Source organism: Rhineura floridana, chromosome 3 (assembly GCF_030035675.1).
Source record: "Rhineura floridana isolate rRhiFlo1 chromosome 3, rRhiFlo1.hap2, whole genome shotgun sequence".
In the NCBI taxonomy this organism is placed as follows: domain Eukaryota; kingdom Metazoa; phylum Chordata; class Lepidosauria; order Squamata; family Rhineuridae; genus Rhineura; species Rhineura floridana.
The window spans coordinates 87,341,290-88,299,307 of NC_084482.1; the positions used below are offsets into that span (position 1 = coordinate 87,341,290).

The 958,018-nt window shown below is 41.9% G+C and overlaps 11 protein-coding genes, 3 long non-coding RNA genes and 2 pseudogenes across 35 annotated transcripts; 9 read left to right on the forward strand and 7 right to left on the reverse strand.

Annotated features, from left to right (window-relative positions):
• The first annotated feature begins 7,658 nt into the window (after positions 1-7,658).
• Positions 7,659-169,439, forward strand: KCNIP1 (potassium voltage-gated channel interacting protein 1). 3 transcript variants are annotated; one of them, XM_061616815.1, is made up of 9 exons: positions 85,215-85,469; positions 134,603-134,635; positions 145,080-145,204; positions 154,405-154,474; positions 155,374-155,444; positions 156,193-156,300; positions 162,419-162,523; positions 163,219-163,281; positions 166,846-169,439. In XM_061616815.1, the coding sequence occupies exons 1-9, from the start codon at positions 85,361-85,363 to the stop codon at positions 166,891-166,893; spliced, it is 732 nt and encodes a 243-aa protein (XP_061472799.1). In that variant the 5' UTR covers positions 85,215-85,360; the 3' UTR covers positions 166,894-169,439. The 3 variants fall into 3 exon arrangements, with proteins under 3 accessions (XP_061472802.1, XP_061472799.1, XP_061472801.1); XM_061616818.1 differs by lacking the exons at positions 85,215-85,469; positions 134,603-134,635 and adding an exon at positions 7,659-7,730; XM_061616817.1 differs by lacking the exons at positions 85,215-85,469; positions 134,603-134,635 and adding an exon at positions 137,389-137,449.
• Positions 74,211-85,611, reverse strand: LOC133380145 (uncharacterized). Its single transcript, XR_009761370.1, has 5 exons — positions 85,353-85,611; positions 82,112-82,269; positions 79,742-79,863; positions 77,238-77,423; positions 74,211-74,392 (listed from the first exon to the last, which is right to left on the reverse strand). It is a non-coding gene; the product is annotated as an uncharacterized LOC133380145 (long non-coding RNA).
• LOC133382715 (5S ribosomal RNA) lies at positions 118,806-118,924 on the reverse strand (annotated as a pseudogene).
• Positions 169,440-235,656: 66,217 nt separating the features above from the next.
• On the forward strand, positions 235,657-261,835 carry LOC133382207 (interleukin-12 subunit beta-like). 2 transcript variants are annotated; one of them, XM_061621883.1, is made up of 8 exons: positions 235,657-235,698; positions 242,071-242,152; positions 246,535-246,822; positions 248,178-248,280; positions 250,843-251,033; positions 254,646-254,785; positions 255,479-255,627; positions 260,656-261,835. In XM_061621883.1, exons 2-8 carry the CDS (start codon positions 242,071-242,073, stop codon positions 260,735-260,737), a joined length of 1,035 nt encoding a protein of 344 aa, XP_061477867.1. In that variant the 5' UTR covers positions 235,657-235,698; the 3' UTR covers positions 260,738-261,835. The 2 variants fall into 2 exon arrangements, with proteins under 2 accessions (XP_061477867.1, XP_061477868.1); XM_061621884.1 differs by having other exon boundaries at positions 260,659-261,835.
• Positions 261,836-298,001: 36,166 nt separating this feature from the next.
• On the forward strand, positions 298,002-317,657 carry LOC133382208 (ovoinhibitor-like). 3 transcript variants are annotated; one of them, XM_061621885.1, is made up of 19 exons: positions 298,002-298,079; positions 301,051-301,076; positions 303,532-303,659; positions 303,788-303,839; positions 307,015-307,145; positions 307,422-307,473; positions 308,345-308,472; positions 309,148-309,199; positions 310,100-310,227; positions 310,636-310,687; positions 313,568-313,698; positions 313,853-313,904; positions 314,050-314,177; positions 314,423-314,474; positions 314,763-314,890; positions 315,132-315,183; positions 316,060-316,187; positions 316,548-316,581; positions 317,543-317,657. In XM_061621885.1, the coding sequence occupies exons 1-19, from the start codon at positions 298,019-298,021 to the stop codon at positions 317,549-317,551; spliced, it is 1,524 nt and encodes a 507-aa protein (XP_061477869.1). In that variant the 5' UTR covers positions 298,002-298,018; the 3' UTR covers positions 317,552-317,657. The 3 variants fall into 3 exon arrangements, with proteins under 3 accessions (XP_061477869.1, XP_061477871.1, XP_061477870.1); XM_061621886.1 differs by lacking the exon at positions 298,002-298,079 and adding an exon at positions 300,290-300,440; XM_061621887.1 differs by lacking the exon at positions 316,060-316,187 and having other exon boundaries at positions 317,543-317,574.
• A 7,791-nt stretch (positions 317,658-325,448) lies between these two features.
• LOC133378767 (ovomucoid-like) lies at positions 325,449-357,107 on the forward strand. Its single transcript, XM_061613392.1, has 12 exons — positions 325,449-325,532; positions 329,168-329,292; positions 334,123-334,162; positions 336,509-336,636; positions 337,630-337,681; positions 341,394-341,509; positions 343,154-343,205; positions 343,747-343,874; positions 345,035-345,086; positions 348,823-348,950; positions 349,409-349,460; positions 357,099-357,107. Exons 1-12 carry the CDS (start codon positions 325,449-325,451, stop codon positions 357,105-357,107), a joined length of 966 nt encoding a protein of 321 aa, XP_061469376.1.
• A 3,572-nt stretch (positions 357,108-360,679) lies between these two features.
• LOC133382210 (uncharacterized) lies at positions 360,680-363,771 on the forward strand. The gene is made up of 3 exons (XR_009761846.1): positions 360,680-360,749; positions 362,328-362,379; positions 363,622-363,771. It is a non-coding gene; the product is annotated as an uncharacterized LOC133382210 (long non-coding RNA).
• Positions 363,772-372,795: 9,024 nt separating this feature from the next.
• LOC133382211 (serine protease inhibitor Kazal-type 6-like) lies at positions 372,796-384,395 on the forward strand. 2 transcript variants are annotated; one of them, XM_061621888.1, is made up of 8 exons: positions 372,796-372,861; positions 378,367-378,483; positions 379,529-379,551; positions 380,977-381,104; positions 382,230-382,269; positions 383,539-383,666; positions 383,987-384,039; positions 384,268-384,395. In XM_061621888.1, the coding sequence occupies exons 2-8, from the start codon at positions 378,426-378,428 to the stop codon at positions 384,270-384,272; spliced, it is 435 nt and encodes a 144-aa protein (XP_061477872.1). In that variant the 5' UTR covers positions 372,796-372,861; positions 378,367-378,425; the 3' UTR covers positions 384,273-384,395. The 2 variants fall into 2 exon arrangements, with proteins under 2 accessions (XP_061477872.1, XP_061477873.1); XM_061621889.1 differs by lacking the exons at positions 372,796-372,861; positions 378,367-378,483 and adding an exon at positions 372,987-373,049.
• Positions 384,396-386,874: 2,479 nt separating this feature from the next.
• ECHS1 (enoyl-CoA hydratase, short chain 1) lies at positions 386,875-389,402 on the reverse strand. Its single transcript, XM_061616823.1, has one exon. The coding sequence runs from the start codon at positions 388,640-388,642 to the stop codon at positions 387,761-387,763; it is 882 nt and encodes a 293-aa protein (XP_061472807.1). The 5' UTR covers positions 388,643-389,402; the 3' UTR covers positions 386,875-387,760.
• Position 389,403: 1 nt separating this feature from the next.
• On the forward strand, positions 389,404-441,692 carry FBXO38 (F-box protein 38). Of its 4 annotated transcripts, none has more exons than XM_061616822.1 (22): positions 389,404-389,586; positions 391,036-391,218; positions 392,939-393,072; positions 395,856-396,019; positions 397,170-397,335; positions 397,925-398,062; positions 398,645-398,782; positions 399,827-399,920; positions 401,062-401,192; positions 402,697-402,867; positions 408,775-408,917; positions 410,444-410,660; positions 412,243-412,362; positions 417,877-418,056; positions 419,359-420,057; positions 427,118-427,215; positions 427,638-427,740; positions 429,148-429,314; positions 430,890-431,035; positions 438,923-439,026; positions 439,566-439,679; positions 441,041-441,692. In XM_061616822.1, exons 2-22 carry the CDS (start codon positions 391,091-391,093, stop codon positions 441,217-441,219), a joined length of 3,534 nt encoding a protein of 1,177 aa, XP_061472806.1. In that variant the 5' UTR covers positions 389,404-389,586; positions 391,036-391,090; the 3' UTR covers positions 441,220-441,692. The 4 variants fall into 4 exon arrangements, with proteins under 4 accessions (XP_061472806.1, XP_061472803.1, XP_061472805.1 ...); XM_061616819.1 differs by having other exon boundaries at positions 389,405-389,586; positions 427,115-427,215; XM_061616821.1 differs by lacking the exon at positions 389,404-389,586 and adding an exon at positions 389,637-389,745 and having other exon boundaries at positions 427,115-427,215.
• A 14,024-nt stretch (positions 441,693-455,716) lies between these two features.
• On the forward strand, positions 455,717-455,866 carry LOC133382621 (U1 spliceosomal RNA; annotated as a pseudogene).
• Positions 455,867-465,190: 9,324 nt separating this feature from the next.
• Positions 465,191-822,358, reverse strand: HTR4 (5-hydroxytryptamine receptor 4). 7 transcript variants are annotated; one of them, XM_061616827.1, is made up of 7 exons: positions 821,802-822,357; positions 821,391-821,488; positions 612,527-612,652; positions 609,710-609,910; positions 593,117-593,270; positions 589,863-590,431; positions 465,191-468,553 (listed from the first exon to the last, which is right to left on the reverse strand). In XM_061616827.1, the coding sequence occupies exons 2-7, from the start codon at positions 821,423-821,425 to the stop codon at positions 468,466-468,468; spliced, it is 1,173 nt and encodes a 390-aa protein (XP_061472811.1). In that variant the 5' UTR covers positions 821,426-821,488; positions 821,802-822,357; the 3' UTR covers positions 465,191-468,465. The 7 variants fall into 7 exon arrangements, with proteins under 7 accessions (XP_061472811.1, XP_061472812.1, XP_061472814.1 ...); XM_061616828.1 differs by lacking the exon at positions 821,802-822,357 and adding an exon at positions 694,334-694,393 and having other exon boundaries at positions 821,391-821,477; XM_061616830.1 differs by lacking the exons at positions 821,391-821,488; positions 821,802-822,357 and adding exons at positions 694,334-694,393; positions 761,828-761,852.
• LOC133382212 (uncharacterized) lies at positions 553,660-578,184 on the forward strand. The gene is made up of 3 exons (XR_009761847.1): positions 553,660-554,234; positions 557,185-557,274; positions 577,536-578,184. It is a non-coding gene; the product is annotated as an uncharacterized LOC133382212 (long non-coding RNA).
• Positions 822,359-870,631: 48,273 nt separating the features above from the next.
• LOC133382213 (syncytin-2-like) lies at positions 870,632-879,467 on the reverse strand. Of its 2 annotated transcripts, none has more exons than XM_061621892.1 (2): positions 878,598-879,467; positions 870,632-873,182 (listed from the first exon to the last, which is right to left on the reverse strand). In XM_061621892.1, the coding sequence occupies exon 2, from the start codon at positions 872,814-872,816 to the stop codon at positions 871,062-871,064; it is 1,755 nt and encodes a 584-aa protein (XP_061477876.1). In that variant the 5' UTR covers positions 872,817-873,182; positions 878,598-879,467; the 3' UTR covers positions 870,632-871,061. The 2 variants fall into 2 exon arrangements, with proteins under 2 accessions (XP_061477876.1, XP_061477875.1); XM_061621891.1 differs by having other exon boundaries at positions 870,632-873,205.
• Positions 879,468-887,167: 7,700 nt separating this feature from the next.
• LOC133378768 (sulfate transporter-like) lies at positions 887,168-890,723 on the reverse strand. Its single transcript, XM_061613393.1, has 2 exons — positions 890,118-890,723; positions 887,168-888,787 (listed from the first exon to the last, which is right to left on the reverse strand). The coding sequence occupies exons 1-2, from the start codon at positions 890,721-890,723 to the stop codon at positions 887,168-887,170; spliced, it is 2,226 nt and encodes a 741-aa protein (XP_061469377.1).
• A 25,934-nt stretch (positions 890,724-916,657) lies between these two features.
• On the reverse strand, positions 916,658-937,500 carry SLC26A2 (solute carrier family 26 member 2). Of its 6 annotated transcripts, none has more exons than XM_061616834.1 (3): positions 937,268-937,500; positions 922,172-922,828; positions 916,658-920,682 (listed from the first exon to the last, which is right to left on the reverse strand). In XM_061616834.1, exons 2-3 carry the CDS (start codon positions 922,814-922,816, stop codon positions 919,177-919,179), a joined length of 2,151 nt encoding a protein of 716 aa, XP_061472818.1. In that variant the 5' UTR covers positions 922,817-922,828; positions 937,268-937,500; the 3' UTR covers positions 916,658-919,176. The 6 variants fall into 6 exon arrangements, with proteins under 6 accessions (XP_061472818.1, XP_061472820.1, XP_061472821.1 ...); XM_061616836.1 differs by having other exon boundaries at positions 937,216-937,500; XM_061616837.1 differs by lacking the exon at positions 937,268-937,500 and adding an exon at positions 937,060-937,080.
• Between the last annotated feature and the right edge of the window lie 20,518 nt (positions 937,501-958,018).

Consider the following 958,018-nt stretch of genomic DNA (forward strand, 5'->3'; position numbering starts at 1 on the left):
CTCAGCATAAAAATTAGCCACAAATCCTCAATTCAATTTAAGAAGAGAAGTTGGCATTTAATTATTATTCACTCATCACACAGGTGAGCAATATTCACTGACTATTTAGTCTGTGGGGTTGCACTGGGGAATGTTGCTGACTTGGGTGCTTCAGTAACTTTGAGCTTTGAATTGTTTTGAAGGAAACATGCAGAGCTACCCTGCTATTCCCATGTATCATGACGGCACATGCATTGTACAGAAGACTTGCTGCTAACATATCAACTGCTGAATAGACTTCACAGCACATCATTTAGCACAGGGGTAGCCATGGTGCCCTTCAGATGTTCTTGGACTGCATCTTCCATCATCTTTGACCTTTCGCTATGTGGTCCAGGGCTGATGAGAGTTTGATTCCAACACCATCTGGAGGACCCCATTTTGCTACCCTGCCTTAGCACAACCACGGCGTTTTTACTGAACATAGGCACAGCCAGAGCTTGGAAAAGTTACTTTTTTGAACTACAACTCCCATCAGCCAATCAGTAGCCATGCTGGCTGGGACTGATGGGAGTTGTAGTTTAAAAAAGTAACTTTTCCAAGCTCTGGCTGCACAGCGAAGCCAAAGGGAATGCCCTCCTACACCAGTATAGCATTTCTTTATGAAACATGAGTATGGCTTGCCACCAAAAATGGTAGTTTCATACTGTGAACATCATTGACATTTGTTATTATTATTTATTAAATTGCTATCCTGCCCTTCCTTCCAAAGAGTCTAGGGCAGCTCATTTGTTGATGAATTGCATTGGTGAAACAGTGATACATCTTATCATAATGGGCAACACTGGGTGGCCAGTGTGCCTGCTGAGTCTGCTGTTCAGGTGATAACTGTTGATGGGCAGCTTCAAGACCCCTGCTTATGTCTTCTGATGATTCTTTATCTTTAAATCAGATTTGGACCAGACACCCCTTCATATAGAAGACTCCAAATAAATGACTGTCCTCTGTAAAGTAGGTCACATGGCTACGTTTCTGACTTATCAAACTTGAACTTACTATACTATATAACTTTGCATATAATAAGTGTATTTTAAGTTCAGAAGCCAGCAGAGGATTAAGCTCACAGCTTTTACCTGTTACACCCGATCCATAGCCCTCCTACTTAAAGTTGACAGTTTACTTTCTTCCTTTTCCTTTTGTTACACTCTTTTTTTCCATGATGCTCTAAAAAGGTTAAAAGTAAATTACATGACATGTATGGCCAACTGCCAGGTGTAGCTAAAATGATATGGTTATTATGATAATATACTTTCAAATAATGAAATGTCCAGTCTTAAGATATGTTTTGTAAACTCCTATTGGGAAGGGTTATAAATTTTGTTATTTTATTTTATGTTATTTCTTAAAACAATTACATAGTAAATTATGCATATCCTGTGCTACTCAGCCAGTTGGAGCTTTAAAAAAGAAGTGCTTCCTAGCAAGAATGAAATTGTTTTAAAAATGGAAGAAGCTTTTTTAAAAATGAAAATGTATAACAAATACTCCAGCTTTTAATTAAAATATATATACTAATTCAAATGCATCTACTGGTTCATTCCACTAAAAGCTTTTTTAAACCTCTGGCCAAAAATAAATAAATAAATAAGAATTCAAAAGTGGATTCTCTGATTATCATTGATGGGAATTGTCTCTTCTCCTTTACCCAAACAAGACCCAGTTCCCAGCAGATTTATTTATATTGAATTAGGTCCAGACAGAGATACTCCCCAGAGAGCTTGTCCAGAGTATAGGCTGCGCATCAGGACAATCAGATGCTGTGGCACCCCCATTTCTTTTAAAGCATTCCATAGTTTTCCATGATCTACACAGTCAAAGGCTTTGCTGTAATCTATAAAGCACAGGGTGATTTTCTTCTGAAATTCCTTGGTCTGTTCCATTATCCAACATATGTTTGCTATATGATCTCTGGTGCTGTGATGTTCCTCTATTAGTGTATATATGGTAAGTGTTGTTTGTATAGGAGATACATGGTAAGTAGAATGAAAGAGGAAGGGGGAGTGAATGGGCAGTAGAATGCTGGATGATTGGCTGAATGTTTAAAATGGCTGACAGTATAAAAGGAAGTATGACAGATAAATCTGGGTGGATGTGGTGTGGATGTGAGGTGGACGTTGGTGGGTTTGAGAGAGTTGTTTGTCAGGAGAGCGTGGAGAAGGAGGGGGTGGAGTTCGTATTAGTATTAGATAAAACCATATGCTTATGTGCCTTATGAAGAAATCTTGTTAATCTTGTTCTCTGTGTTATAAATACTTAATTTGGTTTACCAGAGGCCTGATCCTTGGCTGGGGTTTCACAGACCAGAAGGGAGGGTGAGGTAAATAACCAAGGCAAATGGTGGCAGCGGGTGAAGTGAAGAATATAACACCACAAGTATCCAGAGCAAACCAGAATTATAAGCAGTCTGAGTAAATCAAAGGGATTGGGACAGCTTAAGCACGCAGTCACAGAGGTAACCTAATTGAGGGAGACTCAGGCAGAGTCTCTAGGAATACTGGTTATAGGATGTGACTGGTGGTGCTGCCTAGCAGGGGGATCTGTTGAGATCTATGCTAGAGCGGAGAGGGAAACCATAAAAAAGGACAGTCTGGACTGGTGGAGTCCCTGGTGGTGCCTAGAGACAGGCAGTAACCACGAGCAGGTAGGAACCTGACGGAGAGCCAGGGAAGGGCGTCACATGTGGTGGCAGTAGCGGTGGGATATGAACCAAAGAGAGTCCCAAAGACACGTGGTGACAAAGGAGACTACGTCACATGTGGTAGCACAGCGGTGGGATACGAACAACAGAGAATCCAGATACGAATACTAGAGAATCCCTAACAGTGGTGTGGCAAACAGAAATAGCAAAACAAGATTATTTGTGAGAGTGACTGGCAAAGAGTGTGTGGCAAAGAGTGAGTGAACTCAAACACCATGGCTGAATATATAAAAATGAAAAGAGAGGAGCTGGTGGAGAAGTGCATAACATTCAATTTACCTCACGAGGGTAAAGGGGTAGATGAATTGAGGGTAGCACTTATAGGATTTGCAACTGCCCAGCAAAAACAACCTGTCAGGGAAGAGACCCCAGAAGGATACTCAAGCAATCCCGCTTATATAGAGTACTTGAGAGAGAAGTTAAGATGGGAGCATGAGTTGGAAACTGAGAGATTGAGGAGGGAGGCTGATGAGAAAGAAAAGCAGCGGGTCTTTGAGGCTGAGGAAAAAGATAAACAGCGAGAGTTAGAAACTGAGAAGTTGAAGATGGAAACTGAGAGATTGAGGATGGAAGGTGCAGAGAAGGAAAAACAGAGGGAGTTGGAATTTGAGAGAATGAGAGTGAATGCGGAATTACAGGTAGAAAAGTTAAAATTTGAAAGAGAGAAGTTTCATTCTGATGAGACAAGGAAAGACAGAGATGGAGCAAAAATAAAAATTACTCCAAAGGACTTTGCTGTCTATGAGCCTGGTCAAGATCCTCAAATTTATCTCACAACCTTTGAAAAGGCAGCTCAGTTGTGGGGGCTACCTGAAGATAAATACATGCAGTATTTATCAAACCTGATTAAAGGGGAATTGGCAGAGGTATACCAATATTTCCCCTCAGACAAGCCCGTCACCTATGCTGAGTTTAAAGAGGCAGTCTACAAAAGATTCAGACTGGGACCTGACTATTTTAGAAAGTTATTCCAAAACTGTCAGATCCAAGCAGGGAGGTCTTTTGTTGAACTGGGAGCAAAGCTGATGGATATATTTGGAAAGTGGATGAGTAGTGCCAAAGCTCAGTCAGTGGAAGAGGTGAAAAGCCTCATGATACTGGATCAATTATTCCATCAGTTACCACCAGAAATAAGGCTCCTGGTCAAAGACCCTTCCCCTACATCGGTGCAGGAGGCCGCAGAGATGGCGGATCACTTCGCCTGTAATAGAACTGGCTGGGTGGGGAAAACATCAAGAGAGTTTAAACCCAGACCATATAGTGGTGGCAGAAAGGATGTGGTGCCACAGCTAGTGAGTCCTCCAGTAAAATCTGAAGGGCACAGGACATCCCAGAGTGGATCTGTGTACCCTAAAACAGAGGAGAAATTATGCTACAAATGTGGTAGACCGGGGCACCTACATTTTCAATGTGAGGTTGCCAACCCCATTAGTAATCCTGCTCAGACAAGGGCAGTGAAAACAGAGCCCAAGGCTTTAGAAACAGCGAAAAAGGTTCAGTTTTGCCAGATAAACTGGACAGAAGTAACAGACCTTGATTCAAGTCTGAGAGAGGAAGTGAGTGTACAAGGGGCAAATTATTGGGCATTGCTTGACACTGGTGCCGCTCAGACGTTACTGAGGCCAGATTTAATAAAATCTGAAGAAATATTACCTCAGGAAACAGTGAATATCCAAGGAGTGAGGGGTCAACCAGAAAGCTTGCCTGTCGCCCTGGTGAAAATGGCATGGAGAGGCCGAGAGGGCAGATATAAAGTAGGCATTAATGCCCAGCAACAAGAACCAGTAATACTGGGAAGAGATGTTATGGGAGCCCAAGGGAAAATATATGTGGTGACCAGACAGCAACTTGGCAGAGAAAAAGAAGCCATGTTTAGGGGGGCTGAAGCAAACAGGGTGGAAACTGTTAGCGAGCCTCAGGTCGCCATAACAACCACTAGCAGGCCTGCTGAAGGAGACAAACTGTATCAGGTGGTCTCTGGGGAAGAGACAGAGCATTTCAGAGAAGAACTGAATAAGGATACCAGTTTGAATCAAATAAAGGAGCAAGCCCTGACCCAAAAGATTCCTTTCACTGACAAACTGAGGAATCAAGTTGTGTATGAGAATGGGATTTTATATAGACTGTGGATGCCTGCTGAGAGAAAGGATGAATGTGAACCAGTGAAGCAATTGATAGTACCTAGCAAATACAGAACCAGATTGCTAGAGGTAGCCCACGATGTCCCATGTGCAGGACATCTGGGAATAAAAAAGACCAAGAGGAGATTGGCTGCACACTATTATTGGTCAAACATCTCCAAAGATGTAAAACAACATTGTCTATCTTGTGGTATATGCCAAAAGGTGGGAAAAAGTGGAGTAAAGACAAAGGCACCCTTAAAGCCCCTTCCTATAATTGGACAACCCTTTTATAGAGTGGGAATAGATTTGGTGGGCCCTTTTTCCAAACCCACAAGGCATGGCAAGAAATATCTAGTGGTGGTGGTGGATTTTGCCACCAGGTACCCAGACACAGAAGCACTAAGATCTGTAGAAGCCCCTGTAGTGGCAGAGGCTTTATTAAAAATCTTTATGAGGCTGGGTTTCCCTCATGAAGTGCTGACGGATCAAGGCAGTGTATTCATGGGAGAAGTGATGCAATGTATGTGGAAATGTTGTGGTCTAAAACATCTAAAGACCACTACTTACCATCCCGCCACTAATGGGCTAACAGAGAGATTCAATGGCGTTTTGAAGGGCATGATAAGAAGCTATGTTCAAAATCACCCACAAGACTGGGATGAACGTTTGGTATGCTTCTTATTTGCATACAGAGAAGTCCCTCAGGAGTCAACAGGCTTCTCACCCTTTGAACTCATGTTCACTAGAAAAGTCAGGGGACCTTTGGAACTGTTAAAAAATTCATGGGAAGGAACCCTGGGAGAGTACAAAACATCTGTAGTAGATTTTGTATTGGAATTCCGCAATAAATTAACATCAATGATGGAGGTGGTGAAAAAGAATTTGAGTCAAGCACAGCAGAAGCAAAGTTACTGGTATGACAGAACAGCCAGGGAACGTGTGTATGATGTGGGAGATATGGTTATGGCGTTCAAACCCAGGAAACATGACAAATTACAGGCTAACTGGGAAGGACCATATACCATCAGAGAAAGGCTTGACACAGTGACGTATGTAATCACCACAGACCAATTAAACAAAAGCAAAGTGGTTCATGTAAATATGTTAAAGCCTTACCATACCAGGGATGCACAGGTGTTGCAAGTTACCTTATTCCCTGAGGGAAGTGGGCCTGAACTTCCGGATTTGGTACAGGAAAGCAAAGACAAAGGAGGGGTAGATCAAGTGGAATGGTCAGAAGAGGTGAAGGAGGAAGTAAAAGAAGAGATTCTGAGAGTTTTGAAAAACTATGGGAATCTCTTTAGTAATAAACCTGGCCGAACCAGTTTAGCCAAACATTCCATTAATACTGGAGATCATGCCCCAATCAGATCTATGCCATACCGTGTGAATGGGAAAGTTGTGAGTGAAGTAATCTGTGTAGGACATAAGGTGGGGAGTGGGAAAATCACCCCCTTATGGAGCAAGGTAGAGGCAGTGCAATCGTGGCCTATCCCCTTGCATGAATTGACAAAGAAAAAGTGTTCTGAGCGTGTGGTATGGACGGATGAATGTCAGAAGGCTTTTGATCTGCTGAAGCAAGCCTTGTGCCAAGGACCCATATTAATAGCACCAGACTATGAGCAACCATTCATCGTGGCTACAGATGTGTCGGACCTCGCGCTGGGAGTCGTCTTGCTGCAGGAGAGGGAAGGCACCAGACATCCAGTGGCGTATCTGAGTCGCAAGCTAATGCCGAGGGAGAAAAACTATTCGTCGGTCCAAAAGGAGTGCCTAGCGGTCGTGTGGGGACTGAACAAGTTGCGCCCATACGTGTGGGGACGAAGATTCATGGTAACAACGGGTCATCGGGCCTTGTTATGGTTGCAGACTATGAAAAACCATAACACTATGCTGCAGAGGTGGTCCTGGGCCCTACAGGACTATCAAGTGGACTTCCAGTTCATAAAAGGCAAGGACAATGTACTGGCCGATGGACTTTCCAGGCAAGTGGCCGGGACTGCAGTGACGTGACCAGACGGAGGAACAAAGAAAGACATTTTCCCCAGAGAGACTTGTTATATTGTTAACGCGACATATAAATCCTGGAACAGGAATAATACTCTGCCGTTGTTTTAACGGGGGGGAAATGTGATGTTCCTCTATTAGTGTATATATGGTAAGTGTTGTTTGTATAGGAGATACATGGTAAGTAGAATGAAAGAGGAAGGGGGAGTGAATGGGCAGTAGAATGCTGGATGATTGGCTGAATGTTTAAAATGGCTGACAGTATAAAAGGAAGTATGACAGGTAAATCTGGGTGGATGTGGTGTGGATGTGAGGTGGACGTTGGTGGGTTTGAGAGAGTTGTTTGTCAGGAGAGCGTGGAGAAGGAGGGGGTGGAGTTCGTATTAGTATTAGATAAAACCATATGCTTATGTGCCTTATGAAGAAATCTTGTTAATCTTGTTCTCCGTGTTATTTAATAAATACTTAATTTGGTTTACCAGAGGCCTGATCCTTGGCTGGGGTTTCACAGACCAGAAGGGAGGGTGAGGTAAATAACCAAGGCTGAAGAGTGGCAAATGGTGGCAGCGGGTGAAGTGAAGAATATAACACCACAAGTATCCAGAGCAAACCAGAATTATAAGCAGTCTGAGTAAATCAAAGGGATTGGGACAGCTTAAGCACGCAGTCACAGAGGTAACCTAATTGAGGGAGACTCAGGCAGAGTCTCTAGGAATACTGGTTATAGGATGTGACTTGTGGTGCTGCCTAGCAGGGGGATCTGTTGAGATCTGTGCTAGAGCGGGGAGAGAAACCATAAAAAGGACAGTCCGGACTGGTGGAGTCCCTGGTGGTGCCTAGAGACAGGCAGTAACCACGAGCAGGTAGGAACCTGACAGGGAGAGCCAGGGAAGGGCGTCACAGGTGCCTCTTCCCTTTCTGAATCCAGCTTGGACATCTGGCATTTCTCGCTCTATATATGATAAGAGCTTTTGTTGTAGAATCTTGAGCATTACTTTACTTGCATGGGATATTAAGCAATAGTTCAATAATTACTGCATTCCCTGGGATCCCCTTTCTTTAGAATTGGGATGTATGTTGAATGCTTCCAGTCTGTGGGCCATTGTTTAGTTTTCCATATTTGCTGACAAATTTTAGTCAAAATTTGGACAGATTCAGTCTCAGTAGCTTGTAGCAACTCGATGTGACATATTTGTGTCTTTAGCCCTTGCATATATAATATTTTTAAAGAAATGAATGGCATGGAGCGGGGTGGGGTGGAGGAAGAGCTGGTTTACAACTGTGGTATGAGGAAAGTTGTTTTTAACCCTTCATCCTGCCATGGGTCCCAGTTGGTGTTTGGGCGCTGTCCATCCATTGCAAATACCTAGTGCAGAGGGCCCTGGTTTGGATTGGGGCTGTAGTGGGGGAAAAGATTAAAGCCTCCATCTCCACATACACATAATAGTGGCTCCCTCCTCCCCCCCCCCACCCCCAGGCACCAACATTATCTCTATCTATTTAATCAAAAGCTAAAGACATTAATAATGTTGTGTCTAGTTTGACCCTTACATTTAACTAACCATGAGCTTGAATCATAGACAGTGAACAATTGCTAGAACACTTTGCAAGTTCATTCCTAACTATGTTTACTAAGAATAAGTCCCATTGATTTCCAGGTATGCATGCTTAGGATTACAGCCTCAGGAGAACGCCTCTCTGTGTGAAGAAATCAGAGTGGTGTCTGAATAAATAAAATCCCACCTAAGCAGTTAAGGAGACAATCTGCCAAAGAAATAGAAAAGTCTTTATCGTGATTTGTCTCTATGCAAATAACTTCTGGATTTTAAGTTGCCTTTTCTAACACTTGTTTAAATGGGTGCTTCATTTACTTGATTTAATCCTAAACTTTTCTTTTACTATAAGTAATAAGCAAGTCAACATGGGAATTCAGTATCTTCCAGCTGTAAGCCTTCTTCAGGCATTAGAAATCCTGGAAAGTTAATATGTTCAAGGGGGTGGAGTGGGTGGGGGTAATGGGGATGAGCATGCTAGCCCCTTCTCCTTCCAACAGTTTCAGTCACTTTTCAATTCATTGAAGGCAAGTGGGGAGTCTTTTGTATCAGTGGAGGCCCCCATGACTTTCAGAACCTTGATTTTCCAGGGTTCTAACATGTGTGGGGAGCCTCCCCAGATAAAAAAGCTTCCTGCTTCAGACAGTTGCCTTCCATGGCATAAGTGTGCTTATCCCCTGCTGCCTCCTTTCATGTAGTAACACCTGAAAAGGGCTAAACAGAATGAAATTTAACAGGGATAAGGGCAAAGTTCTACACGTAGGAAAAAGAAACCAAATGCACAGTTATAAGATGGGAGATACTTGGCTTAGCAATACTACATGCGAGATTGAGATTGGCTGCTTGGGATTGTTGTTGACCACAAGCTGAGTATGAGCCAATAGTGTGATGTGATTGCACAAAAGGCAAATGCTATTTTAGGCTGCATTATTAACAGAAGTATAGTTTCCAAATTGTGTGGAGTATTGGTTCCCTTCCGTTAAGCACTGGTTAGGTGTCATTTTGAGTACTGCATCCAGTTCTGGAAACCATGCTTTAAAAAGGATGCAGACAAACTGGAATGAATCATAGAATCATAGAATCATAGAGTTGGAAGGGGCCTTGTAGGCCATTGAGTCCAACTCCCTGCTCACAGCAGGAAATCCACAGCTAGAGCATCTCCCGCAGATAGCTGTCCAGCTACAGTGGGACTTTTCTGAGAGGGTTGGATTGTGTAGCACAGATTGGAGTATACAAGAGAATTCAGCTTATACTTTAGGTATTTTTCCAAGCACTACTTTGTGCAATGGGTTTTATTAAATATGAACTAAAAAAATGTTGCTCTATGTCAGGGATGGGTAACCTGGAGAAAGGGAAGAACTTTGCCTCTATGGAATAGAAAACATTTTAAATTAATAAAGTAGCTGAGAGAACTAGTGAAAGAAAACATTCCAGAGTCATTGCATACATGGGAAGAGAAACATTCAAAATGGGATGGTCCAGGGGAAAGCAGGCAGGCTCCTCTAGAAACTAGGAGTATGAACAAGAACAGAATCACTCCATAACATGCAAAGGGGCCATTTGTCTGGAGAAGAAAACAGCAATAGTATAGAAAGACAAAAAAACCAGTGCCTTCTTTATTCCAGGGTATTTCTATCCACAGACTCCCTCCAACCCCATCATGGAAAAGGGAACCATCCATCTCTTGTACCAAGTAAGAAAACAAAATCTTCCCCGCCCCCTCTTCCTGTAGCACCAGATCTTGCAGCTTGGTTGGCAGTGGGCAAGAACTTTTGGACTTTGCCATGCTGGCTTCAAAAGTAGCTCTAGCTTCTCAAGACTCAGAGGATCTTAAGAGGGACTTTGCCAGTCAACTGCCACTCCTCATCAGCTTGTCCATATCGGCTTCAGGCACCACTCTCCAGAGCAACCAGTAGCTGAAAGGATGAGGGAAGATTCTGTTTTCTCCCACCCCATGAAAATGAGGGTCTGCCTATCTGGAAAGCTCATCCTCCCCAGCAGCTCAGGACCCCCCACCTGAGAGGAGGAGGAGACAGGAAGCCCAGCCCAATTGAGGAGGCAATGCAAAGGCTGCACGTTCTCCATTACAGTGGCTCCTTCATCATCCTCTTTTTGAAAAATGTTGTGCTCATCTCAGTCTTCTTTCCACTTTAAAGGAGCTGGAGCAGCTGCTGTGGGAACTAGAACCACCTGCAGGGAAAATTCAGTTGGGGGGATAAGCAGGCATGGTGCTGGCATTTCTGAAGGGGGGTGGAAGGTCATCCAATTGCCTAACATGCAATTCCCAGTTGGGGCATTGTTGAGTGACTTGATGGTGGGCAACATTATAGAATCATAGAATCGTAGAGTTGGAAGGGGCCTTGTAGGCCATCGAGTCCAACCCCCTGCTCACAGCAGGAAATCCACAGCTAGAGCATCTCCCGCAGATAGCTGTCCAGCCTCTGCTTGAAGACATCCAGCGAAGGGGATCCCACCACCTCCCTAGGCAGTCGGTTCCATTGCCGAACTGCCCTTACTGTCAAGAAGTTCCTTCTAATGTCCAATCTGAATCTACGCTCCTGCAACTTAAAACCATTAGACCTAGTCCTACCCTCTGGGGCAGCAGAGAACAAATCTGTACCCTCCTCTATGTGACAGCCCTTCAGGTACTTAAAGAGTGCAATCATGTCACCCCTCAGCCTTCTCTTCACCACACTGAACATGCCAAGTTCCTTCAACCTTTCCTCATAAGACTTGTTCTCCATACTGGCTATCATCCTCGTCGCCCTCTTCTGAACCCACTCTAACTTGTCGATATCTTTCTTAAAATGAGGCGCCCAGAACTGAATGCAGTATTCCAGATGAGGCCTGACTAATGCAGAATATAGTGGGACTATTACTTCCCTCGACCTGGAAACTATAGCTCTGTTTATGCAGCCCAAAACCGCGTTTGCCTTTTTTGCTGCAGCATCACACTGCTGGGTCATGTTCAACTTGCGATCCACTACAATTCTAAGGTCCTTCTCACATGCACTACTGCTAAGCCGGGTATTTCCCATCCTGTACCCGTGCATTTTGTTTTTGTGGCCTAAATGCAGAATCCTGCATTTATCTTTATTGAATGTCATTTTATTAATTTCAGCCCAATTTTCTAGTCTATCCAGGTCCCTTTGGATTTTATTCCTGTCTTCCATTGTGTTAGCTATCCCTCCCAGTTTCGTATCATCCGCAAACTTCATAAGGCTTCCCTCCACCCCATCATCTAAGTCATTGATAAAAATGTTGAAGAGTATCGGCCCCAGGACAGAACCCTGTGGCACTCCACTCAAAACCTCCTTCCAGTCCGAAGCAGAGCCACCGACGACCACTCTTTGAGTACAGTTTTCCAACCAGTTGTGAATCCACCTGACAGTATTTCCATCTAGTCCGCATTTGACCAGTGTGCTAATCAAAAGGTCCTGGGGGACTTTGTCAAATGCTTTGCTGAAATCTAGATAGATGACATCTACAGCATTTCCACCATCTACTAAGCTAGTGACCCGATCAAAAAAAGAGATGAGATTAGTTTGACAGGATTTTTTCTTGACAAACCCATGCTGGCTCCTACTAATCACAGCATTGTCATCTAGATAGTTGCCAATGGACTCTTTTATTATCTGTTCTAATATCTTTCCCGGTATTGAAGTCAGACTGACCGGCCTGTAATTCCCTGGATCTTCTTTTTTACCCTTTTTAAAGAGCGGGACGACGTTTGCCCGTCTCCAATCCTCCGGCACCTCTCCTGTTCTCCAGGATTTCTCAAAGATGATGGGAAGAGGTTCCGAGAGTACATCAGCAAGGTCCTTCAATACTCTGGGATGCAGTTCATCAGGCCCTGGAGATTTGAACTCATTTAGGTTAACTAGGTATTTCCTGACTATCTCCTTATCAATCTTGAACTGCAATCCCGACCCCTTACTGAGATTGCTACCGATGCAAGGTCGAACACTGTTCCCTTTTTGGGAGAAAACGGAGGCAAAATAGGCATTGAGCAGTTCTGCCTTTTCCTTGTTATCTGTCAACATTTTGCCATCCTAATTGAGCAGCAGTCCCACCTTTTCCTTGGTCTTTCTCTTGCTTCGAACATATCTGAAAACCCCCTTTTTGTTGTTCCTCGCTTCCCTCGCCAGCCTCAGCTCTTTCTGGGTTTTAGCTTTCCTTACGCTATTCCTGCAAGCCCGAGCCGCTCGTCGGTACTCTTCCTTGGTGAAGTGTCCTTCCTTTCATTCTTTATACATGCTCTTTTTTATTTTTACCTCCTCCACCAGTCTTCCGTGTAGCCACATTGGCTTTTTCCGATGTCTTCCGTTTTTCTTCCTCTTTGGAATTGTTTGCGATTGCGCTTTTTGTAATACGTTCTTCATGAACTCCCACGCTTCTTGGGCTCCTTTTTTCTTTTGTCTATCTAGCCACGGGATCCTACCCATCATTTCCCTGAGCTTGCTAAAATCGGCTTTCCTGAAATCCAAGGTCCGTATTTAACTATATTCTTATTTGGTTTTCCCAGAATCACAAATTCCAGCATTACGTGGTCACTTTCCCCCAAGGTACCCACCGCTTTAATTCCTGTGACCAATTCGTCCCTGTTAGTTAAGATCAGGTCCAGGATTGCCTATCCCCTTGTTCCTTCTACTTTTTGAAAGAGGAAATTATCAGCAAGGCCCATCAGGAATTTGTTGGAGGCTTTGTACTTCGCAGAGTTTGTATCCCAGCAGATATCTGGGTAGTTGAAGTCCCCCATCACTACTACTTCTTGCCTCCTTGAGATTTCAGAGATTTGTTTGAGAAAGGCCTCGTCTACCACCTCTTCTTGGCCAGGGGGTCTGTAGTAGACACCTACTACCATGTCGGTTTTATTTGTTTCTCCATTTCTTTTTACCCAAATGGTCTCTACCAGACCACTTTGTTCGCTGTCTTGGATTTCCGTAGAGGTGTATTTGTCTTTGACTGTAGAGTTTATATCCTTGGCTATATTCCAATCATGGGAGTCATCCCACCAAGTCTCTGTTATCCCTATGAAGTCATATTTGCCTTGATGCACTAAGACTTCAAGCTCCTCTTGTTTCCCAAGCTCCGCGCGTTGGTATATAGACACCACTGAATGGGTTCAGAGGAGGGCAACGAGGATGATCAGGGCACTGGAACAAAGCCTTATGAGGAGAGACTGTCAGAACTGGGCATGTTTAGCCTTGAAAAAAGAAGACTGAGGGGAGATATGATAGCACTGTTCAAATTCTTGAAAGGTTATCACACAGAGGAGGGCCAGGATCTCTTCTTGATCTTCCCAGAGCGCAGGACACAGGATAATGGGCTCAGGTTACAGGAAGCCATATTTCAAGAGAATATCAGGAAAAACATCATAATTGTTAGAGCAGTACAACAATTGAACGAATTACCTAGGGAGGTGGTGGGTTCTCTAACACTGGAGGCCTTCAAGAGGCAGCTGGACAACCACCTGTCAGGTATGCTTTAATTTGGATTCCTGCATTGATGGCCTTATAGGCCCATTCCAACTCTACAATTCTATGTCTTGCCACCAGCTCCTCACATCATCATAACAGAACCCAGTGCAGAGTTAACCAAAATTATACCCTACCTGGACTATACATTTAAAGCAGTATTATATCACTTTAAACAGCCATGGCTTCCCCCAAAGAATTCTGGGAGCTGTAGTTTGTTAAGGGTGCTGAGAGATATTAGGAGCTCCTATTCCCCTCATAGAGCAACAATTTTCAGAGTGGTTTAATAACCCCTCTTCCTAGGGAACTCTGGGAATTGTTGCTCTTTGAGGGGAATAGGAGTCTCTTAATTCCTCTCAGTAGAGAGCCAGTGTGGTGTAGTGGTTAAGGTGTTGGGCTACAACCTGGGAGACCAGGGTTCCCCACACAGCCAGGAAGCTCACTGGGTGACCTTGGGCCAGTCACTGCCTCTCAGCTTCAGAGGAAGGCAATGGTAAACTCCCTCTAAATACCTCTTACCATGAAAAACCTATTCATAGGGTCACCATAAGTCAGAATCAATGTGAAGGCAGTCCATTTCCATTTTCAATTCCTCTTAGCACCCTTAACAGACTGTGGTTGCCAGGATTCTTTGGGGGAAGCCATGAAAAAGTCTTACAATACTGCTGAAAATGTTTAGTACAGAGCAGATAGGGCCTTAATTCTGATTTCAGCATTTTCATGGGTAATATATTTAGTGTTTTTACTGAATGTTGTCCTTCAAATATTTACCCACTTTGAGCTTTTGGGATAGGGCAGGTTTATAATCAAAGTAAAATAAATTTAGAACACAAACCTATATCATCCCCACCCCCGCTTTGCCTGATCTAATCAACGCTGCATATAGAAACAGGCCATCAGAATGAAGCCTTTTAAAGTGGCTTTAAAGCCTTTTAAAATGGAATGTTGTTTACGCCCTTTCTTCAGGGACTGAAAGAACTGTAATATAATCAACAAAAAAAAAAGAAACTGGAAAGGCTAACAGGGAGTGACGAAGGGTTGAATCATCCTTGAAGTTTCTTTAAGTGAAATGGTGATTTAATTGGAAATCGCTTCCCTCCTCCCTCTGAATGACAAGATGAAAAACACGTCAGAACAAAGGAAGGGATGAAGAGCGCTGGGCTGGAAAGAGGAATGGAAGCCGAGCAAACTTGATAAAAACAAACACGCCCTCACTACAGCAAGCAACATATAACTGGGGGGGGGGGGAGGAAACTAGTTTTACTAAAGCACTGGGGTTGTAAAAAGCTTTGGCTGTCATTTCTATTGATATTTCAGCTGTGCTAAAAACTGACCAAATGTTTGTGACATGTATTAATAGTATAGTTAGGGTTTTTTTCTGATGCTCAGCTGATGTATTAGCTTGCAACCAACCTTGCATAAATATGTGTTTTTTGCCATAAATGCATGCACAGCCCCATAGTTTGACTGTGTTATGCTGGGCATTTTGTTTATCTAGCACTGCTTTTGGGGGGGGGAGTGTTTAAATTAACATTATGTGGTTTTATTGTGTTTTTAAATTGCATTGCAATTTATTTAGTGTGATTAATTGTAAACTGCTTTGTAAAGCTTTAAACAAGGCCCAAACATCTTTTTTTAAAAACAAAATGCAGAGTGACTTCTTGTATTTTATGATGGTTCTATATTTAAATGGTGACTGGATCACTATTGTCATGGTGTTGGACTATTGCCTCTAAACTGGACTAAACTGGTCAGCCTGGTCAGGAGAGAGATGGGGGAGTGCAACTCTTGATCTTTCAGCGACTTTGGATACTGTTGACCACAGTATCCTTCTAGAGCATCTCAAAGAGGTGGGGATTGGGGGGCACTGTTCCGCTCATATCTCCAGGGCCACTTCCAAAATGTAGTTATGGGAGGTTACTATTTAGCACCAAGGGAGCTGTCTGGTGGTGTTCCAAAGAGTTCTATCTTGTACCCCATACAATTTAACATCTATATGAAGCCACTGGGAGCTATCATCAGGAGATTTGGAGTGAGGTGTCATCAATATGCAGATAACACCCAGCTCTATCTCTCTGTTCCATCTGAATCAAGAGAGGCGGTTGAGGTGTTGGACTGGTGCTTGGAGGCAGTGATGGGGATGGATGTGGGCCAATAAACTGAGGCTGAATCCTGGAAAGACAGGTGTTATGTGTCCAAAGTTCTCACGTCCAGGAGGTGGGGAGATGGCCTGTTCTGGATGAGATTGCACTCCCCTGAAAGGAGCAGGTTTGCATCTTAGGAGTACTCCTGGATCCAAAATTGTCACTGGAGGCTCAGGTGGCCTCAGTGGCTAGGAGTGCCTTTCTCCAGCCCCGGCTGGTTTGCCAGCTTTGGCCCCTTTTGGACAGAGATGATTTGGTCACAGTACTCCATGCTCTGATAACTTCCAGACTGGATGATTGCAGTGCACTCTACTTGAGACTGGCCTTGAAAACGACTTGGATACTTCAACTGGTCCAAAATGGAGCAGCCAGATTACTGGTGGGGTTCCCTTTAGCTCTCATATAACCCCTGTTTTAAAACAGCTGGTTTTAAACAGCTGGTTGCCAGCTGGTTTTCGGGCCCAATTCTAGGTGCTCACATTAGTGTTTAAAACCCTAAATACCTTAGTGTCCAAATATCTGAAAGACCACCTCCTTCCCTATAGACCCTCTCAGATGTTCAGATCAGCAGAGGGGGCCCTTTTGGTAGTTCCACCACCCTTGGGAGCTCAGGGGGTTAGCCTAGGAGAGGGTGGCCCCTAAGTTGTGGAACTCCCTCCCCACCGAGGTGTGTCTGACATTTGGCACATGAGACATGTATTTTTAGGAGCCACCCTATTTGGGGATTTTAGGTTGTTTTAAATTGTTGCTAATGTCATATTTTAAAATTGTTGTAACCCGCCCTGGGACCTTTGGGTGAAGGGCGGGTGGTGGTGGTGATGATGATGATATTTTGCAATCATCCCCATTCTGCCCAATTGCATTAATAGTGTAATTAATATCTTGTGCAATGTCACACCATCTCTCCACACATACAAACACACACACAAATATGCAATAACCTGTTGCTTTATTCATAGTGACACTTATCTGCAGCTGCCATTTTCGGCTCAGGAATGTTTAAAAAAAAAAGGGTGACCCATGAGGACAATGTAACCTATGAGAAAGTCTTTTGTAACAGATGGATGAGCTATCAGGGAAGAAGGTTTCCCCTCCCCTCAAAAAAACATGCGATCGAGCACGGGTTCTCAGTGGTGCATGGGCTTCATTCAGTTGGTCCACAGCATGTTTGTGGATTTGTGACTGAAGATGGAAGATGGCACATCAATCACCTTAAATATTCATACTGATTTTAATTGTAGTTTTATTGCCACTTTTATTTCCTATATGTGAGCCAGTGTGGCGTAGTGGTTAGAGTGTTGGACTATGACCTGGAAGACCAGGGTTCAAATCCCCACACAGCCATGAAGCTCACTGGGTGACCTTGGGCCAGTCACTGCTTCTCAGCCTCAGAGGAAGGCAATGGTAAACCCCCTGTGAATACCGCTTACCATGAAAACCCTATTCAAAGGGTCACCATAAGTCGGAATCGACTTGAAGGCAGTCCATTTCATTTTTTAATTTCCTATATATTGAATTTTATTGCATTACTGTTTGGATCCAATTTGAATTTTTTTCTTATAACATATATAAAAAATGAAAGAAGCAAGAAAAATGGTCTCGGGGAAGGAGACCAACGATGGTCTCGGGGAAGGAGAACATCCAGCCGAGGAAGAGGGAAACGATCCCTTAGAAGGGACCCATTCCTTGGGGGATGAGCAGCTATCCTGTCGTGCTGAGGATATATCTCCAGGGGGTGGAGGGATCCTTGTAGTGGGTGATTCGATCATTAGGAACATAGACAGTGGGGTGTGTGATGGGCGTGTAGACCGCAAGGTGTTTTGCCTGCCTGGTGTGAAGGTTGCGGATATCACCCATCGTTTAGATAGTTTGGTAGACAGTGCTGGGGAGGAGTCAGTGGTCGTGGTGCACGTTGGCACCAACGACATGGGGAAATGCAGCCGTGAGGTCCTGGAAGCAAAATTTAGGTTGCTAGGTAGGATGCTGAAAGCCAGGACCTCCAAGGTGGCTTTCTCTGAAATGCTACCGGTTCCACGCGCAGGACCAGCCAGACAGGCCCAGCTTCGCAGTCTCAATGCGTGGATGAGACGATGGTGTCGGGTGGAAGGGTTTGGATTTGTTAGGCACTGGGGAACATTTTGGGACAAGCCGGGCCTGTACAAAAGGGACGGGCTCCACTTGAACCAGAATGGAACCAGACTGCTGGCACTTAAAATTAAAAAGGTGGCAGAGCAGCTTTTAAACTGACTGAGGGGGGAAACCCGACAGGAGCTGAGAAAGGTCCGGTTCGGAATAAACCTCCCCCCTGGGATAAAAACCAAAGAAATGATGAAAGTTTAAAAGGGGTAGGCCTAGAAGTAGGCATTGTGAGAGCAGGGGCACAGGATATAAATTCAGAAGAGCAAAATTACCACAGGCCTAACCACAAGTGCCAAAGACACTTGAAGAGAGACACTGCTTACAAGTGCCTGTACGCTAATGCTAGGAGCCTGCGAACCAAGATGGGAGAACTGGAGTGCTTGGTCTTAGAGGAGAGCATTGATATAGTGAGCATAACGGAGACCTGGTGGAATGGAGAAAACCAGTGGGATACGGTTATCCCTGGATATAAACTATATTGGAAGGACAGGGAAGGACGTATTGGTGGCGGAGTCGCTCTATACGTGAAAGAAGGCATTGAATCCAGCAAGCTCGAAACCCCAAAAGAGGCAGACTCCTCCACAGAATCGTTGTGGGTGGTGATACCATGCCCCAGGAGGGACTTAATACTGGGAACGATCTATCGTCCCCCTGATCAAAATGCTCAGGGAGACCTTGAGATGAGATATGAAATTGAGGAAGCATCCAAACTAGGAAATGTGGTAGTAATGGGTGACTTCAACTACCCGGACATAGACTGGCTGCATATGTGTTCCAGTCATGACAAAGAAGCAAAGTTTCTAGATATTCTAAATGACTATTCCCTAGACCAGTTGGTCATGGAACCGACCAGAGGGACGGCAACCCTGGACTTAATCCTCAGTGGGGACCGGGACCTGGTGCGAGATGTAAGTGTTGTTGAACCGATTGGGAGCAGTGACCACAGTGCTATTAAATTAAACATACATGTAACTGGCCAATTGCCAAGAAAATCCAACACGGTCACATTTGACTTCAAAAGAGGAAACTTCACAAAAATGAGGGGATTGGTAAAAAGAAAGCTGAAAAACAAAGTCCAGAGGGTCACATCACTCGAAAATGCTTGGAAGTTGTTTAAAAACACTATATTAGAAGCTCAACTGGAGTGCATACTGCAGATCAGAAAAGGTACCGCCAGGGCCAAGAAGATGCCAGCATGGTTAACGAGCAAAGTCAAGGAAGCTCTTAGAGGCAAAAAGTCTTCCTTCAAAAAATGGAAGTCTTGTCCAAATGAAGAAAATAAAAAAGAACACAAACTCTGGCAAAAAAAATGCAAGAAGACAATAAGGGATGCTAAAAAAGAATTTGAGGAGCACATTGCTAAGAACATAAAAACCAACAACAAAAAATTCTATAAATACATTCAAAGCAGGAGACCATCTAGGGAGACAATTGGACCCTTGGATGATAAGGGAGTCAAAGGTGTACTAAAGAACGATAAGGAGATTGCAGAGAAGCTAAATGAATTCTTTGCATCTGTCTTCACAGTGGAAGATATAGGGCAGATCCCTGAACCTGAACTAACATTTGCAGGAAGGGATTCTGAGGAACTGAGACAAATAGTGGTAACGAGAGAGGAAGTTCTAAGCTTAATGGACAATATAAAAACTGACAAATCACCGGGCCCGGATGGCATCCACCCGAGAGTTCTCAAAGAACTCAAATGTGAAATTGCTGATCTGTTAACTAAAATATGTAACTTGTCCCTTGGGTCCTCCTCCGTGCCTGAGGACTGGAAAGTGGCAAATGTAACGCCAATCTTCAAAAAGGGATCCAGAGGGGATCCCGGAAATTACAGGCCAGTTAGCTTAACTTCTGTCCCTGGAAAACTGGTAGAAAGTATTATTAAAGCTAGATTAACTAAGCACATAGAAGAACAAGCCTTGCTGAAGCAGAGCCAGCATGGCTTCTGCAAGGGAAAGTCCTGTCTCAGTAACCTATTAGAATTCTTTGAGAGTGTCAACAAGCATATAGATAGAGGTGATCCAGTGGACATAGTGTACTTAGACTTTCAAAAAGCGTTTGACAAGCTACCTCACCAAAGGCTTCTGAGGAAGCTTAGAAGTCATGGAATAAGAGGAGAGGTCCTCTTGTGGATAAGAAATTGGGTAAGAAGCAGAAAGCAGAGAGTAGGAATAAACGGACAGTTCTCCCAATGGAGGGCTGTAGAAAGTGGAGTCCCTCAAGGATCGGTATTGGGACCTGTACTTTTCAACTTGTTCATTAATGACCTAGAATTAGGAGTGAGCAGTGAAGTGGCCAAGTTTGCTGATGACACTAAATTGTTCAGGGTTGTTAAAACAAAAAGGGATTGCGAAGAGCTCCAAAAAGACCTCTCCAAACTGAGTGAATGGGCAGAAAAATGGCAAATGCAATTCAAGTGTAAAATTTACAAGTGTAAAATTATGCATATTGGAGCAAAAAATCTGAATTTCACATATACGCTCATGGGGTCTGAACTGGTGGTGACCGACCAGGAGAGAGACCTCGGGGTTGTAGTGGACAGCACGATGAAAATGTCGACCCAGTGTGCGGCAGCTGTGAAAAAGGCAAATTCCATGCTAGCGATCATTAGGAAAGGTATTGAAAATAAAACAGCCGATATCATAATGCCATTGTATAAATCTATGGTGCGGCCGCATTTGGAATACTGTGTACAGTTCTGGTCGCCTCATCTCAAAAAGGATATTCTAGAGTTGGAAAAGGTTCAGAAGAGGGCAACCAGAATGATCAAGGGGATGGAGCGACTCCCTTACGAGGAAAGGTTGCAGCATTTGGGGCTTTTTAGTTTAGAGAAAAGGCGGGTCAGAGGAGACATGATAGAAGTGTATAAAATTATGCATGGCATTGAGAAAGTGGATAGAGAAAAGTTCTTCTCCCTCTCTCATAATACTAGAACTCGTGGACATTCAAAGAAGCTGAATGTTGGAAGATTCAGGACAGACAAAAGGAAGTACTTCTTTACTCAGCGCATAGTTAAACTATGGAATTTGCTCCCACAAGATGCAGTAATGGCCACCAGCTTGGATGGCTTTCAAAGAAGATTAGACAAATTCATGGAGGACAGGGCTATCAATGGCTACTAGCCATGATGGCTGTGCTCTGCCACCCTAGTCAGAGGCAGCATGCTTCTGAAAACCAGTTGCCAGAAGCCTCAGGAGGGGAGAGTGTTCTTGCACTCGGGTCCTGCTTGCGGGCTTCCCCCAGGCACCTGGTTGGCCACTGTGAGAACAGGATGCTGGACTAGATGGGCCACTGGCCTGATCCAGCAGGCTCTTCTTATGTTCTTATGTTCTTAAAAATACAATTGAAAATCATACAGCATCAAGCATAACACATTGCAATTGCTACAACAGGCAGAAAAACCATTAAGTCATCCATCAAGATCCTCCGCCAAGTTCAAGTGGTCCATTGGGGTAAAAATTGGGAACCATTGTGATAGGTACTTGCCTCTATAATATCATGACATTCTGGCTCCAAAATATACTAAACATCTATGTAAAATGTTTTGTCAGTGTTATAATTTTCTGTGCTGCTTGGGGTGTTTTGAAAACATTTAAGGAATGGTACTTTGCACCCTTTGTAATTTGTTTTCTCAGTCAGAAGAGCATTTATTTATTGCAGTAGTTTTGCAAGTGGTTCCTAGGAATGTATAAATGGTACATTATTAAAGTGTAATCATGGTGTGAGGATAACTTCCATTTCCCATCATGCAGTATTTGGTATTAAATTTTGAAAATGTCAGGTTTGCAATGCTGTTTGGACAGATCTACAAGCAAATCAGTACATCCTAGATTAGAAATGAAGTATGGGGTTCTTGCTATGTAAATGAGTTGCAGTGAGCCTCAGTTCCACAAGTTCTCCTATCTCCTCTTCTTCCTTAGTATGTGCCCAGAAAAAGTTATCAAAAGCATCCACATCAACTTTTAAACAAAGTACAATTCCCTGTTATAGTTAAACTTGAGGAACTGATTTGTTCAAATTTCAGTTAGTAAAAGGCAGGACCAGAAACCATTGTTTGATCTTTGCTTGTATGAACTGATTAATGTTAGTTTTCCTGAATTTAATTGCAAATAAGTCGCATCCACACCATACATTTAAAAGCACATGGCTTTCTCCAAAGAATTCTAGGAATTGTAGTTTACCTCTCACAGCACCCTTAACAAATTACAGTTCTCAGGTTTCTTTGGGGGAAGCCATGTGCTTTAAATGTATGGCGTGGCTTGGACCACAGTTTCTTTAGGCTGTTTTAAATTCAATAGCATTACAGTTTTTCACATAATCATGTTTTGCAAAACTAAAAAAAATCTTCATAACCAATGCAGTTGAAGCAATGTCTAGGTTCCCCCCCCCCCAAAAAAAAGTTTATGCTTCTCCATCTGCTTTGGCCCTCCATCTGCTGCTGGAGATGCTGGGAGTTGTAGTTCAGCAATATCTGTAAGGTTCCTCATGCCTATTCAATGGGGCCATGTTCTCCACTGACATGTACAGTAGAGTCAAGCTAGGTTTTAAACTCATCATCCAGTTCTAATAAAGATTGGTCTATTAAAGTACAAATCCAAGAGCATTGTTATCACATTGACTTTTAATTATACTTCAGTAAGTGTATTTTTCTTAGAATGTTGACTGGTCATGAAGTAATTAAATGGAACATGCTGATGAACATCATTAAAAGAAAATGGCTTTTGGTCTTGGCATATTTATTATAAATGTTACATAGAGAAAAATGCATCAAAATAGCAATTGATGCTGGACAGGCAAGCTGACTCTTATCTTTGGTAATTATTTCACTGAGTTTGCTGCAAGATTCTGTAAATTTCTGTTAGTTTTTAACTCCGTCTTGTGAGCATTCAGTCTGTTATCTTAATCAGAGGAGATTGGTTATGAAGTGTTAATTGAAGTGTCAACACTTTCTTAAGTGGCTGTTTTGCTCAGCCTACACTGAGGGAAAGCAAAAACATATCAAGCAAAAACTACCATCACACACAGTACACAAAACATAGCACACTGCTTCTTACACCCTGCCACCAACATGACATAGTGCCTAATCATCTTAGTTCTTTTGTTATCCCAACAAGTAAAATGTCACATTGAGACCATGCTTTTTTGAACCAGAAGACTGTAGACCTTAATGCTCAACCAGCGTCATAAAGATAACTTTTCTTACTCATCATACATAATGGGTACCTGGATGAAGAAGTACAGGGAATAATCAGGCCAGGGAGAGTTTGTAAAACAGGGAATTAAGGCACGTATAAGCTCTATTCAAGCATTCTGAATTCTTCACATGACGAAGGAGAGTGGGGGTGAGCATGTTAAGTCTGACCCCTTGTTACTGTCCTCATCATACTTCATGAGTTGGAGGGATAACGTCAAAAGCAGGGAGCCAGCTCTCCATGTGATTTAGAATTCTGGAAAATCAACATCCTAAATCTCCATAGGAATCAACACGGGTAGAAAAGGCTTCCTGGTGCAGACACTATCCCTCCAACTCTAGCACCATGTCCAGCAAGAGGTGGGTATAGGGGGTACTAATGTACTGAGCCCATAGCCAGCAGGGCACTTCCTCTTTTTTAAAAAGTCTCTAGACCTCCTAGAAAGAAAGTTATGAAGCAAAATGTGCAGGTCCCCTTCTACATGATTTCTGTGAGATAAGCTAGCCTGGTTTCTGTTGCCTTTCAGTGTTTTTAGCCAATAAGTGAAGTCAGAGCTATGATTGCTGAGTTAATTGTTTGGACACCAGGCAATAGGAAACCCTGGGGTCGTGAACAGCTGTTGTTTTAGTGCACTTTTCCTGCTTCTGTCTCATTTTGTAGTCCTTGGAATCTCCATAATTTGCTCTTCCTTTTTTCCTAGCATCCAGAATGCATCTTTCCTGTGATGGGTTTATCTAGGATCATACACTTATTATCTACAATAAGTGTAGATGGGAGGGAAGAATCTCCCCTGACTTCCAATGGCAAACACAAAATGTGAAAAGTTTGCAAAGAGGCTTAGGCATGTCTCTGTTATGCAGGACCTGATTTTGTTGCACATCATTTCTTGACCCTTGGGTAATAAAGAATTTTTTTTAAAAAAAGATCCTTCCTGTTGTTTGTTCGGTTTAACTCAATTATGACAAAGCTTAAATTTGGGGGATGGGTTTTGTAATGCTTGTTATAGCTTTGGGCTGGTGTTTAACAGGCTGGGGAAAATCTTGGTGGAACTTAGTATTCTGAAATATAATTCTTCATATTTTGACATTGGAAAATGGGTGGTAGAGTTTTTGTAAAGTTTCCTCATAGTAGTAAGTGTCCTCCTGGAAAAAAAATTCCTGTTCAGATATTTTGTGAAATTACCAACTGCTTTCCAAATTCGTTGTTCCTGATGGAGCAGGGATGGAGTTGTCTAGGGACCATGGATTCATCTTTCTCGCTCACCAGGCATTGTATTTCATGATATTTAGATATCTGAACATGAAAAGAAAGCAAAACAGGCATAACACTCTTGCTATTGTCTATTTCTTCTAAATCTCATGTGCTGGGTAGACATACTGAGTTGCCTAAATGAAAAATAAAGATCACATTTATTTAGCAGATACAAGAACATGGTTTGGGGCAAATATTTAATAGAACCATCACCACAGAAATGTCTGTTTTTTCATGCATAACTACGATTTGTTGGCAAAACACTTTCTTGTGTTCTGCATGCAACAGGTTCTAGGACAAAACTTTATCTTGGGAGCCACTTTTAACCTCTTTTCATGGCTTTTGTTCCTTTGTTCAACAGCTTAATCATTGTTTTTGTTGTTCAGCAGAATAGAAATAAGACATGCTTGCATTAAAAGTGCATTTGAATCCCCTTAACAGACAATTAAACTTTTTATTATTGAATTGTTGGAACAATAATTTATTAAAACCTTTGACTTATATAAAAATTCAAGAATTGATACATGAAAATTAATACTGCCGCATTACTATGCATTCTGGGTTTTTCCCCCATTATACTTCATTGGGTGAAATATATGAAAAGGACATTCCGGAAGCATACAAAATAATGGATTCTGAAGCTGGATTGCATGCACATTATTGGGCATGCCTGGAATTAACATTAGCCTCTCCATTTTTAAAGAAGGGGGGAGCCTTTGGAAGGTCAGAAGCGTGAACACTGACAGAGAGAGAGAGAACTCACACAGAATGCTTAATGTTTAATGTTACAAGCTCACAGCAAGTCTCAGGTGTACATGCTATCCCCCCTCTCTTTGTCCAGTATGGCTCTGAGGAGATTGGGAGCTTCCATTTTAGATTAACCACAGTTTAGCAACGCATCTGAACCAGCACATGTGAGCCAAACTAGATATGATGTTAAATGCATCTTTTGGTTTAACATACACATTTTTTTAAAAAAATGCAAATAGCAGTCACTATGGAGTGGGAGAGGCTAATAATTATTGAGATTGCAACAGGTGCCAATGGGGGATTTCCTCTCAATACACATAGCAGATTCAGAAGAGTATTTTTTGGTCAGAATGACAGCAAGGTAAGAAAGGATTAAAACTCCTACTCTCCACCTGCTCTGATCCTGATAGTTATCAGCCCCCACCCCCAGCTGCTATATACATTTTAAAAAATGTGCACATTAAATGCAAAAATAAAACATCATGCTTCATTTAGCCCTCATTTTCTGTGCTTCTGACTTAGGGTACAAGTGCTGAGCATACAGAACCGCAGACTGCCATATAGATAAAACTTTTATATCGATCATAACAATGTTTCAGGAATGATGTCCAGCATTATGATAAATTCACAATGAATCAGCAAAGTATCTGTGAAGCCATTATTTCCTAGTCAAACCATTTGGGTTTGGGCTTGTTTTTATTTATTTATTTTTAATCTTTTGAAATAGCAAAGACTTGAAAAGACCAATATAGCAGATTTAATAACTTCCACTCAAGCACATTAAAAAAACTATTAGATGTCTCCTATTCAGGTGATCATTGGCATCTTGCCTTTTTTTATCTGTCTCCTGGCTAAGATATGAGAAAATTAAAAAATGGAAGATTTTTAATGGATGGAACACTTTTTTCCTCAGTAATTATACCTGATTAGAAAATTGCCTCTTCAAATAACAGAAACCTCAAGCATTGTTAGTTATAAGAAATCTCTTGTTCCTAATTAACCAAAAGCAGACATGTTGCACATTTCTCATTGTATGTTTTTGTCACTTATTATTCCACTTTTTGGCAGTATTCTCAGACGAACTAATTTGCCTACCCTGTGAATGGGGGGTGGGGGATAGTGCCATTAGTTTTAAAAGCTGGAAAACTCTGGTACTTTGGTGTTGAGCTTGTCCACCTATTAATTCTCTCTAGTTGTCTAAACACTACAGCAAAGTGTGAACAAAATCAAAATGAATGTTACTTTTTTAAATTTGCATTTCCTTTAGGCAATGGTCTGTAAGGAAATGGAGGAACGTTGGTCAGAGAATATTTTTGTTGAGTAAAGGCAAAATAGTATTAGTACAGAAACATGGGGAGCTGCCATACTGAGTCACACCATTGGTTTGTCTAGCTCAGTCTGGTTGATACTGACTAGCAGCAGCTCTCCAGGATTCCAGACTGAGTAGCGTTGGACTATGACCTGGGAGACCAGGGTTCAAATCCCCACATAGCCATGAAGCTCACTGGGTGACCTTGGGCCAGTCACTGTCTCTCAGCCTCATGAAAACCCTATTCATAGGGTCACCATAAGTCGGAATCGACTTGAAGGCAATACATTGACATTTTACCTGGAGATGCCAGGAATTGAACCTAGGGCCTTCTGCATGCAAAGCAGATCCTCTGCCGGTGAGCTATGGCCCTTCCCCTTTTTTTTTCACATGTAAGCAAAATGTGGAATCAGTATTAATTTCCTTTATCTGCACTACCACAGTGGGTAGCAGGAGTGATGGGTGCTTATTAATTGGTTGTTCTACTCAGTGTTCAGAACCATGCTTATACTTCACTTCCCACCAGCTGCCTAAAAGGAAAAAAGGAACAAAAAAAGGGGGGAAGGATAAAATAAATACAGTTCAAAATTGGGAAAAACAGGAAACCCCATTCTAATCCCCTCTTTAAATCTCATCTCACCTGTGAATTGACCAGCAGAGCAATCCAAAAGTCGTTTGCATTAGGCTCTGTGTGTGTGTTGGATTTGGGTGTAGGTGTCCCTCTGCCCAGCCATGACAACCTCCCAATGGCGGCCACCTGCAGAGCTCCCCCTCCTGCCTACTGAACATGTAATTGGGCAGAAGTGCCAAAATGGAGTTGGCCTAGAATCTGTTTGCTCTCGAGCCAGCCCCACTGCCATCACATGATGGCATTGGGCCCAATTTAAGCCCAATCACTGTGCCAGCTCCAAGCTGGTGCTGCAGTCTGCTTGCCCCCACTTTCTGCCTAAGCCGCTATGCACAGGAGGGCTGCAGATGTGGTGGTTGCCCCTCAGTCTATGAAGCCCTGCTGGCCTGGGGGGGGGGATTCAGATTCTTCCCCAAGTGTAGCATCCTCTTCCCAATCTGAATATGAGAATAGTAATTTACAGAGTTGTTGTAGTGGTTACTCTTTGTAGTTCTTTCAACAAAGTAGAGTGATACATTGTGATTTTTCCAGAAGTAATTTTTACAAATAAAACATGTTTCACTAAGACAAAGAAGAAGAAGAAGAAGAAGAAGAAGAAGAAGAGCCAGCCAGGTTTCCATGTCTGATTTATTGATCAAAACCTATTTGCTTGATTTTAAGTTCCTTAAAATAAAGGCTCCTGCTGGGAGGAAGGGCGGGATATAAAACAAATAATAAATAAATAAATAATAAGTTAATTCTGCAGAACCTTTTGACTGAGAGACATTTTCACATGTCATAGTTTGTGCTTTAAGACAGTCACACTTATTGAGAGACAGAAGCCACAGATGCTTGTTCTCTGAGTCAGTCCTTTATCTGCTGGATTGTGCTTCCTTCTGTTAATTTGCTATGAGACCTCCTCTTAGATGCAAAACTGCAAATGTGTGTTTATTTTTTCCCAAAGCTCAGGTGAAATGTGTATGTTTTTTTAAAATTACAAAGATTCTGTGTGGACATTTTCCTGCCATTTTCCAATTATGAACTCTGCTTTTGAATGCACTCCCTTAAATTGCACCTCTTGTGATGACTCAAGAATTGTGATTCATTTACTTTTATTGGTGTATCCAATGGCTGTGCATGGAAAGCAGCTTGTTCAACTAATCTTTCTGTTTTTGTCCTCCCTCTGCTGGCTTCTGTGTCCCCAAAAACCCACTCTGGGAAGTTGGTGCACCCATCCTGTCATACAGGGATGAAGAGTGACCCATCCAAAATTAGGTGCAGAGCTGTTATGCTAGCAGAGTTTCCCCTAGAGCCAGATCCCCTGATTTACAGTGACCCCCTCATCACACTGCAGCCCTCACACTGTTGGGGGGGCTCTCACCCTCTTGAGTGGGTTTTGGTGGCACAGAGGGCTGCAAAAGGGAAGAAGTGAAGAGAAAGGTTGGTTGCATGAGCTGGCTTATGTTCACACAACCACCAGTATGTTTGTCCTATTTTCTCCACTCTAATGCTCTGCTCTAGCATCCTCTATCCTCATATTTTAGTTTGGTCACAGAACATTGACTATCATCAAGTTATGCATTTCCCCACCCCTCTTTCAACGTTACTAGCTCCTGCTAAAGGGTGTACACATTGTGAGTATTTCACATGTTTCCACAGCCACATGTTACATGGGAAAGGAAGTGGAACTTGACAAACGATTGCCATTTTTTGGAGGCAACCCCATATTTCTTGTCGTATCTAGTTTTGTCATCACATGGCTTGTGCTCATTCCTCCACCTCATTCACTGGTGGAGAACCTCTGGCCTGTGGGCCAGATCTCAGCTGCCAAGCCTCTCTGTCTAGTCCTCTAGGACACTCCCAACATGACACACCCACTTGTCGATTGGTGCCCTGATTTCACCACCCATTATTTTCTCTATTCTGTCTTATCCTATTATTTTGTTTTCCCTCCTCACAAAGATATTATATTAACACAGCCCATCCCATCCCTCTAATGGTTCCACACCCTCAGCTTAGCTTCACTAACTCCTCAGTGCTACTACTAGAAGATTCCAACATTATGGGATCCACGACGACATCAAACGATCTCTCAAAGAGAACTACTAGTCCTCAGGAGCAGGCTGAACCATTATATCTCAACGAGACCCTCTTTCAGGAACTGGACCCCGAAGAAAGCCAACTAGCGGAATTATACCTTACTCTGCCAGAACCTGAAAGACTGGTGCTCATTAATAGACTTCGCAGTTTGATCTCTCGACTCCAGTTATCTTCACAGCCCAATTCCCTCCCAGAAACTTCTGCTTTTCAGCTGGCTGACCACTCTGCCCACTGTAATAATGATAAGGAGTCTATAAATTACAAACCTGCTACTCATTCCCAGTTTGAGCTTCGTCTTAACACCAGTTCCGTGCCTCCAACAACTCTAGGATTTCCATTCCGGCTCAAAAATCCAAGCAAAATTGCTTCACAAAGAATGGAACAATTTTCAACGATGATACCGGCTCACTCAATATAATTGATGAACTAAATTGATATCCATACCAACCCCCAACTGATGTCTTTTCTGCTAATTCTGCCCGAGCTGACAATGTAACCAACTCTCTAAAATTCATTTCTTGGAACATTGCAGGTTGGAACTCGATGGTAACAGATCCTGAATGGCTTCCATATCTATCTAGATTTGAAATTATTGCCCTACAGGAAACCTGGGCCACTGATAGGCCCCACATAAACGGTTTTTCTGCCTTTGATCTTCCTGCCCTGCCCTCTTCGAGTGGTAGAGCAAAAGGAGGCCTGCTGACCCTAATATCATCCTCCATTAACATCAAAATACACCCTATACAGCACCTTGCCCCATTGGCTCTTTCCTTGCTTCTGGAAATAGGTGCCCTTTCAATCATTTTTGTTAATGTGTATATTCCTCCCGCCAAGGATTATGCTTCCATTGACCATAACTGGAAATTATTTGATATCACAAATCTTGAGAACTCCCATCCCAACGCAAAAATGATAATTTTGGGAGATCTCAATGCAAGAATTGGCCCCAATAATAATGAATTACTTTCCTCGCCTCTCTGGAGAGGCGAAGAATGTGATCACACAGCCTTCTATTATGTAAGGAATTCGAAAGATATGGTCATCAACTATAGCGGAATAAATTTAGCCCGCTTTGTAGCTTCCCATCACATGATCGTCTTAAATGGCCTTAAGAATATCTATGACTGTGCAGAGTTCACATACATCTCTAACCACGGCTGTAGTATAATCGATTATGCCTTAATCTCCCAAAAATTGCTTAGCACGATTGATCGATTCCATATTGGAACAAAACTAGGTAGTGACCATCTCCCCCTGACTGTCATATGCATTATCCCCAAAGGGATTTCCTTGGCCCATAAATACAGCCCTATTGAAAACTTTACTTCCTACCGTAAAAGACCTTACTGGATCCTCCCACTAGCTACAAGCATAGGACAATACTTGTCCGCCCCGAATATGTTAGCTATTCGCTCCTTGCTGATGAACTTAGATTCCCCAGTCGAGACTCTCTTTGCTTACGAATCTCTATCTTCAGCACTAAGCTCCTTCTTAGCCCCCCGGCCCTCAGCAGTCAAATCTAACAACTTTAATTGCCCTAAATGGTTTGACAAGGAATGTCTAGCTTTAAAACGGTGCCTAAGATCCATCTATCTTAATTACCGCAATCAACATCTTATTTCCCTTCCCTCCGAATATTATTCAACCAAGAAATTGTATAAGGCAACTCTTGTGTGCAAAAAAATCAAGCCCTCAAGGAGGAATGGAACAATCTCATTGCCGCATCCATGCAAAGCAACCCGGAGAATTTCTGGTCTATTATTAAGAAGGCATTTAGAACTCACCCCATAGCTGTGAACGCTATCCTCCCCCAAACATGGGAAAGTTACTTTGCATCTCTGTATCGGTCAAAACACCCAACTAACTCAATTAAAAATTTGTCCCCTGAATTTTCCCTTCTTCCGGAGTGGCCTCCTGTCAGCCAAGCCGAAATTAGCGATCTGATTGTTGAACAAGAAGGGTAAAGCACCAGGCCTAGACAACATTCCTGCTGAACTTTTGCAAGAAAACCAAGATTGGTGGGCCCCCCTATTAGCAAAACTTTTCACCAACTTTAACAAATCGGGACATTTTCCAATTTCGTGGCAAGAGGCTATCATTATTCCCATTCATAAAAAAGGGGACGTTCAAGACCCTTCCAATTACCGCCCGATTAGTCTCCTTTCCATAACTGGAAAGCTATACGCCTCTTATTTGAAAACAAAACTTCAGTTATGGCTGGATGACCAAAATATTCTGGGACTAGAGCAAGCAGGATTTCAGAAAGGTTTCTCCACTCTAAATCACTGCATAATCCTGCAACATCTAGCTGAAAAATACAACAAACATAACAGTCCCGGGCTCCATGCTGCCTTCATAGACTTAAAGGCCGCTTTTGATTCCATACCAAGGGACAAACTTTGGCATAAATTAATAAACACCACTATAGATAGAAGACTTCTTTTTCTGATTTATAAATTGCACCAGAATACTTCCATCCGCGTATGCTGTGGTAAAGATGGGGGCCTCTCAAACCCCATACACACATTTTTGGGGGTGAGACAAGGCTGCAGTTTAGCCCCACTCCTTTTTAATTTATATCTTAATGACCTGGCAGATCACTGCCTTGCTAACAACTTTCATATTCCTAAAATCGCTTCCACACCCTGCCCGTTACTACTTTATGCAGACGACACCGTCCTACTATCCTTCACGAAGATTGGCCTTACCCAAATGATAAAGGCGTTTATGTCCTATTGCAATGACAATCAACTAGTCATTAATTTTGAAAAAACCAAAATTTTAGTTTTCATTAACAACAAAACTCTCCCTGTCTGGACGATTAATGGTCACCAAATAGCACAAGTTGCCTATTACAAATATTTGGGCTTAACTTTTCACGCCTCACTGAGCTGGTCTACTCATATACGGGCAACAGTAATGAAAGCAAGGCATTCCATTAAGACCTTACTTCGTTTTTTCTATCATAAAGGCGGACGCTTCATCCCAGCTCTGATTAAACTATTTTCATATAAGATTATCCCCCAACTCTTATATGGCGCCCCTGTTTGGATAAATTCCTTAGGTTCCTCTGTTGAAACCATACTTTCCAGTTTCCTCCGTTGCCTTCTAGCTGTGCCCCGTTGTGTCCCTTCAGCAGCCTTAAGACTTGAATGCGGGTTGACCTCTTTGGAATGTCGAGCATGGATCATGACTTTTAATTTCTGGGCGAAAACTTCGTTTAATCCTCCCCAAGGCCTTTTAGCTTCATTCTGGAATGACCCTTACCACTCTTCCTGGCTAACAACCACAGAAGCCAAACTGCAGAAAATTGGCCTCTCTAAAGTCTATCTGGCCTCCCTGTCCCATAATGATGCAATTACACAGATTTGTACTCGGCTTATGGACATTGACTATCAAAACTCAATCGCCAATGCTTCCAAAACGTGTTCCCCACTGTTTCTAAACTTACCCTTTGTATCTGGTAAACTCACCCCCTATTTGTATTTTCTCACTACACCCAAACTACGTTTAGTCTTCACAAAAGCCAGGTTCAATGCCCTAAATTCAGCAGTAATGGAAGGGAGATTTCGATGAATTCCATACGAACACCGTTTTTGTCCTTGCGGATGCACCCAGATAGAAACTCTTACCCATTCCATTCTGGTCTGCCCGTTATACTCACAAATTCGAGCTAAATTCCTCAACTCCATATTGATGACCCAGAAACTTAAAAATTCTTCCCCCGAAGACACGATTGCTTGCCTTCTTGCAGGCTCCGACAAAGACATCACCATACAAGTAGCCAAATTTGTCTTTGCCGCTCAATCAATACGCGCTTCCTTTTAATGTCTGCTTTATGAATTATGTTTCCGTTTTGTATTATATGTTGTTTTTTTCCATTTTGTACTATGCTTTTGGGTCATTGACCGCAATTTTAATAAATCAATAAATCAATCCTCACTATGGGGGATAAAGGACAACATGCAGCATTTTTTGTGCATTTCATTTTTGCCACAATTGCCTGCCTTTAGGAATTTCCAGTGCCTTTTACCCTTGTGGCCACAATCAGCCAACATTAGAACACTGCAGTCATGCACAATCAGGAACTATCATCAGTTTCCAGAGTGTTCTCAACTGCCAGGGGACAGGAGAGGGGATGATGGTGGTCTTCAATGCCTCTTTAAAAGAAATTGTAGGAGAAGGAGGAGTTTTTAGGCTTGTCACGGAGGAGGGGGAGAAGAAGTTTCTCTCATGAAACTATGAGAAATGTTCTGAGTCCATGGTTCTGAAACACACTTTGTCAGACCATCAACTCAATCTCCCTCTTTAATCAGGAACTGATTATTAAACCAAAAAAACAAATGGTATACAGAATCTGCAAAGAAACATTCAGTCTCTAAGGATAGTGAACTAAGGATGGTGATAATGGTGGAGAAGTTTGATGGTGGATTATTCTATTGTTGACTGTAGATTTGTTGAGAAGGTAGGTTCAATGGGAGAAATACTCCTTTGAGAAAAATGGGTTTTCAGAGAGACAGCTTTGAAGATTGCTTGGTGGGAGCGATAGCTTCTGACAGAGAGATAGATAATAAAGGAGCGTTTTCTTGTGGAGCAACAAGGCTTGCTGCCAGCTTTACTGATGGCTGAAACAAACTGAGGCAAGTTTGGGAGGGGAAACCTAACTGCAGGAAACTAGTTAGAACTGACCAATAAACAAGTGTGATATCACCTGACAAGAAGTTACTTTATAGCATAGAGCCAGGCCCTTAGAGTACCATAACTCTAGCCTAATACATTGTTTAACACAACTGCTAGAGGGAATCTCCCTATATACAACTCTAAACCCTGTGGAGGCAGCACAGGAAGGAATGAGAGATGCAACCAACTCATCACCAGTGGCGGGTTGAGGTGCTGGTGGATAGAAGAAGCTATATCTGGCCACATTGTTTCAGTTAGTTTCTCCCTTAAATTCTTGTGGCTGGGCTGCACTTTAACCTTCCCCACTCAGCATGCTGCAATGGAAAACAGGCACAGATCAGCTGAAGGGAAAGGCTTTGTTAAGTGTGTCTGTGAAGCATTATTTTATCCCCATGCCAGAACACTGGGCACATCATGCTGCAATTGGAATGAAAATAACCCTCAACTGATCTGTACAAGTCACCTAAAAGTGAGAAAGGGGGTGCTGATTTGTGTTGTTTAATAGTGTGTCTGTGTATGGTAAGGGTGTGTGGTTGTGTCTGTACAGGTGCATGGATGAGTGGGTGTTTAGGGTGAGTGTGATTGTGTGTGCACATGGCCCAACCCACTTTTGGGGTATGCCCCCCATACACACACCCTGAGCTTACAATTAAAGTAATGCAGCCCTCAGAATGAGCCCCGAGAAAAAGGTTCCCCTCCCCTGCCCTACTGGGTTTGAAGTCAACCCTATTATCGTCTATCTTGAGACAGGTTACACCAGTAAATAGCCATACAGGAACACACAATGATGTTTGACTTGCACCGTTTTTGCAGGGACATGATGATTATTATAGATTATTATAGTATATGCAAGTATTTATGATCAGAGCTCTAATAATAAGTAGGACTAATATATTTCAAGCATCTGAACTAAAGAGAACTATAAATTACTCCTGTGCTTAATTTTCAAATTAAGACATGGCAAACTGGTCACTTAGGCAATTGCAAAATCCCTAAATGAATGGTTTAATTGTTGTTTTTAATAATGATCTTATCTCTCCTTTAGTAGCTAATTGCCCCTGCTCCTCCCTCTCTCACACTTAGCTGCTAATAAGTAGAGATAAACAAGAGAGAGACAGAGAGAAGCAGATAGTAATGCCTGTTCACTGTGTACTTCTGAAGGAGTTTCTAAATAGCCAGAGCACAAAGCTGACATGTTTTCAATGTGAAGAATGTAATGTGCAGCCAGGCTCTGAGCCTCCCCACTGAGGAGTGTAGCCTAGCTAGCATTTGGTTAACTACATGAAAGCCAGTGCCTGGATGGGAGACTGCCTGGGAGTCCTATGTGCGCCAACAAGAGTTCCATGATGGAGCAAAAGGTGGAACATGAATGAAATAACAGTAAAAGTAACAAAACAACAACAATGCAGACTTGATTACAGAGATATTTTCATCCACAAGACAAGTCATGACTTGAGCTTGAGACGGTCAACCTTTCTTCTTGACTACAGTGAATTGGATGGCACATGGAAGTGCTATGAAGAGACTGTGGATGAGTCCTATATTTTAAAAGAGCAAATACATTCCTACACTTCTGATTCTATGAAGAAACTGTAATGGGTTCAGCAACTGGAACATTCCATAATATGCCCTGGGAATCTGAAATGAAATGGAAGGGGCATGCTGTCACTTTGTTCTAAACAGGGGGTTTCAGGACAGTAGCTAATAGTGGAGGTATACAGGTGGAATTCATCATAGAAGTTTTATAGAGAGGGTTGTAGTATTAGAAGACAGAATGTGATGGCAACATTTCTGAAGAAATGGCTAGGGATTTCTGGGGTGGAGAGGAGAGGGAACAGGAGTTACCCAATGCCCACTCAAATGTTGTGGGGGGGGGGAATGAAGAAGCCCTGGATGAGCATCTGTGTACTGAACACCATTTATTATTATTATTGGAATATGCTGTTGAGAATTGGCAGTTAAAGCATACACTTTCAGAGCAAAGGCAATGATTCAATATCAGATTGAATCCATCAGCCTAGAGACAAGACAATCTGGAACAATGTAAATGAAAAAAGAACAGCTTCTGGCTGGCACCTTGCAGCCAAGACTGTCACTTCTGGTTCAATTTGTTTATATTATCTATAGATTATATTCATCTACATTATATATTTTATAAACTTCAATACCAACAAATTATGAGACCACTGATAAAAAGTCCAGCAGGGGTCTGGATTTTTTCTCTTATTTTATACTTTTAACTCTAGATTCTCTCTGAGTGTTTTGGTATCACCATGAAAACTTAGAGGGTTGTTAATCAGCGTTTCTGAGTTCAGGACTATCGGTTTTGTAAGGTTTTGTTTTGAATTGAGCTTATAGAAGCAGCAGAATGGCATGGAGGATATTTTCAGTTTAACATTGCGGAATCCAAAAAATCCATGCTGGCTATAGTATACATTCTTGTGGCTGTATAATAAATACATTTATTTTATTGCTTTGAAAATTGTTTTTTTCCCCACTCAGTTCATGGCCCCCCTGAAGCCCATCCATGCACTCCCTAGGGGTCCATGAACCACAGGTTAAAAAACCCTGCCCTAAACACATTTTTGTATCCAGTTTTGACTAACATATGAATTTTTGCAAGAAATTTCTCCTAATATAATGAATAAATTTTGTATGTTATTTTCACTAATGTATTCATTTTATGGACATTTCCCTCTAATATATGAATTTTTTAAAACATTGGTTGGAGAACTGCATCACAACATTTTGATAAGTGCAAATTTTGAAGGATGGCTATATTTCGGCTCTCATATTGTTCAGAAAGTGGGAATATGATATGTATGTCTATCAGTCCAGAAGTTTCAATCAGCTCCTAGTTTGAGGTCAAAGGAATTGAAACCTGAGGTGATCTTTGCTCTAAAAAGCAATGGTTCCCAAACATTTTCCCCATGGACCACTTGAAAATTGCTGAGGGTCTTAGCAGACCAGTTAATGATTCTTCTGCCTGTTGTCCCAATTGTAACATGCTGTGCTAAATATTGTATGATAGTAATTGTAGTTTTTGCTTCTTTTATTTATATTGTATTACAATTTGAATTCTAAAATCCCTTAAAACCTGCCACCTTCTCCTTCACGTTTTCCATCCCAAACATAACCAGTTTTGTCTCTTTTTCTCCCCAAACATCATCATGCAGCTGATCCAATGCACATTAACTCAAAAGTAAGCCTCACCAAGATCAATGGTAGATGTGCATAGGACTGCAGCCTTAGATGCTTCATCCCATGAACCTTTACTCAAAAGGAAGTCTGTGTTCTATATGGAGCTTACTTGCAAGTAAGCGTTATGGCTTGCAGCCTGGACATCCTAATTGGATTTATCCCTCCTTACCTGTCTCTCAACCATACCACTCATATGTCTAGGCTGTTTAGGAGGACAGGAGACTTGTGCTTCAAGGGGGGGCTTTAAAGGGTTACAAAATAGGGGGAGGGGGAAGGAAGCATGGAGGGTACAAGATGGGAAGAAATTGAGAGTGCTGTTTGTCAAGCTCTCACTGTTCTGACTGACGCTGTTCCCAGTTAGACCCTTTGTGTGTATGCATCCACAAACAACAGAGAAAAAGTATGGGAAGGGCCACCACACCTGACATCTCTCCTGACTAGTGCTTCGGCGACTGCAGCTAGGGTGGGGAAAAGGTGGGAAAGAGAGGGGAATTCTAATTGCTTTGCTAGCCATAAGGGAATCAACATGCAGTTCAGAGTAGAGGCTGGGATAACGACAGAGCAGCCGCCACTGCTGCTATTCTTCAAAGACACACCACAGACCACTAACATGAAGCTTGCGGACTGCTGATGGTCCTCAGACCACATCTTAGGAACCTCTTCTCTAAAGAACTGGGAATGAGACTGACGTGAGAACAGAGCGGATGCAAGGAGAGCAAATTTTATGCCAGGAGAGTAAGAATCTGATTTTCAGTGTCAGTATAAATGGTCATTTTGTCAGCTGAGTTACCGCTTCCAGTTTAACACACTTACTCTGGATTTAAACCAGAGTGAATGTGATCAGAATGTGGTTCTGTATAGATAAGAACTTTTTAAAACCACTTTAGTTAATGCATTAATATTTGAGCAGCTGTCTGAAGTGCGGTTAAGCAGCCTATTTTCAATAGTATTGGCCTTTTCCAGTGACATTTAAATACAGCTATCTAAATAGTAGCTGAATTTTTAAAGTACTTTTTTCTGGCTGAAGGAAAATATGTGTTGTTAAAATAAACTGTAGAAATAGGGCTGTCCTTAGGGTTTGCAAGGTCCTGTTTGAGGAGGAAGGAGGTACTAGCCAAGATGCGTGCTGGGGTTCATCTAAGACCTGGGATCCCTCATTAGAGAATAGAGGACACAGAAATCACATTAACTGAATTTGAAAAATCAGATTAGACCATGTCCATCAACTGTTTGGTGCTGGCTGGAGGGTGGGCGGACACCCTGTTGAACATGCATCTGCTAAAAGCTCTGGATAGTGGGGTCCCTGTGATCCATCTGGCTTTCATCATAGCCCTGGTTACTTGAAGGGAGAACACAAAGGAGTAGGATCAGAGGAAGGTTCTGTGCCCTTGAGGGATTTCTTTAAGGCTCCTTACACCTGTGTGTGGCTAAAGATAGACCTTGAACAGTCACAGAGGGTTCTTCTTTGGCTGCCATGTCAGCTCAGCATCACAATATGTATGAGAGACAGACAGGGCCGGTGCCAGACATGTCTGGGCCCTTGGGCCCCAGCCTTCCCCAGGCCCATGGCACCTGCCTGCCTACCCCACCTACCTCTCCCATTGCCTCACATGAATGCCATGTGCGCTGCACGTGCATACCTACCATCACCCAAGATGGTGGCAGGGGTTCCCTAAGGGGCTGATGCCCCCATCACCAACTTGGTTGATGGCATGCATGTGTGCTATGCTATGCACACACGTCTGACATCAATCAAGATAGCGGCAGGGGTGTCAGCCCCTTAGGGAAGCCTCCACCACCATCTTGGTCATTGGTAGGCATGCACACACAGCATTCACAGCAATGGGAGAGGTAGGTGGGGCATGCGGGCAGCCTTATTGAAGCCCACACGATCTGTATGGGGGGTGCCTGGGAGCTCCCTCTCTGCAATCTGCAGTAGGGTCTGGAGTCGATGCTGCTGCAGATTGCGGAATGGGAGCATTACCTGCCCACCTTAGGGAGGGGCCACTTTGGGCCACCCTCTGGCGCAGGCCCTGCAGACAGACCAGCAAGTTGAATGCTAGACTAGCCTCTGAGTCGGTCCTCTTCTCACACATCAGGTGGGCTACTTATCCTATATATCCATGTAGTCTTTACCGTACCAAAAATAAAACTGACAAACATATAGAAGACAGCTGCAAACTGCTCTGTAGACTGGAGGTAGGAGGCATGCGAAATTACAGGAACTAGCCAATAGGTGTCCTCCACACTCAACATTAGTACCGGCCTTTCCTTTTGAAAGTTCAAAACTGCTTTTGCCCACATCAACTGATCCACTCTCAGACTTGCATAACGGGTTTTTTTAGAGCTCACCCAAGAGGGGGAAAAATAGGAAAGTTTATTTAGAGAAAAGTGGAAGCACTATCAGTCTCCCTTGGTCATGCTTAAAATATTTTGTTTGCTTTTGCTTTCACTCCTACATAGCAATTCTAACCTTGTTTGCATATTGAAACTGTTAAGGATACTTGCAAATGTGTCCTCATTTTTCAGACACATGCAATGGCTTCCAGGATCATTGTGCCAGAGATCTTGGTTCTAGTTGACCTACATTACTAGGCCCAACACCAGCAGGCAGCCAGGTTGGGCCCCAGCCGAGAGCCTCTGCAGCCCACAGGGGCCCTTGATGGGCTGCTCCTTAGGGTGTGAGGTGGAGCTCCCACTCCGCGATCCACGCCAGCATGGGGTTGCAGAACCCAACGACCCAACATTGCCGCGGATTGCAGAGTGGGAGCTCCCAGGCACCCTCCTGATACATGTCTTGTGGGCTTAAATAAGCCTGCCCACCCCACCTGCCTGTTGTGTCAGTGTGTACACCCAGCACTCTGTGAACACATGCCTGCCATCACCCAAGATGGTGGTGGGGGCATCCCTAAGGGCTTGATGCCCCCAATGCCATCTTGGGTAATGGCAGACATGTGAGCGGGGCGTGCACACTGATGCACCAATGTGAGAGGTAGATGGGGCAGGCAGGCCCATTGAAGCACTGCACTGCCTGAATCAGGAGAGGGTGTTGGGGCATACGCCACTGCAGCCCCAGGGCAGGCTGGTACTCAAGGGCCCAGTCATGCCTGCTGGCAACCCTGTGAATTAAATTATGATTAAAGCTAAGTTCCAGGGAATGCTTCAGATACTGTGAAAATTAGAGTACATACATCTGTATACTATATATATTCCATAATCTATGAAGCCTATATGCGTATTTTACAACAAAACAGTGTGCACTCTGCATATATGCATGCCCCGGGATAACTGTAATGGAACAGGACCCTACTGAGTGGGACGGATGGAAGTTGTAGTCGAAAACATCTACCAGGCACCAAGGTGGGATATGATTTTATGCCTTCTACGTTAAATTTTACCCTTGTAGCCCCCTTTAGCACCACTCCCTATATATATGTTGTATTTTATGTATCTTAATTGTATTTTATGTATTTTAATTTATTTTAATGTTTTTGTGATTTTATTGTTTACAATTTTATTATGTACGTGTTTGATTTTATTTTTGTAAGCCTCCCTGAGTGCCCTGTTATAGGGTAGAAGGTGGGATAGAAATATTTTAAATAAATAAAATAAATAATAAAATGTACAAGCAGTTCTAAAATAACACATGTATGTCTGATGTACAGATGTGCACCTAGCATTAGGGTAACAAACATGCAATATGTATGTGTTTCAGAAGTAATGCCTGCTAATATCAATTTAATATACTCCCAATAAATGGGATTGGACTTCAGCCTTAACTCTGCAAATATAGAAACGTTTAAAATATCTCAAAGGCTCATTCCCCCACCCTTTCCCTCCACACGCATCTTCTTGCTGTTTTCTAGATATGCTTCCTTTGTATAATTTAAACTCTATGGGATTGCTTCAAAGCCATTTATACCATTGTTTAGTTAAATACAGAGTTTGATATCAGCTATACTAAAATCTTGATAGCAATTTGATGAGGGAGTCCAGCTTATTAGCAGCCTTACACAAATTTGAAGTTGAGTCAATAGCCATTTTTGAAAACCAGCTCATTAACTACACCTTGATAAGAGGATAGTGATACAGTAAAGAACTTCAAATTTGCAAATCTCAGTGACTGGGGGCATAGGCCTTGTGGTTCCCAACCTTTATGAGCACGGGACCCCCTTTATAAGCTGGAAAAAAATGTGACTCCCTCCCCCCAGTGTATACCCTGTGTCAGCAAAACATATAAAGTATAGCTCAAAGCCAATGTAGCTAGTATATTTACTGTTAGCTTGAACGTTTGTATCCCCCAGCATTCTTAGGTATTTTAGATTGCAAATAGACTTGGCAGGTGGATGAGTCAAGGTACGGTCACGAGATAGTACAGGTGTGTTATCAGTTGTTTGCTAGCAAAGTTGGAGATAAAGTAAACTCAATAAATTTTAACTCTTTGTAAGCAAACCTCATCTCTGCATCTCATCTCTGGTAATCCAAACAAACCTGAAGTGTATACACCCAGGGAGGCAGGCTGGCTGCCAGGAAGGAACGGGGAAAGCAGCCTTTCTTTGCAGGCTTGCTTCTTTTTGCTTCACAAAAAGCCCTCTCCTCTTATTCTAAGCAAGGGTGTTGCCAGTAGCGGCAATGCAAGGAGATGGGAATCAGTGATAGTAATCCCCTCTTCTTCCTGGTAGCTCTACCCTCAGCCTCCTTTGGCATCTGCCATGTATTTTATAGGCAGATGCCTGCCTTTAGTGCGCCTGAAAGATGCTCTAGAGCTTCAGAAAAGGCCTCCCCTCTCGTTTGGAGCAAGGGGGAGGTGTCATCTGCAGCGGCAGCGGAAAGCAGACAGTGTAGAGGGAGTGAAGACTTTTTTAAAAAAATTAATAAATAATTCATTTCTTTACTGTTCACGGCCCCCTCTGGATTACTTCGCGGCCCCCCTGGTGGTCCCGGCCCCCAGGTTGGGAACCACTGATTTAGTATCTTTCCTTGATCATAGGCTCAAATAAGCTTTTGCAGTCCTTGACTCTCTGGATGTTATATATCAGCTGAACAATATTAGATATGGAAACTGCTGATGTATTTGTAAATCAGAAAAAGTACAAGATAGTGCTTCATTGTTTACTGTTTGTAAATTGTCTGAAGTTCAGAGGGAAGCATTGTTCACAAAATTTCAGCTAAGTAGTGACAAACCTATTTTAGGGTTTTTTCATTAAAAGACAAAACAAAAATATATTACAAGACCTGTAGCTAAGCTGCAAGGATAAAGGACAGCTATATAAATACAAATTTAATTGATTGTGCATATGATCACCTTGTCTGATTCCTTTTATTTGTGTTGCTAATTAATGGAAATGATGTAAGTGTGGCATACATAAATTTGGATTCCACAGTGTGCTGCTGTTTGTGTTTTATGTTGAAATCCCAATGACCATCATGGCTAGTCAATAAAAATCATTCATGTAGCCTGATACAATTTTATGAGAGAGTCTAGTTTATCTTCAGCAGCCTGTTACAGTCCACTGAGGACAAAACAATTATGAAATATAATAGTATATCTTTGGGACATTGTGTTCAGCTGTTTTCATTTTTGTATGCCAGTGTAGATTTCCAATATATTAATTAATCTGCAATTTATTACAGGGGTCCTACTTGGCTTTTCTATTACTCCACTATTTGGGGTACTCTTTTCTTTCCCTTCTGCTATTTTCTATCTTACTGTTTTGCTGAAAACATCAGCTTGAATTAGGGATGGGGTTTCTTGCCTAATTCCAATCCACTTGTATTCCAATAGTCCATTGTTCAATCTTGATCTGCCTTTTTTTTGTTCCTGCTTGCTTTTGAACTTGCTGATCCGATCCTCTGTTGTTGTTGTTTAGGCGGTGGAAAAAATTATGTAATTTTTAACATAAATTATGAAAATCCATTGAAGTTAATGGTTAATAGTGATTGTAATTACGAAGATATTACATAAATTCAGGGGGAAATTTGGGGGGGGGAAGCTGTGCCAATTATAGCAGCAGCCCTCCACAAGAAATCAGTGCCGGTCTAAAAAGACAGTGGGCAGTCGGATTCAGTCAAACTCCGGTACTAAGTCTGATTTAGTGGATATTCTTCCCTATCCCTAGCTTGAATCCTAACTAGGCAATTGCAAATGACATGGCTTCTTCCGTTCACAGATGGGACCAAGATCCAATAGAGGATCTTGCTGGCAGAAAAGGGAAAAACCATTTCCACTGATTTCCCCCTTCTACTTTCTATGCTGCCTTTCATGCTCCTCTAGAAGGTCAGTTTGGCACAAGGGTCTGCGGTGAGAAAAGGGAACCAGTAAAAGTCACCTCCTCCCTTCCACTGGCAGGAACTCTGCTTAAGGGACAAGCCCTGCCCCCCACAACAGAAACCTAGTTAGTGTCCAAGCTATAGTATATTGCAGAAAGAAGGTGTGCCCCTTCTTTCTTTATATTTTACTTTTCAGTTCAATAGAGCTGGGGAATGAAGAGCTTTGTGTCAGCTTCACTTCCTACAAAATAATCTGGGGAAAATCATAATTGTAGTGTCTGTTTTGAATGTCTTTATTGAATGTTTTCCTTGCTTAATATGCAGAGGCTAATCTAGATATCACTATGTGATTTACAAGCAAGCTGAAATGAAGAGCTAAAGGGAGAAAAACTATCACTTAAAGGCATGAGCATGAGGGCAAATAGGAATGGTAGATACGCACCACTTGGGCCGCTCATAAAATGCCATTTGTTAATTTCAGGATCTAGAATCAGTGGTTTATGTAGCATAGCAAATATACTTCCAATGTACTAGTTTACCAATCTGTGCTTTCTTGAAGATCTTTAATGAAGAGTACCCAATAGAGTTGCCATGTCAGTCACTGCTCTTATGCCTTTAACAAAAACTTGTTCTGTTAAAGATAACCTGTGTATATGAGGATGTGGATGGGGGAGCAAGATTGTAATGTCTGTTTTGAATGTCTGTACTGAATGTTTTTCTTGCTTAATATGCAGAGGCTAATCTGGATATCACAGTGATTGATTTACAAGCAAGCATTGTAAATCCTGCAAACCTACAAGTTGCACATGCATAAGTTCCCATTCAGAGCTTCTAAGAAAACATGAAAGGGGGCGGAGGAGAGAGAGCAGGTGCAGTTCTCATTCTCCCTGTCTACATGTTCAAACCCATTGATCAAGTGCATATCTCCTAAGTTTTGAAAAACTTCACTTACTGATTTCAGCAGATCAAGCTGCTATTTTAAGACACAAAAACAGGCCATCCCCATTTTTGTTCTGGCCCCTTGGAAAACATTGCAGCCACTGGCAATTGTAATAAGGATTTCTGCTAGGGATGCTGATTGATGCTACTGAGTATTACTTTCTATAAATGCTGATGTTACAGATTATTCCATCATTTCCTGTGTATTTTCAAGGTTCTCCTTGCTTGCTTAGTTGCAGGTATCATGCTTGTAAGCCACCCATTTCAAGCCATGGACATACAGCCTAGAGGTTCACAAAGTGCTGAATGGATATCAGACTAGTGTTGTGTTGCACCAGTTGAAGATGGATTTCCATAATTCACAATATCTAGAAGGGCATGTTTCTTAGTCAGCGTAGAAACTGGAAAAGAGAAGTTACTCAATTAGCATATTTCACACATACTTAGCAATTTATAAATAGGCAAAGGTTTAGTTTGCAAATACACACAGGGGAAAAATGGCAAGGACTGCAAATGATTTATCTGCTGTTTACCACATCCTGAAGCTTAAGACCAATAATACATGCAGAATTAAATTATTATTCTTAATGCATAAAGACAGACAGCACAAATGTTGGGCTCATCTAAATTTCAGATCAAGAATTAGACTTTAAATCGTGGAGCCTTTTTTTTCTTTCCAGCTGAAGTAAAGAGTGTGAAAGCTCTCCACTAACGCAACTGCTACCAAATTACAGATTTAATTTTAGGTTGTTTTAGAAGCTGTGCACTGGCCTGGAAGAATCAGTTTTGTGTTGGACTGAGAATATTGCAAATACTTGGCTCCTGAGGAATGTTCTTAAGTTGATTGTGCAGACTTGTGTGTGTGTGTGTGTGTGTGCATTTTAACTGCTTTACTGTATTTTTCATGTAAACCATCCTGGAAATATGACTGATGTGTAGTGTAAAAATACCTATAATAAATAATACCTCTAATAATAAATAATTAGCTAGAGATGCAAAGATTTGCACCATCTGGGAAGCACAACCTAACTATATGTAGCATCTTATAAAGCTAATTCTATGAGTGACATAACTCCTTACATATATGATATATTTATTCTATATTTTTTACTCCCTTGGTCATCAAGATGTTGCCTGTTATTCTAGTTTAATGAATGTGAGGACCTAACAGCCCATGAAAAACAAAACCACCTACAGAGAATCCTGTACCATTTACATGGAACAGGCTCTTATGCCGGCTCAATGTTGGGGTAATGTATGTCATAACCTATGAACAGAAGGGGAGGTGGGGAAAGTCTACTGCATAAAACCCAGAACAGAGCAATGCTGCCAGTCACACCTCCAGCATCTATTTCTCACAAATCACAGGCTGCAGCAGTAGCACCATCGTTATCTCACCCAGGAAGCAACCAATCCACTTACGATGATGGGGAGTCAAGCCACTTATGGTGTTCCCCCATCCTACTGCCACAATACAACACATATGATGATGCCACAGTGCCATCCACTGTATGAGCTACTGTGGCACAGGTAGTAATCACCCAGCCACCAAGAGTCCCTAGAACCTCCTGCGCAGAGCAGTTTTGAATCCCTCTTTACCAGGCATGTACACAAGAACCCTTTTGGATGCACAACATGAAGGGAAAGAAGGAGGGAGTAGAAGGTGCAGCTTCCAAATAACTCCCTGGTGTGGATGCCCACTGAGAGAGTGCATAGATCTCCATTGGAACAAAAATTCAAGACTCACTGAAGGAGGAATGGAGCCTTTTGCTGGCAGGAAAATAAAGGACCAAGACAGGTAAGAATGGGAATGAACATCACTTTCACAGGAGCAGCCTGCAATAGCTCACTCCAACAGGGCTTCTGTGCATTTTACAGTTGCTCAGTAGACTTCAGAGGAGAGGGTGCGCTGTCCCTCAGGGCTCCTCAGAAACATCTTCAACTGTTCATAACTTTCTGTCATGGAACTCACAAGAGTGTGGGAGCCTGTCTGGAATAGGTAGGGTGGCAACCCTATGGAGGAACAGTTGAGAGAGCTGCTGGTAATGGGATGGATCTCTCTCATGGTCTCCACAACACTGAATGTGGGAGGAGGTTCTGTTTCCAGTACTGGTTGGAGAGTTGCCTATGGGAAGCAAAGGGAGATGCAGAGAGGGTAACAAGCAATGGCTAGGGAGATGCAGATGGGGTAACAAGCAATTGCTAGCAGTTAGCACACATGGGCCCCAGACTAGATGCATGGTTGTTGTTTCTGAGGAACTGAGAGAGTTCCAGGAGTGAAGACTGAGTACAGGATTGTGGCCCTAAACCTCTGTGATTGGTTAATTTGAATGCCTCCATATTCTGTGGACAGCAAAAAAAAATTCAAAGAAATTTCACATAATTCTGCCAGCCTGCTTGTCCCTTTACTGTCTGGGCTACGGTTGGTGGCGATTGGTAAGAAGGCCTTTTCCCACTGTGGCATCCTAGATGTGGAACTCCCTGCCCCAAGAAGTCTAGTTCTCCCCCCTCCCACTCTGCCAATGTTCCATCACTGCCTGTAGATGTTTATTTTCCAGCAAGCTTTGGACTTATTTTCTGCTTTAATTTTAGTTAGTCCTGACCCTTTAAAAAAAAGTCTTTTGTGGAAGTCTATTTTGCTTGCATAACAACAGAGTTGGACACAACCCTATGTGAATATACTAGTAAAGCGTCCATCAAATTTGGTGAACAGGCGGGACAAAGCCCTTTGAATTCTTTGTTCCTTTCTACTCCAAACTCATTATCTATGGCTAGATCTCCAGACATGCTCTGTTTGTAAGTACTACTCAAAATTAAGGAAGGATGACAGAGATAAGCAATGTCCTATGGGTATGAGAAGATTACTTACCAAATTTGGAATTTCCTGTAAGCAGGAAGGTCTATCTATTAATTGCAGTAAGACTAAAGTGGTGGTGTTTGTCAAAAGGTGTGAACAACATTAATGGACTCTGGATGGACATAGTACTGAACAGTGTCATTCATTAGAACATTTCTCTGAAAATACATTATGGCATACCCATTTTGAGGCAATTACATCTTCAGTTGCCCATTCACTGGGGCCTACAAAGAGGCTTTACTATACTGAGGGCCATCATTTATTAAAACCAATGTTAAAAAAATTTGTCGCCAAGATTGTGTGCCATCTTTTATATGGTGCAGCAATTTGGGGTAGCCATTACAGAGATGAACTTGATGTAATTCAAAATAAGTTCTTGTGCATGCATTTGGCATTATCCCACAGTACACCCAGTGCATTACTAAGGATGAAATAGGTCTCCCATCTCTAAAAGCACATATTCACAAATCTATTATATTGTACTGGCAAAAGCTATCATTGATGTCAGATAAAAAAATATGCTTTTTAGATTTACAGAACAAAGAAGACTGGGAACAGTTTTGTAGATGTCTGATGCTGAGTTATTTGATTCCCTTAGCAATGACATCACAGTATGTATCTGATTGTAAGATTCGGGATGCAGTTTTTGCCAAAGATGCCAAAAGGGATTTTGAATACATGAAGAACTGCAGGTTTGTCATTTGGTATACCAAATTAAATCAGACCATAAAAGTGCAACTTATTTGCAGGAACTAACTTTTTTCATGTTAGGCACACTTGCACCCAGCTTAGAATTCAAACAATGCCTACCGAATATTGGGCTGGCAGATTTTCTAATGGGCCAGTAAAAGAACAGTTTTGTGTATGTTGATCAGGCTAAATTGAAGATGTTGTGCATTATATTCTATATTGCCCTTTATACAATGCACCAAGAGCTAGGTTTCTTCTCCCTCTTCAGACCTTCTTAGAAGGTCGGTCAAATAATTTTAAGACTAGATGGTAGCTGGTTGATGTAGACAAAGTAATCAGCTACAGAGTAGGTTTATTTGCTTCAGCTACAATCAGGGCCAGTTCTAAAGGGTGGCCAGGTGGGGCACTGGCCCAATGGCCCCTGGAGCTACAGGGGGGCCCTCAGCCGCCCGCTCCCCTTCCGCGATCCGCAGCCCCCACCTGTCTGACTGCTGTCTTTTACCATTGCCCTTAATGAAGATGGCAGCTGTGGTTTCCCTAAGGTACTGAAGCCCCTGCCGCCATCTTAGTTGATGGCAGAGATGCATGCACGTAGCACGCACGCGTGCCATCAACAAAGATGGTGGCAGAGGCGTCATCCCCTTAGGGAAACTGTGGCTACCATCTTCGTTAAGGGCAATGGTAAAAGACAGCAGACAGGTAGGTGTGGGGGGCCTGGGACGCGCATATGCACACACACACACACACATGCCGGGGGCCAGGGCAAGCTGATGCACAAGGGCCCCGTCATTCCTGGAGCCGGCCCTGGCTACAATACAGACAGAACAGCCTTTTTAAATCATACTAGCACCAAATATTAAGGAGAGTGTTAAAATTAATTGAATTGTTTTAAATCTTATTTATTTGTATTCTGAATATCTTATTCATGTATTGTTGGATCAGTTGTTACTGTGTGTTTATCTATGGGTATACATTGTATCTTGTGTTTATATTGTAATGGTCATTGACTATAAACAATAAAACTAGAACTGACTGCATCAATATCCTATTGTTGTGACCAGCTCACTGTGCAACCCCTTTTGGTACATAGGCTCTTGGTCCCCTCCAAACACCACTGTATTGAAAGTAGGAAATCATGCTCTGCCAGTTGAATGGAGAGGTTGCAGACCCTTCATTTGCCCCTCCCCTTCAGTACTTAGCCCAGGTGGAAGTGTTGCTCCATGAAGAGTGTGGGAATGTGCCTCTTCAGGTGGTAGTGGTGGATCCAGTAACAGACTGCCATGGAGCTGCAGCTGCCATTTGCCTGAACAACCGTGGGTGGGGAGTGGGGGGGTAGGGCGACAGGGAGAATCCTATTTTCCAATTTCTCCAACCCTCAGATCCTCAAGCAAGCAATCATAGCAGTCAGAGTCAACCTTAGTGGATTGGCTATTAGCACACTGCTGAAATTGCCCATTTAGGATCAGCATGCTAAAAGCCAATCCATGCTGAGTTCTGCTGGGCACACTAGCCACAGCTGCCTTATTGTGGGCTGCCAGGGTTGAAACTCCATGTGGGCTGAACGTTTTTCAGCTGTATCATGAAATGCTGAGGCCACAGCAGATCGAAAAAGGGGGTTGTCTCAAATAGGAAAATTGCAGTTCAAGCTTCACAGCAGTTAGGCTCCTCTGTAGAATAGTTTCTCTTTGAAATAATCAGCAGAAAAACTATGGCAGCTCTCTCACTGGTTGGGAGCCTGATTTCACATACAGATCAACTGAAAGGAGGGAAATCTCTGTCGATCACAGCAGTTGACAGTTGGTTCTACCGTTGATGAATCCTGTGGTGATGATGTTGTTATTGTTTAAAAAGGTGCACATACTGTGATGACTTTTCAGTCCTGATGAGTCTGAAAAAATATCATTTATAAGTTATACCTATACTGACTTTCTACAAGTGCACTCAAGGCAGTTTACAAATTTAAAATAGTGATATATAATCTAATAGACATGAGACAGGAAGAGAAGAGAAAAATAAAGCAAATTGAGATACCAATTATTGCTTCATTGTTTTTTTTTTTTTTTCAATAATTTTTATTCAGATTTTCATAAAACATACAAGACAAAATCATAAAACATTCAAAGACAAAAAACAAAATCAAAAATAGTTAAACAAAAAGAAAAAAAGAAAAAAAAACAAAAATAAAAAATAAAGAGTAAAATATTGACTTCCCATTTGTCAAAGATCAAATCAGTTATAAGTCTATAATATATAACAATCCTGTCTCTTAAGTCATATTATAAAATCACTTTCCTCCAGTAGTTATCTTACTTAATCATCAAATCTCATAAACATTACTTTATTCTTTCCACAAAAAGTCAAAGAGAGGTTTCAATTCTTTAAGAAATATATCTATCAATTTTTTTTTCCAGATAAGCATATCGATTAATCCATCTCATTACTAATTATGATAATCTTATTGTCATAACCATAGTCAAAATAAACATTTCAATTAATCCATCACATCAGAATCTGTTAGGTTCAATAATTTCAGTAGCCATTGTTCTATTATCTCTATTAGTTCCATTTTCCATCTTCCATCTTCAGTAGTCTTGTTAAGTCCAGTAATTTCAATATCCAATCTTCCATTATCAGTATTCCATAATAATCTTGCTGTCAAAGCCATAGTCATATAGTAAGAGTCTGATGGGAATTACCTCTATCCCAAATATTTTCTTGCCATCCATTCTGAATAGGTTGCTGAAATACTGCTGTAAAATCATATCTCTGTTCTTTTTTTCAAAATACACTGGGTCATCTCTTAAAAGTTTTTCCATTGTCACATGGCTGCAGTTAATTCCATAGATTTTCTCTATATTGGGCTCCATCACATCATTCCAGTCCAGAAGATTATCCATGCCATTGATAACTTTATCTCTAGAATCTTCATTCATTTCTTCAGAGATAACATTGAGTTCCAAACAATAGATTTTATTTCTAAAGTCCATAAACTCCAAATCTTGTTCCTGTTCCACGTTGGTTCCAATCTCCGGGATCTCCTCTCTCACAGGGACCCCTATTCCAGTCTCCAGGGTCTCCTCTCTCACAGGGACCCCTGTTCCAATCTCCGGGGTCTCCTCTCTCACAGGGACCCCTTCCAGGGTCACCTCTCTCACAGGGACCCTTATATCTTTAATCTCCTGCTTCATTTTACTCAATTCAATTTTCATTATCTCAATCTCATCCATTATTTTATGAAACATAGTTATTTCCAGATTTTCAGCCACTTTCTTAATTGCCATTTTAAAAGAAAAATATAGGAAAACCACTTCTTATTTCAGCAACAATTGGGTTAATTCTCCAAACTTGGTGACATCACAGTATAAACAGAGCAGACAGCCTTATCTCTCCAATAGTTAAGTAAACAAAATGCAGTTCCCAGGATCGAAACAATTAATGGCAATCGTCAAGAAACAGATTCGTCAAAATAAAATAGACCAAAAAGAGAGTAGTCTCAAAACAGTATAATATTTTTCAAAATAAAAATCTGGAATAGAAATCCCTCTTCTGTGTATATCTTTAGAATGCAAATCCAGGACAGCTTTTTGCAACAAAAACAGAGATAAGCTATTAATTAGTGCGTAGCAGAGAGAAGTTATGGCTCCCCAGTGAGATGTCAAAAACTGATCAATCTGGCAAATCTCTTTTAAACAGCAACAATTTAAGTCAAGTAAAAGAAAAATATAGAAAGAAGGGTGCTTGCCTGTTAGTGCGTTCTCTCTTAGAAGATAAGGTGAACGTTCGCTTTAACAGATAGAGCTTGCTGTTGAAAATCCGTCCCATAAATCGTCGGCTGGACCTCGTCCCATAAATTAATGAGATCTGGTCGTCCCAACAAAAATAGGCTTTGAGGTTAATCTCTTCGTTTCTCCCTACCCGGGAGAAGTTTAATCAGTCAAAAAAAAAGAAAAAACTGACTGATATATCTGAATAAGCTTCTTTTGAGGCAGGAGCCCGTCTCAAAAGCAGGCACAGGCTAAGTCACCCTTCCCGGAAGTCCAATTATTGCTTCATTGTTAACATTTATTATTTATTTATTATTATTACATTTATATCCCACCTTTCCTGCAAAGCACTCAAGGTGGCATACATAGTTCTCCTCCCTCTCTATTTTATCCTCACAACCGCCCTGTGAAGTAGGTTAGGCTGAGAGAATGTAGCTGGCCCAAGGTCACCCAGTGAGCTTTATGGTTGAGTGGGGATTTGAACCTTGGTCTCCCAGGACCTTGTCCCACACTCTAATCACTACATACCACACAGTGGGATGGCCTTTGAAGGAGGGAGTTCTGGGAGAGAGGAGCCAAGATGCAGTCAGTCCCAGCTGGGCTTTGCTATTTCATCTTTGCAGCCAGATGAAATACCTGGTAATGGAGACACTCTGGAAGTGCAGGAGCCACACGGTCATTGGACCCACCCAGCTGAAGCAAAGGAAAGACCTCTTGTCTCATCTCTCCCTTGGATACAGCCTGGTGGAACGGACATCTCTGGGAGAGGTAGAACCAAATGACAGTTGGTTTTAATCAGGCTAATAGAGTGGGCCTTGCTGGCTTGCCTGAGTCTGGGAAGCATCCAGGTGAAGACTCTTCTCAAGGGGATTCACTATGGGAGACAAATGGGGCCATCTGCAAGAATGGTAATTTGGTTTTAGCTGGCTTGAGAAAAGCTAGCTATTGTCTATAACAATAGTTTGGAAGAACACGCCATGATTTAAATGATGTGCTACTACTGTATGGTTTAGACCGTCATGACTTCACAGGCCAAACACTTCTGGGGCCAAATATAGGGTATCCTTTCTTGGTGGGACTCAGTGATTGGGAACTACTGCATTCCTGCTGTCTGGGTATAAGAATATAAGAGCCTTGCTAGATCAGACCAAAGGGCAGTCTATTTAGTCAAGCTTCCTGGTAAGTCCATAAACAGGACATGAGCATAGTACCTCTCTCTTTAGAAGTATAACTCAGGAGCTGATTTTGCCTATAAATCTCTGAAAAATCTGGAGCTAACGTACCCCAGAGCCCCCTTCCCAATACTTGATTTGATGTGCTAGATTAACCAAGAGCCTGCTCTAGACAGGGCCAGCAAGTAATCATGTTTGGACAGCAAGGGCACACATCAATGTGTTTTCTGTTACTGCCCACATAGCCATAGAATTTCACCTCCTGAGACTTTCCAAAGCCCAAGGCTGCAAAGTTCTGCACTGAATTTAAGTGGGCTATGATGAGAAGGTTCATATAGCTCATGCATACTGAGGTTTAGTTTCCAGCATGTCCAGTTAAATTATTTCAGGCAGCAGAGCTTGGGCAGGCTCTGGGGAGCTGCTTTGTGTAAGAGAAGATGATACCCAGCTTGAGCAAACAGTGTTTGTCTGACTCAATAGAAAGCACATTCATTTTTTTCATATATTTAGATAATAATTTTAGGCTCCAATCCTTTATACACTAACCTGGGAGTAAATCCCATTAAACTCATGGGACTTACTTCTGAGGAGGCACAGATAGGATTGCACTGGAAATCTGTTATTTACAACGCTGAATCTTTGGATTGGGGCAGTCTATATTGTTGAATCGATAGGTTGTCTTTTAAACTGTCAGCTGAGATTTTATTATTCTGGATTCTCATCTACATGCAACTTTGCGGGACTTATTTTCCACAAGTAAAAACATCCATGTGGTTATGCAGCAAAGAAACAAGATTCCAAACACACAAACTGGAAAACATCTTGAAGAGTCTGATGTTGTACTTGCAGTTCTCAGACATACAAAGTTTAACAAACAGCACAAAAATCAAATTATAGCCTATCACACTCTTCACGTTCCTATCTGAATGTCTGAAATTACTTGATGATGTAGTTTCCGGATGGGAGGCTGAATCAATTCTATTTTATTCATAAATACCACTCCAGGCAGTCTTATATTTTACAGCAGGGATTTATGTATAGTTCTTCCAAGTGGTTTATATCCAGGTCTGAAACCCTTTAAATATTAATGATGTTTGCCTGTGCTTGGATACGTGCCTACTAATATCTTTTGAAAAATTACCTGATTTTTATACTGGACAAGACGCTCTTTCTCTATGTGTTGTTGCAAATGTAGCTTTGCTCATACACTAGTGATCTACAGCGGCTTTAGATATTTATCACTCTGGACTGGTGTCACTTTAGCTTCATGTGTGTGGTTCTGTAACACACCAGTGGAACATTACGTTTCATATTAGCAGAAGAGTTCCTTTTGAACATGACTTTTTATGTGTGATACACTCGCCATCATGTACACAAAAATATGCCACAGGTGCATACAAGAAGATCACTGCCTGATCATGTATTCCCACTTTACATGGATATTCCATTTAGCAATCATGGATAACAGCTGTTGAGAGAGGCATGCATTTCAATCCTTAATAATAATGAAAAAATCTAATGTGTTAGTCTTATGGTAGTGAATTTCATATATTAATGATGCATTGTTTGAAGTAATACTATGTAATTCCAGTTCCCTTTAGATCAGTTACTCGGTAGAATCTGTGCCAGTTTGTCCATGTGCAAAGACTGGTTTTCCTAACTGTTCCTTGTCATGTGAAACAAGTATTGACAGCTAAATAGTTATTCATTATTAGGTTAGTAAGTGGAACAGCCCAATGAGACCAAGTGTCACTGGTCCTGAAAGCTCTACATTGGGTTGTTGGTGAGCTACCAAGCCCAATTCAGGGTGTTCTGGCATACAAAGCCCTAAATGGCTTGGTACCCAAGTACCTAAAGGAGTGACACCCTGAATGTCAACCTTCTCAGACCCTGCAATTGGTGATGCTGCCTCTGGTTGCTGGCCAGTTGACGCCAACCTGTGACAGGGCCTTCTTGATAGTGGAATTTCTTCCCTGGTGAGGAGCACCTGTATCTCTCATGACTGATTTTCAGGAGAAATTTTAAAATATTCCTGTTTACACAGACATTTGATGACTGGGAGATATTAGCAATGGCAACCATGAATTTAATAACCAGAAGAGTAGGTGTCTTGTTTTTAGATGCTTTGAAATGTTCTAAGTGGTTCTAAATTGTTTTAGATGGTTTTTAATTGTTTTAAATATGTTCTTATATGATTTAATTTGTACTGTTTTAAATTTTTGTTGTTTGCTGCCCTGGACTCCTTTGGGGATACAAATTTAAATAACAGGAACATTAAAATAAATAGGGCTGTAATTCACACTTAATATACAATGCTTTTTTCCAAACTATTTTGGGGTTTAAAGGTTGGTTGGGATTCACCAGCGCTGTCTCATAGTCATTGAAACCTGGAGTTTTACTCCAGAGTGATTCAGTTACTGTAACATACTTGTTGAAAGACTATTTTTGCTACTAGGGCAAATATCCAGTAAAATATTGATGAACCCTCAAAAACTAGAGTAAAACATGCTGATAGCTTGATGTACAATTATAGAATGTTTCTCCCCATTTCCTATGTTGCCACTCCTTTTTTCAGAGTAGGAAGCCTCAAATGGGAACATGTTTTTGCCAGGTCTGTTAAAGGGCAAAAAAAAAGCACAGGGTCTATAGTGCAACATCTACTATTATGAAATAATTTTTTTCTAGCAATACCCTGTTGACTTCAGTAAGACAGTGATCCTGACTGGGGCAGGGAAATGCAGAACAGTAGATTGTGTCAACTGCAGCAGACATTATTAATGACTAATTCACTAACAGGCCAAAAAACTTTTGGTTTAAGAACGTATCTATAGCAAACAGATATTTCTATCAAACTTTTAAAAGCAGGCAAATTGGGCAGCTACAATGAATGCACCAAGGGAGCAGGAGACCTGACCTCCTCTGAGATATTGTACTGCCCTACAAAGTTGTAAAAATGCAAACACAATTTGGGTTAGTCTTTCACAGTCCAATCCACTTCCTGTATAGCTTGGAATAATTTATTTATTTATTTATTTATTAAATTTCTATACCGCCCCATAGCCGAAGCTCTCTGGGCGGTTCACAACACTAAAACATCAATATACAATATACAATAAGCCACAAAGAAAACAATTTAACACACCAAACTACAAAAACACTAGCATACTAAAATACTGAAGTGTGAAAATATTAAAATGTTAAAAAGTTACAATATTAGCTGTTAAAATGTTAAAATGCCTGGGAGAAGAGGAAGGTTTTAACCTGGCGCCGAAAGGATAGTAATGTTGGCGCCAGGCGTACCTCGACAGGGAGATCATTCCACAGTTCGGGGGCCACCACTGAGACGGCCCTTTTTCTCGTTGCCATCCTCCGAGCTTCCCTCTGAGTAGGCACCCGGAGGAGGGCCTTCGATGCTGAACGAAGTGTACGGGTAGGTTCATATCGGGAGAGGCATTCCATCAGGTATTGTGGTCCCAAGCCGTGTAAGGCTTTATCGGTTAAAACCAGCACCTTGAATCGAGCCCGGAAACATATAGGCAGCCAGTGCAAGTGGGCCAGAATCGGTGTTATATGTTCGAACCACCTGGTCCTTGTTAACAATCTGGCCGCTGCATTTTGCACGAGCTGCAGTTTCCGAACCATCTTCAAAGGCAGCCCCACGTAGAGCACATTGCAGTAATCTAATTTAGAGGTTACCAGAGCATGAACAACTGAAGCGAGGTTGTCTCTGTCCAGATAGGGGCGTAGCTGGGCCACCAACCGAAGTTGGTAGAAAGCGTTCTGTGCCACTGAGGCTACATGAGCCTCAAGTGACAGAGATGGATCTAAAAGAACACCCAAACTATGAACCTGCTCCTTCAGGGGGAGTGCAACCCCATCCAGGACAGGATAAACATCCACCATCTGGTCAGAAGAGCCACCCACTAACAGCATTTCAGTCTTGTCTGGATTGAGCTTCAGTTTATTAGCTCTCATCCAGTCCATTGTCGCGACCAGGCACCGGTTCAGCACATTGACAGCCTCACCTGAAAAAGATGAAAAAGAGAAGTAGAGTTGCGTGTCATCAGCATACTGGTGACAACACACGCCAAAACTCCTGATGACCGTACCCAGTGGCGTCATGTAGATGTTAAAAAGCATGGGGGATAGAACTGACCCCTGCAGAACTCCATACCGGAGGGCCCAGGGTGCCAAGCAGTACTCCCCATGCACTACCCTCTGGAGACGACACGCCAAATAGGAGCAGAACCACTGCCAAGCAGTACCTCCAACTCCCAAATCAGCGAGTCTCCCCAGAAGGATACCATGGTCGATGGTATCAAAGGCCGCTGATAAGTCAAGGAGAATCAGCAGAGTTATACTCCCCCTGTCTTTCTCCCGGCAAAGGTCATCATACAGGGCGACCAAGGCTGTCTCTGTGCCAAACCCAGGCCTGAAACCCAATTGAAATGGATCCAGATAATCGGTTTCATCCAAGAGTGTCTGGAGCTGGTCTGCAACCACTTGTTCCAGGACCTTGGGTAACATGTGCCTCTGAGCATATGGTGAGTGGTGGCAACACCTGCCATCTCCAAAGATGGAGAATTATGTTTTTGTATGTTTGTTGGTGTTCTTCTTTGCTTCTTTCCTGTGTTACTACTTTTTCTACAGAGAATCTAACCTAGAAAATTATATTTCTCTCATTATTCATCCTAGAAATCTGTGTCAAATTTATTATTTATTAATTTCAAAGCCTTTTTATTGGTCAATGTCATATCATGGCAAAGACAGCATTTTGTGTTTCAAATTGGAAGTTATTTATTATTTATTTATTTATTATTTAATTTGTATCCCACCCTTCTTCCCAGCAGGAGCCCAGGGCGGCAAACAAAGCGCTAAAAACACTTTAAAACATCATAAAAACAGGTCTTAAAATACAGTAAAACAAAACAGAGTTAAAAACATTTTTTAAAAAACAACTTTAAAAAGGGGTTAAAAACATTATTAAAAAACATATTAAGCAATTCCAGCACAGACGCAGACTGGGATAGGTCTCAACCTAAAAGGCTTATTGAAAGAGGAAAGTCTTCAAAAGGCATGGAAAAGATAGCACAGATGGCGCCTGCCTAATATTCAAAGGGAGGGAATTCCACAGGGTAGGTGCTGCCACACTAAAGGTCCATTTCCTATATTGTGCAGAATGAACCTCCTGATAAGATGGTATCTGCAGGAGGCCCTCACCTGCAGAGCACAGTGATCAACTGGGTATATAAGGAGTAAGACAGTCTTTCAGGTATCCTGGTCCCGAGCTGTATAGGGCTTTGTACACCAAAACTAGAACCTTGAACTTGGCCCAGTAGCAAATAGGCAGCCAGTGCTATTCTTTCAGCAGCAGGGTGACATGTTGGTGATACCCTGCCCCAGTGAACAGTCTCGCTGCCGCATTTTGCATTTTACAAGTTATGTTCTATTTCCGTTTTGAGTGCATTAACAGTTGAATCTGCAACTGCAGTTTGATGTAAAATTAGACTGATTACAATATGTTGCTACTTAAGCAATGAATCTAGCTGTTGGAAAAAACAAACTTGGCCTGCCCAAGATGCATGTTTTCAGCCTGCTATGCTTAAACCACTCCACTTAAGGAAAGGTGGACATGGTCAATTAAAAACAGAGAGCATACCTAGAATTTTGCTAGAATATATTTCACCTCCCACTGTTTGATCTTGTGCAAACTGAGACACTCCTCATGTCCATTGGAAACTGTTCTGCAGAATAGTCAGTGCCACTATTCCACAATTGTTTTTGGAGTTTTTTTAGTGTTACTGTGCTTCACATATTCACAGACACAGAAGCAAAAGAAAATGATTTCCTATAGGAAACTTCACTAAAATTGCAAAGTAAATCAAACATATCTAAAGTGATTGTCTGAACCATATCAACTGTTAATAATGTTGCTTCCTCCCTGCTAAAACAAGATAAGCACAGCACGTCTTGTTTCTGTTATTTTGGCTGATTGCAAGTGTTGCCATCACTCACCATATGCTCAGATTGGGTGGGTGGGCACTGGGCAGAGGGGAAGCCCCTTTCCTTTCAAAAGGAATACATTGTGAACAGTATCATTCTTTTTCAGGGTTCCCCACCTTTTTATTCTACAGCAGGAACATGTAGTCTCCCACCCAAATTTAAACCAAAGCTGTCCCTGGCCACATCCACACCAGGGCTTAGACAGTCGCAGCTTCCCCCAAAGAATCCTGGGAAGTGTAGTTAGTGATGGGTGCTGACAGTTGCTAGGAGACGACCTGTTCCCTTCACAAAGTTTCAATCAGAGGAACTAACTGTTAAACCAGTCTGGCCATTGGAGCTCTCTGTCAGGGGAATAGGAGTCTCCTCTCAACCCCCTCCCAAACTACACTTCCCAGGATTCTTTGGGGAAGCCATAGTGGTCTAAAGTAAAATAAAGGTCTGGTGTGGGTGTGGCCCCCTGATTAGCCTAGCCAAGCAGTGGTGAGTCTGGCTTTTAGAACACTGACAGTTGGTTCTTACTGAGTATGCCTGGGTTTATCATTGACGGTAATGCTAAATTTCTTAAATTAATTAAAAATCAGTCAGGCATTTTTTTAAACTTAAACTGCAGAAGATGAAGGTCAGACTATGGGGCAAGGTCTAATAGGATTACAGGTACTCTGTGAACATGGCTGATTTTTATTTAATTTCAACAAATTATGAGAATTCTGTCAGAAAAAAGTCCAAAAGGGGTCTGGTTTTCTCTCTCTCTCTGTTCTCTCTGACTGTTTTGTGTATCACCATGAAAATGTAGAGGGCTGTTAAGCAAGCATTTCTGAGTTCACAACTATAAGTTTTGTAAGGTTTTGTTTTGAAATGAACTTATGGGTAGCATCAGAATGGCATGGGGGGTATTTTCAATTTAACATTGCAGAATTACAGCCACTCTTGTGGCTGTATATTCTAACTGATAAGGGATGCCTTCAGTGGGTCAACTGAAGGATTTTGGGCCAACTAAATGAACATTTCTGATACTTCTGGGTATAATTTGGAAGCACCATCACTGGGATTCCTCTATTTCCTAATTTGTCTTTTCCGTGTAGCCCTCACAATACACAAACATCACTAACTCATCTGTCCTTTTTGTTCATCAAAACATACTCTCTCAGGCTAATTCTGTGATGTCTTCATAGCAGTAAAACTTTTGTTTGGCTGATAGTAACATAATGAAGGAAATAAATCCCCTTCCTTCCCAGAAAGAATGTGCTATTTCAATTAATGGCTGCTGTTTGATCAGATTATGTGAGAGGAAAATATTTCTTAATGTGGCTCTTTGTTTTAATAGATGGCATTTCCCCAGATCTCCTGGCAGCTTTTAATATATTTTAGTCATTGCTTAAATCACCTGATGTTACAAGGAATCTATTGAGTCACTGACAACAGAAAGAAAAAATAAATGTTATATGTTAACTGGTTGACTTGTCACAGTGTGCTGTATTCAACATTAGTCCTACTCAGAGTAGACCCATAAAAGTTAATGGACATGAGTAGCTTAGTTCCATTAATTTCAATGAGTCTACACTGAGTATGTTGGCTACAGCCCAGCGTGCATAAGCTTATGTGTGATCAAAGAAGCACATTTCTTTGATTCAGTTTAAACTCTGATGCTAAACATACTACAAAAATAAATTCCCATAGATTTAAAGATGGATCATTTGACAATGTATTTGATATGATTAACCACTTATGGTAGTCCACTATAAAGAACTGTAATCTTTTGGCTTTGTCTAAAGTAGTTTTCAGAGATTATTTTATTCATGTTTTTAAAAATACAAGTAAGGGAAATGAAAGAATTTCAGACCAACATGTCTTTGGCTGCAGTCCTAAACAACTTACTTCTTCTGTGTGAACACACTTCAGATTGTGTTCTTCATAATATCTGGGCAGACAGAAATGCAACGCACAAGACTTCAAGAAGCACATAGGAAAAAGTAACATTCAAAGTGGACCTTAGCTGTGCCTCATCTTGCTCTTTTGTGGATAATTATTTTTATTGTTTATTCTATTTATTCATCACTTTCTACAAAAAATGTCTTCAAGTGACTTACAAATATATAATATACTAAATGACTTATTTGAGATAATGTGTCATCTAGAGTCCAATTCACACATTACTGGTGTGTAGGGCACTCTTGAGGGGAAGCAGGAGCAGGGCCCTTCTCCTGGCATCATGTCTACAGGCTAATACCATTCACCTTGCAGACATCTGCAAAAGAACTGCCCTACATGTGAACATGCCTAGTGATTCCAAGTAGAGGGCATGAGCTGCACATCGATAATCCTTTGCAGATGGCCACATGAAATGTGTGAATGTTGGGGGCAGGGCTAGCCCAGAATGTGACATCAGCACAGTCCTGCCTCTGCTTCATCAAGTGAGTGCCCTAACTATGAAAGTGGCTGAGGACAACAGGATGAATGGGAGAGCCGTTACTGTAATCTGAGTTCTAGAGGAAAAGTAGTCAAAGTAGAGTTGAAAAAGACTGTCACCTTTGGAGGTTGTTTTCAGTGTTTGAATGTGTGTCCATATGTGAGAACTGTTAAGAAATCCTCTCTCAGGTGCATGTAGGTTGGTGGGTGATTTTTTTCTTCTTTTAGCTTTTGCTGCCATCTGTTTTTTCATTTTTTCTATTATAGAATAAAGATAAGTTTATGACTTTGAGATATGATTTCCCAGGTACTCTAGTATTCAAACTGCAATGGATATTCAAAAAAACGTGTGTGTGTGTGTGTGTGTGTGTGTGTGTGTGTGTGAGAGAGAGAGAGAGAGAGAGAGAGAGAGAGAGAGAGAGAGAGAAAGAGAGAGGTGAAACTCTAAAGGGAATGTCTGCTTTGAAATTATTCAAAAACTTAATACTTTCATTGTAATGCTAAATGAGAATCCTTTTTCTGAGCCAACAAATTCGTCTTTCTCGTATCTCTTTCTCTCCCTCCCCCCACAATTTTCTTTACTCTTTTGCTTGTGCTAACTGCAATTTACAAGGCTGCTGTCAAATTCCATGTGAAATGAAATATGAGACATAATCTACTGCAGTCTAGTCCACCAGGCAAACAGTTACTACTACCTAAACAGTAATGTTCTCATGAGCACTTAGGTAATCCACTATTACACTGCATCATATGTTTTCTAATATTAAGGTAGACTACACAGGTTAATTTAGTAACACTAAGGAACTCATGATGCGGTGCAAGTGTGAGAATGTACAAAAACATCTGAGGCCCTACCATTGTAAACATGGGCAGTATGGTATTTCAAGTTAGAAAACCTAAAATCCAATGCACAGATGGATTAGAGGTAGCAATCAATGGTGCTAATGCTTGGATGTCAATAACGAATTGCTCCAGGAGATTTTGCAGATCTCTTCTTCCTTATTAGTTTTACATTTTGTAATCAAGAAATCAGAAGAAGGCTACGACTGGGGAGGGCAGCTGTGAGAGAACTGGAAAAGGTCCTCAGATGCAAAGATGTATCACTGAACACTAAAGTCAGGATCATTCAGACCATGGTATTCCCGATCTCTATGTATGGATGTGAAAGTTGGACAGTTAAAAAAGTGGTTAAGAGAAAAATCAACTCATTTGAAATGTGGTGTTGGAAGAGAGCTTTGCAGATACCATAGACTGCGAAAAAGACCAACACTTGGGTGTTAGAACAAATTAAACCAGAACTATCACTAGAAGCTAAAATGATGACACTGAGGTTATCATACTTTGGACACATAATGAGAAGACATGATTCATTAGAAAAGATAATAATGCTGGGGAAAACGGAAGGGAGTAGAAAAAGAGGAAGGCCAAACAAGAGATGGATTGATTCCATAAAGGAAGCCACAGACCTGAACTTACAAGATCTGAACAGGGTGGTTCATGACAGATGCTCTTGGAGGTCGCTGATTCATAGGGTCACCATAAGTCGTAGTCGACTTGGAGGCACATAACAACAACAACAATATGAAACTCTCTTTATATACTGAGGTATGTAGCACATTCTGATCCAAGATTAGGAATGTCTGCCAGTTTAAATCATTACCTCTTAACTGCACGTAATGTGTTTATCATTCCATAACCAATGGGAAAGAGTTGCTCACTGAAATATTTACTACTCTAGTAAATGGGATTATGTAAACAAATTATTTTCCCTTTTCAGTGTACAGTCAATGAAATTACTTATTTCTGTCAGCAAATGCAGCCTGCCACTTTCATACTTTATTGTGCTCCCTACTTTCTGACTGCTTAAGGCCTTATAAATATCTTGCTGCAGTGTTCTTATTTAAGGATTTATGTTTCTGAAATGTGCTTCTGTGTCTATACCCTGTTCTGGGCTACACATTATTATGTGAATTCTACATGGTATAGCATGGGGTGGGGAACCTCAGCCCCAAGGGGCAATGCAACCCTCCAGGCCTCTCTGTGTGGCACCCAGGACTCTCCTTAGGCCATTCTCCTACCCTATTGGTATTTTAAAAGGAAATATCAATAAATTATGATTCTTACATTGATGTTTTAAAGATAGATTTTTTTTAAAAAAAGTCAATTTTTCAAAAATAGGCATGGAAATTCACTACATTAAAATCTGATCCTCAGCGATTGAGAATAAGCAAATTAATGGAAAATTTGGTACCTAATCTGAACTGGGTGGAATTCTAGTACACCCCTAGTTTACAGAAAGCTCTGGATTTTGCATGGCTGAAATCAGCCTTGTAACCAGCCATGCTTGTTAGGAAGGATGCTGCCTTTTACCATGATCTTGGTTCCTTTCTTCTGAAAAACTCCAAGGGCTATAACAGATAGAGGAAAGATGTTAAGCTGTATAGATTTGCATAACAAGACAGCCCTGTAGTCAGCCTTCCTTGTTAGGTGGGGCAGCCACATTTCTACGTGGGAGAACACATAGTGCCAGCCAATTCCTCACCCCAACTGGTGGAGAGAATGTGAGGGCCAGGTAGTGAACTTCACTAACACTGCGAAGTAAATCAAACATATTTAAAGTGACTGTCTGAACCATATCAACTCTCTTAATATTGTTGCTTCCTCCCTGCTAAAACAAAATCAGCATAGCATATGGTTTGTTTCTGTTATTTGGGCTGATTATAGATGTTGCCACCACTCTCCACATGCTCAGAGGCACATGTTACCCAATCATTCCAAGCTACACAGGAAATGGATTGGACTGTGAAAGACCAGCCCAAACTGTGTTTGCATTTTTACAAATTTGTTAAGTAGTACCATATCTCAAGAGGAGTTCAGGTCTCCTGCTCCCCTGGTGCATTCGCTATAGCTACCCAATTTACTTGCTTTTTAGAGCTTGATAGAAATATCTGTTGGCTATAGGTACATTCTTAAACGGCTAAGGTTTTTATTTTGCCTGTTAGTGAATTTCTCCACTTTTTAATCCAAGAGGTAAGAAATGGGATCCTGTGCAAGTTTGCTGAGAATGGATTGATCATTTGAAAGCTTACTGAGTTCAGTGGGATTTATTCCCGTGCAATCATGCTTAAGATAGGTGAAACTGACCATGGGGTAAGGAGAAGGAGGAGGTGAGGAGAAGGGAGAAGCAGAAGAGAGGGGGACAGCAGGTTTGATTATTTGCATGCTTATTGAGTTCAGTGGGATTTACTCCAGTGCAATCATGCTTAGGATAGGTGAAACTGACCTTGGGGGTAAGAGAAGGGGGAGGAGAGGGCTGGAGTGGGGAGGGGAGGAGGAAGAGAGGGGACGGGAGAGGGGAGGGAGGGTAGATGGGGAGGTGAAAGGGAGGGAGGGGAGGGGAGGAAAGGGTAGGTTTGATCATTTGCATGCTTATTGAGCTGCCCTGGGCTCCTACTGGGAGGAAGGGCAGGGTAAAAATCAATCAATCAATCAATAAAAATAGGTTTTATTCCTGTGCAATCATGCTTAGAATAGGTGAAACTGACCTGGGAGAGGGGCAAATAGGGGAGGGGGAGGGGGAGGAAGGAAGGAGGGGAAGAGATTGGGTGGATGGGCACTGGGCAGAGGCAGTGTCCCTTTCCTTTCCAAAAGGAAAACATTGTTAACAGTATCATTATCTTTTGGGTTAACCCCACTTTTTATTCTATAGCAGACACATGTAGTCTCCCACTCAAATTTAAACTAAAGCTGTCCCTGGCCACATCCACACCAGGCCTTTACTCCACTTTAAATAGTCTTAGCTTCCCCCAAAGAATCCTGGGAAGTGTAGTTAGTGAAGGTTGCTGAGAATTGCCAGGAGCTGCAATCCCCAGAAGATTTTATTTATTTATTTATTTATTTGATATATATCCCACCCTTCCTCCCAGCAGGAGCCCAGGCTCAATAAGAATGCAAATGATCAAACCTACCCTTTCCTCCCCTCCCCTCCCTCCCCTTCACCTCCTCGTCTACCCTCCCTCCCTCCTTTTCCCTCCCTCCCCTCTCCCGTCCCCCTTCCTCCCAGCAGAAGTCCAGGGCGGCAAACAAAAGTGCTAAAAACACATCAAAATATCATAAAACAGACTTTAAAATACACCAAAACAAAACAACTTTAAAAACATTTTTAAAAGCTTTAAAAACATCTTTTTTAAAGGGTTAAAAAACGTGTTTTTTTAAAAAATATATATTAAAAAGTAATTCTAACACAGACGCAGGCTGGGATAGGTCTCAATTTAAAAGGCTTGTTGAAAGAGGAAAGTCTTCAAAAGGTGCCGAAAAGATAGCAGAGATGGCCCCTGTCTAATATTTAAGGGAGGGTATTCCACAGGGTAGGTGCCTCCACACTAAAGGTCCGTTTCTTATATTGTGCAGAACGGACCTCCTGATAAGATGGTATCTACAGGAGGCCCTCACTTGCAGAGCGCAGTATATAAGGGATAAGACGGTCTTTCACGTATCCTGGCCCCAAGCTGTATAGGGCTTTGTACACCAAAACTAGAACCTTGAACTTGGCCCAGAAGCAAATGGGCAGCCAGTGCAATTCTTTCAGCAGCGGGTTGACATGTTGGCGATACCCTGCCCAGTGAGCAGTCTCGCCGCTGCATTTTGCACCAGTTGCAGCTTCCAGACCAACCTCAAGGGCAGCCCCACATAGAGCACATTTCACTAATTCAGCCTGGAGGTTACTAGTACATGGACAACAGTGGCCAGGCTATCCCGGTCCAGAAACGGCCGCAGCTGTCTTATCAGCCAAAGCTGGTAAAAGATGGACTGACTGTTAATCCATTCTGGCCACTGGAGCTCTGTCAGGGAAATAGGAGTCACCTAGCAACTCTCAGCACCCTTCACAAACTACACTTCCCAGGATTCCTTAGGAGAAGCCATGACTGTTTAAAGTGGAATAAATGTCTGGCATGGGTGTAGTCCCCTGATTAGCCAAGCCAAACAGCTGTGAGTCTGGCTTTTAGAACACTAACAGTTGGTTCTTACTGAGCATGCCTGCTGTATCATAATTTTCTTAAATTAATTAAAAATCAGTCAGGCTTTTTAAAAAACTTTTAACCTGCAGACGATGAAGGTCAGAGTATGGGGCAAGATCAATAATAGGATTACAGGTACTCTCTGAACATGGCTGATTTTTAATTTCAACAAATTATGAGACCACTAACAGAAAAATGTCCAACAGGGGTCTGGATTATTTTATTCATGTTTCAGACTTTCAAGTCTGGATGCTCTCTGAGTGTTTTGTGTATCGCCATGAAAACTTAGAGGGTTGATAAGCAAGCGTTTCTGAGTTCAGGACCTTACACTTTGTGAAATTTTGTTTTGAAATGAGCTTATGGGAAGCAGCAGAATAGCATGGGAGTATTTTTAATTTAACATTGCGGAATGCGAAAAATCCATGTTGGATATAGTATACAGCCACTCTTGTGGTGTATAAATACAAAATTCTAATATTTAATAATAATAATAATAATAATAATAATAATAATAATAATAATAATAATAATAATAATAATAATAATAATTTAATTTATGTGTCGCCTATCTGGCCAATGGCCACTCTAGGCGACGTACAAATCAGTTGCAGTAAATGCAGCACAATAAAATACACATAAAATACAATATAACAAGGAAGCTATAAATAGGAATGATAACAGTTCAGAGTAATAGGCAGTTAGTCCTGAACTCTTCAAGCGTCATGTTACTAAACAGGCTGTTTTTCAGGATCACTTAAGTAATTATAAGTTGATTATGAAAAATCAGTTCTTAGTCAGGGAAAAGTCTTGAGTGAGCAGATGTTTGAGGGCTCTTCTAGATGAGGCTTTTGTTGTGCACTCATCCTGCCTTATTCACTGGATTTTTCAGAGGGTCTTATTCTTCAGTTGCTTCTGTTCCTTTAAAAAAAACTATCATTCTTTAAATGGAGGTTGTTATTGTCTGTCAAGTCACAAATTAAAAAGAAGACTATTTCCCAAAAAAAATCTGGGGAGAGGAATGACAGTTCTGGAGGGGTGCCCCCCTTTGACTCCCACACCCCTGCTACCGGGCTCGCTGGAATGTAGCCTATTGTACAGGGCCTCCTCAATAGCAGCTGCCTATTTGTGAAATGTTCTCCCTCATGAGGTGCATCTGCCAGTGGATGTGTTCCCACTTCTCCCTCCACATGTTCATTTGATGTGGGGAAAGAGTGAACATGAATGCAGTGCTTTCGGTATCACTCAGTGAGATGATTTTAGCTGGAATCCACTGGGTTGTGTACACACGTTCTATACTCCTGCTCATTTCCCCCAGAATTTGTTTGCAAGAAAATGCTTTTCCCCCAGAAGGCCAAACTGCCATTTGAGCTGTGTTTCCACATTTATCTTGCATGTTCTCCTTTCTTGCTTTTGTGAAGCTCGACTCAGCTTTCATGTGGCTTTCTGTGGTCTCCTTTCCAAGCGCTAATGAGGCCCACATCAACTTAGCTTTAACAGTTACAATTTACACACAATTTTGGAATGATCTTAGCATGGAACAGGTTTCAATTTGGCTAGGGCCCTATTATGAAGAACAGCCTTTATCAACCCCCAGATGTCCTCTGCCTGTTTTGGATGACAACTGTCATCTGACGGAAGTTGTGGTCCAAAACATCTGGAGGGTACCAGTTTGGCAAAGCATGCATTTGATCAAACTTTGGGTTTGTGAACACTAAGGAAGTTTCCTTTGACTTGGTCAGACTATTTCTCCCTCTAGCCATCATTGTCTACTTTGCCTGGCAGCAGCTCTCCAAAGTCTTGGTCAGAGGATCTTTCTCATCACCTGTAACTTCTTAATGCTTTAAACCCCTAATGTTAGGTCTGGCAAACATATGGAGTGCACCATATTGGAGGAGGCTACTTTAAATAAATATTTTAAGAAAACGAGCTCTCATACAATTTCCACAAGCATATTTATATTACATTTTTACAGTGAACCAGTTGCTGTCCATGAGCTGCATTTTATCCATAAACTGTGCATATGACATAAATTTATTTGGGATAGTCAAGGCTGTATAGAATGAAGAAGATCCAAAGGGAGCTAACAACATTTGATAAATTGGCAGCCTATGGCTAATGAAATTCAAGTGCTGACAAACAGAAGAAGAATTGCTTTGGATGGGATCCTTTAAATGATTCCTGCGGGTTGCTATGCTGCAAATAAACTAAAGGGTCTTGGTATGGACATAGAAAACTCAGTAGAAAATCTATGCTTATGGCATATTCCAAATCCACAAATATTAGAAAACAATAATGTAAAAGGGAAATATAATTGTATAAAAATGGTATGTTCAATAGTATAATTGAATAATGAACCAGTGCATGAATTCAGTGATGGACTGAGTGTAGGTGAACAAACTGAAGCTTAATGCAATCAAGACAGAAATACTGTTGGCTGAGGTTTCTTTTGTTAGATATACAGCCTGTTTTGCATGGAGGTTGCATTTCCGCATAAGAACAACATTCACAATAGTGTTCCTGGATTTGGCACTGCTCTGAGTGCCCAGATGGTATCAGTAGCCAGGAACACTTTTCATCAGCTTCAGCTGTTGCACCAGCTGACTCCTTTCCTGGAGAAAACTGACCTGGCTATGGTCATTCATGTTTTAGCAACATCTAGATTAGATTATTGCAATGAATTCTATATAGGGCTGCTATTGAAAAGGGTCTGGAAATGACAATTTGTTCAAAATGCAGTGACTAGGCTGATAACTGGTGTGCTTCACAGGGAGGATATATTTCTGACATTGTTCCGTCTTAACTGGTTAGATATTTTTATTATATTAAGTTGTATAAAAAAATTATAAAGAAACTTATTTCTGGGCCTGATTCAAACTGCTGATAGTAAGCTTTGAAAGCCCTACACCACAGGTGGGTAACCTGTAACTTTAATTTATGAGCTCCCCTCTAAGCCTCTAAAACCCCCACCTCCAATTCTTCCATTGCATAGTTATACAGCCATGAGAGTGACTGTATACTACAGCCAGCAGGGATTTTTCGCATTCTGCAATGTCACATTGAAAACACCCCCGCATTCCATTCTCATGCTGTCCATAAGCTCATTTCAAAACAAAACCTTACAAAACTTATAGCCCTGAACTCAGATACTCTTGCTTAACAACCTTCTAAGTTTTCATGATGATACACAAAACAGTCAGAGAAAATTGAGAGTTCAAAGTGTAAAACAAGGGGGGGAAATCCAGACCCCTGTTGGACCTCTGCAGTGGTCTCATAATTGGTTGAAATTAATTAAAAATCAGCCATTTTCACAGAGTACCTGTAATCCTATTACTGACTTTGCCCCATATTCTGACCTTCATCTCCTGCAGTTTAAAAGTTAAAAAAATGCCTCACTACTTTTTAATTAATTTAAGAAATTTAACATTGAAGTCTGTTATAACATTGGGCATGCTCAGTAAGAACTAACTGTCAGTGTTCTAAAAGCCAGACTCAGCTGTTTGGCTTGGCTAATCTGGTGGTCACATCCACGTCAGACCTTTAATTCACTTTAGACAGTCATGGCTTCCCCCAAAGAATCCTGGGAAGTGTAGTTTGTGTTGCGCTGTGTGTAATTTGTGTTGCTTAATTTCGTTTAAAGCAGCACCACAGCAGCAGAGTAACAGCAGATGTTGAAATGCAAGTGTGCCAGTGTGTGCGTGCGTTTACCTAAGAAAGCAGGCTTTTACCCTGCATCAGCATCACTGAGAGTTGAGACTTAGTAAAATAAGAAAAAGCTACTTTATTTGTACAAATACATAGTAGATAGAAAAGCAAACCTAGTTCTCACTAACTAATTAAGTTGGAGGCATAACGCCCAGCTGTAGGGGTTAGCCTCATGGCTTGGAGAGAGAGAGAGACAAAGGGATGTCTCCTCTCTCCCGGACAGTCGGAGGACAAAGGAATGGAAAGGGTGGAGGGAGGAGGGCAGGTAAGCTTCCCTAAAGACGTCACAGTCTAGCAACAGAAGGAAGTCAGTCAGAGCATCACAGGTAAAGGTAAACAAGCCTATCCATCTGGAGGACCCTAGCTCTATCTCCCTTCTGGAACATAAACAAAAGAACAAAACAGGAGATGCTCTTGCCCCACTTCCAACAGTTTGTCCAGGGTGCTGAGAGTTGTTAGATGACTCCTTTTCCCCTGACAGAGCTCCAGTGGCCAGAAAGGTTTAACAGTCAGCCCCTCTTCTGGGGATTGTACCTCTGTGAGGGGAATAGGGCATCTCCTAGCAACTCTCAGCACCCTTCACAACCTACACTAACCAAGATTCTTTGGGGGAAGCCATGACTGTCTAAAGTAAAATAAGGTCTGGTGTGGATGTGGCCAGGGACAGCTTTGGTATAAAATTGGGTGGGAAACTACATGTGCCTGCTGTAGAATAAAAAGGTAGGGAAAACCCTGAAAAACAATTATACTGTTCAAAATGTTTTCCTTTTGGAAAGGAAAGGGGCTTCCCCTCTGACCAGTGCCCACCCACCCAATCTCCTCCCATCCCCTTCCCTTCCCCTTCCTCCCATTCTCTCCCTCTTCCCCCTCTTTGCACCTTCCCCAGGTCAGTTTCACACATCTCAAGCGTGACTGTACAGGAGTAAATCCCACTGAACTCAAAAAGCATGCAAAAGATCAAGCCTGCCTTTCTCCTCCTTTCTGTCCCCTCCCTCTTGCCCTTTCCCTACCCCTTCCTTCAGCCCTCCCACACTGTCCCCTCCCCTTCCAATCCCCTCCCTTCCTCCTTCCCTCTCCAATCTCCTCCCCTTCTTTCCTCTTTCCCTCTACTCTCCCCTCCCCCTTCTCCTCCTCCCCCATGGTCAGTTTTACCTATCCTCAGCATGATTGCATGGGAGTAAATCCCATTGAACTCAATAAGCATGCAAACAATCAATCCATTCTCAGCACACTTGTACAGGATCCCATTTCTTACCTTCTGGATTAAAAAGCAGAGAAATTCACTAACAGGCAAAAAAATCCTTGCAGTTTAAGAATGTATCTATAGCCAACAAATATTTCTATCAAACTTTAAAAAACAAGGAAATTAGGCAGCTATAGTGAATGCATCAGCGGAGCAGGAAACCTGACCTCTCTGAGATATTGTACTGCCCTACAAATTTGTAAAAATGCAAACAAAATCATAGTCCCATCCGCTTCTTGTGTAGTTTGGAAGAATTTGGTAGTGTGCCTCTGAGCATATGGTGAGTGGTGGCAACACCTGTAATCAACCCAAATAACAGAAACAAGACATGTGCTATGTTGATATTGTTTTAGCAGGGAGGAAGCAACAATATTAAGAGAGATGATTTAGTTCAGATAGTCACTTTAAATATATTTGATTTACTTTGCAATTTTAGTTAAGCGTTTTCTTTTACTTCTGTTTCTGTTAATGTGAAATTCAGTAACACTTTGCATAATTTACACTAAAGAAAAAACTCCAAAAACAATTGTGGAATAATGGCACTGACTATTCTGCAGAATAGTCTCCAATGGACGTGAGGAGTGTCTCAATTTGCACAAGATAAAACAGTGGGAGGTGAAATATATTCTAGCAAAATTCTAGGTGTGCTCTCTGTTTTTAATTGACCATGTCCACTTTTCCTTAAGTGGAGTGGTTTAAGCATAGCAGGCTGAAAACATGCATCATCAGCAGGCAAAGTTTGTTTTTTCCAACAGCTAGATTCATTGCTTAAGTAGCAACATACTGTAATCAGTCTGATTTTACACCAAACTGCAGTTTCAGATTCCACTGTTAATGCACCCAAAATTCAAGCAGGCTTTTGGGGTGGGTTAGATTTTATCTTCATTGTTTTTAGATTTTTAATGCCATGTATTGTATGCCTATGTTGTACGTCGCCCAGAGTGGCTGGACAGCCAGCCAGATGGGTGACTAATAAATTCAATAAATAAATAAATAAATAAAATAGAAATAGAACATAACCTCCAGTTTGAAACACAAAAAGCTGTCTTCACCATCATATGACACTGACCAATAAAAAGGCTTTGAAATTAATAAAAAATAAATTTGACACAGCTTTCTAGGATGAATAATGAGAGAAATATAATTTTCTAGGTTAAATTCTCTGTAGAAACAATAGTAACACAGGAATGAAGCAAAGCATGAACACCAACAAATATACAAAAATGTAATTCTCCATCTTTGGAGATGTAGTTCTGATTGCAGATGTTGCCACCACTCACCATATCCTCAGAGGCACATGTTACCATATTCTTCCAGGCTACACAGGAAGTGGATTGGACTGTGAAAGACTAACCCAAAATGTGTTTGCATTTTGACAAATTTATAGGGCAGTACAATATCTCAGACAGGAGGTCAGGTCTCCTGCTCCCCTGGTGCATTCATTATAGCTGCCCAATTTCCCTGCTTTTAAAAATTTGATAGCAATATGTGTTGGCTATAGGTACGTTCTTAAAGCACAAGTTTGGTTTTTTTTTTTTTTTTTGCCTATTAGAGAATTCTTTCCTTCTTGTTCATTTCCTCATTTTCCAGGCTTTTTAAAGCCCCCCCCCCGGCAATGGTTTTTGTTGTTGTTTTCTATGAAGTTTTGGAATAAATGGAAGAGGTAGTATTTTATATTAAACAAACAAACAAACAATACCTTTCCTGGGAATTTCCCCCAGCTGTCTCAAAACAAATTTGTAGACCTTTGCACTGTGTGTGTGTGTGTTTTCACACTTAAATAAGAAAGGAATTGTTTTCTCTTGCTTTCCAGAACAGTAGCTGTATTAAATCAGTTGTACAAAATATATCTACTATACTGAGACTTCTGATCTGAGGTAGCCATGGTGAAACTGATCAGAGTAGCCTTTAATTCAGGTTAGTTAACCTAGAATACTTTTGTCTGTGGTTCCATTCATTTTCAGCTCTGGCTTTGCCCACCACTGGCATGTAATTCCTAACAGATTACCCCTGAGGGAAATCAACCCTTGACAGAAAAATAAGAGGTTGCCTACCACTGCCCTAAATGGTCTGAAGCAGGATATCTGAAGGACCACCTCCTATGAAACTACCCATGCACTCAGATTAACACCTGAGGCCTACTCTGTGTCCCCACCACCCCCACCATATGAGAGGTGGCAGATTAGTACAAGCCCCAGGACCTGTTCACTTGTAGCACCTAAATTGCAGAATATGCTCCCTAGGGAGGCTTTGCTGCCCCCATTGCTGCTTGCCTTTGAGTGATTATGAAAGCCAGGGTTTATATCTGTCTCCAAAACAGCACTATAACTGAAAAATAGGGTTACCAGACCTCCAGCTTTCGACTAGAGTCTCTGGATTTTGGGGGGCCTCTGTCTCCAGGTGACTCACTATAATCTCCGGACTTTCCGCTTTCATTAAAAAAAAATAAGTTTCTGAGTTGTCTGGTTCCCGAGATATACACCAAAATGTCTGCTGCCCTCCTACAACTTCTCTTAGTTGCTGTAAGGTCTGCTCTAATCCCTGCCCTTTCAGATTTTTAGCCAATAAGAAGTCAGGGTTGTGATTGACAATAGTAAGAGCTAAAGCTCATTTCAGGTTCTGAGAACAGTTTCCTTTTCCTGTTTCATTTCATATCAGGAATTCAGTAAATATATCGTTTTCAGTAGCATAAAGAGTACTTTCTCTGTACAGGATTAGGACTTGCTTCTGAGTAAACATGCATAGGATTGCACTAAAACAGAAGATCACAGCAGGATCTTGGTAGGCATAAAAGTGTACATGCAAGGTTTTTTAATTACTTGCAAAAATGACATATTATACTTTTTGTTTTTCAAATCATTTTTGAACAGACATTTTAAAAAGTGTACATGCTTCAGTGTTATACTTTTCTAGTTAAGAAGTCAAACATTTTTTCTCTGTCAATTATATTCACTGGAATTGGTTTGGCTTATGACGTGAGTTCATAGCAGCCCACAGGGAAGACAGAATCTTCTTACTCATTTCTCAGACCTGTTTCTGAAGTGAAGGGTCAAATCTGTAAAGAAATTTGGATGTTAAAAGGTAGGGGCAGGGCATTGGAGGCACAGGGTTGCCAACCCTACTTGGATATGGATATCTTTGCAGAGGATCCCTAGTCAAGCTTTACCAACAACACAATCCAAACCATATCTACTGAGAAATAAGTCCTATTGAGTTCTATGGGGCTTAGTCCCTTAGTAAGTGTGTTTAAAATTGCAGCCTTCGGGGACATCTCTCTTTACTTTGAGTGCTCCCATCTAACATCTCCACAACACTAGGCTCCTTTCTTCCTACAATGGCCTTCTGGTGACTGGCCTGGCCTGAGAGCACTTAAACCCTTCTTGCCAGAAGCAAGTAGGCTAGATTAAATGTTCCCTGCCCAGGCTCCATCTTTTAGCTAAGATTTCTATCTTAATTTCCAATCAAAGAAATGTTTTTGTATGAATTGTATACACCAAGCAACTGTGGTTGATGCTTAATGTATAATACTTAATGATGTCACTTGGACCCGCCTCATGATGTCACTTAGGCACACCCCATGACATCACTTGGGCCCGCCCCCAAAATCTCACGGTTTGGGATGCTTCTGACCTGGCAACCCTATTCAAAAATGGCTTTGATGGTGCTTGATGGGGAGGATGGAATTGAGATGGTATTAGAAGTGGTTACTTAGGCAGCAGTCCAGTAATAAATAACTCTCACTATTTGTATCAGTACTTTGTTTTAGTTCTTTTGAGTATTGGTACTTTGAATATTACTGATGACATATCAGTGGAGGTAATCTTGCTATTATGCATTATGTTCATTATGTTTTACATCTTTGTAAGCATATGCATAAATCACTGAGGGGGGGAAGAGAAGCTATTCCCATAGTACTAGTGGCATTTGAGATGCATTAAAAACTGACAGTTTACTGCAGGAGTCATTGATGGAAATGCAAACAGTAGCAGTGAGGTCTTAAATTATTTCTAGTAAATCCAGTCGCAGTTGAATGCTGTTTCCCCTTGGGATGCTTGAAAGAAGCAGGCTTTAGAGTAAACTGGAACTACTTCTGATCTCTTAAGGTAAACCCAGTTGGATATAGTGCTTCTTTCAAAGTCAGCATACCCCATATTTGATGCAAGTGAACATGAGACTGCAAGGAAGCAGAATACCTGCAAATGTAATTTTCGGTGAAGCATGGGTGCAAACTTTGCATAAATAAACAATTCTTATAACTGAGTTAACTCTAAACTATTGCTGAACAAAAGTGGTTGCAATGTATATATTAAGGTGTCTCATGTGAGACCCATCCACCAATGAAGCAAGTCAAAGGCCAGTGCTTTGTTACAGTTAGGGATGGGGAAGAAATTTAATTCACATTCACTCCCTAGTTCACCCATTCTGAAATAACGTACAAACCGAAACGGAGCTATCATTTGAAATTTCCACTTTTCCCAATTTTCTGATGCAGTTCTCCAACCAAATAATGAGGTGAAAAATGTGTATATTAGGGGAAAGTGCACATAACAATATTTTTATGCCCACTTTCCCCTAATATACACATTTGTCAACTCATTATTTGGTTGGAGAACTGCATCAAAAACATACAAAATGAATTATTTTAAGAAAAATTGCTTGCAAAATGTTGTACAGCCAGAGACATCTGAACTAAAATGCTGATGAATTTTCATGAGAACTTCTTTTTTAAAAAGTCACAAACTGGTGCAGAATTGTGGAGAGTTTAAGACTGGAAAAATGAGAAACTGAGAAGAAACCAAAACTCAAGGGATTCGTCCAACCCTAGTTATTTTATTTATTTATTTGTTATTTGATTTACATCCTGCCCTTCCTCCCAGCAGGAGCCCAGGGCGGCAACTGTTATGGCGACTGTCCAAAATTTGATTAATGTTAGCATTCATGGGGTAGGGGAAGAGCTCAGGAGTAGAGGGCATGCTTTGCATGTGAAAGGTCCCAGGTACAATCTCTGGCATGCCCAGCTAGAAGAAGCAGATAATGGCTGATTTCATCGACATCTGCCCAAGACCTTGGAACCACTGCCAGAAAGAGGGAATAATACTGGACTAAGTAGATATTATCTATTTCTAACATTGGCAATCCCAGACAGATTCTGTGAGTGCTCAAAAAATATACATCTGAATGTTGGGCTGAGTGAAAATGCCCCCAGCTTTCAAAAAAGCTCAGTTTGCAGCCTGCCAAAGACAGGCATTTGAGTCATTTCCAAGGATGAAGAAGCCACAATTTTAATTCCCCAGAATGCTCTGGAAAGATGCTTTACCATGATGCAGTGCCATTCCAAAGGGCATTCCTGAGGGGAAATGATGGCCTTCACTGGGGCCACCAAGTCAGATTATTAGTCTATCGAGCCCATCCGTAAATAGAGTTATGGCAGTGAGGGGGCCACTATTTATCCACAGAATTTGTCTGGGACTGCTAACATTAGAAACATACAAAGCTGAATTGCACCCGATCAGACTGTTTGTCTATCTAGCCAGTATGGTCTTGAAGAGGTTTTTGTTGCTGGTATACATGCTGGTCTAAATTACTGCTTCCTAAAAATTATTGTACACTGTGTACCTGCTACCATCAAGAATTGAAGAGCTGGTATTTTAAAAACATTTTAAAACTTCTATTATGTTTTTCCCATTGCTGGAAGAAGTACATCCATTCTATTGATCCATGTGGGAGCTTAAAACTTAGTAGGTAATTGAAAATACCTGCATTGGAGTATTGCTTGGAAGTGTTTTTTTTCCCCTCTCTGTTTTCTTTTGCTGGTGTTCCAACCAATTTAAAAGAAGTTATTCATTTGTTAGCCTCCTCATATATAAACGGCAAACTTTGCAAGAAATGTTTGGACATACTTCATTCCTTGAACTTGAGTCTTCTTCAAACAGCAGGGTTTAACCATTAAGACACAGCCATAGTAGATGTCATCATACACTTTGGAAGTTTTGTGTAACTGCAGTTTAAATCAGTGCAGAGAAGTGATATGGAGGGGAAGCAATATCAGTATGAACCTCGAAGTCTTTTTGAGAATAATGTCTCCCCTAAAAATGATGCATAAAATAAATTTCTGTTGAAAATTGTTATTAATGGGAAATGCCCTTCCTCATGACAGATGGGATGTGTGTGGATGGGAAACCTGTATTTGCCAATACCTTGCTTTGGTTAGCTGTTGTGAATATCTGTGTATTCTGCACACAGGCACAAAGCAGCCCACTATTAGTGAGGACTAGGCCTCTCGGCATCTGTGGTCTGAGGGCAGATTTTGTCCTCACTTTATCATAACACTGTAGCACTTTATATTTCCCCATAGAAGCAATTAGCAACCATTTGCTTATACAGGAGGACCAAGGTAATGTATGTGCACATCAATAAACTATTGGGCTAGAGCTAAATATTCTCCAGTATTTGGCTCAAATTATCAGTTAATGGCAACTGCACATCTCTCAAGCAGGGAAGGGATATATCAGAGAGGCTAATGTTTTGCTGGGGTGGGAAAGCTAAGTAGGCAAGAAAGTACTGTTGTGAGTTTGGGGGTTGGAATGGATGATTCCTGTGGGTCCCCTTCCAGCCTCTGATTTGGAATCATGTGCCTTGGGGGAGGGGCTGGCTCTGCTGGCTAGATGAGTTTCTTTTGTTAAGCTAATAGGGTTTGCTAATGGGTCTTTCAAGTGCTCAGCAACTGGTGAATGGACCAGGAAGATCCTTTTGTCATTTAAACTCTGCAGGAGAGCCTTCCCCCCCACTCCTGGTGGCTAGCAAAGGTTTGTGCTTTGACTGTGTGTAGAGTGTGTCTGGAGAAAGGCTGGGAACTGGAGGCAGGCAGAGAGGCTATCTCTCTGCACCATGGCTTTAGGATGCCTCCTGCAACCCAGATAGAAAAGCTGGATATTGGACTGCTGATGCCTTGAACCCCTCCATCCTAAGCTCAGGTTGGAATGTGTGTAAATCAATAAACCATATTTCATAAAGACACCACAGTCTCCGCTGGTCCTCTTCCCAAAGGAAACCAAACCCTGGATGAGGGCAGGGACCCCTGAAATCTCACCGCTCGGAGATTGGGGAGGCAAGCAACAGTACGTTTGAAAGCTAAGGACTGAGGCAGGGATGGGAAACCTGTAATCCTCTAGATCACTATTCTTCAACCTTGGGTCCCCAGATGTTGTTGGACTACAACTTCCATCATCCTTGGCCATTGGCTAAGCTGTTGGGGTTGTAGTCCAACAACATCTGGGGGCCCAAGTTTGAAGAACAGTGCTCTAGATGTTGTTGGACTCTAACTCCCATCAGCCCCTGGCCAGTGGTCAGGGATGGTGAGCCCTGTAGTCCAACAATATCTGGAGGTGGACCACAGGTTCCACATCCCTGAACTATGGGGGAAAAGGATATGCAACAGCAAGAGGTGCCTTTTGCCTTTTATTTATAGACCATTCTGAAAGTGATGCCTATGAAGAACTCTTCCTCTGGCAATGATGGTGGTCGTATTGCTGATTTTGACCGAAGAAGAGCTACTTCATGAGTTTTATGTCTGGTTCCGGACATGGGGTCACATAATGATACTTAGCATTTTTACGTGTTACAATTATTGGAGCCAATAGGTAGGAAAGCCCTAAAATAGAGATGGGAAACCTGTGGCCCTCCAGATGTTGTAGGACTCCACTTCCCATTAGCCCCAGCCATTAGTCAGGAATGATGGGAGTTGTAGTCCAGCAGCATCTGGAGAACCGCAGGTTTTCCATCCCTGTCCTAAAGCAAAGTTTGTAAGGATGATAATAAAACATAGCATTTTATATCTAGATTTTATTTTGACTGGGCTAGGTGAACTTCTATTTCATTTTTGATTGTTTATACAAATTATACTGTTTATACAGCTGGGTGTTTGCTCTCTCTCCCTTGCACTCCAGAAACTGATAGAATTTTGACTCTTTGGAGACAACTTGTGGGATCCCATCACACTCCCCCTCCCATTTTTTGTCAGTTTTCTGAACTCACTCCTGAATTACATGTATGGAAGAATTTAACAAATACATATCCAAAGACTAGGAAGCTGAATTAAAAACTGTTGTTCATAATGATTAATTTATACTATGAATCTCAGCTTCTCTCTATGAGGAGGTTGGTAGCTATTCAAAAATAGTCAGCACATAGTATTTAGGAATAATTATTGGTCAGTGGCTCATGGTCACTGATGTTCTGAAAATATTGGGGCTGATCCAGATGAACGTATGTCCTTTTAATAAACACTGAATTCAACAGGAGGAAGTTAAGTATATGCTGCTATTAATGGGACTTAAGAGTCTTTAGGTTGAGGCATATACCACACAGGCTGGGGTGGGAAAAATGTTAACAGTTTTTGTCTTACCTCTTTTTGTTTTTTCAAACCACCACCACCAAAGCCTCCTTGTTCCTGGGACAGAATGTCACTGGGAACAGCACCAACTTGTTCATTCAAATAGCTGTGAAGATCCTAGTGTGCATTGTTTCCTGTGCATTTAAAGGTTAAAAAACTTTATCTATGCAATCTATCTATGGAGTGCATGTGTGTAGAACTTCCAAACACACTTTAAAAAAAACATTCAGCAGTTATTATCTCTGATTTTTGAAAAGAACTGCTGTGGTTCAAGCAGAAACACTTTCTGCACGCTTCTTTCTAATGATGAGAAATTCACTCTGTGTATGTTCAGAAATGCAGTGTAAATCCAAATCACTACTGTGCACAATATTTCCTGATCAACAGCAGAAAGATATCTTTCTAAGCAATGTAATGTAGATGTAAATCTAGTTGAAGAGAGCTTTGAATGTGGAAGCCAATAAAACCCAAAAAGTAAAAACCAGCCAGTCATGCCCAATTAAGCCACTTCTTTCTTCCCATGCAAAAAATTCCAGAGGTGTGTGTGCGTGTTAAAAGTGACTCTGCAAAGATTCACTTTCATTTATGTATGGGAACAGAGACATATATCAAATTAGCATATCTTTGTCTCAAATGAAAACAATGCACTACAGTAGGATCTGTACTAACCTGCAAACTACCCCCATTTATTTATTGATTTGTAGTTTGGTCTAGACAATTTCTTAATTGATGTGCAAAACAGAAATCATCTTTGATGATATCTATCTTTGATTTTCCTTAAATATCTTTGTTGGCAGTTAAAGACAAAACCATCAATCAGTGCAGGAAGTTCATCCCTATTGATCGCTCCTACCAACAGCAATCACATCAGAGCACTTTATAACTAGGGTGAGGCTTGCAAACATGAACTAACACTGCTGGAGGAAACTGTGCCAGCCGCCGAAAGGATGTGATGACTACAGGTGAAATATCAAAGAAATTATTAACTTCTAAAGCTCCATAATTGTTACTTCTCCTGAAGGAATCCTAAATAATGTTAGAAAATCAGCAGGGGTATTATTCTTTTTTTCATACAAGAGAGTTTGATCCCTTATGGACAATATAAACTGGAGGCAGATACATTTTAAGTAATGTGAAGGTGGTGAGCATTGCTGCCATGGCAAACACACTGATTTCTTTTGCCCCATGATAGTCACCAGTCAGGTATTTGGAACACTGTAAAAACCATGTTGACCACGGACAGTAGTGTAGAGGTAACAAATGTGTGCCCCTGGGGGTTGTTGGACTCCAACTCCCACTAAGAAAGGAGGGGGGAAATCCCAAAATGCTGAGAAAAAATGTATTACTTGGGAAAGCCCAAGGTGTTCCGGCCTCTAGCACTGGTAACAGGCGGGGATGGTGGGGAGTTGGAGTCCAACATCATCCACATTGGCTACCCCTTCAGTAGCAGATAAGAAAAAAATGAGTGGACGTAATCATGAGCAATGATGGGTCTATCATACCATCTTCAAGTTTCTTAAAAACTCATGTCTGTCTCTAGGCATATGCTAGGGGAAAGGGCCTGTCTTTACAACTGTACACAAGTTACTAGGTGGGAGTAATAAGGGTAGAAAACAGAATGCAAAATCTACGACACAGCTGACAAATCTGATTCATTTCTTACCCCGTTCCTCTGTCTGGAAGGAGCTAAGCTTTTAAAAATCTGTATGCTACAGAGTGCCAGATATATATTTTTATGCCAGTGCAATGAAAATGACTCTGCTTGTTTATTTCTTGTGTGAAGCATCTGAGTGACTGAACTTGTAAGCCGCAAGCAACATACTCGGGAATCTTACTAAAATCAATGGAACTGCTCTTTCGAACAAGCCGTTTCATTGTGCCTTGAGTTTGTTACTACATTAGATAGCATTTTGTGACCTAGCAGTCTTATGATAAGTTTTCTCAAATATTTCTCTTCGCCTTTGGGTGGACATTTGAGAGCAAAAGAGCCCCTCCCTTTTTTTGGAGAGCAAAAAGATTGCCTCAGATTGACAGTCAATGGTAATGAAACCGCTGCTGACCCTGCTGTACAATGTGAATTTTGTTACACAGCTATATTTGTATTCATAGAACGTGAACCTTCCAGTGTGAAATTTGGGAATTCAACAAACAGCAATGTTCTGAAAGGGGAAAAGGGTCACTCAGGAATAAAAATTCTCATTACTCCCTGAAGGTCAAAGATAGGGAATCTGTGGCCCTCCAGATGTTGTTGGACTACACCTCCTGTCTTTCCTGGCCAGTGCTGGCAGGGAGTGATGGGAGGTGGTGTCCAACAAATGTGCCAATAGTAAAAAGCTGCTGTATAGATTCAATAATGAGACTGTGCAATCAAACAAATCTTACCAAACCATGTGAGTTCAAATGGTTTCACAATTTCACATGGCCATCTCTTTCATGTGGCAAGACACCTGATGTCCTCCAAATATTTTTCACTTAATGTCCATCAGCCTTAGCCAGCATCGCCAGAATTCAGGGATGATGGGAGTTGTCCTTCAAAACATCTGTAGGGCACCAGATTGAGAAAGGTTGTGCTACATGAGAAATTAGTTATGTGTGAAGTAGCATCTCATCAGTCAATCTAGAAATAATCTTCTCTTCACAGTATTTATTATTCATCATCAATAGGTTTTTTTAGTACACAAGGTCATTTGCAATTCAAATCTCACGTATCATTGAAGTAATACTGTGAGATAACTACTTAGATCCAATCATGAGATTTCTTCACACCAACAAAGTTTACTAAAGCGGCCTTCCCCAACCTGATGTCTTCCAGATGTTTCAGACTACAACTCCCATCATCCCTATTGGCCACACTGGCTGGGGCTGCTGGGAATTGTAGTCCAAAACATCTGGAGGGCACCAGATCAGGGAAAACTCAATTAAAGGAAGAGTAAGCATGCACCTGAGATGAGGGAGGGGATGTCACAGCCAATCATAGGTCTATAGTCAGTGTCCCTATGTGTTTACAGAAGCACATATTCCCTTCAGACTACAGTCTTTCCCATGTGTCATTCTGGGAAAATAAAAAAAAATACAAAACCAACTGTCTGCCTGTTTAAGTATGAAATGGACCTAGGGACCAAAGCATACAGGAGGCTGGATGTTTAAACAGAAGAATGGTATAAAATATCACCCTTTCCTTCTGGCTGCTTATGTGCCTCAAGCTGCTTTTACATCTCATGGGGAGGGAACTAAGGGGTACTCAGATTTTTCCCCTACAGGGAAAAATGCAACCTGGCAACAATATTGAGCAGAAAAACATCTGGAGAAAAAAGGATTAAGTAGCCCCCTCTCGAAAATGTTCCTCCACTCAAATTGTCAGTCCCTTGAGACTGCTTTTAAAAAAACCAGGAGAAAGAGAATCACAAGTGTGTGTCGCATCTAGTTTGAGCCTAAGTTTTGTGATTAAACATTGGAACCTGGATCTCACACGCATCTTAAATGCAAGATGCTGTCACTATATGTGATGGCTACCTATGTGCAACGGTGGCTCTTCCTGGCCTTGAGATTTCATAGATATACATTTAAATCAGTCTTTTATTATAGGGGTGCTAGCATATTCTGCCAGTCTCAACTCACTTATAAGAGAAAAGAATAGTTAACTACTAAGAGTAAAGGGGTAGAGCAACTCCTTTGGAGTATATAGGATAGAGGACTTCTAGGCCCATTTATGGGTTGAACAATCTGAACAATTCTTGGAGGAAGCCTTGAAGATTTGAAAGCTGACATCATAATAGGGAGAAAGAGATTTTACGATCCTTCAAAATTCCCTTCAGGATATTTTTTTCATTTTCCTTTCAAAGCAACAAGAACAATAGGAGGGAAAACATTCTTTGGCTGGGGTGTATCATAGAATCATAGAATCATAGAGTTGGAAGGGTCCTTGTAGGCCATCGAGTCCAACCCCCTGCTCACAGCAGGAAATCCACAGCTAGAGCATCTCCCGCAGATAGCTGTCCAGCCTCTGCTTGAAGACATCCAGCGAAGGGGATCCCACCACCTCCCTAGGCAGTCGGTTCCATTGCCGAACCGCCCTTACTGTCAAGAAGTTCCTTCTAATGTCCAGTCTGAATCTACGCTCCTGCAACTTAAAACCATTAGACCTAGTCCTACCCTCTGGGGCAGCAGAGAACAAATCTGTACCCTCCTCTATGTGACAGCCCTTCAGGTACTTAAAGAGTGCAATCATGTCACCCCTCAGCCTTCTCTTCACCAGACTGAACATGCCAAGTTCCTTCAACCTTTCCTCATAAGACTTGTTCTCCATACCGGCTATCATCCTCGTCGCCCTCTTCTGAACCCGCTCCAACTTGTCGATATCTTTCTTAAAATGAGGCGCCCAGAACTGAACGCAGTATTCCAGATGAGGCCTGACTAATGCAGAATATAGTGGGACTAGAATATAGTGGGACTATTACTTCCCTCGACCTGGAAACTATAGCTCTGTTTATGCAGCCCAAAACCATGTTTGCCTTTTTTGCCGCAGCATCACACTGCTGGGTCATGTTCAACTTGCGATCCACTACAATTCCAAGGTCCTTCTCACACGCACTACTGCTAAGCCGGGTACTTCCCATCCTGTACCCATGCATTTTGTTTTTGTGGCCTAAATGCAGAATCTTGCATTTGTCTTTATTGAATTTCATTTTATTAATTTCAGCCCAATTTTCTAGTCTATCCAGGTCCCTTTGGATTTTATTCCTGTCTTCCATTGTGTTAGCTATCCCTCCCAGTTTTGTATCATCCGCAAACTTCATAAGGCTTCCCTCCACCCTGTCATCTAAGTCATTGATAAAAATGTTGAAGAGTATCGGCCCCAGGACAGAACCCTGTGGCACTCCACTCGAAACCTCCTTCCAGTCCGAAGCAGAGCCACCGACGACCACTCTCTGAGTACGGTTTTCCAACCAGTTGTGAATCCACCTGACAGTATTTCCATCTAGTCCGCATTTGACCAGTTTGCTAATCAAAAGGTCGTGAGGGACTTTGTCAAACGCTTTGCTGAAATCTAGATAGATGACATCTACAGCATTTCCACCATCTAAGCTAGTGACTGGATAAAAAAAAGAGATGAGATTAGTTTGACAGGATCAAACAATCCCAAGTGCAAGATCGAACAATCCCAAGTGCAATCACAGGTGCTGCTGCTGAGGTTAGCAACACAGTCACTTAGGGACCCACTGTTAAAGACCTTACCCTGTAAGACAATCTTACTCGGCCACGAGTGATCGCCAATGAATGTTAAGTTGTAAATGAAAGGGATCAACTGTTGAGACAATTGCCCTGGAGAGTGAGAGAGAGAAGAAACTAAATCAAAGATTGCCGTTAGCATGTAGAAAAGAGAGGGACTGAAAGAGAGGGTGGGGGTGGGCAAAGGCGGAGGAACGGGAAACACAGGAAAAGGAAAAGAGCGAGAATGACACTTACGCCCAAGGAGAGACAGAGGAACGAAAGAGAGAAAAGGAGCCATGCACTTAGGGAGCCGCAGGAAGAAACGCTTCAAACAGCTGATTCTCCCCCCCCCCGTTTTCAATCCCTGCCTGTCGTTTTGCAAGCACGCCGGAGGCTACGATCTCTGTGTTACCTTAAAGGATGTGGAGCGAAGGCGAGTCTGAAGGGCTCCAGACTTTAGGAATTGTGGTGGTGATTTGTTCCTCTCTGAAACTTTTGCACTACCTTGGACTGATTGACTTGTCAGATGGTAAGAGACCCTGCAAAGTTTGCCAGCTCCCGTATACTGTTATGTAGCAGCAGCCCGAAAGAAATCATAAATAAAAAGGCTCTGCTTTTTCTCATATAGCTACTTTTCTTTCCTGCTTAATTCTGCAGTGTTGAAATTTTGCTTTGTGTTGTTGCAAGCTTCCGGATTTCTAGCTGTGGGGTGTTTTCAAGTTTCGTGCTTTAATTACGAAGCTGTCATGTTTCTTCCTGTAAATATTGCTTTGCTATAACGTAGTTCCTGTTTGGTGGAATATGCCTCTCTTGGGATAACGGAAATCAGATCATTCTTAAAACTGGGATGTGTTTCCTACTAAAGCATGCAGGTGAAATCTTTAAAAGTGTATTTTGATGCAACCGGGAATTTTAGAAGCTTCAAAAAGCAGATGGTGGTGGTGGTGGTGGGAATAAACTTCAAAAACTATTTTTTTATTTTGTTGGAAAGCTTAAGGGCTGGTTCATTATTATCTGGCAACCGGAAAAGAATTCTGTGCTACATATTTAAATGACGTTTAGCAGCCAAGAATGGTCTCATGAAATTCATAAAACTGATCTCTGTTGACAGAAGTGAGTGCTTGAAATGTAAAATGAAGGCGAGCACACTATCCCTTCTGGAGTTACAAAGTCCTTTTTGGCAGGCATATAGATGAACAAATGTGGCTATGTTATCTGAGCCAGAACCCCAGGCAGAGTTTTCTTCACTGAGCAGTTTACAAATAATCTATCAAGGAGGAATCAAATATGAAATGAATGATGAAGCAATGTACAAAAATGTTGGTTGAGGCTGCAGTCCTGCACATGCTTACATGGGAGTAGCCCCAATGAGCTCACTGGGACTAGCTTCTGAGTAAACATGCAGAGGATTACACTGTTTCAAGATTCATCCCTTTAGTTCCCGTAGAGCACTGACAGCAACCCCTAGATTTAAACCCACTCTGTGCTACTGGGCTCCTTGAGGGTTAAAAGTTCCCTTGGGTGACAAGAGGTAACAAATGTCATCCAGGCTTCTGTAGATTTTATTTACATTTATTGCCTAGCTATATTGTTGATACAAACCATTTGAGTCTTCCCGCTTTAAACATGATAATAGATCAATTTACCCTGATAGAAAATAAAATCCAATGAGAAGTCTACCAGTAAAAAAGCCATTAATAAACCATCAAGGTAGATGGTACCAAGAAAGAGACTCACTAGGAAGGAAAGGGAAGCAGTATGAAATTCTACAGCATTTGCAGTGCCATCCATGTGGGAGCATGAATTCTTTTCTGTTGCTCTTTGCTGTAATTCCAACTGTGAACTTCTGTTGCTTACTAGAAGATAAATCATCTGTTTTCTATGAACACCATGCTCCTCAAGAAATCAGATTGCTATAATCAATTTTGCAGAGGAAGCTCCAGCATAGTGCAATACCACTGTGATAGTGTTTTCAAACCATTGACTGGGTTGCTGCCGTTATAAAATCCTGGATGAGATGAAAATTTGGAACAATGTTTTGTTTTGTTGTAGCTAACCTATCGTCCGACAGCATCGTTCAACTTCATTCCAGAACTGCAATGTTGTCTGTATTAAATCTTTGCAGTAAGCAGTACAGGCTAACCCAACATCTCCCTGCAGCTTTGGTTGTTAATTGCTGCTGCCTTTGGGGCTGTAAAACTGCCCTCCTGGGACTTGGCAGCCTGTTGTGTAACATGCTGCTAAATAGCTGAGAGGTTCTACGTTTTTTTCTCCTGGGCCTCTCAAAGCCTCCCAAGTGGAGCTCAGATCCATGCCAAATACTGAAACAGCATCTACAATCTCCTGAAATAGCTGCACCTACTGTGATGTCACATGAGAAAGGGGGTTAATGTTCTAGACTTTTAGAATCTTCTAGGTTGATCCTCAGCTCTTTCTTTGACCTCTTTGGTGGTATGCTGATGGGGCACAGCGGGCAAGGTATGCAAAAGGAATGTAGGCTGTGTTTAACTGGTGTGGGCTCATCATCTAGGAAAGCAACTCTCATTGGCTTTCCTGTTGGATGTGACTCATTCTGCAAGGGCCAAAATAAATGTAACACTGTGCATACAATTAGCAATGGCATACATTGTTTTGAAGTGTGAATAGCAGTAAATGAAATGTAAATGGGAGCCCCAATCCATGTTTGGGACCCTGGTGCAGGAGGGAGAGAGCCTGTGCCTTTGTACTGATCCATGGTGATACCCTCATGCCTTCTATTTTCACTGAAAAGAAAGCTGCCATTTATACCAATGGGAGCTTTCCTTCCAGCGCAAATAGCAGGTGCAAACTCCCCAGTCTGGATTGACCGTAAAGCATTAAAACCCCTCTCCCTCCCACCCCAGGTTCTCAGCCTGGGGTTCTGCTACCTATACTTTAAAAACCAATCATGTAATTCCTATTTGTGTGACGGTTGTCACATTTAGTGTAGCCTTACAGAATCCGTCTAATCCAGTACATGTGCTTTGCATTCGTTGTAATGTAAAAATGAATTGGAATTGCCGCTAACTTGGCGGGGGAAAAACAATGTAGCATGTCAACCTGACGGGTTTTAAAACTTAGTTAAACATGGCATTTTTCATCTCTAAACTAAATTATATAAGCCTAAAATCAACCTCCCTGTTTTGCAATTGGAAGGTTACAACTGCAATGCAATTTGAAAGAAGTATCTGGATCGGGGGGGGGGGAGGTCCATGAAAATGCAAAGCCATCAGCTTTCTCTCTCAGGTAAATTGGTGGAAAACATAAGTAAAATTTGAACAGGTAATCTAGAACAAGGACTGGGAACCTGTGGCCTCGACATTATTGGACTCCAGCTCCCATTAGCCCTAGCCAGCATGGCCCGAGGTCAAGGATGATAAGAATTATAGTCCAGCAATGTTTTCCCAGTCTCTGATACAGAAACAAAAACCTAGGGGAGAATAAACATGGCTTCTACATTGTCTTAGGAACTTTCTAAAATTTCTTGGTGGTGTTGGCTTTGCTGACTTTGACAAAGAAATAGACAAATTGCAATGCATCTTAGTCACCACAAGCAGAATCTGCAACAAAATGCTGCAGTGTATCCTCACCCCCCAAGAGGAGTGCTCCTGTTCAGGACTTGAAAGAGCCTGGGACAAGAGCCTTGTAGTGCTATTCAGGCCTCTTGCAGGGTAAGCTTCAGGAATAGAAGGAAATAAAGGACTCCTTTTTCTCCCCCATTCCGCCTTTTCCTGCTGTAAATATGCATGCACATACCATACATATAAAACACACTTAAAGTGCCTCACTTCTTCAAAGAATCTTGGGAACTGCAGTTTATTCCGCACAGAGCTACAATTCCCAGCACCCTTAACAAACTGTAGTTCCCAGAATTACTCGAGTGAAGTCATGTGCTTTAAATGTACGGTGTGTAGTATGCAGCCATATAATATTGGAGGGCTGTCATGCCCCAGTCCCCAACCCTAATTTCTCCCATGTTACTAACTATAAGCAATTCAATTCTCTCTTCATCTGCCATCCATTTTATGTTTATTTTATTGTATTTGGTTTTGTTTTCAACTGGCATAGGAACATTACAAACATTCAGTGGGTTGTATTTAACTAAGTCCTATTCATGGTGGACCCATTGAAATAAATGAACCTAAGTTAGTCATGTCTATAAACTTCTGTGGGTTTTCTCTGAGTAAGAGTAGCATTGAATGCCACCCAGTGTCTGTAATTGCTCTCAGCTTGATTGGTAGACTCAGACAGTGTACCTGACTTCTAGTTTCTTTACCCCCACCACCGATACGTTCAGCTGTAAGTTCAAAAGAACTTTCGGGTTTGTACGTAGCTTTCTTCTAATTCACAAACTTATATATTCTTCCTACCTAGGGCATCTCCTGAGTAATGGGGTGGCTACATTTGCTTCCAGACTGCTGGGTACTCAACCACCTGAATTTCCTCTTAGAGAGTATGATAGCTAAATGAACCTTCATCTTTCAAAGGCAGAGAGAGCAAAGTCCTGAAGATAAGCAAGAAATGACCTTCACTTCCATGTTCTGCTTATTAGGGATGGACAAATCTGTCTGTTTTTAGTCTGTGATGCTTTTTGCATATTTTTATTCCTAATTTTCATTTTTTTTATTTATTGATAAGAATATTTATAAACAACTAACTCATAACAAATATCATGATGGTATACAATAAAATCATTTGGACAACATAAAATTATAAGATCATAAAATACATAGCAAATGACCAACATTTAACCCAATTAATTCTCTAAAAAGCACTTGATGAAACAAAAACATTTTCAGCTGTTGATGAAATATCAAAATTGTAGTTGCCTGACTGATTTCAATAGGAACAGTGTTTCAAATTATTATGTTTTCCACACTAATCTGGATTTTTTTAAAGAAAAAAAATACATAGTTTGATTTAAAATTGAGTGAAAAATTCTAATTATTGGAGACTACTAAAAATACATTTTTTCAAGAGTTCTTAATTGACTCATAATGTTGGACAAATATCTTGATTCTTTCTTATTGCAAGAGAGTGTATAAATACTTGCAATAAATTTAGATTTAAACTTCAAGCACATTTTGTGCATGTTCTGAATTTCATCTTACATTGCAAGTTGTAGAATAATTTCTCAGGGAAATGATCTATCTATAATATATTCAAACAGTATAAGATGGATACATATTTTATTTATTTATTTATTTATTTATTGTATTTGTATAACGCCCCATAGCCGAAGCTCTCTGGGCGGTTTACAGTACCTAAAAACACTAAAAACACATATACAAATTTAAAACACATCTTTTAAAAACAATTTAAAAACACAATTTAAACATTTAAAACAATTAAAAAACACATGCTAAAATGCCTGGGAGAAAAGGAAAGTCTTCACCTGGCGCTGAAAAGATAACAGTGATGGCGCCAGGCACACCTTGTCAAAAAAATCATTCCATAATTTGGGGGCCACCACTGAGAAGGCCCTCTCCCTTGTTGCCACCCTCCCAGCTTACCTCGGAGGCACCCGGAGGAGGACCTTAGATGTTGAGCGTAGTGTACGGGATGGTTTGTATCGGGAGAGGCGTTCCATCAGGTATTGTGGTCCCAAGCCGTGTAAGGCTTTGTAGGTTAAAACCAGCACCTTGAATCGAGCTCGGAAACATACAGGCAGCCAATGCAAGTGGGCCAGAATCGGTTGTATATGTTATTTATTATTTATTTATTTATTTATTTAGTTTAATTTATATACCGCCCTAAGCCCGAAGGCTCTCTGGGTAGTGTACAAAAAGATAAAAACAAGCACAATATATAAATACAATAAATGATAAAAAACAAACAAACAAACAATAACGAACCAAACAACATCCAAAATACGGAAATGCTGTTTAAAATACACTTTAAAATGCCTGGGAATATAAAAAGGTTTTCACCTGGCGCCGAAAAGATAGTAGCGTCGGCGCCAGGTGCACCTCATCAGGTAAACTGTTCCACAGTTCGGGGGCCACTACTGAAAAGGCCCTGGTTCTAGTCATCACCCTCCGAGCCTCTCGATGGGATGGTACTCGGAGGAGGGCCTTAGATGTTGAGCGTAGTGTACGGGTAGGTTCATATTGGGAGAGGCGTTCCACCAGGTATTGCGGTCCCATGCCGTGTGATGTTCAGACCATCTGGTCCCTGTTACCAATCTGACTACTGCATTTTGCACAAGCTGCAGTTTCCGAACCATCTTCAAAGGCAGCCCCATGTAGAGCGCATTGCAGTAATCTAACTTGAAGGTTACCAGAGCATGGACAACTGAAGCCAGGTTATCCCTGTCCAGATCGGGACATAGTTGGGCCACCAACTGAAGTTGGTAGAAAGCACTCCGTGCCACCGAGGCTACCTGACCCTCAAGTGACAGAGTTGGTTCTAGGAGAACCCCCAAGCTACGAAGCTGCTCCTTCAGGGGGAGTGCAACCCCATCCAGGACAGGTTGGACATCCACCATCCAGTCAGAAGAACCACCCACTAACAGCATCTCAGTCTTGTCTTGACTGAGCCTCATTTTATTAGCCCTCATCCAGTCCATTGATTGACAGCCTCACCTGAAGAAGATGAAAAGGAGAAATAGAGCTGATTGTCATCAGCATACTGATGGCAACGCACTCCAAAGCTCCGGATGACCAAACCCAATGGTTTCATGTAGATGTTGAACAGCATGGGGAACAGAAATGACCCCTGTGGAACCCCATACTGGAGAGTCCAGGGTGCAGAGCAATGTTCCCCAAGCACCACCTTCTGGAGGCGACCTGCCAAGTAGGAGCGGAACCACTGCAATGCAGTACCTCCCACTCCCAACTCAGCCAGTCTCCCCAGAAGGATACCATGGTCGATGGTATCGAAAGCCACTGAGAGATCAAGGAGAATCAACAGAGTCACACTCACCCTGTCTCTCTCCCGACAAAGGTCATCATGTAGGGCGACCAAGGCTGTTTCCGTGCCAAAACCAGGCCTGAAACCTGACTGAAATGGATCCAGATAATTCGGTCTCATCCAAGAGTGTCTGGAGCTGGCCCGCAACCACTAGTTCCTGGACCTTGCCCAGGAATGGAACATTTGCCACAGGCCTATAGTTATTAAGATTTGGGAGGGGGTGTATAATAATAGAGTAGTGTGTGTGTTTGTGTGTACGTGTGTGTGTTTTAAATCATCTGCAGTTAAACCAGTTGCATGGCCCAATGTTTTAAGGCAGGGATGGGCAGAAGTTAAATCAGGCTTTCTTGGTACATCTCTGGGAGATTTGTAGTGGATTAGAAATCGTTTTGGACCCCCAGATGTTTAACATTTGTCAGCAACAAAAGGGCACCTTTTTGTACCCTAATAAGGTTGCTGAAAGAAATAAAAGGGTAACTCAAAACTCACACACACCCTGTTATTTAATTCTAACTGTATGTCTTTTGTACCTGGCTCTGGTTAATAGATCTTTAGTTTCTAGTGAAAAGCAATGTAAATATGACACACCTCAAGTCTATCCAACGCTTTTTTAAGGACTGAGATGCTATAATTAACTAATGCTGCAATCCTATACATGCTGGGGCTGATAGGAGTTGTAGTGAAGTAACATCTGGTGGGCAAAGGTTTCCCACATCTGCTATACACAGTTACCTTAATAGTCTTATTGAATTTAGTAAGTCCTATTGAATTTAATGAAACATTTCTGACAAGTTATGCATAAGACAATAGTGTAAGATGGCACATCTTACTGATTCAGAGCATGCTTCAAGCCTCAGGTTGCTCACCCTTATAAAAAATGCACCCTCTTGAAAAAAGTTCCTGGTAAACTATTTTTTTCACCTACTTCTAAAAATTGTATCACTGCACATTTTCTTTAACCAGATGCACACATAGATCTATTATCAATGAAGCTGCAATCCTATGCACATCTACGTGGGGATAAGTCTCACTGAAGTCAGTGTCTCTTATCTCTGACGGGATGCATGTTAAATTGCTTGAATTTAAGATGATCATGAGGTTGTGTTTTGTAAGCCATCTTTTTACTCCAACTGGTAATTTTGTTATCTAGTGAACATGTGCCCTTGTGGCATGATCTGGTATCTATAATTCCATTGAGGACTTTGTTTTCAGAGGTTTTTCAGGGTGTGGTAAGTGCATGTAGGAGTGCATTCAGAAGAAATGTTGATCAGGCAAAACAAAACGGTAAGGAGAAGTCACCTTATGGAGGCTTTACAATCAATATGAGAACTGTGCCTTTGTCCTGCTGACACAAGAAGTTCAGTTTTACTGAACTATAGATTGGGCTGCTAGTGGTTTAAAACAGCAAACTGACAGAGACACTCAGACAAAAAATGCATAATTAGACAATCTTTTATTGTTTCTCTGAACAGCTCTGCCTGATGAAGGACCACCTGTTGACACTGAAAAGCCTCCAGTTTTAAAGAAATATAAATTATCTCTATTCAAATATAACTTTTCACAGTATTCTGTATGCCATCCTGTTGAGCCCTGGGCTCCTACTGGGCGGAAGAGCGGGATATAAATCTAATAAATAAAATGAAATACCATATTAGTGACCATGAACATCATTGTGAGCACTGATATAATCCAGTTTAATTTACTTTTTCATTCTATGTTACTTTTGACACTAGGATAAAAATGGGCAATCCCATCTCCTATGAAGAAATCTATGAACTTTCCAGGTTTGAAAATCTGAGATCTATGAATGAGAACTCCCTTTTCTGAATATCTGCACTTTGATTTACTGGGTTCTCTTCCGCTTCAAATGGTTTCAAACACTTTTAAAAACTATTTGACTAGAGGCAACAATAGCATGGTAGAAATATATGTATACTATACAAATCCAGTGTTTTAGATAGTCAAATTTGATTGGTTAAGTAGCATCATGACAACATTGTGTTCACTATACAATCCCTTATTGGGTGGGACTGCATATGTGACTACTGCCAGGAAAAAGAAGACCCAGTAGTTATAAGGAAAAACATGGTACCAAAGCATCAGATCAAAGAGAATAACAACACAGGATTGAAGAATTGTGAAAATTCACAGAATTAAGGGGCTTGGGGAAAATATTTGTTCTCCCAACACTATTTTCAATGCAAGAACTGAAACAGAAACATTTGCTACAGCCCTAGACACGATGCCTCTCTCAAACTACTTTCAATTCTTTTAAAATCTGTTGAATCTTGTCTTTTTTATTCTTTCCCTTTTTCATGAGCAGTATATTATTTTTCTCTTCTTGCTTCATATGAAGTCATAAAATAATTTTGTTAGCAGACAAGATAAACCAGTCCTAACAAGATACACTAGTACATGAAATTTCTGTTAAAAAATAAGGATTAAATTCTAAAATGGTTTCTGCTGAGCTATAGTTTTATCCTCCTGTGTATGGTTTTGCACTCCTCTAGCTTCATGGTTTTTCCAACAAAGGCATCAGCTTCTTATATTGCTGAGAACAAAACAAAAACTGATTACATCAATCAAAAAGAATGAAGGAGGTTAATGATCGTCTTAGGCAGGGCCGGTTCTAAAGGGCTGCCAGGTGGGGCACTGGCCCCAGGGCCCCTGGAGCTACAGGGGGGCCTCCACTCTCCTTCCGTGACCCGTGGAAGCATCTGTGGACTGCCATCCCCCCACTATCCCCCCGCTTTACCTACCTTTCCATTGTTTTTTGCAGCATGCTGATTTGCCATCAATCAAGATGGCAGCCGAGGTTTCCTTAAGGGGCTGAAGCCTCTGCCGCCATCTTGGTTTATGGCACGCATGGGTGCTACACATGCGCATTGCTGCAAAAAACAGCAGAAAGGTAGGTGAAGCGTGGGGATAGCGTGGGGATGGCTGGCGGCACGGAAGCTCCTGTCTTGTTGTCCACGGATGCTTAAGTTCCATGGATCGCAGAAGGGGAGCAGAGGGGCCCAGGGCAGGCTGGTACCCAAGGGCCCCGGCTGGCCCTGGTCTTAGGGTGTAATCCTTTGGCCCTTAAGAGGGCATTCCAGGGGCCATAGGATAGAATGGATATCCCTCTCCAATGTCAGAAACAGAGCTCAGATGTCAGAGAGGAAAAGCCAATGTCAGATTTCCCCTCTCTGCCACCAGTGAAGCCTCCAACACCCTAGTTCAATATCAGTAGGGCCCAAAGGGGTATGTATGTGTGCCAGGAGCAGTTCAGAGAGCAGGAAATGGCTTGGATCTCAAGACAGCAGAGCCACCCTGGTTCCCTGAAACATCCCCAACCTGGGAAGGGGAATGTTAGACATGCTTTTCCACATGTCTAAATTTCTCCCTTTCTTTGCAAACTTTTTAAAAAAAAAAAAAAACCCTAAACATAGAAACAGATAGAGAAACACACAATCATTACTCAAGCTCTGCAGGGCTTTGAATCTGGTGACTGAATTTGCTTTGGTTTTCCTAATTTAGGATTGCACCTGTACCGAGAGCAAGGATGCTCTTATTTGGGCTCTCCCATTTAATTGGTATCTGGGGAAAATGCTGAGTGAATCATATGGTGCTCTGCTCCTGGGGTGGGGAAAGGAGTAAGAACCCCAGTTTATTAAATAAATAAATTTATATCCCACTCTTCCTCCAAAAAAGAGCCCAAGGTGACGTTCGTCTATTGAGGACAGGTTTTGTCTTTGTTAGAGCTACTTTATGAGCTTGGCTCTTGTTCTGCTTCCTTAGCAGAGCCCCTATAAATCACTGGGATATCCTTGCAGTGCTGATGCATTTAATTGTCCTAAACATAAAGTGAACTGGTTCAACTATGATGCACACTCTTGATAGTTGTCAACTTTGATTAAATAAAACCACAACAAAGAGAGGGTTTCCCACTATTGTAGTTAAGAACATGTTTGCTTTTTGAAATGTCAGAGATGCAAACATTTAATTTTCATTGTGGCATAATGCTCTCTGATCTCCAAGTTCTTTCTGTAAATGGTCTCTCCTCCAGAAGAAGAAATTATAATACAGAGATCACCAGAGATTTTTCAGGAAGTGTGGATTTGCCATGTTCAGAAAGAAAAAATGGTCTCTATACCATTCCCTGAGGCTTAGGTATATAGGAATCAGGATGGAGGAGTATTTCATCCAGTCTGCTTTTTAAAGCAAATTAACCTAATTCACAGTTCCTGGAATGCAGTTGGACTGCATTCTCTAATTTTTTTGTGATGCATTTTTTTGTTTTAAAAAATGTGTACAAAAATGAGTATTCTGTGTGGAAATTCATATTTCAGGGGGGCGGGAGGTATACAAAATATGCCTATTTTAGAGGAAGTGTGTACAAAAATCTGTATATAAGAGCTACAAAAAATGGAATAGAACTGACATGGTTGAACATATGCATGACTGGCACGGAGGGGAGATAGGGCTGCTCTGTCCTTCCCTACATAGGAGGCTGCATTTTACTGAGTCAGACACATTGGTCCATCTAGTTCAGTGTTATCTACACATATCTCTCCATGGTTCATATATGGAGACTTTCCCAGCCCTTTCCCAGCCAGGGATTGGAGCTGGGACCTTCTGCATGCAAAACATACTCTCTACCACTGAGTTACAGTCCTCCCCTAGTTGGCTTGAGTCAGAGCGCATTTGAATGACCAGGGACAAAGGGGAATAGGACTCTTCCACCTTTAAAATTCTGTAATAGGACAAATTTCAGTGTCATGCTGAGAGAAAAGAAAAGCCACATTTGCTATAATTTCCTTTTCTATATAGCTTTTAAAAACACAGGAGCCCAAGTTTCTTTGCTCAGACTACTTTCAGCACGACTTAATAGGCAATCTATTCTCAGTGCTCTGTTTCAGGCATGGAAACAAATATGAGGCAGGAGAGTGCCTTTGAACAGGTCCTGAATCCCTTTCCTTTGCCACTGAGTGCCATTCCACACTTTGTAATTTCATTATTATTATTGCTATTATTATCATTATTAATTAAATTTATATCCCGCTTTTCCTCCCAGAAGCCCAGGCCAGTAAACAAATGACAAAACACTAAAACTTCTATAAAATATCTTAAAAACAAAACATCTTTAACAAATCTTTTAATTTTTTAAAAAACAACACTGATATAATTTGGCTTTGCCTTAGTGTACACAGATATGGGCTTATATTGCAATTTGCTGCCCTGTTGGGGTACTCATACTACCCCAAAGAAACTCACATGTTGCTGTACTTCACACATTGGCTAGGATCCAAAGATCCCTGTGTAGAAACAGAAAGCCCTTCTGTGTGTGCACCAGAGCTATTCTGACTCCAGTTCCTGCTGCAACATCTTAAACCGAAAAGAACAACAACCGTGTTCCTGGATGGCTGAAGGAACCCTCCAGAGAAGAATGTGATTAGTGCGTTAGTTACAGGCAAGGGAATCACCATCAAACATCACTAAGCTTTTGCACAGAGACTGTTTGAATTCAAGTGACTATGTTAAAATAATATTTTCCTATGTAGAACTACATGTAGAAAAATAACGTGTAATGGTCCCAAGTTTGCCACAGTCAACTCACACCATTCTGGGATTATGATGAAGGGATTGCAGGCAAGGCCTCTGCCCCAACCTTTGATTACTAAATATCACATTTTAGGATTTGAGAATCATGAAGGGTATGATGAATATATAAAGTTCAAATCTTTAGTTTGTATCCTTTTTATTAAAGCAAATATTTCTCCAATATTAATAAAACTGCAGACTAAAACTAAACTTTATAACATAACACGTGTAAATTGTAACTGAGTTTAAACTTTGGGCTGTGAACTTTCACTGAACTTTCCCCCCAAAACTCAAGTTTTCTGATTTGTTTGTGGAGGTGATATTGATCAGCAGCCAGAAAATCCTGCCTTATTTAATTGCCAAGATATTTCTTCTTCCAGAGACCCCAGACATTTTGCTGCCTGAGACAGAACAGAAGAGAGAGAAGAAAGCCAAGGTACATAGTGCCCACAGTTGGCCAATTTATTTTGGCATCTGAGGCAGAAAATCCTAGAAGCATTTCTTTTCAGGAGTAAAAATACAACTCCAATAGATTAATAATGAACTGCTTGCTGCCATTTCATGACACTCAGATCCAGACAACTGCCTGCAGGAGCCGCTTCATTCTGCCTAATGGTAGGGCCAGCCTCGTGGTATGTTTTTCAGTCATCCTTTCTTTTTCTAATTACCTAAGGTGTTTCTTACTGATAATGCTATCATCTTCTTACCATGCTCAACAGATTGCCACAGATTAACAGAGAATGGACTAGAGGCACATGGCACATTTTACAGGTGAAGCCAAGCAGGTGTGGTCCTGTAAACTGTATGAGCAATTGCTTGGGAACCATGTATAAGCAGCTCTGAGCTCCTCATGGCAAAAGCAGGGAATAAGTATAGTAACTAAATGTGAACAGAGAGTGTTCAGTAAATTCCTGTGGAAAATTGGCAGGCTTCTGCCTGTACTTGGGCATCCACTGCTTGTTATTCAGTAGAGTCTTACATTTTGCATGCTCTTCTTGATTCTCCTGGCCTATTCACTTCCCCTGGTACTCAAACCATCAATTCAGATTAGTTGCTGGCAGTTTCTGATGGCATAGGCAGGCTTTCATTTTTGTATTAGCTCTAATAGTATGGTGTTGTGGATCAATTGCAGAAGCCCAAGCTGTCCTCAGATGTGATTTACTTTAGTATTTATTTTTCTGCTAATTTACAACAACTTTTGTGGGCGGGCATTTGTTGCATAGTGCATTTTAAACTCTTGGTATGCTTCACAAGGGGTTTGTTTGTGTCCACTTCTGAAATACTGTCCTCTAGTGTCCCATTTATTGAAAATCTAACAGCTGGCTTTAGAGCCATTAACATCTGGTTACGAAAATGCTGCACAGAAAATGGTAGCTTTGTGTTATGCTTTCATGTGGTTCACAAGTGCACTGCTCTTAACTTGGTTATTAAGGAAGATCAGGTTAACTGCAGACAAAATGCAAAAGATTTACTCCTGCAGTTTCTTTAGGTATCTTACCTTGTTTTGTTGTCTGTTTCCAGGTATATTTGGGACTTCCTGGTAAATTAAGTAACTAGCATATTCTTAAGGGAGGGAGGGGACCTATCACACCAACATGCCCCCTCATCCTCTATATTTATTTAGTCCCAGCAGTGCTAAGTACATTAGGGAACATAGAAGTGGTATGGTCCCTGTCCAGATCACGTTCAGTCTTGGCTTTGTTGTGGTTGCATGATGAGCTACATCAGGGGTTAGGAACCTCTAGTCATGTGCCTAATTAGACCCAGCATGGATCCCAGTTTGACCCATGAGGCCATTTTCTGTAAACCATGTCCACCTTCCCCACAGCTGACAGGTGTGGGACAGGTAAGGACATCACTACAAAGGATGATTGGGTGCTTAAAGTGAGCTCCCAATTGTTTCTCCACAAGTGGTTCTCACTGACAGTGCCAATCAGCTAATTTGGTGGTGACAGTGAGCCCCCTCACACTCACACGCACTGGGATTGGCTGCACTAATGCAGTTGGGGCTGATGGCAGTTGGAGTCTAATAACACCTGCAGGGCCATAGGTTTCCCATTCCTGGTCTGTGCTAAGGTTGCTCAGTTTCTGACTCACCAAGCCAAATCTATTCCATACCCCTAAGTGTGGCAATCCCTCCAGAGTTTTAATAAACCTCCATTCTAGCATAGATTCTTCCTCCCCCCCAATCCTTTCCCTTCCTTTCCTTTTCTTTTTTTGTGACGTGTCAAACAGTTTTTGACACAATATTTCATTAGGAGTTCTTTAATCCAGTTCCTGCAAGCCAATCAGCTGAAGTAGTCTAATTGGTTTCTCATTAACTAAAAAAGAACTGCTTCTACTAATAATTTATCCTGACTTGTAAATTCAAAGCTGCTTTTATGCTTCATCCTGTCCTCCAAGGATATCATGATCCCATCCCTCTCTGAACAATGAATGCTTGTCATCATAAGGGGCTAGTTCTATCCAGCCACGTGGGCTAGAGCCCTAATTGATTAGCTTGGGCCTCTTGAAATGTGATATGAGTTTTTATAGATCCCCTCTCCTGCTCTGGCTCCTTACCTTTTTCTTTTTCTCTGTCAAGAATATGCAAATCTGTACTCCTCCTACAAGGAGAATCTTCACTTCCTGTTAGAATCTCCTGGGTACTGAGCAGCTGGAACTGGGGCTGAGCAGCTGGAACTTACTCGGCCCATGATGGAAGCAATCTCCCCTCCCTTGCCTCAGAGAATGCTGGTGGGAGCTGCAACCTGTCAACTGCCAACGAGGGAAGCCTGCTTTCAGCAGGGGTGGAGAACCTGCAGCCACAACTACAACTCCCATCATCCCTGTCTTTTGGCCATGTGAATGAGGGCTGATGGAAGTTGGAATCCAATTATGTCTGAAGGGCCACAGGTTCCCCATCCCTGCCTCAGATGATTTTCCCAGCAGACTGCTGGCCCCATCAACAGCAGGAAAGGAGAAGGGTGGGGAATGCTGCCTGGATAATTCTGGTTCCATATGGACAGTTTGTTCCCGTACTAGATATATGTGTGACTTTGTTTGGAGATTCTTTTGTAAGCCACTTTGAGAACCTCTTGGGGTTGCAAAATGGGATATTTGCATTTTAACTAAATAAACACTTTCTCCCTTAATTACATCAGAACATCTGCAGGTCTGATTTTCGGGCTGGTGCTACAATCCTCAAGCCATTCACTTCAAAGACCTCACACTGAGGTCAGCAAGAGGTTAGTTTGGAAGAAATGGTTGGAGGATTGTGACTCCACTATGCCAAATTCCTCCCCCTGGTCCAGAACTGTGCAAACTAAATATACGGAGACACTAATCTGATATCTCATGCTGTTTGAACTTTTCTGGCTGGCTTTATTTCACATTTCAATAGCCACAGGCTTAAATAGTCTATTGATTTCCTTGGCACATATTTGAAGGCCATATTCGTGATCTCTTAATCTCGTAGGAATTAGCACATTCTTACTATTGCACTTGAGGTATTCATAGCTTAAATTAATTCTACATGGTGTAACTATCATCATTTCCTGCCTGCATTAAACTTTAAAATTGTACATTTTGCTTTGCAGACCAAGAGCCCCTACCTGGTTGGTTGGTTTTATAATCCGTAGCTGTGGTTATATTCTCCTGCAGAGGGGTGTGGGGGGGGGAGAGCTGTAGAAACTGATAACAGGCAACACTGGAAACCCCCTTTGAACTGATGCACCCATCATGCCTGGGCACTCTCTCATGCCTGGTCCCGGTACAACCAACAGCTGATACTAAGTCACCCTCCAGGGAAAGAGCCTACAAAACTGGAGGAATATCCAGCAACTCACCACTGTAGCCAGCAAAGAGTGCTTCCAGGTTCCACCCTCAAATGGAAATGGGATTCTGACATAAGCTAAGTGCATGTGGACAAATAGTGAAACGTACTGTGGAGAATTATGGCATTCACTCCCGCAGGATGTGGCAATGGCCACCAACTTGGGAAGCTTTAAAAGAGGATTAGACAAATTCATAGAAGAAAAGGCTATCGATGGCTACTACTCCTGAAGGCTGTGTTCTGCCTCTGCTGTTGAAGGCAGTATGCCTCTGAATACCAGTGGCTGGGAATCAGAGGTCCTGAGAGTGCTGCTGTGTTCATGTCCTCCTTGCAGGATTCCCATGGTCAATTGACTGGCCATTGTGAGAACAGGATACTGGAATAGATGAGCCATTGGCCTGGTCCAGCAGGATCTTCGTATGTTTTTGTGAGTAGCCTTCATATGGAGAGGCAGAAGCCAAAAAGGAACTCTGAGCCCACTTCCTAGAGATCGCGAAACCTACTGCTGAATGAGGAAAGAAAAGTCAGTGCTGCTCCTGCTCTCCCATTACTGAAGTCAAACACTGTTGCTGCTTGATAATTTCACACCCCCTAAATTCACATTGTACATCACAGGAACGTAGGAACCGATATGTACCCAGTCAGGCCATCTCACTCAGCAGCTCTCCCAGTTTTCTAGTCTATCCAATCCTACCTAGGACTTTCTGCATGGAAAGCCTGTGCTCTGCCATTGCGGCTATACCCCTTCCCCACAGGAGCAGTGTACCAGGAGTCTGATTGTACCATGGGTGAGGTTACAAATGACATGCAAAGCCAAGTTTTGTCAAGTGACATCTAGTAAAGGTGTTTTTAATTAGGAATTAGTTCCTCAACTGCTGATAATTTTGTGGTGCTTATGATTTTAAACACTGTTTTTAGGCCTATGTTTTATCATCTTTAAAAAAAAAAACTGCTCCAGGGTCAGAGAGAGAGAGAAAAACAGGGTAGGCCAATCAGCTCCAGCACAGGGATTAGTCAGGCAGCTCCAACCACAGCAACATCTGCTTGACCAGTGGTGGCTGGTGGCTCCATGTCAGTGGGGCAGTGGAATCCACTCCATGTTTTCCTAGGAGATGTCCAAGGTGCTGAAACCTATTTGGGGCAGAGGTTTCACACCTTGGACAGCTCCGGGGAGAACCCAGAGTGGATTCCACTGCTCCGCTAACATGGACACTGTGCTTGACACCTGTAAAACCAACTGTTTCAGAGGCTTTTCAGACTTATTCCTGGAGAGCTGAACATGGTGAATGCATTTCCAGAGTGACTTCACTGTTTTTTTTAAATGATGAATGTTTTCTAAGTATGTAGAGAATCCGAAATAGATAGATGTCTACCTCTGTACATCTCAAAATAGATATGTAAACATCCCTTTTCCTTGTTATGTTAGATACATGAATGAGTTCCTTTGGGAAACAAGAAAGGAAGGACTTACCAAGCATTCCTTTGCCATACTCTTTCAGACCTGGCTCCTGAAGAATGTATGGACTGGAGCTTTGTGTACAGGCTAGGTGTGCATAGTGAGAATATTAAAAATTAAAGGAGGCTCATGAAATTCTGCTGCCCTGTTGGATGACATGAGAGCACACAAGTGTATCTGACATTCTTCAGCTGAGATCAAAATGTAGCTTGCAGAACCTAAAAGCTGGTCCCTTGCGTATACATATTTGAACCATTACTCTTACCGCCCACAGGCAAAGAAATTTCACAAATCCATGGCCACAGCGTGCCAATTACTGCTCCCTGCGTGTCACTGCATTCAGGACAATACAGAACAATAGGAAATGAATTCCAAGCCCTCTATCGAGATTGTGCTAGTGTTTTCTAAATGCTGCAGACCTGCTAGCACCAAGAGCAGGATAATATTAGCTGAACAAGAGCTGCTAAGTTGAGAGTCTGGAGAGAAGGTTAAGTCACTTGGTTTCCTGCTTTCGTCTCTTCACTCCTTCATCTTCACAAGCTGTCTTGGGCTCAAGCAGCATAAATGTGACAGATAGTGGAATGAAAGTTTCATACTGTAGACAAGCCATTCCTATCTAAGCTAAATTATACTAAGCTTGACCGTTGTTCACCTATATAGACAGTGCAATCTTTTACATATCTACTCAGAAATAAACCTAGTTGTGTTCAGCTCTGAGAGTACATGATTGCAATGCCCCCATGTTGGCAAGTTAACAGCAGAGAATGCCTGGGGAATATACTGTAAAAAAATGTAGGTACAGCACGTCCTGCAAGTACCCAGCAATGACTGTGTAGCTTGTGAATGTCAAAGCCTTCCTAACTTTTCTCGAAAGGTCTTCCCCTGCCATACTGATGGGCAAGGGGCCAGCACGGGGAGGGCCGCAGTTCAGTGGTAGAACATTGCCACCCTGGGCTCCTACTGGGAGAAAGGGCTGGATATAAATCTAATTAATTAATTAATTAATAAACATCTGCTTTACTTGTAGAAGGTCCCAGGTTGCATCCCCAATATCTCCAGGTAGGACTAGGACAGAATTCTGCCTGAAACTCCAGAGAACCACTGCCAGTCAGTGTAGACAGTACTGAGCTAGATGGACCAATGGTCTGAGTTGGTATAAGGCAGCTTCCTATCTTTCTATGCATCCGTAGGCAGGATGTCGTTCCAGCTATATATAGTTTCTAATGGCTTAATGAAAACACTCATTCCCTGAATAAAACTCTATGCAGATGTTCTTTGAACTCATCCTGAATGACTGGATGCTTATGAAGAAACTGCTCGGAAAAAGAAAACAGTTCAGTACCAATGTCTCTCCTCGAGGATGTTTATGGAAACCCTGAAACCTCTCACCACTCTTTGCCAATAAATTCCTTGGGGCAAAGGAAACATAGCCATCATTTCTGTGATGAAAGGATTTTCCTTCCAAACTCAAGGTCGTAATCAAAATGTCTGCACTTCCTCAACCTCCCACCACCTGCAATGGAAACAGCATTGGGAAATGAATATCTGCAGCTTATTTCTTGACTAAAGCAAAAGTAGGTCTTAAATGTGAGTACTTTGCACAGATTCTGAGTATGTGTCAAGAAGGAAGCATGTTCAGTTAAAGACTTTTTCAGATTATTATCACAAGACCACTAATCATGTTTGCGTAATACGCTACAAATTCCACTTTGAAGAGTATATTCATTTTCACAAGTGGTAGATAGGAATACAGACGATTTTAGGGTGCAGTTGACAAAGAGCTGAAGTCCAGAATGAGATGGTGAAACTATCAACCACTTTTTGAATGCTTTGACAAGTTATTGTCAAAGGGTGAGAGTGCAGTTCACTACTTTCTGGGAAATTTCTTTGAAATGTACAGTTGAGCCAGGAGGTTGTAGGCCAGGGGTTGCCAGCCTTTTGAGGCTCCTGGGCACAGTTGCAAACTGGAGAAACTGTTGTGGGCTCTGCACTATGCACATATTTCAACTATGCACAAGCATGCACACTCATTTCCCCTCCCTGCTAGCATTTAACCTTAAAAGTGTAGTTTTGCTTTTTTCCCCAAGTCTAATTGAGGGATGGGATTGGCCATCATGGAGAGTACAGCTGGGGAGATAAGGATTAACCTTTCAAGCCTAATTTCAGTGGGGAAGGAATGGAAAGATGCTACGGATACCAGGGAAGGTCTCTGAAGGCACATTGTAGGCTGTGATCTCATCACCTGGTTACAGCATGACAGTCATGTGGCAGTGTCATCACTTCACCTCTAATCTGAATATGGTAGATGTGAAATATAACCAGCAATGGGTTAGGAACTGAAGTACTTTCATTTTATTCTGTCCCATAGAAATCAGTGGGTATAAAAGCTGTGTTTAACCGTCCTCTGTGTCATTGATTTCTAGTGCAACTTGGAAACATCTAGCTTTTTCTGAATTATACTGGCATTCATACACAATTTTTTTACCTTGGGTTTGCTTGAGAATTCTTAGTTGATGTCTTTGAATCCCAATATTCAAAGGGAATAATAGGTGAAACTGCCGTTCTTGGTCAAGACTTTCCTTTTAAATGTGCTAAATCTGGGGCAGGAGGGGGCCACACATGACAATGAAAAATCTGTAAATGGATCTCCATAAGCCCCCCTCCCCCAATTCAGAGCTGGGCTGTAGTGCTGCTAAAATTGTCAAACCCTTCCTCTCCAATACACATTGTCCCCTGGAGCTGTTACTTGCCACAACCTCAATCTGAATAAGAGGGAGTCCCTTGATGCTGCATTTATGATTTAAAAATAAAAGTGGAGAATGCAGTCCTAGATTTTTCAAATATCTTGTTCAGCCCTCAGCAAGTGTGTGTGTGCATGCACACACCCCCTTTTGCAAGTCAAAACCAAGATTGCAATAAGTATCTTAGAGCTGATTAATTAGAAAGCTACCATTTTTACTAGCTTAATCCATAAGATTTATGGAATGCTAGCTTATTCAATAAGACTATAGATTTTTTTCTAAGCCTTTGGCCATTTAAAGCTATATTACTCCAGTAAAAGAGTACATATAACTTCATTCAGGAAAAAGGTGCAAACTTTTATGTGTTTACAATTAACAATCCAACTGGCAGTATTTCCTTTTTGGAGGAAGTGTCAGTCAAAGAGTAGCCACTCTGAGCACTGATTGGCTTCACTAACTGATCGGATGACTATCCATGGCTCCATCCTTTTCAGTCTTTGCCAATAGGAGAAACAGCATATTTTAAAGTTATGGCTTGTAAATAGAACAAGGGAACGTGTTTGGAACTTGATAAACCAGGATGAGAAGTGCCCAAAAGCACAGCTGTTTTGGAGCAGACACTTAACAAGCCATTGATCAAGCAATAATACTAGAAGAGACTTGATAATGCACTTTATTGTACTGCATAGGTTTTGCCAAAAGCCATAGACAGAGGCTACTGTGTTACAAATTCAAGAATACAACAGATGGGAACCAGAAACGTCCTCACAGTTGCATATTCCAACCTCACAAATGTGGAATAGTACAAGTGCAATGTACAACTTCAGTATATTTGTAGGCAGAAAATGTGTGGGAAATCAGAACTGTGTTAGTGAGCTTTTTTCCAAGGATATTGACAGCAGCATTGAAGAAAAGTTGGCCTAATATACTGCTGAACTACAGTCAGTGTTTACTTCCTGAGACAGAACATATTGCCAGAGTTAGAGATTATCTTCTTGCAACTGTTTTTTGATACCTTTTTTTGTTTCTGCTGTCAGCCCCCCTTCCTCCCCCAGTGGTATTTTGAGGGGCTAAAAAACAAAGCTTAGGAAGTCCTGAGTTCAAATTTCACATCGGCCACGAATTCACTAGGTAGCCTTGGGTGACAAGCCATTCTCAGCCAGAGCTTGGAAGATTACTTTTAAAAAGTAATAAGTTACAGTTACATGGCCCCCAAAAGCAGTAATTACCGTTACAATTACAATTGCTCTGAAAGTAACTGATTGCTTTACTTTTACTCAAAAGTAATTGTACAATTACATTTTAGTTACTTTTTAAAAAAACAAATTGCCTACAAGGTGCTGGCCTTGGCTGCTGCACATCTAAGTAGCCTAAAACAACATTAAAAATAAGTGCACACAAACAGAGGGTAGTAGAATATTTTTTTTTCTCCATAAGATTAACAGAATGGCATAACAGAATCTCACATCCCCTCACCCCACCCCCAGCAGTGATGATACCCCAACACACATATTTTCTGTATATATATATATATATATATATATATTGCCTCCAGCTCTTTTCTCCTTCTACTCCTGTCAATTTTTAAACAATTGTTTTCTCCACGCCGTCTCGCTCTCCACCTCCTCCCTTGTTGCCTCTTAAGCACCCATAGAGCATGAAGGAAGAAAATGCTGCACAGAAGCCCAATTTGAAGCACATGATTTTTATTCACAAATCAGAGGAGCAGAAGACTTCCCCTGCTCCCCCCCAAGTAATGCACAAAAGTAATGCTGGAAACTTTAAAATTACTCCTCAAAAGTAATGAAGTTATTACTCGTTCTATTACCAGCAAAATGTAATGAAGTTACCCACTCGTTACTCAAAAAAGTAATAAATTGCAAGTAATTCATTACTTGTAACTAGTTACTTCCAAGCTCTGCTCTCAGCTTCATCACAACTCCATCAGCAATACTGACTTACCTTACAAGTTTGTAGTAAAGGATTGCAGCTAGAAAATGCATGTGGAGCACTTTGAACTCTTGAAAGTGCCGGACAAATATTGTTGATTATGATATATGAACAAGAGTTATAAAACTGTTGCATTATAGCTAGTAATATAGCTCCTTGTCAGCCTGTGTCTATGACTGTGTAGTTTGATTTGTGAACGCTGAATGATACTAATCTAAATGAAAAGCTGTTCATTTGTGAGTGGTTTTGAGAAAGGTTGAGGAATGTGTGTGAATCATTGCATTCATCAATGAATGCCCATCAAAATTTCCCTAGGCTGCTACAGGAAAAGATTGGGTGAGTGAGGATTTTTTTAAAAATGGTCAAGGGCAGGGATGTGAACCCTATTGAACTCTAATTCCCATCAGCCTCCACCAGCATGGGCAATGGTCAAGGATAATGGGAGTTATAATGCAGCAACATCTGGAGGGAAATGGATTCCACATCACTGGTCTATGGGGAAACAATTGGAATCCTAAAATAGAAATGTAAATTATTAGGTACAATTGAATTATTAGTTTAAACTTTCTGATCATGCCCTCTTTGCAATCAAATCACTATTTCATTCATATTGGAGTAAGTTTATTATAGCACTATAAGAAAACCATGCTGTGTGGTTTGTTGATTGCATCTGTTTTGGGCCAAGTTTGTATAAGAAGAAATTTTGAATGTTGGGGTAGAATGAGAAAGAAGCAAAAATTGTGCACCCCGAGGGTAAACCAAATACACATATAACCTGAAATGATTAAAATATAAATACCCTGAAATAAATCAAGACATTCCTCCAATAGTTTTGTAGCTTGTGCAATTTCCTAGCATTAAGGCAAAACTTAATTAAGGCATTTTACCCTCTGGCTTTTACCTTTTTGTCCCCTTGGGATATCGAATATTCTGTGCAGCACTACTTGACTGATACATTTAATCAAAATTTATACAGATGAAAAATGAGAGGCATGAACAAAATTGATTTAAATGCAAGCCAAGACTAACAGGCTCTCCTCAGATGCAGTGGAAAATCTGGTTTTGTGCAGCCTGCAATCTGTAAGATATTGAGACAGAACAGCTTAAATTTTGGTCTAATGAATTTTTTTTACACGGTAATTGCAAAATGCTAAACTGGGTTTTTTCTTCTTTGTGGATTTCACTGCAATGAACATTATTGCTAAGACTTAAGAGATATAATATTATGGGGGCTGTGGGAACTCTAGATGTACTGCAATGATGCTACAAACATCTTGCTAACAACTAGGGACACATGACAAGTGTTCCTTTATTTCTCTGGAGCATTCTGTTTTTCTGCCTTATAGTCTTGAATATCTATAGAAACTCCATGGAATGTTTAGGATATCCTTGCTTTTAGGAACTGTGCATATAAATCGGATGAACATCCAAATTAGAAGTTGTATTTTGCTTTCAGCGAGATGGATATGAATTTCCTTTTTTAAACTGCCAGCTAACTTGCACAAAAGTTTGTGCAACAAGCCGCCACCACCCCTGACTCCAGAGGAAATTAAATCAGGACTAAACAGAAGATTTTTGGGGGGAGGGGCTGGGAGAGAATAGGCCATACAAATTTATTTATTTATTTATTTATTGTACTTATACACCGCCCCATAGCCAAAACTGTCTGGATGGTTTACAGTAACTAAAAACATTAAAACAAATATACAAATTTAAAAACACATCTTTTAAAAACAATTTAAAAATTTAAAACAATTTAAAACACATGCTAAAATGCCTGGGAGAAGAGGAAAGTCTTGACCTGGCGCTAAAAAGATAACAGTGTTGGCGCCAGGTGCACCTCGTCACGGAAATCATTCCATAATTTGGGGGCCACCACTGAGGAGGCCCTCTCCCTTGTTGCCATCCTCCGAGCTTCCCTCCGAGTAGGCACCCAAAGGAGGGCCTTTGATCTTGAACGTAGTGTATGGGTGGGTTCGTATCAGGAGGTGTTCCATCAGGTACGGTAGTATGGTAGTTCCCACACAATCTAGATCTATTTCAATTTTTTTGCCCCGAAAAGCTCTTCTTGAGAAACTGGTTTCATTCCAAAAATAAAAGCTCATTGCAGATTGATTCTGCATTACGGTTGCCAGGTTCAGGGCCTGACACTGATCCTGCATCTTTAGGAGAAGAAAAAGTCAGCCAAGTGCAGGTGTTCTTGCAACACTGTAATGGGAAAAACTGCAAGGTGGAATCCTCCCTTCCCCCTGCACAACTTTTAAAGATACAGAAGACCTCTTGGAGACCAGGCCTGTCCCCTAACAAGGCACTTTTGCAAACATTGCTTAGTTGGAAACTGCATCAGAAAATTCTGATAATTGTGAATTTTGAAAGAAGGCTCCTGCTGGGAGGAAGGGCGGGATATAAATCAAATAATAAATAAATAAATTTCATGTTGTTTTGGAAAGTGTGGCTTTGATAAATTCAGCTTTAAATGTGAACTGAATAAAATTTCTTGTACATCCCTACCCTGCATTGTGTCCATATGACGGCCCAGGCAATGGGGGGGGTATATCCACACCTGCTCAATGACATTGTGGGTGGGTATATACCAAGATTGCAATCACCACTTCCTTCTGTGTTCACCTGGGCAGGTGCAGGGAGGAAAAGGTACGACCTAATCAAGGGGAGGGTTTTCAAATGTGTATCAAGTAACCTCACACACCCTTATGGAACTAGAATCAATCTAGATTTAAAGAAGTATGTTGAGGATGAACATGAATGATTCCTGATTGAGAAAAACTATATTTTTGCACAATGAACAGGTTAGTGTGTACACAGCCATAGTCCCTGCATGCAAATATTAAAGTAGCATGTCAGAGAAACACACTTGAAAGCTAGTATTTTCTATAAAACAAGAGCTGTTCAGTTTCTCAGATGTGGGTTGTTGGACATATTACAGAGCTTGGAAAAGTTACTTTTTTGAACTACAACTCCCATCAGCCCCAGCTAGCATGGCCACTGGATTGGGCTGATGGGAGCTGTAGTTCAAAAAAGTAACTTTTCCAAGCTCTGCTGGGTTCCTTACATAAAAATGTTATGTGAGGACTTTGTGTCACTGTCCTGGTTCAGATAGTTTAGCATGTTGAGTTTGTATAACTATAGTTAGCATGCTGAGAATTCATCACAATCTTCTGAAAATGGGCAGACCCTCCAAAAGGTATTCAACGTGACATCTCTCTCTCTCTCTCACACACACACACACACACACACACACTCACACTCACACTCACTCTCACACTCACGCACAGCATGACCCCACAAAGTTCTTTGGCCCACCTTTTACACTGAAATCTGACACAATTGTTTTCTACTACTATAGGAGCAATTCAAGTATTAAGCATCAGAAACCTTCCCACCCAGCTCCCTTGTTGTTGCAAAGCTTAAGCCTTTGAATAGATGTTTCACTAAATAACAAGCAAGTTCTCAAGTATTTCCAAATCTGTTTAACCCTACTGGATGTGGTAACTCTCAAGAGAGATGCAGTGAGCCGTCACAGAACGTTAGACAGGAACAATCCTTGCTACACACATTTGTCTACTAATAGATTTATGAAGCCCAGCAGCTGTGGTATATAGCAGGGGCATTTCTCTCCTGTCATGTTATGCTTCCTCTGCTGTGATAGCTTATAAAGATTGCTGGGTTGGTTGTGGGGGAAGAGGCTGCTACTGCGGTGCTCTGAAGATGTTGATCCTCCTGGAGAACCAAAATGCTGTAAACAAAACAAGCATAATCTTTGGAATGAGAATAAGCATAACTGCTCTCCAAGGAGAGGAAGGATAAATTAGTGCAGGTTTAATTTAAATGGAAGTAATGTGCAGGTGGCCTGCCAGAAGTGGTTCTAAAAGGTAAACATATGCATGCTGGTTTATTTTTCTGGTGTAATGACTAATCAGTCCAATCAGCAGATACTTGTGCATTGATGAACACACTCTCACATACAGATCCAGCATGCAGTAGCCAGGGCTGCATATGCATACCCCCATCAGATTGTGTGCAACAGCGTCAAACAGCTGTTGTGGGGGGGAGCAGTGGGAACTATATCCCAGCCCTAATATAGCCAATGAGCATTATCACAGGGGGTACAGGTGCAAAGCTTAGGGCAGTGGTTCCTAACCTGGGGCCCATGACCCCTAGGGAGCCACACAGTAATCCAGTGGGGGCCGCAAACAGTAAAGAAATGAACTTTTTTAAAGTCTCCACTCCCTGGACACTGTGTGCTCCCCACTGCTGCTGCAAATGACACCTCCCCCTTGCTCCACAAGAGAGAGGAGGACTTTTGCTGAAGCACCAGAGCATCTTTCAGGCACGCCAACAGCAGGCATCTGCCTATAAAACATGTGGCAGACACCAAAGGAGGCTGAGGGTAGAGCGACCAGGAAGAAGAGGGGATTAGTGTCACCGACTCCCATCTCCTCGCACTGCCGCTGCTGTTGTCACCCTTATACAGAACGAGAGGAGAGGGCTTTTAGTGAAGCAAAAAGACACAAGGCTGCAAGGAAAGGCTGCTTTCTCTCTTCCTTCCTGGCAGCCAGCCTGTCTGCCTTTCTTGGCTCCTGATTCACTGCCCAGATCTTGCCTTTGGCCCAGAGGGAGCCAAGGAGCAGTGAGAAAGCTCAGGACTTGCTTGTCCCCCATTTCTGAGGCTAAGTGTGTATGCCAGCATCCCCCCTTTCTTCCATCTCCACTCTGCCCCCCAATCTCTCTCTCCAAGATGCTGTGGCAGTTCAGGGCGCTCCCCTCCCACCTGCCCAAATGCATGCCTGCCTGCAAATCCTTGCAGGAGGGCAGGTGTGTTTGTGTGTGTACGTGCACTGATCTGTCTTCTGCTCCACTCTCATTCCCCAAGTGCATGCTAACCAAGCCATCAGTTCTGATGATCATCCCAAGGCCTACAAGCACCAACCCTGCTACACAATCTAACCACCCTTTTGTCTTCACAATCTAGCATCCCCACCAATACCACATTGCTGCTTCTTTTATTATTATTATTATTATTAAAAAGCTCAGCAAGTTGGCTGAGTTCCACATACTGCTGAAATATATATATATATATATTTATGATTGCATTTATACCCCACCTTTCCTCCAAGTTGCTCAAGGTGGTGCACATGGTTCCTCCGCTTTCCATTTTATCCTTACACCAACCCTATGAGATAGGTCAGGCTAAGAGACTGTTTCTTAGTCCAACACTGTAACCCACTGGTGCTGGGAGACAGGACTGTACATCTTCAGACTGTGGGGGGGGGAGATACCAATTTGATGAACGTTTGCATTAAGAAAGCAACACTTCCCTGTTTGCAGGGAGCTTTGTATGGAAAGGGATACTTCGAGATGTGATTTTGCCACACACCATTTTTTCAATTAACAGAGACTAAAATTACAATTAGCATGGGGGGGGTCACAAAAAAATTTGAGCTTATAAAGGGGGTCCGATACTCATAAAGGTTGGGAACCACTGGCCTAGGGTACTGGAGCAGGAAAGGATGGTCAGGCACAGCACCCATTTGTGTATGCAGTTCCTCATCAAGCTAGGGGTTGCCTCATCAAGCTGAGAAGCCTCCACAGGATTAGAACAATGTGAAAGAGTTCAGTCTTTCATCCCTGTGCTGATATGGCAATGAATGTTGGCACTGAGGGTTTACAATGTTTACAGATGAATTAAGGGAATAGGATTGGAGGGAATGGGAAAGCACCAAGAGTCAATGTGCTATATTGTAAGGGCCATGATCCTAAATAGATTATTATGAAATAAGATTTACTGAGGTGTAGTCAGCTAAGTCCTGTTCAGAGTAGATTCATTGAAATTAATTAACCTAAGTTAGTCATGTTTATTAACTTCAGTGGGTCTACTCTAATAGGACTAGCATTGATTACCACCCACTGAAGGCAGTGTTCTAAGAGATGGTGGTTCAAGAATTTACCATTTGTGTGACATATCCCTGAGTTAAGCTTACCTGAGTAAATTTCTGCTGAGTCAGGAGCTCACTGTTACTGCCTTGTGATGACTCTGTGGTTTTGGAGGCTGGAGAAATGGACCTCTATAATTCATAGAGTTTCTTTTAAAAGCTGACGATTTAATGATCTCAATTTGATTCCACATCTTTCACAATCATTCTGTCATGTGGAGACTTTGTTTACTTTTCCATGTTTTTGCAGATTCTGTTCTTGCTGTTGTAAGTGGGTTGTATCCAGGACTTCTCAAAAGACCCATTGAAATTAAAGGACATGATTAACTTAAGTCCATTAATTTCCATGGGCTTACTTTGGCTAGAACTTAGCTGGATACAGCCCAGTATGTTTAAGATTGGTGTTTTAATTTTTTTTAAGGCACACCAGCAGTTCTGCTTTCAATTGAAACATTCCATTAATTATTCCCAGTGCCATCCTCCAATATCTAATTATACTTTTTACATTCATTTCTGTCTGACCTCACTACTTACAGTTCCCTGTGAGAACAGATGCCACCTGCCAAATGAGTACAATACCTTATGAATCTGATGAAATACGCTCCAGACCACAAAAACATACACCCTAAAAATTCATCAGACTTTAAGTTGCCACAAAAGACAACTGTTATATTTGGTGCAACACAGAGTAACAGCCCTTTGGAAAGAGCCACAGTAGCAGTACCTTTTTCCTTCTTATACTCTTACCAGTGAGTCATTTGCACTTCTTCCACTGCTCCTAGTAGGTAAATTGTGCAGTCCTGTTTTATATTCTCATTACAATGCTACGGACAAGCTGTTGGTATTCTTGATATTACAGAGATATGTGTGGTCAAAGATCTCCTTTTGGCCCAGCCTTACCTCTGTACCAAATAAATATATCCATTAATTGCTTTAATTCTACCAACAGTCTTGCCTCTGGCAGCAGGAAGTACAGGACAAACTGAGATTTGTTGAGGAAATTTGACTAGGGTGTCTCAGAACAATTAAATGGTCAATTTAAATCAGACATGATTGTCCCAAACATCATTACCTTTCAAGGGCTTTATAACTGAACATTTGAGCCCTGAACTGACAGCGAGGGTTAGCTTGAAGGCTTGTTTAATTTGATTATTCTTTCTTTCTTTTCTTTCTTTGTAAATTGAGACCAGTGTAGCAAAAACAAAGACAAATGCTACAAATGTCAATGGACATGCTCAAGCCAAAGTCAAGCACTTTGAAGCTGCACTGATTTCTGCTGTGCAGAGTTAAGCACAAGCTAAACTCTCCCATTGAAATCAATCAGCATAAAAGTGTTTAACATTGGCAGAATTGTGTTGCAAATATCACCTTTCAGAACCTGCAAGCTCCCTTTGCACAGAGGATGAGTGGGAATGGTAGAGCCAAAGTCCTGGATCTATTGTTTTAAAATTAATGCATTATCATGGGGGCTGCAGTTCTCTGCCCACCGACCAGGGAGTAGGCCCCACTGAATACAGTGGGACTTTCTTCTGTGTAAACACGCACAACATTGTGCTATTAAAGAAATCCCAGCTGAGTTCTGCAATGACATCCAGGGACAACACTCTCTGTTAGTTCAATTAACCCGAAGCCCAAATGTTGCTGCTAACTTACTTTTTTTTTTTTTTTCAATAATTTTTATTCAGATTTTCATAAAACATACAAGACAAAATCATAAAACATTCAAAGACAAAAAACAAAATCAAAAATAGTTAAACAAAAAGAAAAAAAGAAAAAAAAAACAAAAATAAAAAATAAAGAGTAAAATATTGACTTCCCATTTGTCAAAGATCAAATCAGTTATAAGTCTATAATATATAACAATCCTGTCTCTTAAGTCATATTATAAAATCACTTTCCTCCAGTAGTTATCTTACTTAATCATCAAATCTCATAAACATTACTTTATTCTTTCCACAAAAAGTCAAAGAGAGGTTTCAATTCTTTAAGAAATATATCTATCAATTTTTTTTTCCAGATAAGCATATCGATTAATCCATCTCATTACTAATTATGATAATCTTATTGTCATAACCATAGTCAAAATAAACATTTCAATTAATCCATCACATCAGAATCTGTTAGGTTCAATAATTTCAGTAGCCATTGTTCTATTATCTCTATTAGTTCCATTTTCCATCTTCCATCTTCAGTAGTCTTGTTAAGTCCAGTAATTTCAATATCCAATCTTCCATTATCAGTATTCCATAATAATCTTGCTGTCAAAGCCATAGTCATATAGTAAGAGTCTGATGGGAATTACCTCTATCCCAAATATTTTCTTGCCATCCATTCTGAATAGGTTGCTGAAATACTGCTGTAAAATCATATCTCTGTTCTTTTTTTCAAAATACACTGGGTCATCTCTTAAAAGTTTTTCCATTGTCACATGGCTGCAGTTAATTCCATAGATTTTCTCTATATTGGGCTCCATCACATCATTCCAGTCCAGAAGATTATCCATGCCATTGATAACTTTATCTCTAGAATCTTCATTCATTTCTTCAGAGATAACATTGAGTTCCAAACAATAGATTTTATTTCTAAAGTCCATAGACTCCAAATCTTGTTCCTGTTCCACGTTGGTTCCAATCTCCGGGATCTCCTCTCTCACAGGGACCCCTATTCCAGTCTCCAGGGTCTCCTCTCTCACAGGGACCCCTGTTCCAATCTCCGGGGTCTCCTCTCTCACAGGGACCCCTTCCAGGGTCACCTCTCTCACAGGGACCCTTATATCTTTAATCTCCTGCTTCATTTTACTCAATTCAATTTTCATTATCTCAATCTCATCCATTATTTTCTGAAACATAGTTATTTCCAGATTTTCAGCCACTTTCTTAATTGCCATTTTAAAAGAAAAATATAGGAAAACCACTTCTTATTTCAGCAACAATTGGGTTAATTCTCCAAACTTGGTGACATCACAGTATAAACAGAGCAGACAGCCTTATCTCTCCAATAGTTAAGTAAACAAAATGCAGTTCCCAGGATCGAAACAATTAATGGCAATCGTCAAGAAACAGATTCGTCAAAATAAAATAGACCAAAAAGAGAGTAGTCTCAAAACAGTATAATATTTTTCAAAATAAAAATCTGGAATAGAAATCCCTCTTCTGTGTATATCTTTAGAATGCAAATCCAGGACAGCTTTTTGCAACAAAAACAGAGATAAGCTATTAATTAGTGCGTAGCAGAGAGAAGTTATGGCTCCCCAGTGAGATGTCAAAAACCGATCAATCTGGCAAATCTCTTTTAAACAGCAACAATTTAAGTCAAGTAAAAGAAAAATATAGAAAGAAGGGTGCTTGCCTGTTAGTGCGTTCTCTCTTAGAAGATAAGATGAACGTTCGCTTTTCCAGATAGAGCTTGCTGTTGAAAATCCGTCCCACCTTCGTCGGCTGGACCTCGTCCCATAAATTAATGAGATCTGGTCGTCCCAACAAAAATAGGCTTTGAGGTTAATCTCTTCGTTTCTCCCTACCCGGGAGAAGTTTAATCAGTCAAAAAAAAAAGAAAAAACTGACTGATATATCTGAATAAGCTTCTTTTGAGGCAGGAGCCCGTCTCAAAAGCAGGCACAGGCTAAGTCACCCTTCCCGGAAGTCGCTGCTAACTTACTTATGCCTCACTTAGGATTAGCCTTTCACTGAAGTTGCTGGCTCTCTCCCTCTCTTCTCACCTTCCCTGGGACCACCTTTGCTATCTTCAATTATTATGCCGATTATCGGTTCTTTCTCCTGAGCAGTAGAAAGATGAGATCCTGAGCAAAATCCCTTCCAAGTATGACAAAGAATCATGCTAGTGGTCGCCTAAGGAATCAAGTATAAAGACAAAGCCCAAGACCACACTCCCTCCCTGTCAGGGAGCTGAAGTTATTTGTGGCTCAGACCACTAGATGCTGCCGCCACCATACTCTTCTCGCACCTTGGGGTAGGAGTGTTACACCAAGACTAGGAGTTGGCTTAATTACAGAGATGAGTCTCCAGCTTGCACATCTTCCTTTCTGGGAAGCAGGACTGCTTGTTTGTCTCAATTCTTCACTAGACACGAATATGTAGTGTGGAAGGGAAGGGACAATGGGAGACAAATCAGGGGTGGGGGCCTTAGCCCAGGGGTCTGTGTATGCAGATGTAGAAACTGATGGCACATGTTTGGAATGTAGCTAGCTGTACAAAGGTAAGATTTACATCTATTGCTCTGCCTGCTTTTGCTTCCGGCCCCACCCATTTTTGCCTTTGACTCCACCCATCACTGGCATGCAGCCCCTGGGAAGTTGCCTACCAGGAAGTGTGCCTTCAAATGAAAAAGGTTTCCCCACCCCTGGAATACTGGGACCGTATTGGTGTTTATGGTCTTTTGCACCCAGGTGGCCAGGCACAGCCAATCACAGGAGTTTCATGTACTCAGGGAAGTGAGCTTTGCATCGTTGGTGAAGTTGGGAGATGTGGCTGTTGAAGTGTCAACGACTGCTTCAGTTGTTCAACTTCTCTGCTAGATGGCAAGGTTTGCTGTGCTTGTGTATTCAGTTTTGGTGGAGGGGAGATATGAACATGATGGAGGACTAGGGACATTGGGTATTTTAAAGGGACGTTATTGGGGTGGGCAGGCTTGTGACAGCATAGAGGTAAGGTCAGTTGGTCATATCAAAACTAAAACACATGCCCTCTGAGAAGTGTTCCCAGTGATTGACTGCAATCACTTGTTCTTGATGCACATGTTGAGTCCCTTCCCACCTGTTATTTCAGTGACAGATACACCCTTTTGTATCCAGTCTCTCTCCCACATGCTTTGGTTCCTGACTCCTTCTGTTAATTCTTCCTTTATTTTAATGGCATTAATTTGTTTCCTTCCTTGCAGCTCCAGCTTTTTTCAGTGTATTTTCCTGAGTGCTATCAAACTGCTCTTTAATCTTATTTTGTCTTTCACCAGAAAAGCCTACCTTCCCCTTATGGTCATATTATTTCAAGGATGCTGATGTTACTTAGCCTTCATGTAGGACATTAAAAGTGTTCAAAGTCTTTCATGTTCATTATCTCAGTAATCCTTACAATAGAGAGGAAGAGGAGGTTAGTGATATCTCTTTTGGGGGCAGGGGTTTAAGTATGAAAAAAAGTGGCTTCCCTATGGTTGAGATGAAACTTGATTCAGGGTCCTCACAGTTCACACCCTTCACACTTTTAGCCACTATGTTGCACTGCGCCATCTTTTGGTAACGAGTAAAGGTCACCCTGAAATTTCAAATCATCCAACTGAGTAGACCTTGGTATATCACATTTGTTGTTGTTGTTATATGCCTTCAAGCCGATTATGACTTATGGCGACCCTATGAATCTTTTGGATATATTCATAGAGTTTTCATGGTAAGAGGTATTCAGAGGTGGTTTACCATTGCCTTCCTCTAAGCCTATGGCACCTGGTATTCCCAGGTGGTCTCCCATCCAAGTACTAACCAGGCCTGACCCTGCTTAGCTTCCAAGATCAGACAAGTTTGGGCATGTTCAGGGTAGTATGGCTGTAGCCATATCACATTTAATTACTGTTATCCTCCCTTGTTTTATCGGATAATCTGTCCCCTAAATCTGGTTAGCTGACGTTTGCTCAGATGCAAACAAGCTATTATTTGGATATAGATTTACAAAGGTGTGCTCAAGACCAGCTTCCATGTTGGCCCATCTTTTTTCATTCTATTTCCAAAGATGACTTAGCTTGTTCAATTTTTGGTCATGATTTATTTATTTATTTATTTAAAACCTTTTTTACCTCACTCTTCAGCTGAAAAGGCTCCCAGGGTGGCTTGCAAACTATTAATAAAAACAACAAATAAAGAGGAGGAGGCACCCAGTGCCAGCTGAATGGGAAAGAGTTGCAGTAGGAATGCACACTCCCTATGATCAGACCACAGTAAAGCAGGCCCTATGCTGCTGCATTCACCTCTCTCCTCTTTCTCTCTGTATGTATTTAGGAGGCCCTACTCTGATGGAAAAAACCCAGAGTTCCAATTCATAGTTTTCTTCTCCTTTATCATTGTTGTATTCATCTTGAATCTTCTGCAATTAATTTACGTCAGCATAAAGAAAATGCAGAGCTGGTGCTGGAGAACAAAGCATCCTCATTTGACTGAGCTAATACTTAATCCACCTGTGTGGAACTGGAATACACCATTGGGACTTTTCAGCCATAACAGGCAAGTTGTCATTCCATCCATCTTTGTTCTGTCTGTCGCACAGTGAGATAAAATACAGATGCCTGATTCCGAGTCAGAAATTGACTTCATCTTTGAAAGGCAAGTAGAAAAGTGTTCATCATTCTCCCCCCCCCCAAAAGAGCTTCATTCCCAAGAGGTCTGATATCACAAAGTTTGCCTGCCCTTCAGTTAGGCAGTCACTTTGGATGCCTCAGTTCTATCCATGTTATATTTAGCATCAACTGGTTGCTTCCTTTATTTCTCTGCCCAAATGATTAAACATGCTGACACAAAGAAATCCAAGGCATTAATAAATCAAGAAACTCTACATGTCTAAGTTGCTTTTCAATGAGGTCAAATCCTTACTAACTGCAAGAGTTCTGCAGGGAATAAGACATTCATTTGCAATGCATTATCTGGGCTCATCACAGGTAGTTTACACTAACCTTTCCAAGAAAGAGAAAAATAATTAAAGTTGAATTACTTCATTCATAATTCAGAGTGCTTCAGTGAGGACTTCATTTATTAAGGACATTGTGGAGAGTCTCTCAGATCTACTGATAAAATGGGATCACATTTGCTTGACCACTCCTTGGAAAATGCTTTTGAATGCTCTTTTTAGGCTACCAGGTACTTTTCACATTCTACTGGTATAGCTCTAGCATAGCCTGAAATAAGAAAAGGAGCCTTGAGATATCTCCTCAAACAGAAACTGTGCAGTGCCTGTTCACCACTACTAGGCTCCATGCACACACGACTACAATATTGTAATCTGAATCCCCCCCCATTATTGTATCATCTATTCCTGGAGGAGTTAGGCCCTCACCCTAATTGAAACCAGGGATGAGGAACCTGTGGCCCTCGCCCTCCAACTGTCTTTTCCTGAATAGCCAGCTATGAACTGAGAAGTGAACATTTTAATTCACTTGCTCTTTGTCTCTGAAGACCTTTCTGCTCAGGGACAAATTTTAGTGTATCTATCTGTGAACTACTTCTCACTCTTTTTCCTCCAGTGCTACTCTAAATGGTGTAATAAGCAAGCCACTAAGTAGAAATTGTGCCAATGAATTCATTGTCTCCTTGTATAGCAACAGAAATGTGAAGATTAATTGTCTCAGGATCATATCAGCCAATCTGATAAAATGTTATTAGGATTATCAGGGGAGTGGTAATAAAGCTCTATGAGGAGAGACTAAAAGAACTGGTCATGTTTAGCCTTGAGAAGAGAAGACTGAGGAGAAATATGATAGCACTCCTCAAGTACTTGAAAGGTTGTCACAAAGAAGAGGGGCAGGATCTCTTCTCAATCATCCAAGAGTGCAGGACATAGAAAAAAGGGCTCAAGTTACAGAAAGCCACATTTCGGCTGAACATCAGGAAAAACTTCCTAACTATTAGAACAGTATGACAATGGAACTAATTCCCTAGGGAAGTAATGGGCTTCCAATACTGGAGGTATTCAAAAGGCTGCTGGACAGCCATCTGTTGGGTATGTTTTAATTTGGTTTCCTGCACCAAGCAGGGTGTTGGATTTGATGGCCTTATAGACCTCTTCCAACTCTCCTATTCTATGATTCTATGTATTCAAAGTGTCCTCTTTGGAAATAATAATATTAACCTACCAGCCCACACTGCAGTAACATTGATGGCTTCTGAAATGAATGGGATTTACAATATAATCCTAGCTGTGTCTACTCAGAAGTGCTGAAGAGTGAAATGGGGCACTCTGCTAGGTAAGTGTCTATAGTAGGGGTGAGGGACCTATCGCCGTCCAGATGCTATTGGACCCCAACTCCCATTATCCCCAGTCTTCATAGCCAATGGTCAGGGGTGAAAAGAGTGTTTAACCCAAAAACATCTGGAGGGCCACAGGTTCCCCATCCCCAGTGTATAGAAATGCAGCCATAGTTAAATAGTACTGAAGGCTGCACACTAAAAGTAAAACAAGATTATAGAGAAAGCCAAAAGCGAATTGATACAGCAAAAATGAGCCATTCAAAAATAACATTTGGGGTGTTCAAAATAATCAAGTCATACAAAAGTCGGATTATGTTAGGTGATATTTAAAAAAACCTGACTGATATCAAAGTAAAAACTAATTTCAGTAGTCCAAGCTCCCCTAGAAGCCAGACCCTGGTAAGGATGTTAAGGATGGTGATGCCAGAAATATCCAGTGTGACATTCTTAACAGGGACTTTATTGGGGCAAAGCTTCATAAAACATTTGGCCTGAAAGTTTCATCACAGCACAGAATTATTGAATTTAAGCTTCAAAAATAATCTTCTATCTAGATTTATCACTGCAATGAGACTCAGCCCCATATTTATTTATTTTATTTTATTATTAAATTTCTATACCACCCCATAGCCGAAGCTCTCTGGGCGGTGTACAAACTAAAACTTCCATCTACAATTAAAACACATATTTAAACAATTTTAAAACTACATCCAAATTTCAAAATTGTAAACATTTTAAGACAGACAAAAACACATATTAAAATACTAAATACTAAAATACTAAAATGCTAAAATGCCTGGGAGAAGAGGAAAGTTTTAACCTGGCGCCGAAAGGATAGTAATGTTGGCGCCAGGCGTGCCTCGTCAGGAAGATCATTCCACAATTTGGCGGGCCACCACTGAGAAGGCCCTCTTTCTTGTTGTCATCCTCCGAGCCTCCCTCTGAGGAGGCACCCGGAGGAGGGCCTTCGATGTTGAGCGCAGTGTATGGGTAGGTTCATATCGGGAGAGGCGTTCCATCAGGTAGTGTGGTCCCAAGCCGTGTAAGGCTTTATAGGTTAAAACCAGCACTTTGAATCGAGCCCGGAAACATATAGGCAGCCAATGCAAGCGGGCCAGAATCGGTGTTATATGTTCGGACCGCCTTGTCCGTGTCAATAGTCTGGCCGCTGCATTTTGCACGAGCTGCAATTTCCGAACCATCTTCAAAGGCAGCCCCACATAGAGCGCATTGCAGTAATCTAATTTGGAGGTTACCAGAGCATGGACAACTGCAGCGAGATTTTCCCTGTCCAGATAGGGGCACAGCTGGGCCACCAACCGAAGTTGGTAGAAAGCATTCCGGGCCACCGAGGCTACCTGAGCCTCAAGTGACAGGGATGAATCAAGAACAACTCCCAGGCTGCGAACCTGCTCCTTCAGGGAGAGTGTGACCCCATCCAGAACAGGTTGAACATCCACCATCCGGTCAGAAGAACCTCCTACTAGCAGCATCTCAGTCTTGTCTGGATTAAGCCTCAGTTTATTAGCTCTCATCCAGTCCATTGTCGCAGCCAGGCAACGGAGGCAGAGGCATTTAGCAAGTATGAGTTCTCAGACTCCTCTTCACTCTAAAACAAGCTCTCCTTGCCAGTCAAAAGTCAGCCATGTCCTAGACTTCCCCCCAATAATTTGTCTTTTAAAAACAACAAACCTTTAAAAAACCAAACCCATTTTTCCTTTACAAAACAATCTCCCATTCAACAAAAACTCAATAGTTTTACTTTAACATTTAATGCCGATGAAATTACATATTAACATCCCGCTATAAGGTCTAAAACATCATCTTTTTTGGGTGTGGACATCTCTTTATTGACTCTTTCTGTGACACTTTGTCTGTTTCTATTTTATTTATTTATTTATTTATTTATATCCCATCCTTCCTCCCAGCAGGAGCCCAGGGTGGTGTTTCTGAGCTCTGTCCTATTTAGATTCCGCTTTGGGGAAGACTCCTTTGAATTATACTTGTACCTTCCCTTTTGTCCAATCTTTGATCTTCTGTTCTGCTCCAAATACAGCTGGGTTGGAGTTCATGATGCATTTTATGTGAAGCTTAACTATTACACTCTTCTGCATTAGTACTGTCAAATTCCCAGTCCTGAGTATTTTCTCCCACTCTGTGTAGGCTTCTAAATGTCATGGAATGTGACTAAACAAGAAAGCTTGTGTGTACATACAAGGAAAAGGGAAAGGTGTGTAGTAGTGGCATTTGCTTTGCACACACATTATAATCACATACCACTGGACAGTTCTATTTTTTTTTCTTTTAAAAAGCCCTGGGCCTGCCATATTCATTATTAGGTTTACAATACCTTTTCTTAGTTGGCTCATGAATCATTGGAGTGTGCTTCAGTGACTGTGTGCTCCCACAGCAGATTTGAAAAATGAGCCCAGCAATTTCCAAACATCTCTCAGGAGCTCTACGTGGCCCTTGTGTGCCCGTAACATCATTTTCTTGGAATAATGCTGCCACGGAAGGTGATTCCAGTGCTTTCAAATGAGTCACCTGTGGGGTGTTCAGCAGTTGTTAAAATAACCAGCCTGCTTCTGAATTCAGTCTCTTTTATGGTAGATTCAGAAGGCAAACTTCTCACATTGCTAGGCCTGATTTCCATAAGCAGTGCTTATCCCCCAGCAGTGTTCCCGAGGGATTATGCACCATCCTCTGGACAATGAAGAAAGATAAGTCCCCTCCCCCTTTATTATTATTTCACTCTGTCCTTTGAATGAATGCTAGTATTTGGTCCATGAAAATATTCTAGATGATCTCTACACGTTGGTATTATTAGCGAAATCTTATGAGAAAACACTATCATAACTCAAAATGATCTCAGACACTCTGGCAAATGGATAGATATAAGCACCATGTTGTTTTAATAAGCAGAAGTGCAAGTGCCTGTGCTTTGGTAATGACAATTAACAACACAATTACTACTTAAGAAATGTCTGACTAACAAATAGAAGTGCACAAAGGCACCTGCAGGTTGTCCTTGGCAACAATGACCAATCTCTAAGTGCTCCTTTAATCTGAGGTAAGGAGGATGGCTACAAGGGTAGTGCCCTGTTCAGTTTAAACCTAATCGTTGTATGCCACCTAGAAAACCTGTGTTATGAGGTGATGGACAGATGCAAACAATAAATAAAATAAATTTTGTCAGAAGGGTTATTGAGATTGCACATGTGAAATGCTTTGAAGACTTAAAGGCATATTATGTAAGTATTATGTGGGGACCTGCAATAAATTGTGGGCAAGAATCCAGGATGGTGGGACTCCTGTCATTTAGTCAGAAATGGCTCGCCCATTGGGATGAATCCACAGTCATAGTCTCCCAGCCTATCCAGTATTCCTGCTGGTGCACACGCACAACTCTGACCCTGCCACTGCCTTGCCCCTCCCTCTTCTGGTATTTGGCAGTGATGCTCCTGTTGGGAGGCTGCTCCTGCAGCTTTGCCCCACTGGGTGAGTCCCTCCTGCATTTAAACAAATCTCAAGAGTGATCACTTACCTGACATGAGGTAATAGTTCATAGCCCAGCAAAGTATGAATAAATCTCCACTGAGTTCCACCATATATTATAGCATATACAACTGGTTTACCAAGGCTGCTGCTGCGAGAAATAACCATGAAGCTGTCAAATTTGAATGGGCTCTTTATTTGTTTCCCTACTGCGATGAAAGTTTTGTTTTGTTTCTGTGATCAAATATACTTTATTCTTTTCTAATGAAGTCTAGAGATCAATTAGTCCTGCTGGGTAAATATGAGAAAGAGCAGCAGCCTTAGCTGCTGTCTTCTTGTTTTGATAATAATTTAATATTTACTTAATTATCTTTATTGTTTGCTTGAGCAACAGGGACTAATTTGAAAAAATACTCATGCTCCTCACTTTCAATAGGTCATTTTCAGCAATCAAGTGATAAAACAGAAGTTCCCTTTATTGGAAGCAAAATGTATTAAAAATAAATCTATAATTCAAGGGCAGCACCAAAATGTATTGTCAAAGTGAAAAGTTAATATACAGTACTTTGCATTACTAGGGGCTTCACCCCTTCTCACTTCACTTGCCAATCCCACCTACCGTCACCAAAGCTTCCCACATCCCCCGATGGCGGATAGTCCACTCACCCAGTAGTCTTTGCCACCATGCCACGCCCCTGCCATCATGCTGCATGACATCATGACAGCCTAATGGCTTACATTTATATGCATATAGATAAGTGTTTTTGTACAACCCCTCAATCATGTGCCAAGGTAGTTTACAAAAAAAATAGATGACATGCAAAATAGACATGCCAAAGCTTGTAAAATAATAAGCATGTCTTTGCCTGGTTGCAAGAGGTCAATAATGTAAGTGTCAGGGGCAAAACTTTCTGGAGAGAACATTGAACAAGACAGGCTCCACCATGGCCCTCTCTTTCATAGTTACTAGCCTTAGGTCAGATGGCAGGGGCACCATATGGAGACAGTCCATCAGGTATCCTGGTCATAACATGTGAAAAGTACTAGCCAGTGTCAACAAGCTGAGGTAGTTCTGGCATGCATCTGTAGCATTCGTATTTGCTGAGGGCATGATGAAAGCCGGTGTTGATGCAGTTCAAATTTCTACATTGGAGACAGCTCTGTGGGTTAACCTCATGCTTCAGCCGTTATTCTTGGCACATCTTGAGGGAAATAGATCTACTGGTTTAGCTTTTTCTCATCCTTCTTCCCCTATCGTGCAAAGGTTCATTCAGGTAACCAAGTGGACCCATTTTCCACTTACATTTTGTGCAGAAGTCTTACTCAGTTGTGAAATGCTGGAACATGATGAATTTGGTGCATTTGAATTTTATTTATTTATTAAATATATAACCTGCCTTTTCTCCCAAGAGCCCAGTTTTGGCTTTTTTGTTTTGTTTTTTAAAAAATGCTTGTCCTGAATTCTTTTAAAACAAACAAATAAAACATGTTCCTGCATCTCTATGTACACTAATAAGGACAAAGCTGGAATTCGAAGCAGAGATGCTCAACAATGCAAGCACCCCTGCTCCAATTTTTGTGTACAGAATTGAGCTGGTCTTTTGCCTTGATTCTGTTGACATTTCATAGCTTGGGTGCAATCCTTCAGATCCCTCTATGCTACACCTTTCTATAATGCTAGATAGTGGCTGCCAGTCGGTATAGACAATACTGAGCTAGATGGACCACTGGTCTGACTTGATATAAGGCAGTTTCCTGCACTCTTGTGTATGTTTCAAGCAGTGGAGAAGACATCTCCAGCAGTTTGCATATGAAGTGATTTTAAAGGTTGCTCATGGTAAACCGGTGCTCAGGGGGATGGGGGAAGAGGGAAGAGTTGGGTGTGTAAACTTTGCCCCCATTATTCAGGCTTCTCCAGATTCTATTTCCTGAGAGCTAAGAAAGAGGCTAAAAGATGCCTGGACATTCAGCACATTGGCCAGCATTCCTCAACAGGATGACCTCCAGTCATTTTGGACTACAAGTCCCATCAGTCCCTGTCAGCACATCTTGAAAGCACCAGGTTTGGGGAGGCTGGTGTAGGATCATATCAGTGTGAGCTAGATTTGCCTAAGCTTTCCCTCTGCTTTTGAAGAGGAAAGTTGGAGCAAATCTAATCTACATATGCAGTTGTGACTGGTGCACAGTGGGGCTGGTGGGGCAGAAGGCAAGGAGCCCAACAGTAATTGGAGCCAGAGCCAATGACAGGCAAAGCCAACTAATTCTATTGTTGTTCCCATCCTCCTCCTTGCTGAGTTCTATGAGGGACAATGGTGAGACTAAGAAGGAGGAGGCTGGCAGGCAGTGCTACTTGTGCACTGGTTGTAAGAAAGAAGGTGGGCAGGCAGGAGCTGGCCAAGGGCAGAGTGAAGTTGGTGGCGCACTGCCCCATTTACCCTAATGGATCAGCCCCCACTGTATGCCTGGGATTCCACATGAACCGTCCACCTCTCAGAGGGAATTACTGGTTCAGTGAGTGTGTAAATGAGCCCCTGGATTGCTATCACATGGAAGCTAAGAGCTCTATACATCTCTTTAGGGTTTCACCCCTGTAAAAGTCTGTGTCTTGTATCTAGCAGACTAGTCTTCACAATGCACAACTGAGGTTCCAGAACTGTATTTAAGTGCCCTAAATTAACACATTTGTTTTTTGTTTTGTTTTACTGTGAGTTTTAAAAAAATTAGGGATTCTGTGTCTGGAAGAAACGTTTTATTTTGTGGAGTCATTAATAAAGGTATTTTTGAAAGATGAGGGTATTCTGATTCTATTGTGCAGCTACCGTTCACATTAGCACTGGGAGTAAATGCCTGCTAATGCATTTTGTATTCTTGGCAGTTCCCACAGAATTGAACTATGGGGTTTGTATCAGGTAAGCTGTGCAAACTAATTACTCTGCATTACTACACTGGTCAGAAGGGAAGGGGAATGTTCTGCAGGCATCACTAAGTTAGAGAAGTGTGAGAGAAGCAGGCATTGTATATTATAATAATCCCGTGCTTCGATACAGGAAGATACTTCTCATATTTCTGGGGTTAAGTGGGAGATGCACTTTAGAGAAATCAGGAAATCCCTCATGTACAATTTATACTTGTTCATTTATATTTGGTTTAGGTACAGTATTGTGTGTTCTACATTGCAATCCTGCCTTTTGAAAAGGATCTTATCGTCCAGCTAGGCCATAATAGAAATGTACTAGGTGGTAGGGCCTCTGAATTACTGGATTTATACAGTCCTTTTGTTGGGCTGCCTCATTCATAAGACAGAATGAAAGAGCTTGGTTAACCTTTGAGAGTATAGCCTGTATGTATACTTCTGAGCACATACAACACAAACGTCAGGGTAAAAAAGCTATAAATAATAAATATGCTGTATTTTCCACCATTTTATAAAGTAAACCTAATGGCCATAATGTCAAACATGCATGTACAATATTTATATAAGCAAGAGCTAGTGTGGTGTAGTGGTTAAGGTGCTGGACTACGACCTGGGAGACCAGGGTTTGAATCCCCACATAGCCATGAAGCTCACTGGGTGACCTTGGGCCAGTCACTGCCTCTTAACCTCATGAAAACCCTATTCATAGGGTCACCATAAGTCGGAATCGACTTGAAGGCAGGACATTTACATTTTATGAAAAGAATTCTGTCACATAAGTACATAAGTACATACAAAATACAAAAGCTTAGAAAGTACAACCTTGCACAGAACCTTTACAATTCAGAAACTTCAGACGGCTGAATCTGTGAACTATATGATTGTAATAATGGCCATACATTAACAACATGTATAACATTATGAAAAACTCAGCACGATCAATAAACTATGATCAATATTCTTCAGTGAAGGTCTTTTTTTCCCCACCTTCAGTGAAGTTCTACAGAGCTCTGGAACCCCAAACATGTTTTGACTTGTTCAGCCTTCCTCAATGGCATGCAGAAGTTCCTTGTGCATGAATTCATTATCTCAGGAGATCACTCATTAATAGCAAGGTGAATAGTTGGTATCTTCAATCTGCAAAAATGTGCAAAATCACTAATATTCAAATGTGGGACCCAATAATCATATGTAGCTCCAGTGATTTTGCATTTCCCCCCAGTCTTATACTTCATGGATTTAGCCACCTGAAGTTTCTGAACTGTAAAAAATTCTGTGCAAAGTTGTACTTCCTAAGCTTTCAGATTTTTGTATACTTGTTTCTAATTTTTGTATTCAAGGTAAGGCTAAATTCTATTCTTATCATATGCTTGTATAAATATTGTAAATGCATTTTTGGCATTATGGCAGTTACTTTATAAAAAGGTGGAACAAACACCAGATTTATTATTTATAGCTTTTTTACTTTGACATTTGTGTGTATGTTTCTGGTCTACAGTCAGGGATATTTTCTCTACATCCTGGTTTGTTTTATACCCTTTTAAGAGCCAATGGCAGTTTAGCATTATATATTGAATGACCGATTCTCATCACATTCAGTGTACATCTGACCAACATAATATAAAAGATTCAGAATCGATAAGGTAGTTTCTCCTCAATTCCAAGCTTTGATCTGCAATCTGTGGACCAAACTAGGTGATATGTGCAAGACACGGGAATGATCTCCTGACATTTTCACCTTTTATTTTAAGCTACCTTGATAATATGTTTGAAGGGCCAGATATAATTCTTAAATAAATTATAGAAAATGATAATGATAACAATAACAACAACAACAGAAAAGCAGTCACAGTATGCTGCCAACTACAGTGGAGGAGTGGCATGGGAAGGGACTACTTAACCTTTTCCCTCTGCCTATTTTGAGACAAGATGTTTAAAAACAGACATTTAAATGCCTTTTTAACTGTGAATGCAGGGAAGAAGCTGCAACTGCTAAACCAGCTGCCAGCTCATGAGTATCCTGATGGGCTGCCAGTGGGTAAAAGTGGTGCTGGTGAGAAGATGCAAACTTCCAGTCTCTTCCCGATGGCTTTTAAATCTCAGAGGGAGTCATAGAAAAGGGGAAGGAGGTAGAGGGGAAGCCTCTTGAGGAAGGATGAAGGCACTGGTGGGGATTGGTATTTACTTTCCCCAATGATGAGTAAGGCTTCTCCAGTTGTAGCCGGTGTGATGGGGCAGAGCTTACTTAGATAGGGCTGGGGTGGGGCAAGCCAGAGGTGTGCATCTGCACAGCCTTGACCCCGCCACTGCCCTGTCCCACCCCATCCCCATCCAGATCAACTGTAGAGATGCTATGGTCAAGAGGGTGACTCTGCAGCTCTGCTCCACCACACCAGCTACTACAGGGCATCTTTAGTCCGATGGGAAGGAAGTGCAGCCTGTGCTCCTGAAGGAAGCAAGGAGCCACTGCCCCAAGTGCTGCTGAGGGGACCATGTAAAATACAGCAATTAATTAGTAGGGAAACAGAATGGAACAGGCATACGGGCGAACACAGACAAAAGTCGCATGATTTGGAGAGTGATTTGCCTATCCATAGTTAGGGCTCACATTTTTAAAAGTTTGGAAAGATCCCAATTCAGAGGGCACAATTGCAATGGAATCCCTTCTTTGATACTATTTTGAAATATATTATTTTGAAACATCAATCCAAACTGACACCCATCTGAGCCAGTTGTTGAGGCAAACAAATACAAGCAAGCATTTGTTGTAAACTTGCTGTGTCAGGAACAGTTCCTAAGAATTGTGGACTCCCAGTGATTGCCTGTTTTCTTTTGGGAAAGTGATATCTGAGATACCAGTGGCGTTACTCAAACGCAAATGATCTCCTGCAAATAAGCATTCATCTTCTACTTATCTTGATGGCTGAAGAATGAACCAATATATAAATCTTGTGTGGGAAATTAAATTGAAGAATCCTGCATACCTACTATTAACCTATTAATTAAATATTGGCATCATGAGAAGATTACTGTTTCTAATCTGAGGAATCATGTCTGAATCTTGGCATGTGACATGGAGCCCTGTAAGGATCAACTGGGCCAGCATTCCAAAAGCAAATGCCTTTTCTTCCAGCACCCTTTCTTCCCTGTCCACGGGGTCAGACATCCATCCACAGGAACCTTTACTCATCATTTTGATACCACTGTATAGTGCTTTGCTTCTTGGTTTTAGAACTGCTTGAGGGCCAAACAAGAGGTGGCACTGGAAGATTCATGATCAGATTTCCTGCGTTTTTTGAAACGAGACGTGCTGCCATAAGGGGATAACGTGGATAGGGGCCACAGTGCTGGGGAGGAAGTTTTGTCCCCAATTAATTTGACAAATATATTTATTTTAGAATTACACACTACTGTTGTCAAATACATGCACACATGCATGCGCACACCCACACACAAAATACCAATATATCCAAAAATATGTTGTACTCCTCCATAATTTATGAATACTCATAATCCCCATGCCCTCATAATCCTCATGAAATGAACTCCATATCAAATTGTATCTGTATAATTCTATGTGCTTTGTTAAGGAGAACGATTACAAATCCATCTACATTTTATACTTTCATGCCTCCAATAAAATGCCAGTTTTAACCTATTTTGACATGCACCTTAATAATAAAAGATCATCAATGGCCCCAAAGGACCATTTGCTGAACAAATATCAGTCTTGATAAACCAAGAACTGTTACATTATACTTAGTACAATTTCCATAATTTGCATTCAACAAGTGGACTACAACAAAATGTTGCAGTGTGAAATTATCTTGGTTTTGGGTTCCATTTGGTCCCCCCTTTTAGGTTTTTGTCTGACTTTTTTTGTTCTTCTGAAAAACAGGGTTTCCTCAAGTCTGTTGATATCTCACTCTTGTGCTTTGATGGTGCTTGGTTCATAAATAAGATAAGGGAGGCAGAGATCTGTTAAGAAGTTTATAATAGTCGCAAATCTATTTCTGTAAAAACCCACACTAATAAGATTTCTGTATTTCCCCCTTGGAACCTTCACTGCAGCATTTTTATTCATGTTCCTAGCTATTTTTTTTTTCTTTTAAAGGCAAAGTAACTTGACTGACAGCATCAGAATTCAATGCATCTATTCCATATCTCAAAGCTTCAAATGCCATGTGGGTTTTGTACCTTAAACTTAATGCAGGAGTGAGTATCTGTCTGTGTATTAGTCTTTGCCATTATAATCTAGCAGCTGCAAAAACAACAGGAACAACACAACAACCTAAGAAATGCACATATTGAGTAGAATGTCATCCATAGTGTGTATTATCCACAGGGGTTCAGAAAGTAATCTGTTTTATGCAGTATGTTAACAGAGCAGAGCACATTTGTATTTACCAATTTGTCAAAAAGCATAAGAAATTAACTACAGCATAAATGTGGTTTTAGCTCAACTAAGCAAGAAGGTTGTGATTTTCTCTTGAGTGTGTGTGTGTTTTCTGCAGGATGCACAGATCCTTTGTCTTCCACACACACTATTGAGTCACTGGTTAGCTCTGCTTACTTAAATATGCTTTCAGGACAATGTACTTATACTGTAGCATCATCATCACCCAATCGGTGCAAGATGCTTCTGACAACTTAAATGCCGCCATAGAATCTAGAATCTATGCTAAACATGGCTGCTTCCTAAAGAAATTAACTTCTGAGGAAGAGAAAACTAAGGAATCTCTACTAGCTCAGCTCACTTCTCCGTGCAATATCCATAAATCATCACTGTTTCATTAAGAGTCAAAGCAGGATCAAGCAGAGATATTGGCATCACCAAACAATTGTAGTAACAGATCTCTGCAGAAAAACCCTCACAAACCTTGAGTTACAATGCAACTCTTAAGAAGTCATACCTTTGGGCACACCTTTAAAGATGTTTCACTTGAAATTGTTACTATCTGTTAATGAAGAACTTCTTGCACTAAAATGTTGGGAGTTTTTAATCAATCCATTTGTACATCTTCTCTAATGGAATGGCCATCATGGTCACATACAGTGCAATCCTAAACATGCTTAGTCTGAAGTAAGAAAAATTATACTTCAGTTCAACATCCTGTATTGAAATAGAAACAGCGATATCTAAATAACCCTGGCAGGTCATCTCATATGGTTCACACGACATGATAAGGTGTTCTTAGCTAGGGCTTGTGGTTAGTAAGTAGAGAGCTTAATCGTGAGCTCAAGTTTGAATGACATGCTTAGCTAAACCTTGGCTTAACTCATCATAGCACAGGAGTAAAAAAAGTTGAGGGAAGAGCAAACCAGCAGTGAGCTCCTCTTCAGGAGCCCACACGTTCATGCAATCCCAGTAAGTCATAGTTTGGCTTACTGTGTTGCACTAACATAGTAAAAGAGAATACATGTTATGATGAGAAGGATTCTGCTATGTCAGATACATCATGCTAGAATTGGCTATACTGTGGAAATACAGTAGCTTTAGAAAGGCAGTCCGAAGTAGAGTATTCTGTGGACCTCATGGAATTCACACTAGCAGTGTGGTGGGTTTTTTGCAAGCTTCAGTTACTAGTGCTGATGGAAAGTGACCTTGCAAATAACAAGAAAGGCAGACACAAGGCAAGCAGTTAAGAATACTTTCTTCACACATCCCCTAACTCTTTAACTATAGCTGGAGTCCTCCATTGGTTAAGACAGAGGGTTTTTTGTGGCTGATTAAATTGTTTATGCACCTACTGAGAGTGTTAATAGAATTTTTGCCCAATTCCAAGGTGGCAATAAATTGTAGCACATTCACGCGGCACCACAGGTTGCACTTGGACAAATGATCTATATAAGCAATCCACGGGAGACTTATTTAGTGGCTTTCAGAAAACTGGGGGGGAAATGTTGTTATGGTCTGGAGAATGCGATCAGAGCAGAAACTGAGAAGGTACTTCATACATTTAAGGGTCTCACATAGCACAAACTGAAAGGGAGGGAAGCAATAGCAATGAAGCTGGATTTCCACAGAAGTGGACCTCTGTACCATGAATACAAGGATGAAAAAGGTTTGACTCTTAGTATATTGAGGCAGATGCCACTAATTCATTGTACTTTTTCTTTTGTAGTTGACCACAATCTATTTTACAGGATTTTGAACTGAGACATGGATGGTAGATGCGAATTAATGCAAATAAAAAAATATTTGTCTATCTTTCCCCCTTAATTGCTAATAATGCTATTTTTCTCCAGGAACATCTGAATTGCATTCAGTTATTGCTATAAAAATGTAATTATTCTGATTACTTTGGTTAGGAAAACCAAAATCTACCTGAGGTTCCTTTCTTTGCAGAAATTATTCTTCCTTTCTGTAGCTACTTAAACATGCTGACCAGGAAACAGAAGATTAGACCTTCCCACTGTTGGAAAAGGGAACCTTTCCAGTTTCTTTAACGGACATTTTAAATTGCATGAGGAGTATCCTATGTCTCTGAAAGATTTTTATTACCACAGTTTCTGGGACTGCCATTCCTCAAAACTGTTATGCTCTGTCCTCTCTTTGTGAATCTTTCCTGCTGATCGCATGGTTGCATGACTGGTAGCATGCTGCCTTCCTGTTTGTGTCTTGTCATTCATTGTCATACGGTTTCATGCAAGGGAGAGGGAAGCCTTACATTTGATATTACCATCTGGGGAAAATAACAGGGCCATACAATGAGAAATGTCACATCCAATGAGCAAGATTCAAACATATCATATAGAAAATAGGGTCCCCTTCACATTAAGAATAGATCCCATCCAGTTTTATATTGAAAAGAAAAAAAGTGTATGTAGTCTTTTTTTGTTAAATTGTTTTCTTACTTTTTCCTAGACTTCGCCCGGTGGTATTACCTGTCTCAGAGAGGTAAAATTTAAATCAATTTGACTAACTTTCAAAAGAAGAAGTTTCCCCCATTATTATTCTAACAGTGATATAAATTGTTATTACTGCTTTCCTACCAATAAGGTTTTGTTTAAACCTGGAAAAAGTAGGCCAGGACTTTGAGTTGTCAGCCACTGGCCACTGGCACTGTACCATGCCAAATAAGAATGAACTTTTTTGATGTGTTAGTTGCCACAGAATACTTTGTGTTATTCAACCTGTGGTGAACTTTTTCAAAGTTCTGAAACAAAGAAAACCAGCAAAAGATATTAGAGTAAATCAATTCAGATCTTCCATCATTTTCTTCTACCCCATTATTAAAGCTCATTCACAATTCGTGGGCTTTCTTAGCCATATCAGTAGGGAACACAGCTGAAGAAAACTTTTGTAGCAACTAAACAATCTATATAGTAAATAGTAAAAATGTGACCATATTTCTCAATGTATAAATTATGGTGGTATATGACAATCCAAATGAGTTTATAGCTCTCTTCAGGTGCTCCAGCAATTGTTTACCCTGGGACCACATTCACATCACACATTTATTTCTCTGTTATTCCACTTTAAGCAGTCATGGCTGCCCCCAAAGAATTCTGAGAAATATAGTTTGTGAACGGTGCTGAGAGTTGTTAGGAGACTCCTATTCCCCTCACAGAGCTACAGTTGTCACAGTGATTTAACAATCAATCCTTCTTCCCAGGGAATAAATGTATGGTGTGAAATATGGTCTAGCTCAGCTCTTCATCACATCACTCTTCATGATTTGGAGAGTGATGTGATGAAGGGACCCCCCTTCCACTTGTGTAGGCACCTGCTCTGAACTCTGGAAGATCAAGATTCTATTTCACACAAGGAGCCAACATGAATTGCAGCGCATAGCCGGGAAATGAAGAGGCAAGACAAGATGAGGTGTGGGTAAATCAAGGGCCACATTTATTGGAATAAAGCCAATTACATGCTTGATTGCATAATAAAATGATCTGCAGAGACAAGTGCGGAACAGAACTCATCCCCAGTCGGGCGAGGGCACCCTGCCATGGGAAATTGGGGTGGTCCAAGCCCAATCCCCACTTCCAGGCCCCATCCCTGCAGGATGGTTAGGGAGGCCTTCCTGCTCCACCCCCCCCCCAGGGCTGCACAACTCTGAGTGTTACAGGTTAGTCCCAAAGGTGAGCCTTATCCTGCCAACCAGCCGCACAATCTGGAAGGCAGGTCTCAGAACCCACCGATCACCTTAAAAGGTGCCTAAGGGTGGTCACCAAACCCTGCCTTGTGAAATTCTGCACATATCTGCCACAAAAGAGGACAAGCCTCAGTTAGTCCCTCTTCCCCCACCTGCAGCAAATTATTTCACGCAGGGCACTCTGCAGATCAGAAAGAAACAGATCGTTACCCAGGTCAGACATATGAACACTGTATGGCTGGTAAAGATCGGCCCTGTCACACCTCACCTCCAGGTGATGTATTACCTTGCCCTGCTTCACAGCAAGGGTGAGCCAGACTTCCCTATTTACCTTTCGACTAGCCTTATTCAGGCCTCTGGGATCATTCCCACCCCTCCCAAAAGAGGCCAAGGGGAGACGGAGCAGGGCTTAACTAGGCACCCTGCTCCACCCCCTACGTGACAGGTGCGCATGGTCACAATGCGCCAAGGGAAGGGGCTCTGAAGCCATGCCAGATCTTCCCCGGCATGGCTGCAAAGGCCCACCATAACCAGAGCCCTTGGGTCTGACAATGGCGGGAATTGTACCAGGCTCCTTGCTTCAGACTGCCATCCTCCAACTTGGGTTGGGTACAGAGGTAGTGCATTTATTCCCATGCCTCCCCGATGTTGTTCACAGTTGCCAGAAGAGGAGTTTATGTTAAGATACTATGTGTTAGTTCTCAAACTTCGATGTTAAAATCCAAGTCAAACAGATTCAGTTGAGATTATTGTGTTTGGAACTAGTTCACACTACTAAATTCATCCATGCTGTCACGAATGCAGGTTCATTACTGTATAGAGAAAGTTAATATGAATCAGGCCAGAAGGAGCCATTTCTGCAATTACATTTGATGAAAAAATAGAATAAAGCTACATTACCTTGGAAGAATTTAAATGTGGCCCATGATTTGAACAGTGAAGAGGTTTTGTTGCAAAGAGCAAGAGTGCAATTCAGCAGAGCTATAGCATGCTGTGGAGAAATAGACATGTAGCCAGAGGTTTTCTTTTAACGTTCTACTGTAGCCATAGAGGCAGGCTGCATTTTAAACTAGAAAACTTTAAAGAAACTACGGGTTATATTGGATCAAGCTCTTAGGTTCTGTGGCTTTAAAAACCTCTTAATTTAAGTCACATACAAATGGGAAATAACTCTTCCTTAGTTTTTTTCGTAACCTGTAGTTAATAAAAGAGAGCCACTTTCTAATGAATTTCACCCATTATATTTCTCTTGTAGTGATAAATCTGTCCCATCCTTACAGTTCATGGCATTTTTACAACTAATGGTGGATGTTTCAAGAACATTCTTTACATAATTGCTTTTATACGATGAAAGAAGAAATTTATCATATAGTCAATGTAAAATTCATTTTTCTGTTCTCACCATTGGTAAACATCATGCATTCCTGTAAAATCTAGAGTTATGTTCCGAAAAGCAGTTGAGCAGGAAATCAAAATCAAAATACTTCTTTCTGGTAGGCCAGGTGTTTGCTAACTGGTTTGAGGAAATGGCCTCTAATGAGCGTGTTGAATCTGGAGAGAGTTGGGTTCACCAAGTCATCACTACGTGGGGGTAAATAAGGTTCACAACAACGGTATGTGAGTAATGCTTACCATCAAGGAGAAACAGAGTGTATTAATGCTAGTGTACTGGCAAGAACCAGCATTATCTGAAATGCTGCTGCACTGTGATAAAGATTCTTTGCATGGCGCATGACTGTTGATTAAACAAGGCAAAAGTAATTCATCGTCACTGATGCAAAGTTGAGGAGCAGCCATTAAGGACTTGCAGCTGATCCACCATAATCTACTCTATTACCTTTACTATAAATGGAATATTCAAAAACAGTCTATAATTTTGTGGAGCACACGGACTTAAGGAGGGTTATTTTCAAACTAGATCTCGCCACGCCCTACTTCAGAAAGCATTAGCCATAGACCTTATCAGATCAGCCAGTTTGGATGAGGCCAAGGTACAGAGAGCTGCAAGAACCTTACCCATATTATCAGGCTGCAACAAATGAAATTTAGCCAAGTAACTGCAAAATTATGAAGCCATCAGACAATGGAGAATGGGAGTCAGGGATAATAAGAGCAATTTTATTCACGTTACAATGAGCCTTTGTGAATATCCTGCTCCAAATGACCACAGAAGTAAGAAAGAATGATTTGCCGCTACAGCTGCTACACTGCAGTCTCCAACATGAGCACTGCCTCATGCTCAAGTCAGAATTCTGTGAAGTTGCCATTACTTATGCTGCATTACTATTATGCTTGCTGGTTTATTGCTTGGAGTTACCTATTATATGATGGAGCAGTGTAGTTTAACATCTTAGAGTTATCGTATCACCCACTCAGGCCATCACCCTTTTCCAGAGATAAACCTTGACTGCAACAGGACAGCCAGAAAAAAACTGAACAGCAGTCTGAAAACCAACTGGACCCATCAGCCATGTTGAACCACACAAGTGAAATGAATTTCTTTTATTAGTGTTGGAGACTGATCTGGAAGTGGTAATTAACCTCCTTACAACAGCAAAGATTCATAGTTTGAGTCATTGGGAAAAGGCTGATCCTTTCCTTGATTGGTATTTAAAAACAAGGCACGTTGTTACTATGTCAATATTACCATATTTCTTATTAGGAATTATAATGATGCAAATACTGATAGTTTTATGGAGAAATGCATTTTGTTTGTTGCAATCCTGAATAAGAACTTCCAAGATTTTGTCTGGCTGCTCTTGGTCCCTCGCCCTCTGTATGAACTTTATATATTGTAGATTGGATCTAGAGAAACACTATGAGAAGTGGGTGACCAGTAGGTGGGTTTCCCACACAACCTTCCCCAGCAGCCCCCAAGCCTCTCCCTACGGAATGAGGTGGGCTGTGGCACAGAAGACTGAGGGGGAAGGTGCCTGTCCCCCAATTTTGGGCAATCCCCCCTTCCCTCTCAGCTTCCCATGCCACAGCCCACCCCATTTGTTCCCCAACCCTGGGGAGAGTGTTTTTTTTTTTTGAAGGATTGGAGGGCTGCTAGGGGGAAGAATTGGGTGGAATGCAGTAGTGTAATGGCAAATTCAGAAGTGCAGGGTCCCTTTGTGATAGTCATCCCATGCCCCATCACAGCCACGCTCCACTTTCCCTCATCTTCCTTGCTCTTCCTGTTGTCTCATGAGTCCACACTCCACTACAACAATGTCCCTAGGAGCCAATCAGAATGAAAAGGGAGGCTGTGTATTAGCTACTGAGAAGAGTCTTCCAGTGGAAGATTCACCTCCTTTCACTCTGATTCACTCCAATCAGCATGAAAGGACAAGGACTGTTCTCTTGTCAGTGGTTAACATGCTTCCTTTTCACGCTGTTTGGCTCCTACATAGGGACCCGGCTGGGACACTGCTCCCACAAACATAATGGGTCTGTGACCCCCTGTGACCCCAGACTACTACACGCCTGGAGGAAAGGCACCCACTCCCTTCTGCTGGTGCTTGTCTGGTCCCAAGACAGAATTTATTTTGTAATTTAAAAAGAGAGAGACACCCACTGAACAGCTATGATGTCATAAGACACCGCTCTAAACGAAGGCCTGGATGCCCATAGAAGATCCTGTCCTGCAAATTAGAGAAGCTGGAAGTAACCAGATAAAATTATGTAGAGTCAATTAAGAATTGATTGGGTGGGGGAGGGATTAAAGGCGGGGAAAAGCACATTGAGTTAGTGTTAATGAAAGCCACTAAAGGGAACAAGAAAGGCTTTAACGACTGCCTCAAGAGAGGCCAAGCCAGTATTAAACGAGAGACATTTAAGACTGTGAAATGTCTGAACTACATACTTGTAAAAGATGTAAGTGCAATTAGGAAGAGACAAAAGCTTTGATGATTTAGCTGATGAAATGTAGAAGGTGTGGACATGCTATAAAAATGAATAAATCAGCAAATGCAGCTGATGATGTTCAGGGATGCAAAGAGGATTAAGTAAGGCATTTTCAGTAATGGCCACTGTCATGGCTGTTATTATAGTGCCTTAAGACAATGCAAGTGAAGTGTATTCCCAGCATGGACATAGAAGTCCATAGAAGTAGGGGGGCACCATCGTCACTACCCCACATCTCTGTGTGCAAGCAAGTCAGCACAGGGGTCTGTCTGCCTTCTTGCCATTGCACCAAAGCAATGACGTGTTGTGCCGTCTTTCAAGAGGGATCAGTAACCCCAGTTAGAAAAGTATAAAGCATGTGGCAGTCATGTCACCACCAGTCACAGTTACAAGGTTACAAAAATGAAGAGAAAGAAAAAGAGAGAAAAGTGCTTGGACTATCTCACTATAATGTGTAAGGACTATGCTTCCTTAAAACACTGAGGATTTCTTTCCACCTCTGCATCCCCTTAATATGAGGAAAAACCTCTGGTGATATACATAGAGAGAGATGGCCACTTAGATAGAGAGATGGCCACTTAGATAATAGGCAGCATGGCATATTGCTGTTTCTTTCTAGCCTTACATCATGCACTATTAGGACCAAACTATACGTTATGCTAATGCTAACTACATAGCATGCAGCCTTATTTCCTGATTCTCTCCAATTTTGGATGAGTGGTCTAACACTGCATTTTTGGGGAGTGGTCACAACATACAGGGAGGGAAAATTTATACCTTCTTCCCCAGTCACAGCACTGCCTAAGAACAGTCCACCCCACATATGCAGCTACAAGTTATGGGGGGGGATTACCCATACCTCTAGACATTAAAGAAAGTAATTTGGCCCAGAGAGCTCCCATTGTACAACTGTGGGGATGAGAAACTATGGAGAAAGGGCCCTTTGCACAAAACGGCCTAGCCTCACAACACACATGGGAACTTGTCTATGTCTAGAACCCTAACATGTACCTTGCCTTGAAGCTCCGGGCACCAGTTACCCAACACCAAACTTGACTCTGCTTCTACAACTAGCATAGACAGAAAGCCCTATACAGGTGGGAAAGGGTAGGGGAATGCTATCATGTATAACTGTGGCAACTATCTTCCATATTTCACCCACCATCCCCTTTGCCATTTCTGAATACAGAATTGAGTCCAACTTCTGCTCATGCAACAGAAGTTCCCCTCACTCTCCTCCTCCCATGTGTCCCCCACACCACTCCAAAATCTGTCCCAGAGGGTCAGGGGGTAACCCCAGGGCAGATTTAGGGAAGGTGCAAGGTGTGAAGGGGAAGGAGGTGTTCTATTGTGACTAGAATCTGTCAATTTTGGTTCTCTCAGTTATTCATTTTCCCGATCAGTTCTCCAGGTTTCTGAAGCAATTTGCGATTTAAAAAAAAAAAAAAATCCTCATGAAAATTTTCAAAATTTTAGCATGAACCTCTTCTAATAAACATATTTTTGTATGCAGTTTTGACTATTGTACATATTTGTGCAAGCAATTTCTCCTAACATATGTTATTTTCACTCATGTATTCATTTCAATACACATTTTCCCCAAATACGTGCATTTTTGTAACACTGGTTGGTTGGAGAACTGCATTACAAAATTTGGATATGTGCGAATTTCAACAGATGCCTGAGTTTCGGTTCTCATATCATTTTACAAAAACATGAATTTGATAAATTTGGCTTTAAATGAGAACTATCAAATTTCTCCCTCACCCCTAATTGTGACTTAAGTGGATACAACCCACTGCGTCCTTCCCCCCACTCACCCTGCCAACTGCTGTGTCTCCCAAACACAGGGGAAACCGTCATTCATGCACTCCATTCCAGCCATTGCGATTGCTGGTCAAACACTCATGAGCACTTTTGCTTTGCAAAAGCACAGCCCAAATATATATAGCTAGTGTGCACACAGTACTTCACCACAATCTCAAATGGAAAAGGAGTCACTGCATTCTCCCCATGCCATGTTCCAGGGCAAGGTGGAGCAGATTCAGCATTCAGACTCGGGGACAATGTGCTCCAGCTGCTGACTATTACTCATTATTTCTCTCTCTGTGTTCCCCACATACTCTCCACAGGCCACTCTTCCATAGTTACAGGATCCATCCTGCTCTATGCAGACCATGAGGTAGGTCCAGAAGGTCCAACCCCATGGCCAGCAGCAGTGATCAGGATGCTCCGGGATGCTCTTCTGTGGGTTGTAACCTACTTATCCCAGGAAGGTTTTTGCATCCTTGCCAACTCAACTAACACACCAATGTGCAAGAGATGATGGTGTTCCCAACATGGAGCTAGAGCCAAAAGGGACATTGTGCCTTCTGTCTTGCTGTCTGTTGAGCCACTTCCCAAGGCTTGGGTGACTGGTTGGCAACACCACACATGTATCTTTCCCTTTTGGGATTTCCTCTGTCCAGATGCTGTGAGGAAGCAGGTTTCTCAGGGTGCACAAGTGGAATTGACCACCATCCCAGGGTGCAAGAGGCAATTGGCAGGAAGTGGGAAGATAGCGAAGGCAATATGTCCTGCTGAGTTTCTGCCCACCAAGACTGGCCAGTCAATCAAAATAACAGAGGGAGTGGATTGACCTCACAGGTTGGCTCATGCAGGGGCCATCCTGTTGGTCCATGAAGCACTTCTCCTGACTGGCTCAGTGGGGACCCTCCCCACCTTTCCTAATGTGGGTTTGTGCCCTGCATTTGAACCAAGGACTCCACCCTGGCATGTAAAACATGATCTGTTTCACCCATCTAGGGTTCTTGTCGTGACCCTTCTGCCCCTGCTGTCTATGATCACGTCTTGAGGCTGGAAGCCAAATGCCACATAATGTGGCAGGAGTCCCACCTACTGAGGTGGCTGAGTAGTGAGGGAACTGCTCTTTGGAACTCGCAATCTGCGTTTGAGTTCTAGGAGGTCCTCTCTTTTGCCTGTCATGGCTTTTTATTTTACCAGGCATACAAAGGGTGAATGGAGGTCCTGGTGAGTCTCAGACTCCAGCCCTTCCTTCCCAACCCTGTTTCCCTGGCAACTCAATATAGTGCAAGCTGATGGAAGCCACAGCTGTCAGTTTGTGGCTGTGGCTGCCCTTGTGGTGTTTCCTGGCCCCTCTCTTTGACTGCATAGCAAAAATAATATTTTCTTCCTTGGGTGAGTCTTGAACCCTTGTCCCAGGAAAGCTGTGTATGCCCTTAACAGGCTGCTGGCCCAGGAAGCTATGTTTGTGCTGTCTTGTGTGTTCCCCTCCTGCTTTCCCTTTGTGTGCTATGCTCCAAAATGGTGCCTCTGAGCAGCATAAGGGGATTCAAACCACTGCCTGGAGGGATGTTTGGAGACTGGCAGTAGCAGGGTCACTGGGGCTGAAGGACTGGGAGCACTGTGGCATCATCTTGCTTGTGTGTGTGTGTGGTGATGCATGGGTGTGTGCTGGAGGGGTCCCTATTGTCATGAATTCATTGGCTGCCTTTGTGTGTGGATTACTTATGGCTGCAGTCATTGGCACAATTCCTGAATAGGGGTTGTGGCAGTGTTTCCAGGGATGCTGGGGGGAGGGAATAGGTGTCTGTCAGTATATTTCAAACATTTATTGGGGACTTGAGACAAAAGAATCATGATGGTCCTCACATACACAGCCACCATCAGCAGTAGTATTAATAGCTTCTAATTTTGTAGTAATGATTTGTTAGTATTGAAGAATGGCTTACTTCTTGCTTGTTACATTTGTCTCCCTTCATCTTCACCAAGTGCAGAAAGGAGGCCTCTAAAATTGGTTTGGCCCAGTTTCTTCTAATGGCACAGCAGGCTACACTAAAAACCCCAGTGGAGCACATGCAAATTGCCCCCATCTTCTTTCTTTCCTTCCTCTTCTATTTAACCAAGACTTCTAGCGGGGAACTATTAAAGAGGAAAGGATAAGAGAGCAATGCCTATGGGATGTTACAGATAACTTTTCATCTCCTACAATATGTACACATGCATTTGTCTTGGCACCAAGAACAACTGCTACAGGTGGCAAGACCAGTCAGGGAGTAGTAAGAGAGGGAGATACCATGATTTCACATTGAGAATAGTGAGGCTTGGAGAAGCTGGCCTGTATGGTTCCTATAAGGTTATCCTTTCATCTAAAGCAGGGGTGAGGAACCTGAGGTCCTCCAGATGTTGTTGGATTACAACTTCTATCAACCCTGATGACTGATTATTGACTAGCTGGGGCATATGGAAATTGAGCAACATCTGGAAGGGTCTCCATCCCTGATCAGATACATAGAGAATCAGATACACAAAGGGATAGAAAGTAGTTGAGCACTCTTCATCCACCAAAATTGATCCCCAGTAGACAGATTATGGGCACCTGCCGAATGATAAGGGATGTTTTGCTACAGGCCACTAAGACAACAGATGGTGTAAGGTACAGAACTATATATATAGACAAACACCTACAATCATAATAAAAAGTTCGCACACCATTCATGCAACTACCACTAGACTTGGTAGCGGCAGACTTCTTGGTAAAATTATGTTCTTTTTTTCATGTATCTATGTATTTTTTATCATGGTGAAAATATATTTTGCACCATGTACGCTTCCCCACTCCATGACTTCTTTGCTGTTCCTCCACTTAGCTGAAAAAAATGTGTGTACTTTAGACAGGAACTCAGGTGAGTCTCCACTGGTCTTCTGATACCATCATACTGGCTATAGTGTTTTCAATCCTTTAGATTCTTTTGTTGCACAACAAAAGAAAAAGAGTAGTTTCCATTCCTGCTCAGTGTAGACATTGTTCACCCTGATCCTAAGCATATTACTTGGAAGTAAGTTCCTTGAATTTCAGGGGTATATTCTGCCATGTAGGTGTGCTTGGGATCACAGCTTCTGTTTACTATATTTAAGCATGTCTGGTTTCATGTTATACCTACTGCGCTGTGTGATATCACTATTGTTCTAAAATATTGCCACATGCTGTGGAATATTTTCAATTCAGTGTGTATGAATTTAGGCAAACTAAATTGGAAGCATCTTAAGGTCTTCAGTGTGTTGGATGGTAACAACTTAAGGTTTTTAACTTTTGAGTGCAGTAATAAGTTGTGAACCCTAAAGATAAAAGTGGACCTAAAAAGAAATGTGAGATATTGCATCTATATCTGTTTTGATTTCATTTCTGATTAAACTGGGTGGATATGCAGCTTAATTTTATTATTTGTGTTTAAGATTATTTTCAAGATTGAATAGGATTACATTTAACTCTGTCCATCTCATATACGAGTCCAAGAATGGTGCTCCAAATAAAGCTTTCTATCTTTGTTTTAGATAAAATTGAAGATGAATTGGAAATGACCACAGTATGTCATCGGCCTGAAGGACTAGAACAACTTGAGGCACAAACCAATTTCACAAAGAAGGAACTTCAAGTACTTTACAGAAGATTCAAAAATGTAAGAATATAAAAGCACTGATGATGATAGTGAAATGGCCAGCACTTGAGGAGGTTTTTATTTAACATGAATAAAACATACACGTTAATGTGTCTTAGAACAGGAAGAATAATTTTCTAATCCTTTTCCAGCACCAAAGAGATAAAAGGCTGGTCTTAAAGTGCATAAATATTTTTCACAATGTATTTAAAGCTACAGCTGGGTGATAAATATGCATCTCACAAATTACTCAGCAAATGTGGTCTGTGGTTTCACTTTCCTAATGGCTCAGAACTATTTATAGTCTGAAATTTCCAAACATTTTTTTAAAAAAATTATTTCATCACATTTAATTGTTAATAATCAGAAGCTCTGTCAATGCTAAGGATGTTGATATGACATCTTGGTAATGTTTCCTATTTCCTAACTGTGAAGTAGAAAGAGTACATTCTATCCAGATTGTTTAGGTCTATGTCCCACTTTTAAAATTAATTGCTAAGGATTTTGACTTTTGCTATACAGGTTGTTGGGACCACAGCAAGCAGGCAGGAGGTATTTAACCCTTTCCCCCTGCTGCAGAAAATCACCTCTTCCAAGCTGCCGTTTGCATTGGGTGCAGGACTCATAGCAACTGTAGGGTAAAGACAATTTTAACTGGGACCACAGGGGAGGAAAAGATTAAGCCTCCCTCCCTCCCTAAATACTGTGGCCTGAATCCTCCTCCCCTCCCCAGTAACTCGTGTGTGTGTGTGTGTATTTAAGTGCATGATAACTGGCCTCGTGCATCATTACCAGCACAATCCAGCTGACAGGTAGCCGGCAGGAGGGGGGACCAGTGGGAAGCTCCGCGGCATCCACTTGTCACTCGGGAGCCTCCGGCCAGACTGAAAAGAGGCTGTCTCAGGACCCACATGCGGGAGCCAGATGGGAAGAGCCAGCTCTGACAAACAGGCCTACTGGAGAGGAAGTGCTCCCCGTAGGCCACCATGGGACTATATTTACTGCGTCAGCCTATTAGCTGGTGGAATTCTCATAGAGATTGGACCTAAATGAGTGCTCTGAGAGGGACTTGGACGTCGCATAAGTTCTCCCCTGTGCGTCCTCCCCCGCCATACCCCTGGAATGCCCCATTTTCAGGGCTACTACCAGCTTCCACTGGCTTTCCATCCACCAGGCTGGCTGTCCCGGCAGACCCTCAGCAGGGTCCTGGCAGTGCCACTTCTCAGCCATGGCTTCTGCTGGCAGAGCCTGGTGGCACCAGGAACCTGCCAGCTCAGCCGTGGGGGGGCGCTGCATCCAACTCCTCCCATCCCGGCAGTAATATGAGTTGGATTGCACTCTAACATCAAGTTTAACCCTAAGACCAAGCTATGAAAATGCATGCAGAACTTTTATTATTGTTGTTGTTGTTGTTGTTAGTTTAACATTATCAAAATGGCAGTGGATTCAAGTTGCCACAGTGGGAAGACTGAAGACTGTCCTCCTTTCAGACTTCCCATAGGCATCAGGTTGGCCACTATGAGAACAGGATGCTGGACTAGATGGGCCTTTGGCCTGATCCAGCAAAGCTCTTCTTATGTTCTTATGTAAAACGTAAACCAAATTAAGGCTGCAATCCTAAATACACTTGCTAGTGGGTTATCCTCCACTGAGCACAATGAGACATTTAAGTAAATATGTATTGAATTGCCTGTAAAGCTCCAGATTTTGGTCTCATTTCAGAATAGTTATGCTGCATGTGTCACACTGCATATTTTTATATAAACATTGTGACATCCAGCTAAGTCATACTCAGAGAAGACCCTTTGAAATCAATGGGCTTAAGTTACTTAAGTTCATTTATTTCAATGGATCTACTCTGAATATGACTGACACTGGATATCACACAGTAAAATGAAATAAAAGGCCAATGGCCTTGCAAAGTGCTAAATAAACACATGGCTACCTAATCACATCTGTACCTCAGCATGGAACTCCTAAAAATTTAACTGTCTGAAATAATACTATCATAGGCTGTAAACAAAAGAGCAGCTTTTTTATATTATCACTTTTAGTTTTGAGATGTAGGTTGAGTGGTAGTCATGTTATTGGTTCATTACTCATCCAGATCCTAATTTTTTCTTATAGTGAGGATGTGTTTTGCCATACTTTGTTTCCAAAGCTTTCCAATGGCAGTATAGATCTAGATCTTGGTACATGGCAAGCCAATAACATGCCCAATTCACCATGCTTCCACTAAAGAAGTAATTCCAAATTATTAGCCACAAGTTTGCTAGCAAATTGCTTTGTTTGCTACATACTGGGATTCTATAAAATTTGGCACCTTTTCAGAATACATTTCTCTCTTGTTTTTGAGCTGCATACAGTGTCTTCTCTCTTTCTTCTTGGGGCAAAATTAACAATCTGATTGAAAAGGTAGATGTGTGTACTGCAGGAATTATTGCTGTGCCTATTATCTTTAAAGGTCAGCAGCATTCATGTAAGAAAAGATCAGACAGCTCTACGTTAACATACATCTCTCTAAAATGCTCTGTTGTGTGTCTTTCCACTATGGAATTGGTGAATTGAATTCAAAGCAGAATAAATCGATCATGTGAGGTGGGGATGAAGAGACCCAAAGCATACAAGCAAACAAAAACCTACAACCCTATACTTCCTTTATTTTTTATCAAAAAATTAAGCACAGAACAACTTAACAGTATTTGGCATTTATTCAACATTCAATCCCTCCGTGGCCATGAAGCCCATTGAGAGACCTTGGGCCAGACACCATCTCTTGTATCCTTTCACAAAGGGTGGTTGTGAAGATAAAATGGGGAGGTAAGGAAGAACCATGTGTGCCCCCTTAGACTCCTTGGAGGAAAGGTGGGATATAAATATAAGAAGTCTTTCCTGGATATGAATTTATTTGTACTGAACTGTGGTTAATTAATGTTGTGGCAATAGCCTTAAAGTCAGAACCGGTTGCCAAGAAAGAGATGCACAATCTTTTTAACATCTCCTGGGTTAGATAGTTGAACTCTCTACTTCCATATCAGTGGAGGTGGCTGTAAGAAACATCTCTTGTATGGATACCAGTGACTTTGTGAATGTAATTGCAACTTTAGTAAGCTACTGGGCACGTATAGTTTGGCTTTGACTATATCTCTTTAAATTGAAATGCACCGAATTTCTTAATTCTAGCACTATTATGTATCTGAAAGAGGGTTAGAGTGTTCACACACAAAACATTCCAAAGGCATAGTGGTTTTAAAGTCAAATCAATCCTTGCATATTATTAGTTCATCGCCATGTGTGTATGATGAAGTAAGATAAACAAATCAAGACACATGCAGGTGATGGTGCAAGCAGCTCACAATCTTAATTGTAATTGTAAAAGAAGAGGAAGCTGTAATGAGACACGAAAGGGTAGGTATCTACCTTTCTTGTTGTTCTTATGTGCCTTCAAGTCGATTACAACTTATGATGACCCTATGAAATCAGCGACCTCCAACAGCATCTGTCGTGAACCACCCCATTCAGATCTTATAAGTTCAGGTCTGTGGCTTCCTTTATGGAATCAATCCATCTCTTGTTTGGCCTTCCTCTTTTTCTACTCCCTGCTGTTTTTCCCAGCATTATTGTCTTTTTTAGTGAGTCATGTCTTCTCATTATGTGTCCAAAGTATGACAACCTCAGTTTTATCATTTTAGCTTCTAGTGACAGTTTTGGTTTAATTTGTTCTAACACCCAATTATTTGTCTTTTTTGCAGTCCATGGTATGCGCAAAGCTCTCCTCCAACACCACATTTCAAATGAGTTGATTTTTCTCTTATTCAGTTTTTTCACTGTCCAGCTTTCACATCCATACATAGAGATCGGGAATACCATGGTCTGAATGATCCTGACTTTAGTGTTCAGTGATACATCTTTGCATCTGAGGACCTTTTCTAGTTCTCTCATAGCTGCCCTCCCCAATCCTAGCCTTCTGATTTCTTGGCTATTGTCTCCATTTTGGTTAATGACTGTGCCAAGGTATTGATAATCCTTGACAAGTTCAATTTTTATTTATTTATTGCATTTGTATACCTCCCCATAGCCGAAGCTCTCTGGGCAGTTTACAACAATCAAAAACATTAAAAACAAATATACAAATTTAAAAACATGTGGCTATCTTTTGTCCTCATGCCTCAATGCCCCCCTTCCATGGAGGATCTTTCACTTTCCTTATACATAGGCAGAGGTTTAGTTACACAAAGCAGCTTGTCACTAGCAGAATTACAACAGCAATCAGAAATACAATCCAATTAGCATCTGCAGCTTTATTTATTTATTTATTTATTTATTTATTTATTGCATTTGTATACTACCCCATAGCCGAAGATCTCTGGGCAGTTTACAACAATTAAAAACATTAAAAACAAATATACAAATTTAAAAACACATTTTTAAAAAAAGCAATTTAAAAACACATGCTTAAATGCCTGGGGGAAGAGGAAAGTCTTGACCTGGCACCGAAAAGATAACAGTGTTGGCACCAGGCGCACCTCGTCAGAGAGATCATCCATAATTTTGGGGCCACCACTCAGAAGGCCCTCGCCCTTTTTGCCAGACTCCCAGCTTCCCTTGCAGTAGGCATCCGGAGGAAGGCCTTGGATGTTGAGCGTAGTGTATGGGTGGGTTCGTGTCGAGAGAGGCGTTCCATCAGGTATTGTGGTCCTAAGCCATATAAGGCTTTATAGGTCAAAAGCAGCACCTTGAATCGAGTGCAGAAACATATAGGCAGCCAATGCAAGCGGGTCAGAATCGGTTTTATATGTTCAAACCACCTGCTCCCTGTTACCAATCTGACCACTGCATTTTGCACAAGCTGCAGCTTCTGAACCGTCTTCAAAGGCAGCCCCACGCAGAGCGCATTGCAGTAATCTAACTTGGAGGTTACCAGAGCATGGACAACTGAAGCCAGGTTATCCCTGTCCAGATAGGGGCATAGCTGGGCCACCAACCGAAGTTGGTAGAAGGCACTCCGTGCCACCGAGGCTACCTGAGCCTCAAGTGACCGAGATGGTTCTAGGAGAACCCCCAAGCTACAAACCTGCTCCTTCAGGGGGAGTGCAACCCCATCCAGGACAGGTTGGATATCCACCATCCGGTCAGAAGAACCACCCACTAGCAGCATCTCAGTCTTGTCTGGATTGAGCCTCAGTTTATTAGCCCTCATCCAGTCCTTTGTTGCAGCCAGGCACCGGTTCAGCACATTGACAGCCTCACCTGAAGAAGATGAAAAGGAGAAATAGAGCTGCGTGTCATCAGCATACTGATGGCAACACACTCCAAAGCTCTGGGTGACTGCACCCAATGGTTTCATGTAGGTGTCCATACTGGAGAATCCAGGGTGCCGAGCAATGTTCCTCAAGCACCACCTTCTGGAGGCGACCTGCCAAGTAGGACCGAAACCACCGCCATGCAGTCCCTCCCACTCCCAACTCAGCCAGTCTTCCCAGAAGGATACCATGGTTGATGGTATCAAAAGCCGCTGAGAGATCAAGGAGCATCAACAGAGTCACACTCCCTCTGTGTCTCTCCTGACAGAGGTCATCATACAGTGCGACCAAGGCTGTTTCCGTGTCAAAACCAGGCCTGAAAGCCGACTGAAATGGATCCAGATAATCTGTCTCATCCAAGTGTCGACCCTTTCCTCATTACCTGAAAGACCATGGAGTTTTGTTGCCGTTTTAATAGCCATTTTTGCAAGTGTGGCCAATTTTAAAATTTCCGTTTTCAGAATATAGATAAATAAAGTGAAAAGAAGAGCACAATGGTTTTATGTGTGCCATTGGTTATGCACAGCCTCCCCCTCCCCTGCCACAGGTGTAGTTCTCCATATTTGAGAGATGGGATCGTGGAAGGAAATTCTGCATGTGGGAACAACAGACAGAAAAAGGGGAGAATTCAGGTGGATGCCCCAATTGTTTTCAAACTTAAAACTGGCCAATGCCACTCACTGAACAACAGCCTCCCCCCCGCCCCCACCAACAAAATATAAAAGATACAATTTAAACCAGCCTGTGTAACTGTCAAGAGATGGTAGAATCAGCAACAAGGGTTCAAAGTATTTGAGAAATGATGTTACCTCAGACTTATGTTTCACATAAAGTTACTTTGCCTAGGTGGTGTTAGAGCTAACTGTGAACAGTGAATCTTGTGTGTACAGCCAGAAAACCCCTTCAAAAATTTGAAGTGCTTAGGTCACATTCTGACATCTTGCAAGCCTTTGCAAGAGAACAATAAAAATGAAAGCCTTGCATGCTCTCTCATTAGCTGAGCTCCTCCTGATTTGCTTATTCCCTCTCTCAACAGTTTACATTTTTGGAATCGTGCCTGTTCTCTGACCTCAGCAATCTGTGTTTTCCTTGAATGGACTGTTTTTTGGATATATGGCCCCTGGGTGCTCCCGTACAGACCATGAATTAAACACACACACAATTACTCGGTCCTTTTTTTTTTGCTAGTCTGCAGATCACCATATCGGTGCACAATTTGTTTTAGTAAGATTCTGCCACACATGCTTCTGTGTTGGAATTGCTATTTAATATGTTTTTAAACCGTTTTTTTAAACAATGTTTTTTAACTTTATAAACTTTTTTTAAGACGGCTTCAAAGCTTTTTAAAAAAATGTTTTTAAGTTGTTTTGTTTTAATGTATTTTAAAGTCTATTTTTATGATGTTTTAAAGTGTTTTTAGCGCTTTTGTTTGCCGCCCTGGGTTCCTGCTGAGAGGAAGGGCGGCATATAAATAAATAAATAAGTAAGTAAGTAAATAAAAAGTCAGACTAGATAAATAGAAAGTATAGAAACAAATCATCAGGAACAGATGGCATACCAATAGAGGTGCTGCAAGCTACTGAGACTGAATCTGTCCAAAATTTGACAAAAAAAATTCAACAAATATGGAAAACTAAACAATGGCCCACAGACTGGAAGTGTTCAACATACATCCCAATTCCAAAGAAATGGGATCCCAGGGAATGCAGTAATTATCGAACTATTGTCTTAATATCCCATGCAAGTAAAGTAGTGCTCAAGATTCTACAACAAAGGCTCTTACCATATATGGAGCAAGAAATGCCAGACGTCCAAGCTGGATTCAGAAAGGGAACGAACCAAGGAATTTCAGAAGAAAATCACCCTGTGCTTTATAGATTACAGCAAAGCCTTTGATTGTGTAGATCATGAAAAACTATGGAATGCTTTAAAAGAAATGGGAGTGCCACAGCATCTGATTGCCCTGATGTGCAACCTATACTGTGGACGAGAGACTACTGTAAGGACAGAATATGGAGAAACCCATTAGTTCCTAATAGAAAAGGGTGTGAGACAGGGGTGTATTTTATCACCCTACTTCTTTAATCTATATGCAGAACATACCATATGGAAAGCAGGATTGGACCAAGATGAAGGAGGTGTGAAAACTGGAGGGAGAAATATCAATGAGATATGCAGACGATACCATACTACTAGCAGAAACCAGTAATGATTTGAAATGAATGCTGATGAAAGTTAAAGAGGAAAGCACAAAAGCAGGACTACACTGAACATCAAGAAGACTAAAGTAATGACAACAGAAGATTTATGTAACTTTACAGTTGACAACAAGGACATTGAACTGCCGCCCAGCGGAGCTCTTCAAAATTGTCTGGGGGCTATTACACACTGGCCCCAAGGACATGGTAGAACCATCTGAGGCCCACTGTAATGAATTTGCTAGGCACTTCCAGGATAAAATCTTTAGCATTCACCAGGACTTTGGCTCTCCCATCAGTGCACTGACCTTGCCACTCCCCTCTCCTAGTACCATCCCATTAAGCCGAAGAATATCACTGGCAGGAGGCGGGTGTGCAGCACCACCATGCTGGTCCTTCTGGCAGAGCATTAAATACCATCAAAGATGGAACAGTAGCATTAAGATAATTTACACCTGCCATGATAGTGCTGCTGTGCTATTTTTCCCTTCTAAAAAGAGTAAAATGAACTCCCAAAACAAATAGAAATGAAACTGGGAAAACAGAGGATATCTACAATTTGTTGATGATGTCATTTAGATCCCGTGCAAAAAGCAAGTGAACAAAAAGAGTGGCAATTCCAGAGCAAATTCTACTGTTTGAAGCAGGCATGGATAGTTTGAATTCGTAAGAAGGAATAGTTTCAGGTTGTCAAAACAGTTGGAATTACTGTGGCTTACCTCAATATGAAGGAATTGAAGTAATGCACGTTACTGTCTAAAGAGCTAGCCCTCTGAAAGATAGTCCAGATCTAAAATTACCAAAGTGCACCACTAGGTTTACATTGTTAATTCTGGCGCATCTCCTTTTGACACATGACCGCTGTAGTTAATATTGGAATGTGATTAACAGAAGAACAAGCAAGTTGTTTTGCTAAATCCGACCAAGGTCTATCCAGCCCAGCATTTTGTTTCCAGCAACCAGCAGATGCCTCTGGAAGCTCACAGGCAGAGCATGGAGGCAATAAGGATCACCTGCTGACCACACCCAGAATCATGTTAACAGAGGTGTGCTGCACCTTATCATAGAAGTTTATTTCCAGGTAATTTGGGAGACAAAGTGCACATTCCAGGAGTGCCCATTGTGATGCTCTCAAGATGTTGTTGAACTGCAACTCCCAGCATCCCTGACTATTGGGCATGCTGGCTGGAGATAATGGGAGTTAACAAAAGGAGAGCCATGCTGGATTATACCAAAGGCCCATCTAGTTCTCAGAGTTGTAGTCCAATAATATCTGGAGAGCACCACGTTGGCTACCCCTGGTATATGCAGACAGCCCAACATGCCTTGACTCTTGCCGTTTACATTTGTCAAGAATCAAATGGAATCTAGTTGCCTGATGGGGTCCAGCTCACAAAAGACTCTGCAAGCCAGTGTTTCATGGGGAAATCTAATTTTTGCAGCTTCTCCAACACATATGGGCTATAGAGCAAGCTATGCAATAAACCCCTTCCACCTAATTTTCACTGTTTGGTACCTGCAAAAGTCATCACTTATTGATGGAGGGTAAAGAAAGGAACTGATTGAAAGTACCATAAGAGATTGCATTGGGTTCTAGCATACAGCCTGTACAGAATGCACTCAGCGGACAGAAATAAAATGACTTTGAATGCTGTCTCTGGGACCAGGCAGTATTGCGAATGAAATCTTAACTGTTTTTTACTCATTTTTTTCCCAACAGGAATGTCCTAGTGGAGCTGTTAATGAAGAGACATTCAAACAGATCTATGCACAGTTTTTCCCACATGGCGGTGAGTGGGGAACATTTCATCTATGAAATTTCAGGAGTGATGATGAGTCAGACAGAACTGTAGATAATTTGTGTGCAGTATATATTTACTGAAAGTGAAGGCAGCTTAAAATATTAAAATACAGTCACTGTTCTGTAGTGTCCCTCTGAAGCCTTTTCACTGTGAAATGATGCCCAATTGCTTAAGAAAACTGACCTCCCTGTAGAGTGGTTGGTATGTAGGGCTGACGGGCACCTCCAGTACATTAAAGTATGGTTTGTTAAGCTTAAATAGACTTTCCAGGCTTCTAGTTTCATGTGATTTTAAAATGTCTATGATATGGTTGCTGTATATTTTCAACATTCATTTGTTATCAGAACAGTTGTGAGCATTGTAGATATGAATGAAATGTGCATATGTTCAGAGCTGAACAAAAAGAAGGGGGGGCTATTTCACAAAAATATTTTAATCAGCATAAGATAAGACTATCTCAGTGTGTTTTGTTTTGCAGGGAATCATTGCAAAGGGATTGTGAATAGTTTTGTGACCCTTGTTTGGCCATGGTCACCCCTATATGACCTTAACGGAACCATTGTCCTCTCTAAATGGGCTTCAAATGTTCTTTAGTGCCTGCAACTTTAGCAAATAGCAAAATATAAGTGGTTACATATGTGATCCCTAATTGGGTGGGATCACTTGGGGAAAAATTCAATAGAGAGGGGAGAAAGACAATTGAAGTAGCAGCAAGGGGAGAGCAAGCTGTGAACAGTAGCCAACAGCCAGGAAGAGGGTGGGATTTAAGGGGTTGATCACTACTTTTAAGTTGAAAAATGAACCTGAACAACAATCAACTCAGCCATACATATGTTTATTTAAATTATTTTAACAATACACCTTCTTACTGTGTTTGTGTTTTTCAGATGCTAGTATGTATGCCCACTATCTCTTTAATGCGTTTGATACAGCACAGAATGGATCAGTGAAGTTTGAGGTGAAGGAATCATAGTTATCATTCCTGTATCATCTCACTGAACATCACATTTCCCATACTGAGCCCTTTCTTGTTCATGTCTCTGCAAAGAAAAGTGTTGTAGGTCTGGCAGCTTGTACTTAATGTAACCAACAGAACTTGGCTTCCCCCCCCGTCCCATTGAAATTAACAAAGATTATGCATTTGAAGTGCTTGATAGAATGTGAGCCCTTTGTGCATATAATTTTTCACATCCATTTTTATTCAAATTTGATAGGCGTATTTTTTGCAGTAGTGGATGTCTTTAGCAAAACCCAATTAAGTGTGAATTTTCAACACTTCTAAAATGGGCAAATTTAGTATGTACTGACAAATGACTCAGTGGCCATCTTTCCCCACCTCCTTAATAAATCATACAAAATCAGCTGAATGAAAATGCGACAACCATGAAATAAACTTGCAGAAAACCAAGTAGGACTCAAATCCAGAATTTTTGAGAATTTATACAAGTGACCTAACAACTTGGCTTCCATACCTATTCAGCAGATAGAGAAGATAGTCTGATAGGCAGTAGCAGCAAGTTACGCTGCTGTGCCCTTAGGATTAATGAAGGGTTGGCCAATGATGTAAATTAATGTTGTTATATTAACATGATAGAGAAGTGAACGTTCTAATAAGGCAACTCATTACAAGGCACACTCTTCTACAGAAAGGCTCAGAGAAAGATTTCTTTCTCCATTAAAATATATTTGTGTTCTCCTGCCAACAGGATTTTGTGACGGCACTATCCATTCTGTTGAGGGGAACAGTTCACGAAAAGCTACGATGGACATTTAATCTGTATGACATAAATAAAGATGGCTACATAAACAAGGAGGTAAGGTTGTATACAGCACTGAACACCTATTCAGCTTTGTACAGGAGTGGACAAGGGAGGGAGGGGTAAGAGAGACTGTCTGGATGCTCTTCTTGCAAAAGGTAATGCATGCCTGGCATAGCTGAACTGAAAATACCTCAGCCCAGATCAGCAGGTACTACCCGTTCAACAATTGCTGCCTCTGAGCCAAAGTGAACTCTCCACTCATGCATCTTTTTAAAAGGAAAGATTAATGAGGAATTAGTATATGTTAAATAATAGGCAGTATTTATTTATTTATTTATTTATTTATTTAACTTATATCCATCCCTTCATCATAAGATTCCAGGAGTTACAACAAATCCATACATAAAATAAAATATTAAAATAGCAAGTAACATCAATTTCCCACTACATAGGCCAATATTATAATGTAAAAAGCCTGCACAAAGAGGCAGGTCTTCAGTTGATACCTAAAGCTAAAATATGTTGGTGCTGGCCTAACCTCCAGAGGGACTGCATTCCACAACCAGGAAGTTATTGTTGAAAAGGCCCTTTGGTGGATTGACCCTCAGTTTTCACTTAAAGCTGAAACTACCAGCAGACAAGTACATTGCTAAGGCCCTTTCCTGATCAGAGGAAAACCTGAAAATACCTGTTCGTTTTAAATATGGAAGCAGCACTAGCCCCATGAAGATGCAGCTTGCTCTGTCCCCACTGTTGGATGGGACTGCAGGCAGCCTTGCTGCAGGGAGGGAACAGCTATTTTGCTTTTGCTTGTCAAAAGGGAACAAAATTGCATTTTTGGTCTAGGACAAGATAAAAGTATCAGACAGCTGAGACGAAATCTTACCAAATGGTAGGGCAGTGTTACAAATGAGCATGTAAACTTCCTGGCTTTCAAGAGATTTTGTTTATTTTAAAAAGCTAGAAGAATTTGAATTTATTTCATGTTAACTTATTACAAATATTTATTTATAACCTGCCCTTTATAACACAGATATCAGGTACAGAACACAAAATAAAAACAATCAACCACATCATAAAATAAACAACACATGCTAATATACACAATCAAACAAATAAATCAAGTAAAAACAACAGAGAAGAAACCAACTTTCAAAATTCAAAATGTCTGGCAAATAAATGAATAAACCCGCTGTCACTGGAGAGTTCCAACAAGAAACTACAGCTTCTAGAGAGGAGCTTTGAACATCAATTAAAAATGATGGGACAAGGACAAGGACGCATGCCACTGGTTACCACCAATGTCAGTCACTAATATTATGCAATAAATGCTTATGACATCCATGCTTAACTCTCTCCAATTAAAACCAATAGGATTGAAGCACTTTAAGTTCTATTGGATCTCACTCTACTCTGAAGACCTACTAAGAGGAACAGCAGACAAATATGTGGAATGGGCTACCAGTACCTTGCAAACAAAACCAGGAAGCGCATGCAATTGTTGGACATATCGTGCCTGAGACAGGGCTCTGAAAGAACAAAATGTCTGACTTGGATCTCGCCAGTTTCCTTGGAAGAAGATGAATACAGGGAACAAGTTCACAACACATTTATGGCCATAGCAATAATGAGTCTTACAGATAAATTAGCAACGCATGGAACACCATATGCCAACTTGGCCATTCTAGTCCTTAACAACTTCACCGATTTCATGGCAACAACCTCCCTCAATATGTTCAACAAATTACATGAACTAATTATCGCTTTTGAGCCACAAGCTGTGCCAGGAAGTATTTGCTTTTCTTTGAGATGGAACAGTCTAAGGTTCATAAGGCCTGCTACATGCATCAAAGAAGCCAGATAACTGTGTTGAATTTGATCAGGGTGGTGAATGAGACATCGGCAAACTGCAAAAGCAGCCTGGAAAACTATAGGCTGCTTTCACACCATACATACAAAACACATCCCCTGCCAAAAAATCCTGGGAACTGTATTTTGTTAAGGGTGCTGGGAACTGTAACTCTGTGAGGGGTAAACTAAAGTTCCCAAGATTCTTTGGTGGAATGTGCTTTAAATGTTTTAAATTTTAAACTTGTGTTTTAAATTGTTTTTAAAATATGTGTTTTAAATTGTATATTTGTTTTAATGTTTTTGATTGCTGTAAACCGCCCAGAGAGCTTCGGCTATGGGGCGGTATACAAGTGCAATAAATAAATAAATAAATAAATAAATAAAATGTATGGTATGTATGCAGCCGATTTATGTTTGTTTATTTATTTATTAAATTAATATCCTGCCCTTCCTCCCAGAAGGAGCCAAGGACAGCAAAGAAAACATAAAAAACACTCTTAAACACCTTAAAAACAGACTTAAAATATATTAAAATAAAACATCTTTAAAAACATATTAAAACAAAACATCTTTTAAAAAGCTTTGGAAAAAAGCTTTAAAAACAAGTTTAAAAAAGCTTTAAAAACAAGTTTAAAAAAGCTTTAGAAACAAGTTCCTGCACAGATGCAGACTGGGATAAGGTCTCTACTTAAAAGGCTTGTTGAAAGAGGAAGGTCTTCTGTAGGCACTGAAAAGATAACAGAGATGGTGCCTGTGTAATATTTAAGAGGAGGGAATTCCAAAGCGTAGATGCCCCTACACTAAAGGTCTGCTTCCTATGTTGTGCAAAACAAACCTCCTGATAAGGTCTCTGCAGGAGGCCCTCACCTGCAGACCACAGTGATCGACTGGGTATACGAGGGGTAAGATGATATTTCAGGTATCCTGATCCCAAGCTGTACACTAAAACTAGAACTTTGAACTTGGCCCTGTAGCAAATGGGCAGCCAGTGCAGTTCTTTCAGAAGCGGGGTGACAAGTTGGTGATATCCTGCCCCAGTGAGCAGTCTCACCTCTGCATTTTGCACCAGCTGCAGCTTCCGGACTAACCTCAAGGGCAGCCCCACATAGAGCACATTACAGTAATCTGTTTCCTTCACAAAATTAGTCAAAGCAGTCTCCTCTACTCAAATGCTAGTGTACATTTGTGCATAATATAGACAAGGTTTTTTTTACTATTGCATGCCAATTGAACTATAAAAATATTATCTAGCTCTATTTATGAAAACAATAGAAACAAAACAGTTAACATTCATATCAGATTCAAGTAGGCTGACAGTGATGGCCACACCAGTAGCCATCAGTAAAATGTATAAAGAAAATCTGGTGAAGTAAGCAAGCACTTGGCCATCTTACTTTTAGCAATATGTTAGAAGAGCAAGGACTTCCGGAAAAGCACACTTTACATTTTCTTATATATATTGTTGCGCGCCTCCCCCAATCTCCGAGCGGTGAGATTTCAGGGGGTCCCTGCGCCCATCCAGGGTTTGGTTTCCTTTGAGAAGAAGGCCAGCGGAGACTGTGGTGTCTTTATGAAAATTATGTACACACATTCCAACCTGAGCTTAGGATGGAGGGGTTCAAGGCATCAGCAGTCTAATATCCAGCTTTTCCATCTAGGTGCAGGGGCATCCTATCGCCACGATGCAGAGAGCCAGCCTCTCTGCATGCCTGCAGCCCTAGTTCTCCAGTACACCCACTTTCAACTCCAAACACACTTCTCCCCGCCCAGGAGTGGGGGGGGAGACTCTCCTCCAGTAGAGTTTAAAATGACAAAAAGGATCTTCCTAGCCCCTTTCACCAGTTGCCGGGGCAACTAAATAGGACCATTAACTACCTAGCCACTCTATTTGATTAACAAAGGAGATTCATCTGGCTAGCAGAGCCAGCCTCCCAGGCATAGGATTCCAAATCAGAGGCTGGAAAGGTGACCCACAGAAATCATCCATTCCAGCCCCCCCCATGCTCATAACAATATGTTTTTACTGAATGTACCTTACATATAATAAAAATGTAAACATGTCATCACACAGCCCCCACTTGAGGATCTGTAGTGCCACATCACAGTCCTAGATTTGCATGAAGCCAGAGCGCAGCCCCCGTGGAGGATTTGTAGTGCCTCATCACAATCCTTAATGTGCATGAAGTCAGGGTTGAAGTCTGCAATTGTTAAGACTGCCATTTTTTTCTCAGTGTCTCTCAATCCCTGCTTCACTCAAACCTATGCCATTGTTTAAAGCTGCAATTTTCCTCAGTGTCTCTCAACACTTGTCTCACTTCTGCTTCTGTTTAAACCACAATTTTTCTCTCAGTGTCTCTCAATCCCTGCTTCACTCAAACTTCTACCATTGTTTTAAACATTGTTTTTTTTCTTTCAATACTCCTCCTTTCTTGCTGTACTCAGTGTTCCCCCTCTTCCTTTCCTCATCTGCCTCATGTGAAAGAGATAAAGGATGTGGAGCCCTCAAATATTCTACAAATATTCCATACTACCTTCACACAATGTATTTCACTACTGGTATCATGTGTTGTCTTCAATTTGAAATTCCAGATTCAGTGTAGTAATTTAGAACAGGTATTTTATTAACAAGCAAACACTCATATATATATACAACATCCCTCAACTGAACTTAACCTTTTGTAACTGAACAGGTTTACTGTTAAGATTCTGTTAATCCTAAATATAAAGCAACATACATCATCACAGGGTGTGTGTGCAAAGGGGCTGCAGAATAGCAGGGTGGAGGAGGCATGGAAATGGGGTGGTCCATGTGCAAGGGGGAGTTGAGAAAAGAAAGGAGAGAGGGAGGAAAGTGGGATGAAGGTGAGGATGGTGGTACAAATGGGGGTTGCAAGAAGGAGGGAGTAGGAGGCATGGGAAAGGGAGTGAAGATAGAAATGGGGGCATGAAAGTTGCTGCAGAATAGGAGGAGATGGTGGCTACATAATTGGGTATAAGGTGAAAGGGTGCTTAATAGTTGCAATCTGTGGGAGGGGGAAGATGCAGGAAGTTACTATTGGGGTAGATTGCAAAAGGAAGTGCAGAAAAGAAGGGGAAGAGGCATGGTCATGGGGTGAAGGTGAAAATGGGTGCAAAGTGAGGCTGCAGAATAGAAGAGAGAAGTGGCTTCAGAAATGGGGTTGGTGAAAAGGAAGCTTAGATGTTGCATGGTGCGGGAAAAGGAAGCTCTAGGGATTAATGTGGGGGAGGGGGGGTTGGCGAGCAGGGGTGCAGCTCCTAGTATTATATATAGTCCCCCCTTTTGTTTTGCTCTTGGAATTAGTTGACAACTTTTTACTGCACTGCCTTTTGTGTCTTCAGCAGCAGCTTAGCAGGCAAAAAATAAGCAGTTGTAACTTTTCCTGGCATGGAGATAAGTTTTCCTTCAGTTTTCCTCATAGTTTCCTCAGTTCACTAAATTAAGCATACTTTATCAGACATCTTTGTTCAGTAGCCTTCCATTCTGTGGCCCAGCAAAAGGCAAGTGATGCCTGAGCACTCATAATCACTCTCATACATTAAAATCTCAGATATATTCACCAGCTCCACCTTGATGTAGAACCAGATGGCATTTGCAGGGCAAATTTTGCTCCCAAGTAGAAAAATATCCAAAACTCATAGCTATCTAGCAGAAATTTGTACATGGGAGTGATCAAGAAATAAATGTCGACTTGTCTGTGGACTTTAGAGTTATATGTAATATTAATAGGTATTCAGAACTAAAGCACAGCTTAACAGTTTATCTGAAGGAGCGCCTCCAGCATCGGCAGGGATGCCGCTCAACAAGATCAGCCTCAGAAGACCTTCTCTTGATCCCACCGGTTAAAACAGCTAGACTGGTGAGGACTAGAGAGAGGGCCTTCTCAATAGTGGCCCCCACCCTGTGGAATTCTCTCCCAAATGATCTACGCCATGCCCCATCTATGATGAGCTTCCACTGGACCTTGAAGACCTGGCTTTTCAGACAGGCTTTTGGGGCAGGTTAGGTTCTTACTGTCTTTTAAATTTTTTAATTGTTTTATGTACTGTTTTTACCTTGTACGTCGCCCAGAGTGGCTGGTCAACCAGCCAGATGGGCGACTAATAAATTTAATAATAAATAAAAATAAATAAATAACCCTTTGTGTGTGGTTTAGGAAAAAAACAGAACAAGGACATTGCTACAGTAGGTAGCTACAATCTCTGTGTTGAAAGTTAATACTGGAAGGAGGAATGACTCCTGTATGACATTGCCAGAGCCCCATTTGATGTCTCCCTTGTGTTTTGATTGTCACAATTCCAGGAAATGATGGATATAGTAAAGGCAATTTACGACATGATGGGCAAATATACCTACCCAGTGCTGAAAGAAGATGCTCCAAGGCAGCATGTAGAAGTTTTTTTCCAGGTAAATATAAATTTGTTCATGACTTATATCCCTTATGTTTAAATACAAAGCTACTATATTTTCAGTCATTTTGTATCTGGGCAGTAGCATCTATTTAAGTCTGTAAAGCAGTGTACAGTAATACCTCAGTTAACAAAGTAGATGCATTCGTGGACATTAGGAGTTGCATTCCTTTAACAGAAACTTTGGTACCAAAGGCAGGAATAACATGGAAAGAATAGGGATAGGTTCCTACAGCTGCTCATAGATGACAGGGGCAGCTTCAAGAGGGGCTTTAAATGGTGCCTGCCCAGCACCCTCCCCCTCCTCCCCCCCACCTTCCCTAGTATTGGATCCTTCCCTCCCCAGCCCTGGGAGAAAGCAAGAGATCATTTTAATGCAAAGCAAACATACAAGCTTCTCAGCCTGGCAAAGCAAAGGCACAGGCTGATCAGTTTACTGATAGCAAAGCAAAGACACGGGCTGGTCAGGTTCACCTTAAAGCAAAAGCACAGGTTGGAAAGGTTATTATCCATAGCATAGCAAAGCTTGTTGGTTGCACTTTTGAAAAAGCCTTCCTTAAAAAGAGCTTCATTCCTGGAGGATTTGTTAACTGAGGTATTACTGTAGATGTATTTGAATCCTACCAGTATTACATTATGCTGCATTTTGCAAATATGTTAGTGTTACTAACTCTATCTTCTTTTATATTGCAGAAAATGGATAAAAATAAAGATGGCGTTGTTACACTGGATGAGTTTATTGAGTCATGTCAGGAGGTAAGACATCATTCCGTAGTAGAGCCAGGCAAGAGATTGTCTTATGCCAGAAAGCTTAGATTTCACTTAACCCAAATGCTGAGAGTTACGGGACATTAAGGGCTCATCCAAACAGAGCGGGATAATCCAGGTTTTCCATATCCACTCTGTCATCCGAGAGTCCTCACTTACCCCTTTTCCTGCTCCTTTCCCGCTCTTTCCCGATATGCAAAGATAATTGCATTTTCCGCGGTTCTGCCAAAGCGGATTTAGCCGCGCAAAAATGCGCTTTTGTGCACAACATGATCAGGACGACTGAAAAATAATGAGAACACAAAGCAGTCATGTCACACATTATACAGTCGTCTGGATGAGCCCTAAGTTTCAGTTTGGGTCATTGCTTATGAAGTTCAAGATACCTGACTGCATCTCACCAACGGTAATAAAGAACAGGGAAAACAATGTGCTGAGGTAGCATATAACACATAATGGGGCTGCACACAGAGCCAAGGTTTGGAGAGATGGGGGTCATGTGCATGAGCACAGAGATGATCATAATGCCTAGAGAATATGCAAACTAAGTGAGGGCCAAGAGACTGGATAAGAAAGAGCCTTGTCTGAAATAATAAAGACACAAGGGAAGAAATCCCACTCAGCATAGTAGGCATTTTTTTTCTAAATCTGCATAAGTTTGTGCTCTCAGTCACAAACAGTTCAGAACATGGCTTGGAAACGTCCAGAGATTTTTTTTTACTAAACCTAGAAGTTATTAACAATTCCCCAAATCCTATGTCTCTGCTTATTCAAAGTCAAGATCCCCAGGGAATTCCTGAAAGCAGTAGCTGCTGCCTTTCAGTTTCTATATGAAGAAGAGACTGCACTGTAACACCAAATGCCTAGCCTTTGCCAAGCACAAGACTATTGAGTTTGAGATTTCAAGAGGACCAGGAACACAGCTGGCAGTGGAGAAATTGAAGGCTTTATTACAGCAGGACTTACAAACAGCTCACAGTGAAACTAAACAGCTATTAAAGCAGAATTGCAAACAGCTAAAATGAACTTAAATAATGGACACGTTACCACTCTCCCCCCCCATCTCTAAGTGCTCTTATCTCACGTCTATCTCCCTATGTGCTGGAAACCTCCTAACAGCACAATGATAAATCTTGCCTGGGAGGTATTGAGTCTTCAATCTACTTGATGTTGTTTCTTGCTCTTTCCTGATGGTATCTTGGGGATTCTTCAGCCCCTGGAGGCTTGGTTTTGTCAGTATCTTGGGACTATGTTAGCCCCCTGAATGCTTAATCTCCCTGATCTAGGGGTCCTGTATTTATCCCTCAAAGACCCCCTGGGAGCTTGTCAGCCGTCTTCCAAAGGCTACATGCCAGCAGTGGATGGCGCAACAAACGTCTCTTAGCTTTGTACAGTAGGCTACAATGTCGCCCCACAAATGTTAGAGGTTTCTGCATTCATCTGTCTCCATCCAGGCAAGCAAGAGGCTTTATTACAGTTCAAGGGCTCCTAGTGGGAGGAAGGGTGAGATATCGAATAAAATATTTATTTATTTATTAAATTTATTAGTTGCCCATCTGGCTGGTTTATAAATAAATAAAATAATAAATAAGAACACATTCCAGCCAGGGAAAAGAACTGGTGGATAGGGTGGAGCAGGTGTGGCTAAGGAGGGAAGGTGTGGCCTAGTGAGAGCCCTGAGGGCCAGATAAGAGACCTGGAGGGCCACATTTGGTCCCTGGGCCTGAGGTCCCTCATCCCTGGTATATAAAACATATTTAAAGGTAACAACTTGAATTCAAGGCAATGAAACAGGAGTATATACAAATCTCGGTTCAACAAACTGGAATGCCTAATAAGTTCTTACATTTCAGAACAAACTGATTCACACAGGATTACAATAAGTGCATAAAAGAGGATGTGGCTTTTAGCTTTTATGAGGAAGCCTTCATCAATTCCAATTCTCTGTGCTATGAGATTAGGCAGAGGGGTTGGCACTTAAATAAAGGCTTCTTGTGTTCAGAGGTTTTAGAGGCTAAGGTATTCCTCCCAGGGCCCTGAGCACTGTCTGCTGGCCACTCCCTGGTGATTCTAAGCTTTTGCCATGCCACTTTCTGTTACAGTGATGTTTTAGACATTTATACATGTAGCGTGAGTGGGATGTTCCAAGGCCTGTATCGTGGATACAAGATCTCTATCTTCAAAGAATCTGGAAAAAAGTAGCAGAGATGCTGTGCAACCTACTTTTAGTTCTGCAAAATATTTAAGCATATAGTATGTTCAACATGATCCTAGTTCAATTATTCTTGAAGAGCTTTGTTGCATGTGTGCTCTAAATGACACTTTTATATGTCATAATAACTCCTAATCCATTTTACAAAACGTTTCAAGGTCTTCTAGATTGGGGTCCCAAAGTAGCATGCTTGGTCGTGAGGTGAGATAGATTAGAGCAGGAAAAGACATGAAAGGGAAAAAGGTAAGGAAGAGAGACAGGAAAAGCAAGGCCTTACAACACCACAGATCTGGCTGAAATATATGAATGTTGCAGGCAGTTGCAACATTTGAGATTAAAGGCAGGACATTCAACTTCATTCTTGTTGTATAGGCAACAGTGTTTTAAAGCTGCAATGGTAGACAGACAGTGGAATTGGATGAGTGGAGGAGACAGCATGAATGAACCTACGGAGGTGGAAATTGACAAAAAGTTTGGGAGCTCTCATTGTTCATGAAATGAAAATATGTTTGATTTATGCTGAGTTAGTTCTCATGTAACACTAAGCCAAACAATGCCTTAGCAAAGTTCATGCACGAGCATGAAGGTTCTTGGAGAAGAAATTGTGGCTATTGCACACCTCCTCCAGTCCTCCTGCTGCTGTGCTGCTGTAACCTAATCCATGGTTTGATTTAGTATATCATCTGACCCTGAGCTCATGGTTGTCTCCTCCAATCCAAGAATAAATTTACAGCTTGTGATTTGTCTCTAGTGAGACAAACCATGACCCTGGGTTCGGACAACATGCTAAGCCAAACCATGGTTTAGTTCACAACAGCGCAGCAGTAGCAGCAGCAGCAGCAGCGGGAATGGAAGATGAGCAAAGCTGCCATGATCTTTTCTCCAGGTTCCCATGCATTCACACTAAGCCATAGTTTGGCTTAACATCGTGTGCAAACCAGCTCATTGTGTCAGAGTGACTTTAAGTTCTATACATGTTAGGGCCTATATTACTAGGCCAAACTCACGTGATCAAGGGAAGGTATGTAGAGCCATTTGCGTTATCCTTCCCCAACCTGGTGCCCTCAACTCCCTTCAACTCCCATCATTCCTGTTGGCCTTCAACTCCCATCATTCCTGACCATTGGCATTGCTGGTTGGGGATGATGGAAGTTCATCAACCATGTTCTACCATGTATTTCTGCATGCAGAGCCCATCATAAACTGGTCCATAGCTAACTTAAGGTATATTTATGGATCGTGTACAACAACAAAAACATCTCTATGAATCCTCCAGGTTTAGCAGAGCTGTTTGTGTATGCAATATAAATATCCATGGTTTATTTTCTCATTGCTTCTAGGATGACAATATCATGAGATCCTTACAGCTTTTTGAAAATGTCATGTAACAGCAGCTGAAGAGCAGCATAGGAATCTGAGACTTTATATGTAATGAGACCCTGGAGAAAATGAGTCAAGATTTTTCTCCCTGCCACCTTTTTTGATGAAAGCTTTTTACTACTTGGACATAGAGTGCAAGGATTTTGTATGCCATCGCAAACTGAGCTGTGTCTCTGAATGCAACAAACTCCCCCTTGCCTCCCTCAAGAGACACTGATTATAATTTATTTCGTTTGGAAGCATGCTAATAAAACCTGACCAGAGAGACCTGCTGCTTAAAATTTAATGAATTATTGAAGTTTAAATGATTAAAACAATATGCAAGTTTCTGTTTGCTAATCACAAAAGTTCTGCTGCTTTTGCTCTAGCCAGCTGGATTGCATATGGTACCACAGCATCACTAGCTTGCCTAACCATCTATTGTAAGCAGAAACTCTTTTTGTATCATCACAGGAAACAGTTGTGCTTATATTTTGTTTTGACAGTGAGAAATGTGCTAAAAAAACTCATGCTAGTTTTGCAAAGTGACACAAATTTAACATGATAAATGAAGGGCAGGATTAATTTAGGGCATATCTAGATGATCAGTTTATAGTTCAACAACTGCAGAATCGTGGCTCATTTGTCACACAAGTATCCAGGTATTTTCCCAGTTTTTAAAAATGCACCAGATTGTTTCTAGGGAAATTATTTCCCCCACTGGCAAAGCTATTGTGAGCTGGAGGGTTTGCAGCATTTGGCTGCATGTCATGACAGTATCCTAGTGTCCATAACATCAGTAATGATGGGTGATGCAACTCCATCCCCATCACATGGTCATTTCATACTGCAAGGCTAACACCAACACTCTGCCTGCAAAGAGGGGATTTGCTGGAAGCTGAAACTGACACTTCCCAAGACAAAGTTTATGGAAGCCTCTAGTCAGTTATATCACCAGCATATCCATGGCAAGTCTTTACACTTTGCCTTGAGGTGAGACTTAGATCATCCTTCTTCTTCAGGTGTCCTCCAGCTGATAGTTCCAGCCATTCTGGTTGGTCCTGATGGGAGTTAGTCCAAAATATCTAGATGGACTTGTTGCTGTGGGGAGAGAAGGCAAATGACGTGTGTGTGTGTGTGTGTGTGTGTGTGTGAGTGTGTGTGTGTGTGTGAGAGAGAGAGAGAGAGAGAGAGAGAGCTTTGCTTTAGGACTACCAAGTGCTCTCCCTCCCATGCAACTAAACACAAATTATTCAGCTTAAAAATAAATATATATATATAGAAATAGCATTAGGAATGTCACTTGTAAAACTCCATCCTCACCCCACCCCCAATTGTATATGGATTGGTTTATGCTCTGCAGCCTTTGAAGTGGGATTTGAAGGACCATTCTGCAGAGCCAAGAATGCATTGGGGGCATTCCTGAAACTGATTTCCTGGACAAGCCCAGCACATTACTTCCTTCTCCTTGCTCTCAAAAACTTATACTTGGACACACACCCCTTCCCCAACTGACTGTAATGAAGTTTCTCATTGTGCACACAGGTCAGTTAAAATTCTTATAGTTTCCAAAAGTCAAGAGAGTCAGATAAAGGGGGACTCTACTTTTGCAGGCAAGATCTGCAATGTATTCTACCAAATAACACTAAGGTTTGATGGTTTGCCTCATTGCTTTCATTGACCTGAAAGGTGCATAGCTGAGGCCAAAGCTTCTATAGTGTTTTAAAGGGCTGGAATATTAAAAAGACACAAGCTTCCCCATTCACTGTCCCCTAGTGCACACAGCAATGAAGTGGGGTATCAACATATAGTACTGGATATTGTTTTGTATCATGTTAAATGAGGAGCTCTAAACAGCCCACCAAGTACTTTTTTTCTCAGACAGAGCCCTACTGAAAGGAGCTAAGATCATGCAGTTTCCTTGTGTATTGTGCCTAGAGTTTTCAAGCACAAAAGCAAGCACGTTGCTCTCAATACAGTAGGGCCCCACTTTACAGCGCTTCGCTAATGCAGTGGTCTCAATTAGACACAATTTGACTAAAGCCCCACTCATACGGCGCTTGTTCCACTTTTATGGCGGTTTTCGGGCGTTGCATGCCATTCTATTAAATGAATTCCGCTTTACAGTGGTTTTCACTTTACAGCGGGGGTCCGGAACATAACCCGCCGTATGAGTGGGGCCCTACTGTACACTAAAATGTATGCCATTTGAACATTTAACAGTAACTGAAAAGTATCGTATTTTCCAGTATACAAAACAATTCAAAACCACAAGGCTAGAATCTTGAGCCTACATGATGCACACATTGATTTCACTGAGGCTGGGAGCACCAGCTTGCAAAACGAGGATGTTTAGAAGCTAGGATAAAAAACAGCTATTCTCTCCAAACTAGGGGTTTTTGAAGTACTTGAACAAAATACCTTGATTGGTTTTAAAGTATCATACACTGGTGAATTTTGCCATCTTCACCCATTTCAGGAACAAACCTTTTGAAATAAAATGTCAAAAAGGAGATGCCTCATGTTATTTTAAGCTATTAGTGGCACTATACTTGGCCCATTCTGAAACATGAAATCTTATGGTGAATATTTCAATGTTTTATATACCTTAACACTGTATTTCCAATACCATTCATATTATATGGCCCCAATCCAGCTAAAGCTATCTGTTATGTGAGGCATAATCATGTGCATTTTGCTTGAAAGTAATTCAATTGAGTTCAAACAGAGCTTACTCCCAAGTAACTTCTCTTATATGATTGCAGCCTATGGTGACGATCCTGAACACCTTATTTAATAGTATATTCTGTTGAAACTAATGGTATTTGCTTCCAAGTAAACTTTATTAAAATTTAAGCCCCAGTGCTTTCAGTATCACTTCAGTATTTGAATAACATAACATAAAATTTATTGCGGTCATAGACCCATGCAGAGAGTATAGATACACAAATAAAAGAAATGTAAGTAGTACAAGATAGTATAATATACTATAAAATGGAAATACTAAATGTCTAAATGAAATATGACAACAGGTTAAAAACGTTATGAGACATTCATAATAAAATTTGTGATTGCTTATTTTGGGCTGTGTAAACAAATTTGGCAACAGACAGCGTAGAAATCATGTTCGAGCCCCTCAGAAGACAGAGTAGCAGATGCTCAGGGAATTGGTTAGAGAAATTTTTGGTGATTGGAAATAAATATTTATTACGTTCAAGAGAGTATAATGGACAGTCAAAGAAAACGTGTAAAAGTGTTTCAATGCCGCCCGTCTTACCTGGGCAATTGCGTTGGTTATAGGGTGTACCCCGGTATCTCCCTTCCAATAATGCAGAGGTTATGCAGTTGAATCTAGCCTTGGTGAATGCAATTCGGTATTTTGGGACCGTTAAAAAGTCCAGGTATGGGGCATAATTCTGGGGGTCAAAGCTCAAGTTGTGATACAGGGGAGAGCAAACTTTAGTTGCTGCAGCAAGTGAGCTTTGTAGTTCTAGATCCCTTAGTCAGGTTCGAAGAGAATGTTTGGCCATGGTTATATCTAGGGAAGATAAGTGTTCTAGAGAAAAACCTAATCTGGGAAGTTTGTCATGAAAGGTTTTCATCCACAGTGAAAGATAGGAATCTTTCCAAAGAGATGCTAGATAACCAGAAGGACAGTCATAAGAGAGTTTGATCCAATAATTGAATGCAAGAGCCCATGCTTGGTATTCAATCGAAATTTGGCCAGCTTCTAACCTAAGTACAGCATTTGGTACGCATCTTGGAACAGCAAAAATTTGACGTATAAAGTTGGAGAGTACTGCATCTAAAGAGGAATTATAGGCATGAATCCAGAGTGGGACACCGTATAAAAGTTGAGGAATGACCTTTGAACGAAAAACCTGAATAGCTGCGGGAATGAACTGCCCCCCTCTGGTGTAGAAAAAGTGTAGGATACTTTTCGCCTGTTGTCCGGGCTGTCAAGACAGCCGCATGGATATGTGGAGCCCAGGAGAGAGAGGAGTGAAACGTTTTGCCAAGATATTTATAACTCTTGACCTGAACAATTTGTTGGCCGTTAATTGTCCAATCAGAGGCTGTAGTACGCTTTGTAAAAGCTAGGATTTTAGTTTTGGAGAAGTTTATGGTTAAATGGTTTTCAGTGCAGTATGGCATAAAGACACGTAGCAGGCGTTTGAGGCCAACTTTGGAGAATGAAAGAAGGGCCGCATCATCTGCATATAACAAAATGGGGCATCTATGATCACTTATTTTGGGTGAATGAAAGTTTGTAGAGAGACATCTTGGTTGCAGATCATTAAGAAAAAGATTGAAAAGTAGGGGAGCCAGGACGCAGCCCTGCCTAATCCCTTTTGTTGTGGGGATCGGATTGGTCAGACCCCCATCGCGACCGCATCGGACGCGTAGAGAAGTGTTCAGATGCAGGTTGTAAATTAGAAAAAGGAGTCTTTTGTCAATTGTAGTTTTTGCCAATTTGATCCATAATTTGTCCCTTGGGATGGAGTCGAAGGCTGATTTTAAGTCGACAAACGCGACATATAGGCCATTTCGCGTTCTGTTCCTGTATTTTTCTGCCAGATGATTCAGAAGTAGGCAGTGATCCAGAACAGATCAACCTTTCCTGAAACCTGACTGTTCACAGCCCAGTATGTTATCCTCCTCCATCCACGTGGACAATTTCCGCTTCAGGTAACTGGCATAGAGTTTACCTGTGACCGAAAGTAGGCTAATTGGCCTATAGTTTATAGGATCATCCTTTGTGCCTTTTTTATGTATAGGGATGACTATAGCTTCATGCCAGGCCTCAGGGAAATGACCAGTATTATTTATGAGTGTGAATAGGTTGGCTAATATGGGAGCCCACCAATCTTGATGACCCTTCAGGAGCTCCGGGGGTAGATTGTCGCCTCCCGGGGCCTTAGCGGCTTTTAGGTCACCAATCAGATCTATTATTTCATTATGGGAGACAGATGGCCAAACAGGAAGATTTTCGGTATCGGAGATGAAAGGATATTTTGAGGGGATGTATCGAGTATTTGCATTCAGATCTGTGAAAAATTGTTCCCATATGAAAGGTGGAATATTACATGGAGCTTGAAAAATGGGCTTCATAGCTCCAGAGACAAGAGACCAGAATCTTTTTGGATTTTTGTGCTTAGATGCGTTTATTAGGGACTTCCAGTCCTTTTGCATTGCTTGTCTCTTTTTGCTAGCTATTAAATTCTTATATTTCCTTTTGATGGTGTAGTATTCGGGGGGCAGGGTACTGGTATTTTGCTGACGGTATTGCAGATAGGACTATCTTAGGTGTCTCTTAGTAGATATACATTCCCTGTCAAACCATCTGGGGAGGCCTGTCCTTAAATTAGGTCTGGTGGTAGGAAGGTTGGGAGCTAGGATGGAATTTAAAGTCGTGACCAGGGTGTCATAGGTGGTTAAGACCGATTGGGGATTGGAGGCCTTCCCTAATTGTTCTTGAATGGCTACGGCAGTTGGAGAGGAAATAAAAGTTGCTACTCTAGACGCTACATGAGGAGACCAGATAGATCTCCTATGAATGAAATATGCAGAATTAGCTACCGGATTGTACTCTTTTACTAATCTACTCTTCTCTTTTAGATGAACTGAGAGGGTTAAGGGGAGATGGTCGCTGTCTTGTCTTTTACCCACGGAGAAATTGGTTATTGAATTCGCTAGCTGATGGGAAATTATTGCATAATCGATTATGCTACTTCCTCTAGTGGAGATGTAAGTGTATTCGGCACATAGATCCAAAGGATTAAGGCCATTGAGAATAATAAGATTTCGACTTCCAACTAGACGAGTTAGGCAAATTCCCTGATAGTTAACCCTGAGATCCTTGGAGGCCCTTTCAAAGACAGACACATAATGGTCGTTATCCTCACCCCCCCACAGTTTCGATGCGAGGAGAGTATCATTATTGGGACCAATTCTGGCATTGAAGTCTCCCATGATAATTAGTTGGGCTTTGGGAAACCGGGTCTCCAATTCTGTAATGTAGCTATCTAAGTCATCCCATATTTTATCAATAAATTCCCTTGGCAGGCCTGGAGGCATATAGACGTTGATTAGAAGAAAGGATAAAGTGTGAAACGACAACAAGACAGCCATAGCAGCATTGTTACAAAAGTGGAGAGTTCTAAAGTTTGCAGTCAATGTAGTGGAAATTAGTATAGCCATACCACCTTTAGCCCTGCCTTTCAAATGGGCCGTAGATGGAAGTGCAGGTAGATCAATAGAGGCATATCCATTAAGTAGCAGGTTCTGGGTAGACCAAGTCTCCTGTAGGTAAATTATATCCTGTTGGTTAAGATAGGTACACAGTTCTGGCTTATTTTTGCTTGACATTCCATCCTGCTATGTTCCATGATAGAAGGTGTAGTGGGGAGTTTAACAGCGGAGCCTTCCAGCTGTCGGGGGGAGGTGTTGAGGAAAAGTCTGTTTTAGATCCGTATAAAGAGATTGGTATCGGTGGTGAATGTCAATATAATTCATCAATTTGATTTAGGGAACCTGTAGTATCCACAAAAATTGCACCAGATGATTTAATGGGTCGAGCATGGTTGTTCCGCAACTGTGATGTCATATGGGGGGGAAGGTCGGATTCCGGAGTAGGGGAGAGAGAATTTCTGTCAAAAGGACTCACAACAGAATTCGTATCCGCTAGCCGCCGAATTAGCTGTTGAAGCTTATTAAGGTTCATCGCTCGCTCATCATCGGGCAATTGGGGATATAATTCCGTGAGTTGGAGCTCCTCCAGCTCCAGTTCGTGCATTAATGCTGACAAAGCTTGCATCCGAGTAGAAGAAGTCATGGATCGGATTGTCAGTGATGAACTGGACTGGGCGGGGATATGATTATGTTCAGAGGTTAATGATATTCCTGCCAAGGAGTGATTCATTTCCACAAATTGTGGAATATAAGTCGCTAACGGAAAAGGGGGGGCAGAGTTCAAATAATAGCGCTGGATGGTTAACCCCCTTGTCTTAAGGTCCTCTCTTATATGATGAATCTGGTTGGCGATAGCAGGAGAATGTAGGGTGACAATCAGATGCCAGTGTCCTGTTTTGATGGATACATTAGTCATAGACTTGATATAGCTCGTATGATACATAGGGTGTAAAAATTTAGCGAAGCAGTTGTCCAAGAAAGGAAAACTTGGAAAGGAGGGCCAGCGTCCAGGTGCCCTCTGATTATATGACACTACCAGTTTTTCCGGTTGTAGAACTAGGTTCCAGGAATGGACATGGGTTTTGAAAGAAGGTGATACTGTAATCAGTTGAGGCGTAGGTAATGGAAGGCTTTCACCCCAGGATTTAGCGGGTGAGTCACATCTGGGAGTATTACCTGCTTGATTTGCAGGCGTGCATTTCTTATGTAAGCGATTGTTGTTGGTTTTAGTCGGCAGCTGGGGATCAAGGAGCTTAAACAGTGGCTTAAAGTTCATTTTCTTGGCAAGGGTGGGTTTGGTGTTTTTGATATTCTTTGATTTCTTGGTTTTTCCTGTTTGCTTCTGCCTAACAGCGTCTGGGGGATTTTTCTTTGAGAGTTTGTTTTTGTTCTTGTCGGATCCTCCTGCAGTCGACTTCTGGTAAGTGTTGGCCTGAAGAGAGGTAGTCTGGGTTACATGGCTCGAGGTGCTATGTAGAGAGTGGGAACCTAGAGAACTCACCAGAGTAGTGAGTAAGTTATTGGTTTCAGCGATGTACGTCTTGATTAGGCTCATTTTTTCAAACAAGAGGGCTTGCCAGCTCGAACTAGGAGTCTAGTGCCTGTTGTCAGCTCCTGTTGCCGGTTCTCAAATAGAACCATTGTATACACCGCTGTGACAGATTGTACAGATAATTTCCAACCACAGTTTCAAAGGGAGGCTCTCAGAGGAGCTGTGTGTTACTTTTAGTTGAGTTCTTTTGTAGTTAGAGCTGGATTCTTCGGCTGGCATGGTTGCTGATAAAATCAGCAGCCGAAGAGTAATGGCATTCCGCTCCTTCGATTTGCATCCGTCTTTGGTAAGCAATGTCCCGAATATAGGGTGGACTGGGACTGTTGGAGTATTATGGCTTACAGTTGGATTGTTGGGAATGTTGAAATTCTTCCAAAAGAGAAAGATAATTACAGGTCTTTAAGAGAAAAAGCCGAGAGCAGATAAAAACGTGTCTTACCGTCAGTATTTGAATTGTGATACTTATAGTATCACTGACTTTAGCTGGATTGGGGCCACAATAGTTACTTCACACAACCACAACCATTTGGTTTGGAGGGAGTTGCAGTTACTGTCTTTGCCTTCTACAAGCCCAAAGAGTTCATTGCAGTATATCTAGTACATAAGGAATGAACTCTAGAACATGGGGATTTTTCACTTAGGATAGGCACCAAATGTTTGCTGTCATGCATTATCCTACCTCAGTAGTCAGTACTGAAAAGAATAACAGAAAAATCCACCTCTTCAGTTCTACAAGAACTGGTTCTTAATTTAAGTCCTCATTTTAGAAAAGTAAGACACACATTTTGAAATAACTACAGGAAGTTTAAAGACTGCTGCCAAGACCTTGACTGCCTACCCAAAAGTGCCACGTGCCCTGATTTAAAAAGAGGCGTAGAGAAGCTTATTGCCTAGACAAATAACTAGCAGAAGAAATAAGGAAGGTCTGGAACAAGTGTATTGGGTTCCATTGCAGCCTCTGTGAATACCAGATTTCCAGGGAAGTTCTACAGATATTTTTTACAAGCAGATTACATGTTGTTATTGACAAATATATTTTAAATATGACACTCATAGTTCTATATTTTATAAAGCACATTAACTGTAAAGCCTAAACATATAGAAATCTGTACAGCTGATGCTAGTGTAACTGGATCTGTGATGTGACAAGTTTGTTCTCATAAGATTATGCCCTTTGTCATAAGAATGACTTATGGTCCTTCCAGGTGGAGACAATAACCACTTGACATGGGTATATCAAGTCCAGGGCACTATGATTTATTGCAATAAATGGCACACCATGCAACACACAAGGGGTGAGGCAAGAAGGAGCGCGCCTAGCCCCTAAAACCAGAGATTTTTATACCCTTGGCAAAACAAGCTGGTTAATTTTACACCCATGTTTGTTATGCTCTACTTAATCAGTAGTCTAATTAATATTTTCCCAAGGGTTCAACAGTTTAATCCTTACTTTTGCAAACGCAAGTTTAAATAGTGACTCACAGTCTGCTGACCATGCCTTAAGCTTTTAAACAAACAAACAAATACAAGCAGTATCTGACCCTTTGTCATGTTGCTTATGCTGTTTGCACACATCTCATGCTTACTCATCACCAACTTAAACAGGAGACAGATATTTAGCAAACATCTTAAGCAAAATTCCGTAAATCATTAGGACTTTGCACAGCCTTAAGGCATCTAGGCTTTACTTTACAATCTTAAGGCATCTAGGCTTTACTCTAGCAAATAGCATTCCAAAACAGATACTTTGAAATACCAAGGGCTAAAATTTCCTTTAACACCCTTTAAGTCTTGAAAACTCAGCCTCCACTGACCTTCCAGTGCCTCTGTACCCTGGCTTCAGCCATGCTTGTTTTTCAGTTCCTGCCCCCCTTCCTTAGAAAACCCAGTGGCTTATATTCTAAACCCTGAACCCTGTAAAGGTATGGTGCCTGTAGAGGACTGCAGCATCCCTAGTTGGATGAGGAACCTTGTGTGCAATCTGGTGCTGGATTTGCTTGTGGTTCCCCTCTCTAATGCAGTAGCCAGGGCCTTTTTACAAGCAAACATTCTAGCAGTTTGTTCTCCCCACCTACTTCCTTGCCAAATGGCTAATTAGTAGGATTTTGGTCTTTTTAAAAAGGGAGGGATCTGTGCATAGAACACAGGTTGCTTTGCCCACTCTCCATTAAATGGGAGTAACTCATAGTGTTTTCTCCTTTATGGCATGGGAGAGACTGCAGGTTTAGAATATGGGGAAGACTCAATTTACAGATTCTGAATTTGTATTTCATTAAGTATTTTCACAAATAACAAGATACAGTTGCAACAGCAAGCTCTATTGATTGGTAAGGTGTTAAGAAATTAAGAATATTACACCAAAGAAACCATTAATTGACAGATTATTGAAGGGTTTTTAATGTATTAAAAATGACGGCTGCAATTATTTTGTTTCAGCAACACTTTCCACTTAAAATTATGGGACTTAAATATGCCTAACTTGGTGCAAATCATCTTAGTTTGAATTGGAGCTATTCATCATTTTTTCAGACACTTTGTCTTGTTGGTTCAACATATGTCTGGTATAATAAATAGCCTCTTATTTGAAACGAAATCTCTGGATCCTGTTCTCCAAGGATCACAATTCCCATCATCTCTGCCCATCGGCCATCCTGGCTGGGATTGATGGGGGCTGGGGTGCAACAATATAAAATATTTTCCCCATATTTGCTCTAGTCTTGTTCCCTCTTCTAAAATAAGGGGAAGAAAGACCAAAATATAAAAGGTATCTTTGTATAGCAGGTTTTCCTCATATGTTTTGAATGGGGGATTTTCTCCAAAAGTAAGTAGCTTCAGGGTAAGAATTTTCCTCAGTTCCACAGCAGAGGAGGAAAGAGCTAAAGTCTCCCTCCCCTTGTGCTGCAACCTCAAAAGTTACCTACTTCCCCCAACTGATACTATTTGCATTTAAATAAATGTGTGTGTTATATGCAAAGATGCATTTAATGTCAAATCTAATTTGGCACTGAGACCTACACTTACTCTGGAGCACCCCAGCCAGCCAGCAGCCTTTTCATAAGCAGATAAATGCACAGCACCTGCTCACATGTGTAAAGGTCTGAGGATTGAGGCACTAATCCAATAGTGACATTTTGAAAAGGACTAGAAGAGGGCCTCTCAGATATCCTCTTAAAACCAGTCAGGAAAGGAAGTGGGAAAGAACAGAACTACAGTGGCCAGAAGCTCTAACTTTGTTCTCTGCGTTTCTGAACCTTCCATTATTAGCCATCCCATTTTGGTGCCTGTGGCACTACATCTCTGGAGCTGGGAAGGCAGTATTTCTGGCTCTCCCTACTTCAGGATCCCTCTCGCTCCACAGAACTCCACCTGCCACCCAAATATGGAGTCCTGCAATCTCCCAAATTTAGAGATTACACTGATTTACAAACTAAGCTGAGTTTTGGAGGATAAAAACCAACTGTATGACTAACACCCCACCCCAAATGAAATATAACCCTTAATGTCCTTGTTTCTTGCTACCTTCTTGGTCTGCTTTATGGATCCGAAGAAGTAGACTGAGGTTGGTTGTTGCTCATGGTGTATCAAACCACTTACAGCACAATCCTATGAAAGCTTCCTCAGAAGTAAGTCCCATTGTGTTCTGTAGGGCATATACCTGGGTAAGTGAGCACAGGACTGCAGGCTTTAGTGCATATGTTTTTCTGCTACCAGGTATATCCAGACAGATTGTGGATACTCTTCTAGAGTCTTCCTTCATGTTAACAATTTAAATTCATTTAACACATTTTCTTTGTATATCAGTGTTTAGAAATGCAGAAATTATATGCATGTCAACTTTTCATGCATTGGAATTGATGGTATAAATTACTGTGTGCTCAGTTCATGTGTTGTGTATCCTGCAAAAATGAGGACAAGTTTGCACTCTGAAACAAGCGCCAGGAGTGATGCTGTGGTATAGAACATTTCCTCTTCCTTTCCTGCAGTGACCAGGTGTTTTTTTTTATTAGTACCCTACTGTATGCCAGAACACATTCTCTACCATAGTGTTTGTTTCTTCTGGCATCAGCACTAGGTTAAAAATGAAACACACATACATCTCAATTCCAGTAAGTTGCTAGTTAAGTACATTGACTCAATTTTGTTAGCTCATTCAACATGTTCTGTCACAAGGATGTTCTGCAAGTGAAAGGGTCCTGCCATGGACAGAGATGTACCTGTGGCATGGCTCCCACCAAACAGCACGCTGGTTCTGCTCCTGTTCTTATTGACATCAGTGGTAAAGCTCAACAACTCCAGTAGACTCTTGTCGGACAAGATTGATTATTCAAACAGAGTAAATGTCTCCCATCTGCAATGAAGGTTACTAGTGGCCATGGTAGCAGGAACTTACATACCTAATGTTGCATTTAGTTTTTGTTTTTTTAAAAAAACGATGTATACTGTAAAAAAAGACTGAAGCCATTGTCCCCTTGTTACTATCTCCAACTGTTGGTCCGCTCTCGGAGGCTTATGGATCCTATTGGTTTTCAGACGGCTCTGGGAGTTTTTCCAGCTGATAGTACTGGCGCTCCTGTCGAGGCCTTGGTCGAACTGTGGAATACGGAGATGGCCCGGGCTATTGACACGATTGCTCCCGCGTGCCCTCTTCGATGCAGAGCTCATACAGCTCCGTGGTATACCCCGGAGCTGAGAGTGATGAAGCAAGAGAGAAGGAGGCTGGAGTGCAGATGGAGACGAACTCCAGACGGATGCAGTTATGCTTTGGTAAGTGCCTCTACTAAGTCGTATATAAAAGCGGTAAGGGCGGCGAAGAAGTTTCACTTCGCTGCCTCTATCAGGACATCTCTCTGCCGCCCTGCAGAGCTTTATAGGGTTGTACGAGGACTCTTACATTCTGGTCCTCGAGATACTATTGAAACATCTGAAGCTCGCTGTAACGACATCGCAGGGCACTTCCAAAATAAAATCGCATGCATCCGTAGGGACCCAGACTCCGATGTTATGACAGATGAATCCATTGAAGTGTCCAGAACACGGTCTTGTCTTTCATTATTGGATGAGTTTCAGTTGGTGCAGCTTGAGGAAGTGGACAAGGTACTTGGATTGGTGCGGGCGACCACGTCTGCTCTAGATCCTTGTCCATCTTGGCTAGTGAAGGCTAGCAGGACTACTACCACCGGCTGGTCCAAGGAAGTGATAAATGCCTCCTTGAGTGAGGGAGTAGTCCCTAGTAGCCTCAAGGAGGCAGTAGTAAGACCTCTCTTAAAGAAACCTTCCTTAGACCCAGATGACCTGAACAACTATAGACCGGTGGCGAATGTCCCCTTTTTGGGCAAGGTTCTGGAGCGGGTGGTTGCCGGTCAGCTCCAGATGCTCTTGGATGAGACCGATTATCTGGATCCGTTTCAATCCGGTTTTAGGCCTGGTTTTGGCACTGAAACAGCCTTGGTCGCCCTGTATGATGACCTTTGTTGGGAGAGGGACAGAGGGAGTGTGACTCTGTTGATTCTCCTTGATCTCTCAGCGGCGTTTGATACCATCGACCATGGTATCCTTCTAGGGAGACTCGCGGAGTTGGGAGTTGGAGGCACTGCTCGGCAGTGGTTCCGCTCCTACTTGGCGGATCGTCACCAGAAGGTAGTACTTGGGGAACATTGCTCGACACCTTGGACTCTCCATTGTGGAGTCCCCCAGGGGTCGGTTTTGTCCCCCATGCTTTTTAACATCTACATGCAGCCTCTGGGTGCCGTCATCAGGAGCTTTGGAGTGCGTTGTCACCAGTACGCTGATGACACGCAGCTCTATTTCTCCTTTTCATCTTTTACAGGTGAGTCTGTGGATGTGCTGAATCACTGCCTGACCGCGATAATGGACTGGATGAGAGCTAATAAACTGAGACTCAATCCAGACAAGATTGAGACACTGTTGGTGAATGCCTTCCCTGCCCAGATGGTGGATGCTTACCCTGTTCTAGATGGGGTTACACTCCTCTTGAAGGAACAGGTTCGTAGTCTTGGGGTTCTTTTCGATCCTTCCTTGTCTCTGGAGGCGCAAGTGGCCACGGTGTCAAGGAATGCATTCTACCACCTTCGGTTGGTAGCCCAGCTACGCCCCTATCTGGACAGGGATGACCTCGCCTCAGTTGTTCATGCTCTGGTAACTTCTAGGTTGGATTACTGTAATGCGCTCTATGTAGGGCTGCCCTTGAAGACAGTTCGGAAGCTTCAGCTAGTGCAAAACGCAGCAGCCAGACTGCTGACGAGGACCAGCCGGTCAGCGCATATAACACCTGTTCTGGCCCGTTTGCACTGGCTACCTATTTGCTTCCGAGCCAGATTCAAGGTGCTGATTTTGACCTATAAAGCCTTACACGGCATGGGACCGCAGTATCTTGTGGAACGCCTCTCCCGCTATGAACCGACCCGGTCACTTCGCTCAGCGTCTAAGGCCCTCCTCCGGGTACCAACCCATCAGGAAGCCCGGAGGACAGTTACTCGATCTAGGGCCTTTTCTGTAGTGGCCCCCGAATTGTGGAACAGCCTCCCCGAAGAAGTACGCCTGGCGCCGACGCTTCTATCTTTTCGGTGCCAGGTTAAGACCTGGCTATGCTCCCAGGCATTTTAATGTGTTTCATGTTACAATTTTAAATCTCTTTGTTTCAGTTTATTTATTGTGATATTTTGTATTTCTGTATTTTTAATCTTTTGTACACCGCCCAGAGAGCTATTCGCTATGGGCAGTTTAAAAATGAAATAAAATAAATAAATAAAATAAACTGCGATGATGCCAGGGTCCTTAATAATCTAGTTTTGTTTGTTTTTCATCTGAACCCTTTAATTATTAAAAAAAGATCTCACCCATGGACTGAACCTATGAATAGAGCATGCAGCCTGACTAATAAGTAAAGACGACAGAGAAATGTATTATTTGTAGTCATGTCATTTGTTATCAGGAAGTGAACTCACTTAAGGACAATGAGTACAATCCAGCCAAAGTTATGCGCTACATCAGAGGAGAGAGGCAGGCATCAGCTTCAATGTACTCTTGAACTCCACAGTCAAATGTGCTTAAAACAAGCTTAACTTTGTCTGGGTCTTGCCCATCTCTGCATTTTGGAGCTCAGAAGCCTGATCGTTATTCATAATTGCAATATTCATGGCAAAGACTTGATGATAATTAGAGAAAATACTGTGATCAGCTGCTTTTGCATCATCCTGAATTTTACCAGCATTATGTGGAATGTAGTTCTTGGGCTAGGTTTCTAAGTTTTGAAATGTCAATGTTCTCCACTGTACAAATCTGCTCATAATTGTAGTTGTTCAGAAGTGTCCAAAATGTTTGTCTGACTGATAGTTATGAGTTATTACAATTGTGTCCGAAGTACATTTTTCCAAATGTTGTTTATATGCATTTAAGGCAACAGTTTGTTAAAAAAAATAAACACCAGAAAGGATAATAATGATGATGCCAAAAAAAAAAATTAATGTATCTGCTACTGTTGATGTTAGATTTCCTGTTACTCATTGCAATCCCATGAGTAACCTTGAATAATGCTGATTGTAATAATTTCACAGGCAATATACTGAACATTCTGTTGGAATGTCAGGTTAATGGTATTCCTGAAACATTGTCCTGCTACAGAAAAACATCCCCAATGTGTTGAATAAGAAATGTGATTCATAAGAGTGCAGTGGTGTTACAGCTTTTCCCTTCCATAGCTTTTAAGGACATAAAAAAATTAACAAAAATTCATGATAAGTAAAGCCATTCTGTTGGAGCAGCAATGCATAGCTTCACTTTCACAAATATTATGATCAAACAGCAATTTGTATAATATTTTGTTGAACATTTTCAAAGATTTTGGTTTTAATAATAAAAGATATAATATGTACATAAGGGGATGTGCATGTCTGTTTTATGAACGTTCAGGCCTGACTTTGCTTGAAAAAGTCCCACAGGGAGGACAACAACACAGCAAGTTCTTTTGGGGAATTGGGGCCACTCAGATGTTCACTGCGCATGACTGACACTGCAGGATTAACAAAGAATGAACCACAGGATTTAATATAGTAGAAGGCCTGCAAGATCAAATAGGCTGACATTTGACCACATAGTTGCATGAGACAGGACAAGCAGTACTAGAGATCTAGAGATGGGTGATCCTCTTTCAGCTAAACCCTGTGCATGTTTATTCAGAAGCAAGGCCCAACATAGTCAATGGGAATTATTTCATGGCAAGTATGCTTGATTGTTTTCAGGCAGGGCCACTAATTCCCAATCCACACTGCTAGTGCAGTTTAGGATGCTGTGTAGGGGAGCGCCAACCAATCATGCAGCATGGTGTACACCAGTGATAGCCTGCTGGGCTGGAAAAGGATCAACAATAGATCAACTTGATCTAAAGCAAGTTCGTTTCCTGGTGAGGGCCCCAATCCAGATCCCTTTGCTCTGCCAGCCTGACCGCTGGCACAGAAAATCAGAAGAACTGCCTATCCACTTTCTGCCCTGTCCAGAAGCAGCTGGCATTGCTGCAGATGTGGTGGGCAATCCACTGCTCCATTCCCCCCCTCTCCTGCCTTCCATTTTGAATTGCTGTCTTAGTGCAGGAAGGAATAGCTCTCCTTAGGGAGACAGCATCATGTAGCTAAGCAGCCACTCTATCTCTGTGCGGTTTCTTTTCACGTCTTGTGGTGTTGCACTTACTGAACTGGTCAGCCTCTTTTGTCATCCTGAGTATCCGTTGATATTGTGCCTCCCAAAGCTTCACTTTGCAGGTGGTTGTGTAAAAGCGAGGGCTTCCACATACAACACAGAAAGGGAGCAGTCATAAACCCTAGATAACATCTTCTATTGGAACTGAGCTCACCCTCTTTGCCAATGGGGTGTAAGGGCTCTTAATATATACATATGCACCTTATTTATTTATTTATTTTATTTAATTTATATACCGCCCTAAGCCCGAAGGCTCTCTGGGCGGTGTACAAAAAGATAAAAACAAGCACAATGTATAAATACAATAAATACAATAAATCAAGAAACAAAACAAACAAACGATAAAAGAACCAAACAACGTCCAAAATACAGAAATGCTGTTAAAATACACTTTAAAATGCCTGGGAGTATAAAAAGGTTTTCACCTGGCGCCGAAAAGATAGTAGCGTCGGCGCCAGGCGCACCTCATGGTGGCGACCCATCAAGTAGGAGCGGAGCCACTGCCAAGCAGTACCCCCAACTCCCAACTCCGTGAGTCTTCCCAGAAGGATACCATGGTCGATGGTATCAAAAGCAGCTGAGAGATCAAGGAGAATCAACAGAGTCACATTCCCCCTGTCCCTCTCCCGACAGAGGTCATCATACAGGGCTACCAAGGCTGTTTCGGTGCCAAAACCGGGCCTAAAACCGGATTGAAATGGATCAAGATAATCAGTGTCATCCAAGAGCCCCTGGAGCTGGCCGGCAACCACCCGTTCCAGCACCTTGCCCAAGAACGGAACATTCGCCACAAGTCTATAGTTGTTCAGGTTATCTGGGTCCAAAGAGGGTTTCTTCAGGAGCGGTCTCACTACCGCCTCTTTTAGGCAGTCAGGGACCACTCCCTCTTTCAAAGAGGCATTTATTATCTCCTTGGCCCAGTCGGCGGTTCCGGTCCTGCCAGCTTTCACCAGCCAAGAGGGGCAAGGGTCCAGAACAGATGTGGTCGCCCGCACCAGTCCAAGGATCTTGTCAACATCCTCAAGCTGTACAGACTGAAAGTCATCCAATAAATAAGGACAAGACTGTGTTCTGGATGCTTCATTAGATCTCACTGCCATAACATTGGAGTCTAAGTCCAGGTGAATGCATGCGATCTTATCCTGGAAGTGCCTCGCTACAGATGAATCTATAATATCCCGAGGGCCAGAATGTAAAAGCCCCCGTACAATTTTAAGGAGCTCCGCCGGGCGGGAGAGAGATGCCTTAATTGTGGCAGCAAAATATCTCTTTTTTGCTGCCCTCACCGCTACTATGTACCGCTTAGAAGAGGCACTTACCAAAGCATAATTGCATTCGTCAGGAGTTCGCCTCCATCTGCACTCAAGCCTCCTCCTCTCTTGCTTCATCACTCTCAGCTCCACGGTATACCATGGAGCTGTATGAGCTCTACATAGGAGGGGGCGCATGGGAGCAATCGTGTCAACTGCCTGGGTCATCTCCGTATTCCACAATCCAACCAGGGCTTCGACAGGAGCACCCGTCTTCTCAGTCAGAAAATCCCCCAGAGCCCTTTGGAAACCCTCAGGATCCATTAGTCTCTGGGGGCGGACCAATTTAATAGGTCCCCCACCCTTGCAGAGGGAAAGGGTCGCTGTGAGCCTAAACTTCAGCAAGCGGTGATCTGTCCATGACAATGGGGTAGATGAAAAATCCCCAACCACCAGATCACCATCTCCATGCCCAGTGGCGAAGATCAAATCAAGAGTATGTCCCGACACATGCGTTGGGCCAGTAACAACCTGAGACAGCCCCATGGTTGTCATGGAGGCCATGAAGTCCTGAGCCGCCCCAGATAAAGCAGTCTCGGCATGGACGTTGAAGTCCCCCAGTACCAATAGTCTAGGGGACCGCAACAATACCTCCGAGACTACCTCTGTCAGCTCAGTTAGGGAATTTGTTGGGCAGCAGGGCGGGCGGTACACCAACAAAATTCCCAGTCTGTCTCTCTGGCCCAGCACAAGGTGGAGACACTCCAGACCAGTCGTCACCTGGACAGGGTGCTTGGTGAGTGAGAAAGAACTCCTATAGACCACAGCAAACCCACCTCCCCGTCCTTCGGTTCTACCATGATGCTGAACCGTATACCCAGGTGGGCAGAGCTGGGAAAGAGCAACGCCTCCCTGATCGCCCACCCAGGTCTCAGTTATACACGCCAGGTCGGCAGCCTCGTCCACAATTAAATCATGAACAAGGGAGATCTTATGGTGAACCGACCTGGCGTTTAACAACAGCACATGGAGATCCGAAGGCTGACTGATAGAACAACCAGCAGTCCTGGGGATGTGAGGAGAACCGGAACAAGTCTTACTCTACACCTAACTCCCATTGCACACAACCACATCCAGCACATGCCTCTGTTTGGTCATTCAATGACCCTGCTGAAAAACCTCTCCAAAGAGCACCACCTCTACTGTTAAGTTAATCAACAGTCATCTGCATAAGTAAAGAAAAGGAGATACAAATCATACAGGATTAGAGTAATATAAGTCATCTGACCAGACCCAGACAAAAAGTCTGGCAGTGGCGTTTTGGACCAACTGAAGTTTCCAGACAGTTTACAAAGACAGCTCCATAAACAGTATGTAACAGTAATCTAGTCTAGAGATTATGAAAACATGCATGACTACAGCCAAGTCAGCCTTCTTTAGGAAATGGCACAGTTGGAAGATCAGCCAGAGCTGACTCTTAGTCATAGCCACTACCTAGGCAACTAGAAGTAATGACAAATGAAGAAGGAGCCCAATTGTAAATCCTGCATCTAGAGAAAGACAGTACAACCCTATCCAGTGTAGGCTGTATACCTAATCCTGGGCCAACCCTCCAAATAACAGTACGTCCATCTTAACTGGATTATTTCCTCACCACTACCACACTGAGGAAAGCCAGTGTGCTGTAGTGGTTAAGGTGTTGGACTAGGACCTGGGAGACCAGGGTTTGAATCCCCACACAGCCAGGAAGCTCACTGGGTGACTTTGGGCCAGTCACTGCCTCTCAGCCTCAGAGGGAGGCAGTGGTAAAAAAAACCCCTCTGAATACCACTTACCATGAAAACCCTATTCGTTGGGTTGCCATAAGTCTGGATCGACTTGAAGGCAGTACATTTACATTTTTACCACAGTTTAGGATTTCTGCTGCTTTCCTAGCTATATCAATTGCTGGAAACCGAAGGAGGGGAGAGTAGTGTTGTGCTAAGGTCCTTTTTATGGGATTCCTATAGGCATCTGGTTATCTGCTGTGAGGACAGGGTGATGGACTTGGTGGGGCCACTAACCTGATCCAGTAGGCTGTTCTTATGATCTTCCTCTCCTTGCTTGTCTGTAGGTTTATGATGAAAGGGAGAGACAGAAATGAGCATCAGCAGCATAATGATAAAATTTCAGTCAAAGTCCCCTGGTGACTCCACCCAGAGGCTTCACGTAGATGTCAGGCGAACAAGATGGGATCATATAGCACCACACCCATTAAGCCAGAAGATATCTGGCCGTAAGGTACAACTGGATTGGCCTAAATATAGTGTCCCCCCCCATCTTGATCTCAGTGAGGCAGCTTAGAGGAATACCATGAAGTAGACTTGATAAACTGGGATGGGGGGGACACCAGGTGTTTGTAATGTGCACATGTACATTTTACGTGGCCGACTGCTTAGTACTGGAACTGAGCATCTAAAGGAGGTCAACAAGCAAGGGAGATGGGCAGTACAGTTTTAAGCTGGGCAGGTTGCAGCCCTATTTTTTATCCAGGTCTTACATAGCTTTGCACTTTCACTTTGGGATATACAAAGCTCCAAGGATTGGTTTTGCTCTGGGTGCCACAATGTGGCTGCTTTTGGCTTTTCTGCTAAAATCAAGTTTTGTTCTGGTGTATGTTTTCACAGAAGATATCCCTCACTACCAGCCCCTTGATGGCAATATGCAATTTGGAAGTGCAGCCTCATTGCTCCAATGATACCATACACTAAACGCAACAACCTACAAGCATCACTTCTATAGGACCTGCATTAATTTCAGCATAGCGTGGCATTGCGAGTCATTTCAGAGACATAAGACATGTTAGCCTAATGATATTTTCCAAGACTGATCACTAGAAACACCGATCTCCCGCATGAGTGCAGGTTTTGGGGGGGGGGTTCCAGACAAAATGTCCACAGTGGACTCCCTTTTCTTCTCTGCTGTCACCCACTCATTCTCCCTCCAGACCCCATTTCCACTGCTGCCTAGAGGCACAGGGCAGGTGAGTGAGCAAACGGCCACAGCTGCTACTCCTTCTCCCTCTGGGGCAGACAAGCTGGCAAGGACTCTGGTGATCAGCTGTCAGCCCCCTCCACTTTGGCAGGTGACCCACAACTGTGTAGTGTAGTGGCTTTGAGCCAGGAGGCCTCTGGGTGCTATCTGCAATATAGGGATACTGTCCTGCTTACAGGCTTGTTCAGCCTGACTTTCTCGTAGCCAGGACAGGAGTAAATCTAATTGGTGCATAATTGGTTAGCAGATTCTTCCCCTGATTGCCAACTGAAAGCAGGCCCAACCTTTTTCTCCTGGTTTGCCCAGGAAAGAGTGAATGAATCGTCACTTATGGCGGCAAAGGCACTTCACATAAAAGAGAGTGAAACGTTTCTCAGCAGCAAACCACATTTCATATTTCCTCCCAATGCCAGTAACCTCAGTCCCCTTTTCTCTGCAGACATCTCAGTTGTGTGTGTTGTGGTATGGGTGTGTGGAACTGAAAGCTGGGAGAGTCAAGTGGAAGCTTTAATTCTGACTTGTCTGTGGCTAAATCTATTAATTAAACAGTAGTGTCTGGACTATAAATTGTGATGTCTCCTCTATTACAAGACATTTTTAGAGTGTCTGCTTGTCTGTAAGGGATGAGAGCTGATGTTGATTTTGTGGTCTTTGTTTAAGTTCTGTCCAAAGTTTGCAAGGAATCCAGGGCTGGTTGGGTTGGAAATATTCACTGGCTTTTCCACAGTCCTTTTCTATGTCCTTCGTATGCCATATGCTATAACATTATTCTCCCCTGGCAGGTGTTATTTTGGTTGTGGCTCTACAAAGTTATCAAGGGCAGGAATAAATGTTTGGCTTGACTTGCTTCTTTTGCTGGTATTGATTAGGTTAGACACTTTAATTTATGTGTGACCTGAAGCTGGTTTACCAGCGGCTCTGCCTCCAGTGCGGAATGAAAGCTTTGCACTTAACTGTTTGAACTGAGGAAAGGTCAAGTGCATTTCCTTCCCGCACCATCGAGGAATGCCAGTCTTCCCAACAGCTGTTGTACTACTGCACAAAAGCACTCAAGCAGCTAGAATGAGGATCGGCAAAGATAGCAGGGCAGTTCACAGGGTTTCCGGCCCATCATGTTTAAGTTGTCCTCCCCATTACAGATCAGCACTGGAGAGATAAAGAACAGTAAATGGTATTCCCCCGCTCCAGCCAGGAGGGGGAAGACAGATGGCTTTGCAGAGCCAACTGACAGAAAGTAGTCCAAACTTGTTTCTCTTGACTCCGCCGTACTTAGACATCCCATAGTGGAAGAATCCACCTTCTGAGGTTCCTGCACAGAACAACTTGCCTCCAGAACTACAAGGCAAAAGTACTTTAAAGAGGCCAGAGTTGTGAGAAGAAAATGTGAAGAAAAGCTGCTAAACTTCAGCATTCCTCATTTTTCCATTATCTCTGGATCTAGTGAAGTAAATTTTCCCCCTGTTAACCCTTTTGTGCCTGTAACAAAGGATAGCAAAGGACTTCCTCTGCCTAATAACTTACGGTGGCCCCCATTAGGAAATGACGTATTTGTCAATTTGAGTTTCCTTCAGTTACTCATTTTTCCAATCTTGAATTCAGTTCACATCATTTCTGTATCAGTTTGCAAACTTTTTTAAAAAAAAAGTCAGACTCCTAGTGTATGCATTTTTGCAAGCAACCTTAATATGAGTTTTTGTATGTTTTAACCAATATAATTCCACTCGTCATAATATATTATTATTACTATTACTATTATTATTATTAATTACATTTATATGCTGCCCCATAGCCAAAGCTCTCTGGGCAGTTTACAAAAATTAAAAACATTGAACATTAAAAACAAATATACAATTTGAAAAATCATACAAAGTTTAAAACCATACCAGACCTAGCAAGCATATTTCAGCTGTTTGCATAGCCAGGGGACCCTTACAGGTTTAAGGGTGGGGGATTCTTAGTGGCATACAGTACTTAGTGGTACATAATATATGTATTTCTGTGCACACTTTCCCCTAATATATGCTCTTTTTTGGTACGCATTTCTTGGTTGTAAAATTTGGAGAAATGTGCATTTTGAACAATAGCTGTGTTTTGGTTTGCATATTGTTTAATGAAGTGCAAGTTAGGTAGTTTTGCATTAAAATCTAAACTGAATTAATTCCCCCCTCATCTCTATACCCTACCCATGCCTCTCTGCTTGTAAGAAAGGTGTTTGAAGCACCTCACACATGCAATATCACATTGCCTTTTTCACTAAAGTAATTGTATTCAAGATGGATCTCAGTATGCAAAGTAAATAAATAACAAGAGCAACAACCATGCCTCCTAAAACGCTGCTGTGGAGAATTTGCACTGGAGAATTCCCTCCCTCTGCTTCCTCCAGTGGGGGCCTCTATTGAAGCTCTAGCCTCATTTGTGAAAAGGGGGAGTCCTTCGATTTGTAGAAGGGACATGCTGGATCCTACACTTTGTTTTCAGAGTCTTTGCCCAAAGTTACTTGTTTAACATGCCTCTATGTGCCAATATTGTAATGCCAAATTGTCAGCAGTGTGGCAACCCTGGAAGCAATTAAACCAGGTATCAGAGAGGCTAGATAAGCATCAGTCCAAGTAGTACAATGATTCACCATTGTCATTCCACTCTGCAACCCACTTTTAGATCAGTTCTCTGGACTTTTATTTAATGTAAGTCAAGAAAGAAAATGTAAGTGGTGAAATATGTCAAGGTGGCCTTACGGTCTCTTAACTACCAACTACAGGTCCTTCTAGGGTGTGGTCCAAACATTTAAAATGGCTCTATGCAGAGTGGCTAAACAGCCCCTGGGATACAGAAGTTCACATCTTCAGGCACACCTCCAACAACAGCTGCATTTTCTGGCAGTAATAATGCAGCAGCTGAAGAATGTACCACCCTCATCAGACAAACAACTTCTGGGAGAGGATAAACAGGGAAGAAGCAATGCCGCAGTATCCCTGAGCATGGGCACCATTTAGAGGAGTGAGCAGAATCACCTCCTCTGGATTATTCATCAGGAGTACTTGCATTTCTGTCTAGCTCACTGATTCTACACAGCAGGCATCCAGTATCCTTGGTGTAAGTGCAAAAAGGTCAAATCCTTCTGTTTAAGATAAAGGACAATTGTCTTTGATGGGCAATTTTGCTGTCTATATAACTTTGACAAATGCTTTGCTGCATTTTGAGTGTGGATAAATGTAAGAACAGATCTTTGGATCTTGCTGTGAGTTTTACCTCCATTGCTTGAAATATGAAATGGCGCCTCTATGCTTAAGGCATGCTCATTCCACATGGAGAAATTTCTACTGTCTGCACCAAGGAAATTACAAATCTGAGTATATAACTGCCAATTCATTTAGCATTATTTGGTTAATGCTAAAATATAACAGTGAGAAGAACAAAAGAGCTAGATAACTTTATTTAACAATATTCCATCCAAAACTGAGCTTGGAGAGTTCTAGTATCAGTATTTCCTCTTTCCTTAGCTTATATCGCCCTCTAGTGGACTGTGAGTTGCAAACTATATGCTTACTAAATTTGCACATACAATCTTTTAAGTAACAGGAGAGCCAGTGTGGTGTAGTGGTTAAGGTGTTGGAATAAATCCCCACATAGCCACGAAGCGCACTGGGTGACCTTGGGCCTGTCACTGCCTCTCAGCCTCAGAAGGAGGCAATGGTAAACCCCTCTGAATACTGCTTACCATGAAAACCATATTCATAGGGTCACCATAACTCAGAATCAACTTAAAGGCAGTCCATTGTTGTTGTTAAGAAGGTTACAATACTAAACTTACTTTCCCAAACACAAAAATAGGGAGTGGGAGACCTTTGGACTACTTACTAGTTTTTGTTTAACTTTTTATTCCTGGGCAAGATCTTGGAACGAGTGGTTGCTGACCAGCTCCAGGCGCTATTGGATGAAACCGATTATCTAGATCCATTTCAATCGGGTTTCAGGCCTGGTTTTGGCACTGAGATGGCCTTGGTCGCCCTGTTTGATTACCTTTGCCGGGAGAGAGACAGAGGGAGTGTAACTCTGTTGATTCTCCTTGATCTCTCAGCGGCTTTTGATACCATCGACCATGGTATCCTTCTGGAGAGGCTTGCGGAGTTGGGAGTTGGAGGCACTGCGTGGCAGTGGTTCCGCTCCTACTTGGCGGGCCGTCTCCAGAAGATAGTGCTTGGGGAACATTGCTCGACACCGTGGGCACTCCAATGTGGGGTCCCGCAGGGTTCAGTTTTGTCTCCCATGCTTTTTAACATCTATATGAAGCCGTTGGGTGCAGTCATCAGGAGTTTTGGAGTGCGTTGTCACCAGTACGCTGATGACACGCAGCTCTACTTCTCCTTTTCATGTTCTTCAGGTGAGGCGGTCAATGTGTTGAACCGTTGCCTGGATGCAACAATGGACTGGATGAGAACTAACAAACTGAGACTCAATCCTGATAAGACTGAGATGCTGTTGGTGGATGGTTTCTCCAATCAGATGGTGGATACATATCCTGTCCTGGACGGGGTTACACTCCCCCTAAAGGATCAGGTTCGTAGTCTGGGAGTCGTTCTAGACTCTTCCCTGTCACTTGAGGCTCATGTAGCCTCGGTGGCACAGAATGCGTTCTACCAACTTCGGTTGGTAGCCCAGCTACGTCCCTACCTGAGTAAGGAGGATCTTACATCAGTAGTACATGCTCTGGTAACCTTACGTTTGGATTACTGTAATGCGCTCTATGTAGGGCTACCTCTGAAGACGGTTCAGAAGCTACAGCTGGTGCAAAATGCGGCGGCCAGACTGCTAACAAGAACGAAGCGATCTGACCATATAACACCTATTCTGGCCCACTTGCACTGGCTTCCAATACGCTTCCGGGCCAGATTCAAAGTGTTGGTACTAACCTACAAAGCCTTATATGGCACGGGACCACGATATCTGTCGGAACGCCTCTCCCGTTATGAACCGGCTCGTACACTACGGTCTGCTACGAAGGCCCTCCTCTGGGTCCCGACCCATAGGGAGGCCCGGAGGGCGGTGACAAGATCAAGGGCCTTCTCAGTAGTGGCCCCCGAACTATGGAATAGTCTCCCCGAGGAGGTGCGCTTGGCGCCAACACTATTATCCTTTCGGCGCCAAGTTAAAACCTTTCTCTTCTCCGACGCATTTTAATTCTTTGTTAATGATTGTAATGTTTGTAATTTGATCTTAGCTTATCCAGTTTTTTAGATTGTGAAATTTGATTTTAGATTGTGATGTTTTTGTATTTTATTGTATTTTATTGTATTTATGTTCACCGCCCAGAGAGCTATTGCTAGTCAGGCGGTATATAAGTTTTAAAAAATAAATAATAAATAAATAAAATTATAAAGAGACACTAAGTTTCCAAAGCCCAGCCCCAGACCACTTTGCATAGGGCGGACCAAAGGAAGGGCCCTCTTTTCCTGAACACATTCATCTCCTGGGATAAGTACTCTCCATTTTGATGATTTCTCAGAGGGGTTCAACAGGACATAGAAGTGTATTTACAATCAGAAAAATAGCACTGCAACACAGGAAATATTGTCTTCACCCCAAAAATGGCACTGTTTGCCCTCTGAGATGTCATTGTATAACATAATGTAAATCTGTTCCCGGAATGAAAAGAAAAATCTGATGCAAAACCAGCCACCGATTGGGAATACACAGAAAAACACACATACAAGGTAAGAGATTTTTGGATATCCGGATTCTTACCAAAATAGAACATGAATCATAATCTACTATCGTGCGCAATAAGTTACTCACTGCTATCTAGGTTTCTCTAACACTTGGCTTGCCTTCAAGAGAGCAACAGGCAAAGTGAGCAATATTGAGATACTTCTAATTCTACATACTTCTACCGAACAAATGTTACTTCCATTGGTCATAGACCTTGGGGGGCTTAACTAAATGTGATGTTTGAGACCTTCAGTTAGGATCTCCTGTGGGTTTTTTTTATTTACTCCTTAAAGGCCAATGGGACTGCTTTGAAAAATCAGGAAAGTTCCACCAGGGCAGGAGGGGGTGTCACCCGCTGATGTCACTTGTTTGGGGAAAATGGTATGCACTAAAGGGCCATGATTGCCCTGGAGGCTGGAGAGTCGTCCCCCCCCCAGTTATAGTGGGATATTAATATGAAAATCTATATGCATTAAATGTTAAAATGAAACTATTGAGTTTTTGTTGAATGGAAAAGGAAAAGTGGGTTTGGATTTTTAAAGTTTTCTTTTAGCAAAAAAGAGAAATCACTGTGGGGGTGGGGTCTAGAACATGGCTGACTTTCAATCTAGAGTGAAGATGGATTTGGGGAGAACTCATACTTTCTAAGTGCCTCTTTGAGGTCAGTATGTGGCTGACTCTCATTACAGTGATAAACCTAGATAGAAGATTTTTCACTTTTTGAAGCTCAAATTCAATAATTTTGTTCTGTGATTATCCTTTCAGGTACAAATGTTTCATGTAGCTTTGCCCCAATTAGGTCCTTGTTAAGAATATCTTATTAGATTTTTCTGAAATCACTACCTTTATTAATAACATTGTCATCTTCACGTGACTTGTCAGGAAAAGGGTCTGCATGTTTTAGAAGTACTTCCTTCATATTAGAAACGTTGATGAATATTATGTGGAGAGTAGCAGCAGAGTCTGTGGCAGTAGCGGTTGGAGGGGAGCGCAGACAGGGCAGCATTGTTCAACTGCCTTCCCAACACCGAGCCACACTGTAGGTTACTGAGAGAGAGAGGGTCAAGGCACAAGGAGCTCAACACAGGGTGGGCAGGGCGGTGGAGTCAATCCAATGCTCCTTCTGCTGTGCCCACATCACACTGAGGTCCCCGTGCCTCTCCTCTCACCCTCTTGGGAACAAGCAGCAATGCTGGGCATTGGAAAGGCAGGTGAGCTGGCCTGTGTTACCTGCCAACTGCTACTGGTCTATGGGGAGTGTCTTTGGCAGGGGGAGGAGGAAAGGGCATATTTGATCAGGGTCTTGGGTTCTAGGAGAGCCTGGACTGCTAAATTTACTTTTCACACTGTTATCAAATCCCGTTTTACATCATCCAACATAATAAACTTTTGCTTGACTTGAATTGCCCAAATGTTCTTTTTGAACTGCCCATTTACCCCTTTAACTACCCATTTTGGGTCTGGCTGTCCATTAAAAGAAGTGCTGTAATTGCTGGGACATTTAAGAGCATGATTTTAAAATTCTATTGTCACACAGAGATAGGACATATAAGCTTATCAACTAAAATGGCAGTGGAGCCACTCCAATGTTCCTGCTGCTGTGCACACACCACACTGAGCTTCCCATGCCTCACACCTTCTAGAATGATGTTAGGAACTACCTTGCAAATCTCATCACTAGAGGCATGCATACGATTTGGAGGACATTGAGGAGTAAATTAAGTTCATGCTTGTTGGCTCTTGCTACAATCTTTTATAATATGGAATGCAAGGGGACAGACCTGTTAGGTGATCTGAAACTCTGGGAAAGAAACAACACGATTGAATTAAGTTCTGTGATGAGGGAAGAATTAGTACTAAGTGTCATCAGATGAAACATGAGATGGAACAACTATCTTTAATGCAATACCTTCAGGTAAGACATATCATAACTAGATTAACGGAATAGTAAGTTTTAAGTCTGAGTACATTGGTTTAGGGTTGACGTGTTTGATTAATGTGAGCGTGTTGCTCTTGCATTGATTATGTTGATCTTGTAAGGTTGGGCATGAGTGAATTAAATTATATGTATTTCCAGCTGTACTTAGATGAAGTTCTGTTTTGTACTATAATGGGGGCTGACAGTATAATTACTTTGCTTTGTTTAATGATATGATTGATGTACAGTGGTTAGAAAGTGAGCTGATTTTGTCTAATCATCTATCGTATTATTTTAAAAAGGTTGAAATTATATTTTTACTTGATGATTATGATGATTAGAATTTATTACCCACCCTTCACCCAGAGGTCCAGGGTTGGTTACAACAATTTTAAAACACATAATTAAAACAGTTCAACACAACCTAAACAACATCACAGAAAACATAGTAGGTCCTAAAAATATACATCTCAGGGGTCGAAGGCCAGGGTAAAGAGGTACATCTTCAGCATTTGCCAAAAATTATACAGTGAATTGCCAGACACACCTTGGTGGGGAGTTCCACAGCTTAAGGGCTGCCAGAGAGAATGCCCTCTCCCATACCACCACCACCGAGCTTCCAAGGGTGGTAGAACTACCAGAAGGGCCCCCTCTGCTTATCTCAACACCCAAGGGGGTCTGCAGGGAAGGAGGCGTTCTTTCAGGTATTTGGGACTTAAGTCATTTAGGGCTTTAAATACTAATGTGAGCACCTTGAACTGGACCCAGAAACGAACTGGCAACTAATGCAGCTGATTTAAAACAGGGGTTATATGCGTTCTAAAAGGACCCCCACCAGTAATCTGTCTGCTGCATTTTGGACCAACGGAAGTTTCCGAGTCATCTTCTAGTGCAGCCCCACATAGAGTGCGTTGCAATAATCCAGTCTCGAACTGACCAGAGCATGGAGCACTGTGGTCAAGTCTCTGTCCAAAAGGGGGCGAAGCTGGCAAACTAGCCAGAGCTGGAAAAAGGCACTCCTAGCTACTGAGGCTACCTGAACCTCCAGTGACAATGTTGGATCAAGGAGTACCCCCAGGCTGCGTACCTGCTCCTTCAAGGAAAGAGCAACCCCATCTAGAACAGGCCATCTTCCCAACTTCTGGATATGAGAAGTCGGGATACATAATACCTCTGTGTTTTCAGGATTCAGTCTCAATTTATTGGCCCACATCCACTCCATCACTGCCTCCAAGCACCGGTTCAACACCTCAACTGCCTTTCCTGATTCAGATGGAATACAGAAACAGCCCTGGAGGTATGAGCAGAACCAATGAAGCACAGTGCCCCCAACCTCCATTCCTTGAGATGTTCCAGAAGGATGCCATAGTCAACTGTATCAAAAGCCGCTGAGAGATCAAGCAGGGTCGCCCTATCTCTCCCTTGACAGATGTCATCAACCAGGGTGATCAAGGCAGTTTCAATGCCATAGCCAGGCCTGAAGCCAGGCTAGAATAGATCCAAGTAATCCGTTTCCTCCAAGCATGCTTGAAGCTAGACCGTCAGCACCTTCTCAAGCACCTTGGCCACTGGGTGATAGTTATTTAACACTTCTGGGTTCAGGGAGGTCTTCTTAAGGAGGGGACGCACCACCACCTCATTCAAGACAGATGGTACCTCCCTCTCGTCCAGCGAAGTGTTTATCACTTCCTGGACCCACCCAGTCAGTCCCATATGGCTGGTTCTCAGCAGCCAGGATGGGCAAGGGTCAAGGGGGAAGATGATGGGCTGCACTTCTTCAAGCAGCTTGTTCACAACCTCAGGCTGCAATAATTGAAAATGATCCAGTACAAGTGGAACAGACAGTGCTCTGGACGTGTCCATTGGATGTGCTCTAACTGTGGCATCCAACTTTGTTCGAATCTGAGCACTGTCTTGGCCAGATGACAAAAGCCCATTCACCACTCAGAAAAGCTCTGCTGGCCGGCTACTTACAGGCACAGAGGTGTCAGAGAAGTAAGCTTTAATAGTAATTTTATTTCCTAATGTATAGAGGATATTTAGTTCAGTTGTTTACTATGTTTATTATGATTTTTTATTTTTTTATTTTTGTAGTTGATTATTATGTGCAATGTTTATTTTGATGCTAGTAAAAATTCTTTGGTATTTTTTGTATTTGCTGTTTATTTAAGATGTTTTAACTTATATTGTAAACCACTCAGAGTTTTCTTTAAATGTACGCAGTATAGAAATTTTCCAAATAAATAAATAAAATGATAGGTTCAGAATGGGTACACATTGTGACTGACGTCTCACATGAAGATGAGTCTCTGAATTTTGGAGGCTAGATTTATAGAAATAATTACAGGACTGGAGACCTCAGGAGATAATTATCAGATAAAATGGAAAATAGATATGTCTGTTCATATGCTAACAGTGAACTGGTCATGGATTTAGGAAAATGTCTTTTTCAACTCTATACATGAATTTGACAGAATTTTTTTTCATACAAAACATCACCAGATGGTATCTGACACCAATTAGTTTGCATAAGATATATCCAAGACTCAGTGATCAATGTTGGAGATCTATTTCATGTCATGTTGGAACCCAATACTTAAAACCTTTGGGGAACCTATGCTGATAGAGATAGGGAATATTCTGGGCCAGAACCTTTCCTGAGATCCAGTCCTAAAATTGTGTGGGTATCTTAAGGGTACTGATTCAGAGGAAGAGCTTGAAATGACAACCCACCTGTTAACTGCAGCCAGAATGGTGATATGTGAGAAATGGAAATGTTCAGCTCTGCCAGCTGTTGTCTTATGGCCAATAAAAGTATGGAGCATGGCTGTATTATAAAACTTACCAATCAGATCAGGGTAAGGGAAGACAGACAAAAAGATAATAAATTAATTGAAAAATAGAGTCTGTTTTATATTGGAACAACAGAACACAAGACTTTATATTTCCATACTAATTACTTCAGAATATTTATTTATTTATTAGATTTATTAGTCGCCCATCTGACTGGTTGTCCAGCCACTCTGGGCGACGTACAGAATAAAAACATACAAATACATTAAAACATTAAAATCTCAAACAGTAGTAATAAAACCTAACCCACCCCAAAAGCCTGTCTGAAGAGCCAGGTCTTCAAGGTCCGGCAGAAGTCCATCATAGCAGAGGCATGGCGGAGATCGTTTGGGAGGGAATTCCACAGAGTGAGAGCCACAATTGAAAAAGCCCTCTCCCTAGTCCTCACCAGTCTAGCTGTTTTAACTGGTGGGATAGAGAGAAGGCCGTTTGAGGCTGATCTTGTTGCGTGGCATCCTTGATGAAGCTGGAGGCGCTCTTTCAGATAGACTGGGCCGAGACCGTGTAGGGTTTTAAAGGTCAAAACCAACACCTTGAATTGGACCCGGAAAATAACCGGCAACCAGTGCAACTCCTACAGCACTGGAGTGATGTGATCTCGCTGGCGGCTGCCTTTGATCAGGTGAGCCACCGCATTCTGTACCAGTTGCAGCTTCTGGACCGTTTTCAAGGGTAACCACACGTAGAGCGCATTACAGTAGTCTAGGCGAGAGGAGGGCATGTACCACCAATGTACCACTGATGGGAGCAGATGGTTGGGAAGGTAGGGGTGCAGCCTCCTTATCAGATGGAGTTGATACAGCACCGCCCGGCTCAGAGCCGAGACCTGAGCCTCCATGGACAGCTGGGAGTTGAGACTGACCCCCAGGCTGCAGACCTATGTACATATATGTAATTTCATTTGATTATCTGATAGTATAAATTACATTCTGCTTTTATAAGAACCTAATAATTTTGCCTAAGCAAACTGTGTTTATTATTAATGACTGCTTATGTTTATTCATGCTTCAATATCTTCAGTATTCATGCCACCCTGGGCTCCTTCTAGGTAGAAGGGAGGGACATAAATTTAATTAATAAATAATAATAAATATCTTAACTCACCAAAAATAAGCATAAATATATATTTAAGCCTATGTTTAAATTTCTGTAAAATTATACAGATTTTTACAGAAGGCAGTAGAAGTCACAAGTGCTGTCTCCTCCAGAGCAAATTGTGCCTTTAATGACAGCTTGAACTCAGTATTTTTTTGGGGGGGGACTTAACATAATCTTTTGATGAGGCAAATTTGCTGTGGCAAAGTTCCAAGAACACTTTTTTAAAGCTTTACCTGCCTGATGCCAGAGTGCAAGCAGGAAGCATTGCCCTCACTCTGATTTAGCTTCCTGATGACACCATGGCACCAATGAAATTTGGCTACATTATGTTGTCTGTAGCCAAGAGTGAGGGACTACATAATTATTTCATTCTTCCTGCCTTCACTCTGGCATCTTGTGGGTAAAAAAAGGAAGAATGGCACCCAGGAGCAGTGCCACCACTGGTAAGCAAGGTGAAAACTCTGCCCTTGTTCACAGCTTGGTCCCCCCATGTCAAGTTCACATCATGTGAAGAATGTCATTAAGTTGGGGGGAGGATTTCAGCACAACCATAGTATATTGTGAATTGAATGCAATGAATAGGATTTCCCTCAAACAAAAGTGCTTCCTTGAAGGAAAATGGCTGGCTCCTATGCAACAAATTAGCAACTACAGTTAATGGATCATGTGGGAAAGCCTTGGACTCCCCCTCCCTGCATGACATCATAGATTTGGATGGAGAGTGTGATCTCACCTCTTGCAAAATGCAGGATGTTGTAATAAACAAATAAGGAATTTTCTTGGCCTCTCCCAAGTTAACAATCAACAATATTTCCAGATGTTCTCACTTTCCCACCACAGGAAATGGAAATTGTCATCTCCCTGCAGAAACATCTTCCCACTACAGGAAGTCCATGCAGTGCCCTTGAGTGATGTTTAATTACATTGATCTTTATGAAGCTTCCTTCATTAGCACTCCCTTTCACTTCTGTGTGTCAACAACAATGCCTACCTCAGTCGAAGCTCCACTTGTGAAACAGCATAAATTAGAAATAGCTATCCCCCACACTTTGCACGTTCTGGGCCAAGAAAACGGGGAAATAATCTCTTCAGAGTCCCAGGGAGAGTATTTGGTATATTTGCTAATGCACAAGGTAGAATTAGAATAAAAATATGAGCATACAGGGGCCAGTTTTGAGACTATATTGGTAGGAAGCAAGATGAAAATCTACACTAGAAATGTGTATTGCCAGTGGCTACCTTGCCTGTTGTCTCAACAAAGACAAGCCCTTATTTTCAGAAAATTTTCAGTCATATGACCTGCTACAACAGAACAAGGTCCATCTAGTCTAGGTATTCTGAATGTGGCCACTCACATGCCATCTCTTGGGGCATTCACAATGAAGGCTATGGGGCGGTATACAAATGCAATAAATAAATAAATAACTGACCAGGAAAAAAATGTCCTGGCTACTTCTCTGCCATAACAGCAGCTTGCTCAACAGAAATAATCAAATGAAGCTTTTCATTATAGCCAGCGTGGATTTTTCACATTCCGCAATGTTAAATTGAAAATAGCCCCCATGCCATTCTGATGCTTCCCATAAGCTCATTTCAAAACAAAACCTTACAAAATTTATAGTCCTGAACTCAGAAACGCTTGCTTAACAACCCTCTCAATTTTCACGGCGATACACAAAACAGTCAGAAAGAATTGAGAGTTCAAAGTCTAAAGAGAGAGAGAGAAAAACCCAGAGCCCTTCTGGACTTTTTTCTCTGAGTTCTCATAATCTGTTGAAATTAATTAAAAACCAGCCATGTTCACAGAGTACCTGTAATCCTAATACTGACCTTGCCCCATACTCTGACCTTCATCTTCTGCAATTTAAAAGTTTAAAAAATGCCTTGCTGATTTTTAATTAATTTAAGAAATTTTGGTTTGAACCCAATGATAGTGTTGGGTATGCTCAGTAAGAACCAACTGTCAGTGTTCTAAAAGCCAGACTCCCAGCTGCTTGTCTTGGCTAATCGGGGGGCCACACCCACACCTGACCTTTATTTCACTTTAGACAGTCATGGCTTTCCCCAAAGAATCCTAGGAAGTGTAGTTTGTGAAGGGTGCTGAGAGGAGACTCCTATTCCACTGACAGAGCTCCAGTGGCCAGACTGGTTTAACAGTCAGCCACTCTGATTGAGGGGAACAGTGCGTCTCCTAGCAACTCTCAGAACCCTTCACTAACTACACTTCCCAGGATTCTTTAAAAGAAACCTTGACTGTCCAAAGTGAAATAAAGACCTGGCATGGATGTGGCTAGAGACAGCTTTAGTTTAAATCTGGGTGGGAGGCTACATCTGCCTGCTGTAGAATAAAAAGGTGGGGGAAACGCTGAAAAGCAATGATACTGTTCACAACGTTTTCATTTTGGAAAGGAAAGGGGCTTCCCTTCAGCCCAGTGCCCACCCACCCAATCTCCTCTCCTCCCACTCCTCCTACCCTCTCTGCCCCTCCCCCAGGTCAGTGTTGGACTATGACTTGGGAGACCAGGGTTCGAATCCCCACACAGCCATGAAGCTCACTGTGTGACCTTGGGCCAGTCACTGCCTCTCAGCCTCAGAGTAAGGCAGTAGTAAAACCACCTCTGAATACCATTTACCATGAAAACCCTATTCATAGGGTCTCCATAAGTTGGAGTCGACTTGAAGGCAGTCCATTTCCATTTTCAAACATGATTGCACAGAAATAAATCCCACTGAACTCAAAGTATGCAACTGGTCAACCCCACCCTCCCTTCTCCTCCCTCCTATACCCTCCCTCTTGCCCCTTCCCTCTCCTCCCCCTCCAATCCTTTCCTTCCCCCTCCCCTCCTCCTCCCCATGGTCAGTTTTACCTATCTTAAGCATGATTGCACCGGAGTAAATACCATTGAACTCAATAAGCATGCAAATGATCAGACCTGGTTTTCCTCTCCTTTCCCACTCCTCTCCCTTCCTCCTCCCCTTCCCTCTTCCTTCTTCCTCCTTCCCTGCACACTCCAGCCATCCCTCTCTCCCCCCCCACAGTCAGTTTCATCTATCCTAAGCATGATTGCAGGGGAGTAAATCCCACTGAACTCAATAAGCATGCAAATGATCAATCCATTCTCAGCAAGCTTGCACAAGATCCCATTTCTTACCTCCCAGATTAAAAAGCAGAGAAATTCACTAACAGGCAAAAAAACCTTGCGGTTTAAGAATGTACCTATAGCCCACAGATATTTCTATCAAACTTTAAAAAGTAGGGAAATTGGGCAGCTATAGTGGATGCACCAGGGGAGCAGGAGACCTGACCTCCTCTCTGAGATATTGTACTGCCCTACAAATTGGTCAAAATGCAAACACAATTTGGGTTGGTCTTTCACAGTCCAATCCACTTCCTGTGTAGCTTGGAAGAATTTGGTAACATGTGCTTCTGAGCATATGGTGAGTGGTGGCAACACCTGCAGTCAGCCGAAATAATAGAAAGACATGTGCTGTGTTGATCTTGTTTTAGAAGGGAGGAAGCAACATTATTAAGACAGTTGACATAGTTCAGATAGTCACTTTAAATATGTCTGATTTACTTTGTAATTTTAGTGTAGTTTCCTATAGGAAATCATTTTCTTTTGCTGCTATTTCTGTGCTTCTATTTCTGTGAATATGTGAAGTACAGCAACACTATGCAAAATTTACACTAAAAAAACTCCAAACATAATTGTGGAATAATTGCTCTGACTATTCTGCAGAATAGTCTCCAGTGGACATGAGGAGTGTCTCACTTTGCACAAGATAAAACAGTGGGAGGTGAAATATGTTCTAGCAAAATTCTAGGTGTGCTCTATGTTTTTAATTGATGATAGCCACCTTTTCTTAAGTGAAGTGGTTTAAGCATAGCAGGTTGAAAACATGCATCTTGGGCAGGCTAAGTTTGTTTTTTCCAAAAGCTAAAGTCATTCCTGAAGGAGCAACATATTGTAATCAGTCTGATTTTACATCAAACTGCAGTTTCATATTCAACTGTTAATGCACCCAAAATAGAAATAGAACATAACCTCCAGTTTGAAACACAAAAGGCTGTCTTCACCATCATATGACACTGACCAATAAAAAGGCTTTGAAATTAATAAAATAAATTTGACACAGATTTCTAGGATGAATAATGAGAGAAATAACATTTTCTATATTAGCTTCTCTATAGAAATAGTAACAAAGGAATGAAGCAAAGTAAGAAGAACACCAACAAACATACAAAAATGTCATTCTCCAACTTTGGAGGTGGCAAGTGTTGCCACCACTCGCCATATGCTTAGAGGCACATGATACCAAATTCTTCCAAGCTGCACAGGAAGTGGATTGGACTGTGAAAGACCAACCCAAATTGTGTTTGCATTTTGACAACTTTGTAGGGCAGTACAATATCTCAGAGAGGAGTTCAGGTCTCCTGCTCCCCTGATGTGTTCACTATAGCTGCCCAATTTCCCTGCTTTTTAAAGTTTGATAGAAATATCTGTGGGCTATAAGTATTCTTAAACCGTGTTTTTGCCTGTTAGTGAATAGTATAGACTTCTGTGAACATCTGTAAACCACACTGCTACACAGATGCAGGGTCTGGTTTTTTTAAAAAAGTTGGTAACTCTATGCTGCTGAGCCTTGACATTTTACAAGACAATACAACTACAAAAACCTTTTAGAGGTAGAAAATATAATCTGAAAGTGTATAGTTTGCAGAGCTTGGAAAGTTACTTTTTTGAACTACAACTCCCATCAGCCCAATCCAGTGGCCATACTGATGGGAATTGTAGTTCAAAAAGTAACTTTTCCAAACTCTGATCGTTTGCTAGTTCATAGAATGAAAAAACAGACTTCCTATTTAACTTCTAAAAATCCTCATATATTCCCTGGACATACTGAATCCAGCTGCTAGCACACACCAAACTGAGGTTACAAAAGGCATTGGCCTGATGAGGTCAGAATGGAGTTTCTCTGCTTCAAAGTTTCCTTGACGTTAGAAAAATGAGATCCTTACATCAACAGCCACAAAAACGAGATACTTCCCCTAACATGTGGATAGCTGATGAAAAGCTCTTTATGTTTCAACACATCACGTCAAACTCCTGCATGGTTTCCCCCACTGGTTAAGAAAGGAAGATGCTCATCTGACTCAAATTAATCCTGCCATACAGATTTTTCCAGTGCAATGAGGAAAGGAGCGCAACTTTCCAAATAATATGGATTTCTAAAGTAAGGAAGATAAAACAGCAAAGTTCCAAAACTGCAGAATCTCTTGCATAAGAAAATTATCTCAGAAGTTAAAAATTGATGTCAGGCATGATTCGGTGAAAACTCAGCACATTGAAATTCCTTTGATTTCCACAGCAGAAATTAATCTATGGGACATGCGTAAAATCAACCTTGTAACCTTGGCTTGATCATGCAAAATGCATTGGATCCAGATTTGCCAACCCGCAAATGGAATGGCTGAGTTCCAATAGGGGTTCCCACTAGAAGAGGGAATGGGGAGAATTTTTTTGCTGATTTCCCCTTCTGCCTGCAATCCCCATGCCATCTCCCACATTGCTTTGGGATTTTCTACAACCCTCCAGAACAGATTTGCAGGGAGAATGGGAGGCTGCAAAGGGAAGAAGGATTTGGGGGTGAAAAACTCCTTCCCCCTTCCCAGTTTTCTCTCGTGGGAATGTCAAACACATTTTTTAAAAAAGATATATACAAATTTAACAAAGAAGAAAAATAGAAAAGAAGAGGTACGGAAGAGGGAAAAGTGAAGAGGGGAAAAAAATCAGCTCACATGATAAATACAATGAGTGGATTTTGCAAGCTCTTTGGGTTGCTAAGAGGCTTATACTTCAAGCCTGGAAGGATAAACACACACCGTCTATTACACAATGGTCTGAAGACGTCATCACCCTCACTACATTTTAACGTATTTCATATAAATGTCAACCTCATTTCATTCATTCATTCATTCATTGGCGATCACTCGTGGCCGAGTAAGATCGTCTTCCAAGATAAGGTCTTTAACGGTGGGTCCGTAAGTGACTGTGGAGGCCAATTCTGGATCCACACAGCCTCCCACAGTGATGACATAGGTTTCCAGATGGAAGATGGTCACGATGAGGATTTGCTTGACGTGCCTTCCGCTTAGCTCGTTTGTCCCTTTTGCCCTGTACCCGTGCTTCTTCAAAGTCCATAGAACCTTTGATAAAAGCCGACCTCCAATTGGGACGCTCATGGGCCAAGGCTTCCCAGTTCTCAGTGCTTATGTTACATTATTTTTAGATTAGCTTTGAGAACATCTTTAAACCTCTTGTCCGGTATATTCCGTTTTCCATCCTTAAATTGGGAGTAAAGTAGCTGCTTTGGAAGACAGTGATCAGGCATTCGAACAACATGGCCAGTCCAGCAAAGTTGATGTTGGAGGATAATTGTTCCAACACTGGTGGTCTTTCCTTCTTCCAGTACACTAACATTAGCCCGCCTATCTTCCTAAGTAATTTGCAGAATTTTCCAGAGGCAGCGTTGGTAGAATCTTTCAAGAAGTTGGGAGTGGCATTTATAGGTGGTCCATGTTTCATAGGCGTACAGTAAGGTCGGTAGTACCATGGCTTTGTAAATAAGCATTTTGGTCTCCCGCCGAATATCCCGATCCTCGAACACTCTACGCTTCATTCGGGAGAATGTGGCACTCACAGAGCTCAGACGATGCTGAATTTCAGCATCGATGTCAGCTTTTGTCATATTGACTTATATGTTTAAATTAAGATGTCCAGCGCATAGTCTGGGGGGGGGGAGCAGTTAAATAGGAAAACTCAATTAAAAAAAAATATCCCCAAATTAGGAAGCTGCACATTTTAAAATTAAAATTTCAGTTGTGTGTTATATTTTCATATGCAGGGTTTTTTTTAATATAAAAAAGGTTATCAATGTTCCACAAATGTTTTGCTTGCACATTTTGCTTTGTTTCAGTTAGGACTGACCTTTCTGGGTTACTATGTTAATTGACATCATCAGGAAATCTTTTATTTGATTAAAGAGTCCCTACATTAGTGAATAGTGTATCAATTAGTCTATAAGCATCTGAGATTGTATCCAATACTAGTCCTAGGATACAGAAAACAGTGTTTTCAACCTGTAGGAAAAGTTGGTATTTTAAAATAAATTGCCTCAATATTCACATCAGAACAACAAAATCAAACTGTCCTGACAATATAATAGAAAAAAAAACCCAACGTGAAATCACAGTAAAGGGTGAATATGAAATTGTGAATTAAGACTATGGAGAATAAATGCTGGATTCCTGACATAGTGGAGACGGTGTCTGTCACATGTCTGGCTCACGTGTAAACAGAAGGAGCTCCTTACAGATAGTCCAACTAGATATAATGAGCGTGGGGCATCCCAGAGTATCATCCAATATCATCCAATGCCTACAGAGATTTCCTTATTAAATATGTATTAATTCATTGGCCCTGTTGGGTAAATAATATAATCACAGGCATGTGTATTCTATGGAAGAATGAGGTTTTGGATTGTTACCTAAGGATTTAAAACTGACCTCCATGATGTGGATAAGCAATGATTGTCACGTATAAAAGTGGAGTCCTTACTGTGTTTGCTGCTTCTGTCTCTCTTTAACTGCCTCAAAATGACCTTAGAAAAGAAAAGATTGTTGTGGAACTTCCAGACCATGCCAGGTTTCACTGCCTGAGACAGGACATCTGATTAGCTGGAGAGGTACCTAGTAATGAGTTTCCGTCAAAAACATCTGTTGCTAAACGTACATAATTATGGGGGGGAGGGATATAAGTAGCAAAACAGGAAACTCTCCTTATTACAGAACAGGAACCCCATAGAACCAAACACAAGGTCTCATACCGATTGTAATACTTCCTCTGGAGGCATTTGTAAGTTTCAGTACTCTGACCACAGAGTCAACAAGCATGAACTCACCTGCTAAATGTTTATGGCTGCCATACAGTTTGTCTCTTTTGAAATTTCACTGAAATATTTGAACAGTCAATCAATCCTTTATTTGCATTTAGCCATAGGCCATTGCACAATATGAAATGTACATTTAAAACCGTAATACCTAAAACATTAAAACAGATCCGGCTGAGGATGATGAAACTTTTACATGATTTGCTCTGAGCTTTTTGGCAGCTAGAGCATAATTTGCTACTGCTTTTCGTAAGGGGACACACGACAAAGTGTCGAAGTAGCAGGATTTGGCATGATTAAATTTAATGTGGGGGAACCAAGATAAAAAAGGGGCCGCAATAATTGTTGCCCTGTCTTGGTTCGCATCGTAATCGAATACCCAATTTCTAAGTTGAGTGGGGTTAAGGCCAAAAAGCTTGCTTAGAGAAAGATCATAAGTGTCTAGTATTGCCTGTCCCCCTTGGGCCCAGCCCCCAGTCCTCTGTTGTTCAAGCCAGCAGAGCTTTGGGAGGGAGCTGTCATTCATGATGGAGATCTTTCTCCAAAACCTAAGGTAGGCCAGATCTAATTTTGCTGCCAGGGATGGAAGTCCAAGTTCTGCTCTTAAATGTGCTGACGGTGTTCCGTGAGGTAACCCCAAAATTTGTCTCATGAAAGTATTTTGGAGTACCTCAAGCCTAGATTTAACTGGACGGCCCCAGAGTTCTGATCCATATAGGATTTTTGGGAGGACTTTGGCGGCATAGATTTTTAACATTGGGTTAATTAGCTGCTCACCGTGGGTATAGAAAAATCTCCTTAGCTGCCCGCAAACCCTAGCACAAAGTAGTCGAGTGGCCTCCATGTGGGGTTTCCACGAGAGCTTATCATTGATGTTTAAGCCTAGATATTTAAAGGACCGGACCTGTTCAAGAGATTGCCCGTTTAAGGTCCAGTTCAATTTTGATTTCCTGTACTTCCCACAAATCATTATTTTAGTTTTGGAATGATTTATTTGCAAATGATGGCCTTTGCAATATTCTTCCAAACGGGCTAGAATTCTTTTTAAACCGATTTTATTCAGAGAGAATAGGGTCAGAACATTGGCGTCTAATAAAGACGAAATCTTCCTATTCCCCAGTGATGGTGAAACAAATGTAGGAGAGGTCAGAGCAGGAATAATATCGTTTATATAAAAATTAAAAAGGAAAGGGGCCAATATGCACCCCTGTCTGACGCCTCTCTCTACAGGGATTTCTCGGGAGACAGTTCCATTTCTTCCTATTCTGACCCGCATAAAGTTTGCCTGATGGAGGGACTGGATTAACCACAAGAGCCACTTATCGATATTAGATTGCCCGAGTTTATGCCACAACAAGTCTCTGTCGATTGAGTCAAAGGCAGAAGTAAAGTCCACAAATGCCACGAATAAAGAGGCATTTGGCCCCGTTAAGGACTTTTGTATTAAGTGGTTCAATTATTTGAACAGTGTTTATCTGAGGAATCTTTCAAGAAGCCCTTCAGATTACGACACATTTAACTCTCCACTGTTATTTCTTGTCAGGGCTAATTGAAAACAATTGCTGACTAGTAATGGTTCCCATTTTTAGCTGGAATGGATAAGAAATTAAAATAATTTCATTAAGGCAAAAGAGCATATGAAAATATGGACATGACTGTGACTGAGGGTGCCTCCAGACAGACAGGGACCTTAGATTGCAAGCGGGACATAATGATACGGTTTTTCTGTGTGCGTTTTTGGCATACTAACTTCCACACATTCCTGTTTTTTTCAGTCAGGGATACCCACTGCTATTTTGCTGCATGCCATCCACACCAATGAGCAAATGTACCCAGACTTTGTTTTTCTGTCTCCTCAGTCACAGCTCCCACTCACTCCATCGCCCTTTTCTGTGTTGGGCAAGTGGACAGATATTTTCGTACTTGTGTGTGCAAACCTTCATTAAAAAAAAATCCCAGGAAATGTACAAGAGCCAACTTGACCAGCCTGAATTATCATGGCAAAATGGAACTATGGATCCCCACCCCCAAATTCTAGATCAGCGATTGGGACCTGCAGCCCTTCAGATAGTATAGTCAAGATGCTGGGAGCCGTAATGCAGCAACAACTCAAGAGCCACAGATTCCCCCCTCCCCTTTGTAAAAAGAAAGTGAAAACCCCCAGAAGAGTACCAAACCTATTTTAAAAAATCAGATTATACCCCATTTTTCACTTACAATTATGTAAGCATGGACAGAGGAGAATGAGAAAATAACCAGCAACCTAATGCTTCTAAGCTCAGCACCCAATGGAAAACAAGTGACTACATCCCACACTCTTGCTTTACTGGGTAGTCTCATTATAAATCAAGACCCAAAAGGGTAATGAGACTTAATGTCTTTGTCATCCGTTTGTGCTCTTTTGACTTCAGGGCAGGCTGAGTCATAAGAATAGAATGGGGAACTAGCAACCAGTACTGTCTGCCTATGGTATATTCATGGTCTGCAAATAAATATGGAGCTTCTAAACATCAAGTCTGTGTTACGTTTCAGATGAAAGATCACTTCCATGGGGTGGGATAGAAGGAAATGTCTGGAAATGACAGGGAAAAGTGAACTACACCACAAAGACAGACTTGTAGCATTGAGCTGACTGTTGGTCTTACTGTTGGTCTGATTCATTACAAAGCAGCTAGAATAGAATCATAGAGTTGGAAGGGGCCTATAAGGCCATCTAGTCCAACCCCTTGCTCAATGCAGGAATCCAAATTAAAACATCCCTGACAGATGGCTGTCCAGCTGCCTCTTGAAGGCCTCCAGTGTTGGAGAGCCCACCACCTCCCTAGGTAATTGGTTCCTCTGCCATACCACTCTAACAGTTATGAAGTTTTTCCTGATGTTCAGTTGAAATCTGGCTTCCCGTAACTTGAGGCCATTATTCCATGTCCCGCACCCAGGAACAATCGGGAAGAGATCCTGGCCCTCCTCTGTGTTTCAAGTACTTGAGCAGTGCTATCATATCTCCCTTCAGTCTTCTCTTCTCCAGGCTAAACATGACCAGTTCTTTCAGTCTCACCTCATAGGGCTTTGTTTCCAGTTCCCTGATCATCCTCGTTGCCCTCCTCTGAACCTGTTCCAGTTTGTCTGCATCCTTCTTAAAGTGCGGTGTACAGAACTGGATGCAGTACTCAAGATGAGGCCTAATCAGTGCCAAATAGAGGGGAACCAATACTTCATGCCATTTGGAAATTATACTTCTATTAATGCAGCCTAAAACAGCATTTGCCTTTTTTGCAGCCACATTACACTGTTGACTCATATTCATCCTGTGATCAACAACAATTCCAAGATCCTTCTCGCATGTATTATTGCTGAGCCAAGTATCCCCCATCTTATACCTGTGCATTTGGTTTATTTTTCCTAGGTATAGAACTTTGCCCTTATCCCTGTAATTTCATTCTGTTGTTTTCAGCCCAATGCTCCAGCCTATCAAGATGCCTTTGAATTTATTTCTATCTTCCTAGCTCTCTCTCCCAATGTTGTATTATCTGCAAATTTGCTAAGCATTCTCTGCACCTCCTCATCCATTAATAAAAATGTTGAAGAGCACCCAGGACCAAGACCTGCGGTAACATTACCTCCCCCCAGTTGGGGATGGAACCATTGATAAGCAATGTTTGAGTACAATTCTATAGCCAACTGTGGATCCACCTGACAGTTGTTCAATCCAGCCCACATTCAACTAGTTTGCTAATCAGAATACCATGGGACACTTTGTTAAAAACTTTGCTGAAGTTGAGATATATTATGTCCATAGCATTCCCACAGTCTACCAGGGAGGTTACCCAATCAAAAAATGAGACAAGATTTGTCTGGCAGGATTTGTTTTTGATAAATCCATGTTGGCTTCTAGAAATCACTGCATTGTTTTCAAGGTGCTTACAGACTGACCGCTTTATAATCTGCTGCAGAATTATCCCAGGATTCGATGTCAGGATGACTGATCCGTAGTTTCCAGGTTCCTCCATTTTGCCCTTTTTGAAGATAGGTACAACATTAGCCCTCATCCAGTCATCCGGCATTTCACCCATCCTTCACAATTTCGCAAAGGCAATAGACAGCAGTTCCAAGAGTTCTTCAGCCAGTTCCTTCAATACTCCAGGATGCAGTTCATCAGCCCTGCAGATTTGAACTCGTTCAAAGTGATTAGGTATTCCTTGACCATTTGTCTATCAATCTCAAGCTCCAATCCTGCCCTTTCACATTTTCCAGGAGGATCATAGACCCTTTTTTGGGAGAAGAGGCTGAAGTAGGAATTGAGCACTTCTGCCTTTTCTTTATCATCTGTTATCATTTTGCCATCCTCATTGAGTAGCTGTAGTTTATTAAAATTGGCTTGCCTGATGTCCAGAGTATGCGTATGGCTACTCTCAGCTTTTGCTTCCTTTAAAATCAAGAACTCCTTTCCCCCAGAGTTCCCATAACTGCCACTTCATCCACCAAGTCATCTCTGTTGGATAGAATCAAGTCAAGGACAGCTGATTCTCTAATTGCTTCCTCCACTTTCTGTAGGAGAAAGTTATCTCCAACACAAGTCAGGAGGCAGTTGTAAGGCCTTTCCTGAAAAAGCCCTCCCTGGACCCCTCTATTATGCATAATTATCGCCCAGTGTCTAATATCCCATTTCTGGGCAAGGTAATAGAGCATGTGGTGGCCTCCCAACTACAGGGATTGCTGGATGAAACGGATTATCTAGATCCATTTCAGTCTGGTTTCAGACCTGGTTATGGGACGGAGACGGCTTTGATCGCCTTGGTAGATGACCTACGCAGAGAACTGGACAGGGGGAGTGTGACCCTGTTGGTTCTGATGGACCTCTCAGCGGCTTTTGATACCATCGACCATGGTATCCTTCTGGGTCGCCTTACCGGGATGGGACTTGGGGGCACCGTTTTACAATGGCTCTGTTCCTTCCTGGAGGGTCGAACCCAGAAGGTGGTGCTGGGGGATTCCTGTTCGACTCCTTGGCCGTTGCCCTGTGGGGTCCCTCAGGGTTCAGTTTTGTCCCCCATGCTATTTAATATCTACATGAAACCACTGGGAGAGGTTGTCCGGAGGTTTGGGGTTCGGTGCCATCAGTATGCACATGACACTCAACTCTACTTCTCCTTTCCACCTAATTCCAGAAACTGTCTCAGTTCTAAACCAGTGTCTGATAGCAGTGGTGGACTGGATGAGAGTGAACAAGCTGAAGCTTAATCCAGACAAGACAGAGGTGCTCCTAGTCAGTCGAAAGGCAGATCAGAAAATAGGGGTTCAGCCTGTGCTGGATGGGGTTACACTCCCCCTGAAGACACAGGTTCGCAGTTTGGGTGTGCTCCTGGACTCAACCTTAAACCTGGAGGCCCAGGTTTCTGTGGTGGCCAGGAATGCTTTTGCATAGTTAAGACTAGTGCGCCAACTGCGCCTGTTCCTGGAGTCATCTGATCTGGCTATGGTGACACATGCCTTAGTTACATCCCGCTTAGACTACTGTAACGCACTCTACGTGGGGCTGCCTTTGAAGACTATTCGGAAACTTCAGTTGGTGCAACGAGCTGCAGCCAGAATGTTAACTGGGGCTGGTTACAGGGACCATACAACTCCCCTGCAGCAACAGCTCCACTGGCTGCCAGTCTGTTTCCGGACACAATTCAAAGTGCTGGTTATGACGTATAAAGCCCTATACGGCTTAGGTCCAGGATATTTGTCAGACCGTATCCCCCTATAAGAACCTGCCTGGGCCCTGAGATCTTCAGGAGAGACCCTTCTCACAATCCCAACACCTTCACAAGTGCGACTGGTGGGGACACGAGATAGGGCCTTTTCGGTGGCTGCCCCTAGGCTCTGGAACTCCCTCCCTAGGGAGGCAAGAATGGCCTCCTCTGTGCAGTCTTTCCGCCGACAGCTAAAGACTTTTTTCTTCCGGCAGGCCCTTGGAACTGAAGAGGATGCTGTATGTTATTGTTTTACTTGTATGCTCCTAAACTGGGTTGCAGTATTTTAAGTGTATATCTGATTGGTTTTAACATCTTAATAGTTTAATCCTGTTTTAATGCTGATTTTATATGTTTATATGTTTTATATTTTTATAGGTTCTTAATGATATGTACTTATTTTTATCTGGAAGCCGCCTTGAGTTCCAGTTTGGAAAAAGGGCGGGGTATAAATAAAGATAATAATAACAATTTCTTGGAGGGGCCGTGTTTGGCAGAATTTATCTTCCAACAGATATCAGAGTAATTGAAGTTCCCCATTACTATTTATCTATATATTTATTTATTTATCATTTGATTTATATCCTGCCCTTCTTCCTAGCAGGAGCCCTACTACTACATCATGCCTCCTCGAAACACTGGCAATTTGCTTTGCAAAAGTTTCATCCTCATCTTTTCCTTGATTGGGTGGTCGGTAGTAGAGTCCAGCCACCACGTTCCTTTTATTCCTTGCCCCATTAATTTTAATCCAGATACTCTCAGTGGAGCTACCAAGCTCATCCTCCTGTATTTTTGTGGAGGGATATATATTTTTAAAATATAGCATGACTCCACTTCCCTTTCTATTCCTTTTATTCTTTTTGAACAAGTTATATACTTCAATCGCTGTATTCCAGTCATGGGTGTCATCCCATCGAGTTTCAGTTATTCCTCAATGTCAATGTACTGCCTTCAAGTCGATTCCGACTTATGGTGACCCTATGAATAGGGTTTTCATGAGGTTAAGAGGCAGTGACTGGCCCAAGGTCACCCAGTGAGCTTCATGGCTATGTGGGGATTCAAACCCTGGTCTCCCAGGTCATAGTCCAACACCTTAACCACTACACCATACTGGCTCTCTAGTTATTCCTATCAAGTTATATTTATTCTCCTGTATTAAGAGGTGAGATTTGTCCTGTTTGCTTCCCATGCTCTGGTCATTAGTATACAGACATCGAAGACCATGTGATTTATGGCCTGGCTTCCTTCCTACATTTTTATGAAGACTATTACTGGGCCCCATTAGAGCCATTCCCTCAGTTCCTCTTTACTGTGCACAAGCCTTTGTTAGTCGTTACCACCAAGTTTACATCTCCCTCCCCCTTAGGATTCAATTTAAATCTCTCCTGATGAATTTATCCATGCTGTAGCCAAACACATTCTTCCTGTTCCTTGTGAGGTGCAACCCATCACTTGCCAGCAGTCCATCTTCCAGGAAGTGTAGCCTGTGGTCCCAGATCCAAATCTCTCGCACACCACCTTCATAGCCAGTCATTCACCCAGAGCATTTTTCTTTCCCTTTCCACTCCTCTTCTAAGTACAGGAAGAATGGATGAGAAAACTATCTGGGCCCCAAAGTCCTTGAGTTTCCTCCCCAGAGCTTCAAAGCCCGATGTGTTTTCTTTGCAGCTCCACTTGGCAGTATCATTCGTTCCCACATGGATGAATAGAAAGGGATATCTGTCAGTGGGCTTTATGAGTGATGACAACCCTTCTGTTACAACTCAAATCCATCCTCCAAGGAGGCAGCGTACCTGGCAAGTCCATGGATTTCTCAGCATACTTGGATGTCAATCCCATTCAGTTGGGAATCTTCCACTACTACTACTCTTCTTCTTGTTGTGGGGTGTGGTTTCATTGCCTCTGCTTGACTGAGCTTCAGCCTCTCACTTTCTGTTGCGTGGGGTCTCCTGTAATTCTTCCCCGGCAGGCTGTCCTCCATTCTCATCCTCAAGTGCTTGCAAGCAGTTCCATGGTTCCACTAGCTCTTCTGCTCATGTCACCCTTTTCCATGGAATTTCCTCCACTTTGTTGTTGCTTTCCGCAACAGTCTCCTCTTCCGCTTCAACATGCTGGTGTTCTTCCACGTCCTGTACTTCTCTTTGCTGTTGTTGTTCCAGCGTTCTAAGAACTCTTCATCTTCTCTTATATCCTTCAGTGTGGCCATCTGCTGTTCCAGACCCCTCACTTTTTCTTCCAACAGCATCACCAGCTTGCATTTGTTGCAAGTGTTTGCCATGTTGTTCTCAGGCAAAAAAGCAAACAATGCACACACCTTGTATGTCACCACCACTGGATTGTCCTTCCCATCCATAGCCTCTACTGCCTTTTCTTTCTTTCTTCCTACTTTTATTGGAATGGTCTGTGCTTTGTCCTGTCCTCCTTCAGGGCAAATAGGAGAGTGCCACTGGTATGTGGTGTGCTGTACAAGGGAAAACATTTTAGGGACCTCCCCCTTGACCTCTCCTGCCAAACTCCTCTGCCAAACTCCTGATAGCTCTCCCTATTCACTCATTCTCTGAGCGTTGGCTTGCTTGTTTCTCCTCTAGACCAGCAGACACAGCTCCCTCTACGCTGCTGTTAGGAGTCAGGAAACAGAATGAAAACTCCCAACCCATACAGCTGCTCCTAGTTGCACTCAGCAGCAATCAGGCCATTGTGGAGCACTTCAAAGCACATGGCTTCAGAGCCCTCTTTGTCTGTCTCTTCCTCCATACACCTCCTCTGCCAAACTCCTGTTAGCTCCTGTTAGCTATCCCTGTTCGCTCGCTGTCTTAGAGCTGGCTCACTTTTATCTCCTCTGGACCAGGTGACACAGCTCCCTCTGCTCTGCTCAGTTAGCATAACCATGTACAAAGCTCAAGACTCCTCAGAAGTAAGTCCTGTTGAACTAAACGGGGTTTACTCTCTCAGTGGGGTTAGGATTGCATCCTAAGGATGGGAATCAACCGTTCTCCTTCCATCGATAGAAGCAATACTAAAACTATTGAGATAACATTGACTGAGCCTCAATTACGTATGGGTGAGAGTGCTGCTGAATTCAGTTTTAGCACTGGATTTTTCAGTGGTCTGCATATTCTCCAACTTTGTGGAGCAAACCAGTTTGGTTCAAATTTCAGCAGCTTTCCCCCAACACTCTCAAATATTACTTCGAATATATTCTTTTATCAATTTTACTCACATCACAGCAGTACAGCTGTCTCTCTCTTCTGCCACCCCCCTCCACTTCAATAATCCAACCTCCAAGTTTGGAGGTAGGAAGCCAAACCTATAATAGCCTATAATAGAGGAGGAGGATGCAAATTGCTTTCCTTTCAAAATATCAACATTAATATTGATTTTTATGGGAGGGGAAAAACTGGACCAGTAAAAGCAGTGGATAGAAGACAAAGAACAAACTCGTATTGATGCTGCCTGTTAGGTTGACGGAATGCTTTCGAAGTGGCACTAGCCACGGATCCCATCCCTAGCCTCAATATGCCAGACACTGGACTGTGTCATTTCTGACTACAGGTGGGAATCACATTTTGAAAGCTCCCTTATGTCAAACAAACAAAACAAACCACCTCCATGCAAGTAGAAACCTAGCATTCAGTTTTTTGTCTCCTGTGTAAATATTTTTTTTCTTACAGGGATTTTTTTAATTTGGTGGAACATTAAAAATTGCACCCCTCTTGCAACTGTACATCAGAAAGACAGATTTGCTTGCTATTATGCAAGCTTCTACTTGCAGAAAGTTCTTTTGTAGAGTAAAACAATATTATTCCCCACTTGCAGGCTGAAGTAATAGAGTCTCTTCTATCACCTTAGGCCTCTACCATCCTATTTCCTCTTTATTCTGACCTGTTCTTCTACATATGCAAAAGGACGAGATGGTTGTAGACTGTCAAAATTCATAGAGCAAATAGTATGATGATACGCATCCAGAAGAAAGGTTCCACGTCAAACTTCGTGGCATAAAGCTTCAGGAACAGCTTCATATAGCATTGAATTGTTAAGATGCCATGCAGAGGAGGTCTCCCACCGACACAACCTGTGGAAAACAGGCAGGGCCAGCACCTAGCTCCTTCTGGATGCTTAGGGTTGCTTTTTCAATATTTGGGACCATCGTTTTGTTGTGGTTTGGGGGGGAAACAGAACAGGCATGCAGCTATTCCAACATGGCTTTTATCATATATTCTAATGCTGAAGTCTTCCCATCATGCTCACAGACCAAGAGTCAAAACTGTACCTGCCATGCATAACAGAGTGGCATCAGCTGATATGGGGTACCTCAAGAGTTTGCAGATACAGAAAAAAAAATTAGGGGGAAAAAACTCAAATGAGGCAAACCCTCCTTCCCCCCAAAAAACAATGCCATCATAACTCAGTGACATGGAATATTGCCTCCTTCCATTAACAACCCCAGATTGCCTGTACCGGTAGGTAAAGCAACCTTAATGCACAAGCTCCTGCTCATGTGTAAGGGCTCTGCACAATAAGGAAACCTTCACAACCAGATGTCCCCATTGTACAGAGTCCCCACAGGAGCTCACACATTAGAGATAATATGCAACCTGGGTTTGTTAGAAAAAGGAGACTCAATGCCAAGAGCAAGACTGTAATCACAGTCCTGCTCCCATGTAAATACAGTTGTGCTCTACGAGCAAGTAATTTATGAACAGGGCTTGAGTGATGGGGGGAGTTATAACTGGGTGGGAGAGTGGAATATAATGGAGTGGCTGGAACAAAAGGTCAGAGAAACAGAAATCTAAAAAAAGTAGATGTGTCATCTTGGATAGGTCTTCCCATGCTCATGTTTATGTTGCCGAAATTGCACCACTGATGCATAAAAGAGACAGCAGCAGATTCGATGTAACCCTGAGTTATCCCTAGGGATGGGACAGAAATTTGATTCAATTCACATTTAAAGCTGAATCTGGAAATTTGCACTTTCTGAAACAATGAGAACCAAAATGCTGTGATCCTTGGAAATTCACACGTATCTAAATTTTGTGCTGCAGTTCTCCACATTAGTCAAACCTGCATACAAAAATGTGTTTGCTATGAGAAATTTGCACCAGAATGCTGAATAATTTTCATGAAGATTTTTTTTAAAAAAAAACTACCACAAATTGCTGTTGAGATACTGAGAACTGAATTTTAGATTGGGAAAACAAGAAACTGAGAGAATTGAAACTAACAGATCTTTCCATCTCTAGTTATGCCCAAGTAAAAAAAAATCTACAAGGAAAAACTGGGGAGAACCCAAAAACATCTGTATAAAAACTCAGTGGGATGAGAGAGTGAAAGGCGGAAAACCGGCAGCTATGTAGGAGGTGAGAGCAAGAGAAGGGGGTCAGGATGGAGTGGATGAACCCTGAACAGAAGCACTCTGCACTGCAACATTTTGTATTTTATTAATAGCCATTAATTTCTTAAACAAGCCCGCAAGCCACTCATATTTTCTTACATTGCCCACTGATGCTCTCAGGTCCAGTCTACAGGGCTTGGAACCTGCAGAAACGGCTCAGTCAGTGTGTTCCAGGCTTTGCCCCTCCCAGTTTTGTTGGTGAAAGCCAGGGGTTTTTTCCCTTCTTTCGACAGGCTCCACGTCATCATTTTAGTTTTTGTGGGTGCATGTGTATTGGTTTCACAGTGGAAGGAAGTGGGTGCCTGGGGATATGTGCTGAGGTAGTGGCCATCAGGACACATGTGGTGACAAGAAGCCTGACTTGTTTGGAGTTATCACTGGATGTGCACCCCAGCCCCCATCTAGGCAACCCCCAATAGTGGCGGCAAATGGTGGCAGCGGCGGCAGCAGCAGCAGCAGCATGAACATGGATACGGGGGCTGACTTGTGGTGTGCTTGTTACCAAGAGTAAAGGAGGAACAGGAAACTCCACTAGCTGGCTGGTTCTGAGTGAAAGAGAGAAGGAATGGGAAACAAGAAGCAGGGTGCTGCGTTGGAGAGCTATATGATTATGTATACATGTGTAGGGAATGTATGTGTGATTTAAAAAGGAAGCAAAAAAATGAATGGGAAATGGAACAAATGAAACTTAAAAAAACACTTTGGAAAATGAAATGATTTTCCTCCTTTCGCACTGCTATAATGATACTATATTCATAGTCACCATCCTTATTGGTTCTGAATCCAACTGTAGAATTTCAATAAGGTTTTTTTTAAAAAAAATGCGTTGCATCTTTTATAGCACAATCCTATATAGATTTACTCAGAACTAAGTCTGATTGACTTCGTCCCAGTCCCAGGTAAGCTAGCACAGGTTGCAGCCAATAGTAGCCAGTGTGGTGGCACAGAGTCACCCTTCCAGCACTAGCATCACTCCCGCATATCTGGGCAGGGCAGCAGTGAGGTCAAAGTTGCATGGACATACTGACAGAGCCAATCCAGCATTCCCGGCTGTCTGTCTGCACAGCCCTGACCTCACCCAGGTAAGATGGAATGACCCTGGTGTTGGGGAGATGACTCTGGCCCACCACACCAGCCTCAAATCACATTCTCTCTGTGGAACAAAAGGTTTTCGAGTAGATTTGATATGTTAAAGTTGCTCTGAAATTCTAACTTCCTTTTCAAAATTTATCCACTTCAGGGACTGAAAGTTCATGCAACATCCCTCCACTACCCACTGCCACCTGTTTCAAGGTCTTGATGGTGGTGCACCCTTTTGCGCTGGTGTTTTTTTAATTTTTATTTGCAGAGGTACTGAATTGTGTAATGGACCTGCTTGAGGGAGAGAAAGTGAGTTCAATTTATGCAGATCTGGAAGTCTGGACCGTGGCACCAATGAAAAGAGAAAATGTTATGTTTTTATTTTTTAAATCTTTGAACAAAACATGCTTTCATGTTTCAGAAAGGCAGCTGTGAAAGACTAAGAACATATAAGAACTATAAGAAGAGCCTGCTGGATCAGCCAATGGCCCATTTAGTCCAGCATCCTGTTCTCCCAGTGGCTAAGCAGATGCCTCTGGGAAGCCCACAAGCAGGACCAGAGCACAAGAAACTCTCCCCTCCTCTGGTTTCTAGCAATTGGTATTCAGAAGCATGCTGCCTCTGACTGTGGGGTCAGAGCATAGCCAGCATGGCTAGAAACCATCAGTAGCCTTATCCTCCATGAATTTATCTTATTCACAGACTTCAGCATTATTAGCAATGTTGATACATTCCTGGAGAAATGTATGACCAGAGTCAACAGAGAAATTAGGCAGAGGAGGATTTCATAAGCATCTTTAATTATCTCATAATTTGAAATGAATCATTATTTGGGATTGGTACAAATTGAAAAACCTTTCTGGCAAATATTAATTTCACAGCCTATGAAGGAATGTTTGAACTGGCTGAGTGGATGGCATGGTAAAACAGGACACCAGACTTTTAAGCTTAGCAAAAAGCCAAAAACTAGCTGGTAAGTCTTGGTGCTTGCTTGGATTCTATGCAGTTAAACTCAGGACTCATCTACATGGGAGAATTTCTTCACAGGAAATACACTTCTTTTACCTTTGCTTTTCATTTGCATTGTCTGCAGTTCCTGTTCAATGTTAGCTGCCGATCACTTTTCCCCATTCACACAAGCAGGCATTCCTCTGGGAAGGATTAATCACACTATTTCCTTGTGACCCTGCCCTCTAATTATACATTTCCATTCCCACTGGTTGCTAGGTGACCAAGCATGCTCAGTCTTTGTTTGAGCAGTATTATGATTGTGTGCACAAGTTAGGGGAGAAAGAAAGTATAGGCACCATTTGCAGCAACATGAAAAAGACCAGCAGAATGGAGGAGAGCAACCAGAAGTTGCTTATCAGACTGCAGGAAATAAAATGAACAAAGGGAGGAGGGAGTGGGTGTGGAGAGGGGAATGATTGACACACCCACCTAAAAGCATTGGAGCAAAGTGTCTGCAAGCACTAGAGAAAGGGAGTGAAGACTTTTTTTCTTCCCTTTGCATATTATCAATGGATTGGGTTAATATGGATTACAGGGGGGAACTGCGTGATAACGTCTGTTTGCTGGTAACATGTGAACCACGCAAATTTAAAGGAGATGTGAGTAGCACCAAACACACAGTAAATCACTGTGTAGATGAGCCCTCATAGTCATTCAGGGTGTAGAGATTTCAATAAACACATATGAGGGAGTAAGACTGATTAAATAAGATTTGCTTCTAAGAAAACATACATAGGATTGCACTATGAAGTACTACAATGGGTGAATTACTTAGAGGAAAACCTTATTCCAATGTATTTATATTTGGACTGAAGACTATTCATATGACCATTCTTAATCTGCTGAAGATGACCTTTATAGTAAAAAAAATCCAGCAAATTGTAATTTTAATTCTCTGGGTTTCTAACGTGGCCCTATTATAAACTCCCAGGGTGTCTTTAAGTGATATGTCCAATGATATATTTGTAAATTGATTCTGTTATTATATTATGATTTAATCAATAAAACCTTTTGTAGAGGTTTTTCACTTTCTTATTGTCTCTTGTTATGTCATTAAGCAAGTGGAAAATGATACACATTTGGGCACAAAAATCTGGTGGTGGTGACTGATCAGGAAAGAGATCTTGGGGTTGGTGGATCACTAGATGAAAATGCTGATTCAGTGTGTGACAAAAGTGTGTACTCTAGGGATGGACATGGCCCCAAGATCCACCTTGTATCTATATATGTGTGTTTTTAAAAATTCTGATCTGTTTTTGAGTTGCCCTGTGTACTCTTTGCTTTAGTCTGTAAGAGTCTCCTGAGCTTCTCTGTATAAAATGAAGCTCCGTGTTCCACTATTCAGTATAATAGGGAATCTAAAAATGGGTATCACTTGTACCCCTTTTGGCAAACGTGGGTGCAATTTACAGACACAGGAGCCCCTCTAGAGTGGATTCAGCCTGCCAAATTACAGACAAATCAATCCAGGTGCTTTTTGTGCTGATGTCAGGCCTGGATGTGACCAAGTCTTACAGCGTCAGAGGTTGTTAACCTTTTGGGCACATTTGGAATTTTGAAACTGCCATGAGCACCAGAAACAAAATGGCTGCCATGAGAGTGTAGCACAAAGGGGCTGCTACATTTATAAGAGGAGAAAAAGGAAGGACTACAGAATAGGATGGGTGTGACCCCCACCCCATTAATGAGAAAAAGGCATCTGTATCAGCCACTGCCATACTCACTCACAGAGGGAAGCTCTTTGCACCTCTCCTCTGTTCAGAACAGAAAGGAAAATAGGTGGCCAGGCATGGTGTCCAATGAAATATGGCCATGTTTAAGAGGTCATGGTCAATGTAGAAAAAGCTTTGCCAGTGCAAACAAAAACCAAGTAGGAAGAGCTACTCATCTCTCATCATTACAGATTTGTGATTATGGATTTGTGAGGGGATATTTACTGAGACCTTATCTTATATGAGTGCTACAGGATGCAGAGCTTGGAAAAGTTACTTTTTTGAACGACAACTCCCATCAGCCCCAGCCAGCAAGGCCACTGGATTGGGCTGATGGCAGTTGTAGTTCAAAAAAGTAGCTTTTCCAAGCTCTGAGTTACTGGCCAGCTCTGTAGTCGAAAGAGGGATGGATGCACTGCTACCCCTAGAGCTATGTTTCACCACCCCATGATATTTTGTATAATTGCCTTTTTAATTTGTGGCATAACAAACAATGACAGCCTCCATTTAAAGAATGACAACTTGTTTTAAGAATAGGAGCAATTTGACAATAGACCCTCTGAAAAATTCAGTGAATTAGGCAGGGTGAGTGCACAACAAAATCCTTGTCTGGAAAAGCCCCCAAAAGTCTGCTCACTCAAGACTTTCCCTGACTGAGGGTGGATTTTTCTTGATCACAATCACCCTATAATTACTTAAGTGATCCTGAAAAAAACACCCTGTCCCTTGAAGTGTTAAATATTAGAACTTTGTATTATGGGCTACAATTAGACTCAGTCCCTTGGACTTTCCTTTGCTCTGCTTTTCAGTTTCAGTTTTGTCTCTACCCAGCCAAAAATAAAGTATGTTTGCCTGCAGTAAGAAGTAGGAGTTTGATTGTTCTGCAGTTACTGTATAAAGAGTAGAGCAGAACTGGATGTTTATTGATAAAGGGTGAAATAAAGAGATAAAGAAATCTTAAAAAGTGACTAAACTTAGCTACCGTTTACTCTTTTAAAGCACTCACTATACTCACAATCGTAGTGGCTATTTCTCTTCTTTTTCTTGAGTACGTGGTGGCAAATGATGAAAACAGCCCTAGAAAAATAGAAACACTGCTGTGCACACTACAGTTAGCTTGATGGATGGCCACCTGATTTTCCCAATGTGTGCGGCTCACCATAAGGACTTTTCAGAATTCAATGGCTCACAAGTGTTTTAACAAATTTGGTTTTTCTTACATTTGAAAAAGGACAGATAACTTTAATTTTGATGAATTTTTAGGAAAAAATGAAAGTTGCAACTGTTTTAAAGTGCTATGAATTTTTTCTCTCTGAAAAGGTGTATTGTGCACATACCATCCAGAAAGCTTTCTTCCATGTTTATCAAGCATTTTTATAAGTGTATGAAAGGAAGTTATTAATGCAGTAAACATTTTACAAGGTTGAGGACTCAATGTCATTGACTTCAACAATAAAGTTAGGTATATTGTTCTCTCTCTAAATGCTTGACTATGGTGGTAAAGAAGAAGCGCCTACTAGATCAGGCCAGCGGCTTATCTAGCCCAGCATCCTGTTCCCATGGTGGCCAACCAGAGGCCCATGGGAAGCCCACAAGAGTACACTCTCCTCCTGCAGCTCCTGGCAACTGGTTTTCAGAAGCATATTGCAACCAACTATGGTGGCAGAGCACAGCCATCATGGCTAGTAGCCATTGATAGCCTTCTCCTCCATGAATTTCTCTAATCTTCTTTTAAAGCCATCCAAGCTGGTGGCCATCATGGCCTTTTTTGGGAGCGAATTCCATAGTTTAACTACGCACTGCGCGAAGAAGTATTTTATTTTGTCTTTCCTGAATCTTCCAACATTCAGCATCATTGGATGTCCACAAGTTCTAGTGTTATGACAGAGGAAGAAAAACTTTTCTCTATCCACTTTTTCCATGCTGTGCAGTTTTAAACACTTCTGTCATGTAGTTTCTGACTTGCCTTTTCTCTAAACTAAAAAACCCCAAATACTGCAACCTTTCTTCATAGAGGAGTCATTCCCCACCCCTGATAATTCTGGTTGCCCTTTTCAGAATATTTTCCAACTGCAGATATATATATTTGACTTCATTCTGGTATCAACAGTTTTATTTTTTTAATGATCTTTCTTAATGATCCCTAGAATGGAATTTCCTTCTTTTCACAGGTGCCCACACTGGGTTACCATCTTCATCAAGCTATCCACTATGACCCCAAGGTCTTGTTCCTGGTCGCTGCCAGTTCATATGTGAATTCATTTTGTTCCAGTATGCATAACTTTATACTTGTTTACATTGATTTCATTTGCCATTTTACCACCCATTCATTCAGTTTGGAAAAGTCTTGTTGGACTTCTTCACAATCCCTTTTTGTTATAACAATAGTATCATCAGCTTGACCACTTTTTACAGCCCTCCTTTGGGAGAACTGTCCATTTATTCCTACTCTCTGCTTCCTGCTACTTAGCCAGTTCCTGATCCACAAGAGTCCCAGGCTATGGTCTGAAGGCACATGAGGCCACCACCTTGCTGAAGATAAGCAGGTTTGGATTTGGTCAGTGCCTGGATGGGAGACTGCCTGGGACCATGTATGCTGCTTTGGGTTGCATGGTGAAAGAAAAGCGGGGTATAAATATAATAAGTAAATAAATAATAATAAATAAGAGGACCTCTCTTCTTATTCCATGACTACCAAGCTTACTCTGTAGTCTTTCGTGAGGTATCTTGTCAAAAGCTTTTTGAAAGTCTAAATACACTATGTCCACTGGATCACCTCTATCTATATGCTTGTTGACACTCTCAAAGAATTCTAATAGGTTAGTGAGACAAGACTTTCCCTTGCAGAAGCCATGCTGGCTCTCCTTCAGCAGGACTTGTTCTTCTGTATGTTTGGTTAGTTTGTCTTTAATAATACTTTCTCTTAGTTTTCCCAGGACAGACATTAACCTAACTAGTCTGTAATTTCTGGGATCCTCCCTGGATCCCTTTTTAAAGATTGGTGTTACATTGGCCACTTTCCAGTCCTTAGGTATAGAGGCAGATCTGAGGGACAAGTTACATATTTTTGTTAGATTAGCAATTTCACATTTGAGGTCTTTGAGAACTCTTGGGTGGATGCCATCTGGACCCAGCAATTTGTCAGTTTTCATTTTGTCTATTAACCCTACAACTTCATCCCTGATTGCATTGTAATGTGCTCTTACTCTGTTTCTAAACATGAGCTTTATTTTGGTGTTGTCATGTTACATGATTAAAACTTTTTTTTGAGGAGACAAGCTCCATACTAGTTTTTAACTTTGTAGTTATAGCATAAACCAGCCTTTGCCAACCTTTGTTGGACTACAGTTCCCATCGTTCCTTACCATTGGCCATGCTGACTGGGGCGGATGGGAGTTGTAGTTCAGCAACATCTGGGGACCCAAAGGTTCAGAACGGCTATTTTGTTTGTTTTACACCTTTTGGTATCCCCGTGTTCACTGTATTCTTAACATCCTTTTTTCTTTTGAAGCAAAAAAAAAAATGCCAGTCATTTAATTCCTGGTGTTCATATTAAATTTTCTGCTAACTTGACCTTTACACAGCCCATTAGGTAAGTTAACACACACTATGCATGGAGAAGGAGTGAGGGGAAGGTCACTGCCTTTCCATTCCCCTGGCCCTCACATCCTCTCCACCAGTGAGGGAGGGATTGGCTGGCATTGCTCACTTCCCTCCCAAAATATCCCACTAGAAATGTGGCTCCAAATAAGGAAGCCTGGCTACATGGCTGGTACTGACAGGCACATTGGTATGTGAGGGACCTACACAGACAACACCTGCTTTAATGATTCTCCTTTCAATGAAACTTTGGTATATCCTGGTATAATGCATCCACCAGGCTATAACAACCTGCAGAGCCAGTTATGCCCCACAGAACTTAGTGGGATTACTTAACTTTTAATAGATTGTGCCATTGATGACACAGTTCTTCACCCCTGCACTGTTCAAGTAAGAGGCAGTGACACCACTGTGGGGAAGTGGCCCTGTGCATCCACCCCACTGTGCCACCTACTCTTGTTTGGCATCCTTATTAGGGTTCCCAGTTGTACTGAGATTTCTACCTATGTTCAAGGAAGTGTGGGTATGTGGCTCCTTCAGATCTTCCCTGCTCAATTCAGGAAGGTTGGGAACATAGAGGGTATCAGGCCTCAGCCCTGGAATTCTTAAGTATGAAAAAAAGAGTGCTTTTTGCCATGTGTAGAAACCTGGCTCTGCAACATTATGAGGTAACCACAATCAGCACAACATGCTTGTTTATGTATTGTGTTCCTGTATTGCACCCCGATCTGGGACTATTTTAATTAAGGCTAGGCTAGAAATCTTGAAAAATAAATAAAAGCAGACACAAATGATTTATTTATTGATTTATCTATTATTACATTTATATTCTGCCCTTCGTCCCACAGGTAGTCCAGGAATTATATTCCTTCCACAGAAAAAGCATGGATTTCCAGGTAGTCTGGAGCTGATGTACCTTTGCTTTCAGGAGTTCTAACACGTTTGGAAGTTCTAGTAGCAAACAGTAGTTAAGAGAGCATGTGAAGAGTACCTTTATTTTATAACTAAGTAACCACGTCCCAATGTAAACCTGGATTACAGAGAGGTTTCCATCATAAGGAAGGATCAGGGTAATTTTTCTGCAGAGCTCAAATCTTCACGGTTGCTAGGTGGCAGAAAAGGGGCTAAACCCAAAGGCAAATATGGGGGAGAGGACTTGCTAACCACTACCAGAGCTTCTCCCAGAAGCCATCTTTTTTTTCATCCAGAAGTCCTATAGGAAACACTTGGTCATAACCAAGAAAGCATCTGTGATAATAGTAGCAACAGTGAAAACGATTGTTTTTCCTAAATTCTTGCTTATATCTGAAAACCATGTCAGTTCCTATGAAAATTTTTAAGACAGGACAGAAACAGATACATCCCCACCCCACAAACAATAAGACACCCTGGGTAGTTTTAGTAATATATTGGATTCCTGGTATTTTCTGAAACAAAACAGCTGTAAGATACTCTTTCTAATGATACCTTGGGCTTATTAAGAGAGGATTGGAGGTGGGAGAGTGGGTAAGAACATAAAATATCAAACCCAATAATTTCGGAACATAGGAAGCTGTCCGATACCAAGTTGGACCATTGGTCCATTTAGCACAGCAGACAGACTGGCAACAGCTATCCAGGGATTCAGCCTTTCACACCCCCTATGTGGAGATGTCAGAGATGGATAATGGAACTTTTCACATGCAAATCAAGTGCTCTACCCCTTAAATTTCAGTAACAATGCAAATTTGAAAACTTGCTCCTTGTTATCAGGAACCACCATGCAAAATGTGGTTACAGTATCTTAAGAGGTATCCAAATGCATAGTGAACAGGTAAACAACTATCCAAAATATATAGTAGATGAAACCTTCTCCATTGTCAGTGAAGACTCCTGTTGGGCTCAGTATGAAATAGTACGATTTTGGGATATCTTGAAAACAGGAGAGTGTAGGAGTTGGAATAATTTAAAAAGGGAGTTTTTGATCCTCAACAACCACAATAGTTTCCATTTTTGCAATTAAGAAACTATATTAGTAATGAGACCAGGGGGGAAAAATCCCTTAGAACCTACTCTTAGAATTTAAAAAATGAACAACTATTCCAAATTCCAGAGTAGTATTGTAAAAAAAAGTCAATTATTGATAACTATAAGACTTGCAGAAATGGGAAAAATGATGGATACAATAACTAATAAAGCTGAATGAAAATTATCTTTCTCAAGAGAATGAACTCCATACGTATAAAGTGAAAAGAGAATGATCCTAATTTAACATATGGTGGGTACTTGACACCAAACAAATTAGGAACACAGCAATCTAAACCTTCCTTGCAGTGGGCTGGAGGGGGTGGATAGGGCAGAGGTGACCCTTTGCCCAGCTCTTCCAGCTCAGTCGGCCTCCTCCCAGCTTCTGCCAATGGAGTGACAGTACTCATCAGTGGAAGGCACTGAAATGGGGCATTCTGTAGGAGGGGAGGGTGTGGCCCTGTGCAATTAGGGATGAACCCTGAAAGGGATAAACCACATAATTGTGCTCTACAAAAGAACAAAGAGTCTCTACTTGACCTAATGTTAGCAGGATACAATTCCTGCTAAAGAGAAAGGCTATAGTACATGTCTGTAAGGGCTGATACCTTTAAACGAGAAAAGCTAAATGCAGAAAAGGGGAAATAGAGAAATAGTAGCCCATATAAACATAGGTTAAGTGAAGTGGGTAAATACAGAACAGGTAATAGCTTCAACAGTGGAAGTTAAGTGTATTGAAAGACTATTAAGTGCCATAGGACAAAGTGTTAACAAATGACAAGAGATGTGAAGACCCAGGGGGAAAACAGAAAAAAAGGGGGGGCACTTTTTGTCTCTTTTTTCCTGAATGTTCTCAGGTTTTTTTCCTGAAAACTTGGGGGGGAATAGTTTTGTTTCCCCTGGGGTTTTGCATCTCTACAAATGACATAGTAAAAATAGTATATCAATATTGGGAAAACAAGCTATACATGTGGTGGAGGGGGTAGAGATAAAAGCTACGAAGTAATGTGAGTGTTATGGGTGGACAGCAGAAAGCAATGGGTTGATCAAGTATAAGTGTTTTGCAAGTATAAAGTATAAGGGTGGACCCACCCATTCATATCGACAAGGAGAGCTGAATAGATTCCTATAAAAGGTCCAGTGTTAGCCTATAAGACACATCTATACCTATTGACAGGGGGAATCGCAGGACACTAGACTACAGCATCACACAACTCCTAGCTTGGTAAGTGGAGTCCCTGCTAGCTGGCCTGATCAACTTCCTAACAACAAAGATCTAGTCTGCAATCTTAGTCAATTCTAGTCCTACTCAGAGTAGACCTATTGAAGTTAATAGACATCACTAACATGGTCATTTATTTCAGTAGGCATACTCTGAGTAGGACTTAGCTGAATACAGCTAAGCTGAATTGAACGCAATGAGACTTACCACAGAGATGTGTATAGAATTGCACTCTAAGATACCTACATGTAGAGAATGGATAAGAAAAATATGACAGCACACTTGATGAAATTAAATAAAACTGAAAGACTAAGAAATGGAAGATAATAAACAGCAAAATATCATCCATTTATTGAGTTTTGGAAAGGTAAGACATGATATTAATGTTTATAATTGTTTCTCTGTACTGTAAAGTACTGCAGATTGCTGTCATAATTGCCATGGTTTACATTTCTTGTATGCATTTATGTAAGAAAATGTATGCATCTGTTTTAAAAAATGGGCCATAATGTCTACTACTGCTGCTACCACCTGGTTCACCATCTGTGAAATGGGCAGCAAATAAGGAGGCATTTCAGCTTGACCAAGATTTTGTTAATCTATGTGTCAGGCTCACTGCAGAACCCATCTTAATACCATCAGGACAGAACCCTGGACAATAAAAATAGAGTACCTTCAAACATCTGCAATCATGCCTATTATGAAGGGAGGAGGGGAGCAGCCTTCTGTAGAAGGATCTATGTCTTCAGGTAGACCCAAGTGAATGTGGGTATCTTTTTTTTTCAAGCATGCTTTGCAGAGGTCTGGCATGCTGGAGATTCATTCACCTTCTGCTTCTATGAAAAATGTGCTATGGTTCCCAGAGGGCATGCTTTCCCTAGGGAAAAAGACCATGGAAGGTTGGAAGATCAGCCTGGGCCTGAGCTCCATCGATTTGGTCATGAAGGCTGAAACCAAGCATATACTTGGCATGGAGGACAAGACCGCAACAAAACATACAAAAACAAAAGACCAAAACCAACTTTCCTCTTCCTTTCCTTGGTTGTGGGGCAGATTTAGGGTCAAGAATGGGCAGGAACTGCTGGAGAGGTTTGCTTTTGATGAGGTTGGTGGAAGCCTCTCCACTCTCTCTCTCAAAACAAAAAATACATCATCAAAACAAAGCAAGAGACAAAGGGTGCCACAAGAATCTGAGCACATATGTTCAGCCATGCAAGGACCCCTGCTTAAATTCTTTGGTGATGAAATCAGGGTAGGCACAGCCTACTATGTCCAGCCTGTGTCTGATTTGATTCTCTCCACATTCCCATTCCCCACTGCCACTTGCTACCTTGTCCCCCAGCAACAACCTTACTGGGGGTGGCACAGAGGACTCTCCTTTAAAAGTGTGAGGGTCCTACCTAGGGATGGGATTCTCTGCCTAGTTCCAATCCGCTTGTATTCCAATAGTCATTCAATCCTGATCCACCCTTTTTTTGTTCCCGCTTGCTTTGGCACTTGCTGATTCAATTCCCTGGGTTTGGAGGGGAGTTTTGGTGGTTCGATCCACGGTGCGGTTTTTTTGGTAGTGAAAAAAAATCATAATTTTTAACTTAAATGCTTATGTAAATGATCACGGTCTTCCACGTGGTTTCCCCCCTATTTACATATCAATGAGGCAGATAATCACTTTTGAGTCTGTCTCTTCCCTTGGGCTAACTGATGAACTCCCCTCATTTTTGCTGTTCTTGAATTAGTTTGTCAGCAGCACTACAGCAGCATCTCCAACACCATTAGTATCACCTGGTATTTTTACTCTCTCTCTTAGCACAAAGAGAGAGAGAGAGAGAGACCCTGATGAGCTGAGGACAACAGCAATAAAAGCGGGGTGGGAGCAGGTCAGGTCATGTGGCTTAGCCTCTCTCATCATAATAATGTTTCCCATGCAAGAGGATGGAGATTCAGAATGCCCTGAGTGTCTTGTTTGAAAAACACAACATTGCAGGATGATTTGACAATTAACATTGATGACATATATATAGCCTAAGGCGGGGCAGGCAGCCAATATTTTTTGCATCATATGGTGATAATAACGCAATTTTCTTTTGGTAATATATAATGGACAAATGACTATCGTTGTCATACCTACACTGTTACGAATGCAGCAACTTAAGTCCAACTTAGCAGATACTCTCTGCCATCCCTAGTCCCACCATGCTTGTTTTCCCCACCATTCCTACAACTGTTTGCAAAGTGAAGATACAGCCAGCGTAGTGTTGGCATGGGGGAGGAAAGAAAAATGTTGCATGTACATACAAGGTAATTTTAACAAAATATAATTCAGGTTGCATAGATAAGAGAATCCTGAGTTTCATTAGATAATTTCCTGGAGCACTGTGATTGTATGGTGGATTACTAAAGAGTACTTCCTGTTAGCTGGCAGAAATTCATGATTAATTTTGTATACTTACAAACCAGATTTCCTTCCCTCATCCTGCCACCCCCAGTCATTCTGTTAAAATCAGAGATCCAGTTGTTGGCATGGATGCTCAGTAATTTGCGACAGAAGTTTAACCAGTTGATGAAGAAAATCTGCAAAGAAGCACTAATCAAAAGAAATGGATGCATTTTGGAAATTCAATGTGTGTGTCTGGTGGGCCAGAGGCATTGCTGTATTTTACTTAGCTTTTGCTGGGCTCATCTTATGTGAATTCAAAATAGTTACTCCATGAAAAAGAATCTCACTCTCCCATCACTGCAATCTTGTCCATTCTTTTTTAAAGCCTCTTAATGTGTTTGTTGCCTTTAATAATCAAACCATAGTCAGTGCCATAAAGTCCCAATACTACTGTAAGTTTTTCTGCCTCATCTCTCTTAGTCACTTTCCACATCAGCTTCAGTTTCCCAGTCCCTGTATTTAGGCCCTCATCCCACTATCTCTTTCCCCCCCATATTCCATTAAATCTCTGCAGTCAGTGCAAGCTGTAGAGTTTACTTCCCTTCCCTTATTTTTGTGCCTTTTCCCATTGGCTTCTGTTTGCCTCGTGGTGGGCATAAACAGGTCACCTGATATCATTGTGATATCAGGTGACTGACAGGTATATGGTCCCACCCACCTATCAAACTTGACCAGCAAAGGTGTGTGGAGATCTCTAGCCCAATGGCCAGATCCAGTTGCCTGCCCCAGCCTATCTTTTCCCTCTCTGTCCACCGGTGCAACTCCTTGCATTTCAGCAAGTTTATATTCAAAATGCATTTTTCACCAAACGATGCTTAGACATCCATACAGTTACCCATTCTATTCTCATCTGCTACCAAATAATCACTCCTTTCCTACCCCCATAAACACTCTCTCTTTACTCTCGTCTTGTCTGTTGCTTCGGGTCTGGTCCTCAGTGTGCCATTTACACTGTTCGGTTCCATGGTTTGACTTGTTTTAGAATTATATGACTGTAATGGCTTTCTCTTTTTGTATGATATTGTTGTATTCCACTCTGGGATCTTATGGTGAATGGTGGGTAAAAAAATCCTATACATCAATACATAATGCACCAGAGCTTCAGGTTCCTCAGGTTCCTCAGCTTATGAGTCTGGGAAGTTTCTGAATCACCCCAGCACACACTTCCTGCCTTGAGCTAACTTTTTAGAGAGTGATCCATGTGATGAAGGTGCTTTCAGCAGATTGATAACAGCATACCAGACAGAGACCATATCACCCTTCTTCCTTGTACAGCAGTAGGCACAGCTAATAATCGTACATTTGTTGTTATTATAGTGCTTAATCGGGCATTGTTATTATAGTGCTTAACAGGGTAAAATAGTTCCATTTCCTTCTACAGATAGAAACTTTTGAGTCTACCTCTATCTGGTATGACTATTAACACACTTCAGAATTCCAGGACATCTGAGATAAATTCCCAATGTGCGTAATTATTTTCAGTAGAAAAGGGTACAGCTGAGAATTATTCCTGATTGTGGGAGGATGATGTAACAAAGCTTGCATGTTTTGCAAAACAATTCTTAATGTTACTGAAATGCAAAGTCAGTTATGCTTTGACTTGATTTGCCAGTATCATAAGGAAGCAGGATAAAATGGAAGCTTCATCTGCTGTCCTCTAAATTTCCCCATAAAAATTTGTGATGTCACAGTGGAATACCAGCCTCTCACATGGAGATGTTATGCTCTCATATGGGGGGGGGGGGAATCCACCATATCGGTCACAACAAACTTTCTAAGAATCTAGGAAGTTCCACTCTCATATAGAAGCCATTACATCTTTATCTGGTTAAAGATACTTGAGAGAGAATGACTCTCAGTTAATCTACAAGTATGGAATGGATCATTATGTGCTAAAATACTAACCATACCAAATCCTGTATGTGTGTATATGAGATCGAAATCACAATAAGCCAAGAAGGGCAAGGGTTGAGTGGACACATCGCAAGGAGTTTGTGTAGGCTTCTGGAAAGTTTGGTATTTTCTAGCTTTTCCAGAAAGACAGTAAAGGGTTAACATGTGCAGCAGCTCAAGGACAGCTCACAGAAGAAGCTGCAGCTGGCACAGAGTGAACTGTGTGTATAAAGCCTTGGAAAAGAAACCGCAAGGTGTGGGGGGTGTTAGTAGAAGAAAGAGAGTTGAATCATTGTGTACTTTGCCTAAAGAAACAGTAAAGGATCTTTTCTACATGACTCGTTGTGGTTCGTCTTTATTCTATTTGGCTATGGACATAAGGGTGCGCTGGACATCGGGCATTTAGCTTCAGTATTCACACGCTACGCAAACACTTTGTCCACGTCATCAGGCTGCATAAACTGAAACTGATCCCAAAAGGTTGCACTGGAAGAAGTTGCACTGGACACCTCACTGGGGACCACAGTGGTTGTGGATGGGGCATCAAGATTGCTACAGAAGCTAGCAACTTTACCCTCAAAGTGGTTTGCAAACAATTTACAGTGGGCTTCCAAACTCCATTTCCTGGAGTTGATGTTAGCAGACCTGGGACAATATGAAAAAGCTCCACTGGACAGCTGCTTGAGGATGTGATGGAGGCAGAGAAGTGGGCCTCCTTTGCCACCCTCACTGCCACACAGTAGGACTGTTATGTTGTTTTACTCATGCTGATCAGCCTCACAGCATGTCTTCCGCCACTTGCATTCTAGCCGTCATCCAGCCTGTTCCATTGCCCTTAGTATCAAGGATTGTTCACTAGCACAAGGATTTAGTTGAACACTGCCCAGAAAGTCTGAATTATTGAAGGGCTGGACTTACCATTAGGCAGGGTGAGGCAGCTCTGTCAGGCAATTGATTTTGGATGTCATGAAAGGGCTACAAGTTGTTGTTTAATTTATTATTATTGTATTTTTCCTGCCAGGGACAGGTGTTTGTGGGATTTTCTGCCTCAATAACTTAACCAGCCTCTGCTGCTATACACCATAATTTGGGGGGAGAAGTGCCATTGGCTGGCAGAGGCACCAAAGTGTCTTGCACCAACTCTGTACTGGATCCTGCATAGTGGGTGGCCATCACCTCCATGCTCTCATTGAGATCTTCTGTTGGAAACAGATGGACTAAATGGACTTTGGTTTCATCCAGCAAGACAGTTTATATACTCTGTAGGTTGATCTCCTGTAGTTAATGTTAACAGGCTTACGGCTTTATTTGTAAAAAAAACCCCTGAAAGATGATGGTATATGCACAAAAACACACGTACAAATGTCAAAAAGGAACAATCCAATAATAATAAGCCCATCTTATTGAACTAAGCATCTGGGACTGATGCCTAACAGCCTCCCGGCATACACATTTAAGTCTGTGTCTCTTTCCCTTGCACCAAACCAGATTAATAGTTCACTCGTACTAAGAGTGTATGGAAAAGGGCTGTAGCTCAGTGGTAAAAAAAGTATATGCTTTGCATATTTAATGCCTGGCATCCCCAGGTCAGGCTGGGAAAGGCTCCTGTTGCTCCAGGTCAGTGTAGGGAAACAGCTGCAACCAGAAATTTACAACTGCAGAGCTTGGAAAAGTTACTTTTTTGAACTACAACTCCCATCAGCCCCAGCCAGCATGGCCACTGGATTGGGCTGATGGGAGTTGTAGTTCAAAAAAGTAACTTTTCCAAGCTCTGTTTACAAGTTATGTTTCTCCATAAAGAGGCTTTCCCCTTTGTGTTTATACGAGTGATATTCAAATTACCAGTGCTGAGTATAGAGCCACATCAGCATTAAGAGGGAAGTCATTCCCTTTGCCTTTCAGGAATCAATGTAGATACACACCTTGAATCTCTTCCCACGTTATCCTGGATACAACATATGTGATTGCAAAAAAAAAAGTTGCACATTACATCATGTTTTCTGTATTTCAGTGTTATTTCCTCTTGCTTTTGTCCTGAATCAAAAAAATTCCTTTTCATCTATTGCATCGTAGTAGATGCACTGTTTTCCATTTCTCTTATTCATAATATATTCTGGATTCCCAGTGAGGTCACACTAATGTTTCTTTTTATTGTGTTTTTATAGTCTGCAAAAGAATGAAGTAGAAAAGGAAATTCCTGCTGCATAGCATAAATGTCAGTCAAATAATTCAGTTTCCTCTTCAGGGATTACTTAGGACTCCCAAACTTTTACTCTGTGGTTTCTTCTGCATTTACATTTTATTGCTTGTAAAAACAGGAACTCATTCCACGTGTTGCAATTATGTGGCACTGCGGTAAAGCAAAGTATCTCTTTGATGTCAGAATGTAAACATATAAAAGGCAAGCAACGCTTAGCTTCATTCATAGATTTGGATTCACAGGAGCCAAACTCCCTTTAGCCGCAGCTGGTTACACGTGAAAAGGTAAGGAGGTCTTTTATTTTAATTCTATTCTAAGGCTCTGAAAAGGTAAGGAGGTCTTTTATTTTAATTCTATTCTAAGGCTCTGCATTGTCACGTACATTCAAGGTGATATTGGTAATATAAAATAGAGGGATATTAATAAGACATCCTTAAGGTGATTGGTCAAGTAGGTATCCAAAATGTTTAAAACAATCAATATACCTGTAGGTGGATTTTTGTTTTGCTGTATCTAATAAAACTGACTGTGATATCCTTAAAATTTACACCGGGGATTTCCAAACTGTGGCCTGTGCACCAGGAGTGGTCCGCAAGCTTCATTCAGGTGGGCTGCAGCATGTCTGAAAAAAAAAATTAAAAATCATACATATCTAGCACAATGCAGTACAATTGCTATAATAAGCAGAAAAATCTTGAAGTGGACCACAAGGAAAAAAGTGTGGAAGCCGCATCATTGAAGCTTAGAGGTGTTCCACAATTGCTGCAGATCCACTGTGTAGTTAACACAGAAGAGCTCCATCACTACCTATTGATACATTTTTTAATTTGCAAGCTAGAGTAAATTGGATCGACAAGTTCAGGGAGGAAGGTGAAGCTAGTTGTTTGTGTGATAGAAAGAGTAACTGTAGTTGTAATAAAACTGTAATAAAAAGGATGATGATGATGATGATGATGATGATGATGATGATGCGTTACCCACCCTTCACCCTGAGGTGCCAGGGTGCTTTACAATAATTTAAAGCACATCCCTAAAAACAATTTAAAACAAGTTACAAACACAAAATATACATATGACTAATGTCCTGGGAGTCATATCCATTGAGGTCAACCAGCTTACTTTTGTAAGACATTTACCTCCCACCTCCCCAAGAAGTCAGGTGAGGTATAAAGGAAACATAAACATTTTGGGTTCTATTCAGCCAAGTTCTATTTAGAGTAAACCCATTGATATCAATGAACCTAACATACTCATGGTTATTAATCTCAGTGGATTTATTCATGAGTAGGACTAGCATTGGATGTTACCTAAAGATTTCCAGAGGAGGTAGCTGAGTTAGTCTTTTGCTGCAAAACAGTCAGAGAGTCTTGTTGCCCCTTAAAGAGTTAACAAATTTATCATGGAATATGCTTTTGTGGACTCCAGCCTTTGTCAGATGTGATTAAGTGGACTTGAGTCCATGAAATCTAAGCAATAATAAATGTATTAGTATTTAAGGGGCTACAGGATTCTTTGATTAAATCAACCAATTCAAATGCATAATATTCATAAACAATATTACCTTTACCTCAAACCTGAGACTCCTCATTTCCCCAGTACTGAGCATCCCAGGTGTGCAACTTTTAAATGTGGGGTGTGACTGCTGTGACCAATCTGAGCCCCAGCCTCAGAAATGTATATAGTGCCTTCAGCTCTCTGACACCTGAAATACCATTATACCTACAGCTTGCCAAGGTTTAGTGACCTACACTAGTGCTATTGGAATGGAGTAGAAAGATTAGAGTAGCCATTTGTGGCTCATGTTCCTTACCATTTTGTGATTTCGAGAACTAGTTGGCAAAACAGATATAAGCTTAATATGATTTTGTTAAATGCCCTTGCTTATATCCCTCATTCTCTCCCAATGTAAGTACGTAACTAACAAAATATCCCGATAACATTTAGTCTTATATATTATTAAACTTTGTAATATGTAAATAACATTTGAAGAAATTTTCAATCGGGGTTCAGGCCTGGTTTTGGCACTGAGACTGCCTTGGTCGCCCTGTTTGATGACCTATGTCGAGAAAGAGACAGAGAGAGTGTAACTCTGTTGATTCTCCTTGACCTCTCAGCGGCTTTTGATACCATCGACCATGGTATCCTTCTGGAGAGGCTTGCGGAATTGGGAGTTGGAGGCACTGCTTGGCAGTGGTTCCGCTCCTACTTAGCGGGTCGTCTCCAGAAGATAGTGCTTGGGGAACATTGCTCGACACCATGGGTTCTCCAATGTGGAGTCCCGCAGGGTTCGGTTCTGTCTCCCATGCTTTTTAACATTTATATGAAGCCGCTGGGGGCGGTCATCAGGAGTTTTGGAGTGCGTTGTCATCAGTATGCTGATGACACGCAGCTCTACTTCTCCTTTACATCTTCTTCAGGTGAGGCAGTCGACGTGCTGAACCATTGCCTGGCTGCGACAATGGACTGGATGAGAACTCAATCCTGACAAGACTGAGATGCTGTTGGTGGATGGTTTCTCTGATCGGATGGTGGGTATATACCCTGTCCTGGATGGGGTTACACTCCCCCTAAAGGAACAGGTGCGTAGTCTGGGAGTCATCTTAGACTCTTCCCTCACACTTGAGGCTCATGTAGCCTCGGTGGCCCAGAATGCGTTCTACCAACTTCAGTTGGTAGCCCAGCTACGTCCCTATCTGAGTAAGGAGGACCTCTCATCAGTGGTACATGCTATGGTAACCTCGCGTCTGGACTACTGCAATGCGCTTTACGTAGGGCTACCTTTGAAGACGATTCGGAAGCTACAGCTAGTGCAAAATGCGGCGGCCAGACTGCTAACAAGAACTAAGCGGTCTGAGCATATAACACCTGTGCTAGCCCGTTTGCACTGGCTTCCAATATGCTTCCAGGCCAGATTCAAAGTGTTGGTACTTACCTATAAAGCCTTATACGACGCGGGACCATGATATCTGTCGGAACGCCTCTCCCGATATGAACCGGCCCGTACACTACGGTCTACTACGAAGGCCCTCCTCTGGGTTCCGACTCATAGGGAAGCCCGGAGAGTGGTGACAAGATCTAGGGCCTTCTCAGTGGTGGCCCCCGAACTATGGAATGGTCTGTCCGAGGAGGTGCGCCTGGCGCTGACACTATCATCTTTTCGGCGCCAGGTTAAAACCTTTCTCTTCTCTGAGGCATTTTAATTCCTGTTAATTCTAAATTATTATATTTTGATTTTAGACTGTACAGTTTTGTGTACAGTTTTGTGTTATTTTTATTGTATTTTTAATGTTCACCGCCCAGAGAGCTGTTGCTAGTCGGGCGGTATATAAGCTTAATTAATTAATTAAATAAATAAATAAATATACATATTTGTTTTAATTTTGAAATAAATCTCTTATGTCTCTAGTGCTGATGACTTATAAACCAGCTGCTGTATGATTAATGGTGTACTAAGGTGCACATTTCTTTTTAAGAATTTTTGTGGTGGCAGTAGAAATGTAAGGCATAACTTGATTAAGGCACATTTAATATATAACATTATTTCTGGGATCATAAGTATTCCTATTCCTTCACACTTGGTACTGCAGTAGTGGAATTGGGTAAAATAAGGCACTAAGCCAGGTGTGGGAAACCTTTGGCCTTCCAGATGTTGAACAACAGCTCCCACCAGTGCTGGTCATTGGACATTCTTGCTAAGGCTGATAGTAGTTTCGGTTCAGCAACATCTGGAGGGTGAAAGATTTCCCACACCCGCGCTTGGCCATGAAAAGGCCCCTCCAAGCCACTGTGACAATTTTGCTATATACCATTTTTCTGATAAAATTGCTCATGTCCAATCTGACTTGTAAGCTGCTATGAGTGCAAACTGGTAAGGGTGACTCATATAGATCTGCTTCTTAAGGCTTATAGGATCAATTTCAATTATTTTTTAACTAAGAACATGGTCAAGATTCTTGGGGGAAAACTGCATCCTGCTTATTTATGCATTGCCCATCCTGGCTTCAGAAACAAGCATGGAGAACCTCTAGCCTTCCAGATGTTGTTGGACTTGTCTCACACCAGTGCTCACAAGCATGGTCAGGGATATGTGGAGGATCAGAGGTTCTCAATCCCTGCTCAAAAACCTATTCAACAAAAGATAGTAAAGCCATTGCTTTACTAAACACACATGTAGTTGTACTCATTGTTAATAAGGCCTTGGAACAGGAAGAAATTGTTATATCCATAAAGGAGGCTACAATCTGTCTTGTGACTTAAAAAACATTCTTGATGTGGGAAATAAGTTATAGGCCTATATCCAATTTGTGGACAAGATGATTTCTGGACAGTTGATGGTGAAGCAACTCCAGGAATTTCTGAAGAAATCCAGTGCCCTGACCCCTTAACAATTTAAGAACATACCTACAGCCAACAGATATTTCTATCAAACTTTAAAAAGATATTTTAAACAGATATTTCCATCAAACTTTTAAAAGCAGGGAAATTGGGCAGCTACACGTATAGTGAATGCACCAGGGGATCATGAGACCTGACCTCCTCTCTGAGATAGTGTACTGCTCTACAAATTTGTCAAAATGCAAACACAATTTGGGTTGGTCTTTCACAGTCCAATCCACTTCCTGTGTAGGTTGGAAAAAATTGGTAACATGTGACTCTGAGCATGTGATGAGTGGTGGCAATACCTGCCATCTCCAAAGATGGAGAATGACATTTTTGTATGTTTGCTGGTGTTCTTACTTTGCTTCTTTCCTGTGTTACTACTGTTTCTACAGAGTATCCAACCTAGAAAATTATATTTCTCTCATTGTTCATCTTAGAAATCTGTGTCAAATTTATTTTTATTAATTTCAAAGCCTTTTTGTTGGTCAATGTCATATTTCAGAGTGGGAAGGAGAGGAGGGAGGGGGAGGGGCAGGAGAAAGGCAGGTCTGATCATTTGCATATATTGAGTTCAATGGGATTTACTCCCAAGCAGTCATGCTTAGAATAGGTAAAACTGGCCATGGAGGAGGAAGAGAGGCAAAGGATAGGGGAGGGGATTGGAAGGGCATGGGGATGGGGAGGGAGGGAGGGGTAAAGAAAGGGGGAGAGAAGGGGCAAAGGAAGGGGATATGAGGGAAGAGAAGGGGAGGGGAGGTTTGATCATTTGCATGCTTTTTGAGTTCACTGGGATTTATTACTGTACAGTCATGCTTAGGAAAGGTGAAATTGACCTGGAGAAGGGGCAAGTAGGAGGGGTAAGGGGGAGAGTAGAGGAGGAAGGGTATGGATAGGGAGGAAAGTGGAGGAGAGAGGAAGGGGGAGGGGAGGAGATTGGGTGGGTGGACAATAGGCAGAGGGAAAGCCCCTTTCCTTTCCAAAAGGAAAACATTGTGAACACTATCATTGTTTTTCAGGGCTTCCCCATCTTTTTATTCTACACAGACACATGTAGTTTCCCACCCAAATTTAAACCAAAGCTGTCCCTGGACACATCCACACCAGATCTTTATTTCACTTTAGACAGTCATGGCTTCTCCCAAAGAATCCTGGGAAGTGTAGTTTGTGAAGGGTGCTGAGAGTTGTTAGGAGACTGACAGAGCTCCAGTGGCCAGAGTGGTTGAACAGTCAGCCCCTCTTCTGAGATTATAGCTCTGTGAGAGGAATAGGGCCTCTCCTAGCAACTCTCAGCACCCTTCACAAACTACACTTCCCAGGTGTAAAGTGGGAATTCCCAGGATTCTTTGGGGAAAGCCATGACTAAAGTGAAATAAATGTCTGTTGCGCATGTGGCCACCTGATTAGCCAAGCCAAACAGCTGTGAGTTTGGCTTTTAGAACACTGATGGTTCTTACTGAGCATGCCTGACACTATAACGGACATCAATGTTAAGTTTCTTAAATTAATTGAAAACCAGTTAGGCATTTTTTTTAATTTCAAACTGCAGAAGATACAGGTCAGAGTATGAGGCAAGGTGAGTAATAGGATTACAGGTACTCTGTGAACATGGGTGATTTTTAATTAATTTCAGCAAATTATGAGACCACTGACAAAAAATTTCAACAGAGGTCTGGATTTTTCTCTCTTGTTTTACACTTTGAACTCCGGATTCTCTCTGACTGTTGTGTGTATCACCATGAAAACTTAGAGGGTTGTTAAGCAAGCGTTTCTGAGTTCAGGACTATACGTTTTGTAAGGTTTTGTTTTGAAGTGAGGTTATGGGAAATAGCAGAATGGCATGGGGGGTACTTTCAATTTAATACTGCGGAATGTGAAAAACCCAGGCTAGCTATAGTATACAGCCACTCTCATGGCTATATAATACTTTTAATAAATGGGATATATTACTAAAACATAATTTAGCAGTGCAATGTATTTTATACAGATATTGAGGGATCCTATTTTAAAATTCTTTTAACTTAATGGTGCATCTAGTGTATTTTTCTGTCTTGACATTTGAATTTAAATGTAGATAGGCACTTCAATCTTGAATCATCACATTCAAAAATGTATTCTATTCATTGAAACCAATGAATACATCAAATAAATAAAGCCATGAATTTTCACAAGCTATAATTTACAAATATCTAAGCCTCTTGGGCAGAGTCCTATACAGTTGCAATAAACAGCCATTCTTTAATCCTTTGAACAACGTTTTATGTTTCTTTCATTCACAGATGGCATGCCTGTTGCTCATCCTAATTTCTTTACTGGGTCTGGTTAGTCATTCAGAAGGAAAACTAGAAGTATTAAATAATGGTAAGTAATCTATATCAGCAACCTGACGTTTTTAAACTGTATGGCCTGAATCCAAGGCATTGTGCACAGTGTTCTGTGCATGCACAGTGGCTTTTCAATAGCAGCCCCTGTGATTTCCCAAAGACTGGAAGGCCTCTGAAACGAGGGTCAAGAAACTGTCTTTGGAAAAGCAAATTGGCCACAAGCATCCTGTGCATTGTGCATGGGCCTTTCTGGATGATAATGGCTTGGTCAATATTCACATAATTGTTTTTGAAGAAGATTGTGACTAGGCAGATTTATATCTGATTTAAATCAAACACATTAAGGTGACAATATAGTATACTTACATATGAAGGAGAAATGTGTTCACATTTTAAAGCAAGCTAACACAATTCAGTGGTCCCAGACTTACATGCAAATCATAACAGAGCTAACAGTCAGATCACCCACTTCTCCAAATTTTGTGATGCAGTTTCACTTCAAAAAACCATATGTTATGGGGAAAATGTGTATGGAGTGCATATTTTATGGGGATATAAAAGTATTTTAGGAGAACAATGCATATAAAATGTGTACAGAATGCATACACTTTACATGCACATTTTCAGGGCAGTTTTTTAAGCCACACATACACAAAAAGAAAACCAGGATAAAATGGGCATATGACTGAGTGCATGCAAAACTAGCACAGAAAGGAAATAGGCTGATCCTTCTAACTCTAACCATAGGTACTTATCACCTAAGAATATAGTACTGAGTATTCCTGATCCTCTACAAAGCAATGTGAGACACCCCTGAAAGTTTCTGTAAGCATCATGTAAGAAACTGACACCAAGCAGAAACTAACCAATTCTCTATTCACAGTCTCTATCAAAGCAGAAGTTTCAGTCCCTTTCAATTAGAAAACAAAAAGACAACCGTATGTGGCAGACTCTATGCAAGCAACAAACATCAGAGTCAGAGTAATCATTTCACATACAAAATCTGAACAAGTAATAAACATTCATTAATGTTTGCTCATCCTATATGTGATAATGAGGAGCTGAACATGCAAATATTTATTTATTAATTAATTAAATTTATATCCCACCGTTCCTCCCAGTAGGAGCCCAAGGCAGCAAACAAAAATACTAAAAACACTCTAAAACATTATAAAAACAGACTTTAAAACATATTAAAACAAAACATCTTTAAAAACATCTTTTTTTAAAAGCTTGAAAAACATCTTAAAAAGCAATGCCAACACAGACGCAGACTGGGATAAGGTCTCTGCTTAAAAGGCTTGTTGAAAGAGGAAGGTCTTCTGCATGTGTCAAAAAAGTAACAGAGATGGTGCCGGTCTAAAATTTAAGGGAAGGGAATTCCAACGGGTAGGTGCCACAACACTAAAGGTCCATTTCCTATGTTGTGCAGAATGGACCTCCTGATAAGATGGTATCTGCAGGAGGCCCTCACCTGCAGAGCGTAGTGATCAACTGGGTATATAAGGGATAAGATGATCTTTCAGGTATCCTGGTCCCAAGCTGTATAGGGCTTTGTACACCAAAACCAGAACCTTGAACTTGGCCTGGTAGATAATGAGCAGCCAGTGCAATTCTTTCAGCAGCAGGGTGACATGTTGGCGATACCCTGCCCCAATGAGCAGTCATGCCACCACATTTTGCACCAGCTGCAGCTTCCGGACCAACCTCAAGGGCAGTTCCACATAGAGTGCATTACAGTAATCCAGCCTGGAGGTAACCAGTGCATGGACAACACAGTGGTCAGGCTATCCCAGTCCAGAAACAGCTGCAGCTGTCCTACCAGCCGAAGCTGGTAAAAGGCACTTCTAGCCACTGAGGTCTTCTGGGTCACTAGCAACAAAGATGGATCCAGGAGCACCCCAGACTGCAGACCTGATCTTTCACAGGGAGTATGACCCTATCCAAAGCAGGCAACTGACCAATTATCTGAACTTGGGAACCACCAACCCGAAGTGCCTCCATCTTATTAGGATTTGGACTCAGTTTATCGGCCCACATACAGCCCACCACCGAGTCCAGGCAGCAGTCCAGGGCTTGCACAGCCTTTTCTGATTCAGATGTTACAGAGAAACAAAGCTAGGTATCAGCAAATAGGTTCCTAGCAGTGCAATGAAAGACCAGTTTTGAAAAGCAGATTACCAGTGAAGCAAATAGCATAAGATTTTTTTAAAGTGTTTATCGTTTTAAAAAGTCATGTGAGGCAATGCAGGTTTGAATTACACATCCCAGATTATTTTCAAAAAAGAAGGAGAGTAATCATGGGGACATTTAAGCATGATCTTTTTCATGAAATATGGTTTCCCTTCTTTAGTTATATCAATTGTCAGGGGTCAGGGAAACGTCCTCCAGCTACTCATAACTCAGAAATCTTGAGCAATGTGATCTGCAAGTGTTCTTTTTATTCTTGGTTGTACCTCGGCTTTGTTTAAACCAGATGATTGTTAATGTTTATTATACTTACCTCAAAATAAAAGATTTTTTTAAAAAAGAAATGAAAGCTAAAACGCTTTTTCACTGTAATGCACATCTCTTCATAGAGTTACCTTCTACGGTAATATGAATCATTGTGGTGGACTTAATTTTGCTATTTGTGATGCCTTTACATTGAGCCTATAGATAGAAATGACTACTTTACTCCATGGTGAACTGTCTCATCTGAAGGTAAAACTATATATGGCAACAGTAAGCCCAGTTTTTAGTCCCTTGTTACGAAGCAAGATGAAGGTGGAAGGCATTTTTAGAGGGAAAATGGCAAGGAAGAAGGGTGATTAATCCTTTCTCCCACTCACTGGATAGTATTTAATACTATTTCTACTCACAGTAGACCCATTGAAGTTAATAGATATGACTAACTTAGATTCATTCATTTCAGTGGGCCTACTCTGAGCAGGACTTAGTTGAATTCAATGCCTTTCTCCACCTCTTGCTGGTTTGACCCTGTTTTTTCCTGGGCTCCAATATTTGAAATAAGCCAAGGTTAGGGAGGGTGAATGGCCCAAGGATAGGGGATGTGGGAGGAAAGAGGCTGGCAGGAGAATGCTTAAGCACCCCAACTGCTGTATCTCCCTTTCTGCCCCTACATTCCCATTATTTGGCAGACTCTGAGTTGGGAATCTGTGTTTGCTTGTGTAACATGTAGTTCAGCTCTGTATCCTCCTACCAAACAGTAAGAAGAATTGTATCACACATCAGCTCACAAAGTATGGAAATACCATGTAGAAGAATGGATGATAAAATGGTGGTGTGTTTGTTAAGCAGACCTTGAGTCCTGCTTGCTACAGCAGGTGAAGGAGGAGGACAGAATTCAAGCAACATAGTGGCTGCCTCCTCTCCTCACTGGGTGACAAATTTTAATGTGCAGAGGGGAGAGAATCTGTAGGTTGCAGCTTGAGAATGCAATTTGCACAGCATCAAGGTACCCTGGCTGTCTTTTCCCAGGAGCCAAGACAGACAAAGACAGGGAAGAGTGGAAATTCATCCCCTTTGTTCTCCAGGCATACAGTACTAGTTTCCTCACATGGAATAAACACCATTGCAGTGAAGGATTTTTCTCCTAAGTGTCTGTGTGAAAGTTATGTTTTATAACAATAATATGTGCAAATAATCAGCTGGATTGAATTTTATGCCACAAAGGGGATGGATATACCGATGAATATTTTCCAAGTGGTAGCACATTTTGGATCTTGTCTATAACACCCTGCCAAATGTTTACAAGAATTGTAGCACAAAGCAGGTGCAGATATGTCATTATTTATTAGATGTATTAGTCACTTGTTACCTGAAGGTCTCCAAGTGACATACAGCAATGTTAAACACAAAGACAAATGCATCATACTATAAAAACAAAAGAATAAAGCAACAACACCCCCATACAGCGACAGGAAGCTCTGTGTGACAAATGTACGGGGTAAAATAGTGGTCCATGCAAAGTATTCTCATTGGCCAGAACATGCCAGCCCCCTGTTCTTCAACCTTGGTCCCCAGGTGTTGTCAGACTACAACTCCCATCAACCCCAACCAGCTTAGCCAATGGCCAAGGATGATGGGAGTTATAGTCCAACAACATCTGGGGGCCCAAGTTTGAAGAACAGTGTGGTAGCCCAACCAGGCACCCACCTGAACAATCTCATGAAATTCCTCTGAAGCAGTTTCCTTCCAGCCACTGGTTCAGATGAATAACAGCTTAAACGGAAACTGCCTCTTTATATGAATATACTAGTTTTTGTCTACATTTCTTTTTAAATCTTTCAATCATAAAATTCAAGTTAAAAAGGAAGTTAATTTATTAGTATTTTCAAGGAGCACAGTATTGGGATGTAGGATCTACCTTTTTCTTAGGCTCACCATTCTCTGCTCTTTTCTTTTTGCATCGTCCAGTTTACATTGTTGAATCAAATTGGCCAAATTCTGCAGCACCACCTGAGAAATTAACACTCGCCTGCAGTACATCTGAGGAGCAACATCCATCCGTTTATTGGATGAAAGATCAGAAATGGAAAGGAAATGGCATGAATTTAGAAATAAGTGTCAAGGAGCCCCTGGATGCTGGCAACTACACCTGTAGGAGTAACGCCACACATGATATTTTAAGTTACAGTACTGTGTATATTCAGAAGATAAATGACAAAGGGGAAATAGCTGAGCCAATTCTCATTGGTTTTAAAGGTAAGTCTGTGAGCAATATTGTTTCTTGATATGCAGAATGCAAACCAGTAGTGCTATGTAAGAGAGGCCGGGAGAGGCCGTGCAAGCCCTGGACTGCTGCCTGGACTCGGTGGTGGGCTGGATGAGGGCCAGTAAACTGAGTCTGAATCCTAGGAAGACAGAGGCACTATGGGTTCGTGGTTCCCGAGTTCAGATAATTGCTCAGTTGCCTGCTTGAATGGGGTCGTACTCCCTCTGAAAGACCAGGTCTGTAGTCTGGGGTGCTCCTAGATCCATCTTTATTGCTAGAGGCCCAGGTGACCTCAGTGGCTAGGAGTGCCTTTCACCAGCTTCAGCTGGTAAGACAGCTGTGGCCTTTTCTGGACCAGGATAGCCTGACCACTGTTGTCCATGCACTGGTAACCTCCAGGCTGGATTACTGTAATGCGCTCTATGTGGGGCTGCCCTTGAGGTTGGTCCAGAAGCTCCAGCTGATGCAAAATGCAGTGGCAAGACTGCTCATTGGGGCAGGGTATCACCAACATGTCACCTCCCTGCTGAAAGAACCGTATTGGTTGCCCATTTGCTACTGGGCCAAGTTCAAGGTTCTAGTTTGGTGTACAAAGAAAGCCCCATACAGCTTGGGACCAGGATACCTGAAAGGCCGTCTTATCCCTTATATACCCAGTTGATCACTGCGCTCTGCAGGTGAGGGCCTCCTGCAGATATCATCTTATCAGGAGGTCCGTTCTGCACAACATAGGAAATGGACCTTTAGTGTTGCGGCACCTACCCTGTGGAACTCCCTCCCCTTAAATATTAGACAGGCGCCATCTCTGTTATCTTTCTGGTGCCTATTGAAGACCTTCCTCTTTCAACAAGCCTTTTGAGACCTTATCCCAGTCTGCGTCTGTGTTGTAATTGCTTTTTAATACGTTTTTAAACCCTTTTTTAAAAAACCAATATGTTTTTAACCTTTTTTAAAGATCTCTTCAAAGCTTTTTAATTTTTTTTGAAGTTTAATTACACATGATAGTTTAATTACACATGATAGTCACCATAGGCAGAATCATTTTTCTTATTCCTTTCGCATATATATATATATATATATATATATATATATATATATATATATAAGGAGTCACACCTGGCTATACCGTTTTTCCTTAAATAAAAAAAGAAATTTAAAACAGGGGACTAAAGTTGGGAGATTAAGCGAATGCCTGTGTAAACAGATATATCTTCCAGAGCCTTCTCAGTCTACTTCATGGTTCTGATACAGCAGAATGTTGCCTATGATAGCTCTAAAATGTGCTGTCTTGTTTGCTGCTACAGCCTACTCTTAAAAGTGTACATTCTTTGTTTCATTCAACCAGACAATGGACTTTATTTCAAATGCACAGCAAACAATTACTCTGGGCACTTCCAGTGCTTTTGGACACCACACATCCGGATTTCACCTTTGCAGTTCAAAATTAAGTAAGATACTGTTGTTATGTTTTCTGTATTGTTTCAAATACTGCAGTCAGTAGAGAGTAGAGCCAAGTCATCCTTTTATGTAAGTGTTTAAGGAAGGATATAGAGAACTTCCATAGACAGAAGATTCCTATAACAAGGCACTTAATGGCTGTAGCATTGCTACAGATAGAAAATGGGTGAGAAACTCTTGCTTGAAAAGTTCTGTTGAGAGTTGGGCTGAAGCTCTTGTGGCAGAGAGTGATAACACTATAACTCACCCATTAAACAGATATATAGGATAGGAAAAGTAGCATTTTCAAACTGTCTGGCTCTCTGTGCTTCTTCCTAATGTGATATAACTTTACAATAACTTATGAGTAGGGAAGCTGTGCTTGGAGCCTCACAGGGTTTCTTTTTATTTCTAAATCTCTTCTGAATATTTTCATGACAATGACAAATCAGGCAAATGATTGCATTAATTACTTTAGAGGAAACGATGAAAAAAAATTATTGGAAGATGATAAGCTGAAATCACTTAGCAATAACAAGTTTTTTCTGGAACAATGAGTTTTATGACACCTTAAAGACTAATAGATTTGTTGCGTGACAAGCATTTGCATTTGTGAATTGGAGCCCACTATCATATACATGAATTGTTATCCTCAGTTGGCAGGTACATAAACACACACATACACACAAACAGTGAGGGAAGTGTGAACAGTGGGACCAAAAGAATACAAAACACAAGAGGGACCATCGTCATGTGATATCTATGCAAAGCTCAAATATTTAAAAAATAAGTATAGTGACTGTTTAGAACCCAGTATCTTCCTAGCTTCTTTGTCCTAACTATCAACATTACTATTACTATTACTATTACTATTACTATTACTATTACTATTATTTCTTCTGTTGAAGTTCAGGACAGCAAACAACAAGTGATGAAAGAATAAAAAAATCTTTTAAACATCTCCATTCGCCAGCTGCCCTTTGAAAGTACATAAGGGTGGTTTTGTTTGTTTTGCTAATTCAGTCATGTTATGGAAAGTTCAAGTCAGCTGCAGTAGTGAAACATGTCAATTAAACACTAACACAGCTGGGCCGGCACCACGCATGACTGGGCCCTTGGGCACCAGCCTGCACCAGGGCTGCAGCACAGTAGCCCAGCACCCCCATACAGGCAGCGCAGGGCTAATAAGCCTGCCTGTGCATCCCGCCTACCTCTCCCATCCCTGTGAAAGATATGTGTACTGTGTGTGCATGCCTGCCATCAACCAAAATGGCAACAGGGGCATCAGCCCCTTAGGGAAGCCGCTGCCGCCATCTTGGTTGATGGCAGGTATGTGTGCATAGTGCTCACAGGGATGAGACAGCTAGGTGGGGCATGCGGACAGGCTTATTGAAGCCTGTACTGGGGAGGTGCCTGGGAGCTCCCTCTCCGAGATCCATGGCAGGATCAGGAACCAACGCTACCGCTGATCACAGAATGGGAGTGCTACCTTCCCACCCTAAGGAGGAGCCCTTCAGGGTCCCCTCTGGGCAGCAAGGGCCCTTGGCCAAGGCCCAACCTGGTTGCCCTCTGGTGCCAGCCCTGAACACAGCAGTTGCTTTTATGAGCACCTAGTCTGAGGAATGTAGAGCACACAGGTGAAAAATAAGCCCATAAGATTCTTGATTTAAATTGCAAGCAGAAGATCATTTCCAGCAGCAAGCGAACATACCTTAAAATATATTAGAATACTGTGAACTAGAAAAATCGGCATTGCAAACCAGATGTTATGAACTTCTGTGCCATCCCTCTGCTGTGGTTGAATAGTAATGATTTTCCCAGTATCCTTGGAGACTAAAATGTCCTCTCATTTCGTTCTCTCAGTTGTTTCTGAATTTTGCCATTTCTGCTGTAAAAAATGCATGTATTTATGCTTTGGGGCAGAAATGGGGAATCTTCAGCCCTCCAGATGTTGCTGGACTCCAATTCCATCAGCCCCAGCCAGCATGGCCAATGGTGGGAGTTGTAGTATAACATGGCATGATGGGAGTTGTAGTATAACAACATCTGGAGGGCCACAGGATCCCCACCCCTGCTTTAGGGTGTAGAGAGACTGACTTGCAGAAGGGAATTGTTGGCAGGTAGTACATGATATATACTACCACCCCACAAGATTTTCCTTTTGCTGGCATTCATTATCTTAGAGGATGAGCAGATGAATGAGCCAATGACAGTATGGCTGACGCTGTTAGTCCTGTAATATTGTCACTTGAGAGGATATGGGGACACAGCCAGCATCTAGATTTCTTGCACAGTCTAGTCTTTTCTAACTGTTGTCACACTTCATGCAAATAATGCAATGTGCTCTAGTCCATGAAAGCTAATGACACAGTAAATCTGATCTGTTAGTTTTTAAAGCACCACAACCCTCTTTGTTGCAGTATACTAATTTGGCTACCCCTATTATTTTCTGAATAAATTTATTCTGCATTTAAGGTGTTCTTGCTGCTAAAGTTGGTAAACAGAGTTAAGAAGTAATTTTCTACATTTTGAAGGAAATAACCCATTCATTTCTATCTCTGTTCTGAATTCAGGGTAACTTCAGAAAATGCAGTTTGTGATGAGCCCGTGAAGAATTCCATGGGAGAGGGGTACTCTACTTCCTGCAAAAAAGGAAATCTCTGCCCATCTACTGAGGAGTACGAACAAACTGGGATAGTTCTAGAAGTTTTCCATGGATTTGTATATGAAAGACATATTCACTACTTCTTCATCAAAGACATCTGTGAGTCACGCAAAAAGGGCCCTCTCTCAATTGAGCAGGGCTTGGAATGGGGCAAGAAATGAAATACTTGTTAAAGAACTTAGGTTGGCTTAAGAGCAAGTTATTTGAACTTGGGGTAGAGACACACTTACTGTTGTGCCGGTTCCAGTGCATCGCCATCTCTCTTTTCTGAAAACGGGGACACATGACACTAGTCAAACTGCCCCTTTTTACTCTAAAACCTGGTCAGATCAGCTCCATTGATTTCGCGAGTGATTGGTAGATCAACCTGTTGCCCCTTCAGGCGTGGCCAATGGAAATGCTTTGCTATAGGCTCAAGTAGAAATAGTGATTGGCCCAGCACTTTACTGGGGTCTGAAGTCTGCACTGGGGAGGGGAGGTGTGTCCAACCAAAGGCAAAGTTACTTCAAAACACAGCCAGAAAAACCATTCTCAATGCTTTAGAAGCATTAAATCTACCCACAGCTTTAGTTCCTGCTGAAATCAATGGAATGAGCCAGTGACGGTATGGCTCATGAGTGGTGATTAACTTGATTCAATGGGACCTCAGTTCAGTTAACTTACTCTGGATCCAACCCATAGTAATTATACAGTCATGAGAGTGGCTGTATACTATAGCCAGCGTGGATTTTTCACATTCCACAATGTTAAATTGAAAATACCCCCATGACATTCTGATGCTTCCCATAAGCTCATTTCAACACAAACCCTTTCAAAACATATAATACTGAACTCAGAAACGCTTGCTTAACAACCCTCTAAATTTTGATGGCGATACACAGAACAGTCAGAGAGAATGGACAGTACCCATCCATTTTCCTCCCCTCCCTTTCCTGTCCTCCTCCTCTCCCTGCCCCTCCCTCAGGTGAGTTTCACCTATCCTAAGATTGCCAGGAGTAAATCCCAAACTCAAAAAGCATGCAAATAATCCAACTGTCCTCCTCTTCCCTTCCCCCTCCTGTCTGCTCCCATTCCCCTCCTCCCCTCTACCCTTCCACCTCCCCCCTCTTCCCCTCCCCTCCTCCTCCTCCCCTCCCCATCCCATTATGGTCAGTTTCACCTATCCTATGTATGATTGCATGGGAGTAATTCCCATTGAACTCAATAATCATGCAAATTATCAAAGCTGCCCTCTCCTCCTCCCTCCTATCCCTTCCCTCTTCCCCTTCCTTCCCCCTTCCTTCCTTCACCCGTCCCTTCCCCAATTCCATCCCCTTCCAATCCCCTCCTCCCCTTCCCCCTCCCCTCCCCTCCTCCCCCTCTGCCCTCCCCCTCCCCTCCCCTCCTCCCCTCCTCCCCCTCCCTCTCCCCTCCCCTCCTCCCCCTCCCTCTCCCCTCCCCTCCTCCCCCTCCCCTCCTCCCCCTCCCTCTCCCCTCCCCTCCTCCCCCTCCCCCTCCCCCTCCCTCTCCCCTCCCCCCCTCCCTCTCCCCTCCCCCCCTCCCTCTCCCCTCCCCACTAATCCACTGTAAATAATGAAATGGAAATAAATAATCAGATATCTATATTTAGTGATGGAACATAAGGAGGCCAAAGAACCTTATCTGAGGAATCATTTCTATATCTGGAAGGGCTTACTACCCCTCATACCTTTATTCACATAATGACTCCATATAGATTCATTTATTCCTTACCACACTTTTAACACCTTTTGCTCATACAGTTATAGTGGTTAAAAGGGAGTAAAATGTTAAGCACACCACTTTCTCTACAATGTATTTAAGTCATTTAGCGTAGTGATTCTTATCTGTGATAATGATTATTGAGAGGCAAACCCCACCTCTGTCAAATGACATGGAGTAAGGTGCAACCAATTTCAGTGCAAAAGGAGATACACAACTAAACCATTCTTGGCCTCAGCAACCTATCAGGAATTTCAAATCCAAGCTGCAACATGAGCTTCTGAAAGGAACAGATGAATCATTAAACAGGCTTGCCAACAGGTATTATGCAAGCAATAGCTTCTGTATTACTAATGCTAATTAGTGTTCTGTTCTAATGCTTACATAATGCTAAACATTACACTTTAATGGTACACAGAACTGTAACAGACTTCCTCAAGCATATACACATGGCTCGTATCCAACATAGACAGAATATTGTCCTGGTGGGTATCCTGAGTTTAGGTCCATTCTCTGGATTAGTTAATCAATGAGACTGTGATCTCATGAATGGTCCCCAATGTTTACTTCTCTTCCTAATGGCAGCACTTAGTATATGAAGGAGGGAAGACAAACTGTAGAAGATGCTTCCTCCATCAAAGCAAGGATGGGGCCATTTGTCCAGCTGTAGTCTCTCTTTAATTGCCACAATTAGGAAAACAAAACAGAGATGTGGTTGTCTGAGTGTCATAGTTACTTTCTGAAACATTTGGTGTTATGCACTAAACCTAGACCTCAGCTCACAAAGGAGCACTCAAGCAATGCCTCACAATCCATACCTTCCATCTGTGGTAGGATTGCCAGGCTCAGGGCCTGAGACTGATCCTGTATCTTGAGGAGAAGAGAAAGTCAGCCAAGTGCAGGTGTTCTTGCGACTCTGTAATGGGAAAAACCACAAGGTAGAATTCTCCCTTCCCCCTGCACAACTTTTAAAGATACAGAAGACCTCTAGGAGGCCAGGCCTGGCAACCCTAATCTGTGGTGACTAAAAAGAGTCACTACAGCGTAGCCCTATTCCATAGCCAGGAGCATTTTGGAATATGCATCATTGTTATCTGCATCCATCTTTTTAATGAATGAGCAGCATTAAAAGGATGGATGCAGATAAACAGTTTCCTGGCATTTTCATTTGACCTCACAATACTGTCAAAATCGAAATGAATATTTACATGAGGAAGGCTAGAGTGGCATTAGCAACCAATGGCAGCAGTGAGGAGGACAGTTACACAAGGCAGGGCATTCCCAGTTGAAGCACCCCACTTATGGAACTCTTTCCCAGGTGCAATTAAGTTGTCCCCCACTCAAGCTGCGTTCAGATGCAATTTGAAAACTCATCTATTTCTCCAGGCCTTTGGGTATGATTGGTGTTAGGGAGCATTACTTCCTGCTTTTTTGTTTGACCTGATTTGTTTCCTATTAAAATGTTTTTCTGATTAACTTAATGTTTCATGTCAGTCATCCTATGCTCCCTTTCGGAAGGAAGGGCAGGATATCCATTTGAGAAATAAGTATATTTAACCACTTGTCCTGCACTTCCTAAAAGCAATGAATACACTTATGTGATTACATGCTGGCTAATCAGTGAGGTTGCTTACCTTAAATGAATGGACAAGAAGTGGCAAGGTAGCTTTCCTGGAGAAGAGGCCGTTCTGCTAAGTAATAAACTTCCAGGGTTTAATAGGCAAGATCTCCTCTCATTTGCCTGTTTCATAGCATTGTTAAAGGTTGTACTTGTACTTACAGATCTTGTGAGTTTCCCCAATTGCTTCTTCTATGGCAGCCAGCGTAGCAAATAGATAAAACGCACACACCTCAACCCTAACATGTATTTGGACCCTCAGAGCTCATCCAAATAATAAATAATAAATGATAATGATGCTGGTGCAGGTGCAAAGCCATCAGCTCTGTGTATTATACAGTTAAAAACTATGCTGATCTGATCACCTCTTGCAGTAAAGCCTGATATTCCTGAGTGCCAAATTGACAACAGCAATGTAGTGACTTGGACACCACCCAAAACCTGGAGCACTCCAGTTACTTACTATGGGCTGACGTATCAAATCAAGACTGTTCAGCATGACTCTAAAGACAAGGTAATTCTTTTCATAAGTGGATGCTTTTCCTTTTTAAGGTATGTTGATGTCCTATCATGGGAAGGCATACAACAGAAGCTATGAAGCTGTGAGAACGAGGATTAAAGGTGAACTTGGTGGTCTTTTAGGCCATTGCAGGACATGTGGATATTCTTGCTGGATTAGGCATCCAGATCCATTTAGTCCTACTTTTTATTTACCTTCCAGCACTGGGCATCCAGGTGTGCTTAGGATGCTCACAAACAAGGGGCGATATAGATTGTAATTATTTCCTTCTTGTTTATCCCAGCATTGCAGTCAGAGGAACATTACCTCTGAACATAGAACCACAGTCTATAGATATTTCAGCCTCTCTTACTGCCAGACAATGACTTCATGAACCTTGAGCCAAATCAAACCTATCATTTTTCAGACAACATAGCTATCCTCACCTGCTATCCTCATTCTCTACCTCCCATCAGCCCCAGCCACCCAGCATGGCCATGGTCAGGGATGATGGGAGTTGTAGTCCAGCAACATCTGGAGGGCCACAGATATACAGGTGTGTGTGGGCGGGAGCAGGAATATGGTGGCACATCCCATCTCTGGCTATCCATGTTCAGCTCCTACCTGCAAATTGTAGGCACGTAGGCTTGCCTGCTCCTTCAAGGATCCTTTGTAATTCATTAAAGTGGGCTGTGCTTTTATTCTCAGATTTGTGAGGTTGATAATAGTGTGCTGCTCCAAAATGGAAACACCTTACGCTGCTACAAGCGAGAGTGCAAATATAAACACTGCTTTATTCGTGCCAGGGATCGCTACAACAAAAATTCTTCTTGGAGCAATTGGTCTCCGCCTTGCAGGTATGGTTAAATATACCATTGATTTCAATGACTGAATCTATTTGGTGGTTAGGATGTATCAATGAGTGTCTTGGTGCTCTATCTGCACTCAATGTATTGTCTACATAATACAAGCTCTATATTAATAGGAAAAACTGAAATTATATTAGACATGGAGAAGCTAACCTGTATGCAACAGTTTATTCCAGCTAACCTTGTCAGTATTTTTTGTTTCATGCTATTCTATCTGTTTGCACTTATTCTCTTTTTGTTTCTTACCACTTTCAACAGCGCAGATTGTTCTTCCTGATTTTTGATGATATCATACACAGAGACACTAAAGCCAAGTTTGGGCTTGGTATTTTAATATGCATAGTGTTTGCTTAATAAGCATGCTGGTTTAGGCATCCACATCTGCTTTACCCCATGTCCTGCTGTTTCAAAGCTTTCCAGATTGCTAAAGTATGCAGCCTCCTATTATCCTAGACCAGGACCTGGGATCTTTTTTCATCCAGAGGGTCAAATTCCCTTGTGGAGAATCTTCCAGGGCCAACATGCAAGTGGCAGGCATGGTCATAGGCAAAGGTGGGAGGAACAATGGATGTGATTTTTACCTTTGTAGAGGAGGCTACATTTTTGCCACACAAAAGTCAGGGGTTTCTATACATGCACACCTATCTTCTTCAACCAGGAAGCAAGAGCTGTTATCACAGTTCAAGGGCACATTCCAGCTAGACAAAAGCACTTCTGTAGGGAGTAGAGGAGGGCTAGACAAACAGGCCTGAAAGGTCACATCCAACCATTGAGCTTGAGGTTCCCCTTTCCTAGAGCAATGACAGACAATTTTCCCTTTTTCATGGGGTTTCTTCCTTCAGATTAGGGAAAGGCAGGGTACAAGGTAACAACTATCCATCCGTTTCTGAAAAGGAAGTTCCAGAAGGAGAGTCCTACCACAAAAGGGCTTCTCTGAGTTTTGATTTCTCTCCTCCCCCTGCCCTGGAGAAAAAAAAACTGAACTTTGTATGTGCTCTCCATTCCTTTCACTGTCCTCTAAGTGGTTTTACGCAGTATGGCCTAGTAGAGTGTCTGCAGACCAATGTTGAGACATTGGGAGAGTTTATGAGCTCATCCCCTCCCTCCCTTCTCCAGAGCAAATAGTGTCCACTCCAATCATTTGTTGGCTGTAATTTCACATTAATTCTGCACTAGCTCTAACAACTATTCCTGCTTCATATCCAGAGTCTGATATGGTTAAAAAAAAAAAAATTCTTTAAACTCTGGTTAAAAAAGAAACCTGGTTAGCATAATCATGGTTCGCATCACTACATGTGTAATGCTGAACCACAGATAAAGGAGACAACATGATGAGGGGGTTTGAGAGTGCTGAAGAAGCTAAGAGCAATGCCGTTGGGAGTCTAGACCAAGAGGCTAGACTTCTAGTAGGGGCACCCAAGGCAGAATGGTCAAAGCTGAGATACCAGACTAAGATGCATCCAAACTCAGAGGATGGCAATGGTAAACCACCTCTGAATATCTCTTACCACGAAACCCCTATGAACAGAATGTGAATTCATTATAAAAGAATGAATGGTCTTTATGAACAGAGTATCCAAAATGCAACATGAGATAGTGCTGGAAGATGAGACCCCCAGGTCAGAAGGCACTCACTGAGCTACTGGGGAAGAACAAAGGATGAGTACAAGTAGCGCTGTGACTAATGATGCAGCTGGGTCAAAGCTGAAAGGAAGCCCAGAGGCTGATGCGCACAGATGCGAAAGCAGAGACCGGAGTTGTACGCAGAAGTACAGGAAGAAGTTGATCACACACCAAAACAAGATGTGCTGATAATCATGGGGGACTGGAATGCAAAAGTAGGGAACAGAGAAGAACTAGGAATTGTGGGGAAATGGGGCTTAGGAGATACAAATGAAGCAGGAGAAAGACTTACTGAATTCTGTGAAGCCAATACTTTGTTTCTTACAAACACATTTTTTTGAGCAACCGAAAAGATGACTGTGGACATCACCAGATGGCCAATATAGGAATCAAATTGATTATATAATTGGTAGCAGAAGATGGAGAAGTTCTATACTTTCTGCGAAAACAAGACCAGGAGCAGACTGCGGTACAGATCATGAACTGGTCATATCGAAAATCAGAGTAAAGCTAAAGCAATCATAATGCCAAAATACCATTTAAATAACATCCCAGAAGAATATAAAGATCAAATAAGGAACAGATTTGAGGCTTTAAACTTAGTTGACAGAGAACCAGAAGAACTATGGAATGAAGTCAGAGACATGATCAGGGAAGAATGCAAAAAGACGATACCTCTAGTTAAAAAGAGAGAAAGTCCTCAGTGGATGACTGAAGAAACTCTTAAAATGGTTAAAGAGAGAAGGAAAGCAAGAGCAAAAGGAGATAGAAACACAGTCAGAACCCTAAATGCAACAATACAGAGACTAGTACGTAGAGACAAAGAAAACTATTACAATAGTGATTGTATAGAAATAGAAGAGGACAACAAAAAGGGAAGAACTCAAGAGCCCTATTCCAAAAGATTAGAGAAATGAAAGGGAAATTTAAACCAAGAGTAGGGATGTTGAATAATCAACAGGGGAACACACTGATTGACCGAGATGAAATAAAAGGAAGATGGAAGCAATACACTGAAGAACTCTATAAAAGAGATACAAGGATGACAGATTCATTCACGGAGGAACCGTATGATGAAGAACCAGAAATTTTAGAATGTGAGGTAAAAGCTGCTCTTAAAATACTTGGAAGAAACAAATCACCAGGAATAGATGGCATACCAATAGAGTTCCTACAAGCTCCTGAGACTGAATCTGTCCAAGGTTTGACAAAAAAAAATTCAACAAATATGGAAAACTAAACAATGGCCCACAGACTGGAAGCATTCAATATATATCCCAGTTCCAAAGAAACGGGATCCCAGGGAATGCAGTAATTATCAAACTATTGCCTTCATATGCCATGCAAGTAAAGTAATGTTCAAGATTCTACAGCAAAGGCAATTACCATATATGGAGCGAGAAATGCCAGACGTCCAAGCTGGATTTAGAAAGGGAAGAGGCACCAGAGATCATATTGCAAACATAGGCTGGATAATGGAACAGGCCAAGGAATTTCAGAAGAAAATCACTCTGTGCTTTACAGATTATACCAAAGCCTTTGACAGTGTAGATCATGAAAAACTATGGAATGCTTTAAAAGAAATGGGGGTGCCACAGCATCTGATTGTCCTGATGCACAACCTATACTCTGGACAAGAGGCTACTGTAAGGACAGAATATGGAGAAACTGATTGGTTCCCAATTGGAAAGGGTGTGCGACAAGGGTGTATTTTATCACCCTATTTGTTTAATCTGTACACAGAACATATCATACAGAAAGCAGGATTGGACCAAGATGAAGGAGGTGTGAAAACTGGAGGGAGAAATATCAACAATTTAAGACATGCAGACGATACCATACTATTAGCAGAAACCAGTAATGATTTGAAATGAATGCTGATGAAAGTTAAAGAGGAAAGCACAAAAGCAGGACTACAGCTCAACGTCAAAAAGACTAAAGTAATGACAACAGAAGATTTATGTAACTTTAAAGTTGACAATGAGGACATTGAAGTTGTCAAGGATTATCAATACCTCGGCACAGTCATTAACCAAAATGGAGACCGTAGTCAAGAATTCAGAAGAAGGCTAGGACTGGGCAGGGCAGCTGTGAGAGAACTAGAAAAGGTCCTCAAATGCAAAGATGTATCACTGAACACCAAAGTCAGCATCATTCAGACTATGGTATTCCCGATCTCTATGTATGGATGTGAAAGTTGAACAGTGAAAAAAGCGGATAAGAGGAAAATCAACTCATTTGAAATGTGGTGTTGGAGGAGAGCTTTGTGTATACCATGGACTGCGAAAAAGACAAATAACTGGGTGTTAGAACAAATTAAACCAGAACTGTCACTAGAAGCTAAAATGATGAAACTGAGGTGATCATACTTTGGACACATAATGAGAAGACCTGATTCACTAGAAAGGACAATAATGCTGGGAAAAACAGAAGAGAGTAGAAAAAGAGGGAGGCCAAACAAGAGATGGATTGATTCCATAAAGGAAGCCACAGACCTGAACTTACAAGATCTGAACAGGGTGGTCCATGACAGATGCTCTTGGAGATTCATAGGGTCACCATAAATCATAATCGACTTGAGGGCACATAACAACAAATTCATGCCGGAAAGGGCAGAGGGGAGGGAGAATGCAAACCTACTGATTGCTTAACCACCATGGTTAAGACTGCAATCCTTGGAGTAAGCTCCACTTAACTCAATGGAACTTAATTAATATATGCTAGCAAATTAAACCTTATATTTGGCACAGTAGCATATTGGCAGTCAGTGCAGTTCCTTAAGCGGGGTGTTCAGTGCTGATGGAAGGTTGCTATACTCAGCAACATAACCACTGCATTCTTCACCAGCTGCAGCTTCTGAACCAGCCTTCAGGGCAGCCCCACATAGAGTGCATTGCAGTAATCTAACCTCGAGATTTCCAGTGCATGACCTACTGTATACAAACTTTTATACAGTTGTAACTGGCCTACCAGCTGAAGCTGGTAAAAGGGCCCCCTACCCACTGTGGCCATGTGAGCCTCCAGATTACAGAAAATCTAAATTAATTCATTATCTGCTTTCTTTGTTACTATGGTTGCATTGTTTTATTTTTGGTTTGGCTTTTTTTTAAAAAAAATAAAGTGCTGAATGATTTTATTGTTGCTATGTTTTATATTGTAACCCACTCTGAAATCATTAATTCATATACAGGATTGCACAGGTAGGAGATTCCCATCATAACATCATCAGGCCTATAGCAATTCCCACTACTACTTCTAGGTAAGGGGTCAGAATAAAAGCCAGGGGGGAGGAAGAAAATAATACGAGGAGAGAGATAGTCTTGGTCCAACCTGCCAATGAGAAAGAGACCTCTGAGTTATCAAACATGTTTGCAACTTTTACCTTGTTTTCAGCAGGAAATTCCCCAAGAATGACAAACCACACATCAAGGAGGAGAAAACCAAAATAGAACCATGCAAGTGTCAGAAGAACTGAAGCTGAAAACCTGCAGAAGATGTGCATTTAATGAATTACTATTTATAGTTGTTATTTATTATTATTATTTATTCAGTTTGTCTGCCGTTTTTCCACACATTTATTTCATTTATCACCTACAGATACAAGCAGATTTAAAATTGAATGCTGCCTTTATCATTTCTTGTTGTTCTCAAGGAGAGCATAGTTTAAACTGTAACACGTTCCACCTAGAACGAATATCTTGTCGTAATGAAGGCAAATGGCTAACCATTTCTCACCTACAGAAATTATGAGAGTAAGTTCCATTGGAATTAGTGGTATTTCCCCAAGAAATGTATTAAGCATTTGTGGCTTCAGTTACTCTGTACCAGCCATTTTCATTTTTAAACATGTAACCAGGAACCTCCGTGGTGCAGAGTGGTAAGCGGCAGTAATGCAGCCGAAGCTCTGATCACAACTGGAGTTCAATTTCAACAGAAGGAGGAAGTCGAATCTCGGGTAAAAGGGGTCGAGGTCCACTCAGCCTTCCATCCATTCATGGTCAGTAAAATTAGTACCCGGCATATGCTGGGGGGTAAAGAAAGGCCGGGGAAGGAACTGGCAATCCCACCCCATATATACAGTCTGCCTAGTAAACGTCGCAAGACGTCACCCTAACAGTCGGAAATGTCTCGCACTATAAGTGGGGGACACCTTTACCTTTTTTTAACCAGGAACAAAAGTAAGCTACTAAATGAACAAGCTAATTTTTATGAAATAATAATAATATGCACATAGCCTTTGCATGTACAAATGAACACATGGATAGGACTACACCAATGGGAATCACTCTCACAGGTACACCCAAAGTGCATATCCTCTCTATGAGATTATGTGCAGCAAAATGGATGGCCAGCACACTGCCACCATAGGCATAGCTTGTGCCTGTTGGCTTTTAGAATGTATCTTATTTTTTATTGTTTTATTATTTCAATCATTTTGAGCAAGACGTAGGATAATGGGTCATCCGTGACTGAATCTGCAAGGTGACTCCTAAACTCTTACATATATATTAACTATTATATATTAACTTATTTTTATTCATATGGATATAAGCTCTAAATAATGGATTTTCTATCTCTGGATCTTCAGGATAATGTTTTTTCCTTTTTCGATATCTGTTTCATATTTATTATGTAAACATAAATTTACACTTGTATTTATGGATGCTTTTAGAACTTTGAAACGACATTTCTGTCTTTTATAACATTTGTATTAAAAGAGTATCTCACAGAAAGGATGGGTTCCATGAAGCATTTATTGGAAAGACATCTCCAGCCTCCCAATTAGAGATGGAATGAATACACTCCTGATAGGGGGCATGCCTGCACCAGTGCAGCCTCCTACTGCCATTCTGAACCATCCCCCCCCCCGCTTTTAAAGGCTTGTCTTTCATAGGGCTTATCTGCATGCCGCCCTGGGCTCCTGCTGGGAGGAAGGGTGGGATATAATAATAATAATAATAATAATAATAATAATAATAACAATAATAATAATAATAATGTACTTGCTAAAAATCTTTCAGTCAACTCCCTCCCACACCCCAATAATATAGCACTTCTTTAAATGTGTAGGTTAACATGAGCTGTACCATGTTTGTCAGTCTGTAAACATAATAAGCCTGAGAAGAAAAAGTTTTCCTTTTCCCTTCAGAAGCAATCAAAAACAAAAAGTTCACTCGGTATGAGCAGAGCAGAGCCTGAGGGGAAGAGGAAAGACAATGGCTTCTGGGTTTCTCACATATGAACACAAACACAAAGGGCCAACTAGACCTCATAGTATACATGTCTTGAGCCCTGGCATGTTGATTAAAAAAAAAACATGGGGAAATTAGTGGCATGGAAAGAGGGGGCCTTCACCCTGCACCCCTCCTGTGGTCCTGAGCCAGATTGGAAGCCCTCACACTACATAGACTATTTGCTGTTTGCAAAGGAAATGGGGACTGTAAGGTCTTCTTCGGATGCACAATTGTTATGATCTGGCTCCCCCCACCCCAGGTGTGAACAATTATTTTAAACAATCAAGCACGTCATGGCTAAGACAGAATCCAGTTCAGCCTATAGCATATAGCATGAAATAGGGATGGCAGAAGTAAAGGGAAACAGCAAGGTCAGGCATCTCAATAGAATAGAACTCAGATCGCACCCTGGTATACACCACGGTTGCGAGGTCTGAGACAGGAGGTGAGACGACTAGAGTGCCGGTGGCGGAAATCTCGTTCTGAAGACGATCGGACACTGGTTAGAGCAGCAATAGCTGCCTATCAGGTGGCAACAAAGGCAACAAAGAGAGACTTCTTTGCTGCCTCCGTTGCAACCGCAGAGTGTTGTCCCAGGAGGTTGTTCCAAGTGGTCCGAAGCCTGGTCAGTCCAGTTGTGCAGGAACCTATGGAGCAGTCAAAAGCCTCCTGTGACACATTTGCAAAACACTTTGCCGATAAAATCAAGCGTCTGAAGAGCACGATTCCGTATGCCGTGGATACAGGAAGTGGGCCAGAGTCGGCCAGTTGCATTCCGGTCCGATGGGATCGGTTTCAGCCTCTTCCCTTTGAGGAAGTGGACAAGGTGATCTCTACTGTGAGGCCAACCACCTGTCTGTTTGATCCTTGCCCCACATGGCTCATTGTGGGCTGCAAAGAGAGACTGAGCAAAGGGATCAAGGCAGTGGTGAATGCTTCCTTGGAAGAGGGTGCTATGCCATTAGCCCTCAAGGAGGCAGTAATAAAGCCCATCTTAAAAAAGTCCTCCTTGGATCCCCACGAGCTGAATAACTTCCGCCCAGTCTCTAATTTACCATTCTTGGGCAAGGTGATTGAGCGAGTGGTGGCCAAACAGTTACAGACACACTTGGAGGAAACAGACTATCTAGATCCATTCCAATCGGGCTTCAGGACTGGACATGGAACTGAAACAGCCTTGGTCGCCCTGGTGGATGATATGAGGAGGGCGTTGGATAGGGGAGAACGTACATTCCTCGTCCTCCTGGATCTCTCAGCGGCTTTCAATACCGTCGACCACGGTATCCTTCTGGATCGCCTGGGGGGAATGGGAATAGGGGGCACTGTTTTGCGGTGGTTCCATTCCTATCTCTCAGACAGGCATCAACGGGTAGCAGTGGGGAATGAGGTTTCAGACCCTTGGCCTCTCAATTGTGGAGTGCCACAGGGTTCTATCCTCTCCCCCATGCTATTTAACATCTATGTAAAGCCGCTGGGGGCCATCATCAGGAGATTTGGGTTGCAGTGTCACCAATATGCGGATGACACTCAGCTCTATCTCTCATTTAAGTCCTCACCAGAGTTGGCTGTGGATACCATTTCCAAGTGCCTGAGGTCTGTAAGTGAATGGATGGGAACGAATAGGCTGAAGCTGAACCCCGATAAGACCGAGGTGATGCTTGTGGGAGATAAGAGAAGGTTAGGAGATATAGACCTGGTGTTTAATGGGGTAAGATTGCCCCTGAAGGACCAGGTCCGCAGCCTCGGGGTCATTCTTGACTCCCAGCTGTCCATGGAAGCTCAGGTTATGGCAGTGAGCCGGGCAGCTTGGTATCAATTACATCTAATACAGAGGCTGCGACCCTACCTTCCTGTCCATCTGCTCCCACAGGTAGTACATGCCCTGGTCTCCTCTCGCTTAGACTACTGTAATGCGCTCTATGTTGGGTTACCCGTGAAAACGGTCCAGAAACTCCAGCTGGTACAGAATGCGACGGCACTTGTGATCAAAAACAGCCGTCACCGTGATCACATCACTCCGGTGTTAGAAGAACTACACTGGCTACCAGTTGTGTACCGGGCCCAATTCAAGGTGTTGGTGTTAACCTTTAAAGCCCTTTACGGTTTCGGACCAGTTTATCTGAAGGAGTGCCTCCAACATCACCAAATATGCCGCCTGACAAGATCAGCCATGCAAGAACTTCTCTCGGTCCCACCAGTTAAAACAGCTAGGCTGGTGCGGACCAGAGAGAGGGCATTTTCAATTGTGGCCCCCACCCTCTGGAACTCCCTGCCTTATGATCTTCGCCATGCCGCCTCCCTGGTAGGCTTCCGCCAAGCCTTAAAGACCTGGCTATTCAGGCAGGCATACAGGATTGCTGGGGTGGACTAGGGTTAGCTGTATAGATGGGTGGTTTTAGATTTTCATCGACTGTTGTTCTGGTTAAATGTTGTATTTTTATCCTTTTATTTTTTTATGTACGTCGCCTAGAGTGGCCAATGTCGCGGCCAGATAGGCGACTTAAAAATAAAATTTATTATTATTATTATTATTTATGGGTCCCTTCCCTTAGCAAGGAGAGACAGTGTGGTGTAGTGGTTAAGGTGCTGGACTACAACCAGGGAGACCAGGATCCAAATCCCCACACAGCCATGAAGCTGACTGGGTGACCTTGGGCCAGTCACTGCCTCTCAGCCTCAGAGGGAGGCAATGGTAAACCCCCTCTGAATACTGCTTACCATGAAAACCCTATTCATAGGGTCGCCATAAGTCGGGATCAACTTGAAGGCAGTTCATTTCCATTTTTCCCTTAGCAAGAGATTATCAGCAGGCCTGCTTTAGGTTGCTTCATGAGCATTCTGAAATGGTGGAGTACCTCTGAGCATGTACAGAGTGACTTTCCCCACAGGGGAATCAAATAATGAAAAATAACATATCTAAGGGCATGATTTAAAAGATCACCAAATCCACTTTGCTGCCAAAAAACACAATAATGTACACAGGGCAAAATGCAGACCGAGATTAGAAACCAAAATACGTAAACTTCTACGTTCACTTGTACAGTTTCTGAATTTGGTTAATGCACCAGAGAGTGTACTCGTGTTTGAGATGGTGAATTCCTCCTCCTACCTCATGAATCTTCTGTGGAATGTTCCCTGTAAATTCTCCATGCAATTCAGGAGATCCGACAGTCTGCCCAAAGTGGAATGCTTATCAGAGTCCATTCCCCCACCACCACCACCTTATTTGCCAGGCTCAGTTAAGCCACTATGCCTTGGACCATGGCCTAGAGAGGCTCCATGCCTCTTGCAGTTGGCACAGCCCAGTGATGGAGAGGGGAAGTTTTCCCTCCCTGCCACAGTCTTGAAAATGTTCTCCCTCTGAAGTTGCTCTTTGTACTTCAAAGGAAACCTCTACCGGTACCAGTGTGAGCATGCCTTGAAAGGAACATAAAAGCTTTGGAGAGGTAATTGGGGGAGGGCTGGGGACTGTGGAGTTAAAATTCCACTCCACTCACCACAGTGTGAGGGCTCCCACCGCTCCTGTTTACATATAAGAAAGAGTGTCTTAATTGGTTCCTTTCAACTGACACCATCTCTGTTTTGGCCTTGATCCATAACTCTTATTACTAAATCAAAGGCATAACATTTACATTCCAAAATACTTTACCACAGATTTTGTTGTCATTGTAGTAATTTAATTCTTAAAACACACACAAACTGGACATGGAATGAGTGGAGCATTCAAGGAAATGATTTGCATTAGGTGGAGCTGCTGTGAGCATAATATAAAGGCAAGAGCCACAGCTCAGTGAAAGAGCATCTACTGTAGTTGCTAAATGTCTCAGGTTCAGTCTCCAGCACCCCAAAGTAAGGCTGGGAATGTCCCCTGCCTGAAACCATGGAGAGACACTGCCAGTCAGTGTGGACAATAGTGAGGAGATGGCCCAATGGTCAGCTTCTAAAGGATGCCAGGCTCAGGGTCAAGATCTTCTGTGTCTTTAAAAGGTGTGCAGGGGGAAGGGAGAATTTTTACTTGTGGTTTTTCCCATTACAGTGTTGCAAGAAAACCTGCACTTGGCTGAATTTTCTCTTCTCTTAAAGATACAGAATCATTCTCAGGCCCTGAGCCTGGCAACCCTAATTGCTTCTTATGTTGCTGTGCTCATCTGCTTGGCTTGCAGGGCACATAGGCGTTCCAAGGCTCTGCCCTTTAAAAGGGAAAGTAATGACTAGAAACAGAGACAACTGAGAAATCAAGACAACATTATCTTTTCACAGGAAAGTGGTTTTCCAGCTTATGGGCAAACATTTTGTGCCCTTGCAAAGGCTGACTTTTTCCTGGATCCATGCAAAATTCTGCCATCTCTACAAACCCCTGGTTTAATATATATAATTTCAATAAAATGACCTCAGTTAGTTATGGATATAAGAAGCACCGTATAAGATTATTTATCTTGATGGTATCTCATTCATTTAAATTAAATGTTTTGAACTGATACAGTCTAAGGCAGATCATGCAGATTATATCTTTGGAGGAACAGCTGGTATGCTCAGGCTGAACCCAGGTGTTGGAGACTGACAGTCAAATGATAGGAGTTGTTACTAGGTTATCCAAATATGGTTGAATCCCATTTATGATATTTCTTATTTATCTCTCGAATTGCTTGGTTGAAGTTGTTCATAGCTGCTAAAAATCTTTTACACCTGTAGCTGGAAAATGGCAACTGTACTCACAGTAAATAGGTATATTTGCTGCCTAAACATGTCTGTTTTGTCATAATGTAAAAATGATATTGTAACGTTTATACTACCAGTGGACTAATTATAAAAAGCAGCCATGGGAATGAACTAGTTAAATTAATAAAAAATAAACAAGTGGCTTTAGTTTCAGTTGTCAGTTTTCAATAATAAAAAGTTATCTTTAGATGTTTTTAAAAAGTATTATTTAATTAAAAATAAATAAATAAAATCTGTATTTCCCAGAATTTTCTCTGACTCAGTCTGTCTGTAAGACTGACTCTATATGGAACAACAGTGCCTCTAGGAGGTTTAATCCAGCATGTTTTTATCTTCAGCATGTTCCTGTATTAGTGTAAATAGGGTAAGTGCTGTTTGTATAGGAGATACATGGTAAGTAGAAGGAAAGAGGAAGGGGGAGTGAATGGGCAGTAGAATGTTGGATGATTGGCTGAATGTTTAAAATGGCTGACAGTATAAAAGGAAGAATGACAGTGGAATCTGGGGGGGTGAATGTTAGTGGGTTGTTTTGGTGGGTTTTGAGAGGAGATTGTGTGGAGAGTTGGTGGATGTGAGGAGAGGGTGGAGTTCGGATTAATACTAAGACCAGTACCTCAGGAATAGATGTAACCATATGCTTAAGTGCCTTTTAAAGAAATCTTGTTATCTTTGTTATTCAATAAATACTTTTGGTTTACCAAAGGCCTGATCCTTGGCTGGGGTTTCATAGACCAGAAGGGAGGGTAAGGTAAATACCAAGGCTGAAGGATAACAAATGGTGGCAGCGGTGAAGAGAATAACACCACAAGCAGTCTGAGTAAGTCAAAGGGATTGGGACAGCTTAAGCACGCAGTCACAGAGGTAACCTAATTGAGGGAGACTCAGGCCGAGTCTCTGGGACTAGTGGTTATAGGACGTGACTGGTGGTGCTGCCTAGCAGGGAGATCTGTTGAGATCTGTGCTAGAGCGGGGAGAGAAACCATAAAAAAGGACAGTCTGGACTGGTGGAGTCCCTGGTGGTGCCTAGAGACAGGCAGTAACCACGAGCAGGTAGGAACCTGACAGGGAGAGCCAGGGAAGGGCGACACATTTTAGCCTATTTTGCTTTATTTTAATTGCAGATGTTACCAGTCAGGACTGTAAGATAATTCTTGATGTTACGTTACTCCAGCCTGAAGATCAAAATTAAATATTTCTGCCAACTGTTTTCTTTCCTAAGAAATACATGCACACAGAATGTGTTGGTAATATGAATGGAACTAAACAGAGCAAAACTGCAGCACAATGGAATCTACAATAGGGGGAGCCCTTAATACAAGGCTCCCCTTGCATTGCAGTGAAATGATAACATAAATTGCAGTTCATATTGCACTGGCACCATTGCAACTGAATATGTATAAAAAAAACCCTGAATGCATGGAGGAAATGGGCTGCATGCCTGTTACCTTGAGGCTCTGCAACTGGGATGGGAAGACAAAAACAGGAAGCAGCAGATGTGTTGACCTTAGTTTATTGAACAAGCAAGTTGGGGCACCAAAATGCAAGGCCTAGTAGAATTACCTGTCAACCCAACCAGAAATAATATTTTCATTTAGGATTTTTTCTGGCCATCACACGGCCCAAGGTGTTTGTAGCTAACTTTTCCACAAGAGGCTCTAGAAAAGAAATCAGCAGAAAGGCACAAAGTGTTAACCAGAAAAGTCTCATTGACAAACACTGGGACATAAAAGCATTCTTGACCACAGTCTAACATTTGCCTTAAACTGTGCCTAATTCTGTGTTGAATTAGTAGCTGTCATGATGCATTGATCCAGGGAGCAGGAAGCATTGCAGCACCCTGTAGAATTGACCCATGTCTTGGTCAGGAGGGAGTCAATTCTGCACAGTGCAGAAAGCTGTTTGAGGAGCGTCACCATTTAGGATTGCCCCCTCCATTGATCAGGGGTCAATTCTGCAGGGTGCTACAATGCCTCCACTGAAGCATTGATCTGGGAAGAGCACGGCATCACAGCACCCTGCAGAACTGACCCCAAACTTGGTCTGGAGGAGGTCAATTCTGCATGTTGTGAGTGATGCTCCGTAAATAGTTGTTTTTTAGGAAAGCCGTTTGGGAAGCCTCACCACTGAGAATTGCCCCCTCCACTGAGCAGCTGCTCACTGAGGCATTGATTTGGGGAGGGGAAAACATTGCAGCACCCTGCAGAATTGATCCCTGCTTGGTCGAGAGGGGGGAGGGGAAGGAGATGGAAGGTTTAAAACCCCTAATCAAGCATTAGTCCCACCCCCAAACTTATTCAGGACCGGATCTGGGACAGGGTGGGGTCCCTGGGTCAACCCACGGCAGGATCGAAGCCACGGAACAGGTATGGGGGGACTGTGCACAGCCCTACTGAGCACTGAAATCTGTGACATGGTGGCATTGTTTCCAAACCCAGAATGGAGCTGTTTTGTTAAAGATTGTTAGACAATAAACCAAAATGGTCCAGGGTATCTAATAAATGATCAGATACTAACTTTTAGAGATAAGAGGAAGCAGTACTAAAAATTGAATGAATGAATGAATGAATCTTTATTTTTACCCCACCCTTTTTCCAAAACTGGAACTCAGGGCGGCTTACAAATAAAAACTACACATAGGTAAAAAAAGATACAAAAATATACAATTAAAATAGAATTAAACTATTCACGACATTAAAACCATGAAACATACACTTAAGATACTAAGATAATTTAAAACATTAAGAATAGGACCATAGAACAATACGACAGACTTCTGAGGCCCTATCTTAAACATCTTCTAGTCCAAAAGCCTGTCGGAATAAAAAAGTCTTTGCCAGCCGACGGAAGGATAGCAAGGAAGGGGCCATTCATGCTTCCCTAGGAAGAGAGTTCCAGAACCAGTTATTATTGGTTGATGATTAACTACTATCTCACCTCATAGCTTTGCCAAGAAAACAGATGTTCTTGTATGTTATGCCGTCTGAGCCACAAACAAGTGATTTAGCTGGTGGGCACACAAAAGTATCTTCATTTTGATTCGTGACACAGATCTGTAAATTAAACAAGAGAACACTACTTACATCTAGCATGTTATGTGTGATACTAATGTCTCTGTCTCATCAGTTGGTTTCCTCACTGTCCCCTGAACTTACTAGGGCTTGGCAGGGACATGGAGGGAAGCAGTGGCAGGCCCGACGCCAGTGGGCAGCCAGGTTGGGCACTGTCTGAGGGGCCCTGCTACTGAGGCTGGATGGGTGTAGCTCCCTCCCTGCAATCTGCACTAGCAGAGTGTGAACCCTGCAACCCGATGCTGGCGCGGATCATGGAGTGGGAGACACCCTCCCAGGCAATACCCCCCCCCATGCTGGTGCAGGCTGGCTGTATCACTTCCTGCATCACAGTATCACCACTGCTGGGGGCTTACATAGGCCACGCATGCTTACCATTGTCCAACATGGTGGCAAGGGCATCAACCTGCCCTTCTGCCATCTTGGGTGGTGGCAGGCATGTGCGCACAGGACACTGATGCACCATTAAAGCCTCCAGGGGTGGTGGTACTGTGGCCGCTTTGCCACCACCCTGCATGGAGAGCCTGTTGCAGTCTGGTGCCAGCCCTGAACTGTGAAGATGGGTAGTGGCAGACAGCCCAATGCTGAAAATATAAGTGCTGTAGGAGCCATCCGTACCTTAATTTCACCAGAAAATGTCTGGCAAGGCCCAGGAAAATTCTAGGGAAATTGAGGTGGCGGTGGCCTCTTTTGCTTTGTGTGTTTCTTCAGAGCATCAGGGCATTTAAAAATGTTTATTTATGTTTTGTTTTGTTAAACGGAGGCTAGTATCAGCAGCAGAAGCCACCACACCATGTTGGGTGCTATTTGATGTTGGCCCTGATGAAACTGAACAGGTAGCCTTGAGCAAATCACTACAGCCCTCTTCAGGCATTCGGATTTTGTCTCTGTAAAGCAGGCACCCAACCTATTTATTTATTTATTTATTAAATTTATTAGTCACCCATCTGGCTGGTTGTCCAGACACTCTGGGCAACGCACAACATAAAAACATACAATTCACATTAGAACCTTAAAATTCCAACAATAACACTAAAATCTAACCCTATTTATTTATTTATTAAACCCATGCAAGCCAACCCTGCCACTTCCACTCCCAACCTTCACATGTTGAACAGGTAGGTTAGGGCACTGAGTCGTAAGCATGTCCAACTGAACCTGCTTAGAATTGTCCCCAAAACTGCAAAACCAATATGGGAGGTTTGCAGGTGGCTGGCTTGTGCAATCTCACCCCCCCCATGTATGCAAATTCAGAATGCCTGAAGAGGGCTTATCTCTTAGTCTATGGGTGGGGAATGTCAGGCCTGGGGGCTCAAAGTAGTCCTCCAGACCTATTTGTTCCTTGCGGTTCTCCCCAGGCCACTCCTCCACATCAGCCAAGCCCCTCACTAGCCCTGCTTGGCACTCTCCTTAAGTGTTTTTGCCTGGCTGGAATGTGTCTTGGAACTCTGATCATGCCTCTTGCTTGCCTGGATGAAGGATAGAGAGGGCTGTGTGAGTGTGTGCAGAAACTTGCCAACAATACAAAGGTAAAATTTGCATCCATTGTTCCAGGGTGGCATGTGGTCCACGGAAGCTTGCTTAGAAGGGAAGGTGACCTTGGGCTGAAAAAGGTTCTCCAATCCTGTCTGAGCCTAATTTACTACATTGTAAATTATCCTTCTAGGAAGAGGATGATAGAAATATGACAAATAAATAAAAAAGTTAGTTTCAGATAGTGATTTGAAAAAAAATGAATATGCCCTCACCTGGCGATTACTAGTATTAATCACACCAGGAGGGTGAGGGTGAAGACTTTAATAATATGTGGTGTCATAAGTACTGACTGTTGCCACATGATGGGGTGCTTTCATAAGAAATATTCACCATGTACGTTAAACTGATGAACTGCGAAGCCAAATGTTTGAAATACAAATTTACTTTGGATTGCAATTTTTTACCGATAAAAATGCAAATCAGAAGCAAAAACACCACAAATTGCAATCTTAATTTTTTTAAAAAAAGAAACAAAATAATGCTGCAATTAAGAACTGGGGGGGGGGATTTGATTCCATTTGCATTTAAAGCCGAATCTATCCAATTTGCACTTTCTGAAACAATATGAGAACGTAAATACACACTTTGAATCCTTTGAAATACACACTTCTCCAAATTTTGTAATGTGGAAAGTGTGCATAAAAATTAATATATTCGTGAAAATAACATACAAAAATACATTATATTAGGAACAATTGCTTGCAAAAATGTGTGCATTAGAAAAAACTGCATTCAAAAATGTGTTTATTAGGAGAACTTCACAATAAAATGCTGAAGAATTTTCACGAGGATTTTTTAAAAAAAATAGCAAATTGCTGTGAAATGAATTTAAGATTGGAAAAACAAGAAACTGAGAGAACCAAAATTGACAGATCCTTCCATCCTATTCTAAACATACTTCCTAGGAAGTAAATTTCACGGAATTCAGTGGGATTTGCTTCTGATAAACATACTTAGGATTGTTCTGAAAAGGTCAACATTGAAGTTAATAAACCAAAACCACAATGTTTAAAGTCTGGATCAGAAGAGATTAGGGTGTTATTCAAATAAATAATTGCATGAGCAGAACAACAGGACTTTATCCCCTCCCATCCCACCATGTGCCCCTTAAATCTGTTCTGGAGGTTATTCTACTCATGCAATTATTTAGTTGAATAGGCAATTTGCTCTTAACAAAAAGTGATTTCAATAGTTTCTTCTCAACTGTGACAAAGAATAAAATGTACTCACTTTTCTACCTTCAGCAGTGGGACCTATAATTAAAAAAAATTAAAAAATGATCCTCAAATGAAATGAAGATAAATCTTAGTGAGAAATTAAATTAATTCCCCCCTCGCTTTAGAAAAATCTCTAATTTTCTGATGTGACATTTTGGGATACAAAATCCCATTCTTGGAAGCTGTCAGAATTGATATTTCTTAACACAAGAAAGCTATGAGCAGTTTGTCAAGGCTCGTCTAAGGCCTTAGGGCACTTCCAGACAACCATGAGCATTATTGAGCATTCATCCTGATTTGTTTGCAGAGTTGGCTATTTAATGAGCATTCATTTTGCTTTGTTTGCAAGGAGGTTAGTCGATGTATCAAAGCAAATGTTATCCCACACTTTCCAGTGCATTTTCCCATCACTTTCCTTTTTGCAAAATGTCTGGTCTTTTGGGGAAGTGAGTTTGTTGTGCAAGAACTCCCAAAGAACTATAATTGCACAACCTGAAATTGCCAGTATGTGACTGAATACATACCCAAAAATGGCAACTTTCTGGATACACCTTCAGATAGGAGGGCTTTATCTATAAACAGGGAGCTTGTAGGATACTTTCCCCCCCAAGAATTGCTGTTCAAACCACAGCTCCAACAATACATCACTCATATAGAAAATCTGCAGTTGATGTTTAGAGAAAAGAGAAAGTTATCCATGATAAGGTTAAGACAGGAATCTTTCTCCAAAACATCCCAGTACAACTTTTCTACACATTCCACAGAATGAGATATAATTATTTAATTCTAAACTCTGCCACCTTATGCCTATAGAACACTAACATATCAGAGAGAAATATTTAGCACAACCCTGCCCTTTATTTGCCAGGATTTTGTTTTTGTTTTTAATATGGCAGGCATTCATAAACATACACCCTGCCTTCAGTATTACAATCCAAAATTCTACCATCTCTTTCTGAGTAATGTATAAGCTGGATCCAGGATGGGAATCCCATGGAACCTAGTGGAACTTACTTCTGGGTGAATATCTTTGGGACTGGATGTTAAGAATCTACCTCTGAGCTTCAGTGCCATTGATTTTAATGGAACATTGATAAGGATAACTGTGTCTGGATTGCACCACCCAAGAACTACTGCTTCTCATTTCATATCAGACATCATGAAAAGAATGTGATGTCCACAAATCACATCTGTGCAGATTCTAGGAAAATAATCAAACATCTGCATGAATAAATATACTGTACAGATTATTTCAGTTATACATTCTCCATGTGCCCCATGGTACTGCTGTACATGTTTGCCTGTTCAAAGTAAATTCCAAAAGGTTTTTGGACAGTTGCTCACTGTTGAGCAGTTACTTGCCTCAGCATTCACATGTTACTTTAGTCCTGTTCAGGTGTTTATATGGATTCAAATCAACACATGCCAAGGGGCTAATAAGGGTCTCACTTGCTGACCCCATTCCTCTCCTCAACATGTTCAAGCATACCACTTGCACAGAGCCTGCATCCAAAGACCCAAATATGCATAGGTTCTTGTTTAGATGATCCAAGACCTTCTGCTTCCATGGTTTTGGTACTTGTATGCTGGAGCCTGTACATGTGTGAGCAAATAGTACTCTTGGACATAATGGCATGTGAGCATATATCTCTGATCAGCCCCCTCCACACTCAGAATGAACACCTGAACTGGAATCCAGTTGGCAATAAGGGTAGAGGATATCTATCCAAAAATCCACAGTGAGAGGGCACAGATACACACTTCATATTGTGTAGGTTAGCAGTACAAAATAATAATGAGGAACCACCCTTGAAGGAACTATATGCTGACAACTGAAGATTTTGAGAGCTAGTGTACTAGTACAGTGGCTACGCATGTAAGCTCTGAAGTCCCCAATTCAAATCAGCAAACCATCCATTAAATGGCATATTCCAGGGATGGAGAACCTGTGGCCTTCCAGATGTTGTCTAGGCCTGATGGTCATTGGAGAGCCACAGGTTCCTCAGCCTGGGTTTATTTTCCCAGGCTCAGCCCCTACATCAAGATATTCACCATACTTGCATATAGTCTTGCATAAGTGAAGACCAAGGAAACATTCCATAATGCAACAGCCCTTCATTGGAAAAGCACACTTCTCCTTGACGTCCTGGTTAACACCTGCAGCATAATGGGTCCCTAAGATACACACCTGAAAAGCAGCACATGGTCAAAGCAAGAAGCACAAAAGAAGCACCAGCAAATGTCATAGCGTTGTAGATTCTCTAGTTAGTGGGTTTCTCTTAATGAATCTCTAAAACTGACTAACCTATATGTATATACAGCTATATATGCAAACATGAAAGAGTATGTGTGCATTTTTTACATATGTATATGCATTATATACAGGTAGAGTCCCTAAATGCCAAAATGGCATCTCGTATTGTGAAATCTTTATGATAGACTGGTAGGTTCACTGCATACCCAGAAAGTTCTTCAGGAGCAGACGCCCTCATGCTCAAGAATGTTTCTTTAAAAGCAAGATAAACCTGAATTTCATTCTTGATCTTTGCACTGTGGATCTGCTTTACAAGACTTGGGTGACTGGGTTTGATAAGCAATTGTCATTTTTAATGGTCAATATTTGCATGCCAATATAAACTTGGAGTTTGTAGTGTCTGACAAAGGTCACCCTCAGCATGAAGTATACCTCCTTTTTGTGGCCAAGAATCCCTGATTAATATTAGGCATGGTCAAAATAGTCAACGGACAAGCTTTGTGGCCATAGCAGCAACAGATGTGACTGGCTAGGAGGAGTCAGAAATGGGTGACTGAGACTTATCTTTCCACTGTAGTTTAGAAATTTTGAATATTAAGCAGCACATACTTGAAAATAATGACTCTGTAATTTATTAACATTTTTCAATCTTTTCAAATAATAATTTCCACTTTTAAAATTTATTCCAACTTATCTTTCAGATGCATGTGGAAAAAAACCCAAACTTGTTATCTGAGTTATTTATATCTCAATTTCCAATCCAATTTTAGACCAATGTATTGCTTACAGTTATGGGTTTAGGGTTGATGAGAATTGTGGTCCAAACATCTGGATAGCTCCAGGCTGGCAAAAATTTATGTAAACCTTGAAAGATCAGCAATAAGGACAAAGGTAGTGTAAGTTACAGAGCTGCTGGAGCTGTAACTGCCTATCTGTGTGGTTTTGTTACCAAGACCAGCTGTAGCTTGCAGCTCTATTTGAAAAGGCTTTCATGGCCACATTTTGAGAGAAATAAAACAGCAACTGTTCCATGAAATAAGGAACAGATGGTGAGCATAAAGGGGGGAGGAAGGCCAGCTTGGAGGTATTTACAACTGCTCAAGTATCAAATGGATTGAACACAAACCGCAGAAACTTTCTAGCCAAACACTTCTGCTTTGGGCTGCAAAGTTTGGAGTGTTTGAAAGCTCCACCTCCCAACCTGCTCCAAGTGACCGCAATTAACCAATCATATGGTAAAGAAAGATTTCATAACTTGACTCCTAATTTGGGTATGTTCTGTTTAGGATGTCACCGAACACAATGGAATTATGACAGGATACCAGGGTACCACTTTTGCATGTTATAGTTATAGAATCTTGGTACTGCAGCCATTTCCTCATCTCATTGAGATCTCGTCTGTTATCTCATTGGTCTTTGTGAAGGAAGCAGCAACAAGACCACTCAAGGGACCACTCAATTCAAGGGATGTACAGGGGATGGCAGGGATGGTGGGATGCTGTGAGCTTCCAGACTCTTCATGGTGACTTATAAGCCTCAGAGGGAGTCTTGGAAGGGGAAAGCGAAATCTGGAGACTTGCATGCATCATTCAATTTGCCCCTAATTAATACTGTACAATTGTATAGTTAACTAATATTGGATATGAAATACTCCCCAAATAACTAAACAAATCAGGAGGTTTGTCTTTTTATCTGTCAATTTACACAAATATTTGTGTGTAAAATAGCACTTAAAATGGAAAGAGTGTCAGAAAGAGTGGTGGCAGGCAAGAGAAAAATGCTATTATTTATAACATGAAAGCAAAACTAGGCATAATTTAACAGAGATGTTTAATGTCACAAAGAGGGATGACAACTGACCATGTCATTACTGGCGCTCTGGCCTCCTTCAGGGAGGAAGGGCGGGATATAAATTTAATAAATAAATGTTGTTGTTGTTATGTGCCTCCAAGTCGACTGTGACTTATGGCGACCCTATGAATCAGGGACCTCCAACAGCATCTGTCATGAACCACCCTGTTCAGATCTTGTAAGTTCAGGTCTGTAGCTTCCTTTATGGAATCAATCTATCCCTTGTTTGGCCTTCCTCTTTTTCTACTCCCTTCTGTTTTTCCCAGCATTATTATCTTTTCTAATGAATCATGTCTTCTCATTATGTGTCCAAAGTATGATAACCTCAGTTTCATCATTTTAGCTTCTAGTGATAGTTCTGGTTTAATTTGTTCTAACACCCAATTATTTGTCTTTTTCGTAGTCTATGGTATCCGCGAAGCTCCCCTCCAACACCACATTTCAAATGAGTTGATTTTTCTTTTATCCGCTTTTTTCACTGTCCAACTTTCACATCCATACATGGAAGTACCATGGTCTGAATGATCCTGACTTTAATGTTCAGTGATACATCTTTGCATTTGAGGACCTTTTCTAGTTCTCTCACAGCTGCCCTACCCAGTCCTAGCCTTCTCCTGATTTCTTGACTATGGTCTCCATTTTGGTTAATGACTGTGCCGAGGTATTGATAATCCTTGACAACTTCAATGTCCTCATTGTCAACATTAAAGTTACATAAATCTTCTGCTGTCATTACTTTAGTCTTTTTGACGTTGAGCTGTAGTCCTGCTTTTGTGCTTTCCTCTTTAACTTTCATCAGCATTCATTTCAAATCATTACTGGTTTTTGCTAATAGTATGGTATCGTCTGCATATCTTAAATTATTGATATTTCTCCCTCCAATTTTCACACCTCCTTCATCTTGGTCCAATCCTGCTTTCTGTATGATATGTTCTGTGTACAGATTAAACAAATAGGGTGATAAAATACACCCCTGTCCCACACCCTTTTCAATTGGGAACCAATCGGTTTCTCCATATTCTGTCCTTACAGTAGCCTCTTGTCCAGAGTATAGATTGCGCATCAGGACATTCAGATGCTGTGGCACCCCCATTTCTTTTAAAGCATTCCATAGTTTTTCATGATCTACACTGTCAAAGGCTTTGGTGTAATCTGTAAAGCACAGAGTGATTTTCTTCTGAAATTCCTTGCTCCGTTCCATTATCCAACGTATGTTTACAATATGATCTCTGGTGCCTCTTTCCTTTCTAAATCCAGCCTGGACATCTGGCATTTCTTGCTCCATATATGGTAAGAACCTTTGTTGTAGAATCTTGAGCATTACTTTACTTGCATGGGATATGAAGGCAATACTTTGATAATTACTGCATTCCCTGAGATCCCCTTTCTTTGGAATTGGGATATATATTGAATGCTTCCAGTCTGTGGGCCATTGTTTAGTTTTCCATATTTCCTGACAAATTTTTGTCAAAATGTGGACAGATTCAGTCTCAGGAGCTTGTAGCAACTCTATTGGTATGCCATCTGTTCCTGGTGATTTGTTTCTTCCAAGTATTTTAAGAGCAGCTTTCACCTCACATTCTAAAATTTCTGGTTCTTCATCATATGGTTCCTCCGTGAATGAATCTGTCATCCTGTCATCTCTTTTACAGAGTTCTTCAGTGTATTGCTTCCATCTTCCTTTTATTTCATCTCGGTCAGTCAGTGTGTTTCCCTGTTGATTATTCAACATCCCTACTCTTGGTTTAAATTTCCCTTTCATTTCTCTAATCTTTTGGAATAGGGCTCTTGAGTTCTTCCCTTTTTGTTGTCCTCTTCTATTTCTATACTGTAACTATTGTAATAGTTCCCTTTGTCCCTACATACTAGTCTCTGTATTGTTGCATTTAGGGTTCTGACTGTGTTTCTATCTCCTTTTGCTTTTGCTTTCCTTCTCTCTTTAACCATTTTAAGAGTTTCTTCAGTCAGCCATTGAGGTCTTTCTCTCTTTTTAATTAGAGGTATTGTCTTTTTGCATTCTTCTCTGATAACGTCTCTGACTTCATTCCATAGTTCTTCTGGTCCTCTGTCAACTAAGTTTAAAGCCTCAAACATGTTCTTTATTTGATCTTTATATGCTTCTGGGATGTTATTTAAAATGTATTTTGGCATTATGATTGCTTTGTTGGTGTTCTTTGGCTTTACTCTGATTTTCGATATGACCATTTCATGATCTGCTACCAATTATATAATCAATTTGATTCCTATATTCCTATATTGACCATTTGGTGATGCCCGTGTACAGTCTTTTCGGTTGCTCAAAAAATGTGTTTGCAAGAAACAAATTATTGGCTTCACAGAATTCAATAAGACTTTCTCCTGCTTCATTTCTGTCTCCTAGGCCCCATTTCCCCACAATTCCTAATTCTTCTCAGTCCCCCATGATTATCAGCACATCTTGTTTTGGTGTGTGATCAATTTCTTCCTGTACTTCTGCGTAAAATCTCTCCAATTCCTCTTCTTCTGCATTTGCCGTTGGAGCATAGACTTGGATGATGGTTATGTTGATAGGTTTCCCATTTAATCTCATTGATATAACTCGTTCAGACCTTGCATTGTAGTTCCTAATTGCTTTTGCTGCATCACTTCTCACTAGTAAAGCACCCCATTTCTTCTTAATTTCTCATTTCCTGCATAAAATATTTTGTAGTTGCCTGATTGAAAATGTCCCATTCTCGTCCATTTTAGTTCGCTCACACCAAGTATTGTAATGTTGATACATTCAATTTCTTGCTTGACAATTTCTAACTTTCTCTGGTTCACACTTCTCACATTCCATGTTCCTATTGTGTGCATCGTACAACTCCGGACTCGCTTTTCACATCTATGCGCATCAGCCTCTGGACTTCCTTTCGGCTTTGACCATTATTGCATTATTAGCCACAGCGCTACTTGTACTTGTCCTTTGTTCTTCCCCAGTAGCTCGGTGAGTGCCTTCTGACCTGGGGGTTCATCTTCCAGCACTATCTCGTGTTGCATTTTGGATACCCTGTTCATAGGGTTTTCGTGGTAAGAGGTATTCAGAGGTGGTTTACCATTGCCTTCCTCTGAGTTTGGATTCATCTTAGTCTGGTGTTTCAGCTTTGACCATTCTGCCTTGGGTACCCCTGCTAGGAGTCTAGCCTCTTGGTCTAGACTCCTGACGGCATTACTCTTAGCTTCTTCAACACTCTCAAACCCCCTCTGACCTCAAAGAGGAGGTTTATAGAGCATTGCCAGAAAGAAGATAGTAAATTAAGATTTGAAAAGGAAATCCATCCTCCTCACACTAAGCCAAGGAAGAATGAATGGATATGACAATATTTGCATCCATAATTGTGAAGTTCTTGCTGCTGGCTGACATCAGCTGGGGTCATGGTGGCAAGGGGACGTTAGCAGATGAAAAGGGAACGCAGTTGCATAGAAGTATTAGTACTTGCAGGAAAAATACTTGATAGGTCTGCTTCAGAGTTTGTCTGGCCACTAACTGGAAAGAAAAATGGCCTAGATAGCAAGAATTAAAACTGGGGTGAGGAACCTGTGGCCCACCAGATGTTGGACGACAACTCCCATTGGTCCCAACCATAGCCAATGGTCAGAAATGATGGGAGCTGTAGCCCAGTTGCATCCTAATGTGATACTAAATGCTGGTACAATGTGATATTAAAGGTTGATACAATGTGATATTAAAGGTTGATACAATGTGATATTAAAGGCTGATACGATCAGAGATGGTGATACAATCATAGGTGCTGATACAATCATAAGTGTTGCAACAAGGACACAGCCCTTGAATAAATATGCAGTGTTAGTTACTTACCTTAGGCAATCTCCATGCCCGAAATGGAACAGATAAGCCCTCACCTGGAAGAAAAACAAATAAACATGTATCATGCAACGAACCTTTAAAAACGTGACCTGTAAAGAGGAACGTTAGAGTTAGCCCGTGCTTGCTGCTCTCCGTTTGCAAACGTGCAATAAACCTGCTGGCATATTTTCTATCCTCGTCTCGTCTCCAAGTTAATTGACTCGAACTTGGGGAGCACGAACCTAGCCCCTAGTTGGGCGTAACACTAAGATGTTAGAAGACACAAAGCTAGAAGAAATAACGGTCTTTGTTGACTTGGATTTGAAGAAGCAATGGATGGACAAAGTTTTGGTTAAATACACAAGACTGATATAGTGTAACATCTCTAACAAAGCCAAACGGTTGCAGAGAGTGGAAAGTATTTAAAAGAAGAAAGCCTTTCAGTTTCACTTCTATCCCCAAATTGTATCTACCTAGAGAAACCCTGGAAGAAAAACATGCTAAAAAACTCTAGAAGTACATTTTTCATCATTCATGCACAGGGTTAATATGGTCTAAATGCAATTTTGGTGCCATCCTATCACCATTAGCCAGCAGGGTTCAAACGAAGAATCTCTCCAAAAGCGCTCCACAGCTCAATAAAGAAAATAACCTATCACCCTTTGTGAATGTAAACTGAGGGGAGAAATTGAAGAAACTGGATGATCTGGAAAATCCAGTTTGTAGAATAGATCAATGCATAAAACAAGAGGGGGTTATGAATTAGAAGGAAATATCCTCTGCTTTCTAGGACAAGCTACATATGAAGATACGATCAAGGTTCTATTGCCTGCTCTATTCAGCTGTCATAGTTCAAATCTCTGTTATTATCTCTGCCCACAACAAGGATGCAGCTTTGGGCATTTTGCAAACATTTATACTGATACCACACCTCCTGAATTTCTGTAAGGCCTTTTACTTAATGGTTAGTGCTTCCCTTGGGCAGTTGCAAGGCTAGTTGTCTGGAAGATGTAACAGTAATTGGTGGAGGAAATGCATAGCATGAGTATGCAGGATTTTGTGCATTTGAAATTCAACCTAGCCTTAGCTATGAAGAAAGAGAGCCAATTATGAAGAAAGACATTAGTCCTTTTCAGTAGCTAGGCCTCATGTGCTGATTGAATGGGTGAATGGGTAAGTACACCAGCTAGCCCCGCTCCCAACACCATGTGCCTCACTAGCCCAGCCCCCTGACATCTGTGCATTTACACAGACATCTGCAAAGGAAAAGCCATTGCTTGCATAGCTGTATGTACAAAGGTTTCCATGCCATCAGGAAGAACCCCAATCACTCAGGGGTCCCAATCAAATAGAAGCCTTTGCATGCATTGTTTAGTTACTTCCAGACTTAAGAATTATATCTCACCTTTCGACTAGAACAGCCCCCAATATGTACAGCTGTGCACATTAAGATTTCATATTTGCAGATGTCCACATGAACACTCAGGCCCTCTACACACACACACACAGTATTATTAATCCATGAGTTAGCTAGCTAATTAATTTATATGCAGCTTCATATTTCAACAGAAATCTCTTAACTTCTGAAAAGGACTAATAATAAGTCACTTATAGATAGATAAGAGATGGTGAATTTCATATGATAAAAAGGTTTATTTATCAATAGAAAATTGACAGTGATTGCCAGTTGATTATGTCCTATTCTGCCTCCACCTATCGTTGTTCAGTGACTCTTTCCCTGCACTGTCATTTTGGGCTCAGTTTTATAACCCATACCTTGATTAAGATTTGAAAGAGCCACCCAGGGGCATATAAAATCTCCGGGGGGGGGGAGCAATCCTGAAGGTCATCAGTTGACCATCATTGATCTGGATAACAGTGGTTCAATTATTTCACCTTCTCTGTGTTAGCACAATAAAAATGAGAACATTACACTAACAGACTAAGCTGCAAATATGGTAAATCCCTATAATACAAAATACAGTATATGACACCAGCTGGTTGGGAAAGAAACATTTCTGATATATAACATCAGTGAAGAATGGGGAAATGATTTCCAAACATCAAGCGTTACTTACATATTACCCCAAAAAGAGTACAAAATTTTCCATAAAATTTGCATATGCCAGCTTATATGGATGGATGGAAATTTAGAAATAATTGCTAATTTAAATAGATGTACAATACATCTCACCATAGAAGGGGGAGGTTGTGACCAGGGGCAGTATTCAGCTAAATAATCATACTAGTGTAATGGGATTCCCCCCATCTCCTCTCCCACCCCGTATGTGCCCCATGCTGTCCCTAAATCTACTCTGGTATGTTGGGGGAAACCCCAGAACAGATTAAGAGGGTGTCCAGTGGGGAGGAGATGGGAGAACATTCAGTTGCAGATAGAACTTGTGCTGATAGAACTATGTTGAATAAAACCACAGGTACGCTGTGTTTGTTCAGTCTGCTGTTCAGCAGGTGTTAATTGTTGATGGGCAACTCCAAGGCCCCTGCTCTCTCTTCTTATGGTTTTTAAGACCTGGACTAGGAAGCCCTCTAACAGACCTTCAGCTCACTGTAAAGTAGGACACACACTGACAACCATAAGAAGAACACAGACAAAAACCTTGTAGGGTAGAGCTGAGCTAGAGAGAGAAGAGAGGAATGAAAGAACTGTATAAAAGTCTCATGCCTATTCAACTCAGTGACCTACTAACAAGGGTGTACCTTTCTTGGGGACTGATTCAATAGGTGTAGATCATGTATGGAAGATGCCAGTAAATGCTTCCATTCATGATGACACTCTACATGAGCTCTCTTCATACCTTAAGACAGGGGGTCAGGAACCTGCAGCCCTTCAGATATTGTTGGACTCCATCTCCCATCAGACCCAGACAGCATGGTGAAAGGTCAGGGGTAATCATAGCTGGAGTTCAGCAACACCTGGACAGCCACAGGTTCTCATCCGCACCTTAAGGGCTCCTTCCACATGCACAATGAACTTACAGATAGCAGACACCACTCTCCTTATGTTGAAACACACAGTTCCAGCCAGAGCTTGGAAAAGTTACTTTTTTTGAACTACAACTCCCATCAGCCCAATCCAATGGCCATGCTGGCTGGGGCTGATGGGAGTTGTAGTTCAAAAAAGTAACTTTTCCAAGCCCTGGTTCCAGCATGCATCTATATAGGCAAGCTTATGTGCAAGGCTCAGTGTGAAGCAACATGACTGGAAACTCTGCTGTCTGTGTAGTCTGAGCAACTTGTTATTAAGGGAAGCCATGTACCACCAGTCTACTCATCATCAACCCATCCATGCCAACCATCAGGCCCGAGTGCATGCCATCTGCTTAAGCAGGCTTCCCCAAGAGCTCAGAACCAGCAATGTAAGTTTTGTGCCTCAGCTGAAGGATTCCTCATTAGAGGATGACCTGGAGCCCCTATTACTTAGTGAAGCCCAGGACACAACTAGATCTGAAGATGAGGAAGAGTCTGGACTCTCAGACCAGGTGGCTGAGGGAGGGGGGATCATGTAGTGGGAGAGCTCAGCCTCATACCCTGAGGCTGAAAGGGTCCCAAGCCCATGGGAATGGAAGAGGAACCTGCCCCAGAAGGAGAATTGCTGGACTTCAGGGAAAGGCTCCTCAGGAGTTGGCTCCTTGTGAGTAAGGTCCTCCTTGTGGAGGCCACTTTTTGATAGCAGTAGATATTTATTTATTTATTTATTTATTTATTATCTTTATTTATACCCTGCCCTTTTTCCAGTGGAACTCAGGGCGGCTTACAGCAACTCAGGGCAGCTTACAACACTCAGGGCGGCTTACAACAAATTCAGCTGGACCCTGGATGTACTTCCAGCAGCTCAAGATCAAAAGCCTCAGTACCAGGGTGGAAGAGTTGCTGCAACAACGTCTTTGTACCAGACCTGTATAATGTTCTTGGGTGATTTGCCTGAGCTGCTCTGTGTGACCAGACTGTGGACTGCCCATTAAACTTGGTGTTGCCGGTACCCTTGCCTGAACTACATATCAGCCATTCCACCAATTTATCTTTGCTGGCCATGTGTTCTGCCAGTGTATTTGTCATGGTGATGGCATATCTGATCTTCTACCAGCATCAGTGCCAGATGTGAGGGAAGCTGGCTGCTCTCGCTGCCACCGCTGGTGGTCCTTCCCCAGGCTTGCTTCTGGGCTTCTCCTCCCCGCCGCAGTCATGTCATCCATCCTTCCCTTCATGCTGCCCATCGTCAAGCGACTGCTGGGCTGGAAGAAAGGCAAGCAGAACAGGCAGGAGGACAAGTGGTGCGAGAAGACGGTCAAGAGCCTGGTGAAGAAGTTCAAGAAGACTGGGCAGCTGGACGAGCTGGAAAAGGCCGTCACCACCCAGAGCATCAACACCAAGTGCATCGCCATCCCCAGGTAGCTGCCTCATTTTGTCTTGCATCTGATGACTGAATTTGGCTTAGAAATGGAAGTCTCAAAAATGGGGTCCAATCCCAACAGTCTGCTGGGATTGGAACAAAGTAAACTGTGTCTGAGAGAGACTCTAAGCATGGAATATTGTGTGCTGGCAAAGACAGAGAGCGATCCATTTTAAATTCACTTGTTCAAAATTTTTCTTGGACATTTTTTCTTAATAATGTTATTTGTTATTTAGTTTATTTTTTTGTAAATTGTACTGCTTTTATTGATGTATTTTTATATTTGTGTTTATTTTTCTTTGTAAGCCGCCTTGAGGGCCTTTGGCCAAAAGGTGGGGTATAAATAAATTTAATAATAATAATAATATTGGGCTCTTAATGAATTGTTAACGTACAATTTTTGAATGCCCAAAGAGCTATGCATTTATACTTATACATATGGATAAAATGGCTAGTCACCTGAAAAAAGTGAATTACAACTTTGAAACTGCCCCATTTTATTAATATTGTGTCCAATCTGGTAGTCATGTCTAAATATGGCTCTAAGATCAAATTTTGGGCTATCTTCTCATCTTGTGCTGATGTTATTCAGAGGAAAGTCAAAAAAAGATACAGAATGTTACCAAAACAAAACTTATGTTGATGACTAGTTTTCATGTTTCTTCTTTCAGATCCAAAGAACTGTGGGTGGAAGGAAAATAGCCACTAGTCCTGTTCTACAAGCTCATTTGTCCAAAAGCTTCTAGAAGGGAATGCACACAGCAATAAAAGTTATTGTAGTTCCCACGTCACAATCTCTTGCACAAGTAGAAAGACATGTTTGATTTCATTTTGTATTTTCTTGCATAACTCTGTAGCACAGACCTCCAACTTGATGCCCTCCAGACGTTGTTGGACTATAACTCTCTCATCATCCCTGACCATTGACTGGGGCTGATGGAAGTAGTGGACCAAAACATCTGCAGGGCACCAGCTTGGCCAAGGCTGCTGTGGTGTATAAAGTATAAAACAATTCTTTCTGCCAGTGGAAGAAACCTTCTCAATGTAGGTGAGAAGTTTTGACTCCAGTCCTTTGATTGTAATTGATTATCATAGGGGAAGGGCTGTAGGCTCATTGGTAGAGCATCTGCCTTGCTTGCAGTAGGTCCCAAATTCAATCCCTGGCATCTCCAGGCAGGGCTAGGAGAGACTCCTGCCTGAAACCATAGAGAACTGCTGCTAGTCAGTGCAAACAATACTGAGCTAGAGGGACCAAGGGTCTGACTCAGTATAAGGCAGCTTCCTATACAAGTTTTCAATGAATGTTTGATTTTTGTACAGATTTATGTTTAAAACTTACTGTATAACATTGCATGCATCACCTACAATGTGGAACAACGTGAGATTCTGTCACGGCTGTCATCCTTGAAAACTACCCTTACGAACTTGACTAATCCTTTTTCATCTGAGAACTATATTGAGACTGTTCATTCCACCCCTACCCTGTCTAGTGTCTGTTCTCATAGGGCATCTTTGAACACCAGTCTCGACTCATCTTGGTCTGACTTGGAGAATACAGAACAGGGGTCGTCAGCTAGTTGTCGAGGACCGGTCCCGTTAATTTCGCTAGCTCCTCTGAAGTGTTCTCCCCCTAATGTTTGTAGGCTGACACATACCTTTCCTTCTCCCTGACTGCCTCTGCCCCACTCCCCTGGTGTAAGATGGTCATTTAAGTTTGTGGATAAGTGGGCAAAGGAGGGGATCCATGGGGTGATGGAGGGAATCCAAGGGGCTGCCATTAATGTTGTTGAAGGCAGAGGGAGATACGAAGTAGGGAGACAGCCATGCTATCAAGGGATGGTTGAGTGTAACCGATTGTTGATAACCCCCAAGCTGTCTTCCCGCTCAAACAACCTGGATGGCCTTGGTGACAGTGCCCCTGGGTTAAAACTGCTGCTGGTGAATGCCAGATCGGTGAATGGAAAATCGATGCTCATTCAGGATTTGGTCCTCTGTGAGCATGCTGACCTGGCCTGTATTACGGAAACCTGGTTGGATGAAGCTGGAGGGGTTAATCTCTCCCAGCTTTGTCCACCTGGTTTTTCAGTACAGCAGCAGCCGAGACCTGGGGGACAGGGAGGTGGAGTCACAGTGATCTATCGTGATACTATCCCCCTGACCAGGTGCCCTCTCCCACAGTTCTCAGGGTTCAAGTGTGTGTACTTGAAGTTAGGTGGCCAGGACAGAATAGGGATTCTGTTGGTGTACAGCCCACCCGCTGCTCCACAGTCTCCCTAACTGAGCTAGCCAGGGTAGTCTTGGGGTTGGTGTTGGAGTCCCCTCAGCTTGTGGTATTGGGTGACTTCAACATCCACGCTGAGACTGCCCTGTTGGGAGTGGCTCAGGACTTCATGGCCTCCATGACAACCATGGGGCTGTCCCAAGTAGTATCTGGCCCCACTCATGTTGCTGGTCACACCCTCGACCTTGTTTTCTGTGTTGGTCGGGATGATGGTGATCTTGGTGTGGAAGAACTTGTGGTGGTTCCATTGTCATGGACAGATCACTACCTGGTCGGGTTTAGACTCACTGGGACTCAGAGCCTCTGCAGGGGTGGGGGACCGATTAGAATGTTCCGTCCGAGGAGGCTGATGGATCCGGATGGTTTCCTGACGGCTCTTGGAGATTTTCCTATCACCTTGGCAGGTGATCCTGTCGAAGCCCTGGTTGACCTCTGGAATAGAGAAATGGCCAGGGCGGTGGACACGATCGCTCCCGAGCGTCCCCTCTTTCGGAGTGGAGCCAAACCGGCCCCATGGTTTTCCAAGGAGCTGGTGGTGATGAAGCGTGTCAGACTGGGACTAGAGCGACGTTGGCGGAAGACTCGGAGAGAAGCTGATCGAGCTCGGGCTAGACCCTATTTGAAGGCCTATGTGACGCCCTTCCCTGGCTCTCCCTGTCAGGTTCCTACCTGCTCGTGGTTACTGCCTGTCTCTAGGCACCACCAGGGACTCCACCAGTCCGGACTGTCCTTTTTATGGTTTCTCTCCCCGCTCTAGCACAGATCTCAACAGATCCCCCTGCTAGGCAGCACCACCAGTCACGTCCTATAACCAGTATTCCCAGAGACTCTGCCTCTCTATCAGGTTACCTCTGTGACTGCGTGCTTAAGCTGTCCCCAATCCCTTTGATCTGTATATATAAAGCATACGATCCTGGTTTGCTCTGAATACTTGTGGTGTTATATTCTTCCCTTCACCGCTGCCACCAATTGTTACAGTTTCCCTTCAGCCTTGGTAAGCACCTTGCCCTCCCTTCTGGTCTGTATAACCCCAGCCAAGGATCCGGCCTTCGGTAAACCAAATATAGTTTTTATTAAATAACAGAGATAACAAGATTACTTTATAAAGGCACATAAGCATATGGTTTCATCTATTTCTGGTACTTGTCTTGGTATTAATCCGAACTCCACACTCTCCTCACATCCACCAACTCTCCACACAATCTCCTCTCAAAAACCCACCAAAACAACCCACTCACGTCCACCCAGATTTAACTGTCATCCTTCCATTTATACTCTCAGCCATTCTAAACACTCAGCCAATCATCCAGCATTCTACTGCCCATTTACTCCCCCCTCCTCTTTCATTCCACTTACCATGTATCTCCTATACAAACAGCACTTACCATATATACATTAATACAGGAACATCACAGCCTACTCCGAGGCAGTACGGGCTAAGAAGAAATCTTTCTTCTCAGCCTTCATTGCCTCTGCTGGGAGCCGTCCAGCGGAACTGTTTCGAGTGGTTAGGGGGCTCTTAAGTTCTAGCCCCTGTGAGGGTAATTCTGACCACTCAGCAGACTGCTGTCAAGAATTTGCACGGCACTTTGCGTACAAAGTTGCTCAGATTCGCTCTGACTTGGACGCTGAAATTGATACAGTCTCTGAGGATGTAACTTCGGCGCCTGTTTGTCCAATTAAAATGTATTCTTTTCAACTTGTTTTGCCTGAGGATGTGGACAAGATCCTTGGAGCGGCGCATGCCACCACGTGTGTACTGGACCCTTGCCCTTCCTGGCTCATTAGAAGTACCAGAGGGGGACTGGTCGATTGGGTCAGGGGAGTAGTCAATGCCTCTCTGCAACAAGGCAGAATTCCATCATGCTTAAAGGAGGCAGTTATAAGACCACTGCTGAAAAAGCCCTCCCTGGATCCCTCTTTACTAGGTAACTACCGGCCAGTCTCCAATATTCCATTTTTAAGCAAGATAATAGAGCGTGTGGTGGTCACCCAACTCCAGAGATTCCTGGATGATACGGATTATCTGGATCCATTTCAATCTGGTTTCAGGCCTGGCTATGGGACAGAGACGGCTTTGGTCGCCTTGGTGGATGACCTACGCAGAGAACTGGACAGGGGGAGTGTGTCTCTGCTGGTTCTACTGGACCTCTCAGCGGCTTTCGATACCATCGATCATGGTATCCTTCTGGGCTGCCTTGCTGAGATGGGACTTGGGGGCACTATGTTACAGTGGCTCCAGTCCTTCCTGGAGGACCGAACCCAAAAGGTGGTACTGGGGGACTCCTGCTCGACCCCTTGGCCATTGACCTATGGGGTCGCTTAGGGTTCCATTCTGTCCCCCATGTTATTTAACATCTACATGAAACCGCTGGGGGAGGTTGTCCGGGGTTTTGGGGTTCGGTGCCATCAGTATGCTGATGACACTCAACTCTATTTCTCTTTTCCACCTGAAGCCAAGGAAGCCGTACAGGTCCTAAACCAGTGTCTGGCATCAGTGATGGACTGGATGAGGGCAAACAAGTTGAGATTAAATCCTGACAAAACAGAGGTACTCCTGGTCAGTCGGAGGGCAGATCAGGGAATAGGGATTCAACCTGTGCTGGATGGGGTCGCACTCCCCCTGAAGTCTCAGGTTTGCAGTTTGGGTGTACTCCTGGACTCAGCTTTGAATTTGGAGGCCCAGATTGCTGCTGTATCCAGGAGCGCATTTGCCCAATTAAAACTGGTGCGCCAGCTGCGCCCGTTCCTAGAGCTGCCTGATCTGACTAGGGTGATGCATGCCTTGGTTACATCCCACTTAGCCTACTGTAACGCTCTCTACATGGGGCTGCCTTTGAAGGCTGTTCGGAAACTTAAATTGGTACAAAGAGCTGCAGCCAGAGTGCTAACCGGGGCTGGTTACAGGGACCATACAACTCCCCTGTTACAACAGCTCCACTGGCTGCCAATTTGTTTCCGGTCACAATTCAAAGTGCTGGTTTTGACCTACAAAGCCCTATACGGCTCAGGTCCAGGCTATTTGACAGATCGTATCTCCCTACATGAACCCGTCCGGGATTTGAGATCTTCAGGTGAGGCCCTTCTTGTGTTCCCCACACCTTCTCAAGCACATATGACGCAGACACGAGATAGGGCCTTTTCGGTGGCTGCCCCTAGGCTGTGGAACTCCCTTCCGAGTGAGGTACGATCAGCTCCCTCCTTGCCATCTTTCCGGTGACAAGTAAAGACTGTTTTATTTCAACGGGCATTTGGGATAGAGAACGACCAGGATTAAGTGTCATAGGTTTGGTGACTACATTATATGATTTTATTATTTTAAATTGTCTGCTGTTTTTAACCTATTTTTTATGGTTTTAATTTTTCTCATAGTTTAATTCTTTTTTAATAGTATGTATGTTTTAACTGGTGTTGTTTTTACTTGTAAGCTGCTCTGAGTCCTATTGGAAAAAGGGCGGGGTAGAAATAAAGTTTATTAATATTATTATTATTATTACAAAACATTTTATTGTTCCTGCATGCAATATCTATTCCAGATGTTGTAAGCCAGGAGGTCACAGTCAAAGAACCAATTCCCTGTGAATGTATTGCAATTTCTCACTTGGACTATCACATTAATAGAGTATAGCAATTGTATTGATGATCCAAGAAAATATCCAACAGAATTAGAAACTGTGAGAGCAATTCTATGCATGTCTACTCAAAAGTAGTGTCCAATAAGGCTCACTTCCAAGTAGGTATATTTAAGATTCCAGCCTGTGCTTACATGACCCTCCCAGAAACCAGGTCCTGCTCTTGATAAAGAAGAAATGACTGGCAAACAATTTGAGCATCTTCTGGGCTACAAATATTAATAATTCTGACTCATATTTTCAAAGCTATCTTCAGTGAATTCCTCAAACCACCATCATGTGTGCATGGTGTGTATGGTGTGCATCATGGAACTGAATCTTTTGTCTCATATACATATAAAATGCTATTTTTAATTCCATTATGTGTGTGTTTATATATACACATATGCAAGTGAAAAGTTAGCAGAGCAAAGTTAAAAACAATGGGTACTATTCAATTAAGCACTTTCAAATCCCACTGATTTTAATGGGTTAGATAGTTAGGTGTTAAGTAGAAGTTTCACACATCATATAATGATCCTAACTAAATTTATGTGGACACTAAAGGGTAAATGTATAAGAACACTGACAACAAGCAGGCTCTCTCTGATCTCCAGGCAAAACAGGAAACTGTCCCCTAAAGATACAACACTATTTTACATAAATAATTCATTCAGCATGATTAATTCTTCAACTGCCCATTTAATACTTCATCTGAAAGAATCAGGGTTTAAAAGTGTTTACATTTGATTGGATTAAACATTAGGCTCTAAAAGATACATCAAACAAGACGATTTTAAGGAAACTGTTACCATTTGCTGACAGGCAGTAAGTAGCATAGGTTTTGATCCCCAAGGATGCAGGGGAGCAAAGAGTTAAAAGGACAAGAGTGAGCTGAAACAAGGCTCAGGTTACAGCAATCACACAGCTGCAGGCATTTGTTGCTAATTGCTAGAGGGCCATAAAACGGAGCTAGAGATGCCAGCTAGTGTGGGGGTGTGAGGAGAAAAGTCGATGAGAAGTGTATTGCCGAAAGTGCTTGTGCCGTGTAAGTGCCTATACCTGTTTATAGGACTCGTTTGTGAGCAGCAAATAAAGTTCTGTTTAACTATGCTCCTGTGTACGTCTGCCTGTTATGTTCTACCTGGTTCTGAAAGTCCACTGCTAACATAGGGTTATGGGCCCAGATTACAGCCGGACCCAACAGAACCAGTAAGCAGACAAACTGGAAAAAGGAGCATACGCAGGCAAGGAAGCAAGCACCATTGAGCTCCCGGAGAAAGAGGCTAGGATGGCGATGTCTTACGCATCTGGACTGCCTCTAGAGCGTCTCAGCGAAACTAACTATGTGAGTTGGCGCATTAAAATGCAAATGCTGCTCATACGAGAAGATGTTTGGCATGTCGTTGAGGCAGACGCTCCAGACGACCCCACGGAGGAATGGCAACGCCAGGACCAGAGGGCAAAAGCCACAATAATCCTGGGAGTGCAAGACTCTCAATTGCTGTATGTGAGAGACAGAGAAACAGCGAGAGAAGTTTGGGAGGCGCTTCGGAACGTGCATGTACGTACTACGGCTGGCAGCAAAGCGTTACTCGCAAGAAGGCTGTTTCAAACCCGCTTAAAGGAAGGCGTAAGCATGCACGAGCATATCCAGACAATACGCAACCTGTTTGCACAGTTGCAGGACAGAGATGTGTATTATTCTGACCAGCAACAGGTGTACGTGTTATTATCATCTTTAGACGCCTCTTATGATGCGGCAATCTCAGCGCTCGAGGCTTTACCTGATGAAGAACTCAACATGCTGTATGTTACTGAAAAGTTACTTCAGGAGGCGGAGAGACGACATGAAAGCAGCGCAACTCAAGCCGCCGCCGGTCCAAGTAAAAGGAAAGACATTGCTAAAGACTACACGAGCATAAAGAAATGCTTCAGATGTGGTTCCACGAAACATCTGCATAAAGACTGCGATATGACAAGAAAACCAGAGAAAGGAAAAGACTTTTTGTCTGTACGCGTAGTAGCAAGCGACACGAGTAAGAAGGACAGAGAAAACTCCCCTGTTTGGGTGATCGACTCTGGGTCTACTCATTTTCTCGCAAGTAAAAAGGAACAATTTAAAGTGCTCTCTTCTACACGTGAGCAAATCATTTTGGCTGATGGATCGAAACGTGAGGTGCTGGGGAGGGGCACTGTTTATGTACACTGTCTAAAAACTACTCTGTCGAACGTGTTGTACGTTCCACAAATGGACATGAATATAATGTCTGTGTCTAAACTCAACAGTATGAATTATGATGTAACATTTTCAAAAGGGACTTGCACCATAAGCAGATTGGGAAAAGTGCAAGCAAAGGGACATTTACATAATGCTCTGTATGTTATAGATCAATCTCAAGTAGCTGCTGTTAAAACTGTGTTAAATAAACCTACCCACGATGGGTGTATTCACGATTACCACAGGAAGCTGGGGCATGCTAGTTTCTCAACACTGCAGTTAATGCCAAAACACAGTGCTGATATTCAGTTTAAATGTTGCAAAGAATTTGTAGAATGTTCTGTATGTAAAGAGACAAAGGCAGAAGCCGCACCGGTAAAGAGAAGCAGCGACTGCAAAGTGAGCAGGGCGTTTGAACTGCTAAGCATGGATTTAGCGGGTCCATTCCGTAAATCCAAGGGAGGTGCCAGATATTATTTAGTACTGGTGGATCACTTCACAAGATATAGTTTTGTTTACTTGCTCAAAACTAAAGCAGAAGCAGCTAAGCATATTCGTCACTTTGTTAAATGGGTGGAAGCAAAACACTCTGTTAAGGTGGCACAACTGCATTCTGATAGGGGAGGTGAATTTCTCTCCAGCTCTTTGCAGGGATTCCTTAAGGAGAAAGGAATAAAACATTCTCTAACGGCCACATGGGCACCGAATCAGAATGGGATTGCAGAACGCAAAAAACAAAAGCTTGCAAAATATTATGCACGCCATGCTGTATGGCAGTAATTTAGCATCGAATTTTTGGGGAGAAGCAGCTATGTATGCGAACCATGTACTCAATAGGTTATACTCGATAACTGTGGATACAACACCATATGAAATGTTATATGGGAGAAAACCCAAACACACACGTCTCCAACAGTTTGGAGCTACATGCTGGGTGCATGTACCCAAGGCTCGCAGAACGGGAAAATTAGCCCAAAGAGCAGTAAAGGGTCATTTCCTCGGATATGCAGGAATGCCCTCAGCCTACCGTGCGTGGATTCCTGCGAAGCAGCACGTTATGGTTAGCAGAAGCGTTATTTCTAGCAAAGAATGGGATGTTGAGAACAATGTCACTCACACATTCCCAGATCCTGTAAGGGAAAGCCAACCCACCATTAAACAGGAAAAGGAAAGAGAGGTGTTGCAGAACTGTATGCAAACAGAACCAAAGCAACCTCGTAGGTCTCAGAGACCAAATCTGGGACGACCTCCAGATAAATTTAAAGTAGCAACTGTAAAAGCAACACAAAACTCCAATACAACAGCAGAGTTTATGACCAGGCACGAACAGGTGGAGCCAACCACCTACAATGAAGTAATAGCACTGCCCGAAACGGAAAAAGAACAATGGCTAGCAGCCATGGGGGAGGAAATAGAGGCTATGAAGAAAAACAAAACCTGGACCTTAGAAACGCTCCCACCCAGTAAGAAAGCACTGGGTTGCAGGTGGATATATAAAATTAAGCGTGACAATGCAGGTGCAATTCAAAGGTATAGGGCACGCCTGGTGGCAAAGGGGTTTCACCAACAAATGGGAGAGGACTATGACGTAGTATTTGCACCAGTCATACGGCATGAGACCATCCGGTTGATTTTCAAAATTGCTGCCATGTACAATATGCATGTTTTCCATTATGATGTTAACACTGCCTTTCTGTGTGGTGATTTGGTAGAAGATGTGTATATGGAACAACCCAAAGGGTTTACTGATCACACGATGCGTGTCTGTAAGCTGCACAAGTCAATATACGGATTAAAACAGAGTGCAAGATGCTGGTACGACAAATTAAACACCGTACTAGAATCCATGAGCCTGAAAGGAAGTACGGCAGACCCATGTCTGTATGTCAGTAAGCAGGGTGACAAAGTCACTTACTGTCTAGTGTTTGTAGACGACATTTTATATGTTTGTGATACTACAGCACAAGATGATAAATTCGCTGAACAATTGGCACGTCATGTAGACATTAAACGTCTGGGACCAGTTGCACAATATCTAGGCACAGAAGTGTGCAGACATACTGATGGTAGTATATCTATGCACCAAGAACAGAAAATTTGGCAATTGTTACATGACCACGGTATGCAAGAATGCAATCCAGTCAGGACTCCGATGGCAGTTGGTTTTCAGAGGGAGCAGTGTGATGAGGCATATGCAAACCCGTGTCAATATAGATGGAGAACCCAACCTTACACGACTGGAATGGAGTAAAAAGGGTGTTAAGGTACCTACGGGGCACAGCTAACAAACAGTTGTTTTTCTCACCTGTACAGGAGGGTGATCTAGTCTGCTATGCAGACGCAAATCATGCCGCTGACTGCAAAACACGGAAATCCATATCAGGAATAGCCATTCTGTATAATGGGACACTTATAGCATGGTATAGTAGGAAACAAACGATGGTTGCTGTTTCAAGCACAGAGGCCGAGTACATAAGCCTCTCAAACGCCTGTACAGAATTATTATGGTATGAATTATTGATGAAAGACATAGCCATGTCTGTTGCAAAACCATATGTGTTATTTGAAGACAATCAGGCATGTATTGCTTTAGCGCAGTCAGAAAGTCACACAAAGCACACGAAGCATATCAGTACGAGGTTTCACCATGTGCGAGAATGTGTTAAGACAGGACTAATCACTTTAAGATATTGTGAAACAAAAGCAATGCTGGCTGATGTGCTAACAAAACCTCTCCCTGAGGACGATCACAGAAGAATCATATCTGCTCTAGGCTTAAGATGATGTATGTATCTGTATATGTAACATGAACTGTGAAACATATGTATAAATGTGTGATGCATTCCTTAGAAATCAAAAGGTGGGGGAATGTTACCATTTGCTGACAGGCAGTAAGTAGCATAGGTTTTGATCCCCAAGGATGCAGGGGAGCAAAGAGTTAAAAGGACAAGAGTGAGCTGAAACAAGGCTCAGGTTACAGCAATCACACAGCTGCAGGCATTTGTTGCTAATTGCTAGAGGGCCATAAAACGGAGCTAGAGATTCCAGCTAGTGTGGGGGTGTGAGGAGAAAAGTCGATGAGAAGTGTATTGCCGAAAGTGCTTGTGCCGCGTAGGTGCCTATACCTGTTTATAGGACTTGTTTGTGAGCAGCAAATAAAGTTCTGTTTAACTATGCTCCTGTGTACGTCTGCCTATTACGTTCTACCTGGTTCTGAAAGTCCACCGCTAACAGAAACGTGGTACATTTTTATTCAATGCATTAGAGGCAACATGACTAGGCCACCGCCATCGACTCATGGCAAACCTGCGGAGACAATGAATGTGATATTATTACCTAATGCCTACAAATGACCATGACATTTACACATGACCGGTTAAATGACTTCCCTCTTTGTGAATGATATATATACATGGAATATCTGGAGATGAAGGGAGGAGTAAGGGGTTAATTTGAGTAAGATAGTTTGTATTTACTACTGAAAATGAATAAAAACTATTTAAAAATTGGTTGGATTATGCCCAATAACTTCAAGAACACTTAGATCCTGGCTTGCAAATGAAATAAAAACCTTTCCAGTTTTGTGGAAGTTACAATCCTATAAATGCCTATTGAATTCAGTGTGCGCCATAGGATGATGATGGTTATGATTTAATAATAATAATTAGAATTAAAATTTATTACCCGCCCTTCACCCAAAGGTCCCAGGGCATGTTACAACCATTTTAAATACACAATTAAAAACAGTTAAAACAACCTAAACATTACCGAATATAGAGTGGGTCCTGAAAATATACATCTCAGGTGTCAAAGGCCAGGGTAAAGAGGTGCATCTTCAGCATTTGCCAAAATTTGTACAATGAAATTGCCAGATGCACCTTGGTGGGGAGGGAGCTTCAAAGCTTAGGGGCTGCCATGGAGAATTCCCTTTTCCAGGCCGCCACCCCCCAAGCTTCCAACGGTGGTGGAACTACCAAAAGGGCCCCCTCTGCTTGGTCTGTAGAATTGCAGCCTTAGCTAGATATGTAGAAAGAATTGAGTGTAGGTATCACAAAGGAGATTCCCCACGATCAGTGTGTAGCAGAATGGGGAAAAGATAAGCGTCCTCAAACATGTAGTGGGTTTCTATAGAACTTTGCAGCTAGGCCATTTAGATGTGAGGAAATCTGTGAGCTCCCCGGTTTTTGAGAATAGAAGCATTACAGATAGCTAATATAAAGCCATGATGAGAGGCAACTATTCACACAGTGCCCAGTGATTATGCAGTTGCAAGTATGACTGATGTGAAAAAAGTTCCAAAAAGGCTAAAGGTTACTCTAAAATAAATGTAATTAGCATTTCCGTTCTCACTAGGAGGGGCTTTCCCTTATCCATTCTCAGTATCTGACTTGCAACGTGGCCTTTGGAAATGATAATCTTATCGTGATGAAGGACATGTTCAGAAGAATACATAAAAGCCAGAACTTGGCAGAGTTGCATGTGTCTACTGTCTGAGTTTAGTACTAACTGACAGTGCACTCTGCTACCATGAAGACAACACCTGTCTTCACACTTCTCAGCTTTCTGGCATTTTGCTGTTGCTTCTTGGGTGAGTAGCCTTTGCTTATATAGATTGATGGTTACACTACCTTCTGAGCCCTTCCTATTATAGAAGACAGCAGGGCCATGGATATCATTTGATAAATTCCTGTGTAGTTTTATACAAAGAGGTGATCCAACAGACCCTCAAGATTTTTAGAACTCTGAGCACAAGTAACCTGTGTGTGTATGTGTGCACAGCCCTTGAGAGGAACGGTGCGCCTGTAGCCACAAATGTGATATGTGCAGAGGTTTCCTGTTGCTGTTAATATCTGGGTGCTCCTGGTCCTATGCACAACCTGTAAAGGATGAGAGGGAATTACAGGGGCTCTTCTGAGCACAAATACTATGGGATGGTGTTCAAGAAAAACAAGTGTAAGGCCAAGTATGTGAGCCCTCCTGCTTGTCCTGAAAGTTAAGCAGACTTTTTGCAGGTTCAGTTGAAAACTCAGTTCTGTCCCATCTTCCCCAAGTCACTCAACCTCTGTCACTCCTCTGCCCTCCCTGTCAAGGGGATGAAATGTATTGCACATGCACACAAAAAGTGTTCATTTGCATATGCTAATTTATATGTATAGATGCACATTTAGAAATGATTACCATTATTTAAAAGGAAATACACTATATTTCACCATAGCAGGGAAGGCTGTGACCAGGTGATACGTGTACCTGCTCAGTTTGCTGTCCAGCTGCTAACTATTGATGGGGAACTCTAAGGCCCCTGCTGTATTTTCTTTATCATTAAATCAAACCTGCATCATACAGCCCTTCAAATAAAGGGCTCCTTCTAGGGATGGACAAATATATCTGTTTCAGTTTTTTTCCATTTGTCATTGTTCTAATCTTAAATTCAGTTCTCCACATTTCTGCAGCTGTTTGGTTTTTTTTAAAAAAAAAACCCTCATGAAAATTCTTGATCATTTTAGTGTGGATTTCTCCTAATTCTTGCATGTTATGTGCAGTTTTGACTAATGTACAGGCAGGCCCCGCTTATACGGCAGGTTCCGTTCTGGACCCCTGCCGTAAAGTGGAAATCGCCGTAAAGCGGAACCCCATTGATTATAATGGGGCACGTCGCGCACAAATGCCACAAAAATGCCACAAATGCCGCAAAATCACAAAAATTGGCTTTAAAAAGGGGAATTAATGCCGCCGCATTGGCGGAACGCCGGGAAGCGAAGTGTCAGGAAGCAGGGCCCTACTGTACACATTTTAACAAGCAATTTTCCCTAATATAATGCATTTTTGTCTGTTATTTTCACAAATGAAAACAACATGCCATCTTATCAAGAGATCTGTTCCACATAACATAGGAAGCAGATCTTTAGTGTAGTGGCATCTACCCTTTGGGATTCCCACTCCTTAAATATTAGACATCTCTGTTATCTTTTTGGCACCTACTGAAGACCTTCTTCTCTCAACAAGCCTTATAAGTAGAGACCATATCCCAGTCTGCATCTGTGTTGGAATTTTTTTAGATTTTTTAAAAGCTTTTTTAAAGAAGATGTTTTTAAAGATGCTTTGTTTTAATATGTTTTTAAATATATTTTATTTGAATATGATTTAAAGTATTTTGTTTTTAAGATGTTTTAGAGAGTTTTTAGTGTTTTTGTTTGCCGCCCTGGGCTCCTTCCAGGAGGAAAGGTGGAATATAAATTAAATCAAATAAATAAATATTGTTCATTTTTATGCACACTTTCCTCTATACATATAGGGTACATGCATTTTTGTGAACATTTTTTGGCAGGAGAACTGCATTGCAATATTTAGATAAGTTCTAATTTTGAAGAATGGCTGTTTTATTCTCACGCTGTTTCAGACAATGTGAAATTGATAGACTTGCCTTTAAATATGAACGAAATTAAATTTCTCCCCCATCCCTAGCTCCCTCTAATACAGGCCAATATAGCCCTTCAAATAATAGCCCTTTATCTCCCTGCCAGCTTCCCTCACTTTCCCCAAGATAAGAAAGCCTTACATTGAAAAAGGGGATGACAAGTGGTTTATGTTATGTCTTCTTTGTGATCTTGACTACAAGTCCCATGATGCCTAGTGGGAAATGACACACAGAATGTTTCAAGCTACAGAGAGGCTGTGTGAGACCTACCATGTATGAATGGCAGAACAATGGGATAGGAATAGGCACTGCATAGCTTCTCTTTAATTTGAGGTTACAATCTTTGTGTCATTTCCCGTGACCTCAAAGGAGGAACAGCATACACAGTGTTATTTGCAACCCACAAGAGAGCTCTGCAGGGACTCTCTTGTTTTGTTCTTCCATTTCCTCATACCCCTCTCATTTCCAAAGCTGAAACTTTATTTTGGGGAGAAAGTGGAGTTGCTAGCAGAGGATAGAAGATGAAGGGAAGAGGTGAGCCCCATTTTGTGTTAAGCAAGTCCAGGTCAAAGGGTTGGATCCATATAAAAATTGGGCCAGGCTATTCAAGCCGACTGAGTTTGCTTTTTGAGTTCCAACCTTCTGACTGTTTGCTCCATTCCTACCTTAGATTTGCAGAACTGTTTCACAGTCCTTTCAATCCTAGCCCTGATTTCCTTCCAGAAAGAGTTATTCTGGAAGATGTAGCTAAGAATGTTACTTTGGCAAGCCCTGTCGTTAGACAGGGTGAAATGGCCGCCTCAGGCAGCAGATGCTGGACAGCAGGAAGCAGCAACAAGCACAAACTTAGCTTGCATCTCTCTGCTGTTAATGCCTGAAGACGTAGAATTTCTGAGATTGTCTTACCAAAGTTAATCAATGGTTTATACTATTTTGAAATATTGAGAGCAGATGGTAGAAAACAATCTGATATATTAACATATAGAAATTAATTCCACCTATCTCTTATGTACTGCAGAAAATGTACCTTTCAGTTTATGGATTTGTTTTCTTGAAATAATGCCTTTAACTCCATTTTATATAGAGAAATGGTACATGAATATGGTACATGAATATATGAATAATATATATATTTTCATTCTAGGTGTTTCCAGTAAAGGGGCACGTAAGGTTAGTAACCACCATTGTTTATTAAGATTCACATTTGCTCAAAGTTCATTTGAGAAGCCTTTGGAGACTATTCACCCATCCACTTCTATAAACATCTATAAACATGGATGTCACACACATGGTTCCTGGTCCCATCTAACAATGGGTTGCTTTGCATGATTAGCATTAATCAGACTGTTGGTGACAGCATCAATGTTTAATAGGCAAGGCAAAAGAATGGGGCAGAAAAGCTGGATTCATTTCCCCTACCTCCTTGCTCCGCACAACAATTTCATCTGGGCTTCTGTCAGGACTACTTCTACTACCCACATTAACCTGGAGCACAAGCTCACCAGAGGCCTTCTGAATTCTCCTACTTTCTTTGGCTCCTCTATACAAGGAAGTAGAAGATGCCTCTGATAGGCTAGTCAACAGCTCTGATTACTGCTTCTTGGTTCTGTCTTGAACCTGCTTGTAGTTTCTGCCATTTGCTTTGCTCTGCCTCTCTGAGCCTACACCTATGGTTTGTTCTCACCTGGTCCATTTTCTGACCATTTGCCCCAAGTTTCTCTTACTCCTGTCTCAGCATCTTTCTATAATGTAAATGAGGCCAGTGTCAGGGTAAGCAACATTAGGCAACTGCTCAGGCCTCAGAAGCCCTCAGGGCACACTGCTGACTCCAGATGGGTGGGCAACTGGCTTGCTCATTTGCACTCTCACTATTGGTTTGCTCATTTGTGTTCACTCTCTCGGCAGTGGTGTGGCAGTGGGTCCAATCCTGCCACACCCAGCCTCAGCAAGAGGACAGGGAAGTGAACAGAGACCATGACTCTTGCTGCTTGCTATCCTTGTCACTATTATTATTGTTGTTGTTATTTGCTTGATACCTGAAGGTCCCCAAGTGACTTATACAGTGTTAAAACAAAACAAATAAAACAGTCTATAAAAAATAACAATAAACAACAACAAAACAACACCAATACCACCCCCACCCCACAGCCACAGTAAGATTTGGCAGCATATTAAAAACAAAACATCATGTCAATCTATCAAATTCCTGGGAGAAAAGATATGTCTTTACCTGGCACCAAAAAGATGTCAATGATGGTGCCAGGCAGACCTTGCTGGCAAGCACATTTCACAGAGGGGCAGCCACAACGGAAAAGGCCCTCTCTCTTGTCACCACCCTCTGAGTTTCCCTCAAAGGGGGGACCTGGAGAAGGGCCTCAGAGGAAGATCTAAGGATACGGGTAGGTTCATATCAGGAGAGGTGTTCCAGAAGATATTGGGGTCCTGAGTCGTAAAGAGCTTTATAGGTCAAACCTAGCATGTTGAATTGGGCTCAGGAGCGTATAGGCAGCCAATGCAATTGGAACAGGATAGGTGTTATACTCTCTGTTCACTTTGAACCCGTCAACCATCAGGCAGTTGCATTCTGCACTAACTGAAGCTTCTAAAACATTTTTGAAGGCAGCCCCACATAAAGCGCATTGCAATAATCCAACCTCGAGGTTACCAGTGCATAGATGACTGTAGCCAGGCTATTCCTGTCCAGACAGGGTGCAGTTGGGCCACCAGCCTAAGCTGATGGAAAGCACTCCGCGCCACTGAGGCCACCTATGCCACAAGCGACAGCAGTGGATCCAGGAGAACCCTCAAACACTGAGTCACTTTCCCAAGTGGTTGAGCACTGGGCAAGCAAACAGCAGTGGTAGCTAGGAAGAGCGGTCACTACTGCCTGTTTGCTTGATAATCTGCTGGGTCTTTGGCCAAGTAAACAGACAGGGAGGAAAAGAAGGTTCCCCCTGAGCTGAGTGGAGGGTCCACCAAAGGCAGGGGTTGCTGGGGACAGCATGTTGCAGCTCTGCAGTTGGCCCAGCATGCTTCCCACACATTCTGACCCCTTATGTGCATACAGCAGCCTATTTCGGCATGTGCATGAAGTTTGATCAGGGATTATCTATGTTCTGTTATGAAGAAATGCTAATACTAATGACTATGGTTGATGATTCAGAAATCATTCCACATTAATACCTCAGTTAAGGAATCCTCCAGGAAAGAAGCTCTTTTTAAGAAAGCTTTTTTAAAGTGAAACTGACTGGCTTTGCTTTGCTATGAATAAACTTTCAATCCTTTGCTTTAAGGTGAAACTGACTAGCCTGTGCCTTTGCTTTGCTATCAATAAAGGTATTTACCATACTTCATTCTGCAGCCTTTGTGTGCTTGAAAACGATTGCAAAACTTTTTAAGACTAAGGTGCTGACAGTAACAGGCTATGCTGGTTTGCAGGGTGGTTGGATGTTTCACGGCAAAGGGTGGGAGGCTAGTCAACTAGAAAGAATTTCTTCTATTGGGTCAGTCGACACTTTCATCCTTATTTTGTAGACAGTCATAGTCATTCTGAAATATGTACAAAGATGTAATCAGCAGCTGCTTATTTGTCAAAGCGAAGTAATTAATATAATGTCTTGGGCAGAATGAATGCAGTGAGTTTCCCAAACCGGTGAAAGGCAGCCCTTATATCTGCAGAGATGATTACAAACCTGTCTGTGGCACTAATGATGTGACCTATCCCAACAAATGTGAGCTCTGTGCAGCAAGAAGGTGAGGAAATCTTCACGCAAGTGTTTCTGCCATTTCCTTGACCAGTCAAAGCAATTGTTACTACGAATATCAATATGTAGATGGATGTTTCAATGCAATGTGTAACTTATTTACCTCTTTATTTTTAGGGAAACAGGGAAGGACATTGGTATAAAACATAACGGAGAGTGTAAAGGAAAGGTAAGACTATGGCTACATTTTAACAGCAGTAAAGAACGGGGGCAGTATGTTTTTCCAGCCTGTGTGTAAAACTCCCTCATCTCACAGAAGGGACTCATACATAGGGATGGAGGAGGAATCCATTTTAAATGGATATACACAAGGAATTTGACCGTTTCAATCCATCTGAGCTTTGCCTACATTAGACCACCTTTTACATCAAGTGCCTGCTTACACCTGAACAATTTGTGCATTGTCTTTTTTTAAAAAAAGTCTGACTAATTATATGCAAAATTATATGCAAAAAACCTGTATTATATGTTTAATAAATATGAAAGAGTCATGCCCTGTGTGGTACTATATTTCTGCAGCACAATTTTATAAATATTAATACATAAGTATTTATGCATTGTTATATGCATCTCTTGATGTGGTGGTTACGGAAACCTGGAGTGTATATGCGTGGTATATTATACATATAATAATGTGTATAGTAAGCAAAAATTGTATTTAAATACCACTTTAAATAGTCATGGCTTCCCCCAAAGAATCCTGGGAACTGTAGTTTAGTGAGGGTGCAGAGAGTTATTAGGAGGCCCCTATTTCACTCAGAACTACAATTCCCTGAGTTGTCTGGGAAGATGGGTTGAATGTCAAACCACTCTGCTGTAAATGTACAGTGCAGATGAGGCCTAAATCCTGCAAATCTTTTAAAATTAAAGGTTTTAATCCTGCAAATCTTTTAACATTAAAGCCAGTAAATTGTCACTGCTTAATCTGGCTCTAGTCAATTGAGGCATTTCTTATTGATAATATTACTACAGATATTAGCTTTGCAAATAAGTTCACAAATGTTTCGACCATTCATAACTAATGAGAATGTCTCATTAACCAATAAAACCTCCTGCTTGTAGTAATAAACTTTCATCAGGTAACAATTTGTTTTTAGGGAAAGATGAGTGAATGTGAGCAAAAAGTAACTCTAGTTACCACGTCTAGAAGATTATATATCGATATGGATGATATAGATATGGATACACATACATGCTTCCCTCAAAAATACTCTTTAGACTATGGTAGATGACATACCAGGAGCTAGGAAACTTTCCCTAGCATAGAAAGCAGCAACCAAAGTCTGAAACACTACACACATTTGTTCAACATATCTACTGACAAAATGGGACACATTTATACAGTTGGCAGTCTGTGAAGACAAGGGACCTTTATATGACGCCATTAAACCCAAGCAGTTTACAAAGCATCAACTCACTGTGCATGTGCATGTGCAGGATGAAGGATATGACAGACAGAGTGGAGGTGAGTGATTTATGGGTGGTGTTCAATATTAGTCCTACTCAGAGTAAACCCATTAAAGTTAAAAGACATGACTAACTTAGGTTCAGTAATCTCAGTGGGTTTACTTTGAGTTGGACTTTTTATTATTGCCTGCCCTTCACCAGTAGGTCCCAGGATGGAATGTGGAATGCAACCCGTTTCTCAAATAATTTGGTATGAAATGCTTGCTTCCAGATTTAGCACAATCATATAAACAGTACATGTAAAACTTGCATTAGTAAATTGTTTTGTTAATGTCATTTCGAATTATTTTCTTTGCCAGAAGTCTGCAGTGAATACCCTGAATTGGGACAGAATAGTCCTATGCACTAAGGAATACAAGCCTCTCTATGGTACCACTGGAGTGTGTTCCATGCACCCCTGTAAGCTCTCCTGAGCTTCAGGGACCCTCCATGATTTGGGAGACGCTGCTTCTGAAAAGAATAAGCCACATCCCTGCATGTGTGGAATTGCTTTGTGCATGTGGAAAGACCTGTTTGGAACCCAGCCACACATAGATATTTATCCAAAGTTCCTTGACATTTCCTTGAAGTGCACTTTTTCAACAAAATTGTTCCAACTGATCTAGTTGTTGGGAACAAATCTTATGAATAGTTTACTTATTATCTTGCTTAGCAAAGCTTGCATTTATTGCTGTACGTCACACTATTGATGCCACAGACTGGATCATGCTGAACTGTGCAGAATTTAATGGGTTTGGGAAACTCACTGCATTCATTCTGCAACATCAAATAAAATGTTCCAAGTTAAATGACTGAATAATTGAGAGGAATAAGCATTGTGTTTAATTCCTTTGATGGTTACGTGAATTCCTTTGGCAAGTGCAGAGCTTCATTCTAATAAGCATTCTCAAATCTGTACTGTTAGTTCCAGATATTTGTTTGTGATGAGGACAAGAATCATATTGTTCAGTTTCATTTTAGTCTTAGAAATGCAGGTGATATGCACAACTTAGAGAATGTCTTCCTCTGCATAAAGAAGTGTTTGTTAGAAGGGCCTGAAAAATAGCCCTCTTTCAGATGAGAGGACCTTGGAAAATTTTGATATTTAAATACATATGTGCTACCTCATCCCACTTCCATCATGAGACTGTGGTTTCATGCTTCACCAGACTCCATGCTTCACCAGTAGCCAACATTTTCCTCCCCACTCCCACCCCATTTACCATCTAACCTGCTGAAAAGTTCTGTAGAGCTTGAAAGCATGCACATTATTTTGGGACATTGTGGTGTGGTCCTAATACTGATTTTGGAATTTGTCTTATGGGCCAACAAGATTACATTTGCTTTTCATGTCAAGACAAACTAAATTGAACTGTGGATCTTTCAGTCTGTACACTGGCAGCTCTCTGCCTCTCGTTTTCTTCAACTAGTCCCAGGGAGACTGCAGAACTCTTGAACAGGTATCTGGAGGCAATTTTGGGATGGATGAGGGCAAACAAGCTGAAGTTTAATCCAGATACAATGGAGGTAATCATGGGGAAATCTGTCTTGGATTAAGGGAGCAACCAGTAATAGACGGGTTGCACACCTCCAAAAGGACTAGGTGTACAGATTTGGGGTTCTCCTGCACTTGGATATGTTGGTTCTTGCTTCCAGGCAATATACTAATATTAATGGTACATGTAATATTTCTTTCTTTACATGTACCATTGATACTGGTATACTGTATTAGTATTTGGATTTTTGAAATCATACCCTGAGTGGTATACTATTTTGTTATTGTATTGCTGTCTGATTGCCGATGGCCTTTGGCTAAGCAATAAAGATTTGTTATAGTAAAGCTTGCATTCAGTCAATAAATTGGCATTCAACCAATATTTTTCTGATGATTTCCTTAGCCGAATATCTGCAGTCAGTTTCCTGAACCAGAGAAGGGCAAACCACCTCTGTGCACCGATGACTACCACCCTGTCTGTGGTACCAATGGAGTGACCTATCCAAACAAATGTGGCTTCTGTGCAGCAAGGAGGTCAGTGAATTTTTGAACTAACAGGGATGAAACAGCAGATAATAATAATAATAATAAAATTTTATTTCTAGGCCGCCTATCTGGCCGAATTAACAGCCACTCTAGGCGGCGTACATAGACTAAAATATAACATAGAGTAAAATATAACATATAATACAAAACAGATCTGCCAGTGTGTCCTCTGGATATGATGCCACAGGGTCTTTCCACACTTGAACATTATGAGGGCTTTATTCTGGGCAGGAGGACCTAAGCTTTATTTATTATTTCTTTTAGGGAAAGTGAAGGCCCTCTTGACATAGAGAATGAAGGAGAATGTGAGAAAAAGGTAAATTCTGGATTTACAGAATATTAGTTTGAATACTCTTAAATGCACTATTGTACTGTTGGCGTGGAAAACATGAGTACCACAGAAACAACCCCACTGGATCTAAACTATCCCCTTCTTGGCTTATGTTTGTTGTAAAGTGTGTCTCTCCCTAGCCTTTCAGGCTTGTGCAAATTCTTGTGTTAATTCTTAGTAAAGCACTGGCATCTAGAATCTGTCGAAATTGCTGTGCTGTATCTAGGGCAAAGGCAAAGGATGTGTTCCCTGCAAGAGACACATTTAACCCTGAAAAGAACAAAACATGTTTGTTCTTTTCCAGTGCACTGGTCACAAAGGGTCTGTTTGAAGGGGGTGACAACTTTAAGATAGGATCTGTCAGAAGGACAGGAAGACAGGAAGGATGAAAACGCACCTTCTGTTCTTTTCATTGCGTCTGTTTACAGCTTTGTTTTATGACTCTGTCTTTCATCTGTTTACTGTTTACTGTGCCCTGGTGGTCTATAAAGTGTTGGCACTTCCTAAGTAAAGTAGTCCATCTGACCGTTGCTGTCGCTCGGTTGGACTGAGGGCTGCTTTGTCATGGTGGAACCTTTGGCCAAAGATCCATTGTGTGAAAATGTGTTTTCCTTCCTAGCCTGGTTCAGGGTCCAATCCAGCTCCGTGCCTTACCTGGGGAAGGAGGCACGGTGAGATCAATATCAAATCTCACTCATCAGTACTTACTCAAGATATTGAGTAAAAGATAAAGATATTTAGGCATAAAGATATTTATGCCTAAAGATATTTAGGCAGATTTTATACTATGTAAAAAAAAATACTATACTATAAACCTAAGCAAAGACCACCACCAACAGAATACATTCTTTCACAGGATGAGTGCAGTAATTTTCCAGTGCCACCCAAGGGCCAGCTTGCTGCATGTACTCTTGAGTTTGCACCTATTTGTGGCAGTGATGGTGTGACATATGGCAACTTGTGTACTTTTTGTGCTGCAAAAAGGTAAGTGTATCACATTAAGGTTCTTGCGTAACAAAAAATGACCTCTCGGTTATTGGGAACAATTTTACCATTCAAGAATTAAATATGTACAAAAATCAGATGTTGTTGCTATTTGTCGGTTATTGTCTCGAAATGATGTACAATTTTTAAAAGCACCCAATATAATATTTAAAACACATGAGATTTTTTTAAAAACCCAAAAACATTATTAATGTACTCATCCAACAATAACATAAAAATGACACATCCTACTCCACCCAACTAAAAGATGAACACCAGTTAGAAGCAAAATGCCTGGGTGATTAAAAATGACTTCACCTCCCGCCTAAAGGTTGATAGTGATGGCACCAGGTGGATCTCTCTGGGGACAGCATTCCACAGTCAGAAGCCGCCACTGAAAAGGCTTGTTCTCATGTTTCCACCCTCCATATCTTCCTCGGATAGGGCACATAAAGAAGTGTCTCAAATGATGAATGAGAGGTCTGGGAAAATTCATATGGGGAGAGGCAGTCCCTAAGGTATTCAGTTCCTGAATCACATAAAAGATTTAAATTAAAACTATCAAAAGAAGTGAGCAGTTAAGTCTTCATGCATCTAAGAAAGATAGAGTAGAAATATCTATTGTCAACATGTCCTCCACGTTTAAGTGCCATAAAATTATCACATATTTTTCAGGCAAAGTGGAAATACTATCACAATAAACAACCATGGTGAATGTGAGAAAAAGGTAAATCAACTTCTTATGTAAATTCCTGTTGCAGATGACATTTTTCATACTAAACTCTTAATGCAAGAATCTAAATTAGTACAGAGGTACAAAGTGGAAATACAATGTTTTCCAGAAGGAAAACAATAATGAGGGTCTGGAGAGATTGCACAGATTTGCATGAGTTTGCAAGGGTGGCAGTGGAGATAAAAGAAATAAGGAAGCACAATGTACTTTCTTCATACATTTCCTTTTCAGCAAAAGAACTCTCTAATCATCTCCCAATACAATACAAATGTCATCTAGATGAGTAGACCATATTACTCCACATTTTTGGTCAATGCAATTCAGAGTACCAAGTTTATAACATGAAAACATTTCATTGTAAATGGATGAATGTATTTGGAATGTTCTATCACGGCTTTGGAAGACCAAGTCTTCTTGCTACCTCATGGGAAATTCTCATGAGAAATCAGGAGTTTAATTTAAAATGTAGAATGTATCAATTTTGTGTTGTTCTTCATGGTAGTCAGAGTCATAGAGTTGGAAGAGATCTATAAGACCATCAAGTCCAACCCCTTGCTCAGTGCAGGAATCCAAATTAAAGAATACATGACAGGTGGCTGTCCAGCTGCCTCTTGAATGCCTCCAGTGTTGAAGAGCCCACCATCTCCCTAGGTGATTGGTTCCATTGTTGTACTGCTCTAACAGGAAGTTTTTCCTGATGTCCACTTGAAATCTGGCTTCCGGTAACTTGTGCCCATTATTCCATGTCCTGCACTCTGGGATTATCAAGAAGAGATCCCAGCCCTCCTCTGTGTGACAACCTTTCAAGTAATTGAACAATGCTATCATATCTCCCCTCAGTCTCCTCTTCTCAATTAATGAAAGTTTGGAAAACATCTATATTTGGCTTCACAGGACGAGTGCAGTAAGTTCCCAGTCCCACCCAAGGGCCTGCCTGCTGCATGTACATTCGAATTAGCACCTGTCTGCGGTAGCGATGGTGTGACATATCCAAACAAATGTACATTTTGTGCTGTCAAAAGGTGAGTATATTTGTTAGCTATTGTAATGTAATAAATGGGGTGTCATAAAGCTGTTGTTGAAAAGAAAACACATGTATTAAGTATATGTTGACTTTTCCTGGAAAAAGAAGACTTAGATAAGTACAAGCTAAATCAATGGAATTATTTTTTAAAACAATCCTTGATGCATCTATGAAAATAAGCTCATCATGTAATGGTCCTTGAGTAAGACAAAACAATATTTAAGTAAATACAGCCCATTTTTCCTCTCAAAATTCTGGACATTTTCTAAAGGAGGTTCAAAACTGGAACTGTCAGAAGACAAACTCTTGATACATCTATGAACAATACACTGCAAAAATCTCTTGTGAATATCACTAACTGGGTCATATATTCTATGAGCCATAAAATTTATCACTTTTTTTTCAGGCAAAGTGGAAACAATATCACAATAAATAATGAAGGTGAATGTGAGCAAAAGGTAAATCCACTGGTTGTGGATATGAATGGTTGTGGATGTGATCAACTGATGTGAATGGAGCATTTCTTACTAAACTCTTTATACAGAAGACTAGATAAGTAAAGAAGGATGCCACAGAAATACAGCATTATTTTGGAAGGAAAACAGCAATGCACAGGCGTGTGCAAGGGCCATCATGGAGATAACAACTTTGTTATAATGGGAATGTTGTGTTTTGTTCTAAGTTTATGATGTAAATCCCACATTTAGGGCACTCAGTCTGCAATCCCATACACACTGGCAGTGAGTCCACTGAATACAATACAGCTCATGTCAGTGGTCCTCAAGGCATTTAAAGAACTCAAACAACTCTGGAAATCAGAACTTAAGAAGAGCCCTGCCAGATCAGACCAAAGGCCAATCTGGTCCAGCACACAGTGGCCGATCAGATGACTTTGGGAAGCCCACAAGCAGGACATGAGTGCCAAGGCCTTCTCCCATTTGTGATCCCTAGCAACTGGTATTCAGAGCCATATTGTCTCTGATTCTGGTATTAATATAGACATCATCACCGGTAGCCATTATTCACCTTATTTGCTATGAATTTAATTCTCTTTTGAAGTTGTCCAAGTTGGTGGCCATCGCTTTATCTGGTGGAAGCAAATCCCAAAGTTTAAGTCTTCACTGTGTGAGGAGGCACTTCCTTTTGTTTGTCCTAACCCTCACAACATTCAGCTCCATTGGTTGATCCTGTGGAGGGAGAAAAACATCACCCTTTCCACTTTCTCCACATCATGAATAATTTTATACACCTCTATCATGTCCTCCTACTTCTCACCTTTTTCTAAACTGAAAAGCCCCAAACATTGTAACCTTTCCTCATAGGAGAGTTGTTCCAGCTCCATTATCATTTGGTTTGCTTTTGCTGCACTTCTTCGTAAGACAGCATTATGATATGTCTGTGTTGGGATTGCTTTTTAATATATTTTTAAAAACCTTTTTTAAAAACCAGTATGTTTTTATCCTTTTTTCATTTTTAAGATGTCTTGAAAGACATCTTAATGTTTTTAAAGATGTTTTGTTTTAATGTATTTTAAAGTCTGTTTTTATGATGTTTTAAAGTGTTTTAGTGCTTTTGTTTGCCGCCCCAGGCTCCTGCTGGGAGGAAGGGCGGGATATAAATCAAATAATAGATAGATAGATAGATAGATAGATAGATAGATAGATAGATAGATAGATAGATAGATAGATAGATAGATAGATAGATAGATAGATAGATAGATAGATAGATAGATAGATAGATAGATAGATAGATAGATAGATAGATAGATAGATAGATAGATAGATAGATAGATAGATAGATAGGCAGTTGGATTCCTTTCCTAACATGGAATTCACCTTTTTTCATAGCAGCTATACACTCGGTGAACACTTTCATTGAACTGGCTCCCTTAGTCCCAATATTTATGTCCTGGTCCATCCAATACCTGTACAAGCCCTATTTGCATGTAAGTGAAATTAGAATTCTTTTGCTCCAGCATGCATACAGTGGTTTACATTTATTGCCCATTCACCCAGTCCAGAGAGATCCTTTTGGACCCCCTCACAATCCATTTTTGTTCTTTCCACATGGAACAATTTTGTGTCCTCAGAAAATCTGGCCACCTCACTGTTCAATCTTAATTCCAGATCCTTTATGAACAAGTTAAAAAACACCAGTTCCAAGATGCTTGGAGGAACTCCATTTCCTGCATCCCTTGATTGTGACAACTGTCCATTTGTTCCCACTCTTTGCTTCCTGTTCTTTAACCAGTTATTGATTTATTGTTTATTTACTTTATTATTGCATTTATATCCCACCACTTTCTCCAAGGAGCTCAAGGTGGTGTACATGTTTCTCCTCTCTCCATTTTATCCTCCTCTCAGCAACCCTGTGAGGTAGGTTAGGCTGAGAGGCAATGACTGGCCCAAGGTCACCCAGTGAGCTTCATGGATAAGTGGGTATTTCAATCTTAGTCTCCCAGATCATAGTGCAACACTCTAAGCTGTTCACCACACTACATCCATAAGAGGACTCTGCGCTTATCCCATGACTGCTCAGGAGTTTTTTTCAGCACAATGTACAGTTCTCTATACTTGATAATGTTTAATAATACTTTACACCAGAAGAGATATTAAGCACTCTGGCCTGTGATTTCCCAGATTCTTCCCGGATCCCTTTTTAAAAATGGCCACTTCCCAGTCCTTTAAGAACTCTTGGGTGAATGCTCCATAGACCAAGTGATTTATCTGTTTTTAATTTGCAAATAAGACCTAGGGCAATCTCTTATTGCCACTATTTGCCTCAGGTCCTCAATCTCCTTTCCTATGTAAGTTAGTTCACGCATAAGAAAGTACCCTACATCTTCTGCAATGATGCAAAGAATTCATCCTGCTTTTCTGCTATCTCCTTTTCTTCATTTAGCATACATTTTCACTCCCTTTTCATTTAGAACACAAATAAGAAATAAAGAAGCATTATATTCTTCCTACAAACATATTCAACTAACTCATTGTCCCAGAGGAAGTGAGTGCAAGGATTCCCACTAGTGCAATGGGACTTCCCCCTCATCTCCTCCCCCTACGTCCTCCCAAAATCTGCTTCAGAGGGTCAGGAGAACCCCTAGAACAGAGCATGGAGGGAGGAAAAGGGAGAACATTCTGTTGGGCAAGCAGAAATGCTTGTACTGATGGAACAATCTCCGTAGAGCTATGTTGAATACAAGCCATCATTTTTAGAAAGGGGAAGACATATCCGCTGTTCCAACTTCAAAGGTAATAGTGGTAAGCAAGCTCATCTACATAAAGACTGGTTGCTAGGAAAGGAGGTCTCTGATACTGTTTCCTCCTTGATTTCTTTAGCCCGATATCTGCAGCCAGTACCCGGAACCAGAGAAGGGCAAACCACCTGGATGCACCAAGGAGTACCATCCTGTCTGCGGTACTGATGGTGTGACTTATTCAAACAAATGTTTGTTCTGTGCAGCAAGGAGGTTAGTGCCTTTCCTGACTTTTTGACTGGTGCTAAAATGACAGGTCCTTCAATGTGGAGCGTGAATTTTAGATATGTCACAAGCTCATTCCATGCATAAACATTCCAAGTACATGAAGTATTATTATTTATTTTTAATTTGTTATTATTTTTAGGGAAAGTGAAGGCCCCCTTGAGATACAGAATGAAGGAGAATGTGAGAAAAAGGTAAATTCTGGTTGAACAGAATAGTACAAATACTCTGAAAGATGATATAACAATGATATTTACTTGGATAACAGAGACATTTAGGCAGATTTTATACTCCACCAGCAAAGGTGTAGCCCTAGCAACAGTATACTTTGTTTCACAGGATGAGTGCAGTAAGTTCCCAGTGCCAAATGAGGGCCAGCTTGCTCTATGTACACTCGAGTTTGCACCTGTTTGTGGCAGTGATGGTGTGACATATGACAACTTGTGTGCTTTTTGCAATGCAAGAAGGTGAGTACATCACGTAAAGGTCCTTGTGTAACAAAAAGCAACCTCTGGGTTATTTGGGTCCATTTTTACATTTCAAACTTAAATATTTTCTAAATGCTGATTTAAACTAAAACTAATGAAAGAAGTGATCAGGTAACTCCTTGATATATGTGAGAAGGACACAGTATAAACATCTACTGTCAACATAACTGATTGGATAATGTATTCCCCATTTAAGTGCCATAAAATTATCACATCTTTTTCAGGCAAAGTGGAAATACTATCACAATAAACAACCATGGTGAATGTGAGCAAAAGGTAATTCTGCTGGTTATGTAATTCTACTCTCTGTATGGAGCTTTTCTTACAATATCCCTCGTACACAAGGCTAGATAAGTAGATGAGGAAAGAATAATCATAACCGATAACAACCACATTGGGAAGACTGTGTTTGGTTCTGAGTGCGTTTTGTGAAGAGCACATTTAGAACATTCAGGATGCAGTTGTGCCCACACTTGTACAGGCAGTAAGTCTTATTAAAATCATTCAAGTTTACGTGCTTAAAAAAATGTGGTTTGGGGAAATGTTTTCTATGCTCTTTCACAGGATGAGTGCAGTAAGTTCCCAGCACCACCCAAGGGCCAGCTTGCCGCATGCACACTCGAGTTTCCACCTATTTGTGGCAGTGATGGTGTGACGTATAGTAACTTATGTTCTTTTTGTGCTGCAAAAAGGTGAGTACCTCACATAAAGGTCCTTTTGCAATAAAACAGCAACTACTGAGTTAGTGAAGCCCATTTTACCACTCAAAGATTAAATATGCCCTAAATCCAAATTTAAACTAGAACTATCAGAAGAAGGGGGAAATTAAGTCCTTGATGCATCTCAGAAGGATACAGTGAAATACGTCTGTTGTCAGCATTATTAACTGGATCATGTAGTCCACACTGAAGTATTTTCGCATGTATTTTTCAGGCGAAGTGGAAACAATATCATGATAAACAACCATGGTAAATGTGAGCTAAAGGTAAATTGAACAATTCTAAACTAAACTCTTTATGCAAGAGACTTAATGCAGAAAGAGAGAATGAAAATTCAGCCCTTTTCAGAAGGCAAGCAGTAATGACAGTCCGGAGAGGGTGCACATACGAGTTTGCAGGAATGGATGTGGAGATTAAAACTTGGATACATTAGGAAGGGTACATTTGGTTCTAAGGTGCATTATACAGGACACTCAGGCTGTAATACTGTCCATACTCCCCTGGCTGGGAGTAAGCCGCACTGAACTCAAACCAAGCTTACATCTGAGGAGAGATGGGAACAATTGCACTGTCAATGTTCTCAATGGCAGTTACAGAGTTCCAAGCACTCTGGGTGTAAGAAATAAGGAAGCACAATGTGTTTCCTGTTTAGCAAAGGAGAGAATAGATCGGGATTTTCCTCTGTTTATATTTCTCTTGAACCTTTTTTGAAAGTGTCTGATGTCATCACATTGAAGGTTCTTCCTGCTAAAGTGTACATCATTCCCATCATGCTTGCCCCATACATTTTCATGACATCTGAACAAGATAAGATGAAGGTAAAATGCGCCATCAGCTCAGGCTTTTTTATTATTATTTTATTTTGGCTGGGAAGAAACAAAATTAAAAATTTCAAAAATGTGGAATTTAAGTTTGAGATTTGAAATTTAATCTCCACTTTCAGATTTGGGATCCTTTAAAAACCATGAAAAAAGACAAAGGTGCATTCTAGCTGTTACCCTGAAGCTGCTTGCTCCCTCATGGAAAAGCATTAGGGAAATTAGTTAAATCTTGCATTTACAAATGCTGTGTTACCTCATGATTGATTTCTTTCCTTCTAAGAAACTGATGTTTTGGGAAACTTTCTCTGTACTCTTTCACAGGATGAGTGCAGTAAGTTCCCAGTACCACCCAAGGGCCAGCTACCTGCATGCACACGTGAGCTAGCGCCTGTCTGCGCCAGCAATGGTGTGACATATAATAACCTGTGTTTATTTTGTGCTGCCAAAAGGTGAGTATATCTGTGATTAGCTGCATGGAAAGGTTGTACATGATGTGTCATACAGAGTTATGCAGAGGGAATCCTATAAGATATATGTCTTTTTTGTACATATAGTTTAAACCAGGAGTGAGGAAACTTGACCCTGCAGATGTCATGGACTACAGCTCTCGGCTGGGAATTATGGCAGTTGTAGTCTGGCAACATTGGGAGGGCCACAGGTTTCTCATCCCTGGTTTAAACCATCGAAATCATGTAAAACAATTCCTTGATACTGTTCGAAGCTACAGTAGCAATGTACATGTCATTTGAGCTGTGCATCCATAATCCTTAGTCTCTTGAAGTGAAACTTTATTACGTTTTCTATTACAGGGAGAGCAGAGGTAGTCTAACCATAAAGCAAAAGGTAAAGTTAGTTAGTACAGCCAGTCCTGATCTTTAAAATACTCTCTGATTGCGTCTGTTTATTGTATACATTTGATAACCGCAATAAAAAAGAGGGGAAAGGAGAAAAAAAGCAAAAAGTTATAGTGAAGCCTATTAAAGGTCTGGATTATTGTGTGAAAAACTCAATGAAATAAAAATAAAATAAAACACTCTATATAATGCTACTATAGATGATATGCTAGAAACGTAAAACCTTCTAGAGTGTGTACTGCATCAACCAAACTCTTAGCATGTGCAAAAATTCATAAATATTTTCAAATTAAATTATCTATTTCAACTATTAAATTAGGATGAATGCATTTGTTTTTCCTAGCATTTTGTGAATGCAAGATAACTTCAATGTCACTTTTTTAAAAAATCCAAGGGTTTTTCGAGCTTTAAACCATGAAATATAAGAGGGAGAGGGTATTCCTATTCACAATAAATACTCTGACACATTAAGGTTGCAATCCTATGCACACTTTCCTGGGAGTAAGCCCCATTGAACTCAACAGGCCTTACTACTGAGTAGATTTGTATAGGATTGCACTGTTAATGTAACATGCAGTTTGGCCTTCAGGCTGTTGAACTCCTTGCAGCTGAATAATTCCTCTGTTTACCTTAATTGGTCACCTATGTAGTCTCACCACTAGTGCCCATATACAGCCCAGAAGACCCAAGTTTGCAAATCCTTCAAACCAAGATAGTTGTTCATCCAGAATAGCAAGCTATGGTTCACTACAAACCAAGAAGTAACTGACTGAGAGTGTGAGGGGAGGAAGGAAAAGGATAGGGAGGAGGAAATATGTGAACTGAAGGCTCATTCCCAATACTCCAAACCATACTCCAATATATTTGAATACTCTAAACTTGGAGGGAAGGATATGTTTATGAGTGGACTGACCTCACTGATATGATAATGCTGACTTTTCTTTCCCCAGGGCAAATGACAGGAGACAGTGGAAAGCAGGAAGCATTACTCTTAAAATGAAGAAAGATATTCCGCACAAAGATACTGCATCATTATTGTCAAATTTAAAGAAAAGGTTTTCTTGATCTGCTGATAAAATAAAATTAATTGGAATAAATTCTCTGCTTTTTCTTTTGTTACAACCCTTTCTGTGGTACCTTGAGAATGAATCATTTCATAAAGTTATTGTTGTTATCCATTCTCCACCATTCACAAGTTTTGTCCAAAGATTCTTGGTTCTAACTTTGTTATATATATTTTATAAAGCATATAAAGTGGAACAAAACATCTGTCTTCCACTAGCATCATTCTAAGACTTGTGATCAGAGGGCCCATCCATACCTAACGTGAAAATCCACAGTTTCGATTCATTCAAGTCCACACCTGAGCTGTTTGTTATCATTTTGGCATATTGAAAACTCCAGAGTTTATGCATCCAAAGGAATTATATTGCAGATTATACAGTGGCATGGATGGGCCAAGAATCAAATGCATACTTACCAGATTACCCTTTCAAGATATTTATTAGAACAGGTACAACATGGCCCCTGGAAAGTCAAGCAAGAGACACGTAGGGTGCTATTTAAAGACTCCAAAATGAAGGAAAGGGTCTAATTTAAAAGTCTCATCAAACCTAAATTATTTTGTGTCTCCATTCCAATTAGAGCTGTTCATCTATTACCCAACAACCATCATGAAGACTTGTGAAATGATTGATGTTGTGTGTGTGGGTCCAATTATTTACAACAAAAGCCAAGATAATTATTGAAAATTATTTGTATGCATTTTTCACCCTGAGATATATTTCATAAATATATTATTTGTTTATTTTACCACATTTATATCCCACCTTTCCTCCAAGGACCTCAATGCAGAATACATGGTTGCACCCCCTCCATTTTATCCTCACTTCAACCCTGTGAAGTAGGTCAGGGAAGCTAAGAGAGAACAACTGCCCCAAGTTTATCCAGTGAGCTATATGGCCAAATGAGGATTTGAACCCAGATGTTCACAGCCCACATCCAACACTCCATTCACTACACCCCAGTGGCTCAGTTAATAATCCCTAAAGTCTGGCATATATTTCACTTATGAATAACCTCCATTGAAGTTGCATTGGATTGATAATTAGGTGTATTTTAATTCATAGGCTGTGTTTCCCCAGAAAACTGGCTCAAACTGGTTAATAATACACACATACAACAATACAATTTAATAAAAAAATCAATATAACACATCAATAGAAGTTCCATTTCAAAATATTTCAGTTCTGAGTAAAATATCAATATCAATCTAGCCCTATTCAATAATTCCTGAAATACAAGTACAGCTAGGCAAATAATTAATGGCATCAGTTGCTACAGCAAGTTGAGGTTGCTTCAACAAATGCCACCCATTCATATAAAATTGCCCAGTCCCCTAACTCCTGGAAGAAGGAGGGCAAAAACTCCTAGAGCTATATCTACCACTTAGGGTTGCCAGATCTCCAGTTTTCTGCCGGAGTCTCCGGCAAAAGGGGGCCGTCTCCGGCCTCCAGCCATAGTTTCTTTGAAGACGTTGATCTCCAGCTTTTGAGCATCCCCCTCAGCCATGCATTGAGACTGGAGAGGCAGGAGGAGGAGTTGAGCCGCCGCCGTAGTCGTTCATTGATAGCCGCTGCCCCTGCAGGGCCCCCCATCGGCTAGCGGCGACCAGAGCACCTCGTCATTTCCAGAGGAGGGGAATCGGCTCCGGGTAAGAAGGCCTCTCGGTCGCAGGAGCCGGTAGGCCTTTGCTGGGCGGTCGGTGTGGGGAGAGAGAGAGAGAGAGAGAGAGAGAATAACCGCAGAGCGGGGGGCAGAGAGAGCGATGGGCTGCATAACCTCAGAGAGAGGGGGGGCGGCTGTGGGCTGAACAATTCTCAGAGCTGATGTGCCTGTCCCTCCACCTTTATCTTGCTGTAGATAGCCAGAACATCCAAGAAGCACGCACAGCAGGATCTTGGTAGGCATGCCTTTATGGAATCATATGGCTTCCTTTATGGAAGCAATCCATGTCTTGTTTGGCCCTCTTTTTCTACTCCCTGCTATTTTCCCAAGCATTATTATCTTTTATAAAAGATTATTATTATTTTGTATAATCTTTTATAAGACGTTTCATCTTGATGCAATTAAAAACCATTCAGCATCTAGCACAGTGCATTACAATTGCTTCAGCAGGCAAAAAAGTCATTAAGTAGTCTGCCAAGACCCTCAGTAATGTTCAAGTAGTGGTGGTGGTGAGTTTGCAAATCCCTGGTCTATCGCCTTGCTGTCTGGTTGTGAGCTTACAGGATGCGTTTGACTGGCCAGGGTTGGATGCTGGGTTTGAAGAACATAAGGAGAGCCCTGCTGGATCAGCCAAAGGCCCATTTAGTCCAGCGTCTTGTTTGCACAGTGACCACCTAGATGCCTGTGGGAAGCCCACAAGCAGGACCCGAGTGCAGCAGCGCTGTCCCCACTTGTGATTCCCAGCAAATGGTACACAGAGCCATATAGCTTCTGATATGAAGGGCTTTTACTCTGATCCAACAGGGCTTTTCCAGCAGCATTGTGGCATACTTGTGTGCAGGGCTGGATTACCCACTAGGCCCCTGCATTAGTGCCTGTGAAACTCCTACAGGCCTACAAGAAAGTTTGGGTTCTACAAAATAAGTTAATTAATGCAAATTATTGTCTGATGTAGCAGTTTACTCAGCCTTGACCCAATGAACAACAAACATATGTCTTAAGTAAATGTAGATTAAAAACTCACTTTGCAGCTGTTGTTAGCAAAATCACAGATCACAATAGAGGAGTACAAGCCAAGATAGCCATGAAGCATTCTCAGTACATGATCTCTTCTCGGTTATCCCTGAGTGCAGGACACAGAATAATGGGCTCAAGTTACAGCAACGTAGGAGACCCCTGTTCTCACAGAGCTACAGTTTGCCATAGTGATTCAACACACAGCCTCTCTTCCCAGAGATTTCTGTGATTGTAGCTCTGTTAGGGCAACAGGAGTCCTCTAACAGCTTTCAGCACCCTTTGCAAACTACACTTCCCAGGATTTGTTGAGGGAAGCCATGGCTGTTTAAAGTGGAATAATAGTGGATTAAATGTCTGGTGTGAATGTGGCCTGAGTCTTAGCAATAGTAAACCACCTCTGTCTGAATACTGCTTACCATGAAGACCCTATCTGGGATCAACTTGAAGGCAGTCCATTTCCATTTTGCATCACCCTAAGCTTGTGAGAAAGAATGACCTTGTCACTTCAGATGGACCTAGGAACACCCTATTTTAGGTAAGATTTCTATTTTAATCTCCAATCAGAGAATTTTTTTTAATGGTATGCTCCAAGCAAATGTGGTTGATACTTAATGTATCATGCTTAATGACATCACTAGGGCCCGCCCCATGACATCACTAGGGCCCACCCCCATTTTCTCAGGTTTTTGGATGGTTCCGACCTGGCAACCCTATACTTCACCATGGTTAGGCTCTACACGATTATCCCATGCTCTCAATGTGAGACCAAACAAAAGCCCTCTTTCCAGCTGAGAAAAGAGAGGAACTTAAGAGTGGATGCATCCTCTAAGAATCCCACTATGATTGGGGGTAAGGACAAGCAATCTTAAAGGGTTGGCCCTCATCCAGTCTCCAAAGGCACAACCCACCAACACCAATCTGCCATCTGTAGCAGGCTTGGATGAAATAACCACACACACACACACACACACAAAGGTGTGAAATCCGAAAGAAGGGACTTTTTACTTGGCTGCTGGCTCTTGCAGCTCTCAAGAGCTCCTGCTGTTCCTGCTTCCATGCAGCTCTGCCTGATAGTGAAATGCCCTCCTTTTCCCACTTTTTCTTTTTTGTTATTTTAATTGATCCAGAGAATTTTAAGCAATGAACAGTTAAGAGGTTAACAGTGCAGCCCTAGAAATGTCCTTGTACCTGTTTATGTACACAAAGGGGAGGGTAAAACACTCTTATTTGTAATTTGCACTTTCTTGTCAAAATTCTGTATTGCAAAAGAAAGTGCTGAAGGGGGAAAAAGCAGTGAAATGCTCCCAGCTTTCTTGGGTGGACAGTGAAGCAAGAAGGGAGTGCACTTCCTAAGAAAGAATGTTGGCAATTGTGTGGTGAATACTTCAAAGTACCTTTCCTAACATCATTTATTCCCTTCCATGCACAAGTGGGAATCAATTCAATCAAGAGACCAGCTTACTATTCAAAGGATGTACTCTGCTTTGAGTCTGGCCAAGCAGACTCACGTATCTGGCCAAGCATCCTTTCTGGGTAGCAGTGGAGAGGGTGCACACACTCCCTTCCATTCTACGCAAAGGTCCATTCTTACATACGCTTGATTCAAACAACCTCACCACCTTCTCTCCACTTTTTCCAGGGAGGGGGGTTGGTAGTAAGTGGAAAAGGAATCATACAGATAGGTCCAACTTGTGCACAGCCTGTGTGTGGACTGCTTAAATGACACACATTTGCTATGTACTGGAAAGAGGCACACGTGCCCATCCCCTCACCTCTCAGTTTTTTATTGCTGCAATGAGAATGACTACAAAGTCTTTATCATAACTTGTACTTGTTACAAAAGCAGAATAACATTTTGCGGCTTTAACGTGGACTATTTAAAAAAATACCATTGTTGTTGACAAGATACTAGGGATTGGGAGAATTCAGAATCCCATAATTAAGCTATTGTTTTTGAAAAGTAGTAGCATTCTTACGTCTGCCACAGCTGAAGTAACGTAAGAATGCCCATTGTTAGAGATCACTGTTATAAACCATGTCTTGATTTAGATAAAAGAATATGATTGCTACTATAGATATGGAATACTATAAGTACATCCATGATTGCTGTCAGTAAGTTCTTGGGCAGAGCAGACCACTGGCTGAATCTTGAGACAACAAAGAACTGTCTTCATTAACTATGAAGATAGCAATATCTGTGATTCTTTCTGTAGCAAACTGTTGCTTCTTTCTAGGTAAGCATTGTGATATGGGCTTCAAATCTTTGTAAGTGAAGGTAACTTTATGCATTTCTTTTCCTCTAGAAGAGGCAAAGAAAACCACAATATAGGCGAATGTGTGTTTTACAACAGTTAAGAAAACATGTTTTTGCCACTTTGGGGTACATGTGGCACATAGCTTAGCCTTTGCCAACCTGGTGCCCTCCAGATGTTTTGGACAATGCTCCCATCATCCCCAGCCAACATGGCCTTGCTGGATGTAGTCCAAAACATCTGGAGGCCGCCAGGTTGGTGAAGGCTGAGGTGACTGATAAAATTTGCCTGCCTGATGTACAGATACTTCAAAGTAGTTGATTAGGAAAATGGAGGTGGAGGAACATGTGTACTGATCTTCAGACATTTTTTCCAGGTAGGGAAAAAGTAATTATATAAACTGACCCCAGTGAAAAATTGACACAATGATTGGAAAATGCTGTCTTAGCCAATGTGAGAAAACCATTGCATGCATGTGTCTGCTTGCAATACTGTACTGTAGTTTTGTACTGAATGTAGTTCCCACTATGGGAACTCACTGGAGCACACATAGCTCTTTAGATTGCAGTTAATTCTTTCAAGATTTTTATCAATAAAGTCTGGATCCAATACTGTATGAATATTATTGGGCTTACAAATGTGTAGTAGTAGTAGTAGCAGCAGCAGCAACAGCAGCAGATGTGCAGTGGTGGCGGTAGCAGCAGCAGCAGCAACAATCATACCACCACGGCATCAAAGTGCTGTGACACTTTACAAAGTGACAGGGCACCAAAAAAAACAACCAAGTCCCTGTCAGAAGGAGCTTACAATCTAAGTTATCACTTCAAATTTTATCAGCAGAACATTTTGTTTGCCAGAAATATCCTTTGCAAATGCTGCAAAATGCTAACATTTTATTTAATTATGTATTTATCTCATTTACATACCATGCTTCTGCAAAGGCAAAATAGTTAAGGCGGTTTGTGTTATAGAATACGAGCTTACCATCTAAGAGACACAATACAAAAGAAAAAAGGAAGGGGGGAGGGAAGCTCATTTCGATACTAACTCTTTTGTAGTGTATGTAATGAAGTTACATAATAACCAGACGGACAGTTGTTGCAGGGAACGTTCTGGGAGAAGAAGAGCCAAATGGCAGTTGGTCACAGCTCACAGATGAGCTGATAGACAGGGGCCTCATTGTCTCACCTCTGGACTAGCAAATGATGAAGACATAGATACATAGGAAACTGCCTTTTATGGAGTCAGAGCATTGGTCCAAATAGTTCAGCATTGTCTTCAAGGGCTAGCAGTGGCTCTCCAGGATTTCAAATGAGGTTCTCTACCATCCCTACCTGGAATGCCAGAGGTAGAACCTGGGAGCTTCTGCATACAAAGCAGATGCTCTACCACTGAGTAACAGCCCTTCCCCAGACAGCTCAGGGATGACAGAAGCTTAAGAGTATTTGGTTTCAGCCAGGCCAACAGAGAGGCCCTTGTTGTCTCACTTAACCCTAAGATGTAGCCAGGTAAAAGGAGCCTATTTTTTGAAATACAAGGCACGATTTGAGAGCAACTGACCATATAAGGATATTCAACATTTAAAAAAAAAAAAAAGGCAGGAAAAAATTAATGTCCAACATTCTATAATGTGGTTTTTAACTTCTGGAAATTATCCTTTGAAAGTATTGCCTTTTTACTGAAACCCAAGAATGCAATAAAAAAGATAAGACTGCCTAGACATGGATGATTATTGGAAGTTCTGAATGCTTTCTCCAATCATTTTACAGGTACTAGAGCTGCAGAAAAGGTCAGTTAACATGTTTCTTAATAACGTATTCATATTTGTTTTGGAACCACCCATGCTATATTTTGTATATCATTCTGCAATGAAAGAATGCTCAGAGGCACATGTTACCAAATTCTTCCAAGCTACACAGGGAGTTGATTGGATTGTGAAAGACCAACCCAAATGGTGTTTGCATTTTGACAAATTTGTAGGACAGTACAATATCTCAGAAAGGAGGTCAGATCTTCTGCTCCCCTAATGCATTCACTATAGCTGCCCAATTTCCCTGCTTTTTAAAGTTTGATAGAAATATCTGTTGGCTATAGGTACGTTCTTAAACGGCAAGGTTTTTTGCCTATTAGTGACTTTATGTATTTATAAAGGTACTAGTACCATTAAGTATCCTGTTTGCTACCTTAACCCCCCCCCCACTCCCACACACACATACACTCAATAAAGAAATAAGAAATATAACAATAAATGTTAATGGCTAACATCATTGCCTCAATAAAAATGAGTTCAGTAGAATACACATTTCAGCGGGTAACTCCAAAATTATGATGAGTAATGTTAGTATAATAAAGTATAGTTAAATAGTCCTACCTGTCATTAAGTTTGCAAAAAAATAAAATAAAACACTGGTATTGTTAAAGAGCATTAGCACCCGCATGGAAGGCAACCAGCTTGCTGGGTTGGCGAACAGCTGAGCTCCAGAGCTCACATTCATGTTAGATTGCTGCAAAAATTTCCACCATCCCTAGCCTCAGAAGTGAATAATGAAAACAAATTGCATCCAGAGAATATAGCTGGTATGAATACTGAGACAGTTCCCCCTTTTTTGAACTGCATGTGCTGCTGGAATGAATGGTGTCCCACACTTTCATTTCCTGCTTGTGCATTCATATTTAGACACATTTGATGACTGAGCACCAGATTAAAATTATACTTATGTATTTTGCATAATACAAATGGAATTGGGATAAAAATTTATCAGATGTACTCATTCAGCCTTGAAGGCTATGCAGACTTTTCTGAGTGAGCGAATGGTTTACTGGAGTTAAAAATTCATGTCGGAGCCTATAAAATCTCATAATGTCATTTAGAATCCAGGAGGGAGACAAGCAAAAAAATGCAGCTGAAGAGACTGTAGAAAGGAGACTCTCTCAGGGTCTCAAAGTGAGCCATAAACCCAATTTCCCCCCACCCTTACACTGTTGTACCCAGTTAGAGACTTTTGAGCAAAGCCTGTGTGTTCTGCCTAGATTTTTTGCTTTCTAAACTTTAACTGGATTCTACTGGCTCAACTGCATGTTCCATTAGCATTCACATCATGGGCTATTTTAATAAAATAAATAAATACTAGACATTTTGGTTTGGTGGGACTGTCCTCAGGAACATAGTGCCTGAGGAAAGGTATTCTCCATCCATGATGTCAGTGAAAATTGCCCACCCCCTAGCATGGCTTCTGGGAAGGAAAGGCTTAAACCTCCTTTTCCAACACAGTGCCTTCCTGGTGATAATCTCCTCATTCCTGGTATTTAACTGTTTTAAACCCCACAATATGATTCACATAACTAATTTCATATGTAGTTAGGCTCTAAAAACAGGTGGTTTTAGGGAACACTGCATGTCCTTTTGTGAGATTCCAAGTTATTCTAGTCTTTCAGTTATATGAGGTACCTGTAATCCTGTTACTGACCTTGCCCCATACTCTGACCTTCATTTTCTGCAGTTTAAACGTTTTTAAAATGCCTAGCTGATTTTTAATTAATTTAAGAAATTTTGGCTGGAAGCCTATGATAATGCGGGCATGCTCAGTAAGAACTAACTGTCAGTGTTCTAAAAGCCAGACTCACAGCTGCTGGGCTTGCCTAATCAGGGGGCCACACCCACACCTGACCTTTATTTCACTTTAGACAGTCATGGCTTCCCCCAAACAATCCTGGGAAGTGTAGTTTGTGAAGGGTGCTGAGATGAGATTCCTATTCCACTGACAGAGCTCCAGTGTCCAGACTGGTTTAACAGTCAGCCACTCTGATTGAAGGTCTGTGAGGGGAACAGGGCGTTTCCTAGCAACTCTCAGCACCCTTCACTAACTACACTTCCCAGGATTCTTTGAGAGAAGCCATGACTGTCCAAAGTGAAATAAAGGCCTGGTGTGGGTGTGGCCAGGGACAGCTTTGGTTTAAATTTGGGTGGAAGGCTACATGTGCCTGCTGTAGAATAAAAAGGTGGGGGAAATGCTGAAAAGCAATGATACTGTTCACAATGTTTTCCTTTTGGAAAGGAAAGGGGCTTTCCCTCTGCCCAGAGCCCACCCACCCACGCAATCTCCTCCCCTCCCCTCCCTGCCCCTCCCCAGGTCAGTGTTGGACTATGACCTAGGATACCAGGGTTCGAATCCCCACAGCCATGAAGCTCACTGGGTGACCTTGGGCCAGTCACTGCCTCTCAGCCTCAGAGGAAGACAATGGTAAAACCTCCTCTGAATGCTGTTTACTATGAAAACCCTATTCATAGGGATGCCATAAGTTGGGGTCGACTTGAAGGCAGTCTATTTCCATTTTCAAACATGATTCCGCAGAAATAAATCCCACTGAATTCAAAAAGTATGCAACTGGTCAAACTCACCCTCCCTTCTCCTCCCTCCTATCCCCTCCCTCTTGCCCCTTCCCTCCCCTCCCCCTCCAATCCTCTCCTTCCCCCTCCCCCTCCTCCCCATGGTCAGTTTTACCTATCTTAAGCATGATTGCACAGGAGTAAATATTTAACTCAATAAGCATGCAAATGATCAAACCTGTCCTCCCCTGCCCCTTCCTTTGCCCCTCCCCCTCCAATCCCCTTCTCCTCCCTCCCCCTCCCCTTTCACCTCCCTCTGCTCCTCCTCCATGGTCAGTTTTACCTATCCTAACCATGATTACATAGGAGTAAATCCCATTGAACTAAATAAGCATGCAAATGATCAGACCTGGCTTTCCCCTCCTTCTCAACTCCTCTCCCTTCCTCCTTCCCTCCCCTCTTCCTTCTTCTTCCTTCCCTGCCCACTCCAGCCATCCCTCCCTCCCTCCCCCCCCCGGTCAGTTACTCCTATCCTAAGCATGATTGCACGGGAATAAATCGCACTGAACTCAATAAACATGCAAATGATCAAACCTGTCCTCCTCCCCTCTCCCTCCTTCCTCTTCCCCTCCCCTCCTCCCATCCCTCCTCATCCTCCCCTCCCCATCCCTGTGGTCAGTTTCACCTATCGTAAGCATGATTGCAGGGGAGTAAATCCCACTGAATTCAATAAGCATGCAAATGATCAATCCATTCTCAGCAAGCTTGCACAGGATCCCATTTCTTACCTCCCAGATTAAAAAGCAGAGAAATTATGTTCTGATCTGTTTGTAAGTCCAGGAACTGCAAATTAGGACAGTTCACCCTAAAATCCAGATGAAACTAAATTTTCCTCCATTCCTTAATCTAATTGCTGATCCTAACACACCCTCATGATCCTGACCACCAAAGCCCAGACTTTCTCCCTCTCTTCTAATCCTAGATCGGACTCCCCCTGATTAAACTCAAAGTACAATGTATTAGAGGAACAAATCTTTTATGTTCTAAAACATAAATATGGATTTTTCCATGAAGTTTATTAGCTTAGTAATCTCCCCCCTCCCCCCCGGTAATGAAAGAGCATACACATCCTGATTTTATGCAGCCTCTCTCTGGTAAATCAGTGTCCTGATGTATGCTTTTTGGAGGGGGTGTGTTTTAAATAGTTGAATTGCTAGAGTTGTCATTCCTTTGAGCTCAGCTCTCAACCCCAGGTCTCTGGGGGGTATTTGGGCAGTCTGTTCCCCTCTCCATGTGTTCACTCAATCAATGGCTGACCCAGTCAGGGTCCCACTTCACATGAGAGAGCTCTATGCAACGCTGGCACATGTGTAGACCTTCCAATGTACTCTGAGCACAGGGACAGAGGGGACAGGGCTGCTGGGTGGGTAGTGTTGCCTTGACTGTGAGCATAGCAGCAAGGCAGGCAGGCCTAGCTCACACAATCGCACCACCCCCTCACATATTCTTTCAGTGCCTGGATGAATTATCTCTCACACACCCCTTCTTAGAAGTTGCATGTTGAAGTGAGGTAGGGAAATGGATGCCTGTTTTCTCTAGTGCCATTATGTTTTCTTTAACCCAAAGAATAATTGCCATCTTGGCCTTTAGATCCGTGGAGGAGAGTTTATTGCACTAAATAAATGAATACAGCATACAGCCAGGTGGTAAATTCTTCACCAATATATAATAGTGGGGGGGGGGGTTGCAAAGTGATCCTTGGTATGAGAACAGGGGTCCTCCAAGCATGTCCTTATTTCTATGCATGGCCCTACTTGGGGGGGGTGTTCAGTTGAAGAGGAGGGTCCATTTGTGAAATGTTCAAAGGTATGTCTGAGTCAAATCTAAAGTAGTTCAGATAGACAAAGTGGAAGAGCACCAACAGGGTACAACAAAGAATGTAGCATAGGATTTCCAGGCCACATCATTCTTCAGCAGCTCCCACAACCATCATTTTCAGCAACAAAATCTTTCATTGTGCCATGTATCAATTACATTAAGGATCTTCCATTCTCTTGCTGGGAATCATAAGGAAGCAATGAAATCCATGTAAAAAAAAATAGCCAATGCAATGTCATTCAGTTCCCCTTGCTCTCCTGCTTTCTTCCATGTTTAGGTAAAGAAAATAGCATACAAAGGCTATCTTTCTTATGGGTAAATAACAATGGGGAAAGGGTTGCTGTTTGTGAACTCATTTTATCTTCATTTTTCAGTTTGACTGCAGACGATACCAAAAAGATAAACGAGGCCAGTTAAACTGCCCTAGGAAATATGCACCAGTGTGTGGAACTGATGGTCTTACATATGGCAACGAATGTATGCTGTGCAGCAAAATCATGTGAATACTCGCATATTCTGTTTGTATGAGCTGGGAAAGTGGTTTTAGAGGGAAGAAGGAATAGTCTCTGCATGCCAGCATGCCAGTTCCCCACCACTCCTGTTGGGTGGGGGACATTTGCTGTTCAGGAAGGGTCATGGCTCAGTGGTAGAGCATCCACCTGCAGGGCCTCTGAGAGGAATTTTTCAGGGGGTACAAAGTTTCTTTTGGGCCCTTTCCCTTCTCCATTAGTCATTCTGTTTTTATCCACTATGGTTTTATGCCATGAGCTGTAGCCTGTAAGGTCAAAAAGGGTATGGAAGACGAGAGAGGGGTGGAGTGGAGTGCTCTGTTAATTTTCTGCATTTAAGGCCTTATGCTCTTATACTCCCTCCACGATAAATATAAATAAATATAAATAAAATAAAAGAGGATCAGAGATAAGAAAGCACATTTGATTTGAACATCTTTGTTTATGCTACAGTACAGATAAGGAGAAAGAATTCACATTGAAACAAGGTAGATAAACTTACTATTTACTTTAAAAAAAGAGCTTTCCTGGCCTTTTTTTGTGAAAAAGTTCGAATCACAGCATGAAAATTAATTGTTCTGGCAATGTTTGATTCAATACTTAGCCTGGCCAAATCCACAAGACGTTCCTGAGACATTGTAGACCTAAAATAATTCTTAATTAGCTTAAGTTTGCTAAATGACCTCTCTCCAGAAGCTACTGTTGCTGGAATTGTTAATAATATTCTTAAGCTAACACAAACATTTGGAAACAGGTCACCAAGTCTGTACTCTGTTAACAAGTTCAACAGATCTAATGGCTTTAACTGTGCATTTACAAAATTTGCTTTATGTACTGAGGGTAAATGTTGCATTTACTTTCCAAAATCATCACCATTAAGGTCAGCAGGATATTGCTCTGATAAAGATAAAGCTTTTCTCTCCACATCACTTTCGGACATGGTAAGATATTTCCACAAGAAATTAAATTTTTCTGCCAACTGCTTAACAGCATTGAAGCGGACAGTTAATCCTGCTATAACATTGTCTACCAAAACATGCAACACACACTTTCTGAAGTAGGCCTCTTCTGGAGTATCATCTGTGTCATTCATTTCTTCCAAGTTAGCATCAGGTGTGCTGTCATCATGCGGTCTTGCCCTCTTGTGCCTAACTCCATCACATCTACGGGAGAGTTTTATTTCTATATTTAGGTTTGATGCAACCAATTTGGCTTCATTCCACATGCATTTCCAGTTCTTTCAAAGTTTTGTCAGCTCTGTGAGGAGAGTTTCCGTGTTTGCTACTTCAACATCCATCCAGTGTGGCACCTCTAGCTTGGATGACCTTGTTGCAAATATCTATGCCAGCTAATATTTTGTACCACACGGCTGACATTAACACACAGGCAAAAGATGTCACATATAATAAAACTCCATGGACTTCATTTCTTGTTTTGGCCATCAAATTTAGTTCTAGGAGGTCTTCCAGTGCTAATTGAATGCCAGGCAAGTGAGCTGCAAAAGGCTTTACACATTCAACACGATCTGACCATCTTGTTTCAGACATACCATGAAGAGAACAACCAATACGGTTTTGTAGTAATTCCCACCACTTAGCACTGGAACTGAACAGGTGGTACACAGTTTGAATTGTTCCAAAAAAGGTTATTGCTTCAGGTATGCATTCACCATCATCATTTCCACATAAGTTGAGTGTGTGACAACCGCAAGGTGAAAAAATTGCTGTTGAGCATTGTTCTTGTATTTTTGCTTGTGCGCCGTTGTATTTTCCGGCCATATTTGCCCCATTATCGTAGCCTTGAGCTCTACAATCACTGAGAGGAATAGCATGTTCTTTCAATGTATCAGTTATCAACTGAGCAATTTCTTTCCCTCTTTTGTTGCTACAATCTGCAAACTTGAGAAATCTTTCTAAAAGTACGTATCTCAAAAGAAATGTTGTTTGTTCAATATGGGAAGAATCTGGTGTGGAATCTACTATTATTGCAAAGTACTTTGCAGATTGCCTCTCAAGCAAAATGTGTTGTTTCACAAGATTCGAGCATTCTGCAATAAATTCATTTTGTGAGTCAGGGGACAGATAATGAACTTGAAGCCGCTCACTCCTTTTCTGTGACTCCTCTACACTTAGCACATGATCCTGAAGGATGGGGTCCCACCTGGAGAGCAGTTCAATGAGTCCTAAAAAGTTTCCATTGTTTGAATCACCAATTCGATGGGATGAACCAGTATTTCCTTTTGAGATGGAAACTCGGTTGTGATACATCCAATGTCAAGGCCTACATTATGATTACTCCTCTCATCTTCCAAATTCACTTCGACATGCGTCTGTATGTCTGTTTCTTTCTGTTTTCCATTTTCATTTTCTGCATCTGCCCCTTCATCAAAATACTGTGCATGATTACCCAAATCAACTGCTCCTTGTTTGGGGATGAGGTTTCCAACAGTTTCTTCTTGCTCCAATTCTGTAGGTGAGTTCAATGAAAAAAGTTTGAAGCCGCACTTAATCCAAATTGAAAGAGCGTTTGTTGACCCCTTTTTTCATTTTCCTCTCGAACTTTCTTGTCTTGTCTTTTCTGGGCTTCTGATTTGTGAGAATACATTTTGGAGATATGATTTTCTCATCATGATAGGGTTTAAAGGTTCACACTGCTTACCTTATATGAGCCCTCAAACCACATTTTTCCTTTCATACTAAAGAGGAAGGGTTAATCTAGCTTCCTAATGACCACGCCCTCTTAAGGTCAAAGTATCTCTTCCTCTTGTTACCTTGGCCACTGAGCATGCTCAGTTTCTTCCAGAGTAAGTTTCATAAAAAATGAAAAAAATCCTCAAGTTTGATTATTTGTATTTTCAGAATCCAACAGAAATACAAATATTTGTTTGAACAATTTTATGCTTTTTTGCACAAGTTAGAGGGGAAAGGGAAAAAAAGCACCATTTGTAGCAGGCTTGCAGAATGGGAGCCAGCAGGAAATGACATAACAAAGGGAGTAAAAGGGAGCTCCCCTCCTTTGGCTCCCGGACCCCCTTTTTGACCCTGGGCCCAGGTAAGATGTACCCCCTGCACCCCCCTCTCATGGGCCCTGTCCACCTGGTATGCAGAAGGTCCCAGGTTCAGTCCCTGGCACCTTCAAGTAGGGCTAGGAGACAATTTATCTGAAACCCTGGAGACCTGCTGCCAGTCATTTTAGACACTACTGAGCTATATAAACCATGGTTTGACTCAGTCTAAGGTTTGCTTCTGATTAATTTGGGGGATGCTATCCTTCTACCCCAACCTAAACTACTGATTCCTGTCCATCTAGGGTGACTAGGGTGATGCATGCCTTGGTTACATCCCGCTTAGACTACTGTAACGCTCTCTACATGGGGCTGCCTTTGAAGGCTGTTCGGAAACTTAAATTGGTACAAAGAGCTGCAGCCAGAGTGCTAACCGGGGCTGGTTACAGGGATCATACAACCCCCTGTTACAACAGCTCCACTGGCTGCCAATTTGTTTCCGGTCACAATTCAAAGTGCTGGTTTTGACCTACAAAGCCCTATACGACTCAGGTCCAGGCTATTTGGCAGATCGTATGTCCCTACATGAACCTGCCTGGGATTTGAGATCTTCAGGTGAGGCCCTTCTTGTGCTCGCCACACCTTCTCAAGTACATATGATGGGGACACGAGATAGGGCCTTTTCAGTGGCCGCCCCTAGGCTATGGAACTCCCTCCCGAGTGAGGTGTGATTAGCTCCCTCCTTGCCGTCTTTCCGGCGACAAGTAAAGACTGTTTTATTTCAACGGGCATTTGGGACAGAGAACGGCTAGGATTAAGTGTCCTAGGATTGGTGACTACATTATATGGTTTCATTATTTTAAATTGTCTGCTATTTTTAACGTATGTTTTATGGTTTTAACTTTTCTCAAAGTTTAATTCTATTTTTAATTGTATACTTTGTATGTTTTAATGGTGTGTTGTTTTTAGTTGTAAGCCACTCTGAGTCCTATTGGAAAAGGGCGGGGTAGAAATAAAGTTTATTGTTGTTGTTGTTGTTGTTGTTGTTGTTGTTGTTGTTATTGTTATTATTGTTGTTATTGTTGTTATTATTGTTGTTGTTGTTGTTGTTATTATCTTCCCAAGAGGCTAGCATGTCACTGCAATGTTAGGATGTGTTCACAGTGGCATAGCTGTTGGTACTACCCATTCTAAGAACACATGAGGAGGAGGAGGAGGAAGAGGAGGAGGAGGATTTAAATTTGCCCTTCTGCCAATAGGCTGCTATGCGGAGAGTGACTGTTTTAAGTTACTATATATGGTGGCTGTCACTATTTGACAATCCTTTCATTGTCACCAGGTCATTTGGTTCCAACTATTGGGCATTTCTTTCCATGTTACAACAGGCTTTTTGGTTTAATTGGTTTGCACTGGTATTAACAAAACCATTGAGCTGACCTTCTGCACAACACTGGTTCTTATGACAACTGCCACATATTACTCCAGACCAAAAGGCATCTTGGCACGTGCATCTCAGAACATAGCAAATGCTGTTTTACTCTGCTGTTACATGGGAAATCATTTCAGCTATTCAGAGAATATCCAAAATGTGACATTACATTTCTCCATTCATTGTTCTGGTCTTACACCATCAGTGAAAGAGAACCCATTAGTCAATGGGGGTAGGGGAGAGACAGGTTTGATCTTAAATATTCACCTTTGTAAGAGAATATGGATCTAGAAATAAAAGCATGTATATATTATTGTGGCTTATCATCATAAGCAGTTTCATCTTCATTGGAAAAATACCTACTAATTCCAGCCTCTCTTTTTCTAGGTGTGGAAGTGCTGTAGATCTGACACATGAAGGAAGATGTGTAAATATCATTTTTCTTTCACTTGAAATCAAATAATTGATCAATCCTTTATTATTTATCACTCATACTCATGCCTGTGACATTTTATTCCAATAACAGCTGAACAGAAGATGAACACACACACACACACACACATATATTGCACTTTGAATCTATATGTGCATGTAACTCCAGTGAGGCGCAAGCAGGTTTGATCCAAAATTAATTAATTCATTTAATTTAATTAACTTCCATCCAGAAGGATCCCTAGGGCACTTTAGATTTTTAAAAGATCAAATGCAATTAAATAAATTTTAAATATATTTATTTATTTTATTTTATTTGTATGCCACTTTTCCGCACAAATGCACTCAAATACAAAACACATTGGGACTGATTCTAACCCTTCTGATATCTGGCATTTTGCAGCAGTATATCCTTCCCAGTCCCCAACCCAATTCTCATTATAGTCATTGTGGTTGTTCCCATCAACTTTTATTCCATTGCACTCCTCCAGGGGTTGGCAAATTGGATGCACCATTGCCTAACTGCATATTCTTCCTTCCACCCAAGGTTTGCATATTTTTTCTCTGTCTAAAGTGATCACTGTGCTCTGCATGTGAGGGCCTCCTGCAGATACCATCTTATGTGTCCGTTCTGCACAACATAGGAACTGGACCTTTAGTGTGGCAGCGCTTACCCTGTGGAATTCCCTACCCTTAAATATTAGGTGCCATCTCTGTTATCTCTTTGGTGCCTATTGAATACTTTTCTCTTTCAACAAGCCTTTTAAGTTGAGACCTTATCCCAGTCTGTGTCTGTGTTGGAATTGCTTTTTAATATGTTTGTAAACTTTATATATATATATATATATATATATATATATATATATATATATAAAACACCTTTTTTTTCTTTTTTCTTTTTTAAGATGTCTTCAAAGCTGTTTTAAAGCTGTTTTGTTTTAATGTATTTTAAAGTCTGTTTTTACAATATTTTAAAGTGTTTTTAGTGCTCTTGTTTGCTGCCCTAGGCTCCTGCTGGGAGGAAGGGCGGGATATTAATTAATTAATTAATTAATTAATTAAGCAGGGGTGGTCCCACTCCCTCACACATGGAGGCACTCCCACATTTGCCACACTCCCAGGGGTGGAAAAACTCCCAACTCCCATCAGCCCCAGTCAGTATGGTCAATGGTCAGGAATGATGGGAGCTGTAGCCCAGAAACATTTGGAGGGCCGAAGGTTTCCTACCCCTAGTCTAAAAGCAGAGAGGGCAGTAACAGATGGTGAGGGAGTGTGATGGCCTTTACCCAACCTCCATTGCAAAGATATGCCACTTACCGGGAGGAAAAGGGGGGAGAGGCAGCAGAAAGGTCAGCATAGTGCGAATGCACCAGTGGAGCCAATCCAGAACTCCTGGTGGTGTGTTTGCACCATACCAAACTTCTAGCCATCTCACTACTCACACTTTCTCTCCCAGTCAGTAGCACCTTCTCTCCCAGTCAGTGCTCCATACGATGGAAGGTCAGGTAAGCACCGCTGCCCTCCCCCATTGTTTGCTACTGAGAGAGGAAGAAGCTGCTAACAGATGGCAGTTGACAATCTGCAATAGCTAATACAAACACACACAGAGAGAGAAATAGCAGCATCTTGGACATAAGCATGTTGGTTAACAATTTTATGACACAACCTCACAATGCTTGTTTTTCACCTAAGTAGTAACCCTTGGTTATGTCACTTTAGGCTGAAATTCAATCCCATTCAAAAGCCATTAAATAAATAAACAGATAAACTCAGCATGCTGGAAATATAAAGGCACAGAACTGAGAGCAACAGTGAAAGGATGATAATATGAACTTCATGTATGGGACAAGGAAAAAAATACCCCTACTACTCAAAACTATTATTTGTCCTTAAATGTGCTATTGTTATGATAAATGGCACCCTTGGAGCCAATAGCAGTGTCAATGGGTGGGTGATTTGTGGCAGGGAAACCCCTTCCCCATGTGCTGCGGTCTCCCTCACAGCTGCTATTTCTACAAGAAAAGCAAGCCTGGTATAGATGACTACATGTCAAACACATTGTCTAGCGATCTGCTGGGTGCCCTGGTTGATTACAACCCTCTTCCCATGTCTCACAACTGACAATGGAGGTGTTTCAGTGAGCTATGAAAATGTTGCAGTGCCTCCCTGTGTGAACACTCAGGAACGTGTTCTCTGCTTCCTCTTCGCAAACATCTCCATCTGCTCTTTCTCATAGGATGTTAGGATGGGTTTTATTTCACACTCTATGCCCATAACTTATGTACCTGCTAATGAATGGGTGTCACTGTCTTGGGAAAATATTCTGTGCTTGGTTCCACAGGATGAATGCAGTGAGTTTCTAGAGCCAGAGAAGGGCCACCCTCCAGTGTGCACAGCAGATCATGGGCCTGTTTGTGGCAGTGATAATGTGACATACCCAAACAAGTGTGATTTTTGTGCTGCCAAGAAGTGAGTTGACCAAGAAATCTTTGTGGAACTAAAAGTGATCCCTGAGAGTGCAGCCCTACATCAGGGGCCAGAATCCAGCCTGAGGTATTGATGGACTGACATAGGCAGACAAATGGTTCTTCAGTGAGGCAAGAAGATTGGTGCATTTAGCAACTTTTGAGCAAACAGGAGCCCAAATGGTCACTCTTCCAATGAGGAACTGTATCATCCATGCGATGCCATAAGCCAAGGGTGGGGAACCTTTTTCAGCTCAAGGGTCACATTCCCTCATGGGCAATCATCCAGGAGCCAAATATCAGTAGGCTACATTTAAGCCATGAACAATTTGGGGCTTTCTACATATGCATCTCTCCATCCAGGCATGTAAGAGGCATTAAGAACATAAGAACATAAGAAGAGCCTGCTGGATCAGGCCAGTGGCCCATCTAGTCCAGCATCCTGTTCTCACAGTGGCCAACCAGGTGCCTGGGGGAAGCCCGCAAGCAGGACCCGAGTGCAAGAACACTCTCCCCTCCTGAGGCTTCCGGCAACTGGTTTTCAGAAGCATGCTGCCTCTGACTAGGGTGGCAGAGCACAGCCATCATGGCTAGTAGCCATTGATAGCCCATTATCACAGTTCAAGGAAACTTTCCAGCCAGGCAAAGCATTCAAGGAGAGGGTAGAACAGAGCCAGTAAGGGATGTGGATGGGAAGAGCCATGGTGTGGGAAGAACCCTAAGAGCTGTATAGAGAGCCTCAAGGGCTCTAATTGGCCCCTGGGGCTGAGATTTCCCACCCCTGCTCAGTCATGTCATGAGGATTAATCAGGGTTTCATCTTCTAATTCTGGCAATGCCTTCTGGGAACAAGTGTCAAATCATGGAGGATGATGTTTGACTATGTCGGCCTGATAGATGAAAACATGTAGCTACTTTCTTTGATTACTTCAAATAAATACTCCCAAAGTTTAAGTCTTACTGAGAATTATCCTCTTGTGTGTTGCCTTGTTTTCTAGGAAGAGTGGAGGAACCCTTGAGATACAGAAAGAGGGAGAATGTCCAAAAGAGGTAGGTCTAGATTTTACATCTGCTACATTTCATGTTACAAATCTGAGGTCATCAGATAGAAAGTTCTTTTCCAGAGCTCCATCATTCCCCTAATCCTAGCACCACACCTGGATATGCTAGTGGTACCAAATAAATTGTCAATGTATAATAAACTGAAGTCAGAGAATAACTGAACCAAGCACTGATACAAATGGAAAATGATACATGTGCATGATACTTTGAAAGGCATGTGCAGGTCCAAGTGCCTGGCTAGGGTTGGGATTGTACAGTGTTGCTTCTCCCCTGGCTACTGGTTGGCATCTCATTTGGCCCTGGGCAGTCTAGAAAGCAAAGTATTTGCTTCCCTTTGGTTTACACTGGGACCCTCAACTTAGAGTTGAGTCCTGTGTGCACCCTTAGTTCCCTGCATGCCTTTTGTCCCTCTGACCCCATCAAAGTGTTTTGTTGCACCATGACTCACTAGAACAGAGAGAACCTAACAATCTCTTTCTGATACTGGATGTTTCCAATAGGATGAGAGCAAAGGAAACATGTATATAAAGTGCTGCTAAAATGTGTACAAAAATAAAATGCAACTACAAAAAGTATGAAAGTACAAAAAGATATGGATAAAATTGCTGAATTACAATGTTGATTTAGCTTCCATGTTACCTATCACAGTCTTCTACTTGTTTAAAACAAATTACTGTATCATCAATGTAAATCAGAATTATGTCCGTTTATTATCTTGCTTTCTGGAGTACAACCATGGATCAGCTTTTTTCCCCTCATGAATTCTTCCTTGGTAAATATTTCATTTATTTTCTAATTCCATGCCATAGCAAGCTGTTTAAGCCCATAAATACTAAAGATGTCCATCAGCTCTGTATGCAGCTCCAATTATAAGGTGAATAGGGGTTATTTGGATGATGGTTTCAAATTCTTGAGTCAGATTATGCTGTTAACCATAAGTTCTAGAAATAATATTTTCCTTTCATTTTCTTCACATATCTAGGGAGTCTTGCATGAAACAGTGTGGGTGTTCATGGGGTATGTTCTAGGTATGTAGATTGGAATGCACATAGGGCCCTTCCTCTATATTTATAATTTATTTTTACTTATTTAGTATATTTCAAACCTGCGCTTCATGGTAGCCAGTCTCAGGGGGAGGGGTATTATATAATTGAAACACTATCAGTAAATACAATCACAATTAAAATTAAATTAAATCACATGTGCAGGAAAAACCAACACAATCAAAACCCAAATCCACAGTAATCTTTAAACCAGAATGAGTTAAAACTTCCAACCAATAAACTGACTAAAATTAATATCCAGAATATAAAAGAAGAGTAGGCACCAAGTGTACCCTTGAGGAGAGAATGTTCCACAACTAGGGTGCCACAACTAAGGAGGTCCTTTCCTGCATTACCACATAGTGGACTACAAGAAGTGCCTTCTGTAGTGGGGACTACAAAAAAGATCTCCAATGAAGATCTTAGTTCATCTTCAGATATCTAGATCTAGTGGTAGGCAGGTGTGTGGCTAGTATATGAGGTGGGATTACCCATGCAGACCAGCTGATCCCTCATGAATAGGGATGTATGAACATGCTTCAATCTGTTTCAGTATTCAGTTGGACATTCACCTGATATTTGCTATTCTGCTGCAGTTGGCTTATTCTGCACAATTCTGCGTTCCATTTCAGATATATGTATCTTCTAATGCATTTTACATACCACACAATAGCCATGCATATTTCAGCCATCAACAGATATTTGCAAATCAGTTACCTTCCTTGTGTGTTTCCTTTCATAGTTAATGAAGTGGCTAATGGCTCATCAAAAAGCCATCTATGGCTGAAAATCTAACCATGTCTATTTAGAAATAAATCCCATTAAATTCAGTGGGTCTTACTCCCAAGTAAGTGGGGTTAGGATTGCAGCCTTTCTCACTACCTTGTGTTTAAGTTTAGTATAAACTTGTTGTCCTATCTTATTTCCCTCACTCAGCCATCATGGAAGGATAGTTTAGTTACAAGTCTAGAAAATGTGGAGGGGTGGGAAGGAAAGGAATTTTAAAATTAATTTTACTTTCCAAACAATGATTTAGGGTGCTTGAAATGGACAGTCAAATCCAGATGGTTCCCTCCACTTTGACAAAGAGGCCAGGACTTTAACTGAGAGATAGTCTTTTTCCTTGTGAAAAGAACAATAACGAATGATGCATTCCATCATTTTTTAAAATTCACAATAGGAAGCATATTAAAGCTGAAATCCTAATCGCACTTATCTGGGAGTAAACCTCATTCAATTCAGTGGGATTTCCTTGCGAGTGGATGTGGTTAGAATTGCAGACTTAGTGTATATTGGCTGCCTTTGGCAACTAACAACACTTCAGAAAGAGAAGAGATACTTGTATGCATCAATGAATATGTACAAATATAGCTTTCATAGCAAGTGTCCATGCCACAATGGGGGTCAAGGGGGCTGATGGAAGGAAATGTACTTGGTAGTCCATTTTTTATGGATTTTTCTGCTATTCCTAATTTATAGAGTGGATGGGTTGGAATACAAGTGCAGGTGTAGGACTTTCACGTCCTCACTTATTTGACTAACCTATATGAAAGCTAAGAGCTACCTTATTTACAAAAGAAAAAGACCAAACAAAGCACCTAATCAACTGGGAGTAATTTAGAAATTGTATAATGAATTTGTGGTTGTATTCAATCAATGATGCAGCTATAATCAATGTGGACACAATTACTCTGACTGATCAGAGACTGATGAAGGTGATACAGAAATCCTTTATGTGTAACAGCTAGGCTATATTATCTTTGTGAAAGTGTAGTTTAGAAAGGAAAGTTAAATTAACTGACTGTAGAAAAGAAAAAAGTCAGCAGAAAGCAACACTTGTCGGTAGTATTTCAGAGAGTAAAAGCAGCTGAAAATATATTTAGTGAATTGAGGAAATCAGAAAGTGAGAGAAAGTGTTATGGCACCTACCCTTTGGAATTCCTTCCCCTTAAATATTAGACAGGCTCCATCTCTGTTATCTTTTTGGCGGCTACTGAAGACCTTCCTCTTTCATCAAGCCTTTTAAGTAGAGACCTTATCCCAGTCTGCGTCTATGTTGGAATTGCTTTTTAATATGTTTGTGAAGCTTTTTTTTTTAAAAAAAGTGTTTTTTAAAGATGTTTTGTTTTAATATATCTTAAAGTCTGTTTTTAAGATGTTTGAGAGTGTTTTTAGTGTTTTGTTTGCCGCTGTGGGCTCCTCCAGGGAGGAAGGGTGAAATATAAATTTAATAAATAAATAAATAAATATTGGGCATTGTCCCATACCAGAAAACAGGTTGAGAGCAATGGGGAAAGGGGAGACACTGGGGCTGGAGCTGGTCACCATTCTAAATAAATCTTACCAGTTTCCAGCACAGTGCCTTATTCCAGTCAACCTCATGGATTAAACCAGTTGCAACTCATAGAAAGAAAGAAAGAAAGAAAGAAAGAAAGAAAGAAAGAAAGAAAGAAAGAAAGAAAGAAAGAAAGAAAGAAAGAAAGAAAGAAAGAAAGAAAGAAAGAAAGAAAGAAAGAAACTGATACTTTGTTGTAATTTCTTTCTCTATGATATACTTGCTTCCAAGCTTAATATACTAACATCTATGGCACTTCTAAATTATATCCTCATACTATTTCAAATAATAGTTTGGTTTATATTTTTTCTTTCTTTCTTAGCCATACGTCTGCAGTGACCACTCAGAAACAGAGAAATGCACTAATGAAGACAACCCTGTCTGTTCTACCACAGCAGTGACGTATGCTAACAAATGCCTCTTCTGTGTAGCATGGAGGTTAGTGGATTTAGTTTAATACAACAGCCACAAAAATGGAAACTACCTGATATGAGGCTGTATAATCCAAATTATACAACAAGTTGATCCTGTACTTGAATGCTATGGGGTATGTCTCTAAGCTGTGGCATTCCCACCAGACAGAGATGTTTCTGGCACATTCATTGTATCGCTTTTATTGGATGCTGAAGACACACTTCTTTAACCTTGCCTTTGATACCTGAGATATGTTTTTTAGGACCCATCCCATTCTTCTGATTGTCAATCATTTTAACTGATTTTTATACAGTACTTTTAAATTGTTGTAACCCTGCCCAGGGACCTTATGGTGAAGGGGGGGTTAGAAGAATGATGAGAGAGAGAGAGAGAGAGAGAGACTTATTCCCTATCTGGTAAGCAGGGTGAGATAGGGGTTGGAGCCATGAACCAGGTCCCTCATCCTTTTAGCCCATGACTGCTTGATTAGTGACTGATTGCATTATTCTTTTCAGGAAAGATGGAGGCACTTTTGACATACAGCATGAGGGAAAGTGCAAAATAGAGGCAAGTTCTAAATGTATGGAGTACTTGTAAATGCCATGGGTAAGGACAAGTCTGCATTCTCAGTGCTATTTTGCTTGCTCTTTCATGGAACATCATTAGGGATATAATTAAAATGCTGCATTGTAAAATTGTGTAACTCATCATGGATTTTGTTTTCATGAAATATTCATAGGACAAGTGTAGTGCATTTCCAGAGCCAGGGAAGAATGAACCTGCTGATTGTCCAAAGGACTATCGCCCTGTCTGCGGCAGTGATGGTGTGACATATGGCAACTTATGCCTTTTTTGTGTTGCCAAACGGTGAGTACACTTGTATTTACCAATGTATGGAAAGGTAGTAAATGACGTACAGTAGTAGAGCTTCTCCCGTTGAGCTTCTTGAAGGATATAGGCACCTCACATAAGCAGTTTAAACCAATGGAACTATCCAAGATGGTTCCTTGATACATCTTTGGATGTTAGAGTGCAAATTATTCTGGATTGCCTGATTTCTGCATCCTTGTTCTCTATAAGGCAATCCCAGGCATGCCTACTGAAAAGTAAGCCCATGGGTTTCAGTGGGACTTACCCCCAGGTAGGGTTGGGGAAGAAATTTGATTCAGTTCATATTTCAAGGTGAATCTATCAAATTAAATTTTCTGAAACAATGTGAGAAGTAAAACAGCCATCCTTCAAAATTCACATGCAGCTGAATTTTGTGGCGCACTTCTCCAGCCAAAGAATGCTTACAAAACTGCATATATTCTATATTAGGGGGATATATTCTGGCATATATTAAGGGAAAGTGTACATAAAAATGAATATATGAGATATAAAAATACATTATGAAAGGAGAAAGTGTTTGCAAAAATGTGTACATTAGTCAAAACTGCATGCAAAAATGTGTGTGTTGAAAATGCTGAAGAACTATGAGGATTTTTTTTAAAAAATGGAAAATTGCTGCAGAATTGTGGAGAACTGAATTTAAAATTGGAAAAATGAGAAACTAAGAGAACCAAAACTGACAGATCATTGTATCCCTTCTAACCATACTCCCAGGTAAGTATATAAAGATTTGCACCGTCAGTCACTTGAACTGCAACCTTGTTTGTTTGTTTTTAGGGCAAGTGAAGGTCATTTAACCATTATTCATGATGGTGAATGTGAGCTAAAGGTAACTCTCACTATGGGATCAAATCCTCTTATATCTATTGTGCTTCTCTTAAAAATATTCTGAATAGATTACTTTAGCCTAGTAGCCTTGTACCCCGTGTTGCTTAGGAATTCTAAGAAACCAAAAAATCTGTAAGGTTTTGAAAGATTCAGTCCACCATCTTGATTCAACATGTTGTCTAATTGTATCCAAACATAGACAAAAACCTGCTCCTTGATTTCAGGCACTATCATACAAAATTTGGTTACAATATCTTAAATGCATAGTGAACAAACAACTTTCCAAAATAAATAGTTAATGATATATCATGAACCATAAAAGCTTGACTGGAAGGCAAAACAGCAACCAAATTCTATATTCCCTGCCTAGTTATCTCATCCCAAAGGTTCTTAAAGTCTCAATTACAACATACCACGGCATGTGCTTAAATACCACGGGGAAAGTCAAGTCTGAATTCTTGGTAGTGTTCTTACTCTGCACAGCATTAAGAGTATAATTAAAATTTGTATATATCACCATTGATTTCTTCATGGAAATGAAGGACAAGTGCAGTGTATTTCCAGAGCCAGAGAAGGATGAACCTTTTATGTGCACACTGATATATAATCCTGTTTGCGGCAGCGATGATGTGACATATACCAACTTATGCTACTTCTGCAATGCCAAAAGGTGAGTACATTTATTAACCAATATATGAAAAGATAGTAAATGAGATGTTCTGAAGAGCTTTTTGAAGGGCACAGGCAGCTCACATAAACTGTTCAAACCAAAGGAATCAATTAAGATGCTTGTTTCTTGATATATCTTGGATCCCATCTGGCCTGGTAGTGCTGGTTTTTAATACTAGGTTGGTTCATAATAAGATCAAACTCATGTACAATTTAATTAAGAATGAGGGAGCTGGCATGGCATGTATTTCTGAGACTTGGCCAGTGGGCTGTGTGGAGTGGGTTTTTTTCATGATTCTGCCTCTCACCCCAAGCAATTAGGATGTGGGGTGCTGCAGGGCACTATTTTCTCCCCATTCTATGAAGCCATTGGCAGTAGTTATTAAGAGTTTGGGGACAAGGTATCATAAGCATGCTGATGACACCCATATCTATTTCTCTATTACTTCTGAGTCAGGAGTGGCCATGCACAACCTGGACCAGTGTCTGGATGCAGTGGTGGGCTCAATGAGGGCCAATGAACTGAAGCTGAACCCAGATAAGGTGGAGGCACTGTGGATGTGTAGTTCCCTGACCTAGAAACTGGGAAATCTGCTTGTTCTATATGGATTTGTGCTGTACCCTAAAAGGGGACCCAAGTGACTGCAGTTGCAAGTAGTGCCTATGACCATTCCTAGACTGGGATAGCCTAGGTGCTATCACAGCAGAATGTTGTGGCTAGGTTGCTCATTAGGACTACCTACCATGCACATATAACACTGGTACTGTGGGTTTTGCACTGGCTGCCAGTTAACTATCAAGCCAAGTTTGTGTTAGTTTTGACCCATAAATTCCTAAACAAGTTGGGACCAGGTTATCTCTGAGTCCATCCAGATCAATGTAATCTACAGGTGGGGCCCTTCTAACTATACCACAGCCAGTTTTTGGAAAAGGGCCTTTTCTGTCGTGACACCAGTTTTGTGGAATAAGTTCACTATGGAGATGAGGCAAACACCAATGGAGTGCTTTCATAGACAATTGTTACTGATATATCTTTGGATGCTACAGTGGAAATATCTGTTGTCTGTACTGCCTGATTTTTGTGTCCATGTTCTGTAGGGGGCAATCCTTTGAGAAGTAGACCCTCACTTTAGTGCAACTTAATTACATTTCTTTTTATAGGGGAAGAGAAGGCAATCTAACTGTTGTTCATGAGGGTGAATGTAAGCCAAAGGTAAGTCTCGTTAGGGCATCACATGCTATTATATTGCATAGTCATAGTCATCGTCGCAGTAGTAGTTCTTACCCGTCTTCAGGGTGAAGTCCAAGGATGCCTTAGAACAGCCTTTCCCAACTACTGGGCCACCAGATGTTGTTGGACCACAACTCCCATCAGCCTCAGCCAGCATTGCCAATGCTCAGGAAAGATGGGAATTGTGGTCCAACAACATCTGGTGGCCCACTAGTTGGGAAACGCTGCCTTAGAGCATATAAAACACAGGACCTTTAAAACTGCAGTAAAAGAACACACTCATATTCCCAATACAATAAAACAGAGTTAAATCTATTGTTCTTTTCTTTAAAATATTCTTTATAGATTATTTTAGATGATAGATCATGAACTATGAAAACTTGACTGGAAGGTAAAACAGCATACTCTGAGCACCTTGTACCAAGTCATTCAAAAATTGCACAGGTAGCTTTAGAATTAAATTGAATATTAAATTATATATTTCAACTTCACACCCTCCTATTTCAACTGGCATTTCATGAAATCACCCCTTATTTTCCAGTTCTCATTTATACAGATTTTTACTAATGTGTCAGTAAGGAAATGGTTAGTGTGGAGTCCATTGGTGGCTGTTGACGTCAAGGCCAGATTAAGGGGGTTGGGGACAGGGATGAAAAGATCTGTCAGTTTCAGTTCTCTTAGCTTCTCATTTTTCCTATCTTAAATTCAGTTTTCCACATTTCTGCATCAACGTTTTTTAAAAAACTTCAATTTTCTTTAAAAAATCCTCATTAAAATGCTCCAGCATTTTAGGGAAAACTTCTAACAAATATATTTTTGTGGGCAATTTTGACTATTGTACACATTTTTGCAAGCAATTTCTCATCATATACTGTAATTATTTTTTGTATGTTATTTTGCATGTTATTTTCACTCATATTCATTTTTATGCACACTTTCCCCTAACATGTGCCTTTTTGTAAATATTGTCTGGTTGGCGAACTACATTGCAAAATTTGAGAAAGTGTGAATTTTGAAGGATGGCTGTGTTTCAATTCTCATATTGTTTCAGAAAGTGTAAATTTGATAGATACAGCTTGAAATGGGAACTCAATCAAACTTATCACTCATCCCTAGTTGGGGTTCCTGGTTCATTTCCCAAAATAGGGAAATTTCCTCTTTTCTCCTCCCCCCCCCACAAAGGAATGCAATAAATAAGGTACCACAAAATAAGTCTTGTAGTACATTAAAGAGTAGGAAGTTTATTATCCCATAAAGTACTGTCAACTACAAAAAATACTGTGAGCATTTGCAGTTCTACAACTCTCAGCACACACATCCCACAATTTGCCACTCTTGATAGCAAAAAGAAAATTCTCTGAGGACTTATTAGGGTTGCCATATCTCTGGTTTTCTCCCAGAGACTCCAGAGTCTTGGGGTCCTCTCTGGGTCTCCAGGTGAGTCACATCAATTTCTGGATTTTCAGCTTTCATTTTTTTTTACATTCAGTTTCTAGGTGGTCTGGTTCAAGAGATATACATCAAAATGTCAGCTGCCCCCGCTACTTCTGTTTAATGAGCTTGTAGCTGGTTGCTGTAACCCCACCCTTTCAGGTTTGTAGTCAATAAGTGAAATCAAGGTTGAGATTGAAAAGGGATTTGTTGGCCTCCAGGCAAAAGTGAGAACCTGTTGCAAGTCCAGAAAACTGTTTCTTTCCTGTATTTCTGAAAATTGCATAAACTAAGTGTATAGCTTTCAGCAGTAGCAAAAGTCTGTTTCTCTCTTGTGTGTAGGACATCTAAATGGCATTACAATGTGTTATGCTTTTCAAATTATGAGGAGTCAAACAAGTTTAAATTTTCCTGGGTTGTTGAAGAGGGTAGTGTTTTGAAAACCTTCCCAATATGAACCTTTAATCCTGTAATCATTTTCCTGGGAATAAAGCTGCAATGCTAATCCCACATACTGGGAGTAAACCCCATTGAATTCAATAGGACTTACTTCTGAGTAGACATGGTTAGGATTGTACTGTAAATTAATGGGACTTTTGGGTGAACATAGCAAAGGATTGCGTTTGTGTTGTAATTCTTTCTCTCCCCATGCAATCTTATTTTTTAAAACAATTAGGCAGGGCTTACTTAGATATCACTGCTTTTATTATGTAGGAAACTTATACTGACTTTATTTTATTTTAATTAAAATGTTCTACAATGACCAACTGGTTTTGACAATGAACTATTATATGGGGTGTGTGTATTTTACATCTCCAGTGTGTGTGTGTGTATGAAGTCTTTCCAACAACCCTGTGAGGTAGAGCTGCCGATGGGAAATGAAGGCAGCTCACAATAAAAAAACAAATCCCTTTAAATTCCATTAACCATAAAACAAGTATAAAACAGTTGCAAAACAGCTTAAAGTGTCATGATTCTGAATTTTGGGTTGGGTGAGTGAAGTTTTTTATCACTTGAGGTTGCAGTTTTGTGCATGCTTCCCTGTTGAATACATTGAATACATTGGGATTTGCTTCTGAGTAACCATGCATAGGATTGCACTATAAATATCTTTACAGGTTGTGTAAATAATAAACATCTTTGACAGTCATGCTTATATAAATATTTCTTCATACTATGTCCTGATAAGTATCTGATTTCACACTACTCTCAGCATGTGGGATTAGCATTGCAACTTCATTCCCAGAACAGCAAGTACTGGATTAAAGGTTCATAGTGGGAAGGTTTTCGAAACAGTGCCCTCTTCAACAGCCCAGGAAAATTTAAACTTGTTTGACTCCTGCACACAAGAGAGAAAAAGACTGAAAGCTATATACTTAATTTATAAGATTTTCAGAAAAGCAAGACAAAAAAAGGTTTTCTGACTTGCAACGCGCTGTAGTTACTGCCTTATCAATTACAACCCTGACTTCACTTATTGGCTATAAACCTGAAAGGGTGGGATTAGAGTAGCCAACTACAAACTCATTTAACTGAAGTTGAAGGGGGGGTGACCTTTTGGTGTATATCTCGTGAACCAGGCCACCTAGAAACTTAATTTTTTTAAAAAATGAAATCTGAGAGTCCGGAGATTAAGTTGACTCACCCGGGAGTACCCCAAAAATCTGGAGTCTCTGAGTGAAAAACTGAGACCTGGCAACCCTAGTTATGAAGATATAGAAAGAGGTACAAAATGGCTGCAAAGGGGGTTGCTTTAACCAGAGCAATGCATCTTTGTATTAAAATGGGCCATATGTCTTTCAGTCCCCCACCCCCAGTGAGTGCACCTACAGTGGTTCAACCAATCTTAATTGGCCTGATTAGTGTGTGTTTTAGATGTGTAAATCCTATTTATGTTCAACTGAACTTATTCCCAGGTAAGTGTGCTCAGGGGATTGAGTCCTAAAAGAAATTATCTTAGGCCTGTAGTCACTTGGAGTGGGGGACTGTGGAAATGAGAGTAATCTGCTACCATTTTGTAAGTGTGTGGGGTTTTTTTGTTGTTTTATTTTCACAGATAAAATAGTAATGAAAAGTATGTCGTCAGTATCTTTCCTGATTTCCTAAAAAAGCACAAAAAGTCCTGCTTCTGCTTTCTAATGTTCTGACCCAATGGCAAACTGCTGAGATGATGATGATGATGATGATTTGATTTGATTAACAATAATTTAATTGTGTTAAAATATTATTTGATATTATGGCCTTCTTTTATAAAATTTTGGGCAATATCTCATATTGTATTTTGCAGAGTGAATGTAGTGCATTTCCAGAGCCAGAGAAGGATGAACCTATTATATGCACTATGGAATTTAGGCCTCTTTGTGGCAGTGATGGTGAGACATATGACAACTTATGCCTGTTTTGTGCTGCCAAATGGTGAGTACATTTGTGTGAACTAATGCAGCCTTTCCCAACCAGTGTGCCTCCAGATGTTGTTGGACCACAACTCCCATCAGCCTCAGCCAGCATTGCCAATGGTCAGGAAAGATGGGAATTGTGGTCCAACAACATCTGGAGGCACACTGGTTGGGAAAGGCTGAACTAATGTATAGAAGGGTAGTAAACGACATAGAGTAATAGAGCTTCTCGAAGGATATAAGTAGCTCATATAGGGAGTTTAAACCAATGAAATCAATTAAGTGATTCATTGATATGTCTTTGGATGCTACAGTGGAAATTATTTTTGCATCCATGTTCTCTACAATGCAAGCCTATGCATGTCAACTAAAAAGTAAGCCCATGGGTTTCAATGGGACTTACTCCCAGGTAAGTGTACATAAATTTGTACTTTCACTCAGCTGAACTGTAACCTTAAGTTTTTGTTTTGTTTTTAGGAAACGTGGAGGTAATTTAACCATTATTCATGAGGGTGAATGTGAGCCAAAGGTAAATCCCATTATGACATCAAAATTTCTTATATCTATTATGCTTCTCTTTAAAAAGTTCTTTATAGATTTTTTTATTTTAAACAATACATATATAAAATGCATATACAAGATGTATATCTTAATACATATACCAAAAATACAAAAAGAAAATAGAATTCTTAACTTATTTGAGCGGAAGAGGGAGTATGGAGAGAAAAAAAGGAACATGTTCTCTTTCCAGATTATTTTAGATTAGCAACCTCATAGCTGGCATTGCACAAGAACTCTAAGAAACCAGAAATCAGTGTAGTTTTGAAGACCATAATCTTGATTCAAAATAGTGTCCAATTATATTCAAACTTAGAGAGCCAGTATGGCATAGTGGTTTGAGTGTTGGACTATGACCTGAGAGTCCAGGGTTTGAATCCCCACACAGTCATGAAGCTCACTGGGTGACCTTGGGCCAGTCATTGCCTCTCAGTCTCAGAGGAAGGCAATGGTAAACCACCTCTGAATACCGCTTACCATGAAAACTCTATTCATAGGGTCACCATAAGTTGGAATCAACTTGAAGGCAGTCCATTTCTAGTTTTCATATCCAAACTTAGACAAAAACCTGCTCGATGATCTCAGGAACTCTCATGAAACATTTGGTTATGATATCTTAAGAGGTATCCAGAGTATAGTGACTAGACAGTAGGGATGGGGTTCACTGCATATAATCTGCTTGTATTCCGATAGTCTGTCATTTCATCCTGATCCACACCTTTTTTTTGTTCCTGCTTGCTCTGGCACTTGCCAATTCAATTTGCTGTGTGTGTGTTTTTGGATGGTTCGATCCATGGTTTGTTTGGGGGGTTTTGGTGGCAAAAAAAATCATAATTATTAATGTAAATACTTATGTAAATGATGACAGTATTTTGGTGGTGGGGAAAAATTGAGGAATTTTGAGATAGCTTACATGAATGATCACAGTGTTCCACGTAGATTTTTTCCTATTTACATAGCAATGAGGCAGATAATTGCGTTTGAGTCTGTCTCTTGCCTCAGTGGCACTCCCATTCCTTTTAAAGCATTCCATAGTTTTTCATGATCTACACAATCAAAAGGTTTGCTGTAATCTATAAAGCATGGGAAGATTTCCTTCTGAAATTCCTTGGTCCATTCCATTACCCAATGTATGTTTGCAATATGATCTCTGGTACCTCTTCCCTTTCTAAATCCAGCTTGGACATCTGGCATATCTCGCTCCATATATGGTAAGAGCCTTTGTTGTAGAATCTTGAGCATTACTTTACTTGCATGGAATATTAAGGCAATAGTTTGATAATTACTGCATTCCCTGGGATCCCCCTTCTTTGGAATTGGGGTGTATATTGAACACTTCCAGTCTGTGGGACATTGTTTAGTTTTCTATATTTGTTGACAATTTTTTGTCAAAGTTTGGATAGATTCATTCTCAGTAACTTGTAGCAACTGTATTGGTATGCCATCTATTCCTGGTGATTTGTTTCTTCCAAGTATTTTAAGAGCAGCTTCCACTTCACATTCTAACATTTCTGGTTCTTCATCATACGGTTCCTCCGTGAATGAATCTGTCATCCGGCCATTTCTTTTATATGATTCTTCAGTGTATTGCTTCCATCTTCCTTTTATCTCGGTCAGTCAGTGTGTTCCCCTGTTGATTATTCAACATCCCTACTCTTGGTTTAAATTTCCCTTTAATTTCTCTAATCTTTTGGAATAGGGCTCTTGTTCTACCTTTTTTTATTATCCTTTTCTATTTCTATGCAATAACCATTGTAATAGTTCTCTTTGTCCCTACGTACTAGTCACTGTATTATTGCACTTAGGGTTCAAACTGTGTTTCTATCTCCTTTTGCTTTTGCTTTCCTTCTCTCTTTAACCATCTTAAGAGTTTCATCAGTCATCAATTGAGGTTTTTCTCTCTTTTTAATTAGAGGTATTGTCTTTTTGCATTCTTCCCTGATAATGTCTCTGACTTCACTCCATAGTTCTTCTGGTTCTCTGTCAACTAAGTTTAAAGCCTCAAATCTGTTCCTTATTTGATCTTTATATTCTTCTGGGATGTTATTTAAATGGTATTTTGGCATTATGATTGCTTTAGCTTTACTCTGATTTTCGATATGACCAGTTCATGATCTGTACCGCAGTCTGCTCCTGGTCTTGTTTTTGCAGAAAGTATAGAACTTCTCCATCTTCTGCTACCAATTATATAATCAATTTGATTCCCATATTGGCCATCTGGTGATGTCCACAGTCATCTTTTCGGTTGCTCAAAAAATGTGTTTGTAAGAAACAAAGTATTGGCTTCACAGCATTCAGTAAGTCTTTCTCCTGCTTCATTTCTGTCTCCTAGACCCTATTTCCTCACAATTCCTAGTTCTTTTCTGTTCCCTACTTTTATGTTCCAGTCCCCCACGATTATCAGGACATCCTGTTTTGGTGTGTGATCAATTTCTTCCTGTACTTCTGTGTAAAATTTCTCCATTTCCTCTTCTTCTTTGTTTGCCGTTGGAGCATAGACTTGGGTGATGGTTATGTTGATAGGTTTCCCATTAAATCTTATTGAAATCACTCGCTCAGTCCTTGCATTATAACTCCTAATTGCTTTTGCTACATCACTTCTCACTATTAGAACAACCCCGTTTCTTCTTAATTTGCCATTTCCTGCATAAAATATTTTGCAGTTGCCTAATTGAAAATGTCTTATTCCCGTCCATTTTTAGTTCACTCACACCAAGTATTATAATGTTGATACGTTCCATTTCTTGCTTGACAATTTCTAACTTTCTCTGGTTCACACTTCTCACATTCCATGTTCCTATTGTGTATGTCGTACAACTCCGGACTGTCCTTTTGCATTTGTGCACATCAACCTCCAGGCTTCCTTTCGGCTTTGACCATTATTGCATTATTAGCCACAGCGCTACACGTACTTGTCCTTTGTTCTTCTCCAGTAGCTTGCTGAGTGCCATCTGACCTGGGGGTCTCATCTACCAGCCCCATCTCGTGTTGCATTTTGGATAGTCTATTCATAGGGTTTGCATGGTAAAAGGTATTCAGAGGTGGTTTACCATTGCCTTCCTCTGAGTCTGGATGCGTCTTAGTCTGGTGTTTCAGCTTTGACCATTCCGCCTTGGGTGTCCCTGCTAGGAGTCCAGCCTCTTGTCTAGACTCCTGACAGCACATTGCATAAATTCATACAAATAATGCACAGATACCTTTAGAATTAAATTATATGTTTCATCTCTAAACAGAGACACCTATCATACTGATTTTCACAAGTGTGTCATTAAGGACATGGTTAGGAACACAGGGTGGTATCTGGTGCTCCTATTCTGCTAATGCAAGGGACATGCACTAGGGGAACTGAACTCTCCTCTGCAGCCCCCATACACCCTCAAAAGCAGCTCCAGAAGGTTGGGAGACTCTCAGAGAAACTTTTGGGAGTGAGGAGAAGCAGAAGTGCTATTGCATCAGAGGAATTCCTCTGGTGCTGCTTTTAAAACAATCCATAGTGAGAAACCCAGGGGAGGACCTTTGCTCATGAAGGCAAATGGAAGGAAAAAGTATCTATCAGTATTTCATTCCAAACATATTTGCATCTCTCCTCCACAAAATTATGACTCAGACGATGCATATTTATGGAGCACAATACAGATTCAGACATTATTTGAATGCAAGGAGAGGAAGCATCCTGGTGATGGCCTCCTGCTTCTGTATATGTGGTTCAGGCTTGGCTTTACTCCTTCCCCTTTTGCAAGTATCTGCCTTGAGCACATTGGGCAGACCAGAGGAAAAGGTCAATTTGCTTTAGGCCAGTGACACAGTCATCAGGGCAAGTGGGCTAGGGCATCCAAACCTTATGGTGGGTCTCCTAAGCAGCTAGGTATCTCTTGGCACTGTTATCTAGCACACCAACTGTAATTTTGACCAGGAAAATATGGTCCAAAGCATGGAGGCCCACCCATATTGGACCCTTTCCCACTGCCATTGGTCTTTCCAGGATTTCTCAGAAGTCTGCCATGGCTAATCTGTGTGGTCTCCTAGCAGGTGGAAGATTAACTCCAACTCAAAAATTCTATAAAACAGAATTAAATCTATTGTGCTTTTCTTTAAAATACTACTCATAGATTAGTTTAGATGATAGATCATGAACCATTAAAAACGTGACTAGAAGGTAAAACAGCAAATTCTGAGCACCTTGTACCAAGTCATAAAAATTGCACAAGTAGCTTTAGAATTAAATTATATATTGCATCTATCTAAATGTGGACACCCCCTACTATTTCAACCCTTATTTTCCTGTTCTCATTGATATATATTTTCACAAATGTGTCAGTAAGGAAGTGGTTAGTGTTGTGTCCATTGGTGGCTGGCTGCTGACAACAAGGCCAGATTAAGGGGGTTGGGGGCCCTGGTTCAGTTCCCAAAATAGGGAAATTTCCCCTTTCCTTCCCACTCCCAAAAGGAATGCATTAAGTAAGGTACCACAAGTCTTATAGTATCTTAAATACTAAGAAATCGGATAATTGGTCAGTTGCCTGCTTTGGATGGGGACATACTCTCTTTGAAAGAGCAGGTGCGCCTGGATCCATCTTTGTCACTAGAGGCTCAGGTGACCTCAGTGGCTAGGAGTGTCTTTTACCACCTTCAGCTGGTAAGATAGCTGCAGCCATTTCTGGACCAGGATACCTGACCACTGTTGTCCGTGCACTGGTAACCTCCAGGCTGGATTACCATAATGCACTTTTTGTGGGGTTGCCCTTGAGGTTGGTCTGCAAGCTGCAGCTGGTGCAAAATGCAGCGGCATGACTGCTCACTGGGGCAGGATATCGCCAACATGTCACTCCGCTGCTGAAAGAATTGCGCTGGCTGCCCATTAGATACCAGGCTAAGTTCAAGGTTTTGATTTTGGTGTATAAAGCCCTGTACAGCTTGGGACCAGGATATCTGAAAGCACATCTTACCCCTTATATACTCAGTCTATCACTACTCTCTGCAGGTTAGAGCTTCCTGCAGATATCATCTTATCTGGAGGTCCGTTCCACACAACATAGGAAGTGGACCTTTAATGTAGTTGCACCTACCCTTTGGAATTCCCTCCCCTTAAATATTAGACATGTGCCATCTCTGTTATCTTGTTGATGCCTACTGAAGACCTTCCTCTTTCAACAGGTCTTTTAAGTAATAATAATAAATTTATTTCGGTCCAAGATCAGCAAATACAAAGCATAAAAGGCGCAGTCATAAAATACACTTTTTCAAACCAGGTACAACATATTAAAAATAGTTATATCAGAGATTAAAATAATTGAACCAAAATCTTTTTATGAGCCATGGCCGCAACACAAAATTTCACCACCATGTCCGTGATCAATGGGTTGCGGTTGTCGAGTAAAAAGTGCACCAGGTTTTCTCCTAAAATTCTGGGTCTTTTAAGAAGGCACGGGCAGAAGATCAGAATAGAGAGAGCAGTGTAATACAACATGCTCTACCGCTTCAACCGCTCCAGAGTCACAGATACAAACCCATTCTGTATAGGGCACTCTCTTGTATCTCCCCTCAAGTAGCGCTGAGGGGAGCACATTAAATCTTGCAAGAGTAAATGCCTTTCTATACTTGGGGATACTCAGACTAGTTAAGTAGACCGCAGGCGCAGGTGCTTTTGCACTAGCCCAAATATTGGGGAATGCTGCCAGAAGGCTCAGATTGTGTTGGAGCTCAATATCCCTGATACACTGCGAAATGAGTTCTTTGGCCTTAAAGTAGCCGAGTTGTAATACGGCTGTCCGAGAAAAGCCAAGGGAAAGCAATTTGGAATTCACTGCAAGTTTCCACCTAGATTGATAAGTGTCAGTGGGGGTTAATGGAGCAAGCCCCAAAGGAGAAAAAATCAGCTTTAGCCACATATTTAACCTATAAACCCAGGCCCTCGTCTCGACCAACAAAGTATCTACTTCTTGACGTAACACAACATTTGGCACACAGCTGGGCAAACCAAGAATGCTCCTAATAAATTTGGATTGTGCACATTCCAGAGGGGCATAATTACCCTGGGAACAAAGCTGAGTGCCATATAGAAAGTCTTTTAAGTAGAGACCTTATCCCAGTCTGCATCTTTGTTGGGATTACTTTTTAAGATGTTTTTAAAGATGTTTTGTTTTAACATGTTTTTAGAGATGTTTTGTTTTAATCTATTTTAAAGTCCATTTTTATGATGTTTTGGGGTGTTTTAAGTATTTTTGTTTGCCGCTCTGGGCTCCTACTCGGAGGAAGGGCAGGATATAAATTTAATTAGTAAATAAATAAATTTATTATGGCTTAAACTTTTGTTGACTACAACAAAATACTTTTTTTTTGAGAAGTGAGGATTTTGTAGTATGGCTTTGTTTCCATTTGGTTTTGGAAAGTGTGAATTTGGCAAGTTTGCCTTTAAAATGCAAACTGAATCTAATTTCTCCCTCTCTGCTACAGTACATCACCACTCCCAAATATTCTCTGGAGCCCCCCCTCCCTCCCAGCCTACTGGAGCAGATTTAGAATCACCATGGGATGACACTCTGAGAGTTTTTGTGGTCTTCATAGTATATCTTGGGTTTTTTCTACTCGCAGATGTTGTATTATCCTGGCAGTGTAGCAGGGGTTCTAAGTGAGAAAGTGCCAGGGTGGCATAACTTCCAAGGTTTAATTTCTTGATTTTGGTAGTGCTTCTTTTTTCAAATCCAATTTGGAAAAGATCCCCTCTCCCAAACCCCAGTCTGCCTTTTCTGGACCAGAAAGCAGAGCTTGGAAAAGTTACTTTTTTGAACTACAACTTCCATCAGCCCAATCCAGTGGCCATGCTGGCTGGGGCTGATGGGAGTTGTAGTTCAAAAAAGTAACTTTTCCAAGCTTTCCCAGAAAACTTGTAGTATTCTTAGTTTGCATATCATTAGGGACATAATTAAAAATGCTGCATTTGTAATATTGTATATTTCACCATGGGGTTTTTTTCATGGAAACAAAGGGATATTTTGGGAAATATTTTATTCTGTTTCATAGGATGAATGTAGTGCATTTCCAGAGCCAGAGAAGGACGAATCTGCTGGGTGCACAGAGGAATTTAATCCAGTCTGCAGTAGTGATGGTGGGACTTATAGCAACTTATGTATGTTTTGTGTTGCCAAAAGGTGAATACATTTGTATTAATTGGTGTATGGAATAGTTGTAAATGAGATATCCAGGGGAACTTCGTGAAGGATAAAGGCAGCTCCCACAAGCAGTTTAAACCAATGGAGGTTGTGGGCTCTTCAATACTGGGGGCATTCAAGAGGCAGCTAGGCATATGCTTTAAGTTGGATTCCTGCATTGAGCAGGGGGTTGGACTTGATGGCTTTATAGGCCCCTTCTAACTCTATGATTCTATGATTCCATGAATCATTTAAGATGGTTTTTTGGTACATCTTTGGATGCTACAGTTGAAATGTCTGTTGTCTGTATTGTCTGAACTATGCATCCATGCTCTTTACAGTGCAATTCTATGCATATGAAAGGAGAAGTAAACCCCATTGGCTTCACCAAGACTTGCTAAGTGTAAGTAAGTGCAGGCTCAGTCTCTTTAACTGCAACTGTGTCACATTTCTTTTTTTAGGAAACATGAAGGTGGTCTAACCTTCATTCATGAGGGTGTATGCGATCCAAAGGTAAATCTTGTCATTACATTTTCCAGCTCTGTGACTTTTTGTGGTAATCAAGAACAATCTGCTGATAGAAGCATTTTAGTTATTCTGAGTGTTACATGCTGGGCTGTTGGATACCATCCCTATGTAATATAGGGTGGTTGCGATCTTCCATTGGATCCATTTTTGTAAGTGCAACATTACACAAGCTTCTAAATTGCAAGTCTTGAACAGGATCTGACCCCTGTCATGAAGAGCTCTTTGCAGCTGAATCATTTGTAAACTATTGCCCAACGGAAACCTTCCCGTTGCTCTCACTGCAGAGTCATGCTTGGGTAATTTATCTCCCATGTCTACTTCTGTAGAGGCACACTGGGCTAAAACCACATAGTGCCTGTGTCTGTACATCAATATGTGACTCTTCCACAAAAGCTGAGACACAGGCAAAGGGTTCTTTAAATATTAAATATCCTCTTCCCCAAGTACCAATAGCAAAACAGGCTTGGGCTGATCCCATCTTTTAGGCTCCATATAGGCATGAACATCTATTATTATTAATTGCCGTCTTCGTCTGATTTATATACCACTTATATGCCAAAACGGCTTCATCTGAGAGACTTCAGGGAGAGAGTTCTGGCAAAACATCTCTTTCTGCGGTGTGTCTCTTCTGGCTTGTGCATAGGAATTAACATCTGAGGGACTTCAAGAAGGAGAGAATTCTGCCAAAGCATCTTTTGCTATTCAGACTGCAACAACCCTTTTGTTGGTGTGTTAGCTTAGAAAAAAAGAGTCCTTTGGAGCTGAGGCTATGCTGGAAGGAGCAGTTGGAAAGCCTTTGGAGGCTGGATTTGGCCCTTGAGCCTTCAGCTGTCTATAGTTAATGCACAGCAATTATTTTATTATCTTGGTCACATCCACACCATACATTTAAAGCACTGTTATACCATTTTAACAGTCATGGAGAATCCTGGGAACTGTAGTTTGTTAATGGTGCTGGGAACTGGAGCTCTTTGAGGTCAGCACCATCAACAAATTATAGTTCCCAGGATTCTCATTGATTGTTAAAGTGGTAAGATAGTGCTTTAAATGAATGGTGCAGATCTTCTCTTGTGCATAAATTTAAACAAAATCAATAGACAGTGGTATGGTGGGGACAATAAGGTTTGTACCCAAGTGGCATTCCATGTTCTGTGCAGAACACAGTTACCAGGCTGCTGGTAAGAGAGTGATTTGGCCCACAATGGGGTAAGTGAGACCAGTCTGACCACACCTCTATTTATTCTATTAATTTATCTAAGCACATTGAAGAAGTGAAGGAGGAGGAAGAGGAGGAAGAGGAAAAGGAGGAAGAAGAGGAGGAGGAAGAGGAACAGAAAGAGAAAGAAGAGGAGGAGGAAACAAAAGAGGAAGAAAAGGAAAAGGAGGAGGAGGAGGAGGAGGAGGAGGAGGAAAAGAAAGAAGGAGAAGAAAAGGAAGAGGGGGAGAAGGAAGAAGAAGAGGAAGAGGGAAAGAAGAAAAAAGAGGAGGAGGAGGAGGGGGAGAAGGAAGAGGAAAAGAAAGAGGAAGAGGAGAAAGAAGAAGAAAAGGAGGAGGAGGAGGAGGAGGAAAACAAAGAGGAAGAAGAGAAGGAAGAAGAAGAAGAAGAGGAAAAGGAGGAGGAGAAAGAAGAGGAGGAGGAGGAGGAGGAGGAGGAAAAGAAGGAAGAGGAAGAAGAGAAGGAAAAGGAAGAAGAGGAGGAGAAGGAAGAAGAAGAGGAGGAGGAGGAAGAAGAAGAGGAGGAACAGAAAGAGGAAGAAGAGGAAAAGGAGGAGGAGCAAGAGGAAGAGGAAGAAGAGGAAGTAGAGGAGGAAGAGCAAGAGGAGGAGGAAGAAGAACAGGAGGAGGAGGAGGAGGAGGAAGAAGAGGAGGAGGAGCTCCCAGATGTAGGTGTACAATTTATAATAAAATAAATATATAGATGTCACCTTCCCCATTGCTCTCACTGCACAATCATGCCAGTTTTTTTTTCATATATCAAAACAATCCAAGTTTCAGTCATTCAAAAGTGAGTTGGTGTTTAGACCCTTCTATTTATTCTCAATTATTTGTGCAAAACAATCAGTTTTCTTAGTCAAGTAGGCACATTCAAGTTTCTTATTCATTTTAGGACCAAATTAGGCTTGACATTAATTCTGTGAAAGTAAAGCAATTAATGTCCTTGGGTATTTATTAGTATGATTAATAAATGGCAGCCATGGCAAAGCCTCAGCCACCTCATGATCAGGAGGATGGGGAGTGGAAGTTTAACTTCACCATGGTCTCCACAAAATCATTTTCGGAAGATGCATTTCAAGAGAAGCCTCTGTTGCCTTGTAAGTTTGACAGTTAACAAATGCAGAAAGAGAAAACATGCTTCACACGGTTTATTCTATATTCCCCTCTTTGCCATCTGCCTAATTTTTGTTCAGCAAGCAAATTCATGGAACTTACAGGACAGTTGAGAATGTCTTATGAGGAAGCTCCAAATGTCAAAGGACTTTACACAGCCCTGGAAATAAATGACTACAATGCTTATTCTATTCTTCTTTCAGTTTTTCAGACATTCAACATGGATTATTTTAATTATTATTGCAGGATGAATGCAGCGAGTTTGAGAAACCCATAATGGTCTGCCCAATGAACTTCAATCACGTCTGTAGCACCACAGGTTTTACATACAGCAATAAATGCATGCTATGTTTTGCAAGACAGTAAGTCAAACTAATCATAGCATTTGTTGCCAACAACTAGATCAGTTGAAATAATGTTTGAAATGTTAATGGAATTCTACACTTGAAAGGGCTGGCGTTAGGGGTGGCCGAGCTGAGCTCTGTGGCTGTTTTTTTTTCTTTTCATGTGCCATATACAGTCAGCGAGGGTGGCAAAAAGCAAAAAGGGTCACTCTGTAACCTTTTTTTCAAGGTTTTATTGGTTGTTTGGGTACTTACTACAAAATGATATTCTTTCAATTAGCTTTAAAGTATTTTTCTTTTTCAATTTCCACTTTGATGTCATTTGTGCTAAGTAAAGATCAGTAGAACAAGCTTTACTTTGAGGCAAAGGTATTGATCACTTAGTACTTCAAATACTATAATCACTGTATCAATAATAAAATTAAGTTGTAAGCTGTAAGAAGTCAGCTGGATACCTTTTTTATTTATAAATTTTCTTTATTATTTTTAAAGATAAAAAGAATGAATATTCTAAAATAAAGAATACTTACTAAAAGAAAGGAATTGCTACAAAACAAAAAATATTAAAAGTAAAGCCTGTTCTAGTTCTTTTGTGTTGCATAGTGCACTGCCACTGCTCAGAACGTGGCTTTTCAAAGTTTGCTCACTAGGATTCTTGGTATTTTGTTAAAGTGTTCATAAGAAGAGGAAATGGTATATTAGAGTGTAAGATGACATGGACTCAGCATGCAATTGTGACATAATGGGACCTCTCCCTGGCCATGATGCAGTAAATATATTACATAGTTGCATATCAAACAGAATAGATGCTCATTTGAGGCTGTAAATTGTATCCTGGAAAGGCTGGAAGGGAGGGGTCTCCATATTAGCTAGGCCTGCAGCCCAACCGTAAGGGAGTCTAAATCAATCATGGTAAGGAAAAATGTTTCTTTATGTCTGGGTAGCAATTAGAGATAAGATTGTTCAGGAAGGCTTATGAGTGACCCAGGCCAAGTAGCCCTGGTTACAGTTTGTTGTAAGGAGAGCAGGAACAGGGAAGGCTTTAAGGAGGGATTATGTGGCAGAGCAGATGGCCTATTGTTGTTATAGAAAGAACACCAAGTCTGCTGGGAAAAGAGTTCAAGGACTCAATGAATGAATGCCACCTAACATTTCCAGGCAAGGTGCCACTGGAGAGTAATTTTCTATGGCAGTTACCACAGGGAAAGGTGTAGGAGTGGTGTGAGGCTAGGCCTTAAGGTAAGAATTCTTCCTGAGTGAGTAGTGAAGGCCAGCAGCAGGCCACAACCAGAAGACCTGTGAGACTGCCAGAAAGCAGAAAGAAACTCTGTCAGAAGGGGTTTGGAATTTGGAGTATCAGGAGAAGCACACTCTGATCCCTATTCCCTTATCCCCATGTAAGGAAAAAGTAAGTATATGTAACATTATGCTTGATCCCAAGGCAAGGAGGAGCTGCAGATGAGGATTCTAACACGTTGTCCATGCATGCAAACATTCTCACATGTGGCCCCTAGCTTTGTATACACATGCATGGGTCCCTGTAGCAGTAGGGCCAGCAACATCACACCTGCACCAAGCCCCATAAACCATCTGGGCAGCCCTGCAAAGGTGACCATGGGGGGACCACCAAAGGCAGTCCCTGCCCAAAGCACTATTTATCTAGGGCCAGCCCTTTTCAGAGAGCCCCATGTACATACATAAAGGTATACTGTGCACCTATAACTGTGTGGCTCTTTTCTTCAAGTAGAAGTTCCCCACACTTTGTAAGGTTCTGCTTCAGTGGTTTTCTAAATTTCAAGTGGCTTTTCAGTCGTTTGAAGGACCAAAAATCCCTTGTACAAGCACAAAACACCACAGAGTGCACTTGGGATCTCAGGCAATGGCACCGTATTGTGCCATCTTTCCACTGGCTCTGTGTCCTGCTGTACAATAACAAAACAGAGCATATAGCATTGAATACTAGTCCCCAGCTTGCTGGAGCAAAGTGAGAACTCAATCTGCCCGTACAGTGGCAGTCACTAGTGTTGCTACATCAGCAACAGGGAGAAACACTGCACCATACACAGGGCTTTTAGGCTGGGTGGACATAGATGGAGAAGGCAGTACACAGCAGCCCTCTCCAGAACCATATCAGCCCATCATCAGTGCGATATTGTGGTGCAAAACAGTACAGCAAAAGGCCTTGAAAAAAGTCAGTTTTGTGGTTGCTTCACTGATCTCATGCAGTATGCCATTTTATTCATGTCTCTGTAGCTAAACCTGAGAATAGTATCGGGCTGTTTGTATCTGTAAGAGATGGGGAATCTGTGGCCCTGCAGATTTTGTTGGACTCCATCTTTCTCTCAGCATAGCCAGTGGTTAAGAATGATGGGCATTGTAATCCAACAGTATCTAGAGAGTCACAGATTAGCCACCCCCCATCTATATTGGAATGTGTTAATCTGAAGAAGTGTCATGACTTGTTTTTATGTTTTTTCCCCTTCGTTCAAGGGAAAAGAGTGATGCAATGGGCATGGCATATGAAGGCAAATGCAAGGACAAGGTATTTTATATATTCATTTTGCATTTATGGTTGCTTTCAGACATGGAGTTTACTGCATTAGTTTAACAGAATAAAATTCTATCGCTTCTGTCCTGATTTCTAAAATTCCTTTCACACTGAAGTACCTGTGGCATTAAGGAACAGTAGATTTATATATATATATTTAGTTGTATAGACACAGCAGGGGTGGGTGGGAAATGTTGCTGCTACCCACGCCTATACCGGTACAATTTTCATCAGGCAAAATAAGTGTGCGCCTAAAGTGATGGCATGCCTGTCACATGAGCGGCTACATCTAGTGAAAACCTCCCACAATTTTCCAGGTTCCCAAGCTTGCAAATGGATTATTTCTGGTATTGTTTATCACAAAAATTCACGCTAAACTTGCACTATATTCCACTAGAATTCCAGAACTAGTTTGTATGCCAGGTGAAAGATCAAATATAATGCACAAATTACCAGATAAGAAATTGTCAGAATAATAGAATAAAGTGCAGTATGAAAGCAGCCTATGTATTGTTCCCCCTCTATCTCCCAGTAAGCAGCAGCAACACAACTAACCACAGATCAGATGTGTGCTCTCCCTCCCCTCTGTCCACTACTGGTAGCACCTGATTGAGGCCCAACATGGCTGCTGGAGGAGAAACCACAGGAGGACAGAGTGCTCTTGTGCTCAAGTCCTGCGTGCGGATTTCCCATAGGCATCTGGTTGGCCCCTGTGAGAACAGAATATTGGACTAGATGGGCCATTGGCCTGATCCAGCAGGCTCTTATGGTCTTATATTTTAATGGTAGCTCTGTGAGTTTAGCACCATTAACAAACTGTAGTTCCCAGGATTCTCCATGACTGTTAAAGTAGCATAACAGTGCTTTAAATGTATAGTTTTCTTATTCTCTTGTGCATAAAGTTAAACAAAATCAGTAGACATTGGTAGGGTGAGGACAATAAGATTTGTATCGACTTGACATTCCATGTTCTGTGCAGAACACAGTTAGGCTGCTGGTAAGAGACTGATTTGGCCCATGATGGGGTAAGTGAGACCGGTCTGACCACACCTCCATATAGTGTATTTACTTAGGAGATAAACTTTATGAAGTTGATAAAGCATTGAAGGTGTTTTGAGTTTTAGCATGTGTTACAATACAGGTTCCAGCACTAATATGACACAAGCAGACTGCTTTAATTCTGTATATTTTTAATCCATTTTAAAAAATAGAATTAATTTTATCAATTTATCTAAGCACAATAAAGAAGAGAAGACGGAGGACGAAGGGGAAGAAGAAGAGGAGGAAGAAGAGAAAAAGAGTGCATAATGATGGTTGTCAGTTCAAAATGGAAATGTTATTCTTAAACTGAAGGCATTATTTTGAGTTCTCTATGCAAAGATACTATATTGGTTTCTACTGTAAATAACGTTTTTTTCTTGATGTGCTAATAAAGTTGAAAAGCAAAACAATCTATGACAAGGAAACCCACAACCTCATTCTATAATCTATTTACTGCACATAGAAGGATAAAAGGGATGTGCAAGCTACCTATGTTGTCCTGGTCTTGTATTGCCTTATGAAGCATCTGAGCCTTACTGTATTGCTAAAGAATCCTCCTGTGGCTTGACCCATGCCTGTTTGTTGCTAACATCAGTAGATGGTAGCCCGACATGGCTGCCATGGTTTAGCCTGCCTAGTCACAAGCAGGGTCAATTCAGAGGAGGATTCCTCTAGCAATGCAGTAGTAGGACATATGGGGTACTTTGCTGGGTTCAGGCACTTAACCTCCTTTGGATTTGGGCCTGAAAGACCAAGAAGAAGTGTGAGTGCATGAACGGTAAGATATTGCACAATATCTTCAATCATGAGCCATGTCTGTTAAAGCATGAGACTTACCTTCCAATTGCCTAGCTTTGTGGAGTTCGAGCCAACATGTGATAGCCTTAACTCAGATCTTAAACCAGCAGGTTTTTTAATCATTGACTTTTTTTCTGACACAAATCAGTTTCACTGGGCAACTTTGAGCTCTAATGTTTAGAGACAGGCTAATGTTCTATAGCAGTGGTTCCCAAGCTTTCCCCCCCCCACAGACCACTTGAAAATTGCTGAGCTCACTTAATGATTTTTCTGCCTGTCGTAGCAACTATTATGCGCTGTGCTAGGTACTGTTGATTATAATTGTATTTTTACATGTCGTGGACCACCTGAATACTCACAGACCGTTAGTGGTCCACAGACCACAGTTTGGGAACCCCTGTTCTATAGTCACCCTATTCACATAAAACAACTGAAAGGTTGGTCTGCAACCCACAATAAATCATGCTACATGCCCATATATCGGATTATCCATATATGGGAACTGTGTTTTAACTGGCTGCAGATTGGCAATTTCTATGGGACTGCTAAAAAAGGGAAGATGCGGTAATTTCCGTAGCCAATAGGACTTTTTTCCAAGGCTCCTCACCACGTGAGGCAGATCTCCATTCTGACCACAGTGGGGGAATGAGCAAATATGCCTTCCCTCCCCATATATTGTCTTAGTAAGAATTGGGCTTGCTACTGCCTGTAAGAATGTGTGTGTGTGGAAAAACAAGATACAGAGCTGCCTGTTACATCTTCAGAAAACATCTAGTTTGGCCCAAAGTGTTGTTGTTTTCAGTGAAGGTACATCAGGACCATTTTGCTGCCCTTTGGGAGACAGGGCAGGATATACTTTTAATAATAAAATAATAACAAATAAAACCAATAAAATGACACCAGCTTGATGCCTACATCTCTTTTCTCTGGGACAAGTGCACCCTGGCATATTATCCAGCACTATGCCCAACATAAGAATGGCCAGGCAGAAACCTATAACTAACCATTCCCTTTTCATCCCTGCTTTGAAAATGGGTATATGTGAAAGGTCTATGCCTTGCTACTTTCAAGTACTAGCCACTTCTTATTATGGGGAAGGGGAGAAAGAAACTGCCTGGGTTTAAGAAGAGGATTCCCCTTGGCCTCCTCAAAGAGTAGATTTTGAAAAAAAACCTTCAAACTGTTATTCACACCATTTCATCCAGCACTTCTAAAAGTAAGTCCAATCACAGTCATAGGGAGTGTCTATAATTTATTTGTTTATTTCGATTTCTATACCGCCCACAGCCAAAAGGCTCTCAGGGCGGTGCACAACATAGAGTAAAATACAATAAAATTACAAAAGTCAGTAAAAAGCATACATATTAAACAGTAAAACAGCCTGGTATAAATTGAAAGCTAAAAAATAAATTAAGTTAAAATGCCTGGGAGAATAAAAAGGTTTTAACCTGGCGCCGAAAAGATAAAAGTGTAGGCACCAGGCGTACCTCATCGGGGAGACTGTTCCATAATTCGGGGGCCACTACTGAAAAGGCCCTGGATCTTGTTACAACCCTCCGAGCCTCTCTGTGGGTCGGGACTCGGCGGAGGGCCTTTGATGTTGAACGTAGTGAGCGGGTAGGTTCATATCAGGAGAGGCGTTCCGCTAGGTATTGTGGTCCCGCGCCGTGTAAGGCTTTATAAGTCAAAACTAGCACTTTGAATTTAGCCCGGAAACAAATAGGTAGCCAGTGCAAACGAGCCAGAACAGGTGTTATATGTGCGGACCGCCTGGTCCTCGTCAACAGTCTAGCAGCTGCGTTTTGCACTAGCTGTAGTTTCCGAACTGTCTTCAAAGGCAGCCCCACGTAGAGCGCATTGCAGTAATCCAATCTAGAGGTTACCAGAGCACGCACGACTGAAGTGAGGTCATCGCTTTCCAGATAGGGGCGTAGCTGGGCTACCAAACGAAGGTGGTAGAACGCATTCCGTGCCACCGAGGCCACCTGAGCCTCGAGAGACAGGAATGGATCGAAAAGAACCCCCAAGCTACGAACCTGTTCCTTCAGGGGGAGTGTAACCCCATCCAGAACAGGTTGAACATCCACCATCTGGGCAGAGAAGGCACTCACCAACAGCGTCTCAGTCTTGTCAGGATTGAGCCTCAGTTTATTAGCTCTCATCCAGTCCATTATCGCGGCCAGGCAACGGTTCAGCACATTAACAGCCTCACCTGATGAAGATGAAAAGGAGAAATAGAGTTGCGTGTCATCAGCATACTGGTGACAACGCACTCCAAAACTCCTGATGACCGCACCCAGCGGCTTCGTGTAGATGTTAAAAAGCATAGGGGACAGAACCGATCCCTGCGGGACTCCACAATGGAGAGTCCAGGGTATCGAACAATGCTCCCCAAGCCCTACCTTCTGGAGGCGGTCCACCAAGTAGGAGCGGAGCCACTGCCAAGCAGTACTTCCAACTCCCAACTCCGTGAGTCTCCCCAGAAGGATACCATGGTCGATGGTATCAAAAGCAGCTGAGAGATCAAGGAGAATCAACAGAGTTACACTCCCCCTGTCCCTCTCCCGACATAGGTCATCATACAGGGCGACCAAGGCTGTTTCGGTGCCAAAACCGGGCCTAAAACCGGATTGAAACGGATCTAGATAATCGGTTTCATCCAAGAGCACCTGGAGCTGGCTGGCCACCACACATTCTAAGACCTTGCCCAGGAATGGAACATTCGCTACCGGTCTATAGTTGTTGAAATTATCTGGATCCAGGGAAGGTTTCTACAGGAGTGGTCTCACTACCGCCTCTTTCAAACAACTAGGGACCACTCCCTCTCTCAAGGAGGCATTTATCACTTCCCTGGCCCAGCCGGCTGTTCCAGTCCTGCCAGCTTTCACTAGCCAAGAGGGGCAAGGATCTAGTACAGAAGTGGTTGCACGCACCAGTCCAAGCACCTTGTCAACGTCCTCGAGCTGTACCAACTGAAACTCATCCAATAAATGAGGACAAGACCGTGCTCCGGATACCTCATTAGGTTCAACTGCCATAATATTGGAGTCTAAGTCCCGGCAGATGCATGAGATTTTGTCTTGGAAGTGCCCAGCGAACTCATTACAGCGGGTTTCCGAAGATTCTATAATATCCTGAGGACTAGAGTGTAAAAGCCCTCGGACAATTTTAAAAAGCTCCGCTGGACGGTTGAGGGATGATTTAATAGTGGCAGCAAAGTATCGCTTTTTCGCTGCCCTCACCGCTTCTGTATACAACTTAGTGGAGGCACTTACCAAGGCATAATTGCATCCGTCAGGAGTACGCCTCCATCTGCACTCGAGCCTTCTCCTCTCTTGCTTCATTGCTCTCAATTCCGGGGTATACCACGGGGCTGCATGAGCTCTGCATGGGATAGGGCACGCAGGAGCGATCGTGTCCACAGCCCGGGTCATTTCCGCATTCCACAGTGCGACCAAGGCTTCGACAGGACCGCCTGTCTTATCAGCCGGAAAATCCCCCAGAGCCCTTTGAAAACCCTGACAATATTTGTAATTACTCTCATGTAAAAGCCTACATTTATTTAGAATCTGGTCCTGCTGACTCCCCTACACACAATGAAGAATCAGGAATACTAGTTCATCTTACCTACTTACCCATACATTGTACTTACCCCACCTCTAACACCACCCATAGGGAAGTGTAACATTTGAATAGGGCCCACACATATGGGAACGTAACCTTTGGATGGGCTCAGTTAACAGAGGGCTGATTTCTGAATGTCATTTACAAGTCACAATATTCTATTCTTTATCACCTTGCACCTCACTTCAGATGACAGGGGACCTGAAGCAGAGCCTCTCCTCTGATCGCAAATGTCATATTGGGGGAGGGGGGAGAAGAATATCGGATAAAGTGTGCCGCTCCTTCATGTATTTCAGATCCAAAACATTTATGGGTTTAATGGTCAGAACCAGCATTTTTCATTGGACTCAGAAGGTAATCGAGAGCCGCTGCAGCTCTTTAAGAACACACACAATGCTCTCTCTGACCAGATCTTCTTTATTGATTATTTATTTCATTTTATTTCATTTATATCCCACCTTTTCTCCAAAGAGCTCAAGGTGGCATACATGGTTCTTCCCCTCATTTAATCCCCAAAACAACCCTGTGAGGTAGGTTAGGCTGAGTGGCAGTGACTGGCCCAAGGTCACCCAGTGAACTTCATGGCTGAGTGGGGATTCAAACCCTGATCTCCCAGGTCCTAGTCCAACACTCTAACCACTATACCACACTGGTTCTATTTATAATACAGTCTCCACATTCTGGACCAGCTGAAGTCTCCAAAAATTCGTCAAAGGTGGCCTGGAGAACGTCAAGGTAGAAATCATGATGGCCAGATCTCAGCTTTTCAAGAGAGGCTGCAGCTGGCAAGCCAGCCTGAGTATGATGGAGGGGAGAATGCTCTTGCACTCAGGTCCTGTTTGCAGGCTTCTAGTTGGCCACTGTGAGAACAGGATGCTGGCCTAGATGGGCCATTGGCCTGATCCAGCAGGCTGTTCTTATGTTCTAGCATAATCCTGCCCATCCGAGCATCAAGTAGCAGAACTAAGTCCAGGGGTACCCCCAGTTTGCAAAACTGCCCCCTTCTGAGTACTTTGACCTCATCTGGAAAACAGGGCAAACCCCATCATACAAGCTGCCCATCATGAACTCTTATCCAGATTGTGCTGCAGTTTAGTGATCACTCAGGGCCATAGCTGAAGTACAAATGATGTGTGCGCACAGTTCTTCATTAATTCATATTGAAAAGAAACACTGATGTCTGTAATCAAGGGCAGATGAGTGACAGGCAAAGAAGCTGCTTCACCCCTTCCCTTCTTGCCATTTCCCCACTTAATTTTGCCCTTCCAAGTCCCCATATCTTTCCCCCTCAGTCTGGGGAAAAAGAAGTTTTTGGAAAGCAATTTTAAAAGGATGAATGATGGAAGAGAGATAAACTGGGCTCTTCCCCAGCTGTTCCTCCACTGCAACTAGAATTCACAGCCATTTTTTAGTAAACAAAACAAGTCAGTAAAAATGATTGGGAAACTCCTATATTTAGTTTAGTGCGGTCCTCAGTGCACATATGTCTTTCTTCCATTATTGCACATGCATTATTAATACTCATTTAGTAGCTATTTCAGCTATGCCCCCCTGTAGCAGACTTCCTTGGGGGACTATTTAAACAAAAGAAATGTAGAAACTCTTCCTTGTAGGTTACATTTTTATGCTGCAGATTCTGCTGCTGCGAAAAGGAAGTTCCATTTAAAATGTAGCAATGTGACTCAGTAAAAGGGCTGTCCATTTCCCCTCCTGCATGACCTTCTTCAGGTATTAAGATCTTCCTTTAAACTCTCTCTGAGTCCCCTAACCATCAAATGTAAGGTGGGTGATGACTGGGGATAAGCCCTCGAATCTGTGGAATTCTCTCCCCCTCCCACCCCAATGATGTTCACCTGGCTCTGCCCTTGTTCTTTTTTTTCAGCACCAGGTGTAGAGCTTTTCATTTGCCTAGGCATTTTAGATTGATCCATTTTATTTTATTTTACACTGCAACTTTATCAGGCCTTCCTGTGTTGTCTGTTTTGATTTTGGAGTCTACACAGCAAGTGGATTGGACGGTGAAAGACCAACCCAAATTGTGTTTGCATTTTGACCAATTTGTAGGGCAGAATCTCAGAAAGGTCTCCTGCTCCCCTGGTGCATTCACTATAGCTGCCCAATTTCCCTACTTTTTAAAGTTTGATAGAAATATCTGTGGGCTATAGGTACATTCTTAAACCGCAAGTTTTTTTGCCTGTTAGTGAATTTCTCTGCTTTCTAATCAGGGAGGCAAGAAATGGGATCCTGTGCAAGCTTGCCGAGAATGGATTGATCATTTGCATGCTTATTGAGTTCAGTGGGATTTACTCCTCTGCAATCATGTTTACCATGGGTGAAACTGACCACAGGGGATGGGGAGGGGGAAGAGGAAGGGCAGAGGGGAGGAGGGGGATGGAAGCAGGAAGGAGGGGGGGAGAAGGACAGGTTTGATCATTTGCATGTTTATTGAGTTCAGTGGGATTTACTCCCATACAATCATGCTTAGGATAGGTAAAACTGACCGGGGGGAGGGAGGGGGGAGGGATGGCTGGAGTGGGCAGGGAAGGAGGAAGAAGAGGGGAGGGAGGAGGAAGGGAGAGGAGAGCCAGGTCTGATCATTTGCATGCTTATTGATTTCAATAGGTTTTACTCCTATGTAATCATGTGTTGCGCGCCTCCCACAATGTCCGAGCAGTGAGATTTCTAGGGTCCCTGCACTCATCCAGGGTTTGGTTTCCTTTGGGAAGAAGGTCAGTGGAGATTGAGGTGTCTTTATGAAATATGGTTTATTTATTTACACACATTCCAACCTGAGCTTAAGATGGAGGGGGTTCAAGGCATCAGCAGTCCAATATCCAGCTTTCCCATCTGGGTTGCAGGAGGCACCCCTAAAGCCATGGTGCACAGAACCAGTCTCTCTGCCTGCCTTCCAGTACTCAGCAATTCTCTAGACCACAAGCCTCTGCTGGGCTCCAGAAAGGGGGGGGATGCTCTCCTGAAGAGTTTCAATGACAAAAGGGTCTCCCTGTCCCATTCACCATTGCTAGGCAACTGATAGGCCCATTATCTTACCTGTCCAATCTATTTGGTTAACGAAAGACTCATTTGACCAGCAGAGAGTTCCTCATTCTGAGGCACAGGATTCCAAATCAGAGGCTGGAAAGGGGACCCACAGGAATCATCCATCCCAACCCCTATGCTCATAACATATGGTTAGGATAGGTAAAACTGACCATGGGGGAGGAACAGGGGGAGGGGAGAGGAAAGGAGAAAGGGAGGGGAGCAGACAGAGGAGAGGGGGAAGGAGGGGATTGGAGGGGAGGAACAAAGGAAGGAGCAGGGGAGGGCAGGTTTGATCATTTGCATGCTTATTGAGTTCAGTGGTATTTACTCCTGTGCAATCATGCTTAAGATAGGTAAAACTGACCATGGGGAGGGGGATTGGAGGGGAAAGGAAGGGGCAAGAGGGAGGGGATAGGAGGAAGGAGAAAGGAGGGTGTGTTTGATCAGTTGCATACTTTTTGAGTTCAATGGGATTTATTTCTGTGCAATCATGCTTGGAAATGGACTGCCTTCAAGTCGATCCTGACTTATGGCAACCCTATGAATATTCATGGTAAATGGTATTCAGTGGTGGTTCTACCATTGCCTTCCTATGAGGCTGAGGCACTGACTGGCCCAAGGTCACCCAGTGAGCTTCATGGATGTGTGGGGATTCAAATCCTGGTCTCCCTGGTCATAGTCCAACACTGACCTGGGGGAGGGGAGGAGATTGGATGGGTGGGCACTGGGCAGAGAGGAAGCCCCTTTCCTTTCCAAAAGGAAAACATTCTGAACAGTATCATTGTTTTTCAGTGTTCCCCCCACCTTTTTATTCTACAGCAGGCACATGTAGGTTCCCACTCAAATTTAAACCAAAGCTGTCCCTGGCCACATCCACACCAGGCCTTTATTTCACTTTAGACACTCTTGGCTTCTCTCAAAGAATCCTGGGAACTGTAGTTAGTGAAGGGTGCTGAGAGTTGCTAGGGGACAACTTGTTCCCCTCACAGAGCTTCAATCAGAGCAGCTGACTATTAAACCACTCTGGCCACTGGACCTCTGTCAGGAGAATAGCATTTTCCTCTCTGCACTGTTCACAAACTACATTTCCCAGGATTCTCTGAGGGAAGCCATGACTGTCTAAAGTGCAATCAAAGTCTGGTGTGGGTGTGGCCCCCTGATTAGGCAACCCCAGCAGCTGGGAGTCTGGCTTTTAGAACACTGACAGTTGGTTCTTACTGAGCATGCCCGACATTATCATTCAGTTCAAGCCAAAATTTCTTAAATTAATAAAAAAACAGCCAGGCATTTTTTTAACTTTTAAACTGCAGAAGACGAAGGTCATAGTATGGGACAAGGTCAGTAACAGGAGTACAGGTCCTCTGTGAACATGGGTGATTTTTAATGAATTTCAACAGATTATGAGAACTCTGAGAGAAAAAAGTCCAAAAGGCGCCTGGGTTTTTTTTCTCTCTCTTTAGACTTCGAACCCTCGATTCTTTCTGAATGTTTTGTTTATCGCTATGAAAATTGAGAGCGTTTCTGAGTTCAGGACACTAAGTTTTGTAAGGTTTTGTTTTGAAATGAGCTTATGGGAAGTATCAGAATGTCATGGGGGTATTTTCAATTTAACATTGCAGAATGTGAAAAATCCACGCTGGCTATAGTATACAGCCACTCTCTTGGCTAGGGTTGCCAGGTCTCCGGTTTTCTGCTGGAGTCTCCAGCAAAAGGGGGCCGTCTCCGGCCTCCGGCCATAGTTTGTTTGAAGCCATTGATCTCCGGCTTTTCAGTGTCTCCCTCAGGCACGCATGCGTGATTGACTGGCCACCTTCCCGCCCTTTGTCATTGAGGGAGGGACTACTAGAGAGACAGGAAGTGAGCAAAGTGTAGCCGCCGCCCCTGGAGCAAGGCCTCATCGGAGGAGGCCGGCCCAGCTTGTTGGTAGCTAGGCCTCTGCTTGGGAGTCATCGCGCCCGGGAAACAGGCTTGGTAGGCCCAAGAGGGAGGGAGGGAGGGCAGGCAACTGAGCTGTGGAGTGAGCAGATTCAGCCCCACTACACCTTCTGCTGTTGCAGACAAATACCCCGTGGGTCATTGCTCCCACTCTTTATGGACTCCATAACTGAAAGTAAACTGAGCTGCTAGAGCCATGGGGAGGGGGAATTGGCAGGTGAGAGGTAAGTTTAAAGATTCCTCTCTTCTTTCCAACATTTGCATTGTTAACCAGCCTGGGATGGGGTGAAACAGAAATATTCCAGATAAAGTAAAATAACATGCCAGTTCTCCCCTGCTTTCACTTTACATTATTTTGGCTACCACAGGTTTGGGAACCTGCATTTGCTAAAATAATATGTAGTCCCTTCTGTCCTTAGGCTGAAATTCTGTGCACACACAAGCTTAATTACTATTAAACTCAGCACTTACTTCCAAGTAAATGTATGTGGGACTGGGCTGCAAGAGGCACAGAACAGAACATGAAGAAATAATAACTCTGAACTGAGTCTGACTGCTTGTTTCTTGAAACCACATTTTTAAACTTGTGCATAAAATAAGCTAGCTGGTTACAAAGTGATTGCTTGCCAGAAATCTAAGGATGTGTAAACACAAGCTGAAGAGTTGTTGGAAATTATCAGGGATGAAGTGTATGTATAGTATTACTCAAACCTGTAGAGCAACAGAGTATTGAACTGATGTTTCCTTTAGCTTGTAAATAAAAAAACTGCTTGAAAATTACTGCACAATATAGAAGGTTCAACTGTAATTATTTTATCTCAAAGTGCCTGCTGAACATAGATGTTGACATAGTTTCAGCTATTTTACAGTTTATGACTGCAGCTTACAAACTGTTGGGAACTTTGTAATATTAGTTTAGTGAAGATATAGTCATGTTAAGGGCTGTCATGTCAGCTTGTTGTTTCTAATGGTTACAGATGATCCATTGTGTCCCAGCTCAGTCACAATGCAACACAATCTGAATCATGTTGTCTTCTGGCTAATCAATAAATGACTCTAGTTAGTTAAAAGCAGCTGTGGGGAACCTGTGGCCCTTTAGTTGTTGTTGAACTACAACTCCCATAATCCCTACCTAGCTATTAACAATGCTTGCTGGGGATGATGGGAGTTGTAGTTCAGCAACATCTGGTGGGCCAAAGGTTCCACACACCTGATTAAAATTGTCAGCTGATACATGATGGGAGCTGTGGGTGGAAACTCCCATTGGGTCAATAAACTGATTATCAGAGGGCTCTGATCCTGCAAATATCCAGTTGCCACATACACTACAGTTCAAGATCCACCAGCCACTACAGCAGGTCTGGGGAAACCATGGCCCTCCAGATGTTGTTAGACTCTAACTCAGCCTTTCCCAACCAGTGTGCCTCCAGATGTTGTTGGACCACAATCCCCACCTTTCCTGACCATTGGCAATGCTGTCTGAGGCTGATGGGAGTTGTGGTCCAACAACACCTGGAGGCACACTGGTTGGGAAAGGCTGCTCTAACTCCTGTCAGTCCCAGCAAGCATAGCCAATGGTCAGGAATGAATGGAGTTGTAGTCCAACATCTGGGTGCCATAGGTTTCCCCACCCTGCATTATAACACTGCCAGATTTAAAAAAGCAAATTCCTGAAGGAAGGGCTCAGTGGTATACCACATGCTTTGAACAGGAAACGTTCTGGGTGCAAGCCCTGGCATCTCCAAGTCAGGCTGGGAAAGACCCTAGTCTGAAATCCTGCAAAACAATACTCAGCTAGTTGGACCAATGGCATGGCTTAATGCAAAGCAACTTCCTATATGCCTTTTAATTAACAGTAGTTTACAATTTCTGGAAGGTTGTAATGTTGTGAGAAACTATGTCTGCTGGAATTTGCCCGTCTGGGCAATTTTGAAAGTCCCTGTGGTATTTAATATGGCATCTGTAACAGCCAGTACATCTGCCCTTAAACTAGCTTTGCTTTCTTTTTTATGAAATTAACAGTTTGATTCCATGTATGTTTACCCGGAAGTCTAACCCACTAACAATATTTATTCCCAGTCCTAAATATGCATAGGACAGCAACCTAAATTATCACTGATTTCACTGAATGTGGTCGCACCATGAGTGCAACCCAGCTCCTCGCTGATTGCAGCAGAATTAATTCTGTATGTACTGCCTTATTAAGACACAGCAACAGATTTATTCAATATCTAAAAGACTCTGGAATGATTGCATGACTAACCAGAAATCTGTAAGCTATATGCAAAGCAAAACTTCATTATGAAATGTTAATGTCTAGAATAATTTATGCAATGAAAAGCTCAAAGTAAAAAGGCTGTTTGAGGTTTAAAAGGTTAACAAAAATAGCTGTAACTTCAATACTTAACAGCATAATCCTATGAATGTTTACTCATAAGTCCCACTGTTTCCATAGGGCGGGGCATATACAACCTACTATATGTATTTAGGATTGAAGCCTGTTGTTGTTATGTGCCTCCAAGTCGACTATGACTTATGGCAACCCTATGAATCAGTGACCTCCAAGAACATCTGTCATGAACCACCCTGTTCAGATCTTGTAAGTTCAGGTCTGTGGCTTCCTTGATGGAATCAATCCATCTCTTGTTTGGCCTTCCTCTTTTTCTACTCCCTTCTGTTTTTCCAAGCATTATTATCTTTTCTAGTGAATCATGTCTTCTCATTATGTGTCCAAAGTATGATAACCTCAGTTTCATCATTTTAGCTTCTAGTGATAGTTCTGGTTTAATTTGTTTAACATGGCTGCAACCATATCTACTCAGAAGTAAGTCCTATTGAGTTCTATGGGGCTTAGTTCCTTAATAAGCATGTTTACAGTTGCTGCCTTCAGGGGCATCCATCTGTGCTCCCATCTAACATCTCTGCAACACTAAGCTCCTTTCTTCCAATAATGGCCTGGCCTGAGGGCACGTAAACCCTTCTTGCCAGAAGCAGGTAAACTAGATTAAATGTTCCCTAAAGGCGTTGAACTGTGACCTGGCAGACCAGGGTTTGAATCCCCACACAGCCATGAAGCTCACTGGGTGACCTTGGGCCAGTCACTGCCTGTCAGACTCAGAGGAAGGCAATAGTAAACCACCTCTGTCTGAATACTGCTTACCATGAAGACCCTATCTGGGATCAACTTGAAGGCAGTCCATTTCCATTTTGCATCACCCAAAGCTTGTGAGAAAGAATGACCTTGTCACTTCAGATGGACCTAGGAACACCCTATTTTAGGTAAGATTTCTATTTTAATCTCCAGAGAATTTTTTTTTTAATGGTATGCTCCAAGCAACTGTGGTTGATACAATGTATCATGTTTAATGATGTCACTAGGGCCCACCCCGTGACATCACTAGGGCCCGCCCCATGACGTCACTAGGGCCCACCCCCATTTTCTCAGGTTTTTGGATGGTTCCAACCTGGCAACCCTACTCTTGGCTGTATAATTAAGTCGCTTTTTTATCCAAAAGAAGCTCAAAGCGACTTGCAACTTTAAAAACAGATATAAAAACAAGAATAAAAACATCCTAAAATACTCACAAAATACATAAAAACAAGATCCAACTCCTCCCTGTTTGACTAAAAAACAAAGAGAAAATTAAACTTCAAAGGCCTGGGGGAATAAAAATATTTTTACCTGGCACCTAAATACAGTCAATGATGATGCCAGGCATGCCTTAGGGGAGAACATTCCACAAATGGAGAGCCACCACTGAGAAGGCTTGTGTGAAAATAAGTCTGAACCTTTCCCTTCCCCATTGTCTTTGGTGGGAGAGAATTTGGACAACTACATTCCATGGGTTGTATCTAATGGGAGTCATACTCAGATGAGACTCAGTGAAAATAATAGAGATAACTAACTGAGGTCCATTTTTTTCAATGGGTCTACTGTGAGTAAAAGTTAGTTGGCAATAACCCCATATATACACAACCCTATATGTGGATTGCTTGTACGCAATACCTTATTATGTGCACATACTCCTTACCCCACGCAAAAGGCACATGTGGATGGATTGTTACTTATTGTTTGTCAGTTTGCAGAGGCCTAAACCAATGGTGAGCCATTCAGTGAAAGGAATAGCAGTTAGGACAGCTTTTACCAGCTATTACACATATTGGCCTGAATAATGAGATATTATCTAGGAAGAGTCCAATTAACCAAAAAAGACAAAGGTCATGGTAACAAAGGAAAGCTAGTTCTAGAAACTTCCTGTTTGTACTATCCAAAAAGGTGATGGGTTAGGGTGTCAAAAGCACATGGAAAGACCCTTCCCATCTAAGGAAATGAATACATGCATGAAAAACTTAGATTTGTATCATCATTGAAGAAACCATAGATTATAGCTAATGGTGTCATACCATTCACGGAGGGCTCTTTGATTCACCTGAGAAATTCCACAAATGGAACTGGGTAATGTTGCTGACTCCCCCTTTACAGAGCCCCCCCCCTGCTCCAAAGGGTTAGGGGATTGTCTGAAACAGCATGGGAGGTGGCATAGATAGCTGCAGCAGAAAGGGGACCTTTGCAGAAATCAGCTGGTTCTCCATTCCATTCATGGAAGCCTCCACTGGAGTTCTGTGAACAGAAGGACAGCATTGATTACAAACCCATGAGTGTCAATGAATGCCTCATCCCTGGTTAGCAAGGAAGTGTTCTAGAGGACTCCCCAGCAGCTTCACTAAACACGGGATAATTGTAACCTATTCCAATAAATTAGCTTAATTCATCTAGCAATATGAATTGTGTTTGTGCAAGTTGGCTTGTGTTCTACATACGCACATACAAAAACTTCTGGTTCTGCCGCCCCTTCACCAGCAGGACTGTCTTGTGCCATCTGCACTGGGGGGCCCAGGCAGCTGACGTCAGCTCTCACCTAACCCTGGGTCTCACAAGACTCTCCAAGGGCCTAGGCAGTCTCCTGCAGCCTCCTGAGAAGCGCAACAGCATCAACAAATTAAGGGGGACCTCCATATGAAGTCTTGGGGGGCACCTTATGCCCCAGTCCTAACTCAAAGGGCCAGACCTATCATCACTCACTTCAGGTTATCAGCATGACTCCAGATGTGTGGATGGCACCACAATGGAGACTGTCATGCTGGCAACTCCCTCAGGTGCCCCAGGAGGTGGACTGAGCATGGCTTTAAAGTGCAGGTGGACTGTTTGATCACTGATGAGGATAGTTTCTCTGTGCCATGCTAACCCAACTTGCTGTAACTGATAAAGCTGTGGGCCATTTTGAACCCATCCATTGGTCCAGTGTGACTCATTTCTCTGCACCTGGGTACACATCCCTCGTGGATGCTGCACAATGTACCTGTGAACTTTCCTTCCATAGCTCATTACTATACATTCTTGTCTGACATCTGCCTCAGGTGAAATTACTTAAGAGCTGCCCTTAAAAATGATCATTGTGATGACCCAGTTCAGATAAAGAATGTGATTGCTTCTATAGATATGGTATATATGTATATATAAGTAGGTGTGTGATTGTGTAGGTAAGTTCTCGGACAGAGAAGAGCACTGACTGAATCTTGAGAGAGAAAAAGATAGAATCATGAAGATTACAACCGTCTTTGTGATCCTTTCCCTGGCAAATTGTTGCTTCTTTTTTGGTAAGACATCTTCCCATTGTACTACTGTCTTCATATTTCCATACCCAACAGCCACTTTATAAATCTCTATATGGAGAAATAGAAATTATGACAGTTTACTATTATTATCTTTATTTTTAATTTGGTTATGATTTGCACTTCCATCTGTAAGAAAAATGTCAAAAGGGCAGAGCAATCCCATGGAGGTCAGAAAGCGCTAGCCTCTATAGTAAATTTTCTAGCTTGCATTGATCAGGTTGGAAGAGGGGGTCTTTTAACTTTTCTTTTTGCTGATTTCCCCCTTCTGTATGAGGAAGTGAGGAGCCCACCACCAGCTCCTTCTTGTTTAAAGATCCTGCCTAATGCCTTAGGGCTCTTTGATAGATATGTCGAAGTTGTGGCAAACAAAAGAAAACAATAAACCACCCTCAACAATTTATATCTCATAAGATTGTTAAGAGGAAGGCAAATACCCGGAGACCAATCCCACCAATTCCATCCCCAGGTGAAATTCCTTCCTATCCCTGTCAAGTGGCAGTGAACACTGGGTCCAGAGCAATCCCACACAAGAATACTTCAACATATGTTACAACAAACGGTGGGTGGGAATCACCCCTTTAAATATTTCCATGCAGATCAGATGGATGAAGTTCTCTCACTGATCCCCCTGGCTTCCCCTCCTGATTGGCTGAGAGGGGAACAGAGAGACCAGCTGACACCTTCACCACCCCAGCCCTGCTGCGGAGGGGCTTCCCATATAACTGGGAGCCCAGACTTCCATAAGTTAGATTTCCGTTTCAGGTAACTACCTTCTGAAATTATTTATTGCTGAAAATTTGTGAATGTAGTAAAAGTACAAGATAATGCATTGGATCCAGACTTACTGAGCCATGCTTACAGACCCAGTGAAATCAATGGGACTTAAGTTAGTCATGAGTAACTTATGCCCCATTCATTTCAATGGGTCTTCTCTAAGCTTAGATAAGTCTAGATCCAACACAATATCTCCCACAGAATTCTCACATTGGTGATGTTTTTAATACATTTTTTATTTTTATTTTTTCAGGCACTGGGGCTTCAGGAAAGAAGGTTGGTGCATGTTTTGTTTAAAAATGTCTTTCAGTTTCCTTGTTTAACAACCAAATTGCACTACTCACATTATGTACATTAGAACTGAAACAATGAGGAATGTATTTCGATCCCTCATTTATAAGAGCAATAATAAATGTCCCCCTCCAATGACAGGGAGATGACAGGTCTGCCCCTCCTCCTTCTGCCTTTTCCATTCCTTTGTTCTCCGGCTGACCAGGAGAGAGGAGACTCCCTTTGTCTCTGCTCTCTCTCCGCCTCACATTTCCAGTGAATGTGTGTGTGGTGTGGTGTGTCATGTGTACAGCCCTCTTGACATGTGTTTTATAGCATGTACAGAAGGGGAAGGAGGTTGTGCTGTGTAGATCACCTTTGAGACCTGCAGGAGGAAGAACCCCCAAAACTGGCATTTTGCAGCATTTGTGATTGGGGTGGGGAACCTTGCCAAGGGGCAGCACAGTAAGAAGCAGCAAAGATGTGGACAGGGACCTAAAACATGTTTTTACAGAACATGTGTGCTATCAGGAATTGCCCCAGGAGGTAGGCTGTGCTGCTTAGCTCAAGCACTGGCAAAAGGAGGAGGCAGCAGAAGGGAAACTTTAAAAAGGGAGTGTTTTGTGGCACATATGCAGACGTTTATAGCATAGCAGGATGGGAGACAAATGAAAAACTGACAAGACTGTAGCAAGAGGAGGAGGATGCTATACTTGTGTGACTGTAAATGCACCTTCTAATAATGTAGTGGCAAATTCAGAAGTTAGCTACTGAGAAGAGTCTTCTTGGTGGCTGACTCACTTCCTTTCACTCTGATTGGCTCCAATCAGCATGAAAGGACAAGGACTCTTCTCAGTGGCTAACGTACTCCCCTTCCAAACTAATTGGCTCATACATAGGGACCTGGGCTGGAACCCTGCTCCCCCCAAAACTCTCTGCGATCTTGGACAACTACACCCCTGGCCCCTTCATAAGAAAAAATTATCTGCTACTTCTTTAAATAAAACGACCAAAAGGATCTAGTCCTTTTTGCCAACACAAACCAAATTCAGAAGCTGCCTCAAATAAACATTTGAAAAAAGGAGGCAGTATTTCTTGTTCTTTTGTGTTGCCAATAGAAAAAACAGGAAACAACAGACCATAAAACAATCATCACTTTCCACAACAAAGCCTTTCATTGCACCATGTATTGATTAAATCATGACTAGTTAACAATCTCCTTTAGCTCAAGTGAAACTGGCAGATCTTAAAACAATACAATCCACTCCTAGAAAAAATAGCCAGCCTGACACTATGCTCTTTTGCCTTCTCCTACAGTCAAGAAAGTAGCACAGACATTAAACCTGACAGGGGCTGACTTTTATAAGGGTAAATGACAAAAGTAAAAAGACTTTGTTGCATATTGTGAACTGAGGTGATCTTATTTTTCAGATTGACTGCAGTGAATATCAAAGCCAAAATAAAATTGAGAGGATTTACTGCTCCAAGAACTATGCCCCAGTTTGCGGAACTGATTTCAATACTTATGGCAACAAATGCATACTGTGTACCAGAATCTTGTGAGTATTTGCGTATTTCTATTTCCCTGAGGCAGTTTCCAGACTGTTGCTATTTTGCAGCTGGGAATCAATCAGACAATTGAAGTGGATTTGGCACATTTGCGCAACATATTGGCTTTCAAAACAACAGCAGACTTTTGGCAGTGAGGAAATTGATGGGGAAATGCACTGGAAAGCATGGCATGGCCCTTGATTGACATAACTTCATATACCTTCTCTGCAAAGAAATCAGCATGAATGCTCACACTGTGCAAACAAAACAGGATGAATGCTCAATGAACAGTTTGACTGGAAGCGACCTGAGCTGCAAAGAGAGGCTATTACTGGAGGCCCTATACATATCCAAGAATAAGCCTTATTGAACAGCATAAGACTTAAAGCACTTCCAGACTATTGCTATATGCAGATAGGATCCAATCACATACCAGCAAATTCAACTTGTGCAATTAAAGCTAGGCACCAGGGTTCAAATCCCCACACAGCCATGAAGCTCACTGGGTTGGCCCCTGCCTCTCAGCCTCAGAGGGTGGCAATGGTAAACCCCCTCTGAATACCGCTTACCATGAAAACCCTGTTCATAGGGTCACCATAAATCTGAACCGACTTGAAGGCAGTCCATTTCATTTCAGGCACTCTTGCACAACAAATCCATTCCTCGAACACCAGACTTTTTGTAATAAGAAAAGTGATGAAAGTGATAGGAAAACACCCTAGAAGTGTGGCATAACACTTCCTTGATGCAATGTCGTATAACTTCCCTGCAAACAAATTGGAATAAATGCAATGCTTAATAAATGGATGCTACTTCCTAACCTTCCCACAAACTTTGTGCAAACAAATGAGGATGAATGCTTAATGAACATGTCATGTTTCATTCAGCTTCATGGTAGATAAAGCTGAGGCCTCTAAACCATGGATGGCCCTCTAGATGTTGCTGGACTCCAGTGCTCCACATAGCAGACTATTGCCCATTCTGCATGGGGCTGATGGGAGCTGGAGGGCCATAGGTTCCCCATCCCTGATGTATGGGATTGCTATGTCTGCAAAATGATGTATGCTCTCTTTGGGAACTAGGTCTCTCATTTTGCTAGTTTCTTAGTAAATTCATTCCAATGTTTCTTCTAGAGAAGGAGACAAGATAGATGTGGCACATGAAGGAGAATGTGTAAGTATCATTATAGCTTGAAATCAAAATATAATTCCTTTGTAATGATCCTAATATCTATACTCAAAGCAGTATGTTGGAAAAACTTTCATTTTTGCACCGGACATATACAGTGAAATCCTATAAATTAAGCATAGGAAACCTCTGGCTTACAGGCCAGATTGGAGGCACCAGAGACCCTCATTTGGTCTATAAAGCCATTTCCCCCAAGCCACAGCCGCCTATCCTACACCTGACATCATAGGACATTGGGCATGAGGCAGGTAAAGATGCAACTGCAAAGGAACAATTGGGAGCCTTAAACTACACTCTTGATTGCTCCTTGGCAAGTGGGGCTTCCACTGTTGCTGTTGGTTGCATTGGGTACCAATTAATTCCAGGGTGAATTTGAAGTGCAGGTTTTGACCTATAAGGGACCCCCTTACCTCAAGGACCACGTCCTCCATCATGAACCAAACTAGACCCTGCATTCATCATCTGAAGTCCTTTTCCATGTGCCCCCTCCAAAGGAGGTCGGGAGGGTGGGAACATGAGAATGGGTCTTTTCAGTGGTGGCTCCCTGCTTGTGGAATACTTTTCCAAGGAAGGCATGCCTAGAGCCATCACTATCTATTTTAAGGCACCAGGCAAAGACGTTTCTTTGGACCCAGGCTTTTAGTCCTTAATATGGAGGGTACTAGGAATACTTGCAGCGTCTTTATTTATCTCTTAGTGTGGTGTGTTAGACCTGCCTTTTTGTATATATTGTGGTTGTCTTTTTAGGTTTTCATTTTGTTCTAGTTTTTATATCATTTTGTAAGTTGTTTTGGCTCGCTTCATCTTCATTATCATAAATAATAAATTATTTCATTGCCTTTTAAATTTGGTGCCAAATGCAAGCTCTGCTGGAATTGGGAGCTTTTAAGTGCAGCGGATCCCTGCTGAAAGTGGTCAGATTTAAATTCAGCACAGAGTGCAAGCCCTACTAGGATCAGCTGCATTCAGGAGTACAGTGCAATACCAAATTTGAATAATGTCATATTAACGCAGGAAATGATGTGGGGGGCATTCATACTGACTGTAGCTGATCGCTGCACAGCTCCAAGGCCAAATGGCTCCCAATGAAGAAAAGGGATGAGAAACTGGTGGAGGGGGGAGACTGGGGCAAGGGGAAGACTAGGCCAACTCTTCTTACAAATTCTTATAGATCCTAACTACTTTCACTTGGCAAGCAAAGGCTGAACTGAGTGTTGTCAAGCTACATTTGTTTACACTGGAATGTATTTACAGGTTGACTGCTTTAAGTATCCACCACCACCAAAGGGTTGTGCTGGTGACTGCCCCAAAGCATACATACCAGTATGTGGCACTGATGGCGAGACCTATGTCCATACATGCATCTTGTGTGCAAAAATCTGGTAAGTTCAACAGGGAATGCACTAGCGAAGCAGACCCCTTCCCCCACAGGTTATCTTTGACAGGTGGGCAAGACAAATATCATTATGACTTCAGATGATCGACAGGTGGGTGGTTCTACCCACCTATCAAAGTTGGCCTGCAGGGGTAGGGGAGATAAAGATCTGGCCCACAGGGCCAAAAATATTCCCTACACTGCCAAATGCCATTTTAGTAATCTTCACAACAACCCTGTAAGGTGGGCCACATTATTCCCATCTCAAAATATCAAGGACCCAGACTTTAGCAGTCATTCATTTAAATCATGCCTCTGCTATTACAGGTCAACTGGAGTTCCAATTGGCATACGGCACAAAGGACAGTGCATCTCACAAGGTAAGTCCAATTCTTCATCTGGCATTTGTAAATTTAGGTTAACTTAGTATAGCAGAAATTTTCCCTAAAACTACAGATTTTGGCTGGCAAAAAGAGCAGTTTTCTTGTTTGCACTGACTGAGAAATGTAGCTGAAAGCAGAAACATGCAGAGTTGTTTGGCTTCTTGATAATTTCTTATGTACAGAATCCAATTTAAGAGCTCCATTTCTCATTTCTTCTTCTTCTAGGTTAAGTAGAAGAGCAGGCACCAAGAAGAATGGCTCATGTTCCAAAAAACACGGAGTTCATGATTTATAATATCTCTTGGTCCAATGTGTGCTTGCTCAAATGCCTTGGCTACATAGAACGGCTTTCTGTCTGCTTGCTAGCTCAATACAATACAATAAAGCATTAAGTCTATTACAAGCGCAAAAAATAATCAAACCCAATGGTCTTTTTACACCACAGTAGGTCATGCTGGTCATTGACCATAACAATAAAGATACTACTACTACACCACAGTAGGTCAATCCACTGCAGTGAGTGGGGAACTATCACCCAAGTCTTCCTAATGTAAGTCAGAGGTATAGTTGTCCAGGGTCTCAGGGCATCTTAGACCCCTTACTTTTTTGGGAGACAGGTCCCAGCAGGATCCCTATGTGTCCAGTGTCCTATGAACCAATCACCATGGGAGTATGTTAGCCACTGAGAAGAGTCTTCTAACTTGCTTCCTTGTCCTTTTCTGCTGATTGTAGCCAATCAGAGTGAGAGGAGGTAAGTCAGCCACTGACAAGACTCTAGCAGCAGGTAGATAAACTTGTGACACTGACTAAAGTCATTCAAGCAATCTATCTGATAGTGAGAAAGTATAGTCATATGGTGACAGTGATAGAGAAGCAGAAAGCAGTATTCAAACTGGGTCAGATTATTCTGTAATTTTAGAAGGGCCGTGAGTGGGCACAGCTGTAATTGTTATGAAGGGACCCTGCACTTCTGTATTGGCCACTACACTACTATGTAAGTTACCATCTCAAGATACTAAGTGTCCCTCAACTCCCTGGGTTGTATTCAACTAAATCCTACTCAGAGTACACTCACTGAAATTAATGAACCTAAGTTAGTCACGTCCATTAACTTCAGTGGATCTACTCTGTGTAGGATTAGTGCTGAATACAACCCATTATGTGGGATCAACATCACCAACATAATTGGTGGCTTGTTTTGAGACATACATCGCTGGGACCAAAAGTTGCTTTGTTCTTATGAATATGCTTTTAAAAGCACATTAACCAAAGCCCAATATACTGGAGGAAAGGTGGGGGAGATGTGCAGAAGAGAAGATATGTAAAATCTGTTATGAGAGCAATAATTTTATTAGACCAACCCAGTTATCTTTAACTTCTTAGATAGATGGTATCAGATTTACATTTACAGAGCGACTGTATGTCAACTCAGCCGTTAAGTTTCATTTTAGTTTAGTAAGACTTATTTCGAAGTTAGTGAATAAAATTGCATCCTTAAGGAATTAAAACAAAACCCTCCGTTTTACTTACAATATTGACCCCATCAACTTCCTAACCCCTAGAATTCAAACCATAGTTGCAGGCAAATGCAGTTTAGTTTCAAGGATGAAATGCTGATGATGTGAATCAGCAAACAGCTTTGGCCCAACTGGTCAACATTATTAAAATGTAAATGTACTGCCTTCAAGTTGATTCAGATTTATGGCGACCCTATGAATAGGGTTTTCATGAGGCTGAGAGGCAGTGACTGGCCTAAGGTCACCCAGTGAGCTTCATGGCTATGTGGGGATTCGAACCCTGGTCTCCCAGGTCATAGTCCAACATCTTAACCACTACACCACATTAGTTGTTGTTGTTGTTTTTTAAACCCTCTTCCTCTCAGTCTGGGAGAATTGAAGCATGATTTCTTTTCATGCCTGGCACAGCGGCCTAGATAGCAAGGGTCATCATGCATCTACAAAAACACATTCTCAAAAATTATCTTAAAAACTAATCTGGTTATTACAGGACAGCTGTGGCTTTAGCTACCAACTGGGCAGAGCTGGCTGAAGGCACTTTGCTTGTCTGAGGCAAAGGGCAAGACGGTGCCTACCCCCATTCTATGTACAGAAGTGGAATGGGTTTGCAGTTGAATTCTCTTTCAACATTGGCAATGGGATAGCATCCTGCACTGCACCCAAGGGCACTGGGGCTGGGCGTGGCAGGCTGTGTGCCAAACAGAGCTCTAATTGTCAACAAAGGAGAATGGCAAGGAGGCTCAGGAGGAACCGCTGGGGGGCTGCCACCACTGCACCGCAGCATTTGCCACCTGAGGCAATTGCCTCACTCTGCTTAATGGTAGAGCTGGCCCTTCAAAGGTTTCTCTTTCTTTCTCCTATTGCCCCACCTGTTCCTCGAGAAAAGGTAGAGTGACAAAGCCAAAAAGGCTGAAAAACGCACCCTGAAATCCATCATTAGTCAACAGATCTCTATGGGCATAGGGGAATGCCATTCTATCCCCTTGCCTCATTTCTCTGATGAAAACCCACCTAGTTCCCATTAAAAGTTGGAATGGGGGAGAACAGTTTGCTTTTAGACCAGTAGCATTTAAAAAGGGCTGCAATGGTGTAAGGGCTCCTACCTTCTTCTGTCTCTGCAAAAGAGACAGAGGAAGGGGATGTTGCAGTTCTGCCACACCAGATGGTGATTCAGGCTGCAATCATACATGCTTTCCTGGGAGTAAGTTCAATTGATATCAATGAGACTTCCCTCTGAGTAGCTATGTCTAAGACTGCACTGTCAGGGAGAAGGCAATGAGACTGAAGTGAAAAGGTGGGGCAAAGGGTACACAGGTTTTTTTAAATGATACAATTTTATTAAATATGTGCATCATTACAATTATTTGATTAATGCAAAGACACCAGGTTTTTTCCCCACTGGGTTATGAAGCCCACCCCTCAGAATACCCTTAAGCCTTTTCCCACCATCATGTTTCTGGCTACAGGCTGAGTATATGGACCTCTTGCCATCTAAGAACAAAGAGATGTCCTGCTCTCTATGGCCATCAGGTAGAGCTCCAACTTGCCACCAGAACATCAGGACTCTGCAGGTAACAATAGGTACATGACTCCAGGACAGATAAAACTAAAAGAACCACTGCCCTCAACAAAGCTCTCCCAAAGCACACAGGAGCTAGAAGCCTAGGAGGAAGATAGCATTGACACACCTTCCTTCACCCATCCCATTGTGGAGGAAGAATGTGCAATCTGAGCTGGAGGAAAAGGCTTACAGTCTTATGTGCGCGTGAGTAACATTTCCTACATCTGGCACTGCTGTTTCAGGGTCATTTATGACAACCAAAAAATGCAGACAAAAGGGAAAGTGGTAACAGATAACTATGTAATCCACAGTATCTTCAGACAGGGTCATTCTCCAACAGCTGATTTAATGAGAATTGGAGACGGTAAAGTATTTCCAATTATTTTCTTACAAATAAACTGATCGCTAGAATTTCACATGCTCAAATCACCCTATATCCATGAGACACATCATCTTCCTGGCAAGTAAAAGGCACAGACTTTGCACTTAAAGGCCTCTTGTGGCAGAGAGATGGCGCCTGGAAGAGGCCAACTGGGCAGACTGGATAAACACAGCCATGATTTCTTCAACCAGCCAATTGTCAGCCAGCCACACATCCCCATGACACTCTGTGTGTTATCAGCGGCTTCTATAGGATGATTTAGTGGTCCTTAAAGTTTGCCTCTCTCTTCTCCACAAAGGCGCTCATTCCCTCTTTTCTGTCATCCGTAGCAAAGGTAGCATGGAATAGCCTCTTCTCCATTTTATTGCCCTCTGTTAACGTCATCTCGAAGGCTGCATTCACAGCTTCCTTGGCCATCGCCACCACCAGCTTAGAGTTCTTCGCAATCTTTTCGCCGCAGCTGATGGCTTCATCAAGCAGCTTCTCCACAGGGCAGACTTTGCTGACCAGACCTGCCCCTTTGGCCTCCTGAGCGGAGATTCGCTCCCCAGTGAGGATCATCTCCATGGCCAGCGACTTGCCCACAGCCCTGGTCAGCCTCTGCGTCCCGCCAGACCCCGGAATGGTTCCCAGAAGGATCTCTGGCTGCCCAAACTGTGCTTTCTCCCCAGCATAAATGATGTCACACATCATGGCGAGCTCGCAGCCACCCCCAAGAGCGTAACCGTTGACAGCGGCAATGACAGGCTTCCTGACGCTGGAGACTCTGTTCCAGTGAGCCAGGAAGTTGCCCCCGTAGCACTCCTGGAAGGTCCTGGTCTGCATCTCTTTGATGTCTGCCCCAGCGGCAAAGGCCTTCTCGCTGCCGGTGATAACAATGGCGCCCACGCCCGGGTCTTGCTCCAGAGAGTCCAGGGCCAGGTTCATTTCGTTGATCAGCCCGTCGCAGAGCGCGTTCAATGCCTTGGGGCGGTTCAGCTGGATGACGGCCACGTTCTGCTTGGCCCCTTTCTTTTCCACCACGATGTACTGGAACTGAGCGGCCCCCGCGAGGAAACGGCGAGGAGGCAGCGAGGCGGCCACGGTCGCAGCTGCCGAAGGCAGGCGGACCAGGTGGCGAAGGACGCAAGCAGCAGCCATGCTTGGAAGGGTGTGTGTGCGTGTGTGTCTGTCGGGGGAAATAGCCTTAATAGTTCTTCAACAGCACTTTCGGTTCCCAGTTGGTAGCAACCGCCATGTGAGGGTCAGGAACTGGTTGTGTTTTTAAAAAGGGGAAGGGGGGTCACAAAAACAGACTGAATTCGAGACTTTCTTTCGTTGTAGTGCATTGATTTGTACTCCTTCTCCCCGCCCCGAATATTTTAGAAACTTGGGCAAATATATATGGAAGTTCGACACATTTTCATACAACGATGGGAAAGCTTCACCTATTGATCTCGTAGCTGCTGCATAGATTTAAAGGCACGAAAGCGCAACATGCTCTCCTTTGAGAAAGCCGCATTGAAATCTGCCAGGGTTATCTCTCTCTTGCATCGCACGTTACGGAGGTTTCCTTTTGTGGTAGTGCTTCAAAAATAAAACGTTAAAAATTAAGCGACATGCTATTTTTAACAAAAATTAGGAGGAAGGAGCAAGGTTCCCCTGCTTTTAAAGACTGTGCAACAGACTAATTCAACATCGAATGACTGGCTTCTCTTTTTAATAACCCTATAAAGCACCTTATACAAAGCCCTATAAGAGCCAAACAAGGTGGTACAGCCTTATCTAGTGAGGGGAAAGTCATTTTAGGGAGAAAACACGGTAATTTCATTCCATAGCACTATAACGACACCTGCTTGCATAACGATTCTCATATACTTCCCCGAGCCTTGCCCCTCACGCGTAGCGTCCTACTCGGAGCCGGCAGTGAAGGCTGTAGAGCGCTCTTGATTTTTTCATCTCGGTTTCGGGGAGGCGAGCCGAAGCCTCCGGAAATGCCCGATGTCTGACAGGAAGCGGAAGCGTGGTTTAGCCCTGGGAGGAAGTGTCTCCTGCTGGAGTTGCTCCCGGGATCAGAACCCCAATTACAGGTGGTGGCCGGGCAGGTGAGAGGCTGTTGTGGTTTGTTGTCTCTAGTGGGTTTCCAGTCCCTGTGCAAAGGGCGTGTGAGAGGATGGATGGGCAATGGGTGTCGCTGTTACCGGCACCTTCGAGTCACTGAGGACTTGTTTTTGAGCCAGTGCTGACCTCCCACTCCGCTGCTGGTGATGGGGCCGGGTGGCGGCCGAGTGTGTGTGTGTGTGTGGGAGAGAGAGAGAGAGAGAGAATGGGGCACCTTTTAATGACCCTCCCAGGCCTGTCTTCCCTTTCTTTCTCGGCCCGCAGGTTTGTGGCCTGCCTATAGTCCCTTTCTCACCATGTTTATTCAGGAAGAAATGTCTTTAGTGTTATGTGTTCTTGGCGTTACCGTGGGAGGTTGGCCTTTTTCTTGCTGTTGCCTGGTGAGGAGAAATCGGATTTTCCCTGAGAAAGAACAGAGAAACAAGTAGCTCTTTTTCCTCTCCCCTACCCGTCTCATTCTTTTTCTCAAGGACCCTGTTGGATCTCTTTTATTTGTTATTCTGTCATTCTAGGCTAGAGCATAATACTCTCACTGACCCCCCCCCCCTTTAACATTTCATAGAGGAGGAGGAGACAATGTGATACTTCCTGATTTTTGGACTACAACTCCCATAACCCCTGACTATTGGCCATGCTGACGGACTAATAGGAGTTGTAGTCCACATTTATTAGAAGGGCACCACATTCACTAAAGAGTCTCAGTGACTAATGGGAACAATGGCCTAAATTTTTAGTTTCTTTTCATACAATAAAAGTGAAAAACTAACCAGTGAATTTCTTGGATCAAGAATGGGGGGAAAAAAGCCTGAAAATCTGTGCAAAATATTTCGTATTAAAAACCTGCCTCAGATTTCTAGCATTCATGCTTCCCTGTACTCTTTCATGTTGCTCTTTACCCTGTTGAATAGTAGTGTTACTTTACAACTGGAAAGAGACTGCAACCAAATAACAGCCAGCTCTTATGAATCCCACCGTGTAAAATGGGATTTGCTCCTCTTCCAAAAGTATAACATCAGGCAGTAAATTTTTGGCTAGCTATGTAAAGTAGGCTCTGGTTTACAGAAACTTCTATCATAATAAATATGCTAGCCTTTATGGTGCCTCAGAGCTTTTCCATTTTTCATTTGTTTTCCAAAAGTTGGCTACTGAGGAAATGACAATTAGCCGAATCTTTTGGGGATTTTATGCAAAAAGTCCCAGTTGGAGTCTGTTTACTAATTGGCTTCGGCTAACTAGATTATTTCTTTAGTCTTTATTTCTGAGTGGGAGATTTTATATGTGAGAGAAATTGTATCTGTATTTTTTCAGAAATATGCTTATGTTTCTCATTTTTTTGTATTTTTTCTTTCCTAAATTTTGTGTTAGTGATAGGTCTTGCATTTATTTTATGTGCGTTAAGTTATATTCTTCTGTGTCACCATTTTCTCTTGCAGTTTCATTGTATCTGCCTATGAGCCCTGACCTCTTTAATCAGCAAACATCACTGAAATGGGGCCTAGGCGGAAAAATGTGAAAGTGTGTTCCACAAGCAGGGAAGGACTCGTATGTATTAAAGCTACTGACCTGAAGGACTATATGAACCAACTTTCACATGAAGTGCTTTGCCATATCTTTAGGTGGGTTAGAAAATAGTGTTAGGCTTTTCGTGTTTCATGTCATTCATCGTACTACCGCAGGACAAAAATCAGATTATCTGTTCAGTCCTCAATGTGCAATATGCCTTTAATTTAGTGATGTCCATTTAGCCTCCTTTATACGTATGGTTTTTGGACACTAAACGGCAGTGGACCAATTTCTCAAAATTTATGTTTACAGGTATTTTTGGAATTACTTGTGCATGTAAGCAGTTAGAAATAATAGCTAGATATGTTATGCTGCACCTGTGATTGGTTGATGAAGACCATATTTTTTTAACATCAGTTTGGCATTAAAGAACTGCTTTATATGTTTTGCTGCCAGACAAAATTGGTATTATCCTTTATAATGTACTGTATTTTTAACCTGCTCTTCAGTTTAAAAGGCTGCCAGGGTCACTTATAGATCAATTTTAAAAAAGAGTCCCGGCCCTTGCTGCTTTAATGAGAAATCATCTAAAACACACAACACAAAAGGAAAAAGAGATAGGGAGAGAAGAGGGAAAAAGTCAACTCTGTCATCAGTTCTTAAAGTTTGTATTACGAGCAACCAGGATGGAAACAATTCAGAAGACCTGTTGAATGGGTGGTGGTAGGTAACAATTAAGGGAGTTTTTTTCCCACATGGAGACCTTTTAAGTGGCAGCTGTAATGTAAGATTAGTTCTGAATAGTGCTTTGACTAACAAACATCCCAATGTTATGGAGTATTACCAATTTCTGTATCTCTGCCTGCTGTTTAGTAATGTTTCCTTTTCCCATTCATTCCATTCTGGTTCTCTCTTTTGGCTGGAGTACAGCTACATATACTTGCATTACAATGCAGAAAGAACCACATTTTGTTCATTGATCTATCTTTTAAAAAAACACCTTAATTTGCCTTTCAAAAAGAAGACTTGAGATGGCTGATGTAATCTGGGGAAGATTATGACCCCAGGGAAGGCCCTGCTCTGACCATCTGCCCATGAAGTAAAATAATTTATGGTAAAGCTGCCCTAATTGTAGGGTTTCCTTCTTAGAGCTTTTTAGTTTAGTTTGGAAGCATCCAAAATGTAAGGAAATGCAGTGGTCAACAAAGAGCAAACTATCTGGAACTATAAAGCAATAAATATCTTATGGATTGCTTCTTTAATGAGAAATCATTTTTATGTAACTAATTCTTTTGACAGAGTTCTTTCTTATCAGGTGAGTCGTGAGTTAGGTTGACCTAGGTAGAATGTGAAATCCTAATGTTCAGAATCAAAGAGTTGCCCCTCCCCCCCATAATGAAAGTTGGATGTAACCATCATTATGACATTTGAAGGCATTGTGGATTAGGGATGTTTGCTGTTTACCTGCCTGTAAGCTAAGTAGAAACACATATTTTTTAGGTTTGTCAAAATGATGTTTTCCAGATTCTACTAAAGTATCCAGTTTAATTTTCTGATGAAGTAAAAAATAGCGTTAGCTGCAATTTCATTGTGTCCAGTCAAACTATGGTTGAACTGAGTGACCTTCTTGTTTGAAGGTCATACTGTATTTCTCTGCTTCATTATCTAATTACACTGGTTTTAGCACAATACCTCTTATATTGATTGCTGAATTTATTCTGTGCTGTGAGTGTATGTGCATGAGTACAGCACCATCCAGGTTGTCATTTGTTTTAATAGCAGAAGAAAGAAACCATTTGAGAATTAATCCTATTTTTCTCCTCTTTTCTGAAGGTATCTTCCCTTGCAGGATATCATGTGCATGGAATGCCTCTCTCGGAAATTAAAGGAAGCAGTCACACTGTACTTGAGAGTGGTGAAGGTTGTGGATCTCTGCGCAGGCCGCTGGTGGGAATACATGCCCACTGGTGAGTGCTGCTCTTAATCAGGACAATTATGCACTGTGATATCTTGTGCTTTTCAACGATAATTGTTAGATTTACATCCCACCCTTCCTCCCAGTAGGAGCCCAATCAGTTGTTTTTAAAAAGCATTTCATGGAGTCTCTTAAAATTTCTATAGCACTTTCTGCATGCACCAGGGCTTTATAGAGCATTTTCTCAGGACTCCTTCCAATGCTAGCGAATGTTTTTATTCATGGGAGTGCAACCTCAAGCCACTCCTTTGATAAGAACTGGAGCAGCCAAAGCGTTGTTACCCATCTTCAGTTCACAACGAGGCATGGCAGAAGTCCCTCTGATGCCTTTTTTGTCATTCCTTTTTGTGACCTGCAGGTCCACTCTGATGGAAAATGTGGCAATATCAGAAGTGACCTACAACCTTATGAGAGAGGATGCTATCCTTCCCATTTTACAGCTGGGGAACTGGGGCCAAGAGTGAGTGACTTGCCCGAGGCTATGCACTGAATTCACTGGACCAAATTATCCCTATGGCAAAGTTATAGGGATACGTTATGGAATGAAAGACTTCTGAAAACCCAGCATGTGCATGCGCTGAAGTTTGCCTCTGTGACTGAACTCACCTACTCTCCCAATGGTATTATCTAATGCCTGTCTAGAACAAATGTTTGTTCATCAAAATCTCTAGAATTGACATACTGAAAATTGAGGCTTGTTTTTCAGGACAGCTGCCTCTTTTTCCTTTTTATAGGTTTCATTTTTAAAGAAAATGATAATAATAGCAATACAAGATAAGGAGCTACAAACAAAACATGCCAAAAATATAAAAATATAAAACTGAAGCAAAAAGAAACCAAATTGATTATATAACTAAATTCCATAATGATGTATAATAGGTTTCACACCATTTTCCCCAGACAGAAGATTAGTAATGGCAGATAAGTTTCTCTTAAAGACAGCTGATGTGCTTCTACCAATCATGTGCTGCCATATATGCCTGCAGGAGAGTATTAGCTGTGTTCTTCATTGAGCTCTTGGTTCAAGAAGGGCAACAGTGAGGGGACAGGAGGCTTGGCCAGTGCTCCGCATGAACTGTGTGTGCTTCCTAAAATATCCCAGAGTTCCCTGTAACACACTGGTTTACTTCAGACAGATCAATGAAAAGTTTCCCGAAGACAGAAAATTTGACACTACTAACTTAGACAATAGAAAAGACAACCTAGGACCTGTTTTCTACATGTCGAGATTTAATGTAACATATGGAAGCTGCTCTATCTCTTGAAAACCATTGCTGAGATGGTTTATATAATTAAGAGAGGAACCTTCATTTCCTCTATAAAACCTTCTATTGATTAAATAGCATACACACATCCTCCAAAATGTGGATGCACTTATGCATTACTTTGCTAAGATGTAAACTCCAAACTGGAAGCCTACAACCATAGATTCAAGACAGATGCTGGTTGCTGATTCATAGGGTTGCCATAAGTCATAGTCGACATGACGGCACATAACAACAAACAACAATAGAATACTAGCAAAATAAGGAAAAGTATACGATAGCAGCAAGATCATGAGATACAATTTGCAAGATACATAGAACAGGCATTTTATAGAAAAGTTAGAACATAGGCAATGACCGACAATGGTGCAGAGCATGTGCTACGTGTTGAAGGGGAGCTTACAAGAATAATAAAGGTAAGGCAGGTGTATTTTCTAAATACCTTCTCATTTCCCTATTTTAAGAGAAAGTAAACTGGTCAGGTAGCTGTAGTTCAGGCAGAAGTGCTGAAGCAGGGTGTCCAGATTTAAACAGAAGTGAATCAGTTTAAGAATTGCCCTGGGTCAGTGGGATTGAGGCCCAGAGTATTACAGGAGGTGGCTGAGATTAGTGCAAAGCTTTTAGTGATCATGTTAAGGAGCCAGGAAGGTTGGCAGGAGTTGTCATAGATCTGACAAGAGAAATATGGTGCCTATCTTTAAAAGAGGACAGTTGAAGGAATGATGGGACAGGTGGCCTTGCTTTGTTATCAGGAAAAATGAGTCAAACAGTGTATTGTCAGTACATGAAAGAGAACATAATATGCTCAATTACAAAAAGAAAAAGAACAAAGCTTGTCAAACAAATCTTGTGGCAAAAAAGCTTGTCAAACGAAGGACATCATTCAGTCAAAACTTAGCACTTTTAGTCCCACTGTACTCTGGAAATTAAGTGTCTCCAGTTTAAATCCATAGTGGAGGAAATACATAACTAGCTGGATCAAGAGAAATAATATATCTTTTAAAAATCGTATGATTCTTCTTTTCTCTTCTTCCATTAAAACGTATATAAATCTGTATATATTTTTCTCTTCCTTCTACTTTCTGAATGTATTTTCAATTATCAATATGTTATGGAAAATTAATATAGTCTGGCTACTGAAAAAAACTTTAGCTGGATTATACCAAAATTAAATTCCAACTTTTTTGGCGTTAGTATGTCAGTCAAAACTTGGCAAATAAGTCGTTTCCTCTTCTTGGATGTCTTCCAATTGTTGTTGTTGTCTAAGCAGTAGAATACTTCTGCAGTTCTGTCACTTTGCCTTGGAGCTCTAGTATTACAAAATTAAGTTTATGGTTCCTCTTTTTTTGTGAATGGCTAAAATGGATGGTAGTACATGCATGGTAAAATAAAACAAATGAAGTAACACAAATCCTTGCTCTGTTATATGTGAATTGAAAACTGTGCCATCAGTCTTCCTTGCGCATCTAGACATTTTTTCTCAAAGATAAATTATGTGTCACTTTCCCAGGATTCACAGATTCCAGCTTCCTGACTTTGCTGAAGAAAATGCCAGATATTGAGCAGCTGTATGGGCTTCACCCCAGGCACTTGGATAGACGCAGAGTTCGTGGCTATGAAGCTTTCAGCATTCCAGGAGTTCTCGAAGCCTTGCAAGCTTGTCCAAATCTACTAGTAAGTGTTGTATATTCAAAACCTAAACATACCGGTACATCTGCGTTTGGCTGTTGTGATTCTTGATAACACTTGTGGGGTGTATGGGGTGGGGTGAGGGGATAGAGATAGTTATACAAAACAGATAGTGTTGAATTTCATGGAGTGTGCTGATTTCCATTCACTTAAATCTGTGTTTCAACTTAGAAGCTGAAGCAACTGAATTTTAAATTCAGCTATTACTCTTTTAATTAAATCTGGAATTCTGCCCTTAAAACCCAAATATTACAAAGAGACGCACCAAAATTCTGTGACTGGAAAATAGTGTACAAATAGCTATGCATATATCCATATATCCATACCATTTATACCCTTAATTTTGTTTGTACAGAATTTGGATTATATGTAGAAGGGAGGGGTTGGTCCAGTAGTTTGTCACAGGTGGTAGAGAAGATTAGTAGCATCAGAATTGTCATGATGTACTGGTTTAGAGAAACGCTAGGTGTGTCACATGCTCATTCCACCTGTGATTAGCAGATAGGGTCTTTGTGCATTTGTCTTAAAAACACTACTTTTCATCTATGAGACCTATACACTTACTCCTACGTAAAAAAAGAAATTCAGATTCTCTTATATTCTGCACCAGCTATCGATTTTTGTATTGAAAGCTATAGTCTGTTTTCCATTGTGTGGTTCCAACAATATAACACTTGGTAATTCTTTGCTTTGAGAAACTTATCTGAATCTCATTTCATAGGCTTACAAAAACCCATCTTGAAATCTTAGTTTGAACTTTTTATTCCTCATCTAATTGGATGAGTTTATTTATGGTTTCACTACCCTTAAAAGGTGCTGAGATATTCTAGTTTCTATAATGCCCTTGCAAGTTTTTATTATAACTTGCCTGGGATTTATAGAAAGATAGGAATAAGTCATTAGTCAATTTTAGAGTTTTAGATCTCTTCCAAGTATAAGCTAGTTGTGAATTCTTACAACATTACTGCTAAGACCTGCATGAGTCATGCCAGTTTCAGTTTATATTGCTATTTATATGAATGGGAAGGGCTCAGGTATTAAGGATTATTCTTGGTTTTATACTAATACTATATATTTTGTTGCTTATGACGATGCTTGGGCTTTCCTTTTACTCCATGCTGTTATTTTGCTTTAGGGTGTTGAGACTTCCCATTTGGAACTGGTAGAAGCCATTTGGACATACATGCCACAAGTTCATATCCTTGGAAAGTTTCGTAATCGTAATGGTGCCTTCCCAATTCCACCTGAAAACAAACTAAAAATACCAATAGGAGCGAAAATTCAGACTTTGCACTTAGTAGGTGAGAATTTTAGAGAAATATTTTTGTTAGTTTCCAGTGGATCATCATGATTGAACAGCTATGAAATCAGAAAGGGCAGTTATTCCATTGCTGTTAAATTCTCTGTGTCAACTGTTTAATTTGCTTTAGAGCAGTGGTTCCCAAACTTTTTTCCCCACAGGCCACTTGAAATTGCTGGTGGTCTTGCCAGACCACCTAATGTTTTTTCCTATCTGTTGTATCAATTGTAATGTGCTGTGCTAGATGATGTATAATTTTAAATGCATTTTATTGTTTCTTTTATTATATTGCGTTTTACAGTACTACAATTTGCATTCCATGGAATTCAATTTATAATACAGAAAAAGAAACCATAAAACACAATTAACAGAAACAATATGGATATGTAATGTGGACATGTCGTGGATCACCTGAAGGAAGCTTGTGGACCACTGGTGGTCCATGGACAATTGTTTGGGAACCTCTGCTTTGAAGTAGCAGTTAGCATGGGCTGCTGTATACACCCCTATAAAAATTAAGCCTTTTCTTGTTTGCCCTTGAAATGTGTAGTTTTTGAACCTGACTTGCTACTTTGTTTCCTGTATTTTAGGGGTTAATGTCCCTGATATTCCTTGCATCCCAATGCTGAGGCACCTATATCTGAAGTGGGTGAGACTCACTAAACCGCAGCCTTTTAAAGACTTCCTTTGCATCAGCTTACGCACTTTTGTCATGAGAAATTGTGCAGGTAAAAGAACATAGGGTCCTTTTATCACATATGTATTGGATGGGTAGGATATAATTCACATTAACCCAATAAGGGTGCAAACACCTTAACACTCAATAGGGAATGTAGATCTGTGTTTTTAGAGTATGTTTGAATAATGAAATAATCATTCAGTCATTAAGCTAGTTATTTGCCAGCTTTGTGTTAGAATTGAACTATATCTTTAATGGAAGTTCTGGCAACTGCTCTTTGTGCTGTGTGGTTTAAAGGAGCAGGGTCAACATTCTGGATAAATTAGTTCCTTCCATTTTTATTCAATGGGGAACTTTATCCAATATCTGTTCTCAGATACATGTTGTTACTTTCAACCAGGCAATGACTATAGTGCTCCTGCAGAAATACAGGGGTATATATGTGCATCTTCTTCACTCTCTTTTCAGTACTGATGAACTATCCATTTCCCCATGTGAGAACAGATGTTTGAAATGTGATCTTGTTACATAGAGCAATATGGTGTAGATGCTGCTGGACACAAATATATCTATCTGTGCAGCCATCTATCAATGTGAATGCAGACTGTTGGAATATTTCTCTCTGTTGTAGGACCTACAAACTCGTTGAAGTATGTCCCCTTGGTCACAGGCTTGGCTTCTGCCCGAAATCTGGAACATTTAGAATTAGTTCGAGTTCCCTTCCTCGGAGGTCTTATCCAGCATGTTGTAGAAGACAGCTGGAGATCTGGTATGCAACCTCTTATTCAGATTTGAAAATAGTATACTGTTCGCAAAAAATGTTTTTGATGTACTTTATAAAAGCAAATAGTTTCAGTAGTTTCAAACACTGGTGTTGTGTGAAAGCAAGTAAAGGCAATAGGTAAATTTGGATTTCTGTCTCCTCCCCTCTCTTCTGGACTGATGTCTGAATTCTAAAACACTGGATACTTTGCCTTGGACTACATAAAAGACTAAGAGCTGGTTCACTCATGGTCCTAAGCATGTACATTCACCATGGTGTAAGCCTTGGCTTGTACAGCTTCCCCCCCTTTACCCAAATGCTTCATGTGAACCAAAGCCTACTTCGATACACAACTAGATTCTTCTCATGCAGTCTATCCATTGTAAAAAGGAATTGTGTGGATGGGGGCTATTTGTGTACAAGTGTGTGCTGCATTTTATAGTGCTGCATCAGGACTATTAGAATACTAGAAAAGGCAGTGGAGTAGTGTTTCATCACACTACTGAATGGCCTATGGAGGTTGCAGACAACACCTTTGCTTAATTAATCTCTCTTGGGGGAAAAGTATGTATTAGTCAGAGTCTGAGAATTTGTGTCTTTTTTTACTGCATGTACACAGCTCAGAAATAAGATATTGATAGCTGCTTCACAGTCTGCATCCATGATGAAAAAAGATACATCCTTCTGTTCAGATCTTACAAAGCACACACTTATGCTGATATTAGGTTGTATCCAACTAAGTCATACTCACAGGAGACCTATTGAAATCAATGGACTTTAGTTAGTTGGGTCCATTGATTTCTATGAAACTACTCTGAGTATGACTTAGTTGGATGCAGCCATTGAGATTAATGTCTGCTCAAGAAACAGTAATGTGTTGAAGTGAATCTGAGATATTTCTTTATTCATGGCTGTCCCTTATTGTCAGGGACATTGATTGAGAGGTAGTTGTAGAGTTTTGTTTTTCCAATACAATGTGTACATCATTCTTCTAGTGAGTCTTAATGCTGGTCCCCAAATTTAGTGATTTTTTTCTTATCTGTCCAACAGGGGGATTTAGAAATTTGCACACTATAGTTCTGGGAGCTTGCAAGAATGCTCTGGAAGTGGACCTTGGCTACCTCATAATAACTGCTGCACGAAGGTACTTAACGTGTATTATTAGTCTTTCTCCTTTTTAATTGTGTATGTCAACAAATCACCATTATGTTTGTATATAAAGCATTTTGATATGCCTCTGCATACTGATATTAGTGAATTCTGTGCACTGTTGTTAATTTGGCCATGGCTTATTTTATTTATTAATTTTATTTATTAATTATATTTCTATACCGCCCCATAGCCGAAGCTCTCTAGGCGGTTCACAACATATAACATCCAATATACAATTTAAAAACATATATTAAACTTAAAATAATTATACCAAAAATACCTAAACATGATTAAACATATAAACAACTACAAAACTCAGTACTAAAATATTAAATGTAAAATGCATTAAATCGATTGAATATTAAGATGTTAAGATGTAAATATTAAATTGCTAAAATATTTAAAATTATAGGTGTTAAAATTCTGCGTCATACCTCATTTATAAAATTAAGATCCTGAAATAAGTTGTTACTGAGCCAAATTCACAGTGCTAGTAAAGACTTGTGAAGTTCTAAACAACTTGGATTCTAAACATTTGAAGGAGCATCTCTTTCCATATTGACTTTCCTGTGTGCTAAGATCAGCTCAGAAGGCTGTTTTGGTTGTTCCACAGTTAATGGAAATCTCCTGTGTGACAATCAGGGGAAGGGCCTTCTCTGCGCTGAATATGGGACACCCTTCTCTCCTGAGATACAACTGGAACTAACCACTAATAAGTTTTCTGTGCTAGCTGAAGACTCATTTATTTGAGCAGTCCCTTATAAGATGTTGATGTTTGACTTGGATGTTGCTGCTGTTTTTATCTGCTCATGTTTTTATTTTTTAATACTGTGGTTTGAATCATATTTTATTGTACTCTGCCCTGGGATTGCTCTTGTGATGAAGGGCAGGCTAATTTTTTTTTAAATGCGTAGATAAATATGTCTTCATGGCTCTTGCAGTGAAGCAGTGTCATTGGAATTGCATATTCTTGCAAGTTACAAACAATAATACAAGTATTGTCTCATGTGAATGTGCATCTATCTGTTAGAATTTGGTGTGGACTAGTGAAAGCGCTTCTCTAATACTGTACATATTCTGCACTAGGAAATACTTGTGTGAAAGTTTCAAATCTTGTTTTACCTCTTTTTCAGGTTGCATGAAGTACGGATTCAGCCTTCTTTAACCAAAGATGGAGTATTCTCTGCCCTAAAAATGGCAGAATTGGAGTTTCCACAATTTGAAACACTACATCTTGGATACGTTGATGAGTTTTTGTTGCAGTGTATGAAAACTTTACAGTTTTCCTTTAGTTTATCTATCTGCTGTTAGGGTAGATCTGGATTTTATCTCTCTAAATCACGAGTGCTTCAAATGTTAAAAGATTGTCCAGATGTTGTGATACAACCTTGTGTAATGAACAAGCAGCCCCTAGCTTCCCACTGATGCTCTTCTAAGATCACGCCTCCATATGTCTTATACAGGGAACTTTGACTAAAATAGCTTACACACATATGGCCATGCCAGCATCAGATTTCATAGGATCATCTGTGGCTGGTGTGAAAACTGTCCACATCCTTGTGGCACCTGGTTGGCCACTGTGAGAACAGGATGCTGGACTAGATGGGCCACTGGCCTGATCCAGCAGGCTCTTCTTATGTTCTTATGTTCTTGGGAATACCCATGTGAGCATTAAGCCTTGGTCTGGAGAGTCAGTACATGAAATGCATAAGATAGCAGCGTGCACTGAAGGCAGATAGAGACTCTTTCTTCCAGTCAGCAACTGCCATCTTCTCTTTCTGCCTGTTGTATGTGAGTTCTCCTTTCTCCCAGAAGAGAGAGCAAATAAGTGAGCAAGTGCTGAGGAAATAACCGAAGCACATGTCAATATTTCCCCAGCCTTAGAATACAGGAGAGCGTTATAAGGGTATTCTACTAATGCTTCCCATCAGTGCAAGGATTTTTGCTTGCACAATGGGATTCTTCCCCCCTCTCCTCTCCCCATGCATGGCCTGCACCCTCCCCAAATCTGCTCCAGAGGGTTGGGGGAATCCCTAGAACAGATGTGGGGGGGGGTGCAGGGGAAGAAGAGGGGAACATTTGTTGTGCAAGCAAAAATCCTTGTGCTGACTGAATGTTCTCCTTAGTACCAGCCCAATGGCTGCTGCTGCCTCAGGGCGGGTGCTCTTTCTGTTTCTTTGCCCAGAATGGGAGGAACATTGTGGCAGTTGCTGGTCTTTCTCAGAGTGGTACAAGCAAGACTGCAGGAACAGGAAGGGACGTGCATTGGCCACTTGTCTGGTTGCTTGGCATTCATCCCAGGCAAGCAGCAAGTGTTGTAAATGTCATAAGTCTCAGTAGATGAGACAGGAGATTGATACCTGCTCTTTCCAATCCCCAACCCTGCAATCCATTGTGCCCATCAGATTCCTTGTTAGTGAGGGCACAACTAGACATGCCATCCCAGGTCCTGCCCATTCCCTAAAAAGCAGGGGGATTGTATTAGCAGTTCTGATGCAATAAGGCTATTCATTTAATACAAGCAAGAGCAAAAAAAAGTAGCCTTTATAGACCAATGTCTATTAGAGTGAATTTGCGACTTTTTGAAGCACTTTGATTTTGTTTTTTAAAAGGTTTCGCTTTACCGTCTTTACTGTTCCCATTGTCTGGGTGCAGCCGATAAACTCCAGTTCTCATTAATAAAACTGTAGCCAGCATCGAGACTGAATTGCTGTAGAGAATTATGGACGGAATGGATTGCTAATTTTTTTTTTGCTGTTCTCCCCCAGGCAAAATGGTTAATGCAGACCTAGTGAAGTATGGCTTGGCTGATGTAGTTGAAAATCCAGGCATCATCACAGATATTGGAATGAAAGCGGTGAATGAAGTCTTCTCTTCTATTAAATACCTTGTCATATACAATTGTCCACATCTGCATAATCCAAGCAGTTGGATCACAGGTATTGTGCACACAAAAGCACATCTGGTAAATGGGTTAAAGTCCCTCAGCAAACTGAATGTTGCCCCTCCTTAATTCAATTGATTACTGTTAGTGATTGTTACAGTTCTGTAATAGGCATGTTTTATCGATATGCTCCCATTTTTTGGTATAGTACATTAGCCTCTGTGGTTATGCAAAAAAGGTAATTTTATCCTATGGATACAGCAAGGTTCCAATTTTTTCTCTGCCTCTTGGAATGGAAATGGACTGCCTTCAAGTCGATTTTGACTTATGTTGACCCTATGAATAGGGTTTTCATGGTAAGCGGTATTCAGAGGGGGTTTACCATTGCCTTCCTCTGAGGCTGAGAGGCAGTGACTGGCCCCAGGTCACCCAGTGAGCTTCCTGGCTGTGTGGGGATTTGAACCCTGGTCTCCCAGGTCATAGTCCAACACCTTAACCACTACACCACACTGGCTCTCCCTCTGTCTCTTACTGAGTGATAAATGGTATTAATACATAATTTATGTCAAGCAAGTATCTGAAGGACTTCCTTCATATGAACCTCCACCTTTGTTGGGTTTTTGTCAGAGACCCCCCTCCTGCTGTCCTTGACTTCAGAAGTTAAGCAGGTGGCAACCAGAGATAGGGCCTTTTCTGTGTTGCCCCAACTATAGACACTCCCTTTCCAGAGATTATTTATTTATTTATTTATTTATTTAATTACATTTCTAGACCGCCCTATAGCAGAAAGCTCTCAGGGCGGTGTACAACAAATAAAATCACAATTAAAATATGAGCAAGTGTGGAAAAAAATATATATATATATAGTACAATTATAAAACATTAATAAAATTGCCATTGAGATTTATAAATTAAGATCATATTAAGTTTAGAATGTTAAATTAAAATATTTAAAAATTTACAAAATTTAAAAAGCCTGGGCGAAAAGGTAAGTTTTTACCTGGCGCCGAAAAGATAACAGAGAAGGCGCCAGGCGTATCTCGTCTGGGAGGGCATTCCATAGTTCGGGGGCCACCACCGAGAAGGCCCTAGATCTAGTTGTTGATCTCCGGGCCTCTTTATGGGTTGGGACCCGGAGAAGGGCCTTCGACGTCGAGCGTAGTGAACGGGTAGGTACATAGCGAGAGAGGCGCTCCATCAGGTATTGCGGTCCAATGCCGTTTAGGGCTTTATAGGTAAGAACCAACACTTTGAATCTGGCCCGGAAACATATCGGTAGCCAGTGCAGCTGCGCCAGGACAGGTGTTATATGGTCAAATTTCTTTGTCCCAGTGAGAACTCTGGCCGCAGCATTTTGCACTAGCTGAAGTTTCCGAACCGTCTTCATAGGTAGCCCCACGTAGAGTGCATTACAGTAGTCCAATCTAGAGGTTACCATAGCATGGATAACTGAGGCAAGATGCTCCTTGCTCAGATAGGGTCGTAGTTGGGCTACCAGCCGGAGCTGGTAGAATGCATTCCGTGCCACCGAGGCTACCTGAGCCTCAAGTGACAGGAGCGGATCTAATAAGACCCCCAAACTACGTACCTGTTTCTTTAGGGGGAGTGTAACCCCATCTAGGACAGGTCGAACGTCAACCATCTGGGCAGAGGGTCCTCCCACCAACAGCATCTCAGTCTTGTTAGGATTGAGTTTCAGTTTATTAGCTCTCATCCAGCCCATTATCGCGGCCAGGCAGCGGTCTAGTACATCAACAGCCTCACCTGACGAAGATGAAAAGGAGTAGTAGAGCTGCGTATCATCAGCATATTGCTGGAAACGCACTCCAAAACTCCTGATGACCTCACCCAGCGGCTTCATATAGATATTAAAAAGCATGGGGGACAGAACTGAACCCTGCGGGACCCCATATTGGAGTACCCAGGGACTCGAGTAATGTTCCCCCAGCATCACCTTCTGGAGACGATTCCCGAGATAGGAGCAGAGCCACCGCCAAGCAGTGCCTCCCACTCCTAAATCCGTAAGTCGCTCCAGAAGGATACCATGGTCGATGGTATCAAACGCCGCTGAGAGATCAAGGAGAACCAACAGAGTTACACTCCCTCTGTCTTTCTCCCGACAGAGGTCATCATACAGGGCGACCAAGGCCGTTTCTGTACCAAACCCCGGCCGAAAGCCCGATTGAAATGGGTCTAGATAATCAGTTTCATCCAAGAGAGCCTGGAGTTGGCGAGCGACCACACGCTCTAGAACCTTGCCCAGGAATGGGACATTTGCTACTGGCCTATAGTTGTCCAAATTATCAGGGTCCAAGGAGGATTTTTTTAGGAGCGGTCTCACCACCGCCTGTTTCAGGCAGGGTGGGACCACTCCCTCTCGTAAAGAGGCATTAATCACCTCCTTGGCCCAGCCGGCTGTTCCATTCCTGCTAGCTTTTATTAGCCATGAGGGGCAAGGATCCAGAGCAGAAGTGGTCGCCCGCACCTGTCCAAGCACCTTGTCCACATCCTCGAGCTGTACCAACTGAAACTCATCCAATAAAACAGGACAAGACTGTGCTCTGGACACCTCATTAGGATCAACTGCTACAATAATGGAGTCAAGGTCCCGGCGGATGTTCATGATCTTATCACGAAAGTGTCGCGCAAACTCATTACAGCGGGCAATTGATGGTGTTATTGCGTCCTGGGGACCAGAGTGTAAAAGTCCCCGGACAACTTTATAAAGTTCCGCTGGGCGGTTAAGGGATGACTGAATAGAGACAGCAAAGTATTGCTTCTTTGCTGCTCTCACTGCCTTCACATAGAGTTTGGTAGAGAGCTTCACAAGTGCATGATTACAGCCGTCGGGAGTTCGCCTCCATTTGCACTCAAGCCGTCTCCTTTCTTGCTTCATCACTCTTAGCTCCGGAGTAAACCAGGGAGCCAATTGAGCTCTGCAACGGAGAGGGCGCACCGGGGCGATCGTGTCAACTGCCCGGGCCATTTCCGTATTCCACAGCATGGCCAGGGTTTCGACAGGACCGTCAATTCTATCACCCGGAAAATTCCCTAGAGCCATCAGAAAACCCTCAGGATTCATTAGTCTCCGGGGACGGACCATCTTAATTGGTCCTCCACCCTTGCAGAGGGGAGAAAACAGTGTGAGTCTAAACCTTAATAGGCGGTGATCTGACCATGACAAAGGAATAGATGAAAAATCCCTCACTCTCAGATCACCATCCCCTAATCCAGTGGCAAAAATCAAGTCCAGAGTGTGCCCCAACACATGCGTAGGGCCAGTAACAAATTGAGACAGCCCCATGGCTGTCATGGAGGTCATGAAGTCCTGAGCTGCTCCAGATAAAGTGGCCTCAGCATGAATGTTGAGATCCCCCAATACCAAAAGTTTGGGGGAACGCAACAATAGATCCGAGACCACCTCTGTCAGCTCAGTTAGGGAGGCTGTTGGGCAGCAGGGTGGACGGTACACCAACAGAATTCCCAGTCTGTCTCGCTGACCCAACGTTATGTGCAGACACTCTAGACCATTAGCCATCTGGATAGGGTGCCTAACAAGAGGGATGGAACTTCTATAGACCACAGCGATTCCCCCTCCCCGACCCTCGGATCTACCCAGATGCTGAACCGAATACCCAGGTGGGCACAACTGGGAGAGATTAATACCTCCCAGATCGCTCACCCAGGTCTCGGTAATACATGCCAGATCGGCCGCCTCATCCACAATTAGGTCATGGATGAGGGAGGTTTTATTATTTATCGATCTGGCATTAAAAAGCAGCAACTGGAGATCCGAGGGTTGGCTGATAGAACTACCAGCAATCCTGTGGGTGTGAGGAGGACCGGAACACGTCACAGCCACCAGTTGTCTGGGGCGAGTTCCCCTTAACTGGCATGTCCTACTCACAGCGCCATACCTCCCATTACCCGTCACTACACTAATAGGGGCCCCCTTTGGTCCTCCCTCCCACAACACTGTCCTCTCGCCCAGGCACATAATAAAAATAAAATAAATAATAAAACTCATGGCATATACACACAATCACACACTCACTCATACAACCCACTCATACATTCAGACAACACAGCAGCATCCGAGGAGCTTCAGCAGCCGATAATCCGTAGTAGCTGATGTAATGGGGCCCAAGAACGATGGACAGCAATGACCCCCAACCTGGTGATAATGACAGCAGCAACGGTGGCATACACCTCAGAAGAGGCAGCAGCAGCACTTCAGTCTCGCATTCCAGGACAGCCCAACGGCAGCAACAGAAACGTCCACGCCCCGATCAGGATCAGGCCAGGGGCCTGGTCCTGCCAGGCAGAAGTCCCTCTGGGAAGGGTGGTGGAGATGGTGGTCCCACGGCAGCAGCAGCAGCAGCAGCAGCACAGCAGCAGCAAGAGCAGCAGCCTCTCCTTCCCTTGGGCGATGGTCTCTTCCTCCTGCAGGCCCTGGGTCTCCCAGGCCACCTCAGCCAGCCGGCTTATGTATCCCTCCAAAGAGGGACAGGTGGTAAGAATCAGTCCTGGCTGGCTGGGTACCTGGGGCCTGGTCCCGCCAGGCAGAAGTCCCTCTGGGAAGGGTGGTGGAGGTGGTGGTCCCACAGCAGCAGCAGCAGCAGCAGCAGCAGCAGCAGCAGCAGCACAGCAGCAGCAAGAGCAGCAGCCTCTCCTTCCCTTGGGCGATGGTCTCTTCCTCCTGCAGGCCCTTGAATGTTGGTTCTGTGATGCCTTGGTGCTAGGAATAATCTTGATTTTTGCTGTTGTCAGCAGGGACAGATGCGAGGTGTGTTTGCAGAATGCACTTAAAATTCTGTATGTAAATATTAGAATCTGTGTACTGGATTTGGGTTTTGGCAGCAACATGTCACTAGAGAATGTTCTGGACTTTTCTGAAGTATCCAGTAGTGGATATGAAATGTATGGAGTTTTCATTAACACAATGTGGGTCTAGGATTGGTACCTCACAAGGATGAATAATTTGCAGTATTGATCCTGAAGATGTTGATGGAGACTGGCTTTGTTTAACACCATCTCTCTTCACCTGTATCTCAGAATGGTTTTATTTTCCTGTACTTTGCTAGGTGAGTTTGAAGAGTCCCTTGGTGATTTGCTGCTGCTTTTAACCTGCTGCTTTTGTTTTGGGGATTGTTGTTATTTAGTAAACTGTATTGGGGCATACTAAGGTGATCACCATTTTAAAGAAATCTATACTTCCTAGCTCTTCTGATACACCCACACTCTGTTGGGGTTCTCCACCTACTTTTAAATAAATGAGCTACCAGGAATTGTGTACCTTGGAACTCTGAGTTCCCTAGAAGCAATCAGTATAAGGAGGAAAATTGCTTTCTGATTAACCAAAATTTAATTTAGACTATAGGTTTTAATGGGTGGGATCCAATGCAATTGCTCCACAAACAGCAGTTTCTTTTGTTCATGGAACAAAAGTTGTGCTCATGGAAGGGGTCCTTCCATGAACAGAAGCTCTTTCCACCAGATTCCACCAACCTGTTAGTTAAATGAAATTTGGGGCAGTCACAAAGGTCTTTCCCCACTGTATTCCATTTGTAAATTTTAAAGGATCCTGTGTTACACAACTCCCGTCTTCAAGATGAATGACTTGGAACTCTGTTGTGTTGGTCAATACCATAATTATGAGAATTCATTTTCACTTATGGAGCTGAATCCTTTCAGGCCACACTGACAGATCTGTGAAGTCTAAGCTACCAAAAGCTGGATTATGTTAGTCACTTGTATTTTGCCATTCAAAGTAGGTGGAAGACCTCAGTAAATGGTGGATGCATCAGAATAATCAGGAAGCATACCTTTTTGGAATGGTGGTGATGAAGAAAAAACATAAATGTGAAGTGGGGAAAGAAGGTTAAGCAAATTTAGAAATATTACGTAAGAAATCTTATAATTAAGTCCATTTGTTTCTCTCCACCTCACCCCCACCCCATAGATCATTCAAGGTGGACTCGACTGTTTGATCTCACCTTGGTGAGATGCCATGCAATAAAACTAGATTCATTTAGTCAGTTTATTGAGTTACTGCCAAGCCTGGAGTTTATCTCTCTGGACCAGATGTTCCGGGAACCTCCCAAAGTAAGTTTTTAAAGAAGTTTACTTAGCTCTGTGTGTTTCAAATATCTTTGGGTAATGGGAAATATACTAGACTTGTTTTTGGCGTGCACTTTTTAACTTGTAATTAAATACTACTTTAGTTGACTGGTTTTAAGCATTCAAATTGCATAGTTTAGTGACTAGATTAGGAAAGCAACATAAAGATGAAAACTGAGTACTGCAGATTATAGTCATGCTATTGTGCTAGGTGCTGATGATAAGAATACTTTCTTATGTCTGAAAAGATGATGCTTTGTTGCAGAGATCTCATTTTGCTATGAAACTTGTTCCTCCTTATATTCCACTTTTCCCCTTCCTCTTCATTTGATTTCATTTCATACTTAAGAAGATTAGATTTATTATGGGAAGGAATCTTACACTTTGGCAACCAGGGTTGCACCAAGATTGAACAATACGGAAGATTATTACAAACCAGAGAGCCATGACTAGTTTGCATATTTCACTACATATCATCTGACATAATGTCCCACACTTCTGTCCATATGTCTGACTTGTTGGAGATGTATTATGTAAAAGCTGGGAGAGAGGGGGAAATAGTTGTGTTTGTTTAGGAAGCCTCCATCCTCTCACCCTAAAGAGCCCCCGCCATTTCCTTCCTCCCTAGGGATTGCACAGGGTATAGCACTGCTTTCTTTACTTTAGGAAGACAACTGTACCACTGTATCATCGAAATGGCTATTCTAGTCCCCACCCTGATCTCAGGTTTGCTGGCTTAGCAGGCAACACACCAGACTAGGGAAAGGGGCAGATACTGCTTTACTTGACAGGGTGAGAAGTGAAGGGTTACAAATGAATGTGAATGCTCATATGTGTGTGACAACAATCATGACAACTCTCTGGAAACATCAGTGAGCAACCATGTGGGATTTAGGAGGGCAGAGATGAGGACCCCAAAGGAACAGAGAAGAAGCAGCAGCAGCAGCCAAGGGAAAGAAAGACAAGGCAAAGAAAAGCCAGTCACAAAGGAAAGTTGCAGATGTTACTCTTACATGGCCTCTTTTACATATTCCTACCATTTGGTGGACATAATCACATCCATAGAAATAATATACTTACACAATACATTTCTGCAAAAGCTTGCTGCACTTCTTTGTCCTGATGGTATGTCAACTAACACCTTCCCAATCTTGGCTGTAAGATTCTGTCTCTTTATTTTGAACCGATAGGTAATGACGATACAATGTTTATATAACTAAAAACATCTTGATTAGCTTGTACATCGCTGTCCTTATTGGTTTGACTCATGGGAAGTATTCAGTCATCTCAGGACAGGAGCTTTGAAATGGCCATGCAGGGATCAGGAGCAGCTTGCTTGATGCTCAGCCATCACCCATGTAATCCCAGCAATGACTGCCACACATCTCTGCTTGTCCAAGAAGCAGTACACCACGATATAGTTATAGTGGGAGACAGCACTGATTAAAACTGTATTTTGGTTTGTAACCGCTTGCTGGTTGTTGTCAGTGATCTTTTTTTATGTATTTCAGGGGTGTGCTCGTGTAGGTCTGAGTGCAGGCACAGGAATTGGTGTTTCCTCTGCTTTGGTCAGCAATCAAAACTCCAACAATGAAAACGACAATAATAACCACCAGAACAATAATGCCAATATACACCATAACAACCACCAGCAACCAAATGACCAGAATGAGGAGAATGAGTTGCGACAAGAGGAACAGGTGGAAGAACAGCAGATTGCAGCAGAGGGTAAATGCAAGAAATACTTTTATTTATTTGTTTTTAGCAATTGAACATTAATAGGTATGTATAAAAATACATACACAGTTAACAACTCCAATTGATACTAAAACTATTAATGCTCGCAATTACACCTCTTCAGTGTCTAAGTAACACCTAACCTATTGCTGTAAAACGTTATGTAGCTATTCTTCTTGATCTGATGGTAATAACTCTTTTCTCATTTCTGGTCAATACAATATTTATTTATTGTTTTTATTATTATTATTTTACTCATATCCCGTCCTTCCTCCCAGCAGGAGCCCAGGGCAGCAAACAAAAGCACTAAAAACACTTTAAAACATAATAAAAACAGACATTAAAATACATTAAAACAAAACAACTTTAAAAACATTTTTTTAAAAAAGCTTTGAAGACATTTTAAAAAATGTTAAAAAGCATATTGTTTTTTAAAAAAGGTTTAAAAGCATATTAAAAAGCAATTCCAACACAGAAGCAGACTGGGATAGGGTCTCAACTTAAAAGGCTAGTTGAAAGAGGAAGGTCTTCAGTAGGTGCCAAATGGTTAACAGAGATAGTGCCTGTCTAATATTTAAGGTTGGGAGTTCCACAGGGTAGGTGCCGCCACACTAAAGGTTCATTTCCTCTGTTGTGCAGAATGCAGCACCCCACAACACAATTGCCAAGGGGCCGAAAGACAATCACCCAATGCTATTCTCTGGAAATGACCCTGGAGATAGGATCGGAACCACTGTAAAACAGTGCCTCCGATACCCATTTCACCAAATCAGCCCAGAAGGATATCATGGTCAATGGTATCAAGAGCCACTGAGAGATCAAGTAAGAGTAACAGGGTCGCACTCCCTCATCCTTTTCCCAATAAAGGAAGCCTCAGGAGGGGAGAGTGTTCTTGCACTCGGGTCCTGCTTGCAGGCTTCCCCCAGGCACCTGGTTGGCCACTGTGAGAACAGGATGCTGGACTAGATGGGCCATTGGCCTGATCCAGCAGGCTCTTCTTATGTTCTTAAGGTGATCAGGGCGACCAAGGCTGATTCAGTCCCATAACCAGGCTTGCACCCAGACTGGAACGGGTCAAGATAATTGGTTTCATCCGAGAGTACTTGCAATTGCTGCACCACAACCCTCTCAATCACCTTCCCTTGCCACACCAAGAACAGTTAAAACAAGCTAATGATATTTTAGTTCTACTTAACAGCTTTAAAGTGACTTAATGTTGCATAATAACCACCATAAATATTTTAGTTACATTCGTTTTTTTGGTTTTCAGGCATCATTTCAAATTGACTTTCCTCTTCTGGCTTGAAGGCCCCATTTTCTGTCCAAAACTGATTTCTGTAAAGGGCAGAGTCTTCATCAAAAGCTGCAGTATAGGAATTGATCAAAATCCCTTTCAGATTACTGGAGAGCTACCTTGTTAAGTTTCCTGGACAAAGACGGATGTTCCTCTGTTGTAGGAGCCCTTTGAAGCCTTCCTAAGATTGTCTTGCAATTATGTGTGACTAGCTTCTGCCTTCTTAATGAAGAGTGGTGTTCTCATTTGTATCTTGGTCATTCTTATCTCCCTTTGCAGCACTGAATGATATGGAGGAGGTGGCACAGGAAGATGGAATGGCTATGGCAGAGAGCCACAGTGAAGCCTCTGCAACTAATCAGGCACTTCTTCCTATGGAAGTTGATGAAGAACAAGCAGGTAACTTGTCTTATCAGGATCTCTCCCTTTCCAGTTGCAGGTTGCATTGGCTGAATGCAAAATAGGCTGGTTTTGTCTTGCTAAGAGCTATCTAGATAGTATTTATTTTGGAATTAAAATAATTTAATTTTAAATCTATTTAAGAACAGTGAAATCAATAAACAAATGTCAGTGGTATAGCTTGAAATTAATAACAATATTTAGCATTTCTTTTTCATTTCTGTGATGTAAAAAGAGTTTCATATACATATCTCAGTAATCTTTAGCACGCTTTTGTTAGATAAGACAGTATTATTATCACCACATTGCAAATGTGGGGGCTGAGAATGGTTTGCCTAAGGCAGGGGTCACCCACCTCTTTGGACCAGTGGATACATTTTGAATTTTGAGAGAGTACTGTGGGCACCAGTCACTGCCATGGGGGCCTGGCATAACATAAAATGGGCATTGCATAACTCAAAACTAGAGCGAGTACAGTCATGGCTACTCCTGGACATCCGCATGTTTACCATAGGAAGTCAGCAATGTCCCCTGGTCCTCATTGTGGAGATACAGCTGTTAAGGCACAAGAACTCTGTTTTCTCCAAAGCCAATCCTAACCCAAAGTTAGGCTGGCATCCTGTACCCATTTACTTGGAAAGAAGCCCTATTAAACACAAAGAGGGCTAGAAGCTTAGATGGTTCTTTCTTTTTTTTAAAAAAAAATGAAAGGCCTTCACAGCCTAAGGCCACCAGTCAGTTCATGGCTAAGGCAAGATTTGAACTATAGATGTACAAGCTCACACTCTTACCTGCTGTGCAAGACTAGCTCTGCTTTGACTGCCAAGGTATCCCGTATCATTGTAAGTTCGGTGTTCAGTTGATTGAGATTTTTGTATGTATTACCTGACATTTATATATTAATATAATTAATAGCTTATGTGATGCTTGAGATTATCACGTGCTCTTTCTTGAGTTGTCTTGAATATGTATGATCTCATGGCAACTCTCTCTGTACAACACAGTCTTCACCTTTTGATAGTGTTGTAGAGAAGAAAGTTCATAATAGCAGTAGTGGTATTGGCAGCTTGTTCTCAGTCACTTGCTTTACGGCACATTGTGAAGCAAAACATCCAATGTCTCTGTATTCAGAAGCACAGTAGACATGATGTGGGAGACCTGCGGCATGTCTCCAAGCAGTTTCTATTCTTCACTTTCTGTTTTTTCTATATGGGAGATCCAAATTTGGTTGCGGAGGCGGCCTCAATTCTTTTCATCTGAGCTGTTTTCTGAATCAGAATTGCATCTACCCTTCCTCGGTTTTTCCTGGGCAGGCATCCTGATAATGACCTAGTACGTTTTCCCTTGCAGGGAGAAAAGTAGCTGGGGTGGGATTTTGATCAGGCTAATAGCCTATGAAGAAAGTGTTAAGTAGAGCTTCCTTTGCTCCAGTCCATTTAGGAGCTTTTCATAGATGCAGTAAAGTCAAAACAAAAACAGTTGAGAAACACTTCATATGTCTCCCATGCAATAGTACAGTGGCAAATTCAGAAGTGCAGGGTCCCTTCATGATTATCACAGCCATGCCCCCTCCCCCCTTTTTTTGCTGCTGCGTTGAGAATGAGATCCTTGATAATGTCTTGTCCCACAACAGCAGATGTCCATAGGAGCCAATCAGCATGAAAGGGGAGAGTGTTAGCTACTGAGAAGAGTCTTCTCTGAGACTGACTCATCTCCTTTCAATCTGATTGGCTCCAATCAGTAGGAAGGAACAAGGAAGCATGGTAGAAAACTCTTCTCAGTGGCTAACACACTCCCCTTTTGTGCTGATTGGCTCATAGGATGTGGAGACATAGGGAACCTGCTGGCACCCTGCTCCCAAAAAAGTTAAGGGTCTAAGACCCCCTGAGACCCTGCACGACTACATCCCTACTCCCATGCTGCTTCTGCTTTGGCCCTGAAAAGCTGTAAGTCTATTGTTGTGTGGTTAATTTCTTCTTTAAAAAAGTTCAATTTGCAGTGTGTTCTAATATAAGCATCTATATTTGCTAGCTAGAAATATAAATTAGATCCCACACTAGGCTGTTGGCTTCCTCCCACCCACTGCTTCTCTGTTCGGTAAATGCTAAGGAGATAACAAATGAGAAATAGATACCCAGTGCTTGTTTGCCATTCTCTTAGTGAATTAAAGTATAAAATTCTAATGTGTTTTTTTCCAAGGAGTTGGATTCCATTTTGCTGCCTAGTATTAATAGCACAGAGATTAGTGTCACCTGGCTTCAATGCTAACTCTTCATACATCACCACACTTCTAACACTTTACAGTAATATTTCCAGTTTGAGAAAATAGAAAATCTGAAGTTGAGCTCTTGCCACCTGTGATGTTCCATATTCTGTGTAAATAATATTTATTTCAGTGTTTATGGTAAGTGAGGTTTTAATAGGTTGAGTAAGGTAAATAGTGAGAGTTGGAAGAGGGGAAGGAGAGTATGGAATGTTGGTGAATGCTGTGCATGATTGGCTGGGTGAATATGGAATGGCTGATATACAGTGGCTTGCAAAAGTAATCAGATCCCTGAACAATGCTCTCATATTACTGTATTACAAATAGTACATTGTAATTTCATTCTGTATGATATTTTATTTTGAAACACTGAAACTCAAAATCAATTATTGTAAGGTGACGTTGGTATTATGTTGGGAAATGTTTGTAAGAAACATAACAAATTGGAACATGTTGCTTGCATAAGTATTCAACCCCCACAATTAATATTGGGTAGAGCCACCTTTCGCTGAAATAACAGCTTTAACTCCTTTGGGGTACCAGCTTTGCACACACTGTCGGAGGGATTTTGGCCCATTCTTGGCAGATTCGCTTCAGGTCGTTCAGCTTGGTTAGATGTTGCTTCTGGACCACAATTTTCAAAGAGCACCACAGATTCTCAATGGAATTGTGATCAGGACTTTGACTGGGCCACTGTAGGACATTCACCTTTTTGTTCTTGAGCCACTCCAGTGTTGCTTTGGCCTTGTGCTTGGGATCATTGTCCTGCTGAAAAGTGAATTTCCTCCCAAGCTTCAATTTTTCACTGGACTGAAGCAGGTTCTCTTGCAGTATTTCCCTGTATTTTGCTCCATCCATTCTTCCTTCAGTTTTAACAAGATGCCCAGTCCTTGCTGATGAGAAGCATCCCCGCAGCATGATGCTGCCACCACCATACTTCACTGTAGGGATGGTGTGTCTTGAGACATGGGCAGTGTTAGGTTTGCGCCACACATAGTGCTTTGAGTTTTGGCCAAAAAGCTCTATCTTGGTCTCATCTGACCTTTTCCCACATCACAGCAGGGGCACTCTCATGCTTTCTGGCAACCTCCAGACATGCTTTCAGATGGTACTTTTTGAGTGACAGCTTCTTTCTTGCCACCCTCCTAAACAGGCCAGAGTTATGCAGAGTTCTTGATATGGTTGACTGGTGGACCATTCCTCCACTCCCAGCCACTGAACTCTGTAGCTCCTTCAAAGTGATTGTTGGCCTCTCTGCGGCTTCTCTCACAAGTCTCCTTGTTCAAGCACTGAGTTTTGAGGGATGACCTTTTCTTGGTGTGAAAAGTGGTGTGATGAAGCTTCCACTCCCCTGTTATTGATCCAGCTGTGCTGACTGGGATATCCAAACAAACCACCCTTTTCCTAATCTATGCATTACATTATCTCTCACTTCTGTAGAATGCTCTTTGGTCTTCATTTTCTTTCATATCCACAGCCTAACCAGTCAACAGTGGAGTTTTTATCCTGACAATGTGACAGCAACTTGAATGATTCACAGGTGGAGGCCAATGGTAAGGTCATTGTGTCCTTGATAGGGCAGTTTCTTTCATCTGTGTAACCTGGGAGCTTCCACAGCCCAGGGGTTGCTTATGCAAGCAACATGTTTCAGTTTTTTATGTTTCTTAAAAACATTTCCCAACATAAAACCAATGTCGCCTCACAATAATTGATTTTGAGTTTCAGTGTTTCAAAATAAAGTATACAGAACAAAATTACAGTGTACCATTTGTAATTCAGTAATACGAGAGCATTGGTCAGTGGTCTGATTACGTTTGCAAGGCACTGTATATTTGAAAGGCTTGACAGTTGACAGTTGGCGAGGGATTGAAGTTGGAGAGGGATAGGATTTGACATTTGGAGGGAGAGGGCTGAAGGATTTGTGTGGGTAATGAGGGGGTTGTAGAGGGTTATATAGGCAGGTTCATATTAATTGACAATACAGAAAAGACTGTTGGAATTGTATATGTAAAGAACATATTTAGAAACCACATGCCTGAGTACTTGGAACTTAAACAATCTTGCTTAAGGAACATCTGTTAAACAAATAAACGTATTTGTTTATTTAATAAATGCCTGGTTCCTGGCCAGCTATTACAAGACTACAAGGGTGGCAAAACATAAACAAAAAAGGGGAAACAAAAAGGGGAAACAGTATCATTGGTGGCAGTGAAGTACCTGAGAAACTAACTTGAGCAGGTTACAGAGGACCAACCCAGGGCTGTTATATTTGAGAGTCATAAACATACACAGAGGGGCTGAGGCTTGATCAGAAACCTGGATATTTATAACAAGGGCTGGGGGAAATAGGCAGAGTCCCGAATAGCAGCTTTGTTGTAAAGGGTGGTGGAAGAAAAAGGAAACCACATCTCCTCTGCTAAAGGTGGAGTGTTGGCAGGGTCGTGAAGTGATACCTGATGTTTGTGCAGCTAGATAAAATTCTGCATTTGAACAAATAGTTCTCTGCATACTTTAAATTTTAGGAAATGTTTCAGTTCTAATTTAGGCTGCATTCAGACCCTTCTTGTTTGCTTCATCCTGTTACTGTTTCTTCTCAGTTTGTCTTTCATTTACATGATCATGTTCCCCTTCTTGAGACCCCTGTGCTGTACAGGGACATCTGCACACATGTGGCATTCTATCCAAAAATAGGTGGTTGTTTTTCACCGATTACAGGAGTCTTGCAGCTCACCTCATCCTGTAAACATCTTTGTTGCTGTGAGACATCTTGTGGCTTTATTTTATTTTATTCCCATGTTTATGCAGCCGATTTGTGGTGGTGTACATAGGGGGTTGCAGGGGGGGATTTTTCCTGCCATGGTGACGGTTGGGGTTCACCCCATGTCAATACACTGATTGCAGTTTAAAAGCATACTGTGTACTCCATTTTTTGGTGGGGATGCTGATAAAGGTGGAAGACAAGATCACAACATAACACAAAGAAGTGCTCCAAATCAAAGCACAATAGAGCAAGCACTATGTTTTGTTTATTCTTTTCCTCTGTGTTATGCCTTGTTGGTGTTTGAGGGGGACCTTGTAGATTAACATAGCTGGATGCATAGACTGCAGAAGCTTCTTGTGGTGGATATGCCAACTAACTATGTAAAGTTCAGCTAGTTTGGATGCCTGTTTCGGATGGAATAAAGACCTCAAAGCATCATAGTTTCTGGAAAGTACCCTAATTCATTACTGAACTTCCTTTTCTTTTCCAGGGCCCAGTGGTCTTCAGCCTAATGTGAAGCTAGCACCCATTACTGTCCATGACTCAGACAGCGAAGACGAGGATGAGAACATGGCCACCTCAAGGTCCTGTATTACAAACAGCATTGCACAAAATTATTCAGATGGCGAGGAGAGAATCAGAGATGCAGTGGAAATTCGGGACCCCTCGGGTGAGAATGTTTGCTTCTTCGTGCAGGTAGTAAAAATAGTCCTACAAAGCACATGATACATGAATAAGAGTTTTCTATGGAATGTGGTTCATAGAGATTGTGTCCAATTGCAGATAGATGGAATTCCCTCATGTCAGTTTCTATTGTTCTTTTCATATTTCTGCAGATCACCTACTGCTTAACTCTGTCTCACAAGAGTGATGCCTTCTTACATAATAGTTGTGGTGTGGTTGCCACCCAAAACCCGCTTCTGTGCAATAGTCTGCTGAAACAGACAGAGAAAGAATACTTGGGCTTCACAATCTCTTTGTTTATAATTATTGTGTGGCCATTTCTTGATGTGCAGTTCGATTTTATTTCTTTTAAAACAGTCATAAATTGGATTGTGGATCAATTTGTACTTTGAAATTATACAATAGTTTGAGCCTGGCTTGTGCTAGCTAACTGTAGTTAGAATATACCATAGACCCCAAGTGCATTTATAATGGGGGATTGTCTTCTAAAGTCACATTGGAAACTTTTGTCCCTTCTCACTTGCATGAAGGAGAGGAAGGAGTGTTCAAGCCCAAGGCTTGTGTAGGCTCATTCATAATTGCCTGAACCAGGTCAAAGACTTTATATGAATACTGTCACGTGCTTCGCAAGATTTGAAAGACCAGACTTCTAAAATTTCTTTTTGTATAATGATCTGGTGATTTCCTTTAGCAGAATCCAGATGGATTTGACCCCAGTTACCTTTATTACTTTACTTTTTCTGTTTTTGATATACATCTTCTCTGCAACCTTAAATGGGGGCAAAGAAGATCAGCACAATGTGGGGTAGGTGTTTGGGTTTCTGTAGGCATTTTACATGCTCCACAATTCATATTTTCTGGTGAAAAAGTATCTTAATATGCCAATATAACCTTGAGAGGTAAGTGCATCAGAGGGGAAAAAATCTGTTAAAGCCCACGTGCTCCAGGAAGAAAGAAAATGATTTAAGAATTAAAATTCTCAGAAAGAAATGGCAGGATTAACGTCGCTAGGTAGCTATTGAAAGTATCATGTACAACTAATTAATTTGAGCCTTCTAAGCTGCTTGACTGTACGAAATACAATAAGTTTAGGCAGAGAGATTCAAGACATGAGCTTATTGTCAATAACATTGCTGCACAACGTCTTATCCCAGACTTTCTGCTTGAAATGTTGCAACTGTTGCCCTTTTGGATACCTCACCAGGTACTCCAGTGTGTGTTGCTAACTGTAACTGTCTGTGTTGAGTCCCTTTATGACAACTCTTCCCTTTTCACTATGTTGCTGCAGTGAGTGGTAAAGGCAAAGCTCCATTGCGGAAGAGATGCAATGCCAGCCGGGTAAAACTGTTTCTTTCTGAGGAGAGCAGCTGTGAAAAAGGCTGTCAAGTCACCAGTGAGCAAATTAAAGCAGATATGAAAGCAGCCAGTGATGTAACAACCGAAAGAAATAAAAGCAAAGATTGTTACCCAGGTTGCGGTGGTGCCACTGGACCTCCGGGGATCTCGGACAGTGCTGCTTCTCAAAGCCCGGGTGGTATGAGGACAGCAGATGGCTCTAGTGAGGCCCCATCTGCAGTGGCAGAGGACTCTGGGAAATGTCTCTGCAAGAGTGAAGACTCCAGTGAGAGGGACACTGAGGACAACTCTTTATGCTCCAGGTGTTCCTGCTATGTGCCCCACAACCAGCAAAGGAGGACTAATGGAGTCTCGGGTGGTGAACTTCCATCTACCAGTGGAGCTTGTGGTATGAATGGGCCAAATGTGAGAGCGGCAGAATTCTCCCTGAGAACATTACCAAACTGTGATTCTCCTGGGGAGGCCAACGGTGGGAGGACTCATGAGAGAGTCTGTGGTACTGCTGTTGAGGAACAGAGCCCAGCCTCACATCAAGGGAGGGATGAAACAGACTGCAGTGAAGATTACCCCCGCAGGCCTCTAACAAGAGCCAGAAGCAGACTTTCCCATGTGCCTCTGGTGTCTCAGTCAGGTATGGTTGCATTTACTTGTGTCTTTGTTTTGCTTTAAAGCAGTGTATTGTCAAAGGAGGGAGAGGGACTCTTAAGCAGCATAGAGTACTAAAAGTTTGTTAGATCAGACATTCCTTTTTTCTTCTTGTGTTTACAAACTGCTCATGACTAGACATGGAAAAATGATTGATCTGTTGGAGTGATCATAGTTGAGCTCTTGATGTTTGAGAGGGCTTCTAATGTCCTTATCAGGGGATGTCCTTGAAATATAAAGCCTGTTTTTAAAGCTGTTTTCAAAATGAAAGACTAGGATTTCTGATAGCTACTCAGTGACGGTTGACTAGATTTTGTGATCGCATTAGTCTTTAAAAGAAGTGAACCTTGTTGGCAACCTAAATAATACAGTTTCTGACATTTTCCCTTCAAAGTGTAGAGCGGTTCTATGCAGGATTCAGCAGTCTTAGACAAGGGGCCAGCCAGGCTTTGGGAAGCATGACAAGTCCAAGGCTTCCTCCCGGTACTGGAGCTGCTAGGGGCAGGGGGATTGCTGGGTGTAGGCAGAGAGCCAAAAGAAGCCCTTGGCACTGAAGTGGAGGGGACTGTGCAGGTGTCACATGTTTAGCAGTCTCCAGGAAGCTTTTACAGACACACCTCACACATAGGAGGTCTTTCCAAGGAATCGCGCTTGACTGCTATTTCACCTATAGGAGGGAGCCCCCTTCTGCTAAGGTGTGCTTCTGACACATAAGCAGCAGGCATGAAAGACATGTTACCTAGCTCTCACTACAAAAATAAATATTTACTTAAAATAATTGTAAGAGACAGAACTTACCCTGTGAGCGTTATGCATAAGTAATATATTAAATTATAGCTCTTAAAAATAATTAATCTTGCTTGCTTCCATTTCTCCAATAGTCAAAGCTAAATTTAGCTACAAGAACAATTAAGTCAGAAGTATTCCTAGTCCTTAACCTGATAAAAAGGCAGGGCCCTGATTCAAATTCTTTCTCCAGCTCCAGCTCCCCCCCCCCAATGTGTTCATCTTATACCCTTTAGATCCAAGAGTCAAATTTCAGGAAAGAATGCTATATCCTTTTTCTTCTAGGAGTGACTGATACTTTTTCCCTTGCTTGAGGCTTGTTCTCAGAGCAGTTTCTCTTAAATATAAGAATAGCTCATGGCTTCCACTTCAAGTTGATTCATTCCCGTTCCAGTAATCACTGATTAAAGGTCAGACTTTTTTAGCCCAGAAGCAGCAAGACACGAATTGGGTGATGCTATCTACCAAATTGGCTCAAACGATGGCTCCAGATGTGACACAGGCATGGATGCTTTTTCTCTGCACCTGCCAGGAAGCTGGAGTTTTAGCCACTCAGCAGGCAGAGAGACTGAGATGGTCCTCCACCCCTTGCTTGGGTTGAGCTGGGGATATTTGTCTCTATGTCTGCCAGGAGGTTGAAGTTCCAACTACCCTGCAGAGGCAGGGGCAAACCTTCGCTCACTGTCACTCACCAGCTCTGAGCAGAAAGAGGATGGCAGAGGTGTGTTGGCATGTCCCAGGAGGCAAACTAGTAGCAGAAACCAGCACATTTCGCCTGCTCCTCACCAGCTGTAAGCCAAGTTTGTGCCTCACTCTATGCTACATTTCAAAGTTTGGAAACAAGATCCTGCCTCTTAGGACAGGGATATGTCCTGGTGACCTCAAATTATTTGTCAGTACCTGGTTATATGAATGTTCATGCGCCTATCTGTGTAGAAATGAATTAGGAAAATTATGTTGCATTTCTGCTTCTGCCTACCCCAGCATTATCATCCACAGATAATCTTGCTGATTTTGGGGGGGGGTACATTCTACTATGTCTATATGCAAATCTATGTATGTACACTTATGTGATAGTGAACATATTTCCCAATGTGGATTGATTATCCCATCATGTTTTTTGTCTACCAAGTTTGAATGGCTGAAGAGTGGAGTCCTCCCCCTTTTTTAGTTTACATGTAATGTAATCCTGCATGTTTTAATAGTAATATCATAATCCCAAATGCACTCACAGTAATTCTACCTCCATATGTGCAGGGCCAGTTCCACAGGGCGGCCAGGTTGGGCACTGGCCCGAGGGCCCCACAGCTCTAGGAGCAACTGGGGGGCCCTCCGCTCCCCTTTCGTGATCCCACGGATTGCAAGACGAGCTTCCAAGCCGCCCGACATCCCCCGTGCTGCATGCCATCAACCAAGATGGCGGCAAAGGCTTCAGTCCCTTATGGAAACCTTGGCTGCCATCTTTATTGATGGCAACCCTGCACGAACAGCAGAGAAAGGGAAGTGAAGTGCTGGGGATGGCGGGCGGTTCGGAAGCTCGTCTTGCGATCCGCGGGATCGTGGAAGGGAAGCAGAGGGGCCCGGGGCAGGCTAATGCCCAAGGGCCCCCGCATTCCTGGAGCCAGCCCTGCGTATGTGTGCCTGTTCTAATGCTTCCCTTCAGGTGACACTTTGAAATGCTTATTTGGCAAGGCATCGCTTGTTTTTTCAGATCTTCAGTGTATTTTCCAAGAATAAAATTACTAGGAGGGGTTGGGAATTCAGCAACTTAGGTTTCTTTTTTGAGTACTTTGAATTTATAGCAATTAAAATGATACATTTTATTCACAGTTGGTACCTTAAATACATAAATATGGGGATTTGGTCCTCTTCTCATTGCATTGAAAGGACCACTGCTCTTTTATATGGTGGGAGGGAAGGGTGATGTTAAGTCACAGAAAAACATTAGTTATCATTAAAACTGAAAAAAACAATACTTGGCTTGGTTTAATGATTCTTTAATAATAATGCTTTGTCATTTAATGTTTAACCTCTATTACTTTTCTTTATAATGTGTGGATTTTATTCAAACTAGAGGCTTACCTAATCAGGATAATTTCTTAAATCTTCTCTATAATTCAGAGGTAGCTACTAAGATGCCCTCCAGATCTTGTTGGACCCCAACATTCATTATCCTTGACTGTTACCTTTGCTGACTGGGGCCAATGAGAGTTGGAGTCCAACAACATCGGTTGGGCACTACCTCTGCTGTAAATGAATGGCATTTCACATGATGAGGTGTCGTTTATGAAATGCATCAGGAATTCTTGCTTTGTGGCTATTCTGCATTTATTTAAATTTAATATTTAAAGAACTATTTAGCAAATGCAGAAACATAATCGTAAAAACGTTCACTGCCAATGGCTCAGTTTTAGTGAAAGTGGCTTTTAAATATTTTAGTTGCCTTGTTGAAATCTCTTTGGGCAGAACCCATAAAAACATTTAAAAATCTCCATGGCATATCAAGTAATACTGCCCTTTTCATTCAAAACTATATCAGGTCAAGAAAAAGTGGCTGTATTCCTATAATAGGGATAACATTCCCATGTTACGCATACCCAAATGAAGGATATGTTGTAGTTTTAATGAGATTAGGAATTCTGAGTTGTGTGTTTTTTAGTGGTCTTTTTAAGTGGTATGGTTTTTTCCCCCTTGAGTGCTAAAAGGCACTGCAATTTTCAAGTCATCTTTGCTTCATTGCTGTATGCAGACAGTAAGATGATATTCATATGGTGTGCCCTGTTCTCTTGTCTGCTTCAGTGAGCAGAGCTCTTGTAAATGTCATTTCCCTGCAGGTGGGCAGGTCTGGGGAAAAATATGCATTGGATGTGAATCGAAACAAAGAGAGCACATAGATCCTAATACTGAACTTCCCATTCTCATCTGGGTCCCTTTCACGTTGTCCAGCACTTCAAAATACCACATTGATTTATTATTTATGTATTATTTTAATAATTTTATATACAGCCTTTCAAAATGTTTCCAAGGCACTTCAGCTTTGATAGAATCTGTCACTGCAGGAAAGAAGTTACTCATGTTTGTAAGGTGTCTTGTTGAAATGCAGAGTGGGAAGGCACTTAAAAACCTTTTGATAGGAGGTGTTAGTCCCAATATATTGCAACTATTGATTATCACTCGCATTGCATAACTCAATATTTTTAAAGTAAAAAGTGGTACCGGCTTAAACACAAGAACAGCACTTCCCTTTCAGTTATCAATGATTCTAAACTCAGATGTAGCATTTTCATGTCTATGACTGGATCATATGTGGACCTGTGAGGTTAATTGTTCACACAGGTTTCCTAAAGATTCTATGACAAGAGCATTTGATTATCCATTTTACTTCAGGAACTATTTGTTTCATTCATACAGTGCACATATAATCCCATTCATGTGCATCACATCATATCTCAAAAATATCATATGGAACCAGTCTTTCATGTCTTCCTCTAAATTAATATTCAAACAGGTAGTTTATTTTTATAATCTGGGGGCCTTCTTAGGATTTGTATTTTGAAACAATTTCAGTTCTCTGCAATGGTGGAAATATCTTCATATTGCTACAAGCAGATGATTAAAAGCTAGGGGTTGGATCTAGAGTTTAGATAAGTGGAATTCAGCTAACAAGATGCTCTTGCAGGCAGAAGGGTGGGAAGTGATTTTTGAACATTCCTCTTTGTTCTGTGGGCTCCTGTGTCGTCCCCCCAAAGCTATTTAGGAGGGTTGGAGGACCCTCTAGAACAGCTTAGCAGGTAGTCCTAGAGCAGGGGTGAGGAGCTTTCAGCCAATGGATCAAATTTAGTTTGCCAGGCTTCCCCATTTGGCCCTCCATGCTGTTTGGGGAAAGCCACACCCACACACCCTAATCTAATGTCAGACGTGGGGCAGGTAAGGGCGGGGCTTGGCTGGAAGGGGCTCTACAGGCAGTGCCAATTGAAAGTGCCTGCAAAGCCCCCTTATACAGTTTCTGAAGTTTCCAAGAAACAGCTGGATCAGGAAGGGCTTTGCATCAAATCCTGCCAAACTGAGCAAGATTTAATCTCCAGGGCATTAAATCTTGCTCAGATTGGCTATGCTTTGAGGTCCTGAAGTCAGGATGTCAAAGCACCTGGCAGGCAGCAAAGTACTGCTAAAATGAAGGAACAGCTGCTAAAACAGGAGAAAAAAACCCTTCACTTTCCAGTGCCTTGCTGCCTCCAAAGTGCTTTAAAGTCCCTAAGTTGGGACTTCAAAGCACCAAATCACCTGACGTCATTTGTGACTTCATGTAATTGACAGGTGGGTTTTGGCATGTAGGCAGATCTTGATAAAGATCTGCCCCACGGAGCCAAAAAGGTTCCCCACGCCATCCTAGAGGATGCAGGGGGAATTGGTGAAAATTACTTCCCCCACCTAGTTGGCCTTCCTCTAGCAGGAGCCTTTATTGACAGAGTGGCTTATCTGGCTCCAGCCCTACGAGTTAATGCTACTTGTTCTTGTTGGTGTAACTTCCTCACCAACAGCTAAATTTTAATGTGTTTTATATTAGGGTAAGTTCCACTGTGTTCAATAAGGCATGCTTCCTGGTAAATACGCTTACAATTACAGTCCTAGAGTGATTCCAAAACCCACTTTAGGACAAGTCATTTATTAGGCCAGGGCTTGGGAACCTTTCTGGCGTAGGAGGCCAATCTTTTATCTCCCCTCACTCCTGTGGTCCAGCTTTGACAGGTGGGTGGCACCAGTCATCTTTCAGCATAGTGACAGCAGGTGACTGACAGGTGGGTGATCCCCCCCCCACCTCTCATAGTTGGACTGCTGGGGTGGGGGGAGGTGGTTATGGAGCAGCTGATGGCTGGAGGGCTAAATCCTGCTTTATATGGGGATCAACTATGCACAAGTTCTCTACAGCTGCACCGTGCAGAATTGAACCCCACCCATCAGCTGACATCACCCTTATGGTGAAGTCAGCTCTGGAGCAGATCTGATGAGTCTGCAGGGGGGAGTAGAGGGAGATAAAGTCTCATTACATGTATGGAAGGCTGCTCACATAGCATTAGGTTAAAAAAAATGGCCTGGTGGGCCAACTTGGAATCCCTGGTAGGCCAAGAATGGCCCATGGGTGGAGGTTTCCCACCCCTGCATTAGGCCAACCCAAATACTGTTGAACCCTTGAAATACTGTTTTGAGAACTCTGCATCAGGCTATTTATTTATTTATTTATTGTATTTCTATACCGCCCCATAGCTGAAGCTCTCTGGGCGGTTTACAATAAGTAAAAACATTAAAAACAAATATACAAATTTAAAAACACATCCTTTAAAAACAATTTAAAACACATGCTAAAAACAACAATGATAAACAGAGCACATTGGCTGATGCTTAAGCCATGGAGTTTCATGTTTCCTCACAGTCTTGGGGTTGTATCTAATCGTGTCCACATGCAAGCAGAACAGACTTTGTTTCTGCAGGGAGGCTTCACCTTTCCCTTCTCCCCCCTGCAGCCCGCTGGATGTCCCTCCAGAGCTGTTCGCAAGGGGTACTGCACCGTGCAGAATTGAACCCCACCCATCAGCCGACATCACCCACCCATCTGGTGAAGTCAACCCTGGAGTAGATTTGATGAGGGTGCAGGGGGCGAGTAGAGGGAGGTGAAGTCCCATTGCATGTGTGGCAGTCTTCTTGCACAAGATTAAGTTCCACCCTTAAGTTGAAATGCGTGAAGGAGGTAGCAGACATTAAAATGAGGCTCTGCTAGGTGCTATGAAAAGTTCAAGTTGCACCTAGGACATTTGGGCAGAAGAAACACAATGGCTGATAAACAATTTTTGAACATAAAAATTCCAGTATCATCCTTGCCTTGGGAAGAATTCTAGAGAACTTGAAAGCCTGCAGAGACATTTTGGTAGTGTATTTTGGTTTTTTTTTTCTTATGGGCTAGCATGGCTATCTTTGCTTTTTGAGTGACTTGGAGAAATCCAAGAGTGGTTATTCTACATGTTATATAAATGGGATCAGCCAGCAGGAGTGAAACCACTCATCCTGCATTATGGTAATTTTCCTAATACCCAGTTGTAAGCCAAGTAACCTATTGAAGGCCCCTATTCTGGAATCACTTTTAGAGGGCCTTATTCTCCCAACTTTCTAAGAAACTATTCGGAATATGCCACTGCTACTCCTGTTACAGCTATTTACAAATAAGGAACTTCCAGTCTTTTATTCATTTGTTTTTTCCCCAGAAGCAACCAAACCAAAGCCCAGGCATTCAGTAAAGCGAAAACGGACAGCTGACAAGTCCACAAGCACCAGCGATCCTGTGATTGAGGATGACCATGTTCAGGTAAGGGCTTTTTAGCCCCAAACCAGAAGCCTGCACCACATTACTGAATCACTTTATGTCTTAATGGAATAGCAAGCAAATTCTTTTTTGTTTCATTCCTACAGATTTCACTGTTATGTTATTTGGATGTAATGCATATTTCACTAGCAGTCAGTTAGTGTCATCTTTGCTGCTAAAGACTGTTGCATATACCAGCAGGCAAGGAGGAAGAAATTCATCTAATAGAATACAATGTCTGATGATCCTGCTTGAGTGTTGGTCACATATTTTCCCATAATTTCCAGTATTATATAATGATGCTGCCTACATTCTGTTGTACACATTTATTGCCCACATTTCACTGCTATTGCTATATGTTTTGTATACATGTGTATGTGTGTGGTTCATGTTATGGTCTTTAATTTTAAAAATAATTTCCTCAGGTTCTGACTCTGAAATCAAAAAACCTTGTTGGGATCACCTTGACAAACTGTGGCATAACAGATCTAGTGCTGAAAGACTGTCCTAAAATGATGTTCATTCACGGTATGTATGCTTTGATTGTTGGAGCCTGGGAAATTTTGATAAATTTTGTTTTCATCAGACTTGGGACATCCCCGATCTCTACTAGTTGCATCATAGGGTTTTTTCTCTGATCGTAATGGGCTTGATTCAGTTGTGTCCCTCCACTCATGGAAGGCTCTTCGAACGAAAGGGTAGGGAGGGAGAGCTATTTTCACTGGTTGTTGCCTGCCTTCTGCTCTCCCCTGGGGATGGGGAGATCTGCTCCAGAGGGCTGGGGAACAGCATGGGAGGTAGTGCAGTAGGAGATAGGGGGATTTGCAAAAAGCATTTCCCTCCTCTCAAGCAAAGAGTCCTCAACAAACGAGAGAAGCAGTTGGATAGAAGACAATCTATTGGAGGGAATAAGTGCTAAAATAATTAATATTGTTAAGGTGCCACACTTTTCCTGCTTCCAGATAGGAGTTGGAGGTTGCGGGGGGGGGAATGGAAATGGACTGCCTTCAAGTCGATCCCGACTTATGACGACCTTATGAATAGGGTTTTCATGGTAAGTGGAATTCAGAGGGGGTTTACCATTGCCTCCCTCTAAGGCCAGTCCTCCCCAGCTGGCTAGGGCCTGCTCAGCTTGCCACAGTGGTGCAATCCATCCCCTTCCTTGTCCTCAACTGCCAGCTGGGGGACAACTGGGCTTCTTGGGACTATGCAGCTTGCCCACAGCTGCACAGGTGGCAGGGCACGTAACCCCTGAGCCACTCCCTGTGGGGGTGATCTTTAGCTGGCCCTTGACACCCAGGAGACACAAGCAGGGATTTGAACTCGCAGACTCTGGACTCCCAGCCAGGCTCTCCTCCCCACTATGTTATACCAGCTGTAAAAGTCTTTCCCAGCCATACTTGGTGATGCCAGGGATTGAACCTGAGACCTTCTATGTGCAAAGCAAATGCTGTGCCCCTGAGCTATAATCACTGGTGCTTCTAGTGCCCACCCCGAATGTTCCATTGCTGCCTGCTTGCTGTGTTCTCCAACTTAATGGATGGAGGGTGCTCTTTTTCTGCAGTTGCTGAGGCACCAGAGGTGTTCTGGATACGGTTAAAGTTGAACAATATAATGCAGGAAAGTAAAAGAGATAAGACAGCAGCAAAGACATAAGGCATGCAAAGATTATATGTCACACTTCTTGCTTTTTAGAACCATGCTTTTAATTTTTTGCTTCCTAATTTTGTTTCTTATGAAAGCAAATAAATGCAAATTGTCAACAGATTTTGTTGCTAAATTCTTCCATAAATGCATACTGATTTGCAATATGACAACATAACCTTTCCAGCATTTTGTAATGGGGTAGGTCTATTTATAGTCATATGTATGGCTAAACATAACATAACTTGTATATCTTGTGGACTTAACCATTTGTTGTCCTGGAACTTCTAGCCACCAGATGTCGTGTACTTAAGCACTTGAAGGTAGAGAATGCACCAATTGTCAATCGATTTGACTATGCTCAGTGCAAGAAATTAAACATGGATCAGGTACTGGATCAGATACTGCGGATGCCACCGGAAAGAAACCGGATCATTTACCTTCGTCCAATGCAGCAGGTATACAGGTGGCTTTTGTTTACTCAAAACTGCTGGTATTCTTTCACGTCTCACCTGAGCAGTGTCACCTTTTTTTTCTAGTGAGACAGCTGCAAGTGTGAAGTTGAAGATGACCTTCAAAGCCATTTTGTATTTTGTGTCTAGCAGTGGCTTTGCCTGGGCAGAAAGTACTTCTGCATCATATTTTGTCAGTCCTCCCTACTCTGGCCTCATCTGCACTATACAGTTAAAGCACTTTAAACAGTCATGACTTTCCCCAAAGAATCCTTTAATTGTGGTTTAAAAATCAGTCCCTCTTCCCAGGGAACTCTGGGAACTGTAGTTCTGTGAGAGGACTAGGGGACTCCTAACAGCTCTCAGCATCCTTAATAAGCTACACTTGCCAGGATTACTTGGGGGAAGCCATAACTGTTTAAAGTGGTATAATAGGGCTTTAAATGTATACTGAAGATGGGGTCTCAGTTAAGCTTCCAGACTCACTTAAGAAGCTGCACCTGAGAGTTTGGAGAATACTATGGCATAGGATGGGATAAGGTGCAGAAGGCTGCAGTACGTATTAGCAAGAATCAGGTGCCCGAAAGCAAAAGTACCCTAAGATACAACCCATTAGCACCATTCATTTTCATGGCTTCCCCATCAGTATGTTACATGCTGGGTGTCCTTAGGGCTAAGCTTAGTTTACCTGACAGGAACATTGTAAACATTCTGTTTCCTCAAGCAAAGTAATTGTGTTTGTGTGCGTATGTGTTGTTCAAACAACACTGGACTGAGTATGATAACTGCCATAGCATTCCACTTAGAGCAGAGGCCCTGTGGTAGTAGTAGCTGCAGTTGTAACACAATGCAGTGTGAGATACTGCGTAAGATATACGTAAAAAATTACTTCTATTTTTCATGCTCTGTCATTCTGGCAATAAAATGAGGTTCAGTTCTCGGATGCCTGTGTGTTGTGTGGGTAGAGCAATGGCTCCCCAGCAAGAAAACACAAAACGCCCAAATTAAGTACCTCAGACCTCTTGAACTTATTAAACGGTATTGTAGTTAATGGTGATTATAGTGTCTACAAGGCAGCTTAGAAAATAGAATAACCCCCACTAAAATTTTATTAATTTTTTAAGCTTTAGCAGTTAGTCAGGTAAAATGAAGATAAGATTTGCACTAAAACAGCAGAACAATCAATAATAAGCTAGAACTGGCTAGCGTCTCTTGAACACAATGAGTATGGTGTTCATTTAGTTAACCAAATATGTGAATATTTGCTAAAAAAAAAAAGAATGCATATTAGGGCTGATTGTTAGGGTAAACTAGTCCCCCCCCAAAAAAAAATTCCTTAAATTTGAGTGCTTTTTATAAGTGTTGGCAGAGCTTGGTTGGAAAACATACAGAATCTCTTCATCATATACATGGCTTTAAAATTCTCCAGTGTGTTCATGCTATTTTACTCCTCACTACTTTCTCTGAAGAGAAGTACAGCACATTTTATCAGCAGTGATGGTTGGACGCTGCCTGTAAATTATGTTTATGTATTTGCTCTTTTATTTTAGTTACAAATCCTGTGGTATCTTTTTTCCACAGGTTGACACACTGACTCTAGAACAAAAGATATTTAGTGGCCCTTATCCATACCACATCTGTGTAATTCATGAATTTAGTAACCCTCCAAATGTTCGCAACAAGGTGCGCATTCGTAGCTGGATGGACACAATAGCAAACATTAATCAGTAAGTCAGTCTCTCTCTTTCTCTCTCTTAATAGATCTGTAGTGGATCATATATTGATATATATCTGAAGATCAGCATAGGAGTAGTATTTATTCAGCTCTGTGGATCTGACTTCAGATTGTTGATAAATCAGATAGGCCACTTTTGACTGTATTTGTTCAGCCCTGCTGCTGCCTTAAGAGTACTTTGCAACACGTGAGGAGAGAGGTATACAACGTTAATAATATTGTAGCAGATTTATGTATCAGAAATGACCTGTTCCTCTGGTCAATTTGAGATGGCAGCATTTATATTTTTACTGATGAATTCAAACCAGAGTTAAGTGCTCTTTTAGCAGGTTTCCACTATTATTGAAATTGTATGGTCTGCCATCCCGGCCTGACCTGCTTGTCTTGACTTTTCTTGGCTTAGAGCTGCGGTGCCCTTCTCCATTGTTGGACTCCAGCTCCCATCAGCCCCAGCCAGCATGGCCAAGGGTAAATGACTATGGGAGTTGTAGTCCAGCAAGATCTGGAGGATTATCTGTTCCCTACCCCAGCTGAGAGTAATTCTGAGATCATTTTATAGATTACTTTTGGGGGAATCATGTTCAAACCTGATGGTGTTTGAAACATCAGGGTATTCATCATGAATTGCAGTGATTCAGCTTAAAGTTGATTCTGTCTAATCCTTTTAGCTATACAGGATATAATAATAATAATAATAAAATTTTATTTTTAGGCCGCCTATCTGGTCGAATGAACGGCCACTCTAGGCGGCGTACATAGTTAAAAAACAACATATAATACAGTTTTCACATATAAAACAATGTCAATCCACCACCTACATCTATACACTGTAAACTAAAACTATCTAGGAGACCTGTATGCCCGCTGAAATAACCAAGTTTTCAGTCCTTGGCGGAAACTAACCAGGGAGGGGGCATGGTGAAGATCGTATGGCAGAGAGTTCTAGAGGGTGGGTGCCACAACTGAGAATGCCCTCTCTCTGGTCCGCACCAGCCCAGCTGTCTTAACTGGTGGGACCGAGAGAAGGTCTTGTGAGGCGGCATATTTGGTGATGCTGGAGGCGCTCCTTTAGATAAGCTGGACCGAATCCGTATAGGGCTTTAAAGGTTAACACCAGCACCTTGAATTGGGCTCGGTACACAACTGGTAGCCAGTGCAGATCTTCCAGCACTGGGGTGATATGATCCCGGCGGCGGCTGTTTTTAATCAGCCGTGCCGCCGCATTCTGTACCAGTTGTAATTTCCGGACTGTCTTCAAGGGTAGCCCCACGTAGAGCGTGTTACAGTAGTCTAAGCGAGAGGAGACCAGGGCATGTACCACCTGTGGGAGCAGATGAGCCAGAAGGTAGGGTCGCAGCCTCTGTATCAGATGTAATTGATACCAAGCTGCCCGGCTCACCGCCGATACCTGAGCCTCCATGGACAGCTGGGAGTCAAGAATGACCCCGAGGCTGTGAACCTGGTCCTTCAGGGGCAATCTATCCCCATTCAGCATCAGGTCAGTATCCCCTATCCTTCTCTTATCTCCCACAAGCAGTACCTCGGTCTTGTCGGGGTTCATTTTCAGCCTGTTTCCTCCCATCCATTCACTTACAGACTCCAGACACTTGGAAATGGTCTCCACAGACAACTCCGGTGAGAACTTAAATGAGAGATAGAGCTGAGTGTCATCCGCATATTGGTGACACTGCAACCCAAATCTCCTGATGATGGCCCCCAGCGGCTTTACATACATGTTAAACAGCATGGGAGAGAGGATAGAACCCTGTGGCACACCACAATTGAGAGGTCAAGGGTCTGAAACCTCATCCCCCAATGCCACCCTCTGGTGCCTGTCTGAGAGATAGGAACGGAACCATCGTAAAACAGTGCCCCCAATTCCCATTCCCTCCAGGTGATCCAGGAGGATACCGTGGTCGACGGTATCGAAAGCCGCTGAGAGATCCAGGAGGACGAGGAAGGAGTGTTCTCCCCTATCCAATGCCCTCCTTAAATCATCCACCAGAGCAACCAAGGCTGTTTCAGTTCCATATCCAGTCCTGAAGCCCGACTGGAATGGATCTAAGTAATCTGTTTCCTCCAAGTGTGTCTGTAACTGTTTGGCCACCACACGTTTGATCACCTTGCCCAAGAATGGTAAATTAGAGACTGGGCGAAAGTCCTGGTAGGACAGTGGAATCCGGGTAGATCCAAGTCCTAGGACTGTTGCCCTCATTGCATTATAGCAGCCTTGTAAATTACCCCCCTCCCAAGTTGTTAGCCTGTGTTAGGTCCAAACCCAACACGCAAGTCACCCTGTCAACCCCAACTCGCTTATTACACCCGGGAAGAGTGCGGAGTTGAGTGCAAATGAACCCACTATCAGAGATCAAGTAACATGAGACAAAGAACCTTTGCAAAGGGGACCCAATACTTACAAGCCGAAGTCGGCCAGCATGGGCCCACCTGGGTTTTATGCTGAAAGCAAAAAAAGGAGCTTTACCTACCATACATCCATCATATAAAAACCAAGCAGACTAACAGCAAAGCACAGATTGCTCTATCCCTTCTCCATATCTCGCTGTGTTACTATGCTGGACATGCAGGAGGTGAAACCATGTTCTGCTTATACAGTATACGAAGCAAGAAGGCTCTAACCTTCTAGATACAGCTGTGTAGCCATGCCTACCATTCTTACCCTTTCCTTGTCCCACCCCGGGATGCGGCAGGTTCCTAGGGTGTGTTGTCATGTCAAGATTATTGCTGTAGCCATAAGAGAACTGTCTGACCCACAGCAAACCCTAACCTTAAATGTGTTCTTGAACTGCTTTACATTGCATGTAAACTAGGAGAGGGAGTACAGGTGAGTGATTTGGTACATAAAAGGGTGTCCTTTGTTTTGTTTGCCTTACCTAGATGAAGTTAAAGATTATACCTGCTGCTGTGTTTGAGCACAAATTCTTGTTCCTGGGAAGAACTTGTTTAGCCTGCATGTTTTTCATTAACCCGAACTCTGCCCTGGGTTGGCGTCTTTGTTCAGTTAGGGGGATTATTCCTTAGGTAAACCTTCTGTTTGGGACTTTTTCTTATTAGCTTAGTCAGCTGAAAAACCAGTTCTTACTATCTTGCAATTTAGGGTCAGAATGAGGCCCATATGCCAGAGGTCACCATAACCAGGCTGTCATAGTCTGATACACTATAATAAATCAAAGAATTATTCCCAAAGGGCTGTCCTTTACCGGTACACTCCCTTTATTTCCCATGACGTCTGATAACGGGTTTTTCCTCAACTGTGCTTTATCCCCAAAGTGTCAAAGCTGCCCGCTTTTATTGATAACCGAGAAAATTCTCTCGTGGCGCCTGTTATCAAATTAAGGGGTGCAATGGCAAAAAGGGGGTCCGCACAAGGGATCCCGGGCGAGCCCCCAATTGTTAGGTCCAAACCCAACACACAAGTCACCCTGTCAACCCCAACTCGCTTATTACACCCGGGAAGAGTGCGGAGTTGAGTGCAAATGAACCCACTATCAGAGATCAAGTAACATGAGACAAAGAACCTTTGCAAAGGGGACCCAATACTTACAAGCCGAAGTCGGCCAGCATGGGAACCTCGTTTATTGGTGTCATAGGGTTTATATAGGCTCACCCCGAAGTTTACAGTATCGGGCATACGTCACAAAATACAAAAGAAGCAGTTGCTAGACACTATAGCTTTGGGGCAGATAAGAGGAGGTAAAGGGGTGTAGGGGGAAGGACGAAAGTGGAAACACTAAGATTATCTCTTAGATTCCATGTCTGCATACTTCGCATGTCCTTGAGATAAGCACTATGTAACTACAGAAGAAGAGAAGAGTAAAGGGGTGGCCGGCTGCAACCGGGCGTCCCATGGGTAGGAGACAGACATGAAAATTACTACGCTTGCATATCAAAGGGTTTCACAAGTCAAGATCTGTGGGGCAGCGGAACAGCTTATAACATTTCTATGCAAGGCACCTTTGTAGCAATAAACAAGATCATAGGCATGGATGTGATACAAGAGATACATAGTAGGGAAGTTTCCAGCTTAAACCGGCTTTTATTATGCGAGCCACTGGAATGTAGGTAAGGGTCAGGTCGCCAGGGAATAAACTGACATTTTATATCAAAAGTCAACTAAAGACCATTTTGGTTCTATTTCCCATAATGCCTGAATTTGTTTGGGTAAGGCAAGTGAACTATAGTATTGCAGACGGCTGAGGTTCAATTTTGATCCTAACACCTGCAATACATTTTCCAGCTCACAGGAGAAGCTGGGGTTAGATGGACAGAGCACTCCATTCTCCTCTGCCAGTCCCTCTTAATGGGTCAAAAGCTCGAGAAGCACTCTGAAAGCTTAGAAATTCCTGTCTCCTTCACCAGCCCACCTGGGTTTTATGCTGAAAGCAAAAAAAGGAGCTTTACCTACCATACATCCATCATATAAAAACCAAGCAGACTAACAGCAAAGCACAGATTGCTCTATCCCTTCTCCATATCTCGCTGTGTTACTATGCTGGACATGCAGGAGGTGAAACCATGTTCTGCTTATACAGTATACGAAGCAAGAAGGCTCTAACCTTCTAGATACAGCTGTGTAGCCATGCCTACCATTCTTACCCTTTCCTTGTCCCACCCCGGGATGCGGCAGGTTCCTAGGGTGTGTTGTCATGTCAAGATTATTGCTGTAGCCATAAGAGAACTGTCTGACCCACAGCAAACCCTAACCTTAAATGTGTTCTTGAACTGCTTTACATTGCATGTAAACTAGGAGAGGGAGTACAGGTGAGTGATTTGGTACATAAAAGGGTGTCCTTTGTTTTGTTTGCCTTACCTAGATGAAGTTAAAGATTATACCTGCTGCTGTGTTTGAGCACAAATTCTTGTTCCTGGGAAGAACTTGTTTAGCCTGCATGTTTTTCATTAACCCGAACTCTGCCCTGGGTTGGCGTCTTTGTTCAGTTAGGGGGATTATTCCTTAGGTAAACCTTCTGTTTGGGACTTTTTCTTATTAGCTTAGTCAGCTGAAAAACCAGTTCTTACTATCTTGCAATTTAGGGTCAGAATGAGGCCCATATGCCAGAGGTCACCATAACCAGGCTGTCATAGTCTGATACACTATAATAAATCAAAGAATAAATCCCAGTGCGTGTGTGCGTGCGCGCGCATGTCACCAGCTCTCTTGCTTTCTATGCTGGAGGCATAGGAAGGAGTGTCATTTTCTGTCTATACATTGTGGACATGGAGGAGGAAGGAAAGATGAAGTGCTCCATGTTTCCACCGGCATCCTGCTTGGTTTTGGCCTTTCCCTCCTCCTTGCCCAGCCCAGATACGCAGTGGGCTGCTAGAGGAGGAATTGCATGCTCTTTTCCTCCCCAGCAGCCTGCTTGGTTTCTATGCTAGGCACTTAATCTGGGTTCAGATCTGCAGCCTAGTGAGAAAGGTGCAACCAGTGAGAAGGGCCACAGACTCAAGATAGTAGCAGAAGCAAATTAAACCGTTTATTGATCCAAAATGGTCAACAGAAGAGAATTAATATTGCAAGTCTGCAATATAGAAATAACAAAACATTTATTCAGGCAATATACAAGATTGGAAATATGGACTTAATATGAACTGGCACAAGAATGGCATTTACAAAACAATCAGACAAAGTAATTTGAAAGGCATCCTAAGCCTTCAACTCCCTGGACTGTTGCTCTTTAAAAAAAAACAAAAAAAACTCTTCTAACTTTCCTAATCATTTAAAAACTCCTTAGCGTTGTCCATAGCCACCTATATAGTGTTTGTGGGAGAGGGGGAATCAAAAGTGGTTTTTTTGAACTGGATCAATAGAAAGGAGGCAAAAGAGAGAGCAGGAGATGGGAAGGGGAAATGAAACAACGAAATGGAATGAGGTAAAGTGTAGGGCATTCGAGAAGCGAGTCTGAGCAATATTTTATATTGATCAGAGATAGGGGCTAACTCTGTTCATCATTTGTGTCATTATGGGAACCGAGTCCACAGGTGGTTTTGTGGATTTTTCCACTTTTCATGATTCAAATTCTTTTATGGTACAGTGTCACCAGGGTCTCTTCAACTTTTTATTGCTTTGTAAGCTGATTCCATCATCTCCAAGGATATTAAGGATTTGTCATCCACTATGCCAGAGATATTTCTCAGTCTCTTACCAAAGTATTCTTGTTACCAACCAATGCCAAATTTACATACTGGCAGTCACTCTTTGCAAAGGAAAAGAAGTCACTTTGACCCACAAGCACCTGCTGACTTCTTAATAAGTTGTTCAGGGCCTAGACCAGCCTTTCCCAACCAGTGTGCCTCCAGATGTTGTTGGACCACAACTCCCATCAGCCTCAGCCAGCATTGCCAATGGTCAGGAAAGATGGGAGTTGTGGTCCAACAACATCTGGAGGCACACTGGTTGGGAAAGGCTGGCCTAGACTTTCCCATTTGGAAAAGGACATTGTCTGCGAAATTGCTGTATTTGGTTTCTTCTACTGCCACTATTATGGCATCAGGCTATACTAAAGCTAAAACTGCTATCTCCCAGCTAATGATGGGCATTGACCTACAAAATCATTTGAGCTTGGCCGCACTTCACTCTAACTATGGAGATTATGCAAGAATGCTCACAACAACAAATTATATGGCAGATTTGTCAATCCCCAAGTATAAAAAAGCTTCCACGCTCGCTAGGCTCAATCTTTACCTTCTGTACTTTTAGAAGGCAGATTTAACAAGTTTACAGTTCAAGAGCGCTTATGCCCCTGTGGCATGGGAGATGTGGAAACTGTTGCTCAAGTGTTGCTGTATTGTCTTTTTTATCAGGACTCCCGATTTGATCTTATCACAATTCTTCAAAAAATCCCAGGGAGGTCTGATGCATTTTATTTCGAATATTTACTCTCAGATTGGAACCTGCAGGTCACATATAATATGGCAAGATTTTGTGCATCAGCTGTTAGCTGTTGGAGAGTGATGATGGAAAAATAATAATAATAATAGCTAACTTTTGGGGGGCTTTTTGCCCACTGGGGTATTTATTCAACACCATTAGACAGGGCTGTGGAGTCGGTACGCCAAACCTTCAACTCCGACTCCTCTATTTTTCTACTGTCCGACTCCAACTCCAACTCCTTCATAAATGACAAATGTATATTAACTAGTAATAACAAATTTACTGTAGTAAAATGGTAGCACAAGGCATTTCATCACCACCACGTGAATCATCAGGCTAGATTGATAGAACACAAAATATATTTATTTGATTAAAATTTCTGAACAAGAAAACTTTCCTAAATTCCTATGAAAGTTTATTTTGAAGTCAGAGTCGGTACATTTCTACCGACTCCGATTTTGACTCCACCCAAAATTGCTTCCGACTCCACGACTCCGACTCCGACTTCACAGCCCTGCCATTAGAGTTGTATTATCTTATGTAGCAGCTGTTTGTTTCTTTCTCTCTATAATGTTGATATGTTTTTATAGTTTTAATATTTTATAGTGCTGGTGTTTGACCGTAATAAATGATTGATTGATTGACTTTCCCATTGTCATCTGTTTTAGTCCATCATAGCTGCTGTAGGACCTGCAGAATCCCATGGTTCTTTGGGCCTATCAGACCCCAGATTTACAGGCAGGGAGAAGGAAAAGTGCCCTCCTCCACACTTAGAGAAATGCAATGGGCTGCCAGAGGAGGCACTAAGCACCACCCCATCTACCTTCTGGCACCTTCCTTACCTGTGTAAAATTCCAAGGCACCTATGGTGATCGCGGAAGTAGTATAAAACAAGACTGCATTATAATCTATAATCTTTCACAAATTGATTTCCATATATATATATCCCATTCTTATTCATATTCCTTCTTCCGCTTTGTCCTCCAGAGAGCTTATTAAATATGAGTTCTTCCCTGAAGCCACACGAACAGAAGATGACCTGAAAAAATATACAAAGTACCCCTGGGGGAGAGACATGTACACTTTAGAAGGTGAGCATTATGGAGGCCTAGAAAACAGCTATGTATCATTTCTCAATAAAATATTTGTTAAGCGAAAACAAAGTTAGAGATGCTCAGAATAATACCTTCTGACCATGGAAGTGTGAGCACACGGCCAGCCTATTGTTAAAGACACATTATTTGCCTGCAGAGAGCTTTCTCTGGAGACTCAAATATAATCCAGGAATTGTTTTTAGTAGCAAACTTAAACATTGGGGTGTGATGTGATTTAAAAAAAAAAAAAAGATGAAGAACTGGGTCATTAGACAGACAAGATGAAGAACTTTGGTTTGCAGAAGATGTGTTTGTGGAGGGGTTGTGTGATGGCTGGTGTTAAAGGTGACTTGTCCATAGTGGCTAGGCCACAAAAACTATAGATTATATCGTTAGTGAGTACATGTGAGCCACCCATCACCTTGTGTGGAGGTCAGGTTTGTGCAGAAGAGGTGGGCCCAATGAGGAGGAAGGATTACTGTTGGGAAAGAAGCATAGTAATGTCCTTACTTTCTCTCCGATTGCCGCTACTGCAGGTGTTGTGGATGGGGCCCCTTACTCCATGATAACTGATTTCCCCTGGTTGAGGTCACTCAGAACAGCCGAGCCTAATGGCTATGCCAGATACGACTTTGAGGATGATGAAAAAAGTAAGTGAATGTATATATTCATTTATTTATATAGAATATTTGAGTTGCCCATCAGCTTGAAAGGTACCTGAAGCCGTGTACAACATTACAAGGTAATACAACTTCATTTAAATATGTGGCCTTCATGCGATCATTGGAGGGAAAGCCTTCATCCTTTGTTCCTCCTTGCCTTAAGAACTGGGAATGAGGCTTTGCTCTGTACATTCCGCTAGGGCACAGGGCAGGCCATTCTCTAGCTGTGTCCATACTCTGGAATGCATGAAGGTGCACAAGGCAAGCTTTCAGCACTGGGTTAAGACAATTTTATTGAGAAGGGCCTTGTTTTAACTGCTAAATTAAACCAGGTTTTACAGGGCAGAGGACCACATTTCTAGGCAACCTTCCATGGGCCACATGCTAGTGTTGGGCAGGGCCAGAAGCAAAAGTGGGCAGAGCAAATAATGCCAATTCTACCTTTGTACAGTAGACTACCTTTGCACGCACTCACACACCACACTCTGTCCTCCATCTAGGCAAGCAAGAGACATTATCTGAGTTGAAGGACACACTTCCAGCCAGGGGAAACCACTCAAGGTGGGTGCAGAGGAGGGCTCGTGAGGAGTGTGGCCTGGAGAGAGGTTGTGGGAGAGGAGCTGGGGAGAGGCCTGAGGTTCCCCACACCCGATGTAAGAAATGTGTTTAAATTTAGGGATTTTCCCTCATTTTTCTGGGTTGATCATCTGTTTACTGTTTGGAGGTCAGCATATAAATAGTGCCGGTAAGTAAAAGAAATTAAAAATTGCAATATTTTCCAAAATAGTAGAAAAGTATTTTTGGCTATGTGCACCCAATTCTGGGTGAAGCAAGGTACAATGCAGCTCAGTCATGAGGGAAAGTATGGTAACAACTGTTGCAGTATATGTTTTGGATCAAAGGAGACAACAGCAACACATACCCTTCCAACAGTAGCTGCTGCAAAAGGGGGGGGCGTATTATTAAAACCAATGTGTCCTGGCATCACCAGTGTGGTGTTCACAGACCTGTAAGGTCTCCTCCCTTGACTGAAATTAGTCCTGAAAGCAGTGTCCTGTTGTAGCTAATAGAATAGGTTGTGGCGCATGTTGGGTTGCTATGTGCTTGTAGTGTCCACAACACATTTTCCAGTTTTTACCAAAACGGTTGGTGATCCCTGTGGCCTCTTAGGTTGAGTCTTTAATAGAACTGCCATATTTTTCATCTCTTTGTATTGCTTATACTTAAATTTGAACGGTTGATACTTTGAATGAGAAAATACTGCTTATTATTTATTGCTTTTTAAAAGTCAGGGTAAATTCCAATGGGAATCGCTTTTGCTTCCATTCTCTTTCTCTTCATATTTTTAGCTACTATTTATGCTCCCCGAAGGAAAGGACAGCTGTCAGCAGACATCTGCATGGAAACCATAGGCGAGGAGATCTCTGAGCTCCGTCAGATGAAGAAAGGCGTATTTCAGCGAGTGGTAGCCATCTTCATCCATTACTGTGATGTTAATGGGGAGCCAGTAGAGGATGATTACATCTGAATGGATTAGGCTACAGGCTTCTAGCCCTTTCTACCTGTTGACTGGCATTGCCAGCAAGGAAAGCAAGTGGATTTCTTCCACTGCCTTAATGCACTGAGAGGTTTTGGAACTTGTGTGCTTCACAACTGCCCCAATGCCTACTGGGATAGAGTTTGTAGTAAATGTATAATGAGAAGCTGCATTGTATACTGAGGACTCTTCATAGAAAAAAAACAACTTCCTGAAGTTGACTTCATTTCATATGTTTATATTATGAAATGTAATTTAAGTTCCATTTTAATGAAGGCAACTAATTATGGCAACAAAGAAAAGTTTGAATTTTTTTAGCCTGTATGATTCCTACCAGTATTTTTGTTTGCCACAAGCAAAATCCCATATGCTATATTCAGGAGTCACAGGAGTCTCTTAATCTGTGCCTTTCCCCCCTCTTGAGCATCTTAAGAGCCCGTTCTGAGTAAACCTGTTGAACAGTCTTTGAGTCTTGTGCATTTTTAATGAGAACTGAACTGGGGGAGCTAAGCCAGTAAAGATTGACAGAAGTGTGAAGAGCAGCCATGCAAATGATCAATAGAAAACAGTGAGATTGGTTAAAAAACAAAACAAATTAAGACCAATCTCTGATTTCAGAATTTATCAAACTAAAAAAACTTGTGGGCAAGAGTATGCAAGATTAATAAAAAGCAATAAATTAAGAAAAATGCTGCAGTTTCCTCCTTCAGTAGTATATTAGCTTCTAAAACAATGCAAACACATTATGAAAAAAATAAATTGGGGCCACTTGTTTTCCATGTATGGCTGCTCATGTGACTTCTGCCTGAATTCCACAATATTGTTTCCAGGAGTCCATTTCAAGGATTATGAAGTCATAATCCCGCATAGGTTTTATAAAAGCATCTCACAGGAAAACACATCTTGGCTGAATTCATTCCTATTTTTATGTTAATGGCAATGAGAATTTTTTCATCAGTTATATTGGCTAGGGTTTTGTTGTTTATAATGATAGAGAAAAAGAGATGGGATTTGCATTCCAAACCTATTATTGATGTGCAATTCTGTGAATAAAAAACTCAGGATGTTGTAAACCCTGAAGATCAAAATTACAGTGCAGTACATCATCTTTTGTCTCATTAGCCTTGAGATACCTAGAATATTTGCATAATAAGACATCTGCATAAATAAGATTGCCAGTTTATGTGGAGTTATATATTGACACAGGAAGGGTAGATAATCAAGGTTCAAATAAAAGATCCAGCAGTTAGTAATAATTGGATATGAACACATTTCCTGTTCAGCAAATGACTGGAGTCTAATCATGTTTTTTCTATTATGTGCATCTTTAGAGAGCTTATTTCTCTGCTTTTTGCTGAAAGTCTAAAGCAGCAGCTATGTTTTGTGCATTAATTAGTGTGGTTGTGTGAATGGATATGAAATGCAAGAATGAAGAGCATATAATCACGGTTGTGTATTCTCTGGAAGTACAGAATTCAACATCGTGAAAATGCCCACTTCCATGTATTTTTCAGGTATTCATATTTAGGAGAGTTTCACCTCACTGCAGATAGATTTTGTTTTTTTACAAAGATCAGCAAACTGTGTGTAAATTTCCTATGGGGGAAAATGGGAAGCACCTTTTCGCATTGTGCAAGTTACAACTTTTAACTGAAGGTGAGAGTTTTAATTATTGGACTGAAAGCAATGTTAAACACTCCTATTGCTGGCATGGGTTCCATAATTCCTCATACTCTGAAGTGGCCTACAATCTAATCTTAAACATTAAGATCCCCTAACCCAGCCTTTCCCAACCAGTGTGCCTCCAGATGTTGTTGGACCACAAGTCCCATCAGCCTCAGCCAGCATTGCCAATGGTCAGGAAAGATGGGAATTGTGGTCCAACAACAACTGGAGGCACACTGGTTGGGAAAGGCTACCCTAAAGACTCCTAACTGGTGTCAGGAGATTTGTAGAGTCGGCCTGTGAACATCCCCATAACACCTGGGTAAATTTGATTTAGTTTTTTGGGGGTGCAATCCTAACTTCCCAGCCCCACCAACAGAGCTTTATGGAGCTGCCCTGCAGCCCTGTGACAGAAGAAGGGGGTCAGGACAAATGGGCCTAAACTAGACCCGAGTGGGCTTGATGCTGTCACTGGGTGACAGTAAACTTGCCCCAGCCCCACTTTTTCCTGAGTCCCAGTGGCAGAGATCCCACCAGAGGGCGGAAGGTTGCAGCCAACAGGAAGCCACATAGCAAGGAGAGCTGGGTGGAGGGATACCTTCATTTAATCCAACCCCCTAGCCCAGTGTCAGAGGGCTTTGCATTGCTCTGTTGTTATTTTAAAGACTTTTTGTTTTTTTATTTTTAAAATGTATTTAAAAACTTCTATACTGCTTCTTATTTCTATACTACAGTCTCCTCACAAAGTCCATAAAATTAATCAATCCTGTTAATACAACAATATTACATTTAATCATTACATTTAAACAATAAAACTGACTACAAGTCCTGGACAATAGCCCCCATTGTCTGACATTCCAACACTGTGTCTTCAGAGCTCATTTAAAGGACATTAGAGAGGTTCCCTGCCTAACTTTCCTCCAGGATTGAATTCCATAGGTGAGGGGCCACTGCAAAGAAAACCCTGTTTCTTGTGCTGACCAGCCAAATAGATTTTTCCGGTGGGCATCTCATCAGGTCCTCTAACACTGAGCTTAGCATATGGGTGCAGATGGTTTCTAAGGTAACCTGTCCCAAACTGCTTAAAGCTTTAAAATCTGGATAGCAGCTGACATTTGGTCTCTACTGATCTGAGAACTTCTTCCTCTCTCTCTTTCTCTGTATCGTGTAACTAGCACTAGAGCTTGGGAGCAAAAAATGTTTATTGGTGTGAATGGGCTGAGAGAGGGTAGTTCTTCATTAGATCAAATCAACTGTGATTATGAGTTCCTAAGTTCTGAAGTTCTTCAAGTTTCCTTTAACATGCTACAAAAAGTCTACAGGCAGTTGCTCCAATTAAATAACTCACTTTGCAAGATTTTTGGACCTGCAGCCCTCAGCACACATGAGACAGCTTTGCAGATGTCTAATCTTTTTGAGTCATTCCTAAAGCCAGTGGATTTCCTGTACTGTGCAGCCATATTCTAAATACTTTCTAACTGAATAGTCTGATGTGTTGAAGAATAAAGAATCAACCAATATTGCACGGTCAGTGGAAATCAGCTCTTAAAGCCAGTATATGTTCCACACACTGAGTCTATGCAACAGAAATTAGTCTTCCAGACCAACTGGCTATTGATGAGACAGCATGCAAAGGACATAGTGCGGACATGACATGTGGCCATCAAAATAATCATTTGGTACATATCGTATGCAACTGCCTGATGAACTTGCAGTTCTGGATTGAGGTAGTTGCCAGAATTAACTAATTGGAGTCTAACCTTTCTGCTAAAGAGGGTATGTTTGTGCTGTGGCAGCTCTGAAGTCTGGCTTTGATAGGTTGCACACTGACAAATATTAAGGATTAGAAATCATCACAGTTACCATTGATTGTAGAGTGGATGGATGCACTGCCTGAGCAGAGGCTGGTCCATTTGTGCAAATGGGGTGCTGTCCTGACAACCTCGGACAGTTCCCACCTGCTTGCTTGCTTTCAGCCAGTCCAAAGGGTGGAACTTCCTTTCAGCTTCCTCCTCAGTTTCAGTATTGCCCTTGGACTACTTGGCAGGGAGGAGGATGGAGACAAAACTAAAACTAGTTGGCTTTTCCTGACATTGGCTCTGGTTCCACCTACTGTTGGGCTTCCTCCCTCAGGCACCAGCCACCACTGTTGAGCATGCGAGATATTAAAAAGATGCTTACCAGAACACTTGGTATTCATCAGCAGGTGTTTATATTTAGACTGATGTCATTTTCAGCTTCATAGCAATTTCATGTGTATCTGCACAGCGACAAGAAAACATGAATGTATTAGGTGCTATCCATGTACCTGGAAAACACATTTGTTTAATCTCAAGTGCAAGATTTCTCAGGTGTTCCTGATTACTCCTATCTACCTCCTTATTTAACACTCTTAAGAACTCAAAAAGATGAATGAGAGAGAACTTACCTTCACAGAAGTCATGTTGATGCCTCTTCAGCAAGACTTGGTCTTCTGTATGCTTTACAATTTTATTTTTAATAATGTGTTCTACCAATTTATCTAAAACAGATGTTAAGCTAACCAGCCTGTAATTTCCTGCATTTGCTCTCTCAACTAGATCCCTTTTTAAAAGCTAGCGTTACATTGGATAACTTCAATGATAACAAGAAAGAGGGGACAGAATCCACTCCTCCTAGCTCTGGAGATGATGAGAGATTTCTGGTGAGAGGCTCATATTATTGTCTTGGATAAAAAAAGCCCATAATACTTGTTCCTGTAAGAAATTGTATTCAGTCATGGCATAATATCCAGCAGTTCAATCACCAGAATTGCAAGTTTGGGTTGGGTTTTTGCTTCCTCATTCAGCAATTCTTTTTATGCTATTTATGAAAATGGTAAAAGAGCTAAGGAGAAGAAAATTCAAACATGTTTGATGAAGACCTAGATGAAGGGAATGTGTGGCCCTCCACATGTTAGACTCTGACTCCATCAGCCTCAGACATCATGGCAAATAGTTGGCCAACACAGACAGCATGGCCAACACCATCTGGATAGCCACAGGTTTCCCATCCCTGGTCTGGGAATCGGGATAATGGTAGAATTCATTTTGAAAGGGTTTATTCATGGAATTTAGCAGTTCTGATCAAATTGAGCTTTGCCCACATTGGACTTAAGAGCTGCTTGTGCATTATTGGGTTTTTTAAGGCTGAGTTTATGCAAAATATATATATTATACATATAAAAGAGTCAAACTCCATGCACAGCCTTATAGCCAGGGTGGAGAAAACGAGTGCATCACCCATCCCCCAAAAATTGTGCTTCTCCCCCCTGGATACTTTTTGAAAATTACCCTTCTAGGATACACACCCGCTCTAGGATGCACACCTTAACGTGGTGAGGGGGTTTGAGAATGTTGAAGAAGCTGAGAGCAATGCCGTCAGGAGTCTGGACCAAGAGGGTAGACTCCTAGCAGGGGCACCCAAGGCGGAATGGTCAAAGCTAAGATACCAGACTAAGATGCATCCAAACTCAGAGGAAGGCAATGCTAAACCACCTCTGAATACCTCTTACCACAAAAACCCTATGAACAGAGTATCCAAAATGTAACACGAGATAGTGCTGGAAGATGAAACCCCCAGGTCAGAAGGCACTCACTGAGCTACTAGGGAAGCTGGGTCAAAGTCAAAAGGAAGCCCAGAGGCTGATGCGCACAGATGCGAAAGGAGAGGCCGGAGTTGTATGACACACACAATAGGAATATGTGAGAAGCGTGAACCACGGAAAGTTAGAAATTGTCAAGCAAGAAATGGAACGCATCAACATTACAATACTTGGCTTGAGTGAATTAAAATGGACAGGAATGGGACATTTTCAGTCAGGCAACTACAAAATAGTTTATGCAGGAAATGGCAAATTAAGAAGAAATGGGGTTGCTTTAATAGTGAGAAGTGATGTAGCAAAAGTAATTAGGAGCTGTAACGCAAGGTCTGAGTGAGTGAGATTAATGAAATTAAATGGGAAACCTATTAACATAACCATCATCCAAGTCTACGCTCCCAACAGCAAACGCAGAAGAAGAGGAATTGGAGAGATTTTACACAGGAGTACAGGAAGAAATTGATCACACACCAAAACAAGATGTGCTGATAATCATGGGGGACTGGAATGCAAAAGTAGGGAACAGGGAAGAATTAGGAATTGTGGGGAAATGGGGCCTAGGAGACAGAAATGAAGCAGGAGAGAAACGTATTGAATTCTGTGAAGCCAATAATTTGTTTCTTGCAAACACATTTTTTGAGCAACCGAAAAGATGACTGTACACATGGACATTACCAAATGGTCAATATAGGAATCAAATTGATTATATAATTGGCAACAGAAGATGGAGAAGTTCCATACTTTCTGTGAAAACAAGACCAAGACTGCAGATGTATAAATACATACAGCCCATATAATAGTTTATTGTCAAACCAATTGGTCATTGCAGAAAAATCAGTATTACTTTTTTAAAAATCAGTATTAGTTTCCTACAGAATAAAAACTGCAATACTTAAGTAAGCCCTGCCTACTTGCTTTAAAATAGGACTGGGGGGGGGCAGAAAGAGAACACAAACACAATTCTTTTTTACATTCACTCCAAAGTCCCATTGATTTTCAGCACATTCATAATCATGTCTACTCAAAAGTAATTCCTACTGAATTCAATAGGATTTACTCTGGACATATGGGATTAGCACTGTTTTTACCCCCAAAAGCAACTATTGGGAAGGTTTTCAAAACACTGCCCAGGATCTGACTCCTACACACAACAGGGGGAAAAACTGAAATGTATATACCTACCCAATTTATGAGATTTTCAGATAAACAGGAGGGGAAACCACCATTTTCTGGCCTCGCAATGAAGTTTTGCAGACACTGCCACCAAACAAACACTTCACTGATTGGCTGAAATCCTGAACGGGCGGGGATAAAGCTACGAAGTGCTATACAGTAGTTTAAAAAAAGATTTAACCGGGGGGGGGTGCCTGACGTTTTTATATATATCTTGAGAACCGCACCACCTAGAAACTTTTTTTTTTAAATGAAAGCTGAGAATCCGGGCCACCTAAGGGGCTAGCCGGGCACCAGGTGGCATGCTTAGAATCCGGGTAAAACCCGGCTATCCGGGCAATATGGCAACCCTAATAAGATGACACCCGGCGTATAAGACGACCCCCGACTTTGGAGAAGATTTTCCAGGGTTAAAAAGTCGTCTCATACGCCGGAATATACGGTAGTTGCACAGAACCAGAAGAACTATGGGGTGAAGTCAGAGACATTATCAGGGACAAATGCAAAAAGACAGTACCTCTAGTTAAAAAGAAAGACTTCAATAGATGACTGATGAAACTCTTAAAATGGTTAAAGAGAGAAGGAAAACAAAAGCAAAAGGAGATACAAACAAGGTCAGAACCCTAGATGCAACAATACAGCAACTAGTACGTAGAGACAAAGAAAACTATTACAATAGTTATTGTATAGAAATAGAAGAGGACAACAAAAAGGGAAGAGCAAGAGCCCTATTCCAAAAGATTGGAGAAATTAAAGGGATGTTGAATAATCAACAGGGGAACACACTGACTGACCAAGATGAAATAAAAGGAAGATGGAAGCAATACACTGAAGAACTCTATAAAAGAGTTGCAAGGATGACAGATTCATTCACGGAGGAACCGTATGATGAAGAACCAGAAATTTTAGAATGTGAGGTGGAAGCTGCTGTTAAAATACTTGGAAGAAACAAATCACCAGGAACAGATGGTATATCAATAGAGTTGCTATAAGCTACCGAGACTAAATCTGCCCAAATTTTGACAAAAATTTGTCAAGAAATATGGAGAACAAAACAGTGGCCCATAACCTGGAAGTGTTTGATATACATCCCACTTCCAAAGAAAGGAGATCCCAGGAAATGCAGTAATTTTCAACTATTGCCTTAATATCTCATGCAAATAAAGTAACACTCAAGATTCTACAACTAAGGCTCTTACTGTATATGGAGCAAGAAATGCCAGACATCCAAGTTGGATTTAGAAAGGGAAGAGGCACCAGAGATCATATCGCAAACATACGCTGGATAATGGAACAGACCAAGAAATTTCAGAAGAAAATCACCCTGTGGTTTATAGATTACAGCAAAGCCTTGACTGTGAAGATCATGAAAAATTATGGAATGCTTTAAAAGAAATGGGGGTGCCACAGCACCTGATTGTCCTGACGTGCAACCTATACTCTGGACAAGAGGCTACTGTAAGGACAGAATATGGAGGAACCAATTGGTACACAATCGGAAAGGGTGTGAGACAGGGATGTATTTTATCACGCTATTGTTTAATCTATACGCAGAACATATCATACGGAAAGTGGGATTGGACCAAGATGAAGGACGTGTGAAAATTGGAGGGAGAAATATCAATAATTTAAGATATGCAGTCGATACCATACTATTAGCAGAAAACCAGTAATGATTTGAAACAAATGCTGATGAAAGTTAAAGAGGAAAGCACAAAAGCAGGACTACAGCTGAACATCAAAAAGACTAAAGTAATGACAACAGAAGATTTATGTAACTTTAAAGTTGACAATGAGGACATTGAACTTGTCAAGGATTATCAATACCTTGGCACAGTCATTAACCAAAATGGAGACCATAGTCAAGAATTCAGAAGAAGGCTAGGAGTGGGGAGGGCAGCTATGAGAGAACTAGAAAAGGTCCTCAAATGCAAAGATGTATCACTGAACACTAAAGTCTGGATCATTCAAACCATGGTATTCCCAATCTCTGTGTATGGATGTGAAAGCTGGACAGCGAAAAAAGCAGATAAGAGAAAAATCGGCTCATTTGAAATGTGGTGTTGGAGGAGAGACAAATAATTGGGTGTCAGAACAAATTAAACCAGAACTATCACTAGAAGCTGCAACGATGGAACTGAGGTTATCATACTTTGGACACATCATGAGAAGACATGATTAATTGGAAACGACCATAATGCTGGGAAAAACAGAAGGGAGTAGAAAAAGAGGAAGACCAAACAAGAGATGGATTGATTCCATAAAGGAAGCCACAGACCTGAACTTACATGATCTGAACAGGGTGGTTCATGACAGATGCTCTTGGAGGTCACTGATTCAAAGGGTCGCCATAAGTAGTAATCGACTTGAAGGCACATAACAACAATTTGTGACAAGACAGGAATGACAGCCTCTATTTAAGAAATGACAGCTTGTTTTAAGAACAAGAGCAATTTTAAGAATATAACCCTCTGAAAAATTCAGTGAATAAGGCACGGCAAGTGCACAGCAAAAGCCTCATCTGGAAGAGACCCCCGCTGTCTGCTCACTCAAGACTTTCCCTGACTGAGAGCAGATTTTTCACTCACCCTATAATTACTTAAACAATCCTGAACAAAATAGCCTGTATAGTAACATGACTCTTGAAGAGTTAAATATTAAAACTTTGTATTATGGCCTAGAGTTAGACTCCACTTCTTGGATTTTCCTATGTTTTTCAGTTAGTTTCAGTTCTCTACCCAGCTAGCAATAAAGAAGCATGTTTGTTTGCCTGCAGTAAGAAGTGAGTTTGTTTTTTCTGTGGTTATCATGATGAGTAAAGAAGGATTGGAAGCTTATTGCTAAAGGGTGAAATAAAGAGATAATTTAAAGACATCTGACAAACTATCTACCACAAGTTACTCTTTTCAAGTGCTCACTATACTCACAGTCATAATGGCTATTTTTCATTTTTTTCTTCAGTACTTGATAGCAAAGGATGAAAATAGCCCTAGAGAAACAGAAACACTGCTGTGCATACCACAGTTAGCCAGCTGGCTGGCCACCTAGGCTGTAGGTAACTCAAGCCTAATTTCTGATTTTCCCAATGTGTGCAGTTCAGCATGAGAGCTTGGGTTTCTGGGCAGAAAAATAAACCCAGCAATCAATTTTAAAAAATCCAATTGTCTTTCACAGTTAGGTTCCAGCTGCTTTGTTAGACCTTCAGATACCAAAAAAGTTTTCCCTTGATTGTCCAGCAGGAAGGTTGTCCAAGCATATGGTGAGTGGTGGCAACACCTGCAATCAGCCCAAATAACAGAAACAGGACATGTGCTGTGCTGATCTTGTTTCAGCAGGGAGGCACCAACAATATTAAAACAGTTAATATCGTTCAGATAGTCACTTTAAATATGTTTTATTTACTTTGCAATTTTAGTGACGTTTCCTATAGTAAATCATAGTCTTTTGCTTCTGTTTCTGTGAACGTGTGAAGTGCAGCAACACTGCAACACTAAGAAAAAGCTCCAAAAGCAATTGTGGAATAACGGCTCTGACTGTTCTGCAGAATAGTTTCCAATGGACATGTGGAGTGTCCCAGTTTGCACAAGATAAAACAGTGAGAGGTAAAATATATTCTAGCAAAATTATTTTTAATTGACAATGCCCACTTTTCCTTAAGTGTTATGTTATGGTTTATTTCTAGGCTGCCTTTTGACCAAAAGGCCCCCAAGGAGGCTTACACACAAATAGAAAAACACAAATACAAAATACAAATAATAATACAATTTACAAAAATTCAAGCCAACAAAATCCTAGCATTTCTAAAAAGCAACAACGGCTAAAAACCAAAAGCTCTCATCTTCCTGTAAAAGACAGTCCCCAGGAAATGTCACTAAGAGGAGGGGTGAGGGGGCAAAGCAAGTGGAAAAGCTTGCCCCTGATGGTCCCAGCACAGTCTCACCCCGCAGCAGTACCTCTCAGTCTGCAGTGCCTCCCTATAAAGGTCCAGGCAGAGGGGTGAGGCAAGGCAGGTGGAAAACATTTGCTGAAAAAGCTTGCCCCTTGATGGTCCTAGTACAGTCTCGCCCCTGTAACAGTGGAGTAGTTAAAGCATAGCAGTCTGAAAACATGCATCTTGCGAAGGCCAACGTTGTTTCTTCCAACAGCTAGAGTCATTGCTTAAGTAGCAACATATTGGAATCAGTTTAATTTTACATCAACCTGCAGTTTCAGATTCAACTGTTAATGCACCCAAAATAGAAACAGAACATAACCTCCAGTCTGAAACACAAAAGGCTGTCTTTGCCATCATATGGCACTGAGCAATAAAAAGGCTTTGAAATTAATAAAAATAAATTTGACACAGATTTCTAGGATGAATATGAGGGAAATAAAATTTTCTAGGTTAGATTCTCTGTAGAAACATTAGTAACACAGGAAAGAAGCAAAGAACACCAACAAACATGTAAAAATGTAATTCTCCATCTTTGGAAATGGCAGGTGTTGCCACCACTCACCTTATGCTCAGAGGCACATGTTACGAAATTTTTCCAAGCTACACAGGAAGTGGATTGGACTGTGAAAGACCAACCCAAATTGTGTTTGCATTTTGACAAATTTGTAGGGCAGTACAATATCTCAGAGAGGTCAGGTCTCCTCCCCTGTTGCATTCACTATAGCTGCCCAATTTCCCGCTTTTTAAAGTTTGATGGAAATATCTGTTGGCTATAGGTATGTTCTTAAACGGCAAGGTTGTTTGCGTATTAGTGAATATATATCAGCACCAGTGATAACTAACTTGAAAAGTTCTGAAGGCTATTCATTCGCATATAATCTATCCCCTTTCAAATTGTCAAGAGAATTCAAGCCCCCGTAGACTAAGAATGTAGTCTGTTTGATTTGCCCTTTAAATGTCTGTTTGTTTAAAACTCATTATTAATATGTTGAGAGAGAGAAATCTGTTTGCATTCCAGTTACAACGGTGATGTCTGCAAAACATTCTCACATTCCTGACATGATTGAAACTTTTATCCTCAGAGATCTCTCCCTGGCATACACCATTCTTAAAACTAATGGATCTCCAATAATAAACATCAAGTGTTACATGTTTTTGTCCAACTGCCAATTGCATAATAAGCCCAAAAGTAAAACAAAATCATCTTGGTATCTTGACAAAATAAGTGAATAAATCCAACTGTTTTTGCACTGCCCTGTTCAACCACTAGATGTAGCTGCTTTACAAAACTTAATGGTCTAAAAATAAAATCACTTACCTTCACAGTCTTTTCTGTTTTAAAATATATAAAACTGAATAAGACTAATAGAATACTAAAATTAGCTACAGGATCACCTTTTTTTCTGAGGCTGTAATATATAAAAAATGTTTGTTAAAGCTGCTCATCTGTTATGTCTGTCTTCCATACAGGTTTTCAGTGCAATCCTAACCATGTCTGCTCATAGTAAGTCCTATTGAATTCAATGGGACTTGCTGCCAGGTAAATGGGGTTAGGACTGCAGTCTCTATTACCTTCCCTAATAAGAACTTATTGTCCATGTATATAACAATGTTGCTTATGAGTTGTGCTGATTAAGCTGTCTCCAATGCTTATTGGTGGGTTTGGAGCTATTTGGGGGGGTTCGCCTGAAAGATGCTTGTTGGAACCCACACACTATATTTATTTGCTGTGTCCACCACTGGAAGCAACTGTTCTGAATTCACTTAAAAAACCATTACTGCCCAGCATTCATGGAATGAGAACAAGCAGGCAAAGAAGCCTGTGCTGAATTGTTAAATTTGATTTTAGTTTAGTGCTTTGTAACATACTTTGTTCTCAGAACATGGATTTACAATTTTATGCTCTGCTGTTGAAAACTTGGTTAGTAAGAATATTTAGGAGTCTTGTACTATACTTCCTGAACAATGTGCTGTGGGTATTGCACCCCTTCACTAGAATGGGTAGGAGACACATCAGAAAGCTGAGTGGGAAGGTAAGACGTATGCTGTGTTTGGGGAAAGTACAACCTTTAGAGAAAAGCCTCTCACTGCAAAATGTCCCATCTCTCTGGAAACCACAGTGGTGAAAATCACAGCAAAGCTTGACAGAGTTGTGGGTCAACTGGTTAATCTTCACCCCCCACTGATTGCAAAAACCCTAGCTGTAGACTCTCAACAGCTGAGTAAGATTGAAAGGCAGAGGTAAGAATTAGCCTTAGAGGAGCTTCTTTCCAGCCTTATTTCCCTTCCAAGGGTTTTCAGGACCCAGAACCACCCCAAGGCAGCAGGAAGTGGGGCGGGGGCCCCTGCGCTTGGCTTCAGCTGTAGCTGCTGCGCCTCCAGGAAGGTGAGGAGCGCTGGGCTTTCCAGGGCCCAGAGAGGTTTCACTCGCGGATGCCGAGCTGTCCAGCCCACCAGAGGGAGAAGAGCGGAGCCTCCAGCAACCCGCAATTGCATCACTATTGCAGCCCATCCTGTGAGCCACAGGAAGGCTGCCATGTAAGTTTCTCCCCTTGTCTTGTGAGTTTCTTCCGCCTTCCATGTCTCTCTTTGGTGCCTCCTGTCCCCTGCCGCCCTAACTTGGTCAGTAACTCCTGGGGACTGGTTTCTCTTCCCCTTGTGCCTACATGCAAACTGCTGCCTTTGAGTTGTTGTTGTTGTTGTTAGATCCTGTTGAATGTATTGTCATCGTCCCTTTATTGTCATCGTCCCTGGAGGAAAAGTCTCCCCTTCCCCATTTACTTGAAAGATCTGAAAGTTTTCTGGTATGAGCTCCTTCGACTTCGTTTCTATAGCTCATAAGCCCTAAGGAAATATCTAGGGCTCAGTGGTAGGAGAGCAAAGCCATAGAACAGAACTTTTTGTTCAGTCCTTTTTGGGGTATATCTTGCAATCTTGTGACTTTTGCATGCAAGCCAATCGGCTCCCTTTGGGAAGAAGGGTGGGATATAAATTTAATTAAGTGAGTTATTATTATTATTATTATTATTAATAATAATAATAAATTGAATATAGGCAGAGTTAGCCTCTCTTTAATATATAGTTAAGCACATACTTAACTTACACCCCATCCCGCTCCTGCCGTTGAAGTCAATGAGATTTAAAGGTACTTAAACGTTAAGGGGATCATGCACTATTCTTCAGAAAGTAGATTAATATATTTTTTTTATTGATGATTTGTTACATTATTATCATTTGCAGCACTCTCTGATATGCATAGTTTGTTCCATGCTTTGCCAAAAGAGAGTGTGAGAGTGAGGAAAGGGTATCTGGGGTTTGCCAAATGCTTATGACAGAGTATGCATGCAGAAGGTCTGCTCTGTCTGTGCAATGGTGAAAGGAGAATCTCCTTAATTACTGCTAAAGTTTAAGCAGAACCCACAACGAAGGCAGCTTGCTTGTTCCAAGGCCACCTCCTTGAAACAATGCCACAAATTTATCTGCCTGCAGGAGATAGAAGGCTTGTGTGCTCATGACCCAATCATGTAAATCCTCTCATATTTCTTGTCAACAGGTCCAAGGCACCAGTTAAAAGCAAAAGCGGCAGACCCATAAAGCAAAAGCGGCAGACTTTCCAACTTATTACTAACAGCTAATAGAGGCCAGCTCAAGGCATAATTTGACTAAGGGAAACAAACAGGCATGGTCTGTCCTATTTTCACAACTTCCAAAAACTTTTCCTTCCAGGATTATATCTAGCCTAAACTCCCCCCCCCCCCCGTTTTGTTAGATTTCATCTCACTTACAGCATAATGAACAAGGTTACTGGTTTCAGTGGACTTAAGCACACTTACAGTGAAATCGTGTACATGTCTACTCAGATGTAAGCTCCAATGAGTTCAGTGGGACTTCAATCCCTGGGAAATATGTATAGGGCTGCAACCGTAACACTGTGCTAGATTGCAGCCAAAGGCTGGAATCCTGTGCACGGTAAAGCAGCTTAAATTCCAATGATGTCAATGAGATTTAGGCAGCCAAACTAGGGGGAATTCCAGCCGCATATAGGAACATATGAAGCTGCCTTATATCGAGTCAGACCATTGGTCTAACTGGCAGCAGCTCTTACCTGGCAGGGGAGATACCATGATCATGAAGGTGGTTTTCCTAGGGTGAGGCTCATCCATTGCACTCCGGGTGCGCTGACCCCTGCGATTTCCCCAAATGCGGGAAACTCAGCTGCAGCAGCTCTCCAGGATTTCAGACCTGGGGTCTCTCTCAGCCCTACCTGTTGCCAGAGATTGAACCTGGGACCTTCTGCATTGAAAGCAGATTCTCTACCACTGAACCACAGCGCATTATTACAACGCTATTCTGATTTAAAAGGGGTTTTTTCCCCATTCTGTGTGATCTTGGGTTCCCCTGTACCTTCCTCTGGGACCATCAAGGATCCCGTAACTAAAGATGGGATGTAGGGCTAACCTGCACTCTAAAACATTTTTCATCTAGAAAGTCCCATGGATGTGCTCACTTTGAATGCTCTCAGGCCTGGGAATCTTATTAATATCAAATTTGAGGTTAGGAAGGATTTTGGAGGATTGGGTGTCTTCCCCTATGACCTGTAGCTCAGCCTTCATCAACCTGGTGCCCTCAACATGTTTTGAGCTGTAATTCCCATCAGCCCCAGCCAGCACAAGCATGCTGGGCCTGATAGGAATGGTAGTCCAAAACATCTTGGAGGTACCAGGCTGACAAAGGCTGCCATGGGTTGTCCCACCTGCTTGGGTTACCAACACTTGTTTGTTCCAAAGGCATTTTGTTTCTTTGCATGACTGTGGTCTGCAAAAGTTGGTTTGTGATGGTAGGAAACGGAGGGCTGCTGTGCGAACAGTCCTACCATGCAGGCTACATTTGGACTTAATGGCTATGGTTTGATTCCTTATAGCTTGCCTGCTCAATCTCAGTGTAAACCTAACACAAATGCATCAGCAGATTGATACCTAGTCTGTATCCTTAGAAAGTAAATATACAACATCTCAGAGTGCATTAACAAAAAGAGCTGATTCTTCCATGAATCTAGTAGCATGGTCAGGTTTCTACCATGCTGCACTGGACACACCTGGGACCACATGGGAGCGTCAGAGTACATAACAACTCCACATTTCACATATTACAGTGCAGTATGCAACTTGACTATGCAGAAGTAGCAGACAAGCCACAAAAGTGAGGACCAGCCATAAGTCATTGTGATGCTATTCTGAAGCCTGAGTAATACATCAGGATTCAAGCATATGCTCTGGTATAAATATATATATATATAAAGAGAGAGAAAGAATGTGGGGGCCCCCCAACTATGCTTTTGCCCTGGGCCCCACACATGCTAAAGGCAGGCCTGTCAGGACCAACCACAACAATTTAAGGGATTGTGGCGGGAGAGGGGATTGGCCAGGGAGGAGGATGTGTGCCATTAGGCTGTCCCTTCCATTCATGTCTTCCCAGCTGTTTCCTTCTAGCTTAGAAGGCCACAGAAGAAAGGGGAATTGATTTTAGATGAAGCACATCCTCCAGTTTTCCCTCCTATGGCAGGCCCAGTGTTCAGACAGAGGGGTGCCAGTGGCTATCCCCAGCTCCTTGGTGTCATGAAGGGTAAAAGGAACAAAAATCTCTGCTGTTCTCCCACCTTGCAAAAGATTTTTCAGGAGGCCCACACATGTAAATGAAATAATTCATATCTTGCCTCCATTTCATGCCACATCAAATCTGCTGCCTAAGACAAGTACCTCAATACATCTGATGGTAGAATTGGTTGTGCTATATAAATGCTCTTGCCCAGGGATGGGGAAACTTTTCTGGTTGGCAGGCCAGATCCTTATCTTACCTGGAGGGTGAAATTTGACAGGTGTGTGGGGCTGCTCACCTGTCAATAACGTGACATCACCATGGCATCAGGCAACACTGTTTTGAAAGTCCAGCTGTCAGGACTTCAAAGTGCAGTGTGGGGCTATCTGAAAGCCCTTTTACAAGCAACCCTGTGCTGTTTTGGGAGGTTTAAAGAGCAGTGCAGGTCTGATAACTAGTAATATGAGTCTTACTATGAGTTGTCTGTCCTTCTAATTCAAATGGAGGTGTAAGGTGATTATGCCTTACATTACCACTTTCATGTAATTGTCTCGCCCTGAGGTGAAAAAAAGCCACTTACCTGCAATCACTGGGTTGGTCCTTTTCACTAAGGGATGGGAGACAAATTTGTTAGGTCCATTTAGTTTAAAATGTGGACCAAATTCACCATTCCTGGACTTGTATGTCGATCAAGCTACAGCTATCAATCAGATTATGCACATCTCTAAATTTTGCAGTGAAGTTTTGGTTAACAAAAATGTGTATTTTATGTGTAAAATGTGTAAAATCTATACTTTAGGGGAATAATATGTATGAAATGTGTAACACTTACATGCACATTTTTCATGGAGTTCTTTAAAAACCACAGCAGCAAACAGGACAGGGTGAACCTATGACTGAGTGCATGCAACACTAATAAAGAACGGAAGATGACTGAGCCATCCATCCCTGCTTCTACTAAGACCCCATCTGCATTATACATTTAAAGCACTATTATTCCACTTTAACCATCATAGATTCACCTAAAGAATCCTAGGGTGGTTTAATAGTCCATCCCTCTTCCCAAGGAAGTCTGAGAATTGTACTGGACAACTCTCAGCAGCCTTAACAAACTGCTGTCCCCAGGATTCTTTAGGATAAGTCATGACTGTTTAAAGTGGTATGATATTGCTTTAAATGTATAGTGCAGATGGGGCCTAATAGTGAATTATTATTAAAACCAATTGAGAATAAAGCTAGCGTTAAAAAAGAATTTGAGGGGGGGGTGTTGTTCTAGTCTTTTTCCCTTCAATATTGCTTAAAGTGACACTTCAGAATATCTCTACATCTGTCTGCCAAAAAAGAGGATTGAAAATTGAAACAGAATTCTTTGCTGTTTTGACTCCGGGCCCTCTTTTCAGCTTAGAAATCACCTACAGAGTGATATTTGATAAGTGACTTGGGCTGTTTGTGGGAAAGAACTGGAGGAGGTGATAACTGTTGAGCAGCACAGAGTAGCATCCACTCACAGAACTACATTTTTATCAGTTAAACTATAATTCTTGAAGCATAAACATCTCACTTGTACATCACAGTTAGTTCATTTCAGTTCAACCAGCATAAGAGATGCAACCCTAAACTAATTACTCATTTTAGATATTTAAAGATGACAGCTTTTGGGGGGGGATCAAGTTCAGCGATATTAATCTTCTGTTATTCTTTAGGAGCTATTCTGTTGTTCAGACAGTGGAGAACATTTGGCAAAATCATCTGACATCTTTTTCAGGTATAATGAATTTGATGCCAACATGCAGTTTCATGGCTCTGGAGTCCCTCCACGCAGGACATGTCCAGAACATTGCATGAAACACCAGAGAGTCATAACATGAAAGTGTTGAATCTTTCCCTTTGTTTCCCCCCCCCACTCCTGAAAACAATGTTCTTTTTTTTTTACAACTGAAAGTGTAGACATTTTATCACTCTTTGGTTAAAAGTGGGCCAAATAAATTGACAGAAGATAATTCTTTTGGGTGTAATTTTGGAAGCAAGAATGTGAAAGGTGTGAGAAGCTAAGGTACATCACTAGCTGCCTTATACTGTGTCAGACTCCTTAGTCCATCTACATCAGTACTGCCTACACTGATTGGCAGTGGCTCTCTTGGATTTCCAATAGGGCACTCTCCCATCCATTCCTAGAGATGCTTAATTATGAAGCATTTCTATAGAGTGTTAACAGTGCTTCATATACCTCATTAATACATGCAACCTGGGGAGGAATCATAGCTCAGAGGACATGCTTTGCATGCAGAAGGTCTGAAGTTCAGTCCCTGGCAGTAAAAAGTAAAAAGGATCAGGTACCAGGTGACAGAAAATTCACTGTCTGAGATCCTGGACAGCTGCTACCAGTTACTCGACAAGGAGACAACACTGGGCTAGATGGGTATACTTGGTATAATGCAGCTTCCTGCATTCCTAACTGTATGGAGACTGTTGTTATGCTCGTGTTGTTGAAAGTGAGGAATAATAAGCTGTCAACAACTAGCTAGAGCAGGTGGGCAATGGGGGAAGAGTGTCTGCAAGGACTGAGGATGCAGCCACCTGCCATTATTTTAAATACTGCCTAAAAGTGGGAGTGATGAGCGTGGCAGTGAGCTTAGCCACTTGTAGGGCACCTTTTGCAATCTGTTGCCAATGAGGACACTCAAAGGAAGAAGTTCCTTGGTCTGCCCCCTCTATGCTCCAATGTCCTCATTGGCTCCCCAGCCCCAAAGGTGGCACCTAAGTGGCTGAACTCAGTGCCACTCTCATCACACTCACTTTCAGTAACTTTTTAAACATTAATTGAAAATTGCAGAGGCCGGCTCTATCTTCGGCACTTCCTAGCATGCCATAGTTTGCTGCTATCTGTCTTTCATTGCTGTCTGGCCATCGTTTGGAGGACCCTGAGCTGTATGGGGAAACTCACACTTATGCCCCTATGTCCAGGGCTAATGGTGCCACTGTTCAGTCTTCTGGCCAGTCTTCCTGAATTTTTCTGGCTTGTACCAGAGAAATTAAACACAGTTCTTTTCAGGATAACAAGACAAATGTGTGATCTTTCTAAACTCTGCCTGGAAATTATCAGTTGAGGAAGGGAACAGTCAATGAGTAAAGCCCCGTCTCAATGTTAAGCCAAGTTGACAGATTAAATCACTTTCACACATTCCTAAGGGATAACACTATACAACCATGAGATGATTTCATAGCCATCTTTGGCTTTTCACTATCTTTGTTGTAATTACATTCAAAACACACTGCGGAATGCACAAAATCAGCCATAAATCTGCTAAATCCCTCCAGTGCCTGCTGTAATTCTGTTTTCTGGGTTGTGCATTCACCATTTTAAAAAATGCTTACCGTTTTTAATTCATAAAACAAGTGGCATCGTCCCCTGATCACATCTTCCAACAAATCTGCATTTAAATAAGATTAATTCTATTTGGGGTGGGGTGGGGGGAGATTATTAGATTTTATTAGAAGTTATTAGAGCAACCTATAGGAGAGTTGCATGCACAGAGATTAATTAGGCAAAATCATGAGCTGCAACCTGAAAGGTTCACAGATCAATTCTAGTTCAACTATGAACTCGGACAGCAGCCCATAGGACACATGTGGCTCTCAGCATTTTACATCTCAGCACCTCTCCCAATATGAACCTACTAGGACCCTTCAGTCTTCATCTGAGGCCCCACTTGTGGAATGCTCTCCCCTATGAAACCCATTCCTTCAAATACGTTCTGCCCCATGCCTGCCTGCCAAGCAATCCAGACAGTTGCCACAAGGAGAGAAGGGGACAAGTAGGCAGGCCACAGAGTGTTGGGACAGAGCACCATAGCATCCTTTGGAAAGCTGGGCACTATGGTTAGTCCTCCAAGAGCACATGTGTGCCTGCCTGCTGGACTCTTCTTGAGCCGTGGCTCCCCACCGGAGGCAGGCAAACAAACATAGGGCAGGAGGAAGGATGCTGGAAGACACAAAGGAGCACCTTGAAACAGTTGTACAGGGGCAAGGAAATGGCAAGAGAGGGCAACTGGATGGGCACCACCAATCAGAGCTGAGGGAGGGAATTTGGCTGTGGATTTCTTTTTCTGCATGGGGTTTGATAAAAAGCTAATTATTAAAGTTAAGGTGACTGCTATTGCTTCGTTGCCTTTTCCTTGGCTGAAATGGGAGTTAGGGCAGCAAAAATTCCTAAAATGCTCATCCAGCGAGGACGACAAGTTCTACCCCATCCCATTAAAAGATGAGCATCACAGCAGAAGCTAACTCAACTGTCAAAAGTCTGGGTAAATAAAAATGTTCATTGACATGTAGTCCATCTAGATATACAGTAAGGTAACAGTGTTTGATTTCGGCAACAACACTGAGTAATGGAGGCTGCACTGTACGATGGTTACTAATCATGATGGCTGTGTACTACCTCCAGCATCAGAGACAGCATGCTGCTGAAAACCAGTTGCTGGAGAGGGGTATTGTGTTCATGTCCTGCTTGTGGCCTTTCCATCGGTCTCAGATCAGTCACTGTGGGAAACAGGACGCTGAACTGGATGAGCCTGATCCAGCCTGGCTCGTATGCTCTTCAGGTTTTTCAAAAGGCTTTCACAACTCATTTGTTTTGAGTGGCCTTCCCCCGAATATTTTTTGTCCTGTTCACTGGATAGAGGCTAGAATATCTTTGTTTTTATTCCTGTGAGCCTGTTTTTATTCTTGGCTTTAGTAATATTTTTTGATACTTGTACTCTCTATTGTTGTAAGCAGCTTTGGATAGGCTTTGCCCAGAAAATCAGCATATAATTGTTGTTTTTAAAAAATGTTCTTACTATACTAATCCTAGACTATACAACAGACGGATTCAATTAAACTCCAGTATTGTGATGGACAGTGAAAATATGTGATCTGTGTTCTTTTCTTTGGTGTTTTCCTTTTCTTGTTAAGTTGTTAAAGAAAATTAGTTATTTTAAAAAGAGATCATAACTGAGTAGCATCAATATGAAAAAAAGAGAATATGCATCACTTTGTAGTTCAGAGAGGGCACTGAAAAATAAAATCAATTAGCTAAGTAAAAAAAAAGTCTATATCATTGGCTTCTCTCCTGTAAAATCTGATTGAATACTAAAGGACTGGGCGATCAAAAGCACAGACAGATGTTGGACTTCTTTACCGTGACTGTTGGCTTTGATTAGCATTTTGCTGCTGAAATCAATGGGAGATTTTGAAATCCATGCTTCTGCTTGCTCACAATGGAGCATGGTTCTTCCAGCTGGCTTAGTAAATCTGGGCTTAGTATATCTTTTTGGTATTCTAGCTGTTGCCACTTGTAAAACATTTTTTTCCCTTTCTCCTCTGAATTCGCTTTTCCGTCTATATTTTTGGGTTGCAAATCAACATAGTTTTGTCTGGAGTAGCCCATTCTAGTATGTTATGCCCATTAAAGGTGAGCATTTCTTCCAAGTTCAGCTTTACCTGATGGCCCTTTTTAAAGCATTAATATGAACCTCAGAGGCATAGGATCATGTGTTGATCCTCTATGTGTATGTAAAAGGCAGACAGACCCTCTACTTCTTTGCAGAGTTGTCTCAACCCACAACAGAGAGAAGAAATTGCAATTTTCTATTAACGTTTGTTTCCAGTATGAGTGGTATGTGGGTTTGCAAGGACTTAAGGGGAAAAACACATTGTAGGGAACTCTTCTTTTGATCTTATTTTGTTGGGAAAGTGTAATCAATGTATTTCATTTTATATGACGGATATGTACAAACAATACACAAGTACCTACCAAATGCATGTAAGATCCAATGAGACAACTAACACGGATACAAGGGGATGTTATTTATTACCTTCAACAAGAACTACTTATTTAGTGGTTTTGTTTTGCAAGGCTAAGGATCTTTCTTAAGCTAGAACAGCTTTACAAGTGAATGAGGGCCTTAAGGCCACCTTGAGCCTTTTGGGGAACAATACACACTGACGGTGAAGCCTGTCTTACTCTTCATCTTGCTATGCCTTTCCAAAGTCATGATGGATGCTTACCATTCCAGTTTCACATTCTCCACTAAAGGGGCCTACCAGGGAAATGGTGCCTGCTTATCTAAGTAGCCAGCATGGCTAACTGAAAATGCAAAAGACCACTTGGATTCTCTGTAGTAGTAGTTTTACTAATATTTGAAGAATTTAGTCACAAATATATGTTTCCAAGCAAACCTTTATTATACCTTTTGCTATTCTTGAAAACAAGCCTTTTAAGTAGAGACCTTATCCCAGTCTGTGTCTGTTTTGGAATTGCTTTTTAAGATTTTTTTTAAAAAAATTAAAATCTATTTTTAAGATGTTTTATTTTTGAGATGTTTTAAGATGTTTTTAATGTTTTGTCTTTTTTTCTTTTTTTGCCAGTCTGGGCTCCTTTTGGGAGGAAGGGTGGGATGGTAGTACAGAAATGTGAATTTCCCCATCATGCTGCTACAATAAAGAAAAAGCCACACTGATTTTTCATTCTGCATAAAGAACCTCTGCGAGCATGGTTTTAGCAATCCTGTCTCTCCTAGGCCAGAGTCCTCCACCTTCTCTTGCCTGCCCCAAACTTAAGTGGGATGTTGTTCTACCCCTAGATAAACATATGGGGGTGTGTCCATATCTTGATCTCTTTTGCTAGATCAGGTATTTGTATACTAGTCTGGTTGTCCTGTCTTAACTGGCCCTGGAGAATAAAGAAAGGTTGGCTAGACTTACCACAGGTAAGGACACCATCCTTATGAAGAAGAGCCAAAAAGGTTGGGTTGTTAGTTTGGAAAAAGACAACTGAAAGGAAGACAACAATCGTCAATAGTGATGGGGAGGTGGCTAGAATGAATGTGGTCTCTCATAATACTACACTTTGAGATCTCCCAATGAAATTAATTAGCAATGAACTTCAGGCAAAAAATAAGTTCTTCATAGAATGCTTAATGAACCTATGCAGTTTATTACCACAAGTTGACTGATGGTCTGTAGTTTTGATAGCTTACAAAAAATATGCCATCACCATCACACTTGAATGCACAAATAGTAGGAAGTCAATAGATCAAGGCAATAGGCAGCTAAGCCTTATCTCCCATTGTGGGGCGAGTGTGAATATTTGCATAGGATTTTTAAAATCAACACTACCACATATTGGGACTTAAACTGCTTCATATGGTTAACCCTGATGGACCTGTGTGCCATATGTCTGACTTTCTGACAACTGTACATTTGTGACAGGCTTTGAATAAGTTGCTCCCCTTCATAACAGCTTTGAAAGCATGTATTTAACATTGAATTATATTACTCATATCTTCCTCCCCAAATACTTTCAAAGTAAGATTTTACTTTATGGCATGCAATCAAACTGACCACCTGATGTGCAGGAGCTTCTGCAGTCACTTAGCTGAACCTCTCAAATAAGCCGTACTATTTCTGCCAACTTGCACCACTGGCATTGGAGAAGCACTATTCTATTTATTGCTTCGTATCTTCCACAAAGGCTTGATCAGCTTCTAATTGAAGTGTCTGACCCCTTCTTTATGCTCTTCATCACAGCTTCTGCTTTGTAGTAATTGGTTTTCTGTCTGTGGAAATGCATTTATTAGAATTCCTTTACTGTGACTTTAAAACGAGCAGAGCTTACTGAGAATGGTGCAATCAGTCCTCCTGTATGGTATCTTATCAGGTGCCTGTTATTTCCATGAAATGAAACTAGTTTGTGTTACAGAATACATTTAGTAAGAGTTGTGGCACACAATCTAGCAATAGTTGAGACAAACTCCCATAGAAATCAATGCTGGAGCTTCTGTTAATTGCCACAGAGTCCGCCTCAATTGCTTTTTCAGTAGAACTAATTGTTTTCCAGTATGGGTCATGAGAAGAAATAGATCCCCCTGGACAATTGCTATAACTGGGAGGAGTTTTGAAGAACGACTAACACTTGTCAATAAAACACGACTTTATTCAACAGAAAATCATGTCCTCCAAATATGTCAGATAAAGGAGTCTGCACTTGTTCACAATAATAAACAGATTCAGCCAAGCTTACATATGAGCTATCAAGGGCACAAATCTTAGACCTGATTTTTAATCAAATCTAGTTAATCAGATTACTGGACATGGTATACATAAAAAAAAGGTAGGATACCTTCTAGCTGCATAAGAGGTGCTTTATCTCTAAGGCGGGCTGCTTGGATGGGCCTTTCCCAAGGAATCTATACCTCCTGGGGCAGTGCTACTCTCGAACAAGGTAAGGGTGATTTGATATACTGATGAAAGTAATCTTTTGGCTGTCATCTGACAGACAGTGTGCAGATCAACAGAATGAATGCTCATCCACGGAACTGTTTGGAAAGGGAGGGGTTGGCAGAGGATGACGTGGAAGTCTGTGACTGCAGCCACCAAAAAAGGCAGAGATGGCAGAATGGGGTGAGCAGCAGATACTGGGAGGCAGCAGCCCCTTGGCTATGATTTCTGAAGGCTTTTTGGCTATTGTTTCTGAGTAGGTCCCGCCCCTAATCATTGCCCTCTGTGGGAGGACAGAACTGTATGTGCCACACAGGCTGGGATCCTAAACTAGCCTGCTGTCTCAGCTGTAGTGGAGGGCACACTCCTGTCACCAGTGTTAAAGTAAGATTCAACTACCTATCCAGACAGTTACTGTTTGTGGGACGGTAAGGGGGCACCATCTTATCCTTCACTTCAAGCACAAAATGCCACGGGGTGACCTTGAAAAAAAGGTGAAGTATATATGGCAGCTGATATGTCATTGTGCCGCATGACTTGCTCTTTCCAGGTTCTCTGGTTTCTGGGGAGCTAAGGTAAGTAGGCAAGAAGTGAGTCACTCAACCGTGGCCCATTTTGGCTCTTCTGGCTTTCAAACATAAGTGAGATTACCCTGTCTAGTTTTCTCTGTGGCTCATAAAGCTTGCGTCTCTGTCACTCATAGCTTCCCTTTGGGCATGACAGCACATAATAGCAAGCATGCAAAATATCCCTAGCAATTTTTTCAGGGATGCATTCCTCTGGAAAGCTAGATCTATATACTGCACAGACTAGGTGGATCCTATCCAGCAGCGTGAAGTAGTTTGTGGTGCATATGAACTCCAGAGGTCGAGTGCACTAAAACAGCAGTTTAAACCGCCATAGTTTGGGACCAGCTGCACATGCACCTAGAGTCTATAGAGAAACACTGGTATAAAAAACCATGGACTCATCCTCACCGGATCTCCGAACAAGAGAAGACCAATGAAATGGCCTTTAACTAGCTTTTGTGCTGTCATAAAAACTGGTGTTTTTTCTTCCTATTTTAAAACAGTGAGTAACTGTCACATGGCAACAGAACAATAAAATTAAATTTAAAACAACCCTAATGATAATGTTTTAGCTTCTACACTTAGAAGCCTTTCTTGGGAAAATAAAATAAAAATTCCCTTGAAATAATAACAAATAATGCCCATTTTTCTTCTATACATTTTTTAAAAAAACTCTGTACATAATTATACAATGTAACAAAATACCTGTTGGCCAGAGCAGGTTGTTATCTTTGGGTTAGTTCTTCAGCAAAGGAGAGTACAGATCTATGCCTGGATCTGTACGTTTCGAATGACATGAAAATCAAACTCCTGGTGTCCCTCACTCTACAACAAAGCTGATCAATATAGCGTGCAAAGAAAATGGGAATACCACAAACAAGGCAAGTAGTAACATCTGCATGCAGGACATCATTGATATAAGCATGGTTGACATCCTTTTAGAGGGACAATTACACAGAGAAACAGTCGAGCACATCTCGACTGAAGGAGTGCCACATAAACAGCATTCCAAGTCACGCCAGCTGACTCAGCAGCTGTTCAAGTGCCCCAGGGAACCAATGAAACTTCACTTGGCTCAATAACACCTCAACCCTGGGACCTGCTCTTCATCCTGAGTAGTATATCTCCTACCAGATGACCCTGCCAGAATGCGTATTCGCTTGCCATCCTTCCTCACATTAGCAGCAGCTGCTGGCAATGGCAAAGCATGTGGCACCTATTTCCCTGCTCAGAGTATGGATCTGGATCCCACCTGGCTGGCTGCTTACTCCCACCTGACCTGGGCACTCTGATCCTCTTACCACTTGGGATCATCAGCAAACACTGATAAACCCAAAGATGCTCAAGTCCACACATCACACTGACCAAGCTTTTGACAAAACTGAGTGAGAGGAAGTAAATGAGTTAATGAACCCAAGGAGAGCTATTTTTTAAGCACAGCCTTCAGCTATACAGGGTTTTCAGATGTACATGAACATCAAGATGGCATGTAGCAAACTATTATAGGTGACCTATTATTTTTTTAAGGGTTCTGCCTCCTGACCAACCCTGCCTTCATAGCAGCACTGCCCAGAGTTTACCCAAATAGAGATCTCATTGACAATGTGTGAGGAGGTGGATGGAGACATATTAGTGGTAGAAACTGTGACTGTTTGTTGTCTAATTGTCACCTTGTGCACAGTATATCAGTTTCGTGGGAGCTGCATAAACTATCCCTTCATAGGCACAATCAATTCCATTTCCCTAGGCCATATTTCCCATTCTGCTCGGGCTATTTGTGCTCCTTGGCATATTTTGGCCAGGAGACACCCTAGGGTGAGGGAACACGCACAGCATGACTGTTACCTTTGTTCTTGCACAGTTGGGGCAGTATGTTTCTTGAGTGAAAACCTCACAATTAAAAATAGCTGAGAAAAATTAAGTATCAGTTTTTCATTTTCTTTCCTTTTTTTGGTAAAGCAAAGTTTGATATTGGCACTAGGAGTCAAACTTGGGGAGAAGATTTATATTCTTATGTTGTACACCGCCCAGGGAGCCGTTGGTTATGGGCGGTTTATAAATGAAATTAAACTAAACTAACTAAACTATTGTTGCCACATAACAACAAAAAAAGATGTGTACAGACACATCAATTGGAGCAAATGCAAGAACCATCACATACGTTGCTTACTGTTTGCTCATCGCATGCAAAGCGCTATGGCATTCCAGGTATCAATCTGCAGAAACAAAAATATCTCCTTTCTCCCCTGCAGACTGTGCCTATTCCTTCCCTTCGATAAGCACACCCTTGCTGTTGCTGCCGATGACAAATCAGTACAGAAGAGCATCATGGCAATACAGATAACACTGATCTGGCATTAGGTTCCTGGTGCATGATCATCTTGCAACTGTCCTGCATGGTAGATCACATTCTGGGACCTTAGTCAGAAGCAAGACTCTTGGGATTCTGGGTCATTGTGGATTGGAAGCTTGTCATGTTCCTGGTGTTGCCCATTGTATAAGACTGTGTACCTGTGGAAAGGGAGGGGAGGAGGGAAAGACCACATTAGAATAAGTGAAAGGAATGCCAGTGGGGTTTTTTTCTGAAATGCCTACACAGCCCATGTGGGGCTTCTACATATCCACTTGCTAAACAGCTGTAAATCCAAATTTAAAACTAAAAGGTAGTCCTCCCCTCCTTAAATCAGCTGAGCATCCACACAATAACATCATACCACTTCACATTTCCCAGGATTCTTTGAGAGAAACCATGACTGTGTAAAGTGGTATAATACTGCTTTAGTGTGCGTATTCGTAGGTCACATTCACACCAGACATTTAAAAGTCTGGGGTCTGCAGTGGGAGAAGTGTTGGAGCTCAAGGAAGAGAGCTTGCAGCAGGAACTATTTTGTGTGTGAGCTGAACATAATAAAGAATATAGACCTATGAGGGGCTTTGCTCGCCAACCCTGCCTACTGTGCCAGTGCTCATCCTCCCTCCCTCTCCCCCCATGGGCCACCAGTGCTCCCTCCTCCCTCCCTGCACACGGGTGACCAGTGTTCCCCCTTCCCCTCTCAGAGTTACCAGTGCTCACCTCCCTCCCCCCCAATAGGTCATCAGTCCGCTCTCCTCACACTCGCCTCCACAGGTCACCAACCCTTCTTCCCCTCTCCCCAACCAACCAATGGGCAGGCCCAACTGCCACCGCTGGGTGCCTTGCTCGCATCCTCCCCCCTCTCTTGCTCACTCACCACCAGGCACATCCTTCACTGCTGCCGCCACCACCTCACCTAGCAGTGTTACACTGCATGCAACTGTGCAGATGCATTCATGGGTAGCATGACGCTTAGAAAAATATTATATAGTAAGACAACTTGATGCAGCATACAACTCCATGAGAGTCATCATAAGGACATAAGAAGAGCATGCTGGATCAAGCCAATGGCCCATCTAGTCCAGGAGCCTGTTCACACAGTGGCCAACCAGACGCCCATGGGAAGCCCACAAGAAGGACCCGAGTGCAACAGCACCCCCCCCCAGCAACTGATATTCAGAAGCATGCTACCTCCAACTGTGGAGGCAGAGCATAGCCATTGTGGCTAGTACCCTTTGATACAATTCATAAATTTGCCTAATCCTTTTTTAAAGCTATCCAGATTAGTGGCTACCACTGCCTTCTCTGGGACAGAGCTCCATAGCTTAACTATGTACTGCATGAAAAAGTACTGTCTTTTATCTGTCCAGCATTCAGCTTCATTGGATGTCCACAAGTTCTAGTGTTATGAGAGAGGGCAAAGCTTCTCTCTATCCACTCTCTCCGTGCCATGCATAATTTGATAAACTTCTATCATGTCATCCTCTGACTCACCATTGCTCTAAACTAAAACGCCTCAAATGCTGCAACCTTTCTACATAAGGGAGTAACTCCATTCACTTGGTCATCTTGGCTGCCCTTTTTTGAACATTTTCCAACTCTACAATATCCTTTTTGAGGTGAGGCGATCAGAATTGTACACAGTATTCCAAATGTGGTCACACCATACATTTGTATAACAGTATTATATCATCAGCAGTTTTATTTTCAATTCTTTTTCTAGTGATCCTAGATTTCCTAGAATAGAATTTGCCTTTTTCATAGTTGCTGCACACTACGACCCCAAGATCTCGTTTCTGATCAGTCACAGTGAGTTCAGATCCCATGAGCTTGTATGTGAAATTTAGGGGGGTTTGTCCCAACATAAATCAGTTTACACTTGCTCATATTAAATTGCATTTGCCATTTTACTGCCCATTCAATTACTTTAGAGAGGTCCTTTGGGAGCTCTTCACAATCTCACAATGTTTTAATGACACAGAACAACTTAGTATCATCAAACCTCACTGTTCACCCCTAACTCTAGATCATTTATTAATCAGTTAAAATGCACAGGTCTCAATACAGATCTGTGGGAGACTCCACTTTCTACATCCCTCCATTCGGAGAACTGTCCATTTATTCTTACTCTCTACTTTCTGTTTCCTAGCCAGTTTCTGATCCACAAGAAGACCTCTCCTCTTATTCCATGATTGCTAAGCTTGTTCAGGAGCCTTTGGTGAGGTACCTTACTAAAAGCTTTTTGAAAGTCCAAGTACACTATGTCAACTGGATCACCTCTATCTATATGCTTGTTGACACTCTCAAAGAACTCCAATAGGTTGGTGAGACAAGACTTACTCTTGCAGAAACCATAATGGCTCAGCTTCAGCAAGGCATATTCTTGTATATGCTTGGTTATTTTATCTTTAACAATAATTTCTACCAGTTTTCCCGGGATAGACGTTAAGCTTGTAATTTCCAGGATCCCCTCAGGATCCTTTTTTAAAGACTGGTGTTACATTGGTCACTTTCCAGTCCTTAGGTATAGAGGCAGATCTGAGGGACAAGTTACGGATTTTTGTTAGAAAATCAGCTATCTCATATTTGAGTTCTTTGAGAACTCTTGGATGGAGGCCATCCGCACCCAGCGATTTGTCAGTTTATATTTTGTCTATTAAGTCTGGAACTTCCTCTCTCGTCACCACTATTTGCCTCAGTTCCTCAGCCTCCCTTCCTGCAAATGTTAGTTCTGGCACAGGAATCTGCCCTATATCTTCCACTGTGAAGACAGATGCAAATAATTCATTCAGCTTCTCTGTAATCTCCTTACCCTGCTATAGCACACCTTTGACTCCCTTGTCAACCAAGGGCCCAAGCACCTCTTGTCTCTTGTTCTGAATGTATTTAACAATTTTTGTTGGTTTTTATGTTTTTAGCAATGTGCTCCTCAAATTCTCTTTTAGCATCCCTTATTGTCTTCTTGCATTTCTTTTGCCAGAGTTTGTGTTCCTTTTTATTTTCCTCATTTGGACAAGAGTTCCATTTTTTTTGAAGGAAGCCTTCTTGCCTCTAATAACTTCTTTGACTCTGCTCATCAACCATGCTAGCATCCTCTTGGCCCTGGTGGTATCTTTCCTGATCTGTGGTATACACTCCAGTTGAGATTCTCATATTGTGTTTTCAAACAACTCCCAAGCATTTTGGAGTGTTCTGACCCTTTTGACTCTGTTCTTCAACTTTTTTATACTAATCCCCTCATTTTGGGGAAGTTTCTTCTTTTCAAGTTTATTTATTATTACATTTTTATCCCATCTTTCTCCATGGAGCTCAGTGTGGCAGACAAACATCATTCTCCCCCTTCCGATTTTATCTTCACAACAACCCTGTGAGGTAGGTTAGGCTGAGAGATGGAGACTGGCCCAAGGTCACCCAGTGAGTTTCTGTTAACCTACAAATAAAAGCTTAAATACTGAGACTTCAAGATATAACTAACCCTGCCCCTAGTTAGGCTACAATAACAATAATAAACCTATAAGAAGTTGGAGTCAAGTTTTAAATATTATGGCTCAGTAATCTTCCTGGTTCACTTTTTCTTAAGGTACAAATGTAGAAGTCTCTTCCAACTGGCTGTTGTGGTTTTATATAACATCCACTGTAGCTAATTGTTCTGCGCAATACCCATCTCTCTAAGCCCTCTTTCCTTCGGTTTCATGAAAAAGAGAAAGTAAATAATCCTCCAATCTATTGGATCAGGGTTACAATCAACAATTGCTTGGGAGCCCAGACAAGGCTATTTTAGTAGATGTGTTCCTTGAAATAAGCCTTCCACCATCTGTTCAGACTGTAATTGCAAATGCAAACAACATAATTCACAATTGCACCATAAAAACACAAAGCAGAAAGATTAGGATGACTCTGTATGTTTGTTATTGCAGGCTGTGGAGCATCTGTCTCTCTCATTTTAGGGCACAGGTGGGAAGCGAGTCCTCTCTAGAATGGCCTCTGTTTTGTATGGCCAAGAGTAACATTGGTAGATTTAGATGTAGAATGCAGTGACTGGAAACAGCTGATATGACATAGTCATATGTACACCAGGTATTGAACAACAGGCATAGTTATATTGCAGAGGAATTTCAATTAAAGGAACAAATCTGGACTAAGAAAGGGGAATAAACTGAACTTTAAGGTTACCTTCTAACAGCTTCTGACGTGCCTATCCTATACTATCAGTTCTTCTGATATGAACATAAGAGAGACTGTTAACACAAACAGCATCCCACAAATGCATGCCATTTACAGCCAGCAGCTTTTTCTGTTTCTGGCCATAACGTTTATTTCATCGATATAACTGAATAACAATAATTTAAATTAGATTGCCAACATTTTCTCAAGATGCCAAGACTCTGGAAAGCTTGGTCCTCTGCACACAGTTCACAAGACAGAATCCTCATATTTATATGGAAAACTCCATTTGTAAGGGGCCACAGAAAGTGAACATTCCTACAGAGCATGACATTTCTGTAGAGAAACTGACAAATCATCTATGTGGTACCTATGCGTATGGGACAGGAAGCTGTTGTCAGTTGTAGAATAGACCTATATGTATATATATTTGATTTGTTACTCATGAGAAAACGAAACTGATAATTATGATTCATGCAATTTCTAATGTTGAGGGTTTCGAGAAGCAAACAAAATAAATGTAATCCTGCCAATCCATCTAGATTTCTTTTTAAATTATTTCAATAACGGCAATTTTATACGCCTTATTTAGGTATATTCCTAAGATTTTTATTTTGTTTGTTTGTTTATATTTCTTTTTACACCAAAGTGTCTCAAAGGACAATCAGCTCCAGAAGAATACTATGGCTGATGTTATTGAAGCTGTGAAGAGATCATGGAGAGCTAACAGGGACACACTCCCCCTGTTTTTCTCAGGTGATGAGCAAGACTGTTTATGCGCTAAAACGTGGCCTAACCCCAGTTGGAATGGATCTAGAAAATCAGTCTCATCCAAAAGACTTTTGAGGTGTACCTCAAAAAATGAGAAGAGTGGATGTGACAAACATATTTATGGAAACGCCTCTGTATAGGCTGAGAAAACCAAACAATTTCCTCCCAACTCTGGAGTAAAGTTTGGTTTAGTCTTAACTCAATCAGATCTCAATGTGCTGCAGTGGTGTAATTGGGAGGACAACTGGGTCCAACCCCTCCCATCCTCGCTGAACCTTCATGTCTGGCCCTTTTCCCTTCCACCGCCTACCTGCATGTCTACCTTCCCACTGTCAAACTTAACTTGCTCCTCCAGTGACTAAATAAAAAGGAAGAGGTCTCTTTCCTCAAAAAGTACTATATTAGGGGGAAGGGCTGTATCACAATGGTAGAGTATTTGGTTTCCATTAGAATATCCCAGGTTGGGATCTCCAAGTAGGGCTGAGAGAGAGCCAGGGCTGAAATCCTGGAGAGCTGTTATCTGTCAATACAGAGAATATTGAGCTTGATAGACCAAGGGTCTGACTCAGCATAAGGCAGCCTCCTATTTTCCTGTTATCACAAGAGATGTACAGGCCTTGAAAATGGAAATGGACTGCCTTCACGTCTTTTCTGACTTATGGCGACCCTATGAATAGGGTTTTCATGGTAAGAGGTATTCAAAGGGGTACAGGCCTTAAAAAAAATAGTAACCACAATGTAATTACCACAACTAGTAACTCCTATCCAATCACGCATCTAGGAATAAGAAAAAAGTAAAGGGTTGATCTGTTCATTGTGTGTAATCAAGGAGCTATCTACATAACAAAAACCTCTAAGTAACCCAACTGTGTATGTGTAGTTAGTTATTTCTAGTGGGCTATGGATCCTCATTAAATTTAACGTTGACATTTAATCTGTCCAGTCAAACACCGAGTATTATGGGATACTTTTGCCACTCTTTGCAATCTGCCTTAGGCTTAAATATCATGATTATCTTGTATTCTCTGTAATACAGATAATCCTTTTCACTGCCTTTTGCATTATGTTAATTGGCCTTAGATTGTAGTGCAGAGCAGTTGGCTTCTGTAACAGGGACTCACCTTTCCCTTTATTGCACCCTGAGACAGTAGATGGCATACAGGGATACTTATGTGAGAATGCTTAAACATGGTAGGTTAGAACATCAGAATTATGTGTTTCTCAAGCGTGTTATGGCAATACACATCTAGCTAACTGGAATAATCTAGCATTGCCATTTAGTTAAGATTAAGTGGGAAACAATGGCTTGATATAAACTCTGTACCCAACCAACTTTATGGAAATGGAAATGGACTGCCTTCAAGTCAATCCTGACTTATGGCTACCCTATCAATAGGGTTTTCATGGGAAGCGGTATTCAGAGGGGGTTTACCATTGCCTCCCTCTGAGGCTAGTCCTCCCCAGCTGGCTAGGGCCTGGTCAGCTTGCCACAGCTGCACAAGCCAGACCCTTCCTTGTCCGCAACGGCCAGCTAGGGGGCAACTGGGCTCCTTGGGAGTATGCAGCTTGCCCATGGCTGCACAGGTAGCAGGACATGTAACCCCTGAGCTACTCACTGTGTAGCTGGCCCTTTAAACCCAGGAGACACGAGCGGGGATTTGAACTCACAGACTCTGGACTCCCAGCCAGGCTCTCCTCCCCACTGTGCTATACCAGCTTTATACTTTATTGTAGGCTAGATTTATGGAGTCTTAAGTTTGCTCCTCGTCTCACTAAAAAGGGAAATGTTAATCTGTATTTATAACATTCTTTTGACTTCTTTTTAAATCATTTACTGAAATGAGGTGAAAAATATTTCACACACTGGTCTAGTCAGAAGTCCAACAGAAAGGTAGGATTTTAGTCATGGAATGTTATGCTGTCCAGTTGTGGATTCAAAGTGTTTCAAATGATGTTTCTACAAAACAAAGAGTTTTCTCAGTGAGAACTGCAACTTCCTAACAAGTTCCACATTATTCACCTCAGTTCCCTATTGGAATGAAAAATAACTTATACCATGTTTCTTAAAGCTTTTTGTGTGTACGCTGAAATGCTACATTCCTTACTCTTTGACAAGTATTATTTTATTTTTATTGTCATATTCATTCATGCTAACAATTTAGAATAATTCATATCAGAAATCCAGCATGCTTTAATCTTTTCAAAATTAAATTTCAGGATTTTAAAAACTGATTTCAACCCTCCAATGTCAAGTATATCTCCCAGAGCTCTCTTTTTGCCAGTAGACCCAAGGCTCTGTGATCTGGAAGGTTTTGGAAAGGCACAGACACACTTGTTATGAAAAGAATATTTTGACTTCCTCTGCTCTGTCATGACCAAGCAAACTTTTAATAAATATATTTGCTCCTCTTCTTCCTTTTTTGTATTGAATGTTCACTGGAACTTCTAGTAAACATTTCACAGAAAAAGAAACAGAGAAACAGATATAACAAACAGGCCAGGCTTTGTCAGGACAGAGTAAAGGAAACCAAAATGCACATTTTCTGTTCATAAGGCTCTGTCTCTCCAAAGAGACCATAGGTCTGACATGTCTACAAGAGTCCCGCAGAAGGGAACATGCTGCTGGCTATGTATCATTGTGACCAGACAGTTGTAATCTGGCTGTGAGAGCAAAGAGATAGCAGCAGGGTGCAGATTTCACAAATCTGAATTAACTTCTAGTGTTGTGGCAATAATGATAATGAAGTAAACTGTAACACAAAATCTACATGGAATTATAGTGTGTATAATGCAATGTCAAAATACAGTAATACTTCAGTGAAAAAGTACATGCGCTCCTGGACATTACTTCTGTAACAGAACTTTGGTACCAGAGGTAGGAATAACATGGAAAGAATAGGGATAGTTTCCCACACCCACTCATAGATGGTGGGGCAGCTTCAACAGGGGCTTTAAAGGGTGCCTATCCAGCACTCATTCCCTTTCCCTCCTCTGAATCGTATTGGATCTTTCTCTCCCCAGTCCTGGGAGAAAGCAAGAGATCTCTTTAATGCTAATCAAACCCACAGGCTTGTCAGTTTCATCCCAGCAAAGCAAAGGCACAGGCTTATAAGTTTACTGATAGCAAAGCAAAGACACAGGGTGATCAATTTCACCTTAAAGCAAACCCAAAGGCTTGAAAGTTTATCCATAGCAAAGCAAAGACACAGGCTAGTCAGTTTCATCTTAAAGCAAAGGCATAGGCTTGTCAATTTATAGATAGTAAAGCCAAGCCGGTCAGTTTTACCTTTAAAAAAGCCTTTCTTAAAATGAGCTTTGTTCCTGGAGGATTCATTAACTGATGTATAACTGTATATTGAATAAGCAAAAGAAATGCAAAAACAATGTCATTTATAGGGGGAAATGTGTTCTGAAGTAAAGCCATTGAATAAAGTTTTTCCTCTATGCTTCACGCTTTATCTGTTCCTGTGATTAAGATCAGGCTTTAGAATGCTGGACACTATTGGTTTGAACTCTCCATTTTGTATGATTGCTAGACTAGACTTTTAAAACATTTCTTTTTTTAGTCATTCTCTGGTTCCCCCCAAATAACTGGGGTGGTGGGGGGATATAAATCTCTGAAATGTTTGGGAGGGGATTGCCATATATCTTACTTTGTGAGGTAACTAAGAGTTTTCCTCTTGCCCCTTTTGGCTTTTCTCTTTCTTTTTTCTTTTTAAAAAAGCTTCACACTTTTCACAGAACTCTCTCCGCAGCTTCCTGCTGGCCAGACTTTACTGTGTCTTGCCAGGAGTCAAGTGGCAATTAACTCCAAAAAAATCAGAGAAAACTTCTTCCCACTCCATGGAAGTGGCAGAAAATCTACCCCTATTATGACAGGGATAGAACACATTTGAGAAACTGGCAAGGAAGGGGTTAGATTTTGGCAAAGTCTTATTAAGGACACTTGCTTGATAAATTCCTAGCTGTATCATACGTTAATTTCTAGTTTCTTGAAAAAAAATGGTTTCTGTTGGGAGATATCTGAGACCAGTCACCCCACCTCCCCCAAATAAGAAAATCTTCTATAAGGACTCAGTAAACTCATGGATTATAAGGAGACTGAGTACTACTGGCCAAGATGGTAAAGTTAGATTGGCCATAATGAGCAAGTTCAATCCTCACACTGAGATCCTCACCACTGATGGTAATCCAGAAAGAAAATGTGATTTAAGGAGGCAGATTTTCCTTTGAGGATGTTTTCTGGAGGAACAAAGACTGCAACAGATTGAAATTTGGCCCAGGTGAATCACAAATGCTATACTTTCACTTCAACAAACAAAATAGCTATTTCCCCAAGAATATAAACTTGTGCTTTACCCATCCCCCAGTTCTAAGTGGGGAAACCATCAACAGAATACAGTGTCTCCTTTCTTCCCACTTGACTGCAAATATGAAAGCAACTGGCTTTTAATATATGCGGAAAGAGTGGGCCATCAGTTCCCCCCCCCCCGAGCTTGCTGAGGTGTCCTCTTCAGTAGACACTTTGCATCATTTGAAATGCCTGGTTATGGCCTAAGACTGCAAATGTTAGGATGCGTTTGTTTGGTTCACATATGCATCTAAGTTTTAAATGTTTCTTTTTCTGAGTGATTCAGTATCTCAACATTGTGGTTATAGCCTCATCCTCCCACACACAAAAGAGGTGAGATCCAAACTGTTAATCTGTTCGGAGAAAAATGAGTGCTGAATATATTCTTGAAAAACACAGAAACTCCTCACATAAATGTAATGAGGATAATGCCAGTTTCACACTTGTGAATGGCTCTGTATCTTATCTCTGTAGAAGTCATCAGTATCAGTTGAAGCACATCATCAAAACATTGTAAAGAATTAGATCAGGGTAACCAGTGTGGTACCCTCCCAGATGTTGTTGGGCTCCTACACTCATCAGCCCCATCCAGCATTGCCAATGGTCAGGGATGATGGGAATTATAGCTGAGCAACATCTGGAGGGCATGCTGGCTGCTCCTGGGCTAGATCCTATCCACAGCTGGCTGCCGCATAACAGTTGTGAGTTCCCTTGAAAATATACTGCAGGGTTACTCAATCCCAAAACCACAAACTAGTAATTACTGGTGATCAGTGGAAATTTCCCCACACATAATTCAGTAGAGGTCTGGGTGGGCTATGCACCATTTAAGGGCCTGCAGACTCACAGGATTTGGTTCATTGTGTTAGTTTGATGGGAGTTAAGTGAGAACAACAACAAGAAATCAGAAGTACAGTCATCAGGGCTTGGTTATGTTGCTGTTTCTCAGACAGAGCTTTCTGCAGTGATTCACACTCAACAGGAGGTTGTGGGCTCTGAGAAATTCTCATAAAAACACCTGTATTTGATGCAGCATGGCCATTATAGCTTGAAGCAGATTTCAAACTATCTTTGATGGCATAAAGTACATGGAATAGACAGAAGTGTATTCTGATGCCTATAGGGTTTTGTAATGTGGCAGCAATTTTGAGCTATGGAAAGATTGTCTAGTTTCTAAAATAAAGCAACTTTTGAAAGAACTCTTTCTATTGTTAAATGTTGAAATGTCTCAAGACTGTAGAGTAACAGTCATAATTCCACAGATATTTCTGCTCTTGGGATAAAGTAATGCAAGAGAAACTGCTACATAATCTCTGACCCACTGAAAAGCAGATTTAATGACTGCATTAGGTGATGGGGAAAAGTAAGATGAATAAAACGGCATGCAAAATAGCCTTCTTTTGTACCATCACTGTTCTGACAGTGTCCTCAGTATGATTCTAAATGTAAATGTAAATGTACTGCCTTCAAGTCAATTCTGTCTTATGGCAACCCTATGAATAGGGTTTTCATGGTAAGTGGTGTTCAGCCATGGTTTATCACTGCCTCCCTCTGAGGCTGAGAGGCAGTGACTGGCCCAAAGTCACCCAGTGAGCTTCATGGCTGTGTGGGGATTCGAACCCTGGTCTCCCAGGTCATAGTTGAACACTTTAACCACTACATCACACTGGTACTGCTCCCTAAAACTCTATTTTAGTCTTACCTATAAGGATTGCAAGTAAGATTTTTTTTAAAAACCCTGAATTTAGCTAACTTCCCTCATAACTGCTGGATCTTGGTTTTTTATAACTAAGAAACAGTTAGATTTAACCTTCATTTAAAAAACTTGCCTGACACCATGACCAACCACTCTCTGATTCCCATGGGAAATTCGCCCGCTCACGTAGAGACCCCTCCCTTGCCAAGCGCCCCAGGACAGCCACTGGAGCAAGACCTCACACACGCCCCAACTCCACCCCCCGGATTCCTTGTCTAGCCCTTCAAACGCTTCCCTGTCAGAAACGTCTCCTCCCCCTTCAATGGAGCCGGCACCTGAGGAGTCTAGACTGTCCAATGAGCAGATTGTGCGTGCCCTCTGTCACCTCGTGCGCACCGCCGAGAAAAGAGGCTTGGCCAGAGAGAGATCCTGCGCAGGAGTCAGAGTTTACAGACAAAAACCTTTCCTACTTAAGCCTGCGCCCCCCTGACGAGGGTGCTGAATCAACTCCCCTTACATGCTTCAGAGTAGTTTAGTTAGGGATTACAGTGAGCTAGTTAGCGAAATCTATGAGACGCCTTGCCTTCAATGTTACTCTAATAAAACAGGAATTAATTCCAGTCTCGCCTCCATTTCATGATTCTCACTCTGGGCAGGACATAAACCTGTGTCTGTACTACTTCAGGCAATGTGGGTGGTGGTGGTGATGGGAAGGGGGTATCTCCTGTGATTTAATGTTCCTGTATTTAAAGTTCAGTCTGCCACTTGGATGAGGAGGACATTCTGTGGATGACACACACACACACACACAGAGAGAGAGAGAGAGAGAGAGATTCAAATCCACATTAAACTATAGTGTAGATGAGCCCTGACTAGACTAGAGAAGAAACTTGAGAGAGGTGAAAGCAAATAGGAATTGTTTTCAAATATAAAAGTTCCTTGGAATATTTACAGTGCAATGAGCGGCATTTTCATTGTCTTCCTCCCCACCCCTTCTCCAGCAATGTTGAAGCAGAGGCTTTAACTGATTGGCTCCTGCAGTTGCTTCCCCCTCCTTATCTGGGCACATGTTCATTTCTCTCAGTGCCATTTCCACACAGTCCTGCTGGGGTTTATAAACTAGCTTTAAAATTTGAGCAGTAGCAAAATTGCATCATTTTAAAAAACATGAGTGCCTGCAACATAAGGAAAAGAGAACCAGGGAAAAAATGGCGGAGCCTCCATGTAGAATGGTAAAGAGTTTCTTCCTCAGCAGGAGGCAACTGCCTGAAACGGAATACAAATCCCACCAGCCTGGCTTGGATACTACTCAGGTTAAAGCAAAAAGAAGGGGGGAAAGCAGCGCTTGTGTGAGCCTGCTGAGGGACATGGTGGGGAAGGCTCATTTAGCTGCTGCTTAGTAAAGGGGAGGTCAGGAACTCACTGCATCCATCCGAGCAATCACTAGCTGAGCTGAGCAATTTAAGTGTGGAGGGAGAAGAGACTTCTCTCCACTTGCTACCTCTCCCAGGAATGAAAAGGGGTGGGTAGGAGGGATTCCACACCAACCCTTAGCTTAGAGGCAAGATGTAACAAAGTTACAAGTTCAGTCTCCAACAGTCTATCTATAAAAAGTTTCAGTTGTACTTAGTTTTGTTGTTGGTTTGTTTTTCTCATAGTGAACAGAGATAGGAGTTCTTAAACAACCTTCTTTTCCCAAAATGAATTGGTTCAACTCTGTTCTCCGGCCATTTTAAATACAGTCCTAAGTCCTAATCTTAGACAGCTTTCCAGTCCTTATCCTTTAGAGTTTGTGTGAGGTTTTAACTTCAAACTGGCAACTACTCATTCTCATAGAAGGTGTGTTGTATTTTGTTCCTGATTGATTGATTGATTGTATTTATATACCGCCCCATAGCCAAAGCTCTCTGGGCAGTTTACAGTACCTAAAAACACCAAAAACACACATACAAATTTAAGACACATATTTTAAAAACAATTTAAAACAGAATGTAAACATTTAAAACAATTTAAAAACACATGCTAAAATGCCTGGGAGAAAAGGAAAATCTTGACCTGGTGCCAAAAAGATAACAGTGATGGCGCCAGGCGCACCTCATCAGGGAGGCCATTCCATAATTTGGGGGCCACCACTGACAAGGCCCTCTCCCTTGTTGCCACCCTCCCAGCTTCCCTCGGAGGAGGCACCTGGAGGAGGGCCTTAGATGTTGAGCGTACTGTACGGGCTGGTTCGTATCGGGAGAGGCATTCCATCAGGTATTGTGGTCCTAAGCCATGTAAGGCTTTATAGGTCAAAAGCAGCACCTTGAATCGAGCTCAGAAACATACAGGCAGCCAATGCAAGCAGGCCAGAATCGGTTTTATATGTTTGGACCGTCTGGTCCCTGTTACCAATCTGGCTGCTGCATTTTGCACAAGCTGCAGTTTCCAAACCCTCTTCAAAGGCAGCCCCACGTAGAGTGCATTGCAGTAATCTAACTTGGAGGTTACCAGAGCATGGACAACTGAAGCCAGGTTATCCCTGTCCAGATAGGGGCACAGCTGGGCCACCAACCGAAGTTGGTAGAAGGCATTCCGTGCCACCGAGGCTACCTGAGCCTCAAGAGACAGAGATGGTTCTAGGAGAACCCCCAAGCTACAAACCTGCTCCTTCAGGGGGAGTGCAACCCCATCCAGGACAGGTTGGACATTCACCATCCAGTCAGAAGAACCACCCACTAGTAGCATCTCAATCTTGTCTGGACTGAGCCTCAGTTTATTAGCCCTCATCCAATCCATTGTCGCAGCCAGGCACTGGTTCAGCACATTGACAGCCTCATCTGAAGAAGATGAAAAGGAGTAGAGCTGCGTGTCATCAGCGTACTGATGGCAACGCACTCCAAAGCTCCAGATGACCGCACCCAATGGTTTCATGTAGATGTTGAACAGCATGGGGGACAGAACTGACCCCTGCGGAACCCCATACTGGAGAGTCCAGGGTGCTGAGCAATGTTCCCCAAGCACCACCTTCTGGAGACAACCCGCCAAGTAGGAGCGGAACCACTGCAATGCAGTACCTCCCACTCCCAACTCAGCCAGTCTCCCCAGAAGGATACCATGGTCGATGGTATCGAAAACTGCTGAGAGATCAAGGAGACTCAACAGAGTCACACTCCCCCTGTCTCTCTCCTGACAGAAGTCATCATACAGGGCGACCAAGGCTGTTTCCGTGCCAAAACCAGGCCTGAAACCTGACTGAAATGGATCCAGATAATCAGTCTCATCCAAGAGTGTCTGGAACTGGCCCGCAACCACTCGTTCAAGGACCTTGCCCAGCAATGGAACATTTGCCACAGGCCTATAGTTATTAAGATTTTCTGGGTCTGAGGAGGGTCTCTTCAGGAGTGGTCTCACTACTAGAAGCATTAATCACTTCCCTGTCCCAGCCAGCTGTTCCATCCGTGCTAGCTTTTATTAGCCAAGAAGGGCAAGGATCCAGCACAGAAGTGGTTATACGAACCTGTCCAAGCACCTTGTCAATGTCCTCAAGCTGTACCAACTGAAACTCATCCAAGAAATTGGGACAAGGCTGTGCTCTGGATACCTCGCTTGATTCACCTGCTATAACACTGGAGTCTAAGTCCTGGCAGATAACTTTGTTCTCTGGGCAGTTGGAATGTTCACAGTCATTCTGTAACATCACACCAACCATTGTCACAGGCCTCATTGCCAGAAGTGAAATAAAATATAGATTCATAGCAAGCTTACTTAGCAGAGTAATAATAGGTTTTGTGCAGCCTTCTACTGCCGTAGAAATTATACCCTTTCCCAGTAGGAGGAATTTACCACTACCCACATATGTAATGTGGGGTAATCTTGCAATATGTTTAGTTAAGTAAGCTGATTTAATTACTTAAATACTACGTTATCAAAGAAAAGTAAATAAACATTCTCAACAACAAGAACTGTTATATAACTGACATAACTAGAGTTTTCATTTTCTGAAAATTAAAACTTGTTCTGAAAGTAAAGCCTTTCTTGGGTCTTTCTGTGACAAAAGGGTTTTTGTTATACCAGATCAGGCCAACCGTCTGTCTGTTAATGCACTCTGCCTCAGAAAGTGGACAAATATATTGCCCACTCACAAGCAAGGCTTGTGTCAGCTTCAGGGCTGGGGGCTGGGCAGTAACGAAGCAGCCGGCAGCTGGCTGGCAATAAATCAGTCAAGGCCAGGCAGATAACGGAGGCCGGCTGGCAGAAGAAAGGCTTGACAAACTAACCAGTAGTAGTGTCCAAGAGCGTCGTCCAGGTGGGGAAGCAGAGTTCAGAAAGCCAGGGGTCCAGTCTGAAGGTCTAGAGGCTAGCAACGGCGTTACACATGAGAGGTCACAACCGACGTTGTAGTCAGCAGTCTACCGCAGCCATGAACTGCATTTTATAACAGACTCCCTAAGCCAGGTGCCTGTGATTAGTCTCCCAGCTGCTCAGAGCTGCTTGTTCTTAAACGACCCGACCTCTTCCTTCGTTGCTGTGCTACTCACCGGCGTCTCCTTTCTGCAGGGGGGAGGGGAGCCTCCTGTTCATACCCAGAGTCCGATTGAGGGGCTTCAGCCAGGTCCTGGACATTCGCCAGCTAGGGAAGAGCCAGAGTTGTGTCCTCAGGTGTTCCACTAGTTCCTTCTCCTGTGTCTGCCAACTCTGCCTCTGCCTCTTCCTCCGAGTCCTCTGAAGGGGCCATGACAGCTTGACAGTGATAACCATTCCTGATTGTTTGTTCCACAGATATCCTGTTTCTGACCATGGGGGTTCTGTTTCACTGTCATGGCTGACAGACATTAATAAATTTATTGTCCATTAATTTCTGAAGTCATTTAAGAAATAGGCCATCACAACACTCTGTGTCAATGAAAGTCACAAGTTAATTCTGTAGGTACAATAAATTTCCCTATACTCATATACATTCCCTATATTATTCAAATTATAATACCCAATGCGTACATTCATTACCAAAGGGATAATGAATCACTAGTCTGACATGCCTAAAGTAATTGTAAATGTGGTAGTGATGGGTTTTTTTAGTCTTCCAAATATTAACATTTAAAGATGGATATACAGTACCTTTAGCAACTTTAAACTGACAGATTTCCTTTCTGGAATTGCACCCTTGGAAATATTATACTGTTAAAATGTTAGCTGCTCACAGACCATATCCCTTATACCTAAAACCTACTCAAGATGTTCACACCCATTATATTAAACATGTTTACAAGTTGTCTGTACATGTGTTCATGGGAGAAAACTACACAAATTGATTTTAAAAACTACCACATGTAGCTGTTCTCCAGCCGATGACCCTGAATCATGTCCATTGAAATTAATTAGAAGTTTTCCATTTGATTCTGATTAAACCCTGCAAAAATGGTAAAGATCAGTTGGCCCTATTTCAGATGGAAGAAGAAGAAAATTACACAGATAATGAAGAAATAGTACTAATTCCCCAATTTAAGTACACAGATGACAAAGCAAAAAGTAAAGGCCTACATTAGGTGCTTAACCAGCTCACCCACCACATCATGTTTGCAGTGTGCAGGCTTGGAGTGTTAGCGTTTACATAGCCAAAATGCTACACCACCCACAAACAAGAGAAAGGTATGAACAGGCTAGGGGAAACCCAGTAGTCTGCAGAACTTCAAAAAATAATTAAGAAAAAACCCTAAGGAGTAGTGGTGGCGATAAGCCAAAAAAAAAAAAACTAATGAGGGCTGAATATATGCCATGGCCATGGAATGCTGACTGGTTTTTTGGGGTGTGGGGACAGAATACCAGAGGGCTGAAATGGAGTGATTGGAATCCTTGACAGAAGCACTTCACATGGCAACATTTTGTTATAGGTCTAACTTCTAATATACTAGATATGGTTCCTGCCAGTATTGATTTATGTTGCTTGTGTGAGTGTAGTTGATTTTGTGCAGGATTGTAAATAGGCACAATGACAAATTATTGTTTTTCCCATGCTCCTCTGAAATATTTGGTGGGTTGTTATTTTCCCCACACGTCTTCCTGGTAAAATCCAAGGATAGTGTGGCCATCACCACATAGACAGAAACTACAGATTCAGCGAGAAGGTGACTCCCCAAATGCACCAGAAGTATCCACCAGGCACATAGCCATAAGTACCATAGCAACCCTAGAATTGTTCATGTAACAAAATTCCTCAAACTCACAGGCAGCATCAAGTTGTTCACTATTCTGTCTGTCAAAACACAAACAGTCCAAAACTTCAAAATGATCTCAACCCTTTAGATAAGAAAAGCTACTTCAACAACCTCCTGTAATTAAAGCAGATGAGAATGTGATTATTACACCATAAATTATAAATTTACTTAGCTAATAGCTAAGTTAAATAAATTCTCAATGTTTCCAAGGATGCAGGCAGCTGACATTCTAATAATTATATTTATGTTTTCTAATATATGTTTTATGCAATATGTTTCATATTTAATTATTTGAGCAATGGCTTTAAGCAAGTTACACTTTAATTAAAGGTTTATATTGTTAATACATATAAAAAAATTAAACTAAAAGTATTTCCCCTTCCAATGAACACAATAAGAAGTAGTTAGATACGCAGCTAATCTTTTCAAAGCCCAGTTACCATGGTTTCATTCACAATCAAGATGTGCATACATACCATCAGCACTTAAGGCTCAGTGCATGTTTTTAAGTAATAGAGGACAGATGCACACAGAATTGTCTCAAGTAAAAATGTATTAAAACATTTATTTCAAGCTATACCTTGTGTTGTAAATATATAGTTACTGAAGATGGAGAGCTACAAAATGAGTCATACGGTTTGCTAATATGATAGCATCTGAAGGGTTTCCGGAGAATGAGAAATATTAATATCGACTTGGTTTCAATATGACACTGGCCTTCAGTCATTCTGCAATTTGCTGAGTTGTAATTGTGTGGTAGGAGCATGTTGCACCCTCTTTAGCAACAGGAATAACACAGCCAGACACAGTTTTTTTGGGTGAAGTAGGACCACAACTTTATTGATTAGAACAAGTAAAGCAGGGTTGGCATGGCAGTAGGGCCAGCATCCACTTCATTCCGGCAGCCCTTGCTGCAGGAATGCTGAGTCAACCCAACAGGCAGTTGGGAACTACCCTTGGGAGTTGGCCTGCTTTAGACTCAAGTGGGGTGTGAACCCATAGCACCTGTGGTCCCACTGACCAACCAGTGGGAAGGGTTGTGAGCTGGATGAGGCAGTGCCCCTCCCAAGCTAGGGGTGTGGCCATTGTGTACCCCACTGGACTCCTTATGGGAGTCCGCATTATGATTGATCCTGCCCAATGCCATTTCCACCTAAAGGTTGTGACAGAGGTGAATGAACACCTGACAATTGCACAGCGAACCACTGAGGAATAGGTGAAAAAACCTGCTCAACAATGGGGCCAGATTCGTTGAGAGGAAAAATGCCTATGTGGCCCTGTCAACCAGCGACCCAGTTAAACACAGCTCAGTGACGCTCTAAGACTGAGGGTGGGCGGGTGGGAAAGACGGTGCGCAAAGCAAGAGGCTGCCTCTGAGCAGAGTGGGGCCTTTAAAGGCCCAGGCCTGGCTCCGGCCCTTGGCTGCTCTCACGAGACTGCCCAGGATTGTGGGTGATCTTGTGAGAGCTGGGCATCGATGGGAGGATACTAACTCCTCCCTCCCATTGCTATCTGGGTTGTGCTCCGCCCCACAGCGCCCTGAGCCAAGGCTTAGCTTAACACAGCCTATGAAACAAAAAGATGGCTCTATTGGAAAGTTGCTACACAATAGCCTAGAACATTTCTTTTGGTCAACCAACTCATTTTAAGATTGACTATTGTTAAGCAATGACTAATTTTAAGTTTTTATATATTTAAAACCATTTACATATGACAATAAGCAACTTTACTATTAATTAGGGAAGGGCAGGTCTGTTCCATTTCTGGTCCATGCAGATTTACAATTCTGTTCATGTCTGTTTCTACATTAATCTATTTTTTAAAAAATCAGCACAAACATTTGTATTTAAATACACATTTTGAATATATTTTCCACAAAACAAACATTTTCTATCCAAGTAAATAAATAAATAAAGTACATATTTCCAAATGTAAATTTCCATATTTACAATATGCAATTTCATATGCATTTTGAGCCAATAACTGCATTGCAAAATTCACAGAAATGCAAAATCTGAAGGAAAACTGTTTTCCTTGGCACATTAGCCCAGGTGGTGCAGAGCAGGTCCCAGAGAACAAAATTCACGGCATTGCCACTATTAACAGTCCATAAATATGGGAGCAAACATAGGTGATGATAGACTGGAGATATTCTCTTTCCTCTGTATAATTATTGTTGCTTCTTTTTGTTCAGCACCATCAGTAGACATGGAGCTTTACAGCATTAATAAATTATTTATTTATTTGATTTATATTCTGCCCTTTCTCCCAGCAGGAGCCCAGGGCAGCAATTTAAGCATAAGTGCTTGCAGGTTCTTGCTACAATGAGCTTCAAGTTGAAAACAGAGAGATGGGAGAGATAACAGAAGCAATAAGGGGAAAATTGGCATCCATAGGGGAAAAACTGGCACCTCTGTTATGGTTAAAATGGTCTTAAATTGCACTGGTGAAACACAGAGGGAATGGGGCCACTTTGATAAGTTACAAAGAATGCAGCAGACTTTTCAATCCCAAAGAAAGACAGACAAGACAGTGCAATTCTACACTTTTAGTTTTTTTAAATCAATTAATATATTTATATCCCCCCTTAATCAAAACCAATTCACAAAGTGGTTTACAAAAAAAACAATAAATATAACTTCAAAAATATGAAAGTAAAAAAAGTCAGTATGCAAATAACTGATGAAACTGCATGGATTTTAATCTCTTACTAACAGACAGGAGGGACAGAGTCTGACAAATGAAGAAAGGAAGAGTGTTGCAGGGGTGAGGCACTCTGATCTATGTTACTACTTGCCTAATTTCAGAAGGGAGGGGTATTCCAAGAAAGGGTCTTAATAGTCAGGTAGCTTCATATAGGAGCAGGCCATTCTTCAGGTATTCTGGTCCCAAGCAGTTTAGGGTTTACAAGGTTAAAACCAGCATTCTAAATTATGTCAAGAAACAAATTGGCATCCAGCATAGTTCTTGAAGAACTGCAAGATATGGTCCTAAATGTTTCAGCCAGTTGCATTTTGAACCAGTTGTATGTTTTGAGAGTTTTCAAGGTCATCCCCAAATCAAATACATTGCAGTAGTATAGTTAAATGTTATAAGGGCATAGATAACTATAGTCCTGATTTTTTTCTCTTTCTTTTGGTTATAAGAACTTCACTTGGGAAGACAGGAAGAATGGGGACTGATGAAATAATTAGTCACAGTTAATGTATGTGGTTACTATCCAATAGCCCCATAAACTATAAGGCATATTTTGAAAAGTTGATTCCAAAGGCTGCCGTAAAAAACACCAGGCAATTTAAAATGCACCTTAGAACAATTTCAGTTTTTCAAAGATACATGTGGAAAAAACCAAACCCTAAACCACAAGCATAATGCTGTGTCAGAACAGCTGCCATTTTTAATTTGTGGAAGAGGCTCTCAAATCAGTTCTAAAAGGCAAACCACATTTCCTTAAATCGCGAACAGTTTCCTTTAATCACAAATTTTGCACTGACAAGGTTTACCATTTCAGAGTTTGCTTTCTGGCTTTTGGCTCTTCAAGGATCACTGGAGTCAGATTTTCAAAAGAATCTTAGATCCCATTGGTTTAGTTTTTACAGCACGGCAAACTATAGTGGGACAAATACATTCCAACTGCTTCTATGGAGCATTCATGCAGGGAAATGTTCTGCAGAAGATGTGCCAAGGGAATATTTTAGCCAGATGCCAGAAACTTGCCAGAGGGGCACAGGGGCTCTCTTGTTTCACCTTGGAGAACACTGGGATTCTTGATCATTAAAAGGAACACCTCCACCGTGCTGTTAAGGGGACTAGATATAGTCACTCACACACCCCAGTGCAAAGGAGGCTCATGTGGGAGGTGCAATTTGCACCACTTTGCTAACATAGGTTTATTCCATTCAACATTGCACCTTTTTGGGGGGAGGGGGGAGATGCTCAGCCTAAATTTTGGGTTCTGTTTCTAACTTTTTGAAAATAAGAACAAATTGGGAGCTTAGCCTGTGAACAAATTAAGTCTTTTTGGATATGCCAACATCTGGTGATTTTTCCATCCTCCCAACTAATGAATAATTCTGTCCCCCTGACATCCTCTTGTTATTTACTGTATTGGGCATTCATCTAAATACTTGACTAAAACTAATCTGATCTGATCTTTTCAAAGTCCCAACATAAGATTTATTGGAATATGTCAGGACTCAGCATGTGCTGCAATAAATATGACCTTTAAACTAATAATTGGGTTTCTTCCCATCATGGCAGCAAACTTAATTTTGATATTTTTCATGTTTTTTCCTTTAGCCATTAAGCCTCCAGGCATGAGAATCAAACTCAGATTTCAAGTCCCCAACAGTGTACTTCACTGGTAGTTTAAAAGCTCAGTTGGGAAATAGAAGGCAGAAGGCATTCCCTAAACTAGAACTGTGTTCAGAATCAATATGCGGCATAGAGATCTCACCATCTTGTTGCATCATAGGAAGGAAAAAGCATTTAACAAAGCATTGTGAGGTACTACAGCCATAACTTGGATCTGATCCTGGATAAAAAAAAGTCTACAGGAAAGCACAGGTGCTGCATGTTTTTAAGTGTAATCCTGCTTTCCCACTATTTAGGGGCTGTCCTGGCCAACGCTGTTGGATTCAGACTCAGACTCTCTGTTATGTTATGTTATGTTTAATGTGAAATCTCAGCTTGGAGCATTTCATAGATTATTTTACAGATTATACAGGACTCTGCATCTCTACACAGCATAACTAGGCATACTACTCAAGCTAAGATGTCGCAGCAATTAGATACTCCCCTTAAGGCTCTTTAAGTAGGCTTCAGGCAAGCTTTCTATTTGTGTGGGGAAGTTTTCTCTCAGAGGGACTACATGAGCAAGCGAGAACTCCTACAAACAGGTTGAAAAGCTGGTGCCATTTTTGAGCACCGCCATGTCCTTGACAATGGCAGCACTTCATCCAGATCCTCCTCTGACACCACCTCTGGTTGAGCCTCTGATTCCTCCTCAGAACTCCTCCTCAGGAGGAGGCGCAAGTGGCAGCTTGGGCAACAATGCAAGGCTGAGAGGTGGGACAAGGGCCAGCTCTGCCAGGATTCATCCATGAGGCCCATGACAGGGACCTAGAAAGCAGCAGAGTATACTCATTTTTCAACTGAGCCAAGTACTACAAGCTTCACACAGTTTGGTGACACACAGACGTGAGGCTTTTGAGACATTTGATAGATCCCAGTGAACTTATCTGCAGTTGATGTTTGTGCCTTAATATTATCTCAAATTATTGTTTCAAATGCAAGTCATGTTCTGTTTATAGCTAAGAGCAAGGAACCAATGGATTAATACTGAGATCAGCCATCTTGGAAAAAACAATAAATCATTTGGCCCTTGCCTGTTTATTTGATCTGTGGTATATTTAAATTCTACCATTCAAAGATTTACATGAGCAATTTAAACTATTATCTCAGAGGCTGCCTTATTGTTTCATTATCAAAAGGTTTAGAGTTGCACATTTGTCCCTAGTTCTGTAGATATCCCTGGGGGATCATTCCTGTGAAACAGCACTTAGCTTCATGAGACAAACTAGTAACTGTATCTTAAAATCTTCCTTGTCGCCACCAATAGAACAATCTGCCATAAAATCAAACAAGATTTTCTGATCATTTGAGCCAACTTAATTGTGTGTTCCTCACCACTGCCACTATCAAAGTGTGGCTCAAACATCAAAACATTATCCTCAATGATTTATTTAGTCTTTCATCAAATGTGCACACTCACAGTAACTAGCTGTCAAAAAAAAGTGAGTTCCCACAATTTAAAAACATTGTACAAGACTTTAGCATGATTATCGCTACTGAGTTAAGCAAATTCTCACTTAATTTCAGTAAGAAACCATGAAGTAGCAGCCCATGGACAACTGGAGATATGAAAGAAGCCAGTCTGACCACTATCTATATTGGTGCATTTGCTTGCATTCATCCCTTCTGGCTCTCTCCTTCTCTACTCTACTGCTTATTTCAGACTATAATCTCCTTGGGAGCAGGCCCCTCATATTTTCGTTTTTATGGTTTGGCCTATGGAACTCTGTAAAGCATCAGGTATAAATAATAAATAGGTCAGCTGTATCAGTTTAACTTTTTTAAAAAATCACTTCTAACAGCATTGGCAGCCAAATCTTATGGATGGCCTTTAGTAGCAGACAGCAGTGGTCATGCTGCCACAGACTTAATACCTACGACTGAGTACTTCACACAGTGGAACAGAGGAAGCTGCCTTATGCCCAGTCAGACCATTAGTTCATCTTAGCTCAGTATTGTCTACACTGGCAGCAGTGGCAGTGAAACTATGAAATCTGATGCTACAAGATGGCTATGAACGTGGATGGCTACAAGCAAGGATAAGACACATTAATGGAGGATAAGGCTGTCAGTCACTACCAGCCACAATGGCTATGTTCTACTGCCACTCTTGGAGGCAACATGTTTCTGAATACCAGTTGCTGGGGAGCGCAATAAGAGGGTAGAGAGTTCTTGCATTGTGTTCTGTTTGCAAGCTTTCCATGAGCATGGTTGGCCACTGTGAGAACACTATGCTAGATGAACCTTTGAGAGTGGTGAAAAGGGGGTTGGACTATAGAAAAAAGTTGATATCTGGACCCCCCCCCCCTTTCTTCTGCTTGCTTATCAGTGGAAGGATATATTGTGGGCCTTATAAAATTAGGCAGGGGATCTGAAGCAGATTGCATACTTCTGAACAAAAAATAAGGGAAAAAGCATATTTCTTGGAGACTATGCATACTGACAGAAGAATGTGCATACTGCCTGGAGAATGTGCAAAATTGGGTCAAGATATGCACATTCCCCAAGGCCTGTTGGGGATTATGCATATTGGCTCGAGAATATATACAATTCAGCCAAAACATCCACACTCCCAAAGGCCTGTTTGGGATTATGCATAATGTACAAAATTCATATGATACATGCACATTCCCCAAATAATGCATATTCTCAGAAGCTAAAACACTCCCCCTTCATGCTGATTGGCTCCTAGGGACATCTGTTGTTGTGAGAGAAGTTGCATGTGGGAAGAACTGAGGAGCATGGAGTTGATAACAGAAACCAGGCGAGTGAGCAAGGGGGCATGGCTGTGAAGGCACGTGGCATGACTATCATGAAGGGATCCTGCACTTTTGAATTTGTCACTACACTACTGTCCATGGTGAATGTGCATTGTGGCTGGTTGTTATGTACATTAACTGCTCAACTTACATTTCCACTAACACACACACACACACACACCCTTGGGGGGGGGCAGAGCCAAGTACAAAATGATGGCTCAGAGAACAGAGCCAATTACCTACTGCACTCCCCCATGTACCATACACTGGGATGGCCTGCATGTATCTGAATTCTGAAGATCAGGGCATCTAGCAGCCTAATTCAGAGAGAAGGGAACTTGGAAGCCTTTTTGTTGCTGATAATGCTAAACAAGAAGGAGTCAGAAACCTTGCCAATCTACTACAAACCATCCATCAATCTACCATTAGAGACCGATCTATCTTTGGCTCATCTTCACAGCAGAACACATAGGAATATTATATACTTATAGGTATAGTATAGTATAGGATAGGATAGGATAGTATAGGATAGGATAGGATAGGATAGGATAGGATAGGATATACCATATCCGAGGTCAAAATGGCACCTCATAGAAGGACTAGCTATATCATATACTTCCTGCTTTGGGATGTAAGCTGTTATTGTGTGTTAAATGTCAGAAGAATCGAAGCCTAGAATAAACCAAAATGGCAATGGACTTCCTTCAAGTCGATCCCGACTTATGGCTACCCTATGAACAGGGTTTTCATGATAAGCGGTATTCAGAGGGGGTTTACCATTGCCTCCCTCTGAGGCTAGTTCTCCCCAGCTGGCTAGGGCCTGCTCAGCTTGCCACAGCTGCACAAGCCAGCCCCTTCCTTGTCTGCAACTGCCAGCTGGGGGGCAACTGGGCTCCTTGGGACTATGCAGCTTGCCCACGGCTGCACAGGTGGCAGGGCACGTAACCCCTGAGCCACTCACTGTGGGGGTGATCTTTAGCTGCCTCTTGACACCCAGGAGACACGAGCAGGGATTTGAATCCACAGACTCTGGACTCCCAGCCAGGCTCTCCTCCCCACTGTGCTATCAGAAAGTGTAGTTAAATTCCCATGTACTCTTTACAGGAGAGTTATAGTAAAAATCAGTACAATGTCTCTCCTTCAATTTGAGAAGAATATCTGCTCAGCAGAATAACATGCTCAGGGAAGTTTGTATGGCGAAGCCTGATATGATGTTCTAGAGTCAAATGGCAGTGCACACCACATTTAACATCTGTACTCTCTGACATTGTGACAGCATCTCTGGAGTGTTGCACTCCAACCTGCCAACAGTTAATTCCTTCTTTCTTATGAAGCAAATGCTCTCCAAGGTTCAGTAGTCAATGCTTTTAGAATAAATACCTCTTAGGTACTTCATACACCATTTAGTTGATGATTAAACACAGCAGCAAAAGATTTAGAACTGCCATGTACATTAGAACAGTTTTGTAGACAAAATTAGCTCTCATGCAGGCAAAAGCACATGAGATAACATCTGACAAGTACTTTCACTGAACTGCAGAAGATCCTTCAGAGGGAACTAAGAAGGTAGCAGAGCTGTGCTCTGAAGCCTGTAGAATTTTAACACAGAAATGAATGTTGTTTGTTCCTCTGAAGTCCGCTCTAGGATACTTGGGACATGTAGCATTTGTAGAAATTTCACAAAATCCTTTTCTCTTTAAAAAACAACAGGCAGTCTAACACGGCATTGAGGGAACACATCCTTTCCATCATACTAGGCAGTACAGAGTTAATGTCCAGAGAGTAGCATAAGCCACCCTTTTGTTGTTTTCTCTATATTTTCAGTTTTTAGACATGTGGAGAGGGCATAAGCATGGGAATAAGTGCCCCTGCTGATCTGCAAGGAAGAATTTCCAAATATGTTCCCAATGAAATGAATAAGCATTGTGCAAAAGGACAGCTTACTCTTGAACATCACCTATTTATTTCACTGGGCAAATATAGAAGAGCCTGGTGGATCCTACTGATATTCCAAAGGTCCTCAAATTAGCATACTTGCTTTGAGCCCAGCTATAATAACACAGACCACAACATGAAACAACAATGAGTTTCATCAGTGATATAAAAAACGTTTTGCTTTCATTAAAGAAATAGGATGACACACATTTAATGCTACTTTTCTCCAAAAGAAACAAACAATTTTTTTTAGCTATATACTAGCCACTCACAATACTACCACAGCATACAGTGGCTATTGCCATCAAGGCTTGCTCCATATTTCTTATTTATGGGAAGTAAAATAATTCTGAGCCAGGAAAGGAGCAATCATTCAAACACTTTGGAATGACCTCCCAAGTCAGGTTATAAACTATGTATCTTGATGGCATCCCAAAGAGATTGCAAAATTCATTTTCCAAGGAGTTAAAAGGAGAGTTATAGTCATGAGATGTATTTTTTTTTTAGTGGTTGTACTCCTATCATCCCTGCCCACTGGCCATGCTGTCTGGGGCAGATGGGAGTTGTAATTCAAAATATCTAGAGGGCACCAGGTTCAGAAAACCTGGCATAAACCATGCTGAATATACACATCACTTACATCAGGGCTGGGGAACCTGTAGCCCTGTGGCTGTTGGACTCTAACTCCCATCAGCCCCAGTCAGCATAGTCAATGGTCAGGGATGATGGGAGTTGTAGTCTAACATCACCTGGAAGACTACAAATTCCCCAGTCCTGTCTTACATAAATATACCTTATATTTTCCTCACTGCACATTTGATTGTGTTCTTGACTGACCTGGTCTTGAAGTACAACTGTGAATTCCTGATTTAATTTCATTTTCTCTATGACCAGATTTTTTACATCCATCACCTGGCAACTTTCACCCTGAGAAAATGAACAGCCCTTACTAAGGATATTTTCATGAGAATTTATTCTGAGAACAAGGAGTAACACATCATTGGCTGGCAACAGTAGCTGGGAGGAACCAGCCACACATATAAAGTCAGAGCACCCTAGCGAGGGAGCCTGCTCCATGAGCTAGAGGAAGCCCCAGTTGACGAAGCATCAAGGCCCCAGCTGACAAAGCGTCAAGGCGAGTTAAGCAGCAGAGCGAGTTCGGCAGCAGGGCGAGGAGGCCAGGGCCCCCCACTCTGCCCGTCTGTTCCCTGACCTCAACTAAACCGCAGTCTCTAACCCATTGACGTAATAAACCTTAAACAAAACTATGCAGGTAAGAAGCCAGCAGGGGTGTGGGGGCTTTCCAGTGTTTTGCACCGCCTGCAGCATGTACGACTATCTGCCTGCTGGACAGAAGTCGTGGGTGTGCTCTCAGTGCAATGAGCTCCTGGCTCTCCGGGAACGACTTCATTTCCTTGAGGCCAAGGTGGCGGACCTGGAAAAGCTGAGAGAGGCAGAGAGGTGTGTGGAGGAGGCCTTCAGGGACGTTATAGCTGTGTCCCACTCCAACAATGATAGCTCTCCTGCTATCATGGAGAACAATGGTCTCGGGGAAGGAGAGCATCCAGCTGAGGAAGAGGGAAACGATCCCTTAGAAGGGACCCATTCCTTGGGGGATGAGCAGCTATCCTCTCGTGCCGAGGATATATCTCCAGGGGGTGGAGGGATCCTTGTAGTGGGTGATTCGATCATTAGGAACATAGACAGTGGGGTGTGTGATGGGCGTGTAGACCGCAAGGTGTTTTGCCTGCCTGGTGCGAAGGTTGCGGATATCGCCCGTCGTTTAGATAGTTTGGTAGACAGTGCTGGGAAGGAGTCAGTGGTCGTGGTGCACGTTGGCACCAACGACATGGGGAAATGCAGCCGTGAGGTCCTGGAAGCAAAATTTAGGTTGCTAGGTAGGATACTGAAAGCCAGGACCTCCAAGGTGGCTTTCTCTGAAATGCTACCGGTTCCACGCGCAGGACCAGCCAGACAGGCCCAGCTTCGCAGTCTCAATGCGTGGATGAGACGATGGTGTCAGGTGGAAGGGTTTGGATTTGTTAGGCACTGGGGAACATTTTGGGACAAGCCGGGCCTGTATAAAAAGGACGGGCTCCACTTGAACCAGAATGGAACCAGACTGCTGGCACTTAAAATTAAAAAGGTGGCAGAACAGCTTTTAAACTGACTGAGGGGGGAAACCCGACAGGAGCTGAGAAAGGTCCGGTTCGGAATAAACCTCCCCCCTGGGATAAAAACCAAAGAAATGATGAAATTTTAAAAGGGGTAGGCCTAGAAGTAGGCATTGTGAGAGCAGGGGCACAGGATATAAATTCAGAAGAGCAAAATTACCACAGGCCTAACCACAAGTGCCAAAGACACTTGAAGAGAGACACTGCTTACAAGTGCCTGTACGCTAATGCTAGGAGCCTCCGAACCAAGATGGGAGAACTGGAGTGCTTGGTCTTAGAGGAGAGCATTGATATAGTGAGCATAACGGAGACCTGGTGGAATGGAGAAAACCAGTGGGATACGGTTATCCCTGGATATAAACTATATCGGAAGGACAGGGAAGGACGTATTGGTGGCGGAGTCGCTCTATACGTGAAAGAAGGCATTGAATCCAGCAAGCTCGAAACCCCAAAAGAGGCAGACTCCTCCACAGAATCGTTGTGGGTGGTGATACCATGCCCCAGGAGGGACTTAATACTGGGAACGATCTATCGTCCCCCTGATCAAATGCTCAGGGAGACCTGGAGATGAGATATGAAATTGAGGAAGCATCCAAACTAGGAAATGTGGTAGTAATGGGTGACTTCAAACCACCCGGACATAGACTGGCTGCATATGTGTTCCAGTCATGACAAAGAAGCAAAGTTTCTAGATATTCTAAATGACTATTCCCTAGACCAGTTGGTCATGGAACCGACCAGAGGGACGGCAACCCTGGACTTAATCCTCAGTGGGGACCGGGACCTGGTGCGAGATGTAAGTGTTGTTGAACCGATTGGGAGCAGTGACCACAGTGCTATTAAATTAAACATACATGTAACTGGCCAATTGCCAAGAAAATCCAACATGGTCACATTTGACTTCAAAAGAGGAAACTTCACAAAAATGAGGGGACTGGTAAAAAGAAAGCAGAAAAACAAAGTCCAGAGGGTCACATCACTCGAAAATGCTTGGAAGTTGTTTAAAAACACTATATTAGAAGCTCAACTGGAGTGCATACCGCAGATCAGAAAAGGTACCGCTAGGGCCAAGAAGATGCCAGCATGGTTAATGAGCAAAGTCAAGGAAGCTCTTAGAGGCAAAAAGTCTTCCTTCAGAAAATGGAAGTCTTGTCCAAATGAAGAAAATGAAAAAGAACACAAGCTCTGGCAAAAGAAATGCAAGAAGACAATAAGGGATGCTAAAAAAGAATTTGAGGAGCACATTGCTAAGAACATAAAAACCAACAACAAAAAATTCTATAAATACATTCAAAGCAGGAGACCATCTAGGGAGACGATTGGACCCTTGGATGATAAGGGAGTCAAAGGTGTACTAAAGAATGATAAGGAGATTGCAGAGAAGCTAAATGAATTCTTTGCATCTGTCTTCACAGTGGAAGATATAGGGCAGATCCCTGAACCTGAACTAACATTTGCAGGAAGGGATTCTGAGGAACTGAGACAAATAGTGGTAACGAGAGAGGAAGTTCTAAGCTTAATGGACAATATAAAAACTGACAAATCACCGGGCCCGGATGGCATCCACCCGAGAGTTCTCAAAGAACTCAAATGTGAAATTGCTGATCTGCTAACTAAAATAGGTAACTTGTCCCTTGGGTCCTCCTCCGTGCCTGAGGACTGGAAACTGGCAAATGTAACGCCAATCTTCAAAAAGGGATCCAGAGGGGATCCCGGAAATTACAGGCCAGTTAGCTTAACTTCTGTCCCTGGAAAACTGGTAGAAAGTATTATTAAAGCTAGATTAACTAAGCACATAGAAGAACAAGCCTTGCTGAAGCAGAGCCAGCATGGCTTCTGCAAGGGAAAGTCCTGTCTCAGTAACCTATTAGAATTCTTTGAGAGTGTCAACAAGCATATAGATAGAGGTGATCCAGTGGACATACTGTACTTAGACTTTCAAAAAGCGTTTGACAAGGTACCTCACCAAAGGCTTCTGAGGAAGCTTAGCAGTCATGGAATAAGAGGAGAGGTCCTCTTGTGGATAAGGAATTGGTTAAGAAGCAGAAAGCAGAGAGTAGGAATAAACGGACAGTTCTCCCAATGGAGGGCTGTAGAAAGTGGAGTCCCTCAAGGATCGGTATTGGGACCTGTACTTTTCAACTTGCTCATTAATGACCTAGAATTAGGAGTGAGCAGTGAGGTGGCCAAGTTTGCTGACGATACTAAATTGTTCAGGGTTGTTAAAACAAAAAGGGATTGTGAAGAGCTCCAAAAAGACCTCTCCAAACTGAGTGAATGGGCGGAAAAATGGCAAATGCAATTCAATATAAAGAAGTGTAAAATTATGCATATTGGAGCAAAAAATCTTAATTTCACATATACGCTCATGGGGTCTGAACTGGCGGTGACCGACCAGGAGAGAGACCTCGGGGTTGTAGTGGACAGCACGATGAAAATGTCGACCCAGTGTGCGGCAGCTGTGAAAAAGGCAAATTCCATGCTAGCAATAATTAGGAAAGGTATTGAAAATAAAACAGCCGATATCATAATGCCGTTGTATAAATCTATGGTGCGGCCGCATTTGGAATACTGTGTACAGTTCTGGTCGCCTCATCTCAAAAAGGATATTATAGAGTTGGAAAAGGTTCAGAAGAGGGCAACCAGAATGATCAAGGGGATGGAGCGACTCCCTTACGAGGAAAGGTTGCAGCATTTGGGGCTTTTTAGTTTAGAGAAAAGGCGGGTCAGAGGAGACATATAGAAGTGTATAAAATTATGCATGGCATTGAGAAAGTGGATAGAGAAAAGTTCTTCTCCCTCTCTCATAATACTAGAACTCGTGGACATTCAAAGAAGCTGAATGTTGGAAGATTCAGGACAGACAAAAGGAAGTACTTCTTTACTCAGCGCATAGTTAAACTATGGAATTTGCTCCCACAAGATGCAGTAATGGCCACCAGCTTGGATGGCTTTAAAAGAAGATTAGACAGATTCATGGAGGACAGGGCTATCAATGGCTACTAGCCATGATGGCTGTGCTCTGCCACCCTAGTCAGAGGCAGCATGCTTCTGAAAACCAGTTGCTGGAAGCCTCAGGAGGGGAGAGTGTTCTTGCACTCGGGTCCTGCTTGCGGGCTTCCCCCAGGCACCTGGTTGGCCACTGTGAGAACAGGATGCTGGACTAGATGGGCCACTGGCCTGATCCAGCAGGCTCTTCTTATGTTCTTATGTTCTTATGAGGAAAGAGTGTGTGTTACTGAACAGACTGTTCCGGATATGCATCTTTATGAATCAGTTTGTCACAGCTGTAACTTACAGCCAATGAGAGCCTTTTGCATTGCTCACTTCCATCCTCTGTTGTAAATCACTTTGCCTAATTAGTTCCAATTAAGTACTTCAGGCAATCTCTTGATCTCAGTCATTTCTTCATTTAATTATAGCAACACATTGTGCTATCTTTAGGAACAGCACTTTTCACAATATTTTAATCCAGCAGCTAAAGGGGTTAATTGGTTTGCAGGGTACACAGAAGGACAGGATAGGAACTATTGCCCTCCTGTCCGCCTGAAGTGATTAATAATGGTTAATTGTTCTTCATGCAGAGTATGCTTCTATATGCATGTGACAAAGAGATGCAGATACTGTCATAAGACTTGCAGATTGCACCCATGCTCTAAGGACTTTATCCCACACATTCATGAAATCACCATCATTGTATCCTGTAAGAATCACCAGTTCATTACTCCTTATTCTATAAAAAGTCACTAGCTTCACTGATGTTATAGAACTGAGAGTTGAAACAAAGCCATATAATCCAATTTTGCCAAAACAGACTGTTTCCAAAGATCACAATTTTCAGATGTGCCTAAAACAAGTATGGTGAGCCAAGCAAACAATAAATTACCACTCAATGCAGGGGGACAAAACCCACCTATGGAAGAGCCACCATTCCCATATATGCCAGGAAAAACAGATTCTGGGTGAATTTGAAATGTATAGGTAAAAATACAGTGTAGCTTCAACATCATTAGACCAACTCATTACTATCTCTGGCAGTTTGGAGATGGGAAGTATATTATTCAAGACAGGCTGCTCTGAAGGGCAAAGTAGGATGTAGCCCTCCCAAGATTCTGTTCCCCTCAAAACCTCCAAAGCCATAGCCAATCTTTCACTGACAGCCACGGCAATATTAATACATTTCCATTGACTGAGCACCTTCCTAGTAGAAGATCCTTCTGCCCTTTGTCTCCTGGGAGGGAAAAAGTTAAAAAACCAAGCACTAATAGAGACAGCTTCATTAGGCAGGACAGAACGGACTTCTTCATTTTTCCCTTCCCACATCTTTTCTCTAAATAGCTAATGGACTCACTCATATCGAAAGACTCAGAAAATAAACAGAGAGGAGGGATGGCTTGTTTCTGTCCTTCTCCAGCCAATCGTTCTTCCTTTGAGTGTTGGCTGCTGTTTCTGAGTCTGCGCCTTGCCAGGCATTCCCTTCTCTCATTTTTAGAACACTAGCTGCTGAGCAAATAGATGTAGCAGCAGCCACTGATTTTACTTAATTTATGTGTATGAGAAAGGAGAGAACTGATTGAGACAAATCAGCTACAGGTTTCCTTGGGTGAGGAGGTGAGCTCTTTGTTTTTATTGTACTAGGAGTGGGGAGAATGGTAGCTAGCATTCCATTTATGGGTGTGCGAGAGAGGGGATGCTTGCTTGAGCATTGGCTCCCTTCTTGGCTCTTTCCTGAGGTCTGTAAGGGGAGGGTGGGGGAAGAGTAGATGAGTCTGTGTGCATTGCTTTGTTTGGTGGGGAGGAGAGAGAATTCTTAAGGCCTCTATTAAATGCAAGTGGCAAGGTTGAGAGAGGGAGATTGTGGGTGGGGTTACTTGTGGACTGTTTGTGGGCCTCATCTAGTTTCCATTGTAGGAAGCAAGATTGGACTAGATTGACCTTTGGCTTGATCCAGTATTATATTCAAAGGGATTCCAACCCTCTTTTAAAGGGGTCTTTTAAATAGAGTTTTCTTCTTTCTGGTTTGTTGACTCCAGTTTGTTTTTATTTTTGCTAACTCATGAATACAACTCATTGTTTCAAGAACCCAAACAAACCCCACTATCGTGAAACATGAAGATTTTAATTTTGCATACTATACAACTGAGAGAAAATAAAAGCATTTTATCCCATTCTTCAGCTTAAAAAAGTTTCCAGAGTAGCTTACTAAGATCAGTAATACAACTAGATAATCATAATCAGTAATAAAACATGTTTTAAAATCAAGCTTGTCTTTTCCATACACTTCTCACCATTGTTACATTCAAAGTCAACACAAACCTTAACATGCAAAGCCTAATCCTGTTCAGATAGGTGGGAACTATAGACCACTTCTTATCCCCAAATTTCCAAACCTTTGCTTTTTTTGGGAGAGGATATCCAAAAGTTTTAGGATAATTAAGGTTATACTAAATTAATTACAAATGTAAACAATTTTCTTCCTCTAACAAATGTCTTGACAGGACCAGAAACCTCTTGGGGTAGGGATCCAAAATCAAACACAAACACATAACTGAAGAAAACCATCTCTTACTGAATAAAGAGGACCCACAAACATGAAAGGGAGAAAGCATCTATTCCACATGATTTAGGATTGGCATTGGGGAAAACAGGGTTCTTGTGCCTTAGAAAACAGCCGTATTTCCACAATCAGAGTTTTTGGTGTGCAGAAGAATGCAGAAATAACTAGTCTGTTAAGATTGGTGGTTGAAAGAATAAAGAAACGTAAGGTTTATTACTACAAAGATGTAAAGTCATACATGCTGAAGTAGTCATGTGGCCTGCACTCAGGGAGCCATTACTAAGGCTGCAATCTAATACATACTTTCCTGGGAGTAAGTCCCATTGAACCCAATGGAGCTCACCTTTGAGTAGATGTATTGGATTGCAACCTAACTTAGAACAAAGACAGGAAGAGAAGGAAGGGGAGGAGCAAAGCCTACAGAAACAACCAACATTTTAGAGGAGAAATGTGCAGAGGGAAGAATAGATTGCCTTTCTGTCTGTCACCCCTCACTGGTTCAGGTCACTTGCAACATGTGTTGGTGCTTTACTCTCAACAATCAGGACCAGCAAGACATAGTAAACGTGTGTGTGTGTGCGTGCATGTGTGCGTAGAAGGATCAATGACTGCAACTGTGACTGCAGAGACCCCTTCTGAACCAAGGTAAGACACTTTAAGGTGCTAAATATTTGTAGAACTGTACTGCTTAAGTACCCACTATCTCTTTACAAGGAGGGAAGATGGGGACCTCATAGGCTCCACTCGTGTAACCTCAGAGGCACCCCACCAGGTTGAGGTTACACCAGCCTCCACTGACATGATCAAACAGAATAAAACAAAACCTTCTTCTGGAATTTGTTTACCGACTAATGAAGCATTAAATGACAGTATTTACAATTTTAAGTACAACATCCTGACAAAGGTATCCATCTTGATAGTTCAAAGTAGTCTAGCTGAAGCCTTCTCATAGAGAACTCTCTGTAACACTGGTGTAGGCTTGATCATAATCAGACCTGACAGGAGAAGACTGTCAATTGCAGAACAAATTTAAGAAAAATGAGGATTGACATTTGTATCTGACTAGTGGTTACAGATGTTGCTGGATGACATTAAGCCAGAAATTTCACAACTTGAATGATGCTTTGAGGCAAAGCTCGGGTCATTATAGAAGTAAACAGGGACAATGGCTGTGTTGGCACAAATTGTTATATCCTTGCAGTTGGTTTTTTGGGGGGTGGGGCCCTACAGTGCTGGTGATCTTTGATCAAACACCAAAGGAAAGAAAGGAAGTAGCCTAAAAACTAGTGGTAGGCAAAGTCCATGCAGATTGGCCAAACAGGAAGACAGCATCTTAGAACTGGCTTTCATCTGAAAAGGGAAAGTCAAAATGGAGAACCGAGGAAGATTTGACATCACCTACTGCATTTTATTCCCCGAGCCAAGATATACAAAGAAATAAACAAAATGTCATTTTATATGTGAATTAACTGCTCACCGGTAGTAGCTTGTTAATATATTTTTTATTTCCCCTGATCAGGAACTGTAATGCACAAAAAAGCAAACAAAGTGAGCAGCATGGTAGATGAACAAAGCAACCACAGAAGTTTTTTTTTTAAATTATGGCTGGCATTGAGAGACAGTGACATTTGGAGAAAGGCAGAGAAAAGTATGCTTCATGTTCTCTCTGATGCATAATGTGGTAGGCAGAAAAGCCAGCCATGCCTATCACAAACTACAGCAGAGAACATGAGGAAATTCACACACTGGAGTATAGAAATCAACCTCATGCCAGGTCAGACAATTTGCCCATGTAGCCAAGCACTGACTTCTCTGACAAACAATTGCTCTCCACAATCATAGGCACAGGTCTTTTGCATCACCTCCTACCTGATCACTTTAAAACTGAAGGTGCCAGGGATTGAATCTGGGACCTTCTTCGTGCAATACATGCGCACAAGCACTGAGTAACAGTCCCTCTTCGTTGAATTATGAGTGCTATGAATGGGGTTGCCCTTGGCATGCACCAGTCCATGTGGGTGTGCCCAGACAGTTTACTGGCAGCAGCCTGCAGCTTGTAAGATGGGCTGAAGGAAATAATAGCAAACTGAATCAGGAGCCATGTTGCTGGAGTACAACTCTCCCTGACCCCTGACTATACTGGCTGGAGTTGGGGGTCCAGCAACATCTGGAGGGCCACAGGCTCGCCAGTACTGGGTTATACTGTGCTGGGTACAAAAATAATTCCAGGTGGCACCAGGCAGAAGGCTTAAATAGGGCCAGGTTTGAGGGGGCTGAGCCAGATGCCGTCTGGTGAGGCCCCCATAGCACCCACCCTGAGGGATCCACCCAAAGCTTATCAGAGGTGAATAGAGATGAGTGGTTGGCCACTGTGTGAACAGGATGCTGGATTAGAGGAGCCACTGGTCTGATCCAGAAGTCTTTTTTTATGTTCAGTGCAACAACACTGAAAGTAATGCAGCTCCTGCCATTGGTACTCCCTCAGCACAATGCTAGGAAGAGAAACAAGCAGCTGCAGCCACCACCATCTTCATTATCCCAAATGCCTCTGGGCACCACCCCGCTTTCTTTTCACAGTGCAGGTCCATCTATTTATTTCACTTAAAAATACGGAAGGCAGCATCAGCTGTCCCCATGGGCCCCAGCATTTGCCTCGCCACCCTATGTGCTGATACCTGTTCTTGAATTCACCAAAGACTGGAGGAAAGACAACAAGAGGTCACTGCTTAGGACATCACATTGGAAGGGACCCAAAGGCTTGGTAAGCAAAGCCACTGTCTAATCCTAAAACTGTACTTGTAAATGCCTGCCCAGGTTTCCATGCTAAACATACTTCGCCCCTTCATCTTCTCCATAATGGTACTCTCCCTAACCTTCATTTGGTTTTGTAGCTCTATCAAGTTCCTCACAGCTGGTCAACACAACTTCTTGAAACGTAGTACCCAAAACTAAATTTGAGAAAGCAGACCATGATTTCCAAGTATGCTCCATACCACAATGCTGTTTGAAGATGTTTGTCTGCAGTGCATTGAAGTTCTTTATCTTTCCCCCTTATCTACAAAAAGCTGTTATTTACTAACATGACTTCATTCTGCATGGTTCTTTAATACTCAAAGGTGGTCTTTTTTTTTACATGGTTCTCGATATCATTCCCTCTTTCATTACTACAGTCTTTGTTACTTATTTTTCTGCCTTTGCAGCACAAATTATGGGTACTCTTCCTCTACTAATGCATGCAGATCTGAAAGGAAATATTTCAAATCATATTCAAACACAGATTTGCTCTGTAGCTTTATTGAAAGAGAACTCTTAAACATCTGCATGTGTGCATGCACACACAATGAAACATACTTCACCACAGAAATACATTTGTTCAAGAAAGCAATCTGCAGGTTATTTGTTTTGATTTTAGCCATTTTCTCCTTGAACTGTTGCTGCTCTTTCCAAGGATCAAAAGTGCCTTGTCTGCATGACCAACTCATTGAAATAGACTTTTTACAGGTGAAAACATTCTTAGAGTATATCCTCTAAAGTTTAAAATAACATTCAGGCCCACTTCAGAACTCTTAAGAAGGCAATTCAGTTGGCCCAAAGCCCTTACACATTTAAATGCTGCTTTTCCGGTACATATGGCAGTACCATTCAAAGAGCTATGACAATTATACTGTTTATAGCTCTGAAAATGGCGCTGCCATCTGCACCTTGATTCACCAGGAAGGCAGAGTTCAGCAGTTGGACAGTCCTTGGGTCTGCCGCTCTAGCATGCTAAGTTTGTAGCTATTGATATAGCATCCCAGGAACTGGATTGGAAACAAAAAAGCAACCAAAACATGCACAACATTGATTGCACTGAACATCTGCAAGCTTCCAACTCTGTGAGAAAGTTAATCTTCCAAATATGTATTATGAATGGATGGAGAAGTTTCCATTTTGTTGGTCACACAGTAGAATCACAGTGATCAATAATTTCTTATACGCTACCACTTGGCATAATTTAGTCAGTACAAAGCTTCACAAATGCAGAACAAGTTCTTCTTTTTTCAAATGCACCCTAACAGAAGAGGAAGACCACATTTGTTTGTCTGCTGTCCAGTTCGCAGTTATGCATATCATCTTCGTTATTTTAACAGCTTCAGTGCACTGTAAAATATTCCTTTTCACAATAACGTTTAGCCAGCATGCTCACTGGATTCGCAAAAACATATCTGTGGTTCCCACCTCAGTATCTCCTTAAGAAATTAAACTTTTTCTCATTCTTTGTATTCTGTTGTATGTTGTGTGGTTTGTCATGTACCTGTTTGTTAATAGGTCATGAATCCACAAGCACTGCTATCTAGAACCAATGCCACTGCTGGTAACAGCATCCTAGTTACTCTTTGCACTGGTGTGCTGCCAAACCAATATATCAGAACAAATGGTGTGGGTCTTTTGCATGATAAATTATAATTGTAGATAGGAAGCTGCCTTAATCAGAGTCAGACCATTAGTCGATCTAGTGTAATATCGTCTACACTGACTGGCAGCAGCTCTCCAGAGTTCTAGACAGAGGACATTCCCTGTCCTACCTGGAGATGTTGGGAACTGAACCTGGGATATTCCGCATTCAAAACAGTTGTTCCTCCACTGAGCTACGACCCTTCCCCAATTGTAGAATTGTGGTAACAGTTCTTTCAGGGACAAGAAGACGACACTCGAATATTGAGTTTCTTCTCTAACCAGATCCCACTATGCATTTCGCGGCAGTCATCACTAGGTTAAAAACACTACATCTTACAGTCCTGGTACACGCATAGTTTAGTTTGATGGATTTGGATGGGGGAGAACTGGGTTCAAATCCTAACTCAGCCACGAAATTTGAATGACTGAGCTCTTTGGAGAAAAGGTAATAAATAAATAAAGAGATGAGTCAGGGCAAAATGTAGTAAACATATCTGATGAAGTCCAATGCTGTGACATCACCTTTACATTGATATTCATCTGAAATGCTACCTTATTATAAAATACAGCCTTCTCTATGATTGAGCTTCACATGAAAACACCCAAACCCAGGGCTTTGTTCCTAGGCTATGTGAATTCCAAATGATATGCAATTGTATATGGGAAGTACCCAACTTGCCTTCTTAAAACAGCCACAGTGGTGAAATAGGGTTAGCTATATGTACCTCAAGCTAAAGAATGAAATTCCACTATGCGAATGCAACTCAAATTCTGAATGAAGCAACGTTGGATTCTGTGTGGTATATCTATGCTGCAAAGCAATGCATTTTTGCATATATTTTATTTAGCACAATTTATTCTGTTACATGAAGGAGAACAGAGAGCTATGCACGGCACACCACAGTCCAGCTAGTATCAGAAGCCTGATTTAGCCTTCAGAGTGCTGAATTCTGCACCCATTACACAATGGTGCACTTTTTAAGGCTAAAGCAGAATAACAGAATGTACATAGTCCCGGGCACTCTAGAAGAGACATGAAAGAGAATATACACCTCCTTTGACTTATTATAAACATAACTTGTATTGACAGGCGCTGAATGCCCACAACTGTTAATGAAACAAATGTGCAGAATTCAGCTTGTTTCAAATCATTCATCATTAACCCATTTTTTTTTCTTTTACTTGGGTCCAGCCTAGATTTGAGTCAGGTGAAATAATAAAAAAGTGAATGTCCCACGTTTGTTGCCTATGCCACTGAGTAGCCAGAGTGAGACTGCCCTTACATACCTGGGATGAGGGAACATCCTTGCGAGAGGGCATAGCTTCCAGGTGGGCTTCAGTCTTTAGATCTCTCATTTTCAGATTTAAGCACTGACGTGTATTATATACTACAAGCCAAGTGTTGCTTTGCCTGGCAGTGGTGCTCAATAATACCGTGGTAAAAGGCCTCAAAAAGGTTTCAAGGGTACAATTAAGAACAAGCAACACATTCACATTTCTTATTTTTTATATCCTGTACTTTCACTGTGATCAAAGCCCAGCAGATTACATTATAACAAAAACATGTGTGCACATACAAACCTCTTTTTCAATTATATCATTAAAAAGAGCATGCTCCACACAAGCAGCATAATATTCCTGCAAAACTGCAGCTTCTGAAAAATCTACAAGGGCAGCTCTAGAGAGAACACACACACATTGCCTTAGACCAGAGACAGGCAATACGGAGCCCTCCAGATACTTGTTAGACTGCAACTCCCATCAGTTCTAGCCAGCAGAACCAATGGTCAGAGATTATGGAAGTTGTAGTCTAGCAACATCTGGAGGGCACCACACTGGCTACCCCTACCTCAGACAGCCATTATAACATGAAAAATGGTGGCTAGGAAGTGGTGCAGCCAGCAAAGCAAGAGCTAATTTTTAATGTGTTGCCACCCATGCATTCTGGAGTACATAAGAAATGCAGGAGCACATTCAGGCATTTCTAATCCTTCAGGGAGAGTGTAATCCCATTTATGAAAGCATATCTCACCTTTCCTAGATTTTCAGGGTCATCAACCATTGAAAGCTCTTGATTGACTAGATTCAACATAATCTTGTTAATACTTATTCAGGCTATTGTTGCAACCAGGAACTAGTTCAGGACAGCATCACTCCTTGGTTGGATGATAAAAACTACAGTTGAGTGTAATCAGATTATTTATGATATCACATTCCCCAAACCTCTGATGCTCTCATCTCAGTTTATACAGGTGTTAATCACACAAGTCAAATCCCATAAAAAAGAGGAATTGACATCCATTATAACATTGTTGAAATGTCCTGCTAGGTAAGATTTGAATTACTGGAGTTCAGTGCCCTGAATTCCCATCAAGTCCTGTAGGTGATCTAGAAAAATCTATGATCATTCATGGTAAAAGCTGCAGAGGTCCAAGAGAACCCGACATTCACACCCTCCCTTTTGCATCTAGGTGATCAACCAGGGCTATTAAAGCAGCCAAAGCTGAACCCAGATCAACAAGGAACTAGAGTTCCCCCACCTAGAAATACATGGAATTATGAAGGTACCATTCAAACACTTTGCCGAATAATTGGTAAAATAGAAGCCAACTCAATAAATCCCAAACTCAGCTGGATCCAAAGTGGGTTATTCACCATTGGTTTGCATCCACTAATCCAACCATTTTTTTTTTTTGTAAGCCACCCTGAGTGCCCTATTATAGGGTAGAAGGGCGGGATAGAAATATTTTAAATAAATAAATAAACCTGCTGCTGCTGAAAAGGTCAGAGGAGAAAACATCAGTTCCAAGAAGATATAAGTGGCGGTATTATCAATCACCCCAGCTACTCGAGTGACAAAGAATAAAATCAGTCATGTAGTAGTAGAAGAAAGACAATAGAAGAAGAAAGGTTGAGAGTAGTTGTAAAAAACAAAAGATTCTCTTTGAACCAGTAATGAGGATTTAGATTTTTCTTCATCTTAGCGGCAAAATGACTCAACGCATTTGATCCAAAATGATATTTTCTGTTACAAAATGAAGGGTTTTTTTAAAAAAAAAACCCTTTAATTTCTAAATTAATACAGTGGGATTCCTCAGCCCTAACTAAAAACAAAGGACAATAATATAATGGCTGAAATATATTTTAGGAAGCAAAATGTGGGTCCTTTCATTTGCAGAGAAAATAACTCTCTGAGCAATTTATACTGCATTAAAGAACAGCCTATTTAGAACAAAACTTCTATGTGGGTATAAACATGTTTTCTTTTCTTTTTTTACTATAATAAGCAAAATCTGAAATTTAAAGTTGGGGAATAATTTATAGCTATTTGGTATATGCTGATCAGCCCCTGTGCCAGTTCAAGGTGAGACTGGCTCAGAATTCATTGGATCCCAGACCAGCTCAGATCTGCCATCTTCTGAACACCCCATTTCAGGAATTTCTGTTGGGTTCTGCCAGCAAAGAGCCCACCAACATGCCTCTCGACCCTTTGGTAGGCAGAGGGGGGAGAGCAATGCTTGCTGTGGGAGGGACCCCTCTTCTCAATCCAACCCCCCCCCACAATCCAGCATAAGTGTATTTTGAATTGCTCTGTAAGTAAACGCATTTGCTAAAGGAAATTCTGTGATAAACCCACCTGATGCCTATTTTGTATGCTTTCTCAATAAGCTACAAATACCACTGAGAAAACATGAAATATAATATTAGCATGCACGCACCCTGCCACACGTTTACACTGTAATGCACATAGCAATATTCTCTTCACATGGCTTTGTAAAGTAAAACTCAACTCCCCTCATATTTCCTTTTCCCCCTTCAGACCCTTTTTGATGGAGATTTGCCTTTGGAATCCACACGCACAAAAATCAAGAAGATCAGTGTAAATTTTGTGTTTTGTTTATAAATAAATAAAATAAGAAGGCTTGTGCACAGTAACAGGAACAGAGAGATTGGCTCTAATAGGGCCCAGTAACAGAAAAATGTAGTAAGGAAGCCATGCCATAAATCACGTGATCTTCGATGTCTGTATACTAATGCACAGAGCATGGGAAACAAGCAGGATGAATTTGAACTCTTAATACAGGCGAGCAATTACGACTTGATAGGTATAACTGAAACTTGGTGGGATGACTCCCATGACTGGAATACAACAATTGAAGGATATAACTTGTTCGAAAAGAACAGAAGGAATAAAAAAGGAGGTGGAGTCACACTATATGTTAAAAATATATATCCCTGCACAGAAATACAGAAAGATGAGCTTGGTAGCTCCACCGAGAGTATCTGGATTAAAATTAATGGGGCAAGTAATAAAAGGAATATGGTGCTTGGCATCTACTACTGACCACCCAATCAAGGAGAAGACGAGAATGTAACTTTTGAAAAGCAAATTGCCAATGTTTCGAAGAGGCATGATGTAGTAGTAATGGAGGATTTCAATTATCCCGATATCTATTGGGAGACAAATTCTGACAAATACAGCCCCTTCAAAACATTCCTGACTTGTGTGGAAGATTACTTTCTCCTACAGAAAGTAGAGTAAACAACCAGAGGATCAGCTATCCTGGACTTGATTCTAACCAATAGAGATGATTTGGTGGATGAAGTGGCAGTTATGGGAACTCTGTGGGAAAGTGACCACACCATACTTGAATTCTTGATTTTAACAGAAGCAAAAGCTGAGAGTAGCCATACACATACCCTGGACCTCAGGAAAGCTGATTTTAATGAACTCAGAACATGGCAAGTGACCTTAATGAGAAAAGGAGTCTAAGATGGGTAGGAGTTTCCAATTCTCCGACACTGGAGGGATTCAAGAGGCAGCTGGGCAGCCATGTCTCGGGAATGCTTTGATTTGGATTCCTGCATTGAACAGAGGGTTGGACTTGATGGCCTTATAGGCTCCTTCCACCTCTACTATTTTATGATTCTATAAGTTCCTTGCAGAAGTTGATTTATCTTATCAGCAGAGTGGGCTTGCTGACTTCTAACAGTTTGCTTGGCAGAATCACAGTCAAACTTGTTCTCATTGTCATTACAACCTGTACCTGGATGGTTTTTACAAAATAATGCAACACTTTACAGACCACAGTCCCCCATGCCTGTCAGAGTTAATAATTTCATCATAACTAGTACCTAAGTACAGCTATTTCCCTTCTAAGATGAATTACTTCATTTCTGATACTGTCTTAGCAACCTGAATGTATTTCTACGTTGAAGCCTAATCAAAGCTGTGACTGAAGACTTGACAAATATGGCCTGTCCTTGTCATTGTCAAATTGCATAATATGTGCTTGGTTGAATTGTACCATCCCGCTAAGATGTTTTAACAAGAAAACAACAAGAAGATGAGCACACCAAGTCCAAGGGGGGGGGGGTTATGGCAGTTACAAGATCAGAGAGTTTCAACAATAAGAAATAAATGCCTTCTGAAATTGGAGATAGTTTTAGTTATTATCAACAGAAAACATTTTTGACTGCTGTTTATCATTTGTTAAGGCTACGTCAGTGAAAGAGCCTGGGGTTCAAAGTCCCTGATTTCACACATTATATTTACAGTTTTGTAGCAAAATAACTTCTTGGTGGCTTCCCACTGAAGAAACATTTGCTCATACCAGGAGTAGCCAACCTGGGGCCCTGCAGATGCTTTGAACTGCAGCTCCCATCCACACTAGCCAACATGGCCAATGGTCAGAGATGACAGGAGTTGTACTCCAAAACATCTGGAGGACACCACATTGGCAATCTCTGGCCTGTATCACCCCACATTCCTAGATGATATCCCAGAATTTCTCAAATGCTCACAGGAAAGTGAGAGGGCATAGACTCACATTTTCAGTTATATCAAATTCTCTGTGGTTATTTATTTATAAACATATTTGTATATCGCTATTTCATTTTTTTAAATCAAAGCAGTTTACAACAAATAAAAAATGTACAGTAAAAATCAATTTAAAATTCAGTAAAAACAACAGTCAGCTATTGCAAAGAGACATCTTCTTAATTGCCTGCATAAGCCTGGCGGAACAGAAAGTTTTTCAGCAGGTATAAAGGGTGAAACAGAAGGTGTCTGCTGAATCTCTATTGGCAGAGCATTCCAGAGAACTGGGCTGATGACACTGAAGACTCAATTTCATGTTGATGTTAGATGAGCCTCGCCAGCTCAAGGAACAATCAGCGCCACTGCTCAGATGATCTCAGTGATCGAGTTTGGATATAAGTGTTCAGGGCAGTCCCTAAGGTATCCTGGACCTAAGTTGTTCAGGGCTTTGTAAATTAATACAAGGACCTTGAACTTGACTTGGTAGGAGATGGGCAACCAGTGCAGATGTTTTAACAGTGGCATCACATGTTGTTGTCCATGTGTCTCCATCAGCAGTCTGGCCACCGCATTTTGCACCAGCTGAAGCTTCCAAACCAGGCCCAAGGGCAGTCCCACAAACAGGGCATTACAGTAATCCAGCTTTGAGGTTACCAATGCGTGGACTACAGTGGTCAGGCTATCCCTATCCAGGAATGGCCATAGTTGACTAACAAGACAGAGCTGTAAAATGCACTCCAAGCTGGTACATAGCACTTCCAAGTATCCCAGAGGATACTTGGGCTCTAGTGGCAAAAATGAATCCAGGAGTACCCCTAAACTACAGACCTGCTGTCCAGACATGACCCTGTCCAGAACAGCTAACTTGCCTATCTCCTGGGAACCACCTACCCAAAGAACCTCCATCTTCCCAGGATTCAAACACAGTTTACTAGCCCTCATCCAGTCTACTACAACATTCAGACACCTATCCAGAGCATTCACAGTCTCTCCTCGTCACATGTTATAGAGAAATGGAGCGGTGTGTCATCAGCATACTGGTAACACCTTGCTCCAAAACTCCTAATGACCGCTCCCAACAGCTTCATGCAGATGTTAAATGTCACTGGGGAGAGAACAGTACTCTGAAGAACCCCATAACACAAGTGCCAGGCAACCAAAGAAAGCTCACCCAGTGCTACTCCCTGGACATTGCCCTAAAGGTAAGAGCAGAACCATGGTAAAAAGGTGCCTCCGAATACTCATCCCACTGAGTCAGTCCAGAAGGACACCATGGTGAATGGTGTCAAAGGCTGCTGAGATCAAGCAGATATAACAGGGTCAGACTCCCCCCGTCTCTCATGATAAAGATCATTCATCAAGGCAACCAAGGTTGATTATGTCCGAAACTGGGTCTGAATTCATATTGTAATGGATCTAGATACTCAGCCTCACCCAGGAATGCCTGCAGTTACAGTAGGGCCCCACTCATACGGCGCGTTACGTTCCGGACCCCTGCTGTAAAGCGAAAACCGCTGTAAAGTGGAACCCATTTAATAGAATGGCGCGCGATACCCGAAAACCGCCGTAAAAGTGGAACAAGCGCCGTATGAGTGGGGCTTTAGTCTAATTGCATCTAATTGAGACTGCTGTATTAGCGAATCGATGTAAAGTGGGGCCCTACTGTACTCTACAATCACCTTCACTGCCTTTGCCAAGAAAGGGGTGTTGCCGACTGGTCTATAATCGTTACACTCCATAACAATGGGCCTTTTAAGAAGTGGATGCACCACTGCCTCTTTACTTGGGGCATGAGCAAAGGTAAGACCGCCATGCAAAAAAATAAGCACAGCAAAACAACAACAGTATAGCATGAAAAAAAAAGTTAATCCTCAAAACGGTGCCCAAATATATGAAGAACTTGGAAGACCCCTGTAAATTTTGGCACAATTTTGGAAGTTTGCTTTTATACATTTTTTGCTGTAATTAGAGTTCAAAACTGTTCAGAGATGTGTGTAGTTCATAGCCAACCTTCATTAATTTAGAAGAAATCTGATGTAAATTACCAGATAGCTTCAAACACCAATGTAAATTTTCAGGAAGAAACCAAAAAGAGGAGACTGGCTAACTGCCCACATTGCTGTGTGTGGATCTTCCCACAAAAATATTGTAGGCTGCTGAGGAGTCTCTTGTGTCTGGTTTTCCAGAAAGACAGAAATGAGAAGACGTGTAATGGGTTAACACTGTGCTGCAGCTCAAGGTCGGAGGCTGCAGCTGGCATGAAACAGAACATCTATAAAGCCTTGAAAGAGAAACTGCAAGGTGTGGGGGGTGTTAGGAGTGTTAGGAAAGTATTCGTGTCTGTATCTGTGAGAGAAATCCTGTCAGTAAAGACTCTTAACAAGTAACGGTCTGTGTGTGGATATCGTTCAGCTGGTTCTATTCCTACTGGGTACTAGGTTGGCACATGCTATCAATACGCCGCTGCAACAGGGGTTATGGGCCCAGCCTACCCAGCCTACCCAGCCTAGCGGCCCAGCCAGTCTACCCAGCCTGCCCAGCTAGAGTGCTGAGGAAAGGGTGCTTAATCGTGGAAGCCAGTCGGGCGGAGGAATAGTGTCAAGCAGTGTTCAGAAGAAGTGGCTGCAGGCATGGCAGTTTCACTTTCAGCCGGGATGCCTTTGGAAAGGCTCACTGAACGGAACTATTCCAGTTGGCGATTAAGGATGCAAGCGTTCCTTACTAAGGAAGATTTATGGCAGGTAATTGTGACCGACCCACCGGCGGATCCGCAACCAGCTTTGTGGATTCGAATGGACGAGAGAGCTAGGGCGTTAATCATCTTGGTGGCTGATGATTCTCAGTTGCTATCTATACAGCATAAGCCGACGGTGCGGCTTATATGGACTGTGTTGAACGAAGTGCATGTGAGAAGAACAGCCAGCAGCAAGATCCACTTAGCACGAAGGCTCTATCAGATGAAGCTGGCTGAGGACGGGACAATGTCTGCTCATTTGTTGGAAATAAAGAAGCTGTTCGCAGAGCTGCAAGAAAGGAATGTGGTGCACATACAGTTGCAGCAAGTGTACATCATCCTCTCTTCACTGAATTCGTCTTGGGATCCGATCGTGAGCTCGCTGGAAGCTATGCCAGATGAGGGTCTGACAGTCGAGTACGTCTCGGGCAAACTGCTCCAGGAGTGGGACAGACGAAAGGAAGCAGAAGGAAGCGAGAGAAATGAGAAAAGAGAATCCAGAAAGCCAAACTTCAAAGACACAGAAGCAAGAACGTTTGGACTAAAGGCCTGTTACTTCTGTGGTTCTTCTACTCATCTACAAAGAGACTGTGAGTTGAAAAGGCAGAAAGGACGAGGCAGGAAGCCATCGTGTGTGCAGCTGGTAAGTGCTGACAACTGCAAGACTAAAAGCAGCGAAAACAGAGACAGTACTGTATGGGTTGTAGACTCAGGCGCTACCCACAGTATGGTGAAGGACATAACTTTGTTTAAAACTACACTTCCCACGAAAGAGGATGTTGTGCTTGTGGATGGCACGCACAGACAGGTATTGGGGAGGGGAACTGTAAAGTTGAGTGTACTGAACACCATTATGACTGATGTATTGTTTGTTCCAAGCTTAGAATGCAATATCATGTCTGTTCAGAAACTGAATGCAATGGGATATGTTGTCACGTTTAGTCAAGGGACATGTGAGATAAAGAAAGGAGACAAACTCTGTATGAAGGGGTATCTTAGGAATTCACTGTTTTACTTACAATTCAACCCCAAAGGATGTGCTACTATGTGTGCAAACAAGAAGCCTCATGACCGATGTATTCATTTATGGCATAGAAAACTAGGTCACGCTAGTTTTGGCACGATCATGAAAACACCCAGTAATAGTGTGGATGTGACACTAAAGGAGTGTAACCAGTATGTAGAATGTGATGTATGTAATCAAACCAAAGCCGCAGTTGCTCCCATATGTAAAGAGGCAGAGAGTAGCACAAATGCACCATATCAAATGATTCATATTGATCTAGCAGGACCGTTTCAAAGCTCACAAGGTGGTGCCAAGTATTTTATGGTGATTGTAGACGACTATACCAGGTTTTGTACCATTTACTTGTTACATGCAAAAGACGAAGCAGAGGGGAAACTGGAACAGTTTATGAAAAAGATTGAAGTGCAACATGGTGTTACAATCCAAAGAATACGCTCTGACCAAGGGGGAGAATTCACTGGTAAAGCACAAGAGCAGTATTTAACAAAGAAAGGCATAGAACAAAATTTCACTGCCCCATTTTCTCCGTTTCAGAATGGATTGGCGGAGAGAAAGAATAGAACCCTGCAGGATGCAACTAGAGCCATGTTGAGGGACTCTGAGTTACCAAATGCGTTTTGGAGAGAGTGTATATTATATGCCAATTACATTCAAAACAGGCTGTATCATAGGGCAATTCAAATGACACCATATGAGAAACTCAATGGAAAGAAACCAAGGCTGCAACATATTGTTAGATTTGGGGCAAAGTGCTGGGTGCACATTCCCAAGGGAAAACGACATGGGAAGGTAGCTCCCAGAGCACAGAAAAGGAATGTTCAGGGATTCCAAAATGCTTATTATCGTGTCTGGATACCAAATCAGAGAAGGGTGGTGCTTAGCAGGAGCATTAAAGTACAGGAACAGAATTGGGATAACATTGAGTATGTTGAACTAGGCAATTCACATGATGCAACCACAGAACATGAACTAGAACAAGGGATAAAACAAGAGGAAGAGGAACGACCTCTTGCTGGAGTGGATGAGAAAGGCAAAGAGGAAACAGAGCCTCAGGTAACATTAAGACGCTCTGAAAGAGCGAATCTAGGTAAACCACCTGAAAGGTTTCAGATTGGCGCAGTAACAAGCCAGGAAACAAACAGGTGCAAAGAAATGGATGATGGTGAAACACTGTACCTAGATTGTGTTAAATCAGGTTTGCCTTAACTGTAGAAACTAACTTGTAATTGTGAAAAGAAATGAAATGTATGTGCTCATGTCTTTATGGAAAAGGTGGAAACTGTAGGCGGCTGAGGAGTCTCTGTGTCTGGTTTTCCAGAAAGACAGAAATGAGAAGACGTGTAATGGGTTAACACTGTGCTGCAGCTCAAGGTCGGAGGCTGCAGCTGGCATGAAACAGAACATCTATAAAGCCTTGAAAGAGAAACTGCAAGGTGTGGGGGGTGTTAGGAGTGTTAGGAAAGTATTCGCGTCTGTATCTGTGAGAGAAATCCTGTCAATAAAGACTCTTAACAAGTAACGGTCTGTGTGTGGGTATCTTTCGGCTGGTTCTATTCCTACTGGGTACTAGGTTGGCACACGCTATCAATACGCCGCTGCAACAAATTTGTGGCTTTTGCATTTCCCCCATTATTTATTTTTACACATATTGCTCAGTGGGTATAGTCTCTGAAAACAGCAACTTTGAAAACACCAAGAGAACACATTTGAAAGAATAAGAATGAACTTCCTACAAATCATCATACATTTTCTAACCACAACTCATTTCAATAGGTATTTATATTGAAGCTTAATACCTGCTTTATTTGAAACATAGTTATGCATTCAAAATGCAATAAAGTCTTTTAGGGTTCCATTATGTGTTACTAGAAGACCCCAGTGCCACTGCTTTTGAAGCCAATGTGGCATCAAGGTGCTCCTTTACAGCACAAACTGAGGCATACAGATATGGTAGCAGCTTGGGATGTATAAAAATAGCACTGGATTTCCCTTCTTGCTGAGAGGTATCTTGTCCTCTTGAGTCATTTTGGATAGTTTCTTCCAGCCTAAGAGAATGTTGTTTTGAAAAACAATCAAGGTATTGTATGGAAAAAACTAACTCCATAACAGGAAACGCTATACTGAGAATTAACTGCTTTCCATTGTCCACTGTTCTTAACAAGCTAGTCTTTTTTCAGAATTTTTTTTTTATTTAAAGGTTCCAGTCACACAGAATGGGCTGTAGAAATTTTCTCAAACATATAGAAGTATGGGGCCATATAAAAATAGCATTCAATAAGAAACTAGATCCTTCTAAGGAGAGAGCATTGCTATTGGCTAATGGACAATTTCGCTAGTGTAGATGTTATATCCACCCCACCCCAAACTATCTTTACCATTTTATCAGGTTTAGATTCCCTGCTCTCTTGCATTATCTTGAGTTGTATTGAGTTCAGAATTCCTGCACCTTCTTGCAGCCTTTTGTTCCAAAAGACTGAAAAAGTAAATGGGAACCAACTAGAAGGTAAGTACAAATGGGGTCAATCTGGTCTTCAGGTGATTCCTTGAATCCTGGTCTAGGAGAAATATTCAAAACTGGAGACAATATCAGTGCAGTCCTCTCATTTTTTGAAAACAACTTTTCAATAAAACGTTTTTTCTCCTGAAATACTGAGTTTTTGGAATATTTCCTTAACAGAAAAGGAGGTGCTCATGATATAAGCAGGTAAGCACTAGGGAAGCATGTATTCTGAACCCTATATTTTAGGGTTCAGAACTAAGAACCATATCTTTTTTTCTCAATCTACTCCTTGTGGCAGCGACATAGAGGAGGGCAACAGGGGACTGGAAACAAAGCCCTATGAGGAGAGGTTGAAAGAACTGGGCATGTTTAGCCTTGAGAAAAGAAGACTGAGGAGAGATATGATAGCACTCTTCAAGTACTTGAAAGGTTGCCATACAGAGGAGGGCCAAGATCTCTTCTCAGAGAGTGCAGGACACAGAATAATGGGCTCAAGTTACAGGAAGCCAGATTTTGACCGAACATCAGGAAAAAATGCTTAACTGTTAGAGCAGTACAACGATGGAACCAATTACCTAGGGAGGTGGTGGGATCTCCAACACTGGAGGCATTCAGGAGGCAGCTGGACAGCCACTTGTTGGGTATGCTTTAAGATGGATTCCTGTATGTTGAGCAGGGGATTGGACATAATGGCCTTATGGGCCCTGTCCTACTCTACTATTCTATGATATTCAAGTAACATTTTGTGAGCATAGCTACTAGGTCCATTCCATTAGAGCTCTAGGGTGACAAGCAAGGTGTTAAGAGGAGAGCATTCTGCTTTGTTTTATAATTTGTTCTGCTTTGTGATAAAAGCCTTTTAATATCTTCCTTTTGTACATACACCATGTACAAAGCACCATACACCACGATTCTTGGTCATAACAACAGCCAACTCAGACCACCCAACATGAACTGCTCCATCTGCCTTTTAGGTTGCCAGGAAATGACACACTTCACAATCAGCTAGGAGTTTTTCACACTGGTTTATTTGGCAATCCTTTAGACATTCTGTCAAGGATGAGCTATGGCAAACCTGGCATCAGCACCCAGCATACTGGGGTATATACTGACCTCATGGGCTCTGGAGGATCCACCACTGCTAATGCCAGCATCACTTTTTATTCATTTTCTTAATTCCACCCATTTGGGGGGAGGGGGAAAACCAGTATCATGAAGAGGTTGGGTGAGACAGATGCCGCCACCTTCATTTCGCCATTGGACACTGATGTAGGCCCCAGAGGCATACTGCCTGACCCTACTGCTGTGGTCCACTGCAGCACCATCTCCCAATCCATTGCCCCTCTAGTATGCTTGTTGGGAACCAACAAGGTAGTGCTGGGTGGTCCCAGGAGGGCACCTTGTGGAGGGATCCTCCCACCTGGCACTGGCTGTGAGCCACGAAACAAGGAGAAGGCTCAGAAAGTCCATTAAAATGAATAAATATATATACATACAGGTGCACATGTAAACACAGAAACGTGATGCTACAGTAATAAAATAAAAGACTTACAGAATATGTTCAGGGTTAGACAGGAACTGGTCTATTGCAGAACAGCAGGAGGAACTTGGAGATAGTGGAACAGCCACTTTTAGTGCAGGAGGGAGAGAAAGACAGACACAGTGGGACAAGGGAAGAAAGGAAAGAAAAACACAAAGATGGTTAATGAGAAACTTGTATCCAAGTCACCTGTCAATTAAACTCCCAACCAAACATGCCTAAATACTGTGAAAGATGCAAGAACTGCCAGCACCATATCAAACACATCTACCTTTAAAATAGAAGGATTAATGACAATTTGTACCATCCGTTTCATTACTATTAAAATGCTACATCAGTCAAAGAATACTTGCATATTCCTCTAGAAGATCACATCTGACCATCACCACCAACCTCCCTATCTAATCCTGTAGTTGGATTTCCTGTTAGATAATTTATGTTTTACAAAATTTTCCTGTGAAATTGTGGTCATTAGGTAATGTGACCAGTGAATGAAATCCATGTCCTTCCGTTGCTTTTGGATATTCGGAACCCACCTTTAAGAAAGTTGGTGAATATTACAAATACTCTGCATGGCCATTGGTCAATCTAGTTCAGTAGGGTCTATACCAGGGGTGACTCACCTGCAGTCCTCCAGATATTGTTGGACTACAACTCCCTTCACACGTGACCAATGGCCATATTGGCTGGGGCTGAAGGGAGTTGCAGAGTCCAACAACATGTAGAAGGCCACAGGTTAGCCACCCATGGTCTGCACGTCTGGCAGTAGTTCTTCAGGGTTTCAGAAGGAATTCGTAGCCACCTCTACGTAGAGATGCCAGGGATTAAACCTGGGACCTTTTGCATGCCAAGCATGGGCTCTGCCACTGAGCTACAGTTCTTCCTCAAAACCATGTTTCAGTCCTTCTGTGAACAGGCATAGTATTCACATGAGGAAGGGCCTTCATGGGGGCAAAACAGAGCTCTTTGTTTCCTTCCTCTCCCTTGTTTGAGGTGTAAGAAGATGTGCTCCTTACTAGGCCATTACAAATAACAGGCCAGGGACATGACGTGTGCACGTCATATCCCCATCCAGTACTTTCCCTCCACTTGATCAAATCATGAGACCTCTAGATAAACAAACATCACTTCCCATTTAAGATGTGATAAGGACAGAAGTTTGCTGGAAAAGCCAGAAGGAAATTCTTCTGAATTTTCATCATGTCTGGGATTTCTGCCTTTAATAGCGTTTCATTTTTTAAAATGTAATATTTTTTGTTTTCAATTTTATTAGGACAGCAGGGGAGGAGGGATGAAACTGACCAACAGAGCTGCCTCTGCACCAGTTTAAAATAAATGTACTTAGGGAAGGTTTAGCAGGAGGCATAGGCCCCCCCTGGCAATCTATGTCATAGTCTCCAGTCCCTCCAGCCTCCCTTGCTGGCACATGTTTTCTGCCAGAAGATCTCAGACACATTCATATTTCCTGTTCTGACTTTCACAACTCTTTTCTTCAGCTCATGCCTCCATCATTAGCATTTTCCTCAGGTTCTTTCTTTTCAGGCAGTGATCTACTTTCCCCGTCCTCCTCAGATATAGCCCCTCTCCTTTGGTCTTAGTGTTGTGAGATTGTTTCACAGCCCCCTTCCTGATTAGTTCCTTCTTGCTTCAATTCTCTGTCTCCTCTGACCTATTCTTCATGGTGCATCTACCTTTATTTCTACCTTCCACTTCCTCAAGCCCTTGCCTAACTCTGTATCCTTCCTTCAGGCCCTGTACCTTGATGAAGGGAAGCTGGGCTTCTACTGTGAGGAAGGGTAGGATATAAATCTAATAAATAAATAATAATAAACAAATAAGCTCTTTGTATCTTTCAGACCATAGATCAGATCACAGAAGCTTTACTATAAATTAAGGTCCCTAAGGAATTGAACATTCTGATCCATTGCATCACTTTAGCCAGTATCAGAAGCTTCCTTGGCACAAGTGCAATACAGAACAGATGTATGGACATCTGTAGTCAAAAGGAGTTTAATCGGTGCATTATCCTTGTGTATTTTAATGTACAAATATGTTTAAGGGGTGTGCAACTACATACATATGCTTTAACCCAAGGCAAAAAAAATGTGGAAAATATGTAACTATTTCCTAGAATTCCAATTACTTTGAATACACAGTTCAATTATTGATGACGGTTTGAATGTTTGTGAAATCATTGATTGGATCCGAATATCTCATATTTTGTTAAACTTAACAAGTGTTAAAATAATTTTTATTCTGTACGAAATCATTTGCATGGGCTGCAGTGCAAAGAAGCATTGAAATGCTTTGGAGAAAGACTTCCAATGACAGCTCCAAGGAACCATGAATACATAGAAATACTAATATGTGATATTGTTGATAACATATCCAGATTAAGAAATGTCAGCAGGTGATTTCTGTAGAAGTAGGGGAGAGAGACACATTCTTCTATAGTGTATGGGAAAGGCTAAAGATGAAGAGAGCTTTGAATTCTTTTTGACAATATACTTCATGTGCTGCCCAGTTACAAGTTGCCAAACATGTAGAACAAATAGCACAGAGGGGACAAACGTCCCATAAAGGGCATTTTATCTTCCACAATTCCAGAGTCTCATGGAGTGTAGATTAGACTTCATTCCCCCCTTTGAAGTTAGAGGCAACAGTTAAGTACTGATGTCCAAGGATAAAAGAGAGGGGTCAGATAGAAGAAACAAAAGATGAATAAACACTTACTCATCCTGCTCACAGTGCAGTTCGAAACAGAAGCCAGTAAAAGACATTTAAGGCAAGGGAGATATGTGAAGAGCCACAAAGTAGATATGAATGTATTGCTAACTCAATGTGTGGGCTGCTTTCTTCTTTGCAAAACACAAGATACACCCCATCATTCCTTTTATGGAGGTTGAACCTGGTTTGGAGGAAATAGATGCAGCATACAAGAACTACCAGGACCTCTCCTTTTCACTTCTGTTTTCTCTTTGTTATCTCTCCAGATGGCATTCCCCTTGGGCAAACTGTATAAAAATTATCACTTGCAGTGGGACTGTGATGATTAGTTGTAAGCAAGTGCTGTATAGGACAAAGGCGCCGTAATACTGCAAAAATGTGTCAGTTTCCATGTTCTTGGAGATGTGTTTTAGGCACCTCACATTTTGTCTAGTGACAGATCCAAATTAACCTACTGGATTGAAAATGGACACATTTTCCACATGCACAATTCATTCTACAAAAATTTTAACTAACTGCTTCAACTATGTCAGCCCAAGGCCATGAAGCTCTCTAAAATTATCACTGAGGTATGCAATTATATAGTTATCATACTTCACCCCAGAGACATAATTTGCATAGACTATACACCTTGTATATCATTTTATAAAGTGCCTTCTGAGTTTTTTTTAATCCTTTGACATCTATATTTAAAATAATTAACAGCACTGCCTTCCACAAAAGTGTTCATCTTGGAATAGCATGTATTTTTCATGGAAACTTTCTGCTGTGTGACTGTGCTTAATTAAATCATACAGTGTTGATTACTGCACAACCACAACCACCAAGGACCTAAACAAGACGCTGGATATACAACTTTCCATATAGTTACTGCTGGGTTCAGGGATAGACTTGAGACACTCCAGCAACCTGTCTCCTATAGTTCTATAAGTCTCTAAAACAGGAAGTTAGGAACAGCTGTCGCAAATCCAACCAAAATCCTAGTGCTTGTGGACTTCTCACCTTGGTCCATTTTTAGTGTAATACTCTGTTCTGTTGTTTTGTATAATCTGGGTATCTCTTAAGGATATTTTATTGACATGGAGGTACTGCAGAATGGTGTTATATTTTGCACTTTGGAAAAATAAACTTCCTTAAGATAAAGCACCAGTTGCTATTGTAGCTGCCATGTAAAATATGGTCAAGGGCAGCCACTAGACTCAATGGAGACCTCAATAATAACAAATGACATTACTCCCACACCCCAGTGCCTGCACTATTTTGTGAAATGTTTATATACTGTATGGAGAGAGAGAGAAAGAAATGTTTGTTCTGCTACCGTGCAAAACAAGAAACAAAGCACTCATTTTTTAAAAAGATACTTTCCAAGAAATTATTCAACCAATTTGTATTGCTTTTCTCGAAAAATAGTTTGATGCAGTTCACAACATTGTCAATAAAGTAAAATAAAGTAAGTTAGATGCAGTATAGCAACAGATAAAACATGATCTAACTCCACTAAAACACCTGTGATTTTAGAGGGCCTAAGATGTATGTATGTAAAATTAAATATACATGTTCAAGATGTTATCATTGGTATATACAAAGCCCTTAACAGCATGGGACCAGTTTACTTGCGGGATCACCTTATTACCCCATATGTGCCCAGTCAATCACGTTGATCTGTGGAACTGACAGTGTTACAGGTGCCACATAATACTCATTCTGCACTTGAAAAAATTGTTTAGTGTGGCAGCACCTACACTTTAGAACTTCCTGCCTATTGGTATCAGGCAAGGGTCTTTACTGTATTCTTTTCGGCACCTGCTTAAAACATTTTTGTTTAGGTAAGCCTATCCAGACACGTAGATGTTGATGAGCTTTAAGTTCTTTTTAGTTTACTGCTAATTTTGTCTTTTAAATGTTTTTAATTACTTGTTTTTAACTGTTTTTATTGATAATTTTAATGAAAACTGTTTAGAGGTTCTGTTACAAGCAAGTGGTATATAAATTTTGTTAAATAAATAAAAATCTCTCTCTCTAATATTATTTTCAAAGCAGAGAGAGCTCATCTGATCACTTTTGTGAGGGATAAGACTGATGGGTTGATCCAGTGTTCAACTTGCTGCAATGTGCTTCTATAGTGAAACTTTGGCATTAGGAGGTGCCTCGATATATTGTTTTAGATGCCTGATGAAAACTATTTTATTTCAGCAAGCCTAAGCCAGACATATAATTTAGTTATGTTTGTTATAAAAGTTATTGCTGATTATATCTTTTATTAATTATTTTATTATGCACACCACTTAGAGAATTTTCTGATTAAAAACAATCTACTTTTTTTTTCTAAACAAACTTGCAAAACTGGACTTCCTCCTAAAATCTTATAGTTGCCTTCACCCAAAAAATTGGCACAAAGGGTCAAAGTGCAGATAATACCAGACTAGAAGGACTAATAGACCTATGACCCTAATACTAAGCAGCAGAAAATTATTAGCTCATCATTGCAAACAAATCAATTCATAAGAAGTTATTTATTTATTTATTACATTTATACCCCGCCTTTCTTTTCATGATAGAAACCCAAGGAGGCTTACATATGGTTCCCACACGGTCTCTCATCCAGGCACCGACCAGACCTTACCCTGCTTAGCTTCAGCAAGGTGCTGACCTCATGTGCCTTCAGACCATAACTTGGGACCTGGGAATTTTATTTTAAATTGACAAAGTGGATTTTTAGGGTTGTGCATGTATTGCACTATAACCTTTGTGAGAGAGAGACAGAAGAGGTGGTAATCAAAAGAAAGTAGTGCTTCATCAAGAATCTAGCCAAATTTCTTTTCAGAAAATTCATCCTGAGAAAAGAACCAGAAGACATTTGGTAAGTGTATTTGTAAGCAGCTTTTGTAACAACCTGACAGTTGAGAATGAAAATGGATGAGCCCTTTATGTGAAATTATGAAATAGTATATTTGAGAAAGCAAAGGCTAAAAGCAATTGCCAGCTTTTTGGGGGAGGGGGAGCGGGGAGGTGTACACTGTCAAGAGCATGGCTCAAAAGCAAAAAATGTTGCAGATTGAGCACAGGCATAGTTCCCTAGATATCTACAAACAGACTTTGAAAGAAGCACAATAGTTTATGTTCTTGTAGGATGGAAAGAGCAAATTCCCAAAAAGGGTTAATTCAGTTAAGCTAGTCCTATGATACATTGCACTGTGGCAGTGGTTCACAGGATTGAATAGTATGTTTCTCTCTGAAAAACCTTTAAATCCTCATTCTGACAAAGACCATTAAGAAGGTGAAAAGACGATTGATATGGATTTTCTTGAACTGGTTGTCCAGACACCACCAATCCCTTGTCAAATAAGACAAACAGAAAGAACCATTACTGAGATGTACCCCCAAACCACCATGCACTCTCACCCTGCTCTGCCTTTGTTCTACAGGCCAGTCACAGCTTTGCAACATAGTCCAAGGTGTTGGACTATGATCTGGGAGGCCAGGGTTTGAATTTCCACTCAGCCATGAAGCTCACTGGTTGACCTTGGGACAGTCACTGTCTCTCAACCTAACCTACCTCACAAGGTTGTTGGAAGGATAAAATGGGGAAGTGAGAACCATGTACACCACCTTAAGCTCCTTGGAGGAAAGGTTGGCTGGAAATGTAATAAATAAAGAAATAGACCTTTTCTGACCTTTGGGATCTGGAAAAGGAAACACAACATCACTTCACTCCAATTATTCCGCGGCTGTGGAATAACTAACACTTCATTTTGTGTTCAGAAGTTTATCTTGCAACCAGGATTCCTCTAACACCACAAGGTATTGTTGTTTTCCGATTATCAGTCATTATTTATGTTAACAAACAATGTTCTGGAAAGTGTTGCTTTTCCCTTTCTTGCACTAACCCATACAATAAAATTAAACTTCTTTTTCTTCCTGCCCACAGTTTCCATTCTGTGATGAAGACTTAAAGGCTTGAACCAAGAATGTCAAGAGTTACCATGGACTAGTGATGGGGGAGAATATCTGCTAAATCAGACTTAGTACCAGATTTCGACTGAATCTGACAGTCCATTGTCTTTTTGGACCGGCATTGATTTCTTGCAGCGGGCTGCGGCTGTAATCGGCACAGATTTTTTCCCCAGTCCTCCCCCCATTTTACGTAATTATCTTCGTAATGATATTTCCTCGAAGTTGATGCATTCATAACGGCTGTGTAGGTGTGATAACAATTGCCATTAACATCCATTAACCTGAAGCAAGAGACAGACTCAAAAAGTGATTATCTGCCTCACTGATATGTAAATAGGGGAAAAAACCAAGTGGAACACTGTGATCATTTACATAAGCATTTATGTTAGAAATTACACCATTTTTTTTTGCCAACAGAAAACACAATGGATTGAATTGGAAAGTGCAAAAGCAAGTGGGAACAAAAAAAAGGGCAGATTGGGATCGAACAATGGTCCATCAGAATACAAGCAGATCGGAACTAGGCAGTGAACCTGATTCCTACCACGGATTGCTTGTGCCTGTGTATAAATACTCTAACCAACCAGGCTGGGTACAAATAGTATATAAGGGAACTGTCTTTGCCTGATCAGCTGAGCATTAACTTTGGTTTGCTACACTTCTCAACTCAAAACTGCTGGCCTCAAAGAATCTGGACTGAAGGGTGTAACCTCCTGTTCTGGATTCAGGGGTTGCTGTCCATAGCCCAAGCTCAGCCCTTATCTCCTGAGGATGCTAGACATAGGTTGCTATTGTGCGTTAATCAGTAAAGGACTAAATTGCATTCACAGTAGAGTGGGCTGCCTTGGGCACTAGAACCAACAACAACTGTACGCCTTTCTGTTCTTCTGTTGGCATCTAATACAAGCTGTGATGCTCACAAAAAGTCAATGATGAAATTAGTTTTAAAAGTAACATCACCAATGCCTGCTGCTATAAAATGGCCAATACTATTTGTATACTACTGTGGTCCTATATAATATATATTTGGACTCTGCATAGAAATGAGAAAGACTGGTTGCTACCCCTTTTCCATGGTCTTTTGGTCTCACTGTTTGTGTGTGGGTGAGAGGAGAGAGAATCTTGAGTAACTGGCAGGTAGAAATCAGACTGGCTGGGCAGAGGGAACTTAGTGGTCTCAGTGAGAAAATGGCCAGACTGAAGGAAGTAGATCTGGGAGCTGCACATCAGTCAATAACACTGGATGGGCCCCTCTGATGTCATGTGACTTTCCAGACAAGGAGCATTATGGGCTGTGACATGAATATCCCTGCTTGAATTGCCTTTGACTCCTCCTCTGGCCAGCAGGCCCTGGGTTGTGCCAGAAACTACAGTCTGGCTCACAGTAGTTTAACTACTGCGGCAGCTGACAATGCTGGGGAAAGGAGCTTTCACCTGCTAGAGCTTTCTTCCTCATTAAACAGTGACTTCAGCACAAGAAACATGGAAAATCCAAGGGTATTTGAAAAGTCCAACACTATCCATCATGTTATGATACTGATTCAATATTTGCAATCCAACAGATTTTCCAGTTTTGTCTTAGGTAATGACATCTTATGTAACGGCCACACAAAGAATACCTTCCTTTATCTAATTAAGCAGCTTGAAGATAAGGAGAGGTTGGTTGGTGTGTCTGTTCATTACAGAGGAGAACAGCAGGAACAGATGGAAAGACTGAACAGGCTTTTAACATTCAACATGAACAAATATTGATCTTGCATGTTACAAAAAAAGATTATCCCTTTGATGTCTGAAGCCAACCAAATTGGGCAAAGTAATGGAAAGAAGGTGATCTGATCACCTGAGATCAAAGTTCCTGGTTTCTCTGAAATCCTGTATGGAGCTAATGTTCAACCTGCTTTTGATTCTCATTCTTCAGATACTCACAGTACTAAAGTAACATTGCATGAATTTTGTGGTAAGACCTCTGAGATACGGAAACATGTGAACACCATGAATAATGCAACACATGTATCTGCAACTCAAATGCCCACACGGGGGAGGGGGAAGCAAGGACAGACTATATATCATCCAGTAGCTGGTGGTTAGGAAGCATTCAGACACAATGAGATTAGAAATCCTGAGACAATAGATCAAGTCTTGGTCTATCAGCAAAGCCTTCTTGCTAATTAAATAATTCCATTCAATAGAACAGGCACTGAATAAGGGCCATTACCATTAGTGCCAGCCCCAGAAGAATGCAAATATAATGTCTGATAAGGAGGCAGTGCTTCTGCCAACAGAACAGCTTTAAGCTCCAACTCAGACCATCTCAGCTATTGTTCACTGATTTTGTTATGTTCTTAAAGACACATTTATGGAGGATAAGGCTATAAAAAGCAAATTAGTCATTATGGCTGTACACCACCTCCAGAATCAGAGGCAGTCGCTGGAGAACAACAGTTAGGGCTCTTGCTGCCATGTCCTGCTTGTGGGCTTCCCTGAGGCATCTGGCTGTGGGGAAAAGGATGCTGGACTAGACAGGCCTTTGGTCTGATCTCATGTTTTTATGGATGAAAAAAAGAACATTACAGAGGAACCACTGCAGTATTTTGTGAGTTGGATAGCAAAATGGAGGAGGCTAGCAACTGCCAAGCCACTGGGAGCAAGCATAGCTGCCAGCAGCTCATCTGTAAGGGAGGCATTCATAGAACATCTGGCAAATTGTTGCCAGTGGGCTTCAGCAACTCATAAGGAAATTACATTCCTATTACATGCCAACACTTCCAAACTGCAAAATGCAAAAAATAATTAATTATGCAAGCTGGTTAGGCAAAGCATACTGAAATAGTAAACAGTCATGCATATGAAACAACAGATATGTTTAATTTGCTGAAACTACATTTAATTCAAGTTACTTAACATGCATACAAGCCAGTAATACAATGACAGAGGACTGACAACAATTACATTGAAAACAAAATGTGGACATCCAGTGCAACCATAGCAGGGAGGTCACTGCTAGTCATTATCCTTCAGAATAATGGGCCTGTTTTGGAATTCCAAAAGAGATGCTAAGGCTGTGATGCACTGTGAGACAAGGCAGACAGAGATCCACCTGTTCCTACCTCCCTAGCCCACTGTGTGGCATACCCAGAGTCTTGTTATTGTAGGCAGAGTAACACAGGGCAAAATAAGACAAGGATCTCTCCATGCATGGTGGATTTAAAAGGAACAGGGCACGTCTCGGGGTTATTACTGGCAATCCAATTGATAAATGCTATCTTTCCATCTAAAACAATATTGATTTCTGTCAAAATCAGAGAGGCTGGTTATTAATTGAGTTGTGCACATTTGTTCTTCAATCAATTTTTAGAAACAATATATTACTAACAAGCAACTCATTACAAATAACTGACATTAATTGAAGCACTGAAGACAGTTAGTTGAGATTAAGCTTTATTTGCTGGTAATGATAACCAAAACAATTATTTGATTTTAAAAGGAAAACTCAACAGTCAGCTAGAAGAGTCCCGCTGTAACTGGATCATACCCAAGATGGGAAAAGAGAAGTGGAAACTATTTAGAAGTACACGCATTTAGAAACACTCCCAGATATCTTAATATCTTGAATGAAGAAAGAAAATTTAACTCCCTGCTTCTAAGTGTAAAGGCACCGATGACCATGAAATTGATGTTACCTACAGTTACTAACAATTATCTATAAGAGCTTATAAAGAAGGGCAGAGAAAGAGAATCTGAGAGCCTGTTCCAATGCAATTGTTTGCTTTTCGAGTGATTCCTGTGAAAGCATATAATACATGAAAGCTTAGTGTCAGACAGGAATTAGTCATATGGTTTTCAAAAGCTGAAAGAGGAAACAAAAGAGCAGGGATCCAACATTCTGACCAGAGTATGGGGTTGTACATGGAACCCACACATGAATTGTTGTTGCTCATTAATTAAAACAGTCCATGTAGAGAGGTACAACAGGGCGCAGGGCAATGAGTGATCCCTTTTAACACAGTATCCTCAACCACCTTACCTTGCAGGAGCTCCTTCAAGCTCTGCCATGTCTCCCTGTCCCACCCCAATATATATGGTTAACTCCCCTTTCTCTCATTGTAACAATTGTTAAAATGAGGGCTTTTTATTTTAATAAAATAAAATGTTAAAAACGAAACACATAATTGTCAGGTTGTGCATATGTGTGTGGGGGGGTGAGGCTTGAACTGCTCCTGCTGGAGTACTACACAAAAGGCCTTAATTTATTTTATTTATTTATTCGACTTATTAGTCGCTTATCTGGCTAAATTGTCAGCCACTCTAAGCGACGTACAAAGCAGAACATGCAAACATCAAAACATTAAGAGACTAACAATAAAAACTAACAATAACGGAAATGCTAAAAAAACAGGAACAGCAAACCAAAAACATTCATCTTCCTGGTAAAGGACAGTCCCCAAACAAATGTCACTAAGAGCAGGGGTGGGGGGCAAGGCAGGTGGAAATGCTTGCCCCTTGATGGTCCCAGCACAGTCTCATCCCTGCAGCAGCACGACTCAGCCTGCAGCTCCTCCTGATAAGGCCCAGGCAGAGGGGTGGGGCAAGGCAGGTGGAAATGCTTGCCCCTTGATGGTCCCAGCACAGTCTCATCCCTGCAGTACTCTGAAGATCTGGGTCTTTTCTGACCCCAAGCAAACTCTGCCTCCAGAGCTTGGTCAGCTCTACAAAAGAGGCCCCAAAAGGCACCTGGAAATATTGTTGAGGTCAAAGGCAGTTCTCCTCCTTTGGTCCTAGAATACAGATTGGCTCTCTGTGTCTGATCCTGACTCGACCCTACATTCAACTCATGTCTATACTCCTGATTAGCAATGCTACCAAATCCTGTCTTCTGATAGTCTGGCTTGACCCTCAGACTATTCCAGCATTCCCTGTCTCATGCTTCCCAGCTGTTCCTGCCTCAGACACCAACTGCTGTTTCATGCTGCTTATGTTCCAGTGTGACAATAACCATTTAAAAGAAAGAATGCATCAGTATGTCAATAGATTCTGGGCTCAAAGTGTCCTGGATGTAAATATATTCATCGCCAAAGTCAACACAACACACAAGGAAGGCTTTGTCTCAAATCTTATAACAAAAGGTTTCTATTTTCAATGTTATCTCTTTCTTTCAGTGTAGACACCTACTAGAACACATTTATCTTGCTTGTTGTGGTATTCTGAAGTTCTAATTCCCATTTCCTACCCACCCTTTACCTTTCTGCCATGGCAGAAGATAAACATCTTGATTTAATTCAACACAACTGTAAGAGGCTCTCTCTTTTATATGATTTATAACTCTTGCTCCTAAGATTTTTAAAGCTGGATAATAGCAGCCCACTTCTGAACACAGTGCAACAAGACCTAACACCGAAGGTTAGTGTCCTGCAGCTATAGATTGGAATTCTTACAGGAAACTGATTATCCACATTTTTGCAGCAATTCATCCAAATGCACAGGAACTGTCAAATATAGATGGGTATAATTTGCAAATGGTACATACTGCAGACGTTACTCCAGGCACTAAGGCAGAGACTGCTAAAGGTAACAGAAAGTAGCTTTGTTAAGAAATGTGGATTCATTCATCATGCCAATGCATCATACAACTAAAGCTAAAAAATGCCCTAATACACTGGCCAACAGCCAGTTCTCAGGAAAAGGATGCTGCAGAACATGTTACCTTGGAATTGTTTATCTGTGTGCAAATCTCAAGATATCAGGTTCATACTCACTGCTGCTCACCTATTATTCCTGTTATACTCACATAGAAACAGGACCAGCATGAGCACTGATGCTTGCCATCAGTCCCTTGTGTGGCACAGCGACTACTTCAGGGGACAGCTTCAACACAGTGCTGCTTCAGTACACTGCAATTTAAATTTTAAATTGTGGCTCATAATTTTGGGGCCAATTGCAATAGGATGGAGCCATGGAGGACATTTTGAAACCTGGATTCAACCCTGCATACAACAGCAATATACTGGATATCATACATACAATTCCAGGGGAATCATTTCAAAACGCATCCGATGGAGTCAACAGTCACATTGAAAAAGCTAACAGTCAGATTGGGGAGAACATCATACAAATAAAACAAGTGCAAATTATCACAGCAGCTTTATGAAACTTCTTCATATAAGAAGATTTTATGATAATTTTGTATTGATAATAGACATTCCAAATTCCTGTCTCTGTGTGTGTGGTTTCCTTTCCTTTATCAGAAGTGTTGATAATGGTATTTACGAGTGTATTCTACCTGTCAATCTGCCACAGGCAAAGCAACTTTAAACTATAGAGACTATCACACCAAATCAAATAAATGGTCAGTCCAAGCTTTGTTGTTGTTATGTGCCTCCAAGTCAACTGTGACTTATGGCGACCCTGAGGAATGAGATTTCTGATTATTGCCTTATAGATTTCTGATTACTGCTAATCATCAATTATTAACGGATCATTTCATTCCTCTGTGTTTGATTTAGAGCAAAGTAAAATCCAAAGCAGTGTTTTAGCATGAAAAGTATTTTAAGGAACTATGATTGAGAAATGAAAGTAACAGCTGCTGACAGCGATCAGCAGTTGCAAATGTTGCAATGTAACAGAAAGAAACGAGAAGTAGTAAAGGATGCTGGACTGTTTATGTACTTTTGGATATTTTTGGGGTAAACATGATGAAATTAAGAGGCAAGGCCTGAACATATTTAAGGGGCTAAGCCTAAAACACAGTTTCAGCAGTTATAGAGGATACAGGGTTGGATCTAAACATGTTCGATTATATGATGTCAAATTGGTTATAAAAAGCTGTGCATAAAATGTGATTCTTTAGAGTTGTTCTGAGGAACTTCTCCCCCGATGCATTGGTCTTTCCTATCTTTTTTCCCAATAAACTCTGTCCTTTGGAACACAATAAACTGACTGGAAAGTTTTTCCTTCCACAACCCTATGAATCAGTGGCCTCCAAAAGCATTTGTCATGAACCACCCTGTTCAGATCTTGTAAGTTCAGGTCTGTGGCTTTCTTTATGGAATCAATCCATCCCTTCTTTGGCCTTCCTCTTTTTCTACCCCCTTCTGTTTTTCCCAGCATTATTGTCTTTTCTAGTGAATCATGACTTCTCATTATGTGTCCAAAGTATAACCTCAGTTTCATCATTTTAGCTTCTAGTGATAGTTCTGGTTTAATTTGTTCTAACACCCAATTATTTGTCTTTTTCACAGTCCATGGTATGCGCAAAGCTCCCCTACAACACCACATTTCAAATGAGTTGATTTTTCTCTTATCTGCTTTTTCACTGTCCAACTTTCACATCCATACATAGAGATCGGAAATACCATGGTCTGAATGATCCTGACTTTAGTGTTCAGATTCATCTTTGCATTTGAGGACCTTTTCTAGTTCTCTCACAGCTGCCCTACCCAGTCCTAGCCTTCTTCTGATTTCTTGACTATTGTCTCCATATTGGTTAATGACTGTGCCGAGGTATTGATAATCCTTGACAAGTTCAATATCCTCATTGTCAACTGTAAAGTTACATAAATCTTCTGTTGTTATTACCTCTGCTACCCCTTCCTTTGCCCCCCTCCAATCCGCTCCTTCTCCCTTCCTCCCCTCCTCCCCCATGGTCAGTTTTACCTATCCTAAATATGATTGCATAGGAGTAAATTCTATTGAACTCAATAAGCATGCAAATGATCAGACCTGCCTTTCCCCTCAACTTTCATCAGCATTCTTTTCAAATCATTACTGGTTTCTATTAGTAGTATGGTATTGTCTGCATATCTTAAATTATTGATATTTCTCCCTCCAATTTTCATGCCTCTATCTTGGTCCAATCCTGCTTTCCATATGATCTGTGCATAGATTAAATAAATAGGGTGATAAAATACACCCCTGTCGCATACCCTTTTCTATTGGGAACCAGTCGGTTTCTCCATATTCTGTCCTTACAGTAGCCTCTTGTCCAGAGTATAGGTTGCACATCAGGACAATCAGATGCTGTGGCACCCCCATTTCTTTTAAAGCATTCCATAGTTTTTCATGATCTACACAGTCAAAGGCTTTGCTGTAATCTATAAAGCACAGGGTGATTTTCTTCTGAAATTCCTTGATCCGTTCCATTATCCAACGTATGTTTGCGATGTGATCTCTGGTTCCTCTTTCCTTTCTAAATCCAGCTTGGACATCTGGCATTTCTCGCTCCATATATGGTAAGAGCCTTTGTTGTAGAATCTAGAGCATTACTTTACTTGCATGGAATATTAAGGCAATAGTTGGATAATTACTGCATTCCCTGGGATCCCCTTTCTTTGGAATTGGGATGTATTTTGAACGCTTCCAGTCTGTGGGCCATTGTTTAGTTTTCCATATTTGTTGACAGATTTTTGTCAAAATTTGGACAGATTCAGTCTCAGGAGCTTGTAGCAACTCTATTGGTATGCCATCTATTCCTGGTGATTTGTTTCTTCCAAGTATTTTAAGAGCAGCTTTCACCTCACATTCTAAAATTTCTGGTTCTTCATAATACTGCTCCTCCATGAATGAATCGGTCATCTGGGCATCTCTTTTATAGAGTTCTTCAGTGTATTACTTCCATCTTCCTTTGATTTCATCTCGGTCATTCAGTGTGTTCCCCTGTTGATTATTCAACATCCCTACTCTTGGTTTAAATTTCCCTTTAATTTCTCTAATCTTTTGGAACAGGGCTCTTGTTCTTCCCTTTTTGATGTCCTCTTCTATTTCTATACAGTAACTATTGTAATAGTTCTCTTTGTCCCTACGTACTAGTCGCTGTATGGTTGCATTTATGGTTCTGACTGTGTTTCTATCTACTTTTGCTTTCCTTCTCTGTTTAACCATTTTAAGAGTTTCGTCAGTCATCCATTGAGGTCTTTCTCTCTTTTTAACTAGAGGTATTGTCTTTTTGCATTCTTCCCTGATAACATCTCTGACTTCATTCCATAGTTCTTCTGGTTCTCTGTCAACTACGTTTAAAGCCTCAAACCTGTTCCTTATTTGATCTTTATATATTTCTGGGATGTTATTTAAATTGTATTTTGGCATTATGATTGCTTTGTTCTTCTTCTTTAGCTTTACTCTGATTTTCAATATGATCAGTTCATGATCTGTATCACAGTCTGCTCCTGGTCTTGTTTTCACAGAAAGTATGGAACTTCTCCATCTTCTGCTACCAATTATATAATCAATTTGATTCCTATATTGACCATTTGGTGATGTCCATGTGTACAGTCGTCTTTTCAGTTGCTCAAAAAATGTGTTTGAGAGAAACAAATTATTGGCTTCACAGAATTCAATAAGTCTTTCTCCTGCTTCATTTCTGTCTCCTAGGCCCCATTTCCCCACAATTCCTAATTCTTCTCTGTTCCCTACTTTTGCATTCCAATCCCCTGTGATTATCAGCACATCTTGTTTTGGTGTGTGATCAATTTCTTCCTGTACTTCTGCATAAAATTCCTCTTCTTCTGTGTTTGCTGTCGGAGCATAGACTTGGATGATGGTTATGTTGATAGGTTTCCCATTTAATCTAACTGATATAACTCGTTCAGACCTTGCATTGTAGCTCCTAATTGCTTTTGCTACATCACTTCTCACTATTAAAGCAACTTTCTAACTTTCCCTGGTTCATGCTTCTCCATTCCATGTTCCTATTCTGTGCATCGTACAACTCCGGACTCTCCTTTCACATCTGTGAGCATCAGCCTCTGGGCTTCCTTTCGGCTTTGACCCAGCTGCGTCATTAGTCACAGCGCTACTCGTACTTGTCCTTTGTTCTTCCCCAGTAGCTCGGTGAGTGCCTTCTGACCTGGGGGGGGTCTCATCTTCCAGCACTATCTCATGTTGCATTTTGGATACTCTGTTCATAGGGTTTTCGTGGTAAGAGATATTCAGAGGTGGTTTACCATTGCTTACTCAGGAAGATGTATTTTTAAATTTGTATATTTGTTTTAATGTTTTTTGTTACTGTAAACTGCCCAGAGAGCTTCAGCTATGGGGCGGTATATAAGTACAATAAATGAATAAACAAACAAACAAACAAACAAACAAACAAACAGTGGCCCATTCCAAAGAGATTCTGGCCTAGTTCTTAAATAGTAGAGATGATACCTCTGTTTCTCAACTGTACAACTACAGACTGTAGCAGGGGCTCACATTATTGCATGTACTTTCATACACACACAAAATCCTTTCACGTAGCAAACTAGTTTGTAAGGAGAAGGGATCTAGTGTAATGTAGCCAGTAAATTGTCTACATGCATGGATTTTTTTTAATGGAAGAAAATCCAGTCACATGAGCCTTCATTAGGAGGCTGCAGTGGCACTATCCCAGACCAGATTAACTCCACCATCATCTGAGGCTTATAATCATCTATCCCAATGGTTATATTTTTCCTATGTACCAATATATATATCTCCTAACTATCACTTCATGTGTCCAACAGAGTGGGCTCTATTCTGCAAATGCTCATGCCAAAATAAATCTGTTAGTCTTTCACAAGACTTTGAGTTTTTCATTTTTCCTATCTGAAATTGTCATTTTTTTAAAAAAAAAGTTCTCACAAAAATTTGCCAGGATTTAATACCCCAGATATATACATTTTTGCAAACAATCCTCTGTAATATAATGCATTTTGTATATTATTTTGACTTATATATGCATTGTTAAACATACTTCCTCATTATATACATTTTGTGGTTGGGAAACGGCATCAAAAAATTCAGAGAAGTGTTTTGGTTTGTGTGTTGCTTATCATAGAACCATAGAATAGTAGAGTTGGAAGGGGCCTATAAGGCCATCAAGTCCAACCCCCTGCTCCATGCAAGAATCCAAATCAAAGCATTCTGCCTCTTGAATGACTCCAGTGTCAAAGAGCCCACTATCTCTCTAGGTAATTGGTTCCATTGTTGTATGGCCCTAACAGTTAGAAAGTTTGTTCTATTGTTGTACTGCTCTAACAGGTAGGAAGTTTTTTCCTGATGATCAGTCGAAATCTGGCTTCCTGCAACTTGAGGCCATTATTCCGTGTCCTGCACTCTGGGACGATCGAGAAGAGATCCTGGACCTACTCATGTACTTGATGAGTGCTATCATATCTCCCCTCAGTCTTCTTTTCTCCAGGCTAAACATGCCCAGTTCTTTCAGTCTCTCCTCATAGGGCTTTGTTTCCAGTCCCCTGATCATCCTTGTTGCCCTCCTCTAAACCAGTTTGTCTGCATCATTCTTGAAGTACAGAGACCAGAACTTGATGCAGTACTCAACATGAGACCTAATCGGTGCAGAATAGAGGGGAACTAATACTTCATGCAATTGGAAAACTATACTTCTTTTAATGCAGCCTAAAATAGCATTTGCCTTTTTTGCAGACACATCACACTGTTGGCTCATAGCTTGTGATCAACAACAATCCCAAGATCCTTCATACATGTAATATTGCTGAGCTAAGTATCCCCCATCTTATAATTGTGCATTTGGTTTCTTTTTCCTAAGTGTAGAACTTTTCACTTATCCTTGTTGAATTTTATTCTGTTGTTTTCAGCCCAATGCTCCAGCCTATCAATGTCCCTTTGAATTTTGTTTCTGTCTTCCACAGTATTAGCTATGCCCCCCAACTTTGTATCATCTGCAATTTTGATAAGCATGCACTGTACCTCCTCATCCAAGTCTTTACTAAAAATGTTGAAGAGCACTGGGCCCAGGACCGAGCCCTGTGGTACCACACTTGTTACTTCCGCCCAGTTTGAGAAGGAACCATTGATAAGCACTCTTTGAGTACGATTCTGGAGCCAACTGTGGACCCACCTGATAGTTGTTCCATCCAGCCCACATTTAGCTAGCTTGCTAATCAGAATATCATGGGGCACTTTGTCAAAGGCTTTGCTGAAGTCAAGATATATTGTGTCCACAGCATTCCCACAGTCTACAAGAGGGGTTACCCGATCAAAAAATGAGATAAGATTAGTCTGGCAGCATTTGTTCTTCATAAATCCATGTTGACTCCTAGTAATCACTGCATTGCTTTCAAGCTGAATATTTTGCAGGAAGCCAGATTTTGACTGAACATCATGAAAAACTTCCTAACAGAGCCACATGACAATGAAACCAATTACCTAGAGAGGTAGTGGGCTCTCCGACACTGGAGGCATTCAAGAAGCAGCTAGACAGCCATCTGGATTCTTGATTTGGATTCCTGCATTGAGCAGGGGGTTGGACTTGATGGCCTTATAGGCCCTTTCCAACTCTACTATTCTATCATTCTATAAGGTGCTTACAGATTGACTGCTTTATAATCTGCCCCAGCGTTTTTCCAGGGATTGATGTTAGGCTGACTGGTCTGTAGTTCCCCAGTTCCTCCTTTTTGCCATTTTTGAAGATAGGGACAACATTAGCTCTCCTCCAGTCCTCCAGCACTTCACCAGTCCTCCACGATTTCGCAAAGATAATAAGACAGCATTTCTGGGAGTTCTTCAGCCAGTTCCTTCAATACTCTAGGATACAGTTTTTCTGGCCCTGCCGATTTGAACTCGTTCAAAGTGAGTAGGTATTCCTTGACTGTTTGTCTATCAATCTCAAGCTCCAATCCTGCCCCTTCAGCTTTATGTTTCCTGGGAGGGTCCTAGAACCTTTTTGGGGAGAAGACTGACCCAAAGTAGGAATTGAGCACTTCTGCCTTTTCTTTGTCATCTGTTATCATTTTGCCATCCTCATTGAGTAGCTGTGCCACCATTTCTTTTTGCTGTCTTTTACTATGGATGTACTTGAATAAAGTTTTTTTCTTGCCTCAGCTCATTCTCAGCTTTAGCCTTCCTGACGCCATCCCTGCAATTCCATGATACCTGCCTGTAGTCTTCCTTTGTGGCCTGGCCTTCTTTCCACTTCCTGTATGGTTTGTTTTTCAGGTCATCTTTAAGCTTTTTGTGAAGCCACACTGGCTTCTTCTGCTGTTTCCCCCCGTTTTTTCCTTGTTGGATTTGCTTGCCATTGCGCTTTTAGAATTTCCTTTTTTAGAAACTCCCACCCATCTTGGACTCCTTTTATCATTAGGGTTGTTTGCCATGGAACCGTACTTACAATTGTTCTGAGTTTATTAAAATCAGCTTTCCTGAAGTCCATTTTGCTTCTGTTAAAATCAAGAATTCAAGTATGGTGTGGTCACTTTCCCCCAGAGTTCCCGTAACTGCCACTTCATCCATCAAGAAAAAATAGAGGGCAAAAGCCAGGATGCTAGAAAAATAGGAATTTATTGTGTGTTCAAACCCGACGCATTTCAGCCTATAGGTTTTTAGGCCTTCATCAGGGGCTATAAACAAATAAAACAGAAAGGTCAAATTTTATTAACAAGATATAATCCATTTCCATAGAACCTCTGGATATCCTGGTTACTATGGATGTTAGATCCCTCTATACCAACATTCCCCAAGAACGAGCCCTAGACATCATTCGGCGCACTCTGGACAAGCACACTGTCAGACATCCTCCCACACATTTTCTCTGCATATTGACAGAAATAGCTATGTGTAGAAATTATTTCAAGATTGGCAACTCAAACTATTGGGAGATCAAAGGGGTGGCCATGGGATGTCCCATGGCCCCCGAAGTAACCAATGTTTTTATGGAATCCTTTGAAAAAGAAATCACTGTGTCCTCTTGTTCGTTCTCTGAACAACTGGGGTGGTGGTGGAGATTTATAGATGATGCTTTTCTGATTTGGAAGGGTTCAGTTGAACATCTAAACCAATTCTTTGAATGGGTTAATAACAGGAGTGCCAATATCCAATTTGATTTCCACCACAGTTTGTGGGAGGTCAATTTTTGGGACTTATTAATTAAAAAAGAAAGAATTCATCTGTGCACTGCAATATATAGGAAGCCCACTGATAGGAACACTTATCTAAGATTTGACAGCTCCCACTCCAAGCCCTTGAAGCAGAATTTACCATATGGACAATTCTTAAGGACAAAACGGAACTGTTCCTCCGAAAAAGATTTTGTGCAACAATCTCATATTTTGCAAAATCAATTGATTAAGAGGGGTTATCCAAACAATATTGTTGAGAACAGCTTTAAGAAAGTTTCCCACAGAGAACGCACTGATCTTTTGCAGCAAACGATACAGAATTGAATTCCAAACAGTAAACTTTATTTCTAACATCCATAAACTCCAAATCTTTTTCCAATTTCACATTTGTTCCAATCTCCAGGGCTTGTAGCTTCCCTTTAATTTTTCTTTTCTCATCTCTAATCTCATCAAACACCTCTCTCACAGAATCTCCTATTTCTTTAAGCTCCTGCGTCATTTTGTTAAATTCAATTTTCATCTCCTGTCTACTCTGTCTCAGGGTTTGTTTCGTTATCTCAATCTCACCCATTATTTTCTGAAACATAATTTCTTCCATGGTCTCAATCACTTTCCTGGTTGTCATTCTTAAAACCACAGAAACAAAAATTATTTCAGCCACAATTGGGTTAATATTACAGGCTTGCTGACATCAGTGTAGACAATACAGCCTGCCTTATCTTTTATGTGTTCAGGAATACAAAACAAACTTAGTTCCCAACATCAAAACAATTAGTGGCGTCATGAACAAGCAGATTCATCAAAATGAAATAGACTCAAAAAATAATATTTTTTTTTCCCCTCCTCGAAATGGAAATCCCTCTTCCGTTGGTATCTTTAGAATGCACCTCCAGGACAGCTTTTTGCAATAAAAACAAATATAAGCTTTTTCAATTTCTTTCCTCCTTAATTTCGTGAGTGAAAGAGAAAAGCCATAACTCACCCAGAAGTTCTTCACAGCTGATTCATTGACAAATCTCTTTTTTGCTGCAACAATTTAAACCAAGTGAAAAAAGAAAATAGAAAGAAGGATGCTTATCTGCCTGTTAGAGTCCATTTTTCTTTGAAGAAAAGATAAACGTGTCGCTGTAATCAGCTAGAGCTTGATGAAAGTCCGTCCGGCATTGCAGTTTGAACCTTCTCTCATAAATAAATGAAATCCAGTCCTCCCCACAAAAACAGGCTTTGTGGTTAATCTCTACGTTTCTCCCTGTCCGGGAGAAAATCTTTACCAGTCAAAAAGAATGTTTTGACTGATTTTAAAGCTGAAAAAGCTTCTTCTGAGACAAGAGCTCGACTCAGAGGCAGCACAGGCAAAGCAACCCTTCCCGGAAGTCGTGCCTATTGCAGGTTTACATGTAAATCGATGGAGTTTGTTAACCCTATTAATAAAAAAAAAGTACACTTTGAATCATTTTTCAACACGCAATACTGCCAGAGCTATTTATGTAATTCAGTGTGGATGTTTGAAATTATATGTTGGACAGACCCCCAGTTTTTTAACGCATAGGGGAACATCTCAGCAACATTAGGAACAAGAGGTCTGGGGCCCCCTTAGTGCCTCATTTCAATAGTTGCCATTACTCTGTAGCCAAGCTTAAATTTTGGGTTTTAGAAAAAGTATATGGGGACAACACTGATGTTTTGCTCAGGAGAGAGATGTTATGGATACTGAATTTGAAAAAAATGACCCCTGATGGTCTTAATGAGGAGCTCGAGTTTCTTCCTCTACTATGAAATCCAGAAAATATCTACGGTCCCTTACTTGTTTTTCACCCCCAGATGGTTGTTATTTAGTAACAAGAAAAATAATCAAGTGGTTCCACCTGCACCTTATTTCTGGTTGCTGTGATATATACACATGCTTAATATTCTTCCTGTATTTCTGTGCAGGGATACATATTTTTAACATAGAGTGCGACTCCACCTCCATTTTTATTTCTTCTGTTCTTTTTGAACAAGTTATATTCTTCAATTGCTGTATTCCAGTCATGGGAGTCATCCTACCAAGTTCCAGTTATACCTATCAAGTCGTAATGACCCTCCTGTATTAAGAGTTCATCCAGCTTGTTTCCCGTGCTCTGCACATTAGTATACAGACATCAAAGACGTGATATATGGCTTGGTTTCCTTACTACATTTTTCTGTTACTGGGCCCTATTAGAGCCGATCTCTCTGTTCCCGTTACTGTGCACAAGCCCTCATCAGTCATTACCAACAAGTTTACAACTCCCTCCCCCTTAGGATTCAGTTTAAAGCTCTCCTGATGAACTTCTCCATGCTGTGGCCAAACACATTCTTCCCAGTCCTTGTGAGATGCAACCCATCACGTGACAGCAGTCCATCTTCCAGGAAGCATAGTCCGTGGTCCCAGAATCCAAATCTCTCACGTCGGCACCACCTTCGTAGCCATTGATTCACACAGAGTATTTTCTTTCCTTTTCTGCTCCTCTTCTAAGTACTGGAAGGATGGATGAAAAAAACTATCTGGGCCTCAAAGTACTTGAGTTTCCTTCCCAGAGCTTCAAAGTCTGATGTGATTTCTTCATAGCTCCATTTGGCAGTATCATTTGTTCCCACATGGATGAGGAGAAAGGGATACCTGTCGGTGGGCTTGATGAGTGATGGAAATCCTTCCATCACATCTCTAATCTTCAGGAGGTATGAAGTCCTCCTCCATCCCTAGTTATCCTCTGTCATTGCTAGAATGTGATGAATATGTACTTCTCAAAGTATGGGTTCAACCATTGATTTATATGGGTATATTATATTTCTGCAGCAGGGGTTGGCTACCTGTGGCCCTCCAGATGTTGAATTCCATCTCCCATCAGCCCCAGCTGATATGACCAATGGTCAAGGATGATGGGAGTTGTAGCCCCACAACATCTGGATGGTCAAAGGTTCCCCATTCATGCTCTAGAGTATTCTACATGGATTGCTAGCAATTTTTTCTTGCCTTTTTCATTGCTGTAGCATATTGTGATGAACTTGCCAATGAACTATCTGCAAAGAATCCTGGATTTCTTTCCACGATGGTGAGTAATTACAAATCCAAGATTGTGTCTGCCCAGTTATGGCAGTTTATGGTTATTCTGTGTGCCTTGACTCACATTTATAAATGTTCATTTTCATCTGATACATATTATTGCAGTGCTCAGCACTTGTGGAATATTTAATGAATGTTTTGTCTGTTGAGGACAGCTATGAAGCCAAGAGACAAAATGCAACAAGATGCCCAGTATCCCTGAGATGCCAGAGCATATGCCAACAAATACTGGCAAAACACCTTGTCAAAACAAAAGCAAAAGTGCAAGACAGCTCATTAAAGACATTCCTTTTCTCTTTTGCTTATGATGTCTGTTTATCTCTGAAGCTTAGTTCTGGTATTTTAAAAATGCATTTTCAAAGAAGACGTTAATGAAGGTTAAATTTCAAGTAAGTGGGTCTTTACAAAGATTCATTTTGAAATTAAGATGGATAATTAAGAAATCAGCTAGCTTGTGATCCTGCAGACAGTGAATTCTACCTTACCATTTTCAGAACAGCATTTACTGAAACATGACTGTATAATATGCTCCCACCTGTCTGTAGATACTGCCATACCATATTCCAGCAGTCTCTTACATCAACCACCTCCACCCCAACCTTTCTTTTGAAGTGCTTTTCCACCAAAGGGCTATGAAATTACTTTCATCTCCACAGTGGAAAAGAAAGCCAACATGGAAACCTCCTTTAGGCTGAAGCACTTAGCACGCAAGTTTATCTGCCCCTGGCAGCCTTTGCCCTAGCGAAAACACTCTGTTGCATGCTAACCAAGTGTAAGGATCAATTTGCCAAGCATCTCTCTCCAGGACAAGATTATTCCTTGGTTTTCCTTTTCTATGATCAGCCCAAACAATGGTATTTTCTAGCTACATAAAAAAAAAAAACAGGTCCTTGAAAAAGATGCACTTTGCAGTATGAATCTGTGGTACAAAGATTAATGTTTGTAGGTCCAACCCCTGCTCCTGTTAAGGTACAAGTTGGGGTCAAACTGTTAACTGTTGAGGAGGAAAAAATAAAGCTAACTTCAGTCATCTGTAGCTGAACAAAACAGGATTTTTTTTCAATGTCAGTTTTAATTTCTCTCATTGTGCAGTAAATTTAAGAGGCTGACTTCGTTACCAGTTACTGAGGCAAGTCAACAGCATGAATGGCAGAAGAACAAGTCACACTTCTGTCAATTGTGAAAGAACACATTTCCTTAGTCCTTGGCTGGGACCTCAGAAATAGGAATACACCAAACACAACCATAAACAAAACTTTGTTTAATTACAATCAAAGGCTTTCCTGCAACAACCTCTTAAACAGTCTAGCAGTATTTATAAAGCAAAGAACCATTATAGGTAAGACTGAGTCATTCCTACACTGAATAATTTTTAAGGAGTGATCTAGGTAGGGCCCAATATTGTTCCATATCAATCAAAGCCAGATCCTTTCCTTCATGTTCAGTCAGATATCAAAAAATAAAAAGTAAAGATTCTGGCTTTACTAACTGACCCAAAGCCATGAGAAAAAAAGAGGGCACTGTCTCTCCAAAATGTCACCTGAAAGTTTGGAAGATGAATTTGAGTTTTAGCTCCCACTAACATTGTTTCTAAAAGTGGAGGACCTGTTCCTATACACATGTACCCATAATGCACCCCAGAGTGTACAAGAAGAACACTTGTTGTTGGGTGTTTTTTTAAAGAAGGTTATATATTCTGAGATGGCAGAGACCAAAGCAGGAACTATAAAAAGTATATACATGGTCATAAAAATGCCCAAGATTCATACATGTACCTGTTAATTCCATGAGTTTGATATGTGGTAAGCAGGGGAGATGAGAGCTATATGTGTAGCAAAAATGCTAGCTTTTGCCTTGTTCCCTTGGCTGCCTTACTGGCTAAACATAACTGGACTCTACAACCAACCACCCTCTCTCTTGCATTATTTATTTGATTTATAAACTATCCTTTCTCCCAGTAGGAGCCCAGGGCAGCATTAAAGGTGACCAGGCTGCAAACAAAAGCAGAAATCAAGGAAGAGGTTTTCCTTGCAAACATACTGTCAATGGGAGGTGCAACCAGAGTGTCAGTATGTACCTGGCAATGACAAACAAGAATAAAGGAAAATAGCACTAGCATATTCATACTAAACCTCACTGTGGAATTATACAAGGTTTTGATTTTTTTTCCTAGTGGGGAAAACCCCCCAATAAACCTTAGGGGGAAATGTTCAAGAAAAGAGCTAATGTATGAAAATGCTAAAATCAGGCATGCCAGACAGAATCACCTGTCAGAAGCATAGCAAACTTCACACAACCCAACGGACATGGTGAGAACATTAGCGAATTCTGTCTGTGCTGAAGTATGCTAGAAGCAAGGTCAGTCCTGAGAATGCTTCATCATAAGCAAAATTCTAACTCCACATACATATACAAATCACTACAAAGGTGCCAGATATGGATGGACCGACAGGATGATAGCCAACATGAGTTCAGTTACGTATTATGTCTCCTGTAAAGCAGACCCCACAATACCATTCCAGTACTGTCCAATATATACACAAGCCCTTTTCAGACATTTTTAGTATACTATGAATGCAGGGGGGAGGGATTGCATCATGGTGGCAGGCTCCATGTACAATCTAAGCACATTCATGGGTAAAATCTGAAGAGATTCCGGTGAACATAAAAAAAATAGAGCAGACATTCTTGAACTGTGGTAGCATAGAACTGGTGGTTCACACGCTCCATTCAAGGTGCCTGCAGAAAAGTTATGGAACAGCCAAAATATCTATTATTGGCCCTCAACTTTATTTATAAAAGAGCCTTTTCAGTGGTGGTTCTCTGTTTGTGGAATACCCTCCCCAGTGAGATGCATCTGCCTTCCTCTATTGACTTTCAGGAGGAATTTAAAAACATTCCTGTTTACCCAGGCATTTGATGGCTGAAGGAAACTGTTCCTGGCAACCGAGAGATCACTGGATGGAAGAATGTTTTTATCTATAACTGTTTTTAGAGTGTTTTTATCTGTAATTGTTTATAGATTACTTTTGCTGATGATGTTAAAATGCTGTGTTAATGTATTTGCTGCCCTGTGTTCCTTTGGGAGGAAAACAGGAATATAAACTCAAAAAATAAAATAAATATTTTTTTTCCTGATAATGAGATGAAGGAAGTTGTGACCAAGACCAGATGTAGCAATTAAAGCAAATACCATTGTTTGACAAATATATGAATATTTTATTACAGCAGAATACATGGATATAATTAAGGACTTGAAACCTCAAACATTTTCATCCTTTTAAATAAACTTTTCAACACTCAAATTGTGGAAATAAGGCAAGTTGTTTTCTATTATATAGATACACTCACCATTAGGGTATACAGGAGAGGAAATGTACCAACGATCCTTGATTCCTAGCAAAGGTAGGAACCAGTTCCATCATTTCTTTCTGTCACTCCTAAACTGCATGTGCCCGTGGTTTCCAGAAATCTGAAACACCATCTTAAGGTCTTGGAAGCATGCAGGACCGCCCCCACACATTCCAGGGCCCTTGGGCATAAGCCTGCCCCAGACCCCGGTGCTCCCCTTCTGCGATTCGCGGTAGGATTGCTGCCATGAATCGCATGGCGAGAGCTTCATAGCCCCCGACATTCCTTTGCGTAACCTACCTTTTAAGCGCGTACATCCCTGCCATGAGCCAAGATGGCGGCAGAGGCTTCAGCCCCTTAGGAAAACTTCAGCTGCCATTTTGGTTAAGGGCAGCGCTGGGCGTGCAACTGCAGAACAGCTGAGAAAGGTAGGTTAAGCAAGGGAATGGTGGGGCTCTGAAGCTCTCCCTGCAATCCTGCCGCAACTTGCTGAAGTGGAATGGAGGGGCCCCTGTAGCCCCAGGGGCCCTGGGCCAGGGCCCCACCTGACCACCCTTTAGAAATGGCCCTGCATGAGAGTACTCCTTTCTCCAGAGGAGATACAAGCCAACTTTCAGAGGGAGAGCTAACAGGGAGAGCTGACAGGAGTTTGGTAGAGGAGTTGTAGGGAGGAAGAGACAAAGACGGCTCTGAAGCCGTGTGCTCTGAAGGCTCCACTGCAGCTTGATTGGAAAGGGCATGGCCTAACAGCTGCTGGCCGAAGGGGCAGATGTGCGGGCTGGGAGTTTTCATTCTGTTTCTTGATTCCTAACTGAGCAGAGCAGAGCAGAGGGAGCTGTGTCAGCTGGTCCAGAGGAGATACAAGCAAGCCAGCTTTCAAAGACCCAGTGAACAGAGCGAGCTATCAGGAGTTTGGCAGAGGAGTTCAGCAGGGGAGATCAAGGGGGAGGTCCCTAAAATGTTTTCCCTTGTATGGCGCACCACATACCATTGGCACTCTCCTATTTGCCCTGAAGGAGGACAGGACAAAGCACAGGCCATTCCAATACAAGTAGGAAGGAAGGAAGAAAACGCAGTAGGGATTATGGATGTGAAGGACAATCCAGTGGTGGTGACATGCAAGGTGTGTGAGATGTTTGTTTTCTTGCCTGAGAACAAAATGGCATACACATGCAACGAGTGCAAGCTGGTGACACTTCTGGAAGAAAAAGTGAGGGGCCTAGAAGAACAGGTGGCCACCCTGAAGAGTATAAGAGAAGATGGAGTTCTTAGATAGAATGCTGGAACAACAACAGCAAGGAGAAGTACAAGAGGTGGAAAACTAACAGCATGTTGAAGGAGAAGAGGAAACTGTTGTGGAGAGCAACAATGAAATAGAGGAAACACTGTGGAAAAGGGTGTCAGATAGGAGCAGAAGAGCGAGAAGACATCAATCACCAGTGGAACTACGGAACCACTTCCAAGCACTTGAGGATGAAACTGGAGGACAGTCTGCAGGGGAAGAATTACTGGAGACCCCATGCAACAGCGGGTGAGAGGCTGAAGCTCAGTAAAACAGAGGCAATGAAACTATGCCCCACGACAAAAAGAAGAGAAGCATAGTAGTGGTGGGAGACTCCCTACTGCATGGAATTAACACCCAAGTACTCTGAGAAGATCCATGGACTTGCCAGGTATGCTGCCTCCCTGGAAGACAGACTAGAGATGTAACGGAAGGGTTACTATCATTCATAAAGCCCACTGACAGGTATCCCTTTCTTCTCATCCATGCTAGAATGAAAGATACTGCCAAGAGGAGCTACAAAGAAATCACATCAGATTTTGACGCTCTGGGAAGGAAACTCAAGGACTTTGGGGGCCAGACCGTTTTCTCGTCCATCCTTCCAGTACTTAGAAGAGGAGTGGAAAGGGAAAGAAAAATACTCTGGGTGACCGAATGGCTACGAAGGTGGTGCCGACACTAGAGATTTGGATTCTGGGACCACATGATACGCTTCCTGAAAGATGGACTGCTGGCAAGTGATGGATTGCACCTCACAAGGAATGGGAAGAATGTGTTTGGACACAGCATGGAGAAATTCATCAGGAGAGTTTTAAACTGAATCCTAAGGGGGAGGGAGATATAAACTTGGTGGTAACGACTAACAAAGACTAACAAAGCGGAACTGAGGGAACAGCTCAGAAGATTTATGTAACTTTGAAGTTGACAATGAGAACATTGAACTTGTCAAGGATTATCAATACCTCGACACAGTCATTACCCAAAATGGAGACAATAATCAAGAAATTAGAAGAAGGCTAGGACTGGGGAGGGCAGCTATGAGAGAACTAGAAAAGGTCCTCAAATGCAAAGATGTATCACTGAACACTAAAGTCAGGATCATTCAGACCATGGTATTCCCGATCTCTATGTATGGATGTGAAAGTTGGACAGTGAAAAAAGCAGATAAGAGAAAAATCAAATTTGAAATGTGGTGTTGGAGGAGAGCTTTGCAGATACCATGGACTCCAAAAAAGACAAATAATTGGGTGTTAGAACAAATCAAATCAGAACTATCATTAGAAGCTAAAATGATGAAACTGAGGTTATCATACTTTGTGTTGGAATGTATGAGGTTCAACTCCAACTTGGTGGGTTGAGGCTGCATGGGGGTTAATAAGGGTAGCTAGAGAGCTAGACCTCTTGCTGGTTGAGGCTATACCTATCCCTTTTATCTCTTCCCTTCCTGCTAGGCTGATAAGCAAAGGAATGTTGATCTCAGTTCCTTCCCAACTTTCTCTGTGTTCTCTTTCTCTCGAGAGGGGAGCAGACATCTTCTCTTTGTCTCTCCTCTCAACCAGGATGAGGGCGAGTACTGGGACCAGTGCTCGTTGCTCCAGCATAGCTAGAAGCTAGTTATAGAACTCTTTCCTATCAAGCATGTACTTCCAGAATAAAGTAGTTGTTTCTTATTTTAAAGCTTAAAGTCTCTGTCTGACTAATTTGCAGGGAAGGTAGAATCTTAGCAAAGATTCAAACACACACACACAGCTTCCTCAATACTCTCCATTCCGCAGCACTACGCAACTTTGCTACGCATCTCAATAGAGATAAATTCCGACACTTTGGACACATCATGAGAAGACATGATTCACTAGAAAAGATAATAATGCTGGGAAAAACAGAAGGGAGTAGAAAAAGAGGAAGACTAAACAAGAGATGGATTGATTCCATAAAGGAAGCCACAGACCTGAACTTACAAGATCTGAACAGGGTGATTCACCACAGTTGCTGTTGGAGGTCACTGATTCATAGGGTCACCATAAGTTGAAATCGACTTGAAGGCACTTAACAAAAATAGTCATAAAAATGTAGGGAGGAAGCCAAGCTGTAAATCACATGGTCTTTGATGTCTGTATACTAATGCTCAGAGCATGGGAAACAGGATGAACTTGAACTCTTAATACAGGTGAGTAAATATGACTTGATACATATAACTGAAACTTGGTGGGATGACTCCCATGATGAACACAGCGATTGAATGATATAACCTGTTTTAAAAGAACAGAAGGAACAGAAAGTGTGAAGTATTAGTTCCTCTCTATTCAGCACTGGTTAGGCCTCATCTTGACTACTGCATCCAGTTCTGGTCTCCGCACTTCAAGAAGGATGCAGACAAACTGGAACAGGTTCAGAGAAGGGCAACAAAGATGATCAGAGGACCGGAAACAAAGCCCTATGAGGAGAGACTGAAAGAACTGGGCATCTTTGGCCTGGAGAAGAGAATGAGGGATATGATAGCACTCTTCAAGTACATGAAAGGTTGCCACACAGAGGAGGGCCGGGATCTCTTTTCGATCGTCCCAGAGTGCAGGACACAGAATAATGGACTCAAGTTGCAGGAAGCCAGATTTTGACTGAATATCAGAAAAAACTTGCTAACTGTCAGAGCCATACGACAATGGAACCAATTACCTAGAGAGGTAGTGGGCTCTCTGACACTGGAGGAATTCAAGAGACAGCTGGACAGCCATCTGTCGGAAATGCTTTGATTTGGATTCCTGCATTGAGCAGGGGGTTGGACTTGATGGCCTTACAGACCCCTTCCAACTCATTCTATGATTCTATGATTCTATGAAAGGGAGGCAGAGTCACACTGTATGTTAAAAATATATATCCCTGCACAAAAATACAGGAGAATGAGCTTGGTAGCTCCACTGACAGTGTCTGTATTAAAATAAATGGGGCAAGGAATAAAATTGTTGTAAACCGCCCAGAGAGCTTCGGCTATGGGGCGGTATATAAATGCAATAAATAAATAAATAAACAAAAGGAACATGGTGGTTGGAGTCTACTACCGACCACCCAATCAAGGAGAAGACGAAGCTGAAACTGTTGCAAAGTATTTTGACAGTGTTACAAGGAGGCATGATGTAGAAGTAATGGGGGACTTCAATTACCCCGATATCTGTTGGGAGACAAATTCTGCCAAACACGGCCCCTCCAAAACATTCCTGACTTTTGTTGGAGATAACTTTCTCCTATAGAAAGTGGAGGAAGCAACTAGAGGATCGGCTATCCTTGACTTGATTCTAACCAACAGAGATGACTTGGTGGATGAAGTGGCAGTTACTGGAAGTCTGGGGGAAAGTGACCACACTATACTAGAGTTCTTGATTTTAAAGGAAGCAAAAGCTGAGAGTAGCCATACACGTACCCTGGACTTCAGGAAAGCCAATTTTAATAAACTCAGAACAATGGTAAGTAAGGTTTCATGGCAAGCGACCCTAATGAGAAAAGGAGTCCAAGATGGGTGGCAGTTTCTAAAAGAGGAAATTCTAAAGGCACAATGGCAAACTATTCTGTCACGGAAAAAAGTTGGAAGACAGCAGAAGAAGCCAATGTAGCTTCACAGAAAGCTTAGAGATGACATGAAAACAAAAAAAGACACATACAGGAAGTGGAAAGAAGGCCAGGCCACAAAGGAAGAGTACAGGCAGGTAGCATGGAATTGCAGGGATGGCGTCAGGAAGGCTAAAGCTGAGAATGAGCTGAGGTTAGTGAGAGATGCCAATAGCAACAAAAAAACTTTATTCAAGTACATCCATAGTAAAAGACAGAGAAAAGAAATGGTGGTACAGCTACTCAGTAAGGATGGCAAAATGATAACAGATGACAAAGAAAAGGCAGAAATGCTCAATTTCTACTTTGGCTGAGTCTTCTCCCAAAATAGGGTTTATTACCTTCCTGGCAAACATAAAGCTGAAGGGGCAGGATTGGAGCTTGAGATTGATAGACAAACAGTCAAGCAATACCTAATCACTTTGAATGAGTTCAAACTGGCAGGGTCCGATGAACTGCATCCTAGAGTATTGAAGGAGCTGGCTATTCTATTATCTTAGTGAAATTATGAAAGATTGGTGAAGTGCCAGATGATTGGAGGAGGGCTAATGTTGTCCTTATCTTCAAAAAGGGCAAAAAGGAGGAACCTGGGAACTACAGACCAGTCAACCTGACATTGATCCCTGGGAAAATTCTGGAGCAGATTATAAAGCAGTCAATCTGTAAGCACCTTGAAAACAATGCAGTGATTACTAGGAGCCAACATGGATTTATGGAGAACAAATGCTGCCAGACTAATCTTATCTCATTTTTTATTTGGGTAACCTTCCTCACAGATTGTAGGAATGCTGTGGACATAATACATCTCAACTTCAGCAAAGCTTTTGACAAAGTGCCCCATGATATTCTGATTAGCAAACTAGTTGAATGTGAGCTGGATGGAACAACTATCAGGTGGATCCAGTTGGCTACAGAATCGTACTCAAAGAGTGCTTATCAATGGTTCCATCTCCGACTGGGAGGAGGTAATGAGTGGGGTACCAGAGGGCTGGGTCCTGGGTGCAGTGCTCTTCACATTTTTATTAATTACTTGGATGAGGAGGTGCAGGGAACACTTATCAAATTTGCAGATGATACAAAATTGGGAGGAATAGATAACACCTTGGAAAACAAACAAAATTCAAAGAGTTCTTGATAGGATGGAGCATTGAAAACAACAGAATGAGATTTAACAGGGATAAAGGCAAAGTTCTACAGCTACGAAAAAAGAAACCAAATGCACAGTTATAAGATGGGGGATACTTGGCTCAGTAATACTACATGTGAGAAGGATCTTGGGATTGTTGTTGATCACAAGCTGAACATGAACCAACAGTGTGATGTGTCTGAAAAAAAGGCAAATGCTATTTTAGGCAGCATTAACAGAAGTATACTTTCCAAATCACATGAAGTATTGGTTCCCCTCTATTCGACACTGGTTAGGCTCATCTTGAGTACTGCATTCAGTTCTGGATGCTAGAATGCAGACAAACTGGGTTCAGAAGAGGGCAACGAGGATGATCAGAGGACTGGAAACAAAGCTCTATGAGGATAAACAGAAAGAAACTGGGCCTGTGTAGCCTTGAAAAGACTGAGAGGAGATATGACAGTGCTACTCAAGTACTTGAAAGGTTGCCACACAGAGGAGGGCCAGGATCTCTTCTCGATTATCCCAGAGTGCAGGACACAGAATAATGGCTCAAGTTGCAGGAAGCCAGATTTCAACTGAACATCAGGAAAACTTCCTACCTGTTAGAGCAGTACAACAATAGAACCAATTACCTACAGAGGTGGGGAGCTCTCCCACACTGGAGGCATTCAGAGGCAGCTGGACATCCACACGTCGCGTATGCTTTGATTTGGATTCTTGCATTGAGCAGGGGATTGGACTCTATGGCCTTATGGGCCCCTTCCAACTCTATGTTTCTATGATTTTCAGTGCTTGTCCATGTATGTGCAGACCACCACACCAAGTCTGGCAGCACTAATGAGTGACTACACTTCATGGCCACTCTTGTGGTAAGTAGATTTCAAATAGTATGCCTTTTTGGTTTTTTATATATTTAAAATATTTAAACTTTTCTATTTTAAAATATCAAAAGTGACTTACAAGATGCACCATCCAATTAAAGCAAAACCGCATAAATAAAAACTACACCTGCAACCAGCACTATCAAGAACTAGTTAAAAACAAATTGATCAGAAAAAATCATCAGTTAAAAGTTGAATCATCAGTTAAAAGCAAGAACACTTATTGCTCAATTAAAAGCCTTAAGAAGATTTAACGTGATACTTGAATGTTGGTGTCTCACAAAGCTGCCTGGGGAGGGAATTCCAGAGACATGGTGCTATCACAGAAAAAGCCTTCCCTCTGCTCACTGACCACTGCTGACAAGGGCACCCATAGAAAAGCTTCCGAAGTACATCCTGGAGGTCAGGCAAGTTCATATGAGAGAAGGTGGCCATTCACTTAGAATACCATCACATAGGTTTGCCATATTGCTTGGTTAGCCGGGTTTTACCCAGAGTCTAGCCATGCTACCCAGCGCCTGCTTAGCCCATTACACGGCCTGGATTCCCAGCTTTCATTTCTTAAAAAAAGCAAGTCTCTGCCCCTTGTGGATCCAGAGATACAAGGCAAAATGTGGAGGCAGTTTTCTGCCCACTTTGTGAGAAATCAACCTACTCCCACCTTCCATTGTTCTTAGCCAATGAGAGACACCACAGCTGCCCTGGGAAAATCAAGAATTTTATTCTGCCTGTCTGTTGCATATGCAGAATCTAGACAGTTTAGAAAACTGCACATGCTCACTTGATCAACACGTGCAGCTCTACCCCTAATCCATAGACTTTCTGGCCAAATCAGGAAGGAGAAGCAGCCTTCATCTCAATTGCCTCTGTGTCTCAGGGTATATGTGTTATGTGGTGAATACAATGAGACTGCATGGAGGATGTAATAAAGGGGTTTGAATCCATAAAAAGCTCCCTGCCCTAAACAAATACAAGATATAAAAGCAAACAGCTCTGTAGAAAAGGCTGAGGCATTAGTATTTGCATTTTTGGTCCTGCCCCCATCCTCTTAATTGGTGCTTATTCCCAAGTAAAGTTGCACTGGAATACAGCCTCACTCACCCTGTTGCCCGACAGAGCCTCTGTTCAGCAATTCAGAAAAGGCTAAAAAGTATTTTTAATACATATCTTCTTCAAAATGACTGGCAGCATCTCATCACCAAAGATCACCCTGTTTCATTTCCTCTCCAGTGATGGATGGATGTGTATGTATACATATATATACACACATGTACATACAGACATACACATAAGACAAGTAAGAATCGTACAGCTGTCCTGTCTAATGCTAGCACAGCTTGCCAGGTCTCTAGAATTCACTGCATTTTTTAAAAAGTGCTAGTACTCAGGTCTCCATCAAGTTCCACCCCTTTTCATAGAAAGCTACATTTCCCCTTTGCCTCATCTGGTATGTGAGAATCAGTATACTAAAGACACTTCTCACGTGCTCAGACACTACTCTCTTTATATAAGATGACTGAATGAACTGATAATATTGAAATCTTGATTTATATCTGTGATACAATTTGTAGTGGTGTGTTCATTTCACATTTCCTAATTGTTGGTACAGAGTACCTCTCAGTCACAATACTACATTTAATTGTTGCTTTGCTGGCTTTTTGCTTTTTGCTGGATTTTTATAGTGCTGCATTGACTTGTTTTGTGTTTGTTTCTATTTTGTGTCTTTATTATGTTTTTACATTGATTGTATATTTTTATTATGTTTGTAAGCTGTCCTGAGTTCTGTTTTTAACAGTGGAAGGGTAGGATATAAATCCACTTAATAATAAATATTCCATAGTATTGGAAACTAGAGCCTAGGCATTTAAGGCTGAAAATGTAAGTTTTTTTAAAAAAAGATTACTCACATCCTCCCCCAGTTTTCAGTGGTAAGTACTAGGCACAAAACAAAGAAATGGAAATGCAACCTTTAATAAGCTTAATTTGCATAATCAGCAAATAATTTGCATAATATGCAAATTAGCCTGCCTGGATTTATGGAACTGGAATATGGCAACCCTGCCATCACATGGAATCTTTTTTCAGCAATCTTCATGTAAGTGGTATGATGTTTCAATTGTTCCTTCACATGTATTTCTGAGATACCATAACATTGTGTACTAAAGAGCTATGTATTAGAACAGGAACACATTTACCACTTTCTCTCAATAAAAATGCTACGCCTAGTGTTTTATTCTAGAATAAATGCTGCCTACATGAGCTTTTTGGCATAAAGAACAGCGTAGCACTATGCTGGAAAGACACTGCTGCTCCAGAAACAGTTTTGGTTTATTTTATCTGCTATATAATTAATTGCTTCTTACTCCAGGGCTTGTTTGTGAAGGAGGGAAGGAAGGCTTACACTGCAAATACAGGTCCCAGATCCATTGTACTTTGTCTCTCTTCTCAGAAAGGAACTAGAAGATTAATGCTCTGTAGTTACCCACTGGGGACTGTCCCCATTTAGTTTGTTCACCTTGACAACCCAGCCTTTCCATCAATCAGCTGTTCTTTCTGGCTAATGTAAACAAGGAACACTTTTCCACTATCACTGGTATTCTGGGAGACAGATAAGTCAAGCAAGATGCAGACAACAAGTCACATAGTAACATCATTTAAGAAATTCAGCCAACTTCCTTTACAACTACAGACGCATTTAAAGTTTGTGATAAATGACTAGAGAGGCAGCTTAGAGGGTCAGCAAATTGGAAATCCAAAAAAATGGAAAATAAAAGAGCTGTCTTTGAAATACTGTCCAGTCGTAGAAAAGACAATTTAGGGTGGGTTATCCTTAGCTGAACTGGGAACCTTCCTTCCTCCAATACGCTGCTCAATTATTTTTTGATGGCTATGAAAACTTTTCCTGAAAATATAATGAATGGCTTTATTCTGTCTCTAGGGACTTTCTTCTCCAGGCCTCTGGTTAATGTCCAGGGGGAAAATATAAATTGGAGTAAAGATTAAAGGAAAGACACATCAAAAGAACAAGGTATTTCTAGTGAATTGCAGCCATTAAAAGAAGCTTGCCATTTACATCAGAGGGCAACAAGAGGCCATATTTCAGAGCTAATTGCCACATATGCTATCAAATGACATCAACAATGGATGTACAAAATCTCAAAGATTTTTGAGGATATCAATTTACACTCAGTCCCATCTTTTTGCTTTGTCTGTCTTGATGGTAAAAGCCATATTGGCGAGCTTTTACAGAATGAAGAACAAAGCAGGAAATACATGGTTGTAGCCCACTATTTTCTCCTCTTACCACACCAATTCTTTTATGCAGGGGAGTCCTACTTTGTTATAGATGTTTACATCTTGGCATTACCTTCAAATAACGAAAATAATACATGTAAGACAGCCCTTCGCTTGCTGTTAATCCAAGCCAGCAGAGTACCCTAGATCATTCAGAACTTCCTGGCCTAGGAAACAGCTCATTGTGCTTTAACACAATATATAATTATAATTAAATAATATAATTCCATTAATGACCAGTCAACCTGCAAAAGGCCAGCCAAAGTCAAGCACTTTTATATCCTATTAAATTCAATGTGATTGTTAAACAGATTGGTAGGCAGGAATTCTGGCAAATTTACACACATCAGAAATAATGGAATTTTTCCAGAAGGCTGGAGGATAAGCAGGCTGGTATCGATTCATAAAAAGATGATAAACTGGATACAGCTAATTATAGGCCAATTAGCTTCCTTGATGTTGCCTCCCAAAGGTATGCATGCTTCCTACTTTTAAAACAAGGAGGGCTGAGCAGAATTTTGTTCTGGCAAAAGAGCAGGTTGGTTTTCATTTTACTCTCTCTCTCTTCTGGATATCTGATTTATTCCAGATTAATTCATGCCAACATAATTAAAGCAGACACTGTTTAATATTTATTGATTTGTTTTCCACACTTGACACTAGTAGGCAATAGCTCAGATAAGGACCTATATATGCATATATATGTACAAGTACATCTGCATGGGGAGTTATGTAACCCCTTGTGTCCAGAGGGGATAGCCTTGTTAGTTGGTTGCAACCATACCACCGGGTCTTGTGGGACCTTAAAAGAGTAGCAAATTTATTACGGTAGTGGGCAGGTATACACATGGGTGTTGACACTACATGCAGCAAGAGGAAACCCTTCTATGTAGAGCTAATGGACATGGTTGGGATGTGGTTGGAAGAGGCAACTGTCTTCTTGCTGGGTCTTTTTTTAAAAAAACTTCTCCAGTACTGCAGGAGACTCTCGGGGAAGGTTAAAAAAAAAAAAGTGAGAAAAGGCTCAGGATTCCCTCCCCAGTCTCAGCAACATGACTGGATCCCTGGAAGCTTTAACCTGAAGTTGAACGCCGGTTGAAGAAGGCTAGCAGAAAGGAATTATCTGAGCATATGGACCCACACACACACTCAGAGCACTAAGCAGCCTAGATTTGTTTTTATTATTACAGATTTTGCACAATTCTGGGAAATCAGCACTGTGGGTAATTTTTTTAAAAAAGAACAAGTACACTGTAGTTTAATTTTATAAGCAAACTGGGGGAGGGATGAAGAGTGATTGAGGGGGGGAACAAAAACCCCACACCTAAGATGTTTTCTGTCAAGTTCCGTCCACTGGTGTGGGTAGCAACCAATGGAATAGCAATGAGGTTGGTGACTGAAAACGTGGGAGTATGTGGACTCTCATGTGCCAACTGCACACAGAAAAAATCTGAACAATCCAATAGACTGACCATTTGAGTTGTTTTAATGGTTTGTCTTCCCTTTAGCAGAAGTAACAACGAAGGTAATTACCGACACATTGGATTCTAAATATGCAAATAATAAAGAACGAAATATATGTCATTGTAAAATTATTTTATATCACACATATAAACAATTGGGGAGGGATTGATTTGGATTCCTGCATTGAGCAGGGCATTGATGGCCTTATAGGCCCCTTCCAACTCTACTATTCTATGATTCTATGAATAACAAACATAACATGAAATTGCTCAGTACATAAAACCAAACACATTTCTTCCTCAGGGATCAATAATATTCCCTTTTTAGGATGCACACCTTAACATGGTGAGTGGGTTTGAGAGTGTCGAAGAAGGTGAGAGCGATGCCGTCAGGAGTCTAGATCAAGAGGCTACACTCCTAGCAGGGGCACCCAAGGCAGAATGGTCAAAGCTAAGACACCAGACTAAGATGCATCCAAACTCAGAGGAAGGCAATGCTAAACCACCTCTGAATACCTCTTACCACGAAAACCCTATGAACAGAGTATCCAAAATGTAACGCGAGATAGTGCTGGAAGATGAAACCCCCAGGTCAGAAGGCACTCACTGAGCTACTAGGGAAGCTGGGTCAAAGTCAAAAGGAAGCCCAGAGGCTGATGTGCACAGATGCGAAAGGAGAGGCCGGAGTTGTATGACACACACAATAGGAATATGGAATGTGAGAAGCGTGAACCACGGAAAGTTAGAAATTGTCAAGCAAGAAATGGAACATATCAACATTACAATACTTGGTGTGAGTTAATTAAAATGGATGGGAATAGGACATTTTCAATCAGGCAGCTACAAAATATTTTATGCAGGAAATGAAAAATTAAGAAGAAACTGGATTGCTTTAATAGTGAGAAGCAATGTAGAAAAAGCAATTAAAAGCTATAACACAAGGTCTGAGCGAGTGATATCAATGAGATTTAATGGGAAACCTATTAACATAACCATCATTCAAGTCTATGCTCCAATGAAACTGGAGAGATTTTACACAGAAGTTCAGGAAGAAATTGATCACACACCAAAACAAGATGTGCTAATAATCATGGGAGACTGGAATGCAAAAGTAGGGAACAGAGAAGAATTAGGAATTGTGGGGAAATGGGGCTTAGGAGACAGAAATGAAACAGGAGAAAGACTTATTGAATTCTGTGAAGCCAATGATTTGTTTCTCACAAACACATTTTTGAGCAACTGAAAAGATGACTGTACATGTGGACATCACCAAATGGTCAATATAGGAATCAAATTGATTATATAATTGGTAGCAGAAGATGGAGACGTTCCATACTTTCTGCAAAAACGAGACCAGGAGCAGACTGTGGGACAGATCACGAACTGGTCATATCAAAAATCAGAGGAAAGCTAAACAACAAAGCAATCATAATACCACAATACAATTTAAGATTAAGAATATAAAGATCAAATAAGGAACAGATTTGAGGCTTTAAACTTAGTTGACAGAGAACCAGAAGAACTCTGGAGTGAAATCAGAGACATTATCAGGGAATAATGCAAAAAGATAATACCTCTCGTTAAAAAGAAAGATCTCAATGGATGACTGATGAAACTCTTAAAATGGTTAAAGAGAGAAGGAAAGCCAAAACAAAAGGAGACAGAAACATGGTTAGAACCCTAAATGCAACAATACGCAACTAGTACGTAGGGACAAAGAGAACCATTACAATAGTTATTGTCTAGAAATAGAAGGGTAGAACAAGAGCCCTATTCCAAAAGATTAGTGAAATTAAAGGGAAATTTAAACCAAGGGTAGGGTTGTTGAATAATCCACAGGGAAACACACTGACTGACCAAGATGAAATAAAATGAAGATGGAAGCAATACACAGAAGAACTCTATAAAAGTGATGCCAGGATGACAGATTCATTCATGGAGGAACCGTATGATGAAGAACCAGAAATTTTAGAATGTGAGGTGAAAGCTGCTCTTAACATACTTGGAAGAAACAAATCACCAGGGACAGATAGCATACCAATAGAGTTGCTACAAGCTGGTCAATACAGATAGTGAACGTCCTGAACACAGGACTGCCATCATTGTGAGGGAGTTGAGACATTTTAATATTGACATAGCAGCACTCCAAGAAACTGAAAGAGCAGGAGAAGGACAACTGAAGGAAGAAAAAGGAGGTTATACCTTCTTCTGGAAAGGACTGCCTGAACAAGAGCAACAAATACATGGAGTAGGCCTTGCTATTAAAAATAATCTTGTGAAGCTCTTGTCAGAAGTTTCTACTGGCATTAATGAACGACTCTCAACTCTCTGGTTAAAACTTGCCAAAAACCAGCAGACAACTATTGTACGTGCTTATGCACCAACATTAGATGCTGATGAAGACATCAAGGAAATTTTTTTATAACCAGCTGAACACCATTTTATCAGAGATACCTAAGGAGGATAAAATTATCCTCTTGGGCGAATTCAATGCAACAGTTGGGCATGATTTTGATTTATGGCCAGAAACCATTGGGAAAGAAGGAGTTGGCAATAGTAACCTGAATGGCATTATACTTCTGATTAAATGTGCAGAGCATAATCTTGTTATTACAAACACACTCTTTCACCAGAAAAATAAATTTAAAACATCATGGAAGCACCCTCAGTCAAAACACTAGCATCTCCTGGATTATGTAATTGTCCGTGCCACAGATCGTCGTGATGTACTCCTTACTAGGGCCATGATGAGTGCTGATGACTGCTGGACAGATCACCAATTAATTTGATCCACTATGGCCATTAATATTGTTCCTCAACTTAGGCTCCAAGGAAGAAAACCAGGGCATAAAATGAACATCCATGCCCTTCAAGATCCTATTAAGTGAGCCGGCTTTCAAACAACTCTCAAGAAACATCTACCGATGGAACTCCCTGAAAATGTTGAGGAACACTGGATTAAACTGAAGACATCCATTATTGCAGCATGTGAACAAACTATTGGATACCAAACTAAGACACATCAGGATCGGTTTGATGAGAATGATAGTGAGATTAAACATATCATTGACAAGAAAAGGAAAGCCTTCCAGATATGGCAGAAAGACATTAACTGTGCTGCTAAGAAAAAAATCTATGCCAGTGCAAAGGCTGAGGTCCAAAGAAGAACTAGAGAACTTAAGAATGCCTGGTGGATAAAGAAAGCTCAAGAAATCCAGCACTTTGCAGATGCTCACGATGCACGGGGCTTTTTTAATGCCACAAAGGCCATCTATGGACCAACAAATTACGGTACAAATCCCTTACGTTCAATGGATGGTACCAAACTTCTTAAGGATAAAGAATCTATTGCACTGAGCAGGAAAGAGCATTACCACAACCTCCTTAATCAAAACTCTATTGTGGCTGGCGAGGTCTTCTCGCAAATTCCACAACACACTAGAGGTGAGCTTGCTGTATCCCTCAATTTGGACGAAGTCAATAAAGCCATCAACCAAATGAAGAACAACAAACCTTGTGGACCTGAAGGGTTTCCTGCTGAAGTCTTTAAAGAAGGCGGGCCTAAACTTACACAACTTCATAAGCTCATCAAAAAAATATGGATGAGGGTAGAGATCTTGGAAGACTTTAGGGATGGTATAACTATCACCCTTTTTAAGAAGGGTGATAGAACAGATAGTGGGAACTATCGAGGTATCTCTCTTCTTGCTACCACAGGTAAAACCTTGGAAGGATTCTTGCAAATAGCCTCCTGCCGATTACAGAGGGCTCCTGCTGGAAGGAAGGAAGGGGTATAAATAAAATAATAAATAAATAAATACAATAAATGTCCTCCCCGAAGCTCAAAATGGTTTCCACCCTTCCATGGGGACAGTGGACATGATCTTCACTGCACAACAGCTTCAAGAAAAATGCTGGGAGCTGAATTGACCTTTATATATGCGTTTATTGACCTGACTAAGGCCTTTGATACTGTGAATCAAACCGCTCTCTGGACCATCCTTCTAAAAACTGGATGCCCTGATAAATATGTGAATATTTTGCAACTCCTTCATGACAACATGACAGCGACAATTTTGGATAACAATGGCTTTCAGAGCGATCCATTCAGGGTCGGATCAGGCATAAAACAGGGATGTGAGGACTAGACTGGTGAGGATTAGAAAGAGGGCTTTTTCAATTGTGGACCCCACCCTGTGGAACTCCCTCCCAAATGATCTCCGCCATGCCCCCTCTATAATGAGTTTCTGCCGGGCCGTGAAGACCTGGGTCTTCAGGCAGGCTTTTGGGGTGGGCTAGATTTTATCGTTATTGTTTTCAGATTTTTAATGTCTATTATATTTGTATGCCTATTTTGTACATTGCCCAGAGTGGCTGGATAGCCAGCCAGATGGGCGACTAAGAAATTCAATAAGTAAATAAATAAATAAATAAAATGTGTGATTGCTCCAACCTTATTTGCTATCTTCACTGCTATGATTCTACACCTTATTGAGGGGAAACTTCCTACTGGTGTGGAAATCATATATTGAACAGATGGAAAGCTTTATAATCTCAGTAGGCTGAAAGCAAAAAGTAAGGTAATGTCAACCTCTATTGTAGAACTTTAATGTGCCGCACATTCAGAGAAAGATCTTCAAACTATCCTAAATGTCTTTGCAGAAGCATATGGAAAACGTGGGCTCTCACTTAATATTAAAAAAACCAAAGTGCTTCATCAACAGGTGCGAACTAGTCCATCTGTAGCACCATCAATCCAGCTTAATGGTGTGACGCTGGAGAACATTGATCACTTCCCCTATCTCGGCAGCCATCTCTCTGTAAAAGCTGACATCGATGCTGAAATTCAACATCATCTAGCTCTGCGAGTGCCGCATTCTCTTGAATAATAATCGCAGGGAGACCAAAATGCTTATCTACAAACCCATTGCACTACCGACCTTACTGTATGCCTGTGAAACATGGACCATTTATAAACGCCACTCCCAACTTCTTGAAATATTCCATCAACGCTGCCCCCGGAAAATTCTGCAAATTACTTGGGAAGACAGATGAACCAATGTTAGCGTTTTGGAAGAAGCAAAGACTACCAGTGTTGAAACAATGATCCTTCAACATCAACTTCGCTGGACTGGCCATGTTGTTCGAATGCCTGATCACAGTCTTCCAAAGCAGCTACTTTACTCCCAACTTAAGGATGGAAAATAGAACATCAGTGGACAGCAAAAGAGGTTTAAAGATGTTCTTAAAGTGAATCTAAAAAAATGTAACATGAGCATCAAGAACTGGGAAGTCTTGGCCCATGAATGTCCCAAATGGAGACCGGCTATTATCAAAGGTGCTATGGACTTCGAAGAAGCATGAATACAGGGCGAACAGGACAAATGAGCTAAGCAGAAGGCATGTCAAACAAATTCTTATTGCGACCATCTTCCATCTGGAAACCTATGTCCTCACTGTGGGAGGCTGTGTGGATCCAGAATTGGCCTCCACAGTCACTTACGGACCCACTGTTAAAGACCTTATCTTGCAAGACAATCTTACTCGGCCACGAGTGATCACCAATGAATGAAATGACAAGCTACTGAGACTGAATCTGTCCAAATTTTGACAAAAAATTGTCAAGAAATATGGAAAACTAAACAATGGCCTATAGACATTCAATATACATCCCAAAGAAAGGGGATCCCAGGGAATGCAGTAATTATCCAACTATTGCCTTAATATCCCATGCAAGTAAAGTAATGCTCAAGTACAACAAATATATGGAGCAAGAAATGCCAGACGTCCAAGCTGGATTTAGAAAGGAAAGAGGCACTAGAGATCATATCGCAAGCATACGTTGGATAATGGAACGAACCAAGGAATTTCAGAAGAAAATCACCCTGTGCTTTATAGATTACAGCAAAGCCTTTGATTGTGTATATCATGAAAAACTATGGAATGCTTTAGAAGAAATGGGGGTGCCACAACATCTGAATGTCCTGATGCACAACCTATACTCTGGACAAGAGGCTACTGTAAGGATAGAATATGGAGAAACCGATTGGTTCCCCATCGGAAAGGGTGTGAGACAGGGGCGTATTTTATCATCCTACTTGTTTAATCTATACGCAGAACATATCATATGGAAAGTGGGATTGGACCAAGATGAAGGAGGCATGAAAATTGGAGGGAGAAATATCAATAGGATATGCAGACGATACCATGCTACTAGCAGAAACCAGTAATGATTTGAAACGAATGCTGATGAAAGTTAAAGAGGAAAGCACAAAAGCAGGACTACAGCTTAACATCAAGAAATAATAACAGAAGATTTATGTAACTTTAAAGTTGACAACAAGGACATTGAACTTTTCAAGGATTATCAATACCTTGGCAAACTCATTACCAAAATGGAGACAATAGCCAAGAAATCAGAAGGCAGCTAGGACTGGGGAGGGCACCTATGAAATAATAAGAAAAGGTCCTCAAATGCAAAGATGTATCACTGAACACTAAAGTCAGGATCATTCAGACCATGGTATTCTGATCTCTATGTATGGATGTGAAAGTTGTACAATGAAAAAAGCAGATAAGAGAAATATCAACTCATTTGAAATGTGGTATAGGAGGAGAGCTTTGCGCATAACATGCACTGCAAAAAAGACAAATAATTGAGTGTTAGAACAAATTAAACCAGAACTATCACTAGAAGTTAAAATGATGAAACTGAGGTTATGATACTTTGGGCACATCATGAGAAGACATGATTCACTAGAAAAGACAATAATGCTGGGAAAAACAGAAGGGAGTAGAAAAAGAGGAAGGCCAAACAAGAGATGGATCGATTCCATAAAGGAAGCCACAGGCCTGAGCTTACAGGATCTGAACAAGGTGGTTCATGACAGATGCTCTTGGAGGTCACTGATTCATAGGGTCACCATAAGTGGTAATCGAGTTGAAGGCACATAACAACAACAAACCCAAAACACATTTCTTCATCAGCGAAGAATAATATTCTCTCTCTCTCTCTCTCTCTCTCTCTCACACACACACACACACACACACACACAGGGAGAGAGAGAGAGAGAGAGAGAGAGAGAGAGAGAGAACTTGGCATATACACAGAATAAAATTTCAAAATGTTTCAAACAACTGCAGCAAACAATAAAATATAACAATGCCGGCAAATAAGCAGCATAATAGCAGAAATGTTTTATGATCATTAAAAATAACATAATATTTGTAACAGCTGCCCATAGGAAAATACGGAAAATACAGGATTTTACAGAAATACCCAAAGTGAGAGACAGGACAACAGAAAAGAACTGGTCGGAGATATTTTTCATTATAGGATGCTATCAGAAAATGTATTTTGAAGGCCAAGCTACTTTCTGCCTATTACGTAGGAGGCAGAGCTAATACAAAGGAACCTAAAATCATGACAGTCAAGAAAATTATGGCTCTGACTCACACAGCGCTTTTTAAAGGTCACTTTAAAAACAACAGGGCACTAGATTGACAGCAAGGGGTCTTATTTTTTTCACCTCCCCTCATAGCAACCCTGTTCCCCTGGTTTGTTGGGGATGTTGCTTTATACTGCCACAACTGGTGCTTTCTTTCAGGCAGGGACTTGGCCCTTGGAGTGAGTGGGTTTAGGTATCTTGTTATTGTTGGAAGTGGGGCAAGAGCAACTCCTGTTTGGGTTCTTTTGTTTGTATTCCAGAAGGAAGACAGAGTTAGGGTCCTCCAGCTGGCTAGGCTTGCCTACCTTTACCTGTGCTGTTCTCTAACTAACTTCCTTCCATTGTAAACTGATATGCTCAGGAAAACTGACCTACCCCTACTTCCTTTGTCTTCTTCGACTGTCCGAGGAGACAGGAGACATCTTTGTCTTTGCTCTCTCTCCTGAGCCATGAGGGCAATACCCAAGTCTGGACATTGCACCTCCAACTTAGTTAGTTAAAACTAGGTATGCCTTTCCTATCTACTACGTATTTCTATATATAAAGTAGCTTTTCTTATTTTACTAAGTCTTAAGTGTCAGTGATCTAAATGCAGGGTAAAAGCCTGCTTCGTAGATAAACGCATACACTGGTACATGGACCTCAGACCACTCAATCACTCTGCATATATATTTCCATAACAGTTATAAACCTTAGCAGGGGCTTCTTTAAGAAGTTGGAAGCCTTTGGGCACAGCCCAGTAATTTGACAAGACAGACACAAGAAAGTACACCTTTATAGAATACAATATTTATGGCATTCATTGCCATGGCAATTATGCTGACCACTGCCTTATATTGATTGAAGGATTGCTTCTGTGGGCTGGCATCTTTGCTATCATCCAGGCCCTGAATCCACCTGTAGCACCTTCTGCCTCCTTCCTTTGAAGAGACTCTTAACCATATCATCATCTGCTAGGGCCCGAAGAGACTGCCACCCCTTATCCTCACCCCTCCATATTCCTAATAATATTGTAATTGTATGGATTCTTACTGAAAGTTGTTTGGGGAGCCTATCCTGGCTGAAAATACAGAATAAGAACACAAGAAGAGCCTACTGGATGAGGCCATGACCTATCTAGACCAGCGTCCTGTTCTTGCAGTGGCCAACCAGGTGCCCAAGAAGCCTGCAAGAAGGACCTGAGTGACCTGACCTCCGGCAGTTTCCAGCAACTGGTACTCAGAAGCCTGCTGTGTCCACCTAGGGAGGCAAAGCATAGCCATTGTGGCTAGTGGCTACTGATAGCCTTTTGCTCCATGAATTTGTCTAATCCTCTTTTAAAGCCATCCAAGTTTGTCGCCATCACAGCCTCTTGTGGGAGCGAATTCCATAATTTAACTATGTGCTGTGTGAAGAAATACTTTCTTTTGTCTGTCCTGAACCTTCCAACAGTCAATTTCACTGGATGTCCCCAAGTTCTAGCGTTATGAGAGAGGGAGAATTATTATTTATTTATTTATTTATTATTATTTTATTCAGCTTATATCCCGCCCGACTAGCAAACAGCTCTCTGGGCGGCAAACATAGAAACATATACAATAATAAAATTACAAGATCAATATAACAAATATAAAAGTACATCATCTAAAATACCAATTACAACATTTACATAAATAACTTAGATTAAAATGCCTCAGAGAAGAGAAAGGTTTTAACCTGGCGCCGAAAAGATAATATTGTCGGCGCCAGGCGTACCTCCTCGGGGAGACTATTCCACAATTCGGGGGCCACCACTGAGAAGGCCCTAGATCTTGTTACTACCCTCCGGGCCTCCCTATGGGTCGGGACCCGGAGGAGGGCCTTCGTAGTAGACCGTAGTGTACGAGCCGGTTCATAACGGGAGAGGCGTTCCTGCAGGTATCGTGGTCCCGCGCCGTATAAGGCTTTATAGGTTAATACCAACACTTTGAATCTGGCCCGGTAGCATATTGGAAGCCAGTGCAGGCGAGCCAGAACAGGTGTTATATGCTCAGACCGCTTAGTTCTTGTTAGCAGTCTGGCCGCCGTATTTTGCACTAGCTGTAGCTTCCAAACCGTCTTCAGAGGTAGCCCTACGTAGAGCGCGTTGCAGTAGTCCAAACGTGAGGTTACCAGAGCATGAACCACTGATGTAAGGTCCTCCTTACTCAGATAGGGACGTAGCTGGGCTACCAACCGAAGTTGGTAAAACGCATTCCGTGCCACCGAGGCTACATGGGCCTCGAGTGATAGGGAAGAGTCTAAAACGACTCCCAAACTACGAACCTGATCCTTTAGGGGGAGTGTAACCCCGTCCAGGACAGGGTATGTATCCACCATCTGACCAGAGAAACCATCCACCAGCAGCATCTCAGTCTTATCCGGATTGAGTCTCAGTTTGTTAGTTCTCATCCAGTCCATTGCCGCGTCCAGACAACGGTTCAGCACATCGACCGCCTCACCTGAAGAAGATGAAAAGGAGAAGTAGAGCTGCGTGTCATCAGTGTACTGATGACGACGCACTCCAAAACTCCGGATGACCGCACCCAACGGCTTCATATAGATATTAAAGAGCATGGGAGACAAGACCGAACCCTGCGTGACCCCACATTGGAGAACCCACGGGGTCGAGCAATGTTCCCCAAGTATTATCTTCTGGAGACGGCCCGCCAAGTAGGAGCGGAACCACTGACAAGCAGTGCCTCCAACACCCAACTCCGCAAGCCTCTCCAGAAGGATACCATGGTCGATGGTATCAAAAGCCGCTGAGAGATCAAGGAGAATCAACAGAGTTACACTCCCACTGTCTCTCTCCTGATATAGGTCATCACACAGGGCGACCAAGGCCATCTCAGTGCCAAAACCCGACTGAAATGGATCTAGATAATCGGTTTCATCCAATAGCGCCTGGAGCTGGTCAGCAACCACTCGTTCCAAGACCTTGCCCAAGAATGGAACATTTGCCACTGGTCTATAGTTGTTAAAGTCCTCTGGGTCCAAGGAAGGTTTTTTCAGGAGTGGTCTCACCGCCGCTTCTTTCAGACAGCCAGGGACCACTCCCTCTCGTAAAGAGGCATTTATCACTTCCTTGGCCCAGCCAGCTGTTCCATCCTTGCTAGTTTTTATAAGCCAAGAGGGGCAAGGATCAAGTACCGAAGTGGTTGCACGTACCTGTCCAAGCACCTTGTCCACGTCCTCGAACTGAACCGACTGAAACTCATCCAACAAAACATGACTAGACTGTGTTCCAGACACCTCATTAGGACTAACTGTCATAAAATGGGAATCTAGGTCCCGACAAATGCATAAGATCTTATGCTGGAAGTGCTTAGCAAACTCATTACAGCGGGCTACCGATGTATCTACCATGTCCTGTGGGCCAGGGTGGAGTAGCCCTCGGACAACTCTAAAAAGCTCCGCTGGGCGGGAGAGAGATGACTTAATAGTGGCGGCGAAATGTTGTTTCTTCGCCGCCCTCACCGCACCTACATACCGCTTGGTAGAAGCACAAACCAGCGCATAATTGCATTCGTCGGGAGTTCGTCTCCAACTCCGCTCAAGCCGTCTCCTATCTTGCTTCATCGCTCTTAGCTCCGGAGTATACCAAGGAGCTGTATGAGCTCTACAAAGGAGAGGGCGCGCAGGAGCGATCGTGTCCACTGCCCGGGTCATCTCTGCATTCCACAGATTAGCCAGGGCTTCGACAGGAGCACCAGTCCTATCAGCCGGAAAATCCCCCAGAGCCCTTTGAAAAGCATCAGGATTCATTAGTCTCTGGGGGCGGACCATTTTAATAGGTCCCCCACCCTTGCAGAGGGAAAAGGCCACTGAAAGTCTAAACTTCAGCAAGCAGTGATCTGACCATGACAAAGGGAGAGATGTAAGACTCCCCACATCCAGATTACTATCCCCATGTCCAGTAGTAAAAACAAGGTCGAGAGTATGCCCCGATGTATGTGTTGGGCCACTAACACGTTGAGACAGCCCCATGGTTGTCATGGCGTCCATGAAGTCCTGAGTCGCCCCAGACAAAGAAGCCTCGGCATGGATGTTGACATCCCCCAGTACTAATAGTCTGGGGAATCTCAACAATACCTCCGAGACCACTTCCGTCAGCTCAGTTAGGGAAGCCATTGGGCAGCAAGGTGGGCGGTACACCAAAAGAATTCCCAGTCTGTCCCTCTGGCCCAACACAAGGTGCAAACACTGCATGGACATGGTGCTTGGTGAGTGAGATGGAACTCTTATAGACTACAGCAACCCCACCTCCCCGACCCTCAGATCTCCCATGATGCTGAACCAAATACAACGGTGGGCAGATCTGGGAGAGACTAACTCCACCCTGCTCGCTCACCCAGGTCTCGGTTATGCATGCCAGATCGGCTGCCTCATCCATAATCAAATCATGGATGAGGGAGGTTTTATTTTGTACCGATCTGGCATTAAGAAGCAGCAACTGGAGATCTGAGGGTTGGCTGAGAGGACAGCCAACAACCCTGTGGATATGACAGGGACCGGAACAAGGCACAGCCACTACATGTCTGGGCCGCGTTCCCCTTACCTGGCACGTCCTTCTCATAACACCATACCTCCCTCTGCCCGTCACTACGGCAATTGGGGCCCCCTCTAGTCTCCCCACTTGATAGAAAGATCTCTTCCCCAGGCACATTGTAAACTATAATACAAAAATACAAACAACCATATATACAAACATACACACTCACACACAACACACACTCACTATACAACCACACCATTCAAATTCAGCCAACATGCCAAAACCTAGGCCCGCATACTGTGCACGCAGATGCCAGCTGCAAGATCTCTCTTCTTCCCACCTAAACAGTCAGATGATGGTAAAGGCCCACAAAAACGTCAGCTGCGGCGAGAAACAAAGCCGCGGCGGCCACAAGGCGACAGCAGGCCAGGCACAGAGCAGCAGCAGTCTCTATGGGCAAAGCCGCAACGGCGGCAGTGACGGAGAAGCACACCGTAGCAGCAGCCGCAGAGAGGGAAGCAAACAAAAAACAAACAAACAGACACAGCACACACAAAAAAACCCAGGCCACCTCAGCCAGCCGGCTTATGTATCCCTCCAAAGAGGGACAGGCGATGGGAATCAGTCACAGCTGGCTGGGTACCTGGGGCCTGGTCCTGCAGATGTACGTCTGGCAGGCAGAAGTCCACAGGGAAGGATGGTGGAGATGGTGATCCAGCAGCAGCAGCAGCAGGCTCTCCTTCCCTGGGCAGCAGTGTTCTTCTCTTCCTGCAGGCACTGGGTCTCTATCCACTTTCTCCATGCCATGCATGATTTTATACACTTCTATCATGCCACCTCTTACTTGCCTTTTCTCTAAACTAAAAAGCCTCAAAGGCTGCCTTTCCTCATAGGGAGTCACTCCATCCCCCTGATCATTTTGGTTGCCCTTTTCTGAACCTTTTTCAGATCTACAATATCCTTTTTGAGGTGAGGCTACCAGAACTGTACACAGTATTCCAAATGTGGCTGTACCACAGATATGTATAACAGCAAATAAATTGATAAATGCATTAAAAGAGGGCTTTGAGGAGAGACTAGGGGGAAAATTAATGGTAGATAGGTCTCAACAACTATTAGCCATGTTGGCTGAATAAAATATCTAGGTTCAGAGGCAGTATGCCTCTTAGCACAAGTTCCTGGGAACATCAGCAGCAGAGGGCTATTTGCCTTCATGCTCTGATTGTGAGGTTCCCAGAGACATCTGGATGGTCAATGGGAGAGAGGATGCTAGACTGAATGGATCTTTGTTCTGATTCAGAGGGGTTTTTCTTATATTCTAATGCGGTTCTGCTGCATACTCAGGGATAATTTGCTTAGGGGATTATCACTTACTTCCCCAACAAGCCTTTCCCTGTGACCATCACTCATCAAGCTTCTCAGACGTCCAAAAATCTCCTACTCTGGAAACGATTCCACCCATTTCGCCAGGCTCTCTCTTATATCTGGAGCTGCTTCCCAGAATGCCTCCATGTGACCACTTTCCTTATTTCCTTTAAGTCCTTCCTCAAAACTCAGCTTTTCCACGAAGCCTTTCGATCACCACCACACTAGTCTCTATGCCTTACTGTAACCAAACCAAAGTGAATAATTAAAATAATCACATATTTTTTCCTTGCCTTGTGTCTATTTTAGACTGGGTTAGGGACGTGTCATTCATGTTCTTTGTAAAGTATCATGCACATACCTAGTGCTATATAAATTATTTAAAAATAATGGGGACTGAACAGTGCCAGAGCCTTTGTCCACCACCATTCTTCCTCCCAGGTTTATTTAGTTGTAGGCTGCTTATTTTTCCAGCTCTGTCTCTCTTCTTATTTCACACCATTTTTATTGCAGGCAAAAAAATATTCAACATTTTAAACCATTATCTATACCACACACATCTGGTTGTTCCTCAGATGAAAACCATTTCAACAGGACTGACATCAGGGGTAGGTGTCATCAGCACCTGCCAAGACCCTCCCACTACTACAACTCTTCTCTTTGCTGTTGTTGTGGGGCATGGTTTCATTGCTTCTGCAAGGGCCCACTGCAGCCCCTTAGAGCCTCCCAGCCCCTCTTTGCTGTCACTGCGTGCTCAACTGTTTTTTTTGGAGCATGCAAATAATGATGAGAGAAGACAGAGCAGTTACATGGATTGGGCAACTGAACAGACTGTAGAAACAGGTGGATCCATTCAAGGAGGGAGGCCACCAAGAACACTTTGTCAAAGCCCTTCCCCGCCCCCAAAAAAACCTGGAGCTGGTACTGCATTTTCTTTATTTGTATAATTTATATACCACTTAATATAGCAAAACATCTAAGTGGTCCACACAAATCACAATAATAAAATCACAAGCAAAATGTAAATACAATATCAAAATGCAGTAAAAAAACAATAACAGAGATGTGAAGCAAATTAAGGGGCAGAGAAAGCCTGATGAAACAAGTAAGTTTTTAGGATAGCAAAGCCCACCACTGTGGGTCCTGCTTGGATTGCACAAGCAAGGATGTTCCATAGGGTTGGTGTCACTCCAGAGAAGGCCCTCTTTTGTGAGATCACAAGATGACAATTCATCCAATTTTCAATATATATTAGACCTGTTTTGTTTATAGACTAGTTTATTTCAACAAGTAAAAGTGGATAAGAGAAAAAATCAACTCATTTGAAATATGGTGTTGGAGGAAAGCTTTGCGGATACCATGGACTGTGAAAAAGACAAATAACGGGGGGTTAGAACAAATTAAACCACGACTATCACTAGAAGCTAAAATGATGAAACTGAGGTTATCATACTTTGGACACATCATGAGAAGGCATGATTCACTAGAAAAGACAATAATGCTGGGAAAAACAGGAGGGAGTAGGAAAAGAGGAAGGCCAAACAAGAGATGGATTGATTCCATAAAGGAAGCCACAGACCTGAACTTACAAGATCTGAACAGGGTGGTTCACCACAGATGCTACTGGAGGTCGCTGATTCATAGGTTTGCCATAAGTCAAAATCGACTTGAAGGCACATAACAACAATAGCTAATATTTAGCACTCAGGATATACAAAGACACTGCCCTTTTGCTTTCTCCTTCCCTCCCTTTTTTTGAAGCCTCTACTGGCTTGTATCAGTCCCATTGAGTAGATAAATAGCTTTTGGGGTTTTCTTTTTTACAGGAAGCTTGATTCAACTCTACACTATCTTGGCATATATTGGGGCCCCTTCAAGACATACAATGAGTCTGTGAGAGTCACTATCACTTTTATAGTATGGGGGATTTCATAAGATAGACAGGGCTGATGGTTGCTCTAAGGTTTTTACAGAAGTAGGTCCCTTGGAAAAAATGGAAAAATCAAAGTTATTATCAATGTCTACAAACGAACAGGCTCTATAAGAATAATTGACCTGTAATAATTTGGGTCATTTAGAACCCAATAATTTTGAGTCATTTAGAACCTGTGGCCCTCCATATATTGTTGGACTACAACTGCCATCAGCCCCAGCCAGCAGCGATCAATGGTCAAGGATGATGGGAGCTGTAATCAGATAACATCTGGAGTGTCCAAGGTTCATTATCCCTGATCTAATTGAACCCTACTGGCCAAAGGGAAGGTGTTCAATACATTAATTCATTTCTACAACACAGAATAAGCCCAGCTACAGATTGAATTTCAATGTCCTTCCAATTTGTAGGAAAAATTTATGGCATTATGTAAATGTAGCTTATTTATTACATTTATACCCCGCCTTTCCTTTCATGCTAGAAACCCAAGGTGACCTACATATGGTTTCCAGGCGGTCTCCCATCCAGGCACTGACCAGACATGACCCTGCTTAGCTTCAGCAGGGAGCTGGCCTCATGTACCTTCAGACCAGAGCCTGGTCATAACCTTCAGACCATAGTTCCATGCACATGGAAGGAACAGCCTAGGTCTCCCTCTTGCACAAGACTGTGGGAGTTGTGCCTTTGACAGCTTTGCACAGCTGGAAAAATGTTCTCCTGGCTACTGGAAGTTTATCTTTTGGGGGTTTAGAGGTGAGGGGATGCCTGCAATTCTCTAGATGGGATTTTAACCTGAGCAGGAGAAGAATTCAGGAGCTTGAGTAGCTCATCCCTCCTTTGAGTCAGTTTTTTAAAAGTTTTTATCTATAAATGCAAACATAGAAGAAAAACATGAAGACGACCATTCCGTGGTGTTATATCCGTAGGGCCAAAAAAGAAGAGGACATTATGCCATCCATATGTCTTGCATAGAAACAGGTAAAGATGTATAGGCTTCAGTATCAGCAATATACATAATAAATTTCCCCCATATTGAATAGGATCATCAAATCCATTGGATACCCGTAAATCATGGATCAATTTCTCCACAATTACCAAGTTCCACAGTTTTTTATACCACAAAGCTAAGTGAAGGTACTGAGCAATTTTCCACCTTTGTGCAATGGAGATCAAAGCCATAACCTGCATACATGTAAGCAGTTCTTTTGTATGAAACTTTGCCATCTGGGGATCCCATAGGTTCAACAAAGACAGTTGCTGCATAATTGAGATAGTAGTTTGAAACATTTTTGAGACTTCTTGAAATAGTTCCACCCAGAAATAGTGATAGGGGTTTTTTTCTTTGAGCTCCCAGAGTTCTAAGACTGAACTTGAGGGAATTTGCCAGCATTACCTATCCATTTGCAGTCCAATTGTAATCATACATGCATTGGATAGCCTTACTTGGATCCACTCCAGTCTGGCTTCAGGCCTGGTCATGACACTGAAACTGCATTGGTCACTCTGGTTGACGACATCTGTCAGGAGACAGACAGGGCGAGTGCGACCCTGCTTGTTTTCCTCAAACTCTCAGCTGCTTTTGATAATGTTGACCACAGTATCCTTTTGGAGCATCTCAGGGAGGTGAGGGTTGGAGCGCTGTGCTTCAGTAGTTCCACTAATACCTCCACAGCTGCTTCCAAAAAGTAGTTATGGGAGGCTACTGTTCGGCACCATGGGAGCTGCCTTGTGGTGTTCCGCAGGATTCCATATTGTCTCCCATGCTATTTAACATCTATATAAAGCCTCTGGGAGCAGTCATTAGGAGATTTGGAGTGAGGTGTCATCAATATGCAGGTGACATCCAACTCTATCTCTTTGCTCCAGCTGAATTAGGAAAGGCAGTTGAGATGCTGTACTGGTGCTTGGAGGTGGTGATGGGCTGGATGTGGGCCAATAAATTGATGCTGAATCCTCAAAAGACAGAGGTATTATGGGTTGAGTTCTTATGTTCAGGAGATGGAGAGATGGCCTGTACTACATGAGGTTGCACTCCCCTGGAAGGAACAGGTCCACAGCTTGGGAGTACTCCTGGATCCAACATTGCTCAGGTCACCTTATGGCTAGGAGTGCCTTTTTCCAGCTCCAGCTGGTTCACCAGCTTTGGCCTCTTTTGGACAGAGATGACTTGGCAACAGTACTGTTAACTTCCAGATTGGATTGATGCTCTCTACATGGGGCTGCCCTTGAAGACGACTGGGAAACTTCAGCTGGTCCAAAACGCAGCAGTCAGATTATTGGCTGAGGTTCCTTTCAGGTCTCATATAATCCGATTTCAAGCAGCTGCATTAATTGCCAGTTCTTTTCCAGGCCCAAATTTGAGTTGCTCATACTTGTGTTAAAAGCCCTAAATGGCTTAGATCCCAAATATCTGAAAGATAACCTCCTTTCCTATAGACCCTCTCAAGATCAGCAGAGGAGGCCCTTTTGGTAGTTCTACCACCCTCAGAAGCTCGGGGGGGGGTGATGGTCCAGGAGAGGGCATTTTCTGCTGCAGCCCCTAGGTTGTGGAACTCCCTTGTCACTGAGGTGTGTCTGGCAACCTCACTGTACAGCTTTAGGTGTATGCTTAAGACGCATCTCTTTACCCTGGCCTTTGACACTGGAGATGTATATTTTTAGGACCCATCCTATCTTGTGATTCTGGTTGTTTTTAACACTGTATTTTAAGGTTGTTGCAACCCACCTTGGGACCTCTGAAGGGTGGGCAATAAATGCCAATTATTATAATCATAATTATGATTAGATAGTTAGATGACAGATAGATATTATAATTACTATACACAACTACTTTAGCTTGATTTTCTTGTTGTTCCTAGAGAATGGGAGACTTATTACACAAAAATCTACTGCAAAATTCAACAAACAACTATATCAGAAACTTGCTTAAACTTATACCAACTGTAATTGTTCAAATAAAAGATGTGCTTTTAATTTATGCATCTTGCCTTGACTTATTTCATTACACTCATGCTTCATAAACTTGCTGCTTGAGAACTGGAAAGAAATGAAACCTAAACCCATCATTACTAGTTGTAAAATGCAGGAATCAATCTAAATTAAGACTATTACTTAAATTCTATATAGTTTGGAATTCATTCAAGCATGCCATTCAACATAGTTCTGATTATGGTTTAAATGCCCAAATATTTATATAGAGTAAATTCAAAATGGCTTTAGATTTGATGAAATAAATATTTTCCAATTTGCACAGGTGTATATATCATTCTCACTGTATTTTCTCTTCTGTAGTTATAGATGAAACCTGTTTTGAAAACAGCATATACAAAGAATAAATGGAAATACATCAATATTCTCTATTTTGCAGCTGATTGGTGGCTGAGTTATTTTATCACAATATGACACAAGAAGTCCTAGCCAGTTTCTGACTGCATTTGACCCCTGGAAAAACAGACTTGTCTCTGCCTCTTTGAAAAGTTTTTCATGAGCACTGAACGCACTAAGGTGCCTCTAGACCATCAGATTTCACTTCATTATGGAAAATTGTGCAAGCGGATATCTCAGTCCACAACATATCTCATTAGTCACTGTTTGATACTCCTATTTTCTCATTTTTTGTCTGTGTAATATCTTGTGCAAGGAGTAACCAATGTGATACTCTCCAGATGTTGGACTCCAACTTCCATCAGCCCCAGCCAGCCTGGCGAAGGACCAGGTATGATGGAAACTGTAGTCCAGTAACATCTGGAGAGCACCATATTGCCTATCCGTGTTGTAAGTCATTAACCAAGCAATTTCTTCAGGGTTTTTGCACCAGTGTATCCATGTGTGCCTTTCTCCTTTCATCCAGCAATATCTTTTACTAGGAGATAAATCTCAGTCCCTTATAAATCCATTTCAAGGTATCACATGTAATCAAATTGATCAGTGGGTGTATAGATGGAAGAAGAAAAATAAAGAACTTAAAAAGATAAAGCATATTTATTTACTATATTCATTAGTTTTAATTGAAAACTCAAAGCAACTTACATTAAAAACAAATATAAAAACAAGAATAGACAGATCCTAAAATACTTAAACTGCATAAAATCAAAATCCAACATCTCTCCACATAACTGAAAACAAACAGAAAATTAAACACCAAAGGCCTGGATGACTAAAAATGTTTTTTACCTGGTGCCTATAGGCAGACAGCAATGGCACCGGGCATGCCTCCCTGGGGAGAGCATTCTACAAATGGAGAGCCACCACTGAGGAGGACCATTCTCATGTTGCTACTCTACACACCTCCCTCAGAGGGGGCACACGGAGATGATCCTCAGATGAGATACACAGCGTCTGGGCTGGTTCATGTGGGGAGAGGCAGTCTTTGAGGTATTGGGGTCCTGAGCTGCACAAAGCTTTATAGATCAAATCCAGCACTTTGAATTTGGCCTAGAACCCAACTGGTAGCCAGTGCAGCCGTGCAAGAATTGGTGTTATGTGTTCCGACCATTTTGCCCCAGTCAATGATATGGCTGCTGAATACTGCACAAGCTGCAGTTTCTGGACCATCTTCAAAGGCAGCCCCACATATAATGCATTGCAGTACTCTAACCTAGAGGTTATCAAAGTATGTACAACAGGAGATAGGCTATCCCTGTCCACATAGGGACATAGCTGGGCCCCCAGCCAAAGCTGATGGAAAGCACTTCGCACCGCCAAAGCCACTTGCGCCTCAAGTGACAGTAGTATATCTAGAAGTACCCCCAAGCTGCACACGTTTTCCTTCGGAGGGAGGATACCCCCTCCAGAGCAGGCCATGCCCCACCCATCTGGTCTAGGGAACCACCCACTAACAGTGCCTCAGTCTTATCTGGATGAAGTTTCAGTTTGTTGGCTCTCACCCAGTCCATTACCAAGGCCAAACATCGATTTAGCACATCTGCTGCCACACATGGAGATGTAAAAGAGAACTATAGCTGCATATTATCAGCATATTGCTGGCAACACACTCCAAATCTCTGAATGACCCCACTTAGCAGTTTCATGTAGATGTTAAAGAGCATAGGTGATAGAACTGAGTGTTGTGGGACCCCACACTGAACGCTCTATGGGCCCAAATAACAGTCCCCACGCACCACCCTCTGAAAACGACCATCCAAGTAGGACTGGAACCACTGCAAAGCAGTACCACCCACTCCCAACTCAGATAGTCATTCCAGAAGAATACCATGGTTGATGGTATCAAAAGCCTCTGAAAGGTCAAGGATTAATAGGGACACACTCTCGCATCTCTCTCCTGACTAAGGTCATCCATCACACAGGGCAACTAAGGCAGTTTCTGTGCCAAAACCAGGCCTAAACCCCAACTGAAATGGATCTAAACATGTGTTTGGAAGTCACATGAAAATCAGCAAAAGACAAGAGACAGAAAAGATATGGAATGTGACAAATGTGTTGGCCCAAACATACCCTAAATAAAATCAAACAGGAATGGTCACTAAATGTATTAGCCTGAATTTGCTGGTGAGTCTCATACCTTATTTTCATTTTTTCTCTCTCCTAACCTGACTGTGAGAAATCCCAAAATGAAAGTCAGAAATATTGCTATTAATGCTGTCACAGTGAGAAAAAAATGATTTTTCCCCACTAGAAAAATAAACTTAGAAATCAAGACATATTCAGAAAAGTATCTGCAACTTATCAAACACCTTTCTTTTTGGATGTCTCAGGAATACAGTGTTCTTACAATGCTGACAAAATGAACATTGTGCAGTCCAGTAAAGATCCTAAGCTTCAACAAAATGACTGGGGCTTTTGACATATGAATGGAAGATCCCCTTGATCTCCAACTCCAGCTCTGATAGCAGCCTGAATTAATTCAGTAACTTGTCACCTCACTATCTTGTGTGTGTATTCAAGATCAAGTAGAGATCCCACCTGCCGCTGAAGAATTGCTAACTATATTCTGAGTCCTTTAGCCAAACTCAGCCTGCTGTGCTGCTATAAGATCTACACAGGGCAAATTTATAAGTGGCATTTTTGGAAACAATGGGCTTAGTGGGAATCCTCAAGTCACAGAACATGGAGTCAACCAGATGAGCACTCTGTTGTTTTTCATGCAGAGATCACCATAGCTGGGGTGATGTTTACATTTTTGCCTCTCCCATGATTTAAAGACTAGTATCTTTTACCCAGTTGTGAGTAGTGACCATGACTTCCAATTGGCCACAAACACATGTAGTTTAAACTTAGAGCTGGTTCACACAGAACTTTAGTGCGGGTCTGATGTTACTCACAGCCCCTTTTAATTTGCATGGATCACACAACGTTACATGCAATCAGCAGCTAAATCGCAGTTTTTCCCTTTAAATCCATAGTATATCAATGCTCTTTTAATCAGAAAAGGGAAGGCAAAAATGAGTTCAGTTCATATCTGAGTGCTTGCAGATGCTTTGATGCTTTAGGTGGGTGTGTCAATCATTCCCGTCTCCACGCCCACTCCCTCCTCCTCCCTTCTTTCATTTCATTTCCTATTTGGCTGCTGGCTCCCATTCTGCAAGCCTGCTACAAACTATGCTTTATTTTTCTTTCTCCCCTAATTTGTGCACAAAAGCATAACACTGTTCAAGCAAATATTTGCATTCCAGCTGGCCTGTAGCACTGAAAATACAATAATCACACTTTATGAAACTCTGGAACAAACAGAGCATGCTCAGTTGCCAAGGTAACCAGAGGAAATGAAATTTTGACCTTAAGAGGGTGTGGTCATTAGAAAGCTGCTTGATTAATCCTTTCCCTCCAGTGTGAATGAAAAGCACTGGATTTGCAGCTGGCTTTGAGCCCCCTATGTGGACTATGCAAACAGAAACAGTAAAAGCAGTGTCTTTAATACGATGTTTTGCTCCCATATGGATAAGCCCTTCGACCAGCCTTTCCCAACCACTGTGCCTCCAGATGTTGTTGGACCACAACTCCCATCTTCCTGACCATTGGCAATGCTGGCTGAGGCTGATGGGAGTTGTGGTGCAACAACATCTGGAGGCACACTGGTTGGGAAAGGCTGCCTTAGACACACAGCATATATCAATGACATAAAAGCCATTAAGGAAAAAGGGATATACACTGTTGCTCCTAACTACTTGTTGGCCTATTCTAATGGCATTTAAAAACACAGGTTATGCAGTTTAATTCTCTCTCTCACACACACCCCTCTCCAAAAGACAGTTTCAGGTAAGCAGCATGGACCACAGATCACAATTAGATCAGTCTCCATTCTTAATCCCCAAGTAAAATTTACAATCACACAGGAACCTAACAAACACCTTCATCAGTTCAGGAAGCTGAGGAAAACAAAACGTAATTGCTCTCTGATGAAGCAGTGTGCACAGCAGGCATTCCTGAGCAGCCACATCCAATCGTTAAGAGTATCCAGCTGGTAGAGGATAGATGGAGATCTGCCCGATGAAGCAAGCTAAGTGGAATTTAATCTTAGTGCCTCAGCATTCCCCAATCAAATAAAAATGGGCCAAAGAAACACAATCCACTCTGTTTCCTTGAAAGTTTTATGTGTTGACCATAATAGCAGCTAATGTTAAGTAAAAGTTTAAGATCGTTACCTTTACAGGAAGCTTGACAAATTGGAGGGAACCCCACAAATCTGACACAATCCTTTTGTTACCTCAGTTAAAGTAATACATCGGCCCACTGCTTTCCTACACATATTACAGAACTGCAGGGCAGGTTTCGGTGCTCTTATGGCTGGTAGCTCCAAGTGACCTTCATGAGCCTCATATATACCCCAATAAGGCTGCTTTCACACATGGGGATTATTGTGTCAATTTTGTGGATTAACATGGTAGTTTCTGTCCCGATTTCTAAAATTCCTTTCACACTGCAGTACCTGTTGTGTTACGGAGCCAGGACTTTACTGGCCAATAACCATCATTTCGTGCAAATGTCTTCCACACTGCTGCAATATCTTGTTTTTGCCCTCACCCGTTATACACATGCACACTGTAGTTCCCCCATAATTCACTGCACAAATTAGCATGGGAATCCCCCCTCCATTTCTACTGGTGTATGCCGATATACCAGTAGTTCCTCAGCTGCAGAGTGCAGTTGACAGCTCCTCAACTTGATGGAAATACCTTCAAGTCAATCCCGACTTATGGCGACCCTATGAATAGGGTTTTCATGGTAAGCGGTATTCAGAGGGGGTTTACCATTGCCTCCCTCTGAGGCTGGTCCTCCCCAGCTGGCTAGGGCCTGCTCACCTTGCCACAGCTGCACAAGCCAGCCCCTTCCTTGTCTGCAACTGCCAGCTGGGGGGCAACTGGGCTCCTTGGGACTATGCAGCTTGCCCACGGCTGCACAGGTGGCAGGGCATGTAACCCCTGAGCCACTCACTGTGGGGGTGATCTTTAGTTGGCTCTTGACACCCAGGAGACAAGGGCGGGGATTTGAACTCACAGACTCTGGACTCCCAGCCAGGCTCTCCTCCCCACTGTGTTATACCAGCTGTATCTCCTTTAACTTATTTATTTATTTATTTTATTACACTTATACCTGTTCTAGGATTCCCTCAACTCTCTAGAGCAGATTTGGGGAGAGTATAGGGCATGCATGGAGGAAGCAAAGAAGGGAAGTCCCATTGTGCAAGTGGAAATCCCTATGCTGCTGGGATGCAATACTTGAACACTGCCCTTTATTTCTCATTCACATGAGCAGGATTTTTTCTGATGTCTTTTTGTGCTACAACTTGTATGATTTCTGGAACTGAAAGAGAGTGAAGAAAAATTGCTTTTAGGTGTCACTCTTGCTTGTAATAAGTTTGCACTGGGTTAGGTGTTTCTGTGTTCAGTTTTCCACATACTATTTGTACAGCTCTGATTAATCTTGGCTTGTTTTGGGAGATTGTACTTATTTCTTATCAGAACTCTTCCTTGTTAGTTTTACACAGAGCTAGGCTTTTCCTCAGCTTTGGCCTATGGATACCTTCAAATAGATTTAGTTTTACTAGGTTTCTTTTCCTTTCCCTTTCCCTTTTCTTTTTTAAAAATGCATTCCCGTGTTCAGATTTCATTATTTTAGTTTTGAACATTTTTCCTTGATTTTTTACTTGAACTGATTTTCTATTTGCATGTTCCTAGATCCCATATCCCAGAAACTAGAGTGATCTCTACTAACATGCATCTAGAACCACAACAGTTTGTTCCCTGGAATCCCACTGATAGTGATGCTCTTCTCTCATACTCAGATACTATACAATTAGGACATCTGGGGATGTAGTAAGCTTTAATTAGGGGGCTGGTGGTGTTTAAGTGGGGCAGTGGGATGACTTCCATGACTGGAACACAGCGACTGAAGGATATAACTTGTTCAAAAAGAACAGAAGGAATAGAAAGGGAGGCGGAGTCATGCTACATGTTAATAATATATATCCCTGCACAGAAATACAGGAGGATGAGCTTAGTAGCTAGGGGTGTCTTTTACCAGCTGCGGCTGATAAGACAGCTGCGGCCGTTTCTGGACCGGGATAGCCTAACCACTGTTGTCCATTTACTGGTAATCTCCAGGCTGGATTACTGTAATGCGCTCTATGTGGGGCTGCCCTTGAGGTTGGTCTGGAAGCTGCAGCTGGTGCAAACTGCAGGGGTGAGACTGCTCACCGGGGCAGGGTATCGCCAACATGTCACCCCACTGCTAAAAGAATTGCTCTGGTTGTACGTTTGCTACCGGGCCAAGTTCAAGGTTCTAGTTATGGTGTAGAGTCGATCACTGCGCTCTGCAGGTGAGGGCCTCCTGCAGGAGGTTTGTTGTGCACAATATAGGAAATGAACCTTTAGTGTGTCGGCACCTACCCTGTGGAATTCCCTCCCCTTGAATATTAGGCAGGAGCCATCTCTGCTATCTTTTCAGCGCCTTTTGAAGACTTTCCACTTTCAACAAGCCTTTTAAGTTGAGACCTATCCCAGTCTGCGTCTGTGTTGGAATTGCTTAATATATTTTTTTAATAACGTTTTAACTCTTTTAAAAAATATGTTTTTCAAGCTTTTTTTTTTTTAACGTTTTGTTTTAGTGTATTTTAAGGTCTGTTTTTATGATGTTTTAAAGTGTTTTTGGCGGTTCTGTTTGCCGCATTGGGCTCCTGCTGGGAAGAAGGGTGGGATATTTATTGTTTGTTTATTTATTTATTTAAAATATATCTACCCCACCCTTCTGCCCTATAACAGGGCACTCAGGGCAGCTTACAAAAATAAAATCAAACACGTACATAATAACATTGTAAACAATAAAATCACAAAAACATTAAAATAAATTAAAATACATAAAATACAATATATATACACACACACGTATATACATATATATAGGGAGTGGTACTAAAGGGGACTACAAGGGTAAAATTTAACGTAGAAGGCATAAAATCATAAAATCAGTGTCAGGCTCTACCGTCAGTCCCTCCCAAAGGCTCTCTGGAAGAAGATCGTTTTCAGAAGTCTCCGGAAAACCATCAGGGAGGGAGCAGAGCAGACTTCTTGGGGTAGGGTGTTCCTAAGCTTGGGGGCCACAGCTGAAAGCGTTCCTGTCAGTCCAACGTCTTTCACTCCAGGCATGCAGAGGAGACCAGAGACAGATGATCTTAAATCCCGGGCAGGTACATATGGGCGTATAAATCAAATAATAAATAAATAAATAAAATAGTAGCTCCACTGAGAGCATCTGGATTAAAATTAATGGGGCAAGGAATAAAAGAAACATGGTGGCTGATAGTGCTCTACTACCCACCACCCAACCAAGAAGAAGACAAGGATGAAACTTTTGCAAAGCAAACTGCCAATGTTTTAAGGAGGCATGATGTGGTAGTAATGGAGGATTTCAATTATCCCGATATCTATTGGGAGACAAATTCTGCCAAATACAGACCCTCAAACATTCCTGACTTGTGTGGAAGATAACTTTCTCCTACAGAAAGTGGAGGGAACACCTAGAGGATCAGATCTCGATTTGATTCTAACCAACAGAGATGGCTTGGTGGATGAAGTGGCAGTTATGGGAACTCTGGGGGAAAGTGACTATGCTAAGCTTAAGTTCTTGACTTTAAGGGAAGCAAAAGCTGAGAGTAACCATACGCATACCCTGGACTTCAGGAAAGCCGATTTTAATAAATTCAGAACAATGGTAAGTAAGGTTCCATGGCAAGTGACCCAAATGAGAAAAGCAGTCCAAGATGGATGGGAGTTTCAAAAAAAGGAAATTCTAGAGGCACAATGGGAAACAATTATATCAAGGGGGAAAAAGGGAAGACAGCAGAAGAAGCCAATGTGGCTTCATAGAAAGCTTAGAGATGACCTGAAAACAAAAAAGGACACATTCAGAAAATGGAAGAAAGGCCAGACCCCAAAGGAAGAGTACAGAACAGGTAACACGGAATTGCAAGGATGGTGTCAGGAAGGCTAAAGCTGAGAATGAACTGAGGTTAGCGAGAGATGCCAAAAGCAATAAAAAAGCTTTCTTCAGGTACGTCCATAGTAAAAGACAGAGAAAAGAAATGGTGGTACAGCATTGAGTGGGGATGGCAAAATAACAGATGACAAATAAAAAGCAGAAGTGGTCAATTCCTACTTGGCTCAGTCTTCTCCCATAAGAGGGTTTATGACCCTCCTGGCAAACATGAAGTTGAAGGGGCAGGATTGCAAGCTTGAAAAGGATAGACAAATGGTCAAGGAATACCTAATCACTTTGAATGAGTTCAAATCCGCAGGGTGCTACGAACTGCATCCTAGAGTATTGAAGGAACTGGCTGAAGAACTCTCAAAACCGCTGTTTATTATCTTTGTGAAATTGAGGAGGATGGGTGAAGTGCTGGATGGCTGGAGGAGGGCTAATGTTGTCCCTGTCTTCAAAAAGGATAAAAAGGAGAAACCTGGGAACTACAAACTAGTCAGCCTGACACAGATCCATGGGAAATTCTAGAGCGGTCAGTCTGTAATCAACTTGAAAACAATGCAGTGATTATTGGAAGCCAACATGGATTTATCAAGAACAAATCCTGCCAGACTAATCTTATCTTGTTTTTTGATCAGGTAACCTCCCTGGTAGACTGTGGGAATGCTGTGGACATAATACACAATACCTCGACTTCAGCAAAGCTTTTGACAAAGTGCTCCATGATATTCTAGTTAGCAACCTAGCTAAATATAGGCTGGATGGAACAACTATCAGGTGGATTCACAGTTGGCTACAGAATCATACTCAAAGAGTGTTATCAATGGTTCCTACACAAACTGGGGGGAGGTAACGAGTGGGGTACTGCAGGGCTTGCTCTTCAACATTTTCATTAATGGCTTGCATGAGGAGGTATAGTGAATGCTTATCAGATTTGCAGATGATACAAAATTGGGATGCATAGCTAATATCCTGGGAGACAGAAACAAAATTCAAAGAGATATTGATAGGCTCGTGCATTGGGCTGAAAACAACAGAATGAAATTCAACAGGGATAAGTTCAAACTTCTATACCTAGGAAAAAGTTCAGTTCACTTCAAGAAAGATGCAGACAAACTGGAACAGGTTCAGGGGATGGCAACTAGGATGATCAGGGGACTGGAAACAAAGCCATATGAGGAGAAACTGAAAGAACTCAGCATGTTCAGCCTTGAAAAGAGAAGACTGAGGAGAGATATATCAGCACTACTCAAGAACTTGAGAGGTTGCCACACAGAGGCGGGCCAGGATCTCTTCTCGATTATCCCAGAGTGCAGGACATGGAATTTCTTTTGCCGTTATTTGAGGTTTGTTCTTGTGTAAACTGAAATGCATTCACTGGTCTTTTCAGCTGCAGTATTTTAAATACTTTTTTTCAGACTGATTTCAGCCTCAGGTCTCTCGCCCATAGGGCAATTAGGGACCTCTCTCTTACCACTAGCCCTATCCCTAGCATTCCTGAATTAGGCAAGGAAATCTGCAAGGGAAAGCCTACACACACATATATAGATCTCTGCACACATAGGGTTGTCTTTGCAGACATCCACACCTAATATGTGGGTATCGGGCAAGGCAAGTAGCATCACATAACTTTGGGGGTGGGGACAGAGATGTGGCTGACTGCCATGTTCCACCTTTGAAGGGGCCATCATCAAACCATTGATGCATCCAGTCCAGCATATTCTACACTGACTGGCAGGAGCTGAACAAGGCATTTCCTAATCCTGCTGCCAGGCATCCTTTTAACACGAAATGCTCAGGATTGCTGGGATCTTTGGCATTCAAAACATTTACTCTACCACAGAGCTCTTCTCCCAAAGTAAGAAGGAGAGGGAAGAACCCTCAAGTCACTTTGCCTGCAGTTTTATACCTAACTAAGATTTAACATTATGCATCTAACAAAGTGAGCAACAGTTCATGCAAATTTATGCCATAATAAATTTGTTCATTTTTAAGGTGCCACAAGACATGCAGAACCAAAATATTTTATGCATGGTTAGAACACTGATTCTCCTGAGTCATGGTCATGGAGCCACCTTGAACAACAGATGAAGAAAGGGTGGGACATAGCTGTTTTCAATAAATAAATACAATCTTCAGTATTGTTCAACACCTGTTGCTTATGTGATAGAGTCTATTGATATGACCTGCAAGAAACAGATAGATCATTCCAGTTCTCTGCTCTTACCACTTTAACGATGTTACATACCTGCATTTCCTAGATGATGGAACCTTTGGCTAGTCCCTGAAATGTTCAGTCTTCTGAAATCTATACCTCAAAGAATGTGAGCCACCATTTAGGCCTGTTAGTATACCATGTTTCTTTCCTTGCCCCCACAAAAACATGCTTATGCATCCTACAGTAACACATCAGCCAAAAGCGTTAACAGCTTAATGAATGCTAGATAAATGTTGATATCTGCAAAATAATTCCTTCAGATCAAAACATTTACTCAATTCCTCAGGAATCCTAGTGTGATATATGCATTAGCCTATGCAGAGACTAGATAGTTGCACTGCACCATGTCTCTCATAGATGCTGAAGTTGCAAGGAATTTAATCTTGGCAGGATAAATAATGTTAGTATTAATAAATACACATTAGTCAAGTATGTCCAGGTGCTGCATGATACTAGATGAGATATATTATTCTGCCTTCATAATGCCCCTCTGCACTCATATATTCTGCCTTGCCAATATCATTCTCCTCTTATACACCATGAACCTCCATTTACAGATCTTCTTTCATATTTGTAGCAATACTGAACTTACAATATAACACTGACAAAGCCCTTCCCTCATCCAAGGCCATTTTCTTTCTTAACAGTTTGATTTTGTTAATGTGAACACAACTATATATGTTAATAACTTCACTGCAGCCTGCCTTATATCAAATAGAGTTATGTTATCACCTGTTTATTTGTATGCCACTTTTCCACAAAAATTGTGCCCAAAGTAGCTCACAACATATCAAGTGAACAGTTGAGAGTATAACAATTCAAATATATACATCAGAAACAATTAGAAATAACCACAATAAAAATGTACTGCCTTCAAGTCGATTCCGACTTATGGCGACCCTATGACTAGGGTTTTCATGAGGCTGAGAGGCAGTGACTGGCCCAAGGTCACCCAGTGAGCTTCATGGCTGTGTGGGGATTCGAACATAGCGATGAAGCTCACTGGGTGACCTTGGGTCAGTCACTGCCTCTCAGCCTCATGAAAACCCTAGTCATAGGGTCGCCATAAGTTGGAATCGACTTGAAGGCAGTACATAATAAAAATACATGCATACAAAAAAATTCAATCCATATACATTTGAATAATACAATACAAAAAAGATAATTTAATTTAACATCTTAAAACTAAACATGAGAGAGAATAATGCCTAACACAGAAATAAAGTAGTAGTATACAAAACATTAATATGCTCCAGTGATGCACCCATTTCCAATAAGTTTGTGTCCAAGACTCAATCTTCAAACATCTAGCCCCCACCCTCATCTCTCACCTGGGGTAGCACAGACACACTCACTCTGGCTCTCATCCAGAGTGCCCTTATGGCTACCATTATCATGGGCTCTCACTCCAAACAAAGGTCAGTAACTTCCCTTCCACACTCTCTCATTAATCGACATACATACATTCGAGCTCGAGGCCATAAACAAAGTTTTTTTGGGGGTAGCACCCTTACCCTTCTGGGGACCACCAAAGTGGTAACCTTTTTATCCCCTTCTCAAAAAGATAAGGGTAACAGGGCAGACACATACATTTCAAAGAACATATTATATAAAGAACAACAAACAGTCTCAACTTAAAACTGATGCTATGTTCTACAAGAAACCAGCCATCAAATTTCTCTCTTTTCTAACATAATGCTTAGCCTTGCAAGTTAGAAAAAGAATTTTTAGAACTCGATTCTGATACGCTTGTGTAGTCTAAACTGTATAGCAGCTTCTTCCACTTAATAGTCAGAGGTGCCACTGCTAGCTCACTGAAATGTGCACAGCTTCTTCTATATCAACCCACAGCACTGCCAACTTGAGTACACACTACAAAAATTGTCCCCCCCCAATAGTAGATAAAGACAGAAGTATCATTCCTTATATCTCTCTCAAACCAGGTGCAGTTCTGAACAACCACTTACCTTAGCACATGAGTTGATTCATTTATAGTAGTGGTGGAACAAGGGACAGTTTGCCCTAAGATGGAAGGCCTTCGGTATCGTTCATCACCACAACACAGGATGATGAGGAAGGCACGTCTGAAAGACTTGTTCAAGAATGCATAAAGGAAGGGATTCAGTCCTGAATTGATGTATCCCAGCCACAAAAAAGCAGTCCATATCTGACCAGGAACTGCATAATGTATGAAAGGGTCTATTATGTTTGTGATAAAGAAGGGTGCCCAGCATAAGCAAAAACACCCCATGATTATACAGAGGGTCTTAGCTGCTTTAGTTTCAGTCTTCATACGATGTGTGCTGTGCTGATCAGGGTGGTGTGGCCTCCCATCTGTTGGTGCCCCTGCACGCTGTAGACTTCGTATCTGGTGAGCATGCTCCTTGGCTGTAATGTATATCCGGTAGTAGGCTAGCACCATTAGCAGAAATGGAATGTAGAAGGCGACCACTGAGCAGGTAATAGCGTAGGGTTTGTTGACCATAAATATGCAGTAAGTTGAGTTGGACACGTTGTTGAACTGCCTTTTCTCTACCTGAGGGGATAAACAAAAAGACCAATAAAATTTATGTACATATACCATCGCTAATAAGTCATTGCCCACTCTTGGCTTCATTTGCCCACATGTAGAATGAAAATTAGCACTACCAAGGCTTCAGAACTTTCTCTACCAACATCTAGTCTTATTTCTTATTTCATAGTTATCACATTTCTCTGTGAAGTGTCCTATTCATTGTTTCTTTTCCATTTCTCTTGTATCTCTTTAATGTTTTCTCTACGTTCACCATATTTTGAACTGTGGCAAAAAGAAAGTGACACCTATTCTCTGATATTTAAATTTTAGGATTGGCCTCAACTTGAAATGTAACGGACCATTTTTGTGGGATGAATAATTACACAATATACAACCCTGTTTGGCAATGCTGAATCACACTCCACACTGCAGATACCCTATTGTGGAACCTTACAGAAATGTGGTACCAACCCTATAGTAATAGTTGTCACTACTTGACTGTATAGAACATTCCTCTGCCAGCCCATCATTCTCTTCTAGCACTGACTGTGACAGGCAGGGCAATAAAAAAAACACCTCATTTTTGACAGTTGTAGTGGTTGCGTTGTTGCATATTTAATGGAGCATGAACTGAAAGCAGTTTTTGCAAACTATCAGGTCTGAGTCTCATGGAAAGAGTTGTCACTGTCTCTCATGCTAGGTTGACAGCAAGCTTACTAGTTGGTGAGAAGGATCACTTTAAAGAACTGTTATTATGAGGGATGACATCATGTCAATGCACAGAAGTAAAAACAACAACCTTCACTGGAAGGAAAGGAAGTCAATGGAAGGAAAAAATCAATAGAAGCAGGAATGATTCTTTTGCACCACATTAGCTAATGTGTTCTGAACGTAGTACAGATGCCACTGTGCTTTATCAATCACTCAGGATTCCCAACAGATTACAGCAGATATCCAGACTATGCAAGCATTAATGTCTCTTCCAAGGACTTTGATAATTTTTTTTGCATAGATCTTAGTATGCTAAGCTCTAATCTCACTCTATACATTGAAAATTGGACAGTCTGAACTATTAGGAAAACAAGTAAAAGAAATATGTATGTCCCACATCCTTATAAACTGCTTCTGGACTGAAAGACAAATAGCAGGTGACTGACGGAAAAAAACAAGCCATTAAAATTCAAAATGCTTCATTTTATTCCATCAAGGTTTCCTAGAATGTCTTGACTATAAAGGCTTCCACTCCTGAAACCAAATGTCTCAAGTTAATTTTTGTAGGTAACACTATATAAAAAGGGGCCCACCAAAGATTATGAAATGTTACATAAAAAGGAAAATTTGATCAGGACCATGGAGAGAGGCAGACTTAGTTGTTAACTTGAAAAATCCTTCAGGCCATTTAGCAGACCATAATTTATATATCTGCAGACATCTACAAGAAGAAATCCCTACTGTTGCACAAGGTCTCTTACTGGCAAATCATTTTAGAAAAAAACAACTGGAAATTGTGGCCATCCTAATTTTAAGGCGTATAGCTGAGGAAGGGCATTCTGGAACATAAAAGTTTGGATTTCAAAAAAAATCCTATGTCTGCATACTATGAAAGAATCACAGATCAAGTGATTTGATTTGGAAGCAGCTATACCTTTAGGTGCTCTCTCATTGAACTCTTAGGAAAATATCTTACTGGTATAATGTAGTTTTGCTTTTACTTTGCTATTGTCAAAACACACCTCTATTTTGCAGTGTTTTCTTTCTACTGCCTCTCAAAATTTCATCTGTTTTTCATCTAAATTCTTGCACTAATCACAGTTCAAGCAGAGCTATGCAATAGCTTCCAAAGGCTTGAGCTACTGGCCACAATCCTTGCATCCTTGAGCTACTGGCCACGAGGCATAACTCAGAGAAACTTTTGGAGCAAAGGCACTGTCCAACCCCTTGAGCTTGTCTGATCAAGCTCCCTGACCCACATGAGCTGAAGAATAGGCAGACTTCACAAGGAACTCCAACTACATTTGAATAGGCTGGTATGGCTTGCTCTCCAAGATGCTTTTCTAACAAAAGTGGCTGTCAAAGTTTTGTTACACTAGATCACATGCAATATTGATCATGTTAAATTGCCCAAATCAGCCCTAAATCGTTACGAAGTGGGGATCATCAATCTCTTTACAATTACTCAGTCCAATGGAATGGACTAACTATCATTTTATGGAACCTTCCAGTTCTAGGACTCTTATGAGCAATCTTTATTGTCTTTACTTTCACAATAATGATATTTTCACAGAGCCAAAGGATATTTTTGGAGGTTATCTAGAACCAGCTCTGTGAACTTTAGCTACAAATAGAGCAGAGGAGTCAAACAATATCCAGTTCACAAATGGAAAAGACAAGCGATGAATTCCACATGGTGTGAAAGGCAAAAAGTCATTTTGATGAAAGAAAATGGCAAATGGTTTTCAGATTTTACACGGGATGGTGATAAATTCCTAGGCATACCAAACAATACTATGACAAAAGGCAAATTGCTTTCCTGACTCTAAGGAGGGCAATATAAACAGTGTGGAAGCAATTATGAATATTTTGAACCCCTTTTTCAGCTTCCTTGGTGAAATTGTATATTATCATTTAAAAAGATTAAGGACTTTAGACAATACAAGATCTGATTATATGTTAATATGGAATTAATGACAACTGGGATGTACTCACCAAGTCCATGATGCCAATGCTATTCCAGCCTTGCATTATAGGGAGAAATGAAATAAACATTGGGATTACCCAGCAGCCACCCAGCATTAGAGCAATGCGCAGTGGTGTCATCTTATTCCTATAAACCAGTGGCTGGCAGCAGATAGCATAGTATCTGAAAGAGAAAAGAAAAGGAAGTTATAAATAATGGGAACAATGAGAGAAAATGTTCTTTCAACCACTTAATATCATCCCATCTTTTAAAACACCATCCTATAATGGTATTTTATTGTAGAACATAAATAACCAAACAGTATGGAGAAAATATCGCTTACTTTTGCAGACAGAGAAAAACTGCAAAATACTCATGCCAAGTTACAGGCCACAACTGTCCTTTGTACTTCAAACATTGTATAGCCCTTGTCCTCTTAAGCTCACCCTCTATGATTTTCTAATAACCCCATAAATAGGTAGAAAATAACTACCATCTTTATACATTTTCACAGTAAGATAAGTATTTCCTTATTTGAGAGAAGAAAGAGAAAAGGTAAGAGTGGATGGAAATGATTGCAGCATTTTATATTCAGAAGAAAGCCTTCAGTAACCTACTTCCATATTTTTCTCTAAGCCCTGGAATCATCTACCACTTTTTGGCTATGATCTTGTACACACAGACACTCAATGATTTCATTGGCAAAGGGCTGAAAGTTTTTAGATGCAATACTAAGTAAGCTGAACTGAAATCAGGGCAACCACCTTCTAACTAAATAGGCTTTAAGGCATCTTGGCAGCAATCTCTGGCACCCCCCTTTAGCTAGCCATAAGAAAGACGTAAAATATCCTGTGAATTAAAGTGAAACTTGTAAGTCTGTACGCTAATTTGGCCCTCTGCTGACTCTTTTTGAGTTCTTGTTTCAACCCTCATTGTTGGTCTGTTCCAATCTGAAGGAAATCTAATATGCAGTTAGTTTAAACTCTCCTGGAATTTCAAAGAAAGTTCAACCCTGTGACTACAGAAATAAAAGACAAAATCACCAGATAGAAAAACATTGAAAAGCACAAGCCCAATGGCTCTTCTCATCTGTGCAGAAGTAGTTGCACAGTTATTTGGATCCTGGTTATTATTATTTACTACTATTAATAAAACATCATCAATCCACATGCCACACTGCAATAAAACAGAAGCAAAAGCTCAAGGGCTGCATATTGCCAACCTCTGTAGAAGATTATTTAGCATTAAAAATGTAAATATTTGGTAAACTGAGATGCAACTGTCATCATTTGAAGAACAGGAAAGCAAAATTATGAGGAGAATTCTAATGGCCCTTGAGTCTGACACAGATTTCCCCTCCTGCTGATATTTATGCTAATGAACTGAAAGGTCTGCACAGGTGGTCATATGCTAGCAGGCTTTGCAGTATATCCAACACTAAGTACAACTTCATAGTACTTACTGATAGACAGGAAAGGAAGATAAAGCAGAGTAGCTTTCTCAACAGGGAGCCAGCTAAAAGCCCTAATTTTAGCTTACTGACAAATCTTGGTTTTTAAGAGTGGTCTATATAAGTTACACCTATGAGTGATTAGATCACAAAATGTAAAATAGTAGAATGTCTATCTATAGCTTTAAGAAGTGCCAGATTCATATCTTCCAGCAGAGTGAACAATAAATAAGGGGCTGGCAGGCTAAACATAGCTAGGACTGATATTGTCTGCTGTGTCCAAAGTAAGAGAATGCAGATACAGAACTTTACTTAGCTTACTCCACAAGGGGGGGTAGGGGGGTAGCCATATGCTCATTCCTAGAGAGGGATCGGACGGGAGGGAGATTCCATCATCCATTGCAATTTCAGGGGGAATGGGCTCCTGCTGGGAGGAAGGGCGGGATATAAATCAAATAATAAATAAATAAATTGGCCAAGAAGCCTTCCTCTAAAAATGGATACAATATCTGAAGGAAACGTAATATTCTTAATTTAGTGGAGGTGGAAAATCAGTACTTCTCCATCCCCCACTCTGGGTTTGGCACAAACATCTAAAGCAGAATTCTCCAAAATGATGCCCTCCAGATGTTTTGGACTGTAACTCCCATTAACACCAGCCAGCATAGCAAATGGCCTGAGATGGGAGTTGTAGTCAGTAATGTAGTGGCAAATTCAGAAGTGCAGGGTCCCTTCATGATAGTCATAGCCACACTCCCCATTTATTTCTCTCCACTGCTACCGGGTTGAGGATCAGATTCTTATTAATGCCTTCTACAACAACAACAGATGTCCCTAGGAGCCAATCAGCATGAAATGGAGGGGTATTGGCTACTGAGAAGAACCTTCTCAGTGTTTGACTCACCTCCTTTCACTCTGATTGGCTCCAATCAGCAGGAAAGAACAAGGAAGTACGTTAAAAGACTCTTCTTAGCGGCTACCACACTCCCCTTTCATGTGATTGGGTTGTAGGATGCTGAAGACATAGGGACCTTGCTGAGACCCTGCTCCCAAAAAAGTAAGGGATCTAAGACCTCCCCAAGACCCAAGACTACTACACCCCTGGTTGTAGTCCAACAACATCTGGGGGCTATCCGGCTGGAGAAGATTCATCTAAAGCAGGAGTGGGGAACCTTTTGTCCTCCAGATGTTGCTGAACTCCCATCAGCCCTAACAAGTATGGCCAAATGACAGTGATGTTGGGAACTGTAGTTCAGCAACATTTGGAGGGCTAAACATTCCCCATACCTGGTTTAAACAATGCTCTTTATCAGGGGTGAGGAACCTGTGGCCCTCCAGATGTTGTTCGACTTCAGCTCCCACCAGCCTCAGCAAACACAGCCAATGGTAAGGGATGGTGGGAGTTGTATTTCAGCAGCATCTGGAGGGCCACTGCTCTGTTCTGCTCTTTAGGGGCATTTCCACAAGAGCAGAATCAAGGTGAAAATTATATCCTAGAATCACACCTAGATTTAATTTTGTCCCAGTTGCTCTTTACCAAAGGACATCTCCACTTTGAAGTAGGAGCAAAGCTACTCTTCTCTCCCCCCCCATTCTATGATTTCTATTGTATTTCTCTTTCATTTAAAACATAAGAACTAGTATGCTATTTGGATGATATCGTAAAAATAGCTTTTGTTGCTATCTATATTTTAGCATTAAGTGGCATATAAGTTAATAAAAATAATAATATTAAAAACCATTTCCAGTTTTGCACTCATTCTTCCCATAGATATATTTTGCCCATATCTTGAGCCACCTTCACCATGTGCATTCTTTAACATGTTCAAATATACATTTATACTTTAACAGATCACTGAATATTTCTAAGAGAACATTTATTTTGCTCATTACCAAAACCCAGTTTCTCAATAGTTGATGCAATTCTCAAGGATGAATTTTCCCTTTAAAAAGAATACAGGTCTCCCTCCTGTCTGAGACCCCTACTGGAGAGCGCTGGTTAATGCTGGCTGCTGCGCTAGCTAGAAAAAAGCATTTTGCAGATAATATTTAGGTAGAATACAGAGTGTTTTTACTCTGCAGCAAGAGAGGAAAAGAACATGATTAGACATAGAAAGGGAAATGAAAGGACTGCAAATTCTCCTGGCAATTAACACATAGACTCAGAAGTAGCAAAATGATATGGAAATATTTCTGCATGATTTCCAATCAACTACAGCGAAGAAACAATTCAGCCAAGCAGTTCTGCTTCACAGGTTTATCAACTTCTATCACTTGCAGCTAACAGCATCACTTTGGATTAAGAAACTATTAAGCAAGAGTTAATATTATGAAAGGGGCATCTTGAAATTCCAAACTTCTTGCTACTTAATCAATCCCTCACCCCAGAGAACTCTGGGAATTATAGCTCGGTAACGGGAATAGGGAGTTTTCTAACTACTCTCAGCATTGTTAACAAACTACTCCCCAGGATTCCTACTGGAAAACTATGACTTGTAAAAGGGTATAATAGAGCTTTTAATGTATAGCATGGATGTAGCCTATATCTCCATTCACAAGTCATATACAAGCCTGCAACACATACATGCAAACATGTCAAGAACAGACTTCCACTCACAGAATACAACTTCCCCTTCCTCTCTCTCCCCTCCACCCTGACACTAGAGATGTCAGAAGACTTCAATCCAGGCTGGAATTTGCTGCGATCCCCCTCCCCCCCATTCATCCCATTGAACCAGTACTCATAATGGGTCATAGGTCTGCAAACTAAACCTTCCTCAGGGCTGGTTTGACCATTGTACTTACAAGATAATCAAAGAGCTTACTCTCTTCTTGTTGTAACACTGTAGAGCTGCTTGAAACAGTGTTGTTTCCTATATACATACAAAGGGCTATTATACCAACCAAAAAATGGTGGTGCCCATCAGTACAACATAGGGGCGGCCATTTTTTTACGTACAATAACCTTGTTGCAATAAAACTGCAAAGGAAATGATGTACAGTTGCTTCCTGCATAATTTTTTTTACCCAGCACATAGAAGATGTCATGCTTTGAAGCTGAAGATGTTTACAGTGTTAAAAAAAGAAAAACAAACCCTCAAAGCACCTCGTAAGTACTGTCTCTCCCTCTCTCTCTCTCTGTGTGTTTAAAAATTACTCAGGAATTGTGTGGGATTTATTTTACAACATCTGCATACAGAACCTGGATGAAATGGACTGGACTAAGATTCATCCATCCCTACCCCACACCATTTAAATCTGCTCCACAGAGTTGGAGGACCACCCAGAACAGAGGAAGGGGAAGTACTGTTGCACAGACAGAAGTCCATTTGTGCAGCACTGGATTCAGCCCCAGGTTCCACTGGGTGTAGGTAGAAGCCCTTGGGAGTACCAAGCAGCTCCCTATATTTGGAACAGTTTAATAAATTCCCTGAAAATACCTAGGAAAAGCTATGTCTACTGTTTTCCAAGATGACATGCAGTATGTAAACACACTTTAGATGAAATATCTGGAAAACCTGTCAAAGTCTCAGTAATACTCTTTCAAATCTTCTTTGTACAGAAATAAATTAATGTCCACATTAAGCAGTATGGTCAAACAAGGTATTAAACCTGGCCTAGGCCATTAGCCACATACATCCACCCTGAAATACTCCAAGGGTCATTCAGCTAGACGCATGGCAACAACACTTGCAAATGTTTTCATGTGCATACATTTTTTGATATGAGCAAATAAGTGTTGACATGAAACTAATTGGTCAATATCATCCATAGTGAGCCAAAACCACCACAGCACAATAGAAGAAATCCCACTTTCCCCACAATATGTTAGAAAACCATAACAGAACATATCCTCCCTCATGCTCACATCCAGGCCACATCTACTTTTCCTGAACAGAGAGACCAATTTTTAATCTTGATGAAAGTATTGGATTGACAAGCAGCCTAGACACAAAAAGGGAAGGTTTGTTGTTGTTGTTGTTATGTGCCTTCAAGTCGATTACAACTTATGGCGACCCTATGAATCAGCGACCTCCAAGAAAAGGGAAGGTACTAGTTTCATATTCTGATTTGGACAGAACTTTCTTTGAGGGGGATTATCAAACATTTGCTGAAGAACTCAATGAAAGGTCATTCAAATTTTAAAAACTGGCAAAGTGCCCAACATAGTAATGGGCAGTGTATGTTCAGAGGGGCAGGCTGCTTGTTACAAGGTCAACAAGATGGATAGCTGAAATTCGCCACATAAATCCCACAGAGTCCTTGTTGGTGTATACCAGGCCACCCAGAGCCAAAGATGGTGGGCAGCTTTTGTCCCCACTGAATTGTTCCTAAATGCAGCATTTCTATTTTCTGCACAGGAGTGTCTAGAAACTAAGTAAGTAAGTAAGTAAGTAAGTAAGTAAGTAAGTAAGTAAGTGGGCATATTCTATGATACACAAGTGATACTCTGTAAAGCACCATGCACACAGATGATGTGGTGGTGACCTCAGGATCAGCACAAAGGGAAGGCTTTACCCCCACTCAGCCATAGTGTTGCCATTAGTACTTACCATCTAGTAATTTTTGTAATGAGTTCTGCTGGTTATTTTAAGCATTGTATCACGTTATGGATTTTACGTACTCTTTCTGTTTTCCTTGATGTTATAAACTGCCCTGCAGCATGCACAAATGGCAGTAAACAAGGCTTTTTTTGTGTGATGGAACTCACCAGTATGGAGTATCAGCAACTCTTTTTTTGGCTGCCCATGGCAATCCATTGGTGCTGGTACCCACCACACTTTTATCAAGGTATGAATAATGGCACCTCATTTTTTTACAAAAAATGTACTGACACTACAGAAATCATTTAAATAAGTACCAAATTCCAAGAAATGTAGTTTGTCTCAAAGGATCAAATATGTTTCTATATTGTTGCATGCTGGCTACTTCTAAGAAACAGGCAGTTCCAATAGCAGCACCTCTCAGGTTTTGATTTCCTCTGTAACAGAATGCACTGAAGATGTATGCATTTTTGTAACACTACTTTATATACAAATATACAAGCACAGGACAAGTAGAGGCAAGCAGCATGCATTCCTACCAGGCAGCAGGTTCACTACACACACACAAGAACACCAGAGGTATGGGGATGGGGGAACAAGATGCTTTCAGCCCTCTTTTGGCCTTAGAACTGGATACATGTGTACACATGCATATACACATACCTGCCCTTTTCTTTAGCTGGGGAGCTTTCACAAACCCCATTCTCCCCTTACAGAAGAAAGACCTCCAGATATCATGGAAACAGCTTATAACAATTTGGTCCCACAATGATATTACTGAAAGCAGGCCTAGCACCAGCAAGTGGCCAGGTTAGGCCCTGGCCAAGGGCCCCTCTTTAGGCTGGGAGGGTGTAGCTCCTGTTCTGTGATTTGCAAGTGTTAGGTTGCAGGACACTGCAACCCAATGGTGCAGCGGATCGCAGAGTGGGAGCTTTCAGGCAACACACACATACACACACAATGCAGGTGGTGCTGGACTATCAATAGCTACTAATCATGATGGATGGCTACAGATTATCTTCAGGATCAGAGGCAGCATCTCTCTGAATACCAGTTGCTGGAGAACAACAAAGTGAGTGAGCGAGTGTGTGAGAGAGAGTGCTATTGCTCTCTTGCCCTGCTTGTGGGCTTGTGAGTAGGTTGCTCAGTTGGGTGGGCCTTTGGTCTAATGCAGGAGGGCTCTCCTTGTGTTCTTAACATTATTCCAAATAAAGCAACTACTAATACATCTAATAAATATTGCCCTAACCCATTATTCTAACAAGACCCATCTCAGATGGAACTGCTCAACAAAGCCAAGCAAATTTAACCAGTAATATAAATAAAAGTGCTGCCAAATTAAAACATAAAGGGTTCCACTGAAATCTTTGGGGAAGCTGGCAGTAATAATAGCAAATAGAAAACACAATACATTTCAGATTTTTTTTAAAAGAAGGGGGAATTAAGTACAGGGCATAGCTTCTCTCAGTTAATGCCATAGCCATCTGTTCTGTTGTTTTTTCTTACTGTTTTAGTTCACAAGCTCAGCATTAGGTCTCTAAAGCAAAGATATTTTGCATTGTAGTCCTGAGCACTACAGAGGAATGTTTCCAAAGCAACATATTGCATTTATCACCTGTATGAACAAGATTCATTTAGCCACTTAAGCCTCAGTCCCATTTTCCCACAAAGCTCTTATTTCCTTTTCTTCAACAGTTCTCCTTCATTACATCTGAACAGACATGTTTTTAAAGAGAAACTGAATTCATTTGTAGCTGAGTAGAGGACTGAGGGTTAACAAGACACTTCTTCATCCATTATCAATTTTAATTCCTGCCTTTGAAAAACCTGCTTGCTTCCTTTTCATTTCCACAGGAATTCAGCAGGATGGTCTGGAATGGAAACAGCACAGAGACTGATTAAGACAGTTGCAAAGTCATCCTTAAAAAGAATGATTATTTTGTTGTGGCAAAGGCTATTCAGTCCTGCAATTCCATTCACTGGTAGTTTGACAATTATCTACTAAGAAGTTTATGTCTTCTCTTTTAAGACTCCATCTCTCAAAAATCAGAGCCCCTTCTGATTTTTTTGGGCCTGTTCCTGTGCAAGACGCAACACCCATGTGCAAAAGGATCCTCACATAGCTCATCAGTTCCTGCTCTTGGTAGACATATGGGCTCAACATGTTAGGGCAGTCCAGGCAATAGGACGTCTGTCTGCACTTCCCAAATTTCCATTCAGTATAGACTTCCCTTCATCACACTGTGGACATGCCTTAAGATGCAGAGCTCAGAATATGGGAGGTGGATACATACCTCCAATCCCACAGACTACCTAGATGCCACTGCTCATGTGCATACTGATGCTGGGGAAGAAAATAGCAGAGAAAACTGCTGTGTTTTTGGAGACACCCCCCCACAACATGGGTGCTGTGACCTCATATAGTAAAGGGCCATGCCCATACTTGCATCATAGTATAACAAGCTTTCGAAACAACAAATTATTGCTTACTAATGATTTTATATAAGATATGTTTGGTAAAAGAGAATTTATAAAAGGACCACCTCTTAAAGACTAGTTATACATATGCATATTTACTCATCAGTAATTCCTACAGAGTTTAATGGGATTTACCCTCAAGCAAATTATTACCTTGTGTCCATCTACACATGTCCATGCACGCACAACTATCCATGTACCCAAACACCACATTTATTTTTGGGTCTTGAGCTCAGAGTCATGGTGCAGCATGGGGCAAATTATACTTCAACACTATAGAATCAAAGAATTTTACAACTTGTTGTTACAAAAATAAGGAGAGATTAATATACAGTTACAAAAATAAAACATTGGCTATGCAGGTAGCATACAAATTTGACTGGCAATCTTGGGGTTTATTCATGTGGTAGTAGAAAGAGAAGGATCCCAATGCCTAATAGGACAAGGAGAAAGCAACGGACATAATGTGGACATGTGTGGAACTGGGTAAAGTGGGAGTGGGAGGTTAGAATAAGACTGCAGTGGTTGGGGTCAGCATGGCTAGATTTGCTTAGACCGAATAATGAAAAGAAACAGAAAGACAAAAGCAGAGTAAGCAGCCAAAAGCTTAAACAGCCCCGCCCCTCGCTCAGGAAGGAAGCCTGCCTTCCTGCCTTCAAAGGAAGAAAGCCTGAGATAATACTAAAGAGTTAAGCCCCAGCTGATAGTTGAGCCATCAGCCTCAAGTAACACATCATTGGCTGGCAGCAGTAGCTGGGAGGAACCAGCCACACATATAAAGTCAGAGCACCCTAGCGAGGGAGCCCCAGCTGACGAAGCGTCAAGGCCCCAGCTGACAAAGCGTCAAGGCGAGTTAAGCAGCAGAGCGAGTTCGGCAGCAGGGCGAGGAGGCCAGGGCCCCCCACTCTGCCCGTCTGTTCCCTGACCTCAACTAAACCGCAGTCTCTAACCCATAGACGTAATAAACCTTAAACAAAACTATGCAGGTAAGAAGCCAGCAGGGGTGTGGGGGCTTTCCAGTGTTTTGCACCGCCTGCAGCAAGTACGACTATCTGCCTGTTGGACAGAAATCGTGGGTGTGCTCTTGGTGCAATGAGCTCCTGGCTCTCCGGGAACGACTTCATTTCCTTGAGGCCAAGGTGGCGGACCTGGAAAAGCTGAGAGAGGCAGAGAGGTGTGTGGAGGAGGCCTTCAGGGACGTTATAGCTGTGTCCCACTCCAACGATGATAGCTCTCCTGCTATCATGGAGAACGATGGTCTCGGGGAAGGAGAGCATCCAGCTGAGGAAGAGGGAAACGATCCCTTAGAAGGGACCCATTCCTTGGGGGATGAGCAGCTATCCTCTCGTGCTGAGGATATATCTCCGGGGTTGAAGGGATCCTTGTAGTGGGTGATTAGATCATTAGGAACATAGACAGTGGGGTGTGTGATGGGCGTGTAGACCGCAAGGTGTTTTGCCTGCCTGGTGCGAAGGTTGCGAATATCGCCCGTCGTTTAGATAGTTTGGTAGACAGTGCTGGGGAGGAGTCAGTGGTCGTGGTACACGTTGGCACCAACGACATGGGGAAATGCAGCCGTGAGGTCCTGGAAGCAAAATTTAGGTTGCTAGGTAGGATGCTGAAAGCCAGGACCTCCAAGGTGGCTTTCTCTGAAATGCTACCGGTTCCACGCGCAGGACCAGCCAGACAGGCCCAGCTTTGCAGTCTCAATGCGTGGATGAGACGATGGTGTCGGGTGGAAGGGTTCGGATTTCTTAGGCACAGGGGAACATTTTGGGACAAGCCGGGCCTGTACAAAAGGGACGGGCTCCACTTGAACCAGAATGGAACCAGACTGCTGGCACTTAAAATTAAAAAGGTAGCAGAGCAGCTTTTAAACTAACTGAGGGGGGAAACCCGACAGGAGCTGAGAAAGGTCCGGTTCAGAATAAACCTCCCCCCTGGGATAAAAACCAAAGAAATGATAAAATTTTAAAAGGGGTAGGCCTAGAAGTAGGCATTGTGAGAGCAGGGGCACAGGATATAAATTCAGAAGAGCAAAATTACCACAGGCCAAACCACAAGTGCCAAAGACACTTGAAGAGAGACACTGCTTACAAGTGCCTGTACGCTAATGTTAGGAGCCTCCGAACCAAGATGGGAGAACTGGAGTGCTTGGTCTTAGAGGAGAGCATTGATATAGTGAGCATAACGGAGACCTGGTGGAATGGAGAAAACCAGTGGGATACGGTTATCCCTGGATATAAACTATATCGGAAGGACAGGGAAGGACGTATTGGTGGCGGAGTCGCTCTATACATGAAAGAAGGCATTGAATCCAGCAAGCTCGAAACCCCAAAAGAGGCAGACTCCTCCACAGAATCGTTGTGGGTGGTGATACCATGCCCCAGGAGGGACTTAATACTGGGAACGATCTATCGTCCCCCTGATCAAATGCTCAGGGAGACCTGGAGATGAGATATGAAATTGAGGAAGCATCCAAACTAGGAAATGTGGTAGTAATGGGTGACTTCAACTACCCAGACATAGACTGGCTGCATATGTGTTCCAGTCATGACAAAGAAGCAAAGTTTCTAGATATTCTAAATGACTATTCCCTAGATCAGTTGGTCATGGAACCGACCAGAGGGACGGCAACCCTGGACTTAATCCTCAGTGAGGACCGGGACCTGGTGCGAGATGTAAGTGTTGTTGAACCGATTGGGAGCAGTGACCACAGTGCTATTAAATTAAACATACATGTAACTGGCCAATTGCCAAGAAAATCCAACACGGTCACATTTGACTTCAAAAGAGGAAACTTCACAAAAATGAGGGGATTGGTAAAAAGAAAGCTGAAAAACAAAGTCCAGAGGGTCACATCACTCGAAAATGCTTGGAAGTTGTTTAAAAACACTATATTAGAAGCTCAACTGGAGTGCATACCGCAGATCAGAAAAGGTACCGCCAGGGCCAAGAAGATGCCAGCATGGTTAACGAGCAAAGTCAAGGAAGCTCTTAGAGGCAAAAAGTCTTCCTTCAGAAAATGGAAGTCTTGTCCGAATGAAGAAAATGAAAAAGAACACAAACTCTGGCAAAAGAAATGCAAGAAGACAATAAGGGATGCTAAAAAAGAATTTGAGGAGCACATTGCTAAGAACATAAAAACCAACAACAAAAAATTCTATAAATACATTCAAAGCAGGAGACCATCTAAGGAGACAATTGGACCCTTGGATGATAAGGGAGTCAAAGGTGTACTAAAGAACGATAAGGAGATTGCATAGAAGCTAAATGAATTCTTTGCATCTGTCTTCACAGTGGAAGATATAGGGCAGATCCCTGAACCTGAACTAACAGTTGCAGGAAGGGATTCTGAGGAACTGAGACAAACAGTGGTAACGAGAGAGGAAGTTCTAAGCTTAATGGACAATATAAAAACTGACAAATCACCGGGCCCGGATGGCATCCACCCGAGAGTTCTCAAAGAACTCAAAGGTGAAATTGCTGATCTGCTAACTAAAATATGTAACTTGTCCCTCGGGTCCTCCTCCGTGCCTGAGGACTGGAAACTGGCAAATGTAACGCCAATCTTCAAAAAGGGATCCAGAGGGGATCCCGGAAATTACAGGCCAGTTAGCTTAACTTCTGTCCCTGGAAAACTGGTAGAAAGTATGATTAAAGCTAGATTAACTAAGCACATAGAAGAACAAGCCTTGCTGAAGCAGAGCCAGCATGGCTTCTGCAAGGGAAAGTCCTGTCTCAGTAACCTATTAGAATTCTTTGAGAGTGTCAACAAGCATATAGATAGAGGTGATCCAGTGGACATAGTGTACTTAGACTTTCAAAAAGCTTTTGACAAGGTACCTCACCAAAGGCTTCTGAGGAAGCTTAGCAGTCATGGAATAAGAGGAGAGGTCCTCTTGTGGATAAGGAATTGGTTAAGAAGCAGAAAGCAGAGAGTAGGAATAAACAGACAGTTCTCCCAATGGAGGGCTGTAGAAAGTGGAGTCCCTCAAGGATCGGTATTGGGACCTGTACTTTTCAACTTGTTCATTAATGACCTAGAATTAGGAGTGAGCAGTGAAGTGGCCAAGTTTGCTGATGACACTAAATTGTTCAGGGTTGTTAAAACAAAAAGGGATTGCGAAGAGCTCCAAAAAGACCTCTCCAAACTGAGTGAATGGGCGGAAAAATGGCAAATGCAATTCAATATAAACAAGTGTAAAATTATGCATATTGGAGGAAAAAATCTGAATTTCACATATACGCTCATGGGGTCTGAACTGGCGGTGACCGACCAGGAGAGAGACCTCGGGGTTGTAGTGGACAGCACGATGAAAATGTCGACCCAGTGTGCGGCAGCTGTGAAAAAGGCAAATTCCATGCTAGCAATAATTAGGAAAGGTATTGAAAATAAAACAGCCGATATCATAATGCCGTTGTATAAATCTATGGTGCGGCCGCATTTGGAATACTGTGTACAGTTCTGGTCGCCTCATCTCAAAAAGGATATTCTAGAGTTGGAAAAGGTTCAGAAGAGGGCAACCAGAATGATCAAGGGGATGGAGCGACTCCCTTACGAGGAAAGGTTGCAGCATTTGGGGCTTTTTAGTTTAGAGAAAAGGCGGGTCAGAGGAGACATGATAGAAGTGTATAAAATTATGCATGGCATTGAGAAAGTGGATAGAGAAAAGTTCTTCTCCCTCTCTCATAATACTAGAACTCGTGGACAGTCAAAGAAGCTGAATGTTGGAAGATTCAGGACAGACAAAAGGAAGTACTTCTTTACTCAGCGCACAGTTAAACTATGGAATTTGCTCCCACAAGATGCAGTAATGGCCACCAGCTTGGATGGCTTTAAAAGAAGATTAGACAAATTCATGGAGGACAGGGCTATCAATGGCTACTAGCCATGATGGCTGTGCTCTGCCACCCTAGTCAGAGGCAGCATGCTTCTGAAAACCAGTTGCCGGAAGCCTCAGGAGGGGAGAGTGTTCTTGCACTCGGGTCCTGCTTGCAGGCTTCCCCCAGGCACCTGGTTGGCCACTGTGAGAACAGGATGCTGGACTAGATGGGCCACTGGCCTGATCCAGCAGGCTCTTCTTATGTTCTTATGTTCTTATGACATGAGTCCCAGGAGGCCCCACCCTCCCATTAAGTCACTGCCATCAGCAGACAACAATGGGAGGCTCTGCCAGCAATATAAACCAGCAGGTCAGCACCTGCCAGTGGATGTGTGAGCCCAGATGGCCATTACTGATGAAATGAAGCCCTCTCTAATTTACGAGGCAAGCCATTAATCAGTTAATCACACAGCTTAATGAAGTAATGGCTTCAGCCCTGGTTCTCATGAGTCCATCATTCCACATATGTGGATGAATGGACTCAGTCTGTTTAAAATGCCTGTGTTTATAATACTTAACAGAAGTTGCATATATTCCATCTAGATGGTGAAGAGTAAGGAGCATTTACTGAATTACCAAAGGTTGTCATCAGATTATATCAATTACAATGTATTCAAAGAAAAACATATTTCACAGGTTCTTTGGAAGAAAAGTCATGCTACATTACTTGTATTGACAGCTGCTTTTGCAATACTGCCTGTAATGTTTCAGTGGCAACATCATCTTTGTCCTATGGTTGTTATTTTCAGGTTTTACCTGTGCGACTAAAAGTTCCCTGTAGAATACTGGAATTCTGACCCAGCATGTGTTGTTGTTTGACTTTCTACAGATACTAAACTCATATTTTACATTTGAGCATGGGGGGAATTCTAGCTCCACGCATACAGTTTTAGGTGATTCTGTCATGGACTTCATGCATCATGTCTAGTTTGTCCCACCGTGTACAGGGAAAAAAGGGCAAGTCTGTCTTTATGGAAACCAATGACTGATGGATCCCTCTGTCCCCTGCTGCCTACTCTAGGGACAACAGGATAAATGCATATGTGGCTACAGGAAACAACAACCTGTTTCTAGCATTGCTTTACAAATTGTAATGCCTGAAAGAAACTTGGTGCAAATTCTACATTTTTATGCTGTGAATGTTTGCACCATTTTATTACTAAAGAGTTAGGAATGAAGATATATTCACTGGGGAACAGGATGGGCTTAGGACGCAGTGAATGGAGCAGAGTCCAAATATTCTTGCTCCAGGCCATTAATGATTGTGGCCTATATTAAAAAGGGGGAAACAGACTAGTATGAGAGGCATGAAGGCTACAACAGAAAGACCTCCCCCACAATGCACACTTCCATCTGAAGAATGAATAAGGAGAAATGACAACACATTCCTTCCAAGGTACAAGTGGGAAGGGAGCTCTGGATATAAGGTCCAGAGGAGTTATGCTGCTACTTTTAGCAATTTAGTACCGTGAATTTCAATTACATAGCTCACTGCTTAAGAAGTGGGTTGACTACTGGCTAAAATTGCATGTCAAAGCTTACTGAGACACAAGTAACAGGATGATCGTAAAAGAAAAGTTTTATAATCCAGCCGCCTTAAATCACAAGCAATGTTTTTTAAAAAGGGGGTTGAGGGGGAAGACAGAGAAAGAGAGCAGGGGAAAGTAAAGCTACTGGTAAATTTTCAGTTCAGATGTAAAATGTGCTGCCAATTTCCAGTTTTGCATTTGGGAATCTGCATGAGATACTTCATATTAATACAGATGTATCATTTACCCATCACCTGATATAGCATTGGAACTTTTGTCCATTGTCTATCAAAATTTAGTGCTTGCTGCAGGACTAGAGTATATATAAATAGTTCTTTATTCCTTGGAAATGAGATATCTTAAATCTATGTGTAAACACTATCCTCTCATCTGGAAGCACTTCCTTCTAAAGCCTGACATGTGGGGACTCTTTGTAGTTAGTCGTTGTTCGCACATAATACTAAACTAACATTAGGGTTATGGGGATGAGCCCCAATGAACCCAAGCACTGAGCTCACATATGTTCCCTCTCCTGTGCATATGGGAAGAGAACTGCCAGAGTTTAGCTTAAGTTTTATAGAATCCTGGCCTGTCATCAAGTTCAAAGCAGAAATCCTGGTTTAAAGGAAAAAATATCACTTTTACAAGCCAATTTTATAACACCATGATTTGAAGTTAACTTGTTATGAAATTAAAGAATCCCTGCTTCAACAGTAATGAGAATCCAGGTATCTTCAAAAGTGAAACTCAGCTCTGGTGAAATCCTCCTTCCAGCTACATGGAAGAAGAGAGGAGAGGGAAGTGTTCAGGTTTGATGCTTTGCTCAGGCTCATCCACATATTGTGGATTGCTAAACCACAGTTTAGTGCTATCTCTGGTGAAGGAAATGTACCCTTTTTGTGTTCTTAGATCATCTATTCTAGAGCATCCCCAGCCTGCAGGCCGGATGTGGCCCACAGCCAGATTTCATCTACCTTTCTGGGTCCCCTCCCATCCATATGCGGTTCAATTGGGAGCAGCTGAGAGAGGAAATGAAGATTTCCTCTGCAAGAAGATCAAAGCAGGGGAAAATGAAATAGACTCGTGTTCCTTGCAAATAACGTTAAGAGTATCCATGCATTGTGTAACTTCATGCATGCAGTTTTTTGGATGCAACTGCATTTTTGAAGTTTGAGGCACTGAATAGCTATGAGGCAGGACTTGCTGTTTCAGCTGTGCATATTCTCATTTTTCTGCTGGGATCATAGAGGGTTTTCTGTTTTTGTTTTTGCACAGTCAAGACAGATAAAGAGTGATGCAGAAAAACTTTGAAAGTGAAACATCAGTGGAGCTACCATGAATTAAATATATGACTTTGTTTCCATGCAAAATAACTTGGGGTGCGTGCGTGCGTGCATGCATGAGAGAGAGAGAGAGAGAGAGAGTTCTCACTTTGATCCTCACTTTGGGATCTGCCCCCCCGACACACATAAATATACACTAATGAAATGTGGCCTCCAACAGGTTACCACTGGAGACATCCAGCCCTCAGCCTAGAAGAAGTTCTCCAGCTCTGTTCTAGAATTAAGCCCCAATACTAAAAATGGCTGGGATGAGCCCCGGCACACATTAAACCTTTACATAGGACATTTTTTCAGGTACTTCACTCAGTCGTTTTCTGGCAGGAACTCATGAAATGTAACTAGAAAAAATTGAAAGCAACAGCATTTTCCTTTATGTGCTTCTCTGGTCCTACCTGTCTAGTGAGATACAGCAGAGGTGGAGAATTGATGCTGTAGTGAGGAGGACATCTAGAGATGTGCGGACCAAGCAGAACATCCTTCCATAAATCCAGTTATCTTGAACCAACTCAATGGCTCCAAATGGCATCACCAGAACAGACACCAGCAAGTCAGCAAAGGCAAGAGAGACAATGAAATAATTGGTTTTGATTTTCCTGTAAGGAACACAAATGCATTAATTCAAGAAGACACTATCAAGATGACAATTTGCAGGAGGGATTTGCGCCTTCTGCATTTTAAAATGTCTATCTCTTGTTACTTTATCACTCTGTAAACCAAATGCCTATTTTGAGTATATACCCCATGAGGCACATCCTTCTGTCCAGACAGAAGACACTTCAGGGAATCTACTCTTCTGTGTGGAAAAGCAAATCAGGTATTTACACCCAACCTGTTGAATATGTGCACTAGTCTCCTTGTCCACACGGTGAACATCTCAAATCCACTAGGTAGTAGCCTTTCAGCAGCAATTAAAATTTCCATCTGCGTTGTTGGTTTTTAAATTCATTATCACTCATGTTGAGCAATTCTCTTTCTAATCCATTAACATACATAAATATTGGACACTCAGTGCTTCAATAGTGAAGGAGCTTAGCAGGAACCTTGCTTGAAGTTAGTCTGATGTTCTCTGGCGAATTTCAGTTGCCACTGAAGAGACAAGCAGCTGCTCACAAAAAGTACCTTGCATCACTGACACAGTGGGAATTATTGCATAGAAAAACTATGCTCTTGCAGGGAATGTAGTTCACCCCTGTGCATGCATAACACATCTCTTGATCCCAGTCAAAGTTTCCAAGCATGTGAACTTCAAAAATCTCTGCCTGATCTGGAAAAGCCCTTACCTCGATACAGTTACTGCAATAAGAAACTTCTTAAAGAACTTGCAGTTTACTGACCATAATACATACCAATGTCAAGGTGTAAATCTTAGACCACTCAAAATGGTGGGAAAGATGATGCCCACATTCAGAGCCTGAAAACAAAGATCACTTAAATGTGTATGACAAAAGCTTGTCATATCCCTTCATGAATGTCTTAAAAGGACTTTAGATAAAACAGGTCATGTCTCCTCAACAATTTAAACAGTCAAATCACCATTAATATCTATAATTGCCTGATAAATGGACCTATAAACCTAAAATAATAATTAAAAAATTCAATGGTAAACTATAAATTTACAGGTGTGGAAGCTGATTGCAAAATGCTAGTAGATTTGCTGTTTATATATAGCATTCTTAAAATTTTAACTAACTTAAATCTCACTTTTCTTTATCAAATAAATCCAAAGCACTGCATTTTAGGGCAGAACTACAAGCCCTGTATCAGTTCCTGACATTACTGCACATTCTGTTCCCCATCTCTGCTCTTCATCATCTGCTCTGCAATGTTCCATAATGTCATCATCTCAGGATACAACATAAATTGTACTTTATATATCAATGAATAATGAAACCTAACAAGGAGCTGGCATTTTTGACACTGCCTCCTTGTTTCTTGAAACATGTAGTTTTGCCCAAGAAGTGCAGTGTTAGTCACTTTGGGGTTATTTGATAAAGAAAAGTTGGATACAAGTTAAAGAAAATTTTAAAATGCTAAATGTAACAATATTTCTGCATTTCATGAAGGCTAGCCCATGAACAGTTGATCTTTTAGCTTGCACTTGCTTTTGAGAGTTTGTCTTTTGAATCTGTATAGCAATCAAAAAATCATCTCCTCCAGGCTCTATTTACTTGTCTAGAGAAATTTCATAACTGTTTAAAAGCTTCTACATAGTCACTGATCTGTTGCCCTCCATCCTATCCCACATTTTGAAGTCAAGCTGCTTTGCAGGCTGATTATATAGTAAATAAGTTTAATAAAAAGCATGTTCAAGCACTTTAGAACCAAAACAATACTATTACTCTATTATGATTTTTGCAGTTAAGTATTTTTTATTGTTAGGCACTGTCCTGACTGAAACAGAATCAAAACCAAGTGAATTATTTATTTACTTCCAGGGTATGTAGTTACTGATAGGTCCCACAGACTTGCTCCAATAGTTAAGTTTGTATGCATAGTAAAAAAAGGGATAAACCTGTGACTCTTGTGTTTGTGCCAATAAAATGTTAACCAGTTGAAAACAATCAGGAAATTCTTCAATGAACAACAGGGAAACCCTTGTCATCAGTGAATAGAATGAATGACTGCTGTTCTTTGGAGCCCTGCATGTGCAGGACATTACTATGAATACTTTTAGCCCCACCCTGACATCTCATCTTCCTCAAACAACCAAGCACTGCCTGTAATGAAAGTCCAACCTGAAAGCTCCTGCTTATGTGTATGGACTATCACTCATAGGGACACCTGGTTGTGAAAGAGATAAGCAGCACTTCTCCACCCCACCAGTTCCGATAAGCACCAACCACTATTGGCAAGAAGAAGGTACCTTTAAATGAAAGTATGCTTTAGTGTAATTCTCCAAGTCTCCTTGTTTTGACATTTGTCATCTGATTAATGTGTTTTGATGATGCAAGTTCTAAAAATGCAGGCACTAGATAACAAAATGATCACACAGCTGTAATATAAATTCTAACCTTGACACAACAAGCAATCAAGTTTGACGTCACACTAATAAGCTAGGATGGAAAAAGCAGAGAGAATGTTCTTTTATCACATTGTTTATGTTCACAGCTATTTTCACATTTTTCTCTTTCCACAGGAAATCCAAATATTCCACCCTTGAAAAGCTCATTCTGCCCAAAAGATTGATAGTAACATATGCATGGACTCACCTGAGTTGCCTGTCCCTGCATACAGCCACCATCACCAGAAGATTTCCCAGAATAGCCATAAGAATAACTGCAGAAATAAAGGTGAGCAGTGCAATCTTCTCTGCCACGCCAAATCCCTCAGTTGAGCTATAAAGTAAAAGACATGAGAATGCATTGTGAGTGAATATGAATATTAGCTCTCTAGAACATAAAACTAGAAGACTGGCAGCCCAGGTTTGGCTTGGTTATTTGGATCCATAAGCAAAATTCATTTTTTCCACCCACAGAAGCTGCACTCGTTTTCAACATTGCATGACTGACCTTTCTCTCAACAATTAGAACATGGCAGATAAAGTTCAATAGCTCAGGACCAATCCATGTATATGATAGGGGGTAGGCACTGGCCAGAAGATTAGACTTATCTAGCTTTTGGAAGCAGTCTGACCGGTTACTGAGCTACTATGTCTTTCTCATTTAACTTGTTATTTGGAACCAAATTATATCTATTAAAAACAAAGTTCTGTTTTCTCCCCATTCACTATAATGGGGAATCTAAAAACAGCTGTATTTTTTTTCCTTTTCACAGACATGAATGAATTTTGCAAGCATAACAGCTCCTCCAGAGTGGATTCCGCCTGACAATTTTTAGGCAGATACATCCAGGGGGTTTTGTGGGAACTATTTCTTGAGATCTCTTATTCAAGTTGTAGGAAGCCAGGTTAGAAAATCAGAAACGGAAACTGAAATTGACAAGTTTGCCCATCTCCAACACATGACTATTAACAGTCTTGTTTTCCTTTACTTATGTGCATCAGTTACCAATGTGCATGCAGAATAGAAAGCAAAAGAGAGGCAGTTAGGATTCATATGGCTATCCTGGCCACTGCACGTTTTACATTTATACCACAGTCCATCTGTAAGTAAGTAAGTAACTTTATTAACGATCACAAGGATCCATACAAAATATAAAAACATTTATAACATTTCAGTTTACAATTCTGAATCTAATCGTATTTTAATTTAAAAGTATTATATCGTATCCGTTTCTCATAATATTAAAAATTAAAACTCTATAAAGACTCTTTCCTTTTTAATATTGCTATTGCAGCAAATTTTGCTACCTCCCATGTAATTTCTTTCTTATGGTCAGACAGTAAATAATCTATTCGTGCAACATCAGAATTTAAAATTTGGTTGTCTAAAAGCGGTGTAATAAGGTGCGATCTGGGTTGATCATATAGCGGACAGTATAATAAAACATGGACATTCGTTTCAATTTCTCTTCTTTCACAGGGGCAAAGGCGATCAATATATGGAGTCTTATTATATCGACCCTCCAGTACCGCTGAAGGGAGGACATCACATCTAATCCAGGTAAATGCTTTTCTATATTTGGGTATATTAAGATTAGTTAGGTAAGGCATCGGAAGGTATGGACTGGCATTATATCTATATTTCTTCGCCATTTCTCGATGAGTTTGTAAGTCGATATCTCTGATACGTTGTCTGATATTTATCCTTGCTGACTCGTATCCCATCTGTCTTATTATTTGTATGGTAAAGCCAAGATGTTGAAGTTTATCTATAATTATAGTGTTCCATATTGACTTAAAGTTATCCTCAAGAATGTGAGGTGCTAAATCTTGAGGTTCAAAATATAATTTTAGCCAATAATTAATCCTCGATATCCAAATAATTGATTCTATGGATTGTACTCCAATTTCTAGTCGTATAAGGCTATTAGGGACACATGTAGGTAATGCCATAATGGATCGTATAAAGGAGGTTTGTAACACTTCTATCTCTGGAAATTTGTCCCTTGTTGTCGCTTGCATACCATACATGAACTGTGGGATTATTTTGGCTTTAAATACTTTCAAGGCAGGGATAATTAATTGTCCTCCATTGGTGTAGTAGAAAGTTATCAAGGCTTTAGATGTTCTCTTAGCATTTAATATAGTTGATTTGATATGATGGCTATGGCTGCCTGTCGCTTGGAAGGTGAATCCTAAATATTTAAATGAATTCACCTGTTCAATAGTGCTTCCGTTTAGTAACCAGGTATGTTTCAATCGTTTTTTGCTAAATACTAATACCTTGGTCTTTTGGTAATTTATTTCTAGACCTTCAGTTTGACAATATTGAGCTGTTCCTCTTAGTAGTTTCTTCAGCCCTATCGAGGTCTTTGATAGTAGAGTAATATCGTCAGCATATAAGAGGGCATTTCTTGGGATATTAGCTAGCATAGGGGAGTGTATAGCGCAATGATTTAGCTTTTTAATAATATCATTAATATATAAATTAAAAAGTAAGGGTGATAGAACACATCCTTGTCTGACTCCTTTTTGCGTTTTTATCGGGTTAGTTAGATATTCCTGAATATTACATCTAACTCTTAATTTAGTATTTTTATATAAGCCTTGCAGCAAGGTTAATAGGCGCCTATCAACTCCTAGATGGTATAGTTTCGACCATAATCTTGATCTTGAGATCGAGTCAAATGCTGCTTTCAGGTCGATATAAGCCACATAGAAAAAGCCTCCTTTTCTAAGAGTATATTTATCGATAATATGCTGCAAAACTATTATATGGTCTATTGTTGAACGATTTGGACGGAAGCCAGCTTGTTCTAGAATTATTACATCTGATTGTTCAACCCAAATATTCAGCTTGTTAAATAGATGGGCAGAATATAACTTACTTATAACATTTAACAAGCTGATTGGTCGATAGTTTGCTGGATCTGTCCTTAAACCCTTCTTAAAAATAGGTACTACTGTCGCCATGCCCCAATCATCAGGTATAATCATAGTATTATCAATATGTGAAAATAATGTCGCCAAAATTGGAGCCCACCAATTAACATTATTTTTAAAGACTTCAGAAGGGATGTTATCAGGACCAGGGGCTTTGTTAGACTTTAAGTTCTTAATCAGTCCTATAATTTCTTCTTCAGATACAGATGCCCATGTTTGGAAATCATTCAATAATGCATATTCATATATGTCCTCTTTCCCTGTATTATTATATAAAATTTCAAAGTGTTTTTCCCAGTCTTTAGCCAAGATATTACAATTAGAGTGCAGATGAGGTCTTGGCCAGTAATGTGTGATCAATTTCCAAAATATATTTGGATTTCTTAATTTAGAAGCTTCCAGCAATCGTATCCATATTTCCAATCTTTCTTTTCGTTTATTCATCTTAATTAATTGCTTGTATTTTTTCTTGACTATTGCATATCTTTGTAGATCATCCTGTAGGCCTGTCCTAATATAAGTTTTATATATTTCACGAAGTTGTTTTTTTAGTTGGATACAGTCCTGGTCAAACCAAGTTTTCCTTCTATTGACTTTACCCTTTGAATTTTCTAGAGTTTGTTTTGTCAAGGATTTCTTTAATATCTCCATTATTTTTTGGAATTGATTCACTGTCTCATTTACTTCTAATTTAGTTATTATTTTTTGTTTAATCATCAACATCTCTGGGGAGTTAAGTATATTTGTAGTTTGGTCAGCTATTCTGGGGATCCATCTAACTCTCTTGGCATCTACCTCTATATTCTCATCGGGGAAGGAGTCTTTAACTAAATGGATATGTTCTTTATTAACAGTTATTGTTAAAACAAGTGGAAAGTGATCACTTTCTATACGTCTAATAACTGTAAAATTTGACACCGAAAGAAAAAGTTCATTTGAAATAAAACTTAGGTCTATAAGAGATGTTCCTGAATATGAGACATAAGTAATTTCTCCCTCTATATCCCCCGGGCAACGGCCATTCATCAGAGTCATATTCATTTTGTGTGTTAATTTCAATAGCAAAAGTCACGCATAATTTATTCCAGGGTCTTTTGAGGCTCTCGTGGGGAATATCGGTAGCTCATCAGGGATTAAATATTGTTGAGAGTACTTAGAATACAATGCATCATCAGAACTGCCCATTCTGGCATTAAAATCTCCCATTAACAGTATTGGGAATGCTGGATATTTAATTGCCAAATCAGTAAGATATTTTCCTAGGAGGTTAAAACTATTAATAACAAAATCTTTAGCCCGGCCAGGGGGTATATAGACATTAATCAAAATAATTGATATATAGGAGAATTCTAATATTATAGCAACTGCTATGTCATTAAGGTAATTTAATTGTTTTAATTTAACAGTTAGCAATGTTGAAATTAATACTGCTATCCCTCCCTTAGGTCTCCCTCCCAAAGAACTAGGAGTGGCTGGGATCTCAAAAGTAGTATAACCATTGATATATAGGTTTTCTTTTAACCAGGTTTCTTGGAATAGGATAATGTCATGGGATAATAAGAACAGCTTTAGATTTTCATCATTTGCTTTGGCTTGCCAACCTGCAATGTTCCAAGATATTATTTTAAGGTTATCCGATATAGAATATCTATTCAGTCAAGAGGATGGGCATGTAGCTTTACTATATTCTTGATTTTGGTCCCTTGTGGTAGGATTAGTTAACGATATAATGGAGTTCGTCTCTGTATAATCCAAATGTATTGGTTCTAAGTTATGTTCGACAGGTTCCGCAACTGTATTCAGATTTAAAAGGGACTCTTTTAGTTCTTCATCTTTGTTACTTGATATATTTCCTTTCATATCTCTTTCGACAATTGATAGAAGCGTTCTCAATCGAGTGATAATATTTAGCCGCTCAGATATATTGACTCCATTACATAGGCCTATAAGCATCAATTCTTCTGGAAAAATGGTCGGAGATGGACAGTTCTCTATGATATTAGGTTGGCCAGATGTATCCTGCAGGTGAATTATAGACTTTTCTGGAGGAGATGTTTTTGTTGTTAGTTTAGGGACTAAATTTCTCTTTATAATTTTTTGATAGGTAGTCGTTTGTTTAGTAGATTTAAATATATTAAAGTTCAATGGGGGAGCAGTATTTTCAAATAATCTCGATATTTGGATGTTCTGATATTCGAATATTGACCTTTTATTATATATGAGTTTCACAGTATCATGATCTTTAAAAGTGACTATTGCTCTTGCTTTTTTATAATTAAAAAATAAATATTGGATTGATAAAATCCTATCTATATTTATCAATCCAGTTTCCGTGGCTTCTGTAATGTTCCAGCAGTGTAATTTACGTTGATAGGGATTTAGCATGCCTCTCGGTTTTGGGTAGTTGATAAACACCAATTTATGATCATTTAAGGTTAAATTCCATTTATATTCTGCTAGATTTGGTTCATTATTAGACAATGAATCTAAATTGAAGCACGTCTCTTCTTTGGCAGACTCTGATATAATAGTCCGATCACTCTCCTCGTCAGTCACGTCCTCCATCGTCTCTCTTAAGACATCCCCTCCTCGACATTTACTCGAAGCCCTCAGCAGGGGGGACCCATCACCAGGTAGGATCTCCGGAGTATAGCACATTCTCTCCCCAACAGACTCCGTCATAATCAGCCAGCCATTCCCACTGTCGATCACATCATCCATCATCTCTCTCAAGTCCTCATCTTCCCGAAGCCAGCTCATTGAAGGTAAAGATGAAGATAAGTTTTGTTCTAGGGGCCGACTCAGTGAGGGTAATGGTGAAGGTAGGTTTTGTTTCTTGTTAAATCCGTTCTTACATTTTTTATGTTTCCTTCTCCTCTTTTTCTTTTTCTTTTCTTCTTTTTTCTTGTCCAGCTGTTGTTGTGGAGTGTCTAAGAGGGCAAATAGTTTCTTAAAGTTGAAAGAAGAAAGATACTTTTCTTTATTAGCTTTTGCTTTCTGACTTTTTTTATTATTTATTATCTTCCGGGTCATCTTTATTCCTTTTTTTTCCATTAACGAAGGATCAGTTAACATTGTTTGTGTAGCTTGTGTTTTCCTGGTGGGTTTCATATCATCTTTAATTTCAGGAATCTTTGTATTCGTTATGATTTCTGTTAGTAGCGTGAGTAAAGGTACAGATTCTTCAATGTATTTGGAGATTTGTGCCAGGGAAGCTGTAACTGCTGTTGTCCATGTTTCTTCTATTGTATATCTATCTTGGGTAGGTATCGTCTCTATGTTCTCCATATATCTCCAGAATGATGTTGTTGATCCATCCATATTGCGTTGTGAAGTCCTATCTTCAGGGATTTCATGATCTGCAATACTAGAGGTTATCAGAGATAGATTCTCGTAGTACTCTGGACCTTGATCTATATTCCCAGGATGTTGAATCAAATCCTTTGAAGGGGGCTGGTCTCTCTCAAAGGATGATTCTAATGTTGGCATGGAGCTGCTTGTACTATTATTTATGATCATATTTGTAGGTGTATCTAAATTTAGATCATCTTCATCTAAGGATGGAAGAAAGTTTTTAAATTCACCTTCCCCTAATAGTTCAAAGGCTATACTGTCTTTTGGTAGGATGTTTTCTCTTATTGGGGGTGAGGGTAATTTTTCTATTGTACCGTGTTCCTTTAAGTTACATCCAATTAGTTCAGTCACTGGCAGGTGGGTTGATTCTCCTTGCTCTTTCTGTTTATAATATTGTGTTATTTTTGGTTGTTTCTTCTTTGAAGATTTTTTACTTATATTACTTTTACTTATATTCACTTGTAAATCCATGACTGTAGAGGGGGTAATACCCTGCTCTCTGTAAGATTGCCTTGTTAAGACCATTTTATTTCAATTAATCCCAACTCCTTTCTATAGTGCACACGGTTTGGTCTTTCTTTCTTTCTGGCACTATCTGTTTATTTTCTTATTTTCTTATTTAGTTTTTCTTCTCTTCATGAAAATATTTCAAGAGTTTCAAGGCTCCAGGTTAAAGAAAATATCTGTCCTTCTATGATAAGACTAGAGTTTGAAGGGAAGTGCTTTGAATTATAGCCGCGTTATTTACTGTCTCTGGCGTCTAATGGCCTTCAAATAGGTATGTACAAAGTTTATAAATTGTAAAAATCCTGCATTCATCAAGGGCAGTAGTATCTTTTAGGGAGTAGTATAAAAAGAAAATCTGACATTTATGAGTCCTAGCAGTAAAGTTAAAATGAGATAAAATATATTCACGGAGCTTCGTTGCTATGCGTCTTATCCCGTAGCCATCTTGGGCACCTTCACAGTCCATCTGAAGCAAGTGCTGCTCTAAGCCTTACATGTGAAAACACTCCTGTCGTGCAGGCACATTCTTTGTACCAAATATGCTTTCTGCTTTGTGGCACACTTTAGCCTGAGTTACTACACACATCCCACTGAAGGTTGGTGAGCAGAAATCCTTGAGGCAAGGGGGCTGGAGTTGACGGCTTTCTGGTTTCTCACAACCAAGGAGAAACACAATTCAAACTGCACTCGATTCTTCTAGGCGCTCTAATATTTTTTGCTTGGGTAAGCAGGATGGAGGGGAGGCATGAAGAAGGTGACCTCGACAAGGAAGAGGAGGGAGAAGCACAACACGCTGTATACCACCTGATCCCGTGAAAGGAGACCTAATCCCTATTCAAGGACTGCCACCTTGCACCAGAATTATATCAAATTCCAGACCTCCTTCATTAGGAGGAAACTGTGAGATATTAATCCATAATGGTAGGGTAGGTATTACTAAATTATTAATCAGCACTGAATTTAATAGGAAAGGTTTGAAATTGTTAGAAATGCTGGCTCTTCCATTACACTGAAGAAAACAAATATGTGCATAGGCACCCTGGGATTTATTGTGATGAAGGGTCAGCTATAAATATGCCTAATATATAAATATCTGTATTATATTTCATAATGCTAATAAAAAGGTGACCATAATCTTCAGAATGACATTCATGACTGTTGCTTCTGCACTTTCTCCCCCTTTACAGAATGTCCATAGATCCCAAACTGCTCAGTGATCCACACATTAACTGATTATGAGCAGGCTTTTATAACAGCAAGGCTAAATAACATTCTGAAAAAACCATCCTGTTAGTGCAAGGCCTTCCACTCTTCTCCTCTCCCACCCCCAACTGCTCTGGTGGTTTCCCCAACCCTCTGGAGCAAAGGTGGGGGGGGGGAAGAGAGGGAGGGAAAGTCTGGAACTGGCTCAGAGGAGGGCAACAAGGATGATCAAGGGACTGGAAACAAAGCCCTATGAGGAGAGACTGAAAGAACTGGGCACGTTTAGCCTTGAGAAGAGAAGACTGAGGAGAGATATGACAGCACTACTCAAGTACTTGAAAGGTTGCCACACAGAGGAGGGCCAGGATCTCTTCTTGATCCTCCCAGAATGCAGGACACGAAAGAATGAACTTACAGGAAGCTAGATTTCAAGTGAATATCAGGAAAAAATTAATAACTCTTGGAGCGGTACAATGGAACCAATTTACCTAGGGAAGTGGTGGGATCTCCAACACTGGAGACATTCAAGAGGCAGCTGGACAGCCACATTGGGTATGCTTTAATTCGGATTCCTACATTGAGCAGGGAGTTGGACTCTATGGCCCTGTAGACCCCTTCCAACTCTATGATTCTATTCTATGATAAGTCCTGTTGAGCAGGTGGAAGACCTTGCACTAATGGGACAACTTCATTGGATACAACACTATGTTTAGTCACAATGCTCCATTAATGTAAAGTTTCATTCATTTAAAAACGATTTAAGCAAAAACTAACTTTACAACTTACTCCAGTATTTCCACCAGTTCATCTGTAGGACATAATTATGTAACAGGAAGCTTTTATATCTTCAGTAGACAGCCGGACTCGCACTAGCAAACTATTTATACAAGACTGAAGTGTAACAGGATTATTTTCCAGACAAAAAAGCAGTTAAGGTCCAAACAGATCTTTTAGATTAACATCCTGGGAGTTTAAATGCAGAGCAAAACCCTACCATGCTGTAAGGGGCCAGTGTAGCGTGCTTGAGAAATACTGACTTTGGACTTTGGACAAATTCAGTCACCATCCCAGTTACAAAGGACATTGGGTCATCATGGGAATTTAAAGTGTCTATATATTTTGGGATATGTTTAATATAAAAATAATTCTGATCTGCATACAAGAACGTCACTTTTACATTTAAAAAAATAAATAAATAAAAATTTATCAGCAAGGAATGATGGAAAATGTGAAGCTTTCCGATTCACAGAATATAAAGGGGATTTTATAATGAACAGCCACCTTAAGGTCATATCAAGTAAATGTGGCTACTAACCCTACTAACTGTGGCTACTAACAAATTAACTCTGAATTAATTCTCTAATTATTGCATGAAAGTTTAGTTAATTTGGTAATGCTTTATTTTTGCTAATACTTCCCATTTAGGTATTGTAATCGCACTACCTCACACACATTTGCATTTAATGACATTTACAAGACAGGTGCAAGAAAGTGGATGCAATTAAATAACTATTTCTAACATTCCTTTATAGTAAAACTATCACTTCTTTGCCCACTGAATACAGAAGGAGAGTTGTCAGCTTGCCTCCAGTCTCAAGAAGAAAGAAATCACCAGGCCCACTACTTGAAGTGGATCTAATACAGAGCTTGGAAGTAACTAGTTACAAGTAACAAATTACTTGTAATTTATTACTTTTTTGAGTAATGAGTGGGTAACCAGGGCTGTGGAGTCAGAGTCAGGAGCAATTTTGGGTGGAGTCAGAGTCAGAGTCGGTAGAAATGTACGGACTCCGACTCCGATTCCGATTCCTTCATAAATGGCAAATGTGTATTAACTAGTAATAACAAATTTACTGTAGTAAAATGGTAGCACAAGGCATTTCATCATCACCACGTGAATCCAGAGCTTTGGAAAAGTTACTTTTTTAAACTACAACTCCCATCAGCCCCAGGGATTGGGCTCGTGGGAGTTGTAGTTCAAAAAAGTAACTTTCCAAGCTCTGGATTCACGTGGTGGTGATGAAATGCCTTGTACTACCATTTTACTACAGTAAATGTGTTATTACTAGTTAATATACATTTGCCATTTATGAAGGAGTCGGAGTCGGACAGTAGAAAAATAGAGGAGTCGGAGTTGAAGGTCTGGCGTACCAACTCCACAGCCCTGTGGGTAACTTCATTACATTTTGCTGGTAATAGAACGAGTAGTAACTTCATTACTTTTGAGGAGTAATTGTAATGTTTCCAGCATTACTTTTGCACATTACTTGGGGGGGGAGCAGGGGATGTCTTCTACTCCTCTGATTTGTAAATAAAAATCATGTGCTTAAAATTGGGCTTCTGTGCAGTGTTGTTCTTCCTTCATGCTCTATGGGTGCTTAGGAGGCGATGAGGGAGGAGGTGGAGAGCGAGATGGGGTGGAGAAAACAATTGTTTAACAATTGACAGGAGTGGAAGGAGAAAAAAGCTGGAGGCAATATATATACAAAAAATATGTGTGTTGGGGTATCATCATTGCTGGGGGTGGGGTGAGGGGATGCGAGATTCTGTTATGCCATTCTGTTAATCTTATGGATAAAAAATTTTTTCTACTACCCTCTGTGTGTGTATGAGCTTATTTTTAATGTTGTTTTAGGCTACTTAGATGTGCAACAGCCAAGGCCAGCACCTTGTAGGGAATTTTTTTTAAAGTAACAAATGTAATTGTAGCAATTACTTTTGAGTAAAAGTAAAGTAATCAGTTACTTTCAGAGCAATTGCAATTGTAACGGTAATTACTACTTTTTGGGGGCCATGTAACTGTAACTTATTACTTTTTAAAAGTAATCTTCCAAGCTCTGGCCTAATATAAATAACTTTGTTACTGAGAGGTGTTGGGAAGGAAACCCTGGGCCTAGGAAATACACCAGTGAACCAAAGTCGCAAAGCACGATGGAACACGGGTGGGAGGGGGCACACACACACACTCTAGGTTTCATTTCTTCATGGGAAGCTGACCTCGGAGGTGCCTTTAAGTCGGCAATAATGTTTTGAGAAGATAATAAACTGAGCTGTCCTTGACTGTTTTATTCCTGCAGTACGCGATGTGTATTTACACCCATGTATCTTCCATGTATAATTAAGGTTTTGTATTTCTCTCAAAATTCCTTTTGGGTACTCCCTCAGAGGTTTAGTAATAGAATCTCGTAGTTTCATTGATAAGAGGGCTTCTCAGGGCCACATGTATCTTCTTTTGTATATGTTCCCATGTTTATGACCCCCCGAAGTGTCAGTTACTCACCTCATCCCTACCCTTATCTCACAATGTATTACTCAGGGCCTCAAAGATTCAAGGGAGGAACGTCTTGACTTTTTGAAATGTAGCAGGGGCCTGTTACTTGTCTCTGACGTTGTCACTGATGTTATGTTACAGTTTGTTTATTGCTGCTTTACTCCTGAAACCTATATATTGGCACGGTAGATAATAAACGGGGCCTTTCATTTTTGCCTGGCTGATGTGCCAAAGTGAGATTGGGGTCACTTTTTGATCAAGAAGTTGTGTGTCTGTCTTTACTTGGTACCTGGCCGAAAGCCCAAGAGTCCCTCAGGCTCTCCTCGGCTCGCACTTACACCCGGGTTCTGAGGTAAGCATCACACTGCCTTGGCAGGTGCTAAAATAGCCTCAACAGAGGCATGCATATTCTTAAAAACAAATTTAATAAAAGCCCAGCAATAAGAAAATGATGACTTTGTTTGTTCTTAGGGCAGCGCTGTCTTCTCCACACACACTTTGCAATAGCTGCTTCCTCCCCAATCACCATGACAGAGCAGACACAGCTAGTCACCATATGAAAGCAAATAGGATGGATTAGGGTGGTGGTGGAGTCATACACACTACTAGCGGATGGTGAAATGGTCCACTAGGTAGAACTAGAAGCTTCCACTGTAGAGGGAGGAAAGGGGAGGGGAGATCCCACTTAGATGTAAGCCCAAAGATGGGATAGAAGCAACAGTGTGGATCATATTGAGCACTACATAAGAAGGGTATGACTAATCATTTTTGGCCCAAGGCCCACATTCATTGATGGCCAACCCTCTCAAGGGCTACATGCCAGTAGGGAGCTTTGCCAAAGCAAAAGCGGGCAATGCCAAATCTGGTGTGGCTACCCTGCAGTCAGTCTGTCTCAGCACACACAAAGACAGGAGCACATTGCCTGCGCCCACACATGTAGAACACACACTCACAGTTTCTCTGCTGATCAGAGGAGCAGAGATAGCTATTTCCCCCTCCCCATCACAGCACTGGGTGAGGTTCCTCTCCACCCGTGCTGTGATGGGGAGGAAGATACCCCCAGCTGTCTACTCACACATCTCTCTCCAGTTGCATACTACAATTGCAAGCTGGTCAGATGCTCCAGGAAAAGGAAGGAGCACACTTTCCTCTTCTCCGAGTGTTCTGACCTACTTGCAATGGCCGGGTATAAGGGGGAGAAGAGATACCACTACAGAGTTTGCCATTACTGTTAACAAATAGTATCAGAGGACTGACAGACCACTGCCAATGGCTTGGCAGGCCTCTTCCTGCTCATGGGAATAAGTGTTCAGCAGGGCCTAACCAAACAGCACACAAAGAACAGACAAATCAGGGGATGGGTTATATTCTTTTTGCCGTCAAGCTCTCGTTGTGCCTTTGACAGCTACACAGATTCTACTATTTATGGACCAAGCTCTCAAGTTACACTTTTATTATGTTTGTTCAGGCACTGAATAAAAAAATTGTAGTAGAAGCCTGCAGGAGTTGGTTTCCCTTTTTGAAATGTCTTTTCTTGGGCCTTTATCTCCCCATTTACTAGGCTATCCATCCTTCCCAAGCCTTGTTTGTCTTCCTCCCCACGCCGCCACCCATGTTCTAGAATCAGAAAACTCAGCTAGAGCTAAGCCATTTTCCCCCCAGAATTTACTGATGTTCTCCTCCTCCCCAAAATAGCCATTTAGCCAAATATTGTCTGAATATTCTCCACCTTTGCTGATGGTGCTCCCCCAAGAACCACCTGGTGTTCCAGCTTCAGCCATTCCTGGACCAGGACAGTCTGACCACAGTGGTCCAAGCATTGGTAATCGCGAAACTTAATTATTGTAACACACTTTATGCCCTTGTATCTGGTCCATAAGGTATAGCTAATGCAGAATTCAGCAGGCAGACTGCTCACATGCACAGGCTACTGGCAACATGTTGCTCTGCTGCTGAGAGCTGCATTGGTTAACAATTTGCTATCAGGCCAGGTTCAAGGTTCTTGTCTTAATTCCCAAAGCCCAAACAAGTTGGAAAGTACCTTAAGGACCAGCCATTTGATTCCTTATGTTCTGCCTTGAGCGCTGAAGTCCTCTGTTGCGGCACTTTTCGTGATCCCGCATGCCCCGAGGTTCAGCTGACCTTTGGTGTGGCAGGCTCTGCCCTTGCCAATAAAGGTTCAAAGGTGTCATCCCTGCTTGTTTTTAGACATCTTCTAAATACTGTATTATTGAGACAGGCTTTTCAAACCTGAGATTTTCTGCCAACCAGCTCTCACTGATGTGTTTGATGTTTTTCCTGTAATACTGTATTTTTAGTCTATAGAACACCTTGTGATATTGTATAGGGAAGTCTGGTTTATAAATATTTAAATAAATAAAAATAAACCTGTTGGAGAATTTCACATAGACCCCAAAGAATAACTTGGCAGAATTCCACCCTGCTTAACCACCTACAAATACAATGAAGAATGTCAAAAGGCCATTTTCACTCTTTTCCAACCAAAGAGGCCCTTCTGCCTTCTGTGCCTCTCTGTAACATTAGGACAACTCAGCTAGCCACCACAGACGTCACCACCACAAAACCTCTTTTTGCATTGTGATATGCATTATAAATTCCAATAAAGCATCATAAACATTTTCTCATTACAGGTTTCAGCTTCGAGCATCCTACAGGTAAGCCAGCGTTAAAGCTTCATCAAAGAAAATAATGAGGAAGGGTTCCCTTCTGGGGGGGGAAGTGTACTTAATTAGGCAGATCTGTCTACTGATCATAGTACAACTTCAGTGAGAGGTAATTATGGCTTCAGCAAGTAATACACAAATGGCTGCTCAGGCTGCAACCTTGTGGCAAGTTGTCTTTTTCAGTCAGAGCTGCTGGCAAGCGTTTGTGGTTCCTATCCAACTTTTCGACACTCATCGAAAAGCTTAGCTTCGGGTCACTGCCTTTTGGTCAAGTAATGAAATGAGTGGGTTTGCTTTTGGCAGTTCCAATTATCTTGACTTGGGCATAATTCAATGGCTACAATTTGCTCACCCATTTCTTCAGTGTTAGTTTAGAAATTTGACCAGTCGTTACAGTCATGTTTATAATGAGAGTTGGTACATTTTGCCATAAATACAATTCAGAAGCAACAACTCTTGCAAAACTTCAACCCGTTACTGGATCTGTTATGTCTCTGCACAAACCACACAGAATGAAAAAAATGGGTTCCACACTTTGAATTCCCTCTTGTTCTTTTTATGTGTTTAGACAAAGAAGGCTTTCAAGTTTTCATATGAATGCAGAAAAAAGTTTCAAAACATGCAGGAACTACTTCTATTCAGTTTCTTAGAAGCAGGAAGAAAGTTGCAGGGAAGATATTTTCCATCAACACTTGGGGAAAGAAACACAGCGGCCAGATTTGGCCAATCACTAACTTTATAATTCATGGTGTAAAGCTGAGAATGAGCATGAGAGGCAAGCACTCCTCACTCCGACTTCCCCTCCCACATTACACACCAATGTCAGTGTGAAGATCCTGGCTTGTATTGCACCAGAGTTCTTCATTACATCTGAACAAAGAGCTCTGGCTTCACATCAGCTAACAAACTAGGAAAATAAACAAGAATCACATTCTATCAGCATCCTTATGCTTCTGAACTATGAAGTATATTCAGCTAAGTCCTATTCAGAACAGACCCATTTCAATTAATAAACCTGAGTTAGTAATGTCTATTAACTTCAATGGGTCTACTCTGAGTAGGACTTGCACTGACTACTACCCTATGTTTTGTGCCTAAAGTATAAGTAGGAGCAGTAGCTACACAAGGCCCTGTTCACATGCACCGCTAAGCCAAATCATGGCTTAGTGCAAATGAGCGAATGTGCAGGCTCCTTAGAGAGAAGATTACAGTTGTTTGCTCTTCCTCCTAGTGTGATTTAAGCATTACATCTGAACTTGTGGTTTATTTGCCCCACATGGCAGTATGCCACATAACAAACCTTCGCTATAGCTCGTGGTTTGTCTGAAGCAAGATAAACCATGAGCCTGGGTTCAGACAAAAAACTAAGCCAAAACATTATTTTATAATGATTTATTTATGGCCCTCCACATATATGTCTCCAGGCAATGTACACAAGATAACAAAAACAGCACAGAAAATGACAGCAAAGGATTTTTTTAAAAAAGCAATACCATGTAGACACCCATGGCAGAGACCTATTCATCCAGCTGGGAAAGCTTGTCAGAAGAACAAATATGACGTCAGTTATTTCTAGAAAGTGCAGATAGTGTGCGCCTGTTGAATCTCCACAGGAATGCTAGCCCACAGAACAGGGGTGGCCACACTGAAAGCCCTGCTCCGAGTTACTGTGGCTTACTTCACAACATGGCTCACAATGGTTTGGTAGCAGTAGGACCAGGGAAATAGCAAAGCAGCCACGGTCTTTTCTCCAGGAGCATGCATGTTCACGGTTAAGTCACAGTTTTGCTTACCATTACATACAAATCAGGTACCACACACAGTCTCAAAGATCTACACCCTGACAAGAAGATATTGGTTTTAGCTACCAGGGCAATCCTTGTAATCTTATTGGAAAAAACACCAAGTAGAAGTGAAATATTACATGACATCCAGCACACACCCAAAGGGAGGTTCTGAAATAATTCAACACTGCACCCCAGTATTCTGAAGACTCAAGATTTCATTTTGGAATGTACACTTCTAGGGCCCGTCCAAACTCACCCGGATAATCCACATTTTCCCTATTCGCTTTGTGATTGGGTAGTCCCCACTTCAGCTGTTTGTTCGCTTTTTTCAATGTAAAGAAATCTGCTGTTTTTGCGCCCACACATCAAACACATTCTTTTTGGTTTTCCCCAAAGTCCCACCTCTAACTCCGCCCCTAGGTGGCAATTGGTCCGCAAAATATGACGTGTGCTCTCCCCCCCCCCACTGCACCCAAGCACACTAATGCACAGGCGCTTGGACACAAGAGCGCAAAATTTGAATTTGCTGTTGGTTGCAGTTGGGGCAGACTGATGCTCGGCAAGCCCATGCCCACTCTGCCCACCCCAGCAGGGTTGAGGACAGAGCGGGTCGCCAGCAGGTTGCCCTGGACTGCTGGGGGACGCAGATGCCTCTCACACCATCCAACACCGCGATTTCCCACCCACTCAGCCTCCAGCAAAGCCCAGGGCGTCCCCGTGGAAGCTGCTTCCAGCGTGTGCAGCTCACACCTTGCTTGCCACTCTCCACTCTGGAGCGGGGCCGGCGGGAGGGTGTCTCCAGGTGCCCCTGACCGTCCAGGGGGATTGTGGGTGGTGCAAGGGATCAGCACTTGTAATTGTCAGGCAAATCCCCCCGTAGCCCCTGGGCTCATTCACTACAGTGTTCAGTGTTCAAATCTGCATCTGGTGCTTTTTTTGTAGATCCTTTTAATTTGGACCATTTATTTGACGTTTTAGCCAAAGCTCGTGCATACTACTGCTTTTGCCTTTAACTCTGGATTAAATGGATGCGACAGAAAGCCGAATTTGCTTTTAAAATCCGCACATGCTTCTACCTTGTATTACCTTTTAAGCACCTTTTTTGGCTGTGCAGTTTCTTCGCAGTTTCTGCACAGATCCCACAGCAGGTTACAACAATTTAAAAATATGGCATTAAAAATAATAAAAAACAACCTAAAATCACAAGATAGGGGTGGGTTCTAAAAATATATGTCTCCGGTATCAAAGGCCAGTGTAAGATGTCTGTCTTCAGCATTCACCTGAAACTGTAGAATGAAATTGCTATACATACCTTGGTGGGAGGGAGTTCTACAACATAGGAGCTGCCACAGAGAATGCCCTCTCCCAGGCTATCACCCATCAAACTTCTGAGGGTGGAGGAACTACCAAAAGAGCCTTCTCTGCTCATCTCAACACTGAAGAGGGTCTGTAGGGAAGGAGGCAGTCTTCAAGATATTTGGAACCTAAGTTGTTCATAGCTTTAAATGCTAGCATGAGCACCTTAAATGGAAATGAACTAGCAACCAATGCAGCAGGAGTTATATGGGTTCTGAAGCAAACTCCAGAGCATGGAGTACTGTACCAAGTCATCTCTGCCCCAAAGGGGCTGAAACTGACAAACCAGCCGGAGCTAGAAAAAGGCACTCCTAGCCACTGAGGCCACCTGAGCCTCCAGTGACAAAGTTGGATCCAGGAGTACTCCAAGCTGTGGACCTGCTCCTTCCAGGGGACTACAACTCTGTCCAGAACAAGCCATCACCCCACCTCCCATTCATGAGAACACTGGGCTCATATAATCTCTGTCTTTTCTTAGGTTCAGCCTCAATTTACTGGCCCATATGCAGCCCATCACCCTCAATTTACTGGCCCATAAGCACCAGTCCTGCACCTCAGCTGCCTCTCCTGATTCAGATGGAACAGAGATCAGCATATTGATAACACCTCACTCCAAATCTCCTGATGGCAGCTCCCAGAGGCTTCACATATATGCTAAACAGCATGGGGGGGGGACAACATGACAGGTCAGTTCTCATGGTGCTGAACTGTAGCCTCCCATAATTACATTTTGGAAGCAGCCTTGGAGGTATGAACCACAGTGCCCCCAATCCCCACCTCCCTGAGATGCTCCAGAAGGATACTATGGTCAACAGTATCAAAAGCCTCTGAGAGATCAAGGAGAACAAGCAGGGTTGTACTCCTCTAGTGTGTCTCTTGACAGATGTCATCAACCAGGGCAACAAAGGCAGTTTCAGTGCCATGGCCAGGCCTGAAGCCAGACTGGAATGGATCCATTCCTCCAAGCAGGCTTGAAGCTGGATTGCCACCACCTTTTTGAGCACTTTGCCCCGAAAGGGGATATTTGCCATTGGGCAATAGTTGTTTAATACTTCTGGGTCTAGGGAGGTCCTCTTAAAGAGGGTACCTGCCTCTCATCCACTGAAGTATTAACTACTCTCTAGACCCACCCAGTCAGTCCCTTACAGCTAGCTCTAAGAAGTCAAGATGGGCAATGGACCAAGAGGGCAGGTGGTGAGCCACACTTCTTTAAGCGGCTTGTCCACATTCTCAGACCACAACAATATTCCATATCCAGCACATTATAATATGCGTACAAGATCTTTTTCTAGCTGGTCTCTTTGTTCTAGTCAGTATCAGTCACACAAACATTTAAAAGCTCAGAGAACTCTGCCTAAGTGCAAGTCAAGTTAACATAAATAGACTTACTTGTGCCATCCAATTTAAAGCATGGAGAAAATAAAATGTGAGTTCTGCTCATTTGAAAGGACTACTGAAAGGCATCAAAGACTCCTGCATTAATTTAGATTCCTGCATTGAGCAGGGGGCTGGACTTGATGGCTTTATAAGCCCCTTCCAACTCAACTATTCTATGATTCTATAAAGAAATATTTCAGAAGATAAGGAAAAGGAGGAATCACAGACATAGTATCAATACGCCCAAAGATAGTAGCAAAAACTGAAACAAAACAAGGATATAAAAAACCCTGTTTTTAAAGTTTTAGGTGCAGCATTGTTTGTACTACTATTTTCCATTTCCTAAACAAAGTATTGCCTGGATTTCATACATCAATAAGGGCATTTCCTTTTCCTTTAAAATCAACTTCCTAAAAAGTCTGAATCGCAGGATAACATTACGGTATTTCTTCTTCCAACAACAGTATTTTATCAGTTAATTGCTTGCTTAGAGCATTGTGAGAAATTCAGGTACTGTTAAAAGATACGATACAGTCATTAATCTTATTTCAATGCCAAGAAATGGGCAACTGCATGAAGGCATCTGAACAGAAGCCAAATTGATTGAATGATTTCATGTTTGGAAGCAAGGAGAAAAGGTTTCTTAGTGTGATCTAGATGTCACCCCCACTGCCTCTTGCCTATACAAAGATATTGCTAATTTTAGATCAAGTTATAAACACTTAGCACTGTCTGCCTCAGCTATTTGGGACACTGTTCTGATTCTTACATGCAAATTTGATAGATTCACCTTTAAATGCAAATTGAATTTAATTTCCCCCCCCCATACCCTATACTCCACACAGAAAATGAGTGTCAGTAAAAAAAGGGCCATAGCTAGATTTCCTCCATGATATAGTGTGAACAGACTTTCATGAGGATTATGAAGTCATATGAACCCTCACCTGCAGTATGAAGCAGTACAACCTAGACGTGAATTTACTCTCTCACCCACAAATAAGACCAAGTGTATTACTAATGGTCTACAGCTGCATCCCTCATGGAGAATACATCATTGCAGCACCACAAGAACTGTGCAAAGGAGAATTAAGATTTCAAAAATAAAATTAGGAGGACTGAATTGGCAAATAGCGGTAGAAGAAATTGGCAAGAAAAAAGTGCTTCTGTCTGATCCCAAAGGATTTCCCCAAGGGAAAACAGACTAAGTGGCTTCTGTTGATCTAATCTTTAGACAGAGGAGAAACCATGTTCCTAGATTCAAAAGCTTAAAACTTTTCTGTGGATATAATGTTATACAGAAATCAATGCACAGAGAAGGGAGCAAAGTCACACCCTCTGGCTACCCTCCCCCTCCATGTGCTGGTCAAATGTCTTTCACAAGGTTGGATCGATGCATGGATATTGGGAGCAAGGCTAGCAGGCTTGATCTCACTCTGCCCACATGTTGTTTCTACACTGCATAATATCTGCACAGGGCTCACTGAAAGGCACATGTTGATAATTTTACCATGTAAAGGTCAGTTCATCCACAGCTGATGAATCTATTAATCTGGAAAGAATCACATTTGTTTAAAAGATTTATATATCTACATTCATCAGGAGCTCTCAATATGGGTCAATACTAAGTAACAAAGATGATCACTTGTCTTTCAGAATTCCAGGCAAATAGCACTAACTTTTATAATTACAACGTTTTTTCTGAACCTGAGCATGAAACTTGCTTAAAGGATTTCTGAATTAAAAAGATCTAAAGTATGAGGTAGAAACCATCTTTGGCTAGTGACAGATCATCTTTGGGTTGTGACAGGGATTTTCAGAGCAGATGCTGTTGGTTTCTTTCTGACCCTTGAATAGAGCAAATTGGGTTAGACTAAAAGACTTGGTTTATTCAGTGAGGGGAACAGAAATTAAAGCTCGATACCTTCAAAAAAAAAGGCTATTCTAGCAAAAGAGAATTTCCAGAGTTGATTTTTACCTGTGTTAGCTTAAGTAATAGAAGTTTCTATCAACATTTGATCAAAAATTCTTATTCAAGTGCACTACTCATGAGAAAGACAAAAATTATCATCTCCTGCACCTACTATTTCCAGTTTTCTTCCACTAAACCAAGCATAGATAGCATAGCTCCAATGAGAATTAGGTGAAGTAAAGAAACTTCTAAGCATTCATGATGTTGGTCAGACAAGCAGCTGTCTAACGCCTGAAAGACTAGTCCACAAGGACAATGGCTGTTATAATTGGAGAAGTTAGAACATGTACATCATTTTAGTGACATCAGCATGTTCTTCCCATATTGTTAGCACATGACTGTTTAGAAAATGTCTGTGTAAAAGTGGAACTGAACACACCAGCTGTGAAAAGGAAATTGAGAAGAGATTGTTCCTTAGCGGCACAATCTTTCAAAGTCTCCTTAGCCAAATCATTTCTAATTGGAAAGAGCTCATCCCTTCAGTAATGCCTAGAATTCAGGGCCTGCTCTCATTTTATTAGCACAGACAAGAAAATATGACTGCATTTTGTAAGTAGTTCTTAAGTGCAATTTGCACTATTTGCTGCCAGTAGTGGCTGGCGAGGCAGACATTATCACTATTGCAACACCTGAGAAGGTGATAGTGGGAAGAGAAGGTAGGTGAGCCATGAATTCATGCGATTGTTAGGGAGCAAAAAACAGAAAGGCCATTCACACATGCATACACAGTCATGAGAATTACATGGTTATCCCTGAGAAACAGTTTACTAGGAGAGTGCAAGTAACACCAGACATCAAAATCCTTACCATGATGTTGTAATGCAGTAGAGCTGCCTTCTACTATCTGGTGCCCTACAGATGTTTTGATCTCCAGCTCCCATCTTCCCCAGCCAGCATGGCCAATTGTCAGGAATGATGGGAGTTGTAGTTCAAAACATCTGGAGAGCACTAGTTTGGAAAAGGCTCACTAGATGCTGCTATTGGAAAACCAATTAACTTCAATAAGGTAGTTATTTTTTCTTACAGTTTGTGGTTCCATCCCAATTTAAGACAATATATAGCTTCTCTTTATTAATACATCTGCTCTCACACTCACACACACAGATAAAAACTCACTTTAACCAAGAAAAACAAGATTAACTTTGTCATACTTTGGCAGCTTGGGGAAAATCCTCGCCATCAAATACAGGAATTCTTAGTTTAGTATCGCCTTCTCACTAATTGTCTTACCAAGTGGCTTGCTTAACCCAAACAGAGATGTCTTCACTCCCACAACCAACCATATGCCTTTGCTAACTATTTTGGGCTCTCAGCCCACTCCTTACTTTCTATGCATCTCAAAAAGACTAGGTCATCAAGCCCCATAATCAATCTGCTGTTGTTCAAGCATCTATTTTACCCCATCTTAACATCTGGGCTGTGCCCACATTAGGGCATTCATGCATATGTGAGTTGCTGTTTCTGTGTGCACGTTTGAACAACTTCATCCACACATCAGCACTTTCAATTTTAAGCCTCCAAAGTCTATCTCAAAGTTTTCGCTCCACACTAGTGAATGGGTCTTGATGGGACACGTGTGTGTGTGTGTGTTGCTCCTTCCTCTCAGCCAGTATTTCCCCACTCACCATAAGTTCTGGAAACCTGAGATCCATTGTGAGCATGCATGCAGGAATTTGTTTACCAGTTCACATTTCTATTTTTTATTATTTCTGAAATATTATTATTATTATTATTTTATTCAGTTTCTATACCGCCCACAGCCAACGGCTCTCTGGGCGGTGAACAACATAAATATAACAATACAATAAGATAAAATCACATAATAATTACCACACACATAATAACAATTCTCAAAGCTAAAAACATATTACACAATTAATTTAGTATACCAGAGTGTTATAAATATACTAAAATATATTAAAATGCCTGGGAAAAGAGGTACGTTTTAACCCGGTGCCGAAAAGAAAGCAATGTTGGCGCCAGGCGCACCTCGTCAGGAAGACTGTTCCATAGTTCGGGGGCCACCACTGAGAAGGCCTTGATCTTGTCGTCATCCTCCGAGCCTCTCTATGAGTCGGAACCCAGAGGAGGGCCTTCGATGTTGCACGCAGTGTACGGGTAGGTTCATATCGGGAGAGGCATTCCATCAGGTATTGCGGACCCGCGCCGTGTAAGGCTTTATAGGTCAAGACCAACACTTTGAATCTGGCCCGGAAACATATAGGCAGCCAGTGCAAATGGGCCAGAACAGGTGTTATATGTTCGGATCGTTTGGTCCTAGTCAACTATCGGGCCGCAGCGTTTTGCACGAGCTGCAGTTTCCGAACCGTCTTCAAAGGTAGCCCCACGTAGAGCGCATTGCAGTAGTCCAGTCTTGAGGTTACCAGAGCGTGGATAACTGAAGCGAGGTCGTCGCTGCCCAGATAGGGACATAGCTGAGCTACCAACCGAAGTTGGTAGAACGCACTTCGTGCCACCGAGGCTACCTGGGCCTCAAGTGACAATGAAGGATCTAAAAGAACTCCCAGACTACGAACCTGCTCCTTCAAGGGGAGTGTAACCCCGTCCAGGACAGGTTGAGTATCCACCATCTGATCAGAGAAACCGCTCACTAACAAGTTTTCCAGTTTTGCACAGAAGAGCAGGCAAAACAAATTTTAAATGTGTGTTTCATTCCTAGCCAGGCAAGGATTTAGAGTCACTTGCATGAAAGATTGCCGCTTGCTTTCCTCTCCTTTCCCACAAAGGAAATTTTATTTTTATTTTTAATACAGCTGTTTGGTGCAAGAGCAATTATGCACAAAAGAGCTGTTTTAAAAATAAGAATGTGCCTTCAGGAATAACTGTAAAGGAGGGCAGGCCGCATCATTTTCTTGGGTCTGATGGCAACCAAATGGAAGTATGGGGCAGATTCGGAAAATCCAATTTTAGCTGGTTGAAGTGCAGGCTACCACTTGGATGAATACAATATTATGTGGATAGCACAACAAGGAAAAAGAAGAGAGATACAAGCAGCTTCAAATCCACATCAAGTTCCAGTTCAGATGAGCCCCTGGTCTATCTTAGTGGAGCCCTTGTCAGACTTTCTTTGTGTATAAAATTTGTCTAGCATTTTCTTACGACCCCTTTAATATCAGGATGGCTGTCCTTCATAGAATCATAGAATGGTGGAGTTGGAAAGGGTCTATAAGGCCATCAAGTCCAACCCCCTGCTCAATGCAGGAATCCAAATCAAAGCATCCCCGTCCAGCTGCCTCTTGAATGCCTCCAGTGTCGGACAGCCCACTACTTCTCTAGGTAATTGGTTCCATTGTTGTATGGCTCTAACAGTTAGGAAGTTTTTCCTAATGTCCAGTTGAAATCTGGCTTCCTTCAACTTGAGCCCATTATTCCATGTCCTGCACTCTGGGACAATTGAGAAGAGATCCCGGCCCTCCTCTATGTGACAACCTTTCATGTACTTGAAGAGTGCTATTCCTGTTGTTTCTGAGAAACAAGATCAAGGAGCCTCCCTAACAAACCTAGGAATGAAGCAAAGCAACTTAATTAAACCACCAAACCATGTATTTGACTGGAACCAGCAGTACAGATCCAGACTCAGTAGGGTGATAAATTGTCTCAGTAAATATCCTCTCAAAAATCTACAAGAAACTATTTGCTCTTCCTGCTCAGTTCCTGTTTGCACTTCCTACGCTGAACATGCCTCATTTCCATGGACACCCAGCCTCCCATCCAGTGGCGGCTCCTCATTGAGATTGGTAGGGCGGAAGGCAGGGAGCCCAACAGTACATGGTGCCAGAGCCAATCACAGGAAGAACCCACTAATTCTAGCTTTGTCCCTATCCTCCTTCCTGTTGAGTTCTACAAGGGCAACACTGAGACTAGGGAGGAGACTGACAGATAGTACCACCTCCTGGACTGACTGTAAGAAAGAAGGCAGGCAAATGAGGGCTGGCTGAGGTTGGTGGGGCAGTGCCTCTACTGTTCCCATTAGTTCTGAACCGTGGAGAGGTGCAAAGAGCTCTTCTCCATGAGCAAGCACAGCAGAGGCTATTGTAGGTGCTCTCCACCCACCCCCACTGACTGGGTAGCTGCTTGGTGGGCATATCTGCACAATTTCTGTTTTTTTAGATAATAATAATAATAATAATAATAAACTTTAATTTATAGGCCGCCTATCTGGCCAATGGCCACTCTAGGCGGCTTACAGTAAAATATGATAAAATACAATAAATAAGATATAGTCAATACATTACATACAAGTTCAGTATAATAAATTATCAGCATTTCAATACAAGGCTAATTTACCCTAGAAGTCTCAGAAGTTGTAAAGGCCTGGTTAAAGAGCCAAGTCTTCAGGCCCCGGCGAAATATTTCTAGGGAAGGGGCATGTCGAAGATCTATTGGGAGGGAGTTCCAGATCGAGGGGGCCGCCACAGAGAAAGATGTGAAAGCAGTCATGCCACACCACCGTAGCAGCCATTTTGTGATATACCACACCTTATAGCAGCCATTTTGTGACTCGTTCCCATGACATTTTCTCAAGTTTTCAAATAAAAACTAGCCCAAAATGTTTGGCAACACCTAGTATAGGCATGTGTCAGACTAGAACATTGGAGAGGCCCAGGTTTGACCAGGAGCTTTGTTGTGAAGCTTACTATGTGACCTTGAGCTAGTCATTCTCCATCAGCCTAACTTACTTCACATGGTGGTTGTGAGGATAAAACTGGGGAGGAGGGGGAAACAGAACTAAGAATGTAACCCTGAGATCCATGGAGGAAGAATGATATATAAATGCCACTAATGGGCAAATACAATTGGTACAAGGATATGGAATTACTCTAATGTGTGTATAGAGGTGTAATTTCAGAGTTTTTATGTGCTTGTCTATAAAAGCACAGTAACTCACTTATGCAATGTGTATATAATTCTGTCAGCAAAGAATGTATTGCAGAGACTCAGTGGTACTAAGTGACAATGACACAATGTTATCAGCCTAGTTACTTTGCATACTGTTGAACTCTCCTCTCAGTTTCTAAGGAAACACTTTATAGTACTATATTTATCAGAGCGTCTTTCCAAACACCTCCACCAACACTTAATTAAGAGAATTGTAAAACCTCACTTCTCCAACTTCTGCAGTTAATAGCAAGCTTATGCACAAACAGTGAAAATTTACCAGACGGACAAAGACAGCAGTACCGGGCAAACTTTCAAAGTGATGCATTTCTTCCAACACTGCCTCTTCAAGTCACAAAAACTTTTGTTTAATTCTATGCACCATGGACCAATATATATCTACTGAACAAGTCATTTTCTGATTGGAGCCTAAATTATTGTAGAAATGTTGACAAAAGATATTGAAGAGTGACAGATATTGCATCTTAATTTTAATGTGCACATCTACATTTCAGTGGAGGCCTAAACTGCAACATGTATCCATTTATCTGCATCTTTATTAAAATGAGATTATTACTTTGGAATGATCATGTATTTTTTTCCATTAAAGACTCAGTTTGAGGAAAATGGGGAAACCATTCTTGCTCACCACCATTGGCATCTAAAATAATGGAAGTGAAAGCCACATTTGGGTAAATATAGATTTAAGAGAGATGTGTATAAAAACAAGAGAATTTGGGATGAGAATAATGACATGAGCCGACCTGAAGAGGCCAGTTGTAAATATTATCCCAACCAAGGCCAATAAAATTCCCCATCCCCACAGTGCTGCTGCACAAGGCAAACATAACTACTTTTCTTACTATGCATGTCCCCAGGGGCAGGCAGGCTCGTACCACCATTGGTGTGTAGCAACTGTCTGAAAAGAGCTTCTCTGTAGTTATGACTCCAACAGAAAGCTAGCCTGCGGCCCTCCAGTTGTTGTTGAACTACACCTTCCATCAATCTTGGGCATGCTAGCTAGGGCTGATGGGAACTGGAGTCCATCAACATCTTGAGGGCTACAGGCTTTCTCACCTTCCTTTTAAAGGAAACCCTACTTTGGTTTCCAGAATGTAGTGCTTACTGCGACAGTGGGAAAGAATAGCTGCTTACTCTCTGCATGTCTGGCTCTCAATTAGAAATTATTTGCAAACAAGGGGGTTTGCCCCTGAGTACTTTGCATACCAACCCACACCCATACACACACCCAGTGACTCCCAAACACATACACACACACATATATAAACACACACATTCAGGGGCTCCCAAACACACACACACAGAGAGAGAGGGGGGGGCTCCCTACCCTCTCCATGGGCCTACACAGACACACACAACCCAGGCACCCCAAGCAGACAGACAGGCATTCCCAAACACACACCTTCCCAAATACCCACACCCTCAAGGCACTTGCCACTGCCCCGTTTAGGCAGCTTACTGGCTTCCCACCTGCCCAGGCTGCCACTGCCCCACTCAACTGTTTACCATCCTCCTGTGTTGTTGCTGCCACCCACTCACCAGCCACCACTTGTACACACCCTGCCTGCCATCTGCCCCCCCCATGCCTGCCATCCTTGGAGGAAAGGTAGGATATAAGCATAATAAATAAAATACACCTGAATTAGCAGTTTCAGACCTCTGCTTCTTCCAACTACTCCTACAAAGCTCCTATAATATCCCGTTATAGCTCTGGCTACTGTAGTTTAAAGTGATGGCTTTCTATAACAGAGATGTAAACTAAGTGTGGCCTAAACATGTCCATGAACACACTCTCTCTCACTTACTCTCTCTCTCTCTCTCTCTCTCACACACACACACACACACACACACACAACCTGTCTTCAGTGGCTTACATCAAGACTTTGAGCCTCTTTCTACTTCATCCTCTCTCCATCGTATCATCACCATCTTGTCCCAGCTTTCAGAGGGCACAGAAAAAATCTGCTGCTGCTGCTGCGCTAGACCAAGCCCCCCCCCCCCCCAAAAAAGACAATGACTATCCTTTGAAAGCAGGAGTTTTGTGGCAGCTGCTGCATTTGCTTGGACATAAGAGATCAGGTTAAGCGAACAAGGAATGTTTATTTTCAGAAGGTAGCACCTGTTGCTATGGTGGAATACTTGGTGTAGGGCAGCTGTGGTGGTTCCTCTCTGAAAAGAGGGAAATTAAGTCAAAAGACCCCCAAAAGGAGGAGTCATCACTACTACTATCCCTATAACAGTCTTTCCAAATCTGGTTGTTGGACTAAAACTCCCTTCAGCACAAGCCAAAGTCATTCAGTGTGGCCAAAAGTCAGGGATGATGGAAGTCGCCCTACACCAACATCAAAACCTCTTTGATATTGAACAAGGATATGGATGTCCTTACATTCAGACGTTCAATCCCTGGCATCTTTAAGTAGAGCTGGGAGAGATCCCCTGCCTGAATCCCTAGAGAGCTGCTGCCAGTCACTGTAGGTAACAGTGCCAAGATGGACCAACAGTCTGACTCAGTATAAGGCAGATTCCTAGGTTGATATGTCACCTCTCCTTAGATTTCCAGAGGGAGATGATAATTCCTACCCACGGTATTTGAGGGGTTTTTGAATAAGCTCAAGGGGCAATTCAACTGTGGCCTTTCAGAATTTTTGTGATAATCCTGGATGTCAAACAGACAGCTCTTGGTCAGTGGGTTATATTTTAAACCCCCATAAGATCGTCATGGAGAGGGAGACAGAATTGTGCTCATCCTTTATTCTGTTGGACGAGTTCTAAACCAATTTCCAAGTGAACAAATGTCCAGTTGTATGTTGGATTCCTCACAAAGATACTCCTGAAATCAGCATGTTATCATGCTCTTGCCAAGTTTTCCATTAGCAACAGTTGAAGTGAAAACCAGTTTTGTTCCTCATAACTCAAATCTGGGCGTTCATCCAGGAAACATTAAAAGTTGGATACCACTATCTGTGTTTGTCCCACACCAAAACTGTTAATTAGAAAAGTACACAGAACAGATCTCTTACTAGCCAAATTAACAAACAAGTAAGACTGCTTGCTTATTTATTCAACAGGCCCTTACTGCACATTATTTTTGTCTGACTGAGGCATAGCCAATGAACTTTGGAAACAGTGAGGAGCTCTGTTGTGGTCTGATACAAACTTGACTGTGGGGGCTGGCAACATTTTCACTTTTGTTATGAGAAAGGGAAAAATCTAATGGCACATCCACATCAGAACTCATTTAACTCTGTAGGATCCCCATTAGCCAGTTTTATCATACTAGGAAATATGGATGAATAAAGCAGATGTAACTACTTTTGTGCTCTAGAGAAAGCAGACTGTATGTGTGGGATGCTTGTGAGAAGAACAAAGATGCTAAGAAATAATCAATGGGATGGACATGCCACTGGTTTGTCTTTGCTGCACAGTTATGTTTGGGTCATTAGCTCAGAGTTGCTTATGTACCTTGTTGCTATATGTTAGAATTTGCTATATGTGCAGTCTATTTTTCAGACTAAATTGTAATCCAGAAAACCAGTTCCTTGCAGTTTGAATGAAGCACAGTTGTTGAATTTCTAAGTGCACACCTAAGAATCCCATCATAAGATGCTCTGGATCTTTACAGAAATCACATGCCAAAGTATCACTGTTTTTCACTACAACATGCATTCACCTTTTAAGGCAAAAAAGCACAATTAGGCTTAAAATCACAATGATCACTCTGGTGAATTGTTTTCTATATCTCTCTGGCCCTTATTATTTGGACATAATCACCCTCCTGCAATAGACCCAGTAGTCTATCTTGTCCAGCATGCTGATTCCAACAGTGGATAGCTGGAAACCCATAAGTAGCACATGCAGGCAAAAGCTTTTCCATGCTCTTTGCCACATTCTGGTATTCAGAAGTATGCTGTTTCTGAACTTAAGGTTCCTCTTAGGATAAAGTGGGGAACCTCTGGCACTCCAAAGGTTGCTGAAGTACAACTCCCATCATCCCTGGCCATTGGTCATGCTGGCTGGGGCTGATGGAAATTGTAGTTCAAGAAAAAGAGGTAAAGAACCAGAATGCTGAAAAGGTATTTGCAACCAAGCCTTCATCAGGGAACACATTAATTTTTCATCAAAATATTGTAGCCAGCTCTTACTAATAGTTTTTGTAACTTCTGAGTAACTATTAGTAAGAGCTGGCTACAATATTTTGATGAAACATTAATGTGTCCCCTGATGAAGGCTTGGTTGAACAAGCTGAAACGCGTTGGGCTTTGAGCTTCTACAGAGCATTTCCTAAGCTTTTTCTATTATTTTTTTTTAAAAAATTGGCATATATTAATAGTACTTTTGTACATAATAAATACCTTTTCAGCATTCTGGTTTTTTACCTCTTTTTCTTGGAAATTGTAGTTCAACAACATCTGGAGGGCCAAAGGTTTCCCCCATCCCTGTCTTAAGTCTATCAATTGCCAATAGCCATGATATTCGCCTTCCATGAATTCATCAACCCCTTTTAAAAAGCCACCTAAGCTTGAGCCTACATTTTATGGCAGAAAATTCCATAAGTTAATTTGGGGCTATGTTTGTTCATTCTGACTATACAGCAAATCAATTTCAGTAGCTGACCCCAAGGTATAGAATTATGAGAGACTGAGAAATACATGTCTCCCCCTTTTCACAATGTTATAAACCAGAGACAGATAACCCAAGGCCCTCTAAATGCTGTTCCACTCCCATCAACCTCAGCCAGTGCAGCATGACTAATGGTCGGGGAGTTGTAGCCCAACAACATCTGGAAGGTCACAGGTTCCCCATCCTTGTTATAAATTTCTGTCATATATCAGAAGTATGATAGAAGTATGAGCTCCAACATGCTGGTAATGATCATCGCATCTATGAAGCAAGCATTACAGCCACTTAATTCTTGGCTTGGATTGAGCCCAAGAAGAATCTCTGCTCTCACCCTCCAATGCCCTAAAGCTGTTCCTGTCTTTCCTGCCATGAGTGGGAATGAGCGAGTGGAATGCTGATATGTGCTATATGGTGACCGGCTGAGCATCTGGGAGTTGAATGTTTATATGTAAGTGCTTGACAGTTGACAGTTCAGACACGGAAAAGGTAGTGAGATAGATAAGGTGGAGACTTCATAGAGATAGGGGCAGCGGTGTAGTTGTCCAGAGACTCGGGGGGTCTTAGACCCCTTACTTTTTGGGGAGCAGGGTCCCAGCAGGGTCCTTATGTCTCCAGCATCCTACAAGCCAATCATCATGAAAGGGGAGTGCATCAGCCACTGAGAAATATCTTCTAACATGCATCCTTGTCCTTTCCTGCTGATTAGGGCCAATCAGAGTGAAAGGAAGTGAGTCAGCCACTGAGAAGATTCTTCTTAGTAGCTAACACTCTTCCCTTTCATGCTGCTTGGCTCCTAGGTATGTCTGTTGATGTAGGAATAAATTCTATTTATCCTTTTTAATTCATCTAATTCTCAACCCAGCAGCAAAAAATGGGGGGATGGAAGGAAGCGTGGCTGTAACTATCATGAAGAGACCCTGCACTTCTGAATTTACCACTACACTACTGGATAGAGGGTTGGAAGGGTGGTTTATAGAGAGGTAGAGAGGCAGGTGTTATTACTAGTAGCAATTGAGAAACTTATTAAACTTACTCTTGAACTAAAGGACAACTGACTGAATCCACATCCTTAGCAACTGAGTTAAAATAATTTTGTTTATTTTGTTTTTCTGTTAAAAAAAATATGTTTATCTTTCAAACACACCTGGTTCTTGGTCAGCTATCAAAGACAGCATAAGGTTGGCTAAACAAACCAAGGTTTTGATACAGAATCAATGATGGCAATGGAGCTTACCCCAGAGAAACAGTAGCAGGTTAAGGGAGCAGCCCATAGCTGTAATCTTTAAAAAGACACAAGAGGCTTGCCTGTAAACCTGGTTGTTCATAGCAAGGGCTGAGGGGAAAGCAGAGTCCTGAGCAGCAGCATTGCTATAAGAGTGGTTTGGGTAATAATAATGTGCCCCTCACCTATTCCAGGCAAGAGAGTGGCAGAGGAGGGCACAACATTCAACTCCTTTCCTAAGTCAGGAATGGCTCTTTTTCACTCACTTCTTTTACCTCTGTGCTTACTTTTCAGGGAGGTATTCCCCATTGCTACAAGATCTTTTTTCTGGTTAGTCATTATTACTTTACACCTTATCAGTGTATATGTGGGTTTTTTGCCAACATGCTTTTGATTTTTTTTGTTTTGAGTATAAGCATCCTGAATAATTTGGTGTCATCCACAAACCTGGCTAGACCAAACCTGGCAAGGGAGACTGCATATAGAATCATGGATACATATTTCATATCTCACTAATGAAGTGCAAGCCATAATCAGCAAGTGCAGAGGTAGATTTATGAAAGAATATCTAGAAACCAAATGCATTTGTGCTATGAAGAGCTTTTAATAAGAGGTAATAATGAAAAATGGGTACAAGTATAAGAGCATCAGCCTAACTTGAAGAATAATGTAAAAGATGTGTGGCTTGATCCTGTGTATGTTAGCTCAAAATCCCATTGTGTTATCTGTGGATAAGCCCCACTGAAGTGTGTACAGCACTACAGTCTAAATGAACTATGTATTAAGCAGCAGAGGTTCATCAATCCACTGTTCTTTAAACTCAATTCCAAAACAGACAGTACTGGTTTTAGTCATTCAATTCCCTCCACACATTAACCTGAAACTCAATTATTGGACATATTCTTTTCTGTCAAACTGAAGTGTATAAATGATCAAGACAGAATGCATGTCAGGGTGAATCATTTGAACTAAGTTCACAACGTAAAAATATGTACTATAACAGGGTACTGGGGCGTTCTAAATTTGTTTCCAGGCTCAGATCAGAATATCATCATGGCTAGCGTCAATCATTAAGGACTCGTTTCCTTTTATGCATTCAAAAACACTGCCTGACTTAGGAGACCAACATTCCTGTAACTGAACTGCCTAGGCTGCAAATCATTAAAGCCAATTTAAAATTCTGTTTCCAAAGCCCACTTAAACATTAGTATTTTTCCCCTTTCAGATAATAAACTGAGGTAAATTGCCAGGTGAGCATAAGGCAGATGCTATATTGAAGCTCCTGTACCAAGCAAATGAAGATATTGTTATTAGCACATCCCACACAGTATTTTTAAAAGCATAAAATTGCTCCTCTTTTCCTTTTTTCCTCTATGATTGATTCTAACCAGAATCATCTAGCTATTAAAGACCTACATTCTGAAAGGTATTTTGGCTTTTGCTACAACCCCCCCCCCAACACATCGTATTGGGGTATGTAGCCAACACAAAGCAATAGTTCTGAAATAGTTCTATACACTACTGGATGCGGGGGTTTTGCCAGGAAAAGGTCCCAGTCAACAACCATGTGGAAAATCACTCGCTTGGCCTTATCAGCATCTCCCATGACTTATTTTAAATATTTTAGGCACTTTTAACCAACAATTTCAAGGCAGTGTACAATAAAATTATAAAACAGTATAAAATGTAAAATCACATAAAAATCAACAGAGCAGATCACATAGTCAATTGATATTACATTTTAGATAGAGCCTGAGCAAATAAGAATGTCTGTCTGCTGCTGAAGTTTCATCAGAGTTGGCACCAGAGTCTCCCTGAGAGTAGTATTTCATAAGTGGGGAGCCATGACTGAAATGACCACTTCAAAGAAGCAAGCAGCATGTGGTTCCAAATGCATGTGGTTCCAAATGGCAATGCCTTGTACCAATGATTTCCACCACCCACAGATAACCACCAAATGAAGCAGGCTGTTTAGTGAACATCACTATGATGGCTGCAAAGAGAATGGGTTGTATCAAGTGTTATTAACAGAACATAGAGTAGAATCGTTTAAATTAACAGACATGACTATTAATTTCAATGGGCCTTCTCTGAATACAAATAAGTTGGATACAGCCCAATGAACATGTCAGGGGGGAGGGGAGCACTGTGTAGCAATTTCTCTTGCTACAGCACACAAAACATTTAAGGTGCCATCAGCCAAAGCACCTGAGGAGAGTTTTCTGATAAGAAGTGACACCGTTCATACAAAAATTACCATGCTACTCTTGTTTACAGCGTCAGATGTAAGTTCTGAAATTTTAGCTTTCTCAGTAACATAGTTTATACAAATGTGATTCTAAAGAAGTAGTGAAATATGTAATTAAACCAAGTGATCCTAAGTAGCTTTGCCATTTGACTACTAGACTAAAAAATATCTGCTTGTAGTTCACCCAACAAATAAAGAGAAGATACTGAAATAAACCAAAATTAGTCTCTGTCCCTTATTTTTGCTCCAATGTGCACTACTTTACATTTACTTAACTTGAATCCCATTTACCATTTTGTTTCCTATCCATCCAAGCTTGGAAACTTTTGGAGTTCCTTGCAAGTCAGCTTGGTTTCACCAACCTGAACAATTTGGCATCATCTATAATCTGGTTACCCAACTGTTCACCCCTGAATCCAGATAATTTATTATTAACAAATTAAATAAAGCCAATCTCAATACAGATCCTTAAGGAACATGGCTTCCTAATCTCTCCATTGTGACATCCATCCATTTATTTCTACTCTCATAGTATTTACTAATCCACAAGAAGACCCATCCTATTATCCCATGTCTGCTAAGTTTATTCAGGAGCCTTTGATAAGGGGCTTTGCCAAAAGTTTTTTGGAAGTCAAACTATATAAGACAATGAAATCATCCCTAACCATATGTTTGCTGCTAGTCACAAAAAACACTAAAATTGTTGAAGGAAGACTTCCCTTTACAGAAGCCATGCTAACTTCTCCTCATGTTTTCTATATGCCCAATCCTTTAATAATGTTGCCCACTAATTTGTAACTGTACTAGGAATATTTTACCAGGCCCACTTACTCCACTTTCGGGTTCAGGCAGAGTCCAGGACAAAATGCTTCCAAAGAAAAAGCTTTGAAGTGTCTTTAAAAAATGCATCATGAATATCTCACCAAAATGGCATGTTCTGTACTTGAATGCCAAAGCACAAGATGACCTGCCCTCAGAAAGAGCTAAACCCAATCTTGACCCTGACCAAGAAGAAGTGCAATGTGCTTTAATGCCACATCACTTGCTTTTAAGTAACAAGCAAATTAATTTTTTTGTACATGTGTGGTGAGTTCTGGGGGGAGGAGCACACTGAAGCACCTCGGGTCCATTCTGGTTCCCACCAAAAAGAACCAAACCCTGGTTGCCATCGACAATTGCTCTTTTATTAGATGTGCTATACAGTTTGGGTTCTGGCCCCTAGCAGTCCTTGGAGTCCCATTCCCCTCACGGGGCTCCCTCCGCTGCCCTCAGGCAGCTCCCGCAAGAGAGCCTCTGCAACCCAGCCCAGCAGTCACCCCACCTTTAGCCACCTTCTTGTGGATGGCAACCTTCACCTATCTGGTGCGCCCACTTCTTCCTCCACAAGCCCTGCTGCACGGTCAGCCACTGGCCGCATCTTTGACGGGCTCACAAAGGCTGGGGAATCACTCTGCTGCTATTCCTCCACTCACCCCGGTGTCTCTCTAGGCAAAGAGGGTGTGGGTGTGACAATGAGCCAAGGGGGACAACCACCCCCTCCTTCTTCCTGGGCTGTTGTCTATCTTCTCACCTCACCCATGGCTGAATCCCTGCTTTTATAGTAGTTCGCCCTAGAGTAGACTCAGCTGTGTTGCTGCAAGGGCTGGGCTGATTGATCCTGTTGAAAATCCCTTGCCTTTGTCCAGCTCCAGTGGACCTGCTGACAGAGGAGGAGGTACAGGCAAATCCACACTTGCATGACTGGGGTGCTGACAACACATAAGAAATCTTTATGTGGGTAAAAGATCCAACTTCGTATTTTTGTTATATGGTTCAAGCTGTCATTTTGCCACAGATATGCTGATTAGGTAGCCACTACTCTCATTAGCAACTGCCCAATGGCTGTATTTGCAATGAGAAGAACACCCATGCCATATTGCAGCTAATCCAGAGTATGCTGTATCCCTTAGATAAAGATTAATGTGCAAAGCAGCTCCTATAAAACATGTCTGGGGATTTGTATGGGAATGAAATACATTTGCTCCTTAAATCCTGCTCAAAATTTTCTTCTCATTGACAATATTCTCTGGATATTTGAATATTTGCCAGTTTACAACATGTGATATCAGACATTGAATTATTATACTATTTGACAATATTTATTAAAAAGTAATGGTAATCATTATTTGATGGTGTTTACAGTTGATGGCTTAGGAGATTTTACATGTGATGCCTACCAAAAGAACAATCATCAAAATATGCCAACAAGCTGACTAAGCTATAATTTTCCATGTTTCAAAATTCACATTTTAAATTGAAAATGTCATATTTAGACTAGAAATGGCAAAATGTTAGTGAATTCCAGATATTTTTGTCTAGCCTTAAAATGTGTATGCACCATGCCCATTGTTCCTTGGCACAGAATACAAGTTCTTATGGGGCAAATAAAGTCCACCCCCACATTCAACACTGATTCACATATGTTGGCATGAGACTAACCCATTGGCTATGAATTTGGGTCTGGGTCACAAGATTATCAACGCTGGTAGTTTGTTGGAATATACAAGATAGATTGAGTGTGGTTTAATCTCAATTAATCAATTGCTGGAACCCACAAGAGATTTAGCAAATAATAGTCTATGTAATGCATTTCCATTAGAAGGCACTCACATTACTGTCAAGGAAGCAAATCTGACCCATAGTTATTAATAAGGCCCAGTTTTCAGAAATGATTACACCGAGTGAGCTGAATAGCTCTGAAAATCAAATACATAGAAGCTTAATTACAACTTTTGATTTTGACACCGCCATTATAGTTCCAGTGGAAAGTCTATTAAGTTCTGACTGGAACTTATATTGCAATCAGTTTTTCTAAAGGTTATCTTGGGGGGAGGAGGGATTTTAATAAGATCTACCCATTTTTGAATTAATATCTCAGACAAATTGTATAATATACCTATTTAGGAATAAACCCCAATTGAATTCATTGGACTTACTTAAGAATATGCTTAAGATCTTGTCAGCAAGTCTCAACATCATTCCATGGAAGAACCCAGGTACTTAAGAGTATTTTATTATAGTGAATATTATAGCATTTCATTTATGAAAACTAACAAATATCAAATCAATAAATATAGTTAATATCATAATAAAAATTCTGTCTTTCCCCCTTTTGTTCAATATTTATGAAGTATGATCTTCCCCATAGAGCTCCTAAGCTGTCACTTCTCCAACATTTTGCATTCTCAGCTTTTCTCATCAGGTGGATGTCAACAGGCCTTACAAATGAAATAGTCAGTTAAATAGCAAAAACGTGTGCTTCATCTTAACTCTGGGATGATTCCATGAAAACTGGATGATACTAATGGTTTGTATACAGTCCTGTCATTCTGCTTGCAGAACAGAACTTCATCCTCTTCTTCTCTCCCTGGAGCCTCCTGCACATCCTCATAATCTGCTTCAGAGGGTTGAGAGACTCTCTGGAGCAGATTCTGGGAGCATGTGCAGAGAGAGGAGAGGAAGGGAAAGTCCCACTGCATGAGTTCAACTCTCTGTGAGCAGTGTTGGATACAACCTTAACATTGTACTTACACATGACAGAGACAAAAAAAACCCTCCTACAACTACAGAAGCTGGGTTAAACTTATTTCCAGGCTTGTGTAAGTCAGGCAAATTATCAAAGATACAGTAAAACCTTAAGGTAGTGTGGGTCTGATCAGTGTCTCTTGAAGATGGACAAAGCTGTTAATTCCAGTTACTTCAATGTGTTATTTTTTTTTCAAAACTTAAGCTAGTCTGTGTGACGCCCTTCCCTGGTTCTCCCTGTCAGGTTCCCACCTGCTTGTGGCTACTGCCTTTCACTAGGCACCACCAGGGATACCACCAGTCCGGACCGTCCTTTATATGGTTTCTCACTCCGCTCTAGCACAGATCTCACTAGATCCCCCTGCTAGGCAGCACCACCAGTCACGTCCTATAACCAATACTCCCAGAGACTTTGCCTGAGTCTCTCTCTAGCTAGTTACTTTTGTGACTGCGTGCTTATGCTGTTCCCAACCCCCTTGTATCTTTATAGATAACGCATACAACTCTGGGTTGCTCTGGATACTTGAATTGTTATTATTCCTCCCTTCACCTCTGCCACCATTAGATACTGTTTCTGTTCAGCCTTGGTAATTACCTTGCCCTCCCTTCTGGTATGTATATCCCCCAGCCAAGGATCAGGCCTTTGGTAAACCGAATAAGTATTTATTAAATATCAGAAATAACAAGATTAGTTTTAGAATGTTTCACAAGCGTATGGTTTCATCTATTCCTGTTTTGTACTTGACTTATTATTAATCAGAACTCCAACTCCCTCTTTCTCCACACTCCTGACCTCCACCCTCAAACACCTCTTTCTCCACACTCCCAACATCCACCCAGATTCAACTGTCATTCTTCCATTTATACTCCCAGCCATTCAAACGCTCAGCCAATCATCCAGCATTCTACTGCTCATGTACTCCCCCCTCCTCTTTCACTCCACTTACCATATGTCGTCTATATAAACAGCACTTACCATATTTACACTATAAGCAGGAACATCACATTCCCCCCCCTTAAAATAACAGCAAAGTATTATTCCTGCTCTAGGATTCATACGACGCGTTAACAATAAAAAACAAGTCTCTTTGGGGAAAATGTCTTTTTTGCACCCATGTCTGGGTCACGTCACTGCAGTCCCGGCCACCTGCCTTGAAAGTCCATCGGCCAATACATTGTCCTTGCCTTTTATGAACTTGAAGTCTACCTGGTAATCTTGTAGAGCCCAGGACCATCTCTGCAGCACAAGCGTATGGTTTCATCTATTCCTGTTTTGTACTTGACTTATTATTAATCAGAACTCCAACTCCCTCTTTCTCCACACTCCTGACCTCCACCCTCAAACACCTCTTTCTCCACACTCTCAACATCCAACCAGATTCAACTGTCATTCTTCCATTTATACCCCCAGCCATTCAAACGCTCAGCCAATCATCCAGCATTCTACTGCTCATGTACCCTAACTTGTTTCTTAGTTAAGGGGATGGGCCACGATTGTATTGCCTCAACTTTGCTCCATAAGGGGGTTATTTTCCCACTCCCCACCTTACGTCCTAAATAGATCACTTCATTCAACCCAAACTGGCATTTCTTGGCTTTTATCGTTAGCCCTGCTTTCTTAAATGCCTCTAATACTGCTGTCAGGTGTTGGACATGCTCAGGCACCGACTTGCTGAAAATGGCCACATCATCTATATAGGCCACTGCGGAATCTGACATGCCTCGCAACACAGTATTAATTAGTCTCTGAAAAGAACTTGGTGAGTTCCTTAGTCCCATGGGTAAAATCACAAACTCATATAACCCATCTGGTGTACTGAAAGCAGTTTTGGCTCTGGATTGCTCGTCTAATTCCATCTGCCAAAATCCTTTACACAGATCTATGGTAGATATAATGGTTGCTGCTCCCAATAGCTCTAACATTGCGTCCACCCTAGGCATAGGATACGCATCTGGGACAGTAATTTTATTGATTAAACGATAATCAATACAAAACCTTGTGGTTCTCTTTGGGGAAAATGTCTTTTTTGCACCCACGTCTGGGTCACGTCACTGCAGTCCCGGCCACCTGCCTTGAAAGTCCATCGGCCAATACATTGTCCTTGCCTTTTATGAACTTGAAGTCCACCTGGTAATCTTGTAGAGCCCAGGACCACCTCTGCAGCATAGTGTTATGATTTTTCATAGTCTGTAACCATAACAATGCTCGATGATCCGTCGTCACTGTAAATCTTCATCCCCACACGTATGGGTGCAACTTGCTCAGTCCCCACACGACCGCTAGGCACTCCTTTTGGACCGACAAATAATTCTTCTCCCTCGATGTCAGCTTGCGACTAAGATACACCACTGGATGTCTGGTGCCTCCTCTCTCTTGTAGCAAGACGACTCCCAGCGCTAGGTCCGACGCATCCGTAGCCACAATGAATGGTTGCTCGTAATCTGGTGCTATTAATACAGGCCCTTGGCACAAGGCTTGTTTCAGAAGGTCAAAAGCCTTTTGACATTCATCCATCCACACCACACGCTCAGCACACTTTTTCCTTGTTAGCTCATGCAAGGGGGTTGCGATTTCTCCAAAATCTTTTACAAATTTACGGTAAAAACCAGCCACACCTAAAAATGCCTTAGTCCCATGGGTAAAGTCACAAACTCATATAACCCATCTGGTGTACTGAAGGCAGTTTTGGCTCTGGATTGCTTGTCTAATTCCATCTGCCAAAATCCTTTACACAGATCTATGGTAGAGATAATGGTTGCTGGATGGTAAGTAGTTGTCTTTAAATGTTTTAGACCACAACACTTCCACATACATTGCATCACTTCTCCCATGAATACACTGCCTTGATCCGTCAACACTTCATGAGGGAAACCCAGTCTCATAAAGATTTTTAATAAAGCCTCTGCCACTACAGGGGCTTCCACGGATCTTAGTGCTTCAGCGTCTGGGTATCTGGTGGCAAAATCCACCACCACCAATAGATATTTCTTGCCATGCCTTGTGGGTTTTGAAAAAGGGCCCACCAAATCTATTCCCACTCTATAAAAGGGTTGTCCTATTATAGGAAGGGGCTTCAATGGTGCTTTTGTCTTTACTCCACTTTTCCCCACCTTTTGGCATATGTCACAAGATAAACAATATTGTTTTACGTCTTTAGAAATATTTGGCCAATAATAGTGTGCAGCCAATCTTTTCTTGGTCTTCTTTATTCCAAGATGCCCTGCACATGGGACATCATGGGCTACCTCTAGCAATCTGGCTCTGTATTTGCTAGGTACCATCAATTGTTGCACTGGTTCACATTCATTCTCTCTCTCAGCAGGCATCCACAGTCTATATAAAATCCCATTCTCACACACAATTTGATTCCTCAGATTGTCAGTAAAGGGAATCTTTTGTGTAAGGGCTTGGTCCTTCATTTGCTTCAAACTTGCATCCTTATCCAGCTCTTCCCTGAACTGCTCTGCCTCTTCACTAGAGACCATTTGATACAGTTTGTCTCTTTTAGCAGGCCTGCCAGGGATTGCTATGGCGACCTTAGGCTCGATAACAGGTTCCACCCTGTTTTCTTCGGCATCTGTTAACATGGTTTCTGTTGCTTTGACAAGTTGTTTTCTGGTCACCACATATATTTTTCCTTGTGCCCCCATAACATCTCTTCCCAGTATCACTGGTTCTTGTTGTTGGGCATTAATACCTACTTTACATATTTCCTCCTTTCATCTCCACTTTAATTTTATCAGGGCCATGGGTATGCTTTCTGGTTCACCCCTCACTCCTTGGATTGTCACCATTTCCTGAGGTAATATTTCCTCAGATTTTATCAAATCTGGCCTCAGTAACGTCTGAGCGGCACCAGTATCAAGCAATGCCCAATAATTTGCCCCTTTTACACTCACTTCTTCCCTCAGACTCGAATCAAAGTCTTTTACATTTGTCCAGTTTATCTGGCAGAACTGAACCTTCTTCGTTTCTAACTCCCTTGGTTCTGTTTTCACTGCCCTTCCCTGAGCAGGATTACCAATGGGGTTGGCAACCTCACATTGAAAACGTAGGTGCCCCGGTCTACCACATTTATAACATAATTTCTCCTCACTTTTAGGGTACACAGATCCACTCTGGGGTGTCCTGTGCCCTTCAGACTTTATTGGAGGACTCACTCGCTGTGGTATCACATCCTTTCTGCCACCATTATATGGTCTGGGTTTAAACTCTCTTGATGTTTTCCCCACCCAGCCAGTTCTATTGGAGGCAAAGTGATCTGCCAACTCTGCGGCCTCTTGAACAGATGTAGGGGAACGGTCTTTGACAAGGAGCCTTATTTCTGGTGGTAACTGATGGTATAATTGATTCAGTATCATGAGGCTTTTCACCTCTTCCACTGACTGAGCTTTGGCACTTCCCATCCACTTTCCAAATATGTCCATCAATTTTGCTCCCAGTTCAACAAAAGACCTCCCTGCTTGGATCTGACAGTTTCGAAATAACTTCCTAAAGTAGTCAGGTCCCAGTCTGAATCTTTTGTACACTGCCTCTTTAAACTCGGCATATGTGACGGGCCTGTCTGAGGGGAAATATTGGTATACCTCTGCCAATTCCCCTTTGATCAGATTTGATAAATATTGCATATATTTATCCTTTGGTAGCCCCCACATCTGAGCTGCCTTTTCAAAGGTGTTGAGGTAAATCTGTGGGTCTTGTCCAGGTTCAAACACCGCAAAATCTTTTGGTGTAACCTTTATTTTGGTTTCATTTCTGTCCTTTCTTGTTTCATCAGAATGAAACTTCTCTCTTTCAAATTTTAACTTTTCCACCTGTATCTCAGCATCCAATGCTCGTTGCTTCTCCCTCTCCTCAAACCCCATTCTCATCCTTTCAGTATCCATTCTCATTCTCTCAATTTCCAACTCCCGCTGTTTTTCCTTCTCTCCACCTTCCATCCTCAATCTCTCAGTTTCCAACTTTAACTTCTCTCTCAAATACTCTATATAAGCAGGATTGCTTGAGTACCCTTCTGGGTTCTCTTCTCTGACAGGTTGTTTTTGTTGAACAGATGCAAATGCTATCAATGCTACTCGCAATTCATCTACCCCTTTACCCTCATGAGGTAAATTGAATGTTATGCACTTCTCCACCAGCTCCTCTCTTTTCATCTTTATATATTCAGCCATGTTTTTAGGAGTTCACTCGCACTTTGCCACACACTCTTTGCCAGTCACTCTCACAAGTAACCTTTATTTGTTATTTCTTTTAGCCACACCACTTTTAGGGACTCTCTATTGTTCGTATCCCACCGCTACAGCCACCACATGTGACGCCCTTCCCTGGTTCTCCCTGTCAGGTTCCCACCTGCTTGTGGCTACTGCCTTTCACTAGGCACCACCAGGGATACCACCAGTCCGGACCGTCCTTTATATGGTTTCTCACTCCGCTCTAGCACAGATCTCACTAGATCCCCCTGCTAGGCAGCACCACCAGTCACATCCTATAACCAATACTCCCAGAGACTTTGCCTGAGTCTCTCTCTAGCTAGTTACTTTTGTGACTGCGTGCTTATGCTGTTCCCAACCCCCTTGTATCTTTATAGATAATGCATACAACTCTGGGTTGCTCTGGATACTTGAATTGTTATTATTCCTCCCTTCACCGCTGCCACCATTAGATACTGTTTCTGTTCAGCCTTGGTAATTACCTTGCCCTCCCTTCTGGTATGTATATCCCCCAGCCAAGGATCAGGCCTTTGGTAAACCGAATAAGTATTTATTAAATATCAGAAATAACAAGATTAGTTTTAGAATGTTTCACAAGCGTATGGTTTCATCTATTCCTGTTTTGTACTTGACTTATTATTAATCAGAACTCCAACTCCCTCTTTCTCCACACTCCTGACCTCCACCCTCAAACACCTCTTTCTCCACACTCCCAACATCCAACCAGATTCAACTGTCATTCTTCCATTTATACTCCCAGCCATTCAAACGCTCAGCCAATCATCCAGCATTCTACTGCTCATGTACTCCCCCCTCCTCTTTCACTCTACTTACTATATGTCTTCTATATAAACAGCACTTACCATATTTACACTATAAGCAGGAACATCAGTCTGACACACTTCATTTTTTTTAAAGTCAGCATAAAATTCATTGACATTTTAGTGTGCATTTCACCTAATATGCACATTTTTGTATGCAATTTTTCCTCATATACAATTTTTGAAGCAATTTTCCCTAATGCACACTTTTCCCTAATATACATGAGTTTATAACGTTTTTGGTTGCAAAACTGCGCTGCAAAATTCAGAAAAGTGGGGATTTTAACTATAATTGTAATTTGGTTTGTGTATTATTTGGTAAGTGAATTAGGCATGTTCAAAGTAAAATGTGAACTGAATTTCTCCTCCATCCCTAGTGTGTCTATGGGAGACTACCTGGAAATCCTATGGATGCCACCATGAGTTCCGTGATAAAAGCAAGGGGGAATATAAGTGTAATTAATAACATTGTATATTGCAGTATTCAAAGTACTTCATACCAGTGTGGTGAAGAGGTTTGAGTGTTGGTCTAGGACCTGGGAGACCAGGGTTGAAATACCCACTCAGCCATGAAGCTCACTTGAGCTAGTCACAGTCTTTCAGCCTAACTTACCTCACAGGGTTGCTGTGAGGAAAAAATGGAGAGGAGGGAGAAGTATCTACATCACCTTGAGCTCCTTGGAGGAAAGGTGGGCTGTACATTTAATAAATAAATAAAATAAATATAGATTATTTCAGTAACCCTTATACTAATATAAACTAGGACAGTATTCTATCATAATTATACATCAGACTTTGAAGCTCTGGGAAGGAAACTCAAGGACTTTGGGGCCCAGATAGTTTTTTCGTTCATCCTTCTGGTACTTAGAAGAGGAATGGAAAGGGATAGAAAAATACTACAAGTGAATGACTGGCTATGAAGGTGGTGCCAACGTGAGATATTTGGATTCTGGTACCACGGGCTAAGCTTCCAAGAAGATGGACTGCTGGAAAGTGATGGGTTGCACCTCATAAGGACTGGGAAGAACGTGTTTGGCCACAGCATGGAGAACTTTATCAAACTGAATTCTAAGAGGGAGGAAGACGTAAACTTGGTGGTAACGACTAACAAAGGCTTGTGCACAGTAAGAAGAACTGAGGGAATGGTTCCAATGGGACCCAGTAATAGTCTTCATAAAAATGTAGGAAGGAAGCCAGGCCGTAAATCACATGGTCTTTGATGTCTGTATACTAATGCCCAGAGTATGGTAGACAAACAGGATGAACTTGAACTCTTAATACAGGAGAATAAATACAACCTGACAGGTATAACTGAAACTTGGTGGGATGACTCCCATGACTGGAATACAGTAGAGCCCCTCATATGGCGGGTAAGGTTCCAGACCCCCACCGAAAAGCGAATCAGCTATAGCATAGGGGTCTGGAACCTAACCCGCTGATCGCGCAGCTGGAGACGATCAACTGTGATGAGCTACAGCTGATCTTCTCCTCCTCTGGCGCAATCAGCTGTAGCACGCCCTTGTCCTGTTTATCCCCTTCGTCCTAGAAAGGGATGAGCTCATCCAGAGCGCCCAGGTCGTTGCCACCACCTCTGGCACCACCACCGGCTGGCTGCAGCTGAGGCATAGTGCGGCAGGGTCTGGTACAGCAGGGGGGCGCTCCCTGCACCTCGCCTGCCTCAGCTCAGACTCAGGCCTCAGCCCTGTCCCAGCGCTGCTGCCACCGCCACCCAAACAAAGTTTTGACACTTGCAAGAAGGGAAGAAGGGGGACGAAGAAGAAAAAGAAGGCACCACAGAGCTTTTTCAAAATCTTCTTCTGGTGTCAAAGGAACGGGATAGGCAGGAAAGGAAAAGCTCAAGGAGAGGCGACACCCCAGAGGGGGGTTGGGAGGGGGGAAGGTGGGCAAGGCAATATCCCCGAGTTGCTCCAGCAGTGGCTGGCGGGGACCGTTGCCTAGCCCACCCGGGGAGGGTCAAAAATCCGAGCAAGGGGCCACGATGGAAGAGGAGGAGCTCCCACTACAAACTGACACCTTGAGCCAGTTCTGTGGGAAGGACGGGAGGGGATGGAAATTCCCCCCTCCACCTTCGTGGCCACAAACAGGGACGGCAACCACTACCACCCCTACGCGCACACGCATACACCCCGCTTAGGGACTCCCCCCCACTGCTTCTCCACCACCACCCGTAAATACATATTTTCCCCATATAATACACTTATACTCTCTTCTCCATTTTTATTTTAATTATTGAACAAAAAACGTTACAACTGAGGGGAAAGAGGGGAAACTCTTAAGGGGAAAAGGATATTTTATACAAATAAAAAGTACAGTAAATCTAAAAAGCAGGAAATTGTGTATCTTCTCCTCCGTCACGATCTTGTGTATCTTCTCCTCCAGCACGATCAGCTGGAGCGTGCAATCAGGGGGAGCTACAGCTGATTCCGCCGGAGGAAGAGAAGAAGGGGTCGGAGGACAGGGCTGGCGCCGTCAGCGGAACACCGAAAAGCAGGGTTCTACTGTACAGCAACTGAAATATAACTTGTTCAAAAAGAACAGAAGGAGTAGAAAGGGAGGCGGAGTCATGCTATATGTTAAAAATATATATCCCTGCACAGAAATACAGGAGATTGACCTTGGTAGCTCCACTGACAGTATCTGGATTAAAATTAATGAGGCAAGGAATAAAAGGAACATGGTAGTTAGAGTCTACTACTGACCACCCAATCAAGGAGAAGACGAGGATGACACTTTTGCAAAGTATTTTGACAGTGTTACAAGGAGGCATGATGTAGAAGTAATGGGGAACTTCTGTTACCCCAATATCTGTTGGGAGACAAATTCTGCCAAACATGGCCCCTCCTAGAAATTACTGACTTGTGTTGGAGATAAGTTTCTCCTACAGAAAGTGGAGGAAGCACCTACAGGATCAGCTAGCATTGACTTGATTCTAACCAACACAGATGACTTGGTGGATGAAGTGCAGTTTTGGGAACTCTAGGGGAAAGTGACCACGCTATACTAGAGTTCTTAATTTTAAAGGAAGCAAAAGCTGAGAGTAGCCATACACGTACGCTGGACTTCAGGAGAGCCGATTTTAATAAACTCAGAACAATGGTAAGTAAGGTTCCATGGCACGCGACCCTAATGAGAAAAGGAGTCCAAGATGGGTGACAGTTTCTAAAAGAGGAAATTCTAAAGACACAATTGCAAACAATTCCACCAAGGAAAAAAGGGGGGGACAGCAGAAGAAGCCAGTGTGGTTTCACAGAAAGCTTAGAGATGACATGAAACCAAAAAAAGACACATACAGGAAGTTGAAGGAAGGCCAAACCACAAAGGAAGAGTACAGACGGGTAGCATGGAATTGCAGGGATGATGTACAGAAGGCTAAAGCTGAGAATGAGCTGAGGTTAGCAAGTGATGCTAAAAGCAACAAAAACCCTTTCTTCAGGTACATCCATTGTAAAAGACAGAAAAGAAATGGTGGTACAGTTTCTCAATGAGAATGGCAAAATGATAACAGAAGACAAAGAAAAGGTAGAAGTGCTCAATTTCTACTTTGGCTCAGTCTTCTCCCCAAAGAGGGTCTATGACACTCCTGGGAAACATACGTTGAAAGGGCAGGATTGGACCTTGAGATTGCTAGACAAATGGCCAAGAAATACCTAATCACTTTGAACGGGTTTAAATCTCTAGGGCCCAATGAACTGCATCATAGAGTTTTGAAGGAACTGGCTGAAGATCCCTCAGAACCACTGTCTATTATCTTTGTGAAATCAAGGAAGATGGGTGAAGTGCCGGATGACTGGAGGAGGGCTAATGTTGTCCCTGTCTTCATAGAGGGCAAAAAGGAAGAACCTAGAGACTACAAACCAGTCAGCCTGCCATTGATCCTTGGAAACATTCTGGAGCATATGATAAAGCAGTGAGGCTGTAAGCACCTTGAAAACAATGCAATGATTACTAGAAGCCAACATGAATTTATCAAGAACAAATCCTGCCAAATTAATCTTATCTCATTTTTTGATCAGGTAAGCTCCCTGGCAGACTGTGGAAATGCTGTGGACATAATATATCTCGACTTCAGCAAAGCTTTTGACAAAGTGCCCCATGATATTCTGATTAGCAAGCTAGCTAAATATGGGCAGGATGGAACAACTGTCAGGTGGATCCACAGTTGGCTACAGAATTGTACTCAAAGAGTGCCTATCAATGGTTCCTTCTCAAACGGGGGGGGAGGAGGTAATGAGTGGGGTACCACAGGGATTGGTCCTGGGTCCAGTGCTCTTCAACATTTTTATTACTCACTTGTGTGAGGAGGTACAGGGAATGCTTATCACATTTGCAGATGATACAGAATTGGGAGGGATAGCTAATATCCTGGAAGAAAGAAATAAAACTCAAAGGGATCTTGATAGACTGGAGCACTAGGCTGAAAACAACGGAATGAAATTTAACAGGGATAAGTACAAAATTCTACTCCTAGGAAAAAGAAACCAAATGCACAGTTATAAGATGGGGGATACTTGGCTCAGCGATACGACATGTGAGAAGGATCTGGGAATTGTCGTTGATCACAAGCTGAATATGAGCCAACAGTGTGGCTGCAAAAAAGGAAATGCTACTTTAGGCTGCATTAACAGAAGTATAGTTTCCAACCCACCTGAAGTATTGGTTCCTCTCTATTCAGCACTGGTTAGGCCTCATCTTGAGTACTGCATCCAGTTATGGACACCACACTTTAAGAAGGATGCAGACAAACTGGAATGGGTTCAGAACAGGGCAATGAGGATGATCAGGGAACTGGAAACAAAGCCCTATGAGGAGAGACTGACAGAACTGGGCATGTTTAACCTTGAGAAGAGAAGAATGAGAAGAGATATGATAGCATTGTTCAAGTGCTTGAAAGGTTGCCACACAGAGGAGAGCTAGAATCTCTTCTCAACCGTCCCAGAGTGCAGGACATGGAATAATGGGCTCAAGTTAACAGGAAGCCAGATTTCAACTGAGCATCAGGAAAAGCTTCCTAAATCTTAGAGCAGTACAACAATGGAACCAATTACCTAGGGAGGTAGTGGGCTCTCAAACACTGGAGGCATTGAAAGGCAGCTGGACAGCCACATGTCGGGTATGCTTTAACGTGGGTTCCTGCATTGAGCCTGAGATTGGACTTGCCTTATGGGCTCCTTCCAGCTCTATAATTCTAAGAGAGGCAGTGAGAGACTTGCTGAAAGTCACCTATAGTAGGGTTCATTATAGATGTAAGGCTTCAGTTGGGGCTTTCTCAGCTCATACTCCTATTCTGCTACATCCTCTTTTGAGAAGTGCATATAGATATGATTTTTATATACAAACAATAGGAAGGCTTAACATAAAGGATATCTACTTAGGTTACATAGAGTTTTCTTGATTCTGATTCTGAGGTTACATCAGATGGCTTAACCCAGAAAGTCCATGCAGTGCCACTTGTCTTGCTTCCTTCAAATTCCTCCTCAGAACCCACCTTTTCCATTACGCTTTTGTTGCAATTCCTTATTAGTCACCATTCCCTATAACCAATCCTAAATGGAGAACTGAAATTACACTCTTTCCTTTCTCTGTCTTTCTACTGTGTCAAATTTTAGATTACTCCTCTTAAACCACCATGCCCACTAATGACACAATATAAAAAAAATTAACCCACTAGAGATGCTTGGGGCATAGTGTAGGAATGGTGTTAGTTAGCTCAGTGAACTTTAGATCCCTTCTAGCTTTACAGATCTAACCGATTGCTTCAGCAGTTACTTTTTTCTAAATACTGGCTCTTGCCCGTCATTTAGCCTCAAAATGGACTACTTGTTGCCTAGCAACCTTAACATAATAGCAGTGCAAGCTACAAGGCTTTGTCCTTTTTTATATGTATTGATGCACTTTACAATAAAATAGAGAATGTGAGGTATGAAAGGGAGAAGAAATATTGTGTCTGATGTGGAATTGGAGGATCCTTGCAGAACAAAAGAACCTCTACTGCTTGAAGTAGCACTTCAGAGGAGGTTTGCACTTCTCTATACTGTGACACAAGCCAAATAAGACCAGTAATGCAGGTTTGTTTGTTTGTTTTCAAATGATATTCTTTGTAACATTCCATTCCCCAGAGGTTCCTGGAGGCACTCCTGAATCTGGGATGGTACTTCCCTCTGGCTCTGGAAGGCAGGATCCAATTTCTAACCACTTGACCCAGGGGGAGGGGCCATCCTACCCTCCAGACTGGCCCTGCCTTTCGCTGTGGCTGGTTGGGTCCAGGCTGGACTCTTTAAGAGCCAGCCTGCTATGTAAACATCCACATTTTTCTACTTCCAAATTTCCTTCTTCTGCTTTCTTCTCTTCCCCTCCCTTCCCTGCCCTAATACCACTCTGTTGTGGAATTTTCTCCTTAATGGAGTCCTTGTCCAGGAAATGACACTGAGGCAGGTTGAAACTTACAGCTGTTTATTATACTTACAATTGTAAGGAGTCCCTGCTAGCATGTGCTATGGCGGAAGACTGCCTTCTTCCCCAAATTGAGGGTCTTTTATAAGATTTTACAATGTACAGTCATGTGTCCCAAGGTACCCAATAAGGGGTTTTACCTGTTTCCCACTCCCACCTGGCTCCGTGATTTGTCAGGTAATTCTCCATTAAGAGGAAGTATGAATGCACATACTCATCTTTTGTCTGCCCCATCCTGTCACAACATCTGTTCCCTTCCACCTTATTTACATAGTAGTACCAGCGACCCCTGAGAGTGGAAAATTCCACTTCAACACTGCAGGGTGGGCTTGGGTTATCACTAGCAGGCCGCATTCCAACAGTGAGGAAAGTGAAAAGGCTCTGTGGGGTACCTTCTCAAGCAACTGAGCAGCTGGCTCACCCGACTCACAGGCAGTGAGAGTTTTGGCTCCGCAGGGCACACCTTCTCAGAGAGGAGAGGCACAACTGCAACTAGCAGGCCAGCAGCAGTGGTGGCTCTGCAAGCCCCTTTCCCACCATATTGTTTGCGGGAGTGATGCAGGGCGTCTTTGGCCTCTTCCAACCCCTACCATAGGATCAGTTGGGTCACAAGAAGCTGGGCATGGCGAGCAATGATCCAGGAAGCGAGCAGCCATCTGCACAAGAATCAGGCTTGGCACATTCTTCTCCTGTGTGCCAGGAGATCATGGAGGAGGGAGGAGGTAGCCCTATGGAGCATTCCTCCCCACCTGAGGGAGTTCCCCAAGTTCCTTCACTAGATCTGGGTCCTGGTTGCTAAGGAGGTGTAAGGAGCAGGGGTGGCCAAGACAGCCTCTTCCTGGACCAAGTCACACGACCACACTGCAAGGGGGAAGAAACACAAGAGGTCTCATTTGGGGCATTCCAGGAAGAAATGCACAAGATCACCTCCCTCCTCATTCCAAGAGTCTTCCATGGAATATTCCTCTTCCACTTCCAGTTCTCCTTCTCCTTCACACGTAAGGGACAGGACAAGCAATGCATTGGCAAGCGCAAGCGCAGGCCTCTGCACCCTCCTCCTCTCCCCCTCTCCCTCCCTGGGGCAGGCGGTCTAGGCATAGTAGGCACGTGGCAGTGGCACTGGCACCGGGCTTGTCGGAATCAGAGGGCTCACTGTCCTTGGAGAATAGGGACGAAGAGGACCTCTCCAATGAAGACCTGGAATCCTCCCCCTGCCTCACTAAGGGAAGGCTTTTTCCAGCAGAGGTTTTCCCTGCTCTTCTGGCCAAGGCTCGGAGGATTCTGGTGCTTCCAGAGGAGCCTGTTAAGGAGCATGAGGCTGTGGCCTGTTTCTTACAGGGGAGCTAAGTCTACTGTTCCTGATGGGCAGCCTAGATTGGCCTCCCTTCCTTTCCCAGACTCTTTTCATGTTAAATGGAAAACAGAATGGGCCTCCCCAAATAAGCGCAAGCCTGCTCACAAGCTGGTTCAAAAACATTATTCATTTCTCAACAGAGTGTTGGAACTGCTGAGGACCCCCTCTGTGAATCAGCCAGTAGCCAAGCTTTCCTCCTGCACAGCCATACCTTCTGAGGAGGAAGGAGCCCCAGAGATCCCTGTGATAAGTGAGTTAAGGGACTTTGAGGCTGAGGCTTGTGCCTTTTGAGCTTCAGCAGCCGCCTCTGTTTTTGCCTGGGCCAATAAACTGTAGACAAATGAGCTGATGACCAGGGAAGATGTGCCCAAGCACATCAAGGATGCTCTTAAGAAGATGTTACTCGCGGTAGCATTCCAGGCAGATGCAGCAAAGGATGCTATGCAGTTTAATGCCAAAGCCATGGCAGCAAGCACTGCGGCCTAGTACAACACCTGGCTTTACATCTGGGAGGTGGTCCCTGGTTCCCAATCCAGGCTGGTCAGCTAGCTCTTTGCAGGACCCAAGCTGTTTGGGGAGCCATGTGATGTTCCTATATTAATGTATATATGGTAAGTGTTGGTTGTTTAGAAGATACATGGTAAGTGGAGTGAAAGAGGAGGGGGAGTGAATGGGCAGTAGAATGCTAGATGATTGGCTGAGTGTTTAAAATGGCTGAACGTATAAAAGGAAGAGTGAGAGTGGAATCTGGGGGAAGAAGAGAAACAGTGGGTTGCTTGGTGGGGTTTGAGAGAGTTGTTTGCCAGGAGAGAGTGGAGAAGGAGGGGGGTGGAGTTCAGATTAGTATTGAGTAAAACCTTATGCATATGTGCCTTAAGAAGAAATCTTGTTAATCGTGTTAGCTTTGTTATCTTTAATAAATACTTAATTTGGTTTACCAAAGGCCTGATCCTTGGCTGGGGTTTCACAGACCAGAAGAGAGGGTAAGGTAATGACCAAGGCTGAAGGGAAACTGTAACAAATGGTGGCAGCGGTGAAGAGAATAACAATACCAGTATTCAGAGTCTCTGGGAATACTAGTATTAGGACGTGACTGGTGGTTGCCTAGCAGGGGGATCTGTTGAGATCTGTGCTAGAGCGGGGAGAGAAACAATAAAAAAGGACAGTCCGGACTGGTGGAGTCCCTGGTGGTGCCTAGTGACAGGCAGTAGCCACGCGCAGGTAGGAACCTGACAGGGAGAGCCAGGGAAGGGCGTCACATGTGGTAGCAGTAGCGGTGGGATACGAACAAAGGAGACTACGTCACAAGTGTTGGCTGTAGCGGTGGTACGGATACTAGAGAATCCCTAACAGTGGTGTGGCAAACAGAAATAACAAAACAAGATTTCTTGTGAGAGTGACTGGCAAAGAGTGTGTGGCAAAGAGTGAGTGAACTCAAACACCATGGCTGAATATATAAAAATGAAAAGAGAGGAGCTGGTGGAGAAGTGCATAACATTCAATTTACCTCACGAGGTAAAGGGATAGATGAATTGAGGGTAGCACTTATAGGATTTGCAACTGCCCAGCAAAAACAACCTGTCAGGGAAGAGACCTCAGAAGGATATTTAAGCAATCCCGCTTATATAGAGTACTTGAGAGAGAAGTTAAGATGGGAGGCTGAGGAAAAAGACAAGCAGAGGGAGTTGGAAGCTGAGAGATTGAGGATGGAAGCTGATGGGAAAGACAAGCAGAGGGAGTTGGAAACTGAGAAGATGAAGATGGAAACTGAGAGATTGAGGATGGAAACTGAGAGAATGAGAGTGGATGCGGAATTACAGGCAGAAAAATTAAAATTGGATAGAGAGAAATTTCACTCTGAGGAGACAAGGAAAGACAGAGATGGAGCAAAAATAAAAATTACTCCAAAGGACTTTGCTGTCTATGAGCCTGGTCAAGATCCTCAAATTTATCTCACAACCTTTGAAAAAGCAGCTCAGTTGTGGGGGCTACCTGAAGATACATGCAGTATTTATCAAACCTGATCAAAGGGGAATTGGCTGAGGTATACCAATATTTCCCCTCAGACAGGCCCGTCACCTATGCTGAGTTTAAAGAGGCAGTCTACAAAAGATTCAAACTGGGGCCTGATTATTTTAGAAAGCTTTTCAGAAACTGCCAGATACAGACAGGGAGGTCTTTCGTGGAGCTAGGGGCAAAACTGATGGGACATATTTGGGAAATGGCTGACAAGAGCAAAAGCTCAGTCTGTGGAGGAGGTGAAAAACCTCATGATACTGGATCAATTATACCATCAGTTACCACCAGAAATAAGGCTCCTGGTCAAAGACCGTTCCCCTACATCGGTGCAGAAGGCCGCAGAGATGGCGGATCACTTCGCCTCCAACAGAACTGGCTGGGTGGGGAAAACATCAAGAGAGTTTAAACCCAGACCATATAATGCTGGCAGAAGAGATGTGGTACCACAGCGAGTGAGTCCTCCAGTAAAATCTGAAGGGCACAGGACACCCCAGAGTGGATCTGTGTACCCTAAAAGTGAGGAGAAATTATGCTACAAATGTGGTAGACCGGGGCACCTACGTTTTCAATGTGAGGTCGCCAACCCCATTAGTAATCCTGCTCAGACAAGGGCAGTGAAAACAGAGCCCAAGGCTTTAGAAACAGCGAAAAAGGTTCAGTTCTGCCAGATAAACTGGACAGAAGTAACAGACCTTGATTCAAGTCTGAGAGAGGAAGTGAGTGTACAAGGGGCAAATTATTGGGCATTGCTTGATACTGGTGCCGCTCAGACATTACTGAGGCCAGATTTAATAAAATCTGAGGGAATATTACCTCAGGAAACTGTGACTATCCAAGGAGTGAGGGGTCAACCAGAAAGTTTGCCTGTGGCCCTGGTGGAAATGACTTGAAGAGGCCGAGAGGGCCGATATAAAGTAGGCATTAATGCCCAGCAACAAGAACCAGTAATACTGGGCAGAGATGTAATGGGAGCCCAAGGAAAGATCTATGTAGTGACCAGACAGGAAATTGGCAGAGAAAAAGAAGCCATATTAAGGGGGGCTGAAACAAACAGGGTGGAATCTGTTAACCAGCCTCAGGTCACCATAGCAACCACTAGCAGGCCTGCTGAAGGAGACAAACTGTATCAAGTGGTCGCTGATAAGAAAGAAGCAGAGCAATTCAGGGAAGAGCTACATAAAGATATAAGTTTGAAGCAGATAAAGGAACAAGCTCTGACCCAACAGATTCCTTTCACTGACAAACGGAGGAATCAAGTTGTGTGTGAGAATGGGATTTTATCTAGACTGTGGATGCCCGCTGAGAGAAAGGATGAATGTGAACCAGTGAAGCAATTGATAGTACCTAGCAAATACAGAACCAGATTGCTAGAGGTAGCCCACGATGTCCCATGTGCAGGACATCTGGGAATACAAAAGACCAAGAGGAGATTGGCTGCACACTATTATTGGCCAAACATCTCCAAAGATGTAAAACAACATTGTCTATCTTGTGGAATATGCCAAAAGGTGGGGAAAAGTGGAGTAAAGACTAAGGCACCCTTAAAGCCCCTTCCTATAATTGGACAACCCTTTTATAGAGTGGGAATAGATTTGGTGGGCCCTTTTTCCAAACCCACAAGGCATGGCAAGAAATATCTAGCGGTGGTGGTGGATTTTGCCACCAGGTATCCAGACGCAGAAGCACTAAGATCTGTAGAAGACCCTGTAGTGGCAGAGGCTTTATTAAAAATCTTTATGAGGCTGGGTTTCCCTCATGAAGTGCTGACGGATCAAGGCATAAGAACATAAGAACATAAGAAGAGCCTGCTGGATCAGGCCAGTGGCCCATCTAGTCCAGCATCCTGATCTCACAGTGGCCAACCAGGTGCCTGGGGGAAGCCCGCAAGCAGGACCCGAGTGCAAGAACACTCTCCCCTCCTGAGGCTTCCGGCAACTGGTTTTCAGAAGCATGCTGCCTCTGACTAGGGTGGCAGAGCACAGCCATCATGGCTAGTAGCCATTGATAGCCCTGTCCTCCATGAATTTGTCTAATCTTCTTTTAAAGCCGTCCAAGCTGGTGGCCATTACTGCATCTTGTGGGAGCAAATTCCATAGTTTAACTATGCGCTGAGTAAAGAAGTACTTCCTTTTGTCTGTCCTGAATCTTCCAACATTCAGCTTCTTTGAATGTGCACGAGTTCTAGTATTATGAGAGAGGGAGAAGAACTTTTCTATATCCACTTTCTCAATGCCATGCATAATTTTATACACTTCTATCATGTCTCCTCTGACCCGCCTTTTCTCTAAACTAAAAAGCCCCCAATGCTGCAACCTTTCCTCATAAGGGAGTCGCTCCATCCCCTTGATCTTTCTGGTTGCCCTCTTCTGAACCTTTTCCAACTCTATAATATCCTTTTTGAGATGAGGCGACCAGAACTGTACACAGTATTCCAAATGCGGCCGCACCATAGATTTATACAACGGCATTATGATATCGGCTGTTTTATATTCAATACCTTTCCTAATTATCGCTAGCATGGAATTTGCCTTTTTCACAGCTGCCGCACACTGGGTCGACATTTTCATCGTGCTGTCCACTACAACCCCGAGGTCTCTCTCCTGGTCGGTCACCACCAGTTCAGACCCCATGAGCGTATATGTGAAATTCAGATTTTTTGCTCCAATATGCATAATTTTACACTTCTTTATATTGAATTGCATTTACCATTTTTCTGCCCATTCACTCAGTTTGGAGAGGTCTTTTTGGAGCTCTTCGCAATCCCTTTTTGTTTTAACAACCCTGAACAATTTAGTGTCATCAGCAAACTTGGCCACTTCACTGCTCACTCCTAATTCTAGGTCATTAATGAACAAGTTGAAAAGTACAGGTCCCAATACCGATCCTTGAGGGACTCCACTTTCTACAGCCCTCCATTGGGAGAACTGTCCGTTTATTCCTACTCTCTGCTTTCTGCTTCTTAACCAATTTCTTATCCACAAGAGGACCTCTCCTCTTATTCCATGACTGCTAAGCTTCCTCAGAAGCCTTTGGTGAGGTACCTTGTCAAACGCTTTTTGAAAGTCTAAGTACACTATGTCCACTGGATCACCTCTATCTATATGCTTGTTGACACTCTCAAAGAATTCTAATAGGTTACTGAGACAGGACTTTCCCTTGCAGAAGCCATGCTGGCTCTGCTTCAGCAAGGCTTGTTCTTCTATGTGCTTAGTTAATCTAGCTTTAATTATACTTTCTACCAGTTTTCCAGGGACAGAAGTTAAGCTAACTGGCCTGTAATTTCCGGGATCCCCTCTGGATCCCTTTTTGAAGATTGGCGTTACATTTGCCACTTTCCAGTCCTCAGGCACGGAGGAGGACCCAAGGGACAAGTTACATATTTTAGTTAGCAGAACAGCAATTTCACATTGGAGTTCTTTGAGAACTCTCGGGTGGATGCCATCCGGGCCCAGTGATTGTCAGTTTTTATATTGTCCATTAAGCTTAGAACTTCCTCTCTCGTTACCACTGTTTGTCTCAGTTCCTCAGAATCCCTTCCTGCAACTGTTAGTTCAGGTTCAGGGATCTGCCCTATATCTTCCACTGTGAAGACAGATGCAAAGAATTCATTTAGCTTCTATGCAATCTCCTTATCGTTCTTTAGTACACCTTTGACTCCCTTATCATCCAAAGGTCCAATTGTCTCCTTAGATGGTCTCCTGCTTTGAATATATTTATAGAATTTTTTGTTGTTGGTTTTTATGTTCTTAGCAATGTGCTCCTCAAATTCTTTTTTAGCATCCCTTATTGTCTTCTTGCATTTCTTTTGCCAGAGTTTGTGTTCTTTTTTATTTTCTTCATTTGGACAAGACTTCCATTTTTTGAAGGAAGACTTTTTGCCTCTAAGAGCTTTCTTGACTTTGCTCGTTAACCATGCTGGCATCTTCTTGGCCCTGGCAGTACCTTTTCTGATCTGCGGTATGCACTCCAGTTGAGCTTCTAATATAGTGTTTTTAAACAACTTCCAAGCATTTTCGAGTGATGTGACCCTCTGGACTTTGTTTTTCAGCTTTCTTTTTACCAATCCCCTCATTTTTGTGAAGTTTCCTCTTTTGAAGTCAAATGTGACCGTGTTGGTTTTTCGTGGCAATTGGCCAGTTACATGTATGTTTAATTTAATAGCACTGTGGTCACTGCTCCCAATCGGTTCAACAACACTTACATCTTGTACCAGGTCCCGGTCCCCACTGAGGATTAAGTCCAGGGTTGCCGTCCCTCTGGTCGGTTCCATGACCAACTGGTCTAGGGAATAGTCATTTAGAATATCTAGAAACTTTGCTTTTTTGTCATGACTGGAACACATATGCAGCCAGTCTATGTCCGGGTAGTTGAAGTCACCCATTACTACCACATTTCCTAGTTTGGATGCTTCCTCAATTTCATATCTCATCTCAAGGTCTCCCTGAGCATTTTGATCAGGGGGACGATAGATCATTCCCAGTATTAAGTCCCTCCTGGGGCATGGTATCACCACCCACAACGATTCTGTGGAGGAGTCTGCCTCTTTTGGGGTTTCGAGCTTGCTGGATTCAATGCCTTCTTTCACGTATAGAGCGGCTCCGCCACCAATACATCCTTCCCTGTCCTTCCGATATAGTTTATATCCAGGGATAACCGTATCCCACTGGTTTTCTCCATTCCACCAGGTCTCCGTTATGCTCACTATATCAATACTCTCCTCTAAGACCAAGCACTCCAGTTCTCCCATCTTGGTTCGGAGGCTCCTAGCATTAGCGTACAGGCACTTGTAAGCAGTGTCTCTCTTCAAGTGTCTTTGGCACTTGTGGTTAGGCCTGTGGTAATTTTGCTCTTCTGAATTTATATCCTGTGCCCCTGCTCTCACAATGCCTACTTCTAGGCCTACCCCTTTTAAAATTTCATCATTTCTTTGGTTTTTATCCCAGGGGGGAGGTTTATTCCGAACCGGACCTTTCTCAGCTCCTGTCGGGTTTCCCCCCTCAGTCAGTTTAAAAGCTGCTCTGCCACCTTTTTAATTTTAAGTGCCAGCAGTCTGGTTCCATTCTGGTTCAAGTGGAGCCCGTCCCTTTTGTACAGGCCTGGCTTGTCCCAAAATGTTCCCCAGTGCCTAACAAATCCAAACCCTTCCACCCGACACCATCGTCTCATCCACGCATTGAGACTGCGAAGCTGGGCCTGTCTGACTGGTCCTGCGCGTGGAACCGGTAGCATTTCAGAGAAAGCCACCTTGGAGGTCCTGGCTTTCAGCATCCTACCTAGCAACCTAAATTTTGCTTCCAGGACCTCACGGCTGCATTTCCCCATGTCGTTGGTGCCAACGTGCACCACGACCACTGACTCCTTCCCAGCACTGTCTACCAAACTATCTAAACGACGGGCGATATCCGCAACCTTCGCACCAGGCAGGCAAAACACCTTGCGGTCTACACGCCCATCACACACCCCACTGTCTATGTTCCTAATGATCGAATCACCCAGTACAAGGATCCCTCCACCCCCTGGAGATATATCCTCGGCACGAGAGGATAGTTGCTCATCCCCCAAGGAATGGGTCCCTTCTAAGGGATCGTTTCCCTCTTCCTCAGCTGGATGCTCTCCTTCCCCGAGACCATCGTTCTCCATGATAGCAGGAGAGCTATCATCGTTGGAGTGGGTCACAGCTATAACGTCCCTGAAGGCCTCCTCCACACACCTCTCTGCCTCTCTCAGCTTTTCCAGGTCCGCCACCTTGGCCTCAAGGAAATGAAGTCGTTCCCGGAGAGCCAGGAGCTCATTGCACTGACAGCATACCCACGACTTCTTCTGTCCAACAGGCAGATAGTCGTACATGCTGCAGGCGGTGCAAAACACTGGAAAGCCCCCACACCCCTGCTGGCTTCTTACCTGCATAGTTTTGTTTAAGGTTTATTACGTCAATGGGTTGGAGACTGCGGTTTAGTTGAGGTCAGGGAACAGACGGGCAGAGTGGGGGGCCCTGGCCTCCTCGCCCTGCTGCCAAACTTGCTCTGCTGCTTAACTTGCCTTGACGCTTTGTCAGCTGGGGCAATGTATGTGGAAATGTTGTGGTCTAAAACATCTAAAGACCACTACTTACCATCCCGCCACTAATGGGTTAACAGAGAGATTCAATGGCGTTTTGAAGGGCATGATAAGAAGCTATGATCAAGATCACCCACAAGACTGGGATGAACTGTTGGGATGCTTCTTATTTGCATACAGAGAAGTCCCTCAGGAGTCAACAGGCTTCTCACCCTTTGAACTCATGTTCACCAGAAAAGTGAGGGGACCTTTGGAACTATTAAAAAATTCATGGGAAGGAACCCTGGGAGAGTACAAAACATCTGTAGTAGATTTTGTATTGGAATTCCGCAATAAATTAACATCAATGATGGAGGTGGTGAAAAAGAATTTGAGTCAAGCACAGGAGAAGCAAAGTTACTGGTATGACAGAACAGCCAGGGAACGTGTGTATGATGTGGGAGATATGGTTATGGCGTTCATACCCAGGAAACATGACAAATTACAGGCTAACTGGGAAGGACCATATACCATCAGAGAAAGGCTTGACACAGTGACGTATGTAATCACCACAGACCAATTAAACAAAAGCAAAGTGGTTCATGTAAATATGTTGAAGCCTTACCATACCAGGGATGTACAGGTGTTGCAAGTTACCTTATTCCCTGAGGGAAGTGCACCTGAACTTCCAGATTTGGTACAGGAAAGCAAAGACAAAGGAGGGGTAGATCAAGTGGAATGGTCAGAGGAGGTGAAGGAGGAAGTAAAAGAAGAGATTCTGAGAGTTTTGAAAACCTATAGGAATCTCTTTAGCAACAAACCTGGCCGAACCAGTATAGTTATACATTCCATTGATACTGGAGATCATGCCCCAATCAGATCTGTTCCGTACCGTGTGAATGGGAAAGTTTTGAATGAGATCAAAAAGGAGGTGGAAGAGATGCTGGAATTAGGAGTGATCAGGGAATCCATCAGTCCCTGGGCCTCAAGTATTGTCCTGGTTCCGAAAAAAGATGGAACGACAAGGTTTTGCATTGATTATCGGCTAATCAATAAAATTACTGTCCCAGATGCGTATCCTATGCCTAGGGTAGACGCAATGTTAGAGTTATTGGGGGCAGCAACCATTATCTCTACACTAGATCTCTGTAAAGGATTTTGGCAAATGGAACTAGACGAGCAATCCAGAGCCAAAACTGCCTTCAGTACACCAGATGGGTTATATGAGTTTGTGACCTTACCCATGGGACTAAGGAACTCACCAAGTTCATTTCAGAGGCTAATCAATACTGTGTTGCGAGGCATGTCAGATTTTGCAGTGGCCTATATCGATGACGTGGCCATTTTTAGCAAGTCGGTGCCTGAGCATGTCCAACACCTGACAACAGTATTGGAGGCCTTAAGAAAAGCAGGCCTGACAATAAAAGCTAAGAAATGCCAGTTTGGACTAAAGGAAGTAATCTATTTAGGACATAAAGTGGGGAGTGGGAAAATCACCCCCTTATGGAGCAAGGTGGAGGCAATACAAGTGTGGCCGATCCCCTTAACCAAAAAACAAGTAAGGGCATTTCTGGGTGTGGCTGGATTTTATAGGAAGTTTGTGAGAAATTTTGGGGAAATAGCAACCCCCTTGCATGAATTAACAAAGAAGAAGTGTTCTGAGCGTGTGGTATGGACGGATGAATGTCAGAAGGCTTTTGATCTACTGAAGCAAGCCTTGTGCCAAGGACCCATATTAATAGCACCAGACTATGAGAAACCATTCATCGTGGCTACAGATGCGTCGGACCTGGCGCTGGGAGTCGTCTTGCTACAGGAGAGAGAAGGCACCAGACATCCAGTGGCGTACCTGAGTCGCAAGCTGACGCCGAGGGAGAAAAACTATTCGTCGGTCCAGAAGGAGTGCCTAGCGGTCGTGTGGGGACTGAACAAGTTGCGCCCATACGTGTGGGGACGAAGATTCACAGTGACTACGGATCATTGGGCCTTGTTATGGTTGCAGACTATGAAAAACCATAACACTATGCTGCAGAGGTGGTCCTGGGCCCTACAGGACTATCAAGTGGACTTCCAGTTCATAAAAGGCAAGGACAATGTACTGGCCGATGGACTTTCCTGGCAAGTGGCTGGGACTGCAGTGACGTGACCAGACGGAGGAACAAAGAAAGACATTTTCCCCATAGAGACTTTTATTTGTTAACGCGACGTATAAATCCTGGAACAGGAATAATACTCTGCCGTTGTTTTAAGGGGGGGGAAATGTGATGTTCCTATATTAATGTATATATGGTAAGTGTTGGTTGTTTAGAAGATACATGGTAAGTGGAGTGAAAGAGGAGGGGGAGTGAATGGGCAGTAGAATGCTAGATGATTGGCTGAGTGTTTAAAATGGCTGAACGTATAAAAGGAAGAGTGAGAGTGGAATCTGGGGGGAGAAGAGAAAGAGTGGGTTGCTTGGTGGGGTTTGAGAGAGTTGTTTGCCAGGAGAGAGTGGAGAAGGAGGGGGGTGGAGTTCGGATTAGTATTGAGTAAAACCTTATGCTTATGTGCCTTAAGAAGAAATCTTGTTAATCTTGTTAGCTTTGTTATCTTTAATAAATACTTAATTTGGTTTACCAAAGGCCTGATCCTTGGCTGGGGTTTCACAGACCAGAAGGGAGGATAAGGTAATGACCAAGGCTGAAGGGAAACTGTAACAAATGGTGGCAGCGGCGAAGAGAATAACAATACCAGTATTCAGAGTCTCTGGGAATACTAGTATTAGGACGTGACTGGTGGTTGCCTAGCAGGGGGATCTATTGAGATCTGTGCTAGAGCGGGGAGACAAACAATAAAAAAGGACAGTCCGGACTGGTGGAGTCCCTGGTGGTGCCTAGTGACAGGCAGTAGCCACGCGCAGGTAGGAACCTGACAGGGAGAGCCAGGGAAGGGCGTCACAAGCCACTACAGACAATCCTTGTGGAAACACTTGACAAACAGAAGGCCTTGCCCAGGAGAGATGAGCACAAGCAATCTCAGTCCTTTCAAGGCTCAAGATCATTCCAACGTCTGCATTTTTTCCAGGGGTTTCAAACAATGATGGAACAGGACAGATAGGTCTTCAGGAGCAGCTTCCTCCAGAAGTCAGCTACCCTCAAGTTACTCCTCTTGTTCCAAGTTCCAGAAGGGGACAAAGAAGGGCCAGTCCACAAGATGTGAGAGCAGCACCCCAGGGCCTCATAAGGGGCAGGCTGCTCCATTTTGCTCACCAGTGAGACAGATCCAACTCAGACAAACGGGTTCTTGAAACTGTTTCCTCAGGGTACTCATTGGAGCTTTGGTCTCAATTCAACAGATCACCCTTCAGTTCAGTCATCCCATGGTCAACCTCTTTGTGATGTGCCACAACTCTCAGCTCAGCAGCTTCTTCTCTCGCTACCTGTCTCCAGAAGCCCTGGGCACGGATGCGCTGACAGCGGTTTGGCAGAGGGACCTTCTTTACACCTTCCCTCCCTTCAGCCTGCTCTGACAGACCGTCAGACAGATATGTCAGCTGAGGTCAGAAGTCATCTTGGTGGCTCCGCTTTGGCTATGCTGACCTTGGGTTTCAAGAGCTGCTTCACCTGTTCAAGAGCCCTGGTGTCTATCCCTCCAGGAGGATCTGAGCTACGGCCAGTGCTCCATCCCTGGCTGGAGCTCTTCCACTTGATGGCACAGAGGCTGAGTGGGGCTGGCTGAAGAAGTTAGAGCTCTTGGGGGCAGTACCTGACATGGTTTTGGCATTCCAGAAGTCATCCATTCACAAAGCAAATAGCTCATTCTGGAGGATCTTCATTGATAGGTATAACTAAAACTTGGTGGGATGACTCCCATGACTGGAATACAGCAATTGAAGGATATAGCTTGTTCAAAAAGAACAGAAGGAATAAAAAGGGAGGTGGAGTCATGCTATATGTTAAAAATATATATCCCTGCACAGAAATATAGGAAGATGAGCTTAGTAGTGTATCTGAATTAAAATTAATGGGGCAAGTAATAAAAGGAATGTGGTGATAGTCTACTACCGACCACCCAATCAAGGAGAAGATGAGAATGTAACTTTTGAAAAGCAAATTGCCAATGTTTCGAAGAGGCATGATGTAGTAGTAATGGGGGAATTCAATTATCCCGATATCTGTTGGGAGACAAACTCTGCCAAACACGGGCTCTCCAAGAAATTTCTGACTTGTGTTGAAGATAACTTTCTCCTATAGAAAGTGGAGGAAGCAACCAGAGGACCAGCTATCCTGGACTTGATTCTAACCAATGGAGATGATTTGGTGGATGAAGTGCAGTTACAGGAACTCTGGGGGAAAGTGTCCACACCATACTTTAATTCTTGATTTTAACAGAAGCAAAAGCTGAGAGTAGCCATACGCACACCCTGGACTTCAGCAAAGCCGATTTTAATAAACTAAGAACAATTGTAAGTACGGTTACATGGCAAGCGACCCCAATGAGAAAAGGAGTCCAAGATGGGTGGGAGTTTCTAAAAAAAGAAACTGTAAAAGCACAATGATAAGCAACTACAACAAGGAAAAAAGGGGGGGGGAACAACAGAAGAAGCCAATGTGGCTTCACAAAAAGCTTAGAGCTGACCTGAAAACAAAAAAGGACACATACAGGAAGTGGAAAGAAGGCCAGGCCACAAAGGAAGAGTATAGGCAGGTATCACGGAATTGCCAGGATGGTGTCAGGAAGGCTAAAGCTGAGAATGAACTGAGGTTAGCAAGAGATGCTAAAAGCAACAAAAAAGCTTTCTTCAAGTATGTCCATAATAAAAGACAGAAAAGAAATGGTGGTATAGCTACTCAATGAGGATGGCAAAATGATGACAAAGAAAAGGCAGAAGTGCTCAATTCCTAATTTGGCTCAGTCTTCTCCCAAAAAAGGGGTCTATGTCCCTCCCAGGAAACATAAAGTAGAAGGGGCAGGATTGGAGCTTGAGATTGATAGACCAAGGCCAAGGAATACCTAATCACTTTGAAAGAGTTCAAATTGGCAGGGCCCAATAAACTGCATCCTAGAGTATTGAGGGAACTGGTTGAAGAACTCTCAGAACCACTATCTATTATCTTTGAGAAATCATGGAAGATTGGTGAAGTGCTAGATGACTGGAGGAGAGCTAATGTTGTCCCTATCTTCAAAAAGGGGAAAAAAGGAGGAACCAGGGAACTACAGACCAGTCAGCCTAACATCCCTGGAAAAACTCTGGAGCAAACTATAAAGCAGTCAATGTGTAAGCACCTTGAAAACAATGCAGTGATTACTAGGAGCCAGTATGGTTTTATGAATAAAAAATCCTGCCAAACTAATCTTATCTCGTTTTTTGATCAGGTAACCTCCCTGGGAGACTGTGGGGATGCTGTGGACGTAATATACAATATCTTGACCAGCAAAACTTTTGACAAAGTGCCCCATGATATTCTAGTTACCAAGCTAGCTAAATATGGGCTGGATGGAACAACTATCAGGTGGATCCACAGTTGGCTCCAGAATCGTACTCAAATATTTCTTCCTCATACTGGGGAAGGGTAACAAGTGAGATACCGCAGGGCTTAGTCCTGGGTCCAGTGCTCTTCGCATTTTTATTAATGACTTGGATGAGGAGGGGTAGGGAATGCTTATTACATTTGCAGATGATACAAAATAGGGAGGAATAGCTAATACCTTGGAAGACAGAAACAAAATTCAAAGGGATATTGATAGGCTGGAGCACTGGGCTGAAAGTAACTGAATGAAATTTAACAGGGATAAGTGCACAGTTCTACACTTAGGAAAAAGAAACCAAATGCACAGTTATAAGATGGGGGATACTTGGCTCAGCACTACGATATGTGAGAAGGATCTGGGAATTGTCGTTGATCACAAGCTGAATATGAGTCAGCAGTGTGGCTGCAAAAAAGACAAATGCTATATTAGGCTGCATTAATAGAAGTATAGTTTCCAAATCACATGAAGTATTAGTTCCCCTCTATTCAGCATTGGTTAGACCTCATCTTGAGTACTGTGTCCAGTTCTGGCCTCCGCACTTCAAGAAGGATGCAGACAAACTGGAACAGGTTCAGAGGAGGCCAACAAGGATGATCAGGGGACTGGAAACAAAGCCCTATGAGGAGAGACTGAAAGAAATGAGCATGTTTAGCCTGGAGAAGAGAAGACTGGGGGGAGATATGATAGCACTCTTCAAGTACATGAAAGGTTGCCACACAGAGGAGGACCGGGATCTCTTCTTGATCATCCCAGATCCCACGGAATAATGGGCTCAAGTTGCAGGAAGCCAGATTTCGACTGAACATCAGGAAAAACTTCCTAACTGTTAGAGCCATACGACAATGGAACAAATTACCTACAGAGTAGTGGGCTCTCCGACACTGGAGGCATTCAAGAGGCAGCTGGACAGCCATCTGTCGGGAATGCTTTGATGTGGACTCCTGCATTGAGCAGGGGGTTGGATGTGATGGCCTTATAGGCCCCTTCCAACTCTACTATTCTATGATTCTATGACTGGTGCAGGTCTAAGGGAAGGGATCCTGCAGCTAGGGCTATCTCAGACGTAGTGGGGTTCCTGAAGTCACAATTGGATAAGGGACACAGTACTAATACACTTAAGCAGAAAGGGGTGGCATTTGATAGCGTTTTGGGTTGCAGGGGCAATTTTTCCATTGCAACTCATCTCCTGTACAGACAGTTCATAAGGGGGAAGGGGCTTCGTAATCCCCCTGCTGCGCACTGGTTCCCTACCTGGAATCTCAACTGGGTTCTCTCAGCCTTGATGGGTCCACCATTTGAACCATTGGCATTGTGTGACTTGAAGATGTTGATGCTTAAGACTATTACACGTCAGCCCATCAGGTCTCTGAACTTGGAGCTTTGTCTTCCGATTCCCACTAATGCATTTTTCATCAGGACAAGGTGGTTCTCTGACCTGATCCATCATTTGTTCTGAAATGTTAATTCACTTTTCCACAGGTCGCAGGAAATTGTGCTGCCCTCCTTCCGTCCCAATCCAGGGACGGCCAGGGAAAGAGGTTGGCATTCTTTGGATGTGTGCAGGGCTCTGCACTTCTGTCTCGATAGATCAGCCAGCTTTCAAAAGTCGGAGGCCCTCTTTATCTCCGGGGGGGGGCTTCAAAAAGGAACAAGGTACCATCATCCCCCATTTCACATTGGTTTACTGCTAAGCTTTGGGCAAGACTCCTCCAGGGAGTCTCACTACTCATTCTTTGAGGGCTGCTTCTGCAGCATTCAAGGGCTGTTTCCTTGTTCTGGGTATCTGCAGGGTGGCTACTTTGGCCTCCCTTCACACATTCTCTAAGCACTATAAGCTTGATGTGTGGGCATCTTCAGACGCTGCCTTCAGCAGGAAGGTCCTGCAGAAGGTGGTGTAGCCATGATTCATGGCATCCAGAATCCTACCCGTTAAAATACTGCTCTGGCGTATCCCAGATTCAGGAATGCCTCCAGGAACCACTGGAGAATACATGGAAATTCTTACCATGAATGTCTATTCCCAGAGATTTCTGGATGGCATTCCTGAATCTGGGATGGTACCTCCCTCTAGCTCTGGAAAGCAGAGTCCAACTTCTAACTACCTGACCCAAGGGGAGAGGCCATCCCATCCTCCAGACTGGCTAGAAGAGCTACAACAACCCCTCAGCCCCCAACAGACTGTAACGAAGTGGCAGGAACATGACGCAGATGGGAGCTCCCCACTACCAACAAGAAAAGAGAAATCAGAACAGTGAAAAACACGAGAAACAGCCAATTGGCCATTGTCAACTAGAAGAAGACAGGAAACATGAACATAAGAACAGCAAAATCGCACTGGAAGTCCCTTACTGCCACCCCACATATATGGCACTGGCAGAAGCCACAAAAACCCAGCAAGGTTCAGCATAACCAGAACGGACAGGGACAGGGCTGAGGGAAGATACAAAGCAACTTTGTATAAATACAAAGTAGTCTTCGAAGTAACATCATAACCCCTGGACTTTAAAGCAGGACAGACAGTGCAGTGGGAAAGATCTAGCAAGCAGAAAAGCTTTGCTAGGTTATTAAAATGTCCATCTACCAAAGAGAAGCTTCGCTTACTTGGCAAAGAGTTTTGCTAAAAATAAAAAAAAATCCATGGACATAGCATTTCTTCCAAAATAATTCTGAGAGTTCTTCCCCCCCCCAATCTAAAACAGAAATCTAAAGTCAGAAAAAGAAGCAGGATGAACAGCTAGGGGCATCATCTTCATAGGAAAGCCATCAAAGCTTATGATTTGTAGTGGCATGTTATATTAATGAGTTCTCCCACAATGCAGAATTTTCCTCATATAGCCAGATATCATACTTGCAGAGGACAAGATTTAATTTAGGGATGGTTGTTTTTAATGTCATAATCAGATTTATTAGCAGTCTTGGGCTTCTTGGGAAGATAGGCAGGATAGACCTTTGAAAGCTTTTTAAAAAATGATGTTTTTAAAGATGTTTTGTCTTCATATCTTTTAATGTCTGTTGTTATGATGTTTTAGAGTGTTTTTAGTGCTTTTGTTTGCCACCCTGGGCTCCTGCTGGGAGGAAGGGTGATATATAAATAAATAATAAATAAATAATCTAAACACATCTGCATACTGCTCTGGAACACAAAAGGGCTTGCGGGAATTCAGCTTTAATGGAAAGCCAGGTGCTATTGACAATGTGATCTGGAGCCCCTGCTCCATCAGAGGACAGCTGTATGTCAGGCTGGTGAAGCCTGGGCTACCAATATATCAAAATACCAGGGAGTCAAACATGAATAGTGTTTAGTCTGGTTAAAGGAGTACCCTCAAGGTTCTTACAAGCAATGGAGACAAATCAGAGGTTTTTCAGAAGAAAGTATTTATTGAATGAGTGCTAAGACCACAATTAACTGGTAAGTTATAAGGCTTTTCTGAAAGAAAAATGTATTTGAGCAGGGAGTGGCGGGGGGGAGAGAAGGGGCTGAAAAGTAAGTTGGTGGCATGGCTGTGTAATACAGCTACAGCTTGGATGTGAAAGAGAAGAAGGATAGTTGCTGTAGAACTGATAAAAAGGTGCAGAAAATAGGGTTAGTGAGACATGGGGGTATCCATCCTTCCACTTAGGCCCTGGAGTGATAATCAACACAGTCACCAGCCAGAAGCTCACTTGGAAAAGGTAAGTAAGGGACTGGGGGGCTCAAGGGACTAAGGGATTGGGGACCAGGGGAAGGAGCAGTGCAACTCAGGCACATCAAGAGAGGGTCTAGTATGTCTGTGCAGTTATAGGCTTTGGGCATTGGAAGATCTTACAAAAGAAGTGGGATAGTCCTTTGAGGGTGGTTCCTGGGAACAAATGACAGACAGTTGCCCTATGCTTGATTAACAAGGGTAGAAGTGTACAGTGAGGCTTCATCACATTATGCATAGAATGAAGTTGAGCATTTACAACCTCAGAAAGTTCTATATTATCCAATTAGAGGAGGGGCCAGTCCCTTGTTCATGTCAATAGAAATCTTGTACACTTGCATTTGCCTTTGTGACTAGTCCTTCTTAGATCACCTTTTCAGGCAAAACAAAGACTTGGGTGCTTATGCCTAAGTGCATTGGATCCTATCATCAGAGCTGTCACTCATTTCTGCACGTGCACAATATGGAAGCTTCAGTTTAATTGCTCATTCTATAAACCAGCTGTCCAATTTTCATGCAGACAGATCCACACTGGATACTAAAATGCCATAAATGCACACAGATGTGGTGAACACAAAAGGATATTAAAATTGTCTAAAGATCATCAAGTTAGTTCATCAATTTTCTTCTTTTGTCCTTCTTAATGTCATATTAATCTCCATTATTTGTACTGGTAAGCTATTAATGCTATTTTTGGCTGATTTATGTTTTAACATTTTTTAAGTTTTATTTTGTGAAGATGTTTAAGATATGGAAAAGCTGATTTTCCAAATGTTTTAATCTGCCTTATAAATATTTTATGAGGCCTTTATTTCAAGTTAAAGAAAGGCAAATGTATACAGACTAACTCTAGGCAAACTGAACAACACTCAAACATTGGGAACATTATATTTCTAACTTACCATAATATGCGTCAGTTTGAGAAACTCTGGTGTATATTTTTAAATAAGAGGCACATAGTAGTTATCTAGCATCTTACTGAATTTGAACAGAAGCACAAGTCTTAAGGCTTTTTGTGATTCAGAATGCTAACCACACTATGCCCTAGTCTACACATACAACAGAACAGAATAGCAGAGTGGACTGTACCACTTCAGGCTGCAGGCAAGGGAGGCCATTCTTTTAAAAATCCACATTTCCTGCAATTAAAAACTAGCATAAAGAGGGAAAGTGTACTAACACAGTCTATTCACTGCTGTGCTAGTGTTTCTTATGCAGTATTTCACTTAGTGGCACATGATTATCTCCATATCCATTTACAATCTGAATGGTACTGCTCATTCTGCTATCTCAGGATTCTATGGCCTGGTTCAGACATAACATCTCTTAGCTTATTAAGGGACCAATCCAAACCCACTGGGATGAGCAAGTCAGGATCTGGCAGATCTCCACCTCAGGTGGCTGAACCTGGCTTAGCTGGGGCTACACCAGTGTACGTTCTCAACTCTGGCTCAGCCAGATACACCGGTATAAATCCCTCATCCTGACTCAGCAGAGGCTGGCATAAATCCCAAATGAGGGACATTCTGAGGGTAGGATGGGGGGGACTTATGCTGGATCGTAACTCTGTTCAGCTCACTCACACGACCTGGTAACCTGGCAACCTGGCAGAACTTACACCAGCAAAAAGGAAGGTGTAAATCAAACTATTTTAAAGACTTGTTTTCCCTCTGCCAGGCTTGGGCCAGCTCAGCTGGCAGTAGCCTCACTCCTGAACAGGGCTTAGATCTGGCTTACTTTACACCAGCTTAATTTAAGCTGTCGTAAATTATTCTAGCTTCCCATATTTAGGATTGCTCCCTAAACTGATATTCACAAGCTTTGTGAGCCACCCAGTCATTCCTCAGTGCACTGCAATTGAAGACTTCCTAGGTTATATTTACTATAGTTTCTGGTTATGTCTGAACTTACCAGGAAACTATGCCAGGTTCTGAAACCAATTTCCAACTGTTTTTTCAAATCCTAGCTTGTTATGAATCTGGTAAGCATGTGATGGCACCACTTCAGATGTTACAGGAAATTATGGTTAACTCAGGAAGTTTCCATTTGCAGTGTACCAAGGAAAGAAGGAACAACATGCATGGCCACAATGTTCATGCATATTTTGGCTTAATAAGCGTACTACTAGATTCACTACGTCACATTGCAGCATGTGTAAGACCAGCCTCCATAGTAGGCAGGTTAAGCTGTGGCAGCATAAACAAAAATCTGTAAATAACTTGGGATGGTATCCAGTGAAGGACTTCTGTTAAGCGCAAGGATTTCTGCTTGCAAATAGAACTTCCCCTTTCTCTCCTCTCCCCCCCAGTCTGCTCCAAAAGGTTGGGGGGAAACCCAGAATGGGATTTACGGGGTAAATGGAGAGAAGGAAAGTTCCACTGTGCAGCCAAAAGTCCTTGCGCTAATAAAAGTACTTTGCTGGATTATCACCCTCAGTCTCCAGTGGAGAGAATACATCACTGTCAGCAACAGCAACAAATTTTTTAAAAAAACAGTACCTGGGAAAAGCCATGCCTCTTCTCCCCAGCATTTGAGTCTTACATGTTTGACTGCTGCTAGTATTTGCTCTTAGAATATTTTATCATGATCTTGTTGTGACACTGGGGAGGATGTTTATTATAATTAAAACACAATTAAGAAGAACCTAAAAGTGATCCTGCATCAAATCCCACAACAACTGTAACTGTGCTTTTTATTTTTGTCCTTGTTCTATATTCCTCATTGTATGCTGCCATGAGACTTTTTGTATACAACAATTAATAAATAATGTGAGTGTGTATGTATGTTGTTGTTATGTGTCTTCAAGTCAATTATGACTTATGGTGACCCTATGAATCAGTGACCTCCAACAGCATCTGTCATGAACCACCCTGTTCAGATCTTGTAAATTCAGGTCTGTGGCTTCCTTTATGGAATCAATCCATCTCTTGTTTGGCCTTCCTCTTTTTCTACTCCCTTCTGTTTTTCCCAGCATTATGGTCTTTTCTAGTGAATCATGTCTTCTCATTATGTGTCCAAAGTATTATAACCTTCGTTTCATCATTTTAGCTTCTAGTGACAGTTCTGGTTTAATTTGTTCTAACACCCTATTATTTGTCTTTTTCACAGTCCATGGCATCAGCAAAGCTCTCCTCCAGCACATTTCAAATGGGTTGATTTTTCTCTTATCCACCTTTTTCACTGTCCAGCTTTCACATCCATACATAGAGAATACCACGGTCTGAATGATCCTGACTTTGATACATCTTTACATCTGAGGACCTTTTCTAGTTCTCTCACAGCTGCCCTCCCCAGTCCTAGCCTTCTTCTGATTTCTTGAGTATTGCTTCCATTTTGGTTAATGACTGTGCCAAGGTATTGATAATCCTTGACAAGTTCAATGGCCTCATTGTCAACATTAAAGTTACATAAATCGTCTTTTGTCATTACTTTAGTCTTTTTGACGTTCAGCTGTAGTCCTGCTTTTGTGCTTTCCTCTAACTTTCATCAACATTCGTTTCAAATCATTACTGGTTTCTGCTAAGAGTGTGGTATCGTCTGTACATCTTAAATTATTGATGTTTCTCCCTCCAATTTTCACACCTCCTTCATCTTGGTCCAATCCCGCTTTCCGTATGATATGTTCTGCGTACCGATTAAACAGATAGGGTGATAAAATACACCCCTGTCTCACACCCTTTCCGATGGGGAACCAATTATGCATACATTTATGTGTGCATGCATAGATATACATGATAAAACAAAAAATTATAAAAACCATTTTGACAAGTGTTGCAAGTTCGGAGATTTCCATACCTATTTACAGTATACCTAGATACAGGCACACTTCAGATGCAACACTTAAACCACATGAATGAGCCTGCTCAAGCCTTGGCCTCACACACTCCCCACTCCACCTCTGGTATGGCCACAAGGAAGAGATCAGAAGTTTTTGTTTTTGTTTTTAATGCTAAATTGTGGTTTGTTGTGAATCCAACAAACCAGAGGTAGACATTAAACTGGCTTGTTTCAGCAAGCCATAGATAAGATTAACCATATTTTATGGTTTGGACATAAATTGAGATTAATTACAAATGGAAGCAAAAGCTTCTGATCTCCTCCTTGCATCTGCACTGGAGGAGCGAGGATGGGGAAGCACACAAGCCCAATGCAAGTTCATGCAATGCTACACCATAATTTAACATTATGCTCAAACCACACCATTGGATGCATCTGTCTCCTGTTTTAAACCAACCACATATTAATGTTCCATCTGAACTGGAAACTCTGGGTAGTTTTAAAATATAATTTACTGAAACAGTGTGATCCTAGTTTGTTTCAATTAGCCATCAAGCACAAGCATCTCATGCCTTCTGAATTTTTTAATACAGCACCACCAAAAAAGTAACCTTAAAATTTTAATCTAGCAGACTAAATAAATATAGTCTGACGTAAAGAGTATTACATCTACAAATACCTATACTAATAATTTTTAAAACTATAAGGTACATAAGGGAGGGAAATCATTTTAACAGAAATCTTCCCCCCACCCCCATAGTCATGAGAACAGGAGACAGTTTCTCCCTCCTGTCAAACAGAACAGAAATGGAGGATGGTGTGAAACAGCAGCATCTACCTGTGCCAGTCCAACAAAAAAACTACTTCGGCAGTCTAACAAGATTGTCGAATATTCCTGGCAAAACAAACACTAAATTAATTCTGTTAAACCAATGCATTCAGTTTAAGTATTTTTCAGTTACAAATTTGACCTATTACAATGTTCAAAACAGAGATTTCTAACATGTCTAAAGAAGGACAGAGAACAAATCAGCCTCACTGGTTATTTTGAAGCTAACAAAACAGTAGGGGGTACAACTTTAGTGGGCCTGTATTTGACCTCAGACACCTAATCACTATAGGCAACATCCAATTGTGTGGTATCCTGTTCCCACAATGGTCTTCCACTTGCAAAATAGGATTTCTGTTACTCTCTTCTCCCTGCAGCTGCCACACACACACACCCCCAAGATCTGCTCTGGAGTTTTGAGGACAGAGACTTAGTATTCCTGTATTTTCTTAATAATTGTCTCTCTCCTCAAAATAACTGTAGAAAAACAGCAACATGAAACCATTTTTTTTATTTCACCCAATTAGTTATGATCTGGTGTGTGACAAAGCTAGAGATAAAATTATCTTGCAATTTACCTATGAAATATCTATTTGGGTTACCACCAAACTGCAAACTTGAGTACTTAAGCTTCCCTTGCTAAAGTGTGAGCCCTTAAAAGAAACCTTTGTAAAGCTGAAATTGATTTCTAGAAATGCTTTAATTTGGTGAATTCCAGACTCATTTGCACGAAAAGGATCTCAAGCTTTCTTCAGACTGAGAAAATTGCCAATACTACCCAGACCTGTCCAGTGTCTAAACGGGAAGCATTGTAATATATAATTACTAGTTGTCCTGGTGTTGCACTGATTAATAGCCCGTTTTATAAATACAATATCCAGAATGATTAGTAATTCAATATACATATGCATTTTCCCCATGTTAGCCATTTTTCCATTTTATTTGCTCTAAAACTGGCTTACTTCTATTTTTAAATAGACATTTTACTTATAAATATTGTTTGCCTTAGTACTCAAGACTACAAAGACATTTTTAATGGACTGTCTCACTATTTCTTTTAAAAGAGCTTCAGTCTCACCCTTATAATTTTGATATCTAAACGGTTCTGGGCTAAAAAGGACACTGAGCTGTCCATAGGCTTATGGATCTACCGGTTAAAAAAACCTGGGAGGTGGCAGCAAAACCTTCAGCCAGGGCAAATAGATGAAGCTTCTCTTCTGGATTGTTTTTCCAGCTAGTGAGAGCAGTTCTCACGATAAATGCTAAAAACAACATGACTGGGCTTTTTCAGCCAGTTAGCTAGAAATTGAAGTAAAACATATTAATGCTATCTTTATACAGCTATTCCAAAAGCCCTTAATGGTATATAAATAAGAGCCAAATAAAAACTAGTCTGCTCTCTTTTCTTTACAGATTATCCTTTCTGTATATTTTCTTCTAGCATCAAACCTGCATACATACCGATAGTGCACAATGTAAGTTTCATTCTCGATTTATTTTTAACAAACACCTGTTTTACTGCAACATAACCAAATGCATTTCAAGAGACAGTGTGTTCTTATGGGTGTTAAGTAAGCAGTTAAGGCAATTAAGGTTCGTTCAGTTTTAGAACACTAATGGAAAAATAATTCAACAGAACCCATTTCTGATACGGTTTATTTATATGATAAAAGTAGGATCTGCAGCAAAATGTTGCTGTGTGGAGTGCATCTACTCAGAGGTCCATACAAGCAGCCACGGCCTTGTCCGAGATACTCCATTCCATTACCCCTCAGTTTTCTACCTCTCTCTGCCCCCACTCTCAAACAGTCATTTCGTTCTTCATTCCAGCCTGCATCTTATTGGAATATTTTAACAGCTTTTATATTATTATTATATTTATATCCCACATCCCAAACCCTGATATTTCAGGGGTGGGCACTGGCGATATCACAGGGGTGGGGCTCTAATGAGCATACCACTCAAACAAAAAAAAATCTGATGGAAATTAAGAGAAATTTTAGCTAAATGAGTGTGTTCCCAGGTCCAGCTGAACTGATGGGATCATTCCTTCTCGCCTGGGTAGGGAACATTTAATCTAGCCTACTTGCTTCAGGCAAGAAGGGTTTAAGTGCCCTCAGGCCAAACCAGTCACCAGAAGGCCATTATAAGAAAAAGGGAATCTAGTGTTGTGGAGATGTTAGATGGGAGCACTCAGAAGTAAAGATGGATGCTATTCTAAACACACTTATTAAGTACCTAAGCAACAGGACTTACATCTGAGTAGATATGGTTAGGATTGTGCTATTGACAAGGTCTGAATAGGATCCACTCGAAAGATATCCATATCAAAGCAGGGCTGGCAACCCCCTACCTGGAATTTCCTGCCTGTCTTTTAATGTGGCTGCTCCAAACCTTTTTACAGGCTTGACCCTTCACTGCAGAGAGAGGTTTGGGAAATGAGTAAGAGTTGTTAAAATTCAACCCCTTCCTGCCTATCTTGTGGGCTGCTATAAACTCACTTTCACAGCCAACCCAATTCCAATGAGTAATAATTGACAGAGAGAAAACACACATTGTTTGGTCTACCTTGACAGGCAGTAGCTTGGGAACAACAACAATTGCACCCACACTTCCCAGTATGTGGATTCTCTTTTAACACTATTGGGCAAGAAACAACAATCATGCAAACAAGGTACATCATCCGTGGGTTTAAGGGAGTTGAGCTGAGCACATGGAACCACTATTATTGCTTTTATGGGTGCAAGGGAATGAGGTCAGAGGTAAATGAAATGCAAATAGAAAAAGAAAAACAAAAGACCGTGATGATTTCCTAAATGCAATACCATTCCAACCACAACAAGATTCCTATGAGTAATGCAGAAAACTCAGCATCCCACAACCAGTCAGGGTTCCTAACCAAAATCCAAAACTAAAAAAACCTGGCAGTCCATCAGCCAAGGTCACAGAAATCTCCATGCAGCACAACCTGACGTGGGGGCTGCAGTTAGTGCAGAATGCTGTGGCACAATTGCTGACATGAGCGAGACCCTATTAGCACATAATACCTCTGTTCTGAAATCTGCGCTGGTTGTCATTTGCTACCAGGCTAAGTTCAAGGTGCGCTTTCCATGTTACGGGTGCCACATAGCACTTATTCTGGACTTATAAGAAATCGATCCTTTAGTGTGGCAGCACCTACACTTTGAACTCCCTGCCTATTGACATTAGGCAGACACTTTCATTGCACTCTTTTCAGGACCTGCTGAAAACATTTTTGTTTAGGCAAGCCTACCCAGGCATCTAGAAGCTATCATGCTTTTTATCTGTTTTTAACTCATTGTTGGTTTTATTCTTTTGAATGTTTTTAAATACCTGTCTTTTACTGTTTTTGCCAATAATTTTATTGTTTTAATTCCTTCTGGAAACTGCTTTAAGGGGTTTTTTTACAATAAAGTGGCATATAAATGTCGTAAGTAAAATACATATATAAATTTCAGAGTCACTGTGGCCTTTGGGTCTCTTTCCACTTTTAGAAACAAAGGAATCTGCCTTATACCGACTCAGGTCATTTGGTACTCTAACTTAGTACTGATGACATAGACTAGCATTGGCTCTCCAGGATTCCAGGCAATAGTCTTTTCCAGAGATTGGATTTTGGACCTTTGCATGCAAATTATGTGCCCTACCACTGAGCTACAGCCCTGTTTAAAAATTATCTTTTAAAATTGCTCTTTTCAATTCACTTATGAATACAGATACTTAGGGCAGATCCACACCATGCATTTAAAGCACATTCAACATACATTTGAAGCATATGAATCCCACCACAGAATCATGGGAACCTTAGTTTGTTAAGGGTGGTGGGAACTATAACTATGAGGGAGAAGCTACACTTCATATAATAGTTTATTGTCAAAACCAGTTGGTCATTTCAGAACTTTTTTTAAAAAAAATCAGTATTAGTTTCCTACCAAATAAAAGCATTGACCTTTGAGTGAAGGTGGGTAATAAATTCTAATTCTAATAATAATTCTAAGTAAGCCCTCCCTAGATGCTTACTAGATGGATCCATTTCAGTCAGGCTTCAGGCCTGGACATGGGACTGAAACAGCCTTGGTCGCCTTGGTGGATGATATGAGGAGAGCGTTGGATAGGGGTGAGTGCACCTTCCTCGTCCTCCTGGATCTCTCAGTGGCCTTTGATACCGTTAATCACGGTATCCTTTTGTACCAACTGTAGGGGTTAGGCATAGGGGGCACTGTTTTGCAGTGGTTCCGTTCCTTCCTTTCTGACAGGTACCAAAGAGTAGCACTGCGGGATGAGGTTTCGGACCCTTGGCCTCTCACCTGTGGGGTGCCACAGGGTTCCATCCTGTCCCCGATGCTATTTAACATCTATATAAAACCGCTGGGGGCTATCATCAGGAGATTTGGGCTGCAGTGTCACCAATATGCGGATGACACACAGCTCTATCTCTCATTTAAATCTTCACCAAGGTTGGTTGTAGAAACCATGTCCAAGTGCCTGGAGTCGGTGAGTGCCTGGATGGGAAGGAATAAGCTGAAAATGAACCCTGACAAAACCGAGGTACTGTTCGTGGGAGACAAGAGAAGGTTAGGGGATTTGGACCTGGTGCTCAGTGAGGTACAACTGCCCCTAAAAGACCAGGTCCGCAGCCTCAGGGTCATTCTTGACTCCAAACTGTCCATGGAAGCTCAGGTTTCGGCTGTAAGCCGGGCAGCACTGTATCAACTCCATCTGATATGGAGGCTGTGCCCCTACCTTCCCAATCATCTGCTCCCATCGGTGGTACATGCCCTGGTCTCCTCTCACTTTGACTACTGTAATGCGCTCTACGTGGGGTTACCCTTGAAAACGGTCTGGAAGCTGCAACTGGTTCGGAACGTGGCGGTGCACCTGATTAAAGACAGCCGCCAGGGAGATCACATAACTCCAGTGCTCAGAGAGTTGCACTGGCTACCAGTTGCTTGCCAGGTCCAATTCAAGGCATTGGTTCTGACCTTTAAATCCCTACACGGTTTCGGCCCAGTCTATCTGAAGGAGCGCCTCCAGCATCATCAGCTATGCCGCCTAACAAGATCGGCCTCAAAAGACCTTCTCTCTATCCCACCAGTCAAAACAACTAGACTGGAGAGGGCTAGAGAGAGGGCTTTTTCAATTGTGGCTACCACCCTATGGAACTCCCTTCCAAATGATCTCCGCCAGGCCCCCTCTACAATGAGTTTCCGCCGGGCCGTGAAAACCTGGCTCTTAAGGCAGGCCTTTGGGGTGGGTTAGATTTTACCATTATCACTTTTAGATTTTAATGTTATTGTATTGGTGTGTCATTTTGTGTTATTTTGTTCATTTTGTATGTCGCCCAGAGTGGCTGGATGGCCAGCCAGATGCGCGACTAAGAAATCCAATAAATTGAAAATCAACTTTTAAAAAAAAGGATTAGAGAGAAAGATTTACAACACAATCCTAACTATCTCTAATCAAAAGTAAGTCCTACTGAATTCAATGGGATTTACTCCCAGGTATGTGGGATTAACACTGCAGCTTTATTTCCACAAAAGTGGGTTGTTATGTGCCTTCAAGTCGACTATGACTTATGGCGACCCTATGAATCAGCGACCTCCAACAGCATCTGTTGTGAACCACTCTGTTCAGATCTTGTAAGTTCAGGTCTCTGGCTTTCTTTATGGAATCAATCCATCTCTTGTTTGGCCTTCTGTTTCTACTCCCTTCTGTTTTTCCAAGCATTATTGTTCTTTCTAGTGGATTATGTCTTCTCATTATGTGTCCAAAGTATGATAACCACATTTTCATCATTTTAGTGACAGTTCTGGTTTAATTTGTTCTCACACCTAATTATTTGTATTTTTCATGGTCCATGGCATCAGCAAAGCTCTCCACCAACACCACCTTTCAAATGAGTTGATTTTTCTCTTATCTGCTTTTTTCACTGTCCAACTTTCACATCCATACATAGAGATCGGGAATACCATGGTCTGAATGATCCTGACTTTAGTGTTCAGTGATACATCTTTGCATTTGAGGACCTTTTCTAGTTCTCTCATAGCTGCCCTCCCCAGTCCTAGCCTTCTTCTGATTTCTTGGCTATGGTCTCCATTTTGGTTAATAACTGTGCCAAGTTCAATGTCCTCACTATCAATTTTAAAGTTACATAAACCTTCTGTTGTCATTATTTTAGTCTTTTTGACATTCAGCTGTAGTCCTGCTTTTGTGCTTTCCTCTTTAACTTTCATCAGCATTCGTTTCAAATCATTACTGGTTTCTGCTAGTAGTATGGTATCGTCTGCATATCTTAAATTATTGATATTTCTCCCTCCAATTTTCACACCTCCTTCATCTTGGTCCAATTCTGCTTTCTGTATGATATGTTCTGCGTATAGATTAAACAAGTAGGGTGATAAAACACTCCCCTGTCTCACACCCTTTCTGATGGGGAACCAATCAGTTTCTCCATATTCTGTCCTTACAGTAGCCTCTTGTACAGAGTATAGGTTGTGCATCAGGACATTCAGATGCTGTAGCACCCCCATTGCTTTTAAAGCATTTCATAGATTTCCATGATCTACACAGTCAAAGGCTTTGCTGTAATCCATAAAGCATAGGATGATTTTCTTCTGAAATTCCTTGGTCCGTTCCATTATCCAACGTATGTTTGCAATATGATGCCTCTTCTCTTTCTAAATCCAGCTTGGACATCTGGCATTTCTCATTCCATACTTCATATTGAGAATGTTTTCAAAACAGACTAAGAATTACAGAAATAAACTGCCCTCTTCAACAGCCCAGTAAAATTTAAACTTGTTCGACTCCTTATCATTAGGAAAGTATAACATATTATACACTCACTCAACCTCTGATGTGTAGACAGGAAAAGGAAACTGTTTTCAGGATTTGCAATGGGTACTAGCTATTGCCTCAAGGTCAGCAAATCTCTTGTCAGTCACAACCCTGACTTCACTTATTGGCTAAAAACCCGAAAGGGTGGGGTTAGAGCAGCAGACTTCTAACAGAAGTTGCGGAGGGGGCTGATATTTTGGTATATATCTCTTGAACCAGACCACCTAGAAACTAAATTTTTTTTAAAATGAAAGCTAAGGGTCCAGAGATTGGGGTGACTCACCCGGAGATCTGGAGAGGACCCCCAAAATCTGGAGTCTCTGGGTGAAAACTGGAGACTTGGCAACCCTAATCCCGCACCTTCCTCCAAAGAAGCCCAGGGCAGCAAACATGTCAATACTTAAACAATATAATTAAAACTTCTAAAAACAGCTTTCTAAAAACAGTTAAAAACTTCTAAAAGCAATCACCTATTCTCAAATAATTTCAAAGTTGCTAGGGACAGTACTTTCAACTATCAAATGCCTGGGTAAACAGGAATGTTTTTAAATTTCTCCTAAAAGTTAGTAGTGAAGGAGACTTACACACCTCACTAGGGAGGTCATTCCACAAATGGGGGACCCCCATTGAGAAGGCCATCTCATAGGTCACCACCAACCAAGCAGCACCAGAATATGTAGAATTGTTTTTAAGTGCTTGTACTGTTTTCATACATGGGACTGCTTAATTGTTTTTACATTTGTTTTATGGTTGCATTTTTTTTAATGATTATATATTTTATTGTTGTAGCCCACTCTGGGACCTTGTGGTGAATAAATAAATACACCATGTCTAGTGAGCATATTCAGTCCTCATTGAGCTCTTTGTGTCCCCTGAGTGGGGTGAGTCTAAATCTCTTTTGTTTCTCCAGGCTTACTTTCTTTTGTGCATGGATGGTGTTGATCCAGTCAAAAATGAATTTGCTCTTAGTATATAGAACACAATATACATATACATACATACATACACACATATATATATATATATATATACACATATATATATATATATATATATATACACACATATATATATATATATATATATATATATACACACATATATATATATACACACACACATATATATATATATACACACACACACACACACATATATATACACACACACACACACACACACACATATATATATATATACACACACACACACATATATATATATACACACACACACACACACACACACACACACACATATATATATATATATATATATATATATATTATAGAACACAATACATAAGGTAAATTGAGCACGCTGCTGCTTTACATTTCTATCAGTACCAAATTAAAGGACTTTCAAGGTCTTACTCTGATGCAGTTTTTCCCCTCCCACGTACTTAGTACAAGAAAACACACAGATGCAGGCAGAGTGATGTGTCTGGTACTTAGAGGGGAAGCATTCTCTTACCTTATACACACACAGCTTGCAACACCATGCCTCAAGTTCTAACACACATGTATGTGGAAGTAAATCCTACTGATTCAAGCAAGTATATACAAGAGCTCTTCATCTTAGCATTTTCTTGCACATAGCATTTTTGGTGTTGATGCTAATTTCCAGGTGGGTTCCATCCACTGTCCAAGCAAAGGTAACTTTATTCTACCCAATTGAGTAATGAGCCAAAAGGACATAATGTGCACAACATCACAGAAGGAGTGGAGAAACCTAGCAGCTGTATGTATGAACCGACATGTTGGTGATGCTAATACAGCAACTTATTGCATAGTAACTACAAGGAAGAGAGAGAGCAGATGTGCATAACTTGGTCTCCTTCAGAATCAACAGCATATTAGCTCCTGATGCCGTATATTTGGCAGCTGAATCCTTGAATTTAAGCACTAGCCTTGTAGCCATAGATGACAAGGGATTTCAAGCAGGCAAGTAAGTGGGATGGCAGAGGAGATATGAAACACTCCACCCCACTTCTATTATCCAGTGTAGAAATGCAGCAGGCTGCCGAATGAAGCACAGAACTCCCCACCTCTCGTCTGCCAGCCTCTAGAAGGCTGGTAAAATGTTTGCAGGCTAGTAATCATATTGGGCTTATTTACACGGCTGAGCTATTGAGACAGTGTCCAGTGCCTTTCCCCCAACATTCTACATTTGGGGTAGGGACTCAATTTCTTGACTCCTCCACTACAGCTGTGTTTGGGCTTCTGGTCTTGCCCCCTCCTGGGGTGTCTAGAAAGCAGCCCCCCCTTTCTCCTTAGTTCATATCCCCATAGTTCATATTACAGGTCAATAGAAGGAGGGGGAACTGCACAGACTTCTCAAACACAGATTATTATAGGTCCCCTAGGACTCAAAAAGCAGAAAAGCCACTTTGTCCATTCAAACTGCATAATGTTTCCTACCTCACATCCATCACAGGCAACAGGCATGGAAAACTGGGAGTTCAGCATCCATAGATGGTCCTGAAGGGAAAACAGTTACAAGGGACAATGGTTATTAAGGGGGTGGCGTTTCATAAATTTTACCCAATGTGTTTTTGTCTAGTATTCTTGTAGAGAGAACCTGTGTAAAAATCAAAAGAAAAACACAGCTGACAATTGTTTGAAAATGACACTATTCCTTCCATCAAACAGAGCACAGATGGCCCACTTCTCAATCCTAGCTGCCTTAGGCATAATCATCCAATATCTCAGAATTTAAGCTATTCCTCACAATATTTCCTCTGGGTCATATAGAGGAGCACCTTTTCAGCCACCCCAGAGCAGAGAGGTTGTTCTTGTTGTCCCACCGAGTCTTGCTCACTGTATTGGGATGAGAGACAGCATCCCTTGGTAACTGCACCCCAACTCTGAACCCACCCCCCACAGGCACAGATAGTTGTATCTTTAACAAGGTTCTGTCTCCTAGTTAAAACACATCTGTTCTCCCAGGCTTTTGGAGGGTCTGGCTAAGTCCACTCTGGAATTCAAGATTGTCTGTATTATGCTACAGCTTGTCAATTTTATTTGTATTCTGTTTTAATTGTTGTACTGGTTTTAGTGTGTCAGAAACTGCTTTGGGACCACACTGTGGTGAAAAGCAGTCTATAAATTTTATTAAATAAATGGTAAATGAATATATGTGTGGATGAAAGTCATCTTTCTTGAATGAATGTGTTGCAGGCTTGTTCATATATTCTGCTGTTGATAATAATAGCCCATAGTTCTAATGTGCAGAATTATGGGATATAGTTATCATCTTGCTTATATAAAACTGTGTGGTAGATATACAATCTGAGAAGACAACTGTCCATAGTATGAGAGACTGCTTAATCAATATTTATTCCTTAAGATAAATTTGTCAACATTTTTGCTACCATATAGTTCAAGGATACTCTTTAACAATTAAGCCATTCAACAGGATGCCACTTAAACTTAATGATTTTGCTCAACCAGCAACTGGTATAAATAGGATTACAGGATGACTCACAGTGCTATCCTCAGTGAATTTACAGGTTAGTACACAGTGCCTACAAAACAACTTCTAAATGGCATAGATAGAAATAACAGTAGGGGTCTAATATGAAAGACTTCATCAGCAGTAGAATTATTCTAATTCCTTTTCAACTAATCATGCCCAGAAGCTGCACAAAATCACGAGCTTTTCAGTTTATGCATCAGTCTGATTTCCCTCTAATGAGGCTAATTTATTTGTTTGTTTCGTTTCCCCACAACCACCTGCTTTTATTAGATTTACTCATATGTTGGATCAAACTAATAATCATATTTGTTTTTAATAAAATGTTGTAGAACTAAATAAACAGAAATATTAGCTTTTTGGATGGTGATAGTATCAGGGCAACAATCCCTCAGTATTGTGGGGGTAGTAAATAAATGAACAAATGTATTAAACAAGTAATAAAGTAATCAAAAGGAGTGCAACTGTTTCTCAGCACACTCTGACCCAGGCACACTTCCCTTGGCCCATTGTTAAGAGACTAGGTCTGATGATTGGCATATGGTCTTTTATAAAAAATTCCAGGCCATTGGCTATAGAAGATTAGCTCCAGCCATCTCTGACAAGTCCTTCCCTGACAATGCACCCTTTTGTCATATATAGCCTGACAACTTCTCTCAGAAAGGTAAAAATATTAGCTTTACCATAAAACTTTAGGAGGATATTGTAATTTCCTTTTTTATTGATTTAGCAAAAAGCATGAGTTCCTTCCCCTTTTGTTGTTCTTGTGGTTTCTTTCAACTAACACAACAGTATAAATTTTAAAATATAGTTAAAAATCAATTTTTAAAATTTAAGATCTCCTCTGTTCCCCAACTATCTTACAGACTAAGCTCCATTTTTCCCTGCAGACCAACACTACACTGGTTAATCTAAGCAGGTGTTTTCATCCCACATTTCTTTTTCTAGCTTCTTAGCACCAATAATAAGTGAATTACAGTACAGTTGTACTACTTTGTCACCACATTTATTGATCAGAAAATTAAACCTAAAACCATCTGTAAAGCACTCTTGCACCACTTTAAGCAGTAATGATTTTCCCCCAAAGAATCCTGGGAAATGTAGCATGTTATGGCTGCTGCAAGTTGTTAGGAAACCCCTATTCCCCCTCACAGGGCCACAATTCTCAGAGCTCCCTGGGAAGATAGATTGACTGTGAAACCACTCTGGGTATTGTGGCTCTCTCTCCTGGAAATAGCCATAGCTCAGTGGTAGAGCATCTGCTTTATATGCAGAAAGATCCAGGTTCAATCCCAGGTATCTCCAAGTAGGGCTGGGAGTGTCCCCTTTCCGAAATTGCAGCTTGAGATTGATAGACAAATGATCAAGGAATGCCCAATCACTTTGAAAGAGTTCAAATCGGCAGGGCCCAATGAACTGCATCCTAAAGTATTGAAGGAACACTGTCTATTATCTTTGCAAAATCATGGAGGATGGGTGAAATGCCGGATAACTGGAGGAGGACTAATGTTGTAGGGGGCTATCTTCAAAAGGGGCAAAAAGCAGGAACCTGGGAACTACAGACCAGTCAGCCTGACATCAATCCCTGGGAAAATTCTGAAGCAGATTATAAAGCGGTCAATCTATAAGCACGTTGAAAACAATGCAGAGATGACAAGAAGCCAACATGGATTTATAAAGAACAAATCCTGCCAGACTAATCTTATCTCATTTTTTGATCAGGTAACCTCCCTGGTAGACTGTGGGGATGCTGTGCACATAATATACAATATCTTGACTTCAGCAAAGCTTTTGACAAAGTGCCCCATGATATTCTAGTTAGCAACCCAGCTAAATATGGGCTGGATGGAACAACTATCAGATGGATCCACAGTTGGCTACGGAATTGTACTCAAATAGTGCTTATTAATAGTTTTTCCTCAAACTGGGGGGAGGTAACAAGTGAGATACCGCAGGGCTTAGTCCTGGGTCCAGTGCTCTTCACATTTTTATTAATGACTTGGATGAGGAGGTGCAGGGAATGCTTATTACATTTGCACATGATACAAAATTGGGAGGAATAGCTAATACCTTGGAAGACAGAAACAAAATTCAAAGGGATATTGATAGGCTGGAGCATTGGGCTGAAAACAACAGAATGAAATTTAACCGGGGTAAGTGCAAAGTTCTACACCTAGGAAAAAGAAACCAAATTCACAGTTATAAAATGGGGGATATTTAGCTCAGCAATATTACATGCGAGAAGGATGTTGGGATTGTCGTTGATCACAAGCTGAATATCAGCCAGCAATGTGATGTGTCTGCAAAAACAGCAAATGCTATTTTAGGCTGCATTAACAGAAATATAGTTTCCCAATTGCATGAAGTATTGGTTCCCCTCTATTCGGCACTAGTTAGGCCTCATCCTGAACACGATAATAGAACCAATTACCTAGTGAGGTGATGGGTTCTCCAATACTGGAGGCATTCAAGAGGCAGCTGGACAGCCACCTGTTGGGTATGCTTTAATTTGGATTATTGCATTGAGCAGGGGGTTGGACTTGATGCTCAAAGAAGAGTTCAGGTGCATTTATGAAACACAAAATAAAATATAACCTTTTAATACACATGTATTATTAAACCAATTCTGTTTTTGTATCTCATCTTGCATAAGCATTGATTTATTACATCTGCAGACTTTCATGGCTGTATGCAGAATTCCAATAGTGATTTTATGTTGGTTTAATAATATATGTGTATTTAATGTCTATATTTTATTTTGCATTTCATATGTGCACCTTAACTCTTCTTTGAGCATTGTGGTTTTTCTGTTAAGGTAGATTTTAACCTTCCAGTCCTTGTTGGTTGGACTTGATTGTCTTATAGGTTCCTTCCAATTCTGTGAAATCCTTGAAAACTGCTGCCAGTCAGTGTACACAATACTGAGCTAGATGGACAAATGGTCCAACTCAGTATAAGGCAGCGTCCCATGTTCCTCTTCACAACCCAAAGTCCTTTTACCACTTCATCTACAATGAGGGCAAGTACCACTCTCTCCCTATAGCTGGTCACACCCCTTCACTCCTGCAAAAGACAGTGATGGCCACCAACTTGAATGGCTTTAAAAGAGGATTAGACAAATTCTTGGAGGATAAGGCTATTAGTGACGTCCAGCTATGCTCTATGTTCACGTTCAGAGGCAGCATTCTTCTGAATACCAGTTGCTGGAAACCTCAGGAGTGGAGAGTGTTGTTGCACTCAGGTCCTATTTGCAGGCTTCCCATAGGCATCTGGTTGACCACTGTGAGAACAGAATGCTGGACTAGATGGGTCATTGGCCTGATCCAGCAGGCTCCTCTTATGTTTATCCTTTGTTTCTTCCAGCCCAACTCTTAAATGAGCCCTTCTCTCGCAACAGACACTTGCTATGTATGCGGTTGTGTAAAAGCAGCACAGGGAGGTTCCATGTGCCCTGTATGTTGGGGAAATTATACACAATGGAATAAAACATGCTCACGGCTATATGCATCTTAATACATGGTCCATAAATACCAAACCCTAAAATATTCCTGGAGGCTGTTCATGAACACCTTCACCTCAGGGTAACTACTGTGTTATCTAGGGCATATCTTCAATTATGCAGCAAAGCAATATGATTTACTCTTACCAGTCAATGCCAAACTAGATTTTGAAAATAACCACCACATGGCTCCAAAGGAAAATACTAAGTCAGAGAGTTTCAATTTGTATCTTAGGTGGAATTCAGCCCTTTATTCATGATTGTTGTAACAGAAGAAAAACTTAGTTATACAAATTCCATTACTGCTTAATGGTGTGGTGTGACCACATTGGTCTCTGCAATCTCATTTGCAAAAAATTAAATAGAAAAATAATGAAGAAGGTCTGTGGTATCTTATTAGGCAAGAAGAATGACTCTGTTCTACCACCCTCTGATTTGTTTTAGAATTTTTCAGAATTTAAGCATCATCTTGTGACCCTGGGCAGACCCCACTAGATTTTCCCCCAGATTTGTGAATAATGTTCTTACTTGTGCATATACTTCAGGTGGGCATAAGTACCTGTTTTACCACACCTGAGAGATGATGAATCATCTCTAATGTTGGAATGTGACACTCCTACAACATAGGAAGCTGTCTTTTACTGAATCACAGCATTGGTCCACTACCTCAGTATTGTATAATGACTGCTAGTGGCTCTTTAAGGTTTCAGCCAGGAGTCTTTCCAGCCCTACTTAGAGATATCGGAAACTGAAGCAGAGACCTTTCTTATGCAAAGCATGTTTTAACACTGAGCTGCTTTCCTGAAGCAATTCTGACTTCAACATATCTTCCAACATTTCACTGATGAAGAAGGGTCACTCCTAGGCATAAGTGGGTGGAGCTAGAACACAGGCTAGCAGCCCAGTAGTGTGGCAGGGAAGACAATAGTAGGACCAACACAGTCCAGGTTCTAAAATGTGTCACATGTAAAAAACAAAACCTAGAAGTGCATAGAAGCAGATTACCAAAGGTAAGCCTCAGACTACAAAACAAATCAAATACATATAATACACATATGAACCATCCTGCACTGATATCATTATATCTGTGACACACTGGTCCTATTTTACAGCAGAGACAACTGAGCTTCAGCAATATTACTAGCTCAAAATCAGACAGTGAATCCATGGCAGAATATTATTCAATCAAATATCATCGTTAAAGAATGATACTTCCTCTGAATATATGCAGAGTGCCTTTCACTTACCACTCATTAACTGTAGCTTCTCTTTCCTATACACTAAGAATTAAGCAGAACTTTTTTTTAGTGATGGCATATCTCCCATGCATTTGAAGTTCCAGCACCTCTCCTTCAGAACTAAGAACTGTCCCCTATGACCATTGCCAGCAAACTACAGGTGGAGGGGGAAACATATTTCTCCTCCCTCCATAAACACAGGAGAGTTTTCAGAATTCTCCCACTTCTCATTATAGATAAGCTCTTTTCCAAAGTACTTCTGGACATGTGCAGAGTGGCTCAACTACTATACTTTCCTGAACATTTAAAATTCAGGAGCAGGTTGTCCACAACCAAGGGTTAACCACTGGCTTTTCAATATAACAGTAGTTGTTCTCCACAACAAGTGTGCCTGTGTACTTTCTCTCATCTATTACTTACCTCACTCCAGTAGCCCAATTCAAAATAAAAGACTCGTCCTATTGCATTGAGTATATTATTCTCTTCTCCCCACCTCCAATTTACCTGCTCAGTGAAAGGTGGCACTAAAAACTCCTCCCATCCTACCTCCTGCACTCCCACAACCATCACTTGCAGCTCTAACAAACTTTCCTTTCCTTTCACAATCTGTCACCCTTATTCTCTGTCTTCTAACTTCTGCTCATGTTTTATTTCACCCCAATCTCAGTGGCTGGTCTGGGGGAATCAGAAACAGATGGCCAGAGAAAGTCTTTGGGAAAGAAAACCCAGAAGAGAAAATGATAAGGTTTTATGCCAGTTTCTTTGCTTGTTTCAGTGGGAACTTAAATATTAATTTATTTAGGTTACTCTATACAGCTCATATTTCATCCTAGAGGATTCCAGGCTGCAGTACAAAACATAATAAACCTGCATACCAGCCTCACCAGAGTTGGCTGTGGAAACCATGTCCAAGTGCCTGGAGTCCGTAAGTGGATGGATGGGCGAGAACAGACTGAGGCTTAACCCCGATAAGACCGAGGTGTTCCTTGTGGGTGACAGAAGGTTGGGAAACATCGACCTGGTCCTAAATGGGGTAAGATTGCCCCTGAAGGACCAGGTCCGCAGCCTAGGGGTCATTCTTGACTCCCAGCTGTCCATGGAGGTTCAGGTGACAGCAATGAGCCGGGCAGCTTGGTATCAATTACATCTGATACGGAGGCTACGGCCCTACCTTCCTGTACATCTGCTCCCACAGGTGATACATGCCCTGGTCTCCTCTCGCTTGGACTACTGTAATGCGCTCTATGTGGGGTTACCCTTGAAAACAGTCCAGAAACTGCAGCTGGTACAGAATGCGGCGGCATGCTTGATTAAGCATAGCCGTCGCCGAGATCACATTACTCCAGTGTTAGTAGATCTACACTGGTTACCATTTGTTTACCGGGCTCAATTCAAGGTGTTGGTGCTGACCTTTAAAACCCTAAACGGTTTCGCCCCAGTTTATCTGAAGGACCGCCTCCAGTATCATCAATTAGGCCGCCTCACTAGATCGGCCACACAGGACCTCCTCTCGGTCCCACCAGTCAAAGCAGCCAGACTGGTGCGGACCAGGGAGAGGGTGTTCTCGGTGGTGGCCCCCACCCTCTGGAATTCTCTCCCGTATGACCTCCGACATGCTTCCTCCCTGACGGGCTTCCGCCGAGCTTTAAAGACCTGGCTCTTCAGGCAGGCCTATAATTTTGGGGTGGATTAGCTTTCTGTTGTATTAATTGATGTTTTATATCAGATATATTGTATATTGTAAATTGTTTTTGTATTGTATATTGTATATTGTATTTTAACCGTTGTTGTAAGTCGCCTAGAGTGTCCGAATAGTCGGACAGATAGGCGACTAACAAATAAAATTTTTTATTATTATTATTATTATTATTATAAAAGCACAATACAATATAAATTCAGGAAAACAGGAGCAACTAAAACCACATCTATAATCACAATGCAGGATATCACCGCATTCAACTCTACATCCTTAAATATACTTGGGCAAATAAGTGGGCCTTTGCTTGGTGCCAAAATGACAAAAGTGTTGGTGCCAAGTATACTTCTAAGGAGAGGGCATTCCACAAATGGAGTGTCAATGCAGAGAAGGCTCTCTGTGCTTCAGGAGGATGCTTAATATTAACAACTGGCCATTCAGCCATTGCAAACGGTTTGCTGGCAACAGCTTTATGTTACTTTCCCCTGAAAAGTATAAACTCAGATGAAATGGTGGGGGAAATACAGGCTGGCATTTTGAAGCAAATGACATTGTGTGGACAATGTGAAAACCTTGCATGCATGTAGAGCACCAGTCCCACACTTACCTGAAAAACACCTACCTGGAAGCACCATCTCTAATTACAACTTAACAGGTCTTCCAACAGTGATACGCAGAGTAAAGTCTCCTTCGGAAGAACTTAGGGCAAAGACACAATTGTCCTAGAGGAGGCAATCCTTCACGTATTTGCGTCCCAAATGAACCTTTTTACACAATGACTCCTACTTTTGTTGTTATGTGCCTTCAAGTCGATTACGACTTATGGCAACCCAATGAATCAGTGACCTCCAACAGCATCTGTCATGAACCACCAGATCTTGTAAATTCAGGTCTCTGGCTTCCTTTATGCAATCAATCCATCTCTTGTTTGGCCTTCCTCTTTTTCCCAGCATTATTATCTTTTCTAGTGAATCAGGTCTTCTCATTGTGTCCAAACTATGATAACCTCAGTTTCATCATTTTAGCTTCTAGTGACAGTTCTGGTTTAATTTGTTCTAACACCCAATTATTTGTCTTTTTTGCAGTCCATGGTATGCGCAAAGCTCTCCTCCAACACCACATTTCAAATGAGTTGATTTTTCTCTAATCCACTTTTTTCACTGTCCACCTTTCACATCCATACATAGAGATCGGGAATACCATGGCCTGAATGATCCCGACTTTGGTGTTCAGTGATACATCTTTGCATTTGAGGACCTTTTCTAGTTCTCTCATAGCTGCCCTGCCCAGTCCTAGCCTTCTTCTGATTTCTTGACTATTGTCTCCACTTTGTTTAATGACTGTGCCGAGGTATTGATAATCCTTGACAAGTCCAATGCTCTCATTGCCAACTTTAAAGTTACATAAATCTGTTGTCATTACTTTAGTCTTTTTGACATTCAGCTGTGGTCCTGCTTCTGTGCTTTCCTCTTTAATTTTCAGCAGCATTTGTTTCAAATCATTACTGGTTTCTGCTAGTAGTATGGTATTGTCTGCATATCTTAAATTATTGATATTTCTCCCTCCAATTTTCACACCTCCTTCATCTTGTTCCAATCCCGCTTTCCATATGATATGTTCTGTGTACAGATTAAACAAATAATATGATAAAATACACCCCTGTCTCACACCCTTTTCTATTGGGAACCAATTAGTTTCTCCATATTCTTTCCTTACAGTAGCCTTTTGTCCAGAGTATAGGGTGCACATCAGGACAATCTGATTGCTTTTAAAGCATTCCATAGTTTTTCATGATCTACACAGTCAAAGGCTTTGCTGAAATCTATAAAGCACAGGGTGATTTTCTTCTGAAATTCCGTGGTCCGTTCCATTATCCAACGTATGTTTGCAATATGATGTCTGGTGCCTCTTCCCTTTCTAAATCCAGCTTGGACGTCTGGCATTTCTTGCTCCATATATGATAAGAGCCTTAGTTGTAGAATCTTGAGCATTACTTGCATGGGATATTAAGGCAATGGTTCGATAATTACTGCATTCCCTGGGATCTCCTTTCTTTGGAATTGGGATACATATTGAACGCTTCCAGTCTGTGGACCATTGTTTAGTTTTCCATATTTCTTGACAGATTTTGTCAAGATTTGGACATATTCAGTCTCAGTAGCTTGTAGCTACTCTATTGGTATGCCATCTGTTCCCGGTGATTTGTTTCTTCCAAGTATTTTAAGAGCAACTTTTACCTCACATTCTAAAATTTCTGGTTATTCATCATATGGTTCCTCCGTGAATGAATATGTCATCCTTGCATCTCTTTTATAGAGTTCTTCAGTGTATTGCTTCCATCTTCATTTTATTTCATCTCGGTCAATCAGTGTGTTCCCGTTGTTTATTCAACATCCCTACTCGTGGTTTGAATTTCCCTTTAATTTCTGTAATCTTTTAGAATAGGGCTCTTGTTCTTCCCTTTTTGATGTCCTCTTCTATTTCTAGACAATAACTATTGTAATGGTTTTCTTTGTCTCTACGTACTAGTAGCTGTATTGTTGCATTTAGGGTTCTGACTGTGTTTCTATCTCCTTTTGCTTTCCTTCTCTCTTTAACCATTTTAAGAGTTTCTTCAGTCATCCATGGAGGTCTTTCTCTCTTTTTAACTAGAGGTATTATCTTTTTGCATTCTTCCCTGATAACGTCTCTGACTTCAGTCCATAGTTCTTCTCTGTCAACTAAGTTTAAAGTCTCAAATCTGTTCCTTATTTGATCTTTATATTCTTCTGGGATGTTATTTAAATTGTATTTTGGCATTATGATTGCTTTGTTCTTCATCTTTATCTTTACTCTGATTTTCGATACAACCAGTTCATGATGTGTACCGCAGTCTGCTCCTGGTCTTGTTTTTGCAGAAAGTATGGAACTTCTCCATCTTCTGCTACCAATTATATATAATCAATATGATTCCTATGTTGACCATCTGGTGATGTCCACATGTACAGTCATCTTTTCGGTTGCTCAAAAAATGTGTTTGCAAGAAACAAATTATTGGCTTCACAGAATTCAATAAGTCTTTTTCCTGCTTCATTTCTGTCTCCTAAGCCCAATTCCCCACAATTCCTAGTTCTTCTCTGTTCCCTACTTTTGCATTCCAGTCCCCCATGATTATCAGCACATCTTGTTTTGGTGTGTGATCAATTTCTTCCTGTACTTCTGTGTAAAATCTCTCTAATTCTTCTTCCTCTACATTTGCCATTGGAGCGTAGACTTGGATGATGGTTATTTTAATAGGTTTCCTGTTTAATCTCGTTGGTAACACTCGCTCAGACCTTGCATTGTAACTCCTAATTGCTTTTGCTACATCACTTCTCACTATTAAAGCAACCCCGTTTCTTCTTGATTTCTCATTTCCTGCATAAAATATTTTGTAGTTGCCCGATTGAAAAAGTCCCATTCCAGTCCATTTTAATTCACTCACGCCAAGTATTGTAATGTTGATATGTTCCATTTCTTGCTTGACAATTTCTAACTTTCCCTGGTTCATGCTTCTCCATTCCATGTTCCTATTGTGTGTGTCGTACAACTCTGGAGTCTCCTTTTGCATCTGTGCGCATCAGTCTCTGGACTTCCTTTTGGCTTTGACCCAGCTGCATCATTAGTCACAGCACTGCTCATATTTGTCATTTGTTCTTCCCCAGTAGCTCGGTGAGTGCCTTCTGACCTGGGGGTCTCATCTTCCAGCACTATCTCATGTTGCATTTTGGATACTCTGTTCATAGGGTTTTTGTGGTAAGAGATATTCAGAGGTGGTTTACCATTGTCTTTCTCTGAGTTTGGATGCATGTTAGTCTGGTGTTTCAGCTTTGACCATTCCGCCTTGGGTGCCCCTGCTAGGAGTCTAGCCTCTTGGTCTAGACTCCTGACAGCATTGCTCTCAGCTTCTTCAACACACTCAAACCCCCTCACCACGTTAAGGTGTGCATCCTAAAGAGGGGACTCCTTCTACACCAGTTGCTAATGTGGGAAGTGAACAGTTGTTGGCATCCTTCTCCAAATGCAGGGTAGTGGGGTTTTATCATGACAGGGTTCTGAAAGCTGTGGCTGTGCCAAGAGTTTTAAGGGGAAGTTTTAATCAGTGCTCAGACCATATTCAGCTTGAAACAACCATTGTATGATATAAATATTACTGTTACTCACAGGTTTAGCAGCATCAAAAATATGTGAAAAGTTTATTACCAATAATGTAGTTGCCTGTTTGGGCATGCATTGATCTAATACTTCCACCAAGTGTTTTAATTTTAGATTATAATAATGTATTTTAAACTTATAAGTAGTTAAATTTTATTAATTTCATTTAAGTAATTAGATCCTTTGTTTTTATATGTTATACCTGCTGAAAACAGTTTTATTGTTTTGATGTTTTAATTCTGTCCTCTTTTCTGCATGCGCAATGGCCTATGGCCCAAGCAGTAAATAATAATAATAAGCAAAAAACTATGCAAGTGACAGTGGGATTGCTATGGAAATATCAAAAATAACAAGTGCTCTATTTTGAACAATTGTCTGTTTTATGATGCTCTCCAGATAATAATACATATTAGTATACTTCTGCATACCTAGACTCAAGAAATGGGCTACCATTTTCAAGTGCACAATGAAATTCACTGGAGCCTGTGTTTCTTACTAACATACTTATTTACATGATGCACATGCAAATTTGGTTGGCACCACACTGCAATCTGAAACTTTTTTCATGTCAAATACATAACTGCAAAGGGAATTTCTCCTAAATTTCAGATTTCATTGTGTTGTCAACTGTTATTCAATCAACAGTTATAGAAAGATTACTCTAAGTACATTTTCTTGAAAACTGTAATAGTTACAGCAACGATTCTTCTTCCAGCTATTATGTAACCAAATACAATTATGGGATTGATAATGAAACATTTAGAGTTAGGATAAATATTGCATATTTTGAGGTTGCACCTCAGCATAGTATTTGTAGGTTAGCTAAGAGACTCATTTTGCGCATTGCAGTGTACATGATCACACATATTGACATTCCAACACAAGGTGAAAGCACTGCAAATGTTGGTAAACCTGGCAAAATTTCTGGAATTAGTTATATTCTACAGAGACATACACACCACCTTTATTTCATTATTTGAGAACTTGGGTGACTACACTAAATCCAGCAAAGAGCTACGCCTCCTCATGTCCCATTGGAGTAAAATACAAGGACACCACAAAAACAGCTAAGAACAAGCTGGAGCTGTAACAGAAGGCATGCACCCCTCTTACCGTCATGGGCATAAATGACAATTTTGATGAAGTAAAATATAACTAGTGCCCCCCTCTGTCACAAGGTGAACACCTTTGCATAAAAATTGAAAGTTCTCTGAAAAATTCAAATGACTGCTGAAGCTGTTGCACAAACACAATTGGTTGGAAGGAAAATATGCAAGAAAATGATCTATTGACCAATATACTGTAACTATGAAATCCTGTTTAACCAGTTTCCCCATTGCAATTACTGCAAAATATCAAAATATACAGCAACAACAGAAGTATACCATCACTAGAGATATCAAGGTTCTCTCTCCAGAGTAATGGCAACCTCCAAAAATGTACCTGTAGAAAAGTGAGATGGAAACTACCAAAACCAGAAGCAGAATCTAAATGTTCCTACTCAAATAAAAACAATAAGAACACCAGAGTTATCCCAAATCTTTACTGGCAATAAAGATTATTAGTTTAACCCTCCCTCTCCTTCATTATCTAGGTAGTAAGAATTATGCAAATATCAAAGAACAGGTAATTAGCACCTCAGATTTTAAACTTAAATTCTTACTCTGAAACTTAAGGTACAAAAAAATTCACTAGTACAGTAGTTCTTAACCTTTTTGGGATCATAGACCCCTTTGAGAATCTGATGAAAGCTATGGACTCCCATAAATAAATACTTTTTTATTCCATTGGAAATTGATTTTTGTGTGTGTCCAGTTTATGGACCCCCTGAAGCCCATTAACAGACCTCAGGTTAAGAACGACTAGACTAGTATAAGACTCAAACTAGCTGAGAATACTTTGTTTCATCCAATAGTTAGGTCTTCCATGTTAAATTTGCAGACTCTTATTTTCTGTCCTTTAGGGCAGAATAAGTGTGTCATGCTTGTTATCTAGTTGAGATTTGTGCTTCCCAAGTTATAGTATTTAAGCAGAGTATACCCATCTAAAAGTTGCATTCTTTGTCAATGGACAGGTTGTGGGGAAACTTTTTTTTTCTTTATCAAAGAATGCCAGCTTCCTCAAGACTGTGGTTGGGAGAGCCAGTAATGTTCTTGAGCTGACTTACTCAGATAAACCTTGGCATTAAGAACATATTAGCATGCGATGGCAACAAGACAGAAGAGGAGATGTAAGCATTAACATTTAGCACTGTAGTCAGTGCTGATATACTTCGGAGAGGAAGGAATACGCAGAGGATGGATAATTACTCCTGTCTGTTCTGAATTTGATTTAAGGCTTTTCAGTTTCACATGTCCATCTGTTCCAACATTCTCTCTGAGTGACAAGCCTTCATTTCAGAACACTTCCTTTTGTCAAAATGTTACTCAGAGCCATGTCCCACTCTACTTTAAAAAGTTAAGTGTGCTCCTTGGGGTGGCAGCTGTAGGTAACTACAAGAAATGCAAGAGCTGGTGCATGGTATGCATATCTGCTTTGGACAACAGACAAAATTATGGAAGTAGCCCCAAATGTCACTCACTTTCTCTCCAAGAAACACACACTGGTTATGATTCACACAGTATGTTTTTAAGGATTTTAAACATATACCCAAAGTATCAGTCTTTCTAACTTAACATGAAAACTCTTTCAGGTTCTGGATGCTTAGGGGTCAAGGGTACAAACGTCAGTGTGGGAAAACAGGAAATAGGAAAGCTAGAAAAACTAAAAATATCATCCATACATTTAAAAGTCCTCAAAATGTATTGCATCCTGGAAAACAGAAGCTCTGGAACGTAAGGCTTCTAGATAAGATATTTCCAGTTCAAGTTTGGCAAGGTGGGGTGTAAGTATTTCTCTAAGCAGAAACCTAGGCTTACTTTAAAATAACTTTTTAATGCCATGACAGTGTTGATCCATTATATTCATTTTATAGAGAAATAACTGAGGTGACAAAAGGAAGTGTATTCATATCCTGATCTCCAGTCAAAATTAAGTTGGTCTAAATTTATATTTTGAATAATAAAAAGTCTTCATTTGCTACAAAGGCAGTCTCTCTCTCCTCCTTACTGTTCTAGAACAGGAGTCCTCAACTTTTTCAGACCCAGGACCTTCAATCCAAACATACATTTGGGGAACAATTTCTTAGTCTTTTACCATATATTTGCATGGTGGTAGAGCTGCGGTTGCGACCCACTTTGGATCAGGCTGAGACCCAGTAGTGGGTTCCAACCCACCAGTTGAAGACCAGTGCTCTAGAGCATTGATCTTCAGTTGGTGGGTAAGGACCCAAAACTGGGTCACAAGACAACCTGAAGTGGCTTGTACTTGACTGCAAATACCATTTGCTTTCACATGTTCATTCAGAGGCAGATTGTCACTGAATACCAGTTGTTGGGGAGCAACAACAAGAGAGGACCACAGCTGTATGCTGGACTAGATAGATCTTTGGTTTGCTCCAGCAGGACATTTCTTATTGCTCTTAAGGAGAAGATGGGTGGGGTGGGGAGCAGAGAGAGAGATAGGAGAGTGAGAAAATTGAGCAAAAGAGGGTCTTTTGTAGCAGATGAAGAGAGTGGGTCCTGGACTGAAAAGGTTAAAAGACTTCTGCTGTAGAAGCATCACAAATACAGATTGGCATAACTGGTATATAATTATTGATACTGAAAAGGGTAAACAGATTTGACTTTTTTATCAAGATGCTGCAGATCTGCACAGATAAGCATGTAGCAGGAGGGAGGGGGGAAATCTGTTCTTCTGGGAATAAATCATATAGCTAAATTCATATAGCTATATATTGAATCATTCAATCTGGCTGCAGTTACTGAGTTAATATTTTACAGTTATGAATCAAGATATAGGTCTGTAATGAATCTACTTTCCCTAGTCATGAAGATTCATTAACAGTGTTGGTTAATGGTTCTGCTAAGTTGTCAATAAATGTTTTATATAATATTCTGGTGTTAAACCACCAGTTCCAGAGGATTTGTTATTTTCTAATTATGGATTCACTTCCTCAGTTGTGAATCACTGGAGCCACTAATTACATCTAACTTGGAGAACTTAATAGTCTTTCTTCTCTATATTTACACAAATACAATTCATATTCCAAAAAGAAATTAAGACTACATTTCTGCCATCAGCTCTGCCAGTCTAAGATCTTCAGTGATATCTAATATTAGTCATACTCAGAATAGACTCAAGTAGTTAATGGATTTAAATTTAAGTCCATTGATTTCAACTGTTCTCCTCTGAGGAGGAAAGCATTGAATATAAACCCTTGCATATAGGTATTTGCCCATTTTGGCGATCTAAAGTACTTTTAAATCAATCTTTAACTGTAAGTATAGTTCTCAATTTCCAATACCAAGCATAGCACCTAAAAAAAGTTTTAACATTAGCAGTCCAGTAGTTGACAATTATCCTCAATATGATTTAACATGACAGGCAACAGATATAACCTATTAACTACCATAATTTGAGATACAATGTTCAATATCAAAGACTAAGAAGTCTGACCATAATAGAGTTCCATTAGAGATTAATAAAATTAGCATGGTCTGCTGAGCATGTCCAACTTCAAAATCTGTCATGAAACATTTTGTTTAGTGTGGTTGGAGTAAGATAGTAGATCTTACATTGTGTTTCCCAAATATTCAATTGATAAACTCATTTATTAAACATGCCAAGTGGATATTCTGGCTTATACATTTTTATAAAAGAGCATGAACTGCTAGACATTTTTCTGATGATTTTGCTGACTACTGATAAAAGAGAAATCATTTTCTTTTTCTGTTCTTCCACTAACTTAGCCTATTTTTAGTCTTTAAAGTTTTAGTTAACTCAAAATGTTTCTGCCTCAAGAAATTAAGGGATATTTCAGAATACGTAGGAACTAGGGTTGCCAGGTCAGAAGCATCCCAAAACCTGAGATTTGACAGATTTGACCCTTCACTTCAGAAAGAGGTCTGAGAAATGAGTTAGAGTAAGAAGATTCTCTACCCCTTCTGTCTGCACAGATGCCCTCATCCTTTCCCTGCGCCCAGCAGAAGCTCTGGGCCAGGCGGGACGCAGTGGCATCTCATAGAGGACACCCTCCCCTTTCATGGGGTGTATGATTTGTCCTGGCCCAGAGCAGATTTTGGGGTGGGCGCCCCCAGTTACTTATTTTTTCCTGTATGTTTTGGTCTGTTTTGATTTTGCATAGATGCCCTCCTCCGTGCCCTGCGCCCAGCAGAAGCTCTGGGCCAGGCAGGACACAGTGGCATAGAGGACACCCTCTCCTTTCATGGGGTGTATGATTTGTCCTGTCCCAGAGCAGAGTTTGGGGTGGGCACCCCAGTTACTTATTTTTTATGATTTTATGACATCATTATGTATTTATGATAATATCAGAAGCCTGATGATTTTGATTGCATAAATGTATTGTTGTTCTTGACGGGGAGAGTCCCCCAATCACAGTGATATGTCATACAGGGTACCCCAACATATATTTTGGGGTTCAGAGACATGTTAAGTTTGGTTTGAAGTTGCTATAGTTGTCATCTCTTCTTTTTTGGTGTTTTGAACTTTCAAGCAAGTAAAGAACTGGGAATTAGGAACCAACTTCAGCGTCGTATCAGTTAAATAGATTAAACAGTCGCGGGGAGCGGCTGACGTTTTGGTGTATATCTCGGGAACCAGACCACCTAGAAACTTAATCTTTTTTTTAAATTGAAGCTGAGAGTCCAGAGATTAAGGGGTGCTGGCTGGAGAGCGAGAGGGGCCCCCAAAAACCAGAGACTCCAGCCAAAAACCGGAGACCTGGTAACTCTAGTAGGAACACTATATCTGTTTCTCCAGAAAAAAGCCCTGTCAACTGTATTATCTTCTGCCTGTTTACACAGTCCCTCAAGGGATTCTCTTTGACACATAAACTGCTGTTCTTGTTGCATACATTCCTCTCTTAATTTCTCTTTGTTTTGCTTTAATAAAAAGAGACCTCTAACAAATTCCCTTCTGCCCCCAAAATAACTGGTAATCTCCAGGCTGGATTACTGTAATGTGTTCTGCGTGGTCTGCCTTGAGGTTGGTCTGGAAGCTGCAACTGGTGCAAAACGCAGTGGTAAGACTGCTCACTGGAGCAGGGTATCACCAACATGTCATCCGGCTGCTGAAAGAACTGCACTGGCTGCCTATCAGCTACTGGGCTAAGTTCAAAGGTCTGGTTTTGGTGTACAAAGCCCTATACAGTTTGGGACTAGGATACCTGAAATATCATCTTACCCCTTGTATCCCTTATATACCCAGTTGATCACTATGCTCGAGGGCCTTCTGTAGATACCATCTTATCAGGAGGTTGGTTCCACACAATATAGGAAGTGGACCTTTAGTGAAGTGGCAACTACCCTTTGGAATTCTCTCCCCTTAAATATTATACAGGTGCCATCTCTGTTATTTTTTCGGCATCTACTGAAGACCTTCCTCTTTCAACAAGTCTTTTGGGTAGAGACCTTATCCCAGTCTGCGTCTGTGTTGAAATTTGTTTTTTAAGATTTCTTTAAAGTTTTGAAATGATGTTTTTAAAGATGTTTTGTTTTAATATGCTTTTAAAGACGTTTTGTTGTAACACATTTTAAAGCCTGTTTTTATGGTGTTTTAGAGTGTTTTTAGTACCTGGGCTCCTATTGGGAGGAAGGGTGGGAATAATAAACTGGCCACCTCGCTCCTGATATGACATTAAATTAAAAAATTCATCAAGATTCTTCAGATTTTAAAAACAAGGTATTATTTCAGCTTGTTTGTTTGCAAGGTTAAAAAAGAAGGCCAATATCCTAACTCCAATGGAATGCATTGGTTAAGGTCCCAATTTTAACCTCTTCAATATAATAATAATGATAGGCAACAACAACAAACAATTCTAGAACAAGAATTATGTGTGTGAAGATATATGTGATCTGAGGTACTAGGACATAGCAATCTCCATACAAATGCCCAGTTACTTTTAGAACATTCACAGGTGTGTGGGTTTCTCTCTCTCTCTCTCTTTGAAGTATCTCTATAGTTCTAATTTAGGGTCAAAGACACTATTAAAATCTCCTTCCATTACAAAAAAGAATTTAAAAAATGGGCTGTCGGAGCTTGCTAGAACTGTATGCAGAGTCAGACTGAGATGCAGATAACTAGCCTTTGACCCTTTGCACCCTCCAGCCCATCATACCAACCAATATATTTTATGTACTCTTGCTTTTAAACAGCACCTCCTCTTTCTCTCCTTTCTTTCTATTATCTTCCCGCCTCTCTCTCTTTCTTGGATTCATATATTTTTATATTTATATATATTTTAAAACAGATTAGTATATTTAGGTAAACTGGGAGCCTGCTGGGAGAAAGGGCATGATATAAATCAAAGAAATAAATAAACATTAAAACTGGAAACTGTATACTGTATGCAGTCTCATAGGTACAAAATAAATTATCTGCCAGTAAACCAGGTAAGGAAAAGAGAGTAGAGGAAAACACAGAAAAACGATATTTGCTCTATGTCCTTTATTAGCAATTGTATAAGTGGGTAGTGAAGGGAGGGAGTTTTTCCATTTCTACTAAATAAGTAAACCTGCATGGAGAGCACACTACAGCAGCAGTGCCTGCTGTTCAAAATTAGAATTTCTCTAACCAGCCCCATGGTTGAGTTCTTCAAGCTAAGAACCTCCCTGGGCATACATCCTAAATCTCAAATCCACAGGCTTCTCTGGCATGGAAAAATTAGCCATATCCTTCCCCAGTTCTGAGGTGATACCCAGAAACTGTCTTTCCTCAAACATCAGCTGTCTACATGCAACTTTCACCCTCACTCAAGCAACCCACTCCATTCCACATTAGCCCCCTAGCTGTCATAACTCATGGCCCTCCTGATTTGTGTAACGTGTAGTACATGTAATATTTCCTCCACTGGCCATTTCCTTAGAGCATCCAAAGATGCTATACACTGTACCTGCATGGGCAATTCCTAAATATGAGAGCATGCTGATCTCTTCTAAGACACTTAACACAGGATAGCAAGCTTAACATTTGTTTTCTTTTCATAAAACACTTTGTTTGCTCTCACTTTGTTCCTTATTTTTAATAAAATCATATTAATTTGGAACTGAGGTTTGGGAATGCTTTGGTGACAAGGGCAAGGGAAGCTGGGTGGGGGGAATTTTGAGTTATGCTACCTACTTTTGCCTAAGAGGAGATAAGAGGAAATCAAGCTGCCCTGGCCAGTGGGGAACAGGATTGGTTACTGACTGTCTCAGGCAACTAAGACTCAGAGCTCTGGGGCAGGGGAAGAACTGGTGGCAGAAAAATACTAAAAGGAAAGTAGTGTGTACAACTGGTCTACCTCACAAGACAGCTGTGGGCATGGCTTCGCTATAATCTCAAAAGTGCCAAGCAATTTTTTAAAAAAGTCTCCCTTAATACTACTGCTACCTGCAAGCTTTTTAAATTTTCCTGTCAATAGACTATAAAAGGTTGTTGTCTGTGATGCGGCCAGTATTTATATACACTTTCAGCTTTTTAGTCTGTTAGGCCCCTGTTGCGCCCCAGACACAGGGAGAGTTAGATCAGGGAGGATGAGGTTCCTGGGGGTGTTGGAAGGGAGGGCTCTGACAGCCTGCAGACTCCCATGGCCTGCACCCCCACTGAGGCAGTTCCAGCCCCACCTGAGAGTCCCTTGGCTGAACCCTTGGGAAGCAACCCTTCGCTCATGCCAACCCTGCCCATGCAGGAATCCCTGCCTGGTACTTCAAATGCTTCCCTGCCAATCAGCATCCCACTTTCAGAGCCCACGTTGTCACCTAGCAAAGCCCCACTGTCGGATGAGCTGTCTGAGGCTCGCCCCCTCTCACCCCACGTGAGGAGGCGGAGGAAAAGAGAGACTTTCAGAAGGTGGAACTACGTTGGAGCCATCGTTTACATGCAAAGACCTTCCCTACTTAAGCAGGTGCCTCCCAAGACTCTAGTGCTGTCAACTCTTCCCACACGCTGCAGAGACTGCTTAGGTAGAATAGCTAGGGAAAGTAGTGAGGATAGACAGGTTTATGAAGTGCACCGCTTTGGATGTGACCTTCACATCAATAAAACGAGAAACAGATCACACCTCGTCTCACTCTGGTTCCTTCATCTCTGGGTCAGACAGCCCCCAAAGTAGCATACCAAACATAAAAAAGGATCAATAACACAGTAAACCATAAATTAGTATGTACAGTTGGTGCTCATTTGGTTTAATTTTTAGCCGCAACTAAACACATCTTTTTTCTCGGACCTCTATGGGAGCTTGATGCAGTTGAGTCCAACTGATAAATGAAGAGACAGACTGGAGCGGTTTTAAGGCAGTTTAAAGTAATATATAATCTTTATAATATTATGATATTTCTCTACAAATTGCAAAAACAGGCTCAACTCTCCCATTAATTTTTAATGGGACTTCATTTTGGCTGAATCATGCCGCAAGATGGTTGTTGATGGGACTGGCCACTTGAATTCCAGAAAGTTATAATCTTTTCTGACTATGAACAGATCTAGTTGTAGTATTTTTTTTTAAAAAAGCAACATCGTTTTCGAGAACAGTATTTTCTTCAAGATCTCACTACCACCACCACTAGAAAGACTTGCACATCAACAAAAAAAAAAGACTTCAGTGGTGGCTGGTGGCTCCATCTCAGTGGTGCTGTGGAATCCACTCTAGGTTTTAGTCTGAATTGTCAAGGACTTGTTCAAGGTACTGAGGCAAACAGTAATATAGTGGAAAAGACTGATCAGGTGACCTGTATGCCAGCTCAGAGCTCCTGCTTCCATTCTTATGGTTATTTATCTTTAAACCAGACTCTGACTGTCCTTCAAACAAAGGACATTCCTCTGTAAAATAGGACATAAATTCAATTCTAACCCAAGAAGAGTCTTTCAAAAATTAGACGATATAATATGCACAAAATATGGTCTTTATAATTCCCTTTTTCTCTCATACATATGTACAGTCGAATCGATCTCAAATAAGCTATCTACAAAGATTGAAATAGTGATTTTTTAAAACACTGCTTAATATTGTTCTTTTAAACATGAGCCAAATTGAAAAAAGATATATGGCATTGAATTCAGTGACCCTGGGGATCCCATCAAGAGTTATTTCTGTGGCTCTGCATTCTGCCCCACCCCTAAGCTATCAATAGATCACCTGATGGTTCCTTTGAGATTCCTCTTCTGAGCAAAATACAAACATGCTGTCTGTGTGGTTCTGCCAAAGTCTCTTGCAGTAGACTTGCCAGCATCAATGTATTTGAACAATAAGTAGGACTTCAGTGCTATAACATCAGCTCCAGATTCTGACTGAGATGTGGTAGTTATAAAACAGTAAGTTCTTCAAATCTACTTCATATGGGGCCCTGTTTATATAAATCTTTCTAAAAACCCATGTGCCTAAAATGATAGGTTGAAAAGTCAACACATTCAAGGAAAGAAATCCATCCACATATCTGACAGATCATTCTTCTTTCCCTTGATTCAACTTAAATGCTGTCCGCTCCCTGGAAAGGGAAGTATTTTATCCTTTGAGAATATTCTGGGGCTGAAATGGAAAAAAATAAATAAAACAAAGCCACAAATGTCAAGTACAGAATATGTGGTATCCAGCTTTCCTCAACACTCCAATGGTACACAGCAATCAATCGCCATTCCCATACTGTTTAGACTTTCCTGTTTAGCCTTCCACCAAGGAAATAATGCCAGTGACAAAATATTCCTCCTCAAACCCTCACTTTTTTCATGGCTGAATCATTTGGAAAACAGGAACATGCCAATCCAGTTAATTAAAAATAAAAGCACCTTTATTATTATTATTATTATTATTATTTTGGAGCCTGCAAAAGATAAACCAGCTCAATGCAATTCTATTGCTTTTTATTATGACTGTCAACTGTTAAACACTCAGAAGGTGAAAGGTGCTTCTGACCCTTACCTCTCCAACCAAGTAGCTTGATTTGATGCACTTTAGTAGCTCCTGTGCAAGAACTGCAACTCTGAAGTACAGCTCTGAATGACAGAGGAACCTCTCCCACCTGAGAAGAGTCATAGTCCAGCAAATGGTTCATCCCCATTCCTCACAAGAGCCAATGACTGACACATGGCTATATTAAGCATCTTATTTTCTCCCAGCCCACACAAAGCTTATCAAGTTCCATTTTCTGTCACTGCTAAGATAGATGCTGATAACAGAAGCACTGAATTATATTACTGAAAACCTATACCATGGTTTCCAGCTTTCTGGATTCTTTACCTTGGTCATGTGACATCTGTTGAACAAGCACTTACTTCAAAAAAGAATCTTTGAAGTCATTTTGGTTATCTTTTCCACACAACAATAAAATCAGACATTGGCAAGGAAAAAATGTTATCAGTCTGGCTCAGCTCAAGTACTAAGTCTTTCACTTTTACCTTGGATTTTCAGGTTTGTGCATCCCTATCTGTCCCCAACTTCTACACACAGAAACAAAGTGCTCTAGGAGACCTTCTATTGTTACACATGAGATCTCGACACTGCAATATAGAACCAACTCCTGCTCTCATTGCACAGATGTGCAGGGAATAAATAGCTTCCAAGTAGTAGGGGTGTGCATCGGATGGATTTGGCCAAGACTTGATCCAAGTAAGGCCAATTAGGAAAGATTCAGGGATTGTCCATGAGAAAAACTGTGCAGCATGTCTGCAAAAACGGAAACATATTATTCAAAACTTACAATATAAGGAAAATGTCAAGATGAAAGGGAGGGGAGCAAGAGTTCTTTTGTGACTGACGGCTCTAGTTTCAAATCAGAGGAAATGGTTTGACTAGGACCCTACAGTCAGCTCTTTGACGGAAGAATATTGAAGTATATCACCTTGATCTTACTTGTTCTATGCTCTTTGCTTAGTTCTGCTAGTGGTGCTTCATTGGAAAACGCTGGACATTCCAAGCCCTTCTGCCATATGCCCACACATCCACCCATGTCAAACCAGCTCTGTACTGTACTTCATTTGTGCATTTTGGTGCCAATTGAAAAAGCATAAGCAGGAAGTTGGTTTTTATTCATCATAATTCCCTAGCCCCTATACCCATCCTTCTGAAATTTTGCAAGTTACTTACCTAGGGGCACCTCTACGATGGTTGCTATTTTCATACAAATTTCCCACAAAAACAATGTGGGCCCTTTTTAAAGCCACTCTCAAGCTGTAAAGATTAACCTTGCAGGAAAACCTCTACAGCCATCCTTCTAAAATTCGGCAGTATTCATCACCCTGAATAAGCATATCCCATCTAATTCTGTAAAAAAAAAAAACCTAGAAGTTATAGGTGGCTTCATTTTAAAAATATAAAACAAAAACTTTAATGCATTAAGCCCCCTAAACTATTTGTCTGGAATTTGACAGGCTTTATTCACTCAGAAGGGGCTACTATACTTGTAAATTTCACCCAATGATGAAAAAAAAAGTTATAGCAGTGTTTTTTTTTTCAAATAAATGAGGGACAAAACTTCCATTTTCCCAGATTATGATCCTGATTCAGGCAGCCCCAAACTGATCCAAGCCAAACTGAGCTGTTTTTTTTCCAAAGGACCAAATTGGGGTACAAAACAAATTCTGTGGTCAGTGCACACACCTACTAATAAAGCACTTACTAGGATTTATTTATTTTTCAATTCATATCCTGCCCTTCCTCCCAAAGGATACCAGGGTGTCAAACATGTCAACAAAACAATTTTAAAAATAAGCATTCTAAGATCAGTTTCAATTAAAAATATTATTTCATCCAGTGATCTCTGGGTTGCCAGGACCAGTCTTCGTCAGCCATCAAATGCCTGGGTAAACAGGAATGTTTTCAAATTCCTCCTGAAAGTCAATAATGATGGAGACAGATGCACCATACCAGGGCGGGCATTCCACAAATAGGGAGCCACCAATGAAAAGACTTGTCATTGCTCTACGTTAACCAGGCAGCCCCCAGTAAAGGCATCAACAATAAGGCCTCAGCTGTTGATTGTAGTCTCTGAGATGACTAATACTGGTTAAAGCACTCTTTTAGGTAGTTGGGTCCCAAGCCATTTAAGGCTACTAACACCTCAAATTGGGCCCTGTACCTCAATGGCAACTGGTGCAGTGCTTTCAGAGTCTGAAATAAGAAGTGTAGAATTCCTGCCATAATTTATTTATTTATTTGTTTGTTTGTTTGTTTGTTTTATTGGATTTCTAGACCGACCGGCTATCTCTGTGATCTTAAGCAGACTCAATGAAGTCCTTCCCAGACAACCAGTTATAATGCAGTAAATGTGCATCTGTATGTGCTGAAATATATGGTCAGCATAAGACCAGAGCTTGGGAAAGTTACTTTTTTAAACTACACCTCCCATCAGCCCCAGCCACTGGATTGGGCTGATGGGAGTTATAGTTCAAAAATGTAACTTTTCCAAGCTCTGAAAGACCCACATGCTGTATCTCTTATTAGATTGTACCATTCCAGATGGCAAATGGGAAATCCGATATCTGAATGCTACCTATATTTAGAAAAATCTTTCTGCACATACTATGCATGATGAGTAACAGAATTAAGTAGAGAGACTCAGGACCTAGAAAGGAAACAGAAAGTGCTGGGACAGGAAGTCAGGGATAGGGCCCCACCTATGTTCTCTCTGCAGCTAGCAGTAGTTCTGACTGAGGCCTGATACCACTTTCAACTGAATAAAGATCTTACCTCTAACTGCAAGTGCACTGACTAATGAAGCAAGAGACTGATCTTACCTTAAGCAAATGCCTGGATATAGCTTGGGCTGCAGAGGCCTCTAAAACCAGGCTGAAAACCCTAGGAGTGCAAGGACTATCCCCTGCTGTACACAGTGAGAAAAAAGCTAACCAAATCAAAGCAGGAACAAGTGAATCAGGGTCCTGCACCCACTGTGAGCTGTATCTACTGTGGCAGGCAGCACGAACAGAGAAGACAAAATGCCCTGTGTTTGGCCAGCAATGTGCATACTGTGGCAAACTGAACCATTTCCAGAATATGTGTAGAAAAAAAGGCAAAGGAAATGTACTAAGACATTTGCAGAAGGTTGCAGACTCCACAGACAGTGCTGAGGATATGGAAGTCATGACAGTCTATCTGAGCCCTAAGCCATACCTAGTCCGGACACTGGGCCCATCAACAGCAACAGAATTATTTGCAATAATGTTTTTGGGCCAACAACCTGTGAGATTTCAACTGGAGTGGTGCATCATGCAATGTGATTTCCTAGTCTGAATTAGACCCAAGCATAAGCATCAGGCAGAGAAGCCACTCCCTGATAATGTACAATAAAGGCATCATGCAGACAGCAGGGAAATGCAAATTGACACTAAGGAACCTTAAAAACAACAAAACTTACCAACCCATATTTGTAGTTGTTCAGGAAAGGGACCAACCCGCCCTTCTACGGAATGCAGCCATCCAAGCAATGGACTTGATTAGAGTGCAGCACCAGAACTTTGTCTGTACAATACAGAATTCTCCCAAACCCTGGACTATGGAAACTATCCTGGAGAACTCTGGAGATGTTCTCAAAGGAGATGGCTGTTTTGATGGAGAACTACATCTAGAAATCAACCCACTAGTAGACCCAGTTTGCCTGCCTCAGAGGAAACTTCCAGTGGCATTGAATGAGCCTGTTTGCAAAGAACTAGACAGCTTGCAGAAAAGGACATCATCATTGCAGAAGAATCTAACACCCCCTGGATAAGCAGCATGCTTGTGGTAAAGAAGCCATCAGGCAAATTAAGGATCTGCATAGACCCCAAGCCTTTAAACTGAGCACTCAAAAGATGCCATTATCCATTGCTCACACTTGGTGATATCTTGACTGATCCCACAGCCCGAATATTCAGTTTGTGATGTCAACAATGGGTTTTGGCATGTAAAGCTGGATGAAGAGTCAAGCAGGTTGACTACATTTGCTACACCCTTTGGTTGCTATAGATGGCTCTGCCTTCCCATGGGCATCTCCCCAGCTCCAGAAGGGTTTCAGACGAAGCTAAATCAGGCACTTGAAGGCTTGCCTGGTGTGAAGATAATTACAGATGACATTCTGATTATAGAAGATGGGACAAATGATGCTGAGGCAGAAAAAGACTATGATTACAAGCTGCAGTCACTCTTTCAGCGTTGTAGGGAGAGAAACATTGAACTAAACCCGGAGAAAATGAAATTCAAATAGCAACAGGTGACATACTTAGGGCATGTACTGTCAACAGAAGGACTGATCCCCGCCAGGAAGAGGCAGTTCAGAACATGCCACTTCCAATGGATGTGACTGGAGTACAGCGCTTCATGGGAATTATTATTATTATTACTTTATTTATGTCCTGCCTTTCGGCCAAAGGCCCTCAAGGCGGCTTACAAAGAAAAATAAACACAAGTATAAAAGTACATCAATGAAAACAATACAATTCACAAAAATCAAACTATACAACAAACAACATTATTAAGGAAAAAAATGTCCAGGAAAGAAACTCGGAAGCCAATTCAATCTCCCTCGACTCCAAAGTGGAACCCTCAATCCCAATTAAAGTTCTGGTTTCAACAGAAAAAGCCCCACTGGTCCCTTGGCTTGGACTCCACTCATTCACCGCCTCTCTCCAGACAGGATCCCAGGGGTGTCAATGATGCTGATGTCGTCCAGGACAGGGCTTGGCAGCTGGGCACACATGTATCCACTGAGGAAGGCGTTCCCGAAGGCATTGAGCTTGCGGAAGGGCCAGCGGGAGTCGACGATGACCTACTGCCTTTCAACTGGTAGATCAGGATCCATACACAAAGCCAAACATGTTGAAGTGAGAGGCTCTGGTGGAGAGTGCTGATGTCGTCCGCATTGGTCCCGTTCACGGCTCCCGGGTCAGCGCTGAGCATCTCCCGCGGCGCTTCCAGCTCGGCCCCAGCGCAGCAGGTCAAGAACTCGGCGGCTGCGTCTAAATGGACCATGTGGGGGCAGCCCCAGCCCCCGCTGCCTCCGGACCCGGAGCCCATCCCTTTGCCCAACACTCGATGACTTTCCAAGTCAGATCTGGGCATGTTTAAAATATAATTCCACGGACTGAAGCCTGATTGGCACCGGGCCACTGTCTCCTCACAAAGCCACCTTCCAGCCTGCAGCAGCAGCAGCAGGTGAAGACAGAGCCCCGACGGGCGTCCCAGCAGCAGCAGCGACCTCCCCATCGGCATGAAAGGCGAGGCGGATAAGTGCAGGCGGCGAGCGCTGGGCAGCCTTGAAATGTGGAGAACTGAACTTAAGATTCAAGACTTATGTTGGGACAGCATCCACTACTGGATGATAAAAACTTCCTGGCTAAATTCTGCCCGCATCTGGCAACTGAAGCAGAGCCCCTACACCAGCTAACAAAATAGACTGTAGAATGGAACTGGGCAGGGCCATAGCAGCAGGCATTTGAGAGATTAAAGAACTTAATCATGGATGCTCCTGTGCTTAGATACTACCAGCCAGGAGAGCAGCTGACATTAGAGTGTGATGCATCAGAAAAGGGACTGGGTGCAGTTCTTTTACAAGAGCAACCAACTGAATATGCAAGCAGAGCCCTCTCAGAGAAAGAGCAAGGATATGCCCAAATAAAGAAGGAGCTACTAGCTGTAGTGTTTGGAATAGAGCATTTCCATCAGTACACTTACAGTCACCCAGCAATCATGCTTTCTGATCACAAACCCCTAGAAACAATTATGACAAAGCCTCTTCTCAGTGCACCTAAAAGACTGCAACATATGTTGATGCGCCTACAGAAATACCAGGCAGAGATCAGATATTATTATTATTTATTTATTAATTAAACTTATATACCGCCGGACTAGCAATAGCTCTCTGGGCGGTGAACATCAAAAAATACAATAAAATTACACAATCTCATAAAACAAAGTATATAAAAACTGTACAAACTGAAATCAGATTACAACAATTTAAAATTAAATTAACTTAAATTAAAATGCCTCAGAGAAGAGGAAGGTTTTAACTTGGCACCGAAAAGATGATAGTGTCGGCGCCAAGCGCACCTCCTCGGGGAGACTATTCCATAGTTTGGGGGCCACCACTGAGAAGGCCCTAGATCTTGTCACCACCCTCCGGGCCTCCCTATGGGTTGGGACCCGGAGGGGGACCTTCGTAGTAGACCGTAGTGAACGGGCGGGTTCATATCGGGAGAGGCATTCCGACAGATATCGTGGTCCCGCGCCGTATAAGGCTTTATAGGTTAGTACCAACACTTTGAATCTTGCCCGGAAGCATATGGGAAGCCAGTGCAGGCGAGCCAGAACAGGTGTTATATTGGTTCTTGTTAGCAGTCTGGCCGCCGCATTTTGCACTAGCTGTAGCTTCCGAACCGTCTTCAAAGGTAGCCCTACGTAAAGCGCGTTGCAGTAGTCCAGACGCGAGGTTACCAGAGCATGTACCACTGATGTGAGGTCTTCCTTACTCAGATAGGGACGTAGTTGGGCTACCAACCGAAGTTGGTAGAACGCATTCCGGGCCACCGAGGCTACATGAGCCTCGAGTGAGAGGGAAGAGTCTAAAACGACTCCCAGACTACGAACCTGCTCCTTTAGGGGGAGTGTAACCCCATCCAGGACAGGGTATATATCCACCATCTGATCAGAGAAACCATCCACCAACAGCATCTCAGTCTTATCAGGATTGAGTCTCAGTTTGTTAGTTCTCATCCAGTCCATTGTCGCGGCCAGGCAACGGTTCAGCACATCGACCGCCTCACCTGAAGAAGATGAGAAGGAGAAGTAGAGCTGCGTGTCATCAGCGTACTGATGACAACGCACTCCAAAACTCCTGATGACCGCACCCAGCGGCTTCATATAGATGTTAAAAAGCATGGGAGACAAAACTGAACCCTGCGGGACCCCACATTGGAGAACCCACGGTGTCGAGCAATGTTCCCCAAGCACTATCTTCTGGAGACGACCCGCTAAGTAGGAGCGGAACCACTGACAAGCAGTGCCTCCGACTCCCAACTCCACAAGCCTCTCCAGAAGGATACCATGGTCGATGGTATCAAAAGCCGCTGAGAGATCAAGGAGAATCAGCAGAGTTACACTCCCTCTGTCTCTCTCCTGATATAGGTCATCAAACAGGGTGCCCAAGGCCGTCTCAGTGCCAAAACCAGGCCTGAAACCCGATTGAAATGGATCTAGATAATCGGTTTCATCCAATAGCGCCTGGAGCTGGTCAGCAACCACTCGTTCCAAGATCTTGCCCAGGAATGGAACATTCGACACTGGTCTGTAGCTGCTGAAATCCTCTGGGTCCAAGGAAGGTTTTTTCAGGAGTGGTCTCACCGCTGCCTCTTTCAGACAGCCAGGGACCACTCCCTCTCGTAAAGAGGCATTAATCACTTTCTTGGCCCAGCCAACTGTTCCATCCCTGCTAGCTTTTATTAGCCAAGAGGGGCAAGGATCCAGTACCGAAGTGGTTGCACGAACCTGTCCAAGCACCCTGTCCACGTCCTCGAACTGAACCAACTGAAACTCATCCATCAAAACATGACGAGACTGTGCTCCAGACACCTCATTTGGATTAACTGCTATTAAATGGGAGTCTAGGTCCCGGCGAATGCAGAAGATCTTATGCTGGAAGTGCTCAGCAAACTCATTACAGCGGGCCACCGATGTATCTACCATGTCCTGTAGGCCTGGATGGAGTAGGCCTTGAACCACTCTAAAAAGTTCCGCTGGGCGGGAGAGAGATGACTGAATAGTGGCAGCGAAATGTTGTTTTTTCGCCACCCTTACCGCTCCCACATACAGCTTGGTAGAAGCATGAACCAGCTCATAATTGCATTCGTTGGGAGTTTGTCTCCATCTCCGCTCAAGCCACCTTCTATCTTGTTTCATCGCTCTCAGCTCTGGAGTATACCAAGGAGCTGTATGAGCTCTACAGAGGAGAGGGCGCGCAGGAGCGATCGTGTCCACTGCCCGGGTCATCTCTGCATTCCACAGATTAGCCAGGGCTTCGACAGGAGCGCCAGTCCTATCAGCCGGAAAATCCCCCAGAGCCCTTTGAAAACCTTCAGGATTCATTAGTCTCCGGGGGCGGACCAATTTAATAGGTCCCCCACCCTTGCAGAGGGAAAAGGCCACTGAAAGTCTAAACTTCAGCAAGCAGTGATCTGTCCATGACAACGGGAGGGATGTAAAACTCCCCACATCCAGATTACTATCCCCATGTCCAGTAGCAAAGATAAGGTCAAGAGTATGCCTCGATGTATGTGTTGGGCCACTAACATGTTGAGACAGCCCCATGGTTGTCATGGCGGCCATGAAGTCCTGAGCTGCCCCACACAAAGTAGCCTCGGCATGGATGTTGACATCCCCCAGTACTAAAAGTCTGGGGGATCTCAACAATACCTCCGAGACCACTTCCATCAGCTCAGTTAGGGAAGCCATTGGGCAGCAAGGTGGGCGGTACACCAAAAGGATTCCCAGTCTGTCCCTCTGGCTCAGCACAAGGTGCAAACACTCCAGACCAGTAACTGCATGGACATGGTGCTTGGTGAGTGAGATGGAACTCTTATAGACCACAGCAACCCCGCCTCCCCGACCCTCAGATCTACCATGATGCTGTACCAAATACCCCGGTGGGCAGATCTGGGAGAGACTAACTCCTCCCTGTTCACCCACCCAGGTCTCGGTTATGCATGCCAGATCGGCTGCCTCGTCCACAATCAAATCATGGACGAGGGAGGTTTTATTATGTACCGATCTGGCATTGAGGAGCAGCAACTGGAGATCTGAGAGTTGGCTGAGAGGACAACCAACAACCCTGCGGGTATGAGAAGGACCAGAACAAGGCACAGCCACTACGTGTCTGGGCCGCGTTCCCCTTACCTGGCACGTCCTTCTCACAACACCATACCTCCCTCTGCCCGTCACTATGGCAATTGGGGCCCCCTCAAGTCTCCCCGCTTGATGGAAAGACCTCTTCCCCAGGCACATAGTAAGCTATAAATACAAAAAACTCATATACATAAAAATACACACTCACTCACAACATACACTCATACAAACATCCACTCATCCAATTCAGGCCTGCACAACACAGTCCCGATGCAGGTCTGCCAGGCAGAAGTCCCACTGGGAAGGGTGGTGGAGGTGGTGATCCCACAGCAGCAGCAGCAGCAGCAGCAGCCTCTCCTTCCCTGGGCAGCGATGTTCTCTTCCTGCAGGCCCTGGGTCTCCTAGGCCACCTCAGCCAGCCGGCTTATGTATCCCTCCAAAAAGGGACAGGTGGTAGCAATCAGTCACAGCTGGCTGGGTACCTGGGGCCTGGTCCTGCAGATGTACGTCTGGCAGGCAGAGGTCCCACTGGGAAGGGTGGTGGAGGTGGTGATCCCACAGCAGCAGCAGCAGCAGACTCTCCTTCCCTGGGCGGCGATGTTCTCTTCCTGCAGGCCCTTTGCCTTTCAAACTCTCTAGTGTTGGCAGACACATTGAGTCATGCTTACCTACTGAGCACAGGAGAAGCTGTGCAGGGGGATCAGGACATTGAATCAGTCAACATGTTGCACTACCTCCCAATCAAAACAACCAAGCTACAGGAAATTAAATAGGCTACAGAGCAGGATGCACAGCTTCAAGTGGTCAAGCGAGTAATTCTGGATGGATGGCCTGCAAATAAAAGCCAAGCGCCTGTAGGAGCAGAAGCATATTTTCAGTTTAAAGAACTCAGCATTTAAGATGGCCTCATATATTGTGGGCAGACCCTTGTCATTCCAGCCTCTTTGCGCATGAGAGTCATGGAAAAGATTCATGCCTCACGTATGTGAATTGACAGCTGCCTTCGACAGGATAGAGAGTGTTTGCATTGGCCTGGAATGAGCACACAGCTGAAAGCATAAATGGAAAGATGTGAGATCTGCCATTCTTGTGACAACCATCAACAGAAAGAAACCTTATTGCCACATGAGCTTCCCACACGACTATGGGAGAAGATTGATATCGACCTTTTTACATTTAAAGGAAAGAAGTACCTCATTACAGTAGATTACTTCTCTTAACTTATGGGAAATTGATAGTCTACAGCAGCGATTCCCAGTGTGGGTGGTAGCACCCCCCTGGGGGGCATTACAGCCTTTCAGGGGGGCATTGGCATGTCTACAAACTTTAGGGGGTGTTTGGGTTCATTAGGGGGCGTTGACATTTGGCAGTCTGATGCGACAGTTGAAGCATTTAAGTTTAATTTTATTTACTACACAAATCATTAATTTTTAAACTGTTTTGTCCCCAGTTAGAATGTATTTAATAGTCTCAATTCATGGAAATAACACTATAAATAGCGTGTGCTCTTTAGTACAGAAATTCTGAATAGCGGCCAGTGACATATCAAGGAATGGGGATATTAGCCACGCCCTGGCACTAGGTAATGTTCCGATGCTGTCTTGAGGGATGTTGGAACCAATCACGAGACAGTGTTTGATAAGCTGGGTGTATTGGTGGAGGGCGCATTCTTCCAACGGATGAGTGCCGTGTGCAAACTGGTGACTCAGACAGTCACTTATTCGCTGGTTTTCTTCAGGAATAGGACACTCTCACTACCCATTGTTTCTGTGATGTTTAAATGAACTTGTTTAACAAAACAATGCCGGTAAACTGAATGAGTTTGTTGTTAAGTAACACAGTGTATTTGATTGGTTCATACTGTGTGGACTTAATTAGTTTTTGCTTATGTATGTATATTAATAAATCATACTAAGAATTCAATGTGTAATCTATGTGCAATAAAAAGGCATGATAAAAACGATCAGTAATCATTGAAAATACCTTTTATGCATTACTCATATTTTAAGGGAAGAATAGGAAGCATTGGCATATACTTAATCGGGGGGGGTGGGCACAAAAAGATTTTGCAAAGGGGCATTGGGTCGAAAAAGGTTGGGTAACGCTGGTCTACAGGATACAGGAGCCACAGAGGTGATCCGGAAGCTAAAGACACACTTTTCCAAGTATGGGATTCCTGACACAGTCATCAGTGACAATAGACCACAGTTCACCTGTGAATAATTCAAAGTATTCTCATAGCATTGGGAATTTGACCAGCTTATCTCCTCCCCAGCATATCCATGGACCAATAGAAAAGTAGAGTCTGCTGTTAAAACAGCACAGAAACTGCTGCATAAAGCTGTCACTTCAGAGTCTGACCCCTACTTGTCTCTCCTGGCCCATCAAAACACTCCATCACAAGGATGCCAGACAAGTTCAGCACAGGCCCTGATGGGGCACAGAAACAAAACTCTGCTGCCAATGTACAGAGATCTGCTAGTTCCAGAACTAATAGGAAATCGCAGAGGGGATCTGCAGTCAAAGATGACAAATGGAATATTATAACCGTTCAGCCAGAGACCTTCCAGCCATAGCAAAAGATTGTCCAGTATGGATACATCCAGAGAAAGGCACAAAAAACCTGGTCCCCTAGAGTTGTAACAAAAGTAGTAGCTCCCAGATCATATGAGATGACTATGCCAGAAGGCAGCATACTATGTCACAATCGCAGACATCTCCACTCTTCCAAGCAAAAAGAAGAGTTACACCAGGATATGTCACAGCAATTGCCAGAATCTGGAACTCCCTCAGAGACCAACCCCCAAGGATCAGATGGGACCCAAGGGTCAGATCTAAATGAAAGGGACAAGAACCAAAGATGTCCCGATCAGTCCACCTTCTAAAAAAAACCAACATATCTCAGGGACTATGTTACCAACTGAGAACATGGCAAAGTTGTGACTCCATCAAGGCCATGTGCTTATAACCTCTAGCTTTGGTGTGAGGGGGTTATAAAGTATTAAGGCCTCTAAATAGTTAATTGGGTAGTGTTTTTATGACTTTGTTGTTTAAAAAAAGAGGAAAGATGTATCATGAGTAATAGAATTAAGTAGAGAGACTCAGGACCTAGAAAGGAAACAGAAAGTGCTGGGACAGGAAGTCAGGGTCAGGGCACCACCCATGTTATCTCTGCAGCTAGCGGTAGTTCTGACTGAGGCCTGATACCAGTTTCAACTGAATAAAGATCTTACCTCTAACCTAACGCCTGCAAGTGCATTGACTAATGAAACACACAAAACTAGCATTTCATGCAGACATGGCTTATACCAAATTTCTCCAGAGACATTGGATGTTTATAGACGTGAAATAGAGACCTTATCCCAGTCTACATCTGTGCTAGAATTGTTTTAAGATGTTTTTAAAGTTTTTTAAATATGTTTTTAAGTTATTTTGTTTTAAGATGTTTTAAAGTTTTGTTTGCAAGATGTTTGGTGTTTTTGTTTGCCAACCTGGGAGGGATATACATTTAATACACAAACAAAAAACAATTTAACAAACAAACAAAATAGTTCTCATATGTGGGAATCATTCAAACTTTTCATCCCCATCCCATCTGAAGGGATGCAATCCAGTAGCAAATACTGTGTATATTTTCAGATCACAGAGCTCATATAATCTCACATTCACTGTATGGAATGTGGACATTTTACCCCAGGCAGCAGGATGTTATGGCACTATCACATTTTCTTACTACTCAAAATTGAAATACTTTATCACTCGAGAAGTTAAGACACCCAACTCCGTCTACCCAAAACAAGTCAGTCCATTACTATTAAATTAGATTATTATTGCACAAGCTTCAATCACCTACTAGTCCATGCCTGCAACATCAGCAGCAGAGGTGCAGTTCTTTTTCCATTCTTCATTAAAGGCTGTACTCCTGTACTGTGCCATTCAAGCTCTTTAAACTGGTAAAGCTCTAAAAAGTTACTTCTTCACATAGCAATTTTACTTTGTTTTTTGTGAGGCTGAGCACTTATCCCTGCTGATGCTGGAGGGTATATCTACCCTATTTTTTTTTAATTAGAAAATAGTACAGATAATCCCCCCTGCAAAAGAAAAAACAACAACCTCATACCGTATTCATTCTGTAGAGATGATGTATTTATTCCATCAGTGCTACTAGGATCACAGCTAATGTGAGCAGAGTGTTGTAAACAAATGAGAGACAGGGTTTAGCTGCTATAAAGGCCCTGAACTTTCAGAAACAGTTTTATCACCTGAAAAACAGGCACATTCACCTTTGTCCTGAATCTCTCTTGATCGTTAAATAATGCTGCTCAAACTACAGACTTCCCATCCCACAAAGAATATTTAGAGGCATTATTTTAATTCCAGATCAGGCCAACTGCCAAATCACTCCAGCTTAATTTTTTTCTCATCACTGGGAACCAAGTGCACATAAAGCATAGCATCAGGGGTTAGTTCTGCTGGGATTTATGTACATCAAAGAATGTGAACCACATTTCAAGAATGTGAAAAAAAACCCAGCCTAGATTTCTTTTAATAATATTATTTCAACACAGTATACACAAACAATTATCACAATTAGAAAGATCAAAGAAAAATTATCAGTAAGGTTAACATATTAAGCAAATGAAATGAAAGCACATATTACAAGCTGGATAGCATTCATTTAATAGTAAAAATTAGTAAAATTAGAAAGGGTATCACTTGGGACAGAAAACTTCAGGTTTGATCAGACATTTAGAGTACAGAGATTAGTGGATAGGTTTTTCTAAAGACAGAGATGTTATGTGTCCAAAGTCCTCACGTTCAGGAGGTGGGGAGAAGGCCTGTTCTGGACAGGGTTACACTCCCCTGGAAGGAGCAGGTCTGCAGCTTAGGAGTACTCCTGGATCCAACATTGTCACTAGAGGCTCAGGTGGCCTTGGTGGCTGGGATTGCCTTTTTCTAGCTCTCGCTGATTCACCAGTTTCAGCCCCTTTTGGACAGAGATGACTTGACCACAGTTCCCCACGCTCTGGTAACTTACAAATTGGATTATTGCAATGCACTCTACATGGGTCTGCCCTTGAAGACGACTTGGAAACTTCAACTGGTCCAAAATGAAGCAGCCAGATTACTGGCTGGATTCCCTTTAGATCTCATATAATCCCTGTTTCAAAACAGCTGCATTGGTTGCCAGTTCATTTCCAGGCCCATTCAAGGTGCTCACGTTAGTGTTTAAACCACTTTTAACAATAAACTACCTAGGCCCCAGATATCTGAAAGACTGCCTCCTTCGCTACAGTACCTGTCAGGTGTTGAGATCAACACAGGGGCCCCTTTAGGTAGTTCTGCCACGCTCTGAAGCTTTGGGGGGTGGCCCCCAAGTTGTGGAACTCCCTCTCCACTGAGGTGCACCTTCATTGTACAGTTTTATGTGAATGCTGAAAACGCACCTCTTTACCCTGGTTTTTGACACCTGAGGCTCTTTTTTAAGGACCCACCCTATTTTGTGATTTTAGGTTGCTTTTATTTGTTTTTAATGCCATGTTTTAAAATTGTTGTAACTTGCCCTGGGACCTTTGGGTGAAGGGCAGGTAATTGATGATGATGATGATGATGATGATGATGACGAAAATGATAATGATAATAATACCCAGTCACCAACACATGGAAGAAACCAGGCAGCAATATTACATTCTTTTTAATTTTACAGTTTTACAATACTATGAGCCCAAAATTCAGGAACTGAACTGCTTTAAGAAATCAACACAAGACCTGCCCATATGCTGAAAACTAACATAATGGTAACATCACACACACACCCCAATATGTACCTAGATATTACTGCTTCATTTTCCCACATCTTTCCTACGCCATGCAGGCTTGCATTGTATTATCTCTTTCATTTCTCTGTTGCTGCTGCTTTCTTCAGTTCCTTACAAAAAGGGACAATGCTGCAAATATGTAGTGAGATAATTGGAAGGAATGGGAATTCATGAGGAAGCTGAATTTAAAACATTTCAGCAGAAGGAACAAAGAGTCAGCACTTCACTTAACTGGAAAGATCTAAAAAAAAGGTATGTACTTCATTTAGTTGAGAGAGAAAAATTATCCCATATAAAAGTACAGTAGATAAAGGTTTGAATCCTTACTTTAATTATTAAAGTTTAATGAATTGATTTCCATTTATGCAACAGGGCTTTCCACCTTCCTCATTCCAGCTTCAGTCCACTGTATTCCACATAAAGCTGCTCCGGTCAGAGGACGGTCCTAGTGCAGAGCACATGCAACAGGAATAATCAAGGACTGGAAATCCCCCTTATTGAAGTAGAAGTGCCTTCTACTTCCACAGCATCAATACCACAATATGTGGTGACGGCCACCAACTTAGGCAGCTTGAAAAGGGTTCATAAAGGTTGCTGTCAGTATGGCCATGTGCATCCTCCAGGATCACAGGCAGAACATCAGTTGTTAGGGAGAAATAATGGGAAAGGGCTTTTGCTTTCCCACCCTGCTTGTGCCTTCCCAGAGGAATCTGATTAGCTACTATGGAAAACAGGATGCTGAACTAGATGGGTATTTGGTCCGATCCAACAGAGCTCTAATGCTGTCCTTTGGATTTAAGCCACGTATTTGCTCATGTTAAGGCCCTCCAGATGCTGTTGGACAACAACTCCCATCAGCCTTCAGTATGCTGGTTGGGGCCGATGGGAATTGTAGTTCAATACCTTCTGGAGGAACAAATATTCCCCACCCCTGCTTTAAGTATTCTTCCTTCTTGCAGCTTTGCCCAAAGTCTGTTTATCTTTATGTGAAAATACATTTCACTCCATTATCATTGTACAAGTGGATAGGATATCACACCACAAAAAATACACATCTTCACTTGCCCCAACACAGAATAACTTGTAAACCAATAAAACACTCAAAAGAGATCAAATTATAATGTATTTGTACTGTTATATATATATCTCCCCATTCAAAAGAATTAAAAGCAGCGTAGATAGAGTCGGCAGATTTTCTTCCATCCAAGTACTTGCCAGACCTAAATCTGCTTAGCTTCAACAGGGTTGTGGCATCATGAACCTGGAGACTATAAACTTAGTCTGTGAAACCATTCTATAAAACACTCCTTGCATGAGAAATAGGCCACATACACCCTAAAAGATTTACTACTTTAGCTTTGGGGAAAGGCTACGTCTCTGCCACCCAGAAGCAGGATAATGCTTGTGCTCCAGCTACTGTTTGTGGGCTCCCCATAGACATCTGGTTTGCCACTAGGAGAACAGGATGTCAGACTACATTGGCCTGATCCAGCAGGGCTCTTCTTATGCTCTTACTGAGCTGGAGTATACCATGTGATAGCTGAGAGGTCAGGTTATTTGATAAGAGAGAGATCTGAAAATACTGTAATGTCTGTATGTAAAATGGTATGAAAGGTAGGGCCAGCACCAGAGGGCATCCAGGTCGGGTCCTGGACGAGGGCCCCTGAAGGTCCCCTCCTTAGGTTGGGTGGGTGGATAGTGCTCCTTTCTGCAATCTGCGGCAGCATCAGCTCCCGACCCTGCCGCGGATCACAGAGAGGAAGTTCCCAGGCACCCCCCTTACTACCGCGCTGGCCTGCAATGCCCACCTGCATGCCCACTTACCTCTCCCTTGAAGTAAATGCTGGCTGCGCTGTGGGTACAGCCTGCCATCAACCAACATGGTGGCCGAGGTTTCCCTAAGGGTCTGATGCCCCTGCCGCCATCTTCGTTGATGGCAGGTATGTGTGTGTGTAGCAAGCATGTGTACCATCAACCAAAATGGTGGTGGAGGCATCAGCCCCTCAGGGAAGCCTCAGCCACCATCTTGGTGGATGCCAGGCATGGGCAGCATTTACTTCAAGGGAAAGGTAGGTAGATAGGTGGGGCATGCCTACATGCAGGTGCCAGGACCTGGGATAGGCTGCTGCCCAAGGGCCTTGGCATGCCTGCCGCCAGCTCTCTGAGAAGGTACTGCATTAGTCTAAACACCCTCACAGGAAGCCGTGCCCCATATTAATCCTCAAAAGGAACATTTCCTGTACCAACATAGAATGATAGACACTAATCTGACCAATATCAACTGTACACTAATATTAGTATATCTTTGCTGCTGACGGGGGTGGGAGACCTGTGGCACTCTAGATATTGCTGAACTACAACTCCCATCATCCCTGACTGTTAGCCATACTAGCTGAGATTCATGGGAGATGGAGTCCAACAACATCAGGAGGGCTACAGATTCCTGAGCCAGAACCAGGAGGGCTCCACTGTCTTGTTATGCTGCAGTTCAGCTAAATGATATCTAACTATGATTAGAAGCTTGCTCCATTGCACAAAAAACAAACTTACTGTATGAGTTATTCAACTATGTTGCTCCTTTTGAGATGTACAGTGCCCAAACTGGCTAACTGATTACTGCTCATGAGCCACCTGGGCACCCACCCACCCCACCTTTTACATGGAAGGCTAGATATGCAACAATATTTTAAGCATGGTTTCCTACTTTTAGAAATTAGTCAAAATATTTTATTTTTTCCTGAAGTATATACAAAGTGAATGATTTTTTTTCTTTTTATACACACAGAACCTGGCATTTGTCAGTAACTTTTACTTCTTTGTGTTTTTGCTACTAAATTATTATGGCCTTTGAAAATAAATTGTCTAAATTCTTCATGTAACAGACCATCTACTGTCTCAAACAAAGCAGACACAAGAATCCTCCTTCCCCTCCACACTTATTTTTAGAACTAATGAGAGTTTCCTAGTAAGGCCAGGAAAGAGCAGGGGACAAGAAATCCTAGACATTTTATTTTTAAAAAAGTATTAAAGACTAATACACAGCCAGAGTTAACAATAACAGCACTGCCATGCTGTCAGGAAAACAGCACAAAATAAAAGCTTTTCCTATGTATGTCAACATTTTCAATCCAAGTTGTAGAAACTAGTTAGTTATCTGCATATAAATGTTCTCTTTAAACTGTTCTTAAATCTGTTATATGTAAAGCAGGGTTGCCAGGTGTCTGGTTTTTGCCTGGAGCCTGGAGGTTTTGGGGGTCCCCTCCAGGTCTGCAGATGAATCACCTTAATCTCCGGCCTCTCAGCTTTAATTTTTTTAAAAAATTAGGTTTCTAGATGGTCTGGTTCACAAGATATACACCAAAACATCAGCCACCCCCGCTCCGCAACTTCTGTTAAATCATCTCTTAGCAGGCTGCTCTATTCCCGCCCTTTCAGATTTGTAGCTGTTAAGTGAAGTCAGGGTTGTGACTTGTTGACCTCCAGGCAGTGCCTAGAACCCACTGCAATGCAAGAAAATGGATGGTTTTTTCATGTTTACCTGAAAATCTCATAAACTGAGTAAGGATATAGCTTTCAGGCTTTTTTCTCTCTTGGGAGCAGGAGTCAAACAAGTTTAAATTTTCCTGGGCTGGAAGAGGGCAGTGTTTTGAAAACCTCCCCAATATGAAGCTTTAATCCAGTACTTGCTTTTTAGAATTTCTGTACAAAAGTCTGTAATTATAAAAAATGTTTTTATTTGTAAAACTGTTAATGAAGGATCCAAAACAAAATTAAAAGTTTTCCCCAAACTTTTTGCTTCCTGCTTCCCCACCCATTTGCCTGGGGTTCCCCCTTTTTGCTGCACTATCTGCTGATAAAGTCTTCAAAATACACTGCTGATAAACGTCAAACAGGCAAGCCACTGACTTCATGGCTTTATTATTTTCCATTTTTAACTGGAATACCTAAAAGAACTCCAATTGTTCCACGAAATTCAGAATTTTCATCTCCTCTGCAAAAAGAACATGGTTAAGTAGTTTCTTTTACATAGCACACAGAGCTGTTTTTTATCTAATAATGGCTCTTGAAAGATGCTTAGAGAGTCATAAATCATACAAAATCTGTGCATATTCTTATGGCTCTAGAGGCACCCTGGCTCCTTAACCACTTTGTCAACCTTGAAACCACATGCCCACCTACTTCCTGGCTCATCCCCTTTTTACATGACTACTCACACAATTTACTTTTCCCCCCATACGTATGTCATGCTTTCCACACTACCATCTTTTGCCAAACAGGGGTTTGAATTGCAACCTTTAACAGAACTGTTGTTCCTCTTCTAGTGGACCTAGCCCAATGTCCAGTCTAGGCTTGAAGAGGCAATGGTACTCTGGTCCACTTGTACCTAATAAAGGTAGACAGAGTAGGAGAAAGAACAGCATAAAGGATGGCTGGCCTGTGCACATGTGGATTGTGTGCACTGTGGTGTGGCACAGAACCAGGAAAGAGGCTCCCTAGAGTTGGTACATAAAAATAAAGAACTGAGACTGCAAGCATGCAGAGAGAAAGAAAGAAAAAATAATTAACCCTATCTGTGAAAGAGTTTATCTCAAGATACTAACTACAGGTGCTGTTCTTGCACATCAGAGCTATCCTGTATGTTTTTGCTCTGCTGTATAAAGAAGCATCTCTTATTGCAAGGACTGGGAACCTGTGGTCCTCTAACTCCCATCAACCCTAGCCAGCATGGTCCATGGTAGGGGATGATAGTTTTAGTCCAACACCATCACGAGGACATGTTCCCCAACCCTGATTTACTATGCGACACTGACCACCACCGTGGAACATAATCATCAACACTTTATCCTTCCTATCATGAGAAAAGAAGCCAATGCATGTTATTCGGGAAATACCAATAGTATATCTTCCTGAAGTGAAATATTTCATAATGCAAGTGGAATCACATGATCAAAGGCTTCTTCTCTATTTATGGATAGCTGGTATGTCAAGAAAAGGCTTTCTAGGGTAGTCCTTTCTAAAATGTTAGGGATGGCATTTTCTGAAAATCTTGATGCCAACCTTATCTCCATGGAATTTTTTCTCATTCCCATCTTGCTCCTTGATCTTTTTTTTTTAATGGTTCCTCTAAAGGCAAGGATTCTTGCATATTATACACATATATGCATTCCAGGTTTCCTAAATTAGCCAGCACATAATTATATGCATAGAAGAATGTATAAAAATATTTGTTAAAATATAAAAATTATGCTGTAGAAATAGAGTACTGCATGGGGCTTGATTTTGCATATAATTAGGCTTTTAAAAATGACAATTGAAGAACAGCTCAGACATAAGTGGGCTCAATGCAAGATACAATCAGATGAGGGAAAAGTTCCATGTATAAATCCATTTAAAAATTGATTGCTCCTCCATCCCAATTCTAGTTTTCTTTGCACAAAGGTGTTTGATTGTGTGTTGGCAGGTATTTTTTGGTACCTTCACACATTTAAACATGTGACTCCTCACCTGCATTTAGAAGTGGCAACAGTCTCAGGAGGGTTGTGCCACATGATCATTCTGAATGTGGAGATCAACTCATAAACTGGCCCAAGATAGTTTGGTAACGCCATGATTTTAAAAAGTGATTGGATCCCTCATTACCCAACAAATGGAGTCACATGAGCTTGACAGAGAAAAGTGGATGATAATGATTAATACAACAGTTAAATAATTTCACTGAATGTAGTCTCAATGTGGTAGTCATTTATGAACTCCCTTTAGGGCTGCTGCAATAGTGTGGAGAGCCAGATTTGCAGGGTCTTGACATACTCTGTCTGTATACTAGCCAGACAACTGGATGCAATGGGAGTAAGTTGGGAGTATAGCAGAATGCTTGGACAAGTGGTGCTCCATGTATTGAATCTGTACTATAAAGTTAAGAAGCAGACAGCACATGCTGCATCCACCCCCAGAATACTACTGTACCTTTAGCAGTAAAAATTCTTTATAAAAGATTTTACTGTGCAGCCCCTAAATAATTAATTCTTTCCCAAGATTTACAAGGATGCGTCACAAAGGGGCATCTCATTATTACTACTTTTTTGGTTCCTCATCAACTTTGTTGTCCTGCCCCTCCCCCCCCAAAAAAAACATGAATAGCAAGACGAGCCAGACAGAGAAAAGTATGGAGACATTTTTATAATAAAGGCAAGCTAGCTATTTATAAATGTCTTAGCTAGTGCCAACTAGATGTGTTGAATCTTATGGCCAAAGGAGGAAATACTCACAACCAAGTAAGAAACTGAAAAAAAGGAAGACACAACCGAGGCAAAAAGAATGGGGGAGGATATGTAAAATGAAATCTTTTATGAAAATGTAATCATTTTTGTTCTTTTTTATTTTGAGTACCTCTGGCCAGAAAGAGCAGCCCTACCGTGCTGCAGTTCTATACCAACATACTTAAGGGCAGGGATGAGGAATCTTTTCAGCTCAAGGGCTGCATTAGCTTCTGGCAAGTCACACAGCATTGTTGGGTGGGGCCAAGGGCTAAAGTGAGTGGAGCAGCAAATGTAAATGTTACCTTCATACAGGAGACTAGTTCCCCCCCACACACCTCTCTATTCTCCATCCACGCAAACAAGAGGCGCTATCCGAGTTTGAGGACACATTCCAGCCAGGTAAAAACACTCAAGTGTCATGTAAAGCAGGGTCAGTAAGGGGTGTGGTAGACCACGAAGTGGCTTGAAGGGCTGCATTTGGCCCCTGGGTTAGAAACACTGCTTCTGGGCCAAATTCAGCCTAATTTAAGATTACTGCATATCTTCCATATATCTATTCACCAACGCAGAGGCAAAACAGAGATAATATGGAAACAATAACTGACCCCCAGGCCATCCCAAGTTATTTTGCTTTCCTCCCCACCCTCCACAAATTAAATGGACAGAAGCCAACTGAACTGGTGATTGAATCTTGATTCAACACTTGTTGCTAGAACAGTATCCTTAACGGCACCATCTGAGTGCATGAAATGGCCTTTTCTAACACAGCACCGGGTGGAATTCCCTTTCCCTCCACATGACATTGTCTGAAGACATTTCTATTCAGGTAGGCTTTCAGCCTGATCAAAATGTGATCACGTCTCTCTCATTTTGGAAGGCATTCTTCCTTGATTTGGCATGTTAACTGTGGTGCGACCTCCCACCTTCTGTTGCCTTAGGAGTATTTATCATGAGCATTGGGTGATATTGTAAACATTTAGAATACTCAAGTTGCCAAGAGTCTAGTGTCTGGTTGTGATTTACTGGTTTATTGTTAATTTTTCTATTTCAATTATCAACAATCTCTTATGAAAGATGTAACAGTTAAGTTACATATTGAAAATCACTTTAAGCCATCAAAGAAGACTTAACGTGGGCCTTCCTAGGAATGAAATACCAAAACCTAAGTATGAGCAATAAAATTATTACTCTGTATTAGCCACCTTGGCATTTTATATTAATATGAAAAGGCAAATTATGTTCATTAATGCAAGCAGGTAAGTGAGGTGGGAGATTGTCCATTTTGCAGTTGTACACAGCTGAACATTTCTCCACAAGACTGAAAAGGTGAAGGCTTTATAATTTATAGCAAGCTAGGAAAATGACAGCCCATACTCAGGGTTAGGGCAGGAAACCCTATCCTCAAAGTCAGATGATGATTTTATGGGATAGTATAATATACTCTGCTTTGTAAATACAAGCTTCACACAAATCCAGCTCTACTACAGGCAAGCTCAAGGCTTTCAGCAGCTTTGTTTGTCTCAATGCATTGGTTTAAAAGGGGAGAGGGGAAGAATAATTATGAAGAATCCAACAGCAGATGAAGTTTATATTATTAGACTTCTACTATTTTACTGCCTATTTTTCCTTCTTGCTGCCAGCATCTTCTTTATAAAAATGTCAGGTACACACTCCATTGAAATTAATGGAAGTGCTATAGCACGGGTGGACTGTGTTGAGGAAGAATAATGAGTCACAATAGTTTGCTTACCCTGAAGGAATCCCCAGCCTGTGTGTTACTGATATACGAACAGAGGCTCTGCCTTGTCTTGTGGGAAGCTTATTTGCACCATGCACACTCAGGGGCGGTTCGCACTTCATCTGCTCCCAGCAATATTATTATATTTGAACTGCTTTCTCCATTTGTAACATTGAACTATGCAATTAACTGTCCTTCAAAATGCGTGCCTTTGTTGCATTATAACCCTATGCACTCACGCCTTATATCAGTATTGCAAGGGCCTTGGATACCAGAAAAACAGAAAGTAAATGCAGAGTTTGAACCCTGATCTTCCCTGACACGTGCAAAGAACTTATTGTTTTGGATGGAACCAGAATATTCAGCAGCATCTGTTTATTATTTAAACTTATATGGCACCTTTCCTCATGAGGGTGCTCAACAATAAATCAGATAATATAAAATATAACACAGTCCTCTAAAGATGACAAGCAGGTAAAAAAACATGTAAATAAATCAGCCACTTAAACACAATGTAACAGATAAAACAGATCTGCTTGACTAGTCTGACCTGTCAAAATAACAGGGTCTTTACCCAACACTGGATGGAATGGGCTTTCCTCGGCTACCTAGGAGGCTCCCCATGCCTCCACAAACACGCTTCACATTCACAGGACAGAGAAAAAAGCTTCACCCCAAACTCTTAAAACCCAGGTTGCTTTCTTTGAGAGAAAGTTGCCCTTCAGGTAACCTTGCCCCAGTCTATTTAGGGCTGTACAGATAATCACAAGCACTTTGAATTGTGCCCAGACATGAACCAATGGGTAACAAAGCTGTTTTAACATGGGAGTCACATGCTTCCTATAACTGGCCCTGATCAGCATTCTGGACCAGTTTCCAAACACTCTTCAGAAACGGTTCTGCATAAAAGAGTGCCTTACCCATTATCAACCTCTCGGACCGTACTATTGGCAGGTGATGCCTTGTTCATGTTGCCACCACTGGAGGCTGCCAGGTTGGTGGTGATTCAGGGCCTTTTCAATAGTGGCTCCCTGTTTATGGAATGCCCTCCCCAGTGAGGCGTGTCTGTCTTTCAGGAGAAATTTGAAAAAATGTTTTTAACTGTAATTGTGTTTTAGAATGTTTTAAACTGTTTTTAGAATTTTTTTGGTTGTTATTAAATGGGGAGGCACAAAGCTTCAGTTTTCCAAATTTGTGAGCCCAATTCAGACCTGAGCCAAATTAGGCAGTCCCAAATTTATCCAACCAAATTGAGCTATTTTCTAAAGCACCGAGTTGCAGTACAAACCAAATTCCGTGGTCAATGCCAATGCAAAGTACCAAGAAGGCACTTTGTAGCCATTATTATTATTTATTGAGACATAACTAAGGCATGTGTCACCATGATTAGATCTGCTAGAAAAAAGCCCTCTTCAAAATGCAAAAGCCAGAAACTACTAGAATTGTGAAGTTCATTATCAGATGAAGCAGAAACACCTGTAATATTTTAACTTATGTCTATAAATAGACTTAATTTGTTCTCCTACCCTTTCTCAAAGGATGAGCATAAATGAATCTCCCTCCCCTCTTCCAATCACCCTTTGATAGTGTGGCTGTGAATGTGTTACTGGCCCAAGGCCACCCTGTGAAGTTGACTCAGTTTGAACCCAATCCTCACCTGATATCACGGTACCATGCACATGTTTAAAACAGTTCTGTACCAGTATTAGCTATAATTACAGGTCAATTTCCATGCACAATTCAAAGTGCTGGTGTCAATCCTTAAATCCCTTAATGGCTTAGGACACAGGTACCTGAAGAAATGCTGCTCCTACAATCAATCTGCCCATGCACAGAGTTTAACTTTGTGGGCTCTGTTCCCCTCCACATTATCTGAGGTGAATGGTGATTAGAGGCAGGGCCTTCTCCGTGATGGCACCTATTCTATAGAATCTCCTTTGTTTATTTAGAATCATCTTGAAAACATGGCGGAAGTGTAGTACTTAAATCAGAGGTGCCTACCCTCTGGCCCTCCAGCTGCTGCTGGACTACAGCTCCCATCATTCCTTACCATTCACCAGGTAGGCTGGATTAATGAAAGTTGGAGTGCAACAACATGTGGAAAGCCATAGGTTCCACATCACTGATTTAACGGTGTTACTATCCCGATTCTGTGCATGTTTGCTCTGAACTATGCCCCAGCTATCTTATTAGAGCTTACTTCCAACTGCGTATGTCTAGGATTACAGCCTAAAACAATCATTTTTTTATTTATTTTTTTATTACATTTATATCCCACCCTTCCTCCCAGTAGGAGCTTTATGCAGTACTAGAGGATGTTTCTTTGTTCAAAATGACTTTTATCCAAACTTAGTACCTCAAGACTACAGGAAAAAGGAGGCTGCTGTATTTTGTGTCAGCTGTGAGCAAATGTGATGTTAAATGCAATATGCCCTCACATTTTCATTCTGTCTCAACACCATAAATTGGCAGCAACCACATTTTAATAACAATATTTTAAGTTATAATTGTAAAAGCTGTAGTTCTACTGAAACTCACATTAAATAACGTGTCTGAGGCTCAAGACTTTGCAGCTAAAAAAATAGTTATTGGCAAGCCATTTACAAAGTTTGATTTGCTTGAAATAGCCATTACATTTCTACGGCATAACAATTCCGACTGTTGGGTGCATTCCTGCATGACTGGCAGACTGCCCTTCAGGTTTGCTTCATTGACACTATTCCCAAAAGCTTCATTAACATGATACTGCCAAACAAACTTCAGCACAATCGTTCCTGTGGGGTGCGTAGATCACCTTGATAGTCCAGTGATCTGTGTGCAATGAAATAGGAGGGTCAGCAGCTGGAGTGCAGGTGGTATAAATCTCAGTCCAAGCCTGACCAACCACAGGTAAGGTTGCACCATCGTCCCCACAACATGGCAGTGGTAGCGGTGAAGAAAGCTTACTCCTCTGCCACCACTGCATCCATAAGTAGCTGCCTGGTTGAGCTTTTCTGAGTGGTGAATGTGCTTTTGTCATCTGGCCAAGGAAGTGTTGTTCTGACATCCACAGAAGCCTGCTGTAACAACTTTGCAAGGCACATTAAGGACAAAATTACTCAGACACGGACAGAGTTGGATGCCACAGTCAGAGCAAGTTCAATGGAGGCATACAGAGCACTGTCTGTTCCATCTGTACAGGATCAGTTTCAATTATTGTGGCCAGAGGATGTGGACAAGCTGCTTGAAGAAGTGCGGCTCACTACCTGCCCCCTTGAACCTTGCCCATCTTGGGTTCTTAGAGCTAGCTATGTGGGATTGACTGAGCATGTCCAGAGAGTGATTAATGCTTCACTAGAAGAGGGGAAGGTACCATCTGCCTTGAAGGAGACAGAACTGCATCCCCTCCTTAAGAGGACCTCCCTGGACCAATAAATCTTATCATTATTGTTAATGCCTTATATTTTATAATACAGGCATAACCCGCTTAACGTCGCCTCGCTATAACATACATGCTCCATACATCCCCATACCCCGCTTAATGTTCGCGCGCTTCGCAAAAACGTACACTTTATTGACATGACGCTGCTGCCATCTAGTGGTGATTGCGTGCAGTACAAGTGAAGACAATTGCTTCACTTAAAGTTTATTTTCGCTTAAAGTATACTCTCCGGTCCCATTGCGAATGTTAAAGCGGGGTATGCCTGTACATACATACTCCTGTCTTACATTGATCATGATAACATAAACCCTTACAATATTGAACTCTTAGTTCATATTATGTACAAAACCAACTCAACTGCCTTGAATGAATATCACATATTTCCCCAAGAGGAAATTGGATGAGCATATTTTCAAACCCATTCAGCTTGTTGTTCATTTTGCTAAGAACAGGAGCTGAACAGTCAGAAAAACTGACGAATCAGAGATTCCTTCTTTTTTTTTTTTACTCTGAGAAAAACTTGCAGGGCACCAGTAAGTTAACAGACATTTTTGAACATGCAAAAGTTTTATTGACATTGTTGTGACCTGAAGCTATGATACTACAACATGTGCATATATGGATGCATAAATATCTTTTTTATGAAAAGTTTGAGAGAAAGTCTGTACAGTAATGCAGATATTTAACTGCGTACTATTCTGAGCTCTTCCAAACTGGCACAAGGGTAGTCAAACATGCACAATCAATACTCATCAGTTTTACATCACAAGTATATGCATATCTACTAACTAGTAAGACCTACTCCCAGATAAATGTGCATAGGCTTGCAGCCCAACTCTCCAATTGCTGGCTTAGCAAAAAAGCATTTGCAGTCCATTTTGGCTTAAAGACTTAAGGAATACAGAGTCCAATACAACAAATGTTCTATGATAAACAAAGTTGAGGGTGCTCTTGGCAGAACCATAGTAAGCCACAAGGAGATGTTAATGACAATCTGTCAAAGGCACTTAATACTGAATGAGCTGAGGTGTAGCCCACAGGACCAAACAGAGTTACTGGCCTACAGAACAAGATAGACTGCAGTGAGATAGCTATTGAGATGGAATTGGGGGTTGTATCCAACTAAATCATTGGGCACACAGAACAACTTTCAAGAGTGCAAGAGAACTTCCCCTTCCTTTTCCATGTGTCATCCAAATCTGCTCTGCGTGTTCCCCCAAACCTCCAGAGCGGGGGGGTTGGGAAGGGAGGGGGAATTCTACTGCACTCATGGAAGTCATTCTGCACAAGCAATTACTTAGTTGGATACAACTCTGATGGTTGAACTTAAGCCCATTGATTTCAGTGGGACTGAGTTAACTACATCTCAGTCCAGTCTATTATTCTCTAGCAAATGCAGTTGGTATATTCCAAAACAATTATTATTAAACATGTATTTCTTTGCAAGCCCCTACACATGCAGTAAGTGAAGTGGTTTTGTTGTTTCTCCCTGTAAATCTATTTTAGAATACTAATCAATCTAAATAATATTCCCAGCTAGTAAACGAAAGTCAGTCTATTTCCATCAGCTCATAAAGACAATTGCAATACATTATACTCTGTGTGGACAACATCTTTATATGGTTTAATCACAAGGTGGCACTGGAATTTTGTCATATGTGGGTGGAGTCACAAGTTTTCTATTGTTGGTCTGCCTTGTTTAAGACTGGTGTGTCCTCTAAACATTCGATGATACACTTTCCTCTCGGCCCCCAAGTAGCTGCATTGAGTAGGTATGACAGTGGCTTCTTTTTCCCATTACTGGTGAACTGGATGTCTATTAATGAATGTACCTATTTACCACTGCAGAGAATTGCTACACTGAAGTGAAAACAATGAATTACAAATTCAACAGGGCTGAACCAAAAGGTCTGACAACAAAACAGGAAACATTTGAATTACAATGGACACATCCAAAATCTTTGAGAAATGCAAATAGCTTGTGAGTTACACGCAATTATATTGCAAAATAGAAAAGGTAGGCATAACACTCCTGTTGACTTTCTACAAAGAAGCATAGCAGAGACAAAGAGGCAGAGGTACTACAAATCCACCTGCTGCAAGCGCAGTGTTTGAACCAAAGACCAACATATAGGAGCAACAGCACATGCACTGGCCAGGGCTCTTTTAACATGTTGCCTTCACAATTGCTCTTGTATACCCAGGCAGCAGAACTACCCCTTTTGGACTAGTAACTGGCTACTACTACCATCTGTTCTTGAAATGCATTTTTTTTTAACACCATGAAGCAAGCAGTGGGATCTTTATTTGGGCAAGTGCTATTTAAAAATTACTCACAGGTGGTCTGGAATAAATAATGAGCTGTACAAGTTTGTGGATGACACAAGATGAGAACCTAAGCAAATAATTAAGAGGTCCAAAAGATTTCTTCAATCTCAGTAAATGAGATTCACCCAAAGCGCAAGGCAAGGTATATTTTCTGTATTCACACATCAGGTCAAGCCATAGTTAATGCTTAGCTACGGTTTAACATGAACAAGCAGCGTGCTGGTGAGTGCAGCTCAAAAGTTTGTCATCACTGGATGCCATCACAGAGCCATGTCTGATAGATTGTATGCAATTACGATGCTCGCTACAAAATACCGAACTGGCTCTGATCATGAGCGGTGCCTAAGCAGCAAAAGATTAAGGAAATAATGATTGTAAAACTATTTTTAAAAAGTGTGAAGACAAGAAGATAGGTAGTTTTTTCACCTTGCACAGTTTCTTTTGCCTTCTTTCCTTGAAATTGAAGTGTTCACATTAAAAATTAAAACTCACAAAAATCTAGCATTAAAATATTACCTGTGACTAACCAGGAAAGATCTCCAAGCCTATGAAAATGTCAACTCAATGTGTAGCAGCAGTAGAGGAGGAAACTCCACATTAAGCTATTATTAGGCAAGAGACTGTTGAACATAAACAGCAAATATATTGCCGCTTTATAAATATATGATATGACCACATTTGGAGTACTGTGTACTGTTCAGGTTTTAGCATCTCAAAGAACAGAGCTGAATAATACAAAGAAAGGGCTCATCAAAATAGTCAAATAGTTGGAATATCTGCCACATTCAAAGTCTGGAACATTTGTAGCTGTTTAGTTTATCAAAAAGATGACTAAGGGGGAGACATGATAGTACTACCTTGCCCAGCCTGGTGTCCTCCATTTGTAGCTGAACTACAACTCCCATCTTCCCTGACAACCGGCCATGCAGACTGGGGCTGATGGGAGTTGTAGTCCAAAATTTGGAGGGCATCAGATTGGGGAAAGCTGTGAGAGTAGCTTATATGTTTTGAACAGTGTGACGAGTTTCTCTCTGGCCATCCAATTTAATTGATTGACATGATTAAGAAGTACAAAAGATTCACATTAAAACTAGCAAGGATTTCATTGACACAAATGCAATGAGATCCATTAGCTCATACAGCTTTAGAACAGATTACACAAAGTCAGAAGATAGGCCTGTGAGTAGTTATCACCAATAATGAAAAATTCACAGGCAGTTTCTCTCTCTGCATGCCAAGTAAGTGGGGCTAAATAATTACCGGAAGTTGCCATCTTTATGCCCTACTTGCAAGCTCTCCAGAGGCACCTGACTAACCACTTTTGGAAACAGGTAGGTATATGGTCCAATCCAGCATACTCTTATTATGGTCTTAGTTTGTATCTACTGCATGGGGGCTGGTTTGGTACAATTACCAGTGAATCAGGATTGATGCAAGAGCTGAAAAGCATTTTGCAAAATTTTGGTTTGGAGAAACTTTGGAAGTCACAGAAGGGAATACAGCAAGACACTGGAAACAGGAAGAGTAGCCTGAGAAGGTGGTGCTAGGGAAGCGCTAGCATGAAGTGGTTTGTACTTCATGGAGGAGTAAGGGAGAGATGGAGGCTAAGGCTCTAAGAATAGTGAGATAGCAGCAGCAGCACTCCAAGCAATGTTTCTGGCAAACCCTGTTATTTATCTTCAGCTACCAGTTTTTATATTTGGGGAGGAGGATTTTTGCCTTCAGAGTGCATTTGATTTATTACTAAGGGATCTTACCTAATAATAAATGTTATAATAAAACAATGAAACTGTCTAATAAACTGTGGAAAAGGTGAATTCCATTGCTAGAGATCAGTAGAAAAGGTATTGAAAATAAAATTGTTGATATCATAATGCCATTATATAAATCTACGGTGTGACCACATTTGCAATACTGTGTACAGTTCTGGTTGCCTCACCTCAAAAAGGATATTGTAGAGCTGGAAAAGATTCAGAAAAGAGCAACCAAAATGACCAAGGGGATGGAGCGACTCCCCTATGAGGAAAGGTTGCAGCATTTGGGGCTTTTTAATTTAGAGAAAAGTCAAGTAAGCGGTGACATGATAGAAGTGCATAAAATTATACATAGCATAGAGAAAGTGAATAAAGTTTTTTCCCTTTCTCATGACACTAGAACTCATGGGCATCCAATGAAGCTAAATGTTGGAAGATTCAGGACAGACAAAAGTGCATAGTTAAACTATGGAATTTGTTCCCAGAAGAAGTAGAAAAGGCCACCAACTTGGATGGATTTAAATGAGGATAAGAGAAATTCATGGATGAAAAGGCTATCAGTGGCTACTAGCCATGATGGCTATGTTCTGTCTCCATAGGCAGAGGCAGTATGCTTCCAAATACCAGTTGCTGGAAACTGCTCTTTGCAGTCAGGTCCTGCTTTTGCAGGTTTCTCATGGGCACCTGGTTGGCCACTGTGAGAACAGGATGCTGGACTAGATGGGCCATTGGCCTGATCCAGCAGGCTCTTCTGTTCTTATGTGAGTGTCTAATAATAATAATAATAATAATTTAATTTCTGTGTCGCCTATCTGGCCAATGGCCACTCTAGGCGACGTACATGTAAACAGTTAAAACACAATGTGATAAAATACAATAATACAATAAAAACAATACAGCAGCAACAACAGCACTAATGCAGGGTAAGAGGCATTTCAGTCATAGCAATTAACCCTCCCCAGAAATCCCAAAGGCCTGTTGAAAGAGCCAGGTCTTTAAGGCTTTACGGAACACAATTAGGGAAGAGGCGTGCCGTAGATCTTGTGGGAGGGAGTTCCAGAGAGTGGGGGCCGCCACTGAGAATGTCCTCTCTCTAGTTCCCGCCAATCTAGCTGTTTTTGTCGGCGGGACTGAGAGAAGGCCCTGTGTGGCTGATCTTGTCGGGCGGCATAATTGGTGGCGTTGAAGGCGCTCCTTTAGATAAACTGGGCCGAAACCGTATAGGGATTTAAAGGTTAATACCAACACCTTGAATTGGGCCCAGAAGACAACTGGAAGCCAGTGTAGATCGAACAACACTGGTGTGATGTGATCCCGGCGGCGGCTATTCATAAGCAGTCGAGCCACCGCATTTTGTATAAGTTGTAGTTTCCGGACCATTTTCAAGGGTAACCCTGTTGGTCAGTGAAGCATGCTGTGAGACTCACAGACAGGGTTTTTAGCAGAGAGAGTGAAACCTGAAGCAGAAGGGTTGAGCTGCCTGGCCTGGCTTATTCCTGTTCTATGCAACTCTTGGATTCCATCCTTGTATGATCTATACACGCACACGCAACAAACCCCACGTAGAGCGCATTACAGTAATCCAAACGAGAGGTGACCAGGGCGTGTACTACCAGTGGGAGCTGATGAACAGGAAGGCATGATGAAGCAGACCCTTATGACCATTTTCCTAACATTTACACAGAACCTGTTACTGTAACTATAACACTGTTGTTGTTTTTAAAAAGAGTATTATAGTTCTTAGGATACAGATTCTGCACCCAATACCTCCTACATAGCACACTCATAGATTTATGGTCTAGTGCTACACATAGAAAGGATCTAAAAATGAAGCAAACTGTGGAAATAGACAGCGATGGGCAAAGACACCAATACCATGTACACAATTATGTTAAACAGCATAGTTGTGTGTATCAAATTCCCCCAGTTACCAAGCTGCCTTTAGATACAGTTTTTTAAAACCCAGGAAGTCACGGGATAAACGGCATCACAGACCCATACAGCATTTGCTGCTGTTGCAATAGGTTCTCATAGCCTTTTAAGACAGAAGAATGCCTGGCTTTTGGAACAAAAGTGTAAAAAAGTAGTTTATCAATAATAAATAAATCTAAAGACACATACAAATTACACACTAACGTGGATGAATAATAAGGGCTTTTTACCTCCTATAGCCGATTTAAAAAGGGAAAAAAGAGTAACTCTTTATTGTAACTAAGAAATCTTGAAGCACTTTTGAAAAAGTGCTTTATTCTTTTGAGAAAGCACTTTGGAGCTTTTGTTCGAGGTTTCATACACCTAACAAAGGATCAATCAAGTCCCACTTCAAAATCTTGTAGTAATATAATCACCTAAATAAAGCATTTCTCCATTTCCCTCAGACTGATCTTAGCAGGATCTGTTACTTATGCAAACGTCCCCACTTGCTCATGATATTTGAGGACTTCACACTGACAGCACGTTGGCAAGATATAGCCAGTTGCAAACCAACTCTCTGATTACAGTATGACCTGTTACTCATTATTGTTTGTCTAACCCTACCATTGTTCTTCCATTATGAATAAAACAGCATCTTTTCTCTCTGCAATATTTACAGAATTGGCTATTCACCCAAGCTTTGGAGCTGCACATGATCTCTCATTAAAATCAAGAGCCGGGTCCAGAATTTACATTCACAGTTGGTACAGTAACTCTGTTCCTACTGATAAATAGCATCCAATGAATCCAACTACTAAGCTCGGAGGATGGCAACAAGGGAGAGGGCCTTCTCAATGGTGGCCCCCAAATTATGGAATGATCTCTGACGAGGTGCGCCTGGAGTCAACACTGTTATCTTTTCTCCCAGGTATTTTAGCATGTGTTTTTAAATTGTTTTAAATTTTTAAATTGTGTTTTAAATGGTTTTAAAAGATGTGTTTTAAATTTCTATATTTGTTTTTAATGTTTTTAGTTACTGTAAACTGCCCAGACAGCTTCAGCTATGGGACGGTATACAAATACAATAAATAAATAAAAACATTGAGGCAATTGTTTGGTTAATTTTAAAAAAAAGTAAAGAAAACTGAAGCCCTTACTATCTTGATATTATATAAATGTGAAGCTACACAACTGGAGTTAAGGTATTTAATCATATTAGATACCCACTAAAATTGAGATGTTTATTCTAGTAGTAATGGGGGATTTCAATTATCCCAATATCTGTTGGGAGACAAATTCTGCCAAACACGGCCCCTCCAAGAAATTTCTGACTTGTGTTGGAGATAACTTCCTCCTACAGAAAGTGGAGGAAGCAACCAGAGGATCAGCTATCCTGGACTTGATTCTAACCAATAGAGAAGATGTGGTGGATGAAGTGGCAGTTACGGGGACTCTGGGGGAAAGTGATCACACCATACTTGAATTCTTGATTTTAACAGAAGCAAAAGCTGAGAGTAGCCATATGTGCACCCTGGACTTCAGGAAAGCTGATTTTAATAAACTCAGAACAATTGTTAAGTACGGTTCCATGGCAAGCGACCCTATTGAGAAAAGGAGTCCAAGATGGGTGGGAGTTCCTAAAAAAGGAAATTCTAAAAGCGCAATGGCAAGCAATTCCAACAAGGAAAAAAGGGGGGAAACAACAGAAGAAGCCAATGTGGCTTCACAAAAAGCTTAGAGATGACCTGAAAACAAAAGGACACATACAGGAAGTGGAAAGAAGACCAGGCCACAAAGGAAGAGTACAGGCAGGTATCATGAAATTGCCGGGATGGTGTCAGGAAGGCTAAAGCGGAGAATGAGCTGAGGCTAGCGAGGGATGCTAAAAGCAACAAAAAAGCTTTCTTCAGGTACGTCCATAGTAAAAGACAGAGAAAAGAAACGGTGGTACAGCTACTCAGTGAGGATGGCAAAATAATAACAGATGACAAAGAAAAGGCAGAAGCGCTCAATTCCTAATTTGGCTCAGTCTTCTCCCAAAAAAGGCTCTATGACCCTCCTGGGAAACATGAAGTAGAAGGGGCAGGATTGGATCTTGAGACTGATAGACAAATGGTCAAGGAATACCTAATCGCTTTGAACGAGTTCAAATCGGCAAGGCCCGATAAACTGCATCCTAGAGTATTGAAGGAACTGGCTGAAGATCCCTCAGAACCGCTGTCTGTTATCTTTGCAAAATCGTGGAGGACTGGTGAAGTGCCAGATGACTGGAGGAAAGCTAATGTCGTCCCTAACTTCAAAAAGGGCAAGAAGGAGGAACCAGGGAACTACAGACCAGTCAGCCTAACATCAATCCCTGGAAAATTCTGGAGCAGATTATAAAGCAGTCAATCTGTAAGCACCTTGAAAGCAATGCAGTGATTACTAGGAGCCAGTATGGTTTTATGAAGAAAAAATCCTGCCAAACTAATCTCATCTCATTTTTTGATTGGGTAACCTCCCTTCTGAAATGCTGTGGACATAATATATCTCAACTTCACCAAAGCCTTTGACAAAGTGCCCCATGATATTCTGATTAGCAAGCTAGCTAAATGTGGGCTGGATGAAACAACTATCAGATGGATCCACAGTTGGCTCCAGAATCGTACTCAAAGAGTGCTTATCAATGGTTCCTTCTCAAACTGGGCGGAAGTAACGAGTGGGGTACCACAGGGCTCGGTCCTGGGCCCAGGGCTCTTTAACATTTTTGTTAATGACTTGGATGAGAAGGTACAGAGCATGCTTATCAAATCTGCAGATGATACAAAGTTGGGGGGCATAGCTAATACCGTGGAAGACAGAAACAAAATTCAAAGGGACCTTGATAGGCCAACACTGACCCAGGGGAGGGGCAGGGAGAGGAGGATATTGGGTGGGTGGGCACTGGGCAGAGGGGAAGCCCCTTTCCTTTCCCAACGGAAAACCTTGGGAAAACCTTGTGAATACCGTGGAAGACAAACAAAGGGACCTTGATAGGCTGGAGCATTGGGCTGAAAACCACAGAATGAAATTCAACCAGGATAAATTCAAAGTTCTACACTTGGGAAAAAGAAATCAAATGCACAGTTATAAGATGGGGGATACTTGCAAGAAGGATCTTGGAATTGTCATTGATCACAAGCAGAATATGAGCCAACAGTGTGATGTGGCTGCAAAAAAGGCAAATGCAATATTAGGCTGCATTAACAGAAGTACAGTTTCCAAATCGCGTGAAGTACTAGTTCTCCTCTATTCAGTACTGGTTAGGCCTCAGCTTGAGTACTGCATCCAGTTCTGGTCTCCGCACTTCAAGAAGGATGCAGAAAAACTGGAACAGTTTCAGAGAAGGGCAACAAAGATGATCAGGGGACTGGAAGCAAAGCCCTATGAGGAGACGCTGAAAGAACTGGGCAAGTTTGGCTTGGAGAAAAGAAGACTGAGGGGAGAAGAAAGGTTGTCACATAGAGGAGGGCCGGGATCTCTTCTCGATCGTCCCAGAGTGCAGGACACGGAATAATGGGCTCAAGTTGCAGGAAGCCAGATATTGACTGAACATCAGGAAAAATTTCCTATCTGTTAGAGCCATACGACAATGGAATCAATTACCTAGAGAGGTAGTGGGCTCTCAGACACTGGAGGCATTCAAGAGGCAGCTGGACAGCCATCTGTCAGGAATGCTTTGATTTGGATTCCTGCATTGAGCAGGGGGTTGGACTCGATGGCCTTATATGCCCCTTCCAACTCTACTATTCTATGATTCTATGATTCTTGCAAAATGGTTCTGTGAAGGTAAACTGCAGAACAGTGGAAGTCAGCAGGACAGTGTTGTTCACCTCCCTTTGCAATGCTGAGCATCGCTACCGATTCCCAAGAGAGGGAGGTGCAGGGAGCTCAATGCAGCACAGCCACATGGCAGGGCCAATCCAATGTGCCTGCTGCCACACCTGCATTGCACTGAGCTGCCTTGCCCACCGTTACTGCTACAGAGAGTCTTGGGCATTTTTTAAGAGGCAATACATACATACAGCAATGGGGGTATTCAAGAAGAGTGCCTTTTGCCATCTTTGTCTGGTTTGTTAGCTATGGCTGTTCCTGAACAGGGATAGCCTGACCATTGTAGTCCATGCTTGGTAACCTCAAGGCTGGGTTATTCCAATGAATTCTATGTAGGGCTGCCGTTGGGCCTGGTTTGAAAGTTCCAGCTGGTGCAAAATGCGGCAGTCAGATTGTTGATAGGGGCACATGACCAACAACATGCAACACCACTGTTAAAACATCGGCAGCAGCTACTCATCTACTTCTGAACCAGGTTCAAGGTCCTTGTATTAATTTACGAAGCACTCAGGTCCAGGACATCTTCGGGACTGCCCCAAACCCTTCTATCCCAGGTTGATCACTGATCATCTGCAAGAGCAGCACTGGTTGTTCCTCCAGCTGGAAAGGCTCATCTTGACATTGACATGAAATCAAGCCTTCAGTGTCATCAGTCCAGTTCTCTGGAACAATCTGCCAACAGAGATTCAGCAGGCGCCTTCTGTTTTAACCTTTAAATGTTGGCTGAAAACCTTTCTGTTTTACCACGCTTAGAGAGGCAATTAAGAAGATGTCATGTTACAATAAAAACAAAGGTCAATTACTGCATTTTAAATGGTTTTTATTATAAAGTTTGTTGTAAACTGCTTTGATTTTTTTAATGAAATAGTGGTATACAAATATGTTTATAAATAAATAAAACACCCAGATTAATCTGGGTATTTTATTTAATTCCTAAGCTATTATGAGTCTTGTTATTTTGTGCCATATTTATTGTCCTTATTGTATTTATTAATTTTTTTCCTGTAAGCTACTCTAAGAATGCCAGTGACATTGAAGGACAGGATATAAAAGTTATAGGAGTGAATAAATGCCCTATGGGCACACCACAAAGAAAATGATGAATGCTTCCAGATTGTCTGTTTTACTGAGCATTCATCCCAATTTGTTTGCAGGGGGACTAGATGATGTTGCCACCCTGGGCTCCTACTGGGAGAAGGGCAGGATATAAATCTAATAAGTAAGTAAGTATTAATGAACATTTATTCTGATTTGTAGGGAATTAGATGATGTGTCAAAGCAAGTGTATCCCACACTTTTCACTGCATTTCCCCTTTACTTTCCTTATTATAACAAAGTCCCATCTTTTGAGGAAACCGATTTGTTGCACAAGACCTTCCACTCACCTATAAATGGTTAATCTGAATTTGCCAGTATGTGAACAAATCTCACCCAAAAATATCAATAGTCTGGAAGTGCCCTAGATCTTTATAGTTCTACACAACATACTCCCTCCAGAGAGGGGACAAGTGGTCAGTTTTTAATTCAAGAATCAGAAAATGAATGTAAAACTCAAGTCTATGTGAGATTCACTGGCAATCTGGTTTTATACCTAGTACTCCTGTGTGCCTAAAATATTCATATGAAAATTATTTAACCACAAACAATTCACATCCCATGTAAGTATGGTTAGACAGATCAGCCTGTTTCCATCCCAATCAAGTTTTGCATGCACTGAAAGGTCCATTCTATCCCATTTCTTGTGGATTTTTTTTAAAAGTCATGAGAAATTTGCATATAAAATGCATTCAACTTAAATGCATTCTTCCATAAACTACACTATTAATTATACAGCCACAAGAGTGGCTGTATACTATAGTCAGCGGGGATTTTTCACATTCCACAATGTTAAATGGAAAATATCCCTCCATGCCATTCTGAGGCTTCCCATAAGCTCATTTCAAAACAAAACCTTACAAAACATATAGTTTGAACTCAGAAACGCTTGCTTAACAACCCTGTCAATTTTCATGGCGATACACAAAACAGTCAGAGAGAATGGACAGTTCAAAATGTAAAAAGAGAGAGAAAAACTCAGAGCCCTTTTGGACTTTTTTCTGCGAGTTCTCATAATCTGTTGAAATTCATTAAAAATCAGCCATGTTCACAGAGTACCTGTAATCCGAATACTGACCTTGCCCCATACTCTGACCTTCATCTACTGCAGTTTAAAAGTTAAAAAAAATGCCTGGCTGATTTTAATTAATTTAAGAAATTTTGGCTGGAACCCTATGATAACGTTGGGCATGCTGAGTAAAAACCAACTGTCAGAGTTCTAAAAGCCAGACTCCCAGCTGCTTGGCTTGGCTAATCAGGGGGTCACACTCACACCAAACTTTGATTTCACTTGAAAGGAGACTCCTATTCCCCTGAGAGAATGGTTTAACAGTCAGCCACTCTGATTAAAGGTCTGTGAGAGAAACAGGGCGTCTCCTAGCAACTCTCAGCACCCTTCACTAACTACACTTCCCAGGATTCTTTGAGAGAAGCCATGATTGGCTTTGAGCCATGGCTTTGAGAGAAGCCATGATAAATTCTTTTAAATTGTTTTTAAAAGATGTGCTTTTAAATTTGTATATTTGTTGTTAATGTTTTTAGTCATTGTAAACCGTCCAGAGAGCTTCGGCTATGGGGCAGTATATAAATACACTAAATAAATAGATAAATAAATAATGATTGTCCAAAGTGTAATAGAGGCCTGGTGTGGATGTGGCCAGGGACAGCTTTGTTTTAAATTTGGGTGGGAGGTAGGGTTGCCAGGTTCAGGGCCTGAGACTGATCCTGTATCTTTAGGAGAAGAGAAAGTCAGCCAAGTGCCAGTGTTCTTGCAACATTGTAATGGGAAAAACCACAAGGTAGAATTGTCCCTTCCCCCTGCCCAACTGTGAAAGATACAGAAGACCTCTTGGTTGGCAGGCCCAGCCTGGTCAGTTTTACCTATCCTAATCATGATTGCATAGGAGTATATCCGATTCAACTCAATAATCATACAAATGATCAGACCTGCATTTTCCCTCCTTCCCCTTCCCTCTCCCTTCCTCCTCCCCTCCCCTCTTCCTTCTTCCGCCTTCCCTGCCCACTCCAGCCCTCCATCCCTCCCCCCCAGTCAATTTTACCTATCCTAAGTATGATTGCACGGGAGTAAATCCCACTGAACTCAATAAACATGTAAACGACCACATCTGTCCTTCTTCTCCCCTCCCCCTCCTGCCTGCTCCCATCCCAGTCCTCCCCTCTGCCTTTCCACCCCTCCCTCCTCCCCCTCCTCCCTTCCCCATCCCCTGTGGTCAGTTTCACCTATCCTAAGCATGATTGCCTGGTGTGTGTGTGTAAATCCCACTTAACTCAGTAAGCATGCAAATGATCCATCCATTCTCAGCAAACTTGCACAGGATCCCATTTCTTACCTCCCAGATTAAAAAGCAGGGAAATTCACTAATAGGCAAAAAACCTTGCGGTTTAAGAATGTACCTATAGCCCACAGATATTCCTACCAAACTTTAAAAAGCAGGGAAACTGGGCAGCTATAGCGAATGCACCAGGGGAGCAGGAGACCTGACCTCCTCTCTGAGATATTGGACTGCCCTACAAAGTTGTCAAAATGCAGACACAATTTGGGTTGGTCTTTCACAGTCCAATCCACTTGCTGTGTAGCTTGGAAGAATTTGGTAACATGTGCCTCTGAGCATATGGTGAGTGGTGGCAACACCTGCAATCACCCCAAATAATAGAAAGAAGACATGTGCTGTGCTAATCTTGTTTTAGCAGGGAGGAAGCAACATTAAGACAGTTGATATAGTTCAGATGGTCACTTTAAATATGTATGATTCACTTTGCAATTTTAGTGAAGTTTCCTACAGGAAATCATTTTCTTTTGTTTCTATTTCTGTGAATATGTAAGTACAGCAACACTTTGCAAAATGTACACTAAAAAAACTCCAAACATAATTGTGGGATAATGGCACTGATTATCCTGCAGAATAGTCTCCAGTGGACATCAGAAATGTCTCAATTTGCACAAGATAAAACAGTAGGAGGTGAAATATATTCTAGCAAAATGTAGGTGTGCTCTATGTTTTTAATTGACTGTGCCCACCTTGCCTTAAATGAAGTGGTTTAAACATAGCAGGCTGAAAACACGCATCCTCTTTTTTCCAACAGCTAGAGTCATTGCTGAAGCAGCAACATATTGGAATCAGTCTGATTTCACATCAAACTGCAGTTTCAGATTCAGCTGTTAATGCACCCAAAATAGAAATAGAACATAACCTCCAATTTGGAACACAAAAGGCTGTCTTCACCATCATATGACATTGACCAATAAAAAGGCTTTGAAATTAATAAAAATAAGTTTGACACAAATTTCTAGGATGAATAATGAGGGAAATAAAATTTTCCAGACTAGATTAGTAACACAGGAAAGAAGCATAGTAAGAAGAACACCAACAAACATACAAAAATATAATTCTCCATCTTTGGAGATGGCAGGTGTTGCCACCACTCACCATATGCTCAGAGGCACTTTACCAAATTCTTCCAAGCTACACAGGAAGTGGATTGGACTGTGAAAGACCAACCCAAATGGTGTTTGCATTTTGACCAATTTGTAGGGCAGTCCAATATCTCAGAGAGGAGGTCAGGTCTCCTGCTCCCCTGGTGCATTCACTATAGCTGCCCAATTTCCCTGCTTTTTAAAGTTTGATAGAAATATCTGTGGGCTACAGGTACATTCTCAAACCGTAAGGTTTTTTGCCTATTAGTGAACTGCATTTAGGAAATCACGATTGTCTTTTGTTTCTTTTTCTATTTGCATTTCATTTACCTTTATCCTCACTCCTTTACATCCATAAAAGCAACAACAGTGGTTCCATGCGCTCAGCTCAACCCCCTTAAACCCACGGATCATACACCTTGTTGTTTGCATTATGGTTTGTTTCTGGCCCAATAGTGGAAAGAGAATTCACATACTGAGAAGTGCAGCTACAAGTGCTGTTGTTTCCAAGCTGCTGCCTGCGAAGGTAGACCAAACCATGTATGTTTTCTCTGTCAGTTATTACTCACTGGAATTGGGTTGGCTGTCAAAGTGAGCTTATAGCAGCCTACATGGTAAAGAAGGTTCAAAGACAGGCAGGGCATTCCAGACAGGGGGCTGCCAACCCTGCTTTGATATCAATCTTTGCAGAGGATCCCTAGTCAAGCCTTACCAACAGCACAATCCAAACCATATCTACTCAGAAGTAAGTCCTGTTGAGTTCTATGGTGTGTTTAGAATTGCAGCTTTTAGGGACATCCATCTTTACTCCTGATTGCTTCCGTCTAACATTTCCACAACACTAGGCTCCCTTCTTCCTACAATGGCCTTCTGGTGACTGGCCTGGCCTGAGAGCACTTAAACCCTTCTTGACAGAAGCAAGTAGGCTTGATTAAATGTTCCCTGTTCAGGCTCCCTAAGCAGGTGAGAAGGAATGATCCTGTCACTTCAGCTGGACCTGGGAACACCCTCATTAAGATTTCTATCTCAATCTCCAATCAGAGAATTTTTTTTGAGTGGTATGCTCCAAGCAACTGTGGTTGATGCTTAATGTATTGTGCTTAATGACATCACTAGGGCCCGCACCTGGAATCTCAGGGTTTGGGATGCTTCTGACCTGGCAACCCTACCTGGAGCTCTAGGCTATAGACCAGAAAGGTTTTTTCTTACATGTAGCAGTAGAGAAGGAAGAACATTGATACATCATGGTATAATCATAAGAAACAGAGAGAACTTGAGATAATACATAAAACTATTTGTTGACGCACTGAATTATCGTTTTCTTATTTTTAAGTCTTTCTGTACAAAACAGTGCTCAAATTCAGATGCCTTAAAAGACTTTAAAACTGATTTCACTACACACAGCAAAAAGGCCAGACCGATCCTCTATTAAAAAGCTTTTAGATTTCAAGCACTAAGTAAGCTTGATTTAATAAAGGGGTTTTTTGTATGACATTTTGATACAATATGGTTTTATGGGAATTTTTAAGTGCCCACTCTAGTAAGAAAAACAGCAGCAGCAAATTTCATTTTGGTAACTGTGCTAAAAAGATGTATCACTGAACACCAAAGTCAGGATCATTCAGACCATGGTATTCCCAATCTCTATGTATGGATGTGAAAGTTGGACAGTGAAAAAAGTGGATAAGAGAAAAATCAACTCATTTGAAATGTGGTGCTGGAGGAGAGCTTTGTGCATACCATGGACTGCAAAAAAGACAAATAATTGGGCATTAGAACAAATTAAACCAGAGCTATCACTAGAAACTAAAATGATGAAACTGAGGTTATCATACTTTGAACACATCATGAGAAGACATGACTCACTAGAAAAGACAATAATGCTGGGAAAAACAGAAGGAAGTACAACAAGGGGAAGGCCAAACAAGAGATGGATTGATTCCATAAAGGAAGCCACAGACCTGAACTTACAAGATCTCAACAGGGTAGTTTATAACAGATGCTACTGGAGGTCACCGATTCATAGGGTCACCATAAGTCGTAATCGACTTGAAGGCACAAAGCAAACAACTGTGCTAAAGTAGCTGAACCAAGTTGCTTACATAGCTATCACCATGATAAAAGCTGTACTTTGTTTTTCTTCATTTGTTTGTGTTGTCAATCCAATATTATTATTTGTTTATTATGTTTATGCCCTGCCCTTCCTCCCCAAAGGAGCCCAGGGCAGCGAACACATCAGCATAACATTGTATCAATAAAATAAAGCAATCTAAAACCAATTGCAGATAAAAATATCCAGAGATCTCTAGGTTGTTAGGAGCGGTCTCGTTCAGCCATCAAATGCCTGGATCATTGGGAATGTTTTTAAATTCCTCCTGAAATGAGACAGATGCACCTCATTGGGAAGAGCATTCCACAAATGGTGAGCCACCAATGAAAAGCCTCTGTCACAGGTCAACACCAACCAGGTAGTACAAAGATAAGTGCATTCATGGTAGTAGACATCTTTAAGACAATTCCATAAAATCTGATATCATGATGCAAGGCATCAGTAGTCTCCTAGCTGTCTCCCAAACTTCCCCAGGGTCCTTTCCCCGGGAAGCATGGGTAGCATCCCATTGCAGATGCTCTATAATGGCTACCAAGAAAAGTGTTTGAAGACAAGATGAAGAGGGAACGGGCATTACACCTGTACCAGCACACACCTTCAGCAAAGACCAAAGGTTTCAGCTATAAGTTTCCCTTCACATAAAAGTTGTATAAGTACATGGAGTAGTATGAGAAATGCACATTTTTACAATATAAAAGGACATCTTATGCAGGTTTTTCTTTAAACTGTATCTAGATAGGAAAATATTGTTTGTAAAGAAGTACATATGAACAAAAAGAATCCATTAACAAACATATCTTATAATTTGCCCCAGGCAAATGACAACTTTAGTCTTATTCTTCGCTTGGATGCATCGGATGAGTATGAAGACTGCTAATCTGCAAGGAAAGATTGGTAGATTTTGTTTGTTGTACACTACTGAAATAAAGGCTGGCCAAAACGGAGATTCTAATCTAAGGTATGAAGCAGCAGCACTATAGAATTATATAATTACTCACCTTAACCTTGCTAGAAACTTCACCTAGATAGTTATTCCTAAAAACTGAACTAATACCACTATTTTTGTTGTTGCAAGAAACTAATTCTGCCAAAATACAGAAATCCACAATCTGCTATAGTGATGACTGTAGCGGCTTGTAATTTTATGGTTTGGAATGCAAATTTGTCAAGCCCATGAAGGTCAGTTGTGTTACAAAACACAGCAGCCATTCCCACCCCCAATAGTTCTTTTCTGGCTTGGAATGCAAGCCAAGATCCTGCACACCGGTGGAGTTCAGTTCTGTCAATTGCTTAAGTAGTATGTGCTGAAACTATGTGACCAATTAGCTTTTTATATGATGTATACCTTCTCTATTTAGATTGGCTCTCTCAATTGTTTCTTGTGAACATTGTATGCAGTACTTGTCCCACATCCAGATATAAACTTTTATTCATGGGGGAGGGTAAAGAGGAAAATGTATTTACCTTGTTTTGTGAAAAACCCTGAATTAAGCAATGAATCTGCAGAGACAGATAGGCTATAAAAACTGTTCTGTTGAAACCTAAAAACATTCTGTTAGCATATTTAGAGAATGACCTCTCTCCCACTAAGACAATACCAATTTACAGCTTTCATTTCTCAAAGCTGTAAAAAAAATTGGCTTGCCCAGTAACTTCTACTGTATGACCTCACTGGAGAACCTTTGGAAATCTTAACAAGTTCCCCAAAAAAGGTTCATCTCCAAACTCTTTTTTACTACTTTACAAAGACAATCTCTTATTTCAATAATACAACTGATACTGTGGGATTTCACTCTCCTTTGCAAGATACTGCTTAGTTCTTTCAGTTTAGTGCTGCTATATTTATGACAGCAAAACAATCTAAAAGCACCTTTCCGGACATAGATGTTGATCTGTTTCAATGTTTTTAGTTAGTAGCTGTTTTAATTACTGGTTTTTAACTGTTTTACTGATAATTTTAATGTTTTTTGTAAACTGCTTAGAGGTCTTTATATGCAAGCAGTAAATAAATTGTTAAATAAAAATAATAAAGACCATCTTGGAACTAAATCCAACTCCAACTTGGCAAGTATAACAAGAGTTGCATTGCACCTTAAAAACAAATAATTTCTTTGTGGCATAAGCTTTTATGAGCTAGAATCCACTTTGTCAGAATGCGGGCAGTGGGGCAAAAGGACTGTGGAAAACTAAGGGTAGAAGAGGTTGCATACCGTATCTTCAGGGGCAAGACAGATCTGTTCTCTTCCCGCTCCAGATACCAAGAGGCACCTCCTTCACTCCACAGTCTCGGTCCTGAATAACCCAGATACTATTTACTGAAGATAGGCAACCATCCCCTCTGCTTTTTCATCCCATTTCTAAAAGAAGATTCCAGCAAACCAGGGAATGCACAGCAAGTAAATAATGGTAACAACATTGTTTCCCATAACAAAATAGTAGGAGGAGAGATGAATTTACCTCCACCTCCATGTTTGCCACGCTCATTCTTCGGAGTGTAGATTCCCACTTAGTGCTAAGCTGTCCTGCGTTCAAGCAGAAGCCCATGGGGCAAGGCAGACCAGCATTGCAGAACTTGGGAGAGCTCCAAGTGGGCATCTAGCTCCGATTATGTCAGGGACTGAAGCCTTTTATCCCCACAGGGCCAAACACTATCTCCACATACGAGGCTCCTCTCCTTCCCTATGGACTGCAAAGCCTTAAAGGGACAGTTACCTGGCCTAGCACTCTGCCTCTTCTGTTAGTTCCCTCCAGGCTCCATGCTGGCACTGAACAGCAAGCATAGGCATACAAGGAGTCCCTGTTATGGAGGATGCTAGGTCCTTAGACTCAGGAGCTAGAGTCTCTGAAGGTCCCAGTTTGGGGGTCCCTGGGTCAAGGTACCCATGACCAAAAGAGCCCCAGTTCACAGGAGAGGCTAAGTCAAACCATGGCTAACTATGAATGTGCCAGCGTAAAGGTACTCACAGTAAAAATCATGACCATGACAATTTGACTCCTTCCCTGGTCTTCCTGGTGCTGTGCTACTTGGAGCTAAGCCATGGATTGGCTTAGCATTATATCCAAACCCAGGCTTGGGTTTTGTCTCTGCCAGACACTCCATGAGCGGTAAGCCATTGGCTACAGCTTGCAGTTTGACTATACTGATACAAATCAGGAGCTCAAGTTTGGACATAATGCCAAGCTAAGCCATAGTTTAACTCCAGGTACCAAAGCAGCAGAAGACTGGGAAGAAGCAAAATCATTACATTTTTTTCTGCAAGTACCCACATGCTCACACATTGCCATGGTTTGGATTAGGGTTACATGCAAACCAGATGACAGCTCAATCCAACTGAATTCAGTGGAATTTATTTCACATGCTTAGGATCACACTGTTAACATTCAGTTTGGGCCCTTTACCTAGTTAAGTGTCATAATTTTCCTACAACAAAAATAACTCCTACAAATGGAGTAGCGCATATATACTAAGCACTGGTCAATGCAAAAATTACTTCCTAGTTAAAATGACAACTACAGTAAAATGAAATTTTCCATTCTGTTGAAAAAAACAGTCATTTATGTAATCAATTTTAAATAAATTACTTTGAAAACTTTCTGGAATGAAAAAGAAAGCCCCAAATTTACTGTTGCAAAATAGTTTTCACATTTACTAGTTTAATATAATCCTTTCAAAAAGTCACATCTACCATGCCAAAAAGTCCAGGGACTTCACGTACATAGAACTAGGGTTGCCAGGTTCATGGCCTGAGACTGATCCTGTATCTTTAGGAGAAGAGAAAGTCACCCAAGTGCAGGTGTTCTTGCAACACTGTAACAAGAAAAACTGCAAGGTGGAATTCTCCCTTCCCCCTGCACAACTTTTAAAGATACAGAAGACCTCTTGGAGGCTGGACCTGGCAACCAAGAGGTCTTCTGTATCTTTAAACGTTGTGCGGGGGAAGGGAGAATTCCACCTTGTGGTTTTTCTCATTACAGTGTTGCAAGAACACCTGCACTTGGCTGACTTTCTCTTCTCCTAAAGATACAGGATCAGTCTCAGGCTATGAACCTGGCAACCCTACATAGGACCCATCTGAATTCTATCTGGAAGCAGCTACTGGATGTAACTTTTTTCCAGAACTATCAGTTTTTCTACAAGAGTTCATTAGCATCTCTTCCACTAAACCCAGACATATGTAATTTAGGCCATCTGCATTTAATTGCTCTCTTGTATTAGAGAAACCATGATGCCAGAAAAAGTCTATTACATCTTGCTTTTTCAGATTCTCAGTTTACATTATGAGTCTCATGAATCATGGGCACTCTTCTCTAAACTAGGGAAAATGCATGTTCGCACACTTTCAGATTCAGCACACACCATATAAATAGCTACAAACAAAAGAAAAGCTGCGGAGACAAAGGGAACACAAGTTAACCTTACACCCTCACAAATAAGTTCTAAAAAAGTACATCTCCACTGGCAGCATAACAACTAAGGCTCAAGCCCGTGCACACTTGTTCAGGAACCAGTCCATTGATCTTGGTGGGATTTACTTCCAAGTAAAAACATATTCTGGATCACACTCTTAATAAATACTAGGAAGGTACATAGGGCAGGACCACATGCAGGCTGATCTGGGTCATTAATACAAATTGCTGAACTTATTCTCACCAGCATCTGCTGCGCCTCCACCTTTTCTTTTCCCTCATCTTTGCCATTGCTATTTTCAAACAAGGCTGCTACCTTATTTATTTTCCTTAAAACAGCTATATTAGCGTACTATGTGCATTCATTATATTTAGAGCACAAGCAGTTCAAAAATAATGGAAACAATGGCAAGGGCCCAAGGGCAGTTGGGATGGGTCAGATAACAGCAGGGCTGTTAACATAGGGATGAGAGAAAGTTGGAAGGGTTGGGAAACCAAATCTCTCTCCGCTGGTACAACGTCATTAGATCAACAGAAAGGATTAGATGGTGTATTGCCTCTCAAAAGAATTGCAGCATAATGACTGCATTATAGGCTTTCAGTCTTGCATCCCAATTCATTATCTATTTACTCCACCATAAGTCAAGTGAATCCAATAGACAAATCCAGTTTTTTTTAAAAAAAATCAACTAGCTTTCCTGCTTTTAAAAAAAATCATTATTAAAAGAAAAAAACACAAATAATACTCACTACCCCTTCTCTTCTTTGAAAGCTGCTCTTAAAATACTTGAAAGAAACAAATCACCAGGAACAGATGGCATACCAATAGAGTTGCTACATGCTACTGAGACTGAATTTGTCCAAATTTTGACAAAAAATTGTCAAGAAATATGGAAAACTAAACAATGTCCCACAGACTGGAAGCATTCAATATATATCTCAATTCCAAAGAAAGGGGATCCCAGGGAATGCAGTAATTATCAAACCATTGCCTTAATATCCCATGCAAGTAAAGTAGTGCTCAAGATTCTACAACTAAGGCTCTTACCATATATGGAGCAAGAAATGCCAGCCGTCCAAGCTGGATTTAGAAAGGGAAGAGGCACCACAGATCATATTGAAAACATACATTGGATAATGGAACGGAGCAAGGAATTTCAGAAGAAAATCACCCTGTGTTTTATAGATTACAGGAAAACCTTTGACTGTGTAGATCAGACTTTCCCAACTGGTGTGCCTCCAGATGTTGTTGGACCACAACTCCCATCAGCCTCAGCCATGCTAGCTGAGGCTGATGGGAGTTGTGGTCCAACAACATCTGGAGGCACACTGGTTGGGAAAGGCTGGTGTAGATCATGAAAAACTATGGAATGCTTTAGAAGAAATGGAAGTGCCACAGCATCTGATTGTCCTGATGTGCAACTTACACTCTGGACAGGAGGCTACTGTAAGGACAGAATATGGAGAAACCGATTGGTTCCCCATCTGAAAGGGTGTGAGACAGAGGTGTATTTTATCTCCCTATTTGTTTAATCTATACGCAGAACATATCATACAGAAAGCGGGATTGGACCAAGATGAAGGAGGTGTGAAAATTGGAGGGAGAAATATCAATAATTTAAGATATGCAGACACCATACTACTAGCAGAAACCAGTAATGATTTGAAACGAATGCTGCTGAAAATTAAAGAGGAAAGCACAAAAGCAGAGCTAAACCTGAATGTCAAAAAGACTAAATAACAGAAGATTTATGTAACTTTAAAGTTGACAATGAGGACATTTAACTTGTCAAGGATTATCAATACCTTGGCACAGTCATTAACCAAAATGGAGACAACGGTCAAGAAATCAGAAGATTAGGAGTGGGGAGGGCAGCTATGAGAGAACTAGAAAAGGTCCTCAAATGCAAAGATGTATCATGGAACACTGAAGTCAGGATCATTCAGACCATGGTTTTCCTGATCTCTGTATGGATGTAAAAGTTGGACAGTGAAAAAAGCGGATAAAAGAAAAATCAACTCCTTTGAAATGTGGTGTTGGAGGAGAGCTTTACTGATACCATGGACTGTGAAAAAGACAAATAGTTGGGTGTTAGAACAATTAAACCAGAACTGTCACTAGAAGCTAAAATGATGAAACTGAGGTTATCATACTTTGGACACATAACGAGAAGACATGATTATTAGAAAAGAAAACAATGCTGGGGGGAAATAAGGGAGTAGAAAAAGAGGAAGGCCAAACAAGAGATGGATTGATTCCATAACAGAAGCCACAGACCTGAACTTACATGATCTGAACAGGGTGATTCATGCTATTGGAGATCACTGATTCATAGGGTCGCCATAAGTTGTAATTGACTTGAAGGCACATAACCTCCTCTTCTCTCATCCAAAGGGGAATTATTCTAAGAATTCAAACGGTAAACATTAGCTAAAGAGTCCAAGTTATGACTGCACAAATTGCAGGACAATGGAACTGGCATACATCAATTCAGTTCTGAAAACCTGAAATCAGTTTAAGTCAATGGGGTTAGATGTCTCCACTGAGATCAAATGCTGTTTTGCCTTAATGAAAAGAGTTTAATATTCCCTCCTCAATGAACACAATGTAACTGACATGGACAAAACTGACTCCATCCAATGAGTTCCAGCACAACCCAGAAATATGCTCTATTACAAAATTCAGGGTCATCTCATAGCGGCTTATTTACCCTGCTGACTATCGTTGAAGCCAAAAGCATGGTCCCTTAAATCAAATGCCATATTTAAACCAGCTCTTAGATCTTCAGATAGGGAGCAGTGTTTGCTTGCCTCTCCGTGGTTAAACATCTAGGAACATTATTTAGAAGCAAAATTTCATAAACCTTCCAGTAATTAATTTGTTAAGCTAAATTCAACTTGGGAATGAATTTCACATGTAGGAGTTTAATATTTCAGGAATCAAATGTAACTTAGCGATGGGAAATTTAGTATGTGCCAGATTATAATCCAGTTAATGGACCTATCTCCAGCTAAAAAATAACAAGAAAATACAAGCCGTAATAAAGAGGTGAATTAAAAGACTACAGATCTCGGGCTGTTCATTTGTAGCTCTCTCCACATCCCCAGATCTCATTCTCAGGCTTTTGTGGAATGACTGGTTAGGAACACAGGTCAAACTTTGCATCTTCAGTCTAATCAAGAAGCCATACTTTTTTATTGAAGCTGATTTAGTCAAAGTGTCTGATTTGTGAATTCCACTAATGTAAAGAATGCTTGACTCACAGCCAACCTGATGGAATTTAAAGTTCCATTGATTGACTAAGTTCCAAGTTACATCTGTCAAGAGTTTTTTTTAAAACGAACTCGTTTGTAAATATGGTTATCTAGGAAACAGCAAAAACAGTTGTGCTTCATTTATTCCCTGTAGATGACAAAGCCTATTATCCAGTTTATTATCCCACTTATCCATGCTCACCAAAAAACCTGCCCCAATCTCATATGTCACTATGACATTATATATGTATAAACAGCAACTTAATTAGCAAAAGGTCTGGTTGTTCAAAAGTTAGAGACCTTTCAAATTTATTAAATTATTCTGTGTTTATTCTTTCCTCTATTTATGTGTTACTTGTCCAAGTTTGGAGTAAATGGACAAAGATCAGAATATTCCTTTGCAGCCATTGCTCATCCGTTAAACAATTACAAATATTGCTCTTGTTTTTCACACATTCCGCAGCTTGAAAACCATGCAATGTCTATAAAGGCATCTCTTTATCAAGTGGGTCAGATAACAATGCGTCCTTCTAATTCATTTTACAAATGACACCCCGCTCGCCGCTAGGGTTGCCAGGTCGGAACCATCCAAAAACCTGAGAAAATGGGGGCGGGCCCTAGTGACATCACAGGGTGGCCCTAGTGACGTCACGGGGTGGGCCCTAGTGACATCATTAAGCATGATACATCAAGTATCAACCACAGTTGCTTGGAGCATACCATTGAAAAAAAAATTCTCTGACTGGAGATTAAAATAGAAATCTTACCTAAAATAGGGTGTTCCTAGGTCCATCTGAAGTGACAAGGTCAGTCTTTCTCACAAGCTTAGGGTGATGCAAAATGGAAATGGACTGCCTTCAAGTTGATCCCAGATAGGGTCTTCATGGTAAGCAGTATTCAGACAGAGGTGGTTTACTATTGCCTTCCTCTGAGTCTGACAGGCAGTGACTGGCCCAAGGTCACCCAGTGAGCTTCATGGCTGTGTGAGGATTCGAACCCTGGTCTGCCAGGTCACAGTTCAACGCCTTTAGGGAACATTTAATCTAGTTTACTTGCTTCTGGCAAGAAGGGTTTACGTGCCTTCAGGCCAGGCCATTGTAGGAAGAAAGGAGCCTAGTGTTGCAGAGATGTTAGATGGGAGCACAGATGAATGCCCCTGAAGGCAGCAATTCTAATCATGCTTATTAAGGAACTAAGCCCCATAGAACTCAATAGGACTTACTTCTGAGTAGATATGGTTGCAGCCATGTTAAACAAATTAAACCAGAACTATCACTAGAAGCTAAAATGATGAAACTGAGGTTATCATACTTTGGACACATCATGAGAAGACCTGATTCACTAGAAAAGACAACAATGCTGGGAAAACCCATCTGGCTGGTTGTCCAGTCACTCTTTTTGTGGGTTGAGCTCTACTTTTATTACTCATCATTTATAAGCTGGGTATCTCGAAGAGAAGCAAACTGCTTCGCTGTCAGATTTTATCATTTTGTCCCTCACGCCAAAATCTCATGTACTGAGAATGCTTCATGGCTGTCTTGGCTTGTGCTCCTCTATTGTAATCTGTGATTTTGCTAACAACAGCTGCAAAGTGAGTTTTTAATCTACATTTACTTAAGACATATGTTTGTTGTTCATTGGGTCAAGGCTGAGTAAACTGCTACATTAGACAATAATTTGCATTAATTAAATTATTTTGTAGAACCCAAACTTTCTTGTAGGCCTGTAGGAGTTTCATAGGCACTAATGCAGGGGCCTAGTGGGTAATCCAGCCCTGCACACAAGTATGCCACAATGCTGCTGGAAAAGCCCTGTTGGATCAGAGTAAAAGCCCTTCATATCAGAAGCTATATGGCTCTGTGTACCATTTGCTGGGAATCACAAGTGGGGACAGCGCTGCTGCACTCGGGTCCTGCTTGTGGGCTTCCCACAAGCATCTAGGTGGTCACTGTGAAAACAAGACACTGGACTAAATGGGCCTTTGGCTGATCCAGCAGGGCTGTCCTTACGTTCTTCAAACCCAGCATCCAACCCTGGCCAGTCAAACGCATCCTGTAAGCTCACAACCAGACAGCAAGGCGATAGACCAGGGATTTGCAAACTCACCACCACCACTACTTGAACATTACTGAGGGTCTTGGCAGACCACTTAATGACTTTTTTGCCTGCTGAAGCAACTGAATGGTTTTTAATTGCATCAAGATGAAACGTCTTATAAAAGATTATACAAAAAAAGAATAATCTTTTATAAAAGATAATAATGCTTGGGAAAATAGCAGGGAGTAGAAAAAGAGGAAGGCCAAACAAGACATGGATTGCTTCCATAAAGGAAGCCATATGATTCCATAAAGGCATGCCTACCAAGATCCTGCTGTGCGTGCTTCTTGGATGTTCTGGACCTCGTCCCAGCTATCTACAGCAAGATAAAGGTGGAGGAACAGGCACATCAGCTCTGAGAATTGTTCAGCCCACAGCCGCCGCCCCTCTCTCTGAGATTATTGAGCCCATCGCTCTCTCTGCCCCCCCTCTCTGAGGTTATGCAGCCCTCTCCCTGAGGGTCTTCAGCTCCTCTCTGAGGTTATTCAGCCCTCTCCCTGAGGTGCGCTCTCTCTCTCTCTCGGCGCGACGACCACCGAGCGAGGGCCTACCAACGAGCTGGCCTCTAACCGGCTCCTGAGACCGAGGCCTTCTTACCCCGGAGCCAATTCCCCTCCTCTGGAAACGACAAGGTGCTCTGGTTGCCGCTGGCCAGCAGCGGCCGCAATGGGGGCCCCCAGGCAGAGACTGCTCAGCCCCATTGCGGCCACTCCCACCCATCGGCACCCACAGCATGAGGGATGAAGCAGACGCCTGGTGCTGCTGCTGGGGGGGGCATGCAGGGGCGGTGACTCGATGAAGGCACCCACGTTGTGGCAGATGCGGCCCAGGAGATGCGGGCCAGGAGGCTGCCCTTGCTCGGCCAGGCAGTAGACTAGATACGACGAGGTGCTCTGGTCGCCGCTGGCCGGCAGCAGCCATGATGGGCCCCCCCAGGCAGAGACTGCTCAGCCCCATCGCAGCCGCTCCCGCCCATCGGCACCCACAGCATGAGGGGTGAAGTGGACGCCCGGCGCTGCTGTTGGGGGGGCCTGCAGGGGCAGCAACTCAACGAAGGCGCCCACGTCATGGCAGACGCGGCCCAGAAGACGTGGGCCAGGAGGCTGCCCTCGCTCGGCCAAGCGGCTACGGCCTCCACTCAGCACCCTCACCTGTACTTGTGTGGGCGGCGGGAGCGGGCAGGGGCTGCTGCTCGGGGGGGGCCTGCAGGGGCGACAGCTACACCTTGCTCAACGAACGACTACGGCGGCGGCTCAAGTCCTCCTCCTGTCTCTCCAGTGACAGTCCCTGCCTCAATGAGAAAGGGCGGGAAGGCGGCCAGCCACAGCCTTCACGCATGCGTGATTGACACACGCATGCGTGGCTGAGGGAGACGCTCAAAAGCCGGAGATCAACGTCTTCAAAGAAACTATGACCGGAGGCCGGAGACGGCCCCCTTTTTCCAGAGACTCCGGCAGAAAACTGGAGATCTGGCAACCCTACTCGCCGCACAGCTGACGAGCAGGGCATGGTTGCAGATGGGGGCAAAGCTACTGTCTCCATCTTTAACTGGGGCAATGTCACACACTGCACCTATGATGCGAGCGCAACGTGCAGTGTGGAGGGGTGGAGCCTCTGGGCTTATTTAAGCCCAACCACCCCTCCTACCTTCCTCTTTGCAAGCGCGACATCAATGAGGGACGGAGCAGAGCAGAGAGGAGAGCGGCGGCGGTGGCCATTTTCACGGCGGCGTGATCAACCTGATTGGCGCCATTTTAGGCGCTGGTCTTCAGCAGCACAGGCCGCGTTTGTGGCCTCGGTACCATTAAGGCACTGGTGTTCAGCGGCTCAGGACGCTTTCTGTGGCCATGTTAGGCCTTGTCTGATTCCCTGGAAGGGATAATGATTGCAACTGGGCAGTAAGCAGCTGGAGGAGCGTCGGTAGCTTTGGCGGGCCTCGTTACAGGGGCCTACTTGGCCGGACGCTACAGCTGCCCCCCCATCAGTTGGGGAGGGAGAAGCTAGGCATCGTCCAGTAGTGCCGCCACAAGGCTGCAGCAGGTTAAACGGCTGCAGGCAGTTAAATAAGAACATATAAGCTCTGCCTCAAGGCTGCTTCAGCAGCCAGTTAAACAAAAACACATAACACTTCTAATCATACCTCCCAGGCAGTGGGGCTTATAATATTTTAATAACTAATAGAGTTATTGGTACTTGTGGGTATAACAACTGATACTGGTATTTAATTATTGTCGTAAGCTAAGGACTGGGAATAGACAAATCAAACCATATAGTCAGTGGTTTGTAATAATGAAAATACTTTAGACTTATTGGTATAAGCTAAGGTCTGGAAATCAGTGAATTATGCCATACAGTTAGTGGCTTACAATAATAATAACACTAATAATAATAAGTCAGGGGTGGATTTAAAGCAGTAATGTTGCCCAAGACAGGCAAGGGGGCATGTGAAAGGTCCCCTCATAAAATGTAGGCCTTTGGGCATTTTAAACCCCCCCCCATATGCCTGGGATAGGTTTTGGTGTAGTGGTTGAGGTGTTTTGGACTACGACCCAGGAGCCCAGGGTTCGAATCTCCCCAACAGCCGCAGGCTGCAGGCTCAGAACAAATTACGGGATAGGAAGCTGCACAAGCCTTTTGAGTCTATCAACAGGCCCTATTTTCCCCCTTTGGTTGCCTAGGCTGGGTGTGAGTTCTCCTTGGTTAGGCTTACGGCCTTTTGCTTGACTTGTACCTATATTAGGTTCAAGGTAATTATTCTATTAATTTTATTACATGGTGGCTGTTTTGGGGGGTGCGGAGCTCTTTGGTTAGGCTTCCGACTTCTTGCTAGGCCCAGGAATATATTCGGTTGAGGTAGTTAATTCTATTATTATTATATTACATGTGGCCTTGGTAGGGCCGGGTGAGCCTTTTGGGCTTTTCGGCCTTCATATCTGGATACTAATGGTGTGCAGAGATGACAGGGTTTGCTAGCAAATGTCTAAATCACCATGACTTAGATGACAGTGATCCTTTTCCAAGTGTCAGTTACACATTCCTATATCAAAAACAAACCATATGGCATTTGTTATATTTAAAGAAGAACATGCAAATTTCTGGAGAGAATTGAAGGTCTCTAGCAGATGATAGTGTGGCTGGATGGGTGGACAGGAATAAACAGGCAAGACAGGCTACTTATCAGGCTCTTTTCCTCATTCCAGGATCTTAGATTTTACTGAACCAGGGGCTGCCTTGACAGAATCTTAGACTCTCTTTTGACACAGATGCTGCATTTTAAGATCCAGGCAGACTCTTCACCCTTTTCTGATGATTTTACAACAATAACAAAACCTTTCTTTGTTGGGATTTCTGATAACAATTACCTGAAGTCATACATAGCATGCAACTTTTACATGGGCACTTATATTCTGATTAGTGTTTGGAAACCCGCTAGGAGAAAGCTGCAGTAGTGGGGACCAATATTCGTGACAGCAGCCTATCCTTAGTCTCTGCACTTTATGGGAACTGGGTTAGCTGCAATGAACTAGTAGTTGGTAAAGTGTACTTACTCATAAATGATTTCCTTCCTTTTTTGCAGAAGAATATGTGCAACAGTGAGATAAGAGGCCTTCAAAGGGGTAAGAAGAAGCCCCCAACATAAGCTGCTCAGGGACAGGTGTCCCTCCCCAGTTAGACTCGAGGTACTATGAACTTTGTTTGCAGGCTACCCGCTTTAAGGGGAGGTTTGTCTGTGTTATGGTGTTTTCCTTTTTGGTTTCCCACTCCCATACTCCAGCTCCCGGCTGGCCTCCATGGCCTACAATCTTCAATCTGTTTTAGTTATGGCAGTAATTGCCAGGGATAATAGTGTAAAGATGTACAGTTGGGCAGAGTTCTTGGCCCCTTCCTGGATGCCCCAGTCGGGTAGGGCCCAGTCCGGTAGGGCAAATTACACCTGATTCACCACCAGTCTTATTTAATGGGTCAGGCAGTAAGGGGTTCATACCTGATGGTCTAGAAACAGTGCATTACGCTTCATTTAACATGGTGTGCGCATGTGACAGAGCATTGCCTATGGACAGCTATATTTCTCGCATGGAGTGCTTCAGATCCTTCTGGGAGGGAACAGTCAGAAGACAAGTGGGCTCAGAAGCAATTGGGCACTATCTGTATGATTGGCTGTTCATGGGTTTGGCAGATTTTGGGGTTCATGTTAGCACCTGAGGTCACAGCTTATAGGATGGCTATGTAACTGGGGGTTCCCTTGACAGCTAGGAATATGGAGGATCCTGCCCCAGTGTTCACCTTTCTGGGTATCAAGATTGGCTCTGGGGCCCAGGGCTGCAAGCTGCACTGTTGCAGATTAGGATCATGGAGTTTTCACAGGCCATGAAAGTGTTTCCTTTTGGCCCTCCAGGTGTTAGGGGTCTTTTACGGGGGTTATCATGCCATGGCAAGGTTTTCATAACCTTACTACAGGTTCAGGGTTATGGCTGCCTGGGCAGAAGGACTCATGGCCATGGGCCAGATTTCGTTACTCCCTTATATATTTAGGGACACTAGGGTTAGGGCCCTTGTCTGTTCCTTTATTCTGAGAGTTTTCAACAGGGATGTACAAGCCGCACGTTGGGGGATTGGGAAATGAAGTCAGAGATGGCCATAAGCCTATATGTTGCCCTAGCGTGATCAACAGCTATCAGAATGCAGAAAGGGCCGCAGGGGCTGTGCAAAGGTGGCCTATACCTATGAACTGCATGCTGGAATTCCCGTGGATTCCATTGCCCCCAGCACGCTTGCCAGCTACCAGAGCAGGTAGGGCAATTCAGGAATTCTGGGCCGGCAAGGGCTATGCGCCAGAGTGGCTTTTTCCGGTGAGTCACCTGCTGAAATTCCTAGTAGACGGCAGGAGAAGGGGCCTGTCAATCCAAGCACTTTAAGGTAAGCTGGCAGGACTTTCCTTCCTAGCTAGGCTGGTGGGTTGTTTTTTGTTGTTGTTTTCCCCTCTCCCCGTCGTCCTTTCTCACTGGACATTTATCGGGTGTAGTGGGCCAGTGGGAATACAGCATGCTGCTCCAGCTATGAAGCCAGACTATTCCAGGCAGTAGCCCTTACGCTGTTTTTTTGGAGCTTTTAGGATAGGTGAGGTGGTGGCTGGATCCAAGCGAGACCTGTCTCAACATGCCCTCCAGCTATCAGATGTCTCCATGGAGGGGGGTTGTGCCTGTATACAATGGAGAAGGTCTAAGATGGACCAGAGATGTATGGAGCAGACGGTACGTTTGGCCAGGGGATCTGGAGAAGGATATTGTTATGAGCATGGGGGGAGGCTGGAATGGATGATTTCTGTGGGTCACCTTTCCAGCCTCTGATTTGGAATCCTATGCCTGGGAGGCTGGCTCTGCTAGCCAGATGAATCTCCTTTGTTAATCAAATAGAGTGGCTAGGTAGTTAATGGTCCTATTTAGTTGCCCCGGCAACTGGTGAAAGGGGCTAGGAAGATCCTTTTTGTCATTTTAAACTCTACTGGAGGAGAGTCTCCCCCCCACTCCTGGGCGGGGAGAAGTGTGTTTGGAACTGGAAGTGGGTGTACTGGAGAACTAGGGCGGCAGGCATGCGCAGAGGCTGGCTCCCTGCATCGTGGCAATAGGATGCCCCTGCACCTAGATGGAAAAGCTGGATATTAGACTGCTGATGCCTTGAACCCCTCCATCCTAAGCTCAGGTTGGAATGTGTGTACATAAATAAACCATATTTCATAAAGACACCGCAGTCTCCGCTGGCCTTCTTCCCAAAGGAAACCAAACCCTGGATGGGCGCAGGGACCCCCTGAAATCTCACCACTCGGAGATTGGGGGAGGCGCGCAACACTGGTGTCAGAAGTGGGATTGAGTTTCCTAGAAGAAGCCTTGGGAGCAAGGTGTGCCTGAGTCAAGATGGAGGGGAGAACAGCATTTCTCCTGAACAGATGAAATTGATGTTTCAGCTGGACCAGCAGCAAAGGCAGAAAGAACGCCAGGAGGACCAGCAGCAAAGGCAGCAGGAGCGGCAGGAGCATTGGAAACGAATGGGAGAGAGATATGAAAGCATCTTTGGAGAGAAAAAGGAGACCCCATGTGAGGAGGTGAGAGCCCTGCCTGATCAGTCACTACAAGGGGTCGAAGGTGACCCAGGAGTCCAGCTGCAGAGCACCCAGATGGAGGTGGCTAAAGAGATCCAGAAAGTGGATGGGCAGCTGGAGGGAGTGGGCTGTAAGGAGTTGCAGTCAGTAGTGGAGGAACAAGAAGTTTTGATTGTCCAGGAGCCTGCCAGGGGGGGAAACAGCAGAGAGCTGGAAGTGAAGCCCCAAGATTTGAAGGAGGACAGGCTGGAAAAAGAAGAGGAAGATGCCTTCGAAGAAAGTAAAATAGAGGCTGGAGAAGAGATGCTGCTGATAGATTTCTCTGCTCCCTGTGTGCCAGCTGTGGAAGAGAAAGTGCAGGAGGAAGAAAAAGCTTCAGACAAAGGTGAACTAGAGGCTGGAGAGGAGCTGCCAGCGCCTGGAGAAATGGCTGTGAAAGAAAAGGTGCAGCAGGAGAAACCTGAGAAGGGAGTTCAAGTCCAAGAGAAGCTCCCAGTGCCTGGAGAGATGGGTGAGATAAAATCCCCAAGTGACTTTGTCCCTTGGGTGCCCCATACTGGTCTTGTGGGGTGGGATGCAGCTCCTATGATGGGTGCAGTCCTTGGGCGAATTCCAGCAGTGAGAGGCACCCAGTACCCAGTGAGTTTGGAGGGTAAGAGACACTGGGAGGGTTTCCTGCCTCTGTTTGGGCCCATGTTTCATACTGGAGATTGTGAGGGAGGACAGAGAAGATTTCTTTCTGCCAGCCTGGGTGGACTAGGCCAGCTAATCTTTAAGAAGATCCCCCCCGATAAAGACTTGTGGCAGAACTTTGATTTGGTGTTTGGGGCAGGAGACCAAGTGGACTGGCTTGAAGACTTTTCCCAGAGCAGAGAGTGGCAAGAACATGGCTACAGCCTGCCATGTGCTGGGGAGGAAACAAATCTGTTCCTGGAAAGGAGTCCCAACCCCCTGCAGGCAGCAGCAGGGATCAGCTTGGACTGGGAACGCCATGAAGCCCCAAGACAAAGGGCCATGTTGGAAACCGCATGGCTTCGGGGTGGGGGTTGTGCTTATGGGACTGTGTAATGCTGTTGATTTGTGCCTTTCTGCATGCTGGTGGGGATATGAGCTGTTTAATGGTTTTTTTAGGAATCGTGCTGATAGGGTTTTTTTTGTAATAAGATTTTAATGTTTAGGATTTGTTATTCTGTGACTTGGATTGTGGGTGTATGTACAACTGTTTGGGAAAGCAAGGAGTAAATGTACATGTGGTTGAGGGCATGCTTAAACATGTCAGGAACTCAGGCAACTGCCAAGTTATGAGGACTGGGTAAGCTGTTGGATGCAGAACTGTGACTGGGAGCTCCAAGAAAGAAGAGGAAGCCCAAAGAGAGAGTAATTAATGGAAAAAGGTGCTGTAAGGGAATGGACTGTTTTTGTACTTGTATGGAAATGAGACTGTAATATGACTATGCTTTTAATGATGTATATTGCAATGTCTTGCTAACCGGTATCTGTTATTTCTTTGTAGGAAAAGTTGTTATTCTGTTGTTTTTGCAGGTCTGGGACAGACCTCTTTCAGAGAAGGGTGTACTGTTATGAGCATGGGGGGAGGCTGGAATGGATGATTTCTGTGGGTCACCTTTCCAGCCTCTGATTTGGAATCCTATGCCTGGGAGGCTGGCTCTGCTAGCCAGATGAATCTCCTTTGTTAATCAAATAGAGTGGCTAGGTAGTTAATGGTCCTATTTAGTTGCCCCGGCAACTGGTGAAAGGGGCTAGGAAGATCCTTTTTGTCATTTTAAACTCTACTGGAGGAGAGTCTCCCCCCCACTCCTGGGCGGGGAGAAGTGTGTTTGGAACTGGAAGTGGGTGTACTGGAGAACTAGGGCGGCAGGCATGCGCAGAGGCTGGCTCCCTGCATCGTGGCAATAGGATGCCCCTGCACCTAGATAGAAAAGCTGGATATTAGACTGCTGATGCCTTGAACCCCTCTATCCTAAGCTCAGGTTGGAATGTGTGTACATAAATAAACCATATTTCATAAAGACACCGCAGTCTCCGCTGGCCTTCTTCCCAAAGGAAACCAAACCCTGGATGGGCGCAGGGACCCCCTGAAATCTCACCGCTCGGAGATTGGGGGAGGCGCGCAACAATATTTATTCACCCACGGAAGTGAGGATCCCCTCACAAAATAACAGTTTGGGGCACTTAAAAAGCAGGCATTTACAGGGGCTAGGGCATGACCCCTCAGAGTTTGGAATCCACTCTTGTGGAATTGGAGCTGTTTCTACGGCAGCAGGTCTTGGGTTTTTCCCAGACAAAGGTGCAGGCAGTAGGACACTGGTCCTCTGGTGCTTATAAGGGCTATATTCATTTGTTCACCCATGCAAGTGAGGATCCCCTCACAAAATACCAGTTTGAGCTCTTACAAAGTGGGCCGGCAGGGACTAGGGCATGACCGCTTCAAGTTTGGAATCCACTCTTTTGGAATTGGAGCTGCTTCTACAGCAGCAGGACTTGGGTTTCTCCCAGGCAAAGGTGCAGGCCTTTGGACGCTGGTCCTCTGGTGCTTATAAGGGCTATATCTGCCCCTTTTAGAGGGCCTGGGAATTCAGAAACCTAACAAGTTATAATTATTTTGACAGGTTGCTGGACAGGGACGGAGCAGTTGCGCATCCTAATATGCAGCCACAGCATGGTCTTATGGGCAGCCTAGAGGGCAGCGAAGTCGAGCATGGGCTCGCAGTTGGGCCTCAGTCGATGGGCTGCAATACAGTGGCTTGGCCAGAGAGGAATGCATGGGGATGGGCTCCTACCCACTTTGTTCCAGCAAGGTTCAATGTGGACGGTTCCGCATGTGGTGGTCATTCCCCATGGGTGGGAATGAGCTCGGTTACTTGAGGCAAGGTCCTCATCATGCAGGCATGTAAGGACATGCAGGTGATAAGGCAAAGGTGGCCTTCAATACATCTGCTGTGGTCAGACAGGCTTCCACGCAGGGTGTGGCATGGCATATGGGACACATGGGGAATTGATCGAGCACGGAAGAGGATCAACCGGCAGATTCAGTTGGCTCTTCTTGGGCACGGGGAGTTAGCCATTCCACATCCCCACATTCAGCACTGGATGGGCAAACTATACAGGGCCTATGGCGTTCACCTGTCAGACACAGGTAACGACTTATTTCTGGAAGACCTGCAGAGGTGTCTGCGAGATGTGCCTGCGAGATGTGCTTCTCGGCAGTGGGGTAAAGGGGGACTAAATAGAGATTTGTCCCCCTTTTGTGGCAGGAAGGTGCAGGAAGGGAAATAGGTAAGGACAGCTAGGTGGCCCCCTTAGGCACCTTTGGAGGTGATCGGCGGTTCCAGAGGCCTGTCTGTCAGGGCTTTACGGCTCAAGGGCAGGATATGGGCTGCTTCTGGGGCCAACTTATCTCATCTACCCAAGGGTTATACAACCCCGGGTGGGGATGATGTGGGAAGGCCCCCCTACTCACCTACAAGGTGTGGCCGGGGTAAAAGGTAAGCAGATGGGCTTGCCCTTGCCCCAGCAGGGGCTGGTCGCCCGAGAGCTATGTGGCAAGCTACTTGCTTATAGACAGTTCCTGCACCTAGGTTTCCTCCTGCAGGTCACTTTAAATTGGGTTTTTTAATGCTATTTTTTTAAATAAAGTGGCCCTTGTTCAACACAAGCTGATGTTTCTGTGTTTTATTTTGCCCCTCAACTGCAACTTAGTTGCCTTTAAAATAACCATGCCACATTCTTCACTTTTAAAACTTATACTAATTTCAGGTCACTAAAAATCTACTGTCACCATAAAAATTGTTGAGGAACATATGGCCTATACAAAAGGTAAGTCAATGTCCCATTTTTAGTAATTAATAGACACAGGTGCAACTGTTCTTCAATGTCACTTTTTTTACTTCTAGTGACTAAACTTCCTGCTGATCTGCCCACTCAAGAAAACATCTGAGGTGCCATGCAGGATTCCTTATAAAAACCTCCCTTATTGGTTGGCAAAGGTATAACACTGGTAGTAAATGTTTATGTGATCGCCATATGTCCTTCTCTGAGGAATTATAAATAGAAATGTAAAAATATCCCATAAACCATTCATAGCATGATAAAAGATTATCTCAGCCAAGATTTCCTGGTGCTGCAGTTTGAACGATTCTACTAAAGCAGACTGGGGTTGTTAAAGAACAATGAAACATACATTCTACTACTCTTTATTTCATTGGTCTGGCTGTAATTGCATTATAGTTAGCAGTAGAGTATGTGCTGCATTCCAGCTAATGTGCAGAAGCCCTGCCTGCCATTTTTGTTTTAATGAAAAACACCAAAGCATGTGCAAATTAAATTGCTCAAGTGCAAGGAATCTAAAAAAAAAAAAAGAGGAATACAGTATCATCTCATGCTCACAGGTGTGCACCTGTTAAAATGCCAGTTGGTGCAATATCTAATGTTATATCATCGTGTACTTCAGTATGTGAACAAACTGTCAACTGCCTTTACAATAAGTAATTTATATTATAGCACAGGGATTGGCAACCTTTTTGAACCAGCAGACAGCACATTTCAAATTTTGATAAATTTTGTGCACCAGCCACAAAATGGTTGCTGTGACATTGCATAACACAAACTTAGAATACAGCCATTGCTGCTCCCCCCCCCATGCTTGCCATGGAAATTCACCTATGTTCTGCTGGTCCCGATTGTGGAGATTAAATAATATTGATTCACACATGCACACACACAATATTGCTGCTGTACAACAACAGGAAGCATTCCCCAGTATCAGGAAAGTTATACAAGGTGGCCACACCACACTCACAGCCATACGTATCTCTCTCTCCACCTCTATAAGCTTGTGTATCTCAATCACACATACACTTGAGCAAACACACCCCAAACACACCCATTCAGAACAGTTCTTCCATGGGTGAAGGAAATGTGTCATTTTTCCAAAAAAAGGAATTGCCAAAAAAAATTCAAAACACCTCTCAAAAATAAAAAAATACACAAGGGCCACCATCTTGATGCCCACATGTGCCAGGTTGATGAGCCCTGTTGTAGTGCTAATTGGCCTCCTTTCAGTTCACATGGAAACAATTGTTAGAATTCAGTAAGCTGATCTGGTTGTAAAAAACACAAAAACAGCTTGGAAAGGCCTTTAAATCATGTTGACAGAAGACAGACTGCCGCATGTTTCTACAATGTCAAAAATATTAAAAGACCTTACAAGGAATTGTATGAGACACAATTCTTTGCCCCAGGAACTAGCAATTCAGTGACCAACATGAATTTCATATAACCAAGGACTGTCTTCACTGTCTAACAGTGGTTCACCAGGGTTGCAACTCACTGTCTTCCCAGCCTTGCTACCAAAGAAATGTTTTGCTGACAATACAAAGAAGATTTAACATGGGGCCTTTTGCATGCAAAGCACACTGTCAAAGAGTTATGAATACATTTATCTGACATAAATACAATTTTGTTGGAGACAATATTATGTTGCAATCTAATACATATCTGCTCAGAAGTAAGCTCTATTGGGTTCCATGGGACTTACTCCCAGGTAAGCGTGTACTGGATTGCAGCCTTAGCCAATTGTATACACCAAGGTGGGAAATCTCTAGCCTGCAGGCCAAACCTGGACTCCCAGACCTCCCTATCAGGCCATTTGGGGGAACACCCACACACCCACCCTGCACCTGACATCATATATGATGCGGGACGGGAAAGGGCAAACCTTCAAAGGAACAATTGGGAGCTTGAAGTGGGCTCCCAGTTGTTCCTTTGCTAGAGCAAAGCGCACTCCCAACTGCCCATCAGCTGACAGTCAGCAGGAATTTGCCGTTCTTAAGGTTGGTAGAGGATGCAGTTTCCATCCCTTTCCATCAGGGATGTAAAGGAGAAGCCAGGGGAGGATTGCAAAGTGCTTTAAGAGCCTCCCTGTGCTTCTCCTTTTCACCTCCCAACATCAGGGGTGAAAAGGCAAAACATGGAGAGAGCTAGAAAAAAACCCTTGTGCTGTGGTTCCCAAGCTTGGGAACCCTGTGCAAGAAATTTTGACAGCTGGACAGGACAACCTATCTGAAAGGCATGTGACATAGTGACATCATATCCTTGATAGGTAAGCTGCCCCGCCCACCTGTCAAAGTTGGCCTGCAGGGTGGGGCCAAATAAAGATTCACAAAAAAGTTCCCCATTCCTGATATACATGGAAAGAGAAGAAAAATTTTGAAATTTTCAAAAAGGTTGGCATTTTACCAGCCTAAGCCCCTCCCCTAAGGTGTGATTTGGAAACTCGGAGTTCAGATACTCAGCTGAATGACAAGTGATAAAAAGAAGGTCTATTTTCTGCACAACCAGATACTCACTGCTGCATAAGGACAATACTCTATTGTCTGCTGCATAGGGACAATACAGCGAAGGGCAGAGGGAAGAATGGAACTCGCTAGGTGTAGGATCATCCCTCTACCACAGTCACAGAACTAGCTGCTACTGGCACAATGCCTTTGAATCACTAGCTACTGCCCAGAATATGTCTCAGCAATGTTCTCCTTTTGATTCAGTACCAACAATATTGCAGAGCATCCTGTACATGATACTATTTTTTGCTTCAAGTTTCAACTTTGGTGAAGAATGATAATCAGTGTGTACAGTGTTTGTCATTTTTCACTTTGGAGGTCCTTTGGTGGCTCAGCATGTTTTTGTTAAAACTTGCCTTTTTCTTCTAACTCTACCCAAACATGTTCTGCTAAGCCAACCCCTTGGTGTCTACCTTGGGTCATCTTGTTTTAGATTCCTCTGCCTGTGTGCACTCTAACAACAAACAAGAGATATAATAATATATGCTATCAACCCTGGGGATTATGAAATTATCTGCAGCTTGTTAAACAGAACTAAAGCTAAATGACTTAAAAGGAGAACTAAAACTTGGGTGAAAAGGAGAGGTGCAACGAAGTCAAATATCCTTAAATAAACAATTACAAAGATGGCTTCCTGTAAAAGGCAACTACACATCAGACAGGCACTGCTTTAAAATGGGACCTACCCACACATGGAGATATTTGAAGGAACTCTACAGAAGACTATTTCAAATATATATCCCTAGTTGGAACATGTACATGTACTGCCTTCAAGTCGATTCTGACTTATGGTGACCCTATGAATAGGGTTCTCATGAGGCTAAGAGGCAGTGACTGGCCCAAGGTCACCCAGTGAGCTTCATGGCTATATGGGGATTTCAACCCTGATCTCCCAGGTCATAGTCCAACACTCAAGAGAAATTATACAGCCACGAGAGGGGCTGTATACTATAGCCAGCGTGGATTTTTCACATTCCACAATGTTAAACTGAAAATACCTCCATGCCATTCTGATGCTTCCCATAAGCTCATTTCAAAATAAAACCTTACAAAACTTGGTGTCCTGAACTCAGAAACGCTTGCTTGACCACCCTCTGAATTTCCATGGCGATACACAGATCAGTCAGAGAATCGAGAGTTCAAAGTCTAAAAAGAGGGGGGGGAACCCAAGAGCTCTTTTGGACTTTTCTCTCTGAGAGTTCTCATAATCTGTTGAAATTCATTAAAAATCAGCCATGTTCACAGAGGACCTGTAATCCTATTACAGACTTTGCCCCATACTCTGGCCTTCATCTTCTGCAGTTTAAAAGTTTCAAAAATGCCTGACTGGTTTTTAATTAATTTAAGAAATTTTGGCTGGCACCCTATGATAACATGGGGCATGATCAGTAAGAACCAACTGTCAGAGTTCTAAAAGCCAGACTCCCAGCTGCTTGGCTAATCAGGAGGCCACACCCACACCAGACTTTGATTTCACTTGAGACAGTCATGGCTTCCCCAGAAGAATCCTGGGAAGTGTAGTTTGTGAACGGTGCAGAGAGGAGACTCCTGTTCCACTGAGAGAGCTCCAGTGGCCAGACTGGTTTAACAGTCAGCTGCTCTGATTGAAGGTCTGTGAGGGGAACAGGGCATCTCCTAGCAACTCTCAGCACCCTTCACTGACTACACTTCCCAGGATTCTTTGAGAGAAGCCATGACTGTCCAAAGTGAAATGAAGGGCTAGTGTGGATGTGGCCAGGGACAGCTTTGGTTTAAATTTGGGTGAGAGGCTACACATGCCTGCTGTAGAATAAAAAGGTGGGGGAAACGCTGAAAAGCAATGATACTGTTCACAGTGTTTTCCTTTTGGAAAGGAAAGGGGCTTCACTTCTGCCCAGTGCTCACCCACCCAATCTCTTCCCCCTCCCCTCCCCCAGGTCAGTGTTGGACTATGACCTGGGAGACCAGGGTTCGAATCCCCACACAGCCATGAAGTTCACTGGGTGACCTTGGGCCAGTCACTGCCTCTAAGCCTCAGAGGAAGGCAATGGTAAAACCACCTCTCAACACCGCTCACCATGAAAACCCTATTCATAGGGTCAACACAAGTCGGGATCAACTTGAAGGCAGTCCATTTCAAACATGATTGCACAGAAATAAATTCCTGAATCTGGCAACCCTAGCTAAGAGTTATTGCTTAAATACCAACATATTGTAATCAGTCTGATTTTACATCATACTGCAGTTTCTGATTCAACAATGCACCCAAACTAGAAATAGAACATAACCTCCAGTCTGAAACACAAAAGGCTGTCTTTACCCTCTTATGAAATTGACCAATAAAAAGGCTTTGAAATTAATAAAAATAAATTTGAGACAGATTTCTAGGATGAATAATGAGGGAAATAAAATTTTCTAGTTTAGATGCTCTGTAGAAACATTAGTAACACAGGAAAGAAGCGAAGTAAGAAGAACACCAACAAACATGCAAAAATATAATTATCTTTGGAGATGGCAGGTGTTTCCAACACTCACCATATGCTCAGAGGCACTTTACCAAATTCTTCCAAGCTACACAGCAAGTGGATTGGACTGTGAAAGACCAACCCAAATTTTGTTTGTATTTTGACAAATTTGTCGGACAGTACAATATCTCAGAGAGGAGGTCAGGTCTCCTGTTCCCCTGGCACATTCACTATAGCTGCCCAATTTCCCTGCTTTTTAAAGTTTGATAGAAATATCTATGGGCTATAGGTACGTTCTTAAACTGTAAGGTTTTTTGCCATTATTGAATAGTACATACAAAAAGGCCAAGTCCATTAGTTGCAATGAGAATACCAGAAGCAGATATACCATATAAAAATTCAGCATGTATTGGAAGCCCAGCTCTGCTATAGCAGTGTGGTAGAAAGTCGCTACAGACCAAGGAAACAAAACATGTTATTGCAGGCTCAGGGGCTTATGTGACTAGGGATAAAGACGTACATTACTAGAAGCCAAACAAGCAATAGTATCCTGAATCATGAAGACTTTATTTTTTCTACAAGGAAAGTGTTGGGAAGACAAAACATCTGAACAGTAAATTACATTCTTGTGGAGGTCATCCCAAAAATGCCCACAGGCCAGTGTACCTGTGACTTTTACATATGTATTAATTGCCAACCCTTTCTGCCTGGTTTCATTTCATGCAACTGCCCAGAACTGCCTACCGGAGTGTTTGCACATTTCTCCCTGAATTAACCAAGAAAAAAAGAAACCAGTAAGGAAAAAAAGAGAGGGAGGGTAACTATTGTTTGAATCTTTTTCTTCAAAAACCAAATGCACCTGGCTTTTGCTGGCAATATGCACTGTCCATGTTGATCTAAATCAAATTCCCAGCAATGCCAACCACTGGAAGAAAGGGCAGTCCACATTTCTGTTACCTGCTAGAATAAAAACCATGTGCTATTGAACAGGGTACTCAAGTCAATAATGTGTATAAACATACAAAACAAAATAGCCATGAAAGGGAGAGACGTGTGGCAAAAAGACAGCTACAGGAAGCTGTCACTTTTCTGTGAACAGCATAATTATGCTACAACAAAGCTTACAGTGATGATTGCAATAGCTAAACTTATTAGGATTGCAGACAACAGCATGAGAACCCCGTAGTGATGGCTACAGAACAAAAGCCTAGATATCCAAATTCATTACTTTAGAAGCTGCATCTCACCCCAGTTTTCCCAAACAAACCAATTCCCAGTTGGCAGGCATCTGGAGATAAGTGAAGATTTGGACCTTGTTTATTTGACACAAGCCAGACCGCCTTCATCAAACTTTAGGAACTATGGTCACATCCACACCTTACATTTAAAGCACATGGTTTCCCTCAAAGAATCCTGCAAACTGCAGTTTACCCTTCACAAAGCTACAATTCCCAGGATTTTGGGGGGGGCATGGGTAGGTAAAACCATGTGCTTTAAATCTGTGATAAATGTATGGTGTGGATGTGACTTTAGCATGTGGTGCAAATTGTACCAGTGTACTACTAGCACCAAATATATTCACCAACATGCCTATAAAAAGGCATTCAACTTGTGAGGGGCAATTCTGAAGAACACAGAATTGTTGCTGTGGCTTCAAGGTGCATATTTTGTATTTACACGAACAGCAGAATTCTGTTCAGATAGATCTTTCAGCCAAAGAGTTCCAGCCCACTTCAGGAATATTAAGATAAGAATGAGACTCATCTTTTTTGTCCAAGAAATTAGTATGGAAATTCTACAGACAAATGCATAAGCATGCACCTACTAGGGAACAAAAGGTTTAAACAAACTGTAGCATTTGACAGATTTCATACATTTCACCTAAATGAAAATTGCAAGGGCTACATGCCCAAGATACACATCTAGGCTTGACATGGTTTACTTCAGCCAAGAAAGTGGTGGGTGCCAGTAGGTAACTGGTTCTGGAGGACCTAGGACAGTGTGAGATAGCTCAGATGGCATGCCAGAAAGGATGGAATACAACTAAGCCTTTAGGTACTGCTGCTGTTCCTTGCACCAGCTCTAGACCTGGCTTGCAGCCCCACTCTGACAATGCTGGATAGTTTCTTGGTTATTGTATTGTACGCTTTTCCGAAATGCTTGAATTGGCTCTTAGTATTAAACAGGCAATGCTATGGTGGGCACCAGGTCCAGATATGGAAGGGAGCAAAGGAAAATCTGTGCTCCCAAGGAAAGACTGAGGAAGAGCAGGGAAGTGTGAAGGAGCAACATGGAGGGCTTTTTAATTTTGTTTTGACAGATAGTAAGAAGTAGTTCAGCAAAGTAAGATGTGGCTAATAACAGATGTATAATGGAGCAAGGTGATGAGTTCAGGCTGCATGGGCCCACGAAGAATAACCCTTACATTGTTCTAGCACTACTACTGCCTCCCCTTTTAAGCCTGCAAATACAAAGTTCAACCACATGCCTTGACAAAAAAATTCTTTCCCAGCTCCAGTGAATTCCAAGATGATTTTTCAAGGCATCTTTTTCATGGAGTTCTATCCACAAGTGCTCAGAGTTGCTTAAAAATTACCCAACATGGCAAAACAGCTTAGGATCAAGATGTCAAAATTAAACACTAGTTCTATCCAAAACTAAATGCAAGTCCTATCCAAAATCTATTTTTAATTCATTGGAAAACTATGGCTCATTTAATGTTTCCAATCTTACTTGACAGTCCAAAACTACATCAGCAAAAATGTGCGCCCCATGGGAGGAGACTGAGGCTACTTCCCCTCTCCCTGGTCAATTTGATACTTTGCCATGCTGAGCTAAGTTATTGTTTGACCTAGCATGTTACTGAAACCCAGACTCATGTTTTAGCTCTCCCGAACACACCATGAGCTGTAAACAATAGGACAAACCTTTGTTAGAGCTCACAGTCTGGAGAGAGCTAAATCATGAGCCCACAATATGCACAATGCAGCAACAAAATAACCAGAAGGAGAGAAGCAGCACAATCTTCTCTCCAGGAGACCACATGTTGACATTTTAATTATCTTAACGCTTTAACATTCTTACTAATTTTACATCTTAACATCTTAATATTTTAGTACTGAGTTTTGCAGTTAGTTATGTGTTTAATTATGTTTATATTTTTTTGTTTTAATTAATTCATTTTTAACTTGTGTTATATGTGGCTTTCTACTTGTATTTCAGATGTTTATTTGTTGTGAACCGCCCAGAGAGCTTCGGCTATGGGGCGGTATAGAAATTTAATTAATAAATAAATTAATTAATAAATAATAAATGTTTGTGCTGAAACATGGTTTGGCTTAGTGCAACATGCAAACCAGACCATTGTGTGGTTCAATTTTTAAAAGCCTTCAATATAAACCTAGCCTGTCTTAGCACTCTTACACAACATCCACTGCAAAGGAAATATTTTGAGTTAATTCTATTACTTCTGAGCAGAACAGTTGTGATATATTGTTAAAATTGTTTTACCCAAGGTAAAGCAATGATGTCACCATGATATCTTAATAAAAGCCTAGGCACATTCCACTGCAATGACGTTCAAGATGTGTGCCTGTTGGTTAACTTGTTTTGATAATTCCAGAACAAAAAACCCTTCAATCAGTTAAGATTACTAAATAAAGATCAGGAGAACTCAAATCACTGAGGTAATTCGTAAAAACAACATTAAGAGGACACAGCGCTCAAGTCTATATGTTTGCTGAAACTGATGACAGCAATTACATAACTACACCACTGAACAAAGTATGTAAACAATCTAATCAGTGGCCTGAACCTAAATATAATTAGGTATGTCTACTTGCTGCCTTATTATTTGGAGAGGAAGAATGATTAAAGACAAATCTTGATGGGCCTTTAATTTAGAAAGTTAAAAAAAATCCCTGGTTTCAGGCAAAATATGCTATTCTCAATTGCTAAGAGTAAATACTGGTTAAAAACCCCTAAAGAGAAACCATGGCTTTGAGCTTCACATTCTGCAGGTGAGGTGGGCGTAGCAGCAGCTTTTGCAACTGCTGGAATAGGTAGCACTGAAATCACCATACACACAAAAAAAGTCATTAAGAATTATGATGCAAGTCTAGGGTTGCCAAGTCAGAAACATCCCAAAGCCTGAGATTTCAGGGGCAGGCCCTAGTGACGTCACAGGCAGGGCTGGTTCTAAAGAGTGGCCAGGTGGGGCACTGGCCTGAGGGCCCCTGGGCTCTGCTCCTCTGCCACGGATCGCACGGTGAGAGCTTCAGAGTGCCCGCCATTCCCTTACTTAACCTACCTTGTTCTGCAGTTGCACACACAGTGCTGCCCTTTAACAAAGATGGCGGGTGAGGTTTCCCTGAGGGGCTGAAGCCTCTGCCGCCATCTTGGCTGATGGCACGCATGCATGTGATCCATGGCAGCGATCCTGCCACGAATCACGGAAGGGGAGCGCCGGGGCCTCGGACAGACTTGTGCCCAAGGGCCCCAGCATGTCTGGGGCCAGCCCTGGTCAGGGGACAAGGTGTTGTGATGTCACTAAGCAAGGTACATTAAGCATCAACCACAGTTGCCTGGGGCATACAATTCAAACAAAAACATTTCTTTGATTAGAAATTGAGACCGAAATCTTAATGAGGGTGTTTCCAGGTCCAGCTGAAGTGATGGGATCATTCCTTCTTACCTGCTTAGAGATCCTGGGTAAGGAACATTTAATCTAGCCTACTTGATTCTGTCAAGAAGGATTTAAGTGCCCTTAGGCCAGCCTAGTCACCAGAAGGCCATTGTAGGAAGAAAGGAGCCTAGTGTTGTGGAGATGTTAGATAGGAGCACTTAGGACGGATGCCCCTGAAGGCTGCAATGCTAAACACACTTACTAAGCCACATAGAACTCAATAGGACTTACTTCTGAGTAGATATGGTTTGGATTGTGCTGTTGGATAAAGCTTGACTAGGGATCCTCTGCAAAGATATCCCTATTCAAGCAGGGTTGACAACCCCCTGCTTGGAATGCATGCCCCTGCTTTTTAACATGGCTGCTCCAAACTTCTTTACAGATTTGACCCTTCCCTTTCAAAAGAGGCCTGAGAAATTATTAAGAGTAAAGATTCTCTATCTTTTTCTGACTACCTTGTGGGCTGCCATAAACTCACTTTGACAGCCAACACAATTCCAGTGAGTAATAATTGACAGAGAGAAAACATACATGGTTTGATATACCTTCATAAACAGCAGCTTGGGAACAACAACAATTGCAGCCACACTTTCCAGTATGTGAATTCTCTTTTACCACTATTGGGAAAGAAAGAAACCGTCATGCACCCAACAAGGTGCATCATCAGTGGGTTTAAGGGGGTTCAGCTGAGCGCATGGAACCACTGTTGTTGCTTCTATGGATGTAAGGGAGTGAGGTTAAAGGTAAGTGAAATACAAACAGAAAAAGAAAAAGAAAGACAGCAATGATTTCCTAAATGCTATACCACACCAACCACAACGAAATTCCTATGAGTAAGGCAGAAAACTCAGCATCCCACAACCAGTCAGGATTCCTAACCAAAAACCCAAACTAAAAAAATCATGGCAGCCAGTCAGCCAAGGTTACAGAAATCCTCATGCAGCACAACCTGACTTAGGAGCTGCAGCTAACACAGATTGCTGTGGTACAATTGCTGACAAGAGTGAGACCCCATCAGTACATAATACCTCTGCTCTGAAATCTGCATTGGTTGCCAATTTGCTACAGGCCAAGCTCAAAATGTGCTTTCCATGCTACAGGTGCCACATAGTACATGTTCTGCTCTTGTAAGAAATCAGTCCTTTAGTGTGGCAGCACCTACACTTTGGAACTCACTGCGTATTGACATTAGGCAGACACCTTCATTGTACTCTTTTCAGCACCTGCTGAAAATATTCTTGTTTAGGCAAGCCTACCCAGGCAGGTAGAAGCTATTGTGTTTTTTATCTGTTTTTAACTCATTCTTGGTTTTATTATTTTGAATGTTTTTAAATGTCTGTCTTTAACTGTTTTTGCCAATAATGTTGTTTTAATTCCTTCTGTAAACCACTTTGAGATTATTTTTTTTTACAATAAAGAGGTATATAAATGTTGTAAATAAAATACATAAATAAATTTTGTAGTCACTGTGGCCCTTGGTTCTCTTTCCGCTTTTAGGAACAAAGGAATCTACCTTATACCAACTCAGGCCATTTGGTACCATCTTACAAGATCTGAACAGGGTGGTTCATGACAGATGCTCTTGGGGGGTCACTGATTCATAATGTCGCCATAAGTCGTAATCGACTTGAAGCCACATAACAATGAATACACAAGTACAGAAGGACCCCACTCATACGGCAGGTTATGTTCCAGACCCCCATCAAAAAGCGAAAACTGCCCAAAAGCAGAACTCATTGAATAGAATGGCACGTGATGCCCGAAAAACACCGTAAAAGCAGAACAAGTGCCATATGAGTGGGGCTTTAGTCTAATTGCATCTAATTGAGACCGCCGCATTAAAAAAGTGCCGTAAAGCGAAGCGCCGTAAAGCAGGGCCCTACTGTACAGTTTTCAAGGCTCACAGGATGCTTCCTTTGCTAATTCATACACTGTAATATAACACATTGTTATTTCACTGTTGCCTTTTATGACAATAGTTATCAAGTAACATAGGAAGCTTCCTTACACCAAGTCAGGCCATTGGTCCACCTAGCTCAGTATTACCTACACTGACCAGCAGTGGCTCCCCAGGGTTGCAGTCTCTCCCAGCCCTACCTGGAAATGCCAGAGATTGAACACGGGACTTTCTGTGTGTAAGGCAGATGCTCTACAACTGAGCTACAGATCTTCCCCTATTTGTTTTTGCTCAGTCATTTTAAAGTTATGATACCTCTTCACATCGGAACTTTGTTTGGCCTACTAGCAGGATGGATAAAAATTGGTGTTTTTCAAAAAATGGATTTTTAAAATTATTATTATTTATCATTATTATTAAATTATATCCCGCCCTTCCTCCCAGAAGGGCAGCAAGCAAAACTAAAAACACTCTAAAAAAGATTTTAAAATATATTAAAACACATCTTTTTAAAAAGCTTTAAAAACATCATAAAAAGCAATGCCAACAGACGTAGACTGGGATAATGTCTCTACTTAAAAGAGTTGTTGAAAGAGGTAGGTCTTCAGTAGGCTCTGAAAGGCAACACAGATGGTGCCTGTCTAATATTTCAGGGGAGGGAATTCCAACGTTTTGGTGCCACAGCACTAAAGGTCCACTTCCTATATTGTGCAGAACAGACCTCCTGATAAGATGGTATCTGCAGGAGGCCCTTGCCAACAGAGTGCAGTGATCAACTGAGGGTATATAAGGAATAAAACAATCTTTCAGATTTTTTAATTTACATAGGATTTTTTATTTTTAAGAAATATTATTAATAAAATAGTAAATTTCTCTTATTCAATTCAATCTTATTACAAACATGCTAAACTTAAACTTTCAGGCTCCTAAAAATGAATTAAGAGTGTTCAGTTTTTCAGCTCATGAAAATTGGCTTTGTCCAGCCTAAGTACAAACTCTTGCTTCTTGGAAGTTCTGGGTTTCCATTTGCTACTCTGACTCAAGTTACATGTACACAGCCACAGGCCGGATGGAAATAGGATTGTTTATTTCTTTGTTTATTATTTGATTTATATCCCGCCCTTCCTCCCAGCAGGATCCAAGGGTGGATTGTTGTCCTGAGCTTATATAATGGTGAAGCTAGGCCACATAAGGCAAAAGGAACTAGGGCACAAACAATACAGTAAGAAAAAGGACAGTTGGAGGCACAGTAAAAAGGAACAGTGGAGAGGATGGGGGGAATAGTACAGACATGGCTTCAAGTTCCTATATTCCCCCACACTTTTGCCACTGATGAACTGTTCTAGGCATAAGAGAAACTCTATCTGGGAATATTTTGAAGAAATTTATTCCCTGAGCAAAAAAGGAAAATGTGCAAAGTGTAAACAGTGCAAGGAGGAGATGCAGGGCCTAGCTGCAAGAATGATGAAATATTATAATGAAACTTGCTTATTGGGAGAAAATTATGTAGATATATCTGAACAACAATGTGAATCAACTGGTTAGCAAATTGAGTAATTCATTTTGTAACACATTATGGGAATGCATCATTTGTCAAGACTCTCTATGCCTTTTAGTATTAGCGTTATTCAACACATAAATTCCTAAGCTGTTTGCTATATTGGATGTTAACAGAAAAAAGAGCTTCGCTCCTTATGGCCTGTCTAATCAGTTAACTAGATTTAGAATCCATAACCCAAGATTATAGTGCAGAAAGATGCAGTTAAGGGTTGCTACTGAGTGTCATTTTCTTATATTATATAACATGCCTCTTACTAAGGAACATCATGGCAGACCATAATGGTGATGCTGTAAGTCTATTCCCTGTTTCACTTCAGCATAACTCAGCTTCCCTGGGGAACTCCATACTATACTTGTTTTCTCAAAAAACAAGCATCTGCAGCTTGACACAGGCAATATTATTTACTATTTCCTAAATTAAAATCAAGTTATCTAAACAATTAAAATGTACCCTCCTTGTAAAATGCTATATTGAGTTGTAAATTAACATGTTTTAGTAATCAGATTTGCACCATTGTTCAAGAGATATGTGAAGAATAAGTGACAAACTTGATTTAAATCAAGCGTTTCTCTTTGTGATTTAAATCAAACCACCCTGCTTACCAGTCTCAAACAGAGGCCAGAGATAGAACGATTAATGCTTAGGAGTTCTTACCTTTGTCACTTCTAATGGTTCAAACTACATTCACCCAGACGTGTCTATAATACTCCACCCAAGCCCAAAAAGCTGCTGTTCACATCATGGTGAAAAGGGAATGCAAAGGAATACTTTGCCGTTACCCCCACAGATATACCCAATATGGAGGGTGATGTATGTAGCAATCCAGAGGCACCTGATTTGTCTTAGGAAAGACAATATTAAATTGTATATTACCATGCTGGTATTAAATGGTTTTAGTTGGCTTTATGGTATGTTTTATTGTTGCAACCTGCCCTGGAATCATGTTGGCAATGCAGGACTGGATTTAAAAAATATATATGAAACTAGGCATGTTACCCATGTAATGTTATGCCCTAGCTTTACAGATCTAGATTCGGTTGTGAAATTGTACAGCCTTTTAAAGCTTTCAGGAACTTTCCCTCTAGCCATTAGACTACTGAGGGAAAATCAATTATTTGTTAAATTCTAGATTAATCCTATTAGGTTTGTTTACTAACACAACACAGGGAACCTGGTCCAACCAGAAGTTCAGAAGGACACATTCAAACCTGGAAGCCTATCTGAGACATCCACAGCACGCAGTCAACACAGCCATGAAATCAGCTATTAGAAAAACAATAAGTAAATTGGCATATCTAAAATAAAATATACATATTTCCTCTGGCCTGTTATTTTCTGCATTTCCAGTTTTGATTCTTTGTACTCTGATTATTTCATTTCTCTTTTTTAATGTATGCTTTTACAAACAATGGACATTGAAATGTCACACACATATGCAATTAAATTTTAAATCTAAATTCAGATATAGTGATTTTATATATAACTCTAACCATTGTTTTACATATTCCTTCAGCATTGCTTAAAATTAGTGACCATGGATCTCATTTCCACACTAGCAATCTGATGATACGACAAGCTTATTAACCTGTTTATAAAAGTTTTTACTTCTGTTCCCGAAATTGAAGCAATAAAACAGCCCTGGAACTGTTGACATTTCCAGGAAATATGCTTACCATCTGTGCATGAGTTATCTTTGCATATGAAAATGAAGCAAACAATCCCCAGTCGATGTGTGATTGGCATTCATCTGAAGGGGACTGCCTCATTCATGCACATGATGTTTAACACATGAATCTGAACACTGATTGATCAGGATTCCCATCTCCCTGTTGGAAACTTTGCACAGAAGGCAGCTCTCTTTAGATCATGCATTAGCAGGGGAGCATGACCAGCATATGCAGCACGGAAGGTACAGGTTTTGTCCCATGTTTCCGCTTGCCCCTTTACACGTTCAGACTGAACACCTGAAGAGGGCAACAGAGACAGCTGGTATCAAGATGCTCGCCACAAACGAACAAGAACTAGAATTTAGGTAGAAGTCCTCAAACTGCGGGTTACAGGTATTTTACTCATAACCCTAGCATTCCAAAAAGGATCAAGGAACTACGGCACATTAAATATAAATTTGATTCCAAGAGGAAGGATGGGCTAACTTCACAAGATGTAAACACTGGAAGGGTATACTGATATCCTTACCTTAAGGAGTAGGTATGCTACTTAAAGGCATGGTGGGCAAGATCAAATAGCTACTGCCCAACTCCAGGAATAGGAATGGGCATAATTTATAATAGCTTCAGTACACTCAAGAAGAGATGGATGAGCATTACCAGCATGCTTGTCATGGGGACACCCCTCAAAAACCACCTGAAATATATCAATTTCCACTAATTATACATATCAGGGGTGAGCAGAAGGTAGACTGGGATTTACTGGTAAATCTGAGCAACTTGCAATTTATCAGCAATTATTTTTACTCCCAATTGTGTTGAAACAGAAGTGTTTTCCTCCTTCAAAATTAGATTGAGATGAAGAGAAAAACAAGAATAGATTTTTGTATAACAAGATTGTAAACAAATTTCTGGACTGAGCATGTGTTAATTCTAAGTTGCCCTCAGCAGCACTATTGTGCACCTGGTTCTTCAGGTTCTAGTAAAAAATAATCCTACAAGCCTGAAGTCTACCTGTGTCCCCAATAGAGATAGGGATCCATAGGTTCTACAGAGGTCTGGGACTGGCCCTACCATGAATAAATAAGGTAGCCAGCTTTGGCAGCAGAACCTCATGAAAAAGGTCAAGTTGTCGATGAGTTTTTATTACATATTTTTTATAATGGGGAGTGTCATTTGGATTCTTAGGCACTAAAGTCATTTATTCCTGCAGATTCCACAGTAGGACCCCGATAAAGATTTTGCTTACAAAAATTCAGGAGACTGAGCCACTGAGATTAAAGCCACCAGTTCCCACATAAGTGGAGGACATTGTCCTAAAACAACCACTAAAACCAAGGAGTAAAGGCCAAACTCTTTGAGACTCAGCTGTGTGCAGTTAGTCTGTTTTACAAAGCTATGGAGGCTGCATAAACAGACTCTTTCCCTTGAAGAGCAAAAAAAGCCCCTTAAGATTTATTCATTTATTAAGTGAAAAAATGGCAAGTGCACACACCCCTTCCAAATTAGTTTGTTGCTTTCATTATATTTTGTAAAACAAGAACTATTTGGGAACTACACACAACTGAATATGTGCAATTTGGCCTTGATTAGCCTCTAAATATAGCAACCTTCAGGTTAGCAAATTTGCGATCATTGTGGTAAAAATTAATCTACACTCTGCCTTAATGTCTTTCCCATTTCACACTTCAAGATTTAGTACACCTAGAATGATCTTAATTTAGGCACCAAATCCTCATGATGCATGGCCATTCAAGCAAAAAATACTCTGGATAGCTGCTTCCTTCGCAAACAGATAAAGTTGTTCAACAAAAGCTATTCCTCAACCTTTTACTCTATTCGTTTTCTTTTTCTAATCTCTAAAGCTAGTCCATGCTTTTGTAACTGAAGAGAATAATCCAGCACTTTAAGCAGCAAGGGCATAAAGAATGGCACATTTTCTCTGGTTAATACACAAAACTCAATCTCTATACAAAGAGAGGTAAGGCAGTACAAAGATTCGAGGTAGAATAATTTTTATACTGCAGTTGCTTTTATAATTTCACTATTGTGTTTTATCATTGGATCCGAGCAACTCGGGGAGCTACATTGAAAATGATCATAATCATACCAATCAAGCATTCATTCCTTAAAAACATTGGCTATCCACACCTATTTTTTATAACACCACCTTTGAGACAGTTTCCCTTCAGAGACTGCCCAACATGTACATCAGCCTTACAAATCAACCTCAGAGGAGAAGCAGTGTTCTCTGTATCCCTTTTTGGCACAACTGTGCTTCCACTTCAATTAAAACATTTAGCTCTATAAGTGCTGTGTGCAGCATGAGGATCTTGGGAATTGCTGAAAATATTTCGTACCACTCCCAAGAAGCTCTTCCTAAATGCCCCGACATAACAGTTAGAACAGCGATATAAGCAGTAAGGTTGATAACATTCATTTTGAGCTCACCTTTACTGAATTCACCATTGTTCATGAGATAACTGCATTCACATCTTGGCTAACTTCTCCCCTTCATAATATGGCATCATTTTATTTGTCTATGCTTGCACACTGTGTAGGTAAAAACCAAAAATTAAGTAAGCAGCTTGCCCAAGGAAAGAGACAGACTCCAGATTCCTGTCTGTTTCCTTGTCTCTTGTTATAATTAGGGCCATAGTAATTGTTCATGTTTTATTTCATTATACGTAAACCGGATTGTTGACACTGAAAGGTAATTTTTAACATAAGCCATAATACAGATTAAGAAAGATGAGAAAAGATAACATGAGAAAATGCAGCAGACCTGTGCTGCAGGGGTTGTATTATATCTGCACAGTAGTTCATCTTTTTCTTTGCCATAAACACAAGTATGCTTTATACCTCAGGGTAATTGGGTACATATACAGTACAACAAGAACCTTAAGAAGCCTCTATGAAAGTGTACTATTGATAAAGCTAGTGCTAAAAGATAGTCGATTTTAAGAAGTAACCACTGGAAGATATTGCTTTTTCAAGACAATTGTTCTCTCTTCCAGTTAAGCACACTTTGGACCCATTGAAATCATGTACATTTCTAAAAGTGTGTCTCTATCCTGTCCTTGCTGCTTTTACACTGAAGGCCCATGCTCCAGAAAGCCCATCTATTAGGTACATTGAAGAACTGCATGCATGATAAAGCTTTCTCCCATTATTTCTGGATCTCCAGCATATCAAAAACAGTTAGTCAAGCAACGTACAGGACTGCTATTAGGAGAGCATCATTCAGCCTTCTTGGTCACAAAAATCCTTGGGGGCTGTGCCATATTAAAATGCTTGCTCAAATATAGTCTAGATATTTTAAGTTGCACACTTTTTACGGGTAGAGTTACCCATTTCAAGATGCCAGACAGGCAGGCTTCATGTATGAGTACATGTATAAATTGTCTGGCAAGAGGATTTAGTCTTCATTATGTTTACAAAGTACTTACTGAATTAACATATACCTGCATCACTGACTATGATCAATGTTGATCAAACCACTATTATCTAAACTCTTCTATGATCTACTCCAATGATAGCCAACGCAATCCCCACTAGATTCTGCTAGACTCCATTCCCATCAGCCCCAGTCAACATGGCTAATGGCCAAAGATGGTGGGAGTTATAGTCCAACAATATCTGGAGGGCAACACATTGGCTACCCCTCTCCATCTACCCTATATATAGTGACAGGTAACAGAACATCTACAAAAACGGAATATCTACCTAACCATCATGACAAAGTATGGAAAAAGAGGACACACACCAAGCTTGAATTGGGGTGGGGGGAAATAGGGTGGCCCTTAATGAATCCAATTGCCATCCCTTGACTCCCCCTAACATTTGCCAGATTATGCCCCCACAGCCTTCTAACAGTAACTGTGGAGGGGGCATCATAAAACGTAAGGAGATAGGCCTGTAATTTGAACATGAACTATGGAATGTTTATTACCACTCTTTGACCTGGGCCTTGCTAATTAGCCTTAGCAGTCATGCACTGTCCCAGGTTCTGATGTTCAACTTGTATAATAGGAACAGCTGCATCTGAGAGCATGAAGATGCCCCTGCCTGTCAGTGAAATTGAGCAATTCATACCTGGTACTAGAGGGACTCCATAGCCTGAAATCCACTGCCATTCAGAACACTTCAAATCGCAAACCAAATACAGACGTACCCCGCTTTAAAATACGCAATGGGACCGGAGCGTGTATGTAAAGTGAAAATGTACTTAAAGTGAAGCAATTATCTATGCATGTACTGCACTGCAATCGCCACTAGATGGCAGCGGCGCTATGCCATTAAGTGTCCATTATTGCAAAGCGCGTACATTAAAGTGGGGTATGATGGAGTATGGAGCATGTACTTTATAGTGAGGTGACTTTAAGTGAAACGACTTTAAGCAGGGTATGCCTGTACCATTCCTGATTTTAAAATATATTAATCTACTCCACAACCTGTGCCAAGCAGGCCAGCAACTCCAATATCCCCCATTAATTCAAAAGCAAACCTGAGTTTCTTCCTCACATCTTATATTTTCCATGTGTTATTAAGATGTGCATCCAAGACAGAGATTTCTCCAAAGTACATTGATTATATTTCTTCCAGACATTTGGTTGTAATATCGTAATACTTTCCTCAACAAAATAGCTTGGACAATTGATCAAAACAATGAGGGAAATTCCCCACTAAATCAAGACACTTTTGGGCAACCTCATTACAGGTAGTAATTATTTTGCTTCCAACTTCAGTATTTTTCTCCTCTAGCACATATCTCAATGAACCATCAACAATCAGGACAGAAGTAAAGACAGATATTTTCCTGATGTATTACTACTGTCCTTTTAAGACCTTGTGTATATATTACATTTTAGAAAATCCAACTTGACAGCAACTCCAGAGTCATTTGAGCTGTATACTGTGTGCTGCAGAATTGGAACACCAGTTTTATTTTGTTTTTATTGTGGTTAGCATATATTCTTCCTTCCTTTGCCATTCTTCGAGTTAAGCAAATCACAAGTGTCTTGTACTGAAAGCAGTTCTCTGCTGGAGATACATTTCTGCATCCAATACAAGCACACACTAGACTGAACTCCCATGACTTCTCAGTCTCACAGTAACAGGACTCTAGTTCAGCAACGTTACATTTATTGTTTAACAACCATTCACAAAAGTGCTCTGAGAAAAATGCATAATTGGGACCACCTAAAAATGATTATATTATTTAATTTATTTGTTGCTTTTCAGTAGAAGCTCTTAAAGCATTTTACAGAGAAAACACAGTATGATAAATATAATGAGCAAAGCAAGTCAGAAACCAGATAAACATTCCAACAGTGTATTTACTACAAAATAGCCCATCAAGTAATTCTTGTCAAGTTTGAATTTTAATTGAAATTATGTTGGATTTGTTCAAAATATCATCCAGTTCACATCCTGGTGTAGTGTAGTCTCTGAGCTACATGTCAAGTAGCCCCAGGTTCAAAATTCACCTCTGCCATGAATTAACTAGGTAGCCTTGAGAAAACCTCTATCTCTCAACCCTCCCAACTGTAATATGGGAGATAATATTGGCTTACCTCACAGGACTGTTGGATTACAACTAGATGATGCACGTGCAGTGCTTTGAATACTTGAAAGTGGTATATAAATGATTAACTATGCCTAACATTAAACTTGTTGCTGCTGCTATAATAAAAAATTGTGGGTTTTGCCTCCTCTGTGCAGAAAATTTGCCCATGCTGTGAGATAAAAGATGGTCTATGAACAGTGCCTACCTGGCAATGGAGTAGTAGATTACCTTGGTAACCAACAATTTTGCTCCAACATAGCATTTTCCATCTCAAAACTTAAGTCAGAGTAGCTATAAATGTTTTCTTCTTTTAGGCCTAGTATTATGTTGTTTTCTCCCAAAATGGATTGGAAGTTCAAGATTACTCATTCTGCCCTTCAGCAGCTCTGTCCCACTACTCGGCCAAGGGTGGGAAGCCTCACACATTCCCAAACGGGCAACCTTCCAGGGCCTGCATGCCAGCAGTGGGCAAGTTCTAGTAGCAAAAGTGGGTGGAACAACTGCTACATTCTAGCTACACAAAAGTTAAGAGGTTTCATCCACACACAAGATTATTAAGAAGATTTCTATACCATTTCTCATTTAGGAAAGAAATAGCAGAGCAGCTCATATCAGAAAACCACAGCAATACTCAATAAAAACCAATATTAGCCAGTAAAAACATCCCAGTAACTAAGGGCACCAGGGACTAGTACTAACAGTCAGGAAAAACCTGATGTAACAGATGTGTCTTCAGTCTATGACAGAAATATTTCATGGTTAGTGCTCACCTAATCTCAACAGGGAGAGCAATCTACATGGTGGGGGCCACAGTGAAGAAGGCACTTCTCCAAATCCTCACCAGATGATCTATAGGTTGTGGCACAATCAGGAGGGTCCTCATCACAGACCATAGTGAGCTGGGCAGTCTGTACAGGAGAAGGAAGCACCTCAGATGTCCTGGTCCCAAGTTTTTTAGGGCTTCATAATCCAAAACTAACACATTAAACTTGGCTCAGTAGCTAATAAACAGCCAGTTCAATTCCTTAAGTTCAGGAAACCCACTGGGTAACCTAGCTACTGCATTATATATATCCGAATACTCTGTTTCAAAACTGGACTACACATTAAAATTCACAAAGTAATGTATCCATAACATTTAAGTGATTCAAAATTATCAGACAAAAAAAATACAAAGTTGTCACTAAAATTTTAACCCACTGAAGAGACTAAATGAAAAGCATTGAGAAGTCAATTTAGATTTCTGATCATATCAAGATACTATTCTCAGTAACTTTAACAAAAAACTTTTAGAACATGCAAGTATATTTCCTTCATTGCTAATAAAAGTAAACTGAATTTGCTTAGTATTTCCCAGATGAAGGCAGCATAGAACTGAACTTCCTAATCCTGTGTGAAAGCAATGCAAATTACATTTCGTCCTTAAGGTTATCATCTAGATAAGTGCTGCTTATACAGCAGGAGGATGTAAGGAGTTTAGTATAGTCACTGCAGACTGATTAAAAGAGGAACCAAAGCAGGTGTGCTGCAAGTAAGTGCTGCCTGTCAGCTGACTTTCTTCACTCTCACTATAGTGCACAAGCAGTTAATATTAGCAACAACTTGAAATTAGTTTATTGCTCTTCTCAGTGTTCCCTTTGTCTAACTGTCTGCACGGCATGTAGCCAGAGGGCACCAGAACAGCATCAAGCAGCTGTGCTGCAAAACTATTCCTAGTTCCTACCTAGGATTTAATTGGTTATTTGCCTGCAGTCAGCAGCAAAACTTGAGCAATCTATGGAGATCTTATAAACTGTCAAGCAAACAAATGGAGGGAGGGAGCAGCGCCCAGCCATTAGGGGCATCCACACAGAAAACAAAGCCTCAGAGTCAAAACAGGAAAATGATGCCCAATCACTGCTGGAATGTTCAGGTATCTTTGCACACATTCATTAGATTCCTAGTTTAGCATATAGTTCTGAGACAACAGGTAGAGATGTTATGGTGAAGCAGAAACTAGCCACCTTTGAGCTGTGATCTAGTGCAGCTTCTATCCAATCATGCCTAAAACTGTCTTCTGCCAGCAGCCAGATTCCACTAGCTCCAAAGATCTTTAATCAAACAAAAAAGGGGAGCAGCCATGCTATTGCTTTGATAAATGCAAAGAAAAACATTGATGAAGACATTGTGTGCGTTATTTCAAACATTTCTTAAACCCTGAGCAGAGGAATATAGTTTGAAATGTAGCACAATCCAAATCCAATCAATTCAATTTATTGTACTAGCCAAAGGCCATGACAAATACATTAAAAATGTAAAAACATACAGAGGTATGTAGAAGTATATAGAGAACAAATTGGTGTTGCAACCAATAATATAAAATAATTTCAGAGTTACCATCAGCGAGCTCAGTTTAAGACTCTGAATCTCCCAAACAATTTGTAGCAATGTTATCTAGTTCTTTCTTTCTAATCTTTTTTGCCGCAAGTGCAAAAAGAGCCACTTTGTATGTCACGTAACCATTAGTATCGCTCAGGAGAAATTGTACTGATTGTACAAGGACATTCCCACTTCCCTGAGACAACAAAGGTTTCAAGAATCCCTCTTGGGTGCCCGTGCAGAGAACAAATTAACATATAATGAACAATGTCCTCCACCTGACATTGGTCGCAAATACACAATCTATTTTCAAATGGCACCTTTTTGTAACGTCCTGCAGTTGGCATGACTTGGAAACTTAGTTCCATAAAAGCATTTCTTAGGGAGACTGGCATTAATTTGGCCAAATAACTGGCTCTAAAATGTTCAGTTTTCACAGAAGAGAACCATGGGGGAAATCTGGAGATCTTAATTAATTGTAAGTCCCTTCTAGCATCTATGCCTCTTATCCATACCCAAGATAGAGTTCAGCTCAGGGAGGTAGTAACTATATAAGAGCCTGTGGGAAGTTAACTTCCAATCTTGATTGTAATTCATTCCCATATAGCACAATGCTGGAAGGAATTCATTTTTTAAAATACTTTAACTGTACCCACTCCACTCTTGTCTTTATTGATAGCCAACCAGATTCAGTTCGCAAGACAGCTGCTGGAGTTTCTGATGGAAGAGCGTAAAGTTTTCAGAAAAATTTATTCTGTACGGTTTCCAGGGCTTTAATGGTATCAATATCAAACCCCCAAATTTCTGCACCATAAAGCATTTGTGTAATCAGTTTGCTACAGAAAATTTTTAAGGCAGGTTCAATCAACTGTCCTCCCTTGTTATAACAGAACTTTATCAGTGCCCCTATCGTTTTCTCTGCTTTCAGCTTTGTCGCCTCTCTGTGCCACTTCCATGAGAGGGACTTGCTGAACATGCCTAAATATCTAAATGAACTGACTTGCTCTATGACCTGTTGATCTGAAGTCCATTTGTACCTTGGACTGTGTCTACCAAAGACCATAGTTTTAGTCTTAGAGTAATTTATTGCTAGATGTCCAAGTTTACAGTAGGTGCTAAATGCATCCAAAAGGTTTTTAAGGCCCAAGCGAGAAAGGGAGATGAGCATCAAATTGTCCGCATACATCAGGATAAAGATCTTTCTATTCCTAATTACTGGGGAAGGGGAATCTACCCGAGCTAGCCAAGGCACCAAATCATTAACATAAATATTAAAAAGGGTGGGAGCCAAAAGGCATCCTTCATTCCTTTTAGGTTGCCAAGAGACCCTAGGAGTCAACACATACTAGCAGCTTTTGATATGTAATGCCATCCTGCTCACCCACCAAGTCAAACAGAGGTACTACCTCATTCAAGTACAAGGACCTACAACTTTTGTGACTCACTCAGCACCAAAAAAAGCCCTTATTTTGTTTTCCCTTCATTATCTTCACACTATTGCATGTACATCAGGTTTCAGATAGCAAATGAAACAAGTGAAAGCATTTTTTACTATTCCATCTCCCTTGACCATTCTCATTAAAGCCACACTGCAAGCATGTGCCCAGCAGTCTTGAAAGTTCTCTTCTGTGTGGACAGCAGTCTTATAGACTGGGCTAGGGCAAACAGCATCTAGGAGCACAGCAGGGCTCATTATCACATCTCATTCTTCATAGCACTTCACTTATACAATGACAGGTCATTTGATGTTCATTTATAATCCCCATGAGGTAATAAAATGTAAAAGAATTTCACATGAGTGGGATGCTGCTTTACAAATGCTTCACACTAGTGATGCAAAAGTGAGTGAAGAACTTTCTTCAGTTTCAAATGGCTTCTGTACCATGCAGAGTACATTTCTCCACAAAAAATATAGCTGCTGCTCAATCAGAAGCTGTGACCACTTGCAGGATTAAAGGAACACGGTTTAGGGTGGCTCTGTATTTTCGATATGTTCATTGCCCTTCCACTCATAAGGTCCACATGGAACAAAGTTTACTTACTTTCAGTCTCTTTAGTCCCAAAGAAATGAACACAATGCCACACATGCCAAGTCCCTACACTTCTCTTCCCTCTCATCATTTGATGATATTGCTGTGCCCCAGCAGGGATACTGAAATGGGACCAATGTTGAGAACCCCATTCTTTCTAGATAACAATAGCATTCATCCACTAAAGATTAAAGCAGTTAAGTGTCAGATGTTCTCGGGGAGCCTTCCCCAACTTGATGCCCTCCAGATGCTTTGGGCTACAACTCCCACCAGGCCCATCTAGCATGTAGGGCACCAATTTGGGGAAGGCTGCTTTTGGGAATTGAAGGGATTTCCTATTTTCGGTTAAGTCCTGGTCCTGTCAGACTATAACTTTTGGCCCACACTAGGGGCTGCCACCAGAGCTCCAACCCCACCCCATGGGTTGTCAAGAGCTCTCCCACTCATAGGTTACCAGACATGCAGGTTGGAACTATATATTGGAAGGGAAATAGTGTGCAATACCATTTGTTTCCTAATACCATTGTTGTGGTAGCTGGGAGCATTTGCATGGAAGAAATCAGCAGGGGAGAGAAGAGTGCTTAATCCTTCCCTTACCCAACAATCTCTCCTGCAAATGCCCTCCAATGATTTTTCATATACCTCCCACTCCACTCCAATTGCACTCTTGGCAGAGGAAGGAAAACACAGGCTGGAGGTGGGGATTTGCCCTGAACATGAGAGGGGTTACTTACAGTGCAATCCTAATCATGTCTATACAGACACAAGCCCCAATCAATGTAATGGGGCTTACTTCCAGTTAGGTTAGGATTGTAGCCTTATCAGTCATGTTGCAATGTCATGGGCTGTAGTCTGCAGAGAGGGAGGCAGGCCAACTAGCCAAACCAACACTTCCTTCTCACTACTGTCACCAAGTGGACCCCCCCCACACACACACCCCACACACCCCACACCCCACACACACACACACGGAGATCATGTTGATTCCCATGCCCTAGAATTGCCCAACAGATTTCTACACCTTGTATAGATGTTAAAGGCACAGCAGGAGGTCTAGTTGGCGCTTTTCAGGTCACTTGGCAAGTCTAGCCTTCTTCCCAAAACCCAAAGAACTGGTACAATTTAAGCTAATTTTTTTAAAAGCCTTATAGAACGTGTTTTTGTTATAAATGTTGTATCACAGATTCTCATTTGTGCAAAGCCAAAAACAAGAAACCTAAAATAATGACAGTGCCAAGACAGAAGAAACCATCATAAAAACATTATGTGGTACCATGAAACCACATGCATCAGAATCCCCTTAAGGGGTTCACCACTGCAGCTGTAAAAACAGCTTTTGATTCAGGACACTTCAATAAGCATTTACTCAAACATTTAACATTTATTGACTACATATGAAATCTAACTCAATTGCTTCATGCTACTACATGAAGCCAGCCAAGGAATGATCATTATAATGGCTGCACAATAAACCTTCACAAATGTCACCGCAATTTGTTGCCCAAGAAAAGGCTGAACATGCAAATGTCTCATCTCTGCATAACAGTAGTTTTTCTTATTTTTTACTTAGAGACATAGGAACAATCCTGGGCTCCGATCTGAAAAAAAAGAGAGTTTGAAGCTGTTGGTTATAAAGCCTGTATAAATAATTAAGGCTGCAATCCTAACCGTGTCTACTCAGACATAAGCCCCATTGGATTCAATAGGCTTACTCCAAGGTACTTGAGATTAAGATTGCAACCTTAATCTGCAATGCCAGCTTTTTTAATAAGATTGTCCAAATTTAAACTAAAGAAACATACAATTGACAGTATTCCTACTGGAAAGAGCAAAGAATATTGTATGGACTCTTCATAATGACTGCAGGGAGATATTCTATAGCACAATCAAGCTAAACAGCATTTACATAAGAACATAAGAAAAGCCTGCGGGATCAGGCCAGTGGCCCATCTAGTCCAGCATCCTGTTTTCACAGTGGCCAACCAGGTGCCTGGGGGAAGCCCACAAGCAGGACCTGGGTGCAAGAACACTCTCCCCTCCTGAGGCTTCCGGCAACTGGTTTTCAGAAGCATGCTGCCTCTGACTAGGGTGGCAGAGCACAGCCATCACGACTAGTAGCCATTGATAGCCCTGTCCTCCATGAATTTGTCTAATCTTCTTTTAAAGCCATCCAAACTGGTGGCCATTACTGCGTCTTGTGGGAACAAATTCCATAGTTTAACTATACACTAAGTAAAGAAGTACTTCCTTTTGTCTGTCCTGAATCTTCCAACATTCAGCTTCTTTGAATGTCCATGAGTTCTAGTATTATGAGAGAGGGAGAAAAACTTTTCTCTATCCACTTTCTCAATGCCATGCATAATTTTATACACTTCTATCATGTCTCCTCTGACCCGCCTTTTCTCTAAACTAAAAAGCTCCAAATGCTGCAACCTTTCCTCGTAAGGGAGTCGCTCCATCCCCTTGATCATTCTGGTTGCCCTCTTCTGAACCTTTTCCAACTCTATAATACCCTTTTTGAGATGAAGCAACCAGAACTGTACACAGTATTCCAAATGCAGCCGCACCATAGATTTATACAACGGCATTATGATATCAGCTGTTTTATTCTCAATACCTTTCCTAATTATCCCTAGCATAGAATTTGCCTTTTTCACAGCTGCCGCACACTGGGTTGACATTTTCATCGTGCTGTCCACTACAACCCCGAGGTCTCTCTCCTGGTCAGTCACTGCCAGTTCAGACCCCATGAGCGTATATGTGAAATTCAGATTTTTTGCTTCAATATGCATAATTTTACACTTGTTTATATTGAATTGCATTTGCCATTTTTCCGCCCATTCACTCCGTTTGGAGAGGTCTTTTTGGAGCTCTTCGCAATCCCTTTTTGTTTTAACAACCCTGAACAATTTAGTGTCATCAGCAAACTTGGCCACTTCACTGCTCACTCCTAATTCTAGGTCATTAATGAACAAGTTGAAAGTACAGGTCCCAATACCGATCCTTGAGGGACTCCACTTTCTACAGCCCTCCATTGGGAGAACTGTCCATTTATTCCTACTCTCTGCTTTCTGCTACTTAACCAATTCCTTATCCACAAGAGGACCTCTCCTCTTATTCCATGACTGCTAAGCTTCCTCAGAAGTCTTTGGTGAGGTACCTTGTCAAACGCTTTTTGAAAGTCTAAGTACACTATGTCCACTGGATCACCTCTATCTATATGCTTGTTGACACTCTCAAAGAATTCTAATAGGTTACTGAGACAGGACTTTCCCTTGCAGAAGCCATGCTGGCTCTGCTTCAGCAAGGCTTGTTCTTCTATGTGCTTAGTTAATCTAGCTTTAATCATACTTTCTACCAGTTTTCCAGGGACAGAAGTTAAGCTAACTGGCCTGTAATTTCCGGGATCCCCTCTGGATCCCTTTTTGAATATTGGTGTTACATTTGCCACTTTCCAGTCCTCAGGCACGGAGGAGGACCTGAGGGACAAGTTACATATTTTAGTTAGCAGATCAGCAATTTCACATTTGAGTTCTTTGAGAACTCTCGGGTGGATGCCATCCGGGCCCGGTGATTTGTCAGTTTTTATATTGTCTATTAAGCCTAGAACTTCCTCTCTCGTTACCACTATTTGTCTGAGTTCCTCAGAATCCCTTCCTGCAAATGTTAGTTCAGGTTCAAGGATCTGCCCTATATCTTCCACTGTGAAGACAGATGCAAAAAATTCATTCAGCTTCTCTGCAATCTCCTTATCATTCTTTAGTACACCTTTGACTCCCTTATCATCCAAGGGTCCAATCGCCTCCCTAGATGGTCTCCTGCCTTGAATGTATTTATAGAATTTTTGTTGTTGGTTTTTATGTTCTTAGCAATGCGCTCCTCAAATTCTTTTTTAGCATCCCTTATTGTCTTCTTGCATTTCTTTTGCCAGAGTTTGTGTTCGTTTTCATTTTCTTCATTCAGACAAGACTTCCATTTTCTGAAGGAAGATTTTTTGCCTCTAAGAGCTTCCTTGACTTTGCTGGTTAACCATGCTGGCATCTTCTTGGCCCTGGTAGTACCTTTTCTGATCTGCGGTATGCACTCCAGTTGAGCTTCTAATATAGTGTTTTTAAACAACTTCCAAGCATTTTCGAGTGATGTGACCCTCTGGACTTTGTTTTTCAGCTTTCTTTTTACCAATCCCCTCGTTTTTGTGAAGTTTCCTCTTTTGAAGTCAAATGTGACCGTGTTGGATTTTCTTGGCAATTGGCCATTTACATATATGTTTAATTTAATAGCACTATGGTCACTGCTCCCAATTGGTTTGACAACACTTACATCTCGCACCAGGTCCCGGTCCCCACTGATGATTAAGTCCAGGGTTGCCATCCCTCTGGTCGGTTCCATGACCAACTGGTCTAGGGAATAGTCATTTAGAATATCTAGAAATTTTGCTTCTTTGTCATGACTGGAACACATATGTGGCCAGTCTATGTCCAGGTAGTTGAAGTCAGCCATTACTACCACATTTCCTAGTTTGGATGCTTCCTCAATTTCATATCTCATCTCCAGGTCTCCCTGAGCATTTTGATCAGGGGGAAGATAGACCGTTCCCAGTATTAAATCCCTCCTGGGGCATGGCATCACCACCCACAACAATTCTCTGGAGGAGTCCACCTCTTTTGGGGTTTCGAGCTTGCTGGATTCAATGCCTTCTTTCACGTATAGAGCGACTCCGCCACCAATACGTCCTTCCCTGTCCTTCCGATATAGTTTATATCCAGGGATAACCGTATCCCACTGGTTTTCTCCATTCCACCAGGTCTCCGTTATGCTCACTATATCAATGCTCTCCTCTAAGACCAAGCACTCCAGTTCTCCCATCTTGGTTCGGAGGCTTCTAGCATTAACATCCCATCCTTCTATGCCAGGTATGCAAGCATTCAAAATCACTGGTTTCCTTGACCACATTAACATGCATAGTTTCAAAGCATTCAAGAATTAAAAGTCCATTTTTCACTTTTGAAGTGCAACTTGTTCCTCCTTTAGCTAGAACATGGCAAAATTCTCCACTCATATGAAGTTCGCCTCCAAATTGCATTATTCTGGTAACACTGATTAAATTGTCTTTAAAATCTGGAACATATAGACAGTTTTTCAGTTCCATCAAATTTTCCGCATGTGGCACTTTGCATAATAATTCTACTTCTCCAATTCCTTCAGAAAATAATTCTTGTCCAGAAGCTGTAAGTATCTTTTGCCTGTGGCTTTCAAAACTCTTAAATAGGTTTCTATCAATTATAATATGTGAGGTGGATCCTGAGTCAATTAAAAATCTGCTTCTACAATCACTCTTGTCCTAATAAGAAACATAGTAGCTAAAATTCTCTGGTGTGGGCTTTCTTTGCCTTTATTTATCTGGTGTTTGCCTGGGGGCTTCTCGCATTTCAACCGGCCTCTGTTTAAAGTCAGGCTTTGCTCTCGTCTGCCCCCATCGCAATTCCTTTGAAAATGGTTTGGAGAGCCACATTTGAAACACAAATTCTGTCTGTCTTTCCCCTTTTGTGGATTCAGGTGGTGACTCATGCGGCTACCTTTTGTTTGTTTGTTTCTCCCCACAGTAAAGTTTGCTTGCGCAGGCACAGCCTCCATTTCCCGCCTTTCCCGAAAGTCCTGATCCTTTAAATATGATATAAGCTGATTCAGGTCTTGTTAAGAATTCTCTAATACACAGCAAATTAATTTATGATCCTGATTGAGAGCTTAAAAGCAATCCTTTCCTTAATTCATCATCCAGAACTCTGCCACATTTTTCCAATCTAGCTAGAAGTTCTGAAAACCTTTCTATATATTTATTCAGACTACCTCTTTCAGTAGTCTCTTTCAGAGAAAATAACTCTTTGTAAAGATAGAAGATGTGGCTCTTTGTTTTCTTGCTATAGACTTCTTGCAATTTTCCATACATCTGTCTCACACAGTTACATCCTGTACAGAGATTCAATGCTTCGTCTGATAGAGCAGAAATAAGCAGAGATTTTACTTTTGCATGCTTACGCCTCTATGAATCCATTGTGTTTTCATCCTCAGCCGAGGGTTCTATCTCAGTCAGGATTCCTTCCAAACCTTCTCCATCAAGTAGGACTCTTAACCTTAAATCCCACAGATCGAAGTTATCTTTTTCAAGCCTTGGAACGCGTCTCTCAAGCGTAGATATGTCAGCCATCCTTTTCTATCTCTTTGTTCTGCTTTTCTTTCTAACTTAAAGTCTCCCTTGTAGATTACACACAAGCACTTTTAGCTTCAGCTACTACTTGCATTCAACTTAGTTTGCTGGGCCCGTAACCCTTGTTGCGCTGTGTGTAATTTGTGTTGCTTAATTTCATTTAAAGCAGCACCACAGCAGCAGAGTAACAGATGTTGAAATGCGAGTGTGCCAGCATGTGCATGCGTTTACCTAAGAAAGCAGGCTTTTACCCTGCATCAGCATCACTGAGACTTGAGACTTAGTAAAATAAGAAAAACTACTTTATTTATAGAAATACATTGTAGGTAGAAAAGGCTTGCCTAGTTCTAACTAACTAGCTAAGTTGGAGGCGTAACGCCCAGGTGCGGGAGTTAGCCTCATGGCTTGGGGAGCGCAGAGACAAAAGGGATGTCTCCTCTCTCCTGGACAGTAAAAGGAGTGGAAAGGGCAGAAGGAGGAGGGGCAGGTAAGCTTCCCAAAAGACATCACAGTCTAGCGACAGAAGGAAGTCAGACAGAGCATCACAGGTAAAGGTAAACAAGCCTATCCATCCAGAGGACCCTAGCTCTATCTTCCTTCTGGAGCGCAAACAAAAGAACAAAACAGGAGCTGCTCTTGTCCCACTTCCAACAGTCTATGCATTGTTGCACACATCACTTGGCTGGAGAACTGCACTGCAAAAGTCAGAACTTTCAAAGGATGGCTGTGTTTTGGTTTGTGTATTGGTTTGGAAAGTGTGGATTAGGTAGGTTTGCCTCTAATGCACACCGAATCAAATTTATCCCCCATCCCTAACAATAACTCAGGATTCTATGCACAAGGCAAATCAGCATCTGCTAAGGTGGAGCAGGGACTTCAATTCAATGGCAGGAATTATGATTCTCTGTCCCGTACTCCAGCGACCAAATTACACATAGAGAAAGGCAGCTCTGTATGGCAACAGAAATGTTTCTAAAATCTGTTTTTGTTGGTAAGGAAGCACATGCCAAGCTAACCAGGGAAGGTGCTGTATAACAAGAGAAGCCCGGACTGGTGGCTCAGACAAAAATATTCCGTTGCCAAAATGAACTCTTTTTAAAGTACATCAGGCCTATCTCCATGGAGAATTCAACTGGGCCAGCCATCACAAAACATATAAAAATGAAAGCTAACAGAAATGAACACTGCAAGGTAAGTGAGTGGACACAGTCACAGCAGCTAGCATGAACAAGTACATTTTCTTGGCCCTTGCTCAGGCTAGACTTGCATGAAAACATTAGAGCCTGCCGAATCAGACCAAAGGCCCATCTAGTTCAGCATCTTGTTCTCACAGAGGCCAACCACATGTCCATGGGAAGCCTGCAAGCAGAACCTGAGTGCGACAAGGCTCTCCCCTCTTGCAATCCCCAGCAACTGGTATTCAGAGGCATACTGCCTCCGACTGTGGAACATAACCACAGTGGCCAATAGTCACTGATGGCCTCATCCTCCATGAATCTGTCTAACGCTCTTTTGAAGCCATGCAAAGAACCCTGGCATGAATTCTTTAACCTGTTGATTTGCAGAAGTGAGCATAGATTTTAACTTTTCCTATAGCAAACACTATTGGTGCAGCTCCCACAAGCCCCAATCAACATGGCCAATAGTCGGGAATGGTGGCTGCTGTAGTACAACATCTGTATGGCCAAAGGTTCCCCACCACTGCTGTAGCATGACCACCAATTATACAGGGGCCTAAGCTTTGTTTCTACCAGCTAGAACATTAGTTTTATGCTGCTTAGATCAGAGATGGACCCACCTACAGCCATCATGCAGTTCCCGATAGATCAGCCCTTGATAAGGAAAAAAATTGATTGCCCACCCCTAAAATATATCCTCAGTTTTAAAAAGTTAGGAATGATGAATAGGAAGTGTGCTAGATAATGAGTATATGGTTGTGGGGTGGGGCACTGCACACAGCCACTTGTTAGCTTCCATTTGGATTAAGAACATAAGAGCAGCCCTGCTGGATCAGGCCAGTGACCCATCTAGTCCAGCCTCCTGTTCTCACAGTGGCCAACCAGATGCCTATGGGAAGCACATAAGATTGAGTTCAGAAATTCAGCATGGCGAAATAAGCTCCACACCTGTAATCTGAAATATATATTTGGGGCTAGCATCTTAAAAAAGAAGCAAGCAAACAGATGCTAGTACCTGGGAATTTGATCCCTCCCCCACACACTGAGCTTGAAGGCTGTGAATAGTATACCCACTTTCGTGGTAGTAAGCCCAATGGTAAATTATGTAAAGGATTGTGCTTCCCATTTGAGATATGCACCAGAAACATTGTAGCACACATTAAGATTCTGCAGTGATGAACTGTTTAATAGGTATCCCTTCGCTACCACAACACCTAATCACAGTGCAAGCCGAGTGCTGATTACATTTTCCATTATTTTCAATAATTGTTCACCTAATTATATAAAACTGGCTAAACCTAATTTGTCTTCTTGCAAATTAATTTGCTTTCCACTGTACATTACTGGATGCGTCTCCCACTGTTACTTGTGTGTCTGCAACCACTTATTCATTTAGGGCTATTTTCTTTTTAAATGAAATTTGGTATAACAATAAGGCTAATAGAATTACATAATGTGACCAAATCAGAACCAGCTGCATTGAAAGAATACAATCTAATCCAGTTTCCCCCCCTTCCCTCACCATAGGGTTTATCCCAGGTTATAAAGTATCTTCTGGAGGCAACAAAAAAATGTAGCTCTGGTAATTTCCATTTTTTCCCCCTCAAGTGTAAAATGTTACATCTAATTACTGATCCACAATTATCTTCAAGAATAATACTTTTGTTAGTGGCTTCCAAAATAAACCTACAAATAATTCCATGTAAACTTTCCATCAGAAAGCTATGCTAAAACTAAAATTCCATCTACTTCAATCAGTCTTTCTAACCAACAGGCAACCAGCAACCTAGAGATTTCTGAGCACACCTCCCTACCCTTGGATTCTAAAGCCAGGGACAAATCACTAAAATGCAAGACAAAGAGGGAAAGCAGAAGAATGTAGTTTTGTTAAATATCCACCTGCCCTTCCTCAAAATTACATAACAGGTATGTGAGGCCAGCTGGCTGGCAGTAGTGACTTGCCCCACAGCCATCCAGTTAACATCAGGGCTGAAAGCAGTATTCTACTAACAAGTCCCATCCGTGAAAGGATTCCCACTTGCACAACACAATTTCCTTCCCTCCTTCCACACAGGTGCTCCCTCCACCCTCCCCAGAGAGCTGGGGAACCCTAGAACAGATTCAGAGGCATGTGTGAGGAAAAGAATGTCCTACTGTACAAGCAGAAATCCTTGCACTGATGGAATCACTGCCTTAGTGCTACATTGGATTGAATTGAATTGCTTTATTACGGTCAAAGACCAGCCTACAATACACATATACATACATTCCGTTACAGAATTTAAAACCAAATCTCACTTCTACATAGGTTGTTGAGTTAACAGGGTTTTTCAGTGCTTGATGGCCACAGCACAAAAACTCGCTACCTTAAGTGTGACTGATTTTTGATCAGCTAAAAGATATTTAACATAAAAAGTAGCATTCCTACCCAGAATATTCTGTAAAATAGGAGCAATAAACAGGCGTCGGAGGTAACTATAATAAAAACACTCTAATAAAACATGGCCCACAGACTCTATTACCCCGGCACCGCAGGGGCAGAGCCGCTTTAATAGTGGAATTTTTCTGTATCTGCCCTCTAAAAGTGCAGATGGTGACACGTTGTGCTTAGCTAAGGAGACCGCTTTCCTATGTCTGGGGATATGAAGAGAGGCCAGGTACTGTGCAGGGGTGAAAGCCTCTGTATGAAGATTAAAATTAGGATTAGAGCCAACGACAGACAAATGATTTTGCAGTTCCACATCCAATAATTGCTGGAGAATGGCCGCCTTTGCTCAGGAAAAACCTAACAAAAGAACAACTGGGGGAGAAAAGCCTAAACTTGAAAGTTTAGCAGACAGGGTTTTCTTCCATTTGGTCTGGAAGGTGTCAGATAGTACAAGGGGGGCCAGCCCAACTGGGAAGAACATCAATTTTAGCCAGTACTTAAACTTGGCCATCCATAGCTACATTGGATTAAGAACATAAGAAGAGCCTGCTGGATCAGGTCAATGGCTCATCTAGTACAGCATCCTGTTCTCACAGTGGCCAACCAGATGTCTGTGGGAAGCCCACAAGCAAACTCCCCATAAGCCAGGGATTTCAACAAGAGCAAATTACCTCTTTTTATGGTGCTTACTGAACTCTCTAGAATTCACTTATTTACATTTCCTGGAAAATCTGGAAACAAGCGCGTAAACTGGCAATATTATGAAGAGTAGTAGCCAAAATGGACCCAGTTAAAGGATAGTATCAGAATATCAGATGAATACTGAAAATGATGAATTAGAGCAAGTAGACTGGGGAACAAGAATTGACTACAGTTCATTGTTACATTAGAAGCTGCAGAAAGTTGCAGAGTTGCTGAATAGCAGTGGGATGGAACTCTGCATTAGCAGGGGGTTGAACTAGATGACTGAGTTTTAGAATCAGATTTGAAAAACTTCAGGTTCGAGATTTAAGCTTTTCATCAGAGCCAAAATCTCCTTGAATTTCAGCTCAGCTTGTAAATAACTTTGATACATTACAACCTGGCCCACTGCTGTCCCTTCCTCCAAAACATATCTTCCAGCAGCAGGGGTGAAGATTTCACAGAACAAGTCCAATTTTTTTCCTGAAAATTCTTTAAAAAATCAGAAATCAATTCAGAATTGAAAGGAAGGGAGAAACTCAAGTATTCCTAGTTGTATACAAGCATCAGTTATGAAAAACAGGATTTATATTGTGTATGCAACACACGCTGAAAAGCCAAGTAAAGAAATTATATTTATTTATTCAAACACCCTAGAAAACATAAAAGATTTTGCTGGCATTTTTCTACCAAACATCATGGCAACACTCTCACTATAAGCCCAGGCTGCAAAAGAGAAAGGAAACAGCATGAGTTTCCTTTTCTGGGGAGAACACAGTGGGGAGGGGGAGAGAGATAGTATCTCTACCTAGCATTTTAATCTTGAGAAACGCTGTGAACAATATTCACCAAAGACTGCCTAGATGCAGCACTAAAGTGTTGTACAATTTGTACTCATCCCTAGTTGCTTGGCATTTCACATCCTACTGCAAAATGCGAAGGTTTTTCCATTAGAAACGAACTCCAATAAGCTTTTCCATCAGAGACTAAGTCCAAGACACAATTACAGCCAATTCCATGATGAATTATGGAGGTTTTTCATCAGCTTCAGAATTCCTATCACCAGCCCTGATAACCTTATCAAGGATAATAGTCTCCACATTTCCCAAGCAGCTATAGTCCTTGTTATACTGGTAATCCCCAAATGATGAGCAACACCTCACAAATAATAAAATGTAGGGTTTTTAAGACAACTTTCTTCTGAAAGAAAGTGACACCAAATGCTCCAAGGGGTCTGTTCTACCTTCCTACTGGAGGATGTTTGGGTTCCAAGACCTAAAGAGATCAGGAGAGACTTCTCTATTGTTGGCTGCAGAACAGTAACTACAACATACAGGCACTCACTTTTTCCAGTGACTCAGACTTCCACGACTCCAAAATAAGCCTCCTGTAATGAAATGTCGTTTAAGATGCCTCCAAAATGAGACAAAATTAAGACTTTCCAGAACAGATTTTTTCAGTGCACCAGTCATTCAAACTTAAAGCAAAGATCCATTAGCAGAATACACAGGAATGCACCTTCTCTGCTCAGTCTACAGACCGGCTATGTTCATAGTGTGCTCTCCATTAACTACACATCTGAAACATCATAGGAAGCAGCCTTATGCCAAGACAGACCATTGGTTCATCTAACTCAGTATTGTCAACACTGACTGGTAACAGCTTTCTAGGGTTTCAGAGAGGGCTGGAAATGTCCCTATGTGAAGATGCTGGTCACTGAACCTGAACGAATAGCCTTCTCTCTTTACCACCCATAGTAAACTAGTGTAACTTTTAAGCTAATTGCTCTGGAATTAGCTTTCACTGGAAAATGAACTGGCATAAGCATTACTACAATAACTACATTTCTGAAGAAACATAGGTGCTCACAAAAATGTGAGGACAGATATCCCACATTAATCCATAACACAACCATCATGGTGACAACCTTTGCACTAGGGTAATCTTTCTATGTCTCCCTTGCCTTTTCTCCCACTGACTGGCCACCCCATTCACCACAAAAGGTGATCATACACACAAGTGAGCCTATTTTCTATCTGACTCATACGCATGCGTGCACATTGGTCGCTGACATAATCTGTTTGGTGTGTTGACTTGGGAAAGAAGGAGCTGGAACTAAAATCTCTCCATTCAGCCATGAATTCACTGGGTAGCCTCAGTTAAATTACTCTGAGCTTTAGTGCCTCCATCAATAAAATGGAACCAATAATGACCAATAATCACAGAGGGTTTTTTAATTAATTTATCACATTGGTATCCCACTGCTTGGTTATGATGGAAAGACATAGACAAAAACGCTTATATCCCCCCTGACTGGGGCTTGCTGTTATTATCCCCATTTTTAAAAAGGGAAGGCAGGACAATCCAGCAAATTACCGCCCAATTAGTCTACTGACTATAATCAGCAAACTTTATGCCAGACATCTTTACTGGAAACTTCTAGCCTGGATGGAACATGAAAACATTCTAGCTGACCAGCAGGCTGGATGTAGAGCAGGTCGATCTACTATGGACCAGGCATCAATTTTGCAGAGCCTAGTGGCGAAATACATCAGCAAACCTAAAACATACCTGTTTGCAGCTTTTGTCGACCTTAAATCTGCCTTTGATTCCATCTCCAGAAACAAACCCTGGCATAAATTTGAGGCTACTACAGTCAACCGTCGCTTGTTACTTCTTATATATAAACTACATGAGAGCACCTTCTTAAAAATCAGGTGCAATTCAGAGGGCAGTCTTTCAGATTCTGTTCCTACTTTTAAAGGTGTAAAACAAGGATGTATACTAGCCCCATTGCTCTTTAATTTTTACATAAACTCACTGCCCACAGTCCTTGACAGCCTCAATACTCACCCTCCAAAGCTAGCCCATAGGCACTTATCAGTACTACTATATGCTGATGACACAGTAATTTTGTCCCAGACACCTACAGAAATGAAGAGAGCCTTGCGCACTCTCGCCCAATATTGTCATGATGAACAGCTACAAATAAATTACCAAAAAACAAAGGTCATGGCTTTCGCTAAAAGACCGAGGATATACAGATGGTCTATAAGCGGGCATAAGATCAAACAGGGAAAGACCTTTAAATATCTGGGTGTTGTTTTTCAGGCAAATGGCAGCCGGAAGGCCCATGCAGAGTATGTCGCTCAGACAGCCCAAAGGAGTGCTTCTGCTATATTAAATTTTATCCTCATTAGAGGGGGTCACTATATATCAGTGGCAATAAAGCTATTTAAGAACAAATCATTAACTCAGTTTTTATATGGAGCACAACTTGGACCCTATTCCAGCTTTACACCCCTGGAAGTAGTACAATCTAAATTTTTGAGGGCTGTCTTTCAGGTACCTCACTGTGTCCCAAACGTCATTCTGCGGTTAGAGGCTGGCCTCCAGAAGGCCGAAACCAGGGCCTGGTTCATTACTCTTAAATTCTGGCTGAAATTAATATTTCTCCCAACTGGTCTGGCTCCATTAATGGTACAGGATGAGTTCCAGTCAGTATGGAAACAAACTCTGCCTCAAAAGCTCCAACTATATGGACTCTCCCTGGGCTATCTTATCTCTCAAGGATATGATACGGCTAGATTAATTCTCAATCACCGTAGTGCTGATATTGAGCACCAACAAGATCTGGGCCTATCCTTCAACTATGCCTCAATTGATGGAGCATTACAACCCAACAAACCTGCAAACTATCTTTTCACACTCCAGGTTCAAAAACATCGTAGAGCCTTCACAATGGCACATTTTAATGCCCTTCCCTCTGCAGTTCTGGAGGGTAGATACCAAAAATCCCCTTACCAAGATCGTAAGTGCCTCTGTGATGCTGGAGAGGTGGAAACAGTGACTCATGTCCTTCTATACTGTACATTTTATCACAATCTACGAAGAACTCTAATTGAACCACTCCTATTAGAAACCTTAGGACAATCAGATGCATATTACGTCCTTCTACTCCTCTCTGATCAATATACTGACACTACTCGCAGTGTTGCCAAATTTTGTGCTGCAGCCATTAAAATTCGCCTCAAACTGACTCTAGCCATCTTGTAACTCCTGTCCTTTGCTGGGATCTCATAATTATGTCTTTGACTATTCCATTTTATAATATCATGTTTTAATATAACGTAACAATTTTATTCTATAATGTTTATGTTTTTAACAAACTTATTTGATTTTATTCTATCCCTTTTATTGTATTCTACCTTTGTATATATTGGGATAATTCCCCCCCCCGATAGTTTTATGTTTTATACGTTTTCCTTCCCTTTTCCTTTTCCCTTATGCTGGTCACTGACCGTAACAATAAAGATATATATATGGAAAGACAAAATTATATAATCCCTTTTGAAGTTTCTAAGAAGTTATTTAGACATGAAATCCAAAAGGGAGGAAAATAGGTTTTTCTGTCACCATGATAAAAAAAAATCTGGGTATAGTACTCGTATCATAGGAAAATCCCTTGCAATGAAGAAACAGTGTGTGATCCTAATTCACCAACTGCTAAAGGAGAAGATGGTGAGAAAACATCAGTTAAATTCTTGTCATTTAACAATGTACTATTTTAACTATCAAGTTGCAATGTAGGTTTTTTAGAGAAAGAACTGCAGAATCCTGCTCTTGGATAAGCAAGTCTGGAAATACTGGGGTGAAGCAACTCATCATTAGCAGTAGCCAAATATAATGAAAGTGTGAGATATGAAATATTTAAGCTTTTGAGCATCTACCACTCCACAGTTCAAACAGAGCTCAGCAGAACATTCCTCACTGGTATGTATCCAAAAATGTTCTGATCTCATTTCTCTCTACTACTAATTGGCAGCTGTTTACTCACCAAAATGTCACTTAGGTTGCAAACCTAGGATGCTTACCTGGGAGGTAGAACCATTGAATTCAACGGGTCTTACTGCAGAGTAGACATGCATAGGATTGTGATGCAACATTAACAGACTCGGTAGAGGAAAGCAGTGACAAAAGGAATAAAAAAACTTACTGTAAATTTCTACTGTAAACATACAAAAATGGCTTTGAGAAATGCAGTAACTGAATATGCCTGTGTGTAGCTGGACCTCTAACTGTGCAAGTGGAAAAAAATTAATTCATTTGCATTTAAACATAATGTATGCACCTGGTCTTAAAATCCGATTCTAAAATAATCCCACTCATGGAGCTCAATATTCACAAATAACTGGGTACTTTTTAAATGCAAATAAGCTTTGATTGAAAATGATTAAAAATTGCAAAGCAATAGCAAACAGCTTGTACAGTTTTTGCCTTTTTCCATTTACAAATATTCATTCATATTTGTATATGTGTCATGGTCTTAAACTCATAACACACTAAGTGTGAAGGATACTGCTCTCAAATCTTGTAATGGCAAAATGCTCCCTAATTTTTTAAAAAAACAAATTACTTTTACATGCCTAGCTGTGCGGTGCTGTCTATTATTGGATCTAATGTGTGTATGTTGCATGTTTAAGTTCAATAAATTTGTGTTTTTTTCTTGCATTCATGGATTGGTCACACACACACACTTTTTGTGCTTAAGACAAGGCAGAACTTGAAAACACTGAAAGTTAATTACTTTGCTGCAGTTTGATCCTGGATAGCTCCCAAAACCACAGCCCTTCTCCATTAATATGCATTGTTCTTATTTTTCCCACTCACTGTTCTGCTAAGCGTAAGAAACATCTCTCATGATGATGGGAACTTCAAGACCATACAAGATAAGAAAAGCATACAGGATATGAGATGGCAATCGTCATTGGGAAGTTCCCAATAATAACCTTAAAAGCTTGGGACTCTACAGAAGTTGACCTCATTCATTTTAGATCTTTGCACAGGTCCCTATTCCGCTTCCATCACCTGCCCATTTCTTGTACTCCATCCCAGTCTTCTGCTGGAGGTGGTAGGAGCCTACTTTTTTTCCCCCCAGCTTGGTCCCTGTGTGCCTCCCTTTGCTTTCTAACTTTTTTAGATTTTCCTTTTGTGTTTTATTGCCTAGCCTTCTTGTATACTGGCACCATATCCATTATTCAGTAGGGGTGAATAAGGGGGAACATCACGCCTTCCTTGTGGGAAAAAATATTTCTACTATACAACGGAGATAATCTATCACCTAAGGGCTACTCTTGCCAATGCAAAACTTCCCTCTGACCAGATAAGAAATTATAGAGGAAAATAAAGCACTAATAAAACAAAGTTCAAAGTTTTCCCAAGTTGCTCTTTATAATCCTCCAACACACATAGTAGATACTTCAGCAACACGTAGTTAATTCAGCATATGCATTTCCACCAGCAGGGAACTTTTGCTGTTATCACCATCTTTCTGACCAAACTTATACTCCTAGACATTTATATTACAACTTTACCTTGAATCCAGGTATTTAGCCTTGGCTACCTCCCATCTATTATCACATTTTTCATCAGAAAGACCATATTCTTTTAAGAGTCCTCCACTCTAGCAAATTAATTTAAGGCGTAAGACGTAAGTTACCTAGACCAACTAACCGATGCGGGTGCCAGGTATAAACGTAACGCAGAGCAGAAACAGAAACTTTTTAATAACTACTGAGAACCCTCCCAGCAGTGTGCAAGGCAGACAAGGATTCCCTATTTTCGACGCCTCTTAGCCCAGGAACAGATATTATTAGATAGAAGCGTGCCTCTGAGCACATACAGAATACCTTGTCACTACTAGGCAGCCTGGTAGAGCCTGTCTTCATCTAGGAGGTAGCTCTGGCTACTTTTTAAGGGGGAAGGGGGCACTAGTGATCAGAAATAAGCCGAATGAATACAATCAAGTGAGCAGAATCTCCCCCCCCCCGCACGCCCAAAAGGAGCAATCTCTTACCATTGCAGGGAGGGCAGCCCGGACGCCCACACCATGGTGTAACTACCCTGCTTACGTGGTTGGCTACATTTGTTCTGTCGCGGCTCGTCGCGTTGTGCCTGCAGAGGGGAGATGCAAACAGGGTGCCTGGGCACAGCTAGAAAGGAGCACGCTGCCTTGACCATTCGCTCCTTCCCGCCTCTTTTCACTAGCCAAGGCTCGGACACGGCGGAGGTGAGTCAGTCAGTGCCTCTACACTGTTGAGGCTACTGCTACTACTGGCTAACACTTTTCGCCCCTCCGCTGCTTCAGTGAAGAAGTTGCTGTCCCAGAACTAAGGGGAAGGGGAAACACAGAGAGAAAGAGGCCCGCGCTGAGGAGCCACCAAACACACGAGCTCACGGCTTGGCCGGCTGGGCTCCGCTCACTTACTCGTTACAGTCACTCAAAGGCTGCCGGCTTATCTCCTGCTTCCTTTCTTAGATAGGAAACGCGCTGCCTCCTTTTCGCTCGACCAGTCAATCACAGGCGGCGGCGGCGGCGGCGGCGACCAGTCAGACCGGGCTCCCCCACAGCTCTCCGAAGCTCCTGAAGGAAAGAGGCGGAGAAGGAAGAAGAACCGTTGGGTGCGGAGGAGCTCTTGAGCCAGGAGGAAAAGCGATGGCTTCTTCACTTCTCCTGCGCCAAGTCCAGCGATGCACCGTGGTGCCCACTTTCTCTCTCTAGAGAGAAAGGGCGAACCGCTAGAAGCCTCTTCTCTTTATATCGCGAGTTTGGGGGCTGAGCAAGGTAACTTCCCCACGGCTCGCCAAAGGGCTTTGTAGTCTTCTCTGCCTCTCTCTTCAAAAGGTGCGGGCAGTCTCTGAGCCAATCTCGTGAAGTGCCTCTGCCACCTCCGCAGACCACAGATAAAATCAGCAACAGATGATATCTCGTATCGAGCTAAAACTAACTGCTGCTAGCGTAGAAGCGTGTACACACTGGTGCTGAGTTCCCTAAACCAAGAATTACTTATCTGCTCCAGTCCTGCGCTTTTCAATAGCTGCATAACAGGAAGAAATCCAACAGGTGTTGCATCTCTTAGCAGCACAGTACTTAAACCACAGGGGATGCTGAACTTATTTCTACTATACAGTCATTAACATCCCCCTTGCAGGTTTACTTGAAACTAAGCCTCCATGTGTCTGTGTTCACTCAAGTGGCTTTTACTCCAAGGTAAGTATGCTTAGGGTTGCCTAAAACAGGGGTGAAGGACTGGTGGCCCTCCAGATTTGCTGAACCACAACTCCTTTCATTCCTGCTGGGTTGTGACCCAGTCATTGAGCACCTGCTCTGTATGGAAAAGGTCCCAGGTTCAGTCCCTGGCATCTCTAGACAGAGCTCTGAGAGACCTCTGCGTGAAACCCCAGAGAGCTGCTTTTAGTCAGTGTAGGCAATACTGAGCTAAATGGACCAATGGTTTCATTCAGTATAAGACAGCTTCCTAAGTTCCTGTTGGCTACTGTTGATGGAAGGTGAAGCTGAAAAACATCTGGAGGACCATAGGTTCCCCATCCCTGGCCCAAAGGGAAAAAAAGTACTCTTGAATATAGGTGTTGACAGCCCATAATCTAATGGGCTGGGATTAATATTAGTGTGCCATATTAATTATATACACGAATTGTGGCATTACTGAATGGGTTTACAGTTGAAAGAAGAAGGGTCATAGGTCAGTGGCAGAGCATCTACCTTGCATGCAAAAGGTCTCAGGTTCAGTCACCAGCATCTTAGGTAGGACTGGGAGAGACTCCCTGTCTGAAATCCAAAGTTGGTGTAGACAATAATGGGGTAGATAAACCAAGGGTCTTACTCAGGAATTACTTACCAAGGAATTTCACAAGAAAATCACCCTGTGCTATATAGACTACAGCAAAGCCTTTGATTGTGTAGATCATGAAAAACTATGGAATGCTTTAAAAGAAATGGTTGTGCCACAGCATCTGATTGTCCTGATGCGCAACCTATACTCTGGACAAGAGGCTACTGCAAGGACAGAATATGGAGAAACCTGTTGGTTCCCCATCGGAAAAGGGGTGAGACAAGGGTGTATTTTATCACCCTATTTATTTAATCTATATGCAGAACATATATCGAAAGTGGGATTGGACCAAGATGAAGGAGGTGTGAAAATAGGAGGGAGAAATATCAATAATTTAAGATATGCAGATGATACCATACTACTAGCAGAAACCAGTAATGATATGAAACGAATGCTGATGAAAGTTAAAGAGGAAAGCACAAAAGCAGGACTACAGCTGAATGTCAAAAAGACTAAAGTAATGACAACAGATTTATGTAACTTTAAAGTTGACAATGAGGACATTGAACTTGTCAAGGATTATCAATACCTCAGCACAGTCATTAACCAAAACGGAGACAATCGTCAAGAAATCAGAAGAAGGCTAGGACTGGGGAGGCCAGCTATGAGCAAACTAGTAAAGGTCCTCAAATGCAAAGATGTATCACTGAACACCAAAGTCGGGATCATTTAGGCCATGGTATTCCCAATCTCTATGTATGGATGCGAAAGTTGGACAGTGAAGAAAGTGGATAAGAGAAAAATCAACTCATTTGAAATGTGGTGTTGGAGGAGAGCTTTGCAGATACCATGGACTGCAAAAAAGACAAATAATTGGGTGTTAGAACAAATTAAACCAGAACTACCACTATTTCATTCATTCATTCATTCATTCATTTATTGTTTGATTTATATCCTGCTCTTCCAGCAGGAGCCCAGGGCAGCAAACAAAAGCACTAAAAACACTTTAAAACATCATAAAAACAGACAATAAAATACGTTAAAACAAAACAATTTTAAAAACATTTTTTTCAAAACAGCTTCATATATTCCTATTCTTATAGCTGAAAGTCAAAGGCTATAGCAAACTTCATCCCAATAAGCAATAGAGCAAATGTGGTGTTCAGATAACATCTCTTGCATATCTGTTTTCAGAGATAAACCTCTTTAGTTAATATTATTATTGTTGTTGTTGTTGTTTATTTCTACCCCGCCTTTTGGCCAAAAGGCCCTCAAAAATAAACACAAATATAAAAATACATCAGTAAAAACAATGACATCCCCCAATACTTTTCTCATGACAGCCTTCATTATTCTTCTCAGAACATCTCCCCCACAAAAAAATTCCTCTTCCAGCTTCAAGTCATAAACCCACTAATGACCCTTGTATTAATTCCCCATAATTATTCCTCTCAGGACATCTCCCCCCCCCTTTCCTGATCAAAGACCACCCCCACCCCAAATATTCCTCTTAGGAATCCCATCCCTGGTCTCCATTCATCTTCCAGTCATAACTTCCCCACCCCCACCATATTAATTCTCCTCAAAGAATCTTCCTCCCTCCAATAACCCCTTTCCAGGTCAAAGACCCCCTCCCAAAAATTCCTCAATACTGCATCATGTGAACAAGGTAATAAATTCAGTTAATCATGATTTGCATAGTTATGTGTAACATGGGTGTCTTAGCAGGGCAGTTCCCTGGAATGCACACCCTGTTCCTAGGAGGCAACACACAGTTATCTCTTTAAGCAGCAAGAGACACCTCTGAGACACGTGCTTTGGCACCTGCTGTATAGAGATGTGGCTGTCTGCCAAGGCATAAATGTGGACAGTTTGGAACTCTGCCTTTATATCTCAATTTACTGAGCACATCACTATAATTTGCATTATTCAATTCCTTCTTCTAAGGTTGCTGACCCTCTAATAAACTCTCTGGTCTTTCTGGACCACCTGCACTCACATTTGCAAGCTCTTTGTCTCTGCTTGTTGGTGTTCTGTCCGATTCTATGAAGCTTGGGTCACAAGCTTCTGCCTCTACATCAGGGATAGGAAACCTGTAACCTTCCAGATGTTCTTGAACTCTAGTTCTCATCAGCCCCAGCCAGCATGACAAATGGTGACCAATGATGGGAATTGCAGCCCAGCCTCGAGAACCACAGGTTCCCCATCCCTGCTCAATATGATTTCACTAGGGCTAAAGCAAATTATTTAGAAGTCCGATATATTCCCAGTATTTGTGGCCCCCAGCAAGCCAACATTCCACCAGTGGGCTTTCTTATTATTAATTGCCCATCCTTCACCAATAGGTCCCAGGGCTGGTTACAAAACGTAAAATATAATATTAAAAAGAATTAAAACACATTTCAATCCCAAGAATAGGGTGGGTTCTGAAAACATAAATCTCAGGAACTGAAGGCCAGGGTAATTAGCATTTGCAGAAAACTTTATAGTGAAGGTGCCAGACGTACCTCTGTAGGGAGGGAATTCCACAGTTCAGAGGCTGCCACAAAGAAAGCTCTTTCCAGGCCACCATCCCTTGAACTTCTGAGGGTGGTGGAACTACCAAGACGACCCCTCTGCTGATCTTAACACCCAGGAGGGTCTGTGGGGAAGGAGACAGTCTTTGAAATATTTGGGGTGAAGTTGTATATCATGATCCTTGCGTCATGATCCTGGCTAGGTTTACCTGGCATACATAGGTACAATTGATTTCAATGAGGTTTACTTTCTGATAAGTAGTCCACTTCGATTTGCAGCCTTGGCTATGGTTTGAAGAGTTGGGGCTGCCACACCAAAACTGCTTTTAATCACTCCATATGGTGGCTGTTGTTCATGTATTTATTTAAAATAATTTATACTCTGTACTTCCTTCCTAAGGAGATCAGAGTGGCATACAATATATAACATGGAGATATATATTACATGGTGTATATATATTATATGGAGAAAAGAGGCCCTTCAAATAACTTGGTCCCAAGCCTTTTAAGGATTTATAGATCAAAACTAGCACTTTGAATTGCATTCAGAAATGGCTAGACGACCAATACAATTGGAACAAAAAGGGTAACATATACCTCCAGTGTGATGTAGTGGTTAAGGTGTTGGACTACGACCTGGGAGACCAGGGTTCGAATCCCCACACAGCCATGAAGCTCACTGGGTGACCTTGGGCCAGTCACTGCCTCTTTGCCTCAGAGGGAGGCAATGGTAAACCCCCTCTGAATACCGCTTACTATGAAAACCCTATTCATAGGGTCGCCCATAAGTTGGAATCGACTTGAAGAAAGTCCATTTCATTTTTTTTCATACCTCCATATCCCACCCCCTTAAGAAGTGTGACTGCAGCATTTCAAACCAACCCAAATTTCAGAACTGTCTTCAAAGGCAGCTCCATATAGACTCCATAAAGATACAGTAATCAAGACAAGAGTTAGTCAACGCATGGAACACAGTAGCAAACTTGGAAAGTCCCAGGAAAGGAACACAGCTAGTGCACTAAGAGAAAATCCAGATGTAAGATCAGGTAAAAGAGCACCCTGATGCTACAACTGTGCATTTTCAGAGGTAGCACATCTCCTTTCAACACCAGTTGAACTTCCAAACTAAAGCCCTTCCTGTTGTTCTGAAGAACGTCTGTCTTGCCCAGATTTCAACTTCTTAGCCCTCTTCCAGACCATTACTGGCATCAAGCACTAGTCTAGACATCTGCAGTCTTCTTGAGATTATTGGAAAAGGAGAGACAGAGTTATTAACTGTTCATGTTTTTACATGCCCCTTGCTTTCCTGAGCAGTGAGAAGTTCCAGAGGCAGCGCTGGTCAAAGTTTGGCTTCCTTTTGGAAAGCAATCACAGGAGGAGACTAAGAAAGTTTTGTAATACTTGATTTAATTCAAATATACAAGTAAACAAGTGGAAGCATATGCAAGCCTACTGCCTCTCATTTGGTTCCCAGAAAGACACTCCAGCACCCCCAAGATGCCTCCAATCTTCAGCTGGCTCTTTTTTCCTCACACCATAATTTCTCTCCCTTCCCATTTTCCCCTTCAAGCTCCAAGCCATCCTCTAACAATCAATTTCCATAAAGAGACATTTTCCTGGACCAGTGGTTCCCAACCTGGGGGCTGTGACCCCCAGAGGGGGCGTGAAGTAATCCAGAGGGGGCCATGAACAGTAAAGAAATTAAAAATCTTCTCTTACTGGATGCTGTCTGCTCTTCACTGCCGCTGCAGACACCTCCCCCTTGCTACAAATGAGAGGAGATGACATTTGCTGAAGTGCCAGAGCATGCCAAGGGCAGGCATCTGCCTGTAAAACATGTGGCAGATACCAAAGGAGGCTGAGGGTGATGCTACCAGGAAGAGGGGATGACTGTGGACGACTCCTGTTTCCTTGCACAGCTGATGGTGCTGACGCCCTTACTCAGAACTACAGGAGAGGACTTTTCATGAGGCAAAAAGCAAGGCCACAAGGAAAGGATGCTTTCCCCCTGCCTTCATGGCAGCTGGCCTGCCTGCCTTTCTTGGCTCCTGCTTTGCTGCCACCTCTTTTAAAAAAATATTCTTATTTGCAAGGCTGCCCAGATCTCATCTTTGGCCTAGACGGAGCCAAAGAGAGGAAGCTCAGGACTTGCTTGCCTCCATCTCTGAGGCTAAGTGTGTGTGCCAGCATCCCCTTCTTTCTTCCACCTACACTCCACCACCCCCTCTACAAGATGTGGCAGTTGAGGGCTTCCCTCCTCCCATGTGCCCAAATGCATGCACGCCTGCAGATGCTTGCAGGAGGGGCAAGTGTGTTTGTGTGTGTGCATGCACTGATCTGTCTTCTGTTCCACTCTCATTCCCCAAGTGCACGTTAACCAAGTCATCAGTTCGGATGATCATCCCAAAGTCTAAAAGCACTAACCCCTTCCTCAATCTATCCACCCTTCTGTCTTCACAATCTAGCATCCTGTCATCTTGAAAGATGGAGAACTATATTTTTGTATGTTTGCTGGTGTTGCTCTTACTTTGCTTCTTTCCTGTGTTACTAATGTTTCTACAGAGAATCTAAACTAGAAAATTTTATTTCCCTCATTATTTATCCTAGATATCTGTGTCAAATTTATTTTTATTAATTTCAAAGCCTTTTTATTGGTCAATGTCATATGATGGTGAAGACAGCCTTTTGTGTTTCACACTGGAGGTTATGTTCTGTTTCTATTTTGAGTGCGTTAACAGTTGAATCTCAAGCTGCAGTTTGATGTAAAATCAGACTGATTACAATATGTTACTACTTCAGCAATGACTCTAGCTTTAGGAAAAAAGAGGATGCATGTTTTCAGCCTGCTATGTTTAAACCACTTCATTTAAGGCAAGGTGGGCACAGTCAATTAAAAACATAGAGCACACCTAGAATTTTGCTGGAATATATTTCACCTCCCACTGTTTTATCTTGTGCAAATTGAGACACTCCTGAGGTCCACTGGAGAATATTCTGCAGACGTCAGTGCCCTTATTCCACAATTATGTTTGGAGTTTTTTTAGTGTAAATTTTGCAAAGTGTTGCTGTACTTCACATATTCACAGAAATAGAAACACAAGAAAATGATTTTCTATAGGAAACTTCACTAAAATGGCAAAGTAGATCAGACATGTTTAAAGTGACCATCTGAACTATATCAACTGTTTTAATAATGTTGCTTCCTCCCTGCTAAAACAAGATCAGCACAGCACATGTCTTATTTCTATTATTTGGGCTGATTGAAGGTGTTGCCACCACTCACCATATGCTCAGAGGCACATGTTACCTAATTCTTCCAAGCTACACAGGAAGTGGATTGGACTGTGAAAGACCAACCCAAATGGTGTTTGCATTTTGACCAATTTGTAGGGTACTACAATATCTCAGAGAGGAGGTCAGGTCTCCTGCTCCCCTGGTGCATTCACTATAGCTGCCCAATTTCCCTGCTTTTTAAAGATTGATAGAAATATCTGTGGGCTATAGGTACGTTCTTAAACCACAAGGTTTTTTGCCTATTACTGAATTTCCCTGCTTTTTAATCTGGGAGGTAAGAAATGGGATCCTGTCCAAGTTTGCTGAGAATGGATGGATCATTTGCATGCTTATTGAGTTCAGTGGGATTTACTCCCCTGCAATCATGCTTAGGATAGGTGAAACTGACCACAGGGGATGGGGAGGGGAGGAGGAGGAAGAGGGAGGGGAGGAAACGCAGAGGGGAGGACTGGGATGGGAGCAGGCAAGAGGGGGAGGGGAGGAGAAGGACAGGTTTGATCATTTGCATGTTTATTGAATTCACTACGATTTACTCCTGTGCAATCATGCTTAGGATAAGTAAAAGTGACAGGGGAGGAGGAAGAAGGAAGAGGGGAGGGGAGGAGGAAGGGAGAGGAGAGGGGAAGGAGAGGAAAAGCAGATCCGATCATTTGCATGCTTATTGAGTTCAATGGGATTTACTCCCATGCAATCATGGTTAGGATAGGAAAAACTGACCAAGTGGGGAGGGGGAGGGGGAAGGAGAAGGAGAAGGAGTGTATTGGAGGGGGGCAAAGTAAGAGGGAGGGGAGGGCAGGTTTGATCATTTGCATGCTTTAGAGTTCAGTGGTATTTACTTCCATGCAATCATGCTTAAGATAGGTAAAACTGACCATGGGGAGGAGGAAGGGGGAGGGGAGGAGGGGATTGGAAGGGGAGGGGGAGGGGAGGGGGAGGGGAGGGGGAGGGGAGGGGGAGGGGAGGGGCAAGAGCGAGGGGATAGGAGGGAGGAGAAGGGAGGGTGGGTTTGATTATCTGCATACTTTTTGAGTTCAGTAGGATTTATTTCTGTGCAATGGAAAATGGACTGCCTTCAAGTCGACCGGACTTATGGCGACCCTTTGAATAGGGTTTTCATGGTATTCAGAGGTGGTTTTACTATTGCCTTCCTCTGAGGCTGAGAGGCAGTGACTGGCCCAAGGTCACCCAGTGAGCTTCATGGCTGTGTGGGGATTCGAACCCTGGTCTCCCAGGTTGTAGTCAAATACTCTAACCACTACACCACACTGGCTCTCTTTTAGCAGTATTCAGAGGGAGTTTACCATTGCCTTCCTCTGAGGCTGAGAGACAATGACTGGCCCAAGAACATCCAGTGAGCTTCATGGCTGTGTGGGGATTCAAACCCTGGTCTCCAAGGTCATAGTCCAACACTGACCTGGGGGAGGGCAGGGAAGGGAGGGGGAGGGGAGGAGATTGGGTGGGTGGGTGGGTGGGTCGGCGGGCACTGGGCAGAGGGGAAGCCCCTTTCCTTTCCAAAAGGAAAACATTGTGAACAGTATCATTGCTTTTCATCGTTTCCCCCACCTTTTTATCTACAGCAGGCACATGTAGCCTCCCACTCAAATTTAAACCAAAGCTGTCACTGGCTATATCCGCCTGAGGCCTTTATTTCACTTTCGGTAGTCATGGTTTCTCTCAAAGAATCCTGGGAAGTGTAGTTAGTGAAGGGTGCTGAGAGTTGCTAGGAGATGCCCTGTTCCCCTCACAGAGCTTCAATCAGAGTGGCTGGCTGTTAAACCACTCTGGCCACTGGAGTTCTGTCAGGAGAATAGCAGTCTCCTCTCAGCACCCTTCACAAACTACACTTCCTAGGATTCTGTGAGGGAAGCCATGACTGTCTCAAGTGAAATCAAAGTTTGGTGTGGGTGTGACCCCCTGATTAGCCAAGCCATGCAGCTGGGAGTCTGGCTTTTAGAACTCTGACAGTTGATTCTTACTCAGCATGCCCAACGTTATCATAGGGTTCCAGCCAAAATTTCTTAAATTAATTAAAATCAGCCAGGCATTTTTTTAACTTTTAAACTGCAAAAGATGAAGGTCAGAGTATGGGGCAAGGTCAGTATTCGGATTACAGGTACTCTGTGAACATGGCTGATTTTTAATGAATTTCAACAGATTATGAGAACTCTGACAGAAAAAAGTCCAATAGGACTCTGGAATTTTTTCTCTCTTTTTACACTTTGAATTCTCTATTCTCTCTGACTGTTTTGTATATCGCCATGAAAATTTACAGAGTTGTTAAGCAAGCGTGTCTGAGTTCAGGACTATAAGTTTTGTAAGGTTTTGTTTTGAAATGAGCTTATGGGAAACATCAGAATGCCATGGGGGGTATTTTCAATTTAACATTGTGGAATGTGATAAATCCACGCTGGCTATAGTATACAGCCACTATCGTGGCTGTATAATAAAATAATTTTGTCCAAGCTTTGCAGGGCTTTGTTGTTCATAATCAGCAAGGTTAATTAGATAAGTACAAAACATGTATTCTTTCAGGCAGCTGAAAACAGTGCAATTGATGCTCATTAAAGCTTGACCCAACTGGGCACACATGATTTATAAAGATGTATAGTATAGGAATGAGGAAGGGAAAACCTTTCCTTCTCTGCCTAAGAAGTCCCTGAATCAATTCTCATTGTAGCCATACAATAATATTTGGCTACCTTGCAGTGATGTTGTAAGTATTACCAAGGTGGTGTATGCATAGACCACTTATCAAAAGCACTATATATAAATATAAAATTATTATAATAGTTCCTGACTTTTCAGCACCCGCTAAAAATGTTCCTCTTTCAACAAGCCTTCTAAATGTAGATCTTCTATCGTAGCTGGCATGTGTCTTGGATTTGAATTGATTTTATGTATGTTCTGTTTTTGAAATTGTTTTTATATCCATAATATGTGTGTGTGTTAACTGTTATATTGTAAATCACTTAGGGGTGCCTTATGTGAAGCAATTTGTACATGAAATGAAATAAATGATAGAGATTCTCTGACACATATTTTGCAAGAGATAAAAATTCTCATATCCAGTTCCAGCCCATAACGCATTCTAGGTGTCTGTCTGAGTGTCAGGATTCTATAGATCAGGGAATGAAAGCAATATTGCAGATAGAAACATTACAGCCAGATGTTCAGTGAGATGATGAATTGAAGGAGCCTTTAATGTTGAAAAGTTTTGGTTTAATGTAGTTTAGGGAAATGTACCGATAAAACAGTAGGTGTGCTGCCTCCGCAGGGAGACAGACGCCTTCCGCTGTGCTAAAGAAGGTATTTATTAGGTTAGAGTTAGGGAACTCTATAGGTCTGTCCCTATGCTCCCTTAGCCTTACAGTAACTTCCTGTCAGTTGACATCACCCCTCTCTTTAATTGGTTAGTTAGCTTTTCCTCCCAAACCTGCCTCAGTTTGTTTCAGTCATCAGTGAAACTAGCAGCAGGTCTGGTAGCCCCAGAGGACAACACTCCTTTTCTCTCTCTCTCTCTCTCTCTCTCTGTCTCTCTCTGTCTGTCTGTCTGTCTGAAGTTATTCCTCTGCCAGAATTGCCTCTTCCAGAAGCTGTGTCTCAGAAGTTACCTCCCCTCTGTTGAATCTACCTCTTCAACAATTCTACAGTATAATTACCTGCCATCGACCTTCATCATCATCATCACCATCCTCAGTTCACCATCCCCAGAGACTGTATGTTTTCTTTGAAGTTTCTGTATACCTTGTTTTTTCTGGTTTGATAAAATAGTTCTGATTAAAAGAGAGAGATTGGCAAAGTGGGTTTCAGAACCACGGGCTCAGAATAGTAGAAAAGGGCATTTGAGCTGCAATCCTGATACGAGCCATGCATCTGAGCCATGGGGGACCACTAACAGTGACTCCCCTAAAGATCTCAGTGATTGGACAGGAATATAAAGGGCCAGGCAGTCCAGAAGTTTCAAGTTATAAATTCAGTAGGAACACATATTGTCTGTAATTCCCTAAAAAGAGTGGAACTGAATATTCTGACCCAAGGAGTAAGCTGAGCAAGTGGTTTGACACTAGGTAGTTTGACAATCACCTACTGAAACTCGTTTTTGCAATTGTGGGAGCGACCATTTACATTTTTTTAAAAAAGCTAAGATGACCTCATAGAGTGCCAAAAAGAAACCTACTTGAGGGCACGTGCTACCCACAGTCTTCAAACTGACAGCACTTGGGCTGGAGCCATGGTATTGGTTCCTGGCAGGAAACAGCCAATCTTCAATCAGTGTGTCAGCCATCTGGCAGTACTGTGCTGTATCTAGGCCATTAGATGGGGGACCTCAAAGCTGAGTTTTTGTATGTGTCTCAAGCTATCAGCTGTCAGCCTGAAGATCTTTCAAAGCCATCTAAGCAGAAATGTCCAGTTGTACAAGCAAAACAGCTAGTTCAACTGCTGGCTTCTTTTAAAATAAAAGTTGAGAAGCCAATAGTAAAGATTGCTCCAGTTTACTTCAGCGACTGTGACAAGTTTTTAATTAACTGAAATTCACTATCTTCCAGATAGATAACAAGCATGTATAATCACCAAGTGTCCTTTGCATGGGCCAAACACATTAGGAAAGAAAAAGACACCACAATGTTCTCTGAGATGCCCTAATGTCAGGAATGAACTGATGATAGAGGAGGGTGCTGTCAATTTATTTTCTTTATGATTCATTCTCTTGCCTAAGCCATTACAAGGGTCAGAGAAGGAAAATCAATTCCCTACTAAGTATTTATCCCCTTGTTGAGGCTCAAAGCTGGAATCTGGCTCTGGGCTGAGAGAAGATAAAAAGAAGCCTACTTAGAATCAGAACCTTGGAACAAATGACACAGTCCTCTCCCTTCATTTTATCTTAAACAGAACCAAGAGATAATTATTTCCTCAAATGTCACACTATGTACTGCTGGGCCTAGACTCTGCTTCAGCAGATTTGCATACAAGGTTTACATCCAAAACCTGAAGCTTACTAAGTACTAGAAACGCCAACTATTAAAACTCAGTTCTTAGTAAGTATACATTAAGAGATCCATGTGTGAATGTATCGCCATGGAAAATACCTCCTACATGTAGAAATATAGCATGACAGGAAAAAGAGTTCAACCTAGCCTTTTTCCTTACACACTATTTTTTCAATGTTCAAGGTTTTTCTCATATAGGGGAGCATTCAGATATGCAGCCCAGCCACCACAAACTACATCCTACAGTACAATCAAAGCATAAAACTTGATTCTGCTGATTATATAAACTGGTATTCAGTGTAGGACAGGGAGAGATATATAAGATACTGGGAAAACAGCAAAAGAAAATATGATCCACTTACATGTACAGAATTTCTATAAAGTACTTTATGATCCTTGAATGAAGTAAGGCAAATATCTAAAGAGACGTAAGACAAGATTTTGCTTATTTATAGAGCCTTCACTGTTACCACAACTATTCATCACAGTATGCTGTAGTAGAATACATGACAGATGGTGTTGTCAAAGGTGATACAGACACCAATGAATTGTAGTTAATCCTGTTGAACTTCCCAGGAAGCTGCAGCAGTAGATTTATACAAATATAAAATATCTATTAGTCATTTATTAATCTTTCATAACTATCTGTTAAAAGGAGCTTAATACAGGACCTTTAATTTGTTGTTAATTATTAATAACTTTAGCACCTATAATGTGGAAGGTGTTTTCTAAACATGAAATAAGGCAGGTCATCATGCAGAACTAGAATGATTAGACAGAACATCTAACACATGATACAGATGACTGCAAACAGGACTAGTTCTCTTTAATGTGCAAAGAGAGGAAAATAGCACCAGACACTTTTATTTTTCTCTGTCCTCCCTGCCCCCTCCCGTTGCAGATATATATGTGCAGGCGATCCTTCACAGTACTGTATAAGATGATTGTTATCAATATAATATAGGAACAAAATTGTTCGTTTAACCATTGTAAAAAGTTCATCATCCCCTGATGAAGGCCTGTGAATACGGGCTGAAACACGTTGGGCTTCTTTGAAAAAACCTTGCAATAAAACCAGTTTCCCAAAAAAGCCTCAGCATTCTGGTCTTTGACCCCTTTTTCTACACATTTTATTGGATGCTCACCACCCCTTATCGACCCCCTCCCAGAAATGCCATGTCTTAACAATGGCTCTGCAAGCTGGTGTGTCATTTACACTCAGGACAGAATATGGAGAAACCAATTGGTTCCCATACGGAAAGGGTGTGAGACTGGTGTATTTTATCACCCAATTTGTTTAATCTATATGCAGAACATATCATATGGAAAGTGGGATTGGACCAAGATGAAGGAGAGAAATATCAATAATTTAAGAAATGCGGACGATACCATACTACTAGCAGAAACCAGTAATGATTTGAAACAAATGCTGTTGAAAGTTAAAGAGGAAAGCACGAAAGCAGGACTACAGCTGAACGTCAAGAAGACTAAAGTAATGACAACAGAAGATTTATGTAACTTTAAAGTTGACAATGAGGCCATTGAACTTGTCAAGGATTATCAATATCTTGGCACAGTCATTAACCAAAATGGAGACAATCGTCAAGAAATTAGAAGAAGACTAGGACTGGGGAGGGCAGCTATGAGAGAACTAGGGAAAGTCCTCAAATGCAAAGATGTATCACTGAACACTAAAGTCAGGATCATTCAGACCATCGTATTTCTGATTTCTATGTATGGATGTGAAAGTTGGACAGTGAAACTCATTTGAAATGTGGTGTTGGAGGAGAATTTTGCAGATACCATGGACCTCAAAAAGACAAATAATTGGGTGTTAGAACAAATTAAACCAGAACTATCATTAGAAGCTAAAATGATGAAAATGTGGTTATCATACTTTGGACATATAATGAGAAGACATGATCCACTAGAAAAGACAATAATGCTGGGGAAAACAGAAGGGAGTAGAAAAAGAGGAAGACCAAACAAGAGAAGGATTGATTCCTTAAAGGAAGCCACAGACCTGAACTTACAAGATCTGAACAAGTTTATAACAGATGCTATTGGAGGTTTCTAATTCATAGGATCTCCATAAATCTAAATCGACTTGAAGGCACATTAACAACATCAACAACAGAAAATACAACAATATATTCTTGGCATTAGCACAATAAAGAACAAAAATCTGTGTGTACTACTATTTCCTTTGTGGGCTAGTTGTGTTTACACTATGACATTACATGATTGAAAGATCCTGACAATATTATTTGAGTGTCTGAGTAAGGTTGCAGACTGACAATCGCTTACTTCCAGGTAAACCCCATTGAATATCATGGTACTTATTTCCCAATAAGCAAGCCTCTGATTGAACCTAGTAAAGTAGTACAGGGATGAAAAACCTGTTGCCTTCCAAATGTTGTTGAACCCCCAACTCCCATAAATCCCAGACAGCATGGCCAATGATCAGGAAGTTGTAGTCCAACACACCTGGAAGTCCATAGGTTCCCCAATTCATGGGAGGATACTAGTTGTGATGGATAGTTGTGATACTACCTTCAGAAGTAGACTCTACCAGTTGCTGGGGGACAACAGTGCAAGAGGGCTGTTGTCCTCATATTCTGTTGTGGGCTTCCCAGAAGCATCGGGTCAGTCACTATGGGAAACAGGTCACTGGACTGGCCAGGGCTTTGATCTGATCCAGTAAGGCTCTTCTTATGTTCTTATAATTATATGGATGTGCTTCCAGTTACAAATAATTGGTACCCTTGATCATTTTCAGTCTGTAAGTAAGGAGGCTAATCCCTGTGCCCAGTTCTGCTAGTCCAAATGAACCAGCATGATGATCAGTTTAGCTGTACAGCTATCATTGTGCCAAAAATATGGACAGTAGTGCTAAACCTTCCACCTCTCCATAAGTAGTACATCTTTGAGGTGCTCCCTGTTTGCACTGCGGCTGTTGGGAATGCCCCAAGAATTTTATTTTGATGAGACAAGCCATTTGCAGAAGAAAGCTAAGTGACAGCTTTCATCTCCCTTTCTTTATTTTCTCTTCTCCTCCACCCACCCCTTTTTAAAGGGAACAGTTGGGTACCACCAGAATGAGAAAGAACTGGATACACATTTCCTGCAAAATGCGATATCTGAGAAGAGCTACAAGTGTGATTGTTAAAATAACAGAATGCATTTTTCATCGATACTGATATGCCAGAAAGCAACAGGCACTTTGCTAGGCAAATATTACTCTGTATAAAACAGTACACTGAGCACTTTTATCTACGTGCCTGCATGCAAATGTACACTGACGTTCCTGTGTCTCTGGGATTACCAGCTTCCGATTCCCAAACACCTGGATCAGGAAATCCCCAGGATGTCCACCTCATCCTGGGTCAGATATGCCCTCTGAACAAGCTGCAGCCCCACCACTTTTTCCCCAAAAGGTGACCACTGGTGTAATCTGTCTGTAAAATCAGTACAGGTATACGTACAGAATAGGACCTTAGCATTGTAGCAGTCTTGACCAAGCTGACACATGGGATTTTGAATCAAAGAAATAAACTTTATATATTATTATTGTTGTTGTTATGTGCCTTCAAGTCGATTGTGACTTATGGTGACCTTATGAATCAGTGACCTCCAATAGCATCTGTCATGAACCACCCTGTTCAGATCTTCTAAGTTCAGGTCTGTGGCTTCCTTTATGGAATCAATCCATCTTTTATTTGGTCTTCCTCTTTTTCTACTCCCTTCTGTTTTTTCCCAGCATTATTGTCTTTTCTAGTGAATCATGCTTCTCATTATGTGTCCAAAGTATGATAACCTCAGTTTCATCATTTTAGCTTCTCATTATAGTTCTGGTTTAATTCATTCTAACACCCAATTATTTGTCTTTTTCGCAGTCCATGCTATGCGCAAAGCTCACCACATTTCAAATGAGTTGATTTTTCTCTTATCCTCTTTTTTCACTGTCCAGCTTTCACATCCATACACAGAAATAGGGAACACAATGGTCTGAATGACCCTGACTTTAGTGTTCAGTGATACATCTTTGCATTTGAGGACCTTTTCTAGTTCTCTCATAGCTGCCCTCCCCAGTCCCAGCCTTCTTCTAATTTCTCGACAATTGTCTCCATTTTGGTTAATGACTGCACCAAGGTATTGATAATCCTTGACAACTTCAATGTCCTCATTGTCAACTTTAAAGTTACATACATCTTCTGTTATTACTTTAGTCTTCTTGATGTTCAGCTGTAGTCCTGCTTCTGTGCTTCCCCCTTTAACTTTCAACAGCATTTGTTTCAAATCATTACTGGTTTCTGCTAGTAGTATGGTATTGTCTGCATATCTTAAATTATTGATATTTCTCCCTCCAATTTTCACACCTCCTTCATCTTTCCGTATATGTTCTGCATATTGATGTTCTCTTCTTGATCCCTAATCTTATCTCACTCTTAACTGTCAAACCCCAACGGCTCTTCTCTTCCAAACTCCCCTTGGAATTTTCACTCACATCCTCCCTCCACCTGTCAGTCATACCTCATCTGCATCTACTAGGCTGTGGTCCCAGGCTATGGGCTGAAGGCACATGAAGCCACCACCTTGCTGAAGCTAAGCGGGTCTGGGTCTGATCAGTGCCTGGATGCAAGACCACCTGGGAACCACATGTATGCCACCTTGGGTCCCATGGTGAAAGAAAGGTGGGGTATAAATGTAACCAATAAATACAACCTGCTAACATTCTTTTAACACTTTCTCACCGGAACACACTTTCAAAACAGTTTTAAACACATAAATAATTCTGATGGTGTTACATACAGTACACACACAGAGCAAATCTGTTGGTCCATTACCAAATGGACTATCCATGTATGCATTTAACTTAGGTGTTCATGAATGCCTCCATAAAACAGGCCAGTAATCATGTCACATCCCAGTAAGTTCACACATGGTTATTAATTCTGAAAGAATGCAAAAATCCATATGGTTTTATCAGTTATTTGGCCAATGTTTTTGTCACTTTTTCCTTCTTATCCTGGTACAGTAGCCACCATAAATCCTAAGAAAGCACCTTAAGCTTAAGTAAGACTAAAAATAGCTTAGTCGGTATTATTCATTTATTCTAGGCCAAAGGGAGTAGAAAAATCAAGGAAATGAGAGAGAGAGAGCTTGCACAAATGTGTAGTGCTATGTGGCTGCTCAACTTGAAATATCCCAAGAGTTTCATTAAAAAATTTGAGTTGCCTAACACCATCACTGTCAATGTGCATAATTCCCTTCTTACATTACATTGGCTGGGAAAATATGATAGAATGTGGCCTACTGCCCTTTTCAAGACAAATGCAAAACTGGATTGGTGGGTAGCCAGAGAAAACTCTCCTGACACCTCCCTCAGGGTAACTAGGTGTTATGATATTATGCCTGTGCTATGCCAGCTGCAGTGGCTCTCAGCCTTCTCTTCCCAAGCACATCACAGGTTAGGGCCAGGGTACTTGAAGGACAGCCTGTGTCCTTATGTTTCTACCTCTGAGCACTGAGAAAAGAAAAGAAAAAATAGGTCAGGGACCCCAGAATAGTGTAGACCTTGCCAGGGCCTCAGGCATTTGCCCAACAATGCCTAGTGCTGGCACAAGGCATGTATGCATCCTTAGTCCAAGGGCTTTCAAGAGTCAGCCCAGGGGTTCTTGCTTTTACCAATCACTGCTGAAAGATGGGGCAAAGCTAAAGTGCACAGCTACAAAATATTTGGGGCTTTGCCAAACCATCACCACTGCTTGATTACTACCACATGGAGCAACAAGAAGAAGAAAATATGCCATATGCATAAAGAAAGAAGAAAAGGGGGAAAACTGACAGCCCACATTCATTATACTCTTTCAGCTGCTAGCTTGTTAACCAGTCTGTTCGCTGGATTGTCTGAGTCATGAAGTAAAATGAAAGGGATCTATGTCTCCTTGGCCTTACATTTAGGCCGGGAAAGTTTGATACGAGCTTTGATTAGTCATGAAAGACTTCGGCAGAGTTTGTTTTGTCTGTGTTCTCCTGCAGCACCAAGGGCTTCATTTGGGAGGCTGCTTGTTTGTGTAAAGTGTGGGATTTGGGGTCAGATGGGTGGGATATGGCATACAAAGGCCTGCCTACTAATTACCTTGCCTTCCTGCTGCTAGGTACTATCATTTCCATCAGCCCTTCCCCAATTCTGAATAGAGATTCATAGTCTAAAAAAGTCCATCTACTAGTTGTGTCAAAGGACATTTTCTTGTCTTTTAGGAATGTTCTCAGCTATTTTACTCTCTTGCGCTTCCCCCCCAATTTAACAGAATTTGTATACAGTAGGGCCCCGCTCATACAGCAGGTTCCATTCCAGACTGCCGCCGTAAAGCAAAATCCGCTGTAAAGTGGAACGCATTGACTAACATTGTCTGAAATGGTCCCCAATGCCCAAAAAATGGCATAAAAGTAGAACAAGCGCCGTAGGAGTGGGGCCTTTCTGCAATTGACAACTGCTGTATCAGTGGAACGCTGCAAAGCAGAGCTCTGCAAAGCGGGGCCCTACTGTACTGCTTAATTGTAAAAACCTCCAAACAGTTTACTTAAAATGTACATTAAAATTATTGGTAAATATCAGAGGTTACAAATAAATTGTCCTGAAAATAAATATATGAATAAAATCAGCAGTTTAAAATATATTTTATAAACTAATGTTCCATATTAAGATAGATGTAAACTTTACATATCTGGATAGACTTGCCTAAACAGAAGTGTTTTTAGTGGGTGCTGAAAACAATACCGTGAAGGCACTTGCCTAACATCAAAGTGCTAGAGCAGAGCTGTAGAACTGTTGGCCCTGCAGATGTTGCTGGAATACAACTCCTTTCAGTCCTAGCAAGCATGGTTCATGGTCAGGGAAGATGGGTGTTGTTGTCCAGCAACATCTGGAGGGCCAAACATTCCCATCCCCTATGCTAGAGGAAGCTCATTTGTTCTACATTAGGCAAAAAAGAAGAGTCTGGGGGAAGAAGCATCTAAAGGAGAGAATAAAGGAGTGACTAAAAATACAGGAGGGGAACCAGGCAAAGACACTTTTGTAGAAATCCATTAAAATGAAGGAACAGAAGATGGCATGACTGAGAGTCGAAAAGGTGGCTGGGAAGTTAAGAAGAATGAAAATGGGAAAAGCTCTCTCACTTAACTGAAACAGCTTGGATAAATGAATGGTATTTCATTTGGGGGTGTGGGGGACGTGCATACTGAGAAAATGAAGTTGAGTGGCAAAGAGGAAGGGTGAACATGTTCAGACCAGCGTTCTGGTTGCATTTCTTTGCATTCCACTCTTATCCTTCACTTCTGTGGTACTAAGTGTTGCATATTCCCAGTCTTAGGCACTTCCTCCTCCTGAATTTGTCTCAGACTGGCACTGCTGCAACCCAGTTGAACTTGTAATTTAATTCCATGGAAGCCAAAAGACTATACTTGATGTGGTGGCTAAGAGTATCAGATGGCAAGTCCCTGGTTCGATTCCCTCCTCTCTACCATTTGAACTTACTGGGTAGTCCCTCAAGCCAATATTAACAACTAGAGGTGTTCTAACCCAAGAAGAAAGTAGGCCTAAACAGCTTCAACCCTAAGAAGAAGGTAGGGCTGTGCAACACCAAGAAGAAGGTAGGTCGATGCAGATGATATGAAGCATCCAACACATTATATCAAATTGTGGCTTCTTGCATGGGCCATCATTCAGCATTAAGAGATTCATCAATCCAGCAGTGCCCAACATGGTGACCTTCTGATGTTGAACTACAGGTCCCATCATCCTCAGCCAGCATAGCCAATGAAGAGCACTATCCCTGCCCTAACCACTGAGCCACAACAGCAAAGAGAAACCAGCCACATAATGGGGCATTTGTCTCTCCTTAGCCTCAGCACCCACTCATAGATACCAGGATTGTAACAGCTGCAGGAGGAGTTCTGGCTGGGTGAAATGGTTCACATTTTACATGCAGAAGCCCCTAGTTTCAAATGTGGGGCTCACCAACATGCCTGGGATAGTCAGGAGGAACATTGCATGTCCCAATGGTCTGGATCTGCCTCTTTTGGCTCAGCCTCTCCCCTAGCAATCCATGTAAAAATCCACATGCATCCCGTGGTGTTCTGCCTGTGTATATTTCATTATTGATACCAACGCATATCATGTTCTATTGGCATAGTGGGGCTTCCACCAAATCTAATTGTAACTCAAGAACAGAATTGCTCTGTAAATTGCATTTGACCTCTTAGTCCCTGCAGTAAATGAGTGATAAAGTGGCACTCCCGGTAAAACACTAACCTAATGCAGTTGATGAGAGAACCTACAAGAATACTAGAACAACAGAAGTGTTGTTGTCACTGACCAGTTAAACAAAGAATTTAAAACAAGCTGGAAGGCATTTGCTATTCAGGTAGGTAATGGAACTGGAAGGAATCTTGCACATTTCTTGACACATGTATAATGCAGTTGGGAAAACAAGATCTGCTGAGGAGGACAAACTGTTCTGCCTTCCTCTTCCCACTCATAAGATGGCACAAGAACTGTGTTGAAATTGAAGCAATGCTGCATACAAAAGAAAAATAGCTTCCACAGAGAACTTGGTGGGACTGGGTTAGTGAGGGGTTGTTGTTAAGGTCTTTTTTTGTCTTTTTCAAATTGACAATGCTCCCTGCAAGTCAGGGATAGGCTGCCACAATTGGGTCCATCTGCTCCAAGGATGTTTTGTACTTTATGAAAAAGATAATTGAGGGCTGTTTTGTGCCATGTCATGTCCATAGCAAACTTTATAAAAGAATGCCCACTGTACACACATCTATTTCAGCTCTTACATAAGGAAGCAGGATTTCAACGTAAAACAATTTGGTTCTATTCAAAAGCCTGCTAGCTTTCAAAAAAAGAGATACTGGAACATTTCTTGGAATTGAGAGAGAGACATATTAAAAGAAAGTATGCACAGCTGACTGCCAGAAAAACTGGCCTTACATCTTCTTGCTTATCTACCTCAGATGTTTTTTAAAAAACACACACAGGCTGAATATAAATGTAGTGTCTGTGATTTCCTGGTCTGAGGTAAAGGTGGTAACAGAATATTGAAAGAAGGTGGAGTTTTTTGCTTAAATGTTGCACGTTTCTAAAAGGAAAGTAGGCCAATCTCCTAGGAAAATAATGAGAAGTTGTCTGTTAAAGGGTTACTTAAGTTAGGTATAGTTTTGTTGTTTTTAAATATTAAGCTTTCTACCTTTAGGATCCGATCTATAGCAACTTATCCACCAAGGAACCCAAAAACATCTGCCACAGAGCCACAAACATCTACCCTTGTACATATTGCAAAGGAAGCTGAGTATGTTCTAGGATTTATTTATTTATTATTTGATTTATATCCCACCCTTCCTCCCGGCAGGAGCCCAGTCCAGCCCAGTGTAGATGCACACTCAGTTTGCATAGGGCAAGTGTGAGGAACCTGTGGCCCTCCAAATGTTGCTGAGCTACAACTCCCATCATCCCTGGACAAAGGCCATGCTTGCCAGGGCTGATGGGAATTACAGGTAAGGACATCTGGAGGGCCAAAGATTCCCCACTCCTGGTGTGCTTGACCATTTTCCATAAACCCATATAAAGTGAGTGTGTGGCCTACAACACACCCATATTTCTCCCCTGCTTCGACACACTGCAAGCTGTCTCACAGGAAAGTTTGGCCACTATAATGTTACATGCGCCCCAATCTTTAAGCAGTGAGAAATTTCAGGGGTGCCAGCACTTACTTTGGGTTTGGTTTCCTTATAATGAGGTCACTGGAGATATGGTGGTGTCTTTGTGATATATGGTTTAATTTATACATATATACAGGGCTTGCAGCATTAATACTCCAACACATCTTGCTACCAAATTAGGTTTCCACACACCCTGTAGCTTTGGATTTGGACAGAGAGCCAGTCAAACCCCTGTGTCTCTTCCCACCCCTGTTCAAAATTAGAATTGTTCCAGGTCTATCATTCTCTTATATTCATGGATGGCATCAGCTCCATCCAGGAAAGGCAGGGACAGCCCCCCCCTTTAGCCTACCCTCTGGAAGCTAGTAGTTTCTGTGGCAACCAGACACCTGTACTTTTTAGTCATGCAAAGAGATACTTAAACTTGGTTAGAGCTATTAACTTAAAAAAGAAACTTTTGACCACTTCAGCAATCTCTTTTCCTACTGAATTCCATCTCGTAGATATAAAAACCACAGGCTTGGAGAGGACCCCAAAGATGCCATTTAGGCTACCCCCCAATCCTATAACACCAGTGACAAATAGGAGTGCCTTTTTGTAGTTCTGGCTGGTTTGCCAGGTACGGTTGCATTGGTTGCCATTTTATTTCTGGGCCCAATTGAAGCAGCTCACATTAGTCTGTAAAACCCCAAATTGCTTAGGCCCAAAATATCTGAAAGACTTCCTCCTTTCTTACAGAACCCTTCAGGTGTTAAGATCAGCAGAGGGAGCCCTCTTGGTTGTTTCACTGCTCTCAGAAGTCCTGGTGGTGGTGGCCACGAAGAGGGCATTATCCGTAGCAGCCTCTAAATTGTGGAACTCCCTCCCCACCAAAGTGCATCTGGCAACTTCACTGCACAGTTTTCAGTGAATGCTGAACACACAACTCTTTACCCTGGCCTTTGGGACATATTTTTAGGACCCACCCTACTTTTGTGATTGTAAGTTGTTTCAAATTATTTTAAAGATTGTATTTTAAATTGTTGTAACCTGCTCTGGGACTCAGGGTGAAGGTCAGGTAGTAAAATAACAACAACAGCAGTGGCAAGCTGCCAAAGAATCAGGACATTCCTTAAAATAAACACTTTTTAAAAACCCCACACTGTTTAATGAAAAGGAAAACAAATGACATATCCAAGCTTAGGCTTGAATCCTACGCATATTTACCTGGGAGCACATCCCATTTAACTTATTGAGACCTACTTCAGAGTACGCATGCATAGGATTGTACTGTCAAGGCATCTGATACTTGTATTATTTGAGAATATTATTTTGTTGCAATCCCTATAGCAAATGTTTCAACATAGAATTAAAAAAAACTGAAGAGGTTACATCTTACTTAAAATCCTTCAGAGTAGAGCCTCTCAGGCCCTTCATTTCTGTCTGTAGTTAGGGATCTGAACCCACCCTTCTCAGGTTTAAAGACATGCAATATGTTCTTAGGGTTACAAACTTGTTTTACTGGCCCCACTCCTGTGCCTTTAACTGCAGCTTGATCGGCAGATGTTGGCAGTTGACAGTGCTTATATCGTGCTGTAAAGACCTCCATACTGTATGTTGGCTGCTGCAGATTAGCTGTGGTTAGAGACTGCTTTTTCTAGTTACCTGGCCACTCTACTGGTACCCCATGGGCTTGCTGCAATTTTTGTTTACTGAAAATGGGACATTAAGGACTAGAATAGTGCCATGGGCATGAAAGAATGGTGGAAGTTTGGTCACAAGTAATATGCGAACAGTGCGTAGAGGGAATCTGTGTGACAAGTGGTGACTGAGGAAGCCTAAACTTAAATAGAAGCTTTACCTATATCCAGGCTATCACATATGAGAAAATTGTTATTGACTGATACATGTTTCTGTTTGTGAGACCCCATTAGCCAATAAGGCCAAAAAATTATGGATTTGTGCTGTGTCTTCTTAAAGTAAGTAGGATTTGGTTCTGAGTAAGCATTAGAGTTGCCAGGTTCCTGGCCTGAGACTGATCCTGTATCTTTAGGAGAAAGGAAAGTCAGCCAAGTGCAGGTGTTCTTGCAACAGTGTAATGAGAAAAACCACAAGGTGGAATTCTCCCTTCCCCCAGTGTTTCAAGAACACTTGCACTTGGCTAACTTTCCCTTCTCCTAAAGATACAGGATCAGTCTGAGGCCAGGAACTTGGCAACCCTAGTAAGCATGCTTAGAAAAAAGCTGCTAATCCTTTTGAAGAAAACAGAACTATGGTGGCTCAAAACTAAGTGCTTCAGTTTTATCAGGTTGTGGATTTAAGCTCACATCTCCATGCCTCTGCCATCCCTGTCAGTTTGTGCTGCACCACTATTCAAACAACATTTGTGCATAAATTGGTGGACCACACACTTAGCCTTACGGTATCCTAGAAATGTTAGGAAAATATTGGTGCTGAATCTGAGGCCTCAATCTGCACTATACCTTTAAAGTAGTATTATGCCACTCTAAACGGTCATGGCTTCTCCCAAAGACTCCTGGGAACTATAGTTTGTGAAGGTTGGTGAGAGTTACTAGGAGATCTGTTCCCCTCACAGAGCTACTATTCTCAGACTTCTCTGGGAAGAGGATTGACGGTTAAACTACCCTGAGAATTATTATCTGTACTCATAATGTATCATTGTGGATACGAGTATAGCTTCATGCAAATGTGAAAAAGCCATGAGATGTACAAGTAATGTACTGCTGTGTTAAATATTATCTCAGCTTTTGAACTGTCTGAAAGCCAGGTGTGTGATATGCATCTTTATTACTTTCACTCTTTGGATTATTGAGTAAAATAAGCTACTGCTTCTGTTCTTTTCTGGGTGAACTTAATAGTATGGTTTTGAACTATGTATTTGTGATGGTTTGGTTAGTAGCTTAAAAACCAATTTTTGAGATCACTGCTGCAAGAAAAAAAAACCCATTACATGAATGTCAGGAGTTGTGGATATAAAAAAAATTGGGGTTGGGATCCAGCCAATATGAATTCCTTAGCAAAAGGTTTATTATAATTTTCACAGAGAATATCTTGCAACCAAAGATATTTGACCAAACCCCACTGCGTAACATCATGTGTACCTGGTTAAAGAGTCTCCTTTAAGACTGCTATGATGCAACAAATGTATTTATATATTATAAGGTCACATTTATTGTTCAGAACAAAAGACATAGTAATACAGGATCTAAAAAATAACAACGCAATACAAAATACAAAGAAAATGTTCAAATCATTTGCTCATAATGGAAAAAGCAAAAGGAATCTACCATTACTGATGCAAATTGGAGGAAAATGTTGGTATTCAGCGCCCCGTCCCAGCAGGGCGCGGTATGAGTTCACGCAAGAGAGCCGTCCGAAACAAAAGGAGAGTCCATACACATAGGTATGCAAAACCCACTTTATAGGATACAGCCTGGCAATTAGTCAACGCATACACCTTTGCTTCCCCCACACAACCCGTCTTCCATTCTTAGGCTTTATAGTATGGCAACCTAACAAGGCACAGCTGTGTGGTTTACACCTCTAATGCTGTCATTTATTGTTAACCCTTTTCCAACTCGGGGAATGACTCAGCTTTCTAATGCCAACAGAAAAGGCCATTGGATGAGCAATTTGTTATCAAATTTTTAGAAGCCACAACAGCAAATAAAGATGTTCTGGGCTCTGGCAAGAGGAAAAGTGGGGCATAAGAACAATACGTAAATGAATAACTGAACCAGATATTAGGGTGTTCGAATTAGGTTCTGGCACCAACAGAAATGTAACCGCAAGCCATTACATAATGGGCAATAAGCCATTAAAAAGTGGTCCCCCCAATCATCTAAAAAAAAACCCTGTTTAACATTCAGTAATTCTTGGAAAGCCAATCTGAAGAAATGTTGTCAAGTTTCTACAGAGGTCTTAAGAGAGGAGTATTATATTCTGCACACTTGCAGGTATAAATATGCAAGCACAAAGTGTGTAATCAACAATTATTTCCGTAATTACATGCTTTATATTCAAAGCATGCTCTTTGCCTCACAATTTGGCATCCTGAATCTTAACTTTTACTTAAAAAAAAAAGCATAGAAAACCACTTTCTAGTCTTCACAGCAGTGCAAGAGATTTGAACACATCTTCATGTTTTATATTTATTTATCTAAGTTCAAAACAATATTTAAGCATCTTAAGATTTAGAAGCTATATATTTAGCCTGCCTCTTTCACCACCACCACTTTTTAAATAGCTCCTTGCAGACATTGCACCAGTTGCTAAGAGCTATTGCTGCAATCAATGCTGTGAATAGATGATAAACATAATTTCTTACACACAGCTATGCAATTTGTTGCATGGTTATCATCACTACCATGCTGGGGTAGAGAGAGAGAGATTTTATATGTTCATGTCATGTGCATTTAACTCTTTTATTACTATGTTTGTGGATTGCTTGTGCATAGTTTTATTTCCAGAGGAGAATAACAAAGATGGTGAGTGGCCTGCAGACCAAGTCCTGTAAGGAAAGGTTGAAGTAGGTTTGGTATGTTATTTATTTATTTATGAAATGTCTCTCCTGCCATTGCTTCCAAAGGAGCCCAGAGTGGCAAACACAAGTCTAGTAAAACAACACTATTAAAAATACACTTAAAAATATAAGCATAACTGTCCAGTGGTTCAACAGTCTTTTACCTGATTAATCAGTTCTATGGAAACAATGTATTCCAGCCTTTTCAATATTTTGAATAAATGTTTTACAATTCAGTTACAACTAATTCTTTGACAGAAAACCCATTGTTATTGTTCCCTTTTATTCTCTGTTGCACATCAAAATATCCACAAAAATCAAAATATCCACAAAAAGGGGGGGAGCAAGTGGGCCCTTAATTCTTAGCATTGCCATTAAACTTTGTGATTAAACTGCCTCCTATGAACTTTATTTTATTTATCTACTGCTTAGGGCTTTAATCCTACACCTGCCTACCTGGGAATAAGCTCCAATGAACTTGATAGGGCAGGAGTGGGGGATCCTGTGGCCCTCCAGATGTTGCTGGACTACAATTCCCATCAACTGTGATTATTGGCTATGATTGGCTGATGTGAGTTATCTGGAAGACTACAAGTTCCCCATCCCTGAATTCTCCATCTCTCCTCAGTAAAAGTGTCCCCTCCCCCATGCACACAGTTCTTATTGTTTCTGTGAACAATTATGCAAAGTTAGATTTCCGCCAGCCTGCCCTAGGTACAGAGCAACCACAGAGAACTTACTTGCTGTGTCCTCTTGGGCCACCTAAGGACAAGTTCATGCACTGCAAAGGGTTTATCTCACTTGCCCAAGCCCCAACCAGAAAATATGGGAACTAATTTTGACTGGGTAACTTGCCACATTACTCATACACCAGGAGCATATACATTCATTCATTCATTGGCGATCACTCATGGCCGAGTAAGATTGTCTTGCAAGATAAGGTCTTTAACGGTGGGTCCGTAAGTGACTGTGGAGGCCAATTCTGGATCCACACAGCCTCCCACAGTGAGGACATAGGTTTCCAGATGGAAGATGGTCGCAATGAGAATTTGTTTGACATGCCTTCTGCTTAGCTCGTTTGTCCTGTTCGCCCTGTATTCATGCTTCTTCGAAGTCCATAGCACCTTTGATAATAGCCGGTCTCCATTTGGGATATTCATGGGCCAAGACTTCCCAGTTCTTGATGCTCATGTTACATTTTTTTAGATTCACTTTAAGAACATCTTTAAACCTCTTTTGCTGTCCACTGATGTTCTATTTTCCATCCTTAAGTTGGGAGTAAAGTAGCTTCTTTGGAAGACGGCGATTAGGCATTCGAACAACATGGCCGGTGCAGCGAAGTTGATGTTGAAGGATCATTGTTTCAACACGGATAGTCTTTGCTTCTTCCAAAATGCTAGCATTAGTCCGTCTGTCTTCCCAAGTAATTTGCAGAATTTTCCGGAGGCACCGTTGGTGGAATCTTTCAAGAAGTTGGGAGTGGCGTTTATAAATGGTCCATGTTTCACAGGCATACAATAAAGGGTCAGTAGTACAATGGCTTTGTAAATAAGCATTTTGGTCTCCCTGCGAATATCCTGATCCTCAAACACTCTAGCACTCGCAGAGCTCAGACAATGTTGAATTTCAGCATCGACGTCAGCTTTTACAGAGAGATGGCTGCCAAGATAGGGGAAATGATCGACGTCGTCCAGCATCACACCATTAAGCTGGATTGATGGTGCTACAGAGGAACTAGTTCGCACCTGTTGATGAAGCACTTTGGTTTTTTTAATATTAAGTGAGAGCCCAAGTTTTCCATATGCTTCTGCAAAGACATTTAGGATAGTTTGAAGATCTTTCTCTGAATGTGCAGAGACTACATTATCATCGGCATATTTAAGTTCTATGACAGAGGTTGACATTACCTTACTTTTGCTTTCAGTCTACTGAGATTAAAAAGCTTTCCATCTGTTCAATATATGATTTCCACACCAGTAGGAAGTTTCCCCTCAATAAGGTGTAGAATCATAGCAATGAAGATAGCAAATAAGGTAGGAGCAATGACGCATCCCTGTTTTACGCCTGATCCGACTTGGAATGGATCACTCTGAAAGCCATTGTTGTCCAAAATTGTTGCTGTCATGTTGTCATGAAGGAGTCGCAAAATATTCACAAATTTATCAGGGCATCCAGTTTTCAGAAGGATGGTCCAGAGAGTGGTTCAATCCACAGTGTCAAAGGCCTTAGTCAGATCAATAAACGCCATATATAAAGGTCGATTTTGCTCCTGGCATTTTTCTTGAAGCTGTTGTGCAGTGAAGATCATATCCACTGTCCCCCTGGAAGGGCGGAAACCATTTTGAGATTTGGGGAGGACATCCTCTGAGATAGTCAGGAGGCAATTTGCGAGGATCCTTGCAAGGATTTTACCTGCGGTAGCAAGAAGAGAAATACCTCGATAGTTTCTGCAATCTGTTCTATTGCCCTTCTTAAAAAGGGTGATAATTATGGCGTCCCTAAACTCTTCCGAATCGCCTCCCTCATCCAGATTTTTTTGATGAGCTTGTGAAGTTGTTGTGTAAGTTCAGGCCCACCTTCTTTAAAGACTTTAAAGATGGCCTTTGTGGCATTAAAAAGGCCCCGTGCATCGTGAGCATCTGCAAAGTGCTGGATTTCTTGAGCTTTCTTTATCCACCAGGCGTTCTTAAGTTCTCTAGTTCTTCTTTGGACCTCAGCCTTTGCACTGGCATAGATTTTTTTCTTAGCAGCACAGTTAATGTCTGCCATATCTGGAAGGCTTTCCTTTTCTTGTCGATTATATGTTTAATCTCACTATCATTCTCATCAAACTGATCCTGATGTTTCTTAGTTTGGTATCCAATCATTTGTTCACATGCCGCAATAATGGTTGTCTTCAGTTTAATCCAGTGTTCCTCGACATTTTCAGGGAGTTCCGTCGGTAGATGTTTCTTGAGAGTTGTTTGAAAGCAGGCTCACTTAATAGGATCTTGAAGGGCATGGATGTTCATTTTATTCCCTGGTTTTCTTCCTCGGAGCCTAAGTTGAGGAACAATATTAATGGACATAGTGGATCGAATTAATTGGTGATCTGTCCAGCAGTCATCAGCACTCGTCATGGCCCTAGTGAGGAGTACAGCACAACAATCTCTGGCACGAACAATTACATAATCCAGGAGATGCCAGTATTTTGACTGAGGGTGCTTCCATGATGTTTCTTATTTATTCTTCTGATGAAATAGTGTTTGTAATAACAAGATTATGCTCTGCACATTTAATCAGAAGTAGAATGCCATTCAGGTTGCTATTGCCAACTCCTCCTTTCCCAATGGTTTCTGGCCATAAATCGAAATCACGCCCAACTCTTGCATTGAAGTCACCCAAGAGGATAATTTTATCCTCCTTGGTATCTCTGATAAGATGGTGTCCAGCTGGTTATAAAAAAAAATCCTTCATCAGCATCTAATGTTGGTGCATAAGCACTTAAAATAGTTGCCTGCTGGTTTTTGGCAAGTTTTAACCGGAGAGTTGAGAGCCGTTCATTAATGCCAATAGGAACTTCTGACAAGAGCTTCACAAGATTATTTTTAATAGCAAAGCCTACTCCATGTATTCATCGTTCTTGTTCAGGCAGTCCTTTCCAGAAGAAGGTATAACCTCCTTTTCCTTCCTTCAGTTGTCCTTCTCCTGCTCTTTGAGTTTCTTGGAGTGCTGCTATGTCAATATTAAAACGTCTCAATTCCCTCGTGATGATGGCAGTCCTGCATTCAGGACATTCACTATCTGTATTATCCAGCAATGTCTGTATATTCCATGCTCCAAAATTCAATTGTCTTTTGCGAGTGCTAAGTGGTGACCCCACTGGACGCGGTAATCCAGTCAGGGGGAGAGATGAGGCAGACTATGTTTAGGGCACCTTTTCTAGCCCCCTCCCCATACGGGGTGAGCAGAGTGGATCCTGAATTGGACTGCTCTGTCGTGGATATAGCCGCCGAACTACTCAACTGCCTCGGTCCTTGAGCCAGGACGACTGAGTCTGTATCTGCCACCCATGTGCCAGTCCATGACTAGGGGCTTCCGGATTTCACAGTCCTGCCCACGTTGCCATTCGCCGATCGCCATGGAACTTTTGGTTTGGTTTGCTTGGAAGATGCTTGTGCTTGAATTTGTTTTATGTGGGGAGATCGGCGCATGACGATCAACACACAATCTTGACAGAAAATGGCTTTGATCCAATGGCATGGATACCACAACGATTGGAAGTCTTTTATCTGCTGCAGCCTTCATCCACCTTCACAGCCGTTGTAACGTACACATTGTTATCCTCCACCTGTTCTGCCATTGAGGACTTTCTTGGATCATTCTTTGTCTGGTTCCTGTCCCTTGACCTTACCGCCATGGGTGACCAGGAGCATATACATTACAACAGTGAATTAACTTCAACTCAATAAGTAAAAGAGAGCAACATGAACATAAAAAGGAACAAATCCTCACCCCACTCCCTCGTGACCCAGAGTCTGCTATGTGTGTGTTGCAAGTGAGCAGCTACAGCACTGCAGCTGAGGGTTGAAATAATACACAGATACGGAAGCTGGGCTGAACTATGGGCCACTTTATGAAACTTTAAACCTAACCCTCACTAAAACCTGCAGAGGGAAAATATAGGTGTGAGAGCTGGCTATAAGTGAAATGCCAGTCTATAGCTATCAGGCTGCTAATCTCTACCAGGGAAGGGCAAGCCCTTCTGCTTACACGCTACCCCCACCACACCCTGAAGGTGAGAAGAGGGGCCTTCCCACATCGTCACCACCACCCCAGGCCCTACAACTCCAGGCAGATGAGGTGAGCTGGCCCCAAAGGCAGCCCATATCCTGCCCCCGGACCATACAGCCCTGCACTGCATGGCTCCGGAGCCACCAATCACCCCCAAAGGTACCTAAGGGAGGCACCCAGCTGTCTTTACCTGCTTCTCTTCTCACACCTTTCTGCCACCAAAGGGGGACAAATCTCTGTTTAGTCGTCCTTTCCCCCACTGCTGAGAATAACATCTTGCAGGCACCTCTGCAAGTCAGACAGAAAAATGTTGTTACCTGCATCCATCAGGTGAACGCCATTTGGCCGATATAGTTCAACGCAAGCATGCCATATATGGGGATGGTGCAGAACTAAACCGCCAGCACCAAGGAGAGCCACCCTGGGCTGCTGGTTGATCTCCTTCCTTGCCCTATTTATGCCCCTCAGATCCCCCAAACAATGCCACACCTTGTACGGTAGGATGTTGGACCAAACCAAACAACTCTGGGGCTAACACTGCCTAATGACCTGAAGGTCATGGTATGCCTGCAAACTAAGGGCCTTGCCCTTCAACAAACCAAGGTCATTTTCCCCAAAATGAATGGCCAAAATGTGCAGAACTGCCCGCACCAGACCCTGCTGGAACATTATAGGTAGGAGCCTGTCCCAGCGCATCCCTCAGTGGCCAAGCCATTGAACCATGGCCCATTGACTGAGCCCCAACTGTGAACCAAAATGTGATTTCACCACCCTATGGCCAGCCCAAAGACCATGCCATGGCCACACAATAGGATGCACAATCCAAACATTAAGTCAGCTCCTACATCAGCCAGTATGTATGTAGCGTGATTCACAATCTCTTCTGTCTGCAAACTGGAACATTAGAACTGCTTCCGGGTCAAGATTTCAGATCTCTTTTTAACTTAGCAAAGAGACCATTATTTCTGGAGCTATCCTGCCCCTGTTGCAAGATGTTCACCCAGGTTGTTATGCTGGCTCTTGAGAAATGGATGGTCAGATCACTGAGCCTTCTATTCTCTACCTTATGATTCTTCTAGCCTTTTTCTGCCAGTAGTTCTATGGTAAGTAGCCCATATGTCCTACTTTACATAACACAGTTCTCTATCTGAAGATGTCTTCTATTTGAAGGTCTGTCTGGTCCAACTCCAGTGTAAAGTTAAAGAACCCTAAGAAGAGGGAGTAAAGGCATTGAAGTTGCTCATCAACACTGAGCACTTGCCTAGCAGACTGAATTGGTCACAATCTCCCCCCTCCCCCACTGTGGTGAGATGTACTGAATGTCTATTTAAATTATAGAGATTATTTCTAAATTTGCATATATACGTATAATTTAACATGAGCAAATTTTATGCAAATTAGTGTCATTTTTTCTCTTTTTTTGGTGACGCATTCCTCTCTTTTGGCAATGTATAAGATAAGGCTGGGTACCCATTACCGGCTTAAAATGCAGTGAAGTCAGCTCCCCCCTACACTGCATTTCCATTTGAATTTGCACATTGTTGTACAGATCACTATGCTTTGATGTGTTTCCACATCACCTGTGTTCTGCCCACACCTGGAGCAGAGAGGGGGTTGGGATGTCTTCACCTGATGCAAATTACCTGGTTGGTTTTCCCAGCCGTCCCTCCCTCTGCCAACTCCAATTTGTGAAGCTTTCATCCCTCCCCCTAGAAATCTTTGTGCACCTGTCACTTTACTTCCAAGTAAGTGTGAAAGCATAAAATTGCACCCTGACAGTGAAATCTTGTGCATGACTACACTGTTACATAGGGCTTACTGTCAAGTAGGGGGCTAGGATTATACTTTAAGGTGGTAACTCTGACCCCACTTACCTTAGAGTAAGCCCAACTGAATTCAATGGAGTTTGTCTGATTAGACATGGTTAGGATCACTCTGCTAGTCTTCTAAGGTGCTTGAAAAGTTATTGTTGTCTATACTGCACTTGGGGATTTAAACTCAGTCAAGTCTCCTTCCTCTGGCAAATCTTCTTTCCCCAACCCCCTCCCCATTTTATTTTATTGGGATAGGGGTTCACCAAGTGCAACTGTGCCATGCCAGTAACAATTGGAAAGTCAGCCTGGACTGGGGTGCAGTGGGGCTGAATAGGGCTGCACCGTTGGCACACAGGTAGCCTGATTGATTCCCTCCCTGGCAGTATTTAACAAGAAACTACAGGATACCTTTGGATTGTAGCTAACATAATGTGTACACAGATTTAAAAAACCAGCAGGAGTGCACTGGAGACATAGGCTGTGTACACATTGGCATTTACTAAGTGGTTGCCCTCTCTGTGATTTCCTCCAGCAACCCAAAAGAATTATCCAACTCCTTCTAAAGTTTCCAGCAACACTCTCCTTTGCTCCTCAGGATTGGGTTAGTTATGAGGAGGAAGTTGGAGATCAACGGGGCCATAGGATTAGGATCTACTAGGTGCAATGAAGATTTCAGCTTGCACCTAGGGCTGTTGGTTGTGGAGGGGGAAGCAAATAGAAAATATACAATCCAGCAGTTATTCAAATCCACATCCAGATTTCTTGCAAAGTAGAGAATTGAAGTAAAGAGAAACATGGCAGTTTTGATACTACTGGAAATTAAGTCTAGATGGTATACTACAAATAGAAACAACGGCTGCTCCAATAGTGGTGGTGGGACAGAGGCGCTTACATGATCTCCTGGCAGGTGAGTCACTGCTTCTGACCTGGAAGTGGTGGGGCAAGGCAGCAGCAAGTTTGGTACTGGCTCAGCCAGCCTGGCACTCCTGGTGCATTTGCACCATGCCACCTTCCCCCTCTCCCTCCTGGTAAACAGCTGCTGCAAGATCAGGTAAGCACCTCCACCCCACCACACTGTCGCTACTAGGCAGATTTGTTTTCAGGACAGAAGATATGTGGTCAAATCATTTCTACTACCCTTTAGATCGTGAATGGGAAACATCTGGCCCAGGAGCCAAACACAGCCCTCCAGGCCTCCCTCAGGGATCTCCTCGGGTCATACACGCCCACTCCTGTCCTGAGCCACACCCTTCACCAGTCCCCCTTTGCTCCCTCCTTGAGTGTTTTTGCCTGGCTGGACTATGTCTTTGAATTTGATCCTACTTTTTGCTTGCCTGGATGGAGCCCAGAGAGGGGTGCGTGAATGTGAAGAAACTAGCTACTGTAAAAAGGTAAAATTCACATTTATTTCTCTACATGCTTTTGCCTCTGGCCTCACCCGCTCCTGGTATGTAGTTGTCCAGAAGGGAATGTGGCCCTCAGGCTCAAAAAGCTTCTTGCTTTAGATTCTGAAGTTTTGAAGAGATGTCTGTTTTCACCCAAGCTCTGTAGGAATGAGCAGAGTCCTATTCAAATATTATAGGTCTGCAATGAGAGCGGGAGGTGAGGAGCAGGATCGTATACCCCGACACAGCCTCCATTCAATCATTACAAGGTGTGAGAGACCCCATGCATGCCACTTTAGGCATGGAAGGCTCTTTCAGACCTTATAGTGAACATATGGCAATAGGGATATGCAAGCCTTCCCTCCCCATGCATTCATATACTGTAACTTCTGAACTCAGGGCTATTGATAAGGCTTTTAAAGATCTGGTCTCAAGGCTTAGAAATATGCTTAAATGCAAGTACAGATGTAGGAGAGTTGATGTAAGCAGAAATACCCACATGTGTACATTTAAGTGTATTCTCAAATATTTGCAGGATTCTGTGATTGCATTTAATAACTGATATGTCAGGTAGTTTCACGATTATTCCAGAGTAGAGATTATTCTCTGGTTTTTCTTTGTTTACTGCATTGTGCAGCAATTGATTAAAGGTAAATGAAAAGGCACCATTTCTTCTTCCAAAGAAAATAAAACAGTCCACTCCTGCTTTTCTGGTTTAGCTGCTGTGCTACAAACAGAGGCTTCTGCCTCAGCTCTTTAAGCGTAAGCGACAGGTATGTGAAGTAAATAGGGCAGAGACCTCTTTACTACAGTGACTGAATGAATGAATCAAACTTTATTTTTACCCCGCCCTTTTTCCAAACTGGAACTCAGGGCGGCATACAAATAGAACTACATGTAGTTAAAAACATAGAAAAACATACAATTAAAATACAATTAAACAATGCACAACTTTAAAACCTTAAAAGGCACTTAAAAATCTAAAAACAATTTAAAATAATACAAATAATAATATAAAACAATAAAACAAGCCTTGTAAAGCCCAATCCTAAACACCTTCTATCCCAAAAGCCTGTTGGAATAAAAAATTCTTTACTTGCCGACGGAAGGATGGCAAGGAGGGGGCCATTCGTGCCTCCCTAGGAAGGGAGTTCCAGAACCTAGGAGCAGCCACTGAGAAGGCCCTATCTTGCGTCCCCACCAATCACACTTGCGAGGGTGTTGGGACTGAGAGAAGGGCCTCTCCTGAATATCTCAGGGCCCGGGCAGGCTCATACAGAGAGATATGGTCTGACAAATAGCCTGGACCTGGGCCGTATAGGGCTTTAAAGGTCAAAACCAGCACTTTGAATTGTGACCGGAAACAAACTGGCAGCCAGTGGAGCTGTGGTAACAAGGGAGTTGTATGGTCCCTGTAACCAGCCCCTGTTAACACTCTGGCTGTAACTCTTTGTACCAGTTTAAGTTTCCGAACAGTTTTCAAAGGCAGCCCCACGTACAGCGCGTTACAGTAGTCTAAACGGGATGTAACTAAGGCATGCATCACCATAGTCAAATCAGGCATTTCCAGGAACGGGCGCAGCTGGCGCACCAGTCTTATATGGGCAAAGGCATTCCTGGCCACGGCCAAGACCTGGGCCTCCAAGTTCAGAGCTGAGTCCAGGAGCACACCCAAACTGCGAACCTGTGTCTTCAGGGGGAGTGTAACCCCATCCAGCACAGGTTGAATCCCTATTCCCTGATCTGCCCTTCGACTGACCAGGAGCACCTCTGTCTTGTCTGGATTTAGTTTCAATTTGTTCACCCTCATCCAGTCCATCACTGATGCCAGGCACTGGTTCAGGACCAGGACAGCTTCCTTGGCTTTAGGTGGAAAGGAGAAATAGAGTTGAGTGTCATCCGCATACTGATGGCACCGAACCCCAAACCCCCGGACAACTTCTCCCAGCAGTTTCATATAGATGTTGAATAACATGGGGGACAAAACTGAACCCTGAGGGACCCCATAGGTCAACGGCCAAGGAGTTGAACAGGAGTCCCCCAGCACCACCTTCTGAGTTCGTCCCTCCAGAAAGGAATGGAGCCATTGTAATACGGTGCCCCCAAGTCCCATCCCAGCAAGGCGGTCCAGAAGGATACCATGGTTGATGGTATCGAAAGCCGCTGAGAGGTCCAGTAGAACTAACAGGGACACACTCCTCCTGTCCAGCTCTCTGCGAAGGTCATCCACCAAGGTGACCAAAGCTGTCTCTGTCCCGTAACCAGGCCTGAAACCAGACTGAAATGGATCCAGATAATCCATTTCATCCAAGAATCTCTGGAGCTGGGCAGCCATCACACGCTCTATTACCTTGCCCAAAAATGGAATGTTGGAGACTGGCCGATAATTTCCCATTATAGAGGGATCCAGTGAGGGCTTTTTCAACAAAGGTCATACAACTGCCTCTTTTAGGCGCAATGGAATTCTGCCTTGTTGTAAAGAGGCATTAACGACTCCCCTCACCCACTCGGCCAGTCCCCCTCTGGCACTTTTGATAAGCCAGGAAGAGCAAGCAGACATGTGGTGGCTCTCGCCTCTCCAAGGATCTTGTCCACATCCTCGGGCTGTACAAATGGAAAGGAATCCATTATTATTGGACAAGCAGGGGCCAAAGTTACATCCCCTGAGACTGTATCAATTTTAGCGTCCAAGTCGGAGCGAATCTGAGCGACTTTATCTGCAAAGTGCCGTGCAAATTCTTGACAGCGGGCTGTTGAGTGGTCTATATTACCCTCCTGGGGGCCAGAGTTTAAAAGACCCCTGACCACTCGAAACAGCTCCGCTGAGTGGCTCCCAGCAGACGCAATGGTGGCAGAAAAGAAAAGTTCTTCTTAGCCCGCACTGCCACAGAGTAGGCCTTCAGATAGGCTCTAGCCCGTGTTTGGTCAGACTCGCACCGAGTCTTCCGCCAACATCGCTCAAGTCCCCATCTTATTCGTTTCACTGCCGCCAGCTCCCTGGTAAACCAGGGAGCTGGTTTGGCTCTACTCCGTAAGAGGGGACGCTCAGGAGCAATCGTGTCCACCGCCCTGGTCATTTCCCCATTCCAGAGGTCAACCAGGGCTTCGACAGAATCACCTGCCACGGTGACAGGAAAATCCCCAAGAGCCATCAGAATACCATCCGGATCCATCAGCCTCCTGGGGCGGACCATCCTAATCGGTCCCCCAAGCTGCAGAGGTTCTGAGTCCCAGTAAGTCTAAACCCAACCAGGTAGTGATCTGTCCATGACAACGGAACTATAGAAAGTTCCTCCACACCAAGATCACGATCATCCCATCCAACACAGAAAACAAGGTCCAAAGTGTGACCAGCGACATGAGTGGGGCCAGATAATACTTGGGACAGACCCACGGTTGCCATGGAGGCCATGAAATCCTGAGCCACTCCCGACAGAGCAGTCTCGGCATGAATGTTGAAGTCACCCAATACCACAAGCCGAGGGGACTCCAACACCAACCCCGAGACTACCCCAGCTAGCTCAGGAAGGGAGACTGTTGAGCAGCGGGGTGGGCGGTACACCAACAGAATCCCTATTCTGTCCTGGCCACCCAACTTCAAATATACACATTCGAACCCCGAAGACTGTGGGAGAGGGCACCTGGTCAGGGGGATGGCATCACGATAGACTACTGCAACTCCACCTCCCCGTCCCCCCGGTCTCGCCTGCTGCTGCACAGAGAAACCTGGTGGGCAAAGCTGGGAGAGATTAACCCCCCCCAGCTTCATCCAACCAGGTCTCCGTGATACAAGCCAGGTCGGCGTGCTCATCCAGGATCAAATCCTGAATGGCCATCGTTTTGCCATTCACTGACCTGGCATTCACAAGCAGCATTTTCAACCTGGGGGAGCTGACACAGCGGCTATCCAGACTATTTGAATGGGGAGACAATTTGGGGGCAACCAACACCCTGTTGCACTTCCATCTCCCCCGATGACATAATTGCCTCCCCACTCCATATCTCCCTCTGCCCTCCACAACATTAATGGCAGCCCCTTGGTTCCCTTCCCCTACCCACTGACCACCCTACTCTAAAGGGGCAATCCCAGTGCTAATAAGATTGGGCCATTCCAGAGAATCCTGTGTTCCACCACCACTGAGCAGCATTACTGGGTTGTAAAATATGTTTTTGTATAGACTTCTAGCAAAATATCTTTTCTTGCCATAATGAAGCAAAATGTTGTTAATCCTGAATTTCTTTTTTAAAAAGCAACAATAATAGTGCTTTTCCCAGCTGCTAGTATCTTATTTAATGAAGAAGTGTTTCTAGTCCTCAGTGATGGGGAGGCGGAAATTTCCCCAAAATTTAAAAAATCTTATAGAAACCAAACTATACAACTGGTTTTTGCTCTAAGACAGAACATTTATCCTTATAGTTACAGATGGTGTATTTCAAATGGCTGAGATGGAGCATGGAAAACATCTGTACTAGATCCAGAGATCTAAATCTACCTTCCAATACTAATAAAGAGCTAGAGGGCACGTAGGAGCCAGTTTTAACAAGTCAGAACTGTAGTCATTCCCTAAAACTTCCCTATTTGGCTTTCCTGTGTTCAGAATATTGGCACACACAAACATACTATTCATTTGCAAAAGGCAAGCTGACTGTATTATAATTCAGTGAAATGATGCATGTTGGGAGATGCAATATATATTTTATTGCCATCGCCTGCAAGTAGCATAAGAGCAATGTTACACAAGGTCCAAATCTCTCTTATCATTTTGTTACCTGGCCAAATTGCCTTCAGCTTGGCAAGGTGTCCCCTTGTTCCCTCCATCCCATAAATCTAGCTGACAATGTACTGACTATTAACCATTCCAGCAATTGTTTTGTTTCGACTGGTTGTTTGGTGTGTAAGATACTGAACGCAGTCTGTTGTTTCCAGAGCAGCACTAAGCAGATTCCACTCTGAGCAACCCTACTATTAACATGCAAGAACAACTAAATAAGGCTGGTGACTCAACTGTTCCTGCACACTGAATTTGGGGAAATTTGAACTTAAAGGCCCATGCCAAGAATTCCTGCCTTCCAGATTTTTTAAAAAATTTGTTACTAGTATAATGCCCATTGACACCATCAAGTAACTATTCATCCAAACAGTAGGGATGCAACCAGATATCATTAAAGCAGAGTAACATAGGGTGTTTTTTTAAAAAAATAAATAAAGCTTTACAGCCTTGCCGCTCTCAGCATTCTGTCACCTACAGACCTGATGACTGTGATTCCTTGCTTTCATGGAAATGTTTTTGCAGTTACTCTTACTAGCTCTGGAGCACCTGGAAAGGAAAGAAGTCAATATTATGACAGGGTATAATCTATTATGTAACTTTGTCATACTTACCAGCTACTTCATACGTATATGACTTCTGATCTTTAGATTTGTTTGCTTTCCAAGGGTATCTGCTGCTTTTTGGGAGGGGTGGGTTTTTCCCTGTATTTTTTCTTTATTTTGTGCTCTTGTTTATCTCCATATATCTAAAGCACTTAATAAAAAAGAGGAGGAGGACTTCTGATGGCTCACGCCAGTGGCCCATCTAGTCCAGCATTCTATTCTCACAGTGGCTAACCAAATCACCATGGGAAGCCTGCAAGCAGCACCTGAATGCAACAGCACTCTCCTCTCCTGTGGTTTCCAGCAGCTGGTATTCAGAAACATACTGCCTCCGACAGTGAAGCGAGAGCATAGGTATCATGCTTGCTTTTAAAGCCCATGGACCTAGAGAAACATACAGGACAAAAGAGCAGTATATAACACAGAAAAAAATTATTGTCAAAGGTTTAACTGTTTTTATTGATAATTTTAATAGTTTTGTAAACTGCATAGAGGGTTTTTACTATAATCAAGCAGCGTATAAATGTTCTTAAATAAAAACATAGAAACACCAGTGCAAGTTGTTCTGGAAAGCCTAGTCCAACTCGGGCATATTGATCCCACGTTTTCGCTAGTAGGGGGACCTGCAAATCACCCTAATTCACCTGGTTATTCTGTCCTTACACAGAGTCGATGCACATCCCTGGTCTAAACTGCTGTCAGTGAAATCAGCTGGCACAAGACTATATTAGAAAAGATATAAAGAAAACCATCTGGGACAATGAGGGAGGGAAAGAGCCTGTGCTCAGTAATATGCAGGGATTTTGAGTGGCTAAACTGGAGGCAGTAGAACTGCCTGTTCACAGCAAAAGATTTGTCACCTTCTTTTGTCATGGAGTTCTACTATTGGAGTTCCACAATGCAGATCTCTCTGCCCTTGTGTGGCAGGTGCATAATGTGTTCTCCCCCCCTCCTTCAGCAACGGGAACAAAACAGCCAAAAATTGGTGTATAAACAGGCCACAACTTTATTGATTAGAGCAAGTAAGCGAAATGGCAGTAGGGCAAGGATCTGCGTCAGGCAGGCCAAGGCCTTTTAAAGGCTTGGGCCTGACCCTGCCTCTTTGAGGCTCTTGTGGGGTCACCCGAGATTACAGGAGATCTCTCTAGAGCAGCCTTTCCCAACCAGTGTGCCTCCAGATGTTGTTGGACCACAACTGCCATCTTTCCTGACCATTGGCAATGCTGGCTGAGGCTGATGGGAGTTGTGGTCCAACAACATCTGGAGGCACACTGGTTGGGAAAGGCTGCTCTAGAGCCCAAGCAGGTGGGAGGAGGAAGTCCCTCCTCTTATTCCTTTCCAGGGGTTGATCTGCCCCACGCCAAGGGTGCAAAGCTGTTCTTCCAGCAGCTGGTTGTGAACAATGGGCAATTTCAGGATTCATGTACATCCTGACTTGATATCAATAAAACAATACCAACATTTGCCCAAGAATTGAAACAGTGATGCCTACTCCAAATAATATCAACAAGACTTGCTTCCTGTCAACCTATTGCACACAAAGGTAATACATATGTAAGTGTTTGTTAATCACCCTTTCAATGTTCTGGTCCTTCAAGCCATTGTACAGACTTGAACTCAGCTATGCCGCTCTAATTGTAATCACCACACTTTCAAAAACCTTGTGCTCCTGAAGGGTTCTTCTCAATGGCAGGATGTGTATCTTACATGTGGTCCAACCCATTTCACTTCCATTTTGAGGTTGGGAAAGATGGGCACTTCATGAAGTACCTCTTGCAGTGATGCAGTATTTGCATAAGAAAACATGTACACTGACTAACACCACAGGAATCCGCTACCAACAGTTTCCCACCACACAATCATTGCACATGGGCACTTATCACACATTTGTTTATTACATTTATAAACCCTCTTTTCTCTAAGACGCTCAAAGTGACATGCATGGTTCTTCCCCTCCTCATTTAATCCCCAAAATAAACTGGTGAGGTAGATTAGGCTGAGAGGCAATGATTGGCCCAAGGTCAATCAGTGAGCTTTATGAGATTTGAAGCCTGGTCTTCCAGGTCTTGGTCCAGCACTTTAACCACTGCACTACACTGACCCCATTATGATATATACCTGGACTGCATGCACACAATTTCCTTCACCAAAGTATATTTCAGTTTAGGAAATTCTTCATGTATTCACTTAGTAGTCTGAAAATTCTCTGAAGAGATGAGACTAGTTAATAGTACTGGGCATGATGGGCCAATGCACTGATTTAGCATAAGGTTGTTCCTGGTGTTGCAGCTCCAGCCACTAAGCTCAATGGTCAGGGATGATGGGAGCTGGCAGCCACAACACCTGTAGGACACTACATTGGTTACCTCTGAAGTATGTGAAATGGATAGAGAAAAGTTTTTCTCCCTCTCTCATAATACCAGAACTCATGGATTTCCAATGAAGCTGACTGTTGGAAGATTCAGGACCGACAAAAGACAGTACCTCTTCACACGGCGCATAGTTAAACTATGGAATTCACTCCCACAAGAGGCAGTGATGGCCACCAATTAGGATGGCTTCATAAGAGGATTAGACACATTCATGGAGGATAAGGCTATCAGTGGCTACTAGCCAGAGCTTGGAAAAGTTACTTTTTTGAACTACAACTCCCATCAGCCCAATCCAGTGGCCATGCTGGCTGGGGCTGATGGGAGTTGTAGTTTTAAAAAGTAACTTTTCCAAGCTCTGTTTAAATGTAACTATATAGTATTAGCAAGAGACAAGGTACATCCATGCTAGAGAGCTTGGAGAAAGAGGTTCAGCTGAAAAAGACTCCCAGAACAACTTACACAAGATCAATAAAAATAAGATAATACTTGTCTACAGGCTTATAATCTAAAAGACACAACACAAAAGGAAAAATGGATGAACAGAGAACATGCAATATCAGTCACCAGCTCTTAAAGTTACATAGTATAAGAACTATAAGCTGCAACAGAAACCATTCAGAGAGAGATGGAGTTAAATGGATGTAGGCTCTCAGCAGAGCAGACAGAATGGCCCTGCTTCCAATACTTTATTTATTTATATCATTTGTTAGTTGCCTAATACCAAATGGTCTCTAGGTGACTTACAACAATTTAAAACATACGCAAATTTAAAACAAGAATCATAGATAAAAACACATACAATCAATAAAATCAATATGTTAAAAACCAGACATAATAATAACTTAAAACCCATCAAATAAGAAAAAGGAGTAACTAGGACAGCTCACATCAAGGGCCAAAGGCCTGAATAAAGAGGATGGATAGAGAAGGTGCCAGGTATGCCTCCCTGGGGAGAGCATTCCACAGCCGGGGGCACCACTGAAAAGGCCTGTTCTCATGTTACCACCCTCCAAGCCTCTCGTGGAGGGGGCACATGAAGAAGGACCTCTGATGACCGACACAGGGTCCTGGTTGGTTAATACGGGTACAGGCAGTTCTTGAGACATTGAGGTCCTGATATCTCTCCTTCTGCAGCAATCTGATGGAATGACTGCTGACAAGTGAAGAAGAGAGGAGCTCAATGGAGCTAGTTTTCAGTGGAGCCAATGGAACAGCCCTGCTTCCCATCTCTAGTGCATTCCTTATTCTCATAATGTTGTCTACACGACATCCAAAAATTGTTTTCTCTGGACCAGAAAAGGAATGTGTTCATAGACTAATATATGACATGTCATTTACTATGTGAAGCTCAGTGTTAGCTAGGTGGACTTGTCGCTCAAATCTTGAGTGCCTTTTTCAGCTCAATGTTTCTCTGGAGTGCCTGCCTATTTATTCAGAGTAACACAGTGAAGAAAGGAGGGATCCCTGGCAAAAGGGCCAACTTCATCAAGTTCCTGCTTATTAGGGTTAAAGTTTACAACTTCAAACAGCTCCATTGTTGACCAATGAAAATATATCTAGCCTTTTGGACCTTTGCCAGAAAATATGTAATTCATCTGTGTGAAAAGTTCTTGCTACAAGAGATTCTGAATCTCTCTATATATCTAAAGGTTCAGCACATCCCAGTTGCCTGAGCATTGCTGAATAAACCAGATCAGTTATTCATATTGGAAGGAATGAGTATTGTTTGAATAAGAGACAATGTTCATATGGGAAGTTTCATCTTCTGCCATCTGCATGACCTCCTGTGAGCTTTTTCCTGGAATATAAGCAGCTGTGTTCAGACTTTCTCTCAAATGCTCAAACTATCTCTCAAAAAGTAATGCAATGTCTTTTCTAGGAGGCAAAAGAGTGCAGTGGTACCCAGAGAGACTAACTGGGTTATAATGGCAAGAACCTTTGTGTTTTCTTCACCATCAAATGCAAGAAATGGGTTTCCACATCCAAGAATCTAATGATAAAGCAGGATGCAAAAAGAAAAGAAAAAAGAGCTGGTTTCAAACATTAGGTGTCACAAGATTATTATTTTGTTAGTCTTCCTTGATGTTCTTGGCTGCAGATCATTTCATTCACACAACTCTAGGGCAGGTTGCATGGGGCCACTTGAAATCACAGCTTGCATTGGGTTCCCTCTGTGTAGCCCCCACATGCCACTGGACTTTTCCATTGATTCCTATGTTCTGCAGAAGAAGCTGAGGACAGGGCTGGCACTGCCATTAGGCAGAGTGAGGTGGTGGTCTCAGGTGGCAGGGAGTGGTGGTGAGGTGTTGAAGGACAGAGCTGGATGTGCCACACCACACCCTGCCCTGCATCTCTTAAGCTAGTCTACTGACCTCGGGTCCAGTGGAGAATGCTGTTCCATCATTAGTGTTAAAGGAAGCTTTTGTAGGAAAGGAGGGAGGGGTGCCATCTTGGCTTGGCTTGGCCCTGTCTAAAGACACCCTAGCAAGCAAACACCTAACTGGATTTTATTACTAGCAGTTTTCTTCTTTACTTTTCAGCCAGGGGTGTTAGGAGGGCAGCATACCTTTCACCCTAAGCAGACCTTCAGTACTGCTGAAGCACAATGGTGCAACTGGGATGTGTCTGAGCAAGGTCTGGGGGCACCAAACTCAGGTCATCTTTGTTGCATGCGGAGGTTGGTGGGAGAGCATTTGTCAGTTTATTTATTTATTATACTTGTATACTGCCCCATAGCCGAAGCTCTCTGGGCGGTTTACAGTAACTAAAAACAAATACAATTTAATATTTGGTACAACATATATTGCTATTGGCTATTAAAAGGTGGGGGATGCTTAATCACCTGTTTGGATTCAGTGTCTCCAGACATTAGACCAAGTTTTATGTCATGTTATCATATGGGGAGGTTGCCACCATTTTTCCAAGCAGAGCTTCTATGTCTTTAACTGTAAATGCCAGAGATACAAAATTAGGTGCAACATGGTGGTGTAATAATAGGGAAAACATTATCTGCAGAATTTCCTTTGAACAAATAACTATTAGAAACATAGGAGCTCCACCAGAAGAAAAATGTGGCAATCCTAGATAGCAACTAGGGATGGGGGGAAATTCAATTCAGTTCACATTTAAAGCTGAATTTATCAAATTCTCACATTCTGAAACAATATGAGAACCGAAACACATACATCCTTTAAAATTTGCACTTATCTGAATTTTGCAATGAAGTTCAACAAGCAATATTTACAAAAATGCAAATATTAGGGGAAAGTGTGCACAAAATGAATACATTGGTGGAAATAACATACAAAAATGCATTATATTAGAGGAAATTGCTTGCAAAATGTGTACATTAGTCAAAACCGCAGGCAAAAAATGCGTTATTAGGAGAAATTCACACTAAAATGCTGAAGAATTTTTAATGACGATTTTTTAAAAATAGTAAATTGCTGCAGAGTGGAGAACTAAATTTAGGATTAGAAAAATAAGAAACTGAAAGAACTGACACTGACAGTTCATTCCATCCCTAGTAGCATCTGATTTCCCTCCTCATTTTAGTTCACAAAAGACTAGGAACACTCCTGGGATTCTTCTCAGGTATAAGGGAAAATACAGTAAAATATATAAGAAAGGAAATTAGTTAATGTAGGACATTTCCATACTGTACATTTAACACACTCTTTTGCCAATTTAATAGTCATGGCTTCCCCAGGAGAATCCTGGGAACCGTAGTTTGTTAAAGGTGCTGAGAGTTGTTAGGAGATCCCTCACAGAGCTATAATTCCCAGTAACCTTAATTATTATTTGAGGAAAGCCATGGCCATTAAAGTGGTATAAATGGAAATGGACTGCCTTCAAGTTGATCCTGACTTATGGTGACCCTATGAATAGGGTTTTCATGGTAAGCGGTATTCAGAGGGGGTTTACCATTGCCTTCCTGTGAGGCTGAGAGGCAGTGACTGGTCACCCAGTAAGCTTCATGGCTGTGTGGGGATTCAGACCCTGGTCTCCCAGGTCATAGTCCAGCACCTTAACCACTACACCACACTTTAAATGTATGGTGTGGATATGACTGTAGAGAGGTTTCATGGTTTTTGTAGCCTTCCCGTGAAAAAAGCAACAATACATATGATAGTCATCTTGATGAATGTACACTATTTACACAATATCACACTAAGCTTATGATGAAAACAATAAATTTAGGGAATTCTTAAATTTAGAGTTGTTATCATCCCAGTTCAAATTATGCAGATCCACCTGTAAATAAATAACCACTGAGATCAGATGCTGATACATCCTGTGAAGTTACTTTGAGACCTAGGCAGGCATTGCAGAACAATACGCTGCCAGCCATGAAGTAAAATGGATAAAAAAATTTCCTCCCATGATGAAAAAGCTTCATGGCTAAGTACACAGATCTATAGAAGTCTTGACTTCTCAGAAAACACTCTTTGGCTATGACAGCTGTGCTTTTCCGCTTATATCATTGTGATGTCACAATGCCATCTTGTGGATAATCTGCTCAAATAACAGGCAGCTCACACAATCGGCATTACTTCCACATGACGCACCTTGTCAATCTGCAGGGGGTATAATTCAGTTACATGCAGACTGTCGCCTGTGATCTGTCCCATCCACAGACAGAAGTCAAACAACATAGCAGTAATCCCCATGAGTGTGACAGCTAGAAAAGGTGCTGTTAGGAACACAGAGTAGCTGTACTGTGCAGACATGTACAGGGTTGTGCTATTAGCAGAAAAACTATCCTCAACAACTCCTGCCTTTACAAATAAAAAAAACTCTCATGCAGTGAAGAATCCAACAGTCCCTCTACATCCCCCTTCACTTACCTTGCCTGAATTTTCTATGTAGACTCTCCAGCTGCATCTACAGTAAATAATGTCTTTCCAGAACAGGAAGAGGAAACAAATCCTTCTGGTCCCACTTTGCCTTGAAAAATCTTTGCACTTCAGACATACAAAGAGCAGCATGGGGATTGCCTACACCAAAGCCTGGTGCATTAAGTGACTTATTGTTAGGCATTTCAGATAGGGATGGAACTTTCTGAAAATCTTAACGTTGCGCTTATGTGGCATGGAGTTTTACTTGATCTCAACAAGAAGTGAGTTATCCCACTCTGATTCCACTAAAAATACAATTCTCACATATATGTATGTATAAACTTATATGCATATTGTACACATATACATTCCAGGTTTCCTAGTAACCAGCACATTACCAGATACATGCAACACATGGAACAATGCTGAATAAAAATACCTGTATTAGTACTTATAAAATTCTTTTGCAGAACTATAGTGCTTGACTCTTTCATATGAATTATGTGTATAATATACTTTCCCTTTTTTGCATTTAATCTTGTGTTTAAAAATAATAATGCAGGAAACACATTTTACACGTGTTTAAGGTATTTTAATTGTATTTTATGTATTTTAATTTATTTTAATGTTTTGTGATTTTATTGTTTACAATTTTATTATGTACGTGTTTGATTTTATTTTTGTAAGCCGCCCTGAGTGCCCTATTACAGGGTAGAAAGGTGGGATAGAAATATTTTAAATAAATAAATACAGTGCAGCAGCAGCAACTCTCCCTTAATTTTGCATGTGAAAATGGAAATGAACTGCCTTCAAGTCAATCCCGACTTATGGCTACCCTATCAATAGGGTTTTCATGGGAAGCGGTATTCAGAGGGGGTTTACCATTGCCTCCCTCTGAGGCTAGTTCTCCCCAGCTGGCTAGGGCCTGCTCAGCTTGCCACAGCTGCACAAGCCAGCCCCTTCCTTGTCCACAACTGCCAGCTGGGGGGCAACTGGGCTTCTTGGGACTATGCAGCTTGCCCACAGCTGCACAGGTGGCAGGCCACGTAACCCCTGAGCCACTCCCTGTGGGGGTGATCTTTAGCTGGCCCTTTACACCCAGGAGACACAAGCAGGGATTTGAACTCGCAGACTCTGGACTCCCAGCCAGGCTCTCCTCCCCACTGTGTTATACCAGCTGTGTAATTTTGCATGTAGGTTTTTTAAAAAATACAATGCACAAGAACCTCAAACATAAGCAGATGCTTAATGCAAGAGATAGTCTGATGTGGGCAAAGCTTGATCAGATCAGAGCTGCTGGATTCTGTGTATAAATCCATTTAAAACGAATTCCTCCTCCATTCCTAATACCAGATTTGCTTCCAGCTAGTCGTACTCATTGCTCAAAGCGCAGGCTGGGAGGCCAACCCATGAGTGTGCCTACTCATTAGTAAGTGCCTTTATCTATTGTTTAAAGCATCGGGCTTGCAATAAAAATTGTAAAGGTATTAGAAGTTTGTTAATAAGACTTCCCCATAACAAAACTAAAAAAAGTGGAGCCCTGAATAGGCATGCCATCTGGCAGAAGCTGCAGGCTGCACCAGCTGTTCACACTTACCTCCTCATAGGAGTAAGCCTCGTTGAACATTGTGGGGCTTAACTTTGACTAAACATGTGCAGCACTGGGCTGAAAATGAATTACAATCTCTGGGAACTTTGGCTGTAAATCCCACTGGCAATCCTGCGACATCTTGTAACAAACGCCCACAATATTCGTTTTATTGTTAGGCGAGGATCCGCTCCCAAGTACAAAGTTTCAATATTACTCAAGGAACGACGAAACGGTCTTAAAAGTAAAGCCAGAGTTTCATTGAAGCACTTGCAAGTGGAGAAATGAACAAAGCCGAGTCTGCCCCTCCCTGGTCGCAGCCAGGTCTTATACCCTTGGCACCACATACATCATGCATACATTAACTGCCTGCTCAGCCTACTTCCTTATTCCCGATCTTTTCCATATAAGGTCTTTTTGGCTCTTGGCCACATTCCTGAGACAGGCGTTGTCTCTTCACTCGGTGCCATTTGAAGCACTTGCAAAACCGGTTTTGCAAGCCAAGGTAGTTTACACAAACAAAGAGATAGCCAGGCCAGCTTATGTAAACAGCAAAGTACGTGCCTATGGAATGTTCACTAAGTCACCGGTATTGTCTTTATTTTCCTTAAGCCAAGCAAATTCTACAAAAGCCAAATAAGCATTATTTCTTGTTTATTATTTTCTACAATTCCCCCCTCAAGAGCCCATTTTAAATTATACTAAATGGGCTCTTCCTTCTTCTCTCCTTTTGTCTCCCATGGATCTTCTTTATATACCCTTTGATACATTATTTTTCCATACAGTTGCATACTACTTCTTGTTGCTGCATTGTCCGCTATACTACGAATGCCATTCATGATTATTGGTAACAGACAGGGTAAAAGCATACATCCTACTAAAATTAGCATAACTAGTATAACCATAGTCTTCATTCCTCCGAACCAGTTGAAACATGAATTCCAGTCCCCAAGATCGAGCCCTTTCCAGGTTTGTACCGGTACGTGTGCAAGCTTCTTCATCCTATTTGCCACATCTTTTACAATCTCACCATTGTCATCTATTTTGAGACAACATTCCGTTAGGTTGAGGAGCCCACAGACTCCTCCCTCTTTTGCCAGTAAGTAGTCCAGAGCTAACCGGTTTTGGAGTATCCCCTCTCTCATTTGAGTTGATTGATCAGCAAGCAGAATTAAGGAATTTGCCGTCTGATTAGTGAGAATTTCTACCACAGCTTGTAACCGGATCAACCTATTCAATAAATAAATAGGAGTCCTGTATCCATACATACTATCCTGTGCCCAGGAGGCTGGATCATATGTGGCGATGATGCGTTCAGGTGGCCATTCATCCCTCCATCCATTGTCCTGTCCTCTTGCTAAGTTAACATTTATGGAGCATTTTCTCTTATCGTTTCGCTCCTCATCGAACACTGGAATTAAAGGATTAAAACTACCTCCTTTTATGGTATAGAGGGGTTGTATGACTCCAATATAACAGGTGCCAGTCCAATTTAAGGGGAGAATGGCATACGCCTTACTCCCGCAAATCCAATAATGTCCTTTTAACGCAGGCCTAGTGCTATTATGCAAGATCGGGGATTTCTCTTTGTAGGGGATATAATAACTGTCCTCTGCCCCAAGGGGTCCTGTAACTATCCGGTACCCTCGCTCTTCATAACTGCATCTCCATATGCGAGAGTCATTTTTATATTTACAGACAGCGTAATTATTAGTTTGGTTCCATGTAGTCCAATAGTTATGAAATCCCTTGACGACCGTTCCATTGAGGTGCGTCCATAACCAGCCTTGGTCCTTTAAGATCGTGGGAATCGTTAGATTCCTCTCCTGACATTCATTCACCTGGATGTCTACATTGGGAACATCACATTTGGATCTGCATGAACTTCGATTACGTGCATCAGGGATACATGAACACCATGTGCCACTGTTGAGTCGAATATGTGTGTCATTCCATTGAGAGGCCAACTGAGTACAGTTGGTGACCGGACAATCCCGTATGATGCAGTATGAGCGCCATTCCAATGTCCAATTACACCTGCTATTCCCAACTTGCACCCCTCCCGTAACATTTTGATAGATGCAGTATTTGCCTACCCCTGCCCCGTGTAATTTCCAGATATGGGGTTCTGTCCAGGTTCTTAAATTGACATGCACTTCACTTACATTACTTAAGAGCCACCGGGGTGCTACCGGGAATGCAATCCACGGCCACTCTGGAAAACCTTTTGGACTCCCACAAATCCAGCAGTTTTTGAGATAAAATACTTTGGACACCTGATGGGCAAGTTCAACAAATGTGTTTGTCCTGTCCATCTCGATGGATGCGGACCTGATATTTCTCAACTGCTCATTGTGAGATCGAGGTTGGTTAAAGAAATTTACACACAACAATACAATTAAAATTAGGGAACATGAGAAAACCGTCCCCAGTCGAAATTGTAATACTGGATTCATGATTATAAACTGTCCCTCCTCCTGGAGAACTTGAGCTTCAGGTCAGAGCCCGACACGACCCTCGAAGACCACTTAGCTTCAGGTTCTTGATTGTTCACCCCGCCAGTTGGAGGGTCCTTCGCTACCCTCTTCTCTGGTTCCTGAATGGTAAGTGGTTCAGATGCTCTCTTTATGCGGGAAACATGGATCCATTTGTCACTTCCAAATACTTTTACTGCTGCCTCCGTCACGAGGGCGACTTGCTTCTCCGGTCCCCAAGTTGGTAGGAGTGGCTCCCTTTTCCACTGTTTAATCCGGACCCAATCGCCTGGATGGTAGCTATGAATTGCCAGATCTAATGGAAGCCTCTGGAATTCTTGACTGTGCCTGTGGAGAGAGGAAAGAACATCCTGCAAGGCAATTACATACTCTTTTAACTGTTTTGCACCCACATCCCCTGTTATGGGAGCCCTTAATGTCTGGGGCCGTGACTCAAGGGGAGGTTGTCCAAAAAGGGACTCAAATGGTGTCAATTTAGTCTTTTCCCTGGGAGTGTTCCGCATAATGGTCAGAGTCAAAGGTAAAGCTTGGACCCATTTTAGTGATGTCTCTTGGCAAACCTTGGTCAGCAATGTCTTAATTGTCCGATTGGCGCGTTCCACCTGACCGGATGATTGGGGCCGCCAAGGGGTATGTAACTTCCAGTCAAACCCCAGAGCGGAACTTATGTTCTTCACAATTTGACTTATGAAATGAGGTCCTTGATCTGATTCAAAAGTCTCTGGTAGGGAATATCGTGGGATGATTTCCTTCAGTAGGATTTTAGCAACAGTAGTTGCAGTGGCATTACGAGTGGGAAACGCTTCTGGCCATCCCATTAGTTGGTCAACGATTACCAACAAATACTTATAGCCTTGGTTGCGAGGCAACTCCGCAAAATCGATTTGCAACCTTTGGAACGGATAATATGCCCATGGTCTTCCTCCCATTGGCGTAGGAGGCTTCGGTGCTGGGTTGACTGCTGCACAAATAGCACAGTTGAATACGGCTCTTTTTGTTTCTTCATACAGCCCTGGTGCAACGATCTGACGGATTAGGAGATCTCCCAACGCGTTTCCACCCAAATGCGTTTGCGCATGTAAGTCCTGTATAAGTTGACGAAGGATCTGCCGTGGGACGATGATTTGTCCAGTTGGTATCTGCCACCATCCGGATTCTAGTTTTATAGCCTTTTGACCTCGTGCTTTTTCCTCTTCTTTCTGGGAGTATTCTGGCGCCTTGGTGGGAAGAGGTATTTGGATTGCACATATTGCTGCCGGGTGACCATTGTTTTCAAGTGCTGCTTCCTTTGCCTTTTGGTCCGCGAATTGATTTCCCTGTCTCCATGTCGGATTTTTGTCCTTTCCGTGAGCTAACACATGCACTATGGACACTCTTTTTGGCTCCTGTATGGCATCCAAAAATTTGATAATCTGTTCTCGATGTTCCACCGGCTGTCCTCCACTCTTCATATATCCCCTTTCTTTCCATATCATTCCAAAGGCATGGGCTGTTTGGAAGACGTATTTTGAGTCTGTATAGATGGTCACACTTTGATCCTTCATCATCTTTAATGCTTCTATTGCTGCTGTTAACTCTGCTACTTGGGCGGAGTATGTCGAAGGTAGCTGGCCACTTTTAAGAACCTTCATGTCTTCACATATTGCGTATCCTGTTTTCCTCTTTCCGTTGATTACCCGGGAACTCCCATCAATGAACACGTGCCTTCCATCTATTGGTTGGTCTGTCAAGTCAATTCTTGGGCATAGGGTGGTGTCTAAGGTCTCAATGCAATCATGCTCGAGCTCTCCTGGCTCCGGTAAAAGTGTTGCTGGGTTCAGAGTGTTGCATGTTTTTAGTGCTAAGTCTGGTCGGCCCAGCAGTTGTTGTTCGTATTGAGTTTGGCGACTTGGACTTAAAACCTTTGATGCTGCTTCTCCTAGGATCCTACGGAGGTCATGAGGGCCAAGGACTGTTACTGGCGCGCCCATCATGATTTTCTCAGCTTTTGTTAGCACCACTGCTGTGGCTGCAACAATCCTCAGACAAGCAGGCCACCCTTGGGCTACTGGATCTAATTTTGATGAGTAATATCCCACTGGAAGGTGGTCAGGTCCCACTTTCTGTGTCAGCACTCCCATTGCCATGCCTTTTCGTTCTGCCACATACAGTCTGTAAGGTTTACTTCCATTGGGCAAGGCAAGAGCTGGAGCATGTTGCAACACACTTTTAATCTTCTGGAATGACTTTTCACATTCTTTTGTCCAGTGCCACTTGGAGTCCTTCTTGAGGAGTTCGTACAAAGGTCCGACGTATTCACTGTACCCTGGGATCCATTGTCGGCAAAACCCTGTCAGTCCCAGGAAGGATCTTAAAGTCTTAATGTCCCTTGGTGGTGGGACAGCACAAATAGCCCTCTTTCACTCATCAGATAGCCGGCGCCCTTGGGATGAGACCTGGTACCCTAGATAAGTCACCTCCTTCTGATTCCATTGGACCTTTTCTCTCGAAACTCGGTACCCGCAGTTATGCAAGTAGTTTAACAGGTGCTTTCCATCTTCAATGCAGGCTTCTTCTGTGGGGCTGCATATTAGCAAGTCATCCACATAAACCAGCAACGTTGATGGTCTCTTTTCTTGGTACCATCCAGACAGGTCCTTCTGTAGTGCCTTGGTAAATTCACTTGGTGAGCTGACAAATCCTTGTGGGAGCATGCCCCAAGTGAGCTGGCAGGCCCGTGGTTCCTCCGGGGTTTCCCATTGGAAGGCGAATAGATCTTCGCTATCCTCATGTAGTGGGATGGAGAAGAAGGCGTCTTTCAAATCGAGGACGGTGAATGTAGTAGATGTGAAGGGTACATATGACAACAGGGTGTGTGGATTTGGTACAACAGGCATATCTTCCAGGACTTTTTCATTGATTATTCTCAAGTCTTGGACTAGCCTATACTGGCCTGGCCGTCCTTCCTTGGGGACTCCGAATATCGGGGTGTTGTGTGGGCTAGTGGTCTGGTGTACCCATCCGTATTCCAAGAACAAAATGATCATTTTGTTTAAGCTCTGTCGGACCTCCGCCCTTAGGGGAAACTGCTTTACTGGTGTTGGGGCGGTCCCTGGTTTTAATCTTACTTGAACTGGAGTAGCATTCTTTGCCCTTGCCGGATTATCTTTTCTTGCCCATACGTCTGGGTGTACACTAGGAATCGTCAAAGGTTCTTGTTGTATATTCTTCTCTTTTATTCCTGCGAGTGCCATTTGGAAGGCACATTCATTCCGCTTGGGAACCTGTACATGTAATTCATTGTCCTGGAATGTGATGCGAACCTGCAGCTTACTTAGAATATCGCGGCCAAAAATGGGGAGTGGGCATTCTGATGATATCAGGAATTGATGACTGAACTCGGTCCCTTTATCGTGGAACCTGATGGCCAGGGGTTGTGAGACGGGTATCCTCTGCTTGTTGCCTTCTATTCCCATCACGGTAGCAACTTGAGACGTAAGGGGTATCTTTTGACGGGAACAGGTCCGGGGCATCATTGAAAAAGAGGCTCCTGTATCTATCAGTACTTGTAATGGATTTCCATTGACTGTTAGCTTTAGCATAGGTTCTGCCTGCGGACCCCCCTTATATCCCGTCCACCTTCATTCAGAGTCGTATTCCTCCGTAAATTGCGCCATCTCCTTGGGTGGACCCTTCCGACCTGATTGTTCTGTCCTTTTGTCCTCCTGCCATAACTGGTGGTCAGCTCCCCGTTCCCGGTTCTCAGTGATCCTCACACTACAATCCCGAGCCCAATGGCCCCTTCTTAGACATCGGGCGCACTGATCTTTATGTAGCGGGGGGCGGCTCCGGGTTTCCTGTTGGCTGGTGCGGGAGGGGGTGCGCCTCGGGGGTCCATACCCCCCTCTTGTACCTTGAGTGGCCTGGGTGACCCCTTCCACAATTGCGGCTGCCATCATACCATATTCCTTCTTCCTGACTTTCCCTTCTTCCTTCTTCACTTGCTCCTCCCTATTTACATACACCTTGTACGCAATCTCCACTATCTGTCCCATACGCATGCCCATCACTCCCTCTATCTTCTGTAACTTTTTTCTAATATCTGAGCAGCTCTGACCAATAAATAGGGTGATCAGCAGTCTCTGATTGTCCTCCGAATCCGGGTCTAAAGCCGTATATTTCCGCATTGTGGTGGTTAATCTTTCCAGAAACACAGAGGGTGATTCTTTTGGGTCCTGCTGTACCTGGTACAATTTAGACATATTCATTGGCTTTGGTATGGCATTCCTTACTCCATACAGAATGAGCCTTTTGTAATTTATTAACTGTGGGTGAGCCACGCCCGGGGTGGGTATCCACCCCGGGTCCACTATGGGGAGGACCACTTCAGGTGCCAGATCCGCGGCATTATTTCCTGTCCTTTGGTTTCGGGCTGCCTCTGTCCGCGCCTGGGAAAGGATGAGGCTCTTTTCTTCTTGGGTCAACAACATATTTAAAAGTGTCTGTATATCTACCCAAATGGGATTGTGGTTGGCAAAAATGGAGTCCCACATCTGGTAGTGTTTATCTGGATCCTCTCTTAGCCCTGGCATTTGGTTTTTCCAATTAAATAAATCTGAAGTGGAAAATGGGGCATGCACAAATGCGACCTGGGCATTTGCGTCCAACACCTCCCTCATTGGTGCCACAAAATTTATTTCCAAAACTGAGTTGGATCTATTCCTCCCGTATTGCTTTCCCCCTCTTAATGTCATGGGATCCTCCATTGTCTTTATAGCATTTATCAGCTCTTGTCTTTTCTTTGCAGTAGCCGCGGGTAACTCCTCCCGTTCCCTCTCTGCCAATTTCTCATAGAGTCTTAACATGTTCTCGTGTGCCGCATCATGTTCCCTTTGGGTCTGAGCCAACTCCTCCCATAACTGTCGGGACCGAGCCAACTCCTCCCGCACTCTTTCCGCTTGGTCGGGGTGCTCAGGCGGGGCAGTTGGTGGTGGAGCCCCTGCCTGGTCGGCATAGGGAGGCGGGTTCCCTGGTGGTGGCTGCGGAGGGGGCATTATTTGTTGTGGGGGGTGAGGCAGGGCTATAGCCGGGCCCTCACCTGCACCCTCTGGTGGTGCCGGTGATGCCACGACCTCCTAATGGCCAGATCATTAAAATCATCGCTGTCTGGCAGGACAGGTTTTTCCCCTTTGGACTGAGTCATGACCATTTCCAGCGCACATTCTGTTGGCGGATTACGGCTCACTGCCCTCCACCCCTCTGCATAATGCCAAGAGTCGGCCGTCTCTGGTAAAGCATCATACAGAGTGGATATTAGGCGGCTGATTTTCTTACTGTCCCAAGTCCCACCCGGTGGCCATGAAATTCCCAATCCCACCCAATCAATCAGGCAGAAGTGCTCTAATTTCTCCGGTGTTGGTACCGGACCCCCTGCTGAAATAACCCCTATTTTGAAACTCAAGAAATTATTCAAAACACATTCAAGCGGCGTTTTTCCCAGTTTGCCCATTCCCGGTTGTCCACCCCTCCATTTTGTCTTCTGGACTGTCCCTTTGCTTACAGCCTTCGATGCACCTTGTCCCATTCTTGGGGTCTTTTTGTGACTGAGACGAAACGATCGTCCGACAGGTGACAAAGCCCACCCTGTCTGCGTGTAACTTATGCCCAGGAAAACCCTTTTGGTCCCTGTAACCTATGCCCAGGAAAACCCTTTTGGTCCCTGTAAACTATGCCTTTTTGCCCACAAAACAGACAGGGACTTACCGACAAAAACGGAAAAGACAGACAACTTGCACTTCCCTGCTGTCGTGGCCCGGCCTCTCGCGAGGACGCGGAAAACGCACTACTGGCCAGTCCGCTCTCACTTCGGGATAACCGTTAGGATTCGTCCCGTCTCATGCACACCTCATACACACTCTTACATCCATAAATTCCTTCGGCCCTATACCGGGCGACTTACCCCTTCCGAAGTCTGGCTTTACTCGTTTCGGTTTCTATGGAGAGGCTTGGCGCTTACCCCGGCGCCCCGGCGCGTCCGTCAACCACGCGGAACAGGCCTCAACGGGGCCCGGAGCGCTCTTTCCGCTCGGCCACGTCGCCTCCGGAATGCCGTGGGGCGCTCAATTGCCTGTCCCTTCGTGGTCGCCACTTGTAACAAACGCCCACAATATTCGTTTTATTGTTAGGCGAGGATCCGCTCCCAAGTACAAGGTTTCAATATTACTCAAGGAACGACGAAACGGTCTTAAAAGTAAAGCCAGAGTTTTATTGAAGCACTTGCAAGTGGAGAAATGAACAAAGCCGAGTCTGCCCCTCCCTGGTCGCAGCCAGGTCTTATACCCTTGGCACCACATACATCATGCATACATTAACTGCCTGCTCAGCCTACTTCCTTATTCCCGATCTTTTCCATATAAGGTCTTTTTGGCTCTTGGCCACATTCCTGAGACAGGCGTTGTCTCTTCACTCGGTGCCATTTGAAGCACTTGCAAAACCGGTTTTGCAAGCCAAGGTAGTTTACACAAACAAAGAGATAGCCAGGCCAGCTTATGTAAACAGCAAAGTACGTGCCTATGGAATGTTCACTAAGTCACCGGTATTGTCTTTATTTTCCTTAAGCCAAGCAAATTCTACAAAAGCCAAATAAGCATTATTTCTTGTTTATTATTTTCTACAATCTTACATGCTTGCAAAGGGATTTTATGACAAGCTTGTGAGAAGATCCTTGCCTTCCTTCTTCTGTGCTGAAAGCTGTGCCTTGTGTATGCTTTCAGCAAAACAATGTTTGCAGCATGAGGCTTTAAAAAAAAATCCTGACTTTTTTCCCACTGTCCAGAGCAGGACATTTATTGTTTTCCAGTTCCCACTAATTGGCTTGCTGCTGATACCAACAAACTAAGGCTAAACAGATGCCTGTTGTTTGGGGAGCAGTGATGGTAGGAGAGGGGCATTTTAATCCTCCCCGTGCCATTTTCCCAGTTGAAATAGCCCCTCAAAAGCTGCAAATGGTCTCCCTGTATGCCCATCTAGCCTTCTCATGTTTGCTTTAAAGCTTTGAAAAGCAACCACTCACAGATCTCCAAAATCACATGTAATTTGGCCCTCAACATGCAAAAAAAAGGGGTTGTTCTAACGTGCATTTAGACACATTTTGTGCAGTATCAAAAAAAACCCTGTGCAGTGGGAAATACGTTTTTGTGCAGATGAATACATGGGATTTAACAGGTAGTTTCTTATATATATATTCGTATTTTGATAAAATAAAGAGGTGCTGGTACTCCATTCTGGTGAGTACTGCCACAAAAAGGCCCTGCTAACAGTATATTTTGGGACAAATTATTTGACAAGTTTGGGGTTGGGCAGTGTGCTGGCAGCTTGTGCAGCAGGAAAAAAAGCTTAGAATAAACTCTGCGAAAAACTGCTCCTGCAACAGCAACCCACCTTTTGCCAAAAGTTGAGTGAGGCTGCAATCTAGCCAACACTATCTTTGAATAAACAGCCAACTCCCACCCACGCACCCCATCATGACACATGCAGTTGTTTGACTGTGTGGTGGTTGCCTAACCCCCCCCCACTAGTAACTTAATAAGGAACATCAATTTATACTCAATAAATATGGTCAAGTTTTTTTTTAAAAAAATGCACTGCTACTTTAATGCAACTTAACCCATACTAAGAATGTATTAATTTGTGCAATTGCTTTACCTCCACCAAGGTATACATATGTTCCCTTTCTATCATATTGCTACAACAACCCTTGTGGCTGCATTCTGGATCAAATTATATTTCCACAGACATTTCAATGGCAGCCCCACATAGACTGCATTACAGATAACATTTAATTATCATATCTCAACACAAGCTGGATTTACAGACACTCTTTCCAGGAGCGTAGAGCTCATGTATCCACACAAATTGATATAGCTAACATTGACGCAGGAAGCAACTTTTGATGCTGTCAGTTGAAAATGAAGATCAAATGTTGTGTGAGGCTCCTTTGTGAAGCAGTTTGTTTTGTGTTTAAGGTTAATCACTGACACTAGCATGACCAGCACTATCATGGCTCCGCAATCATTGCCTGGGTGATACAATGCAGCAGCTGTAAATCTCCCTGTTGAGGTACAGAAATGCTTCCTGAGGAAGGAAATGAAGATTGCGTGGATTAAAAATCAGGTTGGACACTCTAACAGTTTACTAAGACAGGAAAGAAAAACCAAGAGCTTCATCTTTTTCAGGGTACGTGTCACTCGGAAGGGATGGATGAATCTGTAATTTTTGCTTTCTCTCCGTTTCTCATTTTTCCAGTCTGCAGCTCAATTCCCCACATTTTTGCATCAGTTTGTGATGAAAAAAAGTGATTGTAAAAATTCACCAGCATTCAGTGCACGTTTCTCCTAATATACACATTTCTGTGTGCAATGTTGCCTAACACACATTTCTGCAAGCGATTTTCTATAATATATGACTTTTTTTGCAAATAAATACATTGTTATGCATACATTTGCCTAATATATGCATTTTTGTACACCTTTTTTGGTTGAGAACTGCATCACAAAATTTGGAGGAGTGTGCATTTCAAAGAATAGCTGTGTTCTGAAATTCAGGTGCTGTTTCTCAAAGAAGGACTTGGCATGTTTACATTAAAATGTAAATTGAGCTTAATTTCTCCCCCATCCTTAACTGTCACAATGTAAAGTGGTGGTCAGGAAATATATGTTGAAAAGAACATATTTACACCTTGGTGGATATAATGAAATAAAAGAAATGACACAACCTTAAAATTTATTCTTATAGGCAATAGTACAGTAAGATGGGGGGGATGCATTTTTTAAAAAGCATATTTATTTAAAATGTTGATATTCCTGATCAGCATACTGGTATTACATTGTTCTACTGAAACCACCACAGTCAAAACAACCACACAGGAAAACCCAACAAATTTCCATCTTTTACTCATCTGTTATAGGAGCCTCAGGTTACCCTGCATGGTTAGGGTTGATGCCTTATTACCTGAGCCTGCTTTATGCATTTAATAGTTGCCCAATAAACACAAATTAAGCAGACAAAGCTTTTCCTAGGATGGAGATAAAGTTATAAAAGAAATATCACCTGCTTAATTAAAAGGTCTGGCTGCTGTTAAAATCATAGAAGCAGAGCCAATACAAAACAGAGGTAAAAAGCATCTACCTATTTATTTGTTTGTTTATTTCTTTGGTTTATATCCCACCCTTCCTCCCAGTAGGAGCTCAAGGCGGCAAACAAAAGCACTAATAACACTCTTAAACATTATAAGAACTGACTTTAAAACATATTACAACAAAACATCTTTAAAAACATTTTAAAAACAACCTTTACAAACATATTTTTAAAAAAAGCTTTCAAAACATCTTAAAAACAATTCCAACACAGATGCGGATTGCAATAAGGTCTTTACTTAAAGGGCTTGCTGAAAGAGGAAGGTCTTCAGCAGGCACCAGAATGATAACAGAGATTAAGTTGAGAAATTCAAGAGGTGCAGCTTTTTTCAGCCATGCGTCTCCATGCTGAAGAAACCTGCTCACATGCTGAATTTCTGCCCACCATGGAACCATTTAAGGAAGGCTTTCAAGAAAAAGAAAAAGGCATCCCTTTTAAAAAAGATTGTTTGTTAATATTGGAAGGAGTTGGTGGTAACCCTCCCAAATTTGCTTGTGAAAACATGCATGTTTGAAGAAAATGGGTTTGTTTCAATAGAGTGGTGGTTTGCACATCACTTTAAAGTAAATCATATGGTTTAAAGGTGAATGAGCAGCGTGCTAATGCACACTGCTAAAATTATGGACACTTTGCTCCTTCCCCACTCCTCCTGCGCTGTCAGTAACTGAGCCATTGTTTGTGTTAGTATTGTATCTGAGCCTGGCCTCATGGTTTGTTTTTCCCCAAACAAACCATTAGCTGTAACCAAGGTTTGTTCTTGGCTTACCTTTAATGGTTTGGGGAAAGTAAACCCCCACAAGTTCATGCATAATGCTAAGCCAGACCATGGCTAAGCTCCTGGCTCTCCTGCATGCAAGGGAGTGTGTACAGGACTGCAGTCTAAGGCAGGTTTCTCAAACTGTGGTCCACCACCAGTGGTCTGCAAGCTTCAGTCAGGTAAGACCTGTACACAAGGCAAGTTGAGCCCAGTGGGCTGGATCCATCAGTGGGACTGAAGTTAATCGTTCATGAATAACGATTTCAATAGGTTTACTCTCAGCATGACTATAGGTAATGGTGATGTTCCTTGTGTGCAACAAATCACCTGTGCAATGGAACTTTCTCCCGCTGTGTGTTTGGAACCATCCTGACTGGATCTGAGCCAGTGGAATGCTCTTTTGAGTAAACTTGTATAGGATTGCAATGTTTGCCTCTTTTCCATCACCAGGTGAAGACTTTGATTTCAAATGGTACTCTCATCAGTTGAATTTATCAGTAGCTGTGCTTTAATTTCATGGATGGTGAGTTTTACTTCGTTTTGTACATGGTTTTTACTGGTACTTTTATCTGTTGTTTTCCTGTAATTTTAGTTGTTGTTTTTAACATTTGTTGAATGATTTGATATGTTTTAACTGTTGAGTGCTGGTTTTTACCTTAAGTCACTTTGGATAATATATTTTAGAAGGGTGCTTCATACATTCATTTAAAAATGTATTCCACTAAGGCAGGCCTATACAACTTGTGGTGACCTACCGGGCCAAAACAAAAAATGCATCCCTCAAGCCACCTATTGCATTCTGCCTAACAGCTGAAAATTTCCTCCCCTCCCCCCCCTCTTTCTGCAGTCCCACAAACAAAGCTCAAACAAAGCATTTATCCCTTCCACTAGTGCAGTGGTTCCCAACCTGGGGGCTGGGACCCCCAAGGGGCTGTGAACAGTAAAGAAATGAATTATTTATTAATTTTTTTAAAAAGTCTTCACTCCCTCTACACTGTCTGCTTTCTGCTGCCGCTGCAGATGACACCTCCCCCTTGCTCCAAACGAGAGGGGAGGCCTTTTGCTGAAGCTCCAGAGCATCTTTCAGGCGCACTAAGGCCAGGCATCTGCCTATAAAATACATGGCAGATGCCAAAGGAGGCTGAGGGTGGAGCTACCAGGAAGAAGAGGGGATTACTATCACTGATTCCCGTCTCCTTGCACTGCCGCTACTGGCAACACCCTTGCTTAGAATAAGAGGAGAGGGCTTTTTGTGAAGCAAAAAGAAGCAAGCCTGTAAAGAAAGGCTGCTTCCCCCCCCCCCGTCCTTCCTCGCAGCCAGCCTGCCTCCCTGGGGGGAGGGGGTCACAATTTTTTTTCAGCTTATAAAGGGGGTCCCGTGCTCATAAAGGTTGAGAACCACTGCACTAGTGGATCTGCATATTCACAAAATGCGGAGGCTTACACTGAGAGCCAAACTAATGTTAACTGCATGAATGCAATTGACATGCACTGTTTTTGTTATGTAAACATAAACAGTAAGAGTGGGGCAAGAAAGGGGAATTTAGCTCTTTTTTTCTTTCCTGCCACAGACCCAAGAAAAAAAGGCCTCTCCAAAATTGTCTGTATTGCAAGGGAAGGGCCCATTGGTGACAATGGAGGCTTTCCTTGAATTACAAATAGTACCTTCAGAGAGATGGGGTTTTGTGCCTTTGATATGGAGAGAAAGAGCCGAATTCCCTCTGCATGGTCCTGAGGTTACAGTTTCTAATTATGGCTTAAGATCAGCGTGATATTATGCCTTTCCGTGCTCCCATACTAGAAAATAGTAACTCTTTTGTACTTGTAAGAAGTACACCACTCATTCTCACAGCCTTTACCTTCCTCTAATGCAATTACACATTGCTGGAGGTTCTGGTCTCCCTACTCACAGTATGGTATGTTTATTCTTTTTTATTATTTGTTACAAATATTTATATTCTATCTTTCTAATAAAACGCTCAAGGCGGCACTTGCTGAGGGATAATGGAGCCTGTCCTCCACTGGCTTTTGAAGCAGTAGGGAAGTCTGCCCGGTGTGCACTTCCCAAGCAGGAGTCATCTCTCTCCACTCCCAGCAGCTTCCAAAATTTGGCTAAAATGACATACATTTGTCTAGCAAATAAGTCAGCGTGTAACCCTCCCTGCTTGATATTCACATGCAGCTTTAAAAAGTCATGCCTGAGGAATGCTGAAAATAATTCTAGGGAGCATAGATCAGGCTTGTTAACCTCACATCCCTCCAGTTTATGGTCCCAGGTTCAAATTCACAAAGCTCCCTGGCTATCAACACCGGGCCAGCTACTAGTATCTTTCAGCCTAACCTACTTCACAAGGTTGTTGTGAGGATAAGCGAGGAGAGGGAGAACCAGGCCTTTTTTGCTCCTTGGAGAGAAAGCTGGAGATAAATGTCATACGTAAAGAAAAGAATAAACAAATGCACAGCATGCCAACCATTTGTATTATGTCCATTCAGGATCCTGACAACAGCAGCAGCTGCTTTTCATAGCCTGCTCAGGATTTTTATCAAGACCCTCGCATGGCTTTAAAAGAGGATTAGACAATTTCATGGAGATTAAGGCTATCAATGGCAAACAGCCGCAATGGCTATATTCTACTTCCACTATTGGAGGCAGTATGCCTCAGAATACCAGTGGCTAGGGATCATAATGGGGAGAGTGCTCTCGCACTCAGGTCCTGCTTGAGCGTTTTCCACAGGCACCTGGTTGGCCACTGTGAGAACAGGACGCTGGTCAAGATGGGCCATTGGCCTGATCCAGCTGGCTCTTCTTATGGCTGGCCATATATTTGATAGGCTTGACAAAGATGCCACTGTGAAGATGCCACTGAGTAGACATGCTCTGGGGGAATCAAAAGTAACATTGCGCAGCTTATGATCACATTCCTTCTGTGATAATGCTAAGGTGTTTTCTATTTAATATTCATATATTCAGTCTGAGCATAATTCCTTTTTCTATGGATGTAAATTAGTCCCTTGGAGTGAATAGTATTTTATCACTTGTGCTATTCTATCATTGGAAATAAATCACGGAGGTACTTCTTCAGATCGCATTGTGACAGAAATATACAGCATGATCCTTATCTATGTGTGTTTGTTTATGCAAACATAAATCCCACTGAAGGTTAAACAATAACCATTTTTATGAAGTTTAATATGCTCAAAGATTGCTGCTGCTTACAACAAAGTCCTTGTCACTTGGTCTTGACTTTCTTCCCAAATGACTTACTTGAACTTAGGTTTTTGTGTCATACTCTCGCCCTCTGGTGGTCAGTAAAAGGTAATATTATTGAGGTATCGGGTTTTGTTGTTATTTTGATTGATTCCACTCATATTCTGCCCTTCCTCCAAGGAATTTGGATGGCATATATAACTCCCCTCTCCCCTTCACACACACAGTCTTCCACCAAAAAATCAACTCCTCAGTCAGCAATGAAGTGCTCTAGGTGAGTGCCAGTCACTCTCAACCAACCTACCTCACAAGTTTGTTGTGAAGATGAAACAGGGAACCATGTGCGCTGCCTTGAGCTCCTTGGAGGAAAGGTAAGATATAAATTTAATAAATAAAATGAGATACACAGAGACAAGTTTAATTCTTTTCATTATTATTGATTTTATTAGGACATGAGAAAATAAATTAAGTATTTCCAGGGAAACAGTTAAAAAAAATTAGAATGTTTTTATAGAAAGCAAAGGAATCCCTGCTCACAGCAATAAGGTAAGCTCAAAAACCCACACTCACTGTAATTCCAAAGGGTCCGACTGAGATCACACAGCCTCCCGCCCCCGCCCCCCGTTAAACCTCCAAAGCTTGGTGAAGTCCTTTTTATTTCAGTAGGCATTTTCAGTAGTTTTTTCTAATCTTGTGGTTAATTTAACTGATTTTAATCTATATTGTATTGTGTTGTCAGCATAATGTACACCATTTAGAGATTACACTGTTAAGCAAAACCAAAATTGTTGAAAGAAATAATAAAGAAGCAGAAAAATGGAAGCCTCTTCCTCAGGGAAAGCCTTTAAGAAACTGGAGGGCAGAGTCTGGCTCACCACTAACTGTCACCTTTCTTTCTTGGCCCTGATCCTATACCTTTCATGGCCGCCTGAGTTGAAGAAATAAAACAAGAAAAGCTTTCCCCATCACCACTCCTGGGAAACTAGAACATCACAAAGTTGTCGCCAACCTGAGTGTAACAATCCTCTTGAATGCAAAGGCCTCCATCGGCTTGGTGCAAGAATGGGAATTTTGATGTCATAGCTTAGATCATTCATAGCCATGGCTCATATGCTTCACTTAACACAAGTGTGAAGCAAGTTCCCAGTATTACTCATCCTGCTCTATCTAGGCCTACAGTTGTCCCTCCAGAGCAGAGGCTACTGAGATATCATTGTCTTCCGGGCTAAGAAAGACATCCCTGGCCACTTCGCTCTCCTTCTGTTGAGCTTGGTACTGTTTCTCTGCAAACTGCACAGCAGCATGTATACTGTGGAAGGACAGCAGCTCTGAATCTTCCATCCCAGTGAGCCAACCACCTGCCTGGAGTAGGTGCCGGATGGATGGGTTACAATTGGCTAAAATGACCTGGATGCCAATCTCCTTGTAGTCGTGGCGAGTCTCCTTCAGCACACTAAGGCCCACGCTGTCTACAAACTGCATGGCACCGCAGTCAATGATTAAAGTATGCATGTCTATGGATGGACCAGGAGCATCCGCTGCTGAAACTTTTGCGGCTCCTCTCTTGGTGCCCTTCAGGCAGTTAAACTTAGGAAAAAAACAGTTTTCATTCTTGCTCAGGATTGCCTTTGCTTTCTCATCAGCTTTTTTCCACCTGGCAGCAATCAGAGAAGGATTCACTCCTGTTTTCTGGATAAGTGAACTTTTGAAGTAGTCCTTGTTTGCATAGTAAAGGGAAGTATCAAAACGGAAGATCTTGATGTTCGCAATACTGCTGATCTTCTTGTAAGTAAACTGGTCCTCATAGATTTCAGAGTTGTTCACCTTGCCAAGAAGGGTGGCTCGGGGCCTCTGGGTGCGGAAGATGATGCAGAGGAGAGCAAAGCAGACCCCTACTAGGAGGCCCAACTCTGTAGTGATGAGTGACGAGGACAGCATGGTGACCCACCAGACCATGGTGTCTATCTTGCTGATCCGCCACATCTTGGGAGTGTCGGCAAATTTCCGCAAGCCTCCTCTGAGGTTAACAATGGTAACCACCCCCAGGATACAGGTTTGCAATGAATAGAAGAGAGGGGCAATCCACAACAACACCAGGAGCAGCACAACTGCAGATACCATGCTTGAGATCTGGGTCTGGCATCCCGTGGATTCCTTCAGCAAGGTCTTTGACAAGGCTGCACAGGAGGCAAAGCAGTAGAAGAAAGATGGAATAAGGTTCCCCATGCCAATGGCAATCATCTCTTGGTTGGCCCAGACAGGATAGCCATGCTTCTTGCCAAATATTTCTGCGAGGGAGACAGTCATTGCAAAGCCAATGATGGCAATGGGTAGAGCGTCAAGTGCCAGATTTGACAAAAGGCTCAGATCTGGCACAGCAGGTTTCTTGAAACCAGTGGGAATGGTGCCACAGATTTTAGATTTGTATCTCTCATTAAAGTTAAAGAAATATGAAAACAGAGTAGCTGCAATGACAACCAGGAGTTCCATGGGAAATGGAACCTTCATTTTGTCTTTAAAGAAGTTGTTGATCTCCTTTACTGGCACGATGAGAGCCAAAGAAATTAGGCTGGTGACTAGGTCACAGATGTTGGTCTTGCTAATGTATCTGAATATGTCAACCCAAGTTAAGATAAGGGAACCTACTCCATCATGGCGGGGGATTTTCAGTCCCAGCAGGAGATTCATTTGGGAAGTAAGGATGGTAAGAGAGGATCCAGTCACAAAGCCACTCAGGAGAGGTTCCGAAAGATACACGGATAGGAAGCCCAACTGGAAGACCCCCAGAAGTATCTGAAATGAAAAGCAAGTTCCATTCATTCATCTGACTAGGTCAGAACTTGAATTTGTTCTCTGCTATCTTTCTGCAGTTGTGAGACAAGCCTCTATTCCTGCATTCTCAAATTTTCTCTGTGAATGGGTATGTGCACCAACCCGCTCCCTCCATACCCAGCCATCCTGCATTGAGCAGAAAGGTGTGAAGGGGGGTCATAGGTGCATTCAGCTACACACCCTTACATTCCTCCTCGCAGCTGGGACCCCTGGATGATCAGGATTCCTGAGTGTGGGGAGCACTGTGACCATGTTGAGCTGGATGCACTTATAACCTAGACCTTCCAGCTCACTATGGGGGTGGGGGTGGTGCACACACCCCTCTACAGAAAGAATTTAAGAATGCAGGAACAGGGCTAAAAACAATTTGTAGTAGTTATATGGGCAGTCATAGTCAGAACTAGGTCAAATACATAGCATGAATATAGGCTAGCGTTTTGAAAAATTGCCATCCAAAGGTGCCTCCAAACAGGACTTTATTGTGGGACTGATGCTCCTCATACATGCAAGCTTTTAGCAGGGTCCATAGGAAATAGTTAACATCAAAATGACAGCCCATATCTCTCCCTCCCAATTTAATATAGATTTACTATTTCCAAATAAAATCCAGTAAGTAAATCAAGCTTGATGTCAGTAACCTGTTTCTGACATCTCGGTGGCCCATCAGTAAATTGATTAGCCCCCATCTAGAAGTACCCCAAGTTAGAAAGAATGGCCTAGAGCTGTGCTACTCCATATACTACAAGGCTAGTTCCCACACATGCATGTAAATCACTTCATTGCTTAACACTTGACCCAGCTTTATGTGTGAACTGGCCCCACTGGAAAGCATTGGGCTTCAGGTAATGTGAGCTGATACAATAGGTCTGCCTCTGGTATTTGATCTTTCTCACAGGCAAATTATCACTTGATGAACCTACTGTCATCAAGTGATGAGCATGCATGCGTGAACTGGATCCACAGCTAGGATAACCCAGGAACTGTGATATAGAAAGCCATTCCTGTTGTGTGCAACCTGCCTCTCGAAATTCCCTCCATATTTATAGGCAAAGAAATGGGGTGGGGCACCATTTACCAAATATCTCTGGTAGATGGAGAAATTCCCCAGTGGTTCCTCTCAGGGGTGGGGCTCACCATTAACAGTGGCGGTAGCACAGCTTCTCCCCCTCCCAAAGCTTTTTTGCTTGTTTTGCAGCTGGCAACAACTGGCTTGGCAGGTTTGAATCAAGAGAGTTTAGGTGCCCTAAATGTTAAGAGGGCATTTCTGTTCAGGAGAATGAAGTTATCTTACCTGGTAAATCCCAACCAAAAAAGTTAAAGCAGTTCCCACAGTGATAGCGTAACAACCTTTGTCACAGGCAACTGTCCCATTCATTGTGGCATTCACGAGTGAGCCGGTATCTGCATCTAAATCATATCCTGCTAACCTCAGTTGCCGGTTTACTGATTCCCCAATCATCAGGCAAAGGACCCCGAAAGACCCAACGCAATTGTGGCGTGAGGTTGCCATGGCAAAGTAGATAATGACACAGAAGAAGTTTGTGTATAGTCCGTAGATAGGATCCTGGCTTGCTAAGAGAGAGTAGGAGATCGACTGAGGGATGGCAACTATTCCAACCAGTATGCCAGAGATGATGTCCCCAAGCAGTTGTTCCTTGATATTGTAACGGGGAAGCCACTCTACTACAGGGAACAGTTTAAGGAAGAAGCTGATGATACTTTGTCGGTCGCATTTGCAATTCTCTCTGGTTTTCTTGAGGAGCTTCTTGACACTGAGGCCTGGAGGTTCATACTCTTCTAGCTTGAGAGGGAAGTAATGAGATGATGGTTCTGGTGGTGGTGAGCTTTGCATATCATTGCTCTGCTCAGGCTTCTGGATGGTGATGCCATTCTCCATGGCTCCAAGGTAGCTGAAAGAGGGCAGCACATGCTTTATTAACTGGAAGTATTGTGCTCATGCATGATTACAGAGGAATTCTTATCCAACTAATGATGCATTGTTCCATACTGAGTGAGAATACAATTGCAACGTAGGTACAACCATTAAAAAATTCAGCACTGATACATTTTGATGCATATTATAATAAAAGCTCCTTCTGTACAATTGTTTGAGCCATTCATTATGAATAAAAGTCTTTGGTAACTGTAAACCTTATGTCTTTTTTCCAACACAAGCCAGAAATACTCAGAATCAGTATGTACTACCCCAGTTCAGCTTCTATCATATGAGTGGCTGCAGGATGGTATGAATCAGCCTTTTTTTTTTTAACAATCTAAAACTGTCCTTTTGCTATATCAATGAGAAACACTATTTTGGTAGCTTAGCACTATTTTGCCTACTTATGATCAGACTACATCTTCTTTCTCAAAGAATTTTTTTAATATGTTATCAATATCACCTTGGATGATTATTTAATCGAGTCACCTAATATGACTCATCTCTGATCTTAAGGCCTTTATAAGAAAAAATAATCGGATAATTTTTTAAAACCCTAATAACCAGAATGTTATCTTTTCGGCACCAGGTCAAAACTTTCCTCTTCTCCCAGGCATTTTAGCATATGTTTTAAATTGTTTTTAAAATATGTGTTTTAAATTGTATATTTGTTTTAATGTTTTTGATTGCTGTAAACCACCCAGAGAGCTTCGGCTATGGGGCGGTATACAAGTGCAATAAATAAATAAATAAATGTGCAAACATCTCTGCTGTAAAAAATGAGTGTTCCCTTTGCCTCACTTGGAGCCAACATTATCTTGGGCAACAGTGGGATATATACTGGGAGGGCACTTTTACAAAGTGGGTGGATTGTTCCTCTAGTAGCTCAATATATTCAAGAGATGATGTGTTAAATACCCCTCTGAAGAAAATGCAGTGATCAAAGCAGGCCATGTTAACAATATAAAGTCACAGTGTGCCATTCCATGAAGCCCTCTTCTCAAACCTGAAACATTAGGAGACAACTGTCTTTTTTGCATGTTGGATTTTTTTCCTTTTTTTAAAAAAAAGAAATGTGTAACAACAACAAAAAAAGATGCTTTATTCAAAACCAGCCCCAAAGGTTTAAAAGGTGCCCAATGCCACCATTGGGGGAAGGAGGGGGGATCAGGGATTAACCAAGCAGTCCTGCCTATGTGTGTTTTTTCTTATTCTTTTAATGATTTATGATGCCTTCTACGTGAGTCCCAAGGTGATTTACATAAAAACAACTTTAAAAAATAGCTACAAAAACAGTACAAAATAATGACAGCTAAAGATAGATTTGAAAGCAGTACAGAATAAACACCTAAGGCAGAGATTTTTTCACCTAGGCAGAAAAGCTTGTTGAAACAAAAACGTCTTCAATTGTTTCCAGAAAGTACAATTAGTGGGCACCTGTTGTATCAAAGATGGGGGATAAATTAGATTCAGTTGTCATTTAAAGGTGAATCTATCAAATTTGCACTTTTAGAAAAAATATGAGAACCAAAACACAGCCATTCTTCAAAATTCGCACTTATCTGAATGTTGCGAACACTTTTGAAATTGCATATATTAGGGAAAGTGTGCATAACATTGCTGTATTAGTGAAATAACACTGAAATGCTGAAGAATTTGCATGAGGATTTTTTTAAATTGCGAATTGCTACAGAAATTTGGAAAACTGATTTTAAGATTGGAAAAATGAGGAACTAAGAGAACCAAAATGGACAGATCCTTTGATCCCTAGCAGTATCTCAAGAGGGATGGCATTCCACAGAACAGAGGCAGCCACACTGAAAGCCTGGCTCAGAGTTACTGTGGAGCAGCCTTCTGATATGTTGGATACTTGAAGGAGAAACTTTTCTGCAGAACGCAGTGAGTGACCTACTGGGAATATAAGGGATAGGGCAGTCTCTCAAGTAACCTTGTCTTGGGGACTTATACATTCAAAACTTTGAACTTGGCCTGGTAGCAAATTGGCAAATAACAGAGACCCGAAGGCAAGGTGTTATTTTCTGGCATTAGTTTGCCCCCACAAACAACCTAGCTGCTGCATTGTGCACGAATTGCAGCCTCCAGACCAACCTTAAGGGGAGCCCCACACAGAGCACATTACAGTAATCCAATCTTGAGGTTACCAATGCAAGGACAACTGGAGACAAGCTACATATAAACACAGGGAGTTCAATGGAACTTATTTTCAAGGCACCATGCTGATGAATTGGTGAAATGATCCTGCAAGACAAAGTTGCTGGAGAGGGGGAACAATTTAATGAAACTGCTTTTCCTTGTGTCACTGGGTCAGTTTCAAACATTTTTGGTCAAATCACTGTTTCCCTACAGCCCTATGACAAAAACATCTGGCCTCTAACTGCGAGGTAATCATATCCTATTCCCTACTTTCTATTCTTCCTTCCTTTCTATTTTCCAATAATGTAATGCGCCTAGCTCACAATGGGTTTTTATTGAAAAAGATTGTATGATTATTTTGAATTGAGTTTGTTTTATTTCAGTATTAAGATTCCTAGTGGTGTTTCTAAGATCCTCCGTGGCGCAGAGTGGTAAGCAGCGGTAACACAGCCAAAGCTCTGCTCACGGCCAGAGTTCGATTCCAACGAAAGGAGGAAGTCGAATCTCCAGTAAAAGGGGTCGAGGTCCACTCAGCCTTCCATACATCCGTGGTCAGTAAAATGAATACCCACCATATGCTGGGGGGTAAAGAAAGGCCGAGGAAGGAACTGGCAATCCCACCCCATATATACGGTCTGCCTAGTAAACGTCGCAAGACGTCACCCTAAGAGTCAGAAACAATTCGCACTACAAGTGCGGGGACACCTTTACCTTTTAGTGGTGTTTCTGCCTAGAGTAGTGGTGATGTTTTCTAGTCCCTGTGCAAACCAACAAAACCCCAAGATGTGGAACTGCACTGAGTGCAGTCTTTGAATCCACAACCCACTTTCACTGGTATTTAACTTCTAGGAGTCTGCTTACAATCCCCACCCCAGGAGAAAGGAGCATAATCATGCAGTGATAATAACACATACCATTCCTTTCAGTATCTCAAATATGAACATGCAAACGCAAGCACTTATTCTCACTACCTGAACTGTGCGCAAGCATGCATGCACATGCAAACACACACATGCTCATGAAAGCTATTCTCCACTGTGCACTAGGGATGAAAAGATTACCATTTAGGTGCTCTCAGTTTCTCCTTTTCCCATTCTTACAGTTCACCACATTTCTGCTGCAATTTGCATTTTTTAAAAAAAAAATCCTTAAGAAAATCCTCTAGCATTTTAGTGCAAATTTCTCCTAACACACACATTTTTGTAGGAAGTTTTGACTAATATACACATTTTGCAAGTAATTTCTTATTATATAATGCATTTTTGTTTGTTATTTTCACTCATATATTCATTTTTATGCACACTTTCCCCCAACATATGCATTTTTGTAAACATTGGTTGGCAAACTGCATTGCACACTCTGAATAAGTTAGGATTTCAGAGGATGGCTGTGTTTCCATTCTCATATTGCTGTGGAAAGTGCGAATTTGATAGATTTGGCTTGAAATGTGAACTAAATCAAATTTCTCACCCATCCCTACTATACACTGAATTAATTTACTCTGCAATAACACTAGCTTCTGAAGAAGGAGGTGTTAGGAAGCTGGCCATAGCAGTCACCTTTTATCTTAAACTTATTTATTATAATGTATTCATTTCTTCCAAGTAGATCAAGGTGATATACAATCATGTCTCTCTTCTCCTCATTTTATCTTCACAAGAACCCTGTGAGGTAGGTTAGGCAGAGAGACTGGCCCAAGGTCACCCAGCGAACTTCGAGGCTGAGTAGGGATTTGAGCCCTGGCCTCCCGGGTCCCAGTTCAACACTCCACCACTACACCTTGCTGGCTCCCAGATGATGTAGTTACATGTATTTAAGAATATGTAATAGTTCTGCTTATATTTATTACAGAATATTTATATATTTAGTTATCCATTTCCATTTCTATCCTGCCCACCATCAGTTCAGTACAGCAACATTTACTATCTGAATAGGCAGTTATAGGGATGGTAGAACATAAGCTGCTCCCTGGCAACGTGTGTCCCTGTGCATGCATTTGCAAAGTGATGTGCAACAAAAGAAAAATGCACTGTCCCCAATCAGAAATTAGAGACCAGGAAGAAGTCGTATTCTGAAGAACTCTGAATATGCATGTATGTGCATTCTAAAAAGACAACTAGTAAAAAAAAAATGCTCAGTAACTCCTACCACAAACAAAAGCAATGACAAAATGAGGACAGTGCATTACCAAGGACAGGTACCAGAAATCAGGCACTGCCTTTGGTCAGTTGTTGGCGATTATGCCTTTCTTCTCAAATGCAAGTCACCTCTAGCCTCTGAGACATCTCTCACAAACCATCTTGCCCTGAAAAAAAATGAAGTGAACAAAGCCTGCAAGTGAAATGTTCCAAACCTGTGATGTTCGCCTCCTCCTCCTCTTGAACTGATCCTCTATTCCAGAACGAGAAGACAAGTAGCATTGGATCCACTTCATTAGCCCTTTTATCTCCTCCTTACATGATTGCAACTCTTCCCCAGCTACTCAGAGCTATATTTTGAAAACAAACATCACTTAAACAGAATATTTTTTATGGAAACTTGTCCTGCCCATTAATTATGATCTTAAAAGTTTAGACAAATATCAGTAGCGGATGATGTGACTGCCACAATCACCAGAGCTTGTTTGCTAAACAAAAGGAAACTGCTTGAGCTCAAGCAAAGTTTTCTGCACACCTTCTTGTATCTATACCAGGGGGATAGGCAAGGGATATGGGTAACTTGCTCCACCAGCTAGCACACACTGACTTGGCCCAAATGCAGCACTAAGCCAAACCATGGCTTAGTGCAAATGTGCAAGAGTATGGGTTCCTGGAGATGAACTTATGGCCCCTTTGCTCCTCCTCTGCTCCGGTTCTTGTTGTGCTGCTGTGAGCTAAGCCATGGTTTAGCTTAATGTTACGTGCAAACTAGAGTCATAGACTGACACTGTGGTACAGAAATGCAGAGTTGGAAAACAGGAATAGAGGTGGTCTGGCAAAGGATCTGTGTGATCTTAGTTCTATTTTTAGAAGGGCTACCCTCCCCTTTGCATCTAGAGGATATTTTTGGTGTGTTTAATTAGAAATATGAGTTCTGTCTTAATAGAAAAGGCTGTGTGGTCGAATGCCCAAATTGCACTGTGCTGGTGTGGCAGCAGCAAAACTGTGCATTACGTCCCCCTCCCACACCCTAAAAACTTCAACATCTGCTGTGCAGATAGAGACAATCCCCATTTCTTCTCCCTTTCTCTCTGCCAGCCCTACCCTTACTCCTGTAACAAGATGTAGTTAGTGATGGCCACCAAGTTGGATGGCTTTAAAAGAAGATTAGACAAATTCATGGGGGATAAGTCTGTCAATAGCTATTAGCCATGATAGCTATGCTCTGCCCCTGCCGTCAAAGGCGCCATGCCTCTGGATACCAGTTGCTACAGATGGCCAGCGAGGAGGCTGCTCTTGAGTTTGTGGGCTTCCCATAGGCATCCTTTTGGCTACTGTGAAAACGGAGAGCTGGACTTGACGGCCCTTTGGCCTGACCCAGCAGGACTCTTCTCATGTTATCTTCTCTCACCCCCAGACAAACCGGTTAGTCCCTGTTGAGACCTAACAACACCTGACCTGCAACAAAAGTGGGGTTTGGGGTGGAGCAGCAGGTGGTGGTGATGCTTAACCCCTTCCTTGACTGCTGTTTATATTATCCAAGTTGCTTCTAAGCTTTCCTGGTTTGGGGACGGGGTAGCAGCTTGGGGGAGCATTTTGTAGCAGAAAAGCAGCAGGTATGGGAAGTGTTCAGGGGCATCTTCACCCTGCTCCTCCACTCCCACTTCCACACTCTCAACGTTGGTTGGGTTTGATTGTGTTATATGTTGAGAGGTGTACTGTGTGGTTCGTTCCTCGTTCAGAATACAGCATTGGGTCACAGTTAGAGAGGAGGGTGTGCTGTGCCAGAAATGCTTCCTGGGGAAAGAATACATTTAATAAGACAAATCCAGGTGGCAAAAGTAAGCAATCAAAACGTTCCTCAATAGTACAAGAGAAAGCAGAAAGCCTGCAACAGTTGTCAGAGATGCTGACCTGGGGAAAAGGAAGGCAAATTCTCTTCCTACAGTGCATTTATTTGATGGATAGCGGTGAAATCATCGCGCTTGCCTCACTAATGTCAACAATAGAAGCAGCTGAAGTACATAGTGGGGATGAAGCTCAACAGTTAAAAAGTGATAGAGTTGGATCCGTAATGTTTTGTTTCATTTAAGGTGACTTCTATCTGGAGCCTGAGGTTGTCAGGACCAGGTAGTTGGAAGGGCCTTCTAGCTACACCTCCACTTATAAACAATTATGGGGTTTCTCAGGTGACATTGTTCTAAGACCTTGCCTGATTTAAAAACAAATCTTTTACTTTCATGATGTGAACCGCCTGGAGACGGTTGTATAGCTTGGCAAGGCGGTATACAAATTACCTAAATCAGGTGTGGGAAATCTGTGGGCTTCCAGATGTTGCTGATCTATAGCTCCCACAATCACTGACCATTGGCCATGTTGGCTGAGGCTGATGGGAGCAGAACAACATGTGGAGGGTACCAGGTTCCCCACCCCTGACCTAAAGTAATAAATAAATAATGGAGGTGGCTCCGCTCACTTTTCTTTTTCTTTTCTTTTTTTAATCCGAAAAAGTGTTGTGAACTTTCAGGCATGGATAATAATGCCATGGCCCAAATGGTGGTGACTTCTCAGTCTATGCACCTGTGGGGAAAAATAAATGGGTTTCTATTATTAGACTGTTACAAAAAAGAATGCACTTCTCTCTCTCTCTCTCTCTCTCTCTCTCTCTCTCTCTCTCTCTCTCTCTCTCTCTCTCTCTGCCTGAAATGGTAGCATGTCAAGGGGGCACAGCCTTAGGGCTTAAGCTGCCTTTTCCTTGCACCAGTCTGAGTCCCCAATCTGCACTCTACATTTAAGGCACCATTATATCACTTTAAATAGCCATGGCTTCCCCCCAAAGAATCCTTAGAAATGTAATTTGTGAAGGGTGCTGAAAACTACAATTCCCAGAGTTTCTTGGGAAGAGGGACTGATTGTCAAATCACTCTGAGAACTGTAGCTCTGTGAGAGGAACAGGGATATCCTAAAAACTCTCAATTCCCGTGGGAGAAGCCATGACTGTTTAAAGTGGTGTGATACTTCTTTAAATGTAGAGTGCAGATGGGGCCTGAATGAGAATATAAAGCCTTCCTACATTACTATTTCAAAGACATTACTATTCATCATCTGAATTCCTTATTTGTGATGTTAGCTGCATAAGCACAAGGGGGTGCTGTGCAAGAAGGGTAGATAGAAGTTGTTAGATGGAACATCAAGTTAATTATGTTTAACCTTTCCCAACATGCATGTCGGAAGTGGAGAGACTACCTATGTCCCCTGTAGTGTTCTGACAGCCTCACAAAAGAGAAAAGGGACACAGATTGACACTCAAAAATGTACCCAAGTAGAAGAAATAGCATGTTTGATCACACCTTTTGGCAATATCATACATATCTATTGGGGAGGGGGTAAAGTTCAGCTTTAGAGCATCTGATCTGCATGCAGAAGGTCCCAGGCTCAATCCTGGCATCTCCTGGTAGGGTGGGAAAGACCCCCTTGTCAAACATTCTGGAGAGCCACTGCCAATTGGTGTAGACAATCCTGAGTGAGATAGACCACAGATCTGACTATCTGACCAATTATAAGGCAGCTTTCTACGTTCCTAATTTTCAGTGGGAAACTGGCAGTAGGCCTCAGTCCAGATCGGGAGTATGTTCCTGATTGGGGGGAAATACCTTCAAAATAAAAAGCGGCCAGTTTTAAGCACCAGTGTGAATAATGTAATGGGTAGCTTGGTCTTAGGGAAAGGTGGAGAGAAGGAGGCACGAGAAGAAGGGCAGGAGAGCCAGGAGGACACCAAGACAAGAAGGGGATTCTGAAGAAACCTTACTAGGCTGAACCCCAGGAAGGGCTGCCTGCTGGGGTGAGCTATGGGAGATGGGAGCCCCAGCCGGGATAAATGGTGGATAAAAGAAGCTGGGCGATGTGGTTAGTGGCTTCGGCCAGATAGGCGACACAAAAATTAAATTTTACTTTTTTTTTTTACTTTTTTTTTAGTAGTCTCAAAATAATGGATCAGAGGAAGCAATGGTGATGGGAGTAAAATGGTACTGGGTCAAAATCTTTTATGGAGCATAAAGGCAAAAGGGACAGAAAGCACGTGGCAATACATAGAAAGCTGGAGTGGCTAGAGAGGACTATGGGCTAGGAGCCAAGGGGGCACAGAGTTGTAAGGTCTAGATCCTGACAGAACTGCAGTATCTTTTACAAAGAAGCATAGATGGGTTTTTTAAATTTATTTGTCTGTTTGGTTTCTGTCACTGTAGCAGCACTGTGCTCTGTGTGAAACAAGAGTCAATAGTGGGAGCAGCAGTGGTGGCTCCATGTCAATGAGGAAACGGAATCCTCTCTGGGGTTTTGCCCAAACTTTCAAGGAGCCTTGAAAGTTCCTTGACAGTTCGGACTAAAACCCAGAGCAGATTCCACTACCCCACTGATACCCCACTGAGTGAGAGGGAGCCATGAATTTCAAATATTGATTTGAATTAACCAGCCAATTCCTGTGCTGCAGTTAATTAGTTAAAAGTAATGGCCCCTGACACCTAACATGTTTTTACGATGCACCCGCCCCACCCCTACTTCAGCTAGATATGCATCTTCAACATCTAGCTATGAGCTCTGTCCCCTCTTCGTGGCTCCTTGGTGCATAACATTCCCTTGCCCCTGCTTCCCTCCACCTCTTTTGCTGAGGCACAGGTCTCTGGTTCCACTTGTAAAGGTTTTTTCTGCTGTGCAAAGTTTAAGCTAATTATTGTTTTGATTTGGTATATACTTTTGAGTTCAACGCTTCCATGATTACATAAAGCTATTAATATATGAAGCAAAGGTCATCAGCAACACAAATGAATCAACTGAACACACCCGGATCCATCCCTTTCTATGCTTCACCCACCTAGGGCTTTTGCTCCTGCCAGATCAGTCCATGTGTGAATTCATAAAGGCACTAGGGTGGCTATGCGTCCTATTTCCCAGAGGGCAGTCCTCTGTTTGAAGGTCTGGATTAAACAAATAGTTTAAAGTCTGGATTATACAAATCTGCCCTGCGACAAAATTCAAAAACTGTGCAGTTCTGGTTGTGGAGCTTAAATTGTTTTGGAAAAGGGCAACCAAAACAATCAAGAGACTTTCCCCCAAGAGGAAAGGTTAAAATATTGGGGGCTTTTTAGCTTAGAAAAAAGCCAAGTAAGGAGAAACATAATATAATTAAGCATGGACTAGACTAGATAAATTGGATAGAAAAAAGATTTTCTCCCTCTCTCATAGATGGGGCTACTGTCAAATAAGTGAACGGGGGGAGGGTCAAATACAACAGAGCAACACACGTACTGTTCTGGTGCACAAGTGAAAGTACTTCTTTTCTGACTAGTGAGCTATACCCATGCATATGTGTACATCAGTGGCAGGACCCTATCGGTTTGTTCTTGGACAGCTAGATGAAAAATGCTTTTCCCCCACTTTTTTTATATCCGTTTTATTTTTATCAAATAATATACTGCCTGTTCCCACTTTTCTGAAACTATATAGAAAAGGGGGAGAAACAGTTTTTAAAACCAGGTAAAACAAAGAGGTAATAACTAGTAAAGAAGGAACTCTGATGGAATGGAAGAATGGGGCAGCTTCAAGAGGTGTCAGTCAGAGGCTGCATTTTCTATGCTCTTTCATCAATGCCTGTGATCTTTGCTCCTGCAGCTTCACCATTTAAAACTCTGCTCCCTCAGAAAGGTCCCATCCTTTCCCTCTTGCAGTCCCATATGTTTGGAATTTCTTCCCAGAATGCCTTTGCTATGCCACCACCTTTCTTACTTCCTTCAAATCTTTCCTCAAAATCCACCTTGCCTGTTAAGCCATTGGCACAACCGTTTAGATCTCATGCCCAGCTGCGGGAATGAGGGACCTGTGTCCTTCCAGATGTTGTTGGACTCCACCTACCATCAGTCCCACCTGTGTGGCTGTATGGCCATACAGAAACTGTTGATTTTGTAATGTATTGTGATTATTGTTGTAAGTCCTTCGAACATAAATAAAGAAAATGATGATGGTGAACTATACTGCTCTGAAGAATCGCCACCAACCATCTAAATGAAGCTCATGAAGCACTGGTAGTCATAGAATCACAGAACAGTAGAGTTGGAAGGGGTCTATAAGGCCATTGAGTCCAACCCCCTGCACTGGACCAAACTTTGGAAACCCCTCCCTTTAGGCAAATATGTAGTTCTATGGCAGGAATTGGAAACCTTGGGCCTGGGGGCCAAATGTGGCCCTCTGTCCCTTAGGACTCTCCCCAGGACACACCTCTTCCTGAGCCACACCCCTCATTGGCCCTGCTTTGCCTTCAGTGTTTTTGCCTGGCTGGAATGTGTGCTTGGACTTAGTAATACCCTTGCTTGCCTCGATAGAGGATAAAGAGGGGTGTTGCTCCTCTTTTGCAGTTGGCACCACCCATCACTGGCATGTGGCCCCCAGAAGGTTGCCCAGAAGGGAATGTGGCCCTTGGGCTGAAAAAGGTTCCCCACCTCTGCTCTATAGTCAGCAACATTGCTTTAGGCAAATATGGAACTCTATGGTTAGCAACTTGTTTGACCAGAGGGCTGCTCTGAGAAGGTCCTAGTGGACCCAAGTCCTGGTGGCATGTCCTGCCATCAATGCCCCCCCCCAAAAGCCCTCTCTAAAACTCTCTTTTGCCTCTGGTGAGGGGCAAGTTAGCAACCCTCAAAGAGAGCCAGGTTTCATCCAGGGACATCAACTGCTGACCTGTTATAAGCCTGCTTATGTTATCCACACAAAACAAGAGCTCAGTTTCCTAAGGCCCTGGCTCAAGACATTCTGACACATGAAAGCTATTGCCTGACAAAAGCCTCACATTATGGTTCATTCCATAAAACGTACAATAATAAACATTTTAAAAGAAGACAACCACATACAGCTTCAGTCCAAATAGATTAACTTTACACACACACACAAGCTAAGCAAAGGTCACAAGAGCTATCTATCATCAAGGAAATGTTTGTTTTGAGGGCAATCTTCTAAAATATTGCTTTTGTATTACCAGCGTAAACTTGCTAAACTATGTAGGTTTCCGTTCTGAAGCAGGCTTGGGCAGCAAGGAAGCTGGTACCAACTTGAGCAATACTAGGTGAAATATACTGTTTGCTTGACGAAGTGTCTTCTTCAGGAAGACGTTTGGAATTGTATTTAGGACAAGCAGGTGGCACAATCCATTAATGTTTTTGCTCTCTCTGTTGGGTAGTGAGGACGACAAAGGTGCATCAAGGGTCTTAGATAACAGAAGGTGGGGAGACATGTGGAAGTACACATCCAGCATACTTTCCCTGTTAAACACTGGCAAGTACAACAGATAATGTTCTGTAAAGCTGACATATGTATCGGGGGTGGGGAACCTTTTTCGTCTGGTGGGCCAGATCGTTATCTTGTCAACTTTTACAGGTGGACAGGACAACCCACCAGTCAATCATCTGATGTCATTATGATGATCCAGCCACATTTTTACCTACCGCATAGCTGATATGATGTCAGGTGTGGAACAGGTGGGTTTGGATTGGGGTAAATTGTGCTGGACCCCACTTTGGTCTGCAGGCCAGAGTTTCCGCCCCCTTGATGTATATTCACTAATAGGCAAAAAACCCTTGTGGTTTAAGAACATACCTATAGCCAACAGATATTTCTCTCAAACTTTAAAAAGCAAGGAAATTGGGCAGCTATAGTGAATGCACCAGGGGAGCAGGAGACCTGACCTCCTCTCTGAGATATTGTACTGCCTTACGAATTTGTAAAAATGCAAACACAATTTGGGTTGGTCTTTCACAGTCCAACTCACTTCCTGTGTAGCTTGGAAGAATTTGCCTCTGACCCAAAGCCAAATTCGCCTAGCCAAATTGGATAGGGGCAGGACTAGGGTGACATCAGGTGATGCTGCACATTGAAGCTCCGATTTTCAAACAGCATAGGACTGTTTGAAAATCTTGTTGCAAGCAGCCCCACGGTGCTCTTTAAACTTGGGAGGTTCAAAAAGCAGCATGGGGCTGCTTGCAAAAGTCCTTTCAGACAGCTGTGAACTGCCTCTTACAGAAATAGCCACAGGTAACCTAAGGAAAAAGGTTTTTTAAGGTAAGGGTGGCACCAATGAAGCTGTATAATATAGTCTGTTTTGTAAGTAATGGATAAAGCTGTACAGGCTGCTTACAGTAAAGTAATACTAGACTTTCAACTACATTTACCTGTACTACTATAAGGACTTACACAGCCAGACAACTAATGCCACCTTTGCACCACTCAGCAATGTGTACCTCACCAATAAACATGCACTTGAAGCATGTAAGCAACAGTCTGTGCAAATTTATAAACAAAAATGCATGACATTCCTTTGCATTGTTTCCCCGCCAGCTTTTTACAAGATGTATAGTTCTGGAGCTGGAGTTTTCCTTCCAGACATAGTGGCTGTCTGTGATTGGCTATTTCTGTTCAGGAGATGCAAGAGATTCATGCAGCGTAAATAACAAGGAAGCATGAAGAGTGAGTGATTGAAACGGAAGCTTCGCCTAAGGCCTATTTGTAGAAAACTTCATCAACAGAAAACCATATGGTAGTATTTGCTCTGTTTCTGTTCTTTTTTAAATATTCAGGTAGGAAAGGGAGAGGCCTTTTTTCAAAAAGTTTTATGTATATCTAAGTGTACAAAGCACCTTAAAATGGTGTGAGTGTGCGGGTGTGTCACAAAGATTAATATGAAGAACCTCAGGGAGCCAGCATATGTGAATCGGCCCTAATACCCATTGCACATTCGTGTTTATAATTAACTGTGTGTGCATATATTCTGTATTTAAGAATATGAGTGACTAAGGGTGCTTCCAGACTGTCACTGTTTTCAGATGGGATTCAATTACATCCTGGCAAATTCAGGCTGCACAGCTAAAGATTTTGAGCTCTTGTGAAACAAAATTGCTTCCCCCAAAGGTCAGGCTTTTTGTAGTAAGTGCCAGAAAAGCGCACTGGAAAGTGTAAGGTAACGCTTGACTCAACATCATCTAATCTCAAATCAGGTTGAATGCTCCTTAAACAGGTTGTCTGGAAGTGACTCAACACATCGGCAGGTAGGAGAAAGTCTATGCCAATGGAGTAATGCTTGCCAGACTCTGGCGGTGGTGGAAAACTGCCTAAGCTAGAAGTGAGCAGAGGGATGTTTCCATTCAGTCCAAATCCTCCACAGCCCAGCATAAGTCAGCAGGAGTGGGGTGGCAATTTAAACTCAAATGCAGAGCAGAAAAGGGGAGTTGATTCTTCTCTTTGCCTGTGCTTCCCCCTCCCAATAAATTCTTCCAATTTTTTTTAAAAAAATCTCCTGGTGCGGCTTTGAGATTGAAGAGTCCCCCCCCCCCCCGGAGAATAGCAGCAGGGTCATGTCACACCATAGAGGTTCTGTGGGTATTGAGTTCTGGATATACTAAGTTACATATACTGTTACTCAATGGAACAGTAAGCAAAATGAGAAGTACAAAAGACATCAGTAGAGCTATAAAATATATTTTAATAGGAAATATGTTTACAAAGCAATCTTATGAAAATGGATACAAAATTCTTGGTCTGAGACTTTTAACAAAGACACTAATATATCTTAGCAGCAGGAGCTTTATATTACACACTTGCTAACATTTTCTTACACTTCATATTATTGCTTTGTTTTGTATTTTCGCACTTAGATGGGTCTTTAGAGCATGAAATATAGACTTCAACAAAATGCAGCAATTTCACAAAACTTTATTTGGTCAAGATGCTATAGCACTTTGGTTTTTAAATTCCACAGGATGTTATAACTCAGTTCTGTGAATAACCTAGTCATGAGCTGTACCAACAATAACACTTTGATGTTGCATTTAATTCATGTGGTGAGTAAGGAGCACTGTGACGGTCTCTCACCATGATCCCTGGAGCTTTGTGATAGCAAGTTTGCTGAATGGGATTTAGGGTTTGTCCAGATGTATAAGGCGGCAGGAGACAGAGGTAACATTCCTCTCATTGTCCTAATATTTACTATTTATACTCACAAGGGATGGAAGGCTATGTCAATTTCAGCTCTCTCAGGTTCTCATTTTTCCAATCTGATTCAGTCCTCCGCATTTCTGCAGCAATTTGCTAGTTTTTAAAAAATCCTCATGAAAATTCATCAGCATTTTAGTGCAGATTTCTCCTAATACACACATTTTTGTATGTAGCATTAATTGCACTTTTGCAACTAATTTCTCCTAATATAATGCATTTTGTATATTATTTTCACTATTATATTCATTTTTATGCACACTGTCCCCTAAAATAGGGATTTTTGTAAACATTTGGTTGGAGAACTGAACAGCAAAATTTGGATATGCGCAAATTTCAAAGGATGGCCGTTTTTCAGTTCTCATACTGTTTTGGAAAGTGCAAATTTGATAGATAACGCTTGAAATGCAAACCGAATCTAACTTCTCCCCCATCCCTAATGCTCACAAATGTTGGCTACATTCTGATGGCTCTTTTGTGTATGAGAGGTAAAGTTAAAAGGACATGTTCAGATGCTGGCAAATCCAACTCCTTCTCATGCAAGCAAGCACATACAAAGACAGGTCTACCTAATGAAAAGGATCAATGAAGGGGGAAAAATACTTCCTGGTATATTTATGGACAGGAGATGGTCAAAAGGGAAGGATGCAGTAAAGATTTACAGTGATTTTTGTATGTATAGAAACAAACCTTCAGAGCCTCAAAATAATGAAGATTTTTCTAAAAATGTTCAAGGAAAGCAAAACACTCAAGGAAAGCATATTTATTTCAAACTCATAGCGGATAATTCATCTATACTTGAATATGTAGTTAGTACAGCTATTTATTACAAGGGCTAAGTAGCAGACTTCCTACAGCTATGTATGTAACAAAAATAGTAAACATTTGGTTCATAACACATCGCATTTCATATACCTTTCGTAAAGCATAAGATCTAGTTCCCTTTATGCTTCCTGAGATTGGTTTGTTTGTTTTTTCTTAGCTCCATCAGCAGTGCTTGACTTACAGGGGTGGGGCGGAAGTCCCTTTTGTAATGGCCTCCTTAGCTACTGCTTTTAGAAGGCTATTCTGTGCATGAGTGGTTTGGTTAACTGTGGGAGGAGCCGGGGCGGGGCTTGTGGATTTCACTCTAATTGGAGTACTGCCAAAAAGAAAACATCTCCATTACTCCCAGATAAAATATCAGCTTGGTTCCATTTGTTCTACTGGTGCAATGCCAGAACAACTTCCATCTGTTTCTTTGGGTGTTGCAGAAAATATGGCAGAAGAACAGCAAACAGCAAAAATATTTGCTGGACTACACAATTATCAGGAACAGATGCTTCCCAAGAAAAATAAACCCTCTCACCAGTCTCTTTTGGTTTTTCAAACACACATTTCCCCCTTCATAACACTTGAAAGTGAATTAAAGATATTAGGTAAAAAAAATCTACATTGTAGAAGAATGCCTCTCCATAAAAATACCCTTAACATTTTTGTTTTATAAAAATTTACACACAATTCTTCAATTTAGAGAGAATATCAAAATCTCATTATCTCTGATAACAATCATTTTTATCCTGTCACGCATACCACATTAAACCACTGGCAATTTCAGAGTAAGTATGTGCACAGTTCACAACTATTTTTTTCTAAAATTACATTTTTTAAAAATGCACCTTTCCCATGCATCCTGGGAAAATAAAACATTCTTTCTTGGCTAGCAGTCTTCCAGACACAGCTCAAGCTATCCTTGTAACCTTGGAAAAGGTTGGGAGGCCTGCAATTCTATACTCACTTTTGAGGTGGTATTACTCTTAAAGGAAAACCTTTACAGTTTCTTCACTGTTTAGGGCCTTTCTTAGCCTTTTCCCCTTCCCAAGACTAGCACAAGAAGGGTTATGAGAAATAAAGCAACTTTGTATATAATCTGCATGTCTGTAAGATTTATTCAGGTTACAGAATTCAGTATTTCATGGTGCAGAGAAGCACATAAGCATCCCTGTCTTCTGGTTTAAAATGATAAGCCATTATTTTTAAGAGATATCTAATTTCATACTACTTTAGAGGCTTAGAACTCAGTGGCATAGCTAGGGGGGGCGGAGGGGGCGGTCCGCCCTGGGCAGCACATTTTTGGGCTGGCAGGAGGAAACTCTTCCCCCTTGTGCGTTCGTTCGGCACCTTCCCGCTTTCCGTTCAAAGGGCGCACGCACAAGAGCTGCTACGCCACCCTAATGCGAAATGAGGCGAGTTTCCCAGTGAACGGAAGGGCCGCTCAGCCTGCCCTAGGCAGTTCCAACCGAGCGTCGCGGGGGGCTTCCGCTGCAGGTCAAGCAGCAGGTCCCTTCGAGCGAGAGCGAGGAAGCCCCCTCTGCACCCCGCCAGCACCCCACTTTGGCTAAACCTAAACGCCATGCATGCCCCGCCCCTATCAACTGCTGGGCAGACTCACACTCCTGAGGCTTGGAGTCGGCGGGTCAAGCATGTCTGGCTTGGGCAGCCGGGGAGGAGCCGGGGGCTTGAGAAGGCCTGGAAAGGTGGGGCATCAGCGCGGCTTGGGACCCCTCCTCGCTCCTCCCTGGCCCTTCCTTGCTTGAGGGCAGCCTCGGTGGCATCCGTTGCGGTGTGGGTGCAAATGGAACCTGGAGAGCCCGGAAGGTGCCACGAGGGCGAGGATCGCTGACTCCCCCTTTGTGAACTGGAGGTGCTAAGGGTCGAGCCTGGACTTTCTGCAGGCAATGCTTGCCCCCCGTCCCGGCCCTCTTCACTGGGCCTGAGGAGCAGAGAAACTGACGGGCCAGGAGCGTGCAACAAGGATGTTTGCCGGCCGGCCTCTCTCTTCAGCCTCTAGGTGGCAGTGCCTGTCTTGTTACGGCCTATTTCTTCCAGCATTTGTTATGGTTGAAAGCGGCATTGGACCGAGACGAAGGAGGTGTGAAAATTGGAGGGAGAAATATCAGTAATTTAAGTCTCTCTCTCTCACTCACTCACTCACTCACACACACACTTTTACTATTCCTTCATTCCCCTGCCCCCCGCGAAAACGCCCGTCAGTCTGACGAGTGGTGATGGTGACTAAGCCTCAGATTGTTATAATTTGATCTCGTTAAGTGCGTGTAATGTCTGTATGATTTTATATTGTTCTTTGTTTTTCTGAGGTGAGTTAGAGTATCACAGTTTTTTAGGCGTGCAGACTACACAAACTAACATTTTAAAAGGGATTTATTTATCCCTGTTATTCCTTATTTATTTAATTATTAGTTATTATGAATATCTTTCTTTTTCTTATTATTCTTTCAGTCTTACTTAAAATGAAGCAAATAAAAGAAAGTGGTGCAGCCTTTAGAAAAAAGAAAAAGGCTAGAGAGGAAGAATTAAAAAAGAATGAAGGTGCACTACTGAAATACCTCAGTTGCGATCGCGAAACTACTACTACTGTTGATGAAGCAATTTCTGAATTCAAACCATTGTCAAAGTCAAGTGATTCTTCAACTTCAACAAGTGATAAGGAGTGTAACGAACAAAAAATTCCAGCTAAAGATGTTGGTCTTTGGCCAAGTAAGATTAACGATGACACACGGATCTTACTGGTACGACAAGGTGCGTCTGTTGTTTAACATCTAGATTCTGATTTTGGTGAAGTGATTCGTGAGGGTGCGTCAATCAAAGGACGAACCAGAAAACATACATGCGAGTGGTTTTTTCAAACTCTGCCAAATAATGAAAAAATGTTGAGGTCGTGGTTGGTGTACTCTCCTTCCAAGAAAGCTCTTTACTGCTTTTGTTGCAGACTATTTGCAGACAAAAGTCATTCAAATTTTGATTCTGCGGATGGATTTAACATATGGTGGAAACTTAATCCTAAAATATTCGACCATGAATCTAGTGTGGCACATGTTCGATCTTTCACACAATGGAAGGAGTTGGAAATTAGAATCCGACGTGGAGCAACAATTGATAAAAAGGCACAAGAACAAGTTGAAAACGAAGTAAAGAAGTGGAGGGAGATACTTTCAAGATTGTTGGATATCATTAGATTCCTAGCTAAACAAAATTTGGCTTTACGGGGTCACCGAGAAGGAATTCATTATGAGACTGATGATGAACCTGAATCAACGGGAAATAGAGGAAATTTTTTAGAATTAGTTCATTTGTTGGTGAAATACGATCCAGTGCTATGTGAACATATTCTAAGAATCAAGATGGGAAAAAAGTTTGCTAAATCCTATATGTCGCCTACTATTCAGAACGAGTTTATAGAAATTTTGGGAGAAAAAGTAAGAAGCAAAGTTATCGAACAAGTAAAAGAAGCAAAGTATTTTTCTATGATATTCGACAGCACCCCTGATATTTCTCATAAGGATCAAACGAGCCAAGTTTTATGCTACGTTATGATCGATGGAAATAAAGTGAAGGTTGCAGAATCATTTGTTGATTTCATGATTGAAACAAAAGGTAAAACCGCCGAGAATATTTCAACTATGATTTTGCAAAAATTAGAAAACGATGGAATTGATATTCAAAATTGTAGAGGACAAGCATATGATAATGCTGCTGTGATGGCTGGTCAACATACTGGCGTTCAGAGACGCATCGAGGAAATTAATGGAAAAGCAGAATTTGTCGCATGTACAAATCACTCACTGAATTTGGCGGGTGTACATGCAGCTTCTGTTGCTGTGAATTCTGTTACCTTTTTTGGAACTGTGGAGCGTTTGTTCACGTTTTTTTCTTCCTCAACCCATCGCTGGGATATTCTGACTTCAGTCACTGGTCAAAGTGTCAAGCGTGTAGTAGAAACTTGGTGGAGTGCACGGGGAGATGCTGTGAGTGTTGTAAAGAAAAATTACTCGAAAATCTTAAGTGCTGTAGAACATTTAACTGGTGAAGAAGAAAATAGAGTTACCAGGTCAGATGCTGGCGTGCTGTTTGTTGCGTTACAATCGTTTTCCTTCCTGTGCTTTCTTGGCCTGTGGGAATTCCCCCAGGCACCTGGTTGGCCACTGTGAGAACAGGATGCTGGACTAGATGGGCCACTGGCCTGATCCAGCAGGCTCTTCTTATGTTCTTATGTTCTTAATCCATCCTTCTAGAAATTAACGACCACAGGTCTACCTTCAAACCAAAGGATTGAATATACAACAATGTGACATAAAACTCGAGGCTTTAAAAGCATTTTTAACTGAAAATAGGGACGAATTAGTTAACAATTCAGTAGCTTATGCCACAGATATTTGTGATGATCTGGGGATAGTCATGGATCGTTGGAGTAGGAAGAAGAAATTGGCGGCAGGTGAAGAATCACAAGATGCTGAATTGTCATGCGAAACTGAGTTGAGGAGAGAAATGTTTTTTTCACTGGACAGAGTGATCCAAGAAATCACCACGAGATTTCAACAGCTTCATGTTCTTGCTGAAAAATATGCCTTCCTTACTCCATCGAATCTTTTGAATGATAAATACGAATGTCAACTAAATCATGATCACGATGACATTAATAAGGAAGAGTTCCTCGTTGAGAGAAAAAGACTTCAGAGTTTTATTTCTGTTGCTGCTACGCAAGACGAAACAGAGACGTGGAAGGATGGTCCCCTTGAACTTTTGCAGTTTATTCTAAAATACAGTCTCGAGAATTCAGTTCCAAATATTGTAATACTACTGCGAATTTTCCTTACAATTGCTGTAAGTGTTGCTAGTTGTGAGAGCAGTTTTTCTAAATTAAAGTTGATTAAGAATTCCCTAAGATCTACAATGAGTACCTTGCATTTAAGAAATCTTGCAATACTGTCTATAGAACAGCAACTGAGTGATGAAATAGACTTCGACAATGTCATCGACGATTTTGCTAACAGAAAAGCAAGAAAAGTAACATTTTAGAATGTTGGAATTAAAGTTTTACTTCAAAAATAAACATAGTGTTTTAATTTATTTCTCTATACGTCGTTTTGACTTTTTGTAGTATTTTTGGAGTGTATTGAGAGGGGCGGCAAACTCAGGGACCGCCCTGGGCGGCAAAAGCTCTAGCTACGCCACTGTTAGAACTTCATAGCAATAGAACATTCCAGGACCGTAACAATGTATTATAGAGCAAAACCAAAACACATTGCTGGCAGTCTTCTACATTGTGAAACCGTAAACACTCAAAATGAGAAAAATTTAAAACATCTTTTAAGGGCCAACACAGAACTTACAAGGGGCACAGAGCTATTGCCTTCTAATGTTCCCTCTTCCTGGAAATGTGTAGTAAAACCCAATGTGACTTCACAACGGTGCGCATCTCTTCACATCCAGACAATTATAAGAGGAGAGGGGTAGGAAAAATCACAGAAGAATGACGTTGCATCACACCTCAAATTGGGTACATTTGCATGTCACAGTAAGTCAGGATTTCTGACTTAGCATGGTTTATTGAAGGGTTGGCAACCTTTTGGTGCCTGTAGGCACCATATATAACCCACAACAAAGTACATACTGCAACCTATTCCACTGGCTACAATAGAATGCTTCTTTCAAACCTAATTTCAGCAGGGAGAGGGGACCCTGTGGGCACCGAGGAAAGCCTCTGTGGGCACATGTCATCTGAGGGCACCATGTTGGCAACCCTTGGTTAATTGTGAATGATTAGTGTGCTGGTGCATGCTGTCCACTTGCTACCACTCAGCAGAAGTCACAGAAAAAGAAGGAAACCTTGACTTCCCATTATGTCCAAACCCAGGATCAGAGTTTGTTAATCAATCACACGAGCCATGACTACTACCCAACTTTAAACTCTGGCTTATCATAACATGTGAAGGTGGCCAATTGTGTTATACGTCATATCACTGAGAAGAAGGGAGAAAGACAGAAAGGCAGCAGCTCAGAATCTCTTAGTTCCAGAATAAATATTTCATGTTTCTAATTAGAAATGTTTACCTAGATCTACAAAATCCAAACTAATTTGAAGGTTTAAATTATATCAGGGCCTACGCTTTGTTTTTAATTATATATAACCATGCACAAGAGTATTGCATAGGAACTACTGTTAAGAAACAGTCCTGGCAGCAATTCACATGAGTAAGGTGAGACAACATGCTATGCAGCAATCTGACTCAAGTGAATTGCTACCAGGAAGCAGTATCTCATCAATATGGCTATGCTGATATGCTATTTCATTCACACATAGCTGGTCAAGTCATTATTATTGTATTTATGAATCATCTTTCTGCTAAAAAAAACTGCTTGGGGCAATGTGCAATAAAAACACCAAGAATAAATTGGAGTTTGCAGTAGCTCACTCGATGTTTGTGTACAGATTAACAGCACAATCCTATGCATGTTTACTCAGTCCCATTTAGTTGAGTGGGTCTTACTCCCAAGCAAGTGGATACAGGATTTCAGCCTAATGAACAATTTAAATATATGTTTTCAACTGCTCTTCCAAGCTGCTCTCTTCAGTGAGGCTACTAGACAAGGTGTTTCATCTCTTTCCTCAAGCCGTGGTGGTTTGCAAGTTAGTAACCTTGCAATTGCAACTGAGGGAGGAAGCCTCAGTTGAAACCACTTGAAATGAGCAGCTCATTAAACTGTTGTGCCTTTTCTCCCCTTCTCTCAGGGCAAGGTGGCTCTTAACTAGCCATCAGTGGAGGCCTGCGGTGGAGGAAGTATATGCTACTATGCACAATGCATTCTATGTACCAGAATACAATAACAACGCAGTAGCATTGGTTTGTACAGTACAAATGAAGTCACAGAGCATGCCCTGTGGGGAAAAAGGTCATAGCCCTTTAAAAAGTGCTTTGAACTGCCCCAGAACCAAAAGATACATTAAACATAGACAGACAAACATAATGGCTCCATTTACTGTAAATTACATACCATGTCTTTTTTTTGGCCCTATACTATCCACTAGTGCTTTTGTCAAAAAGCAAAGACAAAAATGGCGTAAGAAAAATGTAACTAAAATCAGTGGTGATGTGATTAAAAAGAGAAAGTGTTCCAATTGGGAACACTTACAAGCATACTTCAGACTAAGTGTTTATAGTTTAGCCTTGTAAATTCCAGATTAAAATTAACACTATTATACCTTATAAAATTGTACACATAGTTTAAGAAGTAAAATCTATTAAGTTATTAAATGCCAGCGTTTACAGTGCATTGGGTACATTAGGAGTAACAGAAACTGCTATAAACGGCATCTGTAATAGGGAAAAAGATAAATTAAGAGGCATTTTATGTTTATTACTGAAGCTTTGTGGATATTAATTTTCATAATGACCTGCTGTTAACATACAGAAAAGTGCTAAAAAATTAAAACTCTTGCCACTCCAGCTGGCAAAGACCACAATAGGACTTTCTGGTATTAAAACACTATAGTCTCAGTGGGAGAAATCTGTCTTGTTCAATTAAAAGTTTAATAGGCCCTTCTACTTGATGAAAAGCTATATATTGCTGAGCAGATTGTACAGCCTCATCTACAAAAGCTGGGCCTGTAAAGGGAATTGCCACATAACTACAACTCTCAGGCAAAATGAGGCCATGAAGTCAGGAAACCCCTGACAGCTCCAATTTATGTCAAGAAAGCCACATTAATTTGGTCCAAACGCTGGAGCTGAAATATGAAATGGGATGCATGGCCACCTCCACCTTGGGATGGGAAATGTTACCTCTACACCACAACTTAAGAGGTGCACACAGAGAACAAGCCATGATGATGCATCCAGATAGAAAGCAAAACAATTTGAGTTCAGCATCACTGCAGGTTTAAAGAGAAGTGAAAAGGCTTTCATTTTTCTAGCTATGTTTATTCTAACATGTGGTGCTCTTCTAACAAGTGATTTTTATCTAAAATAAATCAAACCACTCAACACATTTTACCATAACATGGGAATAATCATAATGAAAATAATTCCACTAGTAGTCTAGAATTAACTTCATTTAACTTTCTCACCATTAACTGTTCTGCTGGAGATTTTTTGCTCCTAAATGCGGTATGTAAGCCTGCAGAGCACACTTATGGAAGATAGAAGTGGCACCACCTTAAGACCACTTCTCACCTTAGGTTTCAGAAGTCACTGGTATGCACCTGCAAGCAATTCCCATACCTCTAAACACAATACAGGCAAGATTTATACGTACATATATCTGCTTCCAAAAATGGCTAACAAATGCTCTTGGAAGAAGGTGTCTACGTAAAAACTTTGCCTTGTGAATTTCTGTCTACAATGCAGCCATAAAAGGCAAAATTCTGCCACTGGGAAAAGGCCACGTAAACACAAAGCTTCTGTAAGAATTTAATAAATACAGAGGACATGGAAACTACAGCAGGGGGAGTTTAATTGCAGAGCCTCAAAAGGGGGAGCCTTCATGACACAAAGATGGAATAACTGCAGTTTCACTCACCAAGTTAATGAAAATTATATTCCTATAAAGAAGAGGAAATAGTATCACAAGAAGGAACTGTCAATATAATCCACAGATGACTTACTTAAACCAGTTTAGCCTTTTTTATCTCAGGGGAATTAAACCAGTTTTAATGTGATTTTGAATTGTTTAGTTGTTTGTTTTTAGGAGCTGCTAGATGAAAATTAGAATCAGACTCATTGGGATTGCAGAGGTCATCTAGTCCAATCCCCTGCCACTGAAGGAAATCCACTACTACAGCATTCCTGATAGTGGCCATTCAGTTTCTGCTTAAAGATCTCTAATAAAGGAGAGTCTACCATCTTCTAAGACAATGTATTCTACTGTTGAACAGGTCGTATCATTAGGAAGTTCCTCCTAATGTTCAGTCTAAATTACTTTTCTTGAAATTCTTTAAATAAAATTGCTCCATAATCTGTGACAGCCCTTCATATATTTGAAGATGGTTATCATGTATCTTAATAATCTCTTAATCCATCCCCTTCAATCTTTCCTCATGGAGTTAGGCCCCTCACCATCATTGCCACCCTTCTCAGGACATATTCCAGTCAGTAGCAGACAGTGGGGTGAGAAAAGCAAGGCAACACTGTCTACCTGGCTTCCAAACACTGAGCGTTACTGAAGCTTGCCCCTGTACCCATTCTGCATCTCTCTCCCCATGCTTCTCTGTCTCGATGAGTGGCAGCAACACTCTGCCTGGGAACCAGGCATGCAACACCACAATATGTTCCCCACCCCACCAACCACTACTGGTTCCAGTTTGTCAATATCCTTAAATTGCATTGCCCACAAGTGGACACAGTACTCCAGGTGATGTCTTGCCAAAGCAGAACACAGCAGTCCGCAACCTTCGTGCAGGTGGTCTGCAGTGTGTCTCTGGATGTGTCGCTGAAGACAGGAGACAGGCACATCCATTGCATTAGATACTATTTTTATCGTATTTTATATCCCGCCCTTTCTCCTGCTGGGAGAAAGAGCAGGATATAAATCAAATAAATAAACAATATTTTATTGCTTCTTTTATTTCTGATATTGTATTTATTACAATTTGAATCCTATGGCTGAAAACTGCAGGGCTGTACTCAACAGATACAAATGAACAGAGAAGTTTCTCTCTCTAAGTTAATATCAATAACTATCAGCCATGACAATTAGACTGTGTCTGAACATGGAAGGTCCATATGCCACTCAGTACCAGGAGGCAATAGTGGAAGAGAGCAATTGTTCCCATGTCCTGCTTGTAAGCTTCCCAGAACCATCTTTCTAACCATTGCTAGAATGGACCGTTGATCTGACGTGGCACAGTTCTTAAGGGTGTAAATCCTCTCTGTCAAAGTCCCCTATGATTTCTCAGATTGCTCAGAAATGTTTATTTTACTAATTCTGTAAATCCAGCTTTTAGTGGTTCTTTTTATATTACCCTTGCATATTATTTTGTGGAATGTAGCTCCATAATGCACAGACAGGTAATTGCTACATATTTCGCTTTTAAAAATCCTGTGAACAGAATCCCACAGTGTAAGTAACAATCACACATGGCAATAAGCTGCATAATCTAATAGCCATTTTACCACTGCTGATAGCTATGACAATCTGAAATGCTTTCAAAAGAGGCTGCACAGGACAAATCTATTCATAATGAACTCCTGTGATAATGCAGTTGTTAAGAGCCCTTGTTCTTGTGTGCTAAAAAATGCTAATAATTACAATACAGAAGTCGCAAAGCTTCCTTTCCTTTTTCCATCCTTATGCTGTTCCAGAATATTTTAAAACAGAAATAACTTTTTTAAATGATGCAAAATTATATTCCTCCCCCCCAAAAAACCTCACACAAAAATACACTCTTTGCAACTTTCCTAATCCAGTACTTAAATAACTATAGCACCACCAACAGGTGATAGAAAGAAATCTTTAGCTTAAAGTGGCCATAGAGGTTTCTGTTTCATTCTCATTTGCTTGCATTTTACACATCTAACCCGCAGGAACTTGAAAACAACTAATTTATCTTATTTCTGCAAAGACATTTTAGCCATATACAAGAAAAAGTGCAATGAAAATATTTGTAGAATTTTTACCTTATGTATTATGCAATAGCAGCTGACAGAGAAGGAGTTTATTTACAAACTATCCTGTAATTATTATTATTATTTATTATTTATTAAATTTATTAGTCGCCCATCTGGCTGGCTGTCCAGCCACTCTGGGCGACGTACAGAATAAAAATATACAAATACATTAAGACATTACAAATCTCAACAATAATAATAAAACCTAACCCACCCCAAAAGCCTGCCTGAAGAGCCAGGTCTTCAAGGCCCGGCGGAAGCTCATCATAGAGGGGGCATGGCAGAGATCATTTGGGAGGGAATTCCACAAAGTGGGAGCCACAATTGAAAAAGCCCTCTCCCTAGTTCTCATCAGTCTAGCTGTTTTAACTGGTGGGATAGAGAGAAGGCCTTTTGAGGCTGATCTTGTTGAGCGGCATCCCTGATGTTGGAGGCGCTCCTTCAGATAGACTGGGCCGAAATCGTATAGGGTTTTAAAGGTCAGAACCAACAGCATGAATTGGGCCCGGAAAACAACCGGTAACCAGTGCAACTCCTTCAGCACTGGAGTGATGTGATCTCGCCGGAGGCTGCCTTTAATCAGGCAAGCCACCGCATTCTGTACCAGTTGCAGCTTCTGGCCAGTTTTCAAGGGTAACCCCACATAGAGCACATTACAGTAGTCTAGGCGAGAGGAGACCAGGACATGTACCACAGATGGGAGCAGATGGTTGGGAAGGTAGGGGCGCAGCCTCCGTATCAGATGGAGTTGATACAGTGCCGCCCAGCTCACAGTTGAGACCTGAGCCTCCATGGACAGCTGGGAGTCAAGAATGACCCCAAGGCTGCGGACCTGGTCTTTCAGGGGCAATTGTACCCCATTGAGCACCATGTCAACATCCCCCAACCTTCCTTTGTCTCCCACAAACAGTACCTCGGTTTTGTCAGGGTTCAGCTTCAGCTTATTCCTTCCCATCCAGCCACTCACCGACTCCAGGCACTTGGACAGGGTTTCTACAACCAACCTTGGTAAAGGTTTGAATGAGAGATAGAGCTGCGTGTCATCAGCATACTGGTGACACTGCAGCCCAAATCTCCTGATGATAGCCCCCAGTGGCTTTATATAGATGTTGAACAGCATCGGGGAGAGGATGGAACCCTGTGGCACCCCACAAGTGAGAGGCCAAGGATCTGAAACCTCATCCCCCAATACCACTCTCTGGTACCTACCAGAGACGAAGGAACGGAACCACTGCAATACAGTGCCCCCTATGCCTAACCTTTTCAGGCAGTCCAGGATACCATGGTCAACGGTATCAAAAGCCACTGAGAGATCCAGGAGGACAAGGAAGGTGCATTCGCCCCTATCCAACGCCCTCCTCATATCATCCACCAAGGTGACCAAGGCCGTTTCAGTCCCATGTCCAGGCCTGAAGCCTGACTTAAATGGATCCAGATAATCTGCCCTGATTACCCTGCAATCACCATCCACTGGTTTTCTTAATAGAAGGGTCAGTGCTTTGTTTTCCAAAGAAATGTCTGAGAGGTTGATTAAGAGGTTGATTAAATATTCAGCTTGTTTCATACACTATGAATGACACCACTAAAACCCTCAGCTTTCAAACAGTTGACAACATGTCCTTTCCCTTGTTTAAAGTCCTAGTAAAGGTACTTATGATCGGCTTTAGAACATTCTCTGTTTATTGCCTTATCAACAGGTTAGAACAGGCTACATGTCTTTTCCCCCCAGTAATTTCTTGGGCAGTTCAAGGTAAGTCAGAAGGCAACTGCTTTGCCCTGAACTGTGAAGCATGATTAGATGAAACCATGAACTTGATAAAATGGCATAGGCTTGGATCTTAAGTGAGTGGTAGGAAGTTCATGGAAGTAAAGTTTCCTGTCCCACCTTCTCTCTTGCTTTGGCCCCCTGAAAAGCCTCTCCAGAGTATCTGCGAGTCCTGAATAATGTGGGGAAGGGACACAGCAGCTGCTTAGGGAGGAGTGGAAATTACCCAAATCCGGCAGAGAGGACCCCCCAGTTTTAAGCAATTATCCCCCTATAGCAACCATCAGTCCTCCCCCACACATTGTTCAGAAGAGCCTTGAACCTCTAAACAGGTTTTTCAGGGAACCCAGGGAGTAGCAAAGAGGAAGATAGGACAGAAAACTTTCCTTCCATTAACTTCCTATGGATCACTTATCTTAGGATCCAATCCATACTTATTGTTTTAAGACAAAAATCCCATCAAGAATGGTGGCACTGTCTTCATGCTGCCCTGGGCTCCTTTGGAGGAAGGTGCAGGATATAAATGTAGTAATAATAAGCCCAAGTGGGCATCAGTGTGAGGTGAAAAATTGGGGACAACATTGAAAGGAGAAAGAGGTGTGACTGTGAGGCACATCTGGTGTTAAGAGCATTTGTTCTGCTAGCCCACCACGGACAGGCTGTAGACATAATTATCCACATTATCTCACGTTCTTAATGCCATATCCAACAGAGCAAACGTAAAGCATCAAAACACATTTTAATGATCTTGTACGATCAACAGCATATGAATAAAAAGAGTAGCCCTTTAAATCTGTGTGAGTGTACGCCCAGCGTTATCACACACATACAAGTATGCCATTGCCTGAATTTGGCTAACATTCACCATGATCCTTTTACTTACATTAGGCTTCAGAGGCACAGCACCCAATCTGCCTGTAAGCACACAATGCATATTCCACAGCTTGGTGCACACTATGAAAGAGAAATTGTTTCTCCCCGTTTTTAATGTACTCCCCTCGATGTAGCGATTCCCTCACAGAGGGATTGCACTGAGCCAGCAGCACCTGGATACCAATTTCCCCATAATCCTTGTGAACCTCTTTGAGCGTGTGGATCCCTGCTGTATCTAAGAACTGCACCGCACAGCAGTCAATCACTATAGTATGAAATTCCAGTGGCCGAGTGACAAGCTGTAGTGAGATCTCTGCCTGGTTTCCATTGGCATTGATCATTTTCTTGCCAAGCTTTTGCTTTTCTGCTTTTCTCTTTGCTGCCAACTCCCATAAAGGATTGACTCCAGTCTGCTTATAAAGCATGGACTTGAAGCTCTCTTTATTAGCATAGTAGATGGGTGCTTCAAAACGAAAAACTTTGATCCCTGGTTTTGTCTGAAGGTCCCTATATGCAGGAAGGGGTTCATAGATTTCAGATTCTGGCACCCAGCCCAGTAACTGTCCTTCTGGTCTCTGAGTCCGCACAATGACACATAGCATTGAAAAGCAGACCCCAATCAGAAGACCAAGTTCAGTACTTATCAATGCTGAAGATAACATAGTGACGAACCAGATCACTGTGTCCACCTTGCTTAATTGCCACATTTTGGGTAGGTCACTAAATTTCTGCAAGGCTCCTCTGAGATTGACAATGGTTATGACCCCCAGGACACACTTCTGGAGGGAATAGAAAAGGGGAGCAATCACAAGGAGGACTAATAAGATGACCAAGCCAGTCACCACACCAGAGACCTGAGTCCTACAGCCTGTTGACTCTTTGACAAGTGTCTTGGCAAGGGCCGCACTAGTTGTGAAACAGTGGAAAAAGGAAGGGATGATGTTACAGAAACCAATGGCATACATTTCCTGGTTGGGTTTAACTGTGTAGCCGTGCTTCTTGGCAAACATCTCAGAAAGAGATACAGTGATGGCAAAGCCAATAATGGCTATGGCTACAGCATCCATAGCCACACTGGGAATCAGATTCCAGTCTGGTGGTTGTGGGGGCAGAAACCCAGTAGGAATGTGCCCAGAGACACTGGAGCCATACTTCTCTTTCAGCTTCCCAAAATGAGATGCCAGTGTAGCTGCCACCACCACCACCAACTCAGTGGGCATAGGAGCCTTAAGCTTGGATTTGAACCGCTCATTCAGCTCTTTAGTTGGGATAAGAAGAAGGAGGCACAAGCAGCTAGTGATGAGATCACAGATGTTGGTCTTGTGGATGTTTCGGAATATGTTTATCCAAGTGGTTACGAAAGAACCAATGCCATTGCTGCGAGGAATGTCTAAGCCCAAGAGGTATTTGGCTTGTGAGGTAAGGATGGTGAAAGAAGCACCTGTAACAAATCCGCTGAGCAAGGCATCAGAGAGGTACACAGAGACAAAGCCCACCTGAAAGAAGCCCAGGGCAACCTGAAAAGAAATATATGAAAGATCAGAAGACAATTGTGCAACAAAGGACTGATGAGCATGACTAGATAATACATACACCATTTAAATTGCAGCTCAAATTCATAATAATAGTTAGGATGCAGGACATCTATTAGATTGGTTTACATTTGTTTCAGGTTCTTTATCAGGATTTATTTTTTGGCTTTTTAAAAAACTTTTGGATTTGCAGATTTTTTTCTCCATTAATATTTTATATAATGTTTTCAAAACAGCATCATATATCTGGGGCAGATGGGTATGTGTGCATGCGCATGCATATGACATTTTATGGGATGATGTAGTTGTGAGGAATGGGTTTTTATTATTTAGCTTTACATAGTTATCCAATATTAATCTGTGTTGATTGACGCCACCACAGTTTTAACCATCATGATAATCTGGCAGATCAGGTTTGTGCTAGGCCTGGGGACTTATGGTGATTAATGAATAGAATGAAGTAGTCCCGGGTTTTTTGATTGGCTGGACATATGCAGAGGGGAAAAAAGTCAGGAGTCCTGGTTCCCTTATATAGTACCAGTTAAGGCATGGGGGAGAAGGCAAGAAGCAGAGGATTGGAAAGAGTGAGTGCAGTATGTTCAAGTGGAGTGGAAACAACATTTCATCACACACTGAGAAACACTGACTCTCATGCCCCTCTATAGTGTAAAATCTAGTTTTTCTACTTATTGAACAATACAGTTTCATCCCACTATTTCTCCAAGGCTCTTGGTGGCATACACCCCCCATTTAATCCTTACAATCACCCTATACAATAGGCTAGGCTAAAAACAGGGACTTGATGGCCCAATTTAGATGTAACAGTAAACCATGGTTTTAAGGAAGAGGCGCAGCAAGCCTCAGGCTCATGCACCTCCCTCCTCTCTCTTCCTGTAATATGGCCATGAGGAGATTTAAAGCTTCTTTCTGCTTCCATTTTAGTTTAGCCACAAGGCTTCCATTTTAGGTTAGCATTTCAGGCAAATCCTAAACTGTAGTTAATCTTAAATTTGGTTTGTTGAAATAAGCCAGTTTCTTAGACTATGGTTTGAAGTTGGCTTGTTTCAACAAACCAAATTTAAGATTAATCACAGTTAGTCTAGTTCATATGACACAGTAACCTGCAGATGATCTAAAATGGAAGCAAAAGCTTTCGAACTCCTCTTCTCATCCACCCCAGGAGGATAAGGGGTGAGTATACAAACCAAAATTTGATGGGGTTCATTCACATAATGCTAAACTATGGTTTAGAATTACATCTGAACCAATACATCAAGGTAAAGGGCTAAACGGGGACTGGCTCCTAACCACCATCTTGCAAAAACAAATTCCATTATCACTAGGCGTGTGCTTAAATACAAGACTGCACTAATGCTATAGTACCATTCTGTCACCAACCTTGTCTAGGAAGGCAACAAGAGGAAAAGTACAGGAAGCATATAAAATAGATGCCCTTTGGATTGTCACCTCTTACCTGATAAATCCCAGCAATGAAAGTCACAGTGGCTCCAACTGTAATTGCATAGCAACTTTTATCACATAACATTTGCGATGTCTGGTTCACAGTCAACAGCCCCAGTGTGCTATTATTTTCATCAAGATGTATGTCTGAGTTATAACTGCTAGGAATGTTTGGTTCCAAATCATATCCAGCTCTCTGTACTTCGCGGTCCACTACTTCTCCTATCATCAGGCAGAGCACACCAAAAATGCCAACAGAGATGTGATGGGAGGTTCCAAACAGAAAATAGATGATGCTTGCAAAAAATGATGTATACAGACCATAGATGGGATCTTGGCCAGCCAACAGGGAATAAGCAATGGACTGTGGAACCAGCAAGATTCCCACAATCACACCAGACATTATATCTCCCAAGATGTTCTCTTTCAGGTTGTACTTAGGGAGCCATTTCAGTACTGGGAGGAAACTGAAGATCAGATCTTTGGCTCTAGCTGGCGTGCAGGTGCACTTTTTCTTCACTTTCTTCAACATGCATGCCTTGATATCTGTGCTCTTTTCTATATGTTCCAGGAAGATCCTGGGATGACTATTTTGTTTGCCATCATTTACTTCTGCCATCTCAAACACTGGATGAACATGATTGGCTTCAGTTGCCATCCTCAGAGCTTACTAGAATAGTGGGAAAACAGAGAAAAAGTAGTCAACACATTCTCTAGATTTCAAGCTTATTAAAACAAAACAAATACAATCAACTCCCCGAAACAGAAAGGCCTTATCAAGGGCACTTATAAACTGCCAAAAAAAACCACAAACACCCTAGCCTCGATCAGCACAAACAGCTCTAGGCTTAAACTGCACCACTGATACATAGAACCTTTAAAGCAGACTTTGCCACTCTCTTCAGTGTTGGGGCCAAGTCCATGCATACAATGGCTGAAGACAACAGAGACATCTGTAATCACATGGGAGCTCTTGTGTACATACACAACCAGGGTTATAGCAGGGGGGCACTGTGACGTCCTTCCCTGGTTCTCCCTGTCAGGTTCCCACCTGCTTGTGGCTACTGCCTTTCACTAGGCACCACCAGGGACACCACCAGTCAGGACCGTCCTTTATATGGTTTCTCACTCCGCTCTAGCACAGATCTCACTAGATCCCACTGCTAGGCACCACCAGTCACTTCCTGTAACCGATACTCCCAGACACTTTGCCTAAGTCTCTCTATAGCTTGTTACTTTGTGACTGTGTGCCTGTGCTGTTCCCAACCCCCTTGTATCTTTATATATAAAGCATACAACTCTGGGTTGCTCTGGATACTTGACTTGTTACAATATCTCCCTTCACCGTGGCCACCATTAGATACAGTTTCTGTTCAGCCTTGGTAATTACCTTGCCCTCCCTTCTGGTCTGTATATTCCCCCAGCCAAGGATCAGGCCTTTGGTAAACCAAATAAGTATTTATTTACTAACAACAGGAAATAACAAGATTACTTTAGGAACGTTTCACAAGCATATGGTTTCATATGTGGTCACTCTTTATGTTTCTGTTCATATATATACTCTTTAAATATCAGCCAAATACAATCCAAACTTCCCTCAGAACTCTGCCAACCAACCCTCACCAAACGACCTCACTCTAACCAACTCAACAACTTCTCCCCCCCTCATCACTCACAAACCTCCATTTATACCTTCAGCCAGCCAGCCAGCACTCAGCCAATCATCATCCAGCATACTTCAGCTTCTCACCCATGTACTCCCCCTTTCTCTCTGTCAATTGCTATACATCACCTAATAGACCCGCACTTACCATATTTACAGATGCTTAACCTACAGGAACATCACAGGCACCTCTTGTAAATTTTTCTCTCTCCCCTCTAATGTTTTATACAAATATTACAGGTTTTTTCCTCCCCCGTATTTCCCCCCCAATTATGTCCCCCTACTTCCCCCCCTCCAATTTTAAGGCTGTCTACAGGCCTGTAAACTCCTGAAATGGCTGTGTACCATCATAAGGTTTCATGCTGTATAGTGACTGTGAGCAGTACAAACCATGGAAGTGAATAAAAATACAGAGCTCATTTTCTTGATTTCAAGATCTAAAGCCAACTCCAGAAAGGTTAAAGGAGGGAGGAAGACCTCTACCTTTAAATCCGTCTCATGTTTTTGAAGCTGTGTTTGTTTGTCTCCTGCACTTTCTTCCATGGAGTTCAAGTCAGCATACACATAATGCTCACATTTTTATCCTTACAAAAGCCTTATGAGATAGAATAGGCTAGAGGCACTGATTGCCCCAAAACCATTCAGTGAGCAAAAATCTGAGTAGGCATGTGGACATGGGTTTTGAAAACCAATACTATACCACATTGGTAAAAACAACAACAATGAATTTGTGTAGCTGAGACTAAATTATTTTAAAGTAAGATTTGTACTGGGTTAGTTCATATTTCTGATACTATTTACAACTCGCATTGTTTTCACATCTGTAAATAGATAACTCCTCGTGTCCATTGGAAACTATTCTGCAGAATATTGATTGATTGATTGATTGATTGAATTTGTTAGTCGCCCATCTGGCTGGTTATCCAGCCACTCTGGGCGACGTACAAAATAAAACATCCAATAGTCAGTGCCATTATTCCACAATTGTTTGGGGAGCTTTTTTTTAGTGTTGCAAAGTGTTGCTGTACTTCACATATTCACAGAAACAGAAGCAAAAGAGAATGACTCACTATAGGAAACTTCACTAAAATTGCAAAGTAAATCAAACATATTTAAAGTGACTGTCTGATATCAACTGTTTTAATATTTAATACTGCTAAAACAAAATCAGCACAGCATACGTCTTATTTCTGTTATTTGGGCTGATTGCAGGTTTTGCCACCACTCACCATATGCTCAGAGTCACATGTTACCAAATTCTTCCAAGCTACACAGGAAAAGTGTGGGACTGTGAAAGACAGGGAGGGGAGAGTAGAGGGAAGGAGGAAGGGGGGAGAGGGGAGCAGAAGCAGGGGGAGGGGGAAAGAGGGGATTGGAAGGGGAAGGGAAGGGGTGAAAGAGGGGGAGCAAAGGGGCAAAAGGGAGGTGATGGAAGGGAGGAGGAGGGGAGAGGGCAGGTTTGATCTTTTGTATGCTTATTGAGTTCGATGGGATTTACTCTCATACAATCATGCTGAGGATTAGGGATGGGTGAGAATTTCATTTCAGTTTGCATTTCAAGCAGAATTTATCAAATTCCCAATTTCCAAAACAATATGAGAACCGAAACACAGCCATCCTTTGAAATTCACATTTATTAGAATTTTGGGATGCAGTTCGCCAACTAAACAACATTTACAAAAATGCATATATTAGGGGAAAGCATGCATAAAAATAAATACGAGTGAAAATAACATGCAAGAAGGTATGAAATGATGAGAAATGGCTTGCAAAAATGTGTACCTTTATCAAAACTGCCTACAAAAATGTGTTTATTTGGAGAAATTCGCACTAAAATGGTGGAGAATTTTCATGAGGATTTTTTTTAAAAAAAAATTGCAGATCACTGTAGAAATGTAGAAAACTAGAGAACCAAAACAGACAGATCTTTCCATCCCTACTTAGGATAGGTAAAACTGACTGGGGGGAGGGAATGAAGGGATTGGAAGGGGATGGGGAGGAGAAGGGAGGGGTAAAGAAAGGAGGAGTGGAGGGGCAAGAGGGAGGGGATAGGAGGAAGGAGGGGCAGGTTTTATCATTTACATGCTTTTTGAGTTCAATGTCTACTCCTTTGCAATCATGCTTAGGATAGGTGAAACTGACCTGGGGGGCAAGGAGGGGAGGAGGACAGGAAGGGTAGGAGATTGGATGGGTGGGCACTGGGCAGAGGGGAAGCCCCTTTCCTTTCCAAAAGGAAAATGTGAACAGTACCATTATTTTTCTGCATTTCCCCCACCTTTTCATTCTACAGCAGGCACATGTAGCCTCCCACACAAATCTAAACCAAAGCTGTCCCTGGCCACATCCACACCAGACCTTTATCTCACTTTAAACAGTCATGGCTTCCTCCAAAGAATCCTGGGAAGTGTAGTTAGCGAAGGGTGCTGAGAGTTGCTAGGAGATGCCCTGTTCCCCTCACAGAGCTTCAATCAGAGCGGATGACTGTTAAACCACTCTGGCCACTGGAGCTCTGTCGGGGAATAGGAGTCTCCTTTCAGCACCCTTCACAAACTACACTTCCAGGATTCTTTGGGGGAAGCCATGACAGTCTCAAGTGAAATAAAGGTCTGGTGTGGGTGTGGCCCCCTCATTAGTCAAGCTGTGAGTCTGGCTTTTAGAACACTGACAGTTGGTTCTTACTTAGCATGCCCGGCCTTATCACTGAGTTCAATGCTAAATTTCTTTAATTAAAAATCAGCTAGGCATTATTTTAACTTTTAAACTGCAGAAGATGAAGGTCAGCGTATGGGGCAAGGTCAGTAATAGGATTACAGGTACTCTGTGAACATGGTTGTTTTTTAAATTAATTTCAACAGATTATGAGAACTCTGACAGAAAAAGTCTAAAAGGGATATGGTTTCTCACTCTCTCTTTTTGCACTTTGAACTCTTGATTCTCTCTGACTGTTTTGTGTATTGACATGAAAATGTAGAGGGTTGTTAAGCCAGAGTTTCTGAGTTCAGGACTATAAGCATTGTAAGGTTTTGTTTGGAAATGAGCTTATGGGAAGCATCAGAATGGCATGGGGGGTATTTTCAATTTAACATTGCGGAATGCAAAAAATCCATGCTGGCTATAGTGTACAGCCACTCTTGTGGCTGTATAATACAATTCACAGAAACAAAAATCAAGTGGCTAGAAGAGATTAGCCTTGACCCATTTTCACTCAGTCAAGAAGATGAAGTTCCCAGACTCTTTTGGTCACTGTCCTATTGACAAAGACCAAGCAACACAAGACAGCTTAGGAACAGAAATATTCTTCCTTCAGGAATATACCAGAATTCATAAACCTACAACCTTAATATTAACAGAATTCTTCAAAAAAGAAAATAATAGTAGCAGTTTGAGAGTAAAAGAAAGATTGGACTTTGGAACTATTTGCAGATGTTCTTTGCAATATTTGTACTAAGCCATGACTAACAATGTTCTTACATTATCATAGGTGTAGCACCCAAAGGCTTTTAAAATCCCTCACTTCCAGGATGGAAGAGAGTCAAAGTAAACTAAAATTTTAATGTGGAAGTCAAACTATAACCTTAGCTGTGATGTGTGGGCCAAATCAGATGCAGGAGAACTGAAGTGTTTCCTCATTGTTATTATTCCTGCCCCCAAATGGGGGCTCCAAATCTGATCAGAGCAATGGTGGAGGAGAGGAGGTGGTTCACCCTCTTTCCTCAGCCTGTATGCCTGGTCAAAATCAAGACCTCTTCTCAATCTCCTTGTTCACAGGAGGGGGAGGGAGAGTGTCTAAGTATGCCTTATAATTATGTGACTTTGTGGATCTGGTGTTGTCTAGTGACTAAGGGCGCAATCCAACTCATATTTACACCAGACTGAGGGCAGTTGGATATGGGAGACTCCCGGCTCCCCCAGCAAAAGCCCTTCTGCTGCGACAGAACTGGGACACTGTTGGCTCAGCCGGGCGTCCACTGGGGAAGCCCAGCCCAGCAGAAGGGGTGCTGGAAAAAGCCACCCTAAGACCCAATAAAGCAGTGTTCTGAGGGCATGTTGGAGGAGGAGCCTAGGGGGGACTTATGCAACATCCAACACTCGTTTGGCACACTCCTGCGGGTCCTGATCTGGGCCAAAGTTATGCCAAGAAAAATGTCGGTCTAAGAAAATAATTCAAATGGAAGTCAATGGGGAGCACTTAATCACCAGTCAGAGTATTCATGAGGGGTGGCTTTTTCTTTTTTGGTCGTCAGTGCAGCTCCCAGCCTGGAGGCTCCCAAATGGGAAATGGATGTCGCAGAGCTTCCCGCCAGCACCTTCTCTGCCAGCTTCCCTTGAGTTGGATTGCTCTTCCCGATTGCAATCCTATCCCAACTTAACCTATGAGTAAGGCCCACTGACTTCAATGGGACTTACTTCTGAGTCGACATGATTGGACTGTAGCATAAGAGTGTGAGCTCTGTGCTGGGAAGACCCTGGTTTAAGTTCACCACCAACTAGGCAAGTCACTTTCAGCCTCAATCTGCAACATGATAATAGTATCAACCTACCTTACAGGGCTGATAAACACAGTAATACTATCATTTGTAATTTTAAAACTTCTAATTGCTGTACTTGAAAGTGCTTACTAAAGCTGGAGTCAGTGGCTACTGCAGTGTAATAAGTAATCAATATTCCTTTACCCTGAAACCTTAGATCAGTATTAAGATCTAAGAGTGTCAAATATTGGATATTTATGTTTAATTCTTTAAGGTTGCAGTCCAGTGTGCAGGTAAACTAATGTTTCTTCCTTTTTTTTCTCCCAGCAGCAGCTCCTTGTGTTGTATCAGAGGCTGCTTCTGAAGTTTCCTTAAGAGTCAGGAGCAGCTTGTCAGCTGTATCATCATCATCAATTACATTTATATTCTGCCTTTCTTCAAAGTAGTTCAAGATGGTGTATAGATTCTCCTCCTTCCCATTTTATTATCACAACAATCCTGTGGGGTAGGTTAGAGGCTGAGAAATTAATTACTGGCTCAAGATCACCCAATGAATTTCATGACTGAGTGGGAATTTGAACCCAGTTCTCCCTGGTCTTAGTTCAATTTTCCAACATTATACATTGTACTGTACTAGAGAACGCTTTTGGAAGCTCTACTGTGCATTCAGAGTATACCACATTGCCTCTCAATTTTGAGTCCACATCTCCAAACTACATTTAGCAGTCATTCCTACATGTTATGTTTAGGATGCTCACTAACACAGGGGTTCATGTTTGAAGACTTATTGATTGCCCCCCTTCTCTTAAAAAAAAAACTCAATGCAGCTTCTCAGACATCCTGGAAAGTATGATTAATTCCAACCAGTGTCTGAACCAAAGAGCCTTTATTCTAATTTAATGTCCTTGAATGCATGTACAGCAAAATAGCCGTATATTCATCAAATGAATGCTGAAGAGTGTCTAGACTACAGTAACAGACTTCTTTCATAAGGGGAAAAACAGTTTGCTTGCAAGTTGCCTGGCACTGAAGTTGGCTTGCTTACAAAACACTTTTGTAGGTACCAGCATAAAAGCTTTCATTTTGTAGTGCAGAAAATATCATTCCTTTAGATAAGCAGTTATTGCTTTATAACAGTATGCCAATTATAAACATATTGCCAGCTCTGGTTTTCTACTTTCCTTACAGTATAAAACTGTCCTATAGCTTTTGTCAGTAACTTTTAATTCCCAAGAATATGTACATTTAGCAAAAATTTCCAGCCTTAGAATTTGTCATGACTAGCTCCTTTGTCTGCCTATGTCCTCAAGAAATACCCAGAATGTGTAGATGTTAGTGGGGAAACCACAGGACCAAGATGTCCACATGATGTCACAAATCTCACCTTGAGATTTTTTCAAGGATGGGCATAATTTTTTCTAAATACAAGACAGATTTTAAAATTATTATACATGATTAAAAGGCTGGCCATACTTAATATTTTTTTCTTTTCATCAGTTTGGCAATCTGGAATAGAGAATACTTCAACTGTTAAAATAGCATAACAGAATCAAATGACTTCAAAAACCAGAATAGTCCACAAAAGCTTATGCTATGTGTTAGTCAAGCCTCTGCTGTTTTTCCTGAATAGACTAACACAACTACCCATTTGGCATTTTTATTTTTTTAAAAAATAAACAAGCTCAAGTCTCATCAGCACTATTTAAAAAGACACACTTTTCAACTAAATACTGTCAGTTCCGATGACTATACTTCTTACTGTCTGAAGGGAGTGAGTCTCTGCTGCAATCCTAACTTCCCTTACCTGGGAGTAAACCCCACTGAATGTATTTGTTTTAAAAATTGAAATACAAACTTGATTAGTATTTAAATATAGCTTACACAATGAAATGACACATTAGAAAACTTTCAGTTAAAAAGGAAAACGTTTTGTTAGTTTCTATACATTAATTTTATACACAATCATTTTCACAATAAATTTTTAATATTCCATATAAACAATTCATTATTGCAATAAAATATTAAATTATTAAATTTCAACCGACTGAACCACCAGAGCTAGAAGACCACCTTCCTATTTCATTCTTTCTTACACCTTTTTAAAAATAGAAGTAATCTATTCCATGCCCTAAAATGTCCAATACTTGCTATATATATTGGGTTACCAGATTCCAACTCCTTATAACCTCTTTGGGTTGTATCCAACAAAGTCATTCTGTTTGCACAAGGACTTCTTGCACAAAGGAACTTCTCCACCTGCACCCCCCACAATCTGTTCCAGAGATTCTACCCAAAGTCTGAAGAAGATTGGGGGGGGGGATTCAAGGAGAGGAGAAGTTTCAATGTGCAAGTGGAAGACCTTGCACAAATGCAGCAACTTCATGGAATACAACTCTAATTCTTTTTGAACTTTAATCATTGCAGTTGATTTAAATATATGTAACTGCCCCATATCCCTCTTAATAACCCAACCTTTTGGGCTTCTGTGCATCTTTACTATAAAAATCTGGCCACAGTTATAATATATAATGCCTGAATCTGATGACTTGGCTGAATTTGTTCTTTCATATAATTCAACAAGGAAAAGAGGATTTCATGCTAATGCTTTTCCTTTCCAGATCTCAAATGTTCTCAATCTACCTAATGGATGAAATATTTCATCTTCCAAGATAAACACTACTGGGGATATTCCTGGTGTTAATCGAGATTGATATTAGTTCCATATCCTTAGACATATCTCAATTATAGGTAATGTACTTTTTTACCATCTTTTCTTTAATGTCCAAATTACATTTATAAATTTAATTTTTATTCTTGCAATGGTCCAAAATATTTACTTTCTTCCCTGAATCGCTGAGACAACTATAGTACAACTCCTCTCTCAGAATAACACTGTATCTAGGAAATGCTTAACCGTCCTTCTTTTCATGATTTATACCCTATTGTCTTTGCAATTTTTGCTCTTTTACTATCCCATATAACTTCATTTACATTTTGTTGCCTTTCCATTAATATATGTTCAGAGCACTGAATTGGTAAATTCTAAAACAGAAAAATCAGCTTGAATTCCCACTGAATTCAATAGGACTTACTTCTGAGTAAATATGGCTAGGATTGCACTGTTAGACCTTCTCTTCCCTATGTTTTCGGGAAGGAGCTGTGGTGCTTTCTTTCAACTAACACTGCCTCCTTAAAAGAAAGCTTGCAGTCAAAGGCCTTTGAGTCTGATGGAGGATGGCTAAGACCTGGATACGCCCTTCACCTATCTGTTTGGGATGCAGTTCTAGTTGCTCATTGCTTGAAAGAATCCATGGAAATGGACTGCCTTCACGTCGATCTCGACTTATGGCTACCCTATGAATAGGGTGTTCATGGTAAGCAGTATTCAGAGAGAATTTACCATTGCCTCCCTCTGAGGCTAGTCCTCCCCAGGTGGCTAGGGCCTGCTCAGCTTGCCACAGCTGCACAAAACAGCCCCTTCCTTGTCCGCAACGGCCAGCTGGGGGGCAACTCGGCTCCTTGGGACTATGCAGCTTGCCCACGGCTGCACAGGTGGCAGGGCACATAACCCCTGAGCTACTCACTGTGTAGCTGGCCCTTTAAACCCAGGAGACACGAGCAGACAATTGAACTCACAGACTCTGGACTCCCAGCCAGGCTTTCCTCCCCATACTGGTTTAAAATATGAAACCGAGGCTGATATAGTGACAAGTCAACACATAGATGTATCTTGCATGGCTGCTATGCTCCCTCAACTTCACTGATTAAAATTTGCCTCCCAGTTAAACTATGAACAAACTGATGGCTGATTACAAATAGGAAATCAATGAAAGCTTGTAGCTATTTATATATGACACATACTCCACCAGCAGAGAGCGTCCAGGAACTCTCTCCCCCTTTTCATTAAACTTCTGTCTTTGTCTCCAAGTTGGAGCACAATCACACAACCTCCTATTTCAATATGTACTATTTAAACTATTCACCTGCATTGTGAGAGGACTGAAACAGACAGTTTAAATATACTCATCTGAATCATAACGTGCCTTAATCTGGGTCAAAATAACATTTATAAGGTATAATGAATTCACTGACCTGGTAGCTTTCCAAGGCAGAGATCCAAGTTCACATAAACAGCTACCCAAACTACACATGCGCAAATGGACAGTCTAAGTATGTGCAGTTTTTGACCAGCCACTTTCAAACATTAAACATGCAGCTTTGGTTACTTAAAAAGAAGTTAAACACACACTAACAAACAAAAAGGCAACATTTCAAGCTTATACCAAGGCCTAGCTAAAGGAGAACACATGACCTGTATGTAGTCATGTGCCCAGCTACTGCTTCTCTGGGCTGTGACGGTTATATTGCAAAGTCAACCTAAGAGCTGCATATTACACCATAAGGAGATGCAGAGCTTGTGGGATGTCCCACCTCTGAATCACAAGCATAGTGGAAATGTGCAAGTTCCTGTTTGAGAGAAAAAGCACTATCCCAGGAATATTTGTGAAAGTCTGTAACTCTGGTGAGGGGGTGAAGTATGCAATATTTTAACACAGACATTGGGAACCAAACTAGACATTCTGTTATTCATGCCTTTAGCTGATTTTGCCTGATTTTTTGAAAAAAATAAATAGCTGCTGCAGGAGGGATTTGCAATGGAACAGAAGGTGCAGAGGAGCAATTCTAAAAAAATAGGAACAACCCTGCTGTTCAGACCAAAGGCCCATCTAGTCCAGCATCCTGTTCTCAGTGACCAACTAGATGCCTATGGGAAGCCCCCAAGCAGGGGATGAGCACCACCTGTGATTCCCACCAACTGGTATTCAAATGCATACTGCCTCCGACCATCGAGGTAGGACACTACTGTCATTACTAGTAGCCACTGATAGTCTTATCTTCAATGAATTTGTCTAATCCTCTTTTAAAGCCACCCATTTGGTGGCCATCACTGTCTCCTGTGAGAGCTAATTTCATAGTTTATCTATGTGCTGTATGAAGATGTATATTCTTTTGACTGTCCTGAATCTTTCAACAGGCAGCTTCATTGGATGACCCTGTGTTCTAGCATTATGAGAGGAAAGAAAACTTAACTTTCACAAGATAATGGCTAACCTTATACACCTCTATCATGTGCCACCCCCTTCCATACTTACCTTTTTTCTAAACTAGTCATGTGAGGTGATTGACAGGCCCTAACCACCTGTCATAGTGGCCCACGGGGGTGGGTGGGAAATGGAGAGCCATTTTACTTTTGTAGTGTGAGCTTGAGTTCAAGCCACACTGCAAAAGCAGAACCAAGCTGATCCAAACGGGGCTTGAAATCACCACCAATCAACTGATCGGCAGTGAGTTCAATCCTTGCTTTTGGCAGTGTTTGACTACACTCCAGAGTTACCAGTTGAGAACTCCTGAGTGCATACAATCCAATTATCTTCAGCTGATTGGTGGGGACAACAAGTATTCCTTGACAAGGAACAATCAGGAGTGCCCTTTATGTTGCTTGTTGGCAGCCACATCTGTACCTGTCTCACACCTGATGTCACATATGACATCAGATGTGGGGCAGGTGGCATAGTTTGGAGGGGAAAGCCTCATGGACCAAATTAAGATCTGTGCCAGGCCTAATTAGGTTCCCCATCCCTGCTCTACACAGTATTCCGAGTGTGGCTGCACCATAGATTTGTCCAAGAACAGTATGACAGTATAATACACACACTCCACCAAGCCTCCTTGATGGAATTGAAAGATTATACAACATGACATTATCACATTAGCAGCCTCCCTCCCTAGCTCCGCTTGGCTGCCAGTTGCATACATTAAACAAAAGCAAACACAATGTTACATCACACATTTATTTTTAGTATACATTACCATGAAAAGGTGGATTAGTCATTGGTCTCCTCATAACATGTCGTTTGGACCCAAGGGTTAATGGCATGTCCATAGGCATTCAGCAAGTTTATGTGTGAATCTACATTTGGCCTTCCAGCTCAACATTTATGCTTGTGACCACACAACCAGCTATAAGACCAGGAATATGTGAATCAGTCAACAACACAGACCCATAGAAATAAGACTTACTCTATAAGTCTTACACTAGGGACCCACACCTCCTACTAAACCCAGTTCCTCTTGCTTGACAGCACCCCTTTTATTTTTCTCCCTTCTATCACTTGAATTCTTTCTCTTCTAGAGCAGTGTTCTCAAACATTTTTTCCCACGGACCATTTGAAAATCACTGAAGGTCTTGACAGACGGCTTAATGACCTTTTCACCTGTTGTAGCAATTGTAATGTGCTATATGATTTTTAATTGTATTTTTTATTGCTGCTTTTATTTCTTTTGTATTTTATTGTATTGCAATTTAAATTCCATAGAATTCAAACTGCAATTGCAATAAAATACAATATGAGAAACAAAGCAAGCAATAAAAATCCAATTAGAAATAAATATGAACATTTAATGCGTACATGCCATGGACCACCTGAATGAAGCTCGTGGACCACTGGTAGTCCACGGACCGCAGTTTGGGAATCGCTGTTCCTTCCTCAAAGCCCCAGCTCTATCTTGGCTTTTCCAAGGTAAATGTTATTCTTCTTTCCTTCCTTTTTTAGACTGCAACCCTGCGGGCAAGATCTGTCCTTTATTTTTACCTGCACAGAGCACTTAGTCACTTCTTTGGAGCTTTAGAAACAAATAACAAAGCTTCTAAAATCTATACTTCAGATTTGACAATTAAGGCCTGGCTTACATAGTCAATTTCCCTTAACACTAACATCTATAGTCTGCCTTTGGCATCACATGCCCAAGGTCATGTGTGGAAAAAATTAGCATGAACAGGGTCATACACACAACGCACCTAGCTACAGTTCTTTTTCTACAATCAGAGTATTTTTTTCAACTCATACACTTATGGAAATTGCTGTAGTCATATCCACGTACACACATTTCTCTATACAAGCTGCATTCCAAGGATGGACAGTGGCTGCTTGTGTAGAGAGAAAATGATTTTGTGAACCAACCCGAAAATAATGGCCATAAAAACACCAGCAAATAACAGCCAATGAAATCAATAGCGACCACTCTTCCAAACAGTCATGTTCAAAAGTGAAACTTACAGCCTTCTTCTTCCAAATACATTGTGAACCATTCTTGGGGGGGGGAGGCACTGAACACTATGATCAGAAGCAAATATTCACAGATCAGCCATATATTCTATAAGGTAAATTACAACAGATCCACTTTCTATTCCCCAAACCAGGCCATTAGCTTCCACCACACTTCTTTATGATAATCAAAGACACAACTTTATTTTATAGGTAATCTCTTGAGTGATGCTGTCTGAACTTTCCTCCAGAATCCCAGGTAATAAGGGATTAGATTCCAGGTTGTCATTCCTGTTTAAAAAACACTGTTTAAAGAAAGGACTGGGGAGGGCAGCTATGAGAGAACTAGAAAAGGTCCTCAAATGCAAAGATGTATCACTGAACACTAAAGTCAGGATCATTCAGACCTGGTATGGATGTGAAAGTTGGACAGTGAAAAAAGCGGATAAGAGAAAAATAAACTCATTTGAAATGTGGTGTTGGAGGAGAGCTTTGTGCATACCATGGACTGCGAAAAAGTCAAAAAATTGGGTGTTAGAACAAATTAAACTAGAACTGTCACTAGAAGCTAAAATGGTGAAACTGAGATTATCATACTTTGGACACATAACGAGAAGACATGATTCACTAGAAAAGACCATAATGTTGGGAAAAACAGAAGGGAGTAGAAAAAGAGGAAGACCAAACAAGAGATGGATTGATTCCTTAAAGGAAGTCACAGACCTGAACTTACAAGATCTGAACAGGGTGGTTCATGACAGATGCTATTGGTGGTCGCTGATTCATAGGGTCGCCATAACTTGTGATCAGCTTGAAGGCACATAACAACAAAATAAATTCAGTGATGTTATATTTCTCATATATATCTTGGGGAAAAATCAGTACCTTCCAGAACCCTTCTTTTTCCCTGCACCACGGTACACTGCTTCCTTTATCTTTTACTTCTCTCCCATTTTAAATGTGTTTTATTATTTTGAGAATTGGTTCAAACATTACAAGGAAATGGAAAAAGCAGCAACTTCTGTGACTGGCATTTTTGCCCCACTTCCTACGTTGATATCCAAGTAGTAAATCCGTGATCACTTTAAGTCATTCTGGCCCTGCTACAGGTGAGTTCCATCACTGCCAGCACCACTTTGGGCACTATATTAGAGGTGGGGGATGCAACACTAATTATTTCCTGAGCTTGCTTTTGGATAGTGTGAGAGATTATTCAGAACAAACAGTCCAACAAAGTGGGTGCATTATTCCAGTTCTGAGTACAAGCCATTTGAACACATATCCCCAAACCTAAATAAATAAATACCACTGACTGCTAACCACTCAAACTTTCTCTACTGAGAAACACTGTAAGAGAGAGCGCTTACCATACAAATATCGTTTAATCAACTGTTGCAGAATAGTTAAATGCTTTGGAGCATTCTGGTTTTAGAAGTGTATGGAGAGAAGCAAAGTAAACGAGGCTGGCATCTTAGACAACCCCCTCGAAGAGTCCCCGACAGCCCCTCAAAACACCCGCGGGCGCGCAGGATCCACCGGAGCCTCAGCGCCTCTACACCAGGCAAAAAGACACGACGCTTCCTGACGCTTCCCGATCTGAACATGTCCTACTCCTGCCTCTCCTCTCCTCATAACCCACTCCCGATCAAGATACTTTCCCCACCTCTGACTGACTCGTCTGGAGGTTCACCATAGAAGAGAAACACACACTAACACGCTTAAAGAGTATTCACCATTTACTCTCTTCCCCACAAGCCCCCCTCAGCTGCCCAGCCTTCCGCCCCCCTCTCTGCGCTCCTCTCCCCTCGCTTCTGCTCACTTCACTTCACTTGGCCGGCCTTACCCACCAATGGGAAAAGCGCGCGACTCACTCAGCGGCCTCCTTGGTCAAAGACGCGACGAGGCTTGCTCGTTGAGTTCCTGACAACGAGCGGCCCGGAGGAGGAGGAGAAGAAGGGAGGCCCCACCCGGGCTCGGCCAGGCCACCGCCCCCTTGGCTGCCAGCACAGCGACTTTGGAGAGAACGGCCTCGTGTCACTTTTACTTTGGCCAGCCTGCTGAGAAATTGCAACCCGAGGAGAGAGCTTTCTTCCCATCCGTGTGTGATGGAAGAAAGAGGAAACACGCCTCAGCAGCCTTTTTACATGAGGGAGGGAGCAGAAGGGTTAGAGAAATTTGGTATCCAGAGTCTTTGGAAAGATCCATATACTTTGAGGTCAGCGTTACCACTTGCAAAAGATGTGAACAGAGCAGGTTTGCTTACGCAGAATGAACGAAATGATTGTGTCTGTATGCGACCTCCTATACTATAAAATATTAAAACTAGAATACAGCATGCATCATCTAATAATTTCAAATTTGACTAGTTTTAGACAAAGAATTGGTGGACTGCTATTATGTTCATTTTATATATGAGCTACTGAGGTTGGGAGTGTCTTGCTTCAGGAGTGGGACTTGAGCCCATGTGGCCCAGCTGTCTGTTGTCCTTACATATACGTACCCACATATTTATAATTGGGGATCATTCACAGCAGGCCTGCACAATTTGTCTAATCCCACTAAATTGAAGACAGTCTGCCAAGCATAAACAGAGGCCCTCTAAAGGTAAATTATTTTTGCCTGAGATTGAAAAACTAGGGGAATGGGAGGGTTGTCAACCATCTGGCAGCCCATAATATTTCAATGGTGGGTTGTTACTTACCTGGCTTGTTACATCACAAGTTATACAGGCCAGGTTAACCATATAATCTACAAAGCATTTAAAAGGGCATACTTTGAACACAATAACTTCTCAACTAAGCACTTCATATGCAGTGTCAGTGGTGCTTAGTGCAGCATTTCTCAAACTGGGAAGGCGTAGGCCTTAAGTTATAGCTGTAAAGAGCCAAAAGCGATCTTATCCAAAGTGTGGATGCAAGTTGCCTGTGCTTGCAGGCCTGATTGTTTCAGGATGGAGATGAAATGGCACAGAGTACATACTCATTATTTATTATTAACTAGTTAACACAAATGAGCTAATTGTTTTTCTCCATGCAGCCCTACCTATAAGCAAGATCGCGTGACTCTTGCTATCTTCTCAGCAGCTCACAGGACAAGTTTTAAGAATTGCTTTGCTAGGCTGGAGGTTTGGTCACACCCCATCTAGATAGTCTTTTCCTATCTTCCAGTTAGGGTTGCCAGGTTCAGGGCCTGAGACTGATCCTGTATCTTTAGGAGAAGAGAAAGTCAGCCAAGTGCAGGTGTTCTTGCAACCCTGTTATAGGAAAAACCACAAGGTGGAATTCTCCCTTCTCCCTGCACAACTTTTATAGATACAGAAGACCTCTTTGTGCCTCTTCTCCTAAAGATACAGGATCAGTCTCAGGCCCTGAACCTGGCAAGCCTACTTCCAGTGCCTCTTTAGCAGCTGTGAAATTTGTGAACAGCCATAAAAAAAAAAAACACCCACGAAGAGATAGATTGTGTGGAGGGGGTCAACGAGGCATTTTTCACCCCACAGTCATCCACTTCACCTTAAAGTATTGGCTCACCCACTGCATTTGTACAGCCCAGCCTGCCTGACACTGAGGTTTCTTCACCCAACTAAACAGCTGTCAGTGTTTGAACTGTCTGCTCTAGGTCACAGGTCTGTCATAACCCAGATGAAGCTTGGTGAGTCCTATGTTGAATCGTTTCATCATTCAGGAGTCACATTTCTATTTTAAAATAGAAGTGAAATTTCTGAAGAGGAAGGGTAGATTGGAACCGGGAAAAGTAAGATAATACAGGAATTACTATTTGTCAGAACTCTAGGTAAAGATGTTGGGTTTCTGTAATAGTTTGTGTCCCTCCCCTGAATGCATTCATTTCAAGCTAATTCAGTTTTAACAGATACAGCATTTTAAATCTCCGAACAAACCCACACAGAATATTGTTGTACCAGTGGTAAGCGTGTCATCACAAGATCCTGTGGCATTGTGTTCCACTGCTACCCCCCAGACGAAATCCAGACAAGACAAGTCACTTTAAAAAGTTATCATTTATGGGTCTTTGGGTACATAAAGGGCCTAATCCCGTTTAAAAATGTAGCTCAGGGCACTGTCAATTAGAGTAATTGCCAGATAACAGATAGGAAATTGGGGCCTATGCAAGAAGGGGGAAAACTCCAAGAAGAGAAATGTTATTTTCAGTGAATAAAAGTGGGAACTTCTTGTCAGTTCATTTATGAAGTCCTACCATTTGTGAAAACCACTGAACAGAGAATTTAGGATATTAGTCAAATTCTGCATCTTCTAGCTTTATAAATAAACACCTTTTCTCCCCATAGCAACTCTTCCTTGTGTCCCTTTGGCTGGATGAGATTAAACATGAAAGGACAGCTTAACTGTTGGACCCCATGTATCTGCCATCATCCATGTATCCTTCAATATAGGACTGCCACTGACATCCAAGGCTTGATGGAGATTCTGTTTATCCTGTCTGATGGTGATTGATCTTTGCCTGATAATTACGACAATTTAACATTCCTTTGAGCAATGAATCTTTTAACATTTTACCTGAAGCTGAGATCAATGTCCAACAATACTGAAATAAAAAGCATTGTTAGATTCAAACAGGAAGAGACTAATTGTTATTTTCTCATCATGGTAGGGAATAAGCTAATAACCAGTGAGCCTGAAAGAAGTGGACAAATCTTTTTATTAGAGAATATTTGATTACAGATCAATGTACAGGCAATGAAGCAGCATATATCACTCCCGTAGAAGTCAGGTGCATGCAGAAAATGTTTTTGACGGGGGCAGGGCTTGGATGTCAAGAAAGATGGCAGCGTAGGGTGAGAGCTCCCCAGCCCAATACAGCATTAATGCCCTTAAGCACAGAAAAAAACAGTTCGTTTATTTATTAAAGCAACTTCCCTTATGGGGTATGCTCTGGGAGCATCAGGGAAACAAAAACCTGGACCTCACAGGATATTTCAAACTGACAGGAAAGATATTGGTCTCGAGACCAGCTCAAGACAGAATACCGATTATCTCCAAAATGGCGACGAGCATCAGTAAAACCTCTATTGGCTCGCAAACAGAAGCAGAGGTGGGCAAACAATTGCAGGGACAATAAAGGAAATTTCAAAGCACTTCCAGTCTCTTAAACAAGATTTGATGGCTAGCTGGTTGTCAATTCTAGAGGAAAAACTGGGAGGTGTGACTACAAGAATAGACACAGTGGAAAGAACTATGAATCAGTCGGGGGAGATGCTTAGGGACCAAGATACCAAATTTAAAATGTTAAAGAAAGACCATACAATTATCAAATTTAAACTGAAAGACCTGGAAAACAGAAATAGAAAATCCAACCTTCGTTTTAGAGGGGTGGAAGAAAATGAGGAACAGGACGTTAAAAAATTTCTTACAAAATGGCTGACGACATTGCTGCCTGAATTTCCCCTGGAGGAGGAAGTCTTCGACAGAGCCCACAGAGCCCTCGGACCAATACGCAGAGAAAGCCCCAGGGATATAGTAGTATGTTTTGCCAAATATTCCAAGAAAGAGGCCTTACTTAAAAGTCTCAGGGAGAAGGGTGAAGTTAAATATAAAGACTCCACAATTATGGTACTTCAAGATCTTGCTCCAGAAACGTTAGAAGAAGAAATCTGAGACCTTATACACTTATATTGCAAAAGGCGGAGCTAAAATACCACAGGGGGTTCCCATTTAAACTTATAGTTCCCTACAAAGGTACACACATGGCTTCAACAGAAAAAGAGGTAGCAAATATATTCAAAATATTACAGTTGGAGCAACCAGAAGGAGAACTGGAATCAGGAAAAGGGGGTCAGGTTGGAGAAGCAGAATTAGAAGAGGACAACGAGGATTTTGAACTGATCAGACAAAAAAGGCAGAACAGAGGGAGACTGGAAAACAGAGGAAAAGGAATCCACCCCCTATTTGAGAATTTGAATCTGCAATGCAGTCTTCAAAATCTTCCAAACAGATGCAGATGAGAAGGAGCATCAGATCATCATAATAGTTTCAAGCAGAGTTATGTCTAAGTTGAATTAGGGCAAAATGTAAACTAAAGGTCCAGGTTGGTTTGTGTGAATGTGAACCATTCCCTCTCATTAATATTAGTTTAATTTAGTTTATTCCCCTCCCCCCCTTTTTAAGGGCATATTAAAAAAAATATGAAAATAAGGGCTGGGATTGGTCTTGTCCCACGCTATCGTCCTATGAGGTAATAGGTCGAATCCCTGCAAGGTATAATTATTTTTCAGATACTTCAAAAACTGGAAGTAGAAATTAATTCACTGGGTAACACAGAGAAGTGCACCTGAGGGGGAGAGAATCAGGTCTGAAGGGAAAGGGGGGGAAGGGAGGGGGAAGTAAAAGTAGGAAGGCACGGGAAGGAGATACATCATTAAGTTATAGTTTAGTGAAGAGAGAGAGTTAAATTAGAAGAAATAGGTGGGGTTATATTCAAGATTAGTATTATAATATGAGAATCTCAACACTTACTATTAAAGGAATGGGCACAGTCATTAAAAGAAATAGATTAGCCAAACTAATAAGAGACTTACAACCTAATGTACTGATGTTACAAGAGACACATAAGGCCAAATTGGCAGATGAATTTCTAAAAGGTACTCGATGGAAACATAAATTCCTGGCAAAAGGGATCAGCAAGGCCAGAGGAGTAGCACTTCTTTTTCATGAAAGTCTTGATTTTGAACCCAGTAAACAAATGCTAGACCCTCAGGGTAGATTTATCTTTGTAGAAGGAATATTGGAAGGGGGCATGAAAACTACATGTGTGATATGCTATGCCCCAAACAAAGGACAAATGCAATTCTTCCAAAAATTGTTGAGAAAACTACAGAAATTCACAGAGGCAAATATAATTCTAGAAGGAGACTTACATTTAAACATGCAGGGGTTTAATCCAAATAAACTGATAAAAGGACAGGACGCTTTAAGAATTTCCAAAAACTTAATGACAGGGAGAAAAATGACCTACAATTTAAAGCAGGTTGTAAATTTCTATACTCTGATACATAAAGCAGGCTTAAGAGAAGTATGGTCAGAGACTCATCCAGAAGATTTTAGCCATTCTTTTTACTCCAGACCACACAGAACTTTTTCCAGGTTGGATGCCATTATAGTCTCAGAAGATGTACTACCACTAGTACAGCAAATAGAGACAGGAACAATTAAAGTCACTGACCATGCTCCAGTAACGATGGAAATCATGAGTAACAAATCTGAAAAACAAATCTGTCCAAAATGGAAGTTGCACCCAACACTTCTCTCTTCTCTTCTAAGTAGAAATAAAATTCAAGAAGGGCTGGAGAACTATTTAAAGATAATATGGATGAAGGAATCAGGGAAGAAACTCGATGGGAAGCAATGAAAGCAGTATCAGGGAGCAGTATATAAGCGAGTGGGTTCATCCAACATACACGCAAAGAACAAAAAAAAAAGATTAGAGAGGGAACTACAAGATTTAGTGGCTCGTTATAAAGCAACGGGTTTGCAAAAAATCAGGCAAGAGATGGAAAAGAAACAATCAGAGATTGATTTAGCTGAAATAGATAAAACAATGGTAAACATGATTTATTGTAAACAAAAATATTACGAACACGAAGGCAAAGGAACAAAACATTTAGCTAAGAGAGTTAAAGAAAGGAGAAAGGAAAACCGTATCCGCTGTTTAAAATTAAGAGAATCTAATACCCTATCAAAAAATAATACACAAATAGGAGAGGAACTAGCTAAATTCTATGAGGAGCTATATAGCAAAAAAAAAAAAAGTGGAGGAGCAGACTATACAAGACTACATGGACAGGGCCAGACTTCCAACATTAACAGAGACAGAGTAATGCTTGAAGATCCAATCTCAGAAGAAGAGGCAGGGGCAGCAATAAAGACATTAAAAGTAAACAAAGCACCAGGACTCGATGGATTCACCAATAATTTTTATAAACTTTATGGTACCATTCTCATCCCTCATATGACTAGATTATACAATACAATAATGACAGGGGCAAGGATGCCCCCAACTTGGCCTGCATCGCACACTGTATTGCTACTGAAACCAGGTAAAAATCCAACTCTTCCAGAATCATACCGTCCGATATCTTTATTAAACACTGATTACAAATTTTTTGCATCAGTTCTTGCTAATAGACTGAAAGCAGTGATTACCAAATTGGTTCATGCAGTTCAGTACGGTTTTATACCTGGAAGATATATAGCAGTATGCCATCTATTTAGTATAATAAAAATATGCCGACTCAAGGGGGACCCTTTGGCCATAGTGGCACTGGATATTTATAAAGCATTTGACAGCATGAATTGGAAATTCTTATTAAAAGCACTGAAAAAAATTCAGTTTGGCCCTAAATTCATCTCAGCAATGCAAACCATCTACACTTTGACCACCACAAATATAAAATATAATGGGATGGAATCTAGAACTATAGAGTTACAAGCAGGTACAAAACAAGGCTGCCCACTGTCTCCTTTGCTTTTTACTCTTGTGATAGAATTTCTGGCTAGTAGACTTAGGGAGAATAAAAAAATAGCTGGAATTAGAGTGGCTCAAGAAGAACATCCTATCAACTTATATGCTGATGATATGTTGCTTATGGTATCCAATCCAAAAGAAGCTCTGCCGCACCTTCAAAAAGAACTGGAGGATTTTGGGGGATTGGCAGGTCTAAAGATAAATTTTATAAAATCAGACCTCGTGTTATAATATCCCACCTAAGGCACAAATTCAAATATCTCAGGTTTTAGGAATTCCATTGGTACAGTCCCACCTTCACTACCTGGGAGTGAACATACCCAGAAACCAAAAAAAAATAATATTCCAAATTAATTATACAAAAATATGGCAATGAGTAAAGGAAGATCTTAAAAAATGGGCAAAAGTGAATATGTCACTATTCAGCAAAATAGCAGTTGTCAAAGTGATGATAGTCCCAAAGTTTACATATCTTTTCTATGTTCTCCCAACGCAAATTAAAAAAAAACTATTGACAACCTGGCAACAGAAAATTGGAACAATTTATTTTTAAATCAAAAAAGCCCAGAACAGCAAGAAAATATATAGATACAAGGGAATAAGAGAGGGAGGGTGTGGAATACCAAATTTATTTATTTATTATGAAGCATTTCAGATTCGTCACTTAATCTCTTTTATGGATCTCAAATCTGAAAAACATTGGGTACACATAGAGAGATATTTACTGAAACTTCACAATCCTAAAGGCTTGCCTTTTATTAAACAGGAAATAAGAAAAAGCGCCAAAAATATAAATACAACTATGACACCAATTTTTGAGGTATGGAGATATAGGAAAGAGATCTTACTTCTGGGAACTTCCCCCTTAATCCCTATTTGCAACCACCCTGAGTTTTACAGGTCAGACAGAGAAATAGAGGATAAAAGCCTAATTGACAATAATTTATACAGATTGAAGGATTTTTATACGAATAGACTACCTTTATCACGAGATGAATGGAAAAATAAATTTAAGGAGATGGGTGTGTCATGTATTTGTTGGTATCAACTTAGTACTTTTATTAGGAAACATATTATAATGCAGGGTACTAGACAATTAACAGAAGGGGAGAAACAAATGTTAAGTATGGAGGGAATGGAAAAGGGGGTGATTTCAAAATTATATAGATTTTTGGTAAATAAGGATATGGGTTCCAACTCAATTTTAAAACAAGTATGGGAATCAGACCTGAAATGCCAGATTGAAGCTCTTAAGAGGACTGAAACGATATGTGGACAAAATTCCCATATAGAGCTATTTCGACTTCCTATAGAGAAACAGCCCTAAAAGTAATACAAAAATGGTATTTAACCCCTCTGTATTTAGCACAGATCTCTAAAAACAGCACACAAAAGTGTTGGAGAGGATGCGAAGTACAAGGCTCATATTTACACATGTAGTGGGAATGTGATAAACTCAAGGGGTTTTGGCAGGAGGTGTGGGAAGAAATACAGAAATTGACAAAACAACAATGTTACTTCAGGCCTGAATTAGCTTTATTGAACATTTTTATGGGACAAAACACAAATCTACAATATAAAAGACTTATAGGATTTATGCTGGCGGCAGCCAGATCGATTATTGCCAAATATTGGAAATCTCTGGATGGTTTAACGTTGCAAAACTGGCAAAGAAATGATGGGAAATCGCTCTATTAGAGAAGTTAACACAGAAAATAAGAATGGAGGGAAAAAAGAAAAGTAAAGACTTTTGAAGCAGATTGGTGGCCTTTCATCTTGGCTGCTAGTACATCAGACACTAGTTTGGGACCAGTGCCCTATCCTTTCAGATCGTTGTGGATATCTTAAGAATGGAATGGAATGGAAGTTTCTCAGAGAAGAAAACTATAAAATAAAATCTTGAAAGTTAAAGTCATCAGGGGAAAGGGAGGGAAGGGGAGTTAATAGTTTTTTTGTATTATTTTGTAACTAAATACATGTTAATGTAAAATAGAAATAAAAATAAATTTAAAGAAAAGAAAATGTTTTCGAAAAACAATAGTAGGAAGCAGCACAATAAGGCATGCAAGGGAGGGTGGCAGGTCAAGGTCAGAGTCCAAGTATTTAATTTCAAGAGTATCAAGAAGGGAGATTGGGACAAAGCCAGTCTTGCCTTGTGTGGGCAGTAGTGTAGCGGCAAATTTAAAAGTGCAGGGTCCCTTCATAAGTCACATCACACCCCTTCATAACTCTCACAGCCACGTCCACTTCTAAGCTTATGCAACATCCTAAGATTATTGTATGTATTGAATTTATATCCTGCTCTTACTCCCAAAGAAGCCCAGAGTGGCAATACAATAAAACTGTATTTTATTCAGTAAAGCTAAGCTTTCAGTTTCTGTGATTGATAAGTGGGTTGTTTGGACACCAAGAATCCCTGGGGTCCTAAAGAGCTGCTGTTTTCCCTTCCCCTGCACAAGCTAGTGGCTTCTGTCTCCTTGTAATCTCCATTTGAGATCAGGTACACTTTATCAATTATTTTCTGCAGATTCTATTACACAGTAAGTGTGAGTGGATGTTTAAAAATCCCACGGTATACATGTACTCACAAAAGCAAGTCTCTTTGTGTTTAATGGGATTTACTTCCAGGTAAGTGAGTGAAGGATTACAGCCTAGCCTTTCCTGTGAGGAAGGGGCAGAGAAGAGTTTATGGTGAAAGGGCCCCTTGTACATACAAACCTGGGATTAAGCACACTTGAATACAATTGGGATTTATGCATGCATCTAAACGCACAATAATTATGCCAGATTAGTTGAAGCCTAGAGGGGCACTAAGCAGGGTAGGGGGTAGAGAAAAAAACATGTTCCTTCCTTTATAAAGACGCATCACTGGTTAAAAGAAGCAAAGTTTGATGCCTATGATACGAGCACTAAAGCTGGAATCTAATACATGCCTACTCAGAAGTAAGCTTCATTGGGTTCAATGGGACTTACTCCCAGGTAAGTATGTATTGGATTGCAGCCTAAGTACCTCTTTGCAGCCATGTTACATCTCCTTATATATCTTCACAACAAGCCTGTGAGGTAGATTAGGCCCAAGGGCATCAAATGAGCTTCATGGCTGAGTGGGGAGTTCCAATCCTTTTTGCTCAAAAAAGAAAAAGAAAAAAATGCTGTAGTTATTATAAAGTATTAATAAACAACTACAACAAATGAATCAGTGCTTGATTTTTAACTGTTTAAATCTTCAATTTATCCCAGCATGAACATCTGAACAAAATTGCTATAAATCTTAAATCACTTTCAGCCCCCTCCAGCTGAAATACGATGCCTGATTGTGCACTAAATGCAGCATTACCAGCCTAAGATCAGCAGGTGAAAGACCTACAGTAACATAACTCCACCTCCCCAACAGAAACATCCAGACACACACCCATCTATATGGATCTGCACACACAAGGACACCTCCCCCAACTTATTTCTCTCTCTTTCCTTCCCTAACTCCTGGGTTTGGACTGGAACAAAACCACACATTCCCCCTTTTTTGCCTTAAAAAAAGGGAAAGTTAGCAATACACTTTCTGTCTCACTGCTCCAAAAGAGTAACATACTAATCCGATAAGGTTTCTGGCTCCCCTTCCCCAAAAAGATCAGTTGCATGGCATTTCATTTGCATTGTCAGAGTTTTCTGATGATCTTCCTACAGTTTTTATTGAGATTCATACTTACCTGGTAGTAAGACCCACTGAACACAATTACTTCTCAGTAAGCATGCACAGGAATGGGCTGTAAGGCTGCCAACCAAGGCACATTTACTTAGGAGTAAGTCCCCATTGAACAAAAGCGCACTCTCACACACACACACGCTATCTACTTGAACAACCCCCCCTTCAGAAAACTCCTCCCTGGGGCAAAATAAAAGAAGCACTTGCTGGCAGACAACAGCATCTTCAGCATGCAGGGACCCATCCACTGCTCCATACTTCCCTTCACAACTTTTTTAAAAAGCAAGCCCTAATCACTTTCCCAAAGCTTGCTGCTGGCTGGCAGCCTGAGCGTGCATTGATCATAAGAAAGGAAGCACCTAGGCTTGGCTGTGCACCCTCCTTTCTATATAAAATTCTGTCTCTCCAGTCCCTGTGACTCTCTCTTCCCCAGAACAACAAAGGGTAGGATCCAATCAGTGTCCAAGGGGGAACTATGCTGACAGCTTATTGGCTGTAGTGACTGAGAAATGCGCAAGTTGATTGGCTGTAGAGACAGAGGCACTAGGACGCTGGGAGGGGGCCACCTGCAAAAAAAGTAATGGGACTCTGTCCCAAGGCTTCCCGTTGCAAAACCACACTTGTGTGGGGCCAGCGAGTTGGGACCATCATCTTCTGCTGATTGTGGCCTCCAATCATGGGTCCTTGGTAGCAGGAATTCTCTAGGCAAGGAGGGTCCTCAGAAGGTGTTATCTGTGGTGGTTGCTGGTGTATCCAGCATATTCAAATGGCATGGTTGTGTAGGGTGTGTGAGAATGTCACACACAGCAGTTCTCAGAGTGCAAGGTTACATACAGTAAGCAAAGTAAAGATAAAATACTACATTTTAGATAGGCAGCAAATAGGATGCAGTAGAAGCATCTGGCAGGTAAGTCCTTTTCCAGGATTTACGTTGATAAGTCCAAGATGAATCTTCTGATGCAGAGTCTGTGCCTGAGAAGCAGGGTAGGCCCAGGCTACTTCTGCCGGTGGAGGCTGCGCGTTTTCTGGGAGTGTGTGAGCCATCCAGATTCTCAGCCAGGTCTACAAGAGGTTTGGGCTCCCACCTGTGGAAAACCAAACCAAACCATTGGGCTTGTCTGCAGCACAGGGTTGCCTCTTGTCTCTGGTCCCATTTGGGGGAAGGCCAAGAGGCTGGCCCCCTTTGGGCATAGCAAGGCAAGCCTATGGTGCTCCCCTCCTCTAGGTTAGGAGGGCAAGCCTCAGGGTCTCATTGGTCCATCCTCACAGCAATTGTGGGCATGGACCATTTGTGTCTCCCCCCGGGGGCTGGCAGGGCATGCTGGTTCCTCATTGTCATGGCCCCGTCAGAGGACTCGTCAGAGGACTCATCAGACGAGGATGACTTGGGAGTAACAGCAGCAGACCCAGAAGGAGAAATGGAGGAAACTCCTGAGAACCCAGCTCCTTCTCCCCCTCAGCTGCAAAGCACCCCAGACACAGCTGAAGCCCTTCAGCCAGATGCAGACAGGGAACAGGATACTCCCCCCTCACCTGCAGAATGTAGACAACAGAAGGTCAGGCAGAAGAGGGGCAGGCCTGTCCACTTAAGGCCAAAACGCTGATGGCTCACACCTGCTGACAAACCTGCTCCTTAAAAGTCAAACCTTGGCTCCGGCTTGTTGCTGACTACAATGTCAGGTGTGACTGCTGTGTGTCTTCCTATTCCCTGAACCTTGACTTGGACTGATCTCTCGACAAACTAGACCCAGACCTTCACTGATATCTCTTCTGGATTTCTGGCTTGGCACGTAAGCTTTGAACTGCCTCTGCCCTTATCTTGCTTCCTCCTTGCTAGCCTGGCAGATTTATAGCCAAGCTGCCGGCTGAGGACTTACGGCCTGGCAATTACCAAGGAATCTCCAGCCCTGCCTGCACCCCCACCGACACTGCTGTCTCAGTGAAGAGCTGACACTCATACTGGTGGTGGCCTGTGATGTGTAACACTGTTAAGCCTCTCCAAGCACATCCTGGAGCTTCTAGAATGCATAGTTTAGCAAGCATGATTCTAGATTTGGCAAATGAGTTTTCAAATAGTCCTGAATTAATGTCACAGGAAGCTAATGGTTTCTTTCTTCTACCATAAAATGATGTGTGTGTATTATTTGCCCCTCAATTGTATTAATAGCATCTTTCAGCTTGAAAGGATAAAACATTACTGTGCATCACTTGTTCAGATTTATTCCAATTTGGGCACAGGGTCATAATTACATTCAGTTTAGTCTAATATTTTAAATATCTTTACCACCTATTCATCTAAAAGATTCAGTAGCCTTCTCTGAATTCATATGCTTAATGGTTCCCTCCCACTGCTCAGTGGGATCAAAAGCAAATGACACACAGTGAGTGGCTAGCACTAATCCTGCGGAGGGTGGGGACACATGACGACAATACTATTGATGAATTCAGCTGTCAGAATTAGTTAAATCAGACTAATCCTCTTAATTTAAAAGATTAAATGTATACTAAACTTTTTACACGTAGTGCAGATTTAAGGATATTTTCCTAACTTTTCAAATGAGAAATTATTCAATTTTCATTGGGATTACATAGCACAGCTTGCTATTTAAAATGTTTTTTTTGTCATTTGGTGCCTTCTCGTCTCACATCTCCCTCCCCACTCCACCCGCCTGCTCACGAGAGATTTTTTTACCATTTGCAAATGTCCTGATATTCGAGAAAGAAGTTATAGTTGCAATTCTATATACTAGGGCTGGTATGTACCTATGGCCCTCCAGATGTTGATCCCATCAGCTTCAGCCAACATGGCCAGTAATAAAGGAGGTTGGGAGTTGTAGATCAACAACATCTGGAGGGCCCAAGGTTCCCCATACCTGCTATATACACTTACCTGAGAATAAGTCCCATCAGGAGTAGCTGGTGCAGAGTGGTGCTGCAACAGACCAGGTAACTCTGTTGTCTTACACCATGATGGGGGGGGAGGGGGTGCAGCATGGCAGTGAGTTTTGGGTGGTGCAGACATATGTGCAGAGCCCATCTGGCACACCCACTAGTGCACTCGTACCACCTCAACCTTTGCAACCATACCACACCTTGCCCCTACCCCCCACCCTGGTACACGGCAAGCAACACTGGTGCCAGCAAGCCAGGTATATGTGGCCCCCTCCCAGCTGCTCTTGGGTTTCATTTAATTCAGTGAAACTTACTTCTTAGTAGGCATATATAAGACAGTATTATTAACTATTTTCCTCCTCCAAAAAAAAGTGTTAAACTAGTACACGTTACATTCATTTTCTCTATAATCTCTATGTTGGCATGTAAAAACAAGTGGAAAAATAAATATTGCATAATGTTGAGCTTTCAGAGAAAGACATGAATTACTGTGGATTAGAGTGCTTATAGGTGATAGCAACAAAACAAGTTGTCCTTGTTATGTTATGCGAGCAGCACAAAAAAGTTTTTTTTTCTTTAAAGGTGTAAATTAGCATCATTTGCTATGCCTTAGGAAACGGGTAGCTTTGCCCGGCAACAGCATTGCTGAGATCTGACAAGCAACATATGACATAGCTTATCAGGATAGTAAGAAGGAAAGGAAAACCGCTGTTTAAGTTAACAGGCAAAACTTGCTGCACAATTTGTTCTTCATGCCTCCTCAATCCATGGATAAAGCACTGGTACAAGTGGTGGTTTTGGGACCAGGGTAATGACTCCCTAGTGTGGGCACACTGAGCCACATGCAACCAGGATGACATGTTCATTCACTGGTGATCACTCGTGACCGAGTAAGATTGTCTTCCAAAATAAAGTAATTAACAGTGGGTCCATATCCACAGGTCATGTGCCTGTCCATGACTAGGGGTTTCTAGATTTCACAGTCCTGCCCCTGTTGCCATTCGCTGATCGCCACAGGACTTTTGTTTCGTTTTGGAAGACACCTGTGCGTGAATTTGTTTTATGTGGGGAGATCAGCACACAACGACCAACACACATTCTGGACAGAAAAAGGCTTTGATCCAATGGCATGGGTACCATGACGACTGGAAGTGTTTTATCTGCTGCAGCCTTCATCCACCTTCACAGCCATTGTAACATACACACGCCTGTTCTGCCGTTGAGGACATTATCGGATCATTCTTTGTCTGGTTCCTCTCCCTTGACCTTACCACCATGGGTGACCCTGCTGGGACTCCATGACTCCCGACAGCATCGCTCACAGTGTTCACTGGAACACACAAGCCCACTCACCACTACATACCACATACGTACCACATACTACCTAGCTTAGCATGTGAGTCCCAATGTTCTGCTATGCAAAGTGCTTAGGACTGGCAAATAATATTGTTGCTTTGGAAGGAGGGCAGCCTGCCTATGTGCTTTCTTCAGCAACGCTTTGATGCCTAATCAGCCTGCATGCTTGTAAAAAGACTATTACAGAAACACCGTAAGTTTCCCATTTGCTCTCCTCCCAAAAAAGTTAAGAGGCCAACCCTAAGTACCCTTACTGAAAAGAAAGTCCCACTCATTTTAATGTGACTGACTTCCAGCTAAGCAGCTGGAGGATTTTATTTATTTTATTTAAAATATTTCTATCTCACCCTTCTACCCTATAACAGGGCACTCTGGGAGGATTGCACCCTTACATTGTGAAAGCTGACCCAAACTGCCTTAGTACTCAAAGAAGGAAGCACATGAAATAATACTGTTCCTTCCTATCACCAACCATCATATACATTGCTAGCTGTTAACTGAAGAGGAAAAAGAATATCTGAGTATCTGCTAATAGAATCTGCAACCAAGTCAAAGTTAGGGCTTATGACTGTGAGGCATTTTCACTTTCTGAAGGTACTTTGCGTGTTTTCTTGAGTCACAGGAGGCTGAGAAGCCTTCTTTGCTCCCCAGGCAGGAGGACAATACAATACTGCACATTAGGTTGTTCCCTGCAACCGCCACAAAAGGCTCTTTCTCTTCCCCTTTTCATTGTGTGTCTAAAAGACGCTAAGCCACATAAATTCTATCTGTTTGTACAAAGCATGGAAGTTTCAGGCTCAAAACTACTTTCTTTTTGCAAAGTTTAATATGATGCATTTAAAATAGTTTGCTATATTCTGGTTTATTATGAGCAATCAAAATATATAGGGCAATTCGAAATAGTAACCCTCACAAAACAGAATGAGTTTGATTACCCAAGAAGTGCTCAGTAACCAGACCATGTCACCCCAGAAAGCAGCAGCAGTACATCAGGCTCTGGACCAGAGCTTGGAAAATTTACTTTTTTTGAACTACAACTCCCATCATCCCCAGCCAGCATGGCCACTGGATTGGGCTGATGGGAGTTGTAGTTCAAAAAAGTAATTTTTCCAAGCTCTGCTCTGGACAGAACTAGTTGATGGCTGCTCAGTTTTAAATAGCATGTTTGCTTAAAAGATTTTATTTATCATTTTGTTGGGGGTGGGGTGGAAGGAGGAGAGTGCAAAATAAAAGGGACAGTAGCTGAAGCCAATTGGCAGCTTAGTCAGTAATGCAGTTACTACTAAATCCAACTGATAACCAAGCCAACCATGAATAATAATAATGCGCTTTAGTAATAATATGCCTGGGAGCTATGTGTGAGAAATCATGTGGGAGTTTAAGAACAATGGCAGAAAGCTTTAGATCAGGCTCACAGATTAATGCTATGTCAGAAACTTGCCTCCTGCTTTCTTGTTTCTCAATGCCTGAATTTACTTAAAGTTTAAGAAATATCCACAACTACACCATTAAATTTGCCATGTTACATCAAAATATAAATGACACCACTGATGCTGACCCAGATAATTACATTGGATCTACAGTACTAGAATAAACGTTTAGGCAACCCCATTGTAATGAGTGTGTCAAAATGGCTGCTGCATGATGCTGCTATCTCGAGTCTCTGGTGGGAGCATCCATCAAATACATCACACATCAAGGAGAGGTGGGGTAGAAAAGTCACAGCAAATCAGGGATTTTGAATTAGTTAAAATGAGATGAAGTATGAGAAGAAAGGAGGGAGTTAAGTCTAATAGGGTTCAGCCACAATGGAAAAAGACATACAGTGAGGCAGGCAAGGGCCTTTAAACCAAAGGTGCATAGTTCAGCAAGATGAGGGTTTTAATGAAGTTGGTCAACATTCTCTATAGAGGAACTGAGAAATGCAAAATATATAAGGTGGTATTCAACTAAATTGTTGCATGCACACAAAGATTACCACTAGTGCAATGGGACCTCCCCCCTCTCCTCCCCCTGCGTACACCCTGTACCATCCCCCAAATCTGTTCCGGAGGGTTGGAGAAAAACCCAGATTGAGGAGGGCTCAGGCGGGAGGAGAGGGGGAGAACTTTCTGTTGTGCAAGGAGATATCTTAGCGCAACATTGAATACAATCCCCAGGCTTCAAAAATTCTCCCTGTCACACTCAAGTGTGATGAATGCCCAACCCTCCCACTTTGAAGCTGCAGGGGTGGGCAGATATAATCCAGGCAGTTGGGTGGTGATCCCTGCTCGCTCCCCTGCTTCATAGTTGGAGGTTGCTTGGCATCTTTGTGGCCAAGGTGTGTGGAGAGCCTTGGATATGCATGACCAAAATGGCAACATTATTCACCAGCCTCTTCTGTTATTTATTTACATATTTGATTTATATCCCGCCCTTCTTCTTGGTAGGAGCCCAGGGCGGCAAACAAAAGCACTAATAACATTTTAGAACATCATAAAAAAAGACTGCAAAATATATTGAAACACATGTTTTAATATTCCAGGACATGAGAGGGTTGGACACCATTGTTTTAATATGCTTAGGGTGCCTTCAAGCACTGGTGTCCAACCCAGCAGGCAGGCTTACCCAGAGGTGGGGAGGAGTGACTACATGCTTTGGCTTGGCCAACAAGGCCGGCCAACAATTGCAGGCCCCTGAAAACACATTTATTAACATCCTGGCAGGGGAACTCAACTATTATTACAGCTTTGTTTTATGCAGCATGTGTCAGAACAAGCTTTTTTGTTTCTTTTTCTGCTTTGACAGATAAATGATCCTCCACTCTAGAAGAACTGTATTTGTTTTAGGGAATCACCTGCCCAAATCATGATTGAATTAAATTGTGTGTGTTCGTCATGACTCAACTGAAAATTTTATTCTCTGAAAGAGAACTCAGAGCTGTCTTTCTGTCAACCCAACAGCTAATTTTGCTGAATCGCCTGAGGCCCACATTGCTTTCAGTTATGACATGTTTTGGTGCTGTAATTAATATGACAAAATATGAAAACAAAATTCCCACACTACATAACTGTGGTTTAAGAACTGCATTTTTTAAAAAAGAAGATAATGTTGTATAAAAACAACCAAGGTTGTGATTGCGAATTATAGAATTGGAAAAGCCATTAGCAAAAATCTCAGTCTTGTGATCTGGATGCAGAAACTCAGTTTAATTAAGAAAGATGCTTGTCTTTTCAGCTCACCCACACTGGTAGTGCACAAGTTGTAGCTCTAAACGCCAAAAGCTTTTTAATTCACAGTACCATTGAATAATAAAGCAAGTTTGGCTCCCTAAAGTATGTGTGAAATATTACTGAATTCTCTGTTTATAGTTGTTCAAGTACATTTTCAGAGAATGCTCTGGGAAATATTATTTAATGAACATTTGTGTGCCAACTTAATCCTTAAATTCAATTTTAATTAAAACAGTCTAGGATTAAAAATAGCAGACGTTATCTCTTGACACTGAATTAATCAGAATCAGAGGAACCATTACTCATAAGCCTGTTTTCACTCCAGAATCATAGCACTGTTTTGCAGCTATTTAACTGTGCCTGCAGACAGGGGCAGTAGAATTGTCCTTGGGCTGTTCCATTTTGGTCTGTAAGTTGGGATGCATATGATTCAATCCTCCATACTAAAAATTCCATATGCATACAAAACTAGATGTCAGGGTAAAGGGTTCTAGTCTAGCCATCTCCTTCACATGACCAGTTTTCTTTGTGAATGGGATTTTTCTCCTCATATATAGAGGAACATGTAATCATATGAGTCTCCACCTGCAATCTGTAATGGTAGGTCCCATGAAAAGATTAACTGGTTTGCAAATAACACTAAGCCATGGTTAAGCAAACAATGCTACCACGAGTTGTCCCTCAAACAATCAAACTGTGGCTTGTTTTTCTAATGTTTGGGTTGTTTTCCAGCTGCTCTTGTCTTTGTACTTTGGTAAACTTCTGGGGTAGGGTGGTCAAACAAACCATGGTTAAGCAGGAGTAACCACATGTAAGACCAAGCCATATTTAAAAGAAACCAAGGTTTGTAAGCCAACACCAAATCATGGCTTCAGTTCATGGCTGTTGACAGTAAACAAACCGTAGTTTAGGGTAGAGTTCATATATAATACTAAGCCATGGTTTAATGAATCATAGTTTAGCATTATGCATTGTTTAATGAATCATAGTTTAGCATTATGTCAGTGCCAAATTAAATGTGACATAGGATATCTGTGATTAGGATCTCCTATGGTAAGTGCTTTTAAACTAATCAGATATTCCCACAGAGCCAAAATTGGATCAAACTTGGTGCTATGGAAGTGAGCCATAACCCCTCCCCCCACTCACACACAGCTTAAATAGTCTCCTGAAGCTGCCTGTTTTCTCCCATGGGCCAAATAGCAGCTTCTGGGAAGGGCAATTTCATTCAAGGAAATGGCACAGCTGAAAAGGGTTAACCCTCCCTCTTCCACTACCACTGTCCCAATCTGATTAAGGCAAAGTGATTCTATGGTGATTACTTTCAAAAAACAACAATGGGAAACTCTAACCTTATGACTCCTTCATTCCGTCTATTTCTGATGTTCAGGTATGGGTGCCAATGTTTATGATGCAAAAATGGCTCTACCCATGTAAAAGGAGGTATCAGCAGGCTTGGTGGAACCCCAAGGTGTGCAGAAAAACAACAAATCTGATGAAAAACAAATAAACAAAAGGAAGCAAACTCTCCCCCCAATCCTCCCAAAATACAACTGTGCACATGTGCAGCACATGGGTGACTTACCCAGTATGACGCTGAAGTTGGTTCCTAGTTCCCAGTTCCTTATTTGCTTGAAAGTTCAAAACACTAAAAAAGAAGAAAAGGTGACAGCTACAGCTACTTCAAGCCAAAGTGAGCACGTCTCTGAACCCCAAAATATATGTTGGGGTACCCCATATGGTATATTCCACATAGATCATAAGCACTGGCCATAAGCACTGGAGTATCATAGAGAACACCCTATCATTTTCTGGGGTTTTTGATTTGTCTTGGCCCAGAGAAGATTTTGTGGTGAACACCCCCAGATACTTATTTGTTTTCTTCGCTTTTTGCCTCTTTTGGTTGTGCATATACAGGCCCTGCACCCAACAGAAGCTCTGGGCCAGGTGGGAAGCATTGGCATCTTGTAGAAGACATCCTTCCCTTTACAGGGGTGTATCATTTGTTCTGGTCCAGAGCACATTTTGGGGTGGAGTCCTTCATTTACTTCTTTTGTCTACATATTTTTGTCTATTTTGGTTGTTCACAGATGCCCTTACCCATGCCCTGCACCCAGCAGAAACTCTGGGCCAGGTGGGAAGCAGTGGAATCTCATAGAGGATACCCTCCCCTTTCCTGGGTTGTATGATTTGTCCTAGCCCAGAGCAGATTTTGGGGTGGGTACCCCCAGTTACGTATTTGTTTATGCATGTTTTTGTCTATTTTGGTTGTGCATAGATGCACTTATTCATGCCCTGCACCCAACAGAAGCTTTGGGTGAGGTGGGATGCACTGGCATCTCATAGAGGACACCCTCCCGTTTCCTGGGGTGTATGATTTGTCCTGGTCCAGAGCTGATTGTGGGGTGGGTACCCCCAGTTTCTTATTTTTTTCTGCATGCTTTTTTCTATTTTGGTTTTGTGTAGATGCCCTTATCTGTGCCTTGTGCCCAGCAGAAGCTCTAGGCCAGACGGGAAGCACTGGCATCTCGTAGAGGACACCCTCCCCTTTCCTGGAGTGTATGATTTGTCCTGGCCTAGAGCAGATTGTTGGGTGGGTACTTATTTTTTTCCTGCCTCTTTTTGTCTCTGTTGGTTGTGCATAGATGCCATTATTTGTGCCCTGCGCCCAGCAGAAGCTGTTGACCAGGAGGGACACACTGGCATGTTATACAGGACACTCTCCCGTTTCTTGGGGTGTATCATTTATCCTGGCCCAGAGCAGATTGTGAGGTGGGCACCTCCAGTTACTTATTTTTTTTCTGTGTTTTTGTCTATTTTGGTTTTGCATAGATGTCTTCATCCATGCCCTGCGCCCAGCAGAAGCTGTGGGCCAGGTGAGACACACTGGCATGTTATAGAGGACACTCTTCTGTTTCCTGGGGTATATCATTTGTCCTGGCCCAGAGCAGATTTTGGGG

Coding starts and splice junctions, on each gene's coding strand:
- FBXO38 (XM_061616819.1), top strand. CDS start 391,091: ATGGGGCCTAGGCGGAAAAATGTGAAAGTGTGTTCCACAAGCAGGGAA. Junction 420,058..427,114: donor GCCTCTGGTGTCTCAGTCAG/GTATGGTTGCAT, acceptor TTTTTTCCCCAG/AAGCAACCAAACCAAAGCCC. Junction 429,315..430,889: donor ACCTTCGTCCAATGCAGCAG/GTATACAGGTGG, acceptor TTTTTTCCACAG/GTTGACACACTGACTCTAGA.
- LOC133382213 (XM_061621892.1), bottom strand. CDS start 872,816: ATGAATCCAGTATTACAATTTCGACTGGGGACGGTTTTCTCATGTTCC.
- LOC133382207 (XM_061621883.1), top strand. CDS start 242,071: ATGGCATGCCTGTTGCTCATCCTAATTTCTTTACTGGGTCTGGTTAGT. Junction 246,823..248,177: donor AATTCTCATTGGTTTTAAAG/GTAAGTCTGTGA, acceptor TCATTCAACCAG/ACAATGGACTTTATTTCAAA. Junction 254,786..255,478: donor AGCATGACTCTAAAGACAAG/GTAATTCTTTTC, acceptor TTTTATTCTCAG/ATTTGTGAGGTTGATAATAG.
- LOC133382208 (XM_061621885.1), top strand. CDS start 298,019: ATGAAGACAACACCTGTCTTCACACTTCTCAGCTTTCTGGCATTTTGC. Junction 303,660..303,787: donor GAGCTCTGTGCAGCAAGAAG/GTGAGGAAATCT, acceptor CTTTATTTTTAG/GGAAACAGGGAAGGACATTG. Junction 307,146..307,421: donor GGCTTCTGTGCAGCAAGGAG/GTCAGTGAATTT, acceptor TATTTCTTTTAG/GGAAAGTGAAGGCCCTCTTG.
- LOC133378767 (XM_061613392.1), top strand. CDS start 325,449: ATGTCATTTAGAATCCAGGAGGGAGACAAGCAAAAAAATGCAGCTGAA. Junction 325,533..329,167: donor GACTCTCTCAGGGTCTCAAA/GTGAGCCATAAA, acceptor TTCATTTTTCAG/TTTGACTGCAGACGATACCA. Junction 343,875..345,034: donor TACTTCTGCAATGCCAAAAG/GTGAGTACATTT, acceptor TTCTTTTTATAG/GGGAAGAGAAGGCAATCTAA.
- KCNIP1 (XM_061616815.1), top strand. CDS start 85,361: ATGTGGAGCGAAGGCGAGTCTGAAGGGCTCCAGACTTTAGGAATTGTG. Junction 134,636..145,079: donor GTATTACCTGTCTCAGAGAG/GTAAAATTTAAA, acceptor TCTTTGTTTTAG/ATAAAATTGAAGATGAATTG. Junction 163,282..166,845: donor TTATTGAGTCATGTCAGGAG/GTAAGACATCAT, acceptor CATTGCTTCTAG/GATGACAATATCATGAGATC.
- ECHS1 (XM_061616823.1), bottom strand. CDS start 388,642: ATGGCTGCTGCTTGCGTCCTTCGCCACCTGGTCCGCCTGCCTTCGGCA.
- LOC133378768 (XM_061613393.1), bottom strand. CDS start 890,723: ATGGAGAATGGCATCACCATCCAGAAGCCTGAGCAGAGCAATGATATG. Junction 888,788..890,117: donor TTTTGGTTGGGATTTACCAG/GTAAGATAACTT, acceptor TTTTCATTTCAG/ATACTTCTGGGGGTCTTCCA.
- SLC26A2 (XM_061616834.1), bottom strand. CDS start 922,816: ATGGCAACTGAAGCCAATCATGTTCATCCAGTGTTTGAGATGGCAGAA. Junction 920,683..922,171: donor TCATTGCTGGGATTTATCAG/GTAAGAGGTGAC, acceptor ATTTCTTTTCAG/GTTGCCCTGGGCTTCTTTCA.
- HTR4 (XM_061616824.1), bottom strand. CDS start 821,554: ATGGTCAAGGCAGCGTGCTCCTTTCTAGCTGTGCCCAGGCACCCTGTT. Junction 593,271..609,709: donor TGCTGTATCTCACTAGACAG/GTAGGACCAGAG, acceptor TTTCTCTTTCAG/ATACTATGCTATCTGCTGCC. Junction 590,432..593,116: donor GCATTGGCATCATGGACTTG/GTGAGTACATCC, acceptor TTATCCCCTCAG/GTAGAGAAAAGGCAGTTCAA.
- LOC133382211 (XM_061621888.1), top strand. CDS start 378,426: ATGAAGATTACAACCGTCTTTGTGATCCTTTCCCTGGCAAATTGTTGC. Junction 379,552..380,976: donor CTGGGGCTTCAGGAAAGAAG/GTTGGTGCATGT, acceptor CTTATTTTTCAG/ATTGACTGCAGTGAATATCA. Junction 382,270..383,538: donor TGGCACATGAAGGAGAATGT/GTAAGTATCATT, acceptor ATGTATTTACAG/GTTGACTGCTTTAAGTATCC.